Raw genomic sequence first — 1135644 nt, 5'->3', positions numbered from 1 at the left:
TATTGATCCACGTTGAGGATGCTGGGCTAATGTTTTAGCCATTACACTGTTATAGAAGGCTGTCTCAGATTTCTTTTTCTTCCAGAAATATCTTAAATAGACTGAAATCTCAGGTCACTGAAAAGAAACTGTGCAGCTGTTTTTCAAGTCCATCTCTATATGATGTATCTTGAATGACACAAGCAGTAGTTGGCAGAGGAAGAAGCTGGAAGTGCAGATCAGATCGCCTAGGTCCAAGTCTGTCCCTCCTATCTGCTGTAAGTCTGAATCCTCCTGCTGCTCTTCAATCCTTATGTTGTTCTTCTGGACACCTTTAGCATTCTGGAACGGAGTTTATGTTCCAACTCTGTTATTCTGCGGCCTGATTTTTATCTTTTTTACTCTGTTTCTTGATTTTTTTTCCTGTGTAATCATCTTCACAAACTTCTGAGCATTCCTTTCCTGCATGACTCCAATATTTTGACAATATTTATTTCCTGTGATGATTTTTGACGGTTTCAATATAGCAAGGAAAAAAAGCAGCCTATGTTACCACACCAATAGTCTTGCAATCTGCACTATAAAACTTTTGTCCTTCTGCAACAAGAATTTTACATACAGTTAGAGAACTCAAACACGTGAAGCCCTAAGTTTTTCTTCAAAATAACCAGATGACACAGACATTTAGAGAAAAGAATGAGTACCACAGACTTCATTTTGGGGTGCAGCAGGCAGTAGATTGGTCAGAATTCCTAATTAGAAAAAAAAAAAAGATAATAAATACAGGAATCCTTTACTGAACGGAACTTCCAGTCCCCATACAGCTTTATTTGCAATAATCACTGGTTAATCATTGTAAGGTTTTCTCCAAGGTCATTAAAATACTGAGCAAAATAATTTACTGGTGTGAATATAGAGGGTTCTGCATGCATGTATCTCCTTGCTCCCACCAATACTAGGCAGATGTTCTTTTTTTCATATTAAATCACAGAAACTGAAAAAGAGCTTCCAACTTACTAATTTGTTAATATGGAGGAGCTTATATTAATGATTTAATGGGGAAACATATCTATTAACTGAACCCTATGTGGTTCTTCCTGTGGAAAGAGGGTATTACTTTCCATCTATATAACTATTGCTGCTAATGTCTGAGACTGTTGCAGCCTTAAAAATGCACAGTTCATTCTGCAGATGGTGATAGTTCTACTAACACTTCTATTGTTAGTTTGAAAGTCAAGTGATGATATGAGTAGGTGTATGTGTGGGAGCAGTGCAAAGAATTACAAGGATTTTCTCCCACACTAACAATCCACATGGAAAAGAGGGCCTTATGAAACAATGTTCTGTTCCTCTGGTATTTTTAATCAGTCTGATATTTTGTTAGAATAGCATTTTATTGCACAGCTTGTCATTTTTCTACCTAAGGTGTATCTTTTTAAATTTAAAAAAAAAAAAATTTATGTTTTTTCTTCACATTTTGATATGTCATCATTTTGAAAATTTTTTTAAACTGTGTCAAAGCAGAAAAAATAGCTGGAAAACTAATGATTTATTCTGACACTCATGTAATTTACTCTTCTAGGTTTTTTTAGCAATTATGTATTTGTTGGACCTGCTAGTAATTGGAAGTTCCTTAAAAGACAATGCCTGTCATTGTAATCTCTGTAATTTCAGGGGTGGCTGCAAAACAGGAAATGTATCAGTATTTGCTTGTAAACACATCCTTCATGGTACAGTCAGATGAGAATAAGACAGTTGACCTGGACAACCCAGGTAAATACTTCAGCCCCACAATGGCTTTCTGCTTGCTTTCTACAATTCATTCAGGACATTTTATCATCCTGTTCAGATTTTCATTGGTTCTGGTTATCTAGCCAAATTTCTTGTTCACCCTGAGTTGGGAAAACTTCTTTTTTTTTTTTTCTCCCAAGTAGGGTATGGACTTCTTTTGCACTAATCTCTTTGTTTTGGTTTGGTTTTTTACATACATATAAATGTATGTGTATGAATATGTACATATATGTTTGTATGTGCATACACAAATATTTTGTGCATAGGCAAGAATATGCATACACATGCATGTATGTATTAATTTTGCTTAGTTTTTGGGTTTTCTTCATATGTTATATAAGCTTAGGTAATAGGAAAAAATTACTCCATTAAAATCTTCCCTCATCCTCCTCCTCTCCTTCATTCTTCTGTTAGTCTTGTTCCTGGGTCCAGTCTTTTTTTCTTTATAACCAGAAATAAGCATTTTATCTGTGCATTTTGAATAATGAGGGTTCAGAGCATCAGTCTTGGGTGATCTGTACTACTCTAGTTGTTTTTTTCTTTTGATGGCAACTGTGGTTATATCCACTGAGAAATGTCCAACAAAATCGTACAATCTATTAGAATTAAAGAAATGATCCGACCACATATCCCTATGTAACTACATCTATTTTAGATTTGTCTAGCTTTCGTTGAAAGGTTTAGTCCGTGTCCATTCAAAATCATCTTGCCCATGCCCATACTGTGAAATGAAATATGTGTTTTACTGTTTTCTATGGGAAGGTCTTTCGTTTCTGTTTTTTTTCTGGAATTAACATTTTATTATTAAAAAAGTTAGTTTCATTTACATTGATGTTTCTGTTAGAAAACTTTCTTTAGGAAATGTATTGTTCATTTAACTGCAGACTCCAAAAATAGACATAACTGTACAAATTGTCTTTTACTTGAATTGCCAGGAACATCAACAGAGTAGGGAATGTCTCCTGGAGCACACATTGTTAAGTGGCACAAAGTAAGTTAGTACTTAAAAATTATAATATACATCTGAATGATTCACCTTATATTGCAAGTCTATCTTTCTGTAGACTTGACTGAATCAGATCTCTGCTGGCACATAGGGGCTATTTGGCATTTTGACTGTGATCTTTCATAAGGGAATTATTTCAGCTATTTCTATATACCTTTTAAGTCTTTTTAAGTCACCTACTTGTCTCACTCACTAGCAGCTCAATGTACTTATATTTTTATAATTAATTAATTACATAATAAAATATATCTGCAAGGTTCTACATCTTTTCCAACTGACAGAATAAAACACAGTTTTCACTTGATCCTACCAACTATACATGCCAACTTTGCATTTGGCTTTACAGTGATGAGTTTTATTTTCCATCATTATTTTTTGTACTCTTGTTGAGTTGATGCATGGATTTAGGAGGGGTTTAGGAGGAAAGGAAAACTGGTGATCAGGAAAGAACCTTGGGCAACAGGTTTATAACATATATAAGAATTTTGTGTATAGGAGGTGTGGAAAGAATTTAAAATGTGGTCATATCTGACTATAAAATGAGAATGATACCTAGGTGTAGGATTTGTGTTTCTTTTCTTTATTATTTCATTGTAATGAAATAAATATAGTAAGAAAAACAATAGAATCAAATATAAATAGAATAAAGACTATCAGTTAAAACTGTACAAAGAAAAAAGGTTTATAAAGAAGCCCATATATCAATATTCTTGTCAGTAATGTGAAACCAGCCCAATTAACATGCTTTCTCTTTTACTGCTCAGTTGCTGTATTTTTGCAGATGGTGACCAGAGAGTGACAACTATTGTGTTTTACAATAACTTTTGAAGTTATGATTGTCTTTCTCTGTTTTCTCCTTCTCTCACTCCCTTCAGGGAAGGAGGATCAAGGAAGGATGGTGTATGATTGAGACATGAATTAGACAAAATGAGAATAATTTTGTCATCTTCTCCAATCTCCCAACAGTCCACAACTAAAGTGATGTAAGTAAAATATTTTTTATAAGTTTATATTTCAGTGTTAAGTTTTGAGGAGAAATACAAACAAGCGAAAGAAAACCAAATACGAAACAGTTTTGCAGAAATGGGAAGTTGAAGTCATCAGATAAAATAAATCAATATTCAGGAACATGATTTTCTAATAGATCAGAATCCCTTGACAATTAGCATCTTGATTTCTTATTCATTATACAATGCTCTTGTGCAATAGGCTCTATTGAGATGCTGTATCCTGGGACTATGCACTACACTAATAGATAGTAATATTAGATTGAATTCTCAGTCTGAAGGTGACAGTTTAGTCCTCTAAATGTACCTATTTAGAGAGGTAAGAGATGGAAAACATCTTTTTCTGTCACTTGCCAGCTGCATCCCAGACTAAAGTCAGAGAGAAAGAAACCACTTACTGACAAGGTGAAAAAAGAAAGTGAAGACCAGGCAAAAACATACATATATCCAGTGAATGTCCTGATACTCTGTCTGAAGACTTAATCTACATCAGGTAACTGTCTGAGACAGATAAAACCCTCTTAGTTCAGAGTAACAGAGGGGAATACAACTGTTCTTAGTAAAAATATTGCTTATTCTTCTGCCTGGCCTTGTGCAAAAGCTAGAATATGACCACTGAAACACAACCCAGACAAAACTGGAGAAATGTAGTTGTCTTCTCCTATTTTACCCACAGGGAAGTGAGGCTTTATGAGTTTACACTGGGGACTTGGACAAAAGAAGCCTGTGACACTTCTGAAAAAGATCAGCTACAAGACACTCAATTATTATCACGTCTGAACCTTGAAGTATTTTATATCTTCTCTGGCCTTAGCTGTTTGTCACTTTGCCAACATTCACAGAACCTTGTAGATAAGCAAAAAGTGTATAAGGTTCATCAGATGTTTCTTTATCCTATCATCTTAGTTTGCCTGAATTCTTTCCTGCTAATATCTGCCAAATTCTGCCAAAACTTTCATTGATATTCATTGTTGCAGCTGATAAGTAGTAGGAAATGAGCCCAGAAAAAAATGACATGTGATAAGTGGCTCAGAATTACTTGCCACAAGCATCTGGGGTTTATTTTGCTTTGCCTTGGTTTGAGATTCATATGTTGTTCAGGAAAAGCAGAATATATTTTCTTTCCTGTTCTTGTGTTTTATGTTTCTTTGCACTGGTTACAGCAGTTACTTGCTGTTCTTTCGTGAAATGAAAGGGAGTTCTAATACAACAATTTATAGATGATGAAATTTTAAACGTTTAGAACATCAGCTACAAAATATTGTACTTGATCAAGCTGACTGTTTTTTTTAGAAAAAATTAATAGAAGAAATTTCACTTTTGGATTCTCAGTGATTTTTTTGATCTGAGTAAAATCAACTTCAGTTGGTGATCCTGTTGCCTTCATTTTTGTCTTGCGAGTTAGAATTTTTTTTTCTAAATATTCCCATTTCAAATTTGGAAATGAAAGTCTCATTGCGTCATTCTACATTATTCAATACCATAAGAAAGACAATTTTAGTGCTTACACTACCCTATGACTCTGTGTATAACCTTTCCAAATCCTACTCTTGGCTGCATACAGACAAGTAAGCTGAGGCCATTGTTTGCATGGTTTAATAATTCTGCTGCTGGCAAATGAGTCAGACAGAGACTTGATTATGCTGTGAGAGTTGTTTTGTTTCTACAGTTCTAACAGGAGTGGGAAGACGAAATAACTTTTATTTTTGCTGTCAGTTACATGAAAAGATTGGATCTGTTGATAATAATAAAATTGTGGTGTTTACCTGATTTAGTAAGGACTGCATTTTGAGATTTAATGCAGAATACATCTTGGAGATAAAGGTGCAGGTGCATTATTTTACTCGGTATATATGTCAGGTTTATGGATTACCTGAATAACAGAGAAAACCTTAAATAACAAAAAAATTACACCAAATTTTCCATGCTTCTTAAAATGTGAACAGGTTTAGAAGCACAGCTGACAGAAGGAGGGGGTAGATAACAAAGCTTAGATACTTCCAGAATTTGACGTTCAGATGAATTCTGTTTTCTTTTCCTGAGAAATCCAGTCTATAGTAGCGTACTTTCATTTCTTTACAATATTTCATTAAGTTTTGCACTGCATAAGTTTTGCACTGTATGTCCACATTATTCTACGTTCAGAACTGGATGTGAACTCAATAGATAGCTACTGTGATATGGTTTGGTTTTCTCTGAACGATTCTGACCTGCTCAAGATGACCACCAGTCAAAGCAGAGCTTGTATAAACAGTTCCATTGGGACAAGCTGTGAATAGACTCTGAAAATGTCAGTGTTACAAATCATAGTCATGTGTGTGTTTAAGTGCCTTGTGCCAACAGATAGAAATAAGTATGGTAGGTGTTAAAAGGTAATGATTCCAAAGATAACTCCTTGGTCTTTCTCTCTAATAATGTTTACATATTCTAACAGACATCTCCATTTCTCTCCAACCCATAGAAGAAGTTAAGTTTGAAAAGTACAAGAAAATTGTCCATCCAGTTGGATAATCTAGACCAGTAATTGCTGCTGTAGCTCTTACATATTTTATCTGGTTAATTCAATGCATGCTTTTAAAAAGCAAATATTTGAAAATTATACCAATGTCTTGTTTATTGCTAATATACTTACTTTCCTTGTAAGTTCCAAGACCATGAAAAGTATTCAGGACATTCTAGATAATAGACACAGTACCTACCTTTTTCCCTGTGGCATATTAAAATACAAATCTGTTAAACTGCAAACTGTCTCCCAAATTCATAGTTAATTAACTCTCAATGATATGTCCAGCTGCCAACATCGAGTGCAAATTTTGCAAGTGAGGTGAGACTTTCAAAATATGTTTTTATTTTCTTGTGCTGTTGCTTATTGTATCAGTGTAATTTAGCAAAAACATGTTTTATAGACAGTGGGGGAGAGAAAATAGGATACTGAAATACTAAGTGGAAACAGGTGAACAAATTCTGTTAGGAAATGAAAACAAAAAACTTGTACTTTTCACGCCCATGTATCCTGCACCATGCATTTATCCCATTCCCCTGAAGTATCGATCAAAACTTTAACTGGCCAAAAAAAATTAACTGCCCCTGAATTTATTTTGAAATTAAAAATTAAAGTTTTGTTTAAAATTCGTTCCAGTTCTGAAGAGAACAGTACAAATTTTCACGAGATCAAAGGCCTGATTTCTGTCTTCTTTAGGCAAGTCAAAGATAATTCTATAGGTGCTAACTGGTATGCACATAGTCTGAGAGTAAAACCAAGTCCCTAATCTCCTAAAGGTTCCTATGAGATTATGTATACAATTTTCTTTAATTTAGCCATTTTAATTTTGTCCCTCCCAGTAGCTGAGTTATGTGTAGAACTGAGTGTGAGGTCTGTTTACTCCCCAGGCTATAATTTTAGATAATTAGCTGCCCAGGAAAAATATTCAGAAGTAATCTCAATTGATTTTAGGCAATCAGAGGGAAAAAAAATCCTAACAATACCAGACAGAATATGAGATATTAGCAGATGATATAATCAGGTCATTTTCTCCAAGCTTTGGAAATGTTTTTTGAAGTTAATTTGGATTGTAGCTACTTTTTTCCCACAACTCCTCTCTCACTGCACTGAAGTACAACAGGTTTTTTCCTTAATGGCTGATATAAACACAGTTGTTCTGTCTGATTGGTACAAGCTCTGTCTTCCTTTTGCTGCATTTAACATGTGCATGTTCTTTCCCTCCTGAGAAGAATACATGTTGCATGTAACGTTTTCATACTATTCTGCTTCACATGTGTTTTATCAATACTATTGATTTAATCCATTAATGCATTTTTAAAATCTTGGCTATTCATTTAAATTGTATGGCTACACTTCTGGTGTTCACTAAAACACCCCTGTTTTCAAAAAAGGACAGAGAAACTTAATTATGTGTTTCATTAGTACCACTGCATTGGTAATGCTTCAGTTAAGCCTAACCAAACAAGTTTAGAATGGATATGATGCTGTTTGGAAATACATATGTCAAAGCAAATGTATTTTACCTCCTTTTAGCAAGGAGGTAAAAAATTATTTCAGCATCAGATAAGGAGATTTTAATCATTCAAGTAGTGGAACAGTCTTCTAAATACGATAGTGAGAGCAAGGAATTAAATATTTTTTAGGATGTAACTTGACAAATTCATGGAAAACAGTGCATATAAGTTAAAGGGAGAATGCCTGAAGATGAGTTACATTTGGGATATTTCCACTGTGTTGTTATATTCTGAATAGTTCTTGACTGATCTGCATTATATTCACAAACTATTAAACCTGTTCTTCAAAGTTTTTATTGGTTGCTTTCTAGAGAAAGAAGGAATCCTCCTTTCCTTGATCCACAATGAGGTTTCCAGGTTTTTTTTCATCTCTTCTCAGGTACTTGCTATTGACTACATCTATATATTTTGTGGACAGGTGCTTCTAAAGGGGTTTAATTCTTATTAGGCCTCTTACATCCAGCTCACAAAATTAAATTGGAAGCTAATACCAGATTTGTAGAGTCAAAGTGGATTTTTTTCCTCTTTTCATATTCTAGTCATAGGTCAGGATTTTTCCATCCTCTGGGCTTAAAGGATAGCCATCTTCCTATATTATCTGGGTGTGGAAATATTTGGGTTTTCACCTTTTCCATCACACTTGTGCCTTTTACAGTTTTTGTTATATATTAGGTATTTTAATCTTAGCTGCTGATTCTAGAATTAAGTAGAGCATACTTTAGCAATTTTTACTGGTGAGAATATTATATCAAAAACATGCTATGAGTCATATAGCAGAAATAAACAAAATACTTAATTTTGAATCTATCATCTTCCTTCCTTTTTTCCTTCTTATTCCGTGTTTATGAACAAAAGCTATTCCATGAAAATTAGTGATATGGTTATGAATGCAAAGGTTCACAGAGTGCTGAAAACCTACCAAGTTAATGTTAACAGTTATTGTATAAAAGATTTCAATTTAATTTGAAATGGGATTACAAAGTAGCTCATATGCTGAGATATGCAAGAAAATAATTTATTTCTCAGTAATGGTAGAATGCCAACATGCTAATATTCACCCAGGAAATCTTTAGCAGTTAGATGTGTTTAGGTAGGTAAAAAGATGTTAATTCAGATGTAGAAGATAAAATCATAGTAATTCTTCTTCTTATATTAGGCATTTACTTTCAATAGAAGAATTATAAAGGTTTTTTCAGACATAAAATAAAGCCAGTGAATGAAGAGCATCAGAAAAATTTCCATCATATTCCTCTAGCAAAATCAGCATTTCCTCCATAATTTCCTCCATGTTTTCTCTCATCGGCAATGCCTTGAATGACTCAGCCAAACACTATGATTTCATAACATGCCCAAAATTTAGAAAGTTTTTTTTTCCCATTGGTGTTAATTAGAAAATTTGTAATCACGTACATATAGAATAGCATAGAATAGCACAGAATAGAACAGAATAGAACAGAACAGAACAGAACAGAACAGAACAGAACAGAATAGAATAGAATAGAATAGAATAGAATAGAATAGAATAGAATAGAATATTTCAGTTGGAAGGGACTTACAAGGATCATCTAGTCCAACTTCCTGACCACTTCAGGGCTGACCAAAGGTTAAAGCATGTTATTAAGGATATTGTCCAAAGGCCTCTTAAACACTAACAAGCATGGGGCACTGACAACCTCTCTAGGAAGCCTGTTCCAGTGTTTGATCACCGACTCATCTCAGTAAAGAAATGCTTCTTTATGTCCAGTCTAAACCTCCCCTGAGGCAGCTTTGAACCATTCTGTCATGTGCTGTCACTGGATACCAGGGAGAAGAGACCAGCACCTCCCTCTCCGCTTCCCCTCCTCAGGAAGCTGTAGAGAACAAGGAGGTTGCCCCTCAGCCTTCTTTTCTCCAAACTAGACAAGCCCAAAGTCTTTAGCCACTCCTCATAGGACATGCCTTCCAGCCCTTTCACCAGCTTTGTTGTCCTCTTCTGGACACATTTAAGGACCTTAACATCCTTCTTAAATGGTGGGGCCCAGAACTGCAGACAGTACTCAAGGTGAGGCTGCACCAATGCTGAATATAGTGGGATAATCACCTCTTTTGACCAGCTGGTTATACTGTGTTTGTTGCACCCCAGGATGCGGTTTGCCCCCTTGGCTGCCAGGGCACACTGCTGACTCATATTGAGCCTGCTGTCAACCAGCACCCCCAGATCCCTTTCTGAAGGGCTGCTTTCCAGCCACTCCTCTCTCAGTTTGTATTTGTGCCTGGCATTACTCCGTTCCAGGTGCAGAACTTGGCATTTTGACTTGTTAAATTTCATCATAGCTCAATGCTCCAATCTATCTAGATCCCTCTACAAGGCCTCCTGTCCCTCAAGAGCATCAACAGCACTTCCCAATTTGGTATCAACAATCTTGCTAATGGTGCATTCAACTCCTGCATCCAGATCGTTGATAAATATATTAAACAGAACTGGCCCTAGAATTGAACCCTGAGGAACACCGCTGGTGACTGGTCGCCAGGCAGATGTAACCCCATTCACTACAACCCTTTGAGCTCTGCTCTTCAGCCAGCTTTTCACAAAGCACACCATAAACCCACTCATCCCACAGTTGGACAACTTGTCCAGAAGGATGCTGTGAGGGACACTATCAAAAGTCTTACTAAAATCACTTCATATTATGTACATCACGTTTTTAATAGTAATGACCTTCATTCTCTGCAAAGTGCCCTCTTCTCTCCCTTTGCATAACTTTGCAACTATAGTTCAGGTTCTATCGGTATGTTGCCAGAAAACCCATTTTTTTTCAGAATAAAATAGCAAATAATCTAATTACCTGAACTTCAGCATCCAGTCACATTTCTGAGTTGAAGGTTTCTTTCTTTTTGTTGTGCTTGCCATTTTAAAAATATATATATATTAAACTGTACGGATTACTTTCACATGGGCTTTTGAGAAATCTGTAAAGGGAATCTTTCTACTGCTATTCTTATGTATTGTTGAGATGACACAAAAAGAAGGAAAACACTAACACTTAGATTTGCTGGGACCTCATTTTAGATAGCAGTCTGAGGAATATCAAGAAGGATTACAGAGCCCTGGAAGCAGCGGTAACGGACTCTGGAGTGCAGGTAGTTTTTTCACCAATCCTCCCAGTCAAAGGGAGGGAGTTTGAAAGGGCCAGTCAAATGTAGTGAACCAACAAATGGTTACAGGACTGGTGCCACAGACAGAGGTTCAGTTACTTAGACCATGGGACTTGCTTTGAGAAACCTGGTCTACTGGGGGCTGATGGGGACCATCTGTTGCAGAAGGGGAAAAGCATCTCTGGTCATAGGCTTGCCAAGCTGGTGAAGAGGGCTTTAAACTAAAGTTGCCAGGGGAGAGGAACCTCAATTCATCCGACTCCTACCAGTCTCATGCCAGGGCCAACAAGAGATGCCCAGAGCCCAGAGAAAGATCACAGGTCAGCAGGAGAGCACCTGAAGAGTAGCACAAAGGAATTCCAGCCACTCCAGCCAGTAAGTCGTCTTCATCAGGGGCCCAATGAAACTCATTAAATGCCTCTATGCAAATCCAGGTAGCATGGGGAATAAACAAGAGAAGTTAGAGATGTGCACACACCTGCAGGGCTATGATCTTATTGGCATCATGGAGACATGGTGGGATGGTTCCTATGACTGGAGTGTTGGAATGGAAGGATACAAGCTCTTTAGGAAGGACAGGCAGGCGAGATGAGGAGGGCCTGTCGCCCTCTATGCCAATGACCAGCTGGAGTGCATGGAGCTCCGCCTGGGGATGGATGAGGAGCTGACCAAGAGCTTATGGGTCAGGATTAAAGGGAAGGCAGGGACAGGTGACATTATAGTGGGGGTCTGCTACAGGCTACCCAACCAGGAAGACCGAGCAGATGAGGCCCTCTAATAGACAGATAGGAGCAGCCTCACATTCACAAGCCCTGATCCTCATGGGGGACTTCAACCACCCCAATATATGTTGGAGGGACAACTCGGCAGGGCATAAGCAATCTGGGAGGTTCCTGGAATGCATTGGTGATAACTTCCTTCTCCAAGTGATAGAGGAGCCAATGAGGAGAGGTGCTATGCTGGACCTTGTTCTCACCAAGAAAAAGAGGCTACTAGGGAATGTGAAGCTCAAGGGCAGCCTTGGCTGCAGTGACCATGAAATGGTGGAGTTCAAGATCCTTAGGGCACTGAGGAGGGTGCACAGCAAGCTCACTACCCTGGGCTTCAGGAGAGCAGACTTTGGCCTCTTCAGGGATCTGCTTGGTAGAGTGCCATGGGACAAAGTCCTGGAGGGAAGAGGGGCCCAAAAAAGCTGTTTAATATTGAAGTTTCACCTCTTCCAAGCTCAGGAGCGATGCATCCCCACAAAGAGGAAATTGGGTAAAAATGCCAGGAGGCCTGCATGGATGAACAAGGAGCTCCTGGACACACTCAAACACAAAAAGGAAGCGAACAGAGGGTAGAAGCAAGGACAGGTATCCTGGGAGGAATATAGAGAAATTGTCCGAGTGGCCAAGGATCAGGTTAGGAAAGTTAAAGCCCTGATAGAATTAAATCTGGCCAAGAACGTCAAGGGCAACAAGAAAAGCTTCTATAGGTACGTTGGGGATAAAAGGAAGACTAGAGAAAATGTGGGCCCTCTCCGGAATGAAACGGGAGACCTGGTTACTCGAGATACAGAGAAGACTTAGGTACTCAATGATTTTTTTGCCTCAGTGTCCTGGTTTCGGCTGGGATAGGGTTAAATTTCTTCTTAGTGCTGTGTTTTGGATTTAGTATGAGGAAAATGTTGATAATACACTGATGTTTTCAATTGTTGCTAAGTGCCCTCCTAGTCCAAGGACAGCTCCCGTGCCTACTGACTGAGCTAGGTACACAAGATGGGAGGGAACATAATCAGGACAGCCAGCCCAGCTGGCTAATGGGGTATGCCATACCATGTGACGTCATGCTCAGTATATGAATGGTAGGCGTGATCCAGGAAGTACCAATCGCTACTTGGTTATCGGTCAGCGCGGGTGGTGAGCAATTGCATTGTGCATCACTCATTTTGTATATTTTATCATTATCATTATTATTTTCCCTTTTTCTGTTCTATTAAACTATCTTTATCTCAACCCACGAGTTTTTCTCACTCTTACCCTTCCGATTCTCTCCCCGTCCCACTGGGGGGGCGGGGGGAGTGAGTGAGCGGCTGCGTGGTATTTGGCTGCCTGCCAGGTTAAACCACGACACTCAGTCTTCACTGGCAAGTGCTCAAGCCACACTACCCAAGCCGCAGAAGGCAAAGGCAGGGACTGGCAGAATGAAGAGCTGCCCACTGTAGGAGAAGATCACGTTTGAGATCATCTAAGGAACCTGAAGGTGCACAAATCCATGGCACCTGATGAGATACATCCGTGGGTCCCGAAGGAACTGGTGGATGAAGTTGCTAAGGCACTATCCATCATATTTGAGAAGTCGTCGCAGTCCGGTGAAGTTCCCACTGACAGGAAAAGGGGAAACATAACCCCCATTTTTAAAGAGGAAAAAAAGGAAGACCTGCGGAACTACAGGCCTGTCCGTCTCACCTCTGCGCCTGGGAAGATCATGGAGCAGATCCTCCTGGAAACTGTGCTAAGACACATGGAAAATAAGGGGGTGATTGGTGACAGCCAACATGGCTTCACTAAGGGCAAATCATGCCTGACAAATTTGGTGGCCTTCTACAACAGGGTTACAGCATTGGTGAAAAAGGGAAGAGCAACTGATGTCATCTACCTGGGCTTGTGCAAAGCATTTGACACTGTCCCACATGACATTCTTGTCTCTATATTGGAGAGATATGGATTTGACAGATTGATCACTCGGCTGATAAGGAATTAACTGGATGGTCACACTCAAAGGGTTGTGGTCAACTGCTCAATGTCCAAGTGGAGACCAGTGATAAGAGACGTTCCTCAGGGGTCAGTGTTAGGACCGGTGCTGTTTAACATCTTTGTCAGTGACATGGGATTAAGTGCACCCTCAGCAAGTTTGCTGATGACACCAAACTGTGTGATGTGGTCGACATGTTGGAGGGAAGGGATGCTATCCAGAGGGACCTGGACAAGCTTGAGAAGTGGGCCCATGTGAACCTCATGAGGTTCAACAAGGTCAAATGCAAGGTGCTGTACCTGGGTCAGGGCAACCCCTGGTATCAATACAGGCTGGGGGATGAAGGGATTGAGAGCAGCCCTGCCGAGAAGGACTTGGGGGTACTGGTGGATAAAAAGCTGGACATGAGCCAGCAATAGAATCATAGAATCATAGAATCATTAAGGTTGGAAAAGATCTCTAAGATCATAGAGTCCAACCATCAACCCAACACCACCATGCCCACTAAACCATGTCCCTAAGCGCCACATGTACACGTCTTTTAAATACTTCCAGGGATGGTGACTCAACCACTTCCCTGGGCAGCCTGTTCCAAGGCCTGACCGCTCTTCCAGTAAAGAAATTTCTCCTAATGTCCAATCTAAATCTCCCTTGGCCAACTTGAGGCCATTTCTTCTCATCCTATCGCTAGTTATTTGGGAGAAGAGACCAACACCACTTCCTTTCAGATAGTTGTAGAGCGTGATAAGGTCTCCCCTGAGCCTCCTCTTCTCTAGACTAAACAGTCCCAGTCCCCTTAGCCGTTTCTCATAAGACTTGTTCTCCAGACACTTCACCAGCTTCATTGCCCTTCTCTAGATACGCTCCAGCACCTCAACGTCCTTCTTGTAGTGAGGGGCCCAAAACTGAACACAGTATTCGAGGTGCGGCCGCACCAGTGACGAGTACACAGGCATGATCACTTCCCTTAATGTGCGCTTGCAGCCCAGAAAGCCAACCGTATCCTGGGCTGCATCAAAAGAAGTGTGGCCAGCAGGTCGAGGGAGGTGATTCTCCCCATCTACTCTGTTCTCTTGAGACCCCACCTGGAGTACTGTGTTCAGCTCTGGACCCCCAACATAAGAAGGACATGGACCTATTGGAGGGGGTCCAGAGGAGAGCCACAAAGATGATCAGAGGGCTGGAGCACCTCCCCTATGAGGACAGGCTGAGAGAGTTGGGGATGTTCAGAAGAGAAGGCTCTGGGGAAACCTTATAGGAACCTTCCAGTACCTGAAGGGTGTCTACAAGAAAGCTGGAGAGGGACTTTTTACAAGGGCATGTAGTAATAGGACAAGAGGTAATGGCTTTAAATTAAAAGAGGGTAGATTTAGACTAGCTATAAGGAAGAAATTCTTCATTATGAGGGTGGTGAGGGACTGGAACAGGTTGCCCAGAGTAGTTGTGGATGCCCCATCCTTGGGAGTTTCAAGGCCAGGTTGGATGGGGCTTTGAGCAACCTGGTCTAGTGGAAGCTGTCCCTGCCCATGGCAGGGGGGTTGGAACTAGATGATCTTTAAGGTGCCTTCCAGTCCAAACCATTCTATGATTCTATGATTCTATGAACTGGATTCAGTAAAAAAAAAAGCAAAACAAAACAATCATAAAGAAAACACAGAGGAGAGAGCAAGAGGGTAGAAAAGGCAATCAAATGTACAAGAATGGAAACAAAGCAAAAATAGAAGGAGGGAAACTGCTCCCACACTGTACTGCCTGCCAGCTCAGGAAGATGTGTCTCATCGATACTGCTGCTTATCCACCGCAGGTCCTCCCTCTACTCTGATTGAAAAAGGGCACTGCTTTTTTTTTGCCATTCACCACATTTTGTTACTGCATTTGTTCAAATACCTATCTGTAGTTGGTCTTGGTCTGGTTATCTACTTTTATACATCATGCTTGTATGGAACTTTCACTATTTTTTGCTGTTCCCTCCCAATGTTTTATTTACCTTTAACTCATTTTCTTTGGAGGCAGAGGTCACTGACTTCATTTGTACGGAGTGTATCATTTAGCTCTTTGCATTCTTGCATGCTTGTTAGATTTTGTCTTTTCTTTGGCTTAAGTCTATAGAAATAGCTTATGGGTTTGTATTCTTTTTATTTTAGGCTTCAGCAACGTAGTTTTACTGTGATTTAGATAAAGCACATATTTCCACAATAGGCTGTATTTATTCCAAAATCATTGCCTTATTCGCTGCTTCTAATTCTTGCCCATATATAGATTTTATGTCTCTGTACACATCAATGCAAGTATTTCAGAGAAAACTTCCCGTTCAATAACTTACATGTTCTTTAGTATCTGTTTTCTTCTCCTACATATACATTAATGTCCAGAAATAACATGATCAAAATTTCCCAACTATTTAAATGCTACCTTTTCACGTAGCAAAAGTCACCATACTGACACACATACATATATGCCTAGAAATGAAACCCTTCAGCGTGATAGATCCTATCTTCTTGATATCAAGTTACCCTGAAGGGGTACCCACAACACAGGAATATGTAACATTATCTATGAGGAGCAACCTCCTTGCAAGCGTGATGCCTGGCAGACTGTGCTGCAGCTGAGCTGCTCAAGGGAAGGATGTAACGTAGGGGTACATCCAGCATCTTAATCCTCAGGTTACTATTCCGCATAGTTAACAATCATTCCACATTCATTTCATACCATATATAGTCGCTCCAGACTATAGCATATTTTTCTCCTAAAAGTGGACAGAAAGAACCAAGACCTGCAATAAACTTGCTAGATATTTTACTATGGTACTAAATGCAACCGCTATTTATTTTTTCCATCGTACCAAGAGATTATCTTCTGTTGTAAAGGAAGGAGAGTAAAGTCACTACTTGATATTTTCTTTGTCTGTCAAACACAAAGGTCACTTGACATCATCTTTAGGGAAGTTCACATATACATAAATGAAATAGGTTCTGTGTAAGCTCTGTATTTCTCAACTTTCTTTCACACAGCCTTATATTTCAGCTTCTAGGAATAATAATTTAGGTCCAAATGAATGGATTATGCATTCTACCATTTAAATCAACACACCATTACGTGAGATATGATGGAGGATTGTAGGAAAGAGCTCTTGGATTTTTAAGCAAAAATACTGAAGTCACGTTTGTGTAAGGTTTCAAAACAATAGTAGTTTAAATGTATGTTATGTACACCAATTTTTAGGCACATTTCAGCTGCTAATCATTTAAGTATCTACACTTGTGCTTATTACCATTGTGCATCTGCCCTGATCCTTATAACAATATTATACAGATTTGCTAATATTCATTTATATACTGTCATTGTGCTAGCTTCATTTACATGTTAATTATCTTCTTTAAAAAATACGAGCTGTCCATTTTGCATGTAAATATGGTAATGAATCATTCATCTTAGGAGTATCCTAGCCTTACGAGTAATTCAAGAAATCCAGTGCAGTAATTGAAATATTGTCGTGAATGAGTGGTTTTGAGGCCGCTTAAAGGATCACTGGCAAAGGTATCAGCAAAAAGGTGATTTTAGTAGAAATTTATAAAAGCACGACTTAACAGAATTCGATGGCAAGGTTCACCCTATTACTCATTACATGGATTAAGTATACACAGGGAGAACTGTGTCAGAATTGTGTTGGAATGATTCATACAGAGATTGAGGACAAAAAGCATAAGGGAGACCCCTCCCATCGAGTCACGAAGTTCAGAGAAGACCCGGCTGGATCCAATCTTAGTCTCAGACTTGGACAATGGATTATGTCTAACACAAAAAGGTAAGAACACCCTCCCGTCGAGTCATGAGATTCAGAGTAGACCCCCTTGCTTTCTAAACTCCTTCTCAGAGAGGAGTCCAGGTGTGGCTGGATCTACCCCTATCTCAACCTGGTCAATATTTTATGTCTAAGGGATTACATGTGTCTAGCAGCAATCTAAAATACATTAATAATTTTAAGCTGGATCATAAGATTTTAGCAGAACTTAATCATTGCAGTGACTTAATTACAGATTATGCTTACTATTCGTTATCTAAATCAATTCACACACACACAAGGGATCTAAATCAATTCACACACACACACCCAAAGCTAAATAAAGGTATCTGTTAAAAATTCCCCTCAAGTCTTGTGAAATACTCACGTTAAATGTCTTGGCATTTCTCAATGGGTGAAGGATTGAGCCCTGAGGAATGTTTCAGCCCAGGTCCCAACAGTCCTCCAAGTATCCCAAACTTGAGAGTTCACGAGCTCTAAGAGGTGTCCCACTCAGAGGGAGATTCTGGGTGCAGCCCGCTGCAGTCCAGGAGAGCCCAAAAGGTCTCACTTGGGACTGCTGTGTATAGATTCGCAAGAAGATTGACTTTAGTCATCATCTTTAGTGAATTTCCATCCTGGCCACTATCTGGGGTGATCCAGCATAGTAATTACAGTATTGTTCCACGGTAGCAATGGTATCGTTCCACTTGAGCTACAATCCAGGTAGGGAACGCTTCAGAGCTGTCAGGGATAACGAATTACCCTCTGCTGTCGTTCCCTACCTTGATCAGGTAGCCAGTGTCCCTGGTACGATCAGTGCCGCTCCCAACCTTAGCCATGCAAGAGTGCCTGGTACGGTCAAGGGATGCTCAACTGCCCAATTCTTTACACAATGGCTAAGGCCTAAAAGGAGTTCCCAAGATCCTAGAGTGGCCCAGGGGAAGGAGGTAATACACCACCACAAACATAGACCAGGAACAATCAGCAATCAATAAAGATTCTCACAAAAGTAGATTATAAGCAGATAGCCATTTCTTTTTCTGGAGGCTGTGACTTTATTTGCCAGATTCTCTGAGAGAATCACAGCCAGTAATAGGCATTATACACACAAAATCTGGAGAGAATGTGAAATAATAATTTAATGCCAACAAAATAAACTAACATAAGATAAAATATAATATATTAATAAGATTAAGTATTCACATACTCTGATATGAAAGATTGCTAAACTGAAGTTGAAAGTTCAGTGTTAGCTTTGTGCCCTAGTTCTTATTTATATAAAAAATAATTTATAAATAAGAAATGCAATGTATTGCAGACATTTGTAAATATAACACCTATGGTGATGGCACCTTATCAGGTAATCTGGCATTTTCAAATTAAAAGTATAGAATATGAGTTTTACAGGATTTCAGTATCATTTGTATTGGCACTTTGCTATTTAAGAATCTTCAGCCATATTATGAGATTATACCATAAAGTGTTAGAAAAAGCATTGAATTTAAAACATTCTTTACTTCTATATTCTTTTAACATTTTTAATTTTTTTTCCAAGATATTTATTTATTTAATTTACATTATTTGTTCTGGAGTCTAGGGTGTAGGACAAAATGTTTAACCATACAGTACCATGTACTTGCATACAAAAGTATTTGGTTTATTGGTAAATAAAAATGACAAAGTCCAAGTCACTAGTAGCTCATCCAGCAGCTGATGCTGGCTTGTCTTTATCTCCTCCGTCTTTGTAACACTCAGTCAGTTTTTACTAACACTTTCATATCAAGATATTTTAAAATATCACAATTTAAATATTGCAGTATGATATTTGAACCTCTTATCTTGACTTTACAGTCTTCTGAGCTTTCTTTCCACTGTTTCAAGGCATGCATCTGTGTCAAACTTTTTGTCACCTAAGAGACAAGCAAACATCTCTTTTGTGATGCTGCAGAGTTCTAGTGCCTTCAGAGACTGTAAGGTATTATAATACCTTACAATACCATACTGTCTTTCTCTCTTTATTTTTAAGCACCTACACATATATAAAATCATATTTCCAAAACCATCAAAATCTATATGTTCCAAAATATATATTGCCAAATATACATTTTCAAAAGTGAACTGCTTTATACACTTGTTTCTCTAAGACAGACGAATCCATTTTGTTTGCAAAATGTCATCCCTCTAAAGTCTTACAACTGTACTTAGAGGCAAAACAAATGCAACACTGTCCCTTCAAGATTTTCAAAATTCTTGAATTTGAAAGAGGAAGAAGGAAGCTATCTTTAGGACAAGGAAATTAGATTGCACAGTGAAATGTACTTTTCTGCTTGCTGCCTAGTAGGGTGCCTTTGTAAATGCTGATAAAATGTATTTATTCCAAACATCTGTTAACAGCTCATTACTTAACTGAAAATAGTTTTCCTCAATAGATGCCATTCTGCCCAATGTAAATTCAAGCAATTCATCTGACAAATTCAGAGATAGCACTCAAACCATGTGATGACAAATTGTTTATCAAAGTTATAAGTAGTCTGAAGCTGTAATGTGCAAGCTCTAAAGACTTAATAAAATTATTAGAAGCAAGGTAAGCAACCGTCTTTACATCATCACGGTTACATCAATGAAAATTTATTTGCTATTTTTTGAAATATATTTACATAATTACCAGCTAATCAGGACATTCTTCTTCAATCTGAATAGAACTTAGCTGTGGCCGTAGACATATCACCATATTTCTATGGCAGCAGTACAAATCCAAAATTCTGCATACCTTTATATGAACCATATTGTTTAATGTATGAAGGATTGTGTTCTGCAACCTAATTCCCTTCAACTAAATTTATCTAAATATGAATGAAATAGATAAAACCAACCCGACAATTTTGTTGTTTTCCTATCAGTACCATTAAGTTTTACAATTTTATTTTTTTTTTTTTAAAAAAAAAACATCTTATATTGGTTTATAAAGCTGCAGACCATTTTCTTCTAACTGAGAACTTCTAATTTATGGCACACAGTGTAGTATCTCTTATGTATATACACTTTACCGGGCTACTTGTTTGAAATGTATCTTGTTTCGTTTTCCGTAGAAGTTGTCTACCCAAAAAATGCTGCACTGTCACATGCTCCAAAGAGTGGAGAATGGTAGATTTTCCTGGCAATATATATGTATATATGACATCTACAAGATGTGTATAAGATATAAGTCTTAAAAGATAAAAGTTAGTTACAATTTTGACACTCTATCCTGCCTATTGGACTGAATACTTTGAGAGACTTCTGACAAGCAGCTGAATCTTTTCTTTCGTGAAAATACATACTGAAATGTAGTCACCACATCAGGTACCATGCTGCTAATATACGTAAGTAGCAAATTCCCTCAAGTGTACTGAGATACTTAAACCGAATATCATATTTTAGGCCAGAACTGTTTGCGTACCTTTAACAGACACTAGAGAAAATCCATTATTTATAAGCGTTGACTATGTTGGTTGTTGGATGTTTTTTTCAATATATTTTTTAGTCCCTATTAGCACTGTTTAGAAAGAAGTACCTAGAGAGCCCAAACATTGTTGATCTTGTGCCAGCAGAACATCATAGTCAAGTATGGGGTAAACAGGTGCATGCCAAAAGACATTTTGTAATACTATCTGCATCTATTTGAGAATTTATTGCAAAAAAAAATGTTCTCCGTGCTAAAATATTTTTGTGAAAAGACAATTCTGTAGTGTGGTTCTGGTCCTGTGCAGTAGTAGTTTGTTTCTAGAGAAAGGGAAAACTTTTCAAATTATAACGACATTGGTCAGGGCATGCAACTAATCTGAAGTACATAAATGGGCTATTATGCATGTGTTCTCCTAAAAATGGGATGCATCTATGCAGAATCTGGATTTTTATTTATTTGTTTGTTTATTTATGTATTTATTTATTGTTTTTGAGCATAAATTTATTTTGTATGTCACATAGGCTGCTACAAAATAAGAAGGAAGCTTTGTTTCAGGTTTCAGGATAGAAAAAGGAGGATAATACCCTTATAATCTCTTTTATTCTATTGTAGAATAGTTATGTGAAACTTATAAAATAATAGTAATAGTACAAGAGTTTTAAAGTTAGTGTTCCAAAAGTTTCTGTATTGTTTTTTTCTGCAAAAACAATCTTATTTTTCTTGTTTTATCACTGTCATGTTCAGGTCCTGATGTCCAAATATTTTGAGATTTCGGAAGAAGATGTCTGAGGATGTGTTCTTTGATTTGGGGGGAAAAATGAATAATACATCATTTTAAATATTGATGATTGTGCTGAACAGGAACAAAGGTATTGAATGAGTGCTTAGGAAAGCATGTAATCTAATAGGCAGAGTCAATACGCAGCAAAGAGAGCATGAGACTTTTAAAAGTCATTTTAACACATGATACTTACTTTCTAATAGAGGGAGCGGGAAAAATTCATAGGTGAGCATCACATGGTAACAGTAGACAGTAGAAAGTAGAAAGAATGGTAGTAGTAAATTCTTATTCATTCTGAAAGATGTCAAGTATTCATCTAGAATTTCCAAAAACACAGACATCAAAATCAAATCAAAGTCTTGCCAGTTTTCTCCCACTTCTATGGGAGTCGCCAGCCATCTTTCAGCGGTGGTAAATTACTCAATTGCTTTACATTATAAGTCTCCATTGCCACATAGTATTGCTATTTTTGCTTTTTATGCTGTCTCTTTTCAAATCCTTGCTGTTATTGTTTATTGTTTCAGTCCAGTGTTAAGAGTTGTGTACAAGCATCTTAAACTCTGGACTGGAAGAAAGCTCACTACCAATGAGCAGCACTCTTGGTTTAAAACAAGCACAGTTCAAGTGCTGCTGCAAGAGCAAGGTTTTCTTCGTTCTTTGTAGATAGTACTGCTCAGATCATTAGCTTATTAATTCAGGGTATTTTTAATTTTTTTTTTTATTCTCATTATTATTTATTAACCCTGTCCCCATTTTATAAGTGTATTTGAAGTTGGTAAAAACTGTTAGATTTCATAGTAAATTCTTATGCGCTTCCACATGTCTTAGCTTTCATTAAAGTCAGTGAAGAGCCACTCAGTGAATTTACAGTCTGTAGCATGGTTCAATTCACCCTAAAGTAGACAGCTGGGTTTGGTCAGCTGAATACAATAAAATAATCTGTTTACGGCATTAGCAATATCGCCATTGAACTTAACAGGACCTAGACCATGTGATGACACTCAGGCTGCGATTTAGCTACCTAGAGAGAGGCATTTAATGCCATCTGAAATATCTTTGGGAATCCAAGCCCTTGACGTGACTCTGACAGGTATGACTCAGAACCTGCAAGAGACCTGTGCCCTCCTCTGGTGGTGGCTGAAGCTATAAGAGATGTGTAAAATGGCACCAGATACCTGAATCCCACCCCTGCATGGAAACACATACAGATATTTTAATTTGAGATCTGTTTCTCTCCTAAGCCTAAGCACTGACTTCCAGTACCACTCTAGATGCCTTAGATTCTCCCCTCTTGTTTCCATATGCCACTCTAGAAACATGTGAAACACCTATTTATCTTCTAGCTACTTTACTAGCTCCATGCAAATGGTTTGGACACTTAAGGACTAGATATCTACCTTCAGGCTGAATCAGATCATAGATGTCCGTGTCCTATATGCACATACACACCATATGGGCCAATTGCCTTTCCATATTGCAGCGGCATGCTGTTATGTTCTCCTTTTCAATAACGTGGTTGAAGAGCTTTTGAAGGAATAGCTTGTTGGAGAAGCTCCTTCACCTTAAATATATATATACAAAAAAATAATGTTTTGCTTATTCATTCTTCCTGTTATCTAGGTTTGTTTTTCCAAAACTCACTGAAAATGGAATCTAGAGTGATTGCATTAGCATTTCCTAATGCAAATGTTTTTTTTTCTCAGGAGAACACACCCAGTTCGGGGGGGGGTGTGAAAATCAGGAAAGAAATGTTTTCTCAAATTTTCAGAAGAAATCAATAAATACAGAACACTCTACAAGTATGCATTTATAGCCTGCTAGCAGAAGCCTCTGCAAGTACCTACCTATATGCTTTTTCAAGCTTTTTCTAAACAAAATAGACTATGTCTTTCCCAGGATGTTGATTTCTCTGTGCTCTGCACTGACTGATGCAGGTTCCTAGCAGCATAATTGTAACTGACAGCAGATGACCTGTTCTGCACAGTCTGAGCTCTAGAGATAGAAACCTGAACAATACTATGGACCTATCTAAGTTTCTTTGTTCAGCTGAAACTTTCATCTCTCATCAATTTACAGCCAAAATCAGTATATTAAATACTAATACTAATTAAGAATTTTAATAGATAAAAAATACAGACGTATTTGAGAGACACCCAGGAAACTATAAGAGAAAAAAAGTAAATTTTATGTATTGAATAATAGATTTACATAACAATATTAAAGGCCTGTTTTAAAAATCTGTTGTGAAGTTCTTCGTGTGGCCCTTTCCTGTAGGAAGCAATGAGAAATGTTTTTGAGGGAGTCTGTGAGGGGAATCAGCAGTCCAGTATGCAGAAAATTATATGACCACTTCCAGTTTTTCAGGATTAAGGAAAACTGAAGTCTTGGCTCTATGACTGTTGCTGAGCAGAAGGGCTCCTCCATACTGTGAACTAAATGACAGACAAAATTCCACTGCTTTTGAATTATATTTTTCCTTTTAACTACTTAAGAGTGAAACAAATAAGCACAAATCCAAATGGCAACCACAATAAAATACTGACTTAGCTTCAGCTCTCCAGCTAGGAGAAAACTAATCTTGGCTTATTCAAATCCATGAAGCTGCACTGCAGATATTTGGACACATCCTGCATGATGTGCAGAAGGAGTGGCTCTGCACCAGTGAAAGTTCCTCGAGTCTTTCCTATTTATTCTGCCAACATTCCTCTAGGACTAATGGAGTAGGACACAGCAGAGCATGGGCTGCTAAACAGACTGAGGTATGCATTCATAAAAGAAATATGTAGACTTTTCAGGCCACATAAACATTAGTTCTGCTTTTAGATAATGTGTAAACTCCGTAAATAGTTGAAAGAGCGCTCTGAAGAACTTTATGCAATGCACTACATGAGCAACATATATGTATCATATTTGAAATAATAAATTTTCCTGTCTCATGGATTACACAGTCTAGATAAAGAAACTAAACAAAGGTAGGCAGAGGGGAGCATGAGTGTGATACATATCTGGCAGGAACTGAAGCATCGAGAATTAAAAAGACCTGCCCAAGATCCATGAAACAGACCAAAATGTAGTACGAAGTAGCTAAATCCCTGCCTAAAATTTTGTTTTCCCCGGTGAGGAAAAATAGTCTCCCTCATCCTTTTTCTCATTAGTCCTTTTGATCCCATTAGCATTGCTAAAAGGAGCCTTTTGATTTGTTTCTTTAGGGATTTTTGTCTTTTGGGGAGTTTTGGCATTTGGTGGGTTTTGGTTTTTTTTTTCATAGTTCCTTAAGCCTGTGTTACAGTACCTTGCATTTCTAGGTAGTGTTCTGTACATGAGCATTAACTTAGCTTCCAGAGTGAATTTTGATTGGGATGGCCAAAGCAAGGGAGCACTGCGCAGTTAAAAAATAGTTTTTAAGTCATACTATTTTCACTTAGCTGTAAGTACTGTGTATGTCTTGTTAATGTAGAAGATTATGTTAAATGTAAACAGGAGGTTTTTGCAGAGTATGAATTGATCTTCTGTGTAACGAATGCCATTCTTTTGATGACTATTGCTATCAAAAATTTCCCTTTACATAATTCTCCAGAAAGAGTAAAAGAAAACCAGATGTTATCGTACAGTACGGGTATGCCATCAAATTTGCTATGTGGCAACTTCTAATGACCACAGCTCTTATTAAGTTTACAGACTTATGATAGAGTTGTGATAAACACTGAAACATTTTCAAAATGCTGCGTGCATGAGTTTGGGTGAATAGAATTATTCAAGACTCCTGCTTAGAAGCTTTCAATATCAAATTACGCTCTAATGCAAGGTTATTGCAGGAAAACAGTATTTTACTATGCATTTCATCAGATAGCTTAATCATTTATTCACTGCTCTAGATCAGTAATATTTCAGCTAATCCACAAAACAACTTATATTGTGTATGTGCTTTTACTAGAGGTGGGCCTTGAATGTCAGTTAGGTTTAAAATAAATATACAAAGCTGAATAATCTTCAGCAACTCTTTATTTTTCATATTTAATACCATTTAGGCAACATCCTCTTGCAAGATACTCACTACTCAAAGAATAACTACAGCCTAGGTACAGCACTGCATCTCTAAGAAGCCTGCAGAGGATACTGTTCCTCTGTGCTATACCCATCCTAAGTCTAAAGCCAAACAGTAAAACTAGGCTAGAATCTAGGTTCTGCTATGAGTTTGTATTTAATATTTTTGTACTCCTTTATTTTCAATCCTATTTTTTAATCATCTCTTTATTAACACATGATAGAGAAAGGAAATAAATTATATCTTATAAATGGTTCCAAACTAAATTACTCTGGAAATTAAGTGGTACAAAAATACTCATATCCAAAAGAAAAATTTTCTCTGAATATTTTATTGTTTTCTTCTTCACATCCCTTGAAAGTATGTATTCTTTATCTCAGCCTAGGATCTTACCTTCATCACCTTCTTCCTGAGTATCATTTTTCATCTCAAGCTTAGAGGAACTCATCTCTTCTTTCTGCAAAAAAAAAGAAAATATGAGAATTCCTTCTTTCTAACCTCTAATCTCCTTTAAATCTTGATTCATAAGCTTAGCTTTATAAAGCATTGCAATTTTCTGATATATTTTGTGTTGTTTACTTAACAGCAATAGAAGAGTTCAGCTTAAAAAGTTCATTTTTCTGGTAAGGCAAACTATCTCTTGGATCAAAGGTTCTCCATAAGGTACTCCTAGGTACTTAGGTACTCCTAAGATTTTTACAAAAAATTCTTCTGACGCTTCCTTTGAGGGGACATGACCCTTCTTTCCTTCTCAGTACTGATGAGATGCATATGGAGTGCTGGGTCCAGCTTTGGGCTCCCCAGTACAAGAGATATGGGCTTATTTTTTTGGACAAAGTAAAGAAACAGAATTTAAAAATTTATAAAAAATAAATCTGCATCTATCATTTCAGCAAAGATCATACCAGAAATATGTATATAAAACCCCCTTCAAATCCCATTAACAACATAATTTATTTTGTAAATAGATCAAATTTCATCTCTTGAAAGACTCATTTTAAAGACTCATTGCATTCTTACTGGGCAGTTGTCTTACTAGAGCATTTTGTCTTAGTCTGCGGCTCTCCATTGAATAATTTTATTGCTATAAGAAGAGTTGCTGGATAGGGTAGATCAATGGAATTGAAAGGTTCCTTCCTGACAACATGAATTAAGTTATTAATTAAACTAACTTGCTAAATTTGGAACAATAGTATTTCTTAAAGGAGAAATAAATAACTAAATGTCCATCAGCATGATCAGATTTTTCTTTTTTATTTTCTTCTTTAGTTAAAGGAGAATGATTATGTTGCACATAATAATGAAAATTCACAACTCAAACACAACTCAAGTATTAATAATTGCATTATTATAAATGTATTATAAAATTATTGTAATTGTAAATGTATTATAAATTTGTGTGTTTAGATTAAGAATAAAACTGTGGAACACAATTTTATTTTATTCTATTTATTTTGTGATGCTCAGACGATCCATTAATTTGTTCTCCTCCAGCAGAGTTTCTCCTAACATAAACTCCCAGCTAACAAAAGGTGAATGGAGTGGGTACCATGCCACAAAAACTTCTTTTGTAGGATATGTGCTGTAAGTCAAGATGGGTGTCACTAGTTCATCACTGCATCTATTTTCAGTTGGCAAGCTGGTCCCCTGTTTCCTCTAATAAACCAGAATTATTCTAAAACTTGAGGACACATCAACTCAAGCTGAGCGCCACCAACATTGTGTGCAGTTATGCATCTGGACAGTTGTCTCAGTACATACAGCCCCTGGGAAATGCTAATTTAAAATGCAGTCCTGAAATGGTGAAAATGCTAACTGTCCTGTGGGAAATTATTACCGTTTTCACAGACACTGGAAAGTATTTTGCAAGCGAGGACATGCCAGATTAAATAAATGGAAAGGGAATACAGTAACATATAATCAGGAAAATGTGACGAAAGTATAATTGCCAAAATCCATATTTTGTTTTGGTTTTGTTTTCATTCATCTGACCAAGATGGCTGGATGTTGTTTGCTTGCTTGTTTGTTTCCTCCCCTCCTCTAACATTTGAGTTGTGGGTATCTGCAAAGTATAATTTTAAAACTGTGTCTTTATGGACTACTGTATATTTTGGATACATTTCATTAAAGCTACTCCTCTTAATTTATCTTATTCAAGTGTCATTTTGCATTATATTTCACTGACATCTGTAAAATTGCTTTCATAGCACATCTTTATTCAGAATATGTCACAGATGAAGCAATCATTTTAAAGTTTCCTTTGGCCTGCTCAGTGACTGCTATGATTTGGAAATGTGTGGGATTCTCTTGAAAAGTATAGAAAGTAGATACTACTAAGAAGAAGGTAAAAGAAGAAAGGAACAGAAGAAAAGTGTTCTGCAAGGTAAAAGCTCCTTCACTATTATCCAGTATGCAAACTGCAAAGGAAGGTGGCTGAGATATTTCTACAGGCTATGTAGAAGTAGATATTTAGGACTGATAATTTGAGATCTGTTTCACTTCAGTTTGATGTGCATTTGAGATTGTTGTGTTGACTTCCGTTATAGTTAATGAGAGAGGAATGAACATGCCTACAGTACAACAGATACCAGCCTAAGATGGACAAAAAATATAGATGAATCAGCCCCACGAAGTCTCCATGGAAAGTAAAATCAATCAAATTAGTATCTTTGATGTAGATGTCCAAATCTGGATATATGAATCCTACCTGTGCTGCCCTTTGACTTGCTCTATGTCCACTCTTGGCCTCACTATCTTGGGGTAACTCATCTTTATTCATGGCAGAACTAATTTTCTCGAGACTTGTCAGTCCTTGAGTAGAACCGAGTCATGAGCCCTCTGCAGTCAAGGTGTAATAATTACTGTTTTGAAAGTACAAATGACCCATATTTGTGTAACATATTGGAGTCCAAATTCACCTCTTTTGGATGTTTTTCATAACTAAAACCAGATAGACTGAATAATGAAACCAGTTACTTGAAAATTACAAGTTTTAAGCAACAAAAGTAACGTACTGCTTAACATGATCATGGGTCTGCAGTACAAGGTAAGCCAAATACTTTCTGCTGTCATGAGTATGTCAATACATTTACTCAAGCATATTAGACACAAGTACTTCTTTTTACACAGTAGAGGAAAATAATCTAAGGCACTTTCTGAGGTAAGAGATAAATTAGACTATTCAAATGCTCCAGAATTAGAATAAGTATGGAAATATTAGTAACCCAGGGTCAATTGATTCATTATTTTATCAGACAGAAAGAGGGGAAAGCAATTGTTAGGAAAAAAATTAAAATGTCCATATAGTTGACAAAATTGATAGTGAGATGGATTGTTGTTAAAGTGATTCCTTTTAGCCCAACGACATCTTATAAGGTATTAAATAGTTTAGAACTCCTTCTGAGACCAGCCTGATATAAAATATTCAACATCCCTCCACTTCATGCCAAAAATATTCCACTAAAATTAGAGTTAGACATCTTTAAAATAATTGGCAATATCAGCTTTGCACAGGAAAGCAAGAGGGCTGGGAGATTTAATAATACTTTCATTGATCTTTGCATATGAGAGTAATCCTCTTTGGAAATGAGGTTGTTAATGCAGGAATGAACCTTCCTTTTTTCTGGGTGTGCACAGATTAACGATCAAATGCTTCTTCACAAAGTATTTCCTGTAAAAAGGAAACCAAGGCACTGTATATGAGAGACACAAAAAGCAGCTGATACCTGGTTAAAAAAAAATCAGATATATCTGACTACTCAGAGGAACGTGCCTCTATTCCTTACACCTTTTTGCTATATGTATTTCTTTTTTAATGCCACTTTTACTGTTTTACAGAAAAGTTAGTCCTGACAAAGTTGGAATTGAAGAAAGAGCAGAAAACTTTAAATTTTGGATGAACAAACTATTCTGGAAAAACAATTGAAATTAAAGCAAAACTTAATTTAAGATAAAATGCCAGTGAATCTTTGATATGCTATTTAGTCATTCATTTGATAAACATCTTGGCACTTCCTACATGAATTCTTGAAGCTGCCGGAGATTGACATTGACCTTTCCAAACAACCAAGCAGACTCATGAGATTCCAAATAGTGTTGAAAAGACATCAGATTTTTAGTATTTATTCAAGCAGTATCCCCAGACCTCAATAAAAAGGTATATGACTATTGAAAATGTTACATGTTTGTAAGAGTAAATGTAATTTATGAACAAACACTTAATGCATCTTGAGCTGAGAAAGAACAGCGCTTCATACACTCACACTAAGAAGATTGGCAGAAAAGCAAACAAGCTCAGAAAACACATTGGGCTATTGAATAAGCATTGATTGCCATTACCTTAACATTTCCAGTAGTTACTATGTAATATTATCAGTACTTACAATGTGCCAAAAGAAAGTGTTCGTGATTAGAAACAATGCATAACAAGCAGTATTCCAGGACAGGCTCTATTTGCTCTGCTTTATAACTCTGGTCATCACTGGTTGTTGCTAATGATACTAATAGTCTACAGTATACACATGATCTTTCTAGTCCAAGCGAAACTAGTTTTTACATAGACATGTACTGCATTTACCTTTAAAAGCTTACTTGCAAGCCATATTAGCCAAACATAGCAATGATGCAAGAGAAAGACACAAAGTTTTTGGGAGCCTAAGTATATATGAGTTGAAATGAATATGAATTTCCATGTATTTACTGTATGCACAATTTTTTTGATCTATTAGCAAACACAATACAACATATCAAGGTAAACATGTTTTGGAGTGGGGTCTAAACTATGTTTTAATCTTAGCTCCTGGAGAGCTATAACTTACTATATCTGTAGTTTAGCAAACAGTATTCCAATAGCCTACATAAAGGAAAAAGTGATAATTTTGGTGTGAAACTTTTTGTTAACAAGGTGAGAGATTGCAGGAAATTTAAAAAACCCAACTAACCAAACAACAGAAAAAACCCTATGGGTAGAGGTGAAAAGACAAAAGAATCCTCATTTCAAAAGAGACAGACCTCAGAAGAGATGTGGGGATGATCTACAGCTGATCAAAGAAGTAAGAAACTTTGTATTGGGCAAGGCATGCAAGAAGAGAAAATGGAACATTCCACAGAGGCAAAGGTCTTATATTGGCTATGATTTAGTTATAGTGACTTGGCATTCATAGCTCATTATGCTCATTGAATATATATTTTTTGAACTTTAAACAGACAGTTTTAATAAAGTTTAAAGCAATTGTTGGTATAACCAAATGGGGACACAAAATTTAAAGAAAAAAGCAAAAGCTGAAAATAATTCAGCATCGTCCAGCAGATGCCAACAAAATCAATAAAAATAAGTTAAAAACTCCTGAGAGAGAAAAGAAAAAAACAAGTGAAAGAAAACCAGTGCTTAATAGAGTTAAAGAAAATAAGAAAACATTTTTAGAGGAATAAAATCAAGTGGAGATTCGGCCTCGTCAGAGAACTGACAAATTGTAGATCATAAAATTGAAAGTAGTAAAGCAAAAATCTCTCACTAGATTCTGCTTTGTACTTGGATGAAAATGTGAGGACGCATCCATTATGGATGACAATATGAATTAAATAAGAAGTTCAGAAATCACATGATAGAAGTGCCCTAGTTGACACTTAGGAAAGTGTCAAACATCTATCCTCCATTCAGTATAAGAAATTTGCTCTGTACCAATTGTGCCAGTAGTGCTCCAATATTTATTACAATTTTTTTGAAAAGTAAAGACTAAATATTCAAAAAAAGTAAAAACTAAATATTCAAAATATTTAGGATGATAACAATTAGTACCAATTTAAACTTAGACAAAACAATAAAGTATTTAATTTTGAAATCCAATTACAATCTGTGGACTTTTAAAAGCCTTATTTCACAGAAGGCCACTCTTCATAAAGAATCTGATTTATAATTCTTGGGGTTTTTTTGTAACTTCTTGTTAGAAGTCTTTTGATGTACTCTGATCAAGTATCTCAAGGTTGTTTTAAAACTTTCCATATGCAGACATCAGAGGCATGTGTTAGACAGTTACAGACCTGGATGTTCCCATCTCAAAAATGTCAGTAACTCAAAAATTTAGCTAATACAATGATGATAGTGATATTATTAGAGATGTATGGCATAGTTTGGTTGTTTCTCCAACAATATTTTTTTTTAAATTGGAAATCTGCACAACTATGTGTTGTTTGCTGTTAAAGTAAATGGAAATTCTATAAAACATTCAGAGAAGATTGAAAATAATGATTGAAGGGGTAAGAAAATAAATTTTGTGATGTCGAAGATTTGAAGATGACTTGATGTCTGTGAAAATGATGTCTAATAAGAAGAAAAAATTTCAGCCTTGCTGACAAATGCATAGAAATGTCTGGACATTGAAATTAGATGAATCAGTCTTGGAAAAAAGGTTTATTGTCTTCTCAGTGAGGGTAATTGTATTTACAGCTGTAAGTTATTGGAGTATCTGTTAGTTATGACACCATAAGATTGCAAGATTTTTTTTTTTTAATATATCTTTCCAGTATATACATATATGTTGCAGCCCAGCAGTGGGATATTTATCTTCAGTTCACCATTACCTTTGGCTTTAGGATATCTACTTATTTTCTTATTTTTATATTTCTCACATGTAATAAATTGTATTTACTTTTGAGATGCTATCTGCAGACCATGAAATATGGTAAGTTAATGTTCTGAGGTAGAACAGGAAATCTTCCTTCTCACCTCTTAGACATCTTACTTCCTTTTTCAATGTAAGAATAAAACTGACGTTTGGATGTGAAGAACAGAACAGTTTTGCTGTAGGCTATGTTGGAAGGCTTTGTCTTCATGAGCAGCACAGACACGGTCTCTGCAGAGAGAGCAGAGGTCTCTATCCTCCATGCACTGGAATAATCCATGCACATCTCATCTCATCGCTTCCTTCTATGCTCTGGTGCCTTCTAAGTTTGCAGCACTTCAGTCTCCCCTGTGCTTTTGAACATAATATTTTTATCTTCTCAAGTGCTTTGATTTACCCTAAATTACCATAGATAGTAATGTTAAGTTATGTGATTAAAAGTTCATTGCCATACCCACAACAGAGGGCAGACGCACATGGGCAGGGAGGAACCCTGTCTCAGCCTCTCCTCTCCCCAGGATGTCACAGGAGGTGACCAGCCCCATGGTCAGGGTGGACACCCATCACCGTGGGGCCAGGGAAAGGCTCGTGGGTACCTTTAAGATTTAGAGTGGTTGGGGAAGGAACAAGTGTGGGAAAATAGAGGGATAAAGGCAGAAAAGAGGCTAATCATGTGTAAGCAGGGGCCGGTTACCGTGCTTGTCTGGCCATGCCCTGTGTCTGATCAGCGCAGCCTGTCCTTTCTTCTCATTGAACTCCATTTCTGACCATTTTCCTAGGTGAGGGGCTCTCTATCTGTGTGCACAATGGTGTGGGAATTTCTGAGTGACAACAGCTGGAGTGGGACCAAAGTGGGCTGTATGCCTGTGGGCCACCACTGGAGTATGTGAGGGTGCATGTGTCAGTGCGTGTCACCAGTGAGCATCAGGCTGGACTAGCAGAAGAGTAAGTCAAGTAGCCTGGGAGGCTCCCAAGTAAAGGTGTGCATGAGACAACAGGAGTAGGTGGCTACCAGAGGGACCGAGGGGTCCATGCCATCACTGGAAAGATCATAGGGGCTGGGGGGTCACCTCACCTGAAAGACCCATTTGTCTGTGCATGAGGTGACTGGAGACAAGAGGCTCCAAGGGCAGCTAACAGGTGGACTAAGTGATGAAGGCCAGCTGCAGCAGGATTGATGCCTGGTCTGCATGTGTGTGTGTGTGTGTGTGTGTGCACCACTTGGGTCATTTTGTGTGAGAGGATCTGCTCCAGCAGCTGGAGTGCAGCAGTGGGGACTTGTGTGCCTGGTGCCTGCAGCTGGGCAGGGCAAGGGACCAGGGCAGCCCCTGGAGAGACCACGTGTCTGAGCCCAGCTGCCAGGGGGATCCACATTGGACCTACATGTGTATATATTCCTACTGACAGACCTTCATCCTGATGAAGGAAGACCTCCATCCTAACTGAGCCGGAAAGGAGGATGCGATGAGGCCGCTGGTGCTGTTTGTGATTGCATGAGTGCTGTGTGTCCTGTCTGCATTGATCTGTGCAGCAGCTGCATACGTGCGTTTGTGTTTGTGCCTGTCAGGAAGATGTGCCTAGCCTTACCGCTGACTGGACCTGGGCATGGGGAGCTGCAGCAGGGCTACCAGATTCAGCAACCCCTAACAAGTACAAGGGTAACAGGGATGAGCTAATGTTCCACCTCACTCAGTAGAGCATTTTGATTATCTTTTTTTTTTTTTGTGAACTCTGTAAACTACTAAATATTTAGCACCTTTGTATCTTTCCGCATTAAGAAAACAAAACCTAGACCTCTGTGATGTAGTCATAGTGTGCTCGTTTACTGCTCTCAAGGCCAAGTGCAAAGGGAGGCTATACATTTGAGGTTTTGAAGGTTAAGGTTAAGACCCAGATATGTGAAGCGAAGTAAATACTGTGAATGGATTTCTGTCAGTGATTTATTGATAAGATTCCAGTTCCTGTGGGGTTAACATTTAATTGTTAGGACAACAAGACTAATCTTTAGATACAATTTTTCCATTGTAAACAAAACACGGAAAGAAAATATATTGTCCGTGTCTCCTATTATATCTTCGACATTACTGGAAAATGTAGGAATTTTTGACTATACAAGTTCACATTCCCCTATTCTATTTTTATCTCTTTTTTCTTATGGTACTTACATGTGCATTTCACTCCTCTTGCTGTCCAGAAGAAAGAACAGGATGTGTTCACTGTCTGATAACATTTACCCAGTCTTGCACTTTATAAAAATGCTTTTAGGGATAAATGGATTATTTTGTTGACCTATTAGTAACACCTAGTAGCTAAGGTTATTCTCGAACTTGATATTTCCTTAATCTCAGGATGGAAAGGGTTAGAAGCACTGGCATTGTTCCTGCAATTTCAGCATATGTACTTGTTGGTGATCCTCAGATCAAAATTTTCCTTTCTGTGGTCAGTCCTAATACTCACAAGAAGAGTGGGCCAAGTTAATGGTCTGTTACTCAAAAGAAGAATCCTCTATGTAGGGATTAGAAAATATCTATCGCACAGACTATCTAGCTAGTCTCATTCCTAGAGAGGAATCTTCCCCAAAAGAAACTGAGAGAACCCCTCATCAATCATTCAGTTTGATGGAGAGTAGTTGATTGCTATGTATATATTCATTGTTTTGCTGAATTAGGGCCTACGAGAGAAATGGCCCATGTTTGAAAAAAAAGCCCTTGATGGAAATAAGAGACAAGTATTTGTATTGCCTGCATAAGTTATCAGGCATGGTACAGATGGTGAGGGACTTTGCAGTGCAGATGGGAATGATTCAGAAGATGATAGAAGTGCTAAATCCAAACCCTTGCTCCATGACTATCTAGGGATAGACATTGTTAAAGGAAGTTTACATATAAAGTTTACTTTCAGCAAATATGCATACTTGTGGGAGTGAAAGTTAGATGACAAGAAAATGCAAGCTTATCCAATGGTAATGGGAATTTTTTTTATACTAAAATAATAAGTAAGCTCTTTATAGTATACAGCTAATACAGTTTTTGAGATGTTGTGAAGATGACCTTACCAGCAAACAAAACTGCTTTGCATAACTCTAACTTCAGTAGTTAGTAGTTTAAGGGCATCAGGATGAAACTATACTCAGTTCACTAATCTGTGAAATCTCCACAATCTGTACTGTGCTGGACAAATCTATGGCAAAAATTATACCATATATAACAATGCTCTGAAAAACTAGCAAATTAATACCATCACTTACCTTCAGTTTATCAACTAATTGATTACAATGATAGTTTATATGAAGGAAAACAATCACCCATATTTCATGTCAGGAATGTCTTCTAAGAAGACATGCTATCGACAATAGCAATACAACTATAGTTTGTCTTTTCTTTTCTTTCATAATAGAATCCTTATACAGAGGAGGAAAAGATTGTTATTTCTTAGGTCTTTTCATGGCCAAGACATACAGCTGCCTTAAGAGAATTACAAACTTGTATTTACAACCATTCTTTCTTAAATTAATTTCCTTTTCTTAACTTCTTTCTAGCTGTCTTTTCATATTACTGAATTTTAGAAAGTTGAAAAGACCATTCTGAATAGTGAAGGTGAAAAATAGAGCAAATACCTTGTTCAGGTAATTTAGACATTTTAGGTTGCTTCAGGGCCCTCCAAAAAGTCAAGAAGTAAGTATGGCAAATTTTTCACACTAATATACTCTGAATAGGGATAATCACAGTAGATTTTTCACTATTTTGCTTGAAAATGGAAGCGTGAGGTTTCTTAGAATTTCTGTTTCATGTACAATTTAAAATTTCTTCAGTTTTTATTTGTTAATTTGCTATGTGCATATCAGTCTATATTTGGAAAAGGTAGTATTTTTAATTTTCTAGAAATAGACATGCAACTTTCTCTTTAGATAGTATTCATGCCTAGAACGGGGTTTTGCCAAGTTTCTCATGAAGTAAAAGGTTCAACCATGAAGTGCTTCTTAGGAAACTTCTGTGTTATTATGGATAAAACAGTTTATGTACTAGAATATATTAGCAAAACTATCAGTTCTTACAGCAGAATGTCTCCTAGTGTTTTTTGACAAGTTGTCTTTTCTCTGTCCATTTGGTTAGAACTTCTGGTGCACAAATGTCCTTTTCTTTCCAGGAACGAGGAGGCATGTCTAAAGTTTATTAGCTCTGGCTCATAGAATTCGTCTCATTTTGAATTATTGAGAAGTGAAATGTAGGTGTATAAGCAGACAATTAACATAACCAATAACATTCAACTACAGCATTCCAGGGACTGACATAAAAAGATTTCTTCTGAGGGGCAAACTGTATTTTATTTATGGAGATACTTAGAAATCTCTTAAGACAAAAGTTTACATAATCAAAGTGGCCACTTATGCAGGCCTAAGTGTATTTACCACTTACTCATATTCAAAGTGCTTTGAAACACTAAGTAAAGAGCACAGAAAATAATCCCATGAAATAAAGACACTATTTTGGGGATATTACAGAACTGTAAAAAAGGGGTGTGTAAGAAACGATGGTCAGTTGACAGCCAGAAACCTAACAAAGCCTTTAAAAACTTCTGCAAGCTCTGTGCAAATCTCTACGTAGTCAATAAAGAGAAAGAAATTCAAGATTCACATAGTTCCAGAGGGAGTTCAAATACCCTCCAGTTTAGTTTTCTTGGCACTTATGGATGGGTATAGGGGGAAGCTGGAGAAGTTTGTGTTAGATTCTTATTCTGTTCATGTAACCCCATGGGCATGGTAATCAATGACTGCATAATGTAAAATTCAGAACGGCTATTTTCATTATCACAGTTCTTGAACTCAGGTGCCTAAAACATTTGTGTATCTACTTATAAACATCTTATGAGAACACACTGAGTAGCAGAATAAATTAGCTTGCACGGATCTATGCCAGGCAGGTCTACAGGATTGTTGCTTGTACTAAAGTTAGCTAATTAAAGCCAGCTCAGATACCTCTATTGTAGGTTATTTCTGAGACTGCACAATGAAGCTGTTCCCTACAGCTTTCACTGACTCAGGCTCTAAACCTTTATGTCTCCATGAATAGAATGGGGTTGCACCACTTCTCTAACCAGGAGTGATTAGAAGATGTTGTTGAGTGTTAGCTAACTGGTGTTGCAGACAGTTTATGTTTCAGATTATAAGGTGTCAAAAATCTTGGATGGACAAAATAATATAAATATTTTACATGAGTAGAAAAAAGCATAAATAGAATAAATCAACTTATTCATCAATCAACTTTAGTCATTATAGACTTAAATCCTAGGTAATTAAATCAAATTTGTTCCAAGGAAATTAAGTAAATTATCAAAATAAACAAGTAGCAAACCTTAAAATGATAAAATGTATGGCTTGAGCTGTTGTTGGATTCCACTACTGAGTAGATCTTCTAGCTAAGAGCTGCATTTATATTTTCCAGTTAATATTTGCCTCTACATAGTCTTAATTATTATGTTGCAGTCTGTGTTAGCTATTTTAGGCATTACTGCACCAATTTCATTTTCTATAACTAGCAGATAACCTCTCCTAGAAAATTCCATGTTCCTTTCAGTGATATACTTCAGTATGATGTAGTACAGATTTTTGGAATTAAAAAAAAGAACGGGTTTAGTAAATATGTCAAGAATCTGCAGATCTATGATCATTTTATCTGTATACACTCAATGTATTTCATATATTGCCTTCTCAGTCAAGACTCCTGATATCTCAACCATCAATTTTGCTCTTTCATTTTCTGGAATGTATTGAAAATCCAACCCACTCCTTTATCTCCAGTAAGAGTGGTTCAGCTCCAGGTGTTATATCCCGATTTGGAGCCTGGTGAAATCAGGTGAAAGCATTCTCCTGAAGATCAAAGACATGGGTTTAAAATTCCTTAGGGGCAGAGAAGACCTAGAACCCATCTTCTGTTTCTAGGATAACTACTCTAGGTGTTAAACAATATCACAAGATTGAGTTGTTATGAATGAGCTCTACGTGGTGTATTTTTTTCTAAAAGAAATTTTTAGGCATGTAACACCAGTGAAAGTCACTATCACCATCTATAACATGGACATTGATATCCCCTTTGCTTTATTCAAGTGTTTGATATTTTGGGGGGAAGGGGATTAGTTAACCCTAAAAATCATAGAATCATAGAATCATAGAATCATGAAGGTTGGAAAAGACCTCTAAGATCATCGTGTCCAACCGTCACCCCAACACACCATGCCCACTACACCATGTCCCTAAGGGCCTCATCTACATGTCTTTTACATACTTCCAGGGATGGTGACTCCACCACTTCCCTGGGCAGCCTGTTCCAAGGCCTGACCACTCTTTCAGTAAAGAAAAGTAAAAGCCTTTTTAGTTCCGAGTTTTCCAGAGCAGCAGCCAGGGCCTGTGGAGGAAGAGCATGTTGGGATAATCATGACCCTGACAGTACTTTACTGGAGTTGACCTTCATAAAATTATGTATATGTATCGTATGCTGACCAGCTCCAGTGTGGAAAATAAATAGAAAATGCATATAAGAATACTTACAATGATAAAAATAAATATTTTCAATATCAGTAAGTGCACAAGAACATCCTGTTCACAGCTATCCCAAATTACTATCTAAGGAAGAATATATTTGTGTATACAAAGCAAAAATAGAAGCCTTATCACGCCACTTTTCTCCCAGCAATGATTCAAAGCTAGAATATGATATGTTGATTATCTGCCATTAGAAATTTCATCAGTCAAAAACATTCTCAAAGGGTTAGATACAACAACTTTATGGCTATTCTGCATCACTATAGTAATGAAAAAGAGAGAAGAGGCACATGTTGTGATATTCATTACACTATCTTTTTCTTAATATATATATTTTTCCATAAAAAATGCTTAAGACAAAGTTAAATGGGTAGCCCACATCTTTTCTCTTTGATCACACTATATTTTATGTCTGTTACATGAAAAACATAGTGGTAAATGTACTAAACCTCTTTATATTCTAATTAAGTAAGTGGTGTGTTTTGCAAGTGGAAATGAGTGTTCATGCTTCAGTTACTACAAAGTAATATGCAGTAGAAAATGAAAGAGGAAACGGAACAAAAAAGAAATAAATAATACAGAGAAAAGTCATAGAGCTTATGTTGATGACAATGCTAGTGCAAGTTAACACTATCTTTGTGATTGACAACTTAATAGAAGCAAACATATTGTTAAACATTATTTCGTTGCTCAATATGTATAACTGAGATGGTCAATGAAAACTTCCATTTTCATTTCTAAACAAATTGGGCCCCCTCTTTGGACTACTGCAAACACTTCATTTTCATTTATGTAGCCTGGATACATGGAAATAGGTTAGTTTATCTCAATTAGGAATTTGTCTCACATAGCTTTTGTTTGTTTTGTTCTCCCCAAAAAAGACAAAAGGTTTGGACCTGAACCCAGAATAAATATGAGACAAAATCTGTAAATGGGTTATTTCAAACAAAGTGATTTTTCAGTGGTTACATTAATGGTTAGAGAATCTACATAAATAACATTTACAGCTCAGCATTGCATTGTTTTTCATTGAAAAATAAATTAATACACTACAATAAAAAACCTAGTAAGAATCTTGGCATGAATCACTCAAACAGACTGGCTCAAGACAAGAAAGATTGCAAGAGCACCAGAAAGGTTGGTAAAGCCTGACATTTCGTCCAAAATTATGGGTGTGACAGCTTAAGAAAGATGTACTGTTAGAAACAGCAAAAAGGTCTCCACAACATCATGTCAGAACAAATAAAGTCAGCACAGATAAATAGAATAATAACCCTTATAAATCTAAAAAAACACCCACAACCATCAGGTTACAGTCAGACTGAAATTTGATTATGGTATATGCCAAGTAAGACTACACAACATAATATATGAAGACAATTTAAAAGTTTGCATGAAATCGAGCTTAGAAAGAAATATGGGATCTGACTCTGAAAATCTCTTAAGGCTTTTCTTTTTTAATATAGAGAGCAATAAATGAGCTAGGAAACTCAGCAGTTGAAATATTTGAATGCATTTGTTTGTGTTCCAGACTGTCACTGAGAAAACAGAATTTAAAAAGCTTACCCAACGTCTATGTGCGTGCAATTCAAGCAGTATCAGAAATTATTCAGAAGACCTTTTCAGATCATTACATGTAGTATATAGAACAGAGACAAATTAGACACCTTGTAAAAGACAGCTAGGGCAAAACATTAGACAAAAACTAATGGGAAAAGACTTTACAGCCTTCCAAATGAACATTGAATAAGACTAGAGTTCTGAAATGCCACTTTCTCAATGGACTGGAAACCATTTGCATAGATTCTAAAATAGACTGAGAGCATCTAAAAGTTTTTAGTGTTTTGATGACTGTTGGAGAGTTTTATAGAAAATTGTTTTATCACAGTGACCAATGGATAAGCACATCAAATTCACCATTGCAAATAGCCCTAATTAGCAAACGAGAACAGAGTTTATAAAAATAACCGGTTCAGCTGAACTAAGGTAAAGCGGAGTCCTTCTGTGGTTGGGACACTAGTCCCAACTAGAGTGGTAAGAATTCCTGATCTGTTAGGTTTCCTTCTGTGACCTTATCAAATTCATCCAGACCCAGATCCCCACAAGAATATAGATAGAACTTAAGCATCAAAAGCTTAAATTCTCAAAAATTCTGCTTACATGATGGCCAAAGACAGAGGAATTTAACATTCATAAAACACTTACACTTGAAACATTTAAATTCTTCCCTTTTACTTATGGAGACACACAGAAGTGTCTCAACCTGGAGAACGTTTGAACTATTTTAGATACTTACCTCATTTTATTTCCTGCTGGAATAAAAAAATACAAGGAGTGACAATACAAACCAAGACAGGGGGCTTGTGAAGTGTTAGGAATCGGTGATAATGCAGAGATATAGAAAATACATAGACTTATGTTAATCAAAGATTACTTCAGATGAAGTCCATGTACATGCAATGTAACAACATTTTACCAGTGTTACCCATTCAGTAGATAAACAACAAGATAAACAACAGAAGTCAGTATGGGCCATAGCATTAAATAGAGGTAAATTAATATTTGCCTAGAAAAATAAATGAGGTACACATGCTGAAAACTCTCACTTCTGAAGGCAATTATAAGAAAATTCAGATATGGCACAGAAGAATGGTCTGGTGTTAGCGGACTTTATGCCAACATGTTACAATAAATAACATCAAAAGTTAAAGGCATTTCCAAAGAAACACTGTAGAGAAGCAAGAAGCAAGACTCAGTCATCCAGTTTGCTTATGTTTCAGGACCCTGAATTCCACAACTTTATTTTACCTTAAAAAAGGAATCAGCTGCTTGTATGTACACATTTATAATAGCAAGTTCTTAGCTTACCTATTAATCACTGTCAGTTTCTACTGACAAAACCTATCAATGTGTACCATGAATCATCATGATCAGAAATTATTCTAATAACCCCTAGCTATTAAACAAGATTTAGAGTTATATATATATATATAAAATATATATGTGCATATATATATAGATATGCCTGGAATGTCAAGCAGATCAATGATAACTAATTTGTACAGTCTGGGAAATTATATCTATCTACCTCAGGCAATCAAAGATTTCTTTAATAATTGCACTGGAACCTGTTTTTTAAGCAATTAGAAGTCAATTGCCAGCAAACATCTTAGATTAAAAGAAATGGCATTTTAAAATTACATGGATGAAAATTAGATGGAAATTAAGACTACTGTTGTCTAATAGGCAATCAGAAACATAGGAAGATAGGAATTCCCAAGACTATTCAAATAAGTTTGGTTCTGTATTTCCCAAGTATTTTGGAGTACTGTTGAAGTGATATCATGGGACCGATCTTGTACGTACTTATTAGCAGGAGTCCCAGTGCCTTCAATGGGAATTCTACATACTCTGTAGCTAGGAAGATGAGTCTATGGGACATAATGTTTCTTGTCAATTGTTAGATGTGTACAAACCAGAGAACTGACACAAAAACGTTTTCATTTTTATGTTATTTGCTGCTGGTAACTTATTACTCTTAGTACCTATGTTGGAAACCTATATGTGCTGCAAAATGTTTTGAGAATCCTGCACTGAAAATTGAACTTAAACATTATTTATTGATATTAAACTTGACAGCCAATAGTATAAGCCTCAGATATTATGTTAAATACGTTGTCCCATAGGATACTTGGAGTATTTTCTTTAATATTTAATGTGCTGTTAATATCAATGCTGCAGACAGAAAATTAATAAAAAATTCTAATGAAAATTGGGTGGTTTTAAATAAGCCTCCAGTGGATTTATTTTCTTATAAAAGTGGTGTTCTGAGGCATTTTGATGACTCAAGGGATCATCAATAAAATACAGTTCCTCTCATGTCTTGGTTTCCAAACAATTCCATGTTGTTAGTGCCTGAAGTTAGCATATAATGACTATTTAAGGCTCATAAGAATTGAGCAGTGATCTTGATCCCATTCCTGAAAGAATGTATCCTCTGAAAGGTGGGGAGATACTAGGAATTTAAGAGTTAGTTTGAGCTCTAAATAAACTGTAGTGCTCTGAGGGAAAATCTGACAAAAAATAGCCAGATGCCAAGGCAATTCGTTTCATTCAGGCTTTAGTTCAGCTAGATAGCAAATGTGGTGCTGCAGGATTTTATTACGAATGGATTCAATTCTGGTAATGGACAGACTGGTGTTTATTAAGCTTTCATATTTCTGTAACCTCCAGTTAGGGGTTAGAATGTGTATGGAGAAAAGGCTAATAACTATACACGTTGTAGAGACAATGAAAGTTATTTCCTGCTTTTAGAGGAACTGAAGTTTTTACATCATGCTTAACACTTAGGCACTTGCCTAACTGTGAAGTCCATAGAATCGGTCACACACTTAGAAGTTAAGCTTGTAAGAAAACATTTCCATGGCTTGTAGTGAAGAAAATAAGTAAAATGCAAAGATTAAAAGGAGAAAAAATTCAAAGAGCTTCATAGATAAGTGTATTTTCATTTTTATTATAATGTCTAAATAAGAGTCCACCAGTCCCAGCTACTGGTACTGCCTGAGAGCTGTTATTAATAATGGGCTTAACTTAGAATAACAGTTGCACGGCCTTTGATTATAGGTGTGTATGGTGATTTGAAAGAAAGTCTTCAGATTATTATAAAAACATTTCATTTTTAAACTCAAACTACCTAACTGTATTTTGGGAGAACAGGGTGGGAAGTGAAAGAAAGAAATGCAGGAGGAAGCATTTGCAGGGATATGAATACTAATAGAAGATAAATAACAATTTTCTCAATGAAAGAAGTTTATACAATGAAATTCTAGATCAGATTAAACCATTAGACATTATGTCAGCAATGTCAGAGCAACCATAAGGTTTCTTATAATGAAGTTTAATGAAGTTTGGCTTTGTTTACATTTCTATGACATATTACTTCACAAGAAGGTGTTACAGCTCAGGGAAAGCAAGAAATTCTTTCAAAAGTAAGATATTAAATAACACTGATAAGTGTAGCCTACTTCTTAACATATACCGTCAGTTTCTCTGGTCAGTCATAAATTGTCAGAAGGTAAATTTTACTTCATTGACTGTACTAGCAGAATGACTAGTGTCCAATACCGACCTCCCATCTCAGCTGATTCAGAATACATTTTGCTATGAGTTTTATTAAATAACACCCTGACTATCTTTTAGAATTTCAGCTGTAAGTTATACAAACTATCACCATCCTTAACTTTCCTATTAAATAAATTTCTGACTATATTCTGCTTTCTGACAATATGTATAAAACTCTAGATATATTGTGTAGGTATTCCATGCCTTACAAGTTAGAAAAAGCTTGTCTTTCTAATGATTTAGGGTATAAATATTGGCCTATAAAGAGTTAATTCCAAAACACCTTCCTTGCTGGAAATAAAATGAGCCTGTTTCAAAATGCTGGTACGACTTTCCCCAAGCATGTAAATTGATATAACTTTTCTGAAAGTGACTGACAAACCTGATCTAAGGGAAAGACTTGCAGGCAGTTATTGAGGACATTAAAAAAAAAAAACAAAACAAAACAAAAAGAAAACAGAAACTATAACTCACATGTTTATGAATCATCTGCAGCATGTTGTTCACCTATTTTATTTATTTTAATTGTTAACTCTCAGGAAAAAAACATGCCTCAACAGGTGCTAAAATTTGATTTGATAGGCTAGCATTAACACTCCTTGGAGTACTGATGGAAGAGATTTATATCATGATACACTTAAATATCCAATAAAATTAAAAATTCTGTTTCACCATGGAAGGAAATAGACCAATTGTCTGTTGTGATTATGTGGTTTGAGAGTGATAGCTAGCTTGAAACCTGCTAGTGGATTCAAAGCAAAATCTAACAACCACATATGAATTCTGGCTGCAACTTGGAGAGTTAAGAGATAGTCATTATTCTCATGCAGAAAAGTTATAAATGCTGGTGAAAGGCATTTTTTTCAAAGGTTCATTTTTGAGGACTTTTGTCACATACTTTAATATTTGGAAAATGGAATGTATTTGTATTCTGCTTAGCTTGGTGAAGAGGAGAATGGGGGGATAACAGGGGACAAGAGAGATTGTTCTGAGATGAGCATTGTGCAAATATCCCAGCATCAGATTTCATGGTGTTCTTCATTTATTTTACATATGATAACCAAAAAAATTAAAGGGAAAAAACCAAAAACACCCACAAAACTGCTGCTCATAGATGCATTGTGGAATTGCTAATATAACACCAAAACCAGAGAGAAAGCAGAAAGAAATATTTTCTTAGAAATATATGTAATATATAATATTAAATGTATTTACTGTGTCAACATAATACTTGCTCTAAGACTCCATCTCCAAACTGTCACTTCACAATAATTAAGTTTTGTCAAAAATACTGCAACAGAAATAATGAACTAAATCAAATCTTTAAAAATAACTCTTTAATTAGGAAAAGCGCAGCATCAAGTGCTGAATAGTCATATCATAATGTTCACACTTTGTTTCTCTACACCTACCTTATGTGTTTGAAAGATATTTATGGCCATAAAAATTAAAACCATTATACAGTAAGTTTTCTCCCAGCCTTGATATTCATAATGAAATTAAGATGGCAAATCAATATGCATTACTCAGTACACACATGGACTTTATTGGGGTTTTCTTATTCAGAAAGATATTTAAATGCATGCCTAAGTTTGCACAAATAGAAATTACGGTTGAGAAAACAGTATGAAAACTACTCCCTGGTTTTTCCCCTTAGCAAAAGTGGTGTTTTATGGTTTTACTTCTTTCTTGCTTGTCTAGATAAGCCTAATATCTGTAAATACTTGATCATTATTATAATTTTTTTTCCTGTTATTAAAATTTAAGTAGTTTTAAACTTTATGCATGTTTGCACAGAGGTACATTTTTGCACTATACAACTGTTATAATCCTTCATCACTAGGTGCTGGGTCTTTACATCCTCTCATCACAACCCCAGTGTCAGTGTGAGGGGATACCTCTCTTCATATTCTGCTGACTGGGATATATATGCTCTGCTAATCTTTGGCATGAAAGATTTATCTTTTTTTCAGGGAAATTACACAAAAGCAGCTGTCTTAGTAGCAAGATGTTTTCAAAATACGGCTTAAACGAGATTATCTTTTTTTAGACTGCAGGTAACATTCTTAGATTTACCATACATCCAACCAGCCAGTGCTCTCTTAGCTTCAGTAGAGAATGACAAGTGGTTACATCATTACCTTTCTAAAAAGGAAATCACTCTTTGCTTCTCTCTGAACAGGATGCTGCCTTACCTGATGAGAAGGGGAAGGTGAAGTGAAGAAATTGGTCCTACTTTAAGGGTTTAGAGAGAGTCTGGATTCATCGTTGGTAATACATCCTCATGCAGACAGGGCACACTGTCAACATCTTTCTTGATAACATTCAGGCTGTGCTCAATCCAGGGTAGACATGGAAATGTATTTTCATCTTCTTGTCTTCAAATATAGTCACAACTATATACAGTCCTATGCTATAGGCAGGCAGCCTTATGAGTCAGATTGACATAATTCTATTCTGCATCTTCCTTATGGTCATGAATTCATCAGCCCAGATGCTTCCAGGTACTATGTTCACCTCTTAGAAGCAGAATGAGAAATATAGTATAAATTATTTAAGCTCTTTTTTTTTTTTTAAATTTAGTATAAAAATACTGATTGATTACTGACAGATCTCAGACTCCTGTCACACCTGTATACTGACTATATCTCCATACCAAGCTGAGGTAAGGTTTGCATTTCTAAGTTACCATTTCTTTATATGAATTATTGACATCCTATCTTCCATTTAATCATGCTTCAGGGCATCATTTTCACCTCTTACTGCTTTCTCTATTCTTCTCTTTTTTTTATGTCACTCTAGTTCTCCCTTTTTTCCTCCCTTCATTTAGTTTTTTGCTACACTTCTAATTTATTTGTTTTCTGCTATGAAGAACTTTAAAAAACTTGTATCTGTGCATTTTCTCCTTTCCTACTATTGTTTCTTGTTTGCAATAATCTAGATGGTGACAGACAAATGTTGACATTACAATAATGGCTTTGCAGAAGTATGCTATTGTCAATAGCACGATACAGGAATCTCAAGGCAAGTCAGTACCATGAACTACCATGCATTTTTTCATTAACAAGAAATGGCCTGAATTTAATTCATGGTCCTTAAAGAGTGTAATGATCCCATTAGAAGTCCAGATGGAGTATGCCTGCTGCCTTCATGGAAACAATGCTGCTGGCTGATGCAGACTGGCTTTTGAAAATCTAATAATGCTCATTAGACCTTCTTTTCCCATTTTAGTGTCCCTACTGCAAACATATGAAACATAGCCCTATAGGTAATTTGTAAAAATGTCTTACTTTTGGTTAAAAAAACTATTTTAGACCATTTAGACCACTTCATTTTTTTCCCCATTTTCTCACTTCTGTTTTTATTTATTCTCTTGTTTCTCCTCCTTTTCTGTTTTTCCAGCCAAACTTCTTTTGGTTCTTCATTATCTTATTGTTTATTTCTCTCTTTGTCTCCCCATCTGAACTTAAACTGATTTTTTTTTTTTTTTGCCAATCATTATATAGAATATTGGAATGAGATTTTACCGTGATATACCACTGAAAACACCACAAGATCAGTTTCTCTCATCTGTCAACATTCAGCTATGTCTTTTTTCCTGAGTCAGCCAGAAAAGTCAATCCAGAGAAAAGAAAAGGTAAGAAATAAATGAGATCTTTAAGTAAAAAGCACCGTCATGTTTAGAAAAAATTTGCCTAGCTCCTGGGATAGATACCTTTGTTATTCAAAATATCATTCTGTCCCCATGTAAAATAATTTTTAAGCTACCAAATTAAACTTATTGTCATTAATTTTTGCATTAAAAATCCTTCCCTCCTTCCTTCCTCCCTCTCTCCCTCCCTTTCTCCCTTCCTCCCTTTCCTCCATCGTCTTTCTCCTTCTTCCCTTTCCTTTTCCCTTTCTCCTTCCCCTTCTTGATCCCCTTCCCCTTCTTTCCCTTTCCCTCTTTCTGTTTCTCTTTCCCCCTTCTTTCTTTCCCTCCTCCTCTTGTTCCTCCTCTTTGTTCCATATCTAGTTCATTCCATTTTTGATGTTTTTACCCTGATGCAAAGTTTACAATGTTGTTCCATGAGTGGCAAAGCTAATATACTCACTTTTTATCTGGCATTTCCTTTAACGCTGTGTTAACCTTCCAATGGGCTGGTTGTGCATCTAATCTAATAGGTGCTCCATACTATTGATGTCTTTCCTTTGTTGTCCTCGTGCCCTGTTTGATATCATAGCTTCATGGGGAGAGCAGCTCTGCTTGAATCTTTGCAGTTTTCTGCTGGTGATATTTTGTTGAATGTTGTTCAATGATTTTTGGCATTGCTTTGACTTTGATGATATTCTGAGTATCTCCTTTCCTTGATATTACTGTCTTTATCAGAAAAGTTCAGTTTCTTTTTCACCTACTTCTTTTTTTATCTAAACTCATCACATCTGTTTCACTGTACACCTTTCTTCTTTTTTTTCCTATTTATTACTGTTGTCAAATGTATTGCTTAAATTGTTGAGGTTTCTGCCAGTTGACCTACGGCCCTCATACACTCTGCATTAGCTTGGACTCTGTGACCTTCAGTATTTGCCAGTGGGTATATTTTTTCTTCTTCATTCACTACCTTTTATTGAGTGACTGTGTGTTCACTTAGCGAGCTGAGAAGCTTTTGGACAAAGTCTGAGGAGAGATTTTTTCTAGAGAATGCGACTCAGGAGCAGAAGAATAAATGAGCAGGTTCTGAACCTTATAAACAGATTAAGTCCTGGGAAATATGATGATGATAAATAAAGAGACAGTAGGAAGTCAAGAAGCACCCCAATCTCAGAAACTAATGGTGCTAAACATATATGTCTAAGCAACAAGAACAAAACATTTGCTGGAGTTTGGAGGACAGGGGTAAGGGATGGAAGGGGGCTGATTGGCCCTTGTGAAACACTTTGTAAGGAAAAGAGAAAAGGAAATAAAATATATGAAAGTAATGTATATAAATCATAGCTTAAAGGCTTGTGGACAATAATAGAAGATGCTAAAATGCATGGTGACTCAAAACTGAAAATATATTTTAAATTTGTTTCTGGTTTCTGATTATTATTTATAATTATTTCACTTTTCCTTTGAAGATATATAATCCATTTTTCAGCTTCACTCTTGGTTAATTATTTTTAAGAAAGTGTAAGACAAAACATGATTTACATATACAGATTTTGATTTAGAAGTTGTCCTATGTCAGAAGCATTCATAAGCCCTTCAGAGGATTTATATAAGAACTATTCTTGTTCTTCAAAAAGGCAATGATGAGATGAAATATGTTGCAACACTTTTGTCCTGGTTTTGGCTGGGATAGAGTTAATTTTCTTCCTAGTAGCTGGTATGGTGCTGTGTTTTGGATTTAGCATGAGAATAATGTTGATAACACACTGATGTTTTAGTTGTTGATAAATAGTTGTAGTGCTTACACAAAGTCAAGGAGTTTTCAGCTTCCTATGCTCTGTCAGGTACACAAGAAGCTGAGAGGAAGAACAGGTAAGACAGCTGATCCAAACTGGCTAAAGGGATATTCCATACCATATGACGTCACGCTCAGTATATAAACTGGGGGAAGTTGGCCAAGAAGCAGCAATCACTGCTCAGGGACTGGCTGGGTGTCAGTCAGTGGGTGATGAGTGGTTGCATCACTTGTTTTTCCTGGGTTTTGTTCCTCTCTATCTCCCTCTTTTGTTGTCCTTTTCATTATAATTTCCACCACCACACACACACACCCCAATTATTAAAGTATTCTTATCTCAGCCCACGAGTTTTCTTGCTTTTGCTCTTTGGATTCTTTTCCCCAACCCACCAGGGGGGGAGGGTGAGTGAGCAGCTGTGTGGTGCTTGGTTGTCAACCGGTGTTAAACCACAAAAGTCCTTTTTGGTGCCCAACATGGGGCATGAAGAGTTTGAGATAATAAAAGATTAACCAGAGCGTGTTAGGGAATTTATATCTGTTAACAGTTGTGGGTCACGATATTGATTCATCTGCTCTCAATATAAGTTTATCTGATATGCATCACACACTTTTTTTTTCCCTATACATGTTAAAGATAGATGTCGGGTTTTGCAGTTTGCTGTGCTCTGCAGTGATTAGTGATGTTTTGCCTAGGAGATTTGTTATTAAAACACTAGCCTTGAGCTTGATCTGGTATTTGAGCTTTGTACTGAAGCCATTACTGTACTTCGGGTACCTCACCTCAAGGAGACAATTAGCAATTATACTTCTTCCTCTGAGAGGTTTTTTGTAAAGGAAATACAGAATGACACCTTCACTACCTTCTTCTATGATGTTTCCTCTTTCATTACAATAACTTTTCAATATCTTGAACATCATTGGGTAGTTAAGATACTTCTATTGGTATTTCTTGGGAATATTGTTTTGGTTTTGTCTAAGGTTAATAAGCAATTTAAGAATAGCATCCAGAGATCTGCCCCAAGGCTGGATAGTTATGAGTGGCAGGGTGAGTGGGATAGCATGGGCAAATGCCTAGGATGCTGGGCACCCCCAGTGTTTTGGAACTTCACCCCTGAATAAGTGCAGAATCCTGAAAAATTAGTAGAATATTTGGGAAAATTATGCTGTCACCCTGGCAATTCTAGGGAGACACAAATCACTGCAATGTGCTGGGGCCTGGCCCATGCCTACCGAGCCCTGTTCTACACTATTCAGTATCCTCAAGGGGAAGAGAAGATCTCTGGATCTGATGACAAAACGACAGGCACTGCATCTATTCCAATCCCGGCGACAGGCACTGTGGCTACTCCAACCCCTGCGACAGATACTGCAGTTACTCCAACCCCCGCAAGAGGCACTGCAGCTGAACCAGAAAACCGTGCTGGTATCAGTCGCCCCTATACACAAGAAATCTTGGAAGCGAAAGTCAGCTTGTTTAAAAAGGGATGATGAAAAAGCAGGGCCATCACGAGGAGGGGAGAAGGAAGAGGAAGAACTCATAAACGAGGTGGTAACCACCCAATCCCTATCCCTGAGTGAGCTACGAGATATGCGAAAAGATTTCAGCTGTTGTCCAGGTGAGCATATTGTTACCTGACTGCTCCGATGCTGGGATAACGGGACCAGTAGCCTGGAATTAGAGGGTAGCGAAGCCAAGCAGCTGGGATCCCTTTCTAGGGAAGGGGGCATTGACAGAGTGATTGGACAAGGGGCACAAACCCTCAGCCTCTGGAGGTGACTCCTGTCAGGCATGAAGGAAAAGCGTCCCTTCAAGGAAGATGTTATATGTCACCCAGGCAAGTGGACCACCACGGAGAAAGGTATGCAGTATCTGAGGGAATTAGCCATGCTGGAGGTGATTTATGATGACTTGGACAACAAGCAGTTATCCAAAGATCCAGATGAAGTGAAGTGCACAAAACCCATGTGGCAGAAGTTTGTATGGAGGGCACCATTGTAATATGCCAACTCATTGGCAGTAACGATCTGGAAAGATGGAGAGGGACAAACAGTGGATGAATTGGCTGGCCAAATCTGGCAATACGAAGAAAGTCTCTCTTTCTCTCTGTGGGCTTGCATCTCAGCTGTGGAGAAACTGTCCTGGGAGTTTCAGTAACTCAAAGAGGATATGTCCTACTCCCCACCTGTACAGACCAGTATCTCAGCCATTAGGAGTAAGTGTCCCTCTGCTCAAGAGAGGTGGTTGTGCACCCCACGGCAACCCTGTAGTTTTACCTGTGTCCACAGGGAGAGGACATGAGGAAGTGGGATGGAAAATCTACCTCAGTCCTACAGGCACGGGTACATGACTTGCAAGGAAAAACAATCACAAAAAGGGGTTCTTCCAGGAAAGCTGCTGCTCCAGTCTCCAGTGAGCAGCTCCCCAGACAGATTAGAAGGGCTGATTCCACCTCTGATCTTAATAAAGGAACTTCTGATTCATACTTACAAGAAGTGGGTAGTGAACACGATGACCAGGACTAGAGGGGCCCTGCCTCCAGCCAGGTGGAGGAAAGAGACAACCGGGTTTACTGGACTGTGTGGATTCAATAGCCCAGCACATCAGAGCCACAAGAACATAAGGCTCTCGTAGACACCGGTGCACAGTGTATCCTGATGCCATCAAGCTATAAAAGGACAGAACCCACCTGTATTTCTGGAGTGACAGGGGGCTCCCAGCAGCTAACTGTATTGGAGGCCGAAGTGAGCCTAACTGGGAATGAGTGGCAGAAGCACCCCATTGTGACTGGCCCAGAGGCTCCATGCATCCTTGGCATAGACTACCTCAGGAGAGGGTATTTCAAGGACCCAAAAGGGTACCAGTGGCTTTTTTGGTATAGCTGCCCTGGAGACAGAGGAAATTAAACAGCTGTCCACCTCTCAGAGGACCCTTCTGTTGTGGGGTTGCTGAGGCTCAAAGAACAACTGGTGCCAATTGCTACCGCAACAGTGCACCGGCGGCAATATCGCACCAACCGAGATTCCCTGATCCCCATCCATGAGCTGATTCATCGACTGGAGAGCCAAGGAGTGATCAGCAAGACTCGCTCACCCCTTAACAGTCAGTGCAAAAGTGCAAAAGTCTAATGGAGAGTGGAGACTAACAGTAGACTATCATGGCCTGAACGAAGTCACACCGCCACTGAGTGCTGCCGTGCCGGACATGCCAGAACTCCAATACGAACCGGAGTCAAAGGCAGCCAAGTAGTACGCCACAATTGACATTGCTAATGCGTTCTTCTCCATCCCTTTGGCGGCAGAGTGCAGGCCACAGTTTGCTTTCACTGGGAGGGGCGTCCAGTACACCTGGAACCGACTGCCCCAGGGGTGGAAACACAGCCCTACCATTTGCCATGGACTGATCCAGACTGCACTGGAACAGGGTGAGGCTCCGGAACACCTGCAGTACATTGATGACATCATCGTGTGGGGCAACACAGCAGAAGAGATTTTTGAGAAAGGGGAGAGAACAGTTCAAATCTTTCTGAAAGCCTGTTTTGCCATAAAACAAAGTAAGGTCAAGGGACCTGCACAGGAGATCCAGTTTTTAGGAATAAAATGGCACATGGACATCGTCAGATCCCAATGGATGTGATCAACAAAATAACAGCCATGTCCCCACCAACTAGTAAAAAGGAAACACAAGCCTTCTTAGGCGTTGTGGGTTTTTGGAGAATGCATATTCTAAATTACAGTCTGAGGTGTATATTTTGAGTGGCAGGGTGTGAGGGATAACATGGGCAAACGCCTAGGTTGGTGGGCACCTCCAGTTGGTGGGTAGTGAGTGGTTACATCACTTGTTTTTCCTGGGTTTTGTTCCTTTCTCTCTCTCTCTCTCTCTCTCGTTTTTTTCCTTTTCATTAATTCCACACCCCCCCTCCCAATTATTGAAGTGTTCTTATCTCAACCCACGAGTTTTCTTACTTTTGCTCTTCAGATTCTCTTCCCCATCCCACCGAGGAGGGAAGGTGAGCAAGCGACTGTGTGGTGCTTGGTTGCCGACTGGGGTTAAACTACAACAACTTTTCAAGACGACACTGATTTACATCTTAGGGAAATTTTTAATAGGTCAGATTTATATACTACGAGCTATGATGAAATCAGAATCCACAGCTGGATGTAAAATGTTACCCTTTATATGAAAAAGGTATAAAAGTGTCTGTCAGCAGAATTAAAAGACTTCTTTAACTTTAACTTCAGTGAGGTTGGGATCAACATTCCGTCTTGATTTCCTGTGGTGTACCAGCAGCAACAGAAAGAAACAGGAGGGCTGCAAAATCAATCAAGTGAGGTGCTTGATATCTTTATCTAATACTTAAACATCGGCATAGGACTACAAGTACAGTTTGCCTGTTTTGTTTCTCTTTTTATGTAAAAGAGTGAACTATCTTTTCTCCATACTTAAAGAGAAAAAGAGATGATCAACTTATATATTGGGAGTTTTGTGAATAATACATTAATGAAAATAAAGTGTTTGCTTTGGATATTATTCTCTAGTTTACTTTCCCCCACATCACATTCATCAATGAGATGAAATTATCCTTCTGCCTTTGGACAGACAATGCTGAAAATGCAGGGGGTGGGGGGGAAAAGTTTCTGCTTGTTCCAGCACGTCTGTCAACCTTCCTTCCTTCCTTCCTTCCTTCCTTCCTTCCTTCCTTCTTTCCTCCCTTCCTTCCTTTCTCTTTCTTGCTTTTCTTTTTTTCCTTCCTTTCTTTCTTTCTTCTTTTCTTTCTTTTTATAATTATAGATATTAATACTGTAGAAATAGCACTAAGTTTTCATTTAGAATGACAACCAAGTGGCAAAATAGAAATGATGTTTTTTCTCATAGCATCATTTAAATGAAACGTTTTTTTTCCTAATGTACAGTATCCTACCTCTAAACAAAATAATCCCATGATGGAGATTGTAACTGCATAAACATTCCCATAATCATGTTTCATCCTGTACATCTCAATTTAATTTTTATTTCAAATATTCAGGTTCATTCTTTTTGTAAGTTAAAGCTGAAACATGCTTTTAAATGTATTCCTTTTTAGTGATATATGTCTTTAAAATCATTTTTAAACTTTCAGTGATTGAAAAAATGTTTTTATACACTTTGAAGAAATAGTTTCTTTTGAAGTTAAAATTACTGATTTTTCTAAATACAAAACTAGAGCCAATGTATAGCTGTCCAAAGTACTATCTTTAGACATAACTAAAACTGAACAGAAGTTAGATATCTCAGAATTAGGACCCAAACCATTGAGAGAAAGATCACCAAAAATTAGTGAACTCAAATTGCAAGTTCCAAATTCCAAGTCAAAGATACAGCTCCTGAAAGCACCTATGACATTTGTGTCAAATAATTGAACCAGATTTACTCCTTATTTTGTGAGTACAGTCACTAGTATAATAATGTCAATGCATTTACATATCTATTACATATCTATCTGCAGTGATCATTCTGTAGTCTGAGAACATTTGGATTCATGTATTACTTACAAAGACAGGTACAAAAATGACAGAAAAAACACAACATACTATGACTAGTTTTAAATGTAATACATTGGAGATTGTACCTCTGCTGTAAAATTTTTAGTTGTTCACATGTTTTAAAAAAGTCAGAAGGTAGACAGCAAGGGGTGATATTCATCTTTCCTATATTATCTGTGCAAAAGTTTGTCTAATCTGGACACCTGATGTTCTGTCTATAGTTAATGGAGAGAATCTCCTATCTTCCTAAGTTAATTCACTCTGTTGGTTTAGGCATCTGTCTTAAGGGAAGATGAAAAACTTTTCAGAGCTGTATATCTGACCTTTGCTGTCCAAATCCTATTGGACATTGTCTTAGCTTGGACTATGTTGCAGAGAAGGTGCCACCACAGTTTCACATCAGGCCTGCATCACAATATCCTACTGTTTTGCCAACTTACAGAGACTCTATTCATGATAGTGTGCTTAAAAATAATTCAAAAATTCAGAGAACCTAGGTAGATGTATACTAAGTTCTTAAAAATTTGGTTGGGTGTTGGTATGAACCAGCAAAAGAGAGACACTACAGGGCAGCTGCAGAATTAGAACTTTCAGAGAGCTGGGGGAAAGAGGGACTGCAGCTTCTGGGATTTGGGGGTTCTTTCACATGCCTTTGTGGACTAAGTTGCTTGGGTTTTTTATGTAATAAATTATTGGGTTTGTTTGTTTAAGGCAATGCTCCCATGAGGAACTGATTATCACAACACTGTATGGATACTCAGCTACCTCATGACTGTAGCTGTAGGACAAACCTGAATTTCATTCTTAGATTATAATTATTATTTACATTCCATAGATTTAGTCACAAGGTAGGCCAGGGAATAGGTAGTACCTGATTAATGTTTTTCAGGATTGCAGTACTTAGCATAGATCACTGAACTCTGTCCATATCAATAGGCTTTTGTTACGTTTTTTACATTTTGGTTTTAAATTGCATTCACCCCATACTAACTCTGATCAGAAAATCAATTTGGGGTAGGTAAGAATTCAGAGCTGATGCTTTAGTATATCTTCCAAAAACATCTAGTAATTTTTAGAGATGATATATAGGTATTTGAAAGATACCTGTGAGAAATAGGTGAGAAACCTCTAGAAAAATAAGGTTTAAATTATTTGGTATATGGATTTATCTTCCAAGTAGAAACTAAGTAGTGAATTGACAAAATGAGCATTTTATCAGCAGCCATATTTATATAAAAGGAAACAGCAAAATCAGAGTCACTAAAAATGGAAAAAGATCCCTGAAATTACTGACAGACTCCTGAGAAGAGCTGATTACTTTTGATGCCCATTGAAGTTCAAAATTCCCAACCATGGAGTCTGGCTTTTTTTGTCATTTTTCTGCAAAAATTAATTCAAAGGTCTCAGGTGTTATCCTCTGTAAGTTACTGTACTCTTGCAATGAGCTGTGCTTTGACTCAATGAATTGAGCAACATCTGTTCTCCATTTTTTTTTTTTCAGTTTCTAAAGGATTTGACCTTGAACCAAAAAAGCATTTTTAATATTGCATTTCATTAACATGGAAATAAAAACTAATTCAGGCTATTCTTGGTGTAATTTCTGCTCCAACCCCTGAATTCATCGTTTATGGGATACTGGGCAACTACTTGGACTGTTCAGTACTAACCCATCTAAAATAACAGTGATGATGTGTATTTTATGGTCAGATCAGATTCACTGGACAGCTGATTTTGGATTGCTCCATTCTGTTTGCTGCCCAGGAACAGACTCCACCACCAGTTGTATAAATTCCTGACCTGACCAGAGCCCTGTGTAAAACTGACAGGGCTCTGTCAATTTATTCAATTCCACTATATGCTCAAAAGTAGTTGTTTCCCTTCTTTTTACTCCACTTAAAAATGTAGAAACACTCTGCAGCCACCAGTTGCTGTGGAAATAGATTGGTTTTGTAAAATTTCTACACACCTAAAAATGTTGTCTGCTGGTTTATTAGGAGCTGCTAGGCTACACAGCAGGTTGTAAGTTTTAGCTGCTATTACACTTCACAGAACCACTACCTTTTTTCTCACGGGTTGTACCAATAACCATTACCTATTATTCCTGTCTTTCCATTATAGGTGATCATCTCTTGAGCTATCCATTTTCCCCAGGTGCCAAAACCCATAACCCTTATTTTTTAAAGGGAACAATCACAGCACCTGAATTTTGCAGGTTCCTTTTACTGCCTGTGTCATTACATCAACTTTCAATAGTCACTTCTGTTTCTCAGCCCTGGTGAAGACCCTGTCCTCCTATCTTGCCTTGTCATACACTTTGCAGAACAAAATTGTACTAATAACCCTAGGTGGCAGAATGGAACGCAAACCGTTACAAACTTCCCTGACTGTTCATTTATCTCAGGACTTAGAGAACAAAATAGGAGGACTCACAGCTGCATAAAGAGATGCTAAAAATGTCCTCAATAGCCCATGTAAATATTTATTTTCCAAAGTTACTGTGGTTTGATTTAGAAGACGTGTGTAAAACATTAGGTTACATACATTATGTTAACTTCGTTGTATGAACGAAGTATGAACAAATGTATAATGCTAATTTTTTTTCTCTGTTTAGCAGAACAAAAATAAAATTATCAAATAGAAATACAACAGTTTTTGACACACACCTTCATGATGGCATTGGCAATCAGTGCACTTAAAAGTAGTCTCTGGGCATGCTATGTTCTACAGATAAGCATGATACAATCATATGCATTGGCTGGAGATCAGATGAGATGATCAAGAGTTTATTATAGGAATAGAATGAAATGAAATACTGTAGGAGCAGTATGCAACTGAAAAATCTTCAACCCCAAAATGCTCAGCAGTTCTCTCAAGAATATATCACTTTTGTATTCAGCCTTCTAGAAGGCAAGGTAAAAATTGTCTGTGCTCTAGAAAGTTGACAGTTAACTAAGACTAGGCACTACAGCAGGGGTACAAATTGTTCAGAAGAAATAGACCAAGAAGTCAACTAAATACTGAGGTTTTATGATGTATATGAGCCTAAGTCATTCTTACAGTGCAAGTAAATGAAACAATATGCCAAACCACCTAATCTGGATCTAAACTTTTATGCAGTTGGTGGGTCAAAAAGGTTAGAACCAAGTCAATTTTTGTTGAAAAGTGATCCATACTAGTACTTAGAAAACTTACTGGAAAAGAAGGATCAATGACACAAATGCAACTCCAGACATAAGAATATAATGGCATTGTTAATAAGAAAATTCAGATGGAAATAATACCTTTAATAATGTGATTGGAGGGTTTCTTCTTTGACTTAAACTTTTTGGCTAACTTTATTTATTTATTTATTTGTTGGTTTTGTACCAAATGATATTGGTTTTTTTTCATTGGTTTTGTAAGTGCTATCTTGGGCTGTTGCTTGGAAACATTTCAACATCAAGGCTGGATAGATTTTGCTTTATGGGCAGGGAGGGAATTGATGTTGGTTAGCTGAATCATGCTACAGCTTTTATTAGTGTGCAACATCACTGCACAGCTATTCAGTTTTAGATTACAAGACATAAGGTTACTGTATGAATAATTGTTTGGTAAAGAGCTGTTATCACAAAGATAGCATTATAACTAAAGTCAGATATACCATTTGTTTTATTTTTCACTGGCAGTGTTCACTATTTTCTTTATAAATACTATACTTTTTTCTTTTGGTAGGAGAAGCAAGACATTTCATCTTTCTCACTATGTAAAACTGGCATGAGTTAAAAAGTTACATCACTGCGACCAAGGTAAACTGCAGATACTATAGCATGCTATTCTGGCTTTGTTGCTTTTTTTTTTTTTAATTGTTTGGTTTTGTTTCAACGTTTGTTGAAGCTGATGCTAAACAGGCCTACGAAACATCAGTGCACTGAATAAATGCATATTGTATAGGCCCAAGCTTGCAAAAGGTTTCAGTTTCTTAATAGCTATTTATTTAAAACACTACGGAGAATGTTCTCAATTTTAAAAAGAAATCACAACTTTACATATCACATTTGAGAAATGAGATTGATTTTATTATGATACAACCACCCAGTAGGTACACAGTATGGTAGCTAGCAATCCAAAAAGAAACAATATTTATACATGCTTCATTAAGCAGCTATCACTGCAAAAGTAGTGATTTTTTTTTTTTTTAAAGGGAGAAAAGGAGTTTTAGGGAGCAATGTTTACTTAGATGTACATAAGTACATCACGTAAAATAGATGGTTCTAGCACTGTGTAATGTTATTATGTTTTGAAGTCAATAACATTTATTAATTGACTAATCATATTTGCTCAGGCTTTTAGCCTGGAGTTAATTATTTAAGGCCATGGAAAATGTCAAACCTCAAAAACTGTTTTTCAAGTGATAGGTGTGACAAGTATAATAATCAATATGTCTTTTATCTTTTCCTTTTCCTTTTTCTTTCCCTTTATTTTTGTTGAAACTATACATTCTATAAGTAGAAATAAAGTTGTAAGACAAAAGACATTTTGAAACAAGAAAACAATCTACACACATCTCTCATATTTAACGCTTAATAATTTCTCAATGGTAATTTGACAGACAGTGGTTTGAGTCTCCAAAACTGTTGTTGTCTTATTTGTAGCAGAGGGTCAGTTTGAATTATTCCTTCCACTGTTGTCCTGGATTTCAAAAATTTGACCTTTTTAATCAAAACCCGTTTTTTACAGTTGATTGGAGAAGAGAATAAGTCAATGATGTTTCCTTCTCTTTTTTTTATTTCTACTTTTTTCATTAAAAACAATGTTTCTACTATTGTTTTCAGAAATATCTGAAGAGTTTGATAAACAGTTATACCGATTAGTCATTCCTTTCCTTCCTGCCTGTTTTCTTAATCAAGTTTCCACTGGTTAATAATAGATCTATGTAGCAAATATTTCATTAGCCATTATATTAATGGGTAAATATTCAATTTCTATTATAAAATGTTCCTAAATCTGACAGAAAAAATCCAAAATTATCATCTGCCATTGCTGGAGAAAGGTCATTTTTAGGGCTATTCACCAAGATTAATTTGTTTGAGTTTCTTTCTTAACGATTTTTGTATTTGCGTCTTGACAATCTGTTTCTAATTTTGCTGGCAGCATTAGCACCTGTAGTTTTGATTGATGATCATGCTTTGGGAAGGCATTTATAATTTATGTCATGTCCCGTAAGTGAGTACCTCATTGCCAGCACAATATTGCCGTAATTTAAGAAATATCACTTTTAATAATTACACAAGTGTTAAGTACATGTAATAAATACTTAGATACCTTCTTAATTACACTATTATAAATGCTTTAAGCTATGTGTTAATTCGACACTTACATTGAATATGAAAAAACATGGATCCAGATTTGTACATGACTGCACACTATGCTAGGAGAAAGAATATTCTTTACACTTCAAGAAAGTGGTTGTGACTTCTGATAAAGGCTATGAGAGAAACATTGTCATTGCATCTGAAAGGACTTGACAGAGCTCTTCAGAGGTCAAGTCAGTCCAGCCTCTATGAAAGGGTGGGATTTTAACTGAAGCCATCCATAGAGAAAAAAGAAAAAAAAATGCTGTGAGGCAAAAAGTAAGTCTTCTGCAGAAGTAAAACTAGGTCCTGAACCAGTAGTATTTGACAAATCACTTGAGTGCTCAGAAAAGATGACAATTCATTGATGATTTTTTTTTTACTTTGAGGAAGAGCAAAAGAGTATATGAAGGAAACTAAAATGTAATGGAGTATAATATGAGGTACTAGATGCAATTGTAGAGGATAGAAAACAAAGAAAAAGAATCATTCTTGCTATGAAAAATAAAACATATCTCTCAGTTCTGTCGCAGTAAAGTTCACGCATGTTGTTTCTGTCGTTTGTCAGCACTCTGGAAAAGTAGCTGACTGGTGACACAATCAATGAAACAAAAGAAAAAGACAAACTGGATGGGTAACAAAGGGACTCATCAAAATGAAATGAATGAGTGCCATGATGGCATATAAAAGATAATTCATATTGGAAAGAATACTTTATTGTAAGTTGTAAATTAACAGAAACTGGAGAAATACGAGACTTGGGCATCATTCTAGAAGCTGATTAAAAATTACTCTGTATATCTAGCAAAAATTATGACAGTGATGTCATAACAGATAAGACAATTGTAAAAGAGAATAGAAAATAATAGTAATAATGGTACAAGTTTGTCCATTATGAGACATCTGCATCTGAAATAGATTGCTTGGTTCTCATTCTATTTAAGGAAAAGTGGTAGGTGAAATGAAAATATTTTAGGATCATGTGACAATGTGAATAAAGACCTAGAGGATCTTCAGAAACTGAGATGCTTGATGTTTACCACAGAGAGAGAGGTGTTCGTGCAGGCTATGTTTGTATCAGCAGTTCATTGAAATCAGTTAGTCCTGATCCAACAGGAGCAGATCAACAGGTAAAAGTTGATGATTCTGTGGTTCCTCATGTTTCTACTGTATGTGGTTCATGGAGTTTACGTCAGATAAAGCTGGATACTTGGGCCAAATGTCTGTTTACACATATGGTTTGAAGTCCTCTGATGGAAATTTATCCTACAAACCTTTTTTTCCTTGACTGCACACACTTCCTCATATCTGCTGAGGAAACACAGTGTCTTTTCATCTGTTTCATATGGATGACTAGCACATCAGTGCATTTGTGTGTTCCCACCGCCATCACCTTTATAATCCCTACAGAACTAAAACCTCATTTCTGTTCATGCTCTTGTTGTTGCTAACCAATATTTCAAAATGACAGTGTATGGTGGCTGCTGCCCAACCCAACTGTCCTCTTCTAGTGTCCAAAGAAAAGTGTCAGAGTGGAGCTTTCATCCTTTGACTGCAGCAACTAATGCAGGACACTGACTTATTTGATGACAGCTCTGTTATGCTTCCTTTAGTTTGAAAAACAAAACAGTAGTTGCTAGATCTGCCTTTCTAGTGACTCAGTGGGGATACTGGCCCAGTTGGTGCAGAAATGTTTGGCACTGAGGGAACAGTTGAGGTCCCCTGCCACGAACCGGTCTTTGGCAGCCTCCCTTCCAATTTCCAGACCCTAAATTTCTCTTCAAGAGGGGGGCTGCTCTCCTGGTGAATTTTGCAGCCCATGGCTCTTATCACTCTGTGGTAAGCCAGCTCAGAGTGGGCAACTCTATCATAGTCCAAGTGATGACCAAGGTCTCTGAGATGGCAGGGAAGCTGGAAGGGCAGTTTCAGGCTCGTAAATGAGCTGAAGGCTGAAAGACAATGAACGCAGTACTTGCCCCTTTTATAAAGCACAAGAATCACTTCTGGTTGTCACAGGAGTTCAAGAGCCTTGTATTGGCATGTGCACAAAGTCTATGTCAGAGTACCCAGTGGCCATGTGGCCATGACCCTGTTCACAACCTGATGTCCCCACTGAGCAGTAAAAAGCATTTGAATTGTTTTTTGTGGTGAGATTCTGTTTAGCTTCTTCACAAGGGAATATGTGCCATAGAGCAAAGCTGCTCTGCAAACACGCTCTGCAAACCAAATGCAGAAAATGGAGATAACTGTGGGATTCTCTTCAAAACCATACTATTACGTCACTCCAAATTGTTAATGTAGACAGGTCTAAAAAGCTATAGAGGTTCAGAAATGATAGTTAAATCTTAATCTGGTTCTTTTAACCTTTTTCATTATACAATGAAGAAAAAACATTAAGTGAAAATGGAAGGTAATACATTGAAAACTCATTGTCTCAAGATATAATTGAGGCCAAGAGCTTAGCAAGATTCAGTGAAGGATTAGACATATATGTGGATAATAAGAACATTCACAGTTATTTCACATAGAATATTTTGGGTTTTTTTTTTAGAAGGGATTTAAACCTTACAAATTCTATTAATTGATAGGGATTAGGAAGAAGAAACTTTACCTCTTGGCAGATTATTTCATTACTGGCCACTGCAGAGTTATTTTCGCATATTCCTTTCATGACCACAGATCACCGTCAGAGACAGAATACTGGGCTTGACTGGTTATGCACGCAGGGTAGTACAAGAGTTGATATTCCAATGTGCACTTTACTATGTCAAGTGTTCTGTCAGTACTGAAAATTTTAATTATAAACTGAAACAAACTTTGTTTATGATATATTGAGACATACAGAATAAAATGTGAACCCTGCTCTCAATATTCTGAAATAGCCTTTATATGATTTCTCCCTCTTCTTCCCCAGTTCTCTAAACGTCATATAAATTACTCTTGTGGACAAATCAAAAAAGGATAAAAATGGCTGCAGTTTCTAATCCTGCAGCGATTACATTAGCAGGGCATAAAAGTCTACCAAATGCTTTGCTGCAGCTTTGAAAATACATTTTTTATCTGATGTCTCCTGATTTCAATTTGCCGAGTTCTCTACCCTGAGGATTCTAGATACTTTAGAGTTAACGCCCTGAAAACTATACTGCTAGTGTTTTATTTTGACAAATTGGTTTGATCTAAGTAAAAATTTGGAAGTTTGAAGCTGTAGGTAAATGGTCTCCCAGAACAGCAAATTAATGTAATTAAATATATTTAAGTCAGTCATAATTTGGGATTTTTTTTAGAATGATAGATCAGACATATTCTAATTCATTCAATAGTATTCTACAAGTGTGCAATCACTCATGTATACCATTTTTAGCTTTTTTTTCCCTGAATGAAAGAGCATAACAGTATTAGAATGAAGTTTCATCATGACCTATCCAAGGAGTGAAGTATAAACAAATAACAGAACGCAAGAGCTTGCTACTCAGTAAAAAACTTAAAGGACGGGGGGAGAAACTCAGTCTGTCTCCTTCTTTTGTGGGAATATGAAACAACCCACAAATACCTTTATTTTTGGGGAGTGGAAAAGAAATAAAATCATCCAGTGCTGTATTTAAGGTGGTAATCTATAGTGAGAATTTTTCCTCAGTTTTTGTCATGCAAAATCTATTTTAAGGATCTCTAAATAAGACCCTTTAATTTTCAGATTAGGTTAATAAACATTGTGAACATTGACCCCGGAATTAAATTGTTGATTAATTTATTATTAATTAACTCATTTAATTCAGCATGTTAAAGGTTATGCAAGTGGTCTAAGCCTTTTAATCAGTGGAAAGAAGTGTCCCCTCAAAGACTGATTATTTCCCTCCTAAAAGAGTTTAAATGAAATACCCTCTGAGTTACCTAGGTATCTTTTAACCCTAAAGATCTTGCCTAGCATCACCCAAGAAACTACTGACATAGCAAGGATTTAAACAGATTTCCCAATTCTTCAGTTTTAGACTGTCCATATGGGAGCCTTTTTTTTGTAAATGCTGCTAGACGTATCTCTATATACTTAGATACACAGAGATCTTTCTAAAACTGGTCTTAATTTAGTAAGGTTTTATCCCTTTTTCTTCCCTTCTCCTATTATTTTAACAGTTTTCAGTGCTTCTGTTTCATCATGTAAACAAAGTAATTAAAAGTTGTTAGGTTTTGCTTGGGGTTTGGGGGGTTTATTGTGTTGTTTTTTTGATTTTTTAAATTATACAAAAGGCATATTTTCAGATTGATCTGGTGCAGAACTAACAACTATGTTAGCTTGATATATATGAATGTCTTTAAATGGATAGATTTCATAATTAAGAAAAAAAATTATATTAATTCAAACTTATATTTCTGATATGTATCCAACTTGAACTTCTGTGCCACGAATTATCTATCTTTCACAAACAAAAAATCAAGATTTTTGTAATAAATTCTATTTAGTAAGCAAAAAGAGCTCTGAATTAGAAAATAACACATAAATGTTAGCAGACCTTTAGACATCAATACTTCTTCCATGTTTAAAGATTTATCAGAAATGAATGATCTATATGCCAAAAAAGGGGTAATAAATGATGAGATTTCCTGAAATTCTTCAGTGTCTTGTTATCTGTTGTTTTGATTTGTACTTTCAGTGCACTTTTGATACAATACTTTTAAGATAACCTTTTCCCTTGTGTTAACACAGGGGGACAATGAATCTTTTATTTTATTCGTATTGTTTATTTATATATAAAACCAGCAATATATCTGATGCTTTAGAAAGGATATATGAAATCCAAAGCCCTTCCCCTAAAGCTGTATGATCTATGGAAGATTGTCATGCTGTCTGTACTGTAAAGCTACCATTGATTTTTATGATGATCATTAGGTGCTTTTGAGAATCTCATCCAATAACTGCAGTTTCAAGGGATTGGTTAGTTGACTAAAAGTGAAGTTTAGTATGTATAGTGCTTGCCTCATGAATTTTATACTGACTTATTTTCATTAATCTACTAATTTCTCTCTCTGGAAAAAATATCATAATGATTAAATATCATAAGTAAGACATGTTGTCAACTCATTATTGGAGAAGAATTTGTGGCAAGGGAAATAAAATTACAGTGTGTAAGAAAATAACATAAATAATGCTAATGGACTTAATCATAAATCTTAGTGAACACTTGGTGTTGCCTCTTCTTAATCAAGATATTAATCTGTGAGTCTCACTATCATCACTAGCAAAAAGTAGTAGTGTTCATTATTATTATTACAGTATTATGGTCACTGCAAAAACCGGAAGTGATGTAATTGTCCCTCAGATGTAATTTCTGCTCAAACTGGAGGAAATAAGCACAGAAACTGCCGAACAGCATAGCAGTAAATGAATCCATCAATAAAATTAACAACTTTGTTAACTAGAGATTAGTTTGGCCAAAGAAGGGCAAAAGGAGAAGAAAAAGAAGGGTTTACTGTACCCATCTGTGACTCCTCCTGCTTGGTCCCATTTCATGAAAGCTTCTCAGAATCTAACTGCAAACCGGGGACCTAGACTGCAAGTGCTTTGAGCAACTGCTTTCTATCAGTCAAGGTTCTATTACACTTTTTGTTGTAGTATAATCCATATTTAATTGCAACACTAAATGTGATGTAGGTCTCTTGGAAGAAGTGTGCAACACAAAGAAACACAGACAAAAGGAATGAGGAAGAATGAATCAGTGTAAAGAGGAAAGAGCTCAGAGATATCAGAATATGGTCATCATATAGCCTCTAACTGAGAACTTATTTAAGAGAGAAGAGAAAGGCCAATCAGTAAGTGTAATCAATATTCTTAATGATAATAATAATAATAATAATAGTAATAAAATTATATCTGAATGTGTATCTGAAATTTCTATTTATATTCTGTAGAATATGTTCAAAGGACATAGAATACATGTCAATTTGGAATAGATTTTGGAAGTTCTTTTCTTTTGCTAACATAAACACTATTACCTAGTACTATACATATATGGAAAAACATTTTTATGCATATATTTATATATGTATATATACACAAAAATCAAGGTTTTCAGTTGAATTTCAATTGAATTTCTACACTGCTCTATCCGGAAGAGACAATCTTGCAGAATTTTGTACCGCAGCATTATGCAGAATGTTTTCTGCCTGCCAACTAGTAGAAGTATAGATTAACAATATATAGTCAGTAGTGTTAGCTTATGAAACAAAAAAAAACCCTCTGAAAACACATTTCAGACAATCAAAACCAAATTTTATTTGTGTTTCAGCCCCATTTAGAGCATTCCCTGAAGATTATATCCTGAAATAACTAGAGGTTTTATGTATCTTACATCTTTTGACTTTCTTCAGAAGCAAGGTAAGTCATGTAGTTCTACACATATTTGCATAAAGCATTCTGGATTTTTTGGTATGTGATCAAAACCAGGAGCATATTACTGAAAAATATCCTTCAGTTATAAATAAATGCATACTTCCTGAACAATTCCTATTGTGATTGCACAAATCATTATCATCACTTAATATATAACTCTCTCATGCTGAAACATGAAAATTGGATACTAATTTTTCTTTCTGCACTTGCCTCTGGAAAAAAAAATATTGGAGAACTTTTCGCAATGCATTTCAAAACATGGCTTTGATACATTCATGTAGGTCTGCATGCATTTAATATACAGAACTTCTTGGTTTGCTTTTTGGTGTAATGTGACTTACAGTTGCTAGGGAATAGAAAGCTCAAAACCAAAACTCAAGAACTGCACAGGCTGTTTTGCAAACATGTTATTCAGATTTTAGTTTCTAATTTGTCTGTCTTTAATGATTGACAAAGACTTCTTTCAAATGTGGAATGTACTAGCTCTCATACATACGTTCCATTCATTATAGGAAGTATGAAAATAAAAATGCATACATGTATTTAAATTAAATAGTCAATGTTATTTAGCACACTGATTTGTTTTTCCCCTATTTAGTGGTCAAAGGAGAGGAATGTGTTAAATTGTTGTCATAGGGCATCATACTAAAAGTAATTATTTTGTATTAACTTGATGAGACACCATTATAGTGATACTGTTATCAAGTCAAGATAAGGATTAACAGTAAAATCCAAAAACTAGCGTGTTGGAGAATATCCAGGCAAACAAAGTTTAAGGTTCTACAAAATAAAGACTGAATTCCAGTTGAAATACGCACATCTGTATTCAAATATAGCTCTGCTTTTCAGCATGACTCTTTTGTTTACCTGCTGGATAAGGATCATATAAACTAAAAGTAGTTGCAAAGCTGGGAAACTGCTAATCATTCAGTGTGGTCTACTTGCTGCAGGACCTAAAAACAATGATCTATGAGGAAAGGAACTGTGATTGTTTAGTCTGGAGAAGAGAAGATGGAACATGGACATGATAACAGTAGGTGCAAAGATGAAAGAAAGAAACCACTGGCCATGAACCCTTCTGAACAGGATAAGCAGTAGCAGCCAGACTTACACAAACGAAGATTTTGAATATAACATAACAAAATGTTTCCAAGAGTAAGAATAGTTAAGCACTTTAATATACAGTCCAAGGGAGCCGACAGAATTTCTTTCTCTCAGAAACTTCTAAGAGCAAATTAGGCAAGTGCCAGCTCCATCCAGACATCTCAACGATTCCTTGATATAGTTCTATAACACAAATTTTGAGTACTATATAGTTATGTTATGTATTATAAAAGTTTCCTTTTGAGCTTTTTGTCCATAGATGTGTGTTGATACCAAATAAGTAGTTTCTAACCATCTGCAACTTTGGTGAATATTACTTGTGACCAATTCTGGCAAAAGGAGAAATGATTGACTGCCACAAATGTAACACAGTGACACATTGTATTCTGTTCTGAATTTCTGTTACAATTCCTTTTATCCAATTTTGTTCCGTAGATAATGTCTTTCTGGAATAAAATTGTACATGATTTCTATGACTAGTAAAGAACGCAAGTAAACTGAGCTTTTGTCAGTAGTAGAAGCAGTATTTGTTAAACTTCACTGAGATTCTGTTCAAGTTAAATAGAGATTGTTGGAACTGACCTTTTTCCCCCTATAAAACTAAATCGTTTAATTAGATTAAAATCAGACTGGTAAACCCTCAAGGTCAAAACATGTATCTGGCATGTGTCTTCATTTCATACAATATTTCAGCCAATGTGTGCTTGTTAGAAGAAAAAAAACAAATAACAAACGATCAACAAAAAAACACAGAATCTTTCTTTTCACAGGTGTATTAAACCAAATATCAGTTTCCTTGTTAAAAAATGTATGGATGTTCTTTTTTTTTTTTAATCTGTGCACTTGATTTTGTTACCCATAACTGTACTGAAATAAAACATGAATAATTGATGAAATGATTAAATTGGCCAGTGTGTAAAACTGTAGTATTTATGTTTAGATATTAAAATGTTTTACTAAAAAAAATTAACTGTAGGTTCCATAGCTCAAGAAATAGCGTGATTTCTCTAACGAAAAAAGCAATTTACTTTACAAAGTATTCAGATATTTCTTCATACATAGCTAGTATTAAACTGTACAGAGCTAGGCTATCATTTGTATTCCACATAAGGGATAACAAAAGGAAAATTGAACCCTTAATAAGGACCATTTCACTAAAAATCAAGTGTGATTATGCTCAGTATTGCACTAGAAATAGGAATGATCAAATATAGTTTTCTTCTGAAACTGATGTCTAATTCAAATTGTAATAGCTTTAAATATAACTCTCCAAGGATACATCTATAAAATATGCTAAAGATAGACAGAAGTCAGACTTGAGCACAACTCACTGTAAAGTCATCCTGCTCGAATTACATTGGATAAGTTCTGGAGCTTGATGGAGATGAAAGCAGCCCCCAGCCTGCATTTCACCTTGTCCATAAGCACAGGGCCCAAGACCTTTGGCACATCAGTTAATATTTTATAATAAAGATTGAGGAATAATATGAGGCAGAGGAACTGCCAGGGATTGGATCTGAGGATACTGTGAGAAACATCAGGTCTGAGAAGTGTGGGTGTGTAAGCTGACTGGAAATGACACTATAGGTACACCAGATGCAGATCAGGTGATACTTACACATACCACATGCTCTTGTGTCCATGCTCTGTCAAGCAACAGAGACGTATTGATATGCACTAACCCTAAGCCCACCAAAGTCACAGAAAAACAAACTGGGCAACCAGAGGAAGGTTAGAACCCACTGGCTATCATGAACTTCTGACAACATTTGTGCTAGATATTATCATGAAAGTGAATATAACAAAGAACAGGTTGGCCAAAGGCTATACAATATCTTCACATTGTAAAACTTGGTGGGCATTGTCAGTCATCTTAAAAAATGGTGCTAATGGGAAACACAGTCTCTTTGTATTGAAATCCCTATAAATTGTAGTAGAGGTGAAACATTAGATCTTGATAGTATCGTGAGTTTTGCTCCAAATTTCAAAAACTCTAAGGTAATTCTAGGACTCTCCAGTTCACCTTGTTCTCCAAGAAAGGTAAAATATGGAAACATATGGATTCCAGAGAGAAAGGAATCGGCACTAAGTGGAGCAAAGGCAGATTTCTGACATGTACACCCTGAGCTGCAGGGTTGCAGGTCACCCCTCACCTGTTGCCCAGCTGTGGAGTCCTCTTATTTCTTTGCCCAGGGTTTCTATGATTTGGACATATTTCTCAAAGCTTTCTTCAGCTCTTGAGTCATGTACTAAAATCTAGTAGCTAGTTTCTAAGCTTCTTGTTGTTTTATTCCATTCCCAGAAAATCTGTTTTTATTAAAATGCCATCTACCTTGCATTTATTGCTAGGTCTTTTTTATTATACGTTGGGAAAAATAAGGAATTTCAGTGCTATCGATGTTTCAGTGTTGATCATAAATCAGTTTTCTGATTTATTCTTAAATGTTACATGTCTCACATGAAGTGTACAAGAAGTTCATCTAAGAATATAAAAGCATGCCTACAAGCAAATGTACTATTTTGAATATATGATATGACTATTTAAATAGTTATCATAAAAAAACATAGTATGCATGCTATGTCTTGAGCAGGCAGTAGAATACTTTTGATCCTTATATGTGAGGAGAATTGTGAGAATGCCTCAGTCATAAAAACTAATACAGTAAAATGACATTTAGGTACTTAATATGTAGTTTAAGCTTGCACCCAAGACATGGCAAATCTTCTAATAAGTCATTATATGTATATGAATAAATGCACAACCCATTAGTTTTCATTTTGGGGACAAAGACACATCATCTAGATTTTCAGCACGTCACTAAAATTCAGAGATCCTTGCCTACTGCTGCTATGCTCGTAACTAATATGATTGCTTTTGTTTGTACCTTCTGTGCTCTTTCCCTAATGAAAAGAAGGGTAACCACTTGTGGTGGGTTGATCTTAGTCAGATGCCAGGCAGCCAGAAAAAGTGAGACCCAGTGATGGAACAGCTGATTTCAGCGGCATCCTTTGAAGCAATTACAGAGGTGATCTGGGGCACGGGAAAGGAGGCAGGGACGAGGGGATGTCAAGAACACCAGGAGAAGAGAGAGACAATAAGGAGGTGCTAAACATCTAAGCATAAGTGTAACCACTGAAAACATAAATTCGAGCGCAAACTTCATCTCTTTGTTACAGAGGTGAGATGGAGCCAAGGGGCAACATTACCCAACAAAATGTTGCCCAGACACTTATAGATACAAGATTTGTTAGAACAAGCAAATTTATTATTATATTTATATAGGGTAAACCCCTCCTGCATCTCCTGGCAGGAGGAGCATCACAACTATGAGCAGGTGCAGAGGCTGCACAGGAAGCAGGGGCTTGGTTCCTGTTCAGCTTGTCATGGGGTAGAGGAGGAACCACAGCATGTTCTTCTCCGGCAAGCGCTCCACATGGGTGCAGGAGTTGGTTCCTGGAGTGTGTGGAAGATAAATTCCTAACACAGTGGGTGAGGGAGCCAACGAGGGAAGGTGCCCCGCTGGACCTGTTGTTTGTGAGCAGAGAAGTACTTGTGGGCAGTGTGGTGGTTGGAGGCCGTCTTGGGCACAGTGATCATGAAATGATAGTTTTTGATTCTCGGAGAAGTAAAGAGAGGGGTTAGCAGAACTGTCACCTTGGAATTCTGGAGGGGAGACTTTGGTCTGTTTAGGGACATGGTTGCCAGAGTCCCTTGGGAGGCAGTCCTGAAAGGCAGAGGAGTCCAGGAAAGCTGGACTTTTTCAAGAAGGAAATCTTTAAGGCGCAGGAGTAGGCCGTCCCCTTGTGCCAAAAGGCTAGCCAGCAGGGAAGACGACCGGCCTGGTTGAACAGAGAGCTTTGTTTGAAACTCAGGAAAAAAATGTTTATGACCTTTGGAAAAAGGGATAGGCAACTCAGGAGGACTACAAAGATGTTGTGAGGTTATGCAGGGAGAAAATGAGAAGGGCCGAAGCCCAACTAGAATTTAATTTCGCTAGTGCCGTAAAAGACAATAAAAAATGTTTCTGTAAATACATTAACAACCCAACGAACACTAAGGGGAATCTCCATTCTTTACTGGATGCAGGGGGAAACATAGTGACAAAGGATGAGGAAAAGGCTGAGGTACTTAATGCAGATCCTGCTTGACTAACCTGATCTCCTTCTATGACAAGATGACCCACTTAGTAGATGAGGGAGAAGCTGTGGATATTGTTCACCTGGACTTTAGTAATGCCTTAGACACCGTTTCCCATAGCATTCTCCTGGAGAAAGTGCTCATGGATTGCACAGGTGTACTCTTTGCTGGGTAAAAAACTGGCTGGATGGCTGGGCCCAAAGAGCTGTGGTGAATGGAGTTAAATCCAGTTGGCGGCCGGTCACGAGTGGTGTTCCCCGGGGCTCAGTTTCAGGGCTGGTCTTGTTTAACATCTTTATCAATGATCTGGATGCCAGTTATCAGGACTCTTCTGTGTCGCTGGCTGGCAGCGGCATGGTCTCGGTTGGAAGAAGAGCAAAAAAGACCACCGTGCTCTAAGTGTCCTGAAAAAGCCCAATTGTCCTCTAGGTTCCCCAGGTGACTCCATGTCTGGGCTTCTTCCCTGGCCACCTCAGGGCACCAGCGAGGTTGGTTTTCCATTGAAAGTGGCTCTCAAAGGAGCTTGCCAGCCTTAGTTCCAATTTCCCAAAGCATCCCAGATGTAGGCTTTCCTAGGTTTCTCATTTCCAATGGGAATTTGGCAGTTGCTCTCTGACCTCCAAGGCAATTCCAGCATGTACATGTCTACGTCCCAGGAGAAAATGAGGCTGAGGCAACTTTTCCATTGCTTTAGCCCTTCTCTTTCAGTGTAAATGCTATTTACAAAGGTGAAAATGGCCAAAGATCTTAAGGAGCTGTGAAGGATGCATATGGTGGCGTAGGATGACCAGAGGCTATTTGAAGTGTACAGTCCCATCAGAGAGCGGGGGAAATCAAGCTCTGACAGACCTGTAGGGTGTTTCACGATCTGCACAGCCGTGGGAGGGGAAGTGTGTGTGCCTATAGACGGCCCTTTTTTCCCACAGAGCTGCAGCCCTCAGCAGCAAGGGCTTGAAGAGGCGAAGCGGGGCAGTGGGAGCACCAGGTAGCAGAGAAGGAGGAGGCTTTCCCCTCCCAGCGGTGCCCAGCAGAGCCCTGGCAGGTGGGTGAGCTCACACGCTGCCTCTGAGGGAGAAGCGCTGCCAGCTGCTGGGATGTGCCAGTGCTGGCCTCTCCCACCAAGCTTTCCCCCCTGATGGAGGAGCGAGGGCAGGCAGGAACCTGAGTTACAGAGTGGGTGAAAACAGAGCCCCCCGAACCCGCTTCTCCACAAAACACTCACCTGATTCATCAGCAGCTGAGCATGGAAGCATCTCAGAGGGGTCCACGTTCCCCAGCAGAGCCTTGCCCAGCTATACAGGGACAGAGTGTTTGTTCAAAAAATCTAATTTATTGGCATCTTTGTGGTCTCTTTCACGACAGAAACAGAAGTCTCTGCTGCAAGCCTCCTTGCAGCCGCATCTTCCGCTGGACCCTGCTTTTGCTGAATGCCTGGAAGCCAGCTGGACCGCGATCCTTACTGCATGCAGATCCATTTCTATTGAAAAGCGTAAACTATGAAGGAAACAACTCCTAGCTACCTTATCTTTGTCTACCAAGACTACCCTACAGTCCTACACATCTGTGGTGGTATTCCTCAGCCGGAGCTTGCAGGAATAGGAGGGGGTAGCAGCGTCCCTTGCCAGTGGTGCGACTGAGAAAATAACACCCAGGCTGCCCACTGCAAGAGCTGCAACCAGCAGGCGGGTCCCTAACATCAAGGCAGGGGCAGCTGCCAAGATTGCTCAGGAAGCAAAAGCCCTGACTTCTCTTCAGCTCATCCTCAAGATGTAGGAGGAATCAAAGCTGCTCCATCTTGCACGTGCATGCCAGCTCCATGCTTATGCAGGAGTGCCTCGACGGCATCTTCCCCATGCTGCCCAGCTCCGATAGAAGAAATGCCTGATGGGTGGTCTCAGGGTCACGAGCAGACTGCTGATGATGCTTGTGGGTGCTCACATCTTCGTAGACGTTGCCTGCTCCCGTGGCTGGCTCCACCCCACCAGAAAGTTGTTCTTTGGAAGGGCTTGGCAAACACAGAGGTGGTCTCCATCATCCCCTCCATCATCTTCTGCATGTCCTGCACCTAGCACTCGAGACGCTTATCTGAAGACCTGACTTGATCCGGCATGTCACTGCAGTCTGCTTTGCCCTGCCACTCATGCTCTTCCCCCTCACTCTCCTCCTCCGCACTGCTGGAGCTTCCCTGCTGGCTGCTGCTGTCAGAGTCAGCGCTCCTCTGCCTGGGCAGCCAGTAGAGTCCAAAGAGCATGAGTAGGGCTTCGGCAGAGGCCCAGAACCACCAGTTCTGACAGGCAGCAAGGAGCACACCTTCCTGGGCGAGCCTGTGTGGCTTCTGGTTCCTCTGCTCCATCTCTTCCAGCAGCCAAGTGGTCTCCCAACTCTGCTGCTCCTCATGCTCCTGCAGGAGGTCTTGCGTAGCCATGTCTGTCCAGTCACCCACCCTCAGCATGTACTGCATGATGCTCAGCATGGTCAGGACACGGGTGATGCCCACAGCCATGGTCTGGAGGAAGAGACATAGAAGGGGCTCAGCGGGGCTGGGTGGGAGGGAGATGGCGGCTGGGGCAGCGGGTGCAGGAGACGCAGGGGCCCGGGGACGGGTGGGAGAGGGGGTGAGGGAGCTTGGAGGCATCAAGGGGAAGGTTGGTGAGCACTGCATCGACAGGGGCACATCCCCGCAGCCCCCGCGGGCACTTGCCGTGGCTGGCAGCCCCGGGCACCACTGTGCCCAACTCCCAGCGTGGCACCTGCCCTGCCCAAGGTGCTCCCTGCAGCAGCTGCACCCTCGCCCCAGCCTTAGAATCTCCCCTGGGGCCGATGCTTCTGCCCCAGCCCTCATCCAGCCCAGACTTCCCCCTGCCTGCCCCACTCACCGCTGGCCCAAGCCATACTGCAGCGGCAGCGCTGCCGGCTGGTGCCCCTGGTGACACCCCTCTGTGACTTGTCCTCTGTGCTGTCACGGGCGCCAGAGCTCCACAGCGACACCCCTCCTGGGCGGCCACAACCATTGCCCCTGGCTCTCTGGCCCCTGCAACGTGCAACGCACAAACCCCCATGGCAGGACAGAGTTCCCAGGGCCCCGAAACCTCCCCAGAAAGAGCAGCGGGGGCAGCACAAGGGCATCCATGGCTTGCAGAGGGAGCTCCACGCCCGACTGAGCCCCCGGGGTCAGCCTCCCGGCTCCCTCTGCGCCACCAACAGCAGCAGCAGCAGCAGCAGCGAGGAGCCTTTGGGGAGAAGTTATTTCTCACGCTTTCATATGTGTGCACGTAGCACACACACTCACACTTCTGCTACTCCAACTTATGTTGGAGAATTAGACACCTTCTTTGTACCCAGGGACTTTTGACTGCCAAACCTGACATGAAAGCAGAAATCCATTTATCAGAAGAGTTATGGAAGCATATCTATTAGTGGTCATACTACTACTGTCTCCAATGAGGAAGAAAAGTAATGGGAATAAAAAAAAATTAGTTTTTTTCCCCAGGGCAGCAACTTCCCTTCTTTTAAACATTGTTTAGGCAGGGATAAACCAGCATTAAATGAATAAATAATTAATTAAAGAAATGTCTATTTCTTATAACAGGGTAAGGGTTTCTCAATTCTTCCTTCATTTAGAGAAAAAGTCTTCCAATGATGGAGGTGTATAGAGGGGTTCCTGGAGCCAGGGAAACCCCGGGAAGAGAAGAGAGCCCTGCCAGGAGCCAGCAGCTCTTGCGAGAGAGGCTTAAGCAACTTGGGCATTGCCAGGAGCAACCACAGGAGATTTAAATGGCCCTAGGGACCAGGAGCACTGTGACCAGGGAGTGCAAACAGCGATCGAGAGGGCACAGCACTTCGCGCAGAAGGGCACGTGAGAAGAGCCGTGCACTCTGCTTGTAGGCCCACAGCCCAGGGAAGTGCTCTAGGTTTCTGCCAGGATGGTGGGCTTTCGCCTCAGAGTTAAAACCAATGTTTCTACAGAGAAAGTCCCTGAGATGTCTGACGCTTCCACCCAGATGGAACTGGTAAAGAAGGAAACTTCAGTAGAGATGGTAGGTTGCAATGAGTCCCCAGACCCTTTTCCTCGAGAAAAGGTAAGTGCCTGCAAAAGATGTGCACAGGTTGATGACCTGTTGTGTCAGGTGGCCGAGTTGCAGTTAAAAGGCTGCGCAGTATTAGAGGAGCCGAGACGGAGATAGATAAGCGGTTTCAGAACCATGCTCCTGTGGCGGACACCACACAGAATGAGGCACCTTGGACCCTGGTGAACCACAAAAGCAGGACTCTGCTTCAGTCCCCACCATCCAGCATTACAACCAAAACGAGATATGAAGCTTTAACAGCTGTAGATACCCACGAGCCAGGTCTGCAAGGAGAAACTGTACCAGCAGCACACAGTGGATACTGCAAAAACAAACAACGAGTGCTCATAGTGGGTGTTGTGGTTTAACCCGGCAGGCAGCCAAACACCACACAGCCGCTCACTCGCTCCCCCTGCCCCCAGTGGGATGGGGGAGAGAATCAAAAAAAAAAAAGTAAAATTCATGGATTGAGATAAAGGCAATTTAATAGAACAGAAAAGGAAGGGAAAATAACAACAACAACAATAACAATAACAATAACAATAACAATAATAATAATAACAACAACAACAACAACAACAACAACAACAACAACAACAACAACAATAATAATAATGGTAGAATATATAAAATGAGTGATGCACAACGCAATTGCTCACCACCCACCGACCCAAGTAATGATCGCTACTTCCTAGACTACACCTCTTATTTATACACTGAGCATGACATCATACGGTATGGAATACCCCGTTGGCCAGTTGGGCTAGCTGTCCTGGTTATGCTCCCTCCCAGCTTCTTGTGCACCTGGCAGAGCATGGGAAGCTGAAAAGTCCTTGACTAGCAGGGTACTTGGCAACAACTAAAAACATCAGTGTGTTATCAACATTCTTCTCATACTAAATCTAAAACACAGCACTAGGAAGAAATTTAACTCTATCCCAGCCGAAACCAGGACAGTGGATGACTCTCTGTTAAGGGGCACTGAGGTGCCCATCTGCTGGCCTGACAGGGAGTCATGAGAGGTATACTGCCTTCCAGGAGCTAAGGTCAGAGATGTTACCGAGAAGGTGCCACAACTTGTCAGGAATACAGACTACTACCCATTATTACTCTTTCATGTGGGCATGAATGGCACTGCAAGTCAGAACCTGGGCAGAATCAAGGAAGACTACAAAGCCCTGGGGGTGCAAGCAAAAAGTATTGGTGCCCAAGTTATCTTTTCTTCCATTTTACCAGTTAGAGGAAAGGGTGCGGCCAGAAACAGATGTATAATGCAAATCAACCTCTGGCTTCGTGGCTGGTGCATCATGAGGGTTTTGCCTTCTATGACAATGGGACATTCTTCAATGACTATAGCCTGTTAGGGAGGGATGGGATCCACCTGTCTAGAAAAGGCAAGGGAATCTTTGGCAGCAGGCTGACCAGCTTGGTGAGGCAGGCTTTAAACTGAAAGATGGGGGGGCGGGGTCCAAAATATCAATGCTCACGTCATTGCAACCAACTGGGGAATCAGCCAGGCCAACCAGAGCAGCGACAAGCATTCCTTAGTTGCCTCCCAAGATGAGAACCAGAAGACCAACCCCCTCAAATGTATGTATACCAATGCACGCAGCCTGGGGAACAAACAGGAGGAACTGGAGCTTCATGCCCTGTCAGAAAGTTATGATATCATAGGAATAACTGAAACATAGTGGGACAACTCACATGACTGGAGGATCACGATGGATGTCTATAGGCTATTTTGTAAAGACAGGTAAGGAAGAAGAGGAGGAGGAGTTGCGCTCCATGTTAAGGAGAACCTTGAATGTAGAGAAGTCAACTATGGCAATTGTGGAAGCCCTATCGAATGCCTCTGGGTCAAAATCAGAGGGGTCATCTCCAAGGGGGATCTTACAGTAGACATCTGGTACCAACCTCCAAACCAAGACGATAAGGTCAATGAAGCAATATTTGGGTCACTTAAGCAAGCTTTGGGTCAACAGAACCTGTTTTTTATGCATGACTTCAGCTACCCAGACATTTGTGGGAACAACAAGACAGCACCTCACATGTCATCCATCAAGTTCCTGGAATGCATAGAGGACTGCTTCCTCATACAAATGTTAGATGTGCCAACCAGGAATGAGGCATTGCTGGACTTGCTAGCCACAAACCAAGAAAACCTGCTTTGTAATATCTCGGTTAATGATAGCCTTGGCTGCAGTCAACACAATATTGTGGAGCATGCTGAAGGTTAGTACTAAGACAAAGGTTTTAGATTTTAGAAGAGCAAACTTCAGCTTGCTCAGAGCTCAGTTGGGAGAGATTCTGTGGGAAGCTTCCATGGAGGATAAAGGAGCCAGTGAGTGCTGGGAGTTTTTCAAGAATGATCTCCTGGAAGCACAAAAACAGTTCATCCCCTTTAAAGGTAAGGGAAGTAAACTGAGCAAGAGACCCCCTTGGCTTAACTGCGAGCTTCTGAGTCTGCTCAAAACCAAAAGAGAAGCATACCAGAGATGGAAAAGCGGACAAATACCCATTGAGAACTACAAGGGCATTGCCAGGGCATGCAGAGATGCAGTTAGAAAAGCAATAGCTGAGCTCAAATTGAAATTGGCCAGAGATGTCAAAAACTACAGGAAAGGGTTCTTCAGGTATGTAAACAGCAAGCAGAAACAGAAGGAAAATATTGGCCTGCTGTTAAACTGGAGAGGTGAATTAGGCACCAACAACGCCGGAAAGGCAGAGATTCTCAACACTTTCTTCACCTCTGTCTTTATGAGCACTGTTGGGCCACAGCTCTTGGGAACAAAAATCCAGGTTGATGCAAACACAAACCCACCATCAGTGAAGGAGGAGTTGGTATGTGAACTATGACAGGAGCTTGACCCCTACAAATGAATGAGCCCTGACAATATCCACCCAAGGGTGTTGAGAGAGCTGGCTGATGTTGCAGGACTGCTCTCCATAATCTTTGAGAAGTCGTGGAGATCGGGGGCTGTCCCAGAAGACTGGAAGAAGGCTAATGTCACCCCCATCTACAAGAAGGGCTTAAAGGAGAATCCAGGAAATTATAGGCCCATCAGTCTTACTTCAGTCCCTGGGAAAGTTATGGAATGAATCCTCCTGGGGGCTACGACAAGTCAAATGAAGCACGCGATTGGGAAAAGCCAGCACGGATTCACCAAGGGCAAATTGCGCTTGACAAAGCTGATCGCCTTCTATGACAAACTAACCTGTTCGGCTGATGTGGGGCAAGCAGTGAACATTGTCTACCTGGACTTCTCCAAGGCTTTCAATACTGTTTCCCACAGCCTCCTCCTAGAGAAACTGATGCGTTACGGTCTAGACAAGTGGTCCGCATGGTGGGTGGGGAACTGGCTGATAGGCCACAGCCCGAGGGTGGTGGTAAACTGGCAACCTGTCACAAGTGGGGTCCCCCACGGATCGATATTGGGCCCGACACTGTTTAATATCTTCATAAGTGATCTGGATGATGGCATCAAGTGTACCCTGATGAAGTTTGCCGATGATACCAAACTGAGTGGGGAAGTGGACACTTCGGAAGGGAGAACCACCCTGCTGGAAGAGTCGGCTAACAAGAGCCTTATGAAGTTCAAAAAAGACAAATGTAAGGTCTTGCACCTGGGAAAACATGATCCAGGAGTGCAGCACAGGCTGGGATCTACCCGGTCGGGGAGCAGCTCTGTGGAAAGGGACTTGGAGATCCTGGTGGACAATAAACTCAATATGAGTGAACAGTGTGCTGCTGCGGCAGAAAAAGCCAACAGCATGCTGGGTTGCATCACCAGCAGAGATAAAGAAGTCCTTATCCCACTCTACTCACACTTGTCAGGCCACACTGGGAATACTGTGTTCAGTTTTTGTTCCGGCTATGCAAAAAAGGTGTGGACGGACTGGAGAGGGTCCAGAGAAGGGCCTTAAAGATGGTCAAAGGACTGGGAAGCCTGCCCTATGAGGAAAGGCTCAGAGAACTGGGTTTGTTCAGCTTTGAGAAAAGAGGGATTAGAGGAGACCTTATCACCATGTTCCAGTATTTAAAGGGTGGCTACAAAGAAGATGGAGACTCCCTTTTTACAAGGAGTCACATGGAAAAGACGAGGGGTAATGGGTACAAGTTACTCCTGGGGAGATTCTGACTGGACACAAGAGGAAGATTTTTCACAATGAGAACCATCAGCCATTGGAAGAATCTCCCCAGGGAAGTGGTGGATTCCCCAACATTGGACACTTTGAAGATTCGGCTGGACAGGGTGCTGGCCCATCTTGTCTAGACCGTGCTTTTGCCAAGAAAGTTTGGACCAGATAATCCTTGAGGTCCCTTCCAACTTGGTATTCTATGATTCTATGATTCTACGAACACCTGAATTTCTAAGAATGCTGCTATTATAAATGCATTTCTTTCTTCTTAGCCTAATTCTTAAGCCTTTATGCAGGCAATCTCCAGGTTTGAAAAGGGAACTCTAGGTGAGTTTGGGATGCCAGCACTCATATAAATAATCCATCAGCACACTAAGTGAACTTTATTATGTTGCCAGAACAGCATTTCCTCCTGTGGCATCCCCCTCTGTGGTGGGTACCCAGCAGGCAGAAGGCAATTCTGCCAGTGCAGGCAGGTTGCCTGCTTGGGCAGCCCCTGGAGGCATGCATCGCTGACCGAGTCGAAGGGCTTGTCTGGACGGGGAAGGACGCTCTGAAAAATCATTCTGAATTAGTTATTAAGGTGACGTGGTTAATCTGGGTTGAACCCCTGATTGGACAGTCTCATAGAAAATTGTAATGACCTTAATTTGATTTGGCTTGATTTATTTCAAAAGTGATTTAAACTCATTGAATTGAACCCTGTTTAATTTTCATTATAGCTTTCACACAGGGATTTTATGCAGTTTAACTAAACCACTTGTTATTTACACACCGTGTTAACTTGAATTAAGTATCTTGAATTACCCTGTATAGAGGATATGTAAGTAAAATCAGAAAAAATTATTAGAATTGCTTTCTTCATTGATACCTATTTCAGCTGTGTGCAGACACACGACCCCCAAACGCACACATGTACATACATGCATAGAGATAAGTAAAATATCTGGTTGTGTTTAGACTTACAGTTTTGCAAAAGGAATTCTTCAGAAATTACAAAAAAATTCAATAAAAAACATTTCCAAATTTAGTGAACATATTACTTTTGTCTAATCTTAATCCAAGATTTTTTTTTCTCAAAGATGTTTACTCTTGTGTCTAAATGTGTTTAATACGAAAGTATTAAAAACCTTCATAATGATGCTGATACTCTAGATTTTTATTACCCAGCATGAAAGAAATGCAAGTTAAACATAAATTCAACATATGTATGTTTTTATTGAATTTTCTTGGTGACAATCTGAAATATGACAAGTATCACAGACAAGGATTATCTGCTTACTTTGAAATACTATTTAAAAGTTGAATCTTCAATTTTCTGCAGTGCTAAAAGTGTTCAAACACTTCATAAAATTCATGAGGAAGTTTGAAAATTAGCAAACAATTCATTTTCTTTTCTTTTTCTTCCCCGCCCCGTTAGCATCCATTCATACATCAATCCCTTCAGTCTGTTCTTTTCTGAAAGCTCTCCTGCTGTTTATTCTCTTCATAGCCAAATGTAGTACTTTCGTCTCCTTCCAGATTCTTCATTCTGCAGTCCTCATTTAGTCTATTCCCACTTTTCTCCCAAAGTCTTGTTGTTGATGCTGATCAGACAAGGCCAGTGCCTGGAATCACGTGATCCAGTACTGTCTCTGAACGATTGATGGGCAATAGGAAGGGAGCTTCCTGGCTCAAGCACCGCCGGATATTAAAGGATCCGGATGAGCCATGGTGGCGCATGACCAGGTTGCTGAGGCTTTGACACTTGGCTTTCCTGAAGCCTGCAGTTCTGAGCCAGGAAAAACTTCTGCTGAAAATGAGCTGTAACACAGTTCTGACTTTTTAAAACTAACCTTTGCAGGAATCACTGGAATCTGGTCTTAGGTCTCAGATAGCATTTGTGTGTGTGTGTGCATGCGTGCGCGCTTATGCATGACTAAATCTGTAAAACATTGTCAGGGCAGGATTATTACACTCTCTACTGGAATATTCTACTTGTATATTAGAGATATACGTTTCCCAGAAACCATGTTTTCTCCTCAAGTAATTATTTACATTATCAGCTCACACTTACAAAGGAACAGTTTTAAACCCATGTATTTATTGTCATTTGGTTTTTTGTTTTGTTTTTTTTTTTCTTCATTTAGTTAAGGCTTTTGATAATGGTAAAATTATTGGTCCTGAAATCATGCATGAGAGTGCCTGAAAAGACTGCATGAAATGGCTGTTGGTACTGTTAACCAAGCCTCTAAGCAAAGCACTATTATTGTACAATTCATGGCTATCACTTTTATGCTTCTGTAGTTACATGAAGTTTTGAATTTGATGCAGGAGATGTTCAAATCTATAAAGCAGAAGAGAATTTAAAGACTGCTTAGTGGAAAAATGCAAGAAAGTTGGCACAATGTATCACTACCCTCCCCCTGTTATATTTTTACTCACAGGTGCACCCTTAATAATGACCATCTTTCACATCTCTGATGGGGTCTTTACAGCAAAGATTTAACATTAAAAACCAACCATACTCTATTCTGTTATATTTATCCTTGCTAATTAAAACTACACGAGACAAACGCACACATTTTGGGGCTACTTTCTTTTTGGCTTCAAAAATGTTTTTGCCAGGACCTCAAGTTTAGTCTAACAGACAGGACTTCATGATGTCAGACTCTTCCAGCTGAGCGTGTTGCACATCTGCAGCCACACTAGTGAAGGGTTGATAAAGATTTTCCATCACTGCCACTTCCACTCATGAAGGAGAGGAACTGTCGTGCTTGGCCATTGTAGGAAACCTGTAACTCCCACAGCAGAGGCATCTATTTATGCAGCAAGGACCATAAGGATTAAGGATATCCCTGCCAGATGATCTGTCCTAGGGGTTAGAAACAGACAAAGCAATTCAGTTGCCTACAGAAAATATAGGAATGTATAAATATCTAGGATGTTTACATGGGATCAGGAAGAAGATCCTTAGCACAAAATACAGCATAATGGAAAATAGGAGTTAAAGAATATTTTGTTGCCACCATTTTTTTCAGTTAGACTATGGAAATTAACTGAGGTAGGATAACTTAAGCTTTGCTTGTCTCTGAAGTGTCAATTTGTTGAAACACATTTTCCCCACTATTCTGTGATTCTATTCAGTGGTATACAGAGGAACATTATGCTCTTCCTTTCTTTTTGAGTATGGTCAGATCCTGTATTGAATAAAGAGAAATATTTTCAGTTATAAAGAAACTGATTATATGCATGTGGAAATTCTGTTGTGTAAAATCAGTGTTTAGAGAGAAAAAGTACTCCAGACATATCATACATAAAAAGTAGGAGTAAGTTGAGGTTATATGACCCTTTATGGGTCAGGAATATAGCTTAGTTTCCCTGACCAATATATGACCTTTTATATAAGACATAGTTGTTTGGTAATGGGAGATACTTTGCTTCTACATCAATCTTTGAGCACATTATTGTTAGAGAGAGGAGAGTCCTTCTAGCCTGGGGGACCTCACAGCTGTCCATCATACGCTCAGCTATTTGGGCTCTCGGGCTGTGAAATGGATTTGTAAAAGGAGGTAGTTGCTTTTTGGGAAATAATTCTTACCAGTGTTTCAGCCTGAACTCTTTTAATCTCTCTTCTGCATAGAAGGATTGATTTTGTGTTTGGTTTTTTGACTAATTTGTATTGCCTATTTAAAACAAAAAGTGATAGTTTATTATATTATACTGTATTATATTATATAGGAAAGATTAGCAATATTATAGTTGAACTCATGGGCAAACTGAACATAACAGTGAAGTATGACCTAGAATTGTATTATGAATTTTTTTTTTTTAAAGTTTATATATATCAAAACATTTCATTTATCTGAAATGAAGTATATGCTAATGTACCAAAACATTCATGACAGCATCTGTAACAGCATATCTCTGCTAGGTATATTTTCCTTGATGACTAGCAAATGAAGATCATAAAGAGTTGAGATCAAAGAGAAAAGGTATTTCTATGATATAACATCTCCTTTCATTAAACCACTACAAATGTAATGCTTCTAATTATATTTGCATATTATGACTAAAGAGCAAGATTCATAAATGCTGTGAGCCAGAGAAAGTTCCTGAAGTGAAGAAGTTATTTTGATTTACACCACCTAAAGTTGGGCCAGAGGTGCAGTCTGCAGAAATCATTGATTATTTTCATCCTAGCCTCTTAACTATTGCATATTTTATTGTACTAATGTTTCTTACAGTAACTACAATATTAAATTAGAATTTTAACATTACGATCCATACATAGCATGAAATCTTGTGTATATAAATCAGGAAACTAAACTGAAAGTTTAACAGGAAGATTTATATACTCACATACTAAATCAGCACTCTAAAGTTTAAGATTTTCAAATAAGTTTTATATGCAGCATACATAAATCAGAGCAATATACCTGATTCTGAAAGTCAATGTGCATAAATCAAAATTCTGACAGTATATATTAATGAATCATGGCAAATAGATTATATTTAATATTATATTTAATAAGTGTTTTTTAATGTGGCAATTTTCAATTTTATTGCACAGCAGACACTAACTTTTGAGAGGCTTGATTTAAGCAGTTCTTTCTCTTTTGCATTTTCGATACAACAAAAATATCCACTGTGGTCATCATTCAATCAAAGAAACTAAGAGTCAAAAAATTAAAACACCAGACATGGATCAAATGTTTAATACACCTAGATTTTCAACTAACATAAAATCAAGGATGTACAACAATTGAAGGTCAAGTACCTAGTCCAGATTAATTGTTTAAACTGTATATAATCACTTTTGCTATTGTTTCCTTTTAGCTAGGTAATTTCAAAGGCTTAGAAACATGCAGTTAGAAAATGACTGAAGTCCAGTCAGTGTTCAGTACTGTGTTTAGTGCTATCGTTACTCATGCCACTCAAAAGTCTTTCCCATAGCATGAGTCAGGGAGCAAAATTATGATCATTTCTCTGTCCACTGAGAATTGACTTCAGTGCAATTTTTTTGGGTGGAATAATGACCTGCACCTAAGTTAGAAGACAGCTTAATATTTATTTCAGAGATAACATCCCTTAGGACAACATATTATTGCTTGTATTATAGATTTATACTAACATGCCAGACAGAACAGAACCCAGTAACAATCAGCTATGCAGTCTTGTCACTGGGGTAAGCTGCTTCATCATCATCCATTCCAAGGACACTTCCCTTCCATGCAATGTTCTAACTTCTTTACTCTGACCTTCATACGTGCATCCTTTGACTCTTTCTGAATTTTCCCATCTTAACCGAGTCAAAACTCTCACATTAGATAACTCTACAATCCTTCTGCTTCCTTCTACCTTTTTGTTGTAATTATTATTCACACTTATTTATCACACACAATTGTAAAACCCAGTTCAGACTCTTAAAACAGGAATTGTATCTCATTCAATGAGCCTATATGGGAAAGATCCCGCTCATTGTGGTTTTTTGTAGATTATTGTCCTTATCCACAATGTAGTGAGCTTCACAAAAAAGTTTTGCATTCACTGTATCCTGTGAGCATGAGCTTATAGAAAGTGTAACAAAGTTTGTTGTCAACAAAATTAAGTCCCTCTGAAAGCTTTGTTCACCTTAACATTAGTCAAAACAAATATTAGAACTTGAACTTTGTTTTTAAAAATATGAATTTATTTCAGAACTACTTATGCTCCATGACCATCAACACATTTTAGTTCTCATGAGTGTCACTTCTTACCAGATATGGGCTTTCCCCTTTTCTGTGTCTCTCGCTCTATGTTCTTCTTTAATCTGAACAAATTCAAATCCTGCAATATTTACACAGCAATTTCAGTAGAAATTTAAATAGTGATCAAGAATAAACTGAAGAGATTTGGGGCAGGTATTTGTAACCTCATCAATGGTTGATTACAGCGTGAGCTAGATACCTACCTAGTTTTGCAAATCTAGTCCTAGCTCCTCAGTGGAAAGCAGATGACACATGGTACTTTTTACAGATGGATTATACAAACTGCGTCTGTGAATAAGTGTCACAGAGGTATTTCAGCTTCCTTTTGCCAGCTGACAAATAGAAATCATGCGCAGATGTTTCAGCAGGAAGAGGGAGAGAGTGAGAGAAGTCAATTCTCAAGGAATATATGGAGCCAGCCTAACCCTCTGGTATACGGGTTAGAAAAGCAGGCATATGCATAACTGGGGAATTTTTCCAGACTCATTTAAAAAGATATGGTAAGCTCAATATTGGCTGCAGGAAGCTGAATCCTTCTGTGTATAACATTGGAGATGTAGCATCAGAGGTGAAATCACAGAGCATGGTGAATATGAACAGCTTACACAAGAGATTTTTATCATACATAATTTCTCATCTTCCCTAAACCTTCAAGATAGGAGTGTATTGCTAAAAAGGAGGGAAAAAGTACAGCATTACATGACTTGTTTTCATTTCTGTAATTCTTCTATCTTTCCACTATACGAAATCAAATTGGGAAACAGCAAAAGAAAACCAGTAAACAGCAGGTTCAATTCATAAAAGAAAAGTGATTGACCTGTGTTCATGACTAGAGACGAACAACTAGTGTACGTGTGGATATTCACATATACATAAAATCTGGAAAAAAACAGTAAAACACATTAAATAAATATATTCAGCATTGACAATCAAGAATTTTGTTGTCTTTTTAAAGAAGAAACAGTAGAAGATGTCTTTATATTTTTTCCCTTCTGGAAGAGAAATAGGAAGCACTTACTAGGTCATCTAGTCCTTCATCTTACGTGTGGGGGAATCATTCTTTTTAAATTACTCTTTCATATTCAGTGCAGCAATACAATTCCTTTCAAGAGTGAGCACAAAGGAAATGAGAGAGAGGGAGACGGGGAGAGAGACCATCATTTCTCCACAGGGATCACATGAGCCTGCTGAACTAGATGACGTTTCCTAGGACACCTTGGGTGCTTCCCTATGGCACAGAAAATATTTGTCTCTTACTAAGGGGAAAAGTAGTACACACTCATGAAGGAGTGGGTGAAAATGTTAAACCCATATTGATTAATTTTCATTCTATCTGCGTGCCTGGATCTACTAACTTCCCAACACTGTTGAGCTGCCTTTCATATCTAAGTCTTAGTGACTCAGCACAAGATATGCCATGACTCTATCCTCATACCACCTTTCCAAGCCTTCCTTACCAAATGCTGTGTGACGTCCATGCAAGTTCTTGGGAATCCATGTACACCCATATATTCATCTCCCATAATTAGCCCTCTAACAGTAACTGTGGAAAATCTAGGCAACATTGGAGGATGTTCAGGACACCACCTCTACAGACCCATTCTGAGAAAAATTTGTCCTTGATTAAGTTGAAGGCATCTACTGCTAAAATTAAAGCACATCTGGGGTAAATAAGATAAATTCCCAGCAACTTCTTGTCATATGAACAGATCCCCAGAAGTTCCTTGTAAGCCAAGTCATCACAACAGAAGTTACAATCTTGCAATGGAGGAGATTAGTAGATGAGAAACATGCAATGTACAGAAGAACAAAAAAGAGATAGCTACTGTGCTATGGGAAATATGTCCATGGACCCTATAGACAGCTATCTCTTGAGCCACTTTTGACTGACTTTCCTGTAAAATTGTAATTACTTCATACATATTAAGTGTCACATCAGCTATTTATTTCTTTTCTGAAAAAAAGTATGTAAATTGCATTTTCTATTTTCCTCATTTATTTTCAAGGTGAGACAAAGTCAAGTGGATTAACCTCTATTATCACATAATTATTTGTATCATAACTTTCTTTGGCTTTTTTACTTTCTTTGATAGTGCCAACAAAGTAGCTCTTGCCTTTTAATTAAATTAATGTGAATAGGAGAGATGAATGAAACAGCAGCATGTGCAACACATTATTTTTTACCACGTTTTACCACAGGGTTTTAGTGACTGGGATATAATCCACCAGTTTAGAGCTCTAATCCAGCCATGCTAGTATGATATGAAAGTTTGCTTCTCTGCATAAAATAAATTGAATGGGACTGACACAGTTGCACTTTCTTTTACATGGAAAAATAGCATTCTTTAGGGGTTTTATGGTTATTACCCACACTGAAAATCAAAAAGAACATACAAAGATATACAGAGAAGATAAAATATCTTTAGAAAATATAATAACTGCAAGGTGTATGAGGTTTCATGCATATGGATGGCATAAAATCCTACCTATGTCTGTAAAACAGGTGAAGCATTTTATAGATGTAGCTTTTTTCCTTCAAAATTTGGTAGCCTTGTTACAATTCTGCTTCTTTTCTCGAACAAACAGTTAATTGAGTGATCAAATTTTTACTGCAAGTTTTAATGTCTTGTTTTAATTTTAACCTTTTTTTTTTGCTTGTACTCTATCCAAGGGCATTTGCTGTTTAAAAAAAAATACAATATTACCTCTTCTCAGTGTGTCTGGTTGACTGGAATGTAGAGGCAGAAATTCTAAGAAAAGGTTGTATGTTTCTCCAGAACAATATTATTGAGAATTCTCCAGATAAAATATTAATCTGTTTCAAAATCTTGCTTACATAAGTATTTACCAAATGTTTTCCTAACAGAATACATCTCTTGTGTATAAAATGACATAGAGGCATTCACTTCCATAGAATGATATTCATTTTATTAGCCAAGGTTTTTGCCCATATTTTAAACAAATGTTTTAACAACTCCTAGAACAACTGAGGCTGGAAGTTACCTCTGGAGATCATCTGGTGCAACCTTCTGCTCAGAGCAGGGTCAGCAAGAGCGGGTTGCCCAGGACCATGACCAGTTGGGTTTTGAGTATCTCCAAGGATGGACACTCCACAATCTCTCTGGTCAACCTCTTCCAGTATTTGATCAGCCTCATAGTAAAAATGTATTTTTCTTATGTTTAAGTGGATTTTTTTGTGTTTGTTTGTGCCCATTGCCTCTCGTCCTGTCACTGGGTACCTCTGAAAAAAGCCTGGTTCTGTTGCCTTTATTGTCCCCATTGGGTATGTATGCAAGTGAATAAATCCCCCTGAGCCGACTCTTCTCCAAGCTGAACAGCTCCAGCTCTCTCAGCCTCTCCTCATATGACAGATGCTCCAGTCCCTGAATTATCTTTATGGCCCTTTGCTGGACTCACTCCAGTATGTCCATGTCTCATACTGGGGAGCCCAGCACTGAATGCAGAACTACAGATGTGTCTCACCAAGGCTGAGTAGAGGGGAAGAATCACCTCCCTCAACCTGCTGGTGATACACTGCCAGGATGCTGATGACCTTCCTGGCCGTGGGGTGAGCGTAACATCTCTGGAACTCTCTGCAAGGCCACAATGATCCATCTCCCACCCGCAGCCCTTGGATTTTGCCTCCACCATCCCACTGTGCCCATTTCCCAGGTCCAGCCAAGTGGAAAAATCAAAACAGCATGTCCAGAGCAGCTTGCACGTTTGGTGAAGTTACAGAAATATTGTAGTGAATGGAAGTCTAACGTTAAACAAAGTGTGGTGGGAGACAGAGTGTATTGCAGGATCCAGCTGTGTTCAAGGAAAATCTAGGAGCATCCTGATCCTCCCTGAGAATAAAGCTAACTACTACAGATCTTTCAAACAAAATGAAACAACACAGTATTCAACAGTATGTGCAGCAATTAGCAGGTGCAGCAAACATCAGCTGGTATTTCAACCAGTCCCCTATGGCTTCAGATTTGGCAGCATCTGGACAAATCTTATTTGTACATCAGTGTTTTGCTCATTGGGGCACTAAGTTTGATATTCTTGTGATGTTTACTCTGTGGAATCATTTGTCCTTTACTCTTGTGGGGAATGGTGGCTGCAACACTTAGTCAACTTTTAGTAATACATTTATAAACATCAAAATATTATGAGATTTAGGCCTCAGGAAAAGAAATATGTTTGGAATCTGGCTACCATGATGAAAATGAATGAAAAGTGCGGTTTCCAGAGAATAGTTATTTACTAAACGAAAACACAGTAAGTAGTTGTGTATCTTTCACTTTAATCAGCACATACTATCTAATGAACTCATTCCTTTCTTCTTTAGCCACTGTAAATGTAAAAGCAGATTTGGATGTACAATCAAGGTCTGTTAAAGGGACACCGTTGTTTATGCCCTGTATTCTTGGTGCATTTCCCCTGTTTCAACCTCAGGCTCCGTACTTCAAGTGCAATGGCTATTAATACACAGAATCAAGACTCAAACCACCTTCTTCCTATATCTCAGTCAAACTCCCTTCTACCCTGGAAAATATGAGAAGTGAAAGAGAAGAGTGTCAAAAAAGGTGGAAGACTGTAACCTTGTCGTGGTTTAACCTGGCAGGCAGCCAAATACCACGCAGCTGCTCACTCACTCCCCCCCCCCGCCCCGCAGTGGGACGGGGAGAGAATCGGAAGGGTAAGAGTGAGAAAAATTCATGGGTTGAGATAAAGACAGTTTAATAGAACAGAAAAGGGAAAATAATAATGGTAATGGTAGAATATACAAAATGAGTGATGCACAATGCAACTGCTCACCACCTACGCTGACCGATAACCAAGTAGTGATCGCTACTTCCTGGAACACACCTACCATTCATATAGTGAGCATGATGTCACATGGTATGGAATACCTCATTGACCAGCTGGGCTGGCCGTCCTGATTATGTTCCCTCCCATCTTTGTGCACCTAGCTCAGTCGGTAGGGCATGGGACCTGTCCTTGGACTAGGAGGGCACTTAGCAACAACCGAAAACATCAGTGTATTATCAACATTCTTCTCATACTAAATCCAAAATGCAGCACTAGGAAGAAATTTAACCCTATCCCAGCCAAAACCAGGACAAACCTTCAGAGCAGACCTTGACAGGCTTGAGGAGTGGGTCCATGTGGACCTCATGAAGTTCAACAAGGTCAAGTGCAAGGTCAAGTTCTGTATCAGGGCAAACCCCAATATCAGTACAGACTGATACAGGGGATGAAGGGTTGAGAGCAGCCCTGCAGAGAAGGTCTTAGAGATACTGGTGGATGAAAAATTGGATATGAGCCAGCAGTGTGCGCCTGCAGCCCAGAAAGCCAATCGTATCCTGGGCTGCATAAAAAGAAGTGTGGCCAGCAGGTCAAGAAAGGTGATTTGCACCCTCTGCTCTTGTGAGACCCCAGCTGGAGTCCTGCATCCAGGGCTGGGGCTCCCAGTACAAGAAAGTCAACAACCTGTTAGAGGGAGTCCAGAAGAGGGCCACAAAAATTAGAGGGCTGGAACACCGCCCTTATGAAGAAAGGCTGAGAGAGTTGGGGTTGTTCAGCCTGGAGAAGAGAAGGCTCCAGGGACACTTTATTATGACCTTTCAATATATAAAGAGGGCTTATAAGAAAGTTGGAGAGAGACTTTTATCAAGGCCTGTAGAGACAGGACAAGGGGTAACAGTTTTAACCTAAAAGAGGGTAGATATAAAGAGGGTGGATATAAGGAAGAAATTCTTTACAATGAGGATGGTGAGACACTGGAACAGGTTACCCAGGGAAGTTGTGGATGCCCCATCCCTGGAAGTGTTCAAGGTCAGGTTGGATGGGGCTTTGAGCAACCTAATCTAGTGAAAGATGTCTCTGCCCATGGCAGGAGGGTTGGACTAGATGACCTTTAAAGGTGCCTTCCAACCCAAACCATTCTACCATTCTGTGATACTAGGTTTGGCTTCTACTTTAGAGATGGAGACTTACCCATTGTTATTAACAGGGGAGTTTCTGGAATGAAACAGAGATGACCTTGAGAAACATGGCCTCCTATTATATCAAATCTAAGACACCATGATACATCTTAAACTGGAATAATGTAAGCACTGGTTCACAGGTGGGCCTGATTCCAGTTAAATTAGAAAATCCTACAGATAAATGTCTTAGTCCTCAAGTTATACCTCCTACATCCCTGAAAATCCAAAGAGGGAAAAGGGCAATCATATTTTGGGAATAAATTAGAGCAAATAGAACTAGGATTTAAGAGTAAAATGCAGTGGCAAATTTAAGCTAAACATGAAGAAAATAATCTTCTTAACAATAAGACCTTTAAGACAGTGGAATGTTCTCTTAGGAAAGTGATGGAAAGCCTCTCACTTTAGCAATGTACATGGAAATGAGTTTTAAATGGTGTTTGATGTGTGCTAGAAAGAAATTGGTGAGTCATTACACTGTACTTTGAAGACCTGAAGAAGTTTTTTAAAAATCTATGCCTTCCAGTCAAGTGTGATATCTGCTTCACTGCTCAGTTCTTGATATGGAGATAACCACAAGGATTTTCAGAAGTGATTTTTATGTGATGCCAGAGTTACCACTAAGACCAGAAACAAAATGATATGGACAGATGAACAAGTTTATGTGGTTATCCTACCAGCAACGTAAAGAGCCCACTGGGCAGCATAAATTACTCCATCCTGCAGCTGCATTTGGCCTCCTTTCTGCAGTGAAATTGCCCTGGATATGTCTGTCCTGAATGCAGGAAAAGAGTGGCAAGTCAGGTATATAACTTGAATTACTCACATTGTTTATTTAAATAACTGTAATCCACCTGGCCCAGAACTATTAGGGATGAAACCAAACCAGCACAGGTTTCAATCACAGCTGAGGCATTCAGGGCTCCACAGAAGTCTATGCAGCCCCTTCGGGAGGTTGGGCTGCCCCAGCGTCCCCTCCTTATACAACTCGTACTGGCCAGATTACAGCAAGATATTGCTGCTCATCCTGCAAGCTCTTGTTCCAGCTACATGGTGAAACTGACTGGAGAGCCAGTCATGAAATATGTTTTTCCCAGATTTTCTTGAAGTAAAGAAAATAAATATTTTCCTAGCCCTTTTTTTGAAATTTTGGGTGACCTTGGTGAAAAGAACAGAAATAGGGGGAGGTAAAAAAGATTCTTTTCCTCCTGGGAAGAAGAAAAGAGATGAAAATTCTGGTTTCAAATGAAATTTTTTAACCAATTCACAAATTTACATTCACATTACTACTTAATGACAAATGCCACAAGTGCTCATCCTGATAACCTCAACACAGAGTGAGAAGTCGCACGTTGTTCCTGTGGTGATCAGTGGCGGGGTGCCTGCACCACCCACCTTTGGCAAATGACCTGTTCTGGTAAGAATGTGAGTGTGAGCAGTGGGGATGTGTGTGTGCTCGTGTGTGCATGTGTACATACTGAATACAGAAACCTGTTTTTTGGAACATTTGCCCCAAACTGATCACGCTCAAGAAGAAAATGATTGTCAACTGGATTAAATAGTAACAGGGGAATTATAAAAAGTCTTTTGATACAAAGAAGGAGACATTGGGAGCTGTATAAAAGTTCATAACCAGAGGGAGAGACCTTGCAGTGGAAATGACAGGAGTGAAACGTGATTTGGCACTGCCAGAAGTCACCCTGCGGCATCACAGCCCCTGCCCAGGGCAGAGGGAGCAGCATCCCTGCCCGATGCCGTGAGCGTCCTGCCCCGGCGAGTGGCTGCTCCCCGCGAGGTAGGGACAAGAAGTGGGGACCCACTGCAGGTGTGTGTAAGCGACCTCGCAGGGCCCTTTCCCATCAGTGTTGGCAGGATGTAGGGGGTGACAGGGGTACTCACAGAGCTGGGGCTTCCATGTCTCCCACAGAAGGGGAATGCAAGCAAGGCAGCCCCCATGCCCACGAGGGTGGGGGGTTACTGGTAACCCACAAGTCCTGGGGGAAGGGAGCTGTGAACATAATTGTGTGTGTGTGTGTGTGTGTGTGCGCGCATACATGTGATATGAACTGTTTGGGATTAGTTATAGAAGAATGTTTAGGACATGGTTGTTTTATTATTATTATTATTATTATTATCATCATTATTATTATTATTGTTATGTTTTGTTTGTTATTATTTATTTTTCAAGTGTCTAAGATTGCAGATTGTCTACTGTATTATTGATATCAATCCTGAATGTATAGTTCACTGATTGCCAGTTATTTACATGTTGTTAAGAAATCAGTAAACTGCTTTGATCCTGATTTGGTTTAGACTCTGTGAAACGAGCAGTTTTTCCCTGTGACTATCAGAAAACATTGAAATAATTGCTACTGGTCGAAGGAAAACCTGCAAAATTTAAAGATTTAAAAAATATATTCTCAATGGCACAAACAAATATTCATTTACATCATATTATTCCTGTTAAAAGTCTCAAAAAATGATGGATAAAAACAAAAAATATATTAGGATATATAAGAGAGTTTTATATTACTTTATCTTTAAAGGTTTTTGAGACTTTTTTGTGGGAGATACTTGTGAATGCAAAAAGTAACAATTCATCAGATTTTAACAAAGATACATGTTTACCCACAGACACAATATGAGGCATGTGGTGTTAAAAGATACCAATATTCTATTTTATGCATTCAGATAAGTTCCTCCCTAACTCAAATGATAGAAATGGAAAATGGGTTTAAATTCTGTGGTCACAAAAAATTAGATATTTTCTTTCAATCTTTTTGTTATAGATTTTTGCAAAGTGAAATTGTAAATCATAAGACTTATAAGAGGATACATGAGTTTACAAGAAGCCTCAGGACACCTTTCAATCAATCTACATTGGCCCCTACTAAATGAAATCTAGTGTCATTTCACATCATCCTGTGAAATTTTATGCTAAGACTTCGTATGATAAATTGTAACAATATGAAATCACTCATCTAAAGAATTCCACTTGGAATTCATTTTTCCATTTTCTCTAGCTTTTGACTGTATGTAGTGATTTTAGAAGAGTGTTGTTTGCAAATGACATCATAAAATAGGAGAAATGCTTGGAAGACATTTTCATATGAAAGAAGAGAAGGAGGAGCTCATATGTCTATAGAAGTCTGTGTGAAATCCTTGCATAAACTGAAAGCAGTATCACATATTCAGGTAATTGTTTTAGGAGCACCACACTTTTCTTGTAGGAATGAAATAATTTGCCTGCAAATGACTCAGTAAGGGAGGCTTCCATAAAAATCATACTCTGTTAAAAAAAAAAATCTTGAAATATCTAAAAAAAGTTGTGAGAAGTAATCATCAAGATATCATTTCAATGCCATCTGTCTAACTTTCCAATGCCTGATGTACTCTACAGTGGAATGAGCTCAAATGAATGGTTCATCACTCAAAAATGAGAGCATTTTCTTCACCCTTTGTTCAATTTGATTTTTTCCCAATGTTTTCGAGCTGTGCAAAATCTATGAAATCTATGAAATCATCTTAAATATTATCAATTTCCACTGGGCAACTGAATGTTACCATTCAAACAAACAAACAAACAAACAAAAAAGATGAAAAGAAAAACCGCTTTTCTTCACTCAAAGATTCAGTATGTTTATTTTGGAAAGCTGGGGCTTGTTCCACTTCACTGAAAATATTTAGCTCACTGGGATTTACAATTACAATTGCTTGCAAAAAGATTCAGAAGTACAGGATTTCATTTGGTGTAAATGCATGCGTTGCAGTATAGATGCTCAAAGAAGCCACTTACAGTTTTAGGAAAAGGAGAATCTGGTCCACAGCCAGAACACGTAGAGGCACCAAATTATAAGGGTCTGATCCTGTCCCAGATTATTCATGATCAGCTCACTGTGTATGATTAGTCTGACTGCAAGACAAGAGTCCAATAAGATATTTTCAGTGGTTTTAGTAAGCACTCAGAAACTAGAACTGAATAGAAACATTTTTTTTCTCCAGGAATTGTTTTAATTTAAAACACAATATTGTGATGGAATATTTTGCTGCATTTTTATTAGAATATAAAGCTTTCTTTCATTTCTTTAAAATTTTAAGCAGAAATGAATTTCTATTTCTTTTGCAGGGCGGAGGCATATGTGCACATAGGTATGTTTTAAACTCAATTAGCTTTCTCTTTTTCACTTTTAATGTGGTCCCTTTTTTTGCATATCATAAAATTACAGAACAACTCAGATGGGAAGAGACCTCAGGAGGTCTCTAGTCCAGGCTCCTGTTCAAAGCATCATTAGGTATGAGATCAGACCAGGCTGCTCAGGGCTTTTTCTTGAAAGTCCTCCAAGGATGGAGACTGCACAACCTCCCTGGACCACTTGCTTCAGTTCTTGACCACTTGGACGAGCTTGAACCTCCTGTGGTTACTGCCCACTATCCCTCATCCTCCTGAGAAAAACTGGGATCCTTGGTCTCAGCAGCCTCCCTGTGGGTAGTGGCTGGTGGCTGGTGGGGCCCCACAACAAGCCCACCTCCCTTGGCTCCTTCTCATAGGGCCACTGCTCCCACCCCAACCATCCTGTGGGTTCCCCTGGGCTTGCTCAAGTCTCTTCTCTATTGGGAGACCCAACTGGAGGCAGCACTCCAGGTGGAGTCTAAAGAGGGATGGTCCCTTCCCTCGGTCTGCGGGTGGTGCTGTTGCTACTGCAGCCCAGGGTGTTGCTGGGTGCTCTTGCTGGCAGGGCACGCTGCTGGCTCATGTCTTGCTTGCTGTCGGCCAGGACCCCAGAGCCTTTTCCACAGAGTTGCTCCCCAGTCTCTCAGCCCCCAGACTGTAGCTGCCAGGGTGTCTTCCTTCCCAGGGGGAGGACTTAGCGTCTGTCCTTGCTGAATTGCTTGAGTTCTTTGTGGACCCATCACTCTGACTTAATTTTTCTCTGAACAGCAACCTTGCCCTTGAGCATATCCACTGTTCCTCCTGCCCCCTCCAATTTGGTGTCATCTGCAAACTTGATGAGTGTGCACTCTATGCCACCATCCAGGTTGTTGACAGAGGTATTAAGCAGGACAGATCCCTTCTTGTTCCCTTTTTTCTTATTGCACTTCTTTCAAAGTTGTTTCCTCAGGCATTAAAGTGAGGGAAAAAAAAAGATGAGTTTCCACACTTTCAAAGCTTATGGGGTTTTGGCTTTTTTTGTTGTTTTTTTTTCCTCTCCTTTTTTTCACTTGGAATAAAAGGTGAGAACTAGAATGGTTGGAAAAAGGAGGAAAAAAACCCTATAAGAATATCTTGACATGGAAAACCAAGGCTCCTTTCCAAAATATTTACATTGCGAAACACAAATGGATAGGAAGAACGCCTTGCAAAATAAGAGAGATTTTGATATGATTTTTCAAATAAAAGGGGTTTTTTTATTCTTTTTTCTCCCAATAAATATTGCCCCTCTGAAAACACTAGGTTTAAATTACACAGATTTAAAAACCACTAGATTTAGATTTACAGAGTGTTGATTAAATTGAGCAAGGAACCAACCACATCCAGAATAACTGGGGGCTGAAACTCATGCAATTACTCTGGATCAATGACTGTGATGAAGACAAAAAATTATAATCCAACTAATGAAACACCCTTGATATATTTTCTGTTGGATGGAAAAATACTTTACATACTGTACAAATTGGGGATATGGTCCTGTTGTCATTGCCAAAGAATTAGCACAGAATCAAACAAATGAGCCAGGGAAGAATGTTACTGAACCTTTTGTAACCAGAGAATGTGCAAGCAATTATTTTATCTCAATGTGACAAGAGAAAATTACATTTAAACTGTGCTGCCAATAAACATAGCATCATTTTTTTTCCAGGACTGTGCCTCAGGCAAGGCCTGTGTGATTCAGACTGGAAAAGTTTCTGAGCATTTTAAAAATTCATTAATAAGGATTATCTGGTATCTCCCCTGACAGATTAAAGGCCCAAGAGGATTCTTCAACCCTCCTCTTCCACACCAGGACTTTACTTTGAGCCCCAGAATCACAGAACAACCCAGGACAGTGGGGACACCCAGAGAGCACCTGGTCTGCTTGTTTGTTGAAAGTAGAGTCTTAGATCAGGTCCTGGCAAGCCAAGTACAAGTATTTCCAGTGAAGGGGATCCCACCTGTTCTCTGAGTAACTTATTCACATGTTTAATTGTTCTCACCATGAAGAGTTTATTTCATGCATCCAGACAGAAATTCATAGAGAGAATGCCTGTTGTCCTGTGCATCCTTGTGAAGGAAGCTCCTCCTTCTCTGTAGCTACTTTTCAGGTATTGGAAAGATGTGATTAGATCCCCCTGAGCTTTCTCTTTTCTAGGCTTAACGGTCCCAGTTTTTTCAAAGTTTCATCATATGTCTATTTCTCCAGCTGTCTTGATGGCCCTCTGTTGCACCCTCTCCAATTTTTTCATGTCTCTTGAACTGAGGGTGGACCAAAACTGGATGCTCTATTTCATGTGTGGACTAAATAATCACATGTCTTCATCTGCTGGATATATTCTTACCAATACACTCAGCCAAACATACAGTTTACCTTCATAGCTGCAAGGGCATACAGCTCACTCGTGTTCAGCTTGCTCTCCATCAGCCCTCCAGGCATTTACCAGCAGATCTACATCCCAGACATTGATCCCCCAGCCAGTGCTGCTGCTTGGGATTATTCCATCCCAGGTGCAGGACTTTGCATTTCTCTTTGCTAGACATCATGCATTTGCATGATTTGCAGATCTTCCAGCTTGTCAATGTAGTCCTGTATGATGTCTCTTTCTTCTGAAGTATCCACTTCTCTCAGTTTGGTGTCTACTCACCTATCATGGAACAGAAGCCAAGCCACATCACTAGTTCTACCTACCCAACGTGGTTTAGATTTGAAAATTCAAAGAAAAAAATACTTGTAATAAATGTTTTGCAATCAGGAAAATATGAGCAAAGAGAATAAACAACAATTATACAGTAAATTTGAAGAAATAGCATGGAAGCATCTGAAGACAATTTGAAAGCATCAGGCAGAATTTTAGACCTGTTCAATGCATTCTTCCATGTAAAAGATAATAGTAGATTAATGATATAGAAAACAGAATAAAAACAGAGTTTACACATAAAACTCCCATTTATAATCAGTTATGGCATTGTTATGGCAATTAGCCTAATTCACAAAAAAATGCCCTTATTAAAAAACAGATAATACGCCATTGAATTAACAGAGGAGAGAAGCAAGGGTGCGGTGCTGTAGTTTCCTCCAGTTGGTGGAGGAAATGGCTATACAACTGCCTCTGGACTTGGCAATGACTGAAATGTTAATGACAATAGTATTTACTATGCAAGGATATCACCCACAGCTTTGCTGACAGAAAAGGAAGGAATTCACGCAGAGGAAAAGTCACTGTTCTTACCTCTCCTGCACTTGCAAAAAGAGATGTTAAAGCATGAGCTGGAGAAGTTCACGATGCCTAGCTCAATCAAATGCTGAAGCATCTGCTGCCCAACAAGTGCTGTAACAAGTTCTGCCTGGAATCAGGAACTTCAGCAATCACTCTGGGATGCCCGGCAGCCAACACCGGCTTCTTTTGGTAATTATTTGCACTGATATCTTTCAATAAATCGGATTCTATGACCTTCACAGGCCAAGATCGTTGACTAACTGAAATATGGCAGCTAAGAATGTAGTCCAGCATACATGAATTACAAGTCTAAAATTTAGGTAATCCGTTTGTACTCCAAAAATTCTTCAACTTTGGAAGTTGCTATTTTCTTGCCTAAATGGCTTTAACATCTGTCTTTTTTTTTTCCCCCTGAAAACTAGAAAACTACAAGCTCAGAAATATTTTTTCCATATACAAATGATCCAAATTAAAAAAAAAAAAATTCTTAATTGCTTCTCATGAAACCCTCAGGCATAAAAGCCTTTCAAGTTCTTAACCTTTGCATCTTTTCACTGCTGTCTTCACTAACTTTCTGCAGGTGTGTCTGGATTTTTTGTTTTATTTGAACATTTTCTCAAACAACTCTAATACTGTTAAAATTACACTGAGAAATGTATTAGAAATTACAAGTTTAGGCACAGCCAAATTGTTTATACAGTTTTGCTTCTGACTTCTCTTCGTCATACATTTCCATTCACTCACTTGGCATTTAATTTCCAGTCAGAGAAAACTTTAATAAGATTCACTCACTTAATTGCTCAGTCTATTGCTGCCTCACGTTATCTGGCCTCTCAGCCACATTAAAGATTTTCACAAGGATTTGTTGACTACAGGATATAAGTATTGGTACCAATAATAGCCAGAGTTTACTTCTAAAAATTTCAACTTTTCATTAGGATAGATTAGAGTTACTACTCCCAGGTTCTCTGTTTATCCAGATAACTGAATGTCTAACTGAATGTGTAGATTAATGTAAATAAATAGATGTAACTCTAAATGTCTTTTTCCAGGCAAGTATGTCACGCATTGGGAACTGTGTTGGCTGGACATATAGCTGGTCAAACATAATTTCTAGTTTAATAATTGTACAACAAATTTAGCATGGAAGTATGAGACCATCAAGAAAAAAAAAATGCTTAGTATTACTCACCTTAAATCCTATTTCTCTTCCTTACCACCAAGATATGAAGAAAAAGGGGACTCTGCAACCAAGAATACAATTTGGAGAATATCCTATACAAATTGGTTTCAAGACTTCACGCTGCTTTTGCTGTCGTTGCTGCTCTTCTTTTTCCACAGTAGAGAAAAGAGCCTTTTATGGATAATTATTTCTGGGGAAAATTTTCTTCTGTCTGATAAAGAAAGAAAACTACACCACTCCAGAAAATATTTTTTTGCTAGTCATCAATAAACATTATAAGGACCCTTTTCATATCTTTAGATTTTCTCATGTTGTATTAATATAATTTTTATCTTTAGAGAGATACATCAGAGGGTTATCTTAGCACAGAATGACAGTCATTCTGGGACTTAGGAAACAAAGAGTGTGCTCAGTCAGTCCAGAAATATTATTCACATGAAAACATTCCCAAAGCAATGAAGACAAATCCTGGTCTGGAGAGGAAAAGTAGTACAACAACAGCACACCTTGTGATGAGAAAAGACAAAATGTTGTTTCTGTGTAATTTCCCATTCTGCAGTTGTACAATCAGAAATTATGTTAAACTGACTATGGTGGAATGAAAAGATGGAGAAATTGATAGGTTAAAAATGTTCAACAACTTAGTAAATGAGTCCTGCTGACAAGTTTCTCTTTTTAAAGAAATATTCACTTGCAGTTTGTCCTAGTTTCGGCAGGGATAGGGTTAAATTTCTTCCTAGTGCTGTGTTTTGGATTCAGTATGAGGAGAATGTTGATAACACACTGATGTTTTCAGTTGTTGCTAAGTGCCCTCCTAGTCCAAGGACAGCTCCCGTGCCTACTGACTGAGCTAAGTACACAAGATGGGAGGGAACATAATCAGGACAGCCAGCCCAGCTGGCTAATGGGGTATTCCATACCATGTGACGTCATGCTCAGTATATGAACGGTAGGCGTGATCCAGGAAGTGCCGATCGCTACTTGGTTATCGGTCAGCGCGGGTGGTGAGCAATTGCATTGTGCATCACTCATTTTGTATATTCTATCATTATTTATTATCATTATTCTCCCTTTTCTGTTCTATTAAACTGTCTTTATCTCAACCCACGAGTTTTTCTCACTCTTACCCTTCCGATTCTCTCCCCGTCCCACTGGGGGGGCGGGGGGAGTGAGCGAGCGGCTGCGTGGTATTTGGCTACCTGCCAGGTTAAACCACGACAGTCCTTTTTGGCGCCCAACGTGGGGCTCGAAGGGTTGAGATAACGATAGATCTGACCAAAGTGTGTTAAGGCAAAATTGTTATAAGCATCCATTATATTGATTGGTCACAATGTTGATGTATTGGCTGTCAAAGTTGTGGGGCTGGCTCTCAATGTTGGGTCATGTAATACCTTGCTTGCAGTATGTGTTCCCTTTTGTGCTGTTTATCATCAGTCGGAACTGGGCCAAGATTATCATTTTGTTGCTGTTTTATGAGGTGATAAAATCATTGGTCGTAAGTCTAATCTGGTATCTGTACTCGGCACTGCCGTCATTTCTGTACCTCGGGAACCACCTCTTAGAAATTATTGGTAATTGCACTTGTTCCTCCTCGGAGAATGAATTTAAGGGGGAGACGGGATGGGACACTCTCTCCCACTTGTTCATCTTCCCTTCCATATCGTCAGAAACTCCTTTTTCTTCTATCCTCTTCACAAAGATGTCCACAATATTCCCTGAGAATTTTGAATATCCTTGGGATGTTCAAACAAGCATGTTCATATTGCTATGTCTCCTGAATGTGGTTCAGGCCTTGTTTAGGGTTAAACAATTATTCAGGAATACTGTCCAGAGATCAACCCTCAGGAACAAGAAAAGAGGGAGGGCAAGCAGCAGTGCCTCATCGGGGCGGGCGGAGCGGCGCGTCTCGGGGGCAGCTACAGACACGGTGGCTACTCAAAACCCCACGACAGGCACTGTGGCTACTCCAACCCCCATGACAACCCCTGTGGCTACTCAAACCCCGGCAACAGTCACCGTAGCTTCTCCAACCCCTGCGACAAGCACTGCAGCCACTCAAGCTCTGGCAACAGGCACTACAGTTACTCCAACCCCCATGACAAGCACTGCAGCTACCCAAACCCCAGCAACAGGCACTACAGCTGAACCAGAGGACCAACCCTTGCTGGTATCCGTTGCCCCTGTACAGAAGAGGAAATCTTGGAAGCGGAGATCAGGTCGTTTAGAAAGGGATGATGAAAGAGCAGGGACATCACGAGGAGAGGAGGAGGAAGAGGAAGAACTCATAAACGAGACGGAAACCACCCGATCCCTATCCCTGAATGAGTTGCGAGATATGCGGAAAGATTTCGGCCGTCGTCCAGGCGAGCATATTGTTACCTGGCTGCTCCGATGCTGGGATAATGGGGCCAGTAGCCTGGAATTAGAGGGGAAGGAGGCCAAACAGCTGGGATCCCTTGCTAGGGAAGCAGGTATTGACAAAGCAATCGGAAAGGGGACACAGGTCCTCAGCCTCTGGAGGCGACTGCTGTCAGGCGTAAAGGAAAGGTATCCCTTCAAGGAAGATGTTATATATCGCCTAGGCAAATGGACCACTATGGAGAGAGGTATCCAATACCTGAGAGAACTAGGCGTGCTGGAGGTGGTTTATAGTGACCTGGACGACGGCCGAACACCCAAAGATCCAGATGACGTCCAGTGCACCCGACCCATGTGGCGGAAGTTGGTACGGAGCGCACCAGCATCGTATGCCAGTTCGTTGGCAGTACTGTGCTGGAAAGAGGAAGAAGCACCAACGGTGGATGAGGTGGTTAACAGACTTCGGGATTTCGAAGAAACTATCTCCTCCTCCCTTGTCTCGGCTGTAGAGAAACTGTCCCGAGAGGTCCAGCAACTCAAAGACGATAGGTCCTATTCTCCACCTGTACGGACCAGTATCTCAGCCATTAGGAGTCAGCGTTTTTCCCCTCAAGAGAGAGGATATCGAAAGTACACACCACGGGGCACCCTGTGGTTTTACCTGCGTGACCACGGAGAGGACATGAGGCAGTGGGGTGGAAAACCTACCTTGACCCTAGAGGCACGTGTACGTGAGTTGCAAGGAAAAACAATCACACAAGGGGCTTCTCTCAGGAAAAATGCTGCTCCAGTTTTCAGGAAAACCCTGTCTCACGACGGTCCAGTTTCCAGTGAACAGTTCCCCAGACAGAGTAGAAGGGCTGATCTTACTTTGGACTGTAATGAAGGAATTCTTGACTCACGTTTGCAAGAAGTGAGAAGCGGATACTATGACCAGAACTAGAGGGGCCCTGCCTCCGGCCAGGTGGAGGAAAGGGACAACCGGGTTTACTGGACTGTGTGGATTCGATGGCCTGGCACATCAGAGCCACAGGAGTATAAGGCTCTCGTAGACACTGGTGCACAGTGCACCCTAATGCCATCAAGCTATAAAGGGGCAGAACCCATTTGTATTTCTGGAGTGACAGGGGGATCCCAAGAGTTAACTGTATTGGAGGCCGAAGTGAGCCTAACCGGGAACGAGTGGCAGAAGCACCCCGTTGTGACTGGCCCAGAGGCTCCGTGCATCCTTGGCATAGACTACCTCAGGAGAGGGTATTTTAAGGACCCAAAAGGGTATCGGTGGGCTTTTGGTATAGCTGCCCTGGAGACGGAGGAAATTAAACAGCTGTCCACCTTGCCCGGTCTCTCAGAGGACCCTTCTGTTGTGGGGTTGTTGAGGGTTGAAGAACAACAAGTACCAATCGCTACCACAACAGTGCATCGGCGACAATACCGCACCAACCGAGATTCCCTGATCCCTATCCATGAGCTGATTCGTCGATTGGAGTGCCAAGGAGTGATCAGCAAGACTCGCTCACCCTTCAACAGTCCCATATGGCCAGTGCGAAAGTCTAATGGAGAGTGGAGACTAACAGTAGACTACCGTGGCCTGAACGAAGTCACGCCGCCACTGAGTGCTGCCGTGCCGGACATGCTAGAACTTCAATACGAACTGGAGTCGAAGGCAGCCAAGTGGTACGCCACAATTGACATTGCTAATGCCTTCTTCTCCATCCCTTTGGCAGCAGAGTGCAGGCCACAGTTTGCTTTCACTTGGAGGGGCGTCCAGTACACCTGGAACCGACTGCCCCAGGGGTGGAAACACAGCCCTACCATTTGCCATGGACTAATTCACACCGCACTGGAACAGGGTGAGGCTCCAGAACACCTGCAATACATTGATGACATCATTGTGTGGGGCAACACAGCAGAAGAAGTTTTTGAGAAAGGGGAGAGAATAATTCAAATCCTTCTGAAAGCCGGTTTTGCCATAAAACAAAGTAAGGTCAAGGGACCTGCACAGGAGATCCAGTTTTTAGGAATAAAATGGCAAGACGGACGTCGTCAGATTCCAATGGATGTGATCAACAAAATAACAGCCATGTCCCCACCAACTAGCAAAAGGGAAACACAAGCTTTCTTAGGCGTTGTGGGCTTTTGGAGAATGCATATTCCAGATTACAGCCTGATTGTAAGCCCTCTCTATCAAGTGACCAGGAAGAAGAACGACTTCAGATGGGGCCCTGAGCAACAACAAGCCTTTGAACAAATTAAACAGGAGATAGTTCATGCAGTAGCCCTTGGGCCAGTCCGGGCAGGACAAAATGTGAAGAATGTGCTCTACACTGCAGCCGGGGAGAATGGTCCTACCTGGAGCCTCTGGCAGAAAGCACCAGGGGAGACTCGAGGTCGACCCTTAGGGTTCTGGAGTCGGGGATACAGAGGCTCCGAGGCCCGCTACACTCTAACTGAGAAGGAGATATTGGCAGCATATGAAGGGGTTCGAGCTGCTTCGGAAGTGGTTGGCACTGAAGCACAGCTCCTCCTGGCACCCCGACTGCCGGTGCTGGGCTGGATGTTCAAAGGAAGCGTCCCCTCTACACATCATGCAACCGATGCTACGTGGAGTAAGTGGGTCGCACTGATCACACAACGGGCCCAAATAGGAAACCCCAGTCGCCCAGGAATCTTGGAGGTGATCACGAACTGGCCAGAAGGCAAAGATTTTGGAATATCCCCAGAGGAGGAGGTGACACGTGCTGAAGAAGCCCCACTGTATAATAAACTACCAGAAAGCGAGAAGCAATATGCCCTGTTCACTGATGGGTCCTGTCGCCTTGTGGGAAAGCATCGGAGGTGGAAAGCTGCTGTATGGAGTCCTATACGCCAAGTTGCAGAAACTGCTGAAGGAGAAGGTGAATCGAGCCAGTTTGCAGAGGTGAAAGCCATCCAGCTGGCCTTGGACATTGCTGAACGAGAAAAATGGCCAGTACTTTATCTCTATACTGACTCATGGATGGTGGCAAATGCCCTGTGGGGGTGGTTGCAGCAGTGGAAGCAGAACAACTGGCAGCGCAGAGGTAAACCCATCTGGGCTGCCGCATTGTGGCAAGATATTGCTGCCCGAGTAGAGAACCTGACTGTAAAAGTACGTCATGTAGATGCTCACGTGCCCAAGAGTCGGGCCACTGAAGAACATCAAAACAACCAGCAGGTGGACCAGGCTGCTAAGATTGAAGTGGCTCAGGTGGATTTGGACTGGCAACATAAGGGTGAATTATTTATAGCTCGGTGGGCCCATGATGCCTCAGGCCATCAAGGAAGAGATGCAACATATAGATGGGCTCGTGATCGAGGGGTGGACTTAACCATGGACGCTATTGCACAGGTTATCCATGAATGTGAAACGTGTGCTGCAATCAAACAAGCCAAGCGAGTAAAGCCTCTTTGGTATGGGGGACGATGGTTGAAATATAAATATGGGGAGGCCTGGCAGATTGATTATATCACACTCCCACGAACCCGGCACGGCAAACGCTATGTGCTCACCATGGTGGAAGCAACCACCGGCTGGCTAGAAACATACCCTGTGCCCCATGCCACTGCCCGGAACACCATCCTGGGCCTTGAAAAGCAAGTCCTGTGGCGACATGGCACCCCAGAAAGAATTGAGTCAGACAATGGGACTCATTTCCGAAACACTCTCATAGACACCTGGGCCAAAGAGCATGGCATTGAGTGGGTCTATCACATCCCCTACCACGCACCAGCCTCCGGGAAAATCGAACGATACAACGGGCTGCTAAAGACAACACTGAGGGCAATGGGTGGTGGGACATTCAAGCATTGGGATACACATTTAGCAAAAGCCACCTGGTTAGTCAACACTAGGGGGTCTGTTAATCGAGCTGGCCCTGCCCAATCAAGACTTTTACGTACTGTAGATGGAGATAAAGTCCCTGTCGTGCACATAAGAAATATGCTGGGGAAGACAGTCTGGGTTACTCCTGCCTCTGGCAAGGGAAAACCCATCCGTGGGATTGCTTTTGCTCAAGGACCTGGGTGCACTTGGTGGGTGATGCGAAAGGATGGGGAAGTCCGGTGTGTACCTCAAGGGGATTTGATTTTGGGTGAAAATAGCCAATGAACTGAATTTTATGATGTCAATTGTTATATGATATTGTATATCATTATTTCTATGGTTGCTATCAATGGTGTAGCAGTGAAAATCACCCAGATTAATGAAGAATGAACTAACTCCGATGAAACCGAGCAAAGTGCAACGATGATAGAACTGAACAAGTGCAGCAGTACCGAAATGAGAACTGGCTTCAGGATGCAACAGCCCAACACCACACACCATCCTTCTGGCCCTGAAAGACTGTTATGGCAGATGGAGCCCAAAGTTGTGGACTAAAAGAACTCAATGGACATTTGTATATATTTATGTATATATATGTATGTATATGTATTATATGTATATATGTATGTATATGTATTATATATGTATATATATATAAAAGATAGTGGTGATTAATTGAAAGGTATCGAAAAATGTGAGACCTAAGCATAACGTAAATGGTATGGAATAAGGGGTGGATACTGTCCTAGTTTCGGCAGGGATAGGGTTAAATTTCTTCCTAGTGCTGTGTTTTGGATTCAGTATGAGGAGAATGTTGATAACACACTGATGTTTTCAGTTGTTGCTAAGTGCCCTCCTAGTCCAAGGACAGCTCCCGTGCCTACTGACTGAGCTAGGTACACAAGGTGGGAGGGAACATAATCAGGACAGCCAGCCCAGCTGGCTAATGGGGTATTCCATACCATGTGACGTCATGCTCAGTATATGAACGGTAGGCGTGATCCAGGAAGTGCCGATCGCTACTTGGTTATCGGTCAGCGCGGGTGGTGAGCAATTGCATTGTGCATCACTCATTTTGTATATTCTATCATTATTTATTATCATTATTCTCCCTTTTCTGTTCTATTAAACTGTCTTTATCTCAACCCACGAGTTTTTCTCACTCTTACCCTTCCGATTCTCTCCCCGTCCCACTGGGGGGGCGGGGGGAGTGAGCGAGCGGCTGCGTGGTATTTGGCTACCTGCCAGGTTAAACCACGACACAGTTAAGCAATGATGACAATTCATTGGAAATGAGTGATGTGATGCCAAGAAGGAGTCGCCCACAAGGATGTCCCCTGAGCCCCTGAGGAGTCACGTGCCAGTGGTGGTGTGAGCTGGTATGGTGCCAGAGACGAGGAGAGACACTGAACTGTGCTCACGTGCTGTTCTGAGTAAACAAAACAATAATTTCAACAAACATGAAAGAAATTGAAACACAGGCACAGGAATGTATTTAAAAGTGCAAAATTTCAGTATTTTAACTTTATATTTCATTAAAGAAAATGAAAGAAGTGGCCCATCCTGCCAAGACTTCTGTAGCACCTTGTGGCATTCACATTTGTACCAAACATGCAGCACAATCTGTGGAGAAATAGTTTTAATGATTTTTGGAACTTGAATTCTTTGCATAACCCACTTATTAGCAGCTTATAGAGACTTGCTGATGTTATAGATAATGCTACAACACAGAAGATCTCAGACTGTCAGTCTTTGTATGTCACAGGTGTGTCATTTATCTGTCAGACAAAGAATAATGCAACATTGTTCAGTAGAAATACCTTGGAGTAATGAGTCAGCTTAATCTAGGAGATGCTGTTCCCCTGGTTTCTCTACAGGGAAAGGAAACGGCACTAGAAAATGCACAAAAGCAAAGCAAGGAAACAAATGTCCATGATAGGACATAAAGCAAAGAGGCTGACAGAGTAAGACAGGAAGCTTTGGGCAAGGAAGAAGTCTACACAAATTCATGCTGATTAGCTGTGACAGTGTCTGCATTTCTGGGCTTGGATGTGGTTTCAAGTTGTTGGTTCTAGGGGCATACCCTGGCTGTGTCTGTTCCCATGGCAGGGAGAGACTAGCACCTTGCCTTCTCTCTTTGCACTCTGGTTTTCACATAAGGGAACTCCACCCTTCCTCTGGGCACGCAGTGGCCATAACCTGCTATCGGGGGGGTACCGTGAAGGCCAGGATCCCAGGATGAGTAGTGGCACACATGCACAGATGCCTGAGGAGCCAGCTGCTATCAAAAGAAGATGCTGCAGTACTGAAACAGGTGACAGGCTGAGTGGTTATATTTAAAACAGGAGCAAGCTGAATGCTGTGGGGCTGATCATCCCTACAGCTTAATTACTAACACATTCATGAAGCACAAGTGTGGTTGAAGCAAACTAGCTTTCTGCAGGACACTTCCTGGACATGGTTCACAGAAGACCATGTACCAATAGGGGCACAGATGGGACACCAGTTTTCCCTAGGCATAGTGGACAAATGTGGACCAGGTTTGTCTCCCTTTTCTCTATAGTGTCTTCTAATAGTATCCCGGTATCTTAGCACACCACTGCATGCCCTCCCTTTTGTTTCAGCACTCTGCTAAGCTGAAACATTGTCCTCACATTATCGTAGGCACTCTGGACTGAAAAAACTACTCACAAAAATTGTGTATATCTTAAGGCTATGGGGCAGCACACGGGGCCCTGACTTAGATGTGTACTGTGGATGTGTGCCAGTTTATGTCACTTGGGCTCAGAAACAGAGAAGAATCCATTTATTTAGCGGTACAACTCCAGCCAATGGTTTGGATGTAAAGTCTGTTATAGCTCTCCATAAAGGTAAAGCTGGGAAAGTAATTATAATATAATTATACAGTGAACCTGTTCCTAAACTATAAATCCAGAATATCCTTATGGCTGGAATCGCTTAAGAGAATCTACAACATTAACTAAAGTGAGCTGGGGAAAGCGAGTCAGCATGCTCCACAAAGGCCTGAGAAGTCAGCTCTAGGGTCTCGTTTTCATAAAGGGATCAGAAAAACAAAGCTCATACCTGGGAGTGGAGCCAGAGGAAACTGCTTACTGATCTAGGCTAACATACAAAGATTCAGTGCTTAAGGACTCAATACATCAGCTTGATGAAAATCCAACTGCTTTTACCAGGATTGTGAACTTTCGGTTCAGTTCCTACTCCTGAGTAACTTGAGACAGGCTTTGAGGAGAGTGGGAAGAAAGTACAAATACATAAATACATAAATAAAAGTACTAGAAATTTTACACATGCCACTTTCAGAGAATTCTGACCTGAGTCTGGAATCTCGGAGCTGGCTAGCACTGTGCTATACCAAAAATGTAATTCAAAATATTTTCCAAACAAAGGGCAGTAAGGCTGCTCCACAACTTAAGAGATCTTCATAGTCAGAAGGGCAAATGTACAAGGGACAACCGCCTCTTTCCCCCAGCACAGTTAGCGGTAGCAGGGGAAGGTGCAGAAATGCTTTTTCCTCTTACCATCCAATATTCAAATACCATCTTCTTCAGAGTTTTGTATGCAATGGAGACTGAAGTATAAGGAAAAGTCTGAGAGGCCACTTCCTTTAATCCACGCAAATTTCTCAGGTTCCTTTTCCTTACTGGTGTATATCTCTCCAGAAAAGATGTCAACCATGTTCATTTTCATGTTAAGACAGAAGCCTGGGAAAACAAACTGATTAATTTAACCGACAAGATATACTTTTTAACTGCAGAAAAAGGAAGATACCAAGAATATTTGGCACTTACTTGATTTATAGCAGTTTGAGTAATTTTAAAATATAAAAAAACATTCCAGAAGCTTGACATTTTACCTATGTCAGTGCACTCCACCTTTCAAATCCCAATACAGAAAAAAATCAATTATCCATGCACTACATTCAATGTTCAGAAGCTATGACATTCTTCTTAAAGTCAGGCATTATATAGCTCTTCTGTATCCAGTCCTCAGGTGGAAAGGAAAGGCCTGTGGGGACAGCAACAATCTGTGTTACGCAGTGTTTAAATTTTGGTCTGTCTCCTTTGTTGTGCTGGATTAAGTGCCACCATAAGGAAAGATGAGGTCGAGGGGAAAATAATCATGCAGAATGCCACAAAAGCCATAGCTTCCGTTGCAGTGCAGAAGCTCAGATTGCCTCTGTGAAGAAAACTGTTGCACAAATACACAAGGGGAATTTTAAAATCATTTTAATAATAAAATACGCCAGAACTATACTGAAAACTAGATTTCAGCTCAGTTAACTGATTTTTCGTGCATTGTACAATGCCATTTACCATGTAAATAGCTATGAAATAAAGTAATGTATAATTTAGGAGTTCTGTGTTTTACAAAGTAAGCATCAGAAAGCACTTGATATATGAAGTTCAAAAACCAAGATATGACCTTTAACATTCACATGTACAGAAAAAGCTGGGGACAGGAGAAGATACTATTCAAAGTTCATTTTGAATTACGGGGCAAACGTTGTCTTCAGCTCGATTATTATCTTCAACTTCAAAAAGATTTTTGGGGTCGAAGACATGCCTGAATCTTTAAGAACTACAAGGACTGAAACCTGAAGATTTGGAGACTCTTTCCAGTAACAGCAAAGGATTTGAGGTCATGGTTTTAGGTGCAAATTACTTCCTTCTCTGGTTAGATGAATAGAGATGGTCTCCTTCAGGACAAAAGTATTTATAGTCTGGTTTTATAGTATGATACTAGGACTTGACTTTTCTCCTCAAAACATCTATATCATCTCTGTTCCAGTCATGCATACCATCTATCTGATAGTGTGTGCTTGGCCTCTGCTTTAGCTTACACCAGCAACTTCTCATGGCAGAGGAACCTGCATGTGCTGGAGGGGCTAGTTCACTACCCCTTTGGGTAGCATGGACCTGACTGAAGCAGGCTTGGCACCAACGGTTGCACCCAAGTTTTTCTAAAGACACTTCAGCAGATCCTTTGCCCTTACATATTCTCAGTGTTGAGTATTTCCGCTCTGCACCACTGCCTGTGTCTCACTACAAAGACAAAGAGGGCAGAGAACCTGTGTCCACTAAGAAGTGTGAAGATGACAGGAAGGGATCTCTTTTTAGATAGCCCTAGCGATATGCACCTGCCTAATGCCTCCTGCTAGAAAGGAAACCAATTTCTCCGGTTGTGGAGATTTCTTTTTCAGCTGATTCAAAAACCAGGAACTTCTGAAGAGTATTTTATAAAAATAGTAAAACAATGCTACCAGGACAAAGATGTGTTCATAAAAATAATATCTGGGTACATATAGGTCTTCCAGTACTTCTCCTCCTGTCTTTAAAAAGGCTTCTATAGCACCAAACTTATCTCTAAGGACAAGTTTACAGTGGAGTTTTTTTTAATTATTATCCACAGAGTTTATCTAAAAAAAGGGAGACAGAACTAAAGGACTCAACTGAATAGGAGAAAACAAAACCAAAGATATAACTCTTCTCCTTTCTTTAGGCTCATCGGTCCTAGCAGTCATTAATGGAAAAATACATTCTTGTCTTTTCAGACATCTTTAGATGCAAATGATTAGTGTCAGAGTTATAGTAAGGTAAGGCAAGTGCCAGGGCAGGCCCTCCTGGCACTTGGCAAAGACTGATGTGGCACATGTCAGTCCTGAAGAATATTGCAGCTTTGGGCTGCTATTTGGGGTGCAATGGGCACACAGTGTGTAAGAAAAATTATACCAGGAGTTCCTGGTGGCCTGTAATTCAGGCAAAATTCAATCTCAGTTGAATACAGAGCGAAGCTAGACACATCTGCTAAAGCTGTCACGGGAACTGTAGTTTCAGAAGCAATGCTGAGAGAGGAGAGAAATGGATGTCCAACAAGTTCCTCATGGAGATGAGTGGCTTTTTCAACATCTTATAGAAAAAACTTCATAAAGACAAGGCCAAGAAATAGTGTGGTACCAGAAACACTTACTTAAAACAGTTCTAATACTCAGAGCAAAAAGTATTTACATAAAGAAGAAAGTTCTTATCTTGGAAGTCTTATGGCAGATGGATCAAAACTACTTAAAGATCACTCAGATGCATATGTCAAAGGCAAAGTTCAGATATAAACAAAGTCAATTACAGGCCTGAATGACAGAAAGGATGGTGTTAGAAACATCAAGTGTTTTCAGAATTCAGTTGATAAAGATGATGTCAGAAATATTTTGGCATACAAGAAATCAACAATATGATGGTAAAAGTCATAGAATGGGGTCATCCCTAATATAGCAATAGAATAACAAGTTATGGAAGAGTCATTGGAGTCCCTCGTCCACAAGAAACAAAGACATTAAATCCAACAAATCAAGATATTCAATAATATTAGGGATACATAATACTGAGTATCCCAGCAGATACATGCTGCTGGGTATAGCTCAATTTGTAGGAAGAGAATATGGTCAAAATTCAGATTTTTTGTAGATTTAAGAGAACAAAACTAAAATAGCTAACCTTGAAATTTAATCAAATTGTTAAAGTGGTGGTAGATGTGGAAATTGTCACAAGCAAAATGAGGAACTAGAAGAAAAATTACATAAATGTTGAAGAATAGCCGTATGTAGTCGCATTTGCAGAGACTAGATCTCTAATTTTAATTGATGATTTCTCAGTAAAGTCAAGAATTATATTTCTTGACCTAAATACAACCTGGTCCCATACTTAGTGTTGACTTCCAGCATCCTTTAAGATCTACTTTGAACTATGCCATTAATCTGTATCACAGTTTCTGTCAAATAAAATTCTTTGTTAGGTCTTCATTACTACATTACATCAGTACTACATACCAATGAATATTAATGTTATGGATGGATAGCTATAAAATTATTTGAAGATAAAAATCTTCTTAAAATGCCACATATTACTGTTGTAAGCAAGGGGCAAAATGTAACTCACAGGAAAGTGGTTTGGTAAGTAACAAATCCTGTTGTTTCACCTTCTGATAATAAGAGATAACTGCACAGCCTGTATTTAGAGAAAGCAAATTCCTCATCACCTTTTTTTTAATGAAGAAAATGAAGCAAGACAAAATTTGAACTATTTATTTCTGCATTTTAAGAACACCCTGGCAGTGCCTGTTTCATTTATGTTTAGCACTAAGCCATACTGTGTGAAAGTCTTCACTTTGGAAATTGTTATTGAATTATGCATATGTCACTCCACAGTTTCAGAGGAAAAGTTAAACTTGTGACCTTAGTTTTTATTTTGTTTGTTTCTACGTTGGGACATTTATATGTCTCCATCCTGTTGCTTTTCTGTAAACACTTACACTGCATTAAATGAGAAAGGGCGGGAGAATAAATAACCTAACTTTGACCTGCCCTTGAAATCATGCTGCTTTTAAGCAAGAGGAATCTGGGTGTTTCCACTCTGCCCTGAGTAGCTTTAAAAGTAAGAGTTGAAGGTGACAACATAAACTGTTACAATAACTCTTTTAGGCTCTGCCTTGCTACAGATGGATTCTGCTATTAATGTTTTTGTCAGATTTCTAGCACTCCTACAATCCATCAGCTAAGGACTGTCTTGGGTAATTGTCCTGAGTGTTCATCACAGCCAGTGCACTAGTAAACTGTTTCTAATCTGACCAAATGGCTGTGAATAGGTTTTATTGCTTAATCAAGAGATTATGCTATTAAATACTCCAGCAAGTTTGATTTTTCTATTTTTGTTTTCCTTTTCTGAAACACTGTATTAATGTGAATGGCAAGTATTCATCATGTCTGAAAAATCAAGGTAATTGCAAAAGGCCAAGCCATATCATAATCACAAATTTAAAAATTCTGTTACTACAGATTAGATGCCTGGAAATCATTTGAAGTTGAATAAGATGCAATATCTTTTTCCTCATGTCCCCTAGGACAAAATATTGAATTAAAAACATTTAATTAAGGCTAATCTCTAGGATACTGAATTGTTTCCATTAAATGGCCACCTCTACTGACTTCTGCTCATTTTCAGAAATTAATTGAAAGCAATTATGTCTTAGAACTGTTTTGTCTTTTGGTTTTAATCAGTCAACTCCTATGCAGGTCTCCCACCTCTTAATGATAATATTTTATCTTGTAATAACGGTATGAGACGTTCTTTATATTGATACGTACGTCAAGCTGTGTCTATTTGTTAACTTTTTGTAATGTTATAGAGCATCCTATTTGAATAGAGACAGAGTCTACACTTAAAGTATAGATATGTAATGTAAGTATATTGCAGAACCATAAGCAGAGATATTAATTGGTCCAATTTTTCTTTTTTTTTTTAAAGTGACTTTGTGGGTGTGTGTGTGTATATATCTATATGTATATCTATCCAGGTGGAGAGGAAGAGAGTGAGAGCATCTGTAGTTCCGGAAAGGACACCACACACTTCTAATATTTTATGTTTTGGAGAGGGGTATTACCTATACTTTAAATCTGGTCCCTGCAAAAATGACAGAGGTCTTATTTCTAATTTCAGATAACATTGGTGGTTAATTTCAGATAACATTGGTGGTTATTTCTAAATTGCAATCCTTTTTTTTTTTTTTTCCTTCAAACTGGATAACAACCTCATCAGTGTCAAATTTTACTACCTTTATATTTTAATGTATCATAACTCAGAACCAAGATTCCTTTCACTGAAAGGTCCTTGGGGAATAAGAATATTTCCTTGGGGAAGTATTTCGTGTCACATCTTTAAGCACACACATAATCTCAATTACTTCACTGGAATCTCTGACTTGCACATATAAATTCAAAACTCTGAAACAGTACGAAAGAAAGTATTCTTCTCAGGCTCATATATGAAAGCCCTGTATGTTCTCCCAAATCTTACCTTTCATTATATTATAGTATTTTTTTAGTTGTAAGAACTGCAAAAAATCCCTTTAAAACATGAACCCAAAATGGGTGTTGCGAAATATCAACAAGATGCTAAAGTGCAGCGAGACAGGACAATAGATCTGGCAGCTGAGAACTGTCTTAGATGTTTTAACTGTAGTGCCTAAAAATCATTCATATGCAATTCACCATTTTTTCATATAATCAACAGATATCACTACTCTGTGAATAATATCCCAGATTTAACATGATAAAGGATAGATACCCTGCCTGATGATGCTTTGCTAGAGGCAAGCTGAATGTCCATCCAAAGTACAAATATATAGAATCATAGAATCATAGAATCATACAGGTTGGAAAAGACCTCTAAGATCATCGTGTCCAACCGTCAACCCAACACCACCATGCCCACTAAACCATGTCCCTAAGTGCCTCATCTACACGTCTTTTAAATACTTCCAGGGATGGGGACTCCACCACTTCCCTGGGCAGCCTGTTCCAAGGCCTGACCACTCTTTCAGTAAAGAAATTTCTCCTAATGTCCAATCTAAACCTCCCTTGGCGCAACTTGAGGCCATTTCCTCTTGTCCTATCGCTGGTTACTTGGGAGAAGAGACCAACACTCACCTCGCTACAACCTCCTTTCAGGTAGTTGTAGAGCACGATGAGGTCTCCCCTCAGCCTCCTCTTCTCCAGGCTAAACAACCCCAGTTCCCTCAGACGCTCCTCATAAGACTTGTGCTCCAGGCCCTTCACCAGCTTCGTTGCCCTTCTCTGGACACGCTCCAGCACCTCCATGTCCTTCTTGTAGTGAGGGGCCCAAAACTGAACACAGTATTCGAGGTGCGGCCTCACCAGTGCCGAGTACAGGGGCACGATCACCTCCCTGCTCCTGCTGGCCACACTATTCCTAATACAGGCCAGGATGCCGTTGGCCTTCTTGGCCACCTGAGCACACTGCCGGCTCATGTTCAGCCGGCTGTCAATCAGCACCCCCAGGTCCTTTTCCTCTGGGCAGCTTTCCAGCCACTCTTCCCCAAGCCTGTAGCATTGCCTGGGGTTGTTGTGGCCGAAGTGCAGGACCCGGCACTTGGCCTTGTTGAATCTCATACAGTTGGCCTCGGCCCATCGATCCAGCCTGTCCAGGTCCCTCTGCAGAGCCTTCCTACCCTCAAGCAGATCAACACTCCCGCCCAACTTGGTGTCGTCTGCAAACTTACTGAGGGAGCACTCGATCCCCTCGTCCAGATCACTGATAAAGATTTTGAACAAGACCGGCCCCAGTACTGAGCCCTGGGGAACACCGCTCGTGACCGGCCGCCAACTGGATTTAACTCCGTTCACCACAACTCTCTGGGCTCGGCCGTCCAGCCAGTTTTTTACCCAGCGAAGACGGTACCTGTCTAAGCCGTGAGTTGCCAGCTTCTCTAGGAGAATGCCATGGGAGACAGTGTCAAAAGCTTTACTGAAGTCCAGGTAGACCACATCCACAGCCTTTCCCTCATCCACGAGGCGGATCACGTGGTCATAGAAGGAGATCAGGTTGGTCAAACAGGACCTGCCTTCCATGAACCCGTGCTGGCTGGGCCTGATCCCCTGGTTGTCCCGGACATGGCTCGTGAGCACCCTCAAAACCAACCGCTCCATGATCTTCCCCGGCACCGAGGTCAGGCTGACCGGCCTGTAGTTCCCCGGATCCTCCTTCCGGCCCTTCTTGTAGATGGGCGTCACATTGGCGAGCCTCCAGTCGTCCAGGACTTCCCCAGTTAACCAGGACTGCTGGAAAATGATGGAGAGCGGCTCGGCAAGCTCCTCCGCCAGCTCCCTCAGTACCCTCGGGTGGATCCCATCCGACCCCATAGCGTCCAGGTGGCGTAGCAGGTCATTAACTTCTTCCTCTTGAATTATGGGGGGTTTATCCTGCTCGCCGTCCCTGTCTTCCAGCTCAGGGGGCTGAGTACCCTGAGGATAACCACTCTGACTACTAAAGACTGAGGCAAAGGTGGCGTTGAGTACCTCAGCCTTTTCCTCATCCTTGGTGGCAACATACCCCCCCGCATCCAATAGAGGATGGAGATTCTCCTTGGCTCTCCTTTTGTCATTAACATACTTATAAAAACATTTTTTGTTGTGTCTCACGACAGTGGCCAGGTTGAGTTCTAGCTGGGCTTTTCCCTTTCTAATTTCCTCTCTGCAGGACCTAACGCGATCCCTGTACTCTTCCTGAGTTGCCTGCCCCTTCTTCCACAAGTGATAAACTCTCCTTTTCTTCCTGAGTCCCAGCCAGAGCTCCCCATTCAGCCAGGCCGGTCGCCTTCCCTGCCCATTCTTCTTGCGGCACATGGGGACAGCCCGCCCCTGCGCCTTTAAGACTTCCTTCTTGAAGAACGTCCAGCCTTCCTGGACCCCTTTGCCCTTCAGGACTGTCTCCCAAGGGACCCTCTCGACTAGTGTCCTGAGCAGGCCAAAGTCCGCCCTCCGGAAGTCCATGGTAGCGGTTTTGCTGGCCCCCCTCCTTACTTCACCAAGTATCGAGAATTCTACCATTTCATGGTCGCTAAGCCCAAGCCGGCCTCCGACCACCACATCTCCCACCAGTCCTTCTCTGTTCGTGAACAGCAGGTCAAGCAAGGCACCTCCCCTAGTGGGCTTGCTTACCAGCTGCGTCAGGAAGTTATCCTCCACACACTCCAGGAACCTCCTCGACTGTTTCCTCTCTGCCGTGTGGTATTTCCAGCAGACGTCCGGAAAGTTGAAGTCCCCCACGAGAACAAGGGCTAGCGACTGGGAGACTTCTGCCAGCCTCTTGTAGAATATTTCGTCTGCCTCCTCATCCTGGATAGGTGGTCTATAACAGACTCCCAGCAGGATATCTGCCTTGTTGGCCTTCCCCCTCATCCTTACCCACAAGCACTCAACCTCGTCATCACTACCATTGAGCTCTAGACAGTCGAAGCACTCCCTAACATACAGGGCTACTCCACCGCCTCTCCTTCCTCGCCTGTCCCTTCTGAAGAGCTTATAGCCATCCATTGCAGCACTCCAGTCGTGAGACTCATCCCACCACGTTTCCGTGATGGCGACTAAGTCATAGCTACCCCGCTGCACAATGGCTTCCAGCTCCTCCTGTTTGCCGCCCATGCTGCGTGCATTGGTATAGATGCACTTGAGCTGGGCTGCCGATTTCTCCCCCGACAATGGCGTGCGGTCCCTAGGCTCTTCTCTAGTGAGCCTGGTTTTATCCCCTTCCCCCTTTGAAACTAGTTTAAAGCCCTCTCGATGAGCCCGGCCAACTCACACGTGAGAATCCTTTTCCCCCTGTGAGACAGCTGAACTCCATTCGTCGCCAGCAGGCCCGGTGCCGTGTAAACCTCCCCATGGTCAAAGAAGCCAAAATTCTGCCGATGGCACCAGCCCCTGAGCCACGTGTTGATCCGATGAGTTTTCCTGTTCCTTTCAGTGTTCCGCCCTGCCATTAAAGGGATCGAGGAAAACACTGCCTGCGCTCCCGATCCTCCCACCAGTCGCCCCAGCGCCCTGAAGTTCCTTTTGATCCCTTCGGGACTTCTCTCTGCAACCTCCTCACTGCCAGCCTGTATAACCAGTAGCGGGCAGTAATCGGAGGCCTGCACGAGACTAGGGAGCTTCCTAGTAATGTCCTTCACCCGGGCCCCAGGGAGGCAGCAGACTTCCCTGTGGGATGGGTCTGGCCGGCAAACTGGGCCCTCCATCTCCCTCAGAAGGGAATCACCAACGACAATTACCCTCCTTTTTTTCTTAGCAGAGGCAGTCGTAATTTGTGGGGCTGGCTGCCTCGCCTCGGGCAACCCCCTGGATGGGCCTTCATCTTCGTCCTCGTTCGTCTGGCCCTCAAGTTCCAGAGCCCCATATCTGTTGTGTAGGGGCAGCTGGGAAGGTTGAGGTGAGGGAGGCCGGCCGGGGGTTCACCTGGCACCCCGAGCAGGGACCTGTGTCCATTCCCCTCCATCGCCTGGGTCTCCTCCTTCTGCCTAGTGGCAAGAGGGCAGGGGTTCCTCCGCTTCTTGTGGAGTCTCCATGTGCTGCCCTTGCCTCAGGGACGGTAGGGTGCGGCTCCACCAATCTATCTCCCTCTCGCACTCCCTGATACTCCTTAGCCTCTCCACTTCCCCTTTCAGCTCTGCCACCAGGCTGAGCAGATCATCCACCTGGTCGCAGCGCACACAGGCGTCGTCTCTGCTGCCCTCCTGCACAAGGGACAGGCTCAGGCACTCCCTGCAGCCGGAGGTCTGGACAGATGTGTGTTTGCGTAGGGGCTCCATCTGGGTCTCCACGTTTCTCCTGGCGATGGCTTTCGGCCGAGTGGAAACCATGGCCGGGTCCTCTTCCGGGAGGGCAACGACCACGAGTTGAGCTAGCCTCTGGAGCCTGGAGGGGGGCTGCGCCCTGCTCGCACGCCCTGCCCTGTGCCAACTGCCGCGCAAACTGCCATGCCACGCCCTTCTGACGCGCCACGCCCTGTTTGCCCGCCCAGGTCGCCGCGCTCCCTGGGGGCTGCTTTTGTATCTGAGGGGGTTTGGCCGCCGTCCTTCCTGTCCCCGCCCATGCTGAGTCAGAGGTGCCGCTCGTCAGGACTCATTCCTCCGGCTCGGGGGAGGGGGGCTGGGGCACCCTCTAAACTATTATAAGAATAATATACATATATACACATATACATAACAATATACAATATACATAAACTATTATAAGAATAATATTTTCTTTGTGATTCACAGAAACATATTCTCCCTCAATACACATCACAGTTTAACCTTTGCTTAATTTTTGCAGTATATTTAAGTACACTGCTGAATCAGTGTCTCAATCAGCATAATTACACCGATGGCATTTGAGTTATATCAGCTGGAAGCCTGAAGGCAAGGGTAAAAGAAGTTAAGTGGAATATTTAAGCAATTAAAATAAAACTAATGATTGAGGTTTTCTCAGTCGTCTATGCTACGTATTTTAGCCAATTTGTATCTTTTTTTTTTGTACATAGACACATTTTGTAGTCTGAACACTAGAGCTTTGGGCCTAACTAGTCTTTCAAGATGTAGTTTGACTCTTACTTTCAAAAAAGAGAAATACAAAGATACTGGGTGATGGTGTGAATCAGGAGATCAGTTGGTTCAGTTTTCCCCAACACTACCCTTGAAGTAACTGCACAGGCTCATTACTGCTAGAGGTACCCAGACTCCAGGATGTAGGGGATTCTTCCATCCCTGACTGATGGCTCATTTAAGATTCTCCATACAGTGCAGTGGCAGAGAGAAAAGGTTCCTTTTAGCAGCTTTTATTTGGGAGACACATAGCCTCTTAAGAGTGAACTTGGCAGCTTGCATCTAATGTAAAATGATTGAATTTAACTATTACACTGAGAGTAACTGAAGCCTTTGAAGCTTTCTGCTTCATATTGAATCAAGGCTACCCAACACACGCACACACACAGACACACACAGAGGACTCTCTGGTCTTGAACACGCAGTTGCTGGCCCCAGAGCGGGGTGTCTCCAGCTGCTGGCCTGGGCCCCACAGCCCACGCAGCCCCATGCCTCCCTCCAGGGCTGGCACTCAGCTTAACCTCCCACCCCCCTGCTAAGCTGCCTTGGTGTTCATCAGTGCGCATGCACACAGACCCATAACACAGAGTGCATATGCACTGAAAACTGTTGGAAATGGGATTCGGTGAGAGAATAGGATAAACTGTGCTGAAGTGCATGGATCAGTCAGACAAGCATGCTGACCAGGAACCTGTTTGCACATCACCAGCTCTTTTTAATCTCCTTTTCCTCTTATTTTCTCATGTTTGTTCCTCTCTTATCTACTTTGCTTCTTTCCCCCAAACAATCCCCTTAAAACATCCCATAAAAAGTTTTACACAATCCCAAAATATTCTTCCCTCCTGCATCCAACAGGCAATAGTCCACTTTAGTTTACGTAGTACTGCAAAGAGAGTTTCTTTCACTGATTCATATTGGTGGGTTACACATCAGGTTCAGTGGTCTCATCCTTCCCCTTTGATAGTTTTAGTAGCAGCTGATTCAGTGTTCTGTAATTTTCACTGATTAGATTTTCACTGATGAGGTTACTAGAGGTCCTCCACCTATCACTGTTTCCCTGATCCTTGCAGGGTCTCTGTGTCTGATCTGCATAGCCTTTCATCAGATAACCTAGCAGTTATGCTCTTTCACTTCAGTTTCTTTTACCTTTTCTTCACCTTTGGGTTTAACAGTGGAAGCACTCTTGTACCACAGGTAAATATTTGCACTTCCTAATTTCAGCCATGTGTTTTAGTTAGGACTATAATTTCTTAGCCATCCTATGCAGTCAACAGAAGGAGGTAACTTCAGATGATACCTCCATGCTACTTAAACATGAAGATACTGCTTAACTTAGTTGATCTTCATGCTCTGACTTTTGTAGATGGGGGCATGCTTTGCTCTGTCCACTGTATATATGAGGTGTTTTAGGAACCTGTGTTAGGCAACAGAGATAGTAGTGCACATATATTTGCTCCCAGTCTACACTGGTAAACTATTATCATAGAAGCTTTCAGTAAAAGATATAGGAATATGAGAAAGGCAAATAGTTGTACAATATTAGCACTTTTGTAAATTAAGAGTCACCAGTCTTGCATATAGTCAGGCATTTTGCCTTCTGTCTGACATCATCTACATCTCCTAAATACTCCCAATCTGGACATACACATTGTGAAATGTAAAATACACTTTGGAAAGGTTTTAGGTCAGAGATTAATGTACTTTTGGAAGAAAAGTTATGTTAATCCTTGCAGTATTGTCTACTGATAATTTAAAGAAGCCAAGGGAAAGTAATAAATTTTGCTCTAACGAAAAAAGGCATATAACAACAGTATCTTTTGTCAGGCTGAAGCTGCAATTATAGAAAACAAAGTGATTCTCACTGACCTAGAATGTGAAGACAAGTGTATTTGGAAAGGATTGCTAGTTAAGACAAAGAACTATAGGAAAAAACCAGCAAGATGTGGTTTAGTAATATGCTTTTGCATGTGCAATGCATATATTTAATGCTCTTCAGCAGAGGAAAGAAAACATACCTTTATTTTTACTTTTGAGATAGTAGCGGAATCACATTGCTACCAGTAAAAGAACACTCTATAACAGTATGTAAGGGCAATAATTGAAGATGTGTGTTGTGTGATAGAAAAACAAAAGGACTTTTTCATTAGATAAGATAAAACAAATGCTTTTTAAAGTCTCCAATTTTAATTCTATAGAGAATTAAAAGAGAATCTTTTAGTTTTGATTTTTTTAAGCAGTGAAGAATGTGCTATATCGACATATAAAGGAAAAGCACTGCGTCTGTACTGTTTTCCTTTCCTCATTTACATGGCCAAGACCTTGTCAGTGGTCTGGGACTTGTTGGAGTGTAGCAGATAGCAAATTCACAAAAGAAAATTGTGGCTTTTAAGCACTTTTAAAATACAACCTGAAAGTCACAGACTATAGCACTAACGACATTCTACACTGCTTTGGTGGCTCTTATTGAGTACTATTTTCCTCTGTAGTTTGCTAATGTAACAGGAACTCATTTGAGAAACAAAGGCAGCAGAATCATTGCTAGCTTCTGTAATACAGAAAGCAGCTGAAAGCCACCAAGCAAGCATCAGCAATAGCACCATCAAATACCAGAGATGAGGAATAGTTGACAGTGCAGCGTCAAGCTATGGGATAACTATTCTGTCATGTAATATTCCTTTGAAGTTGCTAGCATTAGAGCACCAAGCTTACCTTTATAAACTTGAAACCTTCACCCAACAAGGGCTAGGTTTTCAGCTGCTTTAACCTGCACAGCTTCATGGACAGCACTGGAAGCAACTGACTTGTTCTTACTGAGACCTACTTTAAGTTGTGACAACCTATCCTAGGAGTAAGTTCTTTTTTGCACCAATATGTTAGCAGGAAAACATATATTCTGAACATTTACTGATAATTTATCCCTTTTTCAGTAGTGTGTGTGTGCACATGCACAAGTTCAGCCCAACCTGAGATTGTTTTGATTATTAATTTAATAAATGGTACTAGCACAGTTTCTCTGGTTTTGTATACTTACTTGCATAGTTTTTAAAAATTGCATTTACCACAAAAAGTAAACAATACCTTTTCTTTTCAATTGGAGCTTTAAAGAAGTGAGCAATTCCCCCACCTCATAAATCTCAATCTACATACTTTGTAACTCAACAAGAAGCAGGGTTTAGATGTTTGCTTTTACAATAAGTACAGGATCTCTACAGATCAATTTTTCATGGTTGGAATAATCCCTGATTCAATGTGAAGCAGAAAGCTTCAAAGACTTCAGTTACTCTCAGTGTAATAGTTAAATTCAATCATTTTAAATTAGATGCAAGCTGCCAAGTTCACTCTTAGGAGGCTATGTATCTCCCAAATAAAAGCTGCTAGAAGGAACCTTTTCTCTCTGCTACTGCGCTGCATTGAGAATCTTAAATGAACCGGTACAAATGACAAAAGGTTGTTCAGAGTCAGCACATATAGCCCCATGCACTTGAAAGGCAGTAGATTAATTCCTAAAATTCTAGTCAGAATTCAAAAATAGTTGAAGATCACTTAAACTTTGAAACTCAATATGTATGAGGAGTGTTCTTTCAAGCAACTGCCCATAGTGAGGAGTGTTTTCAAGCCTCAGCCACTACTTCAGCTGATGAAAGTGAAAGGAATAATAGTTGACGCGAACTGCACTCTTTTACACAGAGCCTGCAGTGGAGTTGCTGTTTTGCCATTACTAGTAAACATAACTTTGAGTACCATCAGAAGTGATCAATGGCATAAATACAGAGTATTAAAAAGAAGGAAAAAAGAGGCAGTACAAAACCACATCCATTTTACATGAATCTAACATTTCTGACTCCTAGGGATCAATTCTTCATTGTCACATGCATGACAAAGAGTACTTGGTTCCCATTAGTAAAGTGCATGGGAGCAGTGGAGGGACAAATTCTAGCTAAGATGAACTCATTGTGGCTCTTCAAAGAAGCTATGTACATTTACAATGCATCTGGTTCTGGTATAAGGATGAGGACTTGACTACCTGGCATCGTAGTCATGTTAAGTTTCCCAAAGTGAATGCAGACTTAAGGATGAAACACAAATAATTTCATGGCTCTGTCATGATCCTTTTTATGTAGTCTTTATACAATTAAAGATGTGTTTAAGCATCACATTGGCTTGAATTATTCAAGAATCATGTATGTATGCCTGTATTTATATGCATAAGAACCGTGTATCTATACATATATCAACTACCTAATTTCCAGCCTTCTGCTATTAAAAACAAGTTAGTATGTTTCCCTGGAATCTATTAGTAAATTTGGCTTCAATGGGCCAAGAAGACTCAGCTGAAAAATTATACTGGGATTAGATTTTTGAAACTGTAGTACATAAGGCATTCTCTTCCTCTTGAATTCCCAGTTTAATTACATTATACTATGCATGCTGACAACAGAAAAAGTATCTCTCCAATAAACACTTTTAATCTGTACAAACCAGAGTAGCAATGCAGAACTCTGTGGTGCCATAGTCTTTTACACAGTGGTTTGAGGTTACGCCTGCTCATTAGGAAAACACACATGAATAATTAAGCAAAAATGAAAAGAGAATCTAGGCTTCCTGTATCCTAGCTGAACATGTTAATGCTTTTTGTTGGCATGTAGTAACCACTGCCTACTGCAATGGATATTTTAGAAACCTGAGTATGTACTTTTATCATTCATTGCATCAGCCAGAATAGATTTTTGGGTTTTGTTTTGACAAAAAGGCTAACTTCATCAGTATCTCAGGCAACTAGACTTATTCACACAGTCTTACTTAGGCTGGTTTTTCATCAGGAGATCTCACTGTGGTTTGAAGAAATGAGTAAGCCAATCACCAACTGCAAAAACTAATATGGAAAAGGGAATTTCATTTTTTTCTTTTTAAGCAGGGGCATAGACATCAAGACTGGAGTATGGTAAGTATAGATGATAGCATCTCTTCAGTACCAGTCAGAGTTCAGGGGACAAGGAGTCTTCCTCCCTTTAAGTGGTGAATTGACTCAATCCAAGCTCCACTGAGGCAGAGCAGAACAACTCCAATTATCAAATTAATCACCCAGAAGGAGAAACATATTGCCCAAAACAGTTCCTTTTGCTTGCAAATTTGCTAGACCATACCAGCAGGAATCCATTGTTCTTGTGATGTAGAAGATGTTGCAAAAGCATATATCTTCAAGTTAGGCTGAGTTTACAGATGCTTTGCACCTGGAGAACAGAAATGCACCTGCCACACCAACAGGCGTCAGCATGACATGTGACACGTGACACTTTATATCACAAAGGAGGAAGTGACTTTGAGCAGTCATCCTGATGCATTCGACTTTTCTACAAAATTTCCAGACACTTCAATTTCTGTCTGCATGAGCCCGGAAACATGATTCAGTCTTCACAGATGCTGACATGTTCTAGTCTAGTTCATTCTCAATTCATTTTGGGTTTGCTAAATTAGTTTTCCCTCTGCAGCCCCTTCAGAGCTCAGTTCAGAGAGATTCTTCCGCCAGTTTCTCTTACAACATCAGAAAAAGCAGAAAGTGTGTCTGTTTACCTAGCAGTTTAGTGTCATTTGATGACTCTTTAAAGCACTATTTTATAGGTAAGTGCTCTGATTTGCCTGAATTTTCTCAGATGAAAGAGGAAAATGACCCAGGATGAATGCTTTAACCTCTGGAGAAAAAGTAGTGATGATTACTACTTCTGGCTGCTGTGAAATAAGTACCTACTAGATAACAAGTCTACTGAAACCGGGGGAGCCCTGCTTTTTTCAGTATCTGTTAGAGAAAGGAAACACTTTATTTTATACATTAATGGCAGAACTGCTAGTGATGTGAGAGAGGCATGGAGGATGGAAACTTTTTTCTGTAATTTTCTATTTTTCATTTTTTTCAATTTGAATAAATCTTTTAATCCTCAATCAAAACCTTTTTGTGCTGACAGATGGACCTGATTTTTCCCCAGCTCACAGCAGGTTAAATCAGGTGATAAAAATTATTATACACTGAGTGACAAGAGTGCAGATTAGAGTAAAAGGAGACTTAATCACATAATTTTTGAAGAGGTATTTCCTTTGATGTAGCACCTGTGGGGGGGTTTCCTTCCCTCTTATTTTCCGTTCTTAAGTTTCTTCAGATTTTTTCCTATAGCTTTAACATTAAGCTTTTAAAATCATAAGTAATTTGAGATATTTTTCCCCCTCATTTGAACTTCTATTTCATTAATACCTGCTCATTAACAAAGACTTTGCATGATTTACCTCACTGAGTACTAGGTTAGATTTTTTTAAAGCAGCAAGCACTGCTTATAGGCGTGTATATTTGGCTTTGTCTAATAGGCTTTTTTTGTCAGAAAGGTTGTGGAATACTTCCTTGACTTATGGAGATGGAGAAAAATAAGGTGAGTGCATCTTACTATGGTGCTGAAATGAAAGTCTGCTTTGATGCAGAATACTAGAATACACGAGAGAGCACTGTTCTTGTCATAAAAGCTGGCAGCTAAGCTTTCATTACCTAATCACAAAAGATGACATCTGGACAAAGTCAGAAGCATAGCTGAAGAGGAGTTAAAATTCACTAAATCAGAGATAAAAATTGAGGTAAAACTGTGACCAAGAGGTGACAAATGCCAAAGACAAGGGGAGTAAATTTCCCTGCCGTGGGATTAAGCCTGAATAGCAAAGAATTCAGGTCTCTGAGGCCTACAGATAAACTATTTTCTGTATGAGACTAATCATAAATTTATCTGTTTCAAAATGGATAAGAATGCGTGCATCCAAGTCTCTGAACTCCTACAGCTACACAATGGAGTTCTGCAGTGTCAGGGCTAACTTTCAGGCCAACATTGCTCGAGGCTAAAATGAAATTAGCAGCATGGGCCTGATAAATCTCTTCCAGAAATAAAGTAGAAGCTTTCCATTCACATTTATGAGAGCTCGATTGGGCCTTATATTTATTTCTGAGATCCAGTACACTAACCATGGTCAGTATGGCCCTTTTGGTACAAATCCACTTCATACATAAGCTTTTAATTTTTTTTTAATTAAAAGAGACATAACTCTAAAAGTTACCATGAGAAAAGGTTCTCTACCCTTGCCTCTCCATCCAACTTCATGGGACCCAGGTATAAATTAAAGCTTAAAGTAAATTCAGATATTAATATTCTGAGTCTTCTTTGCATTTATGTCTGTCAAATATTGGAGAAATGTATTTTACAAAGAGGAAAGGTGCATAGTAAACAATTGAACAATAGCACCTCATAAACTGAATCATACAAAAAGAATAATGTGGTTTGAGATAAAATACCAGGGAGGCTGGGGATCAAAGGGAATGATTTTGGATTTACAAGTCAACATTTTAGCAGATGGAGCCGACAGTCATGCACTAAATGAACTCAGTGAACATTTTAGAGGGACAGCCCATAGACTAAGGGAATGATATCTCTGTGTATATGTATCAAAAGACAGGAAAAGCAGTGGTGATTAATCGGAATGTATTGGAAAGTGTGGGACTTGGGCATGACGTAGATGGTATAGAATAAGAGGTAGATACTGTCCTGGTTCCAGCTGGGACGGAGTTAATTTTCCTCCTAGTAGCTGGTATAGTGCTGTGTTCTGGATTTAGCGTGAGAATAATGTGATAACACATTGATGTTTTAGTTGTTGCTAAGTAGTGCTTACATAGTCAAGGACTTTTCAGCTTCCCATGCTCTGCCAGCGAGGAGGTGCACAAGAACCTGGGAGGGAGTATAGCCAGGACAGCTGACCCAAACTGGCCAAAGGGATATTCCATACTATATGACGTCATGCTCATGTGTATAAGCTGGGGGGATTTGGCCAGGGAGCAGCAATCGCTGCTTAGGGTCTGGCTGGGCATTGGTCAGCAGATAGTGAGCAGTTGCATCACTTGTTTTTCCTGGGTTTTGTTCCTCTCTCTCTTTCTTTGTTGTTTTCCTTTTTATTACAAATTTATTATTATTATTATTATTATTATTATTATTATTATTAATATTATTATTATAATATTTTATTTCAATTATTAAACTGCTCTTATCTCAACCGATGAGTTTTCTCACTTTTACTCTTCTGATTCTCTCCCCCATCTCAGCAGGGTGGGGGGGAGGGTGAGCGAGCGGCTGTGTGGTGCTTAGTTGCCAGCTGAGGTTAAACCACGACAGCATGTAAATATAAGCAACAGCCCACACAATAGTTGTATTTATTCCTGGATTGTGTTATCTAGTTACAAAAACACAGTAATGTTAACACTTTAGGGAGGGAACAGGCTCCCATTCTTGCCAAATGTTGCATAAGTTATTAATATTTGGCAGGGGAGGTATTGTATGAGGACCCTGTGTGTATCACCTCTATTCACATTAATTAGCATTGTACACACAAAAATAGCCTCTTAATATCTATCTGAATGAACACTTGAAAGGAAGCAGATTGTAAATCTTGGGTTCAGTGTTGTATTTTAAGGACTAGCAAACTATTTCTAATTTATTTTTAATACTAATTGGTATTCTCTTCTTCACAATCAGTGAAACAGTTAATCGCTCATGTGGAACGAGGTACTGTTTTACCTACAAAAAAGATGTTATTGCTTTAAACAGGCTTGGCCAAATCAGCTGCTTAAATCTTAACTGTGTTAGGCAAAAGGCTGAAAGATAGTTTATCACTGTCTGTAACAGGTACACTACCAGCCCATTTAATTCCTGTTGAGCTGGCATTCAAGAATTAACTACAATAATGGAAAAAGATTCTTGCTTAATTTGTAGTCCCTCTAATTGTTTCATGTTTTATGAGTTCAGCATTTCAACAAACAGGAGCACAGCCAAATTCTTTTCAGAAATTACCTGCTTGAAAATAGGTATTATAAGGGCTTCAAAATTTAGTTTTCTGATCTAGTAACTAAAATGAGATTTTAATTATAATCAGGACAATTATTTCTAATATTCCAATGAAAAGTTTTTCTGCCTTAAAATCTTGTGATGGAAGAAAGCTGCAAAAATAATGTTTCAGAAACATTAACAGCTAAATGCAAATCTGACAGTGAAAATGTCTGCTTTCTAAAAAGAACTAGAGACCACATGATGCTTTTCTGGGGATGGGGGAGGAGGTGTTCTTAAAATAAAATTGGGTCAGATTCACTGACTTATTCAGCTATGGTCTAGAAATGCATCCAAAGACTTCAGTGATCGTTCAAACTAGCCCAAACCCCGAATATCATGTCGTAGTGTCTTTCCTTTGCCAGCGAATGCTCTGTTGCAGTCAATCACTGTAGTCCAGGTTGACTCAAATGCAGTTGTCAAGTTCAGAACCTGGAACATCCTCTTGAAAGGCAGCTTTTTATTTTTCTTTTATTTTTAAATACCATCCAAACAATAGTCAGGGAGCTATTTCTCTTAATTCCTTGTCCAGAAATGTAAATGCAAACACTGTAATAAAGCGATCAGGAAGTACATATGTAGTCAGTACAGAATGATCCAGTTTATCTGCTATAGAAAGGATGCATCAGGAAGACGTTTACACATTTCTTTGAAAATGTCTGGATAACAAGAGGTCATAGCACAGCAATAAGGAAAGGGATGTGCACTTATGGCTGCCATTTGTAAAAGTTGCTACTAGTCAAGGATTCGTTAAGCAAAGCTGGTGGTAAAAGGAGGAGAGACAACCTATGAGTGTAACTGCAGCCTAGTGATTCAGGCTAGTGATTCAGCTTCCCAGACACCTCTGGGAAGGGGAACAGTCCTAAGATTCAGACCTTCTCCAAGACCCAAGTAAATAGGACTATAACGAGTAAAATGGAGTTCTTTGTGAGGACTATAACACAGAGCTGTGTCTCATGTACCCACCAAGTGAAAGCCCTTCAAAAGACAATAAATACAGGGTTATTAAAACAAATTCTCTGGGGGAAGAAAAAAAAGAAAAAAAAAAAAAGCCAGAATTCATCCAGAACAAGAATTATTTTTTTCATGGAACAGAATGGAGCAGGGTAACTGACCTGAAGATAAAGGTGCTGGTGCTCTGTTGGCAAAACTTGTCTTCATCTGTAGTTTTTGGTAACTGTTGCTTAGGTAAGAATTGACTGGGCTTTGAAATATGAGCCTGTGCATTCTTGCAATGTGGAGCAATACATTTATCGGCTGCTTTTAGTACAGCTGTAGAAGCTAAACATCAAGACCATATTTCAATATTGCAGAGGTGCTTAGGTTAATGACATTTAGAATTAATATAGTTAAAACTATTTCTTAGTTCAGGAAATCAAGGCACATATGGCTTGCTTATTTGCATATAAATTACATTAAAAATTGTTTACCCAAGACTTTTGGCCCCATAGAACATTAAACAAAATTAAACCTTTTTTTTTTTTTACCTACAGGAAGAAATCTCTGTGGTTTTGGTTGTTATGTTTGTTTCTAGATGACAACTCAGGCTTCATTAGAAGTCTGAAGATTCAACATTAGTAAGACACTTAATGCTTGGAATTATTAATTCAGGTCCCTTGTCTCAAGTTATTCACTTTGGATGTCTGCATCTTTCCACAAGCATCCTTTGCTGATTAAGTCACACAAAGGTAGGTGAGAGAAGCTGTGAAATAAAGGCAGACTTCCATATGAGAGGATAAAAACCCTGAATTTGGAGATTGTCCTTAATAAATAAGACAATTTGTCCTTATTAAATAAGCTCAGTTTAAGCTCTAAAGAACTGATCACATAAAATGGAATAAATGTGGTTCTCAAACAGCATTTACCCTGGAAGTTAGCCAATGGTGACAGTAATTGTCTACAAACTTTTGCTTGCTTCTAGTGGGTGTGTAACACGTTTGGTTGTCATTGTTATATGCCTGTGTATGTAGTTCAGCAGAGACACAGCAGTCTGACTCTATGAACATATCCTCACGCAGTTTGAGAGGATATAATGTTGCAGTTAGAGCAATGTTTTATGCTTGAAATTATTTGTTTCAATCAAACTATTTGCAATTTTGATGTGTGGCTTTCATAGTATTGATACATTGTGGTAATAATGCATTCAAACAGACATACTGATATTAGTAATAGCATCTTGTTACAGCCATTATGGTATGGATTAAAAAAAGCATTTATCATCTTTCCCAACCATGATAACAATTTACAATATGTTTTCAACTGCAAGCATAAGACTGTTTTGAGATGAATTTCCCCAAACAGTTGAGCAGTCAGTGCTTTCTAATCTCACATGTGAATATTTCTTTATACAGCTCACTTCCACTTGGTTTCACATCACTCTCTAATCCATTCCCAGTGAACGTGCTTCCTAAATCAGATAATAATCTGCATTATTGTATACCAGTATGAACTACAGATGCAGAATAGAGCTACAGAGAACCACATAAATTTTTTTCCCAGTGCATCCTTTATCCACAGTAGATTTACACACTGGAGTGACAAAGAGCTCCCTGAGCACTGGATTGCCCAAATCTGAACTTCTTTAAAAAACAAAAAACAAAGAAATTTTCTAATTACTTTAATGATCACAGACCTGGGGGGAAAAAAAAGTGATTTCTTTAAATGATTCGATAACTTACATTTTTTATGTTAAGTGTTTTCTTCTTCATATTAGTCTCGGCAGTTCCGCTGCAGAGAATTTGAAATGGCTCTTTGAAATACATTTGATGCTATTTTTTATGATGACTCCTTGTTTGCATATTAGGTCATAATCTAGCAAATATTTAAGAGTGTTATCACCCTGATTAACTGTACCTAGTGGCATGGGAACACATTAAGCTAAATATTGAAATGTTAGTAAAGAAGTCTTTTATAAGTTCAGCTAAGATAATTGGAAAGAAAAAAAACCCCACACCTCTTGGGCAGAAAGCCCTTCTTTCAGGTCTGCTGAACATGTTTGCAAGTCTTTTTCAGCATTGGAATTACTTGGCATTTGGTGAATTCTCACTCTTCTTTCAATAGATTAGTTTTTCTCTATACAGTAATCAAGTCCCTTACTTTCTTAAGCTCTGTCTTCAGTGTTATTCAGCCTCTCCCCTTAAAACAGGTATTTCAGGTTGTTTGGTACACTGAGAACTAACAAGAGAAATTTCTTGGTTTGTTCTTTATTCATGTTTTCAGTGCTTTTTCTGTCTTTTTAAAAATATTGTTTCACTGTCCTTCCTGTCACTTTCACAATTTTTCAATATACTATTGCAAAGGTAAATGGAATAGGTGTGGTCTTAATATTTGTTTTAGAATATTAACACTGTACCATTTCAGTTATGCTAAATAACTCACACAATAGATCCTTCCAAAATCTATATCTAGCACTAAGGGAATTAATTATATTAAACATATTCAAATAGAGTAAGTATCATTAATCATTTTATTTTTCCACTACTGTTTAGGGATTTGAAAGCTCTTGATAAGTGTTAGGATAAAAAAATCAATGTTTTATAAAAGTGTTGCTTTTTAAAAAATATACACAAATGCACACACATTAAAATAAGTACAAACTGCCAGTCAGGTTCTGTGAGGATGCAAACACTATTCTTGTATATAAAATGCTTACAAAATGTAGTGGCAAATGTTATAGCTAATTTAACACATTCTAGGAGAGTTCTGCTTTGTTACCCAAACACAGTCTCAAGTGCCATAAAACACCCAAATGTATTTATGCAAGCAGTGAAATCAGCTTTTATAAGTTCTATCTTAATTATTTTTTTCTTCACTAATGTTTTCTACTTTTAGTTTAGGGAAAAAAATGTATAAACACACTGGCTAAAACTTATGCCACATATATAGAATGTTAAATAAAAACTTGTATCAATACCTAAATAATATGAATATGCAAATAACCAACCTTATCATCATTGAAGAATAAGTATCTTATTATAAGATATTGTCTTTTAAAAGAATAATGTATAATCAAGTCAATAAACTATGTAGGACATTTCCAATATACATATATGTATTCCAGTAAGGAGTGAAGCACCTAAGCATCTTTAATTTGCAAACAGAAAATTTGTGGTGAGAAATCTTTCACAGATGTTGATTATTCTACCTGTTTCGTATCTCTGAGCCACAGTGTAGTTCTTAGCAGTTCCTTCTGTGTGTGACATAGTACCCTTTCTTTAAAATGTATAAATGATTGTATTCCATCACATCAACATTCAAATTTTAGTTTTCTCATCATCTGTGATAAAAATGAATTGATTTATGTACATTCACATACAGTCACAACAGGTGGTTTTATGGAGACATTTAGGTACAAAACTACATTATTAATTCCTAATGATAAAAAATATGACAACACTTAAGCCTCTTACTTCCTTTAGAAAAATTTCAGTCACCTCCACATAATGTGAAGAAGGATACTTTAAAGAAATGTTCTAAGTATTGTATTCTCCTTCACTCTCAAGGACTTTTTTCCCCAAAGATAAAAGATTCTGTATAAAGGTAAGATTGTTTGGACTCACTGGAAATAGATTTTCTTTCCTACTGAAGTCTTGAGCATAAGAAATGGCTAAGAAAGAGTTTATTTTCTTTCATTCCTTTCACTTTTGAGAATACCTTGAAAACTTTTTGCAGGAACAATGCCTATTAAAAATCAGCTAGAGCATCATTAGACAAACTATACATTCATTCATGTGCTGGGGATCTTATTAGAACTAAAGAGATTTTTTTTTCTCCTTCTTCTCACATACTTCCACCACAGTTATATATTTTCCTGAAGATATGCATGTGCTACTGAAAAAATGTTAACCCCTAAGGTGTTGGGCTAACAAAAGAGTGAAAAAAACTAGTTGTGCAGCCAGTCTAGTATGACACAGGTGTACCTTTCTTTCTCCTCTGTAAAAGACAAACAGGTTGGGAAGATGTTATGAAAACTCTGAATTCAACAAGTCTTCCCTCTGCTCCTACTTTATAACATTTATCAAAGCTCATTGTATTCACTGGTCAGCAAGCAACAACAAGGAAGATAAAAGAGAATAAAAAAAGATACATTTCAACATCAAGGGAAAGCAACTTCCTGATTCAGAGCGCTGTTGGGACTTCAATGGTGCTGCTTAAGATGAGGCTGCACTGCATTTCCATAGCACTGATGGGGTTTTTTTGCCTATAATAACTAATGAAATACAGAAATGTTACTGTAATTTAATAGAGAAGATTTTAATGTTTCAAAAAACAGATTACATTTTGTAATCCTGGAGAAAGCACATGGAGTAAATTTGGAAGAAAAGAAATGGCAAGATCTTATCATCTCAAGACAATGCTTTGTGTGACTTATTTTACCTCAATTTATACAATCTTGATGGTTTTATACCATTGAATAAGATTACTTAAGGATTCTAGGTTTTCAGGTTACTTCAGATAGTCCAAAATGTTTTTCAGTAGTGACATGTTCAAACTCAATATTTTAAACTCAATGGTTTATTTCCATATGTTATGATTTGAATTAGTCTACTAAATCTGAGAGTGAGGTAGACTTATGTTAATAGTCTCTCTGGAGACATATACAAAGAGATTGCAGTAACTTTATTATTATTTCTGGCTTTTGTTATTTTTATTATTTTTTCTTTAATTATGTAAATTATTAGGGTAAATGTGGTTATTTTTGCATAGTGCTATCTACAACACGTAATAACCCCATTAGATCCTAGAATGATTGCCCTTGAATAAATTTTAATTTACTAAAGCAGTTATTGGATTCACACGTTCTTTCTTATTATTCCAGTCTATGTATTTTTATTAATCGATTACATTCTCTGTGTGTTTTTATTAATTTACATTCAGTCTTCAGCATTCATTTAAAAGACAACTAGTAGTCAGCCTGTCACCGTGTGAGGCTGATTGAGCACTGGAACATATTGCCCAGGGAGGTTGTGGAGTCTGCATCACTGGAGAGAGTCTGGGCAACCAGCTCTTGATGGTCCTGCTTGAGCAGGGGGGGCTGGATAAGGTGACCTCCAGAAGCCCATTCTGTACTTAGGTTTGCTCAGGAGCTATCAACTGAGGTATTTAACCAATTTGCTTTTTCTTAACAGTTAAATAATTTGAAGTTTGTTTATCTGACCTGTGGAAATTAGGAATGGATAATGCACAGTGAAACAAGTCCAAGCTAGTGGATGGATTTCTGTACTAGTGCACTTTTTGCTCCTTTACATGCAGAAATTCTGTTGTGGTGAAATCTATCCACCTGTCTTTGGAGAAAAATGGGAGAAAATGAGCAGGACAGATACAGCACATATTATAAAACTGGGAAGAAATATTATGAAGGCAAAGTGATTTACAGAGAGAGTGTTCACTATCACAAAGCAGCACAGACAGACACTGTGTATCCACAGTAACATTTTTGTAATAGATCTGGAATTCCTCAGACTAGGCTGACAAATTTTACAGCTATTCTGAAATGGTATTACTAATTCTTATGTTTAGTGACTGTATGGTAAAAATTTCCCATGAAACAAAGTAGTAAAACACTACACAAAAAAGGCAGAAATGAACCTTGGTTAAAGGTTCTTAGGAACATGGGAGCCACACTGAGATTTTGAAACCAAAACCAAATACAAAGAGGTGTGGTTATTTCCTTTATCAGAGTGGGGCAAAATAGGTAACCAAAAAGTCATCTACTTTAATTTCTGAATACCAAAGTCTGAATGAATGGCCTTAGATTGCCTTTAAACATACAGGGAAAACACATGTCGGGTAACAAAGTAGCGTATATGAGTTTCTGAATTCAGAAATAAAATTTAAGTGCCCAGTTTGTAAATTAATGGTCTAAAATTAAATAACTCTACCAGTTAGACTAAAAACATGGTCTTAAAGCAAACCTTCTTTGTCCAAGGCAGACTTTCAGTGAATTTGGCTAATCAGGAAGATACCTGGGAGTGAAAGGGTCAGAAAAAAGCATTCATACCTTCATAAACATACGTCAAAAACATGTTTATATAGTAAACAGATATAACATTGTAAGTCCTTTGTGTATTCAACAACTTTTACTCATAACATTTTTTCCTCTTTTCCACAAAAAAAAAACATAAATCACACTGTTCCAATAAAAACACATTCAGAAGAGCATCAGGGCAGTTTCCTTGCTAGTATGTCACAATCCACTAACTGCAAGAGTTTCTGCATTTTATCTGACAACAATATACATTATCCTTCTTTTATTTTCAGTTTTACTAAGTCAATAAGAGTCTTTTTAGAATAACTGACATGGGATGAGAACTATAAACCAAAGCTGATATTAGATGCCAAGCACTGTTGGATGTTTAAACAATGTGACTTGCAGATCAATACACAACTAATATTTTAGAGTGAGGTGGAATGTAGAAGCTGTTTCATTTTTCTGTTATATCTCCTGTTATGTTTCTGTTATTTCTCCTGTTTTTCAGAAGAAACAGTTACTAGAAACAAATTGTTGATGCATTAGACCAGAAATCTTTGCAATGGGATATATTCTCATCTGATAAAAATCCATATAACTTAATTAAAGTTGATGAAACTGGCCAATTTCTGTTTGCTATATGTGCAGCCCAAAATGAGCTGTCCTACTTTTTTTTTAATTCAAAATTAACAGTAGGCATCTTAAAGTAAAGGATTTATCAGTAGTCTGTCTTAGTTTTCTTCTTCATCTGCCACAATGGCATGGAATGACAATACTAAATATTCTTCTTTTTGCCTCTATTCCTCTTACTCATCTTTTCAGTCAAGGATGGCTGAATAAGGAAATATGAAAAGTTGACTATAAATTCACAATTCTTAGGGCTACCACGCAAAGACTTACAGAATTTTCCATCTGTCCTAACAGCTGGACACTTAGTCAGATCCCTGGCAGGAACTGTAATCTTTCCTTTCTAATTTTTTTTTCTTTGGTGGAAGATTGAAGAGGTCTATTATTTACCATGATTGCTTTAAGAAATGATGCTGTGTAATAAGACATTCTGGCATTTTATTCTTTAAACATGGAAGGAATAGGAAGTATTGAGGGCTACCCATGATTAATGAGAAGTAGTATATGATAACAGATCTGAAAATTGCTCCAAGAAAATTTTCAGGAAAACAGAATTGTCATATTCCTCTGTTAAACAGTATATAAGGCATTAACTGTATTCCTCTTCTTTTGCTCTTTCATGCCTGGACACAAACAAAAAGCACAGGAATAAAATTAACTCTGAGCTGGAAGCCAAACATTCTTGTATGGGGCCAGGGGGTGGAGGGTCAGGTGGGAAGTAATATTGCATTTCTAATAAATAACAATATATTACAATTGTCTTTGATTTTTTTTCCAGTTTAAATGTATAATTAAGTAATCAAAATTTTCTTTCTATATTTCTATAACAATATTTTATATTTTCTCTCTCTCAAGTTCAGTAAGAATGATGAAAAAGGCCACTTGTGAACACTGTGATATTTTATACCTAAAGTTGCAAACACCTCTTTTACACCCTGAGTTTCTACAACCTCTATTCCCAGCAAATAATATTGGTCAATGTATAATTTCATCAAATTTATGGGAATGTTTTATAACTATTCAGTCACCTGAACGTAGTCAAATCTTGCCTTTTGTTGTTTCCTTTTAGCATGAACATTTGAAAGGCTATTTTGAACGCTAGAGATATAAATGTTTTATGGAAATTTTGGGAGAATGGGGGGTCAAACCACTCTCGGAGAAGCAATCTGATGAATAAAGAACCAGAGAAGTACTTCTTTCAGAATTAAACCAACATTGCTTTAAGTCGATAAAAGCACTGGAATGTCTAAATGATATATTGCTAGTCAGGATACTTTGTGCTACAGTACTTCTACTAAATATAGTTAAATGTACTAATTAAAAAGCCAGGTCAGTCAGGGCAAGGTTTAATTACCTTTCTGCTACAGACTATTTCTTGTATATTCATAAAATAATATCCAGGTTTTTTCTTACTGCAAGTTTCAGAATGTTTTTTATCATACTCAGAAATAATGTATGGCAAACACAGGAAGCATCATACTACATCAGTTGGGAGAAAAGATGACATGACAGGCAGGCAGGCAGGCATTACTTTTCTTTTTTCTTTTATCTTCTTTTCTCTTTCCTTCTTTTCTTTTGTTTTTTCTTTCCTTTTTTTTTTCTTTCATTGCTTACAAAAGGAGGGGATAAGCTTGTGCATCTATACAAACCAAAGATATATATATGTATCTCTTCATAGATATATACATATATCCATGAGAAGACCAATTTTTTATCTTTAGTACTTAGGTAATAATATTTTTAGTAAAGAATCTCTCTTTGTGACTATTTCTGAAAACCTTCCTTTTTTTTTTTTAATTTTCCTTTCTAATGTGAATGGGAAAAAACCTTTTTGTCCATGCATCAAACATCATGGATGTAGTATCTCCAGTCAGATTGTAAGGAATATTCAAGGTACCCTGAAGCCTAATTTGATTTAGAATATAACTTAAAGTGTCTTTATGAAAAGACAGTCCAGAAGTACAGAAATATATTTTACTATGTTCTTAAAAAAACCAAAAAAGGGAAATATTTACCACATATAAACAAGCTTGCTGGTTTGTCCCCCAACACAAACATTTTTTTCCTCAACACTCTTTGCCTCTTCTATTACCAAAAATAAGCTCGCATTTCTTGCGGAGGGAACCCCACTAAAACTGCTGGTGTGCACTGAATAATCAGGGTCTTATGGTACTGAATCCAGAAGAGGACCACAGCCATGATGTTTGATCACGCATCTGTTCTCACCATGGCATTGTACAAACTATGTATGTATCTGTAATGCCAAACAGACATTTTAATCAGGCTAATTATAATTAATCTAACTAATCAGAAAAAAATATTTCCTGCTTACTCTTTTATGTTGCTGACAGGAAGTACAACTGACTTTCAAAACTACAAATCATTGAATTCATGCATAACAGCTCAAGACCTAAAAGCAGACAAAGTAAACAGAAAAGGTATCTAGTATTTCATTGTATGCATGCTTTTGACTCACTCTTTTCAGACTTTATTTCAGCCTTTTAGCATAAGTCTACATCACTTCATTTAAAGAAACATTAGAACCGATGGAATCATTTTGCCCTTGGATATAGGGTGTACTATAACTGCAGGGAACCAATGTTTGATAATATTGAAAAATAAAAAAAACAAACCAAACAAAAGATTTAAAGAACAAAGAACAGCTAAATCTACATGGCTTTGTTTTGAAAAGTTTGCTTTATCACGCATACTTTTATAAATTCAGGGGAGGATGTCTTGTCAAAGAAAAGCCCACTGAGATAATCGTTAAGCAATCCAACTTGCTGAAGTTTCACTGTTACGTAAAGGCTTACTTACATGAGTTTAAATCCAAAAATTCATGAAATTTCCCCATTAAAACTAAAATAAAATCATTAAGCATTTTATGGAGTAATGAATCAGAAGCCAAGCAAAGCTCTTCTCTTAAAACTTCATAAGGATTAAAGCGATGTATTCACATTTCTTAACATTTACTTAATAGAATCATAGAATCATTAAGGTTGGAAAAGACCTCTAAGATCATCGAGTCAAATCATCAACCCAACACCACCATGCCCACTACACCATGTCCCTAAGCGCCACATGTACACGTCTTTTAAATACTTTCAGGGATGGTGACTCAACCACTTCCCTGGGCAGCCTGTTCCAAGGCTTGACAACCCTTTCAGCAAAGAAATTTTTCCTAATGTCCAATCTAAACCTCCTTTGGTGCAACTTGAGGCCATTTCCTCTCATCCTATCGCTGGTTACTTGGGACAAGAGACCAACCCCCACCTCGCTACAACCTCCTTTCAGGTAGTTGTAGAGCGCGATGAGGTCTCCCCTCAGCCTCCTCTTCTCCAGGCTAAACAACCCCAGTTCCCTCAGCCGCTCCTCATAAGACTTGTTCTCCAGACACTTCACCAGCTTCGTTGCCCTTCTCTGGACATGCTCCAGCACCTCCATGTCCTTCTTGTAGTGAGGGGCCCAAAACTGAACACAGTATTCGAGGTGCGGCCTCACCAGTGCCGAGTACAGGGGCACGATCACCTCCCTGCTCCTGCTGGCCACACTATTTCTAATACAGGCCAGGATGCCGTTGGCCTTCTTTGGCCACCTGGGCACACTGCCGGCTCATGGTCAGCCGGCTGTCAACCAGCACCCCCAGGTCCTTTTCCTCTGGGCAGCTTTCCAGCCACTCTTCCCCAAGCCTGTAGCGTTGCATGGGGTTGTTGTGGCCGAAGTGCAGGACCCGGCACTTGGCCTTGTTGAATCTCATACAGTTGGCCTTGGCCCATCGATCCAGCCTGTCCAGGTCCCTCTGCAGAGCCTTCCTACCCTCCAGCAGACCAACACTCCCGCCCAGCTTGGTGTCGTCTGCAAACTTACTCAATCCCCTCATCCAGATCATTGATAAAGATATTGAACATGACCGGCCCCAAAACTGAGCCCTGGGGAACACCGCTGGTGACCGGCCGCCAGCTGGATTTAACTCCATTCACCACAACTCTCTGGGCTCGGCCGTCCAGCCAGTTTTTTACCCAGCGAAGAGTGTACCTGTTTAGGCCATGAGCCGCCAGCTTCTCTAGGAGAGTGCTGTGGGAAACAATGTCAAAGGCTTTACTGAAGTCCAGGTAGACCACATCTACAGCCTTTCCCTCATCCACTAGGTGGGTCTCCTGGTCATAGAAGGAGATCATGTTGGTCAAGCAGGACCTGCCTTCCATGAACCCCTGCTGGCTGGGCCTGATCCCCTGGTTGTCCTGCACATGGCTTGTGAGCGCCCTCAAGAAGAACCACTCCATAATCTTCCCCCGCACCGAGGTCAGGCTGACAGGCCTGTAGTTCTCCGGATCCTGTTTCCGGCCCTTCTTGTAGATGGGCGTCACATTGGCTAGCCTCCAGTCATCTGGGACCTCCCCTGTTAACCAGGACTGCTGGAAAATGATGGAGAGTGGCTTGGCAAGCTCCTCCGCCAGCTCCCTCAGTACCCTCGGGTGGATCCCATCCGGCCCCATAGACTTGTGAACGTCCAGGTGGCATAGCAGGTCGTTAACTTCTTCCTCTTGGATTATGGGGGGTTTATCCTGCTCTCTGTCCCTGTCTTCCAGCTCAGGGGGCTGAGTACCCTGAGGATAGCTGCTCTGACTATTAAAGACTGAGGCAAAGAAGGCGTTAAGTACCTCAGCCTTATCCTTGTCCTCGGTGGCAATGTTCCCACCCACATCCAATAAAGGATGGAGATTCTCCTTGGCTCTCTTTTTGTCATTAATATACTTGTAAAAACATTTTTTGTTGTCTCTCACGACGGTGGCCAGGTTGTGTTCTAGTTGGGCTTTTGCCTTTCTAATTTCCTCTCTGCACGACCTAACAAGATCCCTGTACTCTTCTTGAGTTGCCTGCCCCTTCTTCCAAAGGTGGTAAACTCTCCTTTTTTCCCTGAGTCTCAGCCAGAGCTCCCCATTCAGCCAGGGCGGTCATCTTCCCCACCTGTTCTTCTTGCGGCACATGGGGACAGCCTGCTCCTGTGCCTTTAAGACTTCCTTCTTGAAGAACGTCCAGCCTTCCTGGACCTCTTTGCCCTTCAGGACTGTCTCCCAAGGGACCCTCTCGACCAGAGTCCTGAGCAGGCCAAAATCCGCCCTCTGGAAGTCCATGGTAGCGGTTTTGCTGGCCCCCCTCCTTACTTCACCAAGTATCGAGAATTCTACCATTTCATAGTCACTAAGCCATGGGATTAGATGAGATACCTTATCCTTGAAGTAAAAACTTCAATTTTCAGGCAAGATAAGTTTTTACTTTCCCAATTTGCAGTCAGGTAAATAATAACAACGGATAAATAATTCAGGAAACAAATATCTTATTGAAGCTATAGAGCTGATTAAAGATATTACTTCTATTTGTATACGCCATGCACTACAGGATGTTATACTTCTATACCTTTGGTAGCATAAAATCTTTTGTGAGTAGTTCAGACAAAGTCAAGTAAATTAGTCAAATTAGCTTTTTGGTATATAAACTTAGCTGGCTGACTTCATGTAAATGAGGTTACAGAATGCTCATGTGATCCTTCTACCATCACAGCTGAAGATGATAGGCATATGGATGGTGTTAAAGACTTTAACTGAAGCAGCTGTTTGCAAAATGAGCACCTGTTGATGGCAAAAGGGTAGGTTCTCACCTTCATTATTTTGAAATGTAGAGAGAAGAGGCTAAAAATTTTCAGCGTATAATGAAAGCTAGAAATCTTTAAGCTCTACATTTGGCTCAAACTTGCAAACAATCCCACAGTTTTTTGACTTCATGCACAGACTGAAGTCAATGGGAGTGATTTTAAAATAAAACATACTCATGGTGGAATAAAAAAATTCAAAAGGAGACCAAGACATTAATTTTATCACAGACTTTATGCTTCCTTATGTATTTGTATTACAGATAATAATGTAGGATGAGGGAAACAAAGTGCAAAAATATCACCAACTCAGGATGTCCTTCAACTTTTTATTCACTCATACTATAGGGCCCAATTCAGTTTTGCTGTCCTATCCAATTTCCCTCTGTGAAGCTTAACTCATAGCTTTCTGTCTGTGTTGTAAAGAGAGGTTCCAGGTACATTGTTTCCATCAGGTGACAATTCTCAATCCATGAACCTCCCAGTGTAATTTACAGCCCCACAAAGTTAAAAGGGTCAAAGTGAACCCAAAGTAGGATGCTGTCTGCCATGCACTCTTCTAGCTACAAAGAGACTGTGTTGCAGAGCAGGATAAAAAGTGATTATGGAAGACAAACCTGTTGAAAAACTTTTTTTCACAGAAACATAGGACTAGAATTTACCAGAATGCTCAAGGTCTCCTGTCTTTTGCAGTCACAGGTAATGGTGCAGGAAAATATTTAGTCCAACAAAATCAAGACTTCCCAGCTTCCATGGATGAATTTTAGACTTAAAAGACACAGCATTAAATGACAGCATTTACAGCAAAAGACAGCAAAAGAACTCTCCTTCTCCATCTTGGATAAAACAGTTCAGTAGAGCTCAAACATAGACTTAAAGTCCAAGCAGTGTCAAGTTCTATTTGAATAACATCTTACAAAAGGCACTGCAGGTTTTCTTGTCATAGGGAATAACAAATGAGGAAAGGAGAGACCTGAACATCTCGGCCTGCTTTAACTCCTGGCCTTGCTACAAACTATCCGACTGACCACTGGCAAAATGCTTAAATATTCTACAAAATAGGGATGATCCATCTTGTCTCCCAAGGACTAGGAGAAGATAGGTTCATGCATTCTTTAGGTTTTAAAATATACTATACTGAGGGAAAATTATGACTTACAGTAATTAATTTGCTCTGTGTGTACATATGTGTGTAGAGAAAAAAAGCATGCACAAGTGTGTTAAACTGTTCTCTGAAATATATTCAACTATTTTTTGGTTTTCAAATGTCTTTGGGTTTTTAGAAAGAAGCTCTTTTTTGTTTGGGGGGACTCTTGCCTGTTTATAACAATATAAATTGAGCATGAATCTCATAGTAGGCATATGTAACAATTGGTGCTTAAGTTTTAAGTTACAGCCATGCATTTTCACAATTCCTATATTCGTTCTTTTGTTTGTTACATGATCACCTGTGGTAGCATCCATGAGAGTTGAGGCCAAAACGGTATGTCCAGGCATAGAGAAACTTTCTAATTGAATGTGGTCAAGATACCGTGCCCAACAACCTTATTATTTTCAAAATGGCTGGACACCTTTAATGGCTACACGTCTTAATAAACTCAGTTTTGTACCTTAGTATTTTTAAAACAATGGCTGCTCTAACACCAGGTTACATTTTCTGCCCTTTTGGATTTGGTGCTACGCCAGAGGGAAGAGTGCCACCTAATGATCTGCAGGTTACAGCTGGTATCTTTGGTTCTTTTGCATCCTCCACTGCTTGCAGACTTAACAGATATTCAGAGGTGGCTAGTTGATTTCACAGTTGTTTGTATTTACAAACACAAATACGGAACTGTTTGTATTTAAAAGCTGAATGGGGAACAGTGATCAGCTTTCCATTTAGCTTTGTAACTATAAACAAGCTTGAAAGCATCTCAGCCTGCCTTTGAAGGGCTGTTGAGTGCAGCAACCAGGCAAAGGCATCAAGGGAAAAAAATGAAAATCCTGAAGTATCATAGTTTGCTTTGCTAAATTCATGGGAGTTAGGCAAGAAAATTATGACAGAAGGGTAGGGCACATGAATGAGGAAAATATTACAATCTAATAGTAGCTTCATAGAGAGAAGTGTTTCTTCCCCGTCACAAAACTGAGAATTACTTGGTGGTGTGAAAAGATAAATACTTTCACAGTACCTTTGAAAAATTGCATGTAAATTGCAAAGTTGTATTCAATAGGAGTCATATTTTAATGTATTGAGACATTGCAGGGGGTGTCAGTCACAGTAATACATGCCTCGGGTGGTTGAATGTTCAAGCACTCCTTGTCTCCCACTGCACCAGAGGAATGTGTTAATGAGTCCGTAGAACATAATCCTGTCATATTTTAATGCTATGTTAATTTAAATGGCTGTGTAACAAATCCTGGGGCTAGGAAGATCCATAGCATGAAGCCAAATGAAGTCATGCATTTTGTCTTGATCCCGTGGTCACACAGGCCTAGTTCTCTTGAGTGAGAAATTTCTAAAGACACCTTGAGGGACGGAGAGCTACTATGTAGCTACGTTACTCTCAGCTACCTTGTCCTCAGGGATGGGTGATAATAAAACTGCTCTACTGAGGATTATTTAGAGATGGATTGAGCATGAATTTTTGGCAACCCCGCTGCTTGATAAAAAAGTTGAAGGATGTTTTATATCTTCTCTTTGTTCTGTGCTCTTAGCTAACAATTCCAAAGGAAAGATGAGGAGAAAAAGGATTAAAAGGCCTTCGCTTCTCAGCAGTTCAAATGCAGCCTTTTAACAAATGCTACAACCCCTCTTTTCAAAATGTAGCTTATTTTAAATATTATAAAAATTAGAAGACCCATTCTGGCTTCAGCCTTCCCACTGTTCTAGGGCAGGTATGACTGCTGAACTGGGCCAAGAACATCCTGAGTTACACTAGGTTTACTGGAGAGTGATAATGATTTGGCTGAATCTTTTTCTTGTAAACAGAGATGGCCTACTCAGGGTTTAGCTGACATGGGGAATACTTGGTTCTACATTGCTGCCATCAAATTCTTTCATCCTCTTGGGTGTACAAACAAGGATACTGGTGTTGTCCCCTAGCCCCTCTCCCGTTCAGAAGCTCTCAAAGGAGTTGTAAGTAAATTTAGTGAACCATAAGAGGGCTCCGAACAAATTTCAGCTCCATTTTAAATATAGAGAGCTGCACATGGGAGCGAAGACATTCCCAAAGACAGTAGTAGTTGCCTCAGTCTGGACCTTTCCACTTGCATCAACATTGATGTTCGCGGAGGAGTTCTGAAACACTGAAGGCACAGCCCCTCTTGGTGCAATACACACTGCAGAAGCCTTTGTGGCTCCACCAGTAAATCCAACAAGCACTTACACTCTACTCCATTTTAGGTCCATACCTAGACCCATGTCTTGCCCTATATAGAAAGCATTTGCACGTCAGTGTCTTCACAGAACTTGCTGCACACCCTTTCTGTGACAAACTTTCATTTGGGAAACTGCAAAACAACAAACAGGGACAAGTGGCTGCAAGGATCCCTACGGGTTTGGCCAGGCAGAGCCTGTAATCCTTATAGTGTCTTCTGCCCCCTTTTCTCCAGGGTGAGAGAGGTGGTCAGGATACCAGCCGGAACACCAACCGCAGAGCAGCCACTCTTCAACCTTGGGATGGGCCAAGTGACTAGCAGCCACCGTTTGTCTCCCCTCTCTTCTAAGAGATGCGCTTCCCGCTCATCCACTCAGGTGGACTGATGCATGACCACAGGCTGTACTCTGGACTCCCTGATGAGGACCCTCTGAGACGTCTCATGCTCACAGTTTAAGCAGTCTGTCGTGGTTTAACCTGACAGGCAGCCAAATACCACGCAGCCGCTCACTCACTCCCCCTGCCCCCCCAGTGGGACGGGGAGAGAATCGGAAGGGTAAGAGTGAGAAAAACTCGTGGGTTGAGATAAAGACAGTTTAATAAAACAGAAAAGGGAGAATAATGATAATAAATAATGATAGAATATACAAAATGAGTGATGCACAATGCAATTGCTCACCACCCGCGCTGACCGATAACCAAGTAGTGATCGGTACTTCCTGGATCACGCCTACCGTTCATATACTGAGCATGACGTCACAAGGTATGGAATACCCCATTGGCCAGCTGGGCTGGCTGTCCTGATTATGTTCCCTCCCACCTTGTGTACCTAGCTCAGTCAGTAGGCACGGGAGCTGTCCTTGGACTAGGAGGGCACTTAGCAACAACTGAAAACATCAGTGTGTTATCAACATTCTCCTCATACTAAATCCAAAACACAGCACTAGGAAGAAATTTTACCCTATCCCAGCCGAAACTAGGACACAGTCTTACACTTTTTCTCATTGGCTTAAGTGTGGCTTCCCATTTTCCCAGAGCTCATTTAGCCCAAAGCTAGATAGTTACTAAACTCTCAGGAGCCTGTTGAGGGTGCTGTTTCCAAAACTGAAGTCCTAAATTCTCCTTCAATATGGAGAAGAGACTGAAAAAATGTTCAGCACTTTGTAATAGATTCAATAGTGTCAGAAACAGATCTAATACTCACCATGGTGGTGTTGAAGCGCTGCACATCCTGTCTGCACCTGAATCTTCTGAACCGCACACAGTGATTATGAAAAAACACCAGGGCAGAATGTGTGCAAATAATACTATGTGCCCTTAGGGATATGAATGGAAAATGTCAGCACTCTCAGGACTCCCAAAGTGTGCTGAAAATGTAGGTGTCAGAGAAATCGGAAGGTTCAGCAACCTGAGAAGGGAATGGACACAAGTATGTCTGCTCTAAATACATTTAATGGGGAAGACCAAACTGCAAAATTGTTGTCACTTTGTCTCAGTTATCATGTCACTTCAGCTTTGACTAACTTGGAACAACCCCTTACAAACCATTTTCTGAAATAAGGCCTTCTACTTACTTTATTCTCCATGTCTCCAGTTTAGCTTTCTTTTTGGCCAGGTAATATAAGACTTAAATACATTGATAGACATTGCCAGCAGATGACCTGTACCATCACAATACCTCTATCTCATACTCATGTTTCACCTGTTATTTTTTATCAGCTTCTTCCACAAAGAAATGTGGAATTTCTTCCTAAGAGTGTCCTTTCCACCACTTTTCACCACTAATTGGGTGAAAAATCAAATTAGTTTAATATAAGGGGAGAGAGAGAGAGAGAGAAAGAGAAAGAGAGAGTGTTCGTTCAGAGTTCAAAAAGTAAGGAGGAAGGCTTGGCTTACAAAGATTTCAAATGTGAACTAGGAATTTCCTTAATTTCATTTTCTCTTTCTAGACCTCTGGTCCTGATGATAAGCATACACTCATTTGCAAAAAATATCTTTTTCCTCTGCCTTCTCCTCTTTAATAGAAGAGCCTCTCTCTACTTTAGTCTAACTTTGCTACTTTTACAGGCAAATTAACCAAGCTTTGAAAAATCAATAATGACCGAGTAGTTGTAACCACAAGAAAAAAAGAAGTGTAGTTGTGAGAGAAAAGGAGATTGATTACAATCCAAAGATATTTTAAGCTCTTTCAACCACTTCTTGACAAAACAAATGAGTTACAACCTTAGCTTTGATGTCTTTTTTCTTCAGTACCCATTAAATTGGATGTTTATTGACAGACTATAGCTTGGTTAAGAATTTATTCATGCTATGTCATGTTGTCCTTTTGGTGAGGAGGGAAATTTGGGGAAAGATTTTTAATTAGGTTTTTTTTTCCTTGGCTCTTAGGGACAAAGGTGACATCCCACCTAAAAAGTGAGTTCCTTTTCTCTTATAATTACCTTTGAGAATATCTGTAAATATGGCTGCAGGGAAAAATTACAGTAACAAGTGTCAAAATTAATAATCGCAAGTAATAAAGCAGCTTTAAAGATTGCTAATTTCTTCGCAATGAAACAATAGTCATAGATGCCATTAGATGCCAGTATTATATCATATGGAAGTATAATCTCCAATATCATACCTTGTTTATACAGGCAGATTCCTATCAGCCCATCACACTCTTAATATTGCATTAGAACATCAAGCAGTGATCATCTCTGAAGCTAGACAAATGTTCTGAGCGCAAATGCAAGTTCAGTCTGGAAAAGAGGAAAAAGAAAAAGTGACTTGACAAATATTCCTTATTGTTGAGTTTCCAATTTTGTTCTCTTGTCCCATTGAAGACTGCATCATCTTGTCACTTAAAAGAGAGAAGGAAATTAAAATTTATTAAAAGTAATTAAAACATACCAGCCAAAGTGACATAACCCTGATCTAAAGTAATGGTTGTTGATTATTTGACTGTGTCCTGAGAAGTAGGCATAAATAAGAGATGCATGAGTCTTTCTCCAGTTCTGGGTCTATTTTCTATCATCTCTGTCATAGTTTAGATAAGTGTTTAGAATCACTGGTAAAAGTTAAAGCAACTTAAGTTGTAAATTTCAAGGAAATGAGTTAAAATCCCTGAGGAATAATCCCATACAAAACCAGAAGTATGTCATAATTAATACTTATTTTCTGATGGAAACCATGTGCTTTAGCATGAATATAATTTAAAATAGATATCTTAAGCTGGCTTGTCTTAATTTTCTTGCATGCTCCTTGTAAACAAGCTGTTAAGGGAGTTCCCGTGAATGGAATCTCAGTACAGGAGCTGAGGGCAGAATTAATGACATTCCCTGGCCACAGCTAATTAAAACAAAAGAAATCAGGGGAAGGGCATCAAACATCTTTGTCGGAACCAGGACAAGCTTGTTCCTGAAAAGAGAGTGACTTCAGTTGTTTCCCATTTGGAGATGTAGTAAGCATTGAAATAAGTGAAAATGCTTCCAAGTTTCAGTGATGCTCACTGACAGAGCACAGCAGGTGTTGGAGCACACTTCAACTGTGAGACTCCTTACAAAGGGTTTATAATCTTTACTTTCTTCTCCTTTTTTTAAGAAATGCATAGGTTTCTCCTATAAAACTCACCGAGACAGGGTAAATGAGAAAAAGTGGTGGAATCAGTGGTCATTGCCTAAACACATTTGCACCAAAACAGTTTAGTGTCATGCCCTAACAGAGGCTGAGCTACAACTGCATGTATAGGTGGCAGTTGGCCATATAAAGCAGCAGTTCTGTTTTGATCAGATTGTGTGTGGAAACACTGGTTCAGGGAAACAGTGGCTTCAATTTCTGACTCAAAAGAATCTCTCTCTTTAATGTCATGTAAAAAACCTCTTCAAACACTACAAGGTACCAAGAACTATTGGAAAACCACTTTTGTGTAATGCCTTACTTTTTAAATTTGCAAGTTCACCTCTACTTTTTATTTTACATCCTCTTTACATATTAACAATAGGAATAACCTCACACAGACTTAGGCATCTGTAATACACCTTCTATTTCCAAGCTTTTCATCCTTTTCCTGACTAGTTGAGACAGTGAAATAGGTCCTTCAAAGGTGAGATTCACTTAAGATGTCTACCCTAGAATGAGCTGAATCATTTTAAAACGGCTCCTATTTCTCCCCAGTGCCTACAAAGGTAGTCTGGATGATGAGCTCAGAATGATGATGACACTCTGAGTGCCTAAAGTTATAGAAGATTAGTTCTGCCCTAATTACCAGAGTTAGCATCGCAAATAGCAGTGGCAGAAAATTTGTTTTAATTTGTTGCAATACATTGCAAAGTTTTCTTGGTATTAATTCTGACAAATCTTTTAAAACCAATTTAAGTAACTATTCAGTTTGTGATCCTCGACAAAGAGGCTTAAGATTTTCACTGTCATTAATGATAGACATGTCTCTATTTAAAATCAAAGACTAGCTTAAGAATGTTTCACTTTTTCTCTTAAGAAACTGCCTTGTAATTTCTTTTTATATACATGTCGTGGTTTAACCCCAGCCAGCAAAAATAAACCCCATGCAGCCGCTCGATCACCTCCCCCCTCCGGTGGGAGGGGGGAGAGAATCGGGAGGGCACAAGTAGGAAAACTCCCAGGTTGAGATAAAAACTGTTTAATAATTGAAATAAAACAAAATAGAACAGTAATAATAACAATGAGAACAACAACAATAACAGAATACACAAAGTGGGCAATGCACAATGCAACTGCTCACCGACCGCCGACCGCGTGTCACGAACAGGGGCGAGCCCCCCCCACACCTGGTTTTTATACTGAGCATGATGTCACATGGTATAGAATACCCCATTGGCCAGCTGGGTCCACCACCCCGGCTGTGCTCCCCCCTCCCGGTGCAAGCACCACCCAGCAACAGCCAAAGCATCAATGGGCCATCAACGCTCCTTTCACACCAAACCCAAAACACAGCACACCCCCCAAGCTACTGGGAAGAAAGTTAACTCTGTCCCATCTGGAACCAGGACAATATCCACCCCTTATTCTATATCATCTACATCATGCCCAGGTCTCACATTTTCCCATACATTCCAATTAGTCACCACTACTTTTCCTGCCTTTTGATATATACACACACAGAGATATCATTCCCTTAGTCCATGGGCCATCCCTCTAAAATGTCCGTTGAGTTCATTTAGTCCATGACTTCGGGTTCCACCTGTCGTAACAGTCTTTCAGGGCAGGAGAGATGGTGTGTGGTGTTGGGCTCTTGCATGCGAAGGCTAGTTCTGGGCGCTCGTCCGGTTCTATCATCGTTGCACCTTGCTCAGTTTCATTGGAGTTCATTCTACATTAATCTGGGTGATTCTTACTATAATACTGTTAATATGACATATGATAACCATAGAAGTGATGACATACAGTACTATGTAATAACTAACATCATACAATTCAGTTCATTGGCTATTTTCACCCAAAATCAAATCCCTTTGAGGTACACACCGGACTTCCCCATCCTTTCTCATCACCCACCAAGTGCACCCAGGTCCTTGAGCAAAAGCAATCCCACGGATGGGTTTTCCCTTGCCAGAGGCAGGAGTAACCCAGACTGTCTTCCCCAGCATATTTCTTATGTGCATTGCAGGAGCTTTATCTCCATCTACAGTATGTAAGGGTTTGGATTGGGCAGGGCCAGCTCGAGTGACAGATCCCCTAGTGTTGACTAACCAGGTGGCCTTTGCTAAATGTGTGTCCCAATGCTTGAATGTCCCACCACCCATTGCCCTCAGTGTTGTCTTTAACAGCCCGTTGTATCGTTCAATTTTTCCAGAGGCTGGTGCATGGTAGGGGGTGTGATAGACCCACTCAATGCCATGCTCTTTGGCCCAGGTGTCTATGAGGGTGTTTCGGAAGTGAGTCCCGTTTTCTGACTCAATTCTTTCTGGGGTGCCATGTCGCCACAGGACTTGCTTTTCAAGGCCCAGGATGGTGTTCCTGGCAGTGGCATGGGGCACAGGGTATGTTTCCAGCTATCCTGTGGTTGCTTCCACCATGGTGAGCACATAGCGCTTGCCCTGTCGGGTTTGTGGGAGTGTGATATAATCAATCTGCCGAGCTTCCCCATATTTATACTTCAACCATCGTCCTCCATACCAAAGAGGCTTTACTCGCTTGGCTTGCTTGATTGCAGCGCATGTTTCACATTCATGGATAACTTGTGCAATAGTGTCCATGGTCAAGTCCACCCCTCGATCATGAGCCCATCTATATGTTGCATCTCTTCCTTGGTGGCCAGAAGTGTCATGGGCCCATCAAGCTATAAATAATTCACCCTTATGTTGCCAGTCCAGATCTACCTGAGCTACTTCGATCTTGGCAGCCTGGTCCACCTGCTGGTTGTTTTGGTGCTCTTCAGTGGCCCGACTCTTGGGTACGTGAGCATCTACGTGATGCACTCTTACAGTCAGGTTCTCTACCCGGGCAGCAATATCTTGCCACAACGCGGCAGCCCAGATGGGTTTACCTCTGCGCTGCCAGTTGTTCTGCTTCCACTGCTGCAACCACCCCCACAGGGCATTTGCCACCATCCATGAGTCAGTATAGAGAGAAAGTACTGGCCATTTGTCTCGTTCAGCAATGCCCAAGGCCAGCTGGATGGCTTTCACCTCTGCAAACTGACTCGATTCACCTTCTCCTTCAGCAGTTTCTGCAACTTGGGGTATAGGATTCCATACAGCAGCTTTCCACCTCCGATGTTTTCCCACAAGGCGACAGGACCCATCAGTGAACAGGGCATATTGCTTTTCGTTTTCTGGTAGTTTATTATACAGTGGGGTCTCTTCAGCACGTGTCACCTCCTCCTCTGGGGATATTCCAAAACCTTTGCCTTCTGGCCAGTTCGTGATCACCTCCAAGATTCCTGGGCGACTGGGGTTTCCTATTCGGGCCCGTTGTGTGATCAGCACGACCCACTTACTCCATGTAGCATCAGTTGCATGATGTGTAGGGGGGACACTCCCTTTGAACATCCAGCCCAGCACCGGCAGTCGGGGTGCCAGGAGGAGCTGTGCTTCAGTGCCAACCACTTCCGAAGCAGCTTGAACCCCTTCATATGCTGCCAATATCTCTTTCTCAGTTGGAGTGTAGTGGGCCTCAGATCCTCTGTATCCCCGACTCCAGAACCCTAAGGGTCGACCTTGAGTCTCCCCTGGGGCTTTCTGCCAGAGGCTCCAGGTAGGGCCATTCTCCCCGACTGTGGTGTAGAGCACATTCTTCACATCTTGTCCTGCCCGGACTGGCCCAAGGGCTACTGCCTGAACTATCTCCTGTTTAATTTGTTCAAAGGCTTGTCGTTGCTCAGGGCCCCATCTGAAGTTGTTCTTCTTCCTGGTCACGTGATAGAGAGGGCTTACGATCTGACTGTAATTTGGAATATGCATTCTCCAAAAACCCACAACGCCTAAGAAAGCTTGTGTTTCCTTTTTGCTAGTTGGTGGGGACGTGGCTGTTATTTTATTGATCACATCTGTTGGGATCTGACGATGTCCATCTTGCCATTTTATTCCAAAAAACTGGATCTCCTATGCAGGTCCCTTGACCTTACTTTGTTTTAGGCAAAACCAGCCTTCAGAAGGATTTGGACTATTCTCTCCCCTTTCTCAAAAACTTCCTCTGCTGTGTTGCCCCACACGATGATGTCGTCAATGTACTGCAGGTGTTCCGGAGCCTCACCCTGTTCCAGTGCAGTGTGGATCAGTCCATGGCAAATGGTAGGGCTGTGTTTCCACCCCTGGGGCAGTCGGTTCCAGGTGTACTGGACGCCCCTCCAAGTGAAAGGAAACTGTGGCCTGCACTCTGCCGCCAAAGGGATGGAGAAGAACGCATTAGCAATATCAATGGTGGCGTACCACTTGGCTGCCTTTGACTCCGGTTCGTATTGAAGTTCTAGCATGTCCGGCACGGCAGCACTCAGTGGCGGCATGACTTCGTTCAGGCCACGATAGTCTACTGTTAGTCTCCACTCTCTGTTGGACTTTCGCACTGGCCATATGGGACTGTTAAGGGGTGAGCGAGTCTTGCTGATCACTCCTTGGCTCTCCAGTCGACGAATCAGCACATGGATGGGGATCAGGGAGTCTCGGTTGGTGCGATATTGCCGACGGTGCACTGTTGTGGTAGCAACTGGTACCTGTTGTTCTTGGACCTTCAACAACCCCACAACAGAAGGATCCTCCGAGAGACCGGGCAAGGTAGACAGCTGTTCAGTTTCCTCTGTCCCCAGGGCAGCTATACCAAAAGCCCACTAGTACCCCTTTTGGGTCCTTGAAATACCCTCTCCTGGGGTAGTCTATGCCAAGGATGCACAGAGCTTCTGGGCCAGTCACAATGGGGTGCTTTTGCCACTCATTCCCGGTTAGGGTCACTTTGGCCTCCAATACAGTTAATTCTTGGGATCCCCCTGTCACTCCAGAAATACAAATGGGTTCTGTCCCTTTATAGCCTGATGGCATCAGGGGACACTGTGCACCGGTGTCTACGAGAGCCTTATATTCTTGTGGATCTGATGTGCCAGGCCATCGAATCCACACAGTCCAGTAAACCCGGTTGTCCCTTTCCTCCACCTGTCTGGAGGCAGGGCCCCTCTAGTCCTGGTCACCGTATTCGCTATCCACTTCTTGTAAGTATGAATCAGAAGTCCCTTTGTTAAGGTCGGAAGTGGACTCAGCCCTTCTACTCTGTCTGGGGAACTCACTGGAGACTGGAGCAGCAGCTTTCCTGGAAGAACCCCCTTTTGTGGTTGTTTTTCCTTGCAACTCATGTACCCGTGCCTGTAGGACTGAGGTAGGTTTTCCATCCCACTTCCTCATGTCCTCTCCGTGGTCACGCAGGTAAAACCACAGGGTGCCCCGGATGTGTACCCACGATATCTCCTCTCTTGAGCAGAGGGACGCTTGCTCCTAACGGCTGAGACACTGGCCCGTGCAGGTGGGGAGCAGGACATATCCTCTTTGAGTTGCTGGACCTTCCGGGACAGTTTCTTCACAGCAGAGACACAGGCCTGTAGGGAGGAAGAGAGACTTTCTTCATATTGCCGGAGTTGGCCAACCAGTTCATCCACTGTTTGTTCCTCTCCATCTCTCCAGGTCATTATTGCCAATGAGTTTGCATGTGACGCTGGTGCGCTCCGTACAAACTTCCACCACATGGGTCGGGTGCATTTGACTTCATCTGGGTCTTTGGATAACTGCTCGTTGTCCAGGTCATCATAAATCACTTCCAGCACGGCTAATTCCCTCAGGTACTGGATACCTCTCTCCATGGTGGTCCACTTGCCTGGGTGGCATATAACATCTTCCTTGAAGGGATACCTTTCCTTCACACCTGACAGGAGTCGCCTCCAGAGGCTGAGGACTTGTGCCCCTTGTCCAATTGCTTTGTCAATGCCCCCTTCCCTAGAAAGGGATCCCAGCTGCTTGGCTTTGCTACCCTCTAATTCCAGGCTACTGGTCCCATTATCCCAGCATCGGAGCAGCCAGGTGACAATGTGCTCGCCTGGAGGACAGCTGAAGTCTTTTCGCATATCTCGCAGCTCACCCAGAGATAGGGATCTGGTGGTTACCATCTCATTTACGGGTTCTGTCTCCTCCTCCTCCTGTTCTCATGATGGCCCTGGTTCATCTTCATCCCTTACTAGACGAGCTGATTTTCTTGTGCATTTTCTCTTTTGTATAGGGGCGACTGATACCAGCACGGGTTGGTTCCCTGTCGCAGGGGGCGGAGTAGCTGCCGTGCCTGCCCTGGGGGGTGAGGGAGCCACTGTGCTTGCCGTGGGGGGTGGGGTAGCCGCAGGGCCTGTTGCTTTGTCATCAGCTGCAGAGACTTTTCCTTCCCCTTGGGGGTTCTGAGTGGTGTTAAACAGGGCTCGGTAGGCGTGGGCCAGGCCCCAGCACATTGTAGTGATTTGCGTCTCCCTAGAATGGCCAGGGTGACAGCATACTTTTTCCAAATATTCTACTAATTTTTCAAGGTCCTGCACTTGTTCAGGGGTAAAGTTCCAGAACACTGGGGGTGCCCATTGTCCTAGGCATTTGCCCATGCTATCCCACTCGCCCTGCCACTCATAACTATCCAGCCTTGGGGCAGATCTCTGGATGACGTTCTTGAATTGCTTACTAACCTTGGATAAAACCGCAACAATATTCCCAAGGAGTACCAATAGATGTATCTTAACTACCCAGGGATGGTCAAGGTACTGGCAAGTTATTTTAACAAAGGAGATGACATCATAGAGAAAGGTAGCAAGGGTGCCATTCTCTATTTCCTCCATAAAAAATCTCTCGGAGGAAAAGGTATAATTGCTAATGGTCTCCATGAGGTGGTACCGGAAATGCAGAAACGGCTTCATTACGAATCCCAAATACCAAATAACCCCCAATGCCAGCATTTTATTAACATATCTCCCAGGCAAAACATCATTAATCACTGCAGAGCACAGCAGACTACGAAACCCAACTCCAATCTTCAACAGGTACAGTAAAAACAAGAGCATGGTGCAGAACAAATTAATATGTTAAGAGATATAAATTCCTTAATATGCTCTAAATAATCTGTCATTATCTCAACCCTTCGCTGCCCCACATTGGGCGCCAAAAAAGGACTGTCATGGTTTAACCCCAGCCAGCAAAAATAAACCCCATGCAACCACTCGATCACCTCCCCCCTCCGGTGGGATGGGGGAGAGAATCGGGAGGGCACAAGTAGGAAAACTCCCAGGTTGAGATAAAAACAGTTTAATAATTGAAATAAAACAAAGTAGAACAGTAATAATAACAATGAGAACAACAACAACAACAGAATACACAAAGTGGGCAATGCACAACGCAACTGCTCACCGACCGCCGACCGCGTATCATGAACAGGGGCGAGCCCCCCCCCCCGGTTTTTATACTGAGCATGATGTCACATGGTATAGAATACCCCATTGGCCAGCTGGGTCCACCACCCCGGCTGTGCTCCCCCCTCCCGGTGCAAGCACCACCCAGCAACAGCCAAAGCATCAATGGGCCATCAACGCTCCTTTTACACTAAACCCAAAACACAGCACACCCCCAAGCTACTGAGAAGAAAGTTAACCCTGTCCCAGCCGGAACCAGGACAATATATATATATTTGGATTACACTGTAAGCCCTTGTGGAAACACCTGAAACTGTTTCCATCATTCTCATATAGCACTAAACTAGATTTTGATTTGTGGAGGAGCTGGGTTTTGGTTTTGTTTTGGGTTTGGGTTTGTTTTTTTAATTTTGTTTTGTGGTTTTAATATAAGTATTTCTGTTTTAAAAATTCATACAGATGTGGTCAAACATAAGTCATAGATTCAGAACAACCTGACAGTAACATCTTGATCATTTATTTCAGTGGTTTTATTTTTAATGTAATGTCAAACCACACAAAATAAATATGAGAGAGAGATAAGGCTGTGGAGAAGAACTGCAGGGAAATGAAACAGAAGTGAGGAAACAAATAACCTGAAAACAACTCTCAATCTATAATCCTTAATTTATCATTAATGCTAAGTCCTCCTCTACTGTATCTCTGTGTGTCAGCAAGAAGAGATCCCTACTACACAATATGAAAATGTGTGTGATATAGTGTGAATGTACTCACCAGAGATAGTAAAATTATTGCAAATATACGAAGTGTTCATTGACACATGAATTCCAAACCACCACGTCCTGAGAAAATGCATTGCTAGTTAACTGGTTTTTGTACCAAACCCTAATACTAGGTGCAGTCATAAAAAAGATATATATTTTATCTTTTTGTGATATATGGTGTTGTTTTGTTTTGTTTTGTTTTGTTTTTTTTATAAATGGGATATCGCTATTAAGTATTCTCAGTCTGGCAGGAATTTTAATTGTCCTTATAATTTGATATAGAAGACACAACAACAGCCAATTTGATGACATTCTGCCTTTTAACACTAATATTTTAATTTGTCCTTTTACCTGACAGGTATTCAGTTCAGAATTGAAAATGTGAATACGCATTAATCCAAAGAAACTGGGTTTGGTTTGCAGGTTCTTTTCTTGTATTTTCCCTGTCTTCAAAACACGTTTAATAACAAAGATTAGAATTTCCTAATTATCCTAATAGAGTAAGGGTTGCATTGAAATTAACAGCTTCTTTTGTAATTCATGCCTTTTGCTCAACACAGGTGTGATCAGATTAAGATGTGACTTGGATAAGAGGCTGCACTAATAGTACTGTAACACAGTGATCTTAAGTGTGGAAGGAGGTCTTAAGTGCTCTTAAGTGTGGAGCTGAAGTTAGGCAGTTACAGTTTCTGATAAAGCAAATTTATGCTTCTCAATGGAATACTTAATTTTGAATTTCATTCCCCAAAAGATGAGGGGCCCAGACTCAAAGCCACACATCCACATTACCACACAGTCACTATCAGCAGCAAACCTGACTTTCCAAGGCTCTAACATGGCAAAGGAGGAAGCAAGGCTAGAGCCATTTTATAGTACCCAGAAGTTTTATGCTCCAGGCAACTGCCTACAAGCTAATAAATTTGTTTGGGTTGTCCTAACAATTTTGCATCTACTGCAGTCATATTTATTTTTTGAAACTGCACTTAGGCAAATTTAAACAACCTTTTTTTTTTATTGCTGAAATAACGGTTTACACATGAACGTATATCAAGGTAACAAATCTGCTAATTAAAATGAATTTAATTGCTTTGATTCAGGTGTCTCAGTATATCAGACTTCACTGCATCCAAGACCTACTGAATTTTAGGGAAACCTACCATGCCTTTGAAAAATTCTAACTAAGCTTACTGTTAAATATAGAATCATAGAATCATAGAATCATTAAAGTTGCAAAAGACCTGTAAGATCATCGAGTCCAACCATCAGCCCAACACCACCATGCCCACTAAACCATGTCCCTAAGTGCCTCATCTACACATCTTTTAAATACTTCCAGGGATGGTGACTCCACCACTTCCCTGGGCAGCCTGTTCCAAGGCCTGACCACTCTTTCAATAAAGAAATTTCTCCTAATGTCCAATCTAAACCTCCCCTGGCGCAACTTGAGGCCATTTCCTCTCGTCCTATCGCTAGTTACTTGGCAGAAGAGACCAACACCCACCTCGCTACAACCTCCTTTCAGGTAGTTGTAGAGCGCAATGAGGTCTCCCCTCAGCCTCCTCTTCTCCAGACTAAACAGTCCCAGTTCCCTCAGCCGCTCCTTATAAGACTTGTGCTCCAGACCCTTCACCAGCTTCGCTGCCCTTCTCTGGACACGCTCCAGCAACTCAATGTCCTTCAATTATGCAACAATTACCAACAATATGCAACAACTATCAAATGTACTTTACCCTTATGAAAAGCTACACAAGTATTAACTAACTAAACCTCATAACTCCTATATATCATGCAGATAAATGTTTAATTATTTTTACTCTTTACTTCTTAGTCAGGCAAATTAGCCACAAAAGTGAACACGCCTTTTACAAAAGAGTGCAGGATTTGAAATAGCACCTTGGTTTCCTTGATTTTCATGACTGATTCCAGTGAATCACAGTTTCCCTGTAGCTACAGAGGGGGAAAAACTAAAAAGCTTCAGATGTACTACAAAAAGCCATTATACAGTAGGACAATTAGGATGGTACTACCTCAGATAGCACATAAACTTTAGCAAATTATTTTTTTATCTCACTGTACAATTTTGTGGCCTGTATATTGCGTACTTTACAGTATGACAACCCATTTAGATCCATGTTACACACATACTCATGTATGTCACTATATTTGGACCTACACTGTGAAAAAACATTTACTGGGAGAATATACACTGTTCTGAGCAACAGCCACGCTCATCTGGAAGACCCTGATTCTTTGAAAGGCACTGCCATCAAAGCCAATGGTTCCATGGCTGGAAGGTGACATTTTCCCCAATGCAACAGCATATGTTGAAGCAAGAACTTCAGCAGTTCTCGGTGTACCTAGTATAAAGGTGTTTTATGTCTTTTTAAAGTTTGTCAACCTTTTATTTTCAAACATGACATGTCTGCTTGTTTGGTTTTTTTTCCGAAACAGGATTTCCTCTGAGTGCTGACATCCAGCAGAGAACTATATTACATTATGAATAAACTTAAATTACATATAAGTAAAATACCTAATGTATTTAACTATACTGTATGTTTCCCTAGAGAGTGGATGTGAATTGTCAGCGCATAGCCTCATAGACCTCCTTTATTTGTAATCAGCCTGAATTACTCAGTGAGGAATTCTCAAATCTTGATAAAGTCCAGTTCCATTGACTGAAGGGTCTCAGGAAGTGGGGGAGAATAGGAGGCAGCTGCTGAGCCCTTCCCCTTGGCAAGTATCTGTCACAGGGGCTGTGCCACCACCGATTGTGAATCCCGTTTGTTTCAGTTTTGCGATATAAAAAGAGCGCAACAGTGTGTCAACAGGACAGATTTTACACGCTGGAAATGAGAGGGCGATAGCGCAACAGAGAGAGATCTTTCATCTTGTCAATGCCTCTTCATCAACATTCGGATCACATTGCCTTCATTTCAGACCCCGCCACTCTCCTCTGCCTTTATTCTTCTTTCTTGTTCTGATTCATCTGTCTCCACCGCTGAAAACAAAATTTTCTCCTTTGCATTGACAGTTGTCTCTCTTCTTTCAGGAAATGCAACACCGTCACTGTTGCTCTCGTAAGGAACAGCTTGTTGCCCCCCATAAGAAGAAAGAATGCTGGCCTTTGAAACAAACTGGCATTTTTAAGATAAAGCAAGGCAAAACTACACATTGAAATGGAAGTTATGTTTCTTCCAGGTCCACGGAACAAAGTTATAGAGGAGCGTTCTTGAAAATCTTAGCAATTGCTGATCCTCCATTTTTCATTGTCTGCAGCTTGCTTTCTGTGCTGTCACAGATCTTCTGTAACAATCATGCTAAAATTGTAGCATTTCTTTATGCTGCTTCTTATTTCAAGAGAATATTTAACATAAGAAATAAAGACAGAAGAAAGAAAATGTTGGATCTGGGAAATCTGAATTTCAGAATATGGTTAACAAAAGTTTGACAAAATTGTTTATAGATTCACATCAGGAAAAACCGGCTCCCTTATTAAGCTGTGTGAAGCCTCAAATTTGATTATGCCATAAAGTTGTCCTGTAGCCACGTAGCATTTCAGTAATGTACAATACTCTCCCACCAAGGCTCTCATGTTTCTCCATAGACTTGAAGAAAGATTCAGACAGCAACAGAATCTGCCCCACAGCCATGTTAAAAACAGTTTTCTTTAACCCCTTTGCTGCTGATACCACAGAGGCCCTGCCATCACCTGCAAATGCATTTTTTAGTCACTCCAAACCTCAGGGAATGTTAGGAAGTTTTCTGTTCCACGAACAGCATTTTTAACCTCCCTGAAATACTAGCAGCTCTGCTAGTAAGGTTACAGGTTGTGGAGCAGGAATAAACTGCTTAAAAAAAACCATGTAAAAGTGTAACTTGAACCATTTTGAACTGACTGGTATACCTAATAAGGCTTTATTAACAGTGCCTGACAGATAGAACTGAAATTCAGCCTGAATTTCCTGCTTTTTCAGGATCTCTTAGTCTTCTTCCTATTGCATTCATAATATCTGCTTACTTACACCTGTAAAAATGAGCGTTGAGTCAATGTAGGAATTCTTACCTGGTAGCAGTTTTTTACTCCCTTTTTTAGCTAGAAGTAAACACCAATGGAAAATGAAATTCCTGTACACTAAACCCAGGCAAGCTACATTCCTTGCCATTTGTTTCCAAATTCTGTGTTCCATTAACCCTGCATAATGTGCATTAACTCTTTCAATAACGCAAAACCTTCACAGTCCATATATCATAAAAGCAAAGAAAAAGTCCACAGGGAGTCAGCACAAAGGTCTAGCTAGCCTACTGTCTTGTCTTTCATAATGACTGGTAGAAGATGCCTAGGCAAAGGGTGAAAGAAACAAGTGAAGCAGACTGAGATCTTTCTCTGCTGTGTCCTTCCACCTTGGCTGTAAGTAGTTTAGGCATTTTCTGACTGGGAAGTTGTAGTCAGATTATTGTTTAATACAAAAGAGGGGCCTCTCCAACAATAATGTATTTAATCTTTTGGAACCGATTTATACTTCGGCCTTCAAAACATCCTGAGGCAATGAATGAATTATACAATTTACTTATTTGTTATGCATCTGTTTTGAACATGCCACATCATAATTTCACTGGCTGCCTCCTCATTCTTGTATAATGACATCATTGGTCCTTACACTACTCATAACTTTACAGATCTCACTTTTATTTCCCTCTGTATCGTCTTTTGCAAATCAAACAGATCTACTCTGTTCAGTGTTCCTGCATCTCTCTGAGTAAACATGTTGTATTTGTCTATTCCCTTGCTAATTACTTTGCTTAATGCTAATTACTTTGCTTAATGCTAATTACTAATCATGACTTTTTTGAGAAAGGGTGACCTAATCACATGTCATATTCAAGATCAAAGTGCACTATGGATTAATACAGTGGTCGTTTTTTCAACTTCATTTTAACTAACTTCCACGTTTTTAGATATTGCCCCTCTTTACAGTAAAGCAACATTTCAGTAGGAGAAGGTGAGGTTGTTTTGATATCTTTTTGGAGGGAGATTTGCTCCTGGAATTTGAGTATTTCATAGTGATTATTGTACAGTGGCACTTAAATAATTGGCTCTTGCACTGGGTCCTGTGCACTGTTCAAAACTAAAGAGCTGCTTCTCTTTTTGTGAGTTTTCTGCTTAGTTTGTTCCAAAGAGCAACTATTTATTCTGTCCTAAACTATGATCATCACGCCATGTTCCACCATAACACTTGCCTAGTCCACATACAGTAACTGAGCTTTTGTATCACTATCTTTTTTTTTTTGGCCTTCGTAATCTTTCTAATCTCCCTTCCAGTCATTGTCACCATCTTAGATAGGTGGTCCATAGTATAGCTGTACTAGTACATTCTTCCCGTCCAGGTATTTTAATCAAGACCTGTCATACATCTAATGAAGATCTTGATCTTGATTTTCCCCTCCCTTTTTCCACTGTGTACGTTGTCCCTGTGTCTTGCCCTCAGATAAGTTATTCCTACATGCGCAGGCCATACCTAAATGTAGAAGTCTAGATTTCCCTGTGGCATCCAAATGGCAAAATGAAGCTACAAAACATATTGATTGCAGATAAATCCTAATAATTTATATTAATAACTGGGATAAATCTTTGCAGGTGCTAAATCGGGTGCACTGGTAAGCACAAAATCAAGTGCCTCTGTATGCACACGTGCGCACGTGTAGAAGGGAGACGGAAAATCGGCAACACTGAATAACAAACATTTCTTAGATCAATTATTTTTGATGCGTATAGCTTTATTGTAATTGATTCATGACCTCTGTGAGGTAGGTAATTCACACAGCTTTGATTTTAGTGATCTCTTATTCCGCTTCGTAACTTTCCAAAGGATATTTTTACTCAGGAATGTTAAACCAGTTAAACTTCAGTCTGTTCCTGTCGAAGTGGTTTATAACTACATAGGCAGTTTCTGGATTTGACTATGTTTTTGTCAATCAAACTCTTTGATATATGAAACTTTAGTACTTAATGTACTTCAGGATGGAAGTAACCGTATGTCTTTGGGAATTCATAGGGAGCTGCACCCAACTGAACACCTTACTGCCCTGCTCCTGGCAGTCCCACCGCTACACTGACCTACACGACTTTACGTTTTGGTTGGTCTATCTGCACCGAGGCTTCAGAAGTCATTTTAGTGCTGAGTGAGTGCTTCAACAGAAGACCCTGCAGTCACAGGAAGAAAATGTGTATTACACACCCATTAACTACATCACGAACCTCATTCGTGCAAACAGTACCAATATTGCATCTCAGAGTGACAATGGGCAGGTTTTGATAGACGTCCAGGACTCCATAACAGATACTTACTAAATCGTGTGTAACATCCACTATGCACACCCAGCCACGTACGCTGTCGGGCCCTGAGGGCACCAGCAGGCCCGGCTGTCCCTGCCCAGCCTCGCGGGTCCCAGACACACGTGGGCCTGGCTCCGGCCCTTGCCTTTGCCTGGCGTTCACCAGACAGCTGGCGGGCCCAGCTCACTTTCCCAGCCCCGGCTCTGCTCCCTGCCTCCGGGCTCGGTGGGACGGGGCTGCTGGGGGAGGTCCCTGTCCCGCTGCCCTGCTGCTGACTGCCCTGGCCTGTCCCGGCCTGCTCTGCCGCCACCACCTGGCCCAGGCTGGCTGGGGTTGCCCTGCTGCTGCCTGCCCTGGCTGGCCTGCAGGCAGGCAGGAGGCCATGAAAAAAATCCCTCTCCTCCTGAGAAAATCTTTGGGTGACAGAGGAGTTCAGCGGGCCGGAGCGGGCGGTGGAGGAGGTGTTGGGCAGTGTCCCCGGTAGGGGAGCGGCACAGCGGGAAGGGAGCTGCGGCCCGCGGGATCTGCTCTCCGGGCACATTTTCCACCTTCCGGCAATTTTTAGAATGAAAAAAAAAAAAAATTAATAAAAAGTCTAAAAGTCAGTTTTTTGCAAAACTCAACAAGGTTTTGCTTGCTTTCTTGCCTTTTTTTTTTTTTCTTTTTTGCAATTCAGATCACATTTGTCTCTTAATTTCTAACACTTTTCATATTCGTGACTGGCATTTTCTCATAAAAAAAAGTGAAAATCCCTGAACTGACGGTTGTCAGAAGTCGGGAAGTATATTATGAGAATATCGCTTTTGCTTTTCATAGCCCTGTCTTTCTTACTGGCTGTCGTTCATTCCTGGCCACTGCTGGGCATACATCACTGGCCGAGGTGGATTACCCTCCTAACTCGGGTCAATCGCTCTTATGCAACTTTTTTCCAAATAATGCTTATATTTAAAATCTCCAGTTTACGATCTTTGAATGGATAACAGTACTGCAAGACCTGGTGTAACTGCTATTGAAGTAGTAGGCGCCTTTCTATTGACTTTGTAAGAATGGGATGAGATTCATATTGCTGAATATTCTAAAAGTAAACAGATCTTCAAAGGAAAATAATCCGTCATTACTGCCTTCTGTGAGGTCTTTGGGGAAAAAAAAGCAACTCTGAAATGAAACATACAAATCTCTTTTAATGCATGAATGCAACCCATCTTTTTATTTTTCTCATCTTGTGATAGAGTAGTATTTAATTAAATAGATGAGGTATATGTTCTAAGTAGCTTATGGATGGATATTATCTTCATTTGAGATACCCTAATGAGAGACTAGAGGAACAGCAAGTAACCATTTATTCTACAAAATCAAAAATGTGCAAGAGATGAGCATTTAATTAACTTGACATTATCCTTTGCCAAGTTAGGTTAAAGCAGTAAGTTGCAGGACAACCGAGCTAATTTTTTTATACATATCTAATTCCATCTTCTTTAAACATTAAGAATCAATGAAATGCATGTTTTGAAGGAATGGCTTTCTGAATGAAAGTATCCTCCCACTCAAGTAGTAACAAGATACTGAGCTTTTATGTAATGTCGCTTTTCATCTGTAGGTGTCGTCGTGCTTTGTTCAGGCCACCTACGGCCGATGCCTACCCGACATAGGAAGGTTTGTCTCAGCTGCGTGTAGAGACAGCGAGGCCCTGGCAGAGCTGTGTATCGAGTGGCCTGAGCTGTCTGACATGCTCTGCACAAAGCTGCTGGGTTAGTCGGACGAAAATGGTACCAACAAGAAAAGCGTGGTAAAACTGGAGCATCTGGGACAACATAGCTCAGCAGCGGGTACAGACAGCATGCTTATACTTATGGAAAGGCGTATGTAGTTCAGGCAGAGAAAAATATAATTTGCAGTTAAGTCTATAAACAAGAATTGTTGTGATTAGATGTCTTAGTTATGAGATGAGTATTATTCCATGACTAGATATGCACTCTTTAGAGTCAGGCCTCTCTGTAAAGGAAATTGCTTTTGAAATTTTCACATGACATGGAATTATGGATTATCCTTTTTAAAATATCTGCTCTCTTGAACAATCTTGCCTAGACTTATTCAAAAATACGTAATATATAATATACAACATATAAAGCATACAACATAAATAAAATGTAATATATACATAAATTAAAAATATAAAAATTACACAAGAATTCAAGGAGAATCAGAGAAGTTAACCAGATAGCAGTTTTCAGGTTTTACCTTGTTCTCTCTGAAGCATTCCAGACTACTTAGTCATGCCAAAAGTAGACAAAAAGGGAAGCTGGTTTTTTAATAAGATCAATGCAACTGTGTTTTGAAAAGGGGAAAAGAAAAAAATGATAGATAAAATGCTGACCTTTTTCCTTTACTGAAACTGTTTAGTAATTAGATTGAGACTGCAGCTTACAGGGCTCAGGTGTAGGTTTTTACATGAGCAGGGCTTCTGTTTGGTGTTTTTGGTTGGGGGTGAAGGTATATTTCGGAAATTTTGATTTCATTATTTTTTTTCATCTAGAAAACTCTATGCTTGTTTTCCATACTGTTAGATTTATATCATGTCATAGTTCTATTATGTATGCACACTAAGCAAGAGAATGTGCAAGTGCTGGTGTTTTGTGTTAGCCTGTTTCTCCCATTGCATTTGTTAAAAAGTGGGAAATAAATATACAAATGGAAACATATTGAATACCTGAAGTCCACAGGCAGGTAGCGAGAAATCAACACCTGCCAGTCTTTGGACCCTGTGGACAGACTTGCCAGCAAGGTGAGCACGAGGCCAGGAAGTTTTGAAGGACACCGTGAAGCTGAGGATGGTATTAGCTCTTGGGTACTACCCATTCGAGCAGATTGAATTTACTAACCAAAAGCATTCTGCATGATGTTAGCACTCTTCAGAGTCATATACTGTCAGCCCTTTCATTTTAAATATGTATTACTTTTAGAAAAAGTAGTTTACTTTGACTGCACTGTTTCACTTTCCATACTACACATTAAGTGGGATAATCCTTTTAAAGTCACTTACTGAAGTATAGATGAGGGTGTGATCTGTGCCTCTTCCTTACCCCAAGGGACATGATGCCTCAAGATCACACACATAGTGCAGGTACAAGGTACACTACTCATTCATATTAACCCATTCAGTATGCATTGAATGCCACGGAATTAAAACAATGTTTAGAAAACAGGTAAGATTTGGCTTCTATCTTCGGTGTAGTATCTTGACAACACTCAAGTCATGATGAGGACAAAGTGTGCTACACGCCACACTTACTAATGGGAGGACAAAGCCAAAGAGAGATTCAGTATGTGGCTGAGAAAAAAAATATAAATCTAAAATCTCTTTTACTTGCGCCTGTACAACTGCATTGCTATTCATAGCAATTCAGTAACTGAGAAATGAAGTGAAACCAGTTTCCTTAACCCAGGGTGAATTTAACCCAAGAATGCAGGCGGTTTGTATTCTGCTCTACAGCTTTTCTGTGTTATTAGTCTGGTTTCAGCCATTTTAGCAATTACATTGTATTTTGTTCACATCTTTTGGCTTCCACCCTTTTTCATTTTCCCTTTCTCCTGCCAGACCCTTAATCAGCCTCTCTGGGAACTTACATAGCTCCCACCACCACCGCATACAAACACCTCACAAACATTAATGCCTTTTTATCTTCACTGCACCCTTGTGAATAGGAAGAGTGTTAACTCACATTATACTGGGAAGGAACAAAAGCACAGAGAGATTAAATTACTTGCTTATCAGCGGAAGAGAAATCTGTAAAACATCAGGAACTGAACACAAATGCGCCGAGTGCCTGGCCGACGTGTTAACCTCAAGTCCCTCTTCCTAGTCTCTGCCCGTTGCAGAGCATGAACAGCCTTGAGCACTCGTCGTTCTGTCCAGGCGTGAAGAAGACCCTTGATTCTATGTCACGTAATGGAGGTGCCTGTGCTGGCAGTCTGGGATCGCTCCGCAGCGGTGAGAGAGCAGCTCTCCCAAAGGAGAATCAAAGTTGGGAGCCCCTCTCTCTTTCCCTCTCTCTCCCTCTCTCAACCAGCTAGGACGCCTGGGCTTCTAAAACAAGCAGCCAAACCAGCTTTCTGAAGTAGATAGTATGACTCATTTAGCTAACTGACTTAAAGTGCCCTGTACTGATCCACGAACAGAATCCCATGAAGTTTTTCATATCTCTTTTACCGACCACGCATATGGATCACTCATCATAGTAGTATCTGAATGCCGGGTTTAACCAGTCACATTCATTTCTGTGGTTTAAAATTGAATTTTGACTACTGGTTGTTGCATTCATTTCTAGTTTCTTCTATTTTTTGTCCAACATGAAGAATGCTGTTCTGTTATCATAAGGGGAAGTGGGGTGGGGTGTGAGTGAGCTCCATGAATTCTACAACAGCTCCCACCTCTCCCGCAACCCACTGACTCTGCACAGCACATTATCTGTCTATCGATAATCCTTTATCATGATCCGTAATAAAATCACACTTTCCCATGTGCTGCTTTTCTTTCTCTCTTTTCTTCTCTTGTAACATGTTGGGGATTTAACAACTGTAGCAGTTTGGATTCTTTTCTATGGCCCTACAAGGAAGCCGGGATGGATTTAGCGGTAACTGAATGTTACCTAGTCTCTTCGTCCCTGTTTTCGAAAGCACCATTTACACAGACATAAATGTATATGTAACTGTATGCGTTTAGTTTACATGGCTTGGCTATTTCCCTCTCCTCCACCCTCCCACCCCATGCAATGGGTGTAAGAGTGTGAAATGCCTCTGACCCAACCCTCTATCTATGTACAGGCAACTCTGCCTATCTCTTCCTGCGAGTGTGCGCTCGTGGGGCTAGTGCTATGGGAGAGGGGGTGTCTCCTCCCCTGTGCCTTTGTGCAGGAATGTGATCAAATTTATTGGGGGGGAGCATCAGAATTTTACAGAGTTACGTTTTATAGAACATTTGTTTAGTATTATAAACATCTGCAAATGACTATTTATTTCATGAAGTAATTAACATTCCTAATTAGATGCACCTTGCAGCTGCTGTTAATCTTAATTGGCAATAATGCAGTTACATTTTGATACATATCTTCAGAACAGTTACAGAGGAGAAGGAGGAAAAAAAAAAACCCAAAATCTGAAGGGAAGGAAATAAAACTGTTCCCACACAGTTCAGAGAGTTCGCACAAAGAAGATCCCATGGCAACAGCGAGGCCCACAGTTTGCCTTATAAAAATCCAAGAATAGATAATGTATCATCTCTCCTAAAACAACACTTCGCCTCGGAAACCGGAGGGGAAGGGGGGGGGGGAACCCAAAACCACAACAGGAAAAGAGAAGCAGCCTGACCCCCGCGCATGTTGCGCGCCCGGCGTTCAGCCTCCCGCCCCATCCCCATGCCCGTCCCCATGCCCGTCCCCATGCCCGTCCCCGTCCCCGTCCCCGGGCGGGCGCGGCACGGCGCGGCCCCAGCGCTGCGGGCCGGGGCGGCGGGCGGCGCCGGGGCGGAGGGAGGGAGGCCCGGGAGTTTCTCCAGGATCCCTTCCGAAGGGCCTCCCCGCCTCGCTCCCTCCTCTCCCCCCCCCAAAAAAAAAACCCCTCCTCCAGCACCGGCGCTGGTGAGGCGGGCGTGGGTGCTCGGCCGGGCGAGTGCGGCGTCGTCCATGGGGTGGCAGTCACGGCACCTCCGTGCCGGCTGCCGGCCCCGCGGAGGACGCGCTCAGCCGAACGAGCCCACCTCGTAGAAACACAGGGATCGTTTATGCACTGCAGTTTCTCTCGCCTCTCTCCCTCTCTCCCTCTCTTCCTCTGCTCCTTAGGATATTTTGGGTGGATTGTGGTTATCAATCAAGACCTCCTCTTCTTTGCTGATCACTTGTCATTTTCACCGGGGATTAGTATCGTTCGGGGCAAGCGGACAACCGATTTTTTTTCTTTCTTCTTTTCCCGCTGGAGATTTTTCCCCCCCAACCCCCCTCCTATTTTCTTTTTTTTTTGGCGCGGCGGTGAGGGTGCTAGGACCCGGGAAGCACCCTCCCCCCGGCCCCCCCCCCGCAGCGCTTTCCCCACAGCAGCCCAGCACCAGGAAACCCGCCGGACCGCCGCTCGCCGGATACTTGTGCGCGGCGCCCCGGATCCGGCCCTCGGCGGCGGCGGCGGCGCTGGGAGCGGAGCTGCCCGCGGGCGGCGCGGGGGCCCCCAGGCCGGCCGCCCCCCCACTCACCCCCCCCCCCCCCCGCCGCACCTGGATGGTACCTCCCGCCGGCGACGCGGGCACTTTCTGAACTAGGAAGGAAGGGGCGACTCGGGGGGGTGGGGGGGGGCGCCGAAGTCTGTATGGAATTACCTGCGCCCGCGGCGGAGCTGGCACCGGTGGATGGATGGGCGCCGCGTCCGCGGCACTCGCGGCCAGCTCAGCCCCAGGAGTAAACACGGGGCTTCTCCGGCCGAGTGCGCAGTGTGGTGCCCAGCACTCGCCTCGCTGACCGATCGCACCGGAGGGATATTTCGGGAGACTCCTGTGGGTAAGGTCATTTTATCCAGGCAAAAGCCCGGCATTGCTTAAACTTGGTGGCGTGTGATTGAAGTGGGTACTTTCGGGATTGCTGCATTACCCTGGGGCGAGGGGCTCCAGCCGTTGTTGGCAGTTGAGTGGAATAACTGCAGTAGGTCTTCTGGTGAGTGCTTCTTGCGGTAAATTAAAAAGGAAAAAAAAAAGAAAATCTCCTCCTCCCTCTCTATTCTTGCACTCTCTGGATTTGGGGCAGTACCGTAAAAGCAAGGAGTCTTTTATTTTCCCTCTTTTTCTTCTTTTTCCCGGTTGTAATATTTTTGACTGAAAAGGGTATGTGATAGTAAAGAAGCGCTCCGTGATGGAATCTATTTAATACGATGAGACCGGATCCCATCCACTGGTTAAAACAAATGTTTCCAACTCTGTGCAGCATTCTGCTGCATTTCATAGCTGCAATGGAGGTAGAGAAATCCTGCTTTTCAAGTTGTTAAACTTTAAGGTGGCGATCCTTATTAATCCTGGTACAGCGCTCTGGTGCTAAGGGGGTTAAATGCCACTGGTAATTTGGGATTACAACTGTTCCTGTAAATGCTGCAAGGTAATTATAAACTGAGGGACGGTAAGGAAAAAAAATATTTCATCTCGATAGTAGAGAAATACCGTAAATGTCACTAGCCTGAAAATCTCTCATCCACCTGCTCTTATATTTTTTTCACCCAATAACTTACCTACTGAAACCTCAGACCACGTGTATGGGAGTTGAAGATTTGCAAACAAAGATGCTATCTTCGATATTTCATACATATATGCATCTGGCTGAGGGACTGTGTGTGAATTAATTCCTCTGTTAGTTGTGGTGTGAAGCGAGGCAGGGAGAAAAAGGAGAGAAAAGATCGTCTTCTTAAGAACAGAAGCGAGCAAGGGAAGCACTTCAGCCTTTAAAGATTTAAAGAGATCCAAGCAATGCACATTGGTAATCTTTCTCTGGAAAATCAGTTCTGATAGAGGGAACAGGGGAAGGTTGAGGGAATCGATAGTGATGACGTTGTGCAGTGCAATGCACTGCAATGCTAAAGTTATATAGTGTGTGCGAAAATATGTACCCTTATGTACTGCTGGTGGGTTCATGCATAATGGATGGAAGAAGATATGCAGATCTATCTGTAGGAAGATGGATGCATTTGTGCAAAGACGGCGATTATGTAACTTGATTACATCAGTGGCATCAGTGGCCGATAGTGGAATAATATGGTCATATAGCGTATCGATCACTTGGGTTAACTTCGTAGCGCTCCCGGCAGCAGGGGATGGAGACCTGGGCAGAGAAGGGGAGATCCTTGCTCAGCTCCTGACAGGGGGTTTGCAGGCTGCCTTTGCATCACTGTGCTCCTCGCGGAGTTTCCCCGGGACAGGGAGTTGAGGAAGGAGGGGGCTTCCTAGCTGCTAATTCAGCCACACCCGCGGAGAGGGCTCCAGAAAAGCCCCTGCGAGGCTGCACAATGGTCCCATTGAGCAGATCCGGCTGCCTGCTCCTCGGCAAGGTCACACGGCAACCTGGGACTTCAGTGCGTGGCAACAGCTGAGCGGAGGAGGAACAAAACCGAAATTAAAATTGATCTTCCTCCCCCCCTCGCCGTCGCCTACCTCCAAACACGTCGTTCTGCTGACCGGTGCTCAAGGCAGAGCTGGAGCTGTTTCGCCCTGAGCGTGTGCGGCACTTAACATGGATAGCGTTGTCTCTCTCGGTGCGTGCAATGACTGCCTCGCAGCTTTAGCAGTATACTGCTTCTGTATTTTAGAGTACAGCATGACTGACTTCAGAAAAAAGTATTGTCCGATATAACGGCCTAATCTACCTGTTACATTTACAGGGCACCTAAAAGGTGGTCTGTTAACACATTTCAAGCATCACAGAAGTGAGTAGGTGAAGAGCAAAGGTGTGACAGGAGTCCCATCGGTTTAACTCAGAGGGACTTTTATAGCGAACTGTCCACAAAGATAGTAGTATCAGGATATACTTTACTTTAATATCCATTTTAGAATCATAAATCACTATTCCTATCTGTTTGGGGGGGAGGTTGTTCAAGAGTACTCCTTGAAGACAGATAAGCTTGCAAAGGCACTCCTGAGGCCCCATGCCTCTAATGGATGCATTCTGAAAAATGTAAGCCTGATGAAATCTTAACTCAGCTGAAATGAATGATCTTATCATCACTGGCCTATGTCCTTCCCCACTTCACTCTGAATTCATTCTAGCAAAATTTCACTAAAATACTTCTCAGTTAAGAAGAGGGGAGGGCGGAGTGGGTTTTACATCTCTTGATAAACATGATCTCCACATACCTACTAGATTTAATGCACTCTCATCAAACTCACAGTAGTTTTACCATGGAACCAGTCTGGAAAATCATTTTTTCCTCTGCTTCCCTGAAAACATCAGTATTTTAAAGTTGGTTCACCATTCGTTCATGACTCTTTTCATATTTCTTGAGGATAAGTCTGGGCAAGCACTAATAAATCCTGCTAATGTAGTTTAGAGTTTGACATTCATAGAGTATACCGAGTAAATTGGAAAAAAAGGATATGAAGTTAACTCTGTTTCCATCCTTCAGGGGTCAGAATAACACTATGGCAACTCCTATGCATCGCTACAGCTCTTACAGTTTTCAGAAATGTCCATGGCATACAGTGTTCCCCCACAGCCGATTACAGGCAGACTTTGTCCCTTTATGTCCTTACAGGACTTCTTGTGACATACAGGCTACATACCTGTACCACCCATCTTAAAGGAAAGCACAATTGTCTATAGCAAGTCTTATAAAACTGGTGCTGCAAAAGAGCAGGCATTGCCACTATGGGAATATATCACATGATACATGTAAACTGGCATGCAGAATGCAAGGATTTGCAAATTTAGGGTAATAGAAAGTGGTAAGCAACCGACTTTTATTTATAGATTAATTTCATTGTTGTAGTTAGCAATACCCACTTGGTAAAAATAGAGGGTTTCAGCTCTAATGCAATATCCATTCAGTTTGCACCAAATATAGCTTCTTTGAGAGGAAACTTTCCTTGCTGAAGTAAAACTGTAACTCACTCGGACAAATGAAGAGAAAATGTGAAGAGAAATATTTACATAAAACATTCCCAGGCTCCAAATCTCAGACCACTGAAAGCAGTGAGAGTTTTGCCACCCACTCCTCGCTAGTGCTGGGAAGCCGGCTTTTAAAGAAAACAGCAGTGCATGAAGAATAATCTCAGTGCCTCCCTCTGAAAGAGCAGGCTTCTGACTGTCGTTATCACTGAAGACAGTAACTTGTTTTACTGCTGATAGGAAAATTTGAAACATATGGGGCAGATCTTAATGAAGCTTTTTCACTATTCAGTGATATTCTTGTAACGTATTCAGAGTACTTTCTGTGGCTATTATGTCGAACCCATGTATTGGGAAACAAAGCAAAAAATGGATAACCGTCAGGTTTTCATTCAGTGTATTTGCACTTACAGAGAAGTGTTTGGATATACTTCTGTGTTTCATAACAGCTATGATCTTTAGCGGCTGGGAATCTTCTTATTTTTATACTGCATGCTGCATGATAATATATGGCAATTGAAACATCCAAGCTCTGATTAATATGATTAAAAACTAGCAACTTATCTAGTGGTGCTCAAGTTGTAAAGTTTAATTATAGCGGCACCATTTGCACAGCTATAGATAAGGTTGTGTCAGCATTTCTATTATAAACCTCTATCTTGTTGCCATCCGTTGTGTCAGGAGTCCATGAAATAAGAAGAATTTACAGTAGAGACCATAACGGCTGTTTTGGATTACCGTCATGGCCTGTCAGGTTAGTAATCCATGTGTTTCTTTAAGTCTTTACTTGCACATCTACAGCAGCACCAAAGCAGCCATTATGCTCTGTCAGTTCAAGTGTATCCTTGTTTTATTTTAAAATGTAATTAAATATGAGATGATGGACCACAGTGACTCAGGAGGGATCATTTAATCTATCATTTTTCATGCATTTTCGTATTGTTTTCATATTCTTAGAACAAAAACAGATCAAATGCAGCAATGAACTTGTGATAGCTTAAAATTAATGCACATTTGGAAGAAAGCTCTTTGGGGGGGGAAGAATGAAGATGAAAGGTTGTGGGTTTTTAATGTTCGTATTCAAGCTTTGCATGTTCCTCTAAGGCAGTCACATACGGAACTCCATTCTATTGCAAAAGGGGAAAACCCTGTGTTATTTGCCAAAGCTATGCAAGATCAGGGCAAGGAAATCAGGTAGTACCGGTTCTCTGTTTTAACGGTGGGTATTCTGTTTTTCTAGGTCTCCTGTACCTGTGTGTTGTAGGCACTCCTAGGTCATTTCATGGTGTTATACAGCATGCTATTTATGCCTCAATAACTAGGTCTGAACAAAAGAACCAAGGACATCAGTCTTACTGCTTTCTGTGCTTAGAAATTTCGTAAGAGCAGCACACAGACATACAATAGTCCTTCAATGGTCGTAGCATCAACTGCAGCAGATTTTTTTGCTTGGGGGTGAAGAAGGAGAAAGGGGGAAAATGAAAACATTTAGATTTTTGCCAATGCAATAGATATTATTTCCATTTTATTTTTAGTTTTGGGCATAATTTAGGAAGTGCTCAGTGTAGCTTCTGAAAAGAAACACAGAAACCTAATTCATGCATCAAGAAGACCAATACAATCTATACAAATCTATACAATCAGCAGGCAGACAAGGGTTAGTACTACTTGGCGACTGGATGGCTAGTTGTGTCAGAAAGTTTTCTGTTCTCTAGTCCTTCACAGCTGTCCTCAATGAATAGTGCATTGTAAAAGAGAACGGAGATGGAGACTAGAAGAATGGGTTAAAAAAAGGGGCAGAAAAGCATGTAAATATATAGACGTTGGTGATGTAGCTCCTGTCTCTTAGGAGATGGGGTATATTTCTATATTCCTTTTGGCTGTTAGTCACTAGTGAGACCCAGATGCTTAAAGTTATTGCGGTTCCTAACTTCCACTGCTCTGATTTTTGGGGGAATGCTTAATCTCTTCAGTGCAAAGCTCATAATTTTTTCGTTTTCATGCGTGTTTCTAGTTGCACAATGAGACTGTGATCTCCCATTTGAGGTAACTCGAGGTGCTTCTCCATAAAGTAATAAATTAGTGGCAGGAACATAAGAGAAAGAATATTTTATGTTGGATATTTTAGAAAAGACAGATATTTTACACGAATCAAATTTTCCTCTGACAAAGCACAAACTGTTGGAATTTCCAGCAAAAATCTCACAATACTCTTACAAGACTGCCTCTTACAAAGCTAGTGCAACTGCTGTGTAAAACCTCGATGTCTCGGTTTCACCTGTTAAGCTCCACTTAATAATGTGCGCTTGGACTGTCAGTAGCAATTTCAGTAAACTCAATCCCAGCCAAAAGTTTAGACTGTTTCAAGGAACATGAAGTCAGAGTAAGATGCATCATTACAACGCACAGGGAAGGGCTTCTGCTGGTGAGGTGAGGAGTGAGTTTAACCGGCAGCGACCTGTCTGAGTTCCCAGGCCAGTTGCCTCAGACTGAGAACTGCCGTGCCTGAACGGTGTAAGGGACCTGCATGTACATTCGTCCCTGCCTACATCCGTTTGGCAGCGCATCTCTGCTGGATTTGACTCTGAGCTCAGTGGATCGTACGCCTCAAGGATAGTTCCTACACCAAGAAGATCTGACGGTATGATGGAAACCTTGGGATGGAGCCACTATGTCTGCAGAGGGATGTGTTTGGCCAGGGTGCTTTTGTGTGGCACTGATCCCTGGCAACAGTTTTAGCCCTGTGCCTGTCAGGTTGCTGTTCAGTGCACAGAATTTCAGGATGGCAGCAGAGCACAGCTGTTACCACCTTGGCATTCCTGCATCCTCAACTTCTCTTCAGTGCTTTCTGGCTGTCTCCTCCCAGATTTAAACTTTTTTTTGCAGGAAATCTTACCTTTGCTCATTTTAGAGTAACACAACTGGAAATGCATGGCACTTCGTTTTCAGCAAGTTGTATGCATAATGGAGATGTGTGTGTATGTCTATGTATCAATCTATCAGTAAGATCTGCATATTTATTACACATAGAGTTTATTTTATTCAACATCTCCTCTTAGGAAACAGAAAAGGCCTGTCAGCTTTCTACTAGACGTTTCTTTGGGGGGGTCCCATAGCTGAAGTTGGTGTGCTTACACCAATGTTAAATCAGGTTCACTGACTGGCAATGTCTCTCTCTACATATATATATATATATTTAGTTATGTACACACACATGTGCACAAATACATATGCCTACGTGTGCGTATGCATACATATGCATTTACTCAGATACATACGCAGAGGAAGACAGAGAGCAAGCCATAAAGAGAAAGTACTCTGGTTATTTCTTATGCTAAATTTAGAAAACATAACATGATTCAAATATACCATGAGATGGTAGCTGTTTTTGAGGGTTGATTTAGTATTAATTTATTTTTTAATGTTCTGTAAATGCAGCTTATTTGAAGACAGCACAAATTTATTTTGGAATGCCAAAACTAAAAGATGCTTTGAAAGGACTGACAGAGATCACCAGTCAGGGCTATACGGTATCATCTGTTATTTTAGAAATATACATGGTAACACTTTGGAAGGTACAATCTGAATGTTTCTTGTATACCCGTCCAACAGAACAACAGATACTATCGAAAATCTCTTGTCCATTATTATGGAAAAGCTCAATCAGAGTATTTGCTCAGTTCATAGCAGAAGGAAGCTATATATATTACAAAAGGAATGCAAAACTTTGTTTAGTATTTCTTGTGTAACACTTGCTTTACCAACTGTTGACTCTCATATTCAGTATGAATATGTCTCTGCCTTTGGTCACTTCTTATCCAGAAAGCTATTAAGTAAAGAAGAAAGGACCAGAGAATGACAGCAAAAAGAAAAGACTTCTACATGAAAAGATTCCCATCTGAAGAGAGAGATGAAGGTTTTGTATTATTCAGAAAAAAGAGGAAGATATATATGGGAGAACAGCAGATGCAGTGGGGAATACTGAAGGCTATTGAAAGATACTTTGGGTTCTCTTATATATTGTTTTCCTGATGACCAATAAAATTAAATTCTGACAAATCTAAAATGAGTAAAGGAAAGCACTCCTTTACATAGTTGATTCAAATTCTTCGCCTCTTATTCGCAAGGGTACAGTGAAGAAAAAGGTCTAGCGGAATAGAATAGCTTGATAAGTCCATGAATAAAAACAAAATTTTAAAATTTTGCATTGTAATAGATAGTTAGGTAAGAAGATTATCAGCCTGTGTAACAGATAGTTAGACACTATCTGGTACCCCAAGGACCACCTGCTAACTTCCAGTTATCGTGTAATTGATGGATGTGTGCGTCTGTGATTTCTGAAGTGTTAAAGGATGCTTCTTCTGAAGGATTTGCTGCTGGCTTCCCTTGGAGGTCTGCTGTCAGACTGGATGGACTGGAAGTGTGTTTCTGTGACCGTAGTTCTTCACTACCTATTCAGTTTACAAATCCGGCAATTGCGGTACTGCTTAATAAAGACTTTATTAGTGCTGACCGGGCAACCTAATTTGGCTGTTTAAGTCCTCATTACTAAAGTCCTGATCCAAAACCTACTGAAGGAAATGGAAAGATGCCCACTGCCCTCAGTAGGTTTTTGATCAATCTCCAGCTTTATCATCTAATTTTCTCATTTGCTTTAGTTTCTGTGAAAAAAACTCATGCTGCTTCTTATCTTTAATAGGTTAACATTGATTAGAAAAACAAAATCTTGTAAACTTTAATAGAATTCAATAAAGCTTCACTGTGTTATTGACAGCATAGTCAGTCCCATCAATTTCCATCATTAAAAGATACACAACCCTCGTATTTTATTTCTTCGTAGAAAGGAATGTCTGGATTCTTGAAAGGTTGTTAGGCCATCGCTGGTCTCCAGTGCTTTCAGTTGCTACGATGGAAAAACAATAAAGCCCTTTAAAAGTAATCACTAAAAATATATGCAGTATTGGTGTACATCCTGAGCTAATTCTTTCTAAAAATTCGGCAGGTTAATCAAATTATAGAGATGTTTTAATCTTTAGTTAGATTAACATATCCTCCTTCCTATTGCCTCTTTAGTGCTTTATAATGTATATTCTATTAAAGGACAATCACATGGCTCAATGGACAGACACTGTACATCTATTTATGTCTGTTCACGTACAAGGGACCTTCCTTAATTAGTGTTTTCTCTGGATTGTGTCCATTTGTAGTGGCACTTAATGCTTAAGACTTCCATTATAGCTAATGTAATGTATGTCTTTTATTTCTTTGGCGTCCTAAAATTAGTTTTGCAGGTTTGGAACAAAGATAGAAATCATTAGGGTAGGTAGCAAAGGAAGATGAGTTCCCACCAAGGCTCACAAAATTTGAAGCCCTCTCTGTCGTTACAGAAGGGAGACATGCTTCCAGGGGCAACTGAGAGCCAGACGCTAACTTTAGGATCCATGGAATCATAAAGGGGAATGAACTTTTCCCCTTTCTGAATGTTCCTGATTGATAGGAACAAAGAAACAAGTCCTTAGCAATAAATTTTGAATACTTCAACATAAGACAAATAAAAATAAAATTACAGATGAGTGACATTTAATTCCAGTTACTGCTTTACCATACTACTTTCCCAGGACCACTGATATTTAATAAAATCAATTCAAAGGTAGTGGACCTCCAAGGCCTGAAATCAGTCCCTTTCACTAGTTCCAAATATTTCTCCTCTGTAAAACTTTACTAAATTTATCCATGCTTCAGTTTCCTGTCTCTAAACTCCGAAAGACAAAACCACCTCCTGCTTTCTTGTCTTTTTAGATGTTTCATCTATTTATAATATAAACTCTTTGTTTAAGATTTTTGTTTTACTATATACGGAGTAGGGTTAGAGGAAGAGTTAATGTCAATTTCTTCCGGAAATTAAATTTTCTGCCAGCCCTTGAAAATAATGGAAAGTATTCGCTTTCCTCCAGGAAAAAAGTAATGTCCACGTTGGTTAGGGGGTGGGTTTTTTAATTTGTTTTTTTGTATTTAGTACTTAGATTTTGGGAGGATTGAATCAAAAGGTGACATTTTACACATAAAATTTTGATGAAAACATTTTCTTTTCTGTAGAAAATTAATCAGGGAAGATAATTTCAGAGTACTTAGCAGAACAGGATTCTCAGCTAAGGTCTTTAGATGCTAAATAATACAAATATGAAAATAGTACTGTGAGTCATACTACTGGGGGTGGCTGGGTCAGCCGCCTGTTTCCTAAATACTAATCAGTCTTTTTAATTTAAGGTTATCTCACTATTCATCTTCTCTTTCCATGTTGCCTGAATTAATTGTATATAAAGTATGGATGGGCATTGATCAAAGGTAGCTTGTGTTTTTCTTTTTTGCCAGGATTCAGGTGTAACTCACCTAGTTAACAGAACGAAAATATTAATAGTATAGGTCTTTCTGGTTTAGATGCTAAACTTTAACCCTGTGTTGGCTCCTATTCATCAAATCTTAATCCAGCACCCGGGGAGTTGCTGAAAAGGCTGCTGTTGGTCTCAGCATATAGTGAATTAGTTTTGGGAATCTTAAAATCTTAGCAGCAAGTTTCTCTCATTTATTTCATGCGGTGCGTTTGCCTGTCGGTGGCAGGACCATCACCTGCTGTACACTCCTGCCTTTGCGAAGAGCGGTTTTTCCAAAGGGAAAGCCGAAGCAGGGCAGTTCCCGTTTCACCGGGAGATAATCCCAGAGGCGAGGGGCTCTCGGGTCTCATACACAAAACCTCTGCCCTTTGTTTAAGTCTCGTTACTAGAAATGACAAGCCGTGCTCAGTGCCATCCTTTGGGCTAATTCCAGCTGACGGCTTCCGCCCGCAGCCGGACCACGGAGCTCAGCGGCGACGCCGGCAGCATTTCCCCCGTCCCAGCCGGCCGCAGGAATACAGCCGGCCAGCGGGCTCCGCGCCCGGCACGACCGATCGGTTGGAGACTCATGGTCCCCGTAGCTTTGTTTGATACAAGACATTGTTGTCTGCTCCGAAGATACTCGTGTTTGCTGATGGGGGATACTATTAGGTGAAGCAAGGGTAAACCGATTTCACGCAGAAACTCCTGTCAGAGCTCTGTGTTACATCAAGAACAAGCTGAGAGTAACTCCAGTGAAGCCGTTTCATTCGGCTTGCCAGACTGGGTCCAGTATGAACCTTCAACATAGATATTATTGCATTAATTTTAATGAATAAAGATCACAGACACATTACTTATTTAATTAACATAGCAAAACCCATTGTCAGCAAGCAAAGAAGTTATATTGTACAGCCACTCTAATGCAATCACAAGAGTATACTTTATGGCTGTGAGAATATAATTTTCTTGTTAAAAACCTTTGATGTTTCTTTAAATATATAAAAACACAGGAAATGTGTAAATAAGACTTGCCAGCCATCTCAAACGCCTCCTATCAAAATGAATCTTTTAGCTTTAATCTGTGTTTATTTTGACATCTTTCAAATAATGCTGATGTATATATAAAAATATAAGCAGAGGTATACATGTCTTTTATTATAAAATCATAGGTGTTAATATTAAAAAATACAACCATAATGTCAATTTTCATACGTTACCTTTACCATTATTTTTACCTTTGTATTTACACACTTACAGGCTGTTTAACCACGAGAGTTTCACTTTTCTTGCGCTTTCCTGCCTGCTCCAACTCGCTGTTGGACAGAAAATGCTCCTTTAATTCGTACTCATGGAATTCAAGAGCACTGAATTGGACATTGCAGCACTTGACCAAGACCCACTGCACACAATCTCGCCTGCACGTCTAGTTTGGACCTACATATGTTTTTCCATCTGAGCTCCTTCATGCATTACCACATGAGCTGGTTCAAAGTTTCTGAAAGTCAGGGAGTCAAGAGGCCCCCAGTCAGCTGAATGACGGTATCTTGACACGTGCAAGATAGGCGGCTGGCTCTGTGCTAGTCCCAAATTCATAACTCGGAGGGAGTCTGTGTTTCGTAAAATAGGGGAAGCTGTGGGCAGTATATCTCAATAGATTGGCAGGAGCTGCTTGCTGTGTAGATGGGTTTAGATTACAGAAGGAGTCAAGATTTTAGCACATATTTTGGTGTGCTTAATCCCATACTGACACAGACTATGAAAACCATTGCTTGAAAGCAATATATATAGTCAGACTGCGGTTTATCTAACAATGTAACCTGTAATCCGCAAAACCGAAAATGAAATATAATGTAGTCCAAAGTGTATCAGGCTGTGTCAGTGCCACCTGAAATATGGAAATAAGTAAATTTGTTGTTTGTTTGGCAGGAACTGTAGTTCTACAATCTGTGCTTTTATCATTTTTTTGGTGCTGTGATTTTAACCCTGCAGTGTGCTTTCAAATCAGCTGTTAACCTTGTGCTTATTGTCATGAATGGGGATGACTGAATTTTCAGCTAGAGACAGTTTCCTATAGCATTATCTTGTATTTTTTTCTACCAAAATTGGCACAATATTCTTAGCTTAAAAAGGAAGTTTTTTTGTTTTTTTTTTTTCTTTTACTGAAAATTTATAGTCTAAAGGTTACTGCAGGATAGAGGAAAAATAGTAGAGTAAGATTATGTTCAAATAACTGTTTTTTTTACACCCACAAAATTTTTATTTTGTTTTAATGATTATCTATTAAGACTTAAAAAAAAAAAAACCCACAAAAAAATCCCTGAAGACAAGGGAAAGGGGCATGCCAGAAAAGAGACAAGTTTTTGTAAGTAGATTTGAAATTAAATTTAGATACACATTTCTTTAAGTCCATAACTTGTTTTAAAGTGCAAATTATATTTCTGCTTATCTTAGAGGGCAGACCGTCCCTCTTACTATTTAAAGCTTATTTGTAAAATGGCTTCATTATGAAGGGGCCCAATTTTTGCTCAGTCCTTATCAAAGAATAAAATTAAACAAAACACACTGTCCAGCAACACTCACTTTCCTTTAGATGTTCGGAAATAGTTAAAATACGGAAGGGAGCACCATCACTGATTTCAGTATCAAAATAGTATATACTTCTAGGGGGTGCCATAAAATTTAGTTTATGGAACTCAATTAAAAGTTTTATAACACACAGAGTTGTTGGTGTTTGACATATGGAATCACTGATTTCAGCAGAGGGTTGTAATTTGTTGATGTCTGGAAATCTAGCCCACTTTTACTGTTACATGATGTGCAGATTGCATAGCTTTTAAGGTGACCACAATCTATGATACATGGATGAAACAAGAACTATTTTATGAGTTTCCATCAGCAAATGGGGACTTCACTTTCTCTGGCTGACCACACCTCTTTATAAGTGAACACTAAATTTTATTTGAAGACAAAGCCATAGGGGAGTAAAGATCCTTAAATGATCCTATATTTTATGTGCTGTGATATACAAATACATTAATTATCTTCAGCGATGTGGAATTTATTTAACTCTATCAGTTGAGGCATTCTGGCTGTCACCAGTCACTGACAGCGATTGCAACTCCCTTCTGCTCCCTATTGCTTACATTATACGATAATACTGTATTTATGTAGTACCTTGTTCCTGAGGTTTCATAACCCAGGTGGAAAATCAGCTGTATACCTGCCAGTTAAAATAACGGGAGCTCTGCAATTAGATGGTGTGGCTGGCTTTGCCAGAGTTCAGCCCCTTTCCAGAGGCAGCCTTTCCAGTGCGCTGGCAGTGCCTGGCTGAGGGGGAGCGCGTGGGGTGCCCCAGGCGGGCAGGCGGGGTGTCTGCGGGCGACGCGTGCGGGTGCTCGGGAAGCCGCAGGCAGTGGCCAGCAGAGCACTGCCTCCCCTTGCAGTTCAGCCCTGGAGTTACCGCATCTGACAGCTGATGGGCGTGGGGAAGGCCGCTCTAGGATGGATATTCAAGAAGGGCTATTCATAATTAAGACATTGAGAAATCCTGAGTGTTGGTCAGTGGCCTCTGGCATGACTTCAGGTCGAACACGTAATCTTTTCTGTTGCACACATCATCCCTGGGGAGAGACCCCTGTCCCCTCGGCCAATGTCAAGCCTTGGCTTAACGTCAGCTCCCAAGTGAAGGAGGGGGCTTGGCTGGGGGCTGCCCCTCCACGGGAGCTCCCTGGGGCCCCCTGGCCAGGCGCCGAGGAGGGGGACAGCACACTCCAGGCCAGGTGGAGGAGAGCAGTTCACAGCCACACGGCCCAGCGCCCATCCTCTGTCCAGCAGGTTGGCCAGGGCCGCAGCATTTATCATTTGGCCTTGGGTCTTTTCTCAGCCACCTGCGGTGGTCCCAACACTTAGTTATTACTATTGCTGTTGTTGTTTTCTGTAGGTTTTGGGGATATTTTTAGTTTTGTGAAGTGCAGCCCCCCCAGCATGATACTTTTTTCATGCACAAAACTGGCACTAGATTATGCGTGTCCCAGACTACGTGGAGGGACAAGCTTAGGGATGGGATGTATCAGAGGACAGTTCAGTACAGACTGAACCAAGCCCGTCACCGTGGTACTAGAGGCGGGCCCTGGAGTCAGCTGTCTTCCTGCGTCTGTTGACTCCAAGCAGGCACCAGCAATGAACTCGCATTATGCAGCGTAGATGGTCTGGGAACCGTGCGAGGGAGTTTACTCAAGGACTGCATTGCTTGGCAGCGCAGACATGTTGCCTGACTTCAATTCCCACGAGCAGAGCGGGGTGATAGCACTTCTCACCTCGCTGGCTCGCTAAGGGAGTAGCTACATTAGAGACTGTGAGATGTTAAGATGCGGTGTTTTGCAGTGTGAGGAGAGCACAAAAGACAGACTTCTGTCTGAGAAGACGGATGGGTTTCCTTCAGTAAAGCATTAATGCATGCTGTATTCTTCCTCTGAAATGCGAGCTAATAATCACAGGCTCTGCAGTTGTTTCTGGGGATTTTGTTATGCAGATGGTACTTTCTAATTATTACATTGTAAAAGTCATGCGTGAAAGGGAAGAGCAAAATAGAGGGGGGTAATCTAACTAAATATGAAAAGCATATTTATAAACTTTTTTTTTTTACTCAGAATAAATCAGCTGACTCTTAGCCTTACACTTGGAGCTCTGTCTGGCTATCTCTGTGTTTGTAAGATGCCTGTGCCTCTTTTTTTATTGCCCGTTGCAAAGCCTCAGAAACCCAATTCCCATCACTAACGCGCTGTCGAGACGGGTGAGCGCAGAGCCGTGCACCTTTCCCCCCGCCAGGATGGGCAGCGGGCGCCTGCTGCTCGCCGAACCAGGGTGGGATGGCAAATGGGTCTCTGGTGCGTGTCCCATTTGGGGTGTCGCTCTGTAAGACAGCTGCTCTTCGGAAGTAAGCTACAAACCTTCTTGGTCTTGTACACTTCTTTCCACAAATTGTCCTGCCAAAAAAGGGCTGGTGAAACAAAGGTTTGGTGAAACAATTCCATTGAAAACCAGAATTTGCCACAGCCATATTTCCCATTTGTAGGAGAACTGAAATGCACTCGGCACTCCAGCAGATCATGTTTGTTCAGATTTCAATTAAGGGTGTTACTGCTTTTAAAGGCCAAGCTAGACTTTTTCCACTGCAAATTTTTTTCTTTCCTCTCCATACATAACTCCATACAATGACTTTATACAGACAAAATGTGCATCTGCCTATGTCCGTAGAAAGCTTTTATAATGGAGTTGTGGAAAAACTTCTTTTACCTTGCCCTGTCTGAATTGGCAATAGCGTCTGCTGTGGGAGGAGGTAGGCATTGTGGTTAGGGTTTGGATGGGAATAGGGATTTTAATGTTGGTGGAGGAATTATTATTATTTCTTGCTATTACAAGATTGCCCGTAATCTCCCAGTTTCCATTTCCCTCTGTGTTTGCACGCTCAGAACCTGTTCCATACAGCTTACATGAGATAGAAATTGGATAGGGGCAGCTGGGGAGCACAAGGTAATAACAAAACCATATTGGCAACACTATTGACAGTAGCTGTTAGCTACCACTTCCTTCTCAATTTTTCCTAGGCATCACAGTAGAGGAGGGATTTGAAAGAACAGAGGTTGGAGTTCACTGTCTTTTTAGTCTGCTTGAGTGATTGAGGAAGGCTGTAAAAAGCCACCTCAGGCTTAAGCTCATAGCAGCCAGTTTCATAAAGGGTGAGGTCTGTCTGTAGGAAGAGCACAAAGCTTCTATGATGCCAGACCAGCTGCAGATGTCACCTAAGAAAAAAACATCAGCAGCCCAGATTTCATCGCGCTATCAAAACAATTAACTTGCTCAAAACCATGTTGATTCTGTAAGGTGATTTTACCTATGGAAGAAGAAATCTCTGCACAAATTCCCATGAGCCTTTCAGAACTCTGTGGCATAAATCTTTCCTCCGTCAGTGAAATCCCAGCATTTTCAGTTTAGAAAACAGAAACCTAAAGTATCACTGAGGGGGGAGGTAAGCATAATTTTATATTACACAGTATTCAGAGTATTTAAATAAAATATTTGGGCTCTTAGTTTTAATTTGGACTTTGGCCTCTTATTAATAAGCAAGTTTTAATCTATTTGAATTTGAAGGATATTTAATTTTTAATGCAGACTTTGTGTCATTTTACTTTCTTAATAATCAGAAGGTCACATGGTACCGAATGAAACACCTTATGACAATCTGAATTGAGTATATCATCATTACCTTTATCAGTCAGAAAGAATTAATTGAATTGTGAGTATTGCTCATAGATTATGATGTCTGCTTCTGAAAAATGCATTGACCTATAAATTATCCCCCAATAGCCATCCCCAACTAGACAGGAGTTACTAAAAGAAATTTGTAGAAAGATGTCTTCTGAATGATGGGTGTTTGCAAAGTAAAGCTGAGTAAGAAGGCGGCTGTTCAAAGCCCATTTTTAAAGTTTTTTTGTTAGATCTTTTTAAAAAAAAATCATTTTTCTATTTCTAATATGAATTACCTAATTCACATATGAGATATACTTAATTTCTTTTTTCTGTCTAGTTATTTCCATGTGAGACAGGACACTGGTGGAGCATGTACTAACCACCACATGAATATATAGGTACATGTCCCTGGTACCACATTAGTTTTTACCCAAAATACAGTAAATTGTTCAGCAGATGAATGATTCCTGGAACAAGTTATCTTTGTATTTATTTTTTTAAGATCTATTTTACAATGATTTATAAACTTTAATTGTGAATTGTTTTGTAAATGCAGTGCTGAATATATGTACCCATCCTTAGGAACAGAGGAGGGCCTTATTGTTAGGCAGTCCCTACTCCCTCTCAAAACAGTTTGCTTTTGGGTTTGTCCTTCTACTCTGGTTTCTGCTTTCAAGGCCAAAATAATTGCTGGACAGCTCAGATTTAGTGCCCTTTAATTGGCATGGCTTTTCTGACTCATGTCTATTCCCTGATGGTATACAGAAAGCAGTCATAACTTCTCTGATATTTATCACAATAAGCAAGCTAACATTTTCTATTCTAGTTAGACTTACTTTTCCCCTTATGTCCTTTAGCAGACGTCTTTGTACTCGTGATCCGAGTTCATCTTTTGGAGAATACCGGCCAGAAGCCTCCGCATTCTGCCAGAATAGGTCTCGCTAGTGCCGTATGCCGTAGCTCTCCCACATACCTGTCTTAAAATACAGATGCTAAAGTTGCAGCTATTCAGTGATATGTCATTCTGATTTGTCATTTAGAAGATTGTACTTATCCTGTAGGGTTTTTCTGACATCCGGTGTATAGCGGTGTTCTGCTTTACTGGGAGTCTGTGGCTGCCCCAGCCAATCTGCAACGCCTTACCACTCTCACTTAAGTATGTATTTAATGCTGAGAATCTGCCTAGAATCTGAACAGTAGCCAAAAGTATTGCTCTCTCTGCTCTTGTAAGCATTCGTAACAGTGGTCTTTCTTCTGGCAATGTGGGAAATGGCATTAGTTGTTCATAGCTTAAGCCTGCTTAAAAATTCATCCTGGTACCAGAAGGATTGCCTATTTCACTGCTGTTTCGTAGATATATTATACAGGATATCACGGTAGCTACTAATATATAGGTATGTAAGATTGAACAGGTCAGTTTTACTCACTGAGTATGAGCACATTCACCGAATCACCAGAAATAGTGATATGCGTGAGGCAGAGACCTTACAGAACATGTCTTGTCTTACCATAACAAGACAGTGTATTTCTCATTGGTTCCTATAGTTATCAGATACTATTTAAAAATCCCCTCCTCTCAGCTGTAAAACCATGCCAGCAAATCTGGCATTCCAATGCAAATCACAAATGCAGCTAAGAAAAATTTTGATTTTTTTCTTTAAGACTTATAGAAACTTCACATGGCATATGCTTAGGACAGTCAATACTCAGATACCTCATTATTAAAAAGAAACAAAGAATAATGCAACTGGCGTAGGAAGAGTATTAGCTTCCAAAAGAAGGGATTCTAGGAAAGTCATGAGATAGTAAAGCGTGATATCAGCATGATTTTAAGTATACAAAACAGGTTTTTGCTAATTTTAGATAGAAGTAATGTAAATTAGTTTTATAGAGTATTTGTGGCGAACACTGTGTTTGGTAGCCTAAATATTTCATTTGCAGTTCCTCAGCCTCATGGCCTTATCACGTACCAAATTTGTGTTAAAAAATTCTGTCTTACATACAATTAAGCTTTCCTGAGGATATATAATTACAGTATAGCCCATGTGAGTTAGGATCATCAATGACAGTGACATCTGTCAGACACAAGAATAAAACTACTTCAGGAACCCCCAGCCTTGATTGTATCATCTCAAATTTGCATAACCAGTGTTAAAAAATCCGGTTATGTTAGGCACTTAGTGTTTCGGAATGGCTTTTAAGTGTAGGAGTAAGACTGGGAGGGATACCAGATAATTTTAAATTGTAGGATTAAGATGCCAGAAACCCACCTGGAGAAGTGGCTGTGCCTGTACTGCTGAATAAAGCAGAGCCAAAGGCCATTCCCCGGCCCTGAGGCCGAGTGACCAGGCCAGGCCGTATTTATGCTCTGTAACTTATGGCCCAAAGCGGCAGTCCTGTGAGGAAGGCTCCTGTTGCCTAAGACATCATTATTGGGTTTTGTGAGGATGGTCCCCCCCCCCCAGTTGAAGATGCTGGACGTGTTGCGAGGGCAGTGTTGCAGCCTGCCAGAGCGTGGTGTTTCCACGGCACGAAGGGAAGAACTGTGTCGCCTGGCGGGGTGAGGCGCAGGGACGTTTGCGCGCGAAGCCTCGCAGGGCGTGGATCGGGGAGTCTGTAGGGCAGAGGGACTCCTGTCCTGACTGCCACCCGCCGGGTGCTACCCCCCACGCCCTGCCTGCCTGTCGGGGCAGGGGGCCTCAGCTCCCCAGCCCAAAGCCACGCCGGGGCGCGTGCTAGCAGGGAGGCAGCGGGGTCGGCTGCAGGCCCCGCGCTTGAGCTTTTTTTCCTGGGTTTATTTCATTTAGCATTGGTGCAGCCGGGGAGTCTAGTCGACTGCAAAAATACAATACACAGTTTAAGAAGGTCTACAGAGCACCAGCCCCACGCCACTTACATGTCACAAGCTCCGCGCTAATAACTCCCAACATCCTATAATTAATTAGAATTAAAAAAGCCCCAGAAATTACAATGTGCCACAGAAAGAGAGCAGGAGAAATCAAGGGCATTAGGGGTGTCCCTATATATATATGGTGCAGCGGTGAGACTACTGATGTAACATTCTTTATTAAAGTAAATGAGGAAGTTTTAAAGAAGAAATTGCTAAAGATGTAATATAGGAACAAGTCCCATGTTGCATAAAAATGGTATCATTTTTCTTCGTTAATGTGTAAGATGGGGAAGGACAGATAGGAAAAAGCAATCCAGAAACACTGTGTTCTTACCTACATCAGACAGAGGAGAGCCAAATGAGACACCTCTAGACGGGAAGCACCTTCACAGGCCCTTCTGTCTCACTACTGGGCACATAGCAAAAATTGCTTTTCTTACTAATCTCAGGCGTATTTAATCAGCTAGGCAAAGGTGTATTCATCCTGGCACAAGATGTAGTAATTGCCCAAGGAAGCAGCGGGGGGAGGAAGGATCGCTTTAAGGCTGCTACTGCAGAAGTGTGGGGGAGCTAGCCAGGGGTGAAATAGTATTTCCAGAAGGGGAAGGCTGGTAATTTTTCAGGCTTATGTCTTCTCCCCCTCCTCTTACGTAAAACTGTTTTGTCACTTGCTAGTAGTAATACAGCCATGCCAAATGAATCTTCCCCGGACGCCACCTGAAAAAAAATGACAGGAAATAAATAGATGTTTGTTAAATGTTATTTTCATTTGATTTTACTTTCTACTGCAGAAATTAGTATTGTGCATTTAGTTAAGTTAATAAATGCAAGGTTATCACATTCACGGTATTTACACATCATTTTGAATATTTTCAATGTAAACAACATCCACATTTCCATATCACTAGAGGAAACAAACTACATGGAGAATACAGGAAATGAGTATGTTTCCCAAAGCAGTAATTTCACAATATTTCTTTTCCAGTTTGCAAAGATGAGAGAGGATTTATATTGTTCAATGAAGTAAACTTTAAACCACTCTTGTATACAAGAAAAAGTGAATTGTTATATTGTAGATGAAGTACGATGTTTTCTCTACATGAGATTCTAAAGAGAATTAATGCACTTCTCACTCAGAGATAATTTCTTCAAAATTCATAAAAACAAAGAACAGAGCGCACCGAAGAACAACTAAGAAAACAAGCCAACAAACCAACCTGCCTGTTCTTGTGCTGGGTCAGAGTGAATGTTGCTATGGGCTGAATGGTAATTAACGTCACAAAAAAGTTCCCAATTACATCTGTTGCATTGGGTTCTATCTACCTTAGCACTTTGGTTTGAAGCAGTTGCACAATCTTGAAACAAATCCCTTGGCTGTTCCCACTTCCCGCACATCGGTTCACTTTCTGGGGCAGCTTTTGGAGCATGCGAAGCAGGTGGCCTTGGGGGACGGGGCACCACTGGTGGCTCCCTCCACCCCTGCACCTCAGGCACGCACGGATCGAAACCCCTGACTGAACCTCCGAACAGCCTCCAGCTGGTTTCGAGGACCAGACTAAATCTATTCTGAAATGCAATCTACTGCACAGTGTAGAAATTGGGGGTTCCGTGCCACGTGATTTGATCTAGTTAGTGTTTCACTCTGGTCGACAGCCGGCTGAACATGAGCCGGCAGTGTGCCCAGGTGGCCAAGAAGGCCAACGGCATCCTGGCCTGTATTAGGAATAGTGTGGCCAGCAGGAGTAGGGAGGTGATGGTGCCCCTGTACTCGGCACTGGTGAGGCCGCACCTCGAATACTGTGTTCAGTTTTGGGCCCCTCACTACAAGAAGGACATGGAGGTGCTGGAGCGTGTCCAGAGAAGGGCAATGAAGCTGGTGAAGGGTCTGGAGCACAAGTCTTATGAGGAGCGGCTGAGGGAACTGGGGTTGTTTAGCCTGGAGAAGAGGAGGCTGAGGGGAGACCTCATCGTGCTCTACAACTACCTGAAAGGAGGTTGTAGCGAGGTGGGTGTTGGTCTCTTCTGCCAAGTAACCAGCGATAGGACAAGAGGAAATGGCCTCAAGTTGCGCCAGGGGAGGTTTAGACTGGACATTAGGAGAAATTTCTTTACTGAAAGAGTGGTCAAGCCTTGGCACAGGCTGCCCAGGGAAGTGGTTGAGTCACCATCCCTGGAAGTATTTGAAAGACATGTGGCGCTTAGGGACGTGGTTTAGTGGGCATGGTGGCGTTGGGTTGATGGTTGGACTCGATAATCTTAGAGGTCTTTTCCAACCTTTATGATTCTATGATTCTATTGCCATGAATTAGCTGATAGTACAGGAGGTTTTTTTTTTGTGAAAGCAGGAAAAGCCCAATGATGTGAAACCAGAATAAGTGAAAAGATGGCAATTTATGGGGATAGTGGTAAATGTGTGAAGGGTATCATATTGGGCTGGTGAAATAAAGTGAAGTGAGTGGAATGAGAACACCTTTACCTTTGTGGAAGAAATTAGCTTCCTAGTAAAAAATGAAAATGAGTACTAATTAATAAGTGCTTTTACCATTCCCATAATCCTGTAAAACCATCTGTCAACAAATTAAATAAAAATTTAACAAAGTACTGCCATGTGGGCTAGTCTTTTTAAAGTGCTCAGCCTGAAGTTTGTTTCTAGAGCTGCCATTGCTCCTGTTAAAACAGGAGCATCAACTGTGTGCATGCGTGTTCCAGTCTCCCCCTCCTGCCCTCCTAGGTTAAAAGAGGTTTCCACTTCTTCAGTTTGTAAATCTGACAACCAAACTTTTTTAAGCAGAAACTGGTTGCTGAATTTGACCCAGTTTTGCAAACGGTTTTAAAACAGCTGAAATCACACTTTGGCACAAGAAGAAAAGAAAAGAAAGGAAAAAATAAAAAAAAAAATGGAAGAGGAGATTTACACATTTCATAGCACTATTTTGTCAGGTTTCGTAAGAAATTCATTATATAATATGGCCCTTTAATCCATAACAGGATAAAAAATAATTATTTTCCCATTTTCTGCTTTCCTCTGAGGCTGGTTCAGTACATATCCCATTGTTTGTGTAGTCTTGCATTATTTAGTAAAATCCTCAGATATTGAACAGCTGTTTCCTGGTTTTGACCTGTAACATTAGAATAACAGCACAGATTTTGGCAGTTGTAAACTGTGTACAGCTGAACTATGATATTTGCAATTAATATGTTACTTGCAAAATTGCATCTGCATGTTTTCATTTCTGACTGTTTTTCAAATAGCACCACTTACTAGAATCTACAAAGACCTAAGGAATTTTGGAGATGCTTATGCAGTTATGTAATGAGTTTGCATTTATTTGCATTATACATTTCATATCCAAATTTAAATTTGGAGTCCTAAATTGTTCTGTGTATTAGGCCCACATGAATTTAAGAATTAGTCAATAGTCAATGCTATCTTAATAGCAAATGATGTCTTAATAGTAAAAATACAAAACATGTATTAAACTTTAACTTTTCTCCAGTAAACACATATTACATATATGATTTTTCCAAATGGCAGTTGTCCCTGTTATTTTAATTGCAGTAATTGCTTTTTTGAATGTCATAAGCTGAGTCCAGATGCAGTTACGTTAATCTAATGGTATTTTATGCATAAGAATTTATTGACATAAATTCTGTTCGCTACTTAACTCTAAAATGCCATTTGTCTTAATAAGGTTAGTTGACGGTCATTCCTTTACTGAAGGGAAGCTAGGGGAAGAGATGTTAGAGTAGAAACTGGAAGACGGCGACTTGAGGAGACTTCGCCAGCTGCATAGACAAACAAGGCTTACTTTATTATTGCCTTAATAAAAGCTATTGAGCCCTGAGTACATAGTAGTTTCTTGGCACCTCGTACCCTGTGTGCATGGAACATCCGATTCTCCCGTTAAGTGGTCTGTTCAGTTACACTTGATTTCTCCGTCCCATTTTTCGTTCCTTTCCAGCCATGCTGTAGTCTCACTAAACAAATTCCTAAGCAACTACTATAAAACTCTTCCAAAAAAGAAAAATATCCAGGAGGTGAGTCCCGCTTCTGCCCGGTACTGAGCGACCTGAATTCCCGTGCAGCCCAGCAGGAAAGGGATGCACGCAGCGGGAACAGGCAGGAGCTTGTCAGAGCAGGCTTGGGTTTTGCACTGCACGCCCTGCTGCCTCTTGCTGGAAATCAAATTCGCACACGCGTGGGATAGCTCCAGGAGCTAAAAAATCCGGAAGGCTGATTCGCCGTGTATTTCTGTTTGGTTGGTTTCTAAAGAAGATTTTGCATCAGCTAAACTGTGTTTACATTGGCCAAAAATAAGTGACTTTACCTGGATCTTAAGCTCTTGAGCCTTTTTGTATTGTCTTGATATGTTGTTTAGTACTCTCAGGGTCTTGGGATCTCCAGTATGATACACTTGCAACTAGGAAGCTTAACCATGACAACCCTTTTAATGAGCTAAAGAATGCTAATTCATGGTAACAAAAAAAAGTATTTTTTTAAAGAATATTTTAGACAAAAGTAAGGAAAAAAATTGAACTATGTGAAATTTGTGTAGTATAAAACTGAAAACGTATTAGAGTATTACACAGAATATTCAAAACAGTTCTCGTGAGTAGTTTTTTTGGTCTGGTTCACAAATGAAAAATACAGAATCTGTGCTTACCTATTTAAGAGCCATTCAGAGAAAGCTATGCCGTGCTTGATCAATGTTCTCGAAGAAGTTTGATGAATATTCATTATGCTTGAAAATGACCATTCTGGAAAGAGGTGATGAATAGGTCGCAGTCCTGAAAAAAAGATAATACTGTAGCAGTCTGAACTTAGCCAGCATGTCTTGGTTAATAATTCCTAGTTAACTCTTTTTGATTTTTGACTGTACCTGAGGTTGATTGTTGAGTAGAACATGGGATTTTGTTGTTGTTCTTACATGTGAAAGAGTGATTCTACAGGTTGCCATGTGCTCCAGCTTTCATGCAACAAAACACATGCTCAAGTCATTAAATGGCTTCACTCAAGCCTTCAGGTGTTCTTTGTGTTTAGAGTTAAGCAGATGAAGAATTTTGCTGGACAGAGATGTGAATAAATATGATAAAATATCAAAAAATCATAATCCTAACATATTTCTTCATATAGTTAGTATACTAGAATAAGCTTGTTTTATTTACTTTACTGCCTTAGGATGAGCCATTTGACAGAACCACTTTAGCTTCTTTGACTTTAATTAGTCACAGATGGGGATATGCTTGGTGGTTCCCTGTTACTATCATAAAGCAGAGCAAGTGACTTGCAATATCTGATCTTGGAGAACATTTTTTTTTGCTGTATTCAGATTGGAAATACCTTGGAAAAGGCTTTCTCAAGTAGTTCTTACATTTTATATTGAAGTCGTATTTTACGTTGAAGATGGTCTGTTTATGCTCTCAAAAACTAGTCTCTTGCTGAAAATATTTCAATATATGTTATTTTACAAGTTTTATTGTTCTTTGTATAGATAATGGACAATGAAAATACATCACAGTTGATGAAAGATCAAAAATTGGTGGAGACTTATGTTCTGCGGAACTACAGAGTTTATTTTAAATTTTGTTTCCAGACCTCAAAAGGTGACAATTTTTCTGATTTAATCTGCTATGACTTTTTTCCAGTACATCGAAATATCTGCTATAAAGTAACATCAATGAGAAAGAAAATACAATTCAGCTTAAAATCAATTGAGGTTGAAAGTAAGTTTTGAATAGTAGACCTAAACAAAAAAGATATGAAAATGTTTTTTGCAATGGGGAAAGTATGAATTTCAAGATTTACTCTTGGAAAATGGAGTAAATGAATGCTTTTGTGACTGATGGGTTCACAGGCCACACGTTCACATATTTGTATGTCCTGATACTTTTTTCAATCTGCATTAGATTATGAACATTTTTTAAGGCTGAATTTTTTTTAACCTTAGCTTTTGTTTAATTTCCTTGGACACTGAGGTGGTTCAGGTGGTAAGGAAGCAGAACATCTAATACTAAAGCGCAATGCGTAGTGTTGTGATTAGTCAATTCTGTGCAAAATGGTAATGTGAGATTATACCCTTTGTGGCACGATCTCCCTTCACGCAAACTGCAGCTGAAGGGTTTCAGATGGGAAGGAGTGCCTGGGCTTGCTGCTTGTGCTTGTTTATGGTGTCTGAGTGTATCACACTCTTTTGCACAGTACTGAAGGGTAATGCTGATTAGGAATTAGCAAACCTAATCAATTTTACTTCATTTGAAAGTTTCACAATTGTGTATAACTCGTGTTACCTTTACAGATAGGGCAAATGACTTTATTTTGCCTCTGGACCCTTAAGAAAGTCTACTTTGATCTATGACCTTTAAGGCACGAGCAGGATACCTTTATTTAAACAGCACTGAAACTTTTATTTTTATTTACTTACTATTGTAGAAGGTTTCTCTTCACTTGCATATCCTGTTATTAAAATCTTTAAGGACACTTGCAATTAGTTCTTCATGCTGGTTTTAGCGTCTCTACACTGCAGCACAGTTTGCCATGCATATAAGTCTTACGGATGTATCTGTATTTGCCACTGCATTTTCTATGTAGACATATCTCTTCCCAGAGAGGGAGTGAGGCAGTGAAACAAGGTTACGGAAGGCAAAACGGAGGTGAAGAAGCGAGGACCGTGCTGTGTGTGCCTCCTTCACCCCACTTGACAGTGTGACAGGGGAAGGGCTACGGGCAGACAGTGCCGTGGTCTGAGCTGGAAGAAGACCAGGCTCACTCCTCCTCCCACCCCAGCAGGAGCATCCCCAGGAACTCCCTCTTAGTATGGCAGATGATTTTGGGAAAAGACGGAGGTGTTTTAATTAAAACAAAAGACAGTGTCTGTTATATGTCATCTATGTATAGATTAGGTAAATATGTTCATCTTTTCATCTGATGTCTTTGAAAAACAGCAGGGATCATTATTATTAACATATGAATATCAGCTTGGCTTTCGCATGTTGGCTCAGAGCCAGTTTTATGGGTTTTTAATGATGTTGCCAAGTTCATCAGGTTCTCTCATGTAACTGAGGTTATTCATGCGGATAAGCGGTTATAGGGCCAAGGCCTGTTATCTTTACAAACACCTAAGGCCTTCTGAAAGAGATTTAATGACATGACTCACAGGCGCAGTGCCTCCAGTCTAAGTGCTTTAACAGTTACCTATGTATCTGAAGATGTTTGATAATTGATGACATTTAGTAAATGAGAAATTGCCTTTTATTTTCATGCAATACAAACCAGCAAGAGTACAATATTCATGTTTTGTATTCAGTGAGCTTCTGTTTACCTTGCATCAATGGTAAAAGAAAAAAGTAAGAAGAAACAAAAAGATAGCTGTTCCTTCTTCCCAATAATTTAATTGGGCTGCAAACATTAGTGCAAGAGTATGGCAGAGAGTTCTGCAGGGTATTTTTTTTTTATTGTAGTCTGGGTTCTCAAAACAGCTTAATTGAAATTCACTGCAAGTTAGGTTTCTTTCATTTAGGCCTAATTGGTAATGCTCAGAGTGAAAGGTATATGAGGATGAGGACAAACTGTTTGTATAGAGCCTGTCATGGTGAGGAAGAATCTTATGCACTAACAATGCAAATAATAACAATATGAGAAGAAAGAGGGTGTTTTAATGTATGTTTTTATACTATTTTTTTGTTATCAGTAATTTTTGAAAACAGGAAAAGTTACCATTTCAAAAATTAAACACCTTTAATTGAGATGCTTAAATATTCAAATATGCTCTTTTAAAATTTCAAACAAGGAAGATGCAAGGGGTCTTAACGATGATCTCCATAGTATTTTTATTCTACAGCATATGTTTACGGCTGAGTTATCAATGAAAATTTATAGCAAAAAAAGCAGAACAGGTCAAGATATCTATGCTATAGCAGAGAAATTATAGTAGCATACACTAAAATAATAATGAATCATGATGCTTCATTGGTTCCAACTTTATTATACTGCTGCTTAGCAGTGTTTCCTGTCCAGGAATAAGCATATTTATCCTATCTTAAATACACGTTCATATAAAATATGATCAATATTTAGCAACTGATTTAAAGCATCTACAGTGTTTCATGGACAACATGGGGCTTCAGCCTTACCTTTCTTGAAAAGTCATGCAATCATGTAATTTTTAAAAGGTACTTTACAAATGGTATTGAAGTATGCTATCTCATAATCTTTTCCTAAATGTTTATTGATTTTAAGAGAAATCTCTCTATTATTGCCATACTTGGATATTTATGCTAATGTTTTCAGGGCATCCAATGTGAAATACTACAGGCTATAGTCTTTCATATGTTTTGCTGCAAGCATATGAAGCAAAGCAATCATACATACCAAGCCAAAGTATCATGAAATTGATGATGCAAGGATCTGGGAAGAGGGAGACCTGTCTTTTGTTAATGGCCTATGCTCTAGAGCGGTACTTTAACAGGAACATATGACATACAGTTTTTCAGGACTTACGTCATCTTCTGCTGTTCTTTGACCACCGTGTATGTTTTGAATAGGTCCCTGGGGGCAAAGAGGATCTCTCACGTCTTCCTAGAAAATGCCAAAAGAATGTAGCTAGCCCTCCTAGGTACTGATAGGTTTTAATTTCATAGAAATAGTGCAAATAATAGCAGGGGCTTGCTCCCCCACTAGTAAGATTATACTTTCCTCCAGCGTTCAGGAATTTTAGAAAGGAAGGTGGATTCTCCAAGCTGCTCTGGGTTACACAGATCACATCAAAACCAAAAGAAAACAAAAACACTGAGATCTTTTTCCCAGTGCTAAGCACCAACAGTTACAGCATGATTTTCAAGAGATGCTTAGATAAGGTGGGAATTAGTCTCCCCCAAACGCAAACATTTATGGACTGATTTTTCAGGGGATAATGCAGCTTTTATTATTTTCATACATGTTGTGCATGCATTGCTTGGGTTTTGCTGTTTGTTTCCCTCTCTCGCCACTTTTTTAATCAGCTTGCTATTTATTTTGAGCTTTCTAATTATTTCCCTTATGAGAAATATGTACCTTCCCATACCAGAACACGTCAATTGCGAATATTGGACTATCTTGCATCAGATAAAACTTCCATTTCAGCATTTGTTAACATTTTCTTGTCTGCCATACTAGGGCTAATTTTGGTTGCAACACATTAAAATGCCCTGCTTGATACTGTTTTACACAGAACAAATATGGTTGCTAATGTGGCGACATCTGGCTTTCAGTGCAATTTCTACAGCGTGCATTAAGGAATAAGGCTTCACAGATGTATCAGACCCGGCTGTTGTGTGTGCAGAAGAGCCAGTGGACCACACGCTTCTGCACAGAAAGGCAGCTCTCCAAGGCTAGGGTGCCCATAGCTTGGTAAACATCTTAGAGGATCCTTTTCTGCCATCACAGCTGTCATCTTCATGGCCATTAGGGCTTGAACCTATAAACATGAAACATTTTATTACAACTGTAGGTAAGAACTCCACTTTGAGAGCTGGCAAGGATAACATTTTAGACCTCTATTGATCAAAGAGTTTCTCTAGCAGAAAGGCTTATTTTCGTGTAGTCATCTAAAAGAGTTATGGCTAGGGTTCAGCAAAGTGTATGCTTAACTTCCTTTGCATTCTGAATCAACATTAGCATATATGTGAAGGAAAATGACGGTATAGGTGGATGGTAAAAGTATATAACAGTCAATGTATACACATAGTGTTTGCAGAGACAATATTTGGGGAAAAGGGAAGATCCTGATAAATCCCACTTTATCATAGAATCATAGAATGGTTTGCGTTGGAAGGGACCTTCAAAGATTGTCTAGGCCAACCCCCCTGCTATGGGCAGGGACATTTTTAACTAGATCAGGTTGCTCAAAGCCCACCCAACCTCACTTTGAACATTTCTAGTGGTGGGGCGTCCACAGCTTCTCTGGGCAACCTGTTCCGGTGTCTCACCACACTCATCATAAAAAATTTCATCCTTACATCCAACCTAAATCTAGCCTCCCTCAGTTTAAATCCATTGCCCCTTTGTATCTTTTGTTCCAAATAGCAGCAATTCCTGTCCTTGTACAGACAGGTTAGAGGATCAGAAAACAAATTAATGTGGTTTTTTTATGAGTAAGCCAGGCTCGTGCTCAGGAATGTGTCAAACTGACCCCCTTGTTGCTTATTGACTGCTCTGGGTCGGATCTCCTGCTGTAAGGAAGGACTGCTTAGATAGTAGAGGAATTTCAGTAGTGTGTAGCTTTTCCAGAAATCTTTAAGCCAAATCAGTTTGGTCTTACTCTTAAATGTTGGATCAAACTGTTTTTGTTGTACAAGCTTAAAATCTCCTATCTACATGCATTTACTTCCTAGATCTGTCAGTCTGGTACTACAAATATCATGTTGATATGAATTAAGACAGTAGCGATAGTATTTTTTTCTAAGAAGCTCTTTTTTTTTTTTTCCTGAGAACATATGAGGAACCATGTTTTGCTTCTCTTCGAGCAGGAGACATTTTTCTAGGGAAGTATTTTAATTTTCCTTAGATAGATACTGTACAAAAAGTGAATCTTCTACAACAGGCCTGTCCTTTGTGTTTATGTATGTCACCTCTGCTGACTTTGCTGAGATAATTTTGGCTACTTTTTACTTCTGCTGGCACTATGAATTCAATATAGTTCAGGCAAAACCACGAGGTTCTATTCTAGGCCACTGAAATTATTTTCTGGATAAGATACTATTACAAAACCTGCAGAAGATGGCAAGTAAGGAAAGGAAAAAATAGGTTAGGGAGATGTAGAGGAGAAGAACAGTCTGACTCTCAGATTCAGGAATGTATACGCAGGGCTAGCAATTCAAAAAGCCATATGTCTAGTTTAAATCCGAGAGTTTTTGACCTGGAAATAGTTGGTAAGAAAATTCTAATTATATTACACCATTTTAATCACTTTTCAGACTAGAGATATATTTAAACTGCAAAAACAAGCAGCTATTACCTAGTTACACTAAATTAGAAGAAGAAAAAGGTAAACTAAATCTAAACTGATAAGGATGTTCATCTAATCCCACAGCTACAACTTTCTGTACAGAGTTCCAAGGTTTGGGGTAAAGGTGACTCATCTGATTTATGTCCTTCATTCATTTACTTTTCCATTCATTTATTTGCTTGTTTTTAAAACATTCAAAACTCAGCTTCTCAGTTTTCTATCAATAGGAATAGTTGTGAAAATATCAGTTATTCCCGCTTTCAAAGTTATTTAAAACCTGAATTTCTTTTATACACACTTGCTAGCTAGAGTTCCAATATTTTCTTGTAACATTTACCTTTTAGTGAATAAAATACACTTTTTGAGTGGACAAATTATCATTGCGTCCCCAGGTACTTCCTGCAGTAATTTCCATTGATTGGAGTGCATGTGCTTGTGAGAACAGAGATAATCAACTGCACTGAGTCAACAAGACACTCATTATACTACCAGATGCTTTTATTTTCACATAGCAAGGGGAGCTTTATGGACCATTGTTTTCTTTTTCTCCCAGAAGGATTTTCCAGTGTACTTGTAATTCCAGAAATGGGTGCTCTATTACATGTTTAAAGAAATTCCTGGCAAGACCTTAAGAAACACAGGCTGTGCTACACAGACCCATTCTTTATGAATGCAGTGAACTTTCAGCATTTGCTTTAAGAGGTAATTCTGAGGAAAAACAACAACAACCAACACAAACAACCAACCAACACCCCCCCCCCCTTCTTCTCTCATGATAAAAACATATTACCTGATTATTGTTGTTTTTTCTTCCTGAAAGAGATGACAAAAACTCTCATTGTCTTTCGTGTCTCACTGTATGGACACAAATCACAACGGCTATCTAAATATCACTCCAGAGAGGTTATTCCTATGCTTTCTCTACATTTACAAAGAAAGTGCGTTGTTTTTCCTCACACATATATTATTCTCTTTCTCTAAGCACTTGTTAAAAATTGACGGTTAGTTTATCAAGTACGTGTAATGGATGTTGCGTATTTGAGATATAGTTGAACTTCTAAAGGTTGTGTTTGTTCATTCACGTCTTTGGGAAGCCCATTGCCAAAGTTTATCAAAAGCCTTTCAGACCTGCCAATTGGCGTGAGAGTATCACCAGATTACTAATGCATTCTGCTTCTGTTGGTCCAGTTAGTAAATGAGAAATGTACACCTCTGGTGTTTTGTACTTCAGGTTGAAGCTAAAGCAAGAAGCATAGAATGAGCATGTTCTAAAAAGTAGACTGTGTCCTGGTGAATGCTAAAAAGCAAACACATGAATTGAAAAGGTATTGTTTGAATCAAGAGATAAAATTCTCGTTTTTCTATTCAATAGGACATTTTTTGCTGTGTCACACATAAACTTAAATATTTACTCATGATTCTTACTATCCTGGATTAAATTCAGTTTTCTTAGTACAAGTATAAGAAATTCCATCACATTAAACTAAAGAAGACAGGGAGAAAGCTAGATTTCCACATCTGTTAGAGAATTTATAGAAGTCATTAGAGCTGCAATAATGTATAATTATATAGTACTGACTGCAGTCGAAATCAAGACTAGTAAATGCTGGTACACGAATAGCGTTTGTGAAAAAAAAAAGAAAAAGAAAAGAAAAAAAATCCTAGTCTTTTTTTAGTTTAGGCTCATCAAACAGGTCAGCCAGCCATAGGAATGTGTAAAAGCTCCCTTTTTGCAGACTAGCCAAACAATTTGTGTGTCACTGTTTAGCTTCTAAGCAAGCGAGTGTGATGTTTCTAGTATTTGTTAGAAATGGAACCAAATTCAAAATACAAGCATGAAAAATACTTTTCAGAATGTTTAACCAGGAAGTAGAAAGTAGCTCTGCCTTCTTTACCTGTAAGGAGGATCTCTTGGATTTATGTACTTATTCTCTTCCCACAAAAGTGAAGGGCATTTTTGTCTTACACTCCTGTGTTGCTTGGAACACTTCAGAGTGAGCTTAGACTGGCTGCTTTTGAGAGACGAGAAAGTAGTTACAGTTCTTTTCTTTCTATGTGAGTCTGAGCTTAATATTTCAGATATACATATGAAGCAGTGCCTAGCAGCAGTGCAGTGATTGCATAGCACCACACAGAGGGCAAGTATATTTCCATTTTTTTTCATGCATCATTTAGTGCTTGATGCAGTGATTTTGCATATTCTTTAGGTAATCAAGGTATACAGAGAGAAAGGAAGAAAGAAATTAAAAAATAAAGGGAGACGAAGAAGGAAAGACAGAAGGGAAAGCAAGCAAGCAAGCAATAAAAGGAAAGAAGCTTCAGCAAGACAAGTAACTGTTGGAACATTGAATAGTAATGACATTGTCACTCTCCTGCACTCATATCGTGTATCTTCAAGTTTCGGATGTAATTTGTGTGTCTTCTAATGCAAAGGGGGCAGAAAACAACAGCAGGCAATTACCTTCAATCCTTGGTAATTCCAGCTTCTGCCAGTTAACTTGTATGGGATAGGATTTCTGAGACAGTAAAAAGCTAAATGGAGGAAGGATCACAGTCAGGTCTGCAGCAGCTCTTCACAGCCCTAGAAGTGCTGTGCCCTTTCACTGCCTGGAGAATGACCAAAGCAATAGCGTCTCCATTCCTTACAGTAGTCTGGCTTGAAAATTCATTTTAAATCCCCATTGTAATTTTAAGGTATTTTCTAATAGAGAAATGACTCCAGAAATGAATCCTTGAAGGTAAAATTTCCATTTCTCTTCTCTCCATCCAGCCCTTTTATATTTCCTCATATGTACTTTTGTTGTGTAGACTGAAGTCTAATAAATATTTCTGATTTCTTTGTCATTCATTTTGGGATAAATCCACTACAAACTCTATAGATAACAGTCACATTAAATCCCTTAATGCAACACTACATATTTCTAAGATTTTTCAAAACATTAACCTAGTGGTGATAGTTTGAAAGTAACATGGTAGTTTGGAAGTAACAGAAGATCCTGAAGCTTATGTTCCTGCCATTGAAGCCCAGTGTCAAAATTCCTAAAATAGACATTCCACTTCACCTAAACTGTAGAGAAGGCAAATCCAATAGTAATGAATCACAGAATCACAGAACGTTGAGTTTGGAAGGGACCTCTGAAGGTCCCTGGGTCCAACCCCCCTGCTCAAGCAGGGTGAGCTGGAGCCGTGTCCAGGTGGCTTTTGAATATCTCCAAGGAGGGAGACCCCACAACCTCCCTGGGCAACTTGTGCCAGGGCTTAGTCACCCTCACAGTAAAAAAGTGTTTCCTGATGTTCAGAGAGAACCTCCTGTGTTTCAGTTTGTTCCTGTTGCATGCCCCTTAAGGAGAGCATGACTCACCCAGACACAAACATTCAGGAGATGTATATGATGAATTTCTTCATGTTGTGCTTCAGGCACTCATATGGAATGAACATTTCATATCCCTTCTGCATAGGTAAAGGAGCAAGTACTGTGGAGCAAGTGGCTGACCTTTATCACCGATATCCTAAATGGTTGCCTGCATAGCAGGATATTCTGGGTAATAATTCCTTAGTGTTACCTGTTAAATTTAATCTCCATTGGATAAAACACTTAAGTATTGCTTGTAGAAAGAACTGAAATTCAGGGCTTCCAGATGGGTACCATGACTAAAAACTACTTACTATCTGTCAGGCCCAGTGGGTCAGATATGGAATATTTTAAACAATATGAGAGTATTTTAGATTAAGCAGAGACGGGATCTAAACCTGGTTCTTCCCAGGTTTTAACTGCAGCGTCCATATTTCAACTTCAATATCTTACTTTAGTTGTGGTCCCTAAAGCCAAGAGCAAACTAAGAATACTACCTTCCTCTTACCTTTTCCTGCATGCAAAGCTTATGATTCAGAAAGTATCTCCTTACATCCATGAGGAACCTGTTCATTCAAGTCAGGCATGCAAACTTTGCTAGGCAGGAGGTTGCCAAATGGGAAACACTATAAGACTTGTTTGCAGTGACTGAATATCTTTCTTGACTAGGCTTTCTGTCTAGTTCTGCCTTTCTATATGTCACCATGTAAAGATGATTACCTTCTCTCCGAGTATACAGTGCTAAAATCCTTTCCAGCTCTTATCAGCCAGTCTCCAGATACCACTTCTGACTTTGTGAACAAAGCATTTGCTAGGTGCAATATAAAGTGTGTACCTTCCTTAGTCCCCTTTAGATATAGAGTTGTGATAAGACCGGAACAAGATTCATCAGCTGATCATGTATACGTGTATAGATTTTACTATAGGTTTTTTTCCATTTTATGTAAACTTTATGGCCTTTTGTCAGAGTTGTCAGAGTTGTTGATGATATGTTGGTGTACTTATGTAGAAGTATATAGGATCTATCAATTAATGGAACCACATTCTTTTATCTACAAGTCATTTATAGTATTGCAATGCCAAATTTTGGGGACACCTGATACTTACGGTATTTTAGACTTCTCAGATTAAGCAACATATGTTGTTATGACAGGGAATATATACCAATAGGCCAGCTTTTTGAAAAGGTTTAACTAAGTCTAGTGATCTTCATGGTGACTAAGAGGTTGCCAGTCAGACCCCTTCCCTTTCCCTCCTTACACCCCCCTACCAGTATAAAAACTGTTACAAGCCAACTAAAGAAAAGACAACAGGTATGGGATTCAACCCCAGATTTAGATAGGTTGAAAATCTATGGTTCCAGTGTAGTCAGAAGAGATCTAGTCAATGCAGTCAATGCCAACTGGAGAGCAAGTTGGTGCTTGGATGGAGATGTCTGCGTCTGAGTGAGCTGAACGTAGATCTGCAGCTGGTCTGAACTTCAAGAATTGTCCTGTGAAGGGAGCTATGGAAAAAAGTGACTGATAAGAAGAGAAAGCTAGCTCAGCACAGAAATTATTTTCAGAATATTTCACAGGATATTTCTGATGCAGGAATCACGAAATAATAGCAAGCTTAATACTTGCTACCTGATGAGGAATCTGGAGAAAGTGGGCCTTATTAATACAGTTTTGTGTTAACAAAGCTATGGTAATGTGCTTCAGTTCAAAATCATTGTATTCTACAATATGTGAGTTGGTGATAAAGTGGAAACTTAAAGGATGTCGTCTTATGTAGAAAAATAAGTCAAACTGAAAAACTTGTAAGTCCATTTCTATCAGAACACTCAAATTCCTTTTTTCCCCATGTTTTCAAAACTGGTTGATGGACTGAGCTTTTCTGAGGGGAAGGACTCTAAAATTAAGGGAAAGCTACCCCAGCCTCTAAAAAAGAGAAATATTTATAATAAGTTATGTTTAGGATATATTGGTCCATGAGGGAAAGTAGTATCCGTGAAATATTATTAGATTCTTAAATCACAATTTTGGTTTAGATGGATCTCTTCATTCCATGTACATCATCCCTTTACGTGATATTACTTTCAGAGCTACTAAGTCACAAGGTCTTGCTCCCAGTGACTCCTGTGGAAACACAAGAAAGGAGCACATCACAATATCTATGTTGATTTGATTGCCTCATAATAAACCTCTGGCTTTCACTGACTCTGAAGGCGTAGTTTCTAGGAACAAATAACTTGGAGAGACTTCTTGGATTATCAGAAACAGTTCCTAGCTTTCAGATCACATCTCTCAAGTCATACATTTATTGTTCTTCTGACCTTGACTGGGTTCTCCACAGTAATCACTGAAAGGGTAATTACAATTTAAAGCTCTTCTCCAGTAAATGTATCAGTAGAAGTGCCACTGGACCATCACTGATTCTAGAAATTATGCGGAGGGTTGCCTGCTCTGGTCTTCCATCCTTATTCACGCTTACAACTTTCTTTGGGCATACTGTCTACCCTTTCCTTGCCACCATTTAGTATTTTGAAGAGAAAGTTGTCATGATCACAAATGTGAAAATTGTTTTACCAGATCTATTCCTGAGTTGCAATCTCCATAGAAAAAGATGATAGCTTTTATTCTGTATAAACATTGTTTCACATAGCCTATATTTAAGTAAAGGAGCTATGCATTGATGACAACCATAAGTGCAAGGTGAAAAAAAAAGTAGAAAAAAAGTAACGATGTTAGTTATTCCTCAGCTATGAAACCTACTCTGTGGTCTTCTCATTAATGTCTAGTGCAAACTAGAGAAAGGGTGAGTAACAAAAGAGCTATTTAATTTGTTTTGACTGAAGACAGTGCTTTAAATTATTTAATTTGATCCAAGTTGTCTAGGCACTAGTAGAAACAAATGAAAGATGCTAAAAGCTTCATAATGTTTCAGTTCAGATTAGACAGTAAAAGAAACATTTACTTCTTTCTTTAAATATGGATATATCAGAGATATAAAATAGGGGGCGGAAACAAAGAGTCTGCATTACAAATTTGTTGGGACAAATCCTCTTTTCCCTGAAAATGTTTTTATAGAATTTAGTGTGAAACAGTTTCAAGCGATTTTATAGCTTTTTGGTTATATGTTAGGTAATGAATAAATGATTGTAATTCATGGAAATCTGAATATTTCAATATATCCACCTGAGGACTAACAGGCTGAAAGAAAAAGCTTCCCCGATTTGGTAGGTCAAGGTATATTAATTCAACCCAGTAACAACCCTGGGATACTATCTATAACTGAATCTATAATCCTGAGAAATGAGCAGTAATCTCTAGATTTGGGGGTATTATCTAACACCTTACAAACATACCATGTATTTTGTACTTTCAGTTTTAATCTCCTTTGATAAGCACTATTCATGTAATGGCAAAAGCCAATCTAATCTAGTATGTTTTTCTTCTGATAATCTTGCTGTTGTCTTTACTGCTAAGGAGCCATGATGTAATAATTTCGATTGGAACTGTGGTTTTTTTTTAAGAATGTAAGGTGAAGAATATGCCAAGCCACTATTTGAAAAATGGCCTGGGGCTAATTTTGAAAACTAAATCAAGGAAAACAAATACATATGTTATATGGGTTATTTTGTAAGGTACTCTTTGAGGTTACTGTAGAAGTGCTATGGTTTTGGAAGGCTTTTTTAGCTTCATGTAACTAAGAGTACATATCTTTAGCACATAATGTATCTACATCCTGAAGTAGTATTTTTTAATTGTGAAAGAGAAACTGATTAAAAGCCAAGGTCACATGTCCAATATTTAATTTTTAACTCTTTATAGAAGTTTCAGTAGGATAAAAATAAATCAATTATTTCTCTTTTTCTTTTGGTGGTGATGTTATCCTGCCAGATGAATAAGTTTAGCAAAGAAAAGGTGGGACTTTCCAGTGCTTATAGGATGGGAAATGTTCTCAGGTCTTAGAGGAATAGGGACAGAAAGATTCAGTAGGTGGCAGTCTTTCCTTTGAATATTTTCAGCACCAAAATCTCTTAAGTTGCCTCTGAAAGTTGTTGTCTTTTAAAAGGACCTTAAAATAAAGAGGTGCCCTCATGTGGTTATTATAGATTGTATGGGATGCTTTAGAAGACTAGAGCTTGCCCTAACCAATTATTATGTTATTATATTCTATTGACTTTCATTTCCTCAGTTATGTCAACTGAGTATCATTCCTTTTCCAAAATCTGGAGAATTTTTGTTCCCTTTGAAACAATGGCATTATCTCTCAACACAGTTATTGCAATTAATTTAAGAAAATGCAGGTCCTTGCAACACTGTAGTTATAAGACTCTGTATTGGCTGGTTTTAGGATCACAGAACAAGGAGTGGATAACAAAAGCATGGTATTTTTGTCTGGATAGGAGTTGTACAACCTTGATTCACCTTTTCTTAGCAAAAAAGGCTGTCAAAGTAATCAAAGTGGTCTAACATTTTAAGAGTTGAGAAACACTTCTTCTGGTAACTAACAGAAATTCAGGCCTATTTCACAGACCCAAATGCTTTGTGGACATTTTGTATTCTTATTTAACTAAACAAGATGTAAAAGACAGTGTGAGTATAAACACAAGATATTTGGGACCGGCCAAATCAGACATACAAATCTTTAGTGCCACCAGTACTAGCTGCTACATGGTGAGGCCGCACCTCGAATACTGTGTTCAGTTTTGGGCCCCTCACTACAAGAAGGACATGGAGGTGCTGGAGCGTGTCCAGAGGAGGGCAACGAAGCTGGTGAAGGGCCTGGAGCACAAGCCTTATGAGGAGCGGCTGAGGGAACTGGGGTTGTTTAGCCTGGAGAAGAGGAGGCTGAGGGGAGACCTCATCGCGCTCTACAACTACCTGAAAGGAGGTTGTAGCGAGGTGGGTGTTGGTCTCTTCTGCCAAGTAACCAGCGATAGGACGAGAGGAAATGGCCTCAAGTTGCACCAAGGGAGGTTTAGATTGAACATTAGGAGAAATTTCTTTACTGAAAGAGTGGTCAGGCCTTGGAACAGGCTGCCCAGGGAAGTGGTGGAGTCACCATCCCTGGAGGTATTTAAAAGACGTGTAGATGAGGCCCTTAGGGACATGGTGTAGTGGGCATGGTGTGTTGGGTTGACGGTTGGACACGATGATCTTAGAGGTCTTTTCCAACCTGTATGATTCTATGATTCTATGATTCTATGTGTTCTTAGAAGTGAATGCACATTTGCACACATACAGCTTTGAAATATCATCCATTAAGTTTTGTTATCCTTTGTCTGTTCATCTTAATGATTTTACTTTTCATATCTTCACCAGTGGTAAAAGAAACAAGAAGCATACAGTTTTCCTGCAACGATGCACACTGGGATAAGGTGTGACCCAATGGAGTGCTCTAGGAGGAGCGCAGAAAGAGATCGGGAGATAGGTACATGAAATGTCAGTATACAGCATAATCATGTTTCCAGCATGGCTCTTGCGTATCTCTCAGTCTAGCTCTCCTGGTAGTTGGCAGCGCTCAAAGATTAAATGTGACTATCAGGCATGCTCGTCCATGACAAAAGCTTTTGCAGATTTGCCATACCATTCCCTTATGGCTGATCATACTGTAGCTTACCTGAATTCCGACTCCTATACTAATAGTGGTAAAGAGAGAGTGAGGTTCATTATACACTCACTTCTCTTTTACTCCTGTAGGCGTTGACATAATTTGTCTATTGAAGAGCACTTTTTCTCTAAAATTCATGTTGTAAAGATGGCTGCCTGTTACTTTGATTTTCAATCCTATCGTTTCAAGGACAAATACACATTTTTGTTCATGCTAATTTTCCAGAGACAATATGGTTCTAAGTGAGATATTATTCCTTCTCTTATGCAATTATGTTATATTAACTAAGTTTCCATACTAAGATCTAATTTTTTCTCTTCATATGAACATTTAGGAAAAGGGAAGGATTACATTGAATTGAATAAATGTAGGAGCTGGGTTAGTCCATTTTTGCTCCTAGTAGTTGTTGTTCTAGCAGGAAAGGATGCCGCTTGATCTCCTGACCACAATTTGTAAGTGTAAGAACCAGATTTTTTCCAAAATAAATGTATTAATATACACTATATGATCTGTGAGGTATTGAGGGAAAACAGCTTTCACACTGTAAGAATTCAGTTGAATATACTTATAGCACCTTTCTCTCTTCTTTCACAAAGTGGTTAGATAACATCTTGGCACTGTCTGGGAAATGGAACTAGTCGAGAATACAGAAGGCCAGTTTCTAAAGTCTACTTCATATAATGCTGTGTAGCTTTCACTGACTGCCAATTAGATTTTGGATAGAGGTTAAGATGCCCATCTTGACCTATGGAACCCGATATGAATTAGGGCCTGGTTTCAGTGCTATCCATGTGGTGCAGTCACAGTTTAAATTAGTTCCCCTGCTGAAGAAAGGATAAGTTGGTGGCAAGCTATCTTTTTTTTAATCATTATTATTTGAGGGTAAGGAGGAAAGGCTTGCCTTCTAATGAATTTGCTCCCTGAATCTCTTGGAGCCTGTATCTGTTGATACGTAGGACTCAGCAGTCCCTTTTCCTTTTTTTCTCCTTTTCTTTAACATTTTGAGAAAGAAGAGGAATTTTAATACATTGTTTGATAAAAATGCTGGTCTCACTGCAACGTTTTAGAGTGATGCTTTATTATCATGGGTTATATTACTTTATTTTGAGGGAAAACAGTGATTTACAGTTTTCCTTTATGTTCAGCAAGGATTCAGAATATGTAATATGGTTCCCCTTCCTCAATGGGAAACTAAGGACGCATGAAGAACATATGATTCCTGTGGGTAATCCTGTATTTCTTCCATTTATTCTACTCTTTGAGGGAGCAGCTGTCATATGATGCTGTTGTTCTGAACTGGGAAAGTAAAATGGTATGTGGCTGCCCCATGAGAAGGATTTTTATATTGAGTGGACCTAGGAAAATATTTTGACTATGATTCAGATTTTCTCTATCCTCTGTATAATGGCTTCTACTGATAGACTTGATATTCATAACATTCTTCTTCCTTTCTTAAAGTCTTCCTTTCTTTCTAGGCTCTCTTTCCCACAAAAGGTTGGACCAGATGATCTTTTGAGGTCCCTTCTAACCTGGGCTGTTCAATGGTTCTGTGGTTCTAAGTCTGAAGGAGAGCTATGATAACTAGGACAAGAACTCGGACGGACAGTGCCATTACCTGAAGTTCAGCTGCAGTATTTGATAGAACCTAGTAGAGCAATGAAGGTAGGGTGTCTGCCCTTGGAGGAGAAGGTGAAAGGGGGCTCTTAGCTGCTAATCAGCTGACCTTTTGGACCTACCAAGGCGTTTCATTTGCTTGAACGTTAGACCTGAAATTAATGGTACAGACTGGGCAAGGTACTGGATCAGGAGGTGTTTGACCACGGAGAAGAAAGGTGGGCCAAGAAGAAGCAAGATTTCAATGGGGCATAGTGAAAAGAAGTGGATGGCAGGAAGAGACTGACAGCAATACCATTCCTAGAGAATGCATGTTTATAAGGCTGATGCTCAGTTTATCTGATGATGTAAACTGGCCATCCTGTGGTTGTAGGGGGCTTACTTGTATCCAAATACCTTAAGTAATTTTCACTGTCAGCAGTTATTCCCAGCACTCTGTGAAGAAGCTGGAAGGTGGGGAGTTGTAGCTAGATACCTTATGACTTCTGCTGTTTGGGTGCCTGCCTGCCCACTCCTTTCACAAGCATTTCCCTGTGGCAAGCAGCTCCGTGAAAGCTGGTAAAAGGCTTTGAACTGTTTTACAAAATGCAGTTGGCAGAGGAAAAGTGCTTTCCATCATGAAAGCTGGAGCACAGTGTTTTCCCAGCTGCTCTGAGGCGCCATATGTTTGCTGCACGGCTACTAATGCTACTCCTTATTTCTTCAGGAGACTTTACAGATGTAACCCTCTGTAGTGATACTTGTATGAGGATAAGGAAACTGCTGGTGTGTGGCAGTATTTTACTGGGGTTAATGCCAGGGTCAGCCCTGTCAAAGTAGCTGACACAAGGTGCCTTGAGGAATATGGAGATCAAGACCATCAGTATTACCAGTCTCATTTGACACTGTAAGACCTTGGGGGCAAGACTCACAAATCTTTCTGACTTGGTCAGCACAGCAACTGAGATTCAGCTGACCAGGATACTAGAAGGGTGTTCCTCCAATGGCATTTTAGATATGGTTGTCGCAATTTCCATTAACAATAACCATAGAATTTAGCACAGTAAAATTGCATGTGCCTCCTGCTCCCAGACCTTTACTGGGACGGCTGTTTGTCAAGCAGTCAAACCATTGCTCCTCAGGGTGAGAAGGTACGCTTTTCTGCCCCAACTAGTAGCCCAGACAATAAACAGGAAGCCAGGACAGCGGGTGGGGAATAAGGTGCTGAGCACATGGAGGTAGGACTCGGTTTCAGAGCTCTCCCTGGGGGCTGGCAGGATGACAACCACCAGGAACGAAAAAAGTGAACAGCCGAGCATGGGGAGAGTTGGGGTGCATGGCAGTTGCCTAGGGTTTGGAAGGGATAACAGCCAGGAGAATATAAGACAAAAACGACGATGTTCTGGAAGGAGTGTTGACAAAAGTCTCTTAAAAATTTGCCATCAAAAACAGATACACAAATCTTCTCTCTGTGGGCAGGCTTTGAGACAGTCTTATACAATGTAACGTGAAGAGGTCAGAGGTCACATTATGCCTAGAGATTTGCAGTCAATGGCAGGGCTAAAAACAATAGGACACCGAGAGAGTATGGGGAGAGGCATCTGTGGGGAGGGAAATTGGTCAAGATTTTATCATTTGTCATTCCAGAATGACACTGCCAGGGGAGCCCACGTCCATTTCTTACCTCTCCAGATCCTCAGTAAATGATAGCATTGATTCACAACTGCTTAAGGTTGTTACTTATCATTCATTGACTTGGCTGCAGTTACAATCAGGAATTGGGGTCCTGGTGAAGTGCAGCGCTAAGTCTCTGTTCTGCTTGCTACAGCAGTCAAACATGGTTCTGGCTGTCAGGTCAGACCTCCAGTTAGCGTCCTGGGAGAAGGGCTGGGCTCAGTGCAGTCAGAGCCCTTCTGGAGGAGGAGGAAGAAAAACGGGGAAAGATAACAGCTGTGAGGAGCCAGCACAGAAGCAAATACACAGGAACAGGGTTGCAGTGAACACTGGATAAATCCCATCTCCTTCATGATGCAAATTAAACAACTGATTTTCAAGGTGGAAAGCAGTTAGGAAACTCTTTGCCAGCCACATTGGGGCATTTGCCTGGTAGTGTCACCTCACCAAGGCAGTCTGTGCAGATTACTGACTACAGCTGTTGCACAGGGATACAGTCATCTCAGTGTGACCAGAGCTATGAAGGATGACAAGGAAGCATGGGGTTCCTCCTGAGTCAATATAATAGTGTTATCATTGTAATGTAATATTATATTGTGTACTAAAAGTAATAGTCAGATTTCGGTGGGGATATGGAATTTCAGGTCATGCTGGACTCTAAGAGGAATGGAGTGCTCATAAAGGCCATCACTAAGCAAGTGAATTAGAGATTTTTTTCTCCATTTGATAGCAGGGATACCTTGGTATGAAGAACTGGATTAAAAAAAAAAAAATTGCCCTCTTTTTCCTTAAACATAAAATGGTGATGTGGCTATATGGCTACACGGGGCTGGTGAGATCACAGCTGTATCTTCCTCAGGGGTGACAGGACCAACATCAGTATTTACTGCCATGAAGTCCTATAACTGACATAGATTTTCAACAGAATGAGAAAAACTTCAGAAAGCTAACTGGTATGGAATTAAGTGGGAAAGAAGAGAAGTTTCCTGGATTGCTCTGGATGGGTTACATTAGTGCTGTGGTATCTATCTAGTCAGTGATCGAGCTGAGAGAGGTAGGTACTATGCTGGATGACAAAGATCCATCATCAGAGTGTGACAAACAATACCAGATTGTGAACATGGCTGAGAGTACAAAAATTGTGTGCAAGGAAATACACTGTGATTGACTGGATAAGTTTAGTAATGATGGAGTTCATCTATTAGCTACAGATGAAGCAAAAAAAACCCCTCTTTAAATTGTGTAATGAGCAATTGAACTTACTAAATATAAGGCAAAAAATAATTTAAGGTTGTCCAAGCATAATATATCAATAAGGAGGTCTTTCTATGCAGTATACAGTGCAGTTCAGCTGAATGGCAAAGGGCCAGCCCTGAAAAGTGAGCGATTCAGCAGTAGGCTTATGAGCCGAGATACAGACAATAGAATAAAATGTTGGGAAATCGGGTAGTGGACTTCAAATTTTGCTCAAAGGAGAAGAGAGGAGGGAAACGTCAGGAGACACACAGACCAGCTTTTCAGCTATGTTCATCATCTATAGTCATTTCATAAGGCACGTGACTGCTTGACTACAGGTATATGATTATAAAGTTGCAGACTGCAGTATAGTCACACCTTAGTTTCTGTCATTCAGTGTTTGAGTGTCTGAGTCAATGTCTCTGTAGGCTTAAATCTAGTCATATAGAAATGTGGATTTTCCTCAATCAATTTTCTAATGACATTTTTATTCACTTGTCATTTCAGACTGGCTAAACTGGATAAAAAAATATTTTAAAACTTTTCCTCTTTATTACACGTATTAACAGACCAAGAAAAATAATCAATCAAACAAAAACTCTTACATATTTACAATAAACCGTGATACTAAGAGATATCCATGCCTACCAGAAAGACTCAATTACAGTGCTGAAGCAATGAGACTCTTCATCTTTACTTTTTCTCAAAAAGCTAACACTTGGTGTGCAAATCATAGTTTTCCATTGCAGCCACACAAGACCAAAGCACTGAAAACCAAATATCAGCATATATCAACCACATATGTAAAAAACCCCAGAATATACCAAACATGTTAAGCACAATTATCAGTAAATACCACCTCTTACCAAGACAAAAATCTTACTATATTGCCTATTAAATCTTTATATGCAAATTATCTTTTAAGTCAATTTGGGGAAAGTAGAGTAGGAGTAGGAGGAACATTAAAGTATAATAAATTTGAACTTGAACAATCTCCTTCAGGCAGTAAGGGGTCTGGAATGAGTTTCAGTGAAACACTTAAAATTTCAGCTGTTCCAGACTGTGCAAACTTCACCAGCATTTTAAACATCCTGAAACCAACATGACTTAAGCACATGCAAACAAAAAATGACAGGGAAGTACCTTCTCCAAATTATGTCTGTCAAAAACTACCAACTGCAAACTGTTCATGTAGAAATTGAGGTGCTAACTTTTTGCAGAGATCCCTGCAAGCAGGACTTTGAGCTTAAAGGAAATGAGCTTTACCTTGCCTATTTAGCAAGTTGTAATATCCTTAAAAATTACAGTAAGTGTTCTTACAAACACAGTCTTTGGGGGCCTGTTTCTAAAAGGAGTCTCTGAAGTATAAAAGAAAGAAAAAAAAGATGTAAGAAAAAAATCTTTTCCTCCCTAGCTCCTCTTTAATGTATGTTCATAGCTCAGGGATTAGGGTTATCATATTTTTTCCTACTTACCTGAATGCCAGCCTGATTTAAGGCTACTGTTGCTATCAGAGTGATTGTGAAGAAGCTTCTCCCTATGCTTTTCTCACCTCTTGGTCTCTACACTGGAAGAAAATTGATTGAACATAGCAGAAAGTACGCAATAAACCTTAAATAGATGAAGTAAGGCTACACCTGCCCGATGAGCAGAAAAGACATGAATTCCACTGGACTAGTATTTCAAAGGACAAGTACGTAAGTGATGTGATAGTGCTCACTAACAGGCCATGCTATTTTTTCTGGTTCTCTATGGTTTGGATTTTTCTTTTTATGGTTGGTTGGGGTTTTTTTAAGGAGCTGAGTATATGTTTTAGAATTTCATTAACATTGTATTTTCATTGAAGCTAATTGCTCTGTGTGATGTTGATTTTATAATGCAATTATTGAAGTGTTCTTTAGCAGCACTGGTTATATGGATGTATCTGCAATCTGCAGTTTCTTTTATCAAAATACACCTTCAACTTAATTGCCTTTAGTAAATAAACGTAAATTATCACACACGGGTCCTTTGGTAAGATCTTTCTTCTGATCTCAGGGCATTGCTTTTCAACCATTGTTATAATTAATTAGCACACCGTTATAAGATATATTTTGAGATAACTCTAACACATTTTGGTTTCAAAACCAGAGTTTTTATGAAAATAGTTCGCATAGCATATTGCAAACACAGAGGTATTAATTCTGTAGAATTCATAAGGTCAATAACTAAATTAAGAATAAGACATATAGAACGTAGAATTTGCTTTAGAAAGGTAGGAAGGATATCTTGAAGAGTAATAGTGACATGCTAGTGAGAATGATAAGTAATAGTATGAACCTACTGAGATCTAGAAAAGCAAATTGTCAGTGAAGAGAGGCAGCACTATAAAAGCCCAGTGCAACAGCTTTCAATGTGTAGGTTCACTATGCTGACTCCCAGCAGTTAGAAATCCTGAGGCACTGTACAGAAATTAGATGGATTGTTTCAGCAGTGGTACATGGGTCTTTCAGGCCCTTTATTATTCTTTACATTGAGGCCCTGCTGCCCTACTGTAAAAGAACATGCAGATAAGTCATGTAATATATAACTGAAGGCCTTTATAGGTTGACATAACTTGTAATAATATGTAAAAACACAGGAAAGAGAAAAAATCAGCTAATAGATGAATCCCAAGGAAAAATATCAAACTGCTATAACTTAATTATCTCAAAATTAAGAAAAAATAAGTAATTTTCAAGGCTTTACCTGGAAAACTTTGAATTAGATTTTCTACTGGCATGAACATGCTTTTCATGGTGAAGTTTTAGTGAATTTAGGCAAGAATCACAGAATCATTAAGGTTGGAAAAGACCTCTAAGATCGTCGAGCCCAACGGTCAACCCAACACTACTATACCCACCACACCATGTCCCTCAGCGCCTCATCTACACGTCTTTTAAATACCTCCAGGGATGGTGACTCAGCCACTTCCCTGGGCAAAGATGAGTTTCAACTTTAAAAAACATGATATGAAGAGAACTGGAAAAAAAAAAAAAGATTAAGAAAATACAAATCTTGCTGCGTGTATCTTTCAGAATGTGAAACTGAATGCATTTGTTAGGAAAAAAAAAAGTCAAGGTCTTGATGACGGAGAGTGCTCAGTTTTGAAAAGCTGGAGAGCGCTCTCTCCTGTCCCTGAGTGAAGTTGAAAAGAAATCATAAAATCATTACTGTGCAAACTCTGTTTTGTTACTTCATGCTGTCACTGTTCAATTGAAGCTTTCTTTTTTCAGTGTAGGGCAACCATGTACTGATGTTGCTTTGTGCTGCTGGAGTCTGTGTGGCTTTTCAGCTTCTATTTGATGTATTATCTGATATCTCTTTTCCCTCTTCTCACTTATGTCATTTTACTACTTTTCTCCTCAAAGAGACACTTGTATCTTGATCGCTCCTTTAGGCACATGTCAGAAAAAGTTAAAAAGAGAAGGCTGTGAAAAGTGACATGCTGGATATTTTCTTATATCCCTGTCACAGAAGAGCATGGTCTCAAAGTGACCTGAATCGCAGTTTAACTATCCAAAGCCCTTTGCTACACAAATAAGTCAGAAACACACAAATGCATTTGCACATGCATGATTGCATCTAACAAATTTAGGTTGGTCGATGCAGTTGACACACTTCTAGGCTAAAAAGCCGGATAACAGCAGAAATAATACATTTGACTGGTAAAGTGTTAAAGCAGTAAGCTGCCAAAAGTCTTTTATGTGCTAATCTGGAGCATAGGCTAAGGGTTAATGATTGCAGGAATATTTGGAATTGGGTCAAAAAAGAACCATTAAGCAAGTAGAAATGTCACTATGAAGTTAATTATTGGAACAATATATAAATAGGAAAAGGAATGAACTTTTTCCAGATAAAAAGCAAAGCACTAATAGCTCTGTCTGCAAGCAGATAGGCACACCAATGCTTGCAATGCTCCACCAGTGTACATCAGCCCTGAGCTGCAAATGTCTTAACATTGAACCTCTGTTGAGGAGATACTGCCAGAGGAGTCAAGCTGAGTCACATTATGTTCCAGTCTTCTGAAAGTGAGTACACGGGAAGGAAGCAGAGATAAAGTGACCTAAATTAAAAGCTGAATTTGTGTTTTCTGAAGTGAAACCACTGTGCGCTAATTTCTACATTTAACTTCCAAATCAACTTTGACTAAGGCTACTCAAAGATTACAAGGATTAATTAAAAAGAAAACTAAGCAGCCTTTCCTATCAAGTATCACGTCTGGAATAGTTTGGCACTTCTTGCACAGTATCTCAATTCCTAAAAGACAGAATCATTCATTCTTTCGTGTAGGTATGTTGAAAATTCTGAATTTAAAGTAGGTGAGATTCTTATGTTTTAAATAATATTTAGTTCCTGGAATAAGCAGCTGCAGAAAAGGAAATCTTAGATAGTTCTCGTGGATTTGTTATCTCTGGGTGACTTGAAGCATGAACAACAATCTGGACAGTACAGTGCTAGCAGTAGTCTGGATTCAGATTTTCAGATTCAGTCTGATAATATATTTTGTAATACCATCAGTGTTATGTCAATGTTGTTATTATTTTCTCTTACCATTTTTAAGAGGAAAGGATTCTATCTCTCTGTGCTGAAGGCGACAGCAAATTATGTTGCCTTTTTTTTGCTTTAGTTCAAAAAATCCCAAGAACTCAAAACTCCCCAAACTGTGTGTCCTCTGCAGTCTGCTTCCAGCTGTTTGAGAGGGCTTCTTACTGACTTCGCAGCACTGCTGATCAGCTCCTCAGTGAGCCTGGAAATCTTAGTGATGACACTGAACTTAGCCCATGCTAAATGAAACGGTTCCTTCCTTTGGTATCTGTTTGACTGATGTGAACCAATATACCTTAGAGACAGACAAAGATTTTTTCCAGCTGGTGGCATGACGTGTTAGATGTTTGACACACGCACGTCTTCATCTCATAATCATTTCTGTATTTTCTCAAAGTTCAGATATACACACCCCTGAGTGCCTGTTCAGATCAAACAGATTCAACTAGATGCTCAGTTTGGGCTTCAGGAATAATACCAGAAGTTATTGTAAGCTTCTATCAAATTCAACATAACTATTTCACATTCTTGGCACTTGTGGTGCTATATAGGTAGATTGTAAAATACGAGGTGTAAAATGAATGCAAGGAAAGGGAACTTGACTATAATTGGCTTCTCCATATCATTGTGGGTAGTTTTAAGAAGTGTGAAATGCTTCACACACTACTTCATTCCCTTGAAATTTAATTCCAAGTGTTTCACAATTTCAAACGTTTGAAAGATCTACAGAAAAATTGAGGTAAGTACAGCTTTTTTATTGCGACAAACAGAAGGATTTAATAATAAACAGTTTCTCCATCTCTAGCTTTTAATAAATGCTTAGTATGTATTTTACATATCCCTTGACTGTAGTTTAATTATCACAAAGTGTATTTATGGAATTGGGTGTATAGTATCTTTATAATACATGCTTTATAGACTTCTAGAAAACAGAAATGCTCCCTGGGTAGAAACATTGAGAGAAAACTCTTTGATGTGTTATTTAACTCAAGAATAAGTAAAAGTATTTGAAAGCAAACCTGCCTCTGTAGAGCGTTTCAGAGAAGTAAAGGTTAACAGATGAAGTAATTAAATGATACTCAGTCCATAGCTGAAAGCGTCAGAGATACAACATGCAAGATGGATTGTATCAGGTAGGAAGATTTTTTTTTTTATGAGTAGAGAAAAAAGGTGAGACAGTTAGATCCATATTGCTTGCTAGAAGTCATACAAAGATTTCCAATGCTTTGGTCAATGTTAAATTACTGTCTTAGTCTCCCGACGGCTGACGTCAGTTCTTTGGAACAGTGGGCTGAAATTTTTCTAACAAACACTGGATATTTATGTATTTGTTTGTTTGCTTATGTATGCAATTTTGCATTGCCTGACTTTGAACGGCTTTGAAATTTGATGCACAAGAAACCTTCTAACTTCTGTGTGTGAGTTCTAGAGATGAAATTTAATCACAAGATGCAAATCACAAAATAATTTAGAATTCTACATTTCAGATGCAATGCTTTAATGCAGAATTTTTTTTCCTGGGTTAGAGTGTACAGGAAAAATGACTTATTTTGATCTCTGTATGAGGGCTGGAGAGGTGATGGTTCAGGAAAGATATCCATCTCTGATTCATCCACCTTTTAGGGCAGGATGGAACTGACAAAATTGTCTACAAGATAACAGTAAGCTGTTTTATTTTACTTGATAACAAACAAAAAAACCCCAAAAAATTACTCCTACCCTTGTCACTGAAAATAGAGAACTTCATTTGCCAAGTTTTGAAAGATGATCAGGGATAGACTTAAAGATAATCTGAAAAATTCCAGTAAACGATTCCTAAAGATTATCAGGGATAGTCTAATCTGGCATTATTTGCATGAATATACCATCCTCTCAAGGTAAAACTTTGTTCCTGGAGATGTGAAGAAAACATCCTTTTATATAAAGACAGAAATAGATAATTGTTTAGCCAGATATACAGATAATGCAAAAACCAGTGAGTTCTGGTGATTTCATGACAGACAGACTAGTACTGACTAGCGACTAGTCCTTCCACCCTGAAACCTGTGGTTTCTGAATGCTGTAATGACTAGGCGGCCAAGTCTTTTATAGCTGTTAAACCAGATGTATTGGGTTTATGTGGCGAGGTTTTGGTAGAGAAGGGGCTACAGGGGTGGCTTCTGTGAGAAGATGCCAGAAGCTGCCGCCATGTCCAGCAGAGCCAGTTCCAGCTGGCTCCAAGACGGACCTGCTGCTGGCCAAAGCTGAGCCTATCTGCAATGTTGGTAGTGCCTCTGTGATAATGTATTTATGAAGGGGTAGAAACTGCTGCACAACAGCAGCTAGGAGAGAGGAGTGAGAATATGTGAGCGAAACAACTCTGCAGACACCAAGGTCTCCAAGAAGGAGGGGGAGGAGGTGTTCCAGGCGCCAGAGCAGATACTCCCCTGCAGCCCATGGTGAAGACCATGGTGAGGCAGACAGTCCCCCTGCAGCCCATGGAGGTCCATGGTGGAGCAGATATCCACCCTGCAGCCCATAGAGGACCCCACGCCAGAGCAGGTGCCCTGAAGGAAGCTGTGACCCTATGGAGAGCCCGTGCTGGAGCAGGCTCCTGGCAGGAGCTGTGGCCCATGGAGAGAGAAGCCCATGCAGGAGCAGGTCTTCTGGCAGGACTTGTGACCCCTGCAGGGGACCCACACTGGAATAGTCTGTTCCTGAAGGACTGTACCCTGTGGAAAGGACCCATGCTGGCGCAGTTCGTGAAGAACTACAGCCTGTGGGAAGGACCCACCTTGTGAAGGACTGTCTCCTGTAGGTGGGACCCCACGCGGGGAGCGGGGAAAAAGCATGAGGAGGAAGGAGTGGCAGAGGCAACGCATTATGAACTGACCGCAACCCCCATTCCCCGTCTCCCTTGTGCTGCTCGGAGGGAAGAGGTGGAGAAGTCGGGAGTGAAATTGACCCTGGGAAGAAAGGAGGCGTGGGATTTTTAGTTTTGTTCTTATTTCTCATTATCCTACTCTCTTATTAATTGGCAATAAATTAAATTAATTTCCCCAAGTTGAGTCTGTTTTGCCCATGATGGTAATTGATAAGTGATCTCCCACCCTTATCTTGACCCACAAGCTTTTTGTCATATTTTGTCCCCCTATTCTATTGAGGAGAGGGAGTGATAGGGTGGCTTGGTGGGCACCTGGTGGCCAGCCAAGGTTAACCCACCACACAGAGAAGAGTAACTTCACAGAAGTATGCAAATGTAGGAGGTTTGGACTCCTTTTGTTAGAGATTTCAAGTAATTCATCTTTCATGGTCAGTCACAGTCAAGTATAAATACCTTACTACAGAGTATTAAACTTATATTTTACGTATCCAAATCAGGTAGACCATTACTTGACTTCCCGTGACTGTAATGCAAAAGATGGAAGAGCAAACATTATTTGAATTTGCAGTTTAAAGTAGTCGGTGTTCAACATACATTTAAGCAATCATGTTAAGAAAAAGATGTTCAGCTATAATAATTTAGAAGTATTCAAATTTTATGGGTTATCTTATTGTGATAAATCAGTGGGATTACTGACAGAAATAATATTCAGGGTTAATACAGCATAAGGAAGAAAAGGCTACTTGATCCAAACTAGTACACATCTCCAGGCAGTTTTCAAAGAATTTCCTAGTCGCACTCTTAATTACATTTGGCCTTGCTAAGTTGTCTCCTAGTTTCAATCATTTAGTGCATTTTCTTTTTATAACTTGACAAGGTTAATATCTTCACTACGTTCCTTAAAACACACATCATCTAAGTACCGTTGATTCAATTAAATTCCATTAAATCACAAAAAATGAGCCTGAAATTAGTGATCTGCAAAATTGTGGTCCATTTCTGATATCGTACATTGTGAAACCACCTACAGAATTTGAATTCTGATTTTCAATTTGCAAATTTCCTCTGAAAATTAAGAATTCTAAGATTTTACTTCAGTTGTTATACTTGTGAATTAAATGTTCCTCAGGTGAATCTTGATTCAGGAAGGGGCTTAAAATTAAGCACATGAAGCTAGCATAGCAGTTCTGGATGCAGGGCAGAAAGGAGAAGAAGAAGAGACAAAGTGAGTGCCTTAGGCAGATAATAGTAAAAATATTACCATGTAGGAATCATGTAATAGAGGAAAGGTCATGACTGATGTGGTGATCTTATGTTAAAGTAATTTATTTTTGCAATAAAACTTGAGTCTTTAAGAAAAGGAGAATGGACAGCAGATGAATAATTTTCTCTGGATGTTTTGTCCACTGGGAAAAGAAATCTTGCCTATTTGCAGGCTTGTGGTTTGTTCTAAAGATTAGGTGCTTTGGGATTCTTCTCATGTAAACATAACATCTACTTATTGGAATGAAAATAGCAAGTTATTTGCTGTGGTATTTGGAAGTTTTGGTGATGAGTGACACATACTAAAAGAGGTAATACCTGACTCAAGAAAAGTATGGGGAAATAATTACAGTAATCAGATTCATGGAAGAAAAAAGGTGATCAAGAAAACATCTAATGACTGACAAAGACAGAAGAGGCATATTCAGAATGCTAAAAAAGTTGCAGCAACCTTTGGGAGTTGCCAATATATATAACATTTCACTGGAACTAAACAGTGTGCAGGGATACAAAGACCCTTACCTGCAGTACAATGGAAGAAAAAATATTCAGAGACCACAGTATTCCAGCCCTCCCCCCTGCCCCTGAAAGTAGGATATAATTAAGGTGAAGAGGTACAAAATGAACAGAGAGACTCATGTTTAACAAAGCTTGTGTCTCTGTGTGTATGTGTGTGCATGTGCGTGTGAAAAGCGAGCAAAGGCACAGGAGAGTGCGGGCAGAATGTACATGGACTTTAAAAAGGGCTGATAGAGTGCTGCACGAAAGGTCTGTGTGCCAGGCCAGTAAGTATCGTATCAAGGATGAAATGTTATACACCTAGGATAACTTAATGGAGACATATTTCATTCATAGTTCTGAATAAAAACTTTACGGGATTGCAAGTGCAGAGAAATACAGGGTGACTGGTGAAATGTCAAGAGAGTTAATATTACGGTCATCATTTACCTTTCAGAAGAAAGGCAAGAAAAGCTGCATCATTCAGCAAGAAAAGCTTTGTACTTCAGAATAGCTAAACAAGCATGGTTGGCAACTGAAATACAGGTTTGGATTGGTTAGGTTCAAACCTTAACTCATACTTAAATTTGAAGGGCTCAGTTCTGGGTTTCAGGCTTGTCCCCAGTGGGATCACAGCTAACAAAAAGAAAGGAATACAGTCTTGGTGATATTCTTACAAAGGATTAGTAAGGTCCAGGATTTGAGTATAATTTAAGCTTCTTAACTATGCACGTGTCTTCAGTAGATTATGAAAACCAAACTAAATTTCCGTCACCATTATAAGCTATTAACTATAGATTGCCATTCTTCTCACACAACAATGGGTATGAGTGAAGTCATCTCTGGAACAGTGTTGCTGTAGATTATTCAAAAAAGTAACATATGGAGAGGGAGAAGGGGGAGGGAAAGACATAGGTATATTACCAGGCAGCAAAGTGATAACAGAGATGTATGAATTCTAGATGTTCAAGAATAATTAATATAACAAATAAGTCTGCATGGGGAGAGAAAGAGAGAGAACTGTTCTGAACAACAAACATTTCTACAGGAAGATGGACTGCAGCATTTCTAAGCATAGGAATTAGTTTCGAATGAAAGCTACTGTTGTTAGTTTGGTTTTTGTTTTGGGTTTTTTTAAATGTAAATCAAACATTAAAGAAATGCAGTCAAGATTTATAGGAAGATATAGCTGTAGAAAAGGAAAAAAAAAAAAGCCTGAAGCTCATAAGTCTCCTGTTTGTGGAAAATTTAGACAAGAAATTGACAGATAGGAAAAAAAGCCCATTAGTATCTACATGTAGCTCAAAAGTTATTATAAGACAAAACTAAACATGTCTACTGCTACAACTGACTTCCTGCGATTGATTCCCTTATATTTTGGCTTCAGCTCATAGCACTCAGCACCCTGGCGATTCTGTGTTTATGAAATCAGATACAGCATCCTTATTAAAAGATTTTGACATTCATACACAATCATAAAACAATACACATAAATGTGCTATTTAATGCAGAATTTTTTGATAATATTTCTTTTTTTTTTCCCTATAGCAATAGGGAGAAACGGTGTAGCATTTTTGAAAGTGTCTGTAAGAAATATGAATTAATCTGTTCTGCCTGTGTGAAGACTTTCTCTACACGTGTCATATATTGATAACATTACTCAAGTCATTATCATTATCTCTGAGCAAGTGTTTTCAAACATTTTATATCTTTTAATAAGGAAAGCATAGTGCATTCTGTATAAAAGAGCTGGCAAGATTCAGGTGTTATGGTTACCCAGGAAGCGAACTAGGGGAACAGAAGTATTGGGGATTAAAAATCAAGATAAACAAACAGAAGACATTCCATGCATAAAAGACGACCCCTCCTGCATAACATTATTCGTTAATAAACATCATAATGTTCTTTAGAGATATTTACCTATTCAAATGTGGGATCATTGAGGGTAGAGCATTTTAATCTATGAATTTTTTAAACTGAATGCATCTGAATTTATCAAAGTGCTAATTAGGTGTATACATCTTTGGCTAATATTAAAAAAGCATAATAGGAGACCCAGATCTTTATCACATAAGAGGAAGTATGCAAATCCATTTTCTCTGAGGCAAGGTCGTTTTCCCTTTTGGATGTGTCTGTCTTGGCCAACGTATTTATCTCCTCCCTCTGCCTCCTTGGAAATATTCTGAAAATATTCAAATAATCAGAGAAAGATTCTGTCACCGGTTTATGACAAATGTCCTACTACTAAGTAGGTGGTAAATTTGAATTCGGTTTCAAATACATATAGTGTTTTGATCTTTTAGAATATGTTGTAATTTACTGTGCCCATAGGAGAAGTTTATAATGATTTTTTTTCCCTGGTAAATACAAAATATTAAACTGATTAAAAAAGAGAATAATGTATACATTGTTATATAACGTATATATGGAGTAACTGGGTATGTCATTGAAGTTAATGAAATCCAGAAAACCAAAACTTCTCAGGCTTACCTCTGACTTTGGATAAACTACGTATTTGGCTGCAGTTTTTATGACTTCATAATTTTTAATTGAAGTGTTTAAAATAGTAATGTTAAAGCCACCATTATATAAATAAAAAGTTTTTTTTTCCTAGCCTTTTAATTTAAAATAGTTCATACATGGAAAAATGAAAAAAAAACCATTGTTTTTTCCTAGTAGCTTTCCAGCTCTCCTGTATACCTGAGCTGAGCTCTGTTAAATTACCTGACCAACATTGTACAGCCAGTTGTAAATAGCCTTGAACAGACCAGACCTGTGAAGTCTGCGTAGAACAACATAATCTGATGGGTTTCACCCTGGAATGCTGAGACATAAATTCTCATCTTCTTCTGTGGTATTGCTGCGTATAGATTACTTGGGCTGCTCAAACCACTTGGACTTAAAATAAAAAATAATAAAAAAAAATCATCTGCAGCAACTCTGTTTATAAGGTGAAATAGCAATCACCTGTCTCACAGGGGTACTGTAGAGATTCAGAAGTCAACTGTAGTGTCGTGGTTTAACCCCAGCCGGCAACTAAGCCCCACACAGCTGCTCTCTCACCCCCCCACAATGGGATGGGGGAGAGAATCAGAAGAGTAAAAGTGAGAAAACTCGTGGGTTGAGATAAAGGCAGTTTAACAGGTAAAGCAAAAGCTGCGCACGCAAGCAAAGCAAAACAAGGAATTCATTCACTACTTCCCGTCGACAGGCAGGTGTTCAGCCATCTCCAGGAAAGCAGGGCTCCATCACGCGTAACGGTTACTTGGGAAGACAAACGCCATCACTCCGAACGTCCCCCCCTCCTTCTTCTTCGCCCAGTCTTGTATGCTGAGCATGACGTCATATGGTCCAGCCGGGCCAGCCGTCCCGGCCACGCTCCCTCCCAGCGCCCCACGCACCTGGCAGGGCATAGGAAGAGGAAAAGTCCTTGACTAGCGTAAACATTACTTAGCAACAACTATAACATCAGTATGTTATCAACATTATTCTCATACTACATCCAAAACACAGCACTATACCAGTCAATAGGAAGAAAATCAACTCCATCCCAGCCGAAACCAGGACATGTAGTTATCCATCGGATGTAACTGTAAAACATAGTTCACAGAACCGTAAAACATAGTTCACAGAGTGGAACATATCAATAAATTAAAAAAATACCCAATTTACTCAATATATGGATAGGACCATTTTTATCTTGTTGTCTTCACAAAAGGACTGTAACTGTTTATCTTTAATTATTTCATTTCCACTTTTGGCATAATTTAACACTCCAGCTCCAAAAACTATTAATGAACCTGCAACTAATTCATGTAATGGTACAAAATACTAATGTATAAAATAGTGTGAAAGCACCACACGGCTTTTACCATGTTCCATAGACGTCACGCTTTCCTGGGAAACATTTTACAGTATATTAACTGCCTGATCATTGAGAATTAATTATGAATTAATTTGTCTTCCTTTGCCTTTTCCTAAGTCAACTAAAACAGTAGATGCGCTGTTACAGAATTGTGAATTGGAATGATATAAAGGAGCGTAGCAGACTTCCAATTGCTCTTTTTCTTCAAAACTATAAGCTGAAATAGTTGTAATTTAATTAGGAGAAAAGAGTAATTTAGCATATCTTACCTATTTATAATCAGGACCACAGTGAACAACATTTTACTATCATTAACAAAAGATAGTGATTTTTTTGGTCACAATAAGTAATTCTGCCACTTCCATGATTAAATGATTGATTTTTCAGTCTCTGGGAAGGAAAATACAGTATTGTTTCTATTTCTTCAATTCTTTCTTCAAGTCTGAACTTGAAGGTGAATCAGACAAGGTTTTCTTCTGGCACTGTTGTTATCTAAATAGCAGTGAGGTCCATACATTCCATTTGCTTTAGCTTTACAATTTTGCTTGAGTAAGGAAATTATTGAGGGATCACTTTCTCCTTTTGTTGTGTACAGTTTGAAAACCAGCCTGTCCCATGTCAGCTTTGTCATGGCAAGGAAAATCCATTCCTTCAGTCTTAGTCTCAGCACGAAAACTTGCTATGAGTTTCTAGTTTCAACAAATGCTCTGCCTTGCCTCCAGCTCCATAAGGATCACACCTTCTTTCCATTGCCTCTGAGAATTTGCTGTGGATCTGCTCCCTATTGCAAGCAGAACTCTGTTTCCCTCAAAAGTCTCCCAGTTCAGATAAGCAGCAGTAGGAGTAGGAAAAGAGCAGCACACACATTGATTTACTTTAGCTCCTGTAGCCCTGTAGTACTGTCCATACCTCCAGTACAGGCCGTCTGCTTATTGCACCTCCCAAGCAGGTTTGTCCAAAGGAAGGATACACAGCCACGCAAAGTTGCTGTCAGGATGGCAAACTCTCCTCTTTGGTCCTGGAGCAGAGTAAAAGGAGCAAACCAACAAGCCAGCCTTCGGCTGAGGTGCTATTTACATCTTTTCCAGTGGAATGAAACACACAGTAGAGGTACAATGAACTGTAAGCAAGCAGCTTGTTAGACCAATTGCTGTACCATCTGATCTAGATTACATGCCCAGTTCAATTCACTGTGGATTGCTCATTATAATGCTGACTGATGTATCACCTCTGAATTAAACCTCCCCACTGACATCTTACAAGACCTCACACTTGAAATGCCTGTGCCACTTGCACAGGTATGGCTAAGCCTTTCTAAAAGTGAGCAGGTCCAGAGGCTGCCAGCACTGCCCATTTACCAGGCTCCACTGTGAGCTGACTATGTTTTCCTGATGAACAGCATGGAGAATTTCTTATATCCCTGTTGGGGTGGGTATCTTAAATTGTGAGAAGGTACTTCAAAAAGTAGGGGTTCAGTGGGAATTGGGGATGCATTTGTGTGCTCTGTTCTCTACGTATGATGTTAAATAATAAGTTTAAAGACTTACTGGTGTCGTGGTTTAACCCCAGCCAGCAACTAAGCACCACACAGCTGCTCACTCACTCCCCCACAGTGGGATGGGAGAGAGAATCGGAAGAGTAAAAGTGAGAGAACTCGTGGGTTGAGATAAAGACAGTTTAATAGGTAAAGCAAAAGCCGCGCACACAAGCAAAACAAAACAAGGAATTCATTCACCACTTCCCATCAGCAGGCAGGGGTTCAGCCATCTCCAGGAAAGCAGGGCTCCATCACACGTAACAGTGACTTGGGAAGACAAACGCTATCACTCCAAACGTCCCCCCTTCCTCCTCCTTTCCCCAGCTTTATATGCTGAGCATGACGTCATATGGTATGAAATATCCCTTTGGTCAGTTGGGGTCAGCTGTCCCGGCTGTGTCCCCTCCCAGCTCCTTGTGCACCCCCAGCCTCCTCGCTGGTGGGGTGGGGTGAGGAGCAGAAAAGGCCTTGACTCTGTGTAAGCCCTGCTCAGCAGTAAGGAAAACATCCCTGTGTTATCAACACTGTTTCCAGCACAAATCCAAAGCATAGCCCCATACTACCTACTATGAAGAAAATTAACTCTATCCCAGCCAAAACCAGCACAACTGGGTTCCTGCTCTTCTCTCCTTCCTGAACCTCGGAAACAAAGACAGAGCTTTTCAGACAGGTGCAAGTCACCAGGAAGGAAGGTAAAGGTTTAGAAAGTGCAATGACTCCAGCCTTTCAGAGGCAGAGGAAGGAATGAAATACAGTCCCTCATCTTTGTGAATATTTGTTGGGTGAAAAAAACCTGATAGATAATAACAAGCCCTCTCCTTGCTTGCCTTTAGTGCTGTTGTTGGGGTCATGTGTTACCTGTTCGTAAGAACTTCATTCTCTGGCATGTGTGTAAGCTCCCCTTCTCATAACCATTTTGTGTTGAACCACAGGAATGGCTCTAGTAATGAATGAAGGCTGCACCGTTCCTATTACTGTCTACTGATCCTTGCCAGAACTCATCCTTCTGCAATGTGTGCTGAACTGTCGCAGTTTAAGATAAATCTCTATTATTCTAAATCGTTTAAATAAGAAGAGAGTGACACAGTAAGCAGGAAAATGCAAAAGAAGAAATTGTTTTAAACAAGCCTTATCTGTAAGAATTAAGCTTGCAAATCCATCCAGGTGTGTGCAAACACCTATGCAAGTTATTAGAGTGCGAGAAGGCTTATGGGAAGCCTTATGGCTGGCCTTAGCCCCTTTTGTTGTTAATGATGGGCATGGCAGATTGTAATAACCTTCAGGCTTAGTTACAAGAAAAAGCACTTTTTTGTGTAAAGAAAGCATGGAAATAACGACAAAGATAAGGAGACAATGTGCTTCCCTTGAGCGAAAAAAGCTGGCTAAAAAGTCATCAGTGAATAATGAGCTGATGACTGAGAAAGACCATGAGTGGTGACTGACCTGGAAAAAAAGGCATTCCATTTAAATCCTCTGCCTTCCTCCTTCTTCCTCCTCCCATCCAGCTTCTACCCCCACATCCAAGAATAAGGAACTGGAGGAAAAGAGAAAGATGGTCTAAAAGTGATTTTGGAGCTCACTGAATTAGCTTCAGTTACTCCTCTGACTCTTGAAATGCTATGAAGCTCTGGAAGAGGGAAAACAGTATGGAGGGAACAGACATAATCCTCAAAAGGACAAGATTTGTAAAGCCTAAATGGAGGCCAAACTATGTTTATGAAAATCTGATAATAGCTCTTAAGCTGTAAGGAAAGAAAACTAATTGCATTCATTCATTTACTTTTCAATAAACTTATCCTTAAAACAATAGCAGTCTATATGTGGATAACTTCTTATACAGCAAACAGATTTTATATATATATGAAAAGTATTTTGTATATATGTGATTTCAATTACTTCTGTCTTCATCAACCACTGCAGGTTGATGGTTTCAGCTTCCAGGTTTCATATTTTGAGCTATAAAATGATATATGCTAAAGAAATGCTTAGAGTACATGCCTCTGCAGGTACCATATAAAAATCCATTTTGCTTCCACGAACTGAGTGAAATCATAATACTTCATATTGCTTTGATCTCTCTGTTGCTGCTTATTCTTATATTAAAGGAGAGGAAACTCTCTATAGTTTTATTGTATATTAAAAGACTAAGTTTAGAAACAGGAGACAATGGAAAACATTAATGAATTATTGATATTGCTTGCATGTCACCTCTGAATATGGCTGCTTAGTTAGTGTGACTTTTATCTCCAGTTTATGCTACAGAGTCATATCTGGGAGCCTGCATACAAGTAGTTATAAAATTACTTACATTTAGACTACCTTGATAATGAAAATCACCTTTAGTAAGGCTATGCAACACTTGAAGTTAAAAAAGAAGTTAAAAACTGCATATGTTTTTAAATGTTCTAGTACCTCCATGCTTTGGAAGAGGAATCTGAAATTTGATAAGTGCAGTTTCCTCATATGTAACATGTCCTATGTGAAAGTGCATATTATGTTTAATCAGTCTGCGTATGCTGCAGAGCTACACAGACTTCTATGATACAAAGTCTCTGAAAAATCTACTGATGCTTCATGTTTGTAGATCTTTTTTATGCTGACCTCACTTACGACTGCAGGAGTTGAACAGCTCTTCCTTGCAGTTGTTCCCTCCAGGAGGTCCTGCATTTCTTGAAAATCTAGTCATGGATATTTGTGGTCACATGGAAAAAAAAAAATTGTCTAGTGGCAGAAGAAAGGGAGGAAATATGAATACTATGGTAGATGGGGACAGAAAGGAGATCAATAGAAAGTGCTTCTGGGAATATGGACAGAAGTACAGAAGACTAAGAAGTACAAATGACACAGACTAAGCAGGAGCTATGGATGTCAGGAAAGGTTAGGGGGGAAGGAAACTGAAGAAGAGCTTTCTATAAATAATAAAGCACTGATACTTGCAACTCCTGGAAACATGGAGTTGTGAATAGCTCCATTAAAGAGCTGTCATATGTACTGGCAAAACTCATGTTGCCACTCCGGCAGATCTGTATGAAAGAAGTTAGCATCTTTGTACTGCTACCTTTTACTGCCTTTCTGACATCAAGTCCGCTGACCTGATTGTTCAAGGTTAGGATGTTTCTATGTTAACAAAGTCATCGCTTTATTTTGCCTAAAACAGAGAAGAAAGAATATAAACGTTACGTCCCAAAAGTCTTTTAAAATGACATTAAGATTTCATTTTAGCATGAATAACTAAAATCTTACACTATTCTAGAATATAGTCAACTGTGCAATCTTCAGTTGTATCTAGTATCTATATCCATCATGAAAAAGAATTCCATTACATGTTTCCAAAGAATTTTTGGATAAGATCTAGAGTTTGTTTTACAAGCTCCATTTACACGGTTTTGGAGAGCCTAGCTGTTGAAGTAAGAAGGCCACCAATCTGCCTTACTGCTTGAGAGCTTTGGAGGGAGTACTTGCAGGGGTACTCTGTGGGAGCTTGAGAAGTACTATAGGGAGGCCAGGTAGCTGCAAGCGGTGATGCTGAAGCAGCAAGGTCAGATAAAAATGAAATAAAGTCTAGAAGTATGTTCTCTTGTCTTTTCTTTTGTTTTCAATATTCTTTTCAGAGCTTTTGTTGATGAATTATAAGTAACAGTCATCTTTGATACATGTTGATAAAGCCATCTGTGAATGACCTGATAAACTCTAGGATATTCCAGTCCTTAGGATACAGAAAACATAATTAGGCTTTACTGAATTTCACAGACGGCCGTAGCTCAGCTCAGCTCAGCTCAGCCAAATTTAGGGAATGCTAAGTTTGCAGTGCATTCTACCCCATCACACACACTCACCTACAAAATTAAGGGCCATAGTGACACTGTGGGCCTTTCCGTTTCTCAGCTGCTCAAGCTGGAACAGGAGGTGCCATGGAGGTAACAAGGCATGTATCACACGGAGATATGAGAGTAGGAGGGGTCTGGGAAAATGATGGATCATGCAGACATGAAATGATAAATAGAAGGTGAATTTAAAACTTTTGTCTGGAGATAGAATTTCTCCAGGATTTGTAAGAATTCACTCAGGAAATATTTTTTATTTGCCTTTCGTGGATGTCAGGGAGAAACGGAGTAAGTACTTTTGTCCTTTGAGATGTTCCTGGTCACAGAAAGAACAGCTGTCTAATAGACAAATACTTGTTTTGCTTGCCTTTGTAGAAATGCTTCATGAAAAATATTTAACCTCTGAGGAGAGAATGCAAATTGTTACATCATGGGTCTTAAAAAAAAACACAGGCAAACCTTATTTCTCAACAGACAAGGGAAAATAAGAGTTTGTGGAAAACAACGGAAAAGATGAGAGTTCTACACCAATGCATACTAGCTTTTAGTTCTAATTCTTCTGACTGTATCAATTCTTATTTTTCACCTTTCTGTATACTCACCTTGTATTGCTCTTCCAAGGTGAGGAATTTACTTTCTATTGAATGCTATATAGCTTTTCCCAGTGAAGGCACTAATTTATTCCATGCTAGAGTGACACCATATCTTTAGTTTAATTTTCATTGAAATCTTTTGCTTTGTTATCAACACTAATCTGAAAGCTGAGTAAAATCAATGTAGACAGAAAATTAAATTATTTACTCAGTGCTCATTCAACGTTATCAGTCTCGTAAAGATTCATAACGTACAAAGCAGATATATGTCTATTTCCCTCTCCTAATTGCTTTCAAAAACTTTATTCCTGTCTCCTTGATACTATCATTTCATGCCTACTGAATATAGAAAGAACGTATTTCGTGCTGGTTTATGTCCTTTGCTATCCCACTGAAATAGGTGGAATTCTGGAGATCATATACCAGTGCTAAATTTGTCCCAATAACTTGTAACACTAAAGTGTTAGAGAATATTTTTAACATGTTTGAAAAAATATCTCTGTGATGCAGTTTCTGATAACATGATAATTTCATGTAAAACTTTTGGCTTCAGCACATCTTCAATGTTGCAAAATAAAAAGCTATAGTATACTTCTGCATGCAAGAGACGTATTCCCAGTTCTATTCCAGAAATGTATACACTTCAAAGAATATACATACTGGGACTGACTTACCAATGTTTATTCACTTGTATAATCTTTACTTGCACAAGCAATCCTGTTGAAGTTAAAACTCCCAGATACAATGCAATTACTCACATGCTTTAAGGTTGCATGGATCTTGACAATTGTATTCTGCCCCCCAGCTAAAGGCTTGCTTCAGTTTCATCAGATAAAACCTTCCAGCTGAATGCTTCCCTGCTGTGAATATATATTTTGAAAGCTGACAAGTATATGGCTTAAGAAGTAGAGAGCCAATTATAAACTGACATACCATTTTTATGAAAAAGCAAATCTAACTTGCTTTTAATATTATAACTTTCTTTTTAACCTTTTAGAATGTTGCTGTTTACCTAATTTTACTGCATTTGTTCTCAAGAAAGACATGGCTGATTATAGATTTTTTGCTGATGGTAGGAGAAAGAAGAAAGAAAATGTGAACATTGTCAATACTAGCCTTAACAATGACCTTCGTTGTTGGGGCAAGAACTGAGGTCATATTTGGCACTTAGCCCCAGACTGTTCTGCAACAGTGCTCTGTCCCAGCATAGACTTTACCAAAGAGTTCTGCTTTCAAAACTGGAGACAACTATTTGCAAAACACCAGTGCCAAAGCTGAATTTTCTAGTCTCAAGGACAATACGTAGGCTGGCTGCATTCTACATTATATTGTGTCATGACTTCTGGGTACCTACTGTACGTATGCATACTGGGTGTATATGCATAATATATCTTCCTTATGATACTAAAAATGATTAAACTTTAAATGTGAATGGTGCACAATCTATTGCATTAAACTGGCTTGGCTTTGCTAGGATAGCTGTCATAAATTGATTTTACATGTCAGTAGTGGCTATTAGCTAATTTTATAATCTGGCTTTTTGATCTGCTTCACATGCAGACTTACTTTTAGACAAAGCTGCCAACTGAAGAAGAAATGGAGTTTCCTTTTTTTTTCCTCCTTTCAATTACTTAACTACATACCCATATCCTCATCTTCTACTGAGTGTAATGAAATGATTCTTAGAAAATTATTAAGTCAAGAAGTCTTTGGAACACAGTTATGCTTGTGAGTGAGCGAGTGTATGTGTGTGTGAGACAGAGAGGGAGTAATGCTGGGAGTGGGGGTGTCTTTGTTATTTGAGCAAACTGGGTTAACGCGTGGTTTCCTGCAAATATCCAACTCTACAAGCCAAACCTACGAAGCATTTCCCCCTCAGAGTATTACAGTAACAAGCATTGTCTTTTGGGAACTCCAATTCTCCATGCTGAATTTCTCTCCACAGTACAGTGGGATTTTTGGCAGGAGCTAGCAAGGAGCATATGGGATCTCAGTATTAGACAGAGATGTACTGCTCATGGAGGAAAGTATTGTGCCCTTACCTTGCAAGGATATCTTACGATGCATGGGAGTTATCCTGAGGTATCTAAACACCATTTCCCATTTGGTCAATGCCAAAGAAATGATATAGAAGTACATCAGACAAAATGTTATGGAAACGGATTTAATTAAGTGGTTTACTATCTATTTATATTCTGTGAAGTCAGCTTATAGAGCGTCTGTTGTCTTTGCATGGCTGTTTGAATCACATGTGCATTAGTTCACTGTAAAATGAGCGTATTCCTTGGCTCACATTCTAGCTCACAGAAATTTCTGCAGCTCCATGCAAGTCAGCAAAATAGTACAAATTTATACCAGTAACACTATGACCCAAACGTTTGTTAAGCTAGTACATGTCACCTCATTAGATGTACACTTTCTACTGTGGATTTTTAATATCAGCTGGCTGCAGCATGCAGCATGCTATTTAGGCCATGTATCTATTTAGCAGGCTATATAATTACTGCTTTATGTGTCAAGACTGTCCTAAGGTGAGAATATCTTGTTCCCCTGCTCCACTTCCTCCTACAAAAAACCAAACCAAACCAAACCAAACCAAAACCAAAAAAAGGGAGTTTTCACAGCAGTGACCATCGTGATCCTTGATTTGTGTTATTCAGGCAAGCACAAAACTTTTGACACAGCATCATTTTATTTTTCAGCTATCATAAACTATCCTTGCTAGTCTGTTTTAAGTGTGGCTGCTGTACTATTGAATTCTGTTAAATTACCTTTTCTTTGTCTGTGTGTGTGCGTGCATGTGTAAATGCTAAACACTGAAGCTTGGTGTTATCCTTATCTCATGCTGATACACACCAGGAACAACCTTCCTAAGGTGAAACTGCCATTTTACAAATAATGGCAATGGTGAAAAAATGCACCCTCCCCCTCCATGTCACATGCAACACTATTACCCATTGCTTCCTCTTTTTTTCTGTTCTCCTACGCACAAAACTAACTTAGTGTGATAAAGCCCATCTGAATTAAGTTGCAATGTACTGTGCTCTGTAATTCAGAAACGTGAGTTTTATTGTTTTAAACACTTTTTTTTTAATTTGAGATATAAATGAAAAGCTTCTAGCTGTTTATTTACTTCATGAAGAATTTATTATAATAGTCAGAAAATTGACTGTAACATAGGAAATAAATACTGTATAAAGACAGTTGAACTACATTGTTTACACACATCAGGTCTCATTCACTTGGATTCATTTATTGTTTGTTCAAAACGAGTCCTTTATGTGTATTAAAAATGATTTGATATAGCTTTTTCTGGCTCATCTGCACTAGACAGCTTGTAAAATGTAATTTGCAGAGCTCTGTGACCAGCAGAATCGCTTAAGCAGTCTTAGCATATTTTTTTAATGAATGCCAGCCACCTAGCTTCACCTAAAGAATACTCTTATCTTTTTAATGGTTGTGATACTGAGCTCTATTTGCCTTTAAAACTTCAGTAAATATCATAGGCCTGCAAGAATAATTTAAGAAGGATTATTTACCCTTATCCCATTCTTCTTTCTCTATTTTTCTTTTTTAAAGAAGATAGGTGTGGCTACTAAGTAGGAATATTAAACTGCATATAAGTTAAGACAGTGGATAAAAGGTCATTGTTTCAAATCTGAGCATTTGTGGGGTGGACCCTATAACCTTTGTAATGCAAAAGAAAAAAGTTTTTAGGAGTGCTTAATAAAGGATGGGGTTTTTTTTGCAGATATTTAAGGATATTTTTAATCTGGTTTTGGGGAAATTTTTTTTTTTGTACAATTAACTGAACAAGTTTTGTGAAGCTAACTATCTTTTTTTCCAGTGTAAAAAAGTCAGGAAATAAAGTACATTAACAGTCTTAAACCTTTTTCTTCGCAGTACCTGTTGTAGGCCAAAATCAATCTCAAATTGGGGAATTTCACTTAATTTAATTTAATTTATTGCCAGTTAGCATAAACTTTTAATTACTGATTCTGGCATTAATAAATAGATAAACAATTAAACCTTCAGAGAAAAATACCTCAGCTTCACTCCAGACACCTCTCTTCCCCGCTTCCTGATCTCCAGTCCCCTCGCCACACTTTATGCTCCATCCCTTCGGTGTGGCGGTGGGCAGCACAGGAGGTGGGGGTCAGGGTGTTGTGTTTCCTTTGCTTTTTGCTGCTCCCTGTTTATCACTGAACTCCTGCAGCAGGGGTTCCTCCACCAACTGCAGTCCCTTTGGGGGCTGTATCAGCTCAGGTGTCTCCTGCTGTATCTCCACTTGTCCATCCCCCTCATATCTTCCTTAGGTCTACAGCCTGACCAGGGTGATTTTCTAGTCTAAACTGTGGTGCTATCACCTGGTGCTATGTCATACCTTACGTTGCATTTGATGTTGCAGTCCTTCCTCTCAGTGCTTGAAGAAAATAGAAAAGAAAAGAAAGTATTCCGAGATAGAAAATAAAGTATTCCGAGAATGTAAATGTTCAGGTTTCTACTGAGAAAAATGAGCATCAAAATATAAATCTTGGAATATCAGCCTATTCAGTGAGGAGTCAGTCAATGAAAGACAATGTTATATTATGCAGACTGGAATCCCACATGTACAGGACGTTAAACATGTAACATGTAGTACAGAGACACTTGGCACTGGGCAAAGGGCTGAAGTAGCTTAAATACTTGATTCTGTGTTTCCTGATGTAGCTTTTCTTACCTATATACCAGATAGATAGTTAAATACAGTTTCCAAGCCACCTGCATCTATGACGAGTATATCCCTTCTGACAGGATCTTACTCTTTTGGTCCACTTCCATTTCATTACTATTTCATGACGTAGTATGATTACTTTGCACTAACACATGGGACGCACACTACCAGGGATATCAGTCTGAGAGGACAGGAACAATTGTATTTTATATAAACATCTTCTAAGTAAGATAGCCAGAAGTCAGGAGGACAACTGCTTAGTCCAGGAGCTGGAAAACAGCTCTTCATTTGCAAAAATATAACAGAAACATGTACAGTTTATTCCTCTAGGTTAGGAACCAACTAAATTATTGGAGAATCTCATACTGTATTGACCTTCAAAAATACCCAACCCCCTTCAAAAGGCTTCATTTTTTTAAAGGAGGGCAAGGAGGTCTGACTTTCAGCATTATTTTCATTTTCTTGTCACCTTGGGACAATACACAGAGAGAGAGGAAAACAAATTTTGCTGGTCAAATTCCCATGTAAATGAAAGAAAAGGGAATACACTCAAGCAGTTCACTGTATGGCTTTCTGTAGAGGAATATATTGAGATTGGTACCTATCCTAGAAGAAAATATTATCCAGAGGTCACCAAAGAAGCGTTGTCGATGGAACTTCTCAACTGCTCTACCAGACCATTATCTGACTCTGCTCCCTCACACATACTTCAGTATATGCAGGGCGTGTTTTTTACTGTTTTTATTGTGCTGCAGGAGTTAAAGACATAATGGTCATCTTTGGAAAAAGGAATGAACAAAACCAGATTGATCTAGAAACTATTTATTGTTTGAAATGAACAGCTATTGTTAGTGCTGCCATAGAGATTATATCTTAAAAAGACTAGCATTTCCTCTCTGCGTTGCTTTTTTTTTTTTTTTTTTTTAAATAATCCTATGGAAAGAAGCATTTTGAAAAAGTCTACAGAATATCATGATTCCAACTGATCTCCCTTGTTCCTGTTATTAGATTTCTCCAGTCTCATCCTTCTGCTATAGCCCTTGAAAGAGTGCACAGCTGCTAGTATAAGAGTTAGACGTTTCCTATGCTAGAAGATTATTCTCTGCTTTTATGAGAAGTTGTGTATCTTTTAAACATTAGAAATCTGCTGCCAAGTACAGTTCGTAGCATGAAGATAAATAACGCCATTAAATTAGAAAACCTTTTAATGACTGCTGGCTTTTCAGTGGGTTTAGCAATTTAAACTAACACTTCCTTACAAAAATCACCGCAGTTACTCAAAGTTCTAAGCCCAGCAATCATTTCAAGATAATGCGGTAGCATACTTTTATAAAGTGGGTCACTGGTGATTTTCTGAACGTTTACCCTGGTAATTTTTGTATTCTTTTTATTGCTATGTACAAGAAGAAACTCAAAATGTGATTTGGGTTGTTAAAATGGCATAAAATTATTTCAATTTAGCAAGGACTATCTAGGAATAAGACACGCTATGGAGGTCATTCTTAATTCCCATGAGGACCATTGCTGTGAGTTGACAAATACATACTTTGCCAGCCCACTATCCTACCCTTCGTAATGGTTCAGGAGCAGATTAAAAGGACACAGCTTCTGTGTTGCACCATCCAATTCTGACTACAGAGTTTTTCTGTTCACTCCAATTTCTACTATTGGCTATGTCTTTTATTGCTGAGTATCAACAAAATACACTAGCACTTAGCTCATGTACTTTCCCTTTTACACCTATATAGTAAACATTTTCTATCTAAAAATGGTCAAAATATATGTACTTTGTAATTGGAGAGATGTTTAATAAATCTGAAAGCACAGGAAAACTTTTTAAGGACATAGAGAAACATTAAGGGAAACACTCAACGCTAAAATCAATAACTGATAGGTGCACATGTAGAATTTAACCAGAAACTAAAACTAAATCCTACTGTGATCCTAAACATGAAACTGAGTTCACCATTTATTCATTTTCGTTTGAACAAGCAGGAACAGGGAATAAAAAGTTTGAAAGAAACTTGCTTTTTTGTTGTTATTATTCTAAATATAGAACATCTTTCCTAAAGTCAGGTCAGAATTTGGCAATTTAACATGAATCTAAAAATCCTATTCTATTTGTAGAAGAGAACATGTACTGAGAACTATGCTAGGTATAAGTTCAGAGTGCATTCTTGCAGATGCCATAGCACAGGGAATGATGCACTATAATGGAGATTCACTGCAAGGCTCAGCACATCCCTCCCCTTAGGTCCCTAGTAGATCTGACAGATGACATCCTTTTGTTACTTAATTTCTTTTCCTTCCACACACACTTACTGCATTTCTAAAATCTAAGGAAGAATGGGTAATTGAATTCTTTGGTTTGTAATCATTAATTTATCAACCCATTTTTACAATCTTAAAACACATTAGTGTTTAATTAAAACTTCAGAGAATTTATTCTTTCTTGTCCACTCTGCTGTAGCACTCAGAATTTATTAGTCTGGTATTAAATACCAAAATCACGTTTACTCCAGCACTTCCTAAAAATATAGATGAAATTGTAAACAAAGCATTCACTCTTTCATAAATAATTGGTTTGGTTGAAAGGTCAGGGATTGTTCCAAAGAGCATTATAGCAGAATTATTCAGGATTTTCCAAGTTTACCCTCATAGAAGTCATATGCCCAAACACTGAACCATCTGACAGCTTGTAAAGGTTTTATTACTCTGATCTTTTCTAATTTAGACTCTTAAATGACTCAGTGTTCTTTGCTTAAGAATAAGTGATGCTATTTGGTATTTTTCTATGAAAATGGGGTCTCTAAGTGGGTTCTCAGAGAAGTCGGTACCTCATTGACTTTTTGGCTGAAGTATAAAAATCTAAAGGCACAAGACAGAGCATGGGAAGGGTAAAAATATTCTGGCATGGGGTACATCCTCTGTGAAGGTTAATTATTAAATCTCATGAACTCCTTTCAGTCCCTCACAAGGGCTGTCATTTGGAATATATTCAAAGAAGCTTTGCTTTTATTTTCCAACCTTTGAATAAGCGTGAAGCTGGCAAACATTGTTGTTCGGGGTTTTTGTTTTTTGGTTTTTTTTTCCTTTTTAATTTACCATGTTTGTTTTAGCTCTCAAAGAGTATTTCCATCCTCTTTTACAATCTGCCCTTTGTGTTCTGGACAGAGGCTTCTATTTATAATAAAGAGGGTGTGCAACCCTTATAGAAATGAAAATTTGATTTTTTTAATATTAAATAATAAACACTATTGATATATTTCTTGGGAGCATTACTTAGCAGCAGAGCTATGAGCTAGTGGCTTGAGAATACATCTTTGGATATATATAAACCATAATGAGTGAAGGAAATGTCTAGATTTTCTGAAAAACATTAATGTGTACTGTTGATATTTTAAAAGCTTTCTTTCCTTATCAGATTCCTGATTTAAATAAAGGATAAGAAACCTGGAAAACAGATGCATTTGAGAACACATCAATTCCAAAAGGTGATCATAGCAAGAAAATAAATTGTAAAGAAGTGAGATTTTATGTCTATGCTCTCACCCAAAGTGGGTGAATATTTTCTGGTGGAGTTTATACAGATGATTGTCTTCAGAGATTTTGGTGAGCATGCAGATTATAGGGATAAAACAGGCGTCCTCATCTTCTTGGAAACAATTTGCCTTTAAAAAAGGGTAAGGGAAAGCAAGAAGAGAGATCTGTTAATCCTAAAACTGGTCTATTGTATTCTGGTTAAGATGAGATATAATCTTCTGAGTAAGAACCTCAGATTTTTTTGGGGGTGGTGGTGAGAGGGTGATACCTTTGAGTAATCTGGCTGCTTGTCTTGCCTGTTTTGGTAATCAAACTGTGCTGAGAGTAGGATTACAAACTGAAGCCCTTTTGTTTCAGACAATATTACACAAGCATCATCTGTTGTTAGGGAGATAGTCATTCAGGGAACAGTCATCAAAAGATAGCATGATGTCTTTACCAAATTCAAGCCCGTAAAGACTGTTCTGTTGAAAGCAGGGTGGTCCCTTCCCATTTTATTTTAAGCTACACTAGCAGCTGCTGTAATACATAAAACAGCTAAATGATTTCATAACAGTATTAATGAATTTAAATGAGAGCTGCAGTCTGCTCTTCTCCAATCCAAACTTTCAATTAACTGGGATGAACAGAGACTACAATTTGAGGCGAGTCATCCTTTTTATCTATAAAACTCCCAGTTAGACATATTCACAAAGAAAGGAGAATTAGCCTTGTTGAGAACATTGTAAACCAAATAATTTTAAACTAGCAACAGTCAGAGGAAGGACTTTCTTGGCTGTAATACTGATTTTTTCACAGGGGAGAGACAAAATTATTAGTAAATTGCTGTGAAAGATAAACCAGAGAAGGTGATAATACATGGATGTGAGTTTTAACTCTTGTTGGCAAAAATCAGAACTAACCTTTACTGATGACACACTTACAGTAGCAGAAAACTCTCAGGATAAACGGTTCAACCCAAATCTTAGCTAATCTTTAATTGGCATATGTAACTGAATGTCCTTAGCATACAAGATGCATATGCTTAGTATACTTAACATATGCATAGCTTCCATTTAATGTGCAGAGTTTAGAGGAAGAGATGCACGAAACATTCCAGCTAAGGTAAACATAACATAACAAAAAGCTTGTCTGTTTTAATTCTAATATGTATATTTAATACTTCAGTAATAATTATTCCAGTAAAGGAATTATTCCATTAAATTATTCCAGTAAATTTTTTGTAGTTTATTGGCATTGTAGTTTATTGGCAGTGTAAGAAAGTGTGCGATACTCTTAGAATGCTTCTTACAACAGTAACAATTTTAGATACATATCACAATTTTTCCTCCATCTAAATATATGTTTATAGTGATAAAACTAATTGTTAAATGTCTTACTCAAATTGTATATCTTATCGAAACGTAAAAATTCAATAAAGAAATCTGATTTTGAGAAGCATTCTGATTTGATCTGATCCATACCACTATAAAATTTATTTAAGCCACATTTATTGAAAAATACTTTGTCTCATCTACTTACAAAATGTAAATACTGCAGACTAGTCGTACTAAGATTATTAATGGTCTGTTTTAATAACGGTCTAATTAAGCATGCCCTTAAATTCAGTCCAAATGCAGTCTTCATTTCAGAAACTGCAGTTCACAAACGCTGGATGTTTGGGGAGAGCTCTTTTTTATGTAGGTGGTCTGGGCCTCTCAGCAAGCTGAAAATGTAATTCTGTTCCAGGGTGACTGTTTTGTCTGAAGCTAACTTCATGTTTGTGAACTAGATAGACAGTTCATTGCTGCCTGATATCACAGGATATTCATCCAGAATTAACAAATGCACTGCACGCTAACCTAACTTGCTTTGCTGACGCAAAGCTGTACTCAGACATTGCAGTAGGTTAGGTTAGTCAGCAAGATGAAAGGATAGTATCATGAACTTCGTAGGAGAGTTAAGCCGGGGATTCAGTGACAGTCTAAGCAGACCTAAGTGCTGACGGTTGTAGCTATGCTACCAACTTCCACCTCCTCTTTCCCTCCCACATCATCTGACCCTTCCTTGAAGATTCCTTGTTCAGCAAAAGTGAATAGCACGCTCACACAGCTCAGTGAAATGTGTGCTAAATGCTGGCACAAAGGAGGGTGGAGGAAAAAATGGAAGTAGGTATTTTTCAACTCTATTTTGTAGATATTTCAACTCTTGTTGAAATAGTAGTAGAATCAACTGAGGAAAAAATTAAGAGGTAGAATCAACAGAAGCCTTGGGTCCCTTCAACAACATGCTTGAAAGACAAATGTCTATAAAGTAAGCACAGGGATGTACCTACACTATAATCGTGATGTTGGATCTTGCTTGTTTTACTCTAACAAATCAATCTTATAATTTACCTGTAACAATTTAAGTGAAATTTCTTTTGGTGGACACCTGTCAAACTGCTGTAGAGTTTCATCATATTAAGTCTCTGTGTTTCAAACTTTAAGTCTGAGTGGCATCTTGCATTGGCTTCTGCCATGCCTTCTGTCACATGAAATGCTAATTAGCCACTTCATTTGAAGTGTGATCTTGCAACCTGACTTTCCTGCCTCCTACCCTCTCTTTAGATCTCTCTGCAAAGCTTCTTAATTATCTGCTACACCACCACATTAATCCCTGTGGCATCCGGTGGAGACTTGTCATGTCTTTGGGGATGCACCAGAATGCTGGCAAAGAAAATATTTTCAAGTGCTTAGAACTCCTTAACTAGCACAAAATGCATATACACGAGGAGGGGAACCAGAGGCAGGGGGTGATGGAGCAAGACACCTTTTTAAGACTCCTGCTTAACCGTGCAGTGCCACCAGCTGTGCCTCAAGCCTACATCTGCACCTCCTCTGATTCTGCCATATTCGTCCCTACATTGTTAGAGTCCCTTCTCTCAGCCTTTACAAGTCCTATAGTTTTTTGGGAGGGGGGGTGTCTTTTTCTTCAAAAGAGCAGTTTTTAATTCTGCTTTGGGGGAGTGCTGTCCTTTGGACCATACTTGCAGACACAGGCTGGAGAAAATATGTTTTCTCTAGAATGTGGTTACTACTTTTGTTCTCCTAGCTGCTGAGTAACGCTTACACTTCAGTATAAAAGAATATACCTATGCTGCTGTCAGGCTAGTCCTTGACAAGACCCGTGGTGCAACTCCTGTCTCATCTTACGGAGCATGACGGAGGACAGAGTACAAACAGTCTCAGAAATAGTGACCCTATCAATTCATTAAATCAAACTGAAATTTGGAAATAGATTTTCCTTAGTGCGTACACCCATCTACCTTTTACACTGTTTTTTTACCCAGAAGTATCCACAAACTAATGTTTTCATGTGGTTTGAAAATATTAACTCTTACAGAATAGTGCAGTGGATTGTAAACTTCCATAACATTTTGGTGTTGTTCTGAAAAGCCTTAAATAAGAGGCTTGACTCGGGTGCAACTACCCTATACGCAGCCCTGCACAGTGACGTGTGTCCAGATCTATGGAGGAATCGAGGAGTGGACTCGGGCTCCTATTCCCGGGCATTGGCCCTGAGAGCGGCCCCGCGCCCCCGCAGTACTCCCGAATGCCGGGCCCAGGACGCAGCCAGGGACGGCCCCTTCCCGTTGGTGACTGCAGGGACAGGCTCCCAGACACACCGAGGGGAGGCCAGGGCGAACCCCGGCCCGTGGGAGCTGCTTCCAGGTGAGGCTCCATTGCGGGGCCCAGTGTGGCCTGAGCTACAGCCCCAGCTGCGCCTCAGCCCTGCCCGACCATGGGCCCTGCTGAGCCGGGCCCACCCGCAGACCCAGGGCCCAACCTGGCCCCGACCCAGGCTGGTGCCCAGTGCTAGGGGCTGGGGCTGTCCCGGTGCCCCCCAGCTGCCCTGCTCCTGGCTGGACGGTGGGACAGGCCCGGGCTGCCAGGCCTGCCCTGACGCTCCCCGCCTGGGGAGCCCTGCGGTGCTGTCCCATGGAGAGCCGCAGCCCTCACGGTGCCCTGAGACATGGGTGACACTGCTCAGTCAAAGCAGAAGATACTCTCAGGACAAAGTAATTATTAGTATTGACAAGCTCTAAAATCAGTAGCATTGAAAGGGGTGTATTCTGCTTAGGTAATATTGAACATGCTTAGAACTAATACTTGCTTAAAAATAACCTTACAACAAAGGTTTTGTTGTCAGGGTAGACAGCTTCTCCATTTCTTTGGGAATTGTCCTTGCTCATGCTAGTATGTGTTTCAGCAGAGTTTTTGGATATTCTCTTCATTGAACAAGCTCACAAGAAAGCCTAGAACTTGTACACAGTATGAAACTAAGAGAATTACCTTGCCTGTCCAAATACATATACTTCAAAGACAAAATTATCCTTATGGCAAATTAATGTCTTTTAAATATTGTAGACTGTATGAAATATCTTGAAATACTACATGTGCTGAGAAGGTTCCATATAAAATACAAAGTTTCAGTGACTATCTGATAGCAGATACAGAAAACAGAGTACACCAGAGAATGCTAAACCCTTATCATGTCCCCTACTTTGAAAGCAGGAGATGAATTGATTCACACGGGGCTGAAACACATTTTATTAAATATTTGTATTAAAAATTGAAGTTCAAGTTAGTTGATTGATACAAGATGATAGCCAAAACTTACAGTATCTAATGGCTTATATATAATAGAGCTAAAAGCTTCTCAGTGAGTATCTAATACTTGTTCCATTAGAGCTGTGCTAACATTCTGCACTTGCTAAAACCTCTGCATACTTCAGGATTTTCTTATTACACTTGTCTCCATCAACAGTTCATTTGCACATAGTTACTAACAATGCATGCACATTAAACAGAAAATAGGTTTCTGTTCTGAATGGTCAAAAGTCAATAAAGAACATACTCTCCTGACTTCTTTAGCTCCACCCCGTTGTATGTAATGATTGCACCTATTAGGCATTACATAGTAAAGTGTGTACAGCTGCGAGCAGGACATGTAAGGCAATGAACAATAGGCAATGGCTAGATGTAAATATCAAGCTACAACATGTAATTTAAAAAGGAGCAAGGATGTTATACTTACACCTTTTGTTTAAAGTGGATCTAATGCAGATCTGCAAGGCACCTTACCCTGAATTCTTGCATTCTCCCTATATTCTCTCCAGCATGGCTAAGGATGGAAGTTACTCTGGGAGCGTTTCAACTATGATGGTCTCTTCTAGACACAATACTCACAAGTAAAAACCTCATGTTTTTTTTATTTGTAATTTAGCAGATCTTTTACTTTTTAGTTTTTCACTCTCCTGATTCACATTTCCTCCTTGCTACTTTTTACCTGATTCACAGTTACAGAGCTAAATGCCTACTTCTTCACCCACCAGTTACACCCCTTACACTCTGATGCCTGGACTCACAGTATCACATGTTCCTGTGCTTTACCATAAACCAATGACACTGATGTTATTATCTTCCTTGAGCATCTTTTCATCTCCTCTAAGCCATTCTTTTGATTATTTTCTTTTATTTTCTTTTTTTTTTTTAAATAAGAAACCCTGTGAGCGTCATCTTCATACCACAAAATACAAGATGAGCTAATAGTGTGGATACTGCTGGGGTGTGGTGCACTAGCTAAGCTGCATAGTTCACAGGCTTTAATTTCACAGATAGGCCAGGCATTGAAGACTTACTTTATTTCCACGTTCTTTGATTTCAAGACAAAGATTCTTTGTTTTCTAAACAAAGAATTACGAGGATTCCCCCTTTTTTTTTTTAATCTTGACACTCATGAGCCATGATGCCATAACAAATGAAACACACATGTAACTTTTAGATCCACTTCAGAATTTCATACCCCAAACTATGGACAAACATCAGCAATGCCAATATCTATTCTAGGAATGCTTATTGTCTTCGAATAATGTTGAACAGGTCAAACAAAACCAGTATTTCAACCCGTGTTGGCTGCAGCAGCTGTTGAATGAGTCCTTAGGACCATCATTTGTTTCTAAAGGATACATTCTGAGCAGTGGCTACTGCCAGTACTGGTGAACTGATGGTTATCTATGCTCTACAGTCTTGCTCTCTCTCCTAACAAATCTTTTATTCCCTGTCTGTTTGTTTTGAAGAGTTATGTTCCAGAGCATGTTCCCTTCATAGACATCCCACTGTTATTTTCAGAGGAAGTTTCATAGAATCAAAAGCATGGAATAACACTGCCCAATGTCAAGGTCAGCTGTACTGACGCAATGTCTGTAAACGTTAAACATACTTTTTTAAAGATCCTTAGATCTTTTTTAGGAAATGTAGTATGACTGGTATTCAGCTTCCAATCTACCATAATGGATAGATCCTTTTCTACAGAACCAATACCTAGTCAGCTGTTCTTCATCCTTTCTCTATTTGGTTGATTATATCTGCTTAATTTGATAATTTACACTTGTTTCTCTAGAGTTTTATCTATTTTTTCATATTATTTCTGTGGCCTGTCAAGATAATTTTCAATACTGTCCCTGACCTCAAACAGTTATGCAATTCATCCCACCTTGTTTACTCTGAAAATGGAATAAAAAAGATATTTTTCCCATCATGTAAATGATTAATGAATAATACTGAGCTAATAACAGGCTGTGTAGAAGTCTACTTGGTATCTGGCCTTCCAAACTATTGTCCTTTGGTCATCCTGATGAAACAATGGGAGACTCTCATGCCAGAATTGGTTTTTGGAAGCCCTAGGTCAAACTCCTTCCTCAGAATAACCTCCTTTAAATAAATGTAAAAAGAAAAGGAAAAAAAAAAGAAAGAAAAAGAAGGGACTGAACCCCATAAACTGCTCTACTTCTAGCTTACTTTAATACCTGTAATAGCTTTTATTAATATCCTGGTGTTATAACCAATGAAGATTTAGTAAGATTTTTATGTATGGTATCAAATTCACTGCCTGTGAAATAAATTTACTTTGCAAATGCATCCACTTTTAATCCCCCAATTAATGTGTGAGCACAACAGCCTCGAACAATGGAGAGACAGGAACAGACAGATGACTGTCACTTCTTGTGGGTCTTCTGCTACTTCTGCAGCAACCCAAAAAATACTGCCTTCCCAGTTCATTGTCTGAGGCTGGGATGGCTGCTGTGAGAGAGTGAGAGATCATGTTCTTTCTTAGTTTTCATGGGGGGAGTATGTGCTTGAATTCAAAATCCTATGGAAATAATATAAGCAACAGAATGTACCTAAAATCTTACATTTTAGACATCCATTTTTCAAAGAGGTAAAACCTCAGCAGTGTTATCCTGAGTATGGATTTTGTAAATGTAATTTATTGGTATAATAGTAGTCAGTCAAAAGCATGGATTCATGAACAAATACATTTATGCTCAGTTTTGAATTCTGTGGAAACTAGATGCATTTCTAGTGAGCTTTTAAAACTTCCTGGGGGCTTTCACAATAGGAGCTGATAAAAGTTTTATGGAATGCTGTACTTTTATGTTTAGTGAATATGATGAGAATCACTCTACCCTGTACAACAGGGTAGAAATTAACTGAATAGTTTTGAATGAGCTACCCATAAACATTTGCTGCATTTATTTTACACGATAACATTTTACTCGGCGCAAACTACTCCTTTGAAAGCACACAATGTGTATATGTGTTACGGAGTTACTGCACATGTTCAGGAAATGGGAGCATTATTTTCTAAGCCTTTTTGATTTGAAGGATTTGAACCCACGTTTCCCAAATGCCTCATCCAATTATCTTGACGACAGCAATCTCTATAATTTCTGGGGAAAACAAGGTGCTGTGCAGCTGTGCATACTAAATCCAGGGACCTGGAAAAAGAAGCAAAAGGAGACAAATTCTGGCTTAATAGTTATAACACTTCTGTAGGAAAGGAAGAGTCCCAGGATTTCAGTCTCTTCTTCTGTTATTTCTGTTATGCATCTCATCCATTCTAAGACAAAAAGCTGTGAATTAGGGGGTTGGAATCCCAAGTCTGATCTACCACAGCTGAGACCAGAGTGGTTCTCAGTCTCCTCCTGATCCATGAGTATTAGAAATCTCAGTTTTGAAGGGGTAGATGAGTACCTGTCATGGTAGAAGACAATGTTCCTAATTTCCAGAGGAAAGTTATTTTTGAGAGGGTTATTTTATGTTTTATCATTATTCTCAAATCAAGATTTTGAAGAATGTCATTATAATAGCTCCCAGCTATGAAAATTGCCAGAAACATACTGAATGTACTGCAATTACAGTGTAATACTCAGCCTGTGACCTGGATATATGTCAATCTTTACTTGATTTATATTTTCCATTGTTATAATCTGAAATCAATCTTGGAAGGCTTTGGAACAGCCATTGTTATCCATCAGGCTGTTGCAGCTTTAAGTTTGGATATCATATATTTCATGGCTACATATTGGTAATACATCTTTGGTAAACAGGAAGCTCTGCCTCTTGTGAAAATGTCCTCTTCCTCTTAGTGTCAAATCATGAATTGCAGCTGTTAATAAGCAGTACTATTCAGCAGCACTTAAAAGTTGTAGTTGGTTAGGCCAGTCACACCCCTTTCTGACCTTGGATCTCCATACAGTTTTAGATCACAGCTGAAGGTAAGCGGTAGAGTCATGCTACTTTCTACTCAAGCAATGAAAGTTTCTTCGCATTGGGATTATTAGGTGGCTGGTTGGTGCTAGGGCAGTGAAGTAGTGAGCAGAGTTTGGCTAACAAATTAAAGGCCTCAGGACATGCTTTTAAAAAACTAGCCAAACAAAGCCACAAATCAACACTAAAAATGAAGTAGGATTAAGGAATGTCATTCCAAACTGAATGATGGAACTGGACAGTTTCAAAGTTATCTCGTTCAGTGCAGCGAAACGCTTTCCAGTTTTAACGGGAGAAGCTTTAGCACCATTTACAATCCTTTCTTCCTTTTACCCTTCTGCTCTTTTTTATAATAAAAGATCAGGACTTACAAAATTGTGATGTGATTGTCAGTGTTGTACGCAAGCTGGCTTACAGTGATGGGGTGCAGAACAGAGCAGAAAGAGCTGCTGTGGGGATGGCTATACCCACCGTTGTTGTAGGAAAATAAAACAAAATTGAGGACTCCCTCTCCTTTGAAAAAATTATTATCTTCCAGGCACTGTGTAGGGTAGTCCTACGTGGCATAACAAATTATCATGTAGACATAACAAATTTTAGTCATATCCAGTCTTGAAGTTTTCTCCCTACGACTTTAATAAACTGCAAAGGTATATATTATAATTATACATTATCAATGCCTGAATCCTTTACAAACCAATTTAATGATGATAATCCTTGTAGAAATGGTTCTGCTTTTAATTATTATACACAAGATGCTGTATCTGAATGGTAAAGCTGACTCACCCTTTGTACGCGTATTTCTCTTCAGGTCCTTGTTGTTCTTGTACAAACAGTAAATTCATCATGTCGATTCTTTTGTCTGTGTGAAATCCCATACAGATGCTGAACTGCTGCTACCTGAAGGCTTTTATATGCGATCCTCTTTTTCATAGTGGGATGACATCTTAAAATAATTTTATCATAGATAAAGAAATCGGTAAAATTGTGAACTTCTAAGGCTTTTTCTTATTATTTCTGTAAACACAAAACTATTTACAATCCCTGCATTTTCAAGGGGAAGTAGTGACTCTTCCTGGGTTATTTATAGCATTAAAATGTGAGCAATGTTCTCCCATTGGAAACAAACAGGTTTGAGACAGACATTGGTGAATATTATTCTGGATTTCAGACCCTATTGGGGAGCCAGGTGTCGGGGTGCAGTGAGGGCTGACTGCCCCCCTGCAGTGAGAAGCCGGGCCCCAAGGGCGACGCAGGCGTTGCCTGTGCCCTCACCCAGGGGGTACAGTTCCACAGGCTCTGAGCATGGGGGACTGGTTATGGGGTCTGTCGACAGCTCCTGGCACGGCAAGCGGTGAGCCAGGGCCAGGGTCCATCCAGGACCTCTAGCCAGGAGCACAAGGAGACGACGCCAGGGGCAGGGCTGGAAACAGCGTATGTAGGAGGGGCCCCTGCTGAGACGGGCTGCCTATAGGAGGGGCCCCTGCTGAGACGGGCTGCCGCCGGTGGTGACACCATGCAGGAGGCAGGGCCAGAGATGGGAGCTGGAGACCAGCACTCCTGCAGTGTCACTGAGGCAGGGACCGACAGCCCTGGGCTGAGCTGAAATGGGGTCCTGGGCCCATGGAGGGAGGCCCCAGGGGAGGGTGGGCAGAGACGGTCAGGCCCAGTAGTGCGCTCAGGGTCCGACAGCAGCTTATCAGATTCTGGCTTGGACAAATGTAAAGGGCTTGTCAGTTAGCCTGTGAAAGAGAAGGTTAAGTGAAACACTTATTTCTCCCTTTTCACAACTCTAAAAGTACAAAGTGAGCTCATACAGTATGAAGTGTAGTGTAAATTACAGACCACTTCCCTAACATCTAATATGGCAGGGTAGAGTAAGCATTAAATTAGAAACAGGTCATGCTCTAAGGGTCTAATATTACATTGCATTAGTAGGATTGTGTTACAAGTATCAAATGTGGAAAAAGGAAAATATATAGCCTACTGGATATAACATAAAAGAAAACCATTGATTTTAGCGTTACATAAACCGATAATCTTAGTGATGGTGAGGGGGTTTATTATCCTGCATGTAAACATTCTGTCAGAATATCCACAGTGAAGCTTCATCCTCCACATCCTCCTGTCCTCCTTCATTTCAAGGGAAAATATCTCTCTCATTAGTGAATCAGATGGGAGATCTTATTTAGAGAATTTTTGGAATTAAATCATTCTTGTAATGCTTATTGCTAGTCAAAGTACCTAGAATCTTCTGTCAATGTCTGAGGAACATCATGCTTATTTTATCAAGTAGCTATTCAGAAAATTTCAGGAAGACTGAACTTTTAAAAAAGTGCTTTTATCCTAACTTAAGCTCAAAATTAGAGTTCTCTTACTTTAAGTTACATCTTGCAAATTTATTTTTCAGACATGTTATGTTTTTACGTAACTGCTGCTTTTTGCTAAGTAGAAAATGGGAGAAAACTACTCCTGTAGGAAACTACAGTATTCCAGCTTTTCTGCTGTTGGTTTTGCTGCAAATAGCTAGTCTTTGAAAATTTGCCATATGTAGAAAAGGATTTTGAATTCCACAAACACATACAGTGAATGTACTTAGCAGAGCAACGTTGTTATTCTACCGCTCTTGTAAATATTTCAGGAGCTCGTTTAGTTGCCTGAAAACACAGCCAGTCAGAAGTATCCAATAAAATGGTATTTGCAATATTAAAACTTTTTTTTGTCAGTTTTGGCAGAGATGGAATTTCAGCTTGATACAAGAACAAGGCTACCCATCCCCAAAAAGCAAAGATACAGAGTGGTCAAGGAACCAATGCAAGAGCAGGTAATTAAGGTTAGATATCTCACATGCCAAAACCATGCCATAATAAGTTGAGTACTGGTTACCCATGCACATGGATTTGGAAGGAAGGCTTTTTTCCTTTTTGGAAGGACAGCATTTCTGTCTCCACTGAAGATCTTTCAATTTTTCCTCTTTATCTAACTTTACGTACTTAAGACTATGAAAAGGGAGAAGTGTTTTATTTAGTCTGTTCTACGCTGCTAGTCTATCTCCCTTTAGAAACTAAGTAACGGTACAACTGTTTTCCAACTAGTTTTCTTTAAACATCGCTGTTGAGCTAACTTTTTGAGTATTGTCTGTAACTTTGCTGCCAGGTTGCTATCATTTTTTTGTTTTCTTTCCAGAAAAAGAAATTATGGTTTCAAATTTTCCATTAACCCATTGGCCTAATTGGCATCACAATGTATTCTACTAGATATGTTGTTTCCATCAAGTATTTCAGTCCAGTTTAGTTCCACGTTTTGTTGCAAAAACCCTTCCTCAGTTTCAGATTCTTATTTCTTTGTGATCATGAGTTGTGAACTATTAAGAAGGAGGCATCTACTTGTACTAACAGTACTAGGCTGTTTTAAATCTAGGCTGATGTATTTCTTTATCGCATATAAAGGCTCCTAGGAATGAACAGAGACTCCTGTCCATCCATTGTTCCCTTACCCTGAGAGTAAATAACTCACTGGCACACTATCCAAGTGCCCTTTTTGCACCAGCACTTCTGACTGATTGAGCCAACCCTGGTGAAATATCTGGAACTGAGAAGGACATCCTGCTGACCTGGATCCCACAAGGTGCTATGAGACCATTGGAAAGCCACTGTCATCTCCCTTTTTTATGTCTCTCCTGAAGCTGTACTTTCTCTTCTCAGCCACAGCAGTTCCCTAAAGTATGTGTCAGATAGTTTTGAGCTATGTAACTATTTTAATCTGTGGTTCAGAGGGACAAGATGTTCAACTGTTTCTTCCATAGAGGATTCTCAAGCGTATGATGTGTTACATTTCAGGTATCTGCAATCTGCTGCAATTTATTTGTCTCTTTATAGAAAAAGCATTATCCAGAAGTCTTATCCATTCCATACCACACAAAAAGTCACGTAATGAAATAATTGGAAACATAGTAAGCAATGTAAACACTGTGCAAAATATGAATGTTTGCTAGTCCATCACGTTAAGTGCAAATTCTATTGTTGACATTACTGTTTTACACAAGACTGGGAAAATAAATATTGAGCTAGACATCAGGATTCTTCTAGTTCTGACAGAAGGTTTCTTGCTTGCAGAATCACTTTTAATTGCTTTAAGTGATGCATGTTTCTTAACAGGAACTTTTGGAAATGGCAGATTATATTTTTATATAGAGAGATACATGGAATGATCTTAAATTTCTCCAGCCAAATTGCCATGTGTATGATGCCACCTTGCATGATGGACAGAGTCTTAAGGAGATGAAAATTTTATCAATAAAAGTAACTTTAAAAGAAGTCAGCGATGAGTGCCAGGTTTAATGGGAAATGTGATGATGCAGTTGGTTGGAAACCTCTCCAAAGGACTCTTTTCTGAGTTCCTATTCACAGCCTGCTTTGCTGGAGAGGTGGCATATTGACTTTTGGTTATCACTGCTTAAAACACTGTCACCACTCCTTCAACCCTTACTGCTTTTTTAATCATCTCCTTTTGGTTTTTTGTCATGACAGTCACAACTTTCTTGAGCTTAGGAATGCTGCTTAGCATGGAGGAACAGGGGTGATTTGCAAAGGAAACCAGAACCTTATTGCCTTCCTGGTGCTTATGACTGGTTTCTCATGAGTTCTTCAAAATTTGATTGCTGAATCTTTTTGTTTTCTGGGACTCTGGAAAGGACTATTTTTATGGACTTTTGTCTTTGAAACAGGTGTATTTTTCTCTAGTTAACATTTTAAGTATTGTTAGGGCTCTCTCTCTGTTCTAGGACAGTAACATAGCAGATCATGACAAGGAATGGACACTTGTTTATGAAATCACACTGATTCTAATTTTACTTTTTCCTTGCAATTTAGAAGCAACTGTTTTCAAGCTGTTTGAGTTGTGTTCTGCACGTACTAAAGATACTTACTAACACCATACTAATATTTTGTACTGTCCTTTACACTTTGTGAGATCTAATAACATGCTGTTCAGGGATTTGTAGAGAACTGCCACATAAAAAGAGACTGTTACTGAACAGGCGTTTTTGTTTGTTTGTTTCGTATGTATTCAGGTGACATTTCTTTGTAATTTTGTTACTTGTTCATAGTTTATCAGGGACAGTTTTGTGCCTTATTCCACAACACCGGCACCAAGACAGTTTTAGTGCATACCCCGGTTATCACTTGTCAAGAAGGGATATTGAATACTGTGAGATTTTTAGTACTGTTTAAAGGCTTTTCTGCCACATGAAAATACACAGGGTTAAGTGAAGAGTTAGCTTTGTTTTCTTTGTTTGTTTTTTTTGTTTGTTTGTTTTTTTAAAGCAGACTAATCTTGCTAGCTAACATGGCACTTTCATGACATTGCCATAGAACAGTCATGAAGTATTTTGCAGGGTTGACAGAATCCTGCAATTTTTTTTTTTTTTAATTTGAAGGGGGTATGATAGGGGAAGATAGTGAAGTAGTTAAACATGTATAAAAGAACATTCTTCAAAGTTAGAAAGGCAGCACAGGAAGAATAATGATTTTCAGATAATTAGGTAATGGCAGCTAGCTAGCATTTATAGGCTAACTGAGAATCAACCTCTTAAAGTTATTGTAAAGGACTGAGCCAATGGAAAATTTCTTACTTCAATTAAGATTAATTCAAGTTTTGGGAAAGGCCCAAAATGAACATAAGTAAAATTAGGAAATGAGAATTTTCTTTTCCATTTTCCTGCCTTATCAGGAATTGCCTTACTATTGTTGATTTAATCTCTGCTGAGCTGTTTTGGGAAGCACATGTGTATGTGTGTGCATTTTCCTCACAGTGAGTATTTATGACAATTTAAGAAAAAAACCATTCTTGGCATTTCCCCAAAGAATGTTAGTGTTGAGATACAGCTGTATTTCTATTTCTGTCTCAACTGGAAAATGAGATACTTGGTGATAGAGATGCTAGAGGCTTTCTATGTCATTTTTGTGTCAAGCAATGACACCTTCTACAGAAAAGACTTTTTTAAAAATGAAAAATATGCCCAGTTAAAATTTGTGTGGAATATATTTTTCTAGGAATATTCAGCATGTTTTCAGTGTTGTGGTTCATGCAAACAAACAACCCACTACTGAAAATCTGCAGTTGTGAATACTGCTTAAAGATGAAAAATATTTCAATTCTTGCAACCAAAAAGCAACCAAAAATCCCTGGTTCTAAAAGATTTTGTTAGTCTACTATTCACCTATAGAGTCTTATAGCCAAAAAGTAGGTAAATCATGCTAACATTGATGCAACTTGAAAAACAGCAATTAAGTTTATAACTACCATGCATTGTCTTAGCTTTTTGGTGCAGGTAACTGGAAACCGGGGAGGGGGGGGAGGGAAGTAAAAAGGGCTTTTGTACATGTGTAGGTAAGCTGTTTATCTGCCTATTGCTTAAAGTAACAGCAGACTTGTTCTACTTGATAAAATCAGAATTTCTTAATGTTATTTAAAAAAATTACAGCTAGGTGACTAGTAAAATAGTCTTCCTTAAAAAATTCATTGCTGAAAGAAGGCTGTTCCCAATTCATGAGATATCACACTCCAGTTAGTGTTAAGAATTTCACCTCTCAGAATTATGCCTTTTATTTTGTTTTTCAGTTTAAAACCTAACTGAATATGTTACAGCGTCTAGGCGTCAGGCATAATCATTGCAGCAATTAAGGCATTTTCTGTGGACTTGTTGTGGGATCCCCCTTGGGGTGTTCCTTTTTTATTTTCTTCGGCTTGCTTATTTTGTTTTTACAACCAATTTCACTAGGGTGACATTTTCTATAATAGTCAATTGCTGAGGCATTCACCTGGAACAGGGGACATGAGATGTTAAATATCTGTTTTGAATCAGTCATACAAATGACATGAGGCAGATTTTCCAATCTCCCAGGCAACTTCCAAAGCCATAAGGCACCAGCTCCACTATACTGATCTGTAACTCTTTCCGTTTTCTTTGTTTGAGCTTTTGATTTTTAAAATGAAGAAACGACCAGAAAAACTTCTCCTCCTGCAGAAAAGAGAGTGGAAACAGGAGAGAAGGGGCAGAAAACTCTGCGGAGAACCCACGAAAGATCTGATTTTTTGCTCATATTGCTGCAAGGAGGCAATGGCTGTTGCTGGGAGCCACCCCTCCCCTTTTTTTCCCCTCTAGCAGTAAGTGCCTTCTGGTATCTCAAAGACAGTAGCAGACTTTACTTTCTAGGGATTTACCACAAGCAGTGTAGGTAACAGCCAATTTTGCTTATACCTTTAAGCTACACCAGAATCTCTGAGAGTAAATGTACATAAGAATGGCTTCCACAGTGGCATCACATATTTAAAATGCAGTCCTTGCTATACCATTGCAATAAATATGGTTCTTGTTGATTTGATAACTTAAATGAGTGATATATGCATGTACCAAAGGAAGGATTTAGTTGACTGACCTATTTCTTATTGATATTCTTGTATTTACTAAGGCTTTCTTTGACAACTTCAAGCTTTATAGCTACTGCATCGTTTCCCTACAAAAATATGTATAAATACATATGCATACATACATACATATTGTCCTGGTTTTAGCCGGGACAGAGTTAATTTTCTTCCTAGTAGCGGGTATAGTGCTGTTTTTTGGATTTAGTAGGAGAAGAATCTTGATAACACACTGATGTTTTAGTTGTTACTAAGTAGTGCTTACACTAAGTCAAGGACTTTGCAGCTTCTCATGCTCTACTGACTGAGAAGGCTGGAGATACAAAAGAAGCTGGGAGGGGGCACAGACAGGACAGTGACCCAAACTGGCCAAAGGGATATTCCATACCATATGACATCATGCTCAATATATAAACTAGGGGAAAGCTGGCCAGGGGGCCGCTCTCAGGGACTGGCTGGGCATCGGTCGGTTGGTGGTGAGCAATTGTTTTTCATTTGCATTACCTGTCTTTCTTGGGTTTTATTTCTCTCTCTCTTTGCTATTTTCCTTTTCATTACATAATTACATTACATAATTTCATTACATCATTATTATTATTATTGTTATTGTTATTATTATTATTATTATTATTATATTTCAATTAGTAAACTGTTCTTATCTCAACCCACAAGTGTTCTCACTTTTACTCTTCCGATTCTCTCCCCCATCCCACTGCAGGGGGGTGGGAGTGAGCAAGCGGCTGTGTAGTGCTTAGTTGCCAGCTGGGGTTAAACCACAACACATGTATACATACATATATGCAAATGTATGTATGTATATATTTGCATTTCTTTAACAGTAATCAGCAATATCATCTTTTGATGTATGGTCAAAAAAAATATGTTTGGATCTGCTTTCACAGTCAGAACCTATTTAGTGAATTTGTTATTGCATAGTAAGATCCTGTGGTTCTTTGGACAGTATTTATTAGGCTCACACAGAGCAAGGAGCTGACTCTCGCTAGTACCCTGGAGCCTGAAGATATCAGCTTCATGATTTCCTGCAGCATCAGTTAGTGCAGTGACTGAGAAATGAGATTTTGATTTCAGAAAGCTTGACTCAGGTCTGCAGTAAAATGTGGCATAACACTTTGTGATATCTACTCACTGTGCCCCTGGAAAATTAACCTTCTTTTCTAGCTTCTAAAATTCTAAGGATCTATGTTATTTATAACTGCCAGTGGTCATGGTACTTAGTTAAATTTTAAACTTAACTAAAACTGTTAGCATTGCACATAATTTAACTCACAGAAATCCCGTATTTCATATTTTAATTTCTATGTTGATAAGCAATTTATTGCCTAACTTTTCTGAAGTTCCATGTGAATGTAGGTAAATGATAGTCCTTCACCTGTGATGCTAAAATGCTAAAGTTTGTTCACAGCCAATGAATAAGCAAACATATTAATGCTTGTGTGTTTCTCTCTGAGTATAAACATTATTATAAAAAATAAGATATCAAAAACTGTTGTTGTCAAACTGTATTCTCTCACTCCCTCATCTTTAATAAAGTCATAATGATGAATGCAGTAGGTTTGTGCTTAGTTCTCAAATGTCTTGAAACATAAAGCTATAAGATGGTTCTATATGAAGTCATCATTGTTTAAGTAATTCTTCCCATAATGTGCTCTTTTTTGCACCCATGCTATTTCTTATTTCTAACCTGTTCTCTTCTAAGATGAAGATATTTTGGGTACTCAGTAACCTGACTGTCAATGAAAGTGCAAAAGATTCTTTTGAAATCAAAGCTTGTACTACGTAGTTCCTTTTGAGAATTTTTTCAGTTGCTGTACAGTGCTGTGATTAACAGAGGTCAATATCAAAACCACATCAGTTTAATCTGGGTCTTTATTTATAATATTGAAGAATCATTGATCACAGCCCTTTTTTTCCACCCATTAGATAAGAATATTTTGGCATTAAATACTATAATGAATATAGATAGCATAGATAGACTCTACTGTCTAGCTTGACTAAACAGAAGATTTGGGCTCCCTTTTCCCTTTTAACACATTGAAATGTGAGATGTTAGTCCTATCAACCATTCCAGAACAAAGCTGATAATCATCATGACTAGATGACACCCTCTTATTATATGGGGAATTAACAGAATGTTTAGTCTCTGCTTTCACCAGCTGCTCATACCACTTAATACCCAGAGGACACAAGTAATAGGAATGCAAAACTTTTATTCACATCTTAGAGGTGAAGAGCCACAACCTGTGATCCACCTCTCTCCCATCCTAATAACATTCACTTCTGATTTAGTGCAGTGAACATGTTAGTTTGAACTTGCTTGTGGGATTTCAGCACATCTAAAAGGAAGTTACAGGAGTCTCTGCTAGTTCCGCTGGTGCACTCTTATGTTTCCCCTTTCGCTGTTCCTAAGATGACCAGATTTGTTTTTAATTAATTGTTCATTGCATTGTGAATCTTGTGCTCAATATGTGGAACTAATAAATGGAAGCAAAACTAATGAAGAAGGGCATTGTTTTCTTTTTCCTCTAGGGGGTGGGAAATAGATTGTATGATAAAAAGAAAGAACTAGATGTTATTTTGCAGGTTTAGTGAAAAGATCACACTTTTTTTATAGAATAAATTGATCAAGGTTGTTTCATTCAGGAGTTCTGTTAGAAAGTTTTAACAGGGACCCAATGAATTTTCAATGTGTAGACAAAATTGGAACTTAAGCTCCAGGGTTAAATGTAGTGTGTGCATGTTGGTTTTATGGTAATTTTAGGGTTTTTTTCAGGAACAATAGATCATTTTTGGTGCATTAAATTGCTCACAAACACCGTATTCAGCTTTTCCACAATGTCAGTATTATGATCAGTTACTTCAAGGTTGTTTCAGCACCAACGTAAAATCAGTGTTTCTTCTATTTGGTACTCTAGGAAGCAGCCACGGAAAGACAGAAGATGAAAGCTCCTATTCCCAACTTGATTCTCTTGTATGCTACTCTAACTCAGAGCTTGAAGGTTGTGACCAAAAGGGGATCAGGTAAGTAAATCTTTATCTCTCTGGTTACGATGTGGTTTGAAAAGAAGTGCTTAGTATTTGCAAATATATACTAAGGTGTTGTCATGACGGTTTGGAACATAGTTAAGAGGATTTCAAATTCTGCAGCAAAAAATTTAGTAGCTTCTCTGTATTTTTAGACTATATTGTGTCATGTGAACTTGATGAAAAAACCAAAAATGTTAAAATCAGATATGTAATGTGAAATCAATGTAACAATTCATCTGCTGAAGGAAAGTTATTCCCAGAACTATTTAACTTACTTAAAAGACTTTGTTGCAGTCAGTATTTCTAATGTGAGCTACTAGATTTATCTGTTTGATGAGCTACTAGGTTTATCTGTTTGACTATATGCTTTATGGTGAAGAATCTCTTGGATATGAAGATCATGCAGTTTTGGTTTAGGCTACTGATTTTTGTAATACAACAAACAGATCAAGCACATTAAATTTAATAACCATGAAAAGTGAACAGCAAAATGTGTTTTTGAAAGGGCTACCTGATACATGGTTGAAGAGTCTAATTCAGCAAAGAAAATACAAGCAGTTTTTCAGAAACCAAGCAGAGGGTGACATTTTTACCAAACATCTTTCATACTGTTACTATAGATGAATTATCTTCATGTGTAAATAAAGGGAACACCAATAATGAGACAGTTGGGTGGGTTTGGGTTTATTTTTTGTCTGTCACCCTGAAATCCTAATTTTCCCCTCTTTCACTTTTTATTGGATAATGAAAAAAAATTATAGGATAGTATTTCTGCAAACTATCTTGCTCTATAGCACTAAAGGACACTAAATCCTTAATTGAAGTCTTAATCCCATGTTAATGGAATTAGTTAATTAGGTTTGTTGTTACTAGCCATTTTCCTTTTGTCATTGGAGTGTTTTAGGTAGCTTTTGTTGTACTATTCCAGAAGTCTGGCTCTGATTTCTTTTTGTATTTTTTTAAATCTGTTTCCAACTGGAGTTGGTTGGTAGTTGCTGTAAACTGGTGTTTAGGGAGACACACACATCTTTATACATTTTGGGCAACAGCTTAAATCATATCTTGTATTTTCAGTGGATTATATTTGTAACAACATTATGAAACTGATTATGTCTCCAATATTTTAGTGATCGGAAATGTAGATGGAGGGAAGGCAAATAAGGAGTACCACTATAAAGTAAGGTATTCCTCAACCAAGACTTGAGATTAAAATATATTTGGGGTTATTCAAACTCAAGAAAACTGGAATATACAGACTGTGTGCAGAACAAAGGAGTTGGTGATGGGTTGATGTGTTTGTACTATGATGTTGAAGTCTAGATAGGTATCATAGATATCCTTTGAATATGTCTGGGTGAGGTTGTTCTGTTTGATTAAGATTTAATACTTATAAGCTTTAAGTCAAGGCCCGTTAATCCAAATTTAGTATAAACATTATTGATCATCTTAAAGTAACTTTTACAATGACATCCATTTTTAAGGAACCAAAACAATAGCCAGTCATCAGATACCTGTTACCTGAATGTGACAATAATAAGAACTTGGGTTGTCTTTGCATTTTATTTCATCATTTTTGCCTGTATCCTCTTCCTCTGATTAACCAATGCAAGGAAAAGTGGTAAATATACCTTTTAATTTCTGTTTGGGAAAGTAATATAATTGCTGTCCAGCAAAAGAAAAGAACATACAATACTTTTTAAGATGTACAGAATATGTTCTCATCCTGATGCTGTAATAAAAAGGAAAAACTCTAATGGAAATCTTTGGATCATACCTTACTGTAACTTGAGGTTCTTGATGTTCTCGCATGAGATCTACTTATCCTGTATATAGTTTCAATTAGCTGTATTGCTAAAAGGGGTGTTTGTCATACTGTATGTGCAAAGGAAAAATCTCTGATTTACTGAAATCTCAGATCCAGCTGCCTTTGGTCATGTTGTTTAGTGACTTTAGACTTGAAGAACTTCCACAGAAGTAGGCGGAATGTAATAACATGTGTGATGCTGCTTGGTTTGGTTTTGTTGTTACTGGGTTTGGTTTGGTTTCGTTTCGTTTCGTTTCGTTTTTTCCTCCTTTGGGTGCTTGGGAGGCCTGTTTTGCAATCCTGAAGTGTTTCTACAAAGAAAATCTTATTTACTTTAACAGAACTTTTAGCAAAACACTTATCTGTACTGTGAAAATAGAAATGGTTTCCTAAAACTAATGCAACTTATAGTTGGAAGTAGGGAAAAAAAATCAGCTTGGAAAATAGAACTTTAGTTTTATGTGAACATGTTAACCAGAGACAGAGGATGGCGAGGACATGATTTACGTCTCTTTAGTCAGTTCTACTTGTGAGTTCACTTTGTCCTTGAAATGTCAGCATTAAAGTAAAATTATAAATATGGAGTAGTAGTACCTACCTTTTTAGAGATGTATTGCTTTTATGTACCTCCTTCTCCGTTGGAGGTACATGGATTAAAGGAATGTATTAAAATTAAAGTTGTTGCATTAATATACTAAAAAGTTGTCCTAATTGTAACTTATTCCTTCTAATTCACTTTTGTTGAGCTTATTTCTAAGTACCGAACCTGAAAACACAAATCTTGTGTTCTTTATATATTTAACTTCAGTATTTTATGTTAAAAAGAGATCTATCTTGGAAATACGTCTTTTCTATATGGTCAGTTGGATTTTTCCTGCTGAAGTACTTCAGCTGTCTTCTTTTATAAGTTTTTTATGAGCTGTGCTAAAAAGATAGTGATTAATAAAAGTATGAGTTTCTCCATCTGGTAGAAATACATTTCCAACCACTTCTCTGATCTGTCAAGAACATGAAAACCTACCTTCAGAAAGTCAGTGAGGATTCACAGCATGCCAAAAATGTGGAATAATTTGTAGGCTCAAATTCTGGTTTTATTTCTAAAAATGGATAAGAATTCTGACCATCTACTGGCTTTCAGGACTGAAGTTCTATCAAATAATTGGCTATATGTGTAAACAATTAGGATCAATATGGTATTCTTGTCTTTGTGTTGATTGAAAAGCAGGTTAAAAAAACATTGCAAGAGAAAGCTTAGGTTGTGCTGCATTGGATTAAATCTTTGATCATGAGAGCTGTCATTATGCAAAGCACTTAAATGACATTACTTCAACGCAGTCCTTGAATCTTTCTACCGCTGTGTGCTATTCATCAGTTAAATATAATAGTATAGGATATAAAGACAAAAGTATTAATCAAATATTTATTACATTAGCAGGAAAACATGCTTTAAATTAGCTTACTCACAGCTGTGTGACGTACCTGTTTAACACTTTATCTTGCATGTATGATTCTGTTTCTATCTGACAGAATATACATCTTTTTTTTTCCCGTTAATATTTTAAATAATTTCTGTAAAACAATGAACAATTTCAAATGACTCTTTAACATAGAATGGATTTATTTTACATTTAGAGCATGTAATAACTGTGGTTTTTACATAAGAATGGCTGGATGAGCAATTCCAGTAACAATTCCGTTAATAAATAAAAGTGATGCAAGAAACTTCTTCCTATATCCACGTATGCAAAAACTAGACTTAAGCACACCTAAACTTTACCTGTCAATTATAGTTGAATGCATACCACCTACAAGTTGTAATGCCTTCTCAAGCAAGAAAGAAAAGATCCTTTGCCTTTAGCTTTGCCGTTCCAACCACTGACTTCAGAGTAGATGTAATGTTTGTTACCTGGGTATTTTAGGTATTCAGTGAAGTCCCCATGAACTTCTTCCCCATGCTTCAGAGCCTGCAACAGTAACTGCAAAGATGAACTTTCATCTGGCACATAATGGATATCAGATGTGATCTGCTAAATGGGAAGCTGACTCTTGCACTACTTGTCATCTTTTTGAAATATCTCAAAGCATCTCACTTCATGAAACAATTCCTCTGTTTGATCACCATGTCCTGCTTGAGGCAAAGGAAGAATAAATACTTAAAGCCTACATATTTTGATTCATTCAGCATGTGGTCTTACTGGAATTGGCTTAAATCTCAAAAGTGTAGGAAATAAAGCCTGTTTTTTAGCATGGTGCCGAACTTCATATAAATTTACAATATGCCTAAAAAGTACATAGATTTACTTTTTGTGCAGTTCCACTGAGTATCTGTTGCTCAATGCAGTCCTTGATAGTATTTTGAGAACTTTATGGTAAATGCATTTCTAAATGTTTTCCTTTCCGTGATTTTTCCTGAAATTATCTTGTTTCATAGTTTGAACTAAATTGTAGATTTTTTTTTAGCCATGTGGTTTTACATCTTTAGAAACTTAGGTTTCTTAAAGTCTGTTCTTTTCAGGCTGAGTGGTATTTGATCACTTACTTGTGGTGAATAGAGTTTTTGCTTATGAATTATTTAATATTCATCAAAGAGGAAGTAGGTTAAGAAAGAGAGCCTCATGTTGATCCATACAGATTTTTTTCCCTATAACATGTATCTTAAATAAAATACTTGAACACTGCATTGCCATCTGGTGGTTTTTTCCAAGGATGCTGAATAGACAAAGGAAACAAAGGGGTTTTTTGTTAAAAAACAAATCTGTTAAAAGGAAGAATAGGGGAATAAGTATGTAAAAAGATTTTATTACATAAAGAATTATGACTTGATCAGTATAATTAGACAGTATTAGTGTAGTGGCATTTTATAAACTCACATTGCCTAATAGCAATCTCGTGTTGCCTTGTTGCCTTGTATCAAAAAAGGTGAGAGTTGTTACTACTGTCTGTAGTTCTCTGTTTTTCTACAGATTGTTATGCATTATGAGTTAAATAATTAATATTCTATGTTCGGTTCTGCTATTGTGAATGGAAATTTTCTTTTCTAGGTCAAATTTGTTCTATGATAGAATAATTTAACTGGAAGGACAATCTTTCCAATAATGGCTTATTAGGATATGTATGAGATCCTTCACATCATTATGATGAGATTAAAGTCTATAGATGTATTTTGTCTTGTAGCAGAAGATTACTTCTCTTTTTTAATGTCTAGTATTTCTGTGCCTTAGCTATTATAAATGAATATGAGTGGTTCTAGTTTTGTACTTGTATGGAAGATCAACATTATGAAAAAAGGAAGTAAAGAGCTTTGACAATGCAACGTTGGTATTTCTGAATTTTAGTTTGTTTTGTAGGAGCAAAATATGAATTTTAACTAGGTAAAAATAATCCAAGTTTTTTTTTGGTTCTAAAACTAGCAGAATTCTGAGGAACAGACTGGAAATATATACTAAAAGTCTCAAGTAGCTATTCTGTTTGACAAATTCCATAGTCTTTAAGAACTATAAGCAGATATTTTTCTAAATTATGGCCCTCTATGAATTTTTATGAATTATTTCTCATGTAAGAATATTTTAGAGAATAATATCAGATGTATAAAGGATATCTCTGCACAAACAAGACATTTTTTCTTTTTTCAAAAACCTTTCTTTTAACTGGAAAAGGAACATGTGATCTGTGCACGGTAGGCCTTAACATCAACAAAGCCAAGATTTTATACCTCATGACAAATATCATAATAAGAACTCAACAATTTATTAAAAAAAAAATTAAAAACATAATAAAATCCATGGAATGAAAATTCTTCACTTGTGCTGTCTGTAAGGAATATATCTACAGAAGTGAAGACAGTTTGAGAACTCTTTTCAGGTAGGAAGAATTTTTGAATTTAGTTTACAGGTTTGTACCTAATAATTGAATTGTCACTATTTTACAGAAAATAATTTAATATATATATCTAGAATCCAGCTTACATGGTAAAAACGCTTTGAGAAATTGCACAAAATTAAGTTCTGAGGCTTAGCAGAGGTCTAGTACCCAGTATTTGAGTATTTGTAGTTTTTATTTATTTATTTTTTATAACCCTTCTGGGTGAGACTTGGTGTCCTAAGTGCATAGTACTACATAAATCATCCTATTCTTGTTAGTGTCTTTCCTTCAGTGGTGCCATTCTCTTTTTCATTCTGTCTGTGTCTTGATTGCCTAAGTATTTTCTTTTTGGATTCTTGTCAAAAGGTAATTAGTTAATGAATGTCATATTGGATCTGATATGCACTGAATAGTAATCAGATGGTTCAAAAAATAAATGAATAGACATATATCTGTTGTTCTTTTTCTTATACGATTTATAGAGAGAACACTCACGTATACAGTACTCCAAGTACACTGAGCTTGGCACAAAGCATTTACAGCAATTAAAGGATATGTTTCTTGTAAGCCATAGAGGTTTGTGTCAATTGATATTAATGGCCCCTAGCTGTTATTTTCACTCTGTTACAGAATGTTACTTTTCGATTATTAATTGATGAGTCTTGTGGCTTGTTGAGTGGTTACACAGAACCTGAAATAATATTTAGAGTCCATCTATGTCTATCTGGTATACAAGATTAACTTCTATGAGCAAGGATTTTTTAAGTTGGAACAATTAAGACTACTGTTATTACTATGAAAACCTTTTTCTGTTTCTCTGTTTGGTGATAAAGAGCATAAGTATAGTGAAAGTCAGTCCTAAGCAAAGATGTATGTAGCTTTCTTCTTGCACTGAGAGGACAGGAATATTTTTGCATCATGACCTGATTAAGAAGTGAACCTTATTTCATATGAGGATTGTTTAAAAAAAATAATTTTGAATTGGCATATAAATATGCAGCCTTATTTGTGGTTGTAGCCGTGGGACTGAATGGGGAAAATTCTGTGAAACATTTTTCTTTTCGCGGGAGAAGGGAGAGAAAAATGAGGGGAAAACTTTACCGTTAAAAGTACAATGGAGATAAACAGAAATCCCTGTTGTTCATTCTCAGGCAACTTGCTTATGTCCTGATCTATTAGTTCATTCCATATTGATTTTATTAACACTCTTCTATATTCTTCCGCTTTTTATCCTAAGAATAAAAGAGGTTTTAGTTTACTTTTTGCACCTTTTTTGTTCCGATTTAAAGATGGTTGTTCCTCCCCATTTTAATGTGTAGTAGAAATCAATAAGTTTTATTTTTAGTGTTAAAACCTTCTCTTCGTAATTGAAGAATGAATTAACTGGATGTATGTTCGCACTTTCTTGGATTTTGCCTAATTACTTCACAAGATATACAGCTTGTATAGTGTGTGTCGGGGGGGAGGATGTTACTTCTTACTTGCATATTTCTTTTAAAGATAGAAAATCTTCAACAACAATACCTAGAGTATCGTAATGGGGTCAACTGAAATGAGTGATTGCTTATGCCTGCTGGGAGGGAGGTCTAGATGATCTAGAGATGCGAAGACTGTGTAAATGCTCTGCCTCCTTCAGTGCTTTCACTCTCTGTCCTGAACTTTTGCTATCTATCTGACAGAACCATGAGGCGTCCTGGAATTAATATAGCCCACAGAAAAGTTTTATGGCTTGCTGTTTCTACATGGCACCGGGATTTAAAAGAGTAATTAGTGTCCTTGAGCACCTTATTCAGACAGCAAAAGTATCCATATCCCCATCCTGCAGCCAATTCTGGCAGAGTCACTTACGCCAGTTTTGATACGATCCTCAGCTTCTTTCTTAATTTATGAAGGAAAAAACCTACCTGATTATTGTTAGGAGAAGAAGCATGATTTGCTTTTTGTGAATCAAGGAATACTGGAAGAAAGCAGGCATTAACAATTAACTTATTTAGTAACATTTTGCATATTCAGGAAATTAGGTGTTCCTTTAGTATATGGTTTTGAACCTGTTTTTTTGCTTATGCCAACTGTATATGGGAAGCATGTATTTTTCTTTAAAAGAATAATCCTTTACAATACTGCATGTTTCTTTAGCTACAGAATGTTGTATGTGTTGCATTGCTATGCAGTAGTTTTCAACGTATAGTTTTCATTTTAAAAACCCTGAAGAATAATCTTGTTGGAAAGAACACCGGTTTTGTTAATGAGCTTAAACAGATGCTTGGCCACGGGGATGGTTCAGCTCCAATGGTCTCTACTCTATTTTTTTAAGCTAAGGACACTGTTCAATATGTCAGATGAACGGCAATGGTGCGGATTGTTTACTATAGCGGGGGTGGGGGCTATATTACAAAGAAAGAAAGAACTGCGATTCTGTGCCACTAGAGGATTTGGGCAATAAGGAACAATTGCATCGCAAGCATAAATCGTTTGTGACACATCACTTATTTTGGAGACACTATGAAAGCAGTAACTGTTACTTGTCCTGTGAGCATTTATGAACAGGATGGCTGGCATTTTAAAAATAGTTATATGACCTTTTGTTGTTGCTAGGATCCATACTGATACTTTTTGGAGTCTTGGGAGATGGTGAATAATACCACAGTATTTGAAAAGACTGTCTGTGCAGTAGCAAAGGGTCAATGTTTTATAGTGTGCAATACATATTAAGAAATGACTAATGATAGTAAAGGAGACAAAACAAAATCTAAAGCCAAAAGGACAGTAATAGATATTCTTACATAGTTCGGTCATTGAGTTTTAGTAGCTGTTTAGAATGACACTCTGCTTCCACAGTCCCTGTTTTCCCTGGGGAATGGTTAGCGGTTGTTTCACTGATTGGCATCTGTTGGCAAATGGCCTAGAAGATGTAAAAGAACAAGTGACCTTTGATCAGAAATAGCTGTTGCAGAAGATTTATTTATTTAAATATTATGCTGTCAATTTTATGTAGAATAATGACTGTGGAGAATAAGGAGGCAAAAAAACCTCAAGGACAAGTAATGACCATCTGATAGATTTGTCTTTTTTATTTAAGTGTACTCAGTTGTGAAATAAGAGCTGTGATAATAAGTTTTACCCACTAGAATATGTTTTGTTGCTACACTTCAAGCAAATTAAAATTGATGAAATCTGTCGTAGATTAAAATACTTACTGACATGTTCTTTCTGAAAGATGGAGGGAGAAAGTGCTATCAGTGCTGCATACACAGATATATGGGAAGAAACTTAGCTTGAAAAGAGAAGGTCGTTCTTTAGATTGCAGTACTGAAATTTTCAGCCATTCTTGCTCAGACTTGTTTTTCCTGTTAAGGACTTTATTTCAAATGCAAAATGCACATTGTCTGTCATTACTTTAAGATTTATCGTTTTATCTGTTTTTCAAAACAGTTTTTTGCAATTATAAGGAGAATTATCACACTGCTATAATGGTAAATTACAGTTATGTTAGTTGAAAGATGAGTGCTCCTGTAATTTTATCGCCTTGCTCTGAACACTTAACTCATTTCAGGAAACTGTCGGGTGTACAGATGCAAAGCAGACAATTGTGTTGAAGCAATCTGCAAATTCATTTGGAGTAGCCCACTTCCACAAATGACTCTTTTTCATCCCTGGCAAAAAGGAGCAACTTTTATTCTCTTTTAAATTAATTTTAATTCCAATTAAAATAGTTCCAGCTGATAATTCCAATTTTAATTACAGAGTCATTTAGGTTGGAAGGGACGTCTTAAGATCATCTAGTACAACGCCCCTGGTTCAAGCAATGTCAGCTACAGCAGGTTGCTTAGGACCGTGTGCAGTTGAATTAAGTGACTTCAAGATTGTTCTCTAAATAATTTTTTTTAAGGAATTTAGACAAACCTTTTAGAAGCTATATATACATGCTGTAGTCCCTGACCCTCGATTTTTCCGGATTAGAACTTCCCTAAATCTCTCTGTCATCATGGGTTGCCTCATGTCCCGGTGGAAATTGTGGCATGTTTAGGATGGTAGCTCTGAATTGCTCTAATGTGGAGTTGCAACATACCAAGAAAACACCTGGAGCTATTGTCATGTCAGGTTCTAAAATTTTACCTACCTGCAAGCAGAGTTAGTTAAAATTACTTGATACCTGTTCAGCATGTTCAGTTTCTTTCACAGTAAGGTTATTGATTTGTTAGAAATTACAAATGTATTCAAACTCTATTGAAACATAAGCCAATAAGTGAGGCATGTGTTAAGCTACGTGGAAAAATGAGTGTATGTTTTACCATTCCCTTGCCACCTCACTTTTAACCGTAATTAATATCCTTGATAATACAAGGAACATTGTATTTTCTTATGGGAAAAGTAATTGTCTAATAGTAGGCATGCTACCTTCATGCACTTTTATATAATTCACTATGATCTTTTTTTTAATGAGGTTTGTCATAGTAGGTAGAACAAAGACAGTGACTTGGGATATTAAAAATTAAAGAGCAGGCCATAAAGTCAACAGCTTTCAAGAAAACCAGCAACATACATGAGTTGTCCAGATAAGAAGAGCACAGCCTGAAGTAAAGCTGTTGTTAATACTATTTTTTTAAAAAGTACAAAGTTGGCTTGTCTGAAATTTCTGCTCCAAATTTTCTGCTCCAAATTTTCTGCTGAATGTCATTGGCCATAGAACCCAGGGTGAATCCTGAAGGCAAACAGTGAGACAGGAAGGAACAGTGCAAAATATATATATATGTATGCATAGATATCTGTGCTCTGAGGGAAGGCTCAATTCCTTCCTAGGGATCATGGAGCCTGTAGACATGTTGCTAAGCTGTTGCATAGGTGATTGCCTGGGTGCAGCACAGCAAAGGAGGAGGGAAAACATGGAGCAATACTGTCAAACTCTGGGCCCTTTCTAATCAATAGGCTGAGCCAAATATGACAAGGAGTCAAGCTGCCTTTTCTAGGAGTGACTAATGCACACCTCATGATTTAACAAGGGGCCTCCTGGAGGCCAGCGAATGCCCTGCTTTCATTCTGCTGACTGCGCCAGACCACTTTAAGCACTCTGCAACAAAATCACTTTTTCATATCGTAGATTTATTTTTGCCAGCGACAGTGTTTTAAATATAATTTATATTTTCATAATTTGAGAAACAAAATCAAGTTTTAAGCTTTGTATTTTTCCAGGAAATTGAATAAGGGTCAGTAACAGGATGTTCTAGTTAGGTAATAAACATTTTTTGAAACAATTATTCAGCAGAATTGCAAGTGGTATAAGTTTACAAATATGCATGCATTCATTTTATAGTATACTACTTGCTGTGAAATTTTAGCAAAATGGGACTATAATGGATGAAGTAGGAAGCTTGAAACAGAAGTTCTGGGAAGAAATCATGGCAAAGCATGTTTGTCAGAAAATGCATTTTTATTGGGAAAAGTAGCTGTCATGTCAAGGAGAGGAGGAACAAATTGCTTCTGGTTATTGGGAATGATAGAAAAGGATGGCTTATATTTTTTAATTGCAATAATTTTTCTACATATATTTGAAATGTATTCCATAAAAACCACTTGAAAATAATTCATATATAAGATTTGAGGTAAGGAAAACACCTATTATTTATTTTTCTCAAATTTTCAAAGAAAACAAATGCATGACAAACATAGTTAAATCTATTAATAAATTTTATTAATTCCCTTGAAATAGCTGCCAACTGTCACTATTACCTGAACTTTTTTTTTACAATTCCTAGTTAAATTATCAGAAGTTGGTGCAATGGCATAAAAATAATGAGATGATATAACAAAAAATAATTTGGACAGGGTGTCATTTAACAACGTAAAAATTTATCAGTGTAAGGGTTTACTATGACAGTACATCAAAATGCAAAAGGTCATTGCCCCCACAAAAAAAAAGACTTATCTGCTATAAAAAGCAGAGGATAATTTTAGGAGGTAATGCAGTGATTGAATTCCAGTGTGATTACACTTTTACAGTGCCTAGAGAAGCTGTTAGCTCTCCTTCACAATAAGATTCCATTAAAAAGCAGCTGTCCTTGCTATCATCTGTCTAGTGTCATGCTATCTGTAATTCAGGGCAAACTTAAAAGAATTGAAATTTTATTCATATTTAACTAGGTGGATTGCTTTATTCATTTATGACTTTGTTTCACTTTGTCACTGTCAAGTAGTGCATGTGTAATAAACCTGCATTTCAAAGTAGGTCATGCTATTCTCATACATGTACAAAGCCAGCATGTTTTGTATGTGTTTGGTATTAAAAGATAGTTACGTTAAAATGCTGCTGTTTATACCAAATATAGAGTAGATGCTGCACTTAGGATTCACTATAGCTCATACCTACAAATGCTATTATTTTCAGTGGGGAGAATCAGTCATTCATTTCAAACTGTGCTTGAACAAGACCATTCGGCAGAGTTCCTTTCTTACTATCAACGTATTGTGCGTTTGAACCATCTAAAATTTCGCTTTCTGGTAAGTCTAGCCATGAGATCCAAAGAAAATACTGAAGTCCTGTACTAAGTCTCCAGAATTAATAATTTTGGGGAGAGAAAAGGCTTGATTTTTTGTTTGTTTGGTTGTTTGGTTTTAGTTGTTCTCTATGACTCAGTCTTTCACTAAAAGCTAGATGAGGAAGAAATGCATGTTCTGTAGTACTTTCAGTATAGATACACAAGGTGAAAGATGTAACAACGTATGGTAGTTGCCCATCACTGAAAAACAAATTGTTAGGTGTTCCTGGGCTGAGAAACTCAAGAAAGGGCTTAAAAGCTGGTTGTCTGTGCCAAGATGTATTCATCAACTTCAAGGTATTGACAATTGTGATCAACAGGGAGAAAGAGGCCTCTGTCTCCCACACATAATTTCCTACATAGCTGTAGACAGTGCAACAACCATCCTCCTCAAAAACATTGTGGTTGAGGATTTTATGTCTAAGTTCTGAATTCTGTCAAGCAGAACTTTAGTTTTATTTAAACTGAAAATCACAGGAATCTAGTTTTCTGATAGAGGCAGCTGCAACTGTTAGCAATATATAGGAACTTTTGGAAGTGAATTCCTGTGACACACTATGCCATGTAATTTTAAAAGTATCTGATTCTCTAAATGTTTGCTTACATCAAAGCTGCTTTGTTGTACGCTGAAAACTTTGCAGTTCTTTTCTTTTTCTACCTGCAATTATTAAAAATAATTGAATTTAATTTATGTTTTATTAAGTTGGTTTCATTAATATGTTCATTAAAAATAACCCTTTGTTTTCTCTCCCGTTTGCTGGATCTTAATTTCTAGGCCAAATTTAGTATGAAGGCTTTAAATCTTGTCTTTCTCTTACGGGAAAGGTCAGGCATCAAGTTCCATCACACTCTAGAGAGCAGAATAATGTGTTATGTATGCTTTGTTCACAGTCCTTCGCTGCTGTGATGAATTTTCAAGTCACATGTGAGAGAAATTTCTGTTTACATTTACTTCAGAGAAAGCAAAGGTGTACTTCTTGCTTCCCCCCCCCCTTCTTGAAGAACTATTTCTTTCTTGCTTGGCTTTATTGTGTGTTTGTGGATTGTTTGGGGGTTTGGATTTCTTTTTTATTATAGTTAGTTTTGGTACAAGTAATACAGTGCGGTATATTTTGTTCATTTGGGGGGGAAATTTTAATGCCTGCTGAACAAGTCTCTGTTTGACTTACAGGAGCATAATAAACTAATTGAATTTGAATGATTTAAGTTACCTGTGTGTATGAAAAATAAACAAATATGGAGTTGATAAGATAATTTCCATTTGAATGAGATAAAAATGGAGAAAATATTTTATCTCCACAAATTATTTAATTTTAGCTACTGTTAAATCTGAAGTTTGTAATTTTATATCTTTGCTGAAATAGTGGCGTAACAGGTTCTTGTGTAATGTTACATTTTTTATTTTGTACATTTTGTACTTGTGATGGTTAGTTCCACTTTAAGATGCATCTTACCTTCAAAATACGTAGGAAAACTGTCGTCTTACACCTATTGATAAATTACGCATACTGTGTAGCTTTCAGTCCTGAACCTGAAGTCATGAGTAACAAAAATTCACACAGCAAGCTTTAGGACAAAAAGATAAGATATACAAACAGCAAATATTCTGAGAAAGACAGTTCACAAAGATAAATATTTTTTTCAGCTTGTTGCTGACATTTTAATGTTGCTTTTTGCAACAGAACAGTAGATTATCCATTATCATTTTTTTCTCACATCTTTGGTTATTTAGCTTTTTATTTTAATAGATGCAGACTCATTTAGTTACCATTAACCTTTTTACTTAGGTCTGTTTTTACTGCAATAAGTCTGATCTCTTTATTAAGATTAGATAATGTTTTAACTGTAACTTAACTTCAGTAGGATCGTTTATAGTTGGTTACTTACCCTGAACAAGAGGTCCACATTCTGACCCTGAGGATTTTTTTTCTAATAGTTGTTAGGAATTTTACATTGACACATTGTTCCCTATTCAATGCATTCCAATTTTCAACCTAATGAAGTTGAAAACATCTTTCAATATTTTGAAACCTAATGAAGTTGAAAACATCTTTCAACATTTTGAAAGACTGCAACTGTGATTATGCCTACTCTTAGATAAGAAAAAATAGAATACAAATATATAAGGTTGTTTATTGGTGGAAAACTGTAAAGCTTTTAGTATTTCAGAGTTATATATCTAGATATGCTACTGCTAACATGTTTTATACATATGCACAGCACTTTCATTGAAATAAAAACATTAGTTTTAATTAGAATCTTAGAATTATAGAATTGTTTGGGTTGGAAGACACCTTCAAAGATCATCTAGTCCAACCCCCCTGCCATGGACAGGGACATCTTTCACTAGATCAGGTTGCTGTAAGCCCCATCCAACCTGACCTTGAACACTTCCAGGGATGGGGTATCTGCAACTTCTCTGGGCAACCTGTTCCAGTGTCTCACCACCCTCGTCGTAAAAAGATTCTTCTTTGTGTCCAATCTAAACCTACCCTCTTTTAGTTTAAAACCATTGCCCCTTATCCTGTCGCAGCAGGCCCTGCTAAAAAGTTTGTCCCCATCTTTCTTATAAGCCCCCTTTAAGTACTGAAAGGCTGCAATGAGGTATCGCCAGAGCCTTCTCTTCCCAGACTGAACAACCCCAACTCTCTCAGCCTTTCTTCATAGGAGAGGTGTTCCATCCCCCTGATCATTTTTGTGGCCCTCCTCTGGACCCGCTCCAACAGGTCCATGTCTTTCCTGTGCTGGGGGCCTGAGGGCTGGATACAGTACTCCAGATGGGGTCTCACGAGAGCCGAGTAGAAGGGTCGAATCACCTCCCTCGACCTGCTGGCCACATTTCTTTTTATTCTTTTTATGTATCTTCTCCATATGAGTCACAATGGTGATAAAGACAGTTTAATAGAACAGGGAAAAAAAGGGAAAATAATAATGATAATGATAATGATAAAATATACAAAATAAGTGATGCACAATGCAATTGCTCACCACCCGCGCTGACCGATAACCAAGTAGCGATCGGTACTTCCTGGATCACGCCTACCCTTCATATACTGAGCATGACGTCACATGGTATGGAATACCCCATTAGCCAGCTGGGCTGGCTGTCCTGATTATGTTCCCTCCCATCTTGTGTACCTAGCTCAGTCAGTAGGCACGGGAGCTGTCCTTGGACTAGGAGGGCACTTAGCAAGAACTGAAAACATCAGTGTGTTATCAACATTCTCCTCGTACTAAATCCAAAACACAGCACTAGGAAGAAATTTAACCCTATCCCAGCCGAAACCAGGACAAAAACCAACCTCATGCATAAGTAAACTATTGGGATACTTTTTGAGAAACTTTTCAGAAACAAGATAATGTAATGATGCTAACTGTATAGAAATATTCCCCAAAATACTAATTCTAAGTAGAATATATCAAATTTTGAAAACATCAGCAAGAGTTGCTTATAGAAGAGTAATTTATCATATAGTGAAAGAAGAGGTGGTTTGTTGTATTAGTGTCTGAACAATGCATCTTTCTACTTCTGTCATGAGGATATGGTTAAACAGCATGATTTAAAGATAGGCCTGTGAGGAAATGAAACTAAATGTGAGATACGTAATTGATGTGGACTTCCTGTGCTACAGTTGTTAGTAGAATAATATTAAAGTGCTTTTTGACCACAAAACCAAGGTTTTTTTCAAATTTAGGTGGTTTTGTTGGCACAAAGATTTAGTCATGAGCTGAAGCTGGCCGAGTCAAGTAATACTTTTGATTTTTCAGACTTCTTTTGTAGGATAATTCAGTTTGGAAGAGAACTTTGGAAGTCTCAAGTTTAAAGCAGGGTCAGCTCTGAGATCAGGCCAGGTTGCTCAGGGCTTTATCCACATGAGTCTTTTAAAACCTCCAGGGATAGAGCTTGCACAAATTCTCTGGGCAATTGGCTCAGTTACTTTTGGACCCTTGCCTTCTGCTAGGGCTCTGCTATTACAAAATATTCTCCCATAGCTCAGAATAAGTTAGTGCATGAATTAAAAACTATGCCTGAAGTAGACCCCAAAATCCAAAAAATCCTAAAACACCAAGAAAACGTGCAAAATTAGTTAGTTGATAACAAGCTTGATTGATAAAACTCATCTGCAGTAAAATACCAAAAAAGAATTAATATAAATAAAAATAAGTAAATTAACTTTTTCCTTAAAAAAAGCTCTATGATGAAACCAAAAGAGAGAATTTAATATTCAATTAGTTCAACTTTCTGCATAATTTGTTTCCATATGGATGCTTTTCTTTTATCTAAGCTTTTTTCTTTCTTTTCCTTCAGGCAATTTATTGCTTCTGTAAAGGGCTAGTGGAAATTAAGTTCCTGATGTGAATAAAACCTGATGGACCCCTCCATTTTTTATTTTGTTGATATATAAAGGTATTTAATTTCATTACAATACTTTCAAAATTAATTATATGAAGTGTGGGATTTTTAAATAAATCACAATTCTGATTTCTCTAATATATTGGTGGTTAGAGTAAGACCTTTGAAACACACTGTGTGATTGGGAAGAATTTTAGAGAATTTTCAAAAATGCTTTAAATTTTGTGATTCTTTTGATCACTAGAATAAATATGTTCTTTTTAATTCCATGAAGTGTAGCTAGCTCTGTCACTAAAACCTCTACTATCAAAAAACAGTTTTTAAGTTGATAACATATCTAGCATACTAGAATACCTCATTGAAACAATGAATGACACTAATTATTGAGTAATCAGCTTAGGTTTTCATTAGCTAGCTTATATGACTTTCTGAAAGAGGACAATAATAAGCATTGTTATACTTTGTCCTTTGGAAAAAACCTAACCTAAATAACTACAAAATCAAAACCATTTTTTTGTATGGGATAGAAATCTTAACTCATATTACTCCTTTTAATTAGGAAATAGGCACAAAAATCCTAAATCACACATTTTTAATCATTCAAAAGGACCCATCCTTATCATCACAGGAATCCAGCGATAATGTTGTCAATAAAGTATCCACTTATAATAAGAGCCTAAAGCTGTATTAACAGCATTGGTTACTATTGTTTCAGTAAAGCTTTTGTTCATCATTTTTAACAGGACAACAATACCAGTTATTGTTTTGAGAAATCCATTATAGGTCTTAATTAAATATGTAAAAAATAAACATGTTAAAAAAATATTTTCATGTAAATTTTAGTAAGTTGTAGTGGTACTGTTGTAGCACAGGTTGTTTAAGGATTTAGACAAGGAAGGGTTTGTTAGGAAGCACAATATCTTTTGTTAGATGAATGGGTGCTTTGTTGAAGAAGGTCGTCTTTGTCACTGTCAGGTCATGTGGAGGAGAGTGTATATAACTCAGGGATGTACTGAAAAGTAAAATAAACTGTTAAGGAGTTAACCCAAATTCAATGGAGACACTAATTAAGCTGGACTGTCATGAAACTATTCCATTTCTATTGGACTTCATAATTCAAAAGTAGCCATGGTCAAATTTACAATTCCTTAAGAGAACGTTATTACTCTAAGGAAGACTTTTGCGTCCCTAAGAAACAAAATTTTCCCATTCTCCAACATGCAAAAGCTTACTTACCTGGAATATTGTACAATTTATGTTATAGTTAACAGCATCTCCTGTATATAGAGAGTAAATATTTCTGAACGTTATTTTTCTGCACATTATATTTTTGAATATCCCAGGTTTTCTAATAAAATATTATCTCTACCTACATGCCTAGGCTCCTATGGTTTCCAATATATGACTTTAAACTATAGAATTATGGAGACTGATGGAAATTGTGGGCGGGTGGGGGGAAGAGAAGTTCCAGCATGGTTAGTGATGTTGTCTGTTTCAGATGGGATCAATGGATAATTTTTTTCATGGTAAGCACTAAAACATTTGTAGATAAATCTCCTTGGCCACAATTGACTTTTCAACAGCATTTTAAATCTATAATATAAACTTTGTTTTAAACGGTAAATAAAGCACTTTTTGGGTCTTCTGAATGGGATGTTCCAGCTTCTAATACCTTCTTCAGCACTCTGCTGGTTATCTATAGGATATCCTGCTCAAGGATGGACCATTGAGACAGTGGTCAGATTCTTTGGGGTTTGCTTTGTTTGTTTTGCTTTCCTTCTGAGGTTGACATCCAAAGGGATTAATGTGTCAGCTCAGAAGCTAATCACAGGTAGTTAAATTGATCCATATATAGCTAAACTCAGAGTCTTATAGACTCCACTGAAAAAAAGATATAAAGCTCTGGCCAGAGGTAGGGGAGGAGGCGATTTAAAAACAAAAAGACAAATCAAAATGAAAAAGTGAATTCTGAATTCATTTTGTTTTGTGTAACATTCTATTTTCTTCAGTTCCCAAGACAGTTATAGAGCTGTGTCTGGAAAGATGCTTTAAGATAAAATACAAGTGTGATAAACAAAACAGTCCTAAAGCAGAGTGGTTCACATTTAAAGCTGAGACTTCGAACTGGTTTTTGGAAGTATTCAGTTACTGACTTTCTCTCAGTCTTGGCTGAATGCAGTTAGCATGGGATAATGCAGAGGAGAAGCACTCCAAGGTGAAGGGAGGGCTATTTTTTTAAAACAAAATCTGGATGAGCAACTTTAAACTCGGCTTGTACTGAATTGCAGGTCCCACACAGAGCATCAGTGGCATGAGTCTTCTTCACGTATGAGAAGGATCTATGTAATGAACCAGCTGCAACTTTAGAGAGAGAGATAGAGACAAAGGTGCAGCATCAGTTTGAAGATATCTCCAAATACAATACTTTGGAATCTTCCGATCAGTTGTGTATAACAAGCCATCCTTATCTAAAGCCAGCTACGTTAGTTTTTTTCAGATGTTGGAAGATCTGGGAAACATTATTATCCTGAACAAGTACAAGATGTGACTTACATATTGACTTTGGTATAGTTAAACATGGCAAATATATTCGCACACAAAATATTTTATAAGGAAAATGTTAACTTACCAAATTAGGTACTTCCACGAGGAAAATGTATTTAAAAAAAAAAAAAAAAAAGCAGAGAACGTAAAAATCTCAATCTTTAGACTACCAAGATAATTTCTTAGATTTTAATTAAATGCATATTTATATTCTTTACCCTTTCAAATGTACTCTTTTCTCCTTTTTGGATACTCACTTGTTTCTATCCAACAATAGCTCTAAGTAACAACTCAGATCTTTTAACAAGTTTTCCTCTTCACTTTTGAGTTGTTACTGAGCTTCTCAACTTGACAATCTCTGTGAATGGAAAGTACTTTTCTAGTTGCTTTTCAAGATCATTGCTCTTGACAATCAAATTCCTCAAAAGTCTTTAGAACGGGTTCATAACAGATGTAAATCTTTTCAGTTTCAAGAAACTCAGTAGATTTCCAGTGAATTGCATGCCACTTTGTTATTTTACTTCAGAAGAAGAAACAAAATGGCAAACTACTCATCAGTTATAGCCGTTAGGGATCATCCATATATTTTACAATAGCCTGAACTGTTATATACTTTCTCCCAATAATTGATTCTAGCATTGTATTGCCTTTATTAAGCACAGAAAGTGCAATAGTTGAACTGCATTATTTCATGAGATGCCCTAGAGGTATCAAAATTCGGATACATATCTGAGTCACAGCTCCTGTGTCATTCTTGCTCTGGGCAAGAAGGGTAGTAATTTGCTGCTGTCCTAATTTTACTAGCACAAAGTTTCCAGTTTCTCCTCTACTATCTCTTCCTATCTGTGTAGCTTCAGTTCTCTTGCCAGAAAATGCTCCCTGATCCAAGTTTTTGACAGACTGAACAAAGAATAAGGGGAGATGTTGCATTGCATTAGTCTTGAAAAAGTGCCTTGTTCAGTAACAGTTGAGCCCTTCAATTTTCATCTCTTTCCAGTAGGACCTCTATTGTGTTTTGACATTTATAAGTGCATATCAAAAAATGACAAATAATAAAGTGGTGATGTTAGAGTTAAATTAGTTTTGCCTGCAGTTCAACTAGATTATGGATGAATGTTCAACTTCTGCACTTTTCATGTGTTTATTTAATGTTTTAAAGGCAGTTTCTAATCTTTAGGGAGGGGCTAGGTTTCCTTCAGTGTTTGCAAAACAGCACATCCAGATTTAAATCAGTGGAGCTATGGACTGAGTCCAACTCACTGCTTTAAAAACAAAATGTTGTTTTAGTGTCAAATGTCAGAAGTCAGTATTTGACTGCTGAAATTCTCCTTTTGACCATCAAAGAGGATTTTTCTATTTGTTTGTTTCTCTGTGCATGGCTATATACCTTTTAATTTATTTTACTGTGTTGCGCTGATATGCTGACTGAGAACTTTTTGTAAAGTAATAAAACATTTCCTGTAATGTTATGGTTCTAGGAGAGATTCTATTATATGGCATCACATTTATTTTTTCTGTTCAGTATAGTGTATATTTGTGCCTTCTAGTCTGAAATATGTTAGTAGATCAAAAATAACACAATGGGATAACCTGTTTGATTGGTGGTGGAAAGGACTGGCGGAGCTGCAGCGAGGCAGACTGCATGGTATGTTTGGCATTTCTACAAAATCGTTGTATTAAATTAATAGCAACACCATTTTCAATCCCGTAAAATTTGGCTCCACTTTTAAATTTATGTTATGATCACAGGGAGAAGTAATTTTCTTTTCTGATGTTTGACTTTTATAAATGTACCATAATTCAAAGCCATGACCATGCAGTCTTATATTACTAAGGAATGAAGTTAAGCAAACACCCTTCAGCTGAAGGCAGGTTCTAAAAATACTTTGAGGCAAAATTTAAATATTAAAAGTTACATGTTGCATAGCATTTTGGAGTCAGGTGCTTCTCAGTTTAAGTATCTCAGATAGAACATGCCTCTCAACTATTTTTGATCCTTTTCTGGCGTAGGAGCTCATATGGTAGAGAACCTGTCAATTACCATCAGCTAAAGAATTGACTTATAGTAATTTCTAAAAATAAAGTTGGCAGTCGATTTAGACTTTGTATTCAACAGAGCAGGGAAGGAAAGATTGGAACATGGATTTGGGCATAAACTTGCAGTTCTATAAAAAATTGCTGTGAGTATCACAGTCCACATAAAGCAGATATGAAACTGAAATGTTAAAAGCTCTCCTAAAACCAACAGACGCTGTTACTGCATTGAGTTAATTAATGCATGAAGGAAAAAATCTTGTTCAACTCCGCCATTTTTTATATATTTCAGAATTCTCTTACTTCTCTGTGTGTTATTGCTAGGATTTGGGGATATGGACTGTTTTTGGTGTAGAGATAAATTTTATCAATTCTAATTTTAAAAAGTTAAGCAAGGTAGTGTTGTAGCAGATCTTCATTTACAATGTTGTACTAAAACCAAAGTAACATAATTAAGTAAGGGAGGCTTCACAGAAAGAAGCATTTTTCACTTTTTGAGGGAAGAGTTAAAGATTACTCGGCTTAAAGGGAATGATTTTATTTTTGGGTCTGGACGTGATCAACTATTTTACAACGCATGTGGCTATCATATATATGAAACTGTTTGGGGACCTTTCAAAATTTTATCCTCATTTCAACAGAGAAAGTTCAGAAATGCAGAGAAAATTGACTGTTGTCTAAGCAATGGTGGTTTTGTGGAAGCTCTTAATTTTTACCGTCAAGAGCATAGGACCAGTTTAGACACTAACATTCAGTTCCACAAAGGCTAAAAGAAGCCATGCAAGAGGCATCTCATTCAGAAGGTAACATTACAGAACACCTCTATGGATCTTTAGCCATAGAGGCTTCCCAACATCCCATAACAAATCTAAGCCTCATTGATGTCAGTATCATATGCTTCCACAAATGGTTTGAGGCACATCCCTCCCTCCTTTCCTCCGATATTTAGTCAGTTGATAAACCATCTGAGTGTCTGCAAAGAAGATACATTTCTTCCATGATGTATGTGCAGAAAAGAAACCAATGCAGTTTATTCAAACTTATTTTTCATCTTTCGTCAGCAATGTGAGCCCTACTAGGATTTTCTAAAGCATCTAACATCTGTCTCATTGCACATAAGAACCTTGAGTGGTCTAATGAAGGTGATGTTTTGCTGAGTAGTATGATGTAATACTTCATCTCAATGTTCCAAGAAAAAAAAGCCTTTGTTTTTTTCCTCTGACCTCCTGACTGCATTGTGCATTGCTTCATGTTTATTTTCCCCAGGCAGGAAGTGACTATTAAATACATTTGTCTCCCTTTGTTCAGCTACAGTTCTCAGAGTTTGCTTACTGTGAATATATGAAAGTATTTTAAAATATTTTTCTGGACTATAATGATATAATAACTACATCCATTCCTACTTGCTTAAATGAAGTAAACTTAAACTTCTTCTTCATTGAAGAAAAGATCAAAATCACTGAAAATATCTCATTTTAATTTTAACTATCAGTTATTCAAACCCTCAGAAGTTGACTTTAAATTTTTAAAATTCAGGCTTTCTTTAAAAGGTTGAGAAATTAAGTCAATATTTTCATTTCTTTGATTACTTAATTCATCTATCTTTGAAGTATACATACCTACAAAACTGTCTTTAAAAGCTACATCTTTCTATCAACATCAGTTTTTAAATTCTGCATCTGAAATAGAAAACAAATCACCTCCACAAAAAGTATCTTTTCTTTTTTGGAAAGATTGATGCTTATAGTTCTCTCTACTTCCAAGCACTGTAAGTCGCTTCATAGTGTGCTACTGTATATAAAATTCCAATAGGTTTACAATCCATCCAGATTTCTGTCACTTGCATTATGTTGCCTAATCATGTCTGTTTTGGTGTATTCTGGGAGAATCTGTCCAGTCCTCTTTCACAGCTTTTGGAAGAAATAGGATGCCTTTAATTCAGTCCTGTCCCTTAGAAAAAGAAGCATGTGTTTAAGGTTATTTTCCCAACACACGCTTTAGTGACATCTCAAGGTAATAAAATGCTAAATTCTGGAAATAAAATGATTTTTAACTTTTAAAAAAAAAATATTTAACCATATTAAGGTAGACATTTATCTTAAAGTTTCCGGAAGAATACACGTGTGTGTGATTGTGTACTTCCCCTTGTATATGAATACAACAAGATTCTTTTCAATAAGGATGATGCATGTTTAACCTTCGAACATAGAAAATATACTTGAACACTCACAGGCATTTTATGCAAGAATCTTTCCAAAGAATTTGGTAGCAGCTACATCAAAGGCAAAAAACCAACATCTGAGCACTGATGTAAATCAAAGAGATGAATACTTGAAGCTACATATAGATTCATCAGAGAACCACTTGGCACATTATTTTAGTCAGAAGTAAAAAATTATGATTGTTTCAGTTACAACATACTCGGTTGCATTCTCCACAGAAACCTCCCATTCAGTTGTTGAATGGAAGACAACCAGACATTCTGATTTCCACTAACTTCTTGTGAATTTTATTTAATTCTTTAAATTTATCTTTAGCCAATTTAGCTTCATCAAAAGACCAGTGTTCATCTGAATCTTTTCTGTGGGGATGATTTTTTACAGTTAATTAGCCATTCCTTAGCTACTAGCCAGTAGAAAGCAGGAAATTTCTTGCTTTAACTCTTAATCAATAGATTAACCCTGTTCTTCCTAGTTCATTTTTTAGACACTGAAAAATTCGTGGAAAGATCCTTTCAATCTTCTTGGAAAAATACTTACGCTGTAAACCAAATGCTGAAGAGGACACGGTACACATTTCTCCCACTGATGTCAAAATCATTGTACAAACATTCACAGAGTTATGATTTCTTTAGGTTTAATTTTTCTTCCTTGACCATGTTGACATTATGGAAATTGAGTTTTACTTTATATGATGTCTGATTCTACATGCTGCTGTACTTGATTCTATATTCTGGAATCGGTCCGTATTAGCGTACTCTTTCACTTAAGTACATTCACTGAAAATAATAGAACACTGTTTTTCAGTTACACAGATAACTTATATGTCTAAATATACTTAAGTAAGTTTCAATCATTTCTGCTTTTATTTCTGGCAATTTTTGATTTCCTATGTTTTCTTTTCCTTCAACACATGGAGATTTAGTCTTCTGATTTCTGCTTTTCCTAGAGCTTCAGAGAGTTGTAAAGCAAAGTAATTGAGACTTGTTTTAAAAGACCAGTCTAGTGTAGGCTGATTCTCCTCATTTGCACCAATTTAACAGGGTCTTCCTGACTCTCATAGAGTTATTACCTGCTGATTACTCATGAGTCAGTCCCTTAGACAAAGGTCTGATATGGCAATGCTAACAGGAAACGAAATTGTTATATTATGTATTTTAATAAGTGCTAGAGACAAGTCAATGGAAATGACTGTGATACCAGTCATTTGGTTTAAAAAGAAGAAAAAAAAAAGTCTAACCTGAATCTTTAGGGTTTTAAAATGAATTGGAATGACTTGCCATCCAATAATGTTCAAGCAAGTGTAATTTAAGTATTCCATACTTCATTTCAAGGGTTTGTCTGAGATTCAGAGGAGCAAATGATAGAAGAAATAGAATAGCGAAATGGAATATGCATGTCTAACACATGGTCTTCAAAGAAAGAATGAGATTTTTTAATATAGACATACATTTCTTATTATAATTGCTACTTTTAAAGTGTATTTTAATAGAGACAGTCTGAGGATTACTCAGCTATTCTATTTTGTCTTTTAACTTAGGTCTGATTTTTCTCCTTTTGGATGCTTCTATAAATCCTTTGGGAAACTGTTACCATTATTTCCTTGTTTTGACACCGTAGTGCTCGATTCTAGGCATTTATCTGCTGCATATCCAAAAACTTATCCTAACACTGAGGACTGATCCTGTGCCCTGAGGAAACACAGCAGAAGGTGTTTAAGGTAATCAAATAAGCACAGTTCTACTACATATTATTAAGCTTTCAAAGTTACATGAAGACTCAAGTCTGTGTTTGTGTGCTATAGTTCGCTCTGGATGGACTAGGCTCGAGGTAGTTCTTCATAACTGTGTGCAACTATTAAGGAGCCCTTTTATAGTGTAAAAGCACAGTAGCTGTAGGAACTTTTCTGCTACAGTTATGGTTACAGGATGGCATGGGTTGGAGCTCCTTTCTCTGTATCTTTTGAACTTTGTATGGTTCTAACCTGTGCCTTGGCAAGATGATCTTAGGTTATTTCTTTTACCTTTTTTTTCACAATGCATGCAAATTATCCTAAAATCTCTATTAACCAGCAGATATAACACTGTTAGGCTACCAGTGCACTTCCAGTGTTCTCATTTTTCTATTCATCAGTGGTAATCCCTGGGATTTCTTGTAAACTTCTTCTAGTAACTATATTTAGTTTCCAAGATTCCTAGAAAAACTGGAAAATGTCTTTAAAAATATCTTATTTCCTTTCTTAAACTTGAGTTAGTTATAAGCCTCTAGTTTCTGTCTTCTATGCTATTTATTTCTATGATTTTAATTTTAATGTGCATAAATGCACATGCCAAAACTAGAACATAGTATTTCCTGTTTTACTTGGCTACTCTTCCTCAGAGTCCTAAAACAGAACAGGCAGGGATATGTTCAATATTATTATTTACTCATGCTAGAATTTTGTTGTTATTTTATTTACTGCTGTTATGCACTGTGGAAAACAGTGTGAATTTTGCTTCTATTCCCAGACCCTTTTTTGTTTTCCAGTATCTGCCTGTAGCATGAACAATCTCTTCACTTCCTTCCCGTTTTTCCTCCAGTCTCCATTAATTTCTTTATGATGATTTGTATAAGCTGCTTATTTTCCTGTGCTATGTAGATCATTCTGTGTTTTACTGCCTCCTCTCTTTTCTTGGTGTGACTGCTGTTTTAGTATCATCAGCAAATGTTATCGTTTACAGCATGATCCCTGGCACAACTTTGACTTGTGATGCACAGATTTAGTCATGCTTGATCCATTCTCTATATGGGTCCTTACCTTTCTTTTCTGTCTCTCATGTATACTCTCTGTAGCACATAAAACATCAATAATTCCTGTGCTGAACAATATGAATGGATTTTATCAAGTAGTTTTCTGCACAGAACTGGCTTACATTTTTCACCAAATTCAGTAAACTAATTTTTTAAAAAAATGGCTTTTGATATTAGCTTCTGTGTGTTCAGAAACATTTACAAAAGCTGCATTCCAGTGTCATTTCTGTCCACACAGTCATGATAAAATTAATCTGTGTGTCTGTTATAAGTTTCTAGGAGTTGTGGGTTCTTGCTAAATCAAACTCTGAATATCTATGTGCACACTTGTGCATAATCCTTTTAACAAGGATAAATTTAAGACAAATGGCAAACAACAAATTATTCTGTGGAATTAATTTTGAAAGCAACATAGTGGTTAGAAAAAAAAATTAAAGTCTGTAAAGGATACTTTAATATAAATACTTTCTTACTATACAAGCAAAAAAATCTTTGGTAGTATGACGTTTGTTGTTTCTGACAGATTTAGGTAATGCAAACTCAGTGTATAACTCTAGAAATAAAACAATTCTCAGCTCTTTAGTTGTTCATGTTTTAGTGAAATGAGAGATGCTACAGTAAATATGCATCATTACTTTTTTTACAATAGAATGACTCTTTTTTTTTAAAAGTCTTTCAAAGCTAATAGAAATTGGAAAACGAAATGCTGCAGCACCTTTACATGTTATTGATTTAAGGCGAAGGCTAATTCAAATTTACAGGAAGAATAAATCACGTTTTGCTCTAATAATTTCTACATTTAATTTCTTTTCCTAAGCTTATTATATGGTAAGATTATTTATTTTATTTCGAAGTTCCTCTTCTAGAAATGTGATAAGTCTCACAACCAGTACTATTTCCACCATCCACTAATGTGCGCATCAGATTTAATTTTTTTTCTGATAGACAATTCTGTTTTTAATTTTGACAATAATAATAATTTAATCTTCATAACTGTAAAAACAGTATTGCAATAAATCCAGGTTGCTCTATACGTGATACCCTGAGTCTCAGAGATTTCATTAACTGAGGACTGGAATGAACTGGTGTACTTTTGTCCACCTGAATGAGGCAGAAATGTTGGCAGAATTTTAAAGAACCTGAGGACAAATCCAGACTCTGTTATCTCTGTTTTTTTTAGTGTTTTTAAAGAGATCATTACAGTTGAGCTTGTCACTCTTCTATTTGTATAAATGACATATTATTTCATAGCAATGTTTCCTCTCAAGGATTAAATTAAGAAAGGGGTTAAGGAGAAGAGAAGAGAAAAGCAGTACCTGTTTTTCTGCAGCATAATTGTTTTCACAGTTAATTCCTGAAAACAAATAAATTAGTGCTGTATTTGAAAAAAGGCATATTAATTATTTGGTGTCAAAATAATAAATTAATTACATTTTTTCAAGAATCAGAATTTCTTTCTTCCTTGCATACAAAAATAAAACCGTGCAGTAGTGGTAGGACAATTCAGGACTTGGCTGAATAGGTTTTTATGGAAGCATGATCTTTACTTTTGTCAGTAATTAATGTTCATATTTCAAAGCAGAATTCAGCTCTTTGTCTCGGTGAAAGTGAAAGCATTTGAGAAATGGAAGGAAACTGAAAATTGTAGTAAATGCAGTTAAGTGTGAGCCTTATACGTGACCTGGAGGTGTCATTTGTGGAGTATGAAACTGGTAGGACTTATAGTTTCAGCTTTATCTTTTTAATGAGAAAGATCCTTTGTTACCATGTGCATTTTAAAGATACATATATATCTATTATTAACAAGATCTCTGCTCAAAAAAGTATCTGCATTTTTTGTTTGCAATGTGAAACTATTGACTTTTTTGTTGTTGATGGATCATAAAAATTGAAATGAGTAAAATTTTTTTACTATTTATTCAAACTCCAGTGATTATTTACTGAATGTTGCTAAAAGCCTTCCCCAAACTCTTTGAAAACACTTTTAAAACTTTTCTCAGGTTGATTTGAGTTTTGCTTTTTCCAGTTGTCCATAAGAGAGAGAGAAGAGAAGAAACTTGTCAGTTTTACCTCTAGCACAGTGGGAAATTGAGTAGCAAAAGTTGGGGAAGTGCCCAAACCTTGAATCATCTATCTGCTAATCTGCCCTCTTAGAATTGTCAAAAAGAGAGATTTTCCCAAAGAGCAGGGACCCAACGTGAATGATCAGAATCATTGAATAACACCCAGGAAGAGCTTAATTTCCTTTCTAGATGGCAGTGAATGTCAGGAAACTGGCTAGGAAATTAGGTGCCTAAGTACTTTGGAAAGTTTGCTGTTCTTTCACAAACACATCTTTTAGCATTTCATAAACCGATAGAAGGGATTCTACAAATGTATAAATACACATATTTTTTTTTCTGAATACTGGTCATGATATTGAAGAATAACATAGAAAAATGGGATAAAATATTCTGGCTATTTCCCTCGCCCCAAACTTGTGCACAAGGGTAGACAAAGAGTGAATTTAGGGAGTATGTAAATCACTTAATTTTCACCATTTTGATTGTGGTCAGTAACTGAATTGGAAGTAAAAAGAAGCTGTTAGTCATTGACTACTTTTCGAAAAGGCTGTGTGTTTAGATACTAAGACTTAGGCCTAGGAAACTACTATTAAGGAAACTATAAAAATACAATGTAGCTTAATTTGTCCTCCATGGAACTGTTGCCCATCCATTAATAAGATAATAATAATAATAATAGACCTAGTGCAGTCATGTTGAGCAAGCAGAGACCTGTTTGAAAGTATGCAGCAAATCTAATACTATTAGCTGTTTTCATTAATTCCTTTTATGATTTTCCTAAGTGTAGAGAGAGACTTAAAATAGAACATTATATAATATATATTTATAATTTGTACTTGTTCTATCAAGAAGTTTGAATTCAAACAATCTTTCTTTTTTTGTGTGTGTTTTTGTGTGTATATGGATCTCTGGCCTGCTAGATCCTATTTTCCCATGCTGACTTTTTATATTAAGGTAATTCCACCACAATAACCCCCAGACATGAGTGTAATTTTGCATAATTTAAAGGTTCTACACTGAAAATAGCAAATCTTCACTTTTTTAAAAAACATTTTCTTCCTGATTTTTTTCCATAGAATATATGATATCTCCTTCTTATCTTTAGGTGCATCAGTGCATGCAGTAAAATAAAAACTATAAAGCCCATTCGCTCAGCTCAAAACTGGCTAGATAACTGGTTGGAGATTTAACTTGTCATCACAGGGGAGTTTCCTTTTCGTGTAGCTTAAATGGAAATAATTCACTCCAGGACCCACACATGGTCTACATTTTTCTCAGCTTCCTTGTCAGTCACATGTGTTTGTCAGTTGGGTATAATAGAAGGAGGAGCATGTTTTCATGTAATCTTTATTATAGTAGCTTTTTTTTTTTGCTGTTTTATATAATACTAGTGACTCCTGATTTCTGAAAGCTTAAGTGGTTATTCAATATCTTAGAGAAAAACAACAGAGAGTAATAATCTTTGCTTACAACTTTTTGTAGAAGGAGAATTCAAAACCATGTGGCATAATTTGAAAGACAGCACTTTGTAATTGACCGTACCTTCTTGCGAACTTCTGAAGATATTTTTTATTTTTTATTCTTGTCAATATTGTCCTTCCAGATACACTAAACTGATCTTTTTAACCTCTTTTTTTTTTTTCTTTTTTCTGAGGGAACACAAATCAGCAGTCACTTCGAATTTTTTCTTTCCTTTTTTACACCCTGGTAATATAGCTCTGGGAATAGGGCATGAGCTTTTACTGCTGACTGTGCATGAGCACAGAACAAAACATTTTCTCTTGACATAGCTATTTGCCTCTTAACTTTAAAAGGGGCAACAGGAAATTGCTGAATAAAGGCTTGGAGGTAAATAAAGCACTGCTTTACTGAAGTACACAACAGAAAATTGACTATGATCTTACTCATACTGCTGCTCAGTGGTGAAAAGGAGAAAATAAGGAAGATAAAGCTCTTCCTAATTCTTACAGTATTATGTTGCCAATTATGAGAGCCTGAAATACTTACATCCCTTTTTACTTTTCAAAATAGTTTTACTTCAGCTTTTCCCTGTAGTATACAATTCTGTTATTTGCAGCTGACTCAAAATTAATGGACACTACCAGTGCATCTTGTAATTTTTACTAGGGTTTTTTTACTAGATGACAGGGACTAAGAAAAGAAAGAAAGGGGAAAAAAAAGATAAGTCAATGTATGTTAGTCTCTGAAAGGTTTCAGTTAAGGTAGAGAACATTTAATGGGCGAAAAAAAAAGTGTGACGCACATACATGAATACTGAGGGTAAAAAAAACCCACTAGACTGTATGTCTTATATCAAAGTTGTTATAAAACAGTCACTAAATGAGGATACATTAGTTAACTGGCTTTCTTCTCTTCTCTTTCAGATTGTAAAGCGAAACATTTAAAGAAATTGTTCTTTTCTTTTTCTAGAAGGGGCTTACATGAGTATCATTTTACTGTAAAATGAAATTAGATTATTAATATGAGTCCATGAATGCAGAATTAATTATTTTCTTCACTTATTTGATTCATTGTGTTTGCAAGATTAATTTTTGGTAGATGGAGATGCTCTCAAGCTTAGGGTAAAATTAAATATCACAAGGAAAAACTAGAATGTGGATTGTTCTGATTCCCAAATTCCATCCATAGTTGTCATCATTAAAACCATCATTATCTTTGATTATTATAAAATTTATAGCAGCTTTCCTTATAAAATTTGCAAATAGAAACAGAACACATTCTGTATACTTCACGTAATCCCCCTCTCCTGTTTTTTCAGCTTGATCAAGGGCACAATGTGGGTACAGGCTTGATTCTCTTGGTTATGTCACAGCTGCGTACCTGTTCTTTCCAAGAAGATGATAAGGTAACACTGTGGAAAATTAAGTGGAGGATAATTTTTTTTTTTTTTTAACATGCTGTATGAATTTTCATCAGCTCATACACAGTAAAGCACAATGAAAATGCAATTGTAGCAAAGACAGACATTTCCCAAAGTATCCTCAAACTCCTAAGGAACTGCTGCAGATACTGCAATAAAAATATTTACAGTCTATGTTCTTACTGGAGATACTGCATAATTCTACGTTTTTGAGTGATACAGGTGTATCAGTTTTTAGGACCCTAGTTTTCAGAGAATGATGAGCACCAGTAATCAGGAAATCATTTCATGGAAAGAAGTGAGGCATGGGCTTTTTTTCAGCTTTAGAACAAGTAGGAAAATAGTGTGAACTCCTGCTACCAGAGAGTATTTATGGATCCTAGCACCTAGTATGAGAGAGAAAAAGTACAGTATAAACTACTTGTGGCACTTCTGTTTGTTTTGTAACTTGTGGCACTTCTGTTGTTGAGGGCAGGGAAAGGGGTTTCTTTTCATTAGGACCCTGGGCCACTCCCAAATCATATGGAAGATTTTCACGGATGCTGCATAGTATAATATTCTTTAGGTGATACTCAAGAAAATAGATTCATTTAACTTACAGTGTTTACTATATGAATGTAATCCGTAGTGTTGCTGCTGATATGCACTTTTCTGACAGTGGAAATATTTCAGATATTTCTAGTTATATTCAGAGGAAATAAAAATAGAGAATTGGTGTTTGGTCATGTTTTAAAATATTTTATGCTTTTATGCTTAATGAATAGTGTAAGAGTAATTTAAAGTGTTAGGTAACTTGAAGGTAGGAGGAATTTAAAAAAATAATTCTTGGCAAAATTAAAATTCACATCCTTTTTAGCAGCATCTCAAATGATATGTAGCCAGTTTGGTGTTGCTACATGTGCCTCATAACCTCACCTGAGATTTAAAGAATATATTTCAGGAGTATTGCATTGCAAACCCTTACTATTGTAAAAAGCTCTTTGTTCCGCCAGAAAATAGACAATGCCTTTTAGCTCTGTTGGAAAATGAATAGCTCAGCAAGATTTGCTCTAAGAAGGTCAAGTGTTGTCTAAGATTGTACGTCTCATTCTACCAATACATTATTGCATGGTCTGAGAATTATTCCTATATAAGGCTTGATACCCTTAGCTAGTCTATAAATAAAGTTGCAGCCAATACTTGTTGAAATCCAGATTTTTAAATACATTCAGTTCAGGAGATAAACAAGTTTGTCCAGAAATACTTAAGGACTGAATAACAGTAGCTTTGCATAAAAAATTATCCTAATACAAATTGAATCTTATACATGATAACATAATGCAATTTTTAACACTTACTTTAACACTCTGTCTTTGCGAGAATCAGTATCAGAATCAGTTTATGTATTACTATTCTGATAGAGTTCACTTGGTGAGACAGACTTTTCAGAATTTGGCAGTCTGTATCTTAGTTTGCATGAGATCTATGCAGCAGTAAATTAGCCTTTCCCATCCTTTTAGACTTTGCCACTGCAATACAAAATGTACTACACCTGCGAATAATAAGTGAAGACTGTTTACATAGATTTTAAGAGCTCTGTTTCAGGATTTAATGTGGAGTAAGCATAGACTCAATATAGCATGCAGAGAGCTAATTAGGACTCTAATTAGCTTATTCAATCATTTGTTAAAATCAAAGGATATGAAGATGTCTTCATCTTTTTTCATCATTTCCCTGAAATCTGGAAAAAAAAAAAATCCCGTAACTTTACATTTACTGGCAAGGTCTTTGAAAACATTTTATATTATGTCCTAGCTATACATATATTTAATTAAATCTTCCTGTCAGCAGTATTGAAAGGACTTATTTATTGATAAGTGCAGCTAGGATAAAGTTAGGGAAGTAATTACAATGCAGACTCTATAATCTCTTACTACAAATATTGAATAATGTTAACAATTTAGCTTATCTTCTCTCTCTTTTTGCCCTAGCTTAATTAAAAGTAACTTACTTAAGCAATGTTTGTCAGATTCGGTAATTAAAATTTCATTAAGTAGTAATAAACCCAGTAATGACCGTGGGGTTTTTTTTTTGCTTTTCACATGTGGAAGAAGTATTCTTGTGGTGTCATCTTTTCCTGCCTGATCCTCCTAATTGGACTGCTGTCATCTTGCATGATGATCAAAATACATTTTTTGTATTAGTAGTGCAGAGGAAATGGATTCAGACAAACTTGTTTTTAGAAAACAAGAGTCCTCAACTGATACTTTGCTTTTAGTAATAAAACTCTATATGGAATAATGGAAAAATAACCTTCTGTAGATAACTGTGTGAAATCCTAGTGACCACTATGAGACTGAACAAAATTTTTTCGTTAAAAGGTTTGTTTTAAGAAAATCTATGAAATTAAAGCCTGACGGGAAATATTACAATATCTGATCTTTTATGGTGCAAACATAGAAATTCCATGTAGTCACTTCTGCACTCAGTTGCATACTTTTGTAATGAGAACATATTTTCCAGAATTATAGCTACTGTTTTGTCTTCCTCTGGTTCTGAATTTTCAGATTTCAATTTTTAAGCTCTTCTCTGTAATCACGCAAGTTAGTTGTTTGGTTTTTTTTAACAAAGGAAATTAAAAATAAGACAAAAGCATTATTTTTTAAAATTGCTGAGCTTTGAGGAAAAGAAAAACAATGAACTAATGAATCAAGGGACGAGGAAAGTGTGCTCTTTTTCTTGATCTTTTAATGCTCCACTAACAAGTTAAAAAAGAATAAAATAAAAAAATAAAGTCACAAAACATCAAAACAAAAACGGGTTTAAGTTCTGTTTATTTTGATGAGAGGACACAGCTGCAGCTTTTGGTGCAGTCATATCTTGTATAAATAGTAGCAGAAAGTTAAAGTACATTATGTTACTGCTTTCTGAATACATTAGCATCTAGTCAGTAATCTTTTCAACTAATAAGCTGCTGTTTTTTCATACTTGAAAAACAAATGCATTGTGTTTTGAATTGGAATATGTCTATACATAGGTCAAGGTATGAGGATTTGAATTCTATCATAGAGTTGTTAATGAGTCTACTTAGGCACTTCTGTCTTTCTCTTTGCGTTTTTTTTTGCTTTTTTCTTAAAAGAAGAAAGCACTTTTCCTACAAGTGCAATAGGGAATTCATATTTGTTACATAAGAAATCTAAAAAACCTCCCCTACTTCTAATTCTAATTGTTTTAAGAACGTATCGTAACCAATGTGCTGTTCAACTTGCTACATTCCCAACTCCAAACCAACTCCTTTCATTGTGAAATCAAGTAAAACCATAAACTTGTCAGCTTCTCAAAACCAAATTCTTCAGCAATATCAGTTAATTTTTTCAAACAGAGAAATCCATAAAAGAATCAAAATATGTTCTAAAATACATGTAGGGTTGCAGTTTAGTCTAAGTATTTTAACTTCTAAAATCTCCAACGCATGTAGCTAGGACCAAGACACTGCTTTATTGGTGAGAGGTATACTTAGTTAACACTCTAAAACTTTGCCTCCCTTAGTATTTTCTTTTGGTGTAAATATGTCTTCAGGGAACAGTGTATGATGCGAACATACTCTGAAATACTAAAATCAATAGATTTAAACCAATTTGACCTAGCTGAGGAGCTGAAACTCATTGGTTTTAAATACCAAAAATTCACTGGTGGTTCATAAATCTTTACCATAGACTGTCACAGAGAAGGGTTTCATTTTCTTTCTTTGCAATTACTTGAGGCAGTTCCAGAAACACTATAATACACCTGTTTTGAACGTACTGTCAGAATATGACTGTGTGTCAGGGTATGACTTCTGGAGCAAAATCACATACACATGTATTCCACCAAAGTAAAAGGAGTTACAGAAAATAAGTTACTTGCAGCATTCCCGAAAGATACTAGCTTTTTGCAGCAGTCACCTTTGCATTAGTTCTCATGCTCTTCCGCAAGACTAAATGATTTATTTCTGTTTCTTTCACTCCAATAGAGAGCATTGTTTTGGTATGTTTCATGTTTAATTCTGGATTGTTCTTTTCTCCCAGACTCATACTAAACATATTTTGAGAGAACTGCTGAGAATAGATTGAGTATCCTTTAACTGGGCCTTTTCTACAGTGCGATTACACTTTTGGCAGTGCTTGGGAGCTGTGGGATGTCCTCCATGCTCCATTTCTGAGGCTCTCAAAACTTTTTAGATCTGCCATATGGTGATATTTTGATTTGAGTTAAATTAGATAATGTAACTGAGCTTGTTTAATTTATGTACTCTTTTTCGTGAACTATGCATTACTTTACTCACAAAGACTGTAATGAATTATTTTTCTCATAGCTTCTTGAAATAACAAGCTACAAGTATAGCTGAGGTGGCCATGAAAGGGCAAAGTAAATAAACAGTTTTTTGTGAAAGAGTACAGACTGAATTTTGTTCAAACCTAATTTCTACAAATAATTGTTTTGATTGAGAACTGATGGTTGTTCTGTCCTCAGTATGTGCTGCGATAGTGGTCTTGGTTAGGTAATAATGACTTCTTTTATTGTAAAACAAAACATCCCAGATTATGATGGTGTTTTAATCAACCCAGAAAGCATAAGATATTCTGCCTAATTATGTTCTTTTTTTAAACAAAAGAAGGCAAAATTATAAATGTTATGTTCAGCAGAACTTTTGTCTTACTCAAAAGTTGTACAAGATGAAAGTTTTTGCGTCAAGAAATTATACTAAAGATGCTTTAATTCATGTTATGCATATTGTGCCTAAAAGATTTCACTGCTAAGTTTATTGTACTCACAAAGGTGTTTCAGGGTTGCCTGGGCCAAATTAGGGTTTTATCTTTCAGAAACTTTTGGGTTCTTGTGGATGTTTTGCAGCATGTTTTGTGAAAATTTCTATCTAGAAGGTTGCCAATGCCATAAAGAGGAATAAAATCGGAGTGTTTCAAGAAAGATTGGGAATTTAAGAGCCTAACTCAATATCAAATTCATAAAGATTGATGTTATTTGTGGACATGTTGTTATCAGTCTTTTTTTGGTTGATTTTTTTTCTTTTACTTAGGCTCCTTGAAACTAAACTTGATTTGTTACTTTTTCTGCCTTGAAGATTATGCGGGCTAGGGCAACGAGAGATAGCTTTCTGGGAACTCAACTCAAAGACTGGAAGGATTAAAAATATTCACAATCAGTTTGAGGATGTTTTAAGTAATCTGTGTAAAGTTGTAGAGCTGAAGTAATCTGTGCCTCCCACAGATTTTCCAGAGCCAGAGAGCTGTTTATCACATGTTATACAAGGTTTCTTTTCTAAGCCAAGAATATTCTTTTTTGCCAAGGAAGGATGTTTTATCAGATTTCTTCAAAACATAAAGCAAAGATTTATTGCTGCATTTTTATTTATGGTGGATCTCAGTTAATAGAATTACACATTTATGAAAATAGTATAATTAAGATAATCAAATGACCTAGTAAAAATTTCTTGCTCTTGTGTAAATCCTAGTGATAAACTCAGAGCTTAGTTCACATATCAACTTCCTGCCTCCCTTTCCTTTTCTTGTGTTAAGTGGATGTTTTAGAAATATTGTCATCCCTCTCCCATCAATGGTAATATTGAATATAATACTTTGATAATTTAATACAAAAGCTTGTTTATCTCTATGTAGATTCCATCCTATGTAGATTTTTCTGCTCTTCAGTGCATTGTTTCTTAATAGCCCATTCCTCTTATCAGCTATTGAGCTCTTCAGTGTCATAAAATAATCCTGTGGGATTGGAGCCAGTTCAGGAGAACAATGATCAATGGTGCTCTGGCTGTGAAAGACTTCTAGGTAAAATATGAGAGTTTCATGCCATCCAGTTTACTAACTCTTTAGTTAAACATATTAGGCATTTTCTTGACCTTTCACAACCTAATTTAGAATATTATTTGATGATATAACAAGATAAAAATTGGGATGGTACTTGTATAAGTGGAATACTTCAGGATAAATAAGTTTTTAAGAAAACCTTGAAACAAATAGCTTTCTTAATAGAAATGCTACTATCAGAGTAACAACTACAAGCACATTTGAGTTTCAAAGGGCTTTCTCTTTTTTTAAAGTATTTAGGTGTCTTGCAACTAAGAATCAGTAGGGTGCTTCAACTGCTGCAGATTGATTAGAGAGAATCCAGGAAGCTGAATGTAACTCTCATGTGAGTGTGGTGAAGGCAATTCAGAATAAGTATAGTCATTACTAAGACTGCCAGGAAGTATGCCAAAAGGGTGGAATGTTGTAAAACTTTCCTAGTTTATAGTCTCTTCTCTTTTAGTGGATATGCTGTATCATCTGTTGATGTTTTCTCTTATTCAATATTCCTATCAATATGTGTGTACATTCGTAATTATTAGTATTACTTGGCATTTAAGTACACAGACTGAATAATGCACTACTGTAAACACTGTGTATACAGATGCATATTTGCATTTACTAATAGGGAAAATGAATAATTGAAAAGTTACAATTTGGAAAAAAGTATTTGACAAACTTCTGAAGCTATATGTCTAACCAAAGAAATACTAAAGTAGGGAGAAGGATAAACTGAAATGTACTTATGGCTCTCAGCCATTTTTTTACCAGATATTAAAAGTGAAAATAATATTCTCCTTAGAAAATCCTCTTCTTAAACTAAACACACAACTTCATTGTCAGCCACCTACCAAAACAGAAATTTTTAGGGATAGGTTTCCATTTCCTGACATTCCTGGCGTCACCCTTTGCTCATTGCTAAGGCATTGGCACAGCCACTGAGAATCAGCACTGGTGAGTTAAGAGTGCCAATTTATCGGCATTAAAATGTTGGAGTGGAATGAGGGAATCTGTAACTGGGAACCAGCCTGGGATATGGGGAGACCTGGAGCTGATTGCCTCCTCCTTCTAGGCTGCTTGTGTGAATTGTGGCATATCTGGCAATCTAAAGGCAGCTTTTCAAAGCTGTTTAGACACCTCAAACTAATAGTAATTGGTGGTGGTAAAATATCTTTTAGAAGAATGTGTTGTTAATTTCCCTCTTTCCTGCAGGTGTTGTTGACGTTAGGGATAATGGTACTCCATAAAAAAAATGAAGTTTGAGCATTTCAACTGGTGAACAAACGAGGTCTCTGCGACCTTTCTTATTTAAATACATTTAAGAACTTTTTTTTGGTTGATGTTACAGATGGAACAGTCTTTTAGGGCTCTACTCAGCTGTCTAAATATGAGCATGTAGCACTGTTTGAGATACCCTGAGAAATCCAGCCCAGCCTCCAGCTGCCCAGGCAGAGAAGCAGAGCCTCCCTTTGCTCCTGCATCACATCTGCCAGCTGCATGTAGGTGGGAAATTTTGAGTGATTGTAAATGTGTGAGCTTCTGCCTGACCATTTGACATGGCATACTGGAGAAAAAAAAATTGTTGGGAGAAAGTTGATATAGATAAGCCTGACATTTTCTGTATTATATTGTGTTAACATTTTAATTAGCTTCCAAGTAAGAAATACAGCTGGTAGGAAAGTTACCATTGTTTTTATATAAGGAGCTTGCTATGTGCATATGTGTGTGTGTGTGTGTGTAACTTTTATGTGTAATTTTATGTGTGTGTGTGTGTGTATAAACTTTTCAGAGTTCGGGTTTATGTTTATAATTTGTATGCGAAAGAGTTGTTTATAAAAATTGTTCTTTCTGGAATATACCTCATTTTTTTCTGCAGAAAATATATCTTGTAGATTGATTCATTTTTTTGTTATATAGCCAAGAAATTATAACGGCCATTGGTCATACTGCCGTGGGTTAGATTCTACAAATGCCCTAGAGAATTCAATGTTTCTTCTGTGTTATTCCTTTATCCCTGATGCCACAGCTAAGATTGGGTTTTTTTTATGTTGATCTTAGGCTGCTACTGCAAGAGGAGGTTCTATCTCACCTGCCACCTCTTGTATCAGCACTGGCAATTGCATGTTCATGCAGAGGGTCACATAGGATGACTAGTCTGACAGGAGGAAAGAACCCAAAATACAACATGAGGGACGGATGAGAATACATGACCAAGGATTGGGAATAGGGAGAAGAAAGCTCACGAGTAGATAATATCAAACCATTTGTAAAACTTTATCTCAAAATGTTACAAAAAAGTACCTTCTTAGAACCTGTCATAATTTAGTAAGATGGTATTTTTACATATTACTTCATAGATTAATATCTCTGTACTTTTCCGTTATCTAAATACTAGCATCTTTGGTTAGATGATGGGAGATATAAAACTAGAGTAAGGCACATCTCAATAATGCACTTCTACAGATCAGAATGGAGAATATATACTTTGCTGGAATGATTTCTATTTCTTTCTGAGTGAAACAGAAATGGCTCTAAATGCACATAGAAAATTTGGAACTCGGAGTGTATTTCCGGTAGGATTATCTAGTAGTTTTGTAGTGGAAAAGTTAATACTTGAAGGTGTAAGAATTCTGACATTTTCCATTTAATAAAAAATCTTGAGGCAACTAATAAAAAAGAAAAACATATTTGCCTTTTCACCTTTATATCCAGGATAGAGTTTCATGCTATTCATTTAAGCAACCTCTAAGTTAGAGCCTAGGACTAAGCCACTTTGTTTTTCTTGTGGTTGTACAATATTCTTAAATCAGAACAGATTTGCCAATTAACTAATTTAGTAATAATTTAAGTGTGTTTCTCTAACATAATTTTCAGTAAAAGTCTGCAGTCTTGTCGTTCACTCTAGTATTCAGTTTTAACCTTTTCAACTTTAGATATACCCCCATCATCAAGACACTATGCAGATAACGTTATTCTAATCTAGTTTGTGCGTACTTTTGATTCCTTTAGCTAACATCTGTTATATATGAAACACGAGAAGGAAGACAATCTTTTCACTTAAGGGCTATGGTCTCAAGAAAAGTATTGAGAAAAGTATTTCCGTATTACTTTTCTCTATGGATTTAAAGTTCAAATTCAGCACCTTGAATTTAAAACAGAAATGTACAACATACAGATGTTCTTAAAAGCAATGTTGTAGGAAGGATGAAAGATGTAAAGGTCTTTGCAAATATTAAGTGCTACATAAATGTACTATTGTGAAGGAGAGCAGGAAGAGGTGAAAAAATAGAGAATTGCCCTCTCCTTCTAGTCTCATTTCCTCCAGTTTATTAATGCTTGAACTTAGATCCTTATAAATGGATTAGAAGTATGTAAGTAAATTTATGCACAAGACTTAGTGGAGAGAAAAATAATATTAGGTACATGAACTTCTGCAGTCTCTGGTCCCTTTCTTGCAAATTCCGTTGCGAAAAGGAATCATCAGTTTTATATGTATTAACTACAAATTTAAGACACAATTGTTACCCAAAGCTTGGATCTCCCTGTTTAAAAATTGGTAAATAGGTGATGTAGTCACATATAATTGAGCATGAATATGAAAAATATTCTCAGGAAACAGAATTATTTGGAAAAAAAAAAAGCTTTAAAAAACACCTTACTGTTTAATTACAATACAAAACTAATCCCCACTGGGCATCTTTTATGTTAAAAAGAGGCAAGCAAAACAAAAATTTCAAGTATTAAAATATTGCAAAGCCTGCAGCACTCTAAATATGATGCATATTCATGTAGCTTATGATTACAGATTAAGTTCCTGAAATAGAAAGTGTAAAATTTAAAAAAAAAGGCAAATTGGGAATACTTTATTTGGTTGGGGGTGTGTTCTGATTTTTTTGGAAATACTAATACATAAATTTAGAACTTTGACTGGAAATATTTTCAAGGCTGAAATAGAATTTTAGTTCAAAAGAAAAAAATATGGCACAGAGTAGCCAATACCTTAGTACTGCTTATGGCACTTATTTAGGATGCAGGAAATTTTTAATTGGCTAATTTAGAACAGGTACATGAATATGAGTCTCCTCTGTTTTATGGAAATGATTGAGGCAGTAGGCAGTAGCCCTTTTACAGAAGGATACATTCAAAACAAAACAAAACAAAACAAAACAAAACAAAACAAAACAAAACCCACAAATCTGTCTCTTGTTTTCTCTTACTAGCAATTTATAACAAAGTCTAAAATGTTGATATTTCTTATCTAACCGAATATTGGTTTTCTGGTCAGGTCACATCTAAGCTTTTTTTTTTTTTTAATTCACATGTTTCTGAGTAAAGCTTACGAGATCTAAGTTTCTGCTGAACTGTGTGTCTGTACATCTGTGTATATATACACATTTGTGTTTAAATGTTCCTCTACTAGAATATGCCAGTCAAAGCTTGAAAAGAATTCGTTGTGGATGTTTGGCAGTTTATAGGATCTGTACTTCCATATTCATCATGTACATCGCCCCTGTCTTTTACTCTGAACCCAGTCATCTTCTTTCCTCAAAAGGGAAAATTGTACATCTCCAGGATTCATGAAGGGATAAAATGTAGATTACCTAGGAAGCTTACTATATAAAACAGAACAGAAGAATGGATCAGTAAATATATGGCTATCTGAAACTCTACAGCGATGTATTAAAATAGAATTACTAAGGAAAAAAAATTGCTTGGACATTTCTGCATAAACAAGATACTTGCCATTAAAACAAATAATTAGAAAACTAGTGGGAGGGGATTAGCCAATTTTTTATTCATAAATCATATCTGTTTGGAAATCTCTGTTCAGAGAATTTGTGACTTCCCAAGGTCAATGAAGAAGTAGCCAGAAGACTCTGGATGGATAGGATGCACATTATCTAAAGTAACTGCACCATAGATTTTCACTATGAAAGAAATCTACTCTGTAGCAGATGGATAAAATTGCAGTTGTAATAGAAAATGAGCACAAAGGCATTTAAAAATAGAAGGCATAAGTAGAATTTCTTGTTCTTAATTCCAATTAAAAAAGATGAAATTCATTCTGCTATCGCAAAGCAGCCCTTCATAAATGATGTATTCATAGCCACCACTTAACTGGCAGAGATACTGCCATTATTAAAAGGAATATTGATTAGTTAGATAAAACTCTGAATACATATGCAAACAAATGTGATTCTTTCCTTTTTTTTTATTATACGTGTTATTAATGCAATTTGTGTCAGAGGCTTGTGTGTTTCAAGCATGTTGTCTTGTTGCATATGCTGTCATATTCTTGTATTAAATTATTTTCTGTTTCCATTGTGTTTATTATGTTGCATGTGACATGCCAGAAAATTATCAGAGATATTTAGGGGAAGGACAACTTTTCAATAAGATGGAAAAGAATGTTTGGAGTTCTAGTCAAAATGTGGCTATTTGAATATTTTTGATGCTTCAAGCTTCTAAGGAGAAGGACCTTTATTTTTTCCTTCTTCTTTTCCCCCAGAATGTCTTTTTTTCAGTATCTATTGTATCGATTTCTACTATGATGCTTAATATTCCAGTAGACTGCAGAGCAGACACATTTACAGTTACTCATTTCACCCTTGAGCATTTTATGAAGTTGGAGACTGTGAAGGCTTTATAAATACTATATTGTACTATAGGATTTAAACACTAAGCATACTTTACCTTGAGAACAAATGCTCGCTGCAATTCCTGATGCAATAAAAATGCTGTTTTCATAATCTGCTACTGCTGTAGTGAGGCTTGCTTTGCTAGTGTGGTGATCTGAATTTTTTCTAATTTGATATAATTATTACACCAAAATTTGTGGAAAAACAATTGATAGAGGAGCAGCTGATGTTTTGATCTCACTTTTTAATTACAAGTATCTGTGATCTAAGCTAAAAGACGACTGTTTTTTACAGGTGACCTTTATAATGTTTTCTATCTACACTCTCACACTACAGCCTCATCTGTATGAGCCTATGATTAGTATCTTCTTAAAACAGAAAAGAAAGATTGGGGTACCATTGTTTTGGAAAGACATGAGTTTCATTGTCTCAGCTGTAAGAAAATGCTGACTTTCTCATCTTGTGACTTAACTCATACTTAGTGGTAGAAATCCACTGAGTGCTTAGTTGTCTTTCCTCTGTGACAGAATTTCCATGTGGCAATAGTGACTGCACAATAACAGCAGCATCCTTGCTAAGATGCGTTCCAGCTAATAGTTGACCCCTCTGACCTAGGACTGGGTTTCTCTTGTGTTCCACTTGGGGCACGCAGACACTCCTCCTTCCACTGAAGGGCCGTTCTAAGCAACGGGATTCACCAGCATCAGGGATCTTGATGACTTTGTAGTATAGTAGCTGCGTGTCATGGGTTTGTGTCTTTGTCTTGAAGCCGGTTAAGATATTTCAGTCCTGCTGAAGTTAATGTCTGGTTTGGAGGAGTGTCTTTAGACTGGTAAGAACTAACATTGTAACAAATGTGTTTGACTGTAGATGATGGAAACTGGTATTGAAATCCATCTGGAACACTATTCTGGTTTTGATAGCAAATTGTCAGAGATTTGGCTATTAGCTTTCAACCTACAAAAAATATTTTTCTTCTTGCGCATTGGATGTCCATGTTACTTCTGGGAACAAAAAAGCCAGTCAATGTCCTCAGAGCAAAATTCCTTTCTCTTGGGTGATAAATTTACTTATTCAAAATTTGCAGGGAATGTGTCAGAGGCAAGGATGCCCTGAGGATGCTCAAGATCAAAATGCTCACATTATGCAATCCTACAATATGGACAAATGTGAAAGTTTTGTCCTTCAAAGCCCATCCTTGTCCCTTTTATTTCACTATTAAGAGAATAATAATTTTCAGAAGCAAATTCTGACCTTTGCTTCTCCCTACCTCAAAGGCAGACCTGAGCTGCCCAGACCATTGGTGAATGGGAAAAGGAGGCTCTGCCAAATCTTCCCTCTTGGAACTAGGAGTCTGAGAGGAGAATGACCAAGGATGGAGTAAATGAAGCACAGCAACTGCTTTCCTCCATGGATCAGTTAGTATGGCTATAAGGTGTAGGGCGGACCCTACATCTACACTTTGGACTTACCTCTGAAGGGTGTGTATAGTTAAAATCAGATCTAGCTTCATTTCTGGATGTGAACCTGCAGTGGTGTAGCATGTAATGCTTCCCTTAGCCTAGTGCAATTGTCTGAGAATCTATCCACTATTTCTTTTGCTGACAAATATGGGTTTTTTTAATGTCAGTTCTTTTCAGTAAAGGTCTAAGGAGGTACAGGTATTCGTTAAATATATATTTTTCACAGAGGAGCCTCTGTAAACCCAGTTAACTTTCTTAGAAGGAAAACTGAAAAAGTCACAGTCGGCCTGTAACCACCATGTTTAATGGGAGCTTGAGGAAATAATGAAAAATGTAATGCAAGCATGAATCACCCCAGAGAATACCAATCTACAATAGTAATTTTACTGTCAAAACCTAGAGATTTCACCAAGAGGTACTGTGCAGACATTAAAATTAGAAAAAAATATTATGCACTTTGAAGCGGCATTTCAGACCCATAGATTACTGATGGCTGTATTATACAATATTTACTTGCAGTTTACCTCAGGATAATAGAACTGCTGAAATGATACAGGGGTATTGATTTATTCTTACTCAGTCATCCTTAATGTTGACTAAATATTATTTTAGTGTATGAATTATTTTATAAATCCACCAACTGAAATAATTTATAATGATTGAAATTCTAAGTTCTGGTAAATTGTCACTGCTGTATATATAGACAAGCTGCAGTGCCAGTGGATACTGATGTGAAAAATGCAAGGAATAAAATTACGAGGTCTTGAAATTCTTCCTCAGAGTCAGGAACAGTTTGAATAACTTTTCCTTGGTGATTCACTACTCATGCTGCTCAAAACTATTATTTTTTCTGGATTTACAGGCTAAAAAAAAGAAGAAAAAAAAAACCCACGCTTTCAACTTCTGTCATTATTATGCTCATTTTAGTTGTTGCCTTTTGATGATTTAACTGGACTTAATTTGGAATATAATAAACATTTTAATACATTAGTGGTACACATTTAAAAATATTACGACATTTATTCTTTCTGTTTTGTGTGACATATTAATATTGCAACCTCTGCATGACTTTTAACCCACTTTATGCCTAAAAACAAACTTAGTTTTTAAATAAAAGGTCCATCCATCAAAATCATTGCACTATCCCCTGTGGTATCTCTGTGTTGGTTTAGGTCAGCAGGAATGAATATAAATGAAACAACGGACAGTCATATCTTGACTATCAAGTGATTTAGATTACCTTAAGTAATGGTTGATATTTATGTGTATTTTTGATTTTAGCAAAGTCAGCAATTATTGAAACAAACATTATAAGAAAATTTCCTGTATTACAAAATTCTTGTAACTGAATAAGTTATTTAATTTAGATCAACCTATTAATCAGTAATGAAACAAAAAACTAAATGGAGATTCAATTATATTAATATTGAAATGATGATTGAAAGACTGAGACTCTAAATTTTATAATTGGTGTTCTGTGAAAAAAATAAGTCTGTGTTTTTTCATCAGCTGGTATGCAAATAGTTTTAACAAGACTTTTTTTTTTTTTAATGTATGATTTTTGAGACAGACAGCATGTTCTTAATCTTAGAACTGTGGCAATTAGAACTGATTCATTTAAAATAAAATATTTAAACTTCTCTCCTTAATCTTGATAGCTCTTACTGATCTAGATAACTTCCAGCAAATATTATGGTCTTTGATCCTACAAATTTTCACATCCCAGACTAGTTTCATTTACAAATAATGCTAAAGATAGTGAAAAGCTACGTACATGCAAGATTGTAGCCCCTGTGATTCCTTTTTATCCTATTACCTATTTCTGAATTAGAGGAAAGCAGGAATAAAAGGGAGCAGTAAAAAAAATCCGTTTCCTTTTGAAGTGAGTAATGAGAGAGATCGGGGGACAGGCTAACTTGTGAACTAGATTGTTTTCGCTCTTTTGCTAACTTCTAATTTGCATAAAATATTTAAATCATAGGCATACTATTCAAATAGAGAAGAATTTTGAAACTGTTGGAAATAAGAGCAGGACAGGAATTACTGCAGTCTGAGTGTTTCTGTGTAGTTTTCCTATTGCTATGGAAACTAGGTAATGATTTATTTGTCTCACTTTGATTCCAAGAGGAAAGGAAATGCTATGTGGTTTTAGAGAAAGAAAGAGGTGAAATAAAGAGCTAATGATTATCAGAGAAATTCTAATATTTAGCTTCATGACACGATAATGCAGTCTTTGCTAACTTTGGTGGCATCTGTGAATTACAAATTCTTTTTGGTTTGTCATTGTGGAAGGGCTTTCTAGATTAAAACTTCCAAGGAAAAACAGGAAAAGGAAGGATGTTGATGTTATACAAACTCTGAGAATATGTTGGGTTTAATTTTTTGCAGTGGAATAATATCTGTGCACATAAAGATTCTTTTGAGCATGGCAGAAGGAAGAATTTAAAACTATTAGGTTTGCTCTTGAACCTTTTTCCATTCCTTTAGATCACAGGTCTCTAGAATATTCCCAAAGCCTTCGTTATTAGGCTTGGGCTATCTTTTTTCAGAAAATTGGGTCAAGAGGATACCTGTTTAACTTCAGCTGGGCTGTCTTTCCTTAAAGGAAATAAACTTTAACTGCTGAAGACTTTCTGGCATGCATTGCTAAGTTCCAAATAGGAATCTGAATAGTGTGCATGCATTTTCTTACTGTTCAGCTACACTAGTACTCTACCTAGTAAACATGGCTGGCAAGCTCTACCAAGAAATCGCAAAGAGCTTCCACCCTTTAGTATAGGAATACAAAAGCTACTTTCTGACACTGTATCTTCTCTCTAGCATTTTATAGCTATGATTTTCTCTAGGGCATCTCAGTAGGCATTGGCCCAAGAGGTTAAGATCCTAAACATAGTGTACAAAAATAATTCTCACTTCAGTTAAACCCTTCTACTAATTACTTCAAGTCATGATAAAGTTGTTTAATCTTCCATTAAATAGATGCGTAAAACTTTCCTTTTGACTATAATGTACATTACATAAGCTACAATTTGGATGTGACAATTTTGTTACATTTCTAACAGAAGTCTTTTCTTACAGCAAAAAAATAGCAAAAGCAATTTCCCTTGAGAGTAGAGTATGCTAAAGTAATGGCCATAAGGTGCTGTTTGTTTCCTCAGAGCAGCTGTGGTTTTACTTTCAATTTTACAATTATCTTCACATAATTCTTAATTACTCATTTTACCTTTGCTGTCATCATGTTGGGAATAAAGAATCCAAGGCCATGTTCACAATGTTGAAAGGGAAAAGAAAATACAGGCTTTTCTGTCTAAAAATTTTGAAAGCATTGTCAAATTTATGACATGAGTCACAGCTTTGAAAATAAATGTCGTGGTTTAACTTCAGCTGGCAACTAAGCCCCACACAGCCGCTCGCTCACTCCCCTCCAGTGGTATGGGGGAGAGAATTGGAAGAGTAAAAGTGAGAAAACTCATGGGTGGAGATAAAGACAGTTTAATAGGTAAAGCAAAAGCTGTGCACACAAGCAAAGCAAAGCAAGGAATTCGTTCACCGCTTCCCATCAGCAGGCAGGTGTTCAGCCATCTCCAGGAAAGCAGGGCTCCATCACGCGTAACGGTTTCTTGGGAAGACAAACACCATCACTCCAAACATTCCCCCCTTCCTTCTTCTTCCCCCAGCTTTATATGCTGAGCATGATGTCATATGGTATGGAACATCCCTGTGGTCAGCTGGGGTCAGCTGTCCCAGCTGTGTCCCCTCCCAAGTCCTTGCGCACCCCCAGCCTGCTTGCTGAGAAGCAGAAAAGGCCTTGACTCTGTGTAAGCACTGCTCAGCAGTAATTAAAACATCCCTGTGTTATCAACACTGTTTCAAGCACAAATCCAAAACATAGCCCCATACTAGCTACTATGGAAAAAATTAACTCTATCCCAGCCAAAACCAGCACAATAGGAAAAAAAAATTTCTTCAAGCCAAAATCTTAAGTAAGCATACCCTTTGATGCTTATCCTTTCATTTCAGGAAGGTTGCATAAAATGATTGAAATTAAAATCTTAACCATTGCTGGCATACATTTTTCTTTATCAAGATTCCACAAAATTATTACCTGTTTTGGTCCTCCTTTCCCCACCTCCCCTTCCCAAATAGGACAGATAGGATTTGTTCAAAATTGTAAAGAGGAAATGAGAAGAGTGGTAAGGTAAAAAAAGAACATTATTGAGCTCATTCAAAACAGAGTTTATTTCTTTTCAAATATGAGAAAGTTCTGAAGTGTTTGAAGATCTAGGTTGAGAGTGAAGCAGTATTATCATGTTTCTAGTTCTAATGGCAGACTGAAATACCTACTCTAACTTTTTAAAATACTTCTCTGAAAGAAATTCATTTTCATGTCTTAATAAAACCCTTTTCGAAAGACAGGCAATTTGCTTTAAAAGCCTATTGTATAATTATTGATATGTGGGTTTTCTTGATTTTAGTTTAGGAAAGAAAATGGTAGTGGAATTCAGAAGCATTTGTATTTGGCCAGTTGTGCTGGTCTATAGGAATACAGGAAGCACAAAGGATGCCAAAATGGTATAGGTGTATAATCCTTCCCAGAGATAAATATTAAAAATTTTTACTCAGAGAAGTGCCTGAAAAACATTTAATTTGCAGTTCACTAACAGTTAAGCAATTGAAATAGATACTTTAGAATTTACCTATCATTCATTGAAAATACGGTTCCAGTCAATCCCAAAAAGTATTCAATATTCAATCCCAATAAATAGCATCTTTGTATTTAAAAAACTACATTGATAATAGGACACTCGATAAATTGGCAACGGAGTGGTGTTCATGTTAATGACAGAATTGCCAGAGCATTCTGTAAGTGGTCAGGGTAAGTTCCCTGAAGAACTCTGCCATATGCGAACAAGTTCTCCAAAAAAGAAGATAGGGAGGATAATATAATTATTTGGAACATAGCCAGTAGGTAAGAGTTAAGATTCCCACTCCTCAAAAAGTTGGTGGAATTGACATCACTGATTATTCAAAAAGCAAATAAATCTGAATGAGTTTGAGGCTATTGATGAAATCTCCCAAAAGCATATGTTTTCTGCTAAAGTCACTCAGAAGTTCAAACAGTATACCTGATAAAGTGTTTTGCCAACTTCAATATTTAAGAAGGTCTGAAAATTAATGTAGTTTATTCTGCAAGTTTGGAAGGTTGCTAAATTTAGTGTGTCTATATTTAAGACAAGAAACCTACCTATCTTAACACTAACCTCTAATCAAATATCAAACTAAAGATTAGGGCAATGTACTGTGCATAATACTGTTATTTTAGCACATCTGGTAAAGCTAAAATATTGCAAGTGTTGGCCAGTCTTTCTTGTCCTCTTAAGCTGAAATTTATAACAAATGTAATGTTTTTTCCTTTGAATTCTTTAACAGAGAAGGACCATTTGGAAGTCTACTAGCTTTGTTGGTCCGTTAGTTCTGTGTTGTCCATCCACTGTTGTTGTAGGTATTGGTCCCAAGTGTTTTTTCACTGTAATTTCAATTTTGGTTTTAAATAGAAAATTATTTTCTAAAGATTTTTGTTTATTTTTTCTTCCTCTTGATGAAAACTGAGACTTTGAAATAATGTGGTTGAGGGGTTGGGAACATGTGATTGTTCCTTAAACAAAAAAATAAGCAAAACCCAACCAGCCAAAAAAAAGGGTCTTTCAGTTAGGGTAAAATGCTGTATTATGGTGTTTGGATTATTGAAACAACTGGAATATCTGGGGGGAAAAAACAACCTAAAAAAGCCTGAAATATCTAAGCATTCTGTTTGTATAGTTTTCCGGTTTTGCATCATATTGAAATTCTCAAATTTCTAAAGTATTGTAGGAAAAGATGTTCTGGCAAATTTCTGTTCCTTCAGGTCCTTTCAAGTAAACTGTTTTTACATTACTTCAGTTCCTATTCTGGCCTGTATATCAAATGGTCAAGCTCTGCTGGAAACCTTACTGAAATAATCACCTGCTTTTATATACACTGGGCACTCTTTTAAGTTATTCATTGATATCTCTCACTTGTTTGTTTTGTACTGTTTCTTCAATTCTATTTAAATATTGAGACTTTTTTCCTTTGCCTCCATTTCTATTTCTTGCCATTATTTTCCCTCTCATTACCTTGATTTTTGCCTCTCATTGTTCTTCCCTCTTCTTTCTTTGTAGACCGCTCAGTATGGATACACTAGAAAATATTCCCCTTCCTTTCTTATAACACTACACAATATCTGAAGGTTCTTGGTTCTTCACCTGAGCAAGTATTTATAAGTATCTCTATTACGTGTAACCCCATGTAACTCTGATCCTTGATGAAAACGTAAATAGAGAAGATTAAGTAATTACTTATGCAGTCAATATGAAAAGCTCATGTATTATAATTTCACTGTCTATTCTTAGCACAAATGGAATGAACATGTCACATCATCAAGACATGGCTGAAGATCATGCAATAAAATGCAGTTCTGCTATCAATATTATATTTCCTGAAAGAAAGCAACACATTGTTACGTGTAGAATGCACACTTGGTAACTCAGCCATCAGGTTTGTTTTGAGTAACTAGGGAAGAATTGGGGAACATGGGAAAGGCGCAATCTCTGTGTGACACTGTCCTAAGCTCCCAATCAAAGCACTTACAAAATCACACATTGCCAGCAGATTGAGTCTGCTGCATTCTGTTTTTCTAGATAATCTTTTTGTAGTCAGAGTGGAGCTCTTCAAACTTCATGCACTGAGGATAAATTACTTCAATAAAAATTCTATTAAAGCTGAAGAAAGTTATCTCTAACATTCTGACACATTTGGGTGGATGAGTGAATACATGTAATCTGGTAATCCCTGCTCTAATTGGCAACAATAGAGTTTTAGGAGCCTTCGTTTTGGCCCAGATTAGTTAAATACTGAGAATTACATTTAACAGAGCAGTAACATCTTCACAGCTGTAAATAGTTACTATCTTACATTAATTTATGTCACTGTATAAGTCTCTTCCTCAGAGCTAGTGGAAAGCGTTTCTCTTGGTGTTTTACTTTATCCCTGAAGCACAGGTATTTTCTGTCTTAAGAAGAATCATATGTTGATATTTTTAATATATGATTATTGTAGAATGATCACTCCCTTATGATCACTTCCATATGTTCTTTTCTCATTATACCCAACAAATTCAACGGAGTGCTGCCCCACAAAGCAGGATTACATTTGGTGCATTACTGCCTCCCTACCTCCCTTCTCGTCCTTTTCTGAGAGAGGGAATAGCAGTACCCAGCCCTGTGGTCAGCTCATAAATAACGCACCAAAGAGCAGAAGCCTCAAGTTCTCCCCTTTGACCTGAAATTCTGGCACCTAAAGATAAATAAGTCAATATAACAAGGTAGACATACCAGAATGGTAACATTTGGTGACTGCTGACATTTTCTTTCTGATGGATGTCATACTACACCTCACTATAGATTATGGTAGCAATATTTGTAAATGGAAGGAGAAAAAAAACCAACAATAAAAAAATCAGCAAAATTCATTTGCTGAAACAAGTACCTGAATACTGGTGGTGCATTTTGCTGTGGCAAAATATCCTCATCTGCAAGTATCCTTACAGATGATTGAATACTTAACTTTTTTAGGATGCTACTTCTTGGAAGCAAGCAGGGCAATGCATTTTTTTAGGATAAATGATAATTAAGAACTATTACTATGTAGGATCTATGGCACAAAGTGCATCAAACTAGTCAGGTAGGATTTTTCTTGCCTGTGATGCCATTTTACGAGCTCTGAGTACATTTTAAGAAAGTTAAGAGATTGAGTAATGAAAACAAATATGTCATTTATATGAAAGTTGAAGGAAAAAAAATATAAGGAAATAAATCTTGTTAATCGTGTTCAGCCAACAAAAGAATTGGAGAGGATAACCTGAGATGACTACAGCATTAGATGTTAAGAAGTATAATCCCAACATCCCTATCATTCATGGTAATTGGTTGGTGAACACTATTCAGTTTTTGACCAATCTCAGATTGTGAGCTTATTTATTTTTATTCTTTCAGAAGGCTTTTTAATGTTTGCAAATGTATTTACAACTTTTAATTTGTGTGTTTATTTTTTAATTGCTTGTACACTATGTGTATACATGCTTTATAGATAGGTCACAATAGAGTGATCACAAGAAGTTAACACTCAATAGGAAAACATTCAGAGTTGCCATGTCTGGCACTCCCTAGAGTGAATGCGCTCACAGCGGAGGTTCCCGTGAAGCCAGGAAGTTAGGGATTTCTTTTACATTGATCAGTAAGGAGGCTGCTGTAATTTCCATCCTCCAGTGGAAGAACTGCTGAAGAAATGGTTGGGGAAAAAAAAAAAAAAAGAAAAATAGAATTCCAAATGACTTATGTCTAAGAGCATACTGCATGTATATAATGAGCTATCTAATGTCACATGCATAGTACGGTTATGTTTTAGAACATAATAGAATATTTTAATAATCTAATAGAATATTTTAAAAGAAATATAATTTAATAATTTAATAGTAATATTTTCACTGAAATATAATAGTTCAATACATTTCCTATACAAGCCCAATCATTAAGACTTTCCAGTTGTGTAATTCTTGTGTCTGTGTACTTTAATTCCTGAAGAAAAATACATTATCGTCTACATGCCGTGTGTTCGACCTTTTACTTGTGACAATCAACGTGACAGTATCACATTTATGTTTTGAAGAAATATTGCTGCAGTTTCACAAGAGTAAAGATGAGATGAAACATATTCCTTGGAAAATAAGGGAATTAAAAATGCAAAACCTATAATTTTATGTTTCCCGAATAGATAGCTTGTAGGAAGCTCTATCATATCAAAGTACTCAAGACTGCTCCGGCATGCTTGATAAACTGTTTAATTTCTATTCCTGCTTATTCCTTGGGTAGTTTGCTGAAGCTGCCCAAAGAATTTTCAGTTAGAATCAATTTCTGGCCATAACTTGTCTGGTAGAGGCTCTTCCCTCCTCATAAATGGACAGAGATCATCTCCATGTTTTGGAGCTAAACAAACCATTTCCTTTTAAAACTCCCTTCTAATCACTAAAAGAAAAAATAGGACACACGTCTTTCCAGGTTTCTATATCGTTGTGTAAATATAATTTTCTTCATACCCTAAATTTTCCAGAAGAAACACATTTGCCAGTTATAAAAGAGGTAATCTTACCTTTGACATTATAAACAGAAATTTCAAAAGGCAGAAGAAAAACCTCTAATATTTATATGGGACTGTGGACTAGAGTTTTTGACTTTTGCGTGAAACTATGTAGAGAATGGCAAACAAACAAGACAAAGTTACGGTACTACCCTGAAGTTCTTAAGTAGATGGGAAGATCTTAAACAGCAATGGAGCTGGAAGTTCAGTATAGTCTAGGTAGCACATCTACAGGTCTGAAGATAGCATTTTGGGATCATTACAATGTCAGAAATGACACCTGACCAGTATAGTTTTGTACCAGATGTGCTGTCATCATACAGATCTTGTACCTTTCAATGACAATACTGAACATGGAACTTTTTTAGCTAGGGTAGTTTATAATGTCAATTTAAAGTGTTCAGAGACCCTTTCGATATCCTGATTAATTTTCTTTTTTTTCTGCTGTTATCAACGTTTACACTTTCCAATAGTGCATGAATGTATTATTGGAGACTGAATTCTGCTGGCTTCAGTTTCTTGATTATTATTTTTTTTCTTCAAATAACTTTTCAATGCTTTCAGTGTTGGTCCAGTCTCACATTCTCTATATTAATCTTGATCACTTGCTGCTTACCCAGTTACTGTTAACCATCAGGAGTTCCCATGGAGGGGGTCTTTCTGAATCAGTTCAGTTCCTTCTATCCAAGTTAAAATGTGGGTGCTGCTAGACCTTATAGCTTTAATGGTTATAATTTTTATTTGCTATCCAATATAAGTGTCACTGCTACCTATCATTAGAAGAGTTTTTTTGTTAGATTTTATCAAATTGTATGCACTGCATGATGATTACAGCATTTCCTGATATTTACGTCGTGATTTTTTTAAGCCAAATGTTAAAATCAGTCCACTATAAATATTTGTTTCAGTATTCTCTGAGGTCAGTAAAAAGATGTTCATGGGCTTTGCTGAGTTACCTACGAAACTTAATTCCATGATAAAATTCCATTTTTTAAAATAATGATAAAGACCTTAATTTTGGAAAGAATTCAGTCAAAATTTTTAGTAAATCAAATTTGATACTAAAATAAATCTTCAACTGGAAAGCTTATTTCATCTTAGAAGTGCTCTTTGCAGATTTCTGAAAATCATGTACTTTACTAAGGTTCCTAAATAGGGGCTACTATCTAAGTTTCAGATGCTTGCTTCTGGGGGAAAAAAAAAAGAGGGAATGGGAATGAACACAAAGTTTTATGTACTTTTATATATTTTTACGGCTGTATCTATAGGTTATTACATTCTTTCTAGTTTCAAGTGCTGTTTATGCAATTTCTCTCCTAAATTAAAATACTTAAGGGTAAGCTACCTCTCTACTATATCATTTACTTCATAGCATTAAGGTGTATGGTATTCCATGAAACTGTATAGTTACCACTTGCTGCTTGTTCAACATTCACAGCAGACATCACAGGGCAATTGTCTCGTTATTGCATGTGGTCAACGCAGTAATGTTAGTAATGTTAACCTGTATGTTGAAATGTGCAGCATAGAGCATCTAAGGTAACTTATTAAAAGAGAAATGTATAGTTCTCCAGACCTTAAATTTTCTATTCTAAGACAAAAGCAGGTGAATTGGCTTTTAAGATAATCACAGCTGTTTGAAAGTTATTGTTGAACTGTAATGCTGTCATTTTTATCTCCATCTTTCTTGCTAAATTAAATAATTATAAGTCTTTAAGTATTTATTTCTACAAAGGAATATGTTGGAAATTCTGTCTCTAAATAAGGCACAAACAAACCGAGATACTTCACAGGTTCCAGTAAATTCTTATCATCTGTCTTGTTATTTACTGCTTTTAAAATTTTTGAGGGGAATTTGTGCTAACCCTGAAAAGAGTTGTTTGCCAAATTTATTCTGAAACTGATATTTTCTGATACTGAACATATACTTCTGTGAAGGGATTGAATGGTTATAGAGTAGGTTGAAAAGCTTTGAGCTGAGAAAGGAAAAGTAATGAAGAAACAGTTTAAGAATTAAACAAACAAGCAAACAAACCGTTGTAAGTGTAAAGGTCATTATAACAATGCACTCATTTTCTGAGTAAAAGTTGCCAATTTTCTACAGACTAAACTCAAGTCTGTTGAAAATCCATGTAGTACACTTCAGTGGATGCTTGGTCAGGTCCTTCAAAGTCAAATGTGGCATCTTAAGGTAAATATGAGAAGCAATTTTCCCAGTGAAAAGATCTCAACTAAAATAAATTCTCTACTTTTTTCCTTCTTTATATCTATGAAAGATATATCTTATATCTGTGAAAGAAACAACATTTTTTATTGATTTCAGTCATTGAAAATATCACCATCTGACCCATGCTAGAAAGAGGTATTAAAGATCAATAAGGAAAAAAAAAATAGCAGGCGCTGATGGGTGTGCCAGCAGTTAAAATAGCCAGCCTTTGTGTCTCCTCTTTTCCTTTGCAAGTTGTTTTCTGCATCCTGCTTTGATGCTGATATGCACTGAAATTGATACTAATACTGACATTGACTTGTATAAAATTAATATGTTTAACATGACTGCTTAATAATAATTCAAGGTTCAGGTTTCCCTGCTAAATGAAGTCCTGCAGAGTGTATTCATTAAACAAGCCTTTAGGAATATGGATCCTAAAAATAATAGAGGCCTGTTGGAAGATTTCTAGTGTTTAAAGGGCCTCCAAGGTTTTGTAATACTTTTGGGGGGCTGTATTTAGGGATGACTGTCAAAATGTTTACTAGCGTCTTTACCAACACTGCTGAAATACAGCATTTAACAAAAGAACCTGATATTGCTTGGAATTTCACCACCAGGTGATATCCATTTACATACTTAAAGATATCCCTGGTATGTGGAGCCCCTTACTTTGTTGTGTTGATGAGTAAATACAGCATTTTTGTACCCCTTAATTAAGATATAATGCAACTTTGCAACTTGAATTTGGCAAATGTGTTTGCTTGTGCCAAAATTATTTTTAAGAGAAAACATGTGTTGTGCTTTATATTATTTTACCATCTCAGGCAGATTGTGCAGAAGAGCAATGAGGTGTGTGAGAAGGTTGGAGGAAGAAAAATAGCAATATGCCTGTTTACTAAAGGGAACTGTCTTCGCAACATTAGTGAATAAATATCTTCTTGTGTTAGTGTCTCCTGCTTGAACTCTGAAATGCAGTTTCTTTCATTTTATCTCTGACAGACCATTTATTTAATATCAAGAACAGCTTTAAGCATGGCTTGAGCTGTTGTTTATCACAAGTAAATAGCTGAGAGGACACATGTAAATGATACATATTGTCCTGATTTATTATACACTGGACATGAAACAAATGCACAACATGCTGACATAAATGTGCACATGGCCAAAGAAGGAAAATAAAGCAAACTATTCAGTTTTTCAGTAATACACACCACTATTAAGGTTGATTATGTATGTGACCCTGTCTTTAAGGGGATTTTTACTCATTTTGTACTAGGAGAGATGCAAGAACATTGTACAAATATTGGAAAAATAATGAGATAATAGTACTTTGAGTTTTGTCTTAGCCCTCATTACATGCTGCATTTTTTGGGTATCTTATATTTTCTTCTTCGTTCATCCATGACTCACTCCTCAGATGAGCCTACTGTGGCAGTAATGCACATATATTTTTTCTCACTGTCTTGGCATAAAGAGGATGTGGGAGTTAGCCATGAATATTTACTTCCTAGTAGGTTTGACTGTATCAGTGAAATGCATGGTATAATGCTCAAAAGATTTTTTTTCCTTTCAGATTGTCTGAAAAATAATATTTAAAAATATTGTTGGTTAACTTAAACATTATAATCATAGATTACATTTTTCACAGAAAAGTTGAACCTCAAATGAAACTCAAAAGTTGAAACCTCAAAACCTCAAATGGTTCAAAATGGGTTATTGATGCCTCAGAACTGACAACTGTTTACTGCATGTATAAAATGAATTGAGCTCACTTCCCAGCAAACAGGCATCCTAAAAGCAGCCTCTAAAAGGAGCCAGGAATCTTGTATCAAATGCACTGATGCACACATTCCTCCCAGATATGGCTATGGCTGATATGAATGAACCCTAAGGTGTATCAGCAACGCAGAGAAGCAATTTTTTTTTTTTTTCCTTTTTGAGAGAGGTTTTGTGAGCTGAGAGTTTGGTCAGGGTTATTTGGCAGACATCCTGGAAAGGTCTGAAATGAAAATAAAAATGTAAAGGAAGTATTCAGATTACAGAGGAATCATCTCTAGAAATATGAATTTGAAATTGTGTACATGTGTTTGAAACTACACCTAAGGGTGTCTCATGACTGGCTTGATCAGCCCACAGAGTAGTGATACTGATCTCCCCTAATTTTGGTTTAAGCAAGTCATTCCAGCTTCCTGTTTGAAGTATGGAGAGAGAAAATTATATACAGCAGTGGAGACTTCTGTACTCATAGGATGGAGCGAATCATTCCTTAGTGCCTGTCTCTTTCCTTACGCTGCTTGCAGGCCAAGTTTGGTACAGGTGAGTACTCGGAAAATACAGACTTGGCTAGGAAAAAAGGAGTGCTAACAAAAGTGGAAAGAGACAGATCCTGTTAACATATCCTAGTAGGAGATAATTTCTTGTAAGACTTGCATGCATGTTGTTATGCCCATACAACAAACTGCAAGGAAGATTCAGCCTAAGGATGTCAGGTTGAAGAATATAACTGGTGGTGATAGTGGTGCCTGCAAACTGTTTTTCTGCTCATGTTGTCTGTTTCATGATCTTCCTTTCCAGACCACAGTGTTTGCTAATATATTGTGTATCAACTAAAACATCGATATCCAAGAAGGCCTTAGGTTTGCAAAGGTTTGATCAAGAGCTTATCCATCTTTGGCTTCTCTTGCAGCACATTGCAGCACATCACTGCATCATAAACATGAAAATTTTATTATGTAAACCACTTGTACGAAAACCTTTTTGCAGTTGTTTTACAATTTTTTTTGTGAGAGATTTGAAGCCCATTTGAAGAAATCTGTTCCATACATCAATCTATTACTGTTCTTTCACAGAAGTTAAGTGCGGTAGATTTCCCAGTACAAAGGGATCATACTGACTTGCTGTTCCTCACTGTTGGATGACAGATAGTGTCTGGCCATCTCATGACTGCTGTGGACAAACAGATCCAATGCAATAAAAATGTATCTACCTCATGAGTTTGATTTCTTTCCATGGCCTTCTTGATACAATTTTGATATGATAGGACTCCTATGAAAAGAATTACTTTTGGCTTTAGATTAGGATCAAGTCAACATCCATACTTACATATGAGGAAAGTCTTTTATCAGTAGCGTGTCAGGTTGTTTCTTTCCATGTTGAGATAGAATAGGACTTATTTTTAAAAAGTTACAGAGATGTTTAGTATAAAAGGCTATGTAAGTATTGTTATCTAAGGATGAAGCAGATCACAAAGCAGACTCTACCAACTGCAGTATTCATAGAGGTTATTGCTTTCCTAGACTTTTCTCTCAACCAATTTTCTGCTTTCCTTCTGTGAATTCCCAACTCTCACACTGATTATCCCTTGACTTTGCAGCCTCTGATTTTGTCACATTTTGTCCTCAGCTTGGCATCAAGCCTCGTTGCAACTCCTTCATTACAAAGTAGTGATTTTCTTGTGTCATGGGTAAAGTTTAAAGGCATAAACTGATTTTTTTTTTGTGGGAAAAAAATTAAGACTTACTTTTGTTTAGCTAAAAAATAAAAACTAGGGATAATATAGGGAGTATTTCTGCTTTCAGAAGAATAGATTCTTACACTTAATTTCTCACAGCCCTTTTCTGGAAAGGCTTCTTATACCAGCGTGAGCACCTGTTAACTGTTACCAAATCTTCCAGTTCATTAAGAAAGTTCTTATCCTACTAATATTGATGTGTGATGGGATCATGAATCATCAAATTTTGAGCTGGAAGAGCCCCATTTTTACCCTTAAGTATGGAGGCCAATAACACTGTGAAAGGGGCTAATCACCACAAACGGCAATTTTGTCAATAGACAAATCCTAGATTTTCTGGATCTGGCAGTTTAATACAAGATGTTTGAAAATAAACCTTCCCAATCCACTGTGTCCTTTCAGGAGGGGTCCTTCTCATTCCAGTAGTTTTGAGTGCCTCATTGGTTTACAAAAACTTTGTAGTCTCCTCCGGATCCCTAGGAAAATTGTATGATCTTCATTACTTTTGAGACCTCTGAGACTGTTGGCCTTCACAGGACACTTCTCACCTGCACTGACTCTGCTGATGGTCTTTCTTATTCTGTGCTGTGCATCTGCACTCAGAAATTATTTCCGAGCACACTCAGTTACTCTCAAGAAGAGAACTATGCCCTTTTCCCCCAAGAGTGTCCCATTTGAGTCACAGGGCAGTAATCAGGATAAAGCAGCTTGCCTTTCTGGTGTCCAGCCTCACCCTTAAAAAGAAAAACAAAATCAGTGCTTACACAATGAATGTTGAACAAACAAATAAAGCAGATCTAAGTTCCAACTCTGTGAAATGTCAGTGAGATAAACTTCCACTCAAGTGTTGTTTCACCATTCACAAATGCATGGGCAGTTCATCCATAACACAGAGGTTTTGCATTTTGTGTTTTAGGGTTTGATCTGTGTAACTTTGTTGACTTTTTCAAAAATCAAAAGCATCAGGCCCTGCTGTGGGTTTGACTTTATTTAATTTAATGAACTGAAGAAATCTTACCGTGGCTTCTCTATCCTCCATTCCTTTCCTTCGCTGTTGATCAAAGAGGCAAGATGACTTTTATACATTTTTTATTCTCACTATTATATGCAAAAATGCTGTGAAGATTTCTCAGTCACTGCAGTTCTGAAGCTAAAAGGGGCCTTCTAGCATTTCAGCCCAAATACTACCTAGGAAAGAAAGGGTGGTTCATTGAGTATTGTGCTTTTCCTATCTTAATCAATATGTGCAAATAGATTATAAAATACATTGCATTGTAAAATCAGAGGGCAAAACTGGGCCTTTAACCCTTGACTCATTTCATATTCAGATTTAGACCTTAAAATTACTAACTTTTGTATGAATTTTACATTGTTTTGATCTACCGCTACTATCTATAGTTGTGTCGATTTTTTTTTTCCAAAGAGTTCCTCAATATTAACAGTAAGAAAGAAAAAGAAATGACAGGCCTCTAATGGGTTAGTTGGTGAAAGATGTTTGGGTGAAAAAAAGCTATCACCATCACAGAATTTTTTTAAATGTATCAGTGTCTTCTTGATGTGTTCTCTAAAATGCCACTAAGTGCAATTAGTTCCTGGTGCAATATGCATACATACCGTACAAATGGACAAAGTCCATTTTATATTTAAGGAAAAGAGAACATACAATTTTCTCTTAAAGCTGTTTGCTATCTGTGTAATTTTGTAAATAACTGAATGAAACAGGTTCTAAAAAACACAGAGAATTCTGTTGTATAATCAGTAATGTAGACCTAGGACAAGTATGAGAAAGCCAACAAATATGCCTAGTATCTTGAGCTATCTATATTTTTCTTTGTAGTATGAGAGTGCATCATGCATAGGAAGGAACACAAATAACACTCCCTGTGTCTGTTCTTTGGAAAAGTTAGTAAATCAACAAAGCGTGAGAAATCCGAAGAATTTTATTTGAACTAGTAGAAATAAAAGTATGTAAGAATGATATTAGAAAAAAGACACGGGGGGAAAAAGCAATACTTTCCATTTCATTTGGTTCTGGACAAGCAACGAATGTAAGCCAAGTCTTTTCTACTGCCAAGAAAATTCAGTCTTACTAATAGTCTTTCTAAGTGTTTAGTGAATTCATCTTCGTGGCAATACTTATTAACTAAGGCCCAGTGCAGCATGAGCTGGAATAGCAGAATGGGTAATTCATTGTAAATATGACTAGTTTATGTCCATTTTTCACTGCTTCTTGACTGATGTTTAGTATTAATACTCTAAAGTAATTGGCTCTCTTCCTTTCTTCTGGCTGTGGGGCTTGAGGGATTTTTTTGTGAGTGAGCTCTGTGTGTGTGCTGTATTTAAAGTGTGTACTTTGAGCTTTGTGGGAAACTCCTCTTTGTCATAGCAAAAAATCCACAAAGGATCTAATTTCAAAATATAACAGCCAAGTTTCAAATTCAGAATATTAGACAAAGAACCTGACTTTTCAACACTTTCTCAGAGATGATAGTTTGTACGGTAAAAAGTGGAGACAAAAGAATGTGTGTTTAATGCGGAAAGTGTCTCATGACAACAGATGAAGTAATTGAACACAGAACAGGAAAATGTAGAAGATTAACAATATGATACTGTGGTGGATTAACATTGGCTGGATGCCAGGTGCCCACCAAGCCACTCTATCATTTCTCTGCCTCAACTGGACAGGGGGAGAAAATATGACAAAAAGCTCATGGGTCAAGATAAGGACAGGGAGATCACTCAGCAGTTAACGTCACAGGCAAAACAGACTCGACTTAGGGAAATTAATTATATTTATTGCTAATTAATAAGAGAATAGGATAATAAGAAATAAGAACAAATCTAAAAAACACCTTCCTCCCACCCTTCCCTTCTTCCCAGGCTCAACTTCACTCCTGGCTTCTCTACCTCCTCCCCCTAAGCAGCACAGGGGGACGGGGAATGGGGGTTGCGGTCAGTTCATAATGCGTTGTCTCTGCCGCTCCTTCCTCATCACACTCTTCCCCTGTTCAAGCATGGGGTCTCACCCATGGGAGACAGTCCTTCATGAACTGCCCCAGCTGGATCCTTCCCACAGGCTGCAGTTCTTCATGAACTGCTCCAGTGTGGGTCCTTTCCATGAGGTGCAGTCCTTCAGGAATGGACTGCTCCAGTATGGGTCCCCCGTTGGTCACAGGTCCTGCCAGAAAACCTGCTCCTGCATGGGCTTCTCTCCATGGAGTCACAGGTCCTGTCAGGAACCTGCTCCGGCACGGGGTTTCCACGGGGTCACAGCTTCCTTCAGGGCACATCCACCTGCTCCCGCATGGGTTGCTCCACGGGATGCAGGGTGGATATCTGCTCCACTGTGGTGGACCTCCACGGGCTGCAGGGAGACAACCTGTCTCACCATGGTCATCACCAGGGGCTGCAGGGGAGTCTCTGCTCTGGCGCCTGGAGCACCTCCTTCCCCTCCTTCTTCACCAACCTTGGTGTCTGCTTAGCTGTTTCTCTCACATATTCTCACGCCTCACCCAGCTGCTGTTGCGCAGCAGTTTTTACCCCTTCTTAAATGTGTTATCACAGAGGTCCTGCCAGTGTCACTGATGGGCTCAGTGGCGGGTCCATCTTGGAGCCATCTGGAACTGGCTCAGTCGGACAAGGGGGAAGCTTCTGCATTTCTCACAGAATCTACTCCTGTAGCCCCCCTGCTACCAAAACCTTGCCAGGTACACCCAATACATATACACTGAAAGAATAACCTTCAGAAACACTGACTGAGCCTAGGATACATGTTGCCCCCTTTCCAGCCTGCTGTGTGGATAAAGCTGTCACCAAAACAAACTATGCTTTCTATATGGTGAAGCAGAGTCTTTCTAGAGGTCAAATTTTCTATTGGCCGGATTTTTTCTCTCTCTGAAGAATGAGAAAAGGTCAGAGAAGGAGAAAGAGCTTCTAAGGTCAAATTACTGCTTTAAGTATGAACATGATCAGGATGTTTGGGTTTTAGGGCTTCTCTATCGTAAGGATCAAAGAAAACACACAGTTTATGAAATTAATAATACTTACAAGGTATTGCTGTTATGTCATTGCAACCTAGTCTAAAAAACTTATTCTTAATGCAGCAAAAAGTTTCCCATCATTTAAACATTTAACTAAGGTTTTTCTATTTTAAACCAAGGTTTTATACTATCTACTTTTCATATGCATCATATTTTCTCCTTTGTAAATAAATTTATCAGAGCACATGCTTTACAGAAACCTACTCAAGAAGTACCATTTCCTAGGTGGTAATAGAGGATGTCTTTATGAGATGAATGTGTTCAAGTGGATTATTTTTCTTCACTTTGCAGAATGGGAAAAAAATATGCTTGCAGAGCAGACCTAAGATACTAACTCATTTACAAAATATTTTTGAGGTAAGGAGAGAGTAGGAAACAAAAGAAACTGGTGAAAAATATGTTCCTTTGAATCTGGCTATTTAAAAGAAAACTTTTTACTAAAGAGTTAAATTCCTAAAACCTGTCTTTTACTACATTATTGTTCAGCTGAAAAAGTATATAAATATCCATCACTATTTCTATTTTTTTTTTCCTGTTAATTTTCATTGCTCTTTTCTCACAGAGGAATCTGGTATATTTTCAACACATTAAAACAAAGTTTACAACTAGATTATCTTAATTCCTTTATGTGTTACATTATAAATCAACATTTAAAAAAGGTAGAATGCATCTTTGGTTGGCATAAATCCACTGTTCTTATTGGCTGCAATAAATATTGACAATTTATATTACTAAGGGTCGGGACAGCAAGCATTCCTTCAGCTGTAAATACAAGAAATCAACCATAATAATATAAGATATAGACTGTAAATCCAATCAACACTTCCTTTTACTTGTTCAGAAAGGAATATAATCATGTGTTTGAGAGTACATGGTATAACTTACACTTGAAAAACTTAATGTCCAATGTGTTGTCATAGAAGGCTCAATGATTACAGTTTATTCACTGAAGTAATTGTGAACATATAATTATTTCTTCCATTACTAATAATTACCAACCCATTTTACTTAGACATAAAAACCAAGACAAAAAATTAAATTAAGGCAGCCTGAGAAGGAGGAAAAATTTATGTTCTTTAGTTCTGAACTCTACAATAAAATGTACAGAACCAATGGGCCAAAAAATTGCTTTAGCTAAACAGTGACATAACCCTTGTTTCTTATTTCTACTTTCTGTAGAACTCCAGTCGAATGGAAATCTGCATCTTTAGCCTTTTTTTCTTGCATTCACTATCTTGCTTAGTATCTCACTATGTTTTGCAACATAATGTGTGTCTGTATAGACTGCTGGTTTTGTATCAATGATTTTCTCCTGTGAATATTGATACCATTACCTGTGCATAGAATTGCTGCTGTGAAGATGGCAATTCTAAAGGTCTCTATATTGCTGAGAGAGCAAGTTGTACCAAAAAGCTTGGGGTTTGAACAGAATTATTATCAGCTTGCAACTAATGCCATTACAGGGAAATGTAAAATAGTGCTATAAAAATCACTGATGAGAATGTAGATTCTTTGGGACAGGGACTCTTTTTTTGGACTAGAAAATCAGGAAGAAATTTTGAATTCACAGTCTGTAGTTTAACTAGTTCAGAATATTATTAAGTTCTCTCACCTAGGACCCATTTGACAATAATTCATATACTACTAGAGATACACCATCCCTTTTTTTCTGCCTGCATAGTGTTTGCTTTCAGACTTGATGTTATAGAGCCGGTGCCTAGGTGCTCTCAGAAATAGTAGATAAAATAATTGAACACCCCAAAAGAAGATATAAGAGACTAAGTCACTGCATATCCATGCACACATTCCCTTCTCTTTATTTTAAGATTAAGAGTTGAGGAAGAGAGGTGTCTTTACTAGATTAAAATTTTTAGCTTCTGACTATATCTCTGCTTTCTGACAAAGTTGACTTCCAAATCCTTGTTATGAGAGAACGGGCAAATCCTCTGGGTATATTTACTGGATCATGCCACAGGGTCGGTTATCTCAATATAAACAGTAGGAGAACAGAGCTCCTCTCTGACCCGTCACCCCCTCCACCTAATCCCATGAGAATGGGCCATTGAACATTATTATATATTTTTCATGCAGGCATACAAAATAAAAAACATTTCAGCATCTTCCCTAAAGCTTTCTTTTCAGAAACACGTGAACTGAAGACAAAGTTAAATGCATGTTAGTCAGATTTTTGGATAACCTAGATCCAATCAGTAACTGCTTGGAGTTTGTCTATGCAATGACAGTTTACAGTGAAATATTTATCCTGAAAAATAGGACAAATCATAGACAATCTTTCTTTCCTCTGAAATGTATTAAAACCTGTTAAGTACTAAACTGGTTCTATAAATGTGATAGCAGTATAGCTCTTCGGAGTATATTAAAAACAATTATGGGAACATTTTCAAAAGGCTCACGGCAACTTTTCAGCGTCATTGCTAACTTGATAATCCATGAGTATTTATCAGTATAACTCATGCTAAACACCATGGGACAAATAAATTGTGAGGAAGTAGGAGGACTAGTTGTTGAGATATTATCACATTGCTCATAATCACATATTTTGCCCTCTGGATTTGTACTGCAGTTCACATTCTTGAAGTCCATTCACATTTTAACTTAATTAAGCCTTCTCTGTATCTATTTGGTAGGTCATATTTGATTAACCAACTATCCAGATTTTAAAAATAACATAATCTAGCACAGTCTGATAAACCTAGAACATATTCAGATCTGTTTCTGACATATATTCTTCTCATTCCTCAAAGTAAATTTCCTTAAGACAAACTAGGAATTATTCCCATGCCCAAAATTTCTCTTCTTTTTTCTTGCTTGTGCATAATAGTCAAAATCCTAGAGCTTCCCTGGTTCTTTGAGTAGTCCCAACCAGCCCAGTGGTTTAGATCATGCCTCTCTCTTTTTCCAGATTTCTTTCCCAAAGTTAAGGAGGAAATCCTAAATGGAACCACAGCATTCTCCCTCCAACACACTCCTAACTTGTTTTTTTTTTTCCTATTCCTAACGTGCTGAAGAGGCATTTTACAAAAAACACCTGATCCGAGCACCTTCAGCAGTGCTAATACAGGGGAAAAACAGTAAAAAAAAAATTCCAGGCATCTCACCTTGCAACAGATAAGATACCTTTATTATAAGATATCTCTTAATCAGAAACCACTCAGACAGCATTTCTGTGGTTTATTGTTTCACTAGAAAGAGATAGTTGTTTATCAAATGTTAACTTCCATTGGAAGAAAAGCAGAATGCAAAGAGAAAATGTGCTCAGATTCCAATTTTACATCTTTTCCTTCATGTTTTCCAGATCACTACAAGGTCTGTCAATTATGAAGCCAAATCATGCACTTTTTCTGACAAATGCATCAAGGTTTGACACCTCATCTGGTCAGGTTTCATTTATGTGTGTTGAAATGTCTTCACTTATTCAAACAAACTGAAAGCATCACTATTGATTAGTGATTTTTAAGCAGAAGGCTTTCATATTGCAACAGTGTGTTTGTGAATTTAAGTGAGGTTTGTGTCTTCCATAACAAAATCCTTGAAGGATAGTCTGGCTTATATAAATTGAATGTGTCATGGAAATTATTTTTTATCAGATGGGAAACAAAATAAAAGGAGAAAGAAAAAAAAAATTCACATAGGTTTGTTGTTAATGATCCTGTATTCAAATAGTTATTTGTCATTATATCTGTGATTAGTTCTCCCTTCATAAGTTGTCTCATGTCTCTCCTCAAACAGTGCTTCATTCCTAAAGAAAACTAGGCAAACATCTTTTTATCCAATACCTCCATTTTACCTTAACATTAGAATTACCTTCAAACAAAGATAGTGAAATCTAATTCTTTTTTGGCTTAATTTTCCTATGGAATTTGGTAGATTCCTTTTTTGCAGAAATGACAAGAGAGAGTGATCCAAATAAACAGTTGATACAATATATTCTAGCTTCTTTGTTCCTTATCTGTCATGATTCAATAGATTCAACAGAAATTATGCTATTTAGAGATACACTGGAGATCTGAAATGTAGGTATATATCCCCTTCTCCTAAAAATACATTGCAACATGACAGAACTTGTCTTCATTAAAGGTAATATAATTTGTTTTCTGTATTTACCTTTCTAACAACATACAGGGTCCTAATAGACCTAAAATAGGAATACCTTCAATTTGTTTATAATTTTTTATTGTTTAATAAAACTTGCCTATTCATACAATTAATGTGGTCTTGTTTCAAGATTTTGCACTAACCCAATAGTATTTTAATTTGCTAATATTTTTCATTATGCAGAAATTAGCCAGGTTTTTTTGACATCTGTCTTGTCCAAATCCTTTAAGTTCCCACGTCTTGGCAGCTTGGTTTTAGATCTGTCTACCATGAAGGAGAAACTTTACCTATGTACTGCAATGTGCTTGTAAAAGAATAAAAACCACAAAAAAAAAAATCAAGCCCCAAAGCCCCTAAATTTTAATCTGATTCATCTCTAAAGAAAGGTAATCAACTGTGACTCAAAATCCCGATCTTTTGCAATAAGCCTATAGTAATCTTTAAACGGGTGTTCCTGTTGGATTGACAATACTCTGCTGTCATCTGGGACGTGGGGTATGTTAGTATTCATAGAATCATAGAATCATAGAATAGTTTGGGTTGGAAGGGACCTTTAAAGGTCATCTAGTCCAAACCCCTTGCTATTGGCAGGGACATCTTCAACTAGATCAGGTTGCTCAGAGCCCCATCCAACCTGACCTTGAATGTTTTCCAGGGATGGGGCATCTACCACCTCTCATCTACCAACCTGTGCCAGTGTTTCACCACCCTCACTGTAAAAAATTTCTTCCTTCTATGTAGTCTAAATCTACCCTCTTTCAGTTTAAAACCATTCCTCCTTGTCCTGTCGCAACAGGCCTGGCTAAAATGTTTGCCGTCATCTTTCTTATAAGCCCCCTTTAAGTACTGAAAGGCTGCAATAAGGTCTCCCCAGAGTCTTCTCTTCTCCAGGCTGAATAACCCAACTCTCTCAGCCTTTCTTCATGGCAGAGGCATTCCATCCCCCTGATCGTTTTTGTAGCCCTCCTCTGGACCTTCTCCAACAGGTCCATGACTTTCTTGTGCTGAAGGCTCCAGAGCTGGACGCAGTACACTAGGTGGGATCTCACTAGAGCAGAGTAGAGGGGCAGAATCACCTCCCTCGACCTGCTGGCCACGCTTCTTCTGATGCAGCCCAGGATGTGGTTGGCCTTCTGGGCTGCGAGCACACATTGTCAGCTCATGTCCAGCTTTTTGTTCTCCAGTACCTCCAAGTCCTTCTCAGCAGGGCTGCTCTCAATCCCTTCATCCCCCAGCCTGTATTGATAGCAGGGGTTGCCCCGACCCAGGTGCAAGACCTTGCACTTGGCCTTGTTGAACCTCATGAGGTTCACACGGGCCCACTTCTTGAGCTTGTCCAGGTCCCTCTGGATGGCATCCCGTCCCTCAGATGTGTCAACTCAGCTTGGTGTTGTCTGCAAACTTGCTGAGGGTGCACTCAATCCCACTGTCTATGTCACTGGTGTAGATAAACAGTACCGGTCCCAATACAGATCCCTGCCACTCATCACCGATCTCCGTCTGGTTGACCCGCTGACCACTACCCTCTGGATGTGACCCTCCAACCAATTCCTCGCCCACCAGACAGTCCACCCATCAAATCCATATCTTTCCACTTTAGAGAGAAGGATGTTGTGGGGGACCGTGTCAAAGGCCTTACAGAGGTCCAGACATCTGTAGCCCTTCCCATGTCCCCTGATGTAGTCACTCCATCATAGAAGGCCACTAGGTTGGTCAGGCAGGACTTGCCCTTGGTGAAGCCATGCTGGCTGTCTCGAATCACCTCCCTGTCCTCCATGTGCCTCAGCATAGCTTCCAGGAGGATCTGTTCCATGATCTTCCCAGGCACAGAGGTGAGACTGACTTGCCTGTGAGTTCCCTGGGTCTTCCTTTTTTCCCTCTTTAAAATGGGGGTTTTGCTTCCCCTTTTCCAGTCAGTGGAAACTTCACCAGACTGCCACGACTTCTCAAATATGATGGATAGTGCCTTAGCAACTTCACCTGCCAGTTCCTTCAGGACCCACAGATGGATCTTGTCGGGTCCCATGGACTTGTGCACCTTCAGGTTCCTTTGATGGTCTCAAACCTGATCTTCTCTGACAGTGGGCAGCTCTTAATTCTCCCAGTCCCTGCCTTTGCCTTCTGCGGCTTGGGCGGTGAGGCTCGAGCACTTGCCGGTGAAGACCGAGGCAAAAAAGTCATTGAGTACCTCCACCTTCTCCATATCCTGGTTTTGTTCCGGAGGGGGCCCACATTTTCCCTAGTCTTCCTTTTATCCCCAACGTACCTATAGAAGCTTTTCTTGTTGCCCTTGATGTTCCTGGCCAGATGTAATTCTATCAGGGCTTTACCTTTCCTAACCTGGTCCCTGGCCGCTCAGACAATTTCTCTGTATTCCTCCCAGGCTACCTGTCCTTGCTTCCACCCTCTGTTGGCTTCCTTTTTGTGTTTGAGTGTGTCCTTGTTCATCCATGCAGGCCTGGTGTTTTTGCCCGAATTCCTCTTTGTTGGGACGCATCGCTCCTGAGCTTGGAGGAGGTGATCCTTGAATATTAACCAGCTTTCCTGGGCCCCTCTTCCCTTCAGGGCTTTGTCCCATGACATTCTACCAAGCAGGTCCCTGAAGAGGCCAAAGTCTGCTCTCCTCAAGTCCAGGGTAGTGAGCTTGCTCTGCGCTCTCCTCAGTGCCCTAAGGATCTTGAACTCCGCCATTTCATGGTCACTGCAGCCAAGGCTGCCCTTGAGCTTCACATTCTCCACCAGTCCCTGCTTGTTGGCGAGAACAAGGTCCAGCATAGCACTTCTCCTTGTTGGCTCCTCTACCTCTTGGAGAAGGAAGTTATTGTCGACACATTCCAGGAACCTCCCGGATTGCTTATGCCCTGCCGTGTTGTCCCTCCAACAGATATTGGGGTGGTTGAAGTCCCCCATGAGGACTAGGGCTTGTGAACGTGAGGCTGCTCCTATCTGTCTATTAGAGGGCCTCATCTGCTCGGTCTTCCTGGTCAGGTGGCCTGTAGCAGACCCCCACCGTAATGTCACCTGTCCTCATCTTTGGATTCAGAACATCTTATTTTATTGTTTGTCATGCTTTGGCAGACAATAGAGTACCAGGTGTGGGAAGTCTGATGCTTTTGTCATTAACAGAAACTCTAAATCAATATTTCTAAGACAACCAAAATTATTTAGTCTGACCATTTAATTCTCTATTTCATCCTTTCAACAGCTAATGGTTTGTTTATGAAACTTCTGAATGGCAATGCACAATAGCAAAGATGCTAAAATAGTGGAAATTTAATGTTAAAGTTATGCAACTCAGATTTTAGACATTTATGAAGTTCATTGGTTATTAACAACTTCAGGCACGCAGGATGCATTAAATCTAAATTCTGTAATTATACATGATGTTCTTAAGTACTGGAAGAACCAAATAGATCCTTCTGAGACACAGTCAAATTGCTTGCTTAGAAAAATCTTCAGTTAACCCCACATACTTCCATGAATACCTGTAATTCAACAAAGAAAGAAAAATTCCATTAAAAGATGCAGATGTCCAGTCAATTAAAAATGTCCACAGCGGATTGTAAAAGAAGGGTTCCTGGAGGCTGTTGGATAAGGCTCTGCTTCCAGCCCGTTGTAGTAGCTTTCCTGCTCAGTGGAGATGTCCTCATCTTTGGAAACCTCCCATGAAAGCAGATCCACAACCTCACCGTTATAAAAATTTACTGCTTCACTGCTTTGAATGTGAGAAATTTTTTTTTGTGGTTCTATTCCTTCCTGTACCCCCAATATCTAATCTCAATAATCATTCGGGTCACTGAAGTACATTATGGTTTGTTCTGCTGTGCTGCTTGTTCCATGGATATGCAGAACTGGTCAATCCTTTTGTGGAATTATTGCCACTTCTTGTCAGTCTTAATCATGCATAAGATTTTTATTTTTTTGTATCCCAATGATTACTGTGGTAAAGAGATAACCCATCCTTCTAAACATTGTCACTCAGGTTATACTCTGACTGTTCAGAGAAACCCTTCAGAGCAATCTGGCATGAAATTCTGGTTTGTTCTTTTTTTAAAACCTTTTAATCAGTGAATCACTGAAACAGCTGGTAGAGGGCAGTTTTTTCCTCGTTTATTTTACAACCCGATTTCTACTTCACTGTCTGTGTGATGGTGTAAGATTTAGTTAAAACAAGCATGACATTGACATTTAAATCATTCTGAAAAGCTGGTAATTATGTATTAAAAAAAAAAAACCCAAACCCTTCTATTCCGCTAGCATTTAATCATTCTTAATTTTTTTTTTTTTTAAAGTGACAAAGTTTGAAAAAATATGTTGAAGTACTGGGAGAAATTTCAAGACTGAAAAGTCTCCAAAAATGCATCTCAGAGATCTGTCATCACATTTCTACTGTATTTGAAACAGGAGTTTTAATGATCCTTATTCCTTCATTTTCATTAACTTTTTTTCTTAAACAAATTGCATTTTTGCTTGTCTGCTTGTTTTGTTGTGTTTGAAAAAAAGTCTTTGTGTGGCAAAACAGTACTTTCTTCATTAAAATGTATGTGATCATTGTGAGAAGGGATCTTTGGAGTTCATTACAGTCTCAGTGGAAAGGGCAGATGTTGTATTGCATTTTAGTATTTGAAAGCTGACAGGCTTTGTATGTTTTGCAGACTTACAGATTTGTTAGGCAGAAGCTGAACAATCAGGGATGGATTTTTGAGTGCTACAGGTTTTTTATTTCTTACAGGAAATTATTCCAGAATTTGATCAGTTAAACCTTCCTGATGGTAAATTTTGAGATGGCCTGTACAGCCTCTGTGGTATCATTTTTAACTAATAATGAGGCAATGAGTTGCTTACATTACACATCTACATCATAAATCTTTATTGAAGTGTCCAGTGGCACCTGATTTTAATAGTGTAATAATGCTAGATTGGAACAAAGTTTTTTTGAAAATAGATATGACATCCACATTACTACAAAACAAATTTCTTCCGACTACTGTTACTGCAATGAATACCAAATGAATTTATGAAAATGAATGCTTAAAAGCATCATTCTTTCTAATACACCCTGACATTTATTAATACAAATATCCATGATGTAGCAGTAAAAATCATGAATCCTGAAAGTTCCAACGTGGCTGAAGGTTGAAGCTGGAAAACCAGATTAGATATCAGGCAGACATTTTTATAGTATGAGTGTTTAACCTTTGCAAGAATGATTGTGGTGGATTCTGTTTTTTAATAAAGATGGCTGTATGGGTGTCTGGCAGCCAAGGTCAACCCACCACAAGGAATTTTTTCCTCCTAAAAATATTTTCCAGTTCAAATACGAATTATTTTAAAATTGTCCTGTAGCTAGTTTTATGTATATGTTGCCATATTAATGACCCTTTTCTGTTTCAGGATTTATGAGTTGTTGACAAACTCAGCAAACAGCACATTTTGACAGTTTTAGGTTGTTCTCAAAGCTGAAGATGGTGCTCCACAGTATTATAAAACTACATTTACACATTTCTTCCAGTATAATTTAATCCCTAATACATTTTTTTAATAATATGTTAGTTTTTAAAAAGGTAGAAGGAATACAGCATTGCTTTGTCTACTCTGCCCAATATCTCTAGTTGTCAAAGAACATTTTCTCTTTCCCAATTCAGTCTGTTAATCTTTTGAAAAAGCATACCTATATTTAAGGTGCATAATAAATACTACACTGGTAGACTCTCAGTATTTTTTCAAAGTCTGTGATTATCTTACAGACCTCTGGAAATTAAAGTTTTTGTTAGAAATATCAAGCTTAAAATAAATCTGCTGTTTTCTATTTATTCTATTGGATTTTTGGCTGGTTTCATTTAATGTCTCTCTCCTTTTTTCATCTTCATCCCTACATTCCCCCATATTTCCAAATGCAAGTGACTAAATGCATTGTTAGACTTGGAATAGGGGCTCATCCTCTTCCCTGCCACCTCCTTCTCTCTTTCCTTCTCAGACAGATTAGAGGTCTGTCATCATTTTTCTTCCTTTTCTTTTCAGGTCATTTGACTTCAGGAACTCAAGGTCTGAGATTCAGATAAACCCTAGTGATTGAAGTTTGTGATATTTTCCATTTTGGTTTGCTATAGTGTTGCAAAGAACAGTGGAAAGAAGTTTCAGTGCCAAATATAGGACATGCAATCAATTTGTGTAAAACAAATAGATATTTGAGGGGAAAAGTATGAGATGTCACTGAAATCTAGCCCCAAATTTAGGTAACATCTGCAAGCCTGAAATACAGCCTTCCTCCTCTCCCACTTTATTTATGACTATTTGCTTGGTAAGTGTGCCAATGGATATGTAATCACAAAGCATGTACCTTTTCTCTGAGTAAGAGGATTTAAGTGTTTGAGGAATAGGAACTTATAGATAGTATATAAACAGCCATTTGTCTATTAAGCCAAAAGAATTTTACAAAGTGCTAATCCCAAAGGTGTCTTTCATGCCTGCAAGCAACTGTTAGCGGCTTTTATTTGATGGTTGTAAATAGAAGTCTGTCCATCCAGTGCTCCTGATTATTTCTTTGTCTTTGGGCAAGGACAAAAAAAAAAGTGTCCACTATCCTTCCTGTATGATGAGAAAAATGAATGAACAAAAAAATTAAAGTTTCTATTTAAACTTTTTCCTAGGTTATAATTGACATACATTTTAAATATACATTTAAAATTTTTGTGTGGGTGCAAAAACTGTCTCTTTTGAACATATTTTGCACATAAAATCCTAAAGTAATTTTGAACAGTAAAGAAGTTCCTTTATTACAAGACTATAATGGTATACCAGCGATGTATGTTAATTAGGAGTCTTTCCATCTCAGTCACCTTTTTGCACGAGCTTGATGGACTTTTTTTTTTTTTGTATGAGCTCAAACTGCATATTATTTATACATACTAGGCTTTCACAGTGTTCTTTTAGTCCTGTGACATTTGGAGTTTACTAATCGGGTTAACATTTCTAAAGATGCAGTGGCACATCCTCAGATATCCAAGCAAATATAGGCCTATATGACTGTGTGTTCCCATGTAAAATTTAAAATTCAGAAAGAGAATTACAATAAGTAACGTCTTTGGTTGCACAGCACTCTATGTAACGTCAGTTTATTTTTCATTGTGAAATGGCAATATGGCAATATGTGAAGCACAGCTTGAGCATGCGAGAGAAGTGTGACCATCTTTGTCTACTGTGCCAACAGTCTGCTGCATCTCACAGGAAAAACCACAGACTGGTGGAATCTGTTACTATTTGTAGGATTAACACCTCATGTAAATTCCAGCTGTTGCTCATGTGATTGGTCTTCCTGGCAGCCAAACGAGTGCTTCCTGTGCCCAGCTAGGGCAACTGTGTGTCAACTTGGCATTTAAAAGTCCATTTTGAATTATTCAGAGAGATGTTCTCTCTCCATGTGCATCAGAAGACTCTTTTCTACGTAATTATAAGAGTAGAATACTATGAATAGCTTATACGTCGTGGTTTGTAGGTAGATCATATGTTGCTTATCATGATTTCATTCTTCATGTTAAAAGTGGTTGTTTTTCTGCTTTTCATTTCCTCATCCAGGCCAGTTTCTGGCTTTTCCTGCCTAGGTGCATAGTGTGTACAGTGAGACGTAAGGAGGATGCTAGCAAAACCACATTTCATTCTTCCCATTTTGCTTCAGTCTGAAGGACTGGTCTCATCTGGACGGCAGAGAGTCATGGTATCGTCAGCACCACTTAGCCTTTCTGAGTGCCAGAGGCAGTCTGAGTGACTCATAGCTGAGACAGTAGGGCTTTTGAGAGCTGCCACTGGGGCAGAGCCACATGGAGTCTCACAATCCCTGTGCTATCAAAAGCAACAATGAAGCTTCACAATGCCCTTGTGTGAAAACACCAAACTCTGAGCGGGTTGCATTCTCATACGGATAAGAGCTATGAATGGTGCAAAAGTTCAGACTCACATGCTTGGATTTATTTCCTTCATCGCTGAAATCATAATAACAGATTGTAAATCTCTAATTTCATTCCCAAACCTGGCTGTTTCAATGATTCCTTCTATATTTCCCTGTCTTTATTGCAGTTGCCTCCAGCAATAGAGGCACACCTGCCAACATGAGTCAGAAGAAGTTAGTGGTCCAATGCTAATAAGAAGCACTCTATTAATCACCATCTTGGTGACAAGCTTGTGTGTGATGTATGTGGGCTGGTAGCAGATTAGTACCTTGTATAAGTATATACATAAGTATATACATAACACATAAGCCTGGGATTTTATTAATATAAAATTTCTGTTACGGTAAGGAGTCTCTTCAATACAGCTTATTATACTAGACACAGATGTCCTAAACAAAAAAACAAGCTAACGAACAAAAAAAGCTCTGTTCATCCTCATATTCTTTCAGTGTTGGGAGATTCTGTGTTTTGTACAAACTCTTTTTTGTTTGTATTTGAAAGCCTTTTTGCAGAACTATTGTTAGTCCTCTAAACAGGTAATTCAAAATTACATGTGATGTTTAGGTTTGTTTGTTAATTGAAATGTTTAATTCTATATATTGTGCAAAGTCTTTGGGGTAGGGAGTACCTTTTCCTTATCCTCATCTACCACATTATAACAGGGATCTATATTCACTTGAATAATGCAAAAAAAAAAAAAAAAAAAAAAGTGAAAATTTAGAACTCTCTTCCACATGTTTAGCTTTCCTGAGTGACCTGATACGTCCTTAGGTCCTGCAGTTCTGTTTCTCTTTATTCTGCCTTTCCTTTCTTCCTCACTAACAGACCTTTTGGTTTTATCTCTTCTCTAATGACAGTCATTTTTTATTTCTCTGGCTAGCATTCTTTCCTGAAATTAAACTCTTACTCATTTTGTAGATGGGAGAATACCAAAAAGAAAATTCCAGAGACATAGGGCTGGCCTCAATAACTGCTGAAATTAATTGAGTGCAGAACTCCAATCCTGGTACATCACCACCAGGACAAATAAATCACCTTAATCTGGAAAACAAAAGATGAAAATTCCAAACCTGGAATAGCACAGTGCGGTATTCTGCTGTATGACAAAGTACCCAGCATGAAGAGTAAGGTCATCATGGTTCGTGCAAGCTTCTCTGTGACAGGATTGTGTTTTTCCAATGGTCTTGCATATTGTTTTAATTTTCTACTTTGATTCAGTTTACTTCAATTTCTTTCAATTCCTGTACTTAACATGTGATGTATTTCTTTTTTTGTAAATGAAATGCCAGAGTTCTCCTTATGATGTAGCTGAGGAAAACAACGAGGCAGATTCAGGGTGAGGGATTTCCAAAAGGTTTTGAAAAGGACAGTCTAGCTTTTGCTTGTCATAGCATTGAAATCTTGAAAATTGGAAATGCAACAGATGAGTAATTCTGATAGTCTTTGCTTCTCAGATGTGCTTGGTGTAAGCCTAATCTATCACTGTCCCAGTATAGCTTTATCATGGCCAAACAAAAGCATATTTGAAACTTTTTTTTTCCTACTCATATTTTATCATTTTCTTTTTCAATTTTATCATGTTGAGTGTCAAAAAGTAAAAAAAATAAAACCAGAAAATTCACTTGGTTTTAAGATAATTTGTTTTGCGTAATTTTGGACTACAAGACTACACAATGGAACCATTTTTATACCTGTATACAAGCATCTACAGTTGCTGATAAGCACCCTAGAATAATAACACAGGAAAATATTAACAGAATTTTTCTTCAGTTATTAAATATTAGTGTAAATATATTCTGACTTAGAAGAAGTAATATAGGAGAAAATAATGTGATATTCAAACATATATGAAAATTTTTTTAGGAACAAATAAAAACCTTAAATTATTAATGGATTGTACAATTTTGCTTTGATTTTGCTGCTCTCTCATGGGATAAGAAATTGGAAAAACACTTCCTTAGTGTCATTGTACTGCTGTCATAGTCAAGTGTAACAACTTCATTGTGCTAGGTTCTACATCTATAAAGAGAAAAAAAATTATCCTGTTTCTGTGTATATACAACTGCTAAGAGAAATTATCTGCAGGGAAATAAATTCTGTTTCAGGTTGGTATTGGGGGAAAAATGTATGTAGAGGGCTACATTATGAAGAGAGTGGGAATGTACAGTAGTCCCTTGGTGTAGGGATCTGTTCTCTAAAGTCAGCTAAGCCTATATGGAACAACTGATGATTTGACTCCTGATATAAGAATCAGAGCTCGAGGGATCTATCAGTGCTGTTGATATTTCACCCAAAGTGATTTATATTCAAGCATGGGCTCAAATACACTGGCAAAGGAACATCTAATGTAAACTATATTCTAGGCAGCATGCCTATCAAACCCTGATTATCTCTTACACTGTGCTAGTTCATAATGATAGAATATGTTTCATTATAGCTTTCTCTGCTGTTTTGCACCAGCTTAGATAATATGTTTGACATCATTGTGATTAATGAATACATTAATAATGTTAGGAAGAAACAAATAACTTAAGAGCATGTTGAGAATGAATTCTATATTCCTCTGGTAAAATATGCAAGCAAAATGCATCTCTCTTCAGTGAAGAATAAACTTAAGTTGCCACTTGTGGTTCTGCTATGCATTTTGCTTCATGCACGCTCAACAGAAGCCTTTCCAGAAATGTTAGTGATGATGATCTATGGCAATCTCCTGCAATGACAGCAATACTTCAGAAACATGTTTGGTGAGATGGCTGTGCAGAAGATGCTTCATAACAACTTTGTTACTTATGATTAGAATGTTACTTTATTCCAAATAGCTTAAGGCAATACAAAAATATCTGCTTAAATATTTCTGGAGCTAAGATTGACTTTCAGATCTTTACTAACACCAGATTTTTTATATATGTTAGTCATTCCAATTACTGCTTGAGATGAAAAGGAGAAACTCAGATCATTGGTGCTCTCATGTGTCAAACTCATGCCATAATATGTTCTTCCATAATATTTTAAAGGAAAATCAAAACAAACCAAAATAGTTATTGGAAGTTGGGTAGTTTTCCTTCACTGTAAAAATAAAATAAAATAAAATAAAATAAAATAAAATAAAATAAAATAAAATAAAATAACATAAAATAAAATAAAATAAAATAAAATGAAGTTAAATTAAATTAATAAAATAAAATAAGATTAAATTAAATTAAATTAAATTTTTAAAAGTCAATATGATTCATTTTCCCTTATTCGGCCCTACCTTTTCCATTTCAATCTTATGTAGCGCAGGCACATATGTATTCTGAATCTATTAAAACCAGACTATCAATATTTTTCTTTATGTGTTATTATTCCATATTTTTACTAAATCTAGTATTTCTGCAATCTCATTTTTCTAATATGATACCTGCCTTTTTCAAAGAACCACCTTAATGTGAAGAAATCCTTCTTTACAGAAATTCTGATTACTCATTGGCCTATGTTTGGAACATATTAAATGTCCAGGGTCCAATACAAAAATTACTACTGAATTTTATAATTGCTCCAAAAAGAACTAGATTATCTTAAAATAGTGTGTTTGGTTTTAGCTTTACCCAGTAAATGTTAGGAGTTTGTGTGTTATAGTAATAAAGTTTCTTAAATATTAATTTGTAATTTAATTATAAATCCCTCTTAGGATAAGCCAGTCTCCAAAACAATGGAAAAAACCCCAGGAATATATGTAACTAAAGGCATTGTATTAAGAAGAATGAATTGATATTAGACTTGGTAAAGCAATAGTATACGGAAAATGAGTAGCAATGTATTATACTGTATATGAATGTGTTTCTCTCTATATATATGTCTTTCTAATGTTCTAGTATATAGGATGAATTACCAAATTTATTTTAATTAAAAAAGAGTTCAAATCCCAATCAGACATTACTGAAGAATAAATAACTACTTCTAATACATACTTATTCAAACTTTAACCAAGTTTAACAATTAGAAGGCCCCTGTTTAGACTTTACACTGAAGTCATGAAGACTGAGCCTTTAAATAAAGACTCAAGGGCAAAGGCCCAAAAATGACATTTCAATGAATTCCTTCTGGTAATAGCAGTGGAACGAGGTTTCACGCAACTAATATCTAACATTAATAAAATAGAGGTTGTTTGATGGCACTTTTCTTGATCTCTCAAAGGCATTTTATGTATACATAATGTATACATTTTTTTTTTCTTTCTACACAAAGAGTGGAAATTATAATTTCATTTTATCTAAATAGGAAGTCATATATGTTATGTTGATTGTTTCTCTTTAATCTACATAGACTGGTAATGAACCTTACATTTTCTTGCTTCAGAATAGTATCACTTTTTTTTTAGGTAAATACTTACACCTAGTCATAAGAGACCTTGGAATTTAGAAGCTAACATGGAGGAGGAAAGCAATATTGAGAAAAAAAAGTATATAAAATATATATGTATGTATTATATGTAATATAGAACATGCATTTTTATGTAAATGCATATGTATTATATTTGTATGTATTATATACACATGTGTTTATATATGTACGTATGTATCTCATGTAATGCCCTATGAAAGAGGATCCCATCATGGTAACTGAAACATCAAAAATGAAGAAGAAAACACTAGCTTTTTTCACCATGTCATTTTTCTTTCATCTTAGACTTCTGTGTAAGCAACAGAAGGCTTATCACTTTCTACACTGTCCTTGGTAACTGTCAGCTCAGCTTCTCCAAGGACATTGACTGTTTTAATCCTGATGTGTAAGTTGGTGCGGACGTCTGCCGTCATAAAAGAATGCGTTCACTTATCTTCACAATTCCCTTGACTGTATTTTCCTTAAAGTGGGTAGTAGCTCTGCTTAATACTCACTGTGCTGCTTCTTAGTTAAGAATTCTTCTTAAAGCTACTGTTCTAACACACAGATAAAATAATGTAAATTCTTTGTTATTTACTAGAGTTAATATTCTCCCATGTCTAGATATTTGTGACAAAATGATGGTTATATGGAGGTAAAGTATTGGATTCCTTATTAAGTTGTGCTCCCTTTCTTCTTTTCTTTAATAGTTTTTTTCTTTTTTTTTTAGTTACTTAAAATTAAGAACATGTCTAAGACACTTTCTGAACTACATCTTTGATTATCCCATTCTCATCTCATTATATTCAGAAATAATTTTTTCTCAGCACTTTTTTACTGTTAATATTATTTTGGGAGAGGGGGTTGTGAGTTTGGTTTTTTTTTGGTTGGTTGGTTGGTTGGTTTTGGTTTTGGTTTTTCCATAGACGGTTTTTAAGTAACAACAAGCAAAAGAGGCAGAGTGCTGCTACCAGCCAGAACTATATTACCAAAGTGCACAATTGAAAGCTGGTAGCAGGAGGCAGTATATTGTAAGGGGACACATAAAATCTGTTTATATGTGTGTGGATTAGAAATAAAAAAATAACCAGGAAATAAATATTAAACAAGAGCTAATGCACTAGTTAAATAAATATGCTGTTCATAAATACAAAATTTGATTTTTCAGAGGATATAAACTATTCCACTAGCTCTTGACTTCATTGTCAAAAATGAGAGTATCAACAGCAGAATTAACTTGAAAAACACTGGATACAATTTGTGGAAAAATTGTGGTTTGGAGTTTTTCATGTCAAACAGAAATGTTTGGATTAAATGTTATTTTGAGTACCTCTTTCCTAATGTTAATGTTTAAAATACCAAAAAAAGAGTAAAATAGTATATTTGTGCAATCTGCTATATACTAATGAACCAGTACCAATATTTTACATTTTATAACACAGGATTTAAAAATTTTCTTTCTTTATTGTCACTTTAAAAAAGTTTTTAGTGGTACTGATAGTTTATTCTAAAATGGAAATTCAGTTTCCACTTTTCCTATGACTTTTTCCTGTAGATTTTAAATGGCTTTTTTCTCCATATCAAGAAGAATTTCTGTTGGACCATATTAGTGTAATAATTTAATATCTTGCAATATTTATTATCCAATATTCTAATTTTGGTAAGCACGATAGGGCTAGTAGGTTACTCCTCTGCCTTAAAATATTCCTAGGCTGATCTGTTACAATTAAAAGAAAACCAATATTTTTTAACTTAGGTTTGTAATGTGTTAACAATAATAGTAGTTGGTAGTTACTCAGTAGTTGTTGTGATTAGTCTTGTGTTTTTGAGAGAACACAATCCCCTAAGTGTTCTGAAACCAAAATGCGATCTTACTTTCTCTCTGCCTTTGGCTGTCTTCTGCCTTTTCTCCTCCTCCTTCCATTATTGTTATTCCAAGGAAAAGAGTAAAAGTGATCGGAAACTTGAATCATTGCATCCTGAAAGACACACTGACTATTTAAGATAAAGTATTTTAATTCTAAACCTTCATTTATTAGTCTACAATTTATTGCTTGTATTAACATAGTGACTAGTAAAGAGCACATCAAATTTATTTGGAGCATATGATATTAATTGCTTATATATGTAAAGTATGGTAAGATCAAGAAATTTTTTCCCTCCAACTTTTACCACGGAATCCAGAATCACTTTTTAAAGGACTGTGATAATCTCTACATATTGTATGAAAGGACATAGGTGTAGTGGTTTGCTCTGACTTCAGAGGATATCCAAACAACTGTAACAACTGAATGATGTTTTATGGAGTAGTGCAACTATACCTGATTCCTCTTATTATTTTGTTTCATTAACTGATCTAGAATGTCTACTTGTTGATCAACTTCTGTAGGCAAGTTCTGCTTTTCCTGACACTTCATATAGAAATGCATACATTTTGAACAAATAGCAATGGTTGGAAGCTGAAGGCTAGAGAAAGAAAAGTACGACATAAAGGAAGAAAAGAGAAAGACACAGTCCATTAAAAAAGATAAGTGATTAGAAGATTTACCTGTGATGGCAAGATTTCAGATGTAAATCCACCTTTGCCTTGCTTTACACACACCTGAACCCCAGCCTCTGACATTCTGCTCTGGGTTTTTCTCTCCCCCACAGCCCCAGTGATTTTTGCCAACTTGAGCGTTTATGCTATCGGTATGTAGTAGATTACACACATATTTACATATGAAGGACTTGGAACTTAAGTCCAGTGTTATTCCAATGGCAGTCTACCATTGGAGGCTGGTACGAGTCCAGGCAACCCTGGAGCACACCAGGTACAGCTGGGACCTGGTTGCACAGAGCCATGTGGGCACTCCTGTGGCTTTGCTCTGAGCAGGACCCTCCTTCAGAAGGTAAAGTTCCTTTCTTCTTCCTGGCTCCCTTTTCTATTGGAATGATTTTCCTTTTTACCTTGTAGGCTCCCTTTCAAAAGGATGCATCCCACAGTTTCTTCCTAGCTTCTGTGGAAACAATTCAGTGAAGGAAAATGCCTCAAAGAAAGCAGAATTTCATCCACTCTCACATGCTTAAGGCTGTTAAGTAAATCTGTTATATAACTAGAAGTACAAAGTCATCTAGTTCTTTTAGGGATGCCTTTGAAAACTACCTCTGGCCTTTACTTTCTGTCATATAACTGCATCTTTCCTAGAGCAGAGGAAATCCTTTAACAACCTGCACAGTGCTAAAGGTCTCTCTACCTGTTAAGTGAAGAGTGCTAACTAGTGTATCAAAGATGTTGCTTATCTTGCTTTAACTGAAATTTTGTGTCAGAGCATAGTTATTAAGAAAAAAAAAAACAAAATGCTTTTCTTTCTGATTTTAAATGTTAAATAAATCCAGATGATTATTTTAGATGGTCCCTGAAAAAAGCAGAGACAGACAGAATAGCTTATGATACAGGACTCTACTTTATGTTCAATTAAGTAAAAGATACATTTAATTAAACGATTACTTAGCCATGCCCTTCCCACATCCCCACTCTCCAAATGCGAGTGATTATAAGTCAGGGAAATCTATTTTTCTAAACAGTTAAAGTTGCTGTAAATTTTGTTTAAAAAAAAAAATCAAGCTTAAACTCAGTTTGCATGCAAAATTGTCTCCAATTTCTGTTATTCTATCAAGTGAACAGCATTTCTCCTTCCTCCAGTCATCTTACGGAAACTTATATAAAATGGCTTCCAAAGGAGTAAAAAAAGGGTGGTAGGCTGATGGTCTGAAATGAAAGAGATTGTCTTGCTCATGTGTGGACACTGTAAGTGATATCCTTTCCTGATTGTCAGTTGATTTGCTTGACTTGCAGGGATGTAAGGTGGGATTGTGCAGAGCAATATCTAACCAGGCTGCTTTAAATCCAACCACTGGGAAAATATGTGTGTATATGCAATTCTCCTATATGTTATTTAGTTAATCCTATCATAATTCTGCATTGTTTCATGTAATAATGTTAACAGAGCTTAAATCTGTAGACAGTTCTGATAGATTGGTTCTTTCAAGATGCAAAGCAAAGTTGTGCTTGTATGCATTCATACTTTTATCCTCTATTTCCTGTTTTTTTCAGACATTTTGCTGACTTGGATGCTCTTCATTGTTACCAAGTGCCATGCTACCAGTCTTTCACTTTGTGTTCACAACACTTACTGTCATCAAATTTTCAAATATGCAACATATCATTTCCTTTTTGTTCACAGATCTTGAAAAGAATAATGAAGTAATTAAGAGAACATATGGAGAGAGATGATTTTTCTATACTATGCTATATTTCTGCCACATTTTCTTCAAGTTGGATAGTCTGCGAGGGTAAAAGAATCCCAATAATGTTTCACATCAAATGGAGAATAATGTATCTACAGTTCTGCATTTCTATAATACCAGCCTCACTGAAATCTCACAGTGCTTTAAAAAAGTTATTTTCTTTCTAGGTGTGGGAGAAATGTGAGCTTTATTTTAAAAGAAGGAGTCATTACTGGTGCTAGAGTCATGTCTTGACACAGGGTAAATTCATACTTAAATAAGTATTTAGGTATCTTGTAGAGGTTAACTGTGAGAGAAGTAAGTAACATGACTCCTCTTTTGCTATTTCAGCTCAGAAAGGCATAAAAAAACAAGACAAAGTGCAATTCAGACTCAAGTTTCTGCTGGTGGACTTGCAGAGATTTAGGTGTTGCTATGAGAGTATGAGGCAGGTTGGCGACTAAGACACTAGTGTAGGCTGAAATAATTCCATGAATTAAATCGAAGTGCTGAAAGTTATACATATTTTTAAAAAAATGCTATCTGTCTATCTTTCTATTAATCTAATATGTAAGTGTGTGTGTGTGTGGTAAACATTTATATTGCATCTTCCTATATATCGTTAAGATTGCTCACGATACTTGAAGCTATCTTGTTCTGGTGGAATGGACTTTGGAACTGAATCACAGATAAGTGTTCACGATAAAAGGCATGTTTGAAAATGTCTTATTTTTGCTGAAGAGCCATGACATAGCAATTTATTTGACTCATCTGTACATGAAACTGCTGGGACTCAAGTTCTCTTAAACTACAAACTCTGTTCTATTTTAAGTGTCAAGGTGTATTGGAACATGTGGTTTCATTGTTTCTCTTGAGAATTTTTGCGTATCAGAGAAAGTACTGTAAACCATTTGTGTCATTACACAATATAAAACTTTAGATAACACAGGGATTTTTCTCTCACTTTCTCTGAGTGGCCATTTAACATGAGTAACACTGCAGTTACCTATTACTCATACCATTTAGAAAATATAGAAATTAATTAATCTCGCAGATTTGTTTCCCTTACAAATTAACGTGAAATAGAAACTGCTGTAAATTTAAGAGTCCAGTATAGCTTTTAGAAACAAATTTACCAGCCTGGATAGCACGTTTTAGATGACTGATATATATTTTTTTTTAATTTCCCTCTTATGGAAGTTATGTAATAAATTGTACTTCATAACTCAGAATGACTGAAAGACTAATTCTAGCTCTGAAGGGTTTTTACATCTAAATTGATCGATAAATTAGATGGATTAATTAAACTTGGCTGTCAGGGCCAAGGACTGTCAGTGTATGTAGCGTTGCTGATGTATCGTTTATTAGTATCTCAAAGAACAATAATTTTTTTAAAGTCTCTGTATATCCTTTCCATTTTTAAGGCCTTGAAAAGGTCTGCCTATTTCAAACAATAAAATTTCATCCTATTAGGGAAATGCCAAAGTACTATCAGTAATACAGACCAGCATGCACCTGCAAAAGATGAACAAATTCAGGAAGAATGTAATTTATTTCTGATAGCTGCATAAATTAGAAAGAAGTTTCCTGACAGATGAACATGATTACATTTTGTCCATATAGCCAAAATTTCACCTGATCAGAATAAAATAATGGAGGTGAAAACAGTAGAATTATTTACACATGAACAAATACACATGAATTCCCATTCACTGAATGAGAAGTCATCTGTGTTCAGTGCAGCCCCTTGAAGATATTTAGCATAAAACAGACTTCATTCTCCTGTTCAGAATTTCCATAAGGCACAATTCTTTCTATTAATCAAATCTGTTTAAAGAGGGTTAAGAAGCCTTTGTTCTACTGATCTGTAAAACCCTTCGAGTAAGTTGATTTATGATTAGTTGTCAGTCCAATAAAAGCTCTAGTTCACATGTTTGCTTATCTGTGTTTTCACAGCTGATAAGGGGCATGTATCTCCAGCAGGACAGTTTGGTGTAATGAAAACTTCCTGGTTCATACATCCCCAGTCTTCGTCTCCTCATAAATAAAAGTTCAACAAGGCCAAGTGCCGGGTCCTGCACTTCGGCCACAACAACCCCAGGCAACGCTACAGGCTTGGGGAAGAGTGGCTGGAAAGCTGCCCAGAGGAAAAGGACCTGGGGGTGCTGGTTGACAGCCGGCTGAACGTGAGCCGGCAGTGTGCCCAGGTGGCCAAGAAGGCCAACGGCATCCTGGCCTGTATCAGAAATAAGTGTGGCCAGCAGGAGCAGGGAGGTGATCGTGCCCCTGTATTCGGCACTGGTGAGGCCGCACCTCAAATACTGTGTTCAGTTTTGGGCCCCTCACTACAAGAAGGACATGGAGGTGCTGGAGCGTGTCCAGAGGAGGGCAACGAAGCTGGTGAAGGGCCTGGAGCACAAGCCTTATGAGGAGCGGCTGAGGGAACTGGGGTTGTTTAGCCTGGAGAAGAGGAGGCTGAGGGGAGACCTCATCGCGCTCTACAACTACCTGAAAGGAGGTTGTAGTGAGGTGGGTGTTGGTCTCTTCTGCCAAGTAACTAGTGATAGGACAAGAGGAAATGGCCTCAAGTTGCACCAAGGGAGGTTTAGATTGAACATTAGGAGAAATTTCTTTACTGAAAGAGTGGTCAGGCCTTGGAACAGGCTGCCCAGGGAAGTGGTGGAGTCACCATCCCTGGAGGTATTTAAAAGACGTGTAGATGAGGCCCTTAGGGACATGGTGTAGTGGACATGGTGGTGTTGGGTTGACGGTTGGACACGATGATCTTAGAGGTCTTTTCCAACCTGTATGATTCTATGATTCTATATGGCATTAAAAATATAAGTAATCTTTATTTCTTTCAATTTCCACTTATAAAAGCACCAACAGGAAATTTCTATAGGTTTTATGAGGATTTGATTATCTTATGTTTTCTATAAAGTGTAACTGGCTTCAGTAGAGGTATCTGGATTTATTTAGGGATGTGTCTTGAACAGATGATCAAACATACACATACAGAAACAAAACCAAATGAGATAGATAGTCTTTAGTAAAATGTAATGCTTACCAATTTCCTCTTTACATTCATCCCACTTCCATCCTACCCTCACTTCTTACACTTTTTGATTATTCATGAATTTTTACTCATGAATCTCTGGTTGAGAAAGCATTTGAAGAATATTGGTATAAACTCAATACACTGAGGATTTGCAAAGTACTTCAGCTTTATTCTTAGTTTTAAGACTGGAAGAAGTAGAAAATAAATGCATGATGACAAATGTTTTGGCCAAATCTGAGTGAGCAGCTGTGAAGTTTTATGAATTCATGAATACCAATAGACTCCAGTGCACTCCATTCAAACAAAAACTTTGCTACCTGATATTTTTTCACCACATTTTGTGTTTCATTTGTTCTATTAGTTATGACAATATAGTGTCAAGATCATTCATTTCAATGCAAAGTATCTATTTACATCTCAGAGCAACATTTTCTACTTACAAGTAGTTACGGGCAGTTTCTTTTCTTTTATATCAATGTTTCTTTTCATTTATATCAACTACTTCAGCTTTCTTGTAGAAGGTTTATATTTGGTTTAGAACCTCCTACTCAGGTAATACCTTGTCAGGGTTCAAGTTTATGTTGCCACTACAAGATGTTAGATTTCTTCTTACTTCAAACGAAAACATGAGAGATAAGTACCATGTGTCAGAGTCTATACTTGACACTGTGCATTTCTTCTAAAACAGTGCTGCTGTCTGGTATGCTGTGGAAACAACTAGAACAATAAAATCAAAATCTTAGGCACTTAAAAATTATCAGAGGCTCACTGAATCATAGATTTGCAGGAGGAGTTAGGCACCTGAAGCTTCACATGAAGATGGTAAAAATACCATAGTCTATTAGGAACCAATTTCCTGCAGGCGTCTATATGTAGGAATCTGACTTTCATACTTTCAGAAACCTAGCAATGACTGAACTGTATCATTAAGTGCCTAAATGTCTTTGACAATCTTGCCTTTGTTCCTCCAGAATCTATCTAATGAAAGAAATAGGTGCAGTGAAATGACCCAAGCAGTAAGTATATGTTAACGTGTACAAAAATTATATAAAGGTGCATACGTTCATTGTAGAGGTGTATGATTCTTCTATCAGTTTAAGGACAAAAACATTATGGCATGTAAGCCCAAGTTTCCAAAGCCACTTAAACACTCATGAGCTCATCTCTCAGATGACCTTCAGTAGTACATTTCATGAGTACATAACTAACTTTAGAAAATATTACACTGTAACAAATCTAGTTTTCATATTATGATGAGTTAATAAGTTTCTTTTTTAACTTACTAAATTAACACGAACACTGCACAAAAAATTACAATGGCATGATGAAAACATTAATTTAGTCCTTATTTAAAATGTGTTTTATAATCTTTTGACTCAAAAGTGAGAATAGCTGTAAAAGTAAATATCATAGCAAGACGAACAAAGCATTTCACAAGAGTATCGTATATTCTTATATTTCTGGACCTGAGTGTACTCTATAAACATAGTCCTAAACTGTGCCTCCAAGATTTGTATACAAAAATCTGTTACTGACTTCTTTGTTCCTGTACAGAAAAAGGGAATGAGAACACAGACATTTATTGATGGCATTATTTTTTTCCTTCCTTGTCTGCTGGTAGTCACACAGTAGACTGAATTCAGTCCAGAAAAGAAAGATGAAGTTCAAATCCCTTCTGTAGGTATCTTTGTTTTCCCAAGAAGTTATCTACAGATTTCTGCAGTAAAGTACAGATCATGTAGCTCAGCCCTATAAAGCCCCATGAATTATGAACCCTTCCTTTCCTACTGAGTCCTTGCAGTGCTTCCAATTCATATCTTCCTAGTGTTACACGGTGGCGTTCCACCGGCTTCTGGATGCAAATGTGCAAAGCAAGTGCCATTTGTGTCTTCTTTTTCTTGCATGGCCATAGTAAGGAAGGGGGATCTTCCTGTAGCACAGCCCTGTTGATGTTAATAGATTTTATGCTCATTTGAAGTGCATGAGGATCTGGCCAAGCTATCTTTGATTCAAATTATATTGGGAAAGAAATAGGTAAAATTCAAGAAAATAAAGTGCCTTCAATTTCTTTTTCTCCTTTGCTTGACACATTATTAATATGCTTTCAATTTTTTCAATCTTTTTTCTTCTAAGAACTAGCTGCAAAATGTGCCCATAAATCTAATCAGTAAAATGGATTTACCAAAATGCAACCCATGCTTTTGAAAATACTAGTAACAACAATATTGCTTCACTGGTTACCCTAGGATTAATTTGTATTACGTGACATAATCTGAAATGATCTAACTTTATTTAATATTCTGAACCAGAGCCTTCTTGATCCCAAAGAAGCTTTGAAGTTGTTAGGTCATTAAGACCTGCTATATACCCAACATACACATTTCTGCTTAACCAGTGGGGTTTTGTGTTTGAAAAAGTTTTTGCTTTAACAATAGATGAGAGCTTTTGATAGAGTTGCTAAATTAACTAAACTGCAACTGCTTTGCCAATTAAGTTTCATGAAATTGGATTTTGTTCTACTTTATAAAACATTTCAACATAATACAGTTGAAACAGTATAAAGTTTATTCTCCAGTTTCAGCTGTCACAATGACCAAGTTGTTTACATGGAGGACTTCTTCATGCTTGATTTGTTGATAAGTTTGCAGTACTACTGTTCACCATTCTTTAGCTGACTTAAGTACACTTCATGGCTTCAAGCTGTTAGGTAGAAAATAATTAGATGTTCGAGTTACATTGTGAAAGAAAAACTGCAACCCACAGGTCCTGAATACTGAAAATGTGAAAAGAACTTCTCTTACTGATTCAGGGAGAAAAATACCCTCTCTGCCAGTCCCCAACCTGACCATTTTGGTTTGGGATGAGAACAACACTACAGCAGGCTTAATTGGTCTTTGCTGTTGAACTGTATTGTCTCAAAATGTTCAGTGGTAATTGAAGACGGAAGAAAAAATCATTGTTACAAAATCAAATATTTTATTTAATATTAAGTGCTTAAATGTTTGTAATTGTTAAGCAGCTTGTAAAAAATTCTTTTCTGAAAAGGGAAACACTACATCCTTAGTTACATGCAATCACAAAAGATAGATGCTTTCTCATTTAAAAAGTTACAAGCATAATTTTACAAAAGATTTCATTGTGAAACATTGATGCTTAAAGTGTATTCTCTTGGCAAATTCAGTTTCCCCTTTATTGTCGAAAACTTAGGTGAGAATGTTTGAATTACAGTCTATATTCTCTTTTTCATAAGGATCTCTTGTGCCTATTTAACACTGGAAAAAGAGAGTGTTGTGTTTTTTTGGTTTTTTTTTAAATCCATTTGCTGTAGTTTATATCAGAAATTTCTGCTCTTTGGCAACAGTAGCAGAACTAAAGTCCTTAGCCAAAGTCTTGTATTAAAACATTGCTTACGAAATTACTTTTTTTTTAGTGCAGATAGATTTTAATTAATAAGAGATTTTGAACTGCAGCTGCCAAATGTTTGATTTTTTTTCAGTTTTCCATAAATGTAGTAAGTTCTATTTTTTCCTAATATCATCTGAAAGATTGTCACAAAACTGAATCCTCATAGATGAAGAGAGTTTCTGAAAGTGCTAAAACTCTTTGGATGGGTGAACTGAAACTGTAAACAAGAAAAATCAGTGAGATGCATTTGATAGAAAGGAAAAATCACCCGTGGCTGCTTGATTATGCATCATGGTAAAAAGAGTTTGTTTTAATGTGATTATTGAACATTCATCCATGATTACTAAACAATAATTAATTATACTGTTGAGTCCTGCTTATTGTTTATATGCATAGTTTTATTAAGCGTGCATATTTTACTGAATTTGTGGGACATAGTGAGATTTCATTATACATGTGCTTCTTTCATTATGAAACTCTTCGTATTACAGAGGTCACCTTGACAGATCTCATTAATCATATATATTCAATATAAATATGAAATGTCACTTTCTGTGTAGGAACTCTTTTTGTATAGATTCCTCATGGGTGAATTCCCAGTAATTAGATTTAACGGTTAACGTTACATGTGAACATAGGTACAATTAATCAAAGTAGGGACATTTGTTTCTCCTTCATTTGATCATCTGGGGTGATATTTCAATCTCCATTTTTGCAAATAAGTGAATTAATGAATTGCAGACTAGAGTTTTGAAAATTATTGTTTGGAGCAGGCATGCACACAGCCGGACGCATTGATTCCATAAAGTGTTGTACAGACCTAAAGAGCTCTGCAGATCTGTAATGTCATGGCCTTATAAATAGCTAAAAATTAGATAGCGAATACAGGGGAAGAGTTTGTTTGGTTTGTTTCATTTAGGTAAAGTTGCTTTATACATTCAGATTAAGAGAGAGTTTTAATTTAGAAATTAGGAAGATAACTGGAGGAGCAATGCATTGCTCCTCAGAAGAGTACAGAATCAGATCCTAAACAAATAAATACAAATATTTAGGGCACGTCAACAAGTTTCTAGGAATAATCAATGACTATGACAACATAGAATGTCTTAAATGCTATCTACATTGCATTATGTTTTCTATATTTACTATATATTTGTTCATCTAATAGGTGGAAAATTGCTTGAAATACCTGTTTCCAAATAACAGATTATAGAATTGATGTATCAGAGAGAGAGCAGTTGTGTTCCCTACTATATCGCAATGCTTAAAGCAATACATTATACCAGAACACTTTATCTCCAGTGCTTTCAGCACTACTTGCTCTGTGATTTCTTGAATTATTCCTTAATGAAGGAAGTACAATGCAAGTTACTGAATTTCAGGCTAAGACCAAAATAAATAAATGTGCCTTTAAAAGGGGAAAAGATACTATTATTAGAACACTTCTGACTTTTTAGTTTATTTTAATTATTTACATAGCTGTAATGAAGCTATAGTCACTTCATTCCTGCATTAAAATTAAGTAGAATAAAATTATCACTTTTTTAATAACATCAAATTAACTGTCATTAATGAGAATTTAATTACCATGTTTCATATTAGATATAATTAGCTAATGATCTATAAATCTATATGAAACACAACTTAACAATATAACACTTTACATAATAAAATAACTAATCTAAGCCCAAGAGGTAATTAAGAAGATGTCATATGTGCCATATTTCATTGTCCATGAGGGAAGACCATTAAAGCTCTGATAAAATATACAAGACTAAATTTGAGTTGGCCTGTCCAAAGCCCTCTCTACCATTACATATGCTTTTATTTTGTAGTTTCTGTTTAAATGATATAAATAGTCTTGTATTTCTTTGCCTTGGTGTTATTATGATGGGTGGCAGGTGAGGAAATAATGTATGTTGAGGGTTACTCCTTAAACTATTGAGTAGACTTTGCTGGAAATGTTGGCTTTCGTTTTATTGTTTTGTTCTTTATATTAAGAATTTTCACCAGAGAATTTATTTTGTTAAAATGAAAATTTCCTAGGAGAGAATATCGAGATTTCCATGATGAAGCTTCTCAGATTCTCTAGGTAGAATTTCTCCCCAAGACCAGTGAGAAAAGCAAGGTCTATTTAGTTCATTTCAGGAGTGATAGCTTAGGGTTTCAACTCTGATGTCAGCATGTGTGTAATAATAATGATGCATTATAAATTTGTTGAAGAAAATATGTTCAAGACTGTAAGTGATTTTTAAATTAAAATCCAGGCACTTTAAATTAGGACTAGACACTACTAGAGTCAAAAGGAGTGCAGGCTATTGTGATTTGCCATGTGTTTTGGTGTTGCTTTCAGATTTAGCAATTGGTCCTTGTGGGCAGGGTTCCAAACCAAATATCTTGTCTAATTCATGAGAACTAAAGAAGCATACCTTGTATGCAAAGCTGAGAATTTAATGTATCCTAATCAAAGAATTACTATTAGTATAAATTGCTCCAAGTAGTGCTAATTTGAATAGACTAGGTTCTTAGGGCATGAGAATGCCCTTTACTTCAGCAACAAAGGAGATGTTACTATCCACAATTCCTGATTTTTCTGATGTTCGGATCTTGTTTGCCTGCACTCCAAAATCCCTCGATCCTTCTGAGCGGGTGGGCAAGCAGAGCCTCAGCACAGTGTGAGCTCTGCAAGTTGTTGTATACACAAGGTATTATATCAATCCAGACTTAACCTGGCTGAGGTTTCTTTCTCCTTTATTTGTTCAGAAGTGATCACCATCTTCTCATTGCTTCTCGATATATAATCTGATTTCTTGTATTCTTCTGCTGGTGGTTAACATCAAACGGGAAAACAGATTTGAATTGTTGCACACAGGAAATGTGCTTGCTGTGTGCAGTTCTGCTTTAGGTCAGTGTCCCCATGCCACAGGCCTCAGGAGAAGGCAGGTGGAGGTCAAACTGTTCTAGAGCAACAAATTACAATGAAACTAACAAATTCTGAATTAGCCTTAACTAATATTATTTATTCTAAATAGTGGTATAGTGAAACCTGATAAACTTTCTCTTATTCACCTTTTCTCTGTTGTTATGCTTACCCTTCTTCTGATCCGCTGGGTCCTAAATTCAATGGCAACAGCCTTCTCCAAGGAGAAGCAGAATTGCAAAAGGGCAGGGTTCAGCAAGTGGTCTGTGTCCCCAGTCCTTCACCAGCAGAAGCGTGATGTGGCTGCGGGGCGTTGCAGATTTGCCTGGGGTCGTGTTTATACTTTTGATAACACAGCCTGGTTGCTTGATCTTTCTTTAACAGTTATCCCTAAATCCATCTTTACGCGTCTCTCAAGGTCTTTTATTAAGCAGTAATTGACCATTTATGATTTGTGTTTATAGCCCTGGGGCCTCTGATATCAGCTTGTTTGCAGGTTCAAAGCCTTTGCCCTTATCTTGTGCGCGGGACTTTTGGGGACTACAAATATAGTGATCCATTAAAAGACACATATAGAAACGTATAGTTACAATAAGTTCAGCAAGGAGAAGTGCAAAGTCCTGCACCTGGAGAGGAACAGCCCTAGGCACCAAGATATGCTGGGGGATACCCAGTTGGAAAGCATCTTGGCAGAAAAGGACCTGGGGGTCCTGGTGAATCATAGAATCATAGAATAGTTTGGGTTGGAAGGGACCTGCTGTGGGCAGGGACATCTTCAACTAGATCAGGTTGCTTGGAGCCCCGTCCAATCTGACCTTGAATGTTTCCAGGGATGGGGCATCTACCACCTCTCATCTACCAACCTGTGCCAGTGTTTCACCACCCTCACTGTAAAAAATTTCTTCCTTCTATGTAGTCTAAATCTACCCTCTTTTAGTTTAAAACCATTCCCCCTTGTCCTGTTGCAACAGGCTCTGTTAAAAAGTTTGCCGCTCACTGTCTTTCTTATAAGCCCCCTTTAAGAACTGATAGGCCGCAATAAGGTGTCCCCGAAGTCTTCTCCTCTCCAGGCTGAATAACCCCAACTCTCTCAGCCTTTCTTCACAGGAGAGGCATTCCATCCCCCTGATCCTTTTCGTAGCCCTCCTCTGGACCTTCTCCAAAAGGCCCATGACTTTCTTGTGCTGAGGGCTCCAAAGCTCCCTGGGTCTTCCTTTTTTCCCTCTTTAAAATGGGGGTTTTGCTTCCCCTTTTCCAGTCAGTGGGAACTTCACCAGACTGCCACGACTTCTCAAATACGATGGATAGTGCCTTAGCAACTTCACCTGCCAGTTCCTTCAGGACCCACAGATGGATCTTGTCGGGTCCCATGGACTTGTGCACCTTCAGGTTCCTTTGATGGTCTCAAACCTGATCTTCTCTGACAGTGGGCAGCTCTTAATTCTCCCAGTCCCTGCCTTTGCCTTCTGCGGCTTGGGCGGTGAGGCTCGAGCACTTGCCGGTGAGGACCGAGGCAAAAAAGTCATTGAGTACCTCCACCTTCTCCATATCCCGGTTTTGTTCTGGAGGGGGCCCACATTTTTCCTAGTCTTCCTTTTATCCCCGACGTACCTATAGAAGCTTTTCTTGTTGCCCTTGATGTTCCTGGCCAGATGTAATTCTATCAGGGCTTTACCTTTCCTAACCTGGTCCCTGGCCGCTCGGACAATTTCTCTGTATTCCTCCCAGGCTACCTGTCCTTGCTTCCACCCTCTGTTGGCTTCCTTTTTGTGTTTGAGTGTGTCTAGGAGCTCCTTGTTCATCCATGCAGGCCTGGTGTTTTTGCCCGAATTCCTCTTTGTTGGGACGCATCGCTCCTGAGCTTGGAGGAGGTGATCCTTGAATATTAACCAGCTTTCCTGGGCCCCTCTTCCCTTCAGAGCTTTGTCCCATGGCACTCTACCACACAGATCCCTGAAGAGACCAAAGTCTGCTCTCCTCAAGTCCAGGGTAGTGAGCTTGCTGTGCGCCCTCCTCAGTGCCCTAAGGATCTTGAACTCCGCCATTTCATGGTCACTGCAGCCAAGGCTGCCCTTGAGCTTCACATTCTCCACCAGTCTCTGCTTGTTGGCGAGAACAAGGTCCAGCATAGCACTTCTCCTTGTTGGCTCCTCTACCACTTGGAGAAGGAAGTTATTGTCGACACATTCTAGGAACCTCCCGGATTGCTTATGCCCTGCCGTGTTGTCCCTCCAACAGATATTGGGGTGGTTGAAGTCCCCCATGAGGACTAGGGCTTGTGAACGTGAGGCTGCTCCTATCTGTCTATTAGAGGGCCTCATCTGCTCAGTCTTCCTGGTCAGGTGGCCTGTAGCAGACCCCCACTATAATGTCACCTGTCCCTGCCCTCCCTTTAATCCTGACCCAGGTTGAACACCAGGTTGAACATAAGCCAGCAATGTGCCCTTGTGGCGAAGGTGGCCAATGGTATTCAAATAGTATTGCCAATATCCAAATATCCAATAGTATTGCCAATATCCAATATCCAAAAGTATTGCCAGCAGGTGGAGGGAGGTGATCCTTCCCCTCTACTCAGCACCGATGAGGCCACACCTGGAGTACTGTATCCAGTTCTGGGCTCCCCAGTGCAAGAGAGACACGGACTTACTGGGGCAAGTCCAACAAAGGGCCACTAAGATGATTAAGGGACAGCAGCACCTCACATATGAGGAAAGGCTAAGAGAGCTGGGACTGTTCAGCCTGGAGAAGAGAAGGTTCGGGGGGAATCTTATCAATGTATATAAATACCGGAAAGGAGGGTGCAAAGATGATGGAGTCAGGCTTTTTCCACTAGTGCCTAGTGACAGGACAAGAGGCAACAGGCACAAATTGAAACACAGGAGGTGCCATCTGAACATCAGGGTGATCAAGCCCTGGCACGGGTTGCCCAGGGAGGTTGTGGAGTCTCCCTTTTTGGAGGTATTTAAAAGCCATCTGGACACGGTCCTGGGCAATTGTCTTTAGGTGGCCCTGCTTGAGCAGGGCGTTGGATCAGATGACCTCCAGAGATACCTTCTGTCCTGGTTTCGGCTGGGATAGAGTTAAATTTCTTCCTAGTGCTGTGTTTTGGATTTAGTATGAGAAGAATGTTGATAATACACTGATGTTTTTAGTTGTTGCTAACTAGTCTACTAGTCAAGGAAGAAGCTGGGAGGGAGCATAGTTGGGACAGATGGCCCAGCTGGCCAACAAGGTATTCCATACCATGTGATGTCATGCTCAGTATATGAATGGTAGGTGTGATCCAGGAAGTAGCAATCGCTCCTTGGTTATTGATCAGCGCGGGTGGTGAGCAATTGCATTGTGCATCACTCATTTTGTATATTCTATTATTATTATCATTATTTTCCCTTTTCTGTTCTATTAAACTGTCTTTATGTCAACCCATGGGTTTTACTCACTCTTACCCTTCCGATTCTCTCTCCGTCCCACTGGGGGCGGCGGGGAGTGAGCGAGCGGCTGTGTGGTATTTGACTGTCTGCCCGGTTAAACCACGACACCTTCCAACCTCACAGAATGATTCTGTGAATGCTTTGGTACCATCTTGTTATTAATATCTAGTAGTTACAGCAGTACCAGTGGTGCACTATCAGAATTACAACATGGGATAAGCATGTTCTCTCAATTATCTCAGGTTAGCTGCTATGAAGTAACATGTTAAAACAGAGAATCCTGTTTGCTTTTAATAACAGGCACCTGTCCTTGAAGCAATCCCATCAAAATATAGAAGAATCATTCAGAAAGCATATTGAAATTCAGAGCAGAGTTTGCACTGATATTTCATTTTTCTCCTCACCTCTACCTTCTTTTATACATTGATTTATCTGTCTTTGGAGACAGAGATTGAAAATTAATCTTTCCTTTGCACATACTTTACTACGTTTTAAAGTGATATGCTGCATTACATACTTAATAAAGATTTAAAGAAGTAAAATTCATTCATTGATTCAGACATGTTAGATGGTTTTTAAAATGTGTATTGTTATATCATATCACTCATGTCAATCCTTGCTTAGGAAGTCTTAATAATCATAATTGTCAAGTCAGTCTTAAAGAAGGAGTGCAATGGTTTGCTGTTAATATAAGTGTCAGCTAAAAATCACCGTCACATTTTAAATAATTCAGAATTATTTTTCAATTAGAAAAATCCTTAAGATTGCTTCTAAATACTGACTGGTACTGCATGAAGTTACATTTAGGCAGAAAAGAATAATCAAATTACATTTTTTTTTCTCTCAGAATAAAGCATGGTGTTTCTTCATTGTTGCATTGAAAGTAAAGTATCTTTAAATTCATATACTTTCCCACATCATAAATATTTTCTGTGTAACTCCCACATCATAGAATGTGTAGCTATATAAAACTGAAATAGTACTCTAAAATTTCACCACTTCATAATACTTGAATTGGATGTCAAAGTCTTCTTTGGGTTTCCATTCATTTCACGCTGCTTTCCTACACTAACAAATTAAGTTTTTATGCTTTTATAAAGGTTGTGCTTAGATCCTTGATCACAAAATATGATATTCTTTGATTTCTGTGAGACCCTCATCACCATCCTCAGAGATCTTTTATCACAGAGCAAAGGTACAGGAAGCATTTTATTATAGAGCATTGTTGAAGTTTGCAAAAAGAGTATCGCATGAAAGAGTAGTCCATTAAGGGATATTAAAACCAAATGATATAACCACTGGCTTGGGAAGTCCTTGAGCCACCAATGGAAGCTGACAGGGTTAACTGGAGATGTGCTGGGATATAGCTGTTCTCATAGTGTTTGCTGGGCACAGGCCGCTGGCCAGCGATGGAGACTGGGTGCTCTGCCAGCTGAGTCCTTGTTGTCACGATCTTACCCACGGGGAGAGAAGGCCAGCTCTCAGCCACCTATTGATACTGCCCTGGTGTTTGGGGCTCTCTTGATTTGTAACAGCTGAGAATCTTCGTTCTAGATTTCTGTATTAACTCGGGGACAAAACATCTGTACTCAAAACATGGGTGTAATCAGCAATCACTCAGTAGAGAGTGTGATGATAACCATTTACTTTCATCATGGATTTGCAACAAGAGGTCAGAATTTTTCCCCTCAAGGCATTTGAAAGGTGCAATTGGATGCATTGATTAGGGTAAAACTAGCTTCTGTACTATAGGATAATTGAGAAAAACTATGAAAGGAAGTATTTCTCTGCTCCAGAATATATTTTTCACCTTCCAAAAATGAAAAATGGGGAAAAGACAGACACTATCATGTATTACAAATTTAACTATATTCCGATAAATATTTTTTATTAAACTAGGAACACTGATTTTATATAGCTCTTTATGAATGTTTTCAGAAACTAAAATGAGAAATAATTAATTTCTGATAAAATTTAGCAGGAGAAAAAGGAAGACATACATTCATAATTATATAGAATCATAGAATCATAGAATCATAGAATAATTTGGGTTGGAAGGGACCTTTAAAGGTCATCTAGTCCAACCCCCCTGCTGTGGGCAGGGACATCTTCCACTAGATCAGGTTGCTCAGAGCCCCGTCCAATCTGACCTTGAATGTTGCCAGGGATGGGGCATCTACCACCTCTCATCTACCAACCTGTGCCAGTGTTTCACCACCCTCACTGTAAAAAATTTCTTCCTTCTATGTAGTCTAAATCTACCCTCTTTTAGTTTAAAACCATTCCCCCTTGTCCTGTCGCAACAGGCCCTGCTAAAAAGTTTGCTACTCGCTGTCTTTCTTATAAGCCCCCTTTTAGCACTGAAAGGCTGCAATAAGGTCTCCCCAAGGCCTTCTCTTCTCCAGGCTGAACAACCCCAACTCTCTCAGCCTTTCTTCACAGGAGAGGCGTTCCATCCCCCTGATCGTTTTTGTAGCCCTCTTCTGGACCCGCTCCAACAGGTCCCTGTCTTTCTTGTGCTGAGGGCTCCAGAGCTGGACGCAGTACTGCAGGTGGGGTCTCACCAGAGCAGAGTAGAGGGGCAGAATCACCTCCCTCGACCTGCTGGCCACGCTTCTTCTGATGCAGCCCAGGATGTGGTTGGCCTTCTGGGCTGTGAGCGTACATTGTCAGCTCATGTTGAGCTTTTCATCCATAGGTATGTGGAGAGCAGGGTTAAGATAATGGCTGGGTGCAGAATTTTGGTCCTTTCATTTCACAGTTTATTTGAGTGGATATACTTTTTCTCTTTCATATCCCTTCTGGGGCCTGAACCTCTAATTCATCATGGGAGAGGGAGAACGGGATGTGAGGCATGGGGCTGGATTTTTCCAAGCCAGAGGAGGGAGTGGGCCTGGAGTTTTTGGTGTGAGGTGTTGGGCATCCAGCAGGAAGAAGCAGATGAAATGAAAGGTGTGAGAATATGCTTTAGTATGTGTGGTAGGACATAAGGCACTGCTGTCTGAGAAGTCAGAGTACAGGGATATTTGGCAATATCATATTACTGTTGATATTTTCTGGACAGCAATGTGTGTACCCAATTTGTTGGGTATTTGGTGAAAGTTAAGCTAAAAGTTTCCAGGACATCCAGACCTATCACCCATGTTCTCTGCAGTTCAATTTTCCACATACTTCAGAAACGTCTGTGATTTGTTGGTTTTCAGGTGCCCAATTAAAGCTACTGTGCAAGTGCTCCAAACCAGCTACAAGACTGGGCATGGGATTTCACTTCTTTACCAAATAATTTTGAATGAATCCTAAAAGTTAAATGATGGCCAAATGTTTAAAAATAGATACTTCAGACTAATTCTAACAGATATTTTGGTTGCAGATATTATGAAGTCCCAGCTGCTTATCAGGTGAGGCATATCTCTTCACATGGTGGTAAGGAGGCTATCATTTCCATCTCTAGCAACTGGTAGCTGCTGGTAAACACCCTTCCTTTGAAATTGGAATGGTTCAAGTTATACTAACTTGATTCTTGTCATTTCAGCAAAATAATCTTCAATTTTGCCTAAGCCAAGGCTGTCCAAATAATATACATCTTTTCCTTCTCATTTCCTTGTTCTGGAAGTTTCAACAGATTAGTCAGAACTATAAATCACAGGCAGGCAGTCATAAGAAAGTAATTGTACTGCCTAGCCAAAACAGTCTCTCAAAGAGGCAGTGTACCAGAATCGGGTGCAGAAGGAGACTTGTCTTTTTAGTGTTCACAGGATGTGAACATTTAGTCTGGGTTTTCTTTATCATGCTTCTAAGGGTCACAGCCCCACAAGTTCATGTACAGCCAGGTGTCTTCACCATCCTGGGGCTTAAATTTAATATTTACCAGAGTTTATCAGAAATTAGTTTAAAACTGTATACATTACAGGTTAACATGGCAGTCCTAATAAAAAAAAAAATCTCACACTGTTTTTGGTGAAGACCATTGGGTATTTTGTTGTCAGTTTGATTAAGTCCTGCAATGTATTTGTTTTCATAGCATTTTTCTGGAAGGTAGTGAATCATTACACACTTCAAATGTAATCTTGGACCTCTTCTACCTTTTTCCCTTGCCCTACCAGTTCTTAACCATATTTGTTTATAGTAAATTATCAATTTTGAGTCCTGCAGTGTTCATTAGTGTTCATTAGAATCTGTTTGGACTAAAGACTGTCATTTTAGCATTTTTATACTAGCTACTCTAGCTATAGCACACATTTTAAGTAATCAGACCCATTCAAAACTGGATCTGGGGGATGTTTCTGAGTCATAAAATGCAGATGTCTGACTTTCATTGAAGGTTTAACAGTTTAACTACTGATTGTCTTTTTCGAAGCCTCACGTTATATTTAACAGTATTTAAAAACATAGGAAACTTACATAATTTGGAGACTCTAAAAACTCTACTAATCCTTGAGAATCATATGTACAATGTATCCGTCAGATTGTCTGTTAACTGGGAGGCAGCTTTATAATAAAATATTATGACCAGAAGAAAGGACACTAATTTTCAACGCCTTCCCTATGTCATTTAGGAGAGCGTATTGTGAAGGAGCAGTGTTGTAAAACTTCAACTGCTATGTGCCAGGAGCATGGATTCCTTTGCTTAATGAGGATTGAATTCTGCTTACACAAAACAAGCATCAGTATTTTTCTTGAAAAGCAATACTTTTTCTGAGGCCAGTATGAAATGTTATCTCCTTTATTTTTGAGTATTCAAGTGAATTTCATAAATTTTTAATATTTTTTGTTCTGTAGCACTTTAAGAATCAGTAACATGGTGCCTTTAAGTAAAATTCTATCTTATATTTTGCTCTCTTTCTGTGAAATTGATAAAAGGGTTGAGAATGCAGTGTCCCAGGCATTCTTTACTGCTATCCCTAATTATTTTCTTCAGAGTTCCATCCTAACTGATATTACAGACAGTAACAGTCAAAGCAAAGAGATTTTATTTTTCCCTTTGTGTTGGAAGTGTCCAAAGCCTAGCTGTGAAATTTGCTCTTCTGCTTTTCTGTCAAACACTCTTCTGTGAGACTGCTTATTCCTGCCGTATCTCTCCAGAATTCAGCTGTGCATCTGTAGTTCTAAATAAATACTGGTCTCTAGCCTTAAAGCAGGTTTGATAGTCTCCTATTCTAGTAATAGTGCCGAGTGGTTCATAGTCACTTAAACATAACACTTAATTAGCACAAGAGAAACAGGCAGTGTTAATGCTGTTTGAAAACAACATTTGACTTCAGGTAGGTGGACCTTTCCAGTTCTGCATGATACTGTGCTGAACTTTCCTGATTTACCGAATGATAGCTGGAAATCCCTTCTCACGCATTTTATAAATACATTTCAAAGAGAAACCATCCTTTTAGTGAAAAAAAAAAAAAAAAATTAGACATAATTTTCTCTCAGTAATATGTTCTTATTATGTATGTTTGCAATTTGCAAATTCCCAATGTATTTTCCCTAATTGACACCTCTATACATGTTTAACCCAGTTACCTTTCACTATGTCTTTTTTTCTCAGTATTAATATCACTATACACTAGCGATATATACTCTTAAACTATACGGGACCTGTAACCTATTCCATAATGGATGTGTGTGGCTGGTTTATCATATCCTCATCTTTGCTGAAGCCCTGTCCATTCTTTCTGTGGAGAGGTCTTTAACCCAGAAACACTGTTGTCATTCTTCACCACTGATACACAGAATTTGCTGAAGTTTGCAAACCCTTGCAAAGCAGTTTAATCCTATGCAGCCCTAGCACGCTTTTCCAAGTGCAAGAATATTTGTTCATGTTGCTTGCCACATCAGATGTATCCATGAGCTATGTTTTTGGGGAATCCAACTGAAAACTTTACATATTTTAATTACAGAGTGCTCTTGCTGAGTTTTGAATCCTAACAAATTTAGAAAGATGTCAGAACACAAAATGCCCTACATGAACTCTGTTCTAGAAGTGGTGACTTATTTTTCTCAGAAAATTCATATACACAACTTTATATGATTATTTACAGTTCATCCATTAATTTTTTTTGAGATTTTTTTCCCAGATTCAGCTATGATGCTGACTCTTCTTGAAGAAGTGTTGAAAACTGAAAAATTGTCTAACTTGTATCTGTCGCAGACTATTCCATGTGCTACTTCTTTTTGTAAATGATCTGTTTCAGAATCTCCTGTTTAATTTTTATGTACAGTGAAATAGTTGTTAAATTTTGCAGTATAATTTCAGTATCAAGTTATTCAGATAGTTATGGCAGAAACACATATATTTTATGAATATCTTTCTTCTGCTGCTCTTTCTGGATTGGTCTTCCTAGGATCTCTTTAAAGTGAACTTTAAGAGAGGGCAGGTGGGAAAAATACTTCTTTCCATAAATTTTGCTGCTCTGTGTGCACAGATTATCCATGGCACATGAATGTATTATTATTTCTAAAGCAGATTTTTTCTTCCAGACTTCATATGCTTGATGTAATTTACATTTCAATTAGTTTAGGATAAAATAGAAATAAAAGCAGAAGAAAGTCCCTGAAGGAAAGCAAATTAACAAGTTAGGCATGAGGCCAAACAGAAAGTAAATGTACAGCCTATAGTTACTTCAGAACTATCCATAGAGAAACAAATATAAGCACGCATGGGTACTCCCATATATTGCCTAGCGACGAAAATAATAAAAAGAAATCAACCTTGAGCCAGCAAGGTTGAAATAAAAGAGAGGGAACTAAGGAGGAAAACATATTAGTATATGTGCTTTTCTTAAGTTGTTAGTGTATTTGTTCATCACCAGGCAAAAAGAAATATTAAAAAAAAAGCTTTTAGTAAACAAATGTACCTTTCAAGCTTTTGTTTCAGTTTCAAAGCCTATAAGAGAACCTTATTTTTTCTCTTCCTGTATAAGTATGTTCAGTGCCCATTATATATGCAGTAGATGTTAAAATGACATTAAAAAACACTCAGTCTTCTTACCTCTAATCAGTACATAATGGGTTTAAATAACAAATTATGTTTAATCTAGATACATGAGGGTTTTTTGATGTTCTAAAGTTTGTGATGAAGTATGAACTTCTGGAAACTTCATTTTAAGAAGGAAGCCTGAGTATGTCTCATTAAAAAAAAAAAACAAAAAAAAACAAAAAAAACCAACAAAAAAAACCAACAAAACCAACCAACCAACCAACCAAAACAAAACCAAAAAACCACCACTGCCCAAACAACACAAACGCTTTAAATAAGTAATTAAGGAGTAGAGTTACATATAAGAGCACTTTAGTATTACATACACATTAAACTAAGAAACTGATAGAAACTTAGAAACTTATAACATCCGAGTTACTTTATAATCTGTAATTCAGTTTATATCCCCAATGCTTGATCCATCATACATTTTGACATAAAATACAGATTGGAAAATATTCTTATTTAAGGACATTAATTTCCTGTGGAACTATGAAGCATGCATATTCCTCTTTCCTCTAGGGATTTGACTGCACTTTTTCTGCTAGTTTTGTATAGATCTCCAATGCCCTGGTGAAACAAAGAAGAAACAGCAATATTTAAGACCTTATCTGTCAAGTACACTGGTAAAACTTGGTTTTGGCAACCTCTGCTCATGTACTGCTAAGCCATATTTTATGAGTGATTTTATTATAGCGTCAGATGTCTTGGTCTTAGTAAGTAATAATCAACTACATAAATATAATAAAAACCTCTCTGTGAACATCAGTAGTGGAACATATAGTAACTACAGCTAAATGTAATCCAAGACTGAAAACAGAATATGAATTTAAAATCATGCTGTGAAAACAGAATATGAATTTAAAATCATGTTGATGTTTTTGCATTTAGTCAAAATCACATTTTTTCCATGGATAAGATTTAGAAAGCAAAGTCAAATTCGGAAAGCTAGCAATGGGATCTCCCACTCGCGCTGATTCTGCCCTATTTCTGTTGTTTTCTATTGAATTTTTGACTGTGATTGCAATATAGCTGGCTGCAGATTCTTTCTGGAGGGGCCAGAGACATGTTCCTGGAACACTTATGAATGACAGTGACTCATTTGTTTCCACATCGATCTAGCTTGAAAAATGAAAGTACCAGCATAACTTTGTAGTGAAATCTCCTTTTGTTGCTGAAATCACATACCATAGTGTTTAAGCTTGTATCATCTCTGGCTTAGTTAAAAAGAAGAAGAAAAAAAAAACAACATATTTTTGAAAGGTCTAGAAAGACATAACTTTATTAAAATTACAGTTACAGCTGCTTATGTATTAAAGCAGCATGTGCAATGTAAAATAAGAGAGCTATAGAAACTAGTTACAGAAATGGACCTCTCATGATTAAAATAGCAGAAAATTCTAAAGAAAAATCAAAACTGCATTCCCATGGTTGCTTGTAATCCAGTTTATGTATGGGGAATTCCAAGGCAGACAGGTTTTACTTGCGCAAGGCCAAAGAGTAGATCAGTGGCACAACTGAGAGTAGCTATTAATAGTTCCCCAAAAACTTATTCTTTTAGACTATGTCTCCTCTGGGACATAGAGTAATGTATTTTTACAACAATATACAGCTTAAAAGAACTTTTAACATATGTCTGGGAATTGAACCAGAATAAGCCAAAGCCTGGTTTTAAATAAATCAACATATAAATAGAAAATTTATAAATCCCAGAAGGTGAGTTTCCATAATGAGATTATGGTCAAATGTACACTTTTAAAAACTTTTTTCGTTAGATATGCATCAATTTGGGTAAAGACACTGTTTGGTTTAATAAAAGTGTTCAAATACTATGGTGATAAGCATTTCAGAAGATACTGCATAGAAAATAATTTCACTGTAGGAACTACATTCAGAAGGCTTGAAAATTATGGTACAGAGAGTAGACAAAATCCCATAATTATGGAATTATTCTTAAGAATAAGATCAAGGGCAAGATTACAAGGAATACAAACCTTAGGGGAAATCCCTAGCAATGTTTTGTTACCTAGTGTTTAATTGTGAAATGAGTTCCTCTTTCTTCCTGCTGCTGACAGCTGGCTACTGGGCAAATTATAAAGAAGGAGCAATATATGAAAGGAAGTTTTTTACACAGCTAAATGAACTGCAGTGTAAGCATTCCAGAATTAGTATATCTATACTTGATGCAATATGTACATCCTGCTATATAAAAAACCTTCACAGATTAAAATATTGATAATTAATAAATGCATCAAAATGTCAGCAAAAAATATACAAAAACATATTTTACATTAAAATTTGTGTTAAACAATAGGTCAGTTGGTATACATTTTATGCTATGTTTATTGCTAACATGCTGTGCTTCTTACAAAATAAATAGAATGTTCTTATCTTTGAGTCCAATCGTGCTTGCAAATCCTTTCAAAAATATTTTATTCCAATGGACCACGCAGATCTCAATATACAAATTTTAGACATTTCAGCTACTCACATTGGAGCAGCATTAGAGTTCTTTTACAGTCCTTTGAAGAAAATTCAAAAGGGAATGATCCATAACAGCAATATAATTAACAAACTCCCAAGCACAATCTCTCCCTTCTTTCATTCAGATGTATACTTCACAGACTTTGTCCTGACACTGTTTAGACATTAATAATTGAAAAGCAGGTACTGCAAACTGTGGAGAGCTATGTTCTAACCATGGGCTAGTCTTTAAATTGGTATTCATTTTCCTATATGAAATAAAAGGGCAGAATCACTGATAAGTTGTTCTTTTATTTTTATTTTTTTTCCGCAGTTCCTAATCTTTGTTTCTCACATCCTAATCATTCTGTACAGTTGGTGAAAACTCCCACAACCCTCTGTAGTTGTTATCATAACAAAACACATACAAATTATAAATTATATATAAATCATTAAACTGTAAACTGTTTGAGAGAGGAACTATCAATTTATTTTGCATTTATTTAAGCCTTACTAAATGGTTATGATATGTTATTTGAGGTTGGAAGCAGGATTGTGAAGTTAGGAATTAAGCAAGGGATTAAGCAAGGAATTCCAAGCTTCCATTTTCTCAAACAATTTGTTTTATATAAATGTGTTTCTTTATATGCTAGGATCATTTCTTGGGTCTAAGATGGAATTTTGTAACTTAAATATAAAAAAGGATGTGGAGCAAGACTAAGGAATTGATTGAGAGTCACAATACTCCATAATCCTTCAGTGTGATTAGCAAGATATATTCAGAAGGTGGACCACTGGTCCCTTTTTTCCTCTATTACTGGTGTTGGAATGCTAACATATTTCAAAACCTCATAGTATTCATAAAATTGAGTGGTATTCCACTAACCAATCAGTCACTAGTAGTAAGTAAAATATCAGGGCTTTTTTGAGATATTACTGACTTTGGGGACAATCCTTAAACTTTCGGTAGAAAATGTGAGAACATCTACACTGAGCTCTGTTTATGCCATCTTTTGAAATAGCCAGCTGAACATCGTTTATGTTGTCAGAGGAATTCTTAAACCAAAACGGAACTCTCTCCCCGTTGCTACTCTATCACATACCTCATTTTATCAGAATAGTTGACACAGGGAGAAGTTTTTGTTTTGTGTTATTTTCAGAATAAATTGTGAATATAAAATAATGGAAGATTATATTAGTTTAATCTCAAGCAAATAGATTTTCTGTTTTCCTCAATATAGTTGGCACATGTAGTAATTGCATCTTGAACAAGTAATAATAGACAATTTATTCCAAAAACTGGGAAGGAAATATCTTTCCTGAATAACAAGATTTTTGAGGCATAAAATCTTCCCTTCAGATAAAGTGTATGCATGCTTGATTGTTTTTTAGAATTATGCTCTTTTCTTTCTATACGTGTATTTCTATTGATACTGGTTTAAACTGTGTGTCATGATAGTTCTTCAGATCCAGTCTTCCAAGTTTGTTGTATCTTATTCATCACCTATGAGGCTAATTATGGGATTAACTATTTTAGCACTTATTCTCTTGTGAGGAGAATAAATGTAAACACACCTTACTGCTTGGTCTTACTAAGACCAAGATTCAGAGAAATCAGATGAATCACCGTCACGGGTAAAGTCAATAAGCCTAATTAAAATTATTTTAAACACTCAAAATGTGAAGTGAACATGCATAAATTTAAGCATATTTAAACATATGCGGACTATCTCATTCAGAATTAAAGTGACTTTAGAAGACTCTAGTTTATTATTCAACAGAGTGGACAGCAGCTGGGCAGTTACTTTACATAATAGATACCTCATATTTATCAGTAGAGGTAGTGGTGCTGGTGTGGATGCACAGGGAGCTGAAGGAAGCACAGCAGAGCTCTCAATCTGCTTCACGCTTCGTTCTCCGGTCTCCTGCCGGCACAGTTTAGCTGCGTGCTCCCATTCCCGAAGGCCGATTGTAGTGAGGCTGTAAGCTAGTCTTTTCTGCTTCCTGACAGATAACTATCAACCAGCTGTAAAATAACCTGAGGATAATTTTTTAACATTCAGGAGAGTCTGCTTTAGTACTGATTTTTTATGCCTTAGTCATAAGTACCCCTTTAAGATGTTATGAAAGATTGTCCAGGTGAGATGTCTTGATAGAATAAGATTGCACAAATATTGTAAGAGGTATGACTTAAGTTAAAACTTTATTTCTTGTAGGGAGAGGTATTGTGGTTCTTTGCTGTGTGCCATATTATTTAAAGGTCTGAAAAGCTCAATATCTTTTCCATGGGAAAATAAGAAAATTCAATATAAAGTTGAAGAGAAAATGTAAGCAGATAAATCTGCAATGTCAGGGGTTTTTGGAATCATGTGGTTTTTTTAGAACCGAACTGCCTTTGAGGTATCACTTTGAGAAAGTTTAGCTCCAGAAAAGACAGGCATGCAAAAATTGGTTTGTTTTTGGTTTTTTTAATTCCCTGTAATCCTCATAATATAAATACTGACATCATGATAAATTAACATGCAGCCCATAATAGCACATTTTGTGTATCAGTCTTGTTGAAACATTAGTATTATAAATATCTAATGATGAAATAAGAGAGGGATTCAGAGGTATATTTAAGTATTTAGTCTTTAAAAAGTCTTTAGAAAACTTATTCTTCTAGAATTTTTAAACTATAAAATTGAGATCAGTTTTGCTGTAGTCTCCAAAAGATGCCACAGTTTAATTAATTACATCAAAGTGCTTTCAGATTATTTTCTGAAAAGGGTCATGAATTGTCATTACATTTTGGTAATGCATATTTTATTTTGATTTTTGTTGCTTTTTCTTTTTTCTGTCTGAGTTGATTCAAGTAACAAGCAGATATTTCTGACTCAGCTGTAGTGCCCCATTCCATAGAGATGCTGTTGTTCTCAGTGGGAGCTGTCATGGTTTGAAGGTTATCGTGCCCACAGAGGATTGATCTATCGACTCTAGAACATAAGACAGAAGGTCTCTTGTCTGTGGTCCTGGCCACTGCAGGACAACTAACGTTGTCAGTTAAATGATTAAGTGTGTAAATATTTTTGTATCATACTTCTCATCCACTTTCATTTATGATGTTCTTATTTTTTAAATTTATCCCAGTCCACACTTTTTCTTCTGTGGGTTCTTTATTTCACTGTTTCAGAAATGGGATAATTTATTTCCTTCATTTGTATTGTTACCCTGAAGATCTCAGTTTTCCTCACACATTTTATCCTCTTTATTCTTTTTTGTTACTATTCTTTGTATTTTATCTAACTCTTCTGTAGTTGTTCTAAACTGTGCAACCAGGCATCACAAAGTAAGACTTAAACTTCATAAAATTCAGGAAAAAAAACCCTAAACCCCAAATCTCTACACTCAAGCTTAAGGATACTCAACCTCGCTGGGAATACCAGTCCTCAATACAAATTGATGTGTAACCATGGCATTTTCAACCTCTGACTTTTAAGCCAACTTAAAATGCAATGAAAGACTTCTGAAGCAAAGTGCAATGCTTTTTCAAGTGCCTGTGCAACTCTGAGACAACGTTGTAACCAAAAATTTATGTGAGAAGAGTCGAGCAGCACTGACATCTATATTATGAGGTGATACCTGGGAGGTACCTTCCCGAGGAGAAGTTATGTTCATCACCACTGGATCTGCATGTAAACTATTTGATAAGATAAGGGGAACACACTTCTGTCATTTTTTTTAGTTTTTTTTCCTAATTCAAATGTAGAGGTGTTAAATCATGTTCCAGTAAAAAGCAAAAAAACTTCCAATATTTTCAGAGTATGCAAATACCAGCTAAACATTTCTCTTGCATCAATATATTTGGTTGGTGTTTCAGTGATATATATTTAGAATCAAATAATGATATAGTTTAAAACCCTCAGTGGGTTTATTCAAGCCTGGGTATTTATTTTTATATAGGAAAATAATACAGTCAGTTATTTAAATTAGTTTGTTGTCCACACTGTGAAATACAGAATAAACAAACATGGTTGCTATTAGGCCATAAACCATCATAGATATAAAAAAATTCCTCTTCTATGAAGAAAATAAATGACTGTTTAAACATGCCAATGCAACTGTCTTACTAATCAAAATGTTATGTTTACATCAGGTCTTATTTTTAAGAATTGCTTTGATCTAAATACCAAGAGAACATACTATTTTGATGTTCTCTTCATAATACAGTGAAATAATTGTATTTTCTTCTATTTGTTGAAAAAAACCATCAACGTTTCTATGAAAAAGAGAATAAAAGGCCATCATCTAAGGTGATTGCTTACCTCGTCAGCATTTCAAAATGAGTGCCTCCATATAAAATGTCATCACTTCTTCTTACAGATGTTTATTACAATACGAGGTTGGAAGCAGTTAATGAATATTCAGGACAGTTTACAGGTACTCAGAATTCTGTCAGTTGACTTTTGACTACATACTTCTTTTGGGGTTTTGTTATCTTTTTATACTGCCTTAGGATTTAATGGAAATATAAGAACTTTATGAAAATATTTTGAGAACGAGCATAATGTATCACTGGGTATAAATGAAGTACCAACAAATTCCACAAAACACTGGCACTCTTCCTGAACTTTAGGCGATATTGTGTACAGTACGTTGTTCTTGTAATAATTATTAAAATAATTGTAAGACTCTATTATACTTATGAAATATTTTCATGTTTGTTTTAGATATGCTGGAAGACAAAATTATTACTTTTCATAGGCAGAGCACTGACTGACATAAGTTGGAAATACTCTGCTGACTTCACTGGAGATCTTAATGTTTGTGTGAGATTAAAAAGTGACTCTGTGGAATTTTTAAACTTCTACCAATTTTTATCTTTATTGACAACTTTTCTTAATATTTATAGCTGAAAATATATAAAAAGATGTAAATTTTGCTTGTAAATAATTTGACCATAAGTATTTGATAAAATAATGTGAAACAGTTTTCAGTTTTGACAGTTTTGCAGCATTGTTCTCAGATTCTGAATTGTACCAGCTTTCCTGAAATAATACTCAAATACTGAAAGAAAACTTTTTTTTGCTTTATTCTGCTTAACAAAACAACAAATGCCTGAGCCGAGCAAACAGCAGAGTAAAAATTAGCATAATGCAGAAGAATAAATTCACAAAGTCAACAAGACTTCATCCGATAAGCTGAAACACACACGCAGAGAAACAGTGGAATCCCTGCTTTTTGCTCACTGTATGTATTGAAATATAACTAGTAGCTAATGAAGACAGTCATTAAAAAAAATTTTAAAAAAAGATTTCTGGATTCATATTGAAGATTTGATATTTGACTCACAGAAAACACATACTGAAAATACATTTTCTTAAAAATATTATTTGGTTGTCAGAATATCTGTTTTTATTACATATTCATGTGTTTTGAATTTTGAACTTCCACTTTAAAGTTTCATAATTCCCTTTTCTTTTTGACCAATCTCAACAGATTTAGATTATGCCTATCAAAACTGATAACGGAAATAACATTAAAGACTTGTGAATTGAGAAAATAGACTGACAATGCCAAGTTCTGTGGAGGTCCTCAAGTGCCTTTCTTATTCTGAATGATGGGAAATATAAGCAAAATTTTAAAGAGTCTGAAATTAGAATTTTGATCATTTACATTCCAGCAGGGAGTTATAAATCATAGAATCACAATGATATAAATATATAGCCACCTTTTTATTCCTCCTGAGTCCAAAACAAAGTGAGAATAAGGAGTACAGCCTTCCACTTCATAATCTGAGATGTAGTCAAATGAGAATACATGCTATATAATTGGACTTGTCAGAGGAATTTGCAGAATATTAATTACTGCTTTTTGAATTGTTAACCATTAGTGAGTCATAGGACACATCTACTTTAAATTATTTAACCTGCAAATACTAAGTTAAAAAATGTAGACTATTATCTTAAAATAATAGTGGGGCTAGAGAGAAACCTGATTCTTTTTCTAAGACAATTTAGAATTTACTGACAATAATGGAAATATCTGGAAATTTCTAAGTTAGTTTTTCATGAGCATGTAGGCAAAGCAAAATGCCTATAGCAGGGTGATTACAGGAGGCTAGGTTAGGTTTTGTGACTGAGGCACATGTACCAAAACTATTGATATAAATCAGTGCATTGATTAAGAGAAAACATGCTTCAGAAAATAGGATACACTCAGTAGCTGAAAAAAAGGAATGCTGTCAAGAGAAGAAAAAATATTAATGTTGTGAGGACCAACACCAGTCTGCTAGACTTGAGGAGAATGTGCTTTATGTTTCATTATTTATATTTTAGCAAAGGAAGTAAACTCCATGGCATTTCTCTTATTCTGCTGAGTAATCCAAATATCCCTATAAAGAAGAAAAAAATCTTAATTTCAGGCCCATGCACTCCCTAATCCTTCTTCACATAGATCTGCATTAGCTACATGCTCCCCATCTCCTTCGTTCCCATTAGCCTCATCTGACATGACTTTTGGTCTTTTTGTTATTGAGTTGTGAGCCTGGTCAGCAGCTGGCTCTCACCCTCTAAATTCCATGTTTCACCTGACTTCATTGTTCCTCACTAACTACCTTTGAAGGCTTAAAGCTACAAAGCAAATGCAGAGACTAGGTAAAGTTGAAACTGTTTGAATCAGTACCTTGACATTTTTGTGATTTGTAGTATGAGATTATTGGTGATTCCTTATCTTCTTTTGTGGACTCCTGCCCTCTCTTTCCCTTCTTCCATGGACACAGTTGCTAGTTCTTTTTGAACTTCATGCTGATCTGTCTTGTGCCTTTTTTTCTCTCCCCCTTACTTTTCTCCTCAGCATTTCAATTTCTCTTGGTACTCTTCTCTTGCAAGGTAAACATGTCCTAGTTTCCCTGGCTGAAAAGGAAACACACTCATCCTGACTTCTCTCTCCAGTGACCGCACCATCCTTTTTATTGCTTTAATCTCTTAAGTTCATGGAACATTGTTTTTCATGGATGGCTGGAGCTCCTCTCCTTTCATCCCCACCCAGTCCCTCTCCAGTCTACCTTTTGTCCCTGGCACTCTACTCAAATGACTTCTTCCTCACCAGGTAGCAGAACCATTACTTCAGTCTCACCATTCCTGTGCATTCAGCACACTTGAACATGCTTCTTTTCTTGAATCTTGTTCTTTCATAGCTTCTGTGCTTTTGTTCTCCTCATGTTTTTCCTCTGCTCTAATCACTCCTCCAGTATATCCTCATATTTTTAACATGGTTGTGCTTTAGCCAAGTTTCAGTAAATATTTTAAATATATGTACACCAGTATATTTTAAATGTATCTGTCTCAAATATAAAGATAGTAAAGAAAAAAATCTACATTATGGGTGTGGGAGAGAAGATCTGCCTCATAAGGGAATGCCTCCTTAAAGTACCCTTGAAATTCCTAAGCTGAGTTAAAATTTAGTATTTTCATCCTAGTATATAGGCAGTAAATAAATAAAAGCTTACAGATTTACTATTAAAAATATTTTTCCTATCTCAAAGAACTTCTTTCTTGTATGTGAGATTTTCATCTCTGCTTTTTGCGGAGTAAAATATTCCAGCAAATATTCTTAATTCTATTCTTAATTCTATTACTTAATTCTCTTTTTTTCACATCTGCAGTCTTATTTTTTCTAAACCAAAATCAATCCAATTCCTTCTCCCCAGAGACCTGGACACCTAATGAAATCTATCTCCACCATACCTCCAAAGGTGAAAGACTTTTTCCAGTTCTAGTAAAACTAGTCATCCTGAGAACAAAGTATGCAGGATGGAGATCTCAAGGCTGAGAAAGCAGCCAAGAAAGAGAAATCTATCCAAATTTTTATTTAATGAATGATTCTTACTTAATGAAAGATGGTATACTAATCAGTCGCTTATTTGAATCCTTTTGTAGCAGATGAAAACCAGAGGAATTCGTAAGACCAGAGGAATTAAGCCATGATCTGCTTCAACATGGAAAGTAGCTAGCATTCAGGTATAATGATGGTGATCATAGTATCAGATCAGAACTATACAGATGTTTTAATTTTGCAACTGATATGTGTGAAGGAACAAAACCAATTAACCAGTCAAGCACGCAAGCAAAATACAAGATAGTTGCTCTCTTGTTCAGCAGAGCACTTAAACACATGGTCCAAGTCCTTCAGCAGAGAAGTCACAAACTAAAGTAACTGGACAAATCCTTTTCCAAATCTGAGTCTAGCTATCTGCTACCCAAGAGATTTCTCATCACACTCTGACGTACTTGCTTTTTCAGAGGAGGCCATTGATTATATAGAATAGTCAAGCTGAATTTACCTTCTTGCTACAGGAAAGTCAACTTTTTTCTTTAGAGTGCTGGTAATGTCTGGCAAAACTAACATTTTATTATTAACTGATTCAACTATTAACTGATTAAGAAGCACTTCTCTAAATATTTAAGGTACATAATTTTCTTTTACTTAAAAAATACTCTTTTTCTAAAACTTTGACAGTGATATTTCATTCGTTTTTTCTTTTTAAAAAAGTACAGACAGTGCTATTTTTTTTTTCATTGAAATGCTTTGATTTTATTGAATTGGGAGAAAACATCTACCTATGTAATTACACTAATGTATATGGAGACATTTTTCTTCCATTGTTCAGTACTGAGTTTTGGAATTGAATTTATTCAACATTTCAATGTCCTGGTTAATTGCTTAAGAGAGAGGAGAAGAGAGGAGAGGAGAGGAGAGGAGAGGAGAGGAGAGGAGAGGAGAGGAGAGGAGAGGGGACGGGACGGGACGGGACGGGACGGGACGGGAGAGGAGAGGAGAGGATGCCAATTTCTTCATCCCTTTGAATTAAAAATACTAGTCACTAATCTAACAATACAAAATTCTTTTTGCAAAGTATGTAATTGGTCTGAATCTTCTTTTTCTTGTCCTCACCTCATCCATTCATTTCCTTTCATCTAGAAACCAAAGGCCTGAACTAAACTCTTCTTTCCATTTACGTGGTCCGGCAGCCTTCAACAATGAGATAAACAGGCTTGATGGATGAGGAAAGAGCAGTCGATATTATTTACCTCAACTTTAGTAAGGCTTTTGAGACTGTCTCTCATAACATCATCCTAGACAGGGTGATGAAGTATGGCTTAAATGAGTAGACAGTCAGGTAGAATGAAAACTAGCTGAACATCTGGGCCCAGAGTGTTGTGAAGAGTGGTATGAAGTTCAGCAAAAGAAAGTGCCAAGTCCTGCCTGTGGGGAGGAATAACCCCAGCCACCAGTACAGACCAGGGGTGGCTAGAAAGCAGCTCTGCAGAGAAGGACCATGTGTTCCTGGTGGACACCAAGTTGGACATAAAGTTGCAACGTGCCCTTGCAGCAAAAAAGGCCAACAGCCTCCTGGGTTGCATGAGCCTGAGTGCTGCCAGCAGGTCAAGGGAGGTCATTCTTCCTATCCTGGCCCTGGTGAGGCCACATCCGAAGTGCTGGGTCCCGTGCTGGGCTCCCCAATATGGGAGAGGCTGGACATACTGGAGTAAGTCCAGTGAAAGGCCACAAAGATGATCAAGGGAGTGGAACATCTAACATACAAGGAGAGGCTGAGAGAGCTGGGACAACCTGGAGACGAAAAGGCTCAGGGGGATCTTATTGGTGTGTGTAAATACCTGATGGGAAGGAGCAGACTCTTCTCAGTGGTGCCCGCGGACAGGGCAGGCGCCAATGGGCACAAAACAAAACTCATCAGATTCCTTGTGAACACTTTTACACTGTGAGGGCAAACACGGACACAGGTTTCCCAGACAGGCTGTGAAGTCTCCATCCCTGGAGTTACTCAAAATCCGACTGAACACAGCCCTGAGCAACCTGCTCTCACCGACCCTGCTCTGAGCAGGGGGTTGGACTAGGCAGTCTCTGGAGGTGCCTTCCAGCCTCAGCCTCTCTGTGGGTCTGTGACATGGACTTTAGAGAAGGCTTGTAGTACGTCTCTGTGAAAGATTGATCAGAACTGAGGCAGATTCTTGTCCTTGTTAAAATTTCTTTCTCTTCTGATGCACACTGCTTCCTTTCCATACATAGGTCCCATCCTAAATATCTGGAAGTTTACACCCGGGTGCTTTTTGTTTGCTTGTTTTTCTTGCAGTGTTCTTGTTGCTACCTACAGTCAGAGAAAAAATGGTCACAGATTTTCAAATGACCATAGAAGACCTAATCAAATGGTCATGTTTGGAGACCACATGTTACTTCATTATCAGTTAGTTCATCACTAAATTGTCCTCTACCTGGTGAAGACAATGGATTTAGTTTTTATTTGCCTTTGAATTGGTATATGTACCATGTAGATAAAGCTTTCTTGGAAAGGGGAGTAAGGTATGCTATTAATTTTCATTACTTTTATTATCATTTCAGAAGCTCCAGGCACAGAAAAAATACCGGAGGGAGGAAGAAAAACAATTCTTACTCTGTAAATTCACAGCCATGCATTGAGTGTGCATTTTTCAAGCATTAGGATAGAAACTCAGTGTGCTACAGGCAAGCATGACACCGGGTATTACTTCTTCATTTTTAAGCAATTTTCCTGAGAGGTTTCTTAAGGGTGTTTTGTATTGAAAGATGGAACAGTCAAGAGATTTCCAGACCAGCTACTGAACAGTTAATGGAATGCATTCATTATGACTTACTTCTAAAAAACAAATTCAAGGAGAGTTTTGCCCCATTATGAACAAGTTGTCAAGCAATCATTGTTTTAACCTGCAATAAAATTTAATGTTTAATCTTACTTTGTATTCTTCTTAAAAGGATATGAGAATATCCTAGTTTTAGATTTTTTGAAAGCATTGTATTGTGTGAAATTTGATTTTTTTTTTCTGTTTTCACTTCTTTTCATTACTTGTAGAGCACAGTAAAGAAGAAAGGAATTAAACTTACTCATAAATCACAGGAATGCCATTTATATCTAGGGTGCAGAAGTAATAGCTCATCCATTCACCTGTTTTTGTAGCTGCTATTAAAATGTCAATATTTGCTATCAATTACCCCAGCATTGTATTTGCAGTATTTCTCAATAGCTAAAATAAGAAATAGCAGTAGTATTTCAGATACTGTAGTGCTGAAATGGTTAGAAAAAGTCTACCGTAGTTGATACCTACAGGATTCTTGGAAATTATGGGAGGTTAGAGAGCAGTAATCGTAAAAGAAAGACCAGATGAAATACATATATGGTTAGAGTTCATGTTAGTGACATGTTGTTGAGTTTCTTGTTTAATAATCAATAATTTTAGATTAGAAAAATGATGAGATGTTAGGAGATTTAATCTTTTGTTTATGCTATGTTGCCTAAGATATTGAATTATAGGACACCACCAGTTTTGCAAGGTTCTTTTCTAATGTTCCGTGTAAGCATCAATATTTTCCTGAAAATTATTCTTTTTTAAGTCATTAAAAAAAAGTCTCTAGCAATTTTTTCCTGAAACTTAACATTTATCCCAAAGAGGTAAAAGGGAGACAAGAGGGATAAAAAAAAGTCAATGTCTATTTGAAATCAGTCAGGATTATTCCTACAATTTAGCCATGGCCATGATTTCTTTGTGATTTGTTTAGTTTATGTTTAATTTAAACTATTATATAAAATAGAAGCAAATCTGAGGAAAGGTTTAGGAATAGAAAGGAGTAAGGCTATTGTGATACACTAATATCCTAAGACACCCCAAGATCCTTTTTCTTTGAGGAACTGCTGCTGTTCATATTCATGTCAGATGAAATATTGTAATCTGATTTCAGTGGAAATAGAATGGAGCCCTCATTTTGAAAGGCCTCAAACACCTGTTTTTTTCAGTCTTTATATAGCGCAGAGAAAGAAGAAAAAAGAAGTGTTTCCATATTGGCACTTTACTGTTACAGTAGGTTTTGTTTGTTTGTTTTTTCAAGCTAGTAACAAGCATCAGAGTGTTCACTACAGGCTTTCCAATATAACAGAATTGTTTCATATCCTCCCCTGTAGGTATGTTTAGCTCTGTGACGATAACATGAACAAACCTTTGCTGTATATTGTTTAAGCCTTATCCAGAGACTGATGTAGGTTTCTGTCATTCATTATAGAAATGCTTTCTCTCATCTAAATTGATTTATGTTCTTCAAGCAGTGAGATTGTCTTGTTCATGGCACTTTCCTAAGAAAACTGGATGTGCTGTAATTGTTCTGCCTGACAAATTGAGGGATGCATGTTTTATGAATAATTGTCTTACTCCTTTGAGCATTACCTTCTTTACATATGTTTGTCAGAGTCCAATACTCTCTGACCAGGTTCTTTTAGATATTCCATGTGTGGAGGGATATCAAGTTTAGTTATATGAAGACAGTTGATGTTACACGGGATTTCTGATTTAGCAGAACAGTACAAAATATATTGTATAATACAATACAAATGTAAGTTACATTTAGCAAAATATAGCAATATAAACAGTTCAATCACAATAGCAATGTCATTCCCATCACCGGTCTCTATAACATGCTCACTATCACGATGCTGGGCATCCCCACTTGCCAGGAAAGCATAGGTGTGGGTTGAAGCCAGCTCAAGCCTGTTGCTCTCTTTGAAATTCTTTTGTTAGTTTTTCAGTTTTTATACTCTGTCTTGGGCTGAGCCAGGTATTCACAACCCCCCATGTTGGTCTGGCTAACTCAGGGAGACATTCATACTCTTCTAATGAACTCAGGGAGAAACATTTACACCACCAGTTGATCCACTCAACTGTTGATAACTGTTTACCTAAAATAAAGGCCACCCTCTGGTACCCTTGGTGTTGAGATAGATCAGCTTCTTCGCAACAGCTGTGGTCAGCCACACCCTGCATTATTTTCTGAGATTCATGGGCACATCTCCTTGCCCTTCTCCTCTGAACCTTCTTCCATTGTAGGGGTTGGTCAGTCACAATGTTTTTAGAAAAGGGTCTTGTTATGAAGTCTGGATGACAAGGTAGTCACATAACATTTTGCAGTTGACTTGAATGAGGACAGGATTTCATTTCAGGAACACGTACTTCTGTTTATAAAGTACAAAACCAGCCAGTCACATTAAACAAAATTGCATTCCTTAGCTTCTTCCTATAGTACTGATGCATTTGCCAGTTCAACAAGACATTTGGGTATAAAAGCTAAAGTATAAGTTACAAAAAGGAAACTCTTTTGAAAAAAACTCCTGTGTATGTTTGAAAGTAAAGCTGTAATTTTTATTGCTTTGTCATGTAAACTTGAAATGTCAGTGTTCTTCCTTGGTATTTCCAAAAAAAGACTAATAATTCTCAGAAAAGTAGACTCTAGCTTCTGTTTATGTCAGACTTGGGGACTTCATTTGTAGACCCAGATGCAGTTTTTACATGGCTGTTGCAATGTAAGTGATGATTTCCCACATCTCTCCTCAGAACAAGCTTCTGCTGCAGCATATTCTTTCTCTTTCTCTTTTTCTTTCTCTGTGCACAAAGACATGCACACCCATGCAAGTACATGTATAAAAATAGATAACCCAAAATCTCTACTATAATTTCTACTTCAGCTTGACTTGTGTTTGTTATATGTACTTCAGCTTGACTCATGCATATTATTTCATAAGTAAAAAAATGTTTTGGAGTAGGTAAAAACACTTAGAAATATTTGTGAAAATTATTTAAACTTTCCATGTGACTTTTAGAAAGAGTGACTTTAAGAAAAAGTTAGTTTCATAGCTTTAAGGCTTCCCTTTTCAGAACAATTGGCAATAGATAATGTACTCTCTATGAAGATGTGTGTTTAATACTGGTGAAACAAAGATTCTGTTAATACAGTTTCTGACTGCAGGTAGTCAGTGTGTGCATCTGTGTGTGCATGTCTATGTGAGTCTTTCCCTCCTTGAGGTTTCTTGCTATCCTGAAATAATGCAAATTCTCTTTGCTTGTTTGCAAAGAAGTCTGATGATATCGAGCTATATCAGGATGTCAGTGACTGCTTCTCTTCTCATTAATATAATTGGAACTAGGCTACGTTAGATAGATACTCTCAAGATACAAAGCAGACATGCTAAAAAATATACATTCTTTTTTCAGAACTTGTCTCTAACGGTGGAAATATAGAATAGTTCCAAATTATAAGATGAAACACTTAGCTTATTTTGCCTCTCTCTTTCTCATGTTTCCCTTCCCCTCCCTTCCCTTTTTATTCACTTCTCCTTCTAACGGCCTTGCCCAGGCCTTCAGACTTGAGCAGAGAAAAGATAAGAATGCAATAATCAACCTTCATTCCTACTATTCTCTTTCTCTTCCTAGTATTTTACTCTAGGGTAACTGGGAGTTTTAAGGTTTATTAGATAACCAGACAACTCAGGACACAATCTTTGACAAATGATGCCACAAACAATTAGCCTTTGCCAACAAATCAGAAATCTAACATAGGGATGTCCCAAGTCAAAGTGTCAGCTTTTAGAGTTTCTTAGTTGAACCTGCGACATGATTCCTCTGAAAATAAGAAGAGTTCTGCAATATGTGTTCATCAACAGATTCTCCGTTATAAATGCAAAAGAAATGATGACCAGAAAATGTGTCATGCATGCAGAAGCCTTATAGATTTTGTTATCAGAACAATAAAAGCATGTTTTTCTGTGGTGTCACATCTTAAATCTCTTGTTATGTATCAGTAAAATTTGTATTTTTTAATAAAAGTTAATTTTGATGCTCTGTTAAACATTGGGAAGCAGAACATCCCATCACACTTGTGAATTATTCATGCTTGTGGTAACAGAATTTTTTATGTTAGTTTCCCTGACTTTGTAATTTTCAAGTCATCCCAACGAATGCCTGGGTTGTGAAACTACAACATTTATTTCCCTTGTCAAAGGCAATCTTCAAGCCTCTGGCTGTAAAGGAAGGACCCCAGAAGCCCTAAACTTCCAGCTGAGTCTGTCAACCTGAGCACTTCCACGTTCTCTCGTTAGAGACCACAGCCCTGGATCATGAGAGCCCCAGGCTTTACAACACTTGAATTAATTTTTTTTTCAGGGTTCTGGGAAAATTTTGGCACCTTCTTTTGTTGAGGCTTACTGGTACTCTTGCCACAAGGGAAAGTCTGAAAGTCTTAGCTTGACAGAGAAGCCCTGAAAACCTTAGGTCCAGGGAATTGTGCATGGATAAAGTGTAGAACCTGAGTTGTTTCCATGCAGCATTTTTTGTCAACTTAACTGACTGAGAAAAATTGTTATTAAATTGTTGGAGAGTCTGAGGGGTCGTAGGTCAAGTGGACCTCAAGGTGCCATTTCTATGAAACAGTAACAGATGGAGGATATCTGTCTTGGAAGCCTGCCAAAATTATAATGATGGTGATGGGCAGACACCTACTGTGAACAAATAGCTTGATAGCTGCCTGGATTTCACAAAATTTGTAATGAACAGTGCTGCTTTAGGAAAAAAAAAATCAGTATTTTCACGTTCAAAGAGAACCTACAAAATTAATTCACACATCTCTTGAAAAAAATGTTTATTTGTACTTGTGGAAAAACAAAAGGTAAAACATTACTGTTGGCAAAGGCATCTATAACTGTATCAAACTCATTTTTACATGAATGATTCCTAATTGTGTTGCATAATGCCATCATTCTTCTAGACATAGACCAAAAATGTTAGCAATTTTCACATCATTTTTGAAAAAAACCCATAAGGTTAAACAATTATTATCTATTTTAAGCCTCTTGAGAAGGTAAATGTTACTTCTACTTCCCTTACTCATTGTGTGACCTTGATCTGTCTACTGAAAAATATAATGTAATATTTATCTTAATCGTGTAGTTTTTTCAATAAAAAATACATAATATCTCTGTGGCAAGAAGATATAAGATGAAAAATTGAAATAATGAGCTGCATTAAGCTCAATAGCGCTTATATGTCTTGATAAAAAAACAATAATGGTGGGTTTTGCTTTATAAATTTGGATTGATATCAGTGAAGCTAGGAAGTGACACAGGAATGAATTTGCATATCACTGATACAGCTCTCAAAGGGAAATTCCTGTAAACAACATAGTCAAGTCAAGACTTTGGAATATGCTAATCTTTTACACTTCATCAGTCCTTTGAACAATAAACAGTTCACCCAATTAAGACACCACCCTGGGGATATGGCTGACCCTTGTAAGTGTGACAAAGTGAAGATACTATGGATAGCAGCAGTGAACACAGTGATAACAGTATATACAAGTGTTCTTTTACTCTTTTATGTGGCAACAGATTTGCAGAAAATAAGTTTAAATACTTCCACCCCAATCAAAATTTTCTGTCAGCTAATATTTCTGGAAATTTTCGGTATAATTCACACGATCCTTTGCCATATAGCTTTTTTCTATCAGTAGGTTAAGTAATCAGTAAAAGGGCTTTGTGTTGTTGGGTTGGTTTGTTTGTTTGTTTGTTTTCTGTTTTTTTTTAATCCAATTCTGGTATGCTTATTAAAAGCAAATCCTTTGCTTAGTGTCGTGGTTTAACCTGGTAGGCAGCTAAACACCACACAGCTGCTTGTTCACTCCCCCCGCAGTGGGATGGGGAAAGAATCAGAAGAGTAAAAATGAGAACACTTACAGATTGAGATAAGAACAGTTTAATGATTGAAATATAATAATAATAATAATAATGATAATAATGATAATAATAATAATAATAATAATAATAATAATAATAGTAGTAGTAATAATAATAATAATATATAAATGAAAAGGAAGATAAAAGAGAAAGAAATAAAACCCAAGAAAGACAAGTGATGCAAATGAAAAAAAAAAAACAACAATTGCTCACCACCCACGGGCTGATGCCCAGCCAGTCCCTGAGCAGCGGCCCCCCAGCTAGCTTCTCCCCAGTTTGTATGCTGAGCATGATGTCATATGGTATGGAATATCCCTTTGGCCAGTTTTGGTCAGCTGTCCTGGCTGTGCCCGCTCCCAGCTTCTTGTGTATCTCCAGCCTTCTCAGTCAGTAGAGCATGAGAAGCTGAGAAGGCCTTGACTCTGTGTAAGCACTTCTGAGGCATAACGAAAACATCTCTATATTACCAACACTGTTTCCAGCACAAATCCAAAACATAGCCCCATACCAGCTACTACAAACAAAATTATCTCTATCCCAGCCAAAACCAGCACATTCTCCACCCCTTATTCCATACCATTTACATGATACTCAGGTCTCACACTATCCAATACAACCTCATTAACCACCAACCCCCTTCCCATCCTTTGATATAATACACAGATATCATTCCCTTAGTCTATGGACCACCCCTGTAAAATGTCTTTAAAATGACCACGAATGTCCATTGAGGTAATTTAGTCCATGACTTTGGGCTCCATCTGTCACAACAGTCCTTCAGGGCAGGAGAGATGGTCTTGGATTGTTGCATGCTGAAGCCAGTTCTGGTTCCATTACCACTGCGCTTGTCTGATTCTATCATTACTGCTCGGTTTTCATCAAAATTCATTTTTCATTAATATGGGTGATTTTTACTGTAATACTATTGATTTAGCGTATAGTGACCATAGTAGTGATGACATACAATATTATGCAACAATTAACATCATACAATTCAGTTCATTGGCTGTTTTCACCCAAAATCAAATCCCCTTGAGGTACACACCGGACCTCCCCATCCTTTCGCATCATCCACCAAGTGTACCCAGGTCCTTGAGCAAAAGCAATCCCACAAATGAGTTTTCCCTTGCCAGAGGCAGCAGTAACTCAGACTGTCTTCCCCAGCATATTTCTTATGTGCGTGACAGGGACTTTATCTCCATCTACAGTCGTAAGGGTTTGGATTGGGCAGGGCCAGCTCGAGTGACAGATCCCCTAGCGTTGACTAACCAGGTGGCTTTTGCTAAATGTGTATCCCAATGCTTGAATGTCCCACCACCCATTGCCCTCAGTGTTTTCTTTAACAGTCCGTTGTATCGTTTGATTTTCCTGGAGGCTGGTGCATGGTAGGGGATGTGATAGACCCACTCAATGCCATGCTCTTTGGCCCAGGTGTCTATGAGGGTGTTTCGGAAGTGAGTCCTGTTGTCTGACTCAATTCTTTCTGTCACCATAAGACTTGCTTTTCAAGGCCCAGGATAGTGTTCTGGGCGATGGCATGGGGCACAGGATATGTTCCCAGCCATCCCGTGGTTACTTCCACCATGGTGAGCACATAGCACTTGCCTTGGTGGGTTTGTGGGAGCGTGATATAATCAATCTGCCAGGCCTCCCCATATTTGTATTTCAGCCATCGTCCTCCACACCAAAGAGGCTTTACTCGCTTGGCTTGCTTGATTGCAGTGCATGTTTCACAATCATGGATAACCTGTGCAATAGCGTCCATGGTTAAGTCCACCTCTCGATCACGAGCCCATCTATATGTTGCATCTCTTCCTTGATGACCTGAGGTGTCATGGGCCCAATGAGCTATAAATAATTCACCCTTATGTTGCCAGTCCAGATCCGCCTAGGCCACTTCAATCTTAGCAGCCTGGTCCACCTGCTGGTTGTTCTAGTGTTCTTCAGTGGCCCGACTCTTGGGTACGTGAGCATCTACGTGACGTACTTTTACAACCAGGTTCTCTACCCAGGCAGCAATATCTTGCCATAATTCAGCAGCCCAAGCGGGTTTATCTCTGCGCTGCCAGTTGTTCTGCTTCCATTGCTGCAACCACTCCCAAAGGGCATTTGCCACCATCCATGAATCAGTATAAAGATAAAGCACTGGCCATTTTTCTCATTCAGCAATATCCAAAGCCAGCTGGATGGCTTTCACTTCTGCAAACTGGCTCGATTCACCTTCTCCTTCAGCAGTTTCTGCAACTTGTCATATAGGACTCCATACAGCAGCCTTCCATCTCCGATCTTTTCCCACAAGGCGACAGGACCCGTCAGTGAACAGGGCATATTGCTTCTCGTTTTCTGGTAGTTTGTTATATGGTGGGGCCTCTTCACCACGTGTCAGCTCCTCCTCTGGGGATATTCCAAAATCTTTGCCTTCTGACCAGTCCATAATACACTTCTAAGATTCCTGGGCGACTGTGGTTTCTCTTTGAGCCGTTGTGTAATCAGTGCGACCCACTTACTCCACGTAGCATCGGTTGCATGATGTGTAGGGGGGACCCTCCCTTTGAACATCCAGCCCAGCACCGGCAGTCGGGGTGCCAGGAGGAGCTGTGCTTCAGTACCAACCACTTCCGAAGCAGCTCGAATCCCTTCATATGCTGCCAATATCTCCTTCTCAGTTGGAGTGTAGTGGGCCTCAGATCCTCTGTATCCCCGACTGCAGAACCCTAAGGGTCGACCTGGAGTCTCCCCTGATGCTTTCTGCCAGAGATTCCAGGTAGGGCCATTCTCCCCGGCTGTGGGGTAGAGCACATTCTTTACATCTTGTCCTGCCCAGACTGGCCCAAGCGCTACTGCCTGAACGATCTCCTGTTTAATTTGTTCAAAGGCTTGTCGTTGCTCAGGGCCCCATTTGAAATTGTTCTTCTTTCGAGTTACTTGATACAGAGGGCTTAAAATCAGGCTGTAATTTGGAATATGCATTCTCCAAAAGCCCACAGCGCCTAAGAAAGCCTGTGTTTCCTTTTTGTTAGTTGGTGGGGGCATGGCTGTTATTTTGTTGATCACATCCATTGGAATCTGACGACGTCCGTCTTGCCGTTTTATTCCTAAAAACTGGATTTCCTCTGCAGGTCCCTTGACCTTACTTTGTTTTAGGCAAAACCAGCCTTCAGAAGGATTTGGACTATTCTCTTCCCTTTCTCAAAAACCTCTTCTGCTGTGTTGCCCCACACAATGATTTCATCAATGTAGTGCAGGTGTTCCGGAGCCTCACCCTGTTCCCGTGTGGTGTGGATCAGTCCATGGCAAATGGTAGGGCTGTGTTTCCACCCCTGGGGCAGTCGGTTCCAGGTGTACTGGACGCCCCTCCAAGGGAAAGCAAACTGTGGCCTGCACTCTGCCGCCAAAGGGATGGAGAAGAAGGCATTAGCAATGTCAATTGTAGTGTACCACTTGGCTGCCTTTGACTCCGGTTCGTATTGAAGTTCTAGCATGTCTGGCATGGCAGCACTCAGTGGCGGCGTGACTTCCTTCAGGCCACGATAGTCTACTGTTAGTCTCCACTCTCCATTGGACTTTCGCACTGGCCGTATGCGACTGTTAAAGGGTGAGCGAGTCTTGCTGATCACTCCTTGGCTCTCCAGTCGATGAATCAGCTCATGGATGGGGATCAGGGAGTCTCGGCTGGTGAGATATTACCACCAGTGCACTGTTGTGGTAGCGATTGGCACCTGCTGTTCTTCGACTCTCAGCGACCCCACAACAGAAGGGTCCTTCGAGAGACCAGGCAAGGTGGTTTAATTTCCTCCGTCTCCAAGGCAGCTCTACCAAAAGCCCACCAGTACCCTTTTGGGTCCTTGAAATACCCTCTCCTGGGGTAGTCTATGCCAAGGATGCACGGAGCCTCTGGGCCAGTCACAATGGGGTGCTTCTGCCACTCATTCCCGGTGAGGCTCACTTTGACCTCCAATACAGTTAACTCTTGGGATCCCCCTGTCACTCCAGAAATACAAATGGGTTCTGCCCCTTTATAGCTTGATGGCATCAGGGTACACTGTGCACCGGTGTCTACGAGAGCCTTATACTCCTGTGGGTCTGATGTGCCAGGCCATTGAATCCACACAGTCCAGTAAACCCGGTTGTCCCTTTCCTCCACCTGGCTGGAGGCAGGGCCCCTCTAGTCCTGGTCGTAGTATTCGTTACTCACTTCTTGTAAGTACTAATCAGAAGTCCCTTCATCAGGAGTAAGAAGAGCCCTTCTACTCTGTCATTTATGAGTTCTTCCTCTCCCTCTGAGGAAGAGGAGGAACGCTCCCACGGAGTTCTTCCTTGGGGGTAGAGCAGGGAATTCTTCCTCTTCCTCCTCCTGTTCTCGTGATGGCCCCATTTTAGAGTAGTCTGCGTCCTTGCTGGCGGGACAGTATGCTTCTTCCTCCTGCTCCCTCTTAGGAGAAGCTTCTTCACGCCTTACTAAACAAGCTGACTTTTACTTCCAAGATTTCTTCTTCTGTGTAGGGGCGACTGATACCGGCACGGGTTGGTTCTCTGGTTCAGCTGCAGTGCCTGTCTCTGGGGTTTGAGTAGCCACAGTGCCTGTCACGGGGGATTGAGTAGCCACAGTGCCTGTCATGGGGGATTGAGTAGCCACAGTGCCTGTCACGGGGATTTGAGTAGCCACAGTGCCTGTCACGGGGATTTGAGTAGCCGCGCTGCCTGCTGCAGACGCTGGAGTAGCCGCAGTGCCTGTCGCTTTGTCATCAGATCCGGAGACCTTCTCTTCCCCTTGAGGGTACTGGATAGTGTTGAACAGGGCTCGGTAGGCATGGGCCAGGCCCTAGCACGTTGCAGTGATTTGTGTTTCTCTGGAGTTGCCAGGGTGACAGCATACTTTTTCCAAATATTTTACTAGTTTTTCAGGATTCTGCACTTGTTCAGGGGTGAAGTTCCAAAACACTGGGGGTACCCACTGTCCTAGGCACTTGCCCATGCTATCCCACACACCCTGCCACTCATAACTATCCAGCCTTGGAACAGATCTCTGGTTGGTATTCTTAAACAGTTGTTTAAACTTAAACAAGGCCTGAAACACATTCAAGAGACATAGCAATAGAAACATGCTGGTTTGAACATCCCAAGGATATTCAAAATTCTCAAGAGCTGGAGGAGAAAGGGAAGGTGTAAGAAGGTGTCTCCCTCATAGATTGAGGGAGAGGAAAAGAGGTAAAAAGTGTAATTATTAATAGTTTCTGAAAGATAGCTACCGAAGTACGGGGATGACGGCAGTGCTGAGTACAATCTCATGACCAATAGTTTTATCATAGCATAAGCCGGTGTTACACAGTACAGCAAAGCAATAACTTTAATCCAACTCCCAGAGGTGATAAACAGCACCACAGGCAGTGCATACGGCAAGGAAGGTGTTACACAGCACAACTCTGAGAACAAGCACAAGAACTCAGAGCAAATGAATCAACATTGTGACCAGCGACTATTAACCTAATACAATGAATGCTTATCACAAATTTGTTTTAACACATTCGGGTCGGATCTGTCGTTATCTCAACCCTTTGAGCCCCACGTGGGGCACCAAAAAGGACTGTCACGGTTTAACCCCGCAGGCAGCTAAGCACCACAGAGCCTCTCGCTCACTCCCCCCACAGTGGGATGGGAGAGAGAATCGGAAGAGTAAAAATGAGAACACTTATGGATTGAGGTAAGAACAGTTTAATAATTGAAATATAATAGAGGAAGAAGAAGAAGAAGAAGAAGAAGAAGAAGAAGAAGAAGAAGAAGCAGCAGAAGAAGATGAAGTAATGAAAAGGAAAATAACAAAAAGAGAAAGAAATAAAACCCAAGAAAGACAAGTGATGAAAGCAAAAGAAAACAATTGCTCACCACAGCCCAGCCAGTCCCTGAGCAGCAGCCCCCTTGCCGGCTTTCCCCTAGTTTATATACTGAGCATGACATCATATGGTATGGAATATCCCTTTGGCCAGTTCTGGTCAGTTGTCCTGGCTGTGCCCCCTCCCAGCTTCTTGTGTATCTCCAGCCTTCTCAGTCAGTAGAGCACGAGAAGCTGAGAAGGCCTTGACTCTGTGTAAGCACTTCTGAGGCATAACGAAAACAACTCTATATTACCAACACTTTTTTCAGCACAATTCCAAAACATATCCCCATACCAGCTACTACAAACAAAATTAACTCTATCCCAGCCAAAACTAGCACACTTAGACATACAAAGATTCCAATTAATAAGATAATAGTAAGGATAGATAACATAGATTTGGGTCTTCTTAACTTGATTAATAACAGAAAAGATTAATTACAAGAGGCTGGGGAAAGGCATGTGATGAACAATATTTTTGAAAAATATATTACTCTGTTTTCTGGATATTTGCCTGCAGACTGAGACAAAGTCCTATAGCGGAATCTTTTTTCTAAGTACTTTGTATTTTTGGTATCCTCAGCCTAGAATTTGCACACCAAAACTTATGAAAATTGCTACTGAGCAGTGAAATCAAACACTAGCACCATCTCTTCCACCCTTTACTTCTGTGTACATAGGCAAACTGTGGATTGTACTGAAGGATATTAAAACATGAATTTACTGTCCTGCTTTTAACTGTACATATTCTACCTTTCAACTGTACATTTTCCCCGTTTCTGTTTTTCTCACCTTTTCAGTTAGAGGGAAGGCAGCTCTTAGGTCCCTGTAATTCAGTCTTTAAGTGTTGTGGTTTATGGTAATTTATTTACTACTCTTGCTTCTGCTGTAAGTCACTTTTCTCTGGGATTTTTTGATGACTGAAGTTCAGTCACTGAATAAGGAATATTTAGTTTTCTAGTTAAAAATTTGTTTACTTATAGCCTGATACCAAGCCCCTCCAAGTGAATGCAAATTCTGTCAAATTTCATATCCTTTCATGACAACAATACTGAAGTTAAATTCAAAGAGTATCAATGGTCTTGCTCGCCATACAAAAGGTTGGGGTACTTCAGTACCCTACTAATGTTTCACGCCTGAGTGAGGACCTAGAACATCTTACTGTGAATACTGTCACATATCATCCTTCTACGTATTCTTTGCTTTTTTTATCTAGTATTATTCCTTTCTTACAATGTTTTAGGGATAACTGGTTGGTTGGCTGGACAGCTATTATACATTTGTTTTTAATACATCGCAAGCTTTTTTTCCCCTAAATTTGATGTGGGAATAGGTAGGAGAAAACAGCAAAACCAACATTTCTAAGCTGTATCCTAAGGACGTTGTTACTATGTCAAAACCCACCTGGCTCTTGAACTTCTAAAGAAGTGAAGTTGCACTGTCACAGAAAAAAAAGATAAAGAAGAATATTTGTTGTTGCAATTGGTAGTCATGCTTTACAGGAAAGATTGAAGATGCGGATATATATAGGGGATGCTCTAACTGCATAAGCTAGAGGGAGGTACTAGTATCACTTCCATGAAAAAGTAAAAAGAAGTCTGCAGAAGTCACCCACTTGCATGCGTATTTATTATTCTGCAGAGACCATGGAAACTCCTCTTCACTGGACTGTGATATTATGGGGAATACTTTAGCAGAATAAAATGCATGTCTTTTAGAGTTACTCTTTACAAATATAAATACTGAATTACTCTTCGGTACTTCATAATTCATAATTCCAATAAATATTTTGTAGCCATGTTAAATAGAAAAAAATCTAAGATTGTCAGTGAAGAGAGGTGATGACAGCCTGTATTTTTCACATTTAACTATTTTACAAAAATCTATTAATTGCCTCTGTCAGTTATTAAAACAAGTAAGCAAGATGCCCTCTGCACGTCTATTAGGATGACTGGCCTAATCAGGCTCAGCAAATTCAATGAGTATTTTGCTAAGCTTAATTAAAATTCAGCCCTGCATTTGAGCAAGCCGCAGTGGTTTGGCAGACCTTCAAAGGGCTATACTGCAGCACAACAATAAAAGTGATAAAGGCACACAATAACAATAAATGTAATGCAAATGTTCCCATTATTCACAAATCAGGTAGGAAGTTGCTCCTTTAAGTATTTTCTGCTTTCTGTGGTGATAAATTTGTGGATTTTTTATTTTCAATCTCTGCATATGTTATTCTTATCAAAATACCATTTTATGGTTTTAATGAATTGAAATAAAATAATTCTAACACTTAAGAACAATACTGTATGTACTTTATTCCCAATACTGAGAGAATTGCACATGGTTTTGTTTGTTACCCATGGATTAAAAATTGCAAAATGGGACTTTTGCTTTGCAGTGGCAATGCTGTCAGAGTCTTAGTGGGTAATACATCAGCTCAACCAGTTACTCCTTCAGGTATCCTCTTTATCTACTGTTCTTGACTATATGACCCCAGCTCTAGGTTTCTCCTAACATTATGTAAATTACAGTTCTTCAACATTAGACATGAAATAGGGCCTTTCCTGCAGGTACTTTAGTTTTGATTTATACTAGAACTGTATGTCTTTATTAATACCTATTTTCTTTTGTTACACAATCCCTACTGTTCCCCACATATCTTAAATATCTTCGAAACGCTTATTCATCACCCCTCATGAAAAATGTTATTTAGACCATATTATTTCTTTAGAATCGGAATTTCTTTTTGAAGAATAATGCGTTACGGTCACTTTGAATGACCAGGGCTCTGTATCAGAAATCATTTACAGCATACTCCTATGTCTTGTACTTTATGATAGTCCCATTATCCTTGTCCCATTAGCTTTGTAACATGGTATGTGCTACTGATATTTTAATATTTTGTTTGCTTTCTTAGCAAACACTACAATGACAATCAATCTTGGTTAAAGATTTTTTTTTTCCTTCAAAAAGGGAAGTCTTGGAACAGTTATTCCATCCCTTATCTTCTGCAACAAAATAAACTGACAATTATAGTGACAGATTTTTACAATACCATTGAGAGAGCAAACTTTGGCAAAGCAAGCCATTTTTCAACAATTAGAGAAAGCAAAAGAGGAGAAAACAGCATAAACTGAAGCAAATAGCCATCGCTATTGATCAGTATTTCTAGAATCAGATTTTTGTCATAGGAAATAAAACTTGGGATGATGTAGAAAGAAAAATGGTGATTTAGGGTTAAAGAGTGATAGAAATATCACACAGGGGAAAGACATTCCTAGTTTATGACATATCATTTGCTTTGATGTTTACTATTTGCTAAAATTCATTGTCTCTATAGTGGCTTGTACAATCAGAATCATAAATGCTTTGCAAGATAAGCCAAAATCCACATAAATATATATTATATATAAGAAAGTATACCTAACAATAAGAACAGTGTGAAGATAATATTTCATGGGAAGTTTAAAAATTCTTTGACTTGAATTTGAATTCTTTAAATTCTTTGACTGAATGAGATTAAAAAGGTTGTTCAGTAAAATAACTTAACATGGTCATAATAATACCACTTTCACAAATAAACAGAGAATAAAGTGGAGTCCTTATTTACGTGAACTCCATAAAGCTTGACACAGCAGAACAAGTAAGCTTGAAGCTTCTTCGCTTTTCTACGGGAACGGATGACCTATCTGCCATTTTTTCCTTTCTATTTTCTGCAAATCTAATATGGACTTTATTAAATGAAAACCTTTGCTTTTCTTAAACATATTTGCAGAGCGCAGATCTTTCACTAGATAACTGTTCAACTATCAGTCACTGGTCGTTTGTCCCGCACCCATTCAGCCTTACTGTTGTACAGTCTTAGGAATGCTTCTGAAAACAGCTTGCAATGGACAGTTAGGATATTTCCAAGTAATGGTAAGAGGAATAAAAGGGGATTGCAGAGCTTATGTTGTGGGTTTTTTATTATGTTTTGAAGTGTAGGAAAGGATCTTGTTAAATGAGAAAAATGACTAAGCATCTGAGCTGCTGAAAGATTGTGAGTACTGTCTACAAATTGTGACTAAACATTTAATGCAGATTAAAAGCTATCCTTTATCATTCAGTATTTTTTTTCCAGAAGTCGTGCCTAAAGATGCAAAGTCTTGTAAATCTTTATAAACGAAGATTTTTTCTAACTATTTTTCCTAAATTATTTTCTGATAGCATATACAATTAATCATTATCAGTAAAAGGATCACTTTGTTGCAAGATTTTTCTTCATAAAAGTGAAGACTCAGAAAGAGTCACGTAATTAAAAATAAGGCTTACCTCTTTATGCCTTGAGAAAGAAATGAAATAAACTGTGATTAACACATTAAATATTAAAAATTGGCCATTAGATTAGAATATTTTCACAGATTCTTATAACAATATTTACACATTTATTTCAGAAAAGTTTATTGTGGAATTGGCATAGGTCTAAAATAACCTGTAATTTCCAGCTTCTCTGAGCATTGAAATAATATTAGGTTGGATGTTCCTACTTGCTCAGTAACAAAAGCACATTTTATAAACTTACATTAAATACATTGTGATAAAATTTTTAAATGATGCAGTTCAAAGAAGTTGAAAAAGATTGTTCAAATAGCTTTGTGGAGAGTTGACTTCAGCAGGTCTCAGCAGTATGGAATGTAATAATCCAGGCTAAAAATTCCTCATTCTTACAAGTGGCTGTCTTCCTAAGTATGAAATTCTTGCGTCTATCTTGAAATGGGATTTTTCTTAAGTAATTACAGCATCAGGATCCTGCCTTTGACAAGCCAACAAGGAGACATTAGTGAAATTGAGGCATGGAGTTAGATCTAGCCTTAAATACAGATGTAGTAAAACAGTCAGGTATGTATGTGTATATAACATTAAAACTGAGAGACAGTTGCATTTAATCAGACTTTCCTTACACAAGAAGGAAGAGCAATGCCACTGATGGAGTTTCTTGAAGATCTTTCTATATCAAGCCTTTCCTTTCTAGTTGAGCTACAATAAACATGGTTACTGTATATTTGTATTTAATTTTAAACAACAGAGGATTGCCTTGCTGTACCAAACTAAATGCATCTGATATTTGAACTTAATCAGTCCCTCATCTGCTGGCATTTGGGTGGGAGGCTTCTTGGAAATCCCAGATACAGAAACCAGAAACCAGGACAGGTGTTTCATTTTTTGTTTTTGGTTTTTTTTTTTTTTGTCCTTCTTGCTTCCCAACTATTCTCTTTCCATGTATCTACTGACAAAAAAAAAAAAAAAATAATCACTACTACTTTTTACCAATATGCAAAACGTTCTTTTTTTAAAGACTTACAGTCTTCCTTGAATCTTGTATTTCAACCATCTTAGTGATACTATAGTTATAGACTGATATGCAAACTTGTGAGATACTAACATCAAGTTGCAACTGTGATTCAAGCAGAGGCGAGTATTTAGATCTTTGCTTACAGCCACATAGTCTTGTAGAATTGTTAACGTATAAATGTAAAAGTGAAGAAGTGCTAGAGGCGCAACATGCTACAATGAGCAAAATCTAACATAAGAAATTACACATTGTTTTGTCGTGCCTCTGCTAAGGGGCTGAATGCTGTGGGAACTCACTACTGAGTGTTGTGATGCCTCCCTTTTATAATTAGCCTTTCATTTTGATCCTTTCTAATCCGGTGTTATGAATAACTGCAATGCAATAGGTACTGAATCAGTGATTAACAATTCGCATCTGAAGGATCTGTTGCAACTTAGGCCTGCTTATGCCAGAATGTGCATAAGAATAAAACATTCTGAAGAAGTAAAATAAATTAACAGTAGAACTAATAAATGACTATGTCATATATACATATTCTTTTCTTGAACATTAGGTAAATTGCATATCTTAAAAATAAGAAGCAAAAAAGGCTTTTGATGTGCTGGTAGCATTTATCAAAAATGCTGTACTAACCACAGAAATTACTATTTTGTTTTCTGTTTCAGTGCTCAGAAGTGTTTTGTTCTTTTTCCTTCTATGATTGCAGCAGCTGTCATATTTGAAAAGGTTGGTTTTTACCAATCAGATGTCCAGGGTTTCCACAGTAATTACATAAAACAATATATCCCAAAGCATTTTACCAGTTTGTGAAGCTTTTTCATTCTCTTTGGCTGCTTTCATGAAAACATTAGAAAAACTTCATAACTAGTGATGCTCTCTAACTCTTTGGGGTACATTTTTGTCTGGGATTAACACATATAACTTCTTGCAAATTATGAAGGAAAACCAGCATAGGCCTTATGGATGAGTTTTGTTTTATTCTTAGGTATCATTTTAATTTGTCTGAAGAGACCTTATTAGAAAAATTAAATCGAAAACTAAAAAAGAAATGGAAAAGAAATGAAGATTATTTGGTACCATGTCAAGTCTCTAATCTGACTCAGTGGGCTCGTGTGCAAGTGCCTGTGCCAGCACAAGGGAAAAAGTCAGATTTTACCTTTCAGTCAACGCTGTAGGTGTAGATCACCTTAAAACAATAGGGCAGCCACTGTCAATAAGTTCTCAAAGCTACTGGCTGCAAGCAAATTGTCACTCACAGCTGGTATTAGTATAAATCACCAGTCAGCATAGCCAAAACATGACATTTTGAATGACAGTTGTTATAATTCTTGGCACCTTTAATTTCCAGTATAATTCACAACAGCTAATAGCTAAACATTCCATTCTCCATCTCAATACTGGGAGATGATTAACAGAAAACTGTTAGTATAGTAGTTTAATAATAGTTAATAATAGTTTAAGGTTTAAAGAAAAAGTGACAGTTGATGCACAGAAGCTGAAAGTTGTTCCTAGTTCTTCCACTAGCATTCACTGTTAGAGTTGCAATTTATATTTGGTATTTTCTCTTATTTCTGAAATTACAAGAACAATAATGAACTAAACTCAGCACTGGACAATAAAGACGAAGTTTTTCCCACAGCACTCACACATGATATAGGAAAGTCAGAAAGAGCGATGTGTGGTGAAAAGCTCTGGCAGTTACAGTCATGGATACCTATTGTTTATGAGGGTACTACTACTACTACAACTACTACTGCTACTACTACTATTATTATTATTATATTAATCTTTTCTTAAATAAAATATGTGTTTGTGGGTTGTTTGGGGTTTTGTTTTTTTTTTTTTTTTTCAGATAAAAACATCTGCATTTAGGTATGGTTAAAACAGAAAAAAATACATTGCACCTCAAAGCACAGCAATGGAGAAAACATCAGGTAAAGATCATGGGTGAAGCAGTAGATCAGTACTTCAAGCAATTTGAGTATTTCAAGGTCTACAGTTTAATAATGACCACACCAGTGCTTCAGAGTATTTTTATGGACTTTAGTAAAATCTACATCCCCTCCTAAAATTCTGCTGTATATGCAGTACTCCATAATTGCAACAAATCCCAAGGTGAAACAAAAAAACCCTGCCACCCTCTTTATTCGTTTTCATACAGCTCCAATGCTATGCCATATTCACATCTGTGAATCAGTTTAGCAGTACTTAGGAGCAATTTACAACAGCTCAGTGCAGGCTGGCTGAGCTAAAGCTGCATATATGTTTATCATACATGTATTATGCACGTATCTCATATATGTGCATATTTACCATACCTATGCATATCTATCATACATGTGCATGTCATGCATGTTTAATGTATATGTGCATCATATTGCATGTCTCTTTAACTGTGCACATGACGTTCTAATGTACTTTCAGATTCATGACTTTCTTATTTCTTGATGCATGACAATTTATTATTTCTTATTAAATTAGTTATTTTATTCAGCTGCAAGGTGGAATTTGACTAAAGTATATTTCAATATATATTTAAGTGTTCAATAGCTGTAAACCTAAAAATCAGTGTGTCATTTTAGGAAACGTTAGCTTATTGTACCCCAATATGTATAGCTTGAATCATTTAATAATGTCATAATTAATATTGATAATTTTCATTCCAGTTCAAATGATCTTAATATTTAAGAGTTGAGTGGATTGGGCGGGGGAAAATTGTTATATTGCTTGCTTATTTTTTATCTGGTACTGTGGCAAGAAGCACTGTGGTTGGAATAGTTTTGACTGGCAAAAATACACGTTTTCTTCTTTTTTCTTTTAAACCTTATATGTTTGGCAGTGACATATATATAGCTCATTTCACTTCTTTGTGTTATTTTTTTCTGTAATTTTGAGAATTACATTTTTCAGAGAGCAAAAGGGAAGACAATCGTTTCACGATTAGTTCAGTATGGCTTTAAAACACAACTTTGCTGAAACACATGGACATGTGCAGAAGCTTGAGTTATTTTATAACCTTTGAAACCAAGAATATGTCAAACTGACTACATTCATTCATTTGTTCTTGTGCCTTCTGTTTAACACTAGCATCTCATGTTTGTACACTTAAAGAGAAATGGTTGAACTGTTAGGCTCTAATCCTATAAATTTCTCTTGATTCATGTAGTTAAGTAAAATACATTGCTGAGTTTCTGTGTGACATTAGGTCTGTGGCCCTGTATGCTAAGCAGCTAGATAGCCATAAAAAAGGGAATTTGTCTTCTTACTTTGTTGATCATGAAATTTATGATAAATTATTGTTTTGAAAGATCTTCTGGCTGACTGAAGTGGATTTTGATATGTAAGATTAAAATTATACTGACAGTGATATCTGAATAGAAAAGTATCTGAAAACAGTATTTGAGCATTTATTTCCCAGTAGTTTCACAAACTAGTAAGCTGGCATGTCTCCTTATGCTACTTTGTTTCTGAAGTTATTTCCTTTTCCAGAATCTCTTTTAACTTTTAGTTAAAATAAGTAAGTCAAAAAAGTCTTTCAGTGTTATAGTCATGAGGAAAATATGCAAGGCGGAGGCAAGTAATGTATCAAATTAACAGCCTTCAGAAAGTGATTACCAGGAATTAATTTAATATTATATCTTTGCTGTAGATTAAAAAATACAATAAGCAAACATTAGCTGATTTATATGTTGAACTTCAGTTTTTCCTGAGGGAAGTTTTAGGAAAAGCTCTTTCGTCCCCTTTTGCCTTCAAATCTTCACTTAGTATTCTGTTCATATTCAATTTTAATTGCCACTTTATAGTTTGCAAAGATGGTATGCAGCTGTAAAATACTACACTTTATTGCAGCAAGAGGAATATTTATCTGAACAGATACATTACCGTTACTGTAAAGAATGGGCCTATTTTACTTTATCAGCAACTAAGGGGAAGGTTAATGGCTATGCTGTATCTTTTACGTTGTGTGTGAAACATGGAGTGCTCTGCACTGTTAAGATTTACAGTGTGGAAGACAAAGCATGTGCTATTCCAAGCACTCTCTTAACAGCAGACTGTAAACTTGGGAATTAACTTCAAAGCCCCTAAATATGTTAAAACAACATTAAGACTGGAAAAGAAAATAATATTTTCTCATGAATTCATACTTTTAAGTTTATGTGCCTGGGAAGGCCTTATAAATTTTCTGGATGTCCTAAGCAAATAAAGAATGCAAGTGTCGTGGTTTAAGCCCAGCCAGCAACTAAGCACCACACAGCCATTTTATTCCTAAAAACTGGATCTCCTGTGCAGGTCCCTTGACCTTACTTTGTTTTATGGCAAAGCCAGCCTTCGGAAGGATTTGGACTATTCTCTTCCCTTTCTCAAAAACTTCTTCTGCTGTGTTGCCCCATACAATGATTTCATCAATGTATTGCAGGTGTTCCGGAGCCTCACCCTGTTCCCGTGTGGTGTGGATCAGTCCATGGCAAATGGTAGGGCTGTGTTTCCACCCCTGGGGCAGTCGGTTCCAGGTGTACTGGATGCCCCTCCAAGGGAAAGCAAACTGTGGCCTGCACTCTGCCGCCAAAGGGATGGAGAAGAAGGCATTAGCAATGTCAATGGTGGCGTACCACTTGGCTGCCTTTGACTCCGGTTCGTATTGGAGTTCTAGCATGTCCGGCACGGCAGCACTCAGTGGCGGCGTGACTTCCTTCAGGCCACGGTAGTCTACTGTTAGTCTCCACTTCCATTAGACTTTCGCACTGGCCATATGCGACTGTTAAAGGGTGAGCGAGTCTTGCTGATCACTCCTTGGTTCTCCAGTCGACGAATCAGCTCATGGATGGGGATCAGGGAGTCTCGGCTGGTGAGATATTACCACCAGTGCACTGTTGTGGTAGCGATCGGCACCCATTGTTCCTCGACCCTCGGCAACCTGACAAACTTCGAGAGACCAGGCAAGGTGGACAGCCATTTAATTTCCTCCGTCTCCAAGGCAGCTCTACCAAAAGCCCACCAGTACCCTTTTGGGTCCTTGAAATACCCTGTCCTGGGGTAGTCTATGCCAAGGATGCACGGAGCCTCTGGGCCAGTCACAATGGGGTGCTTCTGCCACTCATTCCCAGTGAGGCTCACTTTGACCTCCAATACAGTTAACTCTTGGGATCCCCCTGTCACTCCAGAAATACAAATGGGTTCTGCCCCTTTATAGCTTGATGGCATCAGGGTACACTGTGCACCGGTGTCTACGAGAGCCTTATACTCCTGTGGGTCTGATGTGCCAGGCCATTGAATCCACACAGTCCAGTAAACCCGCTTGTCCCTTTCCTCCACCTGGCTGGAGGCAGGGCCCCTCTAGTCCTGGTCATAGTATTCGTTACTCACTTCTTGTAAGTACTAATCAGAAGTCCCTTCATCAGGAGTAAGAAGAGCCCTTCTACTCTGTCATTTATGAGTTCTTCCTCTCCCTCTGAGGAAGAGGAGGAACGCTCCCACGGAGTTCTTCCTTGGGGGTAGAGCAGGGAATTCTTCCTCTTCCTCCTCCTGTTCTCGTGATGGCCCCATTTTAGAGTAGTCTGCGTCCTTGCTGGCGGGACAGTATGCTTCTTCCTCCTGCTCCCTCTTAGGAGAAGCTTCTTCACGCCTTACTAAACAAGCTGACTTTTACTTCCAAGATTTCTTCTTCTGTGTAGGGGCGACTGATACCGGCACGGGTTGGTTCTCTGGTTCAGCTGCAGTGCCTGTCTCTGGGGTTTGAGTAGCCACAGTGCCTGTCACGGGGGATTGAGTAGCCACAGTGCCTGTCATGGGGGATTGAGTAGCCACAGTGCCTGTCACGGGGATTTGAGTAGCCACAGTGCCTGTCACGGGGATTTGAGTAGCCGCGCTGCCTGCTGCAGACGCTGGAGTAGCCGCAGTGCCTGTCGCTTTGTCATCAGATCCGGAGACCTTCTCTTCCCCTTGAGGGTACTGGATAGTGTTGAACAGGGCTCGGTAGGCATGGGCCAGGCCCTAGCACGTTGCAGTGATTTGTGTTTCTCTGGAGTTGCCAGGGTGACAGCATACTTTTTCCAAATATTTTACTAGTTTTTCAGGATTCTGCACTTGTTCAGGGGTGAAGTTCCAAAACACTGGGGGTACCCACTGTCCTAGGCACTTGCCCATGCTATCCCACACACGCTGCCACTCATAACTATCCAGCCTTGGAACAGATCTCTGGTTGGTATTCTTAAACAGTTGTTTAAACTTAAACAAGGCCTGAAACACATTCAAGAGACATAGCAATAGAAACATGCTGGTTTGAACATCCCAAGGATATTCAAAATTCTCAAGAGCTGTTGTAATGAGCCTGGAGGAGAAAGGGAAGGTGTAAGAAGGTGTCTCTCTCATAGATTGGCTCTCTGAGGAAAAGAGGTAAAAAGTGTAATTATTAATAGTTTCTGAAAGATAGCTACCAAAGTACGGGGATGACGGCAGTGCTGAGTACAATCTCATGACCAATAGTTTTATCATAGCATAAGCCGGTGTTACACAGTACAGCAAAGCAATAACTTTAATCCAACTCCCAGAGGTGATAAACAGCACCACAGGCAGTGCATACGGCAAGGAAGGTGTTACACAGCACAACTCTGAGAACAAGCACAAGAACTCAGAGCAAATGAATCAACATTGTGACCAGCGACTATTAACCTAATACAATGAATGCTTATCACAAATTTGTTTTAACACATTCGGGTCGGATCTGTCGTTATCTCAACCCTTTGAGCCCCACGTGGGGCACCAAAAAGGACTGTCACGGTTTAACCCCGCAGGCAGCTAAGCACCACAGAGCCTCTTGCTCACTCCCCCCACAGTGGGATGAGAGAGAGAATCGGAAGAGTAAAAATGAGAACACTTATGGATTGAGGTAAGAACAGTTTAATAATTGAAATATAATAGAAGAAGAAGAAGAAGAAGAAGAAGAAGAAGAAGAAGAAGAAGAAGAAGAAGCAGCAGAAGAAGATGAAGTAATGAAAAGGAAAATAACAAAAAGAGAAAGAAATAAAACCCAAGAAAGACAAGTGATGAAAGCAAAAGAAAACAATTGCTCACCACAGCCCAGCCAGTCCCTGAGCAGCAGCCCCCTTGCCGGCTTTCCCCTAGTTTATATACTGAGCATGACATCATATGGTATGGAATATCCTTTTGGCCAGTTCTGGTCAGTTGTCCTGGCTGTGCCCCCTCCCAGCTTCTTGTGTATCTCCAGCCTTCTGTGTCGGTAGAGCACGAGAAGCTGCAAAGTCCTTGACTTAGTTTAAGCACTACTTAGCAACAACTAAAACATCAGTGTGTTATCAACATTATTCTCATACTAAACCCCAAACACAGCACTATACCAGCTACTAGGAAGAAAATTAACTCTCTCCCAGCCAAAACAAGGGCAGCAAGTAACTGGGATGTTTTCAATATTTATTGTATTGCCATCTATAATGTGGTAGGAATCAGGAACAGTCATACAAAAATAATGTTCATTTTTTTTGAGAAAGAATGAGTACCTTCAGAAAGGATATCACCATCCTTTAACGTACTACTGGGAAGTCCAATCTGTTCATCAAGAAGGACCAGATCCCAGCTTTGGGCTACATGAATACAGTATTAAATATCAGGGATATGGAAGATGTTGAGCTGTTGGGTTTCCCATCCTTTCTGTCCTGTAGCCGAAAGGTAATACGATGTGTGACATCCCATCGTACTGGTTAACTTAATAAATATTTAAGAAGTGAAGGTGAATCCATGCTTAATTTTTAAATTTCTCAAAAAAAAATTAAGTCTAATAACACTTCATGGAAAAATGGCTCTTACAATGGTATTCTCATATAAAAACTGATGACTGGTGTTAAGACCTGAGACAGGTGTAATGCCTTAGCCGAGTGCCATATACAGACCCTCCTTTCATCCAGCTCCAGCTGCTTACACTATACATTTATTTCCCAGTGTCCATTTGGCTAGGTGGCTCTTCCCATGGTAATTTTTGTTTTGTGGTAGCTAGAGAATGTCCTTTCCTTTTATCTAGAAGAAAATGGAGTATTTATCCTTCTTTGTTGCTTCTGATGACGTAAAGGCATCCTTTACCTCCCCATATTCTAACATATATTCTACCTCCTTTTTTTTCAGGGATCATGGCATGATATTTGCTTGAGAACAAAGTCACTTCCTAGAAACTGCTTGGGCTTGTGTTTGTTTGTTATTATTTACTTGTTTTATTGCTAAGTTAATTTACTAGGTTTTGCTAGGTCTAATACCCAGCTCAAACTATAGCTCAACCTAATGGCAGGATTCCCAAAAACTATAACATTTAGACACATATTTGTTCTTCCAACATATTCCAAGGAGTTCAGTGTCTATACATTTCTCCAGTTCCTGCAGCCAAACTGAGAACATGTTCTTCCAAGATGAGTGATGATACAAGTAAATCATTTGTGACCCTTGCAGCAATGCCAATGCTGCAAAAAATCCTGTTAAGGCCATTAACAGCCATAACATCCTGGATTCATAAATCATCTAGTTCTGTTTCTAGCTGTTTCTTTTACTTCAGCCCCTAAGGAAAGAAGCTGCCACAAAGCAGAACTGTAGAAGGTTTAGGTGTGAATGCCCTAAATTCATCCCACTGCTCCCTGTTCCTGTGTCTGCTCCGCCTTGAAAGGCCATCTGCAAACCTGCAGGTGAGAAAACAAGACAATGTACCTGAAAAGACACATTTGTGTACTGCTGGTGTAATGAAAACACCTGATTTTTCTAAAATTTTAGAAGTAAAAATCAAAATGTAATTGTTTCTATTGTATTGACTTCAGAGATTTTAGTTTAAATAATGACTTCTAAAAGAAATGAAAGGATTTAAATAATGGAAGCCTCCACTAGAATAGCTACAGATTTAGGTGGTACAGCTAGTTTCTGGGTGCTACGTAGTTTCCTTCACACTAAAGCTATCCTAAGCAGGTAGAACTGGAGTAAAATATTGATAATGAGACCACTTTTGGCAATCCAGAACAACTCAGTCTTCAGAAATTTGGATCCCAAGAATAAGTTTTGCAATCAAATTAAAAGAATCATCCTATCTTTAAAGTCAGATCCAAGCTTTGCCTCACATTTCAGTGGTATTGAAATTTGGAAGCAAAAATATATGTCTATTTCTAACATTTTTTTTCATGTCTTGCTGCCCTTTCAAAGGCCTCATTGTATTTAGATTTTATTTTCATTTTTCCTTTTTACAAAACCTCTCTCTGTCCAATGCTATCAGTGGGAAGAAATTCACACCATAAACATGGGATAAATAATGAAACTTGAAATTCCCAGGTCATGTTCATTTTTTATTTTTTCTTCTGAAAACACATTCTGCAGAAGTCATATCCACTAACCTCTGGCTACTGTACCTAAATGGAATATACCAGTGTTTATTACTGGTTAGAGCTATATTTACCACTTAGGTTTTTGTTTGCTTGTTTGTTTGGTGTTTGGGTTTTTTTTTTTTTTTTGGTGTGTGTGTCAGTTTTGAGAAAATGGGCTTGAGAAAATGAGTTTTGATCCATGATGTTATTTGCTAGTTAACAGAATACCTTTTTCACAATTTACTTTAAATCAACATGTGATTTCTGGATTCAGTTGATTTCTATCAACTGTGATAGTTTGGAAATGCAACCTGAACAATTCAGCTGTCTCAGAATCCTATATTCTCTCAACTCAGCAGGTTTTTTTTAACTTCACTTCTTGTAAACATAATGTAAAGTGATTAAGTTATCACTTCCCAAGGCTATACAGAAGTCAAAACTAACAACAAAAGCCAGTGGTCTTGATTCTTAGTATCTTGCACAAATACAGTTTCCATGTTGCTGCTATGAGCACCATATCATCTCTGGTGCACTTACACTTGAATATCAAAATAAATTACTCACAGAAATTCAGATGTGAAACTAAATAGGTATTTCCATATGTCACTGTTTGAACAGTTTGAGGTCAAGACCTGTTTGTCTTGCAGGAGAAACAAAGAAGAATAAAGTTGTACATGAGACTACGCATATTATTTGTGCCTTTAAAGGCAAGAGGCTTTGATCAATATTTTTAAAGAGCTACACATTGTCTTTTGGTAAATATACTACTGTGTGCTTTAGAAAAATACACTTTCACATAAGAGAAGTTTTATTTAATTAACTCTGGCACAACAATAACAAACATTTTATTAGCCTATTTTTTTTCCCTAGCACTAGCTTCTAAAATACCATAAATATTTACTACCATCTGTTAGTTATGAATGCAGACTATTTAATAGTGAAGTAACAGAGCTCTCTTTTGTACAAGTGCAAACTTTATTTCATTCATCACAGTATTTGCCAATCCAAGTATCATAGCTTGGATACTTACATATTTTGAACTAGACCAAAACTACTGCCGTATTTCACAAAAGTACTGAGGCACAAATCAGCAGATTCTGACCCATATATTTAAATTTAAACACATACTTTTGCTAATAGCTTTGTGATTACTGGACTGTTAAGAGATTGAATGAATTGTGCATGACCTAAACCAACATTACAGAAAGTTTTGGTTATCATCTATTGATCATTAATTTGATTGTTTGTAGATCAACTGTTGGTCATCATCAGCTGTACCCAGGTGGTTTGAAGACAACTTGTTATGGAATAGAAAGCTTTCTCGTTAAACCATTTAGCGTTTTCATATAATTGAGAAGAAGGGTAATCTATTTGTAAAATGTAGTTGTTCCAGTATTGCATGGATTTATGAATCAAGAAATTTATTTCAAAGAGCAAGTATGATAGATCTGATAGATCCCCAGATCATAATGTGTTGTCTGCTGATGTTGGAATAAATATTCCTAAATTCATTACATTCTAGAGTGTACTGACCAAAAACATAAGATAGTCTTTTTCTCTACTGTTAAACTTTTTTATAATGTCACCAGCCTCATTTTTTGAGCTGAGATTATAATCACTATGGAAACTTAGATTTGTAAGTCAGTTTTTCAGATGCAAAGGGCTTATTTCATCTAATTCAGGTAAATAAGATGAGAGTAACATCTCTCCTGAATAACTGTATTAGCTTTTTGTTCTTTGTCTGCTATCACAGATATATCTAGTATTTTTTAAGTTTTCTGTTTCGGTTATAGATTTAAATAATATAATATTAAAAAGAAATAATGGAGATACAACATGGAAACAATCCCCAATGCACATTACAGATGGTTGTATTTATATCCATGACAAGAGAAAAACAAAGACATCATTTATTGGTAGGCAGACCCTATTAAAAACATTGAAGAGAGGTCAAGTTATTTTGAAAGACAGATTACTGATGTAATGAGACATTTTCCATCTGTTAAGCTTTGTTTCTTCCTTTCTTCTTGCCTTTCCGTCTTCCCTTCCCTCTTCTTAATTCCTTCTTGGAAGATAAGACGAACCAAATAAGATAGCTATACTATTACTAGCACTAGCACTAGCACTAGCACTTCAGTTTTTCTTTATTGTCAAGTCTGAGGACCTAGAATGTAATGTAAAAGCACCATACATGTGCTTTTTTGGTTTGTTTTTAGAAGTAATTTGTAATATTATTCAGTTCTGTTGTGGTACAATCCCACCATACTATCCATCCACTCTTGTCAAATGATTTCCTGATCTTGTTATTTGAGACATTTTCATTCTAGAAGTTATTCATTATGTAATCCAAAAGCATTGCCAAAATTCAACCTTCCTAACTGTGGGAAGGGTGAGATAGTCTTCCTACATCACTTACATTCAAAATTTATCTGCTTAAAAGCAGAAGACCTTACCTCACCCTAAAAGCCCGCATCAATAGTGCTTCTCTTAAAAAAATATTTTGGGACACCATTTAAAACTCAATCTCTATACTTAAGTTTAAATAAAGTAAAACAGAATTCAGATGTAGTAATTTTGTGTATTGGAGGCACAAGGAAACTGTTTCAGAGATAAGTTAATAGAAACGTGTACAGTAAGTTCCCCACAATAGACAAACAAATTAAGAAAAGAAATGACAAAGATGACTCAATATTCATCTTTCTTCTTGTTTGGTTTGTTTGGGGGCTGGAGGAGTGGGAGGGCTGTGTGTGTAGAGTTGCTCTTTCCTCCTTTGACCTTAAGGTGCTGACCTCTTTCCCTACAGTTGCATGGCTGTTGTACAGAACAGAAAACCACACAACGCCAATGAAACAAAATTTAATTAGGTCCTACCTAGAGAATTGTAAGATTTTAAGGATTTGCTTGATAAGTTTCTTGATGTCACCCCAAGCCTCTAGTGCTTTTTTGTAATAATAGTTTTAACTAAGTCTGTGAATGAGAGAAGTATGGGGACAAAAAGCCTGAAGTTGATATAAAGCCCCTTCCAAAGGAGTCATCAAGTTCAGTTTGCTACAACTGTACGTATTTTCTCCTAAACTTATCAAACTCCATTGAAAATCAAAGATTTTATTATGCCACTACTTAGAATATGCATAGTAGACTACGATTAGTCATGCATTTTTTCTGGGCTTAAATAATTGTGATTATGTAACAGCAAAGATCTCGTGATAATACATCTATTAAATATTGTATGTTTAATCAAGCATTGTCTGATTACTACAGATTTCAAAAATATAAAGCTAAGAGAAGAAAAAAATTAATTGGTTGCAATGTTCATAGATTGGCTAATGTGGATAGTCTCCAAAATTAGAGAATTATTTTAATGTTTTAGTTAACAGAGACGATAATTCAACTTAATTATTACAGAAACAAGGTCTATTGAAAGGAATGGAAAAGTGATCCCCATCAGATCTTAGAAGTTTTTTTTTTATGAAGGAGGAAGATTCCAAGACTGTTTAGGGTGCTTGGGGCATAAAGAAGGAAATATAATTTTAGTTAGGGCTTGAGTCCAGGATGCTTGTAGCAACTTATTATATGAAAAGGGGATTTGCAGGAATGTGAGTTCTTAATTGTACCGTCTGAAACACACAGGCAGGAGTCAGAAAACTTTGAAGTTCAAGCCAATTCCGTACTTAAGGTTTGCTGAGTTTTTTATCTCCATGCAACAGTGACCTAAGGACATTTGTACTAATATCTGCTTTTGATCCAACCAGTGACATTGTTTTGAAATGTCATTGCTGCCTGATGAGCTTACTTAGACATGCATTCTGGCAAGGTGAACGTTCCAGTATGCAAAAATCATCTAAAATACAAAAGTTTTTCAGAGGTGTTCAGTATTTACTGATTAAAACCATTTAGACTGTAAACATTCTTCACGTTCTAAGGCTGGAAGAAAAACTTTGTTTTGCAGATTAACCAGTGTCATCCAACATCTAGATAGCTTAATCAAGCCATGAAGATAATTTTCCGGAGTTGCAATGTAGAACTATGAAAGGAGTTTCCAAGGATTACAGCTGATGTAAGCTTGCAGTTTACTTTATCTGACAATGAGAGACAGTTGACAATATACTATCTGGCTTTTTAATGATTTTGTCAAAATCAATTATGTCCTTGTTAATATAAAAAGGTAAACATTGTCATCAATCTGCTATGAAATAAACTATTCTGTGTCCAGGTGCTCAGCTACTAAATGAAAAGATGCATTGTAACTTTATTTTTTTTCTTATGATACGTTTATTATGCAAATTTTACACCATTATGTTTCTGTAAAGTATACTAACATTTAAAGGTAGGATTTTCCTTTTCTTCCTTAGCCGTTACAAAATTTGTTAGGGTGCGTTTATTAGTAGCCACTTTGTAAAGGCAGCATGTTACGCTGAGCCAGCAGAGATTAGACTAAATGAGCACACACTAGCTATAAATTTAACAGGGTTCATTTTCTAAAGTGACTGCTTTATGCATCTGCAAATGGAAAGAAATAGAGCATCAAGCTCTTAATTTTTTCTACACAAATAAAAACTGAAGTACTGAAAGTCTTCATTTAACATCTTCAAAGCAATATTATTTTTATTAGGTTCTAGAACAGAGTACAATGCATGAAAAAGGGGGAGATCATGTAGGATTTTTGTATTATGCACCTTCAGTAAAAAATAACTGTTTGGTTTTTTAACTCTCCATGACATTTTTCTAAATATTGTGGCACAAATCACTGGATTGTAATGTTCTGTAAACTTCTGTATTAGTGATTGTGTGGGGGTAGAACATTATATAAGTTTCAATGGTGCATGTAAAATCTGTTTCTACAGCATATTTATTCGGGTTTCAATCCGTTTCCAGTTCAAGTCACTAGTAATAATTCCACTGACTGGAATGGAATAGGATCACTAGGTTGCATATCAATTGCTGTTAGCACCTAAGGTGACTGAGTTTAAAGGCAGGAATAGGCTTTCTAGCAATTGCCTGTTTCAAAACTATCCCAAATAGGAAGGTACTTTAAAGACAAGTACCATCTCACAAAAAAAGAAAAAATTATCTTCCTATGCAATTCCTGCTTATCAGTTAGCTTTTGGGGGTATTTAGCAGAGTAATGCAAAATGTAGGGTGTGGTCATTAATACTTATTATAGACTTAATTCTTCAGAATTCATTGTGTTAAAAAGTATTATTTGCTATCAGTTTGGGGCTTTTAAGTAATATACAAATTCAAAGAAACTACTGTTATCATTTAATAACATATAAAAGAAAATGTAATAAAAGTCGGGCTACTCTACAAAAAAAGTTGCATGTTTACATAGGTCTCAGATGAAAGTGAAAAGAATAAAACAGCAGGAGACTAAAGAGGCTATTTAATGCATCCAAAAGGTACACAAGATAGCTGCTTTGCATGAGGAAGGTAAGCACTGAAATGAAGAAGAGATGTCTGAGAGTAATGACACTTCAAATAACAATGGAAGAATATCTAGTTATCAAAACTACAATTAAGGCAGTCAAGCCAGATAAAAAACTTTTTGTTTTTTTTTTTTTCCTAGTAATAGCAATTAAATACTTGGACAGCTAACTTGAGATGGCACTAGATATAATTTTATTGATTTCTCAGAAACTTTCTGAATGGTATGTCACATTTTAAATAGAAATTTTCAACAGAAAATCAGGAAACATTGTCATAATGGTATCTTCATAAAGTCTTTCAAATCTATGCATGGCTCTTCATGATAAAATTTCATAAGTCTTTTCTCTCTATAAATCACAGTCTAATATAGGGGCAGAATATCTTGTATACAATATAGATAATAGCCAGAAAAAATAATGATTCAGCACTGTATGAAAATAAAATTTCAGTTTGGTAGTTTTTTACATTTTATTGTGATGTTAATATCTGGTAATTTCTCCCTAGTTATAATCTGACTATCAAATAGACTTATAGTTAGTACTTTTTTAACCATTAACAATGAGTCACATATATAAGTCTTCTGCCAGGAAGATCGGTTGAATAACTAGAAACCAATATTATTAAAAGATATATGTGTGTATATGAATGGCATATTTGTATTCTTGAATAAATTGTTGTTGCAGAGTTATATTACTAGGAACTGGAACTTTTAAGGAAAATATAGCTACTAGTTCTTTATGGGTGTTTTAATGTGTGTACTACCTTTATACTGTTTATATCTATTTATTACATTTTATTTGCGTTGAATAATACTATTAGTACTTCCACTTGGAAAATAAAAAAGAACAAACCAGCTGCTTCATATTGCAGTCTTAATATATTGTACTCCGAAGTCACAGACAGCAAAATTTACACAATCTATACTATTTTGTAAGAAGGAAAAATATGTGGGATATTTTAGTTAATTGTGCGGAAGTAGTTTCATGCTACCTTTTCTATTTTGCCTGAATATGCTGACTGAGCATCCTCGTTCTGGAAGGGGAAGTTGGTTATGAAAATAGCTGATTCTACTTTTTTGCCATAGCCAAAGTGAAGAGAGAAAGGATAGAGCAGGGAATCAGCTGTACTGTAAGTCTAAAATGCCAAGAAAAGATGCATGGCAAGGCTTCCCAAGATCTGGGGGCACTAGAAGTGTGATCAAGGCTTTCAGTAATTTGGCTTCAGTGTCTTAGATTCTTGGGCCGTGGGGAAGATCTTCCCAGCTCATAGCATGGAGCTTGGAAGTCCACTATGGATGCGCTTCAGGATGTGTGGAAATAAGATGTCAAATATTAAAATTCTAGAGGCTTGGCTGAGCCAATGAAATCTGTTTTCATTTGAACGTCTCCTATCACTCTAAATTGCACAGTTTCATGGCATCATGAAAATGACTATAGTCATAGACTTTTTTTTAATCTGTATCAGTTACCCCAAATGATATGCTGATCTACAATTGAAATGTTTCACAGTCAGATAAAAATAACTGATCTCAGTTCTCCATCCCTCCAACTGACATTTAATTACATGCCATTAATTTTCCTAGACATGGAGAAGAATCAGGACCCTACTACTACCTGTGAAAAGACTTGTCTCTCTCAATGCTACCAATAGGTACTGTCTGTTCAGTGAAGTGTTATCAAATAGGAAAAAACTTCTGTTTTTCTCCCCTTACCCAAGTAAACGCACACATATTTGATTATAAGAGATTGTGCTAAAATTGCTTAAATGATCATATCCTAATGTCTGTAGAAAACAGACAGCAAAATGAAATTGTAAACATTTTCTTCAGTCTTTGATATGACTTGGGATGCAGATAATGATGACTCATTTCACTAAATGTTTGGACATTAATTTGCTTTTCTCCTACTGAACTGGACATTTATATGATTTTATTCAGCCTAAGTAGACCTTTTGCTTAGTACAAGAATATTGGGAGGTTGGATCTTTTTTGGCAATGGAATAAAAAAAGGAACATCAAATTACTCTTTCCAATTATAAGGGCATTTGCACACCATTCGAGGCCCACATGGCTTAACAGACAACATGGGTGCACTTTGGGGGAGATGGCGCATCATGGGAATATGCTCTAGGCCTTGGGGCACATGCTTGACTAGAAGACGCTATTCCAGAAAATTTGGTGATATTTTCAGGAGAAGATGAGCATTTCAGTTTTTTGTACATAGATTTGAAAATAGATAATTGGTTTCAGCAGTTGTTCTAAGAAATTTAAAACTTCCTTTTCTTAACATGTGAATGAAAAATTAGTCATTTCATATACTGTCTTCATTTAGTCTCATGCTTAGTTGATTGGTGCTTAAAGGCAGAATTTCGAATTACAAATAAAGTTCAACATATTTTTTTCAAAGTGTTTGCAAGTTTTTCTGTCCAAATTTGAAAGTCTTCACACACTCCAGATTTATAGAGTATGGATCTTATTTATTCTTGAAGTAGATTATGTTTACTCAGGTATTGTGGCTTTGAGCCTTTGCTCTGATAATATAAGTGTCACATTCAAAGAGGCATAAATAGCCAAGAATTGTTTAACCAAATGCTGTAAACTGTAATTGGTTAGAATAATTCCCCTTTCCTTAAATGCATACCAAAACTAAATGAAATAACTTAGTGAGGACGTTTCATTTTACAGTAGTACTAAAGCAGCAATAAATATAGGGGTTGTTACATTGATTAGTCTGTATCTACCTTAGTGTTTTAGTCCAAGTTAGGAGGGATCTTTTTAATCCTTATGTACCCTACTCACTGTACTTTGATTCGTATCTTTGGACAGCCTTGGAATGAACAGCTGGGCTTCTTTTTGATGAAACTAAACCAAAATTTCCAGTCATGATTGCGTGTTCCACCTGTGGAGCTAGACTAGAACCAGTCTAAACTAAAACCCGCAAAAAAGCGTACATCATAGACGTCAGGTGTGCAACACAAACTCTTTTACTGTCCGCATCAGTTTCTGTTGGACATGTGGATGTATACTAAATACTGTGTTTATCTGTTGTAGCATTAAGAAAAGAGGGTGTTGTGATTTCAAGGGTGTTTGGCTTACATTTAATTTTATGTTTTCTTTAATGAATGAAACTAGCAATTTGATAAAAGCTGTATCTTTTGTGCTTTTACAATTAAATATGTTCCTGCCCACACAAACAGTAAAGGAGTAAATGAAATTATTGCATTAGGTAGATATTATTAAGAAAACTCTCTGATGTATTATTGACAGTCTTCAAGGTCTTTGGAACTTATGAATTCTTAAATTAGTTTTAGTTATTAGACAAGGTGATGAAGCAAACATTCCATAATATAAGTATAGTCTTTGGAGAGCAGATTCCACATGAAAGCTTAGATTGGAAATACTAAATAACTATTTCATTGGATAAGTTTTTGGGCTATGCCTTGAATATAAGTATCACATACATTTTTATATTTCTGTAGTCATGTCTTCTTATATATATATATATATATCTGTATATATATCTTATATATATAAAAGTAAATTTACAGTTCAGAGTCATATCTTCCATTTTGGAATACTGCAGACGCTAAATCTCTCCTTCCTATTTTTTTATGGCTATCATCTTCTGTAAACATGCATATGTACAATTAAGCAAGATTATTGGGTGCCCAGAAACATTAATGGTATGTAAGATTCATGGAACTTTACAGGGTCTATTCAGCATCATCATGGTTGTTTAAGCAGGTTTCTGTGTGTTATGTATTCACACTGCCCAACTCTTGGTAACTGAATTATGAGTCTAATGTCACTTCAGTCTTTCTATAGACAATGGAAAAAGAGAATCACTTCCATGACAGAAGTGATGGAAGTGGATGATTCAGTTCAGCTTCTTAATTCAGGCACCTAATTTAGGGTGATATAAGCTGTCTTTTTCCTCCCCCCCAAATGCTACAAATGTGAAACGTTAATCTAACACCTGAAAGAAAGAGTATCAAGCTTACAGAAGATACATAGAGAGACAGGAGCATTTAGAAAGCTTATAAAGGAGATATTTTCATTATCAGTTCCACTTATTGTTGCTGTTCACAAATCATCGCCATTTTAAATTTTTAAAAAACTGTGTTGCTGAGAAAATAGAGGTGCATATCAAGGTAAATTCTTGCCACTATTGGTTTTCACTCTGAACAAAGAGAGAAGGACATGTAAAAGCAGCAGCTGATTTTTCTATGCAAAATGCAGGTCCCAATGTCCCTAAAGGCTTAATCTCATTTTCATAACAGCAGCAACTTTAATAAAAAAGAGGGAAAAAAAAGGTAGGACTATGAGGAGAATCAATAGCACAGGATTTTATGATCTGACAAAACTTTGAATATAGCGTGACTGAAAACATTTTTGTGAAGTTGTAAGCATTTCAGAAAATGGCTTTACTCTCTGAATGACAATAGTCCAGCACTTTAAAATAATAAGTTTAATAGCGGAAAATACACCATAGGATTAGATTTGCGTCCTACTATTCACTGGAATACCAGGAGGGGGATCAACGGCCTAACCACATGCCACAGTTTTCAGTGATTTGATTTAAGTCCATTCTAAACTATATTGGCAGGAGTATTGTATTACATTAAAAGTTCACCTGAATGAACACGCAGTGCCTGGAAAGCCACAAGGGTCTTCACAGTTAGCACTGCCACCAGCACCCAAGTTCTCCTCCCTTTGATGCTGCGGCTCCTCCCACAGGATTTTTACAGGTAAATGAAAACCTGCAGACAGAACGCTGCTGCAACGTGCAAAGTTAAGAAACAGCTTTTATCCTGACTGTTTTCTTTCCCCTTTACAGTAGATAACGTTGTTCTCATCACTTGTTGGTGTTCAATTCTAGCTTGGTGTTAAAGGAGGCCAACAATTGCTTTGTGACAATGAATACTTAAGTGGTTTCATATACTCAGCCTAGACATTTATTCTTTTCTCATGAAACCTGAACCAAAGGTTTCTTTGCAGAAGAGCAGAGCTGGATGCTGGAAGAATGCTGGCACATACCATGCTGTGGTGCCTTTAGGCCTCTGCTATTGGTCACTGTGGGAAGCAAACTGGGCTTGATGGGCTTGATGGACTTTTGATCTGACTCAGCACAGCCATTTCTTTGTTCTTCTGTACCTTCAGAAAATGTGTTAAGTACGAACAGATCTTTCATGAGCATCTTTCATGAGATAAAGGAGAATCCAGAAATACCTAATAAAGTTCTGCAGCAAAAATATCAGTAATTTCTCCCCACTTTCTGCTTCTCTATGAACCTTGTGCCTATTCAAAATGCGAAATACTTAACCATTCTGGAGCTCAACAATGCGTGCAGCACACTGGCTGTTAGTGGCAATATTTGTAAATTGTATTTCTACTATAGATTAAAGTTTAAAACAATGTTTAAAACCTAAAACAATCTAGAGTTGTCTGCTCTGTGTTGCAAGTGCCCATTTGACTAGTATTACTGAAAAGAGGAAAAGTTAAAGCTCTATAAACTGTACCATAATGTTAATTGTAAATTTAATTAATAAATTAAATAATATAAATAAATTAAATGAAGTTTAGCATCTTGAAATGCTATTTGTTTCTTCTTCATTGTTTGAGAGTCACTGCAAATCTTCATGTATTTTCACTGCAGAGATATTAAAACATATAAAATTGATTTTTCCAATACAAAGATGTATTTTCAAGTATAGGTTTTAATCACTGTAAGTCCATAGATTTGTGGCCCATCTAAATGCTAGAAAAATTTAATCATTAAAGCAACATACATTTCATAATACTTATCTCCTAAGAGAAAAATCCTGTAGTTGCTGTGAGGCAAGTATTTTTCTCAATTTGAAGGGCTTTACAAATCCTACACAGAGTCCAATAGAAGCCTTGCAATGCCAAGTTGGCAGTGGCTGCAGTATTAGCTACAAGAAGGCTTAAGAAAGAGACTGTCAACATTTCCTCCTACAGACCCTAAATAGCTATGGGACATGAACAGAGCTTTGTATAAAAATGTGCTCATGTCCAGCAAGTAAAGAAAATCAATTCTGAATTCATGCTATGGTGCATCATGATGGTGCCTCTACTCCTCTTCACTAGGTTTTTCCTCTGTAGAGTTGCAGCAGAAGATAGTCTCAGTCTATTCTTTTTTAATGTTCATAATTTCAGTTGACTTAAGTGTTTTTGAGTAGAAAGACAAATATTAACTTTTTAAAGAATAATATCTTCTCTCCTCTTCTCTCCTTCTCTCTCCTATCATTTCTCAAAAATAGAGAGACAGATATACTAGAGCAATTCTTGAGGAAATGCAGATATTTTGGGACAGTGAAGTAGTTCAGGCTTAGAAAACACTGGATCATGATTCCACTTCATCATTTCATTTTAGGAATAACTCAAATTCAAAGTCTGTGACTTGAGCAAAAACACTGCTGCTTCTGGACCAGTAGACATAAATCCATATATCAGTGCTGCTTTTCCTTTTTCTCTTTAAGCAATCAGATCTCTTTGTGATGAATGCCTTTGTTTTCCTCTACCTGTCCAGTAGACTGGCTGTTATATATTGCCATGGAACATCATCTCATTTTAAACAGAATTCAAGATATTAATCTTTGAAAATAAGCCAGTATAATGTCACTGCGCAAGATCACACATTCAATCTTTTTCTATGACAACTCCCAGTCAAATATTAAAAATTATACACAGTGACAAAACTTATGCAGAAAGTGGAGTACTCTACAGCCCACAGGCGGTACTTGTCATAAGAAGTGTGTTTTCACTTCTTACACACTGAGTGACAACAGGTCCTCAGGAAATTAGAGATTATGCACAATGTGGTAAAATAGAGATTCACTAGGTATTATTTAGTTAATTTCTTATATTCTATAAAATACAACAGCTAGCTGAGAGAAAACAGATATTTTATGAGATGAAACCTCAAATATTAGTTTGGTAGTTACTGAACTATTACACAAATCATAGAGGACAAGTAAATTGGGGCAGATTTTTTTCTGGCTGTGTGTAAGTACACGTTTTTGAATAATATAAGGGTCTTTCTGTTGGGGTATTTCAGCTACTGGGTAAGCACAAATATTTAATTTCTAGCAGAAAACATTTCATAACATTTTTCTTTTTGTTAACACTACACAGGGAGAGCTCTTATAAGTTCTATCTCAATATGGAGATGCTTGTTTTAGGTGCTGGTATGTTCTCACCAAATGATTTTGTTAAGTTTTGTGTCAAAAACCTGAAGAAGTTTAGCTAGGAATCCACCATTTGGATTTGTATCAAATTAACTTTATGTATAGTTTATGTGCTTCTACTCATTAGAAGAAAGAATCTTTCCTTCTTTTGAAGACAGTTATTTTGAAAAAAGTTAGTGATATATTGCAGCAAGATGACTTTTCTGAAATCAAACTTCTCTAATGAACTTCTGATGTGATATTTCAAAATTAAGTTGTTCTTTAGACTTAAAATGGTAAATACAACTTCTGTCTTCTCCTTCATGAGGAAGAAGGTGGCACTGGGGAATCTACTTTTGACCTTTCAAACTCTAAATGCTTACATTTTGTAAGACTTCTGAAGATAAATAGAAGAAAATAACACTTCTTTTTCTACCTCTCGAAAGAGCAGTTTTTCCCAGCTCCTTCACAATTAAACTACATTGATAATTTTCAGCAGATTTTTCTTCCATAGTCTGGAAATCATTCATTCTTGGAGCTTTTTATTTTCTGTTCATTTCACTTAGGCTTTCATACTCATACACAGTATTAATAGAGATTCCAATTTATATAATTTCACTTTTCTTTTTGACACCTCTTTGTAAATATTGCATTAATCTTTACTGCATTTAAGATTCATTGGCTGGTACTGGTATTTATTTTGGGGACTCTAGGTAGGCTACTGAGACACTGGATGTCTGAGGCAGGGATACCATTCAAGAATAAGATACCTGTTTTCAGGTGTCCACACGAGTAACTACAGCTCTGCCATGTGTTCAAAATTTCATTAACATAAATGGAGACCTGCTAAATAAAATCAGTGTATTTAAGGAACAGTTCCTCTCCTGAAGTGGTCACATTGAGCAGTAAAGTGAATCTCTGCCTCAGTCCACAACCCTTCAACTAGGGGTAGGATTTTCATGTAGCTGTCTATTGCCATTTGAGGTGTGCTGGGATAACTGAGACATCCTCATGTCACTGCCTGTGACACACAGCCTGCAGAGACTTGCACCTCTCTGGGAGCAACAGGTGATGTCAAGGAGGGATACCTCTCCTCTGGCAATGGATGAATATGCTTAGGCAGTTGAATAAGATTACTATTCAGGGTTTCCTGCCTGCCAATGCAATGCTTGATCCACTGGTTAATATTGCTACCTAATAATATTTGTTTAAAGGTATATGACTGTTTTGTGGCAGAAGCTTCCTCTGGAAGCTTATTCCTCTTTCACAGGAATAAGAATATTCCTCTCCAAGTGAAAGAAGTTTGTGACTTTAGAATGAGTTGTGAGTTCTTACAAGGAGCACATACTGCAGCATCTGTAAATCTTGGTTTCTTATGTTTGCATAGTTTTATATTCCCAACTTCATGCTAAAACTGAGGGACTGACTTTACAACCTATCTGGGTTTTCTTTCAGTACAACTGCTGAGTTACTTGACTAGGTTTAGAATATTTTGTACTTTGTTTCTGCTTTCTGTTTCAAAAGACAAGATGATGAATTATTAATGAAGCCCAGTAAATAAAACAGATGGAAACTTTTCTAATGGATACAGAAAGAAATGTCTGATTTTATTACAGTCAGCATTCAGTCAGGTTATATTACTGGGGCTTATGTACAGATAATAAGAACTCCTGTAAATGTTACTTCAAAAGAAATTTAGTATTTACAATGTTATCAGCTGAAGTCACTTGTTTCTAGTATGTGCATCATCTTGAATTGCTGGATTAGCAATTTGTCTATTGTGTTGTCAGAAATTGCTAAAATATTATTTTATGAGCAGAGATTGTTTGTTTCAGATGCATTTGCTTTCAATTAATAAGGGGCCATATTATGTGTGGGTTTGTGTCTGTGTGGGTTTGTCCCTGCATGAGATTGCAAATGAAGAATGACAGAGAAAAAAAGCCCTTTAGTTATATCATTTTAAACCAAAATAAAGCTGTTTGATGAATGACAATAACATATCACACAACTGCCAGTGTTACTAATTAATAGGCTTTACAGGTTTTGATATATTCACCAGTATGACTTGTGTGTTGTGGCTAAAAATGAATGCTAATGATTTGTGTAGTGTTACAATACAGATAGCACATTGTCAAAAACTGTTATAAATGTAAAGTCTCATTTGTGCAAAATCTGTAAGGACAAATAAATACAGCTGTAATTCTCAAATAAGTGATTATCCTCTCACTTATGTGTGCAGAAACCTAGTTCCAAATCAAAGTGTGGCTATTTTCATATGCTACTTTTAATATGAGTTTCTTAATTAGGTTTAGAAGATTTTGTACTTTGATTTTGCTTTCTGTTTCAAAAGAGGATGAATTAGTAATGAAGCCAAGTAAATAAAACAGATGGAAACAGTTGGACATTCAACCTCAACGTTCTTTGAGAACCCTCTATACGATCTTATCTTGTATTTAGTAGTTTATCAAGCTTAGGTCCAGCTCTACTCCTACTGAAACTAATATCAATTTCCTCATTTATTTTGCTGGTTATGAGTTTCACAATCTTTCGTCTGTTAATGATAACTCCTTTGAAGATTAACCAATAACTTTTGTTTTCTACAGGAGTATAGTCAAGACATAATTACAATTTATTCTTTTTTTAAACAGTGAACTCAAACATCTTTTTAACTGCACATAATGATCATACATAAAGTATATACATAAAACTATGTATGATAATAGTACCTTCTTTCCTTAGACTGCAGTTCAGTTCTTGGTGTAATTCATGAGCTTTCTAATTTTCTGGAACCCGAGTGAGTCATGGGAGACAAGCATATGTTAACTCGAAGGTGCAATCATACACCTGACATTTAACCATTCACAAATAAAAACTCTACTTAACAGGAAAATATAAGGATTTAAGAGAAAGAGATTGAATAGGAAGCTGTTGAAATAGAAGTAGAGAGGAAAAAGAGACTCTAACTCAAGTTTAGACTTTCCTGGGAATTTACAACTCTCATAGGCAAAGAATAATCCAAGAGTCAGAAATGTCAGCCATATTCAACTGTCCTGCAAACAGTCAATATCCTAGCACATTTTAAATATATCCACTGGGATTTTTAGCACCAAAATATTCTCAAGCTTTGAGATATTGATACATATCTGAGAATGACATTTATCATGTCAGTACTTAAAAAAGAATAGTGTTTAGTTGAAAGCAGTATTCTAAACTTCTATAAGTCCAGGTTTGTCTATCTTTAAACTTCATAAAACCGTGGAGGAGAATGATCCAAAAGCTAGTCATGATGGAAAGAGAAAGACACGATCTTACGCTTTGGCTATGTTGATTTGGGAGAGTAAATGATATTTGAGAGACAGGGATGGATAAAGTCTGAAGGAACTGAAAGTCTGACTGAAGATAGGAACCTTGCTAAGGAACTTAATGAATAACATTTAGAGAGCAATGAGGACAGGTCAAGATGGCAAACCTACAGGAATTAGGGAAAAAAAAGCTGTATTGCAAAACTGGGAAACCTTGGACGTAGGAAATCAATCCAATGCAAGCTACAGGAGCTTGTATAAGAAGCTGAAAGATAAGAGGAGGAAGAGAAGGAACTGTCTTAGGAAAGGATTAGGCTTTAGGTAGGGTCACAAATGTAATTTCTACCTGTCAATGAATTTAATTCAGCTCCCTAAAAACTCATTTGTCTATGACAACCTATTACAGACATATTACTCTAAAAGCAATAAGGACTTTTAAATATAAAGTTAGATATCTGAGAGTTAGACTCTCTTTCCTTCCTCTTGCAGAATTCCCTTGGTTGATTCATACAGACCTTTGACTAAGTCTGTAATACAGTAGTTTTCTTCTATTTGCTAGAATGAAACAAAATAGATTAAAAAAGCACAAATCCTAAAAGAACAAGCAAACCACTTTCTGTTAAATCTTCAACATAATTAAGTGCACAAATTTACTAGCATTTTGATGAAACACTATCTCTTGAGGTAACATGGTCTCTTTTTCTTTGATTAGCAAGGATGAATCTTTCATTTCAAAGTCATGTCCACCACTTGCTTAGTCATCAGTTTACAAATTCACATGTTGCTAGTCATGTCTGTAAGTATACAGTCAGAATATAGTGAAGTATTTTGCAACTTATGTCTTTTGAAAGTACATGTCCTGTTTTAAAAGATATGTCTCTGTACGCTTATGTTTTTACCGTAAAGTTAATTAATGTTCTTAAGGACAATCAAGATAAATCAAGCTGTGAATGCCGTACTGAACTTATAAGTACTGGTTGGCTGTCCTTTTTTTCTTTTTTTTTTTAAGATTGATTCGGACCTGGGGCATGGAGGTTTTGGAAAAAAACTTTTATGTAAAACATCGAGGAAAGCATATATGTATTGTTTCTTGGTGGAGGAAGTGGCCATTTTTAAGTGAAATGAAACCAAATATCTTAATTCCTCACAATCTACCTCCTGCGACCCATGTCACTTATTTTATTCTGTCTATTTATTCTAAAGTTATTGCATTTATAACTGAGTTTATAAAAGTCTCTAATGATCTGCAGTGGATATCGTGCTACACTTTTATTGATCCCGGTAGGTATTGTATTCATTCGGAGAATCTAGTATTTTGTTCCTGAGGTGATTGTGATTTCTGCTTCATTCTTTGCCCTCAGAGGTTCAGGAACTGAAAAACATGAAGGTTTTTTTTGCTCATACACAGGGAAAGTTTTGAATGATGACTTTCCTTCATATTACTAAATGACTTGGGATCTAGTGATCCAAGAGGCAACTCCCCTCCCACAGCATGGGGCTATACTGCAGCCAGTACTTCAAGAGCCTCTAGTATATCTAAAGTCTAAAGCTTATCTAGAATAAATGTACGGAAGACAAGCTTTTAACACAACATTCATCAGTAAGACTCTCTTCACGGTTTTTGAAAGTGAGAAACTACATGTGGGAGAGAAGAGATCTTTGGAGAACTACCCTTGAGTGCAATAGGGCTTTTTTTTTTTTTTTCTTTTTTATATTACTTCAAAAATTAGGTACAATTTACTAGTTGACATTTACATTCCTATTAGTGAAAGGGCACCACAAGGGTCCCACAGTCATGAGTCACTTCCAGTAGTTATGAAATTGGGCTCTGTTTGCTGTTAGGATGTGAAGGGAGGAGTTGGGTGTAAGCTATTCTTTCTGCTCTCTGCTCAGGTGAGGATAGAGTGTGAGTGTGTGTGCAGTGAGGGCACGACTAGCAATTGTGTATCCCTAACTAAATAAATCATTCTCTTTAGAGGAATGAGGTGGAGGAAAATTATAATATAAATCTTTTTGTAGACTTGTGCCTAAATATATGGTTGGCCAAATACAGGATTATTGCCACTGTCATGGATATTTTTCTTCAGATTTTAAAATTTCAGAAGATAGGCAAGCTATTGACTTTCCTTTCAGAATGTAATATGTGTTAAATTATATATAATTGCTTGTAGCATACACTAGAAGTATTTCAAGGAAAAATTGAAGCCTTTGCTGGTTGCCTAAAAAGCCTTTGCAGCTTTTGATTGCAAAGATGTCTTGATATCAGTCAGATTGCTATGTGATTAAAATATTTATGAAAGAAAATTCATTTTGTATGTGATAAAGCCTGCTTATACAAGAAAGGACTTAACTGACATAATTTTATGGAGTCCTATAGTTACTGATCCTGACTGTACTGATCCTGAGAATTGTTGGCTTTCAATTACTTCAGTAGGAGGTAAACGGACCCAGGATTTTAAGAGCACTACATTTGCTGAATATCATACATATACAAAAGAGATCTACTGTATCTGGAAGCACTAGTTTTTATTGCCAGTCACTTTACCAGCTGGACTATTTTAACAGAAAACATGTTCATCCATCCTCATTATACAACTGGAATACTTAGAAAAACAATTTATTCTAAGTTCGTAATAAAATTAAGTTAGACAAAGTGAACTAAGCTAAGTTAGCAGCCTGAAAGTTGGTTAATTCTGAATGTGTCTGTCCAACTGTATCTTCCCAAGCTACACATGCATACTTACTTTTTTGTTAGCTTCTACCACAGCGATATAGGCTAACATCAGATTTATAAAAAAGTAATCTGAATAGAATCACAGAATCATAGAATACGAGGTTGGAAGGGACATCAAGGATCATCTGGTCCAATCTTTCTTGGCAAAAGCACAGTCTAGACAATATGGCCAAATAGGACTGTAATTTAAGAAAATTAATCCACCTGAAAAAAACAGCAGCATTAAAGGAATCATTAATGTTTACTATAAGTCTGTTCTTATCGATGGTAGCTGAAGTAATTGATTATTTTAATTTGAAACTTGATGTATAGTACACTAGAATGATCTAAGAGCAGTGAGACTCATCTGACTGGGAGTTTTCTTATAAGTTTATTGAAATCTGTGCACGTTTTTCTGTCTATTATAGATTATATTTACTGTTGGGAATTCACTTTATTTACACTGAAAAATCCATTACTCTTTATTTTTAGTAAGAAGACATTATTTGAAAATTCCATAATTACCAGTATGTTTTTGTAGCTATGTGCTTGTCTTATTTTATGGCTCAGTGCATATGCATGATCTAATGTATATGAATAAAGTTTGGTGTTTTTCTTTTTTTTTTTTTTTTTTTTGAGAAACTCATTTCCATATCATATTGCAAAAGCAAGGATCAGAAGTTAGATAAAGGCAACAGAGAAACAGAACATTTTTGGTGTTTCACAGTAGGGAGTCTTGTCATGAAATTCTAATAATGCTTGATTAACTTTTACTGGTAGCCATGTTATTGTTTTCTTGCCTGGAATATAACAGATAGTTTTCACCTTAATTAAATATAATACTTTTAATTTTCAGATTTTTTGGCATCCTAGTATACATACAGACACATTCCTTGCAATGTTTATCCAGTTTCATAGTAGTTTCTAAATGTCTTTTCTTCACCTATAGCCTACTATTGCTAGCAGAGCAAGGGTATGTTGTCAAGGTGGCACTTTCTGAGGGTCTGAGTATGCACAGAACATTGTCTGCTTGAGTCCAGACCCACTTGTTGGCCTCAGAGCTGAAGACACAGTAGAATACTTCTGTTGCACCTGAGATTGTATTTAATCATTTACTTGAACTAATATAATTTTCTTTATAGTTAGATTAAGGTCTAGCAGTTTATAAGTGTGTTAAATAATATTTGAAACTAAAAAATAGTGTTGCCTGAATATGACTTTCCCAAATATTGTTTTAAATAGCATGCTATCCAGTCAAATGAACATCTAACAAGAACAAATTATCATTTTCCTTACATACGATAATAAATAAAAGATGGAGGGAAAAAAAAAGCAGCATGAAAGGCAGTCAGAAGTGTTTTAGAACACAAGCACATGCCATTTTCATCCAAAAATAATATTTTCAGTTTACGTGTGTGTGGAACAGAGTGTCCCTGTGTTTACCAAGTCTTCATGAAAATAATATGTCAGTAATACCTTTCCAAGCTTTTCTCGTAGTCTCTAATGAACTTCCTAAACTGCAACTGCTATCGCTCATCCTACTGTCTATTTAACAAAGACAAAAAGTATCATGACTGATCATACCTAGGGGTAGTTGATTCATTAGGAGGAAATCTTGCCTTCTTTCTTCAGAATCCTGCTCTAATTACTCAAAAAGAAAAGGATGGTTCCCCCAACAACCTCAACAATGGCAAAAGTCCAATGGCTTTAATATGGTTAGTCTTTGATGATATTATTCAGTGCAAGCAAGTTTACCAGAATCTGGCCTTTAACACAAGATTCACTGACTACACCCTTCTCCTATTAAAAATAAAAATAAATTACTATATCACACCTTTTTCCAATATGTAAGTAACATAACAGTTCCAGCTACCGCAAAAGGATAAAATAATAGTGTAAAAAATCAGATATGCACAGCAGGAAGATAGAATGACTGTAATCCAGATGTCGTGGTTGGTATTGGACCAATGATTCATTTTTACTTTATATTTTCTATATTTTGTATTAGGGAAAATGATTAATTGCTAATATAACTCTAAGTGATTTTAACATCTATCCTAGAGGTATTACAGGTGTTTCAGCCTGTCCCATTTATTAGAGCATTTTGTATGTACCTCTTGAGTATTTTCCTTCAAAAGGGATATCTGCTGCACTTGTGCATCATATCCAGCATCAATCACTTTGATTAGAGTCTCACTTCACAAACCGAACAGCTTTTCTTCCGTGGCAACTCCATATGTTTGCTGCAGCTGTTACAGTTTCCAGGCAGAATGTGACTGTACTCCGTTCAGAGTTTGTGTCCCTGTCAAAGAGGCAGGAAATTATTCCTCTCTGCTTTGATTGGCCTTGAAATCAAGTGGCTTGAAATCTGTCCTACAGTTAGACTATAGTTGCCTACAAAAACATACATGAAATTGTATCTGCATTATATTTTCATAACTATGACTCTGGAAAGTGCACATTACCAAGGTTTGTTCCCACAGCACTGTTTGAATACCAGATCAAAGGAGTTTTATTGCTGGAAAGGTTACTCCAGGGAGATTTTTAACATGGATCCAATGATAGAAGACTACTATCAGTTGCACATAGTTTCTTAATAGCTATGAGCATGAAATATACTGAGTTTTATTTATGATTTTATGGTTTCTGGCTTGGGAAAATATATCTGTTTTGTTGATTAATATTTTGTTATCTTGCACTAAGGCAGTATGTAGGACTACATACTATGGTACACTGTGCTACAGGACAGTACACTGAATGCAGTGCAAAGAATGTACCAGCTAGGAGATTCATCTCTATTTGCAGAAATACTAAATATTGCCATGAAGGACACCTTGAAGATCACCAACTCACTATGGTTTTGTTACATCTAAGAAATACAGAGAACTCAAGTTATTAAAACATATACATATGCAAATAAAACTCCACACCAGTAAGGAGAGCTGATTTTTTCTTTATTTTTGATTACTGGCTAGGTCTGACAGCAGTCAGTATTGTAAGAACTTTATTAATCCTAGAAAGACATGCATTTGTTCACCAGCTAGGCATTGCTGTGTCACTTTTCATTGCATTTGATTAGCTGGCTGCCCAGATAAATATGCAATGGACCATTAAATTTTGGTGACCAAGAACCCAATTTGGCATGTCTTAAATATGCTTTTAATGAAACTTGTAATAGTGCAGATGTTCAGGTGATAAGTATTGTTAAAATACTTATTGAGTGAGCCCACAAATGCAGGTTGACAGTTAAGGTCTGCCACAGATGAATGAACGTAATGTATTCACTATACTAGAGGTGTGAAAAATGACTTCAATATCACAGTATCTTATTGGTCGCTGATCCTCTACCTCTGTGATTCCACTTTACCACTCCGGTTTTAGCAACCCAGTTGCTGGAGAGGCAAGTTGTTCCTGACCCTGCCATGTACACTGTTTCTCTGTGTACGACTTCAGGACGACTGTAAGTAGTTGAGCTGTCACAGCACGGAAGCTTCCTCTCTCCTACCAAGAAAGAAAAGCAGAAAACACGTGCAGAGTCTCCCAACACATGCACCATAGTAGCAATACAAGGACTCTTACAGGAGCTAATACTGTTGTCGTAATAAAACTAGCTCAGTGGAAAATCCTCCAAAAACCTTCTAAGACAGCTTTCTTTAAGTACAAAAGCACTCTCTACAATGTCTAATTGATTGAAGTAGGTCTTTGTCAGATAGTTTTGTTCCCTCCTTCCCATGAAATGTAAATTTTGGCTGAATATAAAAAAAAAAAAAAAATCTTAAAATATTTTTCTTTCTTTTAATGAACAGAAAACAGGCACCTAAAAGCAGAAGACAACAGGATTTGGGTTTTGCTTTTCAATTTTCTGATTAAATGCTTAGCCTTTTCACTGAAGGCACAAATTTTCTACCCTATTTCTAAATCAAAATAATTTTTTGTTGTTGTAGTAAAAAGGCTTTCTAAAAAAAATTTTTTTAGTTATTCCGAAAAGGAAGTTCGCAGCTGCTGGATGGGAATAGGAAAAGTAAATTTATTATCTGTATGAAGACCCGTGTCCAACAAAGCACTTAGCTTTAAAGTGTGAATAACACCACAGATTTCAGAGAGACATCTTGAATGTTTAAGTGCTTTTGTGAACAAGAGGGAACATTTTTTAATAACTAAATTAGCAGTTGGACATATTTAGCTTTATTAGAGCTATAAAACTTATCGGTTGTGCTCTCTACTCCTCACCTGCCCCTTTCCCTCGTCATTAAGTGCTAAGTGAGGGCTCTCGTTGTTTAGGCGTGGAATAGGAAATGGGAGGATTGAAAGCGGGTTGGAAGCCCCGAGGAGCAGGCAAAAGCCTGTGTGGGGAACAGCAAAGCGCTGGTGCCCAGTATCGCCCTCGGGTTTCAAGGGGCTCGGGTCCTATGCTGAGTCTTTCAGCAGTAACTGTGGTCTGGCAGTGTTCGACACAATGTGAAAAGCTAATATAATTTCTGGTCCCTCAGGAAGATTAAATGCTTACAGATTTGTGCCAACTATAAGCCAGTTTGTGTTCTAGATTCAAGCATTTGAATTCTAGCTAAAATTATATTCCCTCTGTAACTGTGACATAAATGATATTAGGAAATCATATTTTGTGTGTCGGTTGTGGTTATTAGCTTGGACCTCAAATATTAACACCTTATGGAGCAGAACCCTTCCCTAACTCACAGTGAAGAGCATTTCTGAAGCAGTAGACACTGTGTATCGCTTGTTAGTGGAGAATCCCAGTAGCTGTATGATAAACGTTCTCAGAATGTAATTAATGCTTATTTTGGCTAGAAATCATCTATGGTGAGAAACACATTGCAATGTGTATGAATAATTCTAGACATCACCTAGAATCTAAATGTTGTCTGGTCATTTTTGCCAATTAAAAATCAAATTACCTGTATTCTACTCTAGGTGCTGTTAGTTAGGTATGTTTTACTTGCACTGAGTCAAAATCTAGTCATAGAGACATGCAAAAAGAGAAGGGATTTTCTGCCAGATTTTCTAAACTATGGATAGTCTATGGATGTATGTTGAATTCTTATATTTGTCTTTTCTTAAATACAAAATAAACTTAATTTAAAAGTAAACTTACGCTCATCTTATCTGTGCACAAAGACAATCAGTCACTCATACTTTATCCAACCAAGTGCTTTAGTTGTACTCATTTTAAGATGTAGGGATGTCATTTTATAGCAGTCAAGGGTCTTTTAAAGAGAGACCAGAAATGGAGCACGGTACTCCCCCACACACAACAGCTGACTAAGGTGGTTCTTCATTAGGGTCTAATATATAATATATTGGTCTCTTGAATTCATTGTACACATAAAGCTTGGCTGTATTTTGTAACATAATATTTGAATGAAACAAACAAAAATCTAAATTAAGACAGACAGGAGCAATGAGGCAGACTGCTTCCCGATTAGGCATAATATGTCCTAGATTCAGGGATGGTGATTACCATGAGAACTTCATAGGTCTTGAGCACTTGGATCCTGTATCACTGATACAGTGTCTTGGCAATTTTTTATTTCATATGTTTAAATAAATTCTCAATAGCTGTAATGAATCCTTTCCTTTCTGGCAGGGAATAATATGATTCCCTAATATTGATTCAGTTCCCTTGAATATTCAATGCAAAATCATTGGAGATTTGTTAATAGAAGAATTAACATGTACCAAAAAGGAAGTGCATCAGGGAGATTATATTTGCTAATAGATTTTTTTTCCTGCTATGCTAAATGATGTTCTTTCTCTATAAATCTTCGTTAACACTGCCAATTCAGCGTCTTTAACCTGATTGTTTCATTTGCATGCTTTGCCTTTGTGATTGCATTACCGTTTGTTTTACTTTACTCTTTATTATTAGCTCTCTGGATATGTAATTATGCTTTATTACTTAACATTCAATTTACTTTGATTAGTATTTGAGTATAAGCTCTTACAGAAAGGCAACAATATATAAAAATATTTTTCTGCTCCTGCAAGTCCTTCTGCACCCCTTCAGCTCAGCCTCTGTAACTTTGGAAAAAAAATAATTTGCAAATGACATATTACTGCTGCAATAATTACAGTCAGCTGAAGAACTTGAAAATAAGTTTCAATTTATATCTGGTCATTTGGTCACATCATTTATGAGCTGATTAAAGACCCCCAAATGGAGCTTTTGTATCCCCTATTTTGTGCTTCCCCTCCAAAAAAATTAATGAAATTGTTTTCCAAATATTCATTCTTAATCTGATTTTATATAATTTTTAAAAGAAAATAAAGACTCAAATCGGTCATTTTTCACAGAGAGTATTACTGAAACAAGTCTACTTTTAAAGAAAAGTTTATTTTAAAAATGCTATCAATTTTGAAAATGATGAAAAACTGAAATATACTAATTCGATGCATTTTTCATTTTTCTGCCCTAATACTAATTTAAAAATTAGGGAAAAATGAAAAAATAATCCAATTAGAATTTTTAAAATATTTCAAAATTTTCAGAATAAAGTCATTGGAAACCTATTAGTTCTTTTCCTGCTGCTTCTTTAACTTGGATTAGTATTTGACATATCATGGGAGCAAAACCTTTTTTTATAGTCACTGGTGACTACTGTTTAGAAGAGACTTGCAAAGAACTATTGGCAAATATAATAGAATATTACAAAAGCAAAGATAGCAAAAAACAGGTTAAAATTTTTCACTGTTTCTCCTAACCAGTTTGTTATAGAACAGTGATTAGAAACAATGATAGAAAAATGCAAATAAAATATTTGCAAATATATTTGATTTGTTAAGAATAAGACTTTATTAACCAAAATAACTGTGATACTCAAATTTGAGCACACAATCTTCATTTGAAAATTCAGAATAGACTGTTAATTTTATTTGAAGTGGATGAAGACATTGGTCATTTAATCAGGAATCTGAAAAAATACATTGATTTAGGTGCCCAATTTTCAAACATCTTTTAACAGATTCTAAAGGAGAGCAAATGAGCACAGGGAAACAAATAGAAAGTGTGATAAAATATGCAAGATTATGTCAAAGGTAAATTACATCTAATTATTTAAATATGCTTTTATAGTAACAAAAATAACCTTTGAGACAAATATGATGTAGGGTTTCTAATTTATCTAGATTTAAATAGATAATTTACTTAATTGCTACAGTAGAGTGACTTAAGGTGTAGCTGATGGAAATAACGAGAAGAACTATAAAGGAGAGAAAGAACTGGCTAAGCAAGAGACTGCACAGGGTTTATATTAAGAGTTCTACAGATAGGGATTAGTAATAAAATTTTTCAAGGATAATTTTTCAGGTTCATCCTCATTAGTATGTTGATTAATGACATTACAGAAAGAACGAGAAATATGCCAATGGAGACTTTGGTAACATTCAAGAAAACTGGGGCAGTTCATAGTTAATAATCAGAAAAAACAATACAAACCAAAGGCACATCAATTAGAAGTGGCAGTTCAGGAAACAGCTCTGGTTGTATCAGTCTCTTATGGATGACCAAACTGCAAATATAATGTAACTCTCGAAAAGTCTGTCATGATTTTAGGCATTGATAAGGCCTCATTTATAGAACTGTGTATATTCCGGTCTCTGAAGCTAAAAAAGAGATGAACTTTAACTGACAAAGGGGCAGTTATGGTTGAAAAAAGAAATTATTCTAAGTAATTTGAAAATTAAAATACTAAGATATTCAAGGGCTTTGAGGTCACTTGTCTTGTTCCATATAGATGTATCTAGTACAAAATTCTTGGAAAATAAATTAAATGTAGTTTGTTGGACCAGTGCACTGAGGAACAAAAGCAAAATACTTAAAGAGTGGCTACAAAGAGGACGGAGGCTGTCTCCTCACAAGGAGCCACATGGACAAGATAAGGGGCAATGGGTACAAGTTGCACCGGGACTTTGCAGGTTTTATCTCAACATGAGAAATATATTTTTACAGTAGGAACAATCATTTACTGGAACAACCTCCCAAGGGACATGGTAGAGTCCCTATCGCTGGAGGTTTTCAAGATGCAATTGGACAGGGTGCTAAATAATCTCATCTAGGCTCCCTTTCCCACGAAAGGTTGGACCAGATGATCTGTTGAGGTCCCTTCCAACCTGCGCAGTTCTACAGTTCAGGTAATACTCATTAATATTTTTCTTAGTATTTGCAAAGAACAAGATTTTCTGAATGATCATATTAATTAACGTAATGAAGATTAATACTGATTTCACATAATGACTTGAGGAATCTATCTACATTCCGGTTTCAAATTCTATTGTATGCTGGGAACTGTATATGCATATCCATTATACTATATGCTCCTTTCCATATATGATGCTAATTGCCTTCTCTTAAATCATGTACTTTCAAGTCAAGGCAAAACACATAGGAAATGACAGGAGAAATTGCTCTACTGCTAGACCATTCTCTAAATCTTCGGCTTTCTGTATCACCTGAAAGCCCTTTTCGTTAAAGAACTGGGCACTGACCAATGTTTGGACAAACTGGAAGAATGGATCCGATTGTCTAGTTCAATCTCAAATATATTTCTGAGCCTAATCAGTGAGCCATGTGACATTAAGATGGATGGTAGTTTGTTGTTTGGTTTTGTTTAAAGGGTCTTTTTCAGCGGCTGTTTTAAGGTCATTTACTCATGGTCCTGGAAGGAAAAATATTCGTTACAGGGTAGGTGAAAAGGAAGTACCTGGAATTTCTTTGCAGACTTGATCTCAAAATTATGCCTGAAAATCGGCTCTGGATTTAAGTAACGAAGCTGTAAAGTCTGCTATCTTCAGACCCAACTACAACAAGCTGGTAAAGATTCAACAGTTTGCTATAAAACTGTGAGATTAAGCAGCATCGTTATGTCTAGCCTTCTGTATCGACTGCTAATGAGTGACTGTCTACAAGAAATAAGCAAATACAAAACTGAATACTGATGCTGACTAGGCAACGCCATTTTGCAAAACAATAACCAAAGCCATTTAATCTGAGGCTACTAACCTTTGAGATCGCTTCTGTTCTTAAATTTTAAAATTTAGTGAAGAATGATGTTTTGCATTCTCAAAATGTTAAGGTAGGAGTTCATCTTAAACTTTTTCTAGTACAGAGCAATAAACTGCCTGACAAAGGAAATGAGATAAACCACCTCAGTTTTTGCAGTCAATCGCTAACAAACACAGATTTGTACAATCACTGATTGGAAAAGCCATCCATGCTGTCTATAACTTTGTTACATTCACTATTGATAAAACTCTCTGTGACAAACAAGTGTCTTGCCTGAGGTTGTTGTGAATGAGAAAACCTTTTTCCTAGTGTTTCAATTTGGCGCATATTCTGTTACTTTTCTTACTTCTTAAAGATACTGTGCTTCCTGTCATAGACTGCAGCGTTGCTGTAGGTGATTATCCTAAATTCATTTGGTTAGTGTTGCTTCAGTGATGATTTAGGGGTTGTGTTCACAGCAGCAACAAAAACAAAAAAAACCCTAGCCCTAACATCTTGTACATACCTATATCAAAACCAGTAAGTATTGTTTGGGTATAGTTTGTACCTGTTATTTTGGGCTTATGAGCACTGAAGTGAATGCACCTTGCTGTAATAAAACTTCCCATTTTTAGGGAAAAGGAAAAAAATGATTCAGTAAAACACATGCCTTCATGTTTGTATTACAAAGATAGTTTAAAACCTTAAAAATGAAAAAAAAAAAAAACACCTTACAACAATATTAAATTACACAAGCATTTAAGGGAAAAAAAGGTCCCTTTTTATATTATTGTACATAATAAATCTTTAGTTAGGAAAATTACCTTAAATCATGTCCGAACTAAGATTCTTTCTTTCCTTTTTTTTCTTTTTTTTTTTTCCTATTAATTATATCTCTTTAAAAATAAGTATGAATACCATACATATTCCAACAGGAGAGAGGGAGATATGTATCTGGAGGTGCACCCACACAAATGCACATATACCCCTATATACATTTAAAGGACCAGACACTTTTCCTTCCATGTTACTATTGCTAAGCAACCAGTTCTTCCTGCTTGCTGCTCTAATGAAAAGTGTACTTATTAGAGCTGCATGAGATCATATTTCTCCTGAGAAGTCCTTGTGGTCAATCTCGGAGGACTTCAGTCATAGGCTTTTTAAGAATAATCGATGGCACAGTTTTAGAATTAACACTTCAACAATGTTGTTGACGTATCCCAAACAATGGTTCAACAAGCTCACTTCACCTGCCTCTTGGTAATTGTAATGAACGGAAAAATAATCTTGAGTGGCTTTAAGTTTTATCATCAGAGTGATTTATGCTGTTTTGAGTTGTTTGATTGATTTTATTGTATATAGATATATGTGAGTTTGCAATACAATCTCAATGTATTATCTAGAGAGTCACTACAAAGATATGATTGTTACAGAAACTTTTCCCTATTTCCATTGCACTTTAAGGCTTTTTCACTTTATAAACAGTTCCAGCTGTTCATGGACCTTCTCCAAAAAGGACCCAGCCAACGAAAAAAAAGCATACAGATTATTTTCAGAGGGCAACCACTTATTTTCACTTCCTGGAAGTCAGAACTTAGAATTTCCCATTGTTTCTTATATAAAATTAATTTTGTATGTGAGTGTTTTGAAGATCTGTTCTATATTGAATAACAGATGCTAAAATAGGTGGACAAAAGGACAAATATAAGCTTTCCTCACATAAATCAGGGTATTGCACCAAACAACTCTTCTTTTTCTTTCTCTCCTTCTCTTTGTGTGTGTGTTTTAAATAGATTTGGTTATCTTATAACCACTAGCTCAGTAGGAAAGATTAATTTCTATTTGTGAAAATTAAAATAATAGAAAAAAAAAAGATTATAGTGACAGCAGCATTTTTGTTAAAGTTTCTTTCAGGTCTGTTAATTCCTTGCCTCCCACGTATGCACATACATCCCAGAAATATAAACTTTTTAAGAAATATGTAAATATGTAGTTTGCTAAAGCAGATTTATAACATTAAAAGTTAGAATTCTAAAAAAAAAAATATTTTTTTTAAAAGATTCAATGCCAGTATGTTTACTTACTAAGCTTTTACTTTGACTACGTGCAGGAATTATGGTTGCTTAGGTAGATAATTAATACAGAAGCATCCAAAGTTTCTGTAAAGTGTTGATACCTCATTCATGTTGTTTATTACACCAAGAGGAAAAAATAGTCCCTGTTCCTAGGGTGTTACAGACCAAAAGCCACGTTAGCACTACGTGTTATGATCAAGGTCCTATGCAGTTGCAATTAAAATAAGTGACATTTCATATAAATCCAAAAATATCTATAAAATATATCCTTAGGGGGCTATATGCTCAGTGTTTATATCAGAAAAATCCCACCTACTAAGAAGTCCTCTTTGCTGCCTAGTAGTTACAGCTGTACTGAATGGTAGCTTGTCTTCCTCCAAACATGTGGATCAGATGACTAGCCAAGCACCACACAATGCTTACAGATACAGCAGAGCTCAGAAGCTTGAGGCTGACTTTAAAAGAAAAAAAAAAAAGTGTTTAAAAGAACCTCCTTGTAAATCCTTCAAATGCTACAGGAAATGATAAATAAGTGGTAGAGTGACAAGAGTAGGCAAAAGGTCCCCCTGTTATTTTTAAAAATACAAGACCAATATCATCCATCTGGGGAATTTAGACTGAAAATATCAAGTCTTAAACATTGTTAATGTCTCATTGGCTTCTTCACTGAGACCTGCGTATAGACCCTAGATCTGAAGCAATACTTTTGTAAATTCATAATACTTCACAGTGGTCCAATTACAAATCCTCAAGTTATCGCTGCACTGTGTTCATGGACCTCTCCTGATCTCTCACAAGGGACCTATTTAGTTGTTCTGCAGAGGATTTGTCATGTCCCCAGCAGAGCTGACCTGCTCAAGTGCTACCATTGATAATCTTTCTGAGCTTTTGCTGATAGAGCACTTTCCACACAAATTTTTAACTCAAAGATGCTTGCATCCTAAACTTTTTAAACTGGAATCATTTTCCCAGTAGTATCTCTATGTGACAACTTACATAGGAAAATGAACATTCTTGGTAAACGAAATACTGTGTCCTGTTCTATGACCTCCACTGAGCCATACTATGATGGAGAATAAGCCATTTAGTGTGACTGTGGATGAAATGCTTAATTTCTCCATGCAGCAGTTGTTACTCTGTATTTAAAAAGAGAATACAGATTACTTAGCCATTTTTGTCCAGATCTCTGGACAAAAATGTGCTGTACGAGTAGAAGCATTACATTCACCATCACTGCATATATAATGAAAAGCCATTCATAGTAGCAATTTCAAAGGCAGGTAGTGCCTTTATTAGGCTTTTAGGAGATCAAGGTTTCCATTTGCCTACTACCTGACCAATTTTCTAAACGTTAGCATACTGTGATGTACATGTCATCACATAATACTTTAAAAAAAAAAAAAGTTATACTATACATTATTAATAATGTCAGCTGCAATTTGAAAAATACCTGACTGTTTCTTAGATGAAAATCAGAAAAGCTACTCTAGTGGCAGTAAGTTAAATACTTAGGAGGAGAGAAAAGAGAAATATCACCAAACAGGTGATTTTTTTTTTCAGGACTTTGACTTCAGTGTCCTTGCCGCTTTTAGCTGTTTCCATGTGAAGAAAACAATAACCTATTTTTATAGGCAACATGCTGGATATTTTGAAAATATAAACTCCAATATGCCTTTCTCTTAAATTAAAAAAAAAAGAAATGTTTTCTTGCTTCTTGATTAAAACAGAAATATATCTGAAATTTGTTGTGTGATATGTTTTCTGTCTACTAGGAGACTGTTACAGACTTTACAAATTTTACAGCACGGTATAGTACAGTATACTGCAATAGTTACACTTTTTTTAAAAGGAGAAAGCAGATATTCCACTGTTTTTAATGTTTTTTAGAAAACAATGCCAAACTGTGTGTGTGTGTGTGTATGGGGGGGTGTCATCCTGGGGCTCTCAGGATGTAAACAGTAATTAACTTTTTAAATAACTTTATCTCTAAATACAGGGTTTTTTTAGTATTTTTGTCCAGTCATTTAGCCATTATGCTTAGCTATATAACATTATATTTCTTTTACCAATGTAAGTGATTAGGTGCAAGAACAAAAATACCTTTTGACTTTGAAACAATTACACCTGCTGCTCAGATGTAACAGGTATAGTGTTAGCTAAGGCTTTCACCCAAGAAAACATCAAAATCTGGTGTTAAAGTGACAGACAGAAAGAAAAATGCAGGCATGAAAGAAAAATGTTTATTTTCAGTAGTTGGAGAAGAACTCAGTTATTTTTAGGCTGGTGGAATTTAAAAATATTGTTTAAACTTTTGAAGTTTCTTAAAATTTGTATTTAACAAATTTAAGCATTGATACTTATGTAATTAAAATGTCAATTAAAATGTTAATTAAAATGTTAAATAAATTTCCAATTAATCTAATTTTAATAGTGACTTCCTTAATGCCTATTTTGGCTTCTTTTCATATCTAGGTAAGTATTTGATATACTGTAAAGCACAGAAACCCTGTCAAATCTCCCAATGCCAATATGTAGTGCTCTTCAGTTCAGGGAATATAACAACAACAAAAAAATTGTCTATAAAGAATTATATATTTTTTGCTTCCTGAAGATTCTGAGTTTGCTAACCATATTTCAGCTGGTTATACAGGTGCTCCATCCACCACTGAAATGCAAAGTGGCAGCTGCTCAGGAGCGCATAGCAGTATTTCCTTTCTTACACTGCCGAGCAGAGAATACTGCATCCAGCTGAGATTGCAAGCGGAGTTAGGAAGACAGAAGGTAATTACTCAGGGCATCTTGGGAATAACACTTCTAATCCTGTGAAAACTGTTATGGGATACTTAGTGACCCACATGGTTAAAGTGCCCATCACACCTATCTTCCAGCTAGAAGCATTTACCTCAATGCAGTTTGAACAGTTTTTTTGGTGGACTCGAGAAATGCCGTGCCTTCTGTGAATTTAGATTGCATCTTGGCCTTTCTAGTGGCACAAACCCATGAAATCCATCCAGGAACCCATGAAATTTATCTTGACTTTGGATGTACAGTGAGAATACGTAAATTAGTTATATGGTAATCCTGCTTTAGGTTTGAAATTGCATTAGGACTTGTCTACATAAAAGCAATCAGGAAAGTTAACCCAAATTGACTAAAGTTGTGAATTCAGGGCACCATAATTAAAGTAGATTAGTGGATTCACATCCTGAATAAATTAAATTAAACCAAATGCAAGCCTTTTTAATTCTGAATGAGAGTGTCCAGGCAGGAGTTTAATACAGTTTAACTAATCCATTTTAAAAGTTAATTCTGATTGATCTTGGTGGGTGTCCATGAAAGCAAGACATGCAAAGGTGTGTCTGTATGTGTGGGTGAATGCATACAGAATCTCAAAGAAATAAAATAAAATCAATAAAATATAACTTTGTTCATTTACATTTTCATTTCACAGACTATACTGATTAAATGTTCAATATCATAGAAGTGGTCAAGATAAAAGGGTTCCATGTTTCCAGAGATACTAGGTCTCTGAGAATAATGAACTTCTGAGGTCAAAGTGTATGTAGGAATACGTTATTCACTTTTGTGTGTGGATCAATCTCATTAAGTTTCCTGCTCCCTTTAATAGGTATGTTAGTCTGCAGAGGCAACATGAATAATGGTCTATGCCAAAAACCTTAAATGAGGTAGGATTTTACACAATTAATAAATAAATACATAAATAAAATAAAATAAAACTTGAACAATATGTCATACGCATACTATTCCTAATCTGTCCTCAGTGCTGCAGCTACATCTTCAAATGGAGAAAATGAGCTGGGGAAAATCAGAGGGGATAAGGAGTTGAGGTATAAGGACAAAACAGATTGTAAGAATGTTTATAGCCTCCTGTTTATTTTTAATTTCCTGTTTCATTTGCAATATATATTCCCTTTCCAGCTTTTACTACTGAAAACTTTCCTTCATTGTGCAAATTGCAAGTCACATTTTCAGCACAATTGGAAATGTACTACACTTGTATTTCCTTGCTATAAATGGTCCTTCATACTTATGTAGTGACTTACACAAAATTTGTTATTGCAGTTTCTACTTTCTGAATCATATTAATTACTATTCATTATAATAATTTCCTATTTGTACAGAATATTTTTTCAGCTGAAAAAAATTATCTGAGGAAGCAAACTTTGTATGCTGCATAGCTAAATTAGTCATAACATGAGGAGTTTAGAGTGAAATGAATTATTTATTATTTTATAATATTTTCTACTAATCTCAAATTCATTATTCTTCTCTGATGCAACAACTTCCAACAATGAAATAATGCAAACAAGAAATTTATTCTGAATGATTGCAAATTTGAGCCAAAAATCGGGGACATTTCTTGTAAAAAGGGAATATTGCATATGCAAATTGATAAACAACTAAAATTAGAGTGGGTGAAAGCACGAACATTTTGATTCCTGGGCAGAATGTTAATATGCTGTACATCTAGATGGCCTAATCATTAAAAATAACAGTAATGTGTAATGCAGGAAGTTTAACACTCAATAGTGCAAACAATGGGAAAGGTCAGATATCTAATTCCTGAGCCTGTCATTGCCTAGAAGGATTTGTAGGAACAGTATTGGTAAAGTCTGTTTTCATATTGGTTTTATGACTGGTCCCAGTTTTTCCTTCTGTATCTGCTAAGTTCCTCATTATGTATTAGATCATACTTAGATTTTTAAAGGAAACTGTAATCTCACAATTTGGGACTACAATGTCAGTTAGATAAAAGTGAGAAATGTATTAAAACTTTCCTTTTTAGCAGAAGCCGATAGCATACAAATCAATTTCTAGCTTTTAGTCTGTGCAGTACGTTTGCTTTAGAATTATATTATAGAAACTGGATAAGAGAAATGTTCAGCTGAACTGAGATTCTGAAGTTTTGCCTGGTAATTCTCATTATTGAAATTTTAGCCATACTAGCCTATTAATAAAGCCATATTTCTATATTTTTTCTTTAAATCTGATTCTCTAAGATTATGTTTCGACTGTGTATATTGGAAGAGTTTCCAGCTTCTATCTCTTAAAACAATGTCTAGGTTGCATCCTATCCCCATGCAGGCAAGACTGGATGGCATGCAATCTCTTGTCTTTGCCCTGGTTTCTATGGAAAGGATCACAGATGTGTGGGTCCAAAGTGGTCCACAGTTCACGTGAGAGTTCAAAATTGTGGGACAACAGACCTGCACTTGCTGTACAGATTCAATAAACCCTTCCTGCCTTCAGAAGGTGACTTTTCGGGGTCTGACTGTTTCCAGAGCACTGAGAGACTGGGATCCGCATCTATGAACTGGTTAGGCTAATTAGGCTCTTTCTTGTACAAGGTCTGGGGAGTATTATTTCAGGGAGAAAGTCGTAACAGCTTGTATGCTAAATTTTCAGTCAATAGCAAATGTCAAATACAGAGGTACATCTTAATGCTTTTTAGTCTTTGAGGGTCTTCGGTATGGAACTTGTGAGTGTAGAAATACCGCGTGCTGTTGGGTAATTGTCTCTGTTTAGGCACCTAAGTTACTTCTTTTAAAAAAAGAGCAGAGATTACGTGTCCCTTCTAAACCATAATGGGAATTTAGTACTGTTTTTCATTAGTCCTCTGTCCCTCTGCTATCATCTGGAAGCTTCCTGGTGCATTACACCAACCCACCCTGTGGGAGAGATGGACTCTGCCCTCTGCAGTACAGGAACTGAAGCCCATACCTGCCCCCTCTCTGCTCGGAGGTGGGAGTGCGCATTCATCCGTGATGGGCGATTTCTTTTTAAAGGCAGGAATGCAAAGTATTGTGTGCCAAAGAGAAGAGGCACAAAGAAACATGCGACACCCTAGGCCAAGTTTTAGCGTTATCACGTTAGAAGTGAGTTTTGGAGACTGCAAATGGATTTTATCCAACAGGTTTAATGCACACAATCCAGGCTTAAAATAAATGTGTACCCTGAATGCCTTTGCTAAGTATTTGTTGAACTTTTTGACAAATGCTTCCTTTTAAGTAAAAATAAATAGTTTTAAAATATCTGCAATAGACTTCAGGGTCATTTAATCTGATGTAATCTCATATAAAATCTGGTTTTGTGTACAGTGTGCTATTTAATTAAAGGACAGCAGCTATTTATTTTTTGATGCTTTAAGCATATTAGGAAAGGTTAAGCACTTAAAATTATATTGTTCAGTATGACACAGAAGAATTAGTTTTCTCCTTTGCCCTATTTCCATTTTCACAAGAAGAAATGAAATGAAAGTTTAAAAGACAGATTATGTCAAATAGGCCAAAATCATATCAAACTTTGATGGCATATGAAGCCAGATATTTTCCTAAGTAGGAAAACTAAGAATTCCTTAGAGGTCATAGAGTACTAGGCTAAAATGAAGGCATTACAGCTAATATCCTGTGTACTGTGGTAGGTGAGGGCAATGTAACAGCCCCTGTGAGACAATTACTAGGCAAAACGATTTGGAGCAGTTTTGTGGTTGCTCTGTCTTACAAAACAAATTAGACTGCAGCTGCCCAAGGGATCTAGACAATACAAAGGTAGTCACATTTTTCCCTATTTTCTCTTTCAGTTCTGACCAAAAAGTCTGCACATGTGCTCAGAGATCTGCCCAGTAGTAATTAGATTAGCATGGTAATTGGACTGTAACTCCATTTATTCATGCAAATGAAGACTAACCCATTTTTTCAACCATTTTTTGTTCTTTTTTAGCAAGTAGAACAGCTTATTTGATATCACATTTAGTTGACTCTTTTCTTGTCCAGATGTCAGATTTTTCAATAGGAGAGAAAGGCTTAAAGGTTATGTCATTGTATATGAACATGGAAATTTTTAAAAAAAGTTTAATCATCTTATCAATCACTGTTTTCTATCTTTGCTGAAAGATACACTACATCTCAATATGAAGGTAGGAGTATATACTTAAATGTATAGAAATTGTCACTTTGGGATACTGTATGAGGCAATATCCTTTTTCCTTGGAATTTCCTCATTTCAGTTATTACCTGCTCATCCTGCAGATGTATCTCACAGCCCACCGCCAACATTAGCCTAATTCATTGTTTTTTTCAGTTCTATTTTGTTTGTCTTTTACTTAATCTAAATCAGACATATTGCTTGCCCCATTTCCTTAGTTAATAGAATGTACTCAGCATGACTTACAAAGTCCTGTACCTTTTGACTGAAAGGTGATCTGATAAGTTTTAAAATACACGCAAATAACTTCCAGGAAACCTGATTTGCTGAGCTGAACTGACAATACTTCAATTCCTTCACAATATGTATTTGTTAGTATCTATCTTTTATTTATTTGCCTTTATATAATTTATAAATATATTGTATGTATATAATATGTAGGAATGGATATATTTAACATACAAAAGGAGCTGCTAATGCATGAGCAAACATGCACACATTACTTACTGGATATTTGAAAATTATTCCTTCTCCTTCTGTGAGGTAAGACTTGCAAAAAGAGGCCAGATGCTGTACTGCACCAATGCTAATGTTCCTTATGGATCCCAGTAAAAAAGGTACTCCATAAATATTGGATTAAACCACTATTTATTGGAGCTATCAGGAGAAAGAGGATAGTAACTTATGTCCCTTCAGATGCTGGGAATCCCGAGATGTGCAGCTTCGGGACTGTACAGCCAGGGCATAGCATGCTGCACAAATCCTGTCCAGGAAAGGATTCACAACATTGTGGTCTTTGGACTTTTTATAGTATTTTCTTAGACATACACAAATGAGAGATAAAGACAGGGGTATGATGTTGGTGTCATCGCCAGGTGCCAGGTGGGAGCGTGTACAGGCATGTCGTTCAAGATTAGTCAAATAAGTTTATCCTGAGTCCAACGCCTTCTCGGGTCAACTGCTATGTGGATCACTAAGTCCACTATGTACAATGATCCTCCAGGTAGGATCACTATGTATGCCTCTCTTGTAAGTGTGTTTTAGTCTTTTATCATTCCAGAAGAGAATCAACACTAATAGTTCTTGTTAAATTTGTTGAAGGGTTTTTTTTCCCTAGAGTGTCATAACATATTTAATGCTGGGAACAAGAAATACATAATAAATTAGATAAGCAAACCCAAATACGAGGGTTAATTTCCTTGAATAGCATTTGGAGTGGCTTGGGGTGGACTTTTTCCTTTTTACATTTATGATTATGTATAAAGTGAGAAAAAGTAAAAAACAGAGAGAATGATCACCTATTTAATTCTTAATCAGCAAGATTAGATGTGACTTTTACTCTATTTTAATATTATACATTTGGCCTGACCCTGCAGTTCATGGGTTTCTGATCTGACTTCCTCCTCAACATTATTAGTATCTAATTAGCTGCAATCTTCTATGAAGATAAATATTGGGTTTTATTTCCTCAGTTGACATGCATATCTATACACATGCATGCACGCGTGCGCGCACACACACACACATTTCAACTCCAGTTGAATAAAAAAGACTTTCAAATGATGCGTTGCCACCTTCAACACACGAAGGACAGAAAAGAAAACCCACCTGACAAAAAACTCTTGGATCTGTGAACATTTTAGGGGAAGGCAGACTGAAGGGAAGGTGTCTGTTGTTTTTTCACTGAAGTTCATATTTTGATATAAGCATAGGCTGTAAAAATCATATGCCTTCAAACTGCAAATACAGAATTCTTGCAGATGCAATACAAACAAATACTTAAAGTGGTAAAAATAGCAGAAATGACAGGAAGAACTGCAGGGTACAATTTAGTTGACAAAGTTGAAGAGGTTCTTGTGTTGTGGAAGAATGTCATTTGTGCAAAGCATGGTCTGTGTGAGGAGAAAAAAAGTCTGACCTCGCCACAACACCTTAACAGTTTGATTGCTAGCTGGGAGAACAGTATTGATAAGTTTGTAAGATATTTATTTCTAGCTCTGTTGAAACAGAGGTGGACATGTTGTGTGAGATCTGTGATATCTGTGGTATAAACAAAGCTATAGCCTTGCCCTTTTGAAAAGGTCAGGTGCAACGTTTCCTAAGATGCTGGGCAAACTTGCAGAGCAAAAAAGGGTGAAGGAAGTATTCAGAGGGAATGTGGGATGCACAACCAGAAACAGCATGTCAGCATGGCTGCATGACCAGGTTAAAATAGGGCAAAGAGGCATAAACGCAATAATCTGATGAGCACTTTTGGCACTCCAGGTCTCAAGCAGTGGAAGATGGATAACCTCAATTGTCCAAATTAGAAGAATGAAATTCTTTTCAGAATTAAAACTTGATAATCCCTCTATTTCAGTAGCACAGGTCACCTGGCAAAGGATAAGGGGATAACCACCCCACCCCCAGTTTCCTGGTTGTAGGAAGTTCTTGAAATACAAATAGGATGTGTCACTTTGCTATTTGTAATAAAAATTTTTGTAATTTTTTTAAGTGCAGCAATGACTGGACGCAAACCAGGTTAAAGTTTTCCCAGCACACACACTGTCCCATGTAAATCACTGCTGAGCACTCCCATTTCATGCGTCTTGGACATACTTTGACTGATACTAAATGAGTGGGAACTGTGAGATTTAGCAGTCATTTAATTGCTATTTCTGTGAGCAGCAAATGACCCAGCAACAAAGGAATTAGCAGTTCTACATGCCTTAACAGTTAAACGCACTTTTATGTACTTTACCAAGTAGGGAGAAACTTAAGTCCAGGCTTATGGCTTTGTTGAACTGAGGTGAATACATATGTGCATATATATGTTTTATCACCAGTGAAAACTTTTCATCTCTCTTGAAATCTAATCATATTCCTTTCAGTTCTATTAAGAACTACTGAAAACAAAGCAGCTGTGCAATTACAGTATATTTTTTTTCCTCAGTGTAAAGAAGTGATTATAAACTGTGAATTTCTACTGTGCGTTTTGCTTTTTGCCTAATTTAATTACTGGTGAATCCGGTTCTCTGTTTAATTTGATCAAATTCAAGGGAACTAAATGATTTGTATTTATAATAATGTAACTTCCAGATTTTAACACTGATCAATCTTTGCTAATTAGGGTAGGTAGTAGGATAATTCAATCACTGATTATAGAAAGGCACTGGGGGAGCTGGCCTGCTGAGTAAGAGAGGAATGCTCAAGAAGTCAGAAGGTGACCAGGTGACAGATTCGTTTCTCAGATGTTGTTGCTGGCGCTACACTGCTGTGGCTACCTCGTGCTGTACGAGCTGCGGCCCCATATGCACTCTGCTAGACACAGGGTGGGAATGATCAAGAGCTTATTTTAATCAAAGTGATTGAAAAATAAAAGAAGAGTGAGATCTCAGCTTAGAGAATCTGCTTTGTGCCATCTCACTGTCTGCTGAGGACACCAATTGCCCGAAGCCATGCTCTGATAGGTCAACTGGGCCTGTTTGGTGGTGCCACACTCCCAAAACAACTGTCAGCAGTGTCTAGCTACAAGATTTCTATAACCATTACATTAAACTATACAGTTTTACCTTTTTTCCCACACACATTGGGAAGAAAAGAGAACGAGGATGCTGGGACTACTTCACTCTACCATGACCTGTAGAACCACAAGCCTTTCTAATAAAAATGTCTTTCTAAGAGCTTGTACCTATTGCTACAATAGAAAAACCCAATGAAAACACATACAAGTCAGGTTTTTTTTAAAATGTTTTTAAGTATATCAGAGATATGAAAAATTAACGGTTTTAACCATATGCACTATGAAATGCCAAATTTAAAATATGTTGGACAAGTCAAAATGTTTCATTGTATGTTGATTCAGCATTAAACCAAGCCCAGCATTTCTCTGTTAACAGTGTTTTTTTATTTTTTCCTTCCTCATTATCTTGCAATTCAGCCTTTTTTTTTTTCCTGTTTTGGAAATGTCTTGATAAGATTTTAAGCAACTTTTTATTTCTCAGTAGTTTTTGAAAAGTATAGGTGTCAACAGTAGTCTTTCCCTATAAATGGTTCTGAAATTTTTTCAGAAAGACATTCATTACAAAATGTTAAACTGCTATATTTCTTCAGCATTAGGTCCAGGCCTACACATAACCCTGGGACTTACTTCATGACCATCCCACATCTCTTATGACTATTAATAATCATAAAGCCAATGACTATTGCCTGTCAACACCAAAAAAATAAAGCATCCAAAGATACATTAGGGCAAAGAAGAAGTTAAAGCACAACAAAGCAAAAACTCTTTTGATAATCTTGACTCATAGAGGGAGAAGACAAAATGTCAAATGGAAAAGAAATTACAATATTAAAACTCTCACACGCTGAAATTCCTTTCAATGCAAACTGTGTTATTCACTGTGTAAGTTCATCATTATTTCAATACTGCATTCAAAATGAAATACAAGTAACGTGATATTAATTTGCTTTTCAGGATGGCTTGGTTTTTTCTGTCAGGTACCCTAGATTTAGGAATTCACTATTCTGCTGTGACAGACTCAGATCTGATGACTTTGAGGTAATAATATAACATTGTTCATTTTTCCCATGGTGGGTTGGAATAAGGTATTAAGGAAAATATAAAAGAAAAAAATCCAGTTAGTCTCTGTAAGAATAGCTTTATGTGAAACATAGTGGGGGAACATTCAGTTAAAGGTGGCTGGTAAGTTTGTATGTTATGATTTTGTTATTCTGTGTTTTATAAAAGCATCTATGGCTTGGAATGAAGACTTTAAAAGTAAATCCAAGTAAATACAAGTGAGTGCAGGCCTTTCATGTCTGCTAAATCCCTGCTGGTTTTAATGTACATTATTTTCTCCTGAGCTGTATTTTATGCCAAAATCTTCTCAAACAGTAGGTTGTCTAAGGAACAAGCTGAGAGTAAAAATTGGTGTAACCTGTACCAAGAAGAAAAAATCTGATAAGAAACTTGGTGTTTTGGAGTTCAAAAGTTGTCTCTAGGGCTTTGGTTGGATTTTGAAAAGTAGCTCAGCTGCACAAAAGAGATTTTGGAGACTAACAGTGAAGATATTAGACTTTTAGTATGAACTCCATAAAAAAAATTATTGCATTAGTGGGAGTTCATGTGCTGAAAACAAGCTAGAAACCTCTGTTTAGAGCAGAATTCTCATGAATAGTGAAACCACTAATTTCTTTTGGTCCTTTTAAATAAAATCCAATAAATTTTCAATGGCAAACACATTCTTCTTTCATAAGACCTATAGTACTTTTGAAATACCTCTCAGAAAGTACCTCTTTCTGAGACTGATCTTGTTTAGGTCATATGTAAAATGCATTTCCAGGGAAAAAGAAAAAAAGAAAGAAGAAAGAAAACAAACAAATAAAAAAATCTAGTGGTGTGAACTTTCTCCTAAAGGTGTTTTTTTTTCCTTATAGTAGTTTCAAATGCCAATTAATATGAAGCTACTGGAAATTTCAAGGCAGGTGGCAGTCCAAGAGACTAGTATCTCCTCTCTATTCCTAAAACACGTTCAACTGTAACAGTCAAGGAGAGGGCTTACCCTGCTGATACTCCTCACATGGTCCAAAGGGAGTTCCCCCTTGGGATAATTAAAAATAATCTCTTTTTCATTCCATTCTCAGCCTCACCGTAGAGCCTACAAACATGGACCTTGCCACCTGACTGATGGCCTCTCTAGCCCAGTATCCTCACCATTCCCTATCGGCCTCATCAGAGTGAGAATCACATCTTCCCAGTATAGCCTTTTTTGTAGCCCATCAGGAGAAAACTTTTAGAGCAATTTTCCTTCTTGTCAGTTATCGGTTTTCAAAAAAAAGATGACTGTTCTTTTCTAAAAAAAAATCCTCATTGTTTTTGTTACTGTAATTCTAGACATTTCTGTTATTTCCGTGGTATGTGCCAGTGCCATTGTTTCACTATTCCTATCATCCTGCCACTAATCTTGCTATTTCTACTTATCTGCTAACTTAACATTGCAGAGCAGAAGCTCCTCTTCCTAGCAGCTCTTCCCTGCCCTTGCTACACTTGTGTAAACAACTAATGCAAAATCTACTATTCATTTGTACAGGTGTTCTTGTATTCATTCCTTGAGTCTTCTCTTTACTTCCTGTTGAAATTAGTGGCTTTATGTTTCTTATATATTGCTTTATATTTCTGTTTTCCATTTATGTAAAATTAAAATGTGATATTTAAGTGGAACATAGGTATAAAGCCTGGAAGTAGACTGTTTCGTGATGTCAGAGCTGGAGTCAGGTCTAGGAATTTGCTGTGAAAGGTTGAATGTTTCCTCTTTGAACCATGCATTCTTCTTTCGATATTCTGAGTATTGTCCTGCCATTTGTCTTCTTCGTTAGTTTGGAAACCATTACCATATAATAGAATTTCATTCAAGCAGGGAGAACATTGTTGCAAATTAACAGGCCAAGGAAAAGAAGAGAACACTGGGTGAAAGGAATGGGTAGGAGCTTTTCAAGTATATTTTTCATCAGAAAAGAGATACCATTCATTCAAAAAGCCATTTTTTATTTAACTTGCAACTCAAGCCACCATTTTTAAGTCTTAAAGTCATGAAAATTACAGCTTTTATTTTTCAAAATGAAAGGTTAATTTTATTCCAGATCACATTTAACTTGGTGGTATAGTTACTGCATGCTTAAAAAATAAGTAAAATAGATAAATATCTATGTGAAACATTTCTGAATTTTAGTAACAGAAAATTATAAATTACCAAATTAATTTTAATTGTTCAGCTTTTGTAACAATTTGGGATAGCTGATCTCAAACTCTTTTAGGATAGGCAACTTTCCCAGCCTTTTTGGTTAGGGCATTATGTATGCCTGAGGGGCAACAGAAAAGCTAAAAAGATAAAATAATAGGTCAGTTTTTGATGAGCAATCTCTGTGATCAGAATGTTATAAAATAAGTAACATCATGAAATATTCATTCACTGTGTAAAAGATCTATGAAAACAATATTTGAAAAATTACATTTTTCAGAAAACTTTGGCTTAAACTCTGTATGTTAAGATTTTTTCTGATGTTAGTATAAGAAAAATGTTGTATTTAAGCAAATTTGTCACAATGAATCGTGTTAAAATAGGGTTCTTGTGTTCTAAGAATGTTGTTCCTGGCATATTGTGCCCTGGCAAGCTAAAAAAATGCAAGGTTTTACCTTATCAAGCAGCCTTTGACCTCTCATTGAATGCTCACAATACATTTGTTAGAAAAAAAATATTTGCCAGGAAAAAACATAAGACACATAAAGTCAACTCACATTTGAGCAAAATACATTCCTTACCCTGTATATTTGCTTTTGGCATGTTCTATTTGTGCTTTGCCTACTGAGTCTGACATATCTGGTGACCCTCCTGCTAGATTGCAAAGAGGTGGTCTCAGAGAGGTGACTCCACTTCAATGTTTTTTTGACAAGGTCACAAAAGGGTTCAAAAGTGCTTCAAGTATTTGGAAAAGCTTTTTTTTTCTTTTTTTTAAGAAGAAAAATATAGAACTTTTATCTATATCTGTATCATCTATATCTGTAAATAAAATATATACCAATCCCTAAAGTAAGCCAGTTCAAAACATGGTTTGTTTTCTTCCTCCCTTAATTATTTGACAAGCGACATTCTATAAATTTGAGCCATTAGAATGTTATAAAAAGATAGCAAGTTAAAAAGGGGAATTACACTTTCAGCAAGCTTGAGCTGAACTGTTCAAAATCATACCAAAAAAGGAAAATACTAATGTTTAAGAATCTTCTAGAAACAGAAGTGCATAATTATTATACTGGATAAATTAATTCCCTTCTCTGCTCCCTATTAATTCCCTTCTAGCTGCTATTCTGCAGAGTGGCTGGTTCTTCATCCAGCTCTACAAGTGTTTGCTAGTATGTGGAATCATCCCCATCCCCCTATATAGGACAAGATTGCTTTTTACCTCTGGGGCAAAAAAGGTGCCTGCTTCCTACCATCATGTTAGCATGAAACTGGGAGCCTTGTTTGTTCTTTTCCTGGGTGATGGGTATTTTGAGCTACAGTTATTTTTTTTTCCCCACTTATTCTCATTCTGCACATCACAATTGCAGAATTGCAGATTTTCTCAGATCCATCTAAGGACTCTGTTTAGTGGTTTTACTTGGGAGGGTATTATAACCATTTAATGTTGATTGTGTAATCAAGTGCTCTGCACCACCTTCCAAAAATAGGTATCTCTTGCCATATGAAGAAATTGTAATACTAACTTCGTGATGTTCCTCTTTAATCACTTCTATAGCACATTGTAGATTAAAATCCTAATAAAAGCCTGTCATTTTCATCATTACTTTAAAATGCTGTTGACACAATAAAAATTGCTTAGTCATGTCTTGCACACTTAGAGGGCAAGAGGTTATTAAATTTAAACTTCTAAAAACCAGAAAATGAAATATTAAGGCAAGCACAGATTTATTCTATAAGACTTTATTTCCGAACTGACATCTTCCCTCCCCCTCCTCCCCCCCCCAATTACTTTTGCTCTTTCTTACACACTATGGGAATATCTTCATGGCCACACAGCTTCACTATTCTCTTCTTCCCTGAGCACTATTTGTACCTCAGTTCAGGCAACACAAATGTAGTTCTCCAAGAATACAAAGTTAGGAAGAACACTGCTCCTTCCTCTATGTTCTCTGGGACTGGTACTGGGAACAAGAAGAAGTTCAAAGGCTAACACGCTGCCACATGATGACAGGTTCATCTCTTGCAGCCTTCATATCAAGAAGATAGGCTGTCAGAAAGTGGTAAGTTTAACACATGGAAGCAGTAATAATTCAACACCCTCTGCTAAGGGACAGTATGAACTAGTCATGCTTTCCAGCTAGAAAAACTTATGAAGCAATGTGAAAAATATACAAGGAAATACAAAGAAAAGGCAGTCTTCTTTAAACCAATAGTAACATGTATTATAGATGTGTTACTCTGAGGTGAAACCATACTGAATGATGGGCTCGCTAGAGACAGAATTGAAGAGCTTTTGCTGCAGTTGGTTCAAACATATATTAAGGAAGTATATGTGGCCTATTTCGGTGCTGGCTACTATAAATACAAGGATCTTACCATGAAGATTGACATTATCCAGGATTTAGTGAGCACTAAATATAAAATATATATATGTGTGTGTAGTGTGTGTATATATATATAAATAAAAGACTAAAACCCAGCAGCATCTCTTAGTACATTAGTGGAAGAGTATTAACATTTAAGTTAGAGTGATTTATGTGGAGGTTGTGTAGGCCAAATGCAGTCCGGAATAAGCCTGAATTTTAGGACTTTGTTCTAAAAAGCTCATGCATTGTGTACTGGACTTATTCAGCATTATATGTCAGATGAGTGTTCAGATTTAGGAAAATTGAAGCCTTGCCCATAGAGAGAAGAGATATTAGGCAAATTAAACTGAGAAATTTCAGCTTGCCTTGCTATAACTTTTCATTTCAGAAATAGATTGTACATAAGGAATTGGTGGATAACCTTAACTTCATGACAGTTCTTCTGCAACTGATTAGAGTGTAATAAAAATATTGTTATTATATTGCTGCTATTATTACATCATTATACACTGTTTTAAAAGGAGGTAGAGTGAAATTTGGTCATTACTGGTATGTTTCAATCTCTACTATTTTTATGTTAAATCTTTGAAAATCTTCACCAAATGTAAATGGTTTAGGAACATATACAGTGTGGAAAGAAAAATATTTGAAAGGATCAGATCATTGCCAGTGCATGCTAAATTTTAAAATAATTACTCAACATCTTTTTTGGACTGTGGGCCAAATATAGGTACTGACCAGCATTTAATTATGTTTGCTTGTCATTAGCGTATATGAGCTGCCACAGAACTTCGTTTCTTATATGCCAATTTTGGCAACAGGGCTGCAGAGTCATCTTTATCCAAGAGCATCCTGAGGTAGAAAATTTCTCATTTATCAAAATACCTCTTCTCTCAGTTCCACTCTATCTGACAACTTGCAGCTGTAAATTTATATTTGAGATCCTCTCTACAGGTCTGTAGACTTTCCCTCTCTTTCTGTCTTTCTTATGAGTAACATACAAAAACTATTTTGGTGTAGACTGTTTTCTGCTTGTCACAACACAAATTAGAGTGAGGTCTTTTAGAATGATACTAATTTTTATAAACACAGTTTACAGAATTCTCCCTCATCTTTGTGACTAAAATCAGGGACACTGGCAATTCTTCAGCACTATTCTTAGCAAATCTGAAAAAAATTCCCAGCTGTTACACTGAGTACTGTAATTTTATAAAAGAAAAACCACCAGTACTCCAACCATAAGTGAACTAAGGTGGAAGAAGAGACCAAGGGTCTTTTATCTCAGGGATCTAAAATTAAAATTATCAGTTGATGATAATCACTGTTACAGGGTCTTATGTGCGCGTGTGTGTGTGTGTGTGTGTATAAAAATTTCTCCACGAAGTTATCTGCAGACAAGGAGAAAAGAAACTGTAGATACCATGCTTTTAAAAAGAAATTAGGTTACTACCTATACTCTTAGTATTGTGTTCTCTTTCTCGAATGAATGGTTTGCCAATCAGCTCTCCATCTTTCTATGGTCGTAGCTTTTGCTCCTGCACTAATAAACTTTGAATTTCTTCTGAAATACATTTGCAGGCTTTCTCTTTCTTATTTTGTTTTGTTGAGCAGCACACTGGAACAGTCTTTTATCTCAGCTAAGAAACAACAAGCTATTTTTCCGTCACAAAAGCATCTCCAGATCCAGTCAGGAAGAGGTAGTACAGGCATAAAGAGTTGTTTTAAGATGGGTGGGGGGAAAAAAAAAAAAAAGATAATATGGTTACAAAGAGAAATCCTTAGAAGTAAAGCATTTCTGGAAAATCTTCATTTCTTTAATACCTGTGTTATAATGTAATCTTTAATTGCATGATCATGTACTTTCCCCATCCATGAAAGTGAAAAATACTACAACTTCATCAAATCTCAATGGGTTTACATGGAACCGAGAAATAATGTTTCTTAGATGTTTGATCCAAACCTTACAGAATGAAAAAGTCTGCTGTCAACTAAGGAATTCCTCAAGCAGGTTCTTTTTTTTTTTTAAGAGTGGAAATGTCTAGGCAAATGACACTTCCACTATCATTCCACGTACTTCATCGGAAATGCAAGGTTTATGAGTAGAAATGCATAGAAATTCTGACATCAGAGGAAGATTCCTAGATATTCATTATCCCATAAGCTTTACAGAAAGGCTTGCATATATAAAATGCCCTGGTTTTGATATAGTAACAAAATTTGTACAAATAATTGCAACTAATTTCAGATATAGTAATGTTATATAGCAATGCATAGTAAAATAAAGACAAGCATTCTTTTTCCCTTTATTGGTCAATCTGTATGCCCATTTCAGAAAGTCCTTCAAAACTTTCTGCAGTTGATGGTTTTCCTCTGTCTATAGACATTTATCTTGTTTGAAATAAGGCATACATAAATTGCATCTGAGTCGCCTCGGTGAATGACAAGCTCTCACTTTTACACTCCCTGTGGTTGGTATCCATACCTGGGCTGAAATACTGCTGTAGATACTTCTTAACATTTTTGCTAGTGAGGAGAAGGACATTCAGTGCAGTAAAGTACTGTTTTTATTTGATATCAGAGGAGGTCCTGGGAGTTTCTTTAAAATATGAAAGATACTGCCTTAGAGCATATTTGGTACAACATAAGATAAACCAACCATATGAAGAGAATGAAACATAAGGAAAAATGGAGACATGCATTGCAGTAGATATATATTTTAATTTAATAATTTTGCTATTAATGCAAGTGCTGGAAATAACTTTCTTTGCTTTTATTTAAAAGAGGGAAATTTAATTCTGATAAGCTTCATTTCATTCTGTTAAATACCAAATTATCTGATTATTTGTGCTAAAACTGAGAAAAAACTGATCAAGATAATTTCATCCTTTACAGAATGTTACTCCTACCATAACCCTCACAAAGTTAATAAAATGTTGCATCATCTGTTGTGTATTACCTTTACATTGAGAATTTGTTGGGGTTATTTCTGCATTCCCAAGAGCTTCTGGCTAGTGTGTAAGCTCTGCACCTTATGAACACAGATGATGGTTCTGAAGGGTATTGTGGAGGACTCACTCATCCCTTCATCTGCTAGAACCTGTGGGAGTCTCATTGCTATTCTTTGCCATATTGGAATTCAGTGGTCATTTTCCCTCCTATGTTTTAACTGTTTCTTGATGGTTATATTTATTTTCTTTGCTATCTTTCAAGCAGTTGAGTCTACCTCTCTTCTCTAACTCATGGAAAAGACCCAAGACCTCATGTTTTTTTCCATCTTTTTTTTTTTTTTTTTAAATAACTATGAGTGACAAACAATAGGTTCTCTGTAGGTGTACAGGATTCACTCCCAATGACTTGTGTGGTGCTTTTTGCATTCACATCAACAAGGGAGCAGGGCATGTTTTTTGCATGTTTTAACCCATGAAAACATTGACACTTCTTACAAGGACAAGCCATTGCAGATGGTGGAACAGAAAGAAGCAATAGGAGCGACTCCTATCATAGGAGTTTCCAAATGCTCTTGATCATCTGCTCTCACTTCTCTCCCCCATATCTAGCTCTGCCCACTGGCTTACATCACTTAATCTGTCTCCCTTTTATTTATCTCCATTCCTCTTCCAACTTTTCCATCACTGTGGCAGAAAATGTATGCCCTGTAAGGAACTCCTCCATTCCAATTTTCACATATATCTCAGCAAGCCTTATTATTCCCAGGCTGATGTGTTTCATGACGTGATCTGCCTGGTTTGTGCCCACAGCCTCCCTCACACTCCAGACTCCTTATATACCCTAAACAGGCACAACCAAAGAACCTAAAAAACCTCTGCTACCCACTGGTTTTCCATCTTCTGTTTGATTTTGCAGGAACTGTGCTTTCATTACTCTTGCCTTTCTTTTTCTCTCTGAGTTAATTAAAGTTAATTGATTAATTGGTACTCTGCTATAGCAGCTACCCAGCCGGAAAAATATCAGTGTGCAGAGTGATCATATGTGTAGAGCATGTCTAATTTGTTATCTTATGTAAAAGGGCCAGAACTCATTTTAAATTAGCTTTAGCAAGGTGGATTTTTCAGAAGAAACAGTTAAGATGGAGTACAACATAACCAGTTACTGGTTCTACCCAGCTTTTTGCAGCAGACACATTTGAACTTAGGTATACAGGTATAGCTCTGGCTCCATTGAAACAATTTCAGGGATCAGTCGTCTTCTGTTAAAATGGTTTCTCTGGACTCTTTCACTTGGTATTGTCATCAATACACCTTGCAGACTCTCTGGTGCATGAGCAATTTGCACATTTAGGGAAAAAAAATTAAAAACCCTTAATAAAATTTTGGCTATCGTTTTCCCTGTGAGACAACAGGGGCTGCGTACTTTCAGAAGTCAACGGTGGCACAATAGTGTTTAGAGACCTACTTTAAGTCCTATTTGCATGTTACAATCAAAGTAAAACCCCTTTATTATAAATTTTGTAAAAATTGTGCCTTTTTTCAGTTATAAGGGTTTGCAAGTATATGTAAAAAAGTGACTCTTATTATGGAACATATACATTAGCAGTCATCCTTATTTTTCATGTCATTTTGTGATCAGTTCCAAAATTGTACATTCCTCTTCTGATTCAAAAATTTGAAAATACAAATTCCAAATGATATTTCACCTGAGACAAAAAATATTTTTTTTGTTTCTACTGTTAAGATCTATTTGAGCAATCAAGCAAAAAAAAACCACACCAAACAAAAAACCCCCAAAAAACCCACCACAGAAATATTTTCTGGTTATTGAAGTAGAAAGGATGACTTGCTATAGTTCAGAATATGGTAGGAAGATATACATCTCATGTCACCTCTGTAAAGTTCTTCCAGTATCTGCCAGAGACAGCACCTGAGTTTGATGGTTTTCCTTGAATCTGCACAGTAATGCATTTGGTTATTGTTAGAATACTGCTAGTGTTTGTGCCCAGGGTGAGTTAGAAAATTAATTTCTGAAGGCATGTTTTCCTTGTTCACCTAGAAAATGTGATACAATATGTGGTATGTCTCTGTAACTTATAGGAACAAGCAGATCAATAAAAAAGAAATGATGAAAATTGGGGAAAATTGTCAATTTATGAATTATTTATCTTAATAAGCTATAAATTCACTTATAATTCCTTTCTAAAAACATAGATTTGTGCCTAAATATGTGTCGTGTATTTAAAGGTGTAGCATCTTACCTAACGTTATCCAATAACTACATCATATCTATTGTATTAGGTAGGAGGAATCATGAAAGAATTAGTACTGTATTAAATACAGAAATTTTGCTCCACGCTATGCTAATGCAATTATTTTGTGGTTAAAATTGTTTATTAACACATTTTTTCCTCTTATGTTATTTTGGGATTTTCTCTAAAGCTTAAATAAAATATTCAGATTCAAAGGCATGAGTTGACATTTAAGCAGGTAATGATTAGTACTTTTTTCAGATAAGCTGATCACCAAAAGAATTTGACCTTATTCTTTTGAGCAATGAACATTAATATTTAGGGGTTTATATTTTTCAAGGCCAGTTTCTTGTTAGGAGTACATGGGAAGTTGTAAAAAGTTACAAGGAAATGCAACTTTTACAGCACAAATAACTAAAGGCCAGACCTCAATGTTAACATAAATAAAGCTTCTGACATCTAAGCAAATGATAAGATAGATTTGCTTACAGATTAAACTTAAAATGAATGCAGTTTATTTATTTAAAGGAAAGTGAAATCAATTAAAATACAATACAAAAGGGCATCACTGAAAAAAAATCAATATTCCTCCTGCTTACAGAATCTATTGTAAAAATCATCATTTAGAAGAAAAAGCATATTACTTTGGTAGGAAAAAAAAATCACCATCACTACGACCACCACCAACGACAAAATCAGGTAGATCATATAATTAAAATAAATTATATTTCCTTAAAGAATAATTAAAACATTTCTAAATCTGGATAGAAATGCTTAAGCTTTTGCTTAAGCAATGTCTTTGTTGTGGTTTAATCTGGCAGGCAGCCAAATACCACGCAGCCGCTCGCTCACTCCCCCTGCCCCCCCAGTGGGACGGGGAGAGAATCGGAAGGGTAAGAGTGAGAAAAACTCATGGGTTGAGATAAAGACAGTTTAATAGAACAGAAGAGGGAAAATAATAATAATAATAATGATAGAATATACAAAATGAGTGATACACAATGCAATTGCTCACCACCCACGCTGACCGATAACCAAGTAGCGATCGGTACTTCCTGGATCACGCCTACCATTCATATACTGAGCATGACGTCACATGGTATGGAATACCCCATTAGCCAGCTGGGCTGGCTGTCCTGATTATGTTCCCTCCCATCTTGTGTACCTAGCTCAGTCAGTAGGCACGGGAGCTGTCCTTGGACTAGGAGGGCACTTAGCAACAACTGAAAATATCAGTGTGTTATCAACATTCTCCTCATACTAAATCCAAAACACAGCACTAGGAAAAAATTTAACCCTATCCCAGCCGAAACCAGGACAGTCTTTTTCAGTTTTTTGGGGCTTTATCATTTTATGTTTGGAAGGACATAGTTACATTTTTATTTATTAAGCCCATATAATTTAATTTGCTGTATCTTCCTTGCGGACAGCAGAAATCTACTTTCCCTGAGACAACTTTATTTATTATTTGTTGGTGGTTCATGGAACAATAAACACAAAAGGGACTTTACATTATTTACATTATTTGCATTATCATGAAATGTTTTGCTAGGTTTTGTAGAGAACAGTAGCATGTGGAATAATAAATTAAGATATGATAGATTTGTTGGAAAAAAGAGTCTCAAGATTAATTGATTTGGGAAGATAACTCTTAGTTGAAAGGCACAGATAATAATTTTACCAGACATTGTTGACTTCATTTTCTGAAATGAATTCATCATTGTCTGTGTTCCTGAATATCAGAGAAACATTCACACACACATCTCAATGATGAGTGTGTGAAGAGTGTTCACCCTGCGTGCAACGGGCTGGAATTTCTTTTCTTTTCCTCATCGTCAGTGCTCCTCATTAGTTGAAAGAATGGAAAGTAAGTAATCTATAGTCCATCCCACTGGTGTCAACCACAGCAAACATTTCAAGGTAGGGACAACAACAAAAAACAAACAAAACCAAAACAAACTAAAAGACATATTCAAATGTGGATTTGTTTACTACCAGGTTTTGCTGTGTTTGATATTTTATTTCTGCTTCAATATAACATTTAACGAAAGAAGCCATTTTTGTGATGTCTTCCTTGTGGTATGGAAGATATGGGTAGAATTCATCTGTCCAAATTTAATCATCTAGAAATATTGTGTAGCCACCTGATGCTCGCTGTGTAGTCCATGGAAAAGAAGGCACCTCTAGAAGAAGGCTCATGCCACTCATAGACAGAAAAGGTCAGCAGAGCCACTGATTGGTTTTCTTCACCTCATTAATTACAAAAGAAAGCTCAGACCTGGGTGGCTTGCTTGAATGGGACATGAACCTTGCTTAGTGCCTCTGTGTGCTTCGGAAGTAGGATGTAACTTTCATGCTGGTGATATTCTGTCCTGTGGGGTGGACCCACGTAAAATATGTGACATATAAAACTCGTAACGGGGATGCAAAAAAGTTACAATACTATGTCCTGTGGTAAAACATGTTGAAAAAAATGTGTGGTATGTCTCCAAATGCTACGACAAAACAAATCCTCCATTACTGTTCAAATGCCACAAACCCATGAAGCATAGAAGGAATTATTAATGAAAGAGCACTTTGCTGCATCTTCCACCTCAGAAAAGATGGAGCTTGATGTATTATCCATTGGATGAACCCACAGCGGCTGCATTTGCTGGTTAGGTTTTTGTGTGCAAAATGTTGTCAAAAGAACAAAAACTGTGGTAAAACTGACACAATTAGAATCATACAATCATGGAATCATAGAATCATTAAGGTTGGAAAAGACCTCTAAGATCATCGAGTTCAACTGTCACCCCACCACCACCATGCCCACTAAACCATGTCCCTAAGCGCCTCATCTACACATCTTTTAAATACTTCCAGGGATGGGGACTCAACCACTACCCTGGGCAGCCCGTTCCAAAGCTTGACCACTCTTTCAGTGAAGAAATTTTTCCTAATATCCAATCTAAACCTCCCCTGGCACAACTTGAGGCCATTTCCTCTCGTCCTATCACTGGTTACTTGGGAGAAGAGACCAACACCCACCTCACTACAACCTCCTTTCAGGTAGTTGTAGAGCGCGATAAGGTCTCCCCTCAGCCTCCTCTTCTCCAGGCTAAACAACCCCAGTTCCCTCAGCCGCTCCTCATAAGACTTGTTCTCCAGGCCCTTCACCAGCTTCGTTGCCCTTCTCTGGACACGCTCCAGCACCTCCATGTCCTTCTTGTAGTGAGGGGCCCAAAACTGAACACAGTATTTGAGGTGCGGCCTCACCAGTGCCGAGTACAGGGGCACGATCATTTCCCTACTCCTGCTGGCCACACCATTTCTGATACAGGCCAGGATGCCATTGGCCTTCTTTGGCCACCTGGGCACACTGCTGGCTCATGTTCAGTCGGCTGTCAATCAACACCCCCAGGTCCTTTTCCTCTGGGCAGCTTTCCAGCCACTCTTACCCAAGCCTGTAGCATTGCATGGGGTTGTTGTGACCCAAGTGCAGGACCTGGCACTTGTTGAACCTCATACAGTTGGCCTTGGCCCATCGATCCAGCCTGTCCAGGTCCCTCTGCAGAGCCTTCCTACGCTCGAGCAGATCAACACTCCCGCCCAACTTGGTGTCGTCTGCAAACTTACTGAGGGAGCACTCGATCCCCTCGTCCAGATCATTGATAAAGATATTGAACAAAACTGGCCCCAAAACTGAGCCCTGGGGAACACCACTCGTGACCGGCCGCCAACTGGATTTAACTCCGTTCACCACAACTCTCTGGGCCCGGCCGTCCAGCCAGTTTTCTACCCAGCGAAGAGGGTACCTGTCTAAGCCGTGAGCCACCAGCTTCTCTAGGTGAATGCTGTGGGAGACAGTGTCAAAGGCTTTACTGAAGTCCAGGCAGACCACATCCACAGCCTTTCCCTCATCCACTGGCGGGTCACCTGCTCATAGAAGGAGATCAAGTTGGTTAAGCAGGACCTGCCTTCCATGAACCCGTGCTGGCTGGGCCTGATCCCCTGGTTGTCTCACATATGGCTTGTGAGCGCCCTCAAGACGAACCGCTCCATAATCTTCCCCGGTACCGAGGTCAGGCTGACCGGCCTATTAAATGTAATAGTTTCTTGGAGCAATTGTGGAGTCTTACGTTATTCTATGTAACTACAGGAATTTTGAAATAAATGTGGTCTTTAAAAGACCATCTTAAATCAGTCACTTACAAAAGCACTGGAGTTATAAAAGATGGCCTGTAAGGGAGACCAATTGGTGGAATATCTAGTATCGATTGCAGGGTCACTGAAAAACTTCTTTCTAGAGTCTCATTATTTTCTATTTAATATGTTAATTTTTCAAGGAGATGATATAAAGCAGTGAGAAATATTTTATTATGGTATATTACTTGTTTTGTAGTGAACATACATAGATGGTATCAAAAATCAGAGTTTTTTTCCTGTAATTAAAATAAAATAGTTGTGAAGTCACAGACAAAGTCTGTCAACTCACATTCCACTATTTTCTGTTATATTTAATGAGTTAATCTTGCATAAGGACTATTAGGGAGCAATTCATTTGCCTTAATGTAAGCATTATTATTATATTAGACACTCTATAGTGCCTTTTCTGATCTCCAGTTGCCTACCCAGAAGGTGAGGTACTCCTACTACAGTGCCATGTCTGCCAGATAACTCAGCAAATCAGACATGGCTGATCTGTGCGTAAGCAGCTGAACCCCACCCTTCAGATTCATCCTTGTGTCTTCTGATAACAAGATATACATGATGATTTTGTAACAAACTTTGCTGCTTTAGAAAAATCTATGGGCTGCCTAGCGTAGGACAATAAAATGCGGCTAAATAATGGCCTTTGGTCACTTGTGTTTCAGAGAGACCTAAAATTATAAGGCCAAGATTTTTTTTCCCCAAAAAAATAAGTAGTCGTTTCAGTGACTTGTATTAAACAGTGAATGCAAGACAGAAGAAAGGCTAAATTTTACAGTAGTAGATTTTAAAAAATTATATCTTTTCAAAAGGATTTTAGACTGAGTAATAAAAAATTTAAGCCTTTAATTCAAACACTAGTTACTTTAAGGCTAATTTGAAATGTGTATACGTTCATTAAAATGAAGGTAAGTGGATAGCTGTATTTTTCAGAAGAACTGAAATAGGGTGAGCAAACAATTCTCATTAAATCTTAGTAATTAGGCACTTTGGAAAACAGCCCAGTATCTAACTGTGTTGTAGTCATCTAAGTCTCTGCAAAAATATGACCTTTATATCTCAGGAATCTTCCCAACTTATTTTAAATCATCACAAAAAGCAAGGTAAGTACCTAATGTATTTCTATTTTATTTTTATTTTGAAGTGGGTTTTTTTTTCAAAAAGCTTTAAAAACATGGGTATAAATTTTATGAATTAGAAAGTCATGTGCACGTAGACAAATAATCATCTGGTCCAGAGACTACATGTCCTTAAAGTCATATTGAATTTACTGGTGGAGGTGGGGCTGGAATCAAAGCACTAGGAAAATGGGACAAGAATTTACAAATGCAGAATGACAGAAATGTGAAAATGTTATTGGTAAAAGGTTTCTTTTTTGCAGTCCAAACTTACAGCAGCTTATCCCTGATGTCATGCTGACCTATTTGCTTGCTGTATAATGATATGAATAATGATCAGAACAGCTTACTTTATTGACAAATCATAGGATCACTCAGGAGAGAAGAGACCACAGAAGTCTCTAGCTCAATCTTTGCTCAACCAGGAGTCAAAGGAATGACAATACTAAATTCAGACCAGGTCAATGAGGGTTTTGTCGTGTGAGATCTTGGAAACCTCCAAGGATGGATATTCCACAACCTCTCTGGGCAACCTGATCTAGTGCTTCATTGTCCTCACAGGGAAATTTTTTAAGTTAAATCCAGTTGAAATCTCCCCTGTTTCAGTTTATCACATTTAGGCATGATGTAAAAAAAAAAAAAACTACTTCATTTCCTTGGTTGCTTTTAAAATATAAATAGTGCTTGAAAAATTAGGATTTTTTTTCCCTCTCTCTGCATTCTCCCTTAAGTATATATTCTTCCACCTTAGAATGACAGTAAAATTAGGGTTAACAGGACTGAATGTTGTTTATTGATCATTTTCAGCACTGGACTTTCTCAACACCTACTCCCTGAAAAAAAAAACCAACAAAAAACTGTGATAGAAACTGAACTTTCCCTGAGATATCAGGGTATGTGAAAAATTGGTGTGTTTTTGTGATATATTATATTACTCCTTTCCCATCAGAAGGACATTTTAATCAATGTATTGTTAAATCCACTGACTTCCCGTCTACTCTTCAGAAGGCTAGGCTGGTATGATTTATTCTCCAATGTACTTGGATGACATTTTGTCTACTAAAACATAGGATTCACTGGCAAGACCATTATAATTCAAGCAAAAAAGTACTGAAACACACATGATTACAATTTTAATAGAGGAATGTCATCTAGATCTGTATGTATTTGAAAAATCTATATAGTGCATAAGTAAGAAAAATAACATTGATCCTATCTTGCTTAGGAAAGTCATCGGATTGTACTTCTGTGAAGTACAATGGTTTTCTTTCCTCTGCAGAAACAAACAAACCACGCAGAAGAAATTGTTCTAGAAATCAGGGTGTGATAACAAAGGAAGGTGTGGTTTGTATGAAGGCACGACTCAAGTTTAGAAGGAGTCCAGAGTGAGTGGAGAATAATGCCATCTCATTTGCAGATCTGTTTCTTCCCATGCTCAGGAGGAGACACTACCTACATCATTAAGCTTGATCCTGACAATATGTATTCATGTGAAGTGTAGTGTAAATGAAACTCTGTGGTAGAGTTGTTAAGCACTGCAGAATTACAATTCCTAGCATGCAAAGTAGAGAGGAATAATGAGTTCCCATTTTACTCTGTAATATTTATGACAGCTACTAAAATAATAATTAAAAAAAAAAAGCCTAGGCTGCATACCTTATGTAAGGATACAATTATGATTTCCCTAATATGTAGGGAAAGATGCAAAAATCACAGTCCTCAAAGTCTCACAAAACTCCGTAATGCATTATGTTCTAAAAGAGACCGACAGACAGACATGGAAATATGTAACTAAACAACTACTTGGCTAAAGCACCAAGAGAGTCTTGTTCAAAGAAACAGAAGCATCACCGAGATAATCCCTGATTTAGTCTTTGACAAGTTGGCATCTCAGCATTCTTCACTGTATGAGCTATTATGTGCTGACTTTAGCATGGGAAAGGTAAAATTGGGGCATGACTATACATTTCATTACAATCTCTGCTTTTTCAAACTCTTATGAGAAAAGGTAGTGGGTTTTTTATTTATTTTTGTATATACATATAAATATGTATATATACATATATATAAAACCTACATCTAATAAAAAGGCTAACATAGAAAAGTCATGCCTTAAATAATCATGTCATCATACCAGAGCAAAAAGAGGATCTGCAGGGGATGGGTCTGGAAACACTCGACCCCCCTGTCCTAACAGTATAATTTGATTCAAAAGAGCAATAAAATTGTTTTCTCAACCGGTCAGCCATTCTTCATGCACTAGCACAGATCAGGTTGCAAAAAACATTTTAACACATGATGGCACAGAGTGGAATAGTGAACAGCTCATGTTAGGATGGAGATGAGCATTTTTGTCTGATGCTTGTAATCTGAGGCCAAAAAGTAAGGGCAAAGGTTTCACCACTCACATTTTTAGAACAAACTGGTAATTTCTGAATGTAATCACACAAAAAAGAAGGCAATACATAATTCAGAGTAATATTTTTGAGTCAGCTTAAACCATAAGGAGATAAACAGTAAACACAAATTTAACCTTTAAATAATACTGATAATTAGATTTGGAAACACTGAACATAAATAAACCAGTGGGGCCTAGAGGATGTGGGGTGACATTAAGTTTAAAAGAGCACCAGCAGGTTGTAATCATATTTAGAGCTGAACAAGGAATAAAATTATTTTGCTACAAATAGCTCTTAATATTAACTTAATATTTATCTTTGGTTAAGGAAAATTGTTTCTTTGCATCTTTCTGGTTGTTTGAAGTTGTTTCTGTGCATTTGATAACAAAGATGTCTCACCCATCCTTGCCAGTGCTAGGTTGGGTGGCATCTGTTGCTCCTCCTGTCTCTGTTGCCTGATCATTCAGCAATGACAAGGAAGTTGACACATGGGAAGGAGCCAGTCTTAAAGAAGGTATTAAGGTTAACTGCAAACCAAGGAAGAAGAAAAAGAAGATAAAGAGAGAAATATCGGAGACAGAAAGAGGAATACAGAAATCAGGAAATGGAAAATTCAAGGAGCATAGAGAATACATGAAGAGAGGGAAGGAATATGTAAATAAGTGTTGAAAGGTAACAAAGATGACAGATGAAAGAAACACCTACCTTTTGTTTTATTTTGCTGGTCAGTCTTTTTTCTTTCTCCTCGTCCACCTCTAAAACTGCTGAGCTCTCACGTCAATAAAAGTGTTAATAGTAATAGCTTTTCTGAAAATGATGGGGTTTTAACTCTTTGGCAATATGTTGGCTAAAAGACAGCAAGTTATGATAGGATATTGGTGAAAAGTCTGTAAAGATTCTGAGATAAAATATAATATGTTTTAGGTGTAAGATATTATACACAATGCCAGAACTTTTGGGTACAAATATGACTGTTGTATACACAGTGCTAATCTTGGAGCATTGTGTTGTGGAGATGCTGTGTCTTGGGAGTCAGGGAGTCCTAAGGACAATCCTGTATAAAGAAGGAACAAATTCTTGTGTAGTTGGTCCAAAGTGCTGAAAAGCAAGCAAGCAAAAGGGGAATCTTTTCTCCTCTCTTGCTTCCTCAGAGCATGGCCCCAGCTGCGGGTTGAATTCCCCCAGGAAGCTGTGGCAGTTTTGCCTCCAGTGTGACCATATTGGCAGTAATCAGTGAAGGTGAGGGAAGAAGAAACTCCTGGTACCATCCTCAGGCCTGAAAGCTCTTGTGCAAAATGGGTAATGCATTAGCAGGTGGTTGTGGTGGATATTTTTTTGATATGTGTTTCGTGCAAAATTCAACTGGCATCTCCAGCATCATTGCATACCGACTATGCAAACTGCAGAATTTTTGGTGTGTTTCTGGTTGTTGTGCTTTTTTCTACAAATTAGCTTTACATCTTTTGGTTTTTAGGCAGAATTTCTATTGTGGTCTATTCGTCCATGGAGTTTAAAAACCCCACAATTACCATTAAAAAATGAGATACTTTCTTATAAACATAGCCTCTGTGTTTCCTTTGTTTGGTATTCTGAATAGAGTCCTGAACATATCTGAACCATGTACTAAGTGAAGCAGCAATATGTAGCTCAAAAGTTCTGAAAAGAAAACTTAGGATAGTCTGAGGTCAATTCATTTCCTGTCTTTGCTAGAGTGATAAAAATATGAAGAGCTAATGAAGTAAAAAAGTCTTTTTCAACTTTCAGGATATACAAAGACTTTCTAGCAAAAAGGCACATAGGAAAACTTAATAGGAAAAGAAATCTGACTTTCTCTTGCAATTATAAATTTGGGGGAAAAAATATCTGGCTATTTTACATCAAAATATCATGGCCTTAAGTCTATCAAATTTATCTATAACTGCTTGCCTATCACAAGTCACTGAAGCAGAGTGATGCACTTGTTAATGAAAAGAAATAACATTCCCCAAATTAAGGTTTTTAAACGCAAGAAAGAATTACAGATTTTTTTAATAAGTAACTCCAAAATACACTGTGGTCTAGTGATAAGTCCATTAAAATATTAAATGCTGAAAAAAAATACTATCTCTAGCAATGATAGTTTTTCATGCTACAATATTTCTAAGTTACTAGAGATAATTTCTGTATTAACATAAAAAAAAAATAAATATTAATATATTTTATCACCATTAGAATTTTCACGTACCTCTCCCTCACAGGTTGCATTATTTGTGTTCACTTTAATATAGTTGAAGTCAATCAACATAAGTAGATGTGGCAATGCTTACCTATCTCAGTTAACATGAAAACATCAGTATTGGAAGAAAGGTATTTTCAGATATGGCTCTGTTATTTTGGGAATAATTTAACTAATTTTTCTGAATATTTGTAAAAAAGTTGTTATTCCTCTTAAGCCACTCTATAGAATACTAATAATTTATTAATGTTTATAAATAAAGCATCTTTTCTTATAATAAATCAGCAACCTAGAACTTGCTTCTGATTCCACAGAACCCTTTTAATAATGTTATTCAAAATCCTCTGGATGCTTCCAGAAGGTCAAGTAATCCACTTTTCTAATTAGTTATCATCTGATTATCATTAGCTTGTAATTAACTGTCACTATCATATATGTGATCTGTCCTGTGACTGGAGAGGACAGTGGAGCCCACTCTGTGTCCTGTACCCCAGCAGCAGCAACGCCCATTCCTAACAGACTGGCAGAGATGGAGGTGCATGAACTGAAGGACAAACCGTAGCTGTCGGGTCCCAGTTATTTTTTTGGAGTGGGCATAGCTGCGATGAGGAAATAGGAGTTCGTATTTCTTCTGTGTGTATTTCTGTTTGTTGAAAGTGGGTTTTTAAAATAAGTAATACCCCAAGGACCAGAATGCAAAGAATAGTGGCCACCTTCCAACATGGAAATCCTATCCTGCTCTTTCAGTGTATTTGTTTCAAATGGAAAAACCTTGCAGATTGAATTATGAAAATGAAGATTATAAATCTTTGATGTGAGTTGCTCATACTCATTTCCCAGAAGTAATTTACCATAAGTGCATAGTTAAGTGATTATCTCTTATTTGTTATATTTTTGAGAGTTTTTGAATAAGTAAGCTTCCCAGCTGTTTCAAAAATATGCCATCACCTGCAGTTTTTTCCTTGTTAGTGCTGAGCTACCTACCTCTGTCCATATATTCCTTCAGCTACCACAAATAATAATAATAACAACAACAACAACAACAAATTTACCGCCTATTGAGGTTTAAAATGCTGAATTACAACATGGCAGGCTACCAATTACTTTCAAATAGACAGTAGATACAAATGCATTCACCACGGCTCTCATTCTGAGCCATAGGCTGAACTTTAGAAAGGAAAATTGTAATCTAAATGCTGAAATTATGTTGGAAGTGAGGAATCAAATAAATGTTGTTTAATCTTTTCCTTCATGACACGCTAATCAGTGACTTTTATTAGGCACTTAGCAGCAGATACTTACAAGTATTAAATATCAAAAATTCTTATGCTTGAAACTGCTGCACTGACAGAACTGAGAAGGTTCAAACCTAACCTTCAAATTCATATTTCATCAGTACATTTCTCTGCTTAATAGTCCTTTTTCTCCTGCTGTTAGCTTTGTGATGATGATAAACATTTTGGTTTTGTGTGAGTCCTAGAAATAGGACTTGCAATCATAAGATCTTTTGCCACTCTACCTCAGTGCCATGCAAGAAATCAGACAAAAAATTCAGTCTGCCAAGCAATAGTCAACAGCCATTTTGGCAGCTGATTTTGTGTTGACCAAAGCTTCTAGAGTGAAAGCTTGTTTTGCCCTGGGAATGCTGATGTCCTCAACTGCCCAGCAAAAGATCAAGATGATTAATGCTAAATGTAAGGTAAGGTAAAATTTGTTATATGATGACATTTCTTAGACTATAAATCATGAGGGGTAGAAAATCATAGAATCATAGAATCATAATATCATAGAATCATTAAGGTTGGAAAAGACCTCTAAGATCATCGAGTCCAACCATCAACCCAACACCACCATGCCCACTACACCATGTCCCTAAGCACCTCATCTACACATCTTTTAAATACTTCCAGGGATGGTGACTCAACCACTTCCCTGGGCAGCCTGTTCCAAGGCCTGACCACTCTTTCAGTAAAGAAATTTCTCCTAACGTCCAATCTAAACCTTCCTTGGTGCAACTTGAGGCCATTTCTTCTTGTCCTATCGCTAGTTACTTGGCAGAAGAGACCAACACCCACCTCACTACAACCTCCCTTCAGGTAGTTGTAGAGCGCGATAAGGTCTCCCCTCAGCCTCCTCTTCTCCAGGCTAAACAACCCCAGTTCCCTCAGCCGCTCCTCATAAGACTTGTTCTCCAGGCCTTTCACCAGCTTCGTTGCCCTTCTCTGGACATGCTCCAGCACCTCAATGTCCTTCTTGTAGTGAGGGGCCCAAAACTGAACACAGTATTTGAGGTGCGGCCTCACCAGTGCCGAGTACAGGGGCACGATCACCTCCCTACTCCTGCTGACCACACTATTTCTGTTACAGGCCAGGATGCCATTGGCCTTCTTGGCCACCTGAGCACACTGCTGGCTCATGTTCAGTCGGCTGTCAATCAACACCCCCAGGTCCTTTTCCTCTGGGCAGCTTTCCAGCCACTCTTCCCCAAGCCTGTAGCATTGCCTGGGTTTGTTGTGGCCAAAGTGCAGGACCCGGCACTTGGCCTTGTTGAACCTCATACAGTTGGCCTTGGCCCATCGATCCAGCCTGTCCAGGTCCCTCTGCAGAGCCTTCCTACCCTCCAGCAGATCAACACTCCCGCCCAGCTTGGTGTCGTCTGCAAACTTACTGAGGGAGCACTCGATCCCCTCATCCAGATCATTGATAAAGATATTGAACAGGACCGGCCCCAGTACTGAGCCCTGGGGAACACCACTCGTGACCAGCCGCCAACTGGATTTAACTCCGTTCACCACAACTCTCTGGGCCCGGCCGTCCAGCCAGTTTTTTACCCAGCGAAGAGTGTACCTGTCTAGGCCGTGAGCCGCCAGCTTCTCTAGGAGAATGCTGTGGGAGACAGTGTCAAAGGTTTTACTGAAGTAAAGTTAAGATTAAAAGAAAAAAAGTATAAAACAAAAAGAAAACATTTATACTGTGACATTGAAAAGCGGTTGCAAGGAAGTGGTGCATTCAAAGGCAAAAGTGAGGGAAGAAGTGGCAAGCAGAATGCGTGGGAAGTTGCATGGGAGCCCTTCTTTTGGGCGTGCTCACCCGTGCACTGGTAGCGGTGACACGAGGCTGCAGAGCGGCCAGCGGGGCTGGGCTGGGGCCAGCGCGGCTGCTCAGAGGGAGCGCGGTTACCATCTGTTGACTCCCAGGCCGTGCAGCACGGCGCTGCTGAACTAAGTTTAAGAATTTCTAAAAGGCTTTTGATTGGAGCTAATTGGTATACTCTGAGGATGTAAGTGGAAGAGATGGAAAGGGGAGAATAAGGGAAGAATTCTTACACTGAAGTTTAGACGCAGCTTGGCTCCGTTTTTATCAGCTGTCTGGTTTTGTTCCTAGTGTAGGATGTTCCTGGTGTTCCTGATAAGGACGGTAGGATGGAGCTGAGCTCAGGCTAGCTGCCTGAACATGTAATAAACCTCTTTCGTTATTGCATTATTGGACCAAAATTTTGCATTGTTCCATGTAGAAATTTTAAGTTTAAATTTAAAATATAAACTCTGCAAAACATGCTTATGTTACGCATGTCTCATTATGTTCCAGTATGAACTGAAAATGGAATTGAAATAATAGTGTTACTTTGTATTCATTTTGCTCATCATAGTTTTCCACATTTGGGTTTGGATCATAATTAGTCTCAACTGAAAACATTCTTTTATGTACAGTTTGTCACTTATGAATGTGTATGTGTTTTGCTTACCTAATCTAGCTTGAACTTTAGTATGTTTGAGAGTGGTATCTTCTTGAGAATGCCAAGTGGTTTGTTTCCATAAAACTTGAAGTGAATTCAGATTGTCAGGTATCATTGTCATTTAACAGTGACTAAGACCCATATACATGTGTGTTTTTGTAAATGAAACAAGCAGTATTACCCTGTATATGTATAATAAACATGTGAATAGAGAACACTTTCAGAAAACATAACGTTCTCTAAAGATCACAATTTCACTGCCTATAATGAAAAGATTTCATTGATAGCTTTTTAAATAAGTATGTATTGCTGCTTCTTTAAATAGTTAAAACAGTAAGGAATGGTATGTCTTGGATTTCCACAAACAGGATAAAGAGCACACAGAAGTCATACCTTCAAACAGTCTCCAGAGCAATGCATCAGGCAACTTTTATAGCTACCACATTCATTTTAAAATACAAACCATTTTAAAATAGAAACAAGGACAATGAGATGTTTGCATTATCTGATTAAAGCTGTAGGTTGTTTCTAAATTAAAAATGGGCCCTTATTCCAAGAGAACAATAGACAAAGCTGGGAACTCGGACCTGAAAGGGCAAATTTCACGATAAACTTTTTGGCTTGTTTTGAAGTCTAAAATCAATGGAATAAGTATATTTTCTTTCATTCTACCTACAGATTATATATATAAAAAAAATCTTTGAGCCAGAAAAAGGCATGCATATCTTTTAAAATATTGGCCTAGAGTATCAGTTGTAGACATGACTATATCATAAAACAGGAAAGTCATAAATCAACTCTGCTGCATGTCTTCTCAGAATTTAGGACAAATTCTGTTACAGGAAGCTGGAAGAATCTCCTAGACATTCATGGTTGTTATTTTGGAGCAGTAATATTTTGCCAGAAGAGAAAATGCTTTTCTCCAAATCAGTATTAAGTTTTGCAACTGAATCCAAAACTGTCTCATGACTGAAGATTTTGTTTTTCTCAATCATTTTCCTGACGCTTAGAATTTCAGTAGTTGATATGACAAGGATATGAATTCCTCATTAAAGTTCAGAACTGAATTCTATAACCATACCACTTGTTATTGTTAAACTATCTAGTGGTTCCTAATGGTAGGAAAATGTCCCTCAAACCAAGCAGAAAATTCCGAAGAATAATTATATTTGTATAAAGTTGAATCACACTGTAGTGTATATACAATATGTATATATATTATATATATATATTTGATATATATACACACATTTATATATATGTGTAAAACATATATATATTAGTAAATGTATGGTAACATTTAAAAATGAGACAGCCCTAAAGATTGAATTAAATACAGTATATTAAGAAAATAAGAAGGAAATAAAGAAAGGATGATGATACGTTAGGACAAGATACAGGAAGCAGTCCTGGAAACAGAGATTAGGAAATGGCATTGCAATAGCTTAAACTTGTTATAATATTGTATGAGATTAGCCATACCAGGTCAGAAAAAAATTACATCTAGTTCAGTACCTTAATTTTGACACCAGTCTGTGGCAGACAGCGAAGAGGCAAGGGGCAACCATATTATTATATTTTTCAGGTATGCTCGTACTCTCCATTAGCCAGCTGTTACTGTTTTGAATCATTCTTTATGATTTTTTTCTCCCATGAATTAGGAGAAATGTTTTGAGCCTATGCAAACTGAGGCAATCATTTCCCTGCATGCACAGAGTTTAACTATGAGCAAAGTGATGGCATAGCTCCTGCTTTGAACTTCCAGTCTGATGATTTCTGTCCCTTAATTCCGTTTTTGTTTTATGACAAACAATAAACACACATTCCTTATTCATCTTCTTGGCATCCATGATTTTCTTACATGCCTGAGGTTTAAATGTCAGTTCTCATACAGAAGTGTTTGTATGCCTTTGAGAATCCTTGCTGCCCTTCTTTGGTTCTTTTCAGGTATTATTATCCTTTTGGGGATATGAGGACCAGAACTATTTTATTCTCTCTTCCTTTCCTTATCATTTTTAAACATTTTGTTTTTATTTTTCACTCTTTAGGTTTTCTTACTCTTTAGCTAATATTTTTATAGAACTCTTCATTATAATTGCAAGATTTTTGTCTAAGAAATAAGGTTAACAACTGGTAGTTATTGACTAACACACTTTTTTCAACATTCTGACTACTCATTTAATAAAAAATTATTCTTGTTCATTTAAGGTTTGAATGTGTTCTTCAGAATTTAAAAAGAAACAGAGGCATTTCTGTTCAGTGTTTTAACTCGGCCATTGGCAAATTTTTAGCATGGTTAGTAAAGCAACAGTGCATATCTTATCCCAGTTTCTAGAAGATAATCGTCTACAAAATATTAATCCTCACCACCATTGGCTACCCTTATAAGTATAAAATCATATAGTAAAATAACTGAAGGATAGTAAGTAATTCTCCATATTTTAAAGGAAATAGAAGGCAGACAAGACTGGACTAGTAGTCCATCTTGTCTAGTATTTTCTCTCTGGTACTGTTGAAAATAATATGTTTCAGAGAGTACTGTAGCAGGCATATTGCAACAACTCATTTGGAGAGTATATTTCTTTTTATATTTGTCACACTTTACAGCTTGAAACAAGAGGCTTCAATCCTTCATCCTTCAAGTCATTACCATCATTCTTTAGGGCACATGGTAATCTTTAACTGACAAGAGCACAAAGATATATTTTCAGGAGGTAGATTACTCCATCATTTTCCACTATGGGTATGTTGCATCTTTCTGTGATGTATGTGGCCCTGGCCAGTGTTAAAGACAGAGTGGTGAACTAATCACAGGTCTGCTCCAACACAACAGTTCCTGTAAGATGGCCGATGATCCAGTGTATGCACAGCATGTCCTGTTTATAGTACATGATAATTTAATTCCAGCAGAAAATACATGGTAATACATATCAAAAAGCCAATTGACTGTACTTGTAAGTCATTTTATACCTTACACAGTTATATCATACTGGATTTCATGCCCTTGATGCAAGCTTTACAAATATTCATTAATACTTTTTTTGCTGTTTGTTGTTTCTCCCATTTTCACACAACTTCGTTATGAGAAAAAGCTTTACAGTTATTATAATAAATATTTTCCTTGTCTATGTGGAATGGAGACGGCAACTGCAGACTGGAATTGCAGATTGCTGTCACTGTTTCTTTAACTTAAAAGTGCCAGTCTAATAACTGAAAATAATAATTGTTCTTTGTCTACAAAATATTTTCAATAAACAAATAAAGATTGGGACAGTTCAAATTCCTGCTCCATCTTGAGTAAATCTCTGTTCTGTGTTCAGTAAATGATTTAGCACCTGCTTGCCAACTAAAAACGGGGAGAATGATATCTTTCTAACTCACAGAGGTGGTGTGATACACTAAATCCACTAACCACACTACTGATCACCTGATTAAAGATCTGAGACCAGTGATCATCCTAATCCAGCACAGTTTTTTCAGTCAAAATCCTCAACTGTCTTTTATTTAAATTGCTTCAGAAGAGACATTGATCCACCAGAAAAGTCATATAGCTTGCATGTACTTGGGGCTGTACTATGAATCAGATTCAAAGTGGTTGAAATGATCTTGACTCCTCTGTTGACTTTTTAAATTGTTTTATAGTATTCATAGTCTTATAGAGTTAAGTCCAGAAAAGACCGTTAGCTCACTTCATCTAACTGCCTATAAACCATATATCAAGATACTCCTTCAGGAAATCCTTTAAATTTTGTCTGACTGGAGGAGGAGTCATGGCTTGGCTAACACACATTTTCCAAAAAGTCTCTAGTTTGAATTTTAAGCCACCAGGAGAGGATTTACCATTTTCCATGGAATGGATATGAATTACAGGAGCTCGAGGGAGGATTTTTTAATACGTGTTTTTTTTTTTTTTCCTACACTGTGTGACAACACTTCAAACAGGCACACTGCAATTTTTGTGGGAGTAAAAGGGGGTTGACATGGGTACCATTACTTCAAAATGTCCAGTGAGACCAATGAATAGGAGGGAGTACCATGCAAGATATAGTCCCAGCTTTAAATGGCAACATTCAAAACAACATGACACATTTAGGGTTATATTTGTAAGGAATATAGATTTAAAAAAAAAAAAAAAAAAAAAAGAATTTAATCTATCAGCTCAGTTTCTCTTACTCTAGAAATACATATATAATACTTACATAACTTCCAAACCTGAACACCTTCCCTTTGAATTCCTTCCTTCTGGAAAATTCAGGTAATGTACCTGAACAAGGTATTTTTTTCCTATTGTATTTGACTATTCAGCCATTTATTTTCTCATATATATATTTCAAAACATGTTGCTTCAGAGCTCTGCAAAGTATCTTCATACCTCCTGTAGGTTAATCTGCAGTCAATTAAATGTGGTGTCCTTATAATAATGAAAGTTGAAAATAACTTAGGAGAGAGTTTAGGGCAGGGTGGAGCAGTCCAATTCTGGGTTGAACTTCTGAGACTATTGACCCCTTTTTTAAAACTATGTGGATTCATGGAAATTATCAGCTTTTTTCTACATAGATTTTCACTTAATTGCCACATCACAGTTTTTAATTCTGCAAATTATCTTAAATATTAGATAATATGAGAATTTGAACAAATGCTATTTCCAGATATCGTTGCCATACAGAATTAGGTATGCTTGTGAAGGACAATACTAGTCTCCCATAAATAAGGTACGTCTGTCTTTATCATCTGTATGGTGTCACTTAGAATATTAGTGCTCATATAATTCTAAACTGTGATTTTTTTCTGTAAGAAAACCCCTTACGCTCAGGGGTGACTGTCTTCAGTTTTGATTTACATTGTGTAATTAACACATTTTGTTAATTATTATTTTAAGCGTGCATTCTTATGTAACGTACTTTCACTAGCCTTATCTCTGTGTTCTCTAGTTTCCAAAGTTTCCTGTGATTCCACCAAAGACACAAATCTCTGGACTTGGTTCTTCTATATAGAGTGCAGAGAAAAAAAGCATATCCAACTTGACTAAATGTTCACAATTTTGCACGAAAATGTAGCCTAACTATCAAAGACTGACTCAAAGTCCTGTTAACCAGGGTAGTGTGCACAGAATACCAAAAATTGTGTCAATTCCCTTGTCAGTGAAGAAATACATCCAAATTCTGCTCCCACCTGCATGTGTCAAAGGACAGAACATGTTTGTCTGTACAAAATTTCTGTAAAAAAAGGGTCTCTGCTGTGGCATTCTTCAATGGATAGAGAAGAATAAGCAGCACAGCTCAAGTAAGAAACACATGTCAGATGAAGGAAAAACCCACTGGTATATAATAAAATAAAAATAAAATTTTGTCGTGCTGCTTCAGTCCTAATCTTTTTTAGAAGTGCTTACCAGAATGCTGGTGGCTCTTAGCAGCTCATGCATTAGAGCCTACAGTCAGGACTGCAGGGATGCTTTTTTTGACAATATACTGTTAAGGATACAGACTGTAATCCATTGTTTTCTAAAATCTCTGACTTTAAAGCAAGTATATTTCTCCAGATTCATCCCCAGTAAGACATTTTCAGCATTAGTAGGTCAAATCCTTATTCGGTTTAAAGGCGGTGCTCCTGTGACATAAATTTATTTATCAGTATCATCTACATCTACATCTACATCATTCAGCCCACAGAACTGCATAGACAAATATTGAAATACTTTCTCTTCTAATTGCCATTGGTTTAAGGAATGACTGACTTTTAAACAATTTAGTGACCTTTTATGCTCTGGAGTAATTTCTCTCAATATCTTCCACAGAATGATTTGTAGGTTTGTTAGTTTTGCATTTGCTTGGTGGTTCTGAGGAGCTATACAGAATGCACTCTTCCTCCTGATTCTTCCTTCCTTTATCAGGGCATACCAAGTTTTTCAAACATTGATGTTATTTTTCTCTTTTTATGTTTATTACTGGAACTCCTCATACACTTGGAGACTCTGCAAAGCTCCACATAATTGTATTCATCTGTTTTGAAAATTCTTATATTTTCATGTATGTTTTAGTTCTTTTTCAAGGATTTTCTAGGAACTATGAACTCTTTTTGATGATTCTTCATGACCATTCATTGTGCTTTCCAGCTTGCCCTCTTGGATGAATACATACTGTGACTACATAAGTTTGTGTGTCAATATACAAATATATGTGTGTATATGCACACGTATATAAGTGTATACACATATATGGTTATGTATGCATATATGCACAACATATTTAAAATATGCATTTATGGATATTCATAATAGCATTTTTAAGCATATAAGGAGGCACAAGGACCCTGCCAGGGTGATTAGCTCTGTAAAACTATCATGGAGCATAATTTTCTTTCTATGCTCTTTTCAAGGACTCCAGCTCTTCATGACACTTTCGGAAGTCAAGTGTATAGTATTATCTGTTCATCACTGTGACAAAGCATTTTTTGTCTTCTGCAAATTGAAGTTCATTACATTAGTGCTGATGTTCTCTCAGCAGGTGGTCGATGTCAATTATTTTTTGCTTCTGTGTAATGAAAGCTGCTACATATTCATTTCAATTCTGTTACAGAGCTCTGAAGTTCTGACAAGCTGTGAGCAGTTCTTCAATCAGGTAAACTTATGAACAGCTTCATACTAGTTGGAACCATCATGTCCTGACTAACCTGGATTTCTCACAACTTGTCTCTATGTTTGCCTCATACACAGTGGCTAGGTTGTCCTTTTCCTTTCTCAGTTTTTAGAGCTTGTTGCGGAAGACAGTCATCCAAACCTCACTTGTTCACTTGCAACAGCTGTTTCCAAATGTTGGACAAGCTGATTTTATTTTAATGGGTACATGCACAAGATAATTCGCATTGATCTGAGACTTGGACCATGTCCACATGAGCAACCTACCTTGCCCTTGTCCAAGTCAGCATGAAGTCTCTAGTTAGATCAAGCTAAGTTCTTCTCCTCTGGGAATAACAGCTCTGCTCTCAAGACTAGCATCCTGGCTGCCCATATCAGTCAGAAGGACACAAAACAACCTGGCTTAAATCTTGAATAGAGTGCTTCTTGATCATACTGCATTCAGGTGAAAAAAACCCACAATGTGATGTTGCATTAAAAATCTCTTTCAACTCTTCCACCTGCTGTGGTGCTAAAATTCCCAATTTCACTTCCAGGAGTTTGCCATAACTTTGATATATTTTACACATATATATTTAAATGTGTGTACATATATCTTATCCCTAGCTTTGCATCGATTGAAAACTATTTTTAATTGTTTAGGTATTCAAAAAATTTTCTAAAAATATAAAGGTTTCTTCTTCCAAAGTCTTTTTTTATCTTATAACTCATTAGAGGGACAATAACTAATCGTGTGCTCGTATTACACTGGCAACTAAATTTGTTGAGAAAGATCAGAGTCATGCCCATATAAGTCTCCCTTAGGGTCTACCTGAGCATTCCCTCTATTATGTGCACTTACATTGCCAGTGACCACTGCGGATGTAGCATCAAAATATTGAAACACAAGGCATAAAGAAAAAAGCGTTGAAAAGATTCATTTCATGTTTTTCTAGATAATAAGTCATCAGAATTAATTTTTATGATGGAAAGCAGGAAGAGTGTAGTGGCTGTGGACCTGCCACTGTTTAGCAGAATTGGTTATCCGGACTTACGCAGTACTGTCTGCGTTAGGTAGGTAGAAATTTGTTGTCAGCAATATAAAAACGTCTGTTATACTGACAAGTTTAATGACAGGGAAGCACAGAAGAAGAGATTGCAGTTTAGAGATACGATTAGTCCTCTGGAAAAGAAGTTTGAGAATTGTATAGCTTGTTCATTAAAACACAGAATCACAGACTCGCAGATCGGCAGGAAGGCACTTCTGGAGATCATCTGGTCCAACTGCTCAGAGCAGGGTCAGGGAGAACAGGTTGCTCAGGGCCATGACCAGTTGAGTTTTGAGTATCTCCAAGGATGGAGACTCCACAGCCTCTCTGGGCTCCAGTGGTGGACCACCCTGACAGTAAAAAAGTGTTTTTGTGTGTTTAAATGGAATTTCCTATGTTTCGGTTTGTGGCCACTGCCTCTTGTCCTGCCACTGGGCACCACTAGAGGAGTCTGGCTGCATCCTCTTTACTCCTCCCATCAGGTATTTATGATCCCCCTGAGCCTTCTCTTCTCCAGGCTGAGCAGTCCCAGCTCCCTCAGCCTCTTCTTGTATGTGAGATGCTCCGGTCTCTGTATCCCTTTGCTGGACTCACTCCAGTATGTTCAGGTCTCTCTCTCTTACTGGGGAGCCCAGCACTGGACCCAGCACTCCAGATGTGTCTTGTCAGTGCTGAGTAGAGAAGAAGAATCACCTCCCTCAACCTGCTGTTGGTGCTCTACCTAATACAACCCAGGATACCATTAGCCTTCTTTGCCACAAGGGCACACTGCTGGCTTGTGTTCAACTTGGTGTCCATCGGAACACCTAGGGCCTTCCCTGCCAAGCTGCTTTCCAGATGGGACATATACCGGGACCTGGAGTTATTCCTCGCCATGGTCAAGACTTGGCGTTTCCCTTTGTTGAGTTTCATGAAACTCTTGTTGGCCCATTTCTCCAGCCTATTGAGGTCCCCCTGAATAGCAGCACACCTATCGGGTGCATCAGCCACTCTTCCCAGTTTTGTATCATATGTAAAGTCACTGAGGGTGTTCTCTGTCCTATTAAGCAGATCATTAATGATAATGCTCAACAGTATAGGTGCCAGTATATTTTCCTGAGAAAACACCTGTGTGACGTTGTAGAACCAACATTCATTGCTTATGTAAAAAATAATATTCAGACCATTTTATTACAAAGAGTCTGCCTGCCATCTTGTTTATCAGGTACAAATGCTTCCATGAGTTTTTTGAATTATCTTTTCCATTTCTGCCATTTTTGAGAAAGCTGTTCTTCCTCATGGATGAAAAAAAATACTGTCCAAAACCCACAAACTAGTAATTTTAAAACTAATTATCATAATATTGATCTTAAACTATGAAAATTTTAAATAATATTGTTCATGCTCTTTGTGTTGAATTTTGTTTTGAGTTCTAGGATTTATGTTTTCTGTATTTCAAACTTTTACCCAAAGCTATAAAAATTAGAAATTTAGCTTTGAAAATAGAAGCTCAGATTCTCATAGTTTCTGTGTTTGTGGTTTTTTTAGGAAAAAAATAGAAAAAAATATTGAGCTCTTATAAAATGATAATTATTGACATTACCGGAACAAGTAAAACGAACTGATTTTGTTCACTGTTGATTTTATGTAGGATTCCTTTTTTCTCCCTGGTTCTGGACTGCACTGATTGATTTTAGGATTTTGTTCCCTCTTCTTCTTCTTTTCTTCCTTAACGATTTGACCTTAATCCCATTTAACTCAACAGCATGCAACAGTCAACAAGTTTTCACTAGATGGTCATCTAAAAGGGACATTGTTGTCAAATGATAAAGAGATAGGTTATTATAGTTTATGTTAGTCTTCCTTTTCAGAGCTTGGTGGTCATCATATTTTTAGTTCAGAAGGCTTTTCTATTTACTTTGCTCAATTCTGCAAAGTGCTGTAGGCGTTCTGATGAAGCGATGAGTTCCCTGAGGACCCGGGAGGAGGGAGCATTTAGCATTTGTTGGATTGGCTGTCTTTTTCCACCATTTATAAATGTGCATTAGTACTGTTCTCCTGTATCCTTCCAAGTGCAGTGACCCAGTTTGACTTTTCTTGTATTGTTGTGTTGGGTGATTATGTATTTGTGAGGTTTCTTTGCATTAAGACACTTTTCCTCACAATCCTCTTTCTTATTTTATCATCAGCTGTGCTGTCATGCAGGAAGCATGGTACACATACCAAGAGGTCAAATTTCAATGATGTTTCAGTAGTGAAACTTCTTTATGATACCTGCTAGAGCTCTTGCACTAGACTAAAATTCAGCTTCTCAAATTGACTTTTCTTACTCTTGTTCATATTGTGCACTTGGAAATCAAACATGAGCAGAGATTTCTCTGTCTGTGAAAGATAACAATGTGCTAGACAACAAGATGATAATGAGGAGAGGGACAACAGAAATAAAAGGAAGTGTTATGTATATCTGTAAATACTGCTAATTTAGCATCAGAAAAGGTTTTAGTACCAAGCTTCAAGTAAGCCCTGCTCCTTGTGATGCCCACATGAGCCTTTTTCTACAAAAGCTCGTTTCATCTGCATGTATTATCCAAGTACACAATGTATTGCTGTTGTACTGTATTTATGACTTATGGCCAGGCAGGATCCAACTGTTTAAGGTAGCAAATCATATTAGGAAATTGCCACTGTAATGCTTCACATATACTTGTTAATTATGGATCTGCAAGTATACTTAAATCAGCATACAGACAATCAGTATTTAGGCTTTCCATTGGCATCTAAAAGAAGAGACACTCTGATATCTTGCTTCTTCAGGACAAGAGGACATTCGGGGTAATCAAGTCCAATTCTTTTGAACTCTGGGATATCACGCCTTTCCCAGTTAGTAAAGATCCACCTTAGTTTTATCATCTACCTGTCCTATTAGAAGACTCGTCCAAAACCACATTCCTGTCTTTCTGGCTATTTGCACCCCTTTATTTTTGTGCCAGTGTGGTCCTTTAGTTTAAACAGCAGCTTTCGCTTCCTGTTCTTTGCTCTTCCCTTTCTCTCACTCTCTCTCCTTCCCACTCCCTGCCAGAAGGAAATGTTGCAAGCCATCTTTCCCCATTGGTTTTGTAGCCTAAGCTAGTCACACATTAGCCTTCTAGCTCCATTATTAGCCTTCTTTCACTTAATAGTGTTTTCTGTTTCTTTAATCACCCTACAAGTCCTTCTCTGTACTGTGCCAGTGGCTCTGCACATGGGTAACATGTACAGAGAAGCACAGACGCTGTAATGTCTAATGTTACTAATATCAAATTTTATATATTCAAGTTCTTAAAAGACCTGGAGGCTAACAGTTAGGTTCCTGATCTAAGAAGATGAATAGCATAGATAAAAAAAGGGTAGAGGAAGAGACTCATATGTGTACACTTCATGAATGTCTTTGCTCAGAATATCTACAATTATTAAAAACTTGTAATCAAATGAAGTGCCAGTTAAACCCAGCACAGCCCAATGTAGCCATTTAGCTCTGCTTCTTTTCAGGGACATAGTACCAGCATTTTTTTTTTTTCCTGGAAATTAAGTGGTGGTCACTCAGCATTTTTCTGTAAAGTTTGAAAGAAATTTTCAAAAGATGCTAAGTAATATATGCCCCCATTTCCATTTAAATCCCAACTTTATCCCTGCTTGCATATAATCCCTAGTTCAGCTTCCTTTCCTACCCTTCTGCTTACAAATTGTCATCGGGAGACTGGTCTTTGTCATAGTCTGTGCAATGAGAGAGGCCTGCAGGGCTTGCATAATAGTTGTGTTTCCAAGTAGTTCGGTAGGATTACATTTTGGATTAAACCTCAGGAATACCATTCAGCAATGACAACTGAAAGACCTATTATGAAGGATGTATATAAACAGTGCAGTGTACTGGCTTCATAGAGGAAAAAAACTGAGCTACTTTCCCCAAACTGTGAAGAGCAATGTTTATTGGCTTGTGATTTTTGGATCAATGGTGATCCATAAGCTTTCAGAAGAAGTGCAGCAAAATGCCGTGGTTTTTTGCAAGTATATAATATACGTTTATGAAGATGAATAAACAAAGCAAACAGAGGGATATGGAAGAAATACAGGAACACTGAAAATGTAATCTATATTCAGCACAGCAGTAATTAAAACTTTTTGTAGCATTATTTCATATTGTGGATGGATGTTTGTGTGTGTGTGTGTTTGCATGTGGGCGCATCTGCACTCTTGTACTATCTATCTATGTGTGTATGTTTTTATATTTAAACTAGGTATTCCTCAAATTTGAAAAGAGTGAAAATCAGACTAGATGTTCCTAGTTATTCCTTCCATCTCTGTCACAGCATGCAAGTGCTGTAATGAGGAAACTGAAGAACTGTTCATGCCACCAACAATAGCAATACTGAGGAGATCATAGAGCTTGTCTGAGTCCTTATCACTTCTTTTCACCAGGTCAAAAGCTGGTTCAAGAGAACCAATTCTCTTAAATGGCAGTGGATGTGAAAGGATACCTTTCCAGGCACTGTGCTCATTCTTGCTTTTTCCTTTTAGAAAGTTAGAACTAAAAATATTCCTGCATTCCCAAATGACATCTATTCGGGCCAGGTTTGAAACACATTGACAGCCATTATGACTTATGATTTCTCCTCATTTATAGGTCACAAATAATTGATAAACTTTACCCACAAAGCTATTTTTTCCAACTTTAAGAAAGGAGCCGGTGTAAGTGTCTTTCATTTTTAGTAAAACATATCTTTTTTGTTTTTCTATTTGGTTTATAAGTTTGGAGAAAGAGAAATTTCAGAAGTATATGTGTTTATGAGACTCCATTAAGCTCGTAAGATATTAAAAAGTATTCTAGCTTTCTTCTTCCCTTTACTCTACCCTCTAACTCAAATGACTAAAATACATTCTCTTGGACTTTTTCTTCACTCTACTGTTTTATGTCTTGAGTATATTCCTCTAAGTATTAAAATTATATGAAGAAAAATTATGCAAATTCTTGGGGGAAAAGGCCACACAATAATTATAACATTCACTTTTAATTGTTAATATATCCTTTTATGTGTAATATCTATCCATCCTCTGTATGTTGCATTGTTGGTGCAATAGAGTTATGTGCAGAATTATATTGAGAGTTTTGTGGGTTTTTTAAAAATTAAATTCCTGAAATCTCTGAAGTGGACTAAGCAGAGTTAATAAAGGTTAGGAGACTTCACATAATAAGTCATAGAATCATAGAATCATTAATGTTGGAAAAGACCTCTAAGATCATCGAGTCCAACCGTCAACCCAACACCATGCTCAGATACATTCAATTATAATGAAAGTTGCTAGTATCTGATTGCGATCCTATCATCATTTGAAATCCAGTGTGTTCCTGATCCATGCTATAAAAACCATCATCACAGATGTTTCTATCCAGTGCCCTAGTGGTATTCCCAATAGTGGACCACAAGGCATTTAGATGAACCATCTTTTGTACCCTATGCTTGGAAGCTGGAGACAGAATTGAATCTCTGGTACATGGCTTGCAGAGTAAATATATAAGACTACAGGCCTGTTACTGTTGTGAAAGGTCTTCTGTTGATAAATATAAAACTTGTTTCCAGGTTCTATCAATCCAGCACATTTCATGAACAGTAAATTCATTTGGAATAAAGTTACAGATTTTTACCAGACCCAATGCTTTACATCATGTTTGTGGGACTAGCAATATTCATCTTGCATTAAATAGTTTTCTAACTAATACTATGTATAGTGACATAGAAATAAAAGGTGAAATAAAAATGTCTTTTTTTTTTTTTTAAATACAACTCCTGAGGACAGCAATCATTCTTAATAAAGCCATCAGTAAACCATTTCAGAAAATACAACAAAGCCATAGTCTTTTACCATATCCGACCCATATGTACTAGTGTCATCAACATTGTATTGGCATTACAGATGGAAGGAAGAAAATACATTTCTCTAAAAAATAGCAGAAGTTTGACTTGATCATTCTCTACCTGCAAATATATAGTTTATATCATCAATATGGGCCCTTTTCAGTCCAAATGAGAGCATATGAAATTGCTTATGTGAATACTAAATTTATAAGTATACGGTTAGTTATAAACCAGAACATATATTCATTGCTTAAGGGAACTGGACACCCTTATATGTTAAAGCCTTTATAGACTAAGTTCTCTTTATACCTCCATGTAGTGTAGATTAAGACAAGCGCCCATAAATCTGAGCTTCAGAAAGGGCAGGGTATGAGCTTCTTTTATGTATAAAGCTGACACTGTTGTTTCAGTGAGAAAACTCTGGAATGTGTAAGACAGGAATAGGCTTGAGGGACTGAGGAATATGAAGAAGAGTTTAAGTACAGTTCTTGGAACACAGCCCGTAATTTCAAATCTTTGAAAGTTTAGTGATCATTGTCCGGGTTCAAACTATCATCTAAGCACTGATGAAGCAGAAGCACTTCCACTAGTAATGGCATAAGACAACTATTTGGTTAAGGTAGGACATTGCTTATGTAGTAACATTTTCAATTGTCCCTCAGTTGTCCCAGAAAGCTTGTGAAATCTTCATTCTTGGACTTAAGTCTCAACTGGACAAGCCGAAAGCAACCTGTTCTACCTTGACATTACCTCTGCCTTGAGGGAAGGTTTTATCAGATAATCTTCTGACATCCAGTTGATCTTCTCACATAAATTATTCCATGTATCAAAATGATCTCTAATACCTTAACTTCTAAGGAGGTATAAGGAAAATAAGACTTGAGTGAAAAACTGTAACGGGAGTCAGAGGTGATTCTTTAGAAGAAAGAGAAAACCTCGTAGTGGGTAATTCTGCATAATGTGCCCATAGGAGAAAATTCCTCTTAAACCTACTCGTCAGGGCAATATTTTCAATAGCATATAAGTGATTTATTAGGCTACCTCCCATTATAAACAGGATTTTAGTATTTGGCTGCCATCCTCTAACTGGAATTTAGACTCTTAAGAATGAGGTTAGTAAGATTATTTAAGCACTTAATGATGAACACACGGACTTCAAAAAATTCAAAACCTATAAGGGATTAAGCTAGTTCGAAAAATTCTTCACGTTTGTCAACTGAGAATATTCTTGCCTGTTCCTCTGGCCTGCAACCAAACATAATAACCCAAAATGCCCGATCTTCCTAAGCCTAACTAAAATAAAGAGAAACCCTTTTGAGGGACTTCTCAAATTAAAGTTAAATTATATCCAACAGTTCTATTTTTTAAACAAGCAACCAGTGGAAAGGAATCACCCAAGAAAAGACCAAAAAAAGGAGATGCTAAGTGAAATCTTAAATCTTCATTTTGTGAAAAATTTTTTTTTCTAAATAGGTTTTCGGTTTGATAATTGTAATCCTTCACAATAACTTTGAAGAGATAAAAGTATAAGCACTGATAATGTACTTCCTAAGTTTCTTCTCACTAAGATATTTAATTGCTTAGTAGAATAAACCTTTAGCTTTTCCTTTAACACAGAATTTCTGTTTTAAAATATGCAAAAAGGAATATGTGAAAAGTTTACTATCAAAGATTGAAGCTAACACAGATCATGGCAAGCATCATCTCTTTCTCAAACAGAGAAGAAGAGTGGGAAGAAGAAACCTTCAAGCTTTTGAGATATCTTTTAGAACAGTTCAGCCAAGTCAAAATATGTCTCATGCAATGCTGTCAAGATCAATAAGACTTACTATACAGTGACTTGCTGAAGTTACTTTGGATAAATTATTCACCAAGACCTTCAGAGTTTTTATGGCATTTTACGACAATGATTTAACAAATTTCAAAGGCATGGCAATTCAGACTATTGATCCAAAGCTTGGAGATTCAACTAATTATACCTAAACGTCACAGGTCAATGAAGTTTTCAAAACTAACCTAAAAAGTTAGAAGGATTAATTTATGCGATCTATAGTGTTCCCTCTTTAGGGTCAAGTTTGAAACACTGTAGAAATGCTTTTTACAGCAACGGCAGCACTTTTGCCTCCTGCCAAAAGTGGAAAGTGTATAAAGCCTAAAGAGAAAAAATACATATATTAGGAGAATTAAGCAAATTTCCTGGAACTTCAGTCCCCTCTCATGTGTTCAGAAATTTATTTTATTATCATATTGCCCTCCAGATATCATTTAATTTGAAATAATTCTTCTGTAATAACAACCCTTTTACTTCTTTAACTCTTTCTATTTTGGGAGTATATCCTTTTGTGAGTGTCAAGTACCAAGCATGTATATCTGCATTTAGAAAAATCTACATAGGCTGGCTATATTTAACGAATGAAACACATAACTTTGCATTTGAATTTCAAACGCAAAAATAAAATCTAGATTTGGCACAGTTAAGGGCAGGACAACATAGCATAGAGCATTTAGAAAGTGCTGCAAATAAACCAAAAACTACTTTACAACCTTTTTTTACATCTCTGAGCAAATAGCTTCATTCAGCTTTATTAGTATTTTCAAGAGTCCTATATATTTTGAAAATATATTCTTAGCTGTCAAAGGCATAATCTTTTGCATTGTGCTATACAGCTATACTGAAAACACCTTTGTTAAAGAGAGCCGTTAATAAATGCCACTTTGAAATCGAGTCTGAACAATAACAAATCTTAAAGCTACATTTTTTTTCCTAAAGCAACAGGAGTTCAGCTGTTCTGCCATTGTCCACTTTTGCCTGACACTCATATTGCTGAAATGTGTGAAAAATGAGTGAAGGATGAAATAATTTGTAGATAAAATGTTCTTTTTGGTTAAAGAGAGAAGGGAAAAGGAGGAGAATAAACATGTTTTATATTTCTGTTTTGTTCCATATGCACCAATTACAGACAAATTTAGCTGCTGGTGGCCAGAAACCCTAAGGATCTTGTGATGTGTGTTCCTGTTTGTCTCTAATCCTATATTCAACATTGTATTGAGGTCTGTTAAACATCGATAAGCTTTTTTTTGTGCTGTAGGTCCTCCGAGACCATTGTGCCTAAATGCCGTAAAGACCTGGATTAGGTTTATGCATTGTTAAGGTGGTTTAGATACATCTTAGCACTAGGTCTAAGTGCACCCCCGTTTTCTGGGTGCAAAAAGATCATATGGGATTTGCTTAGTGAGGATAAAGAAAGCAAAAGCATAATAAACATTGCAAGCTTATCTTTCATTTCGTACCTTTAAAATAGATTCTACTTATCTCATTTGAAAGGTTATTCCATATTAGTTTACTTAAAGGGTATAAAGGTGTAAAGAACTTGTGTAAACTACTTAGAGAAAAAATAATCTTATCCGAAAGAAATAATATTTTTTAAGTTTCTTGCCTTAGAAATGGTAAAGTTTGGAATAAGATAATAACTGCTTTTAATAGCAACTGCCAATTTTTGGTTTGTCTTGGAAGCCTGAATTATAGAAAGACTATAAAGCATTGCATTTAGAACTGTTTTTTCTTTTAATAAAAATAAAATAAAATTTAAAAATAATAAATTAAAATAAAATAACATAAAGAAACATTTCCAGAGTTCTTTATTTGATTTGCAGAATTTTACAAAAGAATTTTCTTATTTTACTAATTGTTCAAGAAACTCTGAAAATCTTGAGATTCTGAACTCTAGCATAATAAAACCTGAAAATATATTCCAGCAGATTAACTTAAATACTTTAATCAGAATTATCTCAATAAAATGATAATGGTTGATCTTATTTTTAGATTTTTTTTTTTTTTGTGATTCTATAAGTTCCCAATTAGAACAATTTCAGCGGCTCCTGTCATTCTCTGGAGGATTGGTGCTTTCTTTCTGTGACTACTAAATAGGTCAGACTACTGGAACAGAACAAAACAAAACAAAATGCAGTTTATCATCCGGCTGTTGCAAAAACATATCCACTGAACACAGATGATGAAGGGAGATAAACTTCAGGTTGTTACTAAAGCAAACCTGTAATAGTGCTCTTTTTTACCCCTCTCTTTCTTTCTCTCTGCCTCTTTCTACTACTTTTACTTTGTGATTGTTTTCCAACATGTAACATAGATATAGTTTCCTTTTGTTCCATCAAGAGAATATATACATTTAAAAAACTACCCTAATTTATTATTTTTATTAGAATTCCTCAGGTAAACACTCCCAAAGTGCTTTGCCAAGTGTGTTTACTGTTGCAATTATTGACTGATTTGAGCTGTGCTGAACTGTAATTATTTTTATGTTGCTCCTCCAGAAACAGGAACTTCTCCAGGATGTGCAGGTTTTTTTCCCCAACTCGAATGCACAGACATAATGGCACAATGTATTTCTATTTCTTCTGCTTAGAGCATTTTAGTATCCATCTCCAAAACCAGCAGCTGTTGTTTATCTCTATCCTTCAGTATCTCTCTTTTAAAGCTATACTACTAAATACTCAAGAAGCTTGTCCAATGTATCTTTCCTCACTCTTCACTTAGATGTGCTGGTCCATAGATGACTCCTGGATCTCTAAAAGCAGCTTAGTCCAGAGAGACTGTTGTCTGTATCTCAGGATCGCAGTTGTTCAAGGCAATTTCCCTAACAAGATAAATATATTTGTTGACATCTCTAAGTGGCTTACTACCAAGTGGGATGTTAGCCTGATCATTCCCTGCTATTTAACAGAATGACATCAGCTCTCCTCAGAGCATAAGTTTTCCTAAAGAATTTTTTGTTTGCATCCTTAACTCTTAATAATAGACCAAAAAAAAAAAATGTAATCAGCTACTATGAATGTTTTCTAATGTCTATTTTTGCTTTTTTGGGTAGTCTTATCCTCTCAGGATCAGAAAAATAAGTAACGTTTGCCACAGGACACTCAACTTGATATATCTCTGTCTAATTTTCTAAGTAAGATAATACAATGTACTAATTTTTGAGCTTTAGATTGTCTTAGAAATACATATGGAAATCTGTGTGTGTGTGTGTGAGATTGCACTAACAATAGCTTATTTTATAACATCTAAATTTATTCTGTTGTGAATTTATTAAGGTCAGTGCTTCAAAATGTCAGAAGTAGATAAAGGACCACACTTTGGCTGTGAAATTATTTGCTTGAAAAGCTACAGGAAGGTATGACAGGCTAAAAAACCAAACAAAACCAAACCAAAAAACCTAGATTACAATGCTTTGCTTTTCATATTTCTTAGCTATCTACAGCAGAGTAAGGGGACAAATTAATATTAAGGAGAATTTCAGAAGCAGCCCACTGACTTTCTTCTGGGTGGTAAACTCCCCTTCTGTTTTTCAAAATCCCTTTTCTGTGTTCAGTTAAAATAGTAAGTTTTCTCTATCATTATATATTTTTAAAGTCCTCTACATGTTTCAGCAAACATTCACATGCTTTAAACACTGGTGCTAGTAGCTAAGCTAGAAAGTTAGCGAGTGCCTAAAGTCTGCTTTTTTTTTTTCCTCTGGGTAGCTGAGTACAGCTGGCCACAGATTCACTTTTCTCCTCTCCTCTCCTCTCCTCTCCTCTCCTCTCCTCTCCTCTCCTCGCCTCGCCTCGCCTCGCCTCGCCTCGCCTCGCCTCGCCTCGCCTCGCCTCGCCTCGCTTCGCCTCGCCTCGCCTTGCCTTGCCTTGCCTTGCCTTGCCTCTTTCCTTTTTCCTTTTTCCTTTTTCCTTTTTCCTTTTTTTTCTTCTCCAAAATAGGATATATCATACTTAAATCAAGGTGGCTGAAACAGAAAGTAGAAATCTAACAACCAAATACCCAAACTTAGACTGTTACTTTATGGATGCAATGCCTTGAAAGACTATACCAGCTTTGGCTGATACACACTTCAGCTGAGGGACTTGATAAAATATGAATTTTTATTTTGGGGATTGTCAGTTGACAAGTTGCAAAATATTTAGGTGGTGACTGTGTGGAAGCATGTCTGAAAGCACAGAGGAAACAGAGATAAACCAAACCATTACTGGGTATTTAATGAACTGCCCTGTCCCTGGCTATGTCCTGTCTCTGAAGTCCAGTGCTGCGGACCAATTCAGCGAGGTATTACCATAGAAACGATATTTCCATAATAACATGGCAAACATTTTTTGCATGTTCTTTTTAGCTTCCCCCTTCTCCCTCTTTCACAGTGACACTCCTTCAAACACTTTCTTTTTTTTTTTTTAAGTTCTCAGTCTGGATCCTTGTCTGCATATCTAATGCTATGTGCACACCAAGCCTATTATTCCTCCATGGTCAGCACATGCTGAAGATCAAAGGACAGATTTTCACTTAATTACAGAAAAATCAGGCAGTTGACTTAAAGTCACATCTCCTTCCCTTTGTTAATTAATTCAAGAGTTAAGAATGCAGACAAAGGTGGATGCTAACATGAGTGATTCTACACGCCCATGACACTCAACAGTCTCAGCACCTTATATATTGGAGGCCCAATGGGACATAAAAGCCATAGCTCTGGAATGAGCTGTGTCAGTCAGCTTGACGAGTACTCTTGGTTTCTATTATTTTCATCAAATTTCATGTCAACCAAGGCATATTGCTGACTAAGACCTCAGCTCCACAAACAATTGAGCTTTTGCAACGGTTCACCGCCGCTATTGAAGTCTTATGGCTCCTCCTGTCTTCACTGTATCAGCCCCAAAGTGCTGCTTCATTTCTACCAGTTTGACACTACCGTTAAAATAAATTCCCGTTCATAAAGACAGGAGGTAAAAATAACTTGGGATCGCAACGAAGGGCCAGGCAAAGACCAGAAAACTGTTCTACGCTCACTTCAGTCATAGCCCTAGGACACTGAAGGGAGAGAGCAGCAGCCTGCCCGGTTTCATGTAATAATGCTACAGTTGTCTACGCTGAGAATACAGAAAGGTCCTTCTCATTCTCATACCCGCCTAAAAACAAACTAAAAATATATCTCTTTTTTTTTTACTATGAGTACAGCAAACTATTACACATGTGTATTTATTACAGTATATATAGGAGAAGCATAAGGAGAATATGTGCAACTGTGCAAACTGGTAGAGCATCACTGAACCTTCCTCTCTACCTCTCCACATTTACCCTCTCAATTTTATAACAAGACTTCCCATAAATTCAGGGGCCTACGCTTCCATTGCAAAGGTACATGTAAAAGAAGAGTAGGTATATTTCAGAAAGGTAACAAAGCACAGATTATATCTGAGAACCTTTGAATTATAAAATACATCTGTGGGCATCTTCTCGCTCAGTGACTGAAATAAATGATTGTTTTGCATAAGGGTGGTATGCTCAGCAAAATAGTGAGTGTATTTTCCAAAATGCTTGGATTGAAATGATTTTGGTGGTGATCCATGAAGTTTAAGATATTTTCTACATTTGAAGAAAAATGACTATTTGATTTGTTTGTATTAAACTGCTTTTATTACAATGCATTGCAAATAGGCATTCTTATATTGCTGACATTGTAAATTGAGTTATGAGAAAATAGAGATATAGGCTGCACATTAGAATGTGGCTGCTTTTATCAAATTGCGTGAGTGGATGAACTTTTCAGGTGAAATTTGAAAAGTTCAGACTTTTGGCAAACGTTTAAGGAGAAACATAGCAGATCTTAAAAGAAAGGTAGAGAATTTGTGGTTTTCTCTTCCTAGTAGCTAGCAGAAAACTTCACAGGAGGGGAAAAATGTTAATACTTGTTTTCTGTATATGCCAATGTTCATATGCATATGTTCAATAGGAGGAGTGTTAAATTTATAATTTATTTTTTAACAACCAAATACGACTTGAAATTACTGTACTGTGAATTAGATGTACTTTCCATAGCTGCTTTTTTATTTTTACATAGAAAAGAAAAAATATGTTTGTATAAAACTGGATATTTTGGTGTGTTATTTCTATCACAGAAATGCAAGTAAGGACAAGATCATGTGTTTTTAAGGGAAAGATCTTTTGAGTTATTTGTGCTACTGTCTTTTCAGTCATCTGAGTTTCTAATGCCTAATTTGTCAATACACAACTCAGATATGTATTGACAATTTTATGTAATGTGAGTGGCAAGGTGGTTTTGTTTCAAATTTGGAATGCTTTAAATTCATGGGAGCTCTACCTGAATCTAAAATGATTGAATCTGCATTTAAATCATTTGTAAAAAGAGTTTCAGAAATTAATTCTTTTAAAGTGTTCTGCTTTTTCTGTATAATAATACATCTTAAAATTTGGGAAACATTTATAGCTACTAAGGTCATTTTTTTTTCTTTCTGTTATTCATGTTGAATACTTCTTATATGGAATGTAATTCTACGGAATCAGAAAGATTATTTATCAGATAGGTGGATAGGTACTACTCCACAAAGGTGATAGAATCTGTTCCAATTTATTTCTAGCCCTACCAAGCAATTCCTTTTGTTACATAGGAAATATCTGAGGTTTCAGAATGCTATTATTTCTTGAAAGCAAATAATAATACAATTTCCATCCCTATTCAGAAACACATCCTTCCCTCAGATACACACACCCATAACTACAATTGGCATCAGTAGCAGCTGTGCATATGTAACTAAGGGCAAAGCTTGGCCTTTAATCAAAATCATTTTCTGCTGCAAAAATACCCAGTTATGATTATTCAGTTTATACTGTAGATGAGCCATTCAGTTATCTTTCTTTCTTCAGTAGTATATCACAAATTGTAAACCTTCAGTAATTATTTATTGTGTATTATTCCATTGCGTTGCCAAGTCACTTAATATGTATTTATATTAATCTACAAAAATTAGTATATGTTCTAGGCAAGTCTTGCTATTCTGAATGTATATGAGACAATCCAAAAATGAATCCCTGTAACCCAATAAATACAGTATTGACCTTGCTAACAGGTTTCAGGCTTCGTAGTAGCTCTGCAAAGCCTCAGGGCTTTTCAGGCTTTGTCAGGACTTCTCTTGGCCTGCTCAGAGCTATGTTTCACATTGTTTAGCTGTAAAAGCAATATTCTAATGACCAGATAACTGTTTCCTAATTTGTTTTACTTTTGCTGAGCTTTGTGTAACTGTGTAGTATAACCATAATTTTTATATAGCTAATACTACTAAGTAATTATTCTGTGTAGAATGAACTATTTATGACCCTACCATAATGATGTAGTGTAATGGAACAAAAGAATGGGAATGAAGCAGAGCTCTTAAAAGTGGGGAAACAGCATGCAGTGTAGAGCGAGTACAGGGGTGGGATGATACCAGAGGTGGCACACAGTGATACTGGAAGTCCCAGGGCTATAAACAACTCATCAGTGGTCAATTACCTATTAATAAAGAAATGCAGCCTTCAGAGCTGGATAAAACTGGTTTTTAGAAGTAACAAGGAGAACAAAGAACAAGTATACAAGATATGAAAGATGTTTGACATATAGTAAATTCAGATATAGTAGAGGCCTTCCAGACAAAAAAAACCCCACCAAACACAACCAACACCAAACCAAAAAACAAACAAGGTGCAAAAAACTGTGTTAGAAACATATACAGTTGACCCTGAAATGCGGAGCAAGAAGCTATCAACATCAGCATGACACTCCCCAGGGGAGGACATGGGGTACTGATGACATCTACAGTCCCCCACTCCCAGACTGATGCTGCAGAGTGTAGGACCTATAGAAGCAGTGGAAGGGTGAGAATAACCCCACAGAATGGGATACAAACTGAGGCTTTTTTGCCCTGAAATTATGTTCTTTACTTCCCCCCCCGCCTTTCTTCTCCCCCCCCCCACCCCCGCCATAATGAGCAGTTCTGGACTACTGATAATTATGTGAATAGACATTTCAATTACACAACCAATAAATTCTTGACACTGCATAAAAGGTGTTTGGTTTTTTTTCCTTTTGCCAATAGAAAGGTTTTGAGCATAACAAGTACACCTTAAGTTTCTTCTGCAGAGAATGCAGCCCCTACATTGAAATGTAGATCATGCCATCTGCTCACACACTTGAAGAGTCTCTGTATCTCAGAGAGACTCCCCATGAAGAACAATTGATCAACCTATTCAAGTGTGAATTCTCAACAAGTCTGTTTAACTAGCAAATTATGGCATTGCATTTTTCAATGTCTTGAATAGGTACATTTTTCTAAGGGGTAGGGAGAACATCCATGCTCTAAGTGCCTGCTCCCAAAGAGCAAATGCTAGACAACCATAGAGTTCAACGTCTTTCTCTACTTTTTTTTATGTCTTGCTATAAAATAATGATACTTGACAGTGGTTATTAAGATCTCAAGATCATTCTTACTTCTGATTACCTTGTTCTGGGCAGACTAAGGTTCAGATTTGCAAAAAAATATTTAACAACTACAACTGCTTGAAATACTCATCTTTCACCTATCTCTAGGCAAACCCAAAATTTCCAGCAGCACTGTTACTGAAGAAAAATAAGTTCTTCTTAAATAGGTTTATTCATCTAGGTGCTTACAGAGGAGCAGAATTAGTCTAAGAAAGTGACTTCTCATTACCTTTGATTCTCTATTTTTATTTATGTTCTTGAAGATTGAGTACTAATAAAACACTCTTTGCTGTTTAATATTCAGTGTAACTTGTGAAAATGTCTTAATCAACTGTAACAAGAAAAACAAGATAGCCTTGTGAAAGATTAGATTATATATTCTTAAAATTTAGGTATTTGGAAGATCATGGGATTTTTTCCCAGTCGACGTAGGAAATAGGATTTTTTCTTATTTGAGTAGAATCTCCCTAGAACTGTTAAATTTTACAGATGGAACAGAATGAGGAGATGACGAGTTAGAAATATTTTCCTAACCTTTTCCTGAGAGAAGCAATACCTAATAGACTGTCAGCGTTTATCTACCCTGACCAGTGAATTTATCTTCACTATAACGTCTTTAAATCCAATTAGTTCCTCATATCTGTAATAACTAGGAAAAATGATATGTGTTACTCTCCAGTCATACTGAAAACGTCAAATGATGGCTTTTAGTAGGACACTTACCTGCAACATAAAGCAACGTACCAATCACATATCTGGACCCTAGTTCTCATTCTTAGAGAAAGATGCCAGTCACATGCTTCAGTGCCATAACGGGGGTGGGGTAAGAATGGAGACAAGAGAACTGTAAGCTCCTACCCGCAGCAGTGGTCGGAAGGGGGAACAGATGCAAGCTTGTGGGAAGCTCCCTTCCCACTTGGGGGAAGTGATTTCAGAAGGAGGGGGCACCTCTTCAGGGCAGCATCCAAAGAGCAAAGTAAGCCTACTGTGTCCTTTACCCAATGTCTTTACACAGTAGCAGTGAGAAAAAGCATAGTAATAGTGCTTGTCAATCACTTTCTGTGATTTTTTTTCTGAGATCTGTATTCATCTTCATTTTTAGAGTCGTAGAGGTTTGCCAGTTATTTATTGAGTTATAAATGACAGCATAACATTTATGCTGGAGGTAATATTTTGCATCTCCAGCAACGCACATATGTGAAGATCATACATGGATTTCTGCCTTTCCTAGACCATAAGCTAAGAACACAATCCTACCTTCATTTTCTGTTCTACTTTTCAAAGAAATAGGTACTTGAGTTTTAGTTTTTACAAAAGGAAAGTCTATGCAATTTAGTGTGAAAGGTGTTTGCCATTTCTATGTTTCCATGGAAGTATATAGCTTATTAAGAATTTGGTTCTTTCTGCCGTAATGTCTTGAGAGCAAACCTCTCCAGTGTCATGAAAATAAGTGCTCTGCCTCTTCATGATATGTTGACCATTGTGAATTAAGGAACTTTACTAACCATCATTAGAACCTCTTCTGATAAATAAAAATATTCATGCCAATTAGGGCAACTCTTTTCCATATTTTTATATGTATTGATAGATCATAGGATCTGATCTAAAACCTTACTGTAATTGGCAGAAAATGTTGGACTAAGTCCAAGCCAGTGAAGATAAATAAGTAGAAATGGAAATGAAACTCATGGAAAACACTAAATATTATCATAATCTATTTCCTATTTGCATTTCTGTCCATCCTCCCTCAATGTTTTAAGATGTTTTGTAATGAAAGAAAACAAAGTATTGAATGTCAAGGGCTGAACAAGAACAGAAATTCATTTTTAGGATGAGGAAAGTGACATGAAATTGAATAGAACTTTTACCATCAACATTATTCATAAGGACCATTTGTTGATTAAACTATCTGTTGTACTCTCAGCATGTCATATCACATCAATCACATATGAATTTAAATTAAAAGCCATATTCCCAAAAAATAATAATTGCCAAGTTGCCACGTGTACCATCTGACTGCTAAATTTAAACTTTTGCACTACTTCAGCAGGTGCATGAACCTATGAATAAATCATTAACTATATGAAACAGTAGATTAGAATTAACCAACTAGTTGCATATTTTAGCTAATGTTTAGAATGGAAGAAATATAACTAGCCAATTCACCAGATACTTCCTAATCAAAAGTAATTATTTTATGCAGCTTTTTGGAAGATCTACTTAATCCTTAATATATAATTTAGGCAAACAGAGAGGAATTAAACTAAAATTCAGATTTACAAGAAGAAAAAGAATGAAAAAAAAGAAATAAAGGGAAAAAAGGGCTTCTGCTAGGTAATCTACAAGTGGGTTGTAACATAGCTCCAGGGATTCTTGTTCTTGGGTTTCTTAACAAGCAACAGGTGATTTTATAAACTTGCTTAGCTTCATCATTTTTTGTCCTGTTTTCAGATTGAAGGAATAATTATATAGTTTCTATATGCATCAGGAAAGTTTTGTCTTTCTTCTAAGTAACTAGCATGAAATTCCATATTCATCTTTCTTAAATTGCCAGAGATAGATTGGTATTGGGCTTGCATGCTTTTTGTGGTCAATAAGCAACAGCAAACATCTGATAGAATGAATCTGATAGATTCTTGTTCTCAAACAAACGACCAACACATAAGCAGATCATTTTATACCTACAGGCCCTAAAGTAATGTATTTTTAAAGCCAGGAAAAGGGATGTCTTGTCTCCCCTAAGGTGTGACTGAAATCACAGGATTTTTTACACCGATCTTGGAGCCTAACTTAATGAAGTACAGATACTGGGACGAAAGCATATTTTTTCGCAAGATATTTGATTTCAAACTAGGAGAGACTAAGAGCCTAGATAGAGGGATGACTGAAGTCCACTTTGGGCGTTTTGATCATGGTCCCAATTATCTTTGTTAAGCAGCAGTGTCTAGCAAAAATCTGTCTGGAGAAAGGATTTCTTCTTTCAGGAAGCTGCTGGCTTAGGAAGCTGCCACGGTATGTGTCTTCCTCCTCGTCACAGGTACGATGTGACCCTTGAATAATTTATTGCACGTTATGCTGACTTCAGGGCTCTGGGTCTTTCCCCTAAAGCCAGGAGCTTAAAGGTTTAGATTGCGGAGCTTATGGACATATGTGATTTTAACTGGATTTTTTTCTAGTTTTCAGAATGGTATTCCCTTTAGTCTGTGAGATCAGGTGCCATGACACATTATGCAAATTTGTGACTGAGACAGCAGCGTGACTCTTAAAGGGGAAATTAATAACAACATATCCTATGGTGGAAAAGAAGAGCTCATCACTGAGTAAAGATATGAAGCCTCATTCCTAGAGGGCCCTTTGCCTGCTTTCTTTGATAGTCATACTCTCACATGTAAAACAGGATGGGAAGGTATTTCTGATACTGCCTGTAACTTGTGTGGGACTTAATGGGTTTTAACTTTTTTTTTTTTAATGAATACAGGTGTTTATTCATTCTTAGTAAAATGTAATTTTAAACTAATTATTCTTTTTGAATGATTTGTAGAAACCATATTCCAGGCCTTCACTTCTGTATTTTTCTGCTATCTGCAACTAGTAGAGGGGCACTCATCCCATCTGCTATGAAGAGGTCAGCTCATACCAAGTAGAATTTAGGGAATTTTGTAATTTAAGGTATGACACAAGAATGTGTTTCCTTGATTCAAAATGACTGTCCAGAATAATAATAAAGAAATATTTAGGGTGGGGGGAGGGAGGGGAGAAGGAAGCCCAAGGAAGGTCCCTGTGCATTACCTAGCATTAGTATTCTTACAAAGATTTTTTGAAGTCCCCATCTGTGTGAAGGAAAACTGTTTCTCTATTTGCTTACCCATCACAGGCAATGCAGTAGCTAATGCCCTACTTTGATGACTGCTCTGGAATGCTTTATGTCTGTAAGACTGTACAAAACCAAATTTTTTTTTTTTTCTTCATAGCAGGACTATGACTCTGAGGTTTTAGACTTAGTCTACATGGCTCTCATTTCAAAGTCTCAACCTCAGAATGTATTTCTGAGGCGCTCATTCTTCTTTTTGTATTCATTGTCTTTCTGTACTCCCATAATTCCTAAAGAAGCCATGAAGGGAGGGAAGGAGGGAACGGGGAGGGAGGAAGAGAGGGAGAGGAAGGGAGGGAGAGAGATATGGGGAATCCTACCAGTATATCAGAAGCAAGATAGTAATAAAACAAAACAGTATTACTTTTATTTAGAGTGATATATCAGTCCTTTGGTGTAAAATAATTAAGCTGATGCAATACCCTAATAAAGAGAATGATTTTGAAGAGATTAAGGTACTCTGGTATTGCTTTTATTCGCATTGCAATTCATACATAATATACCAGGGTTTTGCAACGGTCAGTGCTTTAAAGATACCTAAATGAGAAAGTTCCCAGTCCAGGCAAAACACTCAGAAGAAACAGGTAAAAGTGCAGAGGCAAAATGAAGTAACAGGGCCGTGGGTATTTTAATTAAAAGCAGTGGATGAAGGTGATGGTTGGTCTGATTAAATGGCCGAACAATTGGTCTAGTGCAAAAGTTAATTCATTGAAGTTAACAGGAACAACTTTCTACACAGCCATAGATACACTACTTGTAATTTTATTTTACTTTGGCTTTTCCCCACTTTGTTGAGAAGATTATTGAATAAAACATACTTCAACCCAGGTTTTTAAAATGCATTACTGTTTCTGACTTCATTTTTTTGGTGTGATTTGTTTTTACGGTGTTACCAGGCACGTACATAGAGAAAGGTATTTGTTCCATCACCTAAGCCTGTTTTTATAGTACTTAAAATATCTCCCAGTGTGATATGTGTGTATTATTTGAGGTCTCAGGATCTCAAATAATTAGGACAATTGGTCAAATGTAACATTCCTGATTCCACCAGGGTATATGGCAATTAAGAAAATTCTGCTGCAGTAAGGTAATTTCATAGTGACAAAAAAATAATATTACTATGTATAATTATACTGTAATTATAGTAATGTTTAGCACTTGCAAGATGCCTTCTGCCTCAGGATCTCAAAAACTTCTTCAGAAGAATTTGGTTTGTATTCAGCCTGTGGTACATCTGCTGCTATCCCTATTTTACAGATAGGGAAAATAAAGTAAAGGAAGTTAAGATATGTGCAAAAGCCTATGCAGTAAGCCATTGAAAGAGGCTGATTGAAAGAATTAGAACCAAAATTTTGTCTTCTACTTTCATTCACTAATTTCTGATTCATTCAAAGAGCTAGATTGCAACTGAATGTCTCAGGCATGTGTCCTCGGAGATCCCCTCTAGTGTATACACACAGGGTATATTTGACTTTAACCCACCTTACAGCTGCTTCAAACAGCTGAATCCAAATTTGCACATCCTAATTTAAAGCTAGTCAAAATGGAAGAATCATGACCTACAGACTTGTCTAAGAGGGGCAGCAGCTCTCAGAACTGCTCTTGGAGCAGCAGTTTCCTTAATACCTATTCTTCAGGTCTTGTCTGAGTCACAGTTATATCCATGCCCTTCATAACATATGCATAATGCACAGATACCCGGATGTAAGGACTTTGAGTTATGAAATCATTGGGAATGCCGAGTAAAAAACTTCACTCTTGATAGATGAAAAGTGAATAGGAACAAAGAATTTACACAATTTTGTGTTAGAATTTAAAAATGATGACTTATGGTTTCAAGTTTTAAAAAACAGCAACAATCACACTGAAAAATATACTTCAAACATTTCAGTTAAATCTTTTCTTTCCATCTCTACTACTTATTTCAGTATCATCAACATCAGCGTCTGTGTAGACCCAAATCCCTTTGGTGTCTTTCAGGTATCGTGTTTCAGTGCAAATCTACTGATTCCTTTCTGTAATATCACTTCAGTTTCCTCTTAATAAACAGATACTTCAAAAGTTTATTTTCCATGTTAAATAGTAATTTTGGAAAATGAAGATTTTGTGAATAAAACACAGAAAATTTTCCCCATCATCTAGAATCTGTTTGACTAGATGCTAGGAAAAGAACCTTCATCAGGCTTAAAAAAATTTAATTAATGTTACAGTCATCCACAAGATATGCTACATGAATGACATACATTCAGTATGGGGTGGGGGGTGAATAAAGAACAAATCAGTAGTCCATATAGTCCACACTTCAAATATTTTGTAGTTATTAAATCTTTCACTATAAAAAGGTACAGAAGAAATAAAGAAGTAAGAATAAAATTATTAGAAAGAAAGGAACACATTAAATAAAGACTGAGAAGATGATATTGTTTTACATTAGAAAGAAGAAAGGTAAACTGGAAAGGTAAAGAATATTATTTTTTCCAATAGTAATAACAGAAAAAATAATAATTGAAAGAAGAAATATTTTTTTAAAGCATTTTTCCCATAAAATGTGCAATTCATGACCACTGTGTCTTATCAGGCATTTAGAAAAAGGATTAATCATTGATATAGAACGTGAAACTATTTGGTGTTAAAAAATTATACTATTGATGTGGAAGTCTGTAAAACAAGCTATAGGGCATAAGTCAGACTTTCTCTGGTTTTGCAGATTTAAGAGGAAACTTTCCTCACAGCTACTCTATGCTTGTCTAAGACAGAGAACCTTCCGCTGAAGTGACTGGATCAGCGATGGGATGTTTACTGAGATAAGATAAAACAATTGCACTTGATATTCTATGAATTTTCCATTGAGAATATTAAGGAATGACATTTCTACACAACAAATTCGAACTCATAAAGGAGACATCAATATTGTGTATGAGAATACTTAATGATTTTCAGGATTATATTGAAAAAATCAATCACCCACTAATGTAGGGGTAATAACGCATTCTCTTTTGACTTAATGTAACTGTGAACTAACATTGTTTATAAATGAAACATATTCATTACTGAAATATTCTTCAATATCCTTTACAGATAATGTTGTAGGTGAGAATCCAAGTCAATCTTCAGCAATGACAAACAAAAGGCAATGGTCAAGTGAAGAAATTGCTTCATCAGAGAGCATATTTATGATTAATATTTATGATTTGTTTCCCCCACAGGTCAGGGAAACTGTTTTACATCAAAACATATTTTCTGATATTATCCACTATTGTTTGCAGGACAGAAGCAGATGAGAGTGTTGATCATCAGGATAGTAAAATAATATCTCTTAAATACATGCAGTAGCATTTTGACTTTAGGGGCTGGAAAGTCATGTTGCTAGTGAATGAAGTTCACCAAACTTTACGAAAGTAAAGATTTCACTTATGCCTTAAAGAAGGTTCTGAAAACTGTGAATGCAATAGTCTTCTATCACTTTGGGTTGGTGTGCGTCAGTCCGAGGTTTACTACTGAAGGCAGTGCAATCAGATATATGTACTCTTAAAGACATATATGTAGAATCTGTCTTTTTGAGATAACTGTTATCTCAGTATCATTACATATGTGTTTCCAGAGAGAAAAGAGACAGGAAGATCCTCTGAGAAAGATGGGAAGTAGAAATTTATGCCACTTTGTCCTCCTAGGTTTCCTGTCTCCCACCTCTTCTGGATTTATCTCTACATTTATCTAGATATATCTAGACAGCTCTAGATATATCTCAATAATTCTAGATATATCCTCCATTGGTTCCTCACATTGGAAATATGTGTCAGGAGAATGATGCTAAATTGCTGCTACTTGGATACTCTCAAGGGGGTAACAAGCCCTGGAAACTCAAATAAATTCCTTTTAGGCTGTTCTAAAAACCTAAATAAAAATAAATATGTTAGGAAAAAAAAAAAGAAAAGGAAAAGAAAAAGATTGATTACTCGAGGTTATTAGAGTTAGATTAAGGTTTATTAAAGTTTCACTTCTCTGTAAGAAACATCTCAAAACTGTAACGTGTCAGAATTCTGCCAAACTGCCTGCTTGGAAGTGGGACGAGAAACAATGTGTTGTATTGAGCCACTGTCAAGCATTGTGTGCTTTCTACTACATATCTGTAGGATCTGGGGGGGGGGAAAGTCCTGGCTTTGCTGTGCTTTTTTACAATGTGGGGTCAAAGTAAAGCATTTAGGTCATATTTTCTCTCATGCAAAGATTCAGGATGTAGTTATTGGCCACTCTGAGCCAGCTCTTTGTCCCTAAAGTAGATATTTTTGCAAGGTACTTACAGTTAAGTATGGTGCAGAAAAACACTGCTCAGACTTCTTCTTTTACTGTCATCATTTCAAACCTGAGTCCCTTAGTTCAAGTCTTTTGGTTCTTTCCAGCTGAGCTGGAAAAACATGCCAATTTTGTGATGTGAACAAACAAGGACAAGGAAAACCTGTCTAACATAATTTTACTTGACACCTAAATTATAGTAATGTTTGGAAATAAAGAATGCAGCAGAAATCGAATGGGTCATTTTCCTTCAATGCCAGTGCATTCTCTATTGTCATTTTCTGTATACTAAAGATAGAAATGTTTTGTTCTTTACCCACAGAACTAAACAAAACTAACTAAAAAGTTAGTTCAAAATATTTTTCTCTGGACCTACTTTAAACTTACAACTGCCTTATTAAGTTGGAAAACAGTCAATTTTAGTCTGTTAGCCCTGATGTTATTATGCTAGATTATCATTGAACCTGCTCGCATTTATTTTTGTATGTTAGATGGAGAGCTCACCCAATTTTTGCTTTGTATAAATAGCCTTCAACACGAAAACAAATTAATATCTTTTAATTATATATTCACTTTAAATAAATGGAAATTTTCACTAAATCCAATGCAAAATTAGATTTAAGGTTTTATATAACTTTGACATTTTGCCCACTTTTGATAAGAAATATCATTTTGTATAATTTTCCAAAATTGTAATATTCATTGATCTATCAAAACTCATGTTATCTTTTTAATACATAGTTATATATCTAACTTGGCATAGAATACAGACATACATGTGAAGTGAAAAACACATAAGGAAGCTTTGCATTGCTTTCAGAACTATTGTATATGGCAAGTGGATGCAATTTCTAGAGATATTAATTTTTTCTTCTGTTCCAAAGAGTGTTCACCTTGTCCACCTGACCATTTAGGCCAAGGTTGACCACTGTTGGCACACAGACTGATTAGGGGTGTCAGTTGTTGCTACTTATATGACTAAGAGTAAGGTGTTGCTCCAAGAACCTTAAAGGACAGAAACATCCGATTTTATCTGACTCTCTGTATCTTTGGATAGTATCATCTCTATGGGCTTGTCTAACAAATCTGACTCTCTTACTTTTCTGATATTACTCCAAACTCTCCCTGTTTCATCAGTTTTCCCTGCCTGAAAAGTGCTGATGAAAGGCCCTCATTCTGATTTGGAAATAAACAAAAAGATGTCACTTCAGCTTTTCTTTCCCATTTTAATATTAAAGTTTAGGGGATTTTGAAGAATACAAAATTTTGAGATGATTAGCTAAACCTGCAGCTTTAATTAATCATGGCCTTAATCCATCATACTGCTTATGCATACATAAAGCTTTTAAGCATGTGGAAGTGAGTTCACATCAATGGTTTTTTAGAAAAGAAAACTGTCTAAGTAAAGTTTAAGGTGAATTTTTAGAATTTCCCTGTGCTTGTATAAACTTGTACAAAGTTGAAACGTGTACAAAATGTAGGATGGTGAAAACTGAAACTTGTACAAAATATAGAACAATGTTTATTTTATTCCAATTTTCAGTTGTTGGAAACTTCCAGGTATTATAAAGTTAGAATTTTTTTTTAAACAAATCTATATTACTCTGTTTCAAAGAACTAGAAATAGGAAAGAAAACTGGGAAATACTGCTCTGATGATATTTCATTGCCTTACAGTGCACTCACAAAGGGGCCTTGATTTAGTGTCTGATACTTACTCTTCAGGCATATTATAGACTTTTTATCAAGGCTAGGGTGATATCACCAGGTTGACCAGAGATATGATGAAATTCCTATTTACAAGAAAAATGGTTGTACCTTGTCTACTGAGAAAAAAAAATGCCTTGACTGATACATCATTGTCAACCTTTTCTGCCATTGTTTATTCTTCTCTGTTTTCTGTGGAAGTTCTTCAGACTCTCTCAGTCCATAAATCATTGGTTATTCTACTGCTTGAAGATACTGGGGCAACATAGCACATTCAAAATCTTTTTATGCAGTGCCTGTAGGATATTTGCTTAGAAAACACAGAGATTCATGTATTAATGAATATTTCTTTGTTACTGGAGGAATGTGTGCAAAATACTTTAAGTACATTGATAACTATTTCAGAGGTATTTTTGGTTTTTGGGTTTTTTTTTTTTTTTTTTCAGTTTAATGAAATAAAAGCCATGTATGTCTTTGGATGCTGAATTTTTGATAACCTAATTTTTAGTGTTTTTTCATAATATGCAGACAAGTGATTGAAAAGTTTTATTGTGTTTTGGAAAGCTGTAAAATTACCCAGTTAATCTAGAGAAGAAAGAAGCCATTTTCAGGAAAAGAAGTTAAAGGGAGAAACAGTGATCCACAGGGGCTGGCTAGTTGATTAGCCTGTTTAGATCCTTTTCAGCCATTCAATCCTATGAAAGAAGAAAAAGGCAGAAGACAAGGAAAAGAACTTGTGTAGTAAATAAAAATCATGGAAAAGGGAAAGGTGATACAGGGGGCACAATATGTAACAGAGAATGATTGATCCTACAACTCAAAGAATAAAGGTATCTTGTTTTCAGATTGAGCCTATTAATCCTTTGTAAGCAGCCTTTTTCAAGAAGGCTTTGTGGGCAGCTGGCAAAGCCCAGAAGGCCCATCCTTTGTGGGGGGGGGTATAAAGGTTTCCATCATCTCAGAGCAATTTTGTAGCTAGCAATGAAATACATATGTTATCTGGTTTTGTTTGTTTGTCTGCTAGGGTGGAACAGATTTTACAAGACATTTAGCCATCCAAAGGTTGAGTAGATGTCTACTAGGTTATTAAAAAAATCTTTCTGTTCCTAACTCACTTCAAAATCATGCACCATTGTGGATATGCATTCTCATCCTCAAAGCCTTGAACTGTGATCCATCCCTGCATACTTCAACAGTGCCTTTTCTGAGGGCACTCCAGTAACACAGAACAGGAACTCTTGACACTTATGACAATGTTCTAATACTTCTGAAATATGTAGGGTGGAAGACCCAAAAAGTGCTTAAAAACACCTCCTTCAATTTTTCTTCTATGATCTGTGCGTCAGGGTGTCCTGCATTACTTAACAACTTTGAGGTACCACATACTTTTTAAAAAGAAGTGCAGCTTCCTTCAGCACCCCTTACAGCACTCTCTGTTCAAGCTTTTATGTTGCAGCATGAGCAGCACTCCGTGCACACTGGTTTGGCTCTTTTCCAGCATAAAAGTCATTCTGTACAAGCGCCCTTACATATCAAGACTGTATAAATGTGCTGGACCCTACAGTGTGGTCTGTTGATTCCCCTCATCAACAGTTTGTCTTTTGCTTAAGTCACAACATGATAGAGATCTGTCTTATGTTTTCTTGCCTTCTCCTTTTGTACCCCAAATATACCCACCCTTTCTATACCCACAATAACTTTAACAGCAGTTTACTGAAAGATTTTTTGTTTCAAAACTTGGTCAACAAGGAGAGTCATTCGAAAGCACTAGGCACGGAAAGGAGGTGCTTGGGCTTTGTGGCCATATCTAGTTTCTGCAGTGTTTACTATATTACTATGGGGAAATTGTTTATGTGCATAAAGCGGAGCACACCGTGCTTACTTTCACATATGTGGTAATGCTAAAAGCCAAAATCCCACTGCAAGTTTCATAATAGCAACCAAGCTGTTCAAGTAAAGTTTCTTTAACAAGACTCGGACATCATTTCCCTGGTGTGGATTGGCTTACAGAGGGCATGGGGTAGTAGTGGCTTTTGGAGTGAAACTCTCTTCTGTGGGAATTTTTCACCTCATTTTCTCTTTATGAATTGGATAAACCTGTTACTTTCACTGCAATATAGTGCTTATGTCACCTTCTGGAAGTCCCTTGGTTTGTTGGGGTGCCAGACTGTGCCTGTTCGGGGATGGATCAAGTCGGGGTGATGCAGATCTCTGCCTTGTGGGGCCACCAGGAGTTACTGCTTTTTGGAAGCACAGAAGCAGCTCCCTGAGCTGCTCAGGGTACACAAGGAGCATCATTTATCTTTTAGTGTGGTGCAGTGTGTTCCTGCCAGCATGTCTGGCATGTCTGCTAGCCAAGGGAGAGGAGGGACAGCAGAATGAGACGCTGACTTTCCTTCTGCACCCTCCCTATTCTCTGCTTGAAAACAGGGAGCAGTGCGGAGACTCTGGGCCGAAGAAATGTGATTGTCTCTATACCCAGTGCCACTCCGCTTTCTCCTGTGTTACCTGTTGTAATTCGAGTTTGGTTCTCTTTGCCCGGAGAACTGTCATGCCCTGTGACTGCACGGCATACTATTCCAGGGGAATTTAATTTTGAAAACCCAGCGTTGACAGAGAGGCCCTGATGCTGTGTCATTGTGTGGCCCCTTCACATGAAAGGCTCGGGTTTTCTAGCCCCTTTTTGTGGTTTGTTGGCTCAGTGAATGTAATATAAGCTTACTTTTATTGCTACGGAATTACATTTTCATACTGAAACACAGGTGCTTTCTGGGGTTTCTTTGGTTTCTGCCAAATGAATAGACTTGTTCACATTAATGGTTAGCTACTGGCCATGCAATGCCCTGAATAGATTTCCATACAGTAATTATAATACTCACACAAAACAGACTTTGAAATTAATGAAGCGGCTTGCTGAAATGTTTAAGGTAAGGTGTTGGAGCTATCTGAGAAAACTTTAAGTATGTGTTTGCATTTCTATTTGTAGACTGTTATATTTTTAATGATATATTTATGGTTTTATGTGAGTAATGTTTTAAATACAGGAGAAATAGTTAATTTGCTTAGATGACTCATGCATTAAACCTAACTTCATTGAGTTTTTCTCCTGCCTCCATTTCCTGGGAAATGCAAGACTCTTGTTAAAAAAATTCTGATATTGAAATGACATCTTACTAATGTCTGCAACACAATTCACATTTTGTTACTTCTTTCATCACTGTTACCAGAAGCAAATGGAAAATATTAAGATACAGTAATGTAAACACTTTACATTGACCTCTTTAAAGGAACAAAATCTGTTTAACGCTGGAAAAAACAGTGTACAAAAATGTATTTCTACTGAGTTATTTATAACTCCCCTGTAAGTGTTAGATCAGATTGTGATTCCATTTGCACAGCTATATAGAGAAAATATTGTATACACTATTTTTCAAGTAAAGAAGGCAAAATTCCTTGATCCTACCGTGTCCTATCTTTGGACTTCATATTGTTTTTCCCATAGAACTACTTCACATGAGAAACTAAGGAAACTAAAATGGATAAAGCCTGGGGCCGGACTGGGAGTAATTGTGTGAGAACCCTTTTTTTAAGAGAATTTCTGAGAGCAGCAGTCACTGGGAGTGTGGCTGTGTACTGTGTGCGAGCCACGATACTCACAGGCTGCAGTAGGGGATCACCGGAGATAGGCCCAATAGAAACACTTTTGCTGGGCAATATCTAAGTCATCTGGTTTTGATGACTTATTATTTGAAGGTTCTGTCAGAATCTGGAGCATTTTCTGGGAGACCACGGCATTTGGGAATGGCCCTGTTGGCCAGACTCACAGCTGAACCAGGCCAACAGAGGAAAAACATTTCTGAAGACATCTTCTTCCAGCTGGACCATGTTACTTGATTCATTCATGTAAAGTGACTAATGTGTGTAACATTTGAGGAAGACTGGAAAGTTTGAAGTAATCTAAGACTGTTAAATACAAGCAGCTAATATTATACAGGATTTTATTGTCAGTAAGCATCGTTCAGAGAAAAGGTGCTTTGTCAAAATATTAATTGGATAGAAAGTTTTGTCTGACCTACTAAAACTAAAGACTCTTGAACTCTGTTTCTGTAGCTTGGGCACATGTTGCAATAGTTCAAAAGTGAAGTCTGAATCCTATATTCCTGTCCCTTATTATTCTCAATATGAATGCATCATATTCATTTCTATATTCTTCAATTTGGTCAACAAATTATAATGTATTAGAATATATCATTATTACAGGCAATTAAATCTTTAGCATTTTTTCTGTTAATGACACTTGTCCCCATCCTTTTCTTAATTATTTCATAGATTCCATAATAAGAGCTTATATTTTAAAAGCCTCTCTGTTTTCTAGTCTTAAACTTACTCCCTTGTATACATAGTTTTTGGAGACACTGTCCAAAAGCATTACACAAAGGATGCATTCTTTAATAGACCAAAGGTCAAAATGTTCATGATTCAGTATGCCATAGGTCACTACATTTCAAAATGACTGCATATTTCCTAAATGATGCCTAGTTCTGAAATATATTTTAGGAACTGACAACACTTCAGCTAGTTTGGGAAAACACAAAGACTTCAGAAATGCTTTGAAACATGAGTTATGGGGTTTAGACAGTATATATTTCTTTTGCTATGTCCTTGGTGGAAAACTGGTTTTTCAGATTCTCTACCACTGTTCAGCATTATTTTTACATTTAATATGGTCCACGAGGAGTTCTTCTGCAACACTTGTGGGCCATATTTTTTATTTATATTGCAGTTCTTAATGACATTTTGATAGGTCTGTAATGAGTCAGAAATTTTTGTTATGCACTATGTCTTTTCTTCTTTCAAAGGGGTAAATATAGTTGTCTGGCTGCTCTGATGTGATATATTTTAGAAATCAACAGTCATAATATTGGTGTGAGTTAAATTCCCTTCACGTCCCTCTCTTTGCCAATACAGAATACTGTGAGGTGGGTTTTTTTGTTGTTGTGTTTGCTTGTTTGCTTGTTTTCAGTATAGGCTACTAGCCATATTAATTTGATGCTTCAGGGCCTGAGAGTAAAAGATTTTAGGTCAGTTTTGGACTAGTGTTTTCAGAAAGATTATGACTTGTGATATTGTGAGATGACTCATAACTGGTGCTCTTTTTTCTGCTTTTCTTTTGGTTTTTTTGTTAAGGACTATTTTTTTCGGAACGCTGCATGGACTATGACAGGGTCCTGAAGCACACAGAAAGGAAAAGTTTAATTTAAGATTTTTTTTTCTGTGAAAAAGAAAATTATGTCTTTTTCAAGATGCACCAAAAAGGTATTCCATCTTTCTGTCAGTGTAAATGCTACCATTAATAGCCATTTGATATTAATTTTCATCTGCCTTGCATATCCAGAAGGACTAACATGAGATACATTAAAAAATCTGTAAGTAACCAATCTAGGGATATTTCCTGAAAATATACGTACGAAAAAATCTCTAAATTTTGCTGGTTTTTACTTTTAGGAATATTGTCATTATGGTGCCATTACATTTAGGTCTGTATAAAAATAACATGTTTTTTATTTCAACACATAATAATAGATTGGTTGATGCAGCAATTGCTATTTTCCATTAGAAATTGGTTACACAGATATGAACAATATTAGTTTTCATGATATCCAGGAGATGTATTGACTCAAGTTTGCCAAAGTCAGGTGATCCTATACTTCCTCTGCCTCTTGGGGCTAACGATGAATTTGCAGTTGTCCACCAAATATGCAAAAGCACAATGCTGTGTTTCTAAAAGTTATTTTCATTGTAGTACACTACCAGTCCACAGGGGAGTCTAATTAGTGGACAGGGTAAGCATTGCTGCTTTTCTCCAGTGCATATGCAAGAGATTGGATTAAATAGCTGTTGATCTGTAGCTAGGAGCAATCTGAGCTGGTAAATCCAGCCAGCACAGCATCCTGTAGACATGGCAGTATCTCTCTGGAAGCGGTATAGTTTTGGGGGGTTATGTTCAGTATTGCATGGACACACCTGACCTGCTTCTAGCTTCAGGGCAGTTCAAGGAGAGCTAGCTGGAGGGATCTGCATCTCATTTCCAGCTTTCAGCATTAGCTCACACAGAGCTAGCTTGGGTCTTTACATGCTTGGTGCAGTTACCTTCGTTTGCTAAGACCTTAAATGCCACTGACTTACAGCGGACCTCCCTTCCAGAGCTCAGACTCTTCTCAGAAGAGACTTTTACAGGATATTTTTTTGAGTTTTGCATTTCACAGACTGTGGTCTATGACTCAACTGTGGCAAGAGTGAAAAACACATTGGAGCAACAGCCGTGATAAAAATCATACACAATTTCTCAGTGTGTTTATGATATTATTTCTTAATGTTGAAATATTAGATATGACTATTACAGAATTTATTTTATTTTATTTAAATACTAATCAATATTATAGATATTTCCTATGTCTTTGCAGATTAGTCTTTCCAACAGTTGCTAAACATATACCAGGGAAAGTTCTCGTTACTGATCATAAGTCCTCTTGCACATCTTTCTATGCACAATAATTGTGAACATATCATTATTTTGAAAATTTACATTTCAACATTCTTTGAAAATGCATTTTTACTGTTTTTTTTCCTAAGAATTGTTTAATAGTTAAATAGTTATATTAGACAACTATCAAAATTCTGTTTTGATATAAAAGATATCTAGATGATATGATGTGCTTCTTTTTAAGTCTAATAAAAGTAACTCTGAAACACTGTAAAGTAATAAAAATTGTAACATAGCTTTCCAATGAGTATTCTATGCCACTCAGGGGCTTTAATGTTTTTGTTGTTGCAAACATTCAGACTAATTAACCAACTCACTAGTATTCTTCTGCAACACGAACAAAGTAAATTGTTAAAGAAAATTTAATTCTTTTGTTAGCGTAATAAGTGGTCTTAACATAATGAATTTTATCCTTTGCTACAGGTTAGATTATGTCCCCGAGTTTCATAGGTTAGTCAAATTTTTCTTCTGTTGGTACACATTAAGAATGTCTATGTTCTTTTGACAATCCAAACCAGATTTTATATTAAGCTTATATTAGTTGTGACATTTTCATGGATGGAGATTATGTAAGATTTCATCCCACATAAGATAAAAAAGCTTTTTAAGTGTATAAAGGTGTTTGCAGTATTAAAAGTTTGGTAGGTGACATTTATACAAATGTATATGTTCATAAATACAAGTATATACTTATAGTATATGTGTACTTATATACCTCTATACACAAATATACATACATTAGCATACACACATATGTATGTTTATGTATATAAATATAGATAAGCAGCTGTGTATGTGATAAATAATAACATTCTTTTTACACCTTATTTACCTGTCTGTAAGAGGAAAAAAATATGCACGAGCACTTATAGATGGAATAAGTTTTTTCTTGAAATTACTTTGAGGAAAGCTTGATAATTTTTATTATAGCAGCTGTATCAGTCACTGTCATCACACAACAGTGTGAAAGTTTTTCCTGTCCATCATACTCAAGGCTGATGTTCTTTAATCTTGTCACGCTTAGGCAATGTAGGTTGACAAGACACTGTGTGATGAAGACTCCACATAAAAAACACTGAAAGAGCAAAAGAGTGCACCTGGACTATGTCTGTAGATCACAGTGTCAAAGACTCTGTGTCCTCTTCTATGGTGAGGTGAACCGAGCTTATAGCATGCTACAGAAAGATTGCTGTGGATAAGGCTTCTAGCTGAGTGTCAGAGATGATTAATGAGAGAGATAAGAGAACATCCTCCTTTTGACATTAAGGGGCGGACAGAGGAGGATGAAAGAGTGAAGGAAAGCAAAGCATTTATATCTGAAAAAGTAATGAGGGTCAGCAAAGCTCTGGTCTCAAATTAACATTGTGTGTTGATCCATTTGTTGTTGGAATTTGACCCCTTCTATCCGATAAAGGACTTTTAAGGGAAGATGGTAAAAAATGTCCCCTACAGAGAAACAAAAAAGATGAAAAGCTTTGATGGAAAGAAACCCAGCAAGATGAAAACAGAATGTGAACAAAAAATCCAGAACCAGGTGTTTCTTAGATAAGTTATTCTTTTCTTCAGCTCCGAGATGGGCTTTGTGGAGACAGGAGCAGATTAAACCAAATATCTTCACCAAAGCTTGTTGAGAAAATTAGATAAAAGACTAGTAACAGAAATAAGTATTTCTGAAGATAGTTTTATAATATTCACAGCATGTTCCAACAGCACAGGGAAGTTCATGACCCACCCTCTTGGCTTCTTGGAGGGGGTGGATCAAGAGAACATGGTCAGTGTAAATATCAGAAGTCATGAAGGAGCTTCCTGTTAATACAGATATATCCTTCATGCTGTAAAAGAAAAAGATCATTCCTCATTCACTGAAGTTATTCAAAGGAATGCTTTTGTTGTAAGCAGACAGTTTGTAGGTAGCAAATTATTTTGTTAGATGCATGAGTTTGCCATAATCAGAACCACAGAGTAATTTGTCATATGGGTAAAATGTATCAGATCTCATGAGAAACTTGAATGGCAGACTAAATTAGCTGAAATCTCTTGTTTTGGGAGTCTGCTGCACTAAAGTTTCTATTAAACAACAAAATTAGTCCTTGGGATCCAGGAATATTTGTACTACAATGAGGGGAGAACTTACATTTTAAAAACTTTAGAAGGACTTGCTTCTCTAAAATATTCTTATTTTGTGAAGTGGGGAGGAGCATGCATAGGGTTACCTGCATGTATATGAACTTCAGATCATGCTGGATGCCCCTGCTGTATTAATTTTAAATAACTTACTAATTTTAATAATGCATGCTAATTATTATTTTAATAGTTTGGTAATAATTTACTAAATTTTAATAATTTCATCATATATAAAGTAACCTGTCATTAGGAAAGTGGGCTGTTCCTTTAAAAAACTGTTTATCCTCATGCTTAGAATTTTATCTAAAAGTAAGATGATATTAATGTTATGTGTATTGAAGGCTCCAAGAAAAAATTGAAATGAGTCTAAAAAAATATGTTTTCATTTATGAAAAAGAGCAAAAATAAACAAAGCAAGAAATTAATTTATCGGAAAACATAAAAATGAAACACTTACTGCATGGGTTGGTTAAAACCCACATTTATCGACAGTATAGTTCAGTTGAGAACTTCAGCTGGGAATGTACAATACCTTCAAAATGTCTTAAAATGAAGATTCTTCTAGGATAGTTTTTTTTTAACATATTACATATAGCTAGTGATAATGTAATCGAATCATATTTGATTAGCAACCTGTTTTTTTGAGCATCTTTTGAGCAGAAGTTCTTTTCTATTCATCAAACAGCAATGTTGCATAACTTTACTGCAGCCGCTAAGTATCTCATATGAAACACAAGCAAAAGGTTAGTACATTTTAAAATAACATTGTGATCTCCAAACCGGAGATGTCATTTCCAGGAGATGTACTAACGGATGTACTGTTTTCACGATTATAATGATAAAGCCTAAATAATTTTCTCTACCCCTCCCCCCCCTTTTTTTTTAATTCTCTGTTATTTACTTATTTATCTACGTGTGGGGTCAGTGCAAACTAGTTTATATCAATACAGGTAATAAATAGCTTTAATTTTTGTTTTGTATATTTATCGAACAGGTCAGTATGAAAATGATCTTTATTATAGCAACAGATACCAGAAAATTAGGCATATTGTCCAGGAGAAAAGAAATGAAACAGTGCTGTTGCTACTTGTACCTACTTGCTCCAATCCATCACAAGAAAAGCATAGTTAAAATAAAGATTTCTTCAGCCTGTTGCCTGAAACATAAAAGACATGTAGTGTTCATTACATTAATTTAGAATTTTGTTTTAGAAATCGGGTCGTTAATACATAGATTACAAAATCAATATCACAAGTTCTTCCCTGTGTCAGAGGGAGAAACCATACCTGGTTTTAATCACCTTTTTCAAGAGATTGTTGTATTCTCTTCCTCTTTGTAATAGAATCATTCCACAACTCTTAACACCATGGAAATGGCCTTGATTTTGCCTTTTATTTTTAGAAACTTCCTAGTTTCTTAATTTTCCCATAGATGTTTTTACCATTAAGGAAAGGCAATTTCTTGAAACTTTTATTCTAAGATTCTAATTTAATGAAAAACAAATTTGCTAGACTCAAAAGATAATTCTAAAGAAGGTAAAGCAGGAAGTGAACCTTTATTTTGCAATAGTCAGAGTAAAGCAAGTTACGAAGTCTTGAAAACTGGATGAGAGTAGGCCTCTTGAGGGGTCAGTACAAAAGGCCATATCACAAAATATACTTTATTTGTTACTTTTACAATAGCCTGGGTATAACGAAATAAATTCATGCAACAACAAAGTTGTTTGCATTTTATTCTTGTAGTCATTTCCAGCTTGTTGGTTTTATAATGTACAGCATAATTAACTAATAACAAAGAATGTTAAAAACTCACAAAAATCTGATGGATAGGGAATTTTTTTTTCTGATTCAAACAGTGGCCGATTACTCATAGATCTTTTTCACAGCCACACACAACACATGTTGTGTTTACTGCATGACAATAACAGTGCTGTATAAGAATGCTATAGGTGGAAAATTTCTCATTAATCAGCAGTTTGACAAGATGTTAATACCTAACTCAGCATTTCTTCTACAACACAGTTGGAAGTTTAGCCCCTGCTTTTAATCTTTTTTTGCTTCACTGATTTAACTGTTTGGTGATGCTTGATTTGAAGTCAGTAAGTATACATAAATGCCTCCTATCATGTTAATAGTGCATTTGATTCTGAAGCTCTGCTTTTAACATGGATTAGCCAGGGCATAATATTTTGGTTTCAGAAAAACACTCATCCGCTGAGAAAACCTGAGATGGAAGGCAGATAGGCAGACAATAGAACTCAAATTCTGCATATTAGGATCTTCCTTTCCATAGTGAATTCAGGTGTGTCCCCTTTATTTCCACCAGTTAAGAAATCACCATCTCCACAGTTTTCTGTTAAGAAAAACAAAGAGGTCTCATTGGTCATGGCTTCTTATCGGGAGAGATGAAGACCAAGAAGTATTTGGAGGTAGTTCATGGAAGAGTGGAGTGACTGACATGAAATGCCAGGTGTTTAGCTACTGGAACTGGGTGTGAAATTATTCTGACATCTCGACACTTTCCACAGTGAAGCAGAAGACTCACTAAATATACTAATTAGGAGAACAGATGTTGTTAATATACCCGTGTTAACCTTGATTATTTTCTTGACCGTTGAAGACTGCTGCTTCACTTTCTAGTCCCCTCAGCACATTTTTGTTTTATTGAAAGATAAAAATGACATAATATTTAATTACTTAAAAATTATAGATAATTTGAAGTAGAAAATAAGGGGAGAATGGTACCAGCTGGAAGTTACTTTACTTTTTTTAAAGAAAATAATATTTTGACTATTATATCATGCCATATTATACAACCCTGACATGATATCTTTTTGCAATATACATGATTGCATCCTGGAATAATATAAAAACCATAATAAGTAACATATCTAAATATATTGGTGAACAAAGTTTGAAAATAACATTTTCAACCTCAGGCTGAAAATAAACTTTGAACCGAAAGAAAACTTTCCAATCCACACTCTGTTCTCTGTCTCTACAGAGCACAGGTACGGCCAATATTTCTGCATTTATGACCATCAGGTTGCTTGAAGGATTTAGAAAACTAGAGGATAAACAAACTCACATCAGAGATCAACAAACCTAGTGAAAATGCCATTGAGAAAGGACACTGTCTATTCAGATTTTTCTTTTTAAAAAAAAAGAAGTAGTAACTTTATTTCATTGTATAAATAGCCTTTTATGGATAAAAGCAATATAGAGAAAATATACGGGAGAAAGGTATAGAAAGAGTCAGCACCTACAAGCTGGCGTCAAATTCAAACAATAGGTAAGGCCTATTTTTTAATACTGAGTGTATTTACCTACTCAAGAAAACTACCTACCAGTTATTAAATTTAAGAGATAAATAAATTGTTGAAATGTAATGTCCTGTAATATATGAGATTTGACCAGATAAGCAAAATTCTTTCTTGACCTAATTTGCATTAATGTGTGATGCTGCTCTATAGGCAGAAAAAGATTGGCACACTTTGTAATCTCAACTGGCTGCATTTAAAATGAAAGCTATATTTACGGTTTTTATTTTGGTAACTCACTACAGAGAACAAAGAAAGTCTAATTGTGCTCTCACACATTTTTAATTCTGGAGAAATTCCACTTACTTGCTTCAAGTTGCTCTTCATTCATACCAAAGAATGTACTTTGAACTTGGGTTACATGTGACCAACTTCCTTTTCCAGCACTTCCAGATACTTATGGCAGGCTATTTAGCATCTTTAGCTGCATCTGCATATACCCTCTGAGATTTCTATCCAAGGCACACACTTGCACTTCCTTCCCATAGAAACTGTGGTTCAGCTGAGAGGTAGAGGAGCTTGTGCACGCATGGCTTACTCTGACATGGAAAGAGAATGTGGCTGAAAACTCCCAAATCCTGTAGCTCAGATGTAATCTCTATACCTCTTATAGTCTTCGTAAAATAGGAAAATCATCTCATGCTTTCATTGCAAGGATAAATAGATCAAAGCCTGTGGACACAAACACGTTAGAAAAATAGTAGAGGCGAGATGCATTCACTAAACTATCTCTCCCTTGTAATTATCAGTTGTGGGTTTTTTTAATCTTTATGGGTAGATTAACATTCAAAAAGGTTATCTAGTTCTATTAGAATAATGATCTCAGTTTCCCATACTAAGTATGAGGATACCATAAGAAAGAAAGACTATCTAACTTCCATTTTAGTTCATGTCAATAGTTTGTTACGGGAGTGAGATATTTCACAAGAGAAGGAGAAAGAGGGCATGATCTGATCATGCTCTTTCCTTCTTTTGTTGTCTTCACATGTGAGAGGAGAGGAATGAATAAGACAGACCATTTACAGCCTCAAGTAATATGTGTGCATATTGCTTATATTATACTGACTCAGCTCTCTGAATCTTCTACAGGCATTCTGGAGAGATTTTCATTCAAGTAGGCACACACTTCATTTAAATCTATAGGTTGCAAGCTGAGAACCGTGAAATCTTGGTTAGGATAATTGTGACAGGAAGCCATGCATTCAAATATATTCAACATCATTCTCTTTAAAAATGTGTGAAAGGAAACTGCAGCAAAACAGTATGAAAAGCTGCAAGAAAACATGAACTTTAGAATTTAACTGATTATTAGTGCCTTCTCTTCTTTCTCACGTTTCAGAAAATATGTGTTCTTCCTTGTACTGTCTTTCTCTATTGCTATGTATAGTAAAAGTACTTTAAAGCTTTGAAATCAAGACATGGTCTATTAAATTCTGTGATACTATAAGGTACTCATTTTTCACTTAAATAAAACCCTATACATTCTCAGACTTGTGGATGCATATAATTGAATCAATGATTAAATGCCAATAGGTTTTTGAATGCTTTCAATTAAATTTTGTGCACGAAAATAGTTTTTTCTGACCAATACTTACATCTGCTCTTAACGTAGTGTCAGAAATCTTCTTATATGTATCTGTATCTGTATATATATCTATCCAATATTCTTAATGGACATATACCGGAGAAACACCAGAATGAAACGAGAATCAGGAGTTAAAACTTTTTCATGACCTTAACTTAATCAATAATGAATTTGCATTAGTTTTTGAAGTGTTAAAGTCAGGAAATGGAATCAGACTTTAATTTATTTTAGAAGATGCATGTGGGCTAGTCCAGAAATCAAAGTAATGTACACCTGGGAGCTCTGCTACCAAATGAGCTCATCTAAGCGTGGGATGCAAATAGAGCGAACCTGGCGAAAAACTTGTCAGCATGCAGGCTGCCGCCCCGGAGCCTTTTCTTCACTAGGGGCCCAAACACTTTTCTTCAGCTCAAATTTTTATAAACGCAGATTCTGTATGTGATAAGCAGAGTTAGACTGGACGCTGATTCAAAATGAGTTTGATAAAGGCCAGGAGCCATTCCATTTCAGCCTCTTGAAAATGACTCAACATTTTGTTCGTAGGGATTGGATTTAATGATCTTGATAGCTACTGACACATCAGTCTTTTCAGAATTCTTTCTGTCTGTATAATTAAATTGAAGGTTGGCACCAGGGAATATGGTGCCCTGTCAGGTAGTATATGTTTTTCCTAGCCCAGAACAGAAAGACTGTACAGGCGGCAAGGTATTATTCTGCTTTGCTGGATTGGGAGGAAAAGAAAGAGAGAGTAGGCTTTTTGTACTCAGGTCAATTCAATTTTCCATTCACTAGGCTATTGTTATTAAGGGTTTCTGCCTAAGGACTGTTTTCTGTAAAGTACTCTATTTACATATGTTTGTTTTAAACCACACACCAGGTTTCTATGTAAATTCAGTTCAAAGAAGAAAGTATGCCTTTTTCTTGTGTAGTGAAATCCCCTCCATTTTCCTCTCTTTGTAGCTGTTGGCAGGTCTCATTTGTCAACTATGTGAACGTACACCTTTTATAGTCCAGCTGCAGTGTAGATGTATAACAAGGCCGGCACATTAGAAGACACATGGACTTTTGCTCCTAGAATACTACTTCTCCATCCTAATTTGTCAGGTTTTTTTAATCATTATTTCTCCATTTCCATGCATACACGTATCTAGAGGTATGATCAGGAAATTATTGTTTACAAATATAATGACTGCACAGAGAGATGTTAATAACAAAATGCTTCCAAATATCTCCAAAATAGAGACAAACAAAGAAATCTGAGTGATGATAATGCAGCTGCTTTTTTTTTTTTTTTAACGCAAAGTTTCACTGAAAGGGAAGAATGTTGTTAACCGATAGGACAGAATAATTTTTTTTCTGATTTATACAAAGTCTGAGTGAAAGTACTTTGCAAAGAGATAGACTAATAAAGCTGGTAGAGAATAAAAGTATTACGTTTTTGAGCATTCTTTGCTGTCAAAAAGTTGAAAAAATTGTGGAGAGAAAATCTTGATCTGAAAATAAACTTCATAACCTCCCTCCAGATTTATTGTCAGATCATTTGGATGGCTATTGATGCATATAAATCAAGTCACTAAATATGTATATGATGTTAACAAGCAACAACTGCAAATAAACATCACATAGCTATTTGTGAGAAAAAATTTTACATCCATAAAACTCAATTTGTAGGCTGTTTTTGAGAATTTACCATACAATAATTTTCTCTTTCATATATAAAAAATGCATATAGGAAATTCTAGCAGGTCATCTGGGACAGCAGTAAAACCTACCTGTACTCTAAAGCAGAACAGAATTTCTAAAACAATCTCTGTTATGATGAACACATGTGCCATCTGCAGTGCCTGTCCATTTAGAAATTCAACTGCTTTTTAATCCCACAGTGCATTGGCATGGATTTTGACCATACTAAAGACCTTGACCCTCAACAATATCTCTGTAGATTAGAGGCCTATACTTACAGTGGCGGAGGCAGGGGATTCATTCTGTTCCTTTACAAAGAAGGAGTTAGTATGACATGATGAAGAAGGTTATGAATAGCAACAGAAATTTTAACTCATCTTTGGAAAATTGCTCCCTCTACTCATCCATTTGTGAGGTGGTAGCCAAGTGAATGATAACTGGAATTTACTGTCTTTCTCTGCCACAGCTTTGCTCAGTCTTCTGTTAGAAAGGCTCTGGTGGGACCTTGCAAACTATGGTAGATCTTGAAAGTGACACCACAGATAGTGGTGGTCCAGAAGTGAGACCGTGTTAAGGGCACTCAATAATGTATGTATACACACACACACACACACTCACTATATATCTCTCTTGCAAAGATACTGTAGAGAATGACATACCCTGGCTAATAACGCACATCCACTTGAGCGTTTCTGAGTAAGCATTGCTGGAGAAAAATGCTAGAAATGAAAGTATGTAGTATTTTATGGGGGAAAAGGTAAAAACTCTTCTCTATAAGAATGACTTAAGGAAGACGCATTGGAAATTGTGCTTCTGAGAAATGATAAAATGTTGTGATTGTTCTTACTGCTACTTCTTCTATGTTTTATTTCTAGATTTAAAAAAATAATTCAGATTGATAGAAACTTTCATGTCAGACAAGTAATTGTTTCTGCTTTCCTGGAGTTAGCTTGGTCTGAACCACTGTTCAACAACCATTGCTGTTGCAGGCTTCACACTGAGAATTGGCTCTGGTGTGATAAAACAAAAAACCCACACATTCTCTGCTCAGTGCTTTCCTATGTTTTTTTCCCTTTACAGCAGTCTGAATCTCTTCTTGGCTTTCATTAAGCAGGTCCTTCTTAAGCTAAATAAATAAAAACAGTATCTCTTGCTTTGTAGTACTAGATAATACCTTTGTGAGCACCAAGAACCTACATGTATGGGAAGGTCTGCAAAAATGCTCCTCAAAAGTTTTATAAGCAAGATTTTTTTTTTTTTAGTTTTTGTAAGGATATGGAATTTTATTGATCTTAAATACAGTCTGAAGACTCTGTTTTTAAAGTAAAAAAGAAGATTACTAGAGTAGCCTTGTAGCATGACATAATGTAAAACAGAAAAAGTTCAAAGCAGGCAGTTCACAGTATCTGCTCAAGACAAACACAGTTAAAACATTAGAGATTTCAAGAGATATGCAAAACAACTGGCTGCTTTAAATTGCTGTGGTAGTACACAATTTTATTTAAGAGGGATTTGTGATTTGAGTGCTACCATTATATCATATGTCATTGTTTTAATAATAGCAGTCTAAATTGTACTCAATATTCAGCTGATTTTATTATCATCTCCTTTGCCCTTCTGAATGAATGTGCAGTAAAAACAGCTTCACTTTTAAACTTTCTGTGTTGCATATGCAGGCACTTATATTTTGTCAGACCCGAGTTCTGCTTATCATTTATGAATATTTAGGTATTCCATTGTCAGGTTATCCCATTATGAATATCCAATATCCCATTATTCTTCCCATGATGAAGGGAAGAATAAATGCTGGAAAACATCTAATCAGCATGTGAAAGCCATTTGGGGAGGGTGAATAAGGGGGAAAATTATTTTGTGCAGTTACTAATAATGAACAAGAGAGCTGTCCAGAGGAGAAAAAGACAACTGTTCCTATCTGATTTGGTCTAATAAGAACTTTGGAGACCTGGAGATAGTGGACAGTCTCTGACAAAGGGAAGGAGACCATGTATTTAACTGGGGAAGTCCCGGACAACTGGAGGTTTGCCAATGTGACGCCCATCTACAAGAAGGGCCAGAAGGAGGATCCGGAGAACTACAGGCCTGTCAGCCTGACCTCAGTGCGAGGGAAGATTATGGAGCGGTTCGTTTTGAGGGTGCTCACAAGCCATGTCTGGGACAATCAGGGGATCAGGCCCAGCCAGCAGGGGTTCATGGAAGGCAGGTCCTGTTTGACCAACCTGATCTCCTTCTATGACCAGGTGGCCTGCCTTGTGGATGAGGGAGAAGGGCTGTGGATGTGGTCTACCTGGACTTCAGTAAAGCCTTTGACACTGTCTCCCACGCCATTCTGCTAGAGAAGCTGGCGGCTCACGGCTTAGACAGGTACACTCTTCGCTGGGTAAAAAACTGGCTGGATGGCCGGGCCCAGAGAGTTGTGGTGAACGGAGTTAAATCCAGTTGGCGGCCGGTCACAAGCGGTGTTCCCCAGGGCTCAGTACTGGGGCCGGTCATGTTCAATATCTTTATCAATGATCTGGATGAGGGGATCGAGTGTTCCCTCAGTAAGTTTGCAGACGACACCAAGTTGGGCGGGAGTGTTGATCTGCTGGAGGGTAGGAAGGCTCTGCAGAGGGACCTGGACAGGCTGGATCGATGGGCTGAGGCCAACTGTATGAGGTTCAACAAGGCCAAGTGCCGGGTCCTGCACTTCGGCCACAACAACCCCATGCAACGCTACAGGCTTGGGGAAGAGTGGCTGGAAAGCTGCCCAGAGGAAAAGGACCTGGGGGTGCTGGTCGGCAGCCGGCTGAACATGAGCCAGCAGTGTGCCCAGGTGGCCAAGAAGGCCAATGGCATCCTGGCCTGTATCAGAAATGGTGTGGCCAGCAGGAGCAGGGAGGTGATCGTGCCCCTGTACTCGTCACTGGTGCGGCCGCACCTCGAATCCTGTGTTCAGTTTTGGGCCCCTCACTACAAGAAGGACATGGAGGTGCTGGAGCATGTCCAGAGAAGGGCAACGAAGCTGGTGAAGGGTCTGGAGCACAATCCTTATGAGGAGCGGCTGAGGGAACTGGGGTTGTTTAGGCTGGAGAAGAGGAGGCTGAGGGGAGACCTCATCGCTCTCTACAACTACCTGAAAGGAGGTCTCTTCTCCCAAGTAATCAGCGATAGGATGAGAGGAAATGGCCTCAAGTTGCGCCAAGGGAGGTTTAGATTGGACATTAGGAAAAATTTCTTTACTGAAAGATTGGTCAGGCCTTGGAACAGGCTGCCCAGGGAAGTGGTTGAGTCACCATCCCTGGAAGTATTTAAAAGACGTGTAGATGAGGCACTTAGGGACATGGTGTAGTGGGCATGGTGGTGTTGGGTTGATGGTTGGACTCGATGATCTTAGAGGTCTTTTCCAACCTTAATGATTCTATGATTCTATGATTCTATTCTATTCTCCTTTCTTCGAGTTGCAATGGATCCTCGCATTTTTACTTGTTAACAGTAGAGAGACAGGAGCTGAAGCTGAATGGCATACTAACTTCTTATTAATTGAAATATTTGTTCAGGTCCCTTGGAGATTCTCACCCTCCTCAGATCATTGCCCTCCTCCCTAGCACAGAAACTTCTAATATGGGTCTGACTGACCATCTATAAGGACGTTCAGATGTTTTCTTCCTGCTGGGACCAATTTAACGTTGTTATGGTTTTGTGATCTGAGATTCAGTACATTGGCTTGTCATTAGACGGATCTAACAATTTGCTGTGAACAAACAGAGATTAAAAAGGCAAAAAGGGATAATTATTAAAAGACAATACATGCTGCCTACTTACTAACTATTGATGTTAAAAATGTAAAAATGTATATTTACAGAATCATAGAATCATAGAATCATTAAGGTTGGAAAAAACCTCTAAGATCATCGTGTCCAACCGTCCAGCCCTTGACAGACTGACTAGTAATTTTTCCCATAGATTACCTGCACTATTACTGGGTGAGTGTGTGTGTGTGTATATATATATATTTTTATATGCATAAATAAAATTTATCTATCTGTACTCAGCCTTTTACAAGTATTTGAAGCAGTCTAATGATCCCAGTGTTCTTCAAACTTACTCTAGACTGGCTGTAATCAGGACCACTGCTGCATTTACTGGACCTCGCTGTGATTGTAATTAGTACAGCCCTTTCTCATAAAAGGCTTTAATTTTACAATATTTCTGTCCTCCATTCTGGATCATTTTCCAGGTAAAGAACAGCTCAGGAGCTATGGAAGAGTTGCCAGAGCAGATAAAAGACCTTACTTGCTTGGACAGTGTTTTTTTTGTTGTTGTTGTTATGGCTTTTTAAAAGCAAGGGATGATTTTTTCTTTGTTTTGGATGACTGTGTTGCAAGTGAGAAAATTAGGACATGGAAGTAGTAGAACAGCAGTAACATAAAATTTACCCTGTGAGGTAAGGTGCCTCTTATGTAGTTATTAGTATTTATTCTTTCCTGAGACAGGGTGATTTTGAAGAATTTTTTTTTTTTTTAACCAATTTTAATTGGTACCTGGGTGCTTTGAAAAAAGAATCTTCTATACTTGTTCATGAGCTTTGAGTTGTTTTCATAAATAAAAACTGTGAGAGAAAGTTTTGTGTTCTGGAAGGCCATCTGTCTTTATTTTAAGATGTGTTAGTTAAGATTGGTGTTGTGTCTTACTGAGCTTATTCATCTTCATTCCTCTGTGGAACACATGATCTAGTGAAATGTCTGAAGATTAGAAAAGCTATATTGAGGAGGAAGTAGGAATAATTTTGTGTTGATTGAGGTCAAGAGGTTAATGAATTATTTCAATTATTTGTGTGCCAAGTAGAACTTTTCTGTTTTAAAAGATTTAAAAACAAAGATAATCTTCCAAAGCTGTAATAACAAACACGTCTTAAACGCAGAGAAGATGTGCATAAATTGTGTGAAAGCTGAATCAGGTAGAGATGAAGCTGCTGCAGCTCCAGCCACTACCAAGGATAAGCACACACATGAACGCATGTGTATACCCAGTAACTGGCCTTAGATGTAGTATCAGACTCACTCTACCCAGGGTCTTCTAAACCCAAGTTACCTCACATGTGTGCATGCGCACGCGCACGTACACACACACACACATCCCTCTCAGGTCTCTCCAGCAGCTGGCACAGAGCCTCTGGCCCCTCCAGTAGCCACCTCTCAGACTCTGGTCTTTCCACCTCTTTACTGACACGTAGAGCCTCTTTGATCCGTGGTTCCCAGGCCACTTACCCATCTCACCACCCAGTCCAGCCTGATGTTTGCTGGTGATGTGCTCTGACACACGCACCCTCACACGCCCCAGTGGTGGCCCGCAGGCACGTGGCCCCTGTGAGCCCTGATCCCACTCCAGTTGCTGCACCTCAGACACCCCCACACCTATGTGCACACAGATAGAGAGCCCCTCACACAGGAAAATAACCAGAAATGGAGATGAAAAGGCAGGACAGATTGGGCACAGAACATGGCCAGGCAAGCACAGTGACCAGCCCCTGCATACACATTACCAGCTCCTTTTACCCCATTATCCCTCTATTTTCCCACACTTGTTCCTCCTCAAACCACCCTCAGTCTCAAAGGTACTTGAGAGCCTTTCCCCGGCCTGACAGCGTTGGGTGTCCACCCCAGCCGTGGAGCTGGTCATCTTCTGTGACATCCTGGGTAGAGACGAGGGCAGGGTTCCCTGCCTTGCCCATGTGTCTCTGTCCTTCTTCATTTTATCACATAACCCAATGAAAGGATTTGATCTTCTCATCAGACAGAAAGTGATTTTTTTTCTTTGTTTAACCATGGTGAATGCAGTTTGCTGTGGTTGAATTGAATATATGCACTGCCCATACCAAAGACAAATAAAAATCCTAAATAAATAAGTAATTCCCTTAAGCATTTAGGTTTGCGTTGAGTTTCTAAGGTGTAACCAAGGTGGTACTGGAAAAATATGAGCTGGTTGGAGCTTTCTGGAGGAAGAGCATGAGGATCAAGGATGCGTGTAGTGGCACTGAAAGGAGCTTAAACTGCTTACTTGTCCCATCTACAGTAGTGATAAAATTCTTTTGTTGTTGTTGAAAACTCTCCAAAACAGGTATTGTGATGTCCCTATATAAGGACAAAAGCAAAGGTGATCTTTCTCATGCCCTGTAAAGCTGGTGGGGACAGAACAGAGAACAAATTCTCTTTCCTCTCTTCCAAATCATACAGTGCACAAGCAAGGTGTGATGAAGTAATACTCAAATGTGTAGAAAATTCTATAATTTTCAAAGGGTTTGTCATTTTACAATGACTTAAGTGGGAACTGTATTGGAACCATGGTTTATGAAAGGGTGATCATATGTTTCCTGGCTTGAAATGCAAGCTTCCACCTTTTGTCCCTTCGAGAGCATAAACACAAGGTCATCTCATTCAATTATGAGCAGCGTGTACCATCATTTTAGAATTTACTGTGCATATACAAATATGAATTTATAAATAAACCTCTTCCTAACAGTGTGTCTAAATTAAAACTTCTTATTTATCACCCGTAAAATCATAAGGTGATAGTTTAATGGACTGGAAAAAAAACTCTGGATGTTTATTTATTAGTTAGTTTTCTGAAGGCATTGTTAACTTGATGTCCTAGGCACTTGCCCATACTATCCCACACACCCTGCCACTCATAACTATCCAGCCTTGGAACAGATCTCTGGTTGGTATTCTTAAATAGTTGTTTAAACTTAAACAAGGCCTGAAACACATTCAAGAGACATAGCAATAGAAACATGCTGGTTTGAACATCCCAAGGATATTCAAAATTCTCAAGAGCTGTTGTAATCAGCCTGGAGGAGAAAGGGAAGGTGTAAGAAGGTGTCTCCCTCATAGATTGGCTCTCCAAGGAGAAGAGGTAAAAAATGTAATTATTAATAGTTTCCGAAAGATAGCTACCGAAGTACGGGGATGACGGCAGTGCTGAGTACAATCTCATGACCAATAGTTTTATCATAGCATAAGCCGGTACAGTTACACAGTACAGCAAAGCAATAACTTTAATCCAACTCCCAGAGGTGATAAACAGCACCACAGGCAGTGCATACGGCAAGGAAGGTGTTACACAGCACAACTCTGAGAACAAGCACAAGAACTCTGAGAGCAAATGAATCAACATTGTGACCAGCGACTATTAACCTAATACAATGAATGCTTATCACAAATTTGTTTTAACACACTCGGGTCAGATCTGTCATTATCTCAACCCTTTGAGCCCCACGTGGGGCACCAAAAAGGACTGTCGGCCAGTTGTCCTGGCTATGCCCCCTCCAGCTTCTTGTGTATCACCTCCAGCCTTCTCAGTTGGTAGAACATGAGAAGCTGAGAAGGCCTTGACTCTGTGTAAGCACTTCTCAGCCATAATGAAAACATCTCTATATTATCAACACTGTTTTCAGCACAAATCCAAAACATAGCCCCATACTAGCTACTATGAACAAAATTAACTTTATCCCAGCCAAAACCAGCACAGTTGGAAATAGAAAATAACATTGCTAATATCAAGTAATACCTAACCTGTGGGGGGTTTTTTGCATGTCTTTTGTATGCGGAGGAAGACCATGTTGCTTTGGAATTTGGTCAGAGAAAATATAGCTTAAAGCTCAGGCCTGAACTAGGTGAAGAATATTTAAAACCAGTTTAACTGCACATGTTTAGTAAATATTTTGTCTATAAAAAAAAGAAAGTACAAAACCATAAATGCTCCTTTATACAATTTAGTTTTAATCTCCAATTTTAGAACTTTTCTACACCTGATTTTTAGATAATACAATCACATTTTCTTTAATAGGCCAGCATTGGTCCAGTTCCCCATTTTTTTTTTATGCCTCATTGCCACATAAACAGAGGAGGAATAGAGAACACAATTAAGTGTTAATTCATTCAATAGGATTTTTTGAAATGCAACTTGAGGAAAAAAAATTTGCTCTATTGTTTTTCTGCAGTCTCCAGTGATTTCTCAGACCAAATATCACACAGTACAGGATTGCTCTGTATATTAAAAAGCCATTTTTTTCCTGATGTTTGTGGTGGTTTGGGAATCCATGAGAATATACTGCATGTTGGCTATGACACCTGCCTTCAAATATGGTGGGGGAAAGGAAATACACAAACACACCCCTTTCCAAACAGAAGATGAACATGGTTTCTAGAGACTCATGCTGGTGAGCTCCAGCAGAAGCTCAGGCAGGTGAATGTGAGTAATAACAGTAAGAGGATGCTCTGTAATGACTGGAATCTGGTGGGATCTTATTAGCAGGCAAAGTGGCTGGTGGGAAGTTTCCACTGGAGCAGGTGGTGGAATAGAGAACCACTAGGTGGTGGCTGTGGTTCCCTCCTCCTTCACCAGCCTCCTGGTGGTGGTCCCCAAACCTTCTCCACCCTTTCCAGTCCCTTATTGCACACCTGTGTATTTAAAGAATACTGTAACTCCTGGCATCGCACTTGCTAGTTTACTGAAAAAAAACCAAAAGCATTGTCCTGGTTTTGGCTGGGATAGAGTTGATTTTCTTCCTATTGACTGGTATAGTGCTGTGTTTTGGATGTAGTATGAGAATAATGTTGATAACACACTGATGTTTTAGTTGTTGCTAAGTAATGTTTACGCTAGTCAAGGACCTTTCATTTTCCCGTGCCCTGTCAGGTGCGCAGGGGGCTGGGAGGGAGTGTGGCTGGGACAGCTGGCCCAGCTGGCCAATGGGCTATTCTATAACATACGACGTCATGCTCAGCATATAAGGGTGGGCGAAGAAGAAGGAGGGGGGAACATTCGGTATGATGGTGTTTGTCTTCCCAAGTAACCTTTACGTGTGATGGAGCCCTGCTTTCCTGGAGATGGCTGAACACCTGCCTGCCAATGGGAAGTGGTGAATGAATTCCTTGTTTTGCTTTGCTTGCATGCGCGGCTTTTGCTTTCCCTATTAAACTGTCTTTATCTCAACCCACGAGTTTTCTCACTTTTACCCTTCTGATTCTCTCCCCCATCCCACCGAGGGGAGTGAGCGAGCGGCTGTGTGGTGCTCAGTTGCCAGCTGGGGTTAAACCACAACAAGCAGTCAACCCCTTTAAAAGTAATTGTTGCAAGCACTTAATAGGCTTTAAAAAAATATGCCCAAAATGTGCAGTTTGTCTTCTTTCTCTTCTGCATCTTAGCTCAGCATAAACACAGTTTAAAACACCAGGTAAAACTTTTTTGTTTTGGGGGAAGGCTCACCAAATGACCAGAAGGGGAAGAGGTGAGCAAGGAGGTGAAGGTGAATAGAGAGAAAGAGCTGAGTTTTAGAAAACGGCTATTTAATTGTTCTTACACTTACTAATACACCTAATTTTTGTTACCATCACTACGCCTTTTTGTTTTGTTAGTCTGGCCTAAAATTTGATCAGTGCTACCTCAGTTCCTCTTAAATATGAGTGATTACTTGGAAATGGAATGCAAATCTCCATGAAAAAAAGAGGTGTTCAAAATTAAGATCATAATTATATTTGTAGGAAGCATCCCACATTCCTTTTAATATGCTAGGATGTTTTTTTTTCCTAATACTTCCTTATATGACCTGAAAGACAGACCAGAAAATTCTGTCAACATGTTTCTGAGATATGTTTAAATGAAAATTGGAAACATGCACAATGTTTGATAAAACTCACCAAAAGTGGGAGGGGAAAAGCTATTCAAGGTTTCCAACAATAAAAAAAAGGCATGCATATACCAAAAGGCATTTAGGGAAAAAATAAAGGAAAATATGTTCTGGGTGTGGTCTGGATAGAAGCGTTCAAGCTCATTTTTGTCTCACAGGAAGTCTTCCTGTTCCCAAACTTAAGGGAAAAAAAGGAATACCGTGTGCTGTACCTATCTTTGTAAGTATTTGCCTTTCAGACACCTAAACCCAATTTTTCTCATTGTAGATTTTCTTTGTCACTTTAATAAGTTGTTTGTGCATAGCACTGTAACAGTTATTGTTAGAACACAGTAACTGAAAAAGTATTTAGGACATAGATTATAAAAGAAAGAGAGAGTGATATAGAAGGTATGAAATGCATTTTTATCAAGGCACATTATGAGATGCTAAGGATTTTGTGTGGAAACTAAGTAGAAATTCATACTGCATAATAAGCAAGAGGCTTTCAGAATTGTTCACTTGAGCCTGGACACTAGAAAACTGTCAAAAAAAAGAAACATTACAAGGTTCATTTGATTAACCTGCTTGTTTTACCCTCTAAAATGTCATGGGGGAATGTGTGATCACAGGAGATAACATCCACTGGCAGAGGTAGAAAACTATCTACTTCAGCAATTTAACTATGAGTTTGTAGAGTTTCTCTTGTCAAAGGATCCAAATACCTCAGAAATCTTAATTACATCAGCCTCATGGCAACTAAAGTGAAGGCTATATTGTGTCATGGTTCTTACCTGTAAAAAGGGCTCTTAAACCTCACTTGATCTCTCTGAAGATGTTTTAACCATCACAGAGTATGGGACAAGACTTGAAAACAAGATCCTTTATTGGAGCATTGGAGCATGCCATGATAAGAGAATGAAGAGCTAACATTTGGTGTGACTGTAGGTCTTTCTCCTCAGTAGGCCAATCATTTTACTATTAGGTTTGTTATACTTACACAGGTTAAATACTTAGTGCAAGTGTGTGAATCACTAATATCTTCTTGTTTGACACTTTTATCATATAATGTTGAGTTAAAATGCTCACGAGTCACGAGCCTATACAATTCTTGAGTGCCACCCATTTCTTGTAGACTTCACTATAGCATAATTTACTTTCCTGACTCTCATTTCCCAAGAAACATAATTTTCATATGATAAAATTATATCTCTGGCTGGAACTTCCTATTGAGTTAGTGAGACATAAGTGTTTTTGCATATTAGGTATTTGTCAACAGGACTGTTAATTACGAAAGTAAACTGAAGAATAATTCTGGATGTTAGTAAAGTCCTGAGGATATTTTCTTCTCTCCCATGATCATGCCACAAAATAAAGGGATTATCCAAATAATAAACCAGATTTATTTTTATTGGACTCCTCTAATGCAATCTTTTATCTTCCCTTCTATTTCTGCTTCTGGAAAAATAGCCCTCTAAAATTGTTAATTTCCCTCAGAGAACATGGTATTCAGCTATACAGTATATTCAGTAAAAATTTGTTCATAATTGGAGATATCTTATAGATTTAAAATTTGCTGTAAGTGGTTAAGTTTTGTAAGACATTGGGTACACTCAGTGTTGTGTTCTAACTCAAAATTACATGAAAAATTTATTTAAAGCTCAAGAACTTGTCTAAATTCTGTGACTTAAAAACCCTCACCACTGTAAGTCTTTATTAAAACATGCTGATACTTTACTGGTTCATACTGTGAACCCTCAGCCCATATCTGATTTTTCTTAACCTTAGCTCAGAAAATTAGGAAAGCCTCCTACCCATTGCCTAAACTGTGACAAGGAATGGTTAAGAAACCTTCCTACTATTTCCTACAGAGCTCTGCTGAGCATGATGGTCGTAGGAAGTCCTTATGGCTCTTCATGAGACTGACAAATGTGGCAGGTTGCCAACGTGACTGGTCCTTCTCAGTGCTACAATTTCAGTGAAACAGTAGTGTTAGAGACTTGACTGCTGTATTTCTTCAGCTACAAATGGAGTTGATGCAAGCTGTAGCTTTCACTGAAATTTCTTAATGGGACTAGAAGAATTGCGTGCATCCCTGCACTTAGCTCCCTAGTCCTCTCTTTCCACAGGTGGGTGGAAGGTTCTCAGTGAACTAAGAAGAGAGCAGGAGAGGAGGACAGAGAGAGACAGCACAAATTATTCTTTAATGAGCATAAGCTTCATAGTCTTCTCCATGTATTGACATGTGAACAATATACAAGGTACATTTGAGGTTTATAAATGGAAAAGTTAGAAAGAAAAAAATAAATGAGAAAATTCTGAGTTTTGAAGGGGAAAAATGAAGACTGAAGAAATTCTGTTCAGTCTTTTTATGCATGGGTATTTTGAATTATATCTTTCAGTCCTATGGTCCAACTTTTATTAGGTCCTCAGAAGAAGTTAATGATTTTGAATACAAGCTGTACTTTTTTTAGCTACTAAGACAACATTTCCTGCTCACAAGTGGCTCTCATTTGAAAGTGTTTCCTAATTCGTCGTTTTTGGGATTGCATATTTGCTGCATGTCATTGACTTTCAGCTCAAAGCTGTTTGAATTTGCACTTGATGTTATGAAGTTTTTAAACTGTTTTCCCTGCAGAGAAACCAAGAAAAAATCCTGCTGTGTTCTGACTTGTTTTGCAATGCATTTCATTCTACAAACCTAAACCTGCTGGTATTATGTTTAATGATTGTCTATGGATGCAGACTTTTTTGTTCAAACTAGTTTGTGTTCTCCTCCAAAAGCTTCACTTTTCTTCCAGGTTTGGGTTTTTTGGGGGGGCATAATTCAAAATAAACTGTGGGATTGCTCCTTTTGCATAGAAAACTATGAAATGTTGTGACAGAAATAGATAACCAAGCCAAATTATCTATGCTGTTTCAACTGCAGAATGCTTGTCTTTAAATTATATTCCCCCTTTTCTTGTTGGTATCGGTGCACAGTTGAAACTGAGGTCAGAGTTTTCCTTACCAGTCATAAAATATAAGAGGTTTCAGCTGGCTTTCCCATCAGCAAATTAGCTATGCAGGGCCATCAGAAATAAACAGGAAAAAAAGTAAAATTAGCTTAGTCAGTCAAATGAGTAGATAAATGATGATTCTATATTTGTAAGACCTATTTAAAAGAAAAATGCCAAATGTCAATAGACACGTTTTAGGAGTTGAATCACTACCTTACAACTCATTAAACTTTTAAAGCAAATTGTACACCATTTTAAGGACTTAAACTGGTTCAAGAGCTTGGCTGAGTTAAAACAGCTTAATTGAGTTTCACCATGTTAAATTAAGCTGATGCGCAGTCCGGGACCTAATTAAGAAAGTCCTACATAAGCAGTATCAGATCTGCTCCTTGTATGTTATCTATCTCATAACATTTCTTTGAGAAAGAAATAAAAAGTTACTATTAGTTGTCACTTAATCAACTCTGTAGATCTAGTACAGCTCAGGGATAGTAAGAAGAATTTTCTTTTAGCTCATGAACCATCAAATTCCTGTTAGCATTGTTAACAAGGTTCTGTATTTGCAGGTTGTCCCTGTATGGTGCTGCTGAAAGGTTTTTCTGTGGTTCCACAGGTGTAGAGGGTATTGTCTGACATCAATAGGCCTTGCATTTGTGGGTGAAGATCGGTTTTAATCATGGGGGAGGCAGGGCAATTTATTTTTTTTTAATTTAACTTTAACATTGGTAGAACTTGAGGTGTAAATCATTTGAACTATATACTGAGCCTTTTCTGTAATTTATAATAACTGTTGTTAAAAGAGACTCAAGTTTGGAATTTCCAAAAGCTGAAAAATAACAGATAAACTACTTTAAATACCCAAGACCTCATTTAATTTAAATCAAAACAGATTCCTTAAAGCTTTAAACTGAAACAATGTTAGCTAACGGGCTTTCATAAAAGGATTAATTCTGTGAGAATTAACTAGCTTGTGCCTAGGTGTTAAGCTCCTAAAACATCCTGAACTATTGGGGTGGGCTTAAACACCTGAATTCATCAGTAATGCTTTACTTAAATAGCAGCTCAGTGCTAAAGTGCCTTAAAGACACTTTAAAAAGTGAAGTATTTTCTTTTAAATTTTTGTCATAATTAGGTCAACTTAATTAAGAGAACACTGAGTTCTTTGAGAAATGAGAAATTTGAGAGATTTTCATAGGCTGTCAAATTGAAAGTTGTATCTTTTGAAATGTTTGTTTAAGAAAAACTTGGAAGGCATAAAATGCAGGAAATGCAGGAAGTAAGAACAAGAAATAGAGACTCTGCTAGATAAAATTTTTGAGGAGACTGGCCTGTGCAAGATGAGAAAGTCAAATACTCAAGACTATATTTGTAAGATACATTTCAGAGGTTTTCTAGGGTTGTGGAGACTGGAAAGAGAAAGATCTTTTAAGCAAAAGCTTGGCACTGCAGATAACATCTAATCAGAACACACAAAATCCTGCAAAGTTAGATAATGAAAAGAGAAGGAAAAACAGGAATAGAATTTCTTAGAAGTAGGACAAGGATTCCCAAGATAACAAAAAGGACATAGAACTTGTAGAAATATATTGTATTAAGTTGTAGAGAAAATGGTAAGTCAAAATAAAAAAAAAAAAATCTAAAATTTGTCTGAAATTGTATATGAATAAAATTAATTTGCCTGAGAAACATTTTAATGACCTTAGATTTAAACACTTTAAAGAAAAGTCCTACTGAAATTCTATCTTAACTAGCAATATTCAGTTTTGGGCTGTCCCTGAAACAATTGAAAATAATTGCCTCATGTCATGCACTGACTTTAACAGTTGCCATTATATTTACTGCAATGCCAAGAGCTGATACTGTAGTGAAATCCAAATATCTAGTGTGAATTCTGAATTATTTATGAAAAGTAAACCTTCATCAGTCTAAAATTATTAATTTAGCTGAACAAAATCTTGCGGTACTCTTCTTACTTAACCCATTCACATAAATTCACAGAAATACTCAAAACAGAGATAGGTTCACTACTGTCTACACATTTCTTTAAAGCCTTGTCTTAACCTAGATGTTCAACAGATTATTATCAAGCTGGTTTATGCCATCAGGTTTGTAGAAGAAAGGCTCCGTAAATCATTGGTAGAAGGGTGAAATGTGTTTATATAGACACACAGCATTTGCATTCTCTTGCATTCTTTTCTTTAATAATTTGTGTATTTCTTCTGTTTAAATGTCTGTGTATATATCTATCGAAGGTGTTACATGTTTGATAGTGGAATTATGAACTGCTGGTTCTGTGTTGTGCAATATGAGTTGTGATCTTGCAATCCTGAGTAAAATTAATGGGCCAATGAGGGATTAATTTGGAAAGAGAGAGGGGAAAAATGTGCAGGGCTTTTTTTGTTCTCTTTGATAATAGCTATTGTAAGAAAGGATATCAATTGACTCCCAGTCATGATTATCAAACTTGACTGCATCTTTAGTTATGCAAACAAGTGAAATGGTAGGATCACCAGAGACCATTTATTTATAGCTCTTACAAAGAAACTGAAATTCTGGAAACTCGGCAAATGCAATGAAGAAAGGCAAGGTAACTTGTTTATATCAAGTCACTCTACTACATCATCTATGTTTTCTGACATTTATGGAAACTATTGCTTGATGACAAAAAATAGTGAAAACTATATAGTGAAAATGACTGTAAAGCTATTATCCCTGGCTTCGTTGAAATAATTCCATAGCAACTTTGAGTTTACTATAAGCACACCATTTCATGTTTGATATTAATTCCGTTCTTATAGGTATGAATGATGTGAGGTGAAAGAAATTTGGTGCAACTCAGGTCTTAGATGCAAGTAGCTTTCAAGAACCACAGTTAAATCTGGAAAATAAAAAGAAAAAAAAAATTTCTAACTTGGAAATCATTTAGTATCAACTTGTTGAAAAGTTCATCGTAAGGTTCCTATAACAACTAGCATTTAAACCAGATGTCTCTTAAATATATGACTAGAGAAATCTAGCAGAATACTATCTCATCTCCAACTGTAAGATATAAAATATTTGGGTATTATTTTTTGACAACTTAAACATATTTAATTTACAAAAAATAACTTAATTTCATTAGAATTTTAACATTCATGATTACCACTGTAATCTGATACAAAATTATTATGTGCATGAAAATTAAATTGGGTTTTGTATGTTTATCCTGTTAACTTCAATTTATTCTGCAGACACTAATCACTAGAAAAGGTAATAAGAAAAAAATTGTTTTAAGCTTAGGGACTCTAATCCAGTATGTTACATGTTTTCTGTCACTGTTTATATTTCCAAAGTAACTGAAGTGCCTTTATTTGTATTTGTTAGCTAATAAAATCTTAGCTTTGAAACTTCCAGATAAATTTTACTGTAACTTGTATGGTGAATGCATTCTAATGTCTTTTGACATATTCTTGGTTATTAATGTTGGGTATCATTAAGGACAGTAAACTAATATTATTAGCATTATTCCTTAAGTCTAAACTCTAAATTAAATCTTGGCTCATTAAATAGTATCCCTGATTGTTATAATAAAGTGTTCCTTGACTATTTTGATAGGAAAACAATATCTGGGTAACTTTGGGCTGGATCTTATCATTAGAACCTTTTGAGCAGTATAGCATTAAGCAAGGGATCGGATTAAATCCAGTGGATCTGTTTCTATGCAGAAAAACAACTCCTTCCTAGTTTCATGCTGGGAAAAATAATATAATCTTACACAATTATACATATGTACTTGATTTAGCTAATAGTCATTTAGAGATAGCTTTATCAAGTCTCTCAGCAGCTAAATGCTCCTATTTTGGCACATAAATGAGCAGTCTCATTTTCTAGAATGCTGGCAGCTGCCAATTTTCAATAGAAATCATTGCACAATTTAAAATAAAATTGAATAGTTCCTTTATTGTTGATATCCACAAACTGGAAATCTTTAAATACCTGGTTTTAAAACCCACTCCAAACTGAAATCAATTAGGAAATTTCACTGAATTCACTGGGACGTGAACTGGTCTTTAAAAATTGCTGGGTTATTACTTTGTAATGAATGTACAGTCATCTTCTTACACATCTCTGCTTTACACTTGTAGTATGATTTTTGGATCTGCTTTTCACAGTCTAATTGTTCTGAGTAGCTAAAATGTATGATAGGTCATACTCAGATGTTCCTGTTAATGGGTGGGATGAATCTCACCCAGTAAGAATGTAGTAGGTCAATAGAAGGATAGTTAATAAGTGTAATTTTTTACATCATCAAGACTTTTTTTTATCCATATCAATGAATTAAAATAAAAGTAAATTAACAAGCATGCACATAATTATGTTCATCACTTTAAAAATAAATGTACCTCCTTTATCATGTAAGAAAGGTAATCTAGTCTCTGCATCTACGGAAATTTGCCATGACCATCTTCATCTCCTTTTCGTAACTTCGTCATCATCAGCAGCTCCCAGAGCTCACTTTTACTCTTTCACATCTTTTAACTGAATTCAACAGGAGCTACACCATTTTTGAATTGATACCTAATAATGAATATTGATCACTTTATGGCTCATTTAGATAACTCCTGTTCATGGTTGTCCTGAAGAAACTGATTCTCACAAAAACGGGATTCAAAATTTTATATTTCAAAGCTAGCTATCTAATTAGAGAAATGTTTCTTGTCTCACTTTTAGATTTATGAAATTATAGTCCATAAAGTTTGTATGACACTTGCTTAAAAAACTATTTCGTATTCTGAAATGATTAAGACTATGAAAACAGGTGAAACTGTGGGTCATATGGAGCTTCACGGCAAGCCTCCTGCCAAGATCGAACTTTACTCCAGATTTTTGAGAAGCACAGGTACAAACACAAAGATTTATCCAACTATTTGTTTGTGTGGACCATTTGTGTTTGTGTAGCCTTGTAAATAAAGGTCCTAAGTGCATAGCAGCATTAAAGTGCCCTGAGGTGCAAAGCAGAGATAGTCCTTTCTTTCTACAGGTGAGGAATGTTCTGTTTGATAAAGTTCTAATTAAGAAAGAAAAAGCAAAAAAAAACCCCACCAAAACAAAACCGAACCCAAAACCCAACACAAAAAAAACCACAAGAAGGTTTTAAATTTCAGTAATAAATGCCTTTTGTTACAAATGGGGGAGGATAATTTTTTAATTCTTCAGTTTAGTCCCTTGACATCTGGCTAATAAATACTAATATGTTAATATCTTATGATGATGGTAAATCAGGTCACTTAAAACAAAACAAAAACTTTAGTTTCTTTTCACGTACAACATCTCAAAAAGATGTTCACTGGTTTTTTACCCAATTAAAAAAAAAAAAAAAAAAAAGGTGGTCTCTGGAGAACTACAAAGACAGTGCCTGATGATTTCTTATGGCATACAAACATTGCTAAGCTTTTTTGGAAAGGGTTGCTTATAACTTTGCCAAAATATTTTAAAATTAATTGCACAGTTAAAATTTAAGTCATTATATTATAATACTTTTGTGGCATAAAATGTATGAATTGTGTCTGCATTTGGGTTTCAGATCTTGACAGAAGCTGAATTAAATACAATGGCCTCTCAGCATGATTTATCCTGGTGTATTTATTCTCATTAGATATTTATCACAAACCTCAGGTGTCCACAGATCAATCTGTGTTCTGTGGCAGGCATTTAGAAGGCAGAATTGTAAACAATTAGTTTTAAGCTAGGAAGTATCAACAAAAATATTTTAATTCACAGTGCCTAATATTCTAACACAGGCTGAGTACTTGGGGGTTTGTATTTCTTTTTTTTGATTGAAGTTTTTTTTTTTTAAATCTTAAAATATGATTATAAAACACTTATTTGCACAAGAAAAGGGAAAGCTGTATGCACGTATGCCATGGCTATTGTTAAAGAAAGTAAAATGCTTCCTTAAATGTTTTAAAAAGCCTGACCCTAGAAATCAGAGATCCTAAAAAGCAGAGATCTGTTAAGTGGTAATTGTAAGTGACATGCTAACCTGGTCAAGTTTCTCATGCAAAACAAATATTTGTGATTTTTTTTTTTTTTTAATACATAACTTGCAGGGATGATGAGAGTGACTGACTACTCCTTTACATCATAAATTTGTTCACAGTGTTTTCACAACTGTCAGAAAAGCATAGCTTTTAACTAGTGTTTTGAGACAGTATGTCAGTAGTTACTTAACGAAGCCCCGGCTTTAACAACACTCAGTGGTGTAACACATTAAATAAATCATTAGTGATCATATGGATTTCCTGGACATCTTGTTCCAATATTTGGTGAATGATATATTGAGGAAAGCATCTGTATTAGATTAATGAGAGAGCTATGATAGTACAAATTTAACCTAGTAATTTTGAAAGGAGTCCAAATTTTGAAAAAGCTTTTGAATATAACATAATAAAATACTGCATGATGGATTATAAATTCAGATTTTTGAAACATTTTCTCTACCTTCTTCTGGAGCTCGCTTTAGGAACATGTTTCTGAATAATGGCTTTTGGATGATACTGAGAATATAATTTCTGTTCTGTTTTAGAGTCTTTATGAATTTAGATGCTGTCTTGTTTCAAAGTGTCTTACTCTGGGAAACTGATATCTGAGACATACTAGGAAATTAGTGCCAGCTACGATTTCATACTTAGAGATGTTTATAAAATAAAAAATGAAAAAGTGTCCTAAGACTGTAAAGTTTTCATGAGGTTAGACCTAATTTTACTACAAGCTGACACATCCATAAGAAAGATATATTTCATGAGATAAACAGACTTAACTGACAATATTTTTTTACAAGAATGTTGAAAATTTTAAATCATGTTTATGCTTAAAGATTATATAAATCTTGAATTGTTTCAGTAATTTGTGTTAACATTTTAAAATTTTTTTTATTCAATCATTAATGCTTTTTTGCTGCTTTGAAAATATAAGCAAGATTTGTAATTTTTACCCCATTTCTTTTTTTTTTTTTCCATTCCTTAGCTTTCAGATTATCTTCTTTATCATACCTAGTGTAAATGTTGCTATATTTTGCCATGATAGAAAGAGAGATACTGTGGAAGCCTAGATAGAATAAGTTTAAATTTAGCAAGGTCTTATCTTGAACATTATGTACAATTACAGGTTTTCAGAATCAAAAATATTAACTTAAACTGAATAGGTTAAGAAGACTGATCAGAAGTCTTTGTATAAGAAGAAATACTCAAGTTGTTAGCCTTCTTAAAGGTTAAGTGTTTATATGATTTGCTGTCCAAAAGGTAAATATCAAGGAAGAAGGAAACAATTTAAAAAGGCAATCCTGGTAGAGGATCAAGTGGCTATAAATTGATCATAAATGTGTCAGAACTGACAAATTTTCTAAGCATTAAAAGTTTTGGAACAGTGTTCTGAGAAGAATTATAGGGCAAACATACTGAATTTAAAATCAAACTTGAAGTATTTACAGAATTGCTCTATATTAAAAAAAAAGTTTCTGCTGAATCTTCAGGTTTTCTTTCATCGGACATATTCATCAGTAAGAATCACAACTGTTACACAGCTAGCTCAAAATAAGGGTTTTCAGATATAAAACACAATGTAAATGCAACAATGGTTATAAGTATGCCCTAAAAATAAGGTGACGTTAGCATTTGAAGACTTCTTTTGTGTTTTCCTGTCAATCAACCACATAAAATATTTTAGCTTATTTTTACTGCTTCAAACGTACTTTTTTATTGTATTATCCCACAGTGAACTTCAGGTTTACTTCTGAAACACATGATGTTCAACTTACATTTATAACTGTCCTCTAGATAAATTTAATCTCAGTATCTCAGTATATCTTGGCAGTTGCAGAAAGCAATTGAAAAGCATTTAGAATGTAGCATTAAATTTATCCTCTTAAGCCTCAACATTTCCTCGCTTATGATGGTGGGGCGGGGAAGAAATCTGTATTCTCTGTTGTGGAAGTCTTGATGGCAGTAGATTCCCTTAGATAGTCTTGAATTAAGTAAGCAAATCCTCTGTATCATACCTGTCTCTTAAACATTTAAGAAACCTAGTCGATTTATTATTTCCAGAATTCTCTCTCTATTGGACATATATTACTAAATCCCAGTTTCAGTGGTATTGAATGCACTGTGACAAGATATTTCTTTAGTTTTTAAAATTTGTACTTGGTAAAGTTTTGACGATGCGTGGTCCTGAGACCAATCACATATGTATTAGCTTACATAAAAGTAAATGATACCATGATTGCACTGATTTCTGGGCATACCAAATTACCAGGCTTCCCAATTTACCTGCAAACTCACCCTGAGAAATATGGTGAATTAGGCTGTAATGAACTCTACTGGTTGCTTCCTTACTTGACACCTTTGCACATTGTACATTTTAGAGACACTTGATATAAGGGTTAAAGTCAATTAATAGCATCTACTTTTCAGATTAGAATAATTTCCAAAATTTCCTTTTCTTCATTTTTGGGAAACTTAAAGTCAAGATTGAATGCTTTTCCAGCCAGGTGTTATGTCATCTCAGTTATTTCTGGAAAGTTTATAGCTAGTTGTGTTAGACTGCAGAACGGCGTGATTTTTTTTTGTTAATCTCATGACTAACAACACATGCTATTATGTTGTGATTTGCAATCTGCTTGCACTATTATGTCATCTACTGCATAAAATATCTTTCAGTTTTCTGGAAAAGTGCTTCAGAAAAGTCATATACATTAACAGAGAAAATTTGGCTCCAAGTAATAAGGAGTCATGTACCGAAATACCTTTACAGAAGAAACAGAATGTGCTTCTCTTCTCATAGGGAAGAAAAAAAGTTATATGTGGTTTTTTTAGAACAAAAATGAGACAAAGTTATTAAATTGGATATGTTATAGTCTTTCCCTTTCTGCATTAGGTCTTGCTTCTTGTAATATTCTAGCTAATGTTCCAAGATACAGACCTCTATGCAATTACAGTGTCAGCTGGCAGTTATCTGAGAGAAGTAGGGATATGCTGGTCTTGCAATACCAGAACTATTCTGACATCTTTAGTGATGAGGTGTGTGAGGGTCTCAAGATTATTTTCCATTTCAAACACAGCAGATGAAAGTAAAATACTTAAGTTATTGGATATTTAATATTGGAAATCCTATGGTGAATTCAATAGAATCAGCATCTTCAACCTATTCAATAGCAGCAGACTACAATGTGTCTAATATTAGGAGGACATAAGTGACTGGTTTCATGACACCCTGCAAGCTTTTCCTTCAGGTATCTCCCATAAAATGCACACATTTGGACAATGTCTAAATAATTGATATTTGGTTTACAAAGGCAGCATCTCAGAGGATGATTAATTGTGAAGTTCTCTTATCTATATTTGGCATATGCAAATGCCTCATGAAAATAACTCGCCAACAAGCATCCAGTACTATTAAGCAGCATATAAGACTGGCATTAAACAGCAACTCTTTTTACAAAAATACAGTTTTGGTTCTGGGTTGGGTGGGGTTTTTTTGGTTTTTTTGAGTGGTTTTTGTTTTAGTAATAAAGACATGGTAGAGAAGAAAACTTAAAGAGAAAATAAGGAAAAGTGAGAAATATGAAAAGTCATGGAAATCGTGAAAGACATTGTTTGGATAGTCAGGCTGTTTCAAAATATTCATAAATGAGGAAGTTGTCTGTTTCATTTGCCATGCCTTATGTTTCATATGATTTTCATTCCTATGTGATCAAATTGTTTTCTTTAGATGACACAGAGCATCTGATTGACAAAAGAAAAAGAAAAAATAGATTTTAGGCTGTAATAGAAGTGAACCAGGATTATCTGCTTCTCTCAGATAACCGCCAGCTGACTGTTGTAATTGCATAGAGGTCTGTATCTTGAAACATTAACTAGAATATTACAAGCAGCAAGACCTAGTGCAGAAAGGGGAAGATTATAACATATCCAGTTTAATAACTTTGTTCCATTTTTGTTCTAAAAACCCACATATAACATTTTTTCTTCCCTATGAGAATAATAGGGAAAAATAGGAAGCTCCCCTCCAGCTACAGGAGGGATCACTCTCACAGATTCTCGTCCTGCTGGGGGACTTCAACCACCCCAACATCTACTGGAAAAATAGCATAGTGAGCTGTAGGCAATCCAGGAGACTCCTGGAATGCATTGAGGATAACTTCTTAAGCCAGGTAATAGACAGCCCTACCAGAGGGGATGTGATACTGGACCTGACGGTCATCAACGCAAGTGAGCTAATTGGTGAAGTCAATATTGGAGGCAGCCTGGGCTGCAGTGATCATGCACTGGTGGAGTTCGCAGTCCTGAGGAATAATGGGTCAGGTGAAGAGTAAAGTCAGGACCCTGAATTTTAGGAAAGCAAAATTCCAGCTGTTCAAGGAATTAGTCAATAAGACCCCCTGGGAAACTGCCCTCAGGGGCGAGGGACTAGAACAGAGCTGGCAGATCTTTAAGGACGCTTTCCACAGAGTGCAAGAGCTCTTGATCCCCAGGTGTAAGAAATCAGGAAAGGAAGGCAAGAGACTGATATGGCTGAGTCGAGACCTCCTGGTCAAACTAAAGGGCAAGAAGGAAATGCACAGGCAGTGGAAACAGGAATGGATATCCTGGGAAGAGTATAGGAACGCTGCCTGGTTGTGTAGGGATGGGGTCAGGAAGGCCAAGGCGCAGATGGAGCTGAACTTGGCAAGGGACGCAAAGAATAATAAGAAGGGCTTCTACAGGTACGTCAACCAAAAAAGGAAGGCAAAAGAAAGTGTACCCTCCCTGATGAACACGACTGGCAAACGGGTAACAACAGATGAGAAGGCTGAGGTACTCTACAAGGTTTTTGCTTCAGTCTTCACTGGCCACCTCTCTTCCCACACCTCTCCAGTGGATGGACCACAAGACAGGGTCTGGGGGAGAAAAGTCCCCCCCACTGTAAAAGAAGATCAGGTTTGTGACTACCTAAGGAGCTTGAACCTACATAAGTCCATGGGACCTGACAAAATGTACTCCAGAGTCCTGAGGGTATTGGCTGATGTAGTTACCAAGCCACCCTCCATAATATTTTGAAAAGTCATGGCAGTCAGGTGAAATCCCTGGTGACTGGAAAAAGGGAAACATTGCACCCATTTTTAAAAAGGGTAGAAAGGAAGACCCTGGGAACTACCGACCTGTCAGCCTCACCTCTCTGCCTGGGAAGATCATGGAACAGGTCCTCTTAGAAGCTATGCTAAGGCACATGGAGGACAGGGAGGTGATTTGAGACAGCCAGCATGGCTTCACCAAGGGTAAGTTCTGCCTGACCAACCTAGTGGCCTTCTATGATGGAGTGAATACATCGGGGACATGGGAAGGGCTACAGATGTCATCTATCTGGACTTCTGTAAGGCCTTTGACATGGTCCCCCACAACATCCTTCTCTCTAAACTGGAGATATATGGATTTGATGGGTGGACTGTCCGGTGGGTGAGGAATTGGTTGGATGATCTCATCCAGAGGGTAGTGGTCAACGGCTCGATGTCCAGATGGAGACCGATGATGAGTGGTGTGCCGCAAGGGTCCATATTGGGACCGGTACTGTTTAATATCTTCATCTGTGACATAGACAGTGGGATCGAGTGCACCCTCAGCAAGTTTGCAGACAACACCATTCTGAGTGGTGTGATTGACACACCTGAGGGATGGGATGCCATCCAGAGGGACCTGGACAAGCTCAAGAAGTGAACCTCATGAGGTTCAAGAAGGCCAAGTGCAAGGTGCTGCACCAGGGTCAGGGCAACCCCCAGTATTAATATAGGCTGGGGGATGAAGGGATGGAGAGCAGCCCTGCTGAGAAGGACTTGGGGGTACTGGTGGAGGAAAAGCTGGACATGAGCCAGCAATGTGTGCTCGCAGCCCAGAAGGCCAACCGTATCCTGGGCTGCATCAAAAGCAGCATGGCCAGCAGGTCGAGGGAGGTAATTCTGCCCCTCTACTCTGCTCTGGTGAGACCCCACCTGGAGTACTGCGTCCACCTCTGAAGCCCTCAGCACAAGAAAGACATGGACCTGTTGGAGCGGGTCCAGAGGAGGGCCACAAAAATCATCAGGGGGGTGGAATGCCTCTCCTATGAAGAAAGGCTGAGAGAGTTGGGGTTGTTCTTTTCTGGAGAAAAGAAAGCTTTGGGGAGACCTTATTGCAGCCTTTCAGTATACTTAAAGTGGGCCTATAATAAAGATGGCGGCAAACTTTTTAGCAGGGCCTGTTGCAATAGGACAAGGGGTAATGGTTTAAATGGTTTTAAATTAAAAGAGGGTAGATTTAGACGAGATATAAGGAAAAAACTTTTCACAACGAAGGTGGTGAAACACTGGAACAGGTTGCCCAGAGAGGTAGCAGATGCCCCATCCCTGGAAACGTTCAAGACCAGGTTGGACAGGACTCTGAGCAACCTGATCTAGCTGAAGATGTCCCCGCCCACAGCAGAGGGTTTGGACTAGATGACCTTTAAAGGTCCCTTCCAACACAAACTATTCTATGATTCTATGATAATACAGCATTACCAGAATATATTCATTTGTAACCTTGCAAATATAGCTAACCTTTCCCTTTTAGATGGTTAGAGATTCTTGTTTAATGATACTTGTAGTATTAATTTTAGGGATTTGTTACATAATTATATTCCTAATACTAAACTATTTTAATTACCAATTTTCATATACTCTTTACTAATATATTTCTATTAAGGGAGTTTTATGTATACACACACGTATGCATATACATACACATTTACATTAAAAAAACCTCTACTAATGAAATGTGCTTGGAAATTAATAATGTCTATGCAGATTACATGCAACTATTGCTAAGATTACAATTTCAATTTGAATTCTTTATGAGACAGATTTATTGTCAGTTCATTTTGCATTAAAATATTTTAATGTGCTGACATGGACTATAGTTAGATTCTATTATACATTATGTTTCCATAAATTTTCTGTTATTAAACATAATAATTTAGATTTTGTGTTGTGTTTTTTTGTTTTTGGCTTTGGGAACACATAACTCCTGCATTGCTGTGGTTTTACATTTTACATGTCTAAAACCTGGATTGACTCCTCATGTTTCAAACGTTATTTGAAAACTGACATTTCTGTCAGTTTCTAAAGAATTTTTAGCATGCAGAAAAATATTTGCTAAAGAATGTCTGCCAAACAGAATACTTTCTATATGATAAACATAATACTTTCAATAGATAAAATGTTTTATTATTAAACTGAGGCCTTGGTTATCAAGAACTATGAAATGGAACCCAATTGTCTTTCTAATTTCCCATCCTCATGGGATGAACTTCCATATATATGCAGGCAGGGGTTGTCTCTGTACTGTTGTTCTCTCTTTTTTTTTTTCTTAAAAAGTCACTGGGGCAATAAAGTCTTTTAGTCTTCTTTACTTTCCTCCATATTTTTTTTTGTGTTGATCAACTGCATGTCCTTTTTAGAGGAAAATTGCAAGAAAATTGAAAATCAGGGAAGTCTAAATTTTTGTTATATTGGTGATGGTGAAATGAACAACTTGTTTGAATCTCCTATTCCTCAGTCAAGTGATCTTTTTTCTGTCGTATCAGTAGCATTGGTCTGCATATCATCTTTCTGGTATCCTGTGGAGAAAAGTTCTGAGCCCCGAGCCCATAAATTTGCAACTAGTGAGTTGCTGGTAAGCAGACAGATTTCATTTAGGCAGCAATGGGTACAAGTGAACAACTATGTTCTAGTTTTGTGATTTTTTTCATGTCATAGACTCCTAATACTATTTTGGAAATTATGATCGTAGGAAACCTCTAGCTTTGTTACTAAAACAAGCATTGTAATGTTTATTGCTGTTGGTGCTTATATAAGACCTAATTGCACATTTCAGACGGAGGCTCAGATATCAGAAAGCTGAAAAAACAGTCATAAGCAATTACCTTACTATCTGACTTTTATTAAAAAATAAAAGAGGGGTTACAATTTTTTTATTCACTGAAGTTAACCTTCAAGGATAGCTTTTCTCTCTTTTAAAAGATTAAAAATTCTCTTAATTTAACATGAACACATTTGGTACTCTTCTTTCTTTGTAATATATTCTAAGGCAGCATTCTGTATTTTTTGTAACTGAAGCTATATTCAAGGTGTAGTTCTAGCTTTAAAATTAGAACTATAGCAACATAGTCTTGTACTTTCATTTGTCTGAAGTTGTTTCTAGAGATGAAATGCAATATGTGCTTTCATTTTGCATTTGGATTTTTCTAGGCCACAGAATTCATAAGTGAATCTAAAGGAAGCTTAATTTTTTTCATTGCAAACAAACATATTTATCAGAGCAAATGATGAATCTCATCTACTTCTAATATAGCATTGCAGAATGTTGAAAATTTATGTTAAAAAAACCCCACAAAACCAAAAACTTTCTTTGGAGGGATGGAAGAAGTACACCTTTTTCCCCATTTTTAGTGACTGCTATTATTTTCTGATTTAAGATTGAGCCACTTCATTCATACTAAAAATATGGTAGGATAATGTGGTTGTATCACAGCTCCAGTCTTAGTCACTGCAACTTCTTTTTTTTTTTTTTTTTTAGTAAACTGAGCATTCTGAATTTTCAGTTTTGTATGGTCTGTTGGACCACCAAGTCTGCAGGTTTTACTCTTTATTTTCCTAGCTCAAAGAATCTCATTCAAGGTATCTTTCCAGTATTCAGATTGTAAGATTTGCCCAGCTGCTGTTAAAAATGTTACGTTCTGTGATTTGATAAGTGTAGGTATCTATATGTCAGAGCTCTTCCTAGGGCACTCGGTCTGCCTATGTATATCGTGAAATTCACGTTTCTAGCTTGGCTTTTTTCTAGCAGTTTAACTCAAGTTTCATGATATGTTGTGATCTTTCCACAAAGTGGCAAGGAAAGAAGTTCATGTATAAACTAAGTGTGTATCATGAGGTATTAATATATTACTTAGTGGGGGCTATACAGTCATACCTAGAGAAGATCTTGGAGTGTTAAAAGCAGTACAGAGCCAGTGGTGTCTGTGTCAGGGGCTGGAGTTAAAGCAAAATGCTTGATCACATATGAAATTCAAAGTGTATGGATTTACTCTGTAAAGAAGTAATCAGAATATCTGGAGAAAGAAAAGATCACTCCCACAGAAACCAGTCACTATGGTCAGGAAGTCCTCCCACCTCATGTTGTCTCCATCCCAGGTTTCTGCAGCAGCCACGAAGTCTGATTCCAGCCTCATCCACTTGCTCTCAGGCAGGAAAACACACACCCTGAGCCAAAAGCCTCCCCATGACTCAGTTTCACAAGAAATATTGAGTCCCGCCCAGGAATCAAATAGCTTGCCTGTCTCTGTTCCCGGCATCGCGGAGGCAAAGGCTCCCCAGGCACACACAGCTGCAGTCTTGTCGAGCTTCAAAGCAACTCAGGCACCTGGACTGTTGAGCAGTGGCTCCCTGAAGGGCTGTGTCTTCAGCTGGCTGACCCCAAAGCTAGCTGGCTCCATCGAGCTGCACGTCTGTAGGGCTCACCGAGTTCTCTGTGCTACTTACCTCAGGAACATGCAGTGAAATATCTCTTTTGTGGGTTTTTTCGGTGTGAAAATAAAATGTAAAGTTATATTTAGATTTTAACCACATTTTTTCAGTAAAACCTGCAGAAAGCTGCTAACAAAAAATGTGTTCGATGAGGTGGCTTCTTTTACTGAAAAACTTCATTTCTGCCTAGTAAGAAGATTCACTCCTATTTATAAAACCCTTTTTCAAGAAATTCTTTTCAGGATTTCTTTGCTCACTTCATTATAATTTAAGAAAAAATGAAACTGACTTTCTTTAATATGAGGGTTTATCTCCACTATTTCTTCCTTAGAGTTTGGTTTTGAGTGTGTGATCAATCTATACTCGTCCTGGAGAAAATGTAGGAGGAAATTCAACTGATAAAGCAGAAGGAAAATGTTTTTGGTGTTTACTAAAATTTAGCAAAAGCTTTTTTAATAGCAATCTTTTGCAATTTCTTTTCTGTTTTGTTTGAAGAGCAGTGTTTGTGCTTTTCTCAAAATAGTAGCTATCACTGTACTGAATTCAGATGTCCTGCACTGTAAGGGAAAATCCTATCTATCATCATTCATTATAGCACATGCATCAACCATATTTAAGAGCTTGCATGTCTTTGGCCATCATTTTTGTAACATTGCCTAAGTTATTAATTTATTCTACAGTTTAAAATATGAGTTAGACACAGATATATTGAATATCCATCTGGATATCACTGAAGTTTGTGTCCTTCTCCTTAATTTTCTTTCCAGAATTATCCTGAAACGAACTTTTTTATGTACAGCAATCTGAGAAGTCATTCACATCCACTTGTGGTGTGTAATAAATTTTCTTCTTTGCCTATATCTTTAAGCGAAACAATTAAAGCAGGAAGACCTTTACTGCCACTTTCATTTTTGTTCCTTTTCATGTAACAGCAGGGTTTGGAGATTGGTCATTTTGCTTTATGGAAGTGTTTCATAATCCTTTTTCAAACTAGAAACGTGCCATTTTGTTCCATGTTCAAAACAAAATCAAAATAATTGTAACCTTAAAAACCATAACATAAGTATTCTGCCTGTTCTGAAAATTAAATCAAATTGTGGTTAAAAAAAAAAAAAAATCCACTGATTTAAAAGTCAAATATGGTTTCACTATGATTTTGCTAATAAAAAGCAGAACATTTAGGAGTGTTAAAAAGGCTATGGTTGAGAACTGAGAAGTCAAAACAGCAATCTTCTTTCACAAAAGACATTTTTAAACCTTTCCTGACCTATTTTTGTCATTGTCATATTTCCCAATGCCTGTTTTCTTCAAACTCAGTGATTGATCAGTCATGGTTTTTCCTTTTGAATTTTAAGATATGCTTTTCTTTCTACGGTGAACACCACCACTATAACCATTCCTGACACAACAAAACACAGTATTATCTTTTCCCCAAGGAAAAGACAAAAGTGTAATTAAAATGAGTTCATCCTAAGAACTCTTACACTGTCATTAATGACCACAGGGAAGACTAAACGATCATGTCAAGTTTGACACTCGGTTCTTCAGAGAAAGTAATTGCAAAGACGTTTCCATTTTTTAACACCAGCATTACAGGGTGTTTACGTATAAAGATATCATGGTGGATAAAATACTGTGGCACAGTAATTTTAGTATACCTATTTGATTTCTTTCTCTCATATGTTTCAAATAAGAGTGATGTCAAACCATTAGAAGACAGGTTGAGACTTCAAAGGACATTGTGCTAACACTGTGTTTTGGTATGAGTATGTAAAAGCATTTAACTTCAGCTCAATCACCTGGTTTGGACTAGCATGTTACCAACAGAGAATGATGTGAGTGAGTGAAACTTAAACCGTTGCTCTTTAACCTGCTAACTGCCACATTTTGAGTGAAATCCTGTTTCAAGCAAAATTGGTGGGATTTCTGCCAGTACTTTAAATAAGGCAAGAATTTTTTTCTTGACATCTTTGAAGAATTGTACTGGCAAAGGCTCTGGACTTGCAGTTAACTGAACATGTATAAGGTGCAGTATCCATGCTGAACACTTCTGAGAGTCAAGGGAGCTCTAAGCAAGTGTAGGACAGACCTGCACGTATAAACAGTTGCTGAATTAGGGTGGGTATTATTACTGTTGCTTCTTATAGTGACATGCGTGAAAGAAGTTTCTCATTTTAACACCCATCCACAGAATTCAGCAGAACAGACAGAAATTGAAGTTTCTGTATAATCATGCAAGTGTCCTGGGCATTGTGGCATTCTGTGGGATGTTTTTTCTTTGAATCTCTGTTTATTTTCAACTTTGTATTAGCATACTTTAATGCATTTAAAATAAAGCTTTGGTTTGCAAAAAAAAAATATAATTAGGCAAAGACATTTTCACAATTTTCACAAGGAAAATGTAGTGGAGGAAACCTTTCTAGCTGCAGAAGCCTAGACTGGAATGAACTTCTATGAAGGAATATGATGAGGAAAGTGCAAACTAAATTAGAGGGAAAAGAATGAGATTTTGAGTGCCAGTGAAGTTGTCATAGAAATAAATGTACAGTGGATAAAAAACATATAAGCAAGCAAGCTCCCTATGTTTGTCACGTGGCAGTGGAAGACGAGATAGGGACAGGAAAGGGGTGCCTCTCTTTGCTGAGGAAACTGAGTGCATCCAAATTCAGGGGATTTTTTTCTGCTGAGTTAGAACAGAGAACCACATGCAACTCCATTAGATCATTTCTGGCTGTCTACATCAGTCTGCTATTCATATTTCTTGCCCATTTTAAAAATTCCCCTAAAAGCCATGTACCAACTCTGTGACCTCCATTAAATGTGTTAAGTTTGATGCAGTCCTACACAACTTGTTTGCAAATCTCTAATGTTATAGCACACATCCAGACATCTTTCTCCGACTTTAATATATAAATTTCAGTTTCTAAAATACAGTGTATTTACTCATGACTCTAAATGTCTTCCCACTTGCAGTGTCCCCAGTAGGGAGATTTTTGTAGAACATGTTAAAAACAAAAAGCGAAAAAACCCTCTCAGAACTTAAAGCAATATATTTGGCAAATAATTGAAGCATGTATATACAAATAGTACATGCTGCAAACTTTCTAGCTCTTGAAGAGCTGTTTTTTAAATTTCTTCACAAAAGGTTAGGATTGTGATTTCCTTGTACTGCAGATATCTTATGCAGAGAATGTTTTGAAGTACCGGTTATTTGACAGCAGAAAGAGTTTGGTTTATCATTTTGTCATAAAAGCACTTTCTGAGCTGGTGAATGCATTGTGGGGGAAGGAAGCGTTTTGTATTAGTCTCTTTGCTGCTAAGTATGGCAATTAAAACTAATAAAAAATGTCTCGAGATTTAACCGTGCAAGGAGGCTTGACTTGCAAGACTTTCAAGAATTTTGGATTTTTATGACAATGATCAGTGTAGTAAATCATAGCTCACCTACTAAGTGAAATGCTAAGAGATCACTGGAATACTTTGTGATGTCTTCAGTTTGGGAGTTCTATACTAGACTGAGTGATGTGAATTAATGGGTTTATTTAACAACATAATTATAATAGTATTTTCTACAATCTACTTCCTACATCTATTAGATGTCTTGTTTTAACAAGTCTAATTCAATAATAGTTGTTGGGTTTTAGATTTCCAGGGAAGGTGCTGTAATAGCAGTAAGTAACTACGTATATGTAACCTTTGTGATTTATGATCAGATCTTAACAGTAACCAGCTTCACTGGAGAAATTTTGTGTGCTTTCTGTACTTCAGTTCATGTGTGTTTGTGCATGCATATATATTAGCTTTTTTTTTTCTTTCTATTTTTACAGAAAGATGAAATCTAGGTGCTTAGTGATTGTTTTCTTTTCACACCAATGCACTTCATAAGCAGTAACTGCTGTTTTCCTTACTCGTTCAGCTGTTTCATTGACTAAAAAATTTAGGTAAGGATGATAAATTATCTAAACCCCTTTACAACATTTTTCTCATTGCATGTCTCTTCAGACAATTTTTTCCTTCAAATTAACTACAGCTGTTTCCTAATTAAATTAGATAGATACCCATATACTGTAGTATATAGGCAATATCTAAAAAACATACTCGCTTATTTGAAAGTTATCCCACATATTAAGTGTAACTCAGGGAAGAACTTGGTCACTTACCTAACACCATGTATTTATTAATGAAATCAGCATGCTTTTTTGAAACAGCGTTCATACGCATCCCCTTAATCTTATATATGCTGGAGAAATTAGATTTTTAGCTACTTTTATCTATCTAAAAAGGTGACAGCATCTAGATCCAGGTGAGATTCTGGAGTAATTTCTAGACTGGTTTCAGATATAACTTATATCTTTTTGTGTTCTCTTTTTCTGTTGACCACTTGCAGTGTGTTTCTGAGGGAGCAGAAGAAAGGAGGATCATAGAATCATAGAAATATAGAATGGTTTGGGTTGGAAGGGACCTTAAAGATCATCTAGTTCCAACCCCCCCTGCCATGGGCAGGGATACCTTCCACTAGATCAGGTTACTCAAAGCCCCAGTCCAACCTAGCCTTAAACACTTCCAGGGATGGGGCATCCACAACTTCTCTGGGCAACATTTTCCAGTGTCTCACCACCCTCATAGTAAACGATTTCTTCCTAATACCTAATCTAAAACTACCCTCTTTCAGTTTAAAACCATTACCCCTCGTCCTATCACTACACTCCCTGATAAAGAGTCCCTCCCCATCTTTCCTGTAGGCCCTGTTTAAGTATTGGAAGGCTGCTATAAGGTCTCCCCAGAGCCTTCTCTTTAGGCGAAACAACCCCAACTCTCTCAGCCTTTTCTCATAGAGGAGGTGCTCCAGCCCTCTGATGATCATCATGGCTGTCCTCTGGACCCGCTCCAGCAGGTTCATGTCTTTCTTATGCTGGGGGCCCCAGAGTTGGGTGCAGTACTCCAGGTGGGTCTCTCTCTGATAGAGTGGAGTAGAGGGGCAGAATCACCTCCCTCGACCTGCTGGCCATGTTTCTTTTGATGCCGCTTAGGTTACAGTTGGCCTTCTGGGCTGTGAGTGCACATTGCTGGCTCATGTCCGGCTTTTCATCCACCAGTACTCCCAAGTCCTTCTTGGGAGGGCTGCTCTCAATCCACTCATCGTCCAGCCTGTATCCATGTTTGGGATTGCCCTGACCCAGGTGCAGGACCTTACACTTGGCCTTGTTTAACCTCAGAAGGTTCACACGAGCCCACCTCTCTAGCCTGTCAAGGTCCCTCTGGATGGCATTCCTTCCCTCTAGAGTATCCATGACACCACTCAGCTTGGTGTCATCCACAAACTTGCTGAGGGTGCACTCAATCCCACTGTCCATGTCCCCAGCAAAGCTGTTAAATAATACTGATCCCAATACAGACCCCTGAGCGACACCACGCGTCACTGGTCTCCACCCAGACATCAAGCCATCGACTGCAACTCTTTGAGTACAACCATCCAGCCAATTCCTTGTCTACTGAGTGGTCCACTCATCAAATCCATGTCTCTCCATTTTAGAGATAGGCATGTTGTGTGGAACAGTATCAAATTCTTTGCACAAATCCAGGGAGGTGACGTCAGTCACTCCTCCCTTATCCACCAATGCTGTAACTGAATCATAGAAGGCCACCAAATTTATCAGGCACGATTTGCCCTTAGTGAAGCCATGTTAGCTGTTCACCAATCACCTCTCTGTTTGTGGGGAACCATGTCAAAGGCCTTACAGAAGTCCAGATAGATGACATCTGTAGCCCTTCCCATGTCCCCGACGTAGTCACTCCATCATAGAAGGTCACTAGGTTGGTCAGGCAGAACTTGCCCTTGGTGAAGCCATGCTGGCTGTCTCAAATCACCTCCCTGTCCTCCATGTGCCTTAGCATAGCTTCCAGGAGGATCTGTTCCATGATCTTCCCAGGCACAGAGGTGCGACTGACGAGCCTATAGTTCCCCGGGTCTTCCTTTTTCCCCTTTTTAAAAATGGAGGTTATGTTTCCCCTTTTCCAGTCACTGGGAACTTCACCTCTCTGCCATGACTTTTCAAATATAATGGAGAGTAGCTTAGCAACTTCATCTGCCAGTTCCCTCAGGACCCTCGGATGCAACTCATCAGGTCCCATGGACTTGTGCACATTCAGGTTCCTTAGATGATCTTGAACCTGATCTTCTCCTACGGATGAATAGTAGACACAAGTAACAAAAGCTAGGCTGAAAGCTCTCTGAATTGCAGCTGAATTGCATGATGCATAAAATTTATTATCAAACCTTTTTGTTGATTTTCTTTTTTAAATTACTAACGAGGATATTTACTTTATCAAAATGTATCAGCAAAAGTATTGAATTTAAGAAGAGACCCCACTGAAATTAATTTTCTTAATTAGCTTATCTTGTCTTTTTAATTTTTTAAGACTATAGTAAGTCTCACCGAGGCAGTCTGTGAGCTGAACACTCTTTCCCACTCTGGATATAATTCTTCATTTCAGAGAAGAAAAACGAAACCAAGAAAGATTTAGTTCAATTTATAATTTTGAAATTACATCCAAACACAAATTTTAAGTCTAAGTTAAAAAAATCAAAGCAATGCAAGAAGTAAATATTTGTCTGAAGCTCCTTAAAATGTGTGATGATGGCATACGCTAGGTGTACTGAGTGTAATAGAAAAAGAAGAACAGCTGAGCTGGTAACTGATGCAGAGTAACACTATTTAAAACTAAGCCCCTGTGACATCAGCAATTTAAAAATTGGGAAGCTATTATTGGTGGTTAAGGAACATCAATAAGAAGTGGTCAGAAATAATGAAATAAAGATTAAAAGTGGTGTAGGAAACCACACTGGCTTTGGCAATCTAACTGCAGAGTGTAGAGGTGTCACTTAATATCTAATCCAGCAAAACTGATGCCAGTGGGAATTTGCTGTGAAGTTCAATGAATATAAAACAAAGTTTTAACTAAATCAGTTTAAAATGATGAATTCATTTTCCTTCTCCTGTCTTTCTCTTCTTTAAACATTTTCTGTTTTGAAAACTGAACTGTGACTCCTTAAGCAGAATCATCATACTGTCCCCTGTATTTCAAGAGACCACGTTTGCATTTCATTAGTTTTCAAAAATGTTCTGTGAAACATTGTATTGAAGCTATATGGATGGATGCCCAGCATATTCTAAGGACATAAAATTTTCTACAAAGAACAATGTATTGAGCAGGTATTCATAGTTTAAGAAAACCCTTTGGTCATTTTCAAATTAGAAAAAGATGCAAATCAAATGCTGCTTAGAACTGGCTTAAAAATGTATATCAATTTAGACCTATCTGAAAACTAGCACTATTTCATAATATTAAGCTTTACCAGAATATACGCCACTCTAACTTATGTGGTTAAATGACAGCTTATTCCCAACTCATGTTAGCAAAAGACAGGGAGTTTAAGATTTTTTTATTGCTGCTTTACAGTTGCAGCTGTAGCATGCAGTGCGAATGATATATGAATCTCTCTTTTAAAGTATTCTTTCTTTGCAAACAGTGATAGTATCCTCCATATTTATATTTTATTCATAAAAAGAAAACAGTAATCCTTTCTGGACTTAAGAAGGCTTATAATTGAGCATGCTTAGGAATTTAAAGCAGCGATGTTTAGGAATTAGTTCTTAAGGTTCACATCATTATGAAAGCCATAAAGAGCAAAGACCAACTGTTACTCCAAATATGTGGTAACACAAAACAGATGTTATAGTACCAGAGAGGGCTATGCTTCAAATTCATTTTAATTACTCTTGAGTGCACCTTCTAATGACAGATTTTGTTTTCTGTTCCTCATTCTGAGTAGAAGCCGTACCACCTAGATGCTTTTGAATGCATCATTAGGCTGAAATCTTGCTGGCTTTAAAACCCATTAGCCCGAGGCCAAATCAGTTTTGGCCTATGAGCCTTGAAAAAATAAATGTGTTTTTTCATATTTTCAGCAAACAACCAACCACAAGATTTTCCCATATAAAGTATTGTTTATTCATTCTTCCCAAGTTATATAACCCACAGAACAAAGGGATTAAAACCAAAAAGCACAGAATACTTACAAGTCTTACCTAAAATGAGATCCTTCCTTGCTTGCTTTTGACAGTTCCTTTTAGCCCAATTAACCTCATCATCTCTTCCTTGGATAGATTGACTTTGTCTTGTAGTGGGCTGTTTGTTACTCAGCCCTAGTGCACTTCTTTTTTGTTCCACTGCTTTCCAGACCAGCATCTTTATGGTTATAGTGTCTTTCCATTTGAGTAAAATGTACCATGTAAGCAGGAGTCAGGCTGTGGTTTATTTAACTGTCCCTCATGAAACACTGCGGGGAATGTCATCTTTGACATTGCTTTGCCCTTTTCTTACCTTCTTCATTTGATTCAGCTTTCTATATTCAAGCAGGGTGGTAACATATAAGTAAATATGCATGTAGCATTCATATTATCATATGCTCAATGTTGTCAATCTCTACACAAACATTTCAGCCTTTTCCTAGATATTTGAGTTATTTAGGTTAAAAATAAAAGGAAACTAAATCAAGAAGATCTGAATTTAAATAACTGAAATTATATATCCAGCTAATAATGAAAAGTGACTGTTGACATCAGTGGAATTGCTATTACTGCTATTGTTAGGGGTCTCTTTCCCTGTCAAGTTTAAGATTACTCTTTCATAGGAGAAAACTTTTAAAATATAATAACTTTTCATAAAAGTTGTAAATATATTGATTGAAGAAAGAAAAAATGGAGTTTATTTTTTATGAACAAAAGTAATATGATATGTTGGGGTTTTTTACACCCAAGTCACTTAATTTTCATATGCATCATAATTAAATCATTAAATCATTATGATATTTAGAAGTTCATAGAAGAATAAAGTCTTAATACAATATAAAATGTTTAAAGTAGAGCTGATATTTTATTTTTTTAATGTTGCAGTGATATTTGACAAAGAACTAGATTCAGAGATAAACTTTTTTTTTAAAGGAAAACATGAGCATAAACAAAAAGGAACCCCAAATCATCAAAAGAAATCCTCAGAGCATCACAAAATCAAATGCAAATTTTGCTTATTGTGGAAAACAATGTTTTTATATATGTAAGCAAATGTAATGTATGTATTTATGCTGGTCTTCATGTTTTCTTACACAAGTATTACAGTTTTATTCTAGCATTGGAATCCAATGTATTCTCCTGTAACTCATTGTAAATCAAGAGATGTTTGTCCGTCTGGGAACCATTTGCAGCTGTGTGGCTGTTTTCTGAACTGCAACTCCCATAAGCCATAGCAATAACATCACAAACCCAATATTTCTGCTTTTCCCTTTATTCACAGAAAGGAAAACTTTTTCTGTGGAGCAGATGAAAGGCAAGTGGAACCATCCTTTGACAAGCACTAATAACAAATTTCATCATGTTGTAAAGAAAGGAGATAGGGCTTCCAGTCATGAAAGTGGCATTGTGTTTAGTTCCTCTGACTTTCTCAGATATGAATCAATTTCTAGAGAAGACATGCTGAATGCATTTGCAACAGAGGACTGAAACGTGAGTCAGCAGATATTACTTCAAGGAATACCCTAATGGACATATATTCTAGTAGCCAATATGTCAATAGTACATTGCAAACTCGCAGTTGTCTTTTGTGGAATGATAGCAGCCATTTCTGCTATTTCTAGGTCATGGATTGTTCCCATTTATGCAAGGTAGTACAGCGTCCTAGGAGACACTTTGACAGACTGACTTGGCAAGGTATTCTATAGCAGAGACTGTCAAAATCAGCACAGTCTCTGTAGGGCATGAAGCGGGGGAAGCCGAGGATTTCCACGTGCCTTCACTCAGCTGCTCAGAGCTGTTTCATGTCCTGTGTTAGAATTAACTACCCTTGGGTAACTCAGGCCTCTCCAAAGTATAGCAGTTGATTCCCACTACCTCTTACCAGAATTTCCACATTCCCACACTTAGGAACTTCCCTAAGGATGACTTAAGAAACAGTTTTGTCACTGCAGGGGGACCAAGGGACCCAAAATGTAAGAGGGAAAATGTGGAACATAAAGACACCCTTGTTCTCCCTCCCTCCTTCAACTTCTTGAGGGGAAGGACAGAAATGTGTGTGAATTAACCTTTTTTTCAACTTAAATATGCCTTTTGCCACTTGTCAAGAGAAGTATTTCAGTAAGAATTGATAATAAACGAGGAAGTCTATGCATAAATCATAAAAATTAAAAAATATTTCTTTAATAAAAATGGTTAGGAAATATGCTAATTTACTTAAGTACAAAATCAGGGTTGTCCTGGCACTATATATAATGATTAAATGCTTGCATTTTACAAAAAAGTATCGCTGCTTTAACCCTTTCTATTTTTAATAGCTGATGATCTCATATAAACCCTCTAGCAAGGAGGACTGTGTGAGGTTTCTACCTAAGGGAGTACCTTAGTTACTTGTTTCAGGTCCAGTGAGGAGGAGGAGGAGGACCGTGATGTCCCTAGAGAAGACCTGGCATGACTGGAACAAAGCTCTATTTCCAGAACTGAGCCACACTCTCTCCTCCCCGTGGCACCAGCCTTCCCATACCCGGGCACAGGCAGTGAATGTGCAGCTGATGAATACCGGCAGATGGAGTCTGCTTTCATCAGTCTAGCGAGAGCCTATATGTCAGTGAAGAGAAATTATACTAGAACGGAGGCTTAAAATGAGAGGAGATACATAATTAAAAAAATTGAGACTCCTTATCATCATGTCATTTTAACCTTGTTCCATTAGCAAAAATAAAATAAGTCACTCAAGAGCAACTGTATTTGAAAGAGTCTATTTTAAACTCATGTTCCAAATTGCCTGTGAATTTATAATAAGCTGTACTGGGTTTTACTGACATTAACTTTTTTTCACTGTGCTTTCTGTACTGATATATTGTGATAATTCGTTGTATATTGAGTTAGAGAGCTACACTTTACATGCCTTCAAATTGATGTTAATGTAAATATATTCAACAAGTTAATGAATATCCTATTTCCATTTTGGCTTGTCCTTTTATATTCCAAATCATTGCAGGCATTTAAACAAATTGCTTACTGCCCTGTAGACACACTAGAGGTGATTAAAGCGATTGAATAACTTCTTGGAACAGTATGAAAGTCTTTTCTGCTTTCACACATGGCTCTCAGTAGGAGAAGATGTACAACTCGTTAGCAAAGAGACAGAGCTAGTGCTTGTTGCACTTGGGACCAGGGAGTTCATTGCAGTTCTATGAAATTGTAAATGTCAGATCTCGGCTTAGTTGTGGCTATTATACCTCTGTATAAATATTTTCAGGGTGGGAATTCTAGTGGATCATGTTTGCAGGCTATGCTAAAAGGCCCTGAATTATGTCATAAAAGGGGAAAAACGGTGCTATATCTCACAATGTGAACCTTCTCCAACAGCTCTGCTCCTCTGATGGAAAACAACTGCAGGTTATTTTTCAGAAACAAGCTAGGTATACACAGAACTCTTCTCTGAGTGCTGACATGGTCCTCAGTGATGATAAATACTATAATGTACTTTGTTCTGTGAGGTGCTCCTACAATACCTATATAATTCAATCAAAAAATACGGCTAAAAGATTTCAGATGTCAAGATCAGTAGGAGAGTTATGCTCTGAATCCTGGGAGAGGGGGGCAGAGTAGTTTGATTTTGGAAATCACGCAAGTGGGTAAGCTTGAGGGACTGTATGATCAACATTTTATTCAACTTCTTCATAAGTCACTTCCTTCTTGAAAGAGCTACTGATGCTAAATAAAGCTAGTCTTCCCAACAGGGAATTTCACATAGCCCAGTGAAGGTACCATAAAAACAAACAAACAAACAAACAAACAAACAAACAAACAAAAAAACGCAGAAGGAAAAGAGTAGACCAAATGTTCATTCTGGATCCTAAGATGACAGATGACAGGACATCAGAAGATCCAATGCTCTGTCATTGGGTTAAAACAGACTGTTGGATTTCTTTCTCATTTCATTAAAGTAAATTGCATGCTTTATATTTCTGATGCAGCCAGCCATTGTTACAGTAGCATAATATAAATTCTTTAAGCCATTGATGATATTTTTCTGGTGCCATCTTAAAAACTGTTTTACTTAATCACCTTCTACTTCTCTAAGACAGATGTGGAAGGTGAGTTGTATTTGGGAGAATGAAGGAAGTGAAAGTGACTGAGTAACTTCGCTGAAAGTTACCCTCTTCCATCATTTTGATGAAGATTCTCTGTAGAGAACCTGCTGTAAATACATGAATCTTCCATGCTTTATCTTGAAAATCTTGTCTCTAGTTTTTCCTAAATTGAAATTCTCAAACTTTGCAAGAAAAAAAGATTTCAGATAAGGTCTGACTCATGGAACTTCTAAATATAGTTTAGGTAAGGCAAAATTTGCTATCAGAAGCAACATAACAAACAAACAAAAATTACCAAGTTTTCCTGATTGTCAGGTAGGATAACCAATTCTTCCTTATTGCTTGAAATAGTTACAAAGCTATTTGTCAGTTTACAGCTGACTTCAGTGGTTTGGAGGGAATTCAATTTTTTAGCAACTTCTCTATCATAAAAAATGTAAACCAGTCCTCTTGCACAATTCAGATAACAACTTTACCTGTAAGCTATTCCACCTGGTTCATTTTATCAAAAAAACTTGTGGCTAATAGCAGTTATTGGAAAAAAAATCCCAGATTATCTACTGAAGCTAAATTATTTGTCTTTGAAGAGACAAAATATTTGTCAAATATTTTGGTCAAAGAACAAAAAAGCACGAGCAAGATCATACTCTGCTTCTTGACTGGAGAGAAACATTCAAAACTGTTTAAGAATATCAGGGACTAACCAATAGCCAGATATAATGTTGTGGAGTACAAGTACGGTGTAACGATGATCTCAACTCTTCAATGCACTGGCACCAGGCTTTCTGCCTTATTTGAGAGTCAAGAAAAGCAGTTTCAGGTATTTATGGTGCCATCATGTGGAGACTTCTGAGCACTGAAGAGGTTGAATTAAAGAGCTTGATTAGAAGAAGGAAAGGAAACTTGGCCCGCAAACTAGTGCTGGTAAGCTTCAGCTATGAAGAGGTGCTTGAATTTAAGAAATTATAGCTCACTTCTGAGTCACGAAACTTCTGATCTGCTTGCCCTCCTTAGGTAGCTTCTCACAGCAGTCACACAATCCACCACGACTTTAGTATTTTACTTAAAAAAAAATGCCTGTGTTTTTTTCTCAAATGGGAAGGAATGTAATCCTGTCTTAGCCTAACATAACTGAAGAAAAATAATGAATGAAAACTAATTTTTACTCCCTGACATAGTTAAATAAATGTCAATGTAAATGCAAATATAAATATAAAAGTATTTTCTTCAAAACCTTAGTGCTTTCCCCTGGCCAAAGCAGCCTTAGGTTAAAGTTATGCAGCAACATGCAGGCTGGAAGGTTATTTGCATATATATTAAAAAGACTAAGTCAAATTTTCAGGTATCCAGGCTTATATGGGTGGAGGGAGAGAGTTATGCTCTTTTGTACATGATCTTAAAAATCAGAAAAACATTTGCCTAATAGTAATTTTAATGTCTTTATTTTTTTCCATTTTTTCAAGGAAAAGACCATCTAATCCACCTAGGGAGAGACTGAAGTAGGTCACTTCCTTTTTTTCCATAGATTGAAGTTGGGATATTATAATAGTTCCAGAACTACCTTTTAATTCTACATACGTTGGCCTGCACAGATGGCTGTGATTCATCGTGAGAGCCTAATTATGCTCTTTTATTTAGCTGCATAGGACAAGTTGTTCTTTAACAGTTCTTTTATGAGCATCCCATTGGATACCTCTATGCATGCAGAATGGCACATCATTTCCTAGACCGTTTTCTTTTTCTCCACCCAGGGAAAAGATAAAATTGAGCCCCCTAAATCTGCAGTAGATGTTTTCTCAGTTTTCTGGTAAGAGCATTTAATTGTCCTAGTCTTTCTTTATGGACTGTAATACTCAATCTTCTGCTATTTACAATGAAGAAATCTCTTGGTTGCTACAACTGACATCTCAACAGCTGGTTATCAGCTTTTTAGATCTGTGTATAACTTAATTTGTTTTTGAAGGTAACAAGTGGTCCTTCCATTTGCAGGCTAGGTTTGAGAGTAAAGACTTTTTTTTTTAAAGTGTGCCCACAAGAAGTTTATACAAGGAGTATAAATGTGGGGTTTTTTCTTCCCTATTTTCACTACTGTTAAAAAGTAACCTCTTATGCAGGTTAATCTGGATATTTTCTAGGCATATATCTTATGATTCCGCATTATTGTGGAAAAGAAAGCCCTGTTTTAATCACTAAAAATTTGATTTACTCGTATGGATTTTAAAAGAGTGGTCAGTTATTTAATATGGAAAATTCAATTATTTAGATTTAGCCTGTGTGTAAAATTTTGGTAACTTTAAACAGATTAGCAGAAGATGAAGATTTGTGTAAGAGGATGACAGGTGAGAATTTTGTCGCTCTGAATTTTTTATAGAAATTTGATGGAGTGATAGATAGGCTTCAAGTGGACTATACGGGTATTCCTGTATGTGCATATCTCTTACTGCAAATACATGTTTTGCATCACCAATCTCTTTTTCTCCTGGGTGTTAATTTTGAAAGTCATAGCCAGAATGCTGAGATAAGATGTAGTATGGTACGTCATATTAGAAAATTGTTGGTGCCTTGTGAAGGGAGCCTAGGGAAGGGAGGAATTCTATACAGCCAAAAATAAATACAGTAGATAAATTGCAAAGTAAACTAGCTAAGAAAGTACAAATGATCAGGAAAAGAAAGCAAAATACATGAATTGAATAAACCCAACAATTTTATTTATTTGGGAAGGATCCTTTACAAATAGGTAACAAGTTATAACTAGGCTACATCTTTAAATCCTAAACCTGTCATTTTTTTTCCACAGTACATATTATTCTTATATAAAAAGAGAAATGATCATTGAGTCCACTGGGCCTCTTAGAAGTTACATAGAAAATTTATTGTAACATTACCTCTTAGCTTCGGGTAACAAGAAGAATTGGGAATCTGGGGAATTGTAGTACATCATTGTATTGTAGTACAGATATTTACAGAGCTGTGTGACTTTACGGTTTGCAGGGTTAGCATTCTGTTAAAAATACAGGATTTGTAATGGAAGGCTTTGTAGTCAGCTGAAGTGGAGAATGCATTATAAACATTGTGTTTTCTGGCAGTCTGAGACTTAAGGAGGGAAGACAGTTTCCTTCTGACCTTAATTTTTGTGCTGATAAAATTAACTTTGGGCAGAAAAATGCTTTGCCTTTCAAATGAGATATGTGTACTCAAATTTGCATCAGCAACCCAGTTACAAGAGCAATAATTAGACACCTCCAAATCTTTCTGAAAATATCCAGTCAAATTTCAGTTCAAGTCAATGTCTCTTTCAAACTATAGAAGAAAGATTTAGTAGCTTTTTTGATGTTATCTTGAAGCTGATAGAGTTCTTGAAGAAATACAGGGGGGAGGAGGGAAGATTCACTTTTTTCAGGAAATTAAGATTAATTTACTAAAATGTCGCTGATGCTAAGTTATGATTATTTTATCAGTGTTTTTGATTATACTTGTGAACAACTGCTGGTGGTAAAGCTCATAATCTAAATGTTTTATAAACCATCAGCTTTACTGAATGTGGATAGACAAATAAGATCAAAACTGGGAGACAAAGGTGTTAAGAGATGTTTAAACATTACTATTACACTTTGATATTTGTATTGTGTTAGTATGTCCACAGTTACAGGTAGCTGTGGCATGAATATGTACACAAAGAGATGGCCATAGAAACAGGGTTGAAATTCCAAAATATGAGAGCAGCGTGTTAATAAAGAAAAAGATAGGAGGAGAGCCAAGAAAAAGTTAAACAAGTCTGGTTGGTATGACAGATTACAGTGAAGGTAAATTAATAGTCTTATATACGTCAACAAAGTTTGCAGACTTCACAGCTTAAAAAAAAAAAAAAAAAAAAATTACACATTCCAGAATATCTATTTCAGACTTTATCTTTTTTTGAGGGGAAGGAAAAAGAAAAAAATAAAAACAAAAAAAACCCCAAAAAAACCCAACTTGTTGAGTACATAAGCTAAACAAATACCTACTTAAGAAAAGATTTATAGTTCAAATGAAAATTGCAACTGAGCAGCCTGCCAGGAGCTGACAGGAAGGTATATCACAGTCATACCTGGTGAAAGAAAGTACAGAATATTTGCTGAAGGATATGGGACCATTCTGGGCTCAGAGCACAAAGAGGTCAGAGATTATAGAACTACATACTGTGATAAGCATAAAGTTTTACAACATTGATGCTCTTGATAAGAGATATATAACAGCAAAATCTACTTGTGAAGTAAGACGTTGCTGAACCTGAGTAAGTGTCTTATGTCAAATGATCACAGTAAAAGCTAATAACGGATGTGGGTTTTTCCCCTTCCTTTAAGGCAAATCAAGGGAGAAGCTGAAATATTAGTGAGTGGGGGTTACTTACATTATTGTTATTATAACTACGCTTGTTTACTTATGTGGCACAGTGTGAGTGCATGAGTGCGTTTTCTGACACAGCACAGATTATGTAGATGATCTTGCAGAAATAGATCATCTCTGTGGGTAAGAAGAGAGCGATAAAAAGGCTTTTATCCAACATTATTTTTCAGTTGTAAACCAGTTCTACGTCAAATTTACCATCCCTGTTGAGTGCAGAAACCTGTAGACTGATTTTGTATATTACTGGAAATCAAGGAGTGAAAAAATAAAATTTATTAAAAAAAAAAATCCATGTTACACAACATTTCTTTCAGTACCATTCTTTCTAGCTGGGCTTTCTTTCCACAGAAATACCATTTTATAGGCATTCCGTCCTTATTGGAGTAACAGTTCTCATCTGTATACCCTAAATAAAAAAAAATAATTCTCAGGTTTGACAGAGGGAGATTTAAAAGGAGTGCTCTATTCCTCATAATTCTCTACTTGTGCTCTTATCATAAAACAGCATTTCATTGTGTCTTTTGGGGTTTTAGTTTTTTTTTTTACGTCTCAAGAGGCTGTTACCAAGTTACAAGTGTCTTCCCATATTTGTCATAATAAAAAAATAAGATATCAAAAGCAATGAGATCTTTAAGTCACTTTGTAACACTATTCATGAATGAAAGAAGTATTATAAGTCATAATCATAGTATTACTACAGTGTCTGCTACAGCCCAGAATCTGGCAGTGGTCAGCACTGTGCATGTGCTCATAAAGGCACTGTCCCAGCCCTAAATATGTTGCAAATCACATGGAACAAAATGAAACAAAGCTATGAGAGAAGGATTTTCAATATGAAGAACTGGTGAAGGGCAGAATTTGCTAAAGGTTACAATGTAAGCTTGTAGTAGTTGGACTCTACTGAATGTGACCAGTGACATCTTTCTGAAGGTAATAAGACCAAAAAGTACTGTTGCTATTCATTTTACTTACCATGTAATGTGAAAATACTCACCATAAAATGTGAAAATTTTTGTCTCTGCCCCAACCTTGCGGTGCCTGTTGTTACGTGATTTAATTTTACATTGCCTCACAGCAAAGGACTAATTGTGAATTTTCCTTATGTGAATGTAGCTTTAGTAATCAGATAATTAATTCTACAAATATATTCTCCAATAATCTTGAAAGGATTCGTTTCACCTTTGAGTTTCTTTCTTTACGTGCCAGTAACATTATGTTATTGAAATCAGCAAACTAGTGTACCTAACGTGAAGTAACTCCTCTCTTTTGTGTTTACCTCCTGTAGTGAATCCTATTATAAAGCTGTCAGTTACTCCCTTCCTGTGGTATAAAGAAACCTTTTCTGACTCAGCAGGATCAAGAGATCCTCTGTTTTTTTTCAGGCTCAGGACTCCCTGATGCCTGTCCTAGATCTCACAATAATGTGAACTCGTGGGGGGGAAAAAATCAACATTTGGAAGAGAAAAAGCAAAATAGTTTGGTAATAGGATGCTGTCTAACAGCTGCAGCGAGGTTGGTATTGTTAAAATAATTGGCAGGGGGAGATATATTAATTCTTGTAATACAGATGAGAAGCTCAAAGGTACACGATAAATATTATTTATCCAGATGTTTGCAGCCAATCTGAGGGTTTCATGTGTGACTACTCTAGCAATACAGCTAGACCTTCACTGCCTGATATTTCAGTCTTAACATTGAAAGGTGTCATTTGAGTGAAGAGGGGGAAAACAACTGGAAAGATGTTAAGAGACTGTTCCTATATGTACTCACATATAAAAAGGACTGTCCTGTATTAAATGGTTTGTGGTTTTCCCATACGTGTGTCGAAAATGGAATATAAATTAAATCTTTATCTGTTATTACAATGTTTTGTCTTCCTCTTTAATTTGTATGGCTGTGAAGATGCATGATTGTGTTTGCCTAAAAATAAATGTTTACATAAGAGCTTTCATAGACAGGAATTTTTCTATTAAAAAAAAAAAAATCAATGAACTAGTATCAATTTCTGTTACACAAGCTGGCCTTTAATTTACATTGCATTTTTAAGGAGTCACTTAAGGCGAAGCATTGCCAGCTGGAAGTACTTTTTAATGCAACTTACTATTCACTCTTATGGTCATGCTTTTTATTCTAGATTGTACCTCATAATATTATACCAATATTATACTTGAAAAATCTAGTTGAAACAATTAACACCAGAAATGTTGCATACATAACATGTACTTGTATTTATACAGATTGTTGAATACTTTCTTAAAGGATAGTGTAAACTTTTTTCAACCCTGCTCAAAGGTGTATTTTGGCAAAAGCTCGTAAAGCTATGTCAGTGCTTTGGAAAAAATCCTTTTGAGTAATCTATCCTTCCTATTCTCTTACGGGACGTGTAAAGTCTTTCATCCTTATTTCCACCTGCTGCTTTACTCTGCTGAAAACATAAAGCTTGTGTTTCTCTTCATTCTTCAGGAAGTTATTTACATCTGGAGGCTGACAAGTTAAGCGAGTCAGCTAAGGCTAAGATCAGATCAACAGGTAGATTTAAAGGAACTATAAAGCTTGGCTATGTGCCTCCAGCCTAAGCTAGCATTTCTGATTTTAAATATGTATCACAAGAAACATCAGAGTCATCTGATGATGTCATTACCATAAGTTTTAATCCTAGTCGCAAGAGTCATCCATGGATAAAACATACCTGGTAAGGGTTCAGTCACCTATCTTCTTAGCTTTTTGAGTTAATTCTTTCTCTGTTTTCAACTTTACCAAAGACGTGACCAATAATCAATAGTTCTGCTTAAAGTGGAATGTTATTATTACTGAAAGTAATAAATGAGGGGAGCAATTGCTCTGCGCTCAACTGATCTGATTGTAACCTCTGTGCTTCTGCTTAGAATAAGTGCAAAGCACTTCATGGCAGCACACTATAGCAGTTGTCCTGTCCAGCATATTGAAAACAAAGATTCAAGCAATCAGTGCTGAGAAGAACAGGTCCGGAAAACAAGAAACAGGCCTTCACAACTCCTTGTAAACGTAGCCTTTTGCAGTGAACTTCATTTCCCAGCAAGAGCATCTTGCTGAAGATTTGCGTGTTGTATTGGTATTAGTATAAAATATGTTAGAGAGAAGCCTTATGCATAATTTAATGTAACCAAATGTAACCAAACTGATGGATTCAGAGAAAAATATCTATACATGGTGGCAAAGAAATAACTACTGTATCTACTTACCTGAAATATCTTTTCCCAGCGGTCCAATTAACTTTATAGTGTGGCACTAAGAATCAATATTTTTCCCCATCAAAAAACAAGTTTTTATGCTCTGAATTATACAGTGACCTTGTTTATATCATAAACTCCAAAATAAGGTGACAATTCTGTCATGTATTTCATGTAAAACATTTCAAACAAGAAACTTATGCTATGAAATAAAGCAGAGGCTTTTAGATAATATATATTGCATGTTTGGTGTTTTTGAAAAAATGACTAATAATGTGTAACTTTTCTTGGACTCACATATTTTGAGGAAAATACTTCAGTGAAGAGGCTATAAAATGCAAACGTAAAATTAGTAGTTTGTTTTGCAGATATCTATTTTTGGAAAGCAGAGCAGCCTCTGCAATTACTTCTCTCTAAATAAAATAAAAAAAGCCTGCCATCTCTATGGAACATTATATGATTTCCAGCAGAGTCGTTTGGTTTTTGGCAGCATGAATGCCTGAGTGCAGCAAAATAAACCAAAAAACTTTTTTGTGATGGCTAAGTACTTTAGTAATCGTGTGAGGCCAATTCATGTTAGTGTTTCAGAGTGGACTTTTTTTGCTGTACTCAAAATCAGTAGCATGTGAATAGGTTGGGAGGCAGACTGGGATACTGGAAAGTTTCACGAAAGACTCATCAGCGAACTATTTGGCATCCCTGTTGGGGAACAGCTCTAGGAAATACACTTTGGGGTCCTTTTGGGTACTGGTCGAGTCAAGTACATGCTTATTTTCTTTGATATCAGGTTGCTTAAAAGTAGACTTTGTAGCTGCTTTGGGATAATGCAAAGCTTAAGCAGACCTAGAGCAGGGTGCAAAATTTAAAATCCCTTGGAAAGAATGGCATAGCAGGATTTCCAACTAATTTATGCTCGAGAACTTTATCTCAGAGAAAGAGGCGATCCAACTACCTCTACGGGTCACATACTGATTACAAGTTAAATAAAGCGAATAAAATGAAATATTTTTCAGCTTATGTAATTTTCTTCAGAAGGTCTTGAACCAGAACCATTTGTCTAGGGGAAACCATGTATGAGATCACCATGAAAAGTCCAAAGCTTAATTTGTGGCTCTTCATGCAAAACATAAAGCTGGATCTGACAACAGTCAGGTGCTTAACAGTTAACTTTTGCAGTCTTGTTGATGGATTTCCCTCAGAGTGAAGTCAAATATTGACTGTTAAGTAATTGGAGTTCTTATACAGCATCTAAGATCTACAACCTGCAATGATTCTTTCCAACCATTGAGTAGGCACCACTATCTTTCTCTTTAAAATGCTGCATACCTGTGATCTTGCAAATATTTAGGTTGGGCTTTTGTTCATTCTACTGGTAATTTTTGCCCTGACATTTACACTGTAAGAGTGTCTAAACTGAATAAAATTTATTTTATAACAAAATAACAATATAAAAGTCACAGGTTTTTTGTTGGCTTTAACGTTTGCATACAAGGTATTGTATATTGGAAAAAATTTATTGCACTCTATGCTAACAATCCATCTGTTAAACAGTAAGATGCTACTATGAAGACTTTATTATGTGATCTTGCACAACGCCCAGAGAGAAATTTGTTGAGGTTTCAACAAATAATATAGCGTTTTTAAAAGAAACTAAGGAGATTAAAATGACAGCTTGCACAGCATAACTCCACTTAGGATTTATGTTCAAGGAACCACCGGTAACTCTACTAGGTAAGATCCTATAAATTTTGCAGGAATATATTACTCTGGTATTAATTTTTAATCATTTTGGCAAACACCATGGGGCTTCAACACAAAGGACAGTACAAATTCAATACCACACTTGCATCGTTTGAATTATCTTGGTATCTGTGGATGGAAACTATAATCACATTAAAATGTGCTTCACAGTAATTTTGTAAAACTAATAAGGTCTTTCTGTAGGAAAAAGCCCTTCTACTGTAGGATACAAAAAGATTTTTAAAAATACCTTGAGTTATTTGTAGTTATTTTACCAACACAGTGGTTTTGCTTAAGTTATTCACAGTTATCTATTCAATGCCTCTAATTCATTTGAATATTGTCAGTGTAAGAACTCTGCTTTTATCCAGTATTCCTTGCTTCATTACTTGAACACAATACAAAAGATACCATCACCCTGAAACAGAAAAACCCTGTAATTAGTTAAAAGATTTAAATATTTTTATGAAATACTGCATTTGTTTGTTTTTTTAAAATATGTCAGAACTGATTTTGAAGATATTGTGATATCTGGTTCATGGGAAATATATGACCTGGTGGCTGAGGTGACTTTTTTGTTCTGGTTTGTTACGGCTGCCTGCAGATCCCACTGGGCTATTGCAGCCCTTCTGTGCACCCATGTAGCTACCTCAGAACATCCCTCATCTGAGAGAGGAAGAGGTACTTGAGGAAGGCAATATATGCATGACTATTATTATTTTTAATTGAAGGCTGTCTATCATGATACTTTTTTCCTTGGCTCAAGGAATTGCATGAATTTTCTGGGTTTTCCAGTAAAAAATGTTTCGGGAACATCTAAAGACTTCTCAGTGCTGACATGAATTTCTTCTTATCATAATCAAGCTGGAAAAAGACTATAGTCAAAACTACAGTCAGAGCTATGGAAGTGACCAGGCACTAGTGCAAATAAAGCACAGAGGTATTTACGTGGCCGAGGGACAGCTGAAAGATTCAGCACATGATCTTGTTTAACTTCTACAAGAAAAAAGAGAAACAAGGTCAATAATGTTTAAACGCTTACCTGACAAGCGTTTTGAATTGGAAAGTTTCTAAGACTAGGGTATATTTGTGAAAAATCATTACATTTGTAATACTAAGGTGATGCCAGCACATTAAGGCTCTTGGGGAAAATGTTTAATAGGGAATTATTTTCATATGTTCATCTGTAAATTGCCTGGTACATACTTACCTTTTGAAGAGTTGCTACATCATTTGGAGTCTAATTTTAATCACCGAAGGATGAAATGGGAGAATTTTAATCTGCTTTAAGTGTGCATCTCAATACAGCATTAACTGTGGTGGTGCTGCTGATACTTCTGCGATATATGTGACAAAAGCTGCTGAACAAGTTGGATGAATCAAACATTTCAAACTCAATGAGCTCTTTTTTTTTTTTTTTTGAAGACAAACCATGTTTGCTTAGACTGTGAGAATCCTGTGGATTTTTCATGACTGTGATTAAAACGAATAGTACAAAATGAGGCACAGTTTAAATATAATAAGAGGAAGAAAAATAGAGAAAGGGAAAGGTGCAGTTAAGTGTTATGTATGTACTTACATAACCGTAATCCAAGTCATAAACCCGGTGTATATGTGTGAAGCAGCACCAAGAAAGCAAAAGCTTATATAGAGTAGATGTTTTCCATTTCATGATTTTGCAGGGGGCGTAATTTCTGAATCTCAGACCTGGTGATTGGTATTTTTGTGTATGTGTTTGTTTGTTTGTTTTTCTGAGAAAAGTTTTCCTTGTTCCTTTTCGAACAGAGGGGAAAGGAAGCCTTCTTTGAAATTAGGAAGTAAATAGAAGAAAATAGAAAAACTCTGCTAGCTTTAGTGTTCATTGTTACCAGATTAGAAGCATCCTTAACACTCCTTAAGCTATGTCATACATATACTTACACTTACATTTACGTTTATGTAGACACAATGAATATGTATGCCAGAGAAAAATGATACAAAATTCTAACACCCACCTGCAAATGTAATGTGTTTGAAACCTTAAAATGAATTATTTTTTTCACACAATTTCCTAATGAGGTCTGTAAGACATATGATAGGTAAATCTGAAGTCTGCTGCACTGATTTTTTCTGACTATGTAATTACATGAAGCTTAGACGGAAAGAGCGAGCTCTGTTATGAAAGTATGGACAACTCATGCTGATATAAGGGTTTTCATCGCCGCAATAACAAATGGTTCTCAGGTAGGGATTAATTCCTCTGTGTCCTTCCTGACTGATAATTACTGATGTTTAAGGCATTGAAAGATTTTGAGACCCTCTATGCTGCTCATTTGTGCCTATTCTGGCAAAAGCTTCAGAAAATGGGACTCCTCACTAATGTATGAGAAGGCATACTGAAGCAGGGCGTAGGTTTCAGTAAGCCAAAGATACAATAGAGGAAGACCACCTTCTGCCTATGAAATTTAAAATGTGGATACCATTCATGAACATGCTTTCTGCGTTCATGTGCTTTACTGCATCAAATCTGCTTCCCAGTTCTTACCTGCTTGAAATGGTAGAAGGGAAGGTGGAAAAGCAAGAAAGAAAAAGAAACTGAGAAGTGTCTGTTGGGTCTCAGTTTTACAGACGTTTGACTTCTGAATAATCCTCAGCATGTGGGAGGTCTTATTAACTTTAGCCATTCAAATTCTTTAAAATAAGCTTTTGTGTAAGTATTTCAGGATCAAAGTTTTAATATCTACAGAAGATCTGCCAAGACTATGGCAGTTAACATAAAGTGGCACTCGCTGACAGTTGTGCATCCATCTCTTCCTCCTCTTCCTAGTCAGGTTCAGATCTCACTGGGAAAGGCCTCAACAAACCCTTAAAGTGGCAAAGCCAGACTACAAACATTAATAAAAATGTATATAATTAAGAACAGGATGTAATAAAGAGAAATACACTTTCTAGTGAACTGAAAGAAACGTAGAGAGGAAAACAGAAATGAAAACCAAATATTTTGTAGACCTCCTGAACTACCAGCATAATACAGTTGAAGTGGCAATAGACAGTTTTTTTTCCCTACATGAATATCAGCAATGCAGTGCCTCATCTAATAACAAAAATCTTTTTAGGATGTGTGGGAAAGAAGCAAGATCAGAATTATTTCAAGAAATAGATGTTTCACTTATTTGTTTTATTGGATTTATAAATCAATACTTAGGGTTTTTAAACATTAATTCACCTGTTCTCTATAGATACTCTTTTAACACCCTCTGAGAATTCTGACATATATATATACAGTACTTGATCAAGAGCCTGGGAGAAGAAAAATGGCACTTTTGTGTAAACTCATATACATCATATACAGTTTTGTCTTGCAGTACTCCTTGTTTTCTTTCTTTTTATTTTTAAGAGCACACTAAATATCCTGGTTAGTGATCTTGAATAATTTAATAGGAGAGAGGTAGTGCTTTTTCAAGATAAATCAGGAGGGGAAAAAGCACATTTTTGACAGCTTGTCATCTGAAGTTATGAGAATTGAGCTAATTGTTCCTGTGTAAAAGGGGAACTGAATGCAGATAAAAGCTTGTTTACATGCATTGTTAATTTTTTTGTTGTTTAAAAAACAGGTAAGTACCCCAAGCTGTATGTGGTCACTTATCTTTAAGTAGTAAGATATTATAACTAAAGGGTTAGAAATGCTAAGTTTAGGGATTTCTGAACGCACAGAAGACAAATGGTATTATGAGGTAAGTGTAGGTAATAAGGAAAAATTATGAGGTTTGGAGTCCTTTTATTAGTTCCTCTCAAATACCACAACTGTGAATTTCAACCTCTCTGCCAAAAGAGCAAAATTATGTTTTGGTATTACCACTCCTTTGTGATACTTCATCTGTCATATATTTAATATATTGCTGTTATTAATTTTTAATTATTAATATTTTTAATTAATATTGCAATATTCACATACATTGGAGCAATGTTGTTTTGTAAAGGCTATCTATTATACATTTTTGTTTCTTGGTTAACAATATATTTGAGTGTCACTGGACTGGATGCCTGGAGGTGACCAAGAGGAAGAATTGATTTAATACCAGAACTAAAATATGTATGGATATGGCAATTTCTGCTGTCTGAAGTATTAAACATCAATGCACGTACAGATTTTGTTCATTCCCAGTAATGTCTTCAATAGCAACTTATAATTGATGGTGCAGTGACTTCTCAAGACAAAAGAGCAGCAGTAGCTCACAAATAACCTAATTGTTTCTCTTTTGAAGTCATATAGATGCCAGAGTGATTTCAGCAGTGCATAGTCCATCCTTTAACCATGCTGTTACTGCTAAACAGATAAAAACAGAGCTCCAGGTAGGCCATGAGAAGCCCAAATAGCTTGGAAAGTGCTGAGACCTTGCAGAACTAGCAGAAAGCTTGGGACCTTTTACTAACAATGGCAACACTGTACTATCTACCAGCCTCATAGCCTTCTATCAACCTGCTAGTCTTTGGTGAGATGACTGGTTTGTTAGATGAAGGGGTGTATTGGGTTTGCATGGCAAGGTTTTCATAGCAGGGAGGCTACAGGGGGGGCTTCTGTGAAAAGCTGCTAGAAGCTTCCCCTATGTCCAACAGAGCCAATGCCAGCTGGCTCCAAGATGGACCTGCTGCTGACCTAGGCTGAGCCAATCAGCAACGGTGGTAGCGTCTCTGTGATAAAATATTTAAGAAGTGGAAAAAAACTGCTGCACAACAACAGCAGCAGAGAGAGGAGTAAGAATATGTGAGAGAAACAACTATGTAGACACCGAGGTCAATGAAGAAGGAGGGGGAGGAGGTGCTCCAGGTTCCGGAGCAGAGATTCCCCTGCAGCCCTGGAGAAGACCATGGTGAGGGAGGCAGTGCCCCTGCAGCCCATGGAGGTTAATGGTGGAGCAGATATCCACCCGCAGCCCATGGAGGACCTCACGCTGGTACAGCTGGATTGCACCCGAAGGAGGCTGTGACCCCATGGGAAGCCGGCGCTGGAGCAGGCTCCTGGCAGGACCTGTGGACCGTGGAGAGATGAGCCCACTCTAGAGCAAGTTTTCTGGCAAGACTTGTGACCCCGTGGGAGACCCACGCTGGAGCCATCTTTTCCTGAAGGACTGCACCCTGTGGAAGGGATCCATGCTGGAGCAGTTAATGAAGAACTGCAGCCCATGGGAAGGACTCACGTTGGAGAAGTTTGTGGAGGTCTGTCTCCCATGGGAGGGACCCCATGCTGGAGCAGGGTAAGAATGTGAGGAGTCCTCCCCCTGAGGAGGAAGGAGCGGCAGAGACAACGTGATGAACTGACCACAACCCCTATTTCCCCCATCGCCCTGCACCACTTGAGGGTAGGAGGTAGAGAAAATCAGGAGCGAAGTTGAGCTCAGGAGGAAGGGGGGGGGGGAACGTGTTTTAAGATTTGGTTTTATTTCTCATTACCCTACTCTGATTTGATTGGTAATAAATTAAATTAATTTCCCTGAGTCGAGTCTGTTTTGCCCGTGACAGTAATTGCTGAGTGATCTCCCTGTCTTATCTCGACCCACGAGACTTCTGTTATATTTTCTCTCCCCTGTCCAGCTGAGGAGGGCAAGTGATAGAGTGGCTTGGTGGGCACCTGGCGTTCAGCCAGGGTCAACCCACCACAAGGGGAGAGCTTGTTTGGTAGGGGGTAGATGTTGTTTACCTTGCCTTCAGTAAGGCTTTCAACACTCCATAACATCCTCATAGACAAGCTGAGCAAACAAGGACTATGTAAGTGTGGTGAGTTGAAAACTGGGTGAACTACTGGGTTCAAAAGTTGTGACTGACAATGCAAAGTCCCGTTGGGGGCCAGTCGCTAGTGATGTACCCCAGAAGTCAATACTGGGGCCAATTCTGCTCAGCATCTTTATTAGTGACCTGGATGATGGCTCAGAGTGCACTCTCAGCAAGTTTGCAGAAGACACAAAAATGTGATGAGTGGCTGTTACACCAGGTGGTTGTACAGCTATGCAGAGGGACTTCAGCAGGCTGGAGAAATGGGTCAAGAGGAGCCTTGTGAAGTTCAACAAAGGGGCATGCCAAGTCCTCCCCCCTGGGGAGGAATAACCCCAGTCACCGGCACAGGCCAGGGCCAACCAGCTGGAAAGCACCTGTGCAGAGAAGGACTGTGGGATCCTGGTGGACACCAAGTTGGACATGAGATACCAGTGTGCCCATGGCAGCAAAGGAGGCCAACAGAGTCCCGGATTATATGAGCCAGAGTGTTGCCAGCAAGTTGAGATAGGTGACCCTGCCTCTCTACTCAGCCCTAGTAAGACACAACTAAGTGCTGGGTCCAGTGCTGAGCTCCCCAGTGCAAAAGAAAGATGGAAATACTGGACTGAGTCCAGTGAAGGTCCACAAAGACCAAAGAGCATCTGTCATATGAGAAAAGGCAGAGAGAGCTGGGACTGCTCAGCCTGGAGAGAGAAGGCTCATGGGAATCTTGTCCATGTGTATAAATACCTGATGATGGAAGTAAGGGCAACAGAGCCAAGCTCTTCTCAATGGTGCCCAGTGATAGAACAAGAGTCAATGGGCACAAACTGAAACACAGGAAATTCCACTTAAACATAAGAAAAAAATTCTTTACTATGAGGGTGGTCACATACTGGAACAGGTTGCTCACCAAACTTGTGGAGTCTCCAACCTTGGAGATATTCAAAACTCAACTGCGCATGACTGTGAGCAACCTGCTCTTGCTGACCCTGCTCTGAGCAGGGGGTTGGACCAGGTGATCTCCAGAGGTGCTCTCCAGCCTCACCTCATCTGTGATTTTGTGATTTACTGAGCTGCACAGCTACACTGTTAACTTGAGAGGTTTTGTTTTAAGAAAAATATTTCCTTTTAAAGTTTTCTTGTCTGAAAATCAAGATTGTCTTTTATGTTACCTTAAGACATTTTGTTCTATAATGAACGGAGAGGAGGAGTTGATGTCCAGCAATGTAAGAAAACTTATTCCATTTGTAGCCTGTGAACACTAATGACTCCATGCATGATCTTGTTTTTCCTTTTAAATTCCGTTATAAAGGACTTGTTATATCATTAATTCCTAATAGCTGGGAATGTCATGAAGTGGATTTATATTTAGGAGAAAATTAAGATCATCAAAATACTTATTTCCTGAAAACTTCAAGTTGTCACAGAGATTTTTTAAGATACCAAGGAACCGAAAACTATGTGCTAGTTCTTACTCTGCTGTTATGTTATTCCAATGAAGGTCAAAAAGCATAGGTGAAAGTTAAGAAAACACTTCAGTAGTAACTGAAACTTAATTTTTAAATTATCCTTTGTCATTCTCTCCAAGTATAAAAAGAAAAATACTAGCTACAGTATATATATTTAAAAAAAAGTAAAACTTTGCATTGCCAATACAGAATAAAAGTTGGCACTTTGAACTGTTGGTCAGTATAAAAGTTTTGAGATTTTTTTTGACAATGCTATACTTCTTCAACTGATGGTTGCCAGTTAGAACACTGAGAAATGTCCACTTTGGCACACATTTTTCCCCCCTCTGTTCATTTCTGGTCTGGTTTCAGATTGCTTTCATTTTTGCAGTATTTTGTATTTCATCAGTTTAGGAAATTGTCAGGCAGTGCACTTCAGAACAACTTTAGTTATTGTGCTGGGTTTTACAACATTTTAATTTATCTGGATTTACACATTTGGAGCAGGTATTCAAACCCACTTAATTAACATGTCCCATATATTTTCATTAAATACTATTTTATAGTTTGGGTACAGATGACATTGATGGAATGGTAAATAATCCATCTTAAAAAATGTATGTAGCAGCTTTACTCTTTGAGAAAGAGTATCACACATTTGAAGTACTCCTTTTCATCAATACAAGCACTGCATCACATTTATAAAAAGCATGTAAAAAGTGCTGAACTGATCTAGCTATCAAAGTGAAGATCCACTTTTATATTGTAAAGACCTTTAAAAGACTTGAAACAATCCTAGTGCTGAAATCCCATTTCTGATTTTCACAATGGGTAACAGGAAACTGCCTGTAACACTTTACTCACAGATATCTCTAGATTCTGAATCAATGTGAGCTAATGACCCTTGTAAAATGGTCAGTGAGATACAGTGAATTAGCTTGTGTCTGTGAAAGTGTGATTTTTTTCTTTCACCATCCTATAATTTTTCTATTATTATTATTGTTGTTGTTGTTGTTGTTGTTGTTGTTGTTGTTGTTGTTGTTGTTATTATTATTATTATTATTATTATTAATATTATTATTAATGGGAACTAGAATTAGCAGGTAACATCCTGAGTCTCTAACTAATTATATTTCATTGGTCTACGGGTGGATGAAAGAACTTTTCCTGCAGCTGAATGGGGCAAGGTACTGGGATTGTCTTGCAGAAACTTACAGAATTTATAGAAATCACACATTTGTTTTGTTGCAGTTTTTATGCCATTGAGATATTGGATATTGTTTAGTGGGGTTTTTTTTAAGTTCAACTCTTTCATTAATTGTTTCCAAAACCAAAAGACAAAATCCATTATCTTTGCAAGCTTCATGACTGTATCATCTGAAAGGGTTGGTGAACTGAAAAACCAGACATGTATTTAAAGTAGCATCTCTTGCCTTTGTTTGAGAGGCATCTGTTCAGGTAACTCTTGTTTAGCACTGATAGCTTGGCTGTTGTCCAGCAGTTTAATTAGTGTTTGCTTACCTAATCTCTTATAGCAGATAATATTGTTATTGAATTCAGGGACTCTGAAAATCTCATATCTGACAAAGCAGGCTTAATAATGAAAATCGCTATGTTTTTACATTGTATTTGTCTTGGCAAGAACACCTACTAGAACATATACATTTTTCACTAGCTAGAAAACATGCAGTTCAGAGTTGCAATCCCTGAGTTGTTCACTCTTCAGAAAAATAGAATTGAGCAGGAATTAAAATTGAATGAAAACTGGAGGGGGAGTTGCAGAGAAGGACAAAGTGTACAACAGAGCATCATTTTCTAGACAGATGTTAATTTGTTTCTTACTGGGTGAAACCGATCTGCTGTGATGTATTTGTGTGTGGATTTTGAAATGTTTTTGAGCAGAATATCTGTGGAGCACTGAGGGTTGACTCCAGCCCCTGGGTTGGTTCAGTTGCCTGATTTCTTCAGACAGGCTAGCTAGCTTTACTCCTGCTTGACAGCTGTTGAGAGCTGATTTTCAGAGACTCGTACTCGCGGGACGGAGTCGTTTCGTGTTTTGCTGAAAGGAGAGGAAACATGCTCAACCAGTGGTTCTCAGAAGCAATGCCACCTTGGTTTTGTCTCTTCCCCTCCAAGCCTCCTCTTGGCAGGGCTGTGGGGAAAGGGATGAGGAAGTATATTGTTGGTGAGTATGTATGGACCACAAAACTAAAAAGCTGAGCTATGATTTTCTTTCACCGGGAAACTGGGGATTTCTCTCTTCTTTTAGCAAAAAGGAAAAGTCCATTTGCAAACGTGGGTATGTGCTCTGCTGTACAAGTGCTGACTCTCTGTCTTAGAAATCGTCGTGGTTATTATCTGTGGCTATGCAGCACAACATCCCTTTGCGTTTTCCTACCCTTGTTGCAGGACCCATCACAGTTCATAATCTAGTACCATTGGATAAGCTGGCAACAAGCTTGGCTTTAATTCATCTGCTGTGCTGTAATTTGTCTTTGTTCATTAGCTTCTATGCAGGTAGATGATCTGTCCCTGCAGCAGAGGTGCACACGACAGCAGGGGCAGGTGTTGCTCTTGCCACCCCAAGGTGAGGTCTCTCCTCTCAGGATTCAGTGTTCAGGGTCTCCATCTGCATACAAAGGCAATTTAGTCACCACCTAATTTTAAGTGTTTAATTTTCACATTCCAGGTTGCCCCCTCACAGATCCTCTTTCTCTGTTGAGTAAACAGGAAACCAAGTTTCTGTTAGGCACCCAAATTAGATATCCAAAGTAGTCAGTCTGAGTAGTCCCCAAAGTTTTAATTTTCCATATGTTTTACAATATATAAATTGGATCATTCTTAAGAATCATCTCTTGGTAAAATGAAGGAAATATACTGCTTATGACATTGTTTTCTCTCTCTTACAAGTGCGTCTCCCCGTACTTTCAAATTGCTGTATTGGGATCCACTGCTTCTGTGTGTGTACTTTTGCAATAAGTCTAAAATGTCAATAATATATCATAATGACCAAACAGAGAATGAAAATTGCATGTAATTGTTCTCTTGGAGTGATCTCAAATTCTGCCAGGCAGCATATCAAATTTTCAGTTGTGAATCTGTAGTTGTGAATCTGTTTAGTTAGGAACACAAGGGAAAAATTAAGCAAAGGAAACATAATAACATTTTTCTATGGACTGTACAGACTGTAGTATAAACTTGAATTGTTTTATTCAAACTGGAGAAACCCTTAAAGGAAATAACTGTATATAGTCTGATGTGACTGTATTGAGGATTGATAAAGATATTGATAAAGATTTCTCTAAGGATTTATTAAAAATATTAAGGTTGTGTTTTTCTTCTGACAAAGCTAGACCCATCTGATAGAGGCCAACTTGTAGCATCAGTAGCTGAAGCAATTATTTTCATTGCTGCTGTTTTTTTAATTTCATCTTTAAAGTACACTTGTTTGAAGATTTTTAATGTATCTTCAAAAGATAAAATATGGTTTTGTTAATATAATTTTATGCTACAAATAGTAGCATAGCTAGTAATATCCCACCTGTTCAAAGGAGAGTGTTCCTTGTACTATAGTGATCAAGATACAGGTTTTTTCTCCTGTCTGCATTTCAGATTAGCACAAGAGATGACCATAAGGTGGTTGTAGGGCTTTTCCAATGTCTAGTCACAAAAAAGAGAAAATAAACGAGATACGCTCGCACAAAGAAGTGCAAATATAAACTGACCACAGATAAATGTAAGGTATAAATCAAATTTGGGCTATGAATTACAGGATAGTTTCTAAACACTAGAGAAAGGAAATTATAAAGCAATTTCCAGCAGGATTTTCAGGAAGAAAGTATTTAATACTAAGCTTGAGATAAGAATTTATGTAAGAATCTCTATTTCCTCCATTGATTGAGCTGATAGACAGCTAGAACCATTGACCCAGAAGACCAGGCCTGGTCCTGCCATAAAGAACAGTGGGTTATTTTATTAAGGAAGAGAAAAAGTGGGCATCTTCTTCATCTTTCAAAGGCTGTATCTAGTAGGCACACTTTGCAATAGTGTCTAGAAGTGGTTTTACTCTCTCATAAAACATGATGGGTTTCATTTTTATTTATGTATACTTCATTTTATTTAGTATTCAAGTAGATATTGCATATTTTCATGTGAAAGGTTATTTTCATTAACCTCCAGTATCTCCACAAATTCATTTTGGTGAAATGGATCTTATGATGTCAAGAATTATCTAACAAAAGATAGAAGATGCATTTATATGCAGATTAAATTAAAAGCTAAGTAGCTGTTGGCAACTCAAGAAAAAGATTGAAATATTAATTTATGAAATCTTCAGTTTCTTATTTATTTTTTGGATGATTTTTCATTACCATATGTTTACTATGTAACTTTTTTAATTCTAACATTTTAGAGTTTAATTTTGATGTCTTTTATCTGCAGTGGTTAATTATTTTACTATTACATTACCTAGTCACATTTTCAATAGGACCTAGTTCACAATGGAATTAATAATTCTACGTGTTTGAATGCCTTGATGGGACCAGATATTCAAATGGGTCTTTAAAACGTGCTTTCCACAATAGATCCTCAGGATATTTCAGGCTGAAACAAAATGTCTGGCACATAACACTGTTAGTTAGTTCTAAAAACTTTTTTCTATTTCCTTGTCAAGATATTCACTTGTATCGTAATAGGAATTATTTGATATTCTAATGAAAATTTTTCATTGCAGACAATATGTAGTAACTTTATAGTGCTATGTTGGATATCTGGGGGAAAGGAAAAAAACCAAACATAAAAATTCCTTAAAAAGAAAGTGGAGAAGTCAAAGATGAAGTGAAAACCTTATACATGAATTAATTTTCTTGTCAAGCTGAAAATCTCTGATATGCCTGGAAAACAAAAAAAAACAACAGAAAAACATTATATTTCTAAAGACCTTTTTGTCAAAGTGAAACCCCACTCTCTCATGAGTGTGTCTGGCACTTATTCATTTGCCTTTTTCTGACAGTTCTACTATACTTGGCTGCAGTGGGCTCCTCTCTTTTTTAGACAAATACATCTTTTAATATGTTTGTCAGCTAGCTGGGCTGTAATTCATCTGTTGTGCTGATCTCCTCCAGCAACATCAGAACAGGCAAAATGTAAGACAGCAGAGGAGAGATGTATACATGGCATCTCTGTAATGGATTAGATGCGAAATCTGAACATCCTCTTTCCCCCGATCAGAAACCACGCTCCAATACAGACAGGACAGTCCTATCAAAAGCAGTGTGCTGGGAGGGAAGGAAAAAGACATTTCTTCAGAGGCTGACTGGTTTCTTGTGCAGTTCATATGCAGGCAGTTGAGTGGCTCCTGACTGAGTGTCGAGTCAGGGAACTTCTTTATAGCGGAAGAGCTTTCCAATGAAAGGAAAACAGGAATTTTTACTGGATAAGGCAAGTCCAGACCCTCATAATACAATTTTGTGAAGGAGGGTTCATTTTAAAATCTGGATTTGTTATGAATAACAATGTTTGACCATTTTTTTACAAACAAAAGAGAAAAATTTCAAGTCTAGTAAATGTTTTATTTCAAGTGCTGATATTTTACATTAAATTCTATGTTGTTGTGCAGTATTATGAATACAAAATGTAATGATTTCAAAAGAAAAAGTGAAAATATTTTTGAGTTTAATATTTAATATTCTCCAATTGTTTTTTTTTCCAACTTTCTTTCAAAAAATAATTTTCATTAAGATTGATCCAATTTCGCAGGCACCTTGATTTCAGTGAATTGAACAGATAATTCTGCTGAAGCTTCTGCAGTTATCTCTTGTTCAAAAAGCTGAAGATACAAGTAGTCATAGAGACAGGGTGAGATGCTGAATAGTAGAAAAGAGAAAAGAAGCTCTTAGGTTGCTAATTCCACTTTTATGTGGGGGTTATAATGCATAAACGGAATAAAATGTGCTTTGAAATGTGACCTGTCTAAAAAATGGCTAAATACATGCATATATAATATAAGTTTGAACTGTGTGATTATTGTGATTTTGAGAAGAAAAATAGGCAGGCATCTAGAAGGTGAAAGAGAAATCCAGAAGGGATCAGTTTAGTATCATTTTTTTTTCTCTGAAAGATAGTATTTTCCAGAAAAAAAAAAAATCTGTTCTGCTCTGAAGATATTGTGTTAACTCTGGAAAAGAGATTCAATCAATGAAGTGTGAAATGGAAGGATTTTAATCCTGCTTTCAGCGCAAATCTCAATGTGGCTTCACCTATGGAGTTACTAATAACATTTTTATAATAATAATAGGTCTTATCATCTAGAGTTCATATATAATCATGTAAAGTGTTCCAAATTAATTATGAGACCTGGATTTTAATTTTGATCATTCAATTCCTACAATTAAAAACAGCCTTTCCTACTTTCTTCTGTCACCATTTACAAAATCACTTCTGAGGAAACAGAAAACAAGACTCCTGAGGATGAAGGCTGTGACAATCTTGGGATTAATACTTATGTGCCTCATCCCATTTATTTGCTCTATTACATGTGTGAAATAATACACCATATGCCATACAATGAGGTTTAATCCTATCAAATTTCACACATACTACACAGGGGACATGACTTAGTTTTGGTTTTATTTCCTTGCCTACCCTTCTTGGTTAGTGACACATTAAAGAGCTGATTTGCAATTGCTATTTCAGGAGGCATATAATCTTACCTTAGATTTTCTTTATTCTGTCTTGCTGTTTGTAGCTCTGAGCATCATAATATGAATTTTTCTAAACAAAAATAATCCTTTAGAAAAATGTTGGCCTTAATTTCAAAGGTTAGCTGAAAGAAAAAGAGATTCGTATCAAAATCTTCCACATCAGGGTCATTCATATTAATCAGGTCTTTTCTGTAAAGCTGTAATCTTTTTATTCATGCTGGTGGAAGACTTTGTTTGCTATGGTTAAGCCACATTCAAACTTAAACCTTTTCTTCAGGTACGTTTATTGTCTTTAAAGATCAAGCCTCAGAAAAAGGTGGTAATTAAACTGCCCATGACCTGTATAAGATCTAAGTTTACTTACAGACTGCAACACAGCAGTGTAGAAAACATTCCTCAGCTGGAGACAATTTTACTCTCAAAGACAAGTTTCCCTTGATATTAAGAAGACTGTGTTGAGGAGAAGCTTGATAAATATTATTTCTTAGTCTGTTTACAAACCCAAGTATAAAATGAGCCTCAAGTGTCAAATGGGAGACACATATGACTTCTCCTACTGTTTGGCTAATGTGCCGAAAAATACCATGTGAACAGCCATCCTGAGCTACTGGAGTGGCACTAATTTATTACTATAAAATGGAACAATGAATGGCACTAGTCACAAAACCCTGGGGGAGTTGTGTGAAAAAATGAATGAGGGGTTGATGTAACTTCTCTGACGGCTTTCAGAGACTGAGCTGATCTTCAAAAGGAAAATAGAAATTATGCATTGCTTGGAGATGCCTGCACTGACAGTTGTGAGCTTTGCAGCTCTCCAGACTGGAAGCTGTGCAGTCTCATTAGCACAGAGTTGCTCCCAAACTGAAGTACAAAACTTAACAGCTTGTGCTCTCTGCTGTGCTAGTATTGGGCTGTTTCATGTCCAGTCAACTCAGGACAGGCTAAAGTGAACCAACCTCACCCTGCCTTATAAATTTATGTAAGCTGTTTTTTTCACTTGGAATAGGTATGAATATTTATGCACGGGAAAAAAAAAAGAAAAAAAAAGAAAACATGTATATGTGTATATTTACACACTTTTTTTTTTTTCCTCCTGGCTCCTTTGGAAGTCATGGTAGACTATCACTCTCCTGTTGTATCCCCATTTCAGGCAGTTAACTTGGTGTTTAAATACCCATTGAAGCAACTACAATGTCCCAGGTATTTTCATCCGAAGGCATAGAAACTGCAAGAAGTCCAAACAAAATTAATACCTTGATTATCAAAAAGGATCTTGTATTTAGGTGAAATTTCCTCCTCATATTTGAATTGCTAGAAATTCAGAAGTGAATATTGCAAATTTAGGCTCTTCTATATCTTCTTATACTTTTGTACCAGAAATTGCAGTCCTCTCCAGAAAGAAAATAAAAGCGAGACCTTAAGCTTAACACATCATAAAGCAGTCAAATACATTCATGCATAAACTTAGTGTTGGAAAATTTTCTAAATTGATATATATTATTTACCCCAGAAAAGGAAATTTGGGGACATAACATGAACTCTTCCAGGAACTTCACTTGTGTGTTGTTGAATTTATATGAAAAAGATTTGGATGTTGAGGAAAAATGAAACAAAACAAAACAAAACAAAGCAAAGCAACAACGAGCAGTATAAGCACTGGTGTTCATAAACAAACATGCGAAACTTTATTAATGATGTTGTTTTTTCATATGTCATCTTCTCTGCATTTCAGGATCATCCAGCCTTGGTTCTCTGTGATATTTTAATATACTCTTTTTTTATACTTAATTCCCCTTAGTTTTATTCCTTTTAGTTTGGGAGAAAAAAATAGGGAAGCGGTTTCCTTTTTCTGACAGAAAAATTCCTTAGTCCTTTTTTCCTCTCAGCCTGGACATATAAACACAAATTCATCTTTGGCTGTATGGATGATGGGATCTATGTCTGTTTGTCTACTTCAGTCATGTCTCCTCTTTTCTGGCGTAAATCTGAGCCTACATTTGTAGATTCCACATGTTGCCTTCCTATGGTATTAGCAGCAGGCTGTGACATCAGTGACCCTCAAATTGCACAGCTCCAGTTTGCACTCCAGATTTCAGTCTCATCGGTATTCCTTACACTGTGCAGCAAAATTCATCATTAATAATTAAATTGTGTATTTAAGTGTGTGTATATGTGCGAAGGAGAACAGTGAGGATAGATAGAAGATGAATTAGTTACTAAATTGAACAATCCCCAAAGAAATTTTAAATAATCACAGATCAAAATCTATTTCAGCTCTGTGACCTTATCTTGAAAAATATACTAATGTTTTCTTCACCTCGGTGCATTTGAGGTAGCAAAAAGGCTGCACGGAGATCAAACAGAGTGAAGCATCACTCAATAAAAGTTACTCTCAGTGGAATACTTGGGTTATAAGGTGCTCTTACAACCATTTCTAATCTCATTGAATTCCTTTATAAAAATATTCATTCCTTCAATGGCTGGAAAGGCATAGTATGAGTTTGTAGGCCAGTTTCTTTAATTTAAAACATAGACATTTCTATTTAATTTTTTACACTAGTTCACTTATTAAAAGTAGCTCAGTTTTTCATGTAACTCAAGTATGACCATATGCTATACAATTAACTAAAAGCATAGAGAGTAAGAAATTTCTTATGATGTTTATCCAGTGCAGTCACGCCTAGTGCCTACTCTGGACTAAAGAAGCATCTTCATCTTTAGACAGGCATGTGAGTACTAAGCTTAACTGAAAGCATGGTTTATTACACTGAGTTTTGTTTATTTGAGGGTGTTTTGCATTTCACAGGGAAAAATAATTCTTCCTTTATAGAAAAAAAAGACGGGATGGGGGGAAATATTGCTACCATCCTATATGATGCTATAATTCCTAGTCCTGTTGGTCTTATGTGCCAGGTTTCTTTGGATGATATATCCCATAAGGATCCATCTAATGATTAAGAAAGGGCAGACTAATGTGTCATAGAAAATAGTTACAGGTCAGCTAAGGAATCTTTCTAGTCCATGGAAGAGAATGAACCATGAGATTCAATTTATTCGAAGCAACAGGGTAGCATTCTGAAAATCAGAGTTGTTCTGGAAAGCATTTTTAAGGAAAATTTAAGATTTAGGACAGATAAAAACAATTAAAATACAGGAATTTTGTTGCTGCCTGTTGATGAAGTTAACTATGCTGTATAGCATAAACAAAGATGACAGCAATAACAAAAAGATCCCCCAGCCTTAACCTGATGCCAACTTTATCCATGAATTTAATCTCAATTTTGGCACATGAATTAGTATCTGTGGAACTTTGCTCTCTCTAGAGATATCTGTGCTTCTTGCCCTGTGTTCTTTCTGTCTATGGTTAGTTACCACTGCTTTCCTAGCAAATGCTGTCCCTTCTCCCAGCCAAATGTTACACCAAGAAAGAAAAACTTTCTCTTTGGCCTCTTGATGATTAGCAACAAATATAGGAAGGTAATGAGTATGACATAAATATCTTACAAATGTTGATTGTGTAGGTTAAACACCAAGGGAAAAGTCTGAAGTTGGAAAATTCTTTACTTCCTGCTTCGAGAAATGTCAATAAGCATTCAATATGCACTTTGCCTGTCTGGCATGCAAACATAACTATAGAGGCAGGGCAAGATTCTTTTTTTTTTTTTTTTTTAATATCTATATAGATTTCTTTTCTGTTCAGTGGGATTTCTAAGGTTTAAATTTTCAATGAGTGTCTGCTACATTACATAGCTTTAGAGTGAAGAACAGTTGAAACATATATTTTGAAGTTCGTTTGACCCAACCTGTGGAATTTCATTTTGATATTGTGCTGGTTTTGGCTGGGATAGAGTTAATTTTCTTCATAGTAGCTAGTATGGGGCTATTGAAACAATTCTTGAAGTAAAGCAGCATAAAATTGCTTTTTTTTTTCCCCCTTGAAAGTTGTGATTTGAATGTCCAAAGTCAAAATCCTTTCTTTTGTGCAATTTTCATGCTGAACTCTAAGTCTAGTGGTGTAATTTGGTTTTCATCATTCATCAAGAGGTTTTATGGCTGCAAGGATTTTGTATGAGATGACCAATAAGAAGTGTGGCTGCTAGGGTAAATCTGAGCCATCTGACCTGATCATGAGTCCCAATGGCACTATAGGAAAAAGCACTACATTGAAAAATCAAATAAATATTCTGTGTCTGTTCATTAAACCTGAATGAAAAAACTATTTTATAATATATTAAAAATTTGTCTTTCAGTTGAAGATAACAAATTTTTCTGATTGAAAGTGTTCCCAGTATTTAATTCCAGAAATATTTCTATTGTATTCATTGAGTCAGGATGCGAAAATGTGTTTTAATATAAGAATGTATTTTGTTTGCTTTCTCTAACAAGTCTTAATTTTGTTTTGGTTGTATTCTAGGATATAGCATAAGGAGGGAAAGGGAAATGCTCTGATGTTTTGATTTCTCCTTTGAAATTTAATGCAGCTAGGCACATCAGTGTGCTTACCTGATCCACAGAGGTACCTGAGGAAGCTTTTTATCTGAGTCTTGTGGGATTTGGATTCCTAACTCAATTAAATCCATTCTATTTCTTTAGATTTGCTTCAACCAAAACTTTCATGCTAAGCTTTAAAATAAGCTTTAGTGAAAGGAGAAAAGTTTTCTTCTCAAACTCAAATAGCAATGTTTTTCATTTCCTTTGCCTAATGAGATTAAAGTACTGAACTACTGTATACTCTGGTGACCTCTTTCTCTTTGGTAAGCTGTCTCAAGTGTGGCAAACATGTGGCATATGGGAACAGAGGAAATGTCAAACTGGGGAGCAAAGATTTACGAAATTTAATATCTTTCATAAGCTTCAGCTTCTAGACTTAATATGGACAAAAAAAAAGGAAGGAAAATGCCAGATGCTATAATAATATGGGTTCTTCTAAAACAGAAAAAAAGTATACAAACAGATTTATAATGACTTCTTGTAATCCATGGAGTGCAGATTTACTGTAGTTAATATTTTCTCTTTAAAGTTCAGTTAATATTGTTGTTCCTTGCTAAGACTTTCATGAGGTTCCTATTGGCTTTAAACTACCATGTTTTGTACTTGGTAACATCTGCAGGAAAAGAACATATATCATAAAAACTTCTTCAATTAAAAATTAATTTCTATTTCATAAGCAAATACGATCGTTCTTTAGCAGTTTGATGATAAATTATCCCAGTGTTGCACATATATGGAAGATTTTCTTGTAGTTTTGTGGAACAAGCATACTTCCCCCCCCCCCCGCCCACGTCTGTTATATTCCACTTTTGATTTAGCAATACCTGTTAGCAGTATATATGTTTTGTAATTTGTTAAGATATGTAATTGCATAACATCATAGAATTATCTCTATTAAAAAAATTTTGAAGTAAATGTGTCACCTGCTGAAGAGACAGCGACATGGAGGGTGCAATTTGTGGTTTTTTTTCCGATCTTTAATAATTATTTACCCCTGTCTGATGGTAGGGCAATGCAGATCCTGGTCTGACCTATCCTGTGGAAAAACCCTCTTGTCTCTCAATGCAGCGGTGCTCATTGCCAGGCCACACACTGGTGCCATGACAGCCGTAACCAGGCCATAAAGCAGCTGTCCTTCCAGACCTCTCTGCCCCCGTGCCTCCCTCCCTCCTCCCAGGCTCAGCCTTTGGATCCACCTCTGCTCCACTTACCTGCCCAAGAACATCTATGGGAAGAAGACATTATTCTCTCCTCAAGTGTTTAAAATGTTTCTGGAGTGTCTCAAAACCACTGATGATTTCCAAAACCTTACTTAACGGATTCCTGATGGCACCATACATTTGTATTAACTTATTGATATAAATATTGACATCATAACCCTGTCCAAGAACACTGTAATTACTAGGTCAGTTCTTTTGCATGCAAATGCACACACAGTTAATCAAATTGAAGCAGTGATGAGCACTGAAGATTATTTAAAAATTCTTGTCAGCTTTGTGAGAAATAAATAAATTTGTCATATTGAGTAAAGAAAAAGAAAAACCTTCCTAGAACTGTTTATGCTCTTAAATGTTATACTGTATTTTAACTTCTATTTAATTGTAGGTATAGATACAAATGTCTATCTGACACATATGGCTTTAAATAAATATGTCTCTACAGTTTGACTCTAGTAGGACTACCTGTAGGCAATAAATAGTCATCAAAATCATTAGGAGTTTTATACAGTTAACATATACTTTGACAAAGAATATTGATATTGTTAGTCCAAGATCACAGTTTCAATATATTAACTCTCTTCCAGTATTTTAAGAGTGAAAGTAATGTAGAACAAGTTAATAAACAGAAATAGGTAACTATTTTTTTAATATGTACTATTGCTGGCAACCTCATGGCCTATGAATACTTAATAATTATATGGTTAGAACTTTTAATCTTTGAAACTTTAAAAGTAAAAAATGATCCTTTAATGCAAAGTCTGTTTGAAATAAGCAGTGTTTCTTTGGGTCTCAGCTCTTCTGAAGCACTCACTGCAATCCTTTTCATTTCTGCACAGTCCTAGTGACATAGTGATAGTAACGCAGCTTAAGAAATTTCCACCAGCTAAGTCACAGCAACAAGGTGTTTGCACTCTCCTATGCACATAATTTGATTAATTTTCATCCTTTTGTATTATGAACTAATCTGCTGAATTTTCTCATATTTAGTCCAAGTGGAGAGTTTTCACATATTTAGTTATGACAGTTCAGCTGATATTCAGCAACTTGTTTGTCATATTCAGCAGTTGTGTTCTTTGTAGGAAAAAGTTTAAAGGTATAAAGTGCAGCTCCTACTCAAGTGCTACTGAAATTCCAACATGAAGAAATCTTTGATCTTCCTCATAATCTTCAAAATGAAGCTGCTGGAGAACAAAATGTATATTCAGAAGCAGTTTCAATTATAAGAGATTATAGAAGAGATCAAATAATTTGCCATCTGCTATACAACATGGCCCAGAGATTCTTCTTTCTAAAAGACATCCTTACAAGTGCTTCTTCAATTTTTAGAAATTAGTGTAACCACTTCCCATGGTAGTTTCTCTTCAGGTTGGGTTACTATTTTGTTTTACTCATTTGCAACTCCAGAGGGAAATCTAAGACCAATACATACCAGACTTCATTTCCTCACATAGTAATGTTGAGATTCCATATCTAAATCATATAGTGAACAATAGAAATTGCATGACACTTGCACTGAGTAGAAGTTATCTTTCAAAATAAATCATAGTATGTTTGGGGAGCAGGGGGGAGAGACACTTGTATTCTTAAGGTCCAAAAAGAACTGCAGATACTCTAGTATAGCCACATAAGAAACAGAGGATGTAGAACTGTCCTCAAATAAGTATGTATAGAAAATATAACAAACAGGAAACAATTCATTTCACATGGGCACTGGTCATTAATGCAGTTTAATATCAGGCTTTGGAAATTAATCTAGTAAACAAACTCTCGTGTTTTGTGGCTGTTGATTACATTATGCTGCCATCTCTATGATGTAACTGTAAATGTACAGATGGTCTCTGAGTTGAAAATGAATAACTGAAAGAAGATAACACACAGAACCACACAAAAGGTTAGGGACCTGTCTACTGGGTCTAGCTGGGATGGACTTATTTTTATTCATAGCAGCCTGTATGGTGCCATGTTTTGGACTTGTGACTAGAACACTGTTGATAACACACCAGTGTGTTGACTATTGCTGATCAGTGCTTGCACCACATCAAGGCTTCTCTTTTTCCCATTCTACTCGCCAAGGCTAGTAGGCTTGGGAGTGGGGAGCAAGAGATTGGGAGGGGACATAGCCGGGACAGATGAGCCGAATTGGCCAAAGGGATATTCCACACCAAATAAAATCTTGCTCAAAAAAAAAAAAAAAGGGGAGGTTTTGTCTTTCAAGGCAGCCATTGCTCAGAGACTAGCTGGGCATTGGTCTGCTTGTGGGAGGTGGTGAGTGCTGTTGCATCACTTGTTTTTTTTTCTTCTCTTTCCTTCATTTCTTAAACTATCTTTATTTTGACCAATGAATTTTCTCACTTTTGCTCTTCCTATTCTCTCCCCTGTCGTGTTGCGTGTGGGGCTTAGTGATTGAGAAGCTGTGTGGGTGCTTGGCTGCTGGCTGGGGTCAACCCATCAGAACCTGATAGGTCAGTATGGGCTAGGCTACCTTTAAATGTGTGTTTACTAAGCCTCCTATTTTATATGATATGGTGAACCAGAAAAGAAGGGTTTGAAAGAAGCAAGAGGGACTGAATAAACATCAGGGAAGAATTCTTGGTTTAAAGTAGGAACTTGGGAAGTTCAGCATGCATTTGTTCTTCCTTTGGTTGCTCTGTCTTGCATAGTATATTTATTTCATTTTTTTCTTAAAAACAGCTTTCATGGTTTAGGTTTTTCTACAACATAATAGTGATAATTAAAGGATTAGTATTGAGTCAGACAAAAATACTATTTAATTTGGCTTGGTTTAGGTAAAAAAGAATGACATAAAAGTTTCCCACTAAGTAGACATAAAGGTATTTTCATGTTTATTCTGCCTCTAAGTAGTCCAATACCCAGGCATATGTACTCTGTTTCATGTTAATGCAGCATGCTGAAGCCAAGAAATACAGCATTTTTGGTTAATTTATGGTGAACAATAGATTTCTTTTTCCATTACTCCTCTTCCTGTGGGCTAGTGCATTTGCCAAGATTCCTCAACTGCCAAATCTGCCACTTTTAAAACTTATCTCAGGTGGGGCTGGGACAATTGCAATTTTTAGTAGCTAACTTCTTTAATAGATAATGGTACCCAAAATAATTTTTCTGTCTCCCTCAAATGTCCTTCAACATCTTCTTTTCCCCTTATTGGCACCCCTTCATACCAACCACTACACAGTTCTAGACTGAGAACAAAATATGTAAGTTTTTAGCCTACAACATAATTTTTGCAAGAGTTTTCAAGAAAATGAAAAATGGTATTTCAAAATGAAAACGCTATCTCAAACAGAAGTGCAGCATAGTAATGTGCAAAGCTGTAATAGCAGTCTTAGTGCAAAAGGAAATTTAATCATGTATCAGATATACTTGGCGTGGTCATTTGAAAACATTAGTACTAATGATAAATCCATATTTTTTTCATGTTTCCAATTTTATACTGGTACTGTTTTGAAAGTACAAAATCTAAGTGGTCTAAGAATAGAATTGACAGTGTTCTCTTTCGCATCTCCATAGTGTGATGTGTTTCTAAGCTCTGCTTCTTCATTCCTGTCGGAGTTCATTTTTATAACAAATAAAAGGATACACAAACCAAAAATAGACAATCCTCACATTTCTTCATAATGAGAACACACACTAGAATACCATGTGTTATGTTGCATAGAGCTAATTGGCTTGGGCACTGTAATGAGTGTGCTATAAAGTATAAAATCTTGATTTTTTTTTTTTTTTCTCTTTTTCTAATGCTAGCTAGTCTAAGCAAAAAGCAAAAAGAAACAACCAGGGTAAAAAGAGATAATCCAGAACAGACTGTGATTCTGATGGTAAAATATTGTTGTGAAAATTCTTTCAAAGAAAGTAATCTTGAGTCTTATGCATCACTTGATAAACTTTTGAAAGTTATTTTATGAAGAGCCAGTTAAAAGAAGCCTGTTTTCTTGACAGATTATGCCCCATACTTCTCCACCCTACCCAAAAATCTTAGCCGCATTGCTACAATATCCTTTGTTCACTTTCTCTATCCATCATATTTACTCTCCCTACATACTACCTTCTTATTCCTGCATCTGCTAATGCCCTCCTTGACAAGTTCCCAGCTTTAGGAACAAGACCTGATGTTTTCTCCGTTACATACCCATTTTTCACAATTTATGAGATCACTTCTTTGTCAGATTTGGTTGCAAATGCCTAATGTGTTAAAAAACCCTGAAGACGCTGACAAATAAATAGAAGGCACAGTGACATTGCATAAACCTCTCTAGGAAATTACATTAAGAACAGAACTACAAACACAGAGAAGCAGAAAAAATAAATCTGTTAATTTTTATTTTATTAAATCTTAAGTGCAATAAATTTAGGAGAATTTGCTGTTACTGTTTTAGGAGAACTGTTTTCAACTGTCAGACCTAAACTGTTTAGATGTTTGGAATTCAGATTTCCACCAATGTTTTGGAAACTTGAAGACCTCTACTAATTCTGAAACCTATAAATTGAATTGAAGTTTTTGAATGATGCCAGACTGTAGTACTGGACCCAGGAGTTATTAGCTTCTTTTTTTTCTCCTTTTCAGCACCGAATTTTGCCTTGAAAACAATACATATGATCCTGAAAAATGAAGGAGAAGACCTTCTCAGTAATATTAAATATTCTGTGTGCTGGGTCCTATCAACAGGTACAGGCTGCAAGAAGCTTGTTTATCCAGCAGAACGATCTCATTATTAGGACAGTGATGTAGTGTGGTTTATTTCATACCCAGAAATCACTCAAGGAAATAACTGAGTGAATTATATTCATCCTGGACCCTGTATTGTGCTATTATGTGTAGCAATAACTGGCAGGATGTTAAAATAGAGATCAGAGACTACAACCATTCATTTGAAGGCAGTTCTGAAATTTCAAAGCTGTTGAATTATTCAAGTATTTTCCAATTTATAAAATAAAATAAAAGATGATTGACTGCTTGATGATATGACAATAGAAATAAAAACATTGAAAAGTCTTGAACCAGCATAAATGTAGGTGTTGATTGTGTGTCGGTAGCAGCCATAACTAAGAAGGGAAACACTATTTTCTTCGGTCAATGCCCTACTTATACACAAAGAAAAGAAAGAAAATCCAGTCAAAATAGAAATGGACCACAGTTAGAATACAAAACTGAATAGAATCCCTCAATCTATTTAATATTAACAAGTCTGAATGAACATTAAGCCTTTGCTTTTCTCTGTCCCTATTTATGAAGGCAGTAACACAAGTGTTTAACATGCAAATACGTAACATTTTTAAGGTGCCAATGTCAATAGAAAAATCTAAAGTTTTCTAAGAAGGTAAAAGGCATTATGACTATAATTAGTCTTTGGGTCTTTGAAAATGTATCTTTACATGCTTCAAGGAATTTGGAAATTAGGATTTTAATTAGGTTTCTGATACATCCAAGTTTTCCTAGACTGAAAAATGCAGTGCCCTATACGCCACATGCGGAGTGTACATAGGAAGTGTCAGTTACAGTGCATGCATGCTATCAACTGTCTGACTGTTCACAGTAATCTCGTTTTTAAGGACATTTTTCTTTCCATTATTTGGTTTTAAGCCTTTGTTTATGCTCCTCAGTTAACAGTGGAATAGGAACATTTTAAGCACAGATAGACAGTTATCTCCTGAAATATCACTGTTATCATAAAATATCACAGAAGGATGTCTGTGTCTTATGATGAGAATGATGAACTTCTATTATATGTGCCAAAATTGCATTAACACCTTCTCATAGATGAAGGCACATTGGCTGAGCAGTAGTGTGAGGTATTTCCTGGAAGATTTTTAAGGTATTAAAGCTTCCAGCTGTAATAAGGTTAATACAGGTCTCAGTGACTTGAATGTCAGTGTGGGCAGAGTTTAACTGGTATAATATTTCTGTAAGCAGGAAGGGAAACAGTGTCATGTTCACTTCATTGAAAGACCACATTGAGAAGAGGACACATGTTTTCCTAAGATTGTCACTGAATGTAACTAATAAATCACAGAATTACAGGATGGTTGAGGTTGGAAAGGACTTCTGGAGGTCATCTGGTCCAAACCCCTGCTTAAGCAAGCTGTTTGTCCAGCACCATGTCTAGCTGGCTTTTGAATATGTCCAAGGATGGAGACTCCACAACCTCCCTAGGAAATCTGTGCCAATGCTCGGTCACCCTTACAGTAAAAAAGTGTTTCCCAATGTTTGGGAAAAGCCTCCTGTGTTTCAGTTTATGCCCATTGCCTCTTGTCCTGTCACTGGGCACCAGTGGAAGGAGCCTGGCTCCATCCTCTTTGCACCCTCCCTTCAGGTATTTATATTCATTAATAAGATCCCCCCTCAGCCTTCTCTTTTCTAGGCTAAACAGTCTCAGCTCTCAGCCTGTGCTCATAGGAGAGATGCTCCAGTCCCTTAATCATCTTTGTGGCTCTTTGTTGGACTCTCTCCAGTCTGTCCATGTCTCTCTTTTATTGAGGAGCCCAGAACTGGACACAGTACTCCAGGTGTGGCCTCACTAGTGCTGAGTAGAGAGGAAGGATCACCTACCTCGACCTGCTGGCAATACTTTGACTAAAGCAGCTCAGCATACCTTTTTTGCCACAAGGGCACATTGCTGGTTCATGTTCAACTTGGTGTCCACCAGTACCACAGGATCTTTTCTGCCAAGCGGCTTTCCAGCTGGGTGTCCCACAGCACATCTTGGTGAATGGGGTTGTTCCTCCGCAGATGCAGGACTTCGCTCTTCTCTTTGTTGAACTTCATGAGGTTCTGTCAGCCCATTTCTCCAGCCTGTGGAGGACCCTCTGGACAGTAGCATGGCCCTCTGGTGTATCAGCCACTCCTTTCAGTTTTGTGTCATCAACAAACTTGCTGAAGGTGCACTCTGCCCCATCATCCAAATTATTACTGAAGATGTAGAACAGGACTGGACCCAGTATTGACTCCTAGGGTACACCACTAAAACATAAAATACAAATCCATAATATTGTGAGCATGCCAGTATTCATATTTGCTTGAGTTGATATTCTCTTAAGCTATCTGGTGGGACATACTGATGTGGTTAGTGCCAACAAATGACCAAATAGTTCAGCAGATAGTTACCTTAAAAGGTAATGTTGGCTGTACTTTGTGATATGAAGTCTTAATGTGACACTTTAGACAATTCTAGGCATTTAGGAGTTTTTGATTTGTATTCACTTTCCACAGAAATGTCATCCAATATATATATTTGAAATAACTATTTCACAGAGCATTGATGTAAATACAATGCCTACATATTCCATCTATTGTCAACATTTTCCTTAAAACTCAGGAGCTGAACTTTGATAATGTTAATTTTAAAAAGTTTGGTAATGTTCTCTGTGGTTTTGCATGTGAGTATAGAATACCTGCTAGCATGTTTGCCTAAGCCTACTAAACTCAACTACAGGTGATCCTTAGCACTTTTTTTATGAGGAATAGCATGCTGAAATAAAGTCAAGGATATCTGCTCTGCAAAGTTAATCCTTCATTCAATACGAAGGCTTGGAACAGAGTTGGTGTTATTCTGCAATATGTTCTCATGGATTCATCAAGCTCAAAGAACTGGGAACCATTAGAACTAAATATCCTGAGAGAGAAAACATGACTAGCAGACTAATATTATAAACCAAAGTGTACTAATTTAATTAGGCAGTGAAAGGCAAGATTACAATTTGATGATAAAGTACGATGAAGAAGCTATTACCTGGTAACTTATATAATGGAATTAATGCTGCTTAGAGGTGCCTGTTAATTCATTTTTGGCATTGGGATTTAGAAGCAGAGAGAAATAGAATCAGATCAGAGAGAGAATGCTCTTTCAGAAAGGTAAAAAATGAAATGATCAAAGATGTAAATGAATTCTGAAATAAATAGAAGTTAATTTCTTAAGTCCTATGGGGAAGCTAATAGAGTAGCCTTGTCTCCGTTCACTTCAATTGCTTCAAGAGTAAATCTATGTCTTATTAGGGCCTTGTAAAAGTTACAAATTTTTAGGGACTATTGGGTAGGAAAATTGGAACAGGGACATATTATTGCCCCTTCCTGGTCTTAACAGTAAATGCAAGAGGAGACAATCCAAAGATATATGAAATATTTCTCTATGTGAATTCTGTTCACAATGCAAATTGATTCTAAAGTTTTTATTCTTTTTTCCTCCATCTTTCAATGTTGTATCAACTTAGGTTATTCCTTACACAGTGATGTGTGGAGATATTTATGTCTTTCTTATATTTGTTATGTATAATAAGTACTGAGGTATTATCCAAATGTAAATCTCAAAAATCACTAACCGGCATGCTATTCTCCCAAATAAGAGATGAAAACATTGTCTCTGTTTAAAGTGCTAATACTGCTTTATATTGCACAGTAGCTTGAATTCTCCATTAAAGTCAGTATTCAACCACTCCAGGGTAAGAAGCATTTGATGTGACTTTAGCTTTGCAAAAGTTGATTTTCTAAGCTAGCTAGCTGTCAAAGCTCTTTTGAAGTTAATAAAAAGAAGTGGCAAATTCAAAGACCAAATATTCGTACGAGTCATAGATATTCATTTTAAGATGAAATAAATTGTCCTTTGGATGTACTGATTGTTTTCTACTGACTGGATCAGGGGCCTCATTAACTGACTGAGGCTGGACACCAAATTTTTAAGTGAATGAACCTAATGATGAATTTCCATGGTTGAAGTTCCTTAAGAAAAAAAACATGAGTTTTTGTTAAGGAAGTCATTGTAGAAAGTATCTGGTCTCCTTTTGTTGTTTTGGTATTCTTAACTGAAAATAATGGGGAAGAGGGAGGAAGATTGGGTGGGTTTTTTTGGTTTTGGGGTTTGATTTTGTTGCTGGGGTTCAGAAAGTCAAAGAAATCTAGTATTGCTTTCTGATGAACAGTTATTGTGGGACAGTATTTGTAGTGGCTGACATTATTCAACAGGTGAAGAATATGAAAATTATTCTAGAATTATTGCTAATCAGGATAGGAAAAAATAAAAACATTAATAATTTAAATTAATTTGTAATCCACTTCTAGAAAGTCAGGAATTCCAAGTAAGATCTGCTTAGTTTGTTCTTGAATAATCCATTAAAAATATTGACAGTAATTTTCCTGGCTGTATCTTTTTGTACATTTGCTCTTATTGCTCTTATTGTTAAGATAGTTTCTTCTCCTTCAAATCAAACCCAAACTTTCACACTTTTTGCTTGAGGCCACAGCTCCTTGTCCTAATGTCTTCTGAGACTGAGTAATACCTTCTGTCATTTACATGGTTACCCTGAAGGTATTTGATTGATGCAATTCACAGATCATGACACCCTGTGTACCACATGGCCTCCGTGTTGCACTAATTTCACTCCAGTATTTTATAACTGGTCATGCTGGATTTCCACAAAAGAAAAAAGAGAATTGCTCAGTTATCTCAGAAATTATCAACATTTAACACAAAATCTCATAAGTGACAAGTACATGACGTTAACAGTGTGAAAATGCAGTTAATTTTTCAGGGATCAAAAGAGTACTGCTAGTCAATCAATGGATCTTTTCTCAAGTGCAATACTTTCCCACAATAAAGGTTGCTGTGCGAGTAGTGCTCTCTCAAGCCTTTGATAACCTCTTGTCATTTTCTCCTCTCTTTTAGCTGATGGATGCACTGACTGGTCTGTGGATTACAAGAAATATCAAGTTCTAGTGGGAGAACCTGTTCGTATAAAATGTGCACTCTTTTACGGTTATATTAGAGCTAATTACTCCCTAGCTCAAAGTGCTGGACTTAGTTTGATGTGGTACAAAAGCTCTGGACCCGGAGATTTTGAGGAACCTATAGCTTTTGATGGAACTAGAATGAGCAAAGAAGAAGACTCCATTTGGTTCCGACCAACAGTGGTACAAGACAGCGGGCTCTATGCATGTGTTATAAGGTACTATATTTTAATATGCTGCATTTTAATTAACCGGATATGAAACAAGGCTCTTAATAGTGAGACTTTTGTGCCAAAGAAAAATGTTTTCTGAGCGTGTTCCTTTTTCTTCTCCCTCTGGTATTCCCTTCCCTGAAGTGTTTCATGCTCAAGTAGAAATTACTATTGCATGTCTTGAACATTTTAAATTGTTTTTTGTATAAATTTAGGTAATTTATAGCAAAATCTAAAATCTAAAGTGGGTGGGACTGGATGCAGAAGTCATGTGTTACTGCTTCTGATTCTGGTTTAACTGTTACAATCACTATCCTAGAGAAAAGTTTCCTTTTCTCATTCAGATTTAATTTTATATGGATTTTATTAAATTTTATTAAATTTAATTCACTTTTTTTCTGGAAAAACTTGTTATTTGACGTAAAGTAGTTGCATCAAGGAAAATGGAAGGTGAAATTTCAGCATTTTTACAGACATGCATCCTCTAGAATCACATCTGGCTTAACCTGATAATAGAGGCTGGGTGCCAGATATCTTCCAAAGGTATTTAACCTTCTGATGCATCAAGCTTTATCACCATGAATTGGACTAGATTCTGCTTCCTGCTTTCCAAAACAGGTGTTCAGCTTCTTTCTGCATCTTTAAAATGGTTTACACTGAGATATTGTTTCCAGCCCTTTGCAGTCAAAAAGATCATCTAGGCACTTTCAAATTCTCACAGCCTTATCTAGATTTTCACTAGATGTGAAATTATGCAAATTAGAATTTGTACATATAAAGTACAGAGAAGAGTCGCTACTAATTGTTCAAAGGCTTGAAACAATTGGTTATCGCAGTTAGTTGAACAGATGAAGCAGTGTTCCTCTCTGTCTGCATATCTATAAAAATGGTCTTGCTACTCATACACAATAGAAAGAGTCAAAAAGAAAGACTAAGGCAACTGAGTGGCTAGAAAAAGAATGCAGAATGAAGCTATTCCAATATTGCAAGGAAAATAAGAAAATTGTTTTACCAGCACCTGGAGATATTTAGTCTACCACCTGTTTGTTTGTTTTGGTTTTTTTTGGGGGGGGGGCGCGGAATGATGTCTGGGTAGTGTGTGGTGAAGGATTTTTTACCACATCATGTGTTTTTAAAACCTTTTTCTCTCTTTACATAACCTGTGAGACATTTTGTATCACATCATTAGTTCAAGAGCATTTTCAACATGGTTCTGATGATGATGATGGTTTTCTTTAAAAGAAAAACACAAAAAACTACACGTTAAGCTACTTAAGGAGAATATTTAGTTATATTTAGATTAATATTTTTTTCAGATAACTGTGTAAGAGTAGCCATGAAAATGGCAACAGTTTTGTCAATTATTCCATAGTGCTATTTAAAGTATCGTAATTAATCCGCTCTGTTAGATAAAGAAAACCTTAAATATCTGATATTGCACTTTCCAGCAAGTATAGATATATGCTAAATTTAGATAATCATACATACTTTAAAATGTGTTTATCATGTCAACCTGTTTTCATGCTTTTTCTAAACGGATTTCTTTTTAATCTGGAGGTAGGTAAGAGCATTGTTCTAATCTGCTTTAAGCTACATAGTGCTTTCTTAGCACATGCTTAATTTCCAGTTGTCAGTGCTTATACATGTAGATTGATGATAGATTTTAAAAAATACAGTACTAATTAGTTTGTGATCCTGAATACTCTTATGAACAGTTACAAAGCCTTTCACCTTGAGGAGACCCACTAGAATAAGCAAGTATTGGTTAAAGAGTTGGTACTAAGAAGTCTGTGCTTGTTGTTATATCAATGTTTCAGTTTTAGATTTGTTGGATGGAACCTTTCAAATATATGATCAAGATGGTTACTGGTAGAAGACACAATCCTCATTTCATTATCAGAGGAATATATTCTTTTATGTATGTGTTGTGCATACAGTCAAAGGTTACTTTCAAATAGTTCTAAATGACCATTTAGAATCAGGTTTAAAACTTAATACCTTATGTTCCTGAGATAAATATGTATTTGATATTTTAATCTGAAATAAATAAAATTAATTACTCAGCAATATAATGGTTCCCTTTTTTCCCTTGTTCCTTCAGATTCTTACATTATAAAGTGATCATCTGACAAAAAAAAAAAAAAAAAGAGGCTGAACTGACACCATCTGGCAAAATTATGTACTCTATCTGTACTTCCAAAGTTATTGCTACAGAAATATCTAGAAAAACCTCTCACATCAAATAGCTGCCTACTGCTCTTTACTACTCTTTAGTTTCATCACTGAAATCAGAATACTCAGCCCCGCTGTCACTTTATACTTGGATACTGGTAGAATATACCAAAGAATCTGGAGAAAGATTAGTGAACAAGAACTGTAGTTTCTTTCAAGGAACAAAGTGAAGATTTCAGGGTTGGGATTTAGGAATTTTTTCTTACAGATTTGAAATTTTTATTTATTTTAATGACAAGGGCTTCAAAGGCCTTCAAAATGATATTATAAGTTATTTTAGTCTTGAAGACCCAATTGAGAAGCTCAGTTAAGAGGCTTACAATTACCTCGTAGCAAACTTATGTTCAGTGTGATGCTTCCAATAACTTGAGTAGGAGAGCAGGCAGAAGAGATGTACCTGTGAGGTAATGAGGGCAGGCAGTAGAGCGTAAATGGGCAAAAGCAGAACTGCGCTTTGAATAAATGGCTGTGCCCAGTTTTTATTTCAAAATTATATTATATTACTTGAAGAGTGGAACAGTTCAGTACTTACTATTTTCTTTGCTCAGAAGCTTCTTTCTCCACAGTTCTGTGCCTTTGCTACCTGTGCCAACAGTAAGGAAGAGAAATATATCTATTGCATGGGATGCATAGAGAACAACATGCTGGAACAGACTGTATGGTATGAAATGAACAACATTAAAAGGGTAGTTAGTGGACCAAACTAATTCCCAGAGTGACTACATTGCAGTAGAAACATGGAGTTTTATTGAGTAGAAACGTTCACATTTTCAGTGAAATTAACCTAGAGATAGTAGTGAAGGCTGGCTCTTTTTCCTTCAGAAGCAAAGAAATGACCTTCATCCTTATTCACTACTGTTCACAATACTCTCACCTTTAATTTCTTATCCCTGCTTTTCTTCCTATGGGAAGCTGGCTTCCATAAAGGAACTGAGAAAATCAAGACTGAGCCTTATTATCGAGGCACTGCTGCACACCCATAGCTAAAAAGGAGGAGTTAGACAGACAGAAATAGATTTCAGCTTACTATGGTCAATACAAGGACTATGAGCTGATAGGTAGAAAATATATGGGTTTATACCCTGCTTTCAAGGAAGAAAATAATGTGTGTTTTTTCAGGCACAGCACTGTACCATACTGCTGCAACTTCTGTGTGCTGCAATTTTAAAGAAGATGATGATGATAGAAAATATTAAGACTTTCAGTGGATGTCACATCACACAGTTGTTTGATATTTATCATATATGGGCCATAAATATAGCTAGATAAACTGCACAAAGAGCTGATGTATATATTCAACTCAAGCTCCCAGAAATTATGTGTGTATATATATATATGGTATAACAGTAAGTAGTAGGTAGTTTCTGTCAAACTTTCTGCCTCCTTTAATGTTGCAAATAAGCTGAATCCTTGTTCCCGTCAAACTGACATTTCCTTCATGTTTTCATCTTTTCCTTCCTTGCGTGGAAACTTCTATTATAGTACCTCCAATAATGGCCCAACCTAACCTCAGCTCAGGTCAATGGGGCGTGAGAGGAAGGCTGGGCTGGGATTTATGCTAAAGTGCTACAATGGGTTGTATTGCAAAAGACAAAATACATTTTTATGATATATTCAGCCAGAGTTTTGCATTGGTATGTCAGTTAAATAGTGTTTAGAAGTCACCTTTATCACCACATACAGTGTACGTAGCAATTCAGATATCTCTCTGAATCTGAATATGCTCTAACTAACTAATGACTTTGTTTTTAAAGTCATGATTTAAAGTGAGTAACTGTAACTAGAAATTCTCACTTTAGAGCTAGAGATAATGTATTTTCCCTTGTAGAAATCATTTTGGACTTAAAACATGTAACATCATCTTTTGTCCTCCATTTGTCCTTAATAATGATGGTGGTAGTAGGCCATTTACTTTTCTGTAGTTGAGTCTTTGTGCGGACTTATGTGTTCGGATGTTTGCGAACATTAATTGCTTTGGTAAGCTGAAATATTTAGTGGAGAAAAACTCATACAAGCAACCAAGTCTTGTTCAGAAACGTGAGAGTGACTATAAAGTAAGCATAAGATCCAAACAAAAATAAGTGACAATAGAAGTTTGAATAATGCATTATAAATTACATTACAGATGAAAAACTTTCTCCAACTTTAACATGCTTAAAATAAATTAATTAGGTACTTAACAGCCATAAAAATACTGCCTGTAGTTCATTAACTGATATTCAGCTTTGAAGTTTCAAATTCATATCTGACTGCTGGGTTCAAACTGGGAATAACAGCAACTATGGAGATGGTTCAAATCTATTTGCAGCCCAGTCAGTAACAAACCTGAGCATCTGCTTGAGAATCTTTAACTGTTTCTGTTAGTCACACACAATCTAGCATTTTAGACAAAGAAGAGGAGACTGAAATACAATGAAGCATATAGAATTTTCTGATTTTACTTCAGAAAGAAACAAAGAAAGAAAGAAGGAAGAAGAAAGAAAGAAAAAGAAAGGAAGAAAAAAAGAAGAAAGAAAGAAAAAGAAAGAGAAAGAAGGAAAGAAAGAAAGAAGGAGAAAGAAAGAAATAGAAAGAAAGAAAAAAGGGTGGAAGGAAGGAAGAAAGAAAAAGAAAGAAAAAAAGAAAAAAGGAAGGAAGGGAGGAAGGGAGGAAGAGAGGAAGGGAGGGAGGAAGGAAGGAAGGGAAAAAGGAAGGAAGGAAAGAAGGAAGGAAGGAAGGAAAGGAAAGAGTCAGATTATTGTCCAGTCTTGTATTTAGCTTCATTACCCTTGCCATGGCCTTGCACATCTGAAGGTAGAGGCTTCAAATATAACAGTGTTTCTAACTCATTTTTTAAGGTTAGCTTTAATCTTCCTGTTTAGCTGTATTTTAAATATTTTCTACTCAACTTCATAGCAGTTGTGTTTTTATATTTGCACATAGATATACACATGCATCCACACATACAGACATTGTGTTCCTGAATAGCATAACTTCCCTGCCATATAGTTCAGCTAGTATATCACTTCGTATTTAAGACAGAAATAAAACAGAATACCTTTAGAGATATTTTAAATAAAAGATCATTAATTTTCTCTATGAAATTTTCAACTAAAACTGCTTCAAATTATCTTTGAAAAACATCACAGTGTAGGGGAATATATAATTTTTTTTTTCATAGGCATGATTCGAAACCTGAGATTTCTGTGAATGTATGAAAAATAGTCCTTTATCTTCATCATGCGAAAATTCATTTTAATTTTAGATAGCATAAATTTCTTCTGTTAGGTAGGATGTGTTCTTGTGCTGATCATCTTCAAATACAAAAATATGGTTTTCTATAGTTTAACAGATCTATTTTTGACAGATCGTGTCAATTATAGCTTAACCAATGTAACTATTTAACTGTTTGGTTATGTACGGCTAGTTAAAATAATTGCAGTTGTATGAATGATGCATTGTTATCAGCACATATTTATTTTGTGAAATAAACATGAGATAATAAATATGAAGTTTAAAATAACAACATATGCAATTTATTTTTAGAGATTATTCCCTTAGTATTTTGTTTGTTTGTTTGTTTTTAAAGAGGCAACGGAGCCTAACCATCCCCTGCAGTAACTTGTTGAATTACCAGTGTTCTTTCAGATATTATGAAGTCCTGTTTTATTCATTTTAAGAAGAATATCTATTTCTCTATATATCATTCTGTTGGTTCCTAAAAACCATACATTGCACATAGTTATAGAATGTATGCACAGAATTGTTTAATGCATTACCAGAAATCCTGAATACCGAATGTGTAAGGAAATCTTTGCTTTAGTGAAGGAAATGGTGAGCAAAAAAGAAACACAATTAATTTTTCATAAACCTTGTGCAAGCACCATTTCTTCATCAGCTTGAATAATGTGAAACATGTTTACAAATGGGAATTACCACTTCATGGTACCAACCATTTTTAAAATCTGTCTTACTGTAAGAAGGGCATTTACCTTGGCCATATATACTTATAAATATTTTGATTTCTTTATAGAGTTTTTACCAATTATTATCTTAAGAAAAGAGTAAGTGTTCAGATAATGGATAGATGTTAAACCTGAATGAAAATAAAAAACAACAAAAAAGAGAAAATATCTGAAAATTAAGCCTTACAGCACTTTATCTTACAAGTTCAAAAACATGGTGTTCCCTAGATCTGCATGGGATCCTTGGTTACGTTTAATTGTGTTAGTAACAAAGAAATCTGACAATGGGAGAGAAATAAACTTTCTTAAAGGAAGACCAATCGTGCTAGGTACACAGAAGTAACTCTCAGAAGAGCCTGCTATTCTATTAATTCCTTTAAGTAAGTATCATCACAGTGGTAAAGTAATTAACAGAAAAAGAGCATTAGAAACAGATTTAAAATTACTCCAAAGCAGTTTGGAATGCAGATTTGCAAGTTTTCATGATTTGCGTTTATTGGGACGCTTTTGAGTGAAGCCCAGAAGTCCTGGTTTAGAGCGGTGGCCCACACAAAGAAAGTAGTTTTGTAAGTTTTTAGCAAATAGGCGTTCATAGCCATATGGCAAGAAAACTGAGGGGATGGAAAAGGAAAACAGAAAAAAAAGGATGGAGATGTCTGCACCATTTGAGTTATTTAAATGTTTGAGCCATCATTACAGGTCTTTGTACATAAATCAACAACCCTGACAACCTCTTGAAGTAGTACACAAGTTCAGGAGAATGTTTATCACACACAGGAGATGGACTTTCCTTGGTCCCCTCCTTCATGTTGTTTTGGTTTGTAGAGAGCAGAGGGCAATTGACTGTGCCATTTGTACAGTTCATTTGTAAGTTTGCCTGAGCTTTTTCCAAGGTCTTTTTCTTCTGTTTTGGTGTGTTTGGTAACCATGACAAGGAATCTGTCTCTTGTGGTGATCAAGGTTTGATCCATCTCCTTTTCAAATGTAAGCTTGGTAGACTAGCCAGACATCCATGAAATTTTTCATTGTGACTTAGGGATGCCTTGATGAGTAGAAAAAGCTTTCAGGCTAACATTAGGAATTTATAGAGGTTGGGTTGCTGGAGCTTAAATTGTATCCTGTACAGATGGAAAAAACCGTTGTTAGTTCCTAGAAATAAATGAGCTCTGGGATTTTCTTGAAGTTGATGCTTGTTGGAAGTCAGGTGATTTAAATCTACTTATTCTCCATTCCCCCTGTCCTTCTGACACTGCAAGAGGTCAGCTGTCTGACATTAACATCTTTATTGTACATGATAAATACCTTTCACGTACATTAGGACAAAACAAATGCCTAATACAGAAGAGAGAAACAGATGAGAGCGGAGTACCTCTTTTCATTGTTAAGTTGATATAAGCTATACATAATGATAAATTCCAGTGTGTGTATGCTATTTACTTGGCTTAGTGAGAACTTGACACTGAAAAACAAACCAGCAAGCATGGTGGTGAGTAGATAAAGGAGCAATATAATCTTTATAGTGGGTAAAGTTATGATTTTAAGTCTTGGTAGAGTCTTGGTAGACAAGATGTAACCAAGTCTGAGAACTAAAAGAGTTAGTCCAGAGAATTGTTTTTGGTAAGACTTCATTAAAGGGTATATTAATTTATACTGAGGGGAAAATAAGTAATGCCTGTATCTGCACAGAATAGGGGAAGGATGTTGACATTGGAAAAGAAGAAGAAATTGGTGTATTTGACTGAGCAGAAGGCATTGTTAATATCCCATTTTAACAGCTCTGAACTTACAGGAAGGACACAGACAGTGCTTGAGGAGAGAATTATTTGAAGAAAAGCCTTGTATGTGATACCAAGCTTCTTTTACTACTAATTCGTTTGTTGTTGAGATATTTGCTGAAATACAGCAATGTAACAAATAACTTAGTCTGAGTATTGCTTCCACTATTTTATTAGAGGTTTGTTTGATTGGTTTTCCCTAAGAGTACTTTTAGCAAACCAGTTTTACTTGCCCTTTGATTGTCAAGATTCTTCTTGTCACAACGAAATTAATATTTCTGACCAAAAAAGTAACACTTTTCAGTACAATGGTAAAATATGACTGTGATGTTTGTTTTTGCATCTGTAATTTAAGAGGGGAAAGTCCTAACATGTAGTCAGGTTGTATTAATATGCGTTGTTTGTAGTAAGAAACACAGTTTCTCTTTTGTTAAAGAGTAGGCAGTATTTTGTCCATTTTACGCTCTCCCGCTAACTTCATCCATCTTAGAAAAGGACCAAAAGCCATGTAACAGTGTGGAAGAAGTGACCTATCAGCTGCTCTTTTAGCAAATGTGGGAAAAGGAGAAAATACAGATAAAGTTAGTGCCATATAATAGATACTTAAGGGTAGATGATGTTCTTCCAGACACTAGAGAAAATGGAAGACAAAGGCAAAGAACTAAAATGACTTGCAAATACTTTCAAAACAATGGCTTCAATTTTTTCTTTATCTCCAAAGTCTGTTTATAGATTTTTTTTTAATTGTTTTCTCTAACAGAATTCAAAACAACCAAGTCGTATAGCTGGTAATAATATGGGCCTCCTAACTTTTATATGATAATTTAAGTTTGCTTTTAACAACTTACTTCAAATTGTATTTTGAATCTCTGTCCTGCAAATGCTTACCTCTGTGTATATAAAGAGCCTGTGGGTGTCAAATTCAATTTAAGCATCTAGATGCTAAATAACTGCATGTGAATTGTTTCCTTCTTTAATTCCCATTGTTCTCAGGCCAGAGACCAATTTAGCTAACGTTAAAATATAGCTAAGGTTTGATTCAGTTACACAGGAATAGGTTTCTAATACTATTTTAGAGGCACTAGGAGCATTTCCAAGACATTTGCAAGGGAATGACATATATAGCACTGGATCTGGAGGTGGCTGAATGTGGGATAAATTTGGGCAAACCACATGCCACTACGCACCCACTCTTAGGTAAATAAAATGAGCTTTTTGTGGCTTTTCAGCTAAACCATTTGCCTGGCTCCTTCAGTCGGACTGACAGCTACAGTAGGAGTTTAGACATGACACACAGGTATATGAATGTAAGAGGATCACAGAGCTGAAATGTCTTAAACTGAATCCCAAACTAAAATAACTTCATTTGTGTGTATTCATATCACGTATGTTGAAATGCACTGGCTGATGTAAAAGCTAAGGGACATATCTCTGTACTCAGTGCTATGTCATGAGACTTTAATTTTAAAATATTAAACTTATCTGAAGAGTCTATAATGTAAGAATGTAATGTGATTGAATTAATTTATAATCTAAATTCTTCTGAAATGCAAATCTAAAATAGTAGTCGAGGCTCCCAAAATTCATCAAACTGACTTAAAAGCCATCAGTTCAACAAACAAGACTCTTTCTCAATAATTGGATTTACATTTCCAAAGTTTCTGCACAAATAAATATTACAAATACTCCTTTAGAAAAGGGAAAGAAAGACAGCAGCTGAGATTCTTTAGGAAGACTCCAAGAATCATCAGATATTAGATGATCTGTGGTCAAGTCTTGCATTACTTTTTTAGAAGGGTTGAATCTGAAATGGGTATGTGCGCCGTAACACAGAAAGGTTACAAATACAGTAGAGAGACTGAAGAGAACCTGCCTGCTGACTACTTTCTGGTGCCAATATGGTAGGAAGGAGTAAAGATGGGAAGAAGGTGGTATGTTTTCAGGATGTCTTTGGAACAATTCAATCAACCCTTGCTTCCCACAGCAATTAGACTGTTTCCCCCAAACCAAGACTGATCTAAAGCAGTCCTAGCAGTGTTCAGAAGTTCTTTCATGGTCCTTGTTCTGACCCTTGCTTCTCTCTCCTCTCCCTTCATAAATCAGAGAAAGGCACCCAATATTACAAAAAATGAAGAAGAGGTTGTGTTGTCCCCAGCATACAGAAGACTGGAAAGGTGGAGACCTCTGTCCCTCTTTCTCTTCTCTTCTCTTCAAGCTTCTGCTCTGTTTTGATAAAATCACCAAAAAATCCTGTGACTTCCTCTTTATCTGATATAGGAAGAAAGGAGAAACATCTTTATTGCAAGTCTTCAGGCTGGGGTTTTATTATTTAACAAGGAGGTGTTCATCTTTGCTATGGAAAATTCAGTAAATGTAAGAGGATGGCATGGTGATAAAAATTTAAAAAGAGAAAAATGTTTGGGCTTTTAAAAATTTATTTCTTACCTATGAGGAGAAATATTTCAAGAAAATTTAGCTGCAAATCAGGTGGATATTTGGAAACTTGTTATAATCAAAACAAAATCATTGAGGGGGAAAACAGTGGTAAAAGTATCAATGAAAAATAACTAGACTGTAGTGAAATAAAATTTATCTTTTCATTTAAGTTTTCCAGTATGTCTAATGATTCTTTTTTTTGGCAGTCCAGTAAATAATTTTACTGAAATTCTCACTCCTAGGCAAAAGCACTAGTAAGAGATTTTCAGGTGTGGCATGTTTTGGGTTTTTCTGTTTATTTGTTTCCTTTTTTTTAAAGAACTTTTAATGGTAATATTATTGCTCCAGAGAAAATCTTGAAAGCAGTAAATCATAAAAAAAATCCAAGAACTGGAGAAAGCTTGTAAGATATCTCTCAGCTCGTACACATGGCTCCAGATTTCTCTGTGTGGTTTTGTTTTAGGTTTTTTGGGGGGGAAAAGTACCGGGTTCTCATTAGAAAGACATATGAAGGAAAATTAATAAGCTATGCTACATGACCAAAATGCAAAGTTTTAAATGTAAGAAGACCAAATAAATAATAATAATAAAAGCAATAATTGGGAGATTAAAAAACTGTCTTGATTATTTTGAGGACTTATCTCACTGTTTTTGAACATCAAAAATTTTGTGCCTATCCTTTTGGAAGAAAAATGGTATCTCTCATCAAAAAGACAGAACAGCATGGTTTGCAGGGAGGGGAGGGGGATAAGCAAGTGAAGAGGAAATTGAAGAATAGATGTATTAGCCTATAGAATCTTGAAGGAAATCTATCAATAATCTCTTGTTGGAAAGCCTTGTTCTGACTTAATTTTGTTCTGCTTGCTTTTTCAGTCTCTAAGGTCTTAAAGAAATAAAGAAATCCCTCTGTTTCTCTAATCGTGTCTCTAAACAATTTTTGAGTGGATTATGTTGATAAAACCCATGAATTTTATCTATTTCCACTGTGGAAGGGTTTCTTACACAGAATTGTTTTAAACAATGATGGCTATTAAGATGCATTATCCCTGGTTTTAAGAGTATCTTCCAATAGTCACAGATGGGTTCATCAAAATTTACTAATCTGAAAGTCTACTAATAAAAACAGAAACTTGAAAATAGATGCTAAGGCAAGTCTCTGTTATATACACATTTTTAAATTAACAAATATGTACATAAATATATATAATATATTGCTATAATATATTATATATAATTATAAACTACTACTACTACTGGAAAGATTATGCATATTTTTCTGCATTTAGCATTTATATAGGTTTTTTTGTTTCTTATTCAAAATGTAAATTAGATGCTGCCCATCTCACTGAAATGGTATAGTTAATTATTTACACTTTTGCTGAAGAAAAATGAAGATTCAGACCCTCAAGATAGTAAATATCTTGGAAAAACACTTAATGGATGTTATTACACTTTTATATTTCCTGGGACCGAGAAAGAGGGGAATTTGGATTAAATATTTTTAAAAAATATTTTGGTCAATAATAATTTGTTCTAGTAGCATTCATTCTCAAATGTTCATGTCCATTAAAGTATGTATGGATAAGATATTTGACCCAAACAGTTCATGATGTCATTATGAGACAGCTGATAGCTGGTGACCATGGAGGAACTGGAGGAAAAAAACAACAGATACTCATTTATACAGCCTGTATGTTAATGAAATATTGCCTTGGAAACGTAGGGCGTGAGGAGAAGCAAGTTACTTACTGAGTCTGGCAATGTCAAATAGCAGGTTTACCATAGAAGTGCTGATGCACATGAATCAATAGTCTAGTGTGAAGAGGGTAGAGTACTTGGCGAAGTCATGCAAGACTTCGAAGTGACTTCAGTTTTGTTGTGCTAGAAGTAATAAAATGAGATCTTGTAACATGTAAATTGTTTGAATTCAAAGAATATTTCTTTCTTGTTCTATTATGATAAAGTCAGAGTTCACATGTAAACATAAGATAAATAAAGATCCATGTTTGCAACGACCATGTTTCATAACGAATTGTTTCATCAGTTCCAGTGGTGACTGTAGAATGACTAAAGTGTAACTCTTTCGTAGTAAATATATCCAGAATTGATGGTAGTCTCAAATCAGTGAATTTACAATTTTTTTTTTTAATGTCTTCCAGACATAAAGCTTACAAGCAGACTTAGCAAGTGAAAATTATTTCTAACACTGAAAATACTATTGTGCAGATATTCCCACTATAGAGGAAAACTAATGACATTTGCATATTTGGTGCTTGCTTAGTGCTGCCATCTGTCAAAGTAACATAGCCTGGTGCTGCTAATTTCAAAGGTGACGAGACTGACTGAACAGATCTTGAGGTATTTAATTGCAGAGGCTGAGAAGACGATCAAAGGTCAAGATTGTCCCTATAATCTTAATTCAGCCTCTTAATGCAGGAAGCATTATGATATAGCCTTTGAGTGGTAAATTTGGACTTCGTTTAGAAAATTAATCAAGATTGGACAGTAAGGAGGGCTCCTGTTTTCACTTGTTGCAAGAGATGATAGTGTGTGCATGTAAATATACACACTAATACACACACACACATACATATATCCATCCTTGCCCACCAGCATGTGCATGCATATATGTATGTGCATAGTGAACCAAGAAAGAGAATTTAAGGCAAGATGGGATGGTCTGAATACAGTTGATGAGGACATTCTTGAAAATTGGATTTAATTTTTGTCTGTCACAGACTTCTTACACGAATATAGCCAAGTCATTGGAAAAAGTTTGGCCTTTCTCTTTTGGGGCTGCCCTCTGGATTCTGGCCACTCTTTTTCAGGCTGCACTGAAAAGAACCCCTGTAAGGCATTACTTCAAGTTTTTCTTTGATATAATGATAATAATAACAACTATGGAAATTAAATTTGTCAATCAGCAGGAAATCTTCATAATATGACGTTTCCATGATTTTGGCATTTATTTTTTCAGCCTTGCATACTAAATCTTGACATAAACTATTTAAAATACATGACAACATATAAGGAGATAAGGAGGCTTTTTTTGGTTTAACTGTTTTATCTGGATTCATTTTCATACATATACCTGTTGTCTGAGAGTGAAAAAGATCCCCAAGTTTTATGTTTAATGTAATTATGAAGTGAAATTTAATTAGAAGGTTGTATGTAAGAATAAATAAACTTTTTAAAAAGTAGTCTAAAAAGGAAATTTAAAATGATTGGTTTTTGCCAGATATGTTGTTTTGTGATAGCCTTGAAGAACAGAAAATGTTTTTTATGTACTCTTGTTTCAGTTATTTACAATATGTAGTGAAAAGAACAAATAATGGACAGTTATGATTTTTTTTTCCCTTTTCAAACAAGTCTTTACACTTTCAAGCACAAGGTGAACTGGGTAGATTTAGCAGCAAGGAATAATCAAGTACACAAACAGCTTCATTTCTGTGATGTTCTTGAGTTTTTAAGATCAAGCTGGCTGGCTTCTAAGGGCAGAGAGTACAGATTAAAGTTCATCACCTTCAACCGTGGGTTATTAAAATGACAGAGAGATTGCTCAAATGAGCACAAGTACTAATGCCTTTTCAGTGACATTTTCATGACATGTTTTTGTTGTGGGATATTTTTCCCCTGAAATGTCTGTCTACCTTTTCTGGACATTACAATTAACCCCATTTAATATAAACAGCTTGGTTCAGTGTTTGGTCCCAGGTGTAGTTCTGCCTCAATATTCTTTCAAATTCTGTTGTGGTTTTGTGAAGTTTTATGACAATACGAAACTGAAGGGAATTCTTCTTTCCAATGTATGGCACCTAGCCTCAGGTCAAGGCCAAGCAGGTTGAGGATTTTTGGATGGTATTAGTCAGGCTTCAGATTACACAATCAATGCCCAAGTAAGATGCCTACAACAACTACATGAAGAGAAAAAAACCAGACAAACAAACAAACAAACAAACAAACAAACCAGTCCAACATACAAGACGTCAGGGCTGTATCTTTCGGTCTCACTGTGTTGTAGCACTCAAAACATGTCCTGAATAACTGATGGGAGAATATTTCAATAAAGACTTGTGGAGAACTGCAGGGAGAATTGTTGGCAGTCATAAGATATTAGGAAAGATGCAAGTGATTTTTCCTTCTATAGGCAGGTCAGCCTCAGGCAGGACCTGGGAGAGAAGACAGAGGGATGATCCAGGAAGGGAAAGTGTGCCATTGGTATCGACAGTAGGAAAGAAGAGGAGTGTGAAGATGTATTTGGCACTTCAAGAGAAATCTTTTCAATGCTTAAGGGCAAAATTTAAGAAACTACAGGTTTTCACCTGTGCATAGGAACTGCCATTGACCCCATTTCCAGTTCTTCTTACTTCATCTGTTATTCTGCATTCTTGTATTTAATGTTGTGCCCCTTCATTCAGAAAGTGGGCTTCAGTTACTGTTGCTTTTCTTGATCCAGCAAAAACTATTTCTCTCCCCCATCATTTCTAGGAAATTTCTAGGAAAGATTTCTGTATTTTTGCTGCCTTAATAACTGGAACGCTTCTCCTCTGTGTATAGATTTGAATATGCATATATGTATATTATTTGAAGATAAATACATGCACATATATGTAAAATACACACACATGCATGCATATATATATGCAGGTAACAATAAGATTAATGACTTTGAGGCCCAGGTTCACAGCTACTCTCAATCTAGATGCCATGAACATTATTCTTACATGTTACAAGTAGCGGTCAGTAACCCCCAGCTGTGGTGTGTTATTAAATGACGAGCACATAGTCAAATACACCCTCATGTATTTGTGTCTTTACAGATAATAGGTAAATGATCATCACAGGCAGTTAGGCAGTTTCTGTATGTGTGACATTATATCTGTTAAAATAACTGTGGTCCATTGCATCATCGGTATTGTTTAAAGTACAACTATTAATATGGTACTTTACTGCCAAAGGTTGAATCAAATGACTCAAAGTTGTGTTTGTTATTAGTGTTACATATTGAAAGTAGCTTTGCTAGTAACATCTTTGCTTTTGACTACAATTTTCTTGTATTGCTTTTCTGTTTGTGGATTCTTGGCAAAAGACAAGATCTTACAAAAATTATATTTATTTCAGCATAATATTTACAACTAACACAAATGAAAAATAAAACCCAAAACCTTGCCTTTTAATGGAAATGTCCTTCCAGATACCCTTTTCACTCGTGCTGGTGGAAAGAAGGATAAGGTGCCCAGACCTCCTGGCTTTGTATCTGTTCAGCACCTAAACAGAGCAGATCCTTAGTTTCAGCAAACCCCAGGTCTTTCTACTGGAATGCATCAAGGGACATGTGGGATGCAGTGTCCTGCAGTATGTTGCTGCATAACACTAATAATAAAGTGTAAAAGTCAAAAGATGAGACTTCTAAACAAACATCTTTACACAGGTCACTACAGGACCACTGGATATGCAATATTCCAGGACTTACAGGAATTAGTTTTTGCCACTACTCCCAGCTGAGCTGGAAAAGAGTATCTTGAGAATGTGCACTTAAAGCCTTTTTTTGCTGCAGCATTAGTTTAATAACTGTATCCGTTGTTCTGACTTCAAGGCACCTGAATCTCATTTACTTTAGGAACAATTCTTTCCCCAATAAGCAAGGGGTTATTACCAAAGGGCAGAAAATATGAGTACTTTTCAATAGAAAGTTGTTCCCTTCCAAAGTGCCTGAGTTTTGACTGAGATTCTGACTTGTTAGTCACTGGAAATGGGCTGATAACTGCAGTGGGACCTGGATTTGCAGTTATCAGCTCATATTAAAAGCTGTAGAACTGTTAAAAAATACAAACATATTCTTTACGAATGTATTCTTTCCTTCTATCATCACTAATGTGTTTTCATTTGAAGTATAATTCAAGTCTTGGTGGTAATGTTCTTGTTAACCACATAGAGTCTTAACTGGAATGTAGGGGTACTCAGTTAAGCAGCTGGAACCCAGGAATTGAGTCTACATAAGTTACACATGGAGTAAGCTAAGATTTTTTAGCTGCTTATGCAGTCATTCCTAGTACATGTCATTTAATGGTCACTTTCACTCAGTCAAGGTTTATTTGAGAGGAGTTAATCTAAGAATAGAAAATTTCAGTTAACTCTCCAGTGAAAACTACTAGCTGTTTATGAATTGTTTGGCTCAAGTTTTCAGGATGGGGTGGAAAAAGGAAAAATAATTTCCTTGGGAGATTGCAGTTAATATTCTCGTTTGAAAGGTGAAAGGTTAATGAAAAACTTGGATAGTCCAGTGATAAAACTATATAAGAGTTTATAAGGAAATTAAATCCTTTGTGTTCAGTTCAGGATATGCAGTAAGTAAAATCAGGACCTGCATACTAAGTGGTAAGATAGAAAGAAAGATGAGATCAGAGCACATTTACTGGGCATTGGATATCCGTTGTACATCCAGAGTACCAAATAAGAAGAGGAAGTGGCTGACTGGAGGAAGGACTGGGGAAAAAGAAATGTGCTCATGCTATTTAAAGATAACATTGTAATATAAGCACACAGGGTGGCAGGATTAAGGAAACTTTAATTACTTCATTCCTTTACATCTAATTTTTTTACTTCACATTTTTTGTTCATGCATTTTAAATCTACAGATTGTGTGGTAGTAGAATTGTATGGTTTTAATTTTAATGGGGTGTGTATACCTTGTTAAAATTAATACGTTTTCTCCGACTCTTCTGTCCTATGAATTTTACCCCAGGCTCTATAGCACTGCAGGTAGAAAAGTTATTAACAAATTGTGTAGATTTAATGTTATAAAAAATTATATTGAGTCCTTGACTTTCTTAAAAACTTCTCTAAGACAGTGATGAGGTTTAACAGCAACACATGCAGCTTTCCCATTTCTAGGTTGTATCGTTCTCTTAGGTCACCACGTGGGAATGAGTGGGGCGAGTGTCCCCGGGCAGGCACAGTCGAGGCCAGCAGTGACACTGAGGGCGCATCTGATCTCCCCACTGCAAAGCACTGACTGCTACATGGCGAAATACCCTCTCCCCAAAAGATTTCCTTCACAGTAGCATTGCTTTCAGGTTTGGAAAATGACAGTCCCTTTTCCCTCTGACAGCAATGTTGCATTGATCCATTCATCACTTGAAATGAGAAGAATGGCCTCGGAAAAGTGTGAGATCTACTGGACTGTCATGATACACTGACAGTAAATACCCCGTTAGTTCTTATTGAAATTGCTGATTTTTCCATTTGGCTCTCAAGTGCTGAAACCAAAACAGCGTGCAGACTCCTTTATGGGCCCCAGGAACACCGTCTCAAGCTCAAGTCTGTTCATTATTCAAGGTGTGTTATATTAGAACAGTTGTCTGGCCTGAAATATTGCCCCTTGCTTTTGAAAAACTGTTCAGTTTTTCCACTATGAATAGTTTTCCTTATGAAAGCAGATTTTTATTTATTTTTTTTTTTTGTGGGAAAGTTTGTTTATTTAGGGAATCATTCTAAAACCATACAGGTCCCAGCATTAGACTTTTTGGTCACAGGGAGTCTTCAACAGGGAATAAATGCAAACAGGGACTCAGTTAATCTCTCATATTGTTCACCAGAGAGAAAATACCTAGTTGTTAATTAGAGCAATAAACCATCAATGTATGTAATAATGTACAATTTGTTTAGAGTAGTACTTTTAAGCTGTATTTTCCTATTCTTTATGAGAAAAATCCTTCCACATGTCTTCAAATCTTGTGGGCGTTCAGTGCATGAGGAAAATTGGCAAAGGCCAAATGAAGTTAAATCAGCTAAAATAGAAAAGTTTGGATGAATTTTTTTTTCCCTTTTTCTACCATGTGCTTATATTCAAAATAACAAGACCAACAAGATTAATCAGTAAATGCTGTTTCTATGGACTTGATATGGTCTGAAAATGTGACTTGCACCCGCTTTCATGACAGTTATGTTCGGTCAGTGAAAAACGTAAGATACAATTGCATGGACAAAATAATATGAGAAAAATATGTTATGATCCAGATTTTTCTGAGGCATTCTTCAAGCATGGAAAATCAGAGTCCCGCAGTCCCACCAGGGCAGAGCAGGCACAGTTGGTTGCTAGATGAGTTAAGCTGTGCTGGACAGTGGGTCCCTGCTGTTTCTCACATAAGACTTGACATAGTGATCATTTAAACAGTTTAGAGATCATTGTCTTATATAATTGTAATGATTTTGAATGAGCTTTAAGGAACTTAAAAACATATTGTAATGTATCTTAATCATGCCTTCAAAATAATTTTATTTTCAATAAAGAAAACAAAACAATAGTTGTCTTATGTGGGATTTGGGGGATATCCAAGCATGTATGTCTTCCCTCTAAAATGATGGGAGGGGGGAGTAAAAATGTGGGTGAGGCTCTATAGCAGACTGTGGCATAACATTCTTGCATGAAACAGAACCGCAAATATTGCATGAAAACCTTAACTTTGGGAAACTACACTGAATCCTACCGTCAGTCTCTCTTCTCAAAGTCTTATTTAAATGGTGACTTTAAATGAGCAATCTGTTTGTGTTTCTGTGCTTTGCTGCCACTGAGAAGATCATCGATATGTGGTATTTACTTTGATCACCATGTTTTACTCTGTGATGTTTAGAAAATGCATCGAAGAAATTCAATTTGAGTGACGGAATAACTGTTATAGACTCTCTTGGTTTAGCAGTGTGAAGACTGTTAAAGGTGAAGTAATGTTTTTGAATGAATAGCTACATGATTAATAAAGTTTTGAGCATTTTATATGCACTAACATCTAACACTGATTCTTCAATAGTTCTATCTCGAAGAGATGTGAGAACCAAGTTTATGTTTTTGAAGCACTGTATATCAAATTTGCAAATTTTGCAAATTACAATACAGAAATTATATATCTTTGTGTAAATCTGAATTACATCATGGATACTATTTCTTTTAAAAGTATAAATAATCACTGTGAGTAGGATGATGGTTTTGCTTTTCTGTCACCAAAAAAAGGAGAAAATATTTAATGTAAAGGAACCATCATCTGCTACTGAATAACTGTTATGCAGCAATTGATAGAAATTGCTAAGGAAGTAATTTTCATCTGTTTAGAGTGATTTTGATGTTGCAGTATAGTTAGCAAACACAATCAAATGCAGGTGATTTACTCATCCTGTACTACACTCTCAGAAATGTTGCAGTTTATTTTTCTATTCTCATTTTAAATGCTTAAATGATCTGGTTTTTTTCAGTCATTTCAGCTTCATTAATTAGCAAATTACCACTTCAGTTAAAAGAAATGTAAGGGGTTTGACATGCAGAGTATGTCAAAAAGTTCTTTCCATATTGACAATATTTGTGATCCTGGCTAGGTCATGAACTTTATATGAATTAATGCATTTAGATAAGTGATGGAAGTAGAAATTATGCAAAAAATAATCTACATCTTGTTCAAAAAGAGCCAAAACTCCAAAGATCACAAAAAATAAGGATATCATAATTCATGTTATTTATATTTACTGAGAATTCCTATGTTTACCACTGTATCTCTGTACGATTTAGTTTAAGGTAGTCCTGTGAGGAGCAGGGAGTTGGACTCAATCCTTATGGGTCCCTTCCAACTTGAGATATTCTATGATTCTATGATCTCTGTGGAATTTTGTTCCTATAGCCTTGAAGATACATATTTTCTCCTCAGAGACAATGAAAATGATGCCTCCTCTTTTTAATCTTTTATGACTCAGAGAACAGGCAGCATGCACAGGCGTGATTATCTTCTGTAAACTTGACAGGTTAGCTTCTTGCTAGCAATAAATGTCTTCAAATGCAGAACCGACTGACCGACCTCTTCAAATAGTAACATAAAATGTTTCCAGTTCTCTGAGGTATGTATAGGGAAGGAGGGAGAGGAGGAAATACATGTTCAGGATTCTCTCTAGAATATATATGTTCTTAACACATACTGAAGTAGGAACAGTTGCAGGTATTCTCTTCTAATTCATAGCCCATTAGTTCTTCTAGTATGTAGCACTCTCATAAAAGAAAGATGATTTAAGCAGTGATTTAAGCAGTCATTTAAGCAGTTTAGAGATCATTGTCTTATTTAATTGTAATGATTTTGAATGAGCTTTAGGGAACTTAAAAACATATTGTAACTGTATCTTAATCATGCCTTCAAAATAATTTTATTTTCAATAAAGAAAACAAAACAAAAATATCTGGCTAAACATCTAGTAATATATTGTGGAAAACAAAGTCTGATCATTTATACACTGCTGTTTTGAGTCCAAGTGAAATCAAGAATGCAATATATTAGGTTCAAAGTAGTGTAATATGAAAACAGCTATTTTACAAAACCATACTGTGATCCATGTTTTTCTGCTTTCCTTTATTGTGCAAACACTACTATAGCTACCACTATTTCAAAATTGAAAAACCAGCAGACAAAGATCTTGCAATTAACTTGAAAATTTTGTTTTCTAAAAAGTTTAAGTGTGTAGTCAAGTCTATAAATATGTAGTTACTTAATTATTATTAACTTGATTATATATTTTTTTTAATGAGGAAATATTAGGAGTTCAGTTGAAATAAAGTATGTATTGAAGTGCACCAATTATGTCATGTCCAGCAGACATAATTAATAAACTAAATTACCTCCAGGAAAGTATGGGGATAAGGTTAAGAACTCTGATAGACAGCAGTCAGAGATAACCGTACAGTGTTAGCACTGTATATTTGTAATGGATTGTTTAAACATTTCAATCCCTTCTCCAGCCATTACAGATTTCCATTTTCTAGAGAAAATATATAATTATTCCTGGCAGATTTATGAAAATGAGACATTGGCAGGTGATAAATTAGATAGTTGTGGACACTGATTTTAATTCTCATAATGCAGAGTCTCTTCCAAAATGTGAATATTTGATCCCATTATATATGCATTAAAACTTCTAGAACAGAGTATGCATCACATGTACATGATAAAGAACTCTGCTTAGGAGTGCAATGACTGAGAAGGTGTATGAATTCATTGTAAATAATGCTCAAACGTGAGGTCCTGTTTTGTTTCTGCACCTATTAAATAGTAAATATGTGACAAGAGGATGGGAACATCAAGTAGGATGGCTCAGCAAAAGGCAGGACAAGGTTCTGTGGTAGGAAACTTGAGCTACGTGCACTCAGGCTAGGAACAATGACTCATTTATGACTATTATATTTGGAGTAATTTACTTAGTGTTTTGGTGAATTGCTCATTTGCTGGAACATTTAAATTGAGTAAAATTCTCTTTGTAAAATACATGCTACATCTCAAACAGAAGTTACATTCCAGTACTGAAATCATGCATTTCGTAGAGTACATCATGCAGGTAGTTAGATTACAGGGTTATAGTATAATTCCTTCTGATGTTAAAAAAAATAAAATCTTTGACAATGGAACAACAGTTTTTATTCCTCAAAATGCACCTTATTAGGAAACAGATCCTTCCCTGAGAAGGAGCCTAAAATAGGTATATCCGAGAAACTTAACAAGGAGCTTTGATAGGCCTGAAGAAAGTGACAACGTAATGGTGTGAAATAGTTCTTCTTTTGTATTCTTGTGCTAAATGAATGTTCATGTGTGACCAGTAGCCTTATTATTCATTCTTTTTCTTTCATTCTTCATTACTCTTTCATTCAATCCTTTTTTCTTAATGGTGTAGTGAAGGAGGACATGATGTATGTGTGATAACATGTAAATGTCCAGTCATATAGAATGCAAAAAGAAAAAGAAAATATAAACAGTGAAAAGGTTCCAAAGAATTCCAGGACATAGAATATATTTCCATACATCATTTAAACAACTTCAGGAGTTCTAATGCAGATCCTTTCAAATATTTACCAGATTCTGAATTTATACACATTTGTCTCATGTTGTGTGTTATTTGTGATCTGTACATAATTCATATTACACATGAAAAGATGAAACTGCATAGGTGATTTTAACAAGATGCTTCACTGATGCAGCCAAGGTAACCTATGGATTTTTGAAATGAAACAAATAATGTGGATAGAATGAATGAAGCTGATTCATTGTGATTTTATCTGAAAAAGTACTTTTGTTTTTTCTTCTCACTCTTGTGAGAGTATGTGCAAGGGACAAAAATAATGTGAAATCAATGAGTAAATCTTATGTATGCAGATAGATTCATCTTTTGAGATTAGATTGTGGAGAACATTGCGGATTATGAATCATGTCACTATCACATCACATTCAAAGCTTTGAAAATAAGAAAGGGAGCTTATAAAGAGAGGGAGCTTATGAAATCATGTTGTCCATAAGTATTTTATTTTTGTCAGAGTAGCAGTAAAATTCATGACGATGGAATGTGCAGGCAACAAAGGTTTTTATGCATTGATTAAATGTCTTGGCTTTGGTCTAGTATTTAATCAACTGCCAGAACAATTTATTGCCTAGTATAGCCAAGCAACATGAATATTATCCTTTCATATTACTAGTACAGACAAAAAAAAAGCTAAAGTTTCTCGAGTCAGCAAGCTAAAAAACTCAAGTATGCATTCATTGTCTGTGTATACATATATTTGTCTGTGTACATAAAAGTCAAGATAAGATTGTGCTATCATGATGCATTAATAAAGAAAATTACTCTCCTTAAGAGCAATTCTCTACTACTGTTATCATATTTCTCATTAGCAAAGCTCAAAGTTTGTAGCTGAAAAGTTAAATTCAAATATTATTAATACAACTTTTAAAAAAATCACAGTATGCACTGGACTTGAAGATCCCTTTGAACATTATTTTCATGTTTCACTTACAAGGTCACAATGATAAGCTTTCCACCCTGTTTCCTATTACATTTTTAGAAATTGTGATCAATTGCATCTTCTGGTTGAAACTGATTCTTCTGACACAGGAATTAATGAATTAATTTCGATGACAAAAGAAGGGGCACCCGTCCAAGTCTTGAGGCATCAGCAACACAAGTTAAAAGGGCAAAAATTAAGTAAAATAGCAGCTTATCCTCTCTGACCCAGAATAACTGAACTTCTTCAACCAAACCAAAGTACCCCAAAAAAGATATAAAGCATGTATCATGGAAATTAGTGTATGTGATGTGCTAAGAACAAGCAGTTAATGTTAGGCTTTATTTCTCTTGCAGTTACACTTATAAACTGCTGACATTGAGCTGTTTGCAAGCAAAAGATCCTAATCCACTACAGCTAAACCCTGTGGCAGCTGACATGTTATACAAATGGGGACCTGACTCATAATGACAGCCTTGATCTCAAGAGCATAGGACATAAAAAATGAGATAGATAAAAGTTAGCATTAAGAGCAAAAGTACAATGACTTTTGCATAATCAGAGAGCAGGTGGAGGAGGATTAATAGAAGCCATGTTTCCTGACTCCTGATGCAGGTTGATATCCTACATATAATGCTGCAATTGCACAAGAAAAGAAAACAGAGAGTGAACTTCTTGTTCCTATTAACATAGGATAGATATTCTGGAGACTCCTAGGAGCATGTCTAGCAATGCAGGCTTTAATGTGAGTGTGTTTTTCCTACATCTGATTAGACATCAGTTTAGATTAGATCACAGAATAACAGAATTACAGAATCACAGAATGGCTGAGGTTGGAGGAACCTCAGGAGGTCATATGGTCCAAACCCCCTGCTCAAGCAGGGCTGCCTAGAGCTGGTTGCCCAGGAGTATGTCCAGATGGCTTATGAATATCTCCAAGGGTGGAAACTCCACAACCTCCCTGGACAACCTGTGACAGAGCTCGGTCATCCGCACAGTCAAAAAAGTTTCCTGATGTTCAGACAGAACCTGTGTTTCAGTTTGTGTCCACTGTCTCTTTTCCTGTCACTGGGCATCACTGAAATGAGCCTGGCTCCATCCTCTTCACACCCTCCCTTCAGGTATTTATATAAATCAGTGAGATCCCCCTGAGCCTTCTCTTCTCTAGGTTAAACAATCCCAGCTCTCTCAGCCTTTCCTCATATGTGAGGTGCTCCAGTCCCTTAACTGTCTTAGTGGACCTTCGCTGGACTCTCTCCAGTGTGTTCTTGTCTGTCTTGTATTGAGGAGCCCAGAACTGGACACCATACTCCAGGTGTGGCCTCACTAGTGCTGAGTAGAGACGAAGGATCACCTCCCTCCACTTGCTGGCAATACTTCATCTAATGCAGTCAAGGACACCATTGGCTTTTTTTGCTGCAAGCAGACATTGCTGGTTGATGTTGAACTTGGTGTTCCCCAGGACCCTGAGGTCCTTTTCTGCCAGGCTGCTTTCCAGCTGAGTGTCCCACAGCACATCTTGGTGCATGTGTTTGTTCCTTCCCGGATGCAGGACTTTGCACTTCTCCTTGTTGAATTAGATAATATAGACCTGATATGAATAAGATTATTACAGGGTTATGGGTAGTTTTTGTTTGTTGTGGGTTCGTTGTTGTTGTTGTTGTTGTTTTTTAAAAGAAAATGTTGTTAAATTGCCATGCCTAAGTGTTCTCTAAATAAAAGAGATTTCTGGTTGACTCTCTTCCCTCTTCTACCAAATGAAGATTTAAAATGGAAACTACAGATTTAAAGAGACAATTAGGCATTTTTTCTGTCACATTCTAGAGCAATACCATAGTTAAGGACAGGGTTCCCACCTTAAAAGAAAGGGAAGAGGTGTCACAGGGTTAAGTGCATGGGAATAGTTTGCTGGAATCTCCACTCAAAGCAGCACAAGTTTGCTTAGAATAAAAAGGTTTTTGTTTGATTTGGTTAGAGGTTTTAATTGAATGAAGGTATTCCTGCAGATTGACCATTTGTTAAACAAAATAACTAAAAGTTTATCGTCCTTCTCCTAACACCTGTCTGTTATTTTGGTCTGAAGTTTCCCAATATTTTCTTAAGGGACTCTGCTTCACTCAGTTATTAAACAAAGGGGCTCCATTCCTCTTATTCCTCTTCTTTCCCTCTGTCATGAAAGCTTAATTCTGTGCCAAAGAATGAAGTAAACAGCACCCTATCAATCAACAAGTCCTTCTTGTGCAAGTACTTTTATTTTTTTCCTACATTTCTTTAACACCAAAGTTTCAAACTCTTCACTGTCAGTAACTAAAATCACTAAAGAAACAGAGGATTTTAAAAAATGAAACAGGGCCATATCATTTTCAAAAGCTTGATTATCTGTTTTGCAGTCATAAAGTTCTGGTGAAATAATGATCATGCACTAATAATTCTGCTTCTGCATCATCAGTCTCTGATCTCAAGTCTGTAATATCTTTGATCTTCTTGCCTCTCTAATCTTTGGTCTGTGTTTCCCAATAAGTACTTCCATTACCTTACCATAAAGTTTTTTGGAAGGTGTTTTGAAAGTAGAAAACATGAAAGAGAGAAATTTTGTGTTCAGAGGAACACCAAGAAATTTCAGGATTAATTTAGACAATACTTGAGTGGTTCAAGAAAACTAATCACTAAACTACTAAAACTAACAGTAACCAAAGTGAGTGCAAATGGGGAGGAGAAAGAATTTTTGAAACTTTTTCTCCCCAATATATACAGTCATGATACTGTCAGTCTAAGTGATATTTCCTAATTGTGTGATATTACAGCATCTATTACTGTGATAGAAGCATTTTAGAGTTTTAATAGTTCAGAAAGTTACAATTTCTAAAATTCTAGAAACTGTTTAATAGTGTAAATTAGTTAAAAGCATATTTCAATACCAAATTGTTAATGATTCTTTACACACATATATTTTTTTGACAATTTGGAAATAGCTCAACTTGGTTTTGTCAGTTACCAGTTCTCATGTGCACCAATTTCATCCCAAAAAATCATTGCAATAACTCTTAAAGTATCTTCTAAAATAAATTAGAAAAGTCAGGAAAATATAATGATTTCTTATTTGTTTGTCTTTATTGTTCATGCTTACAAGTAATGTTAAAATCTGTGATTAAGAGTATTTCAACAGATGAAACATTCTAAACCAGGAAATGAAACAGAAATGACATTTATTTTATTAATGACATCTTTAAAATAATGAATTTTAAGCCTTACATTCCCTCTTTGACTTTAATGTGACCAGAATAAAACACTTTTCTACCTGTCATCTATCTGTCATCTTCCTATTCTTTTTTGTTGCCAAATATCTAAATGACAAACAGTGGGTTGTTTTAAATAGAGTAGTTCTGGATTTCCACCAGAACTACAAGGTAGTATTTATCAAATTTCCATATAATGATTAAATACAAACATAAAATGTCACTTTATTTGGAAATCAGAGAATGTTCAGGTTTTTCCATGATGCCTCTGGTTTAAAATAATGCTGGAGAAATAAGTTGGTGAACCAGTCGAAATACTGTAGAGAGAGACCATCTTTAAAATGAGAGAACAACTCCTAAAATATGTTCTCCTCATGACAATATGACCAAAATCTAAACTAATGGTTCTAATAGCTTTAATACTAGACCTGAAATAAAACAGAAAATGTTTGTACATTTTTAGTCTGCAAAGTTCTAGTGTCAGTGTAAAAAAGATTAGGTTTTTTTTAGTCACATACAAGAATTATTTTGGTCCTTACCTGGTTCTGTATGGTGTTAAGTTTTAATTCCATACATTACCTTTGAATTAGTGTTGTCAAAGGATTATAAAAGTAGAGTTATGCTCTATGTTGTAAAAATATTTTTTGAGTGGGCCAACTTTCAGTAATTGTCCACAACTGATAATTAAAAACAATTTAATAAGGAACAGGGAAATTTAATACTGGTCTGTTAGGACTTTTCATGAAAGTATGAGTTCAATTAAAGGATTTTGCCACAGGTACAAGTTTCAATTGATGAGATTCAAGATGAGTGAGTGTATGAAGAATGCTTCACCTGAAATCAGTACTTCTTTCAGTTTCTTAGCCCAAAAGGAAACATATTGGCATATTCTATGTTTACCTTTAAGAAAAATGTTTTCCATGGGAAAAAACATTTTATTGAAATGAAATACAGACAATATCTTTTGTATATGTATGTATGTGTGTATATATGTGTGTGTGTGTGTTTTCATATATGTATGCTAATATGTATATACATATGTGTGTGTGAAAATGTAAATTAGGTAGTGGCAGACTTTGATTTCTGGTTCTTTATTACTTTGATGCTCTTGAGCATAGCTTTGTGTTCATCAGTGTATTAACTATTGATTTGCAATAAGTAAAAAGTAGGTGTTATTATGTCAAAATATAATTGCTATTATAACTTTTTAAAGTTTCAGTGTTACAACTAGGTCTCTAAGGAATAGCATTACTTAATGATTCAGGACTATTTCCAAGATCCGTTGCAAAAGAAGTAGGAAATTTCAAAAGAATATTAATATGTATTTGCTTTATTATGGAAGGCTGTTAATGGATTTTTGAAAGAAACTTTTCTTGTATATTTTTAGTCATTATTTACGAAGTATGCAAGTTGAAGTGTCTTTGGGGTGATTAGATAGTTGTTCACACACAGTTGGATTTTTCTTTTTCTTAAAAAAGAAATAAAATCCATAGCTTTCAGTAAGTGTTGAGGAATGTACTTATAGGTATATGAGAGACTGATAATATACATAACATGAACATAAGTCATGAAAAATCAAATTGTTGGAGTAGGCTACGATGGACTAATAAGCTCCTATTGTACTCAGAAATAAATGAGATGGTAAAATCCTTGCAAATTTGTCCATTATTAAATTTCACTGTGAGCCGGGGTTTGGATTTGATGACCTCTGAAGGTCAACCTAAATTATGATTACATTAATCCATTGACAGTTAGAGTAAATATCTCTCCTTTTCTATTTTTTAAAAAGATGATGCTCACCCCAAGTTGCAATGAGTTTTGCCTTGCTTTTCTCTAGTTTCCCTAAGATGAAACTATTTCTGGTTCTACCCACTCCTAAATGCTCTTAAAGGATTGTGTCTGACTGCAAGGCTGTAGGGTTTGATGTAGAGCAAAGCAACTGGTGCTGTGGATCTGACATTTACATTACATGTGTTTCTGGGGTTTCATTTTAGCCTTGATGCAGTCCGGCACCTGGAATTGCATTTCTGTTGGTAGTGGTCAGAGTACATTAATTGTGATCTTGGAGTTATCCTTCGGTTTAGTTTTCTCTGAAAGAGCCTGGTTTGTACACTCAGAGACTGCAATAGGCACGATCAAGAAGTTATCTTTGAAAGTGCACACTTGATCCAAATTAAAATGCTAATGTAGGTGTGCTCTTTTTCTCCTTCCCTTATCTCTGTGACTCCTTTTCCTCATTTTGATGTTAACTATGTCACCTATCTTAATGCCTTTTGAAATACTACTGCTGCTACTTTGTTGTCTTGATGGCACTACCACCAACTTATCTTTTCTTCCTCTAAATAATATACCACTTATGCTTCTCTGACCTTGCACTTTTTAGCCATGTTCTATCCATCACATTTGCTATTAATTGAGCCATAGTTCTGTCCTGGAGTACCTGTTTACCTGTACTTGTGTGTGGAAACACACTCATTCAAAATCTCCCCCCTCATTCCAAAACCCTATCAAACCTCATGTCTCTAGTAATGCATACTGTAATTTGCAGCTTAATCATGTCTAGATAAGTTCCAAACTAGGATTACTTAGCAGTTTAAAATATGGTTTTGTGAGAGGACTATGATATTCAGGATGAAAATATGCTAATTTTAATTATTCATGTGTGCCACCAAAACTTACAATTTTTAATTATTTATTGCTGCAGCTGAGATTGCAGCTGCACATAGGACCATTTTCCGTGACACCTTTTCCCAGAATAGTTTCAGCTGAACTGAATTCAGCAATGAGTTTGAGAAGCTCAAGTTATTCTTTGAGCTTGTGTTTTTTCACATTGCCTACAATGTTGGATATTGCTTTCAGACAGAGGAGCAGTCAGTTTATATAATGAGTTCAGTAAGAAATTGTTTTGTCCTGTGGCAAAAGGAAGAGATTTTATTTAAGCTCTACTGCTTTGGTTATTACTCAAGTTTAACGTGTTGGCATGTTTTAAAATAAGTCAGTTTGTTAAGATGAGATAAATTCTAAAGTATTTAGCTCTTTTATTTTCATTTTCATGTTAATGTATTTTCTTCCATTTTACTTAATGGTTATTCTTTAGTAATACAAGTAACCCAAGTAATCTGCTGCTGTGACAGCTGACATAGTTTTCTACTGACAGTGTTTCATTGATTATTTTGTTTCTGTTTGTATTTTTGCCCTATTGGAGGAAACAGAGGTTTATAGCTGTGATAGTCCTGAGTTGTAATTCTCACTGAGACTACATCTGGGTGATTGCAGACAAGCCACTTGACCTCAATTTGACTCAATTAACCCAGCAGCAAAATTGGGTAAACATCAAAATCTCATTGAAAAGCAGCTGCTGCATCTAAATTGAATTGTCTAAAATTGCATTGTGACAGCATTGCCATTGGGTCTCTGAAGACCTGAATTGTAATTGTTTTTCAGTCATAATGCTACATGAAAACAGTCCTAAAAATCATGCAAATAATGATGTCTCCATAGTTTTGCAATGACATTGGCTGTATAGGCAATGGAGGCATTTAGAGCAAATCTATAAAGTGACTATGATAAATTCTTCTTACATTTTTCAAATTTTGTCATAACCATTTACATGTATATTTACTTGCAAGAGGTGTGTGTTTTTATAATTTTGGATCAAATAGCAGCAATTTCATCTTTAATTCATCATACAACCTTAAGAAATTGATTGATATTGAGGGCAACCTAGAAAACATGAAGATTAAAAGATGTTTTATGAGTTTTTGAAAAATGAATGCCTCAGTCTTGGGAAATATTCCATAGCAGTTATTGCTTTTTCCTTTGATTTCAACATGCTTCTTTTCCAGTTTGCAATATCTGCTCCTTCAAGTATTTTTTTAGGGAAGGTGAGATGTTATTCACTTGAGCTGTGCCATGAAACCTATAATAATAGGCTGTAGTTGGAGTATGACTCTACCTTTTTTCCAGTAATGGTGGATCCCACACTTCCGAAGTCACAAATGGCCTGGGTGTTGTCTCTCCTGGCACAAGCAGTAACAATGTTTTGACAGGACCCGAGTTAACATCTTAATGAAAAATTTTTCATCGTATTCAATTTTAAATTCTGAAATATTTTTTTTTTTTAATACGTATTGAGGCTTATCTTTCTCATGCAGTCCTTCCATAGGACTGTAATTTAGGATTTTGACTGCTACTTCCCTCAGCATACTGAAGATCCTGTGCTACTCTGGGATCTTTCAGGATCAGCTACTTGGAAAATAATTACTATTAATACTGATCACTCCAGTATTCTGCTCTGCCACTAAAAAAAGATCCTTAGCTTACTCAGTAAACCATAAAGACAGGTTTACATCATTCGTCACACACGGCACTTTATTCAAACACAATGGCTAATAGCAAACATACATACTATCTTTTTTTCTCATGATAAAATTAGTAGTGCTCAGTGAAGTCAAACTATCCAACAGCCTGGATCCAACCCTGGAATTCTCCTTTTTTCTATTATTTGTATACTCTTCCTTAGGCATTGCATCACGATTTTTACCTCCTAATTATCTTTTATTGTGAATCACTCATTATAATGAATACACTCATTATTTTTTATCCATATGCAATGCACACGTGCAAGTGCCAATCAGTACAGTAACAGCTGTATAGGCAATACACATTTAATACCATACTTGGCTATTTCCCACTCTACATACTGTCTTTGAATTAGGACCCGGCCCCTTGTGAAAGGGATGATTTTGTGAGTCACTTGATAACCTACAGAAATTTTTATTTCATACAATCAAAAATATGTACTTTGTCTTTTCACATAGTGCACAGAGCTTCTGAGATTATCAGTCAATTATTACCACTCAATAGATTTTGTAAAAGCAATCACATGAGGGAAATCTGATATTTGTTTCAGCATGGAACCAGCTTTATAGTGTGGAACTGCCAGTGTGTGAAAAACAATTTTATCGTTGTTTACTATCAATGATCTGCTTACCTGTACAGCAGCAGAGAGATCAAATACCTTTTTATGTTCTAAAAGTTAAATAAAATTTTTAATTATGAAAATCAAAGGTACAGCATACACCTGTCTGTGTTCAATATTTCATTTTTCATTCTCCCCTCTTCCTTTTCTCATATTTTTCCTTCCACAATGATTTGATTTCCCCAAGCTGCTTTCCTTTTCCCTCTTTGAGGAATGAGGGGAGATAATACAGTACTTCTGCGTACAGCCTGATTCCTGTCCCTAACAGGGAAAATCAATAGGAGCTGCAGTCACAAGTGTATGCTCAGGGAAGAATGATGACAGAAGAAACAGTCTTCACAGAGCACACACACAAGCACGCAGTTTGATGTATATAGTGAGCATAGACTGCTGCAAAAGTAGACAGCAGCCCAGTGAGCAAAGCTTTGTCTAGTGCTGATGACATTCTGTTGCTTTGCAGGGTTTTACTTGATTCTAACTGTTACTTTCTCCTGTCCTAATGGAAAGGACCAGCATGTAGTTCTCCAGATTTTGTAATTATCATTATTTAAGAAAAAGAAACAAAGAAAAAAGAAACAGCCAGAAGTATGTACTGGACAAAAATTATTCAGATACTAGTGATTTTGTTGCTTAGTTTTGTAGGCAGTCTGATACGATATATTACCAAAGTTTTTAATTTTAAAAAATTAATAACAAGAAGGAAGATCTTCTCTCCATTTAAGCCATCTTTAAATACTTTTATTTCAAAAAATCCATGTGAAAAGAGTGCTCAGAACTGCCCACATTTTTTATTTAGCAGTTGAAAAATCCTAAATTGTTAATGGTTTAAACACTATAGCAAAACTTTCTCAAGAATTTTGCTTGGTAATGCAGTGAATAAATACTGTCAGCACCAATTATCATCAGGAATAGTTATCTGTGCTATACAGTACCTTGCAGATAAAGATCTGCAAGTCTTTCACAGAAAAACTTCATTGTGCATGAAGTAGATAAGATGGGTTAAACATATGATAATGTCTCCTTATTTTCCTAGAGAAAATATGTTGAAAAGTGAGACTAGAGGCCAAGTCTCCATTTTTAAAAACCATGAAACTTCACAATACAATGTACAAAGTGGACTGATGTGATTTGAGCTGGAGAAGTAGCACAAATTCGTTAACATTTAGTCTTTTGTTGAGCTTTTTATGATTCTTCTTGATAGTTTAAGATACTATCTTAAGTAAGTTCTAGATATTTTTCCTGTAAACATTACACATTTTCATGAACAAAGTTTATTAGAATTGTATTCTCCAATAATTAAGAGTATTTGTGTTTGCAAAAGATGCAAATTGCAAGTAATAATATTCCAAAAAAAAAAAAAAGAAAATAGTGAGATGTATAATTCCCCTTTATAAAATATTCAAATTCTCTGTTCTGATGACTGTAGCATTCATGTCGCCTTTAAATTGCAAAGAAATTCACTATATTCTCATTTGAGGTCTACATTCTGTAATGAGTTTCACTTTATGAAAGTTCACTGATTCTGATGTCCAACCTGCTGAACTTTGTGGGTTCTCTCCAATCAGGTCTTCTTTTTTTTTAGTCCATTTACAGTTTTTATCTATAATTTTTAAAGAGTTTCTTCCACTGTATGTGATTGTCCCCTTTGTAGTCAGCACTGGTGAGGCTGCACCTTGAATACTGTGTTCAGTTTTGGGCCCTTCACTACCAGAAAGACATTGAGGTGCTGGAGCTTGTCCAAAGAAGAGCAGTGAAGCTGGTGAAGGGTCTGGAGCACAAGTCCTATGAGGAACAGCTGAGGGAACTGGGACTGTTTAGTCCGGAGAAAAGGAGGCTGAGGGGAGACTGTATCGCTCTCTACAACTACCTGAAAGGAGGTAGCAAGTGATAGGACGAGAGGAAACGGCCTCAAGTTGCACCAGGAGAGGTTTAGATTAGGTATTAGGAAAATTTATTCACTAAAAAGATTGTCAAGCATTGGAACAGGCTGCCCAAGGAAGGGGTTGAGTCACCATCCCTGTAAGTGTTTAAAAGACGTGTAGACGTGGCGCTTAGGAACATGGTTTAGTGGTGGACTTAACAGTGTTGTGTTAACAGTTGGACTCGATAATCTTAAGGATCTTTTCCAATATAAATGATTCTACATTCTATGATTTTGTGGTTCTATGTTTGCTGTGGTCAAGTAAAACACCAGAATAATTCTTAATGGCTGTATGGAGTTGATAACTATGATTCCATATGTGGATCATAACTTTCAATAAAGACCAGATACCTGTTGGAAGTAAATCAAAAGTACTTATTCCACAGGTGCCAGACTAGGATACTTGACAAACTGTCATGAACAAAAACTTTTGGAAGCGGCTAGAATAAGAAGATGAATAAACAAGTCTAAAGTTCACATGGGAAGTGACTTTCCTTGATCACTTTACTGTATTTTGACTGACCATATTCATTATGCTCATAAATATTGGAAACAGTGTATCTGAGTTCCTTTGGCAACTTTTTTCTGCAACACAGTATTTAGATTTTTTTTTCCCCCAATGGTTTTAAAAACCTTGTTATTTTCTGAAATATCATTCAAAATAGATCCTGATACAAGTCTGTTGATTTGAATTACTTTTAATGTAGTATATATTATCGTACATTATCTGAACAGCTTTTAGTCTTTCACATTTGCAGCACTCCTTTGAGGCAGAGGGAGTGAAGAGAGACCTGACCCACAGACAAGACAGGTTGTATTTAGATATTTAGGATCCTAAATCCCATTGCTTTGTATGAACCTCAAGTTAAACATTTAAACATTTAAAAGTATCTAACTGAAATAGCTCAAAATCATACAGAAAATGTATGGTGGCAGAGGAAGTAGAAACTGCCTTTGCTGAATCCCTAGACCATCACCTTGACTAACTGTGTGGTTTTCCTCCCTCTCAAAAAACATTTACTGAGGAGCTTAATTTTTAAGATAAGACTATAAAAACATATACAGATATCATTTTTCAGATTAAAGTCTAGATCTTCAAAAGACCTTTACATATCTAACAGTCTGGTTAATTATATTTTGCAAAAATAACACTCAATTTTCCAGAGAAGCTTTCACTGAGGAGTGAGAAATTACCTGTCAGTGGGTCACATTTGGTAAGACATCTTCTGCTGTGTGCAGATTCTGCATACAGTATATGCACAAGTTAAGAGTACAGAGAAGTTCAGCAGTTATTTCTTGACCAATGCTTACAGTAGACAACTGGCAGTAATGTGCTGAGTTTTAATATATCTGCACCGCGAATGAGACCCCGGATGCATGTGAGATGCTGATGGTGAGACAGCCATCAGTTAGGGAAAAGTTGGCCTCTGTTGCTCCCTGAGGTGGGCTGACCCTCAGGCACGCTGAGTTGCTCTGTTCTTGTGTTTTCTGTTGTTTTTTTTGCAAGTTACCACAACTTTCATGGTAGCGTGTTTCCTCTGGAAATCTTTAGCTATTTTTTTCTCAACAATTATTATTTTTCCAATCTTGTATGGCTTTAGATTACATATTCTCTCGCATCTTAAAACAATTCTCTCAGCAGAACTAACCCAAAGGCTCAAAGCTGCACTGCACGCATTTGGCTATTAGACAGTTGAATCCCTGGTCTGAGGATGGCAGGGAGCTCCAAACAAAACATAAAATTCGGACTATGTTAGTGAAGTACTGTGTAACATTATCCATATACCTAATTTCCCCTGGAAGGGATTCAGATGCCAATGAGGAATATTCATAGCTAGGAAAATAATGTGTTTCAACTGCCTTTGAGGATTCCTACTACAACATTCCTTCTGAAAAACTCATTTACTTTATTCAGATAGCTTTTCTTAAACTCTTCAAACATAAGACTAAGTAATTTGAATTAAACAATACTAAAATCCAAACCTGACAAATTCCAAAGATGTGATTTCTGTTTCGAACAAACTGTCAATATTTTAACATTTTTGTTCTGAAGGAAAATTGAGGAATATTTTTTCAAAAATTTCCTCTGAAATGGAAAAATAAAAAGAAAAGTTTGTAATACGAAATGGTGTCTGAAATTTCTCCATCTAATAATAACACTCAAAAAGCTACTAAAGGGAGTTTCAGTTCCCTGATACAGAGTTTAAAAGACTGAACAATTTCCTTTATAGGCACTCTTTTGCTTTGGTTTCTTTTTGGGAGGGGAATAAGGATTTCATTGTTCAAAAGGGTATTTAATTCATAATTCAGCTGTTATCGTTTAACATTGAAAAACGCATATGCACAGAAATGTTCAGGAAAGGCCAAACAAGTCTTATTGTTAACTCATCTTGGGTCAACTTATCCAAGTCCCTCACCTCTCAAATGCTCACTCATTTTACTGAATTTAACATATTCTATATGGACATTAATTTCATTTTTATGCTTATAAAATGTCAGTTTTCTTCCTTATGCAAAATATCAAATTAAATGTTGAAAGGTTTCAGAATGATTTTTTGATATTGCCTTGATGAGAATCTGAGTCTTCTCTGTTTAATGATTTTTTAATTGTCCCCAAGCTGTGGCATTTATCCTTACTATTCTCTGACCAGTTAATAATTGCACATTGTCATATAAAAGCATGCTGACTTTTAAAGCTGGAATGAGCAGATAACACTCTATCTACAGGTAGAAATTTCTAGTTATAAAGTTAAAGACTAGGAAATTTGATATAGAAATGTACAGATCTCCTATCTGAATAACCTTAAACATTAATCTAGGCTTTGGAAAGCTGTATTTATCTGCAAAATGGACATTATTAATGAGAGTAGCAGGAAGATAGTGGACCACAAAACAACAGTCTCCTCAGCCAAGGTACTATGAAACATTTTTTCCTTGATTGTCAGCTGAACAGGTAACAAGTGAAAGGATTGTTTGGAAATTACATAAGTACGAGCTAGATCTAAGTCTAATTGTCTTTTCAGTCCTGTAAATCTCTCTATTAATAGTATTTTGTAAGTATATTTTTATTTTATATCTTGTAAAGAAATATTATTTGGTTTTAGCTTAACCTGGCTTGAAGGAAGCATGATTTCAGAATAAGTGAAATAATCTTCAAGTGCTACATCCCAAAGGGGATGACGATCCTTAAGTATTGAAATACTCTGTCATTTACCAGCTGTAATTTAACAAGTTCTGAAATGTTCTTCAAGATTCAAAATGTCATTAAAACATATTTATTTCTAGGATTGGGGGGCGTGAGGGGATGGTGGATATTTAGGTGTTAATATATTTGTCTTACACTTAGGTAGTATTTAAAAGAATTCCAAAAGTATAGTTCTTTAGTCATACATGTGGGTATTATTTAATAACAAGATAATTTGATCTCCTTTACTGCTCAGGTAGATGCTTATACAAATGGAAGCCTTCTTTTCGTTCAGGGACTCGCCAATATGATGTGCATGGTTATGGCTTATAAAGGCTAGTGTTTTTCTTCAGAACAATTATTAATTTTTTAGACAAAATCATGTATACACAATTGAAAATGTTCTTTTACTTATGCCATAAACTCCAATGGTGCTACACATCATGTAAATTACATGCCCATACCCCTTTTTAAAGTCTATGTTGTATTGTCTCATCCATTATGGTTTATTACGTCAGATTAGTCCTATTTCATACATACATCATGATGTTATTCTACTGTACTATTAGACATTTGTTAAAAAGATTGGTGTGCTAGTCACTTTGAGCATAAGCATGAGCAAAGTTGCTATTACACTGAAAGGTATTAAACTTCACATTTATTATTAAATTGCACAAGGTGTGACAAACATTGCTAATAAATTATGGTGCAAGACTCCTAGTGCTCTCAGATTAGTGGCAATAATTGTAATGAGTTCTTTCTGCTTTGAATTGATAGGCGGTTGAAGCAATGAGAAAACATAACAATACAAAACAAGGAAACATGTATATTGGCAAATGACGTGTCTTTCCCCAACTATGGCTTAACAGCAGTGACCATGCTCATATCATTGTAGTGGAGTGTGTTTTTCAGTGTTTCTACTCATGGAAATGTATTTTGAAGACATTAACACTGCTTCTCCATGGAAAATTTTGGAGATTATGAAGTCTGGTTATGAAAGGTATAAGATGCATTGGCAAACCAATATTAATTACTCTGTTTCATACATTACAGACAAAAAAAAAATCCTTTTAAGCATTTCTTTGAAAGGAAAATAAATGAAATGTTATTTACAATTTGTATTTTGTATCAGTAGGGTATAACAGCAATACCCTGGAGTTTACAGCCTGAAAAATGTAGTCGTTAAAATCTTAAGTTAAATTTTTCAATAAACTTGAGGCATGTATTACAATTTCATCTACTGAAATTGCCTATAAGTAGTCAATTCTTTACGTTTCTGACACTGACATATTCTAGAATTATATTTAATTACTAGAATTCCCAAAGAGGTCTATGAGACCATTTTTCCCATAACTTGGTATCTTTGAAAACCACCTATTAACTGGCTTTAAGAAACATTAGGCACAGAGATTCACAAAGTGTTTGGGTTGTATACATTTGAACACTAGTAAAGCATTTCTACCTGATGATTAATATTGCATTCCCAATACCGTAGATGTTTAACACCATAGGTATGTCAAAGAAAAATAGACTTCTAATAACTAGTGATCATTTTTCTTTGTAGTTTTCATCATTTCTGACTACTGTATTCAAGACTCAGCAAAGCCTAGGAATCCTATTTCTTTTTAAAAATAGGAATATTTAAGTTAAGTTTTGCAAAACAATTTTTGTCACCAAATTTAATGCTTTGGTGCCTTTTTTTAATTATCATTATGTTCTTAGCTGATCAAGTAATTGCTAAATCTAAAAAGTTTCCTTTTCCTTCTGCAAGGCAGAAGGTTTGGCAAGGTTGTAAGTTGGTTTTCTTTCAGTATAAACCATCCTGTAATGTCTTTGGAAGATTAAGACTGAATAGACACGACTATTGTATAGGTCTTTTTTATTATCTTAAATATGTAAGTGTTAATATTACCCATCTATTCATGGGAAAACTGAAAAGCAATTTACCAGTAGGACAGACCAGTAAAAGCAGTGGAGAAAAAAAAATATAAAAACCTCAGATCTCGTGAGTCTGTACCTTATCACCTAAACCCATAGTGCTTCCTGCACCATTTGTCTGCTTGGTTGTACTTTTAATTTTTGTTCATAGTCTGTATTGATATCTGAGTAGTTCCATAGCTGAGCTTCATGGTCCTGGTTAATGCTCTAATCCCAAGTTACTGAAATTATCCACCTTCCTTGTAGAGGGTATCGTCTGCTGCAAATCATAGGAATGGTCTTCACACAGGTAACTCTAAAGCATACTCGAGTGGACTACTGGCAAAGCATTCTGTTTTTTTTTTTTTTAATTATTGGAAATATTTAGCTTTCCTCAGAGTAATTGCATTTTTTTTTTCTTATGAAAAAATAGTTTTCTTTTTACTCCTTGATTTTCCTTGGAAGAACGTCTGCCTGCAGTCATTCAAGACTTGTTTTTGTAGTACGTCCTGTATGATTTTGTATCTGTGTACACAACTGCTATTTTTGGGGGTGGGGTTTTATATTGGCATATGGGTCTTTACTCTATTCGGTCTGAGTGTTTTAAATAACTTTAAATTCTGCTCAGTTTTGGTATATGTACTCTTCTAAACAGAATTCAAGAAATAAATATCTCTCAGACTGTCAAAATTACACAATGATGCAATGTACTATAATATGTCTGAAGAAGCATATTTTTTCTTGGCACCATATGTAAGAAATTTGAGTAACAGCTGCTGACACAGGCAATAATTCTTAAAGTGAGTTTTTTCTCTCTGCTTTCAAAGCTGTTATGTTTTGTTTCTCTGAAAACAAGAAATCATATAGTCACAGCATTTTTACTAATGTGATACAGAAAGGTATTTGAAAATGTATTCCACATAAGCAGGCTATCTTAGGATGTCTTTGCCATATATTCTCTGTATTCTCTTTCCCATTTTATAAATATACTTCTGGAAGTGGAAATCTCTCTTTAACCTGTGTCTCATGAGATGCTGACTTAATTATAACTTAAACACCCAGACAAACACATATTTTCCTCCTTGTTTCTGGAACATCTTGTCTGCTTCATGTTGCAGCTGATCATGATCCTATCTACTTAAAATACGTAAGTGGCATATAGGTCTTTATGCTCTGCAGCAACTTTTCATGGATTTATTTTATAAACCAATTTAATATTATTTTAAGGGTTTTCATTTTTCTGTCCTCAGCTCTTCAGACAAAAATGCTGTTGGAAATGAGGATATTATGCACCAGCTTCTCCTGACTACTCGGGTTAGAGAAAAAAGTTTCCTTAAGAATCCAATTCCCTACCACCGCACCAATTGTAACAAGATTTATTTCACTTCGGGATGTTGAAAGCCTCAGAAAGGCAACCTGAGAAATAGCCTTGGACAGCAGTCCTAGGTCCTGTTTACATGAGGCAGTGCTGGGTCCTCTGCGCGGTGCGTGCCGGTAGGACCCTGGTCTCAGAGCAGCGCCAGCGCACCTACGCTATGGCATCTGCAGGGCGAGTCGCACAGAGATGACTCAGGAGACTTTATACTCCTGTCTCCAATGTTGGCTCTTGCAGGGTGAGCTGAGGACACCTGAAGTCTAATTAAGCCCTTGTGAAGGCACATGGTTGCAAGCTGACTGACTTCTTAAAGAATTTATTCTACCTTTTCTCCCTCCTCAGACAGGAAAGAAACTTGCCAAAAACCAGCCCTGCTCCAAGTCCATTGAACTAAGTGGAAAAGTTCTTGTTCATTGCAACCGACTTTAGAGCAGGAACAAAGTGACCTTAATCTTTTTCTGTGATGCTTAAGAGATCACTCATCTCAATGCCTGGCTTCCTCCAGGTCTCCTTTCCTGCCAGCCTTTCTGCCTGCCCTGCCTACATTCTTCTTCTCCTCAAGCTACAAACAGTTTCAAAGACTTCTTTAAAAGTTCGTGGATTTTTTTAGTGATCTACCTGTTGCCAGCTGTAGTCTAAGCACACTTGTCCTTACTTATTTTGCAATTTTAGGAAAAAAGGAAGTAAAATTTCAGAAACAAGAAGTAAAAAACCATGTGGCTTTGTATCTTAAAAACTCTTCCTCCTCTTTTTGAAAGGCAATTCTTTTCTAATGTAAGATCTTCAGTCATGGACTTTCTTCTTGAGTGTTTATACACAACACCTAAAACAGGGAGGCATTCATTTTGACCAGAGCATTTTGACACTACTGGAATACAAATAATATGTTTCAATTCTAAGACTTGAACTACAGGAAAAACATATGGGATTTCAGTTTATTTTCAGTATAAAGGCATTTGTAAGAGTGTGTTTAAAATTGATGTGTGGAGAGAGATACAGATTTGTAAAATCTGTGTTTCACTGTAAACATTTATATGCCTCTACCGTTGAGTATCTAACTGTGACCCATTAAAGAGATCATAAAGGCCAGCCTGCTTAGTAAATAGCAGTTGCATTCGATTTGCTTCAATTGGTTAGACAATGAAAGCATCCAAACCCTTTGTTCAACCTTTTAGAAATCTTACTATTTGTTTCAATACTGAATGATACGTCCCATTCGGTCGTCTTCTCTAGGGAGTGGGCCAGATAGTTTGCATGCAGCGTAACACCGCTACCTCTCGGGACCTAAAGCAGTAACCATTCTGTGCTAGTTCTGCTGTACAGTAATGCTGCTTGGCCTCCTTTTCAGTTACTCTTGTGTATTACTTAGAATATAAGATGAAATGAAATAGAAGTTTCACAGAGAGATGCAATGTGTTTAAATAACAGCACTGAAGTATGGCTGAGGAGGATTGCTCCATCTTTTGGGAGTGATTTATTTTGGATAAGGCATTGATTATAGTTATTTTTGTGCCTTTTAGTTGTTTAATATTATTATTATTATTATTATTATTATTATTATTATTATTGTATTTACTAATTACAGAATTGAAGGTTGAAAGTCTATTATGAGAAACACCAAATATTCTATCAAAACCCCACTTTTTTTAACTACATCTGTTCATGAGCTATTATTGTTTGTTGCATACTGGAGACGTGGCTTTGTACCTACAGCTACTCCCCTACCTCAAGACACAGAGTCTTTAAGCTTGTGCTGCCAGGGTTTTGGAAAGCATTTGAGAAGTACTATTGAAAACTTGTGTGGTTCTGCATTTATTTTTCTGTTCATCACATTGTATGACAGATTAGGATTACATTCAAGATGTTTTTGCTATTGATGCAGTATAGATTTTAAAAAAAAGAAAAGAAAAAAGTGAGAGAAAAGCAGAGAAGACTACAGCTTTTTAGGAAGACAAAGTTAAAATGTCGAGTTATAGTCAAGATGAAGAGAAAGTAGCAAACACACCTTTAAAACTTAATAGACAAAATAAATTACTTCAAATTTAGAAAAGATGAACTCTGGCTTGGGCCAGCTGTAGGTAATGTTGTATTTTGTAGTAATTTCTTAGTGCATAGTGGCCCCCACATTTGATTCAAACCATGTCTTTTGCAATGCAGTGTTATTCTGGTCTTTTTAAAGACAGTTTTTCAGTCATGCTACATTTTATGGTCTTTTTCTGCCTTTTATTATTCAAAATTATAATAGAATACTTGGTATGGTACATCAAAGTGATGTTCTTGTCTAGTCTCCAAAAGTGATGCTTAAAGAAGTGATGCTCCTGCCGACCATGTCATCTTTTTATTGGTTCTGCCTCCTTTTTCTGTAACTCTGCAGAAAATCATGCAACTCATGTCTAATGAATATACTTTTTGAAGATTACAATATATAATAGCCTATCTAAAACAAAGTAATTTTTTGATGTATGAGAATATTGCTGAGGAGGATAGTAAAACTAATAAAATATCGTCAGAGAATAAGTGACAGTAAAAATTAAAACCAAATTTTTTCTCATACCTTTGGGATTCAAAATTACTTTGAGTGCCAGTAGGAACATAATGATTTGCCCTTGTGGTGTGTTAACCTTGGCTGGCTGCCAGATGCCCACCCAGCTGCTCTCTCACTCCCCCTTCTCAACAGGATGGGGGAAAAAATAAGACGAAAAAACTTGTGGGTCAAGATAAAGACAGGGAGATCACTTACCGATTGCCTTCATGGGCAAAAGAGACTTGACTTGGGGAAAATTAATTTAATTTATTGTCAATTAAAAAAAATAGAGTAGGATTGTGAGAAACAAAGACAAAACTAAGAACAGTTTCCCCCAGTCTCCTCCTTCTCCCCAGGCTCAACTTCACTCCTTCGTTCTCAACTCCTCTACCTCCTTCCTGCCAATCCAGAGCTGGGGGGATGGGGAATGAAGGTTGCAGTCAGTTCGTAACAGTTCATCTCTGCCGCTCCTTTCTCCTCATGCTTTTACCCTGTTCCAGTGTGGGGTCCCTCCCATGGGATACAGTGCTTCATGAGCTGCTCCAATTTGGGTCCTTCCCATGGGCTGCAGTTTTTCAAGATTTGCTCCAGCATGGGTCCTTTCCACAGGCTACAGTCCTTCAGGAACAGACCGCTCTAGCATGCATCCCCCATGGGATGCAGGTCCTGCCAGAAAACCTGCTCCTGTGCAGGATCTCCACAGGCTGCAGCTTCCTTCATAGCATCTCCACCTGCTGCGTCATGGGGTCCTCCACGGGCTGCAGTATGGATATCTGCTCCACTGTGATCCTCCATGGGCTGCAGGGGGACCACGTGCATCACCATGGTCTTCTCCATGGGCTGCAGGGAAATTGCTGCTCCAGCACCTGGAGCACCTTCTCCCCCTCCTTCTTCACCAAGCTTAGTGTCTGCAGGGCTGTTTCTCACAGTTTTTTTTCAGTCCTCTCTCTCATAGCTGCTGCACAGTGTTTTTTCTCAAATGCATTCTTAAATACGCTTTCCCAGGGGCACAGCCAGCTTGGCTGCTAGGCTCAGCTGCATCCTGAAGCAGATCTATTGGAGCCGGCTGGAACAGGGTCTGTTTGTCACGGGGCAGCCCCTGGCCTCTTCTCACACAGGCCACCTCTGCAGCCCTCCGTTGCTAACACCTTGCCATGTAAACCCGATACAGCCCTTTATTTTGCCTGGTTCTTCTAATCTACCCTGACGTATTGCTGTTTGGCACAGGCTCTGTAACCGCTATTTAGGCTACCTGCATCTTGATTTCACTCCTGTCATTTTCCTGATGTTACTACCCTGCTGTTACACATGGCTATGAATAGTTTGTTTAAAGGCTGAACAAGTGGAGGAAAAAATGATAGAGTCACATGGAAGGGTCGTCTTTATATGTTACAAATAAAATAGGAATGTAGCTTTTTTTTTCATATGTTCTTTCTGGCTCCTGCTCCTGCATCCTGTAACACGCTAATTCAGCAATAGAGTTGATTACAGAGGGTGAGTGTTCAGAATTGGATTTAAATTGTTTTTATGATATTTAGTCATATTACTCTTTGAGAGGAGTGGGGACGTAGTCTTTCCATGTCAGTTCCTCCTCTGCAAGATAATACTTTTACACTTCACAGATGATGAGGCAAATGTATTAGAGAGTGTGAAACACTTGGCTGCTTTTGGTTGAGGTCACAGGCAAATACCTGAGCTGGAGATGGATGGCGTTTTGTGTCATAATGTGTCTAGAGGCAAAGCGCACCCCTCGTACTTTGGGTGAGGTCTTTTCTACTAGTGGTAGTGATCAGCTGTCATCACTGTGACAACATGTTGTTCATTATTCAAGATGGATGATTATTGAATTATTTTGTGTGCTATACTCTCTGTTTCTTTATTGGATTGGTTTCAGAGAAAAACAAAGAAAAACAAACCTGAATTCTCCTGTTTGTTCTATAATGAGTCTTCCCTTTAAAGGGGGAAGAGGATTGTATGAAAATATGTCTGAATTAAAGTAGTTACCAGATATTTCTGTGAATGCAATCTCACTTTACTGGATGTTTGCATATAGTGAATAAAAAGGGGTAATTTTTTTAATGGTCAAACAGAACAGCTGTTTTGAAATCCAAATGGAATATTCATAAACTCTCTTCCTGCCTTATTTAACTGATTTGAGCTTTCAAAGTCTAATGCTTCCTCGGAAGTTGTGCTAGAATTGTAACTAATAATCTTCCTATGTTTATATAACATGCAAACACACATATGGTACATACACAGGCATTATCCTCATATTAGCTAGAATTTGTTGACAAAAAGACGATAGATCATTTGAAAATATATCATTTGCTGACTTTATTGCAGTTTTATAAGAGGCAGCGTTATAAAAATGGATATGACATTTGCATTTCTGTTTAATTGCTGTGAAGTGAACATAAAAAGATAAGAGAGCCAAGAGAGCTTATTAAAACTGAAATGAGGGCAAGTGATAAAAGAATGATATTTTAGTGGTGCTGCAGTCACTCTCCCCACAAAAACAACCTTATTCTTGGATTTTTTGGTGGGGAGAGAGAATGTAGGGTTTATATAACTACTTTCTTTTGACTTGATAATAAGGGGTCTCTCCATGCCTGTATTTTAACTTGGGGGTCTCAGTAGCCCTGGCGACCTTCTGGACAATAATGTGACTTTTTCTCTGCCCTGAAGTAGCTTCCTTTTTCTTTTTTCTTTTTTCTTTTTTCTTTTTTTTTCTTTTTTTCTTTTTTCTTTTTTTCTTTTTTCTTTTTTCTTTTTTCTTTTTCTCTTTTTTCTTTTTCTTTTTTCTTTTTTCTTTCTTTCTTTTCCCCCTTTTTTTTTTCTTTTTTTCATTTTTCTTTTTCTTTTTCTTTCCCCCCTCAGAATAAACCAAGCTATATGTAGGGGCTCCTGAGCCTCACCATGGCGTGCCTCATAGCCACATCTCTGAATTCCAACATGTCCAATGAGATTTAGTAATTGAGAACTATGTTTTTAGAGAAAGCGTTGAAAGGAATGTTCAAAATTTTAAGCATTAGAAAGTTAAGAAACACTAGTCTATACTGGCCATGTAAATGAGCTAAGTTCACAGTGAAAAATAATGTATAATCATATAACTAATAACTGATTCATACTGTAAGTACACAGAAAGGTAGAGCTAAAGGTATTTAGTAATCATTTAAATCAGGGCCTTCCTATTTTTTGCACTAATGACATCATAATCAAGGCAATGCTTTTATAAATAATTTCGTAAAAATTCTCCTAGCTTCAAAACATTAAATTTATATGTGTGCATATGCTGCATGCCACTGTAGGGACTTTCCTCATCTGCTTCTGAATATCACATACCTTCTTGCTGTCTGGAACCACCACAGACAATATTTTTATTTAAGCCACAAGTCTAGCTGTGCAGGGAAACTACAGCAAGAAGCTGTCTTAGAGGAACCTGTGTGCTGGAAGAGGTGGCCTATCCCTCCTCTGGTTAGGCATTTCAGCAGATTGCGGTGAAATTCTGCTTTGTCAACAGAATAAGCCCTGTTCTGCCAAGTGTTCAGCGCAGCCTTCAGTCATAAAGTAATGATGAGCTGTCACTGAACTGATACAGGAAACAGAACCCAGTTACAGAGTTTTTCCCACAAAAACATTTCAATTCTGTTCTCTGCAGGGAGATTCATAACTCCTGATATGAAGCTGTATTAGCTTGCACCAAATTTGAGAAAATCTGCTCAAATAAGTAAAATCTGCGCAAACAAGACTTACTTTTTTGTGTTCAGCCTTGTTTCTCTGGAACAGATAGCTTACAATTAATTTAAAAAGGAGTGACAGTCCCCTGAAATTCAAGAGCTTTCTGGGACTAGGTTATAGGTACTGACAGCTGAGGGAGCCTCAACTATTTCTAACCAAAGTAAAACCGCAAGATATGGCTTTTCTGTCAAACATCTATCTTGTTTGAATAATTGTGTATGATGATGCTCTGAAGGAACAGCTTCCAAAACCCACAATTTGTGGAATTAAGTCATCCTGGTAGTTTGGTTTAGCTGGGTAGTCTGCAAGGAGAAGCTGCAGGAATAAGGAATAATCAAATATTCTATTTCTACTGAATCTCCATCTTGCTGTAACTAATAATACTCATGTGTTAATAGTACTTATAGTTGCAGTTTGGTTTTGGTTTCTCATGGGTTTTGCAGTTTCCCATGTTTACTGTGAAAAAGTAATATCATTAACACTCATTGCAAAATAGCTGTAGAAACTAAAAAACACATATGAAACCAGGAAAGCTTTTCTCATACTGTTTTCCTATAAGTGTTTTTTATTGTGTGAAAACAACTTTGGTTTTATAACTATTTTCTTTTCATAATAATAGTTTGGGTTGCTGTCATGCTAAAGGTCTCTTGGGGTAATACTGATGTTTATCAGAGCTATCATACATTAAAATTGATGCTTCCTTTTATACTGCAATGTATTTGAACATATTTTTGAGTTCTGGGCTTCTTACATAAAGCTGCCATGTTTCAGATGTTTTGACTGTCTTATGAGCTTATTCATTCCTTGATTCAAACATACATAGAATATAGAAAACTTCCATTTATTGTTCCACTTTTGATAACATGTTCTTCATTTCTGAGGAAATTTACATTACAATATACATATATTTATGTGCATTTGATTAATAGCTGTACTACAGCCATTGATGTTTTGTAATGACTGAGATTCAGAAATTAGATATTTCGAAAATGATTTAATATAATAACAGAAAAAGTGTGTAATTTTATGTGGATCCTTAAAGAAGGTGCAAATAAATTTTTAAGGGCCAAATATTCTTTTGTCAATGCATTTTACGATGAAATACGACATTCTTGTCACTAACACCAATGCATACATGTAAAAAGGAAAAATCTACCTCTCTAGATTGAAGACTGTAGGACTTCTGCTATTGATCTCAATAGTGACAAGAGTCTCATAAATTTCAACTATCAGAAGGAAGCAAAATATAATATGAGGGCTTCAAAATCGTGTTCCTTAAAACACTTGTGTTGTGTCAGTGCTTTGCACAGTTCAACAAAACCCTTTCCTTGCATATTTTCTTTGGTGTACTACAATTTGTGCTCTGATTCAAGATCTCAGCATTTCAGTGTCACTCTTTATTTTCAGTAATTGGAAATTGAAATATTTATGAGTTATTTTTCTCCTCCAAAAAAAGAGGAAAGAGAGAGAAATTATACAGAAAGCTTCAGTATTATGGAGTAGCAGTTGCTGATCCATAATTACAATGGAAGATTTCCCATAACAAGCCCTGTTAAAAAACAAACAACCCCTAAGTTGCTCAGAAACAGATTTTTCTGAATTTTTTAATATGTTCTCTCTCTCTCCTCACAGTACAATTTTTTTTGGTGACATTTATAATTATGCTATCCGGAAATGTTATCTGGCATTTTTGCTATTATTTTATATTTGTTTTGTTCGTAGTAGCTCCAAAACTGGCTAGCTTAGAAGATAAATATTTCTGTTATTTTCTTGGCCACTAAAAATAAATGTTTTGAGAATATTTAGGACTTAAGGAAGTTATATTAATATATTGTCTATATATTTATAATGAGATTCATAGTATAAACAAATACATTTTTGAAATAGATTAAGATGGGCGTAAAAATGGTAGGTAAAAAGAAAATCATAACTTTCAGAGAAAAATCAGGTAGAAGAAATACTACTGTGAAACTGAACATTAAGAAAACAGAACTTGTATTTCAAGTTTTCTAGGAAGATGCAGAAACTGATTAGACATTTTGTGCGCATTTGCTTTAGATTTTAGAAAGTTTCAGAAAATCATTAGACACAGAGTTACCAGAATATGATGCATTCAAAAGTAGTTATGATCACACTCACAAACTGTGACTATTTTTATCACAAGATGCCATGATTTGAAAGTCTTTAGATTAAATAGCACAGAAGGGACAGTGAACACTTTATAGAAAAATAGTCTTAGAGAGAAACCTCATGGGAATTTTGCCTAGGAGAGTGACCAAGCACACAGAAGAGACCAGTTAGAAAGAGAGGCAGAGAAAGACCCAACTGGGAAAACAGAGGAGACCTGGAAGATATCTGGCAAGAATGTCACCCTGTCTTGTCTCTGAGAACTGGTTGACGGTCTTCAGTTTTAGCATAAATCTACTGATACCTTGTCTGCTATCATATGTGTACCATCAAGTTAGTCAGACTGTTCAGTGTCTAAAGATGATCGCGGCAAACACAAAGGCTCAATGAAGGTCAGAGGAGCAGTGATGGGTAAGAAACTCCCATGACCTGTGAGTGGAGAACCACCCAGAGAAATCACTTGGAAAGGCTCCCTCCTGAAAAGGCCTTCAGGCTGAAGAGCATATGGGACTTACTATGGGATGCAGCGAGAAAAGCATTTTTTGTTTATGTAAAAAATATTGCTGAATGATGTTTTGAAGGGATTCTGAAGATGCATGGAACTTATTTTGGGATGTTTAGGGGAAGGACCATAGGTGAGAAAGAGACTAATTTATATTGAGAACAAGCGTGGGAAATAGATGGAGTAGAGGATAAAAGGCAAAGGGATAGGGGCTGTCCAGTGTAAATAGGCTGATGGTGAGTACTCTCATCTGAGCCCTGTAGTCTGTTCCATCTTCTTATTAAAGGGCATTTCTATTTTCCATGTGGCTGTGCTGTCTACGCTAAGCAGGCGTTGGTGCATGCTAGTGACCTGGTGAGTAGGATAAGATGTCTGAGCTCCAGCAGCTGGTGGGGGCTGCGAACCTCATGTGCCGGTGCCAGCAGCTGGGGAGAGCAGTGGACCTGAGACCAGCTCCTGGGCTGACTGTCAAAGGCCAACTGCTGGGAGGCACCCATGTATATGTATGTATTCCACTAGCTGACTTCAACTTGATCAGCTGGAGGGGAGGAACTGGGTTGGGCCAGCTCTGCAGTTCACATTTCTGCAAGATGCACTGTGCATCTGTGCAGGTGTCTGTCTGTGTGACCGGCCGAGTGTGTGTGCATGTGTGCATGTTTGTGTGTGCATGTGCATGTGTGCACGCTCACCTATAGGGCACGTGTGCTTATCCTGGCTGGTGGCTGAACCTGGTGCACAGAGCTGCAGCATCTTCTCATCTATCTGGTTACTGGATTCAGCTGCCTTTAACAAAGACATCAAGAGTGCAGGCAGAAGTCGTTTCTGAACAAATGGCAAGAAAATAACTGTCTAACCCAAATTGTTCTGAATATTAAAATATTTGCAAATAGATACGAATTCATCCATGAGAACTGTGACAAAATCTTTAATCAATACAGGAATTTACAGGTTTTCTTTGGTCTTTCCCAATCTGAAGAAAAAATTGTGACTGAAATAGATTGCAGAAACAAAAATATAAAACATAAAACGTGGTACATAAATGACAATATAGGTTAAATTTTCTGTTCAGGAGTTTATATATTCATTCAATTCTCTACCAATTTTACAAATTGATGGCAGGGTTTTGAGCCATAGCATATTTATAAACTGAACTAAACTGTGTTATACAGCTATATTTAGATAGTGGGGAATTTGGGGGTGAAGCTAGGTCACAAGGAACAGCAGATGATTAAGCTGGCAGCACCAGCCCAGCTGGAAGCTGTGTCCTGCTACAGGAGGAAGGAACCAGACAAGCCAAAGTAGAAATTCTGTATTTCTGACAAATGACATAGACTTTTCTGTGAGAACACCACCAAGAAACAATACGTTACAGGTCTCTGCTATTGTCCCTCACATATCTGTTCTGAAAGGCACTGTAGAAAGACACTGACACATAAAGATTGGGCCAAGGCCCAAGTGAAAAAGAAGGGCCAGTGACTTTCAATTTTCTGAAATGTATTTAGACTTGTTCAGTTTACTTTTTACATTTGAGATGTGAATTAAAATGTGCAAAGCAAATCTCATTTTTGTCAAACTAAAATAGCTTACATAGGCATGCTTGAATTAGGTAAAACTATTCAAAGCTGTCTGTGCAGAAATGCTTTCATACCTTCATATTGCCACTGTTCACATGACTTTGGATTTTCATGTCTGGATATTCTGGATGATTCATGTTTCTGAGGATGAGAGGCAGCAGCAAGATAGAAAACTAAAACGAGGAATGAAAATATGTAGTTATGGTGTCTGGCATCTGTCTGTGCCTTATCCTCATACCTCTCTGTTCGTTGGGGCAGCTGAAACCTCAGTAACCTTTTCACTTTTCACCTTAGAGTTATTTACTTTGGTGGCTGATAATAGTATGAGACAAAGAATAGTATGGTTTCATATATTTGAAACTCGAGGCTCTGCTGAATTCTCAAATGTGTCACATTCTGCTTGGGGCGGCCACGGGAGATGGAAACCTAGTGTTGAGAGGGCTGAAGGTGCACAGCTGTTGGTTTTTTACATTATGTCAAGAAGATCAGGAAAACAAGAATGAATTTATCTGGGGATGGTGCAGAAAAAGGAATTACTCATTCTTCAACATGGAGTCTCAACTCACTTGTGCTTTGAGAGCCTTGCAACAAAAAGTGTTCTGCTCTGACTGTCCTAGCTGCTTCAAGAAATTAGAACCAAGGGATCCTTGAATAACGTTTACCTAAAATGAGTCACTGAGCTCTGTTTTCTTCTGTGTGAAGTTGATTATTTTTATGCTTACAGTCTTGGAGACCATGGACAACGTGCAGATGAATGTATCGCATTTTCAGGAGGCGCTCCATAGGGCAACTGTTCCTCTCGGTGTCGGTGTGAGAAGAAACAGTGATACGTTGTGTCTTTGGCAAAAGAGATTTTACGGCTTTGACTACTAAGGGAGTGCTTTGATGCTGGATAAAGCTTGCATTTCTACGCTTTCCTTTGCATGTGTGGACATAAAGATGGCTTTTAGTACATTTAAGGGCACACAGGCAGAATGGAAAGAAGCTCTGGAGGCTGGACTGAGAATTAACACTTTCAACACTGGGCAGAGTAGGTAGCTGGGGTGGGTGGAAGTGCTTGCTTGCCTATATTTGGCTTCACAGATGATGTTGATATGAACATAATATGAATACAATTTGAGTTCTGGTTTCTGTTTCCTGAGCTTCCATGACTCTAATCTTCAGCAACAGCCTAAAGCAGATCAGGATCACATTTTAGAGCTCAAAGTTAGAGTGAACTAAAAATATTTATTGTGTTGCTACAGATCACACTGAGGCAATTTTGGAACCTATTTTGTGGTAAAGCTGTTCATACGAACACAGCCAAAAATAGTTACTAGATAAATTTCCCTTGTACTTTATGGCCTTTGGATGAAAGACCCATCCAAATTGTGTTATACTCCTTTGTTCATTGATCTGTTTCTTCAAATCCTTCTTTCTTTTCAACATGTAAATTTCTTATTTGGGAATTCAGGACTTGCTCTGAGGTATTCAGTTGTATAAATTTCATCAAGTTCTTGCACCTTTCTAAAGTTCTGTTTTGGTAACAGGTTAAGCATTGCCAAAGACTGAATTTTCTGCAGAAACTTGGTACTTTCTTTTGTGTTCTAGTTCAATTTGCACACAGCAATGCTCTCACATTCATCTGTGGGATGTCATACTACTTGAGAGACCTTCTTCTCTCTAATTCCGCTTCTGGTAGAGAAGACTGATTTCTGAATTGTTTCTTCACAGGGAAGTAAGTGTAAAACAAGAATAACTGAAAGTGTTTCTTAACAAATGTAGCAGTCATAAGTATTGGAATTTACCTTTTAAACTGAGAGTTGTAACGCAATTTCATTTGAGAATTTTCAGAACTCTGGAGAAGTGACATCAGCATGCTAGGAAACAGCCTTGAAGCAGTAACCTAATAAATGTGATGATTTTTCTCTTGTTTAGTGTTTGCTTTCAAAGCATGTCATACTTATTCCCATTTTTACTGGGTAGATAGGGGAAAGAGTTATGGAGAGAATTTCAAAGGAATCTTACTCATGTGCAAATGTAATTCTTCTAATATCTGTACTAATATTATAATTGTTGGATATGTCTGTCCATATCTACCTTTAATGAGTAGCACTGATAATGGAACATAAGAAATCTCTATTCAGAAAAGAACACACTCATCCAGAGTTAGCAAGAGATAAATATCTAATCATTCAGAAACAAGACAGAAACCTTCAAGGGACATTCTTTATGCAGCTGCTTAACAGCTGAACAGAAGAATCTAACTTAGCATTTGTGACTGAATGATAGGGTCTGTCCACCTCTAGCTCTAGTTGAGAACTGTAGGTTGCACTTGTGCTAACTCATCAAGCAAAGAGAGGGAACAAGGGAGAAGCCATTCAGCATCTTCTTTGTTTCCAATAATGCTTTCAGTTTTAGTAGTATAAAAGAAGGCGGATTGCATTTGCAAAAGGGATGATTTGGTGGTAAAGATGTTCCAATATTTGATGACCTTCTGAGTCATCAGGAAGTAGTAACACCCAGTTGTTCCTGAATGCAGAACCCTGCCTAGACCGAGCTGCTTGGGCATGCACTGTTGCACCAAATGGTAAACATAATTTTAAGGGCCTCTGGCTTCAAGAAGTAAGCATTTTTTTTTCCATTAATTCTCATACCAACTTATTTTTTTCTGTCCCTTTTTATATAAATCCTTGGAAAAAATATTTTCCTTTAACAGTTCCCCTCCACTCCCTGCCAATAAAATAACACTAGAAAAGAGCTGTTCCATGAATAACAGCTTTGCAGAAGAGGACCTGGGGGTCCTGGTGGAAACCAAGTTGAATATGAGCCAGCAATGTGTCCTTGCAGCAAAAAAGGCTAATGACAACCTGGGCTGCATTAGACAAAGTATTGCCAGCAGAACGAGGGAGATGATCCTTCCCCTCTACTCAGCACTGGTGAGGCCACATCTGGAGTAGTGTCCAGCTCCGGGCTCCCCAGTACAAGAGAGATATGGACAGACTAGAGAGAGTCTAATGAAGATGCACGAAGATGATTAAGGGATTGGAGCATCTCTCCTATCAGCACAGTCTGAGAGAGCTGGGACTGTTTAGCCTAGAGAAGAGAAGGCACAGGGGGGATCTTATCAATGTATATACATACCTGAAGGGAGTGTGCAAAGAGGATGGAGCCAGGCTCTTTTCAGTGTTGCCTGGTGACAGGACCAGAGGCAACGGGTCCAAACTGAAACACAGAAAGTTCCATCTGAACATCAAGAAACACTTTTCACTGTGAGGGTGACTGAGCCCTGGCACAGGTTGCTCAGGGAGGCTGTGAAGTCTCCCTCCTTGGTGATATTCAAAAGCCGTGTGGAGATGTTCCTGGGTAAGCAGCTCTAGGTGGCCCTGCCTGAGCAGGGGGTTTGGACCAGATGACCTCCAGAAGTCCCTTCCAACCTCAACCATTTTATGATTCTGTGATACTATAAATGGAAGAAATGAGAGGAATAATAAAACTCTGTTAACTTGTCATTTTCTGAAGAAGCCATATTACTGCATTTCTGTTATTCTGGCATATGGTGCTAAATAGGTTTAAAATTTACTCTCCTTCATGATCATTGATTCCCAAGAAAAAACAAATGCCATCATCTCCTGAATTTTGAGGAGATAATCTACCTAGAGGCATTTCATGCTAAGGTATTATCTCCCTACTTCAGTTTGTAGAAAGTTAAAGGGGTTTTCATCTATAAAGGTATACTCGCATAGCTCTTCATATTTCTGTCTCCTTTGGGAATATACATTGATCTGCTGCAGAGAAAACATTTAGTATCATTCTGACACATCTCCATTTTAGCACTTTATGCCACACTGGCCCAAAATTTCTTCACTAACAATCCTGGGAAGCATCACTGAAATGAGTAGCTAATTTAGCACTAAATTTGTAAGTAGCACTAAATTATTAAATGTACTATTAAATACAGACTAGTGGTAATCCATATTGTACTCACCCTATATACTCTGTGCAGTACAACAGTTTTTTGATTGATTCCCATCCTTTTTAACCACCTCTAACATTTTTACCTGCAATCCATATGTAAGTGCTATTCTCTGAAGGAGTTCACATATCAAATATTTTAATAGAAAGATGTTTTAAAAATTGGGCTCTACTTGCAATGAATAACATGTAGGTATAGCATTCATATGCTTTAAAAACCTTTATGTGATAACTTTCTTCAATCACATACTCTCTCTCATTAGTTTTACAATTACTGGAATCCCTAATATACCCATATGACTGGTTTATACATATATGTATATATAGACATGTAGAGCATAGGAATATATGTTGCAAGAATATGGGAATTTTCTTTTAAACTTATCTGAAAAAAACTTTAACTCCAAACAAAATATATTTAAATATATATTCCTATACTGTAAGAGTACAGAGTGACACTATATGAATATTTAGATATTCCTGTACGGTAAGAGTGTGGACTTTTTTTGGTTTTTAATTTATCTGAAAAGAAGCTTTAATTTTAAAGAAAATGTTTTATGGGGTAATTAGTTAATTTTATGCAATTGTTTCTTCCATGTAATTGCCAGTACAAGTTCTGAATTAAGATTATCGTTATAATTTTATTCAAGTATTTTGTACTAAGAAAGTAGGGTTTTATTAAAATGTGGAAATCAATGTCAGATTGATTCCAGCTCTCACAAAGGGATAAGTTTCACTTAGGCTTTAAAAAAGACAGAAATCATACAGAAAAGTGAATAACATAAAAATGTACACACATTTTTGTTTCTAGCTTACTCACAAAAGAAGCTTTAAGGTATTATAAGGATGAGAAAATTCAATTCCCTTTCTAAAGGTTAATTTGTATTTCATTTTTATTGTCCAGAACATCAATAAAAGGCCTTTCACATCAGTCAGTAGCTCCCTCTAACACAAGGAAGGCGTTACTCTAATGCAATTAGACTTTGTTCTTTGACATTCTCTTCTGGCAGGGTTGGAGAGGAGAAGGGGGAACGTGGGATGGCAGCATATACCAGTTGTGTCAGAAGAAGAAAAAATGTGAAAGTTTTAGCTTCCGAGGATGGAAGTGGGCACTAAAACCGATCAATATTTTCTGGTGACTAATTCAAACACATTAAAACAAGTATCTTGCAGAGCATTGATATTCAAATAGTCCTGGAGGCTCGTGTGCAGTGGGTTATTTCATTTCATCATGCATATAATTAGGTGACCCTTGAGGGAAGAAATCAGTGCTTGTGTAATTCAATTGAGGTCAAACGCAGTTTTCAAACTGGGTTGCCCCCCCGGGGTGTGGAAGCAGGAGATAATTTCTAAGGCGCAGAGGAAAATTCCAGCCATCTTCTTTCCATCTCTCTCCACTTTTCTGCTCTCTTCCCCCACTCCAGCAGCGCTGCCCCAGCACTTGCAGCTCTGTTGGCTCTGCAAGCTTTGTGGAAAAGGCGATCTGTGATTTCAGCTATCAGAGCCAGGCACTGTGGGAGCCAGCCATCCCAGATTTTGGGGGGGGTGTGTGTGGAACAAAACCAACAAAAAGGAACCTTGCATAAAATGTTTGAAAACTGCTATCCTGAACAAATGGTCCAGAAGCCACAGACTGCTGAGGGCATCAGACCCTGCCACCAAGGGGACCTCACTGCATGGCAGCAATTCTGGCTGCAGTAGGGTACGCTGGCCTTCCTCCCTCATCATGCAGCCCAGTGCCTCAAGCGTGTCCTCAAACAACCCCACTGCTATCAAAAGGCTTTAAAATTTTTTTATGCAAAAGTTTTAAAGCTCACAAAGAGCCTTTGGAGCCAGTAGCCAAGAGCACAAGTAGCTTATCAATAATGTGTTTTTGTTTTTCTCTTGAATGAATGCTTTTCCCTCCAGCTTTCCGGCATCCGAATAACTCTAATAGAAGTTACTTGGGCTGAAAATGGATTGAATACAAAAACAGGAAAAAACTAATTAATGAAGTCAACAAAAGTTTTCCCCCAAAATGGCATGGACCATTTATAGAGAGTGGATAATGACATCAGTGGCCAAGTTTACATATTAAAATTTAAAATACTGTGAAGAAAAGATATTTCCCAGACTTTCTTTTTTAATGTCCAGTTTAGAAGGATTTGAAAATAAAGTTACTTTCCCAGCTCAGCTTGTATGATAAGGGGAAACATAAAAGAGATTTTTTTGCTTCTTGTTTGCTGTCCAGTTTGTTTACCTTAGTAAATAGCATAATACTATAACATAACTCAGTACAAACAACTGATCTCTATTAATGTAAAACTTGCAGTTTTTCTAGTAATGCTACTGAAAGGGTAAAAAATTAATTTGCTGTCATGATGTACACTGAAAGAACATGTCTGTTCTGCTGCCAGTTAACTTCCTGATTAGTCATCATGCTTAATAAACCCTGCAAAAATCCAGTGTCATAACAGGGCATGCACTACAAGTATTATATCTCTTGAAAATGAAGGAGAAATAAAGGGTATGCAGAGGAATGCAAAGACTTAAGACTGCTGTCTTATATGAAAAACATTGTGTCTTGCTGCATTCGGCAGGTATTGTTATCGTACTGCGGTTCCATTGCACCTTGTTTAGAACTGCAGAAAGATGTTGATGATTGATGCCAGGATCCACAGAGGTCTATTTGCCGTGCTCATCCCTCCTTCAAATGCTGCCTTTGTGTACTAGATGAAGATAGTCTTATCCTGAACGCCTTCGATGAGAGGAACTGCTTCTTCACACAAAAAGCAAGTTGGCTGCACTCTGTAATGAAACAAAACAAGGGTTGGGTCAAAATTCCATCCTCAGTGGTGTGGTGAGGACTTTCCAAAGGGCACTTCTTTCTAGTCGCGAAGACAGTGTGTCTTCAATATAAGTTATACTCTACACTCCCCTGAATTATCCTGCTGGTGAAGGGTTTGCATGGCAAAGCACCGGAGTGGACAAATAATGGACAGAGTCCCATTTTCCGTTTCTGTCATGAATAGGGATGATGACGGATGCTGCCTGGGGAACACCGAGCTGTATAAATCCACCACTGAGTTCTTTCTGGTGAGGCTGAAGAGGAGATTGACAATTACCAGGTTTTATTCGATGCAGAAAAAAAGCAGAGTTTCATAAGAGTAACGCACCTGGCCCATTTTAGAGTTCTATTTTATAAAGAAACTATGCTTTAAATGCCTAGTTCTCTAAGCAATTCCTTCAAATGTAGATGTCAATATTGTGTTAGAGAAACTATTCTTGCTCTGTGTGTGTTCTCTTTTCTGTTTTCCCCCTTGTGACTCTTCTTCCTCCTCCTCCTGTTCTTTTTGCTCTGACAAGTTACCTGCTAATTTAATTTTTTTTCAGATAAATTTGATTTAAATGGATTTGTTGTCTCAAATAAAAACCCCCAAAGAGCTTCTTGCTTCCTGTTTTTGTATTTTGTGTGTTTTAGATCTGATTTTTTTAGTGCTTGAAAATCTATTGAATAAAGTAGGTAAATGAAAAGCTTCACTTATATGTAGGAAAATGTTCTAGCTAATTTTACACTTCTGAATATTTGTGACTGGAGAGATTAAGGAACAATTAACTGACTAGCTTGTCAGCTCTTCTTATTATCCTATTCAGAAAAAAAAAAAGGCAAACAAACAAACAACCCCCCCCCCAGCAAAGTTTCATGTGATAAATGAGTTAAAGCACAGATAGTTTGGCCAATACAGGTTACCATTTTTCAAAGCAATCATATCACAACAGATAGACTGATTAAGACTAGATAAAATCTGAGGTTAGACACCTGGGGGAAAAAAATCTTTTTAAAATATTAAGATTCCTGGTTTCTGACTCTCCCTGTCCCACAGGCTCTTGACTGCTACAACACAAATCTGTAAATCAGTAGATGGTCAGTATTGCTGCTTTAGGCTCTTTTAAATTTAATGGTCCTACACAAATGTACGAAGTCAGACAGAATTAGACTTAGGATACATTTGTGTATGTATGGAAAAGTTATTAATAATATTGTAGCATTTGAATTTAACTAAATTCAGATGAAATAGATCTGATACAGCTTTAAATTTAACTACATTCAGTAACATGGTACAGATATCACTAGTCAGTGGTAATTAATTAGTGATGTATTATTAGCAATTGCTAGTATTCTGTGACAACTGTCTTCATTATCTATCTGTATCAAAAATGAAATCAAGTTAATTCAGATAAATTCTTCTTTCTTCTGTTCCTAGACACAGAAGTTAGCAACTTGGTTGAGTCTCCAGTGTATTAACAACTATTAAACATTGAATATTATGCTGACTGTGAGACTTCTAGCAATTTTGTTACCTCCCTGTTTTCTTTAGTTTGTTTTTATATAGAACTTAAACTGGCTTTTATTTTTTTATGTGCTACATGTTATAACAATGATATACACAAAATTGAGTATAACACTAGGACTTAAAATACATGTATTTTTTTTTAATTTCCTAATGTAATAATTTCTTGTACTTTCATGTTGTGCAGATGTAATGACACTTTCATATTGGATTAACTGATACCATATTGGGCTATGTACAGTAATATTAAAAAAAAATCTGGAGTTAACAAATTATATAAAAAACACCAAGCTTTTTGATGTTACTGCTTATAAATTTCTCATCTGTGCCTGTGAGTATTTTTTGTTGCTTTGTTCTTAATAGCTGGCTTACTAGAATGATAGGGAAAGCAGAAACAGGTTTTTTTGCATGGTGGCAGGCCTATGAAGGTATTAATTTCAAAATGTTGTTGGCGCTATTGCAACCGTCAGTTCTGAAGGAGCTGGCAGAGGAGATTGCTAAGCCACTCTCCATCATTTATCAGCAGTCCTGGTTAACAGGGGAGGTCCCAGACGATTGGAGGCTTGCCAATGTGATGCTCATCTACAAGAAGGGCCGGAAGGAGGATCAAGGGAACTACAGGCCAGTCAGCTTGACCTCGGTACCGGGGAAGACTATGGATTTGTCTTGAGGGCGCTCACAAGCCATGTGCGGGACAACCAGGGGATCAGGCCCAGCCAGCAGGCATTCATGGAAGGCAGGTCCTGTTTGACCAACCTGATCTCCTTCTATGACCAGGTGACCCACCTAGTGGATGAGGGAAAGGCTGTGGATGTGGTCTACCTGGACTTCAGTAAGGCCTTTGACACTGTCTCCCACAGCATTCTCCTAGAGAAGCTGGCGGCTCATGGCTTAGACAGGTGCACTCTTCGCTGGGTAAAAAACTGGCTGGACGGCCGGGCCCAGAGAGTTGTGATGAATGGAGTTAAATCCAGTTGGTGGAAGGTCATGAACTGTGTTCCCCAGGGCTCAGTACTGGGGCTGGTCTTGTTCAATATCTTTATCAATGATCTGGATGAGGGGATCGAGTGCTCCCTCAGTAAGTTTGCAGACGACACCAAGTTGTGTGGGAGTGTTGATCTGCTGGAGGGTAGGAAAGATCTGCAGATGGACCTGGATGGACTGGATCAATGGGCCGAGGCCAATTGTATGAGGTTTAACAAGGCCAAGTGCTGGGTCCTGTACTTGGGTCACAACAACCCAATGCAACACTACAGGCTTGGGGAAAAGTGGCTGGAAATTCCAGCTGCCTGTCAGAAAAGGACCTGGGGGTGCTGGTCGACAGCCGGCTGAACATGAGCCGGCAGTGTGCCCAGGTGGCCAAGAAGGCCAACGGCATCCTGGCCTGTATCAGAAATAGTGTGGCCAGCAGGAGTAGGGCAGTGATCGTGCCCCTGTACTTGGCACTGGTGGGGCCGCACCTCGAATACTGTGTTCAGTTTTGGGCCCCTCACTACAAGAAGGACATGGAGGTGCTGGAGCGTGTCCAGAGGAGGGCAACGAAGCTGGTGAAGGGTCTGGAGCACAAGTCTTATGAGGAGCGGCTGAGGGAACTGGGGTTGTTTAGTCTGGAGAAGAAGATGTTGAGGGGAGACCTTATTGCGCTCTTCAACTACCTGAAAGGAGGTTGTAGTGAGGTGGGTGTTGGTCTCTTCTCCCAAGTAACTAGCGATAGGACAAGAAGAAATGGCCTCAAGTTGCGCCAAGGGAGGTTTAGATTGGATATTAGGAAAAATTTCTTTACTGAAAGCGTGGTCAAGCCTTGGAACAAGCTGCCCAGGGAAGTGGTTGAGTCACCATCCCTGGAAGTATTTAAAAGACATGTACATGTGGCGCTTAGGGACATGGTTTAGTGGGCATGATGGTGTTGGGTTGACGGTTGGACTCGATGGTCTTAGAGGTCTTTTCCAACCTTAATGATTCTATGATTCCATGATTCTGACCAGTATTTATTTTCAAGAGTTACTGTAGACCTTTTACTTAAGCATATATAAGTGTACGAAAATATAATTGCAATATCTTACATGAAGGTCAAAAAAGTCTTGGAGATATTTGACATGGTAGAATTTAGAAATATTGGAATAATTTCCTTCCCTGATTTTTGTTGTGATGATGCATAAGTTGCTGCCCCTAAATGGTTTCCATAAGAGGGCAAAAAATAGATACATACTTCCCACATCCTATGTTATGGGATTCTGTATCTTCCAGTGGCACAGAAACCTCAATAACCTTGTAAAAGGTAAAGTATGGAGGTTATATGCAGAATGTTCCTGATCATATCTGTTCAGTGGGCTCACACACAACACAAAAATGCAAGGCAAAGCCAAATGAAAAAATCATACATATCTTTTATATACCACTGTCTTTTTTTTTTTTTTTTTTAACCTGGAAGTATAATGTTTACTATTTTCTATTACCCACTTGACAAATAATTTAATACAGTAACTCAATATGTAATCTGTGAGAGATTTATTTCTACTATTTTGTTGGTTATCTGCCTAGACTATTAATTTTTTGTTTTAAAAAAAAGTTTATAATTTTTTTTGACGTCTCAGAAGTTAATTTGTGGGGTTTTGTGGTGTGTTTTTTCCTCCCTACTACTGTTAAATGACAACTTGCTTGGTCAAATGTCATTTTTTGGAGATTTATATCCTTTTTTCTGCAAAGTGATAAATCCATCCTTTTTTTTCTCTCGTCTGCTTAGAGTTTCACCAAGTTTAAAGGAAATGCTTTCCATGTAATCAATTCTTGTTTTACAGGTGAAATACAGGATAGAATGAAAAATGCAGGGGAAAAAATGCATGAAACCTGTTGAGAACTACAAAAAGGAAAAAAAAAGTATAAATCAACTACAAGAGATTTTTGTACACTTACCTTTAAAAAGAGAAGGGAAATATATATTGATGCTGTAAACATTAAGAAAAGTTTTTTTAGAAAAATATGGTTAATCCATATTCCTTGTATTCTTTTCCATGGGGCAGAATGAGGCAAAGTTAATTTTCAGCTGTGTGTGAAATTTGTCTTCACAGGCTGCTGTGAAGAGTTTTCCAATGTCCTGTCTTATTCATTTGTCAAATTTTTTTTCACTTCTTGCTTCTAAGACTGAATTAATGTTATGTGTTGGATGTTTAGTATTAGAGGAGAAGATTAAAAACCTGATTTTATGAAACAGAAGGATGTCTTTGTCGTGTCTTTGTAAATGCAAAGCTTTTGGAAACCCCCAAAGAAATTAAAACAATGAACAAAAATGATAATCTAATCTTACTAAGGCAAACTCATTCTCCAGCTTTCTACTCCTAAAGTTCTGCCTTCTTTAAACTTCTCAAAGTTATTCTTTGTAAAGACTTTTTTCTGAAGTTTGACAAGTTGATCTATGTCCATTCATGCATATTTTGGATTACAGTACAGACTTCTGCCTTTTTTCTTGAAAAAAAAAGAAAATAATCCACTGGAAATAAGATTTTCAGATGTATGCTTTTATCATTTGTATGTTTTTATCACTTGTACTCAATAAGGAACCACTTCACAAGTATTTTAATAGACAAGATCTCAGCCTTATATTAGTCAGTGAAAGTTATCTATTTGCATGTCCATTCACCATTCATGATTCTTGTCAACAGCTCATATTTTCTTTGCTATTTGATTGACTGGTAGTGTTCAAAAGTTTATCTTCTGGGATGTTCTCATAATCACAATGCTTGTGCAAAAGAAAAATACCTAGATATGAAATAAGTACATCTTTGCTTTTCCAGATATGAAAAAATATGCAAAAGCTAAGACCTTGAAAATATTTGGAGAATTTTACCTGTGCATCGTGGTAGTCTGTAGATCTTTGGGCACTGTTGATATCATAGGTATTGTGTGATAAACTTTACAAAAGTCTTTGTTTTGCAAGACATAAACAACAATGGAGACAGATACTTTAGCAGGACAGTCCGACAGTTTTCCACACAGTCTTTCCTTTAGGTGTTTTTTTGTTGTTGCATTTTAATTTCTTTTTTACCTTTGTGTAGAGATCCACATGAATAAGGTGGGACATGTTTCTAGATTAGATACCTAAAATACAAGATGTATTCCTTTGTTTTTTTCTACTTTGATCATCTTCTCTTCAATTAAGAAAAAAACATGAGATGCACGTGTATTATTTTCCAGACTACATCTCAAAGAAACAACATCCTAAAGTGGATGTCAAATCAAGCAGAAAAAAGAACCAGAGAAAGAAAAAGAAATATTTTTCTTTAAAATGTTAGGAGGTTCTTCAGCAAAAAAGCTCAGTTGAAGAAAACCTTTTAATAATGTTATTGTTGGTAATTATACTGATGTTAAAGCATAGATTACATAGATAGATGACAAGTTTTACTCTACTGGATCACTTTAATTTTGAATTGCATAATATGAAGAATGAAGTTTTTAAATAGCAACAAGTACTGCAATTCCTTGAGCTGATGAATGAGCAATAGTCATAAAACAGTGTCAGTTGCTAATAATTATTTCAAGTTTTAAGTTTGTTTTGTAGAAATCGTTAATTATAATCCTAAGTTTTTAAAAAATCAGTCTACCTAATGAATTTGATTGTAAGAGTAAAGTATTGCATAGACCCATCTATTACAAGTTATTATAATTCCGTTTATTTTAAGGAAGATATACCTGTATATAGTAATTGAGAATCTCAGAGGACTGTAAATAACCATTGATTTTATTTTAGAAAATACTTACTTGGGTCATGAATTAAGCAAAGTCTTCAGGGTGTTGCTATGACTTATGGGTCACTGTTGAGAAGGAAGAGAGTTTGTAATGTGGCTGTGTTTGTGGTTAACCTACATTTTTCTGCTTTTCATCAAGATCTCCTCTTTACTCAACAGTACTTTTGTTTTCTTTACAAGACTTTTCCACACTTCATGCTCTTCTTTTCCTCAGACTTAGTCATGTTGTGCTGGTTTTGGCTGGGATAGAGTTGATTTTCTTTATTGTAGCTTCATCCCAGCCAAAACCAGCATACGTGTTCTTTTAGTTCTCTACGTAGAGCTTTTCCACTCTTGACTCTGTCACACTCTTCTGTATCACAGGTCTGAATATCAAGGTATCCCATAGACAGACATCCTATATGAATCTACATCTATGACAGTTGCAGGTCAACTAACATTAAGGTGAAATAAGTAATGATGAACTGGTGAGGTGGATGTCATTTCTAGCAGAGAAAAGGGTGAAAAGAAGTTGTTTTCCGTTCTTATTTAAACAGACTTTTGTTAGTCAGTGCTCTATATGCTTTCACATGGCTGCTGTACAACCAAGAGGTTAAATAATATCAGATAAGAAAAGGTGAACATTGATTCAAGGGATCTGTGGGAAGCTGGGCATTAGAGCAACTACTCCTGGTGTATAGAAGTCATCGAGAATTTAAGCCTTCTATTTATTTTTCTGTCCTATCATTATCATGGGATTCAATCACACATCCATTGTTACTGGGCCCTAAAATTTTAAGGATGATAAATGGCTACAAAAATAAAAGACCTATAATGGAATCAATATATTAAGTAGATACTATTGCCATATTGTTTTTACTTTAACATTTATAGATGAGTAGTGTAGAAATGACATGTTAGGGTGAAGATGGCCACATAGGTCGATGTCAAACACTAGAGCAGCCTCTGTCATACCATATGAAATAATTTTTGTTCATCAGTAGTAGTAGGTGGATGAATATTTTCCTAGTCCTAATAAGCAAGTTAGTCTCGTGAACAAGAGGAAACATAGTTCTAGCAAACCCTTTACAATGTATTCATAACCTGTGTGATTTTCATTGCCTGAATTTTACTTAAGTAGCTGTTGCAGATTTGAGGTTTTAGACTGGTACTTCTTTGAAGTGTAGTTGCCTAGTGATAAAGGTCCACAGTCTGGACCACACTGGAGAATAAAAGGAGAAAAACTGTTTGTAGTATTTGCTTTTAATAATGAATGTAACATTGAGTTTCCATTGGCTTCTAATATTTCCTTGAATTCATGACATAGGATTGTTTGTTTGTTTGTTTGTTTGATCTGGTGCCTCCAGTAAGAGACATACGGAAAATTTTCTTAATTCTAACACATGAATATTTTTTACCCTCTGCAGTATATGCATGCTTTCTGGAGAGCTCTGCTGCCTGCTGCACTTTCTGCTAGCTGTGGGGGGTCCACATCTACTGTATCCATCATGCTCCAGCTGTAATCAGCAAACTCATCTCGTCTTTCTTCTTCATTCCCACCTGGGGGATGTTTAATTTTCTTTCTGTTTTTCTGTTCTGTGAGGCCATTAACTTGGTTTCCTTTGCTTATACTCTTTGTGTTGCTCTGCCTTTTATAACATTCTTTTTGAGTTTTGTTTCATCCCACCAGCCTTGGTCTCTGACACAACGTACAAGATGAGTCAGGTTGATAATGGAATTAGTATTTAGAGTCACAATAAGAAAGTCTGTGTCACCGGGGGACATCCGAAGCTTTAAGTTCTTTTGATGATATTTTGGGCTTTTGAGAGAAAATTCTGTTAGGAAACTCAGCTGACAAAGTATCCACCCAAAATGTCTCAGTACCTCATATCTGACAGTTTAGAACATAATTACCTTAAAGCCCAGTCAATTTGTGCTTCTGTCTGCAGGAGGTTTATATCCATATGACTCAAATCACAGACACGCACAACTTTGAGTCATTAAATACCAACATCCTCTTCAAACAATGGGTTTAAACATTCTGAGATATTTCCAAAATACCTCACTTCTTACAGAGCAGGAAGCCTAAACTGCATCTGGTGAAAGATCTGCTGTTGCGATGGAAATCTGGATGTGCCTCAGAAGGAATTCCAGCTCTGGCAATTGACATTGCCACTGTTGCAGAACAGAGCTCTTAGTAGACAAAAACATAAATCATAAATCAGATTTTTTGGCCAATTCACTCTGAATATTGAAGGAAGATAAAAAAAAAAAAAGACAAATTTACTTAGCTTGCTTCTTCAGAGAATGGGATGAGAGTTAAGTGGTTTGTGGGGTTTTTTTTTTTTCCTTCCAAGCTCCTTCTAGAAATTTTACAATCATGAGATTCAGTAATATGAACACAACATAATGCTCAAACATATGGAAAGGAATAAAAGAGAATGTGCAAATTAAATAGCTGATACCTCACTATGTATTGCTCCCTGTCATATAATAGCAGAGTCCTGTCATCTAGTTAATATACTCTTGACCTTCAGAGCTTGATGGATTGTTTAGACCTTCTCCTATTTCCACAGGATAGGTATCTCAAGAACAGAGAAAGAGAGTATTACCGATTTAGGCAAACTGACTTAGATAACTTTTTATGATGTTCTCAAGGCACGTAATAAATAAATATTCCAAATAGCACCTTAATGGAAAAATAAAATAATGTAATGAAAATGTGTTCTTTAAAATACTGAATGATTTTAAATTGCATGCACAGGTAAGAATGGTGATCAGCTCTTAAACAGCTTAAAAGCAGCAAGAGTGATCCATATTCACTGGATGCATTCTTTGTTTTCCATAAAGTTTAAACAACTTTATTTGCTTTATATAGTCAGATTCTTGAATGGGATAATAAATTATACTTATAGCTTCATTATAAGGAAGTAATTTTGTGTTTGTTTTCCTTACAAGTCCATGAATTAGCTGGATAGCTAAGGGTCATTCCATTCCAGAATTTACATTTCTAAGAATATTCTCTAATTTCTAATATCTTCCTTTTCAGGTTTATATTTTTGCCAGAAAATTGGACTATAGAGTTCTTTGAATGAAGTTCCTCATATTCTTTGTTCTTAGGCATTTCTGTCCCCTCTTTTTGAACAGAAAAAGGAAAAAGATATTAAGAAATCTAGAGAGGAGAAAATGTAACCATCTTTGAGATTCTGCCATGTCTGATACATACAAGATTATTGTAAATCAGCAATCAGCTCATTGAGAATGGAAATAAGAAAATGTATGTTTCCTCAGTGCTCTCTGCAGGATCCTCTTTCAGCAGATCAGAGGTCAAATGCATTTACAAAACAGTAGGAGAGAAATCTTGCATGGCCACAGTGTGTTCCTGGAGAGTACTCAACTTTACACACTCATTTGCTGCCCACCTGGAAATTCAAATGAAAAAAAAAATAAATCATTTCAAGTAATTTTGACTTTGAGCCTAATTAAAGTGCATAACGAAATGTGGGAAGGAAGACAATGTTCCCAAGTCTCTGGCTGCCTGGCTTATCAACATCCAGCAGCAGAGGAAGCAACAAGTTTCAGGACAGAGCCCAAACTAATGAAGATTCTAGGTAATGTAGAAGCAACATTTTGGCCTGGGAGTATGGATATTGAAGGCTAAGGTAAACAAGTTAGCAGTCCGTTAGGTTAAAACATCCTTTATTCTATAGTTGGAAGGGTCACAAGACTCATTTTAATTAAAGGCTGCAAAAAGGTTATCACTTCCACTTCAAAGCACACTCAGATGTGATGAGTAAGTGGCTCTCGGTGTGGTGTCCCAGTTCCAATTTGTCATTTGCCTGTGATACTACAACATGATCTGTTCACCCCACCAGAGACCTGCCGTAACGGTGTCTGTCAGCAAGTTGGTTGTCTAGTTTCAGTGGTAAATACATAGAGCTTTTATTGCGTATTTACGTTTGGGGAAATTGTCCTCAAATATACGGTAAGGACAGTAATGTTAGAAGGAGTTTGACAAAAGGGAGAGATAAACCTTTAGTCACAGTGTAAGGCCAACACTTCTAAATATTGTAGTTACTGGCTGAGAAAAGTAAATTTATCATGAACAGCGATAAAATACAAACAAAATACAATGTATTATTTTCTATCTTTTGCTTGGGGTGAAAATAATGACTTAAAAAGAATGTCATATACATTGTTTTTTTTTCATATTAGACTTTTATTTCTATTTTTATTGCATTGCAGAAACTCAACTTACTGTATGAAAGTGTCCATTTCGCTGACAGTGGGTGAAAATGACACTGGACTCTGCTACAATTCAAAGATGAAATATTTTGAAAAAGCTGAACTTAGCAAAAGCAAGGAAATCTCATGCCCTGAAATTGAGGATTTTTTACTTCCATTTAGGGAGCCTGAAATTCTGTGGTATAAGGTAAGGAAAGCAAAAGATTTTCACCTTCAACAAGATATTATGCAATGTTCTGATGATTTTCATGATTTAAATATGATATAAAGCTTGGATTGTTTTAAGATTTGTTAAGAACAGACAACAGAATCAAGGACAGAAAACAATGAACTAAGTGAGAGAGAGATTCAAACGTTTCCTTTAGTAAACTTTAGAGCTGGTGTTTTGTTAATATCCATTTATGGATGTCACAAAGAATTGGCAGCTTTCTATTAACAAGAGGGCTAAAAAAGAAAAGTGTTACCTGTCTGGGCTGGTTTGATATGCTAAGGTAAAGCCATGTGAGCTGCTTGTGCTACACTCAAACATAAAATCTGTTTAGACAAATATAAATAGGATAGCTATGCATGCTGTTATCTGAATGGACGGCTTAATTTTGCAGCATAAAATTCAGCAAAGACTTCCAAAACACTGGTCTTTGCATATTAGCTTTTACTTGCAAATATCAGTGATTTTACTGTTTTTATCAATAACTGTATTTCATTATTGTGTACTGTATATAGGAAGTCTTAGTTAAACTATGTGCTGGTATGCATTCTAATTATTTTTTAAAAGTCTGATAATTTACTTGATTACATAAATGCATTTAAATATGGTACACAAGACTATGCTATCTAATAAGTAAAAACTTCTGGCCTAGAATGATTCTGGCAGAATTAGCCAACAGCATGTCTAAGATGGGAGGTATGTAAACAATTATTTGCTTATACTCATCTTGGATTTTATGTTAGTAATACAATATGTACCTGAAGTTTTATTAAATTTAAAACTATGGCTGGCTTCTTAAACAAGATCTCAGAACATCGGCTTTTCAAGAGTCATTGACAGTATTTGTGTGAATAAGCTCAAACAACCTCTTATACTTTAACATTTTAAAAAAGCTCTTACTGTATAAACCATGTGTATGCTTAGATAATCATGTAAAATATTTTGTGATAGTTCATCAAAAGACATTTTTCTTATGAAAAGCACCAATCCCTTTTTCTAATAGCTTATAAATATACTGGTTTGCAATACAAAAAAAACCTAGAAAACCTAGAAACACTAAAAATATTAAAAGCTATTTCAAATAATATCTAGGTTAATTAGGTGAAAATAAGTTAATCATTTTAGGGAGCTAAGAAACATGCATGCAAAAATGTATAGTGTCTATTGTAGCATAAAAATAAAAATATTCTAGCATAATGTTTAGGGAGTAAAGATTGAAATACTAACTCATTTTTGTAGATATAAAACTCACTTTTTGCTAAGAGTTCAGACAGTTTTGATTGTAAGATGTTTTTAGAAAGAGATATATAACTTAACCTCATTTCTTCTCATTCTCATCTTTTATTTCTCTAATTTTTTAAATTATAATTTTCTTAAAAAATAAATTAAAAAAAAATTCTTCCCTGCAACCTGTTGCTACTGGTAATATAACAGTCATGGATCACAGATATAAATGTAATGGCAAATAAGTAAATTAAATAGGAGACCCTCAGCAAATTAATGTCAAAATAAAACCACCAAGGGAATCAACTCCTTTTTCTTGTCAGAGGGCAAATATTAAATCAGCTGATAAGATTCCATAGTCTTCTTTCTTTTTAATCAACACTTAACTGAACTGGATTTTTAGATATTTAGTGTGTGTAAAGCTCATAACTAACCTGAGCTCTTGCCTAGCCTTCTTGGCTTTGAGAAGCATTGTCAACAGTGGTCCAATTTAAGTATAAGAACATAGTCATTGAAGTGTTATATTATCTTTAAACAGGAATGCAAGTCAAAGACGTGGAGATCAAGTATTGTGTTTAAAAAAGACACTCTTGTCATTCGGGAAGTTAGAGAGGATGACATTGGAAATTACACTTGTGAGTTAAAATATGGATTCTTTGTTGTCAGAAGAACTACGGAATTAACAGTTACAGGTAATTACTGGCTCCTGCTATCTCTTATATTTAGAAAAAACATTGAATGTTGTGATTTGAGTTGTGCGTATTTGAGTCATTATACCTACATAAACTGCTTTTGCACAAAACTTTGTTGTGTGCCTAGGTATGAACGGTTGATACATCAAAGCTGTCCTGAATACTTCACAGTAATATGTGTGAACAAGTCTGAGTTCTGGTCTGTTGCAAAAGCTTGTGGGTAGGTCTTGTTTTTGAATGGAAGATGTGGACAAGGAACAGGTAGCTTCAGCAAGCACTACCTCTAACAGAAAATAAGATCATTAAGTATATCATACTTCTTCATGTGGTTAAACGCCTTGGGACATAAGAATAGCTATAGCTACAACCCAATAGCAGTAGCTCTAGCCCAGTGAGACCATTGCAACTGGGTGATAGGTATGTAACTGGTAGTGTTCGAACAGCACATGGCTGAAGCACAGTGGCATTCTTCCTCTGGTATTCTCTCCCAGTTTTCTGTAGTATATAGTTCAAGAACTTCCTGATCTCAATCATCATGTGCAATGGTTACCAATTAACCTATTTTCCATTAGTCTGATTATTTTTTTAATCCATTTATTCTTGGCTTCAAAAACATTTTGAAGTATCAAGTTCCATAGAGTAATTATGTAACATAAATAAACTCTATAGTTTAGCAAACAGCAATTGAAGAAGATGCATTTAATATAATCTGCATTTAAAACTACCGTATAAATATGTAAAATCCATCATAGACAAAAACAAAATATATACCATAATAGTAATGTCCACAGTGGCAGAACAGTATGAAGAATGGTCCATTAAATTTTCAGTTCCTCTCCAGGCCCCTAACCTCTGTTTTACAAACACGTCAGAATATAGCTGAACATGCACCTAAGGTAGAAAATTAGCCACTAGAATTATAAGATGACATTGTAAGACAGGAGTACATCAAGATCTGTGTAATGCAGTGTAGTTCCACAGTATATTCCCTAAAAGAAGGCAGAAACAGGATTTTCCTGGCAAACTGGAGGTGAACTAGAGTCACACAGTTGACAAAGACATTTGCATATGTAAGTTCTTGCACCCTCAAAGTACCAAATAAACCAAGAAACAAATCTTAAAGAAAGAGTTCTGTGGCCTTTTCTTGTTCCTTGTTAGTATCTAATATATAAATATATTGCACATTGACAATTAGTAACAGCACTTATGTTGTACATTAGGTTGACTTGTAACAATTTCCTTTCATGGTGAAAAGTTTGTTTTCTATTTTGATGTATCCCATTTGCCCTCCACATTATCAGAAATTATAGTGAATTATGGTTTGTCATTTTCTTCCAGTAGATTAGTCTGGAAATCATATTGTTTATGTTGTTTTGAGAGAATTCAAGTAATCGATCATATTTGTTTAAGCTCAATATCCAGGATCCCTTCATAATTTTTCTTTTGCATGGAATTGATTTATTTGGTCAGTACAGACCGGCAATTACTGTCTAGTGATTAACCTCACAGTAAACATCCATATACTCTGATTGACTCTCATATGAAGAATGCAGAGACAAAGTCTTCAAGAATTTGATTTATACCAGAAAGAGGTTGTCAACTATCTTTTGCAAGGAATTGATTTATTTGGTCAGTACAGACAGGCAATTACTGTCTAGTGATTAACCTAACAGTAAACATCCATATACTCTGTTTGATTGACTCTCATATGAAGAAAGCAGAGACAAAGTCTTCAAGAATTTGATTTATACCAGAAGGAGGTTGTCAATTATCTTTTGCAATATATGATGTATGGATTCAAAGAGTACATATTCTCTCAGTCCTCAGATGATACCTTCTGTCCCTATGGTTGGTGCTCCACTGCACAGCAGTATTTCAAACAGACTCAGATAGACAGAAAGGAGAAAGAAAACAACATTGAAACCAGATGCATGTTACTATTTGTAGTAATAGTTTAAAAAATGTAATTCATCACTTGTGGTGTAGGTAGGAGTTCAGTATTTAATGTTTAACTAGACAGAGGCAGAAAGACACGTGGCTGATTTTGATGTGTGAAAAATGAATGAATGCGTATAGAGGAATTATTGAGTTTCCACCTCTGCAAACCCCGACAGGTGTCAGGACAACCTCCAAATTAGTAAACTGCTTGGGTAGTACTGTAGGTCTTCATACCATCTTCATAATATTATGTGACTAAACAGAACAGATTTACTCATAGTACTACTAATTTTATATTACCTCTGTATTGATGTCTTGATAAGGCTTTTTACCAATGCTTTACAGGAAGAGATTCACACTTTAGGTGCCTGTTTTATGCTTTCTCTGTGAGCTGAAAAACAGTTTAGTTGCCCTGTACATACGTTGAGGAATATATAGAATAAATGGGGGCTGGAAGGGACTGTTTGTTTGTTTTGAAGAAGGAATTAAACTTTAGTTCAGGAACTGAGAAATAAATGTTGTAAATGTCAAATTAAAAGTACAAAATTAAATTGATAGTTGATGGCTTTACTGTATTAATGAAAACATAATTAATTGAAACAAAGGAATGACTTGACGTACAGTTTCTGACATGTCTCCAGGCAGTATCATTAAATGATGACGTTTGTGTGAACCATTGCTAAGAACAAATTCCATCAATAAACCCCAGCTCCACAAGGAGTAAAAAAGTTATTTCTAAGGCATTTGAAATTTCTCTGCCAAATATACTTTTTAGTGAGAATAAAAGAATTTAAAAAATAGGGGTAAGAATTACCGGTTTACCTCAGACTTTCCAGAACATGTGGGAAGTTGTAATGTGTTTATCAACTTGTAATGTGTTTATCAAAATGGGATTTATGAAAAATAACTCTCTGTATTCATTAGCATTACCTTGTGTGGTAATGGTGGGTGTCCCACCATAACACACCCATCATCAGAAAACTCAATCACTTATTTTTTTCCATTTTCTTTGTGCTATGTTTCTATGTATGTGTTAAGTGAGATTGGAATTTGGACTTTCTACATTTCTTTCCTGGAATATACTGTCTTTCCTCTATAAACAGAAAAAAACTCCACCTCTGCTGCAAGAAATGCATGAGCCATATGTTATATATGTATGCATTTGTAGTATTCTATAGAAGCTGAAGATCCTCCTTTGTGCATTATTACCATTGCCTAGTAAGAAATCAAATCGTTCATTATTTTGCTAAGAAATCATAGGTATCTGGCTGTTGGCATAACAGTGTGTTAAGCAGAGAGTAGAACTGGGTTAAAGCAGCATTCTTGTCCTTCTACCTAGCAGAGGCAAGGAGAAACAGGCAGAATATCCAGAGAGTAAAATTACACAATCATAGGAATACTCTCCAGTATCTTATTTTAGTTACCTAAAATTTTCTTCTTCCTTTGGCTTTCCAAAACTCAAATTAGAATGAACAAGATAAAAACGATGATTTTGGAAAGTAGCATTATTTCAGTGGATAGCCTATTTCTGAACAATTTTTACTGAAAACTTTTCTTCAGATTGGAAACTAAATTTGGGCCCCGGCAGCCTTTTGTACAGAAGTCTCAAAGTTATTTATTGTAAACAGTCTTTTTTGCAAATGATAATTTAGGTGTTCTATAAATGCAATAAAAAGAAAAAGCTATTGAGGCCTCCAGACAATGATGCTTTGTTGAATTTGTGGGGTAGGAGAGATGCTAAACCTTTCTCTCACAGACGACTTCTGCTACTTCATGCAAATAATATATCTGTTCTTTGTTTCAAATACACACAAGTTTGAATTCCCAATTCTAAATTCATGGGTACCATAGATCTATCTAAATTAGAATGGCAGACCTAATACTGAGGTGACACACACATATAACTACATATAAGGAATGTATCCTGTAAGTATGTTGAAAGTACACTGCCGTTCAGTACACACACTACCTGAAATTCCTGGTGATTTTTAAGACAGGAGTGGATTGCTCTTGTAATAAAAAAAGAATAACATAAATCTTATTGGGGAAGAAAAGATAGGATGTCTTCAGACAATATGAGATAGGATAGAAACATTTTTCTTGACCTTATAAACAGTCATAAAAAGCTCTCTTTCTAGTATTACGCATAGGAATTAGAGTAGAAGGTAGAACATCTTCACAAGAGTTTGTTGGAAGAACAAGGCCATATATATAAGCAACTGCAATACCGTAAATTAAGTAACAGCTTCTGGGTTACTTAAGGCAGTTAGGGTGAGCCAGCTACGACACTGGTGGGATGTGGCAGCAGCCTGCCTTCCTCACTTCTCCTTCTCTCTGGGCAACTGTGGAGGATCACTAACTTCAGGATCCCTGTTATTTTTTCCATGCAATGCACTTTGGCAGCCTTGCTCTCCCATAGGGAAAACATTGTTGCTATTACAGACTATTAAACTATGGATATAATTATATAGGCACATTATTTTCAATATTGATGTTGTGTATGCTTGTTGTGATAACCCTAGTGCTTCACACTAGGGTTAGATACCTATATGCTTCATAATGGAATATCGAATGGCTCATATTCTGATTTAGAATTAAAGTTGAAAAAAAAAAGAAAAAAATAAAAGAAGGAAATTCACACATTTTGAAAAAGGCCAAACTCACTTTATAGGTGGTATCCATCTCATCTAACTATAGCAGTTGAAAATCCCTAAGCCATGGAAAAAGATGATTTTCCCTTCTTTTAAAGAATGAGAAAACAAATTGCCCTTTCTTAGCTTAAATTATAAGCACTGAATGCCACCTTAGGTACACCTTTAAAGTAACAACCATATTTAGTGCTCACAGTTTTTGTTTTATGAAAAAAGTCTTGTTAATGGCAGCAACATTGCACTAACATTTGTAAATAATGCACAAAATCTTCAAATGTTATGTACCTATTCCTCACCAAGAATAAGTATATACTTTACTTCTGATGCAGGATATGATTTCTTCTTATAACATGGATGTATCTGTCAGGGTTTTATTAGGATAATTCTTTTTGTTTTTGTTTTAATGTTGTTTGGAAGATCTGTATCTCACACTGAAAATATATTATCTAAGTGATTTGAATCAGTTTCCTTACTGTTCTGATATCTGACTTAGAAATTATCTGCTTTGCAAAATACAAACTGTGCACTGATTATTCTAGCATGTAACTAATGCGAATATTCACATAAACAGTGTAATTGGTGGGTTTTGGTTTCCGGTTATGTAATTACATGTTCTAAAAAGTCCTGCAATGTACAAAAACATTTGTAGATATTTATACCTTCAGATTGGTCAGATTAGCAATTTTTTCTTTTATATGTGGAATTTTAATTAAGGCATACCTGCTTTCTGTGACATACTTAATTAAGTGTATGTTCATACTTGGGAAAGAATCATATTTTAACAGCATATTATTAACTTAGTCGTAGTACACAACATGGGTCAAAAATATTTGCCAGCAGTGATTTCTTTTAATTAAACGTTAAGTTTAATAAGATTCTTTTTGTTACTTATATCACCAAGACACTTGCAAGCACAAACTCTTTCCACTTTTGCAGAATTTCATTCAGGTCAAATGAAGTCCAGTTTGGGTCTAAGAGAGAGTATATGTTTCCCCACTGCAATATCAAATATTTCTCCGTGATGAACATCATAAAGCAAACAGACCCTGTCAGCCTTGCAGTTGGAGCATTACTTATTCAATTCCTCCATGATTTTTTTACTTTTAAATATTAAAGTATTTTTTTCCATTCTGTTAAAAGTGAGAAGCCCTTATACCTTGGAGACGGAATCAGAGATAATCAGTATGTTCTTACTCCTGAAGCCTTTCCTCAGAAATACCCTTTATTGTCCTTATTCGTTGATTAGTCCCCTTAAAGTCCCCTTGAAACCCCATTTGTGCAATGTTCTCTAATGGACAAAGAGGTAAAAGAAGGAAAAAAAGGAAGTATTTATGCCTTGTGGCAACAGTCCTGAAGCTTGATAGCCTATTTTAGAATCTGAAATTTGAAGAGCTCTGCTTGTTTAGCCCAGTCAAGTGAAGGCTGGCACAAAATATGATTATCTCAGGTATATTTGTAGAGGAGATACATCGGGGAGGAAGAAGAGCTAATGAAGAACAAATGGCACGAGAACAAATGGAAATAAATGAGCCACAATAAAATTAGGCTGGAAATTAGAAAATGTTTCTACCTGTGCTGGGTTAGGAAACAAGCCTTTGAACAAATTAAACGGGAGATAGTTCATGCAGTAGCCCTTGGGCCAGTCCGGGCAGGACAAAATGTAAAGAACGTGCTCTACACCACAGCCGGGGAGAATGGCCCCACCTGGAGCCTCTGGCAGAAAGCACCAGGGGAGACTCCAGGTCGACCCCTGGGGTTCTGGAGTCGGGGATACAGAGGATCCGAGGCCCGCTACACTCCAACTGAGAAGGAGATATTGGCAGCATTTGAAGGGATTCGAGCTGCTTTGGAAGTGGTTGGTACTGAAGCACAGCTCCTCCTGGCACCCCGACTGCCGGTGCTGGACTGGATGTTCAAAGGGACGGTCCCCTCTACACATCATGCAACTGATGCTATGTAGAGTAAGTGGCTCACACTGATCACACCACAGGCCCGAATAGGAAATCCCTGTTGCCCAGGAATCTTGGAAGTGATCATGGATTGACCATAAGGCAAAGATTTTGGAATATCGCCAGAGAAGGAGGTAATGTGTGCTGAAGAGCCCCATGTTGGGTGCCAAAAAGGACTGTTGTGATTTAACCTTGCAGGTAGCCAAACATCACACAGCCGCTTGCTCACTCCCTGCCCCATAGTGGGATGCAGGAGAGAATTGGAAAAAAAAAGTAAAATTTGTGGATTGAGGTAAAGACAGTTTAATAGAACAGAAAAGGAAGGGGAAAAAAAAAAAAAAAAGATGATGATGATGATGATGATGGTGATGATGATGATGACGATGATGATGATGATGATGGTAGAATATACGAAATGGGTGATGCACAATGCAATTGCTCATCACCTGCCGACCGATGCCCAGCCAGTCCCCGAGCAGCGATCATTACTTCCCAGACCAGACCTCCTAGTTTATATACTGAGCATGACATCGTATGGTATGGAATACCCCATTGACCAGCTGGGTTAGCTGTCCTGGCTATGCTCCCTCCCAGCTTCTTGTGCACCTGGGAAAGGAAGGGAAGCTGAAGAGTCCTTGACTAGCAGACTACTTAGCAATATCTAAAAACATCAGTGTGTTATCAACATTCTTCTCATACTAAATCCAAACCGCAGCACTATACCAGCTACTAGGAGGAAAATTACCCCAGCTGAAACCAAGACAGTATAATAAGCTTTGTCTCTCTTGCTTTCTGACAGAATTAGTCTTCATTAGCACAGTAGAAAATCTTAAATGACTGTATGTATGTATGTATTTTTAGTGCTGAAAAGTCCACTGTGAAAATAAATAGTATGAAGAAATAATTATAATTAAATTATATACATAACCTCACAGCTCACTACATTTGGATCTTATATATACAGCCAGTCACCATATTTGGCGGGGGCGGGGAAGGGGGGGACTTTGAATGTTTTAGCCTTCTTTAAGTGGTCTGTATTCTAACTATGTAAGACAAAATGTGCACCCTTTTTTCCCCAAAATGTTGGCATTAATTCTTTCCAGTTCTTCTGCTCTTTCTCCTTCAATACATTGGAATGCAGAAAGGTGCTGCAATAAGCATGTACCTCTTTTTTTTTAGCAGGTATTAAGTGAGAAAAGTGTTAAAGAACAAAGACCTTTTTTTTCCAAGCATTTAGAGCTTGAGAACAGTCTCTGCTTGGTTTCTGCAGTTAATGACAGGGATGAACCATTTTGAATGTACCCAGCCCCTCCTTGCTTCAGCTGATCCTAATAATTATCAGAGCTGATGCTCATTCCTTTTGTTCGTCATGAATTTAATTCAACTCCAGAACATATTCAGACCGAAATTCTATTTACCATTATTCTGTGCAAAGACTAATAAAATATAAACCAAACAAGAGACTCATTATGAAAGCAGCATGTTCAAAATACCAACCTAGCATTTTTATAATACATAAAATCCTGTAGATTCAACAAATTCATGGCTGAAGAGTGGATCGGATGGTGTTTTTTTAATTAGAAATGAGCAATCTTCTTTTATAGTGCAATCATTTTTGTATGGCTGAAAACAAGGGTCTAAATTAATCTCCTGTGTGCATTTGAGTAATAATAATCAGAATGTTATGTAGAGATTTGATTAAAACATTCTCTATAAATGTTCATTAAACATATTCATTGTAAATGGGTTTAGTGAGGTATTCAAAACCAGCCTTGTATGAAGATAATAATGAGCAAAGCTTTATGTATTTTACTTCAAAGTAAGTGTAAATGATGTCATGTACTGTATGTTATAGATTTAAATTATGAGTTAGAAAACCAACTTCAGCAACTTAGCGAAAGAACGGATGTGTAAATTAAAGGGAGACAGACTCCCAGCTGTATTTTGAACCTTGCTGCTGGTGACCTTCTGACATTTCTACATTTGTGATATGCCAAACTGGGGTGTTCACAAAGGCCAGCTTTAATAAGCAGAGGCTATTCCCATCCGTAGTCACTGGAGAGAGAGAAACTCCTCTAGACAGTAATTCAGAGAAACAGACAGAGTTGGGTGGTCTCATCTTGTAAGACAGCCTCTGTGGGCAGTAGAAAGAGTAGAGTTTCCTCTGTCTAAAATTAGATCTGATGAATAACTTGTTCCTTTTGGGTAATAGGTTTACATGCTTGTCATTCTGGACGAAGTCCTAATTCATGCATAACATACCTTCTATAATATTCTCTCCTTCTTAGTTGCTGTATTTTTCTGTTATTTGTCAAAAATTCCTTCAGGACATGGCCACTATTGCTGACTTTTCTTATTTTACTAACGCTTTTTATACTAGTACAAAAGTACACATTCTTTTGCACTTCCCTTGCTATAACCTAGGTCTTCCTCTCTACCTGATAGTGTATCTTCAGAAGAGGGGAAGTGATCAACCTCTTGTGGCTTTTTGTGTGGATAATGTAAAAAGAGAACATTAGTTATAAAACCCTAAGACATATTAGAAAGTTTTGTGTTTAGTACATTAAAGTAAGTTTCAGTATTTACAAGCTTATTTTAATCATCCTTGTTCACTGTGCATCATGCCCGTTGATGCCTGTGCTTATCTCATATAATGTTAACGCATGGAAAAATAAATATATGGCTTCTGACAGTTACTTGGGCTGATGCTACAAGACAGTTGGTGTTCTGTATTCCCTGTTGACAATATGGTGCCAGCGAAAGTTAAGGGGACGTTTTAACTTGTCGTTATCAGTAGAAGAAATCTTTTTATTCCCTGCTGAAAATGAAGAATTCCACTTAAATTAGATATAATGTAACAAGTGCAGTGTGTTGGTGTATGTATGTTGTTAAAATTATGACATTTTTGCTTATTTCTATCCATAGTGTTGTTATTAGGAACCTGATGACTTTTTAAACTTGTACTAGACTTTTTTTCCCAATTGTGGCTTTGTCTGTAAGATTAAAAACTAATGTAAAAAAATAATAACTCCAAACAAATGTGGTTTTTACATCAATTGAGAAAAATTTAGGGAAATGCCATTTCTTGGTATGATGGAAGTTCATTTGTGTGAGTCAGTTTTCTTTTCTTCATGAGTCATATCAGAATACTGAAATATAAACATTTTGAGTAGATGTTGTTACCATGATGCTACTTCCCATTGTTTCGTTTAGTGTGGTGAAGTTGTTAAGATGAGCTCCATTCTACAGAGAGAAGGAAACTGTAGACAAAAATGTTTCTCACAAAATTGTAAGTGTTAGTGACTACTAAAGACATAAAAGACTTATAAACCCTTAGTTCAATAAGATGTTACAAAAATTAAATAAATCTGTTCTTAAGGCACCCAAGATGCTTGTTAAGCAACCTTTTAAAATGTAGTTAAATGACATTCAATGTTAATGTTTCGCATTATTGTTATGGAATCAGAAGACTTCATTTTACTTTTACATTCCCCTAGAGTATGTTAAATCCAACAATATTGTCCTAACCGAGCATTTATCATTTCCCTAGCTTTTCTTTGAAAGCTTTAGATAATTTATGTGTACAGTGGAGTCTTCCAGGATGGTATTTTAATAAACTAGAGTATAAAATGTACAAGCATGATAGTATATGGACCTTGTCTTGCCTCCATCCTTGAAAACAATCTGTACACATCCTTAAAAACAGTCTATACACAATTACACTAACTGAATATTTAGCTTTAAAATGGAAGACAATTTTCCATTGTTTTCAATATCCTTCACCATCCCCCAAAAAAGAAGTGATCAGGCTTTTTCTCATGTTGTTGCCTCACAGTATTAATTAACCATCTAAAATATCACAGTATATAAACAATGGGAAAAGTGCATATCAAATTTAAGAAACGAGTTTTACTTGGAATTCTTTCACAAGCGTGAATCAAGAGTGAAATCTTGGTTTCTTTGAGATGAGAGGCAGTTTGCCCATTAACTTAACAGAGCCAATATTTCACCATTTGACTTTTTTGTTAAGAAAGATCAGAACTCATGTTCATTTAAAAAAGTAAAATCAGATTTTAAAACAAACCAACCCTGCAAATCACCTTGGTGTTTTATTGGTTACTCTCTCATGCAATTTCTTTCAATTAATTTATCAATTACTTTTAAAAAAGAAATTTAAAAATACCTTCATCATGTTGTACTAACAGCAAAAAAGGCATGATAACTGCATAGTGACCATCCAAAACAGAATGAACAGTAGATGAAATATTTTTTACTGTAATAAAAGGGGAAAAACCTGCCCATCTATTTTTACATGACTCTAAAATACAGGGTTTAATTTTGGATCTGGCTGAAACTATAGTCCTTCCTAATTTACTCACTTGGTGAATAGTTTGATCCTATTCTTACTGGAATCAAGATAGATAAAACACCTACTGGCTTACTGGAAATAGTACAGGGCTAAAATAAAGCAGTGAAGAGAACAAGCTTTCTATTCTAGGGTATTTTATCTGAAAAGTTTAAAAATGAAAAGTATGTGAAAAGGAATAGGAATGAATAAGTCAAAATTGTGTCATAATTTAAATTCTGATGTTTTACTTATCTGTGTGAGAGCTTAATATAGGAAAACAATTTCACCAACTTATTTTTTTCTGTGGGAAGTTGATAAAACATGGTAATTGTTCAAATATGAGAAAGAAATTGGAGCCAGCAATGGCATTTTTCATTTCTTTAATACAGTTTTTCTTTTCACTTTGGAGTATTGTATTCACATCCAGAACTGCATTAATTTAAAAATACGAGATACAACTTCATAGAAACAAGATTGAGGAGTGATATAAGTCAGCAGATTTCCTCCATATTCTTTAAACAAAATGGAGAGGGAGGAACTAGCATAGAAAGATGCCTGTGAGTTTTCTCCCTTTCTAAATCATTGTGTCTCTCCTCACTGCATCCTTCCCATGTTAAACAAGATGATGATATTTCTCCAGGCACAGGATATGACAAGAAACATTCTCAGTCTTTAATAAGCCCTTTATGGAGTTAACAGTCCCACAGCATAATTTTACTCAAGTTGTGGGAGGTTTACTTATGGTGAGTATATGATCTATTGTATGTTTTTTCTCTAGAGGTAAGATTCCTCTCACCTAACTTTAATACTTACAACCATCTGTGTATGAGCTAGTTGCTCTTTATAGCAATTCCATGGCATGACTTGTCTCCTCCTAATGCCAATGCGTGAAACATCACATGAGTTGTGTTATACAAAGTCCCACTTCCATCTCTTGACTATCAAAGGAGCTTTAGGTGACAAACTCAAATGTAGATTTATAATATAGATATCTGAATTATATGAATCCTACAAGGTTTCACAGTTGTTATGTTTATAATCTTTGGAAATGGTAAGCTGGTTCTACATAATATTTTGTTGTTATAAAACAAGTCCAAAAAATAGTGACAGCTTTTTGAAGCAGATAAGAACAAATCTGTAGTAGAAATGTTATTTGTTTTTTAGTCTGAGATGTACAGCTGAAAAAAATAAGCCAGCTTTTGGGTGTACAAGGCTGTCTTCAGATCTCAGGGGCTTAATATACCAGCTGGTCTAATAAAATATATTGCTTCTACCTTGTTTTGTCTAAGCCATCATGTCTACAACAACATTACTATTATTGTTTTTCATGTATTTAGGTTTTCTCTAGGATGGAATCACAGCATGCATTTCTTTAAGCTAACTGCATTGTGCAAAATAAGTATAGGGTTTTTTATTAAAATATTACTGTTTTGATTCATTTTGGCAGCTAGAATAAACCGTGCTTCACATGTAACACAGAGTGTATCCTTTTCCATTCTGTGATTTCTTTGAAGGTGATGATTGTGGTTACAAGACAACTGAAAGCTTTACTATTAGCTTTCACTATTCTGAATACCACTAAAACTAAATGTAAAGAAAATTGAGTCCTCTCTGAAAATAAAGGTTTATATTTGAGAGCTGCAGTAAACAGAATAAATGTTTTATTATTAAGTAGGTGGGTTACGATGTTTCAGTGTAGAGTAGTTTAAACTACTACTTCTGTTCATTACTTACCTGTGTCTTCTAAAAGGGCATTTTTCATGTTGATATCAACTAGCATTAATGTCCAGATGGGTAAAGGACTTGAGGAGAGATGTAATTTTTATTTTGTTATCATACAGCTCTGCCAGGAAACCTTGTCTCTTCCATGCATAGCATAGGAGGCAAGTGTTACTCTCCGTGAACACCTCCTGCTTCCTCTGCAGCTTTGTGCCCGACGCTAGAGCCCAAGCACCTTCTGCCTTATAGCAACCCATGCTGGACTTGTCCTAACATACCAGTCCCCTGAATCTGACACAATTTGTGATTTCAATGACCAAAACAGACCTCTTTAATTTTGCCAAGCCTGCCCTTTGAAAGCACAGACCATCAAGGTACTTTGGGTCTTGGCATCACTTCCAAGATGTGCTTCATTGGCGGCGGCAGCGGGGACCTCCGAAGAGGCCACCTTGCCTCCCCACAAACACTGCTGCGGTTGTTCCTGCCCTCCTGCAAACCACCTGTCTGTGCATCCTCCCCTATGCAAAAGTCAGACAACGGCAGCGGACAAGCCAAGGCTTGGTAGGAAGGCAGCGCAAAAATAATCTGCCTTGGATGGAGGCCGCAGGGACCACTGCTTCCGCCGGGCCGAAGGGAGCACCTATCCACCCCCATGCAACAAACAGAGGAGCCTCAGCCTCTGGCTGAACAGTCACCCCTCCATGCAGTTGCAGAGCATTGCTGAAATCCTGTTTTGATTTTTCAGGTGTTTTGTTCCTTCAAAACAATTCCATTAGTTTTTTGGAATTTTTGAGCTAGCATTCAGAATTCAAAAAGTCACTCATGAATAACTTGGCAAAGGGCAAAAAATGCATTGTGATAAGCTAATTTAAATAGAAATAGGCTCATTCCTTTGTGTGGGTTGCATATGCTTTTAAAAAAAAAAAAATCTAGATTTTTTTGAGCAAATTCAGTTGTCTGAGGCGCTACCCCGACACCTTCAGGAAAAAAGAAAAATAAGGCTAGGTGAACTGTTTGTTATTTTTGTACAGCTAGCAATATCTAGACATTTTGGTCACATTTGAAGAATGACAGTTTCTTAGGATGAATGGGAGGGCAGGAACAGAGATTAAGGAAGAAAAGACACTTGGAAAATGTGGATAATGTCACATTTACTGGAAATTATGTGATCATAACAGGAAAAGCATTTATTTTTCCCTGCTCTTGTGCACAAATAAAAAGCTGTACACTTAATAGGGAATAGTCCTATGCAGCTACTGTTCTGACAAAGACAGGCTCAGAAGATTGAAGGAGAAAAATATTTAAAAGAGCTATTCTGGCTTCTGAAAAGTCAAGGACATTTCAAAATACTTTTGCATGTGCTCTGTAATGCCTTATTCTAATATATTATAAATGTTAGTTGGCAGATTGCATCTCATATTTTTGAAAGCTAACTTCTGTACTGTTCTGCTCTAGGTGTCTTCTTACCTATATGGTTCATGAACATCCTCGTGATCTGTCATAGTAGATTGGATATGCACATAAAGCTGAGGGAACAATGATTTATAAACTCCACTCAGAAAGATATACAGGTATATATGCCTGCTATGGGGTGGTCACAAAGCGTAAAGCACTGAAAATGTCTTACTTTATGCTGTAGTTTATGTAAGTAATTTGGAAGAAAATACTATCTTCAAATACAAGTTCAGGGTCCTGTTATTCCTTAAGTTTGTAAGAAACATGATAATTTCTTTTAGTTATCAGTGTTACTTGTTTTTTTCTGGCCTGTCTTTTTAAAACAGCAATTCTGAAAAGTGTTACTTAATTCAGCCAGATAAAACAAACACAAACAATATAAATTACTCTTTTAGGTCTTACAGGCCAAATTAAAAGACTTTCATGACTTGAAAATTTTCTTTCCATTTTTGAATGTATGGCAAAGTAACTCTTCCAAAAAAACATTCCAGCTGACCTAGTTTCCTTATTAAACTGAGTGCTTCATAGTATCAAAGGACAGAAAACTTGCATTAACTTGATTAAAAATACTATACTGAGTCAATAGAAAAATAATGAATCTACTCTCGGGATTTTAAAAGGATTTTGTGAACAGGAAAGAGACTTTTTTAATAAGTAAATTGTTACAGAATGAATAGCTACATGTATAGAAGGTCCGTATAGTTCCTACTCATGTATATTATGGAAGAGTAAATGAGATGAGTAGAGTATGAAATGCAATTCTGGCTCAAGAACTGAATTGGAGGGGGTCTTAATTCTTGTTTGTTTATGACAGTTGATAACATCTAGTTAAATTAACTGAAGTACTGTTAAATTTTGAGGATATGGATTGTTTCTTCACCACGCATAGCAAAAGCATATTTATTTTGTTAGAGACCTTTCAGCATTATTGGAACCTTAGGATAGACCGTTAGGAGAGAAAAAAGTTGTTTTCTGCAATTTCAGCCATTAAAAGAGGTCTGTCATAGAATGAAAATACTGAAGTGGGTTTACATTAACACTATTTGCATTTTCCTGCTTTGTCTGTAGAGGATTTGGGGGGGAAAAAAATCATTCGCGCTGCAGTGGTTGGCTGTTATGTTAAAAGATTTGAAAGAGATTGAAATGTGTGTCCGTCTATGTCCTGGTTTCGGCTGGGATAGAGTTAGTTTTCTTCCTAGTAGTTGGTATAGTGCTGTGTTTTGGATTTAGTGTGAGAATAATGTTGATAACACACTGATGTTTTAGTTGTTGGTAAGTAGTCTTTACACAAGTCAAGGACTTTTCAGCTTCCCATGCTCTGCCAGGTGCACAAGAAACTGGGAGGGAGCATAGCCAGGACAGCTAACCCAACTGACCAATGGGGTATTCCATACCATATGATGTCATGCTTAGCATATAAATCTGGAAGGAAGGGGTGGATGTTCGGAGTTGATGGCATTTGTCTTCCCAAGTAACCGTTACGCGTGACGAAGCCCTGCTTTCCTGGAGATGGCTGAACACCTGCCTGCCGATGGGAAGTAGTGAACGAATTCCTTGTTTTGCTTTGCTTGCATGCGCGGCTTTTGCTTCCCTATTAAACTGTTTTTATCTCAACCCATGAGTTCTCTCACTTTTACCCTTCCGATTCTCTCCCCCATCCCACCAGAGGGGAGTGAGCAAGCGGCTGTGTGGGGCTTAGTTGCTGTTTGGGGTTAAACCACACAATCTACAGCTAAGAGACATTTGATGACATGACGGTTTTAAAATCAGTTTTTATCTGTTGTACTTTTAATTTAAAATATTTAAGTGTTTATAATTAAACATACCCGTTCACTAAATCTGAATGGAGCTCACTGATTACCAGTCAACAGAAAACATTCCCAGTTCAAACAAATCCTCTTTTCCTTCTCCAAAATCTTTGCTAACTTTTTTATCTGGGAGGAGAGGAGAGGAGATGAGAGGAGAGGAGAATAAGTTGCTTGTGTGTTTGTTTGGTTTTGTGGGGAGAAAAAAAACAAACATATTTTTAACTGTATTTAGTTGTATTTAACCTTTACCCAATTTTGAGTAACACTTTTTTGAAGAAATATATGGGACTTCCTGCCCTGGGAAGAAAAGACATTTTTAACAGGAGAAAGATAATTTTAAAAGTTTGCTTAGAAAATATTATTAGAAAGTTCTATGAGATAAGAGGCAGATTTTCATGCCTATAGTGATGCACAAACTCTTTTTCCTAAATAAGGTGACAGTTTTTCTGGAGGTAGGGGAAAGGGTTGCTATGAATTCAAACCAAGACAATAGTACAAGAGTATTTGTTTGAGACAAACATCTTTTTCCTTCTACCATGGAACAGGAGCTCGGGAAGACTTTGACAATACACACTGAAAGATTCAGTGGGTATGGGAGAAAATGAATATGTGAAGATGGAAGGAGTAAGAAACTTCCACTAGTAGAGATGAGAAAAACACACGTAGGGAAGACAGTGATTTTTTTCTAAAGAAGACCTACTTCAAATGTGTTTATGATTTTCCTTACTCTTGGAATCTGTACCATTTTTCACAAGATAATATTAACACTGAAGACCATGGTGAGCTACTCAGAAGTCTGGAATATATTTAAGTGAATACAGTTATATCTGCCATTGTGAATGGCTGCTGTAATCACAGCTTAAAAAGAACCCATTGTAGGTTTCAACAGTCCACGGTACAATGGAGCTCTTCAATGAAGACAACAGTTGTCAACATTCCATAAAGAAAACATTATAAGTGGAATGAATATGCTTAGATTTCTTTTTAGTCTGTATAACTGATTTATAAAAGAAATAGCAAAGAGAGAGAAAAAACAAGAGGGCAAACCACTGTGAAAAGTAATTAAAGATATGAATACTTGGGAAGGGTAAAATACTGTTACAGCTACAGTGAAGACTATTTGGCATTCTTTAAGCTATTAAATGGATTTTGGTTTTTAAGGTTGTATATTGAGATATTGTTATGATTATCAGAGATATCACACTGAATTCTGATTCTAATTTCTGTTAAAAATAAAAGGTTATGTAAGGCTTTTAATTTATTTTTTATTTGCCGACAAGCTTTATAACAGTTATTTTACAAGATTTGCTCAATTGAAATTATGAGTAGTTAGATTCTGGCAGAAGTTCAAAGGTGATGGATATTTAGTTAATTTTTTTACACTATGTATTCCTGCATTTAGCTGGTGAAGAATGTACCCTACATGAATCTCACTAAAATTATTCTTTTATGTAAGTTTACCACCCCAGGTTTGTATAGATTGATCCAATGAAAACATCAGCTAAAAGCAGAGCTAGACGTCATTTACTTATTTAATAAATAATGAATTTTCCCCCCAAAGGGTAGTTTTCACAATCATTTTAGAATTTGTATGAAGTCCGTTGAAGAGTTTTGCCTTCACCTGTCAACTTTGCCTTTACCTGTCATCATGAAATATTTCAACTGCATTATGCAGTCTTTTCCTGTTTAACAATCTTTATAATAGTTGCCCTCGTTCTAAGTAACATAACAAGTAAGAGGCTCCAAGCTGCCTTTGAAACTATTACTATGTAATGTACTGCATTATTTTGGTTTACTTGCTTAGTTGCTTTTAATCTAGAAATGGCATTATAGCAAAACAAACAATATTGTCAAATACATGAACCTATTTTTCTCCCTCCCTAAGGTTATGTTGGCTACCTATACAGACACTTGAGATATACCTGTGCATCTTATGCACGAATGTTAAATAATATTGAAATGCAAATGCATAAAGAATATCAGAATAGGTATTTAAAAGATGAAATTAATATTTATTGTGGCTTTATTATACAAATAATCTGTCACAACCTGTAATCCCTCCTCCATATTCCCTTTGCTGCACTGAAAAAAAACTTTAGCTAGGCGAAATGAGAAATATTTTTTATTTTGTCTGGTGAAAGTAAGGTGGGATTTTTGAATCCGCATATCACATCATTTTAAAATAACCTTGACTGGCCTTTGGAACTTGATTCCATGTGTCTGGTACTCCACTCAGGCATTGTTATAGGGATTAGATTGAAGCTGCAAAAATCCTAAATGTGAGTCTGAAACAGCTCAACAACTAGACAAGCACTTAGAATTCTTCTAATCTTTTTTTCATATGTCATCTGTAAGAAAGTGAACGCTTACATTATAAATCAGGCTTTTAAACATTGCTTGCTAATGCCTTGTTTTCTTTCTAGGAGATTTATTTCTGCCTAATACAGCAGGAAAAATTAGCTAAAATTATTTAGTTTCTTTTTTTTCAGAATCATGAGTTAAGTCTTAATGGTCAATGAAAGACGAATACAGAAGTAAATGAAAAAAATTTATAATTGAGAACTGAAACATGTGGAAGTGAGGAATTCGGGAGGAGGTCATATGTTAGAGAAGGCAGATACTGCAGCAAATGAGGATCAAAAAATTTTAGTAATACTATTGGTGATTAATTATTAGGATGTGCTGCTTGAAAGATCACACTGTTCACGAAGTCTTTTTTTCTGAGTGACATAATTCTGTTACTTGCACAGTGGTTCCATCAAATTATGACTTTTGTGACACTGCTGGAGCCAGTGACATGTCACCCTTATCTGGCAGTCATTCTTAAAAAACAGGTTTCTGTTACCAACAAAACAAATAAATAACATGTTCTAAGCAGCTGACTTAATATTGCATTGCAAGAGCAGTAATAGGCAGGAGCTTTCTGGATGTATCTAGATGGTTCCAGATTTGGAGATCGTTTAAAAAATTTTCTTTAGTTTCACTGCTGATGAATTCAAAGACTCAAGACTCAAAATCTCTCTTAATCTCTCAGTCATCTATAGCAAATTCATAAGGAGAGACACTAAATTTCTGTTTCTAAATTAAGAGGTTTGTCTCTGTGTGATTCCTGTCTGACAAATGTCTACATCACAAAAAATGCCATTACAGTCAGCATAATTGGCACCCTCATTGGTAATCTCAGCAGAGGAGACTTGAATAGTTTTCAAGGTTGAGCTACCAGCCTCGCTATTAGGCGGAGACCCGAAAGTACACTGGCCAAGGAGGGGTGGAGAAACCTTCTTTTCTGCTCTGGTTTGTAGATAAATAAAAGAACTTGGTTCACGATATCACGATCGTTCCCTACTCAGGACAAATAACTTTATTTAAAATTAAATGGGCTATGTCCTGTTTTTAAACTTTTTTCAATATTTTGCCTAACGGCCATTATAGAAATGGAAAAATAACTCTTGAATTTCAAATCAAGATGGTTTTTAAAATGTTGCCTAAGTTCAAATTCTTTTCTTCACACAGAAAGGAAAAAAAATAGTTGTGGTATTCCCTTATGTAACTACAAGATTCCTTCAGTCCACCTGTATTTTGCAGCCACATAGTTCAGAAGCTGACAGTAGGTATCAGTTTGTGCACTAACAACAGCCTGAAGAGATGATCAGTCTTTGTTATTTGTATTTGAAACTAACCATTGTTGTAATCAGGATCCTAGAGTTCACTTGGTATCCTCTGGAGGCTCTGCGAGGTGTTACTTCACAAAATAATTTTGTAGAATTAAAATGAAGTTGGAGGCAGTTATTATGAGACCAGTGTGGGTATATATATATATAATGGTATTGATTTTATAAACTGGTTAAACTGTTAATCCTTTTACTCAATTTTTAGATAATTGTTTTCACATAGAAATTTAAGGGTGAAAATCAGCATTAGCACTCAGAAAGGAAGTATTACTTCAAAACAAACAAACAAAACCCCCCAACTAACAGGATAACTGTTAGTGATAGCCTGTCCTGCCTCCCAAAATGTGAAGGGAAGGCAGAACATTTGTGCTCCACTGTCAGTGTTCTGCCCAAATTTAAAGCCGTTGCCTTTAAGTTCACAGATGCATTGCACTTCTACTGCTCCTATCTCATCAATGCTACTGCAGAACAAAACACTGAACTTTGCTGTGAGAGCTGAGACAGACATCGAAATTTACCAGAAAGATCAGCTGAAATACTCCTGTGCTGCTCCCAGTCTCTCTCCCCGCTGGCTCCCAGGTTGCCCACAGCCCTGCTCCTCAGAGGCGAGCTGTGTGAAATGCTTTCCAGCAGCACCCACTTGGTAATTGTTTCTCTGCCTAAAGATGCCAGTGCTTCTAGACTAGGCAACATGTCAAACTGACAGTGAAAACTGCACAATACACAGTTGCCCACGACTGTCAAACCTCATGCTGGTGATGCAACAGGTAAACCTCAAGGAGTGGTGTTGGCAGGTAAGACCCGCTCATTTCTAGCTGATCTAGATTTTTCTAGTCAGCTTCAGGCTTTTATGAAGACAGGGTGGACATGACAGCAGTAGGACTAGCCATTAGCTTTGTACTCAGTAAAATGCAGAAAATTTTCTCCAAAAGCATCTTTCAATGGCTTTATCACAAATAGAGACATGCAACACTTCTTTGTGTGCTTGTCTTTCCAGTCACAAATTCTTCTGATCAGATTCTGAGGGAAAGAAAAGTCCCCACATATTGACTTCAGATTCTGTAAGTCCAGCTAGGTTCATAACTTTATTATCTTCCAAACAGCATGTGGACATCAAAGTAATGTAGCATTCACCCTCAATGATTTATAGAAAGACCTTTTTTTGTTTTTGAAGTTAAACAAACCAGTTCAAAAAAGTCAAGCATTTTGAATTAATACTGCTCTTAGTTTCAAAACTGCAGGCATAGAAAAGGAAAGAGATTAAATATGAAGAGCTACAAGATCATTAGTTACAACTTTATTTACTCAGTAGGTATTGCCTGGATATTAGTGCAGGCTACAGTTCCTTCCTGGATCATCATCCTTCGTGGAAAACTTTCATTAGCCCCTCGCTGACCCTCAGACCATTTCTAGAACTACATTCCCTTCCCCTCACGTGGCAGTGAAAAGATTGGTCAAATGAGACTGTTCCCCAGGAGGTCAAGGCTTAGCGTTAAATAGTACTCCTCTCTCTGCCATTAGTGCTGCTTTGGGGCAACCAAAAGATAACCCTTGGAACAGGACCAAGCTGTCTGTAAACTCTGACTTTTCTTCAGATAATCCTTTCCTTTCTGGCTCGTGCTTATCAAGGAACTAGATACCTTATGAAGTGAAAAATAGGCACGAAATCTATGAATCTATGTATGCATACATAGGTACACACACAGACACAAGGAACCAAGAATAAATAATACAATTGTTCGGAATTGAAACATACTTCCTATGAATCCAATTTTTCCCCTAATTTTGACCCAAACTGAAAAGACTACATCTTTCCTGGTCATCTCTGGTGCTAGCCATGGTACTTTGGGTTTTTAGCACTCATTTTTAATTGTCAACGATTCTCACATTTAACATATTAACTATAAATACCCACTTGGTTCTAGTCATTCCCTTCACTACAGCACTGCTGGCTTGTTTAGAATCACCTGCCAGCAAAATAAAAGTTAAAAAAATAAAATTGGTTCACTGTATTCTTTTATGATTTCACTAGCATAAATTTTCATGGAATCAGTTTAAAATTGTGTGTCGCAGAGGCTCACAAAATCAAATTAGGCAGATGATAGAAAAAATAAAATTTATTTAAACCAAAATTGTTTAGCAGAAAACTAGAAATGAGGCTCATCAAAATCATTCAACACTGACAACATCAGTAAAACACAGGTTCAGGATGGTGTACAAGGAATTAATACTACACGGCCGTCTCTAGAAATGAGGATCCAAACTGTGCACAATCCCTCACCTGTAAGATGAGGGCTTTCAAACCCGAGGAGTTTCCTTGGGCAGCATCCCGACCCAAGGAGAGAGTCCCCGACTGCAGACCCGCTGCTCTGAGGACGACCGGCTCAACTTGCCCTCTGGTGGGGCTCCATTTACACCTTAGTCGAATCTGACCTGTGGTCAACTCTGATCGTCTGGGGGCCTTAACCTCACCACTTTTCGTCTGAGGTGTATACGTGACCAAAATGTGTACGTGACGGTCGGCACACGCTACCCTAAAGGCGCGAAAGTAAGAGCGCGAAAAGTGAGGACGCTGCGGTCCTGATGCCTGGATCTCTCGTCAGGGTAGGTGCACCTGCCACACTGTGTTCACCTGAAAGAGCAGAACATAATCAAAGTGGAGTAGCATTATCCATTGCATTGAAAAAGGGAGTGATCTCTTAAAATTTCTTTTGCCATAAATAAGTAAATAAATAAACTTTATAAACATGGAAGTGACTAAAAAAATAATCAATTTGGAAAAAGGCTGTGCAGCAAAATAGCCTTAAAATGACAGTCCTATTCTCTTTTACAGTGCATCTTTTATCTGTCTGCAATAGTTTCCAGTTCCTTGGAAAAAAAAAAAAAAAGGCAAAAAATAAAGTAACAGAGGAAAAAAGGGCATGATGTTAGGCTCAATACATTTTCTTCACCATTTTCTTCTCTTCCTTAAAGGAAAAATATTTTTATTTCTGGTCCCTGGTTTAGTACATAAAAATTGTACTAAAATGTAACTAACTCTGAAAATATGAAGCAGAAGAGACTTCTTGAAGGTAGAAGAGATATTTCCTCTGTATTTGGTATTTAAAATAGGTCTCAGATTGGCAAAAGACTTTTCTAATATGATAGACTGCAAGTAATTAGAGATATTAGGCTATTGCTGAAATTGTTATTTCTAAAAATAATCATTACCACTGAAATTCCAAGAAAGTTTGCTGGGTTTTTTATTTGGGTGTTTTTTGTTTTTTTTTTAATAAATCATTTTGAATTTGAACTAACATTTTTATTAGAACACTATATAGTAAGTTTTCCAAGCAGTCTCTTTTGTGATTGCTTTTTTTGAGGTAGATGTTAAAGTAGTAATGATAGTGGCCAATAGAGGGGAAAAAAAGGAGCATGAATCTGTGTATAATCTTACCTGTATTCTCAAAGAAGAGAAATTTGTGCTGACAAAAAGAGGATGGCATTAAAATTCCCTTTGACAGCTGCTTTCTCCCTATTACTATTTCACAGTATCTGAGAAATGATGGTTCTTTCCTCATAGTGAGAGATGGAAGTCAGTAGGGCGTTTCCTCTCTGAAAAGAATTGAAAGATACTGCCTCTCAGATGAGTATATGTTAGTATTAGTAGCATATTTTATGGAAGAAAAGTCAATTTTAGACAGTAGGGCCATGGTTTGGCAAGCCAAACCTCACTGGCATGACTGATTGGTGGCTGCCTGCTTGTAAGCACTGAAATTACCACCTCGTACATATCAGAATTATGTTTCAAAGCGTAAAATCTCTAGCTGGGCCCTAACTGTGATTTTAGATAAGGTTTAGCTATAAGAAGGGAAAAAAAAAAATCTCATAAATTGCCTGTTTATACTGATATCCACACTATCATTGCCAGCTTCCTTCATGAGGCATTTATGTCCATCAGAAACTCCGTATTCTGTTAAACTTCCATTAGAAAAAAAATTATATTTGTGCAAAAGAATCTTTAAAGGTTTGTATTGATGTGAGACTGGTTTTTTTGTTAGTTGGCACTGGAACTGACTGATATTTGCATCTATCAGTTACTTCCAGCATAGCTTGATCCTCTGTGGGGAAATAAATCTATGATCCAACTGAGTAGAAGTCCCTGTTATCACAAAGCCTGCTGCCAATAGCTGGCATCAATTTGAGCTGTTACTGATTTTTAGTTTTTGAGTTCAGCCAGAAGATGTGTAACACATAGGGATATATTAGTATTTTCAGCACAGATCATAAAGTATGAAAAGACTCTTAGATAATTTTGTTAAGGAAGAAAGACCATTAATGATCTTTATGTGAGCTTTTATAAAACCGCAACCACTTGTTTGGATAGGTGCGCAGTATAACTTTTAATGGTGCTTTATATTTGTATTTACTATGTGCATTGTATATTCATCTTTTTTACATTCCTTATTTTAACCTGTTGCCACCCACTCTATTCTTTTAGTTAAATCAGAACCAAAGTGTAAATTTAGATTTATTGTAATGACAACATGGATACGTGTTCTGCTTGTGAAACGGTTGTAGTGTATAAAGTAGTGAAGAAGAGAAATACAAGGAAGCTAGCCTTTTACCTTTAAATAAGTAATTTATAGGATGAAAATTGATATATTTTAATACTGAACATCTATATTAAATTAGTAGCTAGCATTAGACTAGCAGGTATGACACAACTTACAGACCCAATATATTCTATTACAAACCCAAATATATATCTATATTTAATGCTAAAATACTAATTCATATTGTCAAAATTCATAATGTCAAAAACTTCTTTATTGAAGATTTGGTTTTATTTTTATAAAGTTTTCCTGGCTTATTTATCACTGTATCATAACAGTGTTTCAAGGAATGTAACTAATTTTTTACTTTTCATGTGCACCTCTATCACTTTCTAATTAGTCAGAAATCCTGATTGCTATATTTTTAGCATAGTTAAGAGTCTTTGAATAACTCTGAACACTTTGAATTAAAAAAAAAAAAAAAAAGAATGATATCTTGTGTTGCAGTGGTAACCAAATAATGTGTGATTTCCTATTAAAACTGGCTATATGGACCAGAGGTACTGCCCATAGAGTTATAAATAATTAATATATACGAGTAGTATTGGATTAAATGTATGTAAAACAAGGTGGATAATCAGCTTTCCTTCATGTTCTCTCTTAACCTTCTCCCTGAATACGCAAATAATTTCAAAATGCATAGTTGCAACACTCCGAGTTCCCAATAGATAGCAAACTTAGTGAACAAAACACAGATTTGTAGTCTAAGACACAAATTTTTCATTGAAGTAATAAGAAAGCAGTTACAGTGTGTGTTTAAGTTTTCTCTTAGACAACTGAAGTAGCTACTGAATTCTGCGTCGAAGGAAAATGCTGAGAAATTTAGATAGGACACACATTCATACAGAATGTGTTTATACTTCGTTGCATATATTATTTAATATTTAGTATTCCTTTTATCATGTACTGTAGCTCATGGAAGTAAGCTTTCTTCTCATTTTTAGTCTTGGAAAAAGGTTTTTCTGTTAGAGGATTCTGGGATTTAATTACAGAACTTTTCAGGAGCTCCTCTCAAAGGTACTAATTCTGGTCTGAATTAACCCATATCGCCACATGTGGACTATAGTAGTTGCATAAGGAGAAATGAAAGAACAGGGTAATCATGACCATGATATTTCCTGAGAACATCTTCCAATTAGGTACCCTTTAAGCCTCCACAATACCTTGCAAGAAGGAATTCCACTATTTTAATCAAGTATTGTGTGAAAAACGATATTTTCGTTTATTTTGAAACTTTTTTCTGTTAGGTTTTTTTGATGCTTTTCAGTTCTTGTATAAGAAAAGATAGTGAATGGTCTTTCCCAGCTCTTCTGGTCACTCATGATTTTATTATAGCCCTCTCTGCTATCTGCCTTCAGCCACCTCTTTTCTGAGTGAAAAGTCTCAGATTATCTACTTATTTCTCATATGAACATTGCTTCTTATGTTGAAGGGAATGATAAGAATGTATGTTTGTAAAACAATATTCAGGTATAAAAATTTGAAAACGAATATTTGAGGAAGATATTATATAAGATAAAACATGTTACTTGAGATTTGTCATTTCTTCCATTACCTGTGCCTTCTTTTTCTTTTTAATTGTCTATATTGCCTTAATCTTTTAGTGATCAATTAAATACTTTAAGTTATTGCTGATCTATTTCTTAATTTATTTCTTCAGGTTTTGTGTTTTAGGATTTTTTGATGCTGAAAATAATTCATCTGGAAAAATCTAAATCTTTTCTCTTCTCATCATGAGATTCCAGTATCATTTTTAAGATAGTATAAGATAAGAATATAGTATATACATATGGTCATAAGCGCCTATTCTGCCTAGCTGAGTATCTTGACAGGTCAGTTATAGTGCTCAAAGGTTAAGACACTTGTTGAAGGCATGCTAATTGTAAAACTGGTATTTATGATCAGTACAAACTGTTCAGAGGAAATGTAATATTTGTCAATAGTTATTGACAGTGACTGATTCTATTCTAATTTACATTGCTGAAAATCAAGAACAAAGTTGATTTTACAGTTGTAACACAGAGGTTTCGAAGAGATGCTGTTATGCTACAGAATATTCTGGTTCTCAAATCTAAAAGTATGTGATTTCAAATATCTTCAACTAAATGTTAGTGCAAAGCATGCTGAAACCAATAAAAATACTTCATAATTTTTTGAGTTACAAACTAGCTCTCAAGAAATCTGCACCCTGGGTTTTTAAATGTGCTCAAGAAGGAGGTGAAGCCAGTATTTGCTTGGCTGGTTTGTATTTCTTCAATCTGTCAGCCTTTATGCCTAGCTCTACTTAAAATTTTCATTATTTTTAAAGCCAGAGGAGTTAAAGCATACATATAACATAGTGATCAATTTAAAATACCAGTGGTATAAGACAACCACCTAGATATGCTCCCAAAGGCTGAAGTTATCTTGAAGACTTCGAGGAGAAATAAACTCCACAAAAGTACAGATAAACATCCATAATGTGTGTGGTGGTAGTCAGCGTGTAGTTTTTGTTCACTTTTCTAGCCTAATGGCTAGAAAAACACTAGGCGTTTAGTCTGAGCTAGTCATGTAGGCTCTTGCCATAATCAGTGGAGAGCAGCAAAGCATCATGGACCATATCTTGTGATTCACTGATTCACACGTAGAGGTGTCCATTTCTCTCTTACCTCAGTTAGGGGAGACTGCATACACTTTACATGGCTGCGGCTAGTGAAATTCTGTCCGTTCAGGGTAAGCAGAAATCATCAGTCTTTTAGAACTGATAGCAACACAATTCTTGTTTATAAGATAAAGAGCAGACTCATGGCTGAAGTACTCAGGTGCTCTCAGCTTTCTGATGCTGTTTTTCATTCTGACATTTACATCCCTCGTACCTCGGTTTCCCTTTGAAAAAAGGATATAATTGTACTTTCTTTCTCCTGCTTGTCAGACAGTATATCTCATTAGATTGTCCTTTACTTTTTTACTGTGTGTTGAGGTCTCTTGCAAGTTCTGCAACATAAATACTAAATGACAGTGTTGCCTATCAGATATGCTGGATTTAAGATACATCACCTTTCTCAGAAATCATCAGTATTTAATCTAATCATCCTTCCTTGTTGCTCCCAACCCAAAAATCGGTAGGACAGCAACTAAATACCGAGTTGCTCACAGTGACTTATTCAGATATTTGAATGTCCAAATCCACAATATAATATAAGTTTTCAATGCTGCTCTTGTGAAAGGATTTCATAGTAGTCAACATCAAATGAAGAAAAATGAAGCACTTTTTTTTTTTTTATTCAGTAAAAAAGGCCAATGTATAGTTGTCGCTAAGCAAGAAAAAAGAGGTCCAGCATCTGGTAAAACTGGAACAAGTTTTTCTGTTTTATCAATTTCCTCCTTTTTCCACTTTACCCTTATTATCATTCATATATCTATACCAGCATAAAATAGTTATAGTAGCACCCTGGAGAGATGTAGACCATGCACTTCCCGTGTAGTGGTGCCATGGCAGCTTTATCAAGATCTTGTCACATAAGATGGCTACTCAAAAAGTGTATATTAGCCCAGGATTTGAAACTGATCAACAATTTGCAGTGTTGCTGTTGTATGACACAATTATTATGAGGAGAATGCTAATAAGAAATACTCCCATCTGGTAATATGTATCTTAACCTCATTAAACATTCAATGAATGGAGCTGAGGCCTATGTCTGAAAACTAAACACTGATGCCTACAAAAGATGCTACTTGGTGCAACTAATATTGGAGAATTTCTGTAATGGAAACCTTAAATCTGTTCCAAATAAAAATAGAGACAATAATAAGAATTTCAAGGATTAAAACTGTGACATATTTTAATTCTTGACACTCCTAATAAATTTCTCATATTAGTTTGACTGATTAATTCATATGGCATAGAGAACAAAAATTGCAGTTGGGACCAGAGAATGTATATTTTCTTACCAGCTCTCACTGATCATCCTTTCAGACTATACCACTATATCTCTCAGTATTTTCTAGTAATTGTAATCTGTACTGAAACATGCAGACTTGTTGGAAACTCAGTAGCTTTCAAAAATCAAAGGTGGTGTTAAGAACTCTCTCTCTTCACTATTTTCCTTTGCTGTGGTTAGTTGCACAGGATGAATTTTTCATCCATAAAGAAGGTGATGGATGAAAAGACTTGCTAGGAGCAGAAAATCAAGTATTTATGAAGATTTCCAAGTATCTTTGTTGTGAACCCTGCCATTTACTTTTGTCACTCTTGAAGATGTTTAGACAAAGTTTACCACTATGCACTATTTTTTATTCAAATGTAATTTATCCTCTTTTGTAATAACCAAATGATATATAAAAACTTGGATTTTTTTCAGTAGAATAAAATAACAGAATTCAGTAAAATAAAGATAGTTGACAAACAAGGTGAATTTTAGTAATTAACCCTTAATAGTCACCTGGTGACAATCATGTGAGCACAAAAATTTTAATTTTATCTAGTTATCATTAGTTTCTGTGGTTAACCACTGAACCCCTATTTCATATTTTCAACTGTTGCCTGCTGTATGTCTACCTCCCGGAAGACTAAACAGTGTATAACTCTTAGTGGGATCAATCAAATTGCAAAACCTGTGTTCAGATACTGCTTGAATGTTTAAGAGTGTCATGCTTATACAAAAAAGACTGTCTTACAGGTTTATAGCAACTGTCAGTCATTTGTTGAACTCTTTTGAACTCTGACCTGTTGAAATCAGTTAAGCAGTATACACATTTTCCTTTTTCCCAATAAAGTACAAAGCATTGCCAGGAAAAAAAGGTTTTGAGGTCTCTTATTTGGTTTCTCCATGTAATAATATTTGAAAATAAAGTGGATATTACCAGCTGGGCTCCCTGAGACAAAATAATTAGCTTAGATGCTCCTAATTTGTAATATAATAACACACCAATGGCAGAATCCCACATAACTCCTCATTGGCATCCCACACAAGATCCCTGGTATGTTTCCATCAGCATCTTCTTAAACCCACTGTGCCCATTAACGTGTAGCAGCCTACAGGTGCTTGCAATCCAACATACATAGTCCAGATTTCCAAACTGTCATCTCTGCATGTATAGTTCCTGATGTGAGATTAGTAAGATTTCTTAAGGATCTAGCTCCATATTGAAGGAAATAGAAAAGATATTCTGTATCTTCCCAGTGCTTTTTACTGTGTGTGTAGGAGGAGCATCTTCTGACTGAACTGCAAAGTACTGAGCAACAAGTACATTTTCAGAATGTAAGAGCCTATGAAGGGTTTGAATGCTGTCAAGATGGTCCTCTTTCTCAGATAACTTTACAGAATTACACAAGTAGTTTGGGGATGAAAGGCATTCTCTGGTATGAAAGACAAGAAAATGGGATTTGAGGGATACTCTTATTCTGTTCAAGGTACAATGTATTTCATATTGTTAAGCTCCTATGCTACAACTTCCCTACACTCATTAATTACTCAAATGAAATTATGAAGTTATTTTAAGTAGAAGTGTAATGAATTACAAAGTATTTCCATTATACTAGTGCTATGTTAAAGACAATTTAAATATTTTTCCTAACAGTTGATTTATCATTATGATTACAGTTTCTGTCCTTCATAACCTTTATGAGAAAGCTGAAATACTGGGTGACTGAAAATATCATCAAATTAGCAATACCAACTGGAATTGTACATGATTTTCAGAGAAGGTAACAGTGAATCCAATAGATTATGTAGTAACAACATTATATTTATATGGATCCATTGTAATACATGCTTAAGAACATGAGTTATATTGGCATTTTTATATGGAAGTTGTGACCCGTTTTTGATGATACTCTAGAACCACTTACAGAAAATGGGTTCTTGTTTATACAGAGCAACATAACTCTGTTCCTGCTCTCACAGAGGGCATGTCGTCTCCAGTAAGAGCCTGTAATTGGTATGATGACTTGATAAATACTAGCAATAGCTCACAGATAGTCATAAAACACAATAGGGGTAAAATCCACACAGAGCTCTGTGGCATATTTTTAAACTGTTTCCATGCCACCCTGAAACATTACATAAAGTCTTCAGTAGTCCTGCTTGAATTTGCCATGTGAAATAATTTTTACTGCAGCAAAGAAATTTTCCTTAAATGTTACAAATGTGTTTATCAGCAAAATTCCTAATAGTAGTTTTCAAAGTCTTCATTTATTTTTCCCTTGTGTGTTATTTTCCTTTTCTTTTTCCCCCCTGTTTTTAATTCATCTTTCTCACTTAACTCCCTCACACAGAGGAATTCCAGTCTGCAACACCTCTGTCTGAGGTTGATGACAGAAAGTGTCTGAAATCCTTCAGGGGAACTGTCTTTTCTTATGCTTTGTCATACCAATGATGACATTCGGAAGGGCACGAAATGGATACCATTGCTGTAGTTCTGCAAGACCGCATCTTCTCATAAATACATTCCCATACGTAGGTCAAAGAGGTTCACATAGGGCAGCACATACTGTTATACCTACTGTGTTTTCCAAAATACTCTTTGCTAGATCCATCCTGGAATGGAAAGAAAAGTTTCACATGGTTCATTCAATTAATGACCTAATTTCTTATAGGCACTTATAGGTCTTATGGTAATTAATTCTGCCAATGTTTTTTGAATAAAAGTGATGAAAAAGAGACATGACTATAATTATATTGTTCTTACATACTTTAGAACACATCACAGAATGCTTGTTACTTTATAACAAGCATTTCTATCCCTTTACCTTTCTCATTCCTCCTTAAATCCATTTCTTTTTCTGGAAATACTGAAACTTCTGAGATTAAAGGTAAACCAAACATTGAGGCTTAGATGAGAAAATGATATAAGTACTTTTATGATTTTATGTATTAACTAGTAAATGCAAGCTCTAAACACATTAATAAACCCTCAGGTATCATATAATCAATATATTTTTACAGTGACAAACCCATTCATTGTTCATTACAAATATTCTTTTACCTCAGCAACAAATCAGAGGAAAACTCATAAAACTGTCACAGTTTAATACACTTTGAGACTGAATACCCTTTAAGCCTTTTATTTTATAAAGATTTTTTTTTACATGAAACAAATAAATCAGGGAAGTTTTAATAACTTATAACATATATAGTGGCATACACAAAATCAGCAGTGCCAAGAATACCTTTTCTGTTAAGGAACAAACCAAAAGAGTTACAGAATTAAGGGAGATTCACAGTAAAAATTGATAACCAAAATAGAAACTTAGTTAAAGAACTTAGTTACGTACAAAATATGTTCATACATTTATTTAGAAAACTCCTTAGTGTTTTTTAACTTCAAGATGCAAAGGGGATTTATTGCGTCTTAAATTTTAACTTCTGAACATGAAGGATGATTATTGTCATTCTCTTTTCTACTAATAAACCCTCACTTGCAACTCTCCACAAATGATGTTTTATTGTTCTGTATCATTTCATACAAAATTTTTTTTTTAAAGCCCTTCTTGTGGCATATAATGCAAATAATATCATCCTATGTTGCACAAGCACTGAGTATAACATTAATAAGCTAATGACCTTTATGCATGTTGATGATGACATTCGGTGTCAGATTGTTTCCACTTACCTTGGTTAATGGATAATTCGGAAACATCATGGAGGAAAATGTCATACTTTGAATATAATTTGAAGGTTCACTGTCTGAATGAGTCTATTCCTCTCTGTCACTGGGATTTATCAAATTTCTGAGTACATGACTTCTCATGACAAGTATTCAGAAAGCTCATTAACACTCAAATACAGTTGATACATATTTTAGAAACTCCTCATTCTACAGTTCAGCATCTGTATATGAATTAGCGTATGGAGATATGAGTAATTGTTTTAATGAGAATTTCACCACTGAACCACTTTCCTCTGAGTTCATTGTGAATATAATTAGGTCTGCCACAGTCCTCTCCCTGTGAGACTGCAGATAAGGCACAGAAAAAAATTATTTCTTTGCTATAATCCTTCTGCTTAAAGATGATAGGGAAGCACTGATGAATTTAGTACCATTCGTGTTCTCTGAAGGAGAACCCTTTAAATAATAAAATATCATATAATGTCTTTTTTAAGAAACACTTGTTTTTTAAACAAAGGAGGAATAAATCTTTGAAACAAATACACTATATTCTATAATAAATGGAGAAACATATCCCATATTCTTCAGTCCCACACAAACAAGAACTTGGACATGCACTTCATTTGACCTTTCATTAGTAATGACTAAAGGAATATGTTTTTTCTCTCTGTATGCCAGTGTGGCCCCTTTGTTGGTGGTTTGTAAGACACATTAATGTGACAGTAACTATTAAGTAAATCTTTGTGTTTATGTGAGCAGTTGCTGAAAGATTTTAACTTTGGAAATAATTCAGGGATATATTCCATGTATATGAGGGATATATTCATGGATATATTACATATATGTATGAGACTTTACTTCATGAAAAGTCTCCCAAGACTTGGGAAGGTGAAGCAGTTACTAATTTTTAGCACAGCTTAGTTAATGAATGTTAAAATTGTTGAGCTTTGGCTGAGCTCTGTAAATGTTCATCAATTTATCATGTAAAGATACTTTATTTAAGGAGATTTTCTCAGTATTTGCATCTCTATATCCTGATGATGTAAGTAACACTGATTTAAATGGAAATTCAATTATAAGAATATTGGAGACACCTTCCAAGCTGCAAGAAATTCTGGAAGACAAATATTGTGCTACTATAGAGAGCCTGTATTAATGGAGGGATTATTAAACTTTTGTGAAACTTTCCCAATCCTGGAGGAAGTGATGAAACACAGATTAGAAAAAGAAGTGCCAACCGTGTGGCAAATTTATAACTTTTTTCTTTTACGGTTGTTTGCTGTGGACTAAAAGAGTGCTTGCTTCTTGTAAAGCACAGGCAAAGCAGAGGATACCTAGAGGTACTTTGGGTGACTATCAGAGCTTTGGTAAAGCCACAGCAGATATTGAGAGATAATGTGCTTTGAAAGCTGGCTGAAAAGCCCACTGTTTTTATTTGAGGAGTTTACAGGGAATGATGGTTTCATGGGAGATAGTTTACTGGTCTGTCAAATTAAATGCTTGCTGAAAGCAAAGGCCAAATATCTGTTTCTCACTGAAGTGCTATCAGAAACTTTCAATGAAACCGTTGGATCATCCTAGGGTGGCATTCACCCATAGTCACCAAAAAAAAACCCACTTGCTATTTTACTGTTTTGTAAATTGAAAGAGTGACAATTCATTACCAAGACAATTTATGACAGCAAATGAAAAGGGTCAGTTATAGGAAAATGCTGGAAGATATCATCTTGCCTTATTATGCATAAGTCTGCATCACAGGAAGAGAAAGAGTTCCAGCCATCTTGGATAAGGTTTGATCAAGGTTTTTAACAAGCAACAAAGTCAGTCATTGTCTGTCAAATAAACTGAAACGAGAAACCAAGAAATTAGAAATGAAATGAGATTAAAATAAAGACCTGAGGTTTTTCAGCTGAAGTTTCTATTCAAAATTTATAATCAGACAATCTGCGTATTTGAAGGATAGAAGAAAACGATTTGGTATCCATGCTTTTTAAGTGCTGCTTGTGACCTTGAAGGGTGACCTTGAAAAGGATGTTTTACTTCCTTATCAATGAGAAATGGTGATACAGACAGAAATATATAAACGAGAACAAGCAGAGCACCTGAGAAAATCCGGAGAGGCTAAGTGGTCATTTTCCAATATAAGTGAAGGAATTAGTAAAAATTTTCTAAAGAAAAATTGATAGATATAATGTGTTATGCCCTACATATTTACTATGTGTATGTTTTCATTTCAGATTTATCTGGTATTCTTATTCGTTGTACATGCAAATCTTCCTGACAAGAACTTCACTTCTTTGTTTGTTTGTTTGTTTGTTTAAATATGAGCTACCTGATCACAGATGACTAGTCAGCTGTACCATTAATTTTTCAGTAAGAAAGCAGACTAAGTCATATGGAGTGCTGAATGTTCTCTGGAGGCTGAAAAGATAACTTTCTGTCCATTCTATGGTTCTATGATTCTATGATTCTATAATTTTGGCAACACTGGTCAAGGTACTGCCACACCTTGCAAGGCAGCAGCCATGACCTGAAGACCTTGACTGCGACTGTGAGGCATTGCCTAGGCTTTCCCAGTAAAAGACTGGATATTGCCAGATCAAGAAACAGAGTTAATCCAGGAGTTTGAGAAAGTCCTTCTGAACCCTGATACCTGCCCACCTCCAAAAATGATTCGTTACCCTCTTTAAAGTCCTGAAAATAATTATGCTGGAAGTGCCTTTATGTTAAAGAAAAGCACAGACAAAAAAATTTCTCCTCAAGAGGTCCTTAAATTTGCAGCTTTTTCTGTAATCACTCTATTAATATAAATACTTTTACTTATTAAAATAGATATATAACATAATCATTAGTATTTCTAGGTAGATATTTATAGAAGTAGATAAAAGTGAATGGATAGTAGCTGGAAGTTTTGTTGATGTTTTTGGTTTTTTTTTATTTGCCACTTTTTCTACATCATGTTAAAGACGCTTGGGAGAAACATCTTTATTTGTCCAATAAAATAACAAATGCCACTCCTATAATTCAGTTCAAACAAAAATCCCAATTTGCTTACTTTCTTATAATCTGTACAATTATTTTGAGTGGAATTAGTACTAGGATGATATAGCTGTAATCTGGGTGAAGCAGGGACCTGCACAGACTTGCAGCCAGAGAAATTGAGGAGATAATCATAGAGTCATAGAATGGTTTGAGTTGGAAGGGACTTCAAAGATCATCTAGTTCCAACCCCCATGCCATGGGCAGGGACAGCTTCCACTAGACCAGGTTGCTCAAAGCCCCATCCAACCTGTCCTTGAACACTTTCAGTAACGGGGCATCCACAACTTCTCTGGGCAACGTGTTCCAGTATCTCACCATGCTCATAGTGAAGAATTTCTTCCTTATAGCTAATCTAAATCTACCCTCTTTCAGTTTAAAACCATTATCCCTTGTCCTATCACTACATGCCCCTATAAAAAGTCCCTCTCCAGCTTTTCTGTAAGTCCCCTTCAGGTACTGGAAGGCTGCTATAAGGTGTCCCTGGAGCCTTCTCTTCTCCAGGCTGAACAACCCCAACTCTCTCAGCCTGTCTTCATAGGAGACATGCTTCAGCCCTCTGATCATCTTTGTGGCCCTCCTCTGGACTTGCTCCAACAGGTCTGTGACCTTCTTATGTACTGCAGGTGGGGTCTCACCAGAGTGGAGTAGAGGGGCAGAATCACTTCCCTCGACCAGCTGGTCACGCTTCTTTTGATGCAGCCCAGGATATAGTTGGCTTTCTGGGCTGCAAGCGCACATTGCTGGGTCATGTTGAGCTTCTCATCAACCAACACCCCCAAGTCCTTCTCCTCAGGACTGCTCTCAATCCATTCTCTGCCCAGCCTGTATTTGTGCTTGGGGTGGCCCCAACCCAGGAGCAGGACCTTGCACTTGGCCTTGTTGAAATTGATGAGGTTCACACGGGCCCACCTCTCAAGCCTGTCAAGGTACCTCTGGATGACATCCCTTCCCTCCAGCATGTCATCCTCACCACACAGCTTGGTGTGATTGGCAAACTTGCTGAGGGTGCACTCAATCCCACTGTCCATATCGCTGGCAAAGATGTTAAACAACGCCAGTCCCAATACTGACCCCTGAGGAATGCCGCTTGTCACTGGTCTCTACTTGGACATTGAGCCATTGATCACAACTCTTTGAGTGTGACCATCCAGCCAATTCCTTAATGGCAATGAGAAGGTGAAAAGAGAGGTAAGAAAAAAAAAAAACAGAGAGGGAAGCTAGCCCTCTTCCATGAATCTTTTTTAGCACTTACAGAAGTGTATAATAGTCTGAAATGATGGTTCATCAAAATGCCTCTCATTCAGACTGTATTGTATTTTTTAAAAAATTATTTTGCTTTGAATTTTTAAAGTATTTCTGAATAACTGTATAATAGAAATAATTAGAATTTAACTGGTGGTTTTATGAATGCTTTTCAACTTGTGTCCTCCCCAAATATCTAATAGTTCTGTTATATGATGACCATTTATCAATTTGTTAATCTTTTCTCTTTATAAAAAAAAATTGTTGAAAATCAACATTTTTTTACAAAGTTTTTAGCATTTATTGTGTGATCCCTGTTTATGCCATGCAAAGATTATTATGCTTTTATCTATTTCAAAAAAGTAATTCCCAAAGCCAAATTGTCTTCAAGAACACGTAGTGGGAGAAATGATCTGTCACCTTCAGGTCGTGAGTTTAAATTCACCCAGGTCAATTGCATCTGAAGATCACTATTATCTGATAGCTCACTAAGATAGGAAACTTGTACTACAGTGGTTTTGGTCAATAAATAAAGTTTCCATTACTGTTATTCCACACTTTTCATCTTCTCTGAAGTTATTGCGCCCATGTCAGAACCTAAGAGTCCTTTAATTTTGCACTTCTTTGTGCAATCTGTCTTCCTGACCCTCAAGTTCCAGACATCTCTGAATAATGTATGGTTTTCCTTTCTAGCCCTCAAACTGAGTTAAATGCCCCTACAGTGCTTTTGGTTGATTAAGAGCTAGCATGTCCAATGTCACGATGTAAAGCACAGCCCCTTCACGATTAATGAGTTTCAGCTCCCATACTTCCTTTGGAGGAGCAAAGCAGAAATGCTGTAGGCATTATGCTTATTCAATAGCTACACTTAAAAAAAAAAAAAAACCTAAACAAAACAACTGGAAAATAATAATGAAAGAACATATACTTAAAATCCAAATAATTTTTTTCTCTACGTGATATCATTTTTGAAGTTCATCAGGTGTTGAATCTGAAAGAATGGGCAATTTTTCATGAATTCCTGATTTGTGGTTCAAACAAAAGGCAAATTAAGAACTGCCTCATGAAAATTGAAGCATCTTTTTTTGAGCTGCTAAAAGAGAAAAAAGTCTATTAAAATAACTAGGAAAATATTCAGTTCTTTTGGATGTCTCTCCATCATCTGAAAGAAGTTGACAAGTTACATACATAATATATTTCATATAGGGTAAAGTAACATGATGTGTTTGTATTATTGCTCTAGGTTGGTAATTGCTGATGGAAAGGAAGAACTAATAAATTGAAACAAAGAATAGAAGAGAAGTTCATGTGTCTTATTGAAAGTGATTATTATAATAACTCATTAATGTAATAATATAATATCTTGTATATATGTATTTATTGGTATATTCTATATAGGTAAAAGTGAGATTTGATAAGTCTGTGAATCAAATAATCTCACATACATTGTTCTTATTTTATTTCTCATGAGTCTCTATTTGCTACTAACAAAGAATGTTTATAATTAAACCTATTATTTATTTTGAAATTTGAAATTTTAAAGTCCTTTTCCTTGCAATACCACCACAGGTTTTTACAGAATGGCTATTTTTAGAGTTTAATTGTTTATAAATATTGGTAACTGGGCTCTGATAAAAAGAAAAAAAATGAAAATCTGTTGCACATCTATCTTTGTTTTATGAACTTTGTGTATAAATATTTTTGAGAGTATTTTATCACCTCTCACTAGTCTACCCACATTAATCCATCTTGAGAGAGAAAGACACAGTTTATATAAATGAAGGACTTATGAAGAAAACCTTTTTATTTATATGTTGTCTTAAGTGTAGACTATTACAGTTGGAAAATTTTTCTGAAAACTGAAGTAGAAAAGATTGCAAAATTACTTTTGTGTGAGAATCCATAAGTTCATAGAAGGGGGTATGACTGTCCAGGTTTTTCTTGCTGGTCTCCTAGTACTTAAAAAACTGCACAGAAGGCTTTTAATGAACAATTAAAATACTCTTTTATATACTTTCCAATCCTAGTTTTCAAAAGTTGGCTTCTGACAGGGGTGAGGGAAGGGGATTGAATATTAAATAAAAAACCTGAAGTGTGTATTCAGTTCAGGAGCCAAATTAGAGGATTAGAAGTCAAAAGACCAGCTGTGAAAACAAATTGTGATGGGCATAAAAGTTAATTTATATGTATAATGAAAAACATTCTAAAGAAAGTAATAATTTTCTTAATTTCAACCTTAGGTTTTAAGGAATGCCTTAAAACCTTAAGTTTCCTTAAGTTTTAAACCTTAAAAGTTTAAAACCTTAAGTTTAAAACCTTAAGTTTAAAAATCCTTTTTAAAATCCTTAAGTTTAAAACCTTAAGTTTCCTTAAGTTTTAAGGAATGCCTTCATAGTTTTAATATACTAAGATGTTTCAAACTGCAAGTTGCAAGGAAACATCTGTAATCAATCATCAGTTTTGTTTTTCAGTTTTTCTGAAAACTCAGAGTCTTTTATGTTAAATTTGATATACCTCCTGCCTCCACCCATTATCCTAGAGCCAGCTTTTGTACATTATACAAACTACTCAGGAAATTGTAGGGGGAAAATATCAATTGATACATTAATGATGTCTCCCACAGAACGTAAGTATAAAGATTGATATGATTTGCATAGGTGCCCTCTTCCTCAGCTCTTAGCAGATTTTTTTTTAACCAGGATTCAGAAAATAGAAGCATCCATCTAGATGCCCTTCAAGAATGGTACCTGAGCTCCTAGTTAAAATTTCTTTTCCTGCTCTGTTGCCATGAAACATGGCTGTGCCTCATGTACATGTGGCTCATGTGCCTCATGCAATTATATGACATCAGCCATATATGAATGGTACCTCCATCATACTGATGGCAAGGCTGGCAATCTTGTGGGTATTTCCTCAAAGGCTTTGTTAAGAGCCTTGACACTAAGTTCAGTTGTGAATTTAAAGCTAGTTACCCAAAATAAAGTTCCTCTCAGAACGTCAATAATTGACCTGCATATAACAGCTTAATCCGCAAGGGGGTGAATTTAGTGAGAGGTGATCTAAGAGTACAGTGACTTGCCTTTTCGGTGTTTTTGCATGCCAGTGTCATGTATTGCATCATACCATGGTAGAGTTATTCTCTGTACAAATGTTTCAGACAATCTCCCTGTGCAATAATTTCAAACTTTCCCATGATTTCAGACTATTGATATCACAGTCTTTACTGTACCCTTCTGATGATAGGAAAGAAACATAAATTATAACAAGTTTCTTCACTCTGAGGTAGTGTTTTATCCCTTCTGGACTGTTTCCTCTGATTTCATTGAATGGATCAAATAACTAAGTGTTCTCCACCTATTTTACCCTTTGCTTTAATATATTTAAAATTACATCATAATTATCAGAAAAAAAAAACGAAAAGAACTTGTATTTCATTTTACCGTCAGAATAGTGGAATGACTTAATTTCCTGCAAGTGAAAAGAACCCTAGAAAGTAAAAATGCTGCATTCATGTTAGAAAATAAGTAAGTCCTTTTCATGACTATATTAATATGTAATAGTTCTATTGAAGTAATTGCCATAATGATAGTACAACTCATAGAATACTTATGGTTTGTATTTTGAAAGTGTTACTACAACTAAAGTAATTTTTAGATAGCAATTGAGAATTTAATATATAGGACTGGGAGATATGAATTTAGTGAAGCTAATCCACTTAACCATGGGCCACAGAACATCCATTGAGAAAGAGAGCTAATGGCTCCCCTTGTCTTGAATGACCTTTTGGTATGAATCTTTCCTGTTATACAAAGTATGCACCCAAAAATGATGCATCAAAACAAAATATATTTTAATTATATAATTATATAATTTTGTATTTCTATTCTCACAATAGAAGGAGGTCTTGTCCAGATCCAGCTTAACAGATGTTTGTATAATGAAGAAATGCTCTTCTTTCCCTAAATAGCATGCCATGTAAGGGTGAAAAAGAATCCATAATAGAATTATGATTAATATATAATAGATCAGAAGGAAACAATAAGACATTGTTAACTATAAATAGTTAACTACCCTTAGGGACACAGAGAAAGAAGTGCTTTGTAAGTAAGTGGGAAGTGCAAGGTGAATCCTTGATACTGAAGGAGAAATTATAAGACTGTCGGTATACTGTGAAGCCTTTTGTCTCCACTTTCATTTATGATGTGATAGAGAGGGGAATTCAACAGAAATAAAAAGAGGAAATTCATATCGTCAAAGTTATGAGTGAACTATGAATTTCGCACAAGCCTCTTGAATATCTTTGCATTTGAAATGGAAAAAACAGGTTTATGCTAAGAAAAATTAAAATTATAAAAATTCAAAATTGTCTTAGTTGTAAAAATAAAACTTGTCAAGAGCCTAGATGTGATGACTCAAGTAAGAAATATGATTTGAAGATGATATCTGAGTTAAAAGCCTGGGTTGATGGAGATGGAGAGAGATTTTTGGTAACGAGAACAAGTTAGCAAGGAGGAACAGTGGGGAAAAGTTTGTTTAGGCAACTGAACTTAAGTTTACAGTTGGGCATCCAGTAAAACATGTATCAAAAAGTCAAACGGAGGTCTTAGCTTTGGCAGTCTGAGTGGGACTAGCTGACATTAACATCTGAGCTAACTACTCAAACTCTTTTATAGCTGAGAGCAATAAGACACAACTAGGAAACCATTCTTTCTAAAACAATAATCTGAAACAGATCAGTGCTTAAAAACGTTGTAGTTTGGGGTTTTTTTTTCTGAAATAACTGTAAGGAGAGATGAGGTTTACCAGTACAAGTATAAGATATGCAAACTGCAGATGCCTGAAGTTACATGTGGTAAATTTTTGGCAAGAATACAGTGCTGGTATCTGTTGCCATATAACAATAGAAGATAAATTTGTTTTCTATGGAGAGGTTTCATGAAATAAATAATTTAAACAGAAAACGTACAAGGCCAAGAGGACTCTAGTAACCATGGAGAAAATTGCCACATGATTTGAGATCATATTTTTGTGTTTAGGATAGACTGAAATAGTGATTCAGGTGAGGTAAAAAGAAAGTTAAAAAAGGATGGAATAGCAGAAGAAAAACAAAGACAGGAGAAGAAAGTTGGCTTAAGGAAGCTACTAAATGAAAGAAAGAAAATGGATCACTTGTCTTAGAATATACAGAAGATACTAAGGACTTTGTTTTAATAGTTTCTGGAAAATATATGGAAACCCAGTTAGGGGTAGACATTGTAATATTCTGTGCCTGTAGAAATTGAAGAGAAAGGACAAAAAAAGGGTTGCTGGAGAGAAAAGTTGAATGCCTTTTTCTTTAGAAAATGGAGGGGATTTGAGCATGTTTGTGATGTGAAAGGGGACAAAGGGCGATAAACTCTGTGGGAGAATGGTTTGCAGAAAGTGGCAAGGCTCTGAATAACATCTCCTGTTGCTGCTATTGAGCTAGATGCAACCAGGCTGCTGAGCTAGATGCAACATTGTTCTGACACAGTTGGACATTTCTTATGCTCTTAGAGTAAGATGTAATTGAGGAGAATGAAAATTAAAGGAGAAATGCAGGGAGGAATTTAGATTTGGCATGATAAGATGCAATAGGAAATTTAAATCTACTTTGATGTCAAGAAAGGCCTCTGACCCATAGTTAGGGGAAATGGCAGCTGCTGAGGTGAGGAGGGTCTGCAAACAAATTGTCAACCCAGCACAAACTTAGAATTGCTCATGGCAAGACAAAAGCTAACCATTGTTTGCTGAATTACTGCATGAACATAGCTACCAATTTATTGGACCACAGGTGAATAACATGACACCATCATGGCTAAGAGCTGCAGAACTGGTTATCTATGGGTCACTCTTGGAGCTGCAATGCCAGGATGGAGAGTTGCAGCCAAGGACTGAGTGATAATTTGCTTTAGATCAGATTCAGAGCAAGCTCAATGGGGACAGTGAACAATCTGTTAGGAGAAACTGGGGAAGGACATAAAGCTGTAGTTCCCAGAAGGGGGAGGAGCTAGAAAGGCAGTGCAAAGGCTGTAGTAGCGTGGGGAAGAGAAGGGGAGAGTGAGCCTTGCAGACCCCAGGCTCTGAGCATCAACGGATACAGAGGTGGGTGAACGCCACCTCCTGGCAGCCGTTGCACACCAGCAGGATGCCCTGATGCCCTGTGCCTGCGCGTGGGCTTGCAGGGCCAACTGAGAGGTCCTGCAGACCTTCGCAGGTCGGGGCAAACTCAGGAAACTGGGAGTGCTCATCCAAAGGGATCTGGGAGTGCTTGCAGTAACCGTAACACTATGTTGTTAATTCTTACCGTGATTGTATGCCACTGAGTTTATTAGAGTTATCCACTACCAATTGTCATATCATAGTTATATCAAAGTCACAGACTGTGAAATTTAAAGAAAAATAGTTGATATAACTATATTTGCTATTGCCATGCTTACATGTTGCAGTCTATATAAACTATTAAAATTAACTACACGTATGCTTCACACATACAGATTTTTTGTTCCTTAAACAGCTGTAAACTTTTCTTCCCAACTATAAACATTAAGAGATGATAGAATAAAAATTGTGTGAGACTGAGACAAGTGTGACATGAAGAGAGAACATTCTGTGTCTCTGGATGAGAAATTGAGGGGAAGAAAGAAGACTAAGGGGAATGATAATGTCAAGTGTTCCATCTTTTTATTTTTTAATCACTATACAAAAAATGAAAGGAATACTAAATAAAGAAAAGCAGCTTATGAACAGAACTGTTACAGGTGTTAAAGGGTATAACAGAAGAGATTTAAACTTGAAAAACTAAAATGCTTTTCTAGGAATAAACCATATGTGAATGGAGTGTAAAGGAGTCATGCTCTTTAAAGATAATATGATGTGAGAGCAGGAGAAAGCTGCCACTTGGGAAAGTATACCTTGCCATGGAATGATTGTGACAATAAAGAAGATTTTTTTCAAGACTGAGGTTATAGAAGCTATAGAAAGATTAGTGGTAAGATCAAGTTTCATTAAGGTTCTTGTGGCAGGAAGGGTAACAGAAACACATTCTGAGGACAAAGAAACATGCAGTAACCATGAATCAGAGGTTATAATGATAAGTGGGAAACAGAAAAGAAACAAGTTTGGTGGATGGAATTAGCAGAAAGATAGGAAAGAAGAGATTCTGATTGACATGAGTGGCAATCATAATGACAGTTGATGTAAACATATATGCAGTATGTAGCCGTAAGCACGCAGTTGTATTGCAATAGTTTAACTGCTCCATGAACTGGGTATAATTCCTTGGTCTCACGGATCTGTGAGGAACATGGTAAGCACCAAGTTATTTGCTTGTCTCAACTGCCTTCTCTCTTCATTTAAAAAAAAAAAAAAAAAAAAAAGATATAATAATAATAATTCATCTGAGAAATATCCTTATATAATGTATCATCAAAATTGGAAGGATGAGCATTGGTAGCTTACTGCTGACCATCACCTTTCTGAAATGCAATTTGATAAGTTGATGGCCCAGAAATTCTGGCTGACTTGGTCTGGCTGTAGTGCAATCTAGTCTATAATACTAAGTTTCTACATAGATATATTTTTGAAAAGTTCAAGTGGAAAGAACATATTTGAGTAATTTATAGGAGGCACATTTAAGTGTACAAAATATGTAAATATCTTCATGTTACAGATATATTGAATTTACAGTGTGCACTTATGTTATTTTCCAGTCAGCTTTCTGAAAAGACATGGGATTCTAAACAAACACATTTAGTGTTGCTTTATTTCCTGTTCCTCCACTGAAGTTCACTGATCCTCTAGCAGATTTTTAATTCAACCTCAGACAACATATGATTACTGAAATATTTTTTTCCTGAAATGAAAGTTAGACAAAAAGACCAATGAATCAGCATGGTAGCTGTTTACAAAGGGTGATGGCAAAATGCATTTTGTATAACAAGTTATCATCATAAACAGTTTGTAATCTCAGCATTTTACCAACCCTGCAGTTATGTTTTGTTATAGGCTTTACACCTCCAAAAGATAAAGATGATATGTTCAAATTTGTTTAAACCGAGCTATTTTAGAACCTTTTCCGTGGCCATTTTTTATTGATTTTGCTGTTAGCAAATGTTAACAAAAATAATAATAAGGTTGCAACATTTTCCTTTGTCAGAACAGACGCAATATGTGTTAGAGTGAAAGGGACTGAGTGCTTAATCCCCACACTGGGAGAGGAAAGGTTAATGGGAGCCAGAAAAGCTTTCTCAGGAGCACAAGAATATGGACAGGTAATGAAAGTATTACTGTCTGCTGCCTTTGCGTTCTTTTAAAAGTAGACAGGGAAGAAAAAAAATGGACAAAGTCCAGGAGTGGGTCTATGCTTCAAGACAGATTGGAAACTTAGAAACATATCAAGAAAGGATTAGAAAATTAAACCTGGGGAAGGCTGAAAATGTTTAATTTCTGTTTAGTACTTCCTGGAAAGTAACCGTGCTAGGGAAGCCTAGGGGCAGGACAAGATTTCCTGAAAAAAATTGACTAAAAGACATGTTAGGAATTCAAATCAGGGACTTGGACTTAAGCTTCCTACAGTAAAAACAAGGGATTTGCTGTTCTGGAATGGGTATATCTCATTCCTTCTTAAATGGTAAGATACATATTTATTAAAAAAATAGGGTAATTACCTGATATTGTATCTTCTTTAGTGAGGTATCTTAGACAGCAAATTATAGGTGTCTCTCTCTTTCTTGCCCAGTAAACTTACTAATATGAACAGTTCTTAAAAACTTTGACCAAAAAAACACCAAAAAAACTCTCATTAAAAAACTCCCTCAAAATCCAGCAATGAACTTTGTGGGGAACAGCATGAACTTGTGCTCTGGCAGACCCAGGTTGAGTCATGTAAGGTGTGCCAGGCAGAGTGGGATTTAATGTCTTCCATGTTTTATCTGTGGTTGTTTGTGGGAGGCTTTTTCCCCTCAAGAAAACCAAACCCAAACCCACACCCACTTCTTTTGTTTTCCAAGATTGTTTGTAATTCTCTCTCTTTCTGATTTTGATCAGAAATACCAAAATGGAAAGATGAATTCTTCCTGGAAAGCCTACTAGAATTTGACATACTATGGCACAGGGTTTCAGTGTGAGCCTTTGCTGGGATCTCCCCACTTCCCTCACGCACATGCACCCACACCCACACAGGGCAGCACCAAAATGCCCTGCCAGGTCAAGCTTCACCTAGGCCATATAACTCGCGGCCTTTTAGAGTATCATGTTATTGAATAATTCATTATTCAGTGGTGGCATACAGTGGATGTTTGTTGTCTTTCAAGATCCTATTAGTTATTTCTAAGTCCCCTTTAAAAATACATCTCCTAAATAGAGCATGAACCCATATGAATTTCATTTGGTTTCCAGTCTTCAGACGCACTAAAGCACTGTATATTCTCTCACTCTCTCTAGCAGTCGTATTTGGAGTATAAGCATCCTGTCAAACAGATAATACCTGCTTGTGGATGAACTTTTGTAACCCTGAGTGGAGGCTCTGTTACATTTAAAGTTAAATTTGAAATGTTCATGTTTAAGACGAGGATGTTATTTTTTTTCTAGAACAATTTCTGTACAATGCTTTGGTAAGCTACTGTCTCAAGAATAAAATTTGCAACATATGCAGATTTTTTGTGATTTTTTAATGAGGACTGTTGTATTTCTCTGGACATAGATTCCTAAATGCACACATAACAAACACATTTTCATGGAATCACATTGAAACTGTGATGATGTTACTTAGAAATTTTTTTATCTTATGCAACATTTAGTTTCTTCCATCCTTGGGTTTTGAATGTATTGTACATCCTAATGTTTGAATAACTTATTAAATCATTTGTTAAATAATTAGCCTTGAAAATTCTGAAGGAGTAATGAGTACTGCAGTCAATGAAAGACTTTATTCTTTAGACTATGAACAAGAAAACCGACTAAATAATGTTACTTCTCAGCTCCCCTGCCCCCACTGCCATTGCAGCATTACACATCTGCTCTTGGCCAAGTGCTTTATTTAATTCAGTCAGGAAACTGCAAAAAAAGCTCATCCAGGTTCAAAAAGTTTGAAGGATAGTTTCTACTGTACTGGAAGTCTTAAAATGTACGCTTGAATTTTCATTCAATTTTTGCAAAACTAAGTATATGGTTTTTCATAACTTATGAGGAACACATTCATACTTAAATAGTTAACATTAGGTATAAACATTTAATCTTTTTAAAAAATATTTTTTGTTTGTAAAATACAGTTATCATTGCTTTTGTGATTTTCCTAGGTAGTGATGTGCAGTGCTTGTCAAGCAATTCAGACTAAAAGTTGTAGCTGGCTGCAACAACCTTCAGAAATTGCAGCAAGAATAATTTTTGAGTATGCTGCTAACATATTGTGATTAGATCCAATTTGGAACAAGTTATAAGCAGTCATTTCTGTGACAGTACAGCTTGTAATAGGATAAGATCAAGCCACATTTGCAGTTTGGCATAAATTATTTATTATATGTAGTCAGGATTAAAAAATAAAATCCAGTCTACACTATTCCACGAATGACAAACTAATATAATTTAATTTATTTTAATTAAGTTATCTGAAATAATGATATTTTAGTGATATTTAGTGATAATAATAGCAACAGCTAGTGACAACAGGGATATTGAGTGATTAAGCCAATGCAAATAATTAAATTTTAAAACTTGAAGTTTAAAAATATATTGTAAGAGGAAACTGTGTCTCAAATACGTTCTTTTGTCAGTTTTTGGAGAAGTTTCACTGTTTTGAAATACTGCTTTAAAATGTATTTTTTTCCATTTAATATGTTCATTTCTGTTAAGATCTTGAATCGAGTGCCAGAGTGCATGGATCCTGCATTGTCCAGCACAAGTATTACAATGAATTTAGAGCAAAATAATTTAGAATGCTAAAATCACTGAGCCGTCTTTTCTTCTGACGGTGCGATACAGTTCTCACAGGAGCTGTGGGCAGTCACTGCCACTCTGAGTAGAAACATAATGAAAGCCAGAGATGCGGCTGCTGGGGAAGTGGGTTGGAGGGAAGGGGGGAAATTCTGTTTGTCAGCAGAGTATTGTATACTGCGATTTTTCAGATGTTTTCTCTTATAAGTCAGAGTCTTTGCCCTTTTTTCTCATATGTGGCTTGCCTTAAACTTGTCTGCATCAGTCCAGTAGTTTTATTTATGTATTCAGAAAACTATTTGGTTTTGGGGAACTGATGTTATGTATGAGTTATAAAATTCATGCCTCCAGTGCAGCACTCACTGGGTAAGCAATCAGAGCCATTTCAATATATCACATTTGATAAATCTCTCTTTTTCTTCCTTTTCAACAAAACGGACTGTTAGAGACCTGTAAACCAAGGGTAGCATATACTATCATCTTCAACATAACTGTCTGCTGGATTAACCTAAGGGTTTTAGATGAGATGGAGGGAAGATTTAGACACTACATTAAAATAGTCTTTTTAGAAAGAAGGGAGGGAAAGTGGTTTAAAGTATTATGTGCTGGTTTTTAGATCATTATTACTTATTATTTTGCTGTGTGCCTATATTATCCAGTATACACAAAAAAAGCTATAATGAATATAGATACAGTGCAAAATATTAGAAATAATATTAAAGCTGTTTCAATTTTTTTTTAATTTAAAAAAAAATGTTAGTTTTACAATGTACTGTGGAAACGAATTAATATGCACTACAGTTCAAATATCTTACAATTAAAAGAGTGGGCTTAGGGGTAATTTTCTCCATAAGTATGTTTCACATGTTATAGAGTGGTATTTGTTATGCATTTTTTAACTATCGTCTGCAGCTCACATTTAAATAGCTGTTAGTTATTTATAAACAACTGGTTTTGTTTCTATTTGCTCTGTTCTTTTGTTCTGTAACAATTTGCTTATATTATTCTCCATTTTTTTTTTAATTAATTCTTAAGTTTGGTAATTTGTTTAGAAACAAACCTATATCATTGCAGTATTATTACACAATAAACATAATAAACTAAAATTATTTATTTTATTCTAGTGAAATGTAAAGCTAACCAAAAGTGTACATAGTAAGTGTTTGCTTGATTTTTTTGAATTGAAAATAGAAATTCACACGTTGGTAATTCACTAAGTATGCACTGAACTAAAAGTGTCATGTAAATACAAATGCCATAGTGGATTTCCATGTTTAGACTACAGTACCCTAAAAGTTTTCAAAACTCTTTATGATCTGTATAAGTCTGAAGAAGCAAAGACACTGTGATCAGCCCCATTTCACAATTTATTTCCATTACTGTTTTTTAGGCTGGGGTTGTTAAACAGTGACTGATCAAACAGTAACCTTGAAGTCTGGGACAACATACAGAATTATGACAAAAATGTCCAAAACGTCTTAGTCCAAGCAAGCCAAAAAAGAATTCTGATGTTATCCACCTAGTTTAAATGTTACACTGATAAGAAAAAGATTACAAAAAATACCTGAGGAGCTTTGAGTTTAAGTAGCCCTTCAACCAATAAACATCAATTCTCACATTACTTTGCACATGTTAATGCACTGCAGCTGTAAAAACTGTAAATGGTCATTCAATCTATGGGACCAGAATAAGGCTAATCTGAAGGGCTTTGTTTGTTTTTAAAAAGGGCAGTCATCCACGTGCACAAAACAAAACCCTGAAACGTGTGTGAATGTATGTCAGGTCTTCAGCACCAGCCGTTTTATTTGACAGCTCTTCTCCTATCTGTCTGTACTACTTGCCATAGTACAGATGTAATGACTGCTTCTGTTATTTTTGTTCAACATATATAAATTACACATCGATTTTTTCATGATAATGTAAATATATTGGGGAAAATATCTATAGTCTCTAAGATTTTGACTGATGTTACCAGTCTGCCAAAAGTTAGACCAAACTATGCAGACTGAAAGTGGTTATGGAGTATTTGGTTATATCTCAGATATATACCAGCAAATTGAGAATTCACATCCAGATAAATCCAAACTTTTCTACTAAAAAAAAAAAAAGGGTTTAATCAAGGCCATGATCTACACAAACCCCTCCATTTACCATTTAAACAGAAATTAATCTATTATAAACAAATCCACTTTAACACCAATTGTCTGCCACACATAATAGTTATATCTAACACTTCATTTTATCTTTTTTTAAAAGATATTTTTATTGAAAACACTTGAAAATGCACTTAGTTTATGTCTCATAGCATCATTTATCCCCCTTTCTGAATTCTGGGCACAGCATCAGTCTGGAAATACAAAACACTTTCTTCCAAGTCATCCCCTGCATACAGAATGTTTTTCTTAAGCTATTTTACACGAGTGTGCTTCTATTTAACACCCACTTCTTCAAGGCTGCATTAATGACAATAAATGCATCCTTACATATAACAATGATTTTAGTCTTTGCTGAATATCTCTGTGGTCTTATCTATTACACTGCAAAGTTTTCCCCAAGCCCATATTACACTTATTCCTCTGCATAAATTCCTACTAGGAGTGATCTGTCTTATACTTCTACATCATGGTATGCTTGCCAATTTTTTTTTTTCTATAGAAAAGAATAAATTATATGAATTAAATGAAGAATAAATTATAAAATCACACAGAGTATTTAATGTAACCTTCAGGAAATGTTGAAAGGACCCTCAAATAATTATATATAATACTCACTGGAGAGTTGGATATTTAACACTAATACTCTTTTAGGAATGTATCCCTCTGAATACTTAGCAGCTAATTTTTTTTTCCTTCATTTGTATTTAAAATGTATATACAATTAAGAAACAAACTACTGACTTCTGATATTTGTATTTGCAAGGCCAAATGCCAAAATTTTTGAGAAAAGAAATAATCACTACTATTAATACAACAGAGTTTTATTTGTGTATTTTGTTATGTATCTTTGCTCTTGCCTTTTTTCTTCCAAAATTCTGTATGGAAATTAAAATTATTAGAAGTTTTACTACTTATCTCAAAAGAAACAAGAATGACAGTTGATTGCAAAAGGTAATTGCACTACCAGCATCCAGGCTTTACATTAATCTAAGCAGTTTGTATTTATAAACTTTATTACATCAAATTGCTAATACTTAGATTGAATCATATTGTGCAGATTAATTGTCTAAGGAATTAAATAAAAATTTTCTCAGGTTTGCATAATATTTCTGTATTTGTGTTAAAATTGTTTCCTCATTAGTTAAAATGTGATTACACTTTAGTACAACATGGATTGTAAATGGGCCAACAATCAAAAGTACAGCATCCTATGTTGACATGGAGAAGTGATTATGCAGTGCATAGAAAAAGATTTAATAGTCAGCATAAAGACAAAATAAATTTTTAATGAGAAGTTAACATTTATAGTGAGTTTTCTGTTGTTGTTGTTGTTATTAACAAACCTATATCACTTTTAAATAATTTCCTCTTACTTGACATTCTATTGTGTGTGCTCTGTTGGCTGATTTAATGAGTCATGAAACTCCTCAAAATGAAAAAAGGGAAAATATAATAAAAAAACAACTTCAGTAAATCATTAATAGCATGGCCCATTTGTGTTTATGATTAATATCTTTGTAGGACAAGAAAACAGTATCAATATAAATAAAGATACTAAGGTTATAAGACTTCTTTTCTTGAATAAATGTTTCCGTAGTTTTAAATCCTCACAGTGAAAATCTAGAAACAGTTTTACTTTGTCCTCTATTTATATATTTACTCTAATATACTTCGATTGAGCTACATCATATACTACACTTGCGTTCTGAAAAAAATCCACAGAAAAATAGATAAAAGATTGGTTTTAATTCTCAGTAGCAAAGTATTTCAAAAACGACAGGCTAAAGGGCCAGTATGGAATATAAGCTCAGACTTTTTATTTATCGCGTAAATGACAGTGGATGGGTGCGTATTTTCACTTCTGTCTAAAAAGTCTGGGGAGCTACTGGTGGCTTTGCTGTGGTCCCTGCTGCAGACTGGGCAGAGGAAGCGGCCAAGACGCAGCCAGGGCAGCTGCCAGCACAGCCCGGGGCCGCGGCGAGCGGGACATCCGTCCCCCAGGTGCTGGGAGGAATTTCCTTGGCCCAAGACAAGGAAATATGGGGCTTTCTGCCATGCAGGAAGGCACAGGAGGATGAAAACTGCTTGTTGCAGCTCTGTCTTCTCTAATGACTTTAAGTTTCTATTTGAAAAAAGCTAAAACTTCTAGTTTTAATGTAATAAAGCAAAACACTTTTGAGTCTAAAAATGGGAGGGTTGGAGGGTGGATTCAGGGTGGGGGGGCAGGTGTCAGCGTTTTTTGAGAGCTTAATATATTTGGATCCAGTCATTTGCTATAACCTTTTTATTTATTATTTAAAAGTTTTAGTTAGGACATAGTTCTCACCTTTATGTTTTTAAATTAAAATGTTTTCAGATTTGCTGGTTGTACCTCATTTAAAATGGCTGCGTCATTACATTTGCACTGGCACGTGTAATTAAAAATTATGTTCTCTGTCTGGTAAATAAGTAAACTTATTTTGCAACTAGCTTAGTATTGTCTCCACATGCTTTCTGAACCTCCAGTTCAGGAGGGGTGTAGATTAGAAGTCTAGCATATATAAAATTGATTTTACCAAGTAATAATTTTTTAATACTTCTCTTAATTGGCAGAGAATATTTTACGTAAGAGCAGTGGCATGGAGAATAAAGTGAATCTAAGCTCTATCAAAACTTTGAATTTCTGTAATATGTATGAATTCTTGACTGGAAAGAATAGCAATTAGAGCATTTTGAGTTTTTTTTTTTAATACCATTTACATGAGGATTTGATTTTTTAATATGTGCAGAAGATAATTTTTATTTCAAGTGGAAAGAAATACAATGAAGTCTCCTGGCCTGTATTGTGCAAGAGGTCAGGTTATATTATAAAATGTTCTGCCGTCTGAATTTATAATAGAAATATCTCCAGCCTATAAAATTAGCTTTATTAGTTCATTGTTTGATCTTTTATGTCAGGGAGGATAAGGCTGGATTTTATTCTATGTAAAGATTTTGAAAGGACAGTTGCATTTTGGAAATACTGAATTTTTGATTCTGGAAATTGTGCTATTCTGTTGCATCTTAGCAACAGAAATGTCATACTCTGCTCCAGCTGAAATACAAAGGTTGCCCCCTGCACTCATGGGGCTTCGTGTGGGTCAACAGTTTGATTATTATGGGAGAATGTAGCAGAAGGTTACAAGGGGAGAGCTGATAGCTACCGTGGGAAGGCAACTACTACAGATGGCTTTAGATATCAGAACAGATAGATTAAGCTGATCTCTCAATTCATCTGGGAGAAAGTGTACAGAAGGAGGGATAATGTGTTCTCACAGTTGCCAAGCAGATGGCCTTTTCCATTTTGTGCTAATTACGGCTTTTCTTCTAGATGGGTGCTTTCGTACCTGGGTGTGCTGATCTGGAGTAATCAAGCCTCATGGCACAAAATACATGGTCTGCTCAGGACTTTGATACGAGGTGTGAAGTCTTGGCCAGGCCTGGGCTGTTGCTTTGCTCTCTTTAATACCTTAGTATCCTTTACCAGTGCAGAACTGAGAAGCAAAACCCTCAACTTATCCTGAAGATGTCACAGGGCAGGTGTAGCCATAACCATCTTCGAAAGTTAGGCCATCGCCATAGTCTTAGAAGGTGTTTCCTAATCTTTCCACAAACATCAACGCAACCACAGCTTGCTTAAGTTTTAACAAGCGTTCTTCTTGTTAATTTCCTAGAGTCACCTTAGAAGCTGAGAGGAAAATAAAGGTATAATTTTGTGTAAGATACTAAGTAGATACAAGTCTCAATGGGATCTGCATACTCTAACATGTTAGCTTGTTTGTCTAATCACCTTTCTGAATATTGGCTTGAGCTAATGAATTTTTTTTCTCAGTCAGTAGACACTTATTTAAAGGAATGCAAGATCAAAATCATCTACAGAGAGGGTAGTTTTGGTTGTAGCTTTTAGTGTTGTGCCCTCTGCAGTTGTTAAATATTGCAGGCAGTGAAACTTCTTTCAGTTTTCCTACAGGGATTTTTTTTTTTTCACAACGTTTTTTTCTCATCAGCTTCAATATTCCCAGTGGAAGAGCAAGCCAAAAGTGAAAATTATCTTGTTGAGTATGTAAAATCTGTACATACATGAACAGACCATCTTCCCCCATCGTAGGAACAGTTCTCAAATTAATCCACAGAAATATCCTTTGGAGATAAACATCAGTGAATTGTTTCAGTTATTTTATGGGGAGGAGTTCTGCTTTTTTTTAAATTGATTTCAGATGTGTAATGAATACTCTGTGCTTTCAGAAATTTGTTTGGGCTCAATCAAAAAAGTGACATATTCTCTTGAACAACATATTTTGGTAACAGTGGTTTGATTCCAAAAAATAATCCTTTTTTAAAAAAAAAAAAAAGTGAATAGTTAATATCTATTTTTTTAACTTTCTGTCAATTTTAAATCTGCAGAGTTTTAACTTTATTTGTAAAGGCACTGTAGCAAGAGATTAAAAGAGCTTCTGAATCATATATTGAGATCAGAAATGATAAATTGAGAGTAAATTAAATTATAGCAACCACTGTACATCCCAAACCAGAGGGAAAAGAAAATAGCCCCATCACTGTATTTAGTGTTGGTACTCTTGCACAAATTTAAACCTTTATAAGCAACTTTATACTGATTTATACATTTTTCTTTTTGTAAATAAGTCTAAGTTGGAGAAATGAAACTTCTATTTTAATGTTGTAACTTTAATATTTACTAGTTTATTTGGAAGGTAATAGCTCCTCTCATTCTCTCAACACACAAGACAGGGAGAAGCTGTTAGTGTAACTGGGCTTGTCAAATTTCCTGTCACAATTATTGGTTGCGTTTCAGCAAAATGTTTTCCTGAATTTCCTGCCAAGTCAGCAAAACTTCAGTCTGCTGTTGCTATGGAGTCTTTTCTTATGAGGAAGCAGGACATCTGATGAAATCTTTGAATATAATTCTAATGCCTCTATCAAAAATTAGTTTATTCTTTAGCCAGTTTTTTTCCCCCCATTTCATCAATGAGCATGTGTATATCAATGAAAGAGAATGTGGTGAGCTTAAGTATGCAACAATCTCTGTGTGTGCGCATGATATATAATCAATACATAGATGACTCTAAATAGCATAATCTGTAAAAATTAAGATGTTAATTCTTGTTAAATATTCTTTTAAACTAATCTGAAGTATTTGAGTCTTCTTTAAGCTGGCTTAGAGTACTTGATTTCTTCCGTTAGCTCATCAGACCCTAGGTAAGGTACTTGATTTGCTGATTTATTGGAAAACCATTTGTAGCCCAGCTCTTTATGATCTTTCCCCAGCTGCTGTATCAGGGCAAAGCTCTGATCAGCTGCTGTGTCAGGGCAAAGCTCAGTGGTGAGGCTCAGGCTCCTGCTTGGGTTCCTCTGAGTGCTCCCTGCCCAGGGGAGCACAGCTCCACCCTGCAGACCTCTGGGTCTCTGATACTGTGATGACTTGCCTTCGTTTGGGATTCCAACTAGGGTTTTGTAGCTGCATCTTTTATTGTTAGAAGGAATTTGCAGAACTTTGGAACTTTCACTTAGTGGCATATCAAATTTGGCAGTTCTTTTAGAATTCTTGATACAGTTTAAGGTTGGTATGGAGCCCATACAACTTTATGTTGCATGATTAGTGATCTCTGCATGGACATTTTACACAATTCTTGCACTTGTTTTTTATGTTTCAACACACAAAGTCTGCATCCAGTTGTGAAGTTTACTGTGCATTAATCTTGGCAGGTAATTCTCTAGTTCCAACCAAAAAATTTGTACCCAGCTGACACGCATGGGTCTGTACTAAGCCAAACCCATAACACTTGTTTCCTGCAAAGAAAAGATCCAGGAAAAATATCAGATTTGTTAATGTCTTCAGACAATCACTGTAAGAACTTTTAAGTAAATGAATGTGAAATGCATCCCTATCCTCTGGGTTTTTTTTTTAATACACAATATATGCATATATTCTCTTTGTGGATATCACTGGTGACATGGAGAGACTGAAAAGCATGCTACATCTCCAGTAGCCACTCTTACAAGCTATGGAGGGCAACAAGATCCTGCTTTCTTTGTCATCCTCAGAGGATTTATATGCCAGCGTAATATGACTGAATGAGGTGCTACTGTTTATCATTGAAAATCTTAAGGAACTGGTTGTAAAGGGAAAGCTTTGAAAATGGGTAAACTGAATTTTTGTATTCTGCTTTCAGTACAAAGACAAGGAGAAAATAAGGATTAGCAGCTGTAAAGATACATGAGGGACAGACTAAAAACAATTAGCAGAATTTTGAAAATAAAATAAAAGTCTGAGTCTCTCAAATTCACATCAGGCTGGTGGGAGAGGGAGGATAGGAGTAATGTGTCCTGGTTTCGGCTGGGATAGGGTTAAATTTCTTCCTAGTGCTGTGTTTTGGATTTAGTATGAGGAGAATGTTGATAACACACTGATGTTTTCAGTTGTTGCTAAGTGCCCTCCTAGTCCAAGGACAGCTCCCGTGCCTACTGACTGAGCTAGGTACACAAGATGGGAGGGAACATAATCAGGACAGCCAGCCCAGCTGGCCAATGGGGTATTCCATACCATGTGACATCATGCTCAGTATATGAAGGGTAGGCGTGATCCAGGAAGTACCGATCGCTACTTGGTTATCGGTCAGCGCGGGTGGTGAGCAATTGCATTGTGCATCACTAATTTTGTATATTTTATCATTATCATTATTATTTTCCTTTTTTTTCCCTGTTCTATTAAACTGTCTTTATCTCAACCCACGAGTTTTTTCTCACTCTTACCCTTCCGATTCTCTCCCCGTCCCGCTGGGGGTGGGGGGAGTGAGTGAGCGGCTGCGTGGTATTTGGCTGCTGCCAGGTTAAACCGCGACAGTCCTTTTTGGCGCCCAACGTGGGGCTCGAAGGGTTGAGATAACGACACATCTGACCCGAACGGGTTAAAACAAATTTGTTATAAGCATTCATTATATCAATTTAGTACTCGATGTTCACAATGTTGATTTATTTGCTCTCAGAGTTTTTGGATCTGTTCTTGCAGTTGTGGTATATAGCACCTTACTGGCTGTCTATACTGCTGATTATCAGTTTTTATGTGGGGTTAGTCATCTCTGGGAAATGGATTAAGGTCATTGCTTTGCTATACTGTGTGACCTGGCTTTATGTTATGATAAAATTATTGGTCACGAGCCTGTACTCAGCACTGCCATCATTCCTGTTCTTCAGGAGCTATCTTTTGGAAACTATTAATAATTACACTTTTTACGTCTTCACCTCAGAGGATGAATTTAGGGGGGAGACAGGATGGGACACTTTCTCCCACTTGTTCACCTTCCCCTCCATATCTTCAGAAACTCCTTTTTCTTCTATCCTCTTCATGAAGACGTCCACAATATTCCCTGAGAATTTTGAATATCCTTGGGATGTTCAAACGAGCATGTTCATATTGCTATGTCTTCTGAATGTGGTTCAGGCCTTGTTTAGAGTTAAACAACTCTTCAGGAATACTGTCCAGAGATCAACCCCAGCAACAGATACAGTGACTACTCAAACCCCCACGACAGGCACTGTAGCTCCTTCAACCCGCACGGCAACCACTGTGGCTACTCAAACCCCTGCGACAGGCACCGTGGCTACTTCAACCCCCACAACAACCACTATGGCTACTCAGACCCCGGCAACAGTCACTACAGTTACCCCAACCCCCGCAACAGGCACTGCAGCTACCCAAACCCTCGCGACGGGTACTACAGCTGAACCAGAGGACCAACCGTCGCTGGTATCCGTCGCCCCTGTACAGAAGAAGAAATCTTTGAAGCGGAAGTCAGGTCGTGTAGAAAAGGATGATGGAAAACCAGGGCCATCACGAGGAGGGGAGGAGGAAGAGGAAGAACTCATAAACGAGACGGAAACCACCCGATCCTTATCCCTGAATGAGTTGCGAGATATGCGGAAAGATTTCGGCCGTCGTCCAGGCGAGCATATTGTTACCTGGCTGCTCCGATGCTGGGATAATGGGGCCAGTAGCCTGGAATTAGAGGGGAAGGAGGCCAAACAACTGGGATCCCTTGCTAGGGAAGCAGGTATTGACAAAGCAATTGGAAAAGGGACACAGGTCCTCAGCCTCTGGAGGCGACTGCTGTCAGGCGTAAAGGAAAGGTATCCCTTCAAGGAAGATGTTATATATCGCCTAGGCAAATGGACCACTATGGAGAGAGGTATCCAGTACCTGAGAGAACTAGGCGTGCTGGAGGTGGTTTATAGTGACCTGGATGACCCCCTAACACCCAAAGATCCAGATGACGTCCAGTGCACGCGACCAATGTGGCGGAACTTGGTACGGAGCGCACCAGCATCGTATGCCAGTTCGTTGGCAGTACTGTGCTGGAAAGAGGAAGAAGCACCAACGGTGGATGAGGTGGTTAGCAGACTTCGGGATTTTGAAGAAACTATCTCCTCCTCCCTTGTCTCGGCTGTAGAGAAACTATCCCGAGAGGTCCAGCAACTCAAACAGGATATGTCTTATTCTCCACCTGTACGGACCAGTATCTCAGCCATTAGGAGTCAGCGTTTTTCTCCTCAAGAGAGAGGATATAGAAAGTACACACCACGGGGCACCCTGTGGTTTTACCTGCGTGACCACGGAGAGGACATGAGGCAGTGGGATGGAAAACCTACCTTCATTCTAGAGGCACGTGTACGTGAGTTGCAAGGAAAAACAATCACACAAGGGGGTTCTCCCAGGAAAAATGCTGCTCCAGTTGTCAGGAAAAACCTGTCTCACGACGGTCCAGTTTCCAGTGAACAGTTCCCCAGACCGAGTAGAAGGGCTGATCTTACTTTGGATTGTAATTGCAATGAAGAAATTCTTGACTCACGTTTGCAAGAAGTGAGAGATGGATACTATGACCAGAACTAGAGGGGCCCTGCCTCCAGCCAGGTGGAGGAAAGGGACAACCGGGTTTACTGGACTGTGTGGATTCGATGGCCTGGCACATCAGACCCACAGGAGTATAAGGCTCTCGTAGACACCGGTGCACAGTGTACCCTGATGCCATCAGGCTATAAAGGGGCAGAACCCATTTGTATTTCTGGAGTGACAGGGGGATCCCAAGAGTTAACTGTATTGGAGGCCGAAGTGAGCCTGACCGGAAATGAGTGGCAGAAGCACCCCATTGTGACCGGCCCAGAGGCTCCGTGCATCCTTGGCATAGACTACCTCAGGAGAGGGTATTTTAAGGACCCAAAAGGGTACCGGTGGGCTTTTGGTATAGCTGCCCTGGAGACGGAGGAAATTAAACAGCTGTCCACCTTGCCCGGTCTCTCACAGGATCCTTCTGTTGTGAGGTTGCTGAGGGTTGAAGAACAACAGGTACCAATCGCTACCACAACAGTGCACCGGCGGCAATACCGCACCAACCGAGACTCTCTGATCCCCATCCATGAGCTGATTCGTCGACTGGAGAGCCAAGGAGTGATCAGCAAGACTCGCTCACCCTTCAACAGTCCCATATGGCCAGTGCGAAAGTCTAATGGAGAGTGGAGACTAACAGTAGACTACCGTGGCCTGAACGAAGTCACACCGCCACTGAGTGCTGCTGTGCCAGACATGCTAGAACTTCAATATGAACTGGAGTCAAAGGCAGCCAAGTGGTACGCCACAATTGACATTGCTAATGCCTTCTTCTCCATCCCTTTGGCGGCAGAGTGCAGGCCACAGTTTGCTTTCACTTGGAGGGGCGTCCAGTACACCTGGAACCGACTGCCCCAGGGGTGGAAACACAGCCCTACCATTTGCCATGGACTGATCCACACCGCACTGGAACAGGGTGAGGCTCCAGAACACCTGCAGTACATTGACGACATCATCGTATGGGGCAACACAGCAGAAGAAGTTTTTGAGAAAGGGAAGAAAATAATTCAAATCCTTCTGAAATCTGGTTTTGCCATAAAACAAAGTAAGGTCAAGGGACCTGCACAGGAGATCCAGTTTTTAGGAATAAAATGGCAAGATGGACGTCGTCAGATCCCAATGGATGTGATCAATAAAATAACAGCCATGTCTCCACCAACTAACAAAAAGGAAACGCAAGCTTTCTTAGGCGTTGTGGGTTTTTGGAGAATGCATATTCCAAATTACAGTCAGATCGTAAGCCCTCTCTATCAAGTGACCAGGAAGAAGAACGACTTCAAATGGGGCCCTGAGCAACGACAAGCATTTGAACAAATTAAACAGGAGATAGTTCATGCAGTAGCCCTTGGGCCAGTCCGGGCAGGACAAGATGTAAAGAATGTGCTCTACACCGCAGCCGGGGAGAATGGTCCTACCTGGAGCCTCTGGCAGAAAGCACCAGGGGAGACTCGAGGTCGACCCCTGGGGTTCTGGAGTCGGGGATACAGAGGATCCGAGGCCCGCTACACTCCAACTGAGAAGGAGATATTGGCAGCATATGAAGGGGTTCGAGCTGCTTCGGAAGTGGTTGGTACTGAAGCCCAGCTCCTCCTGGCACCCCGACTGCCGGTGCTGGGCTGGATGTTCAAAGGGAGGGTCCCCTCTACACATCATGCAACCGATGCTACGTGGAGTAAGTGGGTCGCACTGATCACACAACGGGCCCGAATAGGAAACCCCAGTCGCCCAGGAATCTTGGAGGTGATCACGAACTGGCCAGAAGGCAAAGATTTTGACATATCCACAGAGGAGGAGGTAATATGTGCTGAAGAAGCCCCACTGTATAATAAACTACCAGAAAACGAGAAGCAATATGCTCTGTTCACTGATGGGTCCTGTCGCCTTGTGGGAAAACATCGGAGATGGAAAGCTGCTGTATGGAGTCCTATATGCCAAGTTGCAGAAACTGCTGAAGGAGAAGGTGAATCGAGCCAGTTTGCAGAGGTGAAAGCCATCCAGCTGGCCTTGGACATTGCTGAACGAGAAAAATGGCCAGTACTTTATCTCTATACTGACTCATGGATGGTGGCAAATGCCCTGTGGGGGTGGTTGCAGCAGTGGAAGCAGAACAACTGGCAGCGCAGAGGTAAACCCATCTGGGCTGCCGCGTTGTGGCAAGATATTGCTGCCCGGGTAGAGAACCTGACTGTAAAAGTACGTCACGTAGATGCTCACGTACCCAAGAGTCGGGCTACTGAGGAACATCAAAATAACGAGCAGGTGGACCAGGCTGCAAAGATTGAAGTGGCTCAGGTGGATTTGGACTGGCAACATAAGGGTGAACTATTTATAGCTCGGTGGGCCCATGACGCGTCAGGCCATCAAGGAAGAGATGCAACATATAGATGGGCTCGTGATCGAGGGGTGGACTTGACCATGGACGCTATTGCACAGGTTATCCATGAATGTGAAACGTGCGCTGCAATCAAACAAGCCAAGCGAGTAAAGCCTCTTTGGTATGGGGGACGATGGTTGAAATATAAATATGGGGAAGCCTGGCAGATTGATTATATCACGCTCCCACAAACCCGGCACGGCAAGCGCTATGTGCTCACCATGGTGGAAGCAACCACCGGATGGCTGGAAACATATCCTGTGCCCCATGCCACTGCCCGGAACACCATCCTGGGCCTTGAAAAGCAAGTCCTGTGGCGACATGGCACCCCAGAAAGAATTGAGTCAGACAACGGGACTCACTTCCGAAACGCCCTCATAGACACCTGGGCCAAAGAGCATGGCATTGAGTGGATCTATCACATCCCCTACCATGCACCAGCCTCCGGGAAAATCGAACGATACAATGGACTGCTAAAAACTACGCTGAGAGCAATGGGTGGTGGGACATTCAAACATTGGGACACACATTTAGCAAAGGCCACCTGGTTAGTCAATACCAGGGGATCTGCCAATCGAGCTGGCCCTGCCCAATCAAGACTCTTACGTACTGTAGATGGAGATAAAGTCCCTGTCGTGCATATGAGAAATATGCTGGGGAAGACAGTCTGGGTTACTCCTGCCTCTGGCAAGGGAAAACCCATCCGTGGGATTGCTTTTGCTCAAGGACCTGGGTACACTTGGTGGGTGATGCGAAAGGATGGGGAGGTCCGGTGTGTACCTCAAGGGGATTTGATTTTGGGTGAAAATAGCCAGTGAACTGAATTTTGATGTCAACTGTTACATGATATTGTATGTCATTATTTCTATGATATAGCAGTGGTATAGCAGTGAAAATCACCCAGATTAGTGAAGAATGAACTAACTCCAATGAAACCGAGCGAAGTGCAACGATGATAGAACTGGACGAGCGCAGCAGTACCGAAATGAGAACTGGCTTCAAGATGCAACGGCCCAACACCGCACACCATCTCCTCGGCCCTGAAAGACTGTTATAACAGATGGAGCCCAAAGTCATGGATTAAATGAACTCAGTGGACATTTTAGAGGGATAGTCCATAGACCGAGGGAATGATATCTGTGCGTGCATATATATATATGTGTGTATATATAAAGAAAGATAGTGGTGGTTAATTGAAATGTATTAAAAAAGATGTGAGACCTAAGCACGACGTAAATGGTATGGAATAAGGGGTGGATACTGTCCTGGTTTCGGCTGGGATAGGGTTAAATTTCTTCCTAGTGCTGTGTTTTGGATTTAGTACGAGGAGAATGTTGATAACACACTGATGTTTTCAGTTGTTGCTAAGTGCCCTCCTAGTCCAAGGACAGCTCCCGTGCCTACTGACTGAGCTAGGTACACAAGATGGGAGGGAACATAATCAGGACAGCCAGCCCAGCTGGCCAATGGGGTATTCCATACCATGTGACATCATGCTCAGTATATGAAGGGTAGGCGTGATCCAGGAAGTACCGATCGCTACTTGGTTATCGGTCAGCGCGGGTGGTGAGCAATTGCATTGTGCATCACTAATTTTGTATATTTTATCATTATCATTATTATTTTCCTTTTTTTTCCCTGTTCTATTAAACTGTCTTTATCTCAACCCACGAGTTTTTTCTCACTCTTACCCTTCCGATTCTCTCCCCGTCCCGCTGGGGGTGGGGGGAGTGAGTGAGCGGCTGCGTGGTATTTGGCTGCTGCCAGGTTAAACCGCGACATAATGAAATACAGAGTTCTGGCACCCAGACTTGAGATTGATGTGGTTAACAGATTATTCTTACTCAGGACTCTGGGTAAGATGCTTCTTAAATCCAGACAATGGAATATTCCTGGAAGACAGACCAAAGTTCTGGAAGTCAATAGCATATTGAAGAGCAATTACTTCTATGTCTACAGACAGGAGTGCCTGGACAGGAGTGCCTACAGACAGACTCCTGCCTGGAGTGACACAAATTCTTTCCTTCCTGTTAACATTTCCAGTTCTGGTTTTGATCTTTTTGTTTTTAACCCCAGCTGGCTTTTAGTTGACATTATCTTGAAAAAAAATCTTTTGAGGTAGAAGCACTAGATGGCAGAGAGAAATAAAAACACGAAGTGGAAGGTGGACCAGCATATTAAACAAATCTGCAGAAAAAGAGACGGTCAGCTTGGTTTTCGTTGTCCCTTGGCTCCCTTGTCTTACTTTAACCACATACACCTTTGAATCACTTTAACATCAAGCAATGGAGAAATGAGACAGAGGAGTGTCCGTGCTAACAGCACTGCATGGTCAGGGCTGTGCTGTTTATTTGCATATGTGGAGATGTGAAAATTACCATTGAAAATACTTTCACCATCAAACAAGCGCATAGTGTGTCTGACTGTAATCCAGTTTGGCAAGAAGATAACAGCTTTCCTGGATTACTGTCTCATGGTCATCATGAAGAACAGAAATGGCCACAGCAGCTCGGAGATATTATGGATTTCTGATGTATAACTTTAGGATCACACTTTGTTCCATCAGATAGGCAAGGAAACAGAAAATTGATGACCATGTGGTACCTTTTGTGACTGTTAGATAAAAACAGTTATAGACTTCTTTTTCTATTAGATTAGGAAGACTCAGAGTTCAAAATTCATTCCTGATCAGAATGAATGGTGCAAGATATTCAGTATGTGTAAATTGGTCTAGCCCACTTAACCTAGCATTATTCCACTGAGGTTATGTGGACAGAGATATTCAGTCTGTTAAAAAGAAATCTCTGCCATACTGCTGTAGTGCAGACAAGGATATGAAAATGTCGTGAAATGTTGTTGTGGGTGTTGGTCTCTTTTCGAGGTAACAAGCAATAGGACGAGAGGAAATGGCCTCAAGTTGTGCCAGGGGAGGTTTAGATTGGATATTAGGAAAAATTTCTTCACTGAAAGGGTTGTCAAGCATTGGAACAGGTTGCCCAGGGAAGTTGTTGAGTCACCATCCCTGGAAGAATTTAAAAGATGTGTGGATGTGGCATTTGGGGCCATGGTTTAGCAGACTTGGCAGTGTTAGGTTTACAGTTGGACTCAATGATCTTAAAGGTCCTTTCCAACATAAATGATTCTATGATTCTGTGATTCCATGAGATCTGTTCTTTTTCTTGCTATATTGGCTTGTTTTCTCTGGTTTAAAAACAAGTTGTATGACAGCATTTGAAAAATTCTACATTTTAGTCTGATTTTAGTATCATTTTCACACAGATTTTCAGTAAGTTGCACTGAATTTTAGATTCATTAGGTTTTTGCCGTTTTGTTTTCTTTTTCTCCAAATCAACATACTAGATAAACCTGGTTTAATTCTAAAACTCAGCATCTAAATAGCTTTATATGTTGTGTACATCTCTATTTTTTATATCAAACATCCACTGTATCACTACATTCAATTCTGACTGCCACATTTTAGGTGTGAAGGAAAAAGGAAGTTGAGCAGTGTTGTGGTTTAACCCAGCAGGCAGCTAAACACCACACAGCCGCTCACTCACTGCCCCCCCCAGTGGGAGAGGGGGAGAGAATTGGAATAGTGAAAATGAGAACACTTACAGGTTGAGATAAAAACAGTTTAATAATTGAAATATAATATAAAGATAATAATAATAATATGTAATGAAAAGAAAGATAACAAAAAGAGAGAGAAATAAAACCTAAGAAAGACAAGTGATGCAAATGAAAAAAAAAACAAAACAATTGCTCAACACCGACGGACCGATGCCCAGCCAGTCCCTCAGCAGCGGCCCCCCAGCTAGCTTTTCCCTAGTTTATATACTGAGCATGACATCATATGGTATGGAATATCCCATTGGTCAGTTTCGATCAGCTGTCCTGGCTGTGCCCCCTCCCAACTTCTTGTGTATCCCCAGCCTTCTCAGTTGGTAGAGCATGAGAAGCTGAGAAGGCCTTGACTCTGTGTAAGCACTTCTCAGGCATAACAAAAACATCTCGATATTATCAACATTGTTTTCAGCACAAATCCAAACATAGCCCCATACTAGCTATTACGAACAAAATTAACTCTATCCCAGCCAAAACCAGCACAAGCAGACAAAATGGTTGAACATCTGATTAAAGGAAAAAACCTATTGGGGATGGTTAAAGGAACTAATTGCCTTCAGGGATGGTTTGCCTAAGAGATTCTTAAAAAATGGGAGAGGGATCAGTCATTCTAATTTTCCACTGAATACATTGAAGAAGTAATATAGTCGAGCTGAGCTCAAATGTTAGATTTATTATTAAGCCTGTCTTCATAACAATGAGAATACTTCGGCAATAGGTCACGTTGCCAATGGAAGTTGCATTGGTAAAATTTTCACTAGCTGAATACAATGGAAGTGAATCCTGAGAGCAGATTACTGGGGAGAATCCCTGTCCTACACAAATATTTCTGTCATTGGTGCTGCATGTGGAGAGCCTTTCAACACTGTAAGACGCACCACTAAGGAGCTTTGTAATCCTGATAAGGTTTTATTTAGAACTGAACTCCTCCCAAGTATTTAGTGTACATTTTGTTCTTCATTTAAAGTCTGTGAAATGGATGGTAAGATTTTAAAGTCCAGTATGGAAAATCCTTCTCTAAGCATATACGTTGTCTGTAAGCTATCTGTAGGTCCAGCTTCGGTTCACTGGAAAGCAAAATACTTTCTGAAGATGAATACAGTGCACTCACCAACTCACAGAAAAGCCTGTTTACTAGGAAAGATCTGGTTGGTCTGGAGTTACATGGGTTATATGAAAATTTCCTCCCTGAGCTCCTCCATCACCTGAGGCAGCAGAGACTTTCAGAGATGGTCAAATATTGCAGTGTGTTCCTGAATTATTGCTGTGCATAGACCTTGAAATTTCCTGTGGAAGCTGCTGAGTCACAACTGTGACTTTTTCAGTTGTTTGCCTATCTCTTCAGATTTCCTTACGATACAACAAACTTTCTGAGTCTGTTTAGAGACAGCATGATTTAGGAGCTTTAATAGTTCTTGAACAATTGTTTCATACTCAGAAAAGATCTTTTTTAGATTGGGGACAGTAACTTGGGCTTTCCCTAGAATCTGTAAGCTATACAAATATTTATTTACTAGTGTACTATATACTGATACACAGTAAAAGCTGTTTGAGGGTCTAATATGTTTGAGGAGTCTTAAGGCCTATGTTTTTGTGATAGGAATTGAACACACAAAATCTGGTGTGTAAGTCCTGCGATATTCACAAGAGGCAGATAGGCATCTCTACAAGGGCTTCATCACATCTAACTGTTACACGTGTATTAGGATGTTAGGATGTTAAGGTGCTAGGAACTCCAGAAGAAAATCAGCCAATTACATTAAGTTAGTTGGTTACCTTTTATATCCCTGAAGCTGAAGGGCACAAATGCTGTGTTAACTTTAGGGTTTTTTGCTACAGCTTTAGAATTCTGTGTCAATGTAGTGTCTCATAAGGTTATAAACACTATTTAATTTCACATAGGCAGAATGACTTTCTTTCTTATTTACATGTGTTGAGGACAGCATTACCTAGCCTTATATATGTTTAAAAAACTAAAACAGAACAGTATCATATTTCTGTTAACTATTAACAGTTAAACTAATTGCCAGCAATAGGGACAATCTAATTTTTCTCTATCTGGATTACGTGTACACTGAATATATATGGAAAAAAGGGGGTTTTCATTTGTTAATCCAGACTTTCTAGCCTACATATGAAGTTGTACATAAATAGGAAAGACTAAGAAACCCTACCCTGTTGACACAGTTATATATGCTGTAACTTTGGTGGTGAGATGTCTTACGGGAAGGATGACATCAAAAGTCTGACTGGTTTTGGTTTTGGTTTTGGTTTTCTCATTTGAAATCTAAAAAGAAATTTTCTAAAATCTTAGAATGATTTTTAATGCCTGTGATGATAACTTTTCACCTAAAAATATTTTCTACATACTAGCCATTTTCAGAGTCAGCCTGGATCTGCCACTGTAATACTGCTAGCTCTAAGGAGAAAATGCTGTCCTCACGCAGTTCTACAGGCCCGTGGAGCATTGTTAAAACAAGCAAATGTTAAGTGTTAATCTTTATTGGTCTCTGAACTTAATCATGCATAACCAGGAAGAGTTCATTTCTTTAATTAAATCGCCCCCCATTCATTACTTACGTTATCCTCAAAGGAATATTAGTGAAAAGGGTCAAATTCTGCTGGACCTCTTACTGTTCATTTAAATTAACACATCTTCTGATCATAGGTGTACATGTTGTGCTAAATGTGAAGATTACATATTAGAAAAATGAGAGTTCTTTCTGAAATGACAGATGAGATCAGAATTTCTGGGAAAAATGTTTGTCTGCAGCCTGTGTTTGTGAGTAACATGCCCATTATTTTATAGTAGCTTGCATCTACGAAAATTCTGGAACAATAAAATGTCTGTTGTAAATTGTTTTTAAAAAATTATACAGTCTACTTTAATAGTATATGAAGAAAAATATATCTTCTTTTATTAGATTGCCTATGACAGAACCAAATAACTGTTTGAAAACAGTCTTGGAGAGGGAAATAGAAGGGGAGTCTTTACCTTATTATTCATATACCTGGTATATTAATAAAAATCACTATTTGAAAAGTTACAAATTTTTCTTCATTCACATAGCATTTACTTATCCCAGGGCTAGCTGAACTACTTATCAGAACAAGGATTATTCACTTGCATAAGTTCTTCCAAGAAAGTATTATTGGATTCCATGTTGCCTGTTTCCATTTTGAAAGGGTTTTTTCAGTGGCTTGTAACTTCCTAACACGTGCAGACCACAGTTTCTAGGTTCAGGTGATTTATTATGGCTTCTTTGCTGAAGTTGAGAAAAGAATACCACAAATCATTACCAGTTTGTGGGTTTGGTAGAACAAAAATTTATCATAAAGGAAATCTCATCAGTAGACAGTTTGTTTTCAGAAAGTAGAAGCAAACATACACAATGATTTTGACCTGCAGATGTACAAAATAATTTATTGTCATGTTACATTATTTCACAGTGCATTGACACTATCAACTAGCTCAATGACTACAGAATATTAAGGATTTTACTAAAACCACTGTGACTTCTCAGTCACCAGTCTAAAAATGATGATTTCATATACCTGCTTCTTTTGTATCTTTAAAGATGCTTTAGAACAAGGAATATGACATGTCTGCAGTCTCAGCTGTCTGCAGCCTTTCTGTACCCATTTTGAATGTAATGAAAACAAGGAGACATCTAAATTATCTGAAATTTCCATGCAGCAACAGTTTTGCACTGATTATGTACAGTGTTTGATACTTTGTTAGCATTGCAAAATTTCCTTCCTATTGCTGTTTTTCATTGCTGCAAATTTGGCTGTATAAAGTCAGAGGGGCTGAGATGCCTGGATGAAATGGGTAGGCGTAATGCAGTGGCATCCCAAGAAAGTCATCACAGAATCAGCCTAGACCCATGGGCCTTTTTCACTGCAGGGCCCTGGATGATGGTACACTGGGCAGACCCACCCAAGCTTGTTCTATGCACAGCCAGGTGCAGCTTGGGATCTGTATCAAACCAAATTGCCTTTGTGGCCATCTTTGCCTTTCTACTAGATAGTAGAATAATAATAGAATAAATAGTAGAATAATAGATAAAATAGTGTTTATTGAGTGCTGCAGAAGAGTTAGCTGAACCCTGCTTGATTAAGCTAATTCTGCCCCTCTTAATTATTCCAAAATTACAGTACTTTCTCCCCTGAATAATTTATATTTCCCTTTTCTCAGGATGCTGTGTCCTGCAAAATGTGTCTCTACTTCCAGCTTTATTCTATCTAGCAAGGAGTGTGTTTCCACTGTGCACTGCATGGCCATATAGAGACACCTGTACCTGTCCCATATTTCTATTATAATAAATTAATATATAGCTGGAGTTGACATCTGCACAGTTCCGTTGAATTAATTGAGATTATATAACATTTTCATGCAAAGGAGTATCCAAAATAGAATTTGCTGCTTGCTGTATATCCATAAATCCTTCTCAAAGTTGTATAAAGGGTTATCATCTTCCTTATGAGTGAGGGAAGGCAACTTTGTCCAGCCAAAGATCACACTAGAATTTTCGGTCATGCTAGTACATAGACATTTGCTGATGGAAAACCAGACACATTTCTTCACAACTTCCTTCCAGTTAATTGTGGGTTTTGGCAGTCTCAATTGTGCCTGTAGCCTGAGGCAGTCAAGAGATAAAAATCAACAAGTATAGAGCAGCTTCCAGTTAATAAATTACAGACTATCATGGGAGATTAGTTAGTAACCCTTTCTGACCTGAATGAAAACAAAAAGCATAATTTAAAGAATTTGTCACAGATTTCATTTAAAAAGTCCTCCTGTCAGGTACACAATATGGAAACATCTGTTTCTTGCCCCAGTAGTTCATTTATACTCCTGTTCTTAAAAGTTGTAATCTTGCCAAATATTTACTTTTGTGTTTTACTTGGTAATTAACTGTCATTTCTGTGAATAGTGTATTTAGTATAAAGAGAATTACATATTCTGTTCCTTATTAGTGTGCTTTAAAGCCACACCAAAAATATACTGATTCTTGGATGCTGCTTTGTAGTCTTTCAGAAGTAGAAGTTTGCTGTTTGATTGATTAGTTTCCACCACCAAAGAGAAGCAGCTGCAGCTCTGAATAAAATTGTGCTAATGAAGCTTTCAAAGTGGTGATCAAAAGCAGACTTTGCTCTTTCAATTGTACACTTTTCTGAAGATAACTAATTGTGCTGTTTCAGCAAAATGTGCATATCAAAGCAGCTGAATCATACATTTCAGTGGGAACTTTAGAGCATGTTTAACACATTATGTTGGCTAATCTTTGTCACATTTGGTCTGTCAGTTGCAGAAGAGTAGAAAGTGATTAACTGTATTTTTAGCACTGATTCATGTAGTCAATCAAGTCTGAATATGAAGAATATTCTATATTTGCTCATAGACAACTATATTTACATGGCTGTGAAGACACACATGTCTAGATCACTAAGTGTTACCTTATGCAATAGTTTTGATAAAATGTACAAACCCCACAACTTCAAGAAGAATTTCAGTCTGCTGGACAGACAGGACAAAGTTGTGTGAGGGGTTTGAGCACAATGCCATGGTCTGCCACAAACTTTGTGTCAGATGTCCTGGAGTAGTCTGCTAGAATTGAAGTTTTAACACATTTTGGCATCTAAAGACAAAGCCATGTACCTTCAGGAATTTCCCTTTGTATGTTCAGGCAAAGGCAAATTGTTCCCAGCTCAGTTAAACCTCCTTATACCTCTGCACTAACTTCAGAAGGGAAATTTTGCTGCCCATAGTGAGTTCTGCACAGCCGTTTTTAGACTGCTCTAGCACCAAAGCCACCTATCTCACGGTAGTTCCGCCACTTTCTGAAACACACTTCAGTTACTTTCACACTGTAGCAAAACCCGCACAGCAGGAGCATGCTTTGTCATGCTAAAAACTGTCAACAAAATAAAAAATAAAACCAAATCAAAACCATAAACATAATAAAATCAACTGACTGAAAGATACTAAAAAACCCCAACAGGGCACATGTGGTGAACAGTTGAACTGAATTACTGATAATGATTTTTTATATAATTTTTAAACTTCTTTTTGAAGTTTAAATGATGCCAATGCATTTTTCAGGGCATGCAGCAAAGAACAGGACCACCCAGATCTCCTGACAAAAGATTTTTGTCTTGTCTGTTGAGCAGTTGTTAATTGCTTTGTAGTTATGTGTTTTGTCCATTTAATCCAAACTGTCTCCAGAATGGGTCCAAGGACTTTCTTATGGATTTCAGGTTTAAATTGCTATGGTACATATAGCAACCTTATCAACCATCTTTCCAGATGGTGTATCTACGTAATAAAGTCATGGGACTACTTTGAATGATATTGAATTAGGTAGTTCGTCTGTATGACAAGGTTTTTCTTTTAATTCAGTCTACTAGGTGTCATTACATTGTCCATCTACTATCTCTTTATTCTTGATATTCAAATTTCAATAATAATTACACTCAACTTTGAAAGTGTTAGGCTCGGTGAAGTTATCTTGGGATGCCTCAGGCAAAACATGTTATTCTAAATGGTTCAAAATGGTTGTAAATGTTAACTCTTGAGAAAACAACATGCCAAATAATATTTTCATGGTTTGTATCAGTAGAGGATACCTTGGATGATATATAGAAATATTCTGACCTTTCTAAATGCTTATCAGGCCAGTAATAGGAATTATTGTTACAGCAAAACATTACTTTTTGTATTTATTTTAATGTTGTACATGGCCCCCACAGAAAAGATTAATTTTCTCTTTCATTCTGCCTTCCTTCTGTTTCTCTAACCTATATATCTTTTTCAACAAATTTAGTTCCACTTGAATGAAATTACATGATTAATTCCTTGTTGCACAAAAGTAATCTTCTTTCTGAACTTCCGTGAAGTTTTATTCACAAAGATAATACCATGAAGACAGAAAAGAGAAAGGTCAAACTAAGACAAAACTTTAGATTCTTTTAGTATCTGTTAAATTTGCTTCATCTATAGTGTATTGAAAGCCACTATGCTTATTTCCATTCTTTATCAAACCAGAAATTAAGTGGAAAACCTTCTTTCCATTAGCACTGTTATAAATGGTTAGCCAACCCTGCTTTCCATTCTCCGTTCTTCAGATTCAAACAATACTTTCTAATAATTTATACTATTTTATGAATTTTCAACACCCATATAAAAATATTTTTAGATGAAGTATGTATTTTCAGAATATCCTGATTTTTTTTTGGTTAATAAATTTAGAAGATACCACCTAAATTTTACCACAGTGTCCAGACTTTTGAAATAAATAATTAGTGTCCAAGCACTGCACAATTTGACTAGGGAAGATAGGGGAAGGAGTAAATAGTAATAAGTGTTAATTAAAAAATAAAATACTAATGAAAACTGTTCCATTTCATCTACACCTTGTGCAATTTCCACATAAAAGATGTCCAGTTAAATCAACTCTGTCATTCTCTAATTTTTTAACTAAAATCCCATTATTTCCAGTATTTTTCAAAAATCTTAATATTGAGACATGTTTAACTCTTTTAAGGATGTAAGCATACAAACATAAACGAAAGCAATGTACACCTAAAATGGAATGTATTCAACTAATTTAATTTGAGGTATATGCTTAATATCTCAGATTCCACTAATATAAGTTGATTTATGATGAGAGTAGAATCAGAAAAAGAAAAAGATCAAGGTGACTCTGGATGTCAGAATTGAGCTCATAGATATGTATCTATCTAGTTATATATACATATAGTTATGTATCAGTTATGTATCAGTTACACATAAATATAGACATAAATATTTGCTCTTACTTTATTTTTTATTTTGCAGCTGTGAGCCATAGGCATTCATTAGAAGTGTGTTAGAGGTTTTCCTGTTTTGTAATCCTTACAAGGTTTTTCTGGATTATCTCATTATTTCACTGGCTCTTTAGACTCCCTTCACTGCTGATATGATCTTTTTTAACCAGGGTTATAAAAAATGGATGAATGAGATGCTCTATTTTGAGAGCTATTCAAACAGAAACTCTGTAAAAATGCAGGTTTGCTAACAACTATATTTGCAATCAAAATGCTCACATACCAGTTAGTTTGAGAGACCTTTGCAGAGTTGCATTAACCACATGTGGAATGAAGTGAATGGTTTCCCCAGAGTTCCCAGTGGGCAAGCCGCCACATGGGGTACTACTCCCACGTACAGTTTTTACCTCATATTCTGTCCCATTGCACTAGTTTTTTTTCCTGAGCACATATATATTCTTATACTTAAAGATGGTCCTTCAACAAAAAGTCTGAGACTCCTGAGGGTAATGTGGGAATCCTTTCTGTCACTGTCCAAACTCAAAGCTGTGCAAAAGTTATGAGCACAATGAGGTATTTTCTCACATACTCTCTGGGAGTTGTTTATTTAAGCTAATTTTACTCTTTATAAAATTACTTCCAATTACTGTTTATAAGTTTTCCAGATGATAGTTTAGCTGGTTAAAGTGAGTTGGGTCTTGTGAAATATATGTGAATTGAGGCAATATTCAAAATTCAGATAATAAGAAATAATGTTAGATGCCCAAGTATGATGCTCATTTGAATTTATAAGCATTTCCTAGACACTAGAAAGTAAAAGAGTAAAAAGGGCATTCAGTGAGGTGCCTGTTTTCCATCCTTTTACTTTCTCCATCTCTGCAACTAGGGGTCTTCCCAAAAATCTCTCCACAAAAAAGACCTTCAAAATCTTAGTGTTGACTAAAGGGAACTTTTTGATTCTACCTCTTTGTTAAGGAAAAAAAAGAGAAGAGGAAAGCTGTTTATGTCATTGTTTTTGAATCCCCTTATTTTCTTTTATTTTTGTCTGAAAAGAGGAATTTATCATTGTTTTCACCTAAATGTGCTTTTAAGTTTCTTTTTCTTTTTTTTTTTTTTTTTTTCAAACTACACTATTAATCTGCAGTTTATTTGATAAGATAGTATTTTTAAAAATGGGTTGCATAGGAATCTTGGTGAGAAAATGTTGAATTTCTGCTGTTGTTCTTGGGAAAAGATTATTAATACACAGATGAAGTCACTCTGGAAGTCCAGTGAGAATTACATTTTATATGTCATGAATGCAATAATATGTTTGCCCTATTTCTTACAGAGGAATTTGAAAATGTCATTACAAAGTCTTTTATAGCAAATAATTCACTTCAGAAATGAAAAGGTGTTTTAAAATAAATGCTATATAACAGTTCTGGGAAGACAGCTGTTGGAATTCCTAGAAAAGAAACAGAAAAATTACACTGTACATCAGAAAGAGTGTTCTTTTTACAAGGTCTCCAACCCAAAGTCCTATGAGAATCTCTCCATTCTTCCTGCCACTGAGCCACAGGTGCCTCTTCCCTGCTCTCAACCTAGTCTTGAAATGATTCCTTAATGATCATCCCACCTCAGAGGGTTCAGTAGCACCCTCTTCTCGCATTTACAACATGTTCAGTATTACCATTAAGGTCCATGCTTTTGTGTCTGTCTTCCTGTAAAGACCTTAGCTCAAATGACCTATACAAGAAAATCTACATAGAAAAACAAAATTGTGGGGCAGAAAATATGAACTAGATAGCCTTGCCATGTAAAACCTTAGGTGCTTGTGCATCAAAGTGCTTTAGCTCGTTCCATAGTCAGAGTGAGACTGAGAGCTGAAGAGTGTGTTACACACCAGTAGCAAGACACTTGGTGTGGTGCTGGGAACTGCTTTTTTTCCTCTCAGAAAAAGTGTATGTGTCATTAGTTAATTCCAGGGTCCAGAAGGATTTTCATGATTATTTATAGTTTCAGATTTCAGACTCTGTAGAGATTGCTTGAACTTCCATACCTTGTGACTGCAGTTTGAGAAAAGCATCCCATTATCCTCATTATTCCTGGGCTGACAAAGCTATAAGAATACTAACAATCAAAACCAGAAATCTCACCACGTCACATAGTACTAATTATATTCTTATTGTGTAATTTTTTTAAATTTCTTTTATTTTCAGACATTTTACATTACTAAGATGCTTTTGCTCATTTTCCAGTTTTGTTTTATTTTTTATTTTGAAACTTTTTTTAATAAATGACTTTGTTAATGTGAATCTTGAATATCCTATATTAAACACATGCCAAAACACAGTAACACGCTGGAAATAAGATAAGCTTGCTAGAAACTTAGTACCACTAAAGACACTGGAGTAATTTCTTAAAGGAATGTATATTTGTGTCCATAACTACTGAAGTGAACATGAAAGTATAGCTGTAGCTAAGCAAAAGACAGATGGAGAAGCCAGGCTTTCCACTGAAACTTTAGCTTAGTTCACTTCTCATCTCACTTGCTCCTTCCCTCCTTAGCCTAAAGAGACCCACTGCCAGCCACTTCTTGAAAGCTGGCTTCAGTCACCCAGCTGTGCCTAGTTTCAGGAGTCTCAGGTGCAGTGATACTCTGCCTGCAAAAGCTATGTTGGTATATGGACACTCCCCTGGCAGAGCAAAAGATGACTTTTTTTTTTCCTTCCCCATTTATTCAAGCTCTAATGAGGTGGGATGGCTGAGAGACTCCAATAGTAAAATTTTCCTCAGTTGAAATAAAAAGGAAATAGAGAGGGATTTTTTAAAAAGAGTCCTTTAGGTTTTTCTGACAAGTGATTTTAAAAGCATCTTTCAATACTACTACTTCTGCTAGTTACTATTTTCTAACCCAGTTCTCTTTCCCTGATACAGAGCAGGGCCCAATAACTAAATACAGACTCTCCCTTTCCACTTCTGTAGCCAGGGTCTATGCCAAGAGGGTATACATCTCATAAGCAGTTACCATATGCCACAGTTTAATCCTGATTCAATGTGACAGTAAGATCCTTTTCCTTCTGTCATTTTATTCTGCCTGCTGATGTCACTTCATATCCCCAGCCCACCTTTCCTTTGCAGCAGTTCCATGAGCTGCATAGGTACGTAGCACTCTCTGCCTCCTGGCAGCTGGAGGAAGGTGTGTAACCTTTTCTGGTACAGGTCTTTTCTGCCCATGTCTGTGACAGGAGAACACGAGAACGAATTCTGGAGACCATCCTCACTGAATTTTACAATTAGTTTGTAATGTTGGGGTTTTTTAAATATTCCTCTTCTGGCAAAATCTACTGGCAGTTCAAACAGCATCTCTGATATCATTGATTAGTGCCCAATTTTTGCTTCTTTCTGACCACAGAACTTATTACCAGGCATTTGATAGGAAAAGTGTTTTCCAACAAGGGCTTCATTATAAAAGTGTTGTCAGAAAATTCCTAGTTAGTGATTTTTTTCTGACATACAAACAATAAGATCAGCTTAAGTACAAGCCAATTGCACGAGAGTACATTTTTCTTTTTTCTTTTTTTTTCTTTTCTTCCCTCAAAATTTACTTGACAAATTTCCACTTAACATTTGTGTTTACACATGCTTTACATTACATTATGATCTAAATGAAGAAATTAGAGTATATGTCCCCATAGCATGGAGGAAAAAATACAAGTAGTTTAGTGAGTGCTTAACTGAATTTGCATCATGTTTGTTCTGAATGCTTGGTTAGTAGTTAGGACACTAGCCTAGGAGGGTGACATATCTCATTTTTCAGTATTACCAGAGACTTCCTGTAGCACCCTGGGTACATGCATTAAAGTCTCTGAACCTCAGTCTTTACCTACAAAGTGAGAATTTCATACCTCATGCGTGAGATAAGGGAATATTGCATTGTGAAATTCCCTGGTCATAGAGTACCGTTAGTTTTAACATCCATTTTCTGAGTCTGGTGGGCTAAAAACATTGTAGTGACAGCTCTGCACTGAAATCCAATATGGAGAAAGTACTGACTACCTGGTGTTGTCACAGTCCTTAATCATCTATAGCTGGGGTTGTACAAACCGTACAGGCAGCACTAAACCTGTTTATGTACCAGAACAGTCTTCTTTTAGAAGACTTATCTCTGCCTCCTTCTTTTCCATTTCTTGTTCCCCATTCTCTCCCCTTCATCCCTATGCCCCCCCCCCCGAACTTCTCTTTTGCAGTGTCTCATGGTGTTTTTGACCACCTGAGGGTATCCCACCCTCCACTGCTACCTTCCCAGTCCCAGCTGTCCCCAGCTGTTGGTGCTGCAGGCACTGCCCCGCAAATGGTGATGTATTTCCTGCCCTTCAGCCTTGCAGACATACCTGGTGATTTGCTGCTGCCCTCCTGGCAATTCCTTATGCTTTCACAGATGCCTCATGTCCTTCTTTTGATCCTCTTTAATGTCAGGGAACATAAAGAAACTTAGCCTTCTCCCTTCTCTGGGCTTGGAGAGCGGACCATGGGAGCCTCCCCTGTCTGCATGCAGTACCGTAAAAGAGCTCCTTCATTTCTTATGACTAGGGACTGATAGGAAATTTTGTTTTCCTCTCTATTCACCTGTCATTATTCTTATGCTGTCAGTTATCTAGGAAAGATCATTCCACTAGGTTCAACTTAAGTATACAAATCTCTGCTAAACAAAGGGAAACATCACTGTTCTTTAGATGGCTGGACAAATTCCAAATTCTTTCAGTCTACTGTAAATCTGTAAATGTACACATAATTTTGAGATTTATTATGTTTTTTTTGAATCAGGGTTGTAGATATTTTATACTTAGGAGAAGATTAGTCCCCCTGTAGATCCTTCTTTTCATAGGATACTTCTGTGTTGTTTGGTTGTGTTTTTTTTTTTTTACTAGGAAAAAAATGTGAACAGGACTCAGTATAGCCCTTTGAGTAGAATAATTCTTTTGTGTACAAACATGCTCAAAATGGAAATATTCTCAACAAAAAAAGACCTTTGTGTCTATTTTTGTTTAAGAAATGAAAGACCGGTGAGTAATTTTCACGAACACAATATTATCAGAGGTGTTTGGTTTTTGTCAAAACAGTAATTGCTGTTTATCCTTAATAAGCCTTTGATAACCTCTCCTCTCTTTTAAATGGATGATGTGTGAGAGAGGGACACTTCAGGAAGGAAATAATGAGCCAGTACTGCCACAGCTATGGCCCCACTGTCCTTCCCCCTTTCAACAGCCTGCAGCATATCTGTATGAAATTGCTATCTTTTTCTCATTCCATGCTGGAGGTCATCTCTCCACTATGTGCTTTGCACATTGGGCTCAAGGATTACAGCCAGGCAAGCTGCTTTCAAAACTGAAATTCATTACTTATATTTGAAATCTGCATCAGAGCAGACCTGCTCACAGTGATTCCCTGGTTATCGGTAGACACAGCCATGACACTGAGTTGTATTATCATGTCTGCTTTGTCATGTTTGTATTAGTAGGCTTTGGTAAAAAGCCTTCAACATGAGCAAATTTTTTAAGCAATTTCATCAAGCAAAATTGATAAAAGAGAGAGATGTCCACAGATGTCAAAAGGTGCATCCGAAAGTCTAACACTACTTTTGATGTGTGTTCAAAAGGAGGGTGGGACTTTTGAATAAAATGACCAAAACAACCTTCCTCCATATTTTCACGATAATTTACCAGTTTATCATTCAATTCAGTCTTGTTCAGATTCTATCCCAGTTCAACACTTAAGAAGGTCCAAATTAACCGACACACAGGGGTATTAGAAAAATAACAGTCTCACATAGGAAATACACAGGAAGGTGATACAATCTCTACAGCTCCCAAACTTGGGGAGATATCACTGCTTGTGAGTAAGTGTTCATTATTATCCTCCAAGATCTTACTGGAGAAAAGAATGGAGAAATCCCATCTAACTATGGAAGACCCATCATATTTATGCTACTTCATCAGATATTTATGGAAGTCTCCGACAGATGCAAAATCACCACAGTCATCTAACGTTTTATTCATCATGGAAGGGTTATAAACTACAGAGACGAGTTTCACTTCCATAATTTCCATTGAAAAGGACTGAGGAAAATCTAAGGACTAAACATAACACCCAAGTTATTTCACCAGAACTCTCTACACATCTCAATAGTAAAAGGAAGTTATAAGTTCAGAGCACTGAAATGCCTTCTTGAGCTTAATAATGTAACACTAAGATCTTGTCGCCTTGAATAGTGCTTTTTCAATACTTTAGTATAAGTTTTATGGCTACTATTTCATTTATTAAGTGAAAATACTTTTTAAAGGTATTTTTATACTTTAAAGTACTATTATACTATAAAGTACTACTATACTGGTAAAATATTTTTAATGAAAAAACTTTTAAATTAAATAAATGTGTTTTTTTGGTTTGGATTCTTTTTTTTTAATTGTACTGATTTGTAGACCTGCATATGGCATTATTTCGAACCTTTCTTGAATTTGTGGTTACTCTGACCATAAAATGTTATTTATTATGGCACAGATGAACTATATGTTTTCCTATGAAAACAAAAGGGTTTGAATTTCAAATATTTTTCATTTTTTGTCCAGTTACAATCATTAAGCACAGAGCTGTGATTTGCTCCATAGAAAAGTACTTTGATGTTTGCATAAATTTAATTAAGATGCTCCCATTTTTAAATGAATTTCAGTGACACTTGTGTAGCTGAAATTATCCCTGTAAGTGTGACTATCTTTAAATACCCATATGGTTAAGTTTACAGTGTGGAAATTATTTTTGTATATCTTGTACAGTCTGAGATTTGTTTGGGTTTTTTTGTTTTGTTTTGCCTTTTTTTTTTTTTTAAAAGAAAGTAAATTTCCTCAAAGCAAGCCAAAAAAATATTTTGAAAACTACATTACACAGACAAATGACCTGGGAAAGTACTTGCTGAACTAATAAAACCATTGTAGCAATTATGCAAATCTTGTACTGTATTTTCATGTCTTACTGTAAATGCAGTAATAGTGAAATGATTAGAGCAAACCAGCATCTATTCTATTAGTATCTTTCTGCTACATAAAACATTGATTGTGTCCTTGTAAAATAGTCTTTAACTGCTACTGTGTCAAAAACATTCATGTTTAATGCTAATGAATCAATACAAAATGTGAAGGATACATAAGCCATTCATTCCACTATGTTTACTACAAAGAAACTGGGGGACTGAAGGGGAGAAACACTGGCAATCTTTTAAAGTTAATTTCTGTAAGCTCTGAACTGTAAACATAACATTCTTCTGTTTTGTGTTTTATCTTTACTTCCTACAAGAACAACATCAGATAGTTTGCAATTATCTTTTAGCACCTTATACAATTACTTTTTTGATATTTTTATCTATGGAATGCATATGCAAATGGTCTTATATTAACATTTTCCTAATTAGTTTATTCCTATAAAACATCAAGCTAGTGGATTAAGGGTAAAATTTTCTCCCCCCGAAGACAGTTTCCTAATTTTGAACCTGTTAGCTAGATAAACATGTTCATTGTTACCATGGTTATATATGGGCATGAACTAACTTTTCAGCAAGATCCATCAAATCTAAGTGTTTGAAGGAATTGTGAGCTTCCATTGAGGACATAGCAATGTCACTATCTTGTAGGAGAATTTAATGGTTGTTATATACCAGAGCAACGTATAATTATCACAGGATAAATTAGACTAGAACCTGAAAAATTACAGTTCATGTCAAAAAACTGTGAGATTTATGTCTTGGAAAAATTCCACTTATTCATAGTGCAAAAATCCTTCAGTGACATTTCTATTCTCTTTAATTATCCAGATATCTTGGTTTGGAACATTTCATGTATACGCCCTTAAATCCTACTTCCCTTTCATATGTTTCCAAACAAATCATTATTTAAGAGAGAGTCATCCTGCAGGTGCATTGAAAAAGATTCATTTTAGTATTTGTGAACAGCAGATGTTCAATAAGTATAAAACTTGAAGTGGAGAAATTAAATCCATATAAGTTACTGCATGCTGTTCTTCCTGTATTAAGTCATGTCTTTCATTTATGTCTTTCCTTTACAATTCTGAGCAGACAAATACTTTGGTTTGGTTTTCCATGACTTTTGTATTATGTATAAACAATTTTATTTTCAAAGACTAAAGCATGAAATTGGCAAAAATATTCTGTTGTTATTTATTTTGTTCTGATTCGTTAGGGGGGAACACCTTTAAATTTTGTGTCCTGGGATCACAGTCTTGAGGAAGAGAAGCAGACATGTTCCAGATATTATTGAGTGACAATCCTATTTTCATGCCACTTTAGACTTGTCTCTCCTGAGACAAGATACTTCAAAACATATAGTACTGAAACATGCTTAAATGTAGTGACTTAGGGTTCTGCCCATGAGAAATTGGGCTGAGAAAATTCTCAGGAGAATTCCTTTGTCCAAGACATGTCTTATTTGAACTGCATTACTCCAGTTGCAAAAAATGAGATAGATTTAGAAAGTACAAATATATAAAATTAACTCCAAGATGTGAGTCCAAAATCCAGCTATTGAACTGGAGAAGTCAATCTAATCATAAATAAGGTGTTAGACTATGTATGAATACTTGTCAAATTAAAGGAGGGAAAAAACCCAAACCAAGCAACAAGCAACTAAAACCTTTATTAAAGGACAGTTATTTCGACAATCTGAATTTATGAGGGCTCTGGTTATTTCACTTATAATGTATTGTTTGTTCTTTGCTTTTAATTTATATTTTTAATTTGTATTTTGTTGCCAGATTTCTTTTGCAATACAACTTCCCAAACTGCACAGCTGCAAAAGAAAAAAAGATTAAAAGTTCTAAACAACTGTAAAATTTCTTCCTCTACATGAATCAGCAGGAGAGATTAAATGGTTGAGTACTGTAGCACATACAGATCTCACCATCCTGTCAAGGCAGAAATTTGGTCTTGCTGGACACACTCTGAGGTGGCATGGGCACCTCACATTATTCATGTGAGATTTTTTTTGTGTTATAACTATATTCATGAGAGTACCACAGAATGATCTGATATTATGTACAGGCTCTATAATTAGTTGTATCTGATGGTATCCATATCGTTCTAATCCCAGTACCAGTCTAAGGAAATCATGAATCATATTTCTAATAAATCATCAAGATGTGTGTGTTAAAAATATTTTTAAGTGAGAAATCTAAAAAAAATGCACTGCAATATTATTCCTGTAGCTCCAGGGAGAATACTTGATTAGGAAAATGGAATAAAAATACTACATCCAAAGACCATGTGCAAAATCTTTTTATTTTGGTAAAAATCTAATTACTTAAATATCAGAATTCTCATATTGCCTGTTTCTTTTAGAAACGATGATATATTCCCTGTCAAAAAGTATTTGGTACCAAATTGCATATAAATGGTATATGATGCCATGTAACTACTGCTTATTTAAGTCTGGCTCTAAGTGTGAAGAAAATATTCTTGATCTTGATCTTAATCTTAATTTTCCTGTTATTTTTTAGAAAACTTTCTCACACAATTTGAGTTCTAGACAAAATAATTTTATTTGATCCTAGCTATTGTTCTTGCAATTATCTTTCAACCTAAGAAGGTAGAGGAAGGACTGTTTTCAGAGGTTTACTTTTATTATAGTTTCACATGACTGGGTCTCTCAATTATTCTTTACCTCTTTAGATTGGTTTAATGTCTTTTTCATGCAGGAATGTGTATTGCCACCCATTTTTCATTTTCTTCCAGGCTGGCACGGTATCAATGTGTAAATGTAATCTCCACCTTTTCTGGTAGCTCTTAGGTTTTTCATGTTGGACATCTTATAAACAGAAAGTGTGCCATTAAAATATAGGAATCTTTAGTAATACTGGGTTCTGGTAGTAATGAATATAGACTTAAAGAAGGCTACTGTGTTTCAGTATAAACACTTTCTTTTGTGCAAAATGTTTTTCCAGGTTATGAAATTGTGATAGAAAAACCACGTATTGTATACAGAATAGGACAAAGAACAATACTGTCTGGTGAATACTCATGTCTGATAAACACTCAGAAAAACTGAGTGAAAACTGATGCTGAAAACTATAGGTTGGAAATCATCCAAGTGGTGATGCTTTCTTGTTGATAGTTATTTTCATGCTATTTTGGTGTGTTGCAGTGTAGGACAATACAACAGAGGAATATTTGATTGTACTGAACAAATCTGAAATGTATGTAAATGAAATCTGTATCCTCTTACTCATTGTAGCATTGCGACAGTGTAATATGTTCAGTGAGCATGTGTGTATATGTATAATAATATAATCTTTATTTAAAGGTGCAGTGCAATCTATCCTATCAGACTGCGGCTTTTCATTTTAAGAAAATTGTTGAGTGCAGATGCTTCCAAGCACCTCCATCATGACTAGAAACGAAAAAAGGAAACACTTTCAGTGTGAATGTGTAATGAATTGGTCAAGTTTTTGGCAGTAAAGCCTGTATTAGGATTAAAAACTTAGTTTATTAAATGCAAAAAATCAATTATCTTGTACATCTATTTTTTTTTTTTTTTCCTTTTAGCTTGTGTAGCTTTCTCCTTTTTTGTCTGTTCGACTACCTTTATTTTGGTCAGGTCCAAATAAAGGGCTCCATGATTAAAGCGGACAATCTTGATTTGGTTTAATTGATTGGGACAGAATTTTCATAAAGAATTAAATGTTTTCTGTTCTCTCTAATTTAGTTCTTTCCAGTCTGCGTCAAGACATCTGTTCACACACAAATTAAAAAGTTGAAAGGACCTAATAACTGAAGACATGTAATATGCCAGCTTCATTCATCAGCTTTCTTGTTAGATTGGCTTACAAGTCTTTGCATTCAATTTTTCTAAGTCCCTGTTAAATGCACTACAGCATTTTGGTGAAATGAAGACAATATATTATAATCTAACTGTACCAAAGTATGAATTATCTTTGCTTAAGTCTTTTAGCCATGATCTTCTTTAAATGCTTCTTGGGTTTATTTTATTTTTTGTTCCTTAAGCCTTTACTTGATATCTTATTTCCTTGCCTCAGAGAAACTGTGTGGCAAGTGTTCTTCCCAATTGCTATAGGGATTGATTTGCTATGAATTCTATAGGAACAGGGGAGTTTGTAAGTTTCTTGTAAAAATTGGACATCTATCCTCTAGAGATTATAGCGTACATGGTAATCTCAGCCTTTGGAAGATGGTAAAAAACAGTGGAGTTTTTCAGCAATTAGTCTAACAAAAGGGATCTTTCTCATTTAATTAGATAGCTACAAAGATTTTACAGTTTATCTCTGGCTCTGAACATGCAATCATTTTTATTTGCCTTTTTCCAGGCCTTCTCAAAACATATAAAGTTGTGTTGTCAAATAGAAGATGGCAATATCAGTGCTTTGATCAGAATTTCCATTAGTTCATCCAAGCAAATGTAAATCAATGTTCTTATTTGCTGCACTTGGGTGTATTCCATACCTGCAACTCAAACTGAAAGAGAAATTTCCTTTTTATCCTACTGTAGCCATCAATCCATTACTCCCAGTCAAGGTATTATGATTTCCATATCGTTCTTAATATTAAGTCTCCTGAAAGGATTTGCTGTTTTTTAAAACACCAACATGAAGCTTTTGTTTCAATTTTCACACTTCTATTCATCCTGAGATGAATATCCAGCCCTGATATGTCTGTTTCAGTGATACCATTTTCAAGCAAATATTTTAAGTAGAAACAAGTGAGAATGGTGAAGTACTAGTAGGGAAAATATGAAACCTTGAAGCTGATTATAAGCAGAGTAAACCAATTGGTGTCTCTTATCACTGTCGTATTGCAATAGCATGTTATTTTTGCATATGGCAGTTTATTTCCCATTCAGCAGGAAATTCGCTATGTTATTGAGTAATGAAGTGTAATTCTACATTTAGAAGATACAAATTCATCAGTTCTGACAGCTAGAAATAGGTCTTTAAAATAAAGTGATTAGGAAATTTTGAACGTACATTTAAGTAATTTTAAAATAATTGACTAATGTCCAAGCAGTTCATAAAAAACTATTTATTCACTTGAGTCCATAATGTTTTCTGAGGGAAGGTTTAACATTTGTTTCCCATTTATATGGGTTGCAAATATATTCAATAGTTTAACATTATATTTAAAGAAAAAAATATATTAAAAGAGAGTTTGCTTTAAAATCATGTATCAGTAGTTTCATTTCTGCTTAAATCAAGCATTTAAAAGCAACATGTGTGTGAACAAAGAATTCTTCAAAAATACTGCCTAGTAGAATCTTTGCTTAATTACTTATTTATGTATAAATACCGGTTACTGAAAAAAAAAAAATTATATTGCTCAATATAATAGCAACGACTGCACTCCTCCTAATTGTTTTCAAGCTATTAAATGTCATTTAAGCATTCCTAAAATATTAATTTTTTTTTCCTAGTTATCAATCTAGACCTACAGTACACATTAAAGTAGTCGTCAATAGCAATTTCCCCAGCATTGAGGGGCAAAACCTCCTTCAATTTAAACTAAAATTAGTCTCACTTGTCTCTCAGATATAGACTCGCTGTTACAACTAGTGTCCAGTTATTAACACGACAGGGTTTGGGATCCTGGTACGCTCCAGCCCATGCCAGATGTTCCAGTCACGGTGCCTGGAATCCTTCCCATCCTCCCACTTTCTTTAAGACTGCTGTGAATATTGGGCTGCACAGCATCTCCATCTCCTTGGTTTTATGGATGGAACTGCTTGTGAATTAAAAGGGAAACCCATAAAGCAGTTATTAGTAGACCTCTACTTATAAATTGAGAAAATTCATTGCTTAGATTAAGTGAAAAAAAATCTGAAGTATGTGAAGGAATGGAGATGTATTTAAATTTTGCCCTGCAGTGATACCATCAGAGAGGAAAATGAAGAAATTTGCCATTAAAAATGAATTTAATGAATCTGGGACATTTGTTTATGCATTAATCATAATTGCGTATTTATTTCATATTGTCATTACAAAGAGGAAGTAATGCAGCTGTCAACCTCATATGCTATATCTTATGATACACTGTGTGCTTGTATAATGTATATTCTTATTTATGTCATGAGAGAGTTTCAAACATACATAGTATGAGTTGTTGTGTAAGTGGAAACAGAGTCATTACTTTTGTCTATAGGTACATGTGTAATCCAACTCATATGTTGAGTAATTTTATTGACAAGAGAATTTATTTGTTTACTGAAGTGCTTGCAACATGCAGAATTCAGGGCATTTCAGGTTCTTTTAAAGAAATTAAATAAAAATCAGATAAATCCATATTTTTTGTTCTCTGATTCCTCTGTGAGGAAAAAATGTCATAGCATTTTGTTTGCTATGTCACTGAAGATTATATAAATCTTGATACCATGCTTGATTATTTTAATTTTCTCAGATAGCTTGTACCAGTATAATTTATTTCTCATCTAAAACTGAATTAATAGCTTATTGTCATTACAAAGAGAAGCTACAGCACTGTATCTGGACTCACCTTTCTTCACTGATGATTAGCACATAAGCTAGCATGTGGACAGTCATTGACCCTGCTATGGAGGTTGCATGTTCATTATCTCGTTATGTTTCCATCAATACCTTAAAGAAGCACTCTAACTGGACACATCAGACTGCTGTTTTTGGCATACACTCTCTGATTTTTCTAGTTTCAAACAGCAACACACAGCGTAATGAAAGTGCCATTTTGGCCCTAGGTGTCAATGCATGACGTTGGATAACTCGCCTTTCTATTTTGCCTACTTTTAGGAGATAATACATGGTGCAGAACCACCCATCCGGTGCTGACTATCTTATGATGTATGCCTACATTCTGAAAATATATGTTGTTTAAGTTTGACTGTTTTGGAAATGTACAGATGGAGATTTTCATAGAATCGGAGAGTAATTTGGGTTGGAAGGGACCTTTAAAGGTCATCTAGTCCAACCCCGCCGCTGTGGGCAGGGACATCTTCAGCTAGAGCAGGTTGCTCAGAGCCCTGTCCAACCTGACCTTGAATGTTTCCAGGGATGGGGCATCTACCACCTCTCTGGGCAACCTCTTCCAGTGGTTCACCACCCTCATCGTAAAAAATTTCTTCCTTATATCTTGTCTAAATCTACCCTCTTTTAGTTTAAAACCATTCCCTCTTGTCCTGTTGCAACAGGCCCTGCTAAAATGTTTGTCCTCATCTTTCTTATAAGCCCCCTTTAAGTACTGCAAGGCTGCAATACGGTGTCCCCAAAGCCTTCTCTTCTCCAGGCTGAATAACTCCAACTCTCTCAGCCTTTCTTCACAGGAGAGACGTTCCATCCCCCTCATGATTTTCGTGGCCCTCCTCTGGACCCGCTCCAACAGGTCCATGTCTTTCTTGTGTTGAGGACTCCAGAGCTGGATGCAGTACTGCAGGTGGGGTCTCACCAGAGCAGAGTAGAGGGGCAGAATCACCTCCCTCGACCTACTGGCCACTCTTCTTTTGATGCAGCCCAGGATACGGTTGGCCTTCTGGGCTGCGAGCGCATTGTCACCTCACGTCCAGCTTTTCATCCACCAGTACCTCCAAGTCCTTCTCAGCAGGGCTGCTCTCAATCTCTTCATCCCCCAGCCTGTATTGATATCGGGGGTTGCCCTGACCCAGGAGCAGGACTTGCACTTGGCCTTGTTGAACCTTATGAGGTTCACACAGGCCCACTTTTTACCTTGTTCAGCTCTCTCTGGATGGCATCCCGTCCCTCAGGCGTGTCAAGCGCACCGTTCAGCTTGGTATCATCTGCAAACTTGCTGAGGGTGCACTCGATCCCACTGACTATGTCATTGCTGAAGATATTAAACAGTATCAGTCCCAATACAGACCCCTGCGGGACACCACTCATCACCGATCTCCATCTGGACATTGAGCTGTTGACCACTACCCTCTGGATGTAACCATCCAATCAATTCCTCACCCACCAGACAGTCCACCCATCACTCATATCTCTCCAGTTTAGAGAGAAGGATGTTGTGGGGGACCGTGTCAAAGGCCTTACAGAGGTCCAGATAGACGACATCTGTAGCCCTTCCTATGTCCACTGATGTAGTCACTCCATCATAGAAAGCCACTAAGTTGGTCAGGCAGGACTTGCTCTTGGTGAAGCCATGCTGGCTGTCTCGAATCACCTCCCTGTCCTCCATGTGCTTCAGCATAGCTTCCAGGAGGATCTGTTCCATGATCTTCCCAGGCATAGAAGAGAGACTGACTGGTCTGTAGTTTCCTAGGTCTTCCTTTTTCCCCTTTTTAAAAATGGGGGTTCTGTTTCCCCTTTTCCAGTCAGTGGGAACTTCACCAGACTGCCACAACTTCTCAAATACAATGGATAGTGGCTTAGCAACTTCATCCGCCAGTTCCTTCAGGACCCGCAGCTGGATCTCATTAGGTCCCATGGACTTGTGCACCTTCAGGTTCCTTAGATGGTCTCGAACCTTCTTCTCGAACCTCGATCTTCTCCTACAGTGGGAGAAGTTTTCTTCAACTTCTAGCATCTGTGAAAACAGACGGCATCAATTCTTGTGATTTCAGTGAGGCGATTGCAACAGAAGCTTTCTACTACGTTTTCTTTCTCCAGAGTTTAAAAAACTGTAGTGAGGTGCAGATCCACAAGAAGAATGGCATAATCTGGCAGCAGCAGGTGGATTTTACCCTGTATAATAGTTTTGTTTGAAAAGAAACCTTTTTTACATTTTCATATATTCCCTGTGTCCCCACAACTTCACACACATTGTTCCTCTATAAGAGTTAATACTGGCTAAATAAATATTATACTGGTTAGAAATGAAGTACATCCTCTTTACTGTGTAGGACAGTTTCTCTGTCTCTCCCCACCTGACAATTTTCCTTTTATGTCCCCAGCTGTACTTCAGCAGGGCTTAGCATGTTCGACAGACTCAGGAGGAGACCTCTCAGTCTTTGATTTCCTCTCTCCAGAGCTCTTTCCAGCCCCTCCCGCTCCTTTCTGTACTGCATTAGGCCCTTTAAATTCTGCGTGAAATGATTTTGAAATACCTCAGAAACTGATGACCAAAAAAATACCTTTTTGTGTGTGTAATATAACACTTCTTGATAACAACTTTGTTAGCTGTAACAGAGAAACCCTATTAAGTTACCTATTTTTTTCCACAGATTTCCATTCTGGTCACATTCAGGTCTTGCAATCACTTTAATCTGAATGGAAAGCTGTGATGAACTGTGAGCTGCACTTAAGTATCCTAATGGTGTAATTGACTTCAGGGATGAAACAAAGAAAGCAGGCATAATAACTTTGTTTAATAGCAGCACATCATAACAAAGTTGATTACAGTGCAGCATGGCTGTGGGATTTTATTAATGATGTGGTAATACAACTTGAAAAGGATTATTTTATATGCACTATTTAGAACAGATTATCCAACGATTCTGTCCGGCAACACTTGCTGAAGGTTGTTTTATGGTACAGGAGCTGGGGAGCCTTACAGCATAGTTTTACCTAGATAAACTACAATTAAAAAAATTTACTATCAAAATAAGCTTATGATGTGGTAAACTTTTGTCATACTAGCACCATCAATTGCTAGCATAAAATTTTATTGTTTAGCCATAACAGGAGCAGACAGCTATGAGTCTGACATCCTTTGTTTATCACTTACACTTTTGAAATTAGTCACTCCGTTCCCCTCAATTCCCTAGCAAGACTTCATCTGCAGAGGATTGTAGGAACAGGCTACAGATGGAAAAAAGGCTAGAGAGAACTGACAGCATTTATAAAATTGTATTACATAGTTCTGTAATAACTTGTTATACTGCAGTGAATTCACAAATGAAAATTAAAGTAGAATTATGGGGTTTTTTATAAAAAGCAAAATAAGTCTTAAGTTCATAGGACAAAGTAATGTATACATAAACGTATACAGACGTGCACACAGAGCAATTACTTTCTGCTGTAGTTCCAATGTACCATAATACTTGAGGGATTTTTCTGTTGCTATTATTGTTCTAGGCAGGCTCATTCTTTTGTTGTTGGCATAGAGATGAGGAAAAAAAAAGTAGGATGGTACAAAATTCCATGGGATCATCATGGACAAAGTTCTGAAAAATATGTCACATTAACTGAATAAAATTGTGATTTGCACCTTCCCTGATTCATCTGCTGTACATCAGATATGCTGTAGGTGTGAATACAGATTGTGACAAAGTCCAAGTATGATAGGGTCACACATAAATTAAAAATAGAATGCCTAAACTCAGTCCACATTTGTGAGGTGTATTTGAATCTTTAAAATTATGGCATAAATAAGCATCATTTACGTGAGTCTCAGTGAGAGCATTCAATTGTAGGACTCCTTCAAAAATGAAGAATCCTAAATATATTCTTTAAGGAAGGGTCTCAAGCAAACTTGTTCATTTATGTTTGGGTTTATATTACCTCCTTCAAAAAAAATTGTGCACACTACTTTCATTTGCATTTTCTGCATAGCAAATATACTCAAAAGTCAATGCAGGCAAAAAGGCAGGATTTAGGTTTCAGAAAGCTTTTAAAATGCGTCTCCTCTGTGCTGATCATCCTGTGAAAATTGACCTCCTTGAAGAAAGCTAAGAGCACAGAAACATTCCCTATCTGAAATGTCAGATACTTATTTTTACAATGATTGTTCATTCTTTGAAAAAGTCATAATGTTTTTTTACTCTTCCATGAAAGAATGAGCTCTCAGACCTAGTTTACTCATATTACATACTGCTCAGTGAAATGCATGGATCAGAAAGAAAAGTCTGACGTTGTTTGGAAGCTCAGCTAGGAATGTAAGTAGAAACCTTAGGCAATGCTCAGATTTTGTTCTCTTATTTCCAGCTAGCCTTTTTAAGTAATTTGCTACTGTACACATTTTTCTGCCATCTCACTGTGTTTGGCTGTTTGCTTATTGTTCATCTTTAATCTTTTCACTACTCATTTTAGAGTGGTGTAGCTTATGCAGCGTTAGTTTTTGTGATGATGGGGACAGTCTCTTATGTTTTTTATGTATTGTTTCCTTTCTTTTCACTGACTCACTGTGAGTAAAAATGGTAAGATTGTCAACATAATCTTGTCCAGCACAGTATTGGTGAGACTTTTATTCATAAATTTGTCCACTGTAAAGTCGAGATTTTTTTAATATTTGTCTTCCTTATTCAAATGCTAGAATTCACTATATTTGTTTAAGGTATGTAATCAAAACAACAAGCAGCATTCAACAAGTTCCTGAATAAAAAAATCATTAATTCAGACACAAATGGCAGATAAAAGTAATATTATGACACATATGTGTCACATGGGCAGACATTATTCCTTTTATTAGTAAAACTATTGTGTAGAATTTCTTCTGCTACTTTTCTACCGGTCTTGCAGAGTTATGTTTACTTAAGAATAGCTACTATTGATGACACCAGTTGGGACAGCAGTACAGTTGAAATACTTGCCTTGTGATGAACTTTACAAGTAGCTATCCTGTGTCTCCTGGCTCTAGTAATTCACAGTTGGTATCAAAAGCTTCAATTCAAGTAAATAGGAAAAGCTGTACAAAATCTATTTGGAGCTCCTTCGCATCAGAGAGCTAGAAATACAGTTCAGAAATTAGTATTTATTTTCTACAAAACTTCCACAGGATGAATACTGCACTCTGAAAATACTTCATCTGATTTATTGAGTATTTGACATGGGAGACAGTTGCATCTAGGAGACATCAACTGACAAGTTATATAGGCTTTTAGCAGACAGAATACGTGGTTCATGACAAAAACTCCTGTCAATGTAAGCTGTAAGAAACAAAATAGGAATTTGTCATAGGAGATTTGAGATATATCCTAGCTATATATCTTATTTGCAGTATTGGTTTTGTACAAAGAAAATGCAGCAATGCTGATGTATAAAAGTCTTTACCTTTGACCTGCAAATTATTAGTTTCAGCTCATATCTCTTTGTGCCAAATAATTCACAATGATATCTAAATGAAATGTCAACTAATTTTTGAGCAACTAAGCAAATGCTATTCTGTTAATGCAAAAAAAAATTTTAATAGGCAAAAATATTTAATCAGAAGTATTTCTAATGCACTTTTCTTCAATGTAAACCACAGCTGTACCATGATTGTACTTACATTATACAATCTTTCCTGGCCACTGACAACTTTAAAAAAAAACACGAAAGTGGGTTATTTGGTTCATTTCACGTAAGCACATACTATGCTTTAAAATAGCTGTTCTACAGAGCATCACTTCTATTTAATTAGGGAGAAACTGCATGGGGAAAAAATATCATTTTAACAATTCTCCCAAACTTTCAGAAAAGACTTTTATTAGGTGGGAGTGATTTGGCTATGTGAGTAGGAAACAGGAAATGGCATACATATTCTCTAATAAAACATTTTCACCTATAACATTTTCTGAGTACAGAATAATATTATTAGATGCCCTTCTTCAGTACAAATTGCAATCCCGCATTAAAGCTTTATTTAAATATAATACATATTTCATTTAGATGTTGAAAGCCAACATCTGAATGTTTCTTTTCATAGTTTCTGGAACAGTCCATGTTTCTTGCTTCTGGATGGAGCTTAAGTGTGCCTTTAAACTGTAAAAAAATATAGAGAAGCTGTTGGTGTAGTATGTACAGTTTTACTTTTGTCTGGGAGAAGAATAATGAACTGTTCACATAGTGAGTGACCCCCTCTAAGGAAGATTTTATATCTGGCTTTCCAGAGAGGATTAATGAGCGGTTAATTGTGTTTCAAAGTACATTTCTGACACTGGGAAGGGAGCATTTCCTGAGCATCCAGATGGGAAGAACAGAAATTATGAAAGGACCAGGAGGGAAGTGGAAGCAACATTGCTGCAACTGCTCATCCTGAGAGATCGATGGCTGCTTAATGTACCAGTGGTCCTCCAGCATGAAGAAGCTATCTTTATACTTTTTTCTCTGTAGATTTGGTGAACAATTTAAGGGATTAAGATCAAACTGACTCAAACAGTAGGAAAATCCTGTGTTTTTCCTACTGTTTGAGCCAGTTTGATTTTACATGTATGCTGGAAAGTCTAGTACAGAGAAGAAAAACCCAAGTTTAATCACCTCAACAGATGATATACAGAAAATCTGTTGCAGATATTCAGAACAAGGTGGACGATATGCTAACAACGCTGTGTGATCACCAATTACTGTGACCGTACTAGAAGAGTTCCTTAAATAATGAGTTGTAAAATAAAAAGTACAGATTGCCATGATTATGATTATCACCATGTTTTCAATTTTTTATGCTTTTCAAAAGCAAGATGCTTCTTCCAAACAGCTGGAAATGTGAATGATAACCTTTATGAAAATCTAAATATAGGATTGGTATTTCTACTATTAATGATGTTCATTTGAACTCTGACAGGCTCATGAGTAGAACTAGTTCGAAAAAAGGCTGAAAATTGCAAAGCCATAGAGCAAAAATGTTTTATTATTTACTCTGTCTAGAACTAAAAATAGAATCAATAAAAAATAAAAATAATTTGCTATCTGATTTCATACTGATAATAACTTTTGATGTAGTTTGGTTTGGGGGAGAATTTGGGGGATTTATGTATCCTGGTCTCTACATAGAGAGTTAGTCTCATGGTGGCAGGGACTTTATTGACTACAACTGTTTGGTGTAAGTGATGACAGTCACAAAAGTTCCTGTTTTCTTTGGGCTGGACACCAGCTTGCACACTGATACATCTTTGGACATTGTCACACACAGTCCTGTACCCTGATCTAGTTTGGCAACTCTGACAACAGCATCCCAATAAGTGTAAAACATCTGATTTTTCAAATACTTCAGTACAAGTAACTTATTTCAGATACATTAAATTATGTGGTCAAAGATGGTTTCACGCTTTCAAGAATCTAATAACAATGATATTTTGCTAAGAGCAAAGATATCAGTGTGTAAGAGAAGTAGATTATTTTGGGAATTATAGTGAAGAGTAATTAATAGCTCATGTTTCCATGATGATTGGAAATATAAGTGAGAAATCTGCTTCTAGCAGGACAGCATTTAGAACTAGAATGCCCTCTTTTTAACTGTTGTCTATAACCCCAACATGGTATTGTTACGAATGAGTGGTTTTGAGGCTGCTTAAAGAATCACTGGCAAAGGTATCAGCAAAAGGTGATTTTAGTAGAAATTTATAAAAGCACGACTTAACAGAATTTGCTGGCAAGGTTCACTCTATGACTTATTACATGGATTAAGTATACACAGGGAAAATCATGTGAGAATTGAGTTGGAACCTAAAGTTCATTTACAGTTTTGAGGTAGGTCACAAGATTTTAACAGCACTTAATCATTAACTAATTCACCAGTTACTAAGCAGGTTAATCAAGTTTACTACAATTACTAAATTACAGATTATGCTTATTGTTAGTTATCTAAATCAATACACACACACACACACAATATAGATCTATTCACACACAAGGGCCCATAGCAAGATAAATTCATGAAAGACAAAGGACTATAGCTAGATAAAGATACCGGTTAAAAATTCCCCTTGAGTCTGTGAAATACTCATGATAAATGTCTTGGCATTTCTCAATGGGCTAAGGGTTGAGCCCCGAGGAGTGTCTCAGCCAAGGAGTGTTTCAGCCCAGGTTCCGACGGTCCTCCGAATATCACGAACTTGAGAGTTTGTGCACTCTGAGAGGTGTCCCACTCACAGGGACACTGGGCACCGCGGTCCAGGAGAATTCAAAGGGTCTCCCTTGGGACCGCTGTTTATAAGTTTGCAAGATGATTGACTTTGAATAAAGTCAGTAAATTTCCATCCTGGCCACTGTCTGGGGTGGTTCGGAACAGTAATTATGGTATTGTTTCATGGTAACAATAGCATCGTTTCACTTGAGCTATGACCCAGATAGGGAATGCTTCAGGGCTGTCAGAGATGATGAATTATCCCCCGCTCTCGTTCCTTACCTTGATCAGGTGACCGGTGTTCCTGGTACGATCAGTGCCGCTCTCCACCTTAGCCATGCAAGGATGCCTGGTACGGTCAAGGGACGCTCAACCGCCCAACTCATTGCACAATGGCTAAGGCCTAACAGGAGTTCCTGAGATCGTAGAGTGACCCAGGGGAAGGGAGGGAAATGCACCACCACAGGTATTAGTTATTAAATATATTACTCTTCAAACAGGTCTAACTATGTATCTTTGCTCTTAACGTAAGCATTATTGTCATATAAAATTTCAAATATAGTAGTGATTTCAGCCTTGTACAGGGCATGGTAGAGAAGGATATCATTCCCCTTCAAATATGTCTATGACAACAAACTGGTTAAACAAATATACTGGGAAAAGCATCATTAGGTTTGTTGTCAGAACAGAACTGGGTTCACTGGTTTTCAGAGGGACTTCAACTTTCTGTCATTTTCCTATTGCAAATCAGAACCTGAAAATTAAACCACTAGTTAATTTTAAACAAAGAAAATTGTGTATACATGTGTATTTTAAATGATCCATAATATAATAATATAACTATACTGGTAATTGGCTCTTTCATAACACTTAAAAATACTTCAGAATCATTAGCTAATTAGCAGAGTACTTACAAAGCGCAACACTACACAAACATAGTGAGAGTCTGTTGAGCCACTCAGGGATGTTTTTCTTTTCGGCGCAAGGTAAACATATATTGACTTAAGAACATATACTCTGGTAAACCCTATTGCTTTTAAAATACAGCTTTTAATACTCTATCGGGGTCCAGCCATTTCTGAAAAAAAGTTATTTTTTGCTTGTTTGTTTGTTTGATTGTGTATTTGTAACATCTCCGGGTTTCTATTTGCTTTTGTTTTCTTTTTGTTTTTTGTTTTTCTTTTTGCTTTGCAAGCCGGGTTTCTATTTGTTTTTGTTTTCTATCATCTTTCATTTGTCTGCCTTTCTGAATTAGCCTGTTTGTGGACCTATCATTTGAATGACCTGAGAAAGAACGAATCTTAAGGGCTATGTTTTGTTTCTGTTTAGCAGAGGAGTTGAGAAGAAGGCGCCTTACCGATTGTCTTTGCCCTGAGAGTTCTGTCAGATTATAGCTGATTTGGGCAGCTAATTCAGGTGTTCCTACACCTAACAATAGGCCCTAAGCACTGACATCGTGACTGAGTGTCCATATTAAGCACTGAGCCTTCTCGCACAGTCAGATGCACAGAAGATGAATGGAGGGGGCAAGTTTAGAAAAAAATTGTTCTTTATGTCATGTCCGATGTGAAGACAGCCCCCGGAAAACTGTATTCTGAGGTGGACCGAGGTTTCATTGGCAATCATGATTTGGTAGCTGGGAGGTTTTTACTGGGGGGTCATGAGGCAAAGAATCAGTTAATCCTCTGTGCCTACTTTGGAAGGAAATCTCTGAGGGTTTCTAATAGAAAATGAGAGATGGTCATATTTTTAAATGTTTCTCGTTTCCACTTACATATATGATATTTAATGAATATGCAAGGAGCCCATTTATATTACACTCCTAATGTTACACAACGATAGTTTTTTGTAAGCAAAATACGGGAAATCTCTAGATATGGTTGCCATGCATGATGGTGTGATTTCAGCTTATTACTCTTTAAATGAGTCATAATTTTGTAATACTTCAGCATTTCATTATGCTTTTTACCGTATCATTTTAGAGCATGAGCGTTCAACTGTTTATCTAAAAAGTCATCAAAACCATGTCATTGAAATAGCTCTTATTTTTAACCTATATGAAGAACTTGACGTACAGGAACAGAGCAGTTAAATGATTTTTCCTTGTATCAACTCTTTTAACACTGTTGACTGACAGTGCTCACTTTAGAAAAAAGGAAGTAAAGTGTCTGTATTCATCTGCATGCTATAAGTTATTGCATATCTAGAAATTATTGCTAGGGTGCTTTTCACAGAGTTCAGATATCTTTCTGATTCGATACACATCTAAAATATTGAATGTTTATTGGATGTTATTCTAAGCCACCGGTTTTGCATCATAGCAATAGAAATCCTTGAAGTACAATTTTCCCTTTACTTCTCACTAGACTGGAAAAAGGAGAAGTGGAACAAGGAAGAACTGAAAATATGAGAGGAATTATTTTTTTAAATTCTGTTCAAGCATTTTGAACATTGGTTGGTCATTCAAGGGGAATTCCATATTTTGTTCGATTCAGTCTGTTTACCTATGTATATGTTGTGGTTTAACCCGGCAGGCAGCCAAACACCACACAGCCTGTCGCTTGCTCCCCCCATCGTCCACAATGGGATTGGGGAAAGAATCGGGAAAAAAAATAAAAATTCATGGATTGAGATAAAGACAGTTTAATAGAACAGAAAAGGAAGGGATAATAATAATAATAACAATGATGATGATGATGATGATAATAATAATAATGATGATGATGATGATGATGGTGATGATGATGGTAGAATATACAAAGGAGTGATGCACAATGCAATTGCTCACCACCCACTGACTGATAGCCAAGTAGCGATTGCTACTTCCTGGACCATGCCTACCATTCATATACTGAGCATGACGTCACATGGTATGGAATACCCCATTGGCCAGCTGGGCCAGCTGTCCCAGCTATGCTCCCTCCCAGCCTCTTGTGCTGGCAGAGCATGGGAAGCTGAAAGGTCCTTGACTAGCAGACTACTTAGCAACAACTAAAACATCAGTGTGTTATCAACATTCTTCTCATACTAAATCCAAAACACAGCACTAGGAAGAAATTTAACTCTATCCCAGGCAAAACCAGGACAGCATAATAACAATGCATTTTATGGGTATTTGGTAAGATAATCTATAACCACTGTATGACACTGAAATTTTTATTCTACTCATTTAAGCTTTAGTATAAATTATTATGCCTTGATGCTTACAATTTTGAAACTGAATATATCACATTTAGGAACGTACAATTGTAAGTATAGAGAATGTTGTGTGGGATATAAATATAATGCATATAATGTATTCCACATGTTTTACAGGCGGTGTATTATTACAGTTGTAAGCATGATATATAACAAATACAAGGTTGGTTTTAGCTAAAATACTCAGTTTAATATAATATATGTGTTATTTTGTTAATTTTTTAAAAAGAAGATTAGCTTTGTGAAGTCTAGAATATATATCAGAACAGCTCATAGAGGAGAAAAGAATTTTTGAAAATATATCTATGGCTTACACATTTTCTGAAGTTAAATAGAGGCTGGAACCAGTCTATTCCTTTATTTATCATAGCTGAGAGTCTGAAATTGCTCCAGTAGGAAATGTTAAAAAATGAATTTCATGATTTATAGAGCCAGCCAACTTTACATCAAATTATTGAAGTTTTCTGATTCCCAACTGGAGTCACATTAAGCAGCAAAGTGGTGGGAATCTAGGTGTTTGCAGCAAAGACATACATCTTCATCCCATTTGGTTTAGTACTGCATGCCTAAATAATTTTTGATAACCTAAAAAAAAGTCTGCTGATATAATTGCTGACAAACAGTACAACCATTTAAGTTAAATATCATTGTATAATGTATATTATTAACTGCCTGTGACCAATGGTGGAAGATAGCTCTGAGCTAATTATAAGTACCTTCCTATTGCACTAAATGAGAGAATCAATTTTCTAACATTATTGCAAAATCTAGACTTTTTGCAAAGAAGAATTTACCTAGCTACCTACTTTAGCAATAAATACAGGAACATAATTAATTTTGCAAGACACTTTCATATTTTAATATATTTATAAATACGTATACATATATAAAACAACAGTTTGCTTAGAGCTGATTGACTTTTTGGAAAAAAAAGGAAAGTCTAAAGTTGTTATTATGAAATTCTCACATGAGAACTCTTATAAGCTGTCTGAGGCTTTTTGGTTACCATGGCAACTGTTATCAGTCGGGCTTTAATATAGGACATAGTAGTGTTACAACTGTAGAAATTCGGTCTCCACGGTAAACTTGATAAAAACATCATGCTCTTCTTTTAGATATTCTGAATAATTCCAAAGAGCTGTATTAAAGACAGATTTCACTAACAAATATATTTTTAATAATTTATAATCTGTAGCAGAGATCAAAGGTTGCTGGCATCTAATTAGCTGATTAAATGAATGTGATCTGTGTGTAGTATATGGCAGCAAATTTGAAAGCAATCAAGGAAATTGTATTCAAGACATTTGCTATTGTCTCCATCCCAACCTGTTGATGAATGAATGACAATATAATGCTCCCTGGCTTTTTGATGAGGACATAATGATCTAAAGAATGTCTCATCAAGTTAAAACTATTCCAGCTCATCTGTTTAACCTTTTAAAAGTTTAATACAGTGTGACTGTGATTAGAAATCGGTCTTCTGTCTAAGACAGGAACTGACAATTCAGCCTGGTCAACAGGACACTTCAGGTCTGTGTGGCCAGCATCTTCAGGCAGACCTGCTCAAAGCTGGACAGGCGTCTGACCTTTTCACATGCACATGTACAGCCTGCAGTCCCTGGGCGGAGAGGGCTGTGGGACTCAGGCCAGATGCCACAGGTATAGCTCCTGCCACCAGACATCTATTGCACCATCTACGGTTTTGAATAGCGTAATCCTATAAAACTTGGAACAAACTTCCTTAGTCCAGAGCATATTTAATTCCTGTTTATACAGGGCGACCGGTGGTCAGTTTGTGGGGACCAAACCGTTTAAGAGATTGCTGCTCTAGAGGCTTGTCCTCCTGGCCCTGGGGGGAGAAAGGTATACCTCAGCCTATGAGTTTCTAGTTTTCAGTTACAAATAACTCCCCAAATTTAAATGCCTAAGTTGTTCCTGTCAGGTTTATTAATCACTGACAGTCTCATAACATTTAGCTGTAGTTTAGGCAGTACAGGAGAAAACTGAGTTTCATCGGCTTAGCATTAGTTAAGCTGCAACTGGGGACATCGGGGCATTTGGCAGCTGAGATGCCATTTTAGGATTATAGAATAGAGGTATAGTGTGCTTTTAGTTGAGGCTGTCTTCAGTGAAATAGCAACATGTTTAATATTTGAATGACCTTTTTCAGATTCCTGGTGAAATTCATTGTGATGAATCAGAGCACATAATACTTTCAGCATTTACAAATTCAGGCTGTTAGAAGCGTGACTGCTTTTGTTGCTCTGTTTACTTCTGATTCATATCATATGTTATTTCAGAATTGCAAGAGAGGGAATGTTCTTTGTCTTCTTCTAAAATAAATCTTACACTTTAGAAGCATGTTTATTTCAAGGGATGGTGACACATAGAGGAAGATTTGTAAAGAGGTATGCGTTGAAGGAGCCTTGTGCCAGGTATCCCAACCTTAATTCTGTAATCTTCTTTGGAAAGAAAAGTCATACTTTAAAAACAAGCTTTGTGTCTTTCACAAGGTCAGAAGTTTGGATTATCCCTTGTTTGGGACTTAATCCAGAGTGGTGTCAGTGCTCAGAAATCTCTCTGATTGTTGTTGATTGGTTGTTGAGTTGCAGCGAACTTCCTTTGCAAATGTGTTTTTGAACGTATATACATATACATATATCTACATATATGTGTGTTTATATATATATTGTGCAGTGGAACAAATCTTCACAGATTCCTGCTCGCCCTTGTGATGGACAGTTCCTTATGAATGTCTGTAGTGACTGCATTTCAAAATCTGTGGCCGATGATAGAAAGCCACACTAGTTTTAGAACTCGTATTTACCCATCTTTCAGAACTGCCAGAGACCCGTTTGTGACATCCCTCCCTTAAAACGTCTGATTTAGTAGCTGGTGTGTATGCCTATATATTTCCTTTCTATGATTTCTGGTCTTTGCGTCCCCACCACTCCAGGGAAAGGGTGCTCCCAGCATTGGTGCTAAAAGTACTGGTTTGGTTTTGTTTTTTTTCTAAGGTCTTCTTCATGCTCTCCCCTCAATTAATGTCTCTTTAAAGAAAACCAGGGCTTACATTCAGGCAACAGAGCACCTGAAATCTAGATAGTATATTTTGGTTTTGAAATATACATTTGTCTGGGTTTTAATAATAGCAGTAAAATAAAGGAAGTACTAAAAATACAACTCTCCAAAACGCTCAGTGCACATCAGATAAGGGTAGTTGTCTACATTAAGGATTCATGAGTCCTTTCCATTATATAATCACATGGTTATTACTAGGCAGATGAAAGCATCTATGCTTTTGTACCAAGTTAGTCATGTGCCCCAAGAATATGTTTGTGCACGTGCCAATGATATTTTCCAGCACTGTCATTGCTATAAATTTCAACACTAATATGGAACTTAGATATTGTGTAGAACAGCAAAGATATTAGGATTTTGTCCTCCTTTGTTTGCTGTTCTGTTGCTTATTTGCTTTGATTTACTTTTACATTTACATTTGACATTTCTATCCATTATACCTACGAAAATAAGCTCAAAGTTTTACTACTGATAAGCAGCACTCTGAAAAGCTTAGACACTTCAGTGTTAGAAACAACATTACTAGTCAGGAGATTTTTTTTTTTTTTTTTTTCCCCCAAGAAGAATAGACAAAACCCTTGAGTGGCAATTTTGTCTTTCTTTTCTGAGCAACAGAAGAAAGGCAACCTCACGTTTAAGATCGTAACCTGGATACCTAGAAAGAGCTGCCAATCTGATAATATTTGTTGTATCTAAAATTTGTTTGGAGAGGATTCATTTGTGCTCAGATTAATTACCTGATGAAGATGGGAGAATCACATTTTCAACTACTGCTTGACTTGAATTAGTAAACAAACATGTAAGCTTAAGGTATGTTCTTGTGAACATTGAGCTCAGTAAAGTAAATATGACTAAGCAAAAGTTGCAAATATAAGCAAACTGCAACTGCTTTTAATTCAAATAAATAAAGTTTTGAACAGCTCCACTTCCAGCAATTCCAGATGAGACCAGATGTTTGGATATCACATAAAGAAGTTGAATAAATAACTTATTTGGTGTAGCTTTCTTCTGATGTTCCTGTATTGCTCACAAACTTGCTCTCACTTATGTAGCCCTATAATACTTGCCATACTTATTTATGAATAAGAAGTGCATTAACACTGATCACTGTTTCTCCTGGGTGTCTAAGCAAGAGAAATAATTTCAAAATACAAAAACAGTTTTATAAGTCACGCATGAACTGCGTCTATTTTTTAGAGAAAACCGAGATTATAGATTCTTATGCAGAAGAATATATCCTGTGGAAAAAGATGATTTTGTTTTTGTGTCAGTAATAAAGCATTCAGATGTCATTGCCAATTATTTTTATAAGAAGATGGAATACTTCTCCTGATCTTATTTTTACTTACAAGAAAGTACAGAGGGAAGCAGAAGGTTACTATTACTTGCAATGTGTCTGTCTGTGAATCAATAAATCGTTCGATCATAGAGAAAATCAGCTAGACACTTATATTTGTTTAATGTCAAATAGTCTACAGTTTGATTCTGTTTTAGAAAACGTAGATGTAAACAGAATCTGCAGTTTGGTTTTGTTGCTAAAAAAGCCTCTTCCTTTGTGTGAAAATTCCCGGGATGCATATGTGGGTGAAACAGATGCAACAATGTCCTTGAAACAATGTCCTTAAAACAATGACACAGGTCACCATGTGTGACAGGTTATTCAAGGTAACAGACTTTTAATTCAGGAAGTTGTAGATTCCTTTCTTTTATTTAATTTGTAAATTTTCTAATTGTATTCTCTTTCTTATCTTCTGCTTATTTATACACTTAAGATACTTTGTCATTCCAAATATCCGTACTGTGCCAAATATCCATCCATGTGTGTGTACTATGCCTTGTTTAAACACAGCACTCTGCGTTATATTTCATCTGTATGTGTAGTCAACAAGAGAGAAACCATAATTTTTCAGTATGCACCTATATCGCAAGCACTTTTTGCTAGCAGCTTGTAATGACACTTTTAAAATATGCATATTATTTGGCTTTTTATTCATAAATCAAAAGGGAAAAAGCCCAAACAATAAAACCATCTCCTAAGAAGTTTGTAGTTTACCACAGAGTTGGCAAAACCTATTAAAAATAACCATTATTTACTCTAGTAGGGATGCTTCATCAATTTGATATCATTTTATCATTATATCTTTCTGTTTTTTTCCCCACAATAGACTTTGCATATTGAATGGGTTTGATAGGTTTATTGTGGTTAATTCATGATGTGAACCAGGAACTTTATGTATTGTCATTTTCTGCATTTTCTGTCATTTTTCAAACAGGAGCCAGCTTAGTTTCCATTTTCATTCCATTTCCTTCTTGAGGCACATGATGCTTAAAAAATAGTTATCTTCATAATAATCTACTTTAAGGTTTCTCTCAATTTCTATACTATTCCCATTCCTCTCTCCCCAAATGCTGTTTGACAACTTGCTGGCAGCAAATGTTAAAGTGACTAATTACGTTACATCCTCTACAGCTGTAGTGTGCTACAATGCAGGCTAGAAAACTGGTTTCTGGCAAAGAGTCCTGGCTTCAGGAACCAGGTCGCTAACACACAGTGGCTGGATGGAAGAAGAGCACTGGTGCTTGACTGATGTGATGTGAACTGTACCGAAAGCAGCCTCCCCGGCCTTTCAGCTGAAGGCAAGGGCTCTGTGCGAGTAGCCTCCACCTAATGCAAGTGAATTAATCAGGAGACAGTGGGGAGAAACTTGAAGATTAATGCAATTTTGAAAGGTTCATTAAAAAAGTTCTTAGCAATTCACAGAGTGTTAAGGAATTATCATGGTCATAGCATTACTGTTTCATAAAACTGGTATACTTTATTCAGCAATATGCCTATAGGTAAAGGGATAAGCTGCTTGAGTACAAAAATAAAAACCAGTTAAAAAGTTTAATCTGTTATTTCTTTCAAGATAATATATTTTAAATTTTCACTGTTAAAATATTCAAAAGCACATGGAATTAGTTCCAAAGGTAAATTACTAAATCATGGTTGTTAAAAATATGCTTTCATTGTTAGAGCTTGTGCAGTGACAAGACTATTTCAGGCAAATGCAAGACATCACATTGTGATCTTTTACCAAACAAGCACTTCTCATAATTGTAATTGCCTTGAGCTAGTGAATGCTACTTTTACACTCATTTTCACAATAATTGTACACGTATTTGAAAAGATGTGTCATACATCTTTGATGCCCAACTTACAATAGTTCAGTATGATTACAGCTAATTAAATCAGATGGGAAAGCTGTACTTAATCATGTTAATTGCGTTAATAAAAAGATCCAGAAATTTGTAGATAAGGCCTATAAAATATTTCCCATATTCTCACTATGAGTCCAAACAGGGAACTTCCTTAAATTTTTTTTTTAAGTTTTGCACCCAGTATTGTTCATAGTTTTTGGAAATGTGGATCTCTTGATGATTCTTCTTCACTCCAAATTTCAGTTAAGCATTTGGTTTTCATTTATTATGTAGGGTTTTTTTCAAAATGCCTAAGCCAATGTTGCCTAGCAGAAAACAATAAATGAGGCTAATTTCAGGCAATCACTTCTGATGGCACTGAGGCAGTTTTAAGACTTTTCTCTTCCTCCATCCATCCCCTCAACTGTCACCCTTGCAATATAGCTAGGAAAATAAGTTTTGAGTGTGTATCTATACCTCTTAACATTTTATTCCCGTTTTGGTTTGTTCCGGGACCGTGGACTTCCATTCCTAGTGAAACAACTTAAGAGGAGCTCCATGCTGAAGAGTCAGTTTGCTCAGTGGACCTGTTACCTACAGATGATACAGAGGAAGACCAGACCACTGGGTTTGCACCAGCTGACACATTGTGAGGATGGTCTCAGACTGGACCAACGGGCCCAGAGGCAGAGCTTGCTCTCTGTACATCATAGGGAAGTTGTAAGCACTGCTCATGCACTGTAAGCACCGCACAAAGTCCTCTAGGTCTTCCTAAAGAGCCACAGGTGGGGCTGTGGGTCCTGCATACAGATCCACTGTAAAAATCTGTGGAAATTATTTCTGCTGAGGAGTTCAGTGTGGACTGCTATGAATATTTATAAGGTTGAATATAAAATACAGACAAAAGTGCTGAGCAGCAGGAAAATCTTTAAGAAAAATGAATATATTTAAGTAGTTACTTTATGACAGAGTAGTTTAATACTTCTATAAGCAAATAATTCTCAGCAGATAGAAGGGCGATGGGGATTTTGCACATTTTAATTTTCACTTCTCAAAAACAACTGTTCTTTCTGCAAATAGACAGAAGCTGTTAGACAGTCTATTTTATTTCCTTGAATCTCCTACTTTCATTAGAGATCAGTAGGATTTGTCTACTAATTGTTCCAACTTTTAGCCATCCTAGGATTACAGAAATATGGCATTGTAGTTATTAACCTTATCTGATGGTCTTTGATTTGTTTTAACAGTTTATTACTTATTTTACAATTAGCACATAGACATCTGTCTATCTTTTCTGTGTTCAACTCCTCTCTTTTTCCATTTATATACTTCCAAAACACCAGAAAAATGCACATTATAGCTACTTAATTATCTGGGGAGGGTGGGTAATGGAGAAGCTAAAACTTATCTGCAGACTGTGAAGACAGTTTATACAGAAGAGTATAAAAGTGGGAATGCCTATTAGTGAGGTAAATCCATTTTAGTAAGTGCATCTTAAAGTGCATTTACAATAATAAAAATGCTAACATGTGTGCAAATGATCTCAGAATATCTGATTGTTCTTAACTTCAAAGTACCTTTTTCTGATGTTGATTCATAAAATTAAGAAAGTCTATGTATAAAGTAATTCTCGAGATTAAAAACATATTTTAGATGTTCCTAAGTCCACTGCCAAAGCTCAGCTATTAATAACTTGCTATCCCTTCCGAGCAGCTTTTAGTAAGTCTGTTTTTTCAAAAAATGACAACACTTGGCAGAGAAATTGGTTCTTATTTTCTTTGTAAAAAGTTTAGCAGTCAAAAACCTGCTTTAGAAAAATTTGAGAGAGTCTCATTCGCATGTGAGTTCTTGTGTCAGAACCCCAGTGCGAGGGTGTTCTGTCATGGGCAAAGCAGAGGTGGACGGGAATGAAACGGCCTCCCTTCTTTATCCAGAACGTCTTTATTATAGAAAATACAGCAAGATGATTAGGAAGATAAAAAATTGTTAATATAACAACCATTATTTCTTTATTATTTCTTACCATAAAGGTCATGTTCATAACCCTTGGTTATGTTCATAACCCTGGAACATGAGTTGGTTATTTTACCCTGCTTTGAGCTGGAGGTTTGTAGTAGATGACCTCCAGGTTGAGGTCCTTTCCAGCCTCAACCATTCTGTGATTCTGATATTTCACACAATGAGCACACTCTTGGAAACCCTCTTTGAAATACCCACATATTGATGAAGCATTCTGGTTAATATATGAATAAAGCATCAAATACTTGCAAAAATTACAGATCTTTCAGCAATACTTTCTGTTCAAAAAGAATTATTGCAACCTGTTTTTAATATATTTACAATATTTGTTTGTGAAATGTGTTTTTTGAAATCTGTCCAATGTTGCTTATGATAATTTTCTAGCATGATTTGGTATATACTCATAATTTTTTTTTCTTTTCCTTGCATTGCATTATTTGTTCTCTGGTGTATATGGCTTGGTTTGGTTTGGTTTGGTTTGAATTATGTGTTAAAGCTAAATCTCCTCCTTTCTCACCTTTCCCTTTAAAAAAGAAGGAGGGTGGAGCAGAAAAGATGTGCATACATCAAGGAACACACATTCACTGTGACTTCTTTTGTCTTCCACATTGCTTTCTAGCATGAGATTTTCCCTAGGAAAATGACTATGGCATGGCTCCAGCGTTCTTCCACACCACAATTTTTTCCATTTTCTTGCTTATTGATTTCTGATAGCTTGAATCCACCTTGTACTTTAAAGCTAGTTGCACTCCCAGAACTGAAACACAGGATAATATATCTGGCTTCATACCATTTTTATTATCTGTTTCTTTACTTGTTTTCCTGTTGTTATAAATTAAATATATTCATTTCAAATTTATCAGAAGTGAGTCTGGCTGAACAATGCTTAACTTGTAGTATATTGATGAATGTTTTTGAAATACACATGAAGAATAAAATATATGCATATAGAATTGGTTTGGGACCCCACAAATATTTGATAAATTCGGTTCTATCAAAATAAGTAGCAAAGTAATGATAGGGGAGAAAGTTTCAACTGCTGCAAGAATTTGAAGCTTTGCATTTATACATGAAGCAGCTAATTTCAGTAAAAATGTGTGATGTTGTCATGTCTTCCTCCACTCTTCCTTATGTGAAGTGAATTTGGAAGTGAATTGGTTTCCTTTCTCATTCTCTTCCTCTCTGTCACCGAGTATGCTTGAAAATGATACTCCTAACACAGAAAGTACCCTCAAGTTTCCTTTTTCTGGAGTGCTTTTTTACTTTCTTTTGAACCTCTATTGTGGCAGTCTCTACATTTGCAATTTGTGATTAGTCCATTCGACAACTAATTTAAGTGCACTACAGCTTATTAAGCTTGCCTCCACCCTAGCTGAGGTACCATTCCCTGTTACATTGCCTTTTACTGTGTGTTCCCCAGTGATCAGCTCTAAACAACTATAATGAGGCTTTAACTGGGTTTGTATCAGACAAATAGGGAAGCTGAGCAGAGGGGAAGGAAGCAGAGAGGAACACCTTAACCATGATGTTTCTCAAACTGTTGAAAAAATTAATAGTAATTACCTTTTTCTTTTTCAGATTATTAGAAAAATAGTGCCATTATTTACTTTTGGCACTGATATGATACTTTCAGTGTTTCTTCCCAGGGTTATATATTATGAATCAGTCATGAGAAGGGCTTGTGACAGCTTTTGAAGTCCAAGTGAAACCCACTGGTAGTAGTAAAAACTATGCCATCTTAGCTGGATGGTAGTATGACACAATACAGGAGAAAACTTTCATATGTGCCACCAACAAATGTTACAGGTAAATTAAACTTCTGAGGGAGGCAATAATTTCTGGATCCTCTGTGGGAGAAGTTACATGGAAGAAAACAACAAAAATTGTGACTATACGTAACTGAGATATAACTGAGTCAGAAAGAAAATGTTAGAACAGTCTTTATCCTTTTAACACATATTCTGTTCCTTTGTACATGATACAGAGTGCCTAGTTTTCCTAAATACCATGTACTTGTGGGGTACAGTAGGAATGTGATATCCAGAGACTTTGAAAATCCATCTAGGTGTCTGTCTGCATATTTTAGTAATTAAAATACACACCTTTAAAATGCTTGTTTCTCGTCCCTCGCCCTTGTTAATATGTGGACGTTACTAATGTAATTACTATGAATATAAAGCATCTGTCAAATCATATTTAAATTAGTGTATACCTGGTTTTATATAAAGTATAAGAAAAAGTGAGGAGTCTAGTCTTTTTGGTTTTGTTGGCTGCATTGCTTCTTTCTGAGTTTATTTCACTTTGTCTTAGAATGTAATGTACGAGCATCTGTTGTCCATTTGACTCAGAAGATCCTCTTCTGAGGAATGGAAACAGGTCCCTGCTCAAGGCACCAGGCGAATCCTCTCCCAGCCTCCCTCACCTTCCCAGTTGCCCTTACACAACAGATACAGGGCTCTGGAACTTGAGGGCCAGGCAAATGAGGATGTAGATGAAGGTCCATCCAGGGGGTTGCCCAGGGCAAGTCAGCCAGCCCCACACATTATAACTGCCTCTGCTAAGAAACAAAGGAGAGTAATTGTCGTAAGCGACTCCCTTCTGAGGGGGACAGAGGTCCCAACATGCTGACCAGACCCACCCCACAGGGAAGTCTGCTGCCTCCCCGAGGCCCAGGTTAGAAACGTTACTAGGAAACTCCCTGATCTGGTGCGGCCTTCTGTTTATTGCCCATTGTTGGTTATACAGGCTGGCAGTGATGAGGTTGCGGAGGGATGTCCAAAAGCAATCAAAAGGGACTTCAGGGCACTGGGGCAATTGGTTGAAGGTAGTGTTTTCCTCAGTCCCTTCAGTGGCAGGGAAGAATACTGAAAGGAACAGGAAAACACACCCGATCAACACGTGGCTCAGGGGCTGGTGCCATCGGCGGAATCTTGACTTCTTTGACCACGGGGAGGTTTACACGGCACCGGGCCTGCTGGAGGCAGATGGAGTTCAGCTGTCTCACTGGGGGAAGAGGATTCTCGCTCACAAGTTGGCAGGGCTCATCGAGAGGGCTTTCAACTAGATTCGAAAAGGGAAGGGGATAAAACCAGGCTCACTAGAGATGAGCCTAGGGGTGGCACGCCATTGCTGGGGGCAAAATCAATAGCACAGCTTAAGTGCATCTACACCAATGCACACAGCAATGCATGGGCGACAAACAGGAGGAGCTGGAAGCCATTGTGCAGCGGGATAGCTCTGACTTAGTCACTATCATGGAAAAATGGTGGGATGACTCTCATGACTAGAGTGCTGCAATGGATGGCTATAAGCTCTTCAGAAAGGACAGACGAGGAAGGAGAGGCGGTGGGGTGGCTCTGTAAGTTAGGGACTGTTTTGATTGTCTGGAGCGCAACGATTGTGATGATAAGGTCGAGTGCTTATGGGTAAGGATGAGAGGGAAGGCCAACGAGGCAGATATCCTGCTGGGAGTCTGTTATAGACTAACCAGGATGAAGAGGCAGATGAAGCATTCTACAAAAGGCTAGCAGAAGTCTCACAATCGCTAGCCCTTGTTCTCATGGGAGACTTCAACTTTCTGGATGACTGCTGGAAATACAACACAGCACAGAGGAAACAGTCGAGGAGGTTCCTGGAGTGTGTGGAGGATAACTTCCTGGCACAGCTGGTAAGTGAGCCTACCAGAGGAAGTGCCTCGCTTGACCTGCTGTTTACAAACAGAGAAGGACTGGTGGGAGATGTGGTGGTCGGAGGCTGTCTTGGGCTCAGCGACCATGAAACAGTAGAATTCTTGATTCTTGGTGAAGTAAGGACGGGGGCCAGCAAAACCGCTACCATGGAGTTCCGGAGGGCAGACTTTGGCCTGCTCAGGACACTGGTTGAGAGAGTCCCTTGGGAGAAAGTCCTGAAGGGCAAAGGGGTCCAGGAAGGCTGGACGTTCTTCAAGAAGGAAGTCTTAAAGGCGCAGGAGCAGGCTGTCCCCATGTGCCATAAGAAGAACGGGCAGGGAAGACGACCGGCCTGGCTGAACAGGGAGCTTTTGCTGGGATTCAGGAAACACAGGAGAGTTTACAACGTGTGGAAGAAGGGGCAGGCAACTCAAGAAGAATACAGGGATCTCGTTAGGTCGTGCAGAGAGGAAATTAGAAAGGCAAAAGCCCAGCTAGAACTCAACCTGGCCACCGTTGTGAGAGACAAAAATAAATGTTTTTACAAATATATTAATGACAAAAAGAGAGCCAAGGAGAATCTCCATCCTTTATTGGATGCGGGGGGGAACATTGCCACCAAGGACGAGGAAAAGGCTGAGGTATTTAATGCCTTCTTTGTCTCAGTCTTTAATAGTCAGAGCAGTCATCCTCATCCTTCCCTGAGCTGGAAGATAGGGATGGAGAGCAGAATAAACCCTCCATAATCCAAGAGGAAGCAGTTAATGACCTGCTACGCCACCTGGATGCTCACAAGTCTATGGGACTGCATGTGATCCACCCGAGAGTACTGAAGGAGCTGGCGGAGGAGCTTGCCAAGCCACTCTCCATCATTTATCAGCAGTCCTGGTTAACAGGGGAGGTCCCGGATGACTGGAGGCTTGCCAGTGTGACAGCCATCTACAAGAAGAGCCGGAAGGAGGATCCGGGGAACTACAGGCCTGTCAGCCTGACCTCGGTATTGGGGAAGATTATGGAGTGGTTCTTCTTGAGGGCGCTCACAAGCCATGTGCAGGACAACCAGGGGATCAGGCCCAGCTAGCAAGGGTTCATCGAAGGCAGGTCCTGCTTGACCAACCTGATCTCCTTCTATGACCAGGTGGCCCACCTAGTGGATGAGGGAAAGGCTGTGGATGTGGTCTACCTGGACTTCAGTAAGGCCTTTGACACTGTCTCCCACGCCATTCTCCTAGAGAAGCTGGCGGCTCATGGCTTAGACAGGTGCACTCTTCGCTGGGTAAAAAACTGGCTGGACGGCCGGGCCCAGAGAGTTGTGGTGAACGGAGTTAAATCCAGTTGGTGGAAGGTCATGAACTGTGTTCCCCAGGGCTCAGTACTGGGGCTGGTCTTGTTCAATATCTTTATCAATGATCTGGATGAGGGGATCGAGTGCTCCCTCAGTAAGTTTGCAGACGACACCAAGTTGGGCGGGAGTGTTGATCTGCTGGAGGGTAGGAAGGCTCTGCAGAGGGACCTGAACAGGCTGGATCAATGGGCTGAGGCCAACTGTATGAGGTTCAACAAGACCAAGTGCCGGGTCCTGCACTTGGGTCACAACAACACCATGCAACGCTACAGGCTTGGGCAAGAGTGGCTGGAAAGCTGCCCAGAGGAAAAGGACCTGGGGGTGCTGGTTGACAGCCGGCTGAACATGAGCCGGCAGTGTGCCCAGGTGGCCAAGAAGGCCAATGGCATCCTGGCCTGTATCAGAAATAGTGTGGCCAGCAGGAGTAGGGCAGTGATCGTGCCCCTGTACTCGGCACTGGTGGGGCCGCACCTCGAATACTGTGTTCAGTTTTGGGCCCCTCACTACAAGGACATGGAGGTGTTGGAGCGTGTCCAGAGAAGGGCAACGAAGCTGGTGAAGGGTCTGGAGCACAAGCCTTATGAGGAGTGGCTGAGGGAACTGGGGTTGTTTAGCCTGGAGAAGAGGAGGCTGAGGGGAGACCTCATCGCGCTCTTCAACTACCTGAAAGGAGGTTGTAGCGAGGTGGTTGTTGGTCTCTTCTGCCAAGTAACTAGCGATAGGACGAGAGGAAATGGCCTCAAGTTGTGCCAAGGGAGGTTTAGATTGGGTATTAGGAAAAATTTCTTTACAGAAAGAGTGGTCAGGCCTTGGAACAGGCTGCCCAGGGAAGTGGTGGAGTCACCATCCCTGGAAGTATTTAAAAGACATGTAGATGAGGTGCTTAGGGACATGATGTAGTGGGCATGGTGGTGTTGGGTTGATGGTTGGACTCAATGATCTTAGAGGTCTTTTCCAACCTTAATGATTCTATGATTCTATGATTCCATGATTCTCTTCCTCCAATATACTAGCTTGGTGTCCTGTCTGAGGAGGTGTTTTGTCCTAATGTTTACTGCTTAAATATTGATAGTGACATAGAGCCTGTTTGGTTACTGAGAAGAGTATTAAACAGAGGTGCCAGTCTTTTGGGCAGACCGTTCCTAGCCAGTGCACTACATAGCAAAGATATGGCTACTACTACTTCTGGATAATAACTTTTATTTGCCTTCTTCCTCTGTTTAAAGGATCTGGAGCCATGTAATGTAGTAGCTACTTCTCACAGCTGTTTGTGGGATGAAAATTTGTTCCTTGCTGTCAGAACTGAACACAGAAGCCACAAGGATGAAATATTTCCAAGGAACAGTCTTCCAATCAATATAGGAATGAGGATTTTCTCTTGATAACAAACTTTTCCTATTCTCTCTATAATTTTATTTGGCATCTGTAAAAGCTGCAATATTTCTGATTCAATCTTTTTGTTTCTCTATTTCCCAGTAAAAACAACTTCAATTGTTATGAGGTTGCTGCAGCTCTGCATTTTTAGGTTCTAAATAGGTTTGTTTTTATTATATCGTGGCTGAAGTGACAACTATTTTTCTCATTTCTCCAGCATGGCAGGTGATGCACTTCTTTGAACATGCAAAGAAAGCCAGCCATATAAACCAGAAGCAAAGAGTATTTGTATGCAAAATGAGTTATGCTGATACTTTCTACACAGACTCTACATTACAGATTTCTTACCCATTGGGAAAGAGTTTAGTTTGCTGGAAAATTGGGTTTTCAACCAAAGAAAGCTTTTCAGGCAAGTCACTTGCTTTCCACAATTTAGATCCCTGTTCCTAGATTTGCACAAGGATTATGGTACCAAGTATGATTTACAAAAGCATAGGAATTAAACAAATGGGATCCATATCAAGTCATGAGTTTTTGAGAACTGGCATGACACTTAAGCTCCTAAGTACCTATACCATTTTTGAAAACTGGATTAAGGCTCCTAAATCACTAACGATATGTTATAGTGAAATATTCTCCAGTGGCACTTAGCTCACACACTAGAAGCAGCACAGATTTGTTAGCAGGGCACTCTTCCCTCGCTCACCAGCACAGATTATGGAACTTTTGAAACAGAGTATTTTAGCCCAGGCCCAATGGTGTCCTAGTATGTTCTTTCTAATGGGGTTCATACAGTTCTGTATGACACTGAATAGTGCCTTGCAGACAAACTCCAAGATAGATTATGAAACTCTAACATAGATAGCTAGTCCCTCAGTTGAAATTTGAGTTTGTAGTATTTCTGATCTTTTAACTTTGTCCTTGATTCAAACCAAAATATTGTGAAATATAAAGTGCTTGAACCACAAGAACCAAGAAGCAGAAACCTAGGCAAAGAGTAATATTAAGGAGACCTTACTCTAAATGTTGTATCCAAAATGAACACTTCTATTTTAACCCGAAACCCCAAAACAATGTGACATGGGTTTTTTTAGATATTTCTGCCAACAAAAGTAGACATTTCTACTGAAAATTTCAGAATTAGAAAATTCCTGAATAACCCTTATTTTTCTGTGTAAACAATCTGTACATTCCATTCCAAATTCCTCCTTACATTCAGAAGAAATAACAAGTTTGGGAAAACTAAGGGAAAGCCTTCCAATTCCACTTCCTCTGGCCTAAGATATTTGATTATGAAGAGAATTGAGTAATAGCAATCAAGAGACTTATTGTGAATTTATGATGGTAGAGATTCTGCAAAGAAATAAGATGGCATAGATTTCTAGCCAAAGAAAACATGTATGTTTCTGGCCAAAGAAAACTAATGTGCAGGTGCTTTAATAGGCATTAATTTCCTTAATTCATAAAATTAACTTTGTCCAACCACTGTTTTCTGTTTCCAAAGGAAAGAGAATATTTCTTTTAAAAACAGTCAACTAAAGAGATAGAAGGCTATCGTAATTTCCCAATTACGGTATCTGAAAAAGAAACAATCCAATGTGATCTACATTGTTTGCCAGCAATGGTACTTTCTATCAACTTGTTTGTAATTAAAAGAGGAGGGTTTGTGTTGGGTTTTTTTTTTTAAAAATGTAATAGGAGTATTATTTTCAACAAGATTTTTTTGTTTTGGAGTTTGCTTTACAGACATTTTAGTATATAAGTATATACACATTTTTTTACAATAAGTGCGGTTTTTTATGCACCAAGCATTAAATTACGGTTGTGTAACCACCAGCTCTGGTAACATTTCTGCAGACCAAATGTTTATGATGTCTAATCTCTGTTTCTTGCCAAGTAACCATATGATATGTGCTAATATAACATCTGCCATACTGGGTTTGTATAGCGAGCTTTATTTAAAGCTTGGTACATTAAATGGACAATAAGTGCCAGATATTATAGTTCTCAGGCATGTTCCCCTCCCTCCCCTTACATGGACTGTGTAACTTTTTTGCTTTTAGTATCCTATGGTAGACCTTGATTTCCTACCGTGTTACAAAACAGAAAAACTATGGAAACTAAAACTTCAGGGCTTAGACTTCAGACAAGATTTGTATAAAGATAATGCAAACCTGAAGTTCCCTGTGCCAGGATGTCTGCTGTTATAATGGGAGGGTCTGTACACATAGTATAGAACCAGGCAGAACATCTGTATGATAAACTGTAGAACTGTACAGTGCAATTTGCACAACGTGTCCCCCAACTCCACCCCCATCCCATCTGCTGCATAGACAGTAACTACTCAGGACACCCTGGGACTTCTCCAGACTTTCTAAACCTGATTGTAAGTGCATATATTTGCTAAATATCAAAAAGTAGGTGGAGACCTGCTGGAGACTTTTTGGTCCAATCCCCTGCTCAGAGCAGAGTCAGCAAGGGCAGGTTGCTGAGGGTTATGCCCAATTGGGTTTTGAATATCTCCAAGGATGGAGACTCTACAACATCTCTGGGCAACCTGTTCCTGTGTGTGACCACCCTCATAGTGAAGAATTTTTTTCTTGTGTTTAAGTGGAATTTCCTGTGTTTCAGTTTGTGCCATTGCCTCTTGTCCTGTACCTTAGCACCGTTGAGAAAAGTCTGGCTCTGCTGTCTTTACTTCCACCATCAAGTTTTTTTACACATGAACAAGATTCCCATGAACCTTCTCTTCTCCAGGCTGAGCAGTCCCAGCTCCCTCAGCCTCTCCTTGTATGAAATGCTCCAATCCCTTCCTATCCCAGTGGCCCTTCACTGTCCTTATTCCAGTATGTCTACATCTCTCTTGTATTGGAAAGCCCATCACTGGACCCAGCACTCCAGATGTGTCTTATCACAGCTGAATAAAAGGCAAGGATCACCTCCTTCAACCTGCTGCCCCTGCTCTGCCTAATGCAACCCAGGGTGCTGCAAGAGCACATTAATGGCTCATGTCTAACTTGTTCTCTATGATCCCATGGTCCTTCTCTGCCAATCTGGTTTTCAGCTAGTTGGTTCCCAGCCTGGAGCCTGAGGTTATTCCTGTCCAGGGACAGAACTTGGCATTTCCCCTTGTTGAACTTCATGAGGTTTCTGTCAGACCATTTCTCCAGCCTGTCAAGATCCCTCTGAGTGGCAGCACACCCATCTGGTTCATCAACCACTCTTCCCAGTTTTGTGTTCCGTCATCCAAGTCACTAATGAAGAAATTAAACAGTGTTGGCCCCAACACTGATCCTTGGGGTACACTGGTACAGGACTCCAGTTGGACTTTGAACTGCTGGTTGCAACCCTCTGAGTCCAGCAGTTCACTCAGTTTTCAACCCATCTCACTGTCCGCGTACTTAGTCCATACTTCATCAGTTTGTCAGTGAGGATGTCATGCGAGACAGTGTCAAAAGCCTTGCTAAAGTCAAGATAAACAGCATCAGCTGCTGTCCTTGGGTCCACTGTGCCAGTCACCTCATCACTGAAGGCTATCAGGTTGGTTAAGCACAATTTCCCCTTTGTAAATCCATGCTGACTACTCCCAATCACCATCTTGTCCTTCCTGTGTTTGGAAATTATTTCCAGGAATATTTGTTCCATCACCTTCCTAGGGGTCAAGGTGAGGCTGGCCAGCCTATGTTCCCGAGAGCCTCCTTCTTGCCTTTCCTGAAGACGGGAGTGACATTTGCTTTCTTACAGTCCAAAATCTCTCAACTTAAAAGCAAAAAAACCTACTTGAATGGAGCAGATCAAAAATAGCTGCCTGAGAGGACAGAAAAGTTAATGTGCACTCAAAGTGAAATACAGAAAACAAAAAAGCCCTCACACTGTTCACAAAAGTAGAAATTATGGATTTTTCTCACTTAATTTTTTGGGCCACAAGAAATGATAGTATGTCCAAATTTCTAGCAGAGCAAAGAGATTCAGAAGACTAAATCACTGAAATGACTCGGAGAACAAATGAAAGAGGTGTACAAGTCTACAACAGAACTGGAACAGAGAGAATGAGAGTAGGTCACTTTTTAAATTAGATGATTTTGAAATAGAGCAACAGAATTAAAAGGTTGACTACAAATCCTGAAAGAGGAAACTCTATGCAATATGTAAAAACTTTAATTACAAGGCCTTTAAATGTCAACTTTTTGGAAGAGTTGAAGTGGTCAGGGTGTGTAGGGTCCTATTCCCTTTACAAGGCCTCCTCAGAGGCTGAGAAATCTTATTCTGAAATGTCAGCATTATCAGCAGAAAGATTTAACTATGAAAAAAAAAGCATAGAGTATCTAGAATTTGTGTTCAAAGGTCATGAGCTACAGCATTTCCAAGAACTATATGCCCTAACTCTTAAAAAAGGAGAGAATAAAAAAAGCAAGGCGGGAACATATTCACGCGTATTACTATTCAGTTCCTAAAATCAGTGTCCTACAATAAATTACTTTAAATGAGGGAAAATACACTCCTGTTACTTGGATTTGAAATCTAAATCTGAGACAGGGTATACAAAATAATAGGCCAAAAATGGAAACTAATAATAAATTTTAGGGGAAACTTTTAATGATTGTGAAAAAATTGAGGAAAATAAATAATAATGGATACTAAAATTCAACTGGCAAGCGTGAAAGTGAGGCTGAACGAGAAAATGTAGGTATCCCTAACTAATTGGACAGTATAAATGAGATTTTCTAAAGGTCATCCAGTAAGAATAATAGAGTAATTGTTAAGAAAACGTGTGTTTGGTCTGGTCACAGAGAACATAACCTTATGATACTTTACCCCCAATATATTTTCTATATTTTAACCTAGAGAAAAAAGGAAAGAGCATAGATTAAGGGAACGATGTGAGAAAGGAATCTGACGATATGCAGAGAAATTTTAATAGTGTGTGTTGCAGAATGCTTGCTTGATGTGAAATGTGTGAATCTGGCTTTTCTTACTTGTTTGCCTAAACCTCATTATTTATATAACTCTCTGTTTTGCTTCATGAATTTGTAATCTATTCAGGTAGCCCAGTTGTTAAGAACACTTCATATGTTTCTATTTGTTTCACAAGCCTTGTACGAGATTTATACAACACACCACTTCACTGAAAACTCTTCTAAACAAAGGCATAACCTAACACATAGATATAGGAGCAAAAAATACTCTTACAGGTTCTAACTGCAAATAAATATGTCTACAAGTATTTACAGTAAGGGTCATGGTCCATATAGATCCCTCCAAAAATCATTAGGCTTCCAGACTTAAAAAGTGCTAGGAAAAAACCTCCCAAAACTTTTCATTTGTCTTGGAATAGAAACAATAGCAGAAACTGCAGCATATACAGTTTAACTGAGGTGAACTGGATTTGCTTAATCCTGTTCTCACACAGTGGTAAAGACAAGGATATTTTAAGGAAAGCTCTGTGTAGATGAAATTTGAGAATAAGCTGGACTCAAACCAGGAGCATAGTGCATGAGTATTAAAACATTCCAGTTGTGGTGGTCTTCTCTGTCATCAGCTTATTTTGTCTGCTAGTTGTTGTCACTGTAAGGGCAGAAGGAAGAGTTAGAGACCACACAAAATGCCAGATCCCACTGACATGTTTTATAAGAGTGCCCTGTTACATGTGACAAACAACAGGTGTGGGCGCCCTCCTCCAGGATTATAAAAATGGTTATGCAAAGCATCGACTTATGGCACTCTGGCAGGAAGAGAGATGTCTATTTTGGCCTAGAGGACTCATATGAGCCAGTAATATAAACATGGCAAAACAGGCAGAATTCCTGCTGAATGGATTGCCAGTGAGCTTCACCATTAAGCTGAAACATCAGAGAATCTCCTGGTGGAAGTGCTCCTGGATGCATGGTTTCATTCTTTTGCTAACAAGATCTTTTTTTTTTTTTTAATTAAACACACAGATAATATATCACATGCTTCTTTATAGCAACAACAGCAGCAACCATCTTGTTCACCATTTCTCAGGTTTTTTTCAAATGATCTGATGTCTCTTAGATGGAAGTGGAGGGACAAATTTAACAGACCATGAAGACAGACCAGGCTTTAGCATGACATCCTTTTCGTAGACCTACATAGAAAATCTCATTTCCATTATCTTGCTTTAGGGATTAGTTTTGTACAGAAACAATGCTGTAGTGCAGAGGAACATTATGCAAGAGAGAAAAAAAATATTTTGGATATTTTAGATCCTTTAATATTTTTATTTGTCTTTTTGTATTTTGGCTCTCTTCTTTTTTTGTGGGGGAGGGAGAATCCTGCCCCTATAATAAAAAGTCTTTTAGGATCAAAGCTTTGTTTTATTCCTTCCTGTCCTCTTTGTAAGTTCAGAATATAAATTCTAAATCTGCCACACAAAGAGTCGGATGCTGTCAAGATGTTAAGCTGATATTTCACTCAATAGTTTTAACTACATATACTCTTTGGTTCTTTTGTATTTCAAGACTGCATTAGCATCTGTGATGACAGCATTTTGATTATTTGTATTTTTTCCTTGGAGACCACTGGGAAATGTCACTGTGTGTTCAAGAAAACTAACAGAAAAGAAGAGCAATATATACTTCTTCTCTGAAGTCATAGGTGTAGCACAAGTGTCACATCAGACTCAATTAGAGGCGAGCAGATAGTGAAAACCCCAACATCTGGCTGCATTTGCTCTTCTCCTCTAGTATTCAACCTGTCGTTAATCACAGGGGAACTCACAAGCTTAAAACATTTTAAAAGGCTTCTTGGAAATATTCTTCCTGTCTTCTAAGATTTCATTTTAGCAGTGCCTCTTCTTTTCTCAATATGCACCATTGAAACTTTTGCATAATAATGGCCTCTTTATTAGTTACCATTTTATCTGCTTCTGCACTTTCTCGCAGGAAGTGCTAATATTCTATTTAATGCACTACATATTTCTTTTAGGACAATTTTCTTATGTAAAAAAATTGAGGATTGTAATTTCAGTTTGGGAAAAACATCAGAAGAAAGGATTAAGTATGAGAAATAAAGACCGTTTTCATTTGTATGCCCAAAGCAATAGGGTTGGGTTTTTTTAATATGTGGTAAGGAGAAGACAATGAGAAAGACATAAACTGAAAGAAGGGGCAGATTTTTTGTCTCTCAATGCAAGATTTATGGGAACATTTCAGAGGATAAAAGTTGATCTTCAATCAGTCATAGTGATAACTAAGTCACATCAGGCAGCTCATTTACGGTCATATGCCTATGGTTTCAAACACGTATCTTTAGTATCCTTATATGTATCTGCCCTCAGTTTGAACTGCTTGATTCAGAGTATAACCAGACTTGTTCACACAGTGAGGCAGAATATTTTTACAGGGCTGCTGTGCAATTCATGGCATACATAATTTTAAATGATGCCCTTGTGAATGAAAACTAATCTAATTGTAACTGAGAAATGAGATTTAAGGTTGTTAGACGTCTCAAGCAGGTATAAAGATTTCCCTTTTTATGAAAGACCTTTCCATATATTTATTTTTTAAAAGGCAATGATTTCTCTAGTGATATACCTGAATACATAGGGCTATATGTACGTTAGGAGAATTAAAGAAAAAACCCTTGCATTGCATTATTTAAGTTTTGCTCGGCTCACAATTGCTCTGAGGAACCTCAGAGTTCACAGTATTAATATTCATCCGGACAGTGGCTCTGTATATTAATGTTTCAAGACTGCAGGTTCAAGCCACATGTAATTAATTTTATTGCAACCTACTGTAGACTACTGCTACTGCATTATTTCTTTTACGGACGTCATTATTGAAAAAAAAAAAAGCAACCAAACCCCAAAGCATATACCAGTGTTTTCCAAGGTACTGCAGTTATCAACTGAAATGCTATAGTTTTTGCTCCTATTCTTATAATTACCTGTGATTCCTAAATATTGCCATCTACAGCAGCTTTTCATGAATGATGGCTTTCCAATGACAGTGCTTTATTTCAAGACCCCTCTCACGAAATGGACACTTTAACACAGCAATTTCAAAAAACAAATATATTGTTCTAATCTCATTTCAAATCTTCTCCACTGCCATTGCTATAAGATTATCATGCTTGACAATGTTTGGTTAAATGTTGAGATGTAGTAGTTAGAGCGGTAAACACACCTCATGCACTTTATAGCCAGGCACTGGCCAACTCTGAGGGCATGAGGAGCAGGCAGCAGTGCCAGGCACTATGCTGAGAAGTGCCTGAAGGTTCAGCTTTATAGTCAATCAGACCTAATATCCCTCCTCTGACAGAGGTGCCTTGTCCCTGAGGTCATTTGCCTGTGCCGAAAATAGCAGAATGAAGAGAGGACAAAAAGAAATCCAGGCTCAGAAAATCAACAGGAAAGTAAATTGTAATGAGGAATTCTCTTAGTTTCTAGAGGCAAGCTAAGAGATGGGGGATCTTTCTGAACTGCGGGGTGAATTCAAAGAAACGGTGTGGACTTCAAGAAAAGAACTCCATCTCTCTGGTTTCCTTTGATTTCAAAATGTATGAATATTTTGCCTTAGCATAGTAATGAATTATTTCCCCTATTTAATCCTGTGCTATAGTTGCAATATCTTCCAGGAATGTCAGTCATTTTTTCTAAAAATGGTCTAAGTTCATAAACATAAGAGGTTTAATCTCATTGTATTATCTCATATCTCAGAAAGATCAGAGGGGTTTTCATCCTCAGAAAGTAAGTTTTACTTCCATAAAGAAGTTGAATAAGAAATATTCTAAAATATAGATATCTCAGACTGGCCAGGTAAGGCAGCCATTCCTATGAATTTTTGTCCTTGCAGGAAGTGTCCAGCCAATAAACTGCCTTTATGAGTTGCAGACAACTCCACACAGCCCTGTCGGCCTCTAAGAAACTAAGACTATTTATAATCATTACATTTTGCAAGGAAGAATTTGAGAGCACTTTGTAAAACAGACATAAATATACATCTTTAGAATTATTATTTTTCTGTTATAAAGCTTGTGGGTTTTGAGGCAGTTCCATTTTTTGATGTCCAGATTAGTGATATTTTGATGTACGGTTTGGATTAAGCTTTTCTTCATTAGCTAACAGGTGGCTGGTCTCTTCAAATAACAGAATTTTGCATAGAGCAAATGTATGTATCATAAACATCTAAAGCTAAAGTGGCAGCTTAGAAAGAGGAGTATGTAAGTAGGTGGCTGATGTAAAAATATTATCTTCTGGCTAGTTTCCAGCTGAGTGACTGATTGTGGTGGCTCTCAGTTTCATCACCGCAAGACAAATTGTTCAATGTATTTTAAATGTACATCCAATCCGATAGACATGGAATGTGAATTTAGGCACTTTCTCTTTGGGCAGGATCAATATGTCTGCAGCTGAATGGTACCTCTGAAGATAAATATTAATTTTTAATACAGCTTCAGAATCGGTTACTTCACCTATGTTTTTTTCTTTACTTTAGTTTGTTTCTAATGAAAAACAAGTTTGACACATATTTGTTTTCAAACCATTCATCAGTGATGGTTCAGAAATCAAACATAAGATGGACTGTAAACTTGATTTATGATCCAACAGCTTTTCTTTGAAAGAATCTGATCTGTCAAATCCCATTTTTTTTGAGAGTAATATACCAGTTTTAGTTAACTTTTTCTGGGATAAGGTTCTTGACTCTTAAGTGGCAAAGAAAAAAAAAAGACAGTGCTAGGGAAAGAGAGAAAGAGAACGCAAAAGGGGAGGGGGGCGGGGAGAGAGACAGGGAGAAGTGTACCCATGCATCAGCAGATAATAATAGCCAGGAACTAAGATTCTTGCCAAGAGACTTGAGAATTCCCTCATGCAAGAACAGGAATCTGAACACTCTGTTCTTCCTGTATGACAACCATGTTGATAGCTACTACCTGGTGGGAAGAGAACCCTCTCTTTATTTTTTTAAACACATTCAAAAGAATTCTGGTTCTTTGCACATAGTACAGAACAGGAAGTGCTTTGAAATCACGGATATTTTTGTAGGACATGAAAATTATTGCCTTTCCACATCTATTCATAAAAAAGAAAAAAAGGTGTTTAACTTGTTTAAGAGACCAGCTGTAGTTGTGACTTTTGTAATTTTTGTTTGATTCTTGTTATTTAGTAAAAGTTTAGGAAGAAAGGATTAAATTTTGGTTTTACTGTTCAGTTTAGTAGATAACTGTGCCTCAATGTATCCATTTGAAAATTGTATTAATTTTGAATAGCCTGTTGCATGGTGGGAAGCCACACCCCATGGTTTGAAGGATATGAAACAGCTTATAGAAGATGCATAGGTCTACTTCAGAGTTTCTAAACTAAACGAGGATTGCAGAAACTTTGTGCTGTCCAATAATGTTGCTATCTGTGGAGAGTGTAAACCTGAAATGGAGAGAGGCAGCTGAAGAAATTCTCACCTCTGCCTCAGTCCACATGGATTAATTGCCAGAAAAACATGCATACATTTGCAGGCTAATAAATAGATAAAATAACAGACACTAAAGGTGTTGATTGAAGGCACATTTCAAATCACTTTTGAAAATCTGATATTTTAAGTATACCAAGTTATTCAAACTATTTTCCTTGCCTATATTACTCCCATTCACATTATTTCCCTACAGCCTAAAACTCTGGAATGCAGAATACCCAGGGATGCTCTCGCTTTTCCAGATGGGTGAAGGAGTTGGCCCTGGGAGATGTGATTGTAGTATAAACATACCCACAACACTGTTACATTGGTAGGCATCAATAGGGAATGCAACACTGAAATACTGATATTTGCCTCAATTTAGAGAGCTTAGAGTTGTACTGTCTTATTAGGCATTAATTCTTCCTGGCCACAAATACTGGTAACTATCACTTTAAAATAAGTATACAACACAATTAACCTCTGGTGTATCTTTGTTTTAATGTTGATTAGAGTTTTTACGTACTCCTGGATGATGGGACAGAGTGTACTCTCAGCAAAATAGGAGGAATGGGTGACAAAGTGGAGGGCAGGGCTGCTGTTTAGGGAGACCTTGACAAGTTGGAGAAAGTCATGTAGTCCAACAAAGGCAAATGCAACATCTTGCTCTAGGAGTGGAGTAACCCTGTGTAGCAGTGCAGAACCGGGGACTGACTGATTAGGAAAAAGCTTTGCAGGAAAGTCCCAGCAGCCCAGGTAGATAGTAAGTTGAGCATGAGTTGGCAAAGGCCAGCTGCACAGCTCTTGGCAAGAATCTAGCTAGCAGATCCAGGAGGGTGATCCTTTGCATCTATTTAACATCTGTGAGGGCACATCCGGAATGGTGTGTCATATTTTGGGCTCCCTGGTGTATAGAAAGGCATGGATGTACTGGGTTGAGTCTGGTGCAGGGCCACAAGGTGGTTGGGGGCTGGAACACCTGAAGTGGTGAAATCTCCATCCACAGAGATGTTCAAAACATGACTGGATGAGGTCCTGACAACCTGCTCTATTGGACCTGCTTTGAACAGGAGGTTGGACCACTTGGCCTCCAGAGGGTCTTTCCACCTCCTGTGATTCTGATACATCAGTTATGTGTCTAATTTGTTATTTTTAGTAATGTTTTCTCTGTTAAATTATCTATTGAATCTCACAAGTTATGGGAAAATTAAATTGGGCACAAATTTTATAATAAATTCATACTATTGTTGTTGGATGATTTATCTGCCTTTATTAGCATCCTGTGCCTATTCATTTAAAAGCAGGAAGCCTCTTAGAGACCTGAATTACAGGACCACAAAAGTAATGTCGATCTTTGCTTAAACTGAGGAAAATACTGTTTTCTAATCTACTTATTTGTTGCATTCAGATTAACTCCACCAGTTACTGTATCTTTACTTACAATGAGAGAACTTTGTTTGCTCGAAGAGTTTCAAAACAGATTTAGAACAACAGTGACTCAGAAGACATTATCTGATGAATGGTAATTGAGTTGAGAATGACAGAACTGCAAAACTAAATTTAAATTCATAGTGGATGGTGTTTCAAAAATGGCAATGTACTGATAAATTATGAGCCTTTACAGAGAAGTTAAGAAATGGGAATGACTAATTTTGCAGTTTAAGAAAAAATATATTTCAAATCCTTTTCTCCCCCACCCACTTTAGCCCCCCACCCCCCCCCAAAAAAAAAAAAAAAAAAAGAGACAAAGAAAGAGAGCTAAAAAGCATTCAGATCAGTGTAAAGAAAAGTAACAACCCAGAGATGTTGCTGAAAGGTCTTTCACAGCTGTGGCTCTCTCCAGAGTCTGTAGTGCAGAATGATTTCCTATAGAGAGTAGAAGCTGTTGTTGGAAGAATGAACTGAAAGAGGGTCTGTGAACCAAATCCAGTTCTTTTCCCATCCTTGAAGAGATATTTTGATTCAGTCCTAGATCTGATGGGTCAACATTCCAGACACCAGTTGGGTAGGTTTATGCTCTGGTCAGATAAAGGAAAACCTCTGCAAAGCAGAAATATATAAGTTGATAGTGGATCCATTCTGTATTTGCTGCAAAGTTGAAATTAATACTGTAGATTTTAAAGGGCATTGATAATTTAATCAAAGAGCAGAGGAAACATAGTAAAGAGAAGGCAACTAAACCTCTCCTGCAATTCAACTGACAGGAGATGAGTGTGTTTAGTAGATTAAACCCATACATATGTGGATGTGTGTGTGTCAGTAGGAAAGGGAACAGTGATTTTGACAAGTTGGAGGGAACAAGTATTATAGAGTTATATCAAAATGTCAAATGTACTTTAAATCTCTGACAGCCTATAATCTGTGTTAAAGACTGAAGTATGAATTAATGTTGAAAAGCAAAATATCAAAATGTTCCAGGTGACTACAAAAGTCGGAGCTTTCCCATGAACATTTACTATCAATTTTAAAGAAAAAAAAAATTAATATTCTTTTTTTGATATAACATGCACTCATCTGTCAGAGATCAGTAAAAAGTACACTTTCTAACAACAACAAAAGTAGTAATAATCAATGTCACTTCTATGAATTAAGTATAGAGATGATGAACCTGGTAGAATAGCTGCACTATTTAGCTGCATGGTTTGAACATGTTTTAACAACCTTCAGAAGGTTTTTGACCACTACAAAACTATTCCTATTCCACAATTTGCATAAGTCTACTAATATTATTTCAGGGTAGATCAAAAGGGTGGAGGGAAGTAATCTTATTAGGAATCTTGACATTATTTCACTGTATCCATCCCTTGGATTTTGAAAACTGAGCCTTTTTTTAGTATTCCACTTCCAAAAGTTTCAGTGTTGGTAATATCTTTTTAAATAAAATTTTCATAAAATATTCAAAATTGTTTTACAGTAACTTAGTTTATATTATTTCTCTGTTAATGACTATATTTGATAGAAAGGTAATTAAATGTTATAAAAAACTATGAAATTCTGGATAATATTTATGAAAATACAAAATTGCAAAATGTCAGTGCATGTTTTTGTGAGGGTTTAAAGACATGAATTTTTTTAACACAAGTGCCTTCAATACCTTAGCATGTGAAAGGTTATAAATTTTGGTGCTATATTTACTCTCTAAGCAAAAACATTTACAGCTACTGAAGGCATGAACATTATTTAAACAAAAGAAAAACCGAAGCATTCCTGAAGCAATAGGTATAAAATCAAGTCTTATTCTACCCAACAATAATCAGAAAACTAAATATGTGAATTTCTTTCTTTTTTAGCACCACTAACAGATAAACCACCAAAGCTTTTACATCCCTTGGAGAGTAAGCTAACAATTCAGGAGACCCAGTTAGGTAAGTAGCAAACACATAATTTCTATTCAAATTGTATGAAGGTATTTGATGTGTTAATGTATGATGGTAATGTGATGGTGTGTTGGCATTAATAATTTCATTGAAAAGGTATTAAACATACTTTTTTTCCCATGCAGAGATGTATTATATATTATCTAGAATATTGTTGTTTACAAAAAAAATTGGTAGTAATTAATACTGAATACTAAGCTCTTGAATATTACTGATGGTTTTCACCTTTGCTGAAAGTCTATAGTTATAAGTGTACCTGAGCTTTTCTTTCTAAACTTCCCCTTTTCTGCATATTTATATATATTTACTGTGGGATTCAGTGGGATTTTGTGGCTTAAATTTTGCTTGCAAGACTTCTTTGCTTTGTCTATTACTTATGGAATTGAAAAGATGTTCTGTAATTATAAATGTTGTGCTGATCTAAAACCATCCAGCAAACAGTGAGAAGTTAACATAATAGCATCTGATTATTCTGAATGTACAAATATATATGTAAAGATGAATGGAGGGAAACTAATGCATGAAGAAACCATTTTGTTTCGCTTTTTCTAGCCTAGTGGATGGTGGGTATGTTTTGTCACTTTGGTCTCCTACTGCTGTAGAGGTAATTAAGGCTCCATAGCTAAGTGCATGAGTTACTACAGTTTGCAGGATATAACAATCCATCCCCTTTGTGAATTGACACAGAGGGCAACTTGTAAGAAACAAACAGTCCTCAGTAGGTTACACTGGAATTATGCTTTGGTGTCAGAACAGTAACCTATTGATAGATCTTCTAGCATGTTAGCTACAGAAACAAATGGAAACAAATCTGGTGGTTGTATAAATCTCATAGGAAAAAAAAAAAAAGAAAGAAAGAAAAGCAAGCAAAACTCAGTACATTCTGCAGCACAACACCAGAAAAAGCAGAAGGGTTGCAAATTAATTCTGACAGTCATTGGCAGAACATTTTATGGTGCTTGCCAGCCTATGGCTAATGTTGGCCAGAGAATAATTCATCTTTCTTTTGATATTCATAAAATATTACTTAAAATGATCCACGTTATCCAGGTAATATTCTGAGATACTGATATACATGTTTTCAGAAACAATTATATAGAAAAGGGGAGATGTAACATATTTCCTTCTAGAGCTAATTTCGGTTGTTCTGAATTACTCTTTCTGATGTACCAACACAGAAAACCTTTCCTATATGACAATCCCAGATGATTTTATCTTTTCATTTGAATACAAGCCTAGGGAACAGAAAGCAAAGTGACTCCACACACTTTTTTCCTAACTGATGTTGCTTACTGAGATATTTTTGATGAAAAAAACAAAAGGTAGAACCTTTTCGGGCTTTGACATTTTCTTGCTAAATATACTGTACAGGTGAGACTATTTCAGTCAGAGTGTAATAATTAATGGCTAGCTAGAGGGTTTTTTATATGATTTTTAGAATTAATCATATCTTTGATTTCTCATAATTCTAAGAAACGTATTAAATAACTTGAAAAGTGCTGGGTTTGGAAAAGACATTTTTCAGAAAACTAAATCACTATTGATGAATATGAAAGAGTTAATTGGAAAATGTCACTTTCAGACACAGATGGGAAAGTCTGACTGTAAATGAATGTGAAGCTATAATACTTAGCCTTATATCAAGAAGTTACAAGAATATATTAATTTCTTGTTTAAAAGCCTGTGAAAAAGCCTATGAGAACTGGAGCAAGTGCAAAAAAGTGATAGTTATCTGACACAAAAATTATGTTGTTCCACTCTTAGATTTAACGTCTTGATCCTGCATGATAACGTTTGAAATGTCTATGTTTCACTTTCACTGAGGAAAGCTAGCGTTCATTTCAGGGGGCCAGTTCATACCTTCCAAAAAATGTAAAATCTTTTAATGTTGGGATAATGTTGAGATTCTCTTAGCCAAACCGTAGATGGTTATCTAAACCAGCAACCTCCTACCCATGTGAGGCTTGGGGTGGCCACATGTTGCAGTCTGGTGTAGACACTGCCAGAAAACCTGTTAGTCCTCCAGAATATATTTGGGATGCTGTGTTTGTCTCTTATTTGGAAAATAAACACGTTGGTGGAAGGGGAGGAAGTGGAATGGGTGGCAGAGAAAAGGGAAAGCAAGGAACTAGGATCTTGAGGTAGTCCAGGATTTCACTAGTAGGTCACCAGTCAGTGTGGTGGGGAGCTGGGGCAATCCCCGCTCTCCCCCCACATTTCTGTGCTTCTCACCTCCACCTTGAGTTGGAAATGAAGCAGGTTGTAAGTGTCAGGACATGCTCTGAGGGGTGCATACATAATTTACAGGGATGTGTGTGCTTCTGCAGGTGCACATGGTGTGTTGAAATGTCAATAGTGATGGTTCACCTCAAAATCTTCCCCTGCTGGCAGGCCTCTGGGGAGTGGTGTTGGGCACACTTTTGAGGAAGCCCTCAGTAACCCCAGTGTGTTTGCTGCTGAAGGAGCTACTGGAGTTCAGTTCTTAAACAGGGCACCTCCATGCAGTGTCTAAATCAAGGTGGGAAGACTCCGGGCGTATCTCATTCATTTGGCTCCAGCACTGCTGAGTGATAGAGATACCTGACATTTATTGCTGAGATATGTTGATCTCGTCTATACACCAGCAATTAAAATTAATGTTATGGGACCACAGACCTATTGTATTATTGTGTTGCATGTCTTCTGTAAAACAGCATCAGACCAAAAGGTGACTGCACATTAAGGAAGGAGTTTCTCTAAGGGGTGACTGGTAGAGTGTTACGGCATAAGTTAGCAACTGCAGTTTGACTTGCTAAGACAAAAGGAAAGAAACCAGAGCTGGAAAATCTGCACTCCTCAACCCTATGAACCTACAGGCTCCCATCATGCTCTATCCACAATCGGTCGTAGGAAAAATGTCCCGCTATTCATCTATGTTTGGGAGAGTGTTAAGCATGGTGACACTGCAATGAGCAACCTTAGAAAGTCACAGGAATCTTGAGACCTCATCTGAAATATCTTTTTATCACACTGAATAGTAATCAGAAAAGCACAACATAGAAGTACAGGATAGAAATTGAAGGAGAAATTAATTTCTCAAAGGCTTTTCTTAAAAGACAGCATGAGACAGCCAAAGCATGAAGCAATTGTTGAATTATTTTTAGCTAGCCTTGATGTTAGAGAAAAGAAAAAAGAAATAAAGGATTTCCAGCACTATATGAATGGACCTAAAAGATAAGTTTGGACAGGCACTTAAACACTTTGTCTGTCATCTGAATGAAATTAGTTTTCCTGAATTTCATCCAACATTAAAAAATTACTCTTGTGACCAAATATGCAGTGAATGTTTTTTCTTATTTTTTTTAGGGCATTATTTCAATGAAATTAAATTGACTATTACCTAGTGAGTTGGGACTTGCTTCTTTCTCCCCCTTCCCCACACATATTAAAAAAAAAGAAGTAACTAAAACTGCTTTTAATGTATTATTTCTAAAGTAAGAATAGAAAGAATTTCCAGAGGTAAATCATCAGGGAGAGGAGAATATTCGTTTATAGCACTGTGTTGTCATAAAAATCTTCCACACTAATTGGCTTTGTTAATGATAAAAGCCCTCCTTAACTAGCTTAATCAGTAGCTGTATAAATAAACTAACTAAAGTAATATGAAATAACTAGCAATCTGTGCCTCCTTTCAGGATGAAAATTAAAATGAAAGTATATCTAAAATTATTAATTTTTATCTCTACACATTTCTTCTAAATCCTATATTCACTCTGTCACAGGACCAGAATTTTTTTCATTATGATATAGGGATTTTTAAGTTCATCTGTTTGATTACACCAATATTCTTTAAATGAAATTGATCTTTTTTTCAAGAATGTGATTCAATTGGACACTTTGGTTCTTTAATATATTCTATGATTAGATTAACATAATATGGGCAAGAGTTTCATGTGGAAATAATAAAAAATGTAAATTCAAAATTTACTTCACAGATATCATCTATTTTTTTATTTACCTGAGTGCTGGGGTTTTCCTTTCACAAAAAAAAACCCCGAAGGGTGTTTTGAAAAGGTAAAAAAAAAAAAAATTAAAAAAAATTAAAAAGTCCTTTTTTTCTGTTTGAACTATTTATTGTAAAAAGTTAGTTTTCAACAAACTAATATTTTAAAAGAAAGTTTTCACTGAGAAATTCCTAGCCTCACTGTTCTAAAATGTTTTGTTTTAATATCATATCATAATTTGTGGGCTAAAGTTCAGTTTAATATACTTACCTAGTCAAATAGTAGGACTTTCAATGGAAAAAGCTTTGCTTAAAGACTCGCATAGTTAATGATTTAACAGCATAGTTTCATCCAAGTTCATTCTTCTTTAATCTGCGTGATTCTTACTGCAATATCATTGATATGACATATAGCAACCATAGAAGTGATGACATATGGTATTATATAGCAATTAACATCATACAATTCAGGTCATTGGCTACTTCCACCAAAATCAAATCCCCTTGAGGTACATATCGGACTTCCCCATCCTTCCGCATTATTCACCAAGTGCACCCAGGTCCTTGAGCAAAAGCAATCCCACAAATGAGTTTTCCCTTGCCTGAGGCAGCAGTAACTCAGACTGTCTTCCCCAGCATATTTCTTTTGTGACAGGGACTTTATCCCCCTCTACAGTACGTAAAAGTTTTGATTGGGCAGGGCCAGCTCGAGTGACAGATCCCCTAGTGTTGACTAACCAGGTGGCTTTTGCTAAATGTGTATCCCAATGTTTGAATGTCCCACCACCCATTGCTCTCAGTGTTGTCTTCAGCAGTCTGTTGTATTGCTCGATTTTCCTGGAGGCTGGTGCATGGTAGGGGATGTGATAGATCCACTCCATGCCATGCTCTTTGGCCCAGGTGCCAATGAGGGTGTTTCGGAAATGAGTCCTGTTGTCTGACTCAATTCTTTCTGGGGTACCATGTCGCCATAAGACTTGCTTTTCAAGGCCCAGGATGGTGTTCCGCGTAGTTGCAGGGGGCACAGGGTATGTTTCCGGCCACCCGGTGGTTGCTTCCACCATGGTGAGCACATAGCACTTGCTTTGGCAGGTTTGTGGGAGTGTGATATAATCAATCTGCCAGGCCTCCCCATATTTATATTTCAGCCATTGTCCTCCATACCAGAGAAGGTTTACTTACTTGGCTCACTTGATGGCAGCACGTGTTTCACTTTCATGCACAACCTGTGCAATACTGTCCATGGTCAAGTCCACCCTTTGATCATGAGCCCATCTATATGTTGCATCTCTTCCTTGATGGCCTGAGGTGTTCATGGGCCCACTGAGCTATAAACAGTTGACCCTTATGTTGCCAGTCCAGATCCACCTAGGCCACTTCAATCCTAGCAGCCTGGTCCACCTGCTGGTTGTTTTGATGTTCTTCAGTGGTCTGACTCGGGTATGTGAGCATCTATGTGACGTACTTTCACAACCAGGTTCTCTACCCAGGCAGCAATATCTTGCCATAATTCAGCAGCCCAGATGGGTTTACCTCTGCGCTGCCAGTTCTGTTTCCATTGCTGCAACCACTCCCACAGGGCATTTGCCACCATCCATGGGTCAGTATAAAGATAAAGTACTGGCCATTTTTCTCATCCAGTAATGTCTAAAGCCAGCTGGATGGCTTTCACCTCTGCAGACTGGCTCGATTCACCTTCTTCTTCAGCAGTTTCTGCGACTTGCCATATAGGACTCCATACAGCAGTTTTCCACCTCCAATGCTTTCCCACATGACGACAGGAACCATCAGTGAACAGTGAACATATTGCTTCTCATTTTCTGGTAGTTTATTATAAAGTGGGGCCTCTTCAGCACACGTCACCTCCTCCTCTGGGGATATTCCAAAATCTTTGCCTTCTGGCCAGTCCCTGATCACTTCCAAGATTCCTGGGTGACTGGGGTTTCCTATTCGAGCCCATTGTGTGATCAGTGTGAGCCACTTACTCCATGTAGAATCGGTTGCATGATGTGTACAGGGGACCCTCCCTTTGAACATCGGCAGTCGGGCTGCAGCACCAGCAGTCAGGATACCAGGAGGAGCTGTGCTTCAGTGCCAACCACTTCCGAAGCAGCTCGAATCCCTTCATATGCTGCCAATATCTCCTTCTCAGTTGGAGTGTAGCGGGCCTCATATCCTCTGTATGATGGACTCCAGAACCCTAAGGGTCGACCTCGAGTCTCCCCTGGTGCTTTCTGCCAGAGGCCCCAGGTAGGGCCATTCTCCCCGGCTACAGTGTAGAGCACATTCTTCACATCTTGTCTTGCTCGGACTGGCCCAAGGGCTACTGCCTGAACTATCTCCCGTTTAATTTGCTCAAAGGCTTGTTGTTGCTCAGGGCCCCATTTGAAATCGTTCTTCTTCCGGGTCACGTGATAAAGAAGACTTACGATCTGATTGTAATTTGGAATATGCATTCTCCAAAAACCCCCAATGCCTAAGAAAGCTTGTGTTTCATTCTTACTAGTTGGTGGAGACACAGCTGTTATTTTGTTGATCATATCCATTAGGATCTGACAACGTCCATCTTGCCATTTTATTCCTAAAAACTGGATGTCCTCTGCAGGTCCCTTGACCTTACTTTGTTTTATGGCAAAAGCAGCCTTCAGAAGGATTTGGACTATTCTCTCCCCTTTCTCAAAAACTTCTTCTGCTGTGTTGCCCCATACAATGATGTCATCAATGTACTGCAGGTGTTCTGGAGCCTCACCCTGTTCCAGTGTGATGTGGATCAGTCCATGGCAAATGGTAGGGCTGTGTTTTCACCCCTGGGGCAGTCGGTTCCAGGTGTACTGGACGCCCCTCCAAGGGAAAGCAAACTGTGGCCTGCACTCTGCCGCCAAAGGGATGGAGAAGAACGCATTAGCAATATCAATGGTGGCGTACCACTTGGCTGCCTTTGATTCCAGTTCGTACTGGAGTTCTGGCATGTCCGGCACGGCAGCACTCAGCGGCACCATGACTTCGTTCAGGCCACGGTAGTCTACTGTTAGTCTCCACTCTCCATTGGACTTTTGCACTGGCCATATGGGACTGTTAAAGGGTGAGTGAGTCTTGCTGATCGCTCCTTGGTTCTCCAGTCGACGAATCAGCTTATGGATGGGAATCAGGGAGTCTCGGCTGGTGAGATATTGCCGCCAATGTACTGTTGTAGTGGCGATTGGCATCTGCTGTTCTTCAACCCTCAGCAATCCCACCACAGAAGGGTCCTTTGAGGGACAGGACAAGGTGGACAGCTGTTTAATTTCCTCCATCTCCAGGGCAGCTATACCAAAAGCCCACCGGTACCCTTTTGGGTCCTTGAAATACCCTCTCCTGGGGTAGTCTATGCCAAGGATGCACGGAGCTTCTGGGCCAGTCACAATGGGGTGCTTCTGCCACTCATTCCCAGTTAGGCTCACTTTGGCCTCCAATACAGTTAGCTGTTGGGATCCCCCTGTCACTCCAGAAATACAGGTGGGTTCTGCCCCTTTACAGCTTGATGGCATCAGGGTACACTGTGCACCGGTGTCTATGAGAGCCTTATAACTCCTGTAGATCTGACGTGCCAGGCCATCGAATCCACACAGTCCAGTAAACCTGGTTGTTCCTTTCTTCCACCTGGCTGGAGGCAGGGCCCCTCTAGTCCTGGTCATAGTATTCGCTACTCATTTCTTGTAAATATGAATCAAGAATTCATTCATTACAATCAGGAGTAAGATCAGCCCTTCTACTCGGTCTGGGGAACTGTTCACTGGAAAATGGAATGTCGTGAGACAGGTTTCTTCTGGAAACCGGAGCAGCAATTTTCCTGGGAGAACCCCCTTGTGTAATTGTTTTTCCTTGCAACTCACATACCCCTGCCTCTAGGGTCGAAGTAGATTTTCCATCTCACTTCCTCTCACTTCCTCTCACTTCCTCATGTCCTCTCCATGGTCCCGCAGGTAAAACCACAGGGTGCCCTGTGGTGTGTAACCTCTATATCCTCTCTCTTGAGCAGAAGAACGCTGACTCTTTATAGCTGAGATACTGGTCCATACAGGTGGAGAACAACACTTATCCTCTTTGAGTTACTGGACCTCCTGGCCCAGTTTCTTCACAGTTGAGACAAGGGAGGAAGAGACACTTTCTTTGTATTCCTGGAGTTTGCCAACTGCTTCATCCACTGTTGGTGCTTTTTCCTCTTTCCAGGACAGTACTGCCAACAAATTGGCATACAACGGGGGTGCACTCTGTACAAACTTCTGCCACATGGGTCACGTGCACAGGACTTCATCTGGATCTTTGGATAATTGCTCATTGTCCAGGTCACTATAAACCACCTCCAGCATGGCTGATTCCCTCAGGTACTGGATACCTCTCTCTGTGGTGGTTCCTTTGCCTGGGCGATGTATAACATCTTCTTTGAGGGGATACCGTTTCCTTCATGCCTGACAGGAGTCACCTCCAGAGGCTGAGGGCCTGTGCACCTTTTCCAATCATTTTGTCAATGTCCCTTTCCCCAGAAAGGGATCCCAGCTGCTTGGCTTCCCTACCCTTCAATTCCAGGCTACTGGCCCCGTTATCCCAGCATCGGAGCAGCCAGGTAACAATGTGCTCACCTCGACAACGGCTGAAATCTTTTTGTATATCTCACAACTCACTCAGGGATAGGGATCATTTATGAGTTCTTCCTCTTCCTCCTCCCCTCCTCATGATGGCCCTGCCTTTTCATCATCCCTTTCTAAACGAGCTGACTTTCGCTTCCAAGATTTCTTCTCATGTATAGGGGCGATGGATACCAGCACAGGTCAGTCCTCTGGTCCAGCTGTAGTAACTGTAGCTGCAGTGCCTGTCACCAGGCTTGGAGTAGCCGCAGTGCCTGTCACAGGCACTGGAGTGCCTGTTGCTGGGGTTTGAGTAGCCACAGTGCCTGTCGCCAGGGTTGGAGTAGCCGCAGTGTCTGTCACCAGGGTTGGAGTAGCTTCAGTGCCTGTCGCTGGGGTTTGAATAGCTGCAGTGACTGTCATGGGGATTTGAGTAGCCACAGTGCCTGTTGCCGGGGTTGATCTCTCGATGGTATTCCTGAATAGTTGCTTAACCTTAAACAAGACCTGAACCACATTCAGGAGACATAGCAATAGGAACATGCTTGTTTGAACATCCCAAGGATATTAAAAATTCTCAAGAACTGTTGTGGAGGGCTTCATGAAGAGGATAGAAGAAAAAGGAGTTTCTGGAGATATGAAAGGGAAGGTGAAGGAGTGGGGGAAAGTGTCCCCTCCTGTCTCCCCCATAAATTGGTTCTGCAAAGAGAAAAGGTAAAGAGTGTAATTATCAATAGTTTCCAAAAGGTGGCTCCCGAGATACAGAGGTGACAGCAATGCTGAGTATAAATAGCAGATTAGACTCATGACCAATATTTTTATCATATCATAAACCAGTGTTACACAGTGCAGCAAAATGATAACCTTGACCCAGCTCCGAGCAGTGATAAACAACACAACACAGAACGTATACTGCAAGTAAAATGTATTACATAACCCAAAATTAAGAGCCAGCCCAACAACTTTGAGAGCCAATAAATCAACATTGTGACCAGCAACTATTAAACCAATATAATGAATACTTATAACAAATATACCTTAACATGCTTTGGTCAGATCTGTCATTATCTCAACCCTTCGTGCCCCACGTTGGGTGCCAAAAAGGACTGTTGTGTTTTAACCCGGCAGGCAGCTAAACACCACACAGCCACTCGCTCACTCCCCATCCCCTCCCCCCTAGTAGATGGGGAGAGAACCAAAAAAAAGGTAAAATTCGTGGATTGAGATAAAGATAGTTTAATAGAACAGAAAAGGAAGAGAAAATAACAATAATAATAATAATAATAATAATAATAATAATAATAATAATAATAGGTACAAAATAAGTGATGCATAATGCAATTGCTCACCGCTGCCCAGCCAGTCCCCGAGCACCAATCGCTGCTACCCAGACCACCCCCCTAGTTTATATAGTGAGCATGATGTCATATGGTATGGAATACGTCATCGGCCAGTTGGGTCAGCTGTCCTGGCTATGCTCCCTCCCAGCTTCTTGTGCACCTGGCAGAGCATAGGAAGCTGGAAAGTCCTACTTAGCAAGAACTAAAACATCAGTGTGTTATCAACATTCTTCTCATCCTAAATCCGAAACACAGCACTATAACAGCTACTAGGAAGAAAATTAACTCTATCCCAGCCGAAACCAGGACACCTAGATACCCTATAGTTCCTTCTTTAGACTTTTCAACTTTCAGATTGCATTAATCCAACTATTCTGTGGTTGAGGCTGTCCATGAAGGGCCAAACATAGTTTACTAAAAAAGAGACAATAAGTGAGTCAGAAGCATTCAACTGCACTAAGGAAAAGTTTGCAGTTATAGCTCAGTGACAACATGTCAACTAATTTTCCTTCCATTCTTTTTCCTAATTTAATCAAACCCTAAAATGTCATAATTAAGATAATTAGAAATAGCATATCTATGCATTTTAAATGTTTTGTTTTCTCTCTTTCTCTGTCTGTGTGTGCATCTGAGAATACATACACAGGTATACCTAATCTCTCCCTCTATATATAACATATATATATATACACACACACACATATATAGCTAAAACTTGACAATTCATTTCTACAAATTTTATCTCTCTTTATTAATACTTTGTCTGGGAAACATTTATCTGAATGAATGATGGAATAATAAAACTTCTTTATTCATGCTAGATTATAATCCATTGAGAAATGTCTGCTCTGGAGGGTACTATATACCATTCTTATCTGAGGTACTTTCTGTGTTAAGCATCTAAATAGGATTTAATGCAGTCAAAAGAGTCTGTCTGTTCAGTCTCCCTGCAACTACGCACATTTCATTCTCTATGTACAGATTAGATATATGAAAATTTTCTATTTCAGATTGTTTGTGTAATTTTTCACATTTCCTATTAAAAAGGTAAACATCCAGTTTATTTTTAGAATATGAGAGAAGGCTGTGGAACCTCAGAAGATTTTCCATATCAGTTGGATAATCATCCAAAAGTTTGGCCTCTTATCTAAGACTTTCTTAAACAATCAAAAATCATATGTCTCTTACTAGCAAAATAAAATATAATCAGATACAGCAAAACTTTTATAAGAATTCTCTGTAGGAGACAACAGGGTGTAACTTATTGAAACCAAGATCATAATAAATACAGAATACCATATACCAAGAAATGCAATTTAGAAATAGGCATATACTGTACGTGATTTCTACCATGTGAAATTATAGTCCTAAAAAGACTGTAATTGTGTTAATATGAAACATCAGGAGTCACATTGTTCTGCAATTGTTTTTGCCAGAGTTTTGACTTTAAGTTATACTTTGTGTTTCTAAATTATATGTAGGTGCTCCGTCTTGTGTGAAAGACACACAAGTGTTTCCTTGCATACAAAAAAAAAACCATCACATAATAGTACTATGGAAAAGCATTAAAATGTTAAGTAGTGAATATCAAAATAAAAATTTAATACTGTGTCCTAAGTACCTATCATTGATAACTTTTAAATTAATGATTGATAACAATTTTAAATTAATGAACTCCTCCAGAATATTCTGCTTTAAAGATACAGATCTCTTGTGAACAGCAATGGTCTTTATATGTAATGCTGATCTCAGTAAGGATGTCTTTGGGCTATTGGTGGAACGACAAACACTAGTACAGGTTTTTTTCTCCCAGGAATTAGTCTACTTTCCAGTATTATTGGCGAAGTCAGCATATGGTCATGCAGTCCAAAATAGGAGTGTTTTTACCAGAAGTTGCATTGAACATTGGTTTTCTCTTAGATGTACTATGGATTTATAGATTGTATTAAGGTTTAGTGCTGTACACAGGTTTCATTCTGAAAAATGCATGTAAATCTGCATGCATTCTTAATGGTAATAATTATCGGGGATTTGACAGTTTGTCATCTCAATAGAAAATGAAAAGTTATTTGAAGAAACACTGAGGGGCTGAGGGGTTTAAATACTTGTCATAAGTTCTTACAGTTTAGAACATCATAGTAGTATGAATATTTTGAAACAATCAGTTGAACAGGATCTTTTTTATATTTGTTAACAGATGTGTAACACTTAAAGTTCAGATTGTTCATATCTAGGTGCTATCCTTGTCTGTTTACATAGCATATTATGGATGAATACACAGGATATAGTATCCCTAAATATACTCAACACACATTTGTAATAAGTGGCCAATTCATTGGCTATTTAATTTTATATTATATTTAATATCTGAGGAACTTGCAAATAAAAAAAGATTCACGGAAATTCAGTTTGATGCTACATAGCATAATTGATTAAAAAAAAAAGAATTCCCACAATAGTTTATTTATGGCATGTATTGTAAACCTTCATATAACACTTTGGTAGTGATGAATGCATGATCAAAAACTATAGGTCAGTGAACTCCTTTGCTTTGGGCTAGGCTTGAGAATGATAGCATACATACAGTTATTAGTTCAAATTTCATATTTGACAACAAATTATCAGCAATGTGTTTACACTCACACGCCAATCATAATTTGTGTCCTATATCCCTCTCAGAACACACTAGATAGCTATAGGCAAAAGATAACACAACAGTATTTTCCACAATCTGTCCTCTTTTAATTTCTTATCCTTTTGCCTAAAGTAAAATTCTGACAATGGACTACTTAGTTACTTTTTCTTGTTTCCACCACAAGAAAGTAAACTATCACCTGAAAGAAGAGATTTATTCAGCACTTAGTTTTCATGCTGATCTGAAAGTATACATAAAAAAAGTCCAAATACAAAGAAACTAGGGTTAAACACCTGTTTCATTGAACTCAGAGGTAACTCTCGAAAACCATGGAGCTGGGAAGTTAAAAGAGAAAGAACGCATCCATTTCAGTAAGACCAGAATTTAAATTTACACCTCCAGATCTAGTTACTTGCGAGGCCTGTCTTGGGTATCTACCTTGAACTTTGCAGTAAATGTCACCTTCTAGTGTATCAGTCATTTCAACTGTTTAAAGTATCCTTTAGATATATATGTGCTATATTACAAATATACTGGTCTCATTCCAATAACTAGTTTTTAATAACTGAAAATATTTATAGGAAAGGAAATATTAGAAAAATGTCATACTTACCAAGAAATAAAACATATCAAGTGACTATTCATATTCACTACAGAATCAAATGAAGCACACACTTCAGTTAACCCACATTAGGGTTATTAAGAAAAAATTACAAGCAGCGTTACAAAATTACCTCTCTCTACATGAATATAATTGATAGATTAGAGATGTGAGGCTACAGGGTCATATGTTTTGTTTCTTTCACAGCTCTTTCTAGGCAATTCATTTCAAGTAATAAATGCTTGTATTTTTAAGTAATTCATTCAGGGTCAGATTTTTCATGGGATTTCTAAAAGCATGCACGGTACATTGCTCATTAAAAATCATAAGAGGAGTAGTTTCTTGGTGCTAATTTTACAATACTTTTAGAGGTTGATACTAAAGATACCTATAGGTTTGTTATAGTTTAAATATTAGTAGAGAATTTTTGTGTGGTTTTTTTGTGTGTTTTATTAGTTCCTTTTAAACAGAGCATTCATTAAAATGAGAGGATTTCTTTTTGGAAGACATTTTCAACTTTTAATATGGAGATTCAATTCCCATATGAAGAAAGATGACTTACAAAAAAGCAGCCAATATTATACAATCTTTCTTTCTTTTTCTTTTTTTTTTTCCTTTGTCAAATGGTAATGAATGTCAAAACAGACATTTTATAATAGATAGAGTATCCAAGGTGCCATTTTTAATTTAATTTAATTTTGGAAAGTTCAGGTATTTTAAAAAGCTTATAAACGTGAATACCACCCATCATGTGAGTACTCAAATCAGGGAGATTTTTCTTCTTTGTAAAAACAAACAAACAAATAAACAAACAAAGCTTACATTTACAAGGGCAAAGTCCAAGACTGAAATTATTTGGAACTACTATTGAAGAATGAACAATCTTTAGTTTGTCCAGAGTGTTGTTCAGAATAATTTACTATAGAAGACACATATGCAAATGCATTACCAACAATAACAGTTCAACCTTGTTCAAGTCAAAAATTAAAATAAGGATTAAAATACTATTGTAGTATTTACTGGATGGACACATACAAAGAATAACTCAGTATGGTTGAAAAACTTTTCAAAAAGCATTGGTACCTGTTACAATTCCCTGACTGCTGTTTTAGTTTTATGGATACTGCATCCTTTTTCAGAGTTATTTTATTTTGGGAGTTCCTTGTATCAGTCTTTCCTTGAGGTAAGGAGAACACGGTAGGCAGAAAACGGAGTTTGGCTTCCAGGGCAGTCTGAGCCAGCACACCAGCAGTTCAAGAAAGAAGGGACTGTACAAGCTTCTACTTTTACAGAACAGAGAAGTCTGGGGAGGAGGCAAATTTTGTTACTAACTGTTTCCTGGAATCTCTGGACATGCAAACTCCCTTTTTTCTTGTTGTTTTCTGTTTAAAATGTTTCTGAAACAGTCACCATGAAAGAGGAAATTATCAAAAACATGAAAATCCGTTTAGAGTCAGATGCACAAAAAATGCTTAGATGCCTAACTTCCATTGCCGTTGATACCTTTGTGTTCCTGCTATTTATATATTATGAACAGTGTTCACTTTGTCCAGCTTGAGACCTCTGACTTGAATAGGTTCTTGAATTAGTCAGTGGAGCTTCTCGAGGGCACACAATTTTACCTGACAGCTAGGTTAGCCATTAATGTTGTGATGTTTCACGATTGCTTTAATGCAGTATAAATCTGTGCTGCTCTGACACCTGCCCCCTGTAACACTCCTCTTCTTTCAGCCAGCTTCAGCACTCATGCTCACAGGGTTTCTGAGATGGCTGAAAGGTAATCCCAAAGGAAAGAAAACCAATTTTTACTAGATGGCTCGCTATGCTGATGGTGACACAGGTGCAACAAACTCTAGTGCCAAGACATGGTGAGAGTGGGAGTGCATAGCCAGGGAGAAAAGTGGGGAGAAGACAGCACAAAGGTGTTTTGGATCAAACTGATTATGAAACATCACTCTAAGTCAATACTTGGTCACAGTAAGTTCGATATAGATCAAGAGGCACCTGTATGGCATAAATCATACCATATCAGAGTGGAACTGCTCTGCAGCTACCTGTCTCTTCCCATCAAGGCAGCTTTTGTCTGGACTTTGGCACACTGACAACTCACTCCATTCACTGTATAGGATTTTAGACTCTGTTTAGACATCTGGGTTGACATACCTGAAGTTAGAGTGTGTGAATATCTTCCTTCATGATACCTATACACAGCAGGTGAATGCTAGGCTTTCAAAAATATCTAAAATAGAGCTTTCAGAAACATTTTACATTGAACCATTTAACATCATGAATTTTTTAACTGGAAATGTCATAGGTATGGTATATCATAGAAATTTATAGCCCAGGTCTTCTAATGTGTTTGTATTTTTGACTGTTAAATTCATTGAAATGTAACTCCATAAACTGAGATGTGTTAATGATTTACCATGACCAAACACAAGAGATAATTCCATCATTATTTTGATGTTATTTAAAGCTATACATGAATCATACTGTTACTTAACTGGCTATCTGGTATCCAGCTACAGAAACTCGAGAGCAAGTTTCTGTGTCACTATTTTGCTGTGATAAAAGAAAAAAGTATATTAGTCATATCAACTCTTTAACTAGACATTCAGTTAATTTTGTTTATCAGTTGTTCTTGCTTCATCTCCTTTGTACTCATTTATATGAGTAAAAAGCATACTGGTTGATGGTTCATGATAAATTAGTGATACTGAGAACAACATAACAAATATTTTTAAAGGGTTGATTTTAGTCATACTTATACAGTTGACCAGTTCATCAAATTTCAAAGACAATTTTAATTTTAGCAGATGATATTTTCATTGGTAAATTTTCAGTCTTTTAATATTGTCATGTCAGAATATTTGTTTTCCAGTCTTTTTTTATTTGCTCCTCTTAGTGGCATGAAAAAAAAATCTCAAGATTGTTCCTGCCTTTGAAATATTGCTTTGTTATGGAAAAAATATACTGACTTTAATACAACCTGAGCAAGTAAGGTTATCGACTCTATCTGTACAATACACTGAAAAGGTATTGTTTGAATAATCTTAGGATTATGGGATATCTTATTTTTAATTTGGTCTGACTTTATGTTACAGGCAATCATCAATGAAAATGGTTTCAAATTAATCATTTTAAAGGCAAATCACTTTGCTTTTGAAATTCTTTCCTTTTTTTTTTTACACTGGAAATCAGAGTTTTCTGTAAGAATAGTGAACTGCTGTGGTCCACATCGTACATGCCAAACTACCAAACCTGCACCCTCACTGCATTCAGTGAGTGTCTGCACACATTCTTTTTCTCAACTCCATTTTGCTTAAGCTTTTTTCTGTAATTAGAAGTAGAGTTCTAGCCTGAAGTAGGTCAAAAGAGAAGACTGTACCAAGAGAAGGCAGCATGTCTCAGAGCTTGAACATCTCCTCCTTTGATCTTTGCTTGTCATTTAGAAGTGTTATCCTTATTATGGCAAGACGGTGTCACTGATCGATCTATCACCTACTACTCTGCAGTATCCCTGCCCCTAGCTCCTATTTTGCTTTGTGGCAATCTGTTAACAAGTGTGGGTGTGGACCAACTCCTCTGAGCTGTCATAATATCCCAAGGCATGAAATGTAATTCATGAGTTTGTGTGTCCTAAATTCACTATGCTTCGTTCAGAATTAGCCTAATGGATGAGGGCGTTTGGCAGTCACCTCGCTGGGCGGATATTTCAGAATGGAGGCAGCTCTGAACCGCCACAGAGGAGGCTCCACTGGACCTAGAGCATGGTTTACATAAAGGTCGTATTAATCTGGGGACTGGATTACCCTCCAGATGGCAGCCCATGCTCTAGGGTTGAAATGAGTCTAACTCTTCTTGGAAAGAAGATAATTTAAAGCACTCTATTTCTAGGTCTGTATTCAGCATGTCTGAGTTTTTCAAAGAGTTGTCTAAATCCTCAGGACAGTAGAGGTTTCAAGCAGATGGAGAGAGAGTAAAAAGACAAAGCTGAGAGACACTGCGGACCAATATCTAATGCGCTATAGGAAAAACCTTAACTACCAGACTGCTGACAGTGGTGGTTAGCAAGTGTAAGGTTCCTTGATAATCTTGATCCCAGGTAGATGTAGTTAAGGGATATGCTAAAGAGATTTGGGAGTGGGGCTGATTCCCCTTCAGTACAAGTGCCTTGTATGTTAGATGCTACTTCTACAACTCCTCAACCCACATACACAGAGAAAAGCATTGCACTGCCAGTAGCAGTTTAAAGCATCCACAGATTAAAAGGAGGACCTCACTGGTTAGAGATGACTGAAGATGGAAACTGTGGTGTATGTATAATTGCTGGTTATTTCCAAGTCACTTAATTGGGGTCTCAAGAGTGACTGAGTTGCTGTAGATGAACTGAGCCTCAGTAATTGACCCCTAGCACCAGTGGCAACTCAAGAAGAGTACAGGGATGGCGTTAGGTCGTGCAGAGAGGAAATTAGAAAGGCAAAAGCCTGGCTAGAACTCAACCTGGCCACTGTCGTGAGAGACAACAAAAAATGCTTTTATAAGTATGTTAATGACAAAAGGAGAGCCAAGGAGAATCTCCATCCTCTATTGGATGCGGGGGCGGGAACGTTGCCACCAAGGACGAGGAAAAGGCTGAGGTACTCAACACCTTCTTTGCCTCAGTCTTTAGTAGTCAGAGTGGTTATCCTCAGGGTACTCAGCCCCCTGAGCTGGAAGACAAGGACGACGAGCAGGATAAACCCCCCATAATTCAAGAGGATGAAGTTAATGACCTGCTACGCCACCTGGACACTCACAAGTCTATGGGGCCGGATGGGATCCACCCGAGGGTACTGAGGGAGCTGGCGGAGGAGCTTGCTGAGCTGCTCTCCATCATTTACCAGCATTCCTGGTTAACTGGGGAAGTCCTGGACGACTGGAGGCTCGCCAATGTGACGCTGATCTATAAGAAGGGCCGGAAGGAGGATCCGGGGAACGACAGGCCGGTCAGCCTGACCTCGGTGCCAGGGAAGATCATGGAGCGGTTGGTTTTGAGGGTGCTCACGAGCCATGTGCGGGACAACCAGGGGATCAGGCCCAGCCAGCACGGGTTCATCGAAGGCAGGTCCTGCTTGACCAACCTGATCTCCTTCTATGACCAGGTGGCCCACCTAGTGGATGAGGGAAAGGCTGTGGATGTGGTCTACCTGGACTTCAGTAAAGCCTTTGACACTGTCTCCCACAGCATTCTCCTAGAGAAGCTGGCGGCTCACGGCCTAGACAAGTACACTCTTCGCTGGGTAAAAAACTGGCTGGACGGCCGAGCCCAGAGAGTTGTGGTGAACGGAGTTAAATCCAGTTGGCGGCCGGTCACGAACGGTGTTCCCCAGGGCTCAGTAGTGGGGCCGGTCTTGTTCAATATCTTTATCAATGATCTGGATGAGGGGATCGAGTGCTCCCTCAGTAAGTTTGCAGACGACACCAAGTTGTGTGGGAGTGTTGATCTGCTTGAGGGTAGGAAGGCTCTGCAGAGGGACCTGGACAGGCTGGATCGATGGGCCGAGGCCAACTGTATGAGGTTCAACAAGGCCAAGTGTTGGGTCCTGTACTTCAGCCACAACCACCCCATGCAACGCTACAGGCTTGGGCAAGAGTGGCTGGAAAGCTGCCCAGAGGAAAAGGACCTGGGGGTGCTGGTCGACAGCCGGCTGAACATGAGCCGGCAGTGTGCTCAGGTGGCCAAAGAAGGCCAACGGCATCCTGGCCTGTATTAGGAATAGTGTGGCCAGCAGGAGTAGGGAGGTGATTGTGCCCCTGTACTAGGCACTGGGGAGGCCGCACCTCGAATCCTGTGTTCAGTTTTGGGCCCCTCACTACAAGAAGGACATGGAGGTGTTGGAGCATGTCCAGAGAAGGGCAACGAAGCTGGTGAAAGGCCTGGAGCACAAGCCTTATGAGGAGCAGCTGAGGGAACTGGGGTTGTTTAGCCTGGAGAAGAGGAGGCTGAGGGGAGACCTCATCGCGTTCTACAACTACCTGAAAGGAGGTTGTAGTGAGGTGGTTGTTGGTCTCTTCTGCCAAGTAACTAGTGATAGGACGAGAGGAAATGGCCTCAAGTTGTGCCAAGGGAGGTTTAGATTGGACATTAGGAGAAATTTCTTTACTGAAAGAGTGGTCAGGCCTTGGAACAGGCTGCCCAGGGAAGTGGTGGAGTCACCATCCCTGGAAGTATTTAAAAGACGTGTAGATGAGGCGCTTAGGGACATAGTGTAGTGGACATGGTGGTGTTGGGTTGATGGTTGGACACGAATATCTTAGAGGTCTTTTCCAACCTGTATGATTCTATGATCCTATGATTTCCTGATATATGCATTCAGTGCATTGTAAATGCAAGCATTGCTGAAGTTTAAGACAGAAGGATTTTCTTTGCTTTTCAAATGGGTAATAGTACACATTGTCACTTACTGTGGCACAGAAGATGTTATGCAATTCCTTAAACTGTGTTAACACATTTGTGAGTTAAAGAAGAATACTGAATCCTTACTAAATTATCCATCTATTTTGTCTATTCAGAATGTAACATAATAACAGCTCCTTCATAATTAGTAATGATAAATTAGTTGAAATGACTGGTCCATTTTAACTTCTATTGGAAAGCACTGAATTTTAAGTGCATGTACACTGCTGTGTACATCAAAAGTACATCAAAAGGTATATTCTACTTCGAAACCTCGAAATCTTTTTCATATTCTCTTCTGTTATCTGCTAGCAGTACAGCAATTTATCATACATGAATGCCATTTCCAGGAAGTTCCATTTTTTTCTTAGCTCTTCTTAAAGCAGGGACATACTGTTAAGTCTTTCTATCTTATAAACACATTCAACAAAGGAAGCTGTTCATATGTATTTTTTATGACCTTTGCATACAGAATGATAACTTATATGTCAATTTTGAAGGGTATATTTTCATACATTGAACATCTGTAATTTACCTACCCTCAAATACATTATGCATACAGGTAAATATGTGTACATAAATTTACTTAGTTTATAAAAATACAATATGGTACTGTATTTGAACTAAACTTTTGGGTTTATTTTCAAATTAATTAGGAAAACCACCAATCAAATACAATCATCTAAAAATTATTACCAGCTGGTTTTGCAGCTCATATTTTGCAGCAGTGAAATATACTCAGCTAGATCAGACAACAGAAGTAAAAAAAATCTGAACAAAAGTAAACCTGATTTTTTTGTTATAATTTTACAGTTCAAACTAGAGGAAACATAAAACTGTACAGTCTAAATAATGAAAAGCCAACATGGTATGTAAATACCATCAGTTTTATTCCCTAGTAATTCCATATAGAAGGATATACTGTTTTAAAGCCAGCAGTCTACCTTTAAATGTAGCTTTTTGAACGGAAAATGTTGGATTCTGTCATCCACATGTTGCCTATGTAGATTACAGGCACAAGTAGGACCAGATTACAGTAACTGTAGGTTTTACAGGCTGTGTGGAATAACAATAAATCCATAAAAACCATGTTATCTTACACACAGATGAAAAACCACATCCTGCATCATTATCTTTATGGTAGTAAGCCATAAAAATGTTTTAAGAGACAAGAAGAAGTTGGGCTTTATTTATTAACTGTTTTCTAATAAATAAGAAAAAAGTGATAAATGAATTATTGTTAAATTTGGAGTTTAATATGGGAACTTAAACCGGGGAAAGACAGTAATAGGAAAATTTTTCAATAGGTTTAATTCTTCCTTATGCACCTGTGTTACTGAGTCCTGCCTACTTAAAACATTGATCCAAAGAACATTTATTTTGCTCTAAGCAAAGATTGGAGAAGGAAAAGAAAAAGAAGGAAAAAGAATCAGTTAATCATTCGTAAAGGTCAAGACTTGTAAAGGTCCGTGTTGCCTCTTTAAAAACATAAGACAGTAACAAAAATAAACTATAAGTAGGTGGCCTGAGGGAGAATCTCTAATGTGTAGCTAAAGGAAATAATTTGTGTTGCATTAATGTTAGGGTTTTTTCTAATAATGACTAATGCTGGGAAAAAGTGTCTCTGGCAGAACCTTTCCATGAATTTTGATTGAAGTAGATTATATCATTAAGGATGTTTAAATTATATACGTATCTCTTAAAACTTCACTTTTTAAAAACATACTGCTTGGAGTAGTAAGTAACTTAAAAAAAATAGTGAGGTAGAAGTCTGATGATAAATGATAAAATTAATTTCAGAAGTATGGCATTAAAAGGAATTCTAAGAGTTTCTCCAGTCCCAAACTTTTTCTGATTCTCTTTAGCCAATCAACTTCAGATGTCTTTGCAATTTAAAACCTTTCCAGTTGCATGAGATAAATAAGGATTTAAGATTTTGCATCTCCCTGTGGAGAGGACAATTGAAGCCTGAGGACAATTGAATCAATTCTGTATTGGAAAAACAATATAATTGTTTCTTTAAAAAGACTCTCAACATTTTATTCTATCTACATGTGCTTTCTCTTCTTGCCAGGCTTCATATAAAGGCCAAAGCCATCAAATTTTCCTCAATTCCAGTTCTGTTTCTTACATTTCTCTTTGAAAATAGTTGGCTTTCTCTATTTAGACAGTGCCTACCCACCCTTATCATAAATATTTTTCTCTTGTGATGAATAATAATGATTTTCTAGTCTGGGCTCTGCCTTCTTTTAGTGTTATTATTTCCTGAGAGTTATTCTAGTGTAACTGCAAAGGATTATCTGGGATTCAAACACTGTGCCTTTCGCAGAGCTAGAATACCTGCCAGTGATGGATGGCTCTCCACTTGTCTATCTGAGAGACCTTTAAAAGACAAGTGTTCAGTTTTCAATTAGTCTTTGGCTATACTGCTAGCAGAGGTGGGACAGACGCTTCTCGTAGCAGTACAGCAAGAAAGATTTGCGTGAAAGAGCATTTTTTGGAACAGCAAAAGCTTCGTAAGTGGCAGTTCCTGTAATGAAAGGGGCTTCCTCTCCTGCTGAAGTTTCACCCAAATACCCTGAGAGTAGAAGAGACTTTCTCCTTCCCCAGGATCCTCCATAAAAGTGCCAGATAAGTCATTGAACAAGAGGAAGTCTTTATCTCAGAAATCTCTTCATCTTCCCACATCCTTACCTGAACTCACCAGAGGAGCATCAAAAATCCTCTAACACTCACTCAGATACCTGTTCATTTCATACATGGAAGAAATAGCTAAGGCAGGTATCATCCTCTTTCAGACTACTTGTTACTGAAATACATTTACTGGTGATGACCAGGCAGAGCAAACTGTGACTGAAATTACTTGGTTTGTAGTCTCTACGTGTTTTTCCATGTTTGTTTTGTCACAAGCAAAAACTGTGAGCTTTTGGAGGAAAGACTTCTATTCTACTACCTATGGACTGTCTAGAGCAATGCCCAGCTAGTGATACCTAGTCACAGTAGCTGTTACCACAATGGCAATATTTGTTTTGATCTTTCCTGGGAAAGAGATTTAGATTCCAGTTATTGGTCCTCAGTCCCTCCTTCCCCAGTGTGCTGGCCTCTCCATGAATCCTGTAAAGGTCTCAGCCTTTATACTGTCCACAGTAAAAGACACTGTCTTCTCCTTCTTCCTTTACCACTATCTTCCCAGTCAAGAATAGAAAGAAAGGCAAAGAAGAAAAGAAGGGCAAAACTTATTCCATACAGTACAAATATCTTTGAAAATTATACTAGGAAAATAAAAAATTCTGCACAATCTATTCAATACTCTTCTTACTAGAAGACATTTTGCAGCTGCCAGGCACCACACAGGACTCTACGAAGATAGAAGTCACCAGTGATCCTTTGTAGTGTTCATTTGACATTTCTGGCTATGGAAAACTCTGTCAAGTCATGGTGTAATCTCAGAAGGAGTCCTTGCACTAAGATCCAAAAAAATGCTGCTTAGCACAGCTTTCCTTTGCTATTTCAACAGCATTGCAAGGAATCAGACCATGTGTTTGTGTGCATCCACCACCTATCCACACTGGCATTTTTAATGGGAAATAAAATGTAAAGAATATCTTTTTCATGTATATGTGCAGTAAAAACGATGTGTAGTGATTACAGATTTCAAGGAAGTATTTATTAGTACTCTTCTTCTCACTGATCCAAAATAATCATTATTTGTAGGCAGAGCCTATTCATGTTTCAGCAATACAGAGAACATGTTCCCATCTCTGGCACTACGTTATTTCTGGAATGGACTAAACTGATAAGAAATGCTAAAATGCATACTATTGAATTCAGCACACCTCTTGCCTTTTGTTAGACCACTTTGTATCAGCAATATAGTTTCTGTGACTTAATGAGCTATGCACGCATGAGCTTGTGAGACATCACAAACTTCCTCATTAGCAGTTTATGTAGTTATGGAAAGAACCATTGTGTAGAAATGCTTAATGAAACATGAAAGAGCTTTTTACATGCTCCCAGCATCTTTTGCTGTGTTCCATATTCATGGCAGATTTTTCCCCTAAGTGCTTCTTGCATTTCTTATCTCTGTTATCAGACATTGATTTTTAATGATAGGTATGATATTTAGAATTGAAATCTTCCAGTATGTTGTGTCTGGTGTTCTGTTCAAATTTCAATAAACAGTCTAAACTTTAGAAATAACTTTAAAGGTATTTGAGGAATCCTTCAAAGACCTCTAATCAAACAGCTGGCTCTGAGTAAGTAGAAAAGAAGTGTATGGTAATTAGTGTAAGAAAGAAGAAGTTGATTGAGAGACGAGGTATAATGGGCATAGCCAGAAAGCCTTTGGCAGAATGAAGAATCAAGGCTATTCAAACCCAGAAGTTCCGGTATCAGGTGGTGAGAATGCAGGAAGCACACAAAGCCTCTGCTAACAAGGAAAAAGGTCCTAGCAGGACCCAGGTTGAGGGGAAAATAAGCAAAGACTGGGACACATCAGAAAAGGAGGGGGGAGACGTGAGGTACAACATAGCCATAGCCCGTTATGGAGAACATCTTTAGGACAACACATGGTCTCCATTGTGTGACAGAGGAAATGGAAATCCACAGACCTCATCATTGGGTAGTGTGTTACCAGAAGCAGCTAAATGGAGAAGGGAAGGAGGATATGTATTGGGCGACTGCGTTATGACTGTAACAGAAGGGCATAAGGGCATAGCAGAAAGCATCTGTCTTGTTCATGCTGCCAGGATTACAATAGATATCAAGTGAGAGATTCCTTGGTAATCTTCTAACTGGGTTAATGTCAGCCTGCAAGGCTAATACCGATTCCTTCTGTTTGTTAAATGAAAACTGAAAGAAATGTAAACAAATTCTGTTGCAGGAAATATATTAATTTTCTAATTATATTAGACCATGCTGGGTTATAATTATCCAGTTGAGTTTCTATTGAATAATTATACATAAAAGCAGATTTCAATAAGTGTAAGTATCAGAAAATATCATGTATGTATCAGAAAGTATGATTCTTTTATTTCCTGTCTGGGAAAAAAAAAAAGAAAAAAAAAAAAAAAGAGAAGAAAAGAGGAAAAAAAGATGGAAAAGATGGTCAGCAAGTCTCTGTCTTTTGAGAATGATTGATAGGGCACTCTTCATTTGGCCTTTGAAGCTCTAGCATTTCCATATCCTTTTATCTTAACTATTCATTTTCAGTTTTAAGCTTATTACTGTCATGTAAGATTTGTGAGAATGACTGCTCATGACTAAAATCAACTATGGAGGATGATGTAGACCCTGTCCAGGAGAACTCTACACTAGCTTTAACAAGGGTATGCTTGCCTTCTAGTGATTGTGCACCTCTTTGGACCACGTTGACCATTGGAAATTGCATTTGGTATTTTATTGATCTGTGATAGTCTGTGCTGGGTTATCTGTGTTACGCTTTCTTCTGTTTGCTAGCAAAATCTGTGCAATCATCAAATCCATGTAGGCAAGGAAAGCCTTTAGAGGACAGAAGTAATTTTGAAATTATCATCAGATAGAAAGTCTGTTCCTGACATTTCAGTATTGACCCCTGCCCCTTTGTATGTGTGCATTCACCCACTGACACACACAAACAGTTCTTAAATAAAGAGGAATTTTGTCAGGCAATTTGTCATGTTAATCCTCACTTACTCAAAGCTTTGATAACCTGAGTCCTGGAATTTCCAGGAGCTAATTCTTCATTAAGGGTTTGGTTCAGCTGACTGGAATAGCTGAGAAATATATGATGTTTTTTCCTGAGGGTCACTTGTATGAATCCATCTCAGTAACTCAACAGGCAATAACTGAAGGTTTTTACATGGGCTCTAACTGTAAGCCATCAGCATTCATTTTGCAATCCTCACGGAAAGGCAAAAGCTTAGGTTGGTTAGAGAAAATGAATTACTGTCACCTACTGAGACGGGCCAGGGTCGGGAGCTGTGGACAATTCCACAGCGAGCCTGGTGGCTGACTGCAGGCAAGTGACTTTCCCTTCCCTGCCACACTTCCACTTTGATTGTACACGTTCAGAGCTATCCAAGAGGATAGAGCAGAAAGAGCCATTGCAGAGCTACTAATGGCTAATCAATTCCTTGCATAGAGCTGTCTCTTTAGGATTAGTGGTGTCATCAATTGGGAGGAGTTTCTTCAGTCTCCCTCTAATAATCTATTTTGAAAAATGCTGCTGAAAAAGCGCCTTGTAGCACTAGGTTCGCTTGCAGTGATACACCTATGAGACACAATGGCAGAGACATGTCAGAAGGAGAAACATTGATGCTGCTTGTGCCTAAGTGGTTAAATTAAATAGGATGTTAATGGACAAGCACTATAAAATCATACTTTTTAAATAAAAATACATGTTTTAAAAGAGGATGAAAGAAGAAAATACTAGAAAATCGTGGTTAAGTAGTTGTTTCTTCTTATGCGTACAGGGTTTGATAGCTGCGAAATTTTTGTCCATTAAAAGCTACAGGAGATAATGTTGGGCATATTATATTTACTGGTAGCACTCTATCCTCCTGATTTAATCATAAATGAATAGATAATAATAAGTTCCTAGCCTTTACTGACATTTTCACAGTACATAAAACTACTGGTTTTTTTTTCCATTTTTAATTGCTAAAAATATTTAGAAAATGATTTTACAAATGCCACATTTCAAAGGGCTTTGTAGTCTGTGTGGTTTTTACAGATCTCTGTCAAAAGAATGTAAGACATGAAAGCTAAATATTTAACAACCCACCTTTTTCCATTAATCACTGTGTTGCCAGGAAAGCACCTTTACAGGGATAAAGGACTAACATCAGAGAAGACAGTGCGGAAGCACAATGAGAAGCCTCAGTTATTTCAGTGTGGCTACTTATTGTAGGATGTCCTCAGACAGTAAAAAGTTCTTTTAAAAATGTAATTAGAAAATAAGCTTTAATTAAATATTTATAAATTCTTTTCATTTTTAACACATGGCTTTTATGGGTTCCTGTGCATGTGTGTAGGTAGAATAACTATCGGATAATTTGTCCATATGCTATACTTTCTGTCATCTTTCATGATTTTTAGAGGATGAGAATGAATTCTTAAAACATGGTCTAAGGACCAAAAAAGAAAGGCGCAACGGCGTTCTCTCTATGGATTCAGAGTATGTGAAAGATGATGTGTTCTTCTTTAGATAGAGTAAAAATCTGAGTCAAAAGGAGATAGAAAGCTCACTTGTCATGTTGGTGCTGGGAAAACTTGGAACATGAAGCTCTATTGTGCACGCAGCATGGAAAGACATTAGAGAAGCTGTGGGCATGTTGCCTCCCTATGGAAAAATAATCCACTATTCACTTTTGTCCTCAACATTTGAAACAATGCTTCCACAGATGCATTTACAAAATTCCTTCCCTTCTGGCAGAAAAGTTAGGGATTTTCTAATTCCTATGTCCTGAATTATGGGGATATAAGTTACTTTTTGCACCTACTAGTGTAGCAAAGATAACTCTTTTATATTAGATTCTTGTTTTAAAAGGTAAATAAAACCTTAAAGTCTTCCAACTTTTAGCAAAATTTTCTCTACAGAACCTAAATAAAGCAGTTTGATTTGAAGGATCAGTTGCATGTGTTGTGTGCACAAGGATTTTCTTAAACCCCATAGATAAAACCCCAAAGTTTAAAAAACTTTGTAATGGAAATATTTTCTTGAGATCTATGCCTAATTCCAGATGAAGGAGTGAAAGAAACTAACTCGAAAACATGGGGAAAAAAATTCCTTGTAGATCTACTTTAATCTGAAGGTTGCCATCCACATCAGTAAACATGGCTGACCCTTTTTAATGCAATGTCTCCTTGGTTTCAATCACCACATGCGGCATGTTAATGCCTACATTTGTGCATGTTTGTTAGAGTAATGAAGGTATTTTGTTAAACCACTCCAGCTCTATCCATACAAGCCTACCTGCTGCTACTCTCATTGAACCTGATGTCAATGTTTCTCTTACACTAGCAAATAGTATCCATCTGCTCCATCACATCCACCTGCTCTGTAAAGGGCCAGAGGATCTGTCTGCAGTGTCATCTGTCAGAGTGGCCAGGGGAAGAGAAATCCAACAAGGCCATTCATGAATAACAGCTATAGGAACTGTGTGTCACTCTAAAAGGGTCAATAAATCATAATTCAGTAGTTAACTCTACAATGTCTTTCTATTTTTATAGAGGAGATATGCATTCAAAGTATTCAAGAATTTCATATTGTAAATTAATAGAATCAAAAATTGCGTTGTAGTCCATTTTTTCTTCAAAAGTATTTAATATTTCTGCCTGCCCCCATTTGCACCTCTGAGTGTTTGTGTCAGATGAATAGTTACTGACTTCCTTGAACGGTATGCTGTAACCACATGCTCTATTTATACAAGCTGCTCAGTAACAGTGAGGGGGTGGATGCTTCCACCATGTTTTTCATACTGTGTTTTGTCACCATCCTGGAGAGATTTCTTTTCTTTTCCTATTTCCTCTCCTATTACTTTCTTTGGCTTTATGGCTGCTTCTGAAGCTGTTCTTTATTTTATGGTTTGTCTCAAAGAGCTGTTAAAGTAGTGACAAGCAATCTATCAACAAGGTGGTTTTAAATTTGCATTAGCTGAAAGACACCGAACTTGCTCATTGCTAAAGCAGCTTTGTGTTCCACTCAGCTTGTGTCCCACGGTATACTGAGCAGGCTAGCTTTGTCCTGTGCCTCTTCTCTTTCCTTCAATCTAGAGCAATAACCCTCTCACTCCCACCTCATACCAGGAATGGAGGAAGCAGAAGCTAGATTTGCTGTTTCCCCTTTGCTGCAATAATGCTGGTCCTCAGAAAAATCCTGGAGCTGCTACACAAAGGGGAATATTCTGGATCCTGAGGATGGTTTGGGTAGAGTGCAATAACTTGAACAAAGGGCAGGGAAGGAGGGACCCTCAGTGCCATCATATGTTACGGGAGAAATTTACCCCTGGGGCATCTTTGACTCTTAAGGACATTAAGGATGAGACAGACATGGCCTTGGCCACAGTACACCTTTATCCCCTGACCTACCTTAGTCCTTTGTGCAAGAAGTTCAATAAGAAATAATGTTGATAGCATCAGTGGTGGCAGTGGTGGGTGTTTGGGAGGGTATGAAAGCCATGAAACATCCTATCACTTCCCTGAGCACACCCAAACTATAGACATGTGCTTATACCCTAGTGACCATGTGTGTGTACCCTCAGACTGTCCATAGACAAGCAAAAAAGGACTTAAAAATGACCGAGTGGCTGCTGATGCTTTTGTAGTCATTGCACACACCAGGCTACACCCTGTACTGGCCAGCCTGTACTAAGGCCCAGGTTTGGAGGCTCTTGCATGAGGCGCTGAACAGCCCTGGCAGGAAGCTTGAGCCTTGTGATTTACAACCAACTCACTGAAATCCCAAAAAGCAGATCCCACATTTCTAGTGGTTTTTTGCAGTCCTGATTTTCAGCTCAGGAAAAGCTGCTTTTAAGATGTCCTTCTTGGGAAATCTGTCTAAAAGCCATGCATTTTCAGGGCCAGGAGGCAAAACCAAGTCTCCTCAGCTACCCCAATGGAAAGGCATGGTGCTCAGCCTTATCTTGTGGTATAAGATGCACAAAAATGCTCTTGAGGACTGTATTTTCACTAATCCATAGCCTTTGGTCACTGCAAAGACACTGTGATTTCTGGCCTGTGCAATCATGGGGTGAGCAGGGAATAGAAGATGCCAAGTGATACCACTGTGATGCTGTTAAAGGCCAAATGGGCTGGGGGTCAGCACCAAGCACGGGTAGGAACATCTTTATCTACCTGCCAGCGGTGGTTGTGATGAGCTTTCCCTGTTCTGGATAACTCAGAGAAAAACAAAAACTAAATCAAAACTATTAGCAGGTTGACAACAGAGAGAACTATGTATTTTTGTACATACTAATGCACGAATTTAAAAAATGTAAGTACACACTTGAAAGTTCATTCCCACAAGGGGACAGTTGGGTTTCTCACTGGGCTATTGATCATTTGGGCTCTTTTTCCTATGCATTCTGTTACGATGAGATAAAATATCACCCCATCCCCACTAAATAGATAAAGGAACTTGGGTTTACTTGCAAAAATTGTAAAGCTCTTCATCTCCTGCTTCCAAACTAACTTCCAGTGGCTTCAAATTGAACTCAGATGGGATTTTTCTTTTCAGAAGCTCTGTCACATCCTTGAAACCAGTACTGAGCTGTATTGTAAAAGCAGTCCCATTTGTGAGAGCATGGTTAACTGTTCCCTTTTTATTTCCCTTTCTTGGTTTGTCTGTCTACTAAGATACGATGAGGCATTCCATTTTCAGCATTTTTTAGGCTAGGAGATACCTCATCTTTTTTTTTTTTTTTTTTGAACTAGCACATTCTTAAAAAGAGGTAAACATTTAAATTATATTTTTTATGTTGCTGCTCATTGAGATGCATAACGTTTGGCAGATATATTGTATTTTTGCAGTTGTTACTCAGGCCTGTTGAAACAAAGAAGTACTTATTTCAAAACTTGTTCTCTGAGTTCCCATTTGCATAACTTTGTTGTGTGTCTCTTGCCTATGCTATAACAGCTTGTCTTCAAACACCAGTACTAGGAGGGCTCTTGTGCATATGTGTTAGCTTATAATTCACTGGGCTTACAGTTGCAGTACTGGCTGATGTTGCCACAGGTGCTAACAAGTTGTCATTGGGAGCATTCACAGAGATAAAATTATTGCATTTACAAGTAAGAAACAAAGTGGTGGCTAGAAGAAAATTCCAAAGAACTTTTAAAAGAGCTATTGAAATATTGACTTTAAATTACCAACAACTATGCTCCACTTTCTTCCATTGTATTTACATTTTTGGGAGTTCACTATAGCACCAGATCAAGGTTTGAAGATCAAGGAAATAGATACCCAATACATTGTAGCTACATATCATCATTTGATATAAGCCTTATTCCACATTTCATTACCTTATATGAAAAATGATTTTTTTTTTCTTTAAATGGTAACAAAAAAAAAGTTTAACCAATATTAAGTACAAAATCCACTTGATTGTAAACCTGGGGGAAAAAATGATGCATCGGTGAGGATATAACAACAGGTTTTACTTCAAATCAGAGATGTCATGGAAATTAAACACATTGTCTCAGTGGATAACAAGAAAAAGATTATTCTGGGTAACTGCTCGTTTCCTATATTCTGTGTGCTGAAGAGTCTTTTACAACAGCAGAGAAGGCTCCTACTTGCATACAGTCCATATGTATCTGCTAGCAACACCAATGTAACTAAAAGTCAGAGGGAAGAAAAGAGAAAGGACATGGGAGTTACTCACAGATATTTTTTCAAGGGAAAGATAGACAACAGATTAAAAAAACAACAACAAACCCATTAAAAACAGACTCCTACCTAAAGTTGACAGAAAGCCGCCATTGGCCAAACAGGTTAAACTTTCTAATTTCTCTGTATAATTGCAGTGATAGATTAATTAGATTTTAATTGCTACCTAAGCAGATGTAATAACACATATCACAAGCATGAATTGAAAAAATTAAATGTAGCTCTCAGATATATTCTCTAAATATGTAAGGCTTATTTTCCTGAGGGGTCTTCTTTTTTTGTAAGCTCTTCCTGTGCCTTTAATGCATGAAGATAATTGAAAAATAATCTAAAATCTATGAAGTTAGAATGCAATATTAATGAATCTTTCCCTGCTTAAGACAGTAGATTTGAAAACTAAGTCAGCAATACCTAATTCTTTTTGCAGAGTATCTGAAAGTGGTTTGGGTAGATTTGCATTCTTTGAAAGATCATATTTCCTTGCTTTATTGTTATTTGCTTAGACATGTGATAGGCACAGTTATATTATCTGACTAGCATTAATAGGTTAAGGAAAAGTTTCTGTTGTCCTAGGTTTAGACATAGGCAGAATATGTAACCACTTTTGTGTAACCACTTTTTGTGGCCAATTGCCTTCATAGACAGTTTTTTTCGCCTTGTTTTTGAGACTGAAGTATTATCTATTGGCTAATAGGAAAGGGATTTTCAAAGTTCAGGTGTGCCCTTGTTGGACAAACTGTTATACAACTATTTCAGTAGTAGTATAATACATTTATATGAATCTTGTAGAAAATGAGTTATTCTAGTGTAGACAGAAGTGCAAAAACCTGAGCAGATTATGTGATCTATTAACTGCATTTAAGTCATTCAGAGCAATCAGTAAGAGACAGAATATTCTTTGAATCATACAAGTATTTTGTACATGTGTTCACACTGTAGCTATAGTCTCCATGGTATTAGTGACTGTACCTCCACCAATAAAAGCGAGCCTTTGGCCAAACAAACATCCCAGGAGGCTTTACATATTCCACCTCTGTATTAGCACTGTAGGCCATAGCAGTCACTCAGTGGATGACGATCTCCTTAACTAGAAGAGCTTAAATGAGAAGACTTATAGGCTATGATGTCCACTGTCCTTCACATACTGCTGTTGATTTTAATGCATAGATTCTGGCCTTACGTGAATACGCTATTGCAGAAGTTACAGAACTGGAAGATATAAAAGAAAGTGCATGTTCAAATCACTCTGGAATTTATTTTCACCCAGAGTTATCAGAGCTGGATAGTAATGAAACAAGATCAATGTCTGCTTGAATCTTTGTATTGCGCTGCAGCTGCATTTCAGAGAACATGAGATCAGTAAATAGGTCTACCTGAACTTCTGGGAATGCTAAAGATTTTTTTCCCCTTGACAGAACAAAAAGGGCAGTAGAAATGTTTCGATCACCCTTTCTCTGTTTCCTGCAGGGGGATTGGAAAGAGCTGACAAACCTGCAGTCTTCAAGTCTGGCAAGAAGGCCAGCAAAATAGATTTTATGGGAGCATATTTGATATACTACCAAGAAATTACATTGTTACTTCTCAGGGAGGAAGAATAAGAATGCCTTGTACTCTGGAAACCAACAATGAAACTAGAAGAGACATATAGACAACTAGAGTTTACAACAAAACACAGTTTCTCGCTTTGTTGTTCTTTCCTCGGCTCTAGGCTAGATAATGCATTGCCCTGCAATACAATAGAGAATGACAAAAGAAAAATCCCTGCTTGTTACTGTAACAACATAACCAAATAGGTTTCAGATTTCATTTTATCTGTTAATTGGGACCTGAAATTTGCTTTCATGGGATTTTGGTTTATAAATTTCAGTCATCAATAAAAATATTTGTTCTTAGCTTACATCGATTAGAGGGTAACATAGTTTTACCACTGAGAACATGCAGTATTTTGACATCTGATAAACCCTGTACTTTAAAGTGATTTTTTTAACTTTGAGGTCAAACTCTGTTGTTGTTTAGCATTTAAATGATTTTTCATGCCTAATATTCAAGAAAGTAAGCTTTCTATAGTGAATTTTATGGGACATGCTGACACTGCAAGGGGGATTATCTCTTCTTTCACAGTTCAGAAAAAAAGCCAGAAACATAAGCATAGCAGACAAAACAGCCCACAAGCCCTGGCTGCCTATCTACCTTCTTTTCATAGCGTACAGAATCATTTCACACATTAGTGCCTAGTCCTTCGGGAAGATAACAGAGTACGGTTTATTCTCGATCAGTAATGAACTGCATTATTATAAGGAAAGCCCAAAACTCTTTTACCCAGTACTTTGTATATGACCTTTTCACCCATCCCTCTCACCTACAGATATGCTGTGGGCTGTTTCTTCAACCTTCAGAAGGATTTTGGATACGTGTTCTTCCCTCCTCTGTGCAGATCTTTAGGTGCCTCATCTCCCTTGAGAGTCAAAAACTTTCAAAACACAGCACAGAGCATTTTGAGTAAGTTCTTACTCTCTGTCACTCTCTGGAAATACTTGTTTCTCTCCACTGGTTATGTAGGTAACCTGGGAGATTAGGCCCATGGACAGCTATTTATCTACCTCATATTAACAATTTGAAGACCTGCTCTTTCCACACTACCTGTCCATTGCCTGACCACCCTGTACAAGCCACATGGTGACCTGTGGGATGAAGAAATGTAACCTGTTGGAGGGAGTTTATCACTCTCTGCATGGGGCTTACAGATAGGGACTAGATTCATAAGAAAGTCTGTGCAGACACCTTGCCTCCTTCTTCAACTGGCCTTGTGAAGTAGAGATTAAGCAAGGTGCCAATGGGAAAGTAAAGCTCGTTCTAGGAAACTGTGGACTGAAATTTGCCCCTGGATGTCAGAGTCTGGAAGTATATGTGTGAACAAAGCAGTGTTGCAGTCAGTGTAAAAAGATTAGCACATTCTCACAGCAGAGTGTAGCTGCCCAGCCTTACAGCAAGGTTAACATCCCTTTATACTAGAAGGGACTAACCCAAGGTAAAATTCACTTCTTTTAGAAGAGCTTACACCAGTCTCATACTGTGAAAGGGAGATAAGGAGTACAGGGTAGAAAAGGGTGGAAAATGAGACACATGCAAGAATCCAGTAAAGCATCTTTTATCAAGAAGGGTTGATGTCAGCTTTGAGATGGTAGAAGAGGAGATGGAAGAAGTCCAGTGTGTAGGAATACAGAATAATGCTGATAGGAGATAAGCTTAAATCGAGCCACCTTTCTTAGTAGAAGTCTGTGGGAGTGGATGACAAACTCTCGCTTTAGTATCAAGAACAAGCTGTTCACATAAATTGCACCTTAGAACTCATATGATTTCTGCAGCTTCACCTGCAAGCTTCCATTTATATGTTTCATACATTTCTCTTATTAGTAATGATGCAAGATGGTGTGTGTAATTTGCTTAACCACTCCAAAAGTAAGAAGAATCTGTTCTCACCTTGATACATGCACAATATAAGTTCATGTTTACAAGATCTTCACTTGCACAGCAAGGCAGTAATAGACTCCTTCGGGCTCTAAATAATCAAATTTGCCATTTTAAAGAAGAATTCAGGGATTCCAGGTTTATTATTCAAAGGAACAAACACAGTAACAAAGCATTTCTTTTTTCTTTCAGAACCTAAATTTTCATAACTGAAATTGTAATATCTTCAATTCTGTAAAAGTTTTCTGACTAAACATTTCAATAAAGAAAGAACAAGAAAGCATTCCTTAACATCCGTGACCCTCTGGAGTATAATAATAATCCCATCTTTTTAAGATACAAGTGGAACTAGATGCAAAAACCATAGACATTTTTTATGTTCTCTGAATTAGTCAGAGTACCATAGTGAGTTAATGGGTTATGCTTCCGTTTTCTCTAACATCTAATAGAATTTCCAGAAAAAGCAAGCAAAATTGGAAGTTAGTCAAACATTTGGGTGGGTGAGGCCTTTTAAATATTAGCAGTATCATGAATGCTTAGTATTAGCCATATATATCCTTTTCTTTGCTTTATGTTAGAATTCATTTAAGTCAAATGATAAATATAGATGCCAATGTAAATAAGGATCTCAGTGGCAGTGATAATCATAAATTATACATTTCTTTAAACTTTACTTCACTTTTTCTGCTGTAAGTCAATTCTATCAATATTTCTACCAAATATGTATTTTGTAATTATGATTAAATTATATACACAGTATTTGAAAAAATATATACATATACTTTGTGCCGCTGACAGGGCATATTTATTCTCACACATACTGATAAACCAAATAGTCTGCAGACAAATATTGTGAAAACTCTGCACCCTCATATGTCGTCTTTTGTTCTATGTTTCTGTGTGCACATATGTGTTTAAATCTGAAAGTTGTGTTGCTCTGTAGAGTTATTTTATTAGAAGAACAGAACTGATTAAACATTCTAAGCAAGTTAATTACTTGTGGGTTATCTTTATGGGTTAATGTGATCGCTTCCTTTACAACTCTGCACATGTTCATCTCCCCCTCTCTCCATAAGCCTCTACAGCTTCACCTAACCTGCTTTTCACCTGTTAATGGCTTCATGGCAACACCTGCTGTTATAGTACAATGCTTAGGAGTCAAATCACCTTCTGCTCTGCTTCTAATACATGGTTGGTCTCTCACTGGAAAATGCACTCAGGTTGCCCAAATGTTCTTCCATTCCTTACAGTGACCTTTGAGAATGCAAAATAATATTTTCTAGATTGTCAAACTAAGTAGCTTGATGAAATAAGTGAAAAAGGGTGAAAGAGAGAAACAGATACAAAGTGTATTTATTAGTGCTGTGAAAAGGAAACATAAATGCTTTTTTAACTATTAAATAGGACGTACAATATTTTCTACGGAAACCCCTAGTTACCTTTTGGCAGATGGCAGATGTTCAGATCTATGTTCAGACTCCCTATGGTAAGCCCATAGGGAGTCAAGTAAGCACCTTGCCACCTACTAAGGAGAAGTAGTAATGATTCACCTGCAGTGATCCATCTTCCTAGTTCTAGGTCAAGGCAAATCCTGCACCTTTCTCCCAAGTGGTGACGGTCACGTTGTTATTGCATGCCATTGGGGAAAAAAAAAGAATAAGATGGTATTATTCAACTATTTTGTGAGGCAAATTATATCCCAAACACAAACAATGTAGTCTGGACATTAGGTAGTCAGGACTTTTATGACATATATATAAGTGTCATGGTTTAACCCCAGCCGGCCACTGAGCACCACGCAGCCGCTCATTCACTCCCCCCACAATGGGATGCGGGAGAGAATCAGAAGGGTAAAAGTGAGAAAACTCGTGGATTGAGATAAAGACAGTTTAATAGGCAAAGCAAAAGTCGCGCACGCAAGCAAAGCAAACCAAGGAATTCATTCACCACTTCCCATTGGCAGGCAGGTGTTCAGCCATCTCCAGGAAAGCAGGGCTCCATCACGCGTAACGGTTACTTGGGAAGACAAACGCCATCACTCTGAACGTCCCCCCTTTCTTCTTCTTCGCCCAGCTTTATATGCTGAGGCATGATGTCATATGGTATGGAATAGCCCATTGGCCAGCTGGGCCAGCCATCCCGGCCACGCTCCCTCTCAGCCCCCCGTGCACCTGGCAGGGCACGGGAAGACGAAAAGTCCTTGACTAACGTAAACACCACTTAGCAACAACTAAAACATCAGTGTGTTATCAACATTATTCTCATACTACATCCAAAACACAGCACTATACCAGTTAATAGGAAGAAAATCAACTCCATCCCAGCCGAAACCAGGACAATAAGGTCTTTTCACAAGAAGTATAATGCCACCTCTTCCACCTTCTAAATTGATGCCAACATTACCTCTTCCACCTTCTAAATTGATGCCAACATTACCTACTTGAATGTCAGCTCAGCCAGAAATGCAGCTGCATTTGGCACAGTGAGTAAGCTAATACATCTTGCCTTTCAATTCAGAGTAGGTTTTCATCTGGCTGGTGAAGACAATGGGCAAAGCAAGTCTGCGTCTGCTTGGAAATACTGTAAACAAATATGGGAAATGGGCAGATGATATGGGATGAAGTTGTCATTTTTAGACTCTGGAGTAGGATGGGATCTGATGGGTACAAGATCCCTTATTTCCTCAGTTGTAAGCTGATCCTTTTGTGCTGCCCTTTAAATTCTCATTATTACTTCTTTCCTTTTGATTTCTTTTGCAAGTCTCATTTTCCATTCCCATCTATGGCTAGCTATCCCCGTCTAGACTTGTAGGCTAGTCCACATTTGCCCTGACTTCAGACCTTTTCTTCTTCTCTCAGCTGAATGCTTCACTTACCTGGTGCAAATTATCAAGAACGTATTTTCTGCTTTCCTTTGCGGTATCCTCGTTGCTAAGGAGAGTTTCCACAGAGCTATGTTATCATTCTCCTTCAAATTCCTCCTTAAAACTCTCCTTTACTATGATGAAATTTGGAAAACAGATTACTAGTATGCGAAAACTGCTGTTTTAATGCCATCACCTCATTTTCCCTTGCATTTTTCCATCTGCCTATATCAATCTGTTGCCTCTCATCTTAAATGTAGATTATAGATTTAAGATCATCAAGCTTAAGACCATCTATGAGTGTTGTAGAGTGTCTGCCATAATAATGCTCTGCCACATAGCTGGAATTCTTAGACGTTATGGTAATGTCAATTATCATCATTTGTCAGAGCCCAGAGATAAGGATTTTTTTTCCCTGCACTTACAGCTAAAAGCTGGAAAATATAAAATGAGAATTCTGTTTTATAAAATGTTTTAAGGTTTCATCAGTTGGGGAAGAAAGCTGTTTATAACATTGTGGGAAACGCAGCAACGAGGAAAGATCATGTCTCATCACAGTTGCCTCATTCTGAAAAACCTTTTGTGATGTGGGGGGTGGATTCCTGTTTCTGCTTAAAAAAAAAAAAAGTTCTTTTTATTCACACACAGTAAAATGTCTTTAAAAGAAACATGAGGAGGGAGACTGAATCAAACAGAAGCATGAAGCTGTATTTATCTATGGTATTTCTACATGCAGACCTATAGAATACCAGCAGTTTATTTGGCCAGAATTCTATCCTTTCAGGTGAAGGGAAAAAAAAAAAAAAAAAAGAAGATAAAAAGAAAAAAGATTTAAAAAAAAAAAAAGAAAATAATTTAAATAAAAATCTTCTGTTCTGATGGCGAAATCTTTCATCACAAAGTTATACAATGGTTCTGTCATCTAATAAAACGTATATGTTTTTTTTATTTGCTCTGTGACAAAATGAGGAAAATAATTTTCTATCTCTGCTGCAGTGTTGTGAGACAGCATTAAAGTCTGAAAAGTACTTAAAGAGCCTCAGGCAGAATATACCAAAATCACATGCACTCAATCTTATTAAAATACATATACTTAATATAAAATTATTTTAATAACTGCAAAATAATAGTTTTCTTTATTATTTTATTACAGTTTTCATGGCTATATATATTCAGTATAAGCATATATTATATATTCCAAAATCAACAAATTTTGCACCCCAGCAGTCAGGAAATGTTTCAGTGTGTTTTGAAAGGTTCTCAATTTAAAAAGAGCTACAGAAAACCCTCCAGCAACATGCCTCTACACAGTGTACAGAAATCTAAGCAATGTATACAAAATCTTGGGAGGAGTGAATTACACAGAGGAATTGATTTTGTTTCTGTTTATATTTCTGCAAGGTTTTCTAAAGCTTGCCAGCAGAGTTCAATGAATATTGGAAAAAAAAAAAAGGCATGAACACATGTTCAGTTAAAAACTTAACATTTCTATTTTTCTTGTTATCTGCAAACTTTCCTTTGTACAATTTGTTGGTCTTCTTTCAAATAATTATTGCAGAATAGATGCTCTAATGTTTATGCACAGATAACTAATGTGAATGTTCAGGTTAAATCTGTTTGGAAAATCTGTTTCATTTTCTATATTTTACATTTCTATATTTTACATCTATATTTTAGCTCATGTTTATAAAAGGTCTGTAATCAAATCAGGAATTTTGGCTTTTAACTACAAATTGTTAACCAAATGGATGTAAGAAACTCCTAAAATATAATATCTACAAGTGAAGTGACAGTTTTTTGAAAATAAGTCCTAACAGGTCACCTAAAGCTGGTGATTGCTTTCCCTACACTTGGGAGGTGCTTGCCCCTCCAAGGAGCAAAGGCTGGGATCTACAATGTCTTGAATGGCACCGGGGAATATGCTCTCTCCAACCTCAGGACACCTCTTACATTCACACTCATTCTCCGCACAGCATGCTTGCCACATTTCCCACAGCGAAGACTCCACTTTCAGATAAATATAATGACCAGTTTTATTTATTGCTTAAGTACTTGCTTTTTGTGGAGCTAATAGCTGAAAAATGATCTGTCAATTAGCAGCTCTGATCATGAAAAGGAATATAAACATTGATTCAGGTAATCAGCAAGACCCAAAGGCAGTGAAATAAGCAGTAAGAGGAGAACCAAATATTTGAGACAACCCACAAACTGAAATCCAGTTTAATCAAAATGTGTGGGTTAGTTTAATGGACATATCTGTAAAAATTAATGCTGTGTAATTGAAAAAATATGGGAAATGTTTATGAAATAAAATATCCAGAGTTGCAGTAGTTGAATGATAATTTGAATTTTAGAGAAGTTGAATTTTAGAAAATAAGATGTTAATCTTATTCTTCAGGTGTCAAACTACTCATTCAAAAAAAGATAAGAAATAGATATATTATATGGCAGATGATCTCTTACAGAACTAATATATTTGACAGTCTTTCCCTGAAGCGTTTGGAGCAGGTTAGTGTTTAATAGTCAGTAAGGAGATTCCTATATTTTTGTTTCAGAAAAACAACTGTGCATTTCTGAAACATGTCAAAAAGTTTAAACAGAACACCTCCAACCTTTTTATTTTCTGAAAGACAGGTCAGTTTCATAATAACCATAGTACCTCTCTCCGCATTCCTGTTATAACATCATCCAGAACAAGAGGTATCCTTGCATTGCTGCTGCACCAAATAAAGTATTAGGGGTATATCACAACACTATAGCTGGTTCTGAAGAAAAAGAGTTAGTCTCAAGATTAGGCAAGAAAATAAGTTGTATCACCTCTGAGTCATAAATTCCTCTAATTTTCCCACTCTTGCCTTCCAGAGGAATGAGAAAGTTTCTTTTCACCTTTGGCATGGAGCATCCTCTGAGATACTCTAGACAGTGAATCTTGATTCTCCAGGATTCAAGGAAGTATTTCTTAGTCTTCATGATTGTTCCCAAAGCCAAAATCATAACCTTAAGTAATCTAAGTCTGAATCCTATAAAACCTCCACCTCAGCATCCCCAGGCCAAGTGCTCAGCTCTATAATGTGGATTTAAGATGCTTCCTAGGGTACAATAAGGAATATCTGTATATAGTTTTAACCTCAGGCACCTAATCTCTCCAGAACTGATAGTTATTGTATGTGAAGGAAAATTTTATTTATTTACTTCTGATCAGTACACTTGTCAAATGAAAATAAGCAACTCTGAACAGAAATAGAGAACTACTTGTTATAACACTTTCCCTCTCAATTTACAAACTCTGTGCTTCTACAGAGACAAAATTGTTCTTTTAAAATTAAAAACTATTACTTAAAGTTTATCGGAATGGATGAAAATAGTTTATCAATAATGTAAGATCAAGAGATTTGCCACATAGAAAAGCACCTGTGAGGTAGCTTTCTTTGCAGTGACCAACATCCTCCTTCCACTTCCCCCTCAGCACGCAACCCCTGATGTGATATTAGAGATTGCAGCCCTATAGAGTGTAACATAGTGTTTTGATAGTGACGTCAAGGATTTTCTGTTCAGCATATGATTGTGGTCTGCCGTCTTTTCCATCTTGCTCACTAGGTGACAGGACTGGTCTTCATTTCCCTCAGAGAGGGGGTGGAAGCCAGCATTTTCTCTTTACTCTGGTGTCCTGTTTTTCAAGACAGCAAGTGGAATTCCTTTAGCAGTGGTTGCCCACAAAGGAAATTCAACTCGTTAGGAGAAAAAGAAACCACTGGAAAATTGCTGCAGCCTCAGGATAGATATTTTTCCCTGCTGCAAGGCCTCTGTTTATGATTGTGGGTAAAAAGCAAATCTAGCCTGCAGGCAGAGGCCGAGGAAGTGCCATGGTCTAGGTAGCTAATACTTAATCATATTTTTTGTGTCTTTAAGCTAAAAGAAATTGAATATTTTGCTTTTGCGTATATTTGCCTAGACCTTGTCTAGACTTGCCTTGACTATTGCAGTAGCCTATAGATATACAGGTACAGGAAGATTGTTATTAGTTTTAAATTAAGGCATATTTAGTTGTTTTGAGGTGAAACTGTCTCCTGAGGTGCATACATAGAAGACTGTCAGGCCCAGCGAAACATTCCGAGGAACTCCCTATTAGAATCATAAAATCATAGAATCATTAAGGTTGGAAAAGACCTCTAAGATCATCGAGTCCAACCATCAACCCAACGCCACCATGCCCACTACACCATGTCCCTAAGCGCCACATGTACACGTCTTTTAAATACTTCCAGGGATGGTGACTCAACCACTTCCCTGGGCAGCCTGTTCCAAGGCCTGACCACTCTTTCAGTAAAGAAATTTCTCCTAATGTCCAATCTAAACCTCCCTTGGCACAACTTGAGGCCATTTCCTCTTGTCCTATCGCTTGTTACTCAGGAGAAGACACCAACACCCACCTCGCTACAACCTCCTTTCAGGTAGTTGTAGAGCACGATGAGGTCTCCCCTCAGCCTCCTCTTCTCCAGACTAAACAACCCCAGTTCCCTCAGCCGCTCCTCATAAGACTTGTGCTCCAGACCCTTCACCAGCTTCGTTGCCCTCCTCTGGACACGCTCCAGCACCTCCATGTCCTTCTTGTAATGAGGGGCCCAAAACTGAACACAGTATTCGAGGTGCAGCCTCACCAGTGACGAGTACAGGGGCACGGTCACCTCCCTGCTCCTGCTGGCCACACTATTTCTAGTACAGGCCAGGATGCCATTGGCCTTCTTGGCCACCTGGGCACACTGCCGGCTCATGTTCAGCCGGCTGTCAATCAGAACCCCCAGGACCTTTTCCTCTGGGCAGTTTTCCAGCCACTCTTGCCAAAGCCTGTAGCGTTGCCTGGGGTTGTTGTGACCCTGTGTGCAGGACCCGGCACTTGGCCTTGTTGAACCTCATACAGTTGGCCTCAGCCCATCGATCCAGCCTGTCCAGGTCCTTCTGCAAAGCCTGCCTACCCTCAAGCAGATCAACACTCCCACACAACTTGGTGTCGTCTGCAAACTTACTGAGGGAGCACTCGATCCCCTCATCCAGATCATTGATAAAGATATTGAACAGGACCAGCCCCAGTACTGAGCCCTGGGGAACACCGCTCGTGACCGGCCGCCAACTGGATTTAACTCCATTCACCACAACTCTCTGGGCTCGGCCGTCCAGCCAGTTTTTTACCCAGCGAAGAGTGTACCTGTCTAAGCCATGAGCCGCCAGCTTCTCTAGGAGAATGGCGTGGGAGACAGTGTCAAAGGCTTTACTGAAGTCCAGGTAGACCACATCCACAGCCTTTCCCTCATCCACTAGGCGGGTCACCTGGTCATAGAAGGAGATCAGGTTGGTCAAGCAGGACCTGCCTTCGATGAATCCGTGCTGGCTGGGCCTGATCCCCTGGTTGTCCTGCACACGGTTTGTGAGCGCCCTCAAGATGAACCGCTCCATGATCTTCCCCGGCACCGAGGTCAGGCTGACAGGCCTGTCGTTCCCCAGATCCTCCTTCCGGCCCTTCTTATAGATCAGCGTCACATTGGCAAGCCTCCAGTCGTCCAGGACCTCCCTCGTTAACCAGGACTGCTGATAAATGATGGAGAGCGGCTCGGCAAGCTCCTCCGCCAGCTCCCTCAGTACCCTCGGGTGGATCCCATCCGGCCCCATAGACTTGTGAACGTCCAGGTGGCGTAGCAGGTCGTTAACTGCTTCCTCTTGGATTATGGGGGGTTTATGCTGCTCGCCATCCCTCTCTTCCAGCTCAGGGGGCTGAGTACCCTGAGGATAACTGCTCTGATTACTAAAGACTGAGGCAAAGAAGGCGTTGAGTACCTCAGCCTTATCCTCGTCCTTGGTGGCAATGTTCCCCCCCGCATCCAATAGAGGATGGAGATTCTCCTTGGCTCTCTTTTTGTCATTAATATACTTGTAAAAGCATTTTTTGTCGTCTCTCACGACAGTGGCCAGGTTGAGTTCTAGCTGGGCTTTTGCCTTTCTAATTTCGTCTCTGCACAACCTAACGAGATCCCTGTACTCTTATTGAGTTGCCTGCCCCTTCTTCCAAAGGTGATAAACTCTCTGTTTTTTTCCTGAGTCCCAGCCAAAGCTCCCCGTTCAGCCAGGCCGGTCGTCTTCCCCACCTGTTCTTATGGCACATGGGGACAGCCTGCTCCTGCACCTTTAAGACTTCTGTTCCACCAAAGAAGAGCCAAAGGACAATGAAAAAGAATTTGATTGCATTAGATGATGAAAGTTGAAGCCCTACAGTACGTGGAAGAGAAATATTTTTAAGAGTAATGTTATTTTTAATAGGAAGAATAGCCAGCAGGACTTCCCAATAGAGTGAAGAGTCTTTCCTGGTGTCAATGGCAGATTAAGGACTTCGGAGGATGATCTCATGGAGATAAATCATCCCTGCAAAGTCTGTGCAGAGCAAGGCCGGTGTGACAGATTGTTGGACACAGTAAATCAGCACAATAAACTCCCTGAGTGCTTGCACTCACTGTGTAATGTGGTGACTTAGCAAAGTCGAGTCCCATGGACACCTATAGACAATGGGGAAGAAACTACAACTAGGGACTGATATCTGTGAGGTTTAGGAGCAAACAGCTGAGGGGGAAGATGATAAGTGAAATCATGTAGCTCTCAGAGCTGATCAGCTCTGCTTGCTGTCACAGAAACTATGTCTGTAGCAGTACCTACATGTCATGTAACCACATGTAATAAGGTGGGGGTGGAAGAGCTAGCTCACGTGGCATGATCACAGAAAAGCCACACATGAAGCATGGGCCAGCCTGCATTAGTGATCCAACAGTTTTGCTACATTTTTCCAGGAGATGTTCTACCATCTTCCAGGCTGTCCATTGAGCAGGACATTAGCAAAAATATGGATTCCTCTGTGTGTGTTTCGATTAGAGAGCTTCTTGGCTATGGAGACTTTCAGTGTGTAGCACTTCTTTGGGAATTGCCATGCTGGAGCAAATCAGAGGCCCTTCTGACTCTTACGTCCAAGGAAAACTTAAGAATGCTGTGGAATAACCAAACCAGCAATGAGCTTTCTTTGCATCCCCTGATGATCACAGAGCTATCATTATTCTGTAAAGTTTAGACGTTGAGGATTTGCTCTAGTATTTGTCATCTATGGAAAAAGATCCAGTGCCATTGATGGTCTGGTTTGAGCCGTAGAAGTCCTGACACAACATGAACAATTCATGAGACTAATTAAGCTAGTCAGTATTAGTGTTAAATGGCAGGTTTATGTTCTTACTAGAGTTTATTAAGTTGTGGAAAAAGAGATACCTTTTGGAATTAAATTTCACTGTGGTATAGTTTCCATCTCCTTGGACATCTCCAGTTTATAAAGAAACAGCATGAGGTACCTAGTATATTATTTTTCTTCAAGGAACATTTTAAATAAAGAATTATGTAATATTTTTATTCTTTTTTTTTATTATGGCTTTTTATCTTGTTTGTATAATATTTTAATAGTGGAGAAAATAATTTTTAAATTAAATTCTCAGATAAACACATATGTACAAATAATAGAGGCAGAACATTTACTCAAACCAGTGTTTATTAATATAAATTCATTTTCAGTTAATAATTTTTTTTTCCTAAGAAAAATGATTGTCATAAACCACATTAAAAGACAAAATGTAAAATTACTTATTTATGTAAGATTTAAAGTCTCTCTGATGAGAAATTTTATGTATAATATGTATTTTTCCATCAGGGTTTACATTGCATGTCAGTATTATGATTATATTGAAAGTTACTACTATTTTATGGTATTATTCATTTAGAAATGAAAATGGAAGAAAATGAAATATTTTATTGTTAGAAATAACTTTCTTCCATCAAAGTCTGCAGGTTCTTTCAGTTTCTAATGTTGACACATTTTTGAGAAATACTATACACTTACACTTAAATACAGTGAACACACAAAATAAGAAAGGCTTGGGTTTTTCTTTCAGAGTCTCAGGAAGATGTGATCTGTCATGTCACAGATGCGTGTAATACTGACTCTCTTATCATGCATAGGTATAATTTAGGCTGCCACGGGAATTGCTTGTCTGCTTTTACACACTTTCTCAGATTAAGGACTTTGAGGCTCCTGGGGTCTGTGTGTATATATAAGATTATACGTTTAGTTGCTTTTCTAGATATATAAATATAAGTACATATATAGAGAGAGACACACACACATGCATACGTATTCATATATATGTGTGTATATACATGTATATTTACATACATGTTTGTATGTATGTAAATAAATACAAATATTTACAAATATGCATTAGTCGTGGTACAAATAGTATCATTAATAATATATCAATAGTAATAATGCTATATGGTGTAATAATGCTATATCAGCCAATATAGTTCATTCTACAAATATCCTATCATGAAAAATATACATGATGTTTCCCCCATTCAAAAGTCTTTAAAAAATCCTATCGAAAAATATCAGTTTAGAAGCAGATTTAGGAAATATTTTTCTTTGTAAGAAGACCCATATTCAAGCCTAAAAGGGACATACCGAAAGCTCTAATATTGCCAGCCTAATAAAAGCTGGTAGATATTCCCAGCTGGTATAAATCTGTGCAACTGAAGTGACTTCAGTGTTTTTCAGCTGCAGCCTGTTTTCTAGTGTAGAGCAAAAAAGTTTGGCTCCATTGTACACAACAGATTATTGATATCCTGGTTAGATTTTACTGTGTCCCTATTGGCATTAGGTTTGCGGAAGAAAAATCCAAACCTCCTTTCTAAAATTACCTCTCTTTCTGCTCTGTTCATTCCAAAGCTTGTACATGAGAGATGAACAAAGGCAAATTCTTTCAACATGTTCCTTTTTCACAAGAAATAATACACTGTGTCTTTGTTTAATGTAGGTAAAGCCAAATTACTTAGAAAAGCTGTTTCAACTGTTGAAATATCCATCATTTTTATTTATTTCTAGTTAAGATCTTATGCAGAATGACTTTTGGGATCACCCCCGAGAACACAGTTCTTGTAGTTCTTACTCTTTCAATCTGTCAGTGCAGAAGATGATTAACTGCAATGTAACCTGTGTACTAAAGATTGAACAGAAGGAAAGCTAGTTTCATCACTAAGGGCAAAAACAAAAACAAAAAACCACCTTAAACGGTCTTATTGGCTATTAGCCTTCCACTGTGTCTAAGTTTGGGATGAATATTTCATCTGTTGGCTACACTGGAAGAAGGCTAATTAAGTAATTGTCTCGAACTAAGGTGATGTCTTAGTTGAAATCAGGACGCAGTTCTTGAAATTGGAGTGCACACTTTGTGCTTTTGCCAATTAAAGCACAAAACTACCAAAACCTTCAGCTATTCTTTGTCAGCTCTTGGGAAAGAAATATACGGTGTTCCATTCATAAGATTACTTTTTGGCAACAATATATGTATTTTAAGTTTCAGTGTTCTTATGCTTAATAGCCCAAAGATCACTGCTGAACATAACATGAGACTATAAAATCCGAGTAAGGAAGCCAAACTAAGCTTTTGAAATCAGTGTCAGAATATTTATTCTCAGACACATTCTACTGCAGAGTAAAATTCTTCCTTCCTTTCTTCTGCTATGAACGGGCTTCACTGGGAAAAGGAGTGATCAGGAAACTTGGGAAACAGAGAGATTTTGACATTTTGAGGTTAAATGGAAAAGACACTTCCTGGCAGGGAGCACATTTAATGTTTGACAAAGTGTTGCATAAGTACTGACAATTGTCGCCTTTTCCCATCCTTTACAAAGTCAGAATGAGTAAAGGTGTTATCATCCACATGAATGAGCTCTGGTCTGTATTTTGTAATTCAGCCAGGTTCAGACTTGTTTACATCTATTTATGAATCCATCAATAATATAAAACTCTTTTGTACCTCGTTTTCTGGGTCTTTTTTACATCCCAGTATAAGAATGGTAGAAATTAGGTGTCCTTTTCATACTCATTCTGGGGTAAAGATATGTTTTTAGAAAATATAATCTGGTTTTGTTGCTTTAATAATTGTTAAAACATTCTGATTTCTTGCATCAAGAATATGATATCCAGCATGATTCATTCTACATTACTATAAGCATTTATGTCTCATTCAGCATACCAAATATACGGTATATTGCATTATAAAATATGGACCACATTTTGAATTATAATGGAAGTACCCTACCAATTCTCTTCCTACTGTTCTCCATTCAAATAAACAGCAAAAAAAACCTATGGGTGAAATACTAGAAGTATAGCACAGTTTAAATGGCTTAATTATGACATGTTTTTTTAACTTTAGGCATGAAAATCTCTGACCTGCTCACCTTTTTTCATTTAAAAACACTTGGGGGTCATAAAAGTTCTTATATTTTGATACCTAATCTCCTGATTTTCCATTAAAGCATCACTAGCAAAATTTAGTGCCAAATGCACTGGGGCAGCAATGGAAGTGCATTCATATAGGCAGCCCATATGTTTTTCTAACTGCAATTTTGACCATCATAAAGTAATAGTGCTATACTTTGTATCTTATTATGTATAATTATATTTTATCACATTCAGAAGTTGCTAAAAGAAAAAGAAGACTAGATAAAAGCATGGAGGACACAAAGGATTTGGCAAATGTTGATGTCAAAGCAGTGATATTTTTTAGTGAGAAGCTAAGTAACTGATACCATATAGTATGTTTTTCCCCTAACCACAACCTATGAAGTCAGCTCCATTCAGAAGATACACTGAAATCAGTTTATGGGATAGAGATGACAGAGGAAAAAACTTTTGTATATGCACCATTAAACAAGTGCAGCATGTCTGTTCCCAGTGATCCCTCCTATAGTACCTTTACATAAGCAAAATCAGGGAAGAACTTTAATTAATTTGGCTATGCTGTGGTGAGAAATTTTGAACTGTACTTAAAGCAAAATAGAGTGTAACATGGTGAAAACCAAGAGTACCGAATACAAATCATCTTACTGCTAACTTCAACCAAGCAAAAAGCAGAAGTAGAAGCACAGAACATTCTGTACTTGTCATGATCTGCGACTTGTAAATGTCTCGTAGCAGAGTCCTGACAGATGCTTTGTGCAAGAGTGATCGACTTCAGCAAAGTTGTTAGTCAGCCCAGCCCAGCCCTCCCTATTGATCAGAAACTGCTGCTCCTTTGCTGCAGGCTCAGTTCAAGGTCTTGTAACAAATCCTGCTGATGTCTATCCCTGAGATATACGGGTTGGACAACGGGGTGTCTCTTCACCTCCTGTTGCAGTTCACTGAAACTGTTAAAATACTCTGAAGAGTAGCACATTTGTCACATTATTCTGGTTAGGAAAAATGCTTTACAGTGCTGTCTTACTACTTACCCAAGAATCCTAATGTTTTCTAAGCACTGAAGACTCCTAGGACTGACATGAAGTAAAGAAGGGTTAATATACATATGCCACAGATATATAATCTGTAGAACAAAGACGTTAACATCCTTCTGATTAACTTTCAAAGTGAAGTGGAGTCTGATTTTTAACAGCTGAAATGATCTTTCACAAAAATCCCTCAACAAATCAAAACATTCCATATCTTTATTTATCTAAGTTATCTTAATATATATTTTGTATCTTAATCTATGACTTCTGTTTCAGGTGTCTGAGATATATAATATTACTTTATCACAAACTGCCTGAACATCCTTAATTGTTGGTGGATGGTGAGTTTTTATATCAATCAGTGTATTTGACAAACGAGGAAATACCGCTGAGGCATATGTGAAACCCAGAAAATCATGTGACAAAACCTATTTTTATAAATGCATATTAAAATAAACATACAATGAAAAATTAAAAGTAAAGACAAGTAAACATATAAAAGCATCTAAATATTAGTGACAAATTCTGAAGTATGCAAAATGACTCTAGGAACTACAAAATTTGTAAAATAATAGCTTGAATCTGAATAAGAATTTCAACATGTTCAATATGTTGTTCAAAAGTCGAAACATGAAAAAAATTACTGTATTCCCTAACTCTCTATATTTCTGTTGAGTTTGAGACATGCCAGAACCTCTCTACAAATGTTTTTCCTTGATCTTCTTCTATAAGGAAATAACTTTGTTTATGGCAGGTTCTGAACTTTGCATCTGTCTAGTTCCTCTAACTGCACCGAATAGGAAGTGATCTTAGAAATAAAGGTTATCATTCATTTGGCCAAATATGGACTGCTGCAAAGCAGAGTTTTGACTTGTGTGAACTTTGTATGGTCAACAGAAAGAAATATATGTTTCATCCTAATATAAGTCAGATGACTGGTAGCCTAAATGTGATCATTTTGATTCACTGTAGGGAGAAAATAGGATTATTAGCTCAGATGTAAATGTCTGCGGTGTAACCAGATAATGTTAGATAACATTAACCCCAGACTTTGTTTCCTGAACAGAACTCCTCTTTTTCTTTGAGCCAATGTTTTGTTATAACTTGGTAAGTGGATAATAGTCAAGATTGGTGACTATCTGGATCTCCCTGACATATAGACATCTGACTTTCTCCTGGAGACTCTTCTCTGGTCCCCAGGACCTTTCTTCTTTCTCCAGGTTTCAGGGCTGCAGGGCTTACCTAAAGTCCTTGCAGGGGCCTGTGCCACTGATGTTTTGCAGATGTGGGACTCCACCACTCATTCCTTGCTGTGGAATCCTGAATTTAGATTCAGTGTTCTACTTTTCTTAGCGCATAAGTGCTTCTCTATCCTGTCAGCCAGAATGATGCCAACATTACCTGCTTACAGCTCTGATTCCCTTTCCCTTACAAAGTTCCCAAAGTTTTGATATGTTCAGGAATGTGTTGAGGTTTAGAAATCCTGTTTGTAAGGGATGAACATTTAGGATCATGTTCCCAGAAATCCTTCAGCTCCTCAGTCTTGAGAACCTGGCATGACAGGAGCTGCAACAGGCGTGAGAGTCTGGAACAATAAGCTCAGATGTGGATGTGAGATACTACTGAAATTTTGAGTTTTGGAAAATTACTGTGTCTGTGGTGTTTACATTATATGTAAATTTAATACAAATCTTGCCAAGAAACTTGTTGCTGCAGTTTTGTGGGGTTTTTTGAGTTATAGGATGAGAATGACGACTTCATTTTGGAAGATATCTGATGTTCTCACTGACATAAAAAAGCTCTTCTAGATAAAGATAATAGTTTATCAAACTCTTTACTAGTCCTATCAAAAGCAGTATGTTAATGATCCATTAGTTTTCTCTTTTAATACCTAGAAAGTGTATAAAACCAATGCAGTGATGTCATGATGCCTGCAACAATTAGTTTTCTTTGTCTTGTTTTGCTTTAATGAGAGAGATGAAGAGAACATAGGGCAGGGCTCTGCACCCGCCAGAATGTCCTGGCATGTGTCTTGTTTCACAGCAGTACCAAATATATTCTGATATCCTAAATACTAGTAGGGTGTTAAACAAGGTCATGTTCGTTAATTATACCAAAACAATTAGATCCAAAGGTACGTTCTATCCAGGAAAGAGCTGTTTTATTCCATGTAGAAGCCCAACAGGCATCCAAGAGATTTTCAAATGTAATTTAAAAATTTTTTATGATCCTGTAGCATTCATTTAAAAATTACTTCCCTTTTATAGATATGTATATTCCCTATAGCATGATTCAGAAATTCTGTGCAGAGGATACCACTCCTGGGTGAACTGGTAGTGGTTTGCTAATTTCCCATAGAATCTTATTGGTTTCATTCTGACTGACTAGGAATAAATTTATTTGTTCATGTGCCATCCACTTCATATTTTGTCTAGACTGACTGTGGTTGAGCTGTATCTTTCACTGGAAGACAATGAATAGTCACAGAAATACTAATTGCTGTTCTTTTTAGGATTCCAAATCTGATCTTGTCCATTAAATCTCATCAAGAATTGAGGAGAGAGCCCAGCAATTTAAAGATGATCTTAGTTTAGCCATAGACGTTTTATCTACAAACTTGATGAAAAGGAAGAACATCCATAACATCTTTCAGAAGTTTGCTCCTGAAAATAAAGTAAATTTAATTGGCAAATCTTATCAATTTTGTCATATATAATTATCAAACAGTCATTAAAATCCTAAATTCTGTTCAGATTTTCCAGGTAGTGAATAGTGAAGAACATAGGAAAGACTGGACCTCACATGGAATGGATGTCTGTTTTAGGAGTTGCAGTATAGCCTATTCTCAGACAAGTGCGAACATTGCATGGAAATATGGTGACCCTTGAGGATGGTATCTTCAAAGACAGCAGAAGCAGTGGGCCATAAATTTCAAGATGGAGAGGACTGATTTTTCATTTTAGTGGTTGCTGAACAGCTTCTCTGGGACTATGATGAGCCTTGTGTAGTTTCTCAGTCACATCATTTTTAAGTGTTTATTATCTTCTACACTCATTATAAAAACATCATTTGGTATTTCCATAGAAGAGAACCATTACTTTTAGATATAATACTAACCACTTCATGGAAAATTGTTTTCATAAAGGCTGCATCATGGAAAAGGCTTTGAGTTTTTACACAAGTTACCCAAAGCAAAAAAAAGGAGACAGGTGATAATGTCACATTTCCAAAAAAAACTCTGCAATGGAATTATTGCCTTGTAAAGCTTATATTTCAGCCCACACATTTGACAATTGATAGTCTGTGAAATTAAAGTTCTGGGATTTACTAGACCATTTACAATTTGTCTGCAACTTTTGCAGGTTCTCACAGACCATGTAACACTTCTGGAACAACTGTGGAAAACATTACAGAAAGAGTATAGATTATATTTTTTCTATTTTCCTAATTGAATCTTACTTTAGTGACTATTTTTCCAGAGTTAGGTACAGCAGTACATATTAATGAAATCATAACTTGTTCATTTTTTCATTGTACCTTTTACTGAATATTTTTCTCAAAAAAAAAATGCCAAAAATCAAAATAAAACTGATGAGGTTATTATTGAAAACACAATACTATGAACAATCTCTCACTTAAGAAAAAAATCTCTTAGTTCTATGCTGTGATTTATTTTTATGTTTTACAAGTAGTAAGGCATCTCTGCATTGTCACTATCAACTAATGCTGTAGTCATGCGAGCACCTGCCATTTGGGAAGTACTTCTTTGAAACAACCTCCTTCTTTGGAGGTGATGGGGGCTTCAGGGCTTGTCCAAGAACCTCCTAGGACTTGTCCAGGGACTAGGAAGGTCTTGGTTTAGCTGTCTTTGCTTACAAACCCTATGGCATTGATGGACACGTGTAACAGTCCCCTTTTGCTACTTGCTAACCTTTTTGCTAATTTTGCAATATAAGTGATTGAGTATCATCTGTAGCAAGTTGTACTTTCTCTGGCTGGGATGGAGTTAACTTTCTTCATAGCAACACATATGGTGCTATATTTTGGATTTGTGACTAAAACAGTATTGGTAACAAATGTTTTCGCTGTTACTGAACTGTGCTTGCACCGCATCAAGGCTTTCTCTTTTTCCCACTCTGTCCCCTTCCCTCCAAGCAAGTAGGCAAGCTGGGGGTGGGTAAGAAGTTGGGAAGAAACACAACCTGAACAGCTGATCTAGACTGGTCAAAGAGATATTCAATGCCATATAACGTCATGCTCAGCAACAAAAATTGAGGTAGAGGGAAAGGAAGGGATTTTTGTTTTGGTTTCCAAGGTGGCCTTTGCTCAGAACTAGTTGGGCATCAGTCTGCTTATGGGAAGTGGTGAGTGATTTCCTTTGCATTGCTTATGTTTTTTTCTCTTTCCTTCACTTGTTAAACTGTCTTGTTTTGACCCACAACTTTTCTTAGTGTTTTTTTCTTCCTATTCTCTCCCTGTCTTGCTGGAGTGGGGAGTGAATGAGCTGGTAATCTGTGTGGGTGCTTGGCTACTGGTTAGGGTCAACCCACCATGGTTCTTTTTGGCACTCTAAGTGCGGCTCAAGGGGTTCAAGATAATGACAGACCTGATCAAAGTGTGCTAGACTGAATTTATAGCTGTTATATCTGTTTAGCTGTTACTTGGCAGGCTATTACTTTCTGTTGCTGGTCCCGATGTTATTTGCTCCTTCACCTGATCCATTACTTACTCTCTTTCTTGCTGTACATTCAATTCCAGGGATTGTTAGTGGTTGTTTCAGCTTTTGCAGTTTGTGTTTCTTATCGGTTTTTCTCTTTCCTTGACTTGTTAAACTGTCTTTATCTCGACTCACAACTTTTTTTCATTTTTTGTCTTCCTATTCTCTCCCCATCCCACCATGGGGGAGGAGTGAGTGAGCAGTTGTGTGAGTGAGTGGTTGCTGGCTGGGATCAACCCACCACGCAAGCCAATACTTTAAACTCAACTGATACAAAAAAAAAAAAAAAAGGTCATTGTATTCCTTATTTCACATCGTATCGATAACAATAATACCAGTATCACTTCCCAGATTTGTATTAGCATGCTTTTTATTTGAGTTTTTCCAATACCAGTTTGTATGGGTATGACAAACATTTATGCCAGTGAGACTATGAATTGGACTTACATGATGTCAAGCTGGTAGCATGGCACCGCAAAAGGGCAGCCTGCAATCTCCTTTCCAGAATAAATTCTCAGCAGAGTTCAGAAGAAAAACGTATTTTTTGTAGTAGTCTTGCTGGTTTATACTTTTTCTGCTTTCACTGCACACTACAGTACAGTACCATAATCAGTTTAAACCCATAATAAAGAAGAAAGCTGGTTGTAAATGGACCCCAGTTTCCTTACTAGGTATGTTTCTGGAAAGTTAAGATTACACATTTACTGCTGCTTTTAGAGCTGTTTTGTAATATATGCAAATATATTTATCTGGGTATTTATATGTAGTCCAGAGATCTGTTATTTTCTTTGTGTCAAGTGTTCATTTAAAGCAATTGCATTTTATTTCTTAATTTTCCATAAATATTTAAAATAATTGAATTATTTTAAGTTCCTGTCCCTTATTACTGAGACAGAAATTGATTATTTCAGCCAAAAAATTGTTGAGAAAGTTTTGTTTGGGTTTTTTGTCCCCTGGTTAATTAAAATCAGGCTGTACTTTAAATTGGTTTGGAACCATGCTACAGCCATTAATTATATACTATATTACGAAAAGTAAAAGTAACATGCAAGGCCAGCATGTGCTGTCAGAAACATTCGATGTTCGTGTCAAATTTTAGCAGAGGATGACATTATCTGGCTTTTCTACAAAAATCTTTGAAGTAAGAGCAAGTGACATAGTTTAACTATAGAAACGGTACATGAACATGAAATGTACATAGACTGAGCTTCCTCTTCTTCTTTATTTTAGATAATTAAGCACACTGAACTGCAACAGGCTTGTCAGTCCTGACCTAGAGACACTCCTGATTTGACACACGTTTTCCAAAATACAAAGAAATTCAGAAATTTGTAAAGGGGAGTTGGAAAAAACCCTGATTCCTTTATTAAGTTAGTATGTTGATGTGTTTAGTTTCTTCTCAAGCAGAAGTATCTGTTTCTCAAAGTGTATTTTGAAATAATATATATTTTTTAATAACACAATAGCAAATACTAAATTTTTAATTTTTATTTTACAAAATAAGCCTTAGGTTATACCAGTAGTAAATGAAACTACCACCACCAAGTATTCTATGATATCTGGCTGTTTATATAGATATAGCTCTGATATTAATTACGAATAACTATAGGAACATAATGTCCTGGCTCTAAGTGGATCTGCCAGGGCAGCAGGTAATAGATTTCTGGCTTGAACAGACTGAGAATGCTATTGACATCTATATCCTTGGGATTAGCAGCTAGAAGAAAGTACCAGAGTAAATGGAGGTCCCCTTCCCTCTGCTTCACTCCCTTCACATTCCCTCCAACACATTTCTGCCATCCCACAACTGCTTCATTTCAGCACACCCACATCTCTGGATTATTGAAGTCAAATCTATCCAGGATTTTCCACTACAGGCAGACTGAAGAAATTATTTTCCACAGCTGTGACACTGCATTTCCTATATTGCATGGGCAAGAAAATGAATGAAAGAACCCGCAGCCTTGTTCTTGTGACATATGCTAGGAAAAGAACAATATCAGGAAGCAGGGAATGAATGTAATTCTAACTGCCAAATGCCTAACTATAAGGCCATCATAGAGCCTCCTGATTGAACAGGAGGAAACACTTACAAATGTTATGAATTATCTTCTCTGGAAGGAAACACCTTCCCCCTTCTAAATAGCTATTAAACATTGTTTTTAGAAGGCATCTGGTCATTATAAACAGGTTAAAAAAGAAAGACATCAGAATCATCAGTAAAACTCCCATGGAATTTTCTTAGACCAGGATTTTTTGCATGATTCTTGTCCTAAATATTTTTAAGAAATTGTTCTACTGGACAGTCCAGAAAAGATGTTGAATTCCTTGAGGACAGAGCTAGAGAGGAGGGCAACACCTTGTCATGTGTAGAAGACTGAAGGTGAACCTCTGAAATGACAAATGCCATGTTTGGCATTGTATGACCATTAATAGATCAGTTCATTTTCCTTTGCCTCATTTTTCCTATCAACAAAATGGCAATAATAACACTGATGTCTTTTTTAAAGTACTTTCATATTTAAAGATTAAAATTTAAATTAAAAAATGAAATAAAATATGTGTGGTCTTCTGAAAAGCATGATAAGTACAATGATAAACAGAGGAGAATATCAAAGGTACCGAAACAGGGCAAACATTATTTTTAGGTTCTTGTCTTCATCATTCCAGGGATTTGTGTATATGCACACGTGTGCATACACTTAAGAGGCAATTTACTGGCAAAGTAAACATAACAATAAGAACAACAAAAGCAGCAAAACAACAAAAATAACAAGAACAAAACACTATAAAGATTTATTTTGTACAGCTATGTATATATATCATGAAACTTGAACAAATTTTCTATGGTTGTTTGTATTGTATAAATAATAGTTTTGTCTATTGAGTAGGCATTGGAACATATATATTTATATAATACAAATACAGCATGGATATACTATGAATTAGCACTTTGCTAAAGTCAGATATTTGTAGAGGATATGGTTTTCTGACAGCTCTATCTTGTGACCACATTTTCAATAAGTAATGCAATGAAGAAGATGGTTGCAGTAAGATCAGCAAGTGTTCTTACATGACAAGAAGTGGCAGTCGCTCACACTGATCCTTTGAAAAAAGAAACTTACTGAAAGGATACTGTCAAAATTGTTAGGCTTGAAGTGTGACCTACCTTGGTAGTAGTTCCCTATGGAAAATCTTACTGTAAAGATTGTAAACATTTACAGCAATGTGATTTGAGAAAAGTAATACAGGGTTGCAACTCAGGAAATTTTGATTTCTGGTCATTGTGCTCCTGACAATATATGCACTGACATGAGGAAAGTCACTCGGGGTAAGTCTTACTCTATGACATCCCTTTATTTTGGTGGATATCCACATTACTCAGGCATGAAATCAGGCATATGCCAGATTTCCATAGCACGTACTCCTCTGGCAGCAAGGCAAGTACCGCTTCCAGGAAATGGTGTCTTTTTCAGCTCCATAAGCCACCAAAGACATCCAGCCAGTTCTTATCCAGACTTCATGAAAAGTTACGCTTTTTCCTCCCTTTTCTCATGGGCCTGGGTTGTATAAGTACTGACTTGATTTTATGCTTTGATCTTTCTTTCCAAGTCTTAAACTCTGCAAAATGTGTGCAGTAAAAGAGGGCATGCATTAATGTTAAAACTGATGTAGATGTTTACATAGTGCAAAATATATTTACACTTTTGAATTTCCAATTTCTTTGAAAAAATTTGTTTCTTATAGGTGTATAAGAAAACTGGAGAAAAATTTTCTCTTTTATTAGTCCTTAAACCTGATATTTCTAAAATTAAATAATTCAAGGTCAAGAAGCTCCTACTGTCCTCAAATCTGTATAAATTACAAGTATGTGTTGAATAGATAGATAAAGGATATTACCCCTACTTAGATCAAAGTTGTGAACTAAACGTTTGAGAGTTTTTTAATAAAATATGGTAACACTGGGAGCAACAATAGTTGTAGCTTTAGCTGTTTAGATAGACATATCCTTTGACCCAACTCAAAATATCTTTCCTAGAATATTATGTGTCTACAACATTACAACAAAGACAAATCAGACAAAAGAATTTCTCACCAGTTATCATCTGCAAAAATGAATAGATAAAAACGAAAGTGGGATATTTTTGAACGTGGTCTTAAATTATATGTCTTTCCACAGATACCTGTTTTTACAGTGAAATTAATTGCACTAAGTCTGTTCTCCAGCACGCTTCCAAATTAATTGTACATATAATTACCAGGGTATGATATCTGCAAGTTTTGTAACAAAATTTGTCAATTAAAATGTGTTTTGAAAAACGTCTTTACATAAAAATGTCAGAGCAGTTATTAGGGAATTGCAGATTTCATCTTCCCTTGCTGAAGTCTTCTTGCTTTAACATTTCTGAATCATTTCAATGATTTAATATTACTATAAGATTACAGACTTCTTATGGGAGGGGTGTATCCCAGAGAACTGATAATCTCACCCCAGAAACAGTTAATCATGCATAATTTGTGCATACTGTTATTATTTACGTTTACTGCAGTGATGATGCATGGAAACAAACAAGAATAGTGCCTGATTGTACCAGATTAAAAAAAAAATACCGAGAAGGACATGGGCTTTGCATCCAGCAGATTTCAGTCTGGATGAAATACATGCATGGGAAATGAATGTTGTGTAAGCAGAGCTGGAAACAAATGTGATGTTAATTCCATGGTTTTAAGCAGGAGGGAAGGAGGAAGGGATGAGGGAGGAGGTAAGAGCAGGGGAGGAAGGAGAAGAGTCAGAGAGGTGGGAGTGGAGCCAGGGATGTGGGGAGCACCCTGGTGCCTGCTCAGCACTGCCAGGCAGCTCCTCTCCCCCAGGGTCCCCGCCGGCATGTGAGACCAATAGAGGTGCTTCTTGGGTGCCAGGCATCACCCCAGCAAATCTGCCCTCAAAGCCCATGGGGCTGCCAGTGCTACACTCATCTTCCTTTTTTGCAGGGGACAGACACAAGGTAGGAAAGGATGTGAAAAGAGATTACTGTGTGTAGCTTGCTCAGTAATCACCTGAACAAATGTGGATTTCTCGAACTGATCCTCAGCTTAGTTATTGCATGGTATTCTGCTCCCTCACCCCACTCATGGGATTCATGTCAGATGAATCCATTTCTTCAGTTGTATTTACTGTTTCCTGGCAACCACCCACCTTGGAAAAATAAAATCCTGTGCAGTGAGAAAGATTGGAGGGCCCTCTCCCCCCCTTCCTCCCTCCCTCCACCCCTCCAGCAAGGCTTCCTATGCTTAATTCCATACAGTCAGGCAGTCTGTATCTCAGTTACTTTCCTGAGATAACAGTTATGCAAATTGATTAGGGGCATGTCAAATCAGCTTGTTATTTAAACTCAACAAAGCTTAATCATATGAATAATTCTGATTTATAAAATTAAATATGCGAAGTTTTCCTTTCATTTTCTCAGTGTGTTCATACAGATGGTCTATTTCAGCTAGGAAAATGAAATGAGTTTTAAAAAGATGACTTCATACTAATATTTTTCTTATATAACCTTATGGCAGAAAATTAATTGAAGGATAAAATTAGTGATGACAGAATAATGAACAATAAACAGCTTCTGTGAGTTACTTAAATCCAAATAATGGTTTTTTAAATTATATTTTAACAAAGTGCCAAGGGAAAATACATACAGACACTCATCCAGGAAATTGTCCTGGAGAGTTCATGGGGGTTTGCTTGTAAGGGGAAACCAAGATTTTCAATGCAGGTTGTGTGCATTTGTGCTCATGTGTGTGAAGGGAGAGATTGCTTAATATGTTATTTCTATTCCTTATATTGGTACTTGAATGTTGCCTGTTTGTTGTTTATTATTAAACAGTTAACTTATTCTTGGGAGGTAGTTAACATGCACATTTGAAGAAAGCTTCAAGAAGGAATCGAACTACATAAACAAAAGGGCATCAGCAGTGGACCGGACCAAACCAAAGATCTTTTTAGTCCCTTACTCTCATTTCAAGACAGACTGTAACAAATGCCTAGAGAAGAGCAAACATATGGTATTAATTCCCCAATATATTCTCCTAAACTTCATTTACTTGCACATCAGGGACTCCCATCCTCAAGCTTAACTTTTTTTTGGGGAAAAAAATAGACTAGTGCAGCTACACACAACTAATATAAATTACAGTAAGTTATGAAGAGTAAGAATCAGACAATTTCCAGGAGTTATGCGAGGTCTAGCAAAAGCTTAATGGTCCACATAAAAGTAGAACAAGATGCAATGATCCGTAAGCTCGCGCCAGCCTCACTGGTGCATCCTTTGTACAGAGATGAATCATAGAATCATAGAATAATTTAGGTTGGAAAAGACCCTTAAGATCATCTAGTCCAACTGTAAACACCATGATACATCATGTAGTCTGGAAACAGCACATATGTGTGACTGTTTGGGTACGCATGGGTCTCCTGCAGGTCCTCAGTAGTAAGCAGTCCTCTATGGCATAGCACGGAGAGACCTGAGCATGCAGGTGAGAGTTCAAAGAGACCCTCTCTTCAAGAAGGACAGAAAACAAAGCTTACGGAAAAGGAAGGGACAGATCCTTCTTCACAGTTAGGGAGGGAGAAATAAGGTTCAGGTGAAGGGACCAAACATACCCATCTTGGAAAGAATAGACCCAAAGGGCAAGCAGGGACCTTTTAAGCTGTTGAGAGAAAGACGCAAATAAAAGAAATGAAGTTTGAAATATGTTTTCCTTCTTCAAGTCACATCTGTGATTTGGACCTCAATCTCCTGATCTGAATCTCCTGTTTTTCTAAAAATCCTAAATTTTCTTTCCTATTAGAAGAGATGGGATAATAGTAAGAAGGCCATTGAAATTAACATGCTAGTGGTGAAGTTAAATTCATTAGTCCATGACAAAAGATGCTAGATTATATTCACCTTTCAAGGAGAGGAATATCTGAGGCAGCAGTTTCAATAATACCTAGTCTCCGTGATTTGCAATGGGATTTAGACTTACAAGTCAGTCCGTTAAATAACTGTCACAAAAAAAGACTTTTTTTATGAAGTTCTAGTTTAAAATTATTACTAGCACCAATTTCCAAAATAACCCACCTTGAACTAACAACACTTAGAAACATTGTGCAACTAGTGGGATGGCCTCTTCTAAAATACATTGATTACAAAATATGTTTGATTTTAGTTAATCTTACAAATAAATAGAATTGAAAAGTTCAGGAAAGTACTGCAAAAATAGATCTGGAGGCAGGAACAGCAGAAGCTTTTATTTTATGAGATTATGTAGACTAATCCTATTTACTGTAGGAAGAAAAGCAAAACTTTACATGATGTGATATATAAAATCATGAATGATGTAAACTAAATTCTATTAACTTTTTTCAGTATCAGAAGAAGAAGAGGCCATTCAAAATTAAAATGCAACACATTTAAAATGAGAGGTTCTACTTTATACAACATGTAAATAGTCTGTGGAACTCAGCACTATATGGAATAGTGTCCAAGCAAATAAAATTCTAGCATTTAAAGTAGTATTTATGAAAAGACTATTAATAGTCAGCAAGATTAAAGTAAAATAGACTATTCAACATACTATTTCAGTGTACTGAGTGAGCAAGAAATTTTCTCCCCAACTTGCGCTTTCTTCTTTCCACTTCTAAGATAAAGATTTGAGGTTTCCATTTAAACTTTACTTAAAATCTTTTGATATCTTAATTACCTATTGGTTTATTTTTGTGTGTGTGCCAAAAAAAAACCTCCAGAAGTAACACTGAATTCTCATTTCATTAGTACAACAGAAGAAAGATGTGTGTTTATGCTAAAATGGAGAATCATATGGAGAGAGGAATCTTACAGTTGAAGACGATATTTCCCAGCAATTAAAGAAATACATGCTTTGGTAGTAAGAGGGGACTTGTCATACTCAGGCAACCACCAGATGAACAATGCAGCAAAGCACAAATTGTCTGACAGTGCTTGAAGTTGTTTTTTATTTCAGAAGGGAGGGACAGGAAGACCTTTTCAGTTTGACTCTGATCACTGAAATGAATTAGTTGACTCTGACCATGGACTCATGAGGCCTCACGGTGCTCAAGGAAAAAAGGAGAAAGGGCATCACAACAGAGACAACAAGCTTAAAGACAGCAAATTTAAAACTCCAAGGATTGGTACGTTAGATTATAAGAGGCAAATCTAAATCCTGAAAAAAGACAGGCTTGGGAGAGTTCAGAATTCCTTAATGAGGTTATATTGAGGACACATTAATATTTTTCAATGCAGAAAGCTGGATCAGAAGTTTAACAAGCAGCCACCACGGCTGAATCACAAGCTCTTCAACTGCATGAAGCTCAAGCATAAAGTAGAAACATGTTTAGTTTATTAGAGATGAGTACAAAGGAATGGTCACATAGGTAGGCACAAAATCAGAAAAACACAAAGTTTTCCACATTTACTAAGGGACATAAATTACATTAAGGAACAATTATTTAATTCTAAGAGGACCAAAGCTCTGTTTCTGGCACAAGTGTGTTTTATTGTTGCAATATATAACTTTCTGTTGCCTGTAAAGTGGTACTGTGAACAACAGCTTTTTTCCCTTAAGGGTAACCTTGGATTTCCTTCTTTGGCCCAGGCTTGGACTAAAACTGATGCTTTTTTTTTTTTGAAAGAAAGTTCAGATTATGCTTCTAGTAGTTTGCTTTATTGTAACTTGAATGGCAAAGTATATTCCCCTCACTTTTCATTTTTATGTCAGTTAAAGCACGGTGGGAATAATCTGAAAAGCTTGAAATCTCTATCTTATGTTGCATAGAAAAATGTATTCCTCTAGAACAAAGATATCAAGGCCTGAATTAAGGAGCTCAGATTTTAATGTAGGCAAAATGAATTCTTTTTCCCACACAGAGCAGTAGTGTAATTGACAGATGATTATATATCAGCATTTGCCAAGAATATTGCTAAGCACTTTAAGCCTGGCAAACTGTGTGTTACATTGTGATTGGTAGAAAAATCTATAATTTTCTCTTGGGGAAAGGCCAATCTTATATCAACTCAAATGTTACACCATACTCTTTCCGTCACAAAATTCCAGCTGCACACACTGGATGTGCTCCTAAAAAGATGGATTTTATTTATTTTAATAGAATTGAAAATATATTTAAGGAAACAACAATAGCTTACCAAACTTGGCTTTCCAACTGTTACCATATTTGAAATTAGAAGACGCTCTTGGCTTCACATCTGGATTTCAACTCACAAGTGAGTTATAAATTTAATGGTGGCAACTCATCAAAGGTTGTAGCAAGCCATATCCCAAGCCCCTGAAGCCCTTTCTCCTCACTGTCTCTGCGTTTGAGGTAAGCTTCCAGTTGTGCAGCCCGAATATGTATACTCAGAAAAGCTTTTGGTTCAACACTGCTGTGATTATTTTGTTTGGTCTAACAGGATACTTGGGATTATGAAAGCTTTTTAAGGAGTGTGAACCGTTGTAGATAGTTATTGCTTAAACATTATAGAGCATTGCCAAATTACGTTTGTAATGTAAGATTATATATACATATATATATATACAAAAGAAATTGCTGAAATCTATTTTATGAGAAGCTAGTGTTTTTAAATAATCACTTTCACAATGTTATTCACAAAATAGGTCAGCACCCCTTCCTTGCAGAAGAAAATATTAGCCATCTCAGCCAATAAGGCAGATATTGTTTCCTAGTAGCTTCCTACAGTGAACAAATAATTTTGCAACATTTTGTATTTGAGAAAGAATCAATATCAAAGCTCATGAAGTTGTTATTTAATGCAAATTTTAATAAACATTTTTTGATTACCCCTTTTTATTAGTGACCTTTTCACATTTCTCTCTTGTCAGCTTGGGTATGGTTTGAGGATTTTCTAAGAGATAAACATTGTTCACCATCATCTATACAGGCAGGCTGCTGAAGCTTTTGATATTTTGAATTCAAATTATAGAAAGATATCATTTAAGTGAAGTAATAATTGTGGGCCTTGACCAATTTGACACTGCGTGCCTGGTGGGAGTTGCATCCAATCTGCTATTGAATAGCTGGGTGCCATCTCGTTCTCTGACATCTGAGCTGAAAATGCACTGCTGTTAGACAGACCGATTTCTTCTACTTGAATGACGAACTATATAACTGATGCTAAATACAAGGATAATTTTGGGCTTTAGAAGCAAGAAGAGAGAACCATAGGAGTGTACAGTTAATTACAAAAAAAAATTAACTGACCATTTCTGGCCTACATTTCTTGTAGACCTGAATTAGTTCTTTTTCACTGATCAAAATAATTACATAGCAGTTATGCATATATTCAGAAGCAAGTCATTTGCTGTCTCACTAAAAAGAGAGAGCATCCAAGATCCCATGATACTTTGAATGCTAATCCTTTTCTTTAAAGTAAACGAAACAGTCTCTTTACTGTCAGTTGCAGTCCTTTAGGACAAATAATCTATGTACTTCATGCAGAAAAGTAATCAAAAATGCCTGCATGATGAAATGTTCTTCTTTGAAAGAGAACTTCTGGAATACTAGTGCAAAAACTCTTCTGAGACAAATTGGCAAAGCAATTCCTCTTTAACTAAAGGATATCTTTTCCCAAAGTGCATCCACATTCTGATTATGATCAGAAGGTGTATTTGACTGTATAGAGTCCAGACTCATAAGTTTTTAAAAGAATAAGCATAAATAGTAACCTTCTTTTCTAGAAATACTGCAAATGCTTAATTAGGATTGAAGTTACCTCTGGGGTGACAGTACCTTTATATATATCCTAAATGACATTTATTACCAGAACCTCATGCATCTGAACGCAAGAAAAACTGGGGAGAAACCTAAGCTGTGAGTGCTGCAAAGGAAGCTCAGTAATGAACCCTGTCAATGAGGCTCTAATCATTACTTTCCTGGCAATTATGCAATGTACTGAGTAGGAACTTCAACTCCTACAGAAAGATGGACAATGAATATCAAATTTTGCCCTGCCTTTAAAGACATTCTAAACTAGAATAGTTTAATTGGGATCACATAATTACTCAAAAGGTAATCTCAAGTGCATTATCATCCTCCTGTGTCAGCCCTGCATATCTTGTTATCCTGTAAGAGTTTGTAAAAAAATTGTCACAGGAGACTGAATCTTACAGAGGATAATAACCCTACTGCTGCTTCTTCAATCCTCAAACCTGAGTTCTGAAATAATGAGAGGACTCTGCTGCTGGGAAGAAACTTTTTCATTTGTTTGGGATATTTTTTCAAGCTAGACCACCCAGTTATATCTGTCATAGCAGGGGTAGGGATTTAAAAAAAAATTTTTTTTGAACAGTGGAGACTTCATGGGTTTTGTTCACTGATTTATTATGCGTTATTTGCAGAGGTGTCTAACAGTCCCTTGCTTGCTGGGTTATATGTATTCCTAATGATCCTTTTCCATCTCTGTAGAAAAGAAAGAACATGGAAATAATACTTTTTAGGATGACATCTCATCTGTTTTTTACAGAAAGTTTACAAGTAGAATTTATTCTGATTTTCTTTTCCATTTCATTTGAATCCATGATGAAGTTTGATAGTATACTACTGCAATATATGCCTTGGTTTACTGTTTGTATCATTTGTTAGCAAAAAGAGAAGGCGGCAAATGAGCATTACCAACCAAATTACTTATTTACTTTGTTGTTCATGCCCACTCCCAAAGCTTTTGAATTCTACCAAAATGAAGGAATCTGAAGGAACAGCTAAGATAAATAATTTTCAGACAAAGTCTTCCAAGAAACTTGGCTTTTATATGTCAAAAAGTAAGGTAAGCCTAATATTAAGATAAGGCTAATAAAAGTCTTCTGCCACTGCCATTGATATTTGGATAGGGAGCTTAATGATCCACCAGGACATTGTCATTGCCACCCTGTCCTCAAAAGCATATATTAGGCTATCTTTCCCGCATTTTTTTTTTACTTAGTCATCATTCACTTCTCCAGGGACTCCTGTAGCCCTACCTGAACTACTCCCTCCCCTGTTTCCAGGGGCCATGGGCAACCATGTTTTGTCCCTGTAGATACTGTAAATTCTAACACTGCTCCCCAGCTAGAAGTCATTGTGCACTCTTAAATTTTACCTGCAAGTTCATTGCTTTACATTAATTTGCCAGAGTACTCAAAGTTCTGTATCGTGCATGGTGTGGGATTTGGAAAGGAGAAGCATCACCTTTCATTTTACTTAATTTTCTGTGTGATGCTTTTGAAATCAGCCAAAAAAGAGACAAGCTATTGCTGACAGCAGGCTTGGCTTGCACAAAGGAGATCAATTTGTAACCAGATCAGCCACTGTTGCAAGTGCTCCCAGCAGGTCTCATATCTTTCTACTTGAAGTGCTTCCATTTGGAGCTGCTATGCACAGATTTTCTTCCTCTACACGTCTATCAGTAATGGCAATTTGATGTCAGATTTTAAGGACAACCAAATAAGCATAAGGCAATTTGAAAATGACTGAATTACTGTATTTCTAAAAATATTCCAGACAGAACACCTTAAGTATTCAGGAATAGTTACAGATCAGGTTTAATGTGGTGACTGGGTATAGCTTTATGACCCGTAACTGAGAGTGGACTCATATTAAGAAGACTAGTTCAGCATACTATATGCCAAGAGATGAGTGAAATGCATTAGTGGTACACAATGCTCCATGTACAACATAGCTGAATCTATCCTTGCTACACATCAAGAGAAATATCTCAGTGTATTTTTGTGACTTGATGTGATGGAGAAAATTTGGCAGAAGCTAGGGGCAGAAGTGTTGGAGTATAAATAACATGCGAGTTATGATGGCGGTGTTGATATGGTGAGAAGCAATTAGGACCTTCCAGATGCAGATGGGCTTAGCGTGCTTTGGAAAGAACCGTGGCTTTATCCTATTTTGATTTTTGGGGGAGGAGAAAGTGGAGGGGAAAATTAGAAGATAGCATGTCTCTCTCATATGGACACACTACAGAAAGAACCAGAAAAGGCCACTGTGGATAGGACGGGCTACCAATGTATATTTTTTTTCACTCTTCTGAGCACATAGGGTTAATTCATCCCATGACCTTGAATTGATTACCATGCGAATTATGTGATCCGTAGAAATTAAACAACATACATTATAATTAAAAAAAAACCAAAACTGGTTGACACTATTACTGGTAATTTTTTCCTGGCCAATGCATGAGGAAAATAATTATTTAACATTTCATAACATTTGTCAATATCTCACCAACACTATGATGACTCTTTTTAATAAATCTCACTGATGTGACACCGACACATGCAATCCCACGTCTTTACCCAAGCATCAGTAAAAGCTTGGGGTTGTTAATATATAAATAGGGATGTACAAAATCCTTCAATTTGCTGACAATTAAAAATTACTATTTTTGGATGAAATTAAGCAAAAAACAAGATAGTCGCATGAAAATCAGACCATTTTAATAAATACTGTTTACATTTCTTAAAATAAGATTTAAAGAAACTGCAAAACAACAAAACAAATTAAACTACCTCTTAAAATATGTTTTAGTATTTTTATTTTATTACTACATACATTTTTAATATAAGCAGTTTTTCACTGCAAAATGAATTAACAAAATATTTCATGGTTACAGAAGTTTGGTCCGTATCTATTCACAAGCTTCTATAATTACCAAATCAAATATGTCAACAGAAAAGCAAAACTTAAATAAAAGGCAGCTGCCTCCCATCCTCATCTTGTATCAAACACTAATTAAAATCTGTATTACAGTAAGTTAGACTTCACTCCATGCAATCGTCAGAAAAATGAAAATATTTTTCTTTGTTCCTTATTGCTTTGTCTTCCATACTGGTTTGTATTGTGCATTCATTAAACATACAATAATCAACCGGATTAAAACAAGCATATGAAAAGAATCTTTTGGGTTTTGTCTTCAAAGGAGCTTTCTATTTTAACAGGTATAACTCAGTCCTCAATTGTTTTTATAGTGTAATGTTAATAGCAGTAATTATGTACTCCTTTATCAACATTTTCTTAATTGTCACCCACAGTTATTTACATGTGAATAGAGAAATGGCATTTTACTTACTGAAAGGCAGCTGAGCAGCGTCACTCGCATAATTTATAATATGACTAATTAAAATGAATGAGATTGCTATAATGTTCTTTGCAGTGTTTACTGCATGAAAGTTATTAAAATATTCAATGCAACAACAATAAATTCCTTATTCAAAGTAATAGTAAGCATATATATTTAATTTAAAGTTAACCTGCTTTCTGACAAACTGAAAGCAGATTGAAAACTCTTTAATGGCAACATGATGTTTTTGTATATCTTCTTAACATTTTCAAATAGCTCTCTGGATGTAGCCTACATCTGGAGGAGTGTCTTGAATGCACCAACCCAACTTCACCCTCCTGGTGATGGCATCCTTCCCTAAAACCAAAGGTTTAAAAAGATGTTTTGTGTAATCCAACTAACTGTGTTTCTTCGTTTTTTTCTTAGTTGCTAGGGGAAAACAAGGATATTATTGATATGAATTTCAACAGCCTGTAGCTGTCATTGGTTTTAATATTTGTTTGCTTAATGTCATTTTCACAAAGTGCTATGGGTTATTTTCTCCTAACTACATAAATGGCTCTTGTCACCACTTTGCAGCAGTCACTACAGAGAAGGCATTGCCCTCCTTTATCATAGTCAGGAAAGGGCAATGACAGCATTCAGTGTTCAACAAAGTTACCAAGTCTTCCATCATAACCAAAGGTTATAAATACTCTAAATATATGCTCCTAGTGTGTGATCATTCTGCTAGCACAAAGCATCAAACTAATTAGCAATAGCATGCATGCAAATCATGTTGTTCATCTTAAAGAACTTTGCATAATGCTCCTATGATTAGTAAAGCAATTACAATAGTAGTTGCATGTCATTATTAATCATTTTAATAACTTCTGTATACTAAATTTAGTTCATTTTTAAAGTCCTAAATCAAAATATTCCTTTGCATTATATTCATCAAGACTTCGTATTGTTTCTTGTTTTTTCGTTTTAATTTGTATGTTTTTGTTGCATAACTCCAGCCGCTTAATTAAAAAAGTTCTCCATTATTTCCCACACTTTAAACCAAATGTTTGTAAGAATACTACCTTAGTATGAAAAAGTGGCTAAAGAACAGGTATATTTTTATGATTCACTTATTCTAGCTGTAGAGATCATTTGCATAACACTGCCTCCTGCTTTTTTTCATATCCTCCTTTCATGTGACCTACAGACCCTTCTCAAGGTGAGAAGGAAAAGGTGAAGGTGTTGCATTGAAAGATGTTCTGTGCGGGCAAAGGGTGAATCCTCTTATGGTTTGCTTTGGAAAGGCAGAATTAGTTTTAAGTTTTACAGCTAATAAAGAGAGAACTTTTATCTGCAGTGTTTACCACAGCACAAGCACATAGCCATCAAACTCAGGTCTGGTTTGGAAAACACATTCTTATCAGGCTTGAAGACTTGTTAACTGCATCTCTCTTTTGGGGAGCAGTTGATCTGCTGGAGGGCAGGGCTGGGAGGTGGCACTCGATGGACTGGGGAAATGAACAGGGAAAACCTCAGGAAGTTCAACAAAGTGAAACGCAAAACCTTGCAGCTGTAGTGGAATGACGACATGGAGCAGCGCGAGGTGGGGGCCGACTGCTCGGAAACCACTCTGCAGGAAATGTCCAGGGAGCCCAGACGTTCATCAAGTTTAACGTGAGCCAGCAGTGAGCCCTGCGGCAAAGGTGGCCTCAGCACTCCGGGCTGGATTGGCAGTGGTGGAGCCAGCCTGTCCGTGGAAGTGATCCTTCCCCTCCATTGGGCATCTGTGAGTCTGCATCCGTAGTAGTATCTGTCTGCTAAAGAAAAAAGGGAGAAGGGGAGTACTCTGGGGTTCCAGGTAGGACCTCTCAAAGTGGCATATATTCTGCATGCCATGGAAAGAGAGAGGCTGTGTCCCACTCTGTTTCATTTTGCCATCACCGTGATGGCCAATTCTCAATGGTACAGCTTATCTGGTATGAAGACAGACTTTTGTTGTGATCTCCTTGTAGCTGGCTTAGGTCCCACTCCACCAAATCTTACTCAGGAGGTACCTCCAGAGGGCTTCTACAACCATTGCTATTTCATTCTCTTAATTTCTGTCAAGAAGGGAGGCAAGCCATCTTTACACAAAATAGCACAAACCCAAACCAAATGCTGAAAGAGTATTTATCTCTGTTTTAACTAAACATTAGGAGCTACTTTGAATTCTCACTGGAAAAACAGTATATATGTATGACTATGCATATGTATAGGGCTGCCCAAGTTCTACCCTGGTCTCCAAGAGCCACGTACAAGTTCTTTATCCTTTTCTCCTGTTGGGAAGTTCCTTTCTTTGCCTTCCAAATCAATATGGCTGACTGCTTTTCCCAAATCTTCTGCAAAATGTTGTATATCTCAGAGATTAGTGCACTGTATTGCTCTCTTTTATCCCATGTCCTTAAAGCCAATTGGCTTTCATTAAAAAATGTCACTATACATCTCAGAGCAGTGGAAAAATGAGCAGTGGAAATATTCAGCTCCAAGATACTTCTTTCTTTGCTGACTGAGTTGTAAATTCAGATCACTTACCATAGTTCCTAGCACATCTTTACATTAAATCAATGTGGATGTTTTGGATACTGAAGCACTTTGCAGTGCTTCGATCTTCTTGTTTTCCTTCCTCCTAAAGATGACAACTTATACAGAGTATGATATATATGTAGCTCTTTTACAGCTTGTTCTTTAGCTCAGATAACATGATATACTTTTGAAAAGGAACACTGCTCAAGAAACAGGAAAAAAAACAGAAAAGAAAGCAGCTACATGTCACTGTGTTCGAATGCAATAATATTTCATCCTACCCCTTTACATGATTTTTCAAATTAGCGCAATCTTCAATTAATTTTCACTTACAGGGAGGTAATACTTGGATATTTTTTCCCCGCATTACTTACTGTAAGAAAATAACATAATTAAGATTTCTCTCAAACTGCAGTTTTAAAGGCTACAATAATTGAGCTTTAATACTGCTACAGGTAAACTACTTCAGGATTTTTTTGAAAGCTGCCAAAAAAACCCTTATTTTTTCTTTTCAGTTGTCTCAGCTTAAGCTAGAGTTGTCCAAAACTGAGCAGTCTCAATTCTATTTTGTGTCAAACTTTAAGGTGTTGGGATTTTTTGTTTTTGTTTTTTTCTTTCTTTTGAAATTGCTTATTGGAAGGTAAACAAACTTCTGACCCCTGAACATTTTCAAAGAACAGAATTATGCTGGCTGACCACTTTGGGTGAGAATGTGGGTACATTTATGCCTGTACCTTGAATTCTCTCTCTATATATCTCTCCTCACACACCTCTTATTAAAAAAGTTCATCTTTGTCTAAACTGACACATCTCTGGGCAGCTTTTCAGCTTTGTAAAAAACAACACTTTGATGAAATTTCACTTGCCAAAAATATTTGACTAACTCTGTTTTAAAGCAACTTATTCTGCTTTTGCCAATGATCTGCTCTGTGTAAGCCTCCCCAGGATCCATTTGAATAAGGCGTGACAGATTAAAGCCTACAGAAGTGTGAAAGGTATTTTGGGTGTGGTGGAGAGGAAGGAGAAGGTAAGAGGTGGGAGGACATGGAGACGCTGGGGTGCCTTCTCCTGCCTGCGCCGGCAGCGTGGCCCAGCGTGTCTCTGCTGCCCGTGTTTCGGGTGACACATGAGCTCTGCTTGCTGAGGAGCTGCACATGAGAACAAGACTGCCTGACTCGAAGCATGAGATGAAAGTAGTCATGTGTAGCATGACTCTCTTCCTTTCACAGGAAGGTCGGTCATACTAACATTTGTTTACAAGGAAAAAGTTTTAGATTTTTACTTCTGCTGACTGATCCAAATGCTTTCACTGGGGAATCCACGCCTAAGGAGTTTCTGAGTTCAGACCAAACATTTCTGTTTCGTCTAGAAACCTTTCAGTTTTTCCATCCCCATTTCACTTTCCATCATATCTTCCACTTCCTAAATTGCTTAGAGAGGAAAAAAGGAGCTTTTACAGTGTCAATTATTTCCAAAGTCAAAGGTCTTGGTGCAGCAATAAGAACTGGACGTTTACAACAATTTCTTACATTTTTCAATGAGGAGAGAGGAGGCACGCTCCCATTTCTAGAAATTTCTTGCCAATGTAGTTTTTTTTCACTCCAATCTCTCACCAACTGAGCTTCATAACAAAAGCTAAACCTTTCAGATTACCTATTCTTTTTCACTGTCTCAGACTTTATGTGCAAAAAACTGCTGCAAAACATTTACCCTTCACAGGATGTCATTACTCCTTCCCAGATTGGTTCCTATCACAAAATCAACAAAAACGCAAGAAGTGCTACAATTCAAGCTTTTCAGATGGTGGTAAAATACCACTGGAAAAATGAAAGTGTAAAAGATGTCATCCATCTGTTGTTTAAACCAACCAAAATGTATTTATTGTAATTCTTTCATAAGGACTGTGCCTTTAGAAGCAAACACGTGTACATTTGTTGGCAGCAGAAGGCCTTCTTTAATTGTAATAGGATGAGGAAACATTTCTCTTTCCTTTCCCTGATGATACAGTGTTTGGAAAATAATAATTTTTATCAACAAACCCAGAAACATTCTAAATGAATAATCCAGCTAACAAACACATTATACTTCCTTGCATAGCTAACAAGATGTTCTAATATTATAAATCAGTCAGATGTTGGGTTATAAAAAGAAGTCTGCAACACATTCTTTCTTATTGACTACTCAATTTCATCAAACATGATGTTGTCAGAAATTAGAGGAGAAAGAGGGCAGAAAAATGAGAACCAAATGTGAAAAAGACCTGAAAGAGAGGCTAAGAAATGCAGTTATTTTTACTGAATTTCAGGCCTTCAAAGACCTTTATGTGCATGTCAGTTCCAGTTTAAAAAAAAAAAGATTTTAAATAATCTGATATTAAGTGATTTATTTATTAAGATATTAGCAACACTTCCAAAGCAAGTTCATCACCAAAATGGTAGAAGTATTTTTCAAGTATGGATTTGACTGATGCCAACAATTAATAGCATAATAACATATGTAAGTGTGTTTTCAGTCCAAAAAAGAATTTAAATAGAGATTTAAGAAGATGTTGTTCTTTGGAAACTTATCTAAGCACATCACAAGGATTTTATGATACTTCTAAAGTCAGAAAATTCAGTTCTAACCATATGGCCAAAATGAAGCCAATGTATTAAAATATGGAAAATCAGGACATACAGAAATATATGATAGATAAAACCATAGTGTTCTTCTGAAATAACATTACAAAAAAAAATTAGATTGATTAGCGTGTTATAGTATTTGTGGTACACAATTATACTAAATTTGTTCTTTAAATTATTGTTTTTCCCCTTTTTTTGGTATCACCATAGGAAATTGAGATTTTTTTTCTCTGCCATTGTCCATTTTTTTCTCTGGACAAGGATACACTTTACTTATATGAAAGTGTGAAAAATTGTGCGTCATTATGTTATTAAAAGCATTTGGAAACAAGACAAATTCTGCCCCTGGAAGCTGCATTTCTTACAGTAATAATTTTAAAATTAATTTGAGCTTGTATTATGAAATTCTGGCTCCAATGAAGGGAGAGGAATATTGATATTGATGTAAATTGAACGAGGATGTCATCCATAAAGTAATTTCCTTCTTAACAGGAAAGCTGATTTAAATACAGAACTTATCACAAGCCCAGTTGAAGAACTAAAATAAAGAGTTGTGGCAAAGAAAAAGAAATCTGAGTTATGATGTTTTTAGCACCATGAAGAGTCCCTTCCTTAATGGAAGGGAGACAGGATGCTTTCCAAAGTCATAACAATAAAAACGTTATACCACACCACAGTAATGTGTGCACTGTATATCCTGTCAAAATATTTTTAAAAACTTTGATTACAATCATAGCACCAACAAGTTCCTTGTAATTAGAAAAGTTAGGTGCTGCCATCACTGTAATTCTCTTTACATGACTGAAATGGATCTTTGAACTAGTGATTAGTTGAAATACAGAATAAGTTGTAGCCAGAATCTTTCCAGGTGTGAAAGCAAGTAGGATTCTAGCAACCAAGAGCTTCTGTTTCTTCTTGCCATAAAGCTACCATTACAATTACAGCTTGAGGCCTCTATGTGTGCGGGCACCGGTTTTCATCCATAGCTTGGTCTTTCCTTTAGAGCCTGATCTTTTGTGGAAGGAGAGTGAAGCAGCATGGCAGCAGCAGCCTGGTGCTTCTGTGTCTGTGGTGGGGAGATGGACTCCCTCCTCCTCCAAGAAAGGGAGTAAAGATAAAACCGAGAAAAATCAGAAGCTACTTAAGATGCTAGAATGAGTCTCAGGAAAGCAGGCTGATGGATAGCATATGTGCGAGACAGCAAACTGTTGCTGGCTGCCCTTCTTCATGATACAGATTCCCAGGGATTACTGTCATGGTAATGCCTGTGAGTGGTAACAACAGTGAGAACAGTAAATACATGTAATGCATCTGAATCTGTGCTGAATGCAGGGACACTCCTGTACCTGCCTGGACACATGAATTGCAGTAAGTTGACGGTAATGTCTTTTTTATATTGGAATACCCTTAAATTGAGATAATTTCCGAAGTAATTCATATATTTAAAATTAGTTGCATGTAAGGACTGCGTAAAACACTACAATTACTTTCATACATTTAAATTGTGCTCTCAACATTTTTTTGATATTTCATAGACGTCACTAAGTACTTCTTCCCTTTAATCTACTGCTTGGCTCATCTTTAGTGAGTTGATATGACTGAGTGCATCAATCCTATACGTAAAACCATACTTTCAGCTGTACCGTACCACAAAAAGCTAAAGCATGTACTTTTTTTTCCCTAAGCATTAAACATGGGTCTTGTGTTTTGCAAAATCCTAGTACACAAAGTGGATAGAATGTAAATATCCTGAAACACAAAGAAACAGAATGGCATTGTCCTCGTTTTCCATGAACTGGATACTCTAGTTCAGGCCCAAGGAGGAGATGCACTGGACCACATCAGTAACAGGGAGTAACACTGTCTGAGGAACAACGTTGGATTCCTCAACAATTTGTAACTCATTTATATAACATTAGCACTACGTGTTCTACCTTAGCACTACCTTACACATCAGTATCTCTCCAAGTTTCATATTTGGACACACCTGTCCCCCTCGTAAAATAGAAATCCATGCCACATCCTTTGCCCATCTTGAGCTTAGAAAAATATGAACAAAGGCATAATGCAAAATTTTAGAAAATTTTTAAATGCATAATCTAAACTATAAATTAATTATACAATTTTTTACTTAAATTTTTGAGTGCAAAAAAGCAAATATATTTGAGGTGTCAGAAAGTATGATATTTTGAGCCCTCCTCCCATATTTAAGAAAACCTTTTCTACACTGATGTTCTTTTTATACATAACTTCAAGTTTCCTTTCAAGTTAATGCCATATTCCAGGGCTTGAGCTAACATTTACAATAGGTAGCAGTTTCTTATGATTAATGTTAATTTTTTGGAATAGACAATGTTCAGCTGGGGAAATTAAGATCATAGCTGTTACCAGAATATTAAAAAATTGTTTATGAAGCTATTAGATGTCAAAATTCCTTCCTAAAGGATTGGTGAAAATATTATATCACAAAATATTTCCATTCGACAAAAAGATTTAGTTATTGTTTATAGGCATATTCCAGTAAAGTGATGTTTGAAATCTTTCAAGAATCAAACCAGAAATGATGCAATCTAACTTCTTCAAGAATGAAGATTCTGCATGATGTGCAATGATAGTCCTAAAATTCTGACAGTGAACTTACTGCAGGCAAAAAACCAAACCAATAATCCTTAATTTCCTTACTAGGTAACAATTTGCTCAGTTTGCAGGGAAGAATCTTGTGTACAAATCTCACTAGTATCCTTCACAGTTTTAGAAGTACTATTGTTCAAAAATATATCATTAAATAACTTCCCCTGTCAAATAACCAACAGAGGCCAGAGGGATCAGAGACAAATAATGGTATTAGTGAGAGTGATGGAGCTATTGGATAAACTTTTCTTTGGTTACCCCCATGCATATTATTACTGCACACAATTTATATATATAAATAATATAATATAATATAATATAATGTAATGTAATGTAATATAATACATTAATACAATATAAAATATAGTACAAGCAAAGAATATAAGCTGAGAAAGCAAGAATTATTTGAAAACTGGACTACAAAGAAAATTTTATATATGTGATTTTTATTTGTATGTGTGTATATATCTTGTATGTTGTCTTTTGTCTGAAAGCCATGTGAAAAGCTAAAACTGACTTTTTTTTAGTTTAAAAGTATATAGATAGGTATGAAGAAGAAAGCAATTTTTTATGTTGGTGTTGCTATAAGTTTCTTACACACTTAAGGAGTTAATTTTCTCAGTCAATTTGTTACACGGCTAAGTATTTAATTTCATGAGCATCTGCAGTAAGACTTGGCAATGATCAGGTTAGTACTCATTATCAAGCAAAAATGTATTCTGGAGCAAAAGTATTGTCTGGAATCTTTCCCCAATATATCATTGTCTTTGTGATGTTTGTATTATTAGCAAAAAGAAGCTAAAATGGAAAAAGCATTTTGATTAAGTTCTTCCATTCATAAAAACATTCTTCACATTCAGCATAGCTTGAGAAGCTTCCAACTTCTTATCTGTGGCATAGTTAAACCATGCAGCCCAATAAGGTCTACATAAATACTTCTTTTTTCATGATAGTGAGATCATATTCATGAATTGAAAAAGCAAGATTTTTTTTTTTGTAGCAAAGAACATCTGGCAAAAAGCAGCAACATTTTCTGTTCTATAACCTACTTTGGGATTTTTTCTTTTAGACATGTAAAACTTCCAACATTGCACATTGCTCGTGTTTATACGTTAGCAGAATTTAAGCCTTCCTATCTCTCCACTTATTATCATCAAATAGGGTACTCCTGAATGTGAAATCCATCACACTAAATTATATTAATATTTGAAAGAAAATGCTATTAAAAGCATGCCTATGGTTCAATACTGTCAAATGAACAAAACTATAATCACACAAGCTCTGGTGCTTATTTGATTCTGCTTTGTTTCCATAGTAACTATAAATAGCTAATTGTGGTACTCTCACAAATGTTTTTTTCCTTTTTCTTTCCTGACAACAGATGCTGGTTGTTTTATGGAGGGCAAGATTCTGTGCAGAAAATGTCAACAATTGCTTTATGTTGTTCAGAAGACAGCTAAGCTAATCGTTAGGATAAATAGCATTTTGTTGACTGGAGGTGTCTAGTGGCTTTCCACAGGAATAGATTTTATTATCCATCTTGATGAATATCTTAATTTTTGCTGTGGAAGTTGGAATGATTCTCACATGAATGGTCTTTACTGACGATATACAAAACAGGAGAGAGAATGACTACATTAATACATTACTACAAAGAAGTAATAAAATTTATATTGAGATTTAGTATTTATATGGAGATTAGAAAATTAGCCTAAAAACATCAACTTGAAAAAAATGTGAACAAATACACTTCCAACAAAATAACACATTATCAGTTAAAGACACAAAGCACAGTCTAGCAACGTTCTAAAATTTAATCCAGAGACCTTAATGATGGACAGCGGGTGAAGTCAATCTACCATGCAATACATATGCTCAGAAGGCTAACAAAACTATTCTGAGCCTCACAGGCATTATATGTACCTCAGCACAGAGCAGTGCAGAACTTGCATTCAGTCTTGCTCTGGGACAAGAAGAGAGATGAGCATCCTGTGATGTTTTGATAAGTAATCCTCAGAAATAGCAGCAAATATTTGTACTTGGAATTCATTGAGTGGGTTTGAATGTTTCTTAAAAGAAATGCTTTGTTTTCTGTTACCAAAAATAGGACTCAAGATCAAGATATCTAATTACATCATTGCTTATAATTATGATTTATTTCATTGACTGCAATTAATATTTGCAAATTTGCCCTACAGCTAGTACCTTAAAACTCTACAGGGTTGCAAATCTCATATTTGTCTATGAAAAGGGTTACCTGTTAGCACCATGCAGAACTTCAAGCCAACAAGTGTAATTTCACAAAGTTACAGGGGAGCTGGAAGGCTGTACAGACCCTGGGAATTCATCCAGATTTGGCTCTGCTCTGCAAAGCCTGTCAGCTGTGTACTAAGATTCAGTTTGCAGTTCAGGGCTTTACATATGGGCTTCTATTATATGCAAAGGCAACTGAAATTTGTCAATCCCGTTTGAGGTTTCGGATCGGTTATAATCTGGCTTTCACAGAAGATCTCGACATGCACAAGCAGACAACTGATGAAAAAATCAAACAAACAAAAACTGAATACACTGCTTCCAGCAAGTGAGGAATTCAGTTTCACACAGCTCTACAAACTGCTGAGAAAGCAGCTGATAATTTTTCTAAATATTTGCCAAAAGTCATGGGGAAGGAAAGGAAAATGTCCCCAATTTTGTGGCATTGAAGCAATTTCTAGTAATTAATTTAGAAGCAGAACAGAAAAAACACAGCTCATCTACCAAATGTCACCGGTCCCTAGACATGCAGCAGTTTCTCTCACCTGTGTGAAAATAAGAGGTTACCCCAGAATATCAAAATGTCAGCAATTATATTGAAGAAATACAAGCTGCTGAACAACCATAGTATTGCTTTCTAAGGACCAGTCTGAACACATGGAAGATGGGGAAGCACAAGCCTGGCTTTTCTGACCCATAGGTTCTCCTTGAATGTCTACAATAAGAGGGAAAGTAAGAATAGGAAATGAATAATATTCACTCCTGGTGGTTCCTGTACTGAAATTTGTGTGGGTGTGTCCATAAGGAATCTGAAGAAAGATAAGGGAGTTGGGTCTCTTTCCAAGTTCTTGACAAATTTAGTTAAAGTCCCACAGAGGGAGAATTTGTAGGCTACAAATCAGTAGCAGGAACTAACTATTGCCCTTTGTCCATCCATAAAAGACACAGTGCAGAAGCGTGAGAAGGAATTAAGGAGAAATATGATACATAGGAAAATATGTTCCCTAGATTCTCATTCATAAGAAGGAAGCCCCAAAATGATGCTGAGGAGAGGATCAGTCTAGCCCTCAGGAAAATGGACCATCATTGCAGTAGAAGCCAAGAAAAATGTTTCTTTATCCCTAGAACTAAGAACTGTAAAATCATGTTTAAAACTGTTTGCATTGGAACAAAACCAATTCAGCCACTGATTCAAACTTTAATCCATATTTAAGAAGTTGTCTTGCAGCACAAATCATCAGTTTCTGTGAAGACAGAAACTCTGCTCTGAACAATGCTGCCATGAGTAACCACCATAACTAGTATCTCTCTGCTGTTTGGGGACCAAAGCATGGGTAGTAAAAACATTACAAGAGAAAATCTGAAAATATCTGCTTTCGTAGAATCATAGAATCATTAAGGTTGGAAAAGACCTCTAAGATCATCGAGTTCAACCATCAACTCAACACCACCATGCCCACTACACCATGTCCCTAAGTGCCTCATCCACACGTCTTTTAAATACTTCCAGGGAAGGTGACTCAACCACTTCCCTGGGCAGCCTGTTCCAAGGCTTGATAACCCTTTCAGTAAAGAAATTTTTCCTAATGTCCAATCTAAACCTCCCCTGGCGCAACTTGAGGCCATTTCCTCTCATCCTATCGCTAGTTACTTGGGACAAGAGACCAACCCCCACCTTGCTACAACCTCCTTTCAGGTAGTTGTAGAGCACGATGAGGTCTTCCCTCAGCCTCTTCTTCTCCAGACTAAACAGTCCCAGTTCCCTCAGCCGCTCCTCATAAGACTTGTGCTCCAGGCCCTTCACCAGCTTCATTGCCCTTCTCTGGACACTCTCCAGCACCTCCATGTCCTTCTTGTAGTGAGGGGCCCAAAACTGAACACAGTATTCGAGGTGCGGCCTCCCCAGTGCCTAGTACAGGGGCACAATCACCTCCCTACTCCTGCTGGCCACACTATTCCTAATACAGGCCAGGATGCCGTTGGCCTTCTTGGCCACCTGGGCACACTGCCGGCTCATGTTCAGCTGGCTGTCAACTAGCACCCCCAGGTCCTTTTGGAACAGACAGCTTTCCAGCCACTCTTGCCAAAGCCTGTAGCGTTGCATGGGGTTGTTGCGGCTGAAGTGCAGGACCCGGCACTTGGCCTTGTTGAACCTCATACAGTTCATACCTCAGCCCATCAATCCAGCCTGTCCAGGTCCTCTGCAGATCTTTCCTACCCTCAAGCAGATCAACACTCCCGCCCAACTTGGTATCATCTGCAAACTTACTGAGGGAGCACTCGATCCCCTCATCCAGATCATTGATAAAGATATTGAACAGGACCAGCCCCAAAACTGAGCCCTGGGGAACACCGTTCGTGACCGGCCGCCAACTGGATTTAACTCCGTTCACCACAACTCTCTGGGCTCGGCCATCCAGCCAGTTTTTTACCCAGCGAAGAGTACACCTGTCTAAGCCATGAGCCGCCAGCTTCTCTAGGAGAATGGGGTGGGAGACAGTGTCAAAGGCTTTACTGAAGTCCAGGTAGACCACATCCACAGCCTTTCCCTCATCCACTAGGCGAGTCACCTGGTCATAGAAGGAGATCAGATTGGTGAAGCAGGACCTGCCTTCGATGAACCCATGCTGGCTGGGCCTGATCCCCTGGTTGTCCCGCACATGCCTTGTGAGCGCCCTCAAGACGAACCACTCCATAATCTTCCCCGGCACCAAGGTCAGGCTGACAGGCCTGTCATTCCCCGGATCCTCTTTCCGGCCCTTCTTGTAGATGGGCGTCACATTGGCAAACCTCCAGTCATCCGGGACCTCTCCAGTTAACCAGGAATGCTGGTAAATGATGGAGAGCGGCTCGGCAAGCTCCTCCGCCAGCTCCCTCAGTACCCTCAGGTGGATCCCATCCGGCCCCATAGACTTGTGAACGTCCAGGTGGCATAGCAGGTTGTTAACTGCTTCCTCTTGGATTATGGGGGGTTTATCCTGCTCGCCATCCCTGTCTTCCAGCTCAGGGGGCTGAGTACCCTGAGGATAACTGCTCTGACTATTAAAGACTGAGGCAAAGAAGGCATTAAGTACCTCAGCCTTATCCTCGTCCTCGGTGGCAATGTTCCCCGCCCCCGCATCCAATAAAGGATGGAGATTCTCCTTGACTCTCTTTTTGTCATTAATATATTTGTAAAAACATTTTTTGTTGTCTCTTATGACGGTGGCCAGGTTGAGTTCTAGCTGGGCTTTTGCCTTTCTAGTTTTCTCTCTGCACGACCTAACGAGATCCCTTGTACTGTTCTTGAGTTGCCTGCCCCTTCTTCCACATGTTGTAAACTCTCCTTTTTTCCCTGAGTCCCAGCTAAAGCTCCCCATTCAGCCAGGCCGGTTGTCTTCCCCGCCCATTCGTCTTATGGTACATGGGGACAGCCTGCTCCTGTGCCTTTAAGACTTCCTTCTTGAAGACTGTCCAGCCTTCCTGGACCCCTTTGCCCTTCAGGACTTTCTCCCAAGGGACTCTCTCAACCAGTGTCCTGAACAAGCCAAAGTCTGCCCTCCGGAACTCCATGGTAGTGGTTTTGCTGGCTCCCCTCCTTACTTCACCAAGTATCGAGAATTCTACCATTTCATGGTCGTTGAGCCCAAGACAGCCTCCAACCACCACATCTCCCACCAGTCCTTCTCTGTTTGTAAACAGCAGGTCAAGCGAGGCACCTCCCCTGGTAGGCTCACTTACCAGCTGTGTCAGGAAGTGATCTTCCACACACTCCAGGAACCTCCTTGACTGTTTCCTCTGTGCAGTGTTGTATTTCCAGCAGACATCCAGAAAGTTGAAGTCCCTGACAAGGAAAAGGGCTAGCGATTGTGAGACTTCTGCCAGCCCCTTGTAGAATACTTCATCTGCCTCTTCATCCTGGTTAGGTGGTCTGTAACAGACTCCCAGCAGGATATCTGCCTTGTTGGCCTTCCCCCTCATCCTTACCCATCCTTTCCTTTTGGCTTGCTTACTTATTTGGAGGAGGACTAATGTTTTCCTTTCAGTTTGAGTGTAAGTAAGTAGAAAATTTCTAGATATAAAGAAGATATTTAAAATCATAAACTGATTTCTTGGACTGGCATTTGTAGTTTAAAACCTCTGTTCATCAAAGCTATTTAGGACATACTTCAATGTCTAGCTTAGTAAGCATAGAGTGCTTTATATGTTTAATGGATAAGAGCTTCAGCTAAACCCCTGATTTTAGCTTTAACGTTACCCAAGTAGAAACTATTTCTAGTAAGCAATAATTTATAACCACTTGATTTTTTTTCTCATTAATCAATTTTTTATAATTAATAAAAATATAATTATATCTTGCACTATATTCTTGCCTATTCAGCTAATGAATGGTTTTATTCCTGGGATAATACATGCATAAGAGCAGATGGCTTTTTCCACATGTGACAGTTTTATATATGTATACAAGCATTTCTTAATACGGTTCTGTCTGAAAGTTATTTAGAAGTATAGCTTGATAAGAGCAGTTGTAGGCCACAGGGCACAAGCATCTGAACCTGAGGTCACAAAATTATTTTGTGGCTCTGAAGCCAAACACAGACTTTGTTTTTATAGAGGTGAGAGTAACAACTAGGTGTAAGGTGGTTAGTACTATCCACGATATTAATAAGAACTTATTGAAATTCTTTGCACAGTTCTCATTTCAAGAGTGTAAAAGCGATGTTAGCATTTTGGAAATGATTTAGAAAAGAACTTAAAGAATAACATAGAATCATAGAATCATAGAATCATTAAGGTTGGAAAAGACCTCTAAGATCATTGAGTTCAACCATCAACCCAACACCACCATGCCCACTACACCATGTCCCTAAGTGCCTCATCTACACGTCTTTTAAATACTTCCAGGGATGGTGACTCAACCACTTCCCTGGGCAGCCTGTTCCCAGGCCTGACCACTCTTTCAGTAAAGAAATTTTTCCTAATGTCCAATCTAAACCTCCCCTGGCGCAACTTGAGGCCATTTCCTCTCAGCCTATCGCTAGTTACTTGGGACAAGAGACCAACCTCCACCTCGCTACAACCTCCTTTCAGGTAGTTGTAGAGCACGATGAGGTCTTCCCTCAGCCTCTTCTTCTCCAGACTAAACAGTCCCAGTTCCCTCAGCCGCTCCTCATAAGACTTGTGCTCCAGATCCTTCACCAGCTTTGTTGCCCTTCTCTGGACATGCTCCAACACCTCCATGTCCTTCTTGTAGTGAGGGGCCCAAAACTGAACACAGTATTCGAGGTGCGGCCTCCCCAGTGCTGAGTACAGGGGGACGATCACCTCACTGCTCCTGCTGGCCACGCCATTTCTTATACAGGCCAGGATGCCGTTGGCCTTCTTGGCCACCTGGGCGCACTGCTGGCTCATGTTCAGCCGGCTGTCGACCAGCACCCCCAGGTCCTTTTCCTCTGGGCAGTTTTCAAACCACTCTTCCCCATGCCTGTAGCGTTGCCTGGGGTTGTTGTGACCCAAGTGCAGGACCCAGCACTTGGCCTTGTTAAACCTCATACAGTTGGCCTCAGCCCATCAATCCAGCCTGTCCAGATCCTTCTGCAAAGCCTGCCTACCCTCCAGCAGATCAACACTCCCGCCCAACTTGGTGTCGTCTGCAAACTTACTGAGGGAGCACTCGATCCCCTCATCCAGATCATTGATAAAGATATTGAACAGGACCAGCCCCAAAACTGAGCCCTGGGGAACACCGTTCATGACCGGCCGCCAACTGGATTTAACTCCGTTCACCACAACTCTCTGAGCTCGGCCGTCCAGCCAGTTTTTTACCCAGTGAAGAGTGTACCTGTCTAAGCCATGAGCCGCCAGCTTCTCTAGGAGAATGGCGTGGGAGACAGTGTCAAAGGCTTTACTGAAGTCCAGGTAGACCACATCCACAGCCTTTCCCTCATCCACTGGCGGGTCACCTGGTCATAGAAGGAGATAAAGTTGGTGAAGCAGGACCTGCCTTCGATGAACCCATGCTGGCTGGGCCTGATCCCCTGGTTGCCCGCACATGGCTTGTGAGCGCCCTCAAGATGAACCGCTCCATGATCTTCCCCGGCACCGAGGTCAGGTTGACAGGCCTGTCATTCCCCGGATCCTCTTTCCGGCCCTTCCTGTAGATGGGCGTCACATTGGCAAACCTCCAGTCGTCCGGGACCTCTCCAGTTAACCAGGAATGCTGGTAAATGATGGAGAGCGGTTCGGCAAGCTCCTCCGCCAGCTCCCTCAGTACCCTCAGGTGGATCCCATCCGGCCCCATAGACTTGTGAACGTCCAGGTGGCGTAGCAGGTCATTAACTTCTTCCTCTTGGATTATGGGGGGTTTATGCTGCTCGCTGTCCCTGTCTTCCAGCTCAGGGGGCTGAGTACCCTGAGGATAACTGCTCTGACTATTAAAGACTGAGGCAAAGAAGGAGTTAAGTACCTCAGCCTTATGCTCGTCCTTGGTGGCAACGTTCCCCCCCGCATCCAATAAAGAATGGAGATTCTCCTTGACTCTCCTTTTGTCATAAATATACTTGTAAAAGCATTTTTTGTTGTCTCTCACGACAGTGACCAGGTTGAGTTCTAGCTCAATATAAGGTTGAAAAGCCTGTCTTAACTGTAAAACACTAAAAAATGTTAATCTATTTAACTAAACAAAAAGAAGGTAAAGAGGTGAATTGTTTGTAGTCTGCAGCTGCCAACGTGGGTAAGGTTTTCTGGTAGTAGAAGGCTCTTTAATCTTATAGATGAAGGGAGAACGAAACTCAGTGGCTAGAATTAGAAGCTTAATAATTTCAGAGTCAAAATGAGGTAGACTTCTTCAGCAGTAAAATGTAATTAAACTGTGTAACAATTTTCTGAGGGTTGTGGTGCACTTTCCATTATTTAAAGTCTTTAAATTAAGATTAGCTGTCTTTTTAAAAGATACGCTCCAACTCTACCAGAATTGTGGGCTCAGTGAAGGAATTAGTGGTTGAAGATTTTGGCGCTGTTTTGCTGGAAATCAAATTTGGATGATCATAACGGTTCCCTCTGGATAAAAACCTGTGAAGCTTCTGAGGTTTATATTCTGTTGTCCTTTCTCATACTGAACATTATCTTCCTTTGCAATTAATCTCTTTTGAAGCCATTGGAACTGCATGTCCAATATGTGTAACAGATTCTGGCTCTGAGGAATACTGCTTTGCAACCTTATTCTGTTTTAGCACTAGTAAGCAAAGTAACATTAAAATTTGTAAGACATATAGTCCTCACATGTATTATGATTGTGACTGAATCATTGTACTGTCCTTAGTGTTAGTTCATTATTTGTCCGCATACATTACACTCTTGCACACCTTTGTGCAGGGTAATGTTTGACCACTGCTCACTGAGAAGAAAACCCTTGGAAATTTTTTAACCCTAATTACCCAGGGTTATTGAATCCACCAAACCATCCTGAGTATCCCTCAATGAAGCCACTGGCACATCCCTTTTACAGGGAAACCTTTCCTTCACTCTGGACTTTAGTGCTACAAGAGCTGGATAGTGGCACCTTTTGTGGTCCACTTACAGTGAACCCAAACATGACATCCCAGAGTAGCGATTCACCTTCTCCAGATAAGATTGCCATATTTCTGCCTTGAGCACATATACATGAATATAGTTCATATAAAGAGCCTGTTATGCTGGGACATACAAGACGTAGTTCTTATGTGCAAAACATGCATAAAATAAAGAGGGCTTCATAGCGAAGGGTGGTCTGACACATCTGGGGAGATTTGTAGCCGTTGTTCATGCTCAAAGAAAGTGATTGTAAGATGCTCATTAAGATTGCCTTGGCAGATATATTGGATTAACTGAATATAAATAATTATTCATAATAATTAATCAGTGTCATACAAGTACAGTAGGTCCAACATATCTTAGACACATCTTAGACAAGTAAATATTCAAATGAGCAGCAACCAACCCTGGAGAAATGGCCAGATCCCTGCTTCTCCCACTCAGACAAAACAAGGGAAACTAGATGAAAGACAAGACTATGTGTTGGGTCTGGGGATACAATTTATCCTTTATGGGAGCCTATTTTATTATACTCTGGAATGTTCTCCTTGTAACTCATTAAAGTAAGTCCAGTAGGCAGGGCTGATACTACAGTGTACAAAAATTCTCATGCAGCGCATAACTTCACATATGCAATAATGATAATTCTGCGGACAGGTTACTTTCATCAATTGCACAGGAGCATATTCTGTAGTATAATATTTAAAACAGACTCCTAACAAAGGTTAAATTGAATCCACAAACTTCACTTAACTGATTAAAATTTTCCATTGAGCAAATGTGGTGCTCCCTGTTTGTTATATACAAGATGGTATTCCAAATGCTTACCTTCCACTAAAATAAGAAAATTACATTATAATTTAGAGGACAGCTTGCATTCATTTTATGGGACTATTTCCAGAAGCAATAACTAGCAAACTGCCAACATGCTTTTGAAATAGCTCGTATACTTTTTGCTAAAAGAATATACTGCACAAATGTTATTAACTTGCCTCTATGATGTTTTATGCTTGTATTAGAATACTACTCTATCTAAAGCATGTAATGTGAAAACCAGCACATAACCCAAGTCATATGTATACAATATATTCATATATGCAGATGATATCTCTTTTATTCTTAATTTAAATAATTATTTTAAATTTTTATGTTTACTTAATGTTTCCTTATTTTATTTTTTAAATGTGAAGAGCCAAATTATTACATAAAGATCTGATCCTATTAAACATTTGTTGTGCAATTCAATAATAATACCCCCAGATTTGGGTTTCATTACATAATTATATAAAATTATACTAACCCGTGTTTGAATGTTCTGCAAACAAGTGACTACAAGAATCTATCGATCAAGAGCTTGGCTACATTCACATTAGAAATTGCACTCCATAATGTGTCTTTGGATGTAAAACTTCTGCCTCTGTAAAGGTGGTAATGAGACAGCATATAGTGTTGTGGTTAAATCCCAGTAGGCAGGTAACCACACAGCTGCTCGCTCACTCCCCCTGCAATGGGACAAGAGGATAAAAGTGAGAAAACTCATGGGATAAAGACAGTTTAATAGGGAAAGTAAAAGTCGTACGTGCAAGCAAAGCAAAACAAGGAATTCATTCACTACTTCCCATCGTCAGGTAGGTGTTCAACCATCTCTAGGAAAGCAGGGCTCCATCAAGCGTAACGATGACTTGGGAAGACATCACTCCAAACGACCCCCCCTTCCTCCTCCTTTCCCCAGCTTTATATGCTGAGCATAACGTCATATGGTATGGAATATCCCTTTGGTCAGTTGGGGTCAGCTGTCCCAGCTGTGTCCCCTCCCAACTTCTTGTGCACCCCCAGCCTACTCACTGGTGGGGCAGTGCGAGAATCAGAGGAGGCCTTGACTCTGTGTAAGCACTGCTCAGCAATAGCTAAAACATCCCTGTGTTATTGGCACTGTTTCAGCACAAATCCAAAACATAGCAACATATGGGCTGCTAAGAAGAAAATGAACTCTATCCCAACCAAAACAATGAGAAAACATAGTTTCATCTAACTTTACAATAATTAAATAGTTCAGTTCAGTAATGCAATTTCTGCAAATACAGTGTGAAATCAAACTTTTATAAACACTGACCTTTTGGTGACAAAAAAAGGTTTTAAAAAAAAAGTTATTATGCCATCAAGCAATGAAAGCTATATCCTTCAAGCCCATCAATGGAAGACCAAAGCGTCTGACATTCAGTTCCCTTTTCACATACTTTGAAAGCAGTTTAGATATAATTTCAAATCTGTCAGAAAGTCAGGTTGATCTACTTTGCTTATAAATAAATTCTATTTTGCCACTTCATACAACAAAACATGTGGAACAGAAACAGATTTTTAAAGTTATTTTTACTTTCAGACAATAGACTTACAAGTGAAATGGCTTCCAGGTTTTTCAGGCATGCAGAACTTCATTTCTTCATCACTTTGAAATATTAATGTTTCTCAATATGTTTGGATGTTTTTTTGCAAATAAGATACTACTTATTTCATGTGCCATATGTGCTCTTAATGGGAATGAGTATTAATCTTTACTAGTTAAGTATTAGAAACTAGAGAAAAAGAACATAAAAATTAATGAGAAACCTCCTTCTCTCTTCCATCCCTTCTTCTGCTTCCCTGCTTCCCCTCCCTAAACTTGATAGGATTCAGTTTCCTAGCTTTGTCTATCTGAAAGTTAAGCATCTAGAATTGCTATATATTTGAAGGCAAGAAAGGCACCTCTCCCAAAGGAGGATTACCCCATCTTCGAGAAGAACCTGGAAAGTATAAGTTCCCCCCAGGGAGCAGACATTTACTTATGATAACAGAAGGAATATAGATTTTTTTTTAATTGGACACTCAATCTTTAAATGGCTGATGTTTGGCACTATAAATAGCACACTTGGAAAATCCTGTACTTTCTGTACTTGTCCCTAGTACCCCATGGTGCCATAAGCAGAAAAGGATGGTCACCACCTCTGCAACACTGGAGAGAGGGCCTGGGGCCGAACAAAGTTCCTCTCAACTAAGTAGAACTCTTATTGGGGTTGGCAGTATTTCTCACTTACCCCAGCTATTTCAGATTAGGTCCTGCTAATGTGTATATCCATGTGATCTTTTCATCATTATCTGTTGCTGGCATGTCTTACCTCCAGCTTTTTTCTCCAGGCTGTTGTACATTCACATTCACTTTTGTCTCCCAAGTATAGCAAGAGTCTGTTTGCTGTTACTCAGATGCCAGCGTGCATAGCAGTGCATTGTAAGAATCTGCAACAAAATAATATATTAAAATTTGAAAAGAAAATATTTCAAGCTGAATTTGGGATAAGGAAGGTTGTTCTGTTTTATAAAATTGTATATTAAACTGAGATTGAAATTATTAAAGGTAGTGCTTTTTCAGCTTAGAAGCTTTCTCATTATCTTAGATTTTAAGTATGATAGTGGGATTTCCAGCAGAGAGAAGCAGTTGAGAAAAACATTTTGCTACAGTTAGTTAATTCTTCCCTACATGTGCTATATTCAGTGTATCCATTTTAAAACCAAATGAGGCAGCTCTGTCTTCTTTAGCATCTACAGCAAATCCTAGCTGTGCCAATTTTAGAGTATGCTCATCTCTGTGGGAATACGGTTTTCTAATCTTTATTACATATTAAAATTAAAATAATAAAAAATGGAATTTTGCCCAACAGCGGGAAATACATATGTCGCTGAAGGATGTTTGTAGTTCTTCTTCAGCTTGGCTCTTAAAGCTAAGCAATATAGTTTTTAGAAGTAGATGAAGTAACAAAAATCACACTTGTAGAATAGTCTCAGAAGATAATTTGGGATGGAGAAAGGGTCAAATCATTAACCTCTGAGTATTTCACCTGCAATGTATTGACACTGCCAAATGTGATTCTCTCCAGTAGCAGCCGTTTCTGACACCGAGATTGAAAACAAGGTGTAATAAACAAAAAAGCCTCCTAAAACCTAGTTCTGCCTCCTACAAAAGAGAGTCAGGTACAAGGATTTCAGCACTGAAAGGTGCAGGGAATCTTCAGGCCTTCCATACAGACAATTGTAATCTTTGAAATGGCAATTTGTTGCTACCTCAAGCAGGAAAGCCTCAGCTTTATGGACAGAGCAGTTATTTGTTTTAGTTACCAGCCACTTCTGTTGCTCCACACGTGCACAGATCTGACTCTGCCATACAGTGAAATCGAGTCCTTCAGGATCCAAAGAAGAGGTGAAAGTCATCTGAACAAATGAAGGAATCTGCAATGTAGATATTTTCGTCTGATCTATTGATCTGGATGTCCTTTGTAGTAAACATAAGTGGTGTCCAAAATAGGTCAGATGAATTGCATCTTACAAGTGCTTATTTAATTTCATTGACCAAGGGTCAGCTAGCTTCAAGTAGACTGTGTAAATGTAGACTTTGTTAAAAAAGTAAGATCCTGTCTTAATTATTCCTTTGCTATGAAAGGAATTGAAATTCACATTCCCTGGCTCTTTACAGTGTTTTTCATGAAGCGGTTACAAGCACGATTAACTTAAACTCAGGAGTCCTCCTCTCCTCTCTCCCACATGCAAAATTTTTCCTGCACCTCGAATTTTTTCAAGACATCAAACCAGTAGTGGTTTAGCCTACATACCAAAGAGACAAAAAGAGAGGCAAAAGAAGTGATTTGGAAATGAGTGGCTTGAGCAATACTTCTAAATATTTTATAGTGTCCTCTTTTTTCAAGACGAGAACTTGGAGGCAGGGGGCGGGGAGTTGTGTTTGCTTTTAAGTTTCTTTTTTTTTAAAAAAAAGCATACATAACTGATTTTTGGGTATTGGGAGGGAACAAATCACATCAGATAGTATCCAGCAACATTCTATAAGCATTAACTATAAGGTACTTCTGTCCCCAGTATTTCCTATTGACCAGCTCTCAACAGCCGCAAGATTAATGTGTTGGGATGTGACTGAGACCAAAAATACAAATGGTTTCAAGAAAGGAGAAGCAAATTCATGGAAGAGCTCCTCAACAGATGCAAGGGCTATTTCAGGAAGTTTCTAAACTGATGAGACTTAGAAACTGGAATTATAGGTGGGGAGTAATGCTCTATGACACAGACTGCTTTGGAGACACGGTGGGATTGTCTCCATGTCTAATGGCTTTTTTATTGTTATTACTTATTCTTACTCAGGGTTGGGTCTGATCCAGAGCAGTAGTTCTCATATACAACATGGTTTTAGACTGTTTTTTAAAGACCCGTTAAGTCTCTTGGATCAAGAAGCAATGGTGACTGGGCTCCACTGCAGGGCTTGGCTCAAATCTCAGCTGTGTGGATGTGAAGGGGAGACTTGCCCAAATCTCTATTACACAGAGCTACAAAAGGGCAAGAAATGACAGAGGTTCAAGAAATTGTGAGCTCAGTACTGGTACGTGAGATTAGGTAAGATTTACGTATATACAGAAGGTTTATGTTACAATTTGAAAAACTGGAGATCTCCGAAATAGAAATTCTTCATAGATAAGGTTTATTTTGATGTGGCATCATCCAACATTTGGACACCAGCCTGGAAGACCTCCTGTCACTAGCATTTTTGCAGGCCATTTACTACTGTCACTTTTCCAAATTCATCTATCTTAGAGTCTGACTCTGCTGGGAAACCTGCTCCTAATAATAATGATTATTTCTGTTGTCTGAGCCATTGATTTTTATATACAGTGTTTTTTGCTCTAGGACTTGTACCAGTCTTTCTTCCTGTCCTCGTATTTTCTTGTTCTTTTGTGGTGTCTCCTCCCAGCGGTAGTTTTACTGAGAATGAAAGCAATCAGAAGCAATGAGATGTCACTGTTAATTTAATCTTTTCTTTTTTTTTTTTTAACTTTTTTTTTTCTTTTCATGACCTGAAATTTTGAATATGTTCTTCCCTGTTTACTGGGATTAAAAGTGACTTATTATTTTTCCACTGTCTCCCCCCTTAGGAGACTGAGAGTTCTTGGGGAAAAATAAAAAGAAACAGAAGGACATTTGGTTTCATGAAATTAATTCAATGAGTTTAGAGCCATCATCACTCATGCTTCAGGGTTCATACACATTATGGCCTGGATGATGAAAAGCATGCTCTTTGTCTATACTGAGGTGCTGCTAAGGTAACTTAAGGGAAGGGTGGAGCTGTCTACAGAAAATCTTGACAAGGTACCCCTTAGAAAAACTGATAGCAAGTTAGATATGCAAACGTGTAGGCACTCAAACTATCTAGTGCTTTTAAACATAAATTTTTACGATAATAGATCTGCCTCATCCCATGTACATTCAGTACTTCCCTTTGTATCAAACAGCAGAGGCCTAAAAATATCCAGGGAGACAATGCACAGGGTTTCCTAACTAAAAGCGACTTAATCCTTAGTCATCTTCTGAGAGCGATTGTTATAAACCCACTCTCATCCCTTGCATTAGACAGTCATAGACAAATCAGCAATACAGCCTAATTTAAATCTTCTGAATACCAAACTGTTCTTTGCCCATATTTAGCTCATAGTAATTATAAAAGGAAGTGAGATAACTGTAGCGATAACAAGGATGCACAAAGCAGTTAAGTCTCAGTTATCCGTGGGAGGATGATCTGTGTTGTGGTTTAGCTGTGTTGCATGTACAAGGCAGCCCAGCTGGCTCCACCTTGACCAGTCCCTCTGCGGAGACAATCTCACCATGTCTCCAAAGCAGTCTGTGTCATACAGCCTTCCATAACTTTGCAGTCAGTGCAGACAGTAATATTGCTGCCCTTTCTTTTCCTTTCTGTAATATACTTATTCTACCTTTCGATAGTCTAATGTATATATTTGCTTAATTGGGCTATCCCACTGCTTTGTTTCCTTATGAGATGAAAAATAATAACAATAAAGAATATAATAATAAAGAATTCATTCATTTATGTACACTTAACTTTGATACATTTAATGTCAGCTACCCTCCCAAATTGCTTATAAATATTATTTTGTTCCTATTAAAAATAATAATTAAAAAAACCCAGGGTTTTCTCTACATTATTAATTCTTTCTGAAATATATTGCACTCATGTATCTGGCATGTCTTGGTAGAAATATAACTTTTTTCTCTATTTTTTTTTTTTCCCCAGAACTATAGGTTTCACTATGTCATCTTTAACAACACTACAATCCAAAAGAAAGTATCACAAAAACTTTGCAGAAGGAAACATTAGTATTAGTATTGTAGATTCAGTATTTTATATACCTGAAAAGTAGCTGTCATTCCTCTCTAACAATATGTAATTTCAGAAGTATAAAATGACATCTTTGTTCTCTGACTTAGCTGGACAATATCCAACAAATTTGAAATGTCTAATTTTTATGAGAATCCTTCATCTTAGCTTTCATTTTGCATACTTGTATTATAAGCTCCTTCAGGCCTATCAAAAATTAAGTGTGTTCTGCATTAAGTTCCTTCAGAACAGAGAAATTTCTTAGCTGAGACTAGTTGTTGGTTCGTATTTGATCCATTTAGACATTGCACTACTGACTCTCAAACTCATCTGTGCAGAAGTATGCTGTGGATTATCTGCATAAAATTGGTGCACCATAGGAATCTCTTGGATGTATACAGTATCCCACAGGTATATGTTACCCATATATCTTGCAATCATTCTAAATAAAAGCCATGCCATTAGGAAAACAAATTAATTTACAACAAAGGTTATAAAGCAGAAGTATCAAAAAAGAAAGTATTTGTATTATTTCGGAATCAAATCTCCATAAAGCTAGATGGAGTTCTCCCTAGGATTCATACCAAGTTGTAGACACATACTTACCCTGTATGGTCAGGAACTTGTTCCTCCTGCCAGCCATACATCTTCAGACTACATTCATGAGAAAGATCTTTTGGACAGAAGAGAATGCTAACTTGCATACTTATGCCATTGCTTGTGTTTTTATTCAACTTCAAAATCTCTTCTTGTCCTTGAAAATACTGACAGTCAATTTACCAAGAAGTTTCCTTCCTGGACTGCCAGATGCTCTTATTCCTTTCTAAATGCTAATGTCGTTTAGACAGGATTGGTGCAGACATCTTCTCTCTCTTCCTTAAACAATTAGTATGTCATTAACCTATGATTAAAATGTTCTTTCTTGCCTAGTGCAGCAATACAGATATTTCAATAGGAAATTATTTCCATTTGTTGAATTGTATATTTTACAGAAAGATATAAAACAACAGCTATGATTTTTGCAAACTTCATTTATACAAATAAAGGAGATTAATACTTCATTTCATTACAGGCTCATAACTGAGACCAGATGTGATTGCAGATTAGTGTCTCTGAAGTGATGGCCACATTTATGGTAACTGACTCCAGCTTTTGTCCTTAAGGGACCTTATAACACTCCCTTTATTCCAAGTACAGAATAAGAACTGGTCTAAAACAGAAAGTAAAAGGAAAGGAAGAGAAATAAATAAAGAGTGCTTCTGAGAAAAAAACGTTGGAAAAATGTTTCTAAGCTTTAACATGTCCAGGTTGTAGATAAACCAATTTATCACTGGCTACATTACACAGTAAATCTTAAATTGCAAATTCTTAACATGAGGATGAATTGCTTCGGAATATTTTCTCCAAATTACAAACAAAATAAACACGCAAACTACTTTACATTGATACCATTTAAGTCAACTTGAATGGTGCCAAGAAAACTGCTGTTCATTTTTTCAGTTTTACTAACCTTCCTTGTTTCTCTGTTACTGATGGAATCTGAGACTGAGGACTGCAATAGCCTGTTTTTTTTCTCCCTTATGCTGCTATTTAAGATTCAAAAGCCATTGTATAACTACCACTACTTGGTGACCTTTTGCTCTGTCACTATTATATCAATTTGTTTTTTCCTCCTGGTGTGTGAAGATCCTCCTGCAACGTCTCTTGCTCTATTGCCCTGTGAAGTAGCACCAGCCAAAACGATGGGAATGCAAGCCTCTTCATGCTATCGGGATATTGGTATTTTATTTTAAACTGGATATTATTGTTCACAACTGCAGTTACTCCAGCATCTATACAGATTCCTTTCACAAGATACCATATGCCTTTTCCTGAAATAAATTACTTTAGGTTTAAGAAAGCTTAATTAATTTTATAAAGGATAATTCACTGTAGCTATTACTGGAATATACCATGCCACTCAGCAAGCTGGTAACCGATGTTTCCATAACTTCCTAGTCATAATATAACTATAGGAATTAGAGAATTAAAAAAGAATAATTAGCTCCTATAATCCACCATTCTTGCCAATGTTTTTTTCCTCAGAGGAAAATCATCTTCTCCAATGATCTAACATCTGGTATACTTTCAAATGACTATATTTTCCATCCTTTCCCTGTGGAAGAATATTACACATTTCAGTTCACATGTAGGCTTTTAAACTGCTGGCATTCTTGCTTTTCTCAAGTGCCTTTGTGTCTGCTATGTATCAATTTTACCTTTATCCAGTTTCCGTTAGAGATATTATATCTGTAGCTAATGTTCTGTTTCAGTACAACTTTGCTAGCCTCCTTACAATTATACTGTGGTTTGTGCTCAAATCGAAGCTGAAAAATGGAGAGTGAATTCAGTAATCTGAAAGGTGATTGAGAAGAACTTCAACTCATAAATCATCTTTTGGTTTCTTATTAGCATTCAACTTGCCATCAAGAGTCCCATTTATCTGCTTTGGTTTTTTGTCTCAAATATAAAGCTATATTTGTGTCCCTGAATGGTTTAATAATACTAACAGCTGAAAGATAGATACAACATACGCAATCCTAATGTTTTCCTTCCAGTGTGGGGAATTCTGAGATTTAAGAAGCTGAAAATCACTTTCATACTGGCACTTATAAACTGAAATCAGAAGCTTGGAGGCAGTGTGTATCTCTACCTTGACAAACAATTTGGTGCAATATCAGCAGTCCAATAGACTGACCTAGTTTGTGTTGAGGCCTAAATTTTGACAGTTTTTACATTTTGGAGTTTTACTTCAGAATAGATTTGGACTGGTCCCTGTGACTGCAGGCCCCCTCCATGTATGTGGCTCAAAGTTGCCCAAAGGGAGCAGGTTTGGTGCACACGTGGGGTTCTCTTTAAAAGGAGTTTAGTCCACATCAAGACTCCTCTGAAAACTTTGTCTGTACATGGTGAATATAACAGAGCAGAGGATTACCTGCAGAACTGCACTGCAGCTCTGAACAGCTTGATGAAATCTGAAAGAAGAATTTTTTAATGGGCTATGGATTCATGGTTTATTAATATGGTCCTCCTTGTATTAGTTCACCCTATAGAAAATAACAGAAAGAGCTAAAACAGAATATCTCAGACTTAAACGCTAAGGGAAGAGGAGACTTTCACAAGCTTAGCGAGCAGGGTTAAGCAAGCACCTACATGCCCTGACATGCACTGCAATATCTTCTTAATCTCAGACCCAGCATAGTTTCTGCTGCATTTTTGACCTTCGTACCTCCTATTTACCCCCAGTGGAGCCTCAGTACTGGGGTAGAGGGAACTTTGACCTGTCCTAGTATGAGCAGTCTCAGCCCTAGTCAATTGTGGTAACCTTTAAAACAGATGTTTTCAAAATGATTGTATGTGAAGAGTGCCAGTTACCACTGAAAGACTCACTAGTATTGTGTTTTTGTAAATTTGGAACTTCATCAAAAGTGCCAAACTTTGCCAGAGTATGGGCTGTACATAATTTGTGTCCTGAGCTCTATACTGAATATGTAGTCCTTTACAGTGCAGATAGTGGTACTGTTTTCATAGTGCTTACGTTGTGACTAAAGTTCCAGAAATGACTGATGTCTTTTCCAGCATATTTTAGTTCATGTATCTCAGAAACAAAAAAATCAAAAAAAACCTAAAACCACCACTCTAGTTTATTGTGCAGAACCTTTTCCTTGAAGTGATAGGTGGTGGCAAGTTTTAAAGTCTCCACAAAAAGAAGGTTTAAACAACAGTCTATTTTTAAAACTAGCAAAGTATTACTGCAATATAAATAGAAGAACCAGCTTAAAATTCTATCTCTTGATTAAAGGGAAATTGTGGATGGTGAATGGACCCATAAGGTAGATAGGGAAGGATTCAATCACTTTTATGCCATTTGAGACAGCCTAGGGTATCCCATCCATTCTGCAACTGCAAAGACACAGGTCTCCCAAACCTCTTGTGTCACACTCACCCATCCCACAAAGTATCTTGTATAAGTGCAACTGAAATGGCACTCAATGCATATGCATTAGCATCTGAACTGATCCATAGGCAGCATCTCCTGCCATGATGGAATGATCAAACACTGAAAACAGCAAAGTACTAATTGTTGTGTACAGATACTTTTCATCAACATGTGATACCCAGATCTTTCTGTATTCAATTTAACACTGCTCTGCAGTCAGACAGCAAATGTGCTAAGGTCAAGTGCTGATCATGAAGTAGAAATATGTAGTCCTTTACAGTAAAATATGAATGTGAAAAAGAGCAAACTGTCACTTAAACCACGGAAGTGGTTTAGCTAGTGATTCAAAAAGGATCATGTAAGCATATATGAGGTTATGCTTAGGGCTCTCGATGTTTTTTAAGCCTGAACCATGTGAACACAACAATAAAAAGACTGTTTCAATAATCACTTATGTTAGGATATATTTTAGCCTAAATATTTTTATCTTAAATATTTTACATGTAATAGTTAAAGTAAATGAAATGCACCAAAAAAGCACTAAATATTTCTGTTTGGGAAACTTTATTTGTATTCACTTACTTAAAGTCATCATCACTTGGCTAGAGTTGTTCTGTGGTAGCATGGTGTCATTCAGTAAAGCATATCCTGCTTAAAGTTGTTTAATTGGAGTGTGCAACTGTGTAAAAAAAAAAGCACCTTCTTTTGTCAGCCAAGCTTCATAAGGATGGCACCATTATAAAAGCTTTGGGGTGATCCATGTGCAAAAAAAGGGGGAAGGCAGAATAAGAACATGACTCTTGTGTCATGCATGGTTAAACATAGTCACCTGCAGAAAGAATAAAACTACCCCAATGTCCACATGGCTGTAAGCAGGATGTAGGAAATACAGGATTTACAGGAAACTTTGTGCTCAATCCCCTGTTCTGCAGAACAGATTTTTATTTCCGAGTAACCTCACTCTGGTCTTTGCTGATACAACCATAGAGAACTGATATGGAGAACTGGGTTCTTAAAATGTCAAGTGGAAAACAAAAGTCACTTTGGCCTAGATCCATAGTACTTCACTCTAATTCCTCTTAATTTATCCCAATTAGAAACAGGATTTGCATTTTAGGATTTGTTTGCATAGAAGCCTTTGTGACTGGTCTTGGATTGGAACAACAGACCCAAGCGTCTGAAATCTGAAATGCAGACAATAAAATGGATCATCTGAAGACTTAGTAAGATTGGGGAACAGGAATCTGAAGCAAATAGAAAGACTGAACTAAATCCATAAGAAAATTCTCACTTGTGTTGTTGGGGAACTCTGATAAAGCTGCCCTTGGAACAGTAGGAGATATGAGCAGGAGAAAAAGCTGGAATAAATGCTACAAAATGCTTCCTCTATATGGGCTGTCACAATGAGATCTGAGTAAGAGAAGACAAAAAAGCAAGGCCCTTGGGAGAACTGTAATTACAATGATTTCAGGTGTAATTGAAAGAGTTCAAATAACAAGTGCTTTTAGAAAAATTGGTAATTGCAGTTTAACATAATATTCAACTTTCCTGCATTTTGTATGGGTAATGAAGAAGGGGGGAAGGGAGGGAAGAAAGGAGAGGGAAAAAAAAGAAAGGAAAGAAAACAAAAAAAAAACATTTAGCTTTTTTTGATGCCACTTTGCTTTTGAAAACATATCTTGAAACCACGTCTTTTAAGAATTCAGGAGTTTCTAGGTATCTTCATAAGCAAAATGTCCAAATGCTTCCTCTGAAAAACAGGTTTGGGGTTAGTTTTACAAGGGCACAGGACATGTGCATTTATTAGATTGAACATGAATTAGCTATTACTATTATTTTTTCTGTCACTAATTAAGTTGTGATAAACATGCAGTGCTTCTAAATAAGCTGTTTGAGATGCTACAGATTGTGATTTCTTCCATAAATTTCTTGGGACAATCCTGGGCATGAAGTCAGTTTGCCTTCCTGGGAAAATTAAACAATTTATTCCACATTCAGTTTGTTTAGTTAAAAGCCTGGAGACCAGGAGAATGCACATGTATTGTATTTCCCTGCTTTTTGTGACAAAATACCTGAGATAGATATAACAGGTTCAGAAATGAATATTCTGCTCAAGTTCTGATGCTGTGCCCACTACCTCATTTTCTGAGTACTTACAGAGCTTGATAATTTTTGCTCAGTATCTCCTCATAAGTTATAAAACCCCTCATAATAATTCTTTAGATATTGCAATTTCATTATTGATACTGAATTTATAGATTAAGATACCTACCTGTGCATGTCTAGATATGAGCCAGGCTTCTAATTCCTGTTGCAATCAATACAGGTATAGTCAACACAGTGGAATCCAGAGAATCATTCATCTCATTCTGAATTAGACACCAGTAAGAACTAGTTATATTTATTGCCTTTTTCCTGACTCAGAAAAACAGTTTTAGATGATCAGTTCTTTTGTCCATGAAAGGTAAATATGTCATGGGAGGATACTTATTCTGCACTGCCATTTTGGGTGCTCACTAGAAGCTTACTCACACTGACACATTTCAAGCTAAGCATTTGTAGCCATTTTTCTTTCAATACAACATTCTGGGTCATCCAGTGTGACCTTTTGTACTTACGGCCAGATGTAAAGAGGACTAAATAATCATGTTTCATGGCTGAAGCATTTGAGAAAATCTTAAAAATTTACTTAGATACGGGGTCATTCCTAGTAGGTATGCCTAGTCTAAAATTCATATGAGTATATATATCTACATATACTTCAATGTTGGCTTTCAGAGAGACCCGTGATACCCAAAATACACATAAATGCTTAATGCACTGACTATCTGAGGGATGATGACCACTCTGTCTGTATGGTTTCTTTACATTCCAAAACATGTGGTTTATCCACCTAAAAGCATCTTTGGAAAAAACATAGAAACGTGAAGATTGAAGGACATCAAGTCATTCCCTGTTAGCAGCAAAATTATACCCAGGAAGGAGAGGTTTTGTACTGTCCCCTGTTTCCTGAGGACAGATGAAGTTACAGCTTTCCTGCTCCTCTATGTATTGATCTTTATGAAAGAAGGCGTAAATGTAAAGGATACATTCCAATTATTTTACAATGTTTATGCCTTGATTTGGTTATTCGTCATCTCAGGCTTACTTAAGAGAAAGATTACCAAGAAAAAGATCTATCTGAGCATCACTATGACAGTCTATTAGTGAAAGAAGCTGTATGTCATTAGCGCTTATCATGACATTAATAATGATCTGAGTTAATGAAATGCAAAAATCAACCGGTTAACAGGAATTTAATCCACAGAAAAGTAATTTAACAGCACTGACAAAGTATGCCGAACATGAGACATAAAAGACGACCTTTCCTTTGCTTCTTGATTGGTGGAACTGTCTCTGTAACTCTTGCAGAGACTTCAGTAACTGTGTTTCTTGGAGAAAACTAGTTTGAATGGCGAAGAACATTATTCTAATAAGGTTATTTACTTCTTAATTAAAAAGGAAAATAATTAACACCAGGTTTAACATTCTATGTCTCTGGAACAACATATTCAAGAGAATTACTGTAAACTACTACATTCTTTTTTCTCTTGCATTATACTGTTCTTCGTGGATTTAAATTTAGGGGGATGGGTCCCTTTTTTGTCACTAGTACTTCACACAGTAGTTTGTTTTCAACAGTGATATTTTTGTTTTCCGTCTGAAAAACACCTTAGATATTATTTGGAAATGTGTTTTCTTGTGTTTACATAGAGATGTCAAAATATATGTCCAAGTGTGTGTATTAACTTACAATTCAGTTTCATAAAGCAGTGAGCTATTGATTCAGTATCTCCAGCTAGCTCTCCTTTACTGGCACTGTCATCTAAAAGTGCTAGGTGCAACATCTAATTTATCTCTAATACATAGGTCTTTGTTATGGAAATAAATCAAAGGTGTTCCCAAATTATACTTGTGATAATATCTTCTGCTCATCTGACACTCCACTTATGGCAAAATTTTATCATCTGTGAAAAAATGTAATGAATTAAAATCTTTTATTGAACTATTTCTTCTTTGAAGTAAGCAAGTTCATATTTTTTATATATCCCTCATATAAAGGGAATTTAGAGAGTTTTGTGTGCTGTTTTATATAATTCCTTCTGTATGAACTTTAACTTGGTTAAAAATGTATTTTTAATTAGGTACCCCAGTGACAAACATCAGATTTAAATCCACTGTGCATGGAAGACATATACTTTTATTTTTGAGTCTGTGTATACACAACTCCATCCATACCAAAAATGATGCAATGCATAAGTGTAGTCATTTTGCAGAAAAATTTGTTTTCATAGAATACTTTGGGTTGGAAGAGACCTTTAAAGGTTATCTAGTCCAAACCCCCTGCCATGGGCAGGGACATCTTCAACTAGATCAGGTTGTTCGGAGCCCCGTCCAATCTGACCTTGAATGTTTTCCAGGGATGGGGCACCTACCACCTCTCTGGGCAACCTGTGCCAGTGTTTCACCACCCTCATTGTAAAAAATATCTTCCTTATAGCTTGGGAACTTGTTCTCTGCTGTCCTAAGAGCTGGTTTGATCAAACTATTGATTTTCTCTCTGTGGAGGAATACTAAGATGTTACAGGATCACAGGATAATCACAGTAATTCCTTTACACTGCATTCAGCTACTGCCACAGAAGCATAGGCAGAACAACATATTTTATTTTTCTGTCCTTTTCTGAACAGATTTTTTTTGGTCTGTTCTTTTTAGCAAACTGGGGGAGAAGGGGGCAGAGGCATAACAGCCCTGAACTTTGACCAGGTGCATTATAACAGCTCCTCAGCTGTGATTTAGTTATAAGGAAATGTGTAGAAATATGTATATAATGGGGGAAAAAATAACCCTAATGGACCCCTTTTTACATTCACATACACTTATTTAAATTAAAATGGATTTAACAGAAGTAAACAGCATATACCCATATGAAGCCAATGTAAATGAGAACAGAAACAACCCCAACTTTCTACTGTTAAATGTCAGCAGTTCACCTTAATACATTGCAATGCTTATGGAGTTTTTGAGATACACAAGTTCAAATTTGAATACCCCCAGATACATGTCTGTCTTCTTTTACAAAACCTGTCCAAAGAGAAGATCTTTCAACTACATTTTCAGGAGGAGAATTTCTTTCCTGGCTGAATCAGTACTTCAGTAAAATAAAAAAAAAGCAAAATTTTTATTTAATGAGTGGTGAGTAACACTAAAATATAGAGTAGGTTCAATAAAATTTTTAGTTTCTTTTCTTTCTTTTTTTTTTAAACAAATGAAATATTGCCCTTAGTCATTGTTTAAAACCCCTAATTTGTCATGAAAAGAAATTACCTGTTTCTTATGAGAATTCACAGAATTCTGTGGAGTCCTAACACTAGACAGAGATTCTTAAAATGTTTTTTTATCTTTGAACACTAAGAAAATAAAGAACTAAAATGAAAGTTCATTATGAAAAATGTCTAAGGGAACGGTTAAATGATATTTGAACACCCATTTTAAAAAGAAGTTACATGCTCCAGGGTTTGACACAGCTTAGTTATCGAGTAGTACTTTGGATGCTCTGCCTCATTATTGTTCGTTCTAGAGGTACGCTCATTGGTTTCATGTCTGGGGCAATTAATAGTGCTGACTATAAATTACTTGACAAATACTGATAAAATGGAAAAATTTTGAGTCAGTGTGCACTGCAACTAATATTCAGAGCTAAAAAACAGTAACAACTTGAAATACCCTTCTTCATATTCTGTTCTGTCATCTTCATTATCTTGTGGTGATAAAGAACCACATTTTGAGAATAATTTAAGTCATTTTATATGCAGGCTGAACTGAAATTTTCAATGCTCTTAGAACATCTTTCATTGCGTAATACATTTATATGAGGGAAAAAAAAAAGCTAACAAATTGATTGAATTAATTTTTTCCCAAACACCTTTCTCTTATCCTTCAAAAAAAAAAAAAAGAAAAAAGGCTCACAAAGATTCATCTCATGTTGCATTACAAGCACGTCAGAAATACTGGTTTTAACTGCTCAGCCTTACACAGAATGTGACAAGGTTAAAGTCTAACTTTTGACATGTTCATCATTAACATTTTGACATTCTCTTAGCCTGTCTGTACGGTGAAAGATGAATTCATTAGAGATAGGTAAATAAAAAAAAAAAGTTATTTTTCCTCTAAATTAATATAATGATACACTTTCATGATGAATTTTCTAAATCATTTTCAGCTTATACTTTCCTCTCTATGGGTTCAATTATTTTTGTCATAAAAAAGAGCTTTTTCATAGACAACCTTTAGCCATTTTTCATGGCATAATTTAACTATAAAGCTGTTAACATCACATTTTAAAGATGATGATAGATTGCCTTTTAACCTATTAGAAATTTTCAGATTAGATATTATAATATTCATAGATATAACCTTACCAATTATGAAGAAAAGCTCTGGAAACACAAATATGGTTTTAACCTTGAAACCTGACTGGGGTTCAAATACGGCTGAAGCTGTCATGTCACACCACTGCTTTGTAACAACAAGTTCTATGATTTCTTGAATTGACAGAGATGACACCTGAAGGCCAGATTCTTCTGAGACTTTGGTTTTATGCTTTTTTTGTAGCTGATTTTACAGCCAGTTACCTCAGATGTTTCAGATTTTTTTTCCCCCATATTTACATTTACACTAAAATGACTCCTCTCATTTGTTTTTAAAAGGGGATGGAATTTGGTTGCTTTATTACCTTGCTGTTGTGCTTTGCTAATTTTGCTCTCAAAAATTAGACAGTCTGTTTTAACAAAATAAATAATAACATACTTACATAGTTCACTGACTTTTTTTGAGTACTGGAATAATCGGTAATATTCACTGTAGGGGTAACTGAGACATTTCTGAGATGGAAAAGATTCTCTGAATTTAAACCATATTGCTAAGTTACATGTTACACTTTCACAGAGAAATCTTCTATAGACATCAACAGAGCTAAAAGAGCCAATTCACCTGAGCAAAATGGTTTCAATTAGCTAAGGTTCCCCAAACATAAACTGTTGGCTGGAATGTAACTATCCACACCATCAACAGGAAAGACTGTACGCCAGTATTAACAGCCAAGTCTTTTACCAGGTTATATGAATAAAACACAATCTTCCTTTCACCTGTGGTCCATATCCTCAGAGCACAGGAGAGAATGCTTTAAAAATTAATAAAACGGGAAAGGAGGACATTTTTGTCTATATTTGTGAAGATTTACATTGAGCTAAGGCTTTTGTTAGTTAAAATTATATTTTATTATTTATCAAAGAAAGCAGGGTAATTTTACCCACCTGACATGATCATTGTGTCAAAGTCCATCCTACTTTCCTCATTACATTGACTTTCATTATGGCACTTGCTTCACTATTTAGGGACAGAAGTCTTCTCTGCCTAATTAACCTCTTTCCCCTGATGCCTTTTCCTCTTGTGGAAAATCTCATCATAGTAACAATGCAAGACTGCAGGTATCTGGGGTGTAAAGACTGATGGCAGTTACCTGGCACTCACTTAGAAAACAGGAGCACAAAGAAGCAGCAGCAGCAGCAGCAGCAGCAGCAGCAGCACCTCCTGCAGATAAGAGCTACAACTCTCCCAGAGCTTCCCTAATCCAGTCTTAAAGAATTAGCAAATAGAAAAATGAGGTACCAGGCCACCAAAGAGAGTGTAGCTTCCTTGTGATCATCTTTGCTGAACAGCAGGACTCGGGAGGGGAGTGGCCGTGTTCCCCTGACCCCACAGCAAAGGAATTCAGCACCAGCCAAAACAGCCTGCTGTGGCCAACGGTACTGTTAGCCGGCTGCCAACCATGTATCTTCCTTCCATGACTGAGGAATATTTTTACAGCAATGGACAGTATTATATGCGATTAAGGGTCTAAGTTAAACCCATTAAGGTAATGAGGGCTAGAGTTCAAGATGACAGACTGCAGTATGTCCTTGATTCAGAGTTCTTGGAAGAAATTTAATATGGCAATGTAAATATGTCTTCCTGTGAAGTACAGACCCACTGGTGGTATGTTTTTAATGTATTTTTAAAACACAAACACACTCAGACACTTAGAATATGTGATTTCTTCCCCTCTAACATCTCTGGAAGCCACTGGTTCCACACCACTTCATTGCTGAAATCCGTGTATGTTTATGAGCTGAGCATGCCTGGATTTGATTCCCCGAAATTATTCACCCCCACTGCCTGCCACTCTCTCCCATTTTAATGTGTTTTAAGTGCCATTGCGAAAGGAATCTTTCTTTCCTATCTCTTGCTCTGATCATATCACTCTCCTTTCTTTATTGTTTTTCTCCTTTGTATCATGGTAAAGCTATTAATTCTTGATGACAAAATGCTTTGCAATATCACTAATATCTCTATTTCTAGTTTCTTTTCATCTGCACATTCCCTACTCCTTCTTCTCCTTTGGTTTCTTCTTCTTCTTGTCTTGATTTAACTTCCTATCATCCTCTCATCCCCTGGCTAACTCAGTTCTCCTCTTCCAGCTGTTCTGTTCTTTCACAGACCATTCCCAAGCTTCCTTGAGCCAGTCATTTCTTGTTATCATGAATAACCATCCCATCCAGAATTGCCTAGTGTCTGGAGTTGACTGTCACTGCAAGCTCTTTAAGAAAATGCCTTGCAATATATTTGTAAAATGTTGTGTAAACACCAAGCGCACTGTATAGCTATTACAGCTTACTCGGAAAAAGTGCATGTAAACAGCTAGGTCCAATGTGAGTATCAGCAGGCTCAAGACTCATCAGGAAAACAAGAGAAACAAATTGCAGTCATTCTCCATTATGCTTCTGTTGCATGTTTCCATCTTGATTACACTCCCAGAATTCACAACTGAAAATTTTTAGCAGGGCTTTTTAGCTGACCAAACCATCTGACACACTGATCACTGGGGGGAAAGACAGTTTGTAGCCTACAAATCCTCGTAGAACAACTTCACTAAAAAGGGAGGAATGTCTTTATTTAAGCATCTATACAAAATAGGTGCTTAAATACCAAAAACACCCATAGATATGGGCATCTAAATCTGGACACATAGAAATCACTAGGCATTTATCTTACCCTGACCAAGCTATGACTTTAAAGGGAACTGCAGAGTGCTCAGCACTTTAGAAAATCAATGCTCTAAGCAGTTCATAGTTAGGATTTAGGAACCATCTTTAAGGTACCATTTTTATGTTCTTAACTACCAGGCTTAAAGCAGACCTTTAATGGAAAGTCGCACCTATTTTTCTCAGCTCAACAGTGTGAAAGCTGACAAGGTGAGACATTCTTGTATCCCTGAATAAATTGCACCGTGTTTATTTTTGGGGAGCTTTAGTTGCAACTTGTCAATTTAATGCTCTCCTGAAGAGTGGTGTCATTTGTGAGGAGTGCCATATGAGGATGAAAAGTAAGGATTTTTGTGGCCTGCTTAAACGTGGATTTAAGAAACAGGGGGGAAAAAAAAAACCCAACAAATCTTTAAAATGGTCTTTTATGCTTGTTTCAGCAATTACTGAAATAAAATTGAAGTGTGTTTACAGATTCTTACATTGAACTCTCACACCACCACTGACACAAATCACATAGCTTTTCAACAATGGGTCATTTCTAGCACTCAAAACTGGGACATTGTTTGAAATGAAATATTGCTGTGAATTCACAATTACATATCTGTTGCCTTCAATATGCTTTTAGGTGGCATTTTCCTTTTTGGCATTGTACTGTGTCTTGCTTATTTTGCATTGTAGTATTATAGGAAAAAGGAAGCAGAGCTTTTTCCAAAGATTTATTTTAAAAGTATAGAGAGTTTGCACTAAAAATTCAGCTGAGGTGAGGCTTTTTGGAGCACCTATGCATTATATATTTGGAATCTGCAGAACTTTTTTTTTTAAATTTTATGCAAAATGTGTGATAATATCATTACTGTTTCAAGTGAAGACTTATAAAGATGGAGGAAAAGGAGAGGTAAATGGGTTATAGCTCTACTCTTGACATAGCAGAACAGTCTTTCTCCCCAGATTCAGTCAGCTCAGGGTAGTGCCTATCCGATTTGACTGACATGCATTTAAATAACAATATATTGCTAAAAAGAATGAGAATTTATCCTAAAAATGGATGTTCTTCTCTTTTGGTCATAGTACCTATGAGTCCATGGTCCTGCTTTTCAAATAAAATCAAATAATTTCAGCTAGCTAAGAATTTTCTCATTTATTCTCTCTTAAAATATCAGTCCAGCTGAGGGCTTTTCATATCACTGAAACAAAAATCCCTGTCCCACCTAAATTTTACAAACATGCAATGCTTTCTACTTCTTCCTGCTGACAGATTTTAATCCCAGCTGCTATTTACGTTTTAAATTATAATGTTCATTAAAAATCCTATGGGATATGAAAGACAGACCTTGAGCTTGATGAAGGAAATATGAGAAACCTCCACTGCATCATTCTAACAGTTCCTGGATACATGGATGAGTTCAGAAAAAGAAAGTCTCAACTAGACAATTCACATAAAAAGATGGGTGCTTGTTGCCCATGCTGCAAACTGAAAGGATCCTAAGACAAAAAAAGGTTACAGATGAAATATGAAAAGTTCTTGACTGATCAAGGAGTGATGGCTACAATGAACCAGCATTTCTCAGTGTTACTGGCTTACTAAAAAGGAAATAATAAGGCCGGAAAAGTAAGAACAACTGTTAGGAAGTTCTTCAATTCCTTCACCAAATGCAAAGGACAGTTGAAATACACACTTGGAGAATGTGAGTCATACTTTCCAAAGGCCCAACTCCAAATTCAAATTTTCTCAGAATTTAGGCTTTTTCAGCTCCAGGATCTCTGTTCACAGTTGTTTCTATTTTGAAGCTTTGCTATGAAAGATGTGTCATGGAGCTGTAGCGATAGAAGATTTGGCATGGGACATTTGCTCATAGGGAAATATTATGTATCCTGTACATTGTAGGGCCAGATGTCCTGTGGAGTTATTCACAGTGCATGCGATCATAAATAAAATAATGCAAGCTTTTAATTAGACTTATGGTCACAGAAATAATGCTTGTGTATCTCCTTTAACATTGCTTTGCTGCAAAATGTTTAAAGTTAATGAAAAATTCATCTATTGTCTTCAGCTTTGTGCAGAGAAAAACATAAATGAACTGTAGTTCAGCTAAAAATTTGTTAAGTTTATTACCAGCCTGTTAGCCCTCCATCTTTCATTCTTCCTTTTAGAGTATGTGGTCCTAATTATTAGGTCAATGAGAGCTCTATGGATATTCCTTTTGCCTAATTATTTGTACTAATCAATCTGATTACAGCGCTATATATTTTGATTTGAAAAATAAGGTGCAGCTTGACTGAATGAAGAGATTTTTCAGTCCACTGTGGCACCAATCAGTGAAAACATTAAGATTGTAATATGAAGATTAAAGAGTGTAAAGAATATTGAAAAACAATTCAAAAAGTGTCTTAAGCACTGCAGAGATAAACAGTACCACGTCTTATTTTTTAGTTACTGGAATCCAAAATGAAAAACATAGTCCCATAAACTGCCTATCTGAGGAAAACAGGACACTTGCAATAAGCTTCATAGCAGCAGATAGCAACCTCAAGTACCTCATATGAATACTGAAGAGCAGAATTTAACTTAAATGTCACTCTTCTCAGAGGCGTTGGTACTTAACTCAAGTCTGCAGAGAAGCATTCCTGTCAGATTGGGATTCATGCATCTAAACTCTGTCAGAGTTTGAAACTGAAGCTGTTCTCTTAAAAAAATGGAGTAGAGGATCAGTCCTTTCTTTTGAAACACGCTGGTTGGACCATATCTGCTGTTACCTCTGTTGTTGCATGGCGGAAGGAGGAGGGCTGGAGTCCAGGCATCCTTAGACTGGGGGGACACAAATCTGCCCTTGTCTCCAAAAGGTTGCTGGATGTTAGCTGCAAGCTCCTAGGAACTACATGCCCCTTTTAAGAAATAATGTAATATTTATTGGGCCAGAAAGAAGGCAAATGGAAGAGCATGATTTTCTGGCCTGCGATGAGAGCACTGACCTCAAAGGGAGAAATCCTGATTAGTAGCTGTCGTGGTTTAACCTGGCAGGCAGCCAAATACCACGCAGCCGCTCACTCACTCCCCCCACCCCCCCCCAGTGGGACGGGGAGAGAATTGGAAGGGTAAGAGTGAGAAAAACTCGTGGGTTGAGATAAAGACAGTTTAATAGAACAGAAAAGGGAAAATAATAATAATAAATAATGATAGAATATACAAAATGAGTGATGCACAATGCAATTGCTCACCACCCGCGCTGACCGATAACCAAGTAGCGATCGGTACCTCCTGGATCACTCCTACCGTTCATATACTGAGCATGACGTCACATGGTATGGAATACCCCATTGGCCAGCTGGGCTGGCTGTCCTGATTATGTTCCCTCCCACCTTGTGTACCTAGCTCAGTCAGTAGGCACGGGAGCTGTCCTTGGACTAGGAGGGCACTTAGCAACAACTGAAAACATCAGTGTGTTATCAACATTCTCCTCATACTAAATCCAAAACACAGCACTAGGAAGAAATTTAACCCTATCCCAGCCAAAACCAGGACAGTAGCTGTGGCTCCCAAGTCTACTGAACGTATTTCAGGTACTGTCCATTTATTGCAAGTTGTGGGAAGGTGGTGAGAAACAGGGGAAATGCTAGATTCCCAAGGACAACAGAAGGTGGGAAAAAATGTCAGTGGAACAGAGGGACTGTGGGACTGTGGGACAGCTAATAGCAGAAGGATGTCATGGCGCACAGACTAAAGCTGACTCAGTGAGTCATAGTTCAGAAATGGGAAGCAGTAGTGGGAAATATCCATTACAAAGAATTTAAAACATCCAAAGTCAAAGGAGGACAAGAAAAAAAGGAAAAAAAAAACAGTCAAAAAGTTCAGACATGTTGCTTGTGCTACTACCACTTACCACTCAGGCAAATAGCCTTGGATGGAAGGAAAGGCATTTCTCTGAGCAAATCTGCACCACGTGTTACAACATCTGCATGAACAGACCCGGACTAGCCCAAGAACTGGCAGTAGCATTAGCAACTGCATTCAGGGTAGAAGACTTCATATACAAACTGCTAGCATGCCTACAACACATTTAGGACAAGAGCTGCCATCCCTGCACAGATGTGTCATACAGATAAATCCTCTCGTCTGGAAGTAATGATATATTCATGCAATGCATGGTGCAGGCATACCTGTTGCTTTAGGGGTAGGGGAAGACTTCCCTCAGACAGTCTGTCCTACTCAGTTCATGTAACAGAACGGTGTAAAATATGTTAATCTTGGCTTCTGATGAGGATCTTTTATTAGGTCTCACTGGTAATATTTCGAGAAATGGAAATACATTCAGTTTCCATGACAGATCAAAAACGGTAATGAAGTGATAGATAAACATTTTGCAGAAAAAAAAATCTTCTAAGTGAGGGAAGTCTCAGACAGACAGAGAAAGAAGAAAGAGTATTTCATATAAGGGTGGCCCCAACACAACCATATGTTTATCAGGGAACAAGTTGAAAGAGACCAACTATCTCAAAGGCGTAAAGCAGATTTGTCTGAAGCATAAATGGGATTTCTGACCCTCTATAAGTTAATTAAAGTCCAAGGAGAATAAGCCATAAATAAAATAAATTACTTTTTTTTTAATTCTTAAATGTTAGGCATATCTGCTCACACAATTTTGTCAGGGCTTTTGATCTCTGATACAGGGCAAACATTCTCCCTTCAAAAGGAGATTGTGCCCTAGCCTGTGTGCCATTCACAGCACAGGTTCTGTGGTGGGGAGAGGCTGATGGTCATTTAATGAAAGTAAATTTCCGTTTCTCTAATAAGTAAATTTTTAACAGAATCTGGGAGCAAACATTTCATAAATAAGAGTCTATGAAATAATTAACTTATTCACTTATCTGTCTGCTTCTCTTCTAAAATATTTATCGCCTGAATGAGGTGTCAGGGAGAGTTGCATATCAAAGTTATGGGGCATTACAGGTCTCATAACATCTTGCTGCCTTTGATAGCTCACTAGCTGCCTCTGCAGGGCAAGATCTGAGCTGAAAAAATAATACAGAAAAGTCACTGACTCACTCCACCTCAATTAATAATTAATGACAATGGTATATTATCGTGCCAACAGCACATTCAAATGAGGTAAGCTGGGATAAGGAAAATGCAGCCCTCTGTGAGCCACGCAGGAACCAAGTTAGGTCAGAAATACATTGCAGCAGGTGGGAGTTTGCCTTCCTGAAAACAGGAGGCAAAGGAAAACTTTGTTAGTTCTAAGCTTTGCTAAAGAATCCCTTACCTAAGATTTGAAATTCCCATGATTTCAAAATCTGATTGTCACTTAATGGCTTGTGACTTTAGACATTGTAGGGTAGGGAATATGTCTGTCCCTGTGCTTATGCACTGCCAAGAGAAATGTGGCAGTCATCCTGCCTAGCTACCACAGTAAAAATAATAATGATAAAATTGATGTTACCCTGTTTCCCATTGTTATGGTAGGAAAATAAGAAAAAACATTTTTTTTTTTAATATATAAACGGCTGCATTCCTGTCTGGCACATTTTATGACTAAGAAAAAAAAAAAAGATTTAAGATTTCGATCAAACTGGAAAATGCCTGAGGCAGATCAAAATCCTCACAGTTAGGTATTCCTTATTTGGCTAATGTGAACTATTCAATTCTATCTTGGCCTAACAGGCAACATTGTTGCATCTTCATATAAAAATGGATAAGATTTCCCAGCTTGCTTGTCTGCAATGACTGGAACAGTTTTTAAATTTTTTTAAACTATTCTTAAGATTAGTACTCACCCACTACAGGTGTAATGGAAGTGGGAAAAGGGGAGAAGCTGCTATGGAAATTAGGCTTTCTAAAGGTTTTATAGGAACCTTGCTTTCTGAAGGAGGGATATTCCATATTGCAAGCGTCAGTAATGATCTGCTGAGTCAAAACCAGTTTTTTATTAGAACTGGAAACAGATAGCAAGCACATTTCCAGTTCTTTCATTTCTGTCTCTTAGTTAAAAATTGCTGTGAATTCTTGAGTCTCTGTTGTTTAGTGAAGATTTTAATCTAAAGCTGAAGGTATAGGTGCTGCACATCCTAAGGAAACCGTGCTGCATTTTGGTTATTGGCTTTATTTGCTGACAAGATGAGAGAATTAAATTTGGTGACCTAAGACATTTCTTCTGTTCTTCTGTTCACAAATTACTCCTGATCAAAATCTTATGCAGGGTTTTCTCTCTAGCACTTTCACTTCTACTTAAGTCCTCACTGAGCTAGCTGGAGTCTATAAAGAACTTGAATAACAGACATGTAACCCATTCTTTGTGCAAAATATTCTATAAGATAGATCATATGCTGTGACCTTATGTTTCAGAGATTCTATTTAATTTAATACATTCACATGTGATGTGCTGCTTCTTGTCATCTTAATTTGGATCCTTGTATTTTTAAGTTTTTATTATCCTTCCTAATGGCTAGGATAATTTATCTCTCCTGTATTCTGAAAGTAAAACAATATAAATGCTAATGAAATAGTTACTTTTGCCTTCAAAAGTATTAGTAGTCAAATCACATAAAAACTTCAGAAATTTGAAAGCATAATATAATAAAGACCACAGGGGAGGCTGGGGAGGCAGGAGGCGATGACAAGTAAAACTACCCAGAACATCCCTTACTCACCATAAGAAATTCTCCGTTCTGAGCATTTGCTCACTTGAAACACCTGTCTCAAACCTAGCAAATCAAATAAACAATTGTAAGAAACAAAAAGTTCATACATGAAAAACTTCAAGAAATATCTTGTGTCTGAGACAAGAAAAAAACCACAAACCCAAAACCAAAAAAACCCAAAAAAGCCCAATCGAAAAAACCCTGGTAACTTTACACCATCAAAATAGAAGGAATAAACATTCCAGAATCAAGGAGAGAGGGGGTGAGGGGATGTGTGTGTGTGTTACTTTTTTCCTCTGGGTGGTCTCTACAGCTGATTTCAGCAATTTTTCGTCTTTTTGGGGTTGTTGGTTTGGTTTTTTTCCTATTAGCTCAAAACCAACAAAAGTAAAACTCAAGAGGTAACTGAGACAGGCCTATGACCATGTATATTAGCCAGAGGAAGTAGATAATAAGAAACGTGCAGCAATTTATAGACAGTACGTTGGAGAGACATTTGTGTCTTAGGTGGTTTTGGGTTGGGTTTTTCTCAGTGGAGGAGACAGAGAATTCTGGATGAATCAAAGCACATATAATTTTCTTGTTGGGGACAGAAGTAAAGTGATATGTAGTCAGTGGTACATAAGCAAACAACAGAGCATCACAGATTTTTCTTATTTGTGGAAGGATTACAATAATTTGAAATGAGTGTTGTCTGAAGCCAGTTAGAAGAATAGTAATGGTATTGGAGATGTTCAGTTCTAATTTATGTGTGCATGTGTTAAAGCTCAGTAAACTGTGCATTATCAAATGGTTTGTCAACATCCTAAGAATTGATCTTATACTTGTATAGTCTTAACATCTTTCTCTTAGATGTCACTCTCCCTAGGCAACACATAACACAAATGAAAACACAAGATGGTTTCAAATCATAATATTTGTCGCATTAATTCACCTCTGCAATTAATAAGAATAAATTTTATCCATGCCTGAAAAATAAAACCTTTATCATCTTTAAAGATATGCAGTTATTAACTTTATGATAACTCGATCCCCTTAGCAGCTCACTTAGCTCCAGTAATTCTAATTCATAACTACAAATATAAAATAAAATAAAATTTCTGGCTAAGACTCCTGAAGTATGTTTAGATACATACCGGAACTAATGATGATTTATAAGGTATACATCATAACAATAAATATTTTCCTACTTGGAGTAGACCAAATGCTACATTTTGATCTGAGCTTCTGGTGCGGTCCATTCCTAAATTTGTTTTTCACAGTTTCATCTATGCTTAATTCCTCTCTTCCATCTCCTAGGAGAAGGAATAATGTTGCAAAGACCGTACCAGAGAATATCAGACTGGCAACATAAGAAGATGGAGGTCAAAAGACTGCAGAACTATTAGTTCAACTAGTTAATCAGCTGCGACTCCATTTAATCATCCAGCATAAGCAATGTAAAGAATAACATGTCTGTAAATACCCGAGCAAGCTAGCGAGGAGGAAGAAAGCTATTCTTTTTTAGTAACAAAATCAGATCTTATAAAAACAGTTGCAGATAAAACATTACTTCTTAACATTTTTATTCTTTTTGCGGCTAACAGTGTTGATATGTGTTTTGTTATAAACGACCCTACCTTGAAGATGTTCACACTGCAGCGCAAAGCTCAGGTACTGAGGGCATGGTCTCTGCACTAGGAATCTGGCTTCAAGTGCTGCATTCAGTGGTCACTGAAGTGTATCACTGAAATTAATAATGCAGTTTATATCCATTGTCTCATTTGCATTAGATTTTATGAACTAAAATTTGAAAAGACCTTAAAGTTTTAATGTCAATATGTCATTTCAAGTAATTTACTTGTTCATTTCCCTTCTTTATTTCAGCACCAGTCTTGGGAAAATATGTAAGCATCTGTGAGAGATTAAACTGTGCTATGCTTAGTGCACTCTAAAGCCACACTTAAGTCATCTTACAATCATCTTATATTCATTTTGCCTTGAAAGCGGTAGTAAGACATTGTTAACAGTGTGAAAGGCAGCAGATATAACCGCATATTATATCGTAAGAAGAGACAATTATAAAAAGGGTATGAGATGAAGTACCTGCTTAGAAAGCTGTAATTTTAACTGGTAATTAAACTCAAGTGTTTCATTTTCCCAGTCAGCTCATCAGTGACTCTAGAAAATAAATGATCTGAAAGTGAAATCCTCTGGGGGAAACAATAGTAATTAATTACATTTCTCAAGGGAAAATATATTCCCAAAGCTTGTTTCTGGGTAACCTCTTGAGCAACAGACATTACAATGTACAGGTGCCAAAGTAGGGAGGATAAGAAAAAAAGATACTTTAATTTGAATATTCATGAAGTCTTGAGCCTGGCTTACAGTCTACTATCATTTTCTCAAAAATCACAGAATCAGTACGTTTCCCATAGTATGTCACAGTTAATATCTATCACCTTTGCCCATATGAAAATAAGGAGACGGTATTCTACAGGATTTGCTACAGTATTTTCTCTGACATTCTTTCAAAAGTTAATTACATATACAGACAATTTAGTGATAAAAAGGACCTAGTAGGTCAGAAAGTAATATCTCTTTGCAATGCAGGAATTCTCCCAAGAGTACATCCTATTATGTTTTTCCTCTATGTTGGATTTAAGACTTGAAGTGTTGGGAATTCCCCCTTTGTTCTGGGAAATTAATCGATTCTACTTTTCCTAATTTTTCTCTGACTAATTTTTCTTCTGATTAATTTCCTTCAGTTGCTTCAAGTTATTGTGTTTACTCCCTGCATGACTATCAATCCCTTCTTAGTTTTTGTTTAGCTACTCTACACATATTAAAATTTTAATCTATTCTTGTATGTCAATCCCTTCAGACCTCTTACACATTTCAGTATTTTTCTCCATAATCCTTCTGTTCTGCATACTCATTCTAGTTATCAATCATCTGCAGTGAGAGCTGAATTTAAAACCTCAATTACCAAAGCCAGAGATTTTATGGAGCAAGGTAAAGACATCTTCCAAAAGAGAACTAAAACAGTTCCGAAATTGTTGGGGTAAAATACCAATCTGTTCTTTCCTCACCCCTGCAGAAAGGGTGTAAAACTATATCTTTAATGACTATCTCATGTTGTTTGCTTGTTATTATGATGGCCTTAAAAGATGAACTCAAGATGAAGTTTTTCATGACATGACAGTTGAAAAGCAGGCAAGAGCCGATATGGAAGATAAACAAACATGCTGTCACAGCATGTCCCAGGACAGGCAGCAGAAGTAGCCATGCTGAGAAATACAGATTTTTAGCTTGGACAAAGCTCCACAATAATTTGAATGAATTTGTCCTGGGGCATGGGTGTGCTTCTTACTTGTGGCAGTGTGTAGCTCTGCCTACCTACAGCAAGCAGGGTACTACAGCTCCCCAGCTATCCAGGAAAAGCCAGGCAGAAGTTTGCTGCTTAGGCAAAAGGAGTACAGTATCATCCTTCACCATTGCAGCCCCAAAACAGCATTTTTGCTATTTTCAGTCAAGCATTGCCAGCATGCAGAATCCTTCAGAGTACAGGGCCCCATGTGACAGTGTTCACGGTGCCCTGATCAAGCGCTAAATGAGGTCGGAGGTAAGAAGCAATATGTCTTATTAGATTATCTGAAGTCGCAGCAACACAAAAAAACATGATAAAATTTAGAGACTCTTAGGAATTATTCACTGAACATCAGCATTTTCTACCTTATTAGCATCATTTTTTTCTACCCTTTCCATTGGAGGTATTATAAATGAGAATATGTCAGGAGGACATATTTCCAGTTGCTCAATCTTGTTCTATCTTCACCATGTGATTCCTCCTGGAAAGGTCAGACAGCTTGCATCACGTAAGGATCCATCAATAGCTTTATGTAGGAGAGTAATAAATATTTATCAAAGAAAAATCTGCATTATCGGTCTATACCTTCCTAAAAACATCTTGGCTTACTACAGACAAAAGTTTATCCAGCACTCCCACATCAAGAACAGCATGGTTTCAAACGTTCAGGTCTCTGAAACTAAAAATTTTAACAGCATAATGAAAGAAACCAAGGTAATTTCAAGGCTCTTCCTAGGCATCTGAGGTATATCCTTTTACCTTAAAGTACCTTTAAAAGTTCAATCAATCAGAGAAAAGAAAAGTTTCATATGTCTTTTAATTAAGCCACTTTTAAAGTTAAAAAATAGTGCTAGAACATCATTCATACTTAAAGCAGCCAAAGTAGTTATGAAATGGCTTGTAAGGAAGAGTCCCTAGTGTTTCATGCAGATAAGTGTCATATAATGACAAGGATGAAAAAACAGAGAGTTTATCTGAAACCTTTTTGAAATCGGTGGCCTGTGGATAGAATCCAACAGTTCTGAGACAGATTTTCAATGCAGGGGTCCTAAAGATTTGGTGAGCCCAATGCACCAAGATGACACAGTTTATGTGGCACTCAGTGACTGGAAATAATCATACTGACACATGGAGTTAGAGAAGAAGTGTTCTCATCCTGGTGAGCTGTCAGAAAAGCGAAGACAGGATGACATAAGCAACAAGAGTCAAACCCAAGAATAACCAATGATATATATAAATAATTTAATGCACAAGAATATTTCTCTGAATTTCTAAAGCAAAACTTTAGCAACAGATTATTAATCCCAATTGTCTACGAGATTTCAAAAAATGAGACATATCAAAAAAGTCTGAACAGACTTGCAATATTACGTTTGTTGTTTATCTATTTATGTATTTCTTTGCATTGTGTTAGTGCCCTGGAGCAATTGTACTAGGCAACAGGCAAGTACATTACAGAGATATTACCATTCCCCAGTAAAGCTTAGAGTGGAAGATAAGACAACAAGCAGATACAGGGAGCCTAGTCACTGAACTGTCTCTTTCCAATTGCAGATCTCAGAATACATCACAGGTCTATGAGTAAAAACAGAAAAAAAGCCACAAAAGAAGCACAGAAATTACAGGCATGTGTGACTATAGTAGTACATGAAGTGCTTTTATGAAGCAAAGCACTTAAGCATATACCTAGCCTTAAACATACAAGTTTCACTGGCATCAGCAGTAACATTGTTTTGTGGAACTGGATACAAAAACTGCAAGAGCATAAGAATGTAAAGTAAAAAATGAAGAAAATCCCCTAAAGCAGTTATTAATCTAGCAAGCTCATTGAACTTGTAGTTTAGCAAACTATTGCCTAATTAATATTTACATAAAATTATTACTTAAAATGTTCTTGTAAGGATCTCAAATTGTGCAAATTCAGTGTTTCATTCCTCCTTCATTTTTGAAAGTTGGAAACTGTTTAAAAAGCAAAATATTTGCCATTTACCATGTTACTATACCTATAGGAATTTCAGATGCCATTTAGCAGAACACCTCAATATGTGTTTAACAGTATGTGTTTAAGAATGCACATGACCTGCAATGTTCTCCTTTCACATCTCACACAATACAAAATGATGTATACCTCAGCAACAAGGGTCTTCTTGTTCAAAGAAACCCAAAGTTTTCTGTGTGAAGAAATTAATTACATTAGGCATATAATTATTTTGAAACATTATGGAATAATATCACTCAATCAACAGAAAATGAACCAAGACTGATAAAATTAAGGTCATCCTTGACTTGTTAAAACAACTTAGAAACAAACAGTTTTGAATGCATAAACTGTTCTGCAAACACACAGGTCCAAATCTTCTCAGAACCAGGGAAGGGGGACGCTGATTCTCTGCAGATTTCACAGGGCGACTTTTCGTAGACCTGGAGGTTCATCATGGCACCCCAGTTTCGGTGGTGCCAGGGAGGGGCTCTGACATCCAGGGAATGATTACCTCCTGTTTCTGAGCCTTGTAGAGGAATCAAAGCATTCGGGTGAGCTTCAGAAGGTGGTTTCAGAATCTGTATTCTATTCCAAATGCCGGTCTCTTGGGAAAACCTGAAGAAAGGATGTAAAGCATTAGCTTCAGGTCAGAGGCTGAGATACCGAGATGATAATGAGGAGATGAAAATTATTAAATGGCAACGGTTTCTCAAAATCTTTCAATTTTTGCTTTTCATTTATTTCTTTCTAATGTCTGGGAGATGGTAGTAATTGTATAGCAGTCCATACTTGAATTCTTTAAAAAAATCTCATGTAACAATGATGGATTCTGACTTTGTCAATGCTTTTGTTATATATACTTTTAAGTTAAAAAGAATTTTTAAAAACCTTCATAATCTGATTCATTAGAAAAGACAAATCTCTAATGGCTTTTCTAAGAGAAGAAATGGAGATTTTTATTTCAACATTTCTGTAAGAAATTCCTTCAAACATCACCATTTTAATTTTTATAGTCAGTTGTGTGTCCCGAGGATATAGCCGTCATTAGCCTAGTAAAAGATGGTCACAATTATGTATCAATATTTCCTCTTAATAAAACATTAATAGTTTGGACATGAAAATTGACAGCTTCACTCACAGTCTGGATTTCATCTCATTTATAACTTTGTAATGGGAAGTAAATTGGTAAAGTAAGAGAAATTCCTGTTTTAAAATTGCCATATGATCAAAATCCAGACCCATAGAAAACTGTCATAATAAGCACATATTATGGGTGAATCCCAATTATTTACTATGCTCATTTGAATCTTTTCTAACCATATGTTACTTATAGCCTTTGTTAGCCTCCAGTGAAATATAAAAGACAGATCTTCACCTGACTTTGATGTCTTTGGCGAACAATTTATTTTCCACTTTTAGTCTCTTCACACTATTTAGTTAATTAAGTTAATTAGCAATATCAGATTAAAAATCAAATGGATTGGAGGACATTCTTTGGAAGACATTGCAGTTTAGGGAGTTCAGGTTAAGATGAGAGGAAAAGAGATCATTTTTCTTTTTCTGCCTGATGAAGAGAAAATACTTAGGTTCTGTGATTTCTTTTCAGGCATCTAGGCAGTGCCAGTAGAATAAATTCACTTAGAATCTGGCACAGGATTAAAGCTTTAAGTATGGGAAACTGAAGTAAAGGCTTTTTTGTTTGGATTTTCTGAGCCTGAGTGGTATCACTGAAAATAAAAAGAAATGGAAACTGAAATGTATCCCCTATTCTCTTAGTTTTTTAAAAAGGATTGTCTTTGCGTTTGTTGAAGAGGAAAAATCCTGAGACTAGCACCCTGGCTGCACAAAGAGGGTGAGAGGAAATAAGGTGCTCAGATCTCTGTTGCTTAAAGACTGCTTACTGAGCAGTATGGGAATAAAATACTGCCAAAATGAAACAGTTTCATTATGCTCATTTTGTTTGGCCTTAAACGGCCACAGGCAATGAAGAATGAAGGCCAGAGTAAGATCACATGTATATAACCAATTTTGTTTGCTAAAGTAGCTCTTTGCTCATATATGTAACAGCCATTGTCAGAGAAGAGAACAAAAATACCATTTCTGATATATATGGCTAAAGAAGCAGATTGAAACTTATTTGACCAGATAAAACCATCCAAAACTTGCTGCAATTCATTTTGAGTTGCATGGCTTCTTCCAAAGTCCATAGAACCAAACAAAAACTGTGGTTCACTTTGAATACTGGTTTAGCATAAATTAAGATGCAAAATTTGCACGTTTTTTTCTATGTTTGCAGAATTATAAGACTGGATCTGAAAAATAAAAATCAGACATAATGAAAAATTACAAACCACAAAAGTAAATGGCAGCTTTATTCCTTCAAATCAGAAGATGTTTTTTAAAGGGAAGTTTATATTCATTGATTAAAATGTTTCTGAGAAGGTTTCGTTGCTCAGATAAAATGGAACAGAAAATCTTGTAGAATTCATCTTAAAACTCACTATGACTTTGAAAAAGAATTCTTTCTTTTGTCATTTTTACTGTTATAATATTGTTAATTCTATCATGGTTTAATATTTGGCTTTGTTTCCAATAATTTTTTCATACTTTTTCATTTTGGTTATAAAATTAGCTTTCTGAAGCTTTCTATGTTGGGCAATTATTTTCCAATATACTATAAATTTTTATTTTAAAGGATGTATTTTTCCTAAATGTTACACCTTGTGATCTATTCTCTCTTCAACAGTTCAATGGCCTGTGTTGTAGTGGTGTAGTCACATCCTCCAGCTCTTGTAGTTTCTTTTGGAATGTTCTTAAGTTTTATGTGTTCCCAGCCCAAGGACTGCTTAGGACTCTGAGCACTGTTTGTCATTTATTGTGATTATCCATCTTTGGGAAGCACTCACAACCAGCTCCACATTCTGTAGAACACAAAAGAAGACAAAGCTATTGCCCTAAAAATTTACAGACAAAGTAGATGGTCAATGACTGGACATACGCATTAGACACAAAAATGTTGATAAATCTTCTTTTCGAATGCTCTTAGAAAGGTTCATATCCAGAGGACTATGCTAGCCTAGAATTTTTATCATTCATGTCAGTTCCTTAGTAATACCACTAAAACATCCGGCTAGAATTTGTGGATGATCTCTAAGAAGGGTTGTTGAGGAGGAGTTTGAAAGGAGAGGGGAGAGACCAGGCACATGTCACATTAGCAACAATGTGAAAAAGTGGACTGAAAGAGAAAGTTGGACAGGCAAAGTGAAAAGATGAAATTTGAGATGTAATTGGAAAAAGGACAAACATACAATGTACCCTAAATGGAATATTAGGGTGGCACAAGGAATGGTGGCTTTCTCTCCTTCCTACAGTATGGTTTTGCAAAACTTTCTGGATCGTACATAGAAGATGCTAGAGAAAGTCAGCCACTTGTGGGATGCAGATACCACTCTCCGGAAGACAGGAAGAGGAGTCTTAATTTACCATCTAAATAATGCAGCTAATGGCAGCATAGAAGGAGGATAACAATCTGACCTTTGCAGTTGCCATGACTTTTCAGCCCAGGAAGGACAGGGAAGGGACTGTAATTTGGTCACAATTACTGCTTCTCCTAGGCTGTTGACTCAGTCAAAAGGCTCAAATAGGCAGGAAAATACATGAAAACAGTATGATATATTGTTGGGTTTTGTCTCTGTTTTTCTTACTTTTAAACATTACATGTATTGAAAATTCTAATAAACCTTTAAAGGCAGTGGTGTTTGCAAATGGCATACTAACAGAAACTGGTTGTTTTTAATTACTTTCTCACTTGCTGTACAACAAACAAGATTAAAAAAGATATTCCTGTAATTTTCTCTCAATTTTTTACAATATTACCACACAGTAAATAAGTTACTTGGTTCAGACTCTTCTTTATGTTATTTATTGATTTATAGCATACGCTTCACACACACAAATACACTTTTTTAATACAACATCAGGAAAACAACACATAAAATCTAACACGACATAAAACGTAATTGATAAATTGCAAAAATAAAATGACTGCAATAAGGCAGCACTGTGGGTTGAACCTGTGAGGGGCTGAGACATCTGATAAATGTTAGATTCTGCACTCCAAAGAATCTTTCCAGACTGCTTTCCAAGTTCATATTGTTTAACATAGATATTCAAATAGTCCAGCCTACGTACTGAAGGCATCTTGTGAAATCAATAGAATTTAGCCTCAATAGCAGTTGTAAGATTTGGCCTCTGGATAGTCTAAAGGAACAAGAAAATATGATTCAGGGAGGGCATATATTTTATGAGTAGAAACAGCAATGCTAATTGAATTCTACAAAGAGACTATCATTGAAATGTGAAGAGCCTTTGAGCAAATTTATGGCCACATTATGCCTTCTTTTTGCATCCCATTGTGCTCATCTGGCTCATAATTTGGCTCCAAGAGCCAAATCCTCAGCTGCTATAAATTGGTGTCATTCCAATGAAGACAGAGATGCTGCACTGATTTATACCAGCTGTGGACCAGGCTTGTTTATTCTTTCTATTTTTTTTTTTTTTTCAGTATTTGAATGAAGGTATAGCCAGAAAAGCTACTATAAGAGCCGATGAATACATATAGTTTGAAACAGATCCAGCATGGCTATAGCATTTCCATTACCCGAAGAAAAAGATAAAACCGAAACTACAACTGAAAGTCAGTTAATTGGAGATTCAGAGATCTCCCTCACATTATGTATCATTAACCATCTACCATATAAGCAGGTACATTCAGCTCAGGTTCATTTAAACCTTTATTTTATTTGTAGAAAACCAACTAAAAATGAGAATTTTTTCTGAGCAAATTTAGTTCTTATGTGTTTGGTTTTGTGTTTTTTTTTCCTAAATCAATGGGTCATCACATACCAGTTTACATGTCTGTGTTGTTTTTTGAAATTTAAAAGATTTTCAGTAGCAATAAATTGTATTAGTCGTATTAGAATGTGAATCACATGCATTTATGAACACAGTCTAACCTTGGGTAATACATGTTTGCTTCTGAAATCACAGAGTTCCTAGTTTTACTACATTCATTTTCCTTTTCTTTGTATCCTGTTTTATGTGATTTTAGTGAGTAGAAGCAGCTTGAACTAAAAAATGGAAATGAATGTCAATATTATTTTTCCTTAACAAAAACTCAATATTATTTTTCCTCGGTAAAGTCTTCTTGATGAAGACTCCTGGATTTCCCTAGGCATTGTACAGCCTGAATGCTCAGCATGACTCCCACAGATTTAAGATTTTTCTATCATGCTCAGAGAAAATGAGAGATTATTTCCTGGTAGACTCTCTGCACTCTGGGACATACATGCAAAACTATAGAAATACTTAGAAGAAACAGATACTCTAGTTTTCACTTCTCCACAAACTAATCTGCAAGGTCTGTTAAGCATCAGATTGCCTCTGTGTGGATAGCACTCAGCACATCATTGAAAGGGGCTTCTAATTCCTGGGTGGCATATCCCATTAACACTACTGTAGATATTTCCTTGATACTCAGAATTAAAAAAGCTAAGGGTGTATGTCAGAACACTGAAAAAGAAAGAATTCTGAAGGGCTTTGATTGAAGATGTCTTGGAATTTCCTGAAGTGACACTCAGTTATTTGGAGTATGCCAAAAGCTATATTCAAATACTGAAGTACTGACTCAGTGACTGGCTTTGTTTCTTTCACTTTTTTTTTTAACTTTTTTTTCAATGCATCACTGTCTATTGGAGTGAGTTAATTCACCAGGACAAGTTAAGGATATAGGGCTTTTTGTGACAGGCTGGTACTGACCCAAACACAGACTGTGCACCCAAAGGATTAGAGGATATATCATTGGGAGCAGAGTTCCCCCCTTAAAAGTATGAGGAAGAAAATAAATATGAAAGAAGTTTTGAAAAATGTGAAAAGTGTCACTTTGTGAAGGAAGAGCTTATTGCTTTTAGGTAGTTAATAATAATTTATTATAAACTATTAGTTAGTTAATACTGATCAATTAATGAATAATTAATAATTAGGTGAATGTGATTAATTGCTAAATAATGATTAGTTGATACTGATTAGTAACTGAGTAATGATTAATAAAGATTATTAATTATTATTTATGATAATTATAAATTCCACTTATAGTGTATCTGCAGTAAAACTATTTATCCCTCTCCAGTAAGTATCTGTCCCTGTAGCATCTAAAGGACAGATCAATCAAATCGCAGGGAAATGAGCCCCTTTTTCTCTGTAAGAGTGTGTCTAAGTGAGTTTACAATTGTTGAGTAAATGGATGGAACCTTGGGTTTGACTACAATATCCATTTGGATATAAAGTCTCTGTAATTCCTGTTGGAATTTTTTACCAACTCTAAGCAAACAGGACATAATTCTGCTGTTCAGGCAATGTACTTGTAATAATCTAAAATAATACTTTAAAATAGAAGTGTGGAAAGGTCTATTAAGCTATGCATTTAGTTTCCCATTCAAGGAAAAAAAGACAGTTCAACACAGTATGAAAAGACAGCTTTTAAAGACTGCGATAGATGAGACTTTAGAATGAAGTTTGTAGCAAAATTTTCTAAAAAATTCTACAGCCTGATTTGTTCATTGAAAAATTCAGAGTTGGAGTAATAAGGTGTAACCTCAGAGTTTTGAACTCAACTGCTGTTATGCAAGGATAACATGCAATTTAAGGAGGAAAAAAATAATTTTAGGAATTTGGATCAGACCCTTTTGGAATAAGCCCATAATCTAGATGTGGTTGAGTTAATATGCCTGGATCCCAAGAAAATATATATATGGCAAGAGAGCCTTCAACAGCAAGTGATGAAACTAAATTAGACCTAAGAGCACTACACAGTGGCATCAAATTTGGACCTGGTAAAACACTGGTTCCACTGAAACTTTTGAACTTTTGCTTTTGAATTTACCACTCTATCAGGCTCTAGAAACCCATAGCCTCTGAACCTCTCAACTCCAGTGTAAATCATGATTTAGACAGTACTTAAGGGTGGGTGAATAAAGAGGTGCCAGCTGCTTGCACAGAAATGAATTTTATCCCTCTCTATATTTGATCACTGCTCTCAAAGGTGTTACCTCCTCGGGAATTTAAATTATAATGACAGACATTTTAGTACCTCCAGCTACAAGAAACTTTACAACCAGTGAGAGGCTTTGGCTCATATTTGAGTCCTGCCAAGGGAATTTGAAGCTTAAACAAGGCAAAGTCTTGGCCTATCATACAAACCAGGTCCAAGCGTGTTTGCTTGGTATTCCACGGTCGTTGGCGTCTCTGGCACGGCTGGGTGAGGTTTCGTCTTACTACTTGTGGGGGGCAACTGAGGGAGAGAAACGTTCATGTACGGGTAAGCAAGGTGATGCCAGCAAGCACTAGAGGTGTGAACTTCAACCTGTGGGGAAGGGTCTGCGCTGGAGAGTGAGGCGCTCGATCTCTGTCCCTGCAGGTGAGCGCAAACGCCTGCAGCTGCTGATGGCTGAAACTCCAGAGTATTTTCCCCTGTGCTGTTAAAAACACTGCATCGAACTGCGCATATAGTACTGGTCGGTGTATATAGAGTGTGTTCACCCATTCCCATTCTGAAGATGTGCCAGTTCCTTGGTGTATGAAATGGAAAGCTACAGTAGGTTATAAAAATGTGATGGATGATTTAGGTGGCTGTATTCAGCTGTAAGCAATAAACGCTGAGCTCGGCAGAAACTACTAAAGGCAAAACTGCAAGTGATTTACTAGCAATTTAAAGCACAAGAGATTTGTAATGCATGAGGCCCTCAGGCCCATCACTTCTCTTCAGTAATGGGAAACAATATTTTGGTGAAAAATGGCACGTTTAATTTCAACCTTGTGCTGTAAAATATAAAGGCAACCTAGTTTTCTTCATTACTCAGGGTGTAGCTATTTGCATCTTATTCAAACTGCAAGTAGATGTTCAAAAATTGGCAATATTAATATCCCTTGAATGAGTTTTGTTATGAAGGAAAAAGAATATTTCAGGATAACTAAACCAGTACAGTTTTAAAACTACTGGTCTAAATGATTCAAATTTTATCTTGCGTATGATAAACTTGTGTAAGAATAACTCCATAGTGAGCCAATACAGCTACCCTTTGAAGGAAAAAATGAAAATGTCATCTGTTTCTACTCAAGTACTAATACAGCTAAGTAGTTCAAATATGAATTTTAATTCAAGGGGGTGACAGTGGATGAACAGATGCTGGCCTGAAGCTGAATACTGGGACACCACATATTTGGTGTGACAGAGATAAACACCATCCAGCTGTGGGCTTTTGCTGAAGTTTTCCTGACGTCAAATTCTCAGTTCACAAGACAACCTTTAAAACATTGTTCCACTTCGAACAATGCATATGAAAATGGTGTAGTGGATCCCACTGTGGGTTTGGAGGACTGGGAATTTAGGTAAAAAACTTCTTTTTATTTTCAAAAAGTGCCCTGCATGATCTAGAGACTGAAATGTACGAGGAACCTGCAACCTTACAACACCATAGTCTGAGAAAAATGGCATTTCCACACAGCAAAGCTAATCAGGTTCTGCCAGTTTTCCATCGGTTATTTCCAACATGGTCATGTTAGCTTAGTTCCTGAGTTTCCACCTCCTCTCTGAAAAAAGTGTTGATGGTAGGCGAGTCCTGCAAGCAACCAGATGTTATCTGATGACTGCAAATCCTCCCCTAACTAGCAAAGATTTCTGCTGTGGTATCAGTAGCTGAGCAACAGGTTACTGATAATCCAAGCTGGAGCTGAACGATTTGTTCTGGTTGACTTTCTGTGTGCTGCCCTCTTTCGCGTCTCTGCTCTGCTCAATACATTGCCCTTCCCTCTGCTCCCGTGCCTCCATGGTGCCAGCTCAGCCCACCGTACATCTCATTGTGTGCGCCTTTGCAGAAAGGATTATTTTAGTTATAAAATAGCTGTTGTAAACATCCCAAATTCCAAAGGTAATAAAAATGTCCTGAAATACTACTTCTGCATAGATAAATGAAGAGATGAAAATTGTATCCATTCATCCGTTTGCTAATGAAGATTAAAGCCCAGTAGTAGGCAATGAAGAAATAATGCTTGTAATTTATTTTTTCTTTTAAGTCTCTAGTGGAGTCTTTCCCTTACTAAAAACTTGAATCTTTTTAAAGTTTATTTATCACAGCTAAACTCTGCCTGAGAAAGTTTGTATCCAGAAATACAAGTTACTTGATGCTACAAACCCTTAGACCAGCAACATGAGGCAGGAGGGAGGGAGTTAAAGCTATGAACTAGATATTTATACTTTTATCCTGAATCTATTGAAACCATGGTAATACATCAATCATTTCTGTTCTGCCGGTGTAACCCCTCCTAACGTGCTTAATAGAAAGGATTAAGATGAAAAGGAAGTAGTAAAAGCACTTTCTGTCAAGTGGCAGTGTACATATCCACTTAAAATCAAGTATCTATACAAGGATCCATAAATGGCTAAGAGGCAATTTTCATGTCCTACAATGATTTTTTTCCCCATGTTATTGAATGGAACAAAAAAATCAAAATCACAAAAGCTTTTAAGAACTAAAACCTCAAGATAAATCACAAGTCAGAACTTTTCAAGATAGCTTTTGATTTAATCCTTTTAAAATTTTGTTTCAATTTTTAAACAAGACTTCCATTTCTTTTTCCAGCAAAAGGTTTATCTTATTAAAAAATTGTGCTGGACTTTGTTAATAATTTGGAGTAATTTAGGAGTGGCAAACTGTTTAGATAATAATAAAAAAAGAAGATTGAATAAGGAGATCATAAAAGTGATTTTGAATGGTCTTGCAGGTGGGAACATGAAGGATTTTGATAGTCAAAGCTGCTTTCAAATAAGCTGATTTTAGTAGTCGGGTTTTTATGGTAATGGGTGAGTCCATTTTACAGGACTGCTAGAGAGAAGGCTGTTGTAGAAATCAGATGAGATGTTGTGGATCTTCAGAGGTTAGGGATGTTAGGAAAGGGCAGATATCACAAATGCCAGGGAAGAAAATAACAAGATTTAGACACATTCTACATTCATGGCATGAGAAAGAGCAAGAGCTGGACCTGTTCACAGTTGCTTTCCTTCTGCAACACACAAGCAATTGCCATCAGTCAAAGGACATATTATGCTTTCTTTTCCCTTGGGTGTGTGCAGAAAGTGGTGGTATTTTCACCCAGTTCTTACACTTCTGACTTCTCCATTTTTAGAAATGTCTAATCATCCAAATCTTTGAAGGTGTTAAGCTATTTCCTTTTGACTTCTTTAATGCAATTTCCTCTTTTACTCTACCTCTCATCTACCCTCTGCAGAGTATTCTTTTTTTCATTTTTATGAGCAGTGTGTTTACAGCATTTTAATTCAAAGAGATCAGATCCCAGGGTACTAGAGATTGCTGTTCTTCCTAAATCATACTTCAAAGGAAGTCTAGGACTAGCAAAGGATTTGCAATTTATGTTCAATAATTGGAGCAGAGCACCTGCTAAGGCAGAATGTTAGATCTCCTCATTTAGTGACAAATGATGAGACAGTGATGTCCAATGGCTCTTGTAATGTAAATTGATTGCAAATTATTATGGAGTCTCTCTTTAATTGACATGATTGCATAGATATCTATGGAAAAGAGTTACTGTGCTCCAAGCCTATGTTTTTTAAGCCCATATGTTGTTGTTTGGTTTTTTTTAAGTAGCATGGTTTTTTATGAAGACTGTTGAAGCTGTGACCATGCAGAATTTACTTTGAATAAAATTCCTTTCCATACTAGTAGATTTTTTTTTTATTTCTTTCCATGAGCTATACAATATCTGACCACAGTAGTTAGTTACTGTCATTTCATACTGTAGAGCCTGCTGAAAGATGGCAATCATATTTTTCTTGCCTGTTTCTCTGGGCTGCTGCCTGTAGTCTTTCTTCCCTGGGGAACTCTTTTACGAAGCTGTTCAGAGACAACACGCAAGGAGTCAAAAGCTGCAGTGCCCACATAGCAGGGACCTGTGAGTGTGTGCCTGCTTAAACTGTACCTGGTGTTCAGATGAAATTATGGCATGCATTAGCAACAGAACCATTTCTGCAGGTGTTTGGTCCCAGGAAGATTGTGGTAGTATCTACCATAGTATGTCAATCTATTTCAAACTTCCTGTTATAACAATATAAAACAAACGTCATATGCAGATTGTGAAAAAACTTTTCAGTTTTATTTTAAAATAGTATTTTCTTCTCATGGTGCTGGTGACTTGCGGAAACCGGACTCCACAATCTATGAGATTGTAAAGTAGGTATGTTTATTCAGCGCTGGGCGGCACGGGGGGTAGTCCCACCAAAGTCGTGCGCGTCTCAACGCGGCACTCACCATAAATATATACAGTAAAATATTACATATTCATAAAGTTTTGTAATACGCCTATACATATGCATGACCTGTCCCCGCTTTGTATTAAAATGAGTTCCAAGAAGTCATTTCCATAGACCCCTCCCATCTGCGCTTGCGCATTGCCTCCTAGTGGTGGTCGTCGGGGGTCGTGGGGATGAAGGCTGATAGTTCCTCTTCGTCACCGCTAGTAACCTTTTGTTCTTGCGCAGGCTCAGTTGTCTTCTTACTTTTGTCCATACCGCAGGGTCAGTTTTAGCTGGCTTCTTGAGACAAGTTTTTAGTCTTTATCAGGAGCTGTCCTTGTGAGGCGCCTCAGTTAATTTACACCATAGCTAAGTTGGCCTTATCAGGCTGAGCCGGCCTTGTGAGGAACAAAGTATCAAGCCCCTACCTACTGATTCAATCTTCTAACTACTATTAATCATTCAACTACTAAAATTCCTTAATCCCTTCTCTCACTGGCAATAACCTATAATTATTTTTGCCAAGTATTTGGCCAATTTTCTATTGGATTAACTTTTCTTGTCTTAATTTATAAAGTTCATTTTTTCTTAATTAGGCAATGGTAATGGTCATGAGTGAGACTAAGACCACTCTTAGAAGGTTTTAGAAATGAATGAAAGGATTTTTCCAGAAGTTAAGAACAACTGAAATTGAAAAGCCTGGTGTAGTTTTAATTATAGTAAATCTCTACTGGGAAAATTCAATACTGTGAGATATTTGTCCAACAAAACAAAACTGTGTTCAACCTAAAGAATCTGAATAATTCAGTAGGGGTAGCCAGGTATTTAAATTTAAGCAAATACATACATCTGTGTACATCTTTAATCTATTTCTATAGTTTACCTCTAATTTTTTGATGAATGACTTTAACATCTGTAATAAGGACTGTTACAAGCAAGGATAAAAATGTGAAAAGTATTTTTAATAATTCTGTAGTGTTGTTACAATGTCTATTACACCAATACTGAGACGTGTGGATGGAAACGGTCTTTTCCCCTTTGATAAAGACAGTTTGATACCTGTTCAGTTTGGCTCTTAATTATGTACTTTCCTTTATAAACTGTGAGTTTTGCCTAATTGATTTCATTTGTGTAAGTGCAGCAGAGATGGGACTGAGATGTTTGAAGTAAGGCGTGTTCTTTACCATGCTGCTGAATCAAAACCTTGACCAGATATAAAACAAGAATTCACCTCCAGAGTATTTAGGCTTCATCAGTGTGAAAGGTTGTCCTTCCACACAGTCCTACATCTGTGGTTAATTATGGTGGTTTGCCAGTTTCACCAGATCACTGGGTTATCCTCATAGCACCTCAGAATCAGGAAAAATCAGATGCACGTTTGGTTTACTAAATTATCTCTTCGTTTAAGTCATTATGTGAGAGTTTTGATATGTCCTTCGTTAGTTCTACAGTTACACTGATAACTTCTTTGTAACCTTATTTTGCAGTGGACACTTTTCTGATGAATCACAGGGCAGAAATCCCAGCATTGCCCTCCAAATGCCTGGGACAATTCTTCAACCCAGCTTCTGTAATATAAATCCAAAGTAGTCTGAACATTAAAAAAAAAAATCCCTAAGCAAAACTTTATTAAAAATATCATTCTGTCTAGCTCATATAGTGTGGGTACATAGGGCATAAACAGAGAGAACGATTTACATGGCGAGCATTAGTCATTCATGCCAGTTAACACCCTGTTTAGGATGGTTAAATCTGAATGATAGGGGTGCATGGCATAGGGCAGAAAATAATTATTTATTTGAAATGCAAGTCAAACTCCAAATACAAACCTTTGCCTCAATGGTTCAGGAAATTTTAACACCTTTTGTCTATTCTTATGACATTCACAGGTAATTCTCCTGGCTTTATATTGGAATAGAAGTGCTAAAACAAAGGTCAAAATGACCTCAACTCGAGATGTTGAAAGCACTGTAACCTGTATAGAAAATGTTCTGTAATGGCAGACTTTGTTCCAGGCCTAAGGATTCATAGTCCATTTCAGTTTTGATACACCACCAGAAAGCTTTTTTCTCATTTTTATTGGTATAGATAGCAACAGATAAACTTCTCTTGGCTAAAATACTGTAAAATTTGTTGTTTTTCTGGAAATATGTTGCCCAGACAAAATCAGGACCTACAGAAAATCTCTTTCCATATGGTCTTTCCAAACCCTTTAGTTACCAGTCTGTTGTTTTTAGAATACCAAGCAGTCCAGTAGAATCCGTTCAGGCTCCTCCATGATTTCTTAGGCTCTGTGTAATTTACTGTCCACATGCTGCTCTTCATCCGAGCAGGATGACAGTGACCATACAAACATGTAATCTGTTATGAGTCACTCGTATGGTATATTTTAAAAGAAATTTGAACTCACAGAAGATAGTTTAGCCAAGACAATCCTTGCTCTGCAGATTTCTCAATGACTGTCAGATTGGGGTCTTTCCAGTAAGTGTATTCTGAGCAAGATTAAGTTATATACCACTTCCATTCTGTCACATCTGGAGATATAAAGGCTGGCAGAAAAAAATCGTACACAGTTTTTTAGTGACATTCTGCATGTTTTCTGCATGTTTCTGTACAAATCTAAGGCACTTGAAGGCATGTAGAGTGTTAAGTTGTGTTTACATATCTCACCCCTTGACAGAACTCAAATATCTAGAGACTCGACACCTCCCCCTTCCCTCTTGCTCTACCAAATACCATTTGCCTGAAAGATTAGGATATGGTGAAAAGACAATTTAGATACAGGAGTTTAATGCCTTAAAGAAGTCTGTTCTCACATTGATGAGCACAGTTCAACCCTTGTGATTTGAATCTGCCAAGGGTCAATACTTGGATAAGAAATATGAGTGCAATTTTTAGGATTGAAATTAAATAATCTTTTCAGGAATATTTGGTGCAACAATGATGCCATGCAGTATTTCATTTCGGAGTAGCCAACTCTTTCATTCAGCACAAAACAATAAGTTGCATTTCAGGGTAGGTCATTTCTCAAAATAAAATAAATTAGAATAAGAAATATTGACAAAGTTTATTTGAAAATGTCAAAAGAACTCTATTGATATTTTCTACATTTCTCTAGTCTGTCAGCCAAAACCCATCTGAATTCACAAACAATTTTGTATCTTTCTTCCTTTGTTTTTTAAAATTAGATATTCTCTGAAAAAATATTGCCTTGTTCAAGGCAAAGTGAATTGTATAAAAGTTTTGTGTACATCTGAGGAAAGAGGCATAGTCACAGTCTATATGGGACTGGGAATTTTGTTCTTTGCGGACTTCTGAGTAACTGGAACTGTCACAATTCTGAATGAGAGCTAATGCACCCTGCTTAGCATCTGGACAGACCTTGCCTGTCTCTGTTTGCAGATGAGCCTGTAGTCTTACCTTACATGACCAGTAGTTTTTTCTTCCTTCTACCAGCTCCAGTCTCTCCAATCTGTAAAGAAGTTCCTCTCTCTACCAACAGAATTACAAATTTCATCTTATTTTTATCATCATCCTTGAATAGTTCCAGGCAATTTAAATACATGAACCTTTTAATTCACTTAAGATGCTTTTCTTAGGAGGATAAGAATTCGTTAGGAAGCATTACTAAATAGGTCAATTCCCATGATGTAATAGTCTCCCGATAGTCCTTTTTATGCACAAAAAACCAAACGATTTTCTTACTGCATCTTTAACATGTAGAAGCATTATGTTCTCTGCAAATTCAGAAGAAGAGGAAGAAAGGGTTAATATTTAAACTGAATTATTACCCATATCCACCCAAGAAGATATAGCTTGAATCCAAACAAACTTACTGGCAAAGCTGGCAAAGGAACCATTACCACAATTGTGTTATCAGGCAGCTAAGAGAATAGAATAAGTATTTACTTCATGAGGGCAAATATTCCCTCCAATATTCTTCCAGAGGGAATATATTTCAATCTACCAATAAAGGGGATACATTCCAGAGAATTTTAAAGCATTATAGTGAATAAAAACTAATTATATAATATTTAATCCAAAAGCATTTGTCTTGGTTTCTGTCCAAATTTGTCACATAATTATGCAACTTTCTTGCTGGTCTTTTGGCTAAACTCCAGTAAAACATCAGTTTAATATCTACTAAGTAGGTTAGAAGTATGAAAACTATATCCTGTGCTAAGGACGTGGACTCAGTGGTCTGAAAGGTCTCTGCTGCAGCCACTGTGTTTCCATGACTACCTTTCCTATTAACAGTAAGTGTTCATCCCCTAACACCAGAAATAAAATCCTTTCTTGCAAGGTATGGGTTGACTTTTTTTTTCTTTCCTCACAATTAGTCACTTTCTCCAGCTGACTAAGATTTAACCTTTCATCTCAGCTCTCAGAGGAGCTAGTCTGATATTCCTCTTCCCAGTTCACCACAGTCTGTCTTTGTGTGGTCATCACAAACACAGTTGGGAGTGGACGACAAGCAGCATTTGACAGGGCTCTACTTGATAACATGAGCCAGAAATACAAGAAGTACATCAGTAATTGTTATGAGCAGTGAAAATTGTTCAGTGACCCATGGATGAAAGATTGACTAAACCCTTTCTTTTTAGCCCACATAAACACCCAGATTCCATTTGACTACTGTTCACCCATAATAAAAGACTCCAAGGTGATACACCTTTGCATGGAAGGAGTAATATGGACTGTCCTCATGCATTTATCTCACAGCAATAGGAGCCTTAAATGGTTTTATATTTCATTACACTACTACAGCTGTTGAGCTGGGCAGTGGTAATGATAAGGGTTATTTTGCCAGCCATCAACAGATGGCATATTACTGTGCAAAATGCTGAGGTGCTGTGAAGACAGTGGGTGAAATCCCAGACTAGGATGGGAGTTTTGCTGTCAGCCTGGGCAATACTTCAGCAATTGGTTTCTCATCATGCTAGCAATCATAGAAGTGTATTAATTATGTTCTGCTTGGCAGAATACATAAAGCCAGCCATTTGTATGGGAAAAGTTGTGCTGTTTAACAGCACTGTAGAATACCTTAGATGGTCAATACAAAGGCAGTATAGAAATACAAAATGCTATCCATAAAAGTAGAGATGAAATGGATAATTTTGTGAAAGGAAACAGGTCAAAGTTAATGTAACTTGGAGTCCCAGGATTTCCCACTGTATTGCAGAAATCGGAAAAAAAGTGAATCAATATATGGGGCACACACTGGTTATGTAACATGGAAGTGAGAAGGATTTTAAAGAGATGGACAGGGCAAGTGTTTGTTCTAACTTTGTGATGAATGTTTCAATTGCTTCACATCTGCATCTTGTAGCAAATATTGTCTCTAACCAGTAAAAACCATCAGACTATGTTGTTAGGGTCCGAATTCATCCCTATTATAATACCACTCACAACAGTAATTATGCTTTCAGGCTGTATTTTAAAATACACACATATTGACTGAAGAAACATGGAATTTATTGAAATAATTAAATAGCATGGACACACATATAAGAATGTACATCTATTTCTATATCATATGCAGTTAGATTTTATCTTGATTGTAGGTTAACGACATGGAGTATGAATATAAGATTAACAAAGTAGTTACCAGCACACATTTTTCTTCCACTTATAATTCCTTCTCTAATACAACGAATTAAATTACAAAGTGTTTTCCCTGATTTTTATCTCTACTACTTTGCCTTTTTTCATTTTACCCATGCCTTTCTTTCTACAACAAAAGCATCCAGAAGGCACTATGTTTGCTACAAGTTAATAATGAAAAGAAAAGGAAGTAAAAAGATGTCTGAGATGTTATAACAGACATTACAAATGTATTCCTACTAGAAGCAGGAAGATTTCTGGAAAAGGAATGAAGTTTTAGATGTGTGATGAGCATGAGAGAAATTATCCTCTTCCCCCATGAAGCTTATGATCCAACGCCCCCAGCCTATAAACAGTTATGTAAATGCTTAATTTGAAGCATATGAGTCATCTCGTAGCTTACAGAGTGTTAAGCAGTTTCCTCATTGCAGAAGTGTAGCCTAGACCGGAGTGATAACAAGGGTACTTTTTGCTAAGGTTTCACTAGCAATTTGTTTAGAGCCCTTTCCAGTGTCTAGCCATTCAAGCTTTATTTATTCTTTTCCTAATAAGTTGAAAGTAATATTGCCCTACAGATTATATTGAATTAAACTTGACACCCTTTATATAAATGCATTAATAAATCTTCCCCTTTCTTCACACTTCTTTACGTAGCCTGCCAAAATCAGTAACCTCTTTAAAGAACAGATGAAGAAATTGTGAATGAAGAAATGAACAATCACAAATGTAACTAGCAATACTTGTTATCACAGTGACATTTACTGGCCTTCACCGGAAGGAGGATCCATTGCAATTTTAATTTGGTTTGTACGGAAGAAACAGTAATGATAGATGTACTGTATGCAACACATCCTACAGTTATATCACCGATGTGGTTCAGAATGAGTAAGCTCTGTTACAGAAGCAGTATGGACCATCTAATACAGCTTTTAATAGCTTTCAGAACTTTAGCTATTATATCTGCATATTGGTTTACTATGTAATGTACCCAGGCCTACTCATTCAATCAGCTGATGCCGGGGAGTCTCGATTGTGGAATCTCATTGACTTGCTGCCCTTGCAGTTTAATTAAACAAAACAGAGGATGGGAGGACAAATTTCTATGAGCCCTGATGGCAGGTAAATTAGAACAGGAAGTGTCAGTAAGTATCCCAAAGTTATACAGAACACATGTAGCAGAGGTGGAACTGTATGTAAATGTCAAATTTTTGGTAAAAGATAGTCTCACCCAGAACAAATGGGCTTCACAGCGTTTTAGTAAATCAAACATCTTAAACTTATGGCAAGTCAGTGAAGATCCCCAAGCTTACACTGCTTGGTCTTGGATATCAAGAATCATTTGGGATCTTTCACACCTGATGCAGTAAAGCTGGAAGTTCGAATTTCCTGTGGGCTATAGTTGTCATCTCAGAAGCAGCCTTACTGTGCAACATGACTGGTATGCATCCCTGGAGATGGTCAACATGGGAGGCACCCTAGAAGCAACAGCTTCAAGAAGCTTGAGCTGGAATTCCAAGGTCCCAGTTTCCAGGCAGAAAGCAGTGGAAGAGCTCCAAGACCATTGATTTGAATTTTTCTAGCAGTAAAGCCTTGGGATCCCCAGCCCCAACTAAGTTACTCCCCTTAACAGAGAGTTTTAAAACTCTCAGAACATGGATTGACCAGGGTCCAACAGGGTTTCCAATACTCCTCCTGCAGCACTTGAATTCAGAGCCTGCATGTCCTGGGAGAGATCCCAGCATCTTGGCTTAACAGACCAGCCTTGCTCTTGGGACTATCCTGGGCTAACAGCTCTGAGGTGCTAGTCTATTCAAATTAAACAAACTAACAGACAGAAAAAAATCCAAGAAAACAGAATGGAAAGTCTTTTTAATAAGAAATCCTGTTTCCTGGAAACCACTGCTTTACCATTCCACTGTTTAAACTATGGAAACTTAGTTCTATTGAACCCAGTGTGTCCAGTCTATGAATCATTCATTTATGGTAAATTTATAAATAAAACTGTAAAAATTCTATGGGAGATATATTTTTATTCCTGTCTAACCAATAAGCAACAATTTGCCTTGTAATTTTAAATAATCTATTGGAGCTTTTCATGTTCCCACTTAGTGAAAGGGTGAGCTAGAGCTCCATATTTTTTGTCTTTCTTAGTGAAAATCTGGGGGTTTGCAGTTCTTTACACAAACAACAGCTCATCTGCAATATCTCCCATGTCACCAAGATAAGTTTTTATTCATAAAAGTGACATTTGAGTAACTAATAGCTTTTTAATAGAAATATCTTTAAAATGAACCTGAAAAGCAGATTTTTTTTCCCTTCAAACTCTTCGTTTATGCAGAAAATGTCATGTCAACCTTTTTCTTCTGCCTTTTCAACAAATGCTCTTTTCAAACTTACATTTCAGTTTCATTCTAATATGTAATGTGTGCTAATCATATTAGGAATGATTCATTTTATTCAGGACGGCAAACTGCTTCTCTTAGCTAGTTCTTACTCATAATGCCACTCTTAAACCTACAGCAGAAGAATTTTTCTCATGGATGAAGGGAAGTAGCTGCTGTCAGCCAGTTCTCCAACACCTCTTTTATTGTGTTTTGCTTTGTTTTGTTTTGTTGGGTTTTTTCTTCCTGATCACTCCTCAGACAATGTAATTTTGTAGTATTTTATGATCTCTTATGTTAGGGTCCTGGCAGATTCCAGCTTTCGTAACTTTATGTGAGAAACAGAGGTGTAAGATGCATCTGCGTGTTAACAGAGTTCAGGCTGCCTCTGGCCTGATCTGGGTGCTGGAGGTCTAGTCCTGGAGCTGTCTCCAGGCAGGGAGGTGCTGGCAATCGCAGGACATCTCTCATGATGGGGAAAAGGGGATGGGATGAGAAAGGGTGACTGAGAACATGGGGCAACAGGAATGTTGTGGGGTTTTGATTTGAGAAGGAAAAGCAATATCCCCGTTGTAGCTATAGGCTTTGGTAAGCTCTTTCAGCTCAGCCTTTTACTGAAACCTGCTTTTCGGCTACTGCAGTGTCATTGGGTAGATGCCAACAGGCCATCTCTGCGAGGGTATCTTCTCATTACTGTTGTCCCACTTCCCATATGCACACCCTTGAAGAGGTCATGTCCTAATCTCAACAGCAACAATCTTTTTCTGCTTCCCAGCTACTCCTTTTCCACACAATACTGACCTAAACATTAAAAATGGAAACAGCTTTTACAAGAATCCCTTACTGTAGTATAAGGGGATACAATTCAACAGGACATTTTAAAATTACTACTGTTCCCATTGAGTTAGCTTTTCTGTCACACTCATCAGGACAGGTATTCATCTTAGAGACTGACACAGAGGAAACAGAAAAATTACAGGACCAGCAACCCCATCCTATTACCTTCTTTGGACCAAGGAAATGCTGCCTGCCATTACAGTCCTGAAAAAATCCTCACTTCATCTTCTAATGACCACCTAGAGTAGAAACAACTTTGCCTTTTTCCCTCTGCCTTTTATTATTTTCCCCTGTTTTTTGATGTCTCTTTAATTCTCTCATTATTGAACACTTGAATCATCTCACTCTACAAAGTGCTTTAGGAGAATAATTTACTAAAATAAAGTTTAATATACTTGTTCTCTAAAATCTAATGCATTAAAAAAAACCCCAGACAACTCTTGCCAAACTTTAGTAGTAACTATCTCTGATTATCCTGAAACCTGGAGAAAACAAAAGTAAGTGGGGGCAAAGTATTCAACTGGATAAGCTCACCTAGCTGCTTTTTATCATAACAATAAATTTCCATCTTTTAACTTCTCAAATAAATGCACATGCTTCTATTAAAAAGCACACTGCTGAACTTCTATCAGAAGGCTATTTTTTCTTGACTCCTAGTGTTAATGAAGCTCATTACTGGTACTGTTTTATATGTGCATCCTGTTAGAACAGAGAGATTAATTGCCTACAAAGGACAGCCATATGATCTTGCTTTTTATTAGTAGTATTGCTGTAGTTTAAAGTCCGTCAACATTTTCATCATTAAATTAGGTTCTTTTCAGGGACTATGATTCTCATATCTAGAATTTGCCCTCCTGCTATTGAATACTGCCAGTTACAGGGTGCTGGGATAGTGGATTTTTGATTTGATTCAGTCTGGGTGGCTGTTTTACTCTTTCTCACTTTTTGTGCTTGAAGATTAAGGATTCCAAATTAACATTCAAAACAAAATATTTTTTTGTGAAAGAAGGAGCATTTTTAAAGTAGTTGTTTTTTTTTTTCCACTGATCTCACTTCACAAAATCCATATGACTTAATTTAAGATAAGTATGGATTTAAACTCCACTGGGAGTGTACACTATACATTTAAGAAACTGGCTGGATATGTAATCATGCAATACTTAATGCCTAAGGCCATTCATTTTGGATTGTTGTATAAATAACACTCATTTTCATATGTCTGCAATTATAACACATTTTTAAAGGGATGTCATTTAGATGCCAAAGGACTGAAAGTAAACACTGTACTAAGCACTTTCTAAAAATCCATCATTGTTTTGTTACCCAGTAGTTTGTAACAGCACTTACAAATAATTACATCAATAAAAATCAAAGCCTATAGCTGCAATGGTATTCTTTAGACCTCAGACCTGACAATGGGCTAGGTAGTGCAAGAGTTAACACAGTCTCTTCTTCTTCCCCAGACCCGGATTAAAACTCTAGCTCCAAGTCACAAGTGACAAGAGGTTTTGCAAACTTACCCTGGTCCCTCGTGGACAGGTGTCCACGTTAAAAAGCCATCACGCAGCTTGAGGTGACTGACAGCCTCAACTCTGGAGGGGCAGAGGACAGGGTGAGCAGTGGGGCTGCGGCTCGGGGTGACACCCCGCACCTCTGCAGAGAGTTGCGCTGTCAGAGACACCAGCCTGCCACCTCCCTCCTTGCAGAGTTTGTATCATAAATATTGCATAATGAATATTTGTCTCTGTTCCTGTAACCAGCAGCTGTCGTACCTTATATTTCTACTGTCACTCAAACTCTGCTTTTAGTCCTTGCTTTGAGACCTGCAAAAACTGTTAAAAAACACAGACAACATTGTAGTCAACATTCTGCGTTCCTGGGGCTAGAATGGAGCAAGGTGAAATTTTCCTTCACTTTCTTCTGTTTTTAAGAAATGTTACAACTCCCGTGCCTCTCAGAGCACTTAGAAAATTAAAACAAAAATTACAGTATTGGTGGGCGTGCAGTGGGAGGAGGGTAGGTTGTGTAAATTGATCAGGAAATTCACAATTATGCTAGCAATGAAGACTGATATCCTGCTTACTGACCTCAGGTATTTGGCTTCAGATCTCTCAGGAGTTTTGCTGGCAGGACCCTGTACAGTGTAACTATGGAAATTACAACTAGAGGATGAAGGTGGACTACAGAAATGAGGACCACGTGGCTGCTGCAAGAAGATAAATCATTTAAGCCTTGCTGTTGTCCAGATTTTCCAGTACTCAAAAGCATCTCCTCTTGACAAACAGGAGCAAGAAACCAAAATAATTTGATGATTAGTTGTTCTTGAGAAGGAAGGTGTTTTGGAAGAATCGCATTTTACGATGCCCAGAACTGCACCTACTTCAAACACAGATGGGCACACCAGGCTCTGCTTCTTCCTGGTCTCCAGCCTGCCCAGGCCATTTTCCTATTAAAGAGTGATAGCTAAGCCAACATAAAGCCAGTCCTCGAGCAGGTGTTATTTAGGAGTACAAGAACAACTTCGGCTACTTAGACCATGGGACTCGCTTTGAGAAACCTGGTCTGCTGGGGGCTGATGGGGCCCATCTGTCAGAGAAGGGGAAGAGCATCTTTGGGCATAGGCTTGCCAAGCTGGTGAAGAGGGCTTTAAACTGAAGTTGCCAGGGGAGGGGAACCTCAATCCATCCCACTCCTACCAGGGAGCCAGAGCCAGCAAAAGATGCCCAGAGCCTGGAGAAGGATCACAGGCCAGCAGAAGAGCACCTGAGGAGTGGCACAAAGGAACTCCAGCCAGTAAGACAACTTCATCAGGGGCCCAACTTAAATGCCTCTATGCAAACACACGTAGCGAGGGGAAGAAACAAGAGGAGTTAGAGGCATGTGCACACCTGCAGGACTACAATCTTATTGGCATCATGGAGACATGGTAGGATGGCTCCTATGATTGGAGTGTTGGGATGGAGGGATACAGACTCTTTAGGAAGGACAGGCAGGGGAGACAAGGAGGGGATGTCGCCCTCTATGTCAGTGAACAGCTATAGTGCATGGAGCTCCGCCTGGGAATGGATGAGGAGCTGACCGAGAACTTATGGGTCAGGATTAAAGGGAGGGCAGGGACAGGTGACGTTACAGTGGGGGTTTGCTACAGGCCACCCAACCAGGAAGACCAAGCAGATGAGGCCCTCTATAGACAGATAGGAGCAGCCTCACATTCACAAGCCCTGGTCCTCATGGGGGACTTCAACCACCCCAATATCTGTTGGAGGGAAAACACAGCAGGACATAAGCAATCTGAGAAGTTCCTGGTACGTGTTGATGATATCTTCCTTCTCCAAGTGGTAGAGGAACTAACGAGGAGAGGTGCTATGCTGGACCTTGTTCTCACCAACAAGGAGGGGCTGGTGGAGAATGTAAAGCTCAAGGGCAGCCTTGGCTGCAGTGACCATGAAATGGTGGAGTTCAAGGTCCTTAGGGTACCAAGGAAGGTGCACAGCAAGCACACTACCCTGGACTTCAGGAGAGTGGACTTTGGCCTCTTCAGGGGTCTGCTTGGTAGAGTGCCATGGGACAAAGTCCTGGAGGGAAAAGGGGCCCAAGAAAGCTGGTTAGTATTCAAGGATCACCTCCTCCAAGCTCAGGAGCAGTGCATCCCAACAAAGAGGAAATCGGGCAAAAACCCAGGAGGCCTGCATGGATGAACAAGGAGCTCCAGGACACACTCAAACACAAAAAGGAAGCCGACAGAGGGTGGAAGCAAGGACAGGTAGCCTGGGAGGAATACAGAGAAATTGTCCGAGCGGCCAGGGATCAGGTTAGGAAAGCTAAAGCCCTGATAGAATTAAATCTGGCCAGGGATGTCAAAGGCAACAAGAAAAGCTTCTATAGGTACATCGGGCATAAAAGCAAGACAAGGGAAAATGTGGGCCCTCTCCGGAATGAAACAAGAGAACTGGTTACCCTGGATATGGAGAAGACAGAGGTACTCAATGACTTTTTTGCCTCGGTTTTCACCGGCAAGTGTTCGAGCCTCACCGCCCAAGCCACAGAAGGCAAAGGCAGGGACTGGGAGAATGAAGAGCCGCCCACTGTAGGAGAAGATCAGGTTCGAGATCATCTAAGGAACCTGAAGGTGCACAAGTCCATGTGACCCGATGAGATCCATCCGCGGGTCCTGAAGGAACTGGCGGATGAGGTGGCTAAGCCACTATCCGTCGTATTTGAGAAGTCGTGGCAGTCCAGTGAAGTTCCCACTGACTGGAAAAGGGGAAACATAATCCCCATTTTTAAAAAGGGAAAAAAGGAAGACCCAGGGAACTACAGGCCAGTCAGTCTCACTTCTGTGCCTGGGAAGATTGTGGAACAGATCCTCCTGGAAGCTCTGCTGAGGCACATGGAGGACAGGGAAGTGATTTGAGACAGCCAGCATGGCTTCACCAAGGGCAAGTCCTGCCTGACCAACCTAGTGGCCTTCTATGATGGAGTGACTACATCAGTGGACATAGGAAGGGCTACAGACGTCATCTATCTGGACCTCTGTAAGGCCTTTGACACGGTCCCCCACAACATCCTTCTCTCTAAACGGGAGAGGTATGGATTTGATGGGTGGACTGTATGGTGAGCTGAGGAATTGGTTGGATAGACGCATCCAGAGGGTAGTAGTCAACGGCTCAATGTCCAGATGGAGACCGATGATGAGTGGTGTGCCGCAGGGGTCTGTGTTGGGACCGGTACTGTTTAATATCTTCAGCAATGACGTAGACAGTGGGATTGAGTGCACCCTCAGCAAGTTTGCAGACAACACCAAACTGAGTGGTGCAGTCGGCATGCCTGAGGGACGGGATGCCATCCAGAGGGACCTGGACAAGCTCAAGAAGTGGGCCCATGTGAACCTCATGAGGTTCAACAAGGCCAAGTGCAAGGTCTTGCACCTGGGTTGGGGCAACCCCCGGTATCAATACAGACTGGGGGATGAAGGGATTGAGAGCAGCCCTGCTGAGAAGGACTTGGAGGTATTGATGGATGAAAAGCTGGACATGAGCCGACAATGTGCGCTCGCAGCCCAGAAGGCCAACCATATCCTGGGCTGCATCAAAGGAAGCACGGCCAGCAGGTCGAGGGAGGTGATTCTGCCCCTCTGCTCTGCTTTGGTGAGACCCCACCTGCAGTACTGCGTCCAGCTCTGGAGTCCTCAGCACAAGAAAGACATGGGCCTGTTGGAGCGGGTCCAGAGGAGGGCCACGAAAACGATCAGGGGGATGGAATGCCTCTCCTTTCAGTACTTAAAGGGGGCTTACAAGAAAGATGGGGACAAACATTTTAGCAGGGCCTGTTGCAACAGGACAAGAGGGGGATGGTTTTAAACTAAAAGAGGGTAGATTTAGACTAGATATAAGGAAGAAATTTTTTACGATGAGGGTGGTGAAACACTGGAAGAGGTTGCCCAGAGAGGTGGTAGATGCCCCATCCCGGGAAACATTCAAGGTGAGGTTGGACGGGGCTCTGAGCAACCTGATCTAGTTGAGGTGTCCCTGCCCTCAGCAGAGGGGTTGGACTAGATGACCTTTAAATGTCCCTTCCAACACAAACTATTCTATGATTTTATGATTCTATGATTCTAACTCTCCCATTCTTGCCCATGTGGTGCAAGAACAACTATCATCTGTGGAAGGGGATGGAGATCACAGGTCTTTACCCATTCCAAAAATCAGAGTGAAAGAAGGCAGGTTTCTGGAGTTGTGAGCAGTGAACAGGTCCTGCTGTGGGGCAGAAGCTCTCATGCATCTACTCATATACCTGTAGGTCTTAAAGCAGGGTATAGTATCAAGAATTCAAGCTTGCCCCATTTCTATACTTTTTTTCCTTTAAACTCAGGTAGCGCATATGCAGTGCTAACTGGATTCTTTTTATTCCATTGGTGGCATTTGTGCAGCTGCCCTCGCTAAGTGTTGTCTATTAATACACAATTACATAGAGGTATATACTGAAAAAGCCTGTCTGCTTTTCATGTGGAAAGGAAGCTGATCAATAGCAGTAGATTCCAGCATGTGTATGGTCCAAGAGTATAACATATTTGTCACAGACAAGCAAACAAGTTTCTCCATTTGCATCTTTGTGAGTGAGAGGGTTTTGTTTTCATGGATTTTGTTTCAGGAGTTTCTTTGGAAAGCAGGGGACTAACTCACACGTGCAAGAGAAATAGAAAGACTACACGGTGTAATGACTGCGGTATAAAAATGGAAACCCTAGTGCTGTTAGAAACAGCATACATTCACATTTTTATGCAATAGAAATATTTGATGTGTTAGGACTTTTAAATTATATAAACAGATATTAGTCCATGTGATACTTATTTAAATGGCAAACATCAGCTATTTCTGAGGATACACTAAGAATTAATATTTTCTCTGTCCATTGCAATATCTTCATGGCATAAGGTGGGGACACCACGATTTAAAGCAGAAGCACATCTAAACTATACATATATCATTCTTTTTCATTCTTTTGTTCACATAGAAAAACCCAGTATGAATAAGAATGAAATACCTTCCTACCCTCAGAGGCTTCCCAAAACGTGACCCAGAGCAGAACTTCACAAAGCTAAAGCCGCAAGAGGCTGTTCTGGTGGTCAGAGATCGCTGTGGGGCAGTGGCATCCCTGGGTGCATGACCTACCCGCCTCGTCTTCGAGGCACAGAGAGAGACCATAAGAAGTATGGTCTCCCATATGGGACTCCTTATGGGAGTCCTTATGGGACTCGGTTATGCAAAGGGAACTTCAGGCTGCTAGCTAAGCTTGTTTTCTTACCATGTGGCATCATTAAAATGCAAAAGCCACAGCACCATAGTCAAAGGCAGTATGGTCAAAAAAGGATCCAGAAACAAAACACTGAACAATATTAAGCTATGCATGGTGCAGACAGATTTAAAGCTCCCAAGTCATAAGTCTGTAAGAGCTAAAAAACATATGAAGTTTGACATTTAGAACCACTTCTTTTTTTTTTTTCATCGAAGATATTTTGTTACCTAGTATATTTTCTTGTGACTTATATCTAAAAACAGCTAAGCTTTTAAAACGGAAATTTTTTTTGATCTGACAGAGAGGGCACGGGAAAAAAGTATTTGAGAAATGCATTTGTCTAAAAAAAAAACCATGAGAAAATATAAGCTTCTGGAGTAAAAATTAAGTCAAGCTTGTAAAACAATTGCAGTGACTGTCCTTTTCTTTAGCAACTTTTGCTTTATGTTTGAGATAGTTGTTGTCTCCCACTCCAGCCTCTACTTCTGAAGAGGAAGGAATGAAAAATACTTGCTGAACAACTAATTTATCAGCCTGACATTACCATCTATCAAGAGGTTGATAGGAAAATCAAGATTATTGGTTCAAGGGGGGTTTTTTACCTCTTGTGAGATGAAGGTTAGTTTAACAATACACGTACCTGAGAGATGTTCTGGGCATTTCGAGCCCAAAGTCCCATACATCACTTCTTCTTCTGCAGTTTGCTGTGGTGGTTGCTGTCTTCATCGACTGTCTCTGACAGTCTTGCTCCTAAAGAGCCCATTCAAACCCGAAGGGATTTGGGTTTCTTTTCCTTCACAACTTATGAAGCAGTCCACCGAAAATTTTTAATACTCTTAGGTTAATCTTAGATCTTACCATGTACGTTTCAGTATAGCACCTTACTAAGTGTTGCAGTCTCAAACATCTCAGGGGTGATGGCAGGTAATATGTAAGCAGCAACAAACAGACACCTCCATTAAGTGTCTTGTTGTTGAACTGTAATTCAGCTGTGGGGTAAAGGGGTTTTCTTGGGAGTTAATGACTATGTGTGGGCAAATGAGCTTAGCCCTATGCTGAAGAGGGATAGCTTCTAAGTAAAAAAAAAAACAACAAAGAAAAACCTAATGAGTAAGAAGTAGGGTTTTTGCCCAATTTAAAAAAAAAACCACAAAACCAAGAAGAAATTAAAGGAAGTGATTTTTAGGCTCTCCTATAAATAGTGATATCTACAAATTCAGTGAAAGTTCAAAAGCTACAATCTCTCTCTCATCTTGTTGCAAACCTTCAGCTGATGGGGTTTTTTTGTGGAGGAATGGTTGTGTGTACTCTAAATTTACACATTTATGGCCTGAAGAACTTATTCAATATGTAATTCAGTCCCATGCAATCAACATTCCGCTCTGCAGCATAGAAAAATATGGACAGGTATATTAATGAAGAGATATAGCTGCGTAATCACATTCAGCCACTTTGTATGATGCTTGCATGATAATATTTGGTGGAGTGATAATACCCAGCCCTTTCAAACCTACATCCTCTGAATTCAAAGTAGAGAGAATTTGCACATGGTGTCTTCACAATTGTATAGATGCAAGACCTGATGCCTTGCCAAAGACTTCACAACATACCACTCAGTGACGAGACTAGAATTTAGCAGTTCCCAACTTGCAGTTATATTTCAGAAAACAGCATTATTTATTTTTTTGTTTAATTTGGCCTAACCTGCTATATGAAACATACAGCAAGACAGTTGTGATATGGTAAGAGAGTACAAGATATCAAGATGTGAAAATATGGATGTAAACTGGAGGGCAACGTAGCAGTAGGTGATGCTTTGTGCAGACAAGGAAGGAATCAAGAGGAATATCTGCAGTTCATCCTACTCTAAGGGAAGACTTACAGATTCCTAGAATATGATCATATGATCAAGGCTCATGACTGAAAAGTAGACGGTACCTTATTTTTTTTTTCTTTTTTTTTCCTTAACCATGTTTACAAGAAGGCTTTCAAGAAGTGTTTTAGGACGTGAGACTTCTCATGAAAACATGAGCAGCTTCTACCCCTCTGCCTGTTGGGCTTGGCAGATGACATTGGCAAAACAACTGGGTCATTGACTTTGTGAGAATTGCCACCTATCCATCACACCTAGGAATTTCACAGTTTTTGCATCTCTCCACTTGGAAGACTGATATTTTTATATCAGTAATTTTTCTTTAATGTGAATGGAAAGAATGGTGTGAGAGATTTTGATTGTGTCTGCCTTGACCTTTTATAATTTCATTTTGAAGCGTTAACATTACAAATAAATTACATAGTTACAAGTATGTAGGTATTGCTTCTGCATTAGTTTTATAAACAGTTTACATTGTACAGTAAAAGAAAGTCCCATATTTCAGTACACTTAACATTTCCACTCTCTTGGCCCTCCATATTACTAGATGCTGATCATGGCTCTCAAACTTTTCCCTTCCGTAACACATCTTTGAGGATTCTTTTGAAAAGAGGTTGCAGAATGTGTCTGATAATTATCATTGCTGCCAACAAAAATGGTTGTCTTTCACTGACGAATCTGTCAAATCAAAGGCTAGAATGGGTGACATCACAGTGTATGCTAACTTGTATGACTAATGGTGCAAGTGTAATTGAAACTGCCCATACAAGATGACATTTCACTAACCACGAAACATTCTCTATTTGCTAATTGCAACTAGCAGGTTCTTAGCAGGCTGATGTTTTTAATTAGAGCTAATACACTAGGAATTTACTTCGGTTTTTTTTTTTTAATGTTTAGAAGTTAGACAGTGCCCTCTCCTGGACATAGGCTCCCACAGCAGTAGTTTGCAAAGTGCCCCAAATGTTGCCAATTAGAGAAAATGGAGACTAAAAGAGCGCGTTGCTCTGCTGAAGAGACTTGCTGGTTTCAAGGAAGTACACTTTGTTGTAGTCCCTCCTTGCATTCTGCTTTGTTTGAAAGCATACTGTGCAACAAAAATTGTTCTCGGTTTAGGTGGTTTTGATTAATTTAGCTTGAACCCTGTTGGCTAAAAATGACAGTGCAACTTTATCACAGCAAGCAGCAGGAACATGTAGTGCTATATATTCCAGTTTTTACAAAAAGCAGCTCAATACAGTAAGAGCATATTAATCTTCAGAAATAAGGGTGATGGAGAAATGTGTTTACTTTTTAGGTGTTCTCTTACATGTCTTTATTACATTATTTCACAGTAAAAAATGATAGTTATACTATTTCTCTTTATCATTTCTTGAGGGTGTTTTGGTTTTTTATTTGGAGGGGGTGTTAATAAAAACCCCAACACTACAAGTTTCGCTTAATAATTCTAATCTCATGCCTTTGGACTTTTCCAGGGTCCATTAAAAAAGCAGTTTACTCAGGACCTAACTTGAGACAAAACATTCTCAAGAATTTACAACATCTCAATGCAAAGGGGACAGAGAGAGAGAGATATGGATTTCCCTAGTAGTTAATTTAAAATGTGTATTTAAATTCCTTCAAAGACAGACTATAAAACTGTAATAATCCAGCATTTACAGGAAAATTTAAATTAATGGCATAGAAGGCATTACATATCCATTCATCAAACTTCTACAGTTTTCAAATCATTTCCATAGTTTTTCTCAGCACAGAAAACACACGGAGAGATTTAGGGTTTAGGGTTAACTGTGAGGGATTTCTATTAATTGGCTGATAGGTTGTTTTGTACGTTAGCTTAAACATGAAGCAAAACAGCTTTTTAATTTATTTACTTAAATTTTGCATGCTTTCTAAAAATATGCAGACTTCTTAAAAACAGACTGCCCATGTGCAGCAGCCGCTCTGTGCCAAAGTCAGCATCCTCTGACCGCTCACTTCAAAATTGCACTTCTAGGGAAAAATGCAGCCCATCCTACAGCATACGCTCATTCACATGAGGGCAGCTCTGGAGCAGAGATCAAGGTGTGCTCTGAAAATACTCTGTCCACTTATAATATTGCCCTTCAGTCAGCCTTTGCCCATCACTTACATAGGCCTGCAGCTGTGAGCATCTCTGCTCCACCAAGTGATCTCCGCTGCCCTCTAAAAGAGTTGTGAGCTCTGGAGTAACAGACCTCCTCATTAATGGTCACAGTTGGTCATTAGCTGGTCACTGAATCTTTCTTGATGACCTGCTAATGAACTTCCCACTGGCTTATTGTCAAGATTGGTCAAGGTAGACAGTACAGGTAATTTATAGCTGAACACCTGGCACGCTAATGGCCTTTGCTCAGTGACTGTAATCGACACAGTACTACTAAGAGGCATTACATCCTTCCTGATTTATTTCTCAGGTGTAAATATTTCATGTTCAATGGAAACTTTGGTTTCTGTGTTTAAAAATATGTTTACATATTGTATTTAAAGGGGAAATTTCTTTAATAATTTAATGAGGAAAAAAGCCTTAATCTTACAAACTTATTTTCTAACATTTTTTGCCCTTAATAAAATATGTTTATTTTTAAAAAGCAAACCTATGCTTGTTAATATTCACTGCCTGCACAGTGCAAAAAAACAACTCTCAGTGGGTGCCTGTTAGCTGCAGGAGCCTGGAGAGCTTTGATGGTTCAGCACCTGTGATGCCTAATCTCTGTGAATCATGGATAAGTTGGCCAGAAGCCTCAGTCCCTCCAGCTGTGATCTTGCCAGCTCTTAAAAGCTAAAAAGTTTCAACCAGGCCTTGACTTGGTGGGAAAGCTCCAGAAAAAGCCCAGGAAGTGGCAGTGATGTATTAGGTAGCACTCTTCCCTCTAAGACTGGTAGATAATGCCATAGGGGTTATCCAATTATCACAGCTTTAGATGTGTAGGTACCTTCTCTTGTTTCAAGAGTGATCAGAGTCCACCAGTGCTGTGGTTACTAGGCATTTCACAGCCCTGAACATGTGCTAGACTGGATGACTGTGGCCAAGATATTCATAATCCTTTAAGGTTTTGTATTTTCATTTTCACATGTTCATGTATCATAATTATGATGCAAAACCAAAAAGTTAGTTTATATCTGCTATGCAACTATCTGCTATAAGAAACTGGGTTTGCATCCATTAAAATGTCCTGTGCACAACCAGAAAGTTCCATTGTTCCATTACAAGTTTTCATGTACTTAACCCACATTAAGTGGTGTCCCAACGCTGTTCTCATTCCCCGCAAATGGCTTCAAGATTGCAAAAATCTTTCTCTCCAGTGCTTCCAAATGGCACTTCTTGAGCTGTGTAGAGATTGAGGAGGTGGGTTTCCAGGGAGGTGTCCTGACCATTGCTCACTGGGGTGTGGAAACAGGAGCTGTGGTTGTCTTCAGAAAGAGAGTTTTTGCCCTCTCGCTGAAGATCATCAGCTTACGTTTGGTAACTTTGCTCTAAATGAGATGAGATTATCAAAAGGTCTCATTAGTCAGAGATTTGATTTCATATCTTTTGATTACGAATGAGACCCTCCTCTCCATCCTAGTTTCAAGTTCTGGGTTACTCTTTTCTCCTTGGTAGGCATTGCTGGCAAAGGGTGTGGCACCAACCAAAAGTTCCTGTAATGACTAAAAGCAGCTCAGTTCCTAAACAGCTTGTGAAAGCAACATAGGTGGTACTTGCCTTGATGTTGCATATTCTGATTACAAACGTTTGATTCTGCACCTTTTATGGCATGGATGTGAGAGTTCAAGCCAGGTAGAGGAGTCAGATGCTTTTACAGAAAACCACAAATCATTTCAGATAAATAAGACATTTATTTAATAATTAATCTTCTTGTTATACAGTATGCTGCATTTGTGGCCATACTAAAAAGTAAATAAGATCTTCTAATATTAATGTCATATGTTTGAGAAGGACCAGGTCCTGACCCAAAGCAGTGTATTTTTAAGGAAATTCATTGAACCCAGATGGACTTCTCATGGCATCTTGGTACAGAATGAAGTAGTGTTAACAATGCATCTTTTTTTTTTTCCAGGAGCTGTGGTCAGTCAGCTTTAAAATCCTAAGATCAAAAATTGAAAGTGTAAATAAAATATGAGTTTGGTCTCAGCAGTAATATGAAAATACTCTCCTCAGGGGGGAAAAAAACATTCCTTAAATGACAACACTTCTTTAAATCACTGTGTAATTATCCGCTAAAGAAATGCACATAGCAGTTTAGAAGGGTTGGTGTGTGTTGAGACAAACATCTTTACAGCAGTGAATGGGAGATCTTTAACTATGTGGATGTCTACAGTACAGCTAGTTTCATCCAATTTTACCCACACAAAATGCATGCAAAGTACTGGTTCAATCCTTGTATATGCTCTAGCTGAAACCCCAAAGCCAAGTGGTACTAACACAATGTAAGACTACACAATGAAAATAAACCAAAGTGAAGGTATATTACATTTTTTTAATTATAACGATTAAATAAGTAACGCTGCACATATATAGAATTTCTGCTCCTTGCTGCGTGTACCTAATGGTTATTCCCATTCATACGGTGAGATGTGTCCCACAATGTACAGAATGAGTTCACATGTCTTCTTTTTTCAGTTTCAGTGTTTAATACTTTCCTGCAAAGATAACTTAACAATGAGCACACATCTTTATACTGGCTGTCCCTTGGAAATGGTACCCTACAGGAATCTACCAGCTTCTTTGCAGAAACCGTTGCAAAGCTGAACTAGCACAGATGTGATTGCATGTCTTTTACCTAACCTTTATCTGTTTTCAGAGAAAACACGGAAATCTTTGGTTAAGTTAGCTCTTTTTGAAAAAACAGAGTCTTTCATTTCCTTACCAAACATAGAAAACTTGGTGAAAGAATACAAAATCGAATCCTGTTCTTATGTAACATTTAATTTCATTTTTATTGTATTTATTTTCAGAAAATATATTGAACAACAGTTGCAAGACAAGTAGATACTTTTGGACATTTTCAACAGCAGCTGGAAATTGAGGGTTTCTACAGAGATATTTTTTTTAAATCAACAAAAACAACTGATTCAAAAATGAAAATTTTCATACAAATTTTGAAATAACATATTTTCTTACATTCTTTGTAACAGGTGGTTCTGCTAATCTAACCTGCCGAGCTTTCTTTGGATATAGTGGAGATGTCAGTCCTTTAATCTACTGGATGAAAGGGGAGAAGTTTATTGAAGATTTGGATGATAGCCGAGTCTGGGAAAGTGACATCAGGTAAAAGAAAATGCATTTTGTTTTTCCAGTCAGTATCTTTTTTTGATGGTTAATGTAATACTTGTTATCACAGATTAACTCAGGAACACTTTGGGTCTGATCCCTGTTTTTGCAACATCCATTATTTACCTTTTCAGCTCCACCAGTAAAGAACAGAAAAATGCACGTCTCAGCCAGATCTGATGTTAGAGAGCTGCAAAAGCAGAATAGCTGCCCAGCAAGCACCGTAGTATAACGGACTGGAATTTGCATAGTGACTTTTTCAAACTGTGGCAATCTACAATAAGAACCATTAAGACAGTTACTAAGGTGAAACAAAGGAAAATAAATACATCAAGGAAAACAGCTCAAATAAAGTCTTTTAAAACATGGAGCCTTAAATAAATGCTCAAGTATGGCTTCTCTTTTGGAATGTTTTGATTTCTTTTCTTCAAGAAAAAAAATGACTTTCCTGGGATGTTATCTGGCCTGTGAGAGCCAAGCATCCTGTTATGTGGGTTGCTTATATGTGCTGAAATACTTGTTTTAGAGAGGATCTGTCAATTTGTGTCATGTACTTTTACTGTTCCTAAAACCGCTGCCTCATTTGGAAATTAAGAAAAAAGTGGGTTTGTATTGAGAATTACATGCTTGACATAGAGTACCAACTCCTATCCAATACGAAGTATATCTACTTGGATCTGAAGAGATTCCTTTTTCATTTATAATTCTGTATGTGTATATTACTGTGCCTATATATCACGGATAAACCCAGAAATGAAGGCAAATCTAACTGCGCATTTCAAAAGAAGCTAAATAATCACAGATGTGTTATCTACAGTGATTGCCTATAATAGAACAAAATGAACTTATTTACACTTCACCTCTTACATAGGAGTTTACTATCTCATCAAAAGACTTGAAGTCACACTCATTTTCAGCTTAACCTTGGACTTCTTAAGTGTAACCAAAGTAACAGAGACAATTCCTTTACCAAAATCAAGAAGGCCACATAGACATACAAGGTCATCTCCATGTCCCAGATATAGGAAAAATGGAAGCATATTTCACCCCAGCGTACTTCAAGTTTATTCTGTAAAGCTCAAGACCAATACACTAAATGGCACATGACAACCAGATCGGCTGTATTTCGCACCTAAAGCTTTTCCTAAGCCCATCAGCCAGAGACTTGGCATTCTGAAAGCTGATAAAAAGGTGACAAGAACCTCTTACAACTTTCTTGTTTTGTAGAGGGAGGAGCAGGAAGGCTGGTTTCCCCTTCTTTTGTCAGGTGTGAAGTGAAGGAGCAGCCTAGAGCGGTTTGCCCTTTGCTTTGCTGCGTTTCTAAAACCACTGATGGGCTTGCTAAGAGGTAACGAAAGCAATGCCAAGACAGGTGGAGCCTTATGCAAGAGGTCTTTTCTTTTATTTATCATCTGTATGAATGAGCAGCATCTGGTATGCCAGTTCTTTCTACTGATTTATAATACACAGGCGAATTTTATAATACATTCAAGAAATAGTTTTTCAGACACCGGCACACCGTTTCTGAGTGACATTTTGAAAAGGCTCAGAAAGTGCACAAACAGTGTGTTTGGACCAGACTCCTAGTGTGACCCTAAAGCCCAAAATAACTGTTTTCACCTTTCTCTCTTCTAACATTTCAAGATTTCACATAGTACTGCTCAGGGTCTCCATCAGAGTGTGCAATAATATATTATCAGTGTGCACATCATCCTGCTTAAAGAAGACAATTAACTGAAGCTCTCATTAACATTTACAAAGCCAAACCTCCTCATTAGAAGTGAGGAAGAAAAGGGCATGATATAATTTAATTAAGATTTCATCAAACCATAGCCAAATTTGAAGCCAGAGAGTTGTGATTTTTAAGTAGCATTATTATGTCATGATTATCTAATGGTCTGCTATGATACAAGCAGACTAGCAGCGATGGTTGCTTTTTTCTCAGGGTTCTCAAGGAACATCTTGGGGAACAGGAGGTTTCCATCTCGTTGATTCTTGACTCTGTGGAAGAGGCCGACCTGGGGAATTATTCATGCTACGTTGAGAATGGAAATGGACGCCGACATGCTAGCATTCTTCTACATAAAAGGGGTAAATATGCAGCTTTTCTCCATGAAATGGTACATTATAGGAGCGGTCAGTTTGTAGAGCTTCCTTCTGATGCAAGCATGAATTTTGGCTTCCGGAGATATTAATAGGCAATGATTATTTTTTCCCCAGGCATTTGTACAATTTTCAAAATAAAACAGAAAGGTTGTTGTTAACTATGGTTGTCACTGGGAAAAATACAGTAACACCTTTTAATTATATTTATATAAAAGATGCTTTTAATAATTCATGAACTTTAAAACCAATAAAGTATCAACAGAGAAAAAAATAATAGGAAGCCACAGGTAATACAACTGTAATAATCTTCTGTAAGAAATAAAATCAAATATTAGAAAAGCCAACAAAAATACATTCCACTTCTGTCAGGAATGCCGTCTAAACCGCATGCCAGGAGAGTTCCTGCATAGCCTGACTGTGGACATTTTCCTTCTAACGCGTTTGTTTAACATCAACATTTCTGAAGTGAAGTATCATGACAGAAACTTCTAAGGACCTTCCTGTTTTTACTCACCACTCACATCGCGTGATTCCAGCTTGCCTAATGGCTACAGCCATCTCCTACGGAGATAATTATGGAGAGGTGAAGAATCTCTTGCAAAGCAAGGTTCCCAGATCCACTTTGTTCACTTTACCTCCCAGAAGCTGCTCCACATGCCTGGGCCTGACGCTCCCCACCCTCATGCAGCACCCCGCTGGTTTAAGAGAGCAAAGGAGCAATGTCTGTACTTCGCTGTCATTACTGTGCTTTTTTTAGACTGTTTGTAAAGGTTAGCAAACCAGGTTCTTACTGTAGTGCTGAACTACTTGTGGCATCTCAATTTATATCAAAGCAGTGGTGTCTTCTCTAGTTTTAGTCTTGTAGAATGCAAAGTCTGTCTAAGTTTAAAAGGAAGCCATAAATCAAGATAGTGTGACTCATTTATTTAAACGTATTTTTGTGTACCTTCAGTTAACTGAATAGAACTAATTTGTAGCCATGAACTATTTCTGAACTATTGTCATTGCTTCTTAAGAGATGCAGATGTAAATAACCAGATGTTCTGCTTAGCCTGCCATTTGCCACATTTTCTTGAATTTACTGAGATGGGAAATTAACTTACTAAGTAATTGAACCTCAACAATTTACCAGCTAGTCATATGCTCCTAATTCAGAGACATTTGAACCCAGAGCAAGAACTTAACCCAACAAACACTGAAACTCAATGGCTTGTCTTTAATAATGAAATTAGTGCATGGAACACTGCAAATAAAGAATTTTAAAATAACTTAAATTACTTAAAACCCAATACTTAATTAACTGACATGTATTAAGTCACATGCTGACGGTGAGTCCTTATTTTCCCTTCCATACAAGCAGTAGCTCCAAGACTGACAACACAGAAGTCTTTTCTGTCCTGTGACCACCATCTTTTTAATCTAACAGTGTGCGTGCATGACTTTTGCAAGGGTCAACTTTGCTTGCTTCCTTTCTTGGAGAAATCGGTATGTCAAACACATGACAGTATGTGGCCTCATGCTTAAGAGGAAGTAATCTCAATATTTAATTGATTGCCCTTATAAATAGTAAAAAGCTAAAAATAACAAAAACTCCCTCAAATATTTTTTTTCCCTCTTTAAGTAAGGCTGGATCTGAAACTGTGATTTGGAAACAAAATCTATTGTGCCCTCAAAAAACAAAAGATACCTGTTACAAGCCTTCTACATACTTTGCATGTTGACAACTATTTCAGTGAAATGATAAATTAACCATGACAGACAAAAATTTGAGCTAGTCTCTCAGGTCTCCTAGGACGAGGAGCTTTGCACTGCTTGCTTAGTCTCCTGTATATCACCATGACAACATTTCATTTTAGGTTTCCTTGTTTAGATCCACATTTAGTCTCTGCTAGGAATGAGTTAGCTGTTTATTAATTTCTGATTATTGGCTCACTTAGAACAATCGGGACCTAACAATTAGGTAAATTTGCTTCCTGAACACCGAGGCGTTTGCAGAGGTATTAGTTTTGGCTGGTTTTCTAGTTAGTGATCTTTTTTTCCAGCAGTATAAGCCAACAAAAATGCTGATTCTAGAATGTTCACTGGATATCTGAAAAAGAATTATAATCCTTCTTAACCTTAATATGTGGTACATTATCACCAGGATCAGAAGGGACAGGAAAGCAGAAAGGTCTGAGCAAAGAGCGTTCCTGGGAAAAGAGGTATTTAAGGCTAAACGCCACAGTGAGGATTCAGGTACAGAATTTAAGCTTTTCAAACACCCTCGCAACTGGTCAATATATTGCACCTTCGCCCTGGTCAATATATTCTCTGTAACCTTAAACTTCCAGGGGGAGCTTTTGGATATGCCTGCAATTACACAGGCCCTGAAAGGGCAAGAAGTTCAGAGTCTAAATCACCAGCAAAAACCTGGATGCATCTTCTTCATTCTTCCCTCCGGCCAGCCCAGCAGGGACACACACTCCCCTCACAGAAAACACGAGCAGGGTCTGCCCGATGGTGGTCCCCACTACAAACCACTGCCAGGCCCTTTCAGCCGGGGAGAAGGGGCTTCTGCTCTTTCCCTGATGTGGCACCAGAACAGAAAGCCAGAACCTCCCCTTTCCTGAGAGGAATTTCCGGAGGGGAGCAGAACACCCTCAGACTCCAGCACGACTTGTGAAGAAAAAGTGAACCCAGTTTGGGTATCCAGCACCGGGAGAAAGCTGGGGCCCCTGGCGCCTCCCTCTAGCCCAGACGCCAGTGCTCTGCAAATCGGGGAGCCGAGCCCCAATTTTCTCCTGAGCTTCTTTTACTTTCTGACTGCCAGTGGAGAAAACGTATGATCTATGTTCCTGTGCAGCCGGCTGACCATTTTTAGACTCCTAACTTTCCTCACAAGCTGTGCGTAGGGAGCATTTAACTCAGAGCTAAAGGCAGTAGAGCATTGTAAGCATGACAATGCTGATGCTGTTTCCTTTTCTGGTCCATTCCTACAAAATTTGTCTGAAAATAATCAGCAAAAGAGAGGGATCAGAACCTAGGAGACTTAACTTTCATTCCATTCCTCCAGCTGTTGGCCAAATCTCTTTCTATCACCTTTACAATAATCAAGTTATTTTCTCTTTTGTTTAAGAAAAAAAAAAAATCTACTTGTTATAATCTAAGGCTGGTTTTGTTACTTACTGGTGATAGCTGTCATTGATCATCTGTAGCAGTTACAGGTTAATCTTCAGCCAGGTAGAGGAACCTTCTAGAAATTAGTTTTGAAAGTGGTAGTGACAGCAGCTAAGCACAAAATTATTAACAGCAGACCACATATTACAGGTGATATAAGGGGTGGATCACACACTGTAATTCTGTTTTTTTCACAGGTTTTTCATTCAAGAAGACAAGCCCATAGTCTATCAATGTAGTAGATAAAAATGTAACGCATAAGGAGAAAGAATGCTATGTATTGAAAAGTGTGACTTTCATGCTGGATCAAAGCCTTTGTAGTCATCATAGACTATGATGGAAACACAGATTATTATCTAATTATGTGATTATTTTTGTGGAAATTCTTGTCTGCATGTCTGCAACTAAAACTCTAAAGCAAAAATAACCTCAAATTCTATCTTGGCAATTTTTTTTTATATGTATGATTGCTATTATTTTAAAAGCTTAATAATACACCTGTATTTTTCATGGGACAGATACCAGAACTAAAAGCAGGCAACATACTTCATGCATTCTTTTCAAAGTATCTCCTTCTCTTTCTTCCCATTTTCTCAGTGCTAATTTCCTGTCCTGGGCCTCTTTTATGTTTTCCTCTGACATAGGTGTTCTCAATGGGCATATATGTGTCTTGTTGACTATAAGCTAATGAGGGATGGTTAAAACAACTTTTTTTCTGTTGGGACAAAAAAAAGACTTTCACTGAAATAAATTGTTTAGAAGAAGAGATTTATTCTGTTTGAAATTGCCCATGAGAATATATGTTTGAAAAAGAAACAATATTTCCTATAGGAAATGCATCTTGAGGAAACCTATGAATAGGTAGGCATACTTTAAACTCATCATTTATTAATGCATAAACATCATATTAATGTTTCCTGTATAATTTAATAGCAAATTCTGAATAGCAAGTAATTCTGAATTTTCTTCATACAGTTATTAACGATAACGGAATTGCTGATGAGCACCTTAAATTACAGTGTCATTCACATAATAGTGTAAATCCGTTTTATTACTTAAGGACTTGAATAAGTTAAGTTTTTGATCTCATGAGCATTTTCAGTCACTAGGACATGATTTCACACAGTGGTAGTGATGAGTGACAATTAAGACTTAAAAGAGAAAAGAAACTAGTTCTTTTCTAACCTCTGCAAACAAACGACAAGTGTTATAGCTCCCTTTACCATAAAGCTTCTGAAATTTCTGAATGGGAGCTCGTCATGTGAGATATGAGAGCAATGAGTTTTATATTTCCATTTCTGTTAATTGGTTCTAATTACTTGAATATTCCAGCAAATCTCTGAGTCTCAGTGGAAGCAAAACTGTTGTAAAGCTCTGACCCACTTGGTCAGTTAAGACCTTACACATGTGTATCTTCCAGTGTAGAAAGCATTCAGGTTTTATTCTGCACTGCAAGAAAAACTTTCCCGAGTTCCTCACCAGGTTTTAGAATTGGAATTGAAGTTGGACTTGATTTGATGGGAATTGATTTTTCATCCCCCTATGGCCATTGAAGAAGCCTTCAGGTTGTCACTGTGCTGGACAGTGCAAAGGTTCAGTCACCCAAGAGGTTCATGACATAGGGCCAAAAGTCAAATATCACCTCCCTTCCTGTCCCAAACCTAACCAAAAGTGACTTTTTACACTAAATCTCATCTAAAATCAGTAAATCAGTAGAATCCTAAAGATTACTGCCTGACCGAAACTCTTTATAAGACCATTTTCTTCATCAGTAAGGTTTTTCTCATCCTTTAGAAAATTGGACCAAGACATTTCCAGTAAAAAGGTTAGTCAGATTACTTAGCATGTGCCTAGATCTAACTTTCCCCTGACAAAGTGTCAAACAAGTTGATTTGTTTAACAGATTCCTTTTTAAAACAGCCTTTGTACCACTTTTATGATAGTTCTTCTCTTTATATAATGTCTAAGTGCAATTCTAACCTTGATTGGCAAGGATGAAAATATTTTAAAATAAAATGTCACAAATTGTTCCCATAATCCATGCAGAGCTAAATTATTCATTAATGCTATCCTCAGAAAAAATGTAAACAGTATGTTCTATGATCTTACATCCTTGGAACTTGGTACTCCATTTTTCCCCACATTTTAGCACCTCCCAATGGTTCTTACATTCATTCCTTTCAGAAGATCTAAAAGAAGTAATTGTGTGGGTTGTCTGTTTTCTGTAGTGCAATAAGCAAATAGAAGCTCTCCTAATCAGTAAGGTTTTAAGTCATACACAATTCATTTATTTGGGGAAGCTAACCAGAGATTAATGCAATTCCGCACCATGACGACTTTTTTCCTTCAACCTGAAGTATAAACTGCCTTTAAAATGCAGAGTTCTGTATTTAAATGTAGTAAACTTCAGTAACATTGCAGCATCTATTTTTTTCAACCTTTTCCTCTTTTGAGCTAACATACTGTTGGAGATAGTCAGTGTAATTATTCTCCTGCTGGGAACAGGTATCCTGCACTTCTCAGAAGAAATAAAAATGTCATCAGTAAGAATATACTTCTATTACAGTAATTTACTGTCTCTATTCTAATAACACTGAGAAATCCAACAGCACCAAGGCTCAGATATGCTGCCTGCCATACTGATGAATAGGTTAACAAGATCCCTGTCTTGTATTTGCACACGTATATACATATAATCCGGAACCCGACTAGGCCTTTTTCATAGATGAATTGGGAATATATATTATATATTGATCTAAAAAATAAATATTAAAAACTGTAACTAAATTTAGCCACCTTAAGTCAACACCACAGACATCTACAGGCATGTGTGACCTATGCTGGCAGAAAACATACTTTGTGCTAAGGAATAGTTTCATAATCAAGCTGCTGAATATCCCAAATCTGTTTCTCCTGGTATCAGAAATATTATTGTCCTACAATATCCACCAGTAATTATTCACAACAATATCCATAAAGCCATCTAGGTACCTTAAATACAAGCAGATTTTGTTTGGCACATCGAAACAAACAAGCGAAAAATTCTAAAAAGCAGAGAATAGATTTTATGTATATATATATGCATATTGGATATGCATATGCTGTATAAAGCTGTGGTTCCATATGCTATACTTGGGAAAGATAAACTGTTTTACAGCCATGCCATAATGAATACTGTATTAAGCAGAGGAAAAAAAGAGAAAAAAACCACATACTTCTTTTTCAAACTGTGAGTATGGGTTTCTTTCTTCCTAACCTAAACTCTGCCTACTGTTTACAGCTGATGTCTGAAATGACACTCAGATGAGTATTCCTGTGTTAGCCAGCCCCCTTCTTCCTGTAGAAGAAACACTCCTGTTTTTAACCAAAGCTGCACGTCATGACACATCAGTCTTGCGTTGCTTGTCAGTTGTCTTCTTCACCCTCTCTCAGGTGTCATTGCAAGAGCTTTGGTATTGTCTTCAACTGCTCCCTTTCCAAATAATATTCATTGCCTTTATGTTTCATTTAATAATTGAAGTCTATGAAAGTATACCTAGACAAACTGAGAATTGTCTCCAACCAAACCTTGTAGCTTTGTGAGTTAAATCATCCAAGACAAGAAGAGACTGGAAATGAGTTTAGGCCACAAAGTTGCAAAGATTTATGTATGTGCTAACCTGAAGCTCTGTGAATAGTCCTGTTGACTTCAGAGAGATTACTTATAGTCCATGAAGTCCATCTGCGTAAGTGATTGCGAAATTGAAACCTTAGATAGACTGTAATTGGATTTTGAAAAAGGCTCAGAAATTGAATACACAGCTATAAATCACATGTCCTCGAAGAGTTATAAATCACAAAAAAAGAATGTTTGAAATATAATTATTTTTCTTAGTAGCTCAGCTGTATGTGGACTAATGAATAGAATAAGATTAATTTTAAATTATCACAGATCATTAAATGTAAAGTTCCTGAAGCATGCTGTATAAGTCAAAAGATATGAATCTTTGAAGGCACCCTTTTATTTACTTTCTTGTTACAACTCCAGCTACGATAAGTGAATTACCTGCATGACACAGAGAAAGGAAGTTTATCAAATATTAAAGCTGGGTGAAGATCAAACATATATCCTACAAATATGCCTAATAATTAGGATAGTAGCAGAATAAAATGAGTGCATTTATTACCAGCCATATTGTGCCGGATATTTGGAGAGGACGCGTACTTTGTTTTAATTAGCCGTCTCTTTCACTGGGTTGCTTGGCCAAAGCCTCCTGATAAAGAAAAAAAATTGTAGCCATTGGTCAAAATGCTTGTAACAAATCTTGTTTTAAATTGAAGCTATTTATTCAGAAACCAATCTACTACTGCAGCAGTAATCAATGTGTTTTCCCTTGGAGTAGAACTGTTCCTGTGCTACAGGAGGACTATTGTTAATTGCCTGTAACTAAATGATTGCTGTGCTTCTGGATGTAACTCCCTGGCATTCGCTCATTTGTTGTGTTTAACAGAATGCCTGTCCCCCTATGGGTTAGCCGAGTAATTTTCCTCTACTATTTTCTACATTCAGCCTCAGCTCCTTAAGGAGGGCCAGGTCTGTAATTTAAGCAACGTAACACAGAGGCTAAATAGCTTTTAAAAGGTTTGCACTTTTCTTCTCTCCCCTCTGATGTGGAATTGTGCTGAAATTGAATCTTTTTTAGCGTGGAGCCACTACAGAAAACTTGAATTTCAGCAGGAAAAACAGATCACACTTCAAACAGACTGTAATGCCTGCTGCAGCATCTGTACTCAAATCGCAATGCAAAAGGCAGAATAAGGCAGCAGAAAAAATTGTTACTGTGAAGGTAGCCTTACACTCTAACCTTGCCGTTACACTTTAACTTAGCTTTCACAGTCACTGCATCTCTGTTGACATACACTTCACCAACACCCTCGGCCTCGCAGAGCACCTTTCAGGAGTAACCCCTCCTACGAAGGAGCCAGACGCGCCCTCCCCAATTCACATTGGGAAAACCGAGGCACAGAAATGTGAAACGGCTTCAGTCACCCGAGGGGCCGACAGCAGAGGCGGGACCAAGCCTTCCGCTCCTCACACCCTCAGCTCAGCGCAACACAGGGTAACACTGTTCACAAAATCCCTGCGGCAGCTCAAAGCCAGCCAGTGCCCCCGCGGGGCACGCCTTAGCATCCCGCAGAAACACTAACTCAAGGCCTGAAAGCAATCAGCTTGGCGTGGCGCCCTGCCCAGGCCGATCTGTCCCGCCTTCCATGGCGGCTGTCCCACGTCCAGCGCTTTGGGGGTTAGCTCATGCATTTGCAGAGCGGGGTGTAAGGATGCAGCAGTCTAGCGGGCTGGTCTCTGCTCCTCTCTGCCTCCGGACCCTGACAAATAGCGCCCAAGACAGAGGGTGAACGTGTGCTGACAGGCGCTGTCCAGCCTGGAGGAAAATACAAGCTTGCTATGCTAGATGGATAGAGCATGAAACTTACCTTGCAAACAAATCTGTTTAAGAAAGAACCACCTTATCCTTGTGCTCATAAGTGATCACGATGGGCTTGGCAGCAGCACATAAAAAGGCAATTTCTAATACGTTTCAGGCTGACTTAGAGAATTTTGCTGTTTGCTTTGGTTGCCTAATCTAGGGCAGTTTCGTGTGTGTTCAGATAGACTTTATTGAAGCAAAAATATAGGCATAATCTTGAATTATTTCTCGGGTGAAAAGATAACTAAGAGGGACTCTTTGAGGGCAAAAGCGGTGCAGTGCATTAGTGTGATTTCATGCAGAGTGACAGAGAACAGCTGACTACCTGCAGTTATTTTTTCCATTTAATCTCAAAATCATTAATTTAGGAAAAACTTTTGTTTTCCAGTTGTAAAGTTTTTCCTTGCCTTTAATGAGTCATAACAGCAGGCACATAAATAGAGAATTCCGTTCCTAGCAACCCAAAATATTAAAGCCTTTCTTCTAGTTACCATTGAACAGCTGCATCACCTGTAGTACAAAATGATAAACAGGGTATAGTAAGCCAGTGCAGAGTAATTTCCATTTCCATTTATATTCTAAAATACTGTATAACTTGTCTATGCAAACAATTTTTTGTTGGGTGTTTTTAATAACATTCCCATCTCCGGACCAGAAAATTATTGAAAGTCTGAAATAACCATGCCGGTCTTAAAAATATCTAACACAAAGGAGTTTCCAGCACAGTTTTGGAGAGAATGACATGGAATATAAATGCCTTTTTATTTTATTTTATTACACTTTTAGTGTCTTCTAGAGAGCAATGAAATCTTCTTACAGATACCTCAAAATAATAAAAAAAGTGTGATTCTCAGTAGACGCAGTCAAAATAAATGGAATTGTCACTTTTTCCTCTAACCTTTTATTTCTCTAATTGAATTGTATTGTGTTGGAGTAACATATCTACATAACCACACACGCACAAAAAAAGGTGACTTCAGGGCTACCCTGCTTCACTCAGACAGAAGCTGCCCACTGGAAGAGGATACTGTGAAAATAACACGGAACTGAGCTTTATTCAGCACAGATTTTTATGAAGCAAACTGTATATCTTGGATTTCCAAGATTTGATTTCTTGGCATTCCTCAATGCTGAGTGATACTGGAGAAGTATGGGTGGTCTTAAGATATGCCATTTGTTACTCATTTCAAATTGCAACATTGTTAGTAACGCTCTTCCTCCTCCCACTCTTCTTTTTTAACAATGCCAGTTTTCAGTCAATAAGCAAATGAAAAGTAACAACAAAATGGATGCCATGTAACCGTGTGAGCTTCCTTAGGCATGCAATGGTTAAGATTGGGGCAGGGGAGGAGGTGGGTGGTGAAAGTCCATGATAGCATATTACTTGTGCACTGATAAGTGGCCCCTCTGAGGATACTGCTGGTGGTAGAGGGCTGTGGCCACATTTGGCCAGAGTCCCTGTCCTCAGGATCTCAATCCATCATGTGAGTCTTCAGTGGCAGAGTGCAGCAAAGACACCAGGGGGTCACGGTCTGAATGGGAATGTCAGCATGGACAAATTGGGATGGTTTGCTGTGGCTACACATAAGCCAATCCCACTGGGGGAAAGGGGAGAATAAAGATGAACTGCAGACTGTTGGGAAACTGTGTCAAAAATATAACATAACTGAGATATGAGGCTGTGGGATTCCTTGGATAATTTGTCTTCACATCTCTCAAGTTTTGGGGTTTTTAAAAAATTTTTATTTTTATTTTGAAAAAAAAAAAATCAAATCCTTAGTGTAATCTTATCCAGTAAACTGAAACTCATCTAATTTTTGTGTGGAATAAGGGAGGAGCTGTGTTGCATTATAGTCCCCAAAAAAGAAACATTCACCTCTGCTTTCATTGTAAGTGAAATGTCAACATTTATCTGTGTAAAGCAAACTGTGATCTATCTACAGAGAGAGAGAAGGAAGAGAGTTATCAAATATCTCTTATATGTATGCACATACTCATACAAACACACACACACATGCCCAGCAATTGTTATTTTTTTAAATGAGCAATTCAGATGGTGTACTAGAGGAAAAACTATTTTATTAAAGGAAAAAAAATCTATTAATTAGGTGTTTCTTCAAGGGCCCTATAACGAAAGAAATACATAAATAACCCATCAGTCATTATTTTATTTTAATGTTTAACATAAGTGCGAGGTCTGCTGCTAATCTTTCTCTGGTTTGGAATGTGGTTGTTATTGCGTTTTGTAATTCTTTGCAGAGCTGATGTACACAGTTGAGCTTGCTGGTGGGCTTGGTGCTATTCTGCTGCTGCTTGTTTGTTTAGTGACTATCTACAAGTGTTACAAGATAGAGATTATGCTCTTCTACAGGAATCATTTTGGAGCTGAAGAACTAGATGGAGGTAAGGCAGCTTCTTAGTACGTTTCCTACTTTCTAAATATGCCTGTCTTTTATTTCTCTCCACCAAGGCCCAAATTTCACTTCAGTTCAGGATGCGTTAACAACTGCAATTTTTATTTCTCACTGCATTAGGCACTGACTTGAATATGCATTCCTCATACGGCACGTTAGCAGTAGTGATTGCTGTGCTGCTCTCTGGAGCTCCAGAAGACACCCATGTCTTTTAGATTTTTATTCCCAACACTGAATGTAAATTACCAACATTGATGCATTAAAGATTTTCACTTTCTGTCAGTACAGAAAGCCAGCTTCACTTCTCCATAAGCTAGGGAGTGTCTTCCCTAATTGTATTCACCAAATAGGTAGAGGTTGAAGTGAATCTCAATTTACTGCTTGTTTAAACTGATCAGTTTCAATAAGCTGTACTGAGTGTTTGGGAATGTACCCAGCAGTTCATTTTCTTGAGTTCATTTACTTAATCACTGAGAGAGTGGTAATGGTCATTAAAGTTGTTCTGTGATTCAAGGACACCCAGCCTAAACAAAAGTAATCCGGCTTGTGTCAAATGTATACATGCATTTCCTTTTCTTCTCTTTTTAAGCACTGAAGAAAAAGGTCGTCTTTGCCTCTAGCCCTACTAATCAAAACTGCTGTTGAACAGCAAACTGGGTTGAGCTGCAGGGTCTGATTAATTAGGTTTTGTTTCTTGGGTCAGAGTTCCTGATGTTTTGTGCTACCACTATGTCTTTGGTGACAGGACCTTCTTTTTTACTGAAATACTCGTAGAAGTTATTTTACAGTTCGAGGTAGTAGCCCGCGGGCAGAAGGCACTGTGACATATTAAAATAAATACGTACTGATAAGTGCTGGCCAAATCTGTCACTGTTAAGGGACAAGAGCGGCAGCAGAATTAGAGGTCCTTATATAAGCGAAAGGCTTCCATAATAAGATCATTAGGGAATGACCCACTTCTGCCTCCCATCTAAAAATGCACAAGGATTCAAAATAGAAAATGCTCAGAACAACAAGCCCAAGAACATTAGAACATTTTGTATCATTCTACTTTTACAAGATTTACAAAAAGGATGCTTTAATATAGCAGCTCAGTGGGGGAAAAAATCAGGTTATTCTATTTATTTTACAGAGGAGGAAACTGAGGCCCAGAGAGACTGTGACTCATGGAGGATTTTGGCAGACACCTTTTTTTTCAGGAGCTGAGATCCTTTCTTCTCCACAAAGCAGTCCCCAGTTTAAATAGGCATGCTTAATTGCATGAATTGTGTGAATTTAATAATAGTCATATTATATTATGCAGAAATAGACAGTTTAATTAATAATTGTTTAAATAGATGCAATTTAATGTTTTATCTCTCAGTATCAGTAATTCCTACTTTTACAGCTGTTTATAACATTTATTGTTATCTCAAATCCTTCCAATTCATTTGCAAACTTACTCTACCAGGTGTTACACGCTTGCCTCTCTCTCCTCCCATCCCAAACATTGGTCACCTGTGAACAACAATACTTCAATCACACATTTTAAACAACAAAAAAGGAATCTCTAGAGGATACTGTTCTGGGATTCAAAAGGAGGAAAATCAATATCCATTCAGTTTATCCTTCTGAGCAAAGTTCATTGTTAAAGAAGATAAAGCATGGATCCTCCTTAGATGATCAATGCAAACACTGATAGCTTGGGTGTTTAACCGCAGTAATATAAGAAGAAAAATACTACTTTCAGATTCTTGATGGAGACCTGTAGCTTCTACTGTATTCAATACACTAGCAATGTGGATAAAATCCATTGTGCCAATGAAGTTACTGCAGCTGGACTTTTTACTCTTGTCTCTTTCACTTACGTTCTTGCAAAAGCAAGAAGACAGAGAGAAAATGTCCTACGGAAGACCAAACCACAGCTTGTGCAGAAATAAATTGCAGACATACATTCAAAGCCTTTCCTTTGGCTTAGTTTGTTACTGACAGACACAAAATGCTGAGCTCTAAAATCTTCTAGCCGCACCTCCTGCAGTGCAACAGCAGAGCGCCCACGTGCTATTCATAATTTACACCATGTTCTGTCATACTTCGGGACAGCATGTAGATAAGCAAACATCAAAATATCACAGGCTTTTTTTGTATGCACTATATTGTACCCAGAGAGGATTTGAAACACTTTAAAAGTGAGGTCCAATTAATATTTTCAGTTGAAAATCTTTTTTAAAATTCAACGCTTCATTTCTTCCCTGATCAGAAAACAAGCCCTTCAGGATGTCAAATCTCATCACAATTCCTCTTTCCTTTCCAATCCTTAGACGCATCACTTTTTCTCAGGCTAACATATGCATTTCTGTGGGAGGCATGGGTAAATTATGAGAAATATTTGAAAACAAAGTATTTAACCCTTACAGCTACTGCAACTTAATTTATTGCTTTCTGTAGGGGTACTGCAGATTAAGCAAGTGATCACAGCTGCTGATTCCTCATTTCTCTAATTTGCAGCTTTGAATTTCCCATCTTCTCACTCATCCTGGGGACTAGACTCTCCTTCTGTTTTTTCCTCTCTCCTGCAAACACTTTAGCTCAGTCTTGCCATTATTGTCTCCTGGGAACGGGCATTGAAGACCCCTTTTTTGTTTTCATGGTTAATTCCCTGCCTTTCCTACTAAATTGGAATATAATCAAATCCATCTCACATTTTACCACTTTTTCTCCCACTCTGTGCCCGTGCTTTCCAGCCACCTGGGAGCTCCACACCGGGGGACTGCGTGAGGGACACCGCGTTGTGTCCTTCGGCGTGCAGCAACGTGACGTGCCGGTGTTGAGTCAGGGGTCTTCACTGTGAACGTCTGACAGATCCCCCTGGAGCTGGAGCTCAGGGGCAAGAAAAACACTCTGACCCTCCGTAAAGCAGTAGTTTTCTCACCTGCAGGTGTTTGGCATGACCTTGTCTCTCGGAGATATAACTCACCCCTACCAGTTTGGTGGTCAGAAACTCCTAAATCTGTTTAAGTGGAGAATTTCACGTACACGATGAAGATGATACTTTGAAGTGCTATGCAAACAAAGAAATGCCCATATTATTCTGAAAACAACAAGATTTTCAGAAATAGATACTTCACTGGGAACTTCTGAGGCCTGATCATTGTTAAATGTCATGCAAACTTTTTAGATTTGCAGCTCTAAACTTAAAAACGTATTTTAAAAAGCCTTGTCCATAAAGTACACTTTAAGGACTAATACATTATTAGTGAAAACCACTTTTAGAAGTGATGATTTATTCTGTTTTGCTGTACACTGAGCTCCAACGCAAAAGATTTTATACCACGTTCATCCTCTGAGGAATGTTTTAGCAGTTACTGTTCACGTATTTTTATTTTCCAAGGATCTTCTCTTGCTGCCTTTCCCAGTTTTTAAATGATTTGATGAACAACTAAGTGTCGTACTTTAACTAACAGAGAAGAGTAAAAATGCAAGTAAACATTTACGTGATCAACACATGCCCTGACTTCTTTCTACCTTGCACTCTGTGACTTTAAAAGGTTATTTGTATCAGAAGAGATATTACCACTGTATAGAAATCTGCTCTTTGTCTACATATAAGCTGACTTCCAGGCCCCCTAAAATCTATGGAAATTTTCCCAAGATTTTACCTGGCACAACTTTCTCCTTTGTGAGACTGCTCCTGCTCATCAAATCCTGCAAGGGTCCGTCCCCGGGCACGACAGCCACAGCGGACACAGCGAGGGTGGAGAGGGGAGTCAGACCACTTCTCTAAGCAGCACCATTTATGATGCTGCCTTAAGGTGGCCAGGAGGCTCAAAGGCACCAAAAGAGCTATTTTCAATTTTTTCTTGCCATTTCAAGACCTCGGAGTTTCCAGGTCTCAGATGTCTGTATGCCAGCTTTAAGGTATACTAAGGATAAATCCAGAAGTCTACGGATGACAGGCTGAAACCCATCGGACATGGTCAGATAGGCAAAATTACTCAAAATCATGAACTTATATATGTGTTTACATTCCCGATTCCAGTTTCAGAGAAAAGACTATATGGTACAGTTAGTGGTAGAAACAGTCTGCAGGCACCAGCTCCTACTATTACCTGGGTATATTAGTAACCATTTAAATTGGTGGAGGTTTTTGTATGTAGAAATTAATAAGCAAGGGGTGAACACTATCATAAAAAAGAAGAAATTTTACATTAAAAAGCTGGCATTAAAATTTGTAAGAATAGAAAAGTAGCAATTAAAGAGCAAGTCTGAACAAATGTGCTGTAGTTATCTAACAAAATTTACATAAATTTCCTTTCTCACAGCTAAGCTGATAAGAAGTCAAGCTTTAGGCTCAAGAACAAAAAAAAAAAACTGTAGGCAACTGATAACTAGAAAGTGAGAGCTTTGCTTAGCAGCTGATACGATGGCCTTCACAACGACCCTTGGTGCTTTAGGTCCCATCAGCTGTTTCTACAATGTCGGACAGGAGCTCTCTGTCGTGTCCTCGATCTTATTCTCAGCTTTCCTTGCCAATTCACCTCGGTGAATTGAGGGGAAGAGACAGCCTCTGTGCAGCGGGGGTGCAGGCAGGGAAGGCACCTGGGAGCCAGAGCCAGGGGAGTTCCTCTAGGTTTCACTTTCAGTTCTGCAGGTTGCTGCTTTTCTTTTCCTCCCCCACATCGCTGAAATAAAACAGAATGCTCCCAACGTGATTAAAATGTGTCACTGCTGATCTCTCCAAATTCAGGAAATCTTGTCTGGATTTGGTACATAACATCTATAGTGGCTGTTTCTTAGCTGCGCTGGTTGCACTTTCTTAAGAGATGAGTTTCTACTGCTTGCTGAGGGGAAGCAAATCAATGCTCAAATTAGGAGATTGATGAAACAGTTTCTGCTTTGAAGCCTCTGTTGCACCTGGGAGTCCTTAGGTAATGATGATTTTTGTCCTTACTATTATTTAGCTGCAAAAGACTAGCAGCGTTCATGGACAGACCTATGGGATTACCCAGATAATATCTTATTAACTGTACAAGACAAGAGCAGGTAAGATATACTTCTTAGTGGTTTCATGGGTTTCTTCCCAGTAAACCTCTTATGCAGCAAGGAAAGGCAACGCTTTGAGGTGCTTAATGTTTCAGTGTGACTTAGTTGCTAAATTTCAAATATAACTTTTACCAATGCTTTAGGCACTGCCAAAGCACTTGTGTTAATGATTATGCTATGCAGCTATAGCTAGGCTGAAATTACTGCTGAAGTTAGTGACTTTACAATTACAAAATCTTCCCTGGGGACCCATACAATAAGTTTGCAACAGCAGCCTCACCACTGCATATGTATTCTTATTGGCTATTGGCAAATTGTGGCAATAAGAAATCGTGCTCTATGATTATCAATTTCAAATTCTATTAAAATCATCTTTAGAAAAACGCAGCTTTCATCTTTCTAAATATTACTGGTTACAAAAACGGGATTTTCCTCTTATTTAATTACAATTTTATTGTTGGAGAACTGCTTCTCTTAACTCTTCTTGTTTATGCTATTTATTTACAACTGAAATGTAATTCAAACAATAAAATCTCAATTTATGTTTCCACTGAATATGGGATTTTTTAGATTCTGTTCTTGAAACTTACTAATTCAAAGAAAAATTCCTGCTTTTTTCTCTCTTCCTATTTTATAGCATCTAAAGTACCTGTGTTTTATATATATATATACACAAAATAACAATATCACCAAGAACATCTTTAAATTCCAAACTAAAAGATTGTTATAGGTTAGAAAGTCCAGATGTAAAGTAGAAAAAAAAAAGACTACCATATATAATTCAATGAAGACTGAGATATCTCCTGTTCCTCAACCAGCAGCTCTGTTCTAAGCTTTGAAGTTGTTTTATCAAAGGCCAAAGCACATTGCAGATTTTCGAGGTAGGTGAGATGAATGCAGCATATTGACATCTGATTTCAAGAATCTTAGATTGAAAGCCTATTTCCAAGCCATTTCTCCCTTGAGTTTTTTTTAGATCTATAATGACTTACTTAACTTTTTGCTGCTTTTGCGTAGATCAAGGCTGTCTTAGCTCCAGTTTGCAAAATACTTAACTCAATGATAAGATACAAGTACTGTCACTGAGATCAACAGAACTAAGGAATAAAATAAAATCAAGCATGTATTTTATACAGGTAACTAGTTGCTTTGTTGAATTAGGACCATAATAAGAGCATCACTTCTTGACACTCTTTATTTAAGAAACTTCCTTAGTATAAAAAAAAAAATATTCTTCCATTTTCAGAGTTTATGTGACATTCTTTATTAGTGCCTCTTCCTACTTTCTCCTTTTTTAAATAGTATCTAGTTTCTTCCCGTCTTTCATAGATAACTACTATGCTATGCTGTATTTCCAGTTAGGTAGTTACCATTCAGTCTTTCAATATCTACTAATAATACATTTTTTCTTAGTGTGGTGTTTGACCTGCAAATAATTCATAGCAACCAAGAGAAAAATTTCTGTCACCATCTTTTAACTTTTGTAGTTTTTTAATATTCTGAAACTCTTATAAGGACTTTTGAGTTTTCATATCTGTCAAGAGCAACTTCTAAGATTAATGTTTCATCAGTTTTTTATATTGAAAATAGAATGTCTTCAGTAGTAGAAATAAATTTAAACTTCTGTGTTAATGAGAATGAATGAGAAACGTTTGAGATGCACTCTTCATTTAGTTAGGAATACAAAATCAGACTAAGAGAAAAAATAAACTTTAATAATAGGTTATTCAATTTAAATAAGTAATATTCTATATTATGTATCTATCAATGACAAATTTTATCTGTAATTATAGAAAACCAGGGAAAATATAGCTTACAGAGAGAATTTATTTTACACTTGAAATCATGTCATTGCATGATTTTTTTGCTGAATTTTTATCTGCTGGGAATCACTCCTCATTTTCAAGAAATGTCAAATGCAGCATTGATATCTTGGGATTTTCATAAATGTTCTTATAAAATCAACCTTAAAATTGGTATTTCTTTTATTTTTTCATGTTCTTTAGATTTCCAAAATTCAGTATGACTTAATGGGGAAAAAAAAAAGGGGGGGGGGAAGGGAAAAAGAAACACATGTCCATTGCTTTAATATTTTTATAAATGTGCCCATTAGGGACAAAAGACCTTTTTTTTTTCTGGTCTATGGTGTGCTGAGAATACTTCAGAATCTATTTAGAATTTATTACATTTCTCTAACCTCTTGCCCAGTGTTGCATTTACAAAACCTCCCTCTAATTCACTATTACCCACTCTGCACAAGGATATGAACTATCATTAAGAATGCTACACTTAACAAATACTTTGCCACGGAAAAAGCTAGTGTTGGTAGTTCTTAATTTTTATTAACATTAAAAGGGCATGACATTTAAAAATAAAAGAAAATGTTAAGATGAGCTTCATGAGCAACAGTAAATAGCATAAGAATAGTATAAGCATTTTGAAAGACTTAGGATTTGGGCATTTTACTCAACTAAGCATTTAAATTACATTTTTCATTACGTTAAGGGTGATAACACTATTGCAATGTGTACCTTAAATGTGGCCCCACAAATAATGAAACAAATACAGATTGTGAAATGGCATAGTCATTATAATTTTAAAGCAACTACAGTCTCTGGGAAATTTTGAAAGCCCAGTACTTTCCTGAACACAGTACGTTTTTTAAAGAAGGAAGCCTCCTGCATCGGCTTGACTCCAACTACCTGCAGCACTGGGAAGATCCTGTCTGTCATTTCTAAGAACCCCACTTGAAATCCTGAAACTCCTAGTTAAATCAGTGCATTGCTCCTAGACTCCAGTAATGAGTATCTGAGTCTTTACTAGGCTGGCATGTGCTCTGGTGAAGGAGGGGACTCAGCTGTCCAGTTCCCTATTGATACAGAAATGGAAGATCTGCCGAAGCCAGACGTGTTGCCAGCTACACCTAGCTGTGGAGCAGCCTGCATGTGGTCAGCTACCTTCAGCACACTGAATGTTTCTGAAGGCACTGCTAATTACTCTGGAGGATTTCAGGATGCACAGAGGCATGGGTTGACCCTGGTGTCTAGGTCTTACACCTTCATTGTAATAAGATTCACTATGAAATATGACATTGTGGTATTTCTCTTTGTTTTGCTCTATTAATCTGTCTCGTGTTAAAACATATCATGCCAGCTGAAAATCAGAGTTTGTCATCTGCTTGAACATGGCTGACAAGAAAAACCTGACTCTGTGAAGGTTTTTTTTTTAATTTTTAATTTTTCATCCATATAGGTTTTTTTTCTATCCCCCATTAGCAGAAATATCTGCAATGTTTAAGGTTTAATAAACCCTCAAAGACCTAAACTGCTGGCTTCTTGGAGTGCAACATGGAAATCATTAGAAAACATGTATATCTATAATACAAATTCAAAGTTGAATCTGTTTGCTGGTCCCTACAGAAGAGGAAGTTTTATCTATCTTTCTGTAGGCACCAGCTTACCATTTCTTCATGTATAGTTGTTAAAAGAGCATGCATACAGATGAGTTCTTAGATGTCTGACAGCAATTTACTTACCCAAAGATCCCATTTGCATGTGACAAAGTAGACGCATATAGAGTCTGGGTTTCATTTTATGCTTACATTGAGCCTTTAAGTGACTGCTGCTGAGCACATGCTTGGAATAACAAGCAGCATTTGCAACTTCATCCCCTAAAAGTTTATATCACTTCTGCTGGATTAACACTGTAGAAAGTTACAGGCGGTATGATAACATATTCTACATATTCTACATTTGGATGAGTACCAAAAGGAATGGACAGCATTAAAGAATGCGTGTTGCAATGAGGCAACAGTTGTATTGGCGGAAATCCTGGGTCACTAAATGAAGTAATATTTCCGTGTGTTATTAATGAAGCTGGGATTTCACCCTCAGTGTTTACCCCTAAGATCAATCTAAACAATTTTGTCAGACCTGTGGCTGAGCGCAGCTCCATGACCATTACTCAGTGTCCTTGCTTTCAACTCCATAGAACGGTTAAAATGATATGGCAAAGCTTGTACCTCACAGCCTGTTTTGACTAAAGTCTTACAGTACCAGTGGTTTTGGTCTGACTGAAACATTTGTGGGCTGAATGCATCATACCTTCAGCACAGGTTGTATTTGATCCCATTGTGATGAACTAATCCAGAGCTTCCACATGCTCTCATGGTTGTCTACAGTACAATAACAAAGAATTTTTTGCATCAGGTCTGGTTGAATTTGGCCATGCAACCTATTTAGGTTTTGTTTCAATATTTTCAATTAATGAATACAACAAAACTTCACAGAAATGGAGGCTGTTGAGTTGAAGAGCTCCATCCTAGTTGTATACTACTTGTAGGCAGCAGAAAGCAACTGCAAACCACATAACTGAAGAGGATTACTTGTCCACTCACAAAGAATGGGAAGAGGAAACTTATTACACCAAAATGTTTCAAAGTATTGCTGTTGCACGATCTTGTATGTCACACTCAGATGTGTTCACTAAATTAAAGGACAGCCATTACATAGTACAGCTCTCTAACATACAGAGAGGCAATGCAAGATGAACTTATTCTGATATGTTTCTAAAAAAAGAATCCTGAAATGGTTAAGGAAATAAGAGTGCTTTCAGGTACAAAAGTATAAGTAGATAATTGTTTTCAATCTCCATGGGAAAGAAAAAAGTTTCAGATTAAATGATCAACATCCCTGCTTTTGGTTATTAGCAGGTATTTTTCTTCCTAAATGTGGGAGGAAACAGGTAGTGAGTAACTATATTCCAGTTTATTGCTAATGCACAGGAGCCTGAGAAAAACAAATCTTTGAAATGGCATAATCTATATCTAAAGTCAAAGTGCAAGCAACAATCAATCACATTTTCATTCCGAGGATGCTTGGATAGAAGACTTAATTGTTTGCTGATGAAGGGAAATAAGGAAATTCTCATTTTAAAGAAAAGATTAGTTTGCCACCAGCTTCGTTTGTTTTGAATTTGGATTTTTGCCCTTTTAGATTCAACCAGTATCTGAACCTATTGCATAGCCAAATCTGTAATTATCATACTACATAATAATATAAGTAGTAAGATCGAGTCCTTTATGACTTGATTTGTGATTACGAGCAGATCAGGAATCTTCTGATGAAGTGTTTTTTCTTGGAAAAGGCAGATGTGCTGACACCAAATATTTTCATGGGAAAAATAGCTGTTCCAGTGAATGGTCAAGAAAACACAAAGCTGTGATGGACTTCCTGCATGCTTGCTGGGAGTCTGGGGACCCCTGGATGCGTTGCTCGGAGGAAGGCTTACATGGAAAACAGCCCTAGAGCAAAGCGCTAGAGAGCAAAACTGAGAGCCTCCTGCTTCCATGTGACATGGCCAAGCGACTGGCAAGATGCGAGCCCCAGCTCCCAGAGTTTGACTCTGCCATGAGATCTGGATGTCTGCAGGCTCCCATTTCTCCCTCTCAGTCCATTGGCACAGCACACTAAAAGATCAGAAATGTTCTTTAGAATGTAGGCATCGGTCCCACCCGTTACAAGCAGGAATAAGTGGGACCATTTAACTGGGAAGAACCTCACACAGAGACATTATTTACTGTGTGTTTAAATTCTTTCCTGGAGATGGGAGATTTCAACAATTTTACGAGTTCTCCCATTTTTCATTACAACTGAAATTCTACATTTTTTTACCATCCATAACAATTAGAGAAAATAGTAAATAATGCCATTGCTCTTTGATCACATCACAGAAAAGATCTGATGGCTGCATAGCTATCTGCCTGCTGTAGTTCTTAAAATATTTCACAGAGTTGGCAATGTAACCCAAATATTTTAATTAACTAAAAGCGGACTAATACATAAATATCATAGAAGTAAAACAAAGGCATATGTGATCATCCTAGGCATTTCACATTTTGCAAATTGTCTGCTCATGCCAGTATGTCAACCCATCAGATAACAAAATTACCACATAAGGTAATTCTGCTGTAAACTGAACTTTTTACTCTTCATCAAAGTAAGTTAAAAATAACTGACAGGTGGGGAGTATAATAGCTCAGGGAAACCACTGTGCTAATGCATCTAACAGTTTCCCAAACTGGACTACACATCTTGCTGGTTTGGAGTTTGAATAAATTCATGATTGCCTGAACCCATCTGTGTAGACATACCCTAGATCCTGGCTGTTCATAGCCCTTCAAATGCTATTAAAACTAGGGAAATAGGGTGGAAAGAAATGTTCCCTGCAATACAAGATAATGCAGTTGTAGTCAGTGGAAATGCTGGAGCCTCCATGGTATGAAAAATGTATATTTCAAATAAATACATTAGTGCAATATTTACATACACAAGAAAACAGTAGCATGTCATGAATAATTTTCCCTCTAAGTAAGAATGTGCAAACCATCTTAGACAATATTCTGAGCCTTTAAAACAGTTTGAACACTGTATTATTTCTTATTATTCATCCCTTTGAGAAATGATACATTCTCATCTTTACTCAAAGACTTTCAACAGAGCAACACTGCTCTCAAGCATGAACTATGGTTATGACCATTACTAAGGTGACGACAGAAAATGGCATTACCGCATCATCATTTTGTCGGTTGTCATAATTTCCCCATATATCTCTTGACCTCTCTGTGTGTTAACTTGGTTGGTGGGTTAACACTGTCCTATTGTAGAAACAAAAACCTGCTATGTAATCTCCCTCTATCTCATACTTGATCCATTCAGTGTTATTTAAAGGCATTGTCAAGGGCATTAGGTGCTTGTCTATTGTGAAGGCTCATGGTTTCACAAATAGTCCAGAGAAAAATAATGGAAGGAGTGAACCATAGAAGGCAGTGCTTCTCTTTTCTTATTTTTCTTTTTTATTGTTGGTGGGTTTTTTGTTTGTTTGTTTTGTTTTCTGTGGATATAATGATCCAATAGATAATAGCACACAAAAAGTGTGCAGGGGAGAGAATGAGCACACAGTCGTTTCACGGGTTTGGTAAGTTTGAAAGTAGTTACAGTTTTACCATTTTAATTTTGTCATCTGCAAATGTTAATGAGCATAGTATGCATGGTTCCTCAGAAGGAAGAGTGGACTGTTCAAGATTAGCACCATTTCATTAATTTCATTTATACTCTTTGCATCCATCCTGCATTTGGCAGGCTTTTCCAAATAATGCTACCAGAGTACAAAAAGGTGTAAAACAAGGAAAGGAGTGGCTCAGTAAATAACTGAAGTCAGCACTGAAGGTATATAATGTTACTTATGACACACAGTTGAGTATTCAATCAGGTCTCTTTTACAAGCAATTGATATTCTCGATAGCCTGTGCATAATGTTGTCGAGAGACTTAGAAGGATGTTAACATTTCATTACTCTAGCCATTGATTTTTTCCTGCTTTCTTCACAACAAAAGTCAAAACGTGACCTCGTATTCCACTGAATTAGTTCCAGAGCATTTGGTATTATTGACCTCCTAATGAAAATTAATGATGGCTCTTTTGATTCAGTCTTTCAAGTAGGCACACCAAGCACATTTAAGAAACAGGCACATTTATTTCTCATATTGAAATGAAATAACACACTGTTAAGTAACAAAATGTACATTAATGAACATTAAATCTGCAAATTTAAGCACATAGAATTCAAGAGATTTAAACTGCATTATCAGAAGCTGATGCTGCAAAGATTTAAACTTGGCAATAATTTCAGACCTGGAAAGTCAATGAGTTTTACAAGTAAAGATACACATACACTTACAACATTTCAGCCCCAGGCCCTAAATTTATGGTAAAAAACTGGCAAGACTGAAATGTTTTTACTATGCAACAGAGAGAATTGTACATTACCTTTGGTATTTCCATGCTTTTCTTTTCCCTTTTAAAGCTAGAGAAGAATTCAAATTCTTCTGAGTGACTTTTTTCTTCTGTGCTTATAAGCTGTCACCCCACAGTTGAGTGGATTTCCTTCATACGGAGCCTTACACAAATATTTATGCACAAATTTACTTCAGTCTATGGATATGGATCCCTTCTCCCTTGCATCTGTGTAAATAAGGATTACCTTTACCAGGTGAAACAGGAAAGGTGAATGGATTCATATCTGGAGATTGGGTGAAAGATTTCCGTTTTATCTAAACAACTTCCTATTCCTGGGGAATTCTCCCAGAAATAATTCCTGGGGAATTATGTAGGAAATATGCAAGAATAATGAATAAACTAATTTACTTTCTTCCTCTCTTTCCTTAGACAACAAAGACTATGATGCATATCTATCCTATACCAAAGTAGATCCTGACCAGTGGAATCAAGAAACTGGAGAAGAAGAAAGATTTGCTCTTGAGATCCTACCAGATATGCTTGAAAAACATTACGGATACAAGTTGTTCATACCAGACAGAGATTTGATTCCCACAGGAAGTAAGTCATGTCTGTATGTTTTTGTGTTTCCTAAACAGCAAATGCAGTGATTGCAGTGATTGGTTTGTATAGATTCTATGCCTACTGCTCCAGAATATCATCTTTCCTCCCTCATTTTAGGGAATGATGAAGATAAGTTTTCTGTTCCTTAGAGTTTGCCTGGAAAGATATCCGAGATTCTAAGTATTTATTACAGAAATTCAGATAGGAAGGAAAAAGTTGTGTTTGGACTAAGGCAAGAGTAATGACATCTACAGCAGAGCAAAGTAGTGAATTCTGTTAGTGTCCACTGCAGGTAAACGTATAGTGGAGGTACTGGATCATTCTCAGAGACTGAAAATTAGAATTGATTCCAGCTGCTACAAGTAGATCTTTTTCATGTTTCTTTCACATATTCCAACCTATGTACAGTAATTTTTTGTAAGTTGCTGTAGTATTCTTCATAACTTCAGTGTAACTGTATAGACAGCTACTAAGTTCAGTATCTCTTACTGAAGATAAGAAAAGATGCTTGGTATAGGCAAAACACAACATCAAACATAATTGCATGGATATTTTTGAAATCTACAGCAAGCTAAACATTAATTTACAGGAGACGATACCGTTTGTATGAATGTGTGCGGTGAGGGCACAAAAGGAAAACAAGAATCTAACCTTAGAGTACACCTTAGAGTATCATTTAGGTTTGAGATTGAGTCCCTGAAGCACATAGTTGCTGCTCTGTTGCCTACCTGGGTGACTTTGCCTTTTTAAAGGAAAAAATGATGATGGACACACTTGTTCCAATAAAGATATAGATATTGATACCAAACCACAGCTCATGAACAAACACTCATGGTCCATAGCGCATGGGGGAATAGATGTTTTGCAGGATGACAGAATGTTTGAGGTTAGGAAGGAGGGACCTCTGGAGGTCGTCTTGTCCTAACCCCCTGCTCGAGCAGGGCCACCTAGAGCAGGTTGCCTGGAACCATGTCGTGGCAAGCCAACCTGGCACGTTTGCAAGTGGTGTTTTTGCATATTTCAGTGAGCTCTTCTGGGAGCAGGGATTTGCCTCTGTTGTTTCTCCCCAGTCTATGGGAGCAGAGTGTTTTCTTAGATTGATTTTTGAGCACTTGTCTTATTTTGTAGCCTACATTGAAGACGTGGCAAGATGTGTAGACCAAAGCAAGCGACTGATCATCGTCATGACTCCAAATTATGTGGTAAGAAGAGGCTGGAGCATCTTTGAACTGGAAACGAGGCTTCGAAACATGTTAGTCACGGGCGAAATCAAAGTGATACTGATAGAATGCAGTGAACTACGAGGAGTTATGAACTACCAGGAGGTCGAGGCCCTAAAACATACCATCAAGCTCCTCACTGTCATTAAATGGCACGGACCAAAATGCAACAAGTTGAATTCCAAGTTCTGGAAACGTTTACAGTACGAAATGCCTTTTAAGAGGATTGAACCCATCACACACGAGCAGGTTTTAGATGTCAGTGAGCAGGGGCCCTTTGGGGAACTGCAGACAGTCTCTGCAATTTCCATGGCTGCTGCCACCTCCACTGCTCTTGCCACTGCCCATCCAGACCTGCGCTCCACTTTTCATAACACATATCATTCACAGATGCGCCAGAAACACTATTATCGAAGCTATGAATACGATGTACCTCCTACCGGCACCCTGCCGCTTACCTCAATAGGTAACCAGCATACCTACTGCAACATCCCTATGACACTTATAAATGGGCAGCGGCCACAGACAAAAACTAACAGGGAGCAGAACCCCGAAGAGGCTCACACAAACAGTGCGATACTACCCCTCTTGCCACGGGAGACCAGTATATCAAGTGTCATTTGGTGACCGAAATGCAAGGGGCTGTCAACCCCCTTGAGTAGGAGCTGAGTCTGCAGTCCGGTGCCTGGAACTACATCCTCGACTGCTGCTGTTAAACATGCATTACAATTGATAACATACGAGGAAAAACAGGGTCTTGTACATATGTTTTTTGCAATTTCTTTGTAGCATCAGTCTTCCTGTTTTACCCATGTCTCTTCCCATTCACATTTTCGACTTTGTTTTATATGTCATTGGAATTTGTATATTTACATTTTTTTAAATGAAGAGACTGCTGTATAGATAGGAAACTTTTTTGCTTCATTAGTATAGTTTTAGACTTTTTGTTTGTTTGTTTTTAACCTCTCTTGGGAATGCTTGGACAAAGTTATGTTGATATCAGAAGCACCATCCATTTTGTTGGCCTGCCTAGCCTGATTCCTGAAGGCCATGCCTGCTGCAGTTCACTTCTTTTGGAGAATATTTGTTCTTAGAAGGACCCCATCCCTCACTGAGAGCTCCGGTTTCATTTCTACTCCCGTAACGTGCACTGCTCCTTCCCTGCCCTTACAATGACCCCCATTTGGGGTAACACTACAGTCTGATCATCTAACACGTAACATGGTAGATACCTGTCAAACAACAGAATATACCCAATCTGTATCGGTTGCTTCACAGTAGTCACTACAGAGTGTGTAGAAACTAGAGATGGTTTGGTTTTTGTTTCTTGGGTTTGTTTTTTTTTAATTATTATTCTAAGAATGAGTTGATTGTATCCCTTTTATAAATATAAAAGCAAACCCTATTTTTAACACTTCCTGGAAAAGTATTAATGTGGTTGTGGATTTTATTTTTAAGCATTTAACTTTTTGTTTTCCTCCTTTCAAAATCCGGCCAATAAGATCATTTGCAATTGTCAGGCAAGTAAAACAAGTGAGGCAATAGGCACTGAAGTGCAGAGAGTCCTGCTGATATTTGCAGTGATGACTTCCAAACCAAAGGGGAATAAAAAGACAGTATTGTAGATGGTTTGTCACTTTGTATTATAGAAAGTGTTATTTTCTGAAAAAGTAAGAGCAAAACATTATTTTGCTGTGGATTACAGAGTCCCCTTGTATTTTAATGTTCCAAAAACTGTATTTGCTTTAAAACGATATATTCAGGATTAAGAAATCTTCTTTCATTTGGTTTTAGCTTGTAAGTAAAACTTTATTAATTTCAACATGATTTCAGTAAGAACTCAGGCAGAAAAAAATTACATGATACCAACAAATATCATTGTTTTCAGAATAAACTTTATTTATACAAAATTAATATTTAAATCAGACCTGGAAATATTAAAAACAATTTATTCACCTTAATGAATAAATAAATTAGTTTTATTTTTTATGTATGATTCTATCTTTGAGGAGTTGCAAATAATGCGTGTACCACGGCTGCCAGGGAAGAAAAAAAGAAACACTATGTTTACATCTGCACGTCTTTCAGACAAATGAAATAAGCATCTTACTCATAATTATGGTTTAAATAATGGAAAAGTCCTTTCTGGTTTTAGAAAGAGAAGAGCGGTGTTGTAGCTTTACGACATATTCAGGCCAAGCTCTCTGCTAGTCTCTGCTAGCAGAAGCAGAGGAGCTGGGGTAGAGTTACTGGTTGCAGCACACTGTCATATAGTCATGGGTTTGATTTACCCTGGCAGAAATGTAACTGGTATCCTGGCAAACAGATGTTATAGTCTATTTATGTAAGTAATTAGATTTAGGTATTTTATGGTAGCTGAATGATATTGGCCAATATAATGAATGTGTGGGATTTGTTCATCCCAATTGTCACAATGAGAAAAGTACAGCTTATAATATTTTGGTCTTCTTAATGAGGAGTGATGGGTAGAGAGCGGGTAAACTGCAGTTCGGGGGATGTTTGTGGGAGTAATCCAGAACTGACAGTGTGGGAGGAAATGACTACGCTCCTGTTGTGAAAGTCAAAAAATCTCAGTATCTGCATAACAAGCTAATAGAGCTTTGGGATGTGCACTGATTTTTATTTGCTTAAAAATGTTTATTTCTCTGACAATTTGCTCAAGTCCTTTTCTACAATCTTTCCTTATTACAATGTCTCCCTCTGGACATGTACCAAATATCCACAAAATGGAAATGAAGCTGCCAGGCCAGATAAAATTTTAAGAGAGCTTTGCACAGTTGGTTATTTTCATAGTGTAAGAAAGCTATTATTTATTTGCTCTTACAGACGCCTGTCAGGCACTGATGACATTTTCCTTCATTCAACTGGATGCCAAATACCCCACTATCCTCGGAAAGCAATGCATTATTTTTTCCCCTTTCCCTCCCCTTTACATGCCCTGGGGTAAAGACTGGGATGTGAAATAAATGTAGAATGTAACTATCTGACTGCAGTCACATTTAGAGGATTGGTAGGCATTTCCTTAGCCACATGGGGAGTACTTTTCTGTTGTTCTATTTTTAGTGTAGATTTAAGCACTTTGAATAGCATGATTCAGGGATTGATGGATACTATTTGATATTCACACTACTTAAAAAAAGTTTTTCTTATACTGTTTTGTCATAATATTAAACAAAAGAAAAACAAACAAAAAAAAGAAACAAACCACAAAACAAAACCTGAAATAAATGGAGAAGCTGTCTATGGCTTTAGAAACATTCCTCCTTAGTATTCCTCCTCTATGAACAGCGCTGTGTGGGGAACAGTGAAGGAAACTGTTGTGTGTTCACGTGTTCTATGTTTGACAAAATTCTGTTGGAACGCAAAATAAAATGAAAAAAAAAAAACCCAACCAAACCTGTCATTGCCCTAGTGCTTAGGCTCTATCCTCTTTTGGTGAAGGTATTCCAGTTTTTGACAATGCAGCCTGAAGTGTGCATGCGATAGCCACATATAGCCACATATAGCCATAAACAAATAGCACTATTTTAAAAACTGCACGGTGTGATGATCGGAAAAACTTACTCTGCCTGGTCAATAACTTCGGGTCTGTATGTGGATTCTATGCACATGATTTATTCAAGTGTGGTGCTTTGTCTTTATAAGGCTCTCTCTAATCAGGGTTGTCCTTGATATAAAACTAAAGGACTCTGTTGCACAACCTGTGGAAATTCAGTATATAGATTCTCTGGACAGCACATACAGTTGGACAGAAATGGGGCACTGTACAGCATGCAGCTAATTATTTTGAAGGCAAAGTGCATTGCTGGGTCTGATTCTGTTCTCAGTTGCAGCAGTATGATTTGAGAGTAAATCTAATAAAGTTGAATGAGTGTAAGATTGATTTGTGTGGGAGAAGAAAATTGGAAAAGCAAAGAGAAAAGGAATTCGTATTTGCAGTCTGTGACAAGCTGAAACCTTGGCTGCAAGGAAAGCAGCAACAAAATGTCGTCTGCATTTTAGTAGGGACCCAGTTCTCACCTGGCAGCCAACATCAAACACTTTCAATATGATCTGGTTCAGAGCTAAATACTGTTAGGCTTAGATGCAAACTAAGATTGTTCTATTACTGCACAGCTGTGCAAACCCTGTGTATGTTACATAATGGGTGATAATCAGCTTCAAAATAATTGGAAAGCTTGTTATACCCGCTTGATTAAAATTCACAAAGTTTTACTTGGATATTGTGCATTAATGACACATTTAAATTATAGATAAAGCAGTGAGATTTGGGGAAAACTGGCCTAGTAAACAGGCTTCCTTCATTCTTAAGTTGAAAAAAAAAAGAAGAAAATGTCAAACTAGCACGCCTAAGGAGAGTTTAATTAAAATCCAAAGAAGAAAAAAAAATCACAGCAGTAAAGTAAGCTCAAAAATAGGATAAAGGCCAATGGAGAAGAAAGGTCAAAATATCCACCTGTTTTTTGACTGTACTGTGGCTTTTTTTGTCATGCAAAGCTCTGTACTCTGACTGACCTACCCAAAGCAACTGGCTTTTTTTGGGCCCATCCAGACAGATCAGCAACACAAATATGTCCCTGTATGTCTAATACACTTCCGAATGATTTTGTACTTGTTGGTAGTCTAACACAGTGAGTTTTTGGTGTGTCTTCTATTGTTGTGATACAGAGGATGGCAGAAATCTGTCAGCGCTAAAAAAAATCTCTGTAACAGGCTTAGTTTGTTGTCCAGAGTAACTATATTCCTTCTCACCCACCCCTTATCTGATTTGCTGTTATTAAAACACTTTGTTTAACCCATTTCTCAGCTGAGCAAGAGATTAATGTGACTGGCATCAGAAAAAATGTAAGCAATTTCATAACAATGAGCCTCCTTGTATAATGAATGCTGCAAGTTCCCTTGCATTTTTTCTGTATTATCACAACTCTTCACCTCCTAAATAGCCCACTGAGTGGAGGTTGGAGAACACCATTGTGTCTTTCATTTGAGATTCACTGAATTTAGTATGGACACTGAGCTGTCATTTGTGATGTAACTTTACTAGACTATTTCCCATCGACTCTGGCTATATCCTCCAAGAAGACGTGTTGGCAGCATCGCACTTCTCCAGCTGGCCTTGGGTTCATGTTCCAGAACTTGGAGTTGTTGCCCTGGGGAGTGAAACTAATAGAAATGTTTCAGCTATTAAGAGATTTCCTATGCTTTTTGTTTGTTTAAATTCTGTTTAAGACAAAGTTTGATCTTTGCTCTGGACTAATAAGCTCTGTGGGTGGGAGGTCAAGAGTCCACAGAGTCATGAAGCGGTCAGAGCAGAAAGTACAAAGGCAGGCCTGATACCTTATTTGGAAAACGTATAAATTCTGAAGCTGTTCAGATTACTAAAAACTGAGTACATTGAGATTGAGAGTTGTTCAAAGGAAGTATTCTGTTTGTTATTACAACTAACCTAATTCCAAAAGCTTATCAGCATTCTTACATTAAATAGCCAATAGCCTAGATAATATAATTTCAGAAACATTCAATAGTCAATTAAAATATTTTTATTTTGGTGGATTAAAAGTAACATGATTCTCTAGGATCTAAATGTTAAATGAAATAGATAATCTTTATCTCGTATTGAGATTACAGACAGTACAAACATCTCTTTGCTGGGTCACTAGTATTAGGAAAACAATCTGAAGCAAAATTTGAGAGCTAAGAATTTGATGGAGATACTTTTGATTTTTTTTAGAAAGACATCTCTCTTAACCATCAAGGCATGACAGAAGGAACACACAAATTACTCCAAAAATGGTGGATGCGCTTTTTAACCTCTTCTTTTTATCGAGTATTAGTGCTCTCTCTGCCCCCCCCCCCCCCCAATACAAAATCATCAAGGAAAAATGAACACCTACCAAACCCATACTCTCAAACACATTTGGTGACGGATAAAGAAGTGCAAGCCAGAGTGAGGGCTGCACCACCTGGCTGCGACTGAGAAGCTCTACGGTGGGGAGACTGTGTGCACCCACACAGGGGGAGGGAGAGCACAGGGCCCTTTGGCCATCATGTTTCGTTACTCCTATGTCAGGTGGGTGCAGAAGGAACTATAGGCTCAATACATCACCACTCTTCTACCTGCTGTAGGCAACACACAGAGAAGGTGGGCAGTAAGCCCTGATGTCAGTGACAGTAAACATGAGTGCCCTCAGTTGACTGAGCACAGATCACCTATTGCAAAGCAGCCAGAAGAGCAGAAACAGCTGACCGTGTTTCCCATTTTCTCAGTGTGCAAAGAAAAAGCCAGCACTGAGCATAGAAAAAGGTTAGCTTACTGGACTAGTGTGCAATCCACTAAATGACAATTACAGGAAATTGCCATCTCAATGAGCTAGCACCACACCTGAGCTCCCTGGCAGCAACTTCCATCCCATCCCGTCCCATCCCATCCCATCGCATCCCGTCCCATCCCGTCCCATCCCATCCCATCCTCTCCTCTCCATTTGCCTTGCAGGCTGTCTTAAAAGTACAAGCACACAAAACTTGCTGTGAGCCCTCAGGTTGGGGGACATGCGAAAACTCTTTGCAGAGATGTTTAGGGTGAGTAGATGTCTTCTCTCCTGAGAAGAGACTTACAGGAGCAAAGCTTTGATTTGTACAATGTTTTTATTTCTGCTCTCAGTTCGCACACCATTTTTCACATCCCTGTAGAGTGCTCATATGAAGCAACATCCTGATACTGTCCTGAACCTTCTGTGAAGTAAAAAGAAAATCTTAAAAAAGTCAGTCATGGGCTCAAAATATTTTCACTCATGCATCTGCCATTAAGCAGCAGAGTCTGCATGCACACTCGAAAAACAAAAATAAACAAACAAAAGCAAAATAGCAGTGAAATTACTAAACTCTATTTAAACCTGGTTTTTAAGGGCTTCTTTTTTTTTCAGGGAAGTTTGTTTTCTCCTGCTGTTTTGTAGGAAGTTATGCGAGAGACTGTTTTAAATTTTCTTTTCATTCTTTGCATGACAGGTAAATCACAGGGAGATATTATTTATGTTTTTAGAAAGTCCCATTCTTCATTGTAAGTTTAAAACACAAGTGGCAATGAATTTACAGACTTTGAAAAAATTGTTTGTCAGATTTAATATTCTCTGGTGAACAGCTCGCTGCAGCCCTAATTAAGTTCTTAGGGACATTTCAGTAGAAAATTTAAACAATTAGTATTATACGTGTACCTTCAGCATCCCATTAGAACATTGTACATTTGTCTTCTTAAAACCCAGGCAACTTCAAATGGAACAATTATGTAAATAAAAAGCAGAGAGGAAAACAGTGACACAACTGCCTCTCCATCTATCTTAGAAAAATAGTTCAGTGACATCAGGCTCCTTCTTTGAGATCACTAACCTATGCCTACCTCAGCAAAACACATGAATCTTTGCAAAATGTGCAGATATCTGGGCAAAAATTGTTGCAATAAGCACTCTCAAATCTTACTTACATCACAAAAAAACACTTTACACATTTTTAATGCCTATACATAGATACTTTAACTTGTAATCATTTAATCATAGTACAACAAAACAAAATAAGTAGCACTCTCATAAAAATTCAAGGAAGTCCCAAAAACCTGGGTTTGCTCACAGGACTACATTTTCCATAGGCTGCAAGAAGACAAACCTGTAAGCAGGCCATTGCTAGGTGGCCCTGTGACATAGATACGTAGCTAGGAGTGACATGGGGTGGGAGGGTATAATGAAGATGTCTCCTGGTCATGTCATGACCAGGTAGGTGGTACGTGACTAGCACTCTGCTAGTCCTGCTGCCACAGGAGATTACAGATGCCCTTTGCCTGTAGGACCCTAGATACCTGAATTTACCAGGTATTTCCTTCACCTCCTGGGTGCTATCTGAAGCCATTTATATAACCTTGTTAGAGATAGGAAATGTTTTTTCTAGATGACAGGATCTACCTGAATCACAGGAATATCTGCCAGAGTTCCTATCATTGTAAATAATAATTAATGTCAGTATGGTTCATCTCCTATTTTCTCTGCTTACTTTTTCACTCTCCTAAACAAAAGAGACTGTGAATAGCTCTCAGTGCCATATATCAAGTAGCATTCCTACCCTTTTTTTTTTTTTAACTGTTAGATATTTGAAGAGTGAGAAACAGCAGCAAAGACACTATCTGCCTGAAAAGACACTTGCCAAGTTGTTCTTTATAGAATTTTGAAGAAAAATTCCCTGTTCAGCCATCTTGGGGCACCTTACCTGCCATACTTCTTTCAAGATCCTGACAAACATAAAGAAAGAGACATCAGAACTAAATCTCCTACCTGCACATATTGCGCGTGTTCAAAGAGCTGCTGGATTTCCTCAGCTCCCACTTCAGTCAGTTCTCCACTTCATAGTCACTCCAACAAAGAGGTTTAGAAAGGGAAAATGGTGCTTTCAGGTGCCATAATACGTGGAGTCTGAGACACAGCAAGTCTGATGCTACATGCTCACTGAGAGATCAGGTTTCTGTGAGAAACCTGAGGTTTCCTTCTCATTTGGCCTTCTGATTGCCATCTGCTGGCTTGCTAAGGTTCTCCTAAGACTCAAAAAATAAAATAAAATCAGATATTTCAAAGTCAAGGTGAATCAATGGAAATGTATAATATCATCATTTATTGTTTCAAGTAGCTGGCTAGAACACACAAATCTGTCCCTTTTTCCCGTTCTTCCTCCTGTCCTTCTGCCCTAGTCAGTCACCAACTATAACTTATTCTAAATGTTCTGTAAAGATACGATCTAAGTTTTTTATTATTATATTAGTCAGCAAGCTCGGAAATAGTTTAACATAACATCTTGGTTTTATCATAAAATTTTGCAGATTCATTAACCATTTTCATTTTATCCCTGTTCAGCAGCAAATAAAGTTAAAGTAGGCAGCTGCCCAGTGCTGGCAGTGGTGAAAGAGCCAACACATTTAGTGAGTTGAGGATGCTAAAAGACAAAATATTCATCTTAGCTCTTACAGTAAAATGGAATTAAATTATCTTCCCAACATTACATCTAAAATCCACTGCTGTCACTCACAGCAATTTTGAGTCACATTTGAATTTTGCAAGAAAAGCACACTATTAAGTCTGCGCAGTTACTAGTGTTCTATGACTATTCATAATATATAAACATATGCACCATTTCATAGGTATTTTTATTAACAAATAGTACATAACTGCACTTTCTTCAGAAGAGAAGAAAAAAAAATGACCAAAAAAACATTTACAAGAAAGAATATGTGCTTAGTTGCAATAGAAGAAGAAAAATATCACTGCCTTCACTTTTAGAAAAAAGCTTCAAAAGTAACACAAATAAAGAAATAAAGGTCTGTAGAGAAATGTTTGATTCTAATGTCAACTGCCGCATCTTTTTACCAGCCACAATTTGTCTAGGGGATTTAGTTTCTTTAATTTTATTCAGTTACTTTACTCAGCTCAGGAGGAACTGACTGTCCATAAGCAAGCAGAGTGCACAACACAACTCAAGCAGTAACAGTCCCTTCTTGGGAGTGTGCTATTCAAAGTTAATAGCTGGATAAGCATCTTGATAAAGCACTTTATTATGAAAGCTCTCAGCTCTTCTTCTGTCATTCTGGGAACAACCATAGCTGAAATGCACTGTAGATCCTATTGAATACATGCACATACATTGTAGATATAAATATATACTTACCAATTTTAAAACATTTTGCATTGATGGAATGACACAAATAAGTGGTTTATCCCATGCTAGGCTTTGGGATAATTCTTCTTAATTTGCTTAATGGCTGGTAAAATTAAAAAATAATTCTACTCAAGTCAGCAGAATTAACGTTGTGTATAACTGGTGCAAAAAAGAGCAGAATCAGGCCCAGAATATGCGAACATGGATTTCTGGTTATTCTAGAATTTAATTGAAGATTCAGCATCATTGCCTTTTCCAAATGTTCATTACTATTGCCATATAAACTGTAGATTAACATATGCATTCTTATCAAGGCTTTCTTTAAGGCTACAGATATGACTAAAACCTGGAAAATACCCCTCTTCCTTTACACACTTTGTGCAAAATCACTGAAGTTAAAATAGAAGCACTAAAGTTAAATAGAGATACATCAACCTATATTTATGCCTACTGTATATTAAATATTTTACCTAAAGAGATTAGCTTATATTTATTTTTTAAAAAAGTTAGATGGGTCATAGCTAAAAGCAACTGCATTTTTGTAGTAATACTGTACACATTGCTGAGAAGCAAAAGAGTCATGATCAAAATGTTACCTAGTTTCAGTGTCTGTTACTTTAAAAAGAACATGTTTTATGTTATCCTAACCTTTGGAAAATTCACGAAGCCTGGTATATAGAACTGAACAGCTTATTGTAACAACTATAACATATTAAACATTTTTGTATTTTCATCAATTTTTATTCTTACAGGAGAAAAGACATCACTCACTAAATATGAATGCTGCACATGTTAGCAATAGAAATATTGATTTTTGTAACTTTGATTGCACTTGCCTTAACTTTTCCACACATATATACAAACACAAATAACACAGAGAGGGGAAAAAAAAAAAGAAGATTAAAGGAAATAAAATCCACAAAAGTAGGCAAGTTTTGCATTATTTAATGAATAATGACACCTGAGCATATTCACTAGAATCCTTGTAAAGAGCACATGATGCCGTAGGTTTGTTAAAGCACAAGGTATACTTTGTCTAGATTAAAAAAAACACAAAAACAAACAAAAAAAAACCCTTTTGGTGTGACTTTGCTTTAGGTTTAAAAAAGTTGGATGTTTAAAAAAAATCTTTATTACTTGCATATGAATATTTTTGTATAATAATATCTGAAGAAGGTTTTAAAACAAAACAAAAAACCCTACTTGCTTTATGGTGTGCAAATTTTAGAGAAAAATAAACAGGGTATGTGTCCAGTTTGTAAAAAAATGTTCTCCTTTCAAGATTACTCTTTCACTGGCTAAATGCAAGGTTATGACAACTTGAAATACTTTTTTGTGAACTGACAAAGAAAAAATAAAGCAATGTGAATAATTTGCGTATGCAAACTTTTTTTAAAAGAAATAGCTGCTAATAGCAATACAAATTTAAAAGCACGATAGGGAAGGTTTTAAGATTCCAGTTCAGTGATTTGACTTGCAGGACATACTGGGCTAGAGCATACGCATGGGATAAACTGGCACATCTCCACTGGAGGTAATGGAGCTGCTCCAGCTTACACCAGCTGAGAACCTGACCTTTTGCTTAAGAATACTTTTAACAGTAAATATCCCTCCATTAATATTTTCTTTCTTATTGTTTCCTCTTGTTCTGCTGTTTTATTTCTTAAGGGTATTTCTTTAGGATGTATATATTCTATGCATATTTTTTTTCTTAAAAACATGAAGGGTTATGGGTTTACTTATCTTAAAGCAAGTAGTGCAGTCTCATAACTCCCTGAGGGAAAGATTCTGTGTGCGTGTGTGAGTGCATGCATGTGTTTGATTTACTACTGCATTGCTCCAGTTTTATGACTGTTTAGCTCCACTGGAACCACAGGGTGACAGGGGAATAGAGTAACATGGTAGTGAATAATTTTTTTTAGCAGTGTGTGTGTGGTATGTGTGAGCAGAGTGGAAGACCCTGATGATACAGGAACTGTAGTGGAACAAAAGTAGCTTAAATCACAGCAATGTTGTCGTTGTACAAATGAAAGCTAACAAGAAAATGTCCAAAAAGGCATTATAGAAAACCTGGATGAATGTTTTTCTTTTTTAAGTTTGTTGAATACAACATCATGCCTGGGTCAGGACAAATTCCATCCTTGGTTTTCTGAACAGGCTGTAAGCTCTGTGGTTCTCTTCTCAACTGCAGTGTCATAAATTAGGAGTGTCATTATCCAAGGCAATGGGTTTATACCCATCTTATACCAGTCACATGAACTGCAATCACCTTCTTTTTGGCTTTTCTATCAAGACTCTCATCTCCTCAACTCTTTGAAAGATGCAAGAAACATTTAACTTGTTTCCACCCTTTCATTTTTTTTTTTAAGTTGTGTATCCTCTCAGATTCCAGGGGAATTGCTCCAAATTTGAACCTCTGTGACACAAGAACCTGGGGCCTCGCAATAAGAGACAGGCACCAGGGCACAGTAGCTCTTACAAAGGCTGATCATATGCCGTAGCTATAGCTTAAGTTGGCGAAAGAGCTGGTGATCTTTTTCCTCCAGAGGCTCAGGCCATAGATCACCCTGTGTCTTTGTAGCTCATGAGTATCACAAGACTTTTAAGACATGACAACTGGATCAGTTTACCTGCAGCAACTCATATTTAAATAAATTTTTAATATAACCACTGTATTCTGCACCGGCAGTCTGGAGCCTGGAGTCAAAATATTGTTTCTACAGACAGTCACCTTTCTGAACATTGAAGCTGTCTGCTGCATCTATTTCTCATGAGATTTTTTATCTTTACTATACTAAAATATCAGTAAGATCATCTGATTAAATGATCATGGTTTCACCGATATCAACACAATTCTTTGGCCTGGTATGGTGGCAGAAAATGCATTTAGCATTCTGTTAGACATCATAAGAGTTATGATTACTCAACTACCAGCATGTCAAGTGCACAGAAATATGGTATCCACTGTAAAATCAAAAAATATTTATGTATATTTAGTTACATTTTTAAAATATTGCTATTAAACAGACATTAATAAAAAAAAATTCAAGAACCCAAAGTGCTCTGTTCTTTACTGCATTATTCTGCACTTCTTGCAGCTCTTAGACTCATGACTGAGATAAGTATGAATGCAGAAATTTTATTAATTGCTGGTAATCCTTCCCAAAATTATGCATATGTAAATAGACTGGGAAGCCACATAGGGCTGCATGCTTGAAGAGAGACAACCACAGGAAAAAGTAAGTAAACAAAAAGATTCCTTGAAAGAGCACTCTAGAGTCTTCGTTCCAAAAGATAAATAAATAAAGAGGAAGAAAGACAGAGACAGAGAAACAAAGAAACAGAAAGAGAAAAAGCACCAACAAGCTCCAGTATCAATCAAAATACTTAGAGTACATCTGGAAAGCTTTCTTGGAGACTCCTGACCTGCACCATGTACAGTGATTATCTGGAACTCTAAATTTCATGATGGCTGTTTCCTGACAAAATCACAGAATCATTCTTGTTTTCTTTTCTTCTGCTATGAGCTCTCATCCTCACACGGTCCTCCCCTTCAGCATGCTGTAACTCAAATATTGGAAACAAAGTTCCTGAGCATAGGAAACTACCTCTGCTTTTGAGGGTCTTTTGGATCACCGAATTTTTATTATAATAATTTCTTTCATTGATTAGATTATAGATTTTCCTCCTTTATGAGTACTTATTTCCCCTTTGTATTTTTCCCAACATGCTTTTTTTATTTGTTCTTTTTTCCATATTTACTTTATTTTCCATAGATAATTGAATTTGGTAATTAATGAAAAAATATGCATCTTTTAAGTGCTAGGTTTGCCTTCTTAGGAACTCAGTGTGGTATCTGTAATTGACACATAGGTTCTTGAACAGAGCTCTGAAATGCAGCTCTTCACACGCTTGTGAGCCTACATGTTAACTACTGCATCAGGGAGATCAGAATGTCGTTTGAAGTAATACATACATAACTGAAAATTAAATGCTCAGGTATTTATGGTATCGACTGAAGTGCAAATAAAGTTGTTGTTTGTAAGTACAGAGCTGTTTTATTTCAACCGGAGGACTATATACAAGGTCTTCTGTTAAACAACCTGCTAAGAATCATAAAAGACACCCTGATAGTCATGTACTACAAAAGGTGATGTTGAGAATAAGAAAAAGAGACATTACAATGCAAGGTAGATCTGTAATTGCAGTTTAAGTTTTCAAAATCTCTCCAAAAGGTCTGGGAAAAACATCCTTACCTGCATTACACACAGGTTAGTGTCAAAGCTCAGTGAAAGCAAATGTCAAAAGTAAAATGAAGAGTAAGCATATTTTTCAGCAGAACAGGAACTACAGTACTGAGAATAATGCTAACATCCAGACAGAGGAGGTAAAACAGTAACATAGAAGTGATGTCTAAATGCTTTGGCTCGAGATTGAAAAATAGGCTCTGGAAAATTAGTCAGAGATCTTTAAAGTGCTTTACTTTCCGGTTACATTCAGAATGGGTTCATTCTTTTAAATCAATATGCATGCCACAAAATCAAATAACTATTCTTCTAGGCTATGAATGCTGGTGAAACTTAACCAACTTAGTATGTTCTCCATATTCATATTGCAGAGGAATATGCACTGAGCAAGGTAAAGCTAGGTCAAAGCCTGTGCCTTTTATAAGGCACTCTCATTTCTGTCTTGGGAGATTAGGTGTTGACTATCATCAGATTTAGTATTGGCTATGGTGAAGACAGCTGTCAGAAGCAACATAGCCCAAATATTTGATGTGGGAATATACTGTGGCTTCTCTGTCAGCAGCACTGGATACACTGCCAACAACAACCACAGCTTTTTGTTCTCCAGTGAGCGTCGTCCTACACCCCATAGTAGCACCACATGTACTGGAGTGAATGGAAAGAATACAAAAGCACTGGAAGAGGAATATACCATGAAAGAGGATGCAAGAAAAAAAAGCTATTCCTCCTATGCTGATTGACATCTCATCCCACATGATAAATTCCTTGTTGCCTCCACCAGGCCTTGCTTGGTCCCAGTTTCTGGCCCCAGGCAGGTAAGATAGATAGAGAATGCTGAGCCACACTGTTTGAACTCCTCCATGCAGTGCTAGCTCAGCCACCTCTACACTCCCTCCTGCAAGAGATGACTTCCTCCAAGTTATCTTCCAAAACTCATCTGGATGTAACTGCTAATGACATGCTCTACTTGGCCATAGCATTTCATGGACTATCAATACATTACATTATTTTGCTGTCTTCTGGGAAGATAGTTTTCGCTTTTGATATCCTGCTTGGTTTACTTTACTTTCAAAAAACCCTCAAAAACTATGATTTCATCCATAGTAACTTTGTAGAAGTTGCCTCAGTCTCGCTGGTAAATAATTAGCATTTTTAAACTGATTAAATAAATATTTATATAATAGATTAGAAGGGGTTTCAAGGACTTATTACAAGCTCTCTTTGTTGTAAATAAGATGGAATGGCTCTGTTCTAATCTCCTGGGTAAATAATGCATTTTATAACTTTTAATTAAAAATGGGAGAAGTGGAAATTCTTTTAAACAAATATTTAAAAATCATCAAGGATTTGATTCAAAAGTGACAAAAGCTATCAGACTTAAAAAACAGAAAGATATATCCATCCTTGATTTCTGTTTTCTTGCTAAAATAAAATGCCAGTTGCTGGAGGTTCCCTTCAGAGCTTGTCCTGTGGGGCTGAGAAACGAGGTCTGGCCTTCAAACTTACATGGACGACTTCACAAAAATTATTGTGATCTGAAGTTGAATTAACTTTAGGTAGACACTTTTTAAGATTTGCTGTCTAATATGCTTTATACATCAGCATAATCTGGACCACAAGTGATAGTGTTGCGGAGCTTTTATTTCAATGTGGAAGGAGATAACTCTGTTCCTGGAGAGATTATGCTCACAGATCAGGAATTTATACAACTGTTCATCCTTATATGAGTCTTGATTAAAAAATATCCACTCAGAAACAGCAGAAAATAATTTGGTTTTCCTCCTGACTCCTGCTTGTAGGTGACTTAACCATAGGAGGGAGAGAACTTGACCCTCTTCCCAGAACTAAGAATGAATTTACAGTGGGTGTGAAGTAATTTTCCCACCCTTCCTTCAATTGGGAGATTATTTCTGGGAAAATGTTTACTCTCATGAGATCCTTGTTGTCTTAAAATACCTTGTAGGATGTGGCCATAGTAGAAAATAAGTTGTGAAGCTGTGGACTAGAAGTGTAAATCTCCTCTATTATTATGAAAAAGACACACTACTAAAGAAGCCCAGACAAGTCCAAAAAAGCCTTGGTGCCTGCTTCAGATAGCTCTTAGAAGGTGCCACTGAGTAGAAATAAAGGACAGTCCTATAAATATTGCACCAGGACAAACACTACTGGCTGTCAAGTCCAGTCCTTACTGTAAGTACTCAATGTGGTACTTTTCTTAAGCTTAAATCCAAACAATTTTTGTTTTTATTTCTCTCTTAGATATACTGTTTTAGACCATCACTTTCTACTGTTCGGAAGTCATTAAACATTTATCCTAAATATATTGTTTCTGTGCAATGTTATTTCTATGCTCAAATAATTCTCTCATTTTTTGTGTTTACACACAAAGTAATAGGGTATTAGGTATCATCCATGTTCTTTTCAGCCTTTTTTCCATTAAGATAAACAAGACAAGCTAGTCTAGTCTTCCCAAAATAGACTTCCCCCTCAGCATAATTAAGGTTTCTCCATGATGATTCTGGTTTGGAAACATCTTTCTTGAATATGGTTGAGCCTGCGGTATCCTGTTAACGATCTGCAAGAAATCTTCCACCAAGGCTTTGTAAAGCGTCACTGATATGTCTATCTCTATTTTGAACATATTTTTCCTGACTACAATAATCTTTATTTTATGGATGTCTAGAACAGAGTCAGAACTGCCTCATTATGAACTATGAAGTCTGTATGTAAGAGTTTAGAGTTGGGGGTTATTTTTGGTTGTTGTTTTTTGGAGACAGTTTTTATAATCCCTCATCAACTTCCAACCTTTAGTTAAGTCTTAAGGTCTTCTGATGTCTGCGCATATTATTCTTAGACTTATTTATTGATAGTGCATCCCAAGGTTGTGAATCAGAACTTTTCCTTAGCACGGCTAAAAGCAAAGGCACTGATGATAAGACTGTCCACAAGACTGATCTAAGGCTGATCTAAGAAGATCTCCATTACTCATAATCTCCTTTATCTATTCTTTTATCAATTTATCTTTATTGACTACTAATTTCCCATGCAGCATTATATTAAATGTTTTACTGAAATCTGGATTGATTAGATCTATTTCTAGAAAACCAGACAAATTACCTGGATGGTATTGCACAGTGCATAGATGGTAGACCCATACTATTCAACTTCCTTTTTATTTGCCTCCATAACTTTCACTGCTCTCGTCTAAAATATTCCAAAATCCTGCATACTGCCAAAGTCAGATAAAGAAGTCTCTACTCAGATGTCACTTTTTCTCCATTTCTTAAATGTAGGTACTGCAATTCCAATTCTTTAGCCAAGAGGTACAGTTATCAACTTCATAAATGCATTAACAATTCTTATTATTTGACCTAGATTTAATGTGCAGGTTTTTTATACCTCTGGGATGGATATCTCCAAATTGAGTTTACTTGAGTCTTGGATTTAATGATTCCATTTGCCTACTGTCTTTCCCATTATCTTTTGGGATAGTTGGCTAGTCACCTTCATCAATCATACGAGAAAAAAAGGCAGACCTTTGATTTACATTTGGATTCATGCCAACACTGCCTTTAATCTTTGCTCCATCTTTACTGTGTAGCAGGGGCGGGGGTGGAGGTGGATGTCTTTTCTTGTTTATTTATATGACTATTTTTATGGTATAAGTTCATTTGCAAGTTCTAACTCAGCTTGTCTTTTGCAAGTGTTGATTTTACCTGACCATAGAGACCTCTAAGTTTACTTTGCAAGTATGTATCTCTTTTTTCCATTCCTTAGTGAGGTTTTTGTTTATTCTTTTTGAGGAAAGGATTTTCTGAATAAGTCTACTGCTCTTCCCTATACTTTTTCCACATATGTTTTCACAAGTCTTCCTCATGTTGGTCACCTTGAAACTAGCAAATTAAACAGTGACTGGGCCCATTCTTTGGCCCTGGGGCCAACTGGTGCATCGATACTATTAAACTCTTTTGGCATCCCAAAGAGGTGCCTTATCCAAATTGTCTATTAGGAATGGTCACGCAGGCTTGCTCAGGCACTGACTAGGAGAGCCCTTGGTGGCCCAGAGCAAAATCATGCCAGAGACCCTTTTAACAGTGTGAGAGCGAGATAATAGAGCACTACAGGCAATGTTTAATTAACTCCTGTAGATGAGTCATTGTGTTCCCCAGCTCTTCCTTCACGTTCACTGCAAAGGAGGGCAGAAAGTTGTTAGTTCTCACAATCTTATAATGAGTTTCACACATTTTTGAGTATATGTTAAAGCTTAAACACTCAGAAAGTAATATTTTGGGATAATTTTACCATCCTTTATAGAAAAAAATGCCCAATCTTCACAATTTCAAAAACCATCTGGAAAACACTAATTAGGAACATACTAAAGGTTTAGAGACCTGAAATATTTCCTTACTTAATAGTAAATGTCTTGTGAATTTGATGAGAGGGGCCTAATTTACAGTTTTGAATGCTTGAGACTGTAGACCACTTGAGACTACAGACCTCATACAACTTCAATATTGCTGAGCATCATCTGGCTTGCAACCAAATGGATGTCAGATGAGTTCTTAGACAGTCAACCTACTTGTGTATTTAGGGTCGAGTACAAAGGTCTCTTTTGTAGTATCTTCTGTCCTCAAATAGGTAGCAAGGAATTTGGAACAGCCTAGAGAACTCTTGGCACTCTCCTTGTTCACAGGAGTTGAAATAGTATTGAAAGAATTAATGTTATATTATATTCAAAAGTATATAGAAAGTAGCTGCCTTCAGCTCAATAGCATGATATCATTGATAGGCTGTTTTTTTAGTTTACCAGTAGAGAAAGAAAAAATATCACTTACTACATACACACAAAACTTTCCATGGATGGTGTTCTGAATTCTGATTGTTAATTTCTCTCATTTCTATACCAGTAGACTTAATAGAGACTGAAGAAATAAGAAAGGCATTTTCAGTAGTTTCTTCTGCATTTTCAATCCAGCTACTGACCTAATTTAACTATAATCTTCAGCTTTTTCCAGAGAAAACTGAACTGAGACATGAATCAGCACATATGCTTCTCAAAGTCTGCAGCATCTTCTGATGTGAAATGTCAGCCCGTGACAGTTTATGGATTAACTGAAGGCACAAAACAACACCACAAGTAATATTTGGAAACGTGCTTTTCATGGACTTGAAAGAACAGCCAACTACAAGCAAAAAAGTAGAAAGCAAAGCATGAGATTTATTGTGTGCCATCTAAAAATGAGACTCAGCCAATTCACAAATTGAAATAAAGATATATTATTAGTGGTGTAACATGAGAAAAAGAGATAAAAAGCTAGTACATGTTAGTAAATCTTGCACTTCGTATTTGAAACAACAGTCAGTGGGTTTTTTCGGTTGTTTTTTTTTTTGTTCTATCCAACAAGCTTTTCTAAGACATGATTTAGGCCTCCCTGCTTCCCATTACATAAAAATACCATGTTTTTCTAGTCACACTATTTGATTCTGTTGAAAAAAAAATTTACTATTTTAAGAAAATTCCTGATCTGGATTAACACACAAAGAATTTCCAAAAAATGAAACTATCCCTTTGATTTGTTGTTTGGCTTTTTTTCCCCTGAAGCATTCCTCTGTCGTGGAGCTACTGAGATGCTATTTTGTGCAACTATTACCAATACTAGTAGCTTTCAAGACAAGTTTTGAGGACAGACCGCTGAAGATATTTCTTTCTGTTTTTAACTGGATTTGCTGGATTGCTGAATAATTCTTTTATTTCACATATCTCTATCCATGCTGCTATGAAGATTTTATTTATTTATTTATTTATTTATTAATTGTGGAGTTATTCCTGCAGAATCTTGGATTTTCTTTATATTTGCGTGTGGTGGGTTGACCTTGGCTGGCCACCAGATGCCCATCAAGCCACTCTATCACTCACCCACCTAAACAGGACAAGGGGACAAAATATGATGAAAGGCTCATGGGTCAAAATAAGGACAGGAGATCACTCAGCAGTTACTGTCACGGGCAAAACACTCGACTTAGGGAAATTAATTCAATTCATTGCCAATCAAAATCAGAGTAAGATAAATAATGAGAAATAAGAATAAATCTAAAAACACCTTCCCACCACCTCTCCCTTCTTCCCAGGCTCAACTTCATTCCCAACTTCTCTACCTCCTCTGCCCAAGCACCTCGGGGGACAGGGAATGGGGGTTGCGATCAATCTATAACTCTTCATTTCTGCTGCTCCTTCCTCCTCATGCGCTTCCCCTGCTCCAGTGTGGGGTCCCACCCTTGGGAGACAGTCCTTCATGAACTTCTCCAACATGACTCCTACCCCCGGGCTGCAGTTCTTCATGAACCGCTCCAGCGTGGGTCCCTTCCACGGGGTGCAGTCCTTCAGGAATGGACTGCTTCAGTATGGGTCCCCTGCGGGGTCACAGGTCCTACCAGAAGACCTGCTCCAGCATGGGCTCCTCTCCAGGGGGCCGCAGTTCCTGCAAGGAGCCTGCTCCAGCGCGGGCTCTCCACAGGGTCACAGCTTCCTTCAGGGCACATCCACCTGCTCTGGCATGGTGTCCTCCATGGGCTGCAGGGTAGATATTTGCTCCACCATGTACCTCCACGGGCTGCAGGGGGACTGCATGCCTCACTGTGGTCTTCTCCATGGGGAATCTCCACTCTGGCACCTGGAACACCTCCTCCCCCTCCTTCTTCACCGAGATTGGTGTCTGCATAGTTGTTTCTTTCACATATTCTCACTCCTCTCTCTCAGCTGCTGTTGCACAGCAGATTTTACCCCTTCTTATATATGTTATCACAGAGGCGCTACCACCATCACTGATTGGCTCAGCTTTGGCCAGCAGTGTGTCTGTCTTGGAGATGGTCTGAACTGGCTCTGTCCAACATGACGGCAGCTTCTGGTATCTTCTCACAGAAGCCACCCTTGCATCCTCCACTGCTACCAAAACCTTGCCAGGTAAACCCAATACATTCCATTAGTGTGATCTGCAATGAGACCATCTGATCATTTGTTTGGAAGCTTTCCTGGTTTTTTTGTAAGTTGTCATTGTGTGTATTTACCAAGGAAAATAGTGCCAATTTACAGAGGTTCAGTGGTCACATAGTCAGCATTATGTTGAAAGATGATTGTTGTTCTCTAGAAAGCACAAAATGTGCCTACTCTGGTTATCTAGGTTTTATATTGACCAAATAATCATAGCCAAAAAAAAAACTAGTTAAGGTACTTTTAACAGAATTTTAACTCTTCAATACTTCCCTTGCAAAATCTGTGCACAGGTCATTCAACTTTATCTTGGTTTGCTTCACCTGAGTGAAGCATCTTTCAATTATCTAATATCCTACTTAGCTTAACCCCGTACCCACAGCTTAGAATTCATTTCTTTGTTCCTTGTGGTTATGTTTATTGTCTTTCAACCCAGGAGGAAGTATGTTTCTTGTTATGAAGTGTACCAATGACATGCAAATGACCGCAGCAGTCTAACAGAATCAGGAAATCTAAAGTGAAGGCACCTAACATGTCCTTGCCACCTGCCACTGTATTAAATTAAATAAAAAGAGGGCAAGAAGATGGCACCACAGTGAGGATTATGGATGAAGTGTCAGGCATTATTTTAAATCTTCTTATCTTCTGTCAGCTTAAATCAAATTCTTGAAATGTACTGGGGCGGAGAACAGGGAGGTGGCTCTACAAAGTGCCTAAATTAAAAACGTTTCTTGTTTCCTATGAAGCAGCATCATTTCTGATACTTATTCAGAGTAATACCTGTTAAATGTGGTAACAAATGTAAGATTTTATTGCTTCTGCTGTTATCAGTCCTGCAGTGCCAGCTACAGCTAGGTACACATGGAGGCTTCTCCACAGAAATAACCAAAGTAACACTGACTGCAGTCTAAGTCAATCTGAGGCAATGATCCAATTTACTGATGTCCTCAGGTCTCCCAGGTGCCACAGCTGACATAAAATGAAGGTAACGTGACTACACAGCTGTCACCAAGGGAATGGGGAAATCAGCAGGATTGCAAAAATATACACAGGGGTATGATTTGACCTGGAGAACATTTACTACAAAGAATGAAGGAGGAGGTTGGAGAAGATTGATTTTGATACCTCAAGTTGGATGGAGAAGGAAAAACAAAAGTATAATTTTGCTAGCATGTTCTGCCCATCACTGGATCTTTCAGTGCCAGGGTCATTGCCATCTGTCAAAACACAGGTGTACATCGTGTCCTTACAGAGGAATCTGAGACTGCTTGAGAGAAGTTAGTGTCAGAGTGCAGACTGTCAATGCACTGCTCATCTTTATGGTACACAGTTACCTAGCGACATTCACAGCCCTTCCTAAGGGTTTATGTTCTTTGCACCGTGCAGGAACATAACCTCGTGTTTAAGAAGGTGAATCACAGAAAATAGTGCATGGAGTAATGAACATCTACGCCAGAGGATACGAAACGATGAGAACAAACACTTTTAATAAAGTGTACCTTTCTCTCAGAGTTAGACATTTCCCCTCAGGCCAGCACAGGTTCTCTGTCCCCAACAGAAATTCAACCCCTGAGCTAAGTGTCTATGAAAACTCCCTCTCAGACTCAGACTGGTGCAAGGGTTGTGAAGGCTTCGCTCTGTTCCTCCTCCGTTCCTGCCTAGGGTGATGGGACTGATTTAAGCATTATCAGGTAAGGATTTTTGAGGCAAGATGTTAATTCACTGAAGCTGTTCCACTTCCCATACAGTAATTAAATATTCAATAGTCCAAAGACAGCATAGGAAAAATTATTTTGTAGCCTACGGGTGAGGAGCTTATTTATGAAGAGGATGTCTAAATTCATATCCCTTCTCCCTTCATTCCATTCCCACTTTGCTTAAAGTTTGCAGGTTCACCCTCTCCAGCCAATTAACTATTATTTTTTCCCAAGCAATATGGGACAGCCAAAGGCATTGGATCTCAGAATAATTTTTTTTTTCGGTGAATTTAGTCTTCCATTTGTTTTGTGGATGAATTTTTTTGCAATGTTCTTTGTTTCGGTCAGTTATTGTTTCATAGGAAAAGATGCACTATTCCCAAACAATTAAGTAAATTAATAACAGTAAGTTTTAGGTCTGTAAGACAAGATAATATATACTGCTGATATTTTTTTCCAATTTGTTTCTATCTGGAGATTAAGAAGCCTAGACACAACTTCTTTAATGATTTGACACCAGATTATTGTCGAGTTTCCAGAAGTCCCTCATGACTTCATTGTAAATCCATGCAACATATGCCTGAATGGGATAAACTGCAAGATTAATACCTGAGAAGAGGTACTTAAACACGCAAAGATTTCACTAGGAGGTGAGGATCCAGAAAATCCCATAGGTGGGTTTTTTTACCTCTCGAGAAACATATCTGAGAACCTGTCTCAAACAGGAGGGATTTCTTACAGCCTTGATTAGAGGTTAGAATCTCCCCGGGGTCCTTCTCCTTTGCTCATACTACTTTATTTTGCTTTCCACCGTTTAATTTATTTGTTGTTATGAAAAGGTAGAGGGTTTTCATAAAAACCTATCAAATGTACTTATTCATTTATTTACTGGCCTTACAGTTGAGAAAAAATCTGTAGACATTCAGGCATTAAAAGGAAAACTACATTGAGACTACTTACCTTTAAGAATGTTTCACATCCATTAATAAAAATCTTTTTCCTGTTGTCCCTTGCCTGACATATCTGCCTTTTGCCTTTAATGCCTCAGAATCTCTTGCTAGCTCTTTTCTTTGAATAGAAGTAAATCGAGTTGGTTTTAATGTTTTTTTCCATTCCTGAATTTCCTGAAAGATTAAAGGGCAAAAAGTATGCCCAACAGGAACAAAGAATTTATAACTATATGACAGGAATAATAATGCAAACAAACACAAGAGCTGATATATTAAAGTGGGTGAAGATGACTACATAATAATTTCTAATTTATTGTGAGTCAGATACATATTTTAATGGGTTTTTCATTGTTATTAGGTTCAGATACATAGAGAAAACACAGCAATCATAACTTATTAAAGCTTACCATGACACAGATAGCATAGGCACTAAAAAAGACCATGGTGTGGACTGTAAGAACAGGACAAAAACTCTTGCTTCTGACTTAATTTTTGTCTTCAGAAAAACCCTTATTTTTACTATCCTTAGCTTCCTGGTTTTTTGGATAGTACTGTACTGACACTAATGATGACTACTATACTGACCCCACAAACAGAGAACTGAAAATCAAGTAAAGTCCACGTTCAGACTTAATTTCCTCATGTTAGGTTTTGCGTATCTTTTGTACACAGTCTTGTAAACACAGTCTGCCCAAGCTCTGTGCTATTGAGCAAGCCCAGATCTGACAGCTATCTAGCATTAGTAAGGCACAGTGATTTCAGCAACTGTTTACACCGAACATAGTACCTTCAGCTAGAACTTTCTGGCACCTATTGGGTGGAAAGTACATGCCATATCTTGCAAGGAAGTAGTTTATTGTAGCACAAATATGAAACGTTCACAAAAAGAAAGACAAAATCCAAGGGAATAAAAGAACAGACTGTGATTTGAGCAAATGCAGCATCAATCTAAAGCATGAAACGATCATTTGGTAAGTGTCTGAATAATAAAAAGAACTCTAAAGTAGCATTAGGTAACATGAAGTATGGACACATAATTTCTTGTTAGATGAAATCAGCAGAAAAAATAAATCTAAAAATGTATGTGTACATATATTTCAATGATTTATTTTTTTCTAGTCTTCATGTGCACATTCAGCTTCAGCATCCACATTCCCTCTTCTGTCTGGTGGTTCTTGCTCCAGCTATAATGAATATGAACACACCCCCCCGGGAGCACACTTGGCACTGGAGTCTGCCAATTAGGATGGTCAGAGTGAAATTTCACAAGAGACTATGTACTTTGAAGGTAATTCAGAGGAGACTATTATTGAGAATTGTGTTCATTCCTTTTTCAGATGGAAGACTTTTATATAACACTGATCTGTCCCTCGTTCCCCCCTCCCTATTCCATATCTGCCAATGTCACCTGCTTGTCGGTAAGAAAAAATCCATTTTGGTAATAGAGGGGGAGTAATTCTCAGGCCACCATAAAGCATAACCTAATTCAGCCCCCTCATAAGCAGTATAAACAAAGTCGTAAGTTCTTTCTGTGATCGTTTCCTGTGTTCACATGAATGAGCAGTACATTGTGTTTCTGGAGCATCTTTAACACAATGTCTCAAACAATTTTGCAGCAATTACCAAATTATAACGCATATGTGACCTAAGCAATTTTCAGTAGTCCCACTTAACTGAACAGCAAACTTCATGGTTTTAGAGTTTATTTAGAAGATTATATCTTAAAATATAATATTTTAATCACTTTTATTAAATTAATAAAACTTAATTGTTTTTATAATTTGAAACTTAAACATTAGTAGAAGTTTAAATGTAAAAGTAACTTTAAGAAGAATTGAAGTTGTTATAGCTATTTAAAACCTGAACCTTCTAAAATTCCAAGATGTTAAATTACCCTGGACATATAGCTTAATCACTTTCTGTCAGAGTTTATACCTGTTTTCAATGACAGTAAAGATTCCGAACTTCAGTTGAGCAGTGCAGAAAATGGAACTAAAGCCAGACTGTATTTAAATATTACTAACATATCTCTAACAATTATTGCCTTAAGTGGCCAGGGGTATTATGTCTTATCTATTAATGTGCATATGTTCCTTTAAAAAATAGCAACAAACTAAACTATACTTTGTGGTTGCCGTTTGATTCGCACCCAGAGAAAGGCAGCACAGTAGGCATTCCCATCCCTTTTAGTCACTGTAATACTCTAGACATGATCCTTACTAGGAAATGTGATATACATTCACTAGAGCATAATAGCACAACTTTGATGAGATCCTAAATTCAGAAAAGCAATGAACATCATGATAGGCTATTACCACAAACCATGTCACCATCTAGATTAAAACACGATGGTCTCAGTTTGGGAGAATTAGAGGGAGTTTTGTGAGCAGCCTGGTTACAAGCCATGCCAGAAGCACTCAAAGAATCTGGAATGGAAAGTCATCCTCAATATGAGGCTGTACTGAAACTTCTGCTTTTTATTGGCTAAAGTCCATACAATTTTAAAAAGGACTGTATGGAAATTGTTGGCAGTTTTAACAGAGTAGGTCTTTCCCTGTTCGTCAAGCATCAGATGCACCTGTTGTGCTATATATAACAAAAATTATACTACATATAAAATGCAGTGGGTCTGATTCTTAACCACCTTACTCCTTATGCAGCTGTTCAGGGTCCAACCTAATATGCAGGTAAATTAACAGGGAGTATGGTTCAGGTGAAATACGTACATAATTCCATGGACTAAATTTTTTATCATGTCTTGCCTACGGTTTCCCCATATGGCATTACTAGTGGATTAGGTGAAATGGAATAACATGGGCTTTAAAACAGAGCACTCTCTAGTGCGTGTGGGGGGTTGATTATTGTTATTTTCATGGTCATACTTTCAAAAAGCTGTGAATTGTCTTGAAGGCAAGCTAGCTACCAGGTTTGCTATGTTTCTACATAACTGCAAAAACACTCTTGGGCCACATTCTGGAGTAACCCATGCTAGTACCTCCTTAGGAAAACCTCTAACGTATTGTGTCCCTTGGGATGTTTTCCAGCACATGCTTATCAAATGGATTTTCTGAGTGTTCTGTGAAACCTCCAAATGCCCTTGCAGTGATGGCATTGGATACAGAAGACTCTCATAGCCTTTCCTGGAAACCCCCTGATATTGGCTGCAGCAACGTTGGGTCTGTCAGCAGCTGGAACTCAGCTGAATTCGAGCTGCATGCCATGAACAAATGATCTAATGTGACAGGTCGTTTTGGGAATATTCCCAACAACAGTGGGCGTACATCAGTACTTTCTTTAATCTCTTTGGAAACCAGCCTATACATATAGCTGGTTAATATACGTATCCTAGTATATCATGGATATAACTGGATTAAATATAAGCGACTTTTTTAAATAAAAAAATAACTCCACTTCAGTGGCAGTGGCCTTCCATTTATATGTTATGGAGAGCTCAGAGAGAGAATTATCCCTCAAGAACCCCTAATGATAAGGACAAAGCTGAGACAAAGGTAATATTTCTGGTTTTGCCAGGAATAACAGGAACATTTACATTAGTAATGGAAAAAGCAACTAAAAATAAACTGAGGCACAAATACATGTTGCAGAGGATGGAAGCCCCAGCTCCACGCCAATCTTTATTTCTTTTGCCCTTTTCACTCCTCCTCCTCTGGATTTTTGTCTCCAGGACTAGCTTCTCTTTAATCTTTGGTAAAAAATACCTTTCCAAATTTTTGGAGGAACTTAGACTGTGAATAAAGGATAAATCTTGGTCATTTCAAATCCTTGGCTAAGGATTTGCTTCCACTTCAGAGCAGTTACAGGAAGGATGTGTTTAACCCATTGTCGTCATCCTTATGAATTAGAGTGGGAGCATCCAAATATGAAAGCACAGAAGTCTGCATAGATTGCTTTGTGGCCCCTGAAGAAGGTCTTGCAGTCTGGATGCTCTCCCTGTATGCCAAGGTGGTGCGTATCCACCTAAGGTTATTGGAGAGGCATGAGACCTATTTCTGCCACCCCCTGATGTGGGCAGCTGCCGGGAAGAGCAGTGGGGACAGTGCGGCTCTCACGTTCCCTCCTCTCCTCTTCTCCACAGTCCTCTTCAACTTAGATTTGCATTCACTGTAGGTACAACTAGTCTCTAAAAACATGAATAACCTGGTCATTATGAAAGCAATCCTGCGGTTATGTGATTGCTTACTCATTTTAACAACTTCATTCTTCCTCCTGAAGACAAAACTGTGATGGGAATAGTTATATAGCATTTACATGTAAGCACTTAGCATTTACATGTAAGGCTTTGGAAAAAAAAAAATGTTCTCATTACTAGATTTTGTATAGCTAGTTCTTTAGGGCAGTTATGGGAAGATGGAAAGCTACCTGTCCTAGAACACTGTGAATTTCAGAGGTACTTATTTCCAGCCCTTGGGTATTGTGTCAAAGCTGAGGATTCTGAAGAAAGCCCTGTGTGCATCTCAGCAAGATTAGCAGTCATGGCCAGGGCTGCCCGCAGCCACCCGTCCTCCTCTGCAGTCTGCCCCACCTGGGAGGCGATTTCCAATGGAATTTGACATTTACGACCACCCACATTACAAAGGACATGCACAGCATCTAGATGAAACAAATGATACTGAGAACATATCCCGGCACCATGTCACGAATTGGTTTTTTTTCCTAACAGGAAGCTGACTTGACAAGTTCCAATGGTGTGCTTGTTGTAAAGAGATGTTAATGTCTTTGTTAAGGAAAAAGTAAATCAGAATCCTTAATTTCAGTGTTTGATTATGTTCCCTCAAATTTTATTCTTCCAAAGTTTAAATCTAAAATAGCAAAAAAGTTCCAGTCTATTAGTTTCTGAAAAGCACAGGCATAGTGTGTATCAGAAGATCACTAACCACAATGGCACCTTACATTTTTCTTCTGCATTAGAGACAAAAATTTGTTGGTTTGCCAATTTTGCTGGACAGTCTGTAGCATATGAAATTGGCTTTTATTGTCTTACCCTTTTAAAATTAAAAATAGCACACTTCTAACTGATATTTACAATGACAATCTAGTGCCAATAAGTTATCATATTTGATTTATTTTGATAGCTAACCAAGCTCATAGCAAATCACAAGTGAATGCAGTAGGTGTGGAAGAGAAAATGGAAGTTGACATGGGAGGAGTAGCAAGTATGATTTAGTAGCTATAAAACCAATACTATTATTTGCTTCTTCATTTGAGGTTATGGTCTGTTCAGCATGTCTTCCCAAAGCAGAAAAAAAAAGAAAAACAAAACCAAAAACAAAACACAAAAAACAAGGGTTTGATGATAAACCCCATGATTCTGTCTCCAATATTAACTGGTAAAGATGCTAATACTTCAAATTTCATCATTGACTATGTCTGGCTACATGACTTGTAAGTCACATGAAATCCTTTAAAATAAATGTCCTTGAGAGCTGTAAATTTCATTAACCAAAACTGCACATTTTAAACAACCTCCCAGTGGCTTCTATGAGACTTTGTTACACTTTGGTAAAAATCTGGTTTGTGCTTTGGCTAACACAAATTTTCTTTTCATGATTCTTTGTTGCTTATTGCAGTACTTAAAAAACGCCCTTTAATTTGAAATGATATATTTGTAGTGATTGAAGTGGCATTTTCTTGTCTTTCACCCTCTGAACAGTTTGCAGTTTTATGAAACTGAAACTTGCCTTACTCACAAATTAGATTTCTGCTTTTACTCTTCATTTTATCCAAGTCATTAGTTCTCAGAATTAAACATCATTAGCTATCACAAACAGTAAACAATTGCTCTGTGTATTGATTACATCATAATATGTTGCTATTAACTAAATGAGAGCATTTAAACTCATATCCCCAGTGTAATTGCAGGCTAGCCTGCTGAATGGTAGCATTTCAAAATTTATTTGAGTGTTCAGGCCTAGGTGATTCATCACAGATATCTTACCTACCAAGAAAATGCAACAGCACTATATTAAAAACAAGTTTCTTGCTCAATACACTTGCAGTTTTCATGCTGACAGTTATGTTCACATATAAATGTCCCTTGTGACAAAATGATAACAGGCTTGTTATCAATCTGTTCTAGGACATCCAGAAAATTGTGAATACACAACAGAGCTTCTTCAGCAATTGGCTGGAGAGGAGCATTTGGAAATGCAATTAAATTTTTAATCAGAAAAAGGCCTTTTCACATTGACGTCTTCCATGGTCTGTATTTATTCAGTTTAACTTATTTTTAATTCATTTTCTCATTTTTTTTTTCTCAGGCCAGATGTTATATACCCAACTCGAATGACATTCTGCTTCTTATATTACACATTTCTTCAGTTGCTACCAGTTTGATGATTTCTCCAAAGATTTGTGAGAAGAGATAGAATAGGTAGTATTAGCTTTTCAGTAGTTCACAATGGAAAAACCTTTCCTTGGGTGCCTGGCAGTTTTGTCCCAGAGTACCTTGCTACCCCTAGCACTTCTCCTGCTGGTAAAGAAAGAAGAGGATAACCTGACTCTCTGCATTAGCAATTTGTTCAATAAGAAAGGGACTATTTCTGTAGCTGTTTACCTAATAAGGACTGTATTTCCACATCTGGATATGTTTTGGTATTATGCCTGCAATTAGAAGTGTCAGTCTAAATCTCAAAATCTCCTGTGATAATCCCAGCAAGCAGAATTTAAGAAGAAGATTAAGATAATTCGAAGTTTATAGGCAAACAGGAAAGGAATCTGTTTGCTTCATCTCACTTGCCAGCTGGTGACTGTGAGAGGTAAATTGACTCTTATGTCTCCAAAATTGAAAGTGGGTGAAAACAATGTTTGTTTTATTCTCATTAGTACCTTCCTGAGGCCTATTCTCACTGAGCGTCTGCATTAGTGTTTTACTTGGGTCAGGAGTACTCTTTCAAAGTGTTCCCCCAATGCTCCCTGTTTATTATGCTTTGGTGCACATCACAGAGGTGGCTTAGAGCACTTGATCTGAATTCCCTTTGGATATAACTGAACTTCTGTGAACTCTCCAGGAGTTCACTTAATGCGCCCCACATGCGAGTGGGAGGTCAGTCCATGGAACCAGACAAGACTTGGCCTGAAACCTCCTCCTCCCTCTGCTTGACATGTGCGTACCATGGACGTGAGGTGCTCAGTACCAGCTGGTTTGCTCTCCCGGTCTGTTCACATTGCTACACCTGACTGGGGAACAGAGACATAACCGCTCCTTTCTCTTCTTTGTGCTTACAAAATAAAGTTGTTATGAAATGGAAAGGAAATTGCCTGCAAACATGAACTCTGGAAAACATCAGTGTCAATCATTCTACATACATATACATGTAATGAAATGGAAATATCTGTTCATAAAATTAGTGTGACAGGGCATTGTTTAATATCTGTTGGACTGGTATTTTTGAAAGATCAGGATTATAGCCAATATATGCATATGTTACTTTTCACTTAAGTGAACAAGATTACACTACTTTGTTTGGAGAACAGCCATCATTACCACAGACTGCATCACCCCAGCTAAGATTGTTTTACAATTGACTTTTTTTAGAAAATAATTTCATATTCGGAAAGATGAGTGGGTTTACCATATAGCAGCAGGAACATACTGACCTCACCTAAATGGGTACAGCCTCATGGGAGCACTTTTGATGCAGGTTTTACAAAAATGTCAGGCAAAATGGTTTTATAGAGACAGCAGACCCCATCAACCCTCATATGTTATTTTCAGAAGTACTTGCATGCACTTGTAAGGTGATTAATGCACTAATAACACGAAAGAGGGTTGAAGCATACTGCAGAAAATCTAGCCGGCTCTCTACATTAAAGATCAAAACAATATATCCTGTTACTCAGATTTTTTAATTTTTTTTTTAACTTGGAATCTATCCAAATGTCTGAGACAGGATTATGACCTCTTTGAACTTGTTACCATGCTAATATTGGAATGCTTGCAACTGAAACATTATGGTTCAATTCCAACATTCAAACAGGTAATCCCAGGTAAAAACATATACAGTCTTCTCTATTCTGTTATTACCTTAAACAAAGTCGGGAGGCTAAGGTGTCTCCAGAGAGTAATCCATCCAAGTGTAATGCAATAGCTAAAACAGGAGGAATTAATCCCATTCTGGGGATGCATATTTCTCTCTTCTACTTGAAAAGGGAAAATAACTTGTCATATATGCTGAATTGTTAGATAACTATAGTTTAGCAAGAACATTCCCATTCTCAGTATCTACTTAAAATTTTTGTGGCAGATGAGAAAATTCCCTTAAAAATCTTTCTATCAGTGCCAGCTTCTGTTTTCAAGTCCTAATTCTTTCCTCTTTTTTACTTATTAGGGATGCACGTATATGATATCACTCCATTGACTTGAATGGGTATTTGGTCAGATTTCTGTGCTCAGGTCAGTGCTGTTCACCATTAACCATTGGCTTTTCTTCCTTCCCAGCCTCGTCCCTGTCATTTACAGCTAGAATGAGCCCAAGCCTCATTAACTAAACATCATTATCAATGCTGTTTCATAATCTGACTGAGCTGTTTGGAAATGCTCGCATCAGCTGCTTTCTCATGCTTAGACAAGACCAGAGTCAGCGAAGAACCAGGGTCTGCTGGGCCACTAGTGGGCCATCAGGTAGCAGTGTCTTTTATGGTATTATAATCCTCAGAGCATTGCATGACCTTCATTGCTCTACTAATTTCCTTGCAACACTGTAGGTACCAGTGGTAAAGTGAAAAGGTAAAATCAGTGCAACCACTGCTGCCTTGGTCACCATACTAAATCTTATTGCCCCACCTGGAATGTTAAATGTGAGATTACGATTACACAGTGTTTTTATCATTTCACCATGGATAGGAATGAAGGTTTTCTGCACTACTTCGGTACAAATGCACATTCTCATTCATCACAGAATCAAAGGCAAAAAATCCCTAATGGTTACCCAGTTGAATTTTTCTGGTTTTGAAGTAGGGCTTCAGCTACTCAGTATATGTAAAAGGCAGTACATCCTTCCCAAAACTACATCACGTGATTTTTGAATGTAGAGAGATTTCTTTTATTTTGATGGAGAGAATTAGCAAGGGGTTCTAAAATGAACTGAATTAAAATATTCAGTTTACCTCTCTTTAAAACAAGTGTTTAAAACCATTTTGCAAAGTGTTTGGGACCTTTTTTTTTCCTTTTATATGATTTCACAGATTAATTCAGGTCCTTTCAACTTCTATACAGCTACATATAGAATACTTATGCCAAAGCAATACTAAAAGTTTCTAGGATTTTAGCAATATTTGTTTTATTTTTTTAAAGTTAAAGTTCCTTTTGAAACAAAGACATAGAGTAATATTTTATTAGTATTTCCAGTAATGGAATTATGAATATCATTTATTCTTCTCACTGTTTACTTTATTTTCACAAAAAACATTAGAAGTCCTCTTCCAAATCCATCTATGTAGAAGGCAACTCTGAGTACCACACATGTGTAGTATTTTAGCTAAAATAGTTACACTATGGTTGTAAAGTAATTTATTCTTAAGTTACTTGCAAATGTGTTCTCAACTTTTGTATCATGGGGTTTTTTTGTGGTTTGGGTGGTTTGGGTGGTTTTGTTTTTCTCCAAGATCTGCTCCAGAACTCACCAGAAGTTTAGGCTTTACAACAGAAAAATATTTCAAGACAATCTCAGCCACATCGGAAATAATAAGTCCTGATGTGCCTCAGGTGCAGAACGAGCCTGTGCCCAGCCAGAGCTGTCCACAGCTCTGAATTTCAGGAGGCTTATTAGCTAGAATTCAATGCTGTACCTGAGCAGGATAAATGTGGTTTTGCTAGACTATACAACTAGGCAACATTTCCAGCTCCAAATTGAAGGGCAGTCTGAGCTTTATAAATTGTAATAGACTAGAAGTAAGGTTATGCAATCAGTTTCAGGGCATGGGTATTATCAGAATTTTTCCATCACCTGGACTATCCCACCCTTCTTATTATTTTTTTAAAATGGAGGCTTATCTACATAGTTATCCTATCAGGTATCCCACGGCCCAGAGATAATTACATCCAGAACAAACAACAAGCCTATCTTCTCAGTTTGATTCCTCTCCAGCCTGCTGGCCTCAGCTCTTTAGTCCTTGACACAGCAAATTCTAATTACAAACTTAACACGGTAGAGCAACAATTCTTGTTAGTCCCTGCACTAAGTATGACCTATTTGAGATATCATCCTAGCCCTGGTAATCTTGTGAATTCGATCAATAAACCTAGCTCTGCTGTTTCAAATGCCTGCCCTAACACAACCATTAACACACAAGAGCAGTGAGCTTCCTGAGTCCCACTATCAATCAAAAGCCAAATGCCACTGCTGGCGTTGACCTTCACCTTAGCTCTGCAGGCTTTGTAGGATCTGTCAGTGAGCCACAATGGTCAGACTTGATGCTAATCCTAAACCAAATTCTGGCATTAGTATAAGAACATAATACTATAACGACTTTGATTAACCCAAGTAGCAATCAGAAACATATAGCTCACCTTTATTCAGTACTTGCCAGTCATACTCTTCTTCCAGGGGCAGTTATCTGGATCTTAAGACCAAATGTGGTTTTTGCCTGATGTTAGCTTATTCTCATACAGTCAAGCAATTAAGTTAACCCCTAATTAAATTCAGCCTGTTTTCCTAAAGACTGACATTGTTTGATTCAAATGAAACCCTGCCTTCAACAACGCCGACCCGCAACCCTCTCTTTGGCAGAAATCACAACACATTTACCTCTGTAGGTATTCACTCCTACTTAGTCCAATACAATACAGTAGTTTTTATTCCCTGTAGTCCTAAAGCCTAATGCCAAAACTACATTTAATATAGTAGTTTATTAGCTCCATCTAACCCGGACCTTATCACAAAATATTTCTGAAAAGACCAGTTCTGTGTGCCATGCAGAATTCATACTTAACATTAATTCTCTTACCTCAGCTGCCCCAAACCCCGACTACAAGCCTAAACATAGCCTTAACACAATAAAGTATTCACCCCTCTCAGTCTCAGAATCAATTATAAACTGAACCTGGCAGTAATAATCCAGGAGTTAATCTAGTTCTTCAGCCTCTGCTATCCTTAGTTCTAACCCTGCGTTAAAAAAATCCCTCCCTGTATCCTGCAGGATCCAGACCAGTCTTCCTTCCCCTTCCAGGGATGATCTGGAATTCCTCAGACACCTCAGGATTAACCTTCCCTGCCCCAGCATTGCTCATTATAGTTAGACGTGCAACATTTGCAGGCAGAAGCACAGGATTGTTGCACACCTAACCCCAGCCATAATGAAAATCACTCTAATTCATCCTTCTCCTGAATTCTGCGTAAGGTTTTTGCCCATGTCAGCAACAACCTTTATTGATCTTAACAGGACCAAAATAAACAGCTGGCTCCGCTGTTCTAAATCTTACTGCAGCTCTAAAAATGGTAGCAGATATCTCCTGCCAGCTCCTGACCTGACAAAAAGTACTCGGGTGTTTTCAGAGAAGTCAGTCACAGTACTAACATGGGTGGTTTAATGTTAATTCTTGAGCTAGTGACAGATTCTGCTGTATATTGTCACGGATAAATTAAGACTAGAGTTAGGGGACAGGAGAGCAAGAAGGCACTGGGAAATTTATTGCTCACTCCTGTGAGGCTGGGTAGGAGTTTTTCACAACTGAATGTTTTAAGACGCTGTTAGGAATTGATGGGTGGTGGAACTGTAATTTCATTAGGGTTAAGACTAGAAGTAACAGGATTTAAGGAACCAAATGTCATGCCAGACCCACAGAGTCAGGATGCAATTTTTATATGCTCATAGTACCAGCCCCTTCCCCTAGCTCTTACAGACTCCAGGGGGAAAACCATCTTCTACCCCCATGAGAGGCAGCAGTCATGAGCACCAGTCTTAATCATGAACTCTAACATGAATTCTGCCTGATGAAATCCTAGCATTATCGTTAATATCTCCAGTTTTCTACTAGTCCTCAGGTTTCTTGTTGGCCACAGCCCTCAGGTAGCCCAGAGGCAGTCATACTGGCATTATAGAATTAAACAGGTTACCAGAATCAGAAGTATGTTCTTTCAGTTTTTCAGTTTCAGAAAAGACCCAGCTAGTATTCATAAAGGCAGGAGCCAAATGTATTTAGTAGTCAAGTTTATTTAATGACTAAAAAGTAATGTCTGGATTGTCAAATCGCAGCCTCCCAAATAATCCCAGAACTCAATGAACTACCCCAGTCAAACAGCTAACTCCTCCTTGGTTGCTTCAGATTTCATTCCTGCAAAAGTTAAACAAATGTTGAACTCTATTGATGTTTGATATATGGAAGCATAATTCTTACTCCTGAGCCACAAGCACTGCTAGTTAGATAAGATTTTCAAACTTTTCCGCATTGATTTTCCACTTGTATCACTTTGTCTGACAATTTATATAGATAGCTAGAAGAACAGCAATCTAACCACACACCCTCACCAAGAACGAAAACTTATAATTTTTCTGTTTGACACACAAACAAAAACAAACATCTACACAACTTTTCAATTTACACATGATTATATGTTTATACCTGTTCATCTTCTGAGCCATCATTGGCTAAGATAGCCTCTGTTGTTGGTTAGCTTGAAGATTAGGGTCTTCATATATTAAACCTCATTCCCTCCCAACCCCTGCTGTCATAAATGGTAAAGTAAATCTAGTTCTAACTCGAATCTTGCCAATCCCAACAGTAAGACCTTGTCTGACCTCACCACATGCTCATCTGCTTGCCAAAGCAAGAAGGAAGAATGTTCATAGATGTGAAAGACAATTACTGGTTTAAGATGGTTTAAGATGTGCAATTGTTTCTGTGTAAGGATTAGGCTAGGTTTATATTTTGGAAGATTTTAGGTCACTGGGTTATGTAAATACTGCAGTTAGGTTTGTGTCTTGAATACAATCCAGAGAAAGAAGAATAATGAATCAACCAGGTCAGACAAGGTTAGTGAGAAGGCTCTGGCTGAGAAGAATAAGTATCATATTGTTGTCTGGACCAGGAAGGGTCCATTTCTCAGGAAAGCATGTTAGAGTTAGAGTTTGAGGCAGTAATGTCTAAAGAAATAGTTTTACTGCTTAAGTCATATTATTGTGGCTAAGATGATGAAAACGTACAGAAAAACTTAATACATCTCTAATAATTTCTGGGTGATGTGGCTCAGCTTAAGTTTAGGGTTCAGGACAGGAAAGACTGAATAGCTAGGATTATTGCTATGGTCAAACAAAGGTTTAGATTTAGTAACAAGGAATATGATAATCTCTGGTGTAAGGGCAGAGATTAGAGGAAAAAGTTTTTGCTTCTTGGTAGAAGCAAGATACAAGGCTTGCAGGGTTGGGCTGAGCTGCACTGGTGTAGTTGCGACTTGAAGGCTAGTCCTGAACAAGAAAGGATTGTTGGAGTACGAATAAGCAAATGATGGTTCTTGGCATTCAGAGGTAGATTACAGTTCAGGAGTTAGGTTTGTTTCTGTATCCTTCTAAATTTATAGGGTTAAGAGCCTGTGTGTCAGCAGGGGCTGAGATTATGATTTATGGTCCTAGCTTGTATTGGTGCAACTGGATTATGATTTTGGAATATCATGGATCAGGACTCAGGCTGAAAGCAGCAGTTGATCAGGTACATTAATTTCTAGATCCTCTCAAGCTGCTAATACTAGGATCAGGCACATCAGTGGGAGCAAATAATTTAAAATCAGTTCTGATTTTCAGGGATATGGTAGTAACTCATGAAAAGTTGTAGACTGATTATGTTTCAAGTTGCATTATGAGGCCCAGGTTAAAGGCAAGAGACCTCAATCTCCTGTTGGGAAGTGCAAGGACCTAAGGGCTCACATGAAGCCTGTTGTTGGAAAGCGCAAAAAGTTGTGGCACAGTTCTGACAGCAGGTAGGATTTACTGCACCTCTGGAAGCAATTGAGTTTCATGTTGATGTTGGTGTTAGACTCAAGAGTTAGGACTCAGCAGAACCTGAAATGCTTGGTTTCTTGCCCAAGTACCACAGGACAAGAGTAAGGGTTTGTAAAGATGTATCACCATTAACTAAAGGGGTAATGAGGTCCTCTACTATAATGGTAATTTGACTGTAGTGTGGATTATAGTCAGGCTTGGAGCCGGAAGTGCCTACACGGATAATACTCTAAATTCTAATACCAGAATGAGGATTAGTGACAACAGGAATATTTAAGGAAGGGGCATGGGGGTCGCAAGGCTATGGCAGTAAATCCAGCATTAAGGATTCATTTTGAAGAGGCAGGGACTAATGAGTCAGTTAGGCTCATTGCTGGTCCTGACTGGGTGAGGGCAACTGCCAGTTGTCATTCCCAGGGTAATAGTGGTCACTATGCTGCATGAGTGGGTGTGTTTCTATGTGTGTGTACATGTAAAGATATATATATGTGTATAGTGTATGTATATATACACATGTATGCATGTATTCACATAGTTAAATCTTGACTTAAGACTGAATCTAAGTTAGGTTTCAGGAACAGTTCCAAACTGAATAAGTGAGTATCCTATCTGTAATTCCTTAAATTCTTGAAGAACGAACTGGTTTTGAGGTGGGCTGTGCTATTAAGTGTGGAAGTAGGACTCAAGCCAGCAGGCTTCACAGAATTCGGACTCGTTGCTGAATTCTGAAAGTCCTACCATGTCTTGGAGACACAAACAGATTCTGTACACTTTGGAAGCCAAAGAGGAGTCACCTGGCTCTGATGTTAACATGTACAGCATCCAGCTATAAACATGTATATGCATCTGTAGATGCAGTAAAATTCAGCACCATCTTTAGCCATAGCTAGAGACTTCTGTTCACTGCAGAAGAGAATCGGACCGTTCAACAAACCAGTGAATGCAAGCACTGACTTTGATCCTGCCCTGCACGTTGCATCCTCCTGAAACAGCTTTCTTCCCTTAACCTAAATCGAATGCAAATTCTGAGTTTAAACTCCACTTAAACCAGTGACAGTCTATAAAATTGTAGCCACTCCAGCTCAGGAGGACACTTATCTTGAGCAGTATTTCCATGGATCCCCACATCACTGTCTGAGCACTGTCTGCACTGTATTGCTCTGCTCAGATAGCACCAGCTCAAAGGAGGAGGGAAGGGAGCAGAATACAAACTCCTCTAAGTGCCTTGCTGTAGAGGCCCAGCTGCAACCCTACCTAAAACCGTGTTGGAAAAGGCATCAAATTGTGTTTCCATTCAGCCTAGCGTAAGTCATCCAAGAGGGAAAGAATAGAAAGATTTCAATTTCTACAGTAGTCCATTCATTGTTTGTTGTTTCCTCTCTTCAACACACATTACATGAATATATGCAAAAAAGAGGAGCATTTAGGTTAATTATTTCACTGAACACATCAGTTTTTGGTCTCTAGGATATAGAAAGTAAGGCAGGGTAAAAGAAGAGTTTTAAAATAATTAGTTCAGGGATTAATTTTTCTCTTACAAAAATGGGGATCAGATAGAAACAAGTAATTACTTCATTGGTTGCATTGTTCTTTCTTGTTAACATAAAAAACTATTATGAAAAATGAAGATATTTTAGCATAATTACTACATTGATTTAATTCTTCTTGTTCTTTGTATTTAAAAAGAGCATGACAGATAAGTTGTTACTATAATCAGTTTTAAGTTAATTCTGTGCCGGTAAATGAGGTCAGACTAATGGTCTTCATAATTGAAGTTTTCTGAAGTAGTGTTAGTTGGAAAATTGGACCTATTACTTCCTCTACAGAAAATTTTGATTTTTTTTTTTGTGTAAATTGAAATCCTTCATTTAGTAACATCTGTTTAAAAATGTCACCATGATCCCCTATAAGACTGAGAATTTAAATGCCATTTTACTACATTCTCCTATCAGCTGGGTCTAGTTCTCTGGCTATGTATTTAAACATATACACTACCAATTTTCTCATTATTCTCATGATTATTAAACAAAATGCTGCTTCATTTAATCATCTGGTGAAATATGTGATATTTAGTAAGGAAAAGTGTCTCCAAATAGGACATATAACACATGTAATTTCTTAGTCTTAAAGCTGGAGTTAAAAATATGTTCGTGTAAGTGAAATGGAAACCAAAATATTCGTAGGATCACAGAAGCTGAATGGAAAAAAGCTTTTGGAGTTAATTAGTATTATTGCCTTTGATCTTTTCTATGGAAAACTATATTCCAATCTAATAAATGTACTTGTGAAAAAAGTTCCCTAGTTCTGACTGAAAACCTATTTCCATTAAAGTCGGTGTATAAACTCCCATAGACTACAAAGGGACGAAGACTTAGCTATTCTTATATGACTAAGTCAGGCACATGCACGCAGGCAGGCAGAGAGTCCCTGCTTGAGTAAACAGCACCACAGTGATGTAGGTTCCTAAACTTGTCATTCCTCTGCCCGTCTCCACTTCTGCTCTCTGTATCCCAAAAGATACGCACCTCTCCGTATATTATAAGATAGGTCCAACATAAGCTCATAACCTCAAACCAGATGCAAGAACGAGGTGCCCGCTTTTCAAAATCTCTTATTAGCTACCTTGGACAGCCCTGCTCCTTCCGTTGCCCTTCGTGGCAAGGGGGCCTCAGGACACTGACACCTGACCCAGGGCTATGGTTCCTAAAAGAACAGAAACCTACATCTCTCATGGGAACACTCTTTTTTTTTTCTTTTTTTTTTTTTAGTTATGTTTTGTTCAAGTGCCCATTACCAACTGAACTTAAGAAATTATTGCAAAGCTTTTCATTCTTTTAGGAGAAAGAGAAGGTTTTACAGCACTGTAAATCTTATTTTCTGTCATAATTTTGGAACTGTTAAATAAAATTCATTACTTTTGGTTAGTTTGGTTTGTAGCTGGAAAGTGTTAATCAGAAAGGCAGTGCAACTATAGAAGCCTTTTCATCACGTGTAAGCACTTTCATCAGTAAATGTGGACACTAATTCTGTTTAAGTAAAAGACATTTTGGCAGCAGTACCCATGTATTGTTTGAAAAGAATTCATCCTCCCCTATAATACTTTATGGCATAAGGAAGCATTTCACAGATAAATTGATCAGCTGAAATTCACTGTTCTACAGTGGAAAAGATCAGAGTTATATCAAAATATTGCCAGTCTCAGGGTTAGTTCTTGCTTTTACATTTCTTAGTAGGAACACAGTTTTCCTCTAAGAATTAAAAATTATTTTGTGGATACCTGATGTCACCTGAGTACACAGATACAATCGAATGCACCCATGGGCAGCTGAGCCCTCCCTGGCATCCAGTCTCCCTGGGGCCAGTCTAAACCTGTGACAGCAAGGTAGTCACACAGCTTAAAAATAGTAATACAAGGCTTTAGTGCTTGTATAGTGCTTTTATTTCTTGCAAAATCCTTATTCTCTTGGTTTTCAAGGTCACCTTCTAAATCACTTAAAAGAAATAAGGGCATAAGCAATCACAAAATAACAAAGAAAAGGAAGAAGGAGCTAAGCAGCTCAACTCAAAGCTTTATTAAATTCTAGACAAAAAGAGATACAAATTACAGTCCCCTAAATGGTAAAATGTTTTCTCAAGTCTTCTATTTTTCCAGCACAGAGGAAAAGTGTCAGAAAAATTTGTTGTAAACATCAATGAGAAAAAAATTTCAAAGTTAATACAGCCTGTCTTGGTTTCGGCTGGGATAAAGTTTCTTTTCTTCCTAGCAGCTGGTATAGTGCTGTGTTTTGGATTTAAGATGAGAAGAATGTTGATAACACACTGATGTTTTAGTTGTTGCTAAGTAGTGTTTTATAGTCAAAGACTTTTCAGCTTCCCATGCTCTGCCAGCTGCACAAGAAGCTGGGAGGGAGCATAGCCGGACAGCTAACCCAGCTGGTCAATGGGGTATTCCATACCATATGATGTCATGCTCAGTATATAAACTAGGAGGCGTCATCTGGGAAGCAGCAATTGGTGCTCGGGAACTGGCTGGGCATCGGTGGGCGGGTGGTGAGCAATTGCCTTGTGCATGACTCATTTTGTATATTCTATCATCATTGTTATTATTATTATGTTCCCTTCCTTTTCTGTTCTATAAAAATGTCTTTATCTCAATCCACAAAGTTTACTTTTTTTTTTTTTTTTTGCGATTCTCTCCCCCATCCCACTGCAGGGGTGGGAGTGAGTGAGCGGCTGTGTGGTGTTTGGCTGCCTGCCTGCACAGCCTAATGCATTAGCAAATTGTAAATGGAGAAAATAAAAGCTCTGGGTCCCTTCTAGAGTTTCTGCAAATATTTGGACATGTGGAGTCTTCACAAACTTTTCAGAAGTGTTTGGTTCATGAAACTAATTCTGCTCCCATTAGTGTCAATGGGAGTTTCACAGTGTATTGTGAAGAGTTGCACAATGAGTTTTGAAACTATGACATCATTTATATTTAATGCTTTAAGGGAAAAAAAAATAATTTTATTAAGTAGTTATTGATTTCATGTAATCCATATGTGTATATGTGTATTCACACACATATTTCAGTTAAAGCTATGTAAGATCATGGCAATGTGGGAATGGGGAGGCTGTGAAATTAGGGTTATTAACAGGGTTGTTAATAATATGCAGGTCCCATTTGGAAAGATTTGAAAGATGAGAATTCAAAACCAGAATAGGGGAACCGTTTTGTTTAATAAATACTTCTTGAGATTTGAATGAATAAAAGTAAACTGAAATGCTTTTGGTAAAAAGGAAAAAAATCAGAAGAAAAAATACTGCCCGTACATACATTATTTGCATTGAGACAGACTTTATTCTCTGTGTCTCAAGTCTTAACTCCAATGTTCTGCAAACATAAAGAAAGAAAGAAGAAAAATAAAGAATAGCTCCATAAAGATGGAGATGCTTAGATTACATCGATTATTGGCGCTTTCCTAGTACCAATAATGTTTTCAGTTCTGCCATCGTGCCTTAAGTTATAGTACAGAAAAAGAATTAATTAAGAGGAAAGAAATAAAAATAATTTAAAAAATTGAATCCTTTCTTTGTGAAGGACTGCAATGGCCACACGTGATTAATGTGCTTATGAGACAAAGACTATGCGATAGAGATACATACAAGTCATATATAATGATAGACATATATAAAATAACAGATGCCATTGCAAATTTACACATTTCATAAAAGAGAGTAAGTGGTGACAAAAAATGGAAAGATATTAAGTAAAAATTGGATACAGTGTTCAGAGTTTCTTTCTTTCTAGAGGAAAATGCAATCATTGGGACTCAAAGCTCAAAAATTTGGCATACAAGAAACTCTGAGCTTTGTGTGGATAATAATAACATCCATACTGTGTCAGTCAGGAAAAAGTATCACGCATTAAACTTTCATCCTTCATGTCATAAGCTAAAGAGGAAAATCATCCATAGTAATTTCTGTTACTTGGGAGAATTTAGCCAACTGAATCCCAGAACACAAAATAGTCGAGGTCTGCACTGATAAACACTGCCTTACGAGAGAAGAGGCTCTGTAGGGTGAGCCAGCTAGTGCTAAGGGCATCCATCTGCGGAGCGAGGCAAATCTCAGCTGCTTTTTCCTGAAGTATAGGAAAACACTTGAGAGTGGAAATTTCCTTCCTGTCCTTCTTGCTTGCTTGTATGATCTGAACTTATCCCTGAAAATTACAGATCGCATCATGTGCTCGAGCGCAGTATGTGCATGGTGAGATTCTGCTACGATGTGCAGACAAAGAGAGGACTCACCGTCAGGGCCAGAACTGCTGGTAAGTGCCGGTTGCTTTACTTCAGCAGGCAAGAGCAAAGCAAGCAGTGTATTCTGCCATTTATGACCCTCACCAAAATTACTATTGGCTACACTGAAGCATTTGGATTTCCCACTACGGATAAAGCACCAGCTCTGATGCTTTTAGAGGAATTAATGAAACCCCTGAATCTCAGAGCAGTTTCCTGATAGACTTAATGAATAGCTGTCAGCACAACTGGCACTAATTGGCATGCTTTTGGGTACCCTGGAGGGGAAAACTCCAAGTGGATAGTAATCTCACACTTCTTTGATTTATAAATGCTCATAGTCAGACTGACACTTCATTTCTGGGGCAGTACATTGATATTTGTACTTTTGTTTCTGTGCTGTTCCTTGTTCTGTGCACATGCAGAGACCATAAGGTCTCCAGAATGTCAATTTGGTGTTTTTCCAGACCACTATATGGAAGGGTTTTAACAAAAATGATTGTGTGGGCAGGAAGGAAAAGGAAAAGCCTTCAAGTTATTAAAAAAAAAAAGTCTAACTTGCATATGATGCTTACAACCTTGATTTCATCAATCATCTAACTATTGTGCTACTTTAAATAAGTCTTGACATCATTAATTCTGCCCAGAGAAATTCTCATGGGGTCTCTGGTTTTTAAAGCTTTGCCACAGTCAGAAGTGCCTTGAGAGTGAGATTTAAGTGCAGGTTGCATGTATGACATTTTTCATGGGAGGATATTTATGTTAAGGATTCTCTCCAGATTTCTTGTGTGTGCATGTGCCTTTTGAAGACTAGCATCATTCTGCCTGAGACAACTATGGCAGGAAGACGTCAACTGAAGACGAGACATCATTCTCGGTAACTTTATCGCTTTGCTTAGGTTAAAATGTTAATGATAATGTTCTTGTATTTAACAGAAAGTGACCCAAATTATTATTGAGACGCATGCTGTTCATAGAATCTACACCGAAGGTTGTCATGTACCTCAGACAATCTCTCTTGGCCAGCTCAGTATCAGTTGCCACGTAGCAGAAAGTGACTAATATTTAACATTTTATTGGGCACTTCATTTACGTTTGTGGATTTTGGCCAAAGTCTGGAAGTAACAAATTACAGAAAAAAATATAGTAGTGTTGGTAAGAGCAGGTTCTTCTATATACAACTATATGTTTTCTGTTGATTATCTAACTATTGAGACCAAATATAGTCTTTAAAAACATTCAAAATTGCAAAGAAATCAAACTTTCCTATCAAAATGTAACACTTTAAAATGGAAAATTAAAATGCAAGTGTAATATACTGATATAACTGAATCAAAAGAAAATGAAATGTAATTATCTTCTTGGAACAAGGGGCTTGTAATTATAATGGTGGTTGTATTAATCAGATGTCATATTAAAACCTGTAATAAAATGCCTTATGGAGCTTTCTCAGCTAACAGAAAAGTTACAGAAGACTGGTGAAACCAAATGTTAATAGAATAAAATTATCTTCCTCATGGTTGAAGACTGGCTCGATTAAAAAGGACTAGAAATAGTCATCTGAATTAGGATGTGTGGTTTGGTTTTTGTTTTTTTTTTTTTAATTCCTGGAAGTCCAGCAAAAAAAAGATAGAGAGAAAATGTATATTTTAAAAGATGTTAAAAACAAAGGGTGTCCTTAGACCTTTAAAGGGGATGTAAGAGTTGGTCAATCATATCCAGTGCTGTTAATCTGCGAAGGCATCCTACCAATGGCACCGTATCAATGGCATGCCCGAGGAGGCATCAGTCACCTGCAACTGGAAATTCTGTACATCAGATTAGATGCAGTAACACTTGAAGGTTGTCTGGATAACAAGAGTGAAAGCCACTGTGCATTGTTCCCTTGGGTATGGAAAAATGGACATATTCCAGACATGGCTCTCCATTTCTTGCCACAGAGACATGGGTTTGCTATGTGTGAAACCCCCGAGCGGTGCCTCTTCAGCGCACTCCCCAGAGGACGGGCACTGATGGCCTGCTTGGCCGATGGGGAGCCCAGCCTGCTCCTGGGTACCGCCCTGGCTCAGCCTATACCTCTCTCACCAGCCACAGAAAGTATATCCTTTTTCTAAGACAGGATGCTTTCAAGAGATTTAAGTAAGTTGGCGAAATTCAGGGCTGTTCTGTAGCCAAATTTTCACTGGATCTTGTTTCATTTTCGCTCCTGCATAATGCATGAAATGGCATAAGAAAGCAAGATATAATGAAAGCAGCAGCTATAAATAAACATGAAAACTTACCCACATATTTCCTTAAAGGAAATCAGATAATGGAATCAGCCTCTCATGGAAAATGGATTCTTGTCTTTTCAAGCACTAGTCTTATGAATATTTTCATGACAATACTTTGAATGTTTTAGTACCTACAGCTACCATGTTTGGAGTACTAAAGAGGTATTCTCACCCAGAGATATTTTCAGAAAAAATCCGATGCTCTTAATGCTGCCGCTAACTGCAGCATCACCTGCTGAAAGACAAAGAGCTTAAAGACTTCAATTCACTTTAATTTTCAATTCAATTTAATTCAGTTCCACTGGATCAGACCCTATCATTTCATAAGATCGTTTCTTGCATTCTGCTTGAACAAAGCAATGCACTCAAAAGTGCTTTTAGTCATAATGAACACTGAATTAGGTTCCCTATTCAGTTCTTGCATATTGGCAACAGACAATGATATCTGGATTTTAAATATTTCTGAAAATGTTCTTAACGGATCTACTAAATTTAATACATACATACATATATATATACACATATATATATATATATGCAAGTCTAACAAAAAATATTCTGCCACATCATTTTAGAAAAGTTTGGCCTGACAATGTCTCTTTAATTGCAGCAGCTGTAAAAAATGCTTGGGTTTATTTTGGTTGAGCAGATCCTGTGCTATGTAGAATAATGATTCATTAAAGAAAAGCCTCCTAGGAGAGAAGTTGTCTAAAGCATAATGATTCAGATTAGTTTTTCAAAGGAATTTGAAATAGTCAGTCACCTTTGATCTTGTTTAGTACACCAAAATGAGGATTCTGTATATCAAGTCTGCAAGCTATATCCATGTCAAATGAAATTGAATAAAATGGATTATTTCCTGTGTGAGGTCATTTGATAGATTTAGTTCTAAATGCTCTCTCTCAGGAATTGCACGAGATCCTAAAAGCTGGAGAACAGACAAGCAGGAAGATGTGAATAAGGCTGGCTGGTTAAATCTATCAGCAGCTGACAGAGTCTGAGACAAAGTCAGGTGGATTTTTCACAGGAGAGGAAGAATAAGGCAAGCAAGAAGTGGCTCATGTTTTAAAGTTGATCTGCGGTTTGATCCAACTTCAGTTAAAAGGCAGAATACAGCACCCATGCTACACCAAATCCCTGTGGTGCTCTCCCCACGTTGTTGGTGACTCAAAGAAGGGATGTGTGTTTTTAACAATTCTCTTTCATGTCGTCAAAAAGCAGATTAATCCATGAAGTTTTTGACCAGTTATGGATATGGATATGTGATCTCAGGTTGCTCTTCTCTTCTAGCTCCCTGAGGTTTTTTCTCAGTCACATTCTCACCTACACTGGAAGGGATTTTATATTTCCTTTAAAAAACATTTTTTCTTCTACCAAATAATTTTGTACCTATATTTGATTTGCCTGATTTCTTTGGCAAAATCACAGAATGATTTGTCATTCTTTCATTATGCCTCAAATCTGGTGATTGAACATGTCTGAAAAGTTGAAAATTAGCTGGTGATTTACCATGCTGCAACCATATAATTTAAAAGTCCAAATACATACAGTCTCTAACATACACTAACTCCTTGGGAGGAAGGAGGGAGAAATGTTATAGGAATATTCTATTAACAACATATCTGCTTACAGACACTTAGTCTGGATGTGCTATACTGAAAATTTTAGTAGACTCAAGAATTCAAAATTGATCTTAAACTTTCTACCGCTACTATGGTCTTGATATGTAAATTCAGACTCAATATATTTGATGACCTTCAAAAGGGCAATATAATTGTGGCAATTTCTGAAAGGTTGTTAAAATAGGACTTTAATAGCATAATATAAACCACTTTCATGTAAAATTAAGATTTTTTTTCTTTAAAACCAGGATAAATATACTTGGAGGGAAAAAATATACATCCATATCTAGCAATAAAAATGAGGTTTATGCTTTTTATTTTAAAGTGAACATAGCTTTTCCACACACAAAAATCATATATATCTAACCACCACAAAAGTGTTTCCTGACCCTCAGAGCAGCCCATATCTTGTGCCTTTCTTTTGATTCAACTATACATTTCCATAGTTCTGTTTACTTACCATTTCATCAACATTACTGATCATTTGTTTGCTAGTTATTTCAAGAGACCTCCACATTTTCATTCCAATATCCTTCTTCTCATCACCATGGGAACCACTGTCTTTTTGTCTTGCAAGAATATTATGTTTTAGAAAAGCTCTCATCCTTGTAATGGAAATTTGCAGGTGAAAACAGCTTCATTCTGTATTCTTAACTTACAGACAATTTTACTACTTGTGGTGATTTATCCTCTATGTTGGTTATGTCTACACTGTAGTCAAAGGTACCACACCTCCTAGAAATGCGGTCACAGCGGCCAACTGAATGCTCATTACGGATTTAGCACTGGACAAGGGTGAGTCTGCAGCAGCAGCAAGGGACTCTTGCAGGGGTTAAAAAAGCTACCCAATAAGTCTTAGTAGCTGAAGCAGCTGTTATTACCATCCAAACTTGCAAGTTTTAGAGCTACTTTGGGTATGCCTATGTAATCTGCAGCTACTATACGTTCTCCACTGCAGATGTTATTTTGGCAGCCATGTCTGTATTTTTCGCATTTAGTAGCTTGCATTGATAAATACTAGGGAAAGCAGGGGAAAAAATCTAATAAGAGGAGAGCTGGAGCATTAAAAGATCTCATTACAGAATTAACATTAAAATGAAAAGAAAAGCGGAAGGGAGATGAATACCATTTTCAAGGCTCAAAAGAAATTTTAAATTACCTTGAGGGATAAATAGAAGACAAGTGTATTCCCAGAACAAATTGTTATTCTCCTTCACACATGCTGGTTGTAGGACCCCAGGGCTGACAATGTCTCAGAGGCCATCACAGTAAGGAAACTATAGTGAATTTGGGAAAAGATAGCTTAATATTTGACTGCTTCCTTGACGGACACCTAGGCTTTCAAGTCCATGACCTACAACTTTCAGAAGACACAGTGATGTCATCTCATGGTAAAATACACTTTGCTTCCTCATGGGTTTGTTAAATGTTTGGGTTTTTAACAAAATGCCATGGTTTCTCTGACATGTGAGAGAAGGGTTTGAAGAAGGAGACAACTGTTTCCTAATTAGTCCAATTTGTCGCTCTGGTTTCTGGTGACCCTCAGTGCTCGGTGAAGCTGGTGATGTACATAGCTCCCGTTTCTGTGCCAAGGGAGAAGAGAATGATGGGTTTGGCTCCAAATCTCAGGTGGCTGAAACATTCCTCAAGACACCTACTTTCTATGTTCAGGCACACAGTGAAATACAGACTTGGCTTCTAACTGGAGTCCCCAATAACATAAATATTAACAGTTCATCACATGGCAGGCAGCTACAGCTTACCCTCAGCAGTAATCATACTTCCCATTGTGTTTCTACAAATCTTCTCCTGTTAAAGGCTTTTGGTCACTAATATCTGTAGAGCTAAGCCTTAAACAATATGAGGACTGTGCTTAATCTCCCTTGCTCTGTTTCCCATGCTGTTTTTGTGCCCTTCCCAGCACCACCCATCAGACACAGACACCTAGGTCTGCAACCTTACAAACAGTGACTCAACTTAGACATTTAGGTGGATATTTTTCAGTTGGCTTTCAAGAGATCAACAGTTGGGTGCATTAGTGCCCATGTCAAAATAAAATCCCCAGTCTCTGTTTCATGTTTCAGAGCCTATGTCTTTTCTGCAGCGGGCACAGTATTTCTTCAAGTAAGCAGCTTAGTCAGTTTTGGATTTACTGACATAATTCAAAATTACTTTCATCTACTGATTCCCTTTTTGTTTCCTGGCCCCTGCCCGTTCAGAGCAGTTTGAATCTGTGATTCATCAGATATTATTCATAAGTTTCTGAAAAAGTACATAACAAGAAGTTATTAAGGAACATAAGTTGTCATGATATGAAAGATAAAGTACTGTCAGAGATTAGGAAAACAGAGACAGAAAACAAAGGAGAAAAAATGGTCGATTTTCAGCAGGGCAAAAGGGTAGCAGTGGGGTGTGATCACAGACACACATGTAGCGATGATCATGAGTTAGAGAAGGGACTGGAAAACAAAGCAGCACCAGTCCCAGGTGAAGCACCCCCCTCAAGGCTAGGGACACCCCTAAGCTGCTTAGCTAGGTCTCGTGCAGAGCATGGAGTCAGCTGTAGTTCAATATCAATAAATGCAAGACAATAATTGGACTTATCCCAGTACATTTGGTGAAGTCTAAGTAAACTAACCTCTTAGCTAAATGTAAAGGACCATTTCATTTCAAAATAAACCTCAGTTCAATTGTGGCTGTGGTGGTAAAAATACATGTGTGCACATGGAAATTTGCAAGAAGCATAAATATTAGTATAGAAATAATCCTGAAACTATAAAGTCTTCAGACAAAATTGTACAACCACACATTGAATATTGTATTTGGCTCTGGTTATCCAAACTAAATAAAACATTATAGAAATTGAGACTGTTCAGTGACAAGCAATAAGAATTATTATAAGCATAAAAAAGCCACAAAGATTAATTGAGAAGATTAGGACTGTTTACTGTGGAAATGAACTGAACAAGATAAAAATGTATGTAGTTGGTAAATAAAACAAATAATTTTGTAACTCTTCTTTATTCCAACTTACACAACTGCAAAGTGTCAGATTCTAAACTGATGAAAGGAAATGTTTATTTTAGACAATTTACAGCTAATCTGTAAAATGCATGTTGTGGTTCAAGCTAAGTCATATAGACTTCAGTGGAATAAGAATTGTTTATAGTTTTTCCATCAATAATTTCTTTACTGGAAAATAACTTTTCAAACCTGCTGAAAATTTTACTATTTCTAATGATCTGCCCTTTAACACAGAAAGATTTATGTTGGTTTCCTATGAGAAATGAAGCAAATGAAAAATAATGCTTCAACACTGTTTAATTCAAACTTTTCCAACTCATTATTTCCTGATTTTTATTTTGCTTCTTTATTTATTTCCCCATACCTTTATTTTATTTATTTTCCTTTCATTTCAAAAGGTAAAGAATTGAAAGAATTGGAGTACAAAGATGTAAGACAGAGAAAAAGTAGGCTTTTTTGGCTAAGTGTTTTGTTGCAAAATGTTCCACCATGCTTTTTAGAAAAGCAAACTTCTTTTAAGAAAATTCTACTTTTATTTTGAAAAGTATTACTAGAAAATATTTAACATACTTTCAGTCATTCAGGGGAATCTCAAAGGAAAAGGATCACATTATGTGAGGATATAAGCCCTAGCCTTACAGTAGAATTTATATGATAGTTCTTTTGGATTATGAAGAAAAATTTCCTGCGAGTAGGTCGCACGGGTTTTGCAAGCCTGGTACAAAGTAGCTGTGCCAGTTCATCAGGAGGCAGACACAAACTTACTGCGAGGTATGGAGGTGCTCACAGAGCTGTAACTTACCGTTCCCTCTCCAGTGGACTGTGTCACACGTTATACGGTGATTGACTGCATCTGATGCTTCACAGTTCCCCTCCTCTCCCTCCTCACCATCTAACTGCATTGGACTCTCGGACTAAAGTCTGAAAATGCAGATTAATATTCTTCATGACTGAAAGTTTTCAAAAGCATAACAGAATACTAAAAGCCGTGACACTGAGCATACTAAAAGAGAGTCTGATCTGCAGCCTCGCAGCATCAGTGAGAGCAGGGCTAGCACACATCCTGTATTGCCCGGACTGCTTCCTTTCCCCAGCCTCCAGTTCACCCCATAAGTACGCGCGTGTGCGTGTGTGTGTTGTTATAAAATACGCAAGACCACCCACCCGTGACATTATGTGTTGCACTGAGGTCTGACGCAGGCCAACAGGGATGGAGGGGGCTCCCCAGGTGGTGACACTGGCACAGAAAGTGCGAGGGATTTTGGGAGGAGGGCAGGATGGTGTGTGAGGGGTGATCTGAGTATGACCAAGCTCAGGTCATGCAGGCAGCCTCCGGGGGGAAGGGGTGCCGGTCTGGGGTGTTTTGGAAAGGATTATGGGTTTTCAAGGCGGTAGCGGGAGGCAGGCTGGGTGTAGGAACAGAGTTTGCTCTGGGGCAAAAGGAGCATTCCTGCTCCCACCTGAGCATGTTAACCGGGAGGTTATTTTCACGGCAGAAACACTCTTCCCCTTGCCTTCACTACCAGACTTATATTCCTATCCCCTACCCTATTCCTGAGACCTTTTGTCCTTCCTCTTGGAAACGTGGTTCCTCCAGCGGTGATTCTGCCTGTCAGGTTGGATGGCTGTAACATCAATCACACCTTCATAAAATTATAGTACCAGCAGTCATCATGAACATTTCTGCATCTGAGTAATTATTTTTCGTGTGTATAATCTTAATTTCACCAAGCACTTGTATATAAACTTCACTCCTCTCATTCCTTCACCAAGTAAAGAGCGAAGTGGAAAAAAACCCCTCATCTTCATAGAATTTAAGTGATATGATATACAACCTGAAGTATAAAATATTGAAACTTTAACATATAGCTTTCGGAATCACTAAACATTATGGAATACAACTCTTCCTTTAGACTTTAATAGTCATTAGATGCAACCTAAGTTACAAATCTCAAATCAAAGATAGAATCTGAAATTCTTTTTTCTTTTCCCCAAAGCATGCTTCCCAAAGATACTTCTTGTCCAATGGAAGACTTTCATTTATTACATTGAATTTTCATCCATAGGCCAAGAAAATAAAGAGTATTTAGGGACTTTATTGTTACATTTTTCTTCACTAAAACTTCTTTAAAAATATATTTTGGTGTTAATTCCGTCATGATTTCTCTAGTAGATTTTTGATGGTATCTCATCAAAGAAGAGTTGGCAAAGACTATTCAGTCCACCAGTTCTATTTCCTGGCCTGTGCAGACTTGTTCCCTACCCTACAACCTTTTCCAGTGTTTTACTGACCACATCTGGTGTGGGTCGAGCACTGGGGATTCCACCAGTTCTCCTGGGAGAAACAGGTCTTCACATTTAAGGAGCTTGTTTGTAATACTTACTCAGTCTGCAAGACAGGAGGTTTTCTTTTGGATTTATCATTCAAATTCCTGTGCCACTGTAAAAAATATCTGCTGGCATGTACCAGGGTCTTATATTTGCTGATTCTATTAACAAATCTGGCAGCTTTATGGAGGATGAATTGAGCTGCAGTCACTTTCATGAAACAAAACACAAATCACACTCAGAACAAGTTGTATATTTTTTCATAAATATTTAATTCACAAGCACAAATAAAAAGATAAAAGGAAGCTTTTATTTCATAATATATGATGACGCACACATGCACAGTTGGTGCTTATTCCAGTTAAAGTTTCCCTTAGGCAAGTAAAGGTCAGGGAAACCTCAGACATTAACAAGCAACTTTCCCAGACCAAAACACTTACCTTCTTTGGTAAGTGGTAAGTCCATTTTGTGGACTGTAGAAGAGCTTTCCCTCTGGAAAGTGTTCTCTTTTCACAGTTATGGCAGGTGGTGTTTGAACTGAAATTACTGTTCCTTGTAAAAGATCCTGTTCACTAACACTCCCTCCCTGATTCAAGCCTGTAAATGCTTTTAAATCCCGTCTCTGGAAAGTTTTTCCCTCCTTCTATACCATTATTTAAATGAACTCTGACACTTCCAAGTAGAAATCAATGAGAGACTTAGCTGCATTATAAAAGAGATAGTGGAACAAAATGCCTATCATCTAATATAGTAAGTGCAGTAAGATGCTCTCCTTGAATCGGCAAATTTACCTTTGTGCCTTGTTCCACTTGATCAGGCAGACGCCTCTGTTCATGTTATATATGGCTAATCTGTCTCACTGATAATAAAGTTGGTTTGCTTGTGTCACTACAACTGAGAGGGAGGGTGTGAGTATGCATGTGTGTATGACTGTGTGGGTGTATACATATGTATGTACATATAAATGTACCTATAGATGTGTGTGAATTTATACATATACTGTATATATATTTGCAGTAATCACAATTATGATCACTAAGGACATTTGCATACCAACACAGATTACATTGGAAATTCCCTGTAAGGGCAGCCTTTTTGGTACTCAAGCAGAGATATTAGTTGGTGTCAGAGAAGCAGCATAGGTGAAAATCCCTGCCCCAGTGCAGGACCATTTTGACACAACTGCTGCATTTCCACTCCCAAAGCTAATTCCCTTTTGGAGCACGCGTAGTGTGTGGACTCTGCACCCATGATGACAGTAGACCCAGGACTTTGCCTGAGGCAGCCCTACGGCTGGATGTGTTTCCTCCCCCATCCTAGGGCTCTTCATGTAATTCAGGTACCAAATACCAGAGCAAAAGCAAATGGAGGAAAGGAGAGGAGAAAAAAGGGACAGAACATTTGTCTGCAGTTTTATGTGAAATAATTGGCAGGAGAGAGAGAAAGAAGGCAGTGAGAAGGCTGCTCTATCCACTTTTTCCTGCAGGCAGGGGAGTAGCAAGGGGGGGTGCTCTGGAGTAAGATATCTTTCCTGATGCAGAGCAATGGCACGTCTCCTTGTATTCAAACGAGCCTTTAGATTGATTATGTGCTAAGACTAATAAATTATATTCCAAAGTGAGAAAAAAATGTTTATTTCAATGTCCAGAGTCATTTCTGTCTCCCCAAACACTGTGAGAAGTATCAGATGCCATCAGAATGATTTTCCAGTATGATTTCTCTTGGACTGAACCTGTCTGTGATTGCAGGCAGCACTCCGAACACAGCATATGCTGCACACAGCTTCATATTATGCACAGGTCTTTTTGGGGCTTTTATAATCACTTAATTAAATAGAGTCATTTGCAATTGTTTTGGGAACTTAAAAGCTACTGCACCTGAGCAAAATAGTACTGAATGCAATTATAATTGTTATTATCAGCCTCCATTTGTCACCGATTACATCAGCATCTCTGTGTTCACAGAATCAGAGTGTCCCCACATGGACTTCCCAGGGAATGATGCATTGAGGCCATGGGTCTTGCCATCCTCCTTCCCCGTTCCCTGGCTGGCTTCCACGGGTTCGGCTGAGGGCTGTTTCCATGCTGTTCTTCTTCTTCCTGGAGCAGATCCCCCGGATGTTGGGACCAAGTGTGCTGTAGGGAGGGAGAGAGTGAATTTGTCATCACGACCATCTGATTATGCCAGCAATGCAGAGCAGGGACCGACAAGAGAGGACTTCAATAGTTTCCTCGCCTCCATCCATGTTATGAAATATGTACATCATTCTGGGACAATATAAATATTGGGACTTCATTAGGGAGAAAAAGCCAATGGGAGGTGAAAAGTTCCCACAGTTGCACTTCTCATGGCCCTGAGGAGGCCTGTGTGCTGAGAGAATTGCTTTCCAAGCCCTGGATGAAAACTGCTATCAAGGTAGCTTCCAATTAGTGTTATGGACAGGTGAAAGATAAGTAGGAAATGAAATAGGGATTTGCTCACCTGGTGATATTGAAACTGAAGAAATAACACTGTCTTGGATGTGGAAATGAAACAGATTATCACAGCTCAAGAGGCAAAATGGGCCCTGACAACAAGGCTTCGGCAGAAACAAGGGCTGAAGACAGATTGGTGACTGGGAGACAGGACAAGATGTAATGTCAGCTTTTCGTTTCCTGACTTCTCTGAAACACATCTATACATCTGTGACTAAATTTGTTGAGGTTAGGTACAATCTTAGTCACAAATATATTTTTATATTGTTTTGCTCTTCACTCTGTTACCTAAGAAACATGTCTGCCTTTCATATGTAGCTGCAGTGGTTACTTTTTTATTTCTTTTAGTTAAGGCCAAGTCTGTCGTTTTGGTCCCTGTGCTCTGCAAGGAGCTGCACATACAGACCCAGCCATATTCCACTATGTGTACCAGCACGGTTTGGGTGGTCAGCAGGATTTCTCCTGACATAGTTAAGATAAATTGTTATTCAGTGTAGGTAAGACTTGATAAACCAGCTCGTCAAAAGGACAAGAGATGTCCTTGTTTGAGGTATTCACCATGGATTTTCTTCAGCCATTGCCAGTAGGATTGCTGATCTGTTGCACTTAGGGCTTTCAGCCATAGCAGTTGCATTGAAGAAGACGCCAATAAGATGCAACTCATTACGGCATCTTTGCGTCTCTCCTGTTTTGGCAGCAAGTGGTTGAGATTCTTCAGTTGTTATTTGCTTTTTTTTTTCCAGGCAAAATCACTAGTGAAGTCAGAAATCAGAAAAGGGTACTCCAAAATTATTCTAAACAATTACTGTTAATTGTTTAATTTTGTAATGTGTGTCTACCCCTGTCCTTAGAGATTTTGCAGCTGCCTTAAAATCTGTTCTTTGTCAGAGAATCCTTTTCTTTGTTCTTGATTACTGCAGAATTTGTCATTAGAAAGAACATCCTTTCAAATATCTTCCAAAAGTAACCTGTTTGGTGTCTTAAATAAATATCATGTAGTGGTAAGAAATGGCCTGTTTGTCTTAGTTTTGAACTGTAATTGCATACATTTAATTTTTACAATAGTAACACTGATGATCATTGTAAAAATCTCTTAATATGATTACTCTGTAAGTCCCAAATGTTTAGCTTTAGAAGCAATTATAAAACATTGAAAAAATCCTTAATCAGAAAATGCTGATGTGTCAAAAACAACCCAGCTGTTTTCAAAGTGCTTAGAAAATATTCCCAATTTTGTGTTTGAACTTCTGGATTGCCCTCCACTCAACCACCCACCAGTAGACGCCTCCATAGAGGTCAGTAGCTTAGTGGTAAGAGAGGAAACCTACAGTTTGACGTTCCCAATTAATTCTGTCATTCAGACCAGGGTCTTGAAGCTCGGTGTCCTCTATCCATGCCTGTTTAACCTAGCTAAATCCAGGAGCAACCTATAGTTCTTGAGTTTATACGATAAAGTGCCCCATGTCCCCAGCGCCTTTAGGGGTAAGACACAATTTAGTGAGAAATCTCATTCACAAATGGGAGACAAAAATTAGAGACTTTCTTGGCTGGAACTCTTTGTACATCAGCCATATGCCTTCACTGGAAAGAAAGGATGCGAAGAAACAGAACAGGATGAACCATTACCTGCAGTCAACCTTGCACCACAAGAAAGCACCCACTTAAGTGTACTCTGCAGCCTTGTGCAAAAGAAATGGCTCTTTTCAGTATATCAATTTATAAGTTGCCCTCAGTATATCAATTTATAAGAAAGGTGGGAAGTGCTAATATGGCATAGAATTTACACATGCTCGTATGTCAGCTGAAAATCCAATCTTTTTCAGCCGGAATCTGAAAAAGTAGGATCTTTATCTCTCTCTTTCTGGTTGTCTGGGAGAAAATCTTTATACGTTTTTTTTTTTGAGATAAGAACAGGAACAGTCTTGATGTTAAAAATCCTCCTTGAATACAAAAAAAGTGCCCTAATCCTCCTGTTTTTAACATCATTCTGTTTCCCAAAACCCACCAATATCTGGATCCCACCAACAAAAAGTTTCATTATGTTATAACAATCAAACATCTTTGTGGTCTTGACAGTTTCTTTTAAAAAATCTTCAGAATGCTGAGGTGTTCCCTTTCTTGTGCTGCCTTTTAATCCTTAAGCATCACAGAATCACAGGATGGTGAGGTTGGAAGGAACTTCTGGAGGTCATCTGGTCCACCCCCCTGCTCAAGCAGGGCCACCTACAGCTAGTTGCCCACAACCATGTCTAGATCCAATCTTGAATGGATTACAAATCAGAAAGACTTGAATAACTAACAAGTTATTGATTTTATTTTTAGTCCAACAAAAAGTATTCCTTTTTAATCTACTTGAACCTGTTATAAAATCTATTATGTATCACAAAAGGCTAAAGTTTTTTGCATATTGGAAGTTCAATCTGAAGATAAATGTTATTCAAACTAATCTGTGGGATTGAGGCCAAATTTGATTATTTAAAACTAAGAAAGTAACCAGATTTGGGACCAAAAAAAAAAATCATTTTATACTGAGCTTACTGTTCAAAGCTAGCAGTGAATATTGAGTGCTTATGAGAGAGAAAATATCAAATTCAAGAAGAAAGCTAGTCCATGATACTTGGCATCCTCCTTTAGGAACGGCAAAATGAGCACTTTGGCATGCCCAGAAAAAAATGGAGCTGCTGTGGAACAATGGATTGAAGGTAAGGGGCTGAAATGTGGAACTGTCATTGGCATTTGTGATATTATTGTTGCAAATATTTCAGATATTCTTAACACATGCAGTCCCTGTGGGGCACTGCCTCATGCCAGTTAGGTTCCATTAGGATTGACCAGAATTTAGGATGTTAAGACAACTGAGCTTTTTTAGATATATATATATTCATATATATATATATATTTGTTCCTGGTAAATTTATTTTTAAACCGTCAGAGATGCAGAAGAGCAAGAGGCACCTTGAATGATAGAGTTATGGTGAGTATGAAACAGCTATAGAATCATCAAAGACTGTAGCCATTCCAAGCCATTTGGGAGAATTTGGAGAAGTAATTCTACTTAACCACTGCATTGTTTTCATGCTAAGGGGAGCCTGTTGTTAGGCAGTGACAAGGGAAATGAGTGTTTGTTTATATAGAAAGTGCTACATGTGTTAAAAGAAGCGCAGAGCAAAAGATTTTACCCTCTACAGAAAGGGAGAAGGAAGAAGTGAAACAAAGATGAAAGAGAAGTATGTGAGTGACTGGAGCTGGAAAGTAATCTCAGTTGCCCTTGTTCCTCCACTGGACCATACCTTTGCTGTGGACCTGGAGATGACTGGTGGGACCGAAGACAGTATTATTCTTTGCTGAAACTGCTGCCAGTAAGCACACACAATCTGTACAAAGCTGAAATAAAGCTTTTAATTAAACTAGAGGGACCAGCTACAGGGCAGGCTGTTTCTCTTGCTGTTTTAGTTAGAAAAGATGTCAGAAATGCTAGGTGAGATAGAGTGCAGAACTGAAAAAGCGACAAAGTACACCCGTTCCTCTAAGAGCTTTGAACTATTCATGGCCTCTGTCCCACTTGATCCACCTGTGGGAAGATTAAGAGAACGCCTTCTGGCCTGATTGCCCAAGGTGCTAAGTACCTGCCACTGTCGTTGACTTTTTGCTCCTATGTGCGCCTGGCTTTTTTGGGTATCAGGCTACGCTGGATGCACTAGAGCATCTCAGACCTCTCAGAAGAGCAGCCCCTTCTCAGCTAATCTCTGGGATGGCTGGAGATCAGCTTCCCCAGGCCAGGAAAGTGAGAACTCTACAGTTATTCAGCGTGGGTGTAAATGCTCATTCCTCTGCCCTGTGGGAACAGTACTAGGGGCAGCACTCCAAGGCGCTTCGCTTTACCCTTGACATATCTTTATATAAATATTTGTAGCTAGTAACGGCAGCAGCATCTCCTCTTCTTGGTATAAGTAGGCGTTAGGCAAGTAGAAAAGTACTGCTTTTTCAAACGTTTTGCAGCTCTTCGCATTTTTTTGTGGTGCCCAAAAAGATTATAATCCTCCATTTGAGAATATTGTGCTAAACTGACAAAACACCAGGGTTAAAATTAGGACTATGTCTACCATTAAATTGCTGGTACTTGGAGCATGAAAAGTAAAACTCTTTGTTAGCATTTCAAATAATCTGAAAAGAACTGGTTCATTACTCACCCTTCAAATAATAAAGAAAATAATTAATTTTTTATTTGTTTGCTTTTCAGTGAGGAAAAATGACCTGCTCATTAGTTGTTTGCTCATTTACTGTCATATAATGTGGATGAATTTTTAGGAAATGAGTCTGTATTTCAATCTACAAAAGAATTTGGCACATGCAAAATACAAGCAGTCAATTCTATGAAGGTAACAAGGTGCAAATTAATTTTAATCCATCTTTGTTCCAGTAATCATGGGGCCACTCAAAAGCCAAATGCTGGGGGTTTTGCTTAGACAAGTGATCTGTGTGCATATTACTCCATTATTTTAAGCAGAAGAGGGGCAGTTTTCTATTGTACATTAGCATATATATTAGATCCAATCTATGCACAAGTTTTGTATTAGCCTGTGTTGATTGCAACATGAAAGGGGCTAGTAATAGAGTGCTACAATTCCAGTTCAAATGCAGTTATACCAATGTACCAGTGTTTCCTGCTGATATAACTTGCCCAGTTTCTCATACAAACTTTCCCAATATAAGCAACTTCTTGCGTTGCTAAGAGAGATGAAGATGTGGAGGTTCATTTGTAGTCGGGCTTTAGTATATGAAATTATGAACAACCTACCACAAAGCAAGCTAGAGAGTGAATTTACAGAGTCAGGTCATTTGCACAATTATTCATTAATATATGCAAATTCCTCTTAAGTTGCTTGCCTTTGAGTGAAAACAGCATTTGCTACCCCAAAATACATTGTGGGAGAGGAGTCTGCCCAGGGCAGTTACTATAGATTAATTGCTTGTCTGTAAATTCATACACCATAACATGTTTTGCTTATGCCAATGCCTTTACATTACAGTTTCTTTCTTATGTTAATGTAATAAAATTAAAAGGGAGAAGGGAATCATTATCTAGCTGATATAGGTGGGCTTACCAGTATCTGAATTACTTGTTAGCATATCAAGCCCATACTCGTCATTCATGGTACATTGGAAAAATTATTACCAGGTCTGTGATCTAGAGTATGATCCCAAAATAAAACATCTTTCAGAGGCAGGGTTAGTGGACATTCAGTCATGCCAGAAAAGTAAACAAATGGAGTTGGCACGCAGACACACAGGAGAGATTCTCTGCTCTTGCCAATTTTGCTCTTTAAAAAGCTGAACGAGACACAATTTTTTTGCTAAGGAAGTCAGCACTTTATTTATATTATCTTAAACTTTCACCAGCTTTCCTGATATGGCATCTTATATGAAAAAATTTGTTACCCCACAACAGTCATAACTAGGGAGTAATTAGCATCATTTTTTTTCTATTCCTGTGTTGAGCTGGTTGGATCTGGGATAATAGATATAATGAGAGTAATCATGGGGCTGTATTTCAGTCCTGAGATACCAGCTGACAGCAGAAACTGCCAGGATGACAGCACTGCCGAGCTGCCATGAACCGCCACCAAGCCCAGGGCATAAAGAGGGTCTGGGCAATTCCTCCCCTGGGGCCCAGTGCTGCTCCCAGAGGTTTCCTTCAAGCCAGGCCTTTTCCACCAGCTGCAGGGGTGGGCTCTGGTGCAAGAAAGTGTAAACGCAACTTCTCTTTTTGCTGCTTTTTAACTTCTCTGAGGAACAGCAGAGAAACAATATTTCCTGGAAACCAAGACCACCTATAATGTAAATGTCATAGTTTGGAAACCAGATCATTTACTAACTCAGAATTTGATATATGATAGCAAAAAAAGTATAATGCTATGTGATTTAGAAAAAAACCAAACAAATAAACAACAGATAGTTGCTAGTCCAAAACATGGTTTTCCGTTACAAGACTTACATTTCCCTACTTTCTCATTTTTGGTCTTGTCCTTGAGCCAGAGTAGACAGCTTCGCAAATGTTTATTTCAGGTGACAATGGGTAGCATATAACGCATAATAAGATGATACCTACACTTATACACCTAGACTTCTATCAGAAGTGCTCATTGGATTTAAATAGGGTGTGATTACATTTTTGGGTTAGATATATGTTCTAATTTTTCTTTCTTTCCACAGCTGTACTTATCTGTAGGGAAAAAAAAAACATCTATTCAGATATAGAGTTTTGAAGGTTTCAGCAGAACCTTGATATCCTGATTGACTATCTCCAGGCATTTCCATTTTCATTTTTTTGTCAGCATTATTTAAAGTCTGACTATTTACAGAACAGGGCCTTCCCATCCTTCTTTGGAATAACATTGCTCAGGCTGCAACGGGGACTATAGAAAACATGTCAAAAAATCCAGAATACAGTCTAAAATATAGAAACATGTCTTCTTTTTTTTGTTTTCTTCTTTTATACAGTTAGGGTGATAATGACCTCAGCAAGTCAAGATTTTTAAGAAATGTGATAACTATTTTTGAACTACCACATGCTAAATTTGCAGAACAACACAACAACAGAGGAAAAGAATAGATATTTTTTAGGTCTGAAATAGAAGCAGCAATTTCAAAGCAGTTCTAGACTGGAAATAACTGCCCTGAGTTTAATTTAATCATGCTACTCAATTAAACAATCTGAGAGAAAAATGTGGATGGCACCAGTCAGGAAAAAGGGGATGTTAGAAAAGGAAGAGATGATAAGGTCATTGGCTCCTGCGGGATGAAAAGAAAAATTAGCAATTATCACCTATGGAACACTGAGTTATCAGGAAACAGCTTGGGAAAAACTGCACAAAACCAATATCTCAATTGACTTTATGGCTTTTAGTATCTTTGGAGGTCATTAGACTTTGAAAGCTATACTTTGTGAATTCCTGCTACAACAGTGACATCAACTGTTCTACACAAAGTTTTATACAAAGATCCAGTCAAGGAGGTTAAGTTTAGATGACTTTATCTTATATCTAGTATCCATTGAAATCAATGGGAAGATTCTTAGTCACAAAAACCAGAGTGCTTCATTATTATGATGATGATTATTATTGTCACTATTATTGTTATTATCACTACTACTATTACTATTACCATTATTATTGTGTAGACTGTAAGCTAACAATGAGAGAAGAAGGGTCTTTTGCTAAGATGGGGCATATAATTGGTTTGGAGACTTCACTAAGGTACTTGAAACCGCTGAAGGTGATACAAATGCTCTCAGTGTGAATTTATTAAACAAAAGATGCCTTACAATTATGAATTCAAGCCCATGGTTACAATTGTTCACAAGTGCTCTCATTCTAGCTAAATAACACTGTTTAAAAACTATAAAGGAAAATGGTTTGCAAACTTTAAGTAGGTCACCTCCCACAGTATCTCTGTAAATTAGCATTCATTTTTTTCAAATGGCAAACTGAGGCAGAAAGAGTCATTAAAACTTCTGATTCCACAGAGCTGCTGACTATTGCCACACTTTCTGCTCTAGGGTAATCTTCCCCGGGAAGGATTATAATATTTTAGACTGCTTTCATACCTCTCCAGCACTGCAAACTATGAAAGAGACCAGAGCCGAAAGCACTGATCACATCTGAGGTCTTTTCATTACATGAGACTCTAGTTACCCAAACCTAACACAAAGTCCCTCTCACAAATGCATCTTGAAGAAAGGCAAATGCCATGTTGAGACATTCCCATATAACTGCTTTTCTCTCCTACCACAAGACAGCAGTTCATACAGGAATAATGGCAGCTGGAAGCCAACAAGGAGCACTTGAAACACAGCAAAACTGAGCCACTAAGGAGGTGCTGACTTTTAGCCAGAAGTTAGATTAAAATGTACTGAAAACAGTGGGAGTTATTTTAAAGTGATTGCTTTCACTACGAGACTGAACTTTCTCAAGTTCAACCTTATGTGATGTTGTTTTCCTTTCATCAATTCACTCAGCTCCCAGGAAGTCACACAGACAAAACCAAAATTAGTCAAGTTACAATTTTGTTGGTTAATCAGGGAATAATGCAAAACCCAGGAATGTAGGTGTCTAAAATGTTTTGAAGCTGAGGACTTCAGAAGTTGATGACCACATCACTTAAATGATCCTCAGCAAGATAAGTCATCCAATAGAGATCTCCTTTCCCAGATTTTGCTGATACTTCACATTTTGCTGGAGGTTAACTTACACATTTTTCACATAAATCCTCCGCTTTGTTTGTCACCACTGGCAACTCTCTCATCTCCTGTAGTCATCAGTGTCACAAAGTTGGTTCTTTTTTTTTTAACTTCTCTCTTCATTTCTTTTCCCCTCAGTATTGCCATTAAATCCTGCTGTTATTTCTTATATATCTTAGAAATCCAGTCATTCCTCTCTGTCCCTACCAGCAAAACATGTGTTCCCGTAACATTTTGCTTCTTTGCTGCAGCAGAAACACTTCACTTAATAGTGTTGTCATTAAACCCAGCTCATACTCATTCCTCTCAGCAAAAGGATTTGATCCAAACTCCTCTTTGTCTTCTCTGCCTCCTTGTGCAACTCAGACCCTGCTGCCTTCCGTGCTTCTGCCTTTTCAGCTGATGTCCGTTGCTTTCATCCCCTCCCAAGGCAATCCTGCAGGGCTTCTCAGATTATTGGTTTCATGTTTTCCCTGGTGTGGTCAATTAGCTATATCCCTCATTACTTTTTGGGGTCTATCACCCTTTATGAAGGAAATAAAGCAGTTACAAAAGAGGAAAAAAGAGGAAACTGAGATTATGGAGGGGCAAAGTTAATGGGAAGGGGAGGACAGAACCTTCATGTACATATAAGAACATACACATATAAATATATAAAAATAAAAATAGAAATAAATATTCATAAATACATCCATGAGTCAGTGGGAGGGTTGTGCTGGGGTGCGTTTTGAACTCCAGCACTGAACTGGATGTATCTCTTTACTTCTTCCCTCTCCTATCCTTATACTCTCCCTTCTGTTTGGACCACTGAGATTTGGAGCGCATGTACAATGACTGCAACAAAACGCCTTTCCCATGCCTCACTGTTGTATAGGAGGGTAATCACAAAAATAATATTTTCAGCCCCAGAGACATGTCAGGGATTGATCTTTTTCCCAGATTTGCTACAGAGAAACAGCTTTAATTGGCAAGTATTTCTCCTGTGCCCTCTGAGCATACTTTAGGAGCATAAAAATGCCACATACCCTGTTGATCAACATACCAGGTGAATTCCATAGAGTGAGACCCATTTTCAGTTCATCTTATTGGGGAGAGGAGGAGGAAAGAAGAAACAAAAGGCAAAAACTTTACATGAGGCAGAAGTGTAAGCTGCGATTCTCTGACTTCAGCATTTTTTCAGAGACCTTTTTGTATGACAGAAAGAGAACTACTGTAAGTTTTTAAAATAGAGTGATAAATTCTATTTCCCAATTTCTGTGAGTTTTACAATTCCCAATAATAATATATATCAGGTTTAGAGTACTCTTCATCTTCAAAATGCTGAATTAATTCTTATTATTTTTCTCTAGGAGCATTTTCTTCTTGCATTTCCTTCATCTTCAAGAAAACTTTCTATTTCTCTACTTTTCATCAAGAGTCTTATCTAATTTCCATCAAAAAGTAAATGGAAAAATAGTGCTTGTGTCACAAATGAAGGAACAGGCACTTGGATTTCTGCTTCTCCTCTGGGATTTTTTTTACTTAATTCTTTCCTTTTTCTTTTGTGTTTCTGTCATCTCTGTTCCCTTATCAGATTTTTAACTCCTTTGCTTAGTTTGTTTCAGTACATCGTTTGTTCTGCTCTCTACTCTATTCATCCTGTTCCCCTTTATTTTCTTTAGGTATTTTATTAGTGTTACTTGTCTGCATCTGTCCTGTCTCACTTCTCCTTTTACTAATTCCTTTTTCCTCCCTCCCTCTGTATTTCTTCCATTACAGCAGATATTATGGATTCTTGGTCACAGGTAGGAAAAGCATAATTTTCTGGAGTTTTTTGCGTGAGTAGGGTCAGACACAGAAGGAATCTTCAGGCATATGAATAAATTTTTGCCTCCAAACTATGGTTATGAGTTATTTTAAAACTATTTTTCTGAAAATAGAGACCTCTGTGAAACTCAGTGGTGGTACCAGGAATGAGCATCATGTAAAAAAAGAGCCTAACCAACGTCTCTGAAAAATGCTGGGGAGAAAATAAGTACAATGCCAGTGTTTTTGAGACATACTGTGTTGTGTGGGCACTGTTCATTTGGCTGGTTGGATTTGTTTTCTTTACAAAACCTGTTCTTACATTTTTGCTGTGGTGGCATTATTACTCTGTGTTGGCAGTGTAAATTAAAACTGAACACATTTCTCACATAACAAAATAAGGTAAAATCACTTGCAGCAATTTCCAAATAAAATGCCATCACCTTTTGTGCTGAGATATGCACAGCCAAAGGAGTTTTTCCTGTTTCGCTTCCCACATTTTGAGGGCATATGCAGTCAGAAGTTGATTTTAAACAACTGCTGTACCAAAGGGAAGGATCAACCCCTTGATATTTATCTCACATTTTCCATATTGCTGTTCTGAATGTCACAGGTAGTTAAATAGGATAAATGTGTGCCATGGTTTCAAAATACACTACAAATTCCTAGCATTTCCCCAGGAAATGCACATTTTAAAGAAGAGCTCTTTTAGAAGTTGACATACCAAAGCATGTTTTTTCTTTTTCTTCTGAATGTCTAAAAGCATCTGGGCTTTTTCCTTTTTCTAGAGTAGCAGTTATGCTTCTTTCTCTCTTTCCTTTTTTTTTCTTTTAAGGTTAATGAGATATTGCCTTAGAGCCTGGGACAGCTGAGAAGTGAGCAAAGCATCCTCCCACAGGCTCCTCTGACCCTGCGGTCTGTGATGCTGTTTCACAGGAGGAAAAATAAGCCATGAATATGGGTAAGAGCCACTGAAGCATAACAAGCTTCTTCCCAAAAGGCAGTGTAGACAGTTTCAAGCCAGCTCTAATCAGGCTCCAAACAAAGCAGATGCGTGTTAGCACCATTCAGAAGTGTAGGTATGGGTCTGTGCCCCAGACTCATTCAGTGGGGTCTGGAAATGGGGCTGGCTCACTGCCCACACTTTGGGCTGCAGCAAAGCTGGGTCCTCACTGCTGGCACTGAACTGTATAAATAAATACATCTATGTTTATCAAGTCCTATAGCTGCAGAAATTGGGGACAAGGATTTATAATGATGTTCTATATAAGAAGGGTTGGTGGTTTTGACTGCACTAAGATGAACGGGGGAAATGAGGGGTGACAGGCCTATCCAGTAATTAGATGTGAAACCACCAGAAACTCTCAGCCATGGCTGGACACCTGTTAAACACTAGTTCCCAGTGACAGAACAAACTGGAAGAGTCCCATTTGTCTCCATTTTCTGACAGATACAAGAGTGGAGAAAAAGAAGGGAGCAAAAAGTCATATTCATAGGCAGCTCCACAGATTATGTTTTCCTGTTTGAAGAGTTTCTTCTCTCTTGAGAGTCATGAAATATGCGTAACCAGTTTAGTTTAAAGCTAAATTAGATTGCTTATGCGAGGACTGAATAAAAATTCCAGACTTATCCAGGCAGTATCAGAAAAATTTATCCGAATAAACAAAGAGAGGAATTTTAAGATACAACAACTTTCAAATTCAGTATTCAAAATACAGTCTTCTAAAATTTTAGTAAATTAGTGTGAATCAAATTGATGATATTTTAATTCTGAAATATAATACCCAGGTTATTTTTAACTGCAACACTTTGAATTCACAACTTGAATTGATTTTAAATTATTTTGCTGCACATACAATGTAAACAAGAGCTTTACGTGCTGTGTGTACTTTTTATGTTTTTTATGTTAGGGTGAATTTGCCTCTTTTGCGCCGCCTTACAGTTGGGTAAATTGTCTAATGAGACTAGGGAGTATGGAAAGAGAAACATCAAAATAGAACTGAAGTTGAGAGGCAAGTGGTGTTTTGCCTATCTTAATTCTTTAGATACACAATTTGTAGAGCACCGCAAAGGACTCTCAAGTCCTGACTGTGGACTGTGAGATCCTGTTCTCATCTGCATTGCATCCTTTCACTTATTTAAGTATGGGTAACATCGAGTTCACTGTTTCTCAGCAACTGCCCATTCAGTATCCAGCTCCTACCAGTCAGTGCAGAGCAAATGTGAAGTGTTAGCCTGTAGGGTACTTGGAGATCTACATGAAGTGTTAGGCTGTCACGTACTTGCAGATCTATGTGGCTTAGCATAAACCGTATACCAAGTCCCTGCACTACTGATGTGGATACCATATCTTCGTAAGAAACCACTTGGCTCACATGTAGCTTACTTGTTCAATAACTAACCAGAAATTGTCCCTCTGAAAGATGGGATGCATCCCAGGGACAGGGACAAAGATGCTGAAAGGTAGGAGATGGCCCTCACAAGTCAGTCTCTGAGGTATTAATACTCTCAGCATTTATTTATTTTAAAGCGCAGACTCAAAATGAGTGGCAAGCTCTATGTTTCCTTCCAGGAAGATATCAGCTTTGTAGTTTAGCTAGTAAAGGGTACAACAGGGATAGATTAGCGTTGTATCATCCATCTTGATCTGGTGCACCCAGGGCTATGTTGCCACCAGAGAAGAACTGTAATTTCTCCCCTGCTCTCCCTTACCTTAGACTGAGAGTTAACATCTTCCTCTTTTTAGATCATTTTTTCAGTATTATTTGTAATTTCAGCTACTCTGATTGCTAATGAAGACAGCAGAGAGTACTGTATAGTAGAGATATTGGAAGAAGTCCTATACCTACTCACGAGTGGGACGTTTCCTGCTTGGAAGAAGGAACTTCCGCATTTCTCCTCCGTGCTCAACAGGCCAAAGGAGTAAAAGAGTACAACCACTGCAATCCCTTGTGTAGCCACAAAAGGACCAAAGCAGTAAATACATATCATCTAGGATCCAAGTCATGCCAAGTACTATCTAGCATAGCTCATATCAGAGGCACAGAGGAGGTTACTATAACACCCTCCCACTCCGTTTGCATTGAGTGGAGACGAGTAAGTTCAAAGGCAGCTCTTTGTGTTTCTTATACTATTCTGTGATTGTTTGTTTTTCCAAAAGCTGCTGAACTTGTTTAAATACATTATGCCGTGGTCTCTAAAACCTATTTGCCTTTTTGCTTTGTTTTGGCAATTCAAAGAAATATAAAGAATCACGAAGCACGCATGTGCCAAAATATCTAGCAGGTCATTTCTGTGAGAGCAGAGCTGAAAAGTGTAATTTATGCTGATGGTGTGCTGCAGCCAGGACACTTAGAGTACCTAAAGTGCTCATCTCCTTTCATTTGCTACGGAATTGCAGATCATATAACAGCAGAGGCTAGGTAGATACAGCGTGAAATTAGTGTCATTTATCTTTAAATGTCAGGATAATGTTACACTTGATGTCTACATTTTGACACATAGTGCTACACCACAGCGTTTTTTAACATTTTTTTAACCTGGGTATTATGGTGTTTGGAGAGCTGAAAGTGAATATGGATATGGAAAGAGAAGTCCTCTTCAGGAGTACAGACACGAATGCAAAATGATGGTGGCAGTAATATAATCTCCCCATTCTCTTCCTATGGACACTTCCAGTACAGCAGATTATGTCCAAACTTTTTTATTCCATTTCATCCTTCTTCTTCCTTGCCCTTTACAGATCCCTTTTTTTTCCCTTCTGCTTAGAACAACACACTAACAGCACAACTTGTATCATGAGCAACTTCTTTCCTCCCTGTTTTCTTTTTTAATAGCATTTGATTTAATAATTCCATACTGGGTTCCTTTATCTGCTTTACCCCCTTCCATAATGAGCTAACTAAAGACATATGAGGTCTCTTTATTATGGCATATGGAGGCTGTTCTTTTTGCATTACTTTTTTGTTTCTGCTGTGAGTCAGACCTTTCTTTCCTCCCACAGTCTCCTCTTACTGGGTTGTGGGGTGTTTTTTGAGATGCGGAGCAGAGAAAGTTATTCTGAAGCTGGTTCCCTCTTGTCTTCTGACCACAAGGTTCCCCAAGTTCCCTAGGGTTTTTTTGCCTTGTCAAATAAAGTACGCCAACTGGTTCAGCTGCCTCGCTTACCAAAAAAGACAAACCCTCTGCTGCTCTGCTGATCATGAGTCTGCTGTATTTGATTTCTGGAGGAGCAGAAATGGGATTTCAGCCTCCTTTGCAGCAACAGACCCCAGTATTGGCCATTTGTTCTTCCTGAGAAGGAGTACCACGAGTGCTGTAGCTTTCTGCCTGTGCTATCTCTCGTTCACTTAACAAATCTCACTGGTCAGCTCTGTAGGTATGGAGTGACAGATGTTTGTGGTCAGACTCTTAACTTGAAGGCACCAAGGGCTTGTATTGTACTGTTATATGAACTCGGTTTTTCCCCTGTATTTGACTAGCATATTCTCCTAAGGTGAACTGAAAACCGTGGGAACCCAGGTTTTTTGGAGCAGAGCAGCTTCCTTGTGGGATGCAAGGAAAGTTCAGAGCTTTTCTGGGATACAAACATTATGCTGGTGGGTGTCCTTCTTCTCAAGTTTCAGGCTGAAGAATATCCAAAATTTGTAAAGTTCCACATTTCAATCCACAGTCTGCTCGAGACCAAGCCATGATCTCCATCTGGGCCTTTAAGTTTTCTGGGTCCTTTATGGCTCTGGAGATATTAGAATAGATCATGCAGCTCAGTTGTGCTGGGGTAGTTTGAAAATTCTGTTAAACTCTGCCTAAACAATATGCTTTTCCCTTAATCCTAAAGGATTCTTACTAATGAGTAAGACAAAAGATGATGTTAAATTAGTGTTTTCTATCTCCATTTTCCCTTTCAGTTTCCATCAGCTATGTGTGCCTCATACTTCTAAGAAGGCTAAAGTTGTAGGAGGGAGGAGGAGCTGAGGAGATTAGACGGCAGTAGGAGAAATGCAAAAGCTAGCAAGGGAGGACTAGGTCTTTAAATCATCTAGACAAGGGGTGAGTGAGGGAAGGAGGCATATAAAATGGAATAAACATCCACAACTGACACTGAATTTAGGAAAGGCTCATACTTGGGCTAGTGGCAGAGCCCTGGGAATCCCCGCTAGCGGAAGAGGCACATACCTGAAAGACAGAAAGGAAAGGGAAGCCCTCAAACCCACCATGTTACCATGCAGTTCACACTCCACTGTTATACGTTCATTTTACCTCTTCCATTAATTGTTTTAAATTGTGTTTGTACAGTATTTGGTACGATAGATCTCAGATCAGAGCTACTACTGGAATGCATGTGCTTAATTATAAATTTAAGTCTTAGAGGTACTTGACTCTAAGATGTTGAGAGGGCTGTAGGGATTCTTGAGAGATCAAATCCACACAGGAATCATGGCCATAGATAGGCTATATGAATCTTTTCCTATTGCCCTGAGAAGTAGTACGTACTCTTTGTCACTAGGAAATTACGTGTAGCAAGAGCTATACTTTAGTAAGCCTGGATAACTGAATGAAATTCTATATAATTCTTGCACACCCACTCAAGAAGATTCAAATTAGCAACAAACTATACCGGGGGAAAATGTAACACAATGCCACAGACATCAGATACACTTAGAAAATTATATTTACTTCTAGAAAATTTCATTTTCTTTCCTTCTTTATTATATTTAACCTAATTTTGTGTTAAATTTTGGAGCCAATATTAGTCAACTGCTTATTAATGTGCTAGCTAATATCCCATACTTATCACTGGTTCAAATTGAAGACTGAACAGGCAGTTTCAAACAGTAATTTCATTAAAAATATCTGTTTGCTAAGGCAATTGGTCAGTGTGCTCTTGAGATTGAGCTGTAAATTGTCAATGCCTGGTTGTACAGTAATTATTATGGTAAGTAGAAATACAGAGGTACTGGTCAGCACATATCTATGGAGATGCAGTGGCTTCCAGAGAAGTCTTGTAGCGGGACATGCAATTTTCCTTCTGCACACACACTGTCTCTAAGAAAGGACAAGTCAGGAAATTGGTAGCTATCTATTCCCCCCTTGAACAACTCATTCTGCGAGGAGTGGGGGAACAGTGTCAGCTTCCCTTCCCTCCACCTCCCCTTGAAAGCAAGAGGTCCCCCAATCAAACTTCCAAGTTGTTTCTTTGACCACAGCAACTTGGTAGAGCTATTTAGAAAAAAGCAGTTGTACTTGAACCAATGTTCTGGTCGGCTTTTAACTTGCGTACCGCAGAGTCTTGCCTTTGTATCAAAAGGAAGGTATTTTCACCCACGCACAAGTTTAGTGTGTGATGATCAAACTAATTAGCCTATACCCACTCTCTTGTAGTATAGCTACATAAAATCATTTTCTGTTCCCTGCTTGCAACATTTTAGTTGCAGCTGGAACTGTCATTAATTGCAGCTATCTTAAAAACATCTTCCCTATTCATTCCTGAGACAGCTCTATAGATGTGTGTGTTCTGAATCCCTGGTGCATTTCATATCTTCTCTGCACACCTGGAGAAGGAACCTTTCTGCCCCAGTAGCTGAAGTATTATAACATCTTTATATTTGTTGGTTCAATAGCAAGAATTGTATTACGTACTATATCAATGGTTCTGAGCTGAGATAAGACAAGAAATGGGAAAAGATGAAAAACAGTAGACCTTTACATCTGCTAATACTGGTTTCCCAGGTTACCTTAATCACATGTTATTACATATGGACAGCCAGCATAGTAGCCAGAGGAGAATTGCCTAAAACCAATAATTTCACTGGGGAAAGAAATTTTGTTTTTAAAACAGTTCTTCTGTCACAGATCAAAACCAGGGGATCTTTAAAGCTCAGTCATAGAAAAGTGGCAGTAAAAATGGCATTGCAGGATACTACATTTGTTCTCCTACCATGATTTCCGCATTGCATTTTCTTGTTTCACAAGTCAAAACAACAAGACGGAGTGTTTACTTGTACAAGGCAGTACATGAAAGTCTCTGTGAAAATTTCATAACCTTGTTTGCTACATTTGAGTGGTAAAGGAGTTTAAGAGGACATAAAATTGATAGAAGTTTTAAACCAGTGTAACTTGATTAAATCTGGCATTCTGTGTATGGGATTATGCTGAGAGGTAATGTAGTAAGAAAACCAATTCATGAGCAGGTGACTTGTATATTCCTATTGTTGGTTTTTCTGCTGTTATGTAATTTAATCCCCATTTAGTTCTCAGACTGCAACAAACAACAGTACTCTTCTAGTAATGTTTATACACATTATTATGTCTCTGACGTTATGTACAAATCATGTACAGGATTATCTACATGTTAAAATTTTCCTGCCAAAAAAATGGGACTGAATTATTAACATCGACAAGAAACCTCCAACTGGATTCTGCAGCACCTTCAAAGATGCTGTTGCAGTGTTGTGGCAATTGGGACGGAGTGCCCATTAGGTTTTCTTTTTCTTGGGTTAATGCGTTAAACCAAGCATATCAGGGGATGGAACCTGTCTATGCCTTACCCTCACCTAGAAACAGCTGAGCTAGTTATAAACACACCAGTATGAGTCATAAAAATAGTGTATCTTCAGCAACACACACCTTGAGGAAACCCCAAAGTGTGCTCAGTATCTTACAACGAGATTGTTTCTGGTACCTGAACTAAACTAATATAAAGCTGACTACACTGAAACATAGACGTAGCCTCTAAGTGCTTGTTGAAGCTTTCTGAGCTTCACAGGTGGCTTCTGAATGTTCTTGTGTTATGCTGGAGATTATTTAATGGCCTTTCTTTGTGGTCTTAAAATCAATGAAACATTAGAATTGCTGTCTGGGTAAAATAACCAACTCCAAGAAGCTGATTCGATTTGGACTTATACTATTGTACCTCTGTTGATATATTGATATAGGCACATATATATAAATGTTGATATATTTTATTGTTAAAACATGTTGATATACCTCTTTTTATATATTTTCTATATATAAATATATAACTTTTATATAAATATTTAATACAGATATAAAAATAAATATTATATATATAAAAAAGACAGCCAGATACACGTCACTGTCAGTTCATGTTAGATCTTTTGGAGACAATGAATTCTTTTCCTGACTCTTATTTCTAGAATACAGTATGCCCAATTTACTTACTGAAATGTTTGCTTCTGACATAGAGTGATAACACAGTTGTTCTGCAAAATGATGGTTTAGAAGTCTGGTCTGAAATGCAGAAAATAATATAGCTGCAGATAACTACTTCTTTGCTGACTCTAAGGAGTCATTTCAATGAGTGACAGCTCTTTCAATTCTGTCCCCATCTCAAAAATTCCCTGGAGAACTGGCTGTAACTAAGAACATCATATAATAACTCCAGCAAGCAAAAAATATGGAGGAATGTCCTGAAGAGCTCCTTTTTTAAAAAAATAGTCATCTATGAGATTCAGACCAGTAAACAAGGATCAAAGTTTCCAGGGTTTTGTTCCCTGGCAATGACAATTTAGGGAAGAGAGAGGCATCTCCCTAGATTACTGTTTTCAAACACTTGTTCTCAAAAAATTTTATTTTAAGCATATAAAGCATGGGTTCTTACTTGCGCAAAAAAAGTTGCATGGATGGTTGTCCACCCGTGCATTGATATAAACACTGATGATTGGTGAGGGGGACCTCTTTTTTTCTTCCCTCATTTGTGAAGACTTTGCATAAGTACCTGTGTTCTGACTTTTATAATCTCCTCCAGGATAGAAGGGCTTATCTTGTGAGGTGACATGTAATGTGGGCGAGCCACTGAATTGGGCCAGGAGACCACCAGAAGTGGAGAGGGGCGGGAGAAGCAGTGATCGGATAAGCAGAATGACGGAAATGAATAGTTATGTGGTCTCTGGATGCAAAGGGATTCAGGGAGGATGCTCAGAGGTGCTCTGAGAGGGGGAAAAACGGGACTGTAAGGAGGGAGGGCGTGCTAGGTGAGGGGTCAAGGGCATTTGGGGTAGCACACAGCATCTGACCATCTTTGCCTACTCCTAGTGAGTGAGTCTTTCAAACAGGGACTCTAGTATCAGGTGAGTACCTGTACCCACTCACTAATAGCACACTAACTAGTCCTTCTTTCTCTCTTCCCCAGTCTCCCAAAACCTTGACTGCTTTGCTTTTGTAATCTGCTGTGGGAAACAAGGCAGCACAGGGAACGGCTCTGCAGCACACAGCCTGCAGCCAAGAGGCTTGACTCAGGGTCCCCGCGCTGCCACGGCACTGCCCTGTCTTCCAGGCAGTATTGCCCCTGCAAAAGGCTGCAGCTTTACTGCTGGGCTGCAGCAGCCCAAGGGTGGACTCAGGTCCTGGTTATTTCCCTTCAGAGGTGATGTTTGGTCCATTTAAGCCATAGGTAGTACGTGAGGGGAACTGTGGTTCTGATTCCTGCTTTACGTGTGCACAGCACACTTGTTCGCAGTGGGGATGAGTCCCACCACTGTGCAGCCTCTGATCGGACTTTGAGGTGACACCATGTGGTGGATACCAGGCAGGCCAGATATTGCTGAGTGCCTGCTAAAAAAGCCTGATGTCACTAGCTGCAAAGGGCAGAATTTGCAGGGTAGCCCAACCAAACCTGAGCTTTGCTGACCAGCTATCTCAGTTGCAAAGATGACATGACCAATATGCACATAATCTAAAAGTAACCCCCAGTAAATCCCCCACTTTACCTTAAAAAAAAAAGAGGATTTTTAAATTGTTTTCCTGAGGCAGAAACATTGAAATAACCCATCAACTAGAAACCTTAAGTTTCACCTTAAAGGGACTTTGTGAAACCCAGCTTTTTTCCCCACAGCTATAAAGAAAGACATCAAGTTTGATTCATCTTCACATTAAGTTATGCTAGTATAATTGCATTTCTTCCAGTGGTTTTACATAAATGCAAATTAGGCCCACTCTATCTTGCATGCAAGTAATGAGATTTTTCAAGTTCTGTAAGACATCAACTCTACCCCTTTAATGAGTTAATTCTCTTCTTTTACTAATTTATCTATAAGTAGTAGGAATAAAGCAAGGTGAAATGTGGTAAGTTATCATTTATTTTTCCTATGTTTATAACTCCTGAGGTTCATCTTAAGGATCAGAGAATACAAAATAAAGCTTAGGTGAGTTTTACTGTCTTTCACATCAGAATGGCAGACTAGCATTTTTTCAATGCTTTTGCTATAAATACCAATTCCTCTCTTCTCAACAACGTCCCATTTTCACTCAAAAGGTTTTTGTGAATCTCAACAAAACCACTGTAATGATTTCATTTGCAATGAAACCTAAGAAACAAGCATATTTCACATCATTTGGAGCATTACTGGGAACATTTTGTTCAGCTCTACTGCAAGCCAAGCAAGTAATTAACAACAGAAGGACTTGACCATACTGTGCATGAGATGGTGTTAGCCCCAGAACCCTTTCGAAGATGAGTTTTGCTGCATCCTTCATTTTTGTTTTATTTCCCCTTTGTTAGCAATGTGGTGACTTAACCAGCCCTTTCATAAAATCCACTAATCTGACTTCTACAGGTACAAACCCAAGTATCCTGGGAAGATTCGAGATGAGTCTGGAGAATTTCATCCTACGTACTATCCACAAGTTCAGAAATCCTGCTACGTGGAGTCGACATTCCTCTTTTTCCCAGGGAGTTAGGTCCCTGAGCCTAGGGCTCGCTTCATTTGCTGCAATGTGTTGGCAGTAATATCACCTTCTTTCATGTTGTGTCCTGAAATGAAAATTCAAAATCTCTTATTCAGTTTCTCTTGCAATCAGGTAAGCCATGCTATACATTTAGTAACAAGTGTGTGTATTTAAAGTGAATATAACTTATGCTTTTCAGACAGGCTTTCCACAATCCACTGCTAGAGGAGCTCAAGCCTTCATGTGCTACAGCTGAGTTTAAGAAGAAGTGAATAATCTTATGAGCAATGTTTGCAGTTACACATGATAAGCTGGATAATCAAACTTTATGTGACAGAGGATAAAGTAAATCACATTGGGTTCAAGTAAGAATTTATAAGCCATGGGCAGTATTGCAAAACATGACCAGGACATTATATTACTTTAAATGTTGCCTTTTGCTGAAATATCAGTCAGTGGTCATTGGCAGAGCTTGAAACAGCATTCATCTGACCAAGCTCGACATTCTGCTCTGAGAACTGAGCTCTCAGCCAGCTTGAATTGCACACTACTTTGGATAAATTCCAGTGTCAGGGTCTAACAACGACAATAAAGGTATTTAGGAAAAGACACATAAGAGCAAATTGTTGCAAGGCACATGACTCCTCTAATTCATAGGCATTGTTAGTCTGGGCAACATCATTAAAAAGCTTATCACAGTCAAAAACGTTCCCTGCAAGCAGATGGTCAACAATTGCATGATTTTATTTAGGTTTTGATTTACATACTGGTCTGAAAAGATTTTAGTTTATTTCATTTTACATGAAAATGAAGAAGACAGTTTGTTAGCTGCATTCTTGTATAGATAATCTCATATGCTGAATTATCTCAGTAGGCTATGTTTTATTAATGCACATGTTTTGCTTTGAAAATATTTTAATTTGCATTTGTGGCAAGAGGTTTCAGACTTTCTTCTGCACTCTTCCTTTGCCTACCACCATCACCCTTTGGTAGGAGATGAAAGGATGTTTAGTCTGGTGCTGACTTTAATGAGTATTTCTGAACCAAGTTTACTGTCAGGGCCCTGAGCGCACTAATCGGTCTTGATGACCCTGACCAGCCTCACCAGTGGCCTCCTCTCATGCACCTTCGTCCTGTTTGCCCAGGAGCTGCCTCCAAGCTCAGGCCTTTCCCTGGTCCTGGCCTGAGCTATGTCACTGCCAGCCCTGGACCCAGCCCAGTCCCTTGCCTGCCCCTGCATCACCTGTCCTGGTCGCCATCCCCAGCCCAACTCTGCTCGCCACCTCCGGTGGGATGGGGCCACTGCAGGAGGTCCCTGCCCCACCACCCCGCCACTGCCTGCCCCAGCCGTGCTGCACCCTGAGAGTCCCTTAGACATCGAAATTTTTAAAAGTTAAAACTTTCCATGAGAAAGTAAGATGTGTGATGAACATTTGTCAAAAAAACCTTCAAGCAGCTCCAGTGTGGCTGACGACTGGCTCTCGCTCATTCATGTAAAAGACTGGGGCTGGGACTGACCCTCTCTTTCTGGCCTGGAATGCCAATTTGAACCCAGATCATCCACATCCAGGGGTTATTTTGTGTATCAGGATATGGAATGAGTAGGTGACAGCTCCTCTCAAACCCAAGAAACAATTAAGTATTTAGGCAGCATGGAAAAGTGCCAAAGGGACTCTACAGCCTTCCTGCGCAGGTGGACCTTTCATCTGTCCTTTAATGACAGGGATCTGGATGAGCACAAAATCCCAGACATCCCTCTCCAACCCTAGAAACAGGACTGGGGCAATGTCTCAGCAAGAGCTAACATATTGTCTGATGGTACCAAGGAATGCCCCTCTGGCCACGAGAATGTTAGAGATTTCATCTCAACTCGGTATGGTGGCTTCCAAGTGGGAGGAGGTGCCCTCATTTTGAGAGCTTATACTTGGTCTTTCTGTAGAATCAGACACCCTCTGCCTCCACACAGTCACAAGCACATGATGTCCTGAAGCAGTCCCTAAAGGGGATATCAAGAAATATTTCTCCTCAGAAATTTGGACAAAGCCTTCTCATTTCCGAAATTGAAGTGAGGAAGAGAAGACATTCCTGGCCTTTACCGGATAATACTGAAGCTGAGAAGCATATCTGCAATTCAAATGTTAGAGTAAGATGGCCAGCTGTCCTGTTTGATGAGATGATCTCTTTTTTTTTTGCAGTCAGGTGTCCTGTTGTTTTGATGAGTGAAATACAGGATGCCATTTGTCTTGCATTGTGGCTTTAAGCTAAATATTTTAAATTGTCCATTTCATAATGCAGATGTGAGGTGTTCCTGATTACCATGAAGAAGCCTGCTGAACAATTTTATTTTAACGTTAGAAAAAAATGAGCTGGCAATTATCTTGATTATCTTGGCATGATACCAAAATCTACAGATTTAAAAGGCAGGATGATTGGGTTTTATGCTTGTATTCAGACTGGCAGTAATGAAGGTTTTGCTTTGTTTCATTTGCTTTTTCTTCTGCAGCTCTTTTTAAGTGGTTTTGAGGGAGTGGGCCTTACTCCTGGTTGTATGTTTGTTAGTTTATTATCACCTTTTCAGTACAACACAGATAAACCTTAATGTGATAATTTACTGAAATCTTAATAGCTGAACTTTTGTTTTGGTAGTTTTAGACTTAAATGAAATAGGAACATTTTTGATTTTAATAGGGAAGTCACTTGGATATAATGTAACGTAAATAAATTCAGCAGTCACCATATAATTAATATTATTCCAAAAAATGTGACTGGGATGAACGGAGTCTGCATTGTTTGCTCTCGGTTCCCTTGAAGAAAAAAAAATCAGCAGCTGGTATACCCTGGAGGGTAGATGAACTTGCTTAGGAGAGAAATGGTTCTAGATGCTGCAGAGTGTGGCAGGAGAATAAAACTCTCAGCGAGAAGCAAACAAATCAGGTCTCAAGGTGAAATTTCTCTAGGCACAAGAGGAAGCTTCTGTGTGTAGAGCCTCTTGAAACTCAGCAAGACAATGAGCTGACTGAAAATAAGACTAGAAGCAAGGACACAATGGATGGAGGTAGAATCATGTTTAGGACATTTCTCACTACTTTTTCTTACCAGTTAGTTTTAGTTTTCTCTAAAAAGAAAGCTAATCATTCTAGTTTAAGCATAAAGGAAAATAGCATATTTTACTGGAACATAAAATTCCCATACTCTGTATGGGAAAGATCTGCATGGACTCACTTCAAAACTGGCATACTTTAGGTCCTAATACACAATAAAGAAAAGATTTTGCCTGCATCAGAAGCGTGATGAAAGACCTCAGTCTAAAACTGAAAGTGTAGACATAAGCATACTAATTCTGTATGCTATGCAAGAAGTTTGGGATGATGTGGCTTATGAAATACACTCCACTTCTGGATGTTGCTTCAACTCATGTTTAGATATTTTTGCATCAGCTTACCTACCCGGGTGCTGTACTCCTGGAAGAGAAGTATGTTTGTCTGGGTTTTTTTACTTTTCAGATTTAAACTGTGAGAATGCAGAAGATATGCTACAGAAATTTGGAAAGAAAGCTATTTGACAGATTTTACTGCTGCCTTTTAAGGTGACAATCTCAACCCAGTTTTCCACAGGTCAGGAAGAAAGAACACAACAGGCATACTGGCCAAACTGAACAAGAACTTAAAAATTAGTATCCTGGTATGGATCATTTTATCAGAACTGCCAGGAGAACTAGGATAACTTCTCCTTTCAGTCCAACAGCCCTCTCCCTGCTCTGGACTTGGTCAGTCCGTTGCAGGTGGAAGCTGCTCCCCTCTGGCTGGGGCATGCTATGGGCAGGGTCACCTGCCGCATGCCCAGCTGACCACCTGCAGCCTGAATTGCTATGTATCTAGCAACATTTGAACCAGCAGCATGGAGTTATGTGGCTTGTCTCACAAAGACACCAACTCTCAGCTCAGAGGTGGTTGTAAGGTTAATTCTTCTAAGGAAAAATTACTATAATGGGTGTGCTGGTTTGCCTGCCCTGCCTGCTGTCAGACCATAAATGAATATGCTGGATCATAATTCTGTCATTCATATCCTTCGTGGAATCCAGCCACAAACATCATGCAAAATCCGTGATCAGCATGGATGTATTACTTGGGAGATCATACAACTAGTTTTGCTGTCAAATAGAAATAGCTTCTGACTTAATTATAACATGGGAACTATTTCTCAGTCCACTCCCTGTCATGATGCCATGCCAGTTACCACCTCCATGAGGCATGCTTTGAGCAGGGTGTTTGGATTAGATGACCTGCAGAGGTCCCTTCCAACTTGAATGCACTCCGTGATTTTGTGAGGTGTGGAGTGGTGTCATCAGCGTTCAGTCCGGGCTGAGCTATACCACGCTGTCCTGGTGTCAGTCATCCGTGATGGGATCCCTGCCATTCACTAGGTGACTCCTCAGTCACCACCGTGTCCAGCACTGCTCTCATTTCTCTTCCAAAAATACTTCTGAGAGCCCACTGACCTTCCGAGGGACTTCACAGATGGGTTTACTTAATTTGGGTTTGACATTGGGTCAAAGAAATGTTGCCTGACAAGATCAGAAAACCTGTGTGGCAGTTGCCACTGGTATCAAAGCTTGTTCATTCTGTTTTATGAGTAGTCCCTCTTGTGCAGCTGTAACTGGTCTTTCTGAGCAGCACAAGCCTGTAAGGCTGTCGAATACAAACCAGAGGAATTTCTGTTGAGCCCTGTGCTTCAGCTCTATTTCATTATTTCCCACATTTACAAACAAATAGGAATATGGGTGACAATGGGCCTTCGTTGTTTTTCTTCTGCAAGTATCCCACAGTTTCCCTGATCTGGAGGTCCCGCAGTATGCAGCACAGTTGTTCATTTCATAATAAAGAGTCCTGGCTGGATTCTTTAGGACATCATAAGATCCGCACAAGGTATTCTTTTGGCCATACATGTCTGTTTGCATCTGGCATTAGGCAAAAATATCCACCATTATCCAGCGTTTTCACCACTAAATGAAATTGCCTATGGTAGAAAGGCCCACTTTGGACTGCATAAACCTGCTCAAAATCCTTTCCCTAGAGACAATCCTGCCTCAGGAGGCCCACACTTCCAAAGGAGACGAAGGCTGGATACTCCTAGATGTATTTGTCAAGACTACCAACTGATGCTTCTTCCTACTGAAGGAAGGCTATACCTACTCAGCCAGCCATGCTGCTCCACTCCTGCCTCAGCGGCTGGCGGGCTGAGTGCTGACAAATCTTTACATGCGATAGGCCATTTCAAATAACAGTACAGGCTCTGTCGCTGGGTAGTCCCCATCCCCAGGCGGAAACGTCTGCAGAAATTATAATAGTCTATTAAGTCTGTAACCCAGGATACCATATCAGTTTCCATCTTCAGCCAGCGCTGGGATAAGTTTTTCAGCTGTTGCTAGATACACTGACCGAGAGACACTGTCTAAAAGTTGTGATCTGGTAGGATGTAACCTCATCAAGCCCATCCTTTTGTTGTGTCAAACCTTCAATTCAAAGAGGTCTGGGTTTCTAACCTCCCACCACAGAAACCATTGCTGGGAGGTTGCTGGCTGTAGCTGAGCAGTACACATAGACGGGCCAGGTTTGAGCCAGTCTTCTGGGTGGCTCCCATCAGCTGCAAGGAACTGCGGCAACAGGTACTCCTTCCCCAAACCCCACAGCTCCATTAACCGCTATAAACCAGGTCCCCCTGGGGCTTGAAAAATATAAAAAGGGATGGTTATGTCTGCAACTAAGATTCAATAAACATGTTGATGTAAATGATATTTTTCCCCCTCACAGGGTAGGTGTCCAAGATTTTTGAGTTGTTCAACAATCCTGCTGTGGCTGTACTTTATCTTTTTGAAGTGGATTGAAGATGCTTTTCACAATAATCACAAAAATAGAAGAGAATAATATTTTGGCTTGTGAAGTGGGAGAAGAGTTTGATTTTTCTAATTACAGGATTTGAAAGTAGGGATAATGGAAAATTTTAGACAACAATGATCAACTTTTTGCAAACGGAACTTGAATTTCTGCAACAACATTCAAAGAAAAGCAATTCCTCTTCCGTGAATACTTCTGAATTAATTAAAATATTCATTTCTTGGCAAAAAGCTAAAGATTTTGTGAATTACATTAATGAAGTTAACAATAATGTCCTTAAACATATAGAAGAAGCTAACCTTTTTTATTAGCTCCCCAATGTTTAAAATAAAAAAGGAGTGCCAGGTGAAGGTTGAAAATAAATATAAAAATAATATAGATGCAGACAAAAGATGAAGAGATGTATTCAAATATTTGGATACACAGCATGTACCTTGTAAAAACATGAAAGCACAAACTGAATTTTCATTTGCAGGACTAAGAACTACTGCATAATCAAAAAGGTTGCTTTCACATATAAATTCTTTATGAAGAGATGAAAAGATCTGCTTTAGTATTAGAATTATTAATATCGTTATCATAAACCAATATTTTTCAAGATTTTTTTCTACTGAATATTTTATTCTGCTTTTTCAAAATCTTAGAAGATTTTAAGAGATAGACTGTTCAAAGGAACATGAGAACTGAGAAGGCTCAGGCTCTCAGTTCTACAGCTGCAGAATATTTAGGTAACTGTAACATTCAGTAAGCAATTCATTAATGTTACCTATAAAATTTAAGCAAAGTGCTTCCCAAGATATACCACCTGGCACCACTGCTCATATTGTTTCCAACAGTTACAGTTTTATGTATAGATATCTCAACTCTAACTAAGCAAAGGTAATTAGTTTACTTAGCTAAAAATATTTGAAATATTAACTCTATTTATTCACTATACTTCATCAAGTTTGCCCAGAGAGGAAATGAAGATGTGGGGAGCTGAACATTTAGGAAGTCCTGGTATGGACCAACTGGAAACACTAGTTGTGTTCTGCAGAAGATAATATTGTCTAATGCTGAATATTTAGAATTTTTAGGCATGTAATTTTTTTTGGCTCATAGAGAATTTGGAACAATCAAAAGGTGAGTGCACTTCATTTTTTAACCAGCATGTTTCCTTGTGTCTTTTTTCTGATCCAGGAATATTTTTCACTCCAAGTTTTTCTTTTTTTTTCCTTTGTCCCAAAACAACACAGTCTTGCATCTTCATCAGCTCTAGCCGTGAAAACCTCTTTTGTTGAGTTGTTTTGCTGTACGTGTTTAGAATGATTATTATTTGGCTCATTAATTTATCTTTAAAAAGAAAACCATGAATATGAGACCTCTATAAGGAATCTGCATATTAAACTGTACAACCTGCTGTAAGTTAACAAGGTGCATACATAATACAGACACACACCCACCAGCAAGATACAGCTTTTATGGTAGTTACATTGAATTTCATTTTACGTATGTTAAATAACACCTGTATTAATAAGTAAGGATCAACACTTCAATCTATGAAAGCCAAGTAACCATCACTGCACAACAAAAGTGAAACACCCCAAATTGGTGGGAACCTAATAGTTATTTTCATAGAAACAAAAAGTGCTTAGGAAATAGTTAAGTAGAAGTAACTTATGGAAGATAAACATTTTAGGGTGCAGTTTCTTTTCAGCTAGGGAATTCAACATGAAGTATTTAGCAGATCCCTCACAAATTGAGGAAATGTTGAACTTGGGTTTTGTCTTTGGGACCTGACAATGCAGGACATAGCTCTTAGGGGCTGCTACAGGCAAGTGGTGCTCAATTTTCATCTGAAAGAGCCAGAGACCATTTTCTACGGAGAACCCTGTGTAGAGGGACCCCATAACGTTTCCAGAGCTTCCGTGCAAAGTCCACTCATCCTGATATTCATCCCTGCCTACATCTGAGGTGTACCAAAGCAGAGAGCAACCAAAAATGAGCTGCAGCCAGAAGAGCAATCCATGTGATCTGCAGCAAGCCCCCCTCTGTCCTGGGAACTACTCAGAGACACAATGTAGAGAAGACCTAGGATAATTGCTTTGGCAATGGCGGAGGCAGCTCCTTCCTAGACTTTATCTTTCCAAAGGCTCTTTGTTCCTTTCTCCTTTATGACTACCTGTCTGGGCATGTTGTACAAATGAGAGGAATCACAAGGACCCCAGGAAAAATTAAAGACAGAGAATGAGATGTCACTGCCAGTAGAGCAGTTTGTCAAGCCTGCAGATGGTTTTTGAGGAGCTCTAGGGAAAGATACTCAAGCAGGGAAAGAAGGTTATGAGCTGGATGAACTAAGCAGCAAAATCCACTCTAAAATGCCATTCCTTTGCCATAAATATCCACCAGCATCCATGCCCTCGATGCTTTTCTCTTATTTCTCTGTGGTATTTATGATTGCTAGCCTGCTTAGATCATCCTGTCGCCATAAGATGCAATTCTGAAAGGAAGGCTAAGACACAGCAAATCTATATGACTGTCCCACAGGGTATTCTTCTGATCCACTGTGAACAGAGCCTCATGGTCTTTGAGCAGCACAGAGCTACCAGCGTCCATTCTGGATTCCTGCCTGCAACCCATGAGTCTCCTGTCAGGGTGCAGCATGGCCAGGGTGGGTAGCAGCGTGGGCCGTGGGACAGACCGGCGTAGGGACCTTCCCCAGCAGCCTTGTTCCTCTGTGAGGAGCAGAGCTGGGCCAGGGACGGTGACAGGGCACACCAAGAACTACTCCCGTGTGTCAGTGCATACAGGAGTGAGTTCGACCCAGGATTTCTCAAAACCACTTCAGGAGTCAATGTAAATGACCGTATACTGGTCAGAGAGTAGAAAAGCATTGGGAAGGAAAAAATGAAGCATCAAGAAAGCCACTCTTAGTAACTCTGAGTGTCCTGCTCACTGCCCTCTCGGTGCGTTAATGGCCTTGCAGCAGCGAGGGGACAGTCTGCCGGAGGACGGCGGGGCGGAGGCTCTCACGCTAAGCTGCAACAGCAGAGCCAAGTGAGCTCTGACAGAGCAGGATTGCCCAAATGCATTGCCAGGTGCTGGCATGATAGACGGCTGAGATAGGCTTGCATGTGGTGATTTATAAATGGAACAGAGAAAGCTGTGATAAAGACCCTGTTGCAAGGTGGCGAAACACATGAAGAGACTGCTGTCAATATTATGGTAGAGGAGTGATTCACCTAGCAATCATTCAGATATACTGCTTTTGTCTCCTAACAAAGTTTTCTTTATTTCCTATTAGAACTAAGTGCTTATGAATAGAAATGCGTTACCTATTAAAAGGCACCCAATGAGTATAGCTTAGTGAATTCAGAAATGTTATGCAGAAGGACCAAGCAAGTTATATAGTTATGTTTATCATTTTAATAAGTATCTCAGCTATTTAAGCCCAACTCATACTGCTGTCTACCATATCTCATAGCAGGCTTCTGATAACATGGTTTTGCTGAAAGACCTCCACAATGTCCAGAGAGGTACTGATGCCACCGTCCGGTGAGCTGTATCTCCACTATATGTAGAAGGTAGAGGACTACAGACAACTGGACTTTCTCAACACAGGGATCAGAGAGTGTGTTCAGACCTCAGACACTAGCACATGGCTTTGCAATAGCAGAAAGTTCAATAAATGCCACTGGCCAAGTTGTGGCACTGGGTCTCATCCCTCCTGCCTAAAATATGGAAAGGATGCAGAAGTTACAGCCACTGAATTAAGGGCAGAGATTTAGTTTTGGCACAGAATAGCCTCATTAAGTATATTTCACCCATGTTTCTAAGATTGTTAATCTGTTTTAAGGTGCTGTGAAATTTGAAGCCACACATAAAAATAAAATTCTACTGAAAACATGGACTGCAATGACATCTCTAAAGCTTTTGCATCATTTCAGCAGTACTGTTTATGACATACATATACTTAGACTATTTATTTTGCAATCATAGATAGTTCAGGGATAATAAAACAGGAGTCATCTTTATAAGGTAACAATCCAGTTGCAGATCCCAAGTGCAGCATCCACAAGTACACAGGTCAATTACTATCAGTATAATATTAGACGAATGTGAAATGGAATTAATTTCACCTTTTCTTTCTTCTCCCATTGTGCATGGGACTTCCTCATGCTGAGTGCCAAGATACTCAGAAAATACCCGAGGGTCAAGGAGTACTGTGTCAGCTTGAGAACAGTGATATTGCTAATGTTTAATGTTTTCTAAATTGGAGATGCAAAAAGAGCTCCACATATGTAGGCACTGAACAGCGAAGAGGGGATAAAAGAACTGATTAAATTTTGGCAGAATAGCAATAAACTTAAAAATGAAGGAAACTTAGGAACTGACTTTGAGGATCTGAATACAGCTGGTGACCAGAATGAGGTGCCTCAAAGAAAGACTGTGAAGCAAGCCACACTGCATCTAAAAGTTGTACAGAAGGACTGGGAATACTTTCTCAGTTTCTATGGAAAATCTTTTTCTATTGTTGTGAAGCAGTGCATTTGATAGGCTAGATTAAGTAATAACAACCCAAGAGTTGTAACTAGCATCTGTTGATGGTGCTCCCTGGAGACAGTAACCATTTAAGAGTTTAACCAATGAGTAGAGGCTTTTAAGGTGCTTCAGAAGATCTGTTGGAAACAAGGGAAACACTGGATCAGCAACCTCTGTGATTGCCTGACCTTCCCCATTGCTCTGCTTCCCACATGTCCAGTTGACACTCCCAAGGGTGTATTCCCATCCAGACCTGAGCCTTTCAAGTAGAAAAGGGTGCTGCATAATAACGTGGCTTTCAGGACTTTCTGGCAACATGGATTCAGAATAAATACCATTTTATTAATAACCTGGGAGTATTTGTGATGGTAAATGTTGCAGGTATTCATGATCTTTAAAATGAAAATTCAGGTTCAGTGGCAGTTATTCCAAGGCAATTACAGAAAATTTGCGTCTTTATCTTCTGTATTTAGCCTCATCTCTGTAGATGGCAACAGCTATCACCTTAAAATAGAGAAGATATCACTATTAGGAGAACAGGAGGGTAGAATGTTTTGTTACTGTTATAACATGGATGGAGTCATCCATTCTTTAGTTGGACTGAAAATAAAGGAATGATTTAGAAATTTCCCTCCAGAGTGATTACTCTGTGTGTCATTAGTTTGACAAACACACATATTTCAGAGCCAAAGGCAGAAAACAAGAAGCTCACTAGCTTCAGGAGATGAGAAGAAAAGAGGTCATGGGCTAATGTCCGCAATACTTCAGCATTCAGCCAAGACAACCCAACAAGGTGACTATAGACACCTTGAGATTCAACACCATCAATGGAGATTCTGGAGAAGTAGGCTCCCAGAAGTGCTAACTGGGTGCATAACTCCTTTCTGTGTCTCAAAATCTCCCGTTGCCACTTCATTATTTTCCATCTTTTGTTATTTGTTCTTTCCACAGCTTCACTCCCTGATTTTCTTTTGGTAGTGAATCTACTATAGCTTTCCATCTGAGTTTCTCTCTCCTGTCTACAGTGGGTTTTTGCTTTAGAAAATAATGCATCTGTTGCCCCAGTAAAAGTTACGTAATTCTCCATTTAGCCGTACAGTTTTGCTCTCTCTTTTATGTTTTCCTGCTCATCGGTATGCATACCATCTGTGCCTCTACTACAATGTTCTTACATGGCCTCCAGGCTTAGTTAGTGGTTTTAAAGTTTTATTACTTTGCCCTTCAGTCTCTTGTTAATCATTTTGCTCACTGTTTTAAAAATCTGCCCTTTCAAACCTTGCTGTTAACATGTCAGCCACAGAGAAATTCAGGCCCCTCGCCCTGATATGATATCAAACCTCATTGTATGGTGATGGCTGGTAATCAATGGAAATACTGTAATAACAAGAACTAAACCCAGCTATTATATTCCGTAGAATACAAATTTATTAATTACAAAAGAACACAATAGCTTGCCAAGAACACAGGGTAAGAGTGAGTATAAACAAAGAAATGCTTTTAAAACAAACTTGGTCACTTTTCTAATTTAATGATTGAGAGATCTCAGGCAGTGCCTACAGCTAATGTATGTGATGGCAGCTGTAAATACATTCTCACAGTTGTGCCAAAGCCCCTCAGTGCCTAATAACGTGCATTGTGAATCCTGCAAATCAACCCTCAAATTTAATTTCTGCCCAATTCAGCTTCGGAGGGAGATTTTGAGACTGGGAACTTGTGCAGACGGATCACAAGGAACACTAGGGCTCAGAAGGGCTGGACAATACTATTTCCTCAAAACCAGAAATGTTTTGCAGCAAAGCTGGGTGACTTTCAGGCTGCAAGAGGAATGACGGTTTTCTGATTAAGGCACTGAGCAGCGAGATGAAAGCGTAAATCCCAGCTGTGCCAGAGGTTGCATGTATATCCCCGGGCAAGTCACATCACCTTTCTGTGATTTGTGTCTGCAGCTACAAAAAGTGAATCATTATTTTTCCTTCCTCAAGCATTTCTGAGAGTGAGAGCTCCTTCAGAGTTGGACTTTTTCCAACCGTATGTTTGTAGGGGATCTAACACAACCATGTTTTATCTAACTGAGACTTCCAGATGTTACCGTGGAATAGATCATTAAGGCTTCTACTTAATGCGATATGAAAAAGAAAAACTGTAAATGATCTTTTTAATTTTTCTTCTGTAATGTAAGCTGGGAATAATGCACACTGGAATATCTGGATTTATAAATTTGCTGTTATAAAGGCGCAAATGAGAGCACAATCATGACTTAATCATTCTGAAAAGGTTTACTATCTAAACATGATTTTGTTTATTGCTGTTTTCAAGTTTGTGGAACATGAAAAAGAAAACGAGATACTTTATTCTGAGACTGATGAACACATTAACATTTATTGTGGAAATATCAACAAACTTTGCAAGAATACAGACTGCTTCTTTTGTGCCCTATCTGTATTCTTGAGAGAGAGTACAGTGGAGGACTTCCCTACAAAGTTATTCTCAATGACAACTGAGTTACTTTGCATTGCCTTATTTCATATTAAATATGAATAAATTTTATTATCTCCTACAAAATCTTCTTCATTGTTTTCATGTAAAGGACAAACAACTAAGCTCTTTCCATGTAAAAGAAAAAAAAAGGAAAAATTATAATTAAAAAGAATTTTATGCCATTTTCATCCAATTCCATCTGTTCAATTTACATTATCACAGTTCCCATGTATTATTAGTTCTTTTCCATCAAAAATAATGAAAACCTGAATTGAAGTAGTTGTTATTTATATAAAAGGCATTTTCCAACCCAAGGCCTTCAGCAAGTTTTATTTTAAACTCAAATTTTATTACTTATCAGAACTACAGCAGTTGATTACAAAGTAAATAAATATATGCATAAAAATTTGGAAGAAACTAATTCCAATGTGGCTTTACTGATAGCACTGAAAAGACAGCACCATCCTAAGTTTTCAAATATCCAAACACCAATTAAGTTGAGGCTGTATTTCCAAACAGGATGAATTTTGGAAAAATTGTGGCACGATCAACAGTAAATTAATTTTAAAATCATTACCAAATACAAAATTTTGGAAATATGCTTAAAATACACATGGGCCAATGTCATAGAAATTAAACAATGAAACACTGTTAATTATGTTGTCAGATCATGATTAAGAAGGAATTAACAGAAATAATTAGAGAAGTTTTGAGAACATTGTCCTGCAAGACCCCTGCTTCCTTTCTTTTTCTAATCCAGAAATTACTATCTGTTCTCTCATATAAAATTATTTACATTAATTATGAATCTACAAAAAAACTTTATTAAAAAATTTCTCATGTATTGAGTTTATGAAGCAGTTAACCAAATGAGTTATTTTTAACAGAGGGGAGGCCAAGTATTGTCAGCAGTTCTTGGTGAAACACGCATCATGTTCAGGTTTTCTCCAGTATGGATTTTTCCTTCGGACTCTTCCATGACATATGCTATCTTAGACTTACGTATAGAGGCATACATGGAGTTTTTTTTCAAAACAGTGTGATGATATAGTGATTTTGTTCTAGTCATACCTCCCATTTCAGTAGCCCTATTGAAACCTGACTTCAGCGTGGATTAAAATTCCACTTACGCTATTTGCTGAATATTGGAATGCTTGTTCCTCTTTTTAAGCTTTTCTCTTTCAGACTAATTGAGAATGCTTACTTTGACTATCAATCAGGCAAATGGCCTGCTCTTAGGGCATTACTGTGACCTAAATTTCTGAGTCAAATCAGAAAGTTTTCCAAGGGGCATGCTGAAATTATTTTTTTAATGACGTATGTGCAAGGAGAGTCAGGCTGATGGTTATAAATAGAATTATCTGTTCTTGAAAGTAAATCTGGATCTGGTCAGATCCAGAATCAGCATCAGCTATTGTGGAATAACAGCCTGTATAGCTCAGCTCTGCATTATAAGCAGCTCTCCCAAGATCCTAAATAACAGCAATCCATTTGCTGAGCTCTGGCTGAATTATAGTTGCTTTCAAATGGACAATAATATTTGTTGACTTTTCATTTCTCTCAACTGTGTTTTCTGAAATGACTGCAAGCTGCCAGCATGGTTCGCTGCCATTAAATTAGATTAAATGGTCTCCCTGCTTTTCTAAGGACCTGCATCTGGGAAAATTTCAGTCTGGTCTCCCACCCACGCATTCTCATCCTGCTTCCTCGTCCACAGAGCATATGCTTCAGGTCAGGCCAGATCCAGTGAGCAGCCAAACAGGCACGGGCCTCCTGAATGAATTGCTTCAGCAGGAGTGAAATGGTTAGTGTGCTATAATGCCATGCATAGCATTTGCAAATACTATAGTCTAGATTTCAATTACGAAATCACATATTGTCACATACAGTTGGCACCTTCCAAGGGTTGGGCAGTGTAACTAATGCAGTATTAAATGGTCCTGAGAATAAAGCCACACTTTATTTTCTAATCAGGATATACAAATTATTTGAGCTGCAAGACCGACCACGTAATTGCAGTGCTCTATAAGAGGTGCTTATTTAAGCAATGTTGTTTAGGGCATGACTCCACTGAAAGAAAGACAATATGGGAGTCTCCATGTACATTAGCTCTCAAAAAAAAAACCCCAAAAACCAAAATACCCAAAACAAAAGTCACTTCCATTGCAAAGATTTTTATGAAAACACAATCTATTTTTATCAAAACGCAAACTCATAAAACTCAGTCTGACTTTAGTATGTCTTGCTGGTTTTGTTTCTTTAAAATATAAAACACAGTCATTCTTCTGATCAATGCCATGCAGTGAAGCATCCTGGAGCCTGTCACTAGAAGCAACAGTTTGGGGTAAAGCTGCGATTCATTCTTCTTATCATTCGTGTTCTTGGAACACAAGAAAAAGAAATCCCTGAAGTCTCTTTTACAAACTTCACTGTGATTTACACGAGGTGAAGAAGAATTTAGCAAGTGCTCTTTGCAATGGCACGGTGTCATTTCTGAACTCTCCTAGATGGCAGGCCAGATCTCCTGCTCTGGCTGAGCTCTGTCATGCTCCAGCACCAGGATACTGTGAGTATACCATGGCTCCTCTCTGGCAGTAGAAACCAAGATTATAAGAGGAAGAGATGTGCACCCACCTGTCTTTCCTCCCCTATCACAAAGACATAATCCAGCAGGCACCGGAACCTGGGAACACAAAGTAGATGTAACCAGCAGTTTCTCCAAATGTCCTCCGGAGCATTGTCCCTTGCCTTATGTCTAGGTTATAAACTCTTCAGTGAAGAGAATGTCCTGATGTTAGCGTCCAGCGATAACACCAAAGGGCCCCTAATTGCTGCAGCTTTCCTGATCAAACCTTCCCAAGTTCACTCTGGATTATATGAAACTGCTCAAGAAGCATTAGAGACAATCGCCGGTCCCTGGAGCCTTTCTGCGCTGCTACGGGCCCCTGTGTCTAAGCTGCTGCTGATCAGACACCTTGCTGGCTAGAGTTCTGCTGTGGTTTTAAAACACAGCTACCAGTTTTGAAATATAAAGCAGCTTTCTAAAATTGCCTGCCCAAGGACAAAATAAAGTCATACAAAATAAGATTATCAAAGCTTTACTTTTACATAACATTTATTTTTTAATAAAGACTTCTCTGACATATGACTCTCTCTCAAATTGAAGCAGCATGAAAGACACTCTCGACATAAATGAGGGCTGCTTCCTCACTGCTGTAGGTGCAGTTATCTCCACTGGCATCAGCTGACTTTTCTCACCTGTGAATTTGCTCTCTTCCTGTTGAATGTCATCTACAGCCTTTTTAATTCAGAAATTTCTGTTCTTTCCAAGACTATTTGTGTGACTCAGAATAATTACAAATCCAGCAACGTTCGTGAAATTAAATTAGTTTTTGAATGATTCTGCCAGGACACCAAACAAAACCTTTGTATTATATGATATATTTACTTTTAAGAAGGTTGATTATTCAGACTATTTATTAGATTCATTAACATAAGTTAATTATGCTGACACAGAACACAGTGATTCAGTACTCGTAAAAGTGACTAATTAGGTACGTAATACCTTGATAAACCTTCAAAACACTTTCTTAAAATGGCTGCTACAAAATGAGATACCATGTTCACTTTTACTTTATTTAACAGGTTTTATTTTGGCTGTGTATGGTGAGCTTCCTGACTATAAAAAGACAGGAATAAATTAGAGAAAATGGCAAGAAAGGTAGCAAAAAACAATAAATAGTTTAGCAGGCATGATCTGCAAGGTGACAGGAAAGGAATGTAACCTGTACAGCTGAGAGAAAAATGGCAAAGAACAGATATGATAACTGTGTCTAACTACTTCAGGAGAAGTAACATAAAATATGGGGAGGAATTGCTTCAAGTGATTAAGAGTAATATAATAAGGAGTAATGGGCTGAAACTTGAAGAAAGAAAATTAATTTAGCTTAGACGTAAGGAATAAAAATGTTAAAAGCAAGGACAACTATACAACGGAAAGATTTGCCAAGAGGGGTAATTGGGGGACCACCATTAGGAATACTCCAGAGTAGACTAGAATAAAACATGCACAGGTTTAATACTGAGAGCAAATCCTGCCCTAGTGCAGAGTGATAAGCTAGATAACTCCTGGTAACCTTTCCTAAGCTACTATTTCAGTGATTGTCACAAAAAAGATGAGGTACAGATGAACGTGGTTTAGTTGAGCTCTGATTTAGCAAGTTTTAGAGAATGATTTCCAGACCTGAATTCCTCCCAGAGAGCCTTAATAGGGAAATGAAAACTGACAAAGCTAAGCATGGAACTTGACAGAGAATGCCAGACAGAAATGAGAAGAAACAAAATTCAAAAGAAGCAAATATGTCTTCCATAGCCATATGCTCCAGTCATAATCACTGCCTTAATCATCCTGCAGCTTCATGCTGCATGGCTTCATGCACAGACACCTGTTCTGATCTTTGAGAGCGCATACTGCGACATGTATGTGTATCCCAGTATACGGGCTTCCAGAACAACAGCCCAACAGCTTCACAAGTGTAATGAAGCCCTGAGCAACACTTCCAAATATGCATTAATTACTGAATATGTACTTAGGTAAGGCGAGCTGTAATTCCATCTAATTTTTATTTTTTTAGCCAAAATCACCCTGGCCCTGAGCAGAATGTATTAAGTGCTTTTCTGAGGTGTGGGATATACAGTAGCTCTATTATGAGCCCATGATAATTCATGAGCAGTTCTACCCCTCATCTTAATTTGTGATCTAATTTGGGATCTCATTTTTTCCATCCTTATCCCATCTCCCCCTACATTATCCTCCAAATAAAATACGCTCACAGAATACCAGAATAGAAATAGAAGTCTATAAATCTTTCAGAACCATTTATAGAGCTGCTCTGCACTGTGGCATGCATTCAACTGACAGCTGCTGCATGCCTTTGTGTTCTTATTCATTAGACATTGCAGTCTGGAATAACACCAGCATAGTGGAATTCTTTATATCCTAATTATCCCCCTGGTCTTTCAAGGTAGGTACTTTGTAGGTATATTAGGAAGAATGTCCAAGGTATTGCTCTGGTTAACCAGCAAAATGTCAAACGTTCTGCAGAACCTTCTCACAATTTAAAAAAAAAAAGAAATCTGAGCAGTAGGTTGGGGTGGGTCAGTTTGTTTAGGGAAGGAATTAATAATAGGCATTCAGAGACACAATTAAGGTAAGTGAAATAATGGCCTTTCTCTGACCCTCAATATTTAAAGAATTTCAGGTATTTTCTAAAAAGGAAAAAAGGAGCAAGGCTAACTGGGCAGCATAAAAGGGCTGTGGTTCTAAGACAACACAAGTTGGGAGAAGAAAATCGCTTTGTTAGCTTAACAGTGCTGATCTGTCAGCTATGCACAAGTTTCAAAAATATTGATGAAAATGTTATAGTTTTGAGAAGACCGCCTCCATATAAACTTAAATGCTTTGCTTTACCTAAATATCAAGGAGGTCACTGTGTCACTCCTGGTAGCAAATGAGAGGTGTAAGTCATCCAAAAAAGGTCAGCTTCCAAAGAATTACAGATGTCTGTGTTGGACAGCAATAGCTGGTGCACTGCATTTTTGATTTCTATAATTTCCTAATTAAAAATCCTCCTCAGACAAAATGTCAGTTAATGATATTAAAATAAGACAGAATTTCTCAAGTCATGATTTATTAAAACATCCACAAGTCATGCCATCTGATTTTTATGCCTGCAGGTCTACTCAGGATCTTAGCAACAATATATATTGTAGCAAATCTCTAATACAACATTTACATTTTCTTAAAGACTCTTAAAGAGTTGTGACTTCTGCAGCAAAGCAAGTAAAAGAGTTGTTGCTCTTTGCTGCATGCGAACAGGCACCATTTCCTGCATTGCATATCTTCAGGGCCTGCTGGCCTTGAGACTATATCTATATCCTTGGGGAAGATAAACCAAAGATGACACAGGGTATATAATTATGGCAGTGGACTCTCAAATGGAGGCATTGCAGTGATATTGTCCCTCAGTGCATTATGCAAAGATTAAAGCTGATGCTAGTTATAATCTTTAACGTAAAAATACAACCTGACCCTCTTCTCTCAAAGACTGCCATTTGCCTCAGCAAGGCTTGGTTTAGGTGCTCGGACTAAATTTTATTTTGGCAGAATGGTTTCTAAGCTGTGGCAGGGAAGGATGAGGCTGAGCTGCACTTTGTAAGTAAGTCAGCCATTCCTAAGAAATATGAGGTTAACTCTGTTGAACTTTGTGTATGTCGTTATATATACACTTAGGTACATGCATTCCTGGACCAATTTTATACAGGAGGAGGTGTTAGAGTACTAACAGTGACCACCTCTTTCTCACAGTCCAAATCGAAGCTAGATGCACTTTTTATCTCACTTGTCGCAAACGTTACCATTTCCCCATCTTTCAATACTTACAGATTAGGATGTTGCTCCATTATACCATGCAGGCTAGAAGGCAAAGGTCAGTAGCAACATAAAAGCCAAGACTCTCATTTAATATGGTGGGTGAACTATATACACTCACAGCAGCCCAGGGCACTTTACTCTCACAACTGTGATTTAACAGAGAACTGGCAGAAAGAAGATGAGACTTACACATTGGGTGGAAAAGGATTTCAGTCATATATGTGGTTAACTGCTTACAGCTGAGTGACAGGGTAGGGAAGGCACTGACCACAGCAAACTGTTGAGTCTGTACCAATCCCCTAAGGATACCTGTAATGTCTTTTTTCAGCCACAGAAAGAGTAGGGCTCAAAGGGGGGATGTGCAGACCAGGGAATGACCAAAGAGTGTCATTCAAAGCGACATGGCACGTGCATGACCAATCACATGATGTTAGTTGGACTGCATGCTAAGCAAATTACTGAGTAAAATACTTTATTAAGAAATACATGACCAATACATGAGGAGGTGATAGCTAAGCACTGAATGCGTGTCAGGGTTAACTTGAAATAATCAGGTACGCTTCTAGAGGCAAGCAGGACCTTTGCATCCAAGTGACTGGTTCAGCTGTACAAACTGGCTCTTTTTTGATCACTGGAATGATAACCTTCCTACTCACCACGCTTCCTTCAATAAAACAAGCTTGAATGACACATGCAGTGCTGAGTAAAACTTTGTGGATGGGCATGACTGAACAGGCATCATGTATAGTATGTAATGGCTATGCCTACATTATCAGCTTGCTAGCCCTACAAGAGCAGTTCTATTGAGCAAAAGAGCAAAAACAGCTGGATGGTGTCCACACAGGATGTGCTTTGCAGATTTACTTCAGGCTAGCTCTACTCCAGCCCTGTGGAATAAACACCCTGTAATGGCTGGAGCACATTAGGTGCACTCCTGGGGCACATCTTCCTGTTTAATTTCACCTCAAGGGAACCCAGTGCATGGGATGAGACAGCTCTGTGACACAAACAAAAGTACACTGGGTGGGGATGGTCACAAGTCAAAAGCACACTCCCAAACCAAAACTCCAGTGAGAAGCACCCAGTAGTGGTTTGAGATGCCTGCAGTGATAATAGCAGCCGCTATTCCCACAAACTCCTTTAAGACATTCTGGCAAAACATTAGCCCCTCTACAAACTATGTATTTTTGTTCTGTTCCTTTGTATTGTGGTGACAAAAGATCCAACTAAGATTCATGACCCCATTGTATAGAGCCTTGTGCAATACTAGTTCAGTACTCTAATTATGTATAATATGTGTATATACCCATGTATACATTACAGATCACTGCACTAGTGTACTTGTGGGTGGATTCATCTCACCAAACTTAACTCCTACAAAGCCAGGTAGCTAGCCTTGGTGAGCCATCTAGTCTCTCCATAGCTAGATGGAGAGAAAAAGAAGCACTGCCAGAAATCTGTTCAGTCCATTCTCAACTGTGTGTCTAAGACAGGTATATCGAAACATGCTCCAGAAATGCTTTTTTCTCTCGTTAACCATAGAGGCTAATGATCACTGTCTTGGTTATATAAGTTTTCAAAGGTCCTGCCTTTCAATTTTCTTGTTTCTAGAAGCATGTGGTATTTCAGTTCAGTGAAAACTGGTTTATCATTATTAAAAAAGTATCACTCTCATAGTTTATCATAGATAGAATCATTAAGGTTGGAAAAGACCTCTAAGATCATCGAGTCCAACCGTCAACCCAACACACCATGCCCACTACACCATGTCCCTAAGCGCCTCATCTACACGTCTTTTAAATACTTCCAGGGATGGTGACTCAACCACTTCCCTGGGCAGCCTGTTCCAAGGCCTGACCACTCTTCCAGTAAAGAAATTTCTCCTAATGTCCAATCTAAACCTCCCTTGGCGCAACTTGAGACCATTTCCTCTCGTCCTATCGCTGGTTACTTGGGAGAAGAGACCAACACCCACCTCGTTACAACTTCCTTTCAGGTAATTGTAGAGCGCGATGAGATCTCCCCTCAGCCTCCTCTTCTCCAGACAAAACAACCCCAGTTCCCTCAGCCGCTCCTCATAAGACTTGTGCTCCAGACCCTTCACCAGCTTCGTTGCCCTTCTCTGGACACGCTCCAGCACCTCCATGTCCTTCTTGTAGTGAGGGGCCCAAAACTGAACACAGGATTCGAGGTGCGGCCTCACCAGTGCCGAGTACAGGGGCAAGTGTACTGCCGAGTACAGTTGACTGCCACATGGTGGGATTTACCATCTCATAGGCTTAACATTGTGTCAGAGCCTGAAAATATATTGACTGTACTAAAAAGTCTAGGTGCTTCTTTTTTACCGTAGAAATGGAGAGTATATTATTAAAAACTAAGGTACTGATTCTTCTTTCTTTTACCAGAATGCTAAATCCACCAGGCACTATAACAACTGAACTGGCTTCTCTTAAAATATACTGTTTCTGCAGTGAAAATAGACTATCTTCAGAATGCTAATATGTGCGTTAGTTGTAGATTATGTTAGCATTCCCCCTCATGCAGTTGCCAAACCCTCTGGCCAAAAGCACTGAGACATCAAAGGTCGTTTGGGCCAATGATTACTTTTGTCAGCTGGATAGTTTCTTTCACTTGGCTAATTAATCATGCTCTGCATATTTCTCAGCCTCAGCCTGTCTCAGAGAAACAGTATGTGTCATTATTGGTACTGGGTTTATTAAAGGCACAGCAAAGAAAGTAATTTGCAGATAATACAGAAATACAACTACAAAGGACAATATCACAATACTGGAGATTGTATAATTGACTGAATAGATGATAGAAATTTTTGCTTTTCTTGGAACTCAGATATTAGCTAGTAGGGCATACAGAAGGACAGGTAGATAAATACGGAAATCAGGTAGTTTAAATTCTACAGTCTTGTCAGATTGCAATTTGATTTGTAATAATTTTGCAAAATTCTCCTCTTAGTTGGTGTGCTGTACAGTTGGCTTTCATACTGTAATTTAAGATAGGAAAGCAAGACATTTTTGTCCTGGTTTTGGCTGGGATAGAATTAAATTTCATCCTAGTGCTGTGTTTTGGATTTAGTATGAGAAGAATGTTGATAACACACTGATGTTTTTAGTTGTTGCTAAGTACCCTGCTAGTCAAGGACACTCAGCTTCCATGCTCTGGAAGAGGCTGGGAGGGAGCATAGCTGGGACAGCTGGCCCAGCTGGTCAACGGGGTGTTCCATACCATGTGACATCATGTTCAGTATATGAATGGTAGGCGTCATACAGGAAGTAGCGATCGCTACTTGGTTATCGGTGAGCGCGGGTGGTGAGCAATTGCACTGTGCATCACTCATTGTATATATTCTATCATTATCATTATCATTTTTCTTATTTGCTGTTCTCTGTTCTATTAAACTATCTTTACCTCAACCCACAAGTTTTTCTCACTCTTACCCTTCTGATTCTCTCTCCGTCCCATTGGGGGCGGGGCGGGGGGGGGGGAGTAAGCGAGCGGCTGTGTGGTGTTTGGCTACCTGCCGGGTTAAACCACGACATTTTGAAACATGGAAGACTGAAAGACCTAAGATATTGGGGATATAACTACAAGCAGAATGTCTAAAATTGTGACAGTATTTTGAAAATATACATGTTCTTGTGAGAAAATATACACTTTCATTTTTAGGCAGATTTTATATAGGCATACATCAAAATGCCCATTTGCACTTACAAGTTGTCCTTTGTTTATTTTGCAATAGGAGTCAGTCTAAACTTAGTTTAGCATTCCTCTACTAGTGTGAAGGCAAAAAGTAGTGGACAATAAAACCAAATAAATAAATACAAATAAATACAAAAAGTAACTCCCGTTAAAAGCTTGCAAGTTAGATCTGTAAGTTCAAAAGGAGCCTAAAGGAACAAGGCACCTAACATCTAACTGTGGCTAGTAAGCTCAGTTTTTAATGACTTGTCTTTTCTTTCCTTTATCAGTGGGGGCCTTTATTTTAGAAGAATAGGGTAAGCTGTAAATAGAAGAATGTTGCATTTCAGCAAACAAAGATTGGAAAGATTAAAGGACATCCTTAATTTTATATTTGTGGGAGCTCCAAAAAATTAATTTCCTGTGCTCCTTCCCAGTTCTTTACCTACAAAGCTGTCCTCTTCTTTCCATGGGACAGCACCAGCAGCTTTAGAGCTGTGCTTAGAAATATGTCCTCCAAATCCAAAGAAAATGTTAAAGGATGCGCAGGTAAAGATAATCAATATATCATCATTTAATTAACAAACATAGGGGAGGTAGAAACTTCTGCCAGTGTTTCCTATAAGAAGGCCCTTTTTCAGGTGTTTGTAATATTCTTTCTAAATTTGTTCTATTCCCAGCTAGAGCAAACACATTATTTAGAAAATATTAAAAAGAACAGAAATATTTTATTTGAAATGCTGTGGCTATGCTGTGGTTTCATATTTGGCAATATCAGGAGTGGCTTTTGTGATTTGTATGAGCCTTCTCCTGAAAACATGCTGACACCTGGACTAACATAAGCTTTTGAAAATATGAGGAATTACTTAGGTTGTTCAGCTGGCAATAACTTCGTCCCCTCTCGGGTGAGGGATGAGGAGACAGTGAGTGCACCGTCTCTTCAGGAAGAGAACCAGCTTGCACCAAAAGGCTGTGAGGATTTGAGGACATCTTTCCTCTAGGACTGTTCCCAGGTATGCTGGAGGAAACTCGGATAACGAAATTAAATGTGGAAAACTTGCCCTGTTGTCTCTCTCTCAAACTCTGTGAGAGTGATTTAAAAATCTGCACTTTCTTGCCCTAAACATTCTCTTGCCTGACAAGTACTGTGGCAAAGTCAAACGCAGAAGGGTCTCATGCAGGAAGGCTGGACCGAGGAAAGGTCCCACAGGATGCGGGACGGTGGGGAGCCCACGGCAGCAGGGGGAAGGCGAGCACTGCTTGGAGAGGAGGCTGAGGCATCTTGGGAGACAGCACTGGGGGAGGGAAATTTTGAAGAAGGCAGGGGAGAGGTGATGATACTAGAGAAAAACAAGCAGAGGAACACATACCCAGCAGAACATATGCCCAGAGCTTGGAACAGAAAACAGGGCTCCAGTTTTAGGTTTCTCTGCTGTCAGCTGATAACTGTGAAACCTGCTGTAAAGCATCTTGCCTCTAGCTGAGTTGCTCCACCGAGGAAGGGATAACTCTTTGATCCGAAATTCTGACAGCTCAGAGGGCCTAGGTCTCTGGAACAGAGATACAGACTGCAATAGCCAGATGATTTTTGTTTGTTTGTTTCTTTTTATAAAATGACAATTTCAACTCAAGAAAAATCCAAAAGATCATTGTTAATGATTAGGTAAGAATTGGGTACCATGTATGATTTTAATTTGCCTACTGCCAGTTGTGGATGTTGCAGATACGGTTATCTTTATTTACATGTTGCACACTATTTCTTTTTTTCCACGGGAACCCAACTTCACTAACAACAATAGATGATTCTTTAACTGAATCAACTATTTTATAGGTGTATTTATGTATTTATTTACATGTGCTGTGTGTGCATTTGTATGTATTTGATGATATATATTTATCTTCACTGTTTAACAGTGGCCTTGTGTCTTGTTTACTGCACGTTATTAAATCCCTGCTATGAAAATAAAACATTATTAATTTCCTCATGGGGTTTTCTGTAGCCATCTGCATTATAGTACCTGAGTGCTTGACAGTTGTTGTGTTCATATGATTGCAGTGGTGGCTGAGATGAGAAGGAACCAAACCCCATTCTATAGAAAGCTCTGGACTTTAACATAGAATGATTCATGTCAAAAATTGCCAATAATTTTCATTATGTCATTTCACAGCCCTTGACTTGCTAGTTTTGATAATCTATTTCTATATAGTGTGTAATGCATTCACAGCAGTTGCAGAGATATAAATCCAGAGTCAAGTTGCATTGGTGGTTTGCTTCTGCAAGGCGGCGGAGCCAAGCCGAGGCTGCTTTGCCACAGGGACAGAAGAAGCCAGAGGAAGAGGCAGAGCTATGAGGGTGGTCTCAGAAGAGGGCTGAAAGAAAAACTTTTTCCTTTCTGGAAGCGTCAGATTTGAATGGATCCTGGAGAACCAGGTTTGCTGCTCCTGCAGGAGAGATGGAAAGAACAACTGATACTTCCAAGAGGAGTTTTACTTCTTCACAGCCACACTTACTACCCTACATCCCCCAAATTCAACTTTCTTTTGTTGGGTATTAAAACCTACTTGTTTTAAAAGGCAATCAGCACTTACCTTTGTTAGTGCATCAGTAAGTTAAGCTTTTCTCTTCATTATAATATTAGCTGATACAATAGTTGTTGCCAATACCTCAATCCAGTTGTTCCCTTTAAAAGACAACAGTAATTGTCAATCAGCTTTCATTACTTGAAGTGCTTACCTTTCAGCCCTGCTAAATATTTTCCTTTTCCTTCTTGCTTAAAAAGCTCAGTTTGGAACATCATATAAATTCATTTGTTGTTTTTCTGTTTTTAAATAATCCAGTTAAAAACCGTTTTGCCCAGAGATAAATGCTGTTCAAAACCACAGGGGTGGCTATAAAAAATACTGTCAGAGGTACAAAGAAAACTGTTCATCTACCATATATAAAGACATGAAATGGAAAAGTCAAGAGAGAGTAGTAAGGAAGGGTCAAGAAAACTTCAGAGGAGTCAGATTAAAATGAGCCAGAGGGAAACGAGGTGGGATGGGGGAGACTAGGACAGCTTTTCAAAGGAGACTGCATAGAGAATGTCTTCATATGTCTAACAGACATATTTTTGTTCGGATTAGTATCTCCCTGTTATACGCATGGGGAACTGGCTTTTACGAAGAGTGCGTCAAGCACAGAATATTAATTTTTTTTCTTCCCAAAGTAACACATTTAGAACAGTGAATTCTGTAGAGACAATAGAACAAAGAGTCATCATCTAAAACTCATTTTAGAGTATTTGAGTTTAAATCAGCAAGACTCACAGTTGGGGTAGATAGCAAAATAACACTTCTATCATCCTGGTGAATTTACAGAGAGATAATTCAAATAGGAACATTAAAGAAAATGGTAAGCTTGTTTGTTCGTGGTGAGGAGCGGCGAGAGGGGAAATGGCAGCCATCATTAAGCAAACACAAGGAAAAAGGAAATCAAGCAGGGAGCAGAAAAAGAGTAGCAGGAGTGTGAGGAGAAAAGGCAAAGGATGGAAATATTCAGCAGCTCCTCAGGAATATCTTAGATTCAATCTGCTTTTAGCTTTAGTCTGCTGGTTAACTTCTACCATAGCTGTGGCTAGCTAATGTCTGGGCAAAATAACCATTAGAGTTTCTGTCTTCAACAAGAGACATGTCCCCCAGTTTGCCAGTGGTTTACAATTTACTGGATATGAAAGAAACGTGATGAGTCAAGAATTTGGGGTTCCCCTTCTTCTTCTGGGTATCTGAAGGAGCAGAAGTGGTGATGGATTTGCCTGGACGTGGCAAACTCCTTGTGATAAGCAGCATGGTAAAGTGGCCACAGCCTCAATACTGAGTACTGGGTATATGGGGACCAAAAAGAGGACATATCTGTCCAGTTACGTCTCCTCATAAAACAGGTTATCTGTCACTGCCTTATTAGGAGCCCTTAAATGCGACTATTCATATCAAACCCTTCAGATCGGGATGTGGTATAGAAATCCCTTGCTGGTATCCTGCCCCGTGCATGTTCACTTAAGTCAGGCAGACTTTGGAGTTTTGTCTGTGCGGCCTTAGGAGCTGTATTTGCAGTGGCAAGCTTCAGTCCTGTTTTTTAAGCTGTGCTCAAGACAGATGGCCTGCAGAGCCTGCTGTAAAGTTGAGAGTATGCCTAGTGCAAATTGAATGCTGCAAGATTTTTACAGCAAGTCTCTACAGAGTTCTGCTAAGCATGTAAGAACACAGTCTTTGAAAGGCTTTATAAGCTGGTCAAATCAGTGTAAATAATCAAGCAGAAGTAATGGCCACCTTTATGTCCTCAAGATTAGTCCTCTGTGAAAATTGAAATCCACTGTCTGAAAAACAGAGACAATAGGGCTCTTAGAAGAAACAACTGGAGATGCTGTAACTTAGGCAAACCACCTCTTTATCTAACTTTAGTCTTGAAAACATTATGAAACATTAACTGCAAGCATTACTGCTGTCTCTGCTTATGACAAATAAAAGGAGAGCATGCAACCACCAAACTACTACAGTATGCTGCTTCCCCTGCCACAGTCTGGTGTTATATTTTACCCAGCATTGTTTACTGAGGTGCCACACTGCAGAGAATAGAGAAGAAAACCCTTCCTTGTCCAATTTAACTTGCTAGCTTTGTATCTCCAGTGAAAGCCTGATCAAACATAAGCTGCTGCTTGAAGTAGGACACATTTGTTTACTTTTCTTTCTTCTTTTGTGTGTGTTTAAATTTATTCCTTCATTAATTCATCTGTTTGCTCATCAATTGAAAGTTTATTTTTATTTTTCCTAAAGAAACACTCAAGTCTTCATGTTACTGCAAGGTCTGTAAGTTTTTAAAGTGGACTCCTGCAAGCCTTTTTTTTTTTTTTTTGGAACAAAGGAATTCCGTGCTAAATTGGACAGAAAGCAAGGGCTTTAGTCCATTGAACCCGGAAGAGCAATTTTATTAAAACTGTATGAGCAGTCTGATGCAAAAGGTAAGTGAAACATGGCCCGTACTGATCTTTAAAGGTTTAACGGGATTTTCATTTCTAATAGCACATTGAAGGAGAGCTCATTTTTCTGTTTGTGGCTCAGGATGCACAAAGTAAACATGTCCCTAGGAGAAAAAATAATGTCTTCAGTACAAACTGTGAGTCATGGCTGGCTTGAAAAGAGAACTAGTGAGGGAGCAGTGCCATCTACAGGCTATGTTCCTGTATCCCTGAACACGGCTAGTTACCGTGGTCGTCTCCTTCAGGCACAGTCGTGTATAACTAAGTGTCTCCCAGCAGCCTGCAGTATGTATCTGAATACCTGTTGGGGATGCGCAGAATAAATTTCGTATTTTCCATTATTTCTTTTGGCTATGGGCTCTTCCTAGCATGCCCAACAATCTGAGGGTTTCTCTGAAGAAGAAAGAGTATTTTATTTTGCATTTTTTAATTGAAATCTCTGAAGGGCTGCACAGTGCTCTGAGAGCAAGAGTTTTCAGTGTTGAAAGGAAAATAATTCTTTCCATAACACAAATTAAAAAAAAAAAAAATTAAAATCTTCAGTGGTGAGGAGACGTCAAGCCAGTAACATGTATCCATGATTTCCTACCAGGAGAAAAAATGTCCCTGGTAGATACCAAAGCAATGATTATGAAGAATATTTAAATAAAAAAAAAACACAACTGATTTGTGGAACTTACTGCCAGAGGTTACTGCGGAGCCAGGGTTATGTGGGTTCAGAAAGGAGTTAGACCACTGCACAGACGGGAGCAGCTGGTCCTTAAACACTATTAAAGAGAGTAGGCTGGATGCAATTTTTTTCAAGGAAATCCCTAAATTTCTGATCTCCTTTGTGAGTTTTTGTGCACTGTTGCTTGTATTCGTTCTCTAGACATCTGTATTTGCTGCTAATAGGGACATGATAACTAAGTACAGTAGACTTTCTCCTGACTCAATGCATCCATTACACTTGTATTTGTAGAAAAAGCCGAGCATGCTTACAGGAACTAATACTAATACGATACTAAAATCTCAAGTGCAAAGGAACAAAAAAAGGCCAATAAAGGTCTAGTAAACCATAATTAATGTTAAGCAAAATAATGGGCTGTGCATGGAATTTTCTCCACTGTAACATTTGCAGAAAGAAACAGTTTATCTTGCTAGATGTTTCCCCCCAAAAAACCTAAAAGATAGGCATGCAGGCTTGGAGGCTGAGAATACTGCTGCAACAGAAGATATCAGAACATGAGTAAAGAGATTTTGTCACTCTGAATTTATATTGCATAGTGATAAAAGGAACTGATAAAAGTGATTGCATCAATAAGTCTATTACCTCTTTTTTGGGGGAACCCAAATAGATGTCTTCCTACATTTACCCCAACTCTTTAAAGTTGTGAGGAGTCTGTAATTGCCTTTATAAGAGACAGAAATGTAGAGACACCCCCTCTCATCAAAAGTTGTTGGGTAGGATTTATGTATTTTCTTTCATTTTATTTTATGCCTAAAAGCAAATTCTCATTGTTACTCATGAAATACATCAGCACAACTAATCATACAAGTGACTTTATATTTTTCTCTTATTCAGTTCAGGATCTTCCGTATTCTGTGCAGACATGGGTGTGTTGCCCACCGCCAGTGTTTTCCACTTTCTTTTGCTTCTTACTATCACATTTTCCTTTGGCCTTTAGAATGGCAGCAGCCCTGAAGTGGTTAGTGAACATCAGATAAGCTGCATGAGATTCGCATGGTACCAGTCTGAAGCTATTCCTTTTTCTGCATTCAAAGGAATGAGAGACCTGATAGCTTCCATTTAAAATGTGTTCATTTAAAGGCTATTACATTCCCTCTGGAGTTCTCATACGACTTCCCCTCTTCTCAGATATAATCAGAGGAGACTTCCAATGTTAATCTCAGTTCTCCTAATCAAAAGAATGCAAATTTTACTGCCCTATCTCAGTTTGACATCAGCAGGACTGATTACAACTTAGGGACAAGGGTTATGCTAAGCTTGTTCTTCCAGGGTAGAAATATTTTATAGCTTTACGCCGCTTGTAAGATGCCACCCTGTTTCCCTTCCTCATTATCATCGTCACTGATAATGTTCATGTTTGACTCAACATTATCATTAGATCGCACAGTAGTAGTACTGAATGACCATTTTTATTGTAAAGACTATACATATCCTTTTCCCTAACCATTTTGTCCCTGCTAGGAACTTTAGGAACAAATTGAGATTTAATGCAGGGTAAGTTTTCTATTGTGAACTACATACATCTGGTCTGGAAGTGGTAATCAATAAAGATGATGTGCTGCATTCTTTGCTATATATGGACTTGTTCAATTCTTGATGCATGTTTCTGGTTACTCAAAAAATAACACTGCTTTGGAAGGAAGATATTATGCCTATATTCTGTTTAGGACCATTTCTGCATTTCCGGCTGCTGTCCTTAATATTGTTCACATATTCCCTAGCTGCTATGAATGAGAGCATAGCAACGATTCTGGATGGGAATGCTAACTGAAGACAGCTAAAACATGGAGATATGCAAAAGAATCAACTATTCAGAAATCAGACTGTGGGGGCAGAAGTAGATGATTAATAGTCTACTGAATTTGACCAAAGTAAAGCTCAGTGTTTTTCTTCAGTATTATTTAGGCACTTCCATGTTCATAATACCATTTGTACCACTATAAGTAGCTGGTATTACGCAAATGTAAATCCCTAATATTAGAACTGACAGTAAATAACTTCTGTAAACTCAACTTTTTATTGATGAATCAGGGATGTGTTTCAGTGTACTGCAGGAATAAAAATCTGAGATATAAACAGGAGCTGTGAATGAATCTTCCATTATCTTCAAGTTGACAAATATGCCAGCCACTTTCAAATACAATAAAACCTACTTTATGGAAGAGGTTTTTACTTATCTAGTCATCTCATCCATGCTGGGACACACTGACTCTCACCCAAAGTATTATTTGGAAACACACAATCCACAGACTCAAATTTTAAAGTAGCATTATTAGAAGTGAAGTGCCCTACCACCTGGTCCACCTAAAAATATGCATGTTTTGAAAAGTCAAATTTCAGAGCAATGGATAACAGGGAGTTGAACAAGCAGCAGGTTTTGGGGTTGTTTTTTATTTTTTGGCTTAAACCAGGACAAAAATCAAACTCTATTTTAAAGTTCTGATGGGTTTGTACTGGAACTGAAACTAAAAGTTGCAGTCACAACTGAATCCAAACTGAAATGGGGCAAGGGTGTTTGCTGTGTGAGCCAGCGAGCTCAGATGCTGAAGAACAGGAATGTAATCCCAAGACGAGTTTATAAAATCACTGATGTTTTGATCATTTTGCTCTGGTCATTCTCATCTGTCTAATACCTTTCCTTTCACTGGTCCATTTTTAATTTTTTTTCTATCAAATTAATTGTAATACCATTTTGGTTTACGTAAAATTTGCATGAGTGAACTATGAGACACTAAACTATAGCAGAAGAGAAAATTAATGGAAAAAAAAATCATAGAAAATTTACAGTTTACATTCCTCCTGCTGCACTTTTCAGACAAGCTAACACTAGCCAAAATTACCCTACCCATAAATCTTTCATTTTATACTCTCTCTCAGGCTAGAGGTAACTTTATTGAATCTGCCTCAGAAAACATGAAAATTTAGAAGTCGATTCTATCCCTTTTGAGCCTTTGCAGCGCAAGGTGTCATTCAGGGAAGCTTGGATTGAAAGAAAATGCGAGCGTATGGACGCTGCCTACAGTCAACTGAAAAAGCCTTGCACAGCCTTCTCTTGAGCCTCCCTGGGAACGAGTGGAAGAGTGGGGGAAGAGCGAGAAGAATCACACCAAGTGTTGCAGGACAATTTAAGCTGTTTTGAGGCCTGACTTCCGTCCTGAAATACTTGCTTGGTGCTGTAATTTAGTCAGATGATTTGTCAGAACAAGAAGCAGAACCTGAAACCATGAATTTTATATAATCTTTTTTGCTGGCAGATCCAATATGGCTTTTCTCAATAAAATATTTAGAAAAATGCACTTTTACATTGTTGTAAACCTTTATTTTTGGTTTTTATGTGACTCCTCTTAATCTGGGCATGTTTATCAGCATCATTCCTCCTGGGCTACTTCTACAGGGATATAATGTATTCTGATCGCATAGTGTCTATTAATCTATAATGCTGTTGAGTCGGTTGCAGTCATATTTGAACATTTGATAGTTTAACCTTGAAATAAATGGTAGTTGAATATCTTTTCACCACACCCAAACATGTTCCTGACTAGTCATCAATTTTTATTTCCATTCCCCTGTCATTATTATAATTCCATTTTTACAGCAGAAAATCTTCCTCTTTAAAATATTGTTCATTATCCAGAAATAAATGACACCACTATCATGCTTAATATACACTAGTTTTGTGGAGGTGTTTGCAGTGTCTGTGTGGGTGAATGCATCTTCTTTCTGAAATTTCATCTCAAAGTTAAGCTGAAAATCTGAGCTTTGGTTCCAGGCAGCTGCATTCCTAAGGGAAATAGGGAGCAAAAGCAAAACAGCTATTTGGCTCCAACAGCATCAGAATTTTGCCCTCCCTGCACTGGAAACATAAAGATATGAAGGACTGAACAAACAACTATTTTACAAGGCATACCATGCATTCTGGGTTATACAAGTCGATGTTATTCGTCAGTAATTACCTACACCTAGTAGGAACTGGGTGCCATTTTTAGGAACAACACCTAGTATGAACTACTAGGAACTGCAACTAGTACAAACATTTTTAGGAGCACATTCAGAAACACATGATGACTATCCTTACTTATCCTTTCTTCTCATATGGATGCAGTGGGGCCTCATGTAACCCAACCCTGTACTAATAGAGCTCAGGAAAGGAGGCTGTTCAAAAAGTAGTTTTTAGGTGCCACCTGAGCAATGGATAATTATTCCCTGGCATCCCTTGAAAGCTGAAACTACGTAGGGGTTAAAGGGTGCAGTTTCATAAGCTGATTGTGGTTCACAGGCTGGAAGCTGGGCCACTCTGAATCAGAAATAGTGTGAACCCCTGCCAGCCGTGAAGAGGTTTTGAATGCACTAAGGGGATGGGCATAAGGAATTGAGTGAAGATGAAATTAAGACGGCACAGGGTCATAGAGACAGCACTTCCCCTTATTATTACATATCCTTATTACTACATATCTTTATTGTTAAATTACGTATTCCTACACAGCAATCTTTCTGGATAGCTTAGTAGGCTATAATTTATATCTTTTTTAACCTACAATAAATTTACATTGCTGATATCTTTCCTTTTTTTTCCTTTTCTTTTTTTGTAATTTACTCTATGAAAAGACTTACCAATAAATCTTGTAAGCCTGCATAATAGGTCAACCAGCAAATAGAAGTCTTGTTATGATAATGATGTATACAGTGCAGGCTGTTTATATTTTTCTCCAGAAGATTAGGTATTTGACAGTAATTTGCCAAAGTATAGTGGACCTATAAAGCTGAAAATCTAGAGAGTCTATGGTTGCCAAAAGATAGCAATTCATTAAATATATGGAGTAATAGCTAATGAAAAAATTTTGTGCACTGCAGTCAATAAGAACAATACAATCATGATTAACCAATAGTGTTAATGTTCAGGAACAAAAGTTCAAAGTTCAGATGATGGCAGAAATGTTAATTTTCTTTACAATTCTGTTGTTACTGGGGAAAAAACATAGGCTTGCTATGACAAGATTCAGTTTTATTTAGCTCCCTTGTTTATCATAATATTTCTTCAAATATGCTACCAGGATCATAGCTACAATTGATGAAATCGGGTTTTGAAGTTGCTTAATTATAGTAAATTATATATAGAGATATGATTTTTTAAATTATAGAATTTAATTAATTAGAATGGAGTAAATTATTTTGCCAAGTCTTTTAAACAGTCTTTTAAGATTCTTGCAGAAACAAGAAAACAAATCCAATTTTATGATGTATTTAAGTAGGTATTTTTATGCTCTATTTGATCATACTGTGGAGTAGGCAAGGACTTGGAATGAAAAACTCTGTATTTGAATGAAAGTTTCATATACTAAAGTGAGAGACTTACTATACTACTAAATTTTAAGTACAAAAAATGTTGTTTAAAATAATCTCGATTTTATTACCATACACTCATAACAGCACCTAGAAGCAAAGTGACATAATCATCTCAAATTTTTCAATTTGTCAAACTTAGGTTGTCTCTGCCCCAGTAATGTCTCTTTTATTAGTTTTCCCTGCAGGTATCACTGAATGTTTCAGTATGGCTTTGTATTCTGACAAGGATTTTACCAGCATGCTTTTCTCCTTGGTGTCTTTTAAATCTAACAGCCAGCAAGGAGATTGCCCTGTGTGGTTGCTGTAGGTTGGGCTGCTTCTCTTTCCTTCGAAATGGTAAGCTATTTTTAAGTTTCTGTTACATTTGGACATTTTCCTTCGCTGCTCTGAAGTGCTTGCTTACTGTATTCTGAAAATGTTCCTGATATGTGAAAATTCTGTTGTGTTTTTTTTTTTAAATAAAAATTATAGACTTAGAAAGTAAATATGGAAACAATATTATCTCAGGGGAGGGAGAGCTCACTAGTATAAACAGGATGGCTTTGAGGTAAAGTAATAAAAGTATTCAGCTACCCTAACAAAATGATAAGGAAGACAATAAAATAACTTGTAATAATTTGCAATAACTGTTTCTTAGAAAATCTGGAAAAAATTATGAGAATGATTAATCAAATGGAAAAAAAATACTGAGGATTTAGAAAGCTAATACAAAGCAAATATTGTCCTGCTTACCCTATAAAACAGATTAAAGCCAGTAACGTGCATAAAATCCGGAGAGTTACCTGTGAGGAGTCAAATATTTTACTGATGCTTGACAAATAATAGCACCTGAGTACTAATGTATATACTAAATAACATCCTTAAATCTTAAGATTGGGAAGTCAAAGAGATGTTTTGTATCCTTCTGAGCATACAGAACTTCACGGCCAGGCTGGATGGAGCTTTGAGCAACCTGGTCTAGTGGAAGGTGTCCCTGTCCTTGGCAGGCAGATTGGAACTAGATGATCTTCCAACCCAAACCATTCTATGATTCTATGATTCTATGAACTCTTATTTATTGCTGTAGTAAGCCATCTAAAAACACTGAGGAAGGTGAACAGGAGATGAGGTGGTGGATAAACAATCGATTTAAATAATACCATTTACCACTGCTGTTGTTCCCATGTGTCTGCAAAATTCTCATTTTCATATGCTAATGAGCATTTCTTCTCAGTCCCCAGTAAATTTCTTGTTTCAGGATATATTTGTTTGTTTGTTTGTTTATCTCAAAATTGTACTTAGAGGGCCTTCAAGTACAGTCAAAAGTTGATACTGCAAATCTTTCCTCTTCTTGCCCCGCGTTCCAGTATTTTAGCAGAGTCCCATTGACTCTTTCATCTGTTCAGTTTTCAAAGCACTGCCTAAGGTACAAAACCTGCTTTTTACCAGTTTAACATTTCACATCTGCCACACTGAAGCAGAAGAAAATCTGTTTAATTGTGCTTCCCAAAAGCAGTGATCTGTTCTCTCCCCTGCCACCTTCTTAATGCATTTTTATTTTCTTTACTACAAGTGCAGCAAAGATCATTGTACTTTCTCAGTAGGCTACAGATAGCTTACAAGAAAATTAGTGTCTTAAATGCGGCTTAGTGGTATATTAGTGTCTGAAATCTGGCAAGAGGGCAAAACAATGGCATTTAGATCTGGGACTTGAGAGCACAGTGTCTCATATGCAGGGAGGCTTTGATAATGATAATAAATGGATGCCAAACAAGAATGAGTCCTCAGACAATTTAGACATAGATTTCAAAGGCATCCTCCAACCACCTCCTCTAACCCCTTCCCATGCAGGCACACTAAAGTACCCTGCCCCTCAGCAGCCTGTCTGCAGGGAGGTGCCATTTGACGGATCCTTGCCAGAACTATGTAGTAAAATTGTGTTACAAAGCCGTGTTATTCTACCCTTCAGGTAAACTTAAACAGCAAACACGTGTAGCTCATTTCTACATTTCTGTGGGACCCAGCTGGCTGTGTAAGGTAGCTCCTTTATTCGGAGCGAGACATGAATCCAAATTTCAGACGTGGGTGTACAAAATGCGTGGCTTCTGTTTCCCAAAGCAGGAGATAAGTTTTGTTCCGGTTTTTACTTGCAGAGCAAGTGCTCAGTGACATTATCCTACATCGCTGTTTCACAGAGCTAAAATATATGTGATGCTCCAGTAAGAAATCAAAGCCAAATTTACACTGCAGCTAAAACAGAGGTCTCAGACCTTAAAGAGAGTGAGTGGACAGGGCCTGGCATATCCTCAGCAATTAAGAGGCACGCGGGATGTGCTGCAGCTGTACTCCTGTGAGGGGTCAGAGCCTCTCATCATAATGCAGCAGCATGTGGTCAGGGCTGCAAAGGCCAAAACAAGCAGCTCAGCTATTTTACTGTTCCTGCCAGTTACTGTTTATACAGTATTAAAGTCCAAACCGAGTCTGGAATAAAAAGTAACTGCAAGAGTATCATATAAATGTAAATATATGAAAACACATAACTTCATATAAATTTATTTTAATACAGCTATATTTATATAAATGCATTACAGATTTGTATTTATAAAAAGTAAATATAAGTATACAAATATAAATGCTCATCTTGAAATAACTGATTGAAATTTCAGAGTTATGTTTTCCACATACTTTAAAAAACAATACTGCATATTTGAGGTATTTCTCTGTATTAGAAGCAGCCATGACAGAACTATTTCATGTCAGGTTTAATCATTTGGACAATTTACAGTAGGATACAGAATTAAAACTCAAGTATTTCTAATTCAGCTATGGAGTTTGATTCACTATGTCTTTCATGCCTTTTGTGGTTCCCATTTGCATTAACATTATTGGAATAAAAAGGGACATTTCAAGATTTTTTCTCACAAAAGAAAATTCAGACACCTTATTCCTTTAGAAATTAAAAATACAAGTTTTATTTCAAAAATGGAAAGTATTATGTTTAAAAAAAATATTATGAGCTCTTTGGTTTGATTATTTTTCTGAAACAGACTGCGATGCACATTGCCTAATATTTCAACTGGGAAGGAAAAGGCACACTTCCATGAAATTTAGTGTTCCACTGAAGTAAGGGAAACAGCAGTCATGAAATACTGCATGAGAAAACAAAATAAAAAGTTAAACTCCCTTGTGACAAATTACACTGCTTGAGGAGAAGCCGTGTTCTTATTCGTTTAAACCCTGACAGCAAAATACCACAAATTTCCTCTGAGGGTAGTGATTGTGTTTAACAAGATGATCCTCATTTCTTCTATATCTTTTGATGGCAGCAGCATATCTTCTTTCACTTACAGGAATATGCCTAATATTCTGAAAGAGGTATATGCAATACAGGGAACTACTGGTTTTATGCATAACTATCAAAACAAAACAGTTTTCAAAAGGATTATTTTTATGTTTTTAATTCTCCTAGGATCTTTAGCCTCAGTGTGCCATACAAAAGTCACTTTCCATTGGTCTGGGAGCCTGTGTGACCTTCAGCAGACCTCCTGGGGAGGGAATCACTGTGACTCAGCCACCCTGGCCAACATGGAGTGACCTGCAGGTAACCACTGACCTGGTCCACATCTGCACCTGCCCTGAACTGGTGTGCTCAATTACTGAAAGCTGCGTTCCCTTCCCTCCTTTCCCCGAGACATCTCAGCTTTCCAGGTTACATACTTTATTTATGTATTTTCTGTAGCTGATAGTTATCTCTTTTAATGTCTTATGGCAATCATACAAATGTAGATGTCATCTCTTTATGCAGACTTTGTAATTGCATTTCCCTGTAGACGCATAGGTTTGTTAGTTGGAAGCGTCAGCTTCCATCCATCAGGCTAAGGAGATAACAAAATAGAGGAGATCATACCTACACTAAAGGAGCAGATTCGCAAGTGCTTTGACCCAGTCTGTTTATAAAGTCAGATGGACCATAACGTCGTGAAGATTATTCGAGTTATCAACCGCAAGGACTGTTCAGTACACGCACTCTGAGAAGGCAATAGGAAAAGAGAGGGGTAAAAAGTGTCTTCCTTTTGTCACAAAATGGGCATAACAAATATCAGAGGATCTTTCATTCTCCTTTTCCTTCGTATAGCATCAAAATCAGAGCTGAAAGAAGGAAATAATCTCTATGACCAATGAGTATGTGAAACGTTGGCTTTTCCAAAACGGACTTAGTAAAGCATTAACCTAACCAATTATCACCAGGCTTGGTTTTGTTTGGTTTTCTCAACCAGCTGTCTAGGATTATTGTTGGGGATGGCTGACAAGAGTGTGTCAGGAGAGAACGAAGGCTCCAGGACTGCATCAAAACCAGCTTGTGGTAGAAGCTAAGACGTAGCAGGGTCAAAGACCAAGCCTACACTAGTAGAGCAGCACAGGAGGAGTGAAACACTGTGCTGAAGACCTATTATTCACACTACAGGCCTTAAAGTAATTTACTTTGAACTAACTCTAGCCTAGTTCCATGAACTGGATGTCTGCAAGCAGCTGGAGCTCGCCTCCTGGCTTAGTTTCATCTGAACGGAATCCAGCTCCTGCTCTTCGAGACCTGTCCACGGTGTGAGCCAAGGCATGGTAAATGGGAATGACTGGAAAATTCACTTCAAAAGTGCACTCCCAATCCAAATGATACTGCTAATGTTGACCACTCTTATGCTGTGTGAAGGCACAGGGACACTTAGATAAAGTTTTTTTTTGAAAATAGGACTGCACATCCAGCACCATATTGGGAGAAATAAGAGATTTTTAGGTGCAAAGCAAAATTACTTGTTTCTTGCAATATCACGTCAAAAACTGCAGGTATTTTAAACTAGTCTGAGGATGGATTGGGGGTGGACTTTGTTTGGATAGGGTATGTCTATATATATTAATTTCACATATCTAATTTAATTGTCCTTTAGGCCTAAAAAATCCAGAAGCTCTGAGTGAAATATTTATGTCATCTGTCTACGTGTTCCCTGGCTCAAGTAAATTCTGTTGGTTCCCAACTTTCCTATTACCCTCCACCTTTTAAAAAAAAATATTCAGAACATAACCTAAGCAGCAGGTCCTGGATTTTTTCCATTGTTGATTTTTTAATTAATTTAAAAAAACTTGGAATAAAAGAAAACAATATACCTGCATAATCACAAAAGTTACAACACTGTAGTAATTATCTGCTTGTATTTAATTTTGAAGGAAATAAATTTTACACAGGTTACAATGCTGAAATGGAAAAGAATATGTGCATGTAACAACAACTTTATTTCTGTTGTGAAGTAATATACCTTAAACAGCAGTAAACATTCTAATGAAATAGCAGCTGAAGCAGTAGAGCATAAAATTAATATGCATCAAATGAGAAAAAGGAGATGATCAGTTGACAGGCTGTTCCATAAAGTTTGCATGCATAATTCAAATGATGTTTAGCAACTCATGGATCTCAGTTATAGGCCTTTTTTATTGCCAAGTCACAAAGTATATTTGTTCAAGTAATAATACCACTTTTTTTCATGGCAAAGTTTAAACAATTCAGATGTCAAGCATTTGATTCACCCATGAGTGCTTTACAAATGGGGGTCAGGGCTGGGGGGAAATGAATATAGCGAAGATTTTACTGAATACAAAGACAACAGAGCAACTTTTCACTTTTTTTTTTGCAATATAACTTATACTAAAACTGAGAAGTATTCCAGCTTTCGAGTTGATTGATTACTTGAACATCATTGAGACATAAATACCTGCAATTTAAGCTGTGAAAAAAAATACCATAAAGATTGCCTATAGAGAAGGAGTTGGAAAGGGTTGAGATATAGAGCAGTTTGTATATGATATAGAAAGACTTTATATTTAGTAATCGAGAAAGAGTCTGACATATTCTGCTGTTTGTATTTGATATCCAGATAGGAACAAAACATTTTTCTTAATATAAAAAATCTTGAGCTTTAGTCCTCTCAGCCTAAGAATTATAAGACAGGCACAAAGTGATTCTGGCCCTTGAGTCTTCAAGAACAGTCAGCAATGAAAATGGCATGGAAATGTAACAGTGACAAAAATATCAAGAAACTGATATCAGATATTATATATCTGAGAATATGGATGGATTTCTAAAAGAGGGGGGTGAATGTAGCAAAGGAAGAGGCATACAGCAGGTTATTACATAGCCATGTGGTTCTGTGTTAGTCGGTGTAAGGAGAGCACTGAAATTAGATATTTAGAGAATTTAGATTTCACTAACAATTTTTTTTTTATATAAATCAGTTGGGTAATTAAATGGAAAATAGCACAATCAGATGGACTATGAAGAGACAGTATAAAGATGGTTATTATCATTTAAGTATTAGTGTGCCATTGGAAACTTTGTCATCACAGGTTTTACACTAAATAATTTCTCTCACTGTGGGACTTTGAGGAGTCTCTTCCAAAACCAGAATGCCTGAGAGAGGCCAAGGTAAGGTAATACATTGACTAACTGGAGAATCATTAGCCAAGAAAGAATATCTAATGGGAAATACTTTTCAAATGTGTCCAAAGATTTCACCTGCCATTAGTGAAAGAGAAGTCTAATGATAAAGCTGTACAAAATACAGAAATTCTGTTTCACAGAGAATTTCAAAATTGTCTTTGTTTTGAACTGGAATGAAACACAGCAATTTTTTACATAATCTGCAAAAGAGCTCATTGAGCGGGGAGGGGAAGAATGCTGTCTGTCAATCAAACCTACTTTTTGCTACTTCATATTGGTGCTCATCAAAGTTAAAATATAAAGTTAAAGACAAAACTAGACAAGCAATTTGAAAACAAAAATGGATCTATTTTGTTTCAGTAATATTGAGACGGAAGTTTGACCATCAAAAAAAATTCACGGATTTCTTTTCAAATAAAATTACTGTCAAATGCACACAATTCTTGAAACTTTAATATTGATAGAACTGCACATACTCAGAGAATTTAGCTCTTCTGACTGAGAAGCTCCATCTTAATAAAGGTAGCCACTAGGGCCCGTATATTAGGAAAAAACAAAAGTATCTGTTGAGTCACAGGCCTGTGCTACCTCTAGATGCAGAAGATGTCATGCAGCTGGATTGCTGAATGGGGCCCCTAGAGACATTTTACTCTGTGTAGCCCTGAAAAATACAGTAGATATACATCATATTTTTGAATCTATTCTCCCTCTCTAGAGGCAGGGTATGTTTTACATAGTGCTCCAAGTCATGAGTAAGAAAATGTATTAAACTTATTTGGAATTCTTTTTGGACACTTTTAGTCACTTGGGATGAAATCCTAGATATGCTGAATTTGCTGGGAGGCTCGATCATGATTTTTAAGTAGTCAGGATTTCTTTCACCCGTTAGTGTCTATTTCAGCATTGCAAACTTCCATTTAGCCTTCTTAGTCATTCAGATTCTCCCCTACTGACTAGAAGAGAATGATTTAATATTGTGAGGATAAAAGTGGAGATCCCAAAGCATTATTTTTTTTTCTTTGATTATGTGCTCTCATTTTCTTGCAATTTTATCCCTTTGTCCTCTCCTATTTGATTTTCTTGCTAAGCATCCATTGTAATAAAATGCCATGTTCAATGGAGTTGCAGAGAGCGATTTAAATAATAGCAGGTGTAGATGTGTAGGAATTTTGATTGTAATGCTCTACTGTGAAGAACTCATGCATTTATAGCGCAGTATATTTCTGAAACCATTAAGGCAATAAGCCAATCAGCTTGAATGCGCCGGGGCACTACTGCAAATGTATAGAGTTGATGGAATTCATTTCAGTCACTTATTCCTGAGGTAGGATTAGAGGAAATTTCGATCAGTTCATGCATCTCCAATTTGGCCTGCAGCTTTGAGCTCTGGCTACAGCAGAGCTCTCAAGCTGAGCACAGATGGGGCTGAATAGTATCTGGGTGAGAAGCTTCCAAAAAAATCTAAATGCTGCAATGTGTAGGTGTTGGTAACTCACTAGGCAGTATGCTTCCCTCAGGTCTGCTCCTTGCATCCATGCCTTTCACCATGGTAGCACCATGGTAGCTTGCTAGAGGTGTTTCCTTTGAAGATAAGAGATAAGATCAAGTTCCCTATCAGCTGAAAATCCTATTATATGTTCTCCAGTACTAGCCTTGATATCTTGTCTAGCTTCCAGCTCAAGCAATTCCATTATATTCCGTCTGCTTTTTCCCATTTCATTTTCAAAAGGAGCAAATTAGAACTGCTATCAATATAAAACAGCTATGACTGCATTTTGCAGAGAATTAGTTGAAGCTATCTGCATTAGAAGAAAGGGGGTTTTGTTCTGGGTACTAGTCATGACCAACTGCAAAAGCTCACTTTCATTCATATCTGTTGACAAACTCTTAACTTTAGGACTGTTACTTTGTTATTACAATCTTTATAATCTCTTCAAATTATCCCAAGTCTTGCAGTTCAAGCCAAGCTTTATTTTTCGAACTATGACTTCAGTTGTGCTAGAGGACCTCAATTACAAGTTCAAGCTGCACTGCAGCTGGGAATACTTTCATATATATATATACATATAAAAAACATATATATATATATAAAAAACATATAACGTGACTTATAAATATAACATGACTTACAGCTTACTATTCTATGAAGCATTTGCACACCCACTAGACATAACGTTGAACAACAACTAATATGGTCTCCTCTGGGGCAGAGTAGAAAAGGACATTTTTCAGGTGCTTGACAGCATGTCTTACCCACTGGTTTTAACATTACTTTGCAATCTGGGATAGGTGTCTTTCAGATCCACTTCTAACACATTTGCTACTTAGGAAATTCTGTTAAGCTCTTCAAACATGAAGGAGGTTTTTACTGAGTTCTCTCACACCACAACTGTGCATGGAAGCTGGAAAGTGAGTTTGGTGCTCAGAAGCTATGCCGAAATACCGCTGGGGATGGGGGGTGGGCGATGTGGCACCATGGCTGTGTGAAATGTCGGTCATGCCGTGGGCCAAGTTCTGCTCAAGTTACTTCTCCTGCCTGTAGAAAAATCAGTGGAGTTGCATGAATGTATACTAAGGGTATCGTCTTAGCCTGAATTTGCTAACCTATTGACATTGCTTTGAAATTACACAGTGGATTGTTGAATTTTTTTTCTGCTTCACATTGTTTGCAGGTAAAATCAGTTGGACAAAGTATAATGGAGGAGGTAAGAATGAGACTGTGAAGTTACAAGTTTTATGAAGTGCTTAGGAATCAAAAGCTGCCTTTGCAGGCATTGACACACCATCATCACATCTCCTCAGTAACTCGCCCCCAAAACTAACAAATGTAGACAGGATGATAACTGATGTAATTTTGGTCATTAAAATATCTATGATGTACAAAAATTCATTCAAGAGATGTTGTCATCCTGCACTTTTTCAAAGAAATATGGAAAAAAATATTTTCTGTAGTGATGGGAGTGCATTTTGAAAGACAGGAGATAAAGCAGCCTAACATGCAAATTACATCTGTAATAGAATAGCCATAGCTATCATAAATCACTAAAACAAAAGCACACGGGATATCAAATTTGTCTCAGAAGGCAGGTCTTTAGGATGGTCTATATCTCTTTTATTCTCTTGCAGCTGAGCTATTTTTTCAGTCTTACTGAATTTTCAGTCACTGTACTTACAAAACAAACCGAATGTGTTAGGTGGTCTGCCAAGCCTTGTCTGCACACCCACAAAGGGGCTCAGAGAGATGGTGGAAGGGGGGAGCCCAAAGAATACCCTGCCCAGCCACTGCCAGGAGCCGTCAACCCATCAAAGCCGAGAGGAGCACAGAGGCACAACAGCAGGCAGCGGCCAACCCAAACTGAAGACTCAAAGGGAAGGGCACCCTGTCTGGGCCCCTGCCAGGGCTGCCCCAGCAGAGTCCAGGTGTGAACCCATCACCATGAGTCATCGGGAGCAGCTCTCTGGATCACCTTTTGGACTGGGGTGGGACACATTATGGGATGCAGGGGAAGAACATTTTAAGATTGCATAGGATTTACTGTGGGATGTTTAAGGGAGGAATCAAAGGTGAGAAAAAGGGAGGGATTTAGGCAATTTGGGGAGGAACAAATGGAGGGATAAGGGAGTAAAAGGGCCCATTTGCACGTAAGCAAGGGCTGGTCAGTGCAGTTGTCTGGCCCTGCCCTGCACTTGATCATCACAGTCTGCCTGTCTACTTATTAAAGTCCACCTTCAACTGCTTTCCAGTAAGGGGGTCTTTACCCTCTGTGTGTGTTTGTCTGTCTGTCTGGGGATCTCTGGTGCCAGCAACTGGAGTGGGGCTGCAGCCTTGGGAGCTCATAGGTCCAGGTGCCATCAGCTGGGGAGACTGAGTAAGCCTAGCTGCTGGATGGATCCACCTCATGCATATGTATATATACTGCCACTAACAGTCTTCTGTCCTGCCCAGCCAGGGAGGGGAGCAAGACAAGGTAGTTGGTGCTGTGTTTTGCAAATGCCGTGAGTGTCCATCTGTGACCTGCCCGGCCGTCTGTCTGTATATGTATATGTGTGGTGCATGCGTGTGCTCTGTGTGCGGGTGCCTGCTGGGAATACATTTTCAACCTCACTACTGGTTGGAGCTGGGGACGTAGAGTGGGAGCAGACTTGTCTCCCTCGAGCTGTCAGATCCGGCATGATATACTTTATCATGATATACTTGGAATTTCCAATTCCAATTTCCAATTTCCAATTCCACATTCCTCCAGCAGAACAAACACCAGTTTTTAACAAGCCTGAGCAGGTCTGCTGCTTAGCTTCCTGAATGCAGTCCTTTCCTTTGACAGGACAGATTTATTTCACTTGTCGGAAGTAATGTCTGCCCCAAGAGTCTATTGGTCACCATGATAGCCACAAGATCCTCAATCAGTGCTGGCAACCATAATGTGCAGATTTTAAATTCCCCATTAAAACTACTCAAATACAACAATACATCTTAATACATCCTGCCGTTTAAGTGTTAGATTATGAAAGGTCAGACAGAGCTCAGTTCCAAATGGAAGAAGGTTCTTCCAGGTACAAAGACTGCCTTGTATGTCTACCTTTCAAAACTCCACGTGTAAGCAGTGATTGCTCTTCTAAATTAATAGCTAGGCACATTAATGAGGACTTGCTTAGATACACAAAATTTGTGTGATTGCATGTGCATATGATAGTATTGGAAAGTACAGTTCAACAGGATTCATTGCATTATATCAATATTCACATGCAAAATATTTTGAGGAAGAAAACTATTTAAACTAAGAAAAAAATAATTCTTCAATAGAGATCAAAAAAAGAATCCAATTTCAAGGAAAACTGAAGAATGTCACAGAACATAATAGCTAAAAATGCTGACTTTCATGAAGCAGCATTGTAAGATATAGAAGATGATTAATATTCACTGTGGAGATTACTGGAAAAATCCATAGATGTTTAAAAACTTTAATTGGCTATTCCAGTCTCAAGAGAGAGGGAAAATAAGCCTGTTATTGAAAATTACATGAGCAAGAAAGAAAGCTTTTGACAATGTCAGCATGGATCCCCATCATTCTTTCACGGGCATAAGGTGAATATTGATTAGTGTAATTTCCTTGCCTTTTGGGCTGTGCTTTTTTACATCTCTGTAAGGAAGTTCTGAAACAGGCTTCAGTTCGTTGTTTTTTTTTTTTTCTCCTTTCTTAGGATGCATACGAACAATATCTGCTTTCTTCCCCAGCAACAGCAATGATGTATTACTACTGCCTTAGCTTTAACCAGTTTAATGTGCAGGAAAGCACTCTGTTGCACGATGTCAGCAATTCTGCAGAGCAAAATGTTGATGGAAATGGCAGGCTGCTGTTAGAGGCAGTGATGGGGTTATGGGAAGCCCAGACTCTCTGTGAAAGGAGTCAGTGAGAGTCTCTGCGAAAATATGGAGCAGCAACATCTGTGTTTCACTGAGCTCTCACGAGAGAAAGCATTCTGGATGCTTTTTATTACAGGCTTTTGATGAAACTGAGATGGCACCATTGAACGTTTCCAAGATTAGAAATGTTAACGTTTCCTTCACCACATTTGGGAGCTGCTTTTGACAGAGTATGGCATAGCAGACACAGAGAGACCTGCTGCGTTGCAGATTTTGCCAGGCTCTATAGCAGCCGTCACACGCTCCTTTAATCTTTCTGCTTTCTTTTTATTTTATTTCATTTTTCCTCTTCTCTAGCAAAATTTCTGATGTTTAAAAGCCTGTGTTATTTGTGAAGTAAAAGGTCTGCAGTAATGCTAGTGTTTAACTTTTGATGTAAAGCGTTCTTCTTTGGGCATGTTGCAAATGAGATTAGCTGTTTTCCTTTCATATTCTCTGCATATTAATTCCAGCAGAAATGCTACGTTACACAAGCACTTGGTTCCTTTTCTCCTTTTCTTTCCCTTCTATTGTTTAAGACAGTGTAAAGAAGTAAATTAAAATCCCCTGTTAAGTGGAACCTGTTTCTCTCCAGAAAACATAATAATGGTCATTGAGACAATGGCACATGCTGATATTGTAATGAACTGATGTCATGCACTGCATTTCACAGACTCAAGGCAATTAGGCACTGAAAATTACCCATCCACCGAGTTTACCCACCCACACTGACAGTTTAAGAACAGTTCCTCTAGGGTATTTCTAAGTGTTTTGACCAGTCTAGTTTTTAAATTTCACAAATGTCAAGACCACTTTCAAGAAAGAAAATCCAAGAGGTATTTCAAATATATCTCCCTTTAACATCAAACGTTACAACCATGAGGTTAGAAACGATTTACCAAAATGCAAAATACAAATGTATATCTATGCAGAAGGTTTAGAACTGCAGCTGGAAAATATGTTTTAATCCTGGTTATTGACTATCAGAAAGTGCTAGACTGATACAAAAGAAATGAGTATAAAATATTATCTAGAAAGGATTCACTGTGCTGTTTAAAAAATTATGACAAAATAGTGTAAATGAATTGTAAAGGAATATAGCTCATGAGTGTTTTTTTTTCCATTCCAATAGAAAATCTAGAAGTTGTAGTTCAGGAATGATGTTGCCCAAATGGGTGTCCAGAGGAGGTAAGAGGTCTAGGAAACACGGGTGGTTGAAAGAATCCAGGCAAGTAGCTTTCCACAAAATTATGTTTAAGATTATTAGACTTCAAATATGCAAGGATCTTCTGCCACGAAGTTTATCCATGTGGTTGGTGAATAAGTTAAGAAAACAGGGGATTATGTTACAGTACAGAAGGGTCAGCTTAGGTGCTTGGACAACTTTCGAAATTTAAGGGTAGTGACACAGAAATAGACTGAATGGGGGAGTCTTAGAGACCCCATCACTGAAACTTTTAAAGACAGGTTAGACAAGCTCTTGTCCAGTATGATATGGTATATAATTCATGCTGTCAGGACAGGAGGATGGATTAGAAGATCACCTGAAATCCCTTCCAGCCATATGACTATTCAGAAGAACAGTATATACACCCACTATAATTTATAACCTGTTTCAGCTTTACTGCTTCTCTTCATTTTTTTTGCTTGTCACCTTTACTGTTCTGAAATAAAATAACTGATAGAAAAAGGGTTTCTTTGTTGAATTACCCTTCTATGGTTTATATTAAGGAAACATTGAGAGCATACCAAGTCCAAGCATACTGAATTTTTTGGGAGCCAGGCAAAACTTCAAGTGCCTACTTCCTGCTATCAGTTACTGCTTTACACTTACAAAAGCTCCAGGTCTGTCCCATAAACAAGGTAGCACATACTTTCAAATGTTTGTCTCAACATGTGAGGAAGTGACAAAAAGGGCAAAATACGGATAACGGAATCATATATTGCTCAGTACTGAAAAGAGCAGTCATCTGCCCCTTCCACGATGCACCCTGAGTAAGCGGTGCAGGCTGCAGCGTGCTCCAAGGGTCTAGCTTCCTGGTTGTCCAGCTCAACAGCCTAACGGGAAGGAGTCACCACTTTTAGCCCACACATCTGATGTCCTTCCTACAAAAAACAAAGCACTGTGAGGTAGGGAGGAGGACAGAGAGAACTGAGAGGGGAAACTGCTGGCATACACGCTGTGGTTTCACCCCAGAGCACAGCAGGGTGTGCGTCTGGGCACAGGAGCCCAGAAACATTCCCAACTCTTCTGACTGAGCTGGAGTCTTAATGTCTGAGCTGTTTCTGAGCAGAATTTCTAGATAGAATAACTAGTTCCAACTGATTCCCCTTAAGTGTCTGAAAGTTCAGCTGTATGATCCACTTACCTTAATTTAAAGAGTTACTGCATGTTAACTGGGTTGTGATAATCTGTCCATAGCAAATGCCAGTGAGTTTTCTATTCACAAATCAGATATCACAGCAGGGATAGAAAGAAGCTGTTGCAAATCAGCTTAAAAGTGGCAACTTCTTGAGCTTTGGGACTTCTTTATCAGAGACCACTCAGCCATCATTCTTACATCCCTCAATTTCTGCGCAGTTTTTCCAGCTTGTCTGGAAACTAGATAGAACTAACTTATACAGTACAGGTTATAAATGCTTCCTCACTCATTTCACCTTGTTTGGGAACAGCTGATAGCTCAGATCCCACCTGCAACAGGATTTTGCTCTCTTTACCTTAGTTGAGAGTCAACTGATAGAGAAGGAGGGTTTCCACCTAATCGTTCCAGACATTAGAAATGCAACACTGCTCCTCAGGTTCCCAGAAGTCCTCCCTAAAGATCATCTCCAGCTCTGGTTCATCAGGACACCAGAGTCCTTGACAAAGTAGCAGCACACTGGATGACTGCTGCCTGCTAAGTTGCAACCTTCTGAACACAGAGTCATATCTGATCCTATGGCTTCCTGACCTGGTAAAGACAGGATGGGAAAAGAAAAAAAAGACAAGACAAGAAAAAGCATCCTCAATCCAGTACTTATCATTTTGGTCATTTGGTCACTCGGTCCTAACTGCTTATTTCAGTTTCAAAAATAAGAAAAAGATTTGTCAACTGAGACAAAATAAACTGTCTTCTCTCTTTCTTTGAGAAATGGATTAATTTTCTTTAGCTAATTCTTGTTTCAAGTTGGCAGATATTAGTTGTGTACTTAAAACCTGGAACAGTAGGCCTGTTAGCTCCTGGCATGAACGTGGTTACATGCATGAATGTTTCCTTTCTAATATCGCTCTTTTCTGCCCTTGCAGGCTTTACTGACTTTTTTATTTGTCTTATCCCAGCCGCACTGGGAAAAAGAAGATATGAATTGTGCTGCTATATTTTGCCATATATGTATATGTGGTATGGACACGTGTATATGTGAGAAGCTGGACTACAGTCTCAGCTGAAAGAAGACGACTAATGCTTTTCCAGAAGTGAGGGTGACTCCAAAGGCTCCAAGTTTCACTCTGCCGAGCTGCAGTGACTGACAGTTCAGTGTATAACTTGAACCTAGCCGTACTCTGCCAAGTACGAATCAATGACTCCACCCTAAAATAGGGTGTGCTGGGATCAAACGCCATCTGGAGGTCTTTGTGCCTCTCCAGTGTCACCTCAGTGTGCCTCTTTGCGTCACCCCAGGTGCAGCCTAGATGTCCCGACTACGCTGGTGTCAAATTTTCGGACAGCTCAGTTTAAGCAAGGTCAAAGTCACCCCATGTGACAAAATAGTGAGTGGTAATATAAAATGAAAGGACAGGTTCTTTTTTCTGAACCTGAAACTAGTATAATTTTCCTTATATAAATTAAGTAAATAACATAAGTATACACAGAAGAAAAGGTATCTGTATATCATGTGTGCTTGTATAAACACTTGTGTGGTTATTTACCTACATCTAGACATGGTGTGAATATCTAAAAGAAGCTGGGCCAATTTGATTGCTGACATAAGCAGTGAAATGACTACTGATTTATATCAATAACGTGAATGATTTGTGGATTTACGCACAATGCCATCTAACAAGTTATAGCCCTGTGTCCTCACAGTGCTTGTTCATTTAAGGACATTTTTTTTGAAGTTCCTCTGCCAGTGTCTAGTGGTTTCAGCCATTGAATTTTACTTATGTACATTTCAGATTTAAAATACTAGACTTCCATAATTTAAAATAAATGTTAAGAGTGCTAAGGCAATATGTGCATGCAGATCTCAAGCTGCATCTCAAAATTTCAAAATATCTTGATATAATATTTGCTTACACTGTTTGGGACTTTTTTTCAATGAAAGAAAAACAGATCACCAACTGGATTTCTGACATTGTATTTTGATTTATTTTAATTTATTTTATTTTAATTTTTGCCATATATTGCAATGCCTACAAGTCCTGTCTTTGAAGAGAAATGAAAATGACTGACAGTGTAATAAATTCAAGCCAGTATATGAGGCCACATCAAAACAAGAAAATTTAAGTTGCAGAACCACACCTTTGGGAGCAAAGTTACTGCTTATTAGGCATTAACAGCATTCATAGTCTATCCACAACAGCAAACTGTTGCAAAGTTTAAAATAAGCTATTAGAAAGACTACCCAAACAAAGGTTATATATTAAACTTATAAAGTAAGATTATAAATAAATGCCATGCTTTTTCTTATCTAAAAGAAACACTCATAACAATATTAACTAAAAATGCAAGTTGGTTTCTAAATTATCCCTTCTCAGATCTCTTCAGAGAAAAGGCTATCGCGCGGCAGTAACCTCTGCTGAATGGTGCTTTGTGATTAGAAGCCGGTGCCTGGACTGCAGGTGTCGCAGTCCTGACCACAAGCAATGGCCATCTACGCTGAGGTGGGTGGGAATGGCTTTTCGTACAGCACTCCTTCTATGTAGCTGAGACAGTCACTGTGGGATTGCAGGATTGAATTGCCCGGGAGGCTGCTCTTAATTAAAATGCCTCTAACATCCTGGAGGGCTGAAAAAAAAAAACCATGCTCCTGAGAAGATTCATGCCCAGAATGCCAGGGATAGAGAGCAAACAGAGAAAACGCTTAAAAATCCTCAGAAGACATGTTAATATCTGAACTGGAAAGTAGTTTTTACTGGTACATTTAAGAGCATGAGGAGAAATGTTACGCTGCATCTAACAGCGCAGAGCTCACAGCACAGCGCAGCACTGCTCGGCAGAAGACGGGGCTGGAGGCAGGCTTTTACCTCCGCAGGAGTCCCAGATAGCTGACCAACAGATGTCTCATCCGCATGTCCCGTCCACTACCCCTGTGGGCACCTGAAGCTGCAGGAGGGTCTTGACCCCGGCTCCTTCTGGTAAAGATTACATTATCGTGGGAGCAGCCTTCTACGCCCAGCCTTCCCTTCTCCACTGCCTGCCTGAGGCCTCCGGCAGGTTGTCTCTCTGGGGATATCCAGAGAGATCACCTCTTGTGTCACAGTGGCAGCCGTGACCAGTTAGAGTTCCATCCAATTCGGAGTTCACCCACCCTGCACAGAACAGAGTTGGGGCAGAAAATGATCTAGCCCCGTACTTCTCCTACCCAGTGGAAAACTGTGCTGTAGAGCACCCAGGGTCAAATGTCTGGGGCAACAGAGTAGTTTTGCTTACTTCTGCGAGCACTGTATGCTCACAGACAAAGGCTGAGCAGCTTGCTCTTCGCACCTGCACAGCTGCCACTATGGCCCCTTCTTCAGCAGAGGCACCAGTAGAGGAAAGAACAAGCCATCCAGTCCCGTCAGGTTGGTGAGGATGCCTGTGTCCTCCTCTGTGTCAGCTTCTGCGGTAGGTTCTTCCCTGGTCTGCAGTGTTTTCTGGACTTGACACAGGGTACTCCACAGGCACCCTTTTGCTCAAGCTCTGGCTTGTGTTGTGAGTTACAATCTCTCTCCATCTGCTTCCAGTCAGCTCTTGGCACATTATTCCCACACTAAGATCAGACCCTTCCCCACTCTGTTCCAGAAGCATCCTAGTCTATTCTCTCCCATTCCTGCATGGACCTCCAACTCTTCAGCTTGGTTCCCCCTATAAGCCTTTTTTTAATTTCTTGCTTTGTCATTCCTGTTGCTCTGACCTATGAAGACACACTTTTTTTGCTAGTTCTCTGCAGAAAGCCTTGATAAATTGGTTTTCTCATTCAGATTTCCTACTTACTGTTCCCAGGTGCTTCCATTTGAATAGACAACAGCTAAATGACTAACGGTATATTGCTGGTCCAAGAGAAATATGATAGAGTATGGCGAGTTCAAGGTGGATTCATTGTGCACAGAAGCAGTATTTTTCAAGACAACTTCAGAAAATTAAACAGAATACAGAATTTGTTCAGAAGGTGATATTTCTGCTTATCAAACCTGGAGATGGAAGCAGGTCCACCTGAGTCATGAAAACTTTTGTGTTTAGTGGCACAATAGATCCAAAATGCCTCAAGGTGACTGTTCAGCTGAAAATCCTTGCCTGTGACCAAGGTTCAGCTATTACAATTCATTGTTAGGAGTACTGCCAAGTCTCTTCTGCCACTCAGCAGGAAAGTCTGAATACTAGTGTGCGTATTAACAAATTCTCAGTGGTGATGAAGTTGTTTTAATCTGAGGCTGTCAAATTTTTTTTAGTCCTTACCCTTTAGTCCTTCTGCCAGTAACCACTATTTAAATGTTTTATCACCACGCTTTGTGCTTTTGTGAAGAGATTTCTTTGTCAGGCATCTTTGAAAGCTAAATATTGTGAGCTCATATGCTGTTTACAGAGAAAGAGGGAAACATATATATATTTGTGTTACAGAGATGTTAGATAAGCTCAGAAGCTATTGTAAACTCACAGAACATTTATACATACACAGTAAATATTCTCCATATGTATATGTTTATATTTGTTTACATGCATGTGTGTATACATACAAAAGCATCCACTTAACATAAAGACTAAGCCTGCTCTATTATGGTCTGAACTGGTCTGAAGTCTGAACTGGTAGTGAAGAGCACTTTAGTTACATACTTTTTGTTCTTTGGAATTTTTGAGGAGCTCCTCAGGGCACACAACCCCACCCAGAGTTACGTGAGCACCAGAAAAGTGTGCATTTAAGCTACACCATGTCTGGCTACCTCTCCAAAGGTAGGGTAGGTACAAGAGACAAGTTACCTGAGTGTAGGAGCTGTGATTATCCTCTGCGCAAGGTGGCAGCAAAAGAAAGCTCTTCAACCTCGTTCCTCTCTCCTCTGCACACCTCCTATTAAGGAAAGTAACTGCCTCAACTTCATTAATTGTGGTTTAAAAAACACCTCTTATTGCTAGCGGTTAACATATATGTAAATAATACATAGAGTTACTGATATCTTTTACTTTGGGAACACTGTCACACTTCTCTCTCCATTTTTTATCAATATTCCCCAGGGGAAAGCTAGAGACCTGCACAGAGAAAGGAAAACCATGAAACAAATCCCCCTTAAATTACTGATTTTTCCTTTTAAAAGAGGATTTTTTCGAAAAAATCCAACTGCTTTGGGAGAAATGATCAAGTCCAAGACAAAAAAAAGAGTGTGTAAGCCCGATGCTTAATTAAGACATCTTCATGCTAGCTGACAAATTCTGATGGATGTACCACTAGTGTGCCATGGTTCAGCATAATCATTTTGTATTTCTATAAGAGTAAGTAGCCTGAAGAATCTGGCTTTAGAAATCCTAACTAGCAATTACCTAGATGAAAAGCAAAGTGTGACTGCACACCAGTAGTTCTCCTGACCCTATTAAGCATTTGCTGTTTGGGTATTTTTAGAGGTGGTTTTGTTTGCTTGTTGTTTTGGCGAATAGAGTCACTTTGTTCTCCTGGAGCCCAACATGTGTTGAATGGAATGTTTTACCGCAAGCCTTATTGTTGGCCAAGGTACTTTAAGTCTCAAAATCTTCCTAACACATTTTCCCCATATGGAAGAAAACCTTAGGTGAATATTTTCTTTAATATTCTTTATAGACTTTCAACTCTGTTAAATTCAATAGAAGTAGTTCACTGACTGCTGTAAGCCTTTGGTAGAGCCAGTATTTGAACTATGAGCAGAATTGACTACAGTACCCTATTTTAATATTACTGAAATATGCAAAGTAAATAGCTTGTTCATTCCCCCTTCTGTACACCAACTATGTTTAAAATGTAAACCTAGAGTGCTGCTTATTTTGGAAAAGCAGGGATTACTCGCCTTGAAAGTAAAATATAGTAAGTGTGATCTTTATTCAGAGACATAGTAAAAGAATAGCCAGTCGACTTGGGATATGAACACTCTCCACAACCTTAAAGCTCGTTTTGATGACTGTAATCTTACTCCAAAAACACTGTGTTTAATAAAAATTAATTTCAGAACTTGAAGAATATTTTATTATGGAATACAAAAATACTATCTATGTAAAAACAATAAGTTAGTTTATTTACAGTACTTTACACTATTCTGCTCTAGGGCTTCCTTCGCATTGGATTTATTTTCATTATTTTACATGCCTTTATAATTTTGCACAAAGCATTTCCAAAAGCATGTCATCCATGTTCACTGCTCCAATGATGGGCCTAAAGAATAGTTCGGCAATCACATTAGCATTAATAGATCTTAACAAGGATAGAACAACATTCAGCTTGGCAAATCTGGCTTCATCACCTCTGTGAATGAGTCTGACGTGTTCATTTAGAGCTTGTTGTGCCTCCCTCTGCAGTCCTTCAATGTACTGTGTACACTGCAGTCCAGGTAGATCTGAAAAGAAAAATAAATTACTTTGTTTACATAGGTTTTGTCTATGAAACAACATTCTTCTTACAGAAAAACTACTAACAGCTTACAGATTGTATGTATTACTCAAGACATGAAGCAAATGAAATTGCTAGAGGACTTCCTGTATGCAGAATCAACATGCCAAATTTTATAGGGCAGTTCAAAATCTTATCACGTTGGTGTTCTGGACATTCAATATTCTTCTTCACTACACAACTTGAAATATGACGTTTGCCAACATTCACTTAAGTGTTAAATAAATTAGCTGATAAAACAAAAACTTTGATAGAAGAATGCTCTCCAAAACACCTTTAAAGTGACAAATGCAATCTGTAAACAGGGGGGAAGACAATAAAAATAACTTGTTAATTTGTTCTCTTCTACAAAATGCATTATTCTCATTCAAGGCATCTTTTGCCAACTCTTTCTGAGTAGCTCCAGATTAGAAGTGGCAAGAAGCATTAACTCCAACGTATGGCACAAAGTTTCCTGGTGAACCATAGTAAGGACGCTGAAGGACTGAGAGTGCAGAACTTCCCCTTTTCAGTCTAACAGTTTGACAGTGGGAGCGCAGGAAGAGCCATATCCCACTTTCACACGGTAGTGGCATATTTAGGAAGTGCGGTATCCAACGTGCCAGCTACCTTTCCGGTAAGTCACCGACATGATAATCAATCACTTGGTAGAGCCGCCACAAAAATGGCAAAAAAAAAAAAAAAAACAAAACCATGCTACACACAAAGCCGAAACAGCACTTGGCACCTGGAAGCCCGGAGCCTTGTCTTGTTTTCTTTCCACGGCGTGCAAACCTCGCGGGCAGGGCGCGCTTAGACCCGCCACCCTGGGACAGCCGGCGGCCCGCGGCGGCGGGGAGGGTCCCCCGCTCCAACCGCCTCCCTCTGAGGAGCCGCCGCCGCCGCCAGGCGCCCCGCTCGCAAGCGAAGCTAACTTTCCCTGAGAGGCTGCCTCGGGTTTGTTGTATTCGTGGAAAACCTCTGTGGAAGGCGCCAGGACCCGGGACCCCCGAACTAGCCGGTAACGGCAGGCGGGGCGGCCGTTACCGGCTCCCTGCCTGCCAGTCGGGGCCCTGAGGAGGGGACAGTGGCTTGAAAGCTTGCTGCGCATCCCCCTCCTCCACCACCTCTTTCCCCCTGAGGAAAAGCCCCGGGCCCGCCCCGCTTCGCTGGGGATACAGGAGGGCTCTCCCCGCTAGCCCGCTCCCCGCCCGCCCCCCGGCTCCCCGTGAGAGAGAGACCCCCGCCGCCCCGCCCGGTCACTCACCCGGGTTGAAGAGCACCGTCCCCTTGAGGTAAGCGTACTCTTTGGTGCTGATATCCAGGCTCCAGCACTTGGCCAGGAAGCCCTTGATAGCCTGAATCTCGCCGGCCGAGGGCAGGTGCGGGCCGCCGCCGCCGCCGCCGGGGCCGTGGTGGGGCCGGCCCGGCGCCGGTCCCCGCGGCGGGGGCTGCTCGTCCTGCCGCCAGGTGGTGAGGATCCTCTGCAGCATGCTGGGCTCCGAGCTCTCCACCGTCTCGAAGTGCACCCGGTCCTGCGCCAGCCCCAGCACCAGCAGGGGCGCCCAGCAGCTGCGGACCAGCAGGAGCTGCTCGTCTAGGGGCAGCTCCTGGAAGCAGGGCACGTTCTGGACGAAGCGCAGCGTCTTCACTAGCACGGCGGAGGCCGCCTTGCATGCCACCTGCGGGCTCCTCAGGGCCACCCGCCGCCGCGACCCGCAGGGGCAGCCGCGGGACGCCTGCCCCCGCCTCGGCCCCTGCCCCGCCGGCGACGCCGCCCGCTCCTCGCTCCTGAGGATGTTGTAGAGGATGCTGCTGTGCCGCCTGCTGTTCGCGCAGCAGCGGCAGCGCGCCGCGCACGCCATGGCACCCAGGGGCACGGCAACCAGGGGCCGCGCCGGCCGGGCTGAGCCGCCTGGGAGGCTCGGCGGGGCGGCGGCGGTCCCTACCGCCTCGGCCCCCCGGGAGACGCGCACTGCTCACCCTCTGCCCGGCTCTTAACTTATTTATAGCCGGCGGCAGTGTGTGTGCGCGTGTGTGCGTGCAGCCGCAGGCGCTGTACCAGCGGTTCAAAGGGACAGACACTCTTTACTGGCTGGAAAAGAGAGAGAGAGGAGGGGAAAAAAAGATAGGAAAAAAGAAAACCCTCCTCCTCCTCCTCCTCCTAGACAGCGATGCCTAGAGGGAGCCGGCGAGCCGGCCGCCCCTGCTTGTAGGCTGCGGCGTGATGAGCGGCCAAACGCCCCCCTCCTCGCCCAGTGCGGGGCGGCGGGACGCCCCTTCTCTCCCCCTCTTTCTGGGCCCCCGGCCGCTTTGAGCAGGGCAGGGCGAGACGAGCAAGGTAGCTTACGCCGCTTTCTCGTTTTGCCCCCGCCATGCGCCGCCACCGCCCCCTGAGACCCCCGCGGGGCCATGTCGCAAAATGGCGACCGACCCCGCTGCCCTCCCGATATGTAGCCGAGCGGTCTGAGGCAGGAGAGAGGAAAGGTGTATTGGGGGATTAGGGCGGAATTGGTCCAAAGAATAAAATTCCCGCTGAAGGGGAAAAAGGAGATGCCACTAATGATACCAAGGGCTTTTGCATATGCCTGTCCTAAGGAGTGATGCCCCTTGTGCCTAATTAACACCTTTGTGCTGCTCTGCAGGGAGGGAGAAGCAGACATGTTCCTGCCCAAACTAGGGTGGTTCTGTGAAGTTGGGGTGCAAGTCAGGGTGCCCTGGGGCTGACGCCCCTGCAGCATCTATGTGGATTCCCTATGAAACCATTCCCCATTGATAATTCCCTTCCTCTGCTTTGCGCTGCATGGCCCATCTTTCTGATCTCACATTGTTCCATCCATCAGTTTAAAACATTTCCATTCTCCTTTCAGGCTCCGCTTGTCCTGAAGTGAATCTTTCCTCCTAGACTTAGATACCCACTTTTCTGAGACCCATGTCCTCTAAGTAGCATATCGACTCCAAAGCAGGGAAATAATCCTTCCAGGCCTTGATATTTACAGAGGAGGGATAGGGGAACAGTGATTGTCCAAGTGATTTTACTCTTGAATGAGAAATAAACACATTTACTTTCTCAGTTGGGCTAACTAAAAGTGGGTGCAGCAGACAGGAGTACTTAATTGCTACAGAAAGTAGAGTTCCTTCTGTCTGCCACATACGGGCTAAAACAGAATCATTTTATGTTTCATGTCATCTGGAAGAACCTTGGCACAGATTTAGAAAAGGTAGCCAGTTGCAAGCAACCTTCTGTACCTGCTTCATCAGTATCTGCTACCAAGGAATGTCTAAAATCCCGCCTGGAAAGCCACATTTTTTTTCAATAAAAGTGCGTGTTTTTTAAGCAAATACCATTGAGTGCTTTGGATTTCTTAGAAACAAAATAACTTTAGGCTAGATCTCAGCAATTTCTTTTCCCTGTGAATTCAGTCCTGTGCTATCAGCTTATATAGGTATAGAGTCATATAGTCATTTCTCTCTAAGTATTTCTTCACAGTTGGACTCAGAAGGAATATTCTTTACAAATGGCACAAAAGGCACTTTTATATAAAGCTGTATAAAGCACTGGTGGGTTATCTGCCTCAAGTAAACCTTGTTTTCCAAATGCAGGTTGTCCAAAATCTAGATTATTATACCTTTGGTGATACCTATGAAATAAATTTTTTTCCACAGACCCAAATGTTATAAAGCCCTTTTTTGACTTTGCAGTAGTGGAGAACTGTTACATTGCACCATGAACTGATGTCTACAGTTTGCAGATAGGTCAGTTGGGTCCCTGGAGTAGAAAACAATGCTGTTTCACTGAACATCCTTTAAGAAAAAAAATGCTTAGAATTCCAAAACAAATTTAATTATATCAAATGTTACTAAGTTTTTCATTTGAATAGTATCACTGGTAATGGGAAAACACTCATTTATTTGTCTAGAACATTTCCTTGCCATTCTAGGTTGTTTCCTGTTACATTCATCAGTGTTTTCTCAACATTGTTCTGTTAGGATTTCAGAGGGTTTCTTTTTACTTTCTTAGTCTTCTTCCTTCTTATTATTTTTTGGGGGGTTTGGGGTTTTTTTTGGGGGGGGGAGGTTCCACTAACTTCAGAGATAAATCTTGCCAAGTTTTAGAAAATGAGCATCCCTAAGCTTTTAGTTGGCTTCAGTAGCACTTCTCCCATGAGGTACGTATTACTAGACTGACCGTGGAATCTAACTGTGGTTTTTATGAGTTTGTAACTTGGAAGGTATCTATGGGAAAGCATGGTACGGTCGAGACTCGGATCATTGCCTTTGCCGTTTCAACCTTGGACTCCAGTTGTGGGAATGTTCTGCTTCTTATGGGAGGATGCTGCTTACACAGGGCCATAGACAAAGGCAATATTTAACTTTTATACCATGTCTACAATAGACATTTTTCCTGATGTAGCAATATTGGTTGCAGGTGTTTAATTTTTCAAGGCATTTCTCTTTCAACCAAGTCTCAAATGTAGATGCAATTCTACGGTCATATAATGATTTTGCGGACACATCAACTTACACAGAAAGTCTTTGCCTTTGCTAACTATGTCAAAATGGGTATCCCATACTGAAACTGAAACTTGATTTACTATGCAGTGCCAGAAATTACGGTAGTTATAAGTGTACCTCCTTCTCTCATAACTGCATGTAAGCACTCATTTCTCTTTCTCTAACTCTTAATGTATTTTAATGTATCCTAATGTACGTGGCATTTTATTAAGGGTAGATCATCTCTTTCCTAGCTAAAACATCAAGAATGTCCTAGAAATATTTGTTAGTGTTTTTCACATTGATATTTAACAATTTGATCAGTCTTTATTTTCAAGTCTGAGTTCTGCCTGTCCATAGCATTCAAGCTAAATTAAAGGCAACAAAACTTTCTAGTTAAAACCAAAAAGAAAACAAAATCCCTCACAGACAGGTACTTGTGTTTTGATGGAAAATGCATGAAAATACTTTTAGCAAAAAGTGTGTGTGTCCAGTTTCTGCTGAAAGATCTAATGTTACATGAGTATTACCAAGCTCCTTGTGGTACAGTCATGAATAGATTTACATGCTTCCAGACAAAGGACTACTTGTTTGTGGCTTTTTTGGTTGTTTTGGTTTTGGGGTTTTTTGTGGTTTGTGTTGTGTTTTTTTTTTTTTAACTCAGACAAAAGCCTTGGATATGAAGGTGATACAGTGCAGTCTTGGCAGTCTTACTCTTTCATGTTGCTCTTCAGTGTCTCCGTATCACTCATCTGGTAGCACATTTGGTTCTTGGCCAGAGGGCCAGACTTCAGTTTCAGAACAAGACCAAACAAGCATTTGTTTTTATGCCGTCGGTGGTTTAGTGCAACATTAGCTTGAGAGAGAGCTTTTTTCTGGTGAGGAATTGGGTCCTGATATCCTCTAAATACCTACTATTCCTCCTAGTATGAGTGCTGAAATATAAAATTTGATCTTAAGATCAGATGTAAAACTAAGGCTCAGTTTGGTGATTAGTGCAAGAGAAGTTAACTTTTTCTCTGGAAGAAAAAGGGTTGAGTGTAGAATATTGTTATGAGGATACGATTAGCAAGATGTCTGTTGTATAAGAGAAATATTCCATTAAAACAAGGTTTTGGAATTTAAGTATATTGTTGTGTTTTGTGCGTTTCTCATTGTGACTGTCCATTTGTTAAATTGTTCCCCTATTTTATTGGGATGTTTACTTGAAAATAAGTGGGCATTAAGGGAAAAGTATCACCATGAGCAATGTTCTACCTATGCGCTGCCTGAGCCAAAGACAGTTGATGTGTACCCAATCAAGGGATGCTGACCTGAATTTACCGAGCTTTTGCAGCTGCCCTAAGGCTGTGATTTGACTGTGTTACTGTATCCCACCACTGGCTCACCCAGCAGTATGTGTTTGTTCTGGATCAGGATGAGCATATGGTGACATTTTTATGGAATCAGCCAGAGCATATAAAAAAGAGTTTATACCAGATTTAGACCTTTATGCCAGCTGCTTGAAAGTAGGTGATATCTAATCTGGTACAAAGTGTAATGATACAAAATCAACCCTTCAACATACCTTAAACAGATCCGAACCTGCAAAACAGATTTTTTTGTAATTTATTTTATTTCATTTTATTTTATTTTATTTTATTTTATTTGTCATATCAGTGCTTTGTATCATGTGGCCATGGCGTTTTGGATACAGAGGTAGGAATCCTGAATTTAAATGTACTGTTACTGGACCATGCACTTCACTGTCATATTTCCACTGGTAGATAGCCAATTTAAGGAGGCCTTCACTCATCCGAGACCTTTTTTTCTTGCACCCATACGCTAATTCATTAGGTTTCAGGGGAGGCAAAATTAGGGGAAGAGAAACAACAATGTAAGGTTTTTCCGGTTAAAGGCACTCAGCTCCTTCCCATTAAAAATGGGATCTTTGGGCCTTAATAGGTTAGTATTAACAGGGGTCCTTTGGGCCTCTGCTGTAAAGAAGAGCTGTGGGTCTCAGCAATCTAAAACTGTACATTTAAGTGTTCTGTTGGGGGTTGGACATCTCAGTTTAAATATAAGTAATCATTTCTTTTTTTGTCCAAAGTGAGTTCATTCGGCTCCCAAACATCTGCCAGTGTGGCATGCTTAAGGGTGCAGTCTCATAAGACCGGCTGAGCCAATCTAGTAGCTCATTGGAGCCAAAAGAGTTGATTCCCACATAGGCACTTGCTGCCACTGTTTTCCTTGTGCCAGCTCTGGCACTCACCTGACTCCTTGGTGAGCCATATCCTTTTACTAAGCTGGCAGCATTTTTATAACAGTCATTACCAAGAAAGGTAGCAGAGAAATGAGATACCTTCAGATGTGCTCTCCTTGCTTTGTTTTCCCCAGTGATGCTTTTGAAGTTTCTGCCCAACCTGACAAGCTGTAACACTCATGTGATACGGCAGAATTCTGCTTGGCTGAATCAGCAAAAAACTAACCCATCAAGAGAAAACGTGGTTTTCTGCCAATTTACTAAACTGAACTCATTCAGCTAGGGATCAGATGGTGGAAAGGAGTGGCCTGACCTCCCTTCCAGGAGTGAGAGGAGAAAGGGGAAAGAGCAGGACCACTGCTGCAAGCCATTATTCCACTCAGCCACCTTGTGGAACTGCTCCCTCAAGGGGGTAAAACCCTAAAGCTTGAGAGCAGAAAAACTAGGGGTAGGAGAGAGAGGGTTTGTGGCAATCTTTGCTTTTAAATTAATCTTTTAAATACCATCTGAAATTGATCTGTACTCTTGCTAATGACACTTGGATAAGGAAATTGTGTTATAAAATATTAGTGTAAAAACAACTTTCAATTACTGAGCTTATTACATTTATTTGCCTTGAGGAATACATTGCTGATACAGAACAACAGATGAATAACAGGCAAAAAGCTGACAAATTAAGCTCTTTAATACATTGTTCAAGGTTGTGGCATAAAGAATAAAATACGTTCTAGCACTAGTGTGGTAATAGGACACTATGTGTCTATTACACCAATTCTTAAGTTGGAATTTCTGTATAAATACATATGTTATTGCAGCTCATTGTTTGAGACCGACAAGTTCACAAATACACTTAGATTTGTGAGTAATATCATACGATATACTGCTAAGAAAAAATTTACTTTCAAATAGGCTTATAAGTTAGCATGCATTTTATTTGAAAATCAGTGTGAGGGCTTTTAAAATCCATACATCTTTCCATAGGTTTTAATATTTCACCCAAGTTGGATATTTAAAAATACCATCCTTCTGGTGAATCAATGATATCATTTCTCATTAAATCAGGTTCATGTTATGGTATTAGAAAATGTATGAATTTCCTTTCTACCATTCTTCATACATGAATTTGACAGATGCATAAATGATTTATAGGTTCACCCTAAAATCTAAAATCTATATTTCAAATATTTATGATCTTCAAATAACTTCTGCAGTTCTTTGTCTATGTTCTTTGCTTCAATCACAATCCACCAGCTTTCTAAATCTGTACACATTCTGTAGTTAACAGGAAAATCATTTGGCATTCTGTTCTGCTGGCAGACGACATGATAGACTACATCTTCAGTTTTGTCAAAATAATCAGGTTAGCTTACCCTCTTTAAAGAAAGGATTTCGCTAACCTAGATCATTTCAACAAAAATGGATTAGGGAGTTATGCTGGTACATCTAGGGTACTTGCAGTCATTGATAGCCCAAAGTACAGTGAGAAGTGCTAACATCTTAATCTACCTCAGCTGCAGCCAGACAACATCCTTGCCTAATCTGAGATTCAGAGAATTTAAGGCTGGCTGGAACCATCAGCTCCCCTTGTTGGAATTCCTAAAGGCACTGTTAAACAGTGAGCTTTTGCTGACTGAAGTGCAACTCTGCTCATCTCTGTGCCTCTGCAGGAAACCATTCAATCTCGATTCAGAAACTCAGTCCAAGAGATAAAAGGCCACCACTCCACTGGTTGGTTATCCAGGTTTTTAACACTCCTACTATATAAAATTAACACTGTGCTATTACTTTCCAGATTCAGCTTGTAACTTCTAGGCTTCTGATACACCTTTCCCTAGTAATTTGAGAACACAGGAATTATCCCTGTCAATAGTAACTCCTTTTTTAATACATAAAACCGATTTTAGCTTATAGACAAGAGCTTGCAAACTAACACTTTGAACACTTTTTTTTCTCTTAAGACCTATTCCATTGATATCCTTTGTGGCCATTGCAACACATTTGCCAGTTTCTAACACCCTTTGAAGCGCGGACATCAGAACTGCACAGAGTATTCCAATTATACTGTTCTCACCAGCACTATATAGAGAGATATAGTCATTCCCCAGCTTACTCATTACTCTAGGCCTCATACATTAAAGGATCATCTTAGCCTTTTCAAATCATTATTGCACTGGGAACTCATGTTAGATTGCTTGTCTGCTGTCACTCCCTAAATAATTTTCTGATCTCCTTTTTTCCACAATAGAGCTGTTTATTAACAGAGGTAGGATGCCTTTCTTGTTTCAATTTTTCATTTGGCTGCATTATAATGCATTTCATATAAACAGGTCCAGCAATCCAAGAGGAGGGCTTTTTTGGCCTAGGATTACTTCTCCTCATCACCATTGATCATCATCATCCAAGAAGTCCTAGGGATCCTTTGAGTTAGAGATGGAAATATTTTTCTCGATAAGTGTGGTTTGTCCATTTAATTTCTTACTTTTTTAAGTCCTTTATTGGTACTGCATAGTGCTGATGTTTTAAATGGTATGTCATGTCACTCAGGAAAATGCCTTACCAGAAATCTAAACGATGTTGTATCTGAGTGGTTACTTTTGGCTGGACCTAGACAGAGTGGTATATTATAGTGTACTCCATGATCCCCGTGTTCATGTTGTCCATATCAGGGACTTGGCCACAATACCCTGTACTTTTCTTTTAATCCATGCACGCAGGGTGCCATGGCCCTAAGTGAGGTGCAGAGGTTCTGCAACATCTTTCCCCCCACCCTTAGGGTTTAGCTGCCTGTGCTCAAAGCCAGGTCTGATACATTGTTGTGTAACCTTAGATCAGAGCTATGTGAGACAAGAGCTGTGAGAAGCCTCGGTGGGGGCCTCCCCCACTTTGTTCAGGAGTTGCTTTTATCCTCAGACCCTTGCTCCATCTCTGAGCTATGTTGCAGATATGCCTGTGGCTGGCCCTGTACCTTGCTGATCCTGACTTTGATCCCTCTGCCTTGAGTTCCTGGCTTGACCTTGAACCTGCTACAAGCTTGCCTGCTGATCACTGGACTACGGCTGACCCTGGTCATCATCACTGGACCTGCTCCGCTCTACTTGTTGGGGTGCTGTGGGAACACACACCTTGCTGATGCGGAAACAGCCCCTGTCGTTGTGATCCTCAGCCTCCGTCTCACCTTCCCTTGCAGAGAAGGCCACTCCTGCGGCTTCCTGAAACAAGGCTATTTCCCATGGACACCAAGGTGCAGGAATAAGAAGGGAAGAAGAAGAAGTTCACCCAAGTCAAGGGCTGGACATTGCTGGTCGAAGAGCTCAGAAGTACTCCTGGCTCTGACAATCTAGGCATTCTCAGAATCGGCTAAATAAAGATGCAATTGGCTAGATCTGCAAGTAGAGTGTAACTAAGAAATATAATGGCAAGCAGAATTGCAAGCTTATAGTGAAGCACTTGAATTATTGTAAATCAGCCTTGGTCAGTACAGAATGCAGGCAAAGCTGCAAACTTCTTCCCACTTCGTGCTGGGCATTAAGATGTGGCTACTCAAGCCATTTCAGAACCTTAAAGAGGTAATCATCAACTGTTAAACAGGTGGATAACTATTAAGATACTGTGGATAGTATTGCAAAACTATGAACATTAATTCAACACTTGCCAATTATTTTTAAAAATACCTTTATGGTTTGGCTAGAACACAGTAACTCAGTACAGTAGTCAAATGTATGTCTTCTTTTACAGTAACTTCCTTTCATTATCTCAAATCCTTTAATTGTTCAACTTGTATCCTTTTTTTTTAGCTATTATCACCACCTTCCTAATACTTCTCGGCAATAGCTCTAGACGTGTTTTTTCTCAGATGCCCTCTTTCACTTTTCCAGTAGTACATTGATTTTAGTATAATTCCTCTTGCATCTCCAGAGCTGTTAAGACACATTGTATGTCTTCTACTGTGTAGCTTCTAGTGTGTGTGGTTCTAGATATTATTGTACCAGGCACTTCCATCTCAGACGTGCACCCCAAGCTTTGCACTGATACTACCTTGCAATGCTTACTTTGTGACCTTGCATCATTAGAGAACATCATAAGCAGTATTTCTGAGGAAAAAAATATTAGCCAGGTCAGCAGAGTCATATGGACAGATAATTTCACTTCTTATTACCACTAGCTGCACAAACAAGGCAGGAGAAAATGACAGGACTTAGAATTCTTTGTATATTCATGTCCTGTTTACATAAACAGTCGTCCTGTTTCCCGGACGACTGGAGGCTCGCCAGTGTGATGCCGATCTATAAGAAGGGCCGGAAGGAGGATCCGGGGAACTACAGGCCGGTCAGCCTGACCTCGGTGCCGGGGAAGATCATGGAGCGGTTGGTTTTGAGGGTGCTCACGAGGCATGTGCGGGACAACCAGGGGATCAGGCCCAGCCAGGACGGGTTCATGGAAGGCAGGTCCTGCTTGACCAACCTGATCTCCTTCTATGACCAGGTGACCCGCCTAGTGGATGAGGGAAAGGCTGTGGATGTGGTCTACCTGGACTTCAGTAAAGCCTTTGACACTGTCTCCCACAGCATTCTCCTAGAGAAGCTGGCGGCTCATGGCTTAGACAGGTACACTCTTCGCTGGGTAAAAAACTGGCCGGACGGCCGAGCTCAGAGAGTTGTGGTGAACGGAGTTAAATCCAGTTGGTGGCCGGTCACGAGTGGTGTTCCCCAGGGCTCAGTACTGGGGCCGGTCCTGTTCAATATCTTTATCAATGATCTAGACGAGGGGATCGAGTGCTCCCTCAGTAAGTTTGCAGACGACACCAAGTTGGGCAGGAGTGTTGATCTGCTGGAGGGCAGGAAGGCTCTGCAGAGGGACCTGGACAGGCTGGATCGATGGGCTGAGGCCAACTGTATGAGGTTCAACAAGGCCAAGTGCCGGGTCCTGCACTTTGGCCACAACAACCCCAGGCAACGCTACAGGCTTGGGGAAGAGTGGCTGGAAAGCTGCCCGGAGGAAAAGGACCTGGGGGTGCTGATTGACAGCCGGCTGAACATGAGCCGGCAGTGTGCCCAGGTGGCCAAGAAGGCCAACGGCATCCTGGCCTGTATTAGGAATAGTGTGGCCAGCAGGACTAGGGAGGTGATCGTGCCCCTGTACTCGGCACTGGTGAGGCCGCACCTCGAATACTGTGTTCTGTTTGGGGCCCCTCACTATAAGAAGGACATGGAGGTGCTGGAGCGTGTCCAGAGGAGGGCAACGAAGCTGGTGAAGGGCCTGGAGCACAAGTCTTATGAGGAGCAGCTGAGGGAACTGGGGTTGTTCAGCCTGGAGAAGAGGAGGCTGAGGGGAGACCTCATCGCGCTCTACAACTACCTGTAAGGAGGTTGTAGTGAGGTGGGTGTTGGTCCCTTCTCCCAAGTAACTAGCGATAGGACGAGAGGAAATGGCCTCAAGTTGCGCCAAGGGAGGTTTAGATTGGACATTAGGAGAAATTTCTTTACTGAAAGAGTGGTCAGGCCTTGGAACAGGCTGCCCAGGGAAGTGGTGGAGTCACCATCCCTGGAAGTATTTAAAAGACGTGTAGATGAGGCCCTTAGGGACATGGTTTAGTGGACATGGTGTGTTGGGTTGACAGTTGGACTCGGTGATCTTAGAGGTCTTTTCCAACCTTAATGATTCTATGATTCTATGATTCTATGATATTGGACTGCATACACCCTCTTTTCTGAACTATTTGGTATTAATTAAACATTGGGAGTAATGCATTGATACTTTAAAATCTTTTCACTTTGTCGTCTTTTTAGTCTTTCAAAAAGTTTGCCATTTTTAATTACACTGCAGTATCTTCTTGAGTGGTAGATACGTGAATAAGCTGTGGCTTGTTCATGATACTTTTTATTTAATTACAAGGGTTATGTTTTTGGGTGTCATAGAGTCAGACATAGAGTAGGTCATAGAGTACAGGAGAGAGATCGGTGCCTGGCTGTTACCTTGTAGCCTACCTAGTTCAGACTTCTTAAACAGTCAATTTAAAGAAGAGCGTGCACTGAAGCTGTTTGATTCTGTAAACAACTTCTGTTGAAGGGTTAGTACTGAAGTATTGTATTTTCGTAAGAGTGCATTTCTTTAATGTCTCTCTCTCCCTCATGTCAAACCCTTGTTTGGCCTCTTTACCCACACAATTGGCTTAGCTGAGCAGTAAGTATGAACTCACCTAAAGAGCTAGTGGTTTATGCTTCTAGAAGACAGAGTTGATGAAGATGAAAGCAGAGCTGCTTAGCACTAACTCTGTAGTTCCTCTGGATAATGAGTTCAGCATAGTAAAGCAGAAAATGCTTTTGTTATTTTTTGTAGCAAGGCCGTTTTGTTCATTGTCAAATCTTTGCTACAAGTTCTTGTACCTGCCATCTCATCTATCTCCTGCAAAAAAACTTTCCACTGGAGAGGGTTTAACCTCACCATCTGTCTATGCTATGGTATGGACAGAAAGGTTGCAAGTAATTTGCTGGAGAGAAGAGGAAGAAAATCTATTTAGGCTGCTCATAATTGAAAAGTTTCATGTAATGCATTGTGTTAGAAAGATGCACACAGTATTATGAAGAAAAAAGAAAAAAAAAAGAAAAAAGAGAAGAGAAAAGAGAAGAGAAAAGGGAAGGGAAGGGAAGGCAAGGCAAGGCAAGGCAAGGCAAGGCAAGGGAAGGCAAGGGAAGGCAAGGGAAGGCAAGGGAAGGGAAGGCAAGGGAAGGCAAGGGAAGGCAAGGGAAGGGAAAAGAAAAAAAAGAAAAAAGAAAAGAAAAGAAAAGAAAAAAGAAAAGAAAAGAAAAGAAAAGAAAAGAAAAGAAAAGAAAAGAAAAAAGAAAAGAAAAGAAAAGAAAAGAAAAGAAAAGAGAAAAGAAAAGAAAAGAAAAGAAAAGAAAAGAAAAGAAAAGAAAAGAAAAGAAAAGAAAAGAAAAGAAAAGAAAAGAAAAGAAAAGAAAAGAAAAGAAAGAAAAAGAAAAAAGAGAGAAAAGAAAAGAAAAGAAAAGAAAAGAAAAGAAAAGAAAAGAAAAGAAAAGAAAAGAAAAGAAAAGAAAAGAAAAGAAAAGAAAAGAAAAGAAAAGAAAAGAAAAAAGAAAAGAAAAAGAAAAGAGAAAAGAGAAGAAAAGAAAAGAGAAAAGAAAAGAAAAGAAAAGAAAAGAAAAGAAAAGAAAAGAAAAGAAAAGAAAAGAAAAGAAAAGAAAAGAAAAGAAAAGAAAAGAAAAGAAAAGAAAAGAAAAGAAAAGAAAAGAAAAGAAAAGAAAAGAAAAGAAAAGAAAAAAGAAAAGAAAAAAGAAAAGAAAAGAAGAAAAGAAAAGAAAAAAGAAAAGAAAGGGAAGGGAAGAGAAGAGAAGAGAAGAGAAGAGAAGAGAAGAGAAGAGAAGAGAAGAGAAGAGAAGAGAAGAGAAGAGAAAAGAGGGAAGGGAAAGGAAGGGAAGGCAAGGCAAGGCAAGGGAAGGCAAGGGAAGGCAAGGCAAGGGAAGGCAAGGCAAGGCAAGGGAAGGCAAGGGAAGGCAAGGCAAGGGAAGGCAAGGCAAGGCAAGGGAAGGCAAGGGAAGGGGGAAGGGAAGGGGAAAGGGGAAAGGGGAAAGGGGAAAGGGGAAAGGGGAAAGGAAAGGAAAGGGAAGGGGAAAGGGGAAAGGAAAGGAAAGGGGAAAGGAAAGGAAAGGGAAGGGAAGGGGAAAGGAAAGGAGAAAGGAAAGGGGAAAGGAAAGGAGAAAAGAGGAGAAAAGAGAAGAAAAGAAAAGAAGAAAAGAGAAGAAAAGAGAAGAAAAGAAAAAAAAATTGTGAGAGTTTGCATCTTCTGACGCTTCACATATCTACAGACTTGAGTGGCTAGGCTTGCATTTTTTAGATCCACTTCTCAGAACATTCTGAAACATCTAAATACTGAGATAATAACATTGAAAGCAATGGCATGAATTTCACTTAAAAACCCACACAAATCAAGGATCATATGGTATTTCAGAGTTAATTGTTCAATAAGGGTGTCATAGGCAATCAGTTTAATAATATTTAGATTGTTCTGCCATGAATACTAATCAAGAAATAAAGGAACTTCATTTAGAACTAGAAATTAGTGTGTTTCCATGACAGAATGCCATTTATATTATGTTAACTTCTGGATAATGCATGTTATGTGTTTTTTTTTTGGATTCACTTACAAGCAAAGATGAAAAAGAGCCTACAGCATTCATGTATATATATACCTTTCTCATTTCATTTTGGTTCAGGGAACTGAAATAAAAAGTAAAATTTTCTTATGATTTAATCATCTTTAAATTAATATTATTGGCTAGTGTTACACTCCTACATTTGGTGAATATGAAGCGTTTGTGGGTTTTTCAGTGACCACGACAAGGAGAAGGTAGAGACACTGAATTAAAAGAGAAAGTTTGTTTATCTTTACTGAATTGTCTGCGGAGGGGGGTCTTCTGGATATCCAGGAAAATGCAAAGCATCTTACAGAAAAGTTACTAAGCAAAAAATTGTTAGTCTCCAATGTCCATACTAGTGGCTTTAGTTCAGAGGGGCAAGCAAGTGAAACACATGCATGTTGTTGCTAGGTGAGAAGCACCCGTCAGGGAGGAGAAATGTGTGAATGAGCAAAAGAATAGGTCACTGCAAAGAAGGATGAAAGGCACTGCCACTGGATGGTGATAGAGTAGGCATAAGATGTACATGTGAAATAGAAAATGAAGGACAGTAAGTGGGCATGTTGAGGAAAACTTTAACTTAGAAAACTGGAAGTGGAAAATTTTGAAGTGATGAGAAATAGAGAAAGGAAAAGGAAAAAGAACTGAAAATACAGTAGAGCTTGCAAGAGGAGAGAGGCCTTTTGAGGACAGAATGAAGATAGTTGGTCCATAGAAACAGGAAAGATTGATCAATATATTTCCCTTTATTCTACTTTTTGGTAGCCTGTTGGTAGGGAGTTGATTAGTTTGGGTTTGGAAACAGGATAGGGAGTTGGATTTAGAGAAGTAAGACATCCTCTTTTTCTCCTTCCAACGTGTGGAAACCATACTTCATGTACCTCTCTGTTTCTAGTGAAATTTCACTAGAATGTGACTATTTTGCTATTTCACTTATTTTGCTATCATCTCAAGGCATGGCTTTCAGGTTTTGGCTTTGAAAATGTGGTTTCCTTAGAACAGGAAGGTTGGGAATTCCTTCTTTCATAACGTCATCGTTTATTTTGCTTACCAGTATGCACCATGCAGAGGGTCCACGTCAGAAGGAGAAAAAAACCCCCACCCTCAAATGTCATCGTTGACACTTCATTGTCTCTTTCTTGCATCCAGAAACATACTCAGTTTAAATCTTTCACTCTTTTCAAGGACAAGTTTTCTCTGTACACCTGTAACACAGTAAATCACAGCATTGGACTTCTAATTTCAGAACTTCAGGAGCATGGTCTGAGAATGAGAAATGAGGATGTTGCTGATTGTAGATGTTAATAACTAAAACTTTTAGCAATTACATGAGGGATAGTTTGGAGTAAAACAGTCATGTTTACTTTTGATTTGAAGTATGACTTAATTAGCTGTGTTCTGTCCTTACAATAATAGTTCCCACATAGAATCATAGAATAGTTTGGGTTGGAAGGGACCTTTAAAGGTCATCTAGTCCAACGCCCCTGCCGTGGGCAGGGACACCTTCAACTAGATCAGGTTGCTCAGAGCCCCGTCCAACCTGACCTTGAATGTTTCCAGGGATGGGGGATCTACCACCTCTCTCTTATCATTTTTGTGGCCCTCCTCTGGACCTGCTCCAAAAGGTCCATGTCTTTCTTGTGCTGAGGGCTCCAGAGCTGGATGCAGTACTCCAGGTGGGGTCTCACTAGAGCAGAGTTGAGGGGCAGAAGCACATAAAGCATAGAAAACTTAATCTCCTATTTTGTAGCTTCTTTTTACTTCTCCTAAAGCAAACTTATGTGCTTTTCTTTACCAAACTTGACAAGGGTTAGTCCTTTACACACACAAATGCCAGAAGTTCCCTGGAGACCTCCTTTTCCTCTCAACAGTCTTCTTCCCTTCCACTTCCAAGTCCCATAGCAGTTCAGTTCTTACAAAAGTTTCTATGTCATAGCCAGCCTGAATCCTTGCCAGTCTTTCCTGGTAAGCAAAAAGTAGTTCACTTTGAAGCAGGTCAGACTATAATTAAAAATGTGGAAAGAGGAGAGAGAAAAATTACCTTACTATAACTGAAACTGGGTGAGTGTTTTGTTTTCCCCAAGGTTTTGCTCACCAAAGGATATGAAGAGTCTGATTCCCTTCCTTGGTAGATGCTGAACTCCACCTTGATTCATGGCATTCTTCTCTGGCTACTGGAATTACACCAGTGTTAGGGCTGATGTAAAATTGCGGTGCCTCCAACTGTTCAAAGAAAATCCTCTAAGGTTTTATCCACCCCACAAAATTAAACGAGTAGTTTTAGTAAGTCTAGAAGGAATATCAACAGCATGATGGAAATGACAGTCACCGTCTAAGCCCCCCAGGCTGTCAGTTATATCACCTTCATTCCTATAGCTAAATTAAAGCTACAGTGGTTTCACATCTTTGTTTTGATGAGTAGACATATTCCTGATACCTTTGATTTGATCCAAGTAACAGCTACAGCTCCCTGATGTTATGAAGCAATATAAAAAGGAAATCCCATGTATTCATGGCATATGGTGTCTATGCTGTACAGTGAGACTGTAATTTGGGAAGGATGATGCGCTACTAAAAGAAAATTAACAGTGTTTTTCCAAAACATTTAAAAGCTGAGGTGATGTTGCTGAAACACCATCATTTCATGTCTCTGTTACCGACACAACTCATGTTGAAACATTTTTATTAAAGTCCTTACAGGGTCAATGGAAAATCTCCATGCATATCTGAAGTATTTTGAGTGATTTATATGAGTCCATGGATATTCATTATAATGATATTCTTTCATGTTTCCATTGACAGGCAGAACAATGTCACCGGTAATGTCCAAAATAAATTATATCATCGTAAAGCTGGACCTTAAATGCAACAAAATTAAGTTTAAGATAACTCTTAAAGTTTGACAATTGAGGAAAGTTAAAGGACATATTTCAAGTAGTACTTGTCACCCTAAATTGCCCTGCTCTGAGTAAGTGTTGACATGCAGTAGGCTTTGTGACACAGAAACAGACATATCATCTGTAATCTGTGGCTATAAGTGCAAGGGAAAGAATGTAGTGAATGTAGTGAGAGAGCCTATTCTAAATTCTCTCACCTTGTCTGGTTTACAGGTACTCTGTATCAATACACTGTTTTCAATGCCATGCGTCTCAGACTACTGCAGTTTTCTGTATTAGGTGTTTGCTGTTGTCTGTAGCTATCAAAAGATTCTCTTCAGTGAGGGTTCATGTGTAAGTACTCATCATTATCCCCAGCAATTCTGCAACTGGCCCCAGTGAAAATACAGAGTGCTCATGGATTTCCTGATACAGATTGCTTTTATATTGTCATTTATGTAGGGTGATGATAACTAAAGACTGAGATAAGAGTGCCATTGTGCTTAGGAACTCAGTAGCTAGTGGTAAGAGACTGTCAACAGTTTGGCACAGGGACTATCACAATTGACTGAAGAGGATGAAAGCCAGAGAGGACAAGTAACAAAGAGCTGAAGTTATTTGCCTGAGGTTATTTAGCAAATCAAAAACAGAATTGGGAAGCAAATCTACCAGTGGAATTATGGCTTTGTTTAAGCCAGCAAGAAATTTCCCCCTAGATTCAATGAGGCTAAGATTCATCCCACGTATTATGGCTTCCCTGCTTCATTCCCCATTCCACACCAGGCCTAGCATACACCTTACTTTTAAAGTATCACAGGCCATATTCAATACGGTATGTTCATTTGGCTGAACATACAAAAACAATTTGGAAACTTGGTTCTCTAATCAGCTGAAACAGAGGTCAGCCAATTTCCTCATCAATGAAGCACTGAGAAATGTGAGCACTATTCACAAAGGTCTGAATTGTGCTAGTTATTAAATGTTCTGGATCAAAGCGCCACTTTCAGAGAAAGAGTGGAAGTTAACATCAATGCAGTAATCAGCATTTCTAGTACCACCATCGGGAACATTGGCCTACTTGTCCTCCACTGATGATGTGCCAGAGTCCTTTCCACCTAGTAAACATTCCAGGGCAGATTAAATTCTGCAAAACTTCCCCTTACACTTTCCTTAATGTTCTCTGTTTCCTTGTATGGTGGTTTCATGAAGATGTTCGTTTTCTAAAGCCTGAGTTATTCTCTGAAAGTGCTTGTGTAGCCATTAAAGGGCCCCTAACTTCAGGATCCAGTCATATCTGTAGCAATTTTCTCCAAAACATGGAAGATACTATCTCACATCTGTGTCACATTTCTTGAAAACATGCACTATTCCTGGGGAAGAGGGGTTGGGGAGAAGAAAATGTGGTTAGAAAAGCTGGATAGGAGGCCTGTTCTTTCATAATCATCTAAAGCCGTCAGGGTGGTATTTTAGTTCTTTGTGTTAAATTGCTTAAGGTAAATGAAAACATAAACAAAGAGGAAGAAGATCAAGCGACAGATTTTCTAATGCAGAAACCTAGCATTATGCTGAAATTAAGCATATGCTTAATATCCTCAAGGATACTATCTGGAAAAAAAAGCCAGCATTGTGAGACTCCAACTTAATACACACAATTTGCATGCTATTATCTTTGATTTGACTGTTAAAAACGAGTGAAAACTTCAGTGTTTTAATTCAGTGATAAATAGTGGGTTAATGAAGAAGAAGTGACTTTATTTTCCCAATTTAAAGCTGTACCTTCATGATAACCTTGTTGCATGTCGCATATCTACTATCAGGGCATGTAACTCCGCTCAGCCCCGCAATTTTGATCAGTGAAACAGGTATAAAAATAATGAACCCTGGAGTTATGTATACAGAAACACATTGCTCTTTGTTTTAGCATCTTTATATTTGTTTAGCTTCTTCATTGCAGGCTGAGAGCCGTGCAGAAGGGAACGAAAACAAGATGGGTAGAATAAGTAGATCGAGCAAAATTTGTATAGTCAAAGCATATCTACAGTTTCCCAGTAGATAAGACTGTTTGCTGAATATCAAAAGATTGATTTGGCACTTAATTGTATGTGAGAGATATGTGATTTTTTTTTTAATTAAACACCAAATAGTCAGAAAAATGTATGTGATTTCTTATTTCCATTAAATTCACCTTTAAATGAGTGCTTCTGACTGAATTCTTTTGTTGACTTTTTTCAGTAAACTACTACAGTTATGCTCTACTTTAAGTAGCTTTATTACCTCTACGGTCACATAGTCTTACATGTTTAGTCCTTTTTTCTGGTGCTGGGAATTAAGTGCTTAACTCAGGGGAATGGAGAAAATCTAGTTCAAGAAGCAAACCAGCTTTTTTTTTTGCTTATGCCAAGAGAAAAGAAGCAATTTCCATAAACTTCAGATTTATATGCCAGGGATGATATTAAATTTGCCTTGGAAATATGTATTTATACATATCACCATATGAAAGTACTTTATCCGTTCTGAAACAATGCAGGTGTTTCTGAAGCAGATCATGACTGTATTAATGAATTGAAAAGTTCAAGATCTGATGACTGCTAAAAAGTTGATTGCTTTCTTAAAACACTCTAATCAATTACAGTGAAGATCACAGAGCAACACAGATTCATTTGATTCACTATCGGATTTAAAGATATTTATAGAACCTTCTCTGCCAGCTTTAGTTTTCTTTTTTATTTAGATCATAGAAGCGCATAATAAGAACGCAAATCCATTTCCCAGTGGTTACAGGAGTAGTATTTTTGAAGATGAATAGGTAAATGGTTTGAACCTGTAGCTCAATGTTCAATTTACCAGTCTGGGGATGCCCTAAATCTTTTGGTTAAAAAATAAGAACACTGAATCAAGTCCACTGTTTTGGAAATTAACTGGGGGGGAGGAGGGGACAGGGAGAGAGAAGGGGAAAAAAAACCCAAACCCCCAGAAAATAGATTATTTTAAGAAGTGATGGAAAAAAACATCAGGATAACATGAGTGACTGAAAAACAATTCATGACCTGCAGTGTAATTCAGACAAATAGTTGTATCAGAAAGTTGTTCTGCGAGGTTGTGAACACCTAGATTTGCCCTCTAGCTCATTTAATTTTGACTTTGAGAGCCATCCATCATCCATCCATCCACCCATTGTTTTCCCTCAATAACTAGTATTTTATTTTACGGCTCATATTTTTGATGTCTTTGAATTAGTTTCTACTTACTCCTCTAGTTATGGTGAGTTTTTTATTCATTTATTCAGAGTCTATACAGTACAAAAAGTTCATAGGTGAGCCAAGTCCTAAAAGGTGCTCAGCCAGTAATCAGAGGGAGCAGAAGCTTGACCAGTGTTCATATAAATTGCATCCTACCTTTATGGGGTCATGTTAGTCCCTAGTTTTCCGTTTCACATTCTGTGTTTTATCACAGTTGTTAACTGCATTACTTAAGGCCCAAACCCAAGGAAAGTTCTGTCAGTGCTTAGCTTTAGGCATATGATTAGTTTCTGTGAATTCAAGAAATCTGGTCTGAGTATAATGTTTGCAAACTTAGAATGTTGGAGAACGTGCCTTTGTGACTTAATTAAATTAAATTAAACCTCGCTCTCTCAGTTCACCTTTTTATCACAGCTTTGCAATTTCATCCTGTAATACCTAAATTCAAACCAAATTATTCAAACAGATTTGGATACTTCGCTTGGCTTATTCATAATTTCTTGGCTGCACTTCTGCTAACAGACATTTTCACGACTGAAACAGACAAAATCTACCTGTCTTATTGGGCTTTTTCTGTCCTGGCTTCATTCACTGGGCTTCATTCACTGGGAACAGATGGGAATGGCACAAAGGATCTTAGAGCAAAAGAAGCTGTAGCAAAAGAATGCAGAAGACACATTCTGCATAGCTTGCATATTCATTACAACATTAGACCATTCTGTTGCTTCGAATTCAGAACTGTAGAAACACTACAATATGTTGTGTATGAAAAAATCCAAGATCATTAATAGATAACTAGAGATCTAATCAATTTTGCTTTCTCCCCACCCCATATTTATGGCACTACGCTGTGTCTAGTGTGTTCTAAATAGTCCATATTCATCTTTACTCTGACCAGATGTCCTGATTCCGGCTGGGACAGAGTTAACTTTCTTCCCATAGCTGGCAGGGGGTGCTGTGTTTTGGGTTTGGTATGAGAGGAGTGCTGATGGCCCATTGATGTTTTGGTTGTTGCTGGGTGGCACTTGCACCGGGGACTTTTTGGCCTCCGATGCTCTGCCAGGTGCAGGGGAAGCTGGGGGGAGGAGCATAGCCAGGGCGGTTGACCCAGCTGGCCAAGGGTGTATTCCATACCATGTGACGTCATGCTCACTATAAAACTAGAGAGGGGCTCTTGTGGCTGGGGATGGGCTGGGCGTCAGTTGGCAGGTGGTGAGCAGTTGCATTGTGCATCGCCTGCTTTGTATATTCTATTATTGTTGTTGTTATCATTATTATTATTACTGCTCTACTTCATTTTATTTCAATTATTAAACTTTTTATCTCAGCCCAAGAGTTTTCTCACTTTTACCCTCCTGATTCTCTCCCCCATCCCACTGCAGGCGGGGGGTGACCGAGCGGCTACGTGGGGTTTAATTGGTGGCTCGGGTTAAACCACAACACCAGAGTATTAAGTTCATTTTTAAAGAAAGGGTGATTTACTAAAATTAAATAATGTACTTTCTTGTACATTCTCACTTGTTTTAATTGGATGCTCTCCACCCTAATGATTGGCAGTATTGATTTTTAACTGATAATAGATGCATTTCTATAGCTGACAGGTTGCAGCACTTGCAGCACTGTTGGCAGAGACTGGTTTCATGCACATAGTTCTTTTACTACTTACAAAAGTTTCTCATCAATATAACGTTCAGGCCTGCAGTTACAGAGAGTCTGACACACATTGCCTTGGTTCTGCCACACACTGGACAGGTTAGAAATAAGAAGGGGATGATAGCTTCAGAAGCTACATTGAGCAGCAAGTACAAACTTCTCTATGTCCTCGAGTTCTGGTGCCACAGAGCACCAAGCCTAGGCACTAGAGATGAGGGGATGATTTAGGATTGAAACATGTCTTGATACAACCGCATCATGTTTTGGATTCAGGGTGCAGCTAGAGTATGCATCCACACTGAGGACCTTGAAAACACTCTTGGCGTCTCAAAGTTCAGATGACAAAGCCTACAAGTTTCTCCGTGTTCTTTGCTGTTACAGCTTATTGTTACTAAAGGCAATGTAACTGTCTTATTTGCATGTTTTGTACACTTCAGGGTTCAGTCTTGCTTCTCCTGCTCCCATTCTGTCCTCACAGCACTTCATTCTTCTTAGATGATTTTTTGACTGCACTTTATTTTCAGTTTTCTGAAATACGTTCATATATTTTGTACATAATTATATATATAGAGAGATGTAGATATACATATTTGTAAATGTGTATAGGTAAAATCCATTCCATTTGAGTGTACTTTTTGTCCGACAGAATTCTCATGTTTCAAAAATTTAATTTTCCTTTCTTTTTTTTAAGGCTGAATTTTGTCACATCTAGTCACCTGTGCTCCATATCTTTCTTCTGAAATCTGTAATACTACTTGTACTGATAAGGACCTAATGGAGGCGGAAGGTACCCCAGAAACTATTTATGCAGTTTCATACTGTACCATTAGTCTTTAGCTTTTATGTCTACACATACAATTAGTTTTCATCAGCCGATGGCTAAATTGTACCAAGAGGCTTCATGAGGCAAATTCACTGTTTTTTTGTCCTCTTGGTTTATAATTACTTTTTTTTCTCATTTTAGCCTTTCCTCTGAAGGAAAATATCTACTGAGATGAACAAGACTTTGCCATAAAGTACGTAAACAGTAAAAACCAGACTGCTCCTGCATTCAGGTTTGGAGAGGATAAAGGTCATATACTTTAGTTAGTCTCCATGCAAAGAGCAAATGAACTAACTTCTCTTTCTTCTCACTGGATATAAATCTCTGGGCAAGATTGTTGCATGTCACTGACCAAAAATATAGGTATAGCTATGTGATTTTTCAGTAACAAAGAGTGTTTCTTTTCCTCTGTGTCTCCACACAAGGAAGAATTTCATAGAATCATAGAATAGTTTGGGTTGGAAGGGACCTTTAAAGGTCATCTAGTCCAGCCCCCCCCTGCCACGGACAGGGACATCTTCAACTAGATCAGATTGCTCAGAGCCCTGTCCAACCAATTTGACTCTGTCCCAGAGTTTTGTTCTGAGCAGGGACTATTATGTTAGTGATGCAGTTGATAGTTTTTCTCGTGGGTTTAATAGAAGCCTAGAGGATTTCTTTTCCTTTCAAGCTCTTTTGTACTTCATTTGTTAAATCTTTTGCTTATATTTAAGTCAGGTCTTCTCTGCATGCTCAAACAAATAAAAAATAAGTCTGACTCCTCTTTCCTATTGTTAATGCAGTTGTTTTGTTGGAAAACCTGTAGTGGAATTAAGATTCTTCATTTTTACTGTATGAACTCAACTAGAATGATGTGTGTCACAAATATTGTTTATAGTCTTTGCAGAAAGTATTGTGAAAAAGCCCCACTTTTTCATGTGTCAGACACATTTGCTTCCTGGATTTTGACTTGAAATACCTAGTGATAATCACAAAACAAAGCAAGACAGTCACCCTATCTTCAGCCTTCTCTTCTGTTATGGTTCCTAGTTCAGGATTCTCTGTAGCTTTCACTATTCAAGCTTGCTTTTCCCTACTTTGTTCCAACCAGGCCTCACTCAACCTAACTCAAAACCATTTGTCTTACCACAATAGGGAGAATTTTTTTTTACTCCTTCAAAAAAATTTCATCAGTAAACAAAAATGCCATTTTTCAGTTAGTAGATAGTTATATGTCCCTGTCATTACTGGGTAAAGAGAAACGCAGACTATACCATGCATCACTGTTGAAGCGGGACTACAGTGTGCATTTCACTTACTGTCTCAAACAACTTAGTGTTGTCATAGGTAGAGAGACTATGAATATCCACGTTATTTCAGCAAGGCTTCTAGTGCCCATTTTTCACTGACTTTTTTTTTTTATTATTTCCTTACTAAATAATAAGCAGGAGAAGCCCTTTCTCCAGAAAACGTGTGAGATGAGATAGTGCAGATGTGGTTTGACTGTGTCATTTTAAAATAAACAGGAGGCAATTTTTCCTGATATACAACAGCTGACTAATACCAGTTCTATTTGCTATCATTACTATTAGAAGAATGATCTATTAGGACTTTTCTTTCCCCCAGAGAACCTTAAGTAAAAGCTCCAAGGACATTTTCAAATAGACTGTAATAGTTCAGACATTCTTATCAGCAGGACATTATGAAACCATGCTGGCTTTCTCTTACTTTTTCTACAAGCCTGTGAGGCTTTTCTCATGGCATCAGGAAAAGAAGGGCAAATTCTATGCATGTAAGTGCAAAAACAACAATACCAAACTGGCTAGCACTAGCATATAGGCAGCTGTAGATGACTTTGCACCTTTTCTGAGTCCCCAGTCTTCTATACCTATTGTCTGTAAGTTACCTGTTGAAATTCCATTTGTAGAGAAAAATTTGTCCATACTCCAATGAAAGCAGCAGCTGATTCATTAGAGGATAATATGCCTCCTAAAATACAACGAGCAACTTGTGGTCTTAGTGATGAGGCTAGTAATATGTAGAAAAAATATTCAGCATAGCCAGTAGAGGGTAGATAGCTTAGTATCTGTGTAAAGATGAAATAAAATCAGTCTGACCTTACTCAAACCAACATATCCTGGAATTCTATCCCTCTGTTTTTCTGTTGGGTTTTGTTTGGTTTGTTTTTTTTTTCCCCCACTGTAAATCAGAGCCTCATTTTGCTAATTGCTTGTAATTCCTTATTTACGTGTTGTAAATTAGGGACAGACAAAGCCTGTCCTTTTCATTATTGTTTATAACAAATTACAGAAAGAGAAATAGGTATGTGTGGTTTATCTACTGTTCCAAGCAAGTCAACAACAGAATTAAGGGTACAGCATGTTTCTCAGTGCATAAACCCTCCAGATACTCACAAATGCTGTTTCAGAGTAGATCATTAAAGTCTTAAGTATGCCAAATCCTGCACTGCTAAGACTATAGTCTCTTTTGGCTTTGGAAAATATTAGCAGATAGTTTAAACTGTATCTGCTGTAGAATGGCATTAAAACCAAATTTATCCTCCAGCTCAGGAATCAGAATTTAAGCAATAGAATAGGCAAGTAAACTCTTATTACATGTTAGAGCCACTTCTTCAATTTTATGTCCATCCATACTGCATGAACTGTACATAAAATCACTATTTTTTCTGATTAGCTTGCAGAGCTCCTTGTTGAATCACATAAATGTCTATTGCACCACATCCATTGTTTTTATGACACAGTTCTTTGAGTGAATTTTTCATTTCTGTTTACTTGAAATTCACCTTTTTGTATACCTGCTTTTGTGACCATCATTGGGCAATGGAAGTACAGTGCTTGAGAACTGTACCACAGAGCTTAGAGACAGGGAAGGTGAAGGGAAACTTGTTATAGCTCTAAATTACCTTAACAAGATAATGTTTCAGCACATTAACAATGATATTTTTAGACTACAGTTTATGGTACATAGTTGTCAGTCTAATGGTTTCTAGTATACCACACAGACACATACTGTCATATGCAATTATACTGTGAAGTGCTGTGAAGGTAAAAGAGCAAAGGTCCAGAGATTTAAAGTACACAAAAGACTGGTATGTTTTCTTTATGGTAAAGCAATCACTCAAAGTCGAGGCATTTTATATTTGAAATATGATACTGATAATTTGTAATATGTTATAAATTTATGTGGTAATTCACAGAATTTTAAAAGTGTAGGCTGCTGTCCAGAGGAGTTTATAACATCTGTTACAGGTCTCCCAGGCTACTCTGAGCTCCATTAGCGTTAATGGAGCTTTGCTTGGATGTTGTGCATAACAGTTCCTAAGTTCCTATGATATTCATTACCTACATCATCATAACATATAGCGACAACAGAGACTAGGGCTTTTGGGGGTAATATTGTGATTTGCCTTTTTCTTGTAACTCAGCAATGAAAAAAGGTATCTTGTATCCACTTCTTTTATTGTTCGGTTTCCTTGATTTCTTTGACTTAGTGATTAGATTGAGAGTTTTTTGAGTTAATTTTTCTGAGATTTAAAATGGTTTTTGTCAGCTCAAAAACATAAGCAGAACAGTGCAGCTTCTGTCTCAGTGTCTATGCTTTGACTGTCTGGTAAACAAAAATGAAAAACAAAAATGTTTATGACTTTGTACACCTAAGTAAGGGGATTTTGTCTAAAGAAAAGATTGTTTATTAAAAGTTCCATCTATGAGCTTTAAAAACATGGTGTACATTATTCAGAAAGCAAAGAACAGTGACAAGCCAAGTGTTCTTTTCACTAGAAACACTCTTCTGAAATTATTTCATAATAACAAAACCTGAAGAGATACCAAGGACAATAGAAATATAATGTCCCTCAGACAGGAAAAAAAAAGGCATTGTTTAACAAAAACGCTGCACTGCATTGAAGGAATTCAAGAAATTCATGATAATATAATAGTGAATTAAATTTGCCTATTGTGCTTTCCTAATGTTACCTTTATTTATTTCTGTTTAACACCTGTTTCATCTGCTTGTCATTAGATGCTTTTTCCATGTGTTAATGGTTCTCTAGATAATCACGATCTTAAAGCATAAAGTCAGAGATTTTCTCTATTTTTATTTCTGAAGTTTTTTCTTTATGCAAAGAAAGTGAAAATTATGGATATACAAACTGAAAGTGTTATAACTGTTACCTTGATTATAAAGGTCCATCTAGTTGGTTTAATGATATGAATTTGGGACTATAAATTTCAGATTTTAGATCTAACACATTCTACTGTGCTAAAGGAATCATGGAACCTCTGTGTTACTACGTGCTGTAAAAGCAATGGAAGATGTGACGTTACAGAGCTCATGTTAGAATTGCTAAGAATTGAAAAGAAATAAAGTGAAACACTATTATATTTCCATTTTAGCACTTCATTTTAAAGGATAGTCTGGAACACAACAAAACGGCATTATTCTCCTGGTGAATTAAATATTAACTTTGATTAACTTTGTGTTGCTGTACCACTTAATCCTTGACATTGACCTAGTTTTCTTTTTAATTATTTGAAAAAGTTATTGTGTAGAGACTTATGTCCTTGTTGTTTGGAGAAGAAAATATCATACTGTTGTGGCCTGTAATTAAAATAATTCGTACTTACTGAAAGTTTTAGCTTCAACCGTGTTAACTCCTTACAAGCTTGCAAGGAGGCTTGCAAGCAGCAGCTTATTTTAAGCCAATATCAAGTCTAAATTAAGGTCATATTCAATATAAACATAATGATAGAATTAGATGGGATGTTGGCAGAGTACTGGTGTAGGACAGTGGAAATCTCTGTTCATTTCCCAGCTCGGAAAGATACTGATATCCCAGCAGATACCGTGTCTGACCTTGAATAAAACAGTCTGTCTTATACTTCAATTTCCCGTCTGTGAAAGGGGACTAATATCTTCCTACCACAGAGGCATGTTTTGAAAACAATGTCTATTCATGACGATGAGACAGTTACTCAGTGAGGTTTATATAGATACTAGATAGTTTCACCAGTTGTAATTCTGGGCGGTGACACAGGTTATGAATAGCGTGCCTCGGAAGGAGGTATTCCACCTACTAGAACAGGTTGCTCCTGTACAGCACCTCAGAGCATGGCTAAATTCCAGCTTCATCATCTTTATAGTCATACTTTTTTTTTTTCCTTATCCACTGGCTCTAGCACTTTCTGTTCCTCATTTTTCAGTTGTATTTGAATTTACCCTCCCTGATGAGTTTTTTTTAAGTCTACAAATTAAGACTAATTGTGACTGACCCATAAACCCCTACAGTGGAAGAAGGCTCAGAGGAGATGGGCAAGGAGATGTGCCCATGAAGCTCAGGGAATAATGCAGGGTTTGACTGACCACAGCTGTTGCAAAGAAGCTGACCTATCTCAACACCAAGGGGACCAGAGAGTGGCCTTTGTTTTAGGTAAACAGCTATCAACAGTTGAGTGGATCAACTGGTGGTTTAAAGGTTTCTCCCTGAGTTCCTTAGAAGAGTGTGAATGTCTCCCTGAGTTAGCCAGACCAACATGGGAGGGTGTGAATACCTGGCTCAGTCCAACATAGAGTATAAAAACTGAACAACTAACAAAAGAATTTCAAAGAGAGCAACGGGCTTGATCTGGCTTCAACCGACGTATGTTTTCCTGGCGACTGGGGATACCAGCGTCATGATGGTGAGCATGTTATAGAGACTGGTAATGGGAATCACATTGGTATTGTGATTCAACTGTGAATTGCAATTGCTATATATGCATTTTGCTAAGTGTAACTTACATTTGTGTTGTGTTATGCAATAATTTTTGTGTCACTCTGCTAAATTAGAAATTCTATGTAACATAATCTTTAAATAAGTAAATTTGATATTAAACATTACACCCTCCATGTGTAGAATATCTAAAAGAACCGGTCAGACAGTATTGGGCTTTGATGCTAATTCATACCCAGCTTCTGAAATATGTAAAAGACAGCAGTGACTAACACAAGTGACTAAAAATAAACTTTGGAGTAGATATTCCTTTGCCTTTTAATAGGCATCAGTCAACAATTTTGATCTCTGAACACGATGGGTTTTTTAAGATGCAGGAGTTCTCTTTTTTTTTCAGAGCAGTTCTCTAAGCACCCCAAAGTTTTTAGCTGCTATGCAGGGACCATCTTCTGGCAGCTCTGTTTGCTTTTCCTCATGTTTTGGGTGGCCAGCACCTTGTAGAACAAGAGCTGCAAGAGGATGAGAGATGGTATTGTTGGCAATAAGAAAGTTGTGGTGGTGTATAAAATGTAAATGGTCATACTAATATAGGCCTCAGCTGGTACCACACCATCTTAAACAGGTGTTCCATACAAAGACCAATTTAAAAATGAATTTAAATCTAAATATTACCACACGGCAGAATTAAATGGTCATTCAAATTTTTTTTTATTTTCAGGCTGTGTTACTAGCTCCTGATCACCAAAATAATCCCAAATAGAATAAGGATTTGCATTATATTTAAAAGAACATAAAAGGGCAACTATTAACAGCTTCTTGTGATAACAATTCATGTGCTCACTTCAAAATTTTGTAGAGCACACTCCAGACAGGTACTACAAAGTGTTATACTACGTGTTTGGTTAAGGATTGCCTCCAAACAGTGCTGAAGAATCATCTCTTACTACTAAAACAAAGTACATGCTGGTCTGTCAGTATGGGTCAGAAATGACCCTCAGTACCAAGAAGGAAGCAGGGAAGGAAGGAAATGCATTTTTTTCAAGATATTTTCCACTTTGTTGACTTTAGATATGAACAATTACAGTCTTTTCTGTCAAATATTTCAGACTAAGAAATAGAAAGTTTGTTTGCAACTGGGACTTTGAAGGCTGAAATTCACAGGTTTCATAGTGGGTTTCTAACTGGAACTATGATTCCAAACTATGCACTAGTAATCTCTAAAGAAAAAGACACATTAATTATAGAAAATTCAGTTACTGATCTCTACAAACCTTTGGTTTTCATTAACCTTTCTTTTAAGCATTAGAAGCAAATCTAGGTGGAGTTCATATCTTGTGATAGACAAAGGTAAAAGATAATGTGCCCAGATGCTTAAGATGGCTCTGAATGTAGCTGACAATGGATAACATCACCAGATCCCTTTCTTCATTGCTTTTTTATTACTGTAATTTTTTCTGCTATTTGTAAGCCACAGTTTTCTTTCATCAGTAGTTAGGCAAAAGATGTCATGGGTCATTGTGATATCCATGGTTTGCATTGCTTATGAGCTGCCAGTAGGACATAGGAAGAGGTCGGACTGAAATATTTTAAGTGGTTATGTTAAGAATTTCTACTGTTTAATATTTACGTACTGTGACTGAATGGAACTTTTGGGTATTTTCCCCGTAGACTGAGTGCTTATAATGAGAAAACCATTCAGCAGACTTTCTGGAGGAAGCATAGTTCAAGGTGAAAGTCTGCTATAAGGAAAGACTACATTAAAAATAAGTGTACTCAGCAGCTCAATTCTATGTGCATTTAATCACAGCTGCAGAGCTGAGTACTAACCTTAATCTAGTACTGCCTTTAGCTCCTAATAGTGCTTTCAGAATTGCATATCTGTCAGAGAATGAGATCTACTACTACTTTATTAGTCCTAGGCATTCCCTAAATTCTTGCTATCAGCCTCATAATTCACCTTTTGACTCACATCAAAACATGTTAAAAGACAGCAGTATTTGCACAGTCAACTCTTACCTGACAGTGTCAAAAATATTGTTTCACAAAAAAAGATATAGATCTAAGTAAAAAAGAAAAAAATATTAGCAGGGAGTACCAGGCTTTGAGCAAAATGCAAACCAATGAAAACAATGAAGTGAATAAAATTTTACTGAAAATCCAGAGGGAGTCTGCCTGAATCCCCCTTGGTTTCAGAATTTACTTTAAAAATTCCCCAGAACTGGACAAAATTTGAATCTGGGGTTCCAACTGCTTCCAATAATAGAGTTAAGGTTCTCAATGTGAAATAGTCTAGATAGCACAATTTAACACAGGCAGAGCTAATCTGGGCACTGACTTGATTATCTCTGATAGCACTACACTGAGCAGTATAATTGTATTGGTATGGCTCTGCCAAGCAGCAGATTGGAAAGCCACGCTATCAAAACTATTACTGATTTCACTGTGTAAGGTAGTTCACTTAGAGCTATTCGGGGTATATCTGTGCATAGCACTTCATTCTCCTGTGCTCTAGCATTTCTGATGAGTTTGACCACATTTTTCCTCAAAATATAGCCACATATGGATTAAGGTCTGCACTAGTGAAAATGTCTAAAAACTGCTGAGGGAAATTACTTTTTAGTTGATTAAATTAGTAAATAGCCCAAGTCTTTTGTAGATGAGGAGTTATGTTTTCTAAAATTTTTCTTTGTTGTGGTTAGTTTAATTCTCTCCATTTCAAAAGCAATTATGATGAAAGATTAGGAATATGAAATCTTAGTTTCTTTAGGGAATTTACAGAGCAAATTGATATACATAAAAAGAACTTGACATTATTTGGGCCAAATGCAGTTGTAGGATCTTTTGGTTTTAACTATGAAATTTTGTGCAGACAAAAAAATTCATTGTGGGAAGGCCTAGGTCTTGGAATTAGACAGCCAGTTTCCTAACATTCAGTAATTCTTTTTCAAGAGTTAGTCTACTGTTGCTACGTTTGCTTCACAAAGATACTAAAATAGAATGCCTAACCAACCTTAATTTGGCTGTAGATGAGCAAAAACTCCTAGTTAATTGCTCCTTTCTGTCAAGGCCGGGAAAATCTTAATCTGGATCCATCAGGGGAAAAAGTTTTTCAACCAATAAGTTCAACCTATTAGAGTATTCTTAGCCTTACATGACTGAGAGTTTTCAATAGCACACAAGGGCAAGCTGACCTAATCTTTCTTATGAAAATTTGTTGCCAATTTATACTTTTTATCTGTTTGAGAAATGCATGTGCACTGATGCATTATGAATCTGATTTTGCCTTTTTTCCAATGTTTGTTTTGAATACCTTTACTTCCTTAGCACAGCCTGTCATGCATATGCTGATCTTAGCCTGTATTTATGCATATAAAAAAGTGTAGCAGTAAACATGCATGTAAAGCTTAAATGAGGTTTTCAAAATTTTGAAATCTGAATTGTCTTTTACATGTTTAAACCATGATACCATGTAATTTTTATATTCTAAACTTTTGCTTGGAAATCATGGATTTTATATGGATTTTAAAAAGGAAAGGTAATGGAAGGCTGAAAAATCATAAGAGAAGTATCAAATCTCCTGAACTGTGAAGCTCTACTGGCTTCATATAGGTTTAGATATCATGCATACATTCAATAATGTATCTATCTCTTCTGATGTGCCTTCTACACGATCCAAAGGAGGTCTTGCACTGAATGTCCACGTTTTTTTGTAGGCAAGAGTAAGAGGCAAATTTGATACCTAGGACAAGGCAAGTTTACTACAGTACAGCCTCATGATGTGTTATTTCCCCCATAAAATACAAACGTGTGATCCTTATTGCTTCAGCTCAGCTTGACTAAAACCATGGAAGGAGGGCTTGGATGAGTAGCTGAGCCCCCAGGTTACTGGGGGCAATAACCTGAAAGAAGGAGCAGACAGCAGCAGGCAGCTGACGTGATTGCAACCAAGTGTATGAAAAGGGTTATTTTTCCTTGTGGAAAATGCTTCTGCCTTTTCATTCTCCTTCTGCAGCAGACTCTTTATGGGCATTATAAAGCCTATCTCTTTAATGACTAGCTGGTAGAGTTGGTCAGAGTGCAGGTTGTTTTGGTTTAGTTTTTTTGGTTTTGTTTTTGGTTTTGTTTTTTTTTTCAAAAATGTGGTCAAACTCATCAGAAATGCTAGAGCACAGGAGAATGAAGTGCTATGCACAGATATACCGCAAATAGCTCTAAGTGAACTACCTTGTACAGTGAAATCGGTAATAGTTTTCATAACGTGGCTTTCCAATCTGCTGCTTGGTGGAGCCATACCAATACAATTACACTGCTCAGTGTAGTGCTGTCATCAGAGATAATCAAGTCAGTGCTCAGATTAGCTCTCTTTCAATAAATGGCATTATGAATAAAAAAAATTTTGTAACGTTGTAATAAAGCCAGTGACATTTTTGAGGGAAAAAAGTAATCAACTTCATTTTTAATTGACTGGTTTGTTCAGAATTTCTTCCAGTGACTTGAGGTGAAAAATGGCCACTTTAGTTACAGTGTGTCCTGGGATTTTCTTGTGATGTTCTCCCTATTGGGTTCATCAGTGTTTGAGTGCAGGGGAGATGAAAAGTAAAAGCAGTAGTTCCAGTAAGAACAGCAAACCTCTTTCAGGGGCCAGCTTTGAGGCCCCTTTTTGAGCCTACAGATCAGTCTGTTTTTAAAGGGAATATGTTTTCCTACATGTCTACAGACTGTTACTTTAAAAATCACCTTTGTCTTTATATTAATTGACGTACCTCGTTTCTGGAACTTCTGAGTGACAAGTTTCAAGTCACAGTCACTTTTCTACTTTCTTCTTACCATGTGTGTCAGCTAAACTGCAAATTTCGCTTCATTTGCCTTGCCCAGGATGGCAAACAGGTGTGAATACATATCTACTATCTTTGGCTTGCTTTCCTTCTTAAAAAATCTAGCTTCGTTTAATATCTGATGGTATTCCATTCCTTCCTTACTTAATTTTGGTGACAGTTATGGGTTGACTATTTTCCTTTCTTTTTGACCTAGACAGCTCTGCCGGTTTACTTGAATTTATTGATCACATTTCTTAAGAAACAGCTAATTTTCTGATACCAATGAACAAGCCATCCCTAACAGTTCAGAAATATTCAAAATAGTACGTAGGCACAATAAATGTCAAATTTAAAGATGGTATTTGAAATATATTTTACTTGCCTGTATACACATTCTTTCACAATGATTTAGCTGTTTTCTTCTTTTGTGATGTGTGTCTTTGCGCAATAAGTTTTTAAAAAATGTTCTTCAAGACAGTGCTGTACATGTGCTTCTGCAAATACTAATCAGAAAATCAAGAACAGAAAAGTATAATAGAGCTGAAGATAACATTACCTCAGCTGTTCCTTCCACCGTCACAGGTGCTATTGTTAAAGAGAACACTGTATTGATTTTTCTTAGAGAGCTTGCTTCACACCCAATTCTGAAGGATAAATAGAAGGGAGGAAGGAAGAAGAAAAGAAGTTCAAGGAAGGAGCTTATTACAGCAGTTAGAGGAAAGAGACAGTCATAGAAGGGCACTGCTTCTTCCTCTGCATGCAATTTTTCTCAGTGGCATCAATCATCATGCATAGTTTCTTATATATGTCTTCAGTGTGTGTTAAAAATTACTTACTTTGTGTTGAGCAAGATTTTGAATTGAAGGCTAGGCCAAAAGTATCACCATTTGCAGACACAGTCAGTCTTTGTGGTGACCTGCCAAGCCACGATATCACATATGCTGAAATGCTTGTAGCCCAGTCACAGGGCATTTTTGCTACACTCAGGAGCCTCAAGACAGAAACAAACATGGAACAATTCTCCAAGAGAGCAAAGCCAACATTTCTAAGACCTTCACAATAGCATCAACTGACTGCAGTGTGAAACCTAACACTTTTCTTTGGATGTTTCTGCAGTGAGTGCAGTAAATTTTGAAGATACAGAAAGATCAATATGAAAACTACTGGTTTTGGTAGTGCTCCTATTCATAGATGAAG

The 1135644-nt window shown here is 37.7% G+C and overlaps 2 protein-coding genes across 2 annotated transcripts; one reads left to right on the top strand and one right to left on the bottom strand.

Annotated features, from left to right (window-relative positions):
* Window positions 1–170219: 170219 nt before the first annotated feature.
* Window positions 170220–971916, top strand: IL1RAPL1 (interleukin 1 receptor accessory protein like 1). Its single transcript, XM_075174657.1, has 11 exons — window positions 170220–170580; window positions 259813–259918; window positions 595518–595797; window positions 663305–663491; window positions 665275–665428; window positions 790570–790644; window positions 942017–942149; window positions 944098–944243; window positions 955139–955282; window positions 968541–968711; window positions 969843–971916. Exons 2-11 carry the CDS (start codon window positions 259837–259839, stop codon window positions 970559–970561), a joined length of 2091 nt encoding a protein of 696 aa, XP_075030758.1. The 5' UTR covers window positions 170220–170580; window positions 259813–259836; the 3' UTR covers window positions 970562–971916.
* Window positions 971917–1100069: 128153 nt separating this feature from the next.
* On the bottom strand, window positions 1100070–1102305 carry NR0B1 (nuclear receptor subfamily 0 group B member 1). The gene is made up of 2 exons (XM_075133971.1): window positions 1101708–1102305; window positions 1100070–1100408 (listed from the first exon to the last, which is right to left on the bottom strand). Exons 1-2 carry the CDS (start codon window positions 1102303–1102305, stop codon window positions 1100164–1100166), a joined length of 843 nt encoding a protein of 280 aa, XP_074990072.1. The 3' UTR covers window positions 1100070–1100163.
* Between the last annotated feature and the right edge of the window lie 33339 nt (window positions 1102306–1135644).

The sequence above is a fragment of the Calonectris borealis genome, chromosome 1 (assembly GCF_964195595.1).
Source record: "Calonectris borealis chromosome 1, bCalBor7.hap1.2, whole genome shotgun sequence".
Lineage (NCBI taxonomy): Eukaryota > Metazoa > Chordata > Aves > Procellariiformes > Procellariidae > Calonectris > Calonectris borealis.
This window is presented reverse-complemented; position numbering and strand designations above follow the sequence as displayed.

Excerpts from the sequence above, each read along its gene's own strand:
- IL1RAPL1 (XM_075174657.1), top strand. The coding sequence starts at position 259,837 with ATGAAAGCTCCTATTCCCAACTTGATTCTCTTGTATGCTACTCTAACT. Across the intron at positions 595,798-663,304 it reads CTCTATGCATGTGTTATAAG|AAACTCAACTTACTGTATGA; the intron begins GTACTATATTTT and ends ATTGCATTGCAG. Across the intron at positions 942,150-944,097 it reads GTCTGGGAAAGTGACATCAG|GGTTCTCAAGGAACATCTTG; the intron begins GTAAAAGAAAAT and ends CTTTTTTCTCAG.
- NR0B1 (XM_075133971.1), bottom strand. The coding sequence starts at position 1,102,305 with ATGGCGTGCGCGGCGCGCTGCCGCTGCTGCGCGAACAGCAGGCGGCAC. Across the intron at positions 1,100,409-1,101,707 it reads GACGGTGCTCTTCAACCCGG|ATCTACCTGGACTGCAGTGT; the intron begins GTGAGTGACCGG and ends TTTTCTTTTCAG.